The 1,153,433-nt window shown below is 38.4% G+C and overlaps 4 protein-coding genes across 17 annotated transcripts; all 4 read right to left on the reverse strand.

Moving 5' to 3' along the window:
- Positions 1 to 28,586: 28,586 nt before the first annotated feature.
- LOC131673522 (uncharacterized) lies at positions 28,587 to 31,019 on the reverse strand. The gene is made up of 2 exons (XM_058951563.1): positions 30,737 to 31,019; positions 28,587 to 28,903 (listed from the first exon to the last, which is right to left on the reverse strand). Exons 1-2 carry the CDS (start codon positions 31,017 to 31,019, stop codon positions 28,587 to 28,589), a joined length of 600 nt encoding a protein of 199 aa, XP_058807546.1.
- A 3,065-nt stretch (positions 31,020 to 34,084) lies between these two features.
- Positions 34,085 to 957,131, reverse strand: LOC131673140 (dopamine receptor 2-like). Of its 14 annotated transcripts, XM_058950986.1 has the most exons (9): positions 956,942 to 957,105; positions 790,082 to 790,441; positions 736,829 to 737,060; positions 456,486 to 457,013; positions 289,948 to 290,174; positions 157,864 to 158,825; positions 157,509 to 157,809; positions 63,985 to 64,072; positions 34,085 to 34,339 (listed from the first exon to the last, which is right to left on the reverse strand). In XM_058950986.1, the coding sequence occupies exons 6-9, from the start codon at positions 158,708 to 158,710 to the stop codon at positions 34,256 to 34,258; spliced, it is 1,320 nt and encodes a 439-aa protein (XP_058806969.1). In that variant the 5' UTR covers positions 158,711 to 158,825; positions 289,948 to 290,174; positions 456,486 to 457,013; positions 736,829 to 737,060; positions 790,082 to 790,441; positions 956,942 to 957,105; the 3' UTR covers positions 34,085 to 34,255. The 14 variants fall into 14 exon arrangements, with proteins under 14 accessions (XP_058806969.1, XP_058806959.1, XP_058806986.1 ...); XM_058950976.1 differs by lacking the exon at positions 289,948 to 290,174 and having other exon boundaries at positions 157,509 to 158,825; positions 456,486 to 456,529; positions 456,600 to 457,013; XM_058951003.1 differs by having other exon boundaries at positions 157,555 to 158,825.
- Positions 436,078 to 437,889, reverse strand: LOC131673535 (uncharacterized). The gene has a single exon (XM_058951587.1). The coding sequence runs from the start codon at positions 437,887 to 437,889 to the stop codon at positions 436,078 to 436,080; it is 1,812 nt and encodes a 603-aa protein (XP_058807570.1).
- Positions 783,380 to 785,140, reverse strand: LOC131673547 (uncharacterized). Its single transcript, XM_058951613.1, has one exon. The coding sequence runs from the start codon at positions 785,138 to 785,140 to the stop codon at positions 783,380 to 783,382; it is 1,761 nt and encodes a 586-aa protein (XP_058807596.1).
- Positions 957,132 to 1,153,433: the final 196,302 nt, after the last annotated feature.

Raw genomic sequence — 1,153,433 nt, forward strand, 5'->3', positions numbered from 1 at the left:
TTGTAGAAATGACAATGTTCAATTATAACACCAGCAGACATGAGGCTACGAATTATACTCTCTATGAACTCATGTTTGCAAGAGTTGCAAGAGTACCATCAGCAACTCCACCAGAACCGGAAGATCTTGTGCCTACTTATGCCGATTATATGTCACAACTAATTAACTGTTTGAATGCTTAACACGAAATTGCTCGTGAAAAAATTACACTTGCAAAGATTAAGTCAAAATATTATTATGACAAAAAAATCAATCTGAGAGAAATTAAGGTAAACGATTGTGTTTGGCTTTTAAGTGGCCCCGAACCAAAAAAAATCGATGACCAATACTCTGGTCCATATCTGGTATCGGAAGTATGGCCCAACAGAAATATACGAATTTAGATCGGCAAAAACCGCAGCAAAATTGTACATACAAATCGTTTACGCATACCGCCTCTTTCTATAAGGCCAACCGAATAATGGTTTCGTAAAATTTAATAGACAATCGCGCCAATTGTATGTTCTGATTAAGACCTATTAAGGAATCACTTAAATTTATTGTTTACAGATGATGAGTCTTCTAATTTGCCGACTGATCGTGGAAGTTGTCACCAAGGCAACGGCTTACATTGCTTATGATTGCGCGCAGAAGTTCGCAAATATTACAGTTTTTTCTTTGGTAGATATTGCAGACTGCGAATTGCCACTACCAATCGTCAATTCTACGCGGATCGAAGTATCATTATTGCAACTCAATAAATATTCCTCGCTGTAAGTGCGTTATTGCAAAATAGAAATAGATAGGAACGCTGAGAGATGCGGTTATAATAATCATAATATGGAGATTCAATTAGGAAGAATAAAATTTTTACGCGAGAGATGAATGCGAAAGGATGCATATACACAGATCAATATCTATAAGAGATCGCCTCTTTCAATCCTTACTAGTGAATAATTCAGTAGTACACGCTACAACTTTCGCAAGATCAGCCGGTAGCACGGGTGGATACAGCAACGCAGGCTACTATAATGAACCATATGGCGAATTTCAAGACGTTCTTGTGACAGGTTATGTTAAAATTTCATTGCAGAAACACTGGGAAACGGTATCGCTAAACAATAATGAAATAACATTATCAACAGGTACAGTTTGCAAATTCAGTGACGATAAATGCGTAGATAACGTTCTCGGTTATGCTTTCTGGGACCCAATTCCCATGCTCGAGTGTTAAGAAAACAAGTTCACCGTACGTTATACCGGATATGTAGAAAAAGTTATGGAACAGTGTAGCAAAAGGCGACCACTATACGTGTTAAATACACAAGGAGTGTTCTTCGCATTTAAAGATCTAGAAGCATTACCTAAATGGGAGTTTTTTTGACCAGAACAGAACATCCGAGAATTTTTATTCTTGACAATGAAAATAAACATACCTTTCCGACGATAAAAGATAAAAATATCAAAAACATCGACTTATTTGCATATTTTAATGCAAAGATACTTTTCTTTGAAAAACACGTAAGAAAAAGCTTATAAAAGTTATATTATGACGTGTTATTTCAACAGTGCGACTTAGAAAAGAAAGTTATAATGAATGTACTAAATATCGCGACATTTAGTCCGGATTTTCTGGCCTATTATTTGATGAACGGACTAGACTATATGAGCCTACTTGCAAGCGAGGTCATTCACATAATTAAGTGCTTACCGGTAGACGTACGCACAAGATACTCTTTATAGTCCTATCTAGAACTACCTGTAGAGCGCGACGGAAGACCTATGTTTATGACACCGCGCATGCACATATTGAAATTTTTCGGTACAGAAACAGCTTGTGATGAAACAGTACCAGTAATCTTTAAGGTGGGGAGTGGATGGATTAAGATGTTACCACGACCGACCTATTTTGGTGACGGCCCAGGAGTTTTAAAGCCTCAAACAAAACAAACGTGGAAATATCTAGCACCCATCGACGTAACTTACAGCGGAATTGATAGTTTGTCAGATATTAACAAATTAAAAAGCTATATCATGTTCCCAAACGAACAAGACGCGATTTTGAATAAAGAAGCAAAAAGTGATACCGGATTAGAATTATCATTTTATCATATGCTTGACGAAAAAGCACTAGAGAAAAAAGCTGAATACACCTGATGGACACAGGTTACAAGATATATGCAGAAATAATAAGGATAAGACTAGATAGAGAGATAGAAGAAAAAGGAATACTAAGCGATACGCAAATGGGATTCAGACTAAAAAGAGGAACAACAGATGCAATATACGTGCTGAAAACGGCAATAGGAAAAGAAATCAGGGAAAAAGGTGGGAAATTGTTTGTCTTCTTCGCTGAGATGAAAGCAGCGTTTGACAGGATAAGAAGAAAGAAAATATGGGAAATAATGAAGGAAAAAGAAATAGATAAAAGGATCAGAAGAAGTATAGAAGAAATATATAAAGAAACAGGATGCAGATTAAAAATTAGAGGAGAGATAATAGGGGAATTCGACACGGAAAAGGGAGTGAGGCAAGGGTGCCCGCTGAGCACCACGCTATTTAATCTTGCCTTTGCGGAGTTAGAAGAGAAAATGAGTAAAATTCAGGAAGGAGGAGTGGTAATAGGAAGAAAGAAAATCTGGACAATAGGATATGCGGATGATATAGTAATGTTGGCAAAAAATGAAAATGGGATGAAAGAGATGCTGAAAAAACTAAGGAGATTCTTAGAGGAAAGAGGGTTGGAATTAAATGTAGAAAAGTCAAAAATGATGAAATGTAAGAAAGGAGGAGGAAGAGGAAAGGAAGAAAGTTTTGAGTGGATAGGAAAGAAAATTGAAATGGTAAAAGAATATAACTATCTGGGATTCACAATAAACAAAAATAATGGGAATAAGAGACATATAAAGAAAACAGAAGGTAAAATAAATATGGGACTAGGAAAAGTATGGGGGTTGGGAGAAAGATTATTTAAAGAAAATTGGAAGCTAAGGATGATGTTATTTGACGCGTTAATGAAAAGCGTGATAATGTATGGAGCAGAAATATGGGGGTGGAAAAGATACGAGGAAATAGAAAGATTACAAATGAAATATATAAAATGGGTACTGGGTTTGGACAGAAACACACCGAGTTATCTGATAAAATGGGAAACAGGAAGAAAAGAAATAAAAGAAAAAGCAATAGAGAGAGCGATGAGATATGAAAATAAAGTAAAAGAAGAGAGGGATGGAACAATAAATAAACAAGCATGGAGAGAAATGAAGAGAAGCGAAAGGAAAAGAGAAGAAAGAAATGAAAAAAAAGGAGAGAGAGAAGAAAGACTAGGGGAAAGTAAAAAATACAGAGAGAGAGAAGAAGGAGACGATGAAAGAGAAGAGTTCTGGGAAGAAGTAAGAGAAGAATTGAAGAAAAAAGAAGAAAAAGAAATGTAAGACAAGATGGAAGAATCAAGATATATAAGAGAGTGGAAGGGGATAAGGGAGGAAATGAAGAAGAGTAGACTAATAGAAATACAAAATGAAGGGAAAATAAGAGGGCTACAGATAAGAGAGAGGTTTAGGTTAGGGAACGAGACAAGAGGGTGTAGATACTGGGAAAAAGATGAAAATAGGAAATGTAGATTATGCCAAAAAGAAGAGGAAGATTGGAAACACATAGTAGAAAAATGCGAAATGACAAGAAAAGAAAGAGAAAAGTGGGAAGAAATAATGGTTGGGAGCAAAGAAAAAATAGCATGGATGAGGGAACTAAAGTGGAAAAGAAGAAGAAAGGAAGAAGAAAAAGAGAAAGAAAAAGAAAAGTGAAAAGAGAGAAGAAAGAAAACGGTAAAAGAGAACCGTAGTAAGCAGGAGTGAAAGCAGAGGGAGCGGAGGATATCACAGTAAAGGTGTAACAGCCCTAATACGGACAGATGAAAGAAGAGGAAAAGGAAGCGCAAAAAAAAAAAAAAACACTAACTCATCAAAACACAATCACACACATATACAACACAAAACACTAACAAGAAACAAGACACGTCACTCAACAAAATTGAAATGTATACTGTAAATAATCATTGTAACATTAAGTTGAATAAACTCAATATATACTAAAGCATCTTGTGAGTTCAACATGCTAATAAAACCAAAAATCAAAACTTATAAATGTAAGGTTAAATTGAGTCAAGATGAAGATTATTTTCTAATCAAAACTGCTAACAGACAACTCTGGTTACTTTCTACGAGAGAATATGATTCACTAAAAATTATATGCACAAACAAATTGATATCTATTCGGAAGCTTTCCTCTGGCATAATTGAACTCACATGTAATATATGGGCCGACGGAAAAATTTATAGAAGTGCGACCGGCAATAAAGTAATAAAAAATCTAATTATTCCACCTTTTCGACTAACTCTTTTAAATATAGACCAGCGGTTAGAGAGTACAACTAAAATTAAGATAAAACCGATCAGTACCCTAACAACAAAAGTAGAATAAAAAATAGTGGACTTATCAACTTGGAATTTTATTTGTGTCAGCATTGCAACCTTATGTTTAATTATAAGCTCTCTAATTATGTTAATTGTATATCGCTATGTCAACAAAAAACCAAGTAGAAGAGGCATTATAGTAAGCGAAACATATATACCATAGTCGAGATTAGATAGTGGATTTAAATATGATTTTACAGGGCCACCGTTTTACGAGATACCCCGTATACATTCTAAGAAGGTTAATGACTATGAAAATATGTTACCAACTCTATTAGAATCAACCCAGGATGAAGAATTAATGGAAAATTCGTCGGAACAATTAGGTTTTGAAAGCTCAGAATTGATAAATACCAAAGAATAAATAAGTATATCTATTGTTGAAGGAGTCAGACGGCTGGTTGCAGTTTTAGCACGTATTATAAGTAGTAACCCAATGAAATATTTGGTTTTGTGGGGGAACGTTATCCGTAGTATTAGGCCAGGCGTGGGTAATAAAGTTTTCCTAGTATGACTAGAGTAGGTCGTGGATTGTAAAATGGTAATCATGCAGGAACATAAATGTAGAAAGAGAGATGTAGGGAATTAGAAAAATTCAGTATTAAAACAAATGGAGAAAGTGGAAATTGGCTAGTTTATAGAAAACAACAGAACGAGCAATTGATATAATTCAGCGAAAACTGTATGCTCAGTGTGTTAGCATCAAAGTGATAAGTGAAAGAGGATATTGCCACGGTTTTCTCTTTAACAAAGAAGTTGTTGTGGAATAAGACCCTCTAGGACTGTTTGAAACTAGTGAAAACTACTGTAGGACACTTGAACCATTCCATATTTATTGCTGGAGAGCTTGCCGCTGGCTGAATAAAACAGGAAGTGAATACATATATAAAGTTCAAACCTTCCATCCAATCAACAGGTATGAATTAATCGGGGAAATACTATACAACAATTCATCGGAATTTCAAGAACTATGCAAAAAGAGTGTAACAAAGATAGGATACTCACTGCTAGGTTCTGTAATATCATGACTCACAATGGCACAACAACAAGCCAGAGGCAGACGCTTTACATTAAGAAGCAGTAATGAGATGTTAATATCCTGAATACTCCACTATACCAAAAGTTAATTTATTCAGGAGCCAAAATTTGCTTCATTGTCTGTCTCAAACAGCCAGTGAAAGTACTGATATTTTTATTCGGTATCTGTTTAAGATCGATTATTGTAGTCTTAATACAGATAACCGACTCACCTCTGAATATTATGCAGTGTGCCAAGTACCGTTGTTAGCAATATGTGATTGTCGTTACTGCACGGCATTGCACTTAAGTAAACATATAAGGACGTGTTGGTGCAAATTTTATAGTGTCCCGTTGCGGAACATCGCAAGTCATTAGAAAATAATGACGAAAAGTGCCGGTTCCACGAAGGAGGTAGTGAATTAATACAGGCGTGGAGTAGGCAAGTAGATGAGTTATATTCGAAGAACAGTAGTTATTGTGTAAATCTGTAGTGAATGAAAGTTTTTTTGGTATCTTTATATAAAAAATAGTAATAAATAAATAAATTATTATTAGAGTGGATTTTTATTAAATACTGCAATTTCTAAGGCAATAATTTCTAAAGTAAGGCTTCTCCAAAAACAATTGTCAATCAATGCGCTAAACTTGACACCTGGTGCTCGAATAAATTAAGTAGTATCTAGCAGTAGGAAAGGAGTAAAATTAGAATTTTATGGCTAGATTAGTGATTAAGCTCCCGGTATGAAGGGTAAGGTAGAATAAAAAGGATTTAGTTGTCAGTGAGACATCATCATGTTAACTAGTCTTTTGTCAGTAGCTCTACAAGTTACAATGCAATATGTTCGCGAGCAAAGTGTTAGAAAAGTTGGAGTCTACCTTTGGAGAAGGTTATGGATTTGTCATCACCGAAGAAGGAATTATAAGTGATCCATTGAATCTATTTAGTAACGACAATGTGATATTACCGGAAATGTATCGACGTGGAATCGTCATGTAGCTGAATAGTGAAGCGGTAAAGATGGGGCGACCATCTAGAGCAGGTAACCCTACGAACCAAGCCCAAATCCTAGGTCAGATATGTTATGAAAACTGCGAGGACTATATAAAGGCATTGGAGAGTTGCGCTTGCATAATGGGCTACGACCTGCTCTTACCATTAGCACCTGGAACTGATGTAACTAACGAACAATTGCAGATCATCATGAAAAGATAGAAATTAATGTACGATATGAAAACGTTCAACAAAATTATGTAGAATATATTCCTCGACCACCTGAAGGATGTTGTAGAATGGAGATGCAAATAAGGATAGATTATTTGGTTATATATTTCCATGGAGAACAAATCGAACGCGGAAGGACATATGCAGAATTTGTCCATTTGCCTTATGGAGGTAGGGGTTTTGCAGATTTATTAGCCTACGATAACTGTGTACAGTGCTCTCGACCTTTACCTGTGTGGTGTTTCTGTAAGTTATGTATTTTAAAATACTTAAATCATGGAGAGAAGGATATTTTTCTCACCTGTTGCAGCTGCTAGTCGACTGCTTATCAGTATGCCCTTTAATCTGGAGAGAAATGCCGTATGTGTAAACGCGGTAACATAGGAGAAGAGATTTTTTCGCGATGACTACGCGTAGTCTAGAGAGGTAGTTTTTTGCTTTTCCAAAAATAGAGACTTTATGTTAAGTGCTTTGAGGTGTTGTCGTTTAAAATATATAAATATATATAAGGTATAAGTATAATTATGATATTTCGATATACGAAATTTCAAATTGGCGGGTGCAACTTCCGAGCGCCCTGCGTCGAATCTTCAGGGGCGGGAGTGTTTCGTCGAGAACAAGTCAGATTATTTAATAGCGGTAAAATTTGAATTTTCATGAAAGGGGAATTCCCTTAATTAAAGTAATAGTCATTTAATAGCTGACTTTATTCTCAGTGACGCACTTACCCCTTCTGGGTTTAACCCTTTATAGATTAGTTTTTATGTCTTTTGTACTATAAAAGATGACGCAAAGCGATAGTAACACTCACTTTGTATTCGACTCTGTAAGACTACGAATCTTCTGTAATTTGAACAATAAATACTTAAAATCTATTTCTATAATAATTTATTATAAACCAGTAAAGATTTATACCTAATTCTTATATCTACATCTCTGGCTTCTGGCGTACGATTTTCTGGACCAATCAAACTACGGATAAAATTATTTAAATTGTCACTTTTTCAATCAGTGTTTTAGATACATTGCCAGCCTGGTATCGTTTTAGTCTCGTACCCGTGGCAAAGCGCTTACGCGTTGACCAAAAAGAGACAGTCGCGTTTGAGTAATTCTTCTCAATTCGCAACCGTTGCGTGAGACGTAACAAACTAATGAATTCACCAAAAAGTATTTTCTGATATATTCTCAATTTTGTTAGATCATAAGCTTTAAATTGTAATTAAAAGTATCTCACAACATATATATTAAATTTATTTTTGTTATACTATCAAAGAAAAAATCAAAGGAAATAGCCTTTTAATTATCAATAAAAAAGTCATCAGTTCTTTAAATTTATATTTAACGATTTATTTACAAAAATATATTATAAATATGATGTAATCTCAACGTGAGAATACAGATAAACAAAGCTGAAATAATTTTGAAAATTACGTCTTCATAAGTAAGATATTTGCATAACTAACAAAAGGATACAATTTTAGTTTTAGAACTTTATATTTCTTTCTTTTATCAACAATAATTTTAATATTTAAGTAGGTAAACTAGAGAGGTTTCATTTCAGATGGCTCACTCAGCTGATGTCCTCCCTGAGCTGATGCCCGTACGTTCTATGTTTCACACTTTCAGTTCATTGTGGATATATGTGTTGTAACGGGGTTGCTTACCGTTTAATTATTTTTATTAAGACGATCGCGTAAATATGCTCGTAATCACCTATATCAAATAAGAAAGTCGGAGAGCAAGAGGGAACGGGTGTCAGTCAACCAACAGATCTACAGGAGTGGAATCAATACGGAATAAACACGTCGAAAGCACTGGTTAATATCACGAACGAAAACTCTTTATTGTCCTCTCTAAATGCTACACTAGAATTGGCCAGCGTGTTTATGTTTACAGTAGCGCTCGCACGACGACAAAATACAGCGTCGGATCGCTCGCCGCTCTTTGTTAGCAGAGCTATTACATGCACGCTTCGCTTCGAGTACGGAAAATTAGTTATCATGCATGCAATCGCGATCGCAAGATTAAGCTGGCCAGCTTACCTTTATTTTGCAGACGTACGAGGACGAAGGGAACAATTCGCACTCTCACTACGGGAAAGTCTGTCTGTTCTATGCTGCGGATCGCGAGTTCGCGCGCACACGGTTTCGCCCTCGATGGCGAAACCTCACACATACACTCTGGATTCCGCAGGTAACGACGCTGCTTTCTCTGGCTTAGGTCTGCGCTCCGTGTAGCTCTGTAACGACAGCCTCTCGATCTCTCTCGTGTGCACAGGTAATTAGCTTGTCGGTCTCGATTTCCGTGGCTTCCGTATCGGTAGCTGATTCTTCACTGGTTCGTTTTCAATCGCGCGCGTTCCGTCTGCTCGCGTGCCGAATTCCGTCGTTACATTTTTCGTCTACCGGTAAATGCTGCCCCTGCAGGCAGCCACTAGGTTAGGCAATTAGCGCTAATTTGACGTTTACCATCACAGTGTATGTGTAAAATTTTTAAACATAATAATGTAAATTGTATTTCTTTAATAATTATTTATATTGTTAAATGACGTATTGAATTATATTGTTAAATTACGTATCGAAAGAAGGCTTTGTTATAAATGAAAAAAAACGAATATACAGGTCGGGGGATCAAACCTGCGTCCTCTGGGCGTCCTCTGGAACTGCAGGTCAATGTTTTAACACTAAAGCCACTGCCATTAGAACCACGGACAGTTCTTATTGTGTTTATTAGCTACACAATTGGTATAGGGCCTAAGCGCTAATATATATAAATAATGCTATTATATGTATATATTTATTATAATTAGTATAAAATGAATTTTTCTTTACAGTTCAACGTGTATGTGTGTATGAGTGTGTGTGTGTGTGTTTGTGTGTGTGTATATGTGTGTGTGTCACCTACCGAAGATGGTTTAATAAAAAAGAATATTTTTTTGTCTCAATTGAAAAAAACTTTTTTATTGGTCAAAATATATCTTATTCTACATGTTTTTAAAAATACATGTTATTTTACAAATTAACTACTTAAAAAAAATTACTATAGAAATCCTTCAATGACTTCGTCGCTCTCTTCCCAATCCATGCAACAATGGTTTCCGATGACGATTGATGACTGGAGTTCGCCGTGTTAAAGTTTTCAATTTCAGTCGACGACTGATGGTGAATTGACACTTTTTAACGCTTATATAGCCTCCACCACTCTTTGAATTATAAAGAGTTCCCATCATACGCTTAGAAGATGTAATCTGATGGTTATGACTTCACCATGAAAATTAATTAAATTTACATCTTGATAGACGATGCATAATTGTAAATACTCTACATGCTTTTTCGTAACTGGAAGTTAAATCACGTAAGAGGGAATTTCAATAATTTTACTCGTATATCCAGAACGTACTGCTGGAAAAAATTCGTGAATATCGTGAACAATGTTACCGTTCAAGTAAGCGCCAATGTTTATGTTACACTGGACTCTTACTCTGTTCACCTTGAGAATACTGACGGCAAGATCAGAGTTGTGAGAAACGTTTGCCTCTAATCTCTCGTACGTTGTGAAAAACCCAACAATCGTCCAATAGAATTCTGCGGACGAAAATTGACAGGTTCAGAACACTTGATTGTACAATGCAAGGTGTTGTTGTTTGGTTTACAACTTAATGTTATATTATTATTATCAGTGCTGAGATACTGTATAGCTCTACGAAGAAATTTATCAATGACGTCGATCTTGTAGGTCTCGACAAGTATGTTGATAACTTAATTTGCGACGTAAAATTCATTATTATGTACGTTAATTTAAGGTATCGAGTTGAATGTTGGGAACTCGACTTAGCCAAATTTGTAATGTTCATGCTGTTATAGTTCAATTTGCGTTTCCAACAGTGAAGAATTACTTGAGACAGTCAGAGCTAATGAATCCTCCATGACTATCCGAACATGACTATCAAGATTTTCACCCTCACACAAAAATCATAACCGCATACGTAAGTATTGAAATCTTGATATCTTTTTGTATTATATTAAATCTCGATGTCACCAAGATACATCATTAAATCAATAGGTGGCCTAATATCTCTAAAGCTATCAAAATATCTGACGTTTTTTCCGATTTTCCGATAAGCCACCCAGTGCGTCCCTGTTCCTTCGACTTCATCAAGATTGACTATAGCTAACTCTTGATAATATGGTCCACAACTCTGTAAGTCTTTTGTCATGAAGACTCAGCCAAAATTTGGTATATTCAAAATTTTTGCATACTTCATCAAGTCAGTGTTTGTGAAGGCTCTATCTGGTAGACTTATTTTGAAGTTTTCTTTTTTAAACTTTATCCTAGATAAGATTTGAGATAAAGTCCATAGCCTTTTATATAAGGTTTGAGATATAAGTCTCTTTCTAGAGTAATGGCCTCCATCATTTTATTGTGTCTCTTGTTCACTTACAATTGCTATTTTGCAGACTTTGCATCGTTCACAGCTTTTGCGATTCCTATAGCACCGCCAGCTAGAGTATCAGTTACACTTAAGCCTGCAAAAAGTGGTATGAGGAAGAACAAAGCTCTACCCATCTTAGTTGATATTGGGAGAATTCGAGAGACGTTGATGTTTGCTTTTTACCAGATTCTTGAACGGTTGGATGAGCTCTTTTCAAAGCCGAACCGATGACTTTGCGAGTACATTTACCCTTGGAATATTTGAATGTGGCTTCATTGATTACGCTTTTCAAATTAACTAACTTTTTAGTTTTCTTGCGTCCTTTCCACTTGGTTTTCTTTCTTTTCTTCGTGAGTCCCATACCAAACTTTGATTTTAATTTCATATCGTTAGATACAGCCTAAGCAGCTATTTTCTCATCAATACTAGAATCCGTAGCAAAAACTCTATTAAACGTTTTTTCAGCTAAAACTTTGACTGCAATATCTGTAGCCTGTATATGTTCTCGATTTTTTGAGTACACTATATCGTGTTGCGACTTGTGAGGTGAGTATGAATTTCAAAGAACAAACTGTGAAACTTGCCGTAGTATACAGTATCTCGAAAATCGTTGAAGCGTCAACATGACTGATTACACAGGTTTACAAAATAAAAAAAGTTGATGCCTATTTGACCAGACCATATAACTTTTATGTATTTCGATGCGCTGAACACGAATCCGAGGTCCGTTGATCCCCATCACGTCAGGTTCAAGGTGTTTCGAAGGTCAAATATATTTAGTACAACGGAATTTAAAATTTGACTACGGATTCGGAAAGAGCGGAAAATTTTACGTTCAAATACATATTGTTGGTTTTTCCAACATGACCTTTGAAGGACATCTAGAGCTCAAACAAATAATAAATAGATCTTATTTGCTTTTTATCCATATGAACTTGTTTTTGAGACGTCCGATGGGCTTCTATCGTATACTGTCATGTATTTTTGTATTCTGAATACAAACCTGGAATCCATTTGACCTCATCCAGTTAGGATCAAGATCAGTTCAAGGTTAATTCGTTAATTTTGCACAAAAAAAACAAATATAACCCTAGTCTTTGAACCATGGTTGCTTGAACCCTCGAGCCCTGCAACTCACTATGACCTTCGACCTCCGCATCCTAATTTCCTAAAACCCCGAGAACTTGACCTTAAAACGCCTTGAACCAATCCCTCATACCCCCAATTCCATAACCACCGAGCACTTAATCCTAAGACCCGATTCCCCATACTCCAATGTTCTTAACTCCCCAGCACTTAACTCTGAGACATCTTACACCCAATCCCTAATACTACATTTTCCTTAATAACCGAGTCCTATAAACTATAAGCGTACACCAGCGGCTCTATTCGACGGCCCTTTTCAGGATAGTTGGATATCCGGTGCAGCAGCGGCTCCGTCCGACGATCCTTTTCAGGATAGTTGGATATCCGGTGCAGCAGCGGCTCCGTCCGACGGTCCTTTTCAGGATAGTTGGATATCCGGTACAGCAGCGGCTCCGTCCGACGGTCCTTTCCAGGATAGTTGGATATCCAGTGCAGCAGCGATTTCTCCAGTTTTTATTTAGTTATTTTGTACAAATACAGCAGGACTTGATTTATGATCTGCAAAAATGGATGAGTGCTCAAAAAGTTTCTGTGTTCTGTGCGGCAAATACAACGTTCATAGAAACTTAATTTCTTTCTCAAAGAAACTTCGCATGATCTACGACGAGTGTTTTAAAACCACTGATGTGGATCTAAACCAACCCTGAATTCCAAAACTCATCTGTCGAGTTTGCGATTCACGTTTAAGACGTTGGAAAAGTGGAGAGCGACAAATGATATTTTCATCGCCTATGATTTGACGCGCACCTCGAGATCATGATAATGATTGCTATTTTTGTATAAACACAAAATTTGAATTTAATTCAAGAAACATTCGATCTGTGCCTTACACAACTACTTTGTCTGTCACAATGCCAGTCTTAGTAAGCGATACCAGTCATGATGAAGATGAAGCAATGGAAATCGATATAAGTGATGAAAACATTACAGAATCTTTGGGAAACACGGACCAAGAAAATGACAAAGAAGATAAAGAAGAAGATGACGCAGAACATGATGAAATGAATGACCGAGAATGTTACGAAGAAGATGACGAAGAAACTGATTGTGATGTTAGTACAACGGGTAACGAGATAACCCCTTCAAAGTTCAATCAGAGTGAACTAAACGATTTGGTAAGAGATTTAGGGCTATCTAAAGCGCAATCGGAACTATTGGCATCACGGCTGAAAGAAAAAGGTTGTTTACACAAAAAAACAAAAGTAACATACTACAGAAACAGTGATGAGCCTTTTCGAAAATATTTTGTTCAAGGTGGTTCTTTGGTATATTGTAGTGATATAGACGGGTTGTTTAGAACATTTGGAGTTGAACATGATCCTAAAAAATGGCGGTTATTTATTGATTCTTCTAAGAGAAGCCATAAAGCTGTATTACTAAACAATGGGAATAAACTAGCTTCTGTTTCATTGGCTCACTCTACGACAATGGATGAAAATTACGTGAATATGGAATATTTACTTGATAAAATTAATTACGAGTTGTATAAATGGAAAATCTGCACGGATTTAAAAGTTGTCACAATCATTTTGGGACAACAATCTGGTTTTACGAAATACCCATGTTTTCTATGTGAATGGGACAGCAGAGCTCGTGAAAAGCATTATGATGTAAAGGAGTGGCCAGCAAGGGCTAGTTTTGTTGTAGGGAACAAAAATCTCAAATACAATAAATTGGTTGATCCTGATAAAATAATACTGCCTCCTCTTCATATAAAATTAGGCTTGATTAAACAGCTGGTAAAAGCTTTAAAGAAAAGAGATAGTAAAGCTTTTCAATATCTCTTCTTGAAATTCCCAAAGTTATCCGAAGCAAAACTCAAAGATGGAATATTTGATGGACCTCAAATAAGAGAAATCATAAAAGATCTCGAATTCCCGAATAGAATGTCAGAAGATGAACGAAAAGCTTGGCAGAGCTTTATTGACGTTTGTACGAAATTTTTAGGTAACAACAGAGATCAAAATTATAAAGAAATAGTCAACGACTTGGTCGTAAACTACAAAGCTGTTTAATGTCTCATGAGTCTGAAGCTCTACTTTTTAGATTCTCATTTGGACAAATTTCCAGAAAATCTAGGAGATTATAGTGAAGAGCAAGGTGAAAGATTTCATCAAGACATTAAAGAGATGGAAAGGCACTATCAAGGATTTTGGGATGTCAATATGATGTCAGATTACTACTGGAACCTTAAGAGGGATACTTCAGTTAAGCACAAGAGAAAAGCGCTGAAAAGAACATTCGATGAAAGATGTAGACCTAGCAAGAAAGCACGTTTACATTGAAGAGTGGTGGCTTAACAGAGTAAGAGACATAAACCTCGATGTTAAGAAGTACCCTCCATGAGATTATAATAAAAAATGATTGTTTCACCATGACATTGAAATACTTAATATAAATTTCAGAGATTTCCTAATTCTCATACCTTCAACTGACTTTAGAAAGTTAGAAGATCTTAAATTTCGATTGGATTTCAATTCGATTTCGAGAATATCAAGGTCGGGGCGTGTAGAATTTGCTATGCCGTGTTTGGGATTTTTTATGCAGTGGTAAAAAGCAAGCGAATCCTCCTATCTAGAAGCCTGTTCTCTACTTTACTATTCGGAGAATCCCGGTAGCATTTGAAGTACCCATAGCACGTAAGCATCTGCGTAAGGTAGAAGTTCACTTCTCCGAAGCTCCTCTCCATCCACGCCCCAATGTCAGGAATTGAGCTTCTCGTCCATACGCCTTTACCATCTCTCGACCACCGTTCTCGCCATACCTCTATTATTCTATCACTCTCCTCCTTGGCTACTTCTACTTTATTTTCGTTTAACCTTCTGTCATAGATCCTCGTGCGCTCCCTAGCAAGAAGATCTACGGGGATTACACCATCGACAACCAGAATAGCTTCCCTCGAGACCGTCCAGTATGCGCTAGATGTCCTCAAGGCCCCTCACCTCTGTACGCTCAAAAGCCTTTCGCGATATAGATCGAAGTTCATCGCATCAGGGGTTCATGAAATTAGGATGTGAAGGTCGGGGTTGTAGAGTTGCAGGTTACCGGGCTCGGGGCTGAGAAAATTAAGATATGGAGATCGGAGGTTGAGAGTAAAGAGTTATAGTCATGCAGAGATGCAGGGCTCGAGGGTTAAAGCAACCAGGGTTCAAAGACTAGGGTTATATTTGTTTTTTTTGTGCAAAATTAACGAATTAACCTTGAAGTGACCTTGATCCTAACTGGATGAGGTCAAATGGATTCCAGGTTTGTATTCAGAATACAAAGATACATAACAGTATACAATAGAAGCCCATCGGAGGTCTCAAAAACAAGTTCATATGGATAAAAAGCAAATAAGGTCTATTTATTATTTGTTTGAGCTCTAGATGTCCTTTAAAGGTCATATTGGAAAAAACCAACAATATGTATTTGAACGTAAAATTTCCCGCTCTTTCCGAATCCGTAGTCAAATTTTAAATTCCGTTGTATTAAATATATTTGACCTTCGAAACACCTTGAACCTGACGTGATGGAGATCAACGGACCTCGGATTCGTTTTCAGCGCATCGAAATACATAAAAGTTATATGGTCTGGTCAAATAGGTATCAACTTTTTTTATTTTGTAAACCTGTGTTATCAACGGAAAGAACGTGTGCTTTATCAACTCGTAAAAGCACAAGACGCAATAATACAAAAATATAGTTTATTAAAACATACCCGAGATTATACTGATGAAGTTTTGAATATGACATTCAAACCAATATTCGATCTTCTTAAAGTCATAACAAGCGAAGTGGGTTGATTCAAAAATTTAATAAGTGATTAGAAAAATCTTGCCGAAGCTTTTATTATAGTTGAAAAGCCGAAATTTCTAAATAAAAAATCAAGAAAATGAAATCAATTATTCTGCTGATTGTATCGATAATTACGATATCGCTTAGTTTAGTGGCGAAGATATCGATGCTATTATTACTCACAATACTACACAGATTTATAACAGTTTACCGAAGCTAAAGGAGGATGAGCGTTTAGCCGGCGATAAGTTTGGCGATAAGTATGGCGATAAGATTTATGAGTACGTAAAGAACGAAATGGGTCCACCACGCTTTACCACCAAATTTACCACGCTTGGTAAATCTACGGTAATATAACTCAATCCAGTTTTACGGGTAGATATATTAATTATTTTAACACTATTGCGAAGAAGGCGAGATGGCACAGAATAAAAAACACAGCTCTTTAAGTAGCAGTTTTAATAATCAGGGTGACATGGCATCCCTTGCGGGGAAAGCTAAAAAATTGGCATTTTTTGGGCTGAGAGGAACGGAGTGCGGATTGAAACGCACTTGTTAAATTTTAAAATCGAGGAATTTGAGAGGACAAAGGCTGGGTAGAAAGCGCGCGTCGAAGCCGCGCGAACAGCGTGAGTTGGTACTCGTTGTTGTGAGCCGCGAACGGTCAAATAGTGCCGGTTAGTAACCCGAGCAGTCTGATTACATAAACACTGTACTGTCGTCGCTGCGCTTGGGCCTGGACGGATATGCTTTTGGACTAGTGTTCCGAAGGTCACCAATTGACGTTAATTGTTTTTGTTGTGAGGCACAAAGCCGAGTCGAGTAGTACTACTGTGGGCAAAAAGTAAGGTGAATTTGTTTGTAAAATGAAAAATCTTTATTTATTCTTCTACATCAATGTCATCCCCTTCGAAGTAATCCCTTCCCGATAAAATACACTTATGCCAACGTTTTTTCCAATCCTCGAAACATGCCAAATAGTCCCTTTCCGGTATAGCCATCAGCGCCTTCTTCGATTCAGCTCTTATCTCCTCAATCGACTCGAAACGCGTTCCCCGGAGTGGTCTCTTGAGTTTTGGGAATAGCCAGAAGTCACACGGAGCCAAATCAGGCGAATACGGTGGTTGCGGAAAGATATGCGTCGAATTTTTTGCAAGAAATTGAGCGTTTTCGGTACCAAACGAGATTTGACTTTTCGTAGGTCCAAATGGTCTTTCAAAATTGTTTTCACAGATCCTTCTGATATTCCGATCATATCAGTAAGGTCTCTAACAGTCAACCGACGATTTTCGAGCACTAATTCCTTCACTTTATTGACGTGTTGGTCATCTGTTGACGTCGATGGTCGTCCGGAGCGCTCCAAGTCATCAACACGTTCTCGACCCTCTTTGAAGTCTTTGTACCACTTATAAACATTTTTCTGCGACATGGTAGAATCACCAAAGGCCTTCCGCAACATCCTCAACGTTTCCGCAGCCGAAATTTCATTCCGCAAACAAAATTTGATGGCACTTCTTTGCTCAATTAAATCAGACATTGTAAAATTCGAAACATGCACTCTTGGTCGTTTGGTAAACACAAGCGTAAATATATTACTGATGATGACATTGACATGAAATTTGTCCCAGATGTCATTCGCAGTCCTACCAACTCAAGAAAAAAAGAACTAGCCCGAAATGTTAAGCCCGCGAAGTTTAAATTGAAAATTCACCTTACTTTTTGCCCACAGTAGTATTGTTGCTAAGCGGATTATCACTGAACAGTTGACACGTCTTTGCCCGAGAGCCCGGCTAATGTGCATGTTATGAAATTTGACTTTGTCGTGTAGTGTCTGTTGCGAAAAAGAGGGAACTGTAGGACGCAGGGTAAGCACTTGGCGTAAATCCGCCGAGTGTACCTAGTGCTAGAAGGAATTGCGTTAATCCGCAGCCTTCTCGAATAGGGTTTTATATAGCCCGACAAAAGGTGCATAAAGTCGTACCTGAGTAATTGTAGAAAGCGTTTGTTGTGTAGGGTCAGCGTATCTGTACCGAAAGGTTGTCGTCGCGTTATTGAAGGTGTAGGTCACGGATCTTGCCGGTTAATCACGTCAGGGATGGACCATTTGCGCAGAGATGTGTCGTAGAACGGTGACGTCGCGATGCCATCCCGGCGATCGATAAATCACGTGATGCGCGAGATCTTGAAGGATCGAGGCGTGCGAGCGCTGAAGCGAGTTGAATACGCCGTTAGCTCCTGGAGACTTCGCGTTGGGCTTCATCCCAGGATCGCCCGAAAGTATCCTCCATGAGGAATCGTGGGAAATCGCGATAACGGGAATGATGAAGACGGGCGAACGGTAAGCCCGGTCGAGCCCACGAGGAGTCGTGGCCGACTGTGCGCGGCGTCGCGACGCGTACAATCGCGTCACGCAGCGGGGCGTAGCCAAGGGACCAGACTTACTTCGGAGGACCGACGGACAGGAAGTGACGAGTTAACGCGCGCGGATGGAACGTTGGCGATGAGCACCAAAGAGGAGCCCAATTAAAATCCCGGTGTTTGGTATTATGGGCAGAAGGATGAGCCTGGCATTCTAGGTCAGGTGTAGGGCGCGTTTTCGCAGTTACCATGCTTAGTGATGCATCGAGAAGTCCGAGAGGCCCTGTACGGTAGCACTAACAACCTTTATCGAGTAGAGCAGGCCGCGATAGGAGTGCGGGATGATGAGCGAGCGCAACGGGCCTCCGCCGTGATGATGGCTGCTCGAGCCTCGGAGACGCGACCGCCGAACTAGACTCTACCGTTAGGGAAGCGGAGTCGGAGAGAGAAGACGAGCAGGAATTCTTCTCGGATGAAGAAGTGAGTGAGGCCACGAGCAAAGTTCGATTAACGCCAGATAGGAGTCGAGCACGCTGATTGCGACGGGAGAGCCGGCGGATCCGGCTAGAAGGTTGAAGGAGGTTTTCCGGGAAATTTTGTGCGAGTTGGGCGGGGAAAAGCAAACGGTCCGGATTAAGGACGAAGGAATCGAGGGAGGAGCAGATGACCACCACGAAGAGCGCGCGTGGCACAGGACACGAGTCAGAGCTAGAGCGGAAGAAAGTACAGACTCGTCGGGCTCGGATTCGGATCACGTGCGCGCGCCCGAGAGGTTTAGAGTGGACCAGGCGCCATGTCGGTACATAGGGGGTAGGCCAGCGCACGCGGTGAGCGCATTCCGTGTCTGGTCGCTCAAGTTTAGAGGGAAGAGTAATGCGGATGCAGACGGATTCGTGAGGGCATTAACGCAATGTCAAAGGTTTTACGGATTAGACGACGATGAGATCTTGGAAGCGGTGGGTGTGGTACTCTCGGGGAAAGCGGCATCGTGGTACCGGAATAAGGAGCTTAATTGGTGTAACCGCGACGAGTTTTTAAAAGACTTTAACGAGGAATTCGGTGAGAATTGGAAGCGATCGGATTTATACCATGAGCTGCGCTTACGTACGCAAGCTGAGGGGGAATCCCTGAGTGATTACATCAACGTGTTCCAGTCTATAGTTAGACGTTTTGACCGTTCCCCGTCGAAAAGGAAGCAGGCGAACATCTGCAAGAAGGGCTTATATCCAATATTCGCGAGACTCCTGTACCGGAATTCTTTCTCGTCTATGAGAGAACTAAAACGAGAGAGCTGCGAGTATGAGCGGCAGCGCGACCGAGAGAAGCGCAGGCGGCCACCGCCGACCCCCGATCGTATGTTGGTGGTTGAATGCAGCTTATAAGGTCCCCGCGAGATCGGGGAGGAGATCTACTAATGAAGCCGTGGTGGAGGCGGAGGAAAAGGCCGAAATTGCCCCAGTCGAGCGGTCGAAGAATGTAGAAGTTGCGGTGAATGTCTCGCGGCCGTGGCTGGGAAACCCGGTTGAACGGCGAGGCCATGGCACCGGAGGTACGAGTGCGGTGGACGCCGCACCCTCGGGTGTCCAGGCGAACGATTCGGGACACGCGCGACAGCAGGGCGCGACGCCGCCGAGTTTGATTCCGCAGCAAAGAGGAGAGCGGCCTCGGAATAGTGGTGGGCTTGCAGGTAGTCGCCCGTTTAGCAGAGTTTGTTTTACGTGCGGAGTGAGTGGGCATAGAAGCGCGTAGTGTCCGGGCTGGAGCGCCGGAGGAAGTCGCGGAGGCGGCGAGAACGCGCCACGATGTTTCAAGGGCAAGCAGCTAGGGCATTATGCTAACGTGTATCCGGGGACCTCGGTATCGTGTCAGGTTTGTGATACGCCGGGCTTCGTATTTAAGGAGTGTCCTACGTGTGCGGGTAACATAAAACCCCAGGGAAACCCGCTAGCGGGGGCCGGGATTCGCTCACCGATCCCTGCGTAAATTGGCTCGAGTGAGCATGGCTGGCATTAAGGGCACATCAGGAACGGATAGCACGCCGAGCGCATGCCTTGACGAGCATAGGTGAGAGAGGAAGACTCGAGACAGGCGAGGCGGTGTTCGCATCCGCCAGCAACCCGCCGCGCTCGAGCACTGGTAATAGAGCAATGAGTGAAAAGAAATTGGAGTCGGATCGTGTATGCGTGGTCGGAGATGGGTGTAGTGGGCTGACCGGCTTGAGAGCGGACTTCTGGGAAAATCTGTCGAATAGATACGAGCTGTTGAGAGTATCTGACTTCGACAGTGAAGAATGCTTTGAATCGGTAGGAGCGACGGGTGGGACGCGAGATAGCCGTTTGTCCGCGCAAACACCGGTGTTCGTGTGGCAGAGGTCACACAGAGGCTATGCGTTGAGTGAGGTATCCTTGACTCGCATCCAGTCAGAAGACTTGGCACTGGAGGAACCGCGAGGCTTAACGGGATCGGCTAAGGTGATGACAGGAGAGCCTGAAGGAGCGGCGGAACAGAGCGTAGGTCTGGGGGAATCGCGATGCTCCGGTCGCGGCGAGTTAGGCCGCGCCGTTGAGGGCGAAAACTCAAGCAGTACAAACGAAGCGCTGAACAGGGGCGAGCGGAAACGCCATCCTCACGCTCCTTGAGCCCTCCAGCGGGTTTAGAGGTCAAGAAGCGGTGCGATGAACAAGTCGAGCCAGCAGCGATGGAGCCGCTGGATGCTCCTTGAGATCGCCCGTGCTGGTCGATTTAGTAACGAATGGATCGTTGAAGGACAGTAGGGTCATTGCCGAAGACGTGATTGTATCGGAAAAGGTGGCGAAAGCACCTTTTGTGTTAGTGGAGGGGAAGGCCGAGACAATCTCGGGAAGCTCTATTACAGAGAAAACGAGTTGTAAGGATGTAGTGCATATAGCGGTAGTCGAGAACAAGTTCTTCGTCACAATTAATATTAACGGTACAAATTACTCGGCTCTGCTTGATTCAGGTGCGCAAGTGACCGTCGTAGGCCAGAGGTTAGTGAATAGATTCAAGTCGCGACTGGAAACTCCGACTACAGTAGTAAAGGAAGTCTCGGGCGAAGAACCAGGTGCGCTCGGAGATCTGAAGTTACACCTGGAGATCGGCAGAAACTGCGGAGCTTTGACTACATGCGCGGTGGCAAGGTGTGCGCACGATCTGATACTCGGTGTTGACTTTTGGAATGAGTGGATTCGAATGTAGCGAAAGCGATACCAAAGTGCCGCTCACGAAATTGATCAAGAAGAATCAACTGTGGATGGCGAAGAGCAGCAGGAGGCGTTCGAGCGGTTAAAACGAGCGCTCACGGAGGCTCCTATGCATGAACGGTTAGATTTTGAACGAAGATTTTATCTGCACTGCGATGGTTCTTCGTACGCGCTGGGGGTGTGCTTAGTGTAGATATTTGAGGATGGTGAACACCCGATTTGTTAGGCTAGTCGCATGCTAAACCCGCATGAGCGTCGGTATCCGGTTAGCGAGATTGAGTTTTTAGCGGTTTGCTTTGCGATTAAGAAGTTTAGGCCGTATATCGAGAGATTTCATTTCGTGGTGGTAACGGACCACAGCGCATTGACTAGATTGTTGAGTGAGCGAGATCTTGTGGGGCGACTCGAGCGATGGGTGCTGGAGTTCCAACAGCCACAGAAAAGGTGTTTTGCACCATGTCCCAGATGAACTCTCGCGCAAGTTCGAGGACGCGGCAGAGGTTAGCGAGTTCTCTGCTATCGACGATACTTGGTATCTGCAAAGGCGCTCGGAGGTTTTCGAATGGCCTGAGAAGTACAGAAATTGTAAAGTGGAGGATAATTTACTGTACGGGTACATGACAAACCATCTGCTCGACCTAGTTACTAATCGCGAAGAGTGTTGGCGACTCGTAGTTCCGCTGGAGTATAGGGAAAGGATGTTGCGAGATGCGCACTGTGCGCCGTCCTCAGGGCATTTCGGGTAGGAAAAGACTTATGATCGCGTAGCTCGTGAGTACTATTGGAAAAGCGTCTGGTATGACGTGAAGACCTTTGTTGATCAGTGTCAAGAGTATCAGCGGTACAAGGTTGAGCAACGAGCGCACCAAGGGTTAATAGGAAGGCGTTTGATTGAACGTCCTTGGGCGGTAGTCGCGATCGACGTGATGGAGTTGCCGAGGAGTAAGAATCGTTACCGGTATATCGTAGTTTTTCAGGATTTGTTTGCGAAGTAGGTAGAGCTTAAACCATTGAGTTCGACGGACGGAAAGTCGCTTGCACGCACGGTTGAGGAATTAATATTCCTGCAATAGGAAACACCGGATTACCTCGTTAACGATAACGCGAAAGCGTACCAGAATAAAGTTTTTCAGGATACCTTAAGTAAGTATGGCGTGGGGCACGTGTTCTGTCCTCCCTATCACCAGCAGAGTATTCCGGTAGAGCGTGTGAACCGAGTCCTGAAAACTATGATCGCTATTTTTGTCGATAAGGATCATAGAGATTGGAATAGATACCTTCATGAGTTTAGGCACCTCAGTCCTCTACGAAGGTTTCCCCGGCATTTCTGAACTTCGGACGTGATTCACGACCCGCGAAAAGCCTAAGGCGTGAGGTAGAGGGAAATGTATCCGTGATCAGACTGAGTCCCGAAATTTGGCAAGATAGCTTGCAGCGGTTAAACGCGCTGTGCGATTTCGTGATTAAGTATATTGAAAGCGCTTAAGAACGACAGAAGAGTGCGTACGATAAGAAGCGCCGATATGCTGCGTCTAGTGAAAAGGATTTGGTTTGGCGCAAACTTCATCCGTTGTTGAGTGCGGCGGTGGGCCTAAATTTCTAGGTAGGCCTAAGCCTAGAGCCTGAATTTGGAGGTCCGTATAAGATAGCCAAAAAGATTTCGGACGTCGTGTATGAATTGGAAGTAAAGGACAAACGACAGGTCCCGATGGCGCACATAAAAGATTTTAAAATGTACGTTCCGCCGTGAGACATGGGCCGGATCCAGTGATTATCGTGTCGTCTAGAGTGAGATGTAGAGTTGCGTTGTGTATTAATGTATGTTATATTGGTTTCTTCTCTTTCTTTATTGCATATGTAGTGAAGTTGTTAGTAACGGTGTTGGTTTTGCCTTTACAGATAGAACAGCGAACGAGAGAGTCGGTTTCCCCGACGCCCGTGGTCGCAACCGAGGACGCAAATCCTGTTGGTTTGGCGTCAGGAAGTCAAGTGGACACGCTCGAGCTCGAAGGGAAGGTGAGCGGAGCTGAGCCCGCGGATTCGCTCCCTCCGACCCTGGGGATAATCCCAGTGAGGCATCCTGCGAGAGATGTACCGCAGAATGTGTACCATTCAAGGAGTGCTCTGGGAGGGGGGAAATGAAGATTTTGAAACCCCAATTTCGACTGCAATAACCGCCGTGGTGGACGAGCTTTCTGTGCTCCACGTTGGCCGCGTTGAGCTGGAGCTCTCGTTCCTCGGTGGAGTCCCAAATGCAGTAGTAGAAGAGATAGCTATGGAAGCAGACAGCGCAGTAATGGAGGAAGAGCTGGAAGAATTTCTATTGCGAAGTCCGGTAGTTCCCTCTGATGAGGCTGTCCCTCTGATGGAAGGTATTGAAGATGTCCCAGTGAAAGAGGCAACTGGCCAGAAGACGGCGAAGATCCCGCTTCAAGGATTTACAAATGGCCTCCTCTACAGAAGCCTAAAACGCCAATTTAGTGATAAGGCCCATCGTTACCGTTCAGAGGAGCGAAAGAGCCACCCTTACCTTCCCCTTCAAAAATAATTTATGATACGACGCTTGGACACGGGCCCTTCCATGGTTTGTGGGAATTACCATTCCCCAAAAAACGTTAGATGTTAACCATCAGTGTCACAAATTAATTACTTATTTGGTTTTTTTTTATTTCTCACTCTTTTTCTTGTACTATTTTTCACTCCGAAAGTTACAAGGCAAGTCAACGATTGCGCATTTAACTATTTTACACATGAACTATTGTGTATAGTATAGTATGACACACTGTGTCCATAAATCAATTAGTTTTACACTTATGTTATTGTGCACAAGAGTTTACATACAAAAATAATTTCGTGCACAAATATCAGGTTGCCTTTTATGTTTTATTCCATTGAATATTAATTTTTTTATAAGACCACGATTTTTTTCGTTTAATTACCTTTCTTTTGCATTATGAATAACTCCTAACTTAAGTTTGAAAACTTTAATTTAATCATTTATCTATTGTTAACTTTTTCAATACGCATTTGAAATTTAAAACTGCAATTTTTTATTAAGTAATATTTTTTCTTTAGATCTTGAAGTAAGTATTGAACTATTAAAAGATGAATCTTACGGAACCGAGCCAAGTTTCAAAAATCTGGAAGATTTTATGAAAACAAAAAATTATAATCATATTATCCTGTACCAGCTAACATTGGATAAATAGTGTACCTATAATTTACTAACTTTTGGTTACGTTAACTTACAGTTTTCAAAGATTAGCTTACCACATTGCCTATTGTAATAGTGTTATGTTTATGCCTAGATGTTTTCTCAGTAGGTAGTCTAAACACGGAAGCCGCGAGCAAAGAATAACATGTGACAAATAAAGCGAAACGAAAGTATAGCAATTACCGTGCATATAATAATTAATAACTTAAGTAGTGTAGTCGAACCTTGATTATTATCCAATGGTAATTAATTGGTGCTGGTTGGCAGTTTATCCGATTAAGAATTTGCACAAAATGCCGATTAATTTAAAAAGTAAAGGTCAACTAAAAGTGGCAGGTACTTCATTTAAACTCTTTAATCCTATCTACAAAATGCAAAGTATAACTTATATTAAGTTATTTCGAAGTTTTGAGTTGAGTGACAAAGAGACGTTTCATAAGTAAACTGTCAAAAATTCGGGATTGTCAGAACGTAAAGACAAGTAACAAGGGGACAAAGGCCAAAAAGCAAAAAAGTGTGTAGCAGCGGAACGCTGCTTTCAATCCTTTTCCAGCTAACTTATTTAAAATTCAGACGTTGATTCATCAAAAGTCATTGGATCAAATATTGATTAGCTTACAAATCACGGTTGGTTATAAAGTTAGTATACGCTGCGGATAACACAAGGGCAGATGACATTATAGTGTTCTACAATATCGGAAGCTGATAAAATTAAATAGTACAAAATTAATAACAAATAATAACGATGAATACATTATATCGATTGAGAAACTTTACAACGGTCTACGCTATATTAGCTATAGATAATTCATGGTGTTAAATAATTCAAGTGGTTTCATGCGAATACACGCACACACAAGCACACACATACGAGGGGTGTTTAAAAAGCAAGGTGACTTTATGGTTTTCTCAAAAAATATTTATTTATTAGTCAATATTTATGTTATCCCCTTTAAAGTAATCCCCTTTGGATATCATACACTTGTGCCAGCGCTTTTTCCAATCATCAAAGCACTTTTGATAATTATTTTGAGGTATAGCCTTGAGTTCTTTCAGCGATGCAGTTTTCGATACAAATTCCGATTCAATCGTTGAAACTCGATGCCGTTTCATAGGTTTCTTAAGTTTTTAGAAAAGAAAAAAGTCACTGGGAGCCAAATCCGGTAAATATGGAGGCTGGGGCATGACTGTGGTGTTGGTTTTGGCCAAAAAATCTCTCACAAACAACGATGAATGAGCAGGTGCATTATCGTGATGCAAAATCCACGAATTGTTTTTCCATGTATAGTATTAACTCTCGCAAACGACGCATAAATTCAAGGTAATCCTACTTATTGATCATATAACCTTATGGTAAGAATTCCTAATGAATTACGCCACGGTAATCCAAGTAGACAATAAGCAAAACCTTGAAATTTGATCGAAATCGGCGTGCTTTTTTGGGTGTTGGCTCTTCTGCAGTTTTCCATTGGGACGATTAGACTTTAGTTTCGACATCATAACCATATACCCGCGATTCATCACCAGTTATGACTTTTGAGCATATCAGGATCATCATTGACGTCGTTTAACAGCTCTTGAACGATACTCCTTCTCTAATAGTGATTCGACGATTTTTTAACACTATTTGTTTCAGTTCTTCAACACTTTCATCAGTTCTTGAAATGCGGGGACGACCAGAGAGAGGTTCGTCGTCGATGTCTTCTCGGCCATCTTGAAAGAGCTTATACCACTTAAAAAAATTTTTTGACTTAAAGTAGACTCGCCCCGTATGCCACTGTCAACATTTTAAGTGCTTCGGAGCACTTAATTCCATTTTTTACACAAAATTTTATGCAAAATCTTTAATCCATTGTTTTCGACAGCAGAAAATCGCCGAGCCTAAAAAATACATCTAACGTTTCTGTCTCGCAAAAAAAATTAAACATACAAACTGGCTGAAACTGTGAGCATATGTGAGGGATATGTATACCAATACAATAAAAAAAATATATCGATGATCGAATTTTCATAGCCCGTCCAATTTAAAAATTCACCTTGGTTTTTGAACACACTTCGTATTTTAACTTCAAATTGTTAGCTAAACAAATGACTGGCACGTAAGATTTTTATACGAATTTATAATTATTTTCGCTTATGTTTTTGAAACTGTATTTAAATTATTTATCAAAATATTTCTAAAATCTATCAGTGATTCAACCACTTATAATCTTTATTTAATGTGTCTAATATTGGCAAGTTCTTATAATTACGTAACAAAGTAAATAAATATTAAAATTTTAATCAACTTTCCTGATCATTGATCAACAAATTTTATCGCAGTTATAAATTTTCAACAATGTGAATGTTTTAAAAAGATTTTATTGCATTCACAATTTTTGTATTGTTTATTGAACATGTAGAGTAAAAATACTTGAAGAGTTACATATTAAGTACAAAATTCATATATTTGTTATATATACTTGTGAAATAAATACAAGAAAAATCTTGTTTATCTCTTACGAACAACATAATTTAAAAAAATTAGCTGTAATTGGATAAATTAAACATTATTTAGGCATTTGACATTTAAAATTAATGTTCCTTGGTATACGAAAAAATTCTGTTAATGCTGACATTTCATAGTTGTTTAAGACATTTTGCAATCTTTTCCGTCTAAAAAATTCTAGAATATTAAATGTACTTTAGTGTTATGAGCAAACGATTAAATTTTAGTAGTCTCAAGGATGACTCATGGAGCGCTAGGCTTTTATTGTTCCTCCTGTGGTGCATATCTACGGGTACGTATAGAATGTTTCGTATTACTGTGGTCGGAAAGTAAAAACTCCCGCCTGCCTGGTTTGATGGGAATTTATACATACCATCCCTCGTACACACGACTCCATTGATGATATTGTTAAATTCACACACTCAGAAAAGATAATAACAACTTTATTATGAAAGAATAATAGCGAGTTTTATTTTTGAAACTCGGAAATAGGTTAACAACAGGTATTATCTGAATCGAGCTATTGATACAACTAACTAACAAAAATCAAAATCATAACACCGACGAGAGAGAGGTTGCTTAGCAACGTAAATGTTCTTTTACTCTTTAGATGAGCCACACATAACATTATCCCCCGTCTTTCAGATTATCGTCCCGACAATCTCAAAAAGAAAGGGAAGAAAAGACTGATGACATCAAGCGGGTTAAGTCTTGGTTTTCTCAACCAAAGGCCCGTCTCTTAAAAATTAGCACAGTCTTCTCAAAATCTTCTACTTCTCGAAAATAGCATCCTCTTCAAGCGGGCTGTTCCATTGCTCATGGCCAAAGGGTCCGTCTCTTGAATTGATCCATCTTGAAATTTCGATAGAATCATCAGGAATCATCCACTTGTCAAGCGGGTTGATCCTCAACTCATCCGGTTAAAGGACCCGTATCTTGATAGCAGAATTGTATCGTTATTGTCGGAATTTTGTGATTATAAGCAGATGTATTACTTGATAAGTTATGAACGAGAGTGGGAATGTTGATGTGCTGTGGTACCACAACTCTGTTCCTGCTCTGGCATTTGCCCTGTGGCTCACGGTAAAAACACAGCTCAAAATAACCGTAAGTAGAGCAGATGAGTTACCTATCGTGATCAATTGCCAGTCGGTCAATGTGGACTATCTTTGTCTTGTGTTTTGTAGTCTTTTGGATGTAAAACACCACGTCGTTGATTTTCTTTATGATCTTGAATGGTCCCTCCCAGTTACTTTAGAGTTTTGGTGTTTTACCCTTGATGCAACGAGGATTGTAAAACCAAACTTTTTGATCATCTTGAAAATCAACTTTTCGAGCTGTTCTGTTGTAGGTTTTCTTTGTTTTTTGAGAATAAATTCCAATGTTGAGTCTTGCAAAATGGTGGATTTTGTTGAGTGTAGTCTTGAGTTTGTGTATGTAGGTTCCGGGGATAAATAGATCATCAGTGGGTGGAGATCCACGCATGAGGTCCAATGGAAGTCGTAAGTCAAATCCAGTAACCATCTCGGCTGGAGTAACTCCTGTTGTTGCATGTATCGAAGATCTGTAAGCTAAAAGGTATAATGAAACCCAACGATCTTAATCTTTCTGATTATTTGTGATGTATTTAGACAAATATTCAAGTATTGTTTTGTTTTGTCTTTCAACTTGACTATTCGATTGTGGATGTAACGATGTTGTTCTTGTTTTTCGGATATCAAGTAAGTAAGATAATTCTTTGATTAATTTAGAGTCGAAATTACGACCTTGATCTGTATGAATTTCAAGAGGAACTCCATATCTACTTACGAATTCTCGAACAAATACATGCGCAATAGTTTTCGTTCTCGTATTGGAAAGAGGGAAAACTTCTACCCATTTAGTAAAACAATCTATCAAAACTAAAAGATATTTATTTCCTGAAGAAGAAATTAGGAAACGTCCTAAAATATCCATTTGAATTCTTTCAAAAGGTAAACCTACATCGTAAATTTTCATTTGACTGTGGCCTTTGTTAGAAGGACCTTTTTTTGCGATACAGATGGAACAAGATCTACACCACTTTTCAACATCATTTTTATAAGAAGCCCAATAGAATCTTTTACGAATTTTTTCTAGTGTTTTATTAACTGCACAATAACCACCAGAAGGAGAATCGTGAGCTTCTTCCAAAATCACGTCAATGTAGTTTCTGGGTACAATTAATTGAAGAATTTTGGTTTTTGTATCAGAAGAAATCCATTCTCTATATAAAACATCATCTTTAATTACTAGACAATCCCATTGAGATATATAAATTTTTATATATTCATCTTTAGAAGAAACATCTTGCTATGATAATTTTACCCCATTCTTTTTACTTTCTAAAATAGCCCGAATAACATCGTCCTGATATTGACGATCTCTCCAAATAGTTTGAGGTATTTCCTCAAAAATAATACGTCTTACAGAATTATCTTTCTCATATTTTGACTCTACAGTGAAGCAATATTTGCAAGATGTATTAGGACAAGGTCGTCTAGAGAGTCCATCTGCATTGCCATGAGAAACGCCTTTGCGTTGTATAATTTTGAAATCATACTGGTCTAATCTTCCTATCCAGCGTGCAAATTGGCCATCGAAATTTTTGAAAGACAAAAGCCATGTCAATGCAGAGTGATCTGTTCTGACAAAAAAAGGTCTACCACATAAATAATAGTTAAAGTTTTGGACTGAGTCTACTACAGCTAGAAGTTCACGACGAGTAACGCAATAATTTCATTCAGCTTTAGACAAAACACGACTGTAAAAACCGATCACCCTTTCTACCCCATCCTGAATTTGTGATAAAACCACGCCTATACCATGATCAGAAGCATCTGTATCCAAAATGAAAGGTAAATCGGTACAAGGAAATACTAGAATGGGTGGAGTTAATAAAACTTTCTTTAAATTTGAGAATGATTTCTTACAATCATCTGTCCATTCAAATTTAGTCTTCTTTTCGGTTAACCGATAAAGGGGTTTCGCAATCGACGAAAATCCCTTAATGAAATGTCTATAATAAGAACATAAACCTGTAAAAGCTTTTACCTGTTTTTTACAGACGGGTTCTGGCCAAGAAACCATTGCCTCTATCTTTTTAGGATCGGTCCTCTTTCCTTTTTCTGAAACAATATGCCCTAAATACTCGATTTCACGCTGAAAGAAAATACATTTTTTTTCTATTCAGCTTCAAATTAGCATCTCGAATCCTTGTAAAGATTATACATAAGTTACCAAGCATATCATCAAACGATTTTGCCATTACCATGACATCATCTAAGTAGATCAAGCACGGAGTAATTTTTCCATTAAAAGTTCGAATGTAGCTGGAGCATTGCATAGTCCAAAAGCTATAACGATAAACTGCCATAAACCATTACCTATTGAAAAAGCTGTCTTTTCTCTGTCCTCTGGACGGATCTTAACCTGCCAATATCCGCTCTCAAGATCCAAAGTCGAAAACCAAGAGTTACCAGCTAACTTATCTAAAGTTTGATTGATTCTAGGTAAAGGATATGAATCTTTGATTGTCTTATCGTTCAACTTTCTGAAATCAACACAAAATCTCCAAGTGTCGTCTTTCTTTCGTTTTAATACTACTGGAGAACACCAAGAACTTGATGATTCCTCGATAACCCCTTGTTTGTGCATATCATTAATCATTTTATCAATTTCTATTCGTACATGAAAAGGAAGAAGACGAACCGGCTATTTCACAGGATTGGAATCATTTAATTCAATTTTATGTTCAACCAAATTACATTTTTCGGCAACATCATCATCTTGAAAAATATCTTGAAAATCTATTAAAAGCTGACAGAATTTTTCTTTCTGTGAAGAATCCAAATTTCGGGAATTATCTTCAAAAACATCTTTCAAAAGATCTGGTAATTCCCCAGGCCACTCCATAATTCTGCAACATTTTTCCCCATCCGTATCACTGTCGATTCTACTTGGGATACCTTTAAAAATTTCAAACATTGACTCTGTAATTCCAGTCTTATTCAAAAAATCACACCCAGGTATGCAATCGTCAGTAATATCTTCAACAAAAACAATCATCTAAACTGAATACTGATCTAAATCAATTCTAGCAAGTGTTTTAAACTTAAGAGGAACATTTTCACCAGTGGGATATTTCAATTTTTTTTTATTGAGGGAGATTTGATGGCAATTCGGAGTAATAAATTTAGAATTCAGAATAGTAACGTCTGAACCTGAATCAATTTTCAAAATACACGATTTTTTATTTATGCTACCTTCAAATTTAAATGTTTTTAAATTCTGAAGAACCCTACAAACATGCAAACTCTTATAATTCGATCCACCAGTAAAATCAGTAGGAGCCTCTTTATTGGGTGTCAAACTTACCTCTGAAAATTTGACACGAGCTAGTTTCCCTGTTCAGGACAACGAGAACGCGTGTGTCCTTTTTTATGACAACCCCAACATTCAAGATTTTTCCTGGAAAGATTGGCCCTGTTTGTCAGAACTTTTTGCGTCATCGTCAAACCTCTTTTGTGAAGAATTTTGATTATTATTTGAAGAATCTTTCATACGTTGAGAAGCCAAATTTGTGACGGTGTAGGCCTGTCATGACCTGCACCGTGTGCTTGCCTCCCTCTCCTTCTTAGGCAAAGGCGCACGGCCGGCATCAAGCGCACGTTGTTATCACGTGCCTGATGCCTGCCCTTTTATTTTTCAGTAACGCACGAGAGTGGAAGGAGAAGCCGTGGACGCGACGACGCGATCGAGTATTGAGAGTGCGAGAGAGAGAGAAAGAGAGAGAAAAACTATAGTCTAAGTTGGGCTTGGCGCGCGGCACTTGTCGCGACCGGCATTGCCGCGTGCCGCCGATTAGGAGGCGAGTGGTGGGAGAAGGCGTGAGAAGCCGGCTCTCATGCACTCGCGAGAGAGAGTGACGCGACGCGCGCGACAGCAATGAGTCGTACGAGTTAGCTGGTGACCATCGCTGCCTGCCCTTTGTCCGGAAGAAAACAGCATTCCTCAGCAGATCGGCCGGACGGGACTTCCTCTGCCAGCGACACAGCAGTTGCCCTGCAAGAAGCTGTCATCGAGGCAACACCCGACAGCCTTTTCTGCCAGGTCGCCGGCCACGCAGCAGCTAGGGGTTTTCCAGCCTAGCCGCCGGTGGGACACCTTCAAGGCTGCCAGCAACAGCGACGTCCACCAAAATTGGTCAGGTCACCGATTCCTCTCTCTCTTTGTATCTCTTCCTTTCCTCGGCGATTCTCACGGTTCGCGTTGCTACGCCAGGCTTTTCCGAGCCGGCGTAGTTTCGGCAGTGTGTAATTTAAGTAATTGTTTGAGCCGGTTAACGAGGTGACATGGCGCTAACGTGCCGGTCATCTCGCTTAGATTAAGTTTGCGCGTTATTGTTAATAAGTGTTTGTACTTTCGCCGGCACTCTAGATAGTGCGTTGTAATAAACGGTTTGTCAAAGAGTTGTGTGTGTGAAATCATTTGCCCGCTGTCCTCCTTCCTGCTTTGCCTGGAGCGATACACCGCCTCCCTTGCCTTCCCCCTTTATAAATAATTGGTAATAGTAGTGAATATATCGGCATTGCACGCCGACGCTATTACAAATTCTTATTTTATTCTTTAATAACTTTCACTTCCAAGGCTCATGCAAGAGCTACTTTGAAAGAAGTAATACGTTCTAATTATAGAGTTTCTCTGACCCCCGTGTGATAAATTCCATTGACGGTATAGGCAGCGGTGGTGGAACGTCACGCACGAGCGGAGAGGCATCGGCTGCCATCGATAAGATGTTGGGCACCATTGACGCGTCGTCAGCGGCTGCCAGCGAGGCACCAACTGCCGGCGGCGCTGTGCCACCCGTCGAGCGCGTACCATTGCGGAAATCATCGGAGTACGAGTCATCAGCCGCCGAGTGCAGCTCATCAGGTGGACTGCTTAAATCAATGAGCACTGGATGAGCATGTGCACGGTCAAGAATACCTGCTTGATGTTGTTGGTTATTAGCAGCGGCAAAATCGGTGTCCGTGGCATTGGTAGCAGTAACAGCAGCAGCTCCCTCGACATTAGCAGGAGTAGCGTCAGCAGCAGTTCGAGATCTCGTTTTTATTTGAAATGGTACTCGAGGCGGTGTTCGTGGCGTTTTTCCGGACATAGTAGTCTTCAAGAAAATCTTCGGACGAGTCCCTAAAATGTTAAACTCACACACTCACAAAAGATAATAACAACTTTATTATGAAAGAATGATAGGGAGTTTTATTTTCGAAACTCGGAAATAGGTTAACAACAGGTATTCTCAGAATCGAGCTATTGATACAACTAACTAAAAAAAATCATAACACCGACGAGAGAGAGGTTGATTAGCAACGTAAATGTTCTTTTGCTCTTCAGATGAGCCACAAATAACAATATTTTCACATCGTGAGTTTGTATAATAGCTTATTTGTTTGCGATTGAACAATATTGTCGGTTATACTGTATTTAATATTATGTTACTACTGAATATATATGTTTTAGAGTTCTGCAATGTACCAATAAAAGTTTTCAATAACTTACAGATAAACTGAGTATAATAAAACAGAAAATGCATTAAGTGTTACTAGTTATTATATAAATTACAACAAATACATAACATTATATCGAATATAATACAAAATAAATCTTCGATTTGACTATAAATCCATCGTATAATCTTTCTAATTGTATAATTTAATTGATATTCTCTTCAACTCAGCAATTACTATTTTGGTAACAATTGTATACTTAATGCTTTAAAATTTGTGCTCGTGGATAGGATAACAAATGACAATAAACTATAAAATTAAAATAAAATTATTTAATAAATAATGACGAAACGTAATATTCTTAATATTCTTATTAAAATGTATATCGATTATTAATCATACAGCTGTTTTGATCCGAATTCTATTTCTAAATCTACTTTTTGGGAAGTTGTGAATTATCTTTCCGCCATCAGCTACCTCCTGTAATGAACAATAGTATTTCTATCAATGTTATACATATTTTTATAATACGTAATATGTATATATACAATTATAAATTAAATAGTTAGAGAATAATTTTATTTTTAATATTTTTATATTTTTATTTTTAATAATAATTTATTTAATTACAGTTACAGAAGCAATTTTATTATGCAAGAAATAATATAAGTCAGACAGGCATTAATATAAATAATTAGCAACATAGACTTAGAAGTTTATAATTACATGAAGCTTACATGTACGTATATTACTAAAGATTACAGATTATAATTCTGAGAAAATAAAATATCCTTTTATTTTTTTGTTGCTGAAGTTGAATCTGTTGTTTAATTAGAATATTTTATTTTAATATTGTAATCCTATTTTGTGGACTTTTATACAAACTGATAACTAATAAAGAAAATACATTTTCTTACGTTATACATTTTAGCAAATACCTTCATTTTATTATATAGTATTAAAAACTAAACAATAATATGACAAATATCTATGTACGTTCGGGTGAATATTTGGATAAGTTTTAATTTTTAACACAATTCAACACGAAAATTGTCATACCCCATATAAAAAAAGTCTACAGGAAATCGTAGTAAAAAAAACTTAGGTTCATGTGAAAAAATCTGAAGATAATTTTGCTTAAACCATTATACACCGCTGTACATCAATTAATACAAATATACGTGGATAGATTTGTACGAGAAGTCCTCTTCGAGCTATTATGGAGAGTAGATGTATTTATTTATCACTCCGCGACAAGTCGAGTTATAAATACAAGCGTTCTCACGTCTACTCTGGACTTAGGCCCTTTTATTAACTTCACTTTCGACTGCGAATCACATTTTCTGGTAATTCTACCGAGGCTTTTTTCACCAAAAGGCAAATCAGTGATTTTTTCCTCTAATATATTAACTTTTTCTGTTGACATCTTCAACATTACCAGTTATGCGATAGTTACTCAAAAAAATCTTTTTCCTGTACGTAAGCAAAGACTAATAATGGATTGTATATGCGCGCGAGTAGTTGTGACGTGCTGCAGTACCGAGCAACGGAGAGGCGCCGAAGACAACGACAACAGCAATTAATGAGCGAAACAACGGATTGAGGCAGTAGTATTGTGGAGCGAGCGAGAGGTCGAGCAAGAGGACAAATAGCGACGACAACAAACATCAGCGAAACGGTCAGCGAGGAGCACACCAGTGACGTCACACGGCGGAGCCCTCTAGCCGTCGGAGAGGCTGAAGGTCGAAGTCGGTGCCATGTTTTTCTCTTGTTTCTCTCTGTCTCGTGCATGTTTGGAAGACAGCTTATGGGTGGTAGTACGGTACACCTGCTGGCTACCCGGTCGATGAATTAACGGCGGAAAGTGTTTTGTAGGGCATTTGTTGTAATATTTCATTTAGACAGGGAATCGGCAAGCTGACCAGCCACCGAGTCACCTTCATGTTCGCGTTTATTGGCGGTTGCGATCACGACGCTCTCAGGAAGCTCGATTATATTCCGCTTTGCAAAAACATAGATGATGCACATAGTACACCATATGGCCATCCGCGAGGCTGGCCAGGTCACTTTGTGCAAAAATCTTTTGTTAAAGCGGCGGACAGTAATTGTCTTCCTCAACAGAGAACGGAGACTCCTCAAACAAACAACAAGTTGTTTTAGGAGAGGATGTCGTAAACTTCTCTTACCTGTACGGGCATAAGCAAATGCAAATGCAAATGCTGAAGTACAAAATGCGTCACCGATTGCCCTCGACAAGCAACTTATGCTAGTCGACCCGAAGTGAATGCAATGTGTATTTGAACGAAGACTTGCAATCACAAGTGCGGATGTGTGTACCTTCACGCGGTGGGGTTGAAAACGCTGTCTTTGTAAAGAAACAGCAGGCAAAACACACAACGCTCGCCCCTAGGGCAAAAGGCCAATCGGTCAAACGAAAATAAACAACACGGACCATGACAGCACGTGGTGAGGTGCGGCCCATAAACGCCCAAACATTCAACGCGGAGTCTACCACACCCCAAGAACTCAACTCGAGCCCAGAAAAGCCAAAATCCGGGAGTCACTTGAGAGGAAATCTCTTGGACTTGTGGTACCGCGCGCCCTCTTAGAGGACGGGAGACCGCTCCGGGAGCTAGTTGCAGAGGACCAATGGTCCCGGCAATCCGAATTTAATTCGGGTAGATAAGAAATTACTCCCTATCGACTAGCAATCGGTAGGTGCCACTATTATGGGTAAAGAGTCGTGGCCGTGGTCATAGCAGCCACCCAAAGTTCTTTGCCTCGAGCTCCGGGAGTAAGGCCCGACACCTTTGTGGAAGAAAACACAATTTGAACGCTAATCTCGAACGCTAAAACACCTGATTTGAGCCTGGATCTCGAAAATTGATTCGAATGAGTGGCATGACTGGCACGAATATTAAAAACTGCCTGGGGAGTCGCCTTATCGGCTAGGCGAGACCCCGCCCCTGACCCAAGTCAGAAAATTAATCGAAAGAGCAGAGATCAATATCAGCGAGTCATAAAAGCCTTCCATGGGAAGCGGAATCCGAGACTCGGGCAAAAATCAGAACACAACCTTTTCGAATAACGGACACCCACCAGCGTGAGCGGGGATGACCGAAACGCAATGGGAAGACGTGCCTCGGCACGTCGATGCGATGGACCTGTAAGTCGTGGGAAAAATCCCTTAATACAGGAACGCAAGGTGGGATGATCTTCGAACGCGAGCCCAGGAGGAGAGGCTTAGCTGGTTGATCGTTTTAGGAATTTCCTCTGGCTGTCCTGGCTGAGTCTCTCTTCTGACATCCCAATTTGGGTTGGCCTCTGCGGGGTAGTGGTACCAGGTCAAGCAAATCTCGTAAGATTTGTATGCTGTGTGCTTCCGACGTAGTAGACGTTGGGGCAACTAGAGTTCCGTCGCGCCCAAACCGAGGGTCAAGCCTTTAGTTCCGTTCTCCTTGAGCGTCGAACCGTGAAAAGATCGGTACTCCTTTCGAGGAGGTCGCCGCCTTAGATCAAAAAGGTTCCGACTCGCTGTGTGCGTCAGGGATGTCGTAGCAAACTTGACTTCCGGATCTCCAATGTATTTGAAAGCGAAAGAGTGAAAGACAGTGGGCTATGCCAACCTATTGGCTCCCAAAGAGAGGGGTGGTAATGTTTGATTACGCTGCGCCACCCTCAAAGCGGAAAAGTGTGAACGACACACATACACTAACTGTTCGCGTTTATTATTGTGCCGCTCGTAGTGTATAAGTGCGAGATCGCCGTATTGTAGCCTATTGTTGACGATTAAAGGATTAGTGTGTTAATCCGCTATTGTGTTTATTCGCTACTGTATCACTCTTCATCCCGATTTCGAATCTGTGCGTTTAATGTGTTTATGCTCGACGCGTTATTCAGTCGTGGCAACGTCTTTTGCTTCCCGAATCCCTGAATAAATAATTTGTGCGGACGGCCGCGAGTAATCCAGACGGGAATGGTCGCTAATTCTCCGTTACAAATCTATAAGTAATCTAAATAACAATAATAATTATATTATTATAATAATTATTAATAATAATAATAATAATAATTATAAGTTATAAGTTAGTTTTATAAGTTTATCTTTTTTTTTGTTTGTTCATATGCATAGCACTGAAAAGTGCTGTTCTTTTATTTATTATTCACAAGAAGACGAGGCTTCAAAATGGATCGATCTTTGCAGCTTCTTCGTTGCCACTGATTTAAACATCTTGATAGTTTCAAGGAAAAAAAAGCGCACGCGCAATCATAACCATACATTAATACCATTTGCTTAATCTGATCCACACTAATCTTCGCTACTACTACTATTAATTATACCTATCCTTCTTACTGAAAGTTGTCGACCTATACGTGGTTTGCAGGAGCAAACAAAATCTGCATTAATTCGCGACGTTATATCAGTGATAACAATACAGAGTAAAAGTGACAGAGAAATGCACAGACTTTTGGAGGAGGTGCTTTAGTTAGATGATAATGAGTGGTAGAATGCGCTGAATGCAGCCATAGAAGCGCTGGACGAGGACTTTGGTGTTCTGGAGATCGACGTAAATTCTCCAGCAGGACCGCGAAACAATGTAGTGGAGGAGAACGAGGAGCAGTTGCTACAAACACTGTCTCCGAATATTGACATGGTGACAAGAACAATTGTTATGCCGCTAACACTTCCACCGTCAATATTATAAGTAATTATCTTTTACTCTCTCTCTCTGTTTCTTTCTCTTTTTCTCATTCTTTTTTAATATAAAGAACAGAATCATTTTAATGTAAAGCAATATGCTCTTATTAATATGAAATTTATATATAACGAATACCATTATATTAATAAAATAATAAGACTATTATATTTATATGTTATTAATTTATTAATTCATTATCATAATGATATTAGTTATACATAATGTAACGGTGTGGATTAGCTAGTACAATAAGAATTCATTAAAGCACAAGCTCCCACTATGCAGAGATAACCGCCGCTCCGTTAAACACGTATGAGTATACGTGTATTCGCCTTTACATTTGATACTTTCGTTTAGTTGTCTTCTTTCCAGCAGAGTTGAATTCACCTTAAGTCACCTGACTTCTGAGACACGATCTATCTCAGGTGAGAGTGACCTAATGCTTATTCCACCTAATCCCCTAGATGAAATTGTTTTAAAATTTTAATCCGTAATAGATCCGTTAAATTCATATGAAACGATATGACGTAATGCGGCGAATAAAATTAATAACTTTTATTTCTAATAAATTACATTCTTTGACGGGCCAAAAGTCTAACGTATGCGAATAGGATTTTACAATGTTTAACAATAATGGCGGTTGCAATCACGACGCTCTCAGGAAGCTCGATTATAATCTGCTTAGCAAAAACATGGATGATGCACATAGGGCACCATATGGCCATCCGCGAGGCTGGCCAGGTCACTTTGTGCAAAAATCTTTTGTCAAAGCGGCGGACAGTAATTGTCTTCCTTAGCAGAGAACGGAGACTCCTCAAACAAACAACTCGTTGTTTTAGGAGAGGACGTCGAAAACTTCTCTCTTTTGTGTACGGGCATATACAAATGCTGAAGTACAAAATGTGTCACCGATTGCCCTCGACAAGCAACTAATGCTAGTCGACCCGAAGTGAATTCAATGTATATTTGAACGAAGACTTGCAATCACAAGTGTGGATGTGTGTACCTTCACGCGGTGGGGCTGAAAACGCTGTCTCTGTAAAGAAACAGTAGGCAAAACACACAACGCTTGCCCCCAGGGCAAAAGGCCAATCGGCCAAACAAAAGAAACAACACGGACCATGACAACACGTGGTGAGGTGCGGCCTGTAAACGCCCAAACATTCAACGCGGAGTCTACCACACCCCAAGAGCTCAACTCGAGCCCAGAAAAGCCAAAATCCGGGAGTCACTTGAGGGGAAATCTCTTAGGATTATGGTGTTACGTCTCGTGCATCAACTACGAATAGCTAATGAATGAGACGTTCCAATATGTTGACTAGTGGTCGGATATGTCTCACTTATAATAAATATATGTAGAAATGTATGTCTGATGATTGTACTACCTTGATAATTGTAGCTTTTAATTGTTGATAAAATGTAGCAGGCTCTAACTGCTTGTTGGATTGTATGAGTGTAGCAGGCTCTAACTGCTTGTTGAATTGAATAGGATAGGTTGTTGAATAATACTTGCACGATATTACTTTGTAACAGTCGTGAGTTTATTAAGTAAAATGATCACCAATTGTCGGACCAGTGTGTACAGAGTTGAGTCTTACAGGTACTTATTGACTGACTGACTACTGATCAACTGACTCGTAATGATGTTCATTGCTTTTTATATGTTAATTTTCAGGTCAGTATTGAATTGTGACATTTTGTTTTTGCTGAATATACATTCTTGTGCTCGGTGGCTTTATTTCGGAGTGCTATTTGTTTTGCGTTTTGTCAGCTTTCTGCTGACGTGTGAATATTTTAGCAGTTTTGAATTTCCTGAATATGCATTTGTTACAAAAGAGGATGTGTCGCAAGGTGTAACAACTTTATTTCGGAGTGTCATTTACCTCGCGTTTCGTCAGCTTTCTGCTGACGTGCGAATAGTTTTAGAAGCTTTGAATTTCACGAGTGTGCAGTTGTTACAAAAAGGATGCGTCGTAAAACGTAACAATGGTACCGCGCGCCCTCTTAGAGGACGGGAGACCGCTCCGGGAGCTAGTTGCAGAGGACCAATGGTCCCGGCAATCCGAATTTAATTCGGGTAGATAAGAAATTACTTCCTATCGACTGGCAATCGGTAGGTGCCACTACTATGGGTAAAGAGTCGCGGCCGTGATCATAGCAGCCACCCAAAGTTCTTTGCCTCGAGCTCCTGGAGTAAGGCCCGACACCTTTGTGCGAGAGAACAGTCCATTGGGCCGAGTAACTCTCGATGACTAGAACGCACTACGGATGCCGAAACCCTTAGGAAAAATATTTCCACAGAATGGCAGCATCCTTCCTGCTAAGGAATTGCTTAAGCCCTAATAGCTAAAACAATTTTACATTTGAAAGCGAAATTAGTGGCTGTTAGCTCCCTTTGAAAGCGAAAACCATGCACTAAACATCCATCAGATACAGTGCTGCTAATGGTGAACACAGGCCAAGATGACAGAAAAGGCAGAAACCCGACATGCTCACTCAAATGCTACTTTGGTTGCAATTCATCAAATACCTAACCCTGACTAGACCAAAACGAGGTAAATTAATATCAAACCCAGCGTGAAAGATAAACACGCTGGTACACTCGTAATTAGTTTTAAGTTATATTATAATCAAATTAGTTCTTAAGTAGTTAACAATAATTTAAGCAATAATATAAGCAGTAGTGTAGTAAATAGTAAGAAAGTTACTAATCAATGTAAAATAAATAAGAAAAAATCAAAAATTACAAAAAATTACAGATTTAAACCTATAGATTTAAAATCTCTGAATCAAATCAAAAAGAAATAAAATAAAACAAAACAAAATCAAAATAAATAATCTAATAACAGATTAAAACGCTAGAAAAATAACTAGCTTAATCAATTTGTAAATAAAAGAGCCATGGGAAACCATGGAGAAACCCGCCAAGGTAACTAACGAAGCTCACGTCAACACACACAAGTACTCACTGCTAGCACTCGAACGCCACTCGCTTAATTGAACGCGCACGTTAACGCCAGAACTAGAATTGAAAGCCACCCTCCAGAATCGCCAGCAGCGATTCCAAAGGAGAAAATATATAACTAGACATTGCGTTGTACCTTGAAAGCGATATGATCAACCATTCTAGGTATAATAAGGCGAGGAAACGTAAGCAGGAGGCGACCGTCGAGAAACCAGAGCACTGCTCCAATACTCCGGCGTCAACTCAGTTTCCTTCGCAACCAAACAATCTTGACGAAAGCAAAGACGATTGCCCACCAGTTAAAAGGTTTAAGTTGAACGCACAACAAAACCCTGAACTGGGCCCGAAACTGAGAATCATACAATTGAACCTCAACAAAAGGCAAGTAGCCAACGATGAGCTGGGAGAAATCATGACAGACAGAAGTCTTGACATACAGGTGGCACTGGTGCAAGAACGATATCACTGGAATAACGCGATTTCAGGTATGGGCAGCATCGCAGCTATTCATGGAGCCAAAAAAGGCGAAAAGATCCAAGCTGCGATACTTTACAATCCGCACAAAGTCACTGCTACCAAGATTTCTAATCTGTGTGACTCCCACTGTGTTTGCGCACAAGTAGTCGGAGCCTTTGGTGAAATTTATTTCATAAGCATCTACTGCCAGTTCAGCCACAGCAGGAAGACCTATCTTGACAAACTAGCTAAGACTCTCAAGTAATTGAAAGGCAAAAGAGTCGTAGTTGGAATGGACACAAATGCCAAGTCAAAGATCTGGTCTAATACACAGGAAAGCCCTTCAGAGATCACTTGACAAATTGAGTCAAATGAAATCTGAATATGCAACGGCTATTAAAAAAGCCAAATGTAACAGCTGGAGAGACTTCTGCACTATTGAAAGCGAAAATAATGCTTGGGCGTATCCATACAAACGAGCATCCAACAAAGTCAGAATCTCAAAAGCAATGTGCACGGTTAACCGTAATGGTTCTGTTACAAAAGATTGGAAAGAAACAAGCATGACTCTACTAGAAGAATTAATGCCTGATGACGACCCAAGCTGCGAAAATGATACACACGCAAAGATTCGCAGAGATATGCGGGAGGTTCCAGTAACCGGCGACGCAAAGCCTTTTCTAATAAGGGAAGTTGAAATGGCCCTTAAAGCGAACAAGGCAGGGAAATCACCAGGCAAAGATAGAATAGAGTCGGAAATGCTTGTCAACGCAAAACCATTACACCAGAAACTGATACGACTTTTTAAAGCCTGCCTAAAATGCGGAGTGTTCCCCAGAAGATGGAAAAGTGGAATACTAATCACGTTGCTAGAAAGGGGCTGAAAAACTCGAGAACGAGATTAAATCATATAGACTCGTATGTCTACTCCCCATAGCCAGGAAGACACTCGAGAGGCTTGTTATTCAAAGAATTTCCAACATTCTAAACAGCTCGGACTGCAATAGCACCTACTTCGAGCTATGTAAAATAGCAAAAGTAAATTGGGGCCGAAAATTCAATTCTATAAAAGACATATACAATGACTTCCTACTATCGAAAGTTACATATGCCGCTGCGGGCTGGTGGCAATGGACTAACATCAAACAGTAATCTGCTTTAGAAAGATTGCAACGATCGGTTCTTTGCAAAACACTCAAAGCCTATAGGTCGATCTCTCATGAAGCGGCGCACGTGCTTGCAGCCTCCCGACCGATAGCTCTAGAGCTTGACGCGAGAGTTGCAAAGTACTGCGTCAGGAAAGGGAAATCGATTAAAATGCACGGCATTCGAATTAAATCGGAGAAACTTCGATCGGGCAGACTAAAAATCTCGAAAGCCATACAACTCATCAACGATGAAATCGAAAGGGTATGGAAAGAGAGATGGCAGTCAACCACAAATGGCAGGAGAACGTACTGCTATTTCCCAGTAATCAAAGATAGATTAAAGAAGAGGTGGCTAAACCCCAATCACTACACAGTACAGTTCATGACTGGACATGGTGCTTTTAAGTCATACCTCCATAAAAGAGGATTATACGAAGACCAACTGTGTAGCTGTGGAGAAATAGAAAGCGAAAGCCATATTCTCTTTAACTGCGAAGAATTAAGGGAATTAAGAAAGCCATTAATAGAGGCTGTTGAAGAAGAAGGCCACATATGGCCTTGCCCAGAAACAGCCTTAGTATCCAGCAGGAAAATCTACAAAGCCTTTGGAGACTTTGCCAGAAAAGTCATAGAGCCCAGGGAAGGAGCACCCATAAAGAAGAGAAAGCGCAGAAACGTAGTTATAAACTACGGTAGAAAGATGCGCTTCTTACAAGGTCCCTAACCAAAGGACAAAAACTCGCACAATAATCTAATTTTTGAACCCAGACAAGCTTATAAAGCTTGAAATTTTTGAACGATAATTTTTGAACATCACCTTCAGAACTAAATTCTGAAGTTCGAATACTTGAACGCGATGAACCCCATTTAACCCAACGACGGAGTTTTGAACCGAATGCGTGGCATGACAGGCAAGAATACTGAAAACTGCCTGGGGAGCCGCCTTGTCGGCTAGGCGAGACCCCGCCCCTGACATAACAGTCAAAAACTAAATCGAAAGAGCAAATATCAGTATCAGCCAAGACATAAAAACCATTCTTTAAAAAGCGAGATCTGACTTTGGGACAAAACGGGGTAACAACAACCTTTCGAATGACGGATACCCACCAGCGTGAGCGGGGATGACCGAAACGCAATGGGAAGACGTACCTCGGTACGTCGAAGCGATGGACCTGTGAGTCGTGGGAGAAATCCCTTAATACAGGTACGCAGGGTGGGATGTTTTTCGAACGCGAGCCCAGGAGGGGAGGCTTAGCTGGTTGATCGTTTTAGGAATTTCCTCTGGCTGTCCTGGCTGAGTCTCTCTTCTGACATCCCAACTTGGGTTGGCCTCTGCGGGGTAGTGGTACCAGGTCAAGCAAATCTCGTAAGATTTGTATGCTGCGTGCTTCCGACGCAGTAGACATTGGGGCAACTAGAGTCCCGTCGCGCCCAAAGCGAGGGTCAAGCCTTTAGTTCCGCTCTCCTGGAGCGTCGAACCGTGAAAAGATCGGTACTCCTTTCGAGGAGGTTACCGCCTTAGATCAAAAAGGTTCCGACTCGCTGAGTGCGTCAGGGATGTCGTACAAACTTGACTTCCGGATCCCAAATGTATTTGAAAGCAAAGGGGTGAAAGACAGTGGGCTATGCCAACTTATTGGCGCCCAGAGAGAGGGGTGGAAATGTCTTGATTACGCTATACCACCCTCAAAACGGAAAAGTGTGAAACAACGCATACACTAGCTGTTTAACAATAATACAGGGAGAGAGAGAGAGAGAATTCGAAATTTTGCCACGAAAACTAACGCTCAGCGTGAATACAAAATAACAGTCGCGATAGACAAAATACTCTCGCTAGTATTTTGTCGCGCAATAAAAAGGGAGATACATCGACCCTGCGGTGCAATTACGGTGATCAGCCGTAATTATTTATTCAGCAAAATCATAGGTGCTGCTTAGTAATCAGCTGTGCTGCCTCGCTCGCAAATCTGCTGTTTAGTAGCTGTAGCTTTAGTAGCTACTGCTGTGATGCTGCTGCTATAGTCGATTCCTCGCTCACCCTTGCACACGTATCCAAAATCCAGGTAAGTTTTTATTGGCAAATCGGTGAAACACTGTGCAAAACTATTCTGGCGGTACTACGCTAAGTAACAGCTGAGGCTTAACTGAACTTTGAAACTCTCGCGCGCGCTCTCTCTCTCTCTCTCTTAGTCGTTCGCTCTAGCATCGCGAGCGTACCAAATCACGACCGGATGGATTAATCGAATCGACTACCGTTGCAGTAAATATCATAATAATAAAAGCGTATACGAGGTGTGATCAAAAAGTAAGGTGAATTTTTATTTTTCTCAAAAAATATTTATTTATTCATCAATTTTTATTTTATCTCCTTCAAAGTAATCCCCCTCGGATATAATGCACTTGTGCCAATGCTTTTTCCAATCCTCAAAGCATTTCAAAATTCATTTTTTGTGATCTTGTTTAGTTCATCCTTCGATGCCGTCTTTATCTCCTCAATCGTGGCAAAACGCCGTCCTTTCATGGGCTTCTTCAGTTTTAGGAACAAGAAGAAGTCACAGGGGGCCAGATCTGGGGAATACGGTGCCTGTGGCATCGTTACTGTGTTGGTTTTAGCCAAAAATTCGCGCACAAGCAACGATGTGTGAGCAGGGGCGTTATCATGGTGCAAAAGCCAATTTTTATTTTTCCACAAATTCGGACGTTTCTGGCGGATTGCTTCGCGCAAATTGCGCATAACTTGCAGGTAATATTCCTTATTTACTGTTCTACCCTGTGGCAAGAACTCATGACGCACCACGCCCCTGCAGTCAAAGAAAACTGTAAGCAAAACCTTTACATTTGATCGAACTTGGCGTTCTTTTTTTGGTCTTGGTGATCCAGAATGCCTCCACAGGGACGATTGAGTCTTAGTCTCGACGTCATAACCGTATACCCATGTTTCGTCACCTGTTATAACCCTGTTGAGTAAATCTGGATCATCGTTGACGTCATTCAGTAGCTCTTGGGCGATGCTCATGCGACGTTTCTTTTGGTCGAAACTGAGCAATTTCGGCACGCAAAACACTTCTAACCTTGATGCCTCTCACAAACAAACCAAACATACTACAAAGCTAAAATTTGGAACGTATGTTCTAGACGAGTATACCGACATAACCAAATAAAAAAGTCGAAGATCGAACGGACGTAGCCCGCTAAATTTCAAAATTCACCTTACTTTTTGATCACACCTCGTATGTTCTTTATATTAAAAAAGATTCTGTTCTTTAATTTCAAAAAATAATAAGAGGGCATGATTAAGGAACTGAATGAACTAACGAAACCGAGGTGTAAAATAGATAGTCAAAACAACGTGGAAGAGAAATTGTAAGTTTAAGAGAGTGAAATTAAATTTGGAAAAAAATCATCTAAAGATAATGAATAGAAATGCTCTTATTATTTATACATACACACACACATGTACATAGACGTATACATATATATTAACTAATATTACTAGCATATTAATAAATTACTAAATTATGTATATAAAATTTTATTAATTTGTCAATTTATTAATACAATATTATTATTACATATATATAAATTTTAATAATAAGAGCATATCTAGTCGTTATATTGAGATGATTCTCTTTCAAATTTAATTTCACACTTTTGTACTTACTTATTTTGTTCTCTTTCTCATTGTTTTAACTTTTGACTGTCTATTTGACACTTCGGATTCGTCAGATTATACGGTTGCTTCTTAATGAACTCTTATATCAGTAAGCATGCTACGCGCCTTCTAATCATCTTTCATTTGTTCTAATATTGTTTTATTATTTTATAGCAGTCATTGGTCTCCTATCCCACCACTGCCAGTATTTCCTAGCTCCTCTTTATCTGATAATTTGGCCGTAGATGTGTTAGTTTTATCTTTTTGTTTAATTTTATATATGTATATATACGTATATATATACAGTGCCCGTCAATTGCTTTTACCCGCCCAAACAGAGATTTCTTAAAACTTTAAAATTTAATATTTCAGTGAAAAATTTCTATACAGATACCACCCGGGACGCATTTGAAAGGTCTTTCCAAAGTCATTTATATGGTGTATATATAGCAAATATGATTAGTTCAGTCTCTAATTGTTTCTAACGATTATTCGTTATTGAAAATTCGATTTTTTACCCACCTTTCACTCCTGCCTGTACCTGAAGAAAAAGCCGTAGAAAAATTTAAAGTAGACCATTTTTTAGCTTTTTCCAAGGGCTATACAAGAAGCTTATTAGAAATTTGAATTCCCAAGTATATTGTGTGCAATCGAGTTTTTACCAAAAATGACCATTTTTGTCTATTTAAAATATCTCGATAAATATGAGAGATACAAAAATATTTATAAGAAAAAAAATGTTTGTTATGCTGAGTAGAATATCATGAATATGATTTTTTTCAAATTTTTTTCGAAGAAAAATTTTTCACTATACTTAGTTTCACTATACTCTAAGTAAGACATCATCTATGTGAATATTATATTTTTCACGAAGTAAAACAAAAGTATTTGGATTCTATTTGTTATAAAAAAACTTTAGCTTGCTGATATTATTTTGATTTTTAGATATAATGGTGTTACAATTTCTTTAAGGTTTACAGTTGGCGTTATATTGTCGTAAGTATCAGTATTATATTTAAAAATTATTATTTATTAAAATGACGTCGTACAGTAATTTTTATTTAGCGGTTGGTGATTGAGAAAAATTTACGCTAGTCTTTAATGTATTTTATTCCATAACTGGATATTAATATAAGATTATTATTTTCAAAGATAATTGCTTTGAATATGGTAAAGAAGAAAAATCTATCTATTGATAAAACTTACGATGGTTATGGACCTCCATAAAGCTGGGAAAATCAATTGCCAAGTTGCAAGTAACCTGAAAATTTCCAGACATACTGTAGATTACAATGTTAATAAATTTATTAAGAACAGCACTATAGCTAATAGACATGGAGGAGAAAAACCAAAAGTGACAACTAGGCAACATAATAAATATACATCACTAACCAGTTTACGTAATACGTGATTAACTGTAGCCGAAATGAAGTCTGACATTCAAAAAAATTCCAAAGAATCGATAAGCGAATTAACTATCAGAAGAAGACTTCGAGATCAAGGCATTTTTGGTCGAGTAACTGTGAAGAAACCTTTACTCAAAGAAGAGAATAAAAAAAATGTTTGCTTTGGACTAGAAAACACAAAAATTGAACTACAACTGATTGGGAAAAAGTTCTATGGAGTGATTAATCAAAATTCGAAATCTTTAGAACTAAGAGAAAAATTGATGTACGTCGAATTTTGTGAATGAAAAATTTTCAGAAAATTGTATAGTGCCAACAGTTAAAAATAGTGGCAGATATGGGGTAGGTAATTGTATGGGAATGTTTTGCGGTTTCCCGTGTTGGCGACCTTGTAAAAATAAAAGGGATTTTGAAAGAAAGAATGGTATCATAACATCATTCAAAATCATGTAGTTCCATCAGGTAGTAGAATAATTGGAGCAAATTTTATATCCCAACAAGATAATGATCCAAAATATACTTCCAACCTTTCTAAGAATTTTTTAAAAAATCTTGAAGAAAAGAAACAACTTAAAATAATAGTTTGGCCTCCTCAGTTTCCCGATTTAGATCCGATTAAAATTTTATGGGAAGAGCGCGGTCGTGCTGTCCAGAAGGTATGCCCTACATCAAAAACAGATTTATAGAATATATTTCATGAAGAATGGAAGAAAATTTCAGAAGCTAATCTTAAGAAACTAATTAACAGGATGCCTACAGTTTGCCGTGCAGTAATAAAAAGTAAAGGCAGATACTTTGATGAAAGTAATGTTTGATTTCTTTTAAAGTTTTATGTTACTTATTATTAACATTTACTTATTATTATATTATGACGATTTATTATGTAAATTTATATGATTGCTACTTATTCGGATGTCAATTTATGATTTCAGTTAAAAAAAACTTGTTTAACGAAATAATGTTTATTTTTTTCTTTTGGAATACTATTGTGGTGACTATGAGAATATCAGTTGTAAGAGAAATACATTGTTTTATGTGTAATGAATGTGATAATCTATCAATCTTGTTTGAATAATAAATTTATATGAATATTAAATATTTGTACATCAATAAAACACCTCCAGTACTATAATCATCAAGTGAGTATACAAGTAACTAAATTTCATATACATTAAAAAAAATGCAAAGTATTAAAAAAATTTTTTTTCGAAGAAAATTTGGGAAAATTCTATCATATTTTACTCTGAATAACAAACACTTTCTTTCAAATAAATATTTTTATGTCTCTCATATTTATCGAGGTATTTGGAAGCAGAGCTCCAGTGGCACATAAAGCAGCAAATAATGGAATCAAGAAAGGAAACGCTCCACCAACCTCATCAAGAACAAGTAAAATACGTGGTATATTTATTTTATTTCTACCGCCGGCCTTTTTTACAGCTTCTTTTTGTACCAGGCTCCTTTTATAGCCAAACGAATGACTACAAGAGATCGATTGTTAGACACATTACTTTCCAAAGTCACCTTAATGATGTTATTAAATGTTACTGATGGCTTTTTGCTTTTTCTAAATTTCTTTCGTGCTTGGCGTTTTTTAAGTCCTCTGCCTCGTTTCTTTCTACCTTTTATCATATTATCACCCATACCAAGTTTACTTTTAAATTTCATAATGTTGGCTACGGTGAAGGCAGTTGCTTTGTCACCAAAACTACTATTTTAGCCGGCACTCTTTCCCAAGCTTTTTCAGCTAGAATTTCATCAGCTTTATTTCTTGTCGCAATATCCTCTCGATTTTGCGAAGAAACGATATCCTCTTCTTTACAAGCAGCGTCTAGTAGATTTTTACCAGGACCTCCTCGCACCAATCGTTTGTTCAATTTTGTACCAGGACCACAATACTGATACACAGGTAAGTGAGCTTCAATAGGCAAGTTATTTATAATCTTGTTCACCAGATCACCACCAATCTTTCTTTTATAGTACGTGATCATACTTCTTCGAAAGACAGCGTGTTAATGAAATAAAAAATATATAAGCAGTCTTTCTATACCCAACAAACTCATTCATTGAGGTTTCACTGACGAGTAAATAACATGGATTTCAAAGAACAATCTCTTAAGTTTCAAGTTGTTAATTTCGATGAAGTGACAGAGACGGAAAAACAAGAAAAAAGACATGATAAACTATTGCCTAAAAGTACACGTACCGTTTTCTGTGGACCTAGTAATTACGAAAAAACTTATTGTTTATTAACAATAATCACTCATCCTAATGGTCTTAGATTTGAAAAAGTATATATCTACTCAAAATCTCTTAATCAGGCTAAGTATAAATTTTTGAAAGATTTATTAGAGCCTATTAATGGTATGGAGTATCATGCTTTCAGCGAGCATGAGACAGTTGTTTTACCAGATAAAACAACACCAAATTCTATCGTGATTTTTAACGATATAGCCTCTGAGAAGCAAGATAACGTAAGAGTATTCTTCTATATGGAAAGAAATAAAAAAGTAGATAGTTTCTATCTCTATCAATCGAACGCTCGCAAAAGAGATGAGTTTCACAGATCTGTTCTATTTTCGGATGAATGTACCTTCAAGAGTGATGCAGAAGTTAATACGTGGAATTGTCGTTATTGGTCACCACAAAATCCCCGGAAAACCTCCCGCTGCAGTTACGGCGTGACATGTGGTTTCAGCAAGATGCATGTCCTGCACATACGGCACATATCTGCCGAAATAGTTTGAATCGTATGTTCCCCAATAGGTGGATTGGCAGGTTTGGTCCAGTCAATTATCCACCTCGATCCCCAGATCTGACTGTCCTGGATTACTATTTGTGGGGAAGAGTAAAGGACATAGTTTACCAAGAACGTCCGAGAACGAGAGCCAATATGATTGGCAGAATCACGGATGCAATTCGGTCGCTGCAGGTAGCAGAAATTAGAAGAGCTGTTGATAATTTCCAAAGAAGAGTTCAAGCATGTATTTTTCAAGGCGGAGCGCATTTTGAACATTAAAGTTTTTGTCAAATCTTCACCGTTTATTTTCGCACAGTTATTTCAGCGTTATTCATAAAAAAATTTTATTTACATCTTAGAGGAGCCACATTATCCTATTCCATTGTTAAAACGTGCATATTCGCAGCTTGAGTACGGACTGGTGGATTACAGACTTCAGACGTCAATTAGAGGTCAAATATCAACTTTTTTCAAAAAATTCTTCTTATGAAATTTTCGTATTTTTTACCGTAGAATCTGAATCTGAAAAGAAAAGTATGCATGTTCTATTTAAAAAAATGGATTTTCATGCACTTCCGGTCTGAATAGGCCATTTCCGGTTGGAACCGGAAGTTGATTTTTCGTCCAATCGATAGAGCGTACTCGATTTATATATAATTGCGTTATCAATTTAAAAAAAAAAAAAAAACTTTTTCGACATACTTTGGGGGGTGGACGGGTGGTCTGAGACACCCTGTATATATTAGGAGAGCTTCATCGATCTATCAGTATTAACATGAGCGTTGACGTACATTGAACAATGAAAAGAGCTTTCGCGGTCCTCCCGGTGTAGGGTATGAAATCACTGTAGATGGTCAAACGGATGCAGATGGAAAAAGAATCTATAATATTGTTCGACCTATGCAAGCTGAAGACGCAGTAATTTTAGACTTCGTATCTCGATTAATTGAAACGAAAGTTAGAAATATTAACGAAAAAGTTACTCAAGTACAACAGAAATTTTAGAAGGACGTAAACCGTGTATTAGATCATCTGTTGGTAAAATGTAATGGACTTCACAAAAAAATAAAAAATAATATCTGAATAAACAAAATAAAATAACTACCAATCATTAAAACATGAAACTTCAATGAGTCGTCGATGAGTTACACAAACCAGTACCTCGTAACTATCCACATCGAAAAGTTGATACGAGATGCGTCATAGATGATACGTGGCAAGCTGATCTTGTAGATATGCAAGGCTATTCGAGATAGAACAAATGCTTCTGATATCTATTAACTGTTATTCATATTTTTTCAAAGAACGCTTGGGCAGTTCCTGTGAAACAAGAAACTGATACGGATATTGCTTGTGCAATGGTGTCTATATTAAAAAAAGAACGCATTCCTAGAAATCTCCATGTGGACTGTGGCAGAGTTTTAAAATTGAAATTTTCACAATCTAATGATAAAATATAAAATAAATCTATATTCGACCTATAGCAATCGTAAGGCATCTATTTGTCAACGTTTCAATCGCACGCTAAAAAAAATACCACGTGAAAAAAATTCAGTCTAGAAGGAAATTATAAATGGATCGACAGTGATGTTCGTATCACTTATAAATAATAATAATTCGAACTCTCGTATCTAGCTAATGAGTAAGAATTCGTTTCCAATAATTTTACTCTACTTGTCAATAAAATAAATAGATAAATCAAATGTATTCTAACAATAATAAATAAATCAAATAGATATAAATAAGTACAATGTTTCAAGGAAAGTCAGACAATGCCCTAGTTTCTTATGGTGTGAATTGTCCCATAAGCAGAGCTAAAGTCATTCTTGGATAGGATATAATTCGGCCCAAGTTTCTTATAGCGCGAGATGTTCTATAAGTCGAGCTAGAATTATAAGGAAGGAACAGTCTTGCTCAGTTAATTACAATGAGAGAAAGAACTTAGGTATTAGCCAAGTTTATTCAGACTCATGCGCTCACCTTGCAAGGCTAGAAGTGAATGCTAGCCTGTGCAAAGGTGGGCCTATTTATACACAGATTTTCACGCTTATTTATGCAGGAGAGATGTCATCGAACATTCGAGATACATTCACGAATTTTGAGTAATGAGTTCTCTTAATTTACAAGTAAATAATCATTAATATTAAGCTTTTTACATATGTAAGCTTTACAAAATTTGTTATTCATTGATTTTATATAATATACAATTATCGCAAATAATGTCGTCAAAAGTTATTAACTAATAAAGTTAATTAACGTGATATTACAATATTTATAATAGAAAATTAATAACTTTTTATATAACTGTATAGTTGATTCATTTTAAAGGTATTTTCCAAAAATGAATATTTAAATTAGTTAATAACATTTGAATTATAACTAATTTTTCATATTTGTAACGGTTTTTCCTAATCTTATAATACGATTATTAGATTATTTATCTAAGATTCCTAAGTTATAAAGCTATTATTTTCAAGTATAAAATTAATACTTTCGTTCTATATACAGCTTATTGTTTAAATAAATTATTAATTGTTTAATTACTAATAACAGTTATTATTCAGCTGTTATTAATGAAACCAATTCTTATTCATGTTCTATACTTATTCACTTTGCATATTTACATTTTTCTAATAATTCATATTGTTAGTGTAATAAATAAATCAATTTTGCATATTAAAATTCTTTATTATTTCATAATTAAATGCAATTTGTGTTATTATATTCTGAATCTACGTACTTAAATTTATATAATAAATACTTTGTTATATTAAAATTATCTCTAATTGACATATTTTTCTTAATATCCAAAATCATTATATCTATATCTATTACTTTGTGACGTCACGCTGTTTATTTTGATTCGACTCTTATTTGTATACAATCGCGTAAACAGTGAGGTAGCGCCGCTTGATGTATTGATTTGAATAAACAGATAGATACGTTAGACTAGTTGCAGTAATTCAGTGATTTAATAAATAGCTCATAAATAGGACCGTTACACGACATTCCAGCTGATTTATTGAAATCTTACAGTAATCGAAAACATCGAACAATAGATATGAAGCCTAAAGATATGACAAAAGTGAATGAAATGCAAGAGTTGAGACGATCCTGTTACGACCAACGTCAAGAGTCCTAAATTCCGAGTAGGCGATAAAGTACGTGTGAGCAAGTATACACACGTTTTCGAAAATGGAAACACTCATAACTGGTCTACGGAGATTTTTACTATTCTACAAGTTCCGAAGATAATGCCTGTCACTAATCATTTCAAAGTACCAAGGGAATCCAATTGTTGGAGGATTTTACGAGCAAGAACTACAGAAAGCTTTGTATCCTGATGTTAATCTCACTGAAAAAGTTCTAAGGAAACGCGGCAATCACGTATATGTTAAATGGTTGGGATTCGACAATTCGCACAATTCACGGATAGATAAAACTTTATACATATGAAAGAATAAAGATATTTATGTAAAATAACTTTCATTCAAATAAGTATCATAATAATAATAAATAATTTTTGTTTTGTTTTTTAATGGTAAGAGCACCAACCTTTGCTTTCACCTTTGAGGTACTTCTATTTCAGCATCATCACTTGTGAATCCATTAGAATAAGTCAAAACCTGCTTTAGTAGAAATACCCGTGACTTATTTACCTCTCCACAATATATTATATGGTAAATTTTTGTACAAGCTTTATTCGATAAAAGATATATTTGTTAAATTAAATAATAATTTGAAATCTACCAGCGCTATGATATTCAATCTGTAAACTATATCTCTGTACATGTTCCGTAAGCACTATATAAAGATTATAATTTTTCATGATGGCTCTTGAAATTCGGTCTGATAAATTAATTTGGAATTTGGCTTCGAGCTCAAGAATGATACGATTATTATCTTCTTCCTTAAATTCTGTCACTAAATCACAATTATTATGTTCAAGCTAATAATGATTTTTCTCCGAAAGTGGATCAAAGAGCTTCATAGCAATTTTATTTATCATTTCAGTGGTCAGAACGTTCAAAGTCCATCTTGCTATCGACGACTCAAGAATAGTGGAGAAACAAGTGGATACTCCTAGTGATGATTCTTCTAACAGAATAACGTCATCCGAGCTCTTCTCTTTCTCTTAAGATTTTTACCCCATTACTACTACTAGACTTTTTTTCGCGCCACCACGATCGCCTTCCTTTTGTTGCTTCTTTTTTCACCTCCACACTTTTTTCGAGCCACCACGACCGCTTTCTCCCTCTACTTGTTGTTTCCTTCACCTTCACTTAGATTTTCAGTTTGTTAAGTGCATATACTGTATAATGATTTTATAGTATAGGTTCAAGAATATAATTTGTAACGAGAGTAGGCAGTTGCCTGTTTCTCGTCAGTCTCTCTGCCTCTCCCCTTTGCCCTCGGCAAGGCTCAGTGGTCAGTATTGGGCGGACTATTTTTATGCGCCTAATACTATACCTCTTTTTCAGCCGCCGTAAATTAGCAGGCCCGGCTAAGATAGCCCAAAGAAAGCGAGAGAGAGAGCGTTTTAGAAGGAAAACTTAAGAAGACGCTGCAGTTGAAGGGAGAGAGAGAGATTGAAATAGAAAAGAGAGAGAAAAAGAGCGCTCATGTGAACGCATACTAATTAGGCAGGCGGGTAACGCGTGAGCAATTAGCGCATCGTCGCACGTCGCCAAAAAATGGGCTAAGTAATCTACGAGAGAGCGGTCACTGTCCACGCAGGAATATTGCGTGGCACACTCTACATCAGTCATCTATCGAGGTCCGTCGACCAAGAAATTAGCTCGCGCTACCATCATCTTAGCAATGTTCCTCGCAAAGAAAAGGTTGGCTACCTTCTATCTTGAGTGGCCCCATGCCCTGGTCTTTCGTCGAAGCACGCACCACCTGCAACGAGAAGCCGGACAATCGGCCTACCCTACAGCTGCCACCTTCACCTCCCAGGGACCATCGAGGAGAAAACAAAGGTCACCTTATCTCTCTCTCCCGGTTATTCTCTTTCTCGCAGTGATGTGTGGCCGTGCGAATTATTGGGTAGCCAAATGATCACTTGCCGGTTACCTTTGTTTAATTCCTTTTTTATCAATAATTCGTATTGCGGGTTTCATTTAGTTATAAGTGTACGGTAGCCTGGCGATCACTCTTTGTATTAGAACAAGTCGCATTGTTCTTTGGTTAAGGTGCTTAATGTTATAGTTGTACGATTAAAGTATTTATATTTTGATTAGTTTAAGCGCGCGTTTGTTTGAATTATAATATAATAAAAGGTTTGTCATTTGATATTAATAAAATTGGCTTATTTTTCCGCCTACTCTTCCGATTGCATCTAGAGTGAAAGCGCTTCTCTTATCTTCCCCTTTAAAAATAGGTAGCAGCGCGTCAAAACTGTTACATGGCATCCCTTGTAGGGAAGGATGCAAATCGGTACAGAAGGCGAATGCCGCTTAAATTAATAAATTATAGTATATTAATCGTAAACCAACGGCAAAAATTCGTGCTCGTGCTTGTTCGTCAAGGAATTTAGTTGTTTCTGGAAAGTTCAGGATTCTTTGTGACCTTTTCTTATCGAGGAATCGGGTAACAGCATGTACGAGGTGTGTTCAAAAAGTAAGGTGACTTTTCAAATTTCACGGGCAACGTACTTTCGATTATCGATTTTTTTGTTTTGTTATGTTGGTACACTCTTCCCGAATATCTGTACCAAGTTTCAAGTGTATAGCATTTTTTGTTTGGTTGTGAGAGGCGTAAAAGTTATAAGTGTTTTGCGTTTCTTGCTATCGGAAAATATGGATCAAAGGATTTGCATCAAATTTTGTGTAAAAAATAAAATAAAGTGCTCCGAAACACTTTAAATGTTGACGTTGGCATACGGTAAATGTTTACAAGTGGTTCAAACTCTTCCAAGATGGCCGGGAAAATGCCAATGACGAGCCTCGCTCTGGACGCCCAAGGACGTCAGTAACTGATGAAAACGTTCAAGCAGTGAAGAAAATTGTTCTGGAAAATCGTCGAATCACTATCAGAGAAGTTGCTGAGGATGTTGGTATATCGCTTAGCTCGTGCCATGAAATTTTTTCTGACGTTTTCGACATGAGACGTGTGTCAGCGAAGTTTGTTCCGAAATTGCTAAATTTTGACCAAAAGAACCGTCGCATGAGCATCGCTCAAGAACTGTTGAATGACGTCAACGACGACCCAGATTTACTCAAAAGGGTCATAACTGGTGACGAATCATGGGTTTATGGTTATGATATCGAAACCAAAGTCCAATCGTCCCAATGGAAGAGCCCAGATGAGCCAAGACCGAAAAAAGTACGCCAAGTTCGATCAAATGTCAAAGTTTTGCTCACTGTTTTCTTCGATTACCATGGCGTGGTGCATCAGGAGTTCTTACCATATGGACGTACGGTCAATAAACAGTATTATGTTGAAGTTATGCGCCGTTTGCGAGAAGCAATACGAAGAAAACGCCCAGAATCGTGGAAAAACAATTCATGGCTTTTGCATCACGATAATGCCCCTGCTTACTCATCTTTGCTTGTGAGAGATTTTTTCGCCAAAAACAACACCACAATCATGCCTCAGCAACCATATTCACCGGATTTGGCCCCATGTGACTTTTTCTTGTTCCCAAAACTAAAGAGACCTATGAAAGGACGGAGATTTGCAACGATTGAAGAGATAAAGACTGCATCGCTGGAAGAGCTCAAGGCTATACCGAAAAGTGCTTATGATAAGTGCTTTGAGGATTGGAAAAATCGTTGGCATAAGTGTATTGTATCTGAGGGGGATTACTTTGAAGGGGACAACATAAATATTGATAAATAAATAAATATTTTTTCTTAAAAATACAAAGTTACCTTACTTTTTGAACACACCTCGTACGTCAATGAGTCACCTTGAAGCCAGATGCAGACATAGTACCACTTAGAATTCTTTGTTTTGTTTTGGTTTTGAGTTGCCGGAATTTTCTTTATGGTGTTTTTTTTGTGTGCCTTATTTACGATATTTTAAACGGTTTTCTTTCTTAAGATTAAGCAAGGCGATCTTTTATCGGTTGAGAGCTTAGAGGGAATTTCAGATAAGGTATTTAGAAGTGTCGGGTTACGTAGCTCGTGGTCGAGGTAAACCTTATAGTTCAAGCACGGAATAATTTTTTTCCTAAACGCAATCGTGTCGCTGGCATACAGGGATAGAGTAATGATGCGTAGAATATTACGCCATACACACGCAAAAAATTTAAAGCGTAGAATCGATTCAACAGAACCGACTGTTCTGTTAAAATTGTTGCGCTATCGCTAACTAACCTTGTGCGGCGTGTTTAAGGGGCTACGTAACTGATATGTCCGATACTTATTAATTAAGGAGTGACCAGATTTGCGACTGCCGCTGCATTCAGGTGATTTTGTGTCGGACCGAATCCCCAATTTGCTATGCGGTGAACAGCAGGAAGTAGCAACGGACAATGCGCGAAACGAAGATTTCGGCGACGAGCTCGTAATAGCTGCTGCGCCCTCGGCGGCTGGATTGCAGCATGAGCAAGAACAGGCGGTGTCGGTAACCTGTCCGGCCGTTCCCCGCGAGCAAATCCAGTTGCCGGGCAGAAGCATGGTTACACAAGATGAAAATGTGTTGCCGTCGCCAGTTAAGGCCTTGCCGTCGTCAAGGTGAGCGTAGCACTAGTGCGTTAAGCCAAATTCGGGGGACCCTTACAGCCCTGCCTCGTTGGATTTATAGGCGAGAAGTCAGACAAGAAATCACGTATGGTGCAAATGCGGTTATTAGAGTGGAAAAAGAAGCGGTGCACAGTTGGGCAGTTCAGGCCGATGATCAGAGTTCATTGCCGCCTAAGGCCAGACCGTCCGGCAACCGCGCGGCGCTAGACGTGCTTGCATTTGCGGCTGAGCAGCCGGCGTTTATGAGCGCACCGATGAGTAGGGAAAGTAGTACGCGTATCAACATTGATTCTATCAGGTCAGCGAACACGAGGTACCGAGTGCCAAGGGTCAACTCTTAGGTTGAAAACTAGAAGCACGAGGTACAGGCAGCCACTAGGAATGAAACGCGAGCACCGGCTTCATTGGGAAAAGGCTCGGTTGAGGATAAGAGAAGTGTAGTTAGTATGAAGCGGCCTAGGCAAAAGAAAGCAGAAAAAGTACAGACTTTAGGAGTAAGCGATACGAGCACGTGCCCGTCGAATAACGATAGTCACGATACGCGGACAGAGAGATTGCTAAAGAAAAAGATAGAGAAACTGAGCAGAGAGAGGCCCTCCGTGAATAAAATATATCAATGGTATATCTGCGAACAAGGTAAGCGCACTCAATGCTTGGTCCATCCATTTTTCAGGTAAAGACGGTATGAACGCTTTGAAATTCCTACCGGGTTTAAGTGACTGCCAGCGTTACTACGGCATCCCCAACAAAGAGATGCTGATCGCGATAGGCACCGCATTCCGCGACAAAGCGAGTTCGTAGTATGAAGTAAATCGCGGCAATTGCAAGACATTGAAAGACTTTAAAAAGTTTTTCTGGCGAATTCTGCCGCCGATTGAATACAGATCAGTTTTACGATGAGCTTAGGCAGAGAACGCAAGGCGAAGACGAGAAAATAACTGATTACGTCGCGTCTTGCCAAAAGATTCTACGCAGTTTCGATCCGCTAGTCTCGGTCAAGCGTCAGTTAGCTATTCTTGTGGAAGGCCTACCTCCGAGATACAAGCGGTACCTCGTGACTAAAACGTTTAAAGATTTAAACGAATTTAAAGAAGCAGGAATGGCACTAGGAGACCGTAGGGCAAGATGGAAAAGCTGGCAACGTCCGCCAACGCTAATACAGGAATGTGCGTACACTGAGACGAAAAAGTCTCAAGGTAAGCAGAAATCGGTAGGGGTTATTGAAGGCTTTAGCGACACGGTAGACGAAATTTTAACGATTGAGCCATCGAAAAAGAAAGCGCAGCCAAAGAAGAAGCAAGGTAAAAAAAGCAAAAACTAAAGAGGTGAAGTTGCCTACCGGCTGCAGCCACCGGCGACAAACCAACCTGCGAAAGAAGCTGCGCTTACTCAGTAGAGCGCGCAGGCTTCGATAGCCTCGGCTACAAAAGGAGCCCCTAGTTTGATAGCACCAGCACAGCAGCGTGATCAAAGAGGTAACCCGTTCAAGAGCAATTTAAATAGGCCCTTCACGGAGGCCTGTTTCAATTAGAACGCGGTAGGTAATAGGAAGGCACAATGCCCGATGGTTTGAGTCAACCCAGTTGTTTGTTGCAAATATCGGCAATAAGGACATTATGCCAATAATTGCCCGACTCGATCAATCGAGCGTACACCATTTTGACAAGTGTGCGGGACCGTTGGATTCGTTTTTAGAGATTGCCCTACTTGTAATCAGGTTAAGCAGGGAAACATCCTTGCAGGAGCCGTTGACCGCTCGACGACTCCTGCCTAAGATGGATTAAACGGGCCATCGAGGTAGAGAGAATGCTTTGCGTAAAGAACAAATGCACTGCGAAAGAAGGAAATGAAACTGAAGTAAAAAAGGAAGGCGAGAACGAGGCAGAAATTGCGAGTTCAGCGCCTCCTTTTTTAGATAGAGTATTAGATAGGAACGAGAATCCTAAAGTCAAGCGTGTGATTATTATAGAGTACGAGAATTCTGAAGAAAGTAATGTAGAGTATGTGGATTGGGTAATATACAAAGTGTGTTCGAGGGTGAGCTTTCTACTTCAAAAGTAGAGAAAATTCGGGCACAGTGTAACGTAAGTGTAGATTCCTCTAGTAAGGCTAGTAATAGGTCCAAACGGGCAAATAAGCACGATACGGTACAAGGAAGCGCAGAATTCAGCTCTAAAAGTCGAAACTCCACATCGCTTGATTATTTACCAAACGACAAGGCAAGGAAAGTGATTTATCCAGGTAATTTGCGTATGGTGGTTAGCTCGCCTAAGAAGTGCCCAGTGAGGCAAACTGAGTTGCCATCGCTGCGCTTGAACACAAGAGAGTCAGGTTCAAGTATTTTGCCCACGGTTGGCCAGGCTACGAACAAGGCCATCGCTTTTGAAAATAAGGACAAACCTGCGATCCTTATACCTGTAGACAATAGATCTACGAGCGTTGTTTTGGCAAATTCTACTATCGGAAAACAGCAAACAGTGTACGGCATTTGCAGTCCCAGGTCTTGGATTATGGGAATTTGAGCGAATGCTGTTCAGTTTGATCAACGCACTGGCTACCTTCACGTCTCTCATGGATGCGTTTTTCGGTCCAGAATACGAACCGCATGTTTTTTGGTATCTCGATGACTTGCTGGTAGTTAGTGCGGATTTCGATAGCCACGTGATCTGATTAGAGAGAGTCTTGAAGCGGTTAGTAAGCGTCGGTTTCGAAATAAATCTAGAAAAATTCGATTTCTTTTATACCGTGGTATTTATATAGGATACAGGTTAGATAGCGAGTGTTTGCATCCGGATGATGACAAGGTAAAGCCAATAGTGGATTACCCCGCGCCCAGTAACGTAGCTCAATTGCGCCGTTTTTTAGGTATGTTATGATGATACGCGCGTTTTATGGAACACAAGAGTGAGATAAAGTCCCGTTGACCAACCTTATTCGGAAGGAGCAGCCGTGGGAATGGAAAGAGGAACAGAAAATTTCATTTGAGGTGTTGAAGCGCGCGTTAACAGAGGTGCCGGTACTCGCGCGCCCCTTTTGTTTGCACTGCGATGGCTCTTTCTTCACGGTTGGTGCATATATGATTCAGGTATCCGACTATGGCGAGCATCCAATATGTTACGCCAGTCGGATGCCAAACGCGCACAAGCGAAGTTATACGGTCAGCGTAATCGAATTTTCGGCGGTACTCTTTGCGGTAAAATAGTTTAGGCCTTATATGGAAGATTCTCACTTTGTTATTACGAAGCCTACACAAAAAATTGAACTCTGGCATTGGGGACAGGAGCACCGAGGACCCGATTTTGCAAGGACTAGCTTCATCCACTGCGACGCGTCGTCATATGCGTTGTGTGCGTGTTTGATTCAAAAGGACGCAGACGGTTTCGGGCACTCGATATGCTACACAAGTAGAATATTGAATGCACAATTACACCGCAATTACACAGTGTCGAAGCTAGAATGCGCGGCCGCAATCATCGGAATTAAAAAGTTCCGCCCATATGTTGAGAGAGTGCATTTTGTATTAGTCACGGATCACACGACACTTATTGGGTTACGCAATAAGAAAAAGCCTACAGGTCAACTTGCGCGATAGGTCCTCAAACTTCAACAGTACGATTTTGAGATAGTGTACAGAAAGGGTGGCCTACGCCGGACGCGTTGTCGTGCGCGTGGAAAGACGGCGAGGAAATAGCAGCAATCGCTATTATCAAGGGTCCTGAATACTTGCAGCACATGAAAGATGTAATCGCGAGATCGGGTAAATTTAGAAATTTGAGAATAGAAGAGATGGTATGCTCTATAGTTTTAAGAAGGATAGATTGCTAGATCCGGTTACAAATCACGAGCAGTGGAGGGTCTTGGTGATACCGTTTGAACACCGAGCTCAAGTGATGCGAGACGCACACTGTGAGCCGTCGGCGGGATACCTCGGAAGGGATAAAATTTATGATAGAGTAGCGAAGGATTATTCATGGCATGGACACCTCATCACAACATTACAGATTTCATGCGATCGTGTAAAAAAAACCAATGGTATATAATCGAGAAGTAGTTATCAATGGGCCTTATGAGCAAACGAGTAGTCGAGCGATCGTGGTTGGTAATCGCGCAAGCTCTTAAAGAGCTCATCTTATATCGGTGGGAAGTACTGGCGTACATTGTGACAGATAACTGTAAGAGTATTTGCGGGAAGGAGTTCCAAGCGACTTTGGACGAGTACAAGATTGAGCATGTACTCTGCGCACCGTACCATTAGCAGGGGAATTTCGCCGAGCGAGTACCCTGAAGTTGATAATAGCGATTTTCGCGAACCAGGATCACAGAAATTGAGATAAGTACTTACATGAGTTTAGGCAGACAATGAATAGGGTTTTTCCGGTGAGCACAAAGATCTTCCCGGCGTTCTTAAACTTTGGTCGTGAACCACAGCAGGTGAAGAGTCTGCAACGCGAAGTAAAAGCGCGAGCACTGATTATTCATTCAACAATTAAAGATTGGAGCGAGCGAATGGCGAGGCTTTATCCGCTATGCAACCTGTTGATAAAACACACTGAGGAAGCGCAGAATCACCAGAAGAAACACTATGATAGAAAACGGCGAAAGAGCGGGTGCGAGAGTGCGTCGTCGACGAGAAAAACAGCAAGCGAGAGCAGAGAGGTAGCCAACGCACTTGCAACGAAAACACGCGACAAGTGATGATAACATCAGACCTGATCCTTTAGCGACGATATTAACGGAATTAGCACGTTTGACGCCAGTTCAGTGCGAAGAAGTTGCGAGAGTGCAACACTAGGCGTACGAGCTCGTTGCCTGGGCGATATGCAAGAACGCAGCTCCAGATAAAGCGCGAGAAAACTAAGGTACCAAAGTCAGATCACATGTCACAGGGTTTTATTTTGTTGTTTTGCGTGAATTTTATTTTGTTTGTAATAATTATAATACTGGCGAGTCGTATTGTGGACATTTTATTTGTTTTTTTTTTATTATTATGTCGATTTTATTACTTTAATGACAATGTTCTGCTTAGTCCTGTATTCGAGTGAGGGGTGTTGTGATGAGTAACCCAGGGGTGTTAAGTATGAATCGGATATACGGTACCATTTACGAAACTTTTGTATGATTTTTAAAATCACTCAAAATAGGGTTATAAATATACATCCCGACGAATTGTTGAAAAATATTCTTATATTGGCTTCATTACGCAAAGTGTAAAATGACCAAACAGTTCGTTATACGGTTTCAAAATCTAGATATTTCGGCTTGATTATCTCTGTTAAGGAACTAAATAAAGATTAATTATTTATAAAATCATTTATAAATTCAATTATAAAGGTAAAATATCATCTATATACATTTTCATTATATTACCTGATTTGCTTTGCATCTAAAAGCTCCACCCTGGTATTTTCGTTTCATTCTCCTTGGACAACATGAACACAAGATTCTGATGAATGCTCTGAAAACAACATAGTTTAATTAATTTTGAAGTAATTTATTCTTATGAATGCATTGCTATTGAAAAATATATTATATACCTGGTTTTTCAGATCAATCGTAAAAATAATTTAAATAAAAGTTGTTAGTCTCTGATCGGTACATCTTACGGTGACCTATAAGATCATACTCAAGATCATTTCGAGATTAACTTACTTTTTTTTAACCCAAACCTCCTTTTGACCCCAAACAACAAGCGGGACATTCTACTCGTATGTTCAGGTAAAATAGATAATAATGATCCAAATGATGCTTTAAGTTTATCTGAAATCAGCTTTATTACAATCAGTTATATTTACTTTTTTTGCATTCTATAAAAAAAATACAAAAATCCAGAAAAATTCGATTATAGAAAGTTACTCGATGACAACGAAAATAATAAAATTTTTCACAAAATCGATATTTTGCTGACTACGTTTATCAACTTCTTCAGAGTTTCTCTTTATAATACAGGCCACCATCTCTTCACACTCACAGATTGGAGCTGATTTACCCCAAAAAATTCGATGTCCGAAATACGAATCCTTCCTCAGAAGTGCTTCATTATGCTCAGATTTCGAGATATTTTAATTTAAAAGCATTAAAAACAGGTTTTTTGCTATTTTTCAGTCCCTATAACTTTATGAAAAAAATGTTTTTCTGGAAATTTGATAACGGTTCTTTAAAGAACATTTCTTGCCCTTCAAAATACAATACTTAATTTTTTTTTATATCATTTTTTCGACAAAGATATGACACAATGAAGTATGATAAATTGGCATTTTCGCAAATGCTGTTGAATCGGAGGAAAGTTCCGTTTAAAGATAATCTTCGCTGAAAAAAATAATATTTCAAGTAACTTAATCGAAGAATCCTATACTTCGCTAGGCAATGACATCCAACCATTACATGCCAAGTTTCTTAATAAAAAGACCCGAACCCAACCCTGTACTTTGCAATATGCCACAGTGCATAACCTTTACATCCTAAGTTCCTCAACCTACTAATCCTGAACCCTGCTAGGTTTACCACTGTTATCTTTCAGCGAGACTTTCCTCTTCTTAAACGACTTTTACGAAAATACAAATTAATCATACTTCAATATACCATATCACTAATATACGAGGGTGGTCCGATAAGTACTTAGCCTCATCGCCCGATGGCACCACTCTCGCAAAAGAAAATCATGTAGTACAACCTTATCGATGGTTACTGTTAAGATTTCAGCCAGATCGGAGTTGTAGTTTATTTTTGAGAGCGTGTCAAAGCAAGTATGTCCGTTGATTTTTGAAAAATGGAAAAAGAGCAGTATCGGTCGGTGATTCAATTCTTGTTTTTGGAAGGGAAATCGCGCAGCGAAATTAAAAAGCGCTTGGATGCTGTGTACGGTGACTCTTCTCCTCCGATGGCAACCATTAAAAATTGGTTTAACGAATTTCAACGTGGTCGCACGTCGATTTTTGAAGAGCCACGTCCAGGTGCTCCGAAAACGGCTACGACGGAGGATAACGTGACAAAAATTCATGATCTCGTATTGGCAGATCGACGATTGAAGGTGCGCGAGATAACTAAGATCGTAGGCATCTCAAAAGACCGCATGGGTCATGTCCTGCATGAAATTTTGGGCATGAGAAAGCTGTCGGCGCGATGGATGCCGCGTTTGCTCACTCCGGACAACAAGCGCAACCGTGAGACAACTTTAGAGCAATGTCTGACGCTGTTTAAGCGCAATCCGAAGGAGTTTCTGCGTCGTTTCGTGACAGTCGACGAAACATGGATCCACTGGTATACACCAGAGACGAAGGAACAGTCGAAACAGTGGACTTTACCCGGCGAAAGTGCTCCGAAGAAGGTGAAGACTGCCCCATCGGCCGGAAAGGTGATGGCCACCGTTTTTTGGGATTCACAAGGTATGATCTACATCGACTACCTGGAGAGGGGCAAAACGTTCACAGGGCTGTACTATTCCGAATTATTGGGCCGATTCGACGTCGAATTGCAGAAAAAATGGCCCCATTTGGCGAAGAAAAAAGTGCTCTTCCACCATGACAATGCACCGGCTCATACCTCCGCCGTCGCCACGGCCAAATTGGTCGAATTAGGCTACGAACTGCAGCCTCATCCACAATGTTCTCCAGATTTAGCCCCGTGCGACTTCTTTTTGTTTCCAAACTTGAAAAAGTCACTCGCCGGGCAGAAATTTGAGTCGAATGAGGAGGTAATCGCTGCCACGGTAGCCTACTTTTCAGACCTCGAGGAAACGTATTTTTCAGACGGGTTAAAGAAGTTGGAGCATCGCTGGACCAAGTGTATCGAACTAAAAGGAGACTATGTTGAAAAATAAAACGCCACTTTTCCAAAATTTTCGTTTTTCTTTTGTAGGCTAAGTACTTATCAAACGACCCTCGTAATAATAGTGAAAAAAAATGAGAAATATATTTTGATGAAAGGTAAAAATTTTTCGTTAAGATATCATCGTAAAATTTGTAAATTAACATTTTTTTACAAAGTTATGGGGATTGTAATCAGCGAAAAATGTGTTTTTGACGTTTTGAGGTTAGAATATCCCAAAAACGAAGAGCGATGAAGCAATTTTTTTCTAATGTTCGGATTGAGCACATCAAATTCCTTCGGAAATATCTTGTCTGCTCTATTCATGCGGAATTTTTCAAATTTTGTCGGTCTGCGTAATCGACGGGGAAAAACTAATCAATGATCATTGATTACTTTCTGTTCTACAATATATTTTTGATAATTCAGGATATTCCTTTAATTTTAAAGATTTGTGTATTTTAGACAGAGAATACAATACACAGACGAGACGTATTTTGAAAACGCTACCAATTAATGCAGTGGACAATACTGTAACGATGATGTACAAAATAAATACTGTAACGATGATGTACAAAATAGATACTGTACAATGATGTACAAAATAGAGCGCAAACATTGATAGAGACTTTGGAATAATTAAAATGTAAGGCCAAAAAATTGTAAGGGCGAACGCCGCCTCTGTGTCCAGCTTGATTGTTCCGAGGTCTCTATCGATTTTTGCGCTCTATTTCGTTTTGTACTTGTATAAATAAAGTTGCCGCATCTAAATGGCTTTTCCCCAATTGTGAATGGGGTTTTTATGCCGGCTAGGTGCGGTCTATTCCCTAATCCATGGGATACGTTTGCGTTTTTGTTTTTTCTATGTAACTTGAACCTCCCGACAATATACACTTCCTTGATCCCGCCTATTACTCACTCTCTCTTTTCTACTTCTACTTGAAAACAGAATTATTCTTCCCTTTTTTATATTTCTTAATCCGTTTTTGTATGTGTCTTTTGATAAATTCAGATGGATAATTATTCTTTTTCAAGATATTAGTAACTATTTTTAAATTGCGTGTTAATAAAGCTTGAAGAGATCAGCAAATGTGCTGACGAAACGTTTCTGAGTATAATTAAAATTAAGTGAATTTCCATCTCTCACTATTTCCCTTCTTTCCATTATTACAAAATTTATTATTTAAGAAAATTATGAGGAAATAAAGACAGTATGTTATGTATTAGAATGCTGTATATATCAAATAATCAAATAAGATACTCAATTTTTCAATTGTTACTGCAAGAGTTTAAATAGGTTTACGGAAAACAACTATAATAACACATTTGGTCTTAATAAATTGAAATAGTTAGTGATATATTTGTATGGTAATAATAATAATAATAATAATTTATATACTCAGAGAGATATCTGTGTAGTATTAATTGGTTGCATAGATTTGTTGCATTTTTTGCAGATGCTTCATTCATTGCATAGACTCGGTTCATATAATAATGTAAAATATGATTAGTGTAACAACAGTTGCTTCTGAAAACGAGATCTAACATCTGATGTGAAAATAATTCACAAACTTTGGTTCTTTTGATCTTTTTTAACTTTCATACAATTACATATGTGTTACGAGCAATATTTGTGTAATGATTCATTGTCTACGACTTTATTATAATTTATTTGAATTTTTCTTGTATTAACATTCTGTACGTTTTTATTTACACAAGTTTAATATCTTAACATTTCTTTTAATAAAGAAGAACTCCACACAGACTGGCAAACATAGTTAGCAAAATGTCGGTTTTGTGAAGTGTTGTTTTTATTGAGTAAGGAATTACTCTCTATCATCGAAATTTTCTAATTCTTATTAATATACAGTAAACCTCCAAGATTACGTAATTTTCATCAAAACCCATGCTGTAGATATAGATGATTTTGCACATCATTCTCAAGTCAAAAAAAACGTACAGGATCAAAGACAAGGTCTTAAGGATATTTACTTCTTGACATTAAACATTTTATATCTAGAACATTTTTTGCAAAATCTTACATTTGTCTGATTACATGAATGAAAAAATTATGAAAAACATAAGACTGAACTTAAACTATCACCTGGACCCTGACTATTTTACTTCATCTGAACGTACGATGGTGGTGTTGTCGTAACGTATTTTAAACTGCAAGAGAGTTCCCTCTAGTATAAGAGTGTATACAATGTTTCAAGTCAGTAAGTTGATTTGAAAAATTTTTACAATCATTTGAATTTAGTTTTTTAGTATGTAGTTTTTTCATATGCTTATTAAACATTATTTTCTACCGGGAAAATCAATAAAAGAAACTAATAAAAAGCTCAGGAAATATTATGGAGACTACTCCATAGCATGGTATGGTTCAAGAGATTTATTAATTTTGTTGTAGCCGTAAGAGCACAAGTGATACTGAGAGTCCTGATCATCTAAAAGAGGTGAATACTTAAGACATGATCGATAAAGTTCATTATGTTGTATTTGCAGATTATTGATTTAAATTGCATGAGATTAGTGAGGCTCTTAATATTTCAGTAAGATACACATGGAACATTTGACGTGAATGTTTGGGCATGAGAAGGTTATCTGCAAGATGGGTACTGCGCTTGCTCACAGCTGAGTACAAGCGAGCTCGTATGATTCGAGCTGAGCAATATTTGAGCATGTTTTAACGTAATCTAAGGGAGATTGGCGTCGCTATGTTACTGCGAAAAATCAATCGAAAATGTAGACTGGGCCGGGTGAATCCGCGCCGAAAAAAAGCCAAGACGGTACGATAAGCCGAAAAAGTCATGGCTACAATTTGTTCTGACTCAAGTGGAATAATATTAATAGATTACCTACAAAGTAGAAGAACTATTAAAGGAAAATATTACGCCTCATTATTCAAAAAAAAAGTTTGTTTCCACCACGACAATGCACGATTCGAAATCATATGAGTTCCATTGCAACAGGCAAATTATTCTTCAGATCTCATTCATCTTACTCTCCAGATTTGGCTCTATTCGATTATTTTTTGACATGAAAAATTAGCTTGCGCGTAAAAGGTTTTCATCCAACAAAGAGGTAATTGCTGCAACAAATAACCATTTTGAGGAGTTCGATAAAAATTACTTTTTAGAGGGCATAACAAAGCATGGCTAGAATAAATTTATAGAGTTAAAAGGGAACTATGTTGAAAAATAAATTTAAATTATTTGAATAAATAAAGTTTTCTTATTGAAAGTCACAGGGAAGGTCATCATATCATATGCCACTCAGAAAATAAGAACTCTCATTTTAATTTTTGCGTAATCCAGTATATTCGTATATAGGAAATTGTATAGGTGGTCTGAGCCTGTATAGAGTCTGTATAGAGTCTTAGTATTTATATATATATATATAGACATTGAAAATTGGTGGGAATAATCCTCCTTCACTCCCCTCCAATCCTTCCGCCCCCTTGCACCTTCCTTTACCGAAGTCCAGAGTGATCGACCCAAAATTCACCATATATGCGTTTAATAATGTTGATAAAAATAGTTTATATTTGAGTTATGACCTACTATAGGCATGGACTTATACAATTTATTTTTATAAAAGTGGGTTACAACATGAATAGCTCCTAAATGTTTTTACTCTCCTCATTATAAATTCTTTAAGACATCGGTTATGTAATTTCATATTCGTTCAATATATCTTGTGTTAATTAATTCAGTTTCAATTGACGTATAATATAGTATGTAATGTTCAATATTTATCTAATCCGTATAGTATAAAAATATTTTATTTTATTTCAAATTATTTACATAGAAGTATATGTTTTGAGACAACCATTGAGATAGATATATGGTGCCTTTATTTCAGTGGTATCCCTAATAGGCTTACTTCATTTTTGTTTCAACAAAAATTTAGTTTGAATAGATTCAAATATCATATATCAAGTAACATATATCACAAACAACCAATGAGATAAATATATGTTTACACATTGCCTAAATTACTCAGTGCGTTTTATTAGTGGTTGTCTAGATTATTCAAATTTATTTGATTCGGAGTTGTTGAATGAACAGGAAAAATAAATATCCATGCATTAGTTCAAATTAAATACATAATGTAAGTGACTCTTCTTATTTATTAGAATAAAATATTACAGGAAAAATAAGAAAAGTGATAGGGAAGCATAAAATACATAAAAGGAAAAATAAAAAAAGAGATAGAGGAGCATAAAATACCCCAGTCACAAGCTGAAGAAAGCCTCAAACAATAGTCAACTAAATAATAAAAATTACAATCTTGTTGCCGTAAACGAAACATACATAGAAATATGAAAGCAATAATACATAAAAATATAATATGGACACTTAAAACTAATATAGGAGAGCTCTCTTACGGAATGGTAGCGAAGGTTTTCCCAAATCGTGGAAGGCCACCACAAAATATAGTAAAACCGGTGCACCGTCATTTCAGTAACGGAATCAGCCGTTGTACTGGGTCGGCACCGAATAGCTGTTGCACGTAGTTACCTTCGGGTGTTCTCATACCCGCTACGAGAAGCTCGGGGCAACACCCTACGGGATCGTCACATCGAGACTTCATCCAGATTGTCGTATCACAGACAGTGAGCACAGAGAAAAAAAAGGAAATAAACCATTTTTTTTTAAAGTAGTCTCTGTTTGAAACAATTTTGGAAAACTTTTCTTGTATTGATCATTATCCTTTTAGTAATGAGGAGATTTTGTTGTATGAGGTTCATGAATCATGTTTTTTATTGTTAAAACATTTAAAATACCATCTTTAGATATTTGAGCTGAAGTTTCTTGTCGATATCTTCAGAAGTTTTTAATTTAACATCAGGATGAAAAGTAACCAAATGATGTGCATGAGATAGACCCCTTTTCTGAAATTTAATTGGGAAATCACAGGCTAATACTGTGGCACAGTCGCGTTTTTTTTCTTGAATGGCCTCGCAACGCGCACCAAGAATCAGCTGATATAACGTCACATCACTAATTATTTTAAAAAGGAAAATGCCGATGAGGTCTGGTCTTCCGAAAATCTATATTACTGCAATTAAATTAAACAGACAGAGAGGACAGGAATTATCGAGAATAATGTATCTACGAGGGTCGTTTGAAAAGTCCGTGCAAAAATAAAAACTGCTTGATTTTTTTTTATAAATCTTTTTTATTTTTCAACATAATCTCCTTTTAGGCTTATACACTTCATCCAACGCTGCTCTAATTTGTTAATCCCTTCCAAATAATAGGATTTGTCCAAGTCTGTAAAATAGGCATCCGTTTCTGCAATCACCTCCTCGTTTAAATAAAATCTTTTCCCCGCCAGCCATTTTTTCATATTAGAGAACAAATAGTAGTCCGACGTAGCCAAGTTTGGAGAATAGGAGGGGTGTAAAACGAGTTAGAGACACAACTGCTGAGGCGTGAGCTGGTGCATTGTCGTGGTGGAAGAGGACTTTTTTGTGGGCCAATCGTGAACGTTTCTCTAGTAACTCGGTTTTCAAACGATCCAATAACAATGAATAATATTCGCCTGAAATGGGTTTTCCCTTTTCCAGATAGTAAATGAAGATTATTCCTTGCGAATTCCAAAAGACAGTCGCCATAAACTTCCCGGTCGACGGAATTGTCTTCGCCTTTTTCGGAGCAGATTTCCCCTTGGTAACCCATTGTTTAGACTGTTCTTTGGTCTCAGGAGTGTAGTGATGTATCCATGTTTCATCTACAGTGATGAAACAACGCTTAAAGTCTTGCGGATTTTGCTGAAACAGCTGCAAACCATTCTTGCAACACTTCGCACGATCTCGTTTTTGGTCAATCGTGAGCAATCGCGGCACCCTTCTAGCGGATAGCTTTTTCATGTCCAAATGTTGGTGCAAAATATTATGTACCCGTTCGCTTGAGATGCCAACAGTATTAGCAATCTCACGCACCTTCACTCTTCTGTCAGCCATCACCATATCATGGATTTTATCAATGATTTTTGAAGTGGTAACCTTAATAGGGCGTCCAGAACGTTCAGCGTTTTTTGTGCTCATATGGCCACTCCGAAAATTTTGAAACCACTTATACACCATTCTAATCGAAGGTGCACAATCACCATAATGTTTATCAAGCTTCTGTTTAATCTCCTGAGGCGTTTTGCCTTTAAAAAAGTAATGATTAATCAATACACGAAATTCTTTTTCGTCCATTTTTTTACAACCACTCGATTTCTTTGATTGAAACGAATGTAAAACGCAAAGTAATTGGCCGATCTGGCTGAAACTTGGTGTGTGCTCTTCCAAGATATGCCACTAACTGAAAATAACCTTGATACGCACTAGGAGCGCCATCTCTCTGACTTTGCACGGACTTTTCAAACGACCCTCGTATCTAGCGTTTCTTCATTCACATTTGATTTCCTATTTACAATGCTCCAAGACGGCTTTACGCATCGCAGGGAAAGGCTGTACGAGCTCGTCTGTGTGCGAGTATACGCACCGATGACAAAGCATTGCCTCACACGCGTTTAAATGTCCTGGCAGATGCGGTGCGATTCAAACATAGTTGCATCCACCCGTTCGCGTTCCGATGGGTTTCGCCGAGAGTGAGAAACGAAGGACGCACCAAAAGGTAAAGGGTACCTGACCTGAGCAATGTTGCTGAAGACCTAGCGAGCTGTTATTGTTGTCCTGCCGCTCGTCGATGCCATGGTAGGTTTGTTGCTTGACCTCTCGATTGCTGTCCATGACTTCTGGTAGCGGAGGGGCCGGTATTCGTTGTAAACTTCTTCGATATTATCGTGTTTCTCAGCAAGAGAAAGCAGATATCCACTAACATTCCTTTTTTGTTCTCTCGACAACCCACTCGTGATTAGGTTTTCAGGTTTCTCTATTGTGTTGCAACACTGGTCAGACTAGTACCGCTTGCGCTGTTCCGCTTTTCGCGGTATATCTCTCGCCCCTCTCTACAATACGGTCAAGCGCCGCCGGCTACGGATACATGTGCGGATAACGCCAAGCGACACTACTTTTCTCTCTCTTTCTTCCTCCTTTTCTCCCCTATAACCTTCAGCTGCTTTGACCACCGGCGCCAATCAAAAATTATACCTGGAACAAAGTCACATCGAGCGTCGATACTCGGTTCAAACGACCAAGATGCAGCAGCGGCGAAGGGGAAGGCACACGGAAGAGATGGAGACGAACAGGGCGAGCGATCTCAACGATCGCTTCACCCGTCACATCCCCTCCCAAGTCTAACGATACCCTCAAGACCATCGCTGAACAACCACCTCGATCGAAAGGGATAACATAAATATTGATGAATAAATAAATATTTTTTCATAAAAATAAAAATTCACCTTACTTTTTGAACATATCTCGTATATATATGGATATATAAATTTATACTTATATGCATGTATGCATGTATGCATGTTTGCATATATTTATGTATGTATGAATGTATGAATATTTGTATGTGGGCATGCATGCATGCTCTTATGTATGTACTGAAATATGTTTTAAAATCATGTGTTATCATTAATTAATTAAGTAGAGGAGGAGAGGGATCTATAATAAATATAAACATTGATTTTTTTTAATGAAATTTTTTTATTGATAAAAATAAATCTTATCCTACAAGTCATTTATTGAACATGACTGCAACTTTTCGATATTCTGCTAACCAAGATAAAATAGCGGTGTAAATAATAAATGCCGGTAAGATAAAATAAAAATAATTAAAAGTGTATATGTTGAGGTTGTAGACAATTTTTGCGTGCTAAGAGGGCTGAGTGGTTCGAAGTTTAGGCAAGCCTCAATGAACTGCCAGAATCGAGAATTCCTGAAATTTGAGAGAGGTCTCGCTGAAAATTCTCTTTAAATGGTGGTTTAAGGAATTCACCCCAGCCCCTCCAGAGTCTTTCAAAGTGAGATGCTCGAGGTGGGTTGAATCTATATCTCACACTATTGTTGACCATTAACTCAGCCATCTGTCGGCAGAAGGACAAAGCCTTGTGGAAGAGGCGAGCCAGCTCTTGTTCCGCTCCCTGGATGGTGGTATCATTGTCGAAGTAGACAGTGCGGCACAGATCTGAAGATGTGCGTCTGATACTCCTTCCAGGTGTATAGCTCGAGCACATGAAACACACGAAAATACATGTAACTTTTGATGGACTTTTGGCCGTATCCTTTACTGGTATAAACTGAGAAAGAGCCGATATAGTCTAGTCTATAGATGGCAAACGATCTCGTCAGAATGCCACGGACTGAGGAAAGAGAAGCCATCCCCTGCTCCAATACCATGCCCAAGAAGCAAAAATACTGGACACAACTTCTCACCATTCGTTACACATCACTGCGCACACGGGTATGCAAAATCGATGTCTTAGGTGGCTGATAACAACTTATGGTCCTCTGTGGAGTGTGGAAAGGTGTGCGTCTCGGATGATGAGCGTGGTAAGAGGGTTCTTCCGGGGAACCAGAGCCAGGTGTCTTTCGTCGTAGGGCAGGACGAAGATCTGGAGTCTGCAGCCCACTCAGAGGATGTCCTAGACATCCAAGAATGGTAAGTACAGTTGTATTTTTGACGTGGTGAGTAGTTGTTACTTGACGTTGCAGCCACTATACTTCAATGTGGAAGTAGTTCCTCTAAACCACTCATAGTAGACAGAAAGTTGCAGCAGTTATATCTTTGGCATCTAATCTGACATCTTGACAGATGTTTCCTATTTTGTGAAAACGAGCAGGCCATCGCCACACATATGTAAAGGTACAGATGAGTCGAGTCAGCGACTAGAACCTTGACAGGTCTGAATCTTCATCCCACTGAATACCTTGGAGAAGTACTGGTCTACTGCTCTTGCGCTCCAAGTCTGAAATGAACTCAGATTTCTGAGAGAATCAGATAGTTCAATTGTAATGGGTTGCTTTTACTTTGTAAATATATATGTAAAATTTTAATTTCATTGTGAAGCAATCCAAATAGCCAATGGCCAACTCTCTTCGTGTCGCATTGCACTAGCGACTAGTAGTCTTAAGAAATTAGTAACAATTAATTATTCTCATATTTTTATTTTTTTCATGTAAACCATGAGCACTGTCGTACCTGCAATTATTATAATTTACATCGATTTTTCGTCAAAATTTTATGACCTACGAGACAACAATAACTATTATAAGCTTGCTAGAAATGACTGTCTAAATAGAACTAATAACTTTTTACGGTGTCTTTACTTACATAGCCTCGCACAAAAACTGCAAGCAGAGATGATCGCAGTTATAGGTATCGTAATCTTGATATCTTTTTGGATTGAATTTGACCTCATCGATATATCACTAGATTAAATGGAAGTCTAAGATCTCCAAAACTACCAAAATATGTTAAGTTATTCCCGATTTTCCGATAAGCAACTTAATGAGGGCCTGTTCCCCCCATGTCGGCAAGATTAATTATAGTTGATTCATGAAAATATCGTCCATGTGAATTCAGAAATGATCTACAATAATTTTAAAGAACTATCCGTGAATTATTGGCTAGATAATAAATATTGCAACGGTAGTCGATTTAATTAATCGAACCGTTCGCGATTCTGCTTCTCGCGCGTTAGTTCGAAGTATTGAGAGAGAGAGGGGGCGCGCGATCATTTGAATAAGTAGTTACGCCTCAGCTGTTTACGCGAGTTTACCGCCGATTTGTGTTTTGCATTTTGATTCGCAAAAATAATTAGTTTTCCGAACAAATACGTGCGTGGATGCAACAGTAATATTGCAGCAGCAAGCAGCGGTGCAGAAGCAGCAGATTTGCAGCATATAAAGGCGAATTCAGGCAGTGCAGCTGATTAAGAGAGGTGCAGCGGCAGTTGATAATTTTGCAACAACAATTACGGCTGATCATCGTAATTGCACCGCATGGTAGGTGCACCTTCCGTCATATTAAGCGAAACGAAATACATTCGGTATTTGGTCTATCTGTGATAGCGTTATATTTTTTGTATTCGCGTCATGCGTTAGTTCCTGGTAGAATTCAAATCTACTCTCTCTCTCTCTCTTTCTCACCGAACATAATTAAATTGTAAAATCCTATTTTCGTGCATCAGTCTTTCGGCCCAACAAAGACTGTAGTGATTTTTTATTAAATAAAGTCTGTTAAATTTATTCGCCGTTTTCGTCGTTTGATTTTCCTGGTAGCTCAAGTATTTGAAACAGGCTTAGGTTTTAATCCAATTACATCTAGGGGATTAAGAAGATTAAGAGTAAAGTCGCTCACACTTAAAACTCATCAAGTGTAACAAGACACGTGACTTAAGGTGAGTTCAACTCCGATCGATAGAAGACAACTAGGATAAATCATCTGACGTTAAGGCGAATACACGTATTATCATACGTGTTTAACGGAGCGGCGGTTCGCTCTGCATCGTGGGAGTTTGTTGTTAAATAAATTTCCCATTTTCAGATTCATCTCCCCCGTTACATGGCGCCCAACTGGTATTAAGACCCGTTTCGTGCGAATAGGATTGTGCGTCGAAGGTAATCGACGCACGAGAGAGAGAGAGACGATTGCCGCAAGCGCTTAGGAAGGTTTGATAGGTGGTAGCTCGAGATCGTGAGCGGTACGCCCTCTGCCGGGGAAAAAACGAAACCACTTCGAAACTTTTGATTAAAATTGTTAAGTTGATTGTAAAAAGGGCCGAAAGCGATAATTGTAAGTAGGTCGAAGTGATTTCGGGTCGTTCGGAGTAATCAGGTGTTAACCCATTTCAGCTATAGTTTGGTGGATAAAGGGGGATTGGAAGCATCTGATCGACGACAAAGGCAGAGAGCGCGACCTAAGCGTGCAGTACAGAAAATATTAGCCAGGCGGAGCAAGCAAATAGCAGGCTCCGACCTTAGGTAGGATATTTTTATAATATTTATAGATAGTTTGCGGGGACTGTGCGCGCTCATAATCTCGCGAGTTTGTGCCTTATAAAAAGGAGGCATTAAGGGTAAGTACACTAAATAGTGTATAGCCCGCTCATAACTTGGGTGATAGGAAGCGGTAGTGGTCGATTAGGCCGATAATTTCAAACCTCGACCGCATCCTACACCCGTGCGGAGGCAAGATGGCTCTGTTGTCAGCTCAGATTGACAATTGGGCATTAGAGCTGACCTCTGCACAGCGCGAACGCTACTTGGCGGATTTAGAGCTGCGCAAGGATGGAAGTGTCATCCAGCAGGCGGCTAGGCTTGGGAGATGGTTGCTAGGAGAGTACACCGTCACAGATTTTGAGGAAACCACGCACAGTAAAGAGGTGGCGAGGCGCAGGAGGCGCACCCGACAAGCGTGGCTCGACACAGTCTGTGATGAGTCGGAAAACCACAGCGCAGATGAAAACAGCGACCATCCCCTCAGAATCATCAATAGGGAGGGAATATCCTTGACAGATATGTCAAGGACATTCGCTAGCCCAGACGAGAGTTCTGAAGGTGAAGCCAGCCGCCAGGAAGAGGACGAACTCATCCGCAAGGCCCTCCACACTCAGGAGCAGGAGGAGGGGGAGAGGAGACGGAGCAATCCGGATCTCAGGTCGCAGGAATCCTGCACCCGGAATGAACCTCAGAAAGAAATATCCTTGAGTGAAGCCTTCCGGGAAATTGAGTACCTGAAGGAGGGAGTCTACCGTAACCGCAAGCTGATAGGTCGAATCCTAGAAACCTTTTAGACTCTGCAGGGAATACAGATGTGTGCGGAGCGCGAGGCACAGGACATGCGCCTACGAATACGAGAGCTGGAAGACGCAATGCATGAAATGGCCAATGCTAGCCGTTCTTCTCAGCGCGACTCGGTTCAACCGCGCTCCGGATGTAATGTGGACTTTCAGGACACATTCACCTGTCACTACGATTCTGGGATTCCGAGAAGCACACCGGCTCCTCCAAGACCACTACCCAGAAGAAGGGACGTCACCCCACCGGAAGCCCTCCGTAGAAGAGGAGGTGAAGAGGATCCGGAAGAATATGGGAGATCCGCACCTGTTCGACAGAGGAGTCGAAGCGGATCATCTGGCACCGGTCCTCAACTATCTTCAGGGCTCTCCACAACCCGAGATGTTGGAAAAATTGTCCGCGGATGGAAATTGAGGTTTGCGGGCAGTAGGGCACAGAGCGTAGATACGTTTCTGTCAAGGTTGGAAGATCTGCGCGTGGGCGCAGGGCTAACTGATGACGAAGTGCTTTGTTCCGTATCAGAGATCGTCGAAGGTAACGCGAGGACCTGGTACGATAACAACAAGTATCAGTGGCTCAGTTACGCAGAGTTCGTCGCTGACGCCCGGGATTGGTTCGGAACTAGTACGCAACAGCAACAAAAGCTGTTGCAGGAAGCACAGAACCTGTTCCAGGGTGAGGACGAACTAGTGCGAGACTACGTGTCCAACCTGTTGGATCTCGTCAATAGACTGGAACTTGGAGAGGTTATTAGACCTACTCCAGATTCAGCTGCGTCGGAGCGAGATGAAGCCGATACGCGAATTCAACAGGAGGGCGACCGAGGTACAGAACACCTTATCTTACGGTCGTCGTCCACGTGTATTCGCCGACCCCAACTCGACGATCTTCCCTCAGCATGCCTACCAGCCGAGCAAAAGAACGGCTGGTAATAAATCCCAAACCGCTGCAATGGCCAGCGAAGGGAAGGCGCGTGCGAAAAAGGAGGGAGATCAGCAGCGCAGACAGGGCGTGGAGAACCCTGCCAGAAGGCCTACCGAACAAGCATCGGTATCGGCTACGCAAGCTTCCACTTCTAATAAGAAAATGGAAGATCGTCTGGAGGGCATCGAGCGGATGTTGCGCAAGTTGGCCAATGAGGAGCAAGGTAGCCCTCCAGAACAGCGTAAGAGCCGATTGCGTGGGGGAAGGAAAAATTCTCCTTCTCCCAGGTCTCCTGGCGAGCGGCGAGGACAGAGGCGAAAGATCGACTTCACCAAGCCTCTCCAGTGTTCCGCTTGTGGCAAACTGGGATTTAGTCGTAAACTCTGCCCAGATTGCAACAAGGGAAACGGCAAGGAGAGCGAAGAGAAGAGGTCATCTTCGCGCCTCCAGTAGAATCGACCTCTCCGGAGACGGACGGACAACGGTGTACACAAAGGGGAGTACTCACGGCACTCCGTCTAGTCGCAATCGCGTATACACTAGCTGCAGCTTCTGGGCACTCGCTGCTGGTGTCCGTCTGCTGCGATGATCCTTCGACGAGAGGGTGGATAGGGCTGTTGCTGGCAGAGATCGATTAGATAATGAGTCGGCGAAGACCGTCGTCGCAGGGAGAAAAACACGTGTTGCACGGGCACGGAAGCGGATCGGCAGGTTATGTTTGGAGGTGTTGTCGCTAAGGCAGACGACTTGGTAGTGGAGCCGGTTGGCGGCTTCCGCTCTTGCGGGGGGTAATGTCGGTTCGTTACCGACTGATGGGGCCTTACGCGTCCCGTTACATTCCCCCCTAGAAGTCGCTTAATTATAATTGACTCGATATCGAAATGGGAGGCGTAAGGAAAACGCATGTAATTTATTATTTTTCGCTTTATTTTTTATTTTTCGGCGCTCAGTAGAAGCGGCGCCTAGGGCATTTATAATGGTTGCTCCGATTTGGGCACATTCTGCCGGTCGCCACTTGTGGTTCACTGCAGATGATGCAGCTGCGTTGCGTTGTCCTTGGCGTGCGCCGCCGCTGCTCATTCGGTGGAGCTTCTTCCGCTCCTGTTTGGTCTTGGAGCTGGGCTTGGAGTTGCTGCTCCTGTCTGGCCAGCTGTTCCGCTCGGTCTTTGGCCTGTCTGGCCATTTCTTCGGCCCGCGTTCTTTCTGCTTGGAGCGCTTCGATCTCCCGTCGGCGCTCCTCTTCTCTGCGGCGTCGTTCTTCCTCTCTTTTGCGCTGCTTTTCCCTTCTTTGGCGCTCGTTCTCGCGGTCGACTTCTTCATAATACGCGCCGAGGGCCTCCGCGGCGTCCGCATTTGTTGTTAGCTGGCGGAATTGACGGAGCCCCGAGCACTCCAGGGCTTTTATCTGCCTGTACATTACCTCCAGGCGGCATAACTTGGCGTCCATCTCTTTTATGCGATCTTGAAGATCCGCGCCGAGGTGTGAGATGTCCGGTAGTGTGACGACCTCATTTTGGAAGGTGGCAGTCTCCTCCCATTGCGTCGCCTGGTTCTTCTTCCCTGATGGGGGAGCCGGGGCGGCGATGGGCTCGCCTGTAGCGAGGGCTGGGAGCTCTTTGGCTCCAGCTCCGATTGCAATCGAACTCGCTGTCGATGGGCCGGTCGCTCCCTCGGCGTCGGAGAGTTCCTCGATGACGATGGAGCTTAGAGTTCGCTCTATCTCCTCCTTTTCCGCCTTTTTGTCGGCCTCGTCCCATGCCGTCATCGACATGGTCAGCAAGGCGTTTACCTCCTCGCTGATCTGGCAGTTGATGAGCTTCTTGCAGAGCTCCTCGAACATTAGCCTGGCCTTCCTCGTATCTTGTTGTTGCATCTACGGAAATAACTCTCAGGTTAGGTCACAATATGGAGTTTGGATCTTGTGATGCGCCTGTATGGTGCATCGTCGCTCGCGGTTTTTGGGTCAGTGGGTTCGTCTGGCTGTTTGCTTTTCGCTTTGCGTGTTTGTGTTTGAATGGGGCGCCTGACGACGTATTGTACTTTACGAGGCCGGCCCCTTTTCCGTTTCGCGGATACCGGGATCGCAATTTCATTCATACCGGGCTCTTCGGGAGCCGCTACGCGTACGCTTATTGTTTGTTTTTCCCGAGTCGCTGTTTCGTTCGGCGGTTCGCGCTTCGCTTGGTTGTCCCACGGTGGTTGTGGTTGTTCAGCATCCTGTTGCTGGTCTTCGATTTCTTTGTATTTTGGTTTGGGAACTTTTTCTCCGAAATCGTAGATTTCGTTGAACTTTTTCAGATCTTTGGCCGTAATTAAGTCTTCTATTTTTCCTTTAGTTTTTTCCTGTAGTTTGTACGTGTTCATCCCAAGTACTTGAATAATTAAGTAGGGGCCGCGGTACGATGGAGCTAGTTTGGCCGATATGGCTTTTCCAGCTGAGGATTGTACTCTATTTACAAGCCATACTACTTCGCCTTCTTTCAGCGGTGAGTCGCGTCTTCTTGCGTTGTAGTAATTTTCTTGTCTCTTTTTTTCTTCGTTTGACTTTTGTGCTGCTTCTTGGAGCGTTTGTGTTAGCTCCTGCATGTGCTCGTACCAGCGGTCTGCGAGTGATCGCTGTAGCTCGTCTTAGGTAAAACAGTCTTGTTGCCTATGGACTGTGTTGGGTGGATCTAAAATGCGGCCGTAAATTAGTTGGGCGGCGATTTTTCCAGTTGCACTCGATACCGCCGTGTTGAGAGCGAATGATAACTCTGGCAAGTTTTGATCCCATTTTGAATGAGAGTCGACGATGTAAGACCTGATCATCGCTTTAAGAGTGCGGTTAACTCTTTCTACTGGGTTCGCCTGCGGGTGGTGAACCGGTGTTGTTGAGTGGATGGTTTCTTTGGATATTAGAAAGTCATCCACTTCTGTGTTTTTGAATTCTGATCTGTTGTCAGTGTGAAATACTTCTGGTGTTCCAAAGCGGTTTATTAATTTATGTAACTCTTCGATGATTGTTACGGCGTTAGCTTTTCGTACGGGTATTATCGCTACCCAGCGTGATAACGCATCTTGGAATAGTAGGATGTAGTTGTATCCTTTTTTGGTTTTAGGCAATGGTCCCATGATGTCGGTTTAACTTTCGACTCGCGTATTCTATAACGAATAGCTGTTTGCCGGCTTCTTGGAGCAGTACTGCTCCTAGCACTGTGTCACATGCATCTGTGTGGATGACAAACGTACCGCCAGATCTCGGGCGTTGCAAGACTGGGGCTGAAATCATTATTGCTTTCAGCCTGTCGAACGCGGTTTGTTGGGATTCGGTCCATTTGAATTTCCTACCGTTCTTTTTTAGTGTCGTGAGTGGTACTGCTATTGCCGCGTAGTCTTTTATGAACCTACGGTACCAGGAGGTCATACCTATGAACTATTCTAGTTGGTGAAGGGTTTTCGTGGCCGGATAGTTGACGATTGGTGCAACTTTCTCAGGATCCGGCCTGATCCCGTCCCTATTCACCAACAGTCCTAGGTATCTGACCTCCGATTTGCAGAACTCGCATTTTTCGCGGTTTACTGTGAGGTTGGCGTTTTTTAATTTTCGAAGGACTATTTCGAGGTATTTTTTGTGGTCCTCGAAATTCTCGGTGACTATTATAACGTCATCTAGGTATCGAAAGACGTTAGGTTCGAGTTCGAATCCTATTATACTGTCTATTATTCTCTGGAAGATTACTCCCGCATTGCACAGCCCGAATGGCATCCTATTGTATTGGAAAAGGCCCATTCCTGGTACGGAGAATGCTGTTATGGGACGTGATTCCAGAGACAGTGCGACCTAGTGGTATGCTGAGCTTAGGTCAATCGTGGAGATGAATTTGGGTTGACTTAGCTTCTTTAGTATGTCGTCCATAAACGGGATGGGGTAGGCATCCTTTTCGGTGACGGCGTTGAATTTGCGGAAATCTATACAGAGGCGGTACTTTCCTTCTGCTCGCTTGATTAATACGATTGGGCTAGCCCATCCGCTTTTGTATGGTTCTACTATCCCTTTTAACTGTATATCCATCACCATTTGTTGGATGATCTCCTCAATTTTCTTGGATACTTGGTATCCTCTCTGCCTTATAGGCTTTGCATCGCTGACGTCAATGACGTGCTCGAAACCTTTCACACAGTCCAGTTCTACGTCTTCTTCTCCTAGAATGCGCGCTAGCAGCTCCTGAAGTTCCTTCCTTTGATCATTGGTGGTATCTGCTGTACCGATGGCTGCTAGTGATGCTGTATTTGCTTCTAAGGTTGAGATTTCTAGGTTGACATTTTCGTCTGAGTTTTTGAATCTCAATTGGTTCGAGTCTGGGTATATGTACTCGTATGAGTGAAAGGCTCTGATAAAGTTAACGCCGAGTAAGCAGTGTTCGTTTATGTCCGGTACTATTCCTACCCGGATTTGTTCGGTAACGCCATCCACTGTAAAGGGTAAGCAGACGTACCCTAGCAATGTACACTGGCTGCCGTCTGCCACTTGGACTGTGGACAATTGTTCGTGTTGGAGTCGTAGACCGAGATGCGATGCGATGAGGAACCCCATGCTGCCCATGGCTGTGCATCGGCAGCATGGGGTTCGGTATCGTACAACGCTCTAATTTTGAAGTCGCCTATTTTTACGGGGAGCCACCATCGTGTGTGATTGTATGGCCGGCTAAGTTTTTTTTCCTATTTTCTGTTTTTTTCTGAGTCGCTGATAGCTTTAATTATTTTGTCTTCGAGGATGCTTTTTTCCTGTGTGACTGTATCATCTTTAGAAGAGAAAATATTTCATGGGAGAGTCTTTGTAGCTGTTGACTTCTCCTTGGTTGGCTGATTATCTGGGACCTCGGTCGAAATGAGAGCGCTAGGGGCCCTGTCTAGTCGCTCTTCTTTTCGTTTTTTGATTCCCTACAATCTGGGCATGAATATTTGCTGTAGCCCAGATTTCCGCAATTGTCACATTTGAGGGGCCCGTTGAAGCGTCTTCTAGATGGTGGTGATTTTTTACCACCTGTTTCTTTATCGGGCTTTTTGTTATTTGTAGCCTCTTTGTCATTGGCGGCGGTTTTGTTGTCAGCGCACATGTTTTTGAGTTCCTTCCTCACACCATTTTTGAAGTTATCCAGGTTAGTTTACCATAACTTGGTCAGCTCCTGAAGTAACTCGTGCTGTGGCTTTGGCAGCCATCCCTGTCCTACCGCTATTACTTTGGCTTCGCAATCCTCTTTGGGAGCTTTGTATGCTAGCTCCGGTAGCAGGGCTTTGGTGGGTTCTGGTGGCTGTTGATATATTTCCGCCGCTGTCAGTGATTCTTCTGCTTCTGTCGCCAATTCGAGCAGGTCTTCTATTGTTCTAACGTCCGTTCTTCTAACGTGCTTTTGGATCTCCGGTAACATGTTGTTATGTAGAAGATCCAACTGAGTCGTTAGTGGCGGCGTTGGCTGCATTCTGTTCATTATGCCTGACAGGTTAGTTATGTACGTACGTACTAATTCCTCCTTGCCTTGGAAGCGACTGTGCACTTCCGTTAGCAGTTTCTATTGGAATCTTCTGCCAGGCCCGAACCAACGCCGGGCTAACTCTAGGAAGTCGCTGTAAGTGTACCAAGTATGCTGGTGGTTACGATACCATGTGAGTGCCTCTCCTGTGAATACTTCGGAGAGGGCTCCTAGTATTTCCATGTCCGAAATTGTTGACGAGGTCCTGCATTCGTTCATCCTGGTAAGAAAAACTTCTAGACTTTGGTTTCTGTCCCCAGAAAACTTCAGGTTCCATTTTTTTACTGTTTGTCCTGGATCATGCGTGCGAGCTGTCGATCTCGTTGAGAATTCTGCGTTGCATCACCCGTCGTTGGTGAACGTTGCGTTCGTATTAGTTGGAGCTCAACGGGCTCCTCCCTCTTGGTGTGAACATTGAATTAGTTTGGAAGTTTCGTAGTTGTGATTTATTTTTGGGATATTCCTCATGCCATTGATTTAAATTTCTAATATTGCAGAACAGAGAAAATTGAGGAACAAATAATATTATTTTTACGTTACTTAAAGCTTTTGCTAATACTTTATAACAGGCTACCGCTTAGTCGCAAATCCCGGGTAATTGTAGTTATCAATACGGCCAAACGGTGCTCTGTTAGCTGTATGCTTCGAGCACACTAACTCACCTTTCTCCGGTGTACGCATGCGCCAAGTCCTCTCAGCGATCTACCTTAGATGCGCGAACTCTCCGCAAGGGGCGCTGATGCGCTTGCTTGCCAGCGCTCCGTCGGCCACTGCAGACAACTCGGTCGATGAACAGCTCCTTCTATTGCTTTCGCGATCCGTGTTGGATTACCGGCGCGTTCGAATCAAATGTAAACAATAACACCGACACCGGACAAGGTGAGACGAAATAATAAGATCGTCTCTTATTGATATCTAACCACTTTATTTAACGAAACTAATCCCGTACAAAGGACGATTTGCCGAGAGTCTAAACGCACGCTGTATCGACACGATAATTTGAATGGGGAGAGAGAGAGTAGATTTCGCGGACGTCGCGGACTAGTCGCACGCACGCTACCTAAAAACTCACCGCGCACGCTGCGCGGGATCGCACGCAAGACGTATTACAAAGTGAAGCGCACCTACCGTTGATCTGACGTGAATACGGTGGTCAACCGTATCCGATTACACTAAAACGAGCTGCCTCTGCAACCACCTCTCGTCGACGATATCACGCTACGCTGTAGGTACTATCGAGGTTGTGGTCACCGCGGCCGATGCCGCACACGTTCCGCAGTGTGCGCACTCGTCACTCCACTCACAAATTATCTCTTTAGTCCCACTGTATTCCACTTGGCACGGCTTAACTCTTTGTTGTTTCGGATGGCAAAAACTGCGATGTCGCCGGACTGAAGAACACAGTCATACTGGCTCGCTACCTCTCCCCTCCCGGTCATTGCCCCTAACGCGCCCTCTCTCTCTCTCTCTCGAACCTAAGCCGATCACGGCTATAACACTTAGCCACGCTCGACAGTCTACGCGAGTCCTAACGATTTTCGACAATCGTTGCAACTTTTAAAATGGCGTCAAATTTGTTATTCTCCGAGTCTTCGTGCATATTTCGCCTCAGGTTGAGTTAAAGTACGTGCCGGGCACTGTATATATAATATGTATCTGGTAGTGAGGATCTAGTTTCTAGGGTGGAGGTATGTGATGTTTGTAGGGCGCTACTTAGTGTAGGTATAGATATATACTAGCTATATATTTAATATAGGACCTGAGCGCGTGATATTTCTCTCTCTCTTTCGTTCTAATTAAGAGTAACTTACAAGGTAACCACCCAAACCCGACCCCACCGATTTAAACGATTTTTAGATATGTTGTAATACTCGAACAAATATTCGACACCTGTTTTTTTTTTTTTGTCGGCTGTCATCCACTTTTAAGAGGTGAAATCCACCCCGGGAAACCACCCTAAAAAAATGGTTTTTAATATATCTCTGCATCTAATAAATATTTTTAAATAAAATCTACGTCAAAATATGTCTTATAGATGGGTGCTTTTATTGATATGGTTTTATTGAAAAATATTCATTAGATGCAGATATATATTTAAAAAACTATTTTTCAGGGTAGTATTCAGAGGTGGATTTCCTCCCTTAAAAGTGTATGTCAGCCGATAAAAAAACATGTGGTTAATATTTTTTCGAGTATTGCAACATATCCAAAAATCAATGAAATCGGTGGGGTCGGGTTGCGGTGGTTCCCTTGTTAGTAGCGCGAAGAGGTGGGAAGTTCGTACTAACTCTCTATCTCCCTCTCTTACTCTTTCTTTCTCCTTCTCTCTCCCTCATTAGACCTCATTCAATGTGGATTAGTAGTGCACATGTATGCTTCAGGATGGATTTGTCCCTAAGAACTAGAGCATATACTTAAGCATATATATTCTCAGATTATTCTCTAGGCACAATAGAGCCTAGTTTTTTAATTAGTAGAATTTATAGATAGAATAATTTGGAGATGGAAGGGGGACGCTGTTTTATCTCTCTCTCTTTAACAGAGATATAGTTTCCCGGGCGGCTGCCAATGCCTTCAAGGCACTACGACGGCCCTAGATGAGGACTGAATACTAATTTTTGTGAGATTAAATCACAGTAAACAAAAATTATATATTCCAATTGTTAAAAATATTTTTTGAAAAATAACTTTGTTAAAAATTTGTCCCACAATATCATTATTATTTATTTTTTTTATACAGTCTTTATGAAGTAATTGTTATAGAACCTTAACATTTATTGACGTAACCTCTGATTCGATTATTCTGTAAATTCAATCAAGCAGAATTAAATAATAGGCTGCAGTATTGTCAGGAAAATCTTCTCTCATTTCCAACTCGAGGCGTACTTCTACAGGTGCATTTTTAATAGGTTCGTTTTGTTTCGAATAATCTATCATGATTAACAGTAATTTCTTGATGAAATCTTTTCTATGAAACAACGGTTTATTTTCTTTTCCGTAATATGAGCTTTAAAAATTAGAGTACATATTGTAATGTAATGCCTATTGAGTTTGTTCAATATTTAGATTGAGATTCTCGTATGGATAGGATTGCGAATTAAGAAACAGTTTTATATCACTAATATGACAGTGATCAAATCTGCTTGCATTATTACCCGGTTCATTTTTTCGTTGAGTTTGAAAGCCTAAAATAATGAAGCGAGATTTTTCCAATTGGTTTCATGTCTTCATACTCCAAACATCTTTGATGTGCGAGGTAATTTCGGATACTCGCCTAATTCCCAAGTGTGATAACTCATAGTTATTGCTCTATGACAACCACATTAAGAAGTTTGATTTTTTCTCTATCGGCTCCTACAAGGTATGGCATTAACCGTTCAATTTTATATAAAGTAATATTAAATTTTCAGAAGTATTTACTCTTTGCGAAGTGTTAGATGTACGAGGGTCGTTTGAAAAGTCCGTGCAAAGTCAGAGAGATGGCGCTACTAGTGCGTATCAAGGTTATTTTTAGTTAGTGACATATCTTGGAAGAGTATACACCTAGTTTTAGCTAGATCGGACAATTACTTTGCGTTTTACATTTGTTTCAATCAAAGAAATCGAGTGGTTGTAAAAAATGGACGAAAAAGAATTTCGTGTATTAATTAAACATTACTATTTCAAAGGCAAAGCGCCTCAGGTGATTAAACAGAAGTTTGATAAACATTATGGTGATTGTGCACCTTCGATTAGAATGGTTTATAAGAGGTTTCAAAATTTTCGGAGTGACCATATGAGCACAAAAGACGCTGAACGTTCTGGACGCCCTGTTGAGGTTACCACTTGAGAAATCATTGATAAAATCCATGATATGGTGATGGCTGACAGAAGAGTGAAGGTGCGTGAGATTGCTAGTACTGTAGGCATCTCGAGCGAACGGGTACATAATATTTTGCACCAACATTTGGACATGAAAAAGCTAGCCGCTAGATTGGTGCCGCGATTGCTCACGATTGACTAAAAATGAGATCGTGCGAAGTGTTGCAAGAACGGTTTGCACCTGTTCCAGCAAAATCCGCAAGACTTTAAGCGTCGTTTCATCACTGTAGATGAAACATGGATACATTACTACACTTCTGAGACCAAAGAACAGTCTAAACAATAGGTTACCAAGGGGAAATCTGCTCCGAAAAAGGCGAAGACAATTCCGTCGGCCGGGAAGGTTATGGCGACTGTCTTTTAGAATTCACAAGGAATAATCTTCATTTACTATCTGGAAAAGGAAAAACCCATTACAGGCGAATATTATTCATCGTTATTGGATCGTTTGAAAATCGAGTTGCTAGAGAAACGACCACGATTGGACCACAAAAAAGTCCTCTTCCACCACGACAATGCGCCAGCTCACGTCTCAGCAGTTGTGGCCGCAAAACTGATGGAGATAGGGTTCCAACTCGTTTAACATCCCCCCTATTCTCCAGACTTGGTTCTGTCGGACTACTATTTGTTCCCTAATATGAAAAAATGGCTGGCGGGGAAAAGGTTTTATTGAAACGAGGAGGTGATTGCAGAAACTAATGCCTATTTTACAGACTTGGACAAATCCTATTATTTGGAAGAAATTAACAAACTAGAGCAGCGTTAAATGATGTATATAAGGCTAAAGGGAGACTATGATGAAAAATAAAAAAGATTTATTAAAATAAATCAAGCAGTTTTTATTTTTGCACGGACTTTTCTAACGACCCTCGTAGCTATGACATCTTAACATTCTTGTTATATACAATACCAGATAATGATATTATAGCTTTTATATGCAATCGTACAATGATAATTTTCCCTCAAAAATGTACTAGATTCCCGTCTTGATTAACAATACATATCTGTAAATGATCTATACTTCTCACGGCGCCTGGAAAGTAAATAACATGTCAAGGAGCTTCTATAATCTTATATCCCGGTGATACGGCTAGAAAAAATTCAATTATAGTGAGCACTATACATTCGTTTACATAACCACCCCTAATAATATTACACTCTATACATAAATCATTTACTTTTAGTATAGTCACTGGCATATCAGAACTGTGCGTTTCGTTTGAAGCAAGTTTACGAGGAATGAAGCCTAAAATCGATCTAATAGAATCTTTCGCTTCAAAATTTCTTTCGCGACTGCATTGAATAATACTACGTAGAATATTGTTCTTGAATGATCAGGTAGATTAATTCTATATTTATTTATATTCAAGTAGTTTTCGTTATGGACTTTCAGTTTTTCATTATCATTGAAATGGTGGACGGTACGTTCACATAAATAAATTTTTTTAGTATATTTTGTTAATCGACTTCGAATTACAGGAGATAATTTTTTAATCCACACATAGTGGAATTTCAATTTGAAATCTTCATTTTTAGTTGAAATATATGAATGAAAAATGTATGACCGTGACCTTACTCCAAGTTTCGGACTGGGGTGCTGCGGGAATGCGACAATCGGGAAGTCGTCGCAATAAGAGATGGAGCGAAAGAGTGAGGCAGCAAAAGGCCGATGCTGCAAGGGAAGACCGACGCTTGATTACGGTGGGTTTCCTTCGTCACCGTAGAATGTCGGCAAAAAGAGCGAGCGGAAGCACATAGAAAGGTCTAGGTCCCTAACAAGGACCTAAAAGTGGCTTTACCCTGATAGTTCGACGTTGTAGCCTATGGAGGAGGTAACAAAATGGAAAAGTAGGGGCTATATATAGAACAAAATGATACATGAACTCTCATAACAGCTCTAGTATCCGATAGAGCTCACGTAAAGTCCTTTATTTTTAAATGAATTGAGTATTAGATATTCAAGTCTTCCAAGGTTCAAACAAGTCTTTTGTAAATAATTAAAGGACGAATATTCTACTGAAATTAGACAAAGCAATACAAGTACCATTTCCAATTTCTTTACTTATTTCTCTTTAGAGTATTATAAGAATTTTAATTTAGGTAATATAAATCGGTAATTTCTATTATGATAGAGATAAAATCAATAATAATTTCTATTATAGCCCTGCGGGCCATAAATCCGCACCTATGGCCCACTTTTTCGGGCGATAAGTACAACATAAGGGCCCGGTACACTGACAGTCTTACACTTACGGCCCGATAGAATGACGGTCTTTTTTTCAATCACGAACGCGCAACCGTATCGATAGTTTTAGGTTAGTTTATAACAGCTTATGTATGTTATATTGACTAATAAAATTTTTCAAGCAAAATTCATTCATTTCAAGGTAATAACAAATTTTGAATTTAAATAACAGCAGTGTAGTATAATTTGCAACGATTGCCAAAAATCGTTTAGACTCGCGTGGGTTACTAAGCGGCTGAGCGTAACAGCCGCGATCGGTTTGAGAGAGAGAGAGAGAGGGCGCGTTAGGGACAATGACCGAGAGGGGAGAGTTAGCTAGCCAGTATGACTGTGTCCTTCAGTCCGGCTACATCGTAATCGACGAGTCAGAGGCAACAACGAATCCTTTTGTTTCTGAGTGAGATCCAGGGAGCTGTGCATATTGTTAGCGAGTTGTGAGGTGGGAGTACACACTGCGCAACGTGTGAGTAAACGACCGACAACAACAATCGGTGCGGTGGGACGAGTGCACACACTGCACAACGTGTGTGACACCGTCACCGGTAATTACAACTGTGAGTGGAGTGCCGAGTGCGCGCATTGTGGAACGTGTGCGACCTCGGCAGCAGCGCGCTCAATCTCTGTAACTCCTGCAGCCACGCAACAACAACAGCGGAGCAGCAGCCGCAGAGGCAGTTCATCAGCAACGGGTTTAATCGGATACGGTTGGCCACCGTATCCCCGTCAACTGAGCGGTAGGTGCACATCACTTTTGTTGAGTTGTATTTAGCGTGCGATCTCGCGCAGCGCGCGCGGTGAGTTTGATGATAGCGAGCGTGCGAATAGTCCGCGACGTCTGCGAGATTTACTCTCTCTCTCTCTCCCCGGTTGAATTGTTATACCGAAACGGCGTGCGAAAGTCTCTCGGCAAATCCCTCCCTTATATACCTTTTGAGTTAATAAATCGGTTAGAGATTCTCTCGTTGCTTACGGATCACGTAAGCAACGAGAGAAGCTGCCCGCCAACCAAGTTGTCAGCAGCGGCCGACGGAGCGCTGTAAAGCGGGCGTACCAGCGCCCCTGGCGGAGAGATCGTGAACCCAGGTTAGATCGGTAAGGGAACTCGGCGCAGGCGCACACCGGGACAAGGTGAGCAAGTGTGCTAGGAGCACAGAGTTAACAGTGCACCGTCTGGCTGTATTTAGGATTATTATTACCCGAGGTTTGCGGCTAGACGGCAGCCTGTTACAAATTCTAATTTTTAATAATATTGAAATATTTATAATTATTAAACAAATAAAAAAAAATTTTTTAGATTGAAATAATTTGAAATAATAAATTTACAATCTCAAAAACCTATTGCATTAAAGTTTTCATTTTGTGATATTAGAAAATAAAGCTTATCTTTCAAAATTTACTTTTATTAAACATGCCTTTAACATGCAAAGATATAAAACTATAAAACTTACAAAACTTATACAAAAATATAAAACTTTTATCTAAAAACAATATAGATATATCAAATCTTTATATATGCTATTTCATAAAGACATCTACAAGTTTTTAAAAATCTTATTGAAATCATAAAACTACTTTAAAATATTACTATTTGTGAATTACACAGTACAAGTTAAAAGAAAAAAATTTGATATTATCAAAAATTGAAGAGCGAAGAACTTGAAACTACTGCTTGAAAGAGTGAAGATATAAGTCATGTATATGTATCTATATAAACATGAACACAGATGGCGCCAGGAGAGCGTGTTTTCATGGATCTAACCGCAACCACGTTTTTTCATGATTTTTCTTTTAATTTTATTTTTAACTCGGGGGGCTGCCCCCCCCCCCCCCCCCCACCGCACCCCTGCACCCTACATGGATGGCGGATTTATGTCCCTCGAGGCTCTAAAATAGTGAACGATACTCGGCCGCTAAGTGACATGTAAATGGCGCTCGGGCCCAAACTCGCCGGGCCTTTAAGTGTCACTTATCGCCCTTGTATCGTTAATTACTATTATTAGATTATGTCGTCCCAAGAAAATAGTATATATTTTGTGCTCATAATATTTACAATTTAATGAATTTGAAATATAGTTTTCAAAGTATTCGGAAAGGTTTAGCACTTGGAGACATAAAATCGAGCCTATGGCCTGGCATTACGGTACTAGTTCAAACACATTTTCAGTTAGAATGTATGAAAAAACATTCTACCATATCTTTTCAGGTACTAAAACATTCCGAATCAATACAAGCAGTCATAAAAGCCAAAAAATAGTTGTGCACAAACACGATAAGGAAACTTATTTATTTTATAGGTTAAATTAAAAAAAACAATATACTAAAATAACCACTCAAACAATAAATAATAATCAAGACACAATTGTTAGAGAGACGTTGGTTTATTCAACCAGGTTAACATACTAGCATCATCAAATCTACTAACTAGCTCAAAGACAAGAACAACACAAGAGATACGAACAACAGTAAAGTTTGATATAATAAACTTCATAAATAAATCAAAACAAACAAATATTCTACATTACTTCCTGTTCTTTGAGATTGTCGTCCCGATAATCAAGAAAAAAAACGAAAGGCAGGCCGCCTCTTGAAGTTGTTTTAAAATCCACTTGAAATCGTCTAGCTCTCATGCGGACTAATCCGGTCGAAGGGCCCGTTTCTTAATAGTAGAATAATAGAATAATTCCACAACCATCATCAAATCAGACAATCTTGAATCTTGAAATTCAATCTTGAATCTTCAATTATCTCTTTACCAGAAAAAATATCTTCTAAACAAGCGGCCTGCTCCTCTAGAAATCAGCCAGAGGGCCAGTCTTTTGCAAGTTGGTATTTTTCTTGCATATCACCAATAACATCATCATTATGATTTTTCTAAAACGTGTCGAAACTTCGACAAACATCTTTGAACAAAAGAGGGAATGAGACGTAGTAGATCCACGCCTCTGTTACTGCTCCAATATTCGTCTGACGGCTCACAGAAAAAAACCACGACTCAAAAGAACCGTGACAAAGCAGTAAGAAGATTATCTATCATGAAAAGTGACCAAACGATCTACACCAATTTTCAACATCTTTTTTACAAGAAGCCCAATAAAATCTTTTTCGAATTCTTTGCAATGTTTTGTTAACATCAAAATAACCACTAGATGGGGAATCATGAGCTTCTTGTAAAATAGAGAGTGTTCATATAAGTTTTCGGAACAACTAATTGAAGAACTTTTGATTTGAGATTAGATGAAATCCACTCTCTATATAGAACGTTACTCACGACAACTAATGAATCCCATTTGGCCGAATACACTTTCATGTATTCATCATTAGAATAAATATCTTGACATATTAGCTTAACTCCGTTCTTCTTACTATCTACAATGGCTCGGATAACGTCATCTTGACGTAGACGATTACACCAAAGAATATGAGAGGTTTTCTCAAATGCAATTCTTCGAACACAATCATTATTTACATATCTAGATTCTATATTGTGACAATATTTACAATGGGAATCATCACAAAAACCTCTCAAAAAACCGTCTACATTGCCATGAAAAGCTCCTTTACGATGTAAAATTTGGAAATCATACTGATCTAACTTTTTGATCCATCTTGCTAATTGACCATCAAAATTCTTGAAAGAAGGAAGCCATATCAGTGCTGAATGATCAGTTCGAACGAAGAATCGTTTACCACACAAGTAGTGATGAAAATAGCTAACGGAATCTACTACTGCTAACAATTCTCGCCGAGTAACACAATAATTTCTTTCTGCTTTTGACAGAACACGACTAAAATATGCAATAACCTTTTCTACTCCATCATGATTCTGAGATAAAACAGTACGAGGTGTGTTCAAAAAGTAAGGTGACTTTTCAAATTTCACGGGCAACGTACTTTCGATTATCGATTTTTTTGTTTTGCTATGTTGGTACACTCTTCCCGAACATCTGTACCAAGTTTCAAGTGTATAGCATTTTTTGTTTGGTTGTGAGAGGCGTAAAGGTTATAAGTGTTTTGCGTGCACGGAGATTTCTTGCTATCGAAAAGTATGGATCAAAGGATTTGCATCAAATTTTGTGTAAAAAATAAATTAAAGTGCTCCGAAACACTTGAAATGTTGACGGTGGCATACGGTGAAACTGTTCTGAGTAAAAAAAATGTTTACAAGTGGTACAAACTCTTCCAAGATGGCCGGGAAGATGCCAATGACGAGCCTCGCTCTGGACGCCCAAGCACGTCAACAACTGATGAAAACGTTCAAGCAGTGAAGAAAATTGTTCTGGAAAATCGTCGAATCACTATCAGAGAAGTTGCTGAGGATGTTGGTATATCGCTTGGCTCGTGCCATGAAATTTTTTCTAACATTTTGGGCATGAGACGTGTGTCAGCGAAGTTTGTTCCGAAATTGCTAAATTTTGACCAAAAGAACCGTCGCATGAACATCGCTCAAGAACTGTTGAATGACGTCAACGACGACCCAGATTTACTCAAAAGGGTCATAACTGGTGACGAATCATACGTATATGGTTATGATATCGAAACCAAAGTCCAATCGTCCCAATGGAAGAGCCCAGATGAGCCAAGACCGAAAAAAGCACGCCAAGTTCGATCAAATGTCAAAGTTTTGCTCACTATTTTCTTCGATTACCATGGCGTGGTGCATCAGGAGTTCTTACCATATGGACGTACGGTCAATAAACAGTATTATCTTGAAGTTATGCGCCATTTGCGAGAAGCAATACGAAGAAAACGCCTTGTGGAAAAACAATTCATGGCTTTTGCATCACGATAATGCCCCTGCTCACTCATCTTTGCTTGTGAGAGATTTTTTGGCCAAAAACAACACCACAATCATGCCTCAGCCACCATATTCACCGGATTTGGCCTCATATGACTTTTTCTTGTTCCCAGAACTAAAGAGACCTATGAAAGGACGGAGATTTGCAACGATCGAAGAGATAAAAACTGCATCGCTGGAAGAGCTTAAGGCTATACCGAAAAGTGCTTATGAGAAGTGCTTTGAGGATTGGAAAAACCGTTGGCATAAGTGTATTGTATCTGAGGGGGATTACTTTGAAGGAGACAACATAAATATTGATAAATAAATAAATATTTTTTCTTAAAAATACAAAGTCACCTTACTTTTTGAACACACCTCGTATGTATCCCATGATCAGAAACATCTGTATCTAACATAAAAGGTAATTCTATCAAGGGAAATGCTAATATAGGCAGAGTAGATAGAACCTATTTCAATTTCAAGAATGATTCAGTACAATCATTCGTCCAATGAAATTTGGATTTCTTTTCAGTCAATCGATAAAGTGGTTTAGCAATAGAAGAGAATTCTTCAACGAAACGTCTATAGTAAGAACATAAGCTAACAAAACTCTTTACTTGTTTCTTATTTAAGGGAACCAGCCAAGTCACCATAGTCTCTATCTTCTTGGAATCTGCCTTTTTACCATCTTCTGAAATGGTATGTCCGAAATATTTAATTTCACACTGAAAAAAAGTACAATTCAACTTCGAAGTAGGTGCTCTTAGTTTCATGAAAATCTTCCGCAAGTTATCGAATGATTTAGCCATAACCATAACATCATCTAAATAAATTTTTTTTTTTTTTTTATTAACTCCATATAAATTTACAACCTGTCTCACATAGTGACGCAATGAGCAAATGTTTCTATTACTTGACATACACAATCTAAATAACAGAACACTCCAGTGAGTATACTGATTTTGTTAACAGCATACCAAGAGCATACCATGTCGAATGGTACAGTTTTTGCATAATTAACTTAATCTATTTCGTCGTTCATCAGTTTATGTTTCTTAAGTCTAGTGTTGGTAATCTCTTCCGAGAGCAATTTACTAATAAGTTCGTTTGAGTGGTTTTGCAGTCTGGTGTGGTATTTTTTGTAGAAATTGATTATTTTTTCCTTTGCTATTGTAATCTGTAAGTCTTTTCGAATGATCTGATTTAGCACGAACCAAGGCGCGTTTGTTATGCTGCGTAGGACTTTCGATTGATACCTTTCCAGTATTTCGATGTTCAAGTTCGAAGCGGCTCCCATAGTTGGATACCATAAGTCCAGACTGGCTTGAGTACTGCTTTGTATAAAAAGCGTTTATTTTCGATTCTTAGCTCGGATTTTGCTTCAATAAGCCAGTACATTTTTTTCCATTTCAATCCAAGTGGTTGCCTTTTTGTAAATATATGTTGTTTCCATGTCAACCTACTATCCAAGTAAATGCCTAAGTATTTGACATGGTCTTTTTGCGGTATGTATTTGTCATTTAGTGTTATTATAGTAAAGCAGTTTCCAATTTCTGCTAGAAAAAGTTTAGCTCTTATAGACTACAATAATTCAAATGATTTGTTGATAGCAATAATTAGTTTAGACAACCTTTATAATGAAAAAATCAAAAATTATGATTCTGAAGCATATAATTCAAGGAATAGTTATTTACAAAATAATCAAAATTATAGACAAAAATATAACAGTCAGGAAAACGTAAAAATCAATCAATTTAAAGTTCAAAATAAAAGCCGTAATTCAAATTATCGTCGTAGAAATTTGAATATACTTAGGGGGAGATGAAAATTTCATAATAACCAAACCAATCATAACACAAACAATAATCACAATAATACTCAAGGTAATGAAAAGCTAAACAATACATAAAATTCGCAGATCCCTATAATAGATAAAAGATTCCCACCTCCCACATATACTAATATTCAAACTCCATCCAATATAAATAATCAAAATCAGGGTATTAGACAAACGGATTCTTCAAACAGAACATAGGTGCGTTGAGTTGTGGTCCATCGACGCGTCAATTTAGCGATAATGTGGTTAGAGAAATAAATAAAGGAATAAATAATAAGGACCAATTGGATGAGTAAAATATATCACAAAGAATACCACCTTCACCTCATTTACTGTGTACGGTCTATGATAAAACAATATGGTCGTTGGTTGACACTGGTAGTCAGGTTAGTGCTATATAGGAAGAATTTTATAATAGTTTTAAAACATCACATTATTTAAATGAATTACCAGTAACAAACGTAATAGTATCAGTAGCTATAGGTAAAAAAGCAACCCCTATAAAAAAGCAAATTTATTTACAATTAAAAATAGATAACGAAATTTACGAATATACATTTTTTATAGTACTATTTTTAGCTAGCAAAATGATTCTGGGAAACGACTTTCATCTTAAAATAGGAGTAATAATATATTACTGGCATACTAGAATTCAGATAAAAAATAAAATAGTATCACAATCATCGATATTATTTGAACCGGGTAATTCGGAGAGGTTGATATTGAGTAAAAACAATGAACAAACATGCATATATATAGTCAAACAAAATGAAAGAATTAATAAGAAACAAATTAATGTGATCGAAATTGAATCACCAAACTCTCTAGAAAAAGTTAAACAGAATTACTGTCAAATTTGTAGCATAGAGACTATAGAAGAAATACAAAAAGAAATATTAGAGGGTAATGAAATGTTTGACATTGAAGATTATTTAGAAGGAATTGATAATTTAATACTAAACGCATGTACAGTTGAGAAAATAAGATCAACAACTTGCTCTGAACAACTCGATTCGGTTACGGAAAATCTCCTTAATGTCGATGAAAAAGAGAAAAACATTTTTCTGAATATGTTAAAGCAGTTTCAGACATTATTTTCAGACAAACCGGGATGTGTAACAAACTACGTACATAAACTCAAATTAACATCGATAAATACGAAAATAAAACAATCATACCCAGTTCCGTAGGCATTGCGAAGTCAAGTAGACTTACGAGGATGATCCGATAAGTACTTAGCCTACAAAAGAAAAACGAAAATTTTGGAAAAGTGGCGTTTTATTTTTCAACATAGTCTCCTTTTATTTCGATACACTTGGCCCAGCGATGCTCCAACTTCTTTAACCCTTCTGAAAAAAAGTTTTCCTCGAGGTCTGAAAAGTAGGCTTCCGTGGCAGCGATTACCTCCTTATTCAACTCAAATTTCTGTCCGGGGAGTGACTTTTTCAAATTTAGAAACAAAAAGAAGTCGCATGGGGCTAAATCTGGAGAATACGGTGGATGGGGCAGCAGTTCGTAGCCTAATTCGACCAATTTGATCATGGCGACGGCGGAGGTGTGAGCCGGTGCGTTGTCATGATGGAAGAGCACTTTTTTCTTCGCCAAATGGGGCCGTTTTTTCTGCAATTCGACGTCGCATCGGCCCAATAATTCGGCATAGTACAGACCTGTGATCGTTTTGCCCCTCTCCAGGTAGTCTATGTAGATCACACCTTGTGAATCCCAGAAAACGGTGGCCATCACCTTTCCAGCTGATGGGGCAGTCTTCGCCTTCTTCGGAGCACTTTCGCCGGGTAAAGTCCACTGTTTCGACTGTTACTTGGTCTCTGGTGTATACCAGTGGATCCATATTTCGTCGACTATCACGAAACGACGCAGAAACTCCTTCGGATTGTGCTTAAACAGCGTCAGACATTGCTTTGAAGATGTCTCACGGTTGCGCTTGTTGTCCGGAGTGAGCAAACGCGGCACCCATCGCGCCGACAGCTTTCTCATGCCCAAAATTTCATGCAGGACATGACCCACGCGGTCTTTTGAGATGCCTACGATCTTAGCTATCTCGCGCACCTTCAATCGTTGATCTGCCAATACGAGATCATGAATTTTTGTCACATTATCCTCCGTCGTAGCCGTTTTCGGAGCACCTGGACGTGGCTCTTCAAAAATCGACGTGCGACCACGTTGAAATTCGATAAACCAATTTTTGACGGTCGCCATCGAAGGAGAAGAGTCACCGTACATAGCATCCAAGCGCTTTTTGATTTCGCTGCGCGATTTCCCTTCCAAAAACAAGAATCGAATCACCGACCGATACTGCTCTTTTTACATTTTTCAAAAATCAACGGACACACTTGCTTTCACACACTCTCAAAAATAAACTACAACTCCGATCCGGCTGAAATCTTGACAGTAACCATCGAGAAGGTTGTACTACGTCATAGAATATTTCTTTTGCGAGGGTGTCGCCATCGGGCGGTGAGGCTAAGTACTTGTCGGACCACCCTCGTATGCTTAAACCAAATGCTGGAGGTAAGGATAATAGAACCAGCGGTTAGTCCATAATGTAACCCGATTCGCATTGTACGAAAGGGCGATGGAACAGTACGAATTTGTCTAGATGCGCGTAATTTAAATAAGAACATAGAAGATGATCATGAGTCGCCTCCGTTAATAGCTGATATTATGAAAAAATTTCATAATTGTAAAATACTTTCGAAAATTGATATGACAATGGGATATTGGCAAATAATGCTAGAAGAAAGTTCTCGTCCTTTGACTGTGTTTGTTTTCAACGGTCGGATTTATCAATTCGCACGTGTTTCATTCGGAATTAAAACAGCAGGCAGTGGTTTTATTAGAGCCGTTGCGTTAGCCTTGATGAGCACAGTAAGAATAATAGATATTTTCCAAATACAACCTAAATTAGATAAAAATATGAGTGAAAGTGAAAATGGAAACATAAATTTATCGGATATAAATATCTCACGAGAAACTGCAACTTACGTTGATGATTGCGCAATTGGTACACAAACATTTAAGAAACACATAGAAGTTTTGCAAATTATTTTTTCAAAATTAATGGCAAACGGTTTTACGATTAATCTTAAAAAATGTGAATTTTTATTGAGTGAAATGATGATTCGTACTTTCATATGACGGTATCAAACATGATCCGGATCGTATATCGACAATTATAAATTTGGAAAATCCAAAAAACAAGCACAACAGCTACAACATATTTTAGGAGTATGTAATAATTATTGCCGCTTTGCGATAATGCATAATAATTACATTTCACCCTTTAGGTATTTGCTCGCAGATAATGCGAATTGGCTTTGGACTGAAAAACACACTTGGGCTTTCCATGCTTTGAAGCAAAACTTCGCAGAAGCTATTTGTTTGGGTCATGTAATTTCTGGTGTTCCATTCAAAGTACAGACCGATACGAGTAATGATGGCATTGCAGGTGTTCTTTTCCAAATCGATGAAAATAATGATCAGCGTATAATTTCTTTGGCTAGCAGATGTCTTACACCGGTCAAAATGAGATACATGACCACGGAATTAGAATTGTTGGGAATCGTATAAAGTTTATCGAAATTTAGAGAGTTCTTAGTTGGTCAAACTTTTGAGATTGTTACTGTTCATAAAGCTCTTACATTTTTGGTTTCAACAACGTTTTTTAATTCTCGATTAATTAGATGGTCGTTATATATGCAGCAATATTCTTTCACGGTTAATTATTGTCGCGGAAACGAAAATACAGTCGCTGACTTTTTCAGTCGCAACCCTGAATCTAAATTTCAAGAACGGAATAATAGAAAGGTTAGTGATATCACGGATTAATAAATATATTTGGCCATTGCACACAAATGACGAGGTATCCCCTTTAGTAATCATGTCACTTCAAGTGAGAATGCCTTTTTGAAAAAATTATTAAAAAGTATAGCTGATAAACAAAAACATGATACAGCTTGCATAAATCTAATGAAATGTGTAAATAGTAAAAATAAAAAAATTGAGAATATGCAAATATATAATAGCGTTTTATTTATTAGAGAACATAAAAGTGAAAAATGAAGAATAGTGATTCCGAAAGAAATAGCAAATCAAATCATTAACTTACATAACTCATACAAAAATAGGGCATCCTGGAGTGCGAAACAGTAACATACCTGAAACGATATTATTATTGGCACACAATGACTTGAGATGTAAAAAGGCTTGTTATGAGTTGCGATCTTTGTCAGCGCGTGAAATACTTGATGATCGCGATGAAGGGATCATAAAATCTGGTAAATATCAATAAACCATCTGATCTCGTTACTGTAGATTTTTATGGCCCCCTCCCTCGTGGTCGAGGGGGAGTAGAGTACATCTTCGTCGTACTTGACGCATTCTCAAAGCTGGTTCGTCTTTACCCGATGAAAAAAGCTACGACAAATGCCGCGTTGAAGAAGTTAATTGGCGAATACATTCCGGATTGTGGAAAGTTCGTTAGAATTTTAAGCGATAACGGTAGTCAATATTCAACGAATAAGTGGAAAGTGGAATTAGAGAAACTGGGTATAAAAGTTGTTTATAGTTCGATCAGATACCCGCAGTCAAACCCTACAGAAAGAGTGATGAGGGAAATAGGCCGTTTGTTTAGGACTTACTGTAAAGACAAACATACTTCTTGGCCTCTTCATGTTTAAAAAAATGGAAAATTTATTGAACATAACGATGCATTTTAGTACGGGTTAAGCGCCTAATGAGTTGTATTTTGTTATACCTATAAGTGATGAGGTGACTAAAATTTTGAAATTCCCTGCTACTCGACCACTTGACCGTAAAATTATGATTGCGTTTGCAAAGCAAAATATCGAAAAAAGCTTTAAAGCTCGTGCCAAAGGTCAAAGGCCATCTAAAGTAATTATTTCACAAGGTGATCTAGTATTGCTTAGAGTCAAACATTTGTCTAATGTATTGGGCAGGGTTACAAGGAAGTTTTTTGACTTGTTTGAGGGACCTTTCAGGGTTGCACGAGATTTAGGACATAATGCATATTTGTTGGTCGATCCAAACGATGAAAACGTTGAAAAAGGTATCTATAATTGCTTAAATCTACGGAAATATTACACTCCTTCAAACGAGTAAGAAGAGAACATTCAAGTTGCTTGAGGAAAAATACTCACGTGATTGGCGGAAATGGAAAGGTGTGTGTGAACAGCGTGGAATGGGTGATGTGTGGGGGTGTGAGTGTTTTGCCGCGTGTGATTTGAATATAAGGTGGATTTATATAATGAATTAGGATAATTTAAGAATGTTAATGCGTGGAATAAGATCGCGAGCGCTATAGCACCGGTGCGTTAGGATAAGATTTGCAAATCAAGTGGCATCAGCTTTCGATTTCGTTAACTTAAAGTTTAAGGTGATTCGATCTAATGGTTAATTAGTTTATATAGAATAAAGCGATAAATTGTTATGTTTGCAATTTAAACAAGCTGAGGATGTGAGTTTATTCGTTTGTTGATTTGAGCTTTCGGTTGTTTGGAGGGGGAAAGCTTTGAGTTTCATTGCTAGTATCGAAATGCTTGACATCGAGTATTTCCTCATCAGTTTTTCTAACTGCATGCTCAGCATCTAATACAACATTCACTTTTATAGAATTATGTAGCTTTAGGGCTATATCAATTTGAGCCTGAAACAGTTGTTAAGCATGTCTTAAAAACATAGTCAAATCTAAATGCATCAGATTGTTAACTACACCAGTCTTGGTTCTATCTTTAAAAGCACTGTTAATATCATTCCAACGAACTGTTGCATCTTCAACTACATTTACCATTTACGTGAAGCACTGGATATTTCCACACTCATAGATTCGTTTACTAATGATAATGATGATGATTGCAACGTCCCAGCTCCTTCACGCAATAAGTTGCAATAAAAGCAATAAGTTGCGTAGTAATGGACTGTGCTACAAGTTTAATTTTATAAATATTGAGTAAATGCAAAACATTTCTAATTATATGTACATAGCTGCCTTCAGTGTTTGTCTGTAACCTATGGTTAATTTTGACGTTTGAGCAAGTCTCTCAGCTTTCTGCAAAGCCAATGAACACAATTTCAACCACCTTTCGAATTCATCAAATGTGGCATCAACCGTCTTCGTAAAGTGATATGCATACAATAGCAGTATCCTGAAAATACTGAGCCATGATGTAAAATTATAAAGACGCGTAAATAATATTCCATTACAGTTCACACTTATACAACTAACCAACTGATCAAATCTAGGAAATTGATTACATTTTATCGAACGCTATTCGAATCTGATTGGTTACAAATGTATAGTACGAGTCAGGGAATAATATTGGTTAAAAATTATTGTGGGGAGGGCAGGGCAATAAGTATTATTTTAATAGCAAAAAAAGAAATTCATTCGTCGAAAGAAAAAAAGGTAGTAAAAGGTATGATTGCAAGCCGCATATCAAAGACGCTGATTCAAGTTTTTAATGTATAGTCAGTCAAGATGGAGTTTGTTGTAGACGTACAAGGCTTTGAGATTTCCACGAACTGTAACGAATTTTCATCGTTACCAATTTTGGAGTAGGCAAGTGAGGCGCTTTCGCTCAAAGCAATCAGAGAGGAGGGAGAGAAAGGTTAGAAAATAAATTGATATTGTGTTTCAGAAAACCACTAAATCATATATCAAAATTATATTAACTCAAACTCGTACAAACCTTAAGCACTAATGTACAAACACACAAAAAGAAACGGTAACACAAATAAACTTAAATTATTCGTGCTTACAAAATATTAGCTATCAACAAAACGTATCGCCCGGCAGGTAACCGCCTTGGCAATAAACCGACTTAGCCTAATTACGCTAGGCGAAATCATCCAACAAAAGATTGTCTTGACGGATCGCTATCTAAATCTAATACGCTGGTCGTGCAATTATCAGCAAGTAGCCGGCGCGCTTACGCCTTGCCACCTACCTGATCTTCGCACAAACGCCGTACCACCAAAGAGAGAGAGAGAGAGAGAGAAAGAATAAAAGTAGCCTTGACCTTGTTGACGGCGCCGAACGTTGGGAAGGCCTGGCTGCACCCTATGGATGGTTATGCTGGCCGTCGCTAGGATCAATGATTAGCCGGCCTCTTCCCCGGAAGCGTTCCTGGCAGAGGTATTGGTGAAGGGCACTGTCAATTTCTCGGTGTGCTTCTTCTCGTCTCTCCCCAGAGTAAGTTCAGAAAATTAGCTTCTTGCTTCTTAGGGTGGCGTACTGTACTCTACTGTCCGCACGCTTGACCGCAATCGACAGCTTCCTTCGACTTTTTTTCTATCTCCACTTGAATTACTTATTAGGTGACGCATGACTTAGGCGCTAATTGATTACGCGTCGCACGCCTGTTTAAACCTCCGTGGGGCATGCATGACCCTCTCTCTCTGCCTCTCTTTCTAACACCAAACGTCGCCCACTTCAGCGGCGTCGGGCCGGCTCGGCCTCGCTCGACGATCTCCGTCTGCTGAAAACAAAACCCACGCATTGGGCGCATTCTAAATGCCCTGCCTAGAAAGGGGAAAGAGGAAAAATACTGGGCGAAAGCAAGCACAACGCTCGTTCTCGTTACGCAAGGAAATAACTATTACTTCTATAAAAGAAGAGAGAATTACTTCAGTATTCCTATTCAAACCACTTTATGCATGGAACTAGTTATTGTAGAAAAATCAATCCGAAAATCGTTGGCAGGTAAAAATCTTTCAAGTCATTCCATGAGATTGTGGCTCTTTACCTTACAACGAGCTTTTGAAAATAATGAGGAAAATTCTCTTTGGAGCTACTATTTTTGCCAAAGGTCTCGGAAAGCAAATTGGTTAAGGTCTTTGCTGACTAATGCATAGTGGATTTATTCTTTTACACACATACATTTATAAAGAGTCATCAATATATGTTAATATTATTTCATTTTAAAGAACTGTGATCAACGTTAAAGATTTAGGTTACCGTTCACTCAAGAAATCATCAAACCAAACTTTTTCTTCGTACAGTAACCACACCAAGTGTCGCTGAAATCCATCATGTGCCTATAAAAACATATTTTCTATCACTAAATAGATACTTGCTAAATTGCTTGCAAAAATTAAAATTGCTTGCAAAAATACAATTAAATAACAGTTATAATTACGCTATTATTTTATATATCAATGTTTATATAACTTAAAAATAAAAACATAGTATTGTTACGTCTCAAGACGTATCTTTACTCATTTACATTCTTTAAAAGTGCAATCCCGAATTTTGTAAAATCAAAACTATATACACGTCCACCAGAAAACGATACGGCAGCAAAACACAAAGACCATACTCAGCATTACACAACACACAATGAACTCAAAAAGAAAATTACTCAACTACACAAGAAACATCAGCGATTTATTGAGCACAAATTTATGTATATAAGATGAACCACCCGAAAGGTGATTAGCAATTATCGTTACTCCGTACACGTCAGTTCGACAATTGACGAATAAACTCTACATATCGACGATACAGTCGCGTGCAAGCCTGTTCGACAATTTGGCTAATTATTCAACTATTACCTGTCAAACTACATTATTTGATCTCAATAAATACGCGATCCATTATAAGTGAGAACGTGCAAATTCATTATTGAACCTATCCAAATACCGAGATCTACGATACTGAAAGTACTCTAAAAACTGTAAGTACAACATAATAAATAAATACATTCATTCTTATTCATACATCGTATATTATTCATTACTTGTGAGCCTCAATCAGCCACCAGTCAACATATTGGAACGTCTCATTCATTAGCTATTCGTAGTTGATGCACGAGACGTAACAGTATAACGGGGTTTTAGCTCGAGCTCTTTTCGGGCTAAATCAGCTATATAAATAAATAATTCTCTCGGATTAATGTTTTAATAAAGCGAAGCGCGCTATCCCAGGCGAGCCCGTGCGCCAGCGCGAATAGTGCCTGGGTCCAGCTGCATCAGCTTGCCTCCTTCCTTACGTAGAAATTCGGCCCGCGGAGAGTGTCGTGAGCTATAGGTCACTTGGCGAGAGACAACCTAAAGAGTCTCGCTGCGAAGTGGTTATGCAATAAGGCAGGTGTATCGGAATAAGACACTGCGGATTTCAGTAAATATGGATCGTGTATTTAGGCACTCGCGAGAATATGCAAGCGCGCGTGTCGACGAAATGTGAGTGGCAGCGAACAAGGCGACAACAAAACGCGACGCGCCGATCTTGTCAGCGGCTCGAGGCAAGACGCAATGCCGAGCAAAATGACAGAGTGAGTAGGTTGGGCGAAAAGCTAAAGTAACAAATGCAACTCGCAAGCAATAGGAGAGAGAGAGAGAGAGAGAGCCAAGGGAGAGAGAAAAGAATCGAGCAGGTACTTCCAGCTATTGTCGTCGGTTGTTGGAACGACAGAAACGCGCGTACGATAGGTCTCGACCACGCTTACTCCTAGCCTACGCTCCCGCGGGCGTTCTCACTTCTAAGTTTTATAGCTGACGGAATTCCTATCAGCATTCACTATAAGTCTTCGCTCTTCACTGGCGATCTTCGGGCTTGTATAATCGCCACTGCGTATTCGCTTACTCCTCCGTAATCTCTCGTAACCCAAAAGAAAAGGATGTTGCTGTCAAACTAAGCTAGCGTCCGTACTGGTCTCTGCTCGCATGCCAACTGCCCATTATACGCTCTCTTTCTCTCTCCTCTTCGCGATCGCGGTCTCTCCGCGACATCCGCGCTAAGGATTATCGCTAGTATAGATCGTAGGGCTCGACTCTTACCTTGTTCGCTGACATTTCAACTGCGCTACAAATTACAAATTATTATAATGCATGGTAAGGTATAAATATGATTAATAAATAGACTGACCGCAGGGAGAGAAAGACATAACGAGAATGTGACTCGTTATATGCCCCTCCCCCAAACGCTGGTTGCCAGGGGGGTACCAGCTGGAAACCTGGTCTCTCTCTTTAGGCGTTTCCATTTTCCAGGGAAAACTCATGCATCCTCAAAAGAAAAGTTGGGCAATCTGTCGTTATAATAAGGTAGCATAATGGAAAGATATTTGGGATGACAAAGAACTCTCTTTCTCCCTTACAACTTTATTCCTCATGCGTTTACGCTACTAATACAAAAATATAAGTAGATTTCTTTCTTATACAGTAAGATAAAAATATAATATTTTTCTTTTCTTTGATTTGAGGCGCTGCTCCTTTACTATGGATCACGCACGCTCGCGTAACAATCTTGGTAACGGTAACTAAATAAATAAATGGGAAAAGAAGAAGCGAAATCGCACAAACGCGTTGTCGCTTAAGCGTATTCGCTTGTTGTGATCCTCTACGGGCGCGGAGCTCGGCGTCCATGTAGGCATAAGCCTCAAGCTGTCCCGATAACCATCTCGGATGGATCTGGAAATTGAGGCAGTCGGTGGACCTTGAGACGCCGGTGAGGTGGCACAGGTTGCAGAAACGCGTGCCCACCAGGTCTCGTCGTGGCCCATCCCACTTTCCACACGGCTTAGTACGGTTGACGTGCTGCAGAGCAAAGTATCCGGGTGGTCGTCTCGGCCCCTCAGCAAAATCGCTTGGCCTAGACCTTGGTCTGGATGGGTGCGGAGCGATCACCATCGGAGAAGGCGAGCGCGGTCGGGGCGGTGACGCGAAAGCAGTGGACTCCTCATCCCACTGGTGACCGGTTCCTTGTAGTCGGGATACCCAGTGGTAGGGGTCTTCGGCTGAGCGTTCCAGCATTCTCTGATCCCTCAGATTTTCTACCTCCCGCAGTCTAGCGTCGACCGTCTCCGCCAGCACGCGTTTCTTCTCCTCAACGAGGCGGCGCCTGAGCCAGTCGGTTCGTTGGCGAGCGAGGTACGCCTTTACGTCCAGCTCACGCTGAATTTTATCGGCGTAGTCTCCTGCCAAGCGTTTTCCTTCGGCGCCTGCAGCCTGGATGAATTCCATAGCCTCGCCAAAGGTCGCTGTCTTCTCGGCGTTTGCCACCATTCGGGCCATGCGAGCGCTCTTGACACGCTAGAGCAGTTCTTTCCAGGCGTCTTCTAGCGCTAATGGCCTATAAACCTCGCCTGAGGGTGGCTCGTCTTGATCTCTGGAGTGGCCGGGTGACGTCGCTGAAGCGCCGTCGCTGATGGTCGGCTCCGTCCCTTCCTGAGGGGTAGCGGAGGGCTCCTTCGCTTTCTGCTCTGGTTCCTCGGTGTCGGGAGTCTCCACGTCCAGCGGGACTGCCGCTTGAAGTGACTCTTCAGCGCTGGCCGCTTCCGATTCGGCGGTCTGACTATCTGCTGGGACCGCCTCGTCTTCCATCGAAGCGATGGTAAGCGCTTGGAAATCCTGAAGCTCCTCTTGGCTCTTCACCGCCGAAGCATCTGATGTAGCGTCCATCTGTAAGAGTCAATACAAGTAAGAAGATGGTTTTTTTTTTCTTATTTGCTGGGATCTAGTCCGGGAATAATACATAGACGTAGAAAGGTTAGCAGCAGATTAGTTAGGAAGCAGCTGAAAGACTAGAAGCAGAGAGTGGGGTAGCAACGCAAAGGTTAGTGTTGTCTTGAGCGAAGCTGCCTTGGCGACGGTGGGACAGTCGGTGGGGAAAGTTTCTTTTTCCCTTTGGTCGGCTACGCCTTCTTATTGTTAAGGGTTCTGAGTCGAAAGTTAGTTCGCTATCGGCCAACTCCTTTTCGTTCTGCTCGTTGCTCTCTTCGCTTTTAGGGATTGGTGCGAACAAATTATCGAGGTCCAAGTCTTCCACGTTAGACTCGCATTCCTCCGTCTCGTCAATTTTTGAACATTGCTTTTCGTCGTGACAAGGCCGTAAATCGCAAACGGCTACCTTGCCTATGTCAGTACCTTCTTCGGTGTTAAGCTGGTAAGAGTTCATTCCTAGGCGAGCTGTAACGACAAAAGGTCCTGCGAATTTCGGGCTTAGTTTTGCAGCGATTTTCATTGCGGCCGAGGAAAGTAGGCGGTTTTTGCCTCATACCTTATCTTCGACGCGATATTCTACGTCCCTTCGCTTGACGTTGTAATATTTCTCTTGGCGAACTTGCGCCATTCGCGTATTTTCAAGTGCTACTGCGTGAAAATCTCCTAGTTTTTCCATCCTCGCGTGCCAATTCTCTATGGCGGCGGCTTCGAGGTTTCGGATCATGTCTCTGTCTTCCGCTCTCTTCTTAGAGTGAGGAAGGTCGGGATGCCGTCCGTAATTGAGAAAAGCTGGGGTAGCGCGCGTCGCTTCGTGAATAGCCGTGTTATACGCAAAGGCGAATTCCGTGATGTGAGCATCCCAGGTAGTATGATTTTCTTGGATGAAAGCGCTGATCATGGTTTTTATCGTGCGGTTTACTCTCTCGGTTGGGTTGCTCTTTGGCGAGTACGGCGCACACGTGCCGTGAACAACGCCAAATGAGTCCAAGAACTCGTCTACCAATTTGTTTATGAATGGAGTCCCATTGTCCGATAAAAACTTATCAGGCACTCCAAATCGCAGGAATACTCGCTCTTTCAACTCGCGTCTAATCGCTCTTCCGTTGACTTTGCGTATCGGGACACACGCAATCCAGCGAGTGAAGAGGTCGATGAAGATTAATAGATGCTCATAGCCTTGTGCTAACTTAGGAAAAGGGCCCATAGTGTTGCCCGCCACGATTTCCCATGGCCGTGTGACTAGGTGCCGTCCCATCAGTCCTTCTGGAGCAACTTGCTCCACTTTAGTCTGTTACCAAACGAGGCAGTTACGAACGTAGTGAGCTACATCTCTGTGTATGCCAGGCCAATAGTATTTAAGCGCGGCTTGCTTTTGCGTCTTATAGCGCCCTAGATGTCCTGCGGTAAGACTATCATGACACTCTGATAAGACTTGAGCTCTCTGTTCTCGTGGAAGTACTAGCTTCCAAGCATCTTCATCTGTACCCATCAATTCGTACATGATAATTTCTGGTTTGTAAATATATAACTTATCTCCTATATACTTCCAATATGGGTGTTTAGTGGGGTTCTCTTGAACTTTTTGCATCCATTTCAAGTACCACGGGTCCTTGACTTGCGGAGACGCTTTAAGCGAAGCTAGGCAAGCGATAGTAGTTTCTTCACCCTCTTCGTACATTCGCGACAAAGCGTCTAGAACTACGTTGTGTTTTCCTCTTCTATGTATGATGTCGAAGCTGTAGGACTGTAGACTCAGCGACCATCGTCCTAGCTTGCCGTTCGGATGTTTTAGGTTCCGCAACTATTTTAGACTGTAATGATCAGTTATCACGGTAAAGTGATAGCTTTCTATATACGGTCTGAACTTTTCGATATTACAGCGAGGCACTTCCTTTCTGTGACCGAAAGCCTTCGCTCGGTGGCACTGAGTGCTCGACTGGCGTAGCAAAGTACTCTGTCTTCGTCTTCGACGTGCTGCAACAGTACACTGCCTAATTCTGTATCGCTGGCGTCACATTCTACAATAAATGGAGCCGTAAAGTCTGGCCTAGCCAAGACGGTGGCAGTAGCGAACAGGCCTTTTATGCGCTCGAAAGCGTCTTGCTTCGTCTCTGTCCATTCGTATTTAGTGTCTTTCTTAGTTGAAGTGGTAAGCGGATCTGCTATGCTCGCAAAGTCGGGCAGGAACTTCCGATACCATGACGCCATTCCTAAAAACCTACGCAATTGCTTGAGATTCTTCGGCGGTGGATAGTCGATAATGGGCCGAACCCTTTCAGGATCAGGACGAGTCCCGTCCCTGTTGACTAGGACACCTAAATATCGGACTTCAGTCATACAGATGCGTGATTTTTTTCTGTTGATGGTTAGCCCTGCTTCTTTAATCCTTTCAAGGATATGCGTCATCCATTTCAAATGATCTGCATAGGTTTCTGTCGCTATAATCAGGTCATCGATATAGGCGAAGGCATAAGGCTCCATATCGGGCGTAATTAGCATGTCCGCTAACATTTGAAAGGTTGCTGGTCCTCCTGCAACTCCATAGGGCATTCTTACGAATTCGTATAACCCTAGGCCAGGGACGGTAAAAGCGGTAATCGGCATCGATCGCTCCGTAAAAGGGATCTGATGGAAAGCTCCCGAGCAGTCCAGTGCGCTAATGTACTTAACGTGCTGCAACTTTCTCAAGATCACGTCCATATAGGGAAGCGGGTAAGCGCTCACCTTTGATACCGCATTGACCTTTCGATAATCAACGCAAAAGCGATACGATCCGTCGGGTTTTCGAACCATGACGACTGGACTCGACCATTCGCTTTTCAAGCGTCGAATTATATTTGCCTCTAGCATCTTGTATACTTGCGTATGCATTTCCATCTCGATAATATGAGATACTAGGTAATATTTTTGTTTGATAGGCTGGGCTTTTCCAACGTCTATGTCGTGTTTAATCTATGACGTACATCCAATGTGGCTATGAAGAGTTTCAGGTAAAACTTCTTCTACAATTCGGTCGATTTCTGCGCGTTGCTCCTGGTTAATCTCTTCAATGCCTAAAGAGGACAAGGCAAGCGACTGATCTACCCTCAGAGACGAGAGAACGAGTGGTACCCGTCGGTCACATCCTTTTACCCGTAAGGTATTAGTCTCTGGGTCAAGGCAAGCGGAAAACGTTCGAATGAAATCTCCTCCTAGAGTACATTCCGTTTCGGATTCGCTAAGAATTAGGGCGTCTATCATATGAGAAACCTCTCCGACCAAGAATGGTAGCTGTACGCTGCCAATGATGGGCACGTAATGTCCATCTATAGCGGCGGTTGCAATCACGACGCTCTCAGGAAGCTCGATTATAATCCGCTTAGCAAAAACATGGATGATGCATATAGTGCACCATATGGCCAGCCTTGAGGCTGGCCAGGTCACTTTGTGCAAAAATCTTTTGTCAAAGCGGCGGACAGTAATTGTCTTCCTTAGCAGAGAACGGAGACTCCTCAACCAAACAACTCGTTGTTTTAGGAGAGGACGTCGAAAACTTCTCTCTTTTGTGTACGGGCATATACAAATGGTGAAGTACAAAATGCGTTACCGATTGCCCTCGACAAGCAACTAAAGCTAGTCGACCCGAAGTGAATGCAATGTGTATTTGAACGAAGACTTGCAATCACATGTGCGGATGTGTGTACCTTCACGTGGTGGGGCTGAAAACGCTGTTTCTGTAACGAAACAGTAGGCAAAACACACAACGCTTGCCCCAGGGCAATAGGCCAACCGGCCAAATAAAACAAACAACACGGACCATGACAATACGTGGTGAGGTGCGGCCTGTAAACGCCCAAACATTCAACGCGGAGTCTACCACACTCCAAGAGCTCAACTCGAGCCCAGAAAAGCCAAAATCCGGGAGTCACTTGAGGGGAAATCTCTTAGGATTGTGGTACCGCGCGCCCTCTTAGAGGACGGGAGACCGCTCCGGGAGCTAGTTGCAGAGGACCAATGGACCCGGCAATCCGAATTTAATTCGGGTAGATAAGAAATTACTCCCTATCGACTAGCAATCGGTAGGTGCCACTATTGTGGGTAAAGAGTCGTGGCCGTGGTCATAGCAGCCACCCAAAGTTCTTTGCCTCGAGCTCCGGAGTAAGGCCCGACACCTTTGTGTGAGAAAACACAATTTCAACGCTAATCTCGAACGCTAAAACACCTGATTTGAGCCTGGGTCTCGGAAATTGATTCGAATGAGTGGCATGACTGGCACGAATATTGAAAACTGCCTGGGGAGTCGCCTTGTCGGCTAAGCGAGACCCCGCCCCTGACCCAAGTCAGAAAATTAATCGAAAGAACAGAGATCAATATCAACGAATCACAAAAGCCTTCCATGGAAAGCGAAATCTGAGACTCGGGCAAAAATCAGAACACAACCTTTCGAATATCGGACATCCACCAGCGTGAGCGGGGATGACCGAAACGCAATGGGAAGACGTGCCTCGGCACGTCAAAGCGATGGACCTGTGAGTCGTGGGAGAAATCCCTAAATACAGGAACGCAGGGTGGGATGATGTTCGAACGCGAGCCCAGGAGGAGAGGCTTAGATGGTTGATCGTCTTAGGAATTTCCTCTGGCTGTCCTGGCTGAGTCTCTCTTCTGACATCCCAATTTGGGTTGGCCTCTGCGGGGTACCGGTACCAGGTCAAGCAAATATCGTAAGATTAATGAATTTGAACGTTTCGACAACACCGCGCGCTCTTCGATACAATTGCGCGAATAAATAATCGAAATAAAAAGACGGAGCATTCACCCCGTTACAGTAAGTTATTAATGATCTTATTCATTAAGCCACCACCAATCTTTCTTTCATAACGAATAACTATCCTCTTTAGAAGACAAAGTCTTAATGAAACTAAAAATATATAAGCAATCTTTTTATAGTCAGTAGACTCATTTGTTGTTCGATCGGTGACTTGTAAACCATATGGATTTCAAAGAGCAACCGCTTAAGTTTAAGCCATAAATTTTTATGGTGTGGTGGAGACGGAAAAATGAGGAAAAAGACATGGTGAACTACTACCTACCAGTATACGAGCAGTTTTGTGTGGACCTAGTAACTGTGGGAAAACTAATTGTTTCCTAACTCTAATCACACATCCTAATGGAGTTAGATTTGAAAACGTTTATGTTTATTCTACGTCCCTTAATCAACCAAAGTATAAAATTTTAAAAGCTTCATATTAACCCATTGATGATATACGTACGCTATCATGCATTCAACGAGCATGAGGCAGTTGTTTCACCAGATGAAACTCATTCAAATTCCATCATGATTTTTGAAAATATAACCACTGAAAAGCAGAACAACGTAAGAGCGATCTCCTCTATGAGAAGACATAAAAAAGTAGATAGTTTCTATCTTTGTTCATCATACGATCGCATATCGAAGCATCTCATTTTGGATAATATGAATTTACTAGTTTTATTTCGCCAAGATGACGTGAATATTAAACATTTACAGCAACCATGTTAAATTAGATATGTCTTTTAAGAAGTTAAAAAAAAATATTTTTCTTAAATATTTTTCAAAATATTTGAGAGACGATAATTATAGATTTTTAGTTACCGATAGAGACAGACCAATCAATCATGGATGGTATAGAAAGGGATTTGATTCTTTTGCTAGAAATATAGTGGAGTGAACGAATAAAGATTGTTTAGATACTAATTAGCCTAAGTCATTTAATACGGTTACCGGCGGCTTGCTCTGTAATCTCTATTTCCCTTAGTTCTATGAGAAGGTGTCCGGCCGTTAAGACCGATGCAAAGACCAATAAAACTGTATCAACACACAGGCATGAAATATACAAAATATACAAAAAGCGACACCCAAATATACAAAACGTGAGATTGATTTATTAAGCATTTATTAAACCTTAGGATATAATTCCGTAGGCTACAGGCAGTGAAATCGCAATACATAAAATTTACATTAAAACAACTATTAAAATATAATGCGATAAAAGTTACGAAAAACTCAATTTAAAAGAAATGAACTTAAAACTAAATAACAAAATAATAAATAATAAATAAATAAAAACCAATAAGAAGCGCAGTAAGAAAACTTATAATTAACAACAAAACTTAAACTGAATAACAAAATAAATAAAAATAAAATTAAGTTAAAAAAACTAAAATTAGTGAAAAAGGTAAAAAATTAATAAAATAAAAAAGAGTATTAATAAATACACGCAAAACGCAATTATAATTGTACATAAATCAGCGGAGAGAAAAACACGCATATAGGCAAGTGATCCTACAGGCAACGAGAACATAATAAATATATATAAATATAGATAAGCATGTATAAGCAGCAGCTTAAGAATACCCGAAGAAAAGTATCCAAAAGAACAAAAGGGGAACGCAATAAAGATAAAAAATGATATGGTAAAGGGAATAATTAATGAAGTAAATCAAAGGGAGAAAAATTATAGGCAAGATAGGATCCAGGATTGCATAGATAGTTTGAAGTGAACGTAAAGGTTATGACATTAAATGGAAGTAAGATGGCTGGTGAGGCCTGCAATGGCTCGGTCGGTACGGCGACGGACTCGCACCCGGTAGGCCCGGGTTCGATTCCCAGTTCCTGCTGATTGATACAAGCACCACTGAAAAAAGTTTCATGTGCTTTATTCTCAAACACATTGCAAGCCTCCGTCGCTGATTAGCACTGATGAAGCATAAATAGAGCGACGTTAAATAAAAAAAAAAAAAAAAAAAGATGGCTGGTAGCTTTAAGAGAAACGGAAGATTTGAGAAAGATTCGTATTTAACTTTATGATGAAAGAACTGCTGCTCAAGTACTATGAAAAGTGAAAAAAGCTAAGACTTGAGTTTATCGTTTCTGTCTATATCAGTTTTATAAGTGCGAAGAATAAGTAAAATGTGTTGGTGTGTCTCAAGGGAGAGCCAACCAAGTCGAAGTCTGTGAAAAGTTACATGGGATTCAATGTTTGAAGATGGAACGGACGGGATAAAATCAGATACAAAACAAACACATGCATTATGCAACTTGTAGGGCTTTAGATCTAGTGTTATCTAGTTTATGAAAAGTTAAAGAAGTGTAATTAAAGACAGAAAAAATTAGTGTTCGTACAAGGTATTTTCTCGTAGAGATAGCTAGGAATTTTCTGTAAAATTTGAGGAAGTTTAAATAAAAATAGACCTTTTCAATGATGCTGTTTACATGAATTTTCCAATGGAGTATAGATGAGATTATGAGGCTGAGGCTCCTGACAGAGAGAGAAAGAAGGGTATTGAATTATTATCAACGGTGATCTGTCGAAGTGAACTAAAGTTTAAAAATGAAATATAGGATTCAGTACCAATCATAATAGTATTTGTCTTAGCAACATTAAGTTGGAGACCATTGAGCCTGGCCCAATCAGCAATAGCTTGCGCATCAAGTTGCACTCTAGCAAGACCATCGAGGATTTCAGAGAGGAAACAGTGATAGTAATTTGGATATCATCGGCATAGATCATGTATTGACGAAATAATAGTACTTTAGGTAGATCATTTATTCAAATAGCAAAGAGGATTTGTTCCAGGACACTACCACGAGGGACACCAGTAAGTACGCAACCACACGTACGATATGTTCACATAAATATGGTGTGTTTGAGTCGCTACAGAGTGGTATTGTCGGAATCTCGTAAAAAACCATATTGAATCCAAACGACACTCTCTTCTCGTCGGATTAAGCCTGCGAGAGATTTATAATCCGAGATGAATTATCTTGCCTTTCGTTGATGTAGCGGTCATCAGCATAGACGGTTCCAGCTTATCCGAGGTGAGCCGGACGAATGCGGCAAAAAAACCTAATGTTTGTTGCGAATAATGAATTGACCAGTGAGGTTACCATATAGTGCCCCCGCGCTAATTTTTGCTTTTGTCCCGTCAGTCTCTCGCGCAGATTCTCTGTGCTAGCGCCTCACGGTTGATCAACTAATCTGTCAACTAATTATTTTCCGCAGAAAATTGCACATCGTACGCATCCGCAACTAGTCGATCTCTGCTGTCATTGCTTGCACTAGGGGCGAAGTACTGTGGAGGGGATTGCTTCAATGTTTGATCACCATTTGAAACAAATATATGACTCTAACACCTACAACACTTGACAACCTCCGTATGCCTTTGATTGAACTCTGCAAAATTATTAATGGGTTCTGTCTCGGTACAGAAAGCCGTAGCTGACTTTGTCAGGCTAACCGATCGCTCCAAATAAGAGAAGGTGACAAAAATAAATCTAACAATAATTGAATTATAATAGGCGATCCCTTTTATTACGCCTTTATACACAAATATACTTAAAACCCTATTACAGCGAATCATGGGCGAGCGTAATCCGCTCAGTCCAAACCGCGCAAATTTTAGTAGAACACACGAACAAATTCGCTCAGCGTGCGTGTTATCCTAGACTGAATTTATCCTTATTTAGACTTATTTAGAAGAGCGTGAGCTGGCGCGAAAGAAAATACAAATGTTCATGAGAACGACTCACCAGGTGTCGTTGACTAGTTGGCGGAGAGACGACGTCGGCGAATGCAAAATTCCGCTGGCTGAGGTATCCGGGCAATTACCTGTACCGACTTGGTGCTATCCGCAATGCTGCCAGTTCTCATTTGAAGTGGAATGGCTGCGTCTCTCGATGGCTTCAGTCTGGTCTGGCAGTTTCAGATGCTGACGTCGATGTCCTGACTATGAGGTTGCCTCTACCTTCCAGAACCAATCGGTCACTCTTGATCGTTTCGCTCAGCTCAGTCAAAAGAACTTTTATTGTCTGCCCTTGTTTATAAAGTGGTCGTTTTGAATTTCAGCTCGCATCTTACTGCCATTTTTTTCTTCATACCTTTTCTTTTGTCGCCACGCGCCGCTTCTCTCCTCACTTTCTTTCTAGCCCAAAATCTTCATCGTTCTCGCTATCACTCTCTTTCTCTCTCGCTTCCGCTTCGCCGGCAGCTAAGCTGTGGAAGCCATAAGCACTCGTGGTCACACGTCGCAACTCTCCTCGCTCGAACATAAGAGCAAGCAGATAATAGCCATTAAAATGGTAAAATCGACATAATAAAAAAAATAAATAAAATATCACCAATACGGCTAACCAATATTATAGCTGTTACAAACAAAATAAAAGAAAATTCACACGAAACAAAAAAAAGGAAACCTTGTGTCAAATGAACAGACTTTGGTACCTTAGCTTTATCGCGCTTTGTCTGGAGCTGCTTCCTTGCTTATCTCCCAGACGACAAGCTCGCGTGCCTGGCGTTGCATCCTCGCAACTTCTGCGCGCTGTACTGGCGTCAAACATGCCAATTCCGCTAATATCCTTGCTACAGAATCGGGTCAGATATTATTATCACTTGTCGCGACTTCTCGTTGCGGGTGTGTTGGATCCACCTGCTGGCGATCAGCGTTCTGAAGCTGTGGTTGCAATCTCACTAACTTCGCCTCCGCTGTTCTCGCCTGTTAGTTTTACCACCGACGACGCACTCTGGCACCATTATGATGTCCGTCTTATGCAAAAATTGTTTCTGTGACCTTGGGAAGGTCAAAAATGAAGGTCAAATGTCTGAAAAAACGATTATTCGTACTTTTTCTAAAATGACGTGGTTTTCTTGGTAATATTACCATTCATAATGCTTGTGAAAGATCAATATATTCTAAGGGTATTAATTACTTTGATTAGCTTGACCTTGGCATCAATTTTCAAGGTTATTTGAAAGTTATAACGCATTTTTTATTGGTAAACCATATTTTTGACTACAGTCCCTGTTTTATGATATTAGATCCTAAAAGAATGTAACTTCTTACATGATGACAGAGATTTCTTAGTTTTTTAACCTAACTTTAAGAAGATCATATCAAGGTAAATTTAGGAAGCTTTGTTTGATTGCTGATTCTTCTTCAGACATGAGTGGCTTTTTGTAATACAAGAAAAGCAAAACAAAAGTTCTTTTATCTTACTTTTAGCGTTATCCGGAAACAACGATGTGGACGTAGTAAGTTCTGTTTCCTTTCGAATGCTAGATTATCGTGAGTCCCCTTGCCTCTCACGTCGGGGTGCTAGATTATCGTGAGTCCCCTTGCCTCTCACGTCGGAGTGCTAGATTATCTCGATTCCCCTTTCCTCTCACGTTCGATTAGCCACGGATTAATCGTTCGAAGTTCCCTTTCGTTTTCAGAATTTTTTTCAGAGTACAGTACCTGGTCTAGCTAGTTTTTGTTTCAAGTTTCTTTAAAATGCACTCGAAAATCGCTTAATCCCTAGTCTGACGCTCGTACTGCGTTCACCACTGTTAGATTTATTTTTGATATTGCTGCATCAATAAATATGTATAAGATCTAACACAGAATGGCCCTAGCTTATTGATACAATTTCTTTTTATTAATTACGAATTAAAATAATAACTGATTGAAGGATCTGACTCAAGATTTAAAACGTACTTAAAATTTTCTTTTTTGTCTCCGAGATATTAAAGCTCAAAGATTGACCGATTTTCATTAAATGGCGAAATTTATCGTGGTACTATCATTTTTCAACTACTTTTAATTGTATTATTGAAAAAAATTGAGCTTATGTTAGCCATTGATTTATTTGTAATATTTTATTTATTCCTTGAAATATACCTCGTTATTAAATCACTATTCACACTTCTTGTACTTGATCCGGAAGAAATTTCGTAATATGGCTGATTATCCACCAACACAAATTGTTGATATGATATTAATTTTAGGAGAATGTCACAACAATTTCGCCGCTGCATCAAGACTTTATGCTGTACGCTTTCCAGATAGAAGACACCCTTCTGATATGACAATAAGAACCTTAACTGAAAGAGTTCGCGAAGGACACCTTGTTCGCCAACGCCGTCATCATGATTATGAAGATAATGATGTTCGAACCTTAACAATTCTCGGAGCTGTCCACTTAGATCCGCACATTAGTACTCGACAGATTGAAAGAGAAACGGGTATACCGCAAAGTACAGTTTCGAGAATCTTAAGATATTTAAATTATCACGCTTACCACATCACTCTAACGCAAGCCTTACAGCCGCCTCATATTTTAGCGCGAATTAATTTCTGCCAATGGGCTTTGAAAACCATACAAAATGATCCCTATTTTTTTCGATACTTACTTTTCTTCGACGAAGCTAAGTTTTATAGCGACGGGCAGCTGAACAGACATAACTGTCACTATTGGTCACACGAAAATCCTTACTGGTTTAGAGCTGTAGACCATCAAAATCGATGGAGTCTCATGGTCTGGTGCGGAATCGTAAACGGATATCTTATTGGACCTTACTTTTTTGATCAAAATGTTGACAGGCATAGCTACTTAGCGTTGATAAGGGACCATTTACCCGGTCTCTTGGAAAATGTTGACTTGGCAATGCGACAAAGAATGTGGCTTCAACAAGATGGTGCTGCGCCTCATTTTGCACGTATTGTACAGGACTTTTTAAATAATCCTTATGATGGCAGGTGGATTGGACGAGGAGGACCAATTGAATGGCCTGCTTCTTCGCCGGATCTCACGTCACCTGACTTTTTCTTGTGGGGGTACGTGAAAAATGTTGTTTTTGCACAACGGCTAACCTCGAGGGAGGATATGATGGAGCGAATCCGTACAGCTTGCGCAGCCATTCCTCGAGAAACATTGCTCAGGACTGTGGACAGTTTTGAAAGACGTGTACGCATGTGTCTTCAAGCCAACGGAGAAAACTTTGAACAATTTATCCGTGGTTAACCGCAGCCATTGTGAGAGACAAGGGGACTCACGATAATCTGGCACCCCGACGTGAGAGGCAAGGGGTTTCACGATAATCTAGCACCCCGACGTGAGAGGCAAGGGGGCTCACGATAAAGAGAACTTACTACGTCCACGTCGTTGTTTCCGGGTAATGCTAAAAGTAAGATAAAAGTACTTTTGTTTTGCTTTCCTTGTATTACAAAAAGCCACTCATGTCTGAAGAAGAATCAGCAATCAAACAAAGATTCCTAAGCTGACCTTGATATGACCATCTGAAGATTAGGTTAAAAAACTAAGAAATCTCTATCATCATGTAAGAAGTAACATTCTTTTAGGACCTAATATCATAAAACAGGGACTGCAGTCAAAAATATGGTTTACCAATCAAAAAATGCGTTATGACCTTCAAATAACCTTGAAAATTGATGCCAAGGTCAAGCTAATCAAAGTAATTAACACCCTTAGAATTTATTGATCTTTCACAAGCATTATGAATGGTAATATTACCAAGAAAACCACGTCATTTTAGAAAAAGTACGAATAATAATTTTTTCAGACATTTGACCTTCATTTTTGACCTTTCCAAGGTCACAAAAAAAATTTTTGCATAAGACAATTTTGATTTAAAATTTTCCGCTCTTTCCAAACCCGCACTCAAAAATAGGGGTTCCCATTTGAAAAAACCATCTTGACCTTGAAATGACCTTCAAAATTAACTTCAAGGTCAAAACTAATGGTACCGTCAAATGACCCCCTTTGTCTTGACCAACTTTTGTCTGAAACATTTTTTTGCAGATGTCGTGGTTTAGAAGCAATTCGGGTCCATAGATTAAAATGGGTCACCCTGTATATAGGACCGTTACAATTGTTTGATTTCAATAGCCATTTTGTGATAGCATCTTATAAGAAATGGTATGGAATGTCAAGTACTATTCTTCAACTATTGTGGTAATTGATAATAGAATATCTATGGCCCAATCAAAATGCGAGAAAATCAGAGAAAAGCGGGCAAAAGCTGCTGAAAAACGACAACAGGAATTGTTACGTATGAGAAATTACAATGCAAAACGTGAAAGAAATAAAAGTATATCGCCTGATAGTAGCAATGGCAATTCGTAAGTTCAACTTATACGTAATAATATATATTGTTGCAAAGAACCGGTGTTAATAAAAAGTTTATTTCAAGAAACGCGGTTCAGGACACAAGCAACGAACAAACTGAAAATCCGACAGCTTCACGCACACGTTCGTCGCTGTGTAAACAAAAACCGCCAGCGGTCACGTCAGCGCCAAGGTTTACAAAAAAAATGTGTAAGTAATATTGTCCAATAACTGAATTACAATTACATTAAATGGTTTTCATATTATCTTTCCGTGGACATATCAAAATAACAGCGGATAAAATATTTAAAGTATTTTACTCAGTACAGATAATAATGAAAACTTGTATTGGTTTTTAAAATTTTAGTATTAAATGTTTATCGGTGATTTAAAATATCTTGTCTTGAATTCTCAGGCAATATCGTGCGAAAGAAGTTGATTTGGTTGGCAAGGAAGTCGAGAGCCTTTTGCCTCAGAATGATCTGCATATATCTACATTTAGCAGTGCAAGAACTAAATAACAAATTGTATCTACATCTCAAATTAGCCCATTGATTTTAGCAGATGAAATCAATTTACCGACTGATGCTCCTAAAATACTGTCAAATCCCAGTACTTCAAAAAAACATAAGTTAGTAATTGAGAGATTAAAAACAACGATCCGGTATATGAAGATAAGAGAAGTAAAAAGAAATCGATTAAACAAAAACATAGTTATTCAGTTAGAAGAAAAAGATAAAGCAATCAATAAATGGAAAAAAATACTATAGGTTGTTAAACAATAAAAAAGCCGATGATTCCATTCTTAGTCGTGTCGAAGAAATAAAAAAATCTGGAGCGAATGAAGTAACTAAACATTTAATATGGGGCGAATTGTATAAAAAACAAATGAGAGATAAAATGGAATCCGCACAAACCAAAAGAGAAAAGTCTATCATCAAACAATGCTGTGCAAACAAAATAATTGAAAAGTATAAAAGATTTAAAAAACAACCAATGTTGGTTTCGAAATATATTTAAAAAAAATATGGTACTGCAAATACCATTGTTACAAGTATATCTAGAACTAAGACTGAATCCAAATCATTAAAGAAGATCAGTATAATACATGCATTTTTTGAGAAAGACGAAAATTCGTCATTAGCTCCAGGAATTAAAGACACTATCACCAAAAATAAAGTAACGAAACGTATGAGATACATAAATTATACTGTAGACGATCTGTATGAAAAATTTAGTAAGGAAAACCAACTGATAAAAATCTGTCGTACATCTTTTTATTAACACAAACCATTTTGGGTATTAAAACCGAAAACTAATGGACGCAATACGTGTATGTGTAAACCTCATGCGAACATGGAGCTGTTACTTGAAAAATTGTTTCTATTGAAGTTAATATCCAGTAAATCTAGTTTTTTATTTATAAAATCGAAAGTTTGCGATATTGAAAGCAAAGAATGTTGTTGTGGGGAATGTAGCAAATGTAAAGATAAATGTTTGAATTTTGAAAGCAACGATACTGCAACTCATTATTACAAATGGATGACTAATAAGATAACTAGACCAGGTGCTAAGGGTTTAAGCTATACTGTCAATATTACGTCAAAAGAGAAAATAGATTGTACTATAAATGATCTCGTCGTTGAGTTCAATAGCCAAATTAATTAATTTGTCAAACATGCTTACGACGCTAGCCATCAACACAGAGTAATTGATAATATTAAGAATAATTTAAAACCCAATGAAGCACTGATTGTTATTGATTTTTCGATGAATTACGAAGGAAAAAGCCATAAGGAAATTCAAAGTGCTCATTTTGGTTCTTCCAAGAAACAGTTATCATTACACACAGGAACATTTTATTATAGTAAAAACAATCAAATTCTATGTAAGTCATTTTGATCAACATCAGAGTGTTTACGGCACGATGCGGCATCGATTTGGGCTCACCTAGAACCAGTATTAAACCCAATAAAAAGTACTGTGGAGCAAGTAGATACGAGGTGTGATCAAAAAGTAAGGTGAATTTTGAAATTTAGCGGGCTACGTCCGTTCGATCTTCGACTTTTTTATTTGGTTATGTCGGTACACTCGTCTAGAACATACGTTCCAAATTCCAGCTTTGTAGTATGTTTGGTTTGTTTGTGAGAGGCATCAAGGTTAGAAGTGTTTTGCGTGCTCCACGATTTGCTGCTGTCTAAAAACATGGATCAAAGAGTTTGCATTAAATTTTGTGTGAAAAATGGAATCAAATGTTCCAAAACACTTGAAATGCTGAAAGTGGCATACGGTGAGTCTACTTTAAGCCAAAAACTGTTTACAAGTGGTATAAACTCTTCCAAGAAGGCCGAGAAGACACCGACGGCGAACCTCGTTCTGGACGCCCCAGTACATCAACAACTGATGAGAATGTTGAAGAAGTGAAGAAAATAGTGTTGGGAAATCGTCGAATTACCATTAGAGAAATTGCTGATGATATTGGCATCTCATTTGGTTCGTGCCAATCAATTTTGACGAGTGTTTTAGACATGAGACGTGTGTCAGCGAAGTTTGTTCCGAAATTGCTCAATTTCGACCAAAAGAAACGTCGCATGAGCATCGCCCAACAGCTACTGAATGACGTCAACGATGATCCAGATTTACTCAACAGGGTTATAACAGGTGACGAAACATGGTTATGACGTCGAGACTAAGACTCAATCGTCCCAGTGGAGGCATTTTGGATCAAATGTAAAGGTTTTGCTTACAGTTTTCTTTGACTGCAGGGCGTGGTGCATCATGAGTTCTTGCCACAGGGTAGAACAGTAAATAAGGAATATTACCTGCAAGTTATGCGGAATTTGCGCGAAGCAATCCGCCAGAAACGTCCGAATTTATGGAAAAATAAAAATTGGCTTTTGCACCATGATAACGCCTCTGCTCACACATCGTTGCTTGTGCGCGAATTTTTGGCTAAAACCAACACAGTAAAGATGCCACAGGCACCGTATTCCCCAGATCTGGCCCCCTGTGACTTCTTCTTGTTCCCAAAACTGAAGAGGCCCATGAAAGGACGGCGTTTTGCCACGATTGAGGAGATAAAGACGGCATCGAAGGATGAACTAAACAAGATCACAAAAAATGATTTTTTGAAATGCTTTGAGGATTGAAAAAAGCGTTGGCACAAGTGCATTATATCCGAGGGGGATTACTTTGAAGGAGATAAAATAAAAATTGATGAATAAATAAATATTTTTTGAGAAAATTAAAAATTCACCTTACTTTTTGATCACACCTCGTACATTACAGTTTCAATGTGATAGGCCATCTACGCAGTATAAGAATAAGAGTAATTTTTGTTTATTTGAACATTATTGTAACAAAATGGGTTTATGTGTTGATACTTGGAATTTCACATGCGCAGGTCATGGGAAAAGCGCTGCAGATGGTATAGGTGGATCAGTAAAGAGTATGTGCAATGGGGTAGTTGAAAGAGGAGGGGATTTCACTTCTGCTCAACAAATGATAGACGTTATCAATTCTAGTAAAAAACAGAAAATTAAAGCATTTTTGATTGAAAAAGCCGACATAGACCGTGTAGATAAAATGTTACCAAAAACCATGAAAACTATTCTCAATACAACAAAAATTTTTCAATTATTATAGGTCAGTGAAATACCTCATACCTTTCATTTAAACTATATGTCTTGCTCTTATTGCATTTATAATAAACTGTATAATTTTGTGTGCAAACATTTTTATTTAGTTCCTACTAATTTGTCTGTTTCTCTTAATTCAACTATAAAAGCAAGTCCGAATAATAATTTATTAAAATGTAAGCTCACAAAAAATTTGAAGGCGACAAATAAAAAAAAGGCAAATAATAGCGTCGCGTCAAATAAAAACAAAGAAAAAAGTTGTCAAGCAGAAGCTGGTAAAAAAAAAGAAAAACAAAAGAGGGTCAAAAACTCACTGAAACAAGATAATAATGAAGGTACTATTATTAGTTTGAGACCTCGGAGAAAATGTGTTAATAAATAATAATTTTGTTAATTAGTTGCATAAGATATTTATACACAAGTATATATACATATCTGTACGAATGTTTACTATGTTGTTTTGGTATTAGTGTTCATTTTTGACTATTATTATTATTATTGCAATAAAATTAAATGTCATTTTTGTTCAGAAAAAGGTTACAACTTTCCATTCATTTCATCGAAATGATCGACCTCATTTATTTATCCTACTTCCTAATAATAATGATAATGTAATAAAACTTACAATTTTAATATTTAACAATATTTTTTAATTATTATGCAGTGGTACTAGTATAGGCCATTATAATTTTTGAAAAGATAATGAAATTTTGTGTTATTTTTTTATTTTTAATTTTTGTTTATTTTATCTCTCAAACATTTTGAACATTAGTTTGAAACGAAGTAACGCCTCAAAATCTTGTATTTTATGTCCATTTGATGGTAAAGTATCAACTAAAAAAAGTGTGCCATCAGTTTGAAAAAAAAAATTTTTTTTTCGTCAAAGTTAACAACTTTATGGATTTGCCCATATATACTCGGCGAAATTAAACGTAAAATCTTATATGGACCGATGAATCGGGAATCTAGTTTCGCGTTTCTACCCGCGCTCGCCCTTGATAACATGTGCGCGCGTATCAAAACCAAATCACCGACCGAAAATTTCGGGTCTAATCGTTTCTCATCATAGCCTACCTTCTGACGATTCTGGGTTTTCTTAATGTGTTTTATCACTAGGTTGCGCAGAACATTAAGCCTCATCAATCGCTCGCTCCAATATATGATTGTCGAGCGAATCATCAGGGCTCACGCTTCCACTTCGCGTTGCAGACTCTTCGCCTGTTGTGGTTTATGACCGAAATGTAAGAACCCGGGAATACTATCGTCCTCGCCTGAATCGTTATATTCATCGTCTACCTAAATTCTTATAGGTACTTATCCCAATTTCTGTGATCGTGATTTACAAAATCGCTACCATCAACTTCAGCGTTCTAATTGCTCGCTCGGTGAAATTCGCCTGCTGATGGTATTTTGGGCAGAGTACATGTTCGATCTTATATTCGTCCAGCGTTGCTCGGAACTCGTTTCCGGATATTCTCACCGTTGTCTGTCACGATGTACACCAGTACTTCTCACCGATACGGGATGAGCTCTTCAAGAGCTTGCGTAACCACTTTCCCTGTAGCCAAAGCAAGAGGCTTAAATTCAAAGTATTTTGTAAACAAATTCTGAACCACGACTAAATATTTGAAACGTTTCTTGCTTCTTGGAAGCTCAATCATGCCGTCCGCTACTAACAACCATCGTCGCTCGACTACTCGCTTGCTCGTAACGCCCATCGGAAACTGCTGCTCGATTTTATACCGTTGGCATTTTTCACACGATCGCACGAACTCTATAATATCGTGATACATCCCATTTCATGAATATTCCTTTGGAATAACCTATCATAAATTTCACCCCCTCCAAAGTATCCCACCGACGGCTCACAGTGTACGTCTCGCATCACTCGAGCTCGGTGTTCAAACGGAACCACCAAGCGCCTACACTGCTTGTGATTTGTAAACGAATCTAGCAATCTATCCGTCGTAAAACGATAGAGCATACCGTCTTCTCTTTTCCATTTTCTAAATTTATCCGATCTCGCGATTACATCGTTCATGCGCTGCAAGTATTCGGGATCCTTAATGGTCGCGAATGCTGCTACTTCCTCGTCGTCTTCCCACACGTGCGATAACGCATTAGGTGCGACCCTTTCTGTACACAATCTCAAATTATACTGTTGAAGTTCAAGAACTCATCGCACAAGTCGACCTGAGGGCTCTTTCTTATTACGTAACCAAGTAAGTATCGTGTGATTCGTGACCACTACCAAATGCACTCCTTAAATATATGAATGAAACTTCTTAATTTCCATTATTATGGCAGCGCATTCTAATTCCGACATCGTGTAATTGTATTCATATGAATTCAACATCCTACTTGTGTAGCATGTTGCGTGCTTGAAACTATCTGCGTCCTACTGGATCAAACACACACCCAACGCGTATGACAACGCATCGCAGTGAATGAAGAAAGTCCTCGTAAAATCGGGCCTCGCCAAAATCGACGCTTCCGTCAGCGCTTTCTTAAGCTTTATGAATGTTTTAGTCTGGTCCTGTCTCCAATGCCAGCGTCCGATTTTGCGCGTGAACTTTGTAAATGATAACTTCGTCTTGTTCTTGTGTTCAATAAATGGCACATACTACCACCCACACGTGCCGAAAAAGCAGCAAAGTTGTTTGACATTTCTGAGATGAGGAAACTCAATCACCGGCTGGATCCGGTCTGCGTCGGGTCGTAGCCCCAGGCTGTCCAACCGGTATGCCAGAAACATCACCTCGGAGCAACCGAATTCGCATTTTTTCACATTAACTTCCAGCCCCGCATCTAAGCCCGCTCAAGCCACACTTAATGTGCATCGAAAGTTTCCGTCACCACTATCACGTCATCCAGATATTTGAAAATAAACGGCTCGAATTCCAGATCGAAGAGCGTGTTTATCAAACCCATAAACGTTGCATTCATTAATATAAGGATCATATATTTGCACTCCAACAACCCCATTTCCGGAACCACGAATGCCGTATATTTCTTGCTCTCCTCACTTAACAGTATTTGCAAGTATACGGTTTTTATGTCGACCTTAGAAATATAACGTACCCCACGTAGATCAAGGAATAAATCGATATTCGGCATCGGATATGCGTCTATTTCACCTGTTCACCGACCTCAGATCTATAAACATTCGATTCGTACCATCCTATTTATTTACTATTACCGGCGCGCTACTCGAATCGCTTGTTAATTTCCGAATCGGCCCTGCCTCCAGCCATTTCTTCGTTTCGCTTTACATGCACTTCATCATCTGTGGCGATTATCGCCTTAAGGGAGGTTTTAGTGATCGCGCGCTCTCAATCTCATGCTCTATCAAGTATATGCGGTCAGGTGACTTCTCGGGTATTACACGCCGCACAAAGTTTTCCATGATGTCACGCTGTAACGATCGTAACTCGGAAAGACTAGTGACCTCTGCTCTAACGAGAGCACACGTGACACGTGGATTCGTCTTCAAATTCAACCTTTTCGCGTTTCAATTCCGCGTACCAGTGCAATGAGCTATTCTTTATATGCCAGTGCCTTTCCGTGCCAATACCAAACACATTGGCGAAATCCATTCCAATTATCATGTCGTAATGCAACGGCGCATCTACAACTCGCGCCGCGATTACCCGTATCACTCCGTCAATCTCGACCCTGAGTCAAAGTTTCCTTATGATACAGGCCTTTGCGCTCAAAAACCCGAACAACATTACATCGCACGACTCGATTCGGTCCACGCGCGAGCCTACAATAGTAACCATCATTCCTGAGTCATATAGCGCACTATACGGTCTCCCGGAAATAAGGACTACTAATAACGCGCAATTTTCACCACATCCATTTTCGGCTCGCCCAAACACACTCGCACGCAGAGACGCGAGAAACTCTCACCGGCCCCTGATGACTCATCTTGCTCACTTATTAGCCTACCCACCAAATCCTCGCGCGTCGGATTGCACGCTGAGTCATCTAACGCCTAACGTCTAATGACGCCATAGGCGTCGCTCTGACTACTACCTGGCCGCTCAGTACCATAAATTCCCGAGAGATGATGGATCGCGACGACATCTCATCTACACTACCAAGATCGTTAGTTTCCGGTCTCTTGGTCTGCTACAGCGACCTCGCGATCTGAATCCAGGATCTGGCTCACGGACTGCTTCTTCCTTCGAACTGCTCGACAACCGTATGGTTTCCGCAGTCTACTCCGAGTTCCTATCCAGCCTCTTAACCTTACGCGTTATCGTCATTCACCTATCGACCAACGCCCGGGCGTCGGATCACCCTGGACACTTCCTTGGTTTTTGCACGTTCTGCCTGCATCCAGCTTCTCCCCTAACTCATACACGCGTTCTATCTGCTCGCGCTCGGCATTGGCTTCACGCAATTTCGACCACTGTTCGTTGAATTCGATCTAATTGAACTCTTTCATTGAACTTTCCCTAGTTTAATCATTCACGCATTCATGTTGTACCAAAGTCTCAGCCCTCGTGTAATTCACGTCTAAATCAGTTTCTCCCTGCTCAATTTGTTTATGGAATTCCTTGAACTTGCTATAAAATCGCCTCATGTTCCTTTTCCTCCGTTAGGTGCCTTACTACGCGTAATTACAAGTTTTCAAATTTTTAAGTTTCTCAGGGTCTTCAGCCGAACCTGACATTGTGAACACATTGCAAACATGCTATTTTCTTTACCACAACCCAGACATTTTGGCATCGTCTGATTTCCCTGGGTACACCTATTTGCGTAATAGCCTAGCTGCTGGTACTTGTAGTAGCGCACTGGGCGCATTATGACTCACAGTTTGGGTAAGGATCACGCTACCACTCACGCCCATAGACTGTTCGCGCCGATGGTAAACCCTCTGGGCTTGGGCAATCGGTTTTATGATATCCCAGCCCCCTGTATCCGTTGTTTACAACCTGGAAGGTTGCGCGACTTGATGCGTTCGCTGTAGTGCTCGCGCTTCCCCTCGGCGTGTCCTACTGCATTCGAACTACCTGCGACAACATGGTTACTACGTCCTTCGGCAGCCTCTTCGACCAGTCCGTGACCTCTCGCTAAATCAAACTTTCCTCGTTCGAGTACCGGCTCTAGCTTAAAGATTTTGTTGCCAATTTACATTTCTTTCCGCGTTGGTCCTTTTTATTCTCACTCTCAACCGAAGACAACTGTTCACTAACCGCGAAATTCGTACTTACGCGATTGCTTGTTTTCGCGATTTCATTTGACGAACTTCCGCGGTACGCCACTTTAGGTATCAACCACTCCTGCGGCGCTGGCGACGGGAGATATCGATTGTAAATATCACGCCTGTGTTCAATTTTTTTCTCCGTAATCACAAATATTTTGTAGCGTTTCAACCATTTTCGACCTAATATACCTACGCAGTTTCGGGTACAGATTACTTTTAGTCAATTCGAGCTGCCTACGTTCTAAAAGTTTCGATTTTAGGCTACTGGCGATGTACAGAAAAGTAATGAGATATTCGCCTAATGGCTCGTCCTCGCCTTGTATTTGGTGGCGCAGCGTATCGTAGACATCCTTGCGTGATTGCGATTGCGATTCATCCTTGAACTCCTACATCGTACCTCAGCTCAAGCGGTTCATCTCACACTATAAAACCATCTCCACGCTGGTAAATGACATTATGAGTGCCGATAATATTTCTGCGTCACTGAATTTATAAATCGAATGCACCTTGTACAATTGCTGCAAGAACTGTTCGGCCGTCTTTCTACTCTTCCTCGTGAACGTTACGAACTAGCTTTTCAACGCCGTAACCGCATCCACCGGTCGCCTGTTGATAAATCGGCCCTTCGGTTTTCTTGCGTGTTCTTGCCACGTTTTGTCATTACCGAGCGCCGAGTCATAATCTGTATCATTGGCTTTCGTTTTTATACGTTCCCTGCTGATTTCTTGCATGCTTTTTTCGCGTTCTCGCGGTGGCGTCCTCGCGCTTCTGATCACGTCTCCAACGATCCATCTTGATTGGCATGTAATGAATTTCAAGCTGTGCGCTATTGCATTCACACATCGGCGTGCTGTGAATATATTTAGTAGCGCCTCTTTAAAAAATGATACAAGAAAAAGACTATTGAAAATCTTAATTGTAGTAGAATAAGAGAAAATCATGCGCATTTCAACAACACCCTATTTACACCCTCTAAATTCACCCTTAAAATAAAAAATTTGGATAAAATTTACGTTTTTTTTGCTCAAAATATATAAAATAAAATATTTTTTTAGTTGATGCAAAACATTTGTTCTATAGTTTTTAAGATAGCAAATAAGGATCCATTGTTTAAATCAAGCCAAATATTTTCAACCCTTAAATTTAGGAATATTTCAGTATATGAAGGTTTTACCACTAATTTATAGAATCCGTTCTTATGCATTGATATATTTGCAATTTAGACAGTACGTGGAGTATATCTTAAGGAACAAATATACCCTTTTTTATATTATGGCTACCATTATATCTCTTACCATAAGCTAGGTTTCCATCCCTTTAGAAGGATTGAAAAAATAATTTTCTCAAAATAATTCCGTAAATCGATAGAGTAATAATTTTCAAGCAAAAAATATTATTTAACATTTTTTGATAAACCATTAATTTGTGGCTGTTTGCCAGTAAAACTCAATTATTCAATTAAAAATCAATTCTTTTATAAAAGGCGATTTGGCCTGTTAAAAACAGCTTCCTGCTGCTGTAGAAACAAAGTCACAGCGAATGAAATGTTACAAATTGCTTATGAATGTACTATAATTTATTCGTACTATTTAATAGTAAATTATATTATAATATATCAAAATACAATGTATTATGTATTACACGATAACAAAAACGTACATTTTTAAATATAAAGAACATTATCACCAAAATAAAAATATGTAATATATTAGTCTTATTCTTTTCGACAGTATCATCTGAAGATTGAATACCTATATATTCAAATATAAGATATGAATTCTATACATGTGGAAACAAAAATAAATAAAATTAAAATTTACCTCTGAAAAAATCCTTTGATCTCGCTGAATATTTCTCTATTTTTATGAAATTACAGCTAGTGTATGCGTTGTTTCACACTTTTCCGTTTTGAGGGTGGTATAGCGTACTCAAGACATTTCCACCCCTCTCTCTGGGCGCCAAAGTTGGCATAGCCCACTGTCTTTCACCCCTTCGCTTTCAAATACATTGGGGATCCGGAAGTCAAGTTTGCTACGACATCCCTGGCGCACTCAGCGAGTCGGAACCTTTTTAATCTAAGGCGGCGACCTCCTCCGAAGGAGTACCGATCTTTTCACGGTTCGACGCTCAAGGAGAGTGGAACTAAAGGCTTGACCCTCGGTTTGAGCGCGACGGGACTCTAGTTGCCCCAACGTCTACTGCGTCGGAAGCACGCAGCATACAAATCTTACGAGATTTGCTTGACCTGGTACCACTACCCCGCAGAGGCCAACCCAAATTGGGATGTCAGAAGAGAGACTCAGCCAGGACAGCCAGAGGAAGATTCCTAAGACGATCAACCAACTAAGCCTCCCCTCCCGGGCTCGCGTTCAAAATACATCCCACCCTGCGTTCCTGTATTAAGGTATTTCTCCCACGACTCACAGGTCCATCGCTTCGACGTGCCGGGGCATGTCTTCCCATTGCGTTTCAGTCATCCCCGCTCACGCTGGTGGGTATCCGTCATTCGAAAGGTTGTGTTCTGATTTTGCCCGAGTCTCGGATTTCGCTTTCCAAGGAAGGCTTTTATGACTCGCTGATATTGATCTCTGCTCTTTCAATTAATTTTCTAACTTGGGTCAGGGGCGGGGTCTCGCCTAGCCGACAAGGCGACTTCCCAGGCAGTTTTCAATATTCGTGCCAGTCATGCCACTCATTCAAATCAATTTCCGAGATCCAGGCTCAAATCAGATGTTTTAGCGTTCGAGATTAGCGTTCAAATTGTGTTTTTCACACAAAGGTGTCGGGCCTTACTCCCGGAGCTCGAGGCAAAGAACTTTGGGTGGCTGCTATGACCACGGCCACGACTCTTTACCCACAATAGTGGCACCTACCGATTGCCAGTCGATAGGGAGCAATTTCTTATCTATCCGAATTAGATTCGGATTGCCGGGACCATTGGTCCTCTGCAACTAGCTCCCGGAGCGGTCTCCCGTCCTCTAAGAGGGCGCGTGGTACCATAATCCCAAGAGATTTCCCCTCGAGTGATTCCCGGATTTTGGCTTTTCTGGGCTTGAGTTGAGCTCTTGGGGTGCGGTAGACTCCACGTTGAATGTTTGGGCGTTTACGGGCCGCACCTCACTACGTGCTGTCATGGTCCGTGTTGTTTGTCGTTTAGCCTATTGGCCATTTGCCCTAGGGGCGAGCGTTGTGTGTTTTGCCTACTGTTTCTTTACAGAAACAGCGTTTTCAGCCCCCCCACGACTCTGCGGTCGGGGTAAGCGCACTCAAAGCATGGTCTCTCCGCTTTTCGGGTAAAGACAGTATGAAGGTGTTAAGTTTTCTATCGGGCTTAAGCGATTGTCAGCGTTATTACGATATTCCCGACGAAGAGTTGCTTATCGCGATATGCACTACGTTTCGCGATAAAGCGCGCTCGTGGTATAAGGGTAATCGCGGTATCTGGAAGACGTTGAAAGATTTTAAAAGAAGTTTTTCTAGCGAATTCTTCCGGCGATTAATGATAGAGGGCAACTTTACGGTGAGTTGCATCAACGGACACAGGGTGAAAACGAGAAGATAACGAATTACGTCGCGGCTTTCCAGACGATTTTGCGTCGTTTTAACCCACCGGTATCGGTAAAACGCCAGCTAGCGATGCTCATAGAGGGTCTACATCCAAGATATAAGCGATATCATGAAACTAAGACCTTCTCGGATCTAAATAGTTTTAAAGAGGTTAGTTTGGTGCTCGAAGATCGTATGGCCGGTTGGAAAAGGTGGTAAAAGCCGCCAAAGGCCGACGCGACGTTAACTCCCGAATCGGCGTATGCAGACACGAAGAAGTCTACCAGTAAACAGAAATCGGTTGAAACTATAGACAGTTTAAACGAGGCTATTGACGATGTCCTAACGGTTGAACCCTCTAAAAAGAAAGCGCAGGAGCAGAGCAAGAAGCTAGAAAAGAAGGGCAAGAAGCAAAATGGTGAAATTTTCCGCGGCTACAGCTAATAAGCAACAGCCACAGGCGACGAACCAGCGTGCGAACGGAGCCGCGCTTGCACGTCAGAGCACGCAGGCATTGTGTGCCTCGGCTGCAGGCGAGTTTGGTTGCCCCTAGTTTGGTTGCGCAACAGCGCAATCAAGGAAGTAGCAATTCAAATAGACCATTTACGGGGACCTGTTTCAATTGCAACGCGTTAGTGCATAGGAAAGCTCACTGCCCAGTAGCTCAGGTTAATCCATCGGTAGTTTGCTACAAATACCGACAACCAGGGCTTTATGCTAACAAATGCCCGACGCAAACTTCAGAGCCGACGCTTTACTGTCAGGTTTGTGGGACAATCGGCTACGTCTATAAAGATTGTCCTACTTGTAACCGGGTGAAGCAGGGAAACCTTAGTGCCGGAGCCGTCGACCGCTCGACGACTCCTGCCTAAGATGGATCGAGCAGGCAATTGAGGTAGAGAAGGTGCTTTGCACAAGGATCGCAGGCATCGTGGAATAGAAAGGAATAGAGTTGAGGCATAAAGAAAAGGCGAGAACAAGGCAAGAACTGCCAGTTCTGCGCTTCCTCTCTTAGACGAGATAATAGGGGAATATTGAAAGTCAAGGCTAAATTCAAGCGTGCAGTATACGTAGAATATGAGGATCCGGCAAAAGGTAGTAGGGAAATTGTAGAGTTTAAAAACGTGTTTAAAGGCGAGTTTAGTAGTTTGACATTGAAAGAGTTTCGGGTGCAGAGTAACGAGGACGTGAGTTTCCCTAGTAGGATCAGAAATGAATTCGAAGAGGTAAATAAACGCGACTCGTTAAAGCAAGACCCGGAAAGTCTTCAAAAAGGTCGACACACTAATACGTGGGAAATTTTGCCCGATAACGATAGGCATGATGCGATCAGGTTTAACAAATTTTACACGATAGTTAGCTCGCCTGAGAAGTGCCCAGCGAGGCAAAGTGAGTTGCCATCGTTGCGCACGAACACGAGTGAAGCAGCTTCGAGTATTTCACCCACGGTTGAATAGGCTTCATAAAAGGCCGTTGCTTTAGGAAATCAGGGCAAACCTGCGGTATAATTTGTTTGTAAGAAAGCGAGCTAAGGCGCTTCGCTCCCGTCGGAGCGGAATGCGACAAGGGTCATGGTCACGCGCGATAGAGATGAGCTTGTTGATAATAGGGTTTTGTTCTGTGGACGTTCGGTCGTCGGTGCCAACGCACCTTCCGTTTTGGTAAGAGGAGGATCTGAGTGGAACTCAGAAATCCCCAAGAAAATGGTAGATGAATCGGACGCAGCGTTAGTCGCAGTCGTAGAGAACAGGTTCTTTATCAAGGTAGACATAGGCGGGCAAGTCTATGCAGCACTGCTAGATTCAGGTGCTCAGGTATTGGTAGTGGGATCTAATCTCGGTTTACGGTTTAGGGACCGTTTAAAGCCGCCTACAATATTCGTACAGAGCATCTCAGGTGAGAAGCCGCGAACGTGGGGCGACTTAAAGATGAGTTTTGAAATTGGTGGTAGGACAGATTGGTTAATTGCGACAGTAGTATCTACGCGTAAGCACGACTTGATTTTAGGAGCCGACTTTTGGATAGCGTGGGATATAAATATTAGCTACGGTAATCGCACTTGGCGAGCAGGTGACTAAGGCGATTGGTATCCGTTAGCAGAGCAGAGTAGTAACGAGATAGTCGTTTTTGGGGAATGCGCAGGTTTAAGTAAGTACGAGAAGGCTCAGCGAGAGACAATTCTGGCGTTATTTCGCCGGATTGTCCCTGAGCCTGGTGAATCTCCGGCGGTTACAAGAGTTATCGAGCACGTCATCGATGTAGTTGATGCGTGCCCACTAAAGACTCTGATGGGTCGAATGTCGCCTCTGATATTAGCGTTCACACAAGAAAAAACTATGCGGCTTTGGTAAGCAAAAATAATTAGGCCATCGAATAGTCAATGGAGTAGCGCGCCGATAAACGTACGTAAACAGGACGATGGTTATATATTTTGCCTCGATTTTAGACCGGTAAATAAAGTCACGAAAGTAGATGCGTATCTGATGCCTATCATTGATGCTATCTTGGACAAGTTGCGCGGAGCAGTCTACCTGTGGAAGGTAGATCTGCGAGCGGCGTTTTGGCAAATTCCGCTATCGGAAAATAGCAAACAATATACGGCGTTCGCGGTCCATGGTCTCGGTTTATGGGAGTTCGAGCGAATGCCGTTTGGTTTTATAAACGCGCCGGCTACTTTCACGCGTCTGATGGATGCACTTTTCGGTCCAGAATACGAGCCGCATGACTTTTTGGTATTTCAACGATTTGCTGGTAGTTAGCGCGGATTTTGATAGCCATGTGATTTGGTTAAGGAAGGTTCTGAAGCGTTTAGTAAGTGTCGGTCTAGAAATCAACTTAGAAAAGTCCGATTTCTTCTATACCGAGGTATATTATTTAGGGTGCAGTTTAGATAGTGACGGTTTGCGTTCGGATGATAACAAGGTAAAGCCAATAGTATATTATCCTGCATCGAGTAACGTACGCCGTTTTCTAGGTATGGTAGGATGGTATGCGCGTTTTATCGAACACGAGAGTGAGATAAAGGTCCCGTTGTCCAAGCTTATTCGAAAGGACGAGCCATGGGGATGAAAAGAAGAACAGCAAAGATGCATTTGAGAGGTTCAAGGGCGCATTAACAGAGGCGTCGGTACTCGCGCGCCCTGACTTTACGCACCCCTTTTACTTGCACTACGATGGCTCTTCCTTCGCGGTTGACGGGTGTTTTGTCTAGGTATTCGACGACGGCGATCATCCCATATGCTACGCCAATCGAATGCTAAACACGCGCGAGCGAAATTATACGGTGAGGGAAATTGAGCTTTTGGCAGGCTCACACTTTGTCATCCTTACGGATCATAGTACGCTCACTAGGATCCTAAATAAACGCGAGCTAAATGGTCAATTAGAAAGATGGGTACTAGAATTTCAGCAGTTAGATTGCAAAATAGTACATAGAAAGGGAGCGCTGCACCATGTGCCGGACGCACTTTCACGAGAATTTGAGGACGAACTCGAGGTTTGTGCATTCGATAAGATACAGGATGCTTGGTATCTACAACGCGTGAAAGATTTTCTTCAAAGACCAAAAAAATTCGAGAATTGGAGAGTAGAGAATAACATCCTGTAATGGTTCATACGCGATCACTTACTCGATCCGGTAACTAATCGCGAGGAATGCTGGCGCATGGTAGTGCCGCTGGCGTACCGGAAGAGGGAGTTGAGAGAATCTCATTGCGAACCGTTCTCCGGACATTTGGACGTGAAAAGACTTAGTATCGAATTGCTCGTAATTATTTCTGGACAGGAGTGTGGTATGATGTGAGGACGTTCGTAGATGAGTGCTCTCAATGTCAGAAGTACAAAGTAGTTCATCAGGCGCTTCAAGGTCTAATGTGTAAACGTGTAGTAGAAAGACCATGGGCCGTGGTAGCGACTGACGTGGTAAAGCTGCCCCGTAGCAAAAATATGTTTAAATACCTGGTGGTTTTTCAAGACTTATTTTCCAAGAGGATCGAATTAAAACCACTACGTTCGGCGGACGGTCCTACTCTTATTGCCGTGCTTCAGGAGTTAATCCTGTTTAGGTGGCTATCTCCTGAATATATGGTTAGTGATAATGCGAAGGCATATAGGAGTAAAGTTTTTCAAGACAGGTTTGCTGGAATACGGTATCGAACACGTCTTTTACCGTGCGTATCATCAGCAAATTGTCCCGGTTGAGCGTGTAAATCGAACGCTAAAAACGATGATAGCGGTGTTTGTAGAAGCTGACCACAGGAGCTGGGATAGGTACTTGCATGAATTTCGTCATGCTATCAATACGGCTACTCAGGCATCTACAGAGGTATTGCCGGTGTTTCTAAACTTTGGTAGGAATCCCCGCCCGGTAAAGAGTTTAAAGCGCGAGATTGAGGTAAAAGCCCCTATTGTTAAGATAGATATGAAGCCGTGGGAAGACAGGCTATAACGTTTAAATGCCTTATGCGACTTGGTAGCTAGGAATATTGATGAAGCTCTGGAAAAGAAACACTACGATAAGGGTAGGCGTCAAGTGCTTTTCCAAGCAGGTACTTTGGTTTTGCGCAAAGTGCATAAGCTTTCTAGAGTAGTGGATGGTAAAAACGCGAAACTCGATCCGAAATTCGACAGATCGTTTGTAATTATTTCAGTAATTTCGCCCGAGATCTACGAGTTATCGACAAACAGTAAACATTGTACTACTCGAGTGAATGTCTCTGAAATTAAGGGTTATGTTCCTCCGTGAAAGGTAAATAAATAGGTACATGGGATGATTCAGGTGTGATAATTTTTGTTTCTTTCTTTGTGTCTGTTTTTTTAAGGTTTAACGAGTGCAGCTTCGAAAGTGGTAATGGCTAAGTCCGAAGATTCGAGCCGCATCTCTCACATAGCCGAGGACCAAGTACCCTCAGGCGTCACGATCGCACGGATACATTCGCCGAAAACTGCTGTGAGGATGGAGGTTAACCAGGCGTCAAGGTCTGCCGCCCCACTTTCGGGCTTAGGTCAAGTGTACTCTTACGACGCCGAGATTGCCTCCTGCACCTCGCAGTTGGCCAGGACGTCGGTTGGTGAAGGCGAAGACGGAAAGGCAAAAGAAATTCCTTTGCTGCCGACGTTGCTCTCACCTCCGCCGTCGATCATAGGCGATCGACGAGAGGTACGATTACTCACGGGTAATCGAATAGCAGGCTCGATAATCCAGCTCGAGGCGCCAACGCGTACTTGGATGAAGTGGTACGTCGAAGCGCAGCGTTTAGGCTTACAATGCTTTGCATCCGCGAGGCGTCGGAAAAGTCGAGGGTTATCGCGGCAAAAGGGGGAATTGTCTTTCCGCAGGCGGAATCGAGTAGCCAAAGAGAGATCACCGGGCTCTCGAACTACCGCGGCTGGCTACCTCGCCGGTAGAGCATACCTCGCCATAGTAACAGAAGCCGAAGCACGAGGACCCGGTAGCACCGGTGTGACCAGCCCTTAGGCCGGTACGATCCCTTACGTCTTCCTAGGCGGCAAGCTCGACCTCCCCCTCAACGCCTCCTGTTTGGGTAGAAGTGACAGGGTTTCGCCTGGTCCGAGGTAGTTTTTAGCAGGTTCTGGCCCCGGTCCCCCGGGACCCGGAGCTGGACGTGCCCTCGTTCCGCTGCTTCAATTGCAGAACGGGGTCATATCCCAGGTCGGCCTGCAGGGAACCGTCTATTTCACGTACGGTATGCCGACTTGGCGTCCTCTTCTATGACAGTCCGCGCTGCCGCGATGGCTTTAGTGCGAACCAGGCGCACAAGATGCTCGTAGAGGAAGGAAGGGTTCGGAAACGCTCCAATGATCCGGTAGTCCTCCTTGCTTCGCGGTCGGAAACCGTGGAGCCGGAGTCAAGGATCCCTAAGGCAAGGCCAGAGATAGCCAGTCCTGAGTCTTCCATCGGAGAGCCAAAGGCGAAGAAATCCCGACATAGGTGCGGTAAGAGGCACAGGGAGAGACTCGCGCGTAAAACACTTGCCGCAGAAGGAAACCAAGCTGGAGACAGTACGACCAGCATCTCGCGATTAGAGATCGCGACGCGGACGGAACAGGCGCCGGTATCCGCGAGTCTACCGGTGGATCGTGATGCCATAGTAACTAGGCCCGAGGCAGCTGAGGTTGCCGGCTATAGGCTATCCGGATTTTTTTCCAGCCGATCGGAAGTACAGACGGTAGTGCGGCGAGCAGTTAGCAAGAAGATTCCCAGTCGATCAATTATTAAGACGGTAGACGGTCAGCGGTAAAAAGTCGAAAAGTGCAATTGAGGACAAATGGTCAGCCGAACGCACACGCCGCCAAGGAGCCGAGAGGAACCGAGAGGATAGAGGACGACTGCCTTGTTCCAGCAAGTTCTACTCGGGACGCTACCCGGAGAAGCCGGCAAGAGTTGCCCAGCGACGGCCAGCAACATCGTACGCAGGGCGCAGCCAGGCCTCCTATTTCAGTATTGAAGGTCAAGTTTCGCAAACTAATCTTTCTCTTTCTCTCTCTCTCTCTCTGTCTCTCTCTTCAGCGGTACGGCACAGAGCGTAATTGTAAGCGTTAGGTAGGTAGGAAGGCGTGCACACGCCGACTACATGCCCTAATTACGGTGCGCGTCATAAATTGTTCAAATAGAAAATCTTCCAGACGATCCCTCGCCGGGCGACTTTCTTTTTAAGTTAAGTAGGCTAACACGGTTCGTTGTCAAGGCGGTCATCTGCCGGGCGACGCGTGTTTTATATCATATATTGTAATCGCGATAAGTTAGTTAACTTGTTCTTTGTTCTCTATTGTTCTATAGTATTAAGACGTGTTAGTAACAACGTTGTGTTCATTAGGCTTAGAGTTTATAAAAGTTGATTATAAAAGTTCATATTATAATGCAGTTTATTCTTTTGTAGTTGTTTTGAAATTTGAAAGTGTAATTCGACTTTGACTTGATTTGAATTAGATTTGTTTAAATGCGAAATTTTGTTGTGTGTACAATTCCCTAACCACTTTCATTTCTTGACCCCCCCCCCCTTCACTTCTCAATTACTATGAGCGAGTGCGCCTCACTTGCTCACCTTAAAAACTGATAACGAACGAGCTTTCGTTACAGACTATTAATAATACATAAAACAGAAGCACAATAATATAGAATAAAAAAGTGGCACGTAACGCAGTATGCAAATATACACTTGAATATGTAATTTAGTGAAACTGTAAATGTCTTTGAATGAACACTGAAGAACTTGATATGAACTGCTGGGGGTGCGACTGACTGTCGGGTCGGATACTGCCGGACTGACCGCGGTGGTGCATCCTTCTGGACTCCTCGGTGGAAGGGGAAAAGCAATAAAAATTTGGGTTTAAAATGATTATACCTGGAATATACTTAGAAAATGAATTATACTTAGAAAATGTTTATACCTGGCTTTTCCTTCCGCACAGACACAAGTATAGTTGTGTGCTCATCTTTACTATACTTCAACATTTTGATTTTATTGTAAGTTAAAATTTAACTTACTAATGGCTCTCTTCAAATCTAAATATATGGATCCGAGAACTATCCAGTCATGGAGTGTTTCATATGAATAGTTATATCAATAACTGAGTACTTTTAAAAACTAGGTAGCCATATGTTAATAGAATTAGTCACCGCATCAATACCATCCGTCAGGATAATGTTATATTATTTATGAAACATATTTGTGTGATACGTCGGTTCATGGTCCACTATGTGCAGAGAATGTTCCTTTAACAGACATTTAATCGTCTTCGCATTAGCACCTATTACCGACGGAATATCAACATTCACATTCCCTATGATAATTTTGTGACTAAAGTCACTACTCAATTCTCTCAGTAAATTGAACAGGTTGGCGTATTTCTGAGAAACCACCTTGAATCGTCTATATACCACCAGACGTTACAAAGAAAGAAGTTAGGGATTATTGGATTTCTTGGCCCCGATGTCGCTGATGCAGCGAGTTTTGTTACTCTGAATTCATTGCATACCAATGGAACCACCCCACCTCCATTAACGTTCCGATAATTTTTCAGGACCGAAAAGCCCTGAATCCAAATGAGATTGTCATTGACCACGTACCCGAGCTATAACTTGGTGATCAGAAAGATGGGGTAGAAGGGAGTTTTTACAATAAATAAATGGAGTTTTCTATGTGAGCTTCCATAGATTTTACATTAAGAAAATACGCACAAAGAGATCTTCATCCGCCACCCATATGAGTATCAAATAAAGATAGTCGTTTCGACAATAGTGTTACACAACCTAACCATGTTGCTCATTACCCCAGTCCAACAGTGGGATCGACTGTGAATACAGCTGGTGCATTTTTATTTCTGTTTGATTTAGGTTTTTCTTGGGGTAAACGCATATATTTCTCCGATAGGCTGGAGGTCGATAGGGGACTTAAAGACTTGAGCTCGTTCGCTAGATCTATATCTCACTAGAAACTGGCCGCTATTATGCCAAACATATTTAAAGCTAAAATCTCTTTCAATAGACTGCAGGCTTTTATAGATCTGCAACCGTACATGGGGTATCAATTCATTAATTACGATTTTTCAATGTGATAACAAAACCTTCAATTTCATAGTTAATAGATGCCTATTTAAATCACCTGTCCTTAAATAATTATTGGTAAGTCTCCTCTTTGCTCTGATCACATGCGATAGTTGTCTCCGGTCATCAAGTATCACCAAACAGAAAGACAGCACCTATGATGTTTCCGACTGATTGTCTTTATCAACTTTATTCTTCCGCTGGATAGACGCCACGATCGCAAGATCCGAACTTCGACAATACTCTTCCTATTTAATACAGTAAGACTGTACTAATAGTCACAAAGGTGATACCGCTCAAAAACTCTAACAAAGAACGGCCATCTTTTAAAACACTATGCAGCACCATCTCACAACGCCGCACATCATTATTGTAAGATTCCGAGTTCGTAACTCCAGTGCCAGCGAACAGAGACAGCTGAATACGTAGGTCCGATAATACCCTCCGGAGCCGAAGCTATATCTACCAAGGCCCTCTCAGTCTCAGATTATGTGGGAACATCTGAGATCCTGCCGGCGACAAAGCACTCTATCAAAAAATACCTGAGCTCATCCGCTAGCTCCTAAAACCTATCAAAACGCTTGAAAAATATGTCAGTGGTGCTTATAAAAATCAAAATATTGTTTACCAAAGTTCCCAAAATATGGTTGTCAATACTGCGGCGCACTTCGCTTTTATCAGATCCCATGGCGCCCGATGGCGCCACTCTCGCAAAAAATATTCTATCACGTAGTACAACCTTCTCGATAGTTACTGTCAAGATTTCAGCCGGATCGGAGTTGTACTTTATTTTTGAGAGCGTGTGAAAGCAAGTGTGTCCGTTGATTTTTGAAAAATGGAAAAAGAGCAGTATCAGTCGGTGATTCGATTCTTGTTTTTGGAAGGGAAATCGCGCAGCGAAATCAAAAAGCGCTTGGATGCTGTGTACGGTGACTCTTCTCCTTCGATGGCGACCGTCAAAAATTGGTTTAACGAGTTTCAACGTGGTCGCACGTCGATTTTTGAAGAGCCATGTCCAGGTGCTCCGAAAACGGCTACCACGGAGGATAACGTGACAAAAATTCACGATCTCGTATTGGAAAATCGACGATTGAAGGTGCGCGAGATAGCTAAGATCGTAGGCATCTCAAAAGACCGCGTGAATCATGTCCTACATGAAATTTTGGGCATGAGAAAGCTGTCGGCGCGATGGATGCCGCGTTTGCTCACTCCGGACAACAAGCGCAACCGTGAGACAACTTCAGAGCAATGTCTGACGCTGTTTAAGCGCAATCTAAAGGAGTTTCTACGTCGTTTCGTGACAGTCGACGAAACATGGATCCACTGGTATACGCCAGAGATCAAGGAACAGTCGAAACAGTGGACTTTACCGGGCGAAAGTGCTCCGAAGAAGGCGAAGACTGCGCCATCGGCCGGAAAGGTGATGGCCACCGTTTTCTGGGATTCACAATATCTGATCTACATCAACTACCTGGAGAGAGGCAAAACAGTCACAGGGCTATACTATACCGAATTATTGGGCCGATTTGACGTCGAATTGCAGAAAAAACGGCCCGATTTGGCGAAGAAAAAAGTGCTCTTCCATCATGACAACGCACCGGCTCACACCTCCGCCGTCGCCATGGCCAAATTGGTCGAATTAGGCTACGAACTGCTGCCCCATCCACCGTATTCTCCAGATTTAGCCCCGTGTGACTTCTTTTTGTTTCCAAACTTGAAAAAGTCACTCGCCGGACAGAAATTTGAGTCGAATGAGGAGGTAATAGCTGCCATGGAAGCCTACTTTTCAGACCTCGAGGAAACGTATTTTTCAGACGGGTTAAAGAAGTTGGAGCATCGCTGGGCCAAGTGTATTGAACTAAAAGGAGACTATGTTGAAAAATAAAACGCCACTTTTCGAAAATTTTCGTTTTTCTTTTGTAGGCTAAGTACCACGCTCGTACTTTTCCGGAACACTTTATCTAATGTTACGTCTCGTGCATCAACTACGAATAGCTAATGAATGAGACGTTCCAATATGTTGACTAGTGGTCGGATATGTCTCACTTATAATAATAATATGTGGAAATGTATGTCTGATGATTGTACTACCTTTAATTGTTGATAAAATATAGCAGGCTCTAACTGCTTGTTGATTGTATGAGTGTAGCAGGCTCTAACTGCTTGTTGAATTGAATAAATGTAGCAGGCTCTAACTGCTTGTTGAATTGAATAGGATAGGTTTGAATAATACTTGCACGATATTACTTGTAACAGTCGTGAGTTTATTAAGAAAAATGATCACCAATTGTCGGACCGGTGTGTACGGAGTAAAGATAATTTCTGCTCACCTTTCGGGTGGTTCGTCTTATATACATAAATTTGTGCTAAATAAATCGCTGATGTTTCTTGTGTAGTTGAGTAATTTTCTTTTTGAGTTCCTTGTGTGTTGTGTAATGCTGAGTATGGTCTTTGTGTTTTGCTGCTGTATCGTTTTCTGGTGGACGTGTATATAGTTTTGATTTTACGAAATTCGGGATTGCACTTTTAAAGAATGTAAATGAGTAAAGATACGTCTTGAGACGTAACACCTCGGGGCATAAGATATTGCAATTAATATGTATTGATTGCAATGGTTGGTTTTCGGTGAAAAGATTATTTCGTTATGTGCATTTCCGAGTTTCGGAAGTGTTGGAATTTGATTGCGTCGGTGGAATCTTTTTTTCTGCAAGGTGTACAAATTATTTGGTATATAAAGGCTGCGTCGCTTTGATAGTTTACAAAGTGTTCTCTGCGCTTGTGACCAGAATTCAACATGTATGGTTTTTCGAGAAAACGCCGTTCGATGGTTTGCGTAAGTATTTTACAATTTGATTTCTTATTCATTTTTATTATTATCATTATATTTCTTTGTTCTAGTTTGCGGATTGGCAGCATTCTCGTGCAGTAAAGAAGGCCAGACGGGAGGGCTTGCCTTTACCGGTCGCACCTAAGCCTGGGACCCGAAAATATGTGAGAGTAGATGTAAGTGTTTTACAATGTATGTTTGTATATTGGTATATTGATATGTCTGATTAATTTGTTTCCTATTTGCTTGTTAGTTTCAAAGATGGCAGTTGGTGCGTACTCTGAGGCATTGCGATCGAGTGACGCAGACGGCCTTCTTCTTGGGAGAGTATGGTCCAGACGAGGACACTTGGAATCTGCGCGAATTATTTTTTTATGATTTATTAGTGTATTGCAATGGTTTTCGTCGAGTATGCGTGGAGGTGTTTAGTGAGTTTTATAATGTAATCGTAGGTCCTAGTGTAGATCATCGATACAATTGTAATTGTATATAAGTGTAAATGTAAACATAATTGTAATTTTGTAAAAATATAGTTTTGTTTTTTAGATAAGGAATTTGTTTTTAATTTAGATTCCTAAAGCGAATATCTCGCTTCCCTCCCCGCTTAAAATGTGGCCATGACGTAAAGCATTTGGGGTACTGAACGACATGACAATTAGATTTTTGTTGAAAATAGGTCATGTTTGTATTTGATTATTGTTGATTCGAGAGGTAAGTTTTGTTGAGGAATAGGACAGTGGGTATCAGGGTAGATTTGTATCTTGACGTCTGTGTCGTTCAGGTTTGTGTGTATTGTGTCCAATTTCTGCATTTTGTTTATTGATTTTTGTCATACTGTTGTGGTTTTGTCGTCCTAGTATCATTAGCAGGTGGGTTATTGAGCTGCAGAAGGCCCATAGTAGGTTCATAGACCAGCCATAAACCATGTGCAGCGTATATCCTCTGATGATGGTGTCAATCGTCAGTTTTATTATTTGCAGTAATATTAATATCATTATGATTACTGATGAGATTGATCCGCACGTCATTAGTTTGTTGAATATGTGATTCCACGTGCTTTCAGCCAATTTTGTAAGTGTATTTTCTGTAAAGATGTCCTTTGTTGTTCCTTCTCCTGATATTTCTTTAGCTATGATATTTAACAGAGATGCTTTTTCCATGGGGAACATTATTTGTTGTTGTAATTGGTCTAATTCTTGTTGTGAGTATATGCCGCTAGTTGCTAATGAATCTATGGATTCAAATTTCCATTTTATGTTTGTGTTAGGTTTGAGTGCTTGTGGTGGTATTGTTTCCATTGGTTTGGGTGTTAGTTTTATCCATTTGCTGTTTACTTTGTAGTATGTAGGTATTATGGAGTTGCAGTTCATTGGAGTACCTCTTCTTTTGAGGATATGAGTTTTTGGAGTAAGAAACCAGGTTTCGTTGCCTGAAATTACTGGTAATTCATTGTAGCATTCGTTAAGGTGCTGTGCCTTCACTACAGTAGGGGTGCATTTTATGATATGAACTGCTTCTCCTGCGATCCTGGCAATGTATCCAGGTTTCTTCATGATGTTGTATGCGAATTCGTCAGGGGAGAGGGTTGCAAGGGATAGGGAGTTTTGTATTGTTTTCCTCTCTACTTCACACCTATCTGTAATGATTTTTCTGTAAAGATCGTTCAGTTGTCTGCCCAAATGCTTTTCGACATATACAAATTTAGAATTTACGTATGTGAATAAATCTATGTTGACCTTGTTTTTGCTAGTAACAGTGTCTTTATTGAATTTGTATTTGTTGAAGTTATTGTTTTCTTCCGCGATAAAGAGTTTTGGGTGTTCTGTTCTTATGAACTCTCTGTAGCATTTTAATATTTTATCTTTGGCTGTCAAAGCAAAGGTCGTGTCGCTAGTATTTACCATGTATATTATGTCGTCATTGTGTGTGTTAAAGTATTTTGTTACTGGACCTTTATATAAAATATCGTAAGTGTTAGTAAAACATTCTTCCTGAGGTAAAATTTCCCAAAATGTATAACCCCCGTCAGAGTCTACGCAAGTTGTGTCTGAAAATTTCCATATCGTTCCTGAGCTTAAATGTAATTTATCATTACTCAGACAAATTTTCGCATAGGCTTGTATTAATGTGATTTTAATTGTGCCTTGAACAAGTACCTTACTCCATGATCCGAACCTGTCTGCGTAGGCTACGCCGCTGCAGCTTCCTGCATCGCCAGCGAAGTCTATGCCTTTGGTTGTTGTGGCGTTTATTTTTAAATCAGCAATCGTATGAAAATTGTCATACTTAAAAATTCTCGTTTCGTGGATAGTTTGGCATTGTTCATGGCTCAATTCATACAAGTATTCCTGTTCTCCGTTTTGTTCAGGTTCGAGGCGTCCGAATAGTCCGCATTGGTATACTGTCCGATGGATTTCAATTTTGCATTGATATACTGGAATATTTCTAAATTCGGCTGCTTGGATAAGTTCTATATTTGCTATTGTTGAGTTTATGGTTTCGGTTTTAAAGTCGCATTCGTCAGCGTCCAGTAGAGAGAATGTTGTGATGTTTGTGTTTGTGGTGCCGCAGTGATATCCAATGTATGCATAAGTAATTTGAAAAAATGTAATGAATAACGTTATTTTTGAATACATGATTTGTTTGTCCTAAAACAGAGAAAGGTTTATCATTTTATATACTTTTGTGTAATATTAATTTATTTGCATGAACTGTATTCGGTTTTCCACCCTTATTTATTGTTACATTATATTTGTCTGTGATGTTTAATATTTCAAAAGGACCCAGGTTTTGATTCTTTTCTAATTTTCCTGGTTTAGGTTCTTTAATGAGCCACACTTGATCTCCTATTTTGAAATTGCAAGGGTTTATGTGGCGATCATAATATTTTTTTGATTTTTCTTTTGCTATTATGAGGTTTTCCCGCGCTCAGCATGCAATATCCTGCATGTTTTGTATAAGTGTGGATAGATAATTATTAAATGTTGGCAGTTGTTCTGAAGTTTTTAACGGTTCACTAGATGGTAACCGTGGTGGATAAGCGAAGACCAGTTCATGTGGAGTAAATCTATGTGCGCTGTGAACGCTTGTATTGTAATGAAATTGGGCTAATTCTAATAAATTGTCCCATTCAATTTTTTTACTAGAAAAATTTTTTAAATATTCACAAAGGGGGTGATGTGCTCTTTGTAGGGAGCCGTTTGATTGTGGTGAAAATGCGGTGGTTTCTATTTTTGCAAATTTAAATCTACGAGCAATGGCTTTTAAAATTTTACTTGTAAAGTTTGCTCCTCTGTCGGTGAGGACTACTTTTGGTGAACTGAAAATACATATAAATTTTTTAATTAGGGCATCTGCAATTGTTTCTGCCATTTGATCACTGAGTGGAACAACTATTATGAATTTTGAGAGGAGGTCTTGTATAGAAAGAATGTATTTGTTCTGATTATTAGTAACGTTTAGAGGTCCTACTATGTCCATTGCGATTTTGTCGAATGTTTTCATGGGAGTATCCGTTATTATCATTGGTTGTCTAGTTTTTATTCTTTTTAGTTTGTTTCTTTGACAAATTTCACAATTTTTAATACGGTTCTCTATATCAGTTTTCAGATTTTCCCAATAGTATTTGTTCTTTATTCTGTTCCATGTTCTGTTGATTCCCAAATGTCCTCCTAGTGCGCTTGAGTGATATTGGTCGAATATATTGTCTCGGTCTGTGAGTTTTACGTAGTCGATGTAATTTAGGCAAATGATAATTTTAGTTTTAGAATTTTTGAATGTTGTTGCTAGAATGTTTTCTATTTCGTTCCAGTGTATGTTTTTTAATATTAGGTCTTTTGAGATGCTGAATGTTTTTATTCTCTTGCGAATTATTAATGTTCTTAATAATTTGAAGAGACTTTTGAGATTTTCCTTTATCCTTATAGCGGACTGTCTTGTGTCAAGACAGGCTATGAAGATGTTTTTTGTTCTTGACTGTATTATTTCAATTTCTTGGGGCTGTAGATTTTTGTCTGCTTGTATATGTTTGATTTTCATTAGACTTTCTGTTGTGTTATCTAATGATTGATGTTTGTAATCGATAAAATGTATAATGTTGTCTTTTCTTGATTCGATGGGTTTTTTCGTAAATCTTATGTTATGTTGTTTCTGTGTTGTATTTTCGTCATTTTCCATATGTACTTGTGTTTGTGTAATATTTTTATTTCTATTTCTTTTTTCTTTGTCTTGTTTTCTTATTATTTTGATTTGTTCCTCTTGTTTTTCTTGTTCATTTGTTACTATTTCTTTTGATTCTTGTTTTGCTTTTTGTGCTCTGGTAACTGCGTTTATTTTTATATTTTCTATCGGATTTCGTGAGAGTGCATCGGCATTTGTATTTATTTTGCCAGGTTTGTAGATAATGTCATAATCATAATCTGCCAGTTTTAGTCTCCATTTTTTACTCTTGAATTGTTGTCTGCTGATTTAAAGGATAACAATGGTTTGTGATCACTAACGACGGTAAATTTGTTTCCATATATGTAATTCTTAAATGTTTTTATTGCGAATACTATGCCAAGTGCTTCTTTTTCGTATGTATGGTATTTTTTCTCTGCTGATTTTAAGATTCTTGATGCGAATGCTATTGGTTTGTCGTCACCGATCTCTCCTTGAGAGAGTACACAACCCAGCGCGTAGTTTGAAGCGTCTGTTGTAACGATGAATGGTTTTTCCATATCTGGGTATTGAAGAACTGGAGTTGTGCATAGGGCGTTTTTTAATTTTTCAAAAGCTTCTTGTCTTTCTTCAGTCCAAATAAATGGTTGTTCTTTTTGTAGTAAATCTATGATAGGTTTTGCTATTTGTGAAAAGTGTCCAATAAAGCGTCTATAATAGCTTGTTAGGCCTAAAAATTCTCTGATATTTTTGATAGTTTTCGGGATAGGAAATTTTTTTATTGCTTCTATTTTCTTTGGGTCTGTTTTGATACCTTCTTCACTTATAATGTGGCCTAAGAATTCTACTTCCTTTTGGAAAAATTTGCATTTACTCGTTTCAATTTTTAATCCTGCTATTCTTAATTTTTCTGCTATGAGTTTGAATCCTTCATTATGTTCTTCAACCGTATTTGCAACGATAATTATATCATCGATGTATAGGTAGCAGAACCCTTTTTCCAATAGGTCTCCGAGTACTTTTGTTAGTGCTCTTTGGAAGACTCTAGGTGAGTTTATTAGTCCGAAAGGTAATACTTTGAATTCAAAACGTCCCATGCCAGGGATACTAAATGCCGTTTTATGTATATCTGACTCTTTCATTTTTAGTTGATGAAATCCGGAAACCATATCGATAGTGGTAAAAACTTTGTTTTTTCCTATGCAGTCGAAAATTTCCAATATATTGGGTATAAGATATGGATCTGGAATAGTTTTTGCATTCAATTTTCGATAATCTATCACCATTCTCCATTTTTTCTTTCCGTCTTTTGTTAATCCCGTTTTTGGCACAATCCATACTGGCGCGTTATATGCACTTGTTGAGGTCTAATTAAGTTATTTGTAATTAGCTTTTTTGTCTCATCACATGGGATTTGCTTGAGTGTATATGGCAGAGGAAATTGTTTAACATATACTGGTTTATCATCAGTTAAATTGATTTCGTGTTCTTCTATGTTGCATTGGCCAAGTTTATCTCCTTCTAACCAGCATATGTCTTCAAATGACAGTATTAAATTTTTTAGGTTTTCTTTTTTCCGTTGAGTCAGGTGTTCTAAATTTATTGTATCTATCAGTTGCTTTCGTCGTATTGTTATTTCGTGTTCTTGTGTCTCTTTTTGTGTAATTTCGTTGTGTGTTGTTGTAAATATATTTATCGATTTTAAATTAGTGAATTTTTCATTGATATTTTTGAAGTTATTTTCTATATCATTTATAATGTGAAGGTTCGTCATTTTGTCATATTTTCTGTCGATCTCTCCTGCAACGTTATCTCTCAATGTGTCGCAAAAGTTTGAATAATCGTTAATAGTATAGTGCTCCTTGGTTTCATTAGATTCGTCTTCCAGGGCTTTATTAATGTTTCCAATAAATTGTGTCAAGCTTGAGTTATAGTTAGGTTGAGATATTTTTGTTTCTGGATTCCCATATATTTGATCATTCGTACTATTTTTCGTTTCTTCTTGTATGTCGCTTATTATATTTAAGATTTGAATTACATCTTTATGTATTGATACTTCTTTGCTGTGTGTAATCGTATTTGTTTCAATATCATTTTTGTTTACTATGTGTCTTTTATCAAATGCTATGGGTTTCCATGTGTCATGATGTTCATTAATTTCTTTTGAGGTTTGTATTATAAATGTGTTTGTTTGATTTCTGCTAGTGATTTCTTTTAATGGCACTTTTTGATTATTTATTTCCAAGTATCCTCTGTCTAATCTTAATTTGTGTTTGGATAAGGCATTTATTCCTATTATTCCATCGTAAGGAATAGAGAAGTTATCTGGTGCTACATGGAAATCAAATGGTTCATCTGCAATATACATTTGTGTTGAACCTATTGTTCTTATTGCGTCTTCTGTGATTCCTGATATAGATATTTGTTCATTTCTATTTAACTGCTTTTGTGGAATGCTACTATTTTATATAATATTTAGTTGTGCTCCACTGTCTACTAGTAGTTGCAGTTTATTATTCGAATTTGGTTCGACTATTTCTATGTACTTGAGCAGATTTTTTAATTTGCTAATGTATATTTTGGTATAATCATTTGTAATTTGTTGGTTAATATCAGTACTATTTTTAGCTATATCTGTCTGTAGCATGGTACTCTCTATTTCCTTTATATTTTCTTTGAATTTGCTGTATGTATCTATGTGATGTTTTGTTTGTGTTGGGAGAGTGAGTGTTTTGTCGTGGAACGTTTTTGTCTGCTCTTTCTTTAGGCGTTCCTTCCCAAAGGAGATCCAGAGTTTTCCGAGTTTGTCCCATGTTTGCGACATTGTTCTGTTGTATGACCGACACCTTTACAGATTCTGCAAAATATTCTTTCTTCTTGTAATCTTTTAATTTTTTCACACTTATCTATGTTATGTCCAGTTTTGTTGCAACCTTCGCATGTGATTGAAATATTTTGAGGTGGATAATTTTTTAGTGCTTGTAGTTTCCTACATTCACTTGCTGTGTGACCTATATTTTTGCAATAAGCGCAGAATTTTTTCCTTTGATCATTGTTAAAATTGTTTCTGTATCCGATGTTGTGGTTTCTATTGTAAGTGTTATAGTTTTGCTGATTTTGCTGAGGGTTTGCAGATTGTTGTGTATTCGCGATTTTTCTGCAGTACTTTGCTGTGTGACCTAATTGATCACATAATTGGCATTTGTAACTTGATTTATTTCTTTGTTCTGTGAAATATATTCGTGCTTCTTCACAATCTTGTTCTTCGTGTCCCTGTTCTTGGCATAGGGTGCATATTCTATAAGGTGATCTATTTTTACCTGTTGTGCAAAATTTGATAGAGTGACCTTTTTTATTGCATTTTTTACAAAAGACCTCAGGGCATTCTTGCGTTGAATGACTTCCTTCGTCACAAATATCGCGTTTATTTACCTTTTGTGTGATCTTATTTTTACACTTAATGGCTTCATGTCCTGTTTCTCCACATTTCCAGCATTTTATGTAGTCAGCAATGTAGGGGCATTGACCTACCTCATGTCCTAATTCTTGACAGTATTGGCAATGGATATTTCTTCGTTTATTGAGTGGGCAAGCGCTTATTGAGTGTCCTTTTTGGCTGCAGTATTTGCATATCAAATTGATTTTGTCTACTGAATTTTTACAATTATCAGAAAAGTGATCTGATCCTTTACAATAGGCGCATGCTGCAGAATGGCAAAATAGTGCTTCGTGTTGAGGGTCATGGCAAATTTGACATATCATGATTTTTTTTGGTAATTCAGGTCTATAATAATCATTGTATTCTGCATATGTGTTATTAATTGTTATATTATCTGTTGTTTTTCTAATATTTATGTCATTTTCAACTTCTATGGCTTTTTTGGACATTTCTTGTAATGTTGTCTCATTGCCCAGTTCGTATTTTATTTCCGTTCGCATTCCTTTTTTAAAACATTTTGCTGCGTCCGCATCTAATTCTTCGTAGAAATTCTTCCTGGCTATTTCATTTGTTTCTTGTATTCTATATATTTCTTTTATTTCTAATACCAATTGACATAATCTATTTGTGTATTGGATAACTGATTCTGTAGTTCCTTGTGTTATTTTGCGTATCCTAGCACGCAGTTCGTGTATGTCTTCTTGAATTGGGTACAGACTTCGTATTGCTGTAATTAATTCGTCTATTGTTTCTACACAGCTGTTTCCTAAAGCTTCTTCTGCCTCTCCCTTCATTCTCACTTTCAATAATTCTACTACATTATGTTCATCTTGGTCATCTACTAAATTTTTTACTCGTCGTAGTCTTCTGATGTACTTTGCGGGTGGCATATTTTTGCCATCGAAGTCCGGAACATAATTTACCAATTCTTTGAGTGATAATTTGATTGGGTGTGAATTTGCCATGTTTATTGGGTTTGTTGCTGGACTTGTGATACGTTGGTTTTCTTGAATTTGTCTTTGAATTTGCTGAGTGTTTCTTTCACTCTCCTTTTCGTTTATGTATTGTGTTTTGTTTATTTTTCTAATGTCTTTTTTTGAATCTTCGATGTTCTGTTGTTGGTTAATAGGTTCGTCAGAGTTTTTTGGTATTGCGTATTTTGTGTAGACAGATTCTTCGTTTGTGTTTATGCTGAATAATATATCTATTGGTGTCCCTAATATTAGGCTTTGTTCACCTAAAAATCCTCCAATGTCTGAATATCTATCGTGTTTTTCTGAGTCAAATGTGTCAAACGTCTGGTCTAGTAGTGAATATTTATCTGAATCAGTGCAGTCTGTTTTATTTGTTTGTTTTTCTGTTAAATCAACTAATTGGTCAACTGTTGGTATGATTTTCTTTATTGCTCCTGTGTTTTTTCCTTTTCTTACGATTTCTTCTTGAGTCTTGGTCTTAATCGGCGATCTTTGTAGCTTGTTACACTTTTTGAAAGCTATCTCATCCAGTCCTTTTTCTAAAAGGTCTTCTAATTTTGGATTCTTGTCGATTTGTGATCGCGTAAGTTTCCTAATTATGGAGGATGTGTCCTTCGTTGTATTGGACTTCTTGCTCATTTATCGCACTTTCGTAATAAACGGAATAAACAAAGGTAATTCGACAAAATCAAAATAGAGTGAAGCAGGGAAAATATATAAAATAAGAAAAATTATTGTTAGCAAAAAAAAAAAAATTATGGTAGAAGTATATGGAAACACAATTGCTTATTGAGATGGCAAAAATAAAAGGGGAAAAAGAAAAGAAAAAAAAAGGAAATTCTATCTACGTATGGTTTTTGACCTACTGGCTGAAAATTATTTCTCGGTCACTTATTTCTGCTGTTGTCTTAGTTTCATAATTTTGCAAGATTGCAATTTTTGAAATTCGGTCACTATGAAAGAAAGTGACGTGTGCTGTTTACTTCTGTAATACAACACCTACTCGTATATCCGCGGTTTTCGAACTCTCTTTTTTCCGTTTGATGCGTTAATTCATTAATAAGTTTTAATATGTATAAAAATAATTTTCTTTATCTCAATCAAATGTATTTTTCGTACCGGAACCAATTGCTACGTCTCGTGCATCAACTACGAATAGCTAATGAATGAGACGTTCCAATATGTTGACTAGTGGTCGGATATGTCTCACTTATAATAATAATATGTGGAAATGTATGTCTGATGATTGTACTACCTTTAATTGTTGATAAAATGTAGCAGGCCCTAACTGCTTGTTGATTGTATGAGTGTAGCAGGCTCTAACTGCTTGTTGAATTGAATAAATGTAGCAGGCTCTAACTGCTTGTTGAATTGAATAGGATAGGTTTGAATAATTCTTGCACGATATTACTTGTAACAGTCGTGAGTTTATTAAGAAAAATGATCACCAATTGTCGGACCGGTGTGTACGGAGTAAAGATAATTTCTGCTCACCTTTCGGGTGGTTCGTCTTATATACATAAATTTGTGCTTAATAAATCGCTGATGTTTCTTGTGTAGTTGAGTAATTTTCTTTTTGAGTTCATTGTGTGTTGTGTAATGCTGAGTATGGTCTTTGTGTTTTGCTGCTGTATCGTTTTCTGGTGGACGTGTATATAGTTTTGATTTTACGAAATTCGGGATTGCACTTTTAAAGAATGTAAATAAGTAAAGATACGTCTTGAGACGTAACACTAACATAACTTTGTTATACCGCGGGTAAATCTTCAATTATTTCTTGGAGGTAGTACCGTAGATAACACAAATTAAGAAAATCATCCTGTGATCCTATGGTTTGAGTATCTCTTGGTCTTTCAGATTATTAATCTGCCATAGCAGGACTTGTCTTCAGTATTAAGAGCGCGAGTAAAACGTTGATGCCACAATCTTTCCAGCAAATTCGATTCAAATAAATCGATCTTCTTAGCTCCCGATTAGAAGCCATGCAATAAATGCTCCTTGTACATGAAGCACGCAAGAGGTAAGTTCGTTTAAAGTAATAGAAAATTTGCTCACACTTGATAAGCACTCATGCGAACCTTCTAAAGTAGGAACGATGTTACTCTCATCTAACTATCATACTTACTAGAGCGAGAAAGAGAGAGAGAAAAAAAAAGAGAAAGAAAGAGAGAAAGAAACGAAACGGCTTGAGTTTAAAAGGCGGCGCTTCTACCTTGCTATGATGCCTCTGCTGTTGGCTTAGTGACGGTCAGTGATTATACCTGCTGCTGCTACTGCTGAGTTAATAGCGATCGACCATTCGTGGTCGTCATAATCACCTCCTTGAAGACATAACGTCTTCTATTACTGATTACACGAGCGAGTACGTATTTATTACATTTACAACGATGGAGAATCAAACAATAAAAACCGCTAAAGAAGACAACCTAAATCAGTGATGATTCCGTAAGCAGCTCTCGTTGCTACTATTATTTTTACTGTCATTGAAAGCGCTGCTCTTTCGGTCCAGCCACGTTTCTATACTCTTTCCCTATCTCTCTCTTGCACGCTGATTTATCCTCTTCTGTATATATCATGGCTGTCAGACTTTTTTTCACGCTCAGTTCCCCAAACGGAAAACCAAACATGAATGTATAACAACACACATACTCACAGCTTGCTAACGGTAGCTGATGGCGGTTAAGACCGGAAAAAATGGTGGTACGGCTTAATGAGCTATTTCCTATTACATCTTGTCAATAATTGGACCTATATTCCTTTTCCATCATAATTCCGATTTCTCTGTTTATTTTTATTTTCATTAATTACGATTACAGATTGGACATTGTTTTCTAGATCATTCTATACGAGTTGCTAATCAAATAACGTTACTACGCACCCATCTTCAGGTATGGATAAATTTAATTTGAACAAATAAGTCGATTAAATTTCTAATTATTTGCTGATCAATCAATTCATTTCACAATACAATTACTTATTTTTTAAGTAAATATGCATGGATTCATATTATATCGATTCATTTAAGTAACCTAATTCCACAATCGATTGTAAGGTTACATAGACATAGTTTTGTAGTAACAATCAGGGTAACTAAATTTAGAAAATTATAGCAATATACTGGGGAAGAAAATATTTACATATTAAGAAGGTACAATAAGTTATAATAATTATACAATTTATAAGAAGAAAACATGAAATTAATTACTTCTTATTGCAAAATATGTAATATAACATGCAATAACTTCAATTTGAATTAATGTAATTCTAAAATTTAGTTTGAATCACAGTTTCTTGTATCTTTAAATTATTTTGTAATTTATTCTGTATTTATTTATTTAGTCAATTAAATCAATAAATAAAAATCAAATGGTTATTAACAAATATTAACCGACCTTTAACTTTTTGACAATATGAGTTCCGTACTATATTTTTTAATTTCATCTATTTTATAAAATTTATATATCAAAACATAGAAACAATATTTGTACCTTCGAAAATCTCTACTCCAACATGCGTATATTACAGGGTTCATACCACTATTGATCCAACCCAGCCAAGAGACTGCTGCTGAAACGACATCTTCTTTCCAAATACATCTTGCACAGAATCCAGACCATAAATTTACTACAAAAAATGGTAACCAGCATATTATAAAGACACCCATCACGATACCCAACGTTTTTGCAGCTTTTTTTTCTTTAGAAAACTTAGCAATTTTTCGTGACAAAGAAAAATTTTTCCCGGGAATAGGCCAATTTTCTTTGCAGCTATTTTTTAAATACAATGAGTCTGAACATTGTGTATTTCTTTGGATAATTGATTCTTTGTTAAAATTACAAATACTTCTTGCTGGTATCGTGACTTTACAAATTGGGTGATTTTTTTCAACTGTTTTTCGAAATCCACCGCCGCGATGCATTCGGAGTGTCAATTCGTGTTCTCCTGAAGCAATCATAACTTGTTTTGTTCCAACCTTCAAACTTTGGTTTTGCATGGATGCTTCTCGATAAATCTTATAATAAGTAAATACCATGACAAATAGAGGTAAATAAAAACTAATAGTCGATGAAAATATAATATATTCCAAGTTTATCGTGAAAGGGCATTTATCTTGTGGTATGTAATCCTTCCGTACCACACGCCACCAAATAATAGCTGGAAACGATATAAGGCTCGATGCTAACCATACAAAAGTAATAAGTATAAGAGCTAGCTTTCGAGTCATTCTAGATGGATAGATAAATGGATCTTTGATAGCCCAATATCGATCGATGCTTATAACACATAAATTTAGAATAGATGCTGTGGAAAAAAGTACATCTAAAGATCTCCAGATATCACACAAATCAAGCGTAAAAAGCCAACGTTTCTTCAAGACTTCATATATAGCACTAAATGGCATAACAACAAGACCCACTAGACAATCAGCAAATGCTAAAGATGTAATAAAATAATTCGTAGCTGTATGCAAATATCTTTCTCGTACGACTGCTACAATAACAAGTGAATTACCAAATACTGTAGACAGTGAAAATAATAAAAGCAAAATCCCCAAACAAACTCGTTCACTGCTTAATTCAATAAATTCAGAAATTGTATGATTTTGAGTCACTCGGACATCTTCTAGATTACTATCTTCTAATATTGCGAGTGATGTAACATTTGTCATTATGCTTAAATTTGCAGACATTTTTCATTAACGTGGTTCCACAGAGGTAGCAAGTTATATAAGTAAGTAGTATTCTAAGATTATTCATCGTATTTTGTTAACAACTATTCTCATTTCTCTTGAAATTTTGTGATACCTGAAAATTATAAATATATATTTATGTAGATAATATAAATAAAGTATGTAAATCAAAACATTACTTTTTCTACTACTTCGAAGGAAAGTGGTTACAATCGTTTAGTCAAGTAGTAAGTCACTATAATATTTACCCTATTTGTCAGTAAATTGACAAAAAATGGTTTTAATAACCCAATAAACATCACATCAATCCAAACTTACTTGCATAGAGATTCTACTAAACTAATTATCTTAGTGTTTAACTTGTTTCTGAATCTGCGCGTATATTAAAGATTACAATTTTTCAAAAAATTACGAAATACCGACAAATATAACTACATCCTAAGGGAAAAAGGAGATAAAAAAAACTTTAATTTAATCGTAAATAATAAAAACGTTTTCTTCTTGCTTTTGAAGAGTTCTTTTATTGTTTCTAATAAGAGTAGGTTCCCAACCCCCACCTTCGATTTTTCTGCAATTGAGATATGTTATATTTCATAAAAAAATAAAAGATCTATAATTATTTTATCGGCGTAAAAAGTTATTAAAAAGTTATCTATCACCAAAAGTCAGCCTTAAAAGCAGTATTATAACAATATTTTTAGTTGTGACGTATATGTTTCAATGGAACTAAAAGAATTAACTAGGACTAGGAAGTTTAATTCCTCTAAAAAAATAATACAACCAGCAAAATTTTGTCTGCGGAGGTGCAACCTATATATCGTATTTCTGTCAAAAACATAATATTTTCAAGTGTTTCTTTTTTATTTTGTTTAACGTTGCTCTATTTATGGTCCATCACTGCTAATCACAATATATTTGAAGACAATTTTTTTCAGTGGTGCTTGGATCAATCAGCAGGGACTGGGAATCGAAGCAGAGCCTACCGGTTGCGAGACCACCGACCTACCGACCGAGCCATTACAGGCCCCATTTTTAAGTGTATTTTCAACTTACGAAAATCAAAAATTATGCTCAAAAAATAAAAATCTTGTTTGACTAGTAGAAAACGTTAAAACAAAATTTACGTATTTCAGCGTTTTCTTATTATATATTATTACAATTAACACCATTTTATACCGAAATCTCCATAATTTCAGCATGGTTTTTGATGAAAAAAGTTCTAAAAACGTTTTTAAACAAATGTTATATATATATATATATATATATATATATATATATATATATATATATATATTAAAAGCGACTCTCTTCTCTATATTAAAAAAGAAAGAAAATACATGAAGATGTAACCATGCGAGTGTGTGTGTGCGTGTGTGTTTGTGTGAGAGATAATGTATACTCTAATTCAAATTTAATTTCTTTCTCTCATGTGCAATTCTTATTTTGTTCTTTGTTTTCTATCGCATTCTTTTCACGCTACTTGATGACTCGGTTTCGTCGTTATCAGCATAGTGAACGGTTACATGCACTCTCATTCTTTTTAATACAGAGAATTTAATATGAAGAATAAAGATGTTCTTCATATTAAATTTATATTTAATTAATTAATTAATTTATTTATTAATACAATAGTATTTATTACAATAGTATTTCTAAATACAATAGTATTAATAAATAAATTAGTCGCCTCATGTAATATCATGATAATAATTAAGGTCACCAACTCTTCAAAATACCCCCGTAGGATCATCCACATCTGGGAACATTTCAGATATACTGAGCGATCTCGTTATCGCGGAGAAGAAAAACAGTCGCTCATGGATGACGCAATCGATGGCGCACCACGCTATAAAATAGGAAAATTTTTCACCGCAGATAACAAAGACCACGAAGATGATGATGACGATGACGATGACTATTATATTATACTTAGTATTTGTATTTGTTACGTGACGTCTTATTATGTTACAAATATATACTATCGAATAAAACCTTGCTCTCGGGATTTCCGTTCGGACATAGCATAGCTAGCAGTATTCGTGTGCGCGACTCGGTGGGAATGAGCGGTAGAGGCTGATTCACGCTGAGCCAGCATGCTGGGACTGCATGCTGCAGTCAGCGTGCTTAGCTAGGTAAGACGACCCGCTACGAGAAGCGTAAACATCCGAAGCATATACGCGAGAGAGAGACGGTATGCTAGGGACAAAGGCTATATAATAAACCAGCGAAAGCAGAGCAAGGCAGAATTAGTCAGTTAGAAGCGAGCGCTCAATTAAGAAGGCCGCATATTCTTTTCCTACTGAAATTAAAACTATAATAGAAGTCTGAGTTTTTAATTGTTTTGAGTTATAATTAAATATTAGAAGTGTCGAGTACGATTGCTTCAATAATTTTGCATAAACAGAAAATCACAGGAATTATCATTTTTTTTGCGTGTGACTACGTTATTGGATAAAGAAGATATTAGACAACTAAAATCATAGCAACTACCATTGTCTTGCGTGTTGCTAAAGTATTGTATAAAAAACATATTGGACCAGTTGAATCTGATCAGATTCAAAGGAAAAGTGATTGGCCATATCACGAAGCGAATAATAATTTGGACCAAATTATATTTACTATAATAATACGAAGTGAGTAATACTATTATATTTTTATGTAACCAAGAAATACTAGATATCGCGACGCGAAAATTACGCGTCTGAGAATATATATATCTCTATTCTGCTTAATTTATTTATGTTATAAAAGAGACTAGAATAAATATTATAATTGTAAACATCCATAAGTGTATCCATATGCTTCCCCACTACATTAAAGAGAATCGCTATTACAATTTTGCTTTTAATAAATAACCGAAGAACGTTATAAACGTTCAATTATTTATTTTACAAAAACGATATCGAGTATCAAATTATAATTAACACATATTTCATTATTGACGCGGGAACGGGCCGGGGTGCCCGAAAGCCTGACTACCACCCGAGTCTAAGGCCGCTCGGCTGTTAAAAGAGCCTTCGTACGGGACAAACTCGACTCGCGCGAGTTGTCACCTATCAGTTTTTTATAAATTTGTATATTAAATGTTCTTTTGTATTTTTTAAGTTTATTGTAATAATTATGTATGTGTGCGTACATATACGAGATATTAAACAATTAATTATAAAAGTCCAACAGATTTTTAAAAAAAGCTGCGCAGGTGGGTTAACCGATCTTGGCGGCGATTTTTTCTATGGTAGTACACGCAACAAGAGGACTTTTGGCTATCTCAGTTTTTTTTTAATATATATATCGAGATATATACATATAAATAGGTGACAAAATGGGCCTTTTTTTGGCCATTTTTGAAGACCCATAACTCCGTGAGTTTTGAAGATATCAGGATGGGCCACCACGCATTCGATTTGTCTTTTCATTTACTTTTGAAAACATGGCGGTCCAAAACCTGAAAATACACTCTGCTGGATGTGCCCACTTGTTCATTGCACTCAGAATTGCTTGATTTTGAATCATACTCACGGGCTCATAGTTTCGTCACTTTGTCGCTTTTTGAAAAATTAGACGATTTTTTTTGTTTGCCTTGAAAAGAGCTTTAATTTGCGACCCCGTCCATCTCGCTAGCTTAATTAGTACCAAATATATACGTATTCAAAGTTTGCTATTATTCCGAAAATAGCAAAATATTGCTATTTCGAAAGTACATTTAAAAAATACGAACATCATCATTTTCATCAAACAAGGTTTTTCTAAGCATCTCTAGTATTGTAGAAAATAGTCCTATAATAACATCGGCGGACTTTTGCTTCCTTGTTGACTTATGTGATTTTTCAAAATCACTAATTTCTAGTATTTTGAAAAATTATCTACGGTTTACTATTGTAATTAAAATTGTAATAATGACTTGATTTCATGGTATTTCACTTTTAGTTCCTGTTTCACAACTAGAACTGCATCAGCACGTTTTGCTTACTGTGGTTTGCATGTGCTATTGGGGTTTGACCTGTAGAGTGACGCGACTTCTCGTGCCGATAAGCAGAAACAAATGAAATTAAGGCTCAACATGGGCAGGAATGGGAACAAGTAGTAATTGTTGAAAATTATTGATATTAGACGAAATGTGTAAATTGGACGATGTCAATGATAAATTAGGGCGATTTAGTGGAGATAGGTGAACACCAATTTTTCCAAAAAAAAATCGTAAATCATCGTTAAAGTGTCCCTATTACTTTTTTACATCAACCAATTTGCATATTTCGTTACAAAATATCGATAATTTTGATAATTAATACTTATGTTGACCATGTTAATCTTTACGTCTGTTTTTCCTTGCCGACGTGAGAGGTCGTATCAGTCTATAGGTCCGACCCCAATTGATTGAGTTGTAGGTTGTAGTCGACGTTAAGTAAAGAAGCCGAAAGCTAATAGATTTATTTTAAGAAATAAATATTTAATCCAATAATTTTACGCTGCCCTATCAATTCTTCATAAGCTTATTGATTGCTCAGTCTTTTCGTACATATTGACGAAAAATAGATAATTAAATTTGTTTATTAAACCATTTATTTATTTCTTCTTTTATATATTCATGAGAAATCGAGCAAACCAAAACAACCTATGAGCATTCGATTGGCGAGCTTAAAATTATTGAAAAAATCATTTTATTAGCAGAGCGGTTTGTGTTCGCTTCATTGCTTGCAGCTGAACGTAAGTATCAACGATAGTAAATCAAAAATTCTAATGCAGCCCTATAGATCGTTGGAGAGTGTTACCGAAATCTACATATATAAATATTTTTTGTTATTATAATGTGAAAAATGTTATTTGAATAGTTTGTATAAATCAATTATTCAAGTGTCAATGCACTGATTTTTGTTTTTCTGCAGGCTGCTCTAGTAAGTGTTTTTTAGTAATTTTATTTTTGAGTATCTGTGGCTTACTTAAAAAGGCCGGCTAGCCAAACAAAATTTTTTTCTACGTGATCCATGAATCTTATCTTTATTTCTTATTGATGAAATTGAAATATTTCGAGACTTAATATGTATACTTTTATACTTTTTATAAGATTACACGGAAAGAGTTCATACTATATCAATTATATTAAAAACTGACAATATTGACAACAATATTCAAACAGTCTCTATTCGTCAATGCACTGCAATTTTCATTACTGTGAAACTTCTTTACTACGAAATAAACAATGTAGTCAATACAGGGTGTCCCATTTTAAAGGAACCAAAATTTTCGACGGTTGGCGTTGTACAAAAAAATTGTTCAGACAACAGTTGTTTGGGACAATGGGAGCAACCTTTCTGTGAAATCCGATTTGACCTTGAGATTTATTTTCAAGGTCATTTGAAGGTCAAAGTCATTTTTTGAATAGGAACCTATATTTTTGATCCCGGATTCGGAAAGAGCGGAAAATTCTACGTTCAAAATTTTCAACTGTGGACATCAAAACGTGACGCGGAATAGCTCTGCAAGCTTGTATGATGCGTTGCATCATATCTTGCCGTTTTGTTGGTTGCTGTGCATAAACAACATTTTTCAAATAGCCCCATAAAAAGAAATCTGGACTTGTCAGATCTGGTGACCTTGGACACCTGTCAGTAATGTCACTACCAATGCCTATCCATCGTCTTCGGTATCGTTGGTTCAAGAAGTGACGAACCATTAGTGAGCGATGACACGGTGCACCATCCTGTTGAAGCCATAATCGTCTTCTGGTTTCCAAGTCCACATCTTCCAATAATTCTGGTAATTCATTATGCTGCACCGTTGACATTCCCATCGAAAAAATAAGGTCCTATCAGATAACCATTTATTATACCGCACCAAACTACGAGGCTCCATCTATACAGATTATCAACATGACGTACCCAATGAGGGTTCTGGATAGACCAATAATGACTATTATGGCGATTGAGTTGCCCATTACCATGAAATGTAGCTTCGTCCGAAAACATGACGTATCTGAAAAATTCAGGATCTTCACGAATCCTTGCTTGTGCCCAATTGCAGAATTCAAGTCTGCGCGGAGATCATCTGACATCAAAGCTTGAGTCAAAGTTATGTGATACGGATGAAATCTGTACAACCGAAAACTCTAGCGGCTGTTGATCTTGGGATTCCAGTACGTCTCTGAATTTCACGCAACGAGATATGATGATCCAAATCAACCATTGCCAAAACGACGAGAATTCGTGGATCATCGTTATTCGGCATCATAATACGACGAAGATTTCTGCGTATTCGGGGTCGACGTCTCTCTCTTTGCTCGATGATTCGGATTCTCACGTGGTTCGGGTAGTGAAGCCTCCCTGGGTAATTTTGGCGGTAATACCTTGCCGCACCACGATATCGGCCTCGACATGCCCCGAGAGACAACAGAATATCAACAATTTCGTTTCTCGAATAATCCGGCATATTCCCTCCTTTTAAGTCGACTAAGAAAATTACACTTTAAGAAAATATGGGTTCCTATTCAAAAAATGACTTTGACCTTCAAATGACCTTGAAAATAAATTTCAAGGTCAAATCGGATTTCACAGAAAGGTTGCCCCCATTGTCCCATACAACTGTTGTCTGAACAATTTTTTTGTACAACGCTAACTGTCGAAAATTTTGTGGTTGTTTCTTTAAAATGGGACACCCTGTATACATTAGTTAGAAAATCACTCTCAAAGATACCATAAACATTCGACGAATGTTTATGGTATCTTTGAGGGTTAAATTCCTATTAGAGAAAATTAAAACTTAAGAAGAATCTTTATGAGTTTTAATTTTTGGAATCTCACTCACAATTTTGTCTTTTTGAGTTATATTTCATTAGAAAAGTAATAAACCCTTGGGCTTAAAATTAAAGAAATGATTTGTTCAATAATAGTCGTAGTAATTGTAATGATTGTTTTAAATATTTTTTATTTTAGTATTCTTTAGAAAATAGGAGTTTAATGGTTTAAAGGTAATGTTTCAAGGAGATTGTAATGAAAAATAAATATTTAATCATCGCATGTACTGATTGTTATTGTAATGTATATCAGATTTATTGATGATTCAAATGAAATGAAAAGGATATTTTTGAGATTGCAAACTGTTTTTGTCAGCTGATAACGTTTACTTGGTATTTTAATAAAAAATTCCACAAATTATTAAATTTGCTTGTTGGTTAATTCTTTTGTTACAACTTTAAAATATTTTTTTCAAGATTACGTGAAAGATGACGCACTAGCGTGACATTAAAAATACTAAAATAAAAAGTATGTAAAACAGTCATTACAATTACTATGACTATTATTAAACAAATCATTTCTTTAATTTTAAGCCCAAGTGTTTATTACTTTTCTAATGAAATATAACTCAAAAAGATAAAATTGTGAGTGAGATCCCAAAAATTAAAACTCATAAAGATTCTTTGTAAGTTTTCTCTAATGGGAATTTAACTCTCAAAGATTACATCATTATCCAGCTATAGCCGTCTTTTTAGACATTTTATGGCTTATTTCAAGTAATTTTTGTGTTCATCAAAGAAAATCAGCCCTCGGAAAACTATTTCAATCATTTTATAGTATGCATTCAAACTCAAAAAATAATTTGAAAAGCTTATAACGTGAGTTTGAAAAACTGAAAACAACTCTAAAAAATTTCAAAATATTCTTTCAACCAATTAAGAAGCATATTTGACAGGGGTATCTATTGGAGATGTAATATAAGGGTTTTTGACGTCGCATATTACAAATCTGAAATCAGATTTCCGAAAATCAAAATTATTGATCCAATGTGACGAACAAAATCTTGAATATTAATTTTCCGATACTTTCAAAAATTTTTTAAATAATAGTAATGTAAGAAAAGTTCTAAACAATTAGTATGTAATGAAACTCTGTGAAAGATACTTGAAAAAAATATTTCAGAGTCCTAGTTGTCCCTATCAAGAGAAAACCGATTTTATTTTTGTTAAACAAAAACGCGTTTCTACACGTTACTTTTTTTTATGAAGTTGTTAATGAATAAATTATTCAATCTTTTTTAAGTCGGGTTGTTGGATATATTCTTGATACATTTTCTAATAAATCAAAATTCCAAAGTAGTTCATAAACTCATCAAATATAATAAAAAGTTTTATTATCATAATTGAAATATTTTCATTTCTGTTCATTACAGAAAAAGTAGATAATTTGTTACCATCCATAGTCTCCATCCACTTTTTCAACATGAGTGAGACCGATTGTATAGTCGGTCATTTAGATAACTCTAGATCTTGTAAAAGTCATATATTTTATAAGGAAGATTTAATTGCTTTTCAAGATTTATATGCGCAAGATTTGAAACATCTTCGATATAGAGTACCAAACTTTTCTCTGATTCCCAATGGTTTTATTTGAGCAAATCATTGAAAACAATATTTAGTAGATTTTCCTGAACGTCAAGTAAACTGCTGCAACCCTTTTAATAAAAATGCTGGAATTAAAAAAGGTTTTAGAACTCTTTCTTTAGAAAATTGTGATAAATTGTATAGTATTTGTAATATAATAGCTCCTTCTGGTGGAAAACTTCGTACTACGTGTCGAGCTTCTATGCTACAGAAATTTAACGATTGGCAATCAAAACAGAATATCTTGGCTGTTATACAACACAGTTCTGCAAACATTCAAGAAAAATCTGAGATAGAATTGCCTTCTTCAGCTAGTGCTGCAGTAACTGATCAAAGTCAATTTTCTGACCCAACCGCGTCTGATGCCAGCTTGGGGTTTGTTTCTGAAAGCCAAGAAAAAATTTTGAAAGATCAAAGTTTAAAAAAAATCTTGGATGATTTTGAGCTTCCGATGCCAAAAAGAAAAAAATTATCTCAAGAACGACAGCAACAAAATTTGGCAAAAGTAGTTCAGGGGATTTATGAAAGAAGTATTGAAAAATTAAATGATGTTTTTCAATCTGACTTACCTGTGAGCCAAATAACTAAATTGCAAAGAGATAGTCAAGTTCTAAGTCCAATAATTAACAATCTACGCATGGCATACAACAATCAATCCACCACCTCTGGAAAAATCAAGATTCTAACCTTGTTCCCTGTAGAACTCACTTATAGAGAATTCAGACAGTATATCTGTTGTTCTAGATACATGATAACAAAAGCTAATCATATTAGGGAAACACATGGTGAGTTAATATTCAGATAAATATTCTTTAGCGATAAGATTTACAAGCCGGCTGAAATAAATTGTTTTTTTCGATACTTCTTAAAACATTTTAAAAATTTAATTATCATATGAGTTAATTTAAAAAACTCATTTAAACTCATCAAATTCGCTCATTTACAATATTTATTCTAATAATGTTTATATTTTCCGTTCTCCATTCATAATAACTTATTTGTATTGTCTCAGAATTATTTGAAATAATAAAAGTATTCATCTTGGTACAATTTACTGATTTATAATTATTTATATTCCAATTGATAAGGTCTACAAATTTCAGGTGTACTAGCCGATCCACCTAAAAAAAAGTTTTCTTTTTACTCTGAAGAGCTTGTAGAATCTATAGGAAGTTATTACAAAGATGATAAGAATAGCCGAGCTTGTGCTGGTATCAAGGAATATATTGTTGTCGTGAATAAAATGACGAAAGTGAAAGAAAGGTTACAGAAGAGATTGCTTTTGTTCAGTCTCAGAAATTTGTACCATAATTATCTAGACGATCATGCGGATGAATTAGAAAAAGTTCCCAGTTTGTCATATTTTTCTCACCTACGACCAGACGAATGCTGTTTTGCTGGTGCTTCTGGTACACATTCCGTTTGCAATTGTATGGAATATCAGAATGTAAAATTGAAAGCAAGAGCAATATCATTGTTATTGGATTACAGAGAATTATTAGATGTTTGTGTTTGTTCAGTAGATGACGAAAACTGTATGTTGAAAAACTGCTCTGAATGTCCCGAAGAAAAAGCCATTCAGGACTTTTTGCAAACTAAAAACCTTGTAAAAAAATGGCTACATCAGGTACTCAACTTGGTCATCCGTTCACTTTACAAGTAGTAATGATGAAACAACTAGCAATATTCGTGTAACACTTATTCAAAAGGTCGAGGATGTCAAAGTATTCTATGAAGGATTTGTGAAAGATGTTTTGAAATAAGAAGAACATTATTATGTCAATGAAACTCAGAAATATTGCTTCGTATTCATGAAGAATAATTTGAATTATGACACTGGTTTAGTAGTAATGGATTTTTCTGAGAACTACTCATTTATAGCTCAGGATTCCGTTCAGGCTTTCTATTTTAACAATATTCCAGCTACGGTACACCCTTTCGTCCTTTACTAGAGAAGCAATGATGGAGTGAAGATAGAATGTGCTAGTTTTTGTGTCATTAGCGATTACTTGAAGCATAATGCGTACGTTGTAAATACCTTTCAAGAGAAGGTGATAGAAATTATTAAAGATCTCTTTCCGGAGTTGAAAAAATTGATATATTTTTCAGACAGAACCCCAACACAATACAAAAATAAGTAAGTTTATTTTTTTAGCTTCACATATTTTTGCGAAGATTGTTTAAAGAATGAAAAAAAATTACTGACAATTCTCATCATTTTTACAGAAATCATTTTATAAATATTTGTTATCATGAAGATGATTTTGGAATTAAAGTAGAATCCTATGATTTCTTTGACCCTAGCCACGGTAAAGGACCCTGTGATGGAATCGGAGCTGTAGCCAAATGCTTTGTCAGAGATGCATCTTTGCGATTGCCAGTAGAAAAGCAAATTTTGAATGCACGTGATATGTTCCTGTACCTGAATGAGCATATGGAAAAAATCAAGTAAGGCATTATTTATAAAACCGCTTTTTCATACAATAGACTTTCGAAAAACTGATGAATGTGAACGTCGACAAAAAAGATTACAGAAATGATTTGATACAGCACAAACTGTCAAAAAATACTAGAGGATATTTTTACATGAAACCGATTAATAAGGACAGTGCCGAGTTTAAAATTACAACTCTGTCTGACGAGAGTAGGCCTGAAAGTATAAGTAAAAACTAAACATGCAGAAAAATAAATATTTTTTATCATTTACCATAAACTAATATGATTTACGATTGCGCTTCATTTTTGTCCTTCTTCAAAAAGTAATTCAGCTTGAACTCTGATATAACTTTGAATTTTCTCCCTACTTGTGTGCTCCACCAATCACACTGCTGGATGTTGGTGAATCATCATTTCTTAGGGTAGGAATATGTATTTATAGAAGATGCATACAATTTCGCCTTTAATATAATATTAAATAATGTTATATATATATAACATAAATATAATATAATATTCTTAATATAATATTATCATAATGTTAATTACAGTTAGTGTATGTGTGTCGTTCACACTTTTCCGCTTTGAGGGTGGCGCGGCGTAATCAAACATTACCACCCCTCTCTCTGGGCACCAATAGGTTGGCATAGCCCACTGTCTTTCACCCCTTCGCTTTCAAATATATTGGGGATCCGGAAGTCAAGTTTGCTACGACATCCCTGGCGCGACTCAGCGAGTCGGAACCTTTTTAATCTAAGGCGGCGACCTCCTCGGAAGGAGTACCGATCTTTTCACGGTTCGACGCTCAAGGAGAGCGGAACTAAAGGCTTGACCCTCGGTTTGGGCGCGATGGGACTCTAGTTGCCCCAACGTCTACTGCGTCGGTAGCACGCAGCTTACAAATCTTACGAGATTTGCTTGACCTGGTACCACTACCCCGCAGAGGCCAACCCAAATTGGGATGTCAGAGGAGAGACTCAGCCAGGACAGCCAGAGGAAGATTCCTTAGACGATCAACCAACTAAGCCTCCCCCTGGGCTCGCGTTCAAAATACATCCCACCCTGCGTTCCTTTATTAAGGGATTTCTCCCACGACTCACAGGTCCATCGCTTCGACGTGCCGGGGCATGTCTCCCCATTGCGTTTCGGTCCAACCCGCTCACGCTGGTGGGTATCCGTCATTCGAAAGGTTGTTTTTACCCCGTTCCGTCCCAAACTCAGATCTTTCAAAACTCTGTCGTTGGGTCAAAACGGGGCTCATCGCGTTCAAGTTCAGCTTTTTATCATGGTCGCCATCCACGGCCTTTATTGCTTGGCAAGCTTAGCCAGAGCAGCCTTTTGGCCACCCTTCTGGGTGTTCACCGCGTCACCCCCGTTGAGGCGGAGCAGATGGCACTTGCGAGGTCTGCCGTTCAAAGAGATCTCGCTTTAAAACGCGGAATGTTAATTACAATAGTAAACCGTAGATAATTTTTCAAAATACTAGAAATTAGTGATTCTGAAAAAATCACATAAGTCAACAAGGAAGCAAAAGTCCGCCGATGTTATTATAGGACTATTTTCTACAATACTAGAGATGCTTAGAAAAACCTTGTTTGATGAAAATGATGATGTTCGTATTTTTTAAATGTACTTTCGAAATAGCAATATTTTGCTATTTTCGGAATAATAGCAAACTTTGAATACGTATATATTTGGTCCTAATTAAGCTAGCGAGATGGACGGGGTCGCAAATTAAAGCTCTTTTCAAGGCAAACAAAAAAAATCGTCTAATTTTTCAAAAAGCGACAAAGTGACGAAACTATGAGCCCGTGAGTATGATTCAAAATCAAGCAATTCTGAGTGCAATGAACTGGTGGGCACATCCAGCAGAGTGTATTTTCAGGTTTTGGACCGCCATGTTTTCAAAAGTAAATGAAAAGACAAATCGAATGAGTGGTGGCCCATCCTGATATCTTCAAAACTCACGGAGTTATGGGTCTTCAAAAATGGCCAAAAAAAGGCCCATTTTGTCACCTATTTTTATGTATATATCTCGATATATATATTAAAAAAAAACGGAGATAGCCAAAAGTCCTCTTGTTGCGTGTACTACCATAGAAAAAATCGCCGCCAAGATCGGTTAAATCACCTGCACAGCTTTTTTTAAAAATTTGTTGGACCGACACACACACACACACACACACTCACACACACACACACACAACTCCGCCACCGCCGGTCCCAAGCCCGGGACCCTGCTACTCAAGAAACAGGGAAGGAGGAGGGGGAGGAGTATCAACCTCGTTAAAAAACCAAGGCTCATCTGGCCCGGAAGATAGCACCTTGTTAAAGGATCCCTGTCCAGGGTAACGGACCCCCCAAGCTGAAGGTGTGAAGCGACCCGTGCCGATGTAGCCTGGTTGGCTCTCGGGGGTAACAGAGAGTCTCAAACGGAGCCTTGGGAGCACCTGGCGAAACTCCCTCGTATCTAGCCTTGTCCCACGCACGCGGGGCTCTGCGTGGGATCGACGACAACTTCCCTAGCTATTCGTGGGACCAACATGAAGAATAATCAATTAAATCAAAAAAAAGAAGACTGCAGTGAAGCTGATAAATGCTTCAAGAGCCTGGAGAGAAAGGTCAAAAAGCTGGTGGAGTTTATTCTAGAAAAAAAAAACCTCCACGCAGAACTGAAGACCATGGCCAGAACGCAGACTGTATGATAGAGGAGTACGCGAAGCTGCGCGTGTTCTCCTGCCAGGGGGCCAAAAGAAGTACAGAAAACCTGACGGTAAGGGACGATGAGACCCAAACATCGCCCATCTTTAGAGAAAAGGCGAAAAAGCGTGGAAATTTAGAGACGCAATCGCCGACGATCCCGCCAGCAACGAAGAAGGTCAAAAGCGACCAGGAAAAACCCCTGCTCACAAGGGAGAGCGAAGAAAGAAAGGAGATTGCCGAGAAAAAAGCCTCCGAATGGAAAGAGGTAAGAAGAAAGGGCAAAGCTAAGAAGAAAGAAGAGAAGAGAAAAGAGACCAATAAAAAAGAAGGCACTAGAGAGGGTAAAACCACTAAGACCACGAGCAGGAAGCCTCGCCCAGAAGCTATTAAGATCAAAGCACTGGGCGAAACTTCGTATGCCGACATCTCGAGGAAGGTCAAGGCAGCACCCAACATGAAGGAGATAGGTGAAAGAGTCACCCGAATACGGCGTACTAGAGCAGGAGAACTACTCCTCGAATTGAGGAAACCGGGAACCAGGTCCCCAAACATAGAAGAGATGGTCCTGGCCACACTTGAGGAGTCAGCAGAAGTCCACCTGATGACCGATAAAGAAACCCTCAGGATCAAAGACATGGATGAGACAACCACACCTGAGGAAATGATAGAAGCTGTAGCTGCAGTTATCGGACCAGAGGCAGCTGCAAGTAGCAGCATAAAAATCAGAGGACTATACAACGGCACACAAGCGGCACATATCCAGCTCCCGGTAGCAGCGGCCAGAAAGCTACTTGAAAACGGGAAGCTGAGAATAGGATGGGTGAACTGTAGAGTTCAGCCTTACACACCGACACAAAGATGCTACCGGTGCTTGGAGAATGGTCACATCGCAAAGGACTGCAAAAGCGATGAAGACCGCTCCAAGCAGTGTTTCAGGTGCAGAAAGGAGGGGCATAAGGCAGCCGTCTGCACGGACGCAAAGACGGAGGGATCTCACGCTAAAAATGACTAAAGTCCTCCAAATCAACCTCAACCACTGTGCAGCGGCTCAAGACCTGCTGCACCAGTTGGTAAGGGAGGAAATGGCCGACATCTTCATAGTTAGCGAAAAGTATCGTGATCTTGATGAGCCGAACTGGGTGAAAGATGCGACTGGTAGGGCGGCTGTCTGGGTATGCGGACACCTACACGTATCGGCAAGGATGACTGATCCAACCTCAAACTTTACGTGGATAGAAGTGGCTGGCATGCGTATATATAGTTGCTATCTCCCACCTAGCGAAGAGATAAGCGAGTTTAAGAAATCCCTGGATGACATTGTTACCAACGCAATGACATCACGCCTACCGGTGGTCATCGCAGGCGATTTTAATGCATGGGCCGTAAACTGGGGAAGCGCGAAAACAAATGCTCGCGGGCATGCACTTCTAGAGGCGTTCGGAGTATTGGAGCTCGAGGTAGCCAATAGAGGAACGACCCCGACCTATTCCAAGGCGGGGAAATCGTCCATAGTGGATGTTACCTTCATAGATGCCAAACTATTGACGGAGGAGCTCAACTGGAGAATCAGCGATCGGTACACGGGCAGTGACCATCAAGCCATAATGTACCGGCTCCAGTTGACCAAAAAAGCGGTATCCACCAGGACAACGGAAAACAAGAGGAGATGAGCACCAAATACCTTCGACAGAGAATCATTTCTCTACTCCCTTGAAGGAATATCAGTATCCAGAACCGCGGAGGAAAAGGCGCAGGGTCTCACACGAGCTCTCAACACTGCATGTGATGCATCAATGGTTGTCAGGAGCAACGCAAGGGGTAGACTACCGGTTTACTGGTGGAATGAAGACATCGCAAGCCTGAGACATAAATGTCTTACAGCCAGAAGGCGCCATCAAAGAGCAAGGAACAAGCCCAACTTCCGAGCTCTGACCGAAAAATTTGAAGAGCTAAGATCACTGCTCAAGGTCACCATCAACGCAGCTAAGAGACAGTGCTGCGAGACTTCTGCGAGGAAGTAGATAAGGACCCCTGGGGCTGGCCGTATAAAACGGTCATGCGCAAGATCAAGCCCAGGAGTGGCGCACCACGATCTTGCCCATTATTCCTCGAAAGAGTAGTGCGACATCTGTTCCCAAGACATCGGGAGAGACCAGAACAAATAGGCCTAATGGAAAGAGACGATGAAATCGAGTTTACAGAAGTAACCCAAGCAGAACTGATAGTAGCCGCGAAGAAAATTCGAACCCGGAAAGCGCCAGGGCCGGATGGGATACCGGGAATTGCCATCAAGACGGCAGCACTGAATGCCCCGGAAATAATTCGCGATACATTTAGTGCGTGCCTGCGAGAAGGACATTTTCCAAACTCGTGGAAGCTGCAAAGACTGGAGCTGCTACCCAAGGGAAATAAGCCTCCCGAGCAGCCTTCGTCCTACAGACCACTGTGCATGTTGGACATTATAGGAAAACTGCTGGAAAGAGTAATCCATGCCAGATTGGAGGCAGCCATAGCCGAAGCGGGGGACCTGTCTGGAAATCAGTTCGGCTTCAGAAAAGGTCGTTCAACTCTAGGCGCTATTGGTCGAGTTGTGGACCTGGCCAAAGATGCCATTAACGGAGGACGGAGCGCAAGACGCATGTGCACTGTGATCGCATTAGACATCCGAAATGCGTTCAACTCGGCAAGATGGGACATCATTATGACAGCCATGGAAGGACTGAGGGTGCCGCTGTATTTGCGTAGAGCCCTATCGAGCTACTTAAGCAACCGAATCCTGCACTATAAAACTGACGATGGCACACACTCATACAACATCACGGGAGGAGTGCCGCAGGGATCGGTGCTTGGCCCCTTGCTATGGAATATCCTATATGACGGACTAATAAGACAGCAGTTGCCAAGGGGAATAGAGATAATAGCTTTTGCCGATGATGTAGCACTAGTGGTCACGGCAAAGAGCGTTGAGGAGAATATATAGGAAACGTCTCCATCGAGGTGGTGGCTCGATGGCTAAAAGAGCATGGGCTCAGTCTCGCTGCGGAAAAGACGGAAGCGGTGCTCATCTCCCGCACAAAAGTTCGGAAGTACGCCACATTCACGGTGGAAAATAAGCGAGTACAGTCGACTGACGCGGTGAGGTACCTGGGAGTTATACTAGATGCGCGGCTATCGTTTAAGGAACACCTCTCGAAAACAGGTGTCAAAGCCACTAACGTTGCTAGAGAGTTGGCAGGTATCATGCCAAACGTCGGGGGGCCAAAACAACCACGCAGAATCCTCCTATCGTCGGTCGTAAGCTCGGTAATTCTCTACGGAGCTCCTATATGGGCCGATGTGCTAAGAAATAATGCAAGCTACGGAGGGACGTGTCGAAGAGCCTGCAGAGCAACAGGGCTACGAGTTGCCCGTGCATACCGAACTGTATCGGACATAGCAGTCTCGGTAATCGCTGGAATAGCGCCTGTCGACCTACTAGCATGCGACAGAGCAGAAATATACCGTGAAGGAGGTCGTAACGAAGAGAACAATGCTGATAGACATGTCCACAGTAAACGGTGGACGCAAAATTTAATGCGAGAATGGCAGAGAAAATGGGACAACGCAGTGAAAGGTCGCTGGACTCATCGCATCATCCCGAACATTGACAAGTGAACAGGCAGGCGCCACGGACACCTCACCTTCCAACTAACACAGGTGCTCACCGGTCATGGCTGCTTCCGCAGTTATCTCCAACGCATTGGTGTATATGCGAGTGCCGAATGCCCAGCCTGTCCAGGCACTGACGAGGATGTAGAACATGTCTTATTTGTGTGTCCCCGCTTCGCTGAAGAGCGGATGCATTTCCGCACGGAGTGGAATGATCCAATGAGTCCCGAAGGTCTCGGAGCTTGCGTGCTCGGCTCGCCAGAGGGATGGGAAACGGTAGTGACGTTTGCCACGTCAGTGGTAAACCGGCTGACCGAAGTAAGAAAGGAGGAAGAGAGAAGACGCGACAGGTCTATCATGCATAGATAGAGCGAGGTGCCAGACTATGGGACTAAAAAGCGCTCCTAAACTACCACAGAGTAGTTGGTAGAGCGCGGTTACCCCATCCGATGCAGAGGAACGTAGGCTCTGGGGTCACCTATGTCCATAGGATAACAAGGCGCCAGCCTATCCTAAGCGCTCCCCTGCATTTGCGGGAGAGCAAAGGATATTGGGTTGAGCCCAGACTCCCTCACCCGATGCAGAGGAACGTAGGTGTCGAGGTAGAGTCTGTCCAGAGGATGACCGGACGATGCCGATAGAAGAAGACGACCGGACGATGCCGTTGGAAGAAGACGTGTAAATCGATGCCGTAAGAAGAAGACGAAGCTAACATAGCCGAAGACGATGAAGATCGAAGAAAACGACACAGCCGAAAGGTAATGAAGAAGACAAGGTTAATATAGCAGAAGCCCCCCCACGAAGTAATGCCTAGCGGCAGTTCCCGCGGGGGATACAGGCAGGACATAGAGAGATGGGAGTTTAGTGGGTATACCATGCTTAGGGATTCCCACACAGGACGAGCCGGAAGGCCGTTACGTGCATAAAGCATTCTCCAACTCTCTTCAAAAAAAAAAAAAAAAAAAAAAAACACACACACACATAAATTATGAATAATAATATATCTTTTATTTCAATGAACACATACACGATGAACTGAAGAAAATTTATTTTATACTAATTATATTAAATATATAATTATTAGTCTTATTAGTTATATATATTAGCGTTTTTAGCTCTATATCAATCGTGTAGCTAATATACACAATAAGAACCGTCTGGGGTACTAGTGGCAGTGGCTCTAGCTGTAGAGCATCGGCATGCGGATCCAGAGGACGTGGGTTCGATCCCCCAATCACTCCGTTCGTTTTTTCTGGATAAAAATTTACCTTATTACGTCTAAAAAATTTACCAGAAATACACACATGATGAACGGAAAGCATGCGAATGCACGGGCAACGGCTCAGAGAATACATTAGTTCAGTAGAGGAGGGGTTCACAATGAACCGAAAGTGTGGAGTATAGAACGCACGAGCATCAACTTAATAAGGGGGAGGAGGTGAGTCGACGTGCCGAAACAAGTAAGAGGAGAAGAGGTGAGTTGACAGTGCTAAGCTGAAGTTGCTCTGGCATCAGCTCAGGAAATCAGCTCAGTGTGCTGATACCCCCCTGAGCTAAGGCCTCTTTTGTTTACCTACTCAATTTATCACCAACTTTGAACGTTCTTGAGCAAAATTGCGTAATATTTTAGCTTGATTCACCGTTCTAACTTGAATAGTTTTCATATCAATCGTTCTGTGTTTACGATTGTTGTAAGCAGCGAGAGCTTCGCTAATATATCTGTCCATTTGTGGTTGCCATGTAGACTAAATTTTATCCAAATACTTTTTTGAACGTGCAATTTCATCGTTCACATTTTGAAGCTTTGAGTGAACTATAAGTTGAGCAGAGATTAATGTTGTATTTTTACACAAGAGCTTCAAAAGTTACATTGTAAATTTCCTCAGGCCGTGTGAAGATTATTTGGTAGTTATTATTTTACCAAAGCAGATTTCAATGCCGCTACTACATCACTACTGGTTTTCTTTTTCAACTGCACGGTTCACGCATACTTTGAAAAATTATTAATTATCGTGAGAAGTTAATTGTAGCCACGATTTTCTCTAGAATAAGCTTGCATATCGACGAGATGGCCTGACAGATCTTGTCTATTCCTCGAATATCGTACTTGCATCGTGGATAATTACTTCTGGCTGGTTTTGAAAGCTCTTCCATCGCTTTTTAATGCTCCATAGAGCGACATGTCTACTTCTGTATTTTAAGTATCTATTTTTATCACTGATTTATTTATTCCAACTAAGTCACTAAAATTACTTTTCAAATATGCTATGATGGTGTCTGTAACAGTTTTGACTTCCGACTGAACCATGCGTTGAACAGTTTGTAAATTAACATCATCGTCAGAATTTGGTGGTGGAGCAACATTTTCTAATCTTTTATTTTGCAGATCGAAATTACCTTCTGACGTGACCTTGAATCTGAGATTCAACGCTGGTTAACTCAATGTCTAAGTTTACGTCCGAATACGTCAACGCTCATTTTAGTAATGAATGGATGGTAGTAATGCTCTCAATATATCTATCCACCCTCGGTTAGTTCCTGAATTCTCAAACGGATTTCGTTGATATGGTTATCGTTACCTGCTGATTGTTCAGCTACAAGCAATTGAAGACGATCAAAGAGCTTATTTCAATCATCCAAATACACATAATCTATATTAATTTTGTTATTGTTTCGTATAACCCTATAATTAGATAAAGATACGCCTATTTTTAACTTCTTCTCGTCTATGTTAGGTTTTTTAGTAAATTTGTGACTATTATGTGCTCGTACAGCTTATTTAAATTCATGCTTTTTCTATGAACGCCGTAGACTTTTCCAAAATTTCTCGATATCTCTTGAGATCGTCTTGCGTAATTAGACTTCTATCTGGCTGCTTTGTCACAAGTAACTCCATTAAACCATTTGTTTTCGGATACTTGAAGTCATCAACGCTCACGGTATTCTCATCAAATGTCACTGTAGAATTACCAAGCACATAAGCTCCATTTTTCTCTTTGCCCACTTCATAAACCAAATCCAAAAAATTAGATTCTTTTTTATTCAAAGCATTTATGTAGATATCGGAAGGCAGGCTCATATCCTCGCTTCATTCGGAAAAACTGTGATAAATTTGTTTATTGTTGTGCGTAACGGTAACATCAGTATCTTCACTACTAGACTATAAGTTTTCATACTTATTATTAACAGCACCAAAATATTTTCATATAGTGGTATTTTCTTGATAACCTCTGTCTTTTTAACTGAAAAAACTTCAGGAGGAGGAGGAGAAGGAAGATTTTTATTCACAAATTCTTGATTGATTCTACTCAATTTTTGATCGGTTTCACTTCTTTCACCATAGTATTTAGCGGATCAATTATTGGCTTGAACGTCTTATTCAAACTTTATCAGAGCAATCTCGAGCATGATTCAGTAGATTATACTTCTTTTTGATTACATCTTCTGCTTTCATAAATTGAGAAAGCACGTGTTTTTCTATTTAAAAATACTCCATGTTGATGCATCAACGATTTCTATTAGACTGTCTATTATACTAGTGCTGTGATTTATTTATAACGAAGCAGTGAAAAACCTTTCGATATCATCCATTATTTATTGCTCTATCCATTTCTATTACTAAAAATCTATATTTATCATCTAGCCAATATTTCGCGCATAGTTCTTTAAATTAATTGTAAGTCATATCCAAATTCACATTATCGTCAAATATATGTTTCATATTTGCTTCGTCTTGCCGAAAAATCGCCAAAAATTTAACGTAATCTCATACGAGATGTTTAGGAATACGAGCATACGTTATGAGAGATAAAAGCAGTCGAAACTTCTTTGTCTACCCCCATACAATAGAAAGGACGAACATTGTTTTGTTTCTCGCACGCAATGTCATCGAATATCATTATCGAATTATTTAATACTCGAGATCAATCATTGACTTTTGAAACTCTTTGGAGGAAAAATACTTCACTCCGTCTGTCTATAGGTTTCAGCATCTCTTCCAGTAATTTATATTTTTGTTGATTGAAAGATTTCAAGTAATCGTAAATGTTTTCGAATCCAACACCATTGGGCTGAGTAATTAACGCTAAAAGACTGTTGGTTTTACCACAATTAGATGGATCGCACAAAGTTTCTCTAATACTATGTGGAAGTAAATCCCCATGACGCTTTGGTAATTTATCATCCCATACGATGACGTCGAAAATTTCGACAGGAAGTTTTACAGTTTACTCTTTTAAATCTATGCTCACAAGATAATTTTCAAACAGTAACTGACCCGATAGCTAGATATATATTCACTTTTATAGTTTCGAAAGTTGGTCGTGTGTTGGATTTCATAGAGTGATGATGACATATATCAGAAAGGGAAGAATGGACAAGGATTCCTTAACAAAGTCATCAATAAGCTTCCCTTTGAACTTCATATTCCAGGTTTCCAGTATTGCACTCCAGGAATTAAATTGCAAGAATGAATTGCTTGAGGTGATCCAGGCTTCAATCCTCTTGACGCAGCTTGTAAAGAGCTTGATATAGCTCATTTAAGCTTAAGTTTCCGAGGAGTATTCATGAGAAATGACTTACCAAAGTCTGGAGCACATTATTGAAAATCAGTTATAATTACTCGATGACGTTCACGGAATAGGCACATACTGGGTTGGGTTTCTTATCGGAAAATCGGAAATAACGTCACATATTTTGATAGTTTTGGATATCTTAAACCTTCAACTGCTCTAATGATATACCTCGGTGTAGTTGAGGTCAAATACAATCTAAATAGATATCAAGATCACCTAGTGTGGAAATACGGTCATTTATGTTTGCACTTTTTGTGCGGAACTATATAAGTAAAGATACCGTATAAAATTATCAGTCTTATTTTGACAGTAATGGGAGAATCATTCATTTTTACTCACTCTTACAATTAGTAATTCTTCTCTACTGGAAGCACAATATTTTCCATCCATTGAACTATTAGCAAATAAACTATACGTTTTGGGTTTAGTAGAGTTTTCGACATTCATCTCAATAACCAATATAGATATAAATAATAATAAATTTTACGTGGCTGATAAATTACCTATAACCTTACATGTGGGAAGTTATGAAATTAAAGATATTGATAACTTTCTTCTCAAAACGTTAGAGCCTGAAAAACAATGAGCCTGAAATTGAACAATAATACTTTACGTTATATAATTAAAAGCTCGAAAAATATTGATTTCCCTTCCCAAGATTCCATTGGTCGAGAGCTATGGTTGGCACTACATAAACTAGAAAAAAATAACTCTTACTATTAGGATCTTCCATTAAAAATTCCCAAAGTAAATGCTTTGAGAGTCGAGTGTATATATGTACCTTAGGTGCATATATGACTAGGAGTAATATTCACGATATAAATGAATTTTTTCCTGCAGTATCACCTGGATATAAAATTATCGAATTTCCGTTAAATGAGGTTTATCTTCAGTAAAGTGTATAGATAATTTGCCATTATGCATCTTTGACCAAGACAGAAATTTAATAAGCTTTCTAGGTGAAGTGATAACAATTAGATTACACCTGAAAAGTAGGTGATGAGAATCGTTTTAAATTTAAACAGTAGTGGCGGCTATATAAGCAGTAAAATATACAAACCAACCATCAGTCATCGACAGAAAGTAAAAGCGACAACACGGCGAATTCCGATTGTTAATCGTCAGCGGAAAGTAAAAGCATTAATACATTAAAGCACCAACTTTCTAGAAAGTTTCAGCTTAAAATGAATTTCTGGTAGAAAGTAACTTGCACTATTTTTTGCTGCTTAAAACAAAATAATGGAGAACTTTCTAGATATAGAGTTACCTGTTGTTTTTAACAAATTCTTGGATCATTATGAGATTGATACTCATGAAGCGTATAGCAATACATCTTTTAAAGATAGCGATGAAATTTACATATTAATCTAACAACAATTTGTTTCTTCTATTATCTCGTAGCTCATTTTGTATATGTAGTTAATTAACCCGCATCGAATGGCTTATGCATCGAATACTCAAAAAATTCGTCTACTTGATTTTCTGAAAAGCGGAAGAAACATTTCAATGAATTTTCGTAGTTGGTAATTATATGAGTATCCAATGCTACCTATAAACACAAGTCATGTATGGACAGTCAAAACTACAAATCAACTGGTAAAACCACGTTATGTCATCTTAGCTTTTCAAATTAAATGAAAAAATTTTCCAACAGTTAATGCTAGCGGTTTTGATCATTGAAACATTAGTAACGTGAAACTTTTTCTCAAATCTCAATGTTATGCGTATGGTGATCTTAATATTGACATAAATAAGCATCGATTGGCAATATTATACGACATGTATGACGATTTCGAAAAGCCATACTACGCTAAAGACTCTGAACCGATGCTAAAAAAATCAACCTTCGTAAAACAAGTACCACTCATTGTCATTGATTGCTCTAAACAAAATGAGACATTAAAGAACCCTGCAGTGAATATACGCTTGGAGTTTGAAACAAGGAAAAATATTCCTGATGGAACTTCAGCCTATTGTCTCATTTTACATGATCGCATCATTCAATACGATCCAATAATTGAAGATGTGAAGAAATTTATTTAGGAAGTGGAGATCGTTCGGTTTCATGATGCCCGGGAAAATGTATGCCTTAAAGGAGCTAGCGATACTTCCGCTTAACTGCGACGAAGAATTATTCAAAACCTCCCTTTTCATGGCGAAGACTAAGTAAAAAATGTAAGTGTCATAATCTTTGAACAGAATTCTATTACCATGGATTAGAATAGATCTTTGGTGATTTAAAGTACAAAGAGTATAAATTCATCATCACAGACACACTCAAAGATGCCACGAAAATTTTTGTTTCCGCAGATCTGAAAAAAGAGTAGTTAGAATATATGGCCTCAAAGTTTTTGAATTATTGAGGCTATTCCCCTTTCGAAAATATGAAAACAGTTACTGTGTGTCCTAATCATAACAGTAAATAGGTAACGACGTGTGCACATCAAAATGTCAAAGGGCCTAGCCGGATAAGATGGTCAAATTCCCCCCCCCCCCAAAGGTTTCGGCAACGGAATAGTAGCTTCTGGTAGGGCTTCATAAAAGACTCTTCTAGTCAAAATTTCAGACCCCTAGGTACCCAGGGGGCCCTATAGACCCAAAAACCTGACAAACCGTTTTTTGATGATATCTCGGTCAATTATTCAGCTAGAAAAAAAAATAAAAAAAGCAAATTATAGGATGTTTTAAGTTCTACGAATCTATTGGAACGAATAAAATTTTTGGCGCGAAATTCAAATTTTTAAATCAGATTGAAATATTTAAAATTTATTTAAAAGAAAACAAAAAAAACAACGGGCTGGGAAAAATATCTTTTATTCAGTTTACGTTATTCTATGTGCCTGAATACTTTCATATTTTTAGAAGATGTGGAACATTGAAAAAAAAATTAAAAATCCATTATCCATGTATTTTTCCGGTTATAAGGACGATGAACAACAGAGGCTCTTCGTGCATGACTGATTCTATTGCATTTTCTTGAAGTGCCGTTCCAGGAACTACTCTCGGGCTACTTTACGATAACACATAGCTACTTTGCGATTACACATAAATAGCCTGGCCTATATCAAGCGCTTAGGTACCTGGCCTCGAATCAATCATTTAGGTACCTATACTCAATATGATCACAAAATCAATGGAAACTCTGTTTTTGTTTTCTTTGTCCCAATAGACTTGGCGAATAGTTGAAAAAAATCTTCAACAGGAAGTATCGAAAAACCATTTCGAAATAATTTATTAATCATTCAATAGTTTTCACAACGAATAACAGGCACTGTATGTATAGATTTATGAAATAATATTCAAAAAGGCAAGCCTCATCTTTGATGGTAGTTTTAAACAGTAAAAAAGATAAATCGCTGTTTCAAAGTGAAATATAAAATGTTTGACATCACCTATTTCAAACCCAGAAAGATAAAAATCATTAAGACATTATTCTCAAGAGCGATCATTTATTAATAATACAATTATTAAATTACAATGTATCAAAATTTAGTCATCTTCAATGTCATCATTGATGACTGGAACCATCTCTGTTCTTTCATAAATTTTGGTCAATTTTTCAGCTGGCCTTATAATTTTTGAGAATTGCCTTGCACGAGATAGAAAATAAATTATAGCAGCTACATATGAGCAGCAGCCAATAGTTCCCAACGTATTCGCACATTAACAACAATATCGTTTGATTTCGGCAGCTGCTATTGACTCTGGTGTATACTCGATTATTATATTTTTTTGCAGATATGTGACGAGAACGAACTTGAATCTTAATTATAGTCTTTGTTTCCTTTAGATAATCTACCTGCAATTTTCCGTCATCATCCATCAATTCGGCTAAATAGTAATATGCTTGGCCTAACTGATAAGTTCCAGTGAAAAAAATCTTCAAATCCTTATCAGTCATCTTTGGGAAATCTAAAAGGTTATTTGAAGTAAGTTATTCAATTTCATTTTTCCGTCTAACCCACCGTTCAGATTCTGCTTCTTCTGCCAAGCTATTGCCTAATACTTTATGACTTCATATGGAAGCTATTACTTCTTCACTATTAGAGATGCTAGAGAGAAATCTCTTTCCAAATGTGTTAATAAAAAAGCAAGAAATTCGACAGTAGTTCCTTGCGTGCGTGTTGTTATCAAATTGATTGTGTAGCAGTCTGAATTTTTGACTAATTACGCCATACACTGCTTCAACGACCCAACATACCAAGCGTGACTCATTCGCTTCCGTGGCTGTCAGTTGCTTTAGTTTACCTTTCAACACAGGCATGAGTGCCTCATATTGCAGTTCATTCAACTTATCAATAATAACTCTGAAACCTCTATCAACAAAAAACTTATCACCCGCCCGCAAAAGTGTAACTAAACCTTCAGAATCTTCCAGAATTTCTTCAAGAATTTTAGATCCATTATCGTTTGCATAATAGGGCCCCAACATGTCCATTATGTACCCATTTTGTTGTGCAAATTGTGAATGGTTTGCATAGTGGTGCCTTTTTTTGTCCTGAATAATACTTGCGTTGATATTCATTGTTCTTACTTTTCTCATGCTTGAGATATGTGCCATCACATACTAAAGCTAACTGTTCATCGCTTACGCCATGTAATAATTTGACGACTGGGGCTATGTGATTTTTAATCAAGTATTCACAATTCGTTGCTTCTATTCCAGAACGAGTTGGTAGCACATCTCTCTCAAATAATTCCAATATAAAAATCGAAAAATCTGATACTTGTTGAGGACGTTCTAATTCGAGTATAGAATAAATCAAGTTATTAGAGTTTCATGTCCGCATTCTGAATAAAAATACAACAATGGCTTGAGTAACATTTCAAGAATCGAAATTTCGAAGCGATGTCATCATTTAGCGTAGCCTGAAAAGATTTTCCCACGTCAAATCCGTCAAAATAATAAGACGACTTTTAGGTTAGGAGAAATCTCCGATTTTATCAGTGAGTACCTTGTCAACATCTATTTTCAGTTTCTGTGAAATATTTGAAACGTCGAAAACCTTCATCCTGTTGAAATTAGATGCTATTGTAATACTATGCATATCTTCCCCGTAGAAACGTTTCTTGATAAGATGCTCTTTACAACATAGATTACCAGCGGGAATTAAGATATTTCTCAAAGTAAAGACTTGCAACCGGGCTTGAAGTGATACTATAATAAGTTTTTGACGTTTTCCACATAACAATATTTATGTGCGGCAACACACCTTCGTATAGGTAACTCCAATGTTTCTTCCTTTTCTATATTTTTTATAGGATATGAAACAAGTGGGTCTATTGGGTTAGTATTTTGAGAGGAACTTGCAGAGGACGAGTAAGATGGTTGACTGAGAGATAACGATGGCATTGCATCAGATATATTTTCTACTGTTGGATGCAGAGTTCTTTTTCTGAATGCAAAAACTGTGTAGCAGGTTTTGCATAAATAATCTCCTACTTTAGCATCTAAGTTTAAACATTCCTTCAAGTCATCAACCATGGTTTTTGTTTTAACGTATCTTTTATATCCAGATACTTTTTTCTCGTTCAAGTTACATTTAATACAATTTTTATACTGTTTTGTAGTTTTCGACAATATACTGAATCTAAAAATGGATACAAATATAAATTATTCATAATGGGAATTTTGAATCGATAGCTAGAAGCAAATAAAAAGATGGCACTATCAGGAAGAATTTTATTCTCAAAAAAGACTAGGAAAAGAAATAAAAAATTTATTTTTTTATTTTTTTTTAGTTTTTTCAATTAAATTTTGATATAATGTACATCGCGGATCATTATAATAACGAAGGCGTAGTGTCGGTATCAAAACTTTGTATTACATGGAAACATCGATCATATGTGTTAGAATACAACGATAATATGCACATAGCATAAGCAAACTATACACAGAAGCGATTCAACCTACCGGATCTCTTTTCTAACCAGGTTTTTATTGGCGCGAAGGAAAGGACACTCAACCCACGCAAACGATAATCAGCTCGAGAGCGATAACCGGCGAGTGCAGCTCAGATTTCAATGGTGTCTCATTTTACTATCTTCTTTTTCACATACAATGTATTGAACAATAACGCTATGTGTTTTATATTAAATAAAGGAATTCATTATTATAAAACATTTTCCTTATTTCGCCTACAATATGTATTTTCATGAAAATAACTTATTTCCATATTTGGTATTATCTACGAAGAGAGACGCTTATAGAAGAGCAGGCTAATGTATAAGGCCAAGAAGTTTCAAACTTTGAGATGGCGTTCAGATAGACGAGAAAAATGTTTTTTTAGTCGGAGAGTACAAAAAGAAAGGGCGTGGCTGAAAAATAAGGGAGGAGCACGTGGAATTGGCGAGCGAACAAGCCCTCAACTCTGATTTTGAGTTTTCTGGCTCTTCCGAGTAGCAAGACTGACATGCAATGAAATTGAAATGATCTGATTTTTAACCAATAAAAAACGTGCCGGTGGGAGGTGTGAGCGGGCATGTGCCCCCCCACCCAAACTTCAGGCTCGCGCTCGCACAACTCACACACGTACACTACACCGGACATGCCCATGCAATCAAGTTGAAATCGTCGAATTTTTATGATTACAGTTTGATTGGATTTCTTTTGCAATACGTTGTTTAATAAAATAATAAATATTGCAATTTCAAAAATATTAACAAAATTGGTAACTGGATAAAAGAGCAAGTACGGTCACAGAAAGACCAGTCACTCGGCTATCTGAGCACTCGGCATAGAGGGGTCAGCAGTATAACTTGGCGTTTGTATACGTATCTGCTCGTCAAGCGAGTTGTTAGTCAGGCGTATTAGACAGGACGAACTGAGGTGTACAGTTTCGTACGCCGAGTACAGCATTTCCCTTTAACCGACTGTAGCATGATGTAAGAAAAGAAGGTGGTCCGAAGGACTCCGACTTTTCAACACGATTCCTTCTTGCGGATTTTCTCTGTACTACCACACAACTGTTAAAATATAAAGGTGGTTTTTCGGACCACCTTCCTTTCTTAGACCAAGCACTATAGCTTTATTAGTTGTTAGTCAGCCCCTCAACTGACCCCCCATAAGATCTGCGCTGCACTCCTATAAGCGTCTATCTTCGTTGTTATTAACAAAACTATGAACTTTTGGTACAATTTGCTCGTGAATTAACATAAATACTGCTTTGAAATGAGGTAACAAACTAATGAATTGAGAAAAAAATGTTACGTAAAAGTAGAAAACTAGTGAGAAGATTTTAGTTTTTGTGATATTTATAGTATAGATTTTCCATTGAAAGCAAGAAAAAAATATTGATAATTGACGATTAAATCAAATTATTTATTGTAAATTATTTATAAGGCATTTAATAGCTTCTTCAATTTCAATTCATCAATGTTAAAAAATAGTTAACCTTATTCGATATAATACTTGATAACTTACAATTTTAATTACATCAATCTTAATAACCATGAAATAATTTCATCATTTATAAATTCCTTCTGTCAAATCGTTCAACTTGAATAAATATTTATTTGAATAGTTGATTTCATCAAAAAACTGCAGATATTTTATAAACGTCAATGCTGAAATAAAAAAATAAGTTTTTTAAGGAAATGTGTAATGAAGTAAAATTGACTTTTGAATTCAAATGCATGTTTTATTATGTCAAACTAAAATGAATCAAATTGATTAAAGATTAGTATCAGACTGAAGAATATTTTTTTAAATGTAATAATGAAATCTTTGTAATAAAAAAATATTTATTTTTTTTAAACTTATGGAATTAATTTTCTTATTTAAAGAAAATATTTGAGCAGTATTTGTGAAACAAGTGATTAGAGATATGGAAAATTTATATTTATGGTAGTAAACTTTTTTTTAATTGTAATGTTACATCAGAATTCAATGTTGATCGTGTATTTATGCTAGCATAATAGCTGCCAATGGTTTAGACATGAAATAATCTTAAAATTTACATTCAATACAATATTCAACACAACTTACATTCACTATTTGGATTCTGGCTTATGAAGGGACTATTGAAAATAGTATGAATTATGAATTGTAACAGGCTGCCGTTTAACCTGTAATTCCTCTTGAATATACCTTTTCGATTATAATATATTCGATTGGCTAAACGACGCCTTGTTATCTATGTGCTCGAAGCACATTCACTCACCTTGTCCGGGAGTGCGCCTGCGCAGAGTTCTCTTACCGATTGAAGTTGGGGTTCGCGAACTCTCCGCTTGGGGCGCTGGCGCGCTCGCTTAGCAGCGCTCCGACGGCCGCTACTGGTAACTCGGTTGGCGAGCCGCTTCTCACGATGTCTACGCTATCCGTGCTATATTACCGGCGCGTTCGAATTGAATGTAAACAATAACACGGTTCCTGGACAAAGGAAAGACAAAACAATACGATCGTTAAATATAAACCAATGACCACTTTATTGGCTTGAATCAAATACAAGGGAGGATGTTGCCGAGAGACTCACGCACGCGAATTCAGATGACAATATGCGCGGGGAGAGAGAGAGAGAAAATTGCGATCGCCACGGACTATTCGCTCGCACGCTTATAATTATATCACCACGCACGCCATGCGGGATCGCACGCTAGCTACGACAAATAAGGGCAGACACCTACCACGGAATCGATGGGGGATACGGTGGCCAACAGTATCCGATGTACTAGCTGCGGATTAGCTGCCTCTAAAACCGCCGCTCTGCTGTTGTAGTTCTGCTGCTGTTGTTGCGTCGCTGCAGGAGTTGATGATGCTAGGTACACCGGTGCCGAGGTCGCCCACGTTCCACAATACGCGTACTCGGCACTCCACCTACTGTTATTGTTATCAGTGACGATGTCACACATGTTGCGCAGTGTGTATCCGTCTCACCGCACTGATTGTTATCGTCGGTGCCCGATGCACACGTTGAACAGTGTGCACCTTCACTTCAGCACCTTCGAACAATATCCCCAAACTCCCTGGATCGCACCCGAACTATTACGTACGTTGGCAGCTCAAATACAATCGCTATGATGTAGCCGGACTGAAGGTCACAGTCATACTGGCTAGCAAACCCTCCCCTCCCGGTCATTGCCCCTACGCGCCCTCTCTCTCTCTCAAACCGATCGCGGCTGTTACGCTCAGCCGCTCAGTAACCTACGCGAGTCAAAACGATTCCCGGTGATCGTTGCAGAATGCAGATTTAATGAAACTAAAGTCAAAGGTGCTGAACGTTTAGGGAAAAGATCATTTCATAAATGGAATATGCACATACAAAAATGTTTCTTTTTTATTATTGGTGATGTGAATTAATAAATCTCAGTGGTACTTTGAATTTAGAAAATTTAAGTTAAGTTTAGGGTAATAGAATCACTTGGTTAACTTTTTTCATTTGAATGATTGTTTTGCAGACTACATTTCAAAGTGAAAAAATCTTGTTTGTATTTTTCAATAAATGAAAGCGTTACAATATTACTACCGACATGAAATTGATATCTGAAAAGCCATCTATTATCCAAGTAACTCAAAGTGAAAAGCATAGACAAACGCTCGCTAATTTTTACAACAGCAAATGCAAAAATGTTAGAATATTAAAGCAAATATTCATCAAGTCGCTGACAAATGTTTCTATGAAATTCCAAAAATATTTTTCATGTTGTCATCACAATTTTTGTTCAATATACCATTCATTCCAAAAGAATAATTTTCTTAAAAAACTTGTCGCCAGATAACTTTTATAAATACAGTATATTTCCCACAAAACTATGATTTTAATGTGCAATTAATATCTAGAATTTTTCTGTAATCTGTAAAGATAATAAAAGATTAAGTTAAGAGATTTTTTCTTGTAAAAATCATAAATAACACTAGTTGAAGTACAATTTTGGAACATGAATTTTTATAATTACATTATAGATGTAGACTACTAATACTTACATTAACCTCAAAAATAAGCTTTTGAAAAAAATTACATTATCAATGTGAAACTTGTTTGTTGAACACCATGAAAAAATTAAATGAGTTTTTTAAAAGTCAAAAGAATTACGTAACCAGAGATCAAGAAAGAAACTTTACATAAAACCATGTAAACACATACACAATACAAGTGGTGTAGATTGTATGTCAGTGTAAATAATAGATTATGGTCTTTAAAGTTAGAACTCAAATCAATTTCGTTTACGTAATGTTAAAAATAATTATGCTATTTGATAGTTCGTCAAATAAACAAAAGATTTTGTCGTCATCTTTCATTAATACAATTACTGTTAATGCCTTAAAAAAATGAAATAAATTATAGGCGTTAGACTTACGCTATAGGCTTACTGTGCTTACACGTCGTACCGAAAACTCCTTAAAAAAATGTACAAACACGTAAATTGTTCGTCCAACTCACAAATTAAAGGCACCTACAATACATTGTCAATAATAATAAAAATAATAATAATAATAATTTTTTTTAGGAGAGTCTGAATCCATTTACGGAAAACTGACGGAAGCCCGCTAAGTGTGGGACTCAGTAGCTTATGCCACCAACACCCACCAAACCTATCTCTCCTTGTTCGCACCACAATCAGCCCGGAACTATTTATCACATTACTTCAGACTAGGCGGCTGTCATTGCGTGTACAAGCACACATTCATCCCTTTAATACTCGTTCATTCCCGAGTAGGCTCTGAAATGTTCTCATTCATTCAATTTTCCAACCATCCATCCGTCTTTTTGTTTCGTAACACATTCGAAACGTACAGCGCGATCTTACGCCATGCGTCAGCTGTTGTCAACATTACGTTCGTCACGTTTTCTGACGTAATCGACCCTAATTCTGTCTTCAGTCTCAATCTTTGCTCGGCCCAACGGTCGCACACGAAAAACGTGTGCTCCGCATCGTCCCAAGACCCCCTACAGGACACACAGTCTGGGGAATTTACCATACCCATTCTGTGCAGGTACTTTCGGAAGTATCCGTGTCCGGTCAGAAACCTGTGAGATAGAAATCCTCCTCCCCGTGTTTTCTGTCTTTCCACGGACCAACGTCTGGTATCAGTCTGTGGGTCCATCCTCCTTGAACGTCTGTCGTCCATCTTGTCTGCCATTGTTCTGTCGTTTTCGTTCGTTCCTCTGTTGCAGCGTCGGCCCTCCCTACGGTCGCACTTCGGACGTAAATACGTTTCCTCTCGCCTGCCAAGAGGTCGATCGGGATAACGCCCGTTTCATACGTCAGTCTTCGGTCCTTTAAGTAATCCTTCAAGACTCTTAGAAGATAGGCGGGCATCTGAAAGCCGTCTAGTGCTCTCAGAATATCCACCCACCTAGCAGAGTTGAAGGCGTTCTTTACGTCTAATGTTACTAGGAGCGTTATAGGTCTGGCTCCGTGGCAAATCTCGTTCATTCTGTTAACTACCTATCTCACGTCCGTGATTGCTCCTATCGTTGAGTGTCCTTTCCGGAAGCCGTGTTATCGGTCCGATAGGTCGCCAGCGGCTTGCACCGCCGCGTTCAGTCTTGGTCTCAATAGCAGTTCGTATAATTTGCCGGTTATGTTGAGAAGGCTCAAGGGATATACGAATTCGGCTTATCGGGGTCTCTCTTGCCTTTACCGATGAGTATCAACCTCGCGTTCTTCCAAAGTTTACTGAAAATACCCGCTGTCAGGCACCCACTGTACAACTGCAAGAGTATGTCGGGCCGTCGAGTCGCTATATACCGTAGCAGTTCACCCGGTATACCGTCTGATCCAGGAGCCTTGTTAATCTTCAGCAAGGTTGTCGCTCGTATGAGTTCTTCCCTTGTTAAGCAAGGACATTCTATTTCTTCGTCCGTGTTCGTGTCATCGATTCTGTCAGGATGCATTGGAAAAAGACCCTCAACTATCTTTTCCATTGTCCTAGGGTCTTTTGTCTCCGATGGAGCTCGGACGCCTACTCGTAGTTTCCGGGTCACAATTTTGTAACCCATCCCCCACGGGTCCGGATCCACCTCGTCTGTCAGTCGTGTCCAGCATTGTCGTTTGCAGTCCATTATAGCTTGTCTCAGCCTTTTTCTGGCAAGTTTGTATGCCTCTGAGGCTTCTTCGTCATGTCTGTTTTTTTGTCTTTGTGTATGTCTACGCCGCCGGTGACATTCGCGTCTGATGTCTGCGATTTCTTGCGTCCACCAGTACATATGTCGCCGGTCGCGTCCGTATCGTTTTTTCGGCATCGTAGCGTCGCATAGGTGACGGAGATATTTTTCCGCCTCCTCAGCTAACTTCTCCGCCGAGTCACGGTCCATACCACTTCGAGTGGTTTCCGTAAAGGGCTCTACGTTTTGCAGTAGTTTGTCAAGTTCTTTTCTGTCCAGGTATTTCGTGTCCCATCGTAGAGCGGGTAACACGTTATATCTTCGTCTAGTCGTATTTTCGTCTGTCACTTCAAAGATGATGTATTGGTGATCACTGGATGTATATTCCTCGATCACTTTCCATCCTGTTATTCGTGTCAGTAGTCTGTGGCCAAGGTCACGTCTGGTATAGATTGACCCCACTCCGGTCGTCTAAATGTCGCCGTCTTTCGATCGTTCACCACTACTAGTTCCAGCCTCGCGGCCATATCTAGTAGTAGCTTTCCGCGTCTGTTTGTTGTGGGCATACCCCACTCAATCGCCCGCGCGATAAAATCGCCCGCTACGATCGTATTTCCGGATATATCCCTCACTGCGTCTTTGGTATCTGTGAGTCTGTTGGCATACTCCAACGCGGAATAGTTCGGTGGCAGGTATACACTAACGATAACGACAGTGCCCACCCTCACCCAAACATAGTCCGCCCAGGACCCGCTTGCCGAGACTCGCATCGCTTCGTTTCCGCGTACCTACACCGCCGTCGTGTTCGATTTGCTAGCCACGATGGCTCAGGTCTGTTCCTGTATTGTTCGCTTATAACAAGCACGTCTGCGTTCGTCTCCATCGCAATTTGAGGGAGGAGCATGTGTGCTACGCTACTCCTGTTCACATTACATTGTAGTATCGTCAAGGTCATTTTTTCTATTTTGTCTTCAGTTCCATCAGTGCTGCTCTGTATACGGCGCACCCGTCTGATCGAGGTACGTGGGCCAGGTTCTCTCCTTCTATCCTCTTACAGAGGAAGCAGTCAGTAGTGTTTTACACTCCTTGCCCACGTGACTAGTCTATCCGCATTTCATGCAGCAGTTCTTTCTGTCCGGTTCTTTACATTCTCTCCGCGTATGTCCGTACCCGAGGCAGTTAAAGCATCTTTGAGGATGAATGCGGAGTCGAACTCGACCATCCATCCTATTTTGATGCGTTCCCTGCCCATCAGTCTCGTTGCGTCCGTCGTGTCGAACTCGCAAACGGCTCGCGCATTGTCCCATATGCGTTTGGCGCAAAGAGATGCACTTTCCATTCCGAGTCCGTAATTAGTTCGCGATGTTCTGTACCGTCGTAACGTAATCAAACTCAGCAAACTCCAGCGTCACCCTGGAAGTTAAGCCTTCTACTGTCGCAGTCTGTCCTAATACTTTCTGAAGTATCCTTTGGAAGTTCTATCCTTGTGACTTTTCCAGCCGCATTAATACAGCACCGTCCTTGGTTTTTCTAATCGTTCGAACGTCTACCATCTCTGTCTTGGGGTCTACCTTCTGTCTGATAGACCGTAAGACATCGGCGTACAGTTGTCCTTCCGCCAGCTTGATCAGAACGGTCCCGCGCCTTGTTTTCAGGTTGGGACACTCCGATCCTCGGCTTCTGTGTTTGTCTGTCGTCTTTTGTACCGTCTCTTTGTTAGTCTTTTTCTTATTCCTTTTCTTTTTTTTTTTCTTTTTTACGACGGTGGCCCAGTCCTCTGAAACCTCCGTTCTCATCTCAACATCCTCCGAAGGAGTCTGTTGAGTGGTATGCGTGGTGTCCCCCTCGTCAGGTGTCTGTCGGTTTCCGGCATTCACCCCCGGTGTTGACTGTGTGGCATTAACGTCTAGGAGCGTTCTCCGTCTTTCGTCATCTACTTGGTCTAGGCTTGGGGTCTGTTTTAGCTGTCGCCTTTTATGTCCTGGAGTTTCCTTCATTACATTCGCTTGTCTTTCCGTTACGTTTGTCTTTCGTCTGAGCTGTCGCATTCGCTTCAGTTCATACATACAAACATCTACAGCCTCATATATCTCCGGTTCACGTTTCTTTGGACGTTCGTCTTCTCCGTCATTTGTCCTAGGACGCTGTATACGGTGAGCAGTTGCTCTCGCATCTTACTCTCCACAGCGTCCCAGGACTCTGGCGACGTCGACCCTGTCCTTTTCAATAATAATAATAATAATAATAATAAAAATAATAATAATAATATAATGCCGGGCTGGTCCAGTGAGTGGTAACACCTCACTGAGCAAATGCTAGCTTCCAACGTCCACGACGTGCCCGGTGGGAACGTTGTACGTCGCGTCAATGCTCTGAGCAGCAACGCCATAACGGACACGGCCAAGAGGAAGATATGGCTCACAAATGACGCAAAAGATAATGGTATTCTGCCGATGTGTCCAACCATTAATCACTTATACACATACACACACACACTACGCAAACACTCACACACACACGCCTTCTGGCAAACCGGGGAAGTGAATGCTCGGCGACCCTATAAACGGGTCTTACCGAAGACCGAATGGTAGGGGACTCCTATAAACGAAGCCGCCCGAAAGCGAGTGAAGGGAATCTCTCTAAATGGGCTCTCCCCGTGAACGAAGCCAGGTTTTGCCTATGGGCACTTACATACACGCACACACCACAGGGGGGAACACTGAACACACAGGGTAAACATACAGGTCGGGGGTCCTCAAGGGCCGTGCGTTGTCCCAGCGCGGTTCATGGAGTCGCGACCACGAAGGACCTTCAGCACAACGGGACAAACCAATAAATATGAATATGCACAATTAAAACACTAATGTACCTCAAGTCGTAACTCCTTCTCAGGAGGAATTCACCCCGGGTTCCGATCGGGTGAAAGCCCAGGTGGCCATGGGCAGCGGCACGGATTTTGAGAGCCGTACTTTGTGCACGGGAACGGGGAGAAAGACACGAAAAAACGACACGAACCTACTGAACTTACCGAGACGACTGAGGACGGACAGTGTGTCAAGCGACGGCAGCGGGGTAAGCTACGCCTCTGCCGATTACAGCCAAGAACCAACGACAGGACGAACACCGACAATAACAAACGATACACGAGACATGATAAAACTGCTGCGGCTCATACAAGAGACAGCGACGAAAATGGCCAAGGCAGCAAACATACAAAAGAACATGAACATGACAGTGAAGACGGGAATTAAGACAATTCTTAAGACTGTGGACATCGCGCTGCACAAGCGATCGGACACAGTTTCGGAAAGACGTTTCCAAGACAACAACAATACAGACAGGACAGCGGCGAATAACGAAGAAACGCCACGGACGAATCGAAAACGTTCGCCGGTTGGAACCACGCCGGAGCCCTCACAAAAGAGGCCACCGACGATCGAACCGACCAAGGACTGGCAGACGGTAACACGAAAACGATCAGACAAGACAAACAAGAAAACGGACGTAAAGAATCGGCCTGACAGAGGGGGACCGGCCCACCGGAAAAGGGGTCTGGGTGTCCTGATCAGGCCGGGCACGGACACAACGTACTCTGACATAGTACGGAAAATACGGACGACGATCGACCCAAAGGAGAGCCACGTGTAGGTGACAACCCTGAGGAAGACGAAGAACGGCTTATGTCTTCTGAAGCTACAGGTAGACGCAGACAAGCCAGACGGATGTGAGATGTTTGGACGACAGATCCAAGACACGATCGGGGAAGTGGGCAGTGTCAGGGCCGTGACCTCCAAGGTCCAATTGGAGATCATGGATCTGGACTGCGTTGCGACTCCGAAAGACGTGACGGACGCGCTCAGACGAAAGACGGGACGAGACACGGACTTTCGAGTCCACATTTTCGGTCTAAACCGCGCTGAGCAGTATATGGCGATCTGCGAATGAGAATCGCGGGAAGCCGATGTATTGCTTCGGTGTGGTCGGATCGGAAATGGCTGGGTATATTGCCGCGTTCGGAAACGACTGACGGTGACAAAATGTTACAGATGCCTGGGCTTCGGCCATGTGAAAGCTGAATGCACAGGTAAGGACAGGACGAAATGCTGCCGCAAGTGTTGCACATCCGGAGACTACGCGACGGAATGCCAAAACAAGCCGGTCTGCCGACTGTGCTCCGAGGCCGGGCACGGGGACGTCGCCTATCTCGCTAGAGGCGGCAGGTGTGACGTGTTCCGGGCCGTGCTGGAGGAGTGCAGGGGGCTGATCAGAGGACGGATAAAATAATTCAGGGCAACCTGAATCGAAGTAGGACTGCAGACATACTCCTACCTTAGATAGCTGACGAATATGACGCGGACATCCTGATTCTGTGTGAACCATACAGGAGAAGGACGACCCAGACATACATTACAAACAGAGACAGAGACCACTGCTATCTGGGTACGGGGCGGCACCCAATCTAGAGTCTCCAATCGTGGTGTCGGGGACGATCACGTCTGGGTCACAGTTGGCGCTGTCACTTATCTCAGCGTCTACCTGACACCCAACTGCACCGCGATGGAGTTCGAAAGAAAGGTGGCACTTCTAGAAGAGGGGATCAGGGACCTGCCCGGGGATGTCATCGTTGCGGGGGATTTCAACGCGATGGCGACCGAGTGGGGAATGAACGAAACGAATCGACGCGGACGACTACTGCTGAAAATGGCCGCAAGGCTCGATCTAGCAGTGGTAAATACGGGACATACGCCGACATATAGACGGCCAGGTGTTGGTGACTCTATCCCCGACGTCACGATGACATCGGACAGAATTCTGCCACGGCTGAGAGGATGGCGGGTGATCGAAGACTACACAGCCAGCGATCACCAATACATCGTCTTTGAAGTGTTGGATCGGACGGGAACGAGACGAACGAGAACCCATCAACCCCCGCGGTGGAACCTACGTAAGCTCGACAGACAAAAATTTTCGAAAGAGCTAATGGCTGCACCGGCTCCAGAGGAGAGAATTCCCCCAGAACTGACGGGCCGGCAAAGAGCGGAAAGACTAACAGACGAGACAGCCAAATGAATAGACAGCTTGTGCAGAGGTACAATGCCGAAACGTCGACAGACATAACAAAGACAACCACTATATTGATGGATGAACGAAATAGCTGAGTTACGCAGGATATGCCTGACAAATCGGCGACGAATGACAAGGGCAGGGGGCGGACCCGAAAGGGAAAACCTCCAAGCCATATACAAAACAGCACGGAAGACGCTGACGAAAGCAATATGGGACAGCAAGACGCGATGCTGGAGGAAGCTCTGCGAGGAGGTGAACGAGGATCCCTGGGGAACCGGTTACAAGATTGTGACCGGGAAACTAGGGGCCCGAGTCTCACGAACTTAATGATGCCGAAACAGCAGGACGAATTGTTGACGGATTGTTTCCGATGCATCCGATTAGGACAAACGTGATGGATGACGTGGACGCACAAATGCCCCCCCGCTTTTGCCGCTGAGGAGCTCATCAGAGCAACGAATGCGATGAAGACTGGTAAGGCACCGGGACCGGCGAGATCCTCCGGCTTGTGGCTCGTCTACGGCCGAAGATACTCCTTGACCTGTACAACACGTGTTTGTCGACAGGAACGTTCAGCAACCGGTGGAAGGTGGCAAGGCTCGTTCTTATCCCAAAAGGTAGGGGCGATCCTGGCACGCTTTCGGCTTACCGACCGTTGAGTTTACTTGACACGACTGGTAAACTCTTTGAACAACTACTGAGACCGAGACTGATGGATGCGATACAAGCCGGAGGAGGTTTATCAGATTTGTAGTTCGGTTTTAGAAGGCAATCGACGATTGGAGCGATCCAAATAGGTGGTCTATTCTTTCCTGGAACTAGACAGACACTCCCACGCTGCGCCACCTATAGTGTTGCTGGCGACGCTCGACATTAGGAATGCTTTCAATTTGGCCAGGTGGAAGGATATCTTGGAGGCGCTGAAAAGCAACTTCGGGATCCAGCCATACCTGCTTCGGGTTGTGGAGTATTCATTACCTAACAAACAGACGGATAACGTACGAAACGATCGAAGGACAAGTCACGAGACAGGTCACCGCTGGAGTGGCACAGGGGTCGATACTGGGACCTGACTTCTGGAATGGCTTATACGATAGCTTGCTTCGGCTTGGGATGCCGCTCGGAGTGACCTTCGTCGCCTACGCTGATGACATGGCGGCGGTGGTTACGGAGAGGTCCTCCGATCTGGCGCAGCTGGCGTTGAACCAGACCATGAGACGAGTCGGACGATGGATGACAGACCACGGACTACAACTCGCAACGGAAAAAACGGAACTGATGTTTCTCACGAGAGGACGCATACAGAGGATACTGCACATGAGGGTGGGGACATGCGAGATAGAGACCAAGAAGGAAGTCAAGTACCTTAGGGTAACCCTCGATATACGAAGATGACCTTCTGGCCTCATATACAGCGCCTCATATACTGTTTGCGATGTTGTGATTTTTTTATGATTTCTTATTACTTCTGTCCTTTCCATAATATCGCTTAACGGTTGTTCTTGGCTGGTCCAGGTTTAAGCTTGTGGAGTCCATTCTTCTAATTTAATATCTGTTTCAGATAAGTAGGTTAGCATCGGGTAGAGATTTGTTAGGCTGTAGGTTAAGTTTGGTTGATATAGGTAAACATTTGTATTGTCTTTGTTCATTTCCGCAAACAAGGTTGCATCGTTAGGATAACCGATGCACCCCGGGGCAATTCTTAGTATTCCTACCCCTTGTATTTCGGTTTTTTGGTCCACTTGATTTAGGCAGACAGTTCGGACTGTATCTTGTTGGTAAGCTGAGTATATCCATGACCCATCCGTTGATATATAGTTCCAACTGGTTATTCGTTGTATTTTCAGTACTATGTCACAATGGTATAATTGTTGACTGGATGTCGCATCCTAATCCGCATTTTCTATTAAAATTAGCGTCTAAGACAGGTCCTCCTACCGGAAATATAAAAGTAAAGTGTGTTCGCACACAACTTTGTAGTGAGTGGTGGTCTATCTGTACAAGGGTGGTCCGATAAGTACTTAGCCTCACCGCCCGAAGGCGCCACTCTCGCAAAAGAAATATTCTATCACGTAGTACAACCTTCTCGATAGTTACTGTCAAGATTTCAGCCGGATCGGAGTTGTACTTTATTTTTGAGAGCATGTGAAAGCAAGTGTGTCCGTTGATTTTTGAAAAATGGAAAAAGAGCAGTATCGGTTGGTGATCCGATTCTTGTTTTTGGAAGGGAAATCGCGCAACGAAATCAAGAAGCGCTTGGATGCTGTGTATGGTGACTCTTCTCCTTCGATGGCAACCGTCAAAAATTGGTTTAACGAGTTTCAACGTGGTCCCACGTCGATTTTTGAAGAGCCACGTCCAGGTGCTCCGAAAACGGCTACCACGGAGGATAACGTGACAAAAATGCACGATCTCGTATTGGCAGATCGACGATTGAAGGTGAGCGAGATAGCTAAGATCGTAGGCATCTTAAAAGACCACGCAGGTCATGTCTGCAATGTCGAGCTGAATCGAGCAATGTCTGACGCTGTTTAAGCGCAATCCGAAGAACTTTCTGCGTCGTTTCGTGACTGTCGACGAAACATGAATCCACTGGTATACACCAGAGACCAAGGAACAGTTGAAACAATGGACTTTACCCAGCGAAAGTGCTCCGAAGAAGGCGAAGACTACCCCATCGACCAGAAAGGTGATGGCCACCGTTTTCTGGGATTCACAAGATGTGATCTACATCGACTACCTGGAGAGGGGAAAAACGGTCACAGGGCTGTACTATACCGAATTATTGGGCCGATTCGACGTCGAATTGCAGAAAAAACGGCCCCATTTGTCGAAGAAAAGAGTGCTCTTCCACCATGACAACGTACCGGCTCACACCTCCGCCGTCGCCATGGCCAAATTGGTCGAATTAGGCTACGAACTGCTGCCCCATCCATCGTATTCTCCAGATTTAGCCCCGTGCGACTTCTTTTTGTTTCCAAACTTGAAAAAGTCACTCGCCGGGCAAAAATTTGAGTCGAATGAGAAGGTAATCGCTGCCATGGAAGCCTATTTATCAGACATCGAGGAAACGTATTTTTCAGACGGGTTAAAGAAGTTGGACCATTGCTGGGCCAAGTGTATCGAACTAAAAGGCGACTATGTTGAAAAATATAACGCCGCTTTTCCAAAATTTTCGTTTTTCTTTTGTAGGCTAAGTACTTATCGGACCACCCTCGCATACGTATATTGTTTTTTATCCGAACTTAATGCCAAGTACGGGTATTTATGTCTAATATATGCTGATTTTTCAGTTGAACTCGGTATTTATGGTATCAATATTGAATACAGACGGTATAGATTATAGTAATTTCTGTCAACTAGAGGTAAATGAATGACAATATATGTCTTCCTTTCTCGCTGGATTATATCAATGTTGGAAATTTTAATAATTTCCAAGTGATTGTACTGAAATCATGTATTCCAGTCAGGCATTCTCATTTTCTAATTTCCTGAATTTTTGTCGCATTTGGAGGTTTAAATTATAGATTCTGTTCCCGTGAACATCCATCATTTTATATAGTTTATCCATTCCTGTGGTGATTATATGGGTCCTATCATCGAAGAGTTTAATGATATCTTTTTAGTCTGCAACATTAGAAAATCCTTGAAAAGTATATACAATTATCTTTAAGTATATCAATGATTGAATGTCTATGTCATACTTTGATGAAAGCAAAATTTAATAAAGTAATATCACACATTTAATAATTAATTTTCAGAGCAAAACGAAATCAGAAAGAGAATTGTTCAAAATAATTTTTTTAGAGACTTTAGAGTTAGGATGGACCAAATATTGCTAAGCCATGGGTCAAAAAATACCGGATCGTATTGAACGATGCGATCAAGTAAAATTAGACAATACGTTGAAGTTCCATGAGGTATACGAGGTGTGATCAAAAAGTAAGGTGAATTTTTATTTTTCTCAAAAAATATTTATTTATTCATCAATTTTTATTTTATCTCCTTCAAAGTAATCCCCCTCGGATATAATGCACTTGTGCCAACGCTTTTTGCAATCCTCAAAGCATTTCAAAAAATCATTTTTTGTGATCTTGTTTAGTTCATCCTTCGATGTCGTCTTTATCTCCTCAATCGTGGCAAAACGCCGTCCTTTCATGGGCCTCTTCAGTTTTGGGAACAAGAAGAAGTCACAGGGGGCCAGATCTGGGGAATACGGTGCCTGTGGCATCGTTACTGTGTTGGTTTTAACCAAAAATTCGCGCACAAGCAACGATGTGTGAGCAGCGGCGTTATCATGGTGCAAAAGCCAATTTTTATTTTTCCACAAATTCGGACGTTTCTGGCGGATTGCTTCGCGCAAATTGCGCATAACTTGCAGGTAATATTCCTTATTTACTGTTCTACCCTGTGGCAAGAACTCATGATGCACCACGCCCCTGCAGTCAAAGAAAACTGTAAGCAAAACCTTTACATTTGATCGAACTTGGCGTGCTTTTTTTGGTCTTGGTGATCCAGAATGCCTCCACTGGGACGCTTGAGTCTTAGTCTCGACGTCATAACCGTATACCCATGTTTCGTCACCTGTTATAACCCTGTTGAGTAAATCTGGATCATCGTTGACGTCATTCAGTAGTTCTTGGGCGATGCTCATGCGACGTTTCTTTTGGTCGAAATTGAGCAATTTCGGAACAAACTTCGCTGACACACGTCTCATGTCTAAAACACTCGTCAAAATTGATTGGCACGAACCAAATGAGATGCCAATATCATCAGCAATTTCTCTAATGGTAATTCGACGATTTCCCAACACTATTTTCTTCACTTCTTCAACATTCTCATCAGTTGTTGATGTACTGGGGCGTCCAGAACGAGGTTCGCCGTCGGTGTCTTCTCGGCCTTCTTGGAAGAGTTTATACCACTTGTAAACAGTTTTTGGCTTAAAGTAGACTCACCGTATGCCACTTTCAGCATTTCAAGTGTTTTGGAACATTTGATTCCATTTTTCACACAAAATTTAATGCAAACTCTTTGATCCATGTTTTTAGACAGCAGCAAATCGTGGAACACGCAAAACACTTCTAACCTTAATGCCTCTCACAAACAAACCAAACATACTACAAAGCTGGAATTTGGAACGTATGTTCTAGACGAGTGTACCGACATAACCAAATAAAAAAGTCGAAGATCGCACGGACGTAGCCCTCTAAATTTCTAAATTCATCTTACTTTTTGATCACACCTCGTATTTTCCCTTGTTTCGGACTCCAAGCATACATTCACTTTTCAATGTCTCATTTTATTTAGAGAAATCAGTGACAAAGAGTGGTACTTGTTTTACGAAGGTAGATTTTTTTAGCATCGAATCAGTCTTTACCGTAGTATGGCTTTTGGAAATCGACATACATATCATACAACATTGCCAGCTGATGCTTATTTATGTCAATATTAAGATTACCATACGCTTAACGCTGAGAGTAGAAAAAAAGTTTCACGTTACTAATGTTGCAATGATTGAAAACGCTAGAATTAACTATTGGAATATTTTTTCGTTTAATTTGAAAAGCTAAGATGACATAACGTGGTTTTACTATTTGATTTGCAGTTTTGACTGTCCATACATGACATGTGTTTATAGGTAGCATTGGATACTCATATAATTCCCAACTACGAAAATTCATTGAAATGTTTCTTCCGCTTTTCAGAAAATCAAGTAGACGAATTTTTTGAGTATTCGATGCATAAGCCATTCGATGCGCGTTATATCGATCTTGAAGTTTTCGATGATTGTTTTTAGGTCCACTAATTTTGTTGTTTGGATAATGGCATTGAAATCACTGCTCGATCATGTGAGAATTAGTTCATGTTTCATGTTTACCAATACTTTGCGATAATTTTCAACAATCCGGGAATGAAGTTTAAAGGAATAGCGACATCGAAATATCCTCCCTCGTTGATTATTTTCTGATCATTTTCTGTTATCCAACCGGCATTTTCAGCAATCCAATTTTGATTTGGATTAAGTGATAACCAATTTTTCATAATAGTTGTTAGATCAACGTTTTTGCATTTATCGATTTCTATCGCATTTAGCCATACCTAATTTCTTTAAAAAAGTAACAGATGGCGTTGTTCACAAATAGAGTTTTCGTTAAAACTGCATTATACTTGGTCGATCAATTAACTACATATACAAAATGAGCTACGAGATAATAGAAGAAACAAATTGTTGTTAGATTAATATGTAAATTTCATCGCTATTTTTAAAAGATGTATTGCTATAAGGTTTTTTTTTATTTAGCTTTTAAATTTCTACAAGTTTATTTCGCCTTATACATGAAATTGATTATGGTATTATAAATTACGTACAATGAATATTTTAAAATTTTTAAGTTACAGTTTTTAAAGTATTCCATAACATATTTGCAGGCTTCAATGTTCGGTTTAGCGATAAGCATTTCAATACATTTAATAAAATATTACTTCATTGGTAAGTATTTGTTTCGAAAAAATGCACGAATTAGTTGCTAATTCTATATTAATTGTAATAATTCTATATTAAAATTCTATATTAATATGAAACAAAATTGTAAATGTATCAAACATAAATAGTGTTACACTAAGTTATAATGGTAGTAAAAGAAAATTAAATCTTGTTAAAGCAAAGAAGACTAATGAATTTTCAACCGAACAATTACACCAATATAAAGTAGATGCATGCATTTAGCAAAATTTATTCGAAAGTCGACGCGTGGAAAATGAGTACCAGTTGGTTATGATAAATATACTTCCGGAAAATCTAAGCAGCTAGCGCATTTATACAAAGTAGATATTCTAGAATTTGATGTCAGCCCCTCAATAGAAGATAGAGTTAAAAATATGAAAATTGTGTTATTAGAAAAAAAGATCCGCAATATGATCTGGTCCTAAGAAACTTAATGAAATAATCATAGATAAACACAAAAATATTAGACACTATCAGATATAGGTAATAGCAGATGGTGGTCTATTACTTTTCAAAATTTGCGTATCTATAATTATTGACAGTTATTTAGACTTACAGAATTATTAAACAAATTATTATTGCCAAAAAAATAAACTGTGTGATGATAAAAAAGGTTTGCTCGGTGTTCATAAATTATTTTTATTTCGTACAATTCCTGGAATTAAAGTAACATATTCTAATATTTAATAGTTTTATTGGACCTTATAAAACATAATGAAATATATTGTAAATTAGTGTCGGACTTCAAAATTATTCTTTCAATAAATGGTTAGTAGACAGTATCTTTGATTTTCTCATGTTCATAATGTTACATCACGCTTCAAGATTTGAAAAGTTTATTAAAAATTATAACAGTACCATCAATCCATCATTATTCGAAAAAGATGATGATACAAGCATCCTACAAACATGTGTGATACCAGAACTACACATAAAGCAAGATATAGCCAACCATCTTTTTTCTAATGGTTTAGTACGTATGATTTGTCGGAAAAATGTATTATCTTGACCTAAAAGTTTAAACATCATTACTCAGAATTACCATGGCGAAGTATTTAATGGAAATGGTTCCACCCAATTTAAAAAAAATGTTAATAAAATATTTGAATCAAAAAAATATGTAACAATTGTGACAAGTATAGATTCAATCCATTTGTTGAAACACTCAAAGCATTAGATAAAATAGTGGATTGCTGTTGTCCAAAAAAAAAGATAGGTTAAAATTTACATGAACATATTGAAAGATTGAAAATAGTTTATCTGGCAACTAGAATATTGGAAACATTAAAAGTTTATATACTATTAAGTCATTTGAAACAATGCTTGAAGGTATTAAATACTTCGAAAGGGTTGGGAAATTGCTCGGAGCAGGCTGGTGAGGCTATACAACGTGAGTTTCTGTATTATTGACAACGTTACAATGTAAGATCCGTTTTACTCAAAACGACTGCTGAGTGTTGAACTGAAACTTTAATCTGAACACATTTTATTTTATAAATAATTTGTTATTCATAGTAGATATTTACTTTTATATTATTAATTGTTTTGTTTATTTGAATTTTCTATATATTGTATTGACGATTCGAGAATTATTTCAGTGAATTGTTTATATAGATATAAAGTTATATTAAATGTTATAAATATATTTATTCTTTAATAAATTCATCTGTGGACATGTATTATTTTGTTTACTTTTTTTACATTTATATAAAAAAGAAAAAAAAATGAAAATTTTACAAAAATGATATTTATAAAAAGATCTATATCTTGATAAAAGTATCAGCTATGATTTTCGTTTTCATGAATTCTAATCCTAAAAATAATGTCTAACAAATTCTCATATTGAGATTTTTACGAGTTTTCAGGAAAACTTTTTCTCCTTCCCGGACACAGTGTCTGAATTCAAACACCTTATATTTTACTCCTGGGTCCGACAAACTCCAACATAATATCACCATTGTTCCCAGCTTTAATTAGTCCAACCGCTTTCTCATTAGTTTTTAGAATATTGAAATGATTTTGTTCATCAAAATCAGTGCAATTTCAGTTCTAATCAGTTTCGATAATATTCCCGTACACGGCATTACTAAATAGTTTAGATAACATTTTTTCAAATTCATTTGTCGCCTGTTCATGCATATGACTATTCGAATCGATATGTTTCTTCGACCAAGCACTCGGATAATATTTCAAAGCTTGACGGATTTTCTTCAGAGACAGATCATGCTTTTTTACTTGCTTCAACACTCTATAATGGATCACGCAACCCTCTTTATCATCAATAGTCGTTATGAGTGTTTTCTGTTTAATTTCTACAGCAGACATGTGCTCCGGACAAAATGTTAGATCTTTTTGTGCATCGTGAATTTGCATCGGATACTCTACGAGGTCTGTCCCAAAAGTATCCAACCTATTATTATACCTTCGCATGAAGAGACTCAGGTAAACTCTATAGGGAATGTTACATGACGTACCATTTTATTTTATTTTCCGATTAGAACTTCGCTTTCCAAAGTCCCATTTGGGTCGCACCAAGGCCAAGGACATAGCGATAAAACACTATAGCCAGCAGAATTCATGTGCGCGGTTCGGCGGGAATAAGTGGGAGAAGCTGATTCATGCTGCTGCAGCATGCTGCGACAGCATGAATCAGCTTCTCCCACTTATTCCCGCCGAAGCACCTGGTCTTAGAAGCGAAAACTCTAATTACGCTTATGCGACCTAAAAAAACCGAAACTCAGCCGAATTCCTAAACGCCCGATCGTGTGAAAAAAAAACAATTTTCCACGTCAGTAGGTAAACCAGTGGGGCCTCAACTCAAAGGGGTATCAGCTCACTGAGTTGAAGCGTGTGCATGTTCACCTCACCTCCCCCCCCCCCCCTCCGATCGGCCAGTGCGCTGTCGACTCCCCCCCCGCCTCCTACTAAGTTATACCGGTGCGTTCTACGCACTCCCCCCTCCCCTACTGAGTTGATCTGATGTGGCGTGCGTTCTTCCCCCTCTCCTAGCCTACTGATTTGATTCCTATGCACTGCGCGCGTCACCTCCCCCTCCTCCTACTGAGTTATACCGGTGCGTTCTACGCACTCCCTCTCCCCTACTGAGTTGATCTGATGTGGCGTGCGTTCTTCCCCCTCTCCCAGCCTACTGATTTGATTCCTATGCACTGCGCGCGTCACCTCCCCCTCCTCCTACTGAGTTATACCGGTGCGTTCTACGCACTCCCTCTCCCCTACTGAGTTGATCTGATGTGGCTTGATCTGATGTGGCGTGCGTTCTCTGCAGCACTTTCCCCCCTCCCACTGATTTAATTCCTATGCACTACGCGCGCGTTCTGTGTTACGCGTTTAGATTTTTTTATTGTGTGTGTGTGAGTGTATGTGTGTGCGTGTGTTAAAAATTTTTAGATTTATCTGAAAAAAAACGGATGGATCGGGGGATCGAACGCGCGTCCTCCGGATCCACAGGTCGATGCTCTACCGCTAGAGCTACAGCCACTGTTACCACGGGCAATACCGTATTGTGTATACTAGCTACACGATTGATATGTGGGGGGCGGCGGCGGCGCCCGCGGCTGCTGCTGCTGCTGGGGAGGACCCAAGCGCTAATACATACAAATGATAATAAATTTTAATAAATATACTAATTATAATAAATATTATACATAAATATTTATTATAATTGGTATATAACGAATAATAATTTTTTTATGTTCGATTTGCTCGCGTGTGTGTGTGTGTGTCTGATCGGTGAAATAAAAAAGACATATTATTAATAATTACTTATTATATAAAAAATACAAGAAGATATTAAAAAATGTACAAAAAAATACAAAAAAATATAAAAAATGTACAAAAATTTATAAATAACCGACGCTTAGTTATCGTCACCATCGTCGTCGTCGTCGTCGTCGTTGTCGTCGTCGTCGTGATCAGCGGGAAATAACTTGGCAACTTTATAGCGCGGGGCGCCGTCGACCGTTTCGTCCATGACGCGCAGGCGCTTTTTCCCCGTGATGTGGAGATCCTGCATGAGCGCCGTTACAGGCGATCTCGCGGGCCTACTCAAGGGGCCTGGCGACGGCGATCGAGAAGGCTGGCGCACAGCGGGAGAACGGTTTTTTTCAATTTTTTTTTCTCACAGTCGGTACGCTAAAAAGATGAGAAACCACAAAAAAAAATTTTTTTCCACCCATTCAATAATACTACATAACAAGTATCGTAAATTACATCAAAAAAAAAATCTTTTTTTTTCGACCTTGAAAAATAATTTAAACCGAAAAAAAAAATTTTTCGAAAAACCGAAAAAAAAATTATTGCAGTATTCTACGTGAAAAAACAAACATTTTTTCTCCTATAAATTTTTTTCGATTGTTACAATTTGACGGAGATAAAAAATGTTGAAAAAAACTGTCACTTCCAGGAAAAAATGCCCGTGCGCGCGTCATATTTGACGAAAATAAATTTTTGATGAGTGATTCAGATAGGGCTTGGTAATAGCTAAAAAATGGTGTACTTCAAATTTTCGTACGATTTTTTTTCCAAAATTGGCTAATTGTCAAAAATAATAAAAAAATTTCAGAATTTTTAATTTTGCATAATTGTTGCAAAATTAAAAAAAACAATCGATGGCAACCGTGAGTCATATCATTTGAAAGCTCTCCGAAAGACCTTTCAAACGCACCCACGCTCGTCTCTGTACGTTAATTTCTACCAGAGATATAAAACTTTGAAGTTAGACTGATTTTGCCCGTGGGGGGGTAAAAGTGGCTGACTGGCACTGTATATGCTCTTATTATTATAAAATTTTATGTATAACTAATACCATTATATTGATAAATTAATAAAATTTAAATATAATTGTGTTATTAGTATATAATATAATGGTAAAAATATAATGGTATTAATTATTGCAACGATTGCCGAAAATCGTAGGACTCGCGCGAGGCAATGAGCGGCTAAGCGAGGTGAGCCGCGTTCGGTTCGCGAGAGAGAGAGAGCGCGTAAGGGGCAATGACCGGGAGGGGAGGCTCCGAGCGCTAGTATGACTGTGCCACTCAGTCAGTCCGTGCGCCTAACCTCCGTATTTCCGTGCCGTTCGAGTGTTGAGTTCGTTTGCTATTGACATTGCATTTTGCGTGGGTGAGTGCTAGCAGCAGTAGCAGCAGCAGTAGCAGCAACAGCAGCAGTAGCAGCAGCAACAACTGCAGTAGCAGCGGCAGCAACAGTAATAGCAGCAGTATCAGTAGCAGCAACAACAACAGCAGCAACAGAATTCGAGGTGGTACCGCGAGCAGCGAAGCAGTTTAATAACAACGTGTTATTTGGATACGGTTGGCCACCGTATCCACGCCGTCATCGCGGTAGGTGCACCTTAATTCCCGTAATTAATTATTGTGTTAATTTTGCGTGCGAATCCGCGCAGCGAGCGCGTAGAGTTTGTTTATTGCGTGCGAGCAGGTAGTTCGCGGCAATCGCGGTTTTTTTCTCTCTCTCTCGATTAGCGTGTGTTGTCATTCACGCGTGCGTGCGTGAGTCTCTCGGTCAATTCCCCGTGTAGTTTAATTAGCTGAATAAAGAGCATCTTAATCGTTATATTCGAGTTGAACAGTCGTTATTTTGTCATTCCTTTTTGCGAAGCACGAATCGTGCGAGTATCACTAGGCGCGAGTCACTAACCTAGGTTCCAGTGGCGGCCGCACGAGCGCTACTAGTAAGAGCGACAGCGCCGCCAAGTGGCGAGTTGGGGGAACCCAACTCGGAAAAGTAAAAGACTCTGCGCAGGCGCACTTCGGGGCAAGGTAGGTCACTGTGCTTCGAGCACATACATAACAAGGCGTCGTTTAGTCGCATTTAAAGGTACGTTTGCGGGATTTCAGACTAAACGGCAGCCTGTTACATGGCGCCCAACTAAATTAGGACTCACACACGAGGGAAATTGCACGAAAAAAGAGAGCAACGCGCACGAGAGAGAGACGTTTGCGCGCGTGCGTAATAAGGTGCGAGCGGGTAAAGTAACGCGTGGCTCGTTCGGTACGTGCTCTGCGGTAGGGGAAAGACGCCTCTCCGACCCAATAACAACTGCTTTTGTGAGCCGAGAGCACACTAACCCCAGGGGTCGAAGAGACGTCCGCAGTCGCTCCAACTCGACTAAAAGAGGTGACTAATTGTAATTGGGTTAACTTTTTGCTTTTTTAAGTGTTTCATTTCACATTAGAGTAAGTAAGTGGGGGTTAGTCACCGAGCGACAGTACCAGCAGAGCGCGCAATTGGGGTGTGTGTAGGGTTAGATTAACTAACCCGGTGGAGCTAACAAACAGTTAGCCTCCACCTATAGGCAGGTAGCTGCGAAGCGGAAGTTCGTACTTCCTTAGACTACGCGATACCTGCACACACCCACAAGCCACGCGTATTGTTGCCTGGTAAATAAAGGCGTAATTGGGTAGTTGGCGATAAAAATCGCAACACCCCGCTCGCGCCTTGGGCGATAGGAGGCGGTAGTGGTCGAATAGGAAAACTAACCTCAACCGTCACCTACGCCCCAACGAAAGCGTCATGGAGGAAACCGCCGACGCGATAACCCGGTGGGCTTCGGAACTGCCTTCGACACAGCTGGACAGGTACCTGACGCAACTGGAGTTGCGCACAGATGGTCCCAAGCTGATGCAGGCAGTCCGATTAGCATATTGGTTGCTAGGCGAGTACATCGACCTAGACTTCCAAGGAGCGGCGTTGGATAGGGAGGCCACACAACGCAGGCGACGGAGCCAAGAGAGGTGGCTGGAGTCCAAGCGACAAGAGCTAGAAGCAGCTGATGCCGAGGATCTGGTCGCCCACCCACTCATGCTGCTATACAGGGATGAGGTGGTGGAGGCGAACCTGACGCGGACTCTCGCGGTCTACGACAACTTCGAAGAGGAGAGCCAGAGCGAGACGGGGGAGCGAGAGCCCGCAGAGGAGGGGGGGACCGGCGATGTCAAGGGGCCCACGGAGGGGGTCGGTAGTGAGCACAAGGGCTCCACCGGATCGCCGGATAGGCGAAGAGCCCGTCGCTTCGAGAACGCGGAGCTACAACCTCCAGAGGAAGAGGAAGAGCGGTGCGTGACCGAGCGACTAAAGGAGGAGATCGAGTGCAACCGGGTCGGGATAAACCGCATATTGGAGATGCTGGAAAAACACGACCAGGTATGCGCGCGGTGGAGCGACCAGGTGGTCGCTCTGCAGGTGGAGGTCCAGCAGTTGAGAAACAGGGACTCCACCAATCGACGAACGGTCATACCAGAGCGGCCCCGGAGGACCGTAGACTTCCAATCCACGTATACGTGCCACTACGACCCAAGGGTACCAGGTAGTACCCCGGAACCCCAGCGACCGACCCCTGGCGAACCTCGAGAGGCTCCCCAAAGGCAGGTGCCTTCACGGACGGAACAGCCACCGAGAAGAGGACCAAGAGACGCCGATATGGATGAAGGGGCGGCGACCCCTGAAGGATCCGCCTGGTACGACGCCAATGCGGCGTCGGGGTACTACGCGACTCGGGACGCGGGTAGGATTGTGAGAGGGTGGAAGCTGCGATACTCTGGCACGGCTTCAGAGTGCGTAGACACCTTCTTGTCGAGACTAGAAGATCTACGCGCGGGTTCTGGGCTAACAGACGGCGAAATCTTGTGCTCGGTATCAGAGCTCCTCGAAGGCGTTGCGAGGACCTGGTACGAGCTTAACAAGCTTAAGTGGAGGAATTACGCCGACTTCCTGGCAGGCGCTCGACGTTGGTTTGGGTCGAGTGAGCTTCAGCAACAAAGATTGCTGCAAGAGGCCCAAGCCCGGTACCAGGAGAAGGGAGAGCTGGTACGAGAATACGCCTGCCACCTCCTCTTCATGTTGGCCCAGCTACGTCCGCCGTTACCAGAGCAGAGGCAGTTAGATTTGCTGTATGCAAATCTCCTACCCGCCATCCGGATGCAGCTGCGGAGGAATGCGTTCTCCAACGTGGACGAATTCCACGCCCGGGCGATCGAAATCGAGACCGCCTTGCGGGACGACGAGCGCCCGAGGACCAGGTTGGAGCCAACGTCCACGTTGTACCGCGAGCACATGGGGGTGTCAGTTAAGGCACCACCGCCCCGGGCAGGACCCCGTACGGCGGCCATGTCCAACAAGCCTCGGGGTAGGGATCAGCGGCAACCCGAGTCGCCCGTTAAAACCCCGGCCAAGAGACCCGAGGACCGGCCCACAATCGCTGCAACGCAGGCCACAGACCCCATTGAGGATCTATCGTCGCAGATCACGACCCTGCGACGCGATATGGACCGGTACTTTAAGGAGAGGAAGGCTAACTCTCCCAGGCGGCCGAGGGGTCGGCCGCAAGAAAAGGGGAGGACTAAAACCCCCCCAGGGTCTCCTGGCCAGCGACGAGAGGGTCAGCGGAGGAAAATAGATTACTCCCAACCGATCAAGTGCTCGTCTTGTGGCAAACTGGGCTTTACCAGAAGGTACTGCCCGGATTGCAACAAGGGAAACGGGCAGGGAAGCGGAGGACGGAGGTCCCCTCCGCGTCCCCAGTAAAGGTGACCTCTCGTCGCGGGTCGCTGGAACGTGGCAAAGGCCTGTCAGCGACCCCAGGGTTCAGGAAGGTCTCGTCAGGGATATCGGACCCTACGAGACCCAGCAGTGCAGCGGCGTTAGAAGCGACAGCGACCGAACAGATGCCTGATCTGGGTAACCGGGCATTTTGTATCCTCGAAGGGTACGGAGGCCGGATTCAGGTGGTGGAGCAGGGGTTTGAATGGGTCGGAGAGGAGACCATCAGACCCAAAAGCTCCAGGAGACCACCTGACACTCCGGAGGATACACCGGCGACCCAGACACCTGCGGGTGAGAGCACGTCGATGTGAGTAGCGGCTGCCCAGGGCAAGAAGAGCCGTGAAAGCCTCCCGTCCACAGAGGGGAGAGAGACGGCGAAAGCTCCCAGCAGGTACAGACCCGAGGATGAGACCAGATGGTGGCTTCAGGTGGGGATAGGTGCCTATAAGTTAAGGGCACTCTACGACACCGGGGCCTCATCAACGGTAATGGGTCAACTCGGGCTTAGGTTGGCATCGGATATGGGACTGGGCCTGGACGTCACGCGAGCGGGAGAAGCGAAGCTCGCTGACGGTCGCCCATGTCCCATCTTGGGTCATGTGATTTTCCCCTTCACGGTAGGGGGAATCACAAAAGATGTAAGGATCGCTATAACGCCACTGCTGTCTGATGACTGCTACGTCGGCGCGAATTTCGTGAGGGAATTCAGCGCCAACCTGAACCCTGATACGGACCAGCTGTACTTGGCGAAAGCCAAAGTGGCGGTACCGTTGGAAGTGGCAAGCGTCACTGGTACGTCGTGCCTCGCACCCGTAGGCCTGGTAGAAGCCACGGAAGCACCGCGTCAAGAAGTGGCTAGCCTCGTCGATGGATTAATTCCAGACGGAGGCGAGTGTTTAGGCTGTGCTGTGGGGGTCGAGCATGAGATAGACATCGGAGACGCTCGATCCTTTAAACAGAAATACTACCCAGTCTCCGACAGGGTGCGAGACGAAATGCACGCGCTGGTCAAGGCCATGCTGGACAACGACGTCATTGAACCAGCAACCAGCGGGTGGTCAAGTCCAGTGGTGATGGTTAAGAAGGCAGACGGCAAATATCGGTTCTGCGTAAATTACCAGAAGGTAAACGCAGTAACCAAGCCGGACGCCTACCCATTACCCTTCATGAGCGACATCCTGCGAAGGATCAGGGATGCTAAGTTCATCTCGACACTGGACTTGAGTAGCGCGTACCACCAGATACCTCTTAAAAAGGAGTCGCGCCCCATTACGGCGTTTACAGTCCCCGGCCTGGGGCATTTTCAGTTCAAGAGAATGCCCTTCGGATTGTCCTACGCCGGCGCGACCTTCCAGAGGTTGATGGACAGAGTGATTGGCCCGGATCTAGATCCTTTCGCTTTTGCGTACCTCGACGACGTGATTATTATCTCGCCGTCTTTTGAGGAGCATAAGCGACACCTGGGATTGGTTTTACAACGAATCCTGGGTGCGGGCCTCACTGTGAATAAGACCAAAAGCCACTTCTGTAAGTCGGAAGTCAAGTACCTGGGGGTCCTGGTGAACCGTGAAGGGGTAAGGCCAGATCCAGAGAAGATCAAGCCCATCATGGAGTACCCAGTACCACGGACGATCAGACAGGTGAAGCGATTCATGGGGATGATGTCGTGGTATCGTCGCTTCATACCCGACTTCGCAACAATCGCTGAGCCGATAAACCGCCTGACGAAGAAGAGCATCCCGTTTGCTTGGCAGGAACAGGAACAGGCTTTCGAACGGTTGCGAGACGCAATGGTCTCGGCACCGATCTTGCAGTCGCCGGATCCCAACGCGCAGTTCGTGTTACAAACGGACGCTAGCGATAGCGGGATAGGCGCGGTATTGACGCAAGAAGTCGATGGACAGGAGCGCGTAATTGAGTACGCCAGTCGCTCCTTAAACAGTGCGGAGAGGAATTATACAGTCTCCGGACGAGAATGCCTGGCAGTTGTATGGGCCATCGGGAAGTTCCGGTCTTATGTTGAGGGGCACCACTTCAAAGTCACCACCGATCATAGTTGCCTTAAGTGGCTCCACAGTATGAGGAATCCTACAGGAAGGCTAGCGCGTTGGGCGTTAGCCCTACAAGGCCATGTTTTCGATATAGAGTATCGAAAGGGAGACCTCAACGTGGTACCAGACGCTTTATCTAGGGCCTATGAGGAGGGGGTGGTAGAAGTGGGTGCCATGACTCATCAGCCGGAAACTGCCGACGCCTGGTACCTTCAGAAATATAGAGAGGTATGCCAGGATCCACATTCTCAACCGACCTGGAAGGTAGTCGGAGGGAGACTGTATCACTACAATCCGACTGAGGAGAGCGAAGGGTCTATCGACAACGAGGAAGCCTGGGAGCTAGTGGTTCCTGCCGAGAAGAGGCATCAAGTACTCGAGGAGGTACACGATGCGCCAGCAGCGGGACACCAGGGGAGAGAACGAACGTTCTCCCGGGCTAGGCACCTGTATTTCTGGCCAAAGATGTACGAGCAGGTCAGAAAGTACGTGAGGAGTTGCCCGGTATGTCAGCAATGCAAGGCGGAGCAAAGGCCGCCTTGCGGGCTGATGGGTCGTCGAGAGGTCTCGCGACCCTGGCAGGTAGTGGCCAGTGACATCACTGGCCCCTTCCCAAAGAGCTCGAGAGGGTTCGAGTATATTTTGGTCTTTTTAGACCTGTTCACTCGGTGGGTGGAGTGCGTGCCCGTACGTAAGGCCAACGGAAGGACCATCGTACGGGAATTGCACGAGAGGGTGGTCACCAGGTTTGGGGCGCCAGAGATTTTTCTTTCGGACAACGGGACCGAATTTAAAAATCAAGAGGTCGATGCCTACCTGTCGAGGAACGGCATCCAGCGCGTCCTTACCCCAGTTTACCACCCACAGGCAAACCCCACGGAGCGAGTGAACCGAACCCTCAAGGCCATGCTCATATCGTATGTGGAGCGGGACCATAAGAGCTGGGACGAGCACCTGCCTGAGTTCAACTTTGCGTTGAACTCGGCAACTCACAGCGCGACAGGTTACAGCCCGGCCATGCTGGTCTTCGGCAGACAGCCCACTCCCCCCTCGACCTTTAGGAGGGCCCAGGATCAGTTGGCCCGAGAAGCTTCCGAGGGCCAAGAACTGACCGAATGGGGCGACCACATGCGCCAGTTACCCAATTTGTGGGAACGTGCTGGCTCTAAGTCCAGGGAGGAGGCGGCCCGTCAGGCGGTCTATTACAACCGGAGGAGACGGCAGCCCTACTTTAGGGTTGGGGATTGGGTGTGGAAGCGGAACCGCATCTTGTCTTCCGCAGCTCAGGGCGTTTCGGCGAAGTTGGCACCGAAGTATGCTGGTCCCTACGTGATTCTGGAGGTATGCGGGACGAATACCTACCGCCTAGGTAACCAGCAGGAAGAGTTGCCCGAGCTGATCCACGCCAAGGACCTCAAGCCCTATTTCGGCCCATACTCTGATGAGGACGACGAGGAACCAGGAGGCGGGGACTCAGCACCGTTGGACGAAGAGGAGGGCGTAGGCGACCCGCCAGCGAAGATCGAGGAATCCAGCGAGGATCCGATATGCGAGCGCGTCGCGAATGCAGCCCCCTCGAACGAGCGTGAGAAACCCGCGGCGGCTCCAGAGGAACCGATCGAGGCGCCGGTTAAGCGAGGTCGAGGTAGGCCGCGCAAGAACCCCGCGTGCGAACCTCGGGAACCAGGTGGAGACGACCTGGATGGCAATGCGGTAAGGGGAAGGGGCAGACCACGTAGAACCGCTCAGCACGTGCGGAAGGTGGTGCTGCCAGCTGCCCCCGCATATGGGCTATGTTCGCGAGGAAAGCGCCGGGGACCGGGACGTCCTCGTAAACAATAGCGTCGAGCGTTACACGGCGACGGGTAGGTTAAGGGCTGAGCCTGAGAAATCCCTTGACCCCACTTCTTCTCTTTTACAGATGGAGAGGAAGCTGGTCATCAGTGAGGAGGCCCTCGAGACGGCCACCCAGCTGCTGCTCGACCTGGGATTGGGTCCGGGCGCCGATCGGCTGATCGGCGATTTACGAAGGTTCGTCCGGGCCCAGGTCGAGACGGCCGCTCGCGAGGGCCGCTCTCGCCAGCGGGTGGATGACTTCCTCCGGGAAGGTATGAGGGCTCAAACATCCAAGCCCTCGACCCGGGAAGTATCCACCCAGACCGACGGCCCATCCGAAGAGGGTCGTCGGTCCCAGTCCACGCGGGACCAGGGCATGCAGACCCAAGGGTCGAGCGCGTCCACAACGGAGAGCTCGACCCAGTGCCCCGGGCCAAGGGAGGCCTGCGGCCAACAGCACTGGGTCTGCACCCACCCACGAGTCCCCCAGCAGGTAGGCCTCGAAAACTCCTGGAGGCACGCGAGGTTGGGCCTCCAGGAGCTCGAGAACGCCTGGGAATTCGTCGGGGAACTCCAGCGCCAGGTGCACGCACACCTGGGGGAATTCCTCGACTTCCGCGGCGCCGAGGAAATGCTGGGGGAGTGGGCTCCGGTAGTCCGGCGGCAGAGGGCCTACGGAGAGGCCCTCATGCGCGTTGACCGGGGGCTGGAGTCCCCAGAGGCCGCGGGCCCGCCAGCGGTGATACCGCCAGCGGCCCCGACGGGTAGAGAAGCGGCCAGGACTCCGGCCAAGCCCCCGACCAAGACTCAACACAAGAGAGTCTCGGGGGCCCCCGGAGCCGGACAGGAATTCGTGGTCCGCGTGTAGGGTCGGAAACCGACCCTACCGTGGTGGTGCGAACCGAGGGGGGACGCACATCCGCCACGGTGGGCGGCGTAACATTTATCGCCGCCCCGGCGGCAGCAGCCACGCCGCCCCAACCACCAGCTGGAGGCCAGGGCCATGGGGCGGAGCCAGGCCTCATCAGACGACCGGGAAGAGGCTGCTACATCTGCGGCCATCCCGGGATCACGACCACATCTAAGTGCCCCAACAAGTCGGAGCACTGGCGCTACCCAAGACACAAAGCGCCAGGGGGCTCCGGCAGGTGACGTGGGGGGGTGGTGGCCCGGGATGGGCAAATAAAGCCGAGTTTTATAGAGGATGGATTGTGCTGATTTCTCTCCTTTCCCAATCCTGTCCTTGGGGTCGCGAGTCAATAGGGTAGTTCGAAGCTAGGAGGGGGCTGCAACGATTGCCGAAAATCGTAGGACTCGCGCGAGGCAATGAGCGGCTAAGCGAGGTGAGCCGCGTTCGGTTCGCGAGAGAGAGAGAGCGCGTAAGGGGCAATGACCGGGAGGGGAGGCTCCGAGCGCTAGTATGACTGTGCCACTCAGTCAGTCCGTGCGCCTAACCTCCGTATTTCCGTGCCGTTCGAGTGTTGAGTTCGTTTGCTATTGACATTGCATTTTGCGCGGGTGAGTGCTAGCAGCAGCAGCAGCAGCAGCAGTAGCAGCAACAGCAGCAGTAGCAGCAGCAACAACTGCAGTAGCAGCGGCAGCAACAGTAATAGCAGCAGTATCAGTAGCAGCAACAACAACAGCAGCAACAGAATTCGAGGTGGTACCGCGAGCAGCGAAGCAGTTTAATAACAACGTGTTATTTGGATACGGTTGGCCACCGTATCCACGCCGTCATCGCGGTAGGTGCACCTTAATTCCCGTAATTAATTATTGCGTTAATTTTGCGTGCGAATCCGCGCAGCGAGCGCGTAGAGTTTGTTTATTGCGTGCGAGCAGGTAGTTCGCGGCAATCGCGGTTTTTTTCTCTCTCTCTCGATTAGCGTGTGTTGTCATTCACGCGTGCGTGCGTGAGTCTTTCGGCCAATTCCCCGTGTAGTTTAATTAGCTGAATAAAGAGCATCTTAATCGTTATATTCGAGTTGAACAGTCGTTATTTTGTCATTCCTTTATCCGGAGGTCGCGCCAGTGTTTATTTTCAGGAGATTCGAATTCGCCGGTTGCGAAGCACGAATCGTGCGAGTATCACTAGGCTTGAGTCACTAACCTAGGTTCCAGTGGCGGCCGCACGAGCGCTACTAGTAAGAGCGACAGCGCCGCCAAGTGGCGAGTTGGGGGAACCCAACTCGGAAAAGTAAAAGACTCTGCGCAGGCGCACTTCGGGGCAAGGTAGGTCACTGTGCTTCGAGCACATAGATAACAAGGCGTCGTTTAGTCGCATTTAAAGGTACGTTTGCGGGATTTCAGACTAAACGGCAGCCTGTTACATTATATATAAAATTTTATAACAATAAGAACATATCTATTTACATTTTAATGATTTTGTTCTTTATATTATAAAAAACAGAATGAGAGAGAGAGAGAGAGTAAAAGAGAATGAAAAAAATAGGTACTTACTGTTGGGGACAGGGGAGCAAGAATAAACAACTACCCTATTGTTTTTAAACGGGTTTTTATTTTATTTCACAAAGTCAGCTACAAGGTTATTAAATTAACCGCACGCGTGAACAAGACTAAACTAGTCGAGCGGTCAGGATAAAGTGTCGTCGCTTTTTTTCCACTTCCCGCTTCATTCACTCGGCTTTCCCTTTCCTTGTCATTTTCCGCATGGGCGTAGCTAAATGAGGCCCGAAGGAGGCCAGTGTCGCACTTCCCTCCGCTTCGCTCGTGGTTCGCCGGGCGGCCCCGGGAATAACCCTTATGTTATTGCTGGGCCGTAAGACCGAAAAAATCATCTGCAGCAGGTCATGGCAGCCTCAGGAAGGGGCACGGCCCGTATCTCCCTCCCGAGCTGTAGCGTACGGCCCTGGATCTACCCAATAGCAGCCATGCTCGTCAAACGAGCGAAGCCATGGAGGGTGGCCGTTTCAATCAATTTCCGACATATGTATTTATGGCGGAGGCAGATGGTCGCGACGACACACTTTCCTACTATCGCGCGCAAAGACTTGATTTTTTGTTTGTCGTAACGCACGCTGTACATGTTTCGATGTATCGAGTCGCTAGCGCTTCGCATATACCTTACTGTCTACGGCCTCTGACCGAAGAGGAAAATTCGGGTTTTCTCCGGCGCGCCGCGTCATAAATCACGGCTTATCGCACGTTGTTCAACACGTAACCGAGATCGAAAGATTGCTGGTGTCTTCCGAGCAGACGTTCAACAGCTGTGGACGTCTACTTCTTTCGATCCGTAACACTTACAATAATAATATCGTAGGTACCTCCACCTATCAGTGGCATCCGTATTGTTGCCGCTTCGTGGACGTCGTCGCCGTTTCTCCTCGGCGAAGGTGTTCGCGGCTGCTCGACAAATTCGTCCACCGCTGCTTCATGTGCTGGTAAATTTATTACTTCGAAGACTTCGTCATCTTCGTAAAGATCGACGTCCTCGCCAAGTGCTTCTATGGCTTGATTTAATGCCTCTTGCCACGACACATCGTCCGGCGAAAACAATTGTTCCAACAATTCATCATTCATTGCACTATCGTTTTCACGCTGCATTTTTCTTCACTGAACTTAACTTCACGAAAAAGAAAATCACAATGACGTATCGTTGCAAGGCGTTCGAATTTTATTCATTTTTGAAACACTTGCCGCGTTTCGGTCATTGGTCGAAGATTTGGGAGTAGGGACGCGAGACTACGCGATAGCACTGATTTTGTCGCGCCTATAAGACGATCATAATTAGTGGTGGGAGTAGCTAAAGAAAATGTGATTAGTGCGGAGAAAAGACGCTAATGTGTATTAATATAGGATCACGATAGCGCGTACGCTCTTTTTTTCTCACGCAACGGACGAAGAGTAGGTGGTGGCAAGCCGTTGGTAGTGACAAGTTGCAGCGAACGAACGATCGGCCCTTTTCTGGGCCACTTTTTTTTCAAGTTGACGAAGTTTTACAATCCCGACAGTTAATCGATATCATGATCAGATCAGATAAATTTAAAACAGCACTTTTCAGTGCTAAATTTTCAATAAAAAACTTATATTATTTTTCTATAAATCAGCACTTTTCAGTGCTATTCAAACGTATGGTTAAATATAACATAGACTAACTATTTGTTTAATAAAAAACTTATATAATTTATTTAAAAAATCAGCACTTTTAAGTGCTATTCAAACGTATGTGCAAATATATCGTAGCCGCAAAGGTAAGTACTAAAACAATAACAATTTGAAATTACGAATAAATTTAACCTTGTGTTTTTCTTTATTCTTACCCCCTCCATTTTCAGCGAAACGAGCAGGTAAGTATAAGGTAAGTATTTTTTTAATTAGTTAAAAAATTAGTTTTTAATTATTTTTTTAATTAGTTAAAAGTATTTTTTTAATTAGTTAATCAATATAATATTTAAAATATACGAAATTAAAAATAGTTCGTTTAATTCAGTGTACAAAATAATATTAAAAAAATGATAATTTTTTTCCTAAATCATAAAGTAATATACAGTTAGTATGCACTATCTTTAGAAAGAGCGACAATGACTCAGACGGCAGAGCACTGTGGTATAGATGCAAAGGAGGCTAGGTTCGATTCTCCTGTATGTCTATTACCGAAAGATTATTACGAGAAAAAAATTCGATAAATAATGTTACTAATTTTTTCTTATAGAGTATTAGATGTAGACAATTAATTATTTATATGTAAATTGTCAACAATTAAATTTAACAGAAAGGACAGGTAATTTCTTTTTAATTAAAAATAATTAAAATATAGTTATTAAAAACAACAACAACAACAAATGTCTCTAAAAAAATCAGTGCGCATATGCGACAGTTTTAAATGACGTCACTCGCATAGGCCGTTGAGTCAATTCCCCACAAGTTGTATGCTTTACATACGCATACACGCACGCGCATAACTCATAAAAATTAAATGAATTTTTTTTTTTATGGAATGTATGGTATGTATGGAATGAATGGAATGTATGGCATGTATGGAATTTTTTTAATGGAGGATGGAGAGGGGAAATCTTAATCGTCCGTTATAAAAATGAGCTGCATCTCATCAGCAGTCGCATTCGCATCCAGAGTGAACTAGTGTAAAGTGTGAAAGAGAAAAGGTTATACGAATATTCTACAATGAGCTCCAACGAGATTGACTATAGGTAATTATTCGTTTTATTGTTTATAGAACATATTTTATATATTTTTTTAATATTTTTTTCTTTGTGCAGATTTGAGCAAGCGAGGCTGGATAGCTTCACGTCTCAATGGACATGCGCACACGAACGACCAGCAGATCTTGCTGCGGCCGGCTTTTATTATACGGGGCAGATCGATCAAGTGCGCTGTTTTGAATGTGGTATGGAAGTCTGTCGTTGGGAAGAAGGTGACGACCCTATGACGGAACATAAGCGCTGGGATGGTGGTTGCCTTTTCATTCGTAACAGAAGTTGCGGCAATGTGCCGATCGGATCGAGCCCCGTACCGGTACTTCCTCCTCCTCGAAGAAAAAGTAAAGATGTTTGTGGAGCGAATTTTGCGTAAATTTGTTCTTGTTTGGTTTTAATAAAGTTCCTATTATTTTTAAAAAATGTTTGTGTACTTTTTTTCTCTTTTCATCTAATATTTTTTTTGTATTTTAATGTTAAATTTTTTTTTGTTTTTTATATATAATAATACACATTTCTAAAATTTATATATTATAAGTGAGTAAAAAACAAGGATTGATCAATACGTTAATTTTTGAAATTTATTTTCAAACTTAGATATAAAAAAATCAAATTACATATCACGACTTTTGCGAGCGAGCATCCATCTATTGATAGCCAGCGCGTTTTTAAAGGCACACGGTGGATTTGATAGATACGCGTTGTGGTTACTGCATACGGAATTTCTATCGGTTGAAAGATTCTTGAGTGATGGACAACCCAAATCTTCAACGTTAACCACAGTCGTTCTGTAACAAAATCATTAGATATCATTTTTTCTCTTTAAGATGATACGCGACGAAAAGACACTTACTGTGCATTGGTAAACAAATTTCTCAACCATTTTGTTTTTTCAAGACCTTTGACGAAAATAGTTGCTCCAAAAAGTGTTTTTTTCATTATTTTTCCAAGATCGTCGTAGGGTAAATCGCCAGATTCCCACGGAATACCATGAAAATTTCTCGCTAACCACCGGTTTTCACACTGATTTTTCTTTAACCCATTAAAGCCCACGCTAAGACTGGTTGAGATAGCGACAAACAAACTGTGCTATCTTTTGCATAAGTGAAAAATAAAATATACGTATTTTTTTTTATGTTATTTTCAATTGTTTATAACAAATTATTTAAACAAATTACAAAAAAATTCATAATTATCAAAATCTAAATGCGGGAATCGATTCTGGAGGTGAAATCAAGACGAAAACCTATATAACACTTTTTTGTCAGAATTCAATTTGTTAGTGTAACGTAGGAATAAACAATTGCATGTTGGGGAGAAAAAGTGACCATGTCAAGTCCCAAGCAAAATCTATCTGGAATAGCAAAAAATAAACTGTGCTATCCTTTGCATAAGTGAAAAATAAAATATATATATTTTTTCTTATGTCATTTGCAATTGTTTATAACAAACTATTTAAACAAATTATAAAAAAATTTATAATTTTCAAAATCTGAATGCGGAAATCGATTCTGGGGGTAAAGTTTAGACGAAAACCTATATAACACTTTTCTGTCAGAGGCCAATTAGTTATTGTAATGAAGGAAGAAACATTCGGCCTCCTGAGAGTGTTTCAAAAAATCGTATAAAATGAAGCTAATTATTGTATTTATCCATCAATATTGGCATGAATTATTGTAAATATAATCGGTGGGATTGAATTATTGTTCATTGCCATGTCCTTCTTTATGACTTTTGCAAACAGGCATAGAACATTTCTCACAATACCATTCCGTTCTTGTCCGACATGTTGAAATTCCACATTTCCTAAGACTCCCATGTTTCATCACGTGTTCTTGGGATGAAGTTTCACTCTGTTTCTGTCGTTTGGGGGGACGTTTGGAAGATAACTTGTCAATATAATATTCACAAACTTCTTGAACAATATCTTTGGAACCTTTTCTTTCGTCTGGATGTAACTTATTGTAAATCACTGTAGCGTTTGCTAAGGATGCTTGGATGAGCCGTAATACAAGGCACCATGTCCATTTCTTACTTCGAATTGTAGGCATCAAAGCATTACAGTGTTGATCATGTAGATCGACGCCACCCATGTGTTCATTATACATAGAGAAACAATGAGGAAAAAGAATAGATTTTTTCGATGATTCCTGCCATCTCTGCATTTCAACTTTTGGTTCATTTCCATATTTCGAAGAGAGAATCGATACTGGCTTTGAGTCCATAACTGTAATATAATTCAATTTTGAATTCACTTCATGCATTGAAATAGTGTATCCTCTTTTAGCTTTTTTTGGCATTTCGACTTTCACTTTCACACGATTATGCCGAACAGTTCCTGTCGCCGATAAACCATTTTTTTTCAAATGAATCATAAGATCTGGGTTTGTGAAAAAGTTGTCAAAATAAATATGATACTTTTTCAGTTCTTCTCTCTGTGTTTTTTCTAATAAATTCGAAAGTAACTTTATCACCACTCTAGACCCTAAACCAACGGCAACTAAAGGATTTCGTTCATCGATTCCTGATTTACCAGTGTAAATATCAAGATCATATATATACCCATCAGAAGAACAGACTGCCCATTCTTTTATTCCAAATCTAATGGGTTTATTCCTTATACATTGCTTGATACCAAACCTACCAAAGTATTTTACCATTATCTCATCTATTGATAAATTATAGTCAAAGAAACCAAATTGCATACAATTCTCACGAAACATATCATACAGAGTTCTAACCTTCCAGACTTTATCATTTTGATCAGTTTCTTGAAGTTTATAGAATCGTATGTTCTTTTTTATGGCAACGAAATTATTTCTAGACATAAGTTCCGCAATTACTGGACACTGAAGTATTCGCTTTTTTGACCAGTAATCACGAATACTTTTTCTAGAATTGAAGATAGTAATCATTATGATTGTAATAAATTTTTCTAGATCATCCATACATAAATCAAAATGATTTTCAGAAGTGGCTTCAATGATATGGTTTTTCATTGATTTCGAAAAGAAAACCTCAAACAACTCAAAAGCATTTTTGGATTGCAATGATGAAATAGGTGAAATATTGAAGTTGCTCTCGACATGCGGAGAAATATCATTCAAAGCATCATTTTTCCAACTGTACTTATGATTCGGTTCCAACAATTTCTGAGTACTTGTGTATGTACTTTTAACATGTTCGTAAGAACCTGATGGTAATTCATTTGATAATGTATCTTCATTTGGATCACCGTCCGAATCTCCATCTGAACTTTCATATTCATTAGGAATGAATGCTATATCAATATGTTGACCTTCATCACTATCAGAATCTTCAACTAAATTTGGTAGATCGCTAATTCTCCGTCTCGGCATTATCAGTAACGTTACCAATTTAGAACAAAATAAAAACTAAAAGTTTTCCGAAATTATTATTTCAAAGAATAGATCCAATGTATAAATGTTTTCAACCGTTAGCCCGCCACTCAAACGTGATCTCTAACACGGAAGGATTTACGAAATGAAATAAACTTATCCAATTACAGTATAAGATCTCAAAATTTATCAGTAAAAAATACTGATATGATTCCAGATACCATGTGTGAGAATGAAAACACTTATTTGTCAATAGTTTATTTCTACATAAAGATATCAAATTGAACTCTGACAAAAAAGTGTTATATAGGTTTTCATCTCAATTTTATCCCCCGAATCGATTTCCGCATTCAGATTTTGAAAATTATGAATTTTTTTGTAATTTGTTTAAATAATTTGTTATAAACAATTGCAAATGACATAAGAAAAAATATATATATTTTATTTTTCACTTATGCAAAGGATAGCACAGTTTATTTTTTGCTATTCCAGATAGATTTTGCTTGGGACTTGACATGGTCACTTTTTCTCCCCAACATGCAATTGTTTATTCCTACGTTACACTAACAAATTGAATTCTGACAAAAAAGTGTTATATAGGTTTTCGTCTTGATTTCACCTCCAGAATCGATTCCCGCATTTAGATTTTGATAATTATGAATTTTTTTGTAATTTGTTTAAATAATTTGTTATAAACAATTGAAAATAACATAAAAAAAAATACGTATATTTTATTTTTCACTTATGCAAAAGATAGCACAGTTTGTTTGTCGCTATCTCAACCAGTCTTAGCGTGGGCTTTAATGGGTTAATAACCACTCCCATGGATAAGGTGGTTTAAGCAGAAGCACCGATGGAGTTGGATCTTCTTCCAGAGGACAAACAGCAATCTCCTTGAATACGAATTAGTTTAAGGTAGTTTTGAAGCCCTGTACGTCTACAACAAAATCCATCGTAGTAACTAAGGAATCGACGTCGACGACTGTGTTAATACGGACGAATGAATGTCTTTTTATACTGAGCTTGCACTTGTTGATGTCCCACTATAATTTTTCGATCAATCACAATCGTTCACCCTTCTATACTTTTTCCAATCAATCAGCATTGACGAGTAATGCATATAACGCGATGGATTTATCAAATCTGCTCAGTTGAGTAACTAGCATCATGGCTGAGTATTTCAATAACACAGCTTTGTTGCTCTTGCGCGCACATCGTCTGGCGAATGCAGGTTATGCTAGTGACGAAGACATCGAAAGATGGTTGACACTGGGTTCATTGGCTTTGCGCAAAGCCGATGAGCTTTCTCGTTCGTCTAGCTTGATCGTGTCTGGCAGACAGAAGCTGCAGGCAGCTATGTGCATGATTAGGAGCGTTTTACATCTGCTAAACGAATACAAGAGTAGGCTGTTGGCACAGCCCCCCATTGCCACCTCATCGATTGCCGAACCTGTGGTGAGCAAGCATAGCGAACAATCCATATACGAACTTCTCGTTATTTTGGATGTAGTTGGTGAAGGTCTCGAACCGGCTAGTACTACTACTACTTCTACTACTACTACCACTACACCGGCTGTTGTTAATCCAGCTCAAGACTCAACAGTTCACTGGAACGACATCAATAGTGCGTTCAAAGGCAGAATAAAGACTGGTGTGATAACCAATCTGAAACATCTGGATTTGAATGAGTTTTTGAGGCATGCCAAACCATTATTCCATACTCAAATTAAGGAGACCTTGAAGAAACATAGTTCTTTAAAAGTTAATGCCGTACTGGATGCCGAGTATGCAGTCGAAAAGAATAATTGCGATGAAAAGCTCGATGTGAAGCATTTCAATACGAAGATGGCGCCGATATACCTAACCACAGACATAGACGAGTGGTTCGTCGAAAACGTTTTACAACCAATCAGTAAGAGCACGGAAGAATTTCAAGAGCAAGACTCGGGCTGGTCTCTTTGCGTTATATTAAACTTAACCGTAAATATCAGCAAGTACAATCCTATGAGAGCTGGTTCTTACGTTGAATTGCCCAAGCCTATTAAAAGAAAGAGAGCCTGTGTGAACGTGCGGAACAACGACAACAAATGCTTCAAATGGGCCATCCTTTCGGCGTTACATCCAGTCGCAAGGAATGCATGCCGTGTCACTGCCTATACTGCTCATCAAGATAAATATAATTTCAAAGATCTATCATTTCCGGTACACCCGAAAGAAGTCGTGAAAATTGAAAAGAAAAACAACGTTTCAGTGAACGTGTACTTTTTAAATTTGAATAATGGGTCCTACGATGTGTTACCACAACATTTGACCGATGAGAAAAAAGACAGGCACGTGAATCTTCTTCTAGTGGAAAATTATTATATCGATGTGAACGAAAAGCAGCAGCAGCAGTAACAGCAGCAACAGCAGCAGCAAATGGAACGTCCCGGTATACCATACAAAGTGCACTACGTTTGGATAAAAGACTTATCTCGATTGATGTATCGACAGTTGTCATTTCGCAAATGTAAGTCGTACATATGCGATCGTTGCTTGCACTATATTCTAACTGAACAGAGATTGAAAACGCACGAGATCGACTGTAAAAATGTGAATATTTGTAAAATTGTGCTTCCCAGTGTCAAGGATAAATATTTACAATTTGAAAACTTTAAAAATGAGTGCGCGGTACCGTTCGTCGTGTACGCCGATTTTGAGAGTCTCTTGGAAGCGGTGTCCAACGACGAGGGGATCTATCAACGTCACAAACCGTACAGCGTTGGCTTTTTCGTCAAGTGTAACTACGATGACTCTCTTTCGCGTTATCGAAGCTGCAGACAGAAAACCGTCGATGACCTTGGTCCGGCCAAGTGGTTCATTCGCAATCTTCACGATTTGGCCAAGTAACTGCAAGAGTTGTACAGAAGCCCGCAGCCTATGGAAAATTTAACGTTCCAAGAGGCATTTAGCTTTCTTCGTGCTACGCTATGTCATATATGTAATAGGCCTTTTGTCGAGAATGAAAAAAAAAAGACAGAAAAGTTCGCGATCATTGTTACTTTACGGGAAAGTATCGTGGAGCTGCTCACAGCACGTGTAACATTGCTTATCAAGAACCGCGAACTATACCCGTTTTTTTTTCACAATCTCAGCGGATACGATGCGCATCTATTTATCCGGGAAATCACGAACGAATTTCCCGGTCGAGTGAGCCTCATTCCTCAAACCAAGGAAAAATACATATCTTTTACGAAGTACGTGGAAGGTACCGATATAAAGCTGCGTTTCGTCGATTTGTTTCGATTTATGGCGTCTTCGCTCGACAAACTATGGTCGTACTTGGAAAAACACGATATTCTAGAGCGACATTTTCAGTAAAATGACGGATACACACTGCCGCAGATTGCCTTACTCAAGAGAAAAGGTGTATTTCCGTATGACTATGTGTCGTCGTTTACAAAACTCGAGGAGACGACTACGCTTCCACGAAAGCAAGATTTTTACAGCAGTCTGTACGATTCGAATATCAGCGACGAGGAGTACAGTCACGCGGAGAATGTTTGGAGAACGTTCGACATCGCCGATCTCGGCAACTATTCGGATTTGGATCTCAAGACGGACGTTCTCTTGTTGGCCGAAGTTTTTGAAAATTTCAGAGCCAAGTGTCAAACGGCGTATCGTTTGCATTCGGCCCACTACTATACGACGCCCGGATTAAGTTGGGACGCCATGTTGAAGTATACGGGTGTAAGGTTGGAGGTCTTGACGGATATCGACATGCTCATGTTTGTCGAGCGCGGCATTCGCGGTGGAGTTAGTCAGTGTTGTAATAGGTACGCTGCCGCGAACAATCCATACATGGACGTCGACGACGACGACAACCATGATCCACAGAAAGATGACAAATATTTGATGTATTTTGACGTCAATAACCTTTACGGTTGGAGTATGATCGAGCCACTTCCACTCGGTGATTTCAAATGGTGCGACATTGACGCCGCCGCCAACTTTTCCTTCGATATTCCCGATGACTCAGCCTTCGGTTACATACTCGAGGTGGATTTGGAGTATCCAGAAGAAATTCACGATGCGCACAGAGATATGCCATTTCGTCCGGAGCACAAAGCCGCTCCGGGATCCAAACAGAAAAAGCTCATGACGACTCTCCATAATAAGGAGCGTTACGTAATCCACTACAGAACTCTAAAACAAGCAATAGGGCATGGCTTGTACCTCGCGAAGATACATCGGGTTTTAAAGTTTAAACAGAGTCCATGGCTCAAGACGTACATCGATTTGAATAGCGAGTTGCGTAAGCGAGCGGCAAACGAATTCGAAAAAATGCTGTACAAACTGTTCAACAATGCGGTGTACGGCAAGACCATGGAAAACGAGAAGAAACGCATCGACGTCAAGTTGATGAACAAGTGGGAGGGGCGATACGGTGCCGAGGCTCTGATAGCTCGACCAAATTTCCACAGTAGCGACATTTTTGACGACGAACTGGTGGCGATTCAACTGTTGCGTACGGAAATCACCGTGAGAAAACCCATTTACATAGGTCTCGCTGTTCTCGACTTGTCCAAGACACTCGTGTATCGATTCCACTACGACTACATGCGCGGTGCCGCTGTTGGCGAGTAGCGTTGCAAGCTTCTGTACACCGACACGGACAGTCTCGTGTACGAAATCACCAATGTAGACATGTACGAGGTCATTTTACGGATTTTCCAGAGCCGAATCGCTTCGCGATTCCCAGAGCCAATAAGAGGGTGATCGGCAAGATGAAGGACGAGAACACCGGAATGCTCATGCTCGAGTTCGTGGGACTCAGAACCAAAATGTACAGCGTGAGAGTTCGGAATAGAGATGCGATAAAGAAGGCAAAGGGGATCAAGAATTCGGTGCTGAATACCACAATTACGTTCGCTGACTACGTCAAATGTCTCCGAGAAAATGTGATTTTGAACCGACAGCAAAAGTCCATCAGATCGCGTCATTATCAGTTGTACAGCGAGAGACTAACAAAGATCGCTGTCAGGGCGCACGACGATAAACGCTTCTTGCTGCACGGAACCACCGATACGCTTCCTTGGGGCCATTACGGCATTCCATTGGTGGAGAGGGAGGGGCGGATAGAGGCGTTGGGAATGATCGCAGTCGAGCCAACGGTCGCTGCTGCCGCCGCCGACGCCGCCGACGCCGCCACCACCACCATCGAGACGCCAGCCGACGCCGTCGAGCCGCCAACCACCGCCGTCGAGCCGCCGGCTGCCGACGCCGAGCCGCCGGCCGCCGCCGCCGCCGCTGTCGAGCCGCCGCTGTCGAGCCGCCGCTGTCGAGCCGCCGTCGCCGAAAAAGAGCGGAGTAGGGGACGGGTTATATCAATCGACACCCGAGGCTTCGCAGCTCATTCTCATCGAGACAAAGTTACCAGCAACGTTGACGACGAGTAGCGAGCAGCAGTCTTCGAATTTCATTCTTAGTTAACTTGCACCGAGGAAAAGAAAGTTACTGGAAGCTCGGTTTGTCGATAATTTTGATTTTGTGTGTGTGTTTTGTTTCAAGTCAACTGAGTTTAAATATCATTGTTTTTTTCTACAGATGGATCTCGCGCAGCTGAATAATTTAGCTTGTAATCAATTCAAACCCACTATGAAGATTCGCGAATTGGACACAGAATCCAAGTATATGATCACCAGACTCAAACAAGTTGAAACACGATACGGTGCAAAAATCGTAGCCGAAGTGAACGAGGAGTTTCAGCTGTTTCTCCCAAACAAGGTATCGAGTGCACTGATCGTGAATGAAAAGCTGTTCAACGATATGTCGGATTACGCTAATAAACTTAAATTATTTCTCAGCCATAAGGGTAATGGTTGTATAGAATTTACAACTGCATAAATATATTTATATCAATGTACGCATAACAAGAAAAAAAGAAGAGAATAAACTTTCTTTATATTTTTTTCAAATCAAAATATGTGTGTGTGTTTATTTATTAATTCTTCAATCTACATAGTTTTTCTTTTTTTTTCTCTACAATACGGTTCTATTTATCCAACTATTGTGCGAATCATCAAATCCTAACCACTTTACGAAAACTCGATTACCACGCCTCTTAATAACCTTTTCCACTAGATAGATGTCGGGATATTTGGTTTTCTGAAGTTCCTGTTCGTGGAAGCCACCTAGAATAGGCTTATTTTGATAATCTTTCAAGTGATAAGTAGTTGGATTTGTTGGTGCCACGCTCACAATTGTAAATATTTCCGTTGACCAATTTGGTGTATATCCCTTTTTAAATATTTGCTTCGCTTTGCTCACTCTGACTTTGTCACCAACTTTGAACTTTGGCTTTCTCCTTCTCTTCTTCTTCCCACGTATTGTATAAATTTTTTTAATACTTGAACTTGATTCGCCGCTGTAACTTGGATAGGTTTTATACCAATAGATTTGTGTTTGCGATTATTGTAAGCAGCTGTGAGCTCCGGTAGTACGTCGAACCATTTGTAGTTCCCACGGAGACTAAACTTTTTCCACATAGCGTTCTTCAACGTGCGGTTAAATCGTTCGCGTATCCAAGCTTTGAGCGAACGATTGGTAGAATACAGATTGATATTATATTTTTTCACGAGAGCTTGAAAATATGCATTGTAGAATTCCTTGCCTCTATCCGTATGAAGATTCTTTGGCCGTCTACCTTTCGCTAAAATAGATTTCATGGCCGCTGTCACATCGCGACCGGTTTTCCTTTTCACTGGCACAGTCCACGCGTACTTGGAAAAATTATCAATTATTGTGAAAAGCCAATTATAGTCGCGATTTTGTCTAGAATAGGCCGGCATATCGACGAGATCGGCTTGCCACGTCTCATCGATACCTCGAACGTCGTACCTTCGTCTTCGATAATTACGTCTCGTTGGTTTGTGCAACTCCTCCACCATCGCTTCCATCTAATGCCGGATGAATAAATACCTTAGAACAAGAGGACCGTGAAATAACTAATGCGAATGGCGACTTTGACATTTTGATTCCTGTGAGCTTCATACTTGGATTCGCTGAGGACTATTGCAAAGTGCTAGTGAATATGAAACATGAATTAATTCTCGTAAGATCGAGTACTGATTTAAATGCAAACGAAGAAGACCGTGGCCAACGTTGAAGCTTACGAAGAATTGAAGGTTAATGCAACACGTCTCGAATGGCTTATACCCTATGTGACTGCATCGAATGCAAAGAAAATACGTCTACTCGACTTTCTAAAAAGCGAACGAAGTATTTAATGAGTTTTCGTAGTTGGGAACTGTACGAATATCCAGCGCTGCCTGCAAACACAAACGTCTGGACAGTTAAAACGACAAATCTGTTGGAGAAACCACGCTACGTCATCTTAGCCTTCCAAATCAATCGATAAAATGAACCAAACTCTAACGCTCAACATTGATTTCAGTAAAAACCAGTACGCAATGTTGTACGATATGTATGCCAATTTTCAAAACGTATACTACGGTAAGGATGCCGAACCTATGCTCAAAAAACTCGAATATAAAAATTACATGCCACTCGTAGTGATTGACTATTCGAAACAAAACGAATCATTAAAGACTGCTCCAGTAGATGTGCGCTTGGAGTTCGAAACCAGAGAAAATTTTCCCGAAGGAACTACAGCGTATTGTCTTATTTTATACGATCGCATCGTTCAGTATAATCCGATAAATGAAGATGTGAAGAAACTTATTTAGGAGAGGGGGGAAGGGTATTCAAGAATTGACTCTTTCCTTAAGCAGCTCAATAGTAGCTTTCTATCGCAATGGAGTACGTAGTGGATAAGCAAGGCTTCATGATGCCTGGCAAAACTTATGCCGTGAAAGAGTTAGCGATACTCCCACTTAACTACAATGAAGAACCGCTCGTACTCTTGTTCAAACCTCCCTTTCCATGGCGAAGGCTAACGGAGAAATATAAGCGAGAAAATCTCTGGTTAGAACTCTACTATCATGAATTAACATGGAACTCTGGCGATTATAAATACGAAGAGCATAAATTCATCAGCACAGATACACTCAAAGATGCCACAAAAATTTTCGTTTCCGGAGATTTGAAAAAAGAGTGGTTAGAACGATATGGCCTGAAAGTTTTCGATTTGAATGTTTGGGGCTATTCCCCTTTCGAAAAATTAAAATTAGTTACCGTGTGCCCTAATCATAACGGCAAATACGTAACGACATGTGCACATCAAAACGTTAAAATAATGAAAAAGTTTTATATTGATGGCTGTTGTATGGATTGGGAAGAGAGCGATGAAGTCGTTGAAGAATTTCTATAGTGATTTTGTTTTTTAAGTAAATACTTTGTAGAATAATATGTATTTTTTTAAGAACATGTTGAATAAAATATATTTTTTATCAATAAAAAAATTTTTGTTTCAATGGATACAAAAAAATATTCTTTTATTTTTTATTAAACCATCCAAAAAAAGCGAAATTCTTCGCTGACTCTGACGATGACAGCAGCAGCAGCAACAGTTCATCTTTTTATAATAAATTTTGTATTTTTTATTAACAAAAAAATTTATACAACATAGAATTTAGACAAAAAAATGTTTATTTATTAGTTGAGGTGGTGTACAATGATGACATGTATAAATATGATTATTTCTTCTTTTCGTTATTGAACTGCTGATAGCCTTTTTGTTCAGGAAAATTTTAAGTATTGCTCGAAAATTTGGAAATACTTTGTTTCCATGTCGATGATTCTTTCTTCTTCTTTTCGTCCGGGTCTTCCTGTGGAAGACGAGAGTACTTTACTTTAGAGTAGCCATCCATTTTATTGGAATGCTGGTTGATGAAAGATTCGATAATTCTTACACTGTGCTATTTATAGTAGCTTACAACCACGAAGTCTACAAATAAAAGAAAGTAAGCAGGTACTTGCACGTTTTTTCTAGTAAACCATCTTCGGTAGATGAGACACGCATGCACGCACACACACGCGCGCCCGCACGAACACATCGAACATAAAAAAATTATTATTCGTTATATACTAATTATAATTATTATATTTATTAAAATTTATTATCATTTGTATGTATTAGCGCTTGGGCCCTCCCCAGCAGCAGCAGCAGCCGCCGGCGCCGCCGCCCCCCACATATGTGTAGCTAGTATACACAATACGGTATTGCCCGTGGTAACAGTGGCTGTAGCTCTAGCGGTAGAGCATCGGCGTGCGGATCCGGAGGACGCGCGTTCGATCCCCCGATCCGTCCGTTTTTTTTCAGATAAATCTAAAAATTTTTAACACATGTTCACACACGCACACACACACACACACACAATAAAAAAATCAAAACGCGTAACAGAGAACGCGCGCGCAATGCATAGGCATCAAATCAGTGGGAGAGGGGGAAGTGCTGCAGAGAACGCACGCCATATCAGATCAAGCCACATCAGATCAACTTAGTAGGGGAGGGGGAGTGCGTAGAACGCACCGGTATAACTCAGTAGGAGGAGGGGGAGGTGACGCGCGCAGTGCATAGGAATCAAATCAGTAGGCTAGGAGAGGGGGAAGAACGCACGCCACATCAGATCAACTCAGTAGGGGAGGGGGGAGTGCGTAGAACGCACCGGTATAACTTAGTAGGAGGCGGGGGGGGAGTCGACAGCGCACTGGCCGATCGGGGGGGGAGGTGAGGTGAACATGCACACGCTTCAACTCAGTGAGCTGATACCCCTTTGAGTTGAGGCCCCACTGGTTTACCTACTGACGTGGAAAATTGTTTTTTTTTCACACGATCGGGCGTTTAGGAATTCGGCTGAGTTTCGGTTTTTTTAGGTCGCATAAGCGTAATTAGAGTTTTCGCTTCTAAGACCAGGTGCGTCCTTCTTCCGTTCCCACATTTTATGCTTACTTGGCCGTATAGTATTGGGAACGTGATTCTTTTGCTTAAAAATATTTGAAAGTCGAAACGCGGCTTAGCAAAATTCCTTTGAGGTATTATTTTACGAAGAATCGTTTGAAATTTGATGTGCGCGTTTGCAAATTATTACCTTCTGTGACATAGTCGAATTTATTTTTTTTATTATTATTCTGTTGTAATAGGGGATTATTACTTGATATCATACTGTACTATGACGTCCGGGTCACTATCTCAGGAACGTCTGAGGCGGACGTTATCTCAGGTGTTCATTTTGGTTTGCGTACGTACGCTTAAACCGGGATGAGCAATTGGAGAATCAGAGCTTTCTATTTCGCGTTTCGGGTTAAAAGCAAAAAGTTTTGACTACAAGTCTTCCATCGAACACCATGATACAATGGAATCGGGACTTGTATGTGAATATCCCAGACCTTGCTGGAATTATCACAAAAAAAAGAATTTAATTTATTCTCAAACGGCGCGATTGTCTTATAGAGAAGTATCCCAAATCCTGCTGAAAAACTTCTCGAAGATTGAATTCTTTCGAGTTTCGATTTGGCTAAGTTAGCAGTAAAAGGAAAAGGAAAGAAAGCAAAAAATTTCGTTTTGACTTACTTTTTTATCTTTTATTCGAATTAACTTTCTGCCACTTCGAGAGTTGAACCTTATTTGAATTGGAGCTGGACCTGGCACTAGACCGAACTATGTAAAAGTGTAAAAGTGTAAAAGTGACTAATTTTCGCTCACGCACGCTTTTTTAAAGCCTGCGGGTGGTTGGGAGGAAAAACCCTCTCTCAGCACCTCAGGATTTGGGAAGAGTGGAAATGGCAGCAAGTTTCAATTGGCTCACTGAGATTTTCCCACTTTTCTCTTTCGGTTTTCGGGCCCTATAATTGGTTCAGGGGCGTGGTGGAAATCGGGGGCGTGCGTTCAAGGGTATGGGCCCTATCTCGTTAGATGGCTCTCCAATTACCATTTTCGTTACAATTTTTCTTATAATTATTAATTTAATTTTTTTTATATAAATTGTTGTAGTTCATTCTTAACATTAACGCAGTTTTCTTAATATCTAAACATATTTTACGCGAAAATCTTCAATCTTACGTGTTTACAATGAGTAACTTAAATAATTAACTAAATTTGTTGTTAAAATAATATGGAATGAGAAAGGTAAGAATATGCATTATTTAGGAATCGTATTCGTTTACATGAAGCTTAATATATAGTCGAGTGTGAATTATTTAATTAATTTATTATTTAAAAAGTGTTTCGTTCTTTTTTTCTTGTTTATTTGAGTTTTGTTGGCTCTTTGATTAAATTAATTTCTGCACAATTATTTTAAATATTTGAACGTAAAAGGAAAATTGTTAAAAAGTTGTATTTATTATTTTATCTATAAAATTCTATTTTATTTATTACAAACATAATTTTAATTTGTGTCACATGTTGGACTATTATACTATAGTTCATTTATGTAATTGTTTCTTGAATATTTATTAAATTTTCCAACTTATTTCTTCAAAACTTTTGAATATTTTCACTAATTGTGCGGAAACTACGTCTTTGATTAAAAAGTGTGCGAGAGGTTTCAGGAAGCTGCGAATTTTTCCTATGATGCTGCCATTTTACCAATTCATTTATACGAAAGTAATTATTAAATTTTCTTTCCTATGATAAAAGTTTTAGATTCTAAAAGTGGAAACTTTTGAGATAAATCGTGTATCAGGATGTAGGCAAAATTACGCGGCTCCTTTACTCTATATCCAAACCTACTAAAAAAAAACTTTACGATCTTTCGGAGTAAAATTCGGAAAGTGCGCGACAGGTGTTTTCACGTGTTCTTTTTCCGCTTCAGCTGTATGCTCTCCTTTTTCTTCATTCACAGAGTTAAAATCGAAGTCACATATTAAATGCATATACACGTAAAAAAAAAACATTTTTGTTGATAATAATCGGCCCGACGTTACAGTACCATCCTGTTATTAAAATTTCCCTTAATTATTTTTATTTTTATTATTTTTATTATTAAACGATAGGTATATATTACTAATTAAAAATAATAATTAGTATTTTGTTAATAATTATTATTTGAATTTAGCTTAATAAATTATTATCTTATTAGGAATCATTATTATTATTTTCTTTATTTATATTGACAACGGAAAATTTTCCGTATTGTTGTCCTTATTTATTTATTATCTACAATATTAACAAAAAGGGACCTTGGGTCATACATAATCCGTAAACCACTGCGGGGAAAATTTAGTGCGACCTTATATGAAAAAGAAAGTGAGATACAAACATACATAGAACTATAAGACAAATGGAGTCGGCTACCTTACAGTAATTGACTAGTATGTCGGACAGCTTCATCCTACAAAACATAGTACAAGAAATTACGGAATTCGATGGGAAAAATGTCCCGCTTAAGGACTTCATCCAGGATATTCGTAACGGAAGAGCATTTATATCAGATGCACAGGAACAAAATTTCGTTTGTTTAATAATTGCTAAAATACAAGGACTCGCAGGTGACTGCATTTATGGAAAATCCATTAAGGCATTGATGATTTAATCAGAATCTTAAAGGAACGGTTCGAACTTTGCAAGGACTTCGCATACTATTCCAAAATCCATAGTCTACGTATGAAGCAAGGGGACACTGTTGGAGACTTTCACGACAGGATAAACATTCTGTTGAACGGTGCACAGAATGCGCTGAAAGAAGAGCTCGGAGAAGACTACACCGAGACGATGATTACTCCAATGCGCAACTCGACTATTAAGACTTTCATAGATGGATTGCCAAAAAAAATTGAAGATTTAGTAGATATTAAACAACCTAGAACCTTGGAGGATGCTTAGAAGGAAGCATTAAGTATAGAAACAAGAAACAAGTCAAGGACAAGGCATGAGGAGTCGAACCCTAATAAATGGACAAATTTATTGCGCAGCCTCCATGTTAACTTCGTACAAGACCAACAAAAAGATCAAGAGGAACAATTAGAGTACGAGTGGGATGAATTACCCGCAGAAATCTGCCAATTGTTTGTACAAAGAAATAACGGACAACAGTCGTATACAAATAATCAGAATAACCAAGGACAGCAACAGAATAGATCTCAAGGGCAGAGACCGTACCAAAATAGGAACTGGAAGCCTCGTTACAAAAATTATCATGACAATGGACCGCATGTGCAGGACGGTTATATAACCCAGATACACCAGATTCGTATCACCATCCCTCTGAAAAACGCTATGTAACAATAGCCTACGACTAGCAGCAAAGAGGCGAGCTTAGACCCAATCCAAAATACCAGAAACAGAATAACACAAATAATTTAAATTCAGATGAGGCTCGCCCAGCAGCGAATGGAATGGGCCCCTGTCAGATGTGCCACCAGAACCATGATAAAGTCCAACACCAACAACCAAATGCGAAGACAATGTTGACCGAAATTCAGGAAGTATCAACGTCCGAAAAACCGGGAGTACCTCCGGCAACAGTGATGACGATACTAAGAAATTCATAATCGTTAATGAACCAGTTATCGCAGTTGTCTCAAATTGGGGGGTCGGCACGGGAAATAATCAGATCCATCCGCCAACAAGAGTAAGGTTTCGTATACCAGAAACCTGTAAAAAGTGGACCGTGTTCATGGTTGATAATGGATCAGCCGTGAACTTAATTAAGTTTAGTGCACTAAATTGGATTACGAGGATTGATCCGAGGGAGGTTACTACCTTGAGTCGTATTACGGCACACACCGTTCCGACCATAGGTACGACAATAATAAACCATTAATGGAAAATCCGCGAAATTCCACATAGTATGGAACAATTTTCCTATTGAAGAGGACGGAATGTTAGCCAGAGATTACTTGATCGATACTAACGCAGTGATTTCGTATTATCATAACAACCTAATGGTAAATAGTGATGTAATGAACCCGATACCATTCGTACCGAATGATGTTCCCATTGACCCCGACTACAAGATGATCTGATACAAACTATGAGTATTACAGCTCGTGAGGATGAGGTATCGGATATTGAAACTGCAGCGGACCGAGATCGAGGAATAGAACAACTTGCTTGTAAAGATAATGCGAATAATAAGATTACAAATAGCAAAGAGGGACTGCCGGTCGGCACGGTACGATATACATAAGCATCAAGGACTTGTCAAGTTATACAGATTAATTTGCTGAAGAGTACGCTCACAGAAGGGTCTCTACCTAGAATAAATGTGGCTGACGATAAAGTATTTCTTGGGCAAGGCATAGTCATTAATGATCATGAGACGAGTAAGATTATGGCTATCAATACCCATGAGAGAGAAGTAACAATAAAAGTGGACCCGAAGGAAATTATTCTATTTGAATATTACAAATCGGAATTCTCTAGTAACACGAATTCGGACCAGAAATGTAGCCTTCAGGGATATAGACTATGGATCAAGCCAAGAAACGACGTGGTCAGTTATTACAATTGATTAGAACAGGATACCTTAGCTCGCATGAACTCAAGAGTGTTAAATGTTTATTGAAGAAACATCCGAATGTTTTTTTACTTCCTGGGGAACCTTTACCATATACTAACTTAATAGAACATGAAATACATTTAGATAATAGAGTACCAGTTAATACCAAACAGTATAGGCATCCTCCTGTGCACCGAGTATTTATATCGGACCAAATTAAAAAACGTTTAAGGGAAGGAATAATCGAAGAATCTAATTCACCTTATAACTCGCCGCTCTGGATTGTCCCGAAAAGCCCGGCGAGTGATATCACACCAAGTTGGAGGATAGTTATCGACTTTAGAGATTTTAATAAAAAGACCATTGGTGATGCCTACCCTTTACCTAATATTGCTGATATTCTAGAGCAGTTGGGAGATTCGATGTATTTTTCAACGTTCGACTTAATCAGTCGATTTCAACAAATTTCCTTATGAGTTAAGGACAGGAAGAAGACGGTATTTTCAACCTTTGATGAACATTTTCATTATATCAGAATGCCAGAAGGACTAATGAACGCGCAAGCGACCTTTCAACGAATGATGAATGCGTTGTTGCAAGGACTGTTGAACGTAGATATGTTAGTGTAGTTGAACGACGTGATAGTTTACGCTAAGAATTTACACGAACATGAAGTTAAAGTAGGGAAATTAAAGTAGGAAAGGCTCCTATTCTAGCTTTTTCTGATTTCGAGAAGACTTTTACCTCAGCCACAGATGCTTCGGACTATTCAATAGCAGCGGTTTTATCGCAGAAAGTAGATCGTCATGTAAGGCCTGTAGCGCATCTTTCGAAGTTATTGAATAAAGCGGAAAGAAACTATACTACCACGGAAAAGGAGTGTGTTGTAGTTTTATAGGCGATGAATCAGTTTAGACCTTATCTCTTATGCAAGAAATTTACCCTGATTGCTGATCATGAACCTCTAAACTTTATGCATATCGCAAGGACCCAGGACAAAGGCTAATGAGGTGGATTAACTTACAAGAGTATTTAGACGAAATGAAAATATTCCAAATATTCAGGTAATGATGCTAAAATGTAAGACCGGAGAGAAAGAAACAGATGAACGAGAGACAGGAGAGCAACCGGAATCGATTGGTAAACGGAAGAGGGCTCATACGATCTCGAACGAGCCAAAGACAAAAGGAAGACTTGTTGGGACCAAGACAAATAAGGAAAAACCGAATTTAGATCATAGTACCATTGCTGAAAGAACCTGAAGCAAGAAGTCTGTGAAAACCGTAGAAAAAACTCTCTGACTACCGAATGAACTCAGACCCGGCACTTCTAAACTCAAATTGGAGGTTGAAAAAGAGACCAAATTAGACAAGGATAAACCCTTACCCAAGGGGCTAAAGGCGTTACGAAAGGCTACATCGGATGCTGCAACAGATGATTCCGGATTGAAAACTGGTGAATTGGACAAGGAAACTCCGCCTAAAGTTACACAGTGTGAAGGAGTAACGTCTACTGATGAATCTGCTATCGAAGTTGCCGTGAAGGAGGTTGATAGCAACGAGTTTGTTAAAGATTCGTCTTTTGGACAATATCTGCCGAGTGGTCGACACAAACGGGTACAGGATATTTTAGATCGACTGGAGAGGGAAAACATTAGTGCTAATGTTTCGGATTCTGATAGCGAGATCGGCATGAAACAGGCAAGCTCCTCTCGAGGACCCTTGTTATCCTTAACTAGGATGAAGGATAAAGATCCGAAAAATGTCCAAGACAGTACGGATAACAGACCCCCAATAGAAGATCAGCGACGTAGTGGGCTGAGGAAAGAAACCGAAGCGGAAGGGGACAACTCAAGTGATGAAGTTCAGAGTGATAAATCGAAATTTACTGAACGAATAGAGTTAGAAGTTAGTTAACCTCAAACCAGCTGGAGAAGACGATGAGTTAGCAGAAAACGAAAGTTCCACAAAAAGATGCGAAGAACGAGCCCTGGCACAGAAGGCTAGTTTATCGGCAAACGAAGTGTCGAAATCAGCAGAAAAATTCAAAGCCACTTTGCGAAGACATGAAAGTTTAGATAATGAATCGTACAATTGGGATGACATGGGCCTTGCGCGAGACAACCGAACTATAGAAATGCCTTCTCATATCTCAGATTGGGACGACGACCCCCCCCCCCCCCCCCCCAGAGCTACAAGAGACACTACGGAGCCTTGACACATTTGATGAAATAAATGATTCTGATAAGGTAATGGCGAATCGAATAACGAAATTAGTAGAAGATTCGCAAAAATTAATGGAAACTTATCTAGAACAAGATAGTGACTCGGACACAGATCGCCCGAACGAAGATGAAAATCAACGTTTCTCAGATATAACTAAAGGAGCAAGTCCTGAAAGAATTAAGGGAACAGAAGAAACTTTAAGGCAGCCACGATATCGAGAGATATCGGTAAACTCAACTATTAAAACAGAAATACGTGGAGCCAGAAGTACTCCTACGGTCAAAAGACCTCGACTTATGGTAAGATTTGAAGGGCTTGAGGGCATACCCGAATCAGATCTTAGTAACAAGAGCCCTGTAGAATAACACTTTTCGAAAACTCCAGTAGATGATGAATTGTTCTTCTTGTTACCACCGACAGGACCAATTAACCAATATTGAAGACCAGAAAATTATAAGAACCCAAGCTCGAGCAGTGAAACCGCCAGCGGTAATCCTTCATTAGAACCTGCAAAATATGTCTTACAAAAGAATGTAAGCACGAACCAATAATGTTTAACCTATCAACGAAATAACATTGTACATTTTATATCGCGAGACTGTAATAATCAAACTGCTATTTCAAAACTATTAAGTGAAATTGGGCCTATAGACCCACGCAATATGAAAACTTCGAAACCTAAGGTCTGACAAATACTGACGACCAAATGTAAAAACCATAATATTTTCTCTGTAGTCATAAAAGACAAATATAATGACTCCATTACTATAGAGGCTATAAAAGTCGGACTTATAAATTTAAAAAAGATACTGATTAAAAGAAATGTAGTAAGTTTCCGAATTACTAGACGAGGGGACTATACCGATGATCTTGGACCTGGATTACTAACAGAAATCTTAATAAGAATTTTTGAAAAGAGTCCTATAAAAGTGATTGTTTGTTATGGGAATATGATTCTCCCACCGGCAAACCAGCGGACAGAAATACTTAAAACGCTATACGATAGTCTAGTGGGTGGCCATAAGGGTGTTAATCAGACATATCAGAAAATCCGATCGCGATATTATTGGCCAGGACTATGAAACGACATATTAAATTACGTACGGAAATGTCCGAGTTGTCTTGAGAAGAAAATTGATCGACACAAGACTAAGGAACCGATGCTGATTACGGACACACCAATCGAGGCGTTCGACAAGGTATCGATAGACACCGTAGGAAAATTACGAACCACTCCTAGTGGAAATTCTCACTTGCTGACCATACAATGCAATTTGACCAAATACTTAATTGCAGTACCAATAAAGAACCTTAGAGCAACCACTATCGCTGATGCATTAGCCAGACATTTAATATGTCAATTCGGTGCCCCTAGAGCGATATTGTCAGATCGCGGGACAAGCTTTCTTTCGGAGATTATAGAATCACTATTACATTTATTCAAAATTCATCATTTAACGACTTCCGGATATAGATCTCAGACTAATGGCTCTCTTGAGGGAAGCCATGCACCATTAATCGATTTCTTACGAATATATTCGGAGCGATTCGACGACTGGGACCGGTTAACCCCCTTTGCCGTTTTTACATATAATACAAGTATACATAATGGAACTGGTTACACCCCCTTTGAACTAGTTTATGGACGAATCGCTCGTTTCCCCATGAAGATCCCTTGGGAGGAAAAATTAGGGATCTATAACCAATACCTACGCGATCTAGTTTTACGCTTGACAGAACTAAAGATAGCAGCAGGTTATAATCAAATTCGTAACAAGGAAAAATCTAAAAACCAATACGACAAACACGCTAGACCCTTTAAAGGGAAAATCGTTGATTACGCCTGGATACGAACGAACCTCGGGTAGGAAAAGCCGATAGTTATTATAAAAAACCCCTAAAAATTGTCGAAATTTTAAATCATAAAAACGATTTATTAGAATTATCCAACGGAAAAACAATACGCAAGCATATGGATAAACTTAAGCGTCAAGCGTAGCTATATAAATTCAATTATTCACTTATCTTATCTATTCTACATTCTTCGTTTACACTATTTACTTTGTTCTGTTCGTTCAGGTACTATTTATTTTAATATACTTCCTTTCATTTAATATGTATCTAATCTTACTCTCCTTATATAGTTGCGACAGCATGCTGCACTCAGTGTGTTAGGCTAAGTAATATGAACCGCTTAGGCACGCTTACACGACTAAAACGTATGCACTAGAGAGAGATGGAGTGTGAGAAACGAGAGGGAAACAAAGAATATATAACCAACCAGTGAGAACGACCAAAGCAGATTCGTCAGATAGGAGTGAGCGCCCAACTAAGAAGGCTGCAATTTTTCCTACAATACTACGATATATCAGAGTTTATTGAGTTTGAGTTTATCTGAGCTTATTGAAGTTTAAATTGTGAGAGTTTGAGTTTTTAATGGAAAATTAAAGAAAGGTCGTTGAGCGCAATCATGCAGATAATTTGTTTCTACCAAATTCAAGAGAAATCTATAGAAATCGTCACTATATTGGATAAAAATACATACATATAACGGACCAGTAAACTTGATCGAAAAGGAAGGAAGAACATACTCATAAATTAACCATATAATATCAAGGACCAAATAGTACTAATCTTATTAATACTAAGTGAGTACCATTTATTTTTATGTAATAAAAATAATAGGCAACGCGAGGCGAAGATTACGCATCTATACCTATCTCTCTCTATTTTTGATTAAGTTATTTATGTACTTAAACTTACTAAAATAAATATTATAAATTATTAGAAATGCGCTTAAGTGTATCCATATGCTTCCCCGTTATATTAAAAAAATTCTATTACATTCTTTTTTATATAAACGAGTGTAAATATATATATATATATATACGTCCGATTGAATATCTTCTGGTCGCGGTATCGGGCGCCGGATTAAGATTAATAGGTATTTCATTATGAACGTGCGAACGGGCCGGGGTGCCCGAAAGCCTGGCTGCCGCCCGAGTCAAAGGCCGCTCGGTTGTTGAAAGGCCTACATATGGGACAAATTCGGCTTGCGCGAATTGTCACTTATCACGGTATGAACGTCACTAGCAAATTCCAACCTTCTCGTCAGTAGCCCAAGACACCGATAAAACGTCCTAGTTATCGCGTAACGTGTAATTTTTTATAACGACTTTTTTACGTTCTTTGTAATTCGTTTATTGCTAAAAATGGCAGAATGAACCGAACAACGAATTTGTATAAAATTTTCTTTCAATCTCAATAAAAGTTGTACGAAAAATTGAAATGTAGCAAAAGGCCTTTAAATATGAGTGTATGGGCAGAACACAAATGAAATTGTGGTATAGGTAGTTCAAAAGTGGCCACACATCTGTTGACAGTGATCCTCGTTCTGGTTGATTATAAGGACGTTGTGTACCACGAATATAGGCCAGGTAATAAACGGAGTTTACTACTTTGAAGTTTTGAAAATATTGCGTGATGCAATCAAAAGAGAACGACCACAACTTTAGGAAAGCGGTGACTGGCTTCTTCATCACGACAATGCTCCAGCGTACGTATCAAATCTTGTGCAGCAGTATTTATTGAAACACAGTGTTGTAAAGTTCCGCCAGTCCTCATACAGTCGAGATATATATTTCTGCGACTTTTCGTTGTTTACTCCGTTGAAAATGCCTTGTAATGAACATTGATGCAAGAATAAAAACACTGTTAAAACTAATGCGACGAATGCAATAAAGGCGATTCTAAAGTCTGACTTTTAAGAGTTCATTCATAAGTACAAACTGTAGAACAGTTTTTTCATAAGTAGAAGTTCATCCTGTTCAATCAAATGTGGTATACTTGGAAGACTGACACCTCCCGAATGACAAAGATTAAGTCAAGCGCCGAATAATTGAGGTAGATCGGATACTTTTGGAACAGATTTCGTATAGCAGTGTATCTTCTCGCTCACGACGGCCAAGTAGTTGGTGAAAGTCTCTAAATTAAAAATACATTTAGTTATCATTTATAATTATACTATTATTTTATGTATCAAAGTTTATATAACTTAAAAATAAAAACAAAATAAATACTGGTTTATTTAAAAAAAATGTAAATTAAGTTTTTTTGACATAATTTTAATCATGAGATGAATATTTTTGTATAATAATTTGAAACAATCAATCCTTTTTAAGAAAATTAATTGAGTGATTGATAGTGCAAGAACACATACACACAGTTAAAATAGTAAATGTTTTATTAAAGAAAATCTTAGATCTTCCCGTAGTGAAGCTATCTAACCTTGATTGCTCTAATCTAGAAAAAAATGCATATGGCAAAAAAATAATAATTAAACTACTTTCGAATAAAAATATTTCCTGTAGTCTATCCCTTCTTGCTCCTCATCGTTGTAGAGTATCGCTTCTTTGCAGGAGCATGTTATGTTACAGAAAACTCTTACCACGTCTTTTTAACATTAACACGATTGATGTGAATAGTGAAATGCGATCATCATTCAGTTATAGTCTATTTTCATGCAATAGCTAGCAGATAGACAAGATGAAAATTCCCCTCCCCCCTCACCCATCATTTTAAAACTATAAAAACAACGTGATTAGCTTCTTGCAATCATTCTTCATGAGGATGGGACAGGAAAATAGCGTATTTTACACCTGTACAAGGTTTATCCGGAAAGTATCGGGCCTACGTTTATATCTTCGCGCCATAGTGTTCGAGCGAGCTCTACCGTACAGAAACTTCAACAGTAAAGCCTCACGAATCTATTGGTTACTTACTGACACCGGCCGGACGTATAGTTCATGCGCAGCGTGTCTTTGTTTACAGTGCCTTTTTCGCGTTCATCGGATTTTGATATTGTCAAAAATGACTGAAAAAGAAGATCAACAAATTTGCATCAAATTTTGCTTTCAATTCGAAAAAACGAGTTCGGAAACTATTGAAATGATGCAAAAGGCCTTCGGAAGCGAGTGTATGAGCAAAACATGAATAAATAAGTGGTATAAACAGTTCAAAGATGGTTGCACTTCTGTCGATAGTGTCGTTCCGGCAAAAGCACGTCAAAGTCGGAGCAATGTTGATTGTTTTTTTCGATTGTGAAGGTGTTATACATCACGAATATGCACCAACAGGTCAGACAATCAATAAAGAATACTACGTTCAAATTTTGAAACGTTTGCGTGATGCAGTAAGAAGAAAATGGCAGCACTTTTTGGAAAGTGGTGACTGGCTTCTCCATCACGATAATGCGCCAGCGCATTCATCCAATCTTGTGGAGCAGTTTTTGAGCAAACACAATATCACATTGCTTCGACAACCTCCATACAGTCACGACATAACCCCTTGTGACTTTTGGCTGTTTCCAAAACTAAAAAAACCACTCAAAGGACTCCGATTCGATGACAAAACAACGGTTGAAACCAATGCGATGAGTGCACTTAAGGCTATCCCTAAAAGTGAGTTCCAGGACTGTTTTGAAAAGTGGAAACATCGATGGAACCGTGTTATTCAATCAAGTGAGTATTACTTTGAAGGATGCCACCCACCAAATGGTAAAGAATAACGCTAGCACGAAAATATAAAGGTAGGCTCGATACTTTCAGGACAGACCGCATATATCTGACACTAGTGAAAATTTAATTGCAAAGGACAAGAAAACAAAGCAATCTTTTCAATGGAAATTAAATTATACACTGAAAATTATTCAACCAAAACTTTATCTTTACAGATTTCAGAAGGGTATAAAAAACTGTAAATCATCTACATATAACATGCTGTATTCATTATATGAATAAATAAAGAGAACACTTTTTTATAATGTATATCAACTTGTTTTTTCATGACCACCATATCCTTATATCCTTCCATTTAAAAATCCGTTAATTAAACCTCTTTCTTTTTCGAAAACAGAAAAAATCATTTAAGTATTTAATAATTATTTGAAAAATAAGAAAATATTTGCCATTATTAAAATTATAAAATTAATAAATAAGATATATAGACACTACAAAGAATCGAACCAGCGCCATTTGTGCATTAGTAGATAAGCTATAGCGCTTCCGAAATACTTGAAAGCTCCCGGATGACGCAATCCGTATTTTGGAACCGCCACAGGGTTTTCACGAAGACGAATCTAGTTATTTATGGACAAAACTGTATTATGGATAGTGAAGAGTCCCTAGTCTAAAAATGCAGTAAAACAGATGAAAACTTATTTATTACTATAAATAAATTACTATGCTGTTTCCGCACTGATATAGCTAGTGTTTTAGGCTGAATCAGTTACACATGTGATATACCTGTGAGAGAAATCTCGTCAATATTTATAAAATTGGTGGTAAAATTTATTTAGTAAATAAATTATAGAAGAAATATTTACGGATAGGACGTTAAATCACATTTTACACTATTTGATGAACTATATTTACGAAAAATTTTGTTAAAAGATAAATTTTGATTAAATAAATTAATTGGAAGGTTTAACTGGAAGGATCCTCAGCCACGTAATCTATCCATCAGATTAAATCAATAATCAATTTCTCCGATTGATCAAAATTTTTTTTATTTTGCAATTTTAGATTTTCTTACAGCCAGCATTTATGTGAAAAGAATTAGTAATAAGCAAGTATTTTTCAGAATATTTGTTCGTGGTACTTTTATCTTCCCTTATTTTCTTCTTCCTCCTTCGTCTTTGTCGTTGAATTTTGTAGTATTACATCCGCGCGCGTATTTCTCAGAACGTCTGAGGCACGAGACTCTCAGAGCTCTTCTTCGGGCTATATTTGGCTTATAGCTATATATGCTTTGACGTATGAACTAGGGGGAATTTGCGTTATAAATTAAGGCTTATTATCGAGAGATTCCAATATTCTATGTCTGCAATGATATACCTGGTACGTGCTGATATATAAAATTGGGATATGAAACTTTCAGCCCGAGCACCTAAGAAACCTGGGGCAAGCTAATAAGCAGACTCGGAATTAGGGATAAAGAGAATAAAAGATTCAATTAAAATTAAAAATTTAGAACTTATATGTTTAATTCTTTTTTATCTCTTGTAACGGTGTAGGCTGGTCATTGCCTACACCGTGTATTCCTCTTTTTTCTTCTTTAGGCGAAGACTCATGGCTGGTATCAGATACACTTTTATACACGTGTCTGATATCTGCCTTTGTTTTCAGTAACGCAACCAAAAGCCGGCAGCAGCACCATCAATAAGAGAGAGAGAGAGAGAGAGAGAGAGCGCAGCAGCGAGCGAACCATCATTGGAGAATAAAAGAGAGAGAGAGAGAGAAAGAAACAAATAGTAGCAACCAGCGCAGTAGGCTAGGCGCGCGCTACTTGCCGCGCTGGGCAGTACCGCGTGCCGCCGATTAGGCACGCGAGTGGTGGAGGAAGGCAACAGGCCGACTCGCACGCACTTACCATTATCGGGCAAGACGCACTGGCGATCGGCTGCAACCATCATTTATCGACATTTTCTGCCCACTGACAACTGACCGCACGACGGGAGTTAAATCGTGTGAGAGCTACTTCAATTGGGAAATCAACAACGTGCCGTCATTCTGCAAGCTGCCGTCTTATCATCTGTAAATTGTCATCAAGTTCATCCTCTCTTTCTTCGATTTATTCTCTCTCTTTCTCTCTCTCTTTCTCTCTCTCTCTCTCTCTCTCTCTCTCTCTTTCTCTCTCTCTCTCTTTCTCTCTCTCTCTCTCTCTTGTTGGCATTTCACGGTCCACGTGTTGTGGCAGGCTCTTCCGAGCCGGCACATTTTTTTTTATAGATTAATACTATCTGGTTTAGTATGTAAAATAGCAAGGCACTCACATGCCAACTATTTCGCATTAGTTTTAAGTTGACTATTTGTTAATTAGGTTAAGATATATTTATATGTCTTTCGTCGGCATCGCATAATATAAATTGCGTAATATAAATTATGCACTATCGTAAGTGTCGACATTGCATAAAATAAATGAGAGTGTGAAGATTTCTTTACCTTTATTGTGTACACCTTTCCTCAATGCCTTGCGGGGAACGATACACTGCCTCCTTTGCCTCCCCTTTATTTAAATAGTTGGTAATAGTTAATATGTCGTCGGCCGCGGATGGTCAATACTATTACATGGCATCCCTTGTGGGGATGGGCAAGGCAGATGAGAAAGAGTGATTGTGTGTGTGCGCGCGAATTGTTTTTACGTAAAATTATAATTGCGTTTGTACTAGTGAATTTGTCGAGTGAGTGAAATTTCAAGTTTTCTTAGTTAGCAAGGGCAATTAGTGCGTTAAAAACAACGCGCCTTTGTAGTGTCAAAGTATTGGGTCGCGGAAAGGTCGTTCGCAACAGCATGCGTTCGCATTGAGGAATTCGAGCGCTCGCTTGTTTGTTTACATTCAGGTGACGCATTTCTTTATAGTCCTAGGCGAGGCGATAACTTGTCAGCCTAGCATACAAAAAAAACACGTATAGTTTTTTTTCCATTCATTTTTTTAATGTAGCTGTCCATTTCTTTCTTTATTATTTTCTAACGAGGTTTGACTGTCTGTTGGCTAATCGGCTACACTGTCGCAATGGAAAAAAAAATTTTTTTATTTTTACCTTTTTTCAAAATCGTTTAAAATTTGAAAATTTATTTTTAATTAAATAATCTGATTGCATCATTCTGCTTGCATGCAAAGATCGGTTAATGATGCACAAACTTGTTCACGACGCGCGGGTTAAGGAAGTCAAGCGCTGCATTGATTCAACAGAGCCAGTTGCACAGTTAAAATTGATGCGATATAGAAAACTCTGTTTACGTGACGACATGGAAGAGTCGAGGGAGCATTATTTGCGTTTTACGCTCGCGTTAGAACGGACAGAGTTAGCCACCGCTTCAACCGGGCGATTTTAAATCAAGTCGCGTCTCTGATTTATTGCAAGATGAACCAACACACACGGGAGTGAGCAGCGACAAAAGCCAGACTATAGAAGTCAATCAAAAGGGTGAGAGTTTCATCGCCAAGGGCGGCGAAGTTAGACTCGTCAGGGCAGGCGTCACGATCGCCAGAAAGTTTTGCTGCCCTGCCTGAGCCAACTCAGCTGCCGAGCGCTAGGGCAATGTCTCCTATTCGCGAGGAGGTAATTTTTCCTGTCGTAAGAACAGCTTAACCAAAGGTAGGCATACGTGCGTTAGGTGCGCCTGAGTTAGATGGCACATTGAGTCAAGTATGGAAGGAAATAACAGTTGTACCACGTTGGATATATCGACGCGAGGTACAACAAGGTATCACCGATGGTTTCAAAGCAGTTTATAGAGTAGAGAGAGAAGCAGTGCAGAGTAGAACGAATCAGGCTACGCAACAAGCTTAACAGCCGTTACACGCCCATCCGTCGGCCGGCCGCACGGTACTCAACGTGTCAGCAGCTGCCAGCCCTGCTAAAATTTAATCAAATTCACTCAAACGTTCCTTCGTGCAGAGAAATACCAGTGAATCAGGTACTTTTTCCCAATAGCCCCATTGAAATTGTTCATATATCGCGTCCGGCTTCTGATACAGAGCTATGGATACGTGAATGAGAGAGGGATGTGCGAGCACCTTGTAGAGAACGCGCGCGTGCGAAACGAAAATTTCGCCGGGCCATGGCAGCACTATTGACCTCTCGAGCTCCTCCAAGTCAGAGTACGAGAATCAGAAGAAAAGCATGTCACATAGAGCTAAAAAACCGGTAAAAATTGAAAAGAAAAAGAAGAGCTCCGAAACGCGTTAAGTACATCAATGGCGTGCCAACCGATGGCGTAAGTGCGTTGAATGCATGGTCGCTCTGTTTCTTTGGCGATGATGACATGAGTGCGATTAGTTATTTGTCAGGGTTAGAAGACTTTCAACGCTATTATAGAATTTCGGATAAGAAAATGCTAAATACTATCGGCACGACTTTTCGTAGCAAGGCGCGTTCATGGTACGAACTTAACCGTAAGAAATGGATAACTTTTACGGAATTTAAAAAGAGTTTCTCAGCTTATTGTTACCTTTGGCTTAACCGTGAACAATTGTATAGTGAGTTGAGACAGAGAACGCAGGGAGAACGCGAGCGCATCTCCGATTATGTAGCAGCGTTCCAATCGATTTTAAGACGTTTCGATCCACCGGTGTCTGATAAGAGACAAGTAGCTACGATTGTGGAAGGGTTGCACTCGAAGTACAAGCGTTATGTAGAGATAAAAACCTTCAAAAGTTAATTCAAAGAGGCAGGATTTGCTCTAGAAGACCGTATAGCGGGTTGGAAACGGTGGCAGGGTCCACCGAACGTGGACGTCAATTTAATGCCAGAATCGGCTTATTTAGAACCGAAGAAGTCTACTGCGAATAAAACAGTCACGGGGTTAGAAAAGGTCAAGAGAAAAAAAAAGCAAAGACTAAGGACAAAAGGCCGAAGGCGAACTTACTGTGGCTACTACTCAAGGCACGAACTGTAATTAACGAAAAAGAGCGACGAACCGCTCTTCACAGCAGGCTGCGCAGGCAAATATTACAGCGCAGCTGCCGGCCGTCCAGATGCCATTGCTTTCTGCGCCGAGTTTAATTCCACTGCAACGTGGACAAGCGAACGGCACTCAAGCGGGTAATGCGAGATGACAACGTCCTTTTGTAGGCGCGTGTTTCGTGTGCGGTTTGCTTGGCCAACAAAAGTCTCAGTGCCCGACTACGCAAAACTCACAAACGATCGTTCGCTATAAGTGCCAACAACCTGGGCAGTATGCAAACAATTGTCCACTGTATCCGACGGAGGCCAAGCCGATACGTCAGGTGTACGAAACCGTCGGGTTTGTCTTCCAAAATTGTTCGACCTGTAATCAAATAATCAAATAAGACAGGGAAACTCGGATGTGGGAGCCATCGACCGCTTAACCACTCCTGCCTAAAACAAATCGAACGGGTGGTATGGATAGAGGAGTTACTAAAAAGAAAGAGTAACTCAGATAAGGCGTCGAAAATAAGGAATTTCGGCGGCGTTAGTAGTGTTAAATTAGATGAGAAATCGGGTGCAAATGAAAGTAAGCAAGTCGTTTGTAGGCCGGGTAGTGAAGTCGTTTGTGATGTAGCTTACGGGAAGCTGGGGGATCAGATCTCATAGTTAGTAGAGATTCTATTTCCTCAGCGTTGGACGGGCTTCGAAAGCCAGAGAACAAAAAATCAAGTGATTCGCGAGACGAAAAACACTCGATTCATCGGGTTAGTGCTAGGGTCGGTTAAGAACAATGGGACGACGTGAAAAGCAGACTATTGCTTAAGTACGATGCATGGGATGCGGTCGGAACGAACAAAGTTCAGCTGAACGTTGACTCTTCCACATCTAATGACGTAGTAGGCTCGATAAATTTGCTTATAGGGCAGCCTACCGAGGTAGAGCTTAATCGGCGAATATTGGATGAATCCGCTAATACAGTAGTTTTAGGTAAGCGTCCTGTTGTCTGTACAGACGCACCGTCCATTTTGGTGAGAGTGGAGACTGAAGGTTGCTTAGTACCTTTGCGAATGATGGAAGAGTCGGATCAAGCGCTAGTAGCTGTGATCGAGAATAGATTTATCTTGAAGGTAAAAATAGGCGATGAAGTCTATTCTACGCTTCTAGACTCGGGTGCTTAGATATCAATTGTAGGGCCGAGGCTTGGACAAAAGTACAAGGACCGTTTGAGGCCGCCAACAATAGTAGCGGTTGGCTTAGAGATTAATCTCGAGAAATCGGACTTCTTCTGCACAGAAGTGACATACTTGGACTATCGCTTAGACAGTGAGGGCTTGCGACCGGATGATAATAAAGTGCATCCGATTGTAGATTATCCGGCTCTGAGCAACGTAGCTCAGTTGGGTCGCTTTCTTGGGATGGTAAGCTGGTGTGCTAGAATCATAGAACATGAAAGCGATATCAAAGTCCTTCTGACAAAATTAATTTTTAAAGATCAACCGTGGGAATGGGGCGAGATACACTAAGTTGCATTTGAAAGGTTGAAGCGCACATTGACTGAGGCGCCTGTTCTTGCGCACCTAGACTTCGCGCTCCTTTTCTACATGTATTGCGACGGCTCATTTTTTGCGATTGGCGCATGTTTAACACTCATGAGTGTAATTACATAGTTAGTGAGATTGAGTTCCTAGCCGGTCTGTTTGCTGTAAAGAAATTTAGACCGTATATAGAAGGATCGCACTTTATAGTAGTTACGGATCATAGTTTGCTTACGAAAATGTTAAATAAACGAGAACTGACTGGTTGGTTAGAAAAATAGGTAGTTGAGTTTCAGTAGCAATACTGTGAGATAGTACGTAGAAAGGAGCATTACATCATGTGCCAGATGCTTTACTAGTGAATTTGAGGACGAGTGCAAAATATGCGCGTTCAAGAATACGAGTTAAAAATGGTAACTGCAACGGATTCAGGACGTGTTGTCTAGGCTGTAAATGTATAGAAATTGGAGAGTGAAGAGTAATACGCTCTACAAGTTTATGCAGAATCATTTATTCGATCCGATCACAAGCTTAGAAGAGTGTTGGCGCATGGTAGTGCCGGTTGAGCATAGGGAACGCATGTTGCATGACGCTCATTGCAAGCCATCTTCGGGACATTTAGGCCAGGACAAGAATTACGATAGATCGGACGTTTGGTACGACGTTAGTATCTCTATTTCCGAGTGTAGAAAGTGCCAGGTGTACAAAGCCAGCGTACAACAGACGCCGCTCGATTTGATAGGAAAGCGTACAGTAAATCGGCCTTGAGCCGTAGTAGCCACGGACGTAGTCCAGCTACCACGTAGCAAGAATAGGTTACGGTAAATGGTCGTGTTCCAAATTATTCTATTCATCAAGTGGATAGAATTGAAACCGCTTAGGTCGGCAGACGGGCCTGCTCTCGCCGCTGCCTTGGAAGAATTGATTTTATTTAGATGAGAAATGTCAGAGTATTTGATCAGTGATAATGCGAAAGCATATAAGAGCGTAATCTTCCAAGGTACTTTGCGAGAGAATAGCATCGAGCACGGGCTGTGCCCCGTCTATCATCAGTAGAGCGATTCGATTGAACGCATTAATAAAACGCTAAAAACTATGATCGCTATGTTCGTTGACAAAGATCACCGAAGTTGGGACGGCTACTTGCACAAGTTTAGGCACGCATTAAGCATCGCGACGCAATCGTCAACTAAAGTATCGCCTGCATTTTTAAACTTTGGTAGAGACCCTAGGCCGGTCAAGAGTCTTAAGAGAGAATTAGAAAAGAAATTGCCTATCACGAAGATCGATACGCAAACGTGGATGGACCGGTTGACGCGACTAAACGCGCTTCGAGACCTGTTAGCGAAAGATATTGAAGAAGCTCAGGAAAAGCAGAAGCGTCAATATTATTTAGGTAGGAATCACGTACTTTTCCAAGTAGGTGACTTAGAGGGTTTTCGCGAAGACAGATGCAATTGTTTGCAAAAAAAGTTTATTATTGTTAGTCGAGACAACCCTATCCTCAAATTGCAAAAAAAAGGCGGAGATTTATTAATTATTATAATTAACGCAATCCATGGTTTTGTACCGCCACAGAGTTTTGACGGAGCCCAATGCAGTTATTTCTGAAAAAACTATATTATAGTTCGTGAAGACGCCCCTATCCTAAAAATAAAAAAAAAGACAAAAATTCATTAACTATTACAAATAAATTGACAATGCTGTTACCACACTGAAACAGCTAGTGTTTTAAGCTGTATTAGCTATCTGATATGCCTTTGAGAGGAATTTCGTCCCTATTTATAAAAATAGCGTTAAAATTTATTTAATAAATAACTTATATATACAGGGTGGACCATTTTAAGTGAGCCAGTACGTTTTCTCGGAAACTAGTGGGGATAGCGAAAAATGTTTCAAACAAAAGTTGTCCAACTTGGAGGGGGACATACCCTCATGACCTTGCCTGTGTCCTTAGATGTAAGATTCAAGGTCATTTCAAGGTCAACTTTGTTTTCTTAAACGGGACCCCCTATTTTTGACCCTGGATTTGGAAAGAACGGGAAATTCTACATTCAGATGACCTATTATACGTGAGGTCTGGGGTGACCCTCAAGGTTATTTGAAGGTCATTTTTATTTTTTTACGAGTGTAAGATTTACGAAAAATAGTTTCATACAAAAGTTGCTCAACTTGAGGACATACCCTTATGACCTTGCCTGTGACCTTGGAGGTCAGGTTCAAGATTATTTCAAGGTCAACTTTGTTTTTTTAAACGGGGCCCCTCATTTTGACCCCGGATTCGGAAAGACCGGAAATTCTACTCAACGTCTTGTTTAGCCGTCACGTGTGCGGTCTATGTTGCCCTGTTTATTCATGGTCGTAATGTGATGAAGAAGATAAGTGATTAAAGTATTTTAGATTTACTATTTATTTACCAAATTAATCAATTGTTAATTACATGTGAAATATTTTACAGTAAGTGTTTAAAGACATTTCCTTCTCCTTGAATGCATAATTCAATTCCCCGATGAAAATTATCTACTGTCCTTAGTAGTACATCCTGCGGTATGTTCTGACATGTGATCCTGATCCTATCCATCATGTCTTCTCGGGTAGTTGGTTGTTCTTGATAAACGACATTTTTCAAGTATCCCCATAAATAAAAGTCAGGAGATGTCAAGTCGGGAGATCGTGGTGACCATGCAACTGGTCCACTGCGACCGATCCATCTACCATTGAATCTGTTGTCCAGGTAAGCTCTAACATTTCTGTGGAAATGCGCAGGAGCTCCATCTAACTGCATCCACATTCTCAGTCTTGTTTGGAGGTCAACTTCTTCCAGTAGTGCATCTACTTCATTTTGTAAAAATCGAGAAAAGTTTTCCCCATTGACATTTCCCTCAAAAAAGTAAGGTCCAATCACATGTCCATTGATAATGCCACACCACACGTTGACGCTCCAACGATGCTGATGATCTATGTGTCGATGCCAATGAGGATTTTCAGCTGACCAATAATGACAGTTGAGCCTGTTGAGCTCCCCATTATTTTTGAATGTAGATTCGTCAGAGAACATGACATTACGGAAAAAAGTTCTGTCGTTTTGAATCATTTCTCTTGCCCAACGACAAAACTCCAGTCGTCTTTCCATGTCATCTGGTGTGATGGCTTGAGTGAGAGTGATGTGATATGGTCGGAATTTTTGGCTTCTCAAAATTCTCAAGACAGTTTGTTTTGGTATGCCAGTTTCTCTTTGAATTTGTAATGTACTAATATGAGGATTGTCATGAATAATTGCCAATATGACAAGCACGCGAACATCATTCTCATCGTAAGTATGATGTCTTCGCGTACGAAATAAATGTCCTTGTTGAGCTTTCACATAAACCCTTCGAATGGTGTTACGATTAGGGTGTCTTCTTGAACGGGAAACGTTCTTGATAAAGTCTTGCAGCTCTACGATAATTCCCTCCGGCTAGACCAAGAATAATAATCATGTCAACACGTTCACGCGCAGTATAATCCGGCATACTCCGAAACAAAAGGCTTTTGATTTAATTTTTAATAACAATTTGTAACAAAAAAATTCTCTTCAATGAACACAAAATCTTTATTCAGTGAAATAAACGAATAAACTAAGCTGCTGTATTAAAAAATAATTTTTGTTTTGGGAGAATGAAGAGATTCGATAAGCCAAACCATACAATGACAGATATTCTATCTTCACGGTAAATGTTACTTTTATAGGGTAAAACGGATGGTTAAGCTAGAAAAGCATATGGCCTTGCGCTAGCTTATGATAAAAGGGGCGAATCAACGCTTTCCGAATCCGGGGTTAAAATGAGGGGCCCCGTTTAAAAAAACAAAGTTGACCTTGAAATAATCTTGAACCTGACCTCCAAGGTCACAGGCAAGGTCATGAGGGTATGTCCCCCTCCAACTTGGACAACTTTTGTTTGAAACATTTTTCACTATCCCCACTAATTTCCGAGAAAACGTACTGGCTCACTTAAAATGGTCCACCCTGTATAAAGAATGTTCCGGGATAGGACACGGAATCAAATTTCACCAGTACAACTAGTTGATCAATTAATAATAATTATTAATATTATTATAACGGGGATTTAGCCCGGTTAGCCCCGTAAATATAAAAAAAGGAAATAACTAATGTTAAATGAGGAATGTCCGAGCGAAGTCTGGAGCCTCCTGGACTGTCCGTCTTCTCAGGTCCGGTGTTCGTCACGCCGGTGACAGGACAGCCGGATCCGCGCAGATTCGTAGTGTTGGCTGAAGAACGCAAAAGCCGAAGATTCGAAAGCGGGTGTAGGCGCGAAAGGGCGGAGCGTTTGAATAAGGCGTCGGGATACGATTAAATAAAAGAGACTCACGGTAAACAGTATTTTTAATCAGTAGAAGTTAACAAAAGTGGTCGGAAGGAGGGAGAGAGTACGCTGAGAGAACGGATAGAGAGAGAGTAAACCAACTAGCCGGTACTTACAATGACGGTGCTCGTCCTCTAGATACGCAAACGAGTCGCACAGTTTGCGTCAACGCACACGCACAAATTATCGGGCACCACGTGCACTCCGCGGCTCGTTTCCTCCTGACGAAATCCTGCTCTACCAGTTACAACACGCGAGCGTAGATCCTCTACTGGGCCAGGCGACGTCGCAATTCTTCTCTGGATAAAGGCCCAAGTTTCAAGATCGAAGAAGAGGGAAGCACCAGGTCACAACGAAGATGTGAGCAGGGAAAGTCATTGAGACAATGGAATCTACCTGCCCGCTGACAAATCCGCACGATAGCCACTCTCTAGCGTGTTGCCTGCTCGGCTCTCGATTTCTTTCTACTCTGTCTCTAGTCGATTAGTGCCCGCGGTCACTCGCTAAGGCGCGACTATGTCTCTCTCTCTCTCTCCGCGCCTCGCGGTCGCGCGCGGAAGTATCCCTGCGTACTCGCATCTCTCTCTCTCTCTTACCTTATATTCGAGCCGAAGGGTAATTACATATACAAATATTAATAATAAATGAATATGAACATAATAAATTCATAAATATATAGGATAAGTTCGGAGAAATATGTTATATTTACATATCATTACTAGGGAGAGAGAGATATAACGGGTTAGCAATCTCACTCGTTATATCCCCCCGACCCAGACGCTGAGTACGGGGTACCAGCTCGAAAGGATGACTCTCTCTCTCTCTGTAATAAGGAAAAGCCGAAACTTATTATAAGAATTTATTATCGTCAACGTCAAAGAAAAGGGAAATATCGTGATACAAAAAAAGGTTTAGACAAAGAAACATCAAGTAGGCGCCTCTCTCTCTCCGTACAAATTAAGGTTCAGCTAACCATCTGCTCGCGATGAGGATGCGTTGACGCAGGTGAGCATTATAGACCCTTCTACTCATCGTAGGAGTATGGGGCCAAGAGTCTCTGGGCCCATTTCCAGTGCTGAGTGTAGTTGGGGCAGTCCCTTCCCCTTGACACTCCTGTCAGGCCGCAGTGCGGGCAGTTCCGGATCAACCGAAGGTCTAGACGGGGGCCATCCCACTTGCCGCACGGGCGAGTAGCAGCAGCTCCTTGCCTCGCATGGTGACCTGGCTCGTTCCTCACCCTGTTGGACGTGTGCGGGTTGGGAACAAGGAGAAGACGGCTGGCGTTCTCCTCTTCCAAGGCCGCCAGCTGGGCCCGCAGAGCGTGCAGTTCTTGGAGCTTCTTAGCCTGCTCTGCTATAATACGCTCTCTTTCCTGCTCTGCCTCCAGTCTCCTCTTCCTCTCCGTGAGCCAGGCCGAGCGTGTCTCCTCGAGGTAGGCAGCTAGATCAATGGCCTCCTGCACCTTGGGGAGCCATTCTTTTGCCAGCTCTGCTGCCTGAGGACATGGACGGCCGGCGAAGTCAAGGACAGCCTGGTAGGCCTCTTGCTCCAGCTTGGTGGCTTCGATGCGAGCCTTCCTGGCTGCCTTAGCTCGAGTCAGGATCTCGCCCCATTCGGCGAACAAGTCTTTGGCCACTGTTGGTCCGGGTAATGGACTCGGGGCTACCTCGTCTTCAAAGACTGCCCCGGTAGCTGTTGGAGAGGCCTGGGTATGCGTTGACGCAGGTGGGTCCTTTGGACCAGGTAGCGGGATCGGTGCCCGCTTGCCCTCAGAGGCGACTCCAACGGCCCCTGGAAGGGCTCCATCGTGCGTGGACGCTGTTCGGTGAGCTGGTCCTTCCGGCGACGCGACCGAAGCGATTGCCTCGAGGGTGTGCGATGACGTCTCCGACGGCGCGCCAATAGCCGGTCGGCTAGGGGTACTTGGCAGCCGTGCCAGGTCGGCCGTGGCTGGGGTAACCAAGCCCACCAGGGTAGGTGAGGCTCCTGCTGCCAGCAGTTCATGCGTCAGTCGCGCAATCCCTTCGATCAGCTCCTGGGACACCCACAGCCGTCTGTCCGCCGACATTATCTGTAATTAAGTCCGGTACAATTAGACAAGATTCCAGGAGCTAACAGGAAGGGAGGGGTAGGGGGTGAAGAAAGAAGCCTGTTCCCGTCAGTGATTCCTAGGGCGCAGACGTCGAGGGGATGCGGCCACCGGGATTAGCGGAGGTTTTTTCGATCCTCGAGGGCGTCCTCTCCTCTTAGACATTACGGTCGGCGTAGGTTCCATTTCGGTGATTTCCTCTCGACTTACTTCCGCCGTATCATCCCGCGTAATCACTACCGACCGGCTTAACTGAGGCTGAGCTTCGTCGGGTTCGTCGTTGAACTCGACATCATCACTCTCCTCGTCGTCGGGGAGCTGCGCTTGGTCGAAGCAGGGCTTCAGGCCTTCCAAAGCAACCTTACCGAAGTCTATACCATTCTCATCCCTGAGCTGGTAGGAACTTGGACCATTCCGACGTATTATTATAAAGGGTCCGCAGTATTTCGGACCTAACTTGGCTGCGACGGCCTTGGCTGACGACGACAGTAAGTGATTCTTCGCCCACACTTTGTCGCCTATGTCGAAAGTCACATCGCGATGTCTCCTGTTATAATAGGTCTCCTGGCGATCTTGAGCGGCTCTCGAGTTCTGTGAAGCCTTTGCTCTGTATTCCTCGAGCCTTTCCATGCGAGAGCGCCAGTCTTCTAGGGCTTCTTCTTGAAGCTCGTTCTCCGCTTTCCGTTCCTCGTCCCTCTTCGTGGAGTTAGGTAACTCAGGGTTCCTTCCATAATTCAGGAATGCGGGGCTAGAGCGAGTAGCTTCCTGCACAGCAATGTTATATGCGAAGGCGAACTCTGCCACGTGCTTATCCCAGGTATTGTGACGCTCTAGATGAAGGCCGAAATCATGGTCTTAATAGTCCGGTTAGCTCTTTCCGTGGGATTAGACTTCGGGGAGTGAGGTGCGCATGTCGCATGAACCACTCCCTTAGACTCCAGGAAGCTATCCACAAGCTGATTTTTAAACGGTGTCCCATTATCCGACAGGAATTTATCGGGAACACCATACCGGAGAAATATGCGCTCGTTGAGCTCCCTTTTAATGGTCTTCGCATTGGCCTTCCTAATCGGAATACACTCGATCCAACGAGTAAAAAGATCTACAAATACAAGTAGATATTCGTGGCCCTGTGGCGATCTAGGAAACGGCCCCATCGTATCTCCTGAGACTATCTCCCAGGGGCGGTGAACTATATGCCGACCCATAAGTCCCGCAGGAGCCCTTTGCTCGACCTTCACTTGCTGACAGGTGGTGCAATTCCTGACGTAATGGGCCACATCCTTATAAATCTTGGGCCAAAAATACTGTGTGATCGTCCGCTGATGAGTTTTAAAACGCCCTAAGTGTCCGGCCGTCGGTTCATCGTGGCATTCCGCGAGGATGCGTTCACGCAGCTCTCGAGGGATCACAAGTTTCCACGCGTCGTAATCTTGACCCAACACGTCATCGACGGCAGGGTCCGGCCTATAAGCGAACAGTCTACCCCCGGTGACCTTCCAGTGCGGGTGCTCACTCGGACTTTCAAGGACTTTCAGTACCATTTTCCTGTACCATGGGTCCTTGATATTCTCATCAACTTTTAACGAAGCCGCGGCGGCTGTCACATCCTCCTCAGTCTCATACATGCGAGACAGGGCGTCTGGCACAACGTTATCCTTCCCTTTCCGGTGTACGATATCGAAATCGTACGATTGTAGGCGCAATGACCAGCGACCTAGCTTACCGTTCGGGTTCTTCAAGTTGCGCAGCCAGACCAAGCTATGATGGTCAGTCACGACGGTAAAGTGGTAGCCTTCGATGTACGGCCTATATTTTTCTATTGACCATATCATGTTTAGGCATTCCCGCTCCGTGACTGGAGGTTTCGTTCTGAGGCAGAAAGGGTACGGCTCGCGAAGCATAGGACCTTATCCTCCCCATCGATGTGTTGCATCAAAACACTGCCTAAGCCAGTATCGCTCGCATCACACTCGATGACGAACGGGGCTCGATAGTCCGGACGGGCTAATACAGGCGCAGTAGCAACTAACGCTTTAACCCTTTCGAAAGCCGCTTCTTGCTCGTCTCCCCATTCAAACTTGGCGTCTTTACGCGTTAACGCCGTGAGGGGTTCACAGATCGTTGCGTAATCGCCTAAAAACTTCCTATACCACGCGGCCATCCCAAGGAACCTACGTAGCTGCTTGAGATTCCTTGGCGCGGGGTACTCAAGGATGGGGCGAGTCCTCTCAGGATCGGGGCGACAACCTTCGCGATTGACCAGTACTCCGGGGTAACGTACCTCAGTCATACATATCCGCGATTTCTTGCGATTTATCATTAGACCGGCTTCTTTAATCCGATACAGGATCATCTTAAGCCATTTGACGTGGTCCTTGAACGTTTCAGTCGCGATAATCAGATCGTCTGAGTATGCAAACGCATAGGGTTCCATCTCTGGAGTAATCACTTTATCTGCCAACGATTGGAAGGTCGCTGGTCCACCTGCGAGTCCATACGGCATCCTGACAAACTCGAATAACCCCATACCCGGAACAGTAAACGCTGTGATCGGGATCGACCGTTGGGTCAAGGGAATTTGTAAGAATGCACCGGAGCAGTCCAGGACCGTGATATATCTCGCGTGCTGCAGCTTGCGCAAAATCACGTCCATGTAGGGAAAAGGGTATGCGCTAACGCGTGACACTGCGTTCACCTTCCGGTAGTCAATACAGAACCTGTACGAACCATCGGGCTTACGTACCATGACTACCGGGCTGGACCATTCACTGGTTGATTTACGAATTATGCCGGCCTCCAGCATCTTGCTCACCTGTACGTGCATCTCTTTCTCTATCTTGGGAGAAACAGGGTAGTAACGTTGCTTTATAGGGATTGCTTCCCCGACGTCAATGTCGTGCTGAATCCAACTAGTACAACCTACTCGCTCGCACGAAGACTCTGGCAGCAGTTCTTTAATCACCTTCCGTATCTCTTCGCGCTGGCCCTCCGAAACATCTTCTATTCCTAGAGAAGCCAAGGACAGGGACTTCTCCGTATGTAACGAAGAAAGGATGGCAGGAATCTCCTTGCCTTCCCTCCCCATTCGAAATATATTCGTCTCGGGGTCCAATACTGCTGTGAAAGCTCGAATAAAGTCGCCCCCTAGAGTACACTCCGCATCAGCCTCCTTCAAGATAAGAGTGTCGATGAGGTGTGTCATCTCCGCGACTGTAAAGGGTAATTCTACGTGGCCTAGTATGGGTACCCTATGACCGTCGACAGCCCGCGCGACCTGGCCCGCACTATAGTTCACTCGGCAGTTCAGCGCTGCTGCTATTTGCAGACCTAAAGAGTTAAGGACCGTGCGTGAGGCGCCAGTGTCATATAAGGCTCGGAAAGTGAAAGATCCGATGCGTACCGTCAGCCACCACCTGGGATACTTTTCAACCGAGGCGCTTGCCACAGTACCTCCATCGACCCGCGTCTGCGCATCCTTTGAACTGCTCGTGGCTAGCGTTGAGTCAGCTACTTCGATGCGCAGAGCTTGCGCTACTCCTGTGACGCCATCAGCTTCCAAGGTCCGGGTGTGCAGTGGGGCAGTAGGGACCTCATCTACTTGCCCCCTTCCTCGTTTTTTATCTTCGAGCATTCCGGACAGTCGCGCTTAGTGTAGCCTGGCCAACTACATCCCCAGCATAGGAGCTTCTCTGCAGGACCGGGTACCTGGTCCTTATTCTTGCTACTCTTGGGTATGCGTGCCTTATTAGGTAGGCCCCGCTGCCATCCGCCACTTCGGCCACCCTTGGGTGTCTCCGCCAAAGTTCCCTGTGATGACGCTACTGCCCTTCTTCCGGAATCTCGTTGCGACGCGCGGCCTGTCGGGTGTTCCTTCTTTCTTGGTGGAGGACCCTTGCCAGGATTAGGGTCCATTTCCTTCATCTTCTTCTCGAAAAACTGCTGAAACAGCTTCTCCCACACTGCTTCGGGGCCCTTGTTTGGCTCCTCGGCGAGGGATGCCAAGGCTGGCTTACCCTTCTGCGTCTTCGCTTTGGGCTGCCAGGCGGCCTCTGGTAGCAAGCATTTCTCCGCAGGTGGAGGCGGCGTGTAATTTTCTTCTGACTCTTTGTCCTCAGCCTCCTGGGCCTTAAGCACCAACTGCTGGAGATCAGAGATTCCCTTGCGGTATCTGCGTACTCTCCAGCGTAGCTTCGGGAGCAAGTTTTCGACGATGAGTTCTATTTGGTCTGTCATTGGCCAGGGACGCTCAAACCGGTTCAAAATGGTATAAAGGGAGGAGATGTAGTCTCGCACGGGCTCCCCGAGTCCTTGAGTGCGTCGGTGCGCCTCCACAACCAGGTTGCTTTTGTTTCTACGCGACTTGCTATACGTTTCCATTGCCGCTTTCCTGAAGTCTTGATACGTACACCAAGTCGGCCTGAGCATCCGGTACCAAAATAAAGCTGGTTTAGCAAACAGTGGAGTCAGTGAGTCCAGCAACTCCTCATCTGACACGTGGTCTACACGTCGGTTCTCTTCGACCTGTTCCAAAAACTCCTCGATACTTACGCCGGATTCACCTGAGAACTTAAGTTCCCATTCTCGTATCGTTTTGCTTAGGTGTCTACCTCCGAAGCCTGTCCGCACTGTGTCCGAATAGCTATGCATGTTTGTCGTAGGGCTCGTTGTTTCATCTGCCGCGCCCGCCCGCGTACCGTGCGCTTGCGAGAGCGAGGACTGTGGCTTTGGAGCCAGGACCCCCCTCCCCCAGCTCGAGCATGCGGGGGCGTCGGCCAGCGAGGAGGCTGCATAGGCTATAGATGAAGACGACGCGTGTTGCGCCGGGGGCGACGGCTGTAGGGCTCGTGATACGGGCAGTTTCGTCGTCGAGTGAAAAAATTGCGCGTGCGGGTTTAACTTTGAGTCCGGTTGTAACAGTGACAGGTCTTCTATTTGGTCTACTTCGTCTTCAATTAAATCGTAAGTATCTTGAAACTGCACTGTTCTTGAGTCTCTGTTTGCGTTCGTACGGTATTGTGCTTCTGACGGTAACGTTTGCGCACTCGTCACAACTATTTGCATTTGCTTATGCAAGTCCCGGTTTGTGGTCTTTAGCGCGTTTATTTCTAAATTTTTGTTTGCTACATCCATTCCTAACCTTTTAACTTCTTCTGTTAATTTATCGCAGGATAATATTAAATTTATTTCTGCTTTTAAAGCACGTCGTAATTCATCTGCAGCAGGTTTGGGAATTGATTGGACGATACCGTTCGGCAGACGCATTTTAATAAGGGGGTCCTGTCGTTGCGTGGATGCTCCCGGAGCTACATAGCTTGACCATTTGGGTAGAGTTCCTGTGTTATACATTGCAGAGAAGAAATCCGACGTCGTAGAGGCTATCGTTGTTGGTTGCGTGTACGCGTCGGTCATTGTTGTAGTTGTTACTACGTTTTTCGTCGTTACTTGCGTTGGCGCATCTGTTTGACGTATATCAAATTCGTTCATATTTAGGTTGTCTGTGGCACTAGTTGTGTGCGTATTGTTGGTTAGTGCTGCGTTTGTGTCTACTATTGTTGTAAGTGACATATCAGATTGTTCTGTATTACGCGTAGAGCTGGCCAGTAATTCTTCAGTGTCTGGCGTATTGTCGTTGTTATTTTCCTTTCCAGCTGTATCCATAATCGAATTGATAAAGTCGTTTTTAAGGTTAACAGGTATTGCGTCTCCGTTAATGAATGTTAAACACAGGTCATCCCTTCTACTATGGGCTATATTATCTGGTTCTCTTGTTTCTATGAAATCTTCTGCTGTATAGTCTCCGATTAGCCTATTATATAGTCGTGTCGCACGCGCAAATAAAGACCCTTCTGTATGTAATTCGAGTTGGTCTAATACCGCATCTAGCTTGTCGCTCGGTAAGCTGCGTATCCAGTCGTACATACGTCTATCGACATCTGCTTTGAAAATCTCTAGTTTGCTGTCCCATGTATTTGACATTATGTTAATTGATATATGGTAGCTAAGCGTTATTTAGTTAGCAAACTTTTATAAAATTGTGAGCTTGAGAATTATACAAATAGTAAATTAATCGATAAGCAATATTATGTGTATATATATAACGCCTATATATAAAAAAAATGCGTAATAATATTATTGAAATTGTGTAATTATTAATAAAAAAATTTATTGCGTCTGATTTCCCTTGTTATAGCGTCAGCGCCTTTGCTTAGTGTCCACGTCGCTTAATTTCAAAATCTATATATGTAAAATATAAACAGTATTTCTTCGCTTCGCATTCGTATATAATATTTCGGTACGCACGCCTTCGATTTATAGAGTGTCAACAAACCGGCGAGTAACTGTGAATTTGACACCATGTGAGCGAGCGTCTTGTTATGGTATGCGCTTGCTCGACTCTGGAATGTCAACAAAGCGGCCTTGCGCGAGCTGTTGAGTTTTCGGCGCGCGGACGAAATTCTTATCACACTTTCAGCCACACATTCCTTTGTTGGGCGCCAAATTATATAACGGGGATTTAGCCCGGTTAGCCCCGTAAATATAAAAAAAGGAAATAACTAATGTTAAATGAGGAATGTCCGAGCGAAGTCTGGAGCCTCCTGGACTGTCCGTCTTCTCAGGTCCGGTGTTCGTCACGCCGGTGACAGGACAGCCGGATCCGCGCAGATTCATAGTGTTGGCTGAAGAACGCAAAAGCCGAAGATTCGAAAGCGGGTGTAGGCGCGAAAGGGCGGAGCGTTTGAATAAGGCGTCGGGATACGATTAAATAAAAGAGACTCACGGTAAACAGTATTTTTAATCAGTAGAAGTTAACAAAAGTGGTCGGAAGGAGGGAGAGAGTACGCTGAGAGAACGGATAGAGAGAGAGTAAACCAACTAGCCGGTACTTACAATGACGGTGCTCGTCCTCTAGATACGCAAACGAGTCGCACAGTTTGCGTCAACGCACACGCACAAATTATCGGGCACCACGTGCACTCCGCGGCTCGTTTCCTCCTGACGAAATCCTGCTCTACCAGTTACAACACGCGAGCGTAGATCCTCTACTGGGCCAGGCGACGTCGCAATTCTTCTCTGGATAAAGGCCCAAGTTTCAAGATCGAAGAAGAGGGAAGCACCAGGTCACAACGAAGATGTGAGCAGGGAAAGTCATTGAGACAATGAAATCTACCTGCCCGCTGACAAATCCGCACGATAGCCACTCTCTAGCGTGTTGCCTGCTCGGCTCTCGATTTCTTTCTACTCTGTCTCTAGTCGATTAGTGCCCGCGGTCACTCGCTAAGGCGCGACTATGTCTCTCTCTCTCTCTCCACGCCTCGCGGTCGCGCGCGGAAGTATCCCTGCGTACTCGCATCTCTCTCTCTCTCTTACCTTATATTCGAGCCGAAGGGTAATTACATATACAAATATTAATAATAAATGAATATGAACATAATAAATTCATAAATATATAGGATAAGTTCGGAGAAATATGTTATATTTACATATCATTACTAGGGAGAGAGAGATATAACGGGTTGGCAATCTCACTCGTTATATTATTATTATTATTTTTATTATTAATATATATTTAAGATTAAAAAAAATGTTGATTAAAGTATTCTAATATAAGTTATATAAGATATGGGTAGGGCGAATAAGTCGTTGAATGAAATTTTACATTAATTTATCAATAAATTTTATTACAAAATAATATATATAAAAATATAAATCAAAATATATACACAAATTAAACAGTATTAAACGTAAGCTACCACCACCACGTTTGATTATTTTCAACGTTGGCGACAAGTCTTCTTTGGAGTGGTGGTGGTGGTGGTGGAAGAGGATACAAGTTCTCCACATTTGCCTCGGTAGAGCCGATGAGAGGGAGCAGCCTCCTCTTTGAGTCGTTAATTCGACTCATCTTGCATTTTCTTTCTTGCTGTGTCGCTTCTTCTGCTGTTGCATCAGGAAGTGCTCTTATGTTTTGCTCCCGATCTTCAATGATTTCTCGATCATTGGAGAGAGGAGAATGAATCCGACGTTTGGATAAGGTATTGTGTTGAGTTTCGTGCTATGTGCGTATCCGGGGTTAAAAAGAGGGATTTCCATTACAAAAAACACTTCGACCTTGAAATGACCTTCAAAATGAGGTTAAAGGTCAAAGGTTTTTGGTGCATTGGGTGGCCCACTCTGTTCTGAACAAATTTTGTAGAGGTCATTTTTCGATATCTTAAAAATTAAAAAAACGCTTTTAGGCAGTTTTTCAAGCATTTGACCTTAAATCGACCTTCTCAAGGCCATGAAAAAAAATTTAAAAATACCGATTTGGACGTAAAATTTCCCGCTCTTTCCGAATCCGGAGTCAAAAATGGGGGTTCCTATTTAAAAAAACAAAGTTGACCTTGAAATGACCTTGAACATGACCTCCAAGGTCAAAGCCAAGGTCGTAAGGATATGTCCCCCTCGAAGCCCAGCAACTTTTGTCTGAAGCAGTTTTTGATTAATCCATTATTTTGGATTCTAGAGGGGGTGTACGGGTGGTCTGGAACACCCTGTATATAATATTAGAAATAATATTAAATAAAAAATATGACTTACTGCTATTACAGCAACTTGAAAGAACAATAAAAAACAATAGCAACAATAGCAACAATAAAAACAGTAACAGCAACAAAACGATAACAGCAACAGAAGTATATACAGCAAACAAACGATAACAGCAACGAAAACGATAGCAGCAATAAAAGAGCAACAATGACAAAACTGAAAAGAAAAAACAAAGAACGATTGAGAACGATTGAGTGGTTCAGGTGGTAAGACATAGTACACCTTGGGAAGAGCATTGTGTATAACGGGAACTAAAGCAAGATTTATTGAAGATAAATTCACCTGCTAGACATTGAAATCCCTGCATATCAATGATATATCTCATCGTTAAAGTTTGGGTTTTGCTGCGCAGACGCGGATTTTGGGAATCATAAACCGAGCCGAAGCTCTTCAACCTTATTAACTTCAGTCCATTAGAAAATCGCCAGCCTCAGCATTAGAACCAGCAGCATCAGCATAAGTAGCATGATCTCAACTAATTACTCGCAGACGGTAAAACAGTTCTGGAAGTTAGTGAGACGAAAGACGTCGAACCTGATGATTAGACGAAATGGCTTGATATCATGAAGGAGGCTTGATATCAAAGCACTTCGCCCGTTTACGTTGCCGCTGACTTGAACAGATCGGAGAGGGAAAGATGTCAGAGCAATATGAGTCATTTTCTCTTCACTCACAATAGACTGAATGGCTTTCTGAGATTTGACGGAGCATAGCAACACTAGTGAGATGAGAGAGGAGTTGTTTGGCAAGACATCCAATCAGCGTTCAACAATCGAAGTCACACTGGAATTATCATCAATCGTGGACACTAGGAAATCATCTCTTTCATAAATGCAGCACGTTCGAGATACACTTGCTAACAGTGGAGCTTATTATTCAGAAAAGTGGCAAAGAAAATTCTGCAGTGAAGTATTTTATCACGAAATATGCTACTATTTTTCAGACCAACAATTTATCTCAATGATTTCAAAATAACATCAAGTAAGTCATCAAGAAAGAGATGGAAAAATTTCAAAAAAGGGATTCTGACTGATTTATGAAAGCCATCTTGGGACTCATTAACAAACTTAATCCTTTGAGGAGGAGCTCTTTCATCACACTTCCATCCTTTTTTGCTGGAAAAAGAGCCTGTGTCAACGAGAAAAACGAAGATAATCAGTGCTTCTCTCGGCATTGTATTCAATAGACGTATATCCACATCAAGTTAGCAACTATTATCGTTATGTAAACGATCATAGATTCAAAGATCTTAAATATCTCGTATAGCCCAAGAATATTAAAAAGTTTGAGATAACCAGTAATATTTCCATTAATCTGTACATATTCAAAAAGTATGATCAACAATTTGAAGTCTCACCTTGTCATCTATCCTCTCTCTGGAAAGAGACAATCATGTAAACTTGCTTATATAGAATGTTTACATTGATGAAAGCTTTGAGAATCAATCAGACGATGACGATAGATAATATGTTCCAAAGTTCCATTACGTGTGGATTAGGAATATTTCTCGTTTGATCCAAAGACAAATATCTATCCATGAGCATATATGCTTCGTCTGCAATCGTCGTATGCACTACTTTTTGATGTTATTTTGAAGCTCATGCAATGGATTGTTGGCAATTAAATATCTGCAGAATTGATCTTCCTACAGAGACGAACAAGATCTTACAGTTTAAAAATCATGATCGTAGTGAATGGTTATCATTAGTTATCTATGCTGACTTGGAGAGTGTCTTGAAACCAGTGAAAGATCGTTGAAGAGCGCGAGGCTTACAGCATTGGTTTATATGTAAAATGAAGCTTTGACGACAACCGCCCCATTTAAATAACCTGTAGTAAGATGACAGATGAGGAATTATCTCTTGTATAATAGCTCGTTCAGCAAGTGCAGACTCTATCGACTGATTTAGAGGAGAGATACAAGAATGCTAAAGGTATGAGAGTTTTGGATCAAGAGATATTCTTATTCTTTGTGGCTAAGACTTGTCATATTCATCAAAAACCTTTCAAAGAGGACCAAATGAAAGTCAGAGATCACTGAGAGGTGATAAAATAAAAAACCGGTGAGTAAATAAAAAACTACTTACCTTATTGTTACTTATCCATTTCATTTATTTCAGTTACAGGAGAGCTACATACAATTCCTGTAATCTCAACTATCAAAACGCATCGTTCATTTCTATAGTTAGAGTATGCGTTTTCACACTTTTCCATTTTGGGGGAGGCACAGCGTAATCAAACATTACCACCCATCTTCCTGGGCGCCGAAGGTTGGCATAACCCACTGTCTTTCACTCCTTCGCTTTGGAAGATACTTTGGAGATCCGGAAGTCAAGTTTGCTACGACATCCCTGACGCTTACAGGAAGTCGAAACCTTGTTAATCTAAGACGGCGACCTCCTCGAAAGGAGTACCGATCTTTTCAAAGTTCAACGCTCAAGGAGAGAGGAACTAAGGGCTTGACCCCCCCGCGCGACGGGACTCTAGTTGTCCCGACGTCTACTGCGTCGGAAGCGCGCGGCATACAAATCCTACGAGATTTGCTTGACCAGGTACCACTACCCCGCAGAGGCCAACCCAAATTGGGATGTCAAAAGAAAGACCCAGCTAGGACAGTCAGAAGAAATTCCTAAGTCGATCAACCAGCTAAGCCTCCCCTCCTGTGCTCATTCAAAAACATTCCACCTTGCGTACCTGTATTAAGGGATTGCTCCCATGACTCACAGGTCCCTCGCTTCGACGTACCAGGGCACGTCTTCCCATTGCGTTTCGGTCATTCCCGCTCACGCTGGTGGGTATCCGTCATTTGAAAAGTTGTTTCCCGATTTTCGCCCCAATTTCGGATTTCGCTTTCTATGGAAAGGCTTTTATGACTCGCTAATGGTGATCTCTGCTCTTTCGTTCAATATTTGTTGACTTTGGGTCGGGGTCGGGATCTCGCCTAGCCGACAAGGCGACTCCCCAGGCAGTTTTCAGTATTTGAGCCAGTCATGCCATTCATTCAAATCAAGTTCCGAAATTAAGCTAAATCGGATGTTCTAATTAGCGTTCGAATTATTGAACTTGAACAGAATCTAATTCTAAAGTTTAATGTACAAAAATTATCGTTCAAAAGTTCAAGCTTTATTTAGCTATTTAGAGTTCAAAAATTAATTTAATTATTGCACGAGTTTTGTCCTCTGGTTAAGGACTTTGTAAGAGGCGGCGTCTTTCTACTGTAGTTGGTAACTACTTTTCTGTGCTGTCTCTTCTTTATAGGTGCTCCTTCCCTGGGCTTTATAACTTTTCTAGAAAAGTCTTCAATGACTTTGTAGATTTTCCTGCTAGATACTAGGGCCGTTTCAGAGCAAGGCCATGTATGGCCCTCCTCTTTAACAGCCTCTATTAATGGCTTTCTTGGTTCCCTTAATTCTTGGCAGTCAAAGAGAATATGGTTTTCGCTTTCTACTTCTCCACAACTACACAGTTGGTTTTTGCATAATTCGCTTTTATGGAGGTATGTCTTAACAGCACCGTGTTCAGTCATAAACTGTACTGTATAGTGATTGGGATTTAGCCATCTCTTCTTTCGTTCATTCCTATAGTTTTTCACAATCTCACTGTATACGACTCGCTCTTCCAAGAGGTCGCAACTGCAAATAATTTTATGGGCCGAATTACACTTCTCGCCGAAAATAAGGAAAAATACATCTCATTCTCCAACAACATTGATAATATGGACATACACTTCTATTTCATCGATTCATTTCGATTCATGCTATCGTTGTTAGACAAGTTATCATCCTCCTTGGATGAATTCGATATCGCTCAACGAAAGTTTGAGAAAGATGGCTACTCTGGAGCAAATTCAACTACTGCGCAGAAACAGTGTATTTCTCTACAAGTTTGTGACCCTGTCTCGATAAGCTGGAACAGGAACATCTACCAGTTAAGGAAACTTTTCACAGTTGACTCACCAACGGAGCTGTGAGCGATGCAGGCTATGCGCATGCGCAGAATGTATTGCAGGTATTCAATATTAAGATTCTCGGATAGTATTCTGATCTGTATCTCAAGACGGACAAGCTACTTTTTGTAGACTGCAACCCGTATATAGGTAAGGTCTACAACAAGATCGAGGAGATGTAGTACCTGATGTACGACGACGTGAACAATCTCTACGGTTAGGCGATAGCGCAATCTCTGCCCTATACAAACTTTCAGTGGATTGAGCATCCGGAGAAATTCAACTTTTATGTGGCAGACGATAGTCCCATCGGTTACATCCTGGAAGTTGATTTGGAATATCCGAAGAAACTACACGATGCGCAGAAAGATCTTTTTTCTGTTCTGCTCCTTCAGGGTCTACACAGAAGAAGCTTCTCACTAATCTCTATAATAAGGAGCATTATATCATCCACTACCGAATGCTAAAGCGAGCTCTTACCAATGGACTTAAGCTGTGTAAAAACATCGAGCGATCAATTTCAAGCAAAGTCTCTGGCTCAAGGCTTATATTAATCTGAACACGAAGAAGAGAAAGCCATCTCTGAACGAGTTCGTAAAACTCTTCTACAAATTTATGACTAACGTAGTCTATAGCAAGACGATGGAGTGTGAGAGGAAAAGGGTTGACGTCAGACTCGTCAGCAAGTGGAAAGAACGATATGGTGCAGAGACTCGTATTGCCGCAGCCCATTTCCATAGTAGCTCAATCTTCGAAGAAAACTTGGTGGCGCTTCAACTATCATGGACAGGTGTTTACATCAACAAATCTATATACATCACACTCTGCGTGTTGGACGTGTCCAAGATTCTAGTCTACGACTTGCATTACAGCTTCAGGAAAGAGATGTTTCTAAGATAAATGTAAATTACTCTATACCGATACCGATAAACTTATTATCTGCGAATTGAAGAGAAGGGACGTCTACGAAATAATGAAAAAATAACTTCTACAAGTCCGACACGTCAGATTATTCCAAAGGAAATCTATATGGTTTTCCATTGGTCAATAAAAAAGTTTTTGGGATAAGGAAGGACGAGTGTGCCAGTAAACTTATGCTTGAATTTATCGGTGTCTGCAATGAAATGTATGCTATTAGTATAGAAGATCAGAGTTCCATTAAGAAGATCAAAGGGATCAAGTCGTAGACGGTAAGAACACTATTAACATCGAGGATTAGCGACGCTGTTTGGAGGAGGAAGAAATAATCAAAAGAGAGTAATTTACTATCCACAGTAAACTCTATCATGTTCGGACGGAGTGGGAAAAAAAGTGACGCTGAGTGCCGATGATGACAAGCGTTGCTTAATGCTCGCTTCTCCAGAAAAACTTCTCTGGAAGCACTATAAGAGTCGTATATCAGCTGAGCTCAAAGACAAAATTAGCGTCCACTTTCGAGGTAAGATAGAAAAGAATGATAGAGAGGGAGAAACGAAATCGGACGCTCGATGTTTGGGGGGGGGGGGGGGGTGGCTAAAAAAATGACGCACGGCTGGCCGTGTATAGTATCATAAGCTACGGTTCCAGCAGTGATGATGAGTTCCAGCAGCAGCAGCGGGAGCAGCAGTAGCAGGAGCATAACAAAGAACCTCCAAGCAAGAGATTCAAAAAGTGAATACTAACTCTGAATCAGAGTAAGGGCAATGTTGACTACGAAAACCCTTTCAGAGCAATAAGCATAGCTCTAATAAATTTCTCTCGTTATAGAATGGATTTCGAAAACCTGAATAAAGTTATGGTGGGTCCGTTCCTTCCCAAGAAGGACTTTAATGACTTGGAGAATGGTACTCTCTACATTATAATCATGCTGAAATAGGTCGCTATCAAGTCAGGTAGTATTCAACCACTTATAGTTCTCACGGAGATTAAACTTTTTCCACGTTGTTCTTGAGGGTTACTGAACATTGAATATAAAATAATATTATACCTTTTCATCAATTCTTTGAAATGTTTATTGTAAAACTCTTTTCCTCAAGTGATTGATAAATTACCAGTTACATAATTTTCTCCCTGTTTAAGCATTCCATATTTATCCACAAACCACTTTCCAGATACAGAATCCTTGAATTTAGGCCTATCAAAGTAATAACGGTTTTCATGATCATTATCGTTATCATTATCGTCATTATCATCAATTTGACTGTCAGCAGCTTCAAAAGAAGTGTTCTGTGCTCGAATAATATGATTGAATTCATCAGAAGTTTCATTGTAGTAGTTGGAATCCTTGAGTTCAAAAATTTCGTCAGCATGAGAGGTCACATTCAGCTTAGATTTATCGTTCTTTTTGAGAACTGACCTTTTTTCTTGGTTTCTTTAGTACTGTTACTACTCGCTGTGACAAGTTTCTCCCAAGGAGCAAGGATATATTTGAAGGTCTCGTCCAGTATCTTCTAAAAATTTGTTTTTTCTTCCTTCAACAACCAATGCTTACGTCTGATGGCGTCACGGACTTTGATCACCTGCATCAATACTTTCTTTTCTGCTCAAATTCAGCCGTAATACCTCTTCAACTATTCAATACGTAATGTTTAACTGATGACTATGTTATTATATTTATAGAAAAACAATCAAAACCTTTCCTATATCTGCCATGATTCATTGCTCTATCTCGATAGATAACTATGAAACCATACCTGTGATCTTGCCAACATCTTACAAAAATTTCTTTGAATTTAACAAAAGACATGTTTCAGTTTACATGATCATCGTAAATACGAGGTCGTAAATTGACATCGTCTTGACGAAATATGGCCGAAAAATTAACATTGTCTCTAATCAAATGATTTGGAATCCTCGCGTATGAGTGACACAGATAAAAATAATCACATTTCTATGTCTATCCAAGCAGAAGAATGTTCTAAGGTTATCTTATTTTTCAAATATCACGACTGAGTTAGGTCGAGCTTTATCCGGTGAGATCAGTGTCTCAGATTCGCTCAAAGAAATTTCCTTGACCCTGCAGATATCCAATCATTACGAGGGCGACGGTATCTCTTCGTGCTTCGGCCATACAGCGAGATCTGGATCTCCTGATAAACCAGGGGCACAAAGGTCAAGTTATCTCTCTGTCTTCGTTATTCTCTCTCTCTCTCTCTCTCTCGGGTTTCACCAGATAGGCTAAGTACGACAATACTTGGTAGCCAGGTGTTTACTCCTCAGCTATCAAAATTTTTTGTAAAAGAAGCGACTTATTTAAAACGCAGATTGTCAAGACGACCCTGTTACGATTTATACCTTATCGGTAGTAAAAATAAAATTCGAGCGTTCTCGGCATTATTTGTTAACGGTAAGACATGCGAGTTAATGTGTTATTAATTTTTTTATTAGTTGTTATTCTTGTAAGTTAGATTGTGTAGTTTACAATAATAATAATTTTGCATTAAATTTCGAAGTTTACGCACGAAATCATTCATTGACCTATCCCCCTTTAGGTCCTTCAGAGCGAAAGCGCCTTTTATCTCCCATTATAAAGAATTGGTGATAAAACAACTTTGTTACAAAATCTCAGTGACTACTTTTTAAAATTGATGTGTATCGTTTCTTATCTCAACTGTTACCGAGCCATGAGTATAAATATGAGTATTTATATACCGCAGTGCTCAATAATACAGCAATTGTACAACAGTGATAAATATGAATAAAAATGGTACTGGATTGATAAGGAAGAGGATGAGAATTACACTGAAAATAATTATAAGTGCTGCATGCTTTGAAAGCTGCTAAAGAAGCTGTAAAGATGGCTGATAGTGAAGGTCGTGTTATCATACCTTGAATATTACCAGTTTCAGCGAAAATTTTTGGTACGCTACCATTTCTCAATCCACTATTTGCTAGTTTAAATGCGACTGGCGCTCTCACTGGAGAAGCTGCTAGTATAGCAAAGGTTGTCAATGATACAAACGTAGCTCGAAATCAGTTGGAGAAAACTCAAAGACACAATCAGAAAATGGAAGCTATCACGATGGGTAAAGGTTTATATTTGAAACCCTACAAAAAGAGATTTGGTGTATATATAAAAGCATGGTCGAGAAAAGGTAAAAAAAAAAGTTCACAGAAATGACATTACCTAGTCAAGCACTAAGTGACTACGACTCAAAAAAATATGCTAACTGATGATGATTTCAAATTTTAGTGGAGTATTTATAAGAAATGATCTAACTGCTGAAGGTCTTCACTATATAGAAACAGCAATTATTAATTTAGATAATAAAAGTGGATCTGGTATGCATTGGGTGACCTATCGCAAGACGGGCAAGAACGCTGTCTACTTAGACAGTTTTGATGATCTACAAACTCTATTGGATTTCTTGCTTTATTTGAATGTTGATAAAGTCAAATAAAATCGCAAAAGATATCAAGATTATAATACTTATAACTGCGGTCATCTTTACAGTTTTTCTCAAATAAACTTAACGGAGAGCTATATAAGGAGGTGTATATCAATAGCGAGTCATTCAGTCGAGAATTATGACGGAAAGAGCACTGACAATGAGTCTTTCAGGTACATCATCGATATTCGAGGCCTAATACTTTTCTCCAATAGAGCTATCACTTCGTAAGGGATACGTCTTAGGCTTGATAGACCGGTTAACGTTCTACTTTGTGATGTTCGTATCACTTACAAATAATAAAAATTCGAACTCTCGTATCTAGCTAATGAGTAAGAATTTGTTTCTAATAATTTTACTCTACTTGTCAATAAATAGATAAATCAAATGTACTCTGATAATACTAAACAAATCAAATATATATAATAAGTACAATATTTCAGGGAAAGTCAGACGATGCCCTAGTTTCTCATGGTGCGAATTGTCCCATAAGCAGAGCTAAAGTCTTTATTAGATAGGATATAATTCGGCCCAAGTTTCTTATAGCGCGAAATGTTCTATAAGTCGAGCTCGAATTATAAGGAAGGGGCAGTCTTGTTTAGTTAATCACAATGAGAGAAAGAACTTAGGCATTAACCAAGCTTATTCAGACTCATGCGCTCATCTTGCAAGACTAGAAGTGAATGCTAGCCTGTGCAAAGGTGGGCCTATTTATATACAGATTTTCCCGCTTATTTTTGCAGGAGAGATGTCATCGAATATTCGAGAGATATTCGTGAATTTACAGAAATGAGTTTTCTTAATTTACAAGAAAATAATCCTTAATATTAAGCTTTTGACATATGTAAGCTTTACAAAATTTGTTATTCGTTGATTTTATATAATATACAATTATCGCAAATAATGTCGTCAAAAGTTATTAACTAATAAAGTTAATTAACGTGATATTACAATATTAACAATAGAAAATTGATAAATTTTTATATAACTTTATAGTTGATTCAATTTAGAGGTACTTTCCAAAAATGAATCTTTACATTAGTTAATAACATTTGAATTATAACTAATTTTTTATATTTGTAACGGTTTTTCCTAATCTTATAATACGATTATTAGATTATTTATCTAAGATTCCTAAGTTATAAAGCTATTATTTTCAAGTATAAAATTAATACTTTCGTTCTATATACAGCTTATTGTTTAAATAAATTATTAATTGTTTAATTACTAATAACAGTTATTATTCAACTGTTATTAATGAAACCAATTCTTACTCATGTTCTATATTTATTCATTTTGCATATAAATTATTTACATTTTTCTAATATTTCATATTATTAACGTAATAAATAAATTAACTTTGCATATTGATATTCATTATTATTTCATAATTGAATGTAATTTTTGTTATTATATTATGAATCTACGTGCTAAAATCTATATAATCAATACTTTGTTATATTAAAATTATCTCTAATTAACATATTTTTTTTAATATCTAATATCATTATATCTATATATATTACTTTGTGACGTCACGCTGTTTATTTTGATTCGACTCTTATTTGTATACAATCGTGTAAACAGTGTGGTAGCACCGCTTGATGTATTGATTTGAATAAACAGATAGATACGTTAGACTAGTTGCAGTAATTCAGTGATATAATAAACTGTATACTACTTTGTTGTTTTCAATAAAATGAAAGAAATTCTATGCATTCAATCTTATTTTTTTCTTGAATTTTTATCTCGGAAAAATATAAACGTAATCCAAGGTCAACGAAACTTATATTGTCCTAAAGGACATTGAAAATTAAAGTTTACGTGTTTCGGTTTTTTTTTTATATGGTATAGGGGGTAAACTACCCTTAGATAATTTTCATTCTTATTCGAGTAAAGGGCCGTAGATTTCAAGTGAATTTCGGTCGATTATGAATTTTTAGAAAAACAAGAGATAAAGATTATTTTTTATAGGGATATATGTTTTAAAAACATGAAAATAACCTCTGAAATATGTCTTTAAGTACATTTTTCAAGGTATCTCTACTTCTACATAACAAATTTCTAAATTCAACTGGAAATTGATTGTTACTAGTCAACAATCGTAAGAGTTTTTTTAAATCGGATCGTAACGGGAGATGAAAAGTGGATCCACTACGATAAACCAAAGCGCAAAAAATCGTGGGGTAAGCCCGGCCATCCATCAACTTCAACGGCCAAACCAAATATTCATGGTAAGAAGCTTCTTATGTGTATATGATCAGATCAGCTCGGAGTGATCTATTATGAGCTACTCCATCCTAATGAAACCATTACTATATTTTACTACTTACGAAGAAGCCCAAAATTGGATCGATTTTTGAATCACCTCAAAAGATGAGGAATTTTTTCAACGCGGGATCCGTATTCTACCTAACAGATGGTGAAAAATCGGGTCTAACGATGGCCAATACTTTGAATGATATATAGTTTACCATTTTCTCCAAATATTAACAAAAAATGCACTATAACGAGTAAAATTGCAAACTCGTTATATCTCTCTCTCCCTAGTAACGATATGTAAATATAACATATTCCTCCGAATTTACCCTATGTATTTATGAATTTATTATGTTTATATTCATTTATAATTTATATCTGCATATGTAATTACCCTTCTGTTCGGATATAATGTAAGTGAGGTGAGAGAGAGATACGAGTGCGCAGGGATACCTCCGTGCGCGACAGCAAGGCGTGGAGAGAGGGAGGAAGAGAGAGAGAAAAACATAGTCGCGCCATAGCGAGTGACGGCGCGCACTGATTGACTCATGAGAACGAAATCGAGAGTCGAGCCGGCGGCACGCTAGAGAGTTGTTGTGTGGACTCGCGAGCGAGAGGACAGAGTTCTTTGTCCCGACGATTTTCCTTGCTTGGATCTTAGTTGTGAACAGACGCCTCCCTTTTCCTTCGATCTTGGAGAGAGCGTGCCCTTATCGAGAAAAGAATTGCGACGTCGTCTGGCCCTGCAGAGGATCTACGCACGTGGGTCGTAGCTGCTAGAACAGGACTTAATTGCGCGAGGAACTCTCGTTAGAAGAAACCGAGCCGCATAGTGTATGTAGTGCCCTACAATTCGTGCGTGCGCGTCTACGCAAACCGTGTGACTCGTTTGCATGCTTAGAGGACGAGCACCGCGATTGTAAGTACCGGCTTGTTGGTTTACTCTCTCTTCATCCACCCTTTCACCGTGCTCTCTCTCCCTCCTTCCAACCACTTTTGTTAACCTTTATTGATTAAAAATACTGTTCACCGTAAGTTTCTTTTTATTTAATCGTATCCCGCCGCCTACTTCGAACGTTCCGCTTTTTCGCACCTACGCCTACTCTTGAATCTTCGACTTTCGTGTTCTTCAGCCAACACTACGAATCTGCGCGAATCTGGCTATCCTATCACCGGCGTGACGAGCAACAGACCTGAAAAGACGGAATATCCAGAAGGCTCCAGACTTCGCTGAGACATTCCTCATTTATTGTTTCTTATTTTTTTTATATTTACGGGGTAAACCGGGCTGAATCCCCGTTATAGCACTTTTCATTCGTCGCAGTCAATGCCACGGTTTCTTGCGGGCGAGTTACACATTTCGTTGTGAGTTAGTTGCCCATTTTTTTTCAAAATATTATTGTGATTATTATTAATACTGCTTAAATAGTTAGTCTAGTATTCAAACAGTTTATTTCTTGTGAGAGTTCGTTGAGAAAAAAGAAAGGTTGAATAGAGAAATTGATTTGCATGAAAGTTTTAGAACAAAGAAGTTAGTTTTGTGTAAAATTTTGTATCTATACTTATATAAAATATAGATTTTCGCGCATTATATTATGGTTCTATATGAATAAGTGTAACAAGCTTATTTCTTTGTGTGCTTATGAAAAAGTTTTGACTAAAAATATAAAAATAAAGATAACTTTTGACTATTTAAAATTCTCAAAGAGCATAATGCGTGCATCTAAAATTCTTCACAAATCAATTATGATCATTTATTTGTTAAGCCTAAAAGATTCTATCAATATATATTCACACTTTCATGAACAATTTATGAATTTTTAGCATTGAAAATGAAAGTTAATCCGTTAAATGTGATAAATATGCTTTTGGCTTACTTCCAAACACTCTTTATCCGAGAAAGTCCTTACAATCTCAAGGAAATTAAAATCAATGATCATTTCCATACGATATTATTAGATTTGCTAGAAGCAGATGTTAACATAGATATGATTATGGAAGAATCTTTAGATTTTCAAGAGGAGTTCAAAGACTCTAACGCATATATCGTCGAGGAAAAAAATTTGCATACACTTCCTGAGGATCCTGAGTTTCCTACATATAAATGTACTAGCCAGAATGAGTCCTTGAGTTTTGAAAATAAGAAAAGAGTTATCGACTTTTGGAGATCTGAAAAAGAAAAACTCATTCTCTTCAAACGGTACAAAATCATTTTCATAAGGTCACATCTGAAACACAATGTCGCTGGGCACACCAAATTAATTAAGGCGGTACATATCGACAGAAAATTGCAAGAATTTGCGAATATATTTTAGAACATTTTAACGCCGCTCTTGAATCTGGTTTTATAATTCATGACAATGCTTTGAAAAGATGGGCTTTACAAGCTCAAAAATTAAATGGAAATGAAGACTTAAGAATTACAGTTTCTAAATGGTGGGTTACAAAATTTAAGAAAGCTCACAGAACTGTATCTAGAAAAATAAATGAATTTATAACCAAAAAGAGTATAGGAAATTGAAAAAAATCGCAAACAAAAAAGATAGAATTTTTGTCAAATGTCAACCTATTAATTAATCAAGTAGGTATTGAGAATACCTTTAATTCAGATCAGAGCGGTTTTCAATTAGAATTGCACTCTGGCCGCACCTTAGCAGTTGAAGGGGAGAAACAAGTACAATGTCTTGTACAATCTGCATCATCCATTACTCATAGCTACACCGTGCAACCAACGATATCAGCAGAAGGAAAACTATTATTACCTTTATTTTTGGTGTTGCAAAAACGTACCGGAGATTTTGGACTAATCGTATTACAAAAAATATTCACGCCTACAAACGTGCATGTTGCTACTTCGAAATCTGGAAGACTGAATTCAGGTAAAATAATTTTTCATGTATTGTAAATATGAAATATTAAAAAAAATATTTACAGATCTCTTAAAAACATGGTTGAAAGAAGTATATTTTTCTAATGTGGGAACTATAACAATGTTATTAATTAATTCATGGAGCGGTCACTATCCAGTAGCTGTAGAGGAAGCTACGCCGCATGATAAAACAGTACATTTGAAACATATACGCATCGGAACTACTAGATTATTCAGTCATTAGATGTTTTTGGATTCCGTACTTGAAAAAATTTTGTTAAGCAATTTTCAAATAATGTTAGCTATATCGACGATGAATTAGAGTTGCTTAAGAGGAATAATATTATAAAATTACAATCATTAGTCCATAATCCGTTTTCATCCCCACGTTATAAAAATTCTTTTCAGGTATACATAGTACAAAAGTCTCATTGACCTTGGATTAAATTTGTATTTTTCCGAGACAAAAATTCAAGAAAAAAATAACTTTCGCTCTCTTGAAAAATAAGGGATGCCACTCCTGCGGACCTTGGTGTGCTGTATGATATTGTTATTCAGTAACAAACAATTACCATTTGTTTTTAGAAAAAAATCGTATATAGGAAAGGAGATATATTGAAAAAACGGTTTTTTGGGTCGATCTTTGGGTGTAGTTTTCATCCCTTTAAACCGTTTATTAACACATAAAAAAATACGTGTCACTTATTTTTTAGTTCTCTACAACATATCACAGTTTCATTGAAATCAGTTCCACACGCGTTCCTTATCTTCCTTGTAAGTGAAATAGAGAAATCAAAATAACAATCGTTATTGATAAGATTTATCATATCATTATTACAACACCATCCGGTATTTTCGCTAATCAAACTTTGGCTTGAATTGAGTGAAAGACAGTTCTTCATAGCACTGGTCAATCCTAAATTCTTTGACTTGTTAATTTCAATGGCATTTAGCTTCACAAATTTAGTTTTATTCGTTACTGTCCCATCCGGTGCTGTCAATTTACCAAAGATATGAAGCATGCTGCGTTATGGTAGAAGATAAAAATCTTGATGTTGAATTGAAATCCAAATTTCGTCGATGTTGTTGAATGACGATGATGAGTAAGGTTTGTACGCATGAATTTCATACTGAACGATAGATTCATCAAATGCGATATCTGCTTGGATACTTAGAATGTCTTCCAGTTCATTGGGATCAACAACGTAGTATGCGGGTTATCTTCTACAACGGCTTACGATTTTTAGACCGAAACTTTTCAGGAATTGTATGTTTAGACCTGTTAACGCTTGGGTAGTTCGCTGTCGACTGACGATTCGTTGTCATGGTGAACTATGTAGGCACTCTTACTTTTCTGTTGAAACAAAGCTCATTAACTTATAGTCTTGATGTGAACTCGTACGGTAATGATTCCTCCTTGAAAGTTAACCAAGTTGCCGCCTTGATCAACAGTACGTATTTGTAGATGATTAGTATACTTCCAAATTATCAGATAATACGTTGAATGAGAAGGTACTTCAACGATTTTATATCATGATGGGACAGCTGGAAAAAACTGATTAATACTACGTCCTTATGTGCATTTATATATGATCCTTAAGTGAGATTATACTACGTCAATGCGTTAATCTTCAATATGTAAATAAGTCTGTCTAAGTGATGAGAAATATTCGGCGACAGATCTCTTTATCCAAAGCCCAATAGTTAGTCAATGGAGTATTCTTTTTCAAAATCACCTGTGTGCTGTGTGAGTGCAATTGATGAAATTGTGTAAGTTACTCTTGTTTAGTTTGAGAGTAATTTTCATACCGTCTTTTAGCCAATGTGGTTTGAAGCAAGTCCTAAATCTCTTTGTAAGTTTTCTTCAGGTAAAACAAATTTCTCATGACCAGCATCAAATTATTGTTAGGTGATTCGATGTTTGGTATAGAGTCGAACGATAGCAGTTCTATTAAGCCTATGACCTATCCCTTGTTCGGTGATAGATCTATTGGAGGAAAGTAGAAGGCCTAGAGTATCGATGATGTACCTAAAAAACTCAATATCAGTCAGTTCTCTATATTAGTTTTCGACTGAATGACTTGATATTAGCATGTACAGCTTCTTATGGAATTCTCAGTTTGTTAAGTTTATTTAACAAAAACTGTTAACAAAGATGACAACAATTATAAGTATTATAATCTCTCGGGATTGTATTTCACTTTATCAACATTCAGATAAAGTAATAAATTCAATGGAGGTTGTAGATGACCAGAATGGTCAAAGTAGACAGCTTTCTTGCCCGTCTTGCGATATGCCAAAAAAGCGATAGTGCCTACCAAGTCGACTTTTATCATCTGAATTAATGATTGTTGATTCCCTATAGTGAAGACTTCCACCAGGTAGATCATTTATAACAAATACTCCACGAAAATTTGGAATCTTCATTAATTTCATGTATTTTATTGAGTCGTAGTCACTTAGTGCTTTACTAGTTATTCTCATTTGTTCAAACTTTTTTTATTAATCTTTGTGACCATGGATTCAGATATTGACCAAACTCCCTTTTATAAAGTTTTAAGTATAATCCTTTACCCATAGCTATAGCTTCCATTGTCTGATTGTATCTTCGAGATTCCTTCAATTAAATTGTTTTTGAGCTACCTTTGCATCATTGATAGCCTTTGCTATACTGGCAACATCTAGTGAGAGTACTAGTTGCAGTTAAACTAGCAAATAGTAGAATAAGGAATGGTAGTGCACCACTAAAACTAGCAATATTCGAGGCACGATTTTATTTTTTTTACCACCAGCTATCTTTCTAGTTTCTTTAAAACTTTCAAAGCCAAGCGAATAACTACCACTGATCTATTAATCGGTATTGCTACAGCTTTCGAGGCAGTGCTTACCATTTTTTTCAGTGTAATGTTCTTCTTTTTCCTTGTTAATCCAGTGCCAATTTTTTTCTTTCCGTATACGGTCTTATTATTTTTTTGTCAAAACTATGTCTCATAGTTTCTGACTGCAATACCACAATACTGCAATTAAATTTGCTGTTTTGCGAAAAAGTGTACCTCAAAGATGCGCGAAAAGTAATCTTGTTGAACATGTAACTGCGGAGGATGTATATGATTATAATTTGAAGTTAATTTCTATTAATTTACTGATAAATGCAATGATGTCTTTTTTAACCTATAAATCAGCTGTAGATATGGAAACTAACATGAGTTGCCCATCCCTCAGTAATCATTCTAGTGATGATATGACATTTTGTGTATATTATCGCCAATGCAAATACAGCTCTTTGCCGGTGTGTGCATTACAAAATCCTAAAATTATTGACATGAATGCTAAACAAGAAGGAGAAGAATACGAGGTGGAGTCGCTGTTAATATGACTGTCCCCTGCATGACCGACGTCGCACCGATACCCCTAGCAGAGATTTCACGAAAGTTGATGAAATCGACTAATAACACGTTTTTTATAAAAAAATAATAAAAAGTAATTGGAGGGGCAAATAAATGATTGTTCCTCATAGATGGCAGCGGAGTTAGAACTGTCATAAAAAAAGAATTAAAATGGTTTAACTTGCTAACATAATATCCAAATAAATTTATAACCAAACTCCATTTAAAAAATCTATTTCCATATAACGCGACTAATCTAGAACAATTTCTAGAATAAATTTTTTAAATTACGCACCTGTAACCAAATTCCATTTATAAAATCGGATTTCAAGTTGCACGCCTAGCATTAAATGATTTTTAAAAAAATTTTATTTTCTAAATGCACACCAAACAGAAATGGTCAAATTTTTGAGAAAGTATCGAAAATAATCTATACTGTAACGGTCCTATCTATGAGCTATTTTCTTATTTCACTGAATGACTGCAACCCGCTAAACTCATCAACCTGTTTACATCAATTAGCATATCAAACGGTGCCACCTCACATATTATTTGATTGTCTTAGTACCAGAGTCAAATTTCATGACCATATAAGGAGTGTGACGTCACATACATATAGATATAGATATAATAGTTTTGTTATTTTATTAAAATATATTCATTGATAGTAATTGTGATGAAACAAAGCATTTTGTATATAGATTTTAGGGCATAGATTTAGATTATAATAATTTTAATTGCTTTTAATTACTAGATTATATTAAATCTCAATATGCAAAGTTAATTTGTTTATTACATTGTAAGTATTAATTATTAAAATAATGCGGATACTCTAAATTCATAATGAATATCTTAGAAACATGAGTAAAAATTGGTTTCATTGATTTTGATATCAGTTTAATTATTAATTATTAATGTTATCAATAAATAGATAATTAATATTTTATTTAAACATAAAGTTGTTGCAACGGTAGTCGATTCAATTAATCTATCCGTTCGCGATTCTGCTTCTTACGCGTTAGTTCGAACTATTAAGAGAGAGAGGGGGCGCGCGATCTTTTGAATAAGCAGTTACGCCTCAGCTATTCACGCGAGTTTACCACCGATTTGTGTTTTGCACGTTGTTTCGCCAATATAAAGTTTTCCTTGGGACAATTACGTGCGTGAGTGCAACGGTATTTCTGTGACAGTTAATAGCAGCAGTACAGACGTAGCATCAAAGTTATATTGAGGCAGATCGAGGCAGCGTAGCGGATAATTAGGAGGGCAGCGGCAGTTGATTTATCATCATCAACAATTACGGCTGATCAACGTAATTGCACCGCAGGGTAGGTGCACCTCCCTTCATTATCGCGTGACAAAATACATTTAGTATTTTGTCAATCGTAATAGCGATATTTATTTTTTGTATTCGCGCCGAGCGTTAGTTCGCGGTTAAAATTTGAATCTTCTCTCTCTCTCTCTTAGTCTTTCGGCCCAGCAAAGACTGTAGTTATTTTTTATTAATTAGAGTCAGTCAAATTTATTCGCCAATTACGTCATTTAATTTTCCCATTAGCTTAAGTAATTGTAAAAGGCTTAAGTTTTAATTCGATTACATCTAGGGAATTAAGCGGATTAGGCGTAAATTCGCCCACACCTAAGATTCATCGAGTGTCACAAGGCACATGAATTAAGGTGAGTTCAACTCTGTTCGATAGAAGACAATTAAGCGTACGAGGGTGGTCCGATAAGTACTTAGCCTCACCGCCCAAAGACGCCACTCTCGCAAAAGAAATATTCTATCACGTAGTACAACCTTATCGATGGTTACTATCAAGATTACAGCCGGATCGGAGTTATAGTTTATTTTTGAGAGCTTGTGAAAGCAAGTGTGTCCGTTGATTTTTGAATAATGGAAAAAGAGCAGTATCGATTGGTTATTCGATTCTTGTTTTGGAAGGGAAATCGCGCAGCGAAATCAAAAAGCGTTTGGATGCTGTGTACGGTGACTCTTCTCCTTCGATGGCAACCGTTAAAAATTGGTTTAACGAGTTTCAATGTGGTCGCACGTCGATTTTTGAAGAGCCACGTCCAGGTGCTCCGAAAACGGCTACCACGGAGGATAACGTGACAATAATTCACAATCACGTATTGGAAGATCGACGATTGAAGGTGCGCGAGATAGCTAAGATCGTAGCCATCTCAAAAGACCGCGTGGGTCATGTCCTGCATGAAATTTTGGGCATGAGAAAGCTGTCGGCGCGATGGGTGCCGCGTTCGTTCACTCCGGACAACAAGCGCTACCGTGAGACAACTTCAGAGCAATGTCTGACGCTGTTTAAGCGCAATCCGAAGGAGTTTCTGCGTCGTTTCGTGACAGTCGACGAAACATGGATCCACTGGTTTACACCAGAGACCAAGGAACAGTCGAAACAGTGGATTTTACCCGGCGAAAGTGCTCCGAAGAAGGCGAAGTGTGCGCGTATAAAACGGCTTCTTTTTTTGAAATTGATTATAAAAATGACAAATTAGAGCCAAATTTATCCCAAATGCTCTTTGTCAGGCTGACATTTTTCATTTCGTTAACTTTCAACCATGATCTTTCGCTACCACCGTTCGATTCCTACCTTAAATTTAATAAATTGGCGGTAGAGAAGCGAAAACTGCTACATAAGAACAGCAATAGTCGGAAACAAACATCAGTTTATATATATATAACATAACAAATGGATCCTGTGTGAATAATAGATTAAAAATTTTTCAAAATGAGAATGAATTGAGTTATTTTGCTCATAACATTTTTAGTTCAATTTGATTAACAATAATATTTTCAACAATATTTATATCTAAAAAATGTATTTATTGAATTCGGAAGTTCTGTAATTATATGCGAAGTTTCTGTGATGAAGTAAGAATTAATTTGATTGCCATAAAGTTTTTTTAAAAATGCAGTTATTCAACTATTAACTTTTGTGACGGTAAAAGTTTTATTAGCGCTGACAGCCCAACCATGCGGCTGCCTGCAGGGGCAGCATCTATCGGTTGGGGAAAGATGTGACGAGGGAATTCCGCACGAGACGAGACGGAACGCGCGCGTATGAAAATGAAGGAGTTGAAGAATAGAACCCAGACACTTAGCTGCTGCTAGTGACAAAAGAGAGTTTTCACCGAGTTTCCAGAGTGCTAAGATGAATTGATTAGAGCAGAGATAAGCTGTACCTTCGCCTGACGGAGACGAACGCGTGTGAGCGTGTGTGAGTGTGAGGTTTCGCCATCGAGGGCGAATCGAAAGCAAGAGCCGCTTGGTTACTTTAGCGGACTTCTCCGAGATTTGGTTGCGAACTTTTTCTTTCTCGTTCACCGTACGACTGCTAATAAGGTAAGCTGGCCAGCTCAATTTTGCGATTGCTATATAATTGCCGATAACTAATCTCTCGTACTGCATAAGAAGCGTGCATGTATTAACCCGGCGAACAAAGAGCGGCGAGTGATCCCACACTGCATGTTATTGTCGCGCGCGCGCTTTGGAAACGTAAACACACGGGCCGAATACATTGTAGAAATAAGAGATAATAAACGATCTCGCATGTGATCTTGACTGTAATTTCGATGTTATTATTTCACGACAGTAGAAAGTTGGTTGACTGACACCCGTTCCCTCCTGCTCTCCGGTTTTCGAATTTGAACGTGTAGGTAATCCCGCGCGCTTTTCGACGTGATCGCGCGCATAATTAAATAAGCGGATATCAACCCCGTTACACTTTCTGTAGTTGAAATAATCCAAGTTATTCAAATTCAAAAATTTAAATTTACATATATTTTCTATTTAATAAACATTTTTTTTAACTGTTCACAATATCATATTTAAAAATATTGATTCATCATTCCTATTCATATTTGTTTCATACCATGTCAAGGAAATCTAGAAAACGCAAACGTCGTGGAAATATTTCCCATGGTTATCCCCTACTAAAAATCTCGTTCGTCTATAAATACGGGAATAAAACGAAAGATATCGAAAAGCTACTTAAACAAAATGTTGCATAGACAAGCTTCAAATCTGCTCCAGTCACCTGATAACGATCTTACATTTATACAGTTAGCAGCTAAATTAGGAAATAAACAGAATGAACAAAACGATGAAGAAAGAAAAATGATAATGTAATCTGATACTAATTCCAACTTAATTAGACACATTATCAAAAGTGCATCTGCTTTTTCAATCGAAAATGATTACAGTGTTGACCACTGCAAGTGATTCTCGTAGGAGAAATTATAATATCTACCCTGCTTGTGGCATTGTTCTGCAAGAAATTAGTGCTTACCAAACAATATAAATAGTAGCTTGAGGAAAAAGAAGACTTTTTAATAGCAAGTGCGTGTTAGTTTTCAACATATGTTGAATAAATGTACAGAACGCTTATGTGAAAATCTTACCTTAGATTAGCCGGAATATCATTTGATGAATTTAACACTTACAGCAACGCTCGGTTTTGATAGCTCATCAGGACAGGGAAATCCTCATCAAAAATATAAATAGAATAGCAATGAAAATCTTAATCATACTCAGTCATTGTTCGTCACATCTATTATAATTATAGCTTTGTTTAATTCTTTACATTACATCCTTCAAGTTGTCAGATTATATCGATCACTCAGGATTGCTTTAGAAAAAGAAGATGATGTTGCCACAATTAAAAAGTATTAGAACAGATTAAAAGATTGAAAAAAAGTTAGTTTATGCACACAGAATTAAATTATCGAATGATTAAACGGTTAAACATAAATTAGATGTCTACGATACATTATGCGACGGTAAATGTTTAAATATCATTGTTGGTAATAAAGCCAGATCTCGATATCTGATGTTCAGCTTATTGTTAGCACCTGATTTTTAAGCTTCCAATGCTAATGAACCATTTGTGAAACATGGCTTAAGTCTACTTCAGTGCAAGATTAACTATTTTAAACATTTTCTGTAATTATCCTATCATAACTTTCCAAAATTCAATTCATTTTAGAATATAACCAAAGATAAAATAGGTAAAGTTTAATTAAATAGATGCATTAATAATATCGATATATAAAAAATTTTAAACGTAAAAGGAGTTAATTATGGTCTATTCTATAGAATAATTAAGTCTATTTTTTGTATTTCAGCTAACTTTGAGAAGCAAAAAACTATTGTTCGAAATAGTCTATACAAAAACTTTACTATTAGGATTGATTAGTTATTTCAAGATGATGGAACAACGATCACCGGAAATTTCGCACGACGATGTTTTGAACAATCAGAAGTTGCTGTGGAATAATCTAGTATGAGCTACCGATTAATAAAAAGAATCACTTGTATTACATTTCGTATTACCTTTATTCATAGATTAGTACGGCTCCTATCTCAGTAGCGTTAGTGTCTGTCTCCAGCACAAATTGTCCTTCGGGTTCCGGAAGCCCGAGTTAGGGTGCAAAAATCATTAGTGCCTAAATTTTGACGAAAGCTTGATGTTCTGAGTTCCATACATATTTGCTTTTGTATTTCTTGAGTTTAGTCAACCGCTGAGCGCACGTAGCGAAATCCTCTAAGAAGCAGCGGTACCACGAGATAATCCCTAGGAGTATCTGCAATTGTCAGATGCTTTCTGGTTGTGAATACTCTACAGTAGAGCGTACCATGTCGGGATCAGGCCTGATTCCATCTTAGTTAATCAATAGCCCGAAAAAGTACGATCTAGAAGTATTTCAGGTGATCTTCGAATCCAGATAATAGTATGATGATGTCGTCTAGATAAACGAAAGTCAACTCGCAAAGTTCGGGACCGATTAAGCTATCAACCGTTGAAAGGTGGCACCTTCATACGATAGATCAAAAGGTATTCGCACAAACTGGAAGAACCACAGCCCTAGCACGGTAAACGCGATGATAGTTCGAGGTTCAGGTTTAAGTCATATCTGGTGATACATGCTACTAAAGTCGAGCATCTATATATAGCAAGTGCTCCGTAACCATTATATATATCCTGTACGAATCCTATAAATATATCTTGTATGAATGATAAACGATGCGCGTTCGGTTTAGTGTCCTTATTGACTTTTTTTAAATCGTTACAAAACCGATATGCGCCATCCTTTTCACGAATCATAACCACGGAGTTTAACCAACCACTGTTGGCTGGCTCAATGAATCCTTAGTCTAACATCTTATTTAAGATCCTGTGCATCTCTCGCTCAACTTTGTGAGGTACTGAATAGTATTTGATCGGCTTATCATCGCCTACACATCATGTTCAATCCCTGAAATGCATCCAAGTCCCATGGGGGTTTGGGATAAAATTACCTCGATCGCCTTCTGAAATTTGATTATTTGTACTTTTGTTACTTAGGCCAATCCCATCATCGTTAACTTGGGCCCAATCGTCAAGCTGACCACCTTCAGATTCATTTTCGTCTGCGACTTCTTGAACAGCAGTACGAGGGTCGATTGAAAAGTCCGTGCAAAGTCAGAGAGATAGCGCTACTAGTACGTATCAAGGGTATTTTCAGTTAGTGGCATATCTTGGAAGAGCACACACCAAGTTTCAGCCAGTTCGGCCAATTACTTTGCGTTTTATATTCGTTTCAATCAAAGAAAGAGGTTGTAAAAAAATGGACGAAAAAGAATTTCATGTATTGATTAAACATTACTTTTTCAAAGGCAAAACGCCTCAGGAGATTAAACAGAAGCTTGGTAAACATTATGGTGATTGTGCACCGTCGATTAGAATGATTTATAAGTGGTTTCAAAATTTTCGGAGTGGCCATATGAGTACAAAAGAGGCTGAACGTTCTGGACCCTGTTGAGGTTACCATTTCAGAAATCGTTGATAAAATCCATGTTATGGTGATGGCTGACAGAAGAGTGAAGGTGCGTGAGATTAGCAATCTCACAGTACTAGCTGTAGGCATCTCGAGCGAACGGGTACATAATATTTTGTACCAACATTTGGACATGAAAAAGCTATCCGCTAGATGGGTGCCGCGATTGCTCACGATTGACCAAAAACGAGATCGTGTGAAGTGTTGCAAGAATGGTTTGCAGTTGCTCCAGCAAAATCCGCAAGACTTTAAGCGTCGTTTCATCACTGTAGATGAAACATGGATACATCACTACATTCCTGAGGCCAAAGAATAGTCTAAACAATGGGTTACCAAGGGGGAATTTGCTCCGAAAAAGGCGAAGAAATTCCTTCGGCCGGGAAGGTTATGGCGACTGTATTTTGGGATTCGCAAGAAATAGTCTTTATCCACTATGTGGAAAAGGGTAAAACCATTACAAGCGAATATTATTCATCGTTATTGGATCATTTGAAAACCCAGTTGCTAGAGAAATGTCCACGATTGGCCCACAAAAAAGTCCTCTTCCACCACGACAATGCGCCAGCTCACGCCTCAGTAGTTGTGGCCGCAAAACTGATGGAGATAGGGTTCCAACTCGTTCCACATCCCCCTATTCTCCAGACTTGGCTCCGTCGGACTACTATTTGTTCCCTAATATGAAAAAATGGCTGGCGGGGAAAAGATTTTATTCAAATGAGGAGGTGATTGCAGAAACGAATGCCTATTTTACAGACTTGGACAAATCCTATTATTTGGAAGGGATTAACAAATTAGCGCAGCATTGGATGAAGTGTATAAGCCTAAAAGGAGAATATGTTGAAAAATAAAAAAGATTTATTAAAAAAAATCAAGCAGTTTTTATTTTTGCACGGACTTTTCAAACGACCCTCGTATGTGGTCATGAGGATCTAATATCCTTCTGAACTACTTTATAAAATTACTCCTAAAATAAATTCCTCGACAGGATTTAGTAGTATGGCCGCTATCATCGGCATTACCATGCCGTCCACAGTGATTGACAACATAAAATGGCCGACAATCGGCAAATTTCGGCCGTCTCGTAAACCAGCTGTACCTGCGAGGATTATATTCATTGTTATATTTAACGCTGAAGCTATCTAAAGAGCATTATTTTCTATCATTGTAGTTGAGGCCTCCTTTCCTATTTGTACAGGTATCCATCAATGTGTTTCCTACTCTAGGAAATACCCTGTGACCAATTTTTGAAGTTTCATTGGTTTGCTCGTAATGTACTGTAGCGCTTGCTATCACGTTTTCATGGGGTGGTCTGCCGACGTCATCGAGTGGTATCGACTCGCTCGTCGTTATCGGAGGTCATTCGGTAATCCTGGTTGACGGAATACATGAACTTTCCCCTCTCCGTTATTACATTACTAACATGTTCATTGCAGGCACTAAAAGAGTGATCGTTACTCCTATTGCTCAACCTATTTGTCACCATCAGTATATTTTTTAGTAAAAAGGATGCGTGAGCCACACAACGAGCAATCGCCGAGTCATTAACCGTTTACCATAAAGAACGGAGGAGTGGGGTCAATTCTATCTATCATTTCATTGGAGACAGTACCTTTTACTGAAACCCAGTAATTCACACTCGATACATTTGAGTGACTTAATGAAATCTCTTTCACTCTTGTGGAGATCTTGTAGAGGAAGCTTTATCTCTTAGATCGATTTTCGAGGGTTGATCTTCGTTTACCAAAGTTCGATTTCGTGCTCTCTGCAATCACCTTGAGAGATAGTAAACCGTTACATCAGGATCATTAAATCAGGTTTTATTTTTTTTTATCCTCCACAATCGCTGCTAGGGTTACACTCGTGGTTTAGTCCACTTGTGTCGGCGTATACACTATCTGGTGCGTTACTTTTTATAACACTTTTTCCATTATGAGGGCGATATGCTAGCTCTAGTCACAATGTAGATTAAGGATCTGTTATCGAGCATTCTACTTTTTTCTGATTAAAACTGTTTTACGCCGCGATAACTAAATTAATTAGCAGCTTTTCTGATTCGGGTCGCAAATCGGCAAAGGTCTATATCCAAGACCTCAAACTATACGAGGTGTGTTCAAAAAATAACGAGAATTTTCGTTTTATGAAAAAGATATTTATTTATTCATCTACATTAATGTTGTCGCCTTTAAAGTAGTCCCCTTCGGATACAATACACTTATGCCAACGCTTTTTCCAATCCTCGAAACACTTTTGAAACTCGATCTTTGTAATAGCTTTTAGCTCTTTCAGCGATTCGCTTTTAATGTCATCTATGCTTGTAAAACGACGGCCTTTTAATGTTCTCTTTATTTTTGGAAATAGAAAAAAGTCACATGGAGCCATATCTGGCGAATATGGAGGCTGAGGCATCGTTACAGTTTCGTTTTTGGCCAAAAATTCACGAACAAGCAATGAAGTGTGTGCAGGCGCATTATCGTGGTGCAAAAGCCATGAATTGTTTTGCCACAAATCCGGGCGTTTTTTTCGGATTGCTTCACGCAAACGACGTTGAACTTGTAGGTAGTACTGCTTATTGATTGTTTGACCTTGTGGCAAGAATTCATAATGCACTATGCCATTAAAATCGAAGAACACAGTGAGCATAACCTTCACATTCGACCGCACTTGTCGAGCCTTTTTCGGTCTTGGCGATCCAGAATGCCTCCACTGGGACGATTGAGCCTTACTTTCGACATCATATCCGTAAACCCATGTTTCGTCACCTGTTATAACACGTTTTAGTAGTTCTGCATCGTTATTGACTTCATTTAGCGACTCCTGAGCAACTTCCATTCGCCGCTGTTTTTGTTCGAAATTCAACAATTTTGGAACGAATTTTGCTGCCACACGTTTCATACCCAAAACATTCGAAAAAATTTGATGGCATGAGCCAACTGATATGCCAACATCATCAGCAACTTCTCTGATTGTGATTCGGCGATCGTTCATAACCATTTCTTTCACTTTTTTCACGTTTTCATCGGTTGTTGATGTGCTTGGGCGTCCGGGTCGTTCGTCATCTTCAACGTTTTCGTGGCCATCTTGGAAACGCTTATACCACTCATAAATCCTTGCTTTACTCATAGCAGACTCACTATATGCCTTTGTTAACATTTGACAAACTTTACTACACTTTATTTCATTTTTTACGCAAAATTTAATACAAATTCTTTGATCCATTTTTTTTTCACAAACGAAAATCGCCGAGCTCGAAAAACACGTCTAACGTTAGCGGCTGCCACTTAAAAAGTAAGCAATGAATATTGCTGAAAATTTTATCGTACTTCAGGGGCATGTGTACCAACATAATAAAAAAAAATTTTATACAAGCGTACTCTCCAAACCCGCGAAATTTAAAAATTCTCGTTACTTTTTGAACACACCTCGTATGTTTGCCCAGAGATGAAAGCCTCTTATGCTTCGAGTTGTTCGGACACCACCTTAACCATCATTATCTCCGCAGTAACTTCAGCCTTCTCTGTCGACAATCCAACAGATCGAAGACATTAAGTGGGTTCAACTTTCGAGATGCTGGAATTCCCGCGGTGTTGGCTACAGGTATTCGGTTTGCCATATTCCGAGGCGTAGGTTTGACTATGGGTGTGAGCAGGATAAACGCCATATTGGTAACATGCATTAAGTACCGAAAGGAATACTGTGGCATCTGAGGATCGGACAACCCCTATATGGAGGATGATATGTGATGGATCTCACAGGCGATCCACGCCCGTCATCTGGGAGACGTACTGCACTAAATTTTACTTTTATTTTATTTGTTTTTATCCCTTTTTTCTTTCTCTTTTGCGCTATTACTTTTTTTATTAATTTTTTTCCTCGTTAAAACATTTCTTTCGGTTTTTCTCCACTGCCAATAATAAAATGATTCAATTTGCCAAGGGTGGTGCTCTGTTATTCTTATTACTTACACGTACATCCCGATAGCTAGTGTCTTTTTTCCCTGTTCTCCATACATAAAGTAGTAAACTCTGCAAGTTTTAAAAAACAATACAAGGGATGTAGGACATTCGAATATGTCATGACCATCATATTTTTTTTATTTATTTGTCTTTTATTTTGTGGTCAAAAACTAACGGTCATGCAACCGCTTGAGCCGATACAAAGCAACACGATTACACTTTAAACTTATTGGCAGTATTGCTATCGGTCTCGTTACGCTTAAACGAGTCCTGGTATTTCCCTTTCCTGCACAGATCTCCTTCTGGCGGGGGAGAGAGAGGGAGTTTAACTGTTGTTCCAGCCACTTTATAGTTGGCTGACCACCACTGATCTCTCTCACAGTAATGAGTTCTGGTAAAAGTTGCGTACCAGCACTTACATAAGAACATAAGATATATACTAATTTTGTTTACTTTTTGACAATCTCGGAGACATTGGAACAAACCACATAAACAAATCAGCACTTTCCACTAAATCGCTACCTGCCTTGCCTAACTACTTACACATACACACATACGCACACATATTTGTCCCAGCCCACTCTAATCTATGCTAATTTAAAACATAAGATAAGAGACGGCATGAGTTGAAGGATCGACGAGAAAAAAACGAGAGAGCGCCAGCGGTGATGGAATATGGATGTCTCTGTCGTACCGCGTATTTGAATTGCGTTCCTCGTTAAATCTTTGTTAATAGATTTTGTACGTTACATAGGCTATTCCATGAATACTACTTAGAAATCTGCCTTCACTATCCATTCTGTGAAATCTTTCACGCAGCGAAAATTATCGACTAAGCCACGATTGAGTGATTAAGCTACCGATAACACCTACGCTAAAGTAAGTGACGACGGGAGTTTATATTCAAGCGAGTTTAACTATCATTGTGAATCATTTTGCTTTGATCTGTTTGGTTTTGCTTCTGATTGCTTGTGCGACACTGTGCCGATTAAATAATTTTTTCACCGGCTTGCCGCTAAATTCACCGAATTTCTATAAGAGAGTAACCTAACCCGCGCTTTCTTCCAGGCTTCAAGTTTGTTTAATTTTTATCGTGCACGTTACATTGCTTTATTTTCTTAGTCTAGTTTATTTTACTTCACTACCGTTATCGATTGTGAATTGAGCGTAACTTGCCAAATGTGCAGTAGCATCTAATATAATTTTGTTATTTTTATTTTCATCACGATCGACGATATTTTGAACTATTTTTCCTAGTCTGTATTTCCTGTTATATTTACTATCTCAATCTTTATTGAAAAATTGCCTAATAGGAATCGGTTAATTCTTAAACATTAATAAAAGTAAATATGTCGGACAAAATTCGAAGTGGCATTGCTCTGATGTGAAGTAATTTTTGATATTGCGATTTTTCAATGCTTGGCGTCCAATTGATTAATTTTACCGTATTATGCGTCGTCAAGTTAAATACAACATTACAACACATATCTCTTGATACGTCTGACAGTAGCCCAGTATCATTTATTATATTACTTCGGACTGGGCAGTTGCTTGCGTATTTTTGCGTATCCTTTGCATATTCATTCTTTACTTTAATTTAGTCACATTATCCGACATGATCGTCGAGTGTAGTACTATTTCGAGTCTCTGTCACTTTTCAGCCCAGTGGTTACACAAGAAAAATATGTATTCTGCCTCGTTCCTAGCGTGCTTACAGTAAATACAGCCTAATGGCATTACCCTATTCATTCTGTAGAGATACTTCTGGAAGAACCCACGTACGGAGAAGAATGGCTTTATAGAATGCGTCGTTCGTCTTTTTCACTATCTGTATTCGCGCCAGACGCGCGCTCTTCCACGCCCCACTGAACACTTCCATCATCAGGTAGCTGTTGTAGAGCTGCAAAAACGCTATCGGCTGTTTAGCGATGATGATCCGGAGCAGTTGGCCAGGCACATTATCAGGCCCTGGAGCTTTTCGAGGCTTTAATCGAGCTGTAGCACTGTTGAACTCCAGCACTGAGAAAAGTGGACACTCCAATGCCACTTCTTCCATTTCATCTATATCATACGTTCTATCCGAATGAATCGAAAAGAGACTGTCAACGATCGTCTCCATCATGTCCGTATTTGTCGTCTCTAGAGGATTATGCGTCTTATGTACATTTATCTTTGTCTGCGTAATTCTGTTTGAGTTTATCTCCGTTCTGGTAGCAGTGTTCTGCTTCTTCTATTCGGTAACTTTTGCTCAATTATTCTTTGTCAACATTTCTCGGTAGTTAGAGATTTTTTGTTCTGGGCTTGAAGTTTGTCTATCCGCTGTACTTTTAACTTGCTGTATTGATGATCCTTTGTCTGTTCCTACTCGATCGTTGGTCAGCAGATGCCTTATACGTTGGAATTCTTGCATCGTCATCTCTAGCGCTTCCTCAATCTGGCTAATACCATCCGTTATTACTTAACTTGCATTTCTTTGCACGTTTATCTTCGCCTTTATTTAGACTAGATTGCTGCGTGTGGCAAGTAGTTGTTTTTACAACTTTCTATCCATAGCTTTCTATTTCGATGGCGATATTACCAGACTTTCAGTCGCTTTTCGACGGTTTCCTCTGGCATTAGCGACCTCATCAGCCAAGTCGTTTACTGACGAAACAGGGAAACAGAGCTGTTCTCGTAACTCATCTGAGTCATTCTGTTCAGATTGAGAACTTGTATCGGCTTTCTATATGCTGTTCGACGTTTTATTTTTTTTTCATCCTCCTCCTTTTTCCTCGTCACAGTCCGATGGTATCGATCTCAGCCCCCACTCCCGTAGCAGGATCCCTAGTCAGTCGCTATTCGGCAGTACTAGAAAGAGCAAAATTATATGCACAATGTGCGGGGTAGCCTCCCATGCTAACTAGGCTAGATTCGGGTCCTTCTGCTATCGGCGACCTAGGAGTGCATATCAGGTTTTAACGGCAGTACCGTCAGGAGTGAAGCCGGTATTGATGGTGTAAGAGCCCCTTCTTGAATGCCATAATCTCACACTCAAGGGGCACTGCTACATTATAGATTTTCCCAGATGGGGTCTTAACGATTTCGAATACACGTGGAAGTAGCCGATTTATAGAGTCCCAGTCACTCTTCACCCGCCGAGAAGTTACCTGTTTATAGGAAGTCTTCTCCAATATTCATATGCAAAATTAGTTTATAGGGTTGTTTTAACCACTCTCCGCTCCAATCCCATGTGGAAAAGTCTTGCAAAAAATCATGTAGAAAAATAGACAGATAATCATACAGAGCAATCTACGAGGGGCGTTTGAAAAGTCCGTGCAAAAATAAAAACTGCTTGATTTTTTTTAATAAATCTTTTTTATTTTTCAACATAGTATCCTTTTAGGCTTATATCGTACACTTCATCCAACGCTGCTCTAGTTTGTTAATCCCTCCCGAATAAAAGGATATGTCCAAGTCTGCAAAATAGGCATTCGTTTCTGCAATCACCTCCTTGTTTGAATAAAATCATTTCCCCGCCAGCCATTTTTTCATATAAGGGAACAAATAGTAGTCCGACGGAGCCAAGTCTAGAGAATAGGGGAGATGTGGAACGAGCTGGAACCCTATCTCCATCAGGTTTGCGGCCACAACTGCTGAGGCGTGAACTGACGCAATGTCGTGGTGGAAGAGGACTTTTTTGTGGGCCAATCGTGGACGTTTCTCTAGCAACTCTGTTTTCAGACTATCCAATAACGATGAATAATATTCGCCTGTAATGGTGTTACCCTTTTCCTGATAGTCGATGAAGATTATTCCTAGCGAATCCTAAAAGCCATTCGCCATAACCTTCCCGGCCGAAGGAATTGTCTTCGCCTTTTTCGGAGCAGATTCCCCCTTGGTAACCCATTGTTTAGACTGTTCTTTGGCCTCAGGAATGTAGTGATGTATCCATGTTTCATCTACAGTGATGAAACGATGCTTAAAGTCTTGCGGATTTTGCTGGAGCAACTGCAAACCATTCTTGCAACACTTCACACGATCTCGTTTTTGGTCAATCGTGAGCAATCGCGGCACCCATCTAGAGGATAGCTTTTTAATATCCAAATGTTGGTGCAAAATAATATGTACCCGTTCGCTCGAGATGCCTACAATACTAGCAATCTCACGTAACTTCACTCTTCTGTCAGTCATCACCATATTATGTATTTTATCAATGATTTCTGAAGTGGTAACCTCAACAGGGCGTACAGAACATTCAGCGTCTTTTGTATTCATATGGCCACTCCGAAAATTTTGAAACCACTTATAAACCATTCTAATCGAAGGTGCACAATCACCATAATGTTTATCAAGCTTCTGTTTAATCTCCTGAGGCGTTTAAATAAACCTTGATACGCACTAGTAGCGCCATCTTTCTGACTTTGCACGGACTTTTCAAACGACCCTCGTATACGTAAATCTTCATGACTGATGAAAGAATCATGCAGCAATTTTGGTAGAAAACTATGTAGAGTTCTATGACAATATGGATGGGCTTCAAATCTACATGATACTGTTCTGAATATTTAAAGTGATATCTGCATAATTCTCTGCAGAGTTTTCGTCACTATTTCGTTTGACGATCGTATAATTTTTTAGTACATAATTAAATACATAAGTATGAAAAAAACTAGGTCTTCTTTGTGCCTAAATTTTTATATGAATTACTACTCAATGATCTATAAAATTTATTATGTTTCTCTACAGTTTACGGGTCTTTTAATATATTTAATTTACAGAATTCCATAGCCAGCTTTCTGCAGTTTTATATGCTATTGGCAGATAAAATTATCCAGATGGTCTTCTATAAAATTAAAATTGTGCCACATTTTCTATAAACTTAAAATGGTGCCAGAACAGATTCTGGACAATTATCTACCGACTGATATGCAAATGTATAATTGAAGTAAATTTTCAACTAGAAGTATCGAAAAACTATTTGGAATAATTTCTTTATCATTCAATAGTTTTCACAACGAATAACAGGCACTGTATGTATACATTTTTTACGTAATATTCAAAAAGGCAAGTCTCATCTTTGATGGTAGTTTTCAACAGTAAAAAAAATATATCGCTGTTTCAAAGTGAAATATAAAATTTTGATATCGCCGATTTGAAACCCAGAAAGATGGAAGTCATTAAGACATTAGAGCGATTATTTATTAATAATACAATTATTAATTTAAAATGTATCAAAATCTAGTCTTCATCACTGTCATCATCGATGACTGGAACCATCTCTTTTCTTTCATAAATTTTTCTCAATTTCTCAGCTGGCCTTATAATTTTTAAGAAGTACCTTGCATGAGATAGAAAATAAATTATTGCAGTTACATGTGAGCAGCAGACAATAGTTCTCAACCCATTCGCATATTCACAACAATTTCGTTTGATTCTGGCAACTCCTATTGACTCTGGTGTATACTCGATATAGCAGTTATATTTTTTTGCAGATATGTGACGAGAACGAACTTGAATCTTAATTATAGTCTTTATTTCCTTTATATAATCTACGTGCAATTTTCCGTCATCATCCATTAATTAGGCTGAATAGGAAAATGCTTGGCCTAACTGATAAATCCCAGTAAAAAAAATCTTCAAGTCCTGGTCAGTCATCTCTGGGAAATCTAGAAGGTCATTTGAAGTAAGTTCTTCGAATTTAGTTTTTCGTCTACCCCATTCGTTCAGATTCTGCTTCGTCTGTCAAGCTATTGCCTAATTCTTTACGACTTCTTATGGAAGCTATTACTTCTTCACTACTAGAGATGCTAGAGACGAATCTCTTTCTAAATGAGTTAGTAAAGAAAGGAAGCAATTCAACAGTAGTTCCTTGCGTGCGGAATTATTTTGTTATCAAATGGATTATGTAGCAGTCTGAATTTTTGACTAATGACGCCATGCACTGCTTCAACGACCCAACATGCTATTGTCGCCAAGCGTGACTCATTCGTTTCCGCGGTTCTCGGTTGCTTCCGTTTACCTGTCAACGTAGACATGAGTGCCTCATATTGCAGTTCAGTCAACTTATCAATAACATCTCTGAAACCCCTATCTTCAAAAAACTTATCACCTGGTCGCAGAAGTGTAACTAAACCTTCAGGATCTTCAAGAATTTCTTTAAGAATATTAGCATCATTATCGTTTGCATAATAGGGCCCCAACATGTCCACTATGTACCCATTTGTTGTGAAAATTGTGAATGGTTTGCATAGTGTTGCCTTTTTTTATCCGGAATAAGACTTGCGTTAATATTCATTGTTCTAACTTTTCTCATGCTTGAGATATGTGCCATCACATACTAAAGCTAATTGTTCATCGTTTACACCATGTAATAATTTGATGACTGGGGCTGTGTGATTTTTGTAACAGTCTTATCTATGAGCTAGATTATTATATCACTGAATCACAGCAACCCGTCAAACGCATGTATCTGTTTACTCAAATCAGCACATTAAACGGCGCCACCTCACCGATTATTTGATTGTATTAGTAGAAGAGTCTAATTTTATAACCAAAATAATGAGCGTGCCGTCACAAAGTAGTAGATATAATGATTTTTGTTATTTAAGAAAAATATGTTAATTAGAGATAATTTTGATATAACAAAGCATTTCTTATATAGATTTTAGTACGTAGATTTAGAATATAGTCATACGAATTGCATTTAATTATTAAATAATAATGAATTTTAATATGCAAAGTTAATTTATTTATTACACTAAAAATATGAATTATTAGAAAAATGTAAATAGTCCAAATGCAAAATGAATAAGAAAAGAACACGAGTAATAATTGGTTTCATTAAGAACAGCTTAATAATAACTATTATTAATAAGTAAACAATTAATAATTTATTTAAACAATAAGTTATATATAGAACGAAAGCGTTAATTTTATTCTTAATAATGACAGTATATAAATCTTTATTAACAGTTTATAATTTATAAATCTTAGATAATTAATTTAATAATTGTGTTATAAGATTATAGAAAAAACCGTTAAAAATATGAAAATTTTTTATAATTCAAACGTTATTAACTAATTTGAATATTTCTTTTTAGAAAATACTTCTAAAATTAATTAATTATTTATTGTAAATTATTTATAAGGCATTTACAGCTTCTTCAATTTCAATTCATCAATATTGTAAAATAGTTAACCTTATTCCATATAATACTTAATAACTTCCAATTTTAATTACATCAATCTCAATAACCATGAAATAATTTCATCATTTATGAATTTCTTCTGTCAAATCGTTCAACTTCAATAAATATTTATTTGAATAGATGTTAATACTAATATAAATAAAATGTAAACATGTTTTCTTAGATGACAAATTACTGTTTTTTATTTAATATTGTGGTATTATAAGTCCTTACCAATGCATTTCTAAAAAAAGTATTTCATTCGCTGATATGTTTGAAGTTCATATACCTTTCCAACCAAAACAATGCTGAGGATAAATGTTCAATACAATTGTATATAAATATAGACGAGTTCAATAATACATTGGAATAATTAATAGATTAAAGTTGATTTCATCAAAAAATTGTAGATATTTTATAATCATGAATGCTGTAACAGAAAAATAAGCTTTTCAAGCAAATAAATATGTAATTAAGTAAAATTGACTTGTGAATTCAAATGCATGTTTTATTATGTCAAACTCCAATGAATCAAATTGATTAAAGATTAGTATCAGACTGAAGAATATTTTTTTAAATGCAATAATGAATTCTTTGAAAAAATATTTATTTATTTTCAAACTTATGGAATTAATTTTCTTATTTAAAGAATTTGTGAAACAAGTGATTAAAGTTATGGAAAATTACATTGATTGTAGCAAATTTTTTTTAATTGTAATGTTCATATATCAGAACGCAATGTTGATCATGTTGGTAGTATATTTATGCTAGCATAATAGCTGTCAATGGTTTAGACATGAAATAATCTTAACATTTACATTCAATACAATATTCAACACAACGTACATTAAATATTTAGATTCTGGCTTATGAAGGGACTATTGAAAATAGTATGAATTATGAATGCAGATTTAATGAAAATAAAGTCAAAGGTGCTGAACTTTTAGGGAAAAGATTAATTCATAAATGGAATATGCACATACAAAAATGTTTCTTTTTTGTTATTCGTGATGTGAATTAATAAATCTGACTGGTACTTTGAATTTAGAAAATTTAAATTAAGTCTAGGGTAATAGAATCACTTGGTTAAATTTTTGTATTTGAAAGATTATTTTGCTGATTTCAAAGTAAAAAAATTTTGTTTGTATTTTTCAATAAATGAAAGTGTTACAATATTACTACCGATATGAATTTGATATCTGAAAAGCCATCTATTATCTAAGTAACTTAAAATGAAAAGCGTAGACATCTTTTTTAAAAAACTTGTCGTCAGATAACTGTTCTAAATACAATATATTTCCCACAAAATTTTGATTTTATTGTACAATTAATATCTAGAAATTTTCTGTTATGTGTAAAGATAATAAAAAATTGAGCTAAGAGATTTTCTCTTCTGAAAATCATAAATCACATTAGTAGAAGGAAAATTCTGGAACATGAATTTTTATGATTACATTATAGGTGTAGACTACTAATACTCATATTAACCTCAAAAATAAGCTTTTGAAAAAAATTACACGATCATTTTGAACTTTTTTGTTGAACACCATGAAAAAATTAAATGAGTTTTTTAAAAGTCAAAATAATTATATAACCAGGGATCAAGAAAGAAACGTTACACAAAAACATGTAAATACATACACAATACACGTGGAGCAGATTACACGTCAGTGTAAATAATATAAGTAGATTACGGTCTTTAAAGTTAGAACTAAAATCAATTTTTTTTACGTAATGTTAAAAATAATTATGCTACCAGAGAGTTCTTTAAATAAACAAAAGATTTTGTTGTCGTCGTACATTAGTACAATTACTGTTAATGCCTTAAAAAACTTAAATAAATGACAGGATTTAGGTTTACGCTATAGGCTTACTTTGCCCAAACATCGTACGGAAAACTCTTAAAAAAAATTGTACAAACACGTAAATTGTTCGGTCAAATAACAAATTAAAGGCACCCACAATAAATTGTCAATAATAATAAAAATAATAATAATAATAATAATTATAATGAACGAAACGAATCGACGCGGACGACTACTGCTGGAAATGGCCGCAAGGCTCGATCTAGCAATGGTAAATACGGGACATACGCCGACGTATAGACGGCCAGGTGTTGGTGACTCTATCCCCGACGTCACGATGACATCAGACAGAATTCTGCCACGGCTGAGAGGATAGCGGGTGATCGAAGACTACACAGCCAGCGATCACTAATACATCGTCTTTGAAGTGGTGGGTCGGACGGGAACGAGACGAACGAGAACCCATCAACCCCCGCGGTAGAACCTACGTAAACTCGACGGACGAAAATTTTCGAAAGAGCTAATGGCTGCACCGGCTCCAGGGGAGAGAATTCCCCCAGAACTGACGGGCCGGCAAAGAGCGGAAAGACTGACAGACGAGACAGCCAAATTAATAGACAACTTGTGCAGAGGCACAATGCCGAAACGTCGACAGATACAACAAAGACAACCACAATATTGGTGGACGAACGAAATAGCCGAGTTACGCAGAATATGCCTGTCAAATCGGCGACTAATGACAAGGGCAGGGGGCGGACCCGAAAGGGAAAACCTCCAAGCCATATACAAAACAGCACGGAAGACGCTGACGAAAGCAATACGGGACAGCAAGACGCGATGCTGGAGGAAGCTCTGCGAGGAGGTGAACGAGGATCCCTGGGGAGCCGGCTACAAGATTGTGTCCGGGAAACTAGGGGCCCGATTCTCACCGGAACTTAAAGATGCCGAAACAGCAGGATGGATTGTTAACGGATTGTTTCCGATGCACCCGATTAGGACAAACGTGATGGATGACGTGGACGTACAAATGCCCCCCCGCCTTTGCCGCTAAGGAGCTCATCAAAGCAACGAATGCGATGAAGACGGGTAAGGCACCGGGACCGGACGGAGTACCATCCGAGATCCTCCGGCTTGTGGTTCGTCTACGGCCGGAGATACTCCTCGACCTGTACAAGACGTGTTTGACGACAGGAACGTTCAGCAACAGGTGGAAGGTGGCAAGGCTCGTTCTTATCCCAAAAGGTAGAGGCGATCCTGGCACGCCTTCGGCTTACTGACCGTTGAGTTTACTTGACACGACTGGTAAACTCTTTGAACAACTACTGATACCGAGACTGATGGATGCGATACAGACCGGAGGAGGTTTATCAGATTTGCAGTTCGGTTTCAGGAGGGGTCGATCGACGATTGGAGCTCGACATTAGGAATGCTTTCAATTTGGCCAGGTGGAAGGATATCTTGGAGGCGCTGAAAAGCAACTTCGGGATTCCAGCCATACCTGTTTCGGGTTGTGGAGGATTACCTAACAAACAGACGGATAACGTACGAGACGATCGAAGGACAAGTAACGAGACAGGTCACCGCTGGAGTGGCACAGGAGTCGATACTGGGACCTGACTTCTGGAATGGCTTATACGATAGCTTGCTTCGGCTTGGAATGCCGCTTAGAGTGACCCTCGTCGCCGACGCTGATGACGTGGCGGCGGTGGTTACGGAGAGGTCCCCCGAGCTGGCGCAGCTAGCGTTGAACCAGACCATGAGACGAGTCGGACGATGGATGACAGACCATGGACTACAACCCGCAACGGAAAAAACGGAACTGATAACATTGTGATTGTAATGCTGCGTGAACCCGAATCGTGGCGCTTAGTCGCTACCTATACGGAAACTATACTGAGACGTAAGAACGCGGACGGCTACCTGACAAATGACTGAGCAGACGAAGTGACGCGACATAAAGAGAAGAGTTACTCTAGTCAGAAGTAATATCAACATAGTTCCTGGCTGGGGGAAGGTCACCAAGCAGATGGCGGTTTAGTGGGTCGGCCTGTTTTTCTTACGGGGAGTCCCACATAACGCCTCAGTCAGAAAGACTAAGGGGAATCCGCAAAAAGGATTCCGCAACTCCTTGTAAAATAATAATAATAATAATAATAATAATAATAATAATAATAATAATAGGTATAAAATTTTTTAGTAAAAAAATTCTATAAGTAGTATTAAGGGGGTTCCAGCGCCTTAAGTTCAGAATTCAGATATAGTGGTTTTTATAGATGAAAACCTGCCGAATACAACGATATCATTATTTATATAGGTATCCGTGGGTTTTTTGGAGATATTTCATCTCAAAGTTTGTCTCTTATACGTTGGCCTTATGGCAGCGTGATGCGAAAAGGTTATGAACTGGTCGATTATGATCCCTAATTAAAAGGTTCTGCAGTGAAAAACTAACTTGTTATAGATGAAGCCTCGAACTTTCTGATGGTATTTTCCAAAATATAGGTAGCCGTGAATAATATTGAGATATTTATAAAAGAAAAGTGACAAATCTAACAACATCCGGTGTCTTGTCGGAAGCCTGGGAAGCCATGTATTTTCTACAATGCGCGCCAATTTTGAAAATGTTATTTTTAAATTCAAATTGATATTGATGTTTTTTCAAATAAAATAAACTGTATACTATAATGAATTTTTTATAGCTTTTTTTAACAACATAGATAAGTAATTCTTATTATGGATAAAATTTAAATTAAATATATTTTTTAATATAACATTCAACACTTCAAATTTGATTTGTATTTTATATGTTCAAAGAAGTAGCATTTGAAAAGAATATAAATTTTCAATAATCGATTTTGTAATAATTAAAAACAAACGAGTTTTTAAGTACAAATATCCTTTATTTTATTACATATAGCATCAATAATTACAGCATTCGACGTAACTCTCACTTTCTTATTCACGCTTGTTGACAATAGTATTTTTACACCATTCTTAGGATCTTTTTTATAAGCATCGACTAATACTCTTTCAACGATTCCCTCTTTCGCCATCTTATATAATATGTTATATACACAGGCTTTACGACCTGTTTTAGTACTTTCAAATTCTGCTTGTTTCGGTCAATTAATAATTAAAAATTTTTTTTTTGTTTTTTTAATTGAGCTATTTGTAGTAATTGATTTTGACTCTTATGTTCACGTACAATATCTTCATGACTTATGCCTAAAACTTCTACTAGACTTTGCAAAGTTTTTATATCTTCAAGAGCGTCGTGTAAATTTTCTATATTGACTTTCGGCAAGTAATCCTTCACTAATTTCTCTTCCGAAAAAGAAAGTTTATTCTCTACTCTTTCGGGTAACTTCTTTTTGAATATATCTAATGTATCGGAGTAACCATATACAGATTTTAAGAATCTTTCATACAAACCAAATTGACCAGTTAGTTTTTCGAGCCGGACAACATCAAATCTGTAATTATTAAAAGTATCATCGATTATAAAAAATATTCAACATCAATGAATTGCAATCATAGAGTTCAAATAACTTGCCTTAGAATATTATGTCCAACTAATATGATGTTAGGCTCATTGTTATTGCCGAATCCTTCTAAATAGTTAAGAAAACCTAACAAAGCTTCTTGTCGGGACACAGTATCTAATTTTCGTCCTCGATAAAACAATCCTCCACTCTTAACTAACAAACCAGTCTTCAGTGATGCAGATGGTTTTATTGGTACCGTGGGAACTATATGAACATTATAGCACGTGTTTCCATCGTAAGCTGCTATCTAAATAATGAAAAATATAATGTAGCTATTGAATACATATATATTTAAAAAATATAGTGATAATCGCATAATACCTGACAAATTTGGTCTTTCTCCAAACTGAAACTGTTTTTCGAACAAAGGGTTTTTCGTAAACAACTGTAGAGCAATGTCAGCCTCCATGCCCTTCGCTGAACCCTCATAATTAAGCCTACAATCATGTGGCTTTCCAGTCGTGCAACCACGACAAGTTTTGGATCTCACTGCATACGATCCAATTTTTTTCGTATAATAACATACGACAGCACCATGGCCTGAAAAAAATTACAATTTCTAAGTACAGCAATGATATGAATGTTACAAATGCCTACTATAATTATTTAGCTATTTATTTTGTCAACGGAAATCTGTTTGTTTTATTTACATTTAATTTGAAAAGAATCATTTTCCTTATCAGACAAACTGTCATAAGCTCTTCCAGTTCCTCTTTTCTGCCAACCAGCATCATAGCCAAAGGTTAAACCAAACCTACCTGGGAATGCCCTGGAAAAGTATGATAAAAAATAGAAATGATAAAGTGAGAAAATTAACAAAGCATTTTCTGGTATGGCGGATTTTTATTTGTGACAATTTTTAACGTTAACTTAGAATAATGAATTACATTTGTTACATTTATAGATCATCTATTAAGACACATCTCATTAAATTATTGTATTTCAGTAATCCATATTATAATCTCCCACAAGCTATATAATAAAAACATTTTGCGGGACATTGCATTCAGATAAAGAAAATATATACCTAATGCTACAATAATGATTTTATTACATTCATAGAGAACTATGAGTTCTAATTTTGTACTTTCAATTGTATACAAGATTCTTAAAAAAATAATGCTGTATAAATAGTAATTGAGCTTGATTATTTGATCATGTAAATTACTTAACAAAAAATTAAAAATAAACTTAAAAATAATTCACTTTTTGCTATTAATAAATAAACATTCCACAAAAAATCAGTGGGTACTCAAATTTCATCGTGACTATAAAATGTACATAAAAAAAATTTAAATACACATCATGTGTTGTTTACAGATTGATTGCATTCAATTTTCAAATCACTGTCATGTTGTAAATATATTGCTACTAAAAACCATGATTTCTAAAAATCTATTAATCTTCATCTTCATTATTGTACGGGTGTGCATTGGACAAAATGTCTACATCTGTTTGTATTTGAAAACTTTGAAAAATCAGTTAGGTTAACCGTTCAATGAAACTGAAAAATAAGCCTACTTGTCAGACACAAGGTCATCAGCTTCTCTTGTCATCTTTATCTCTTCCTCCAACACTTTACTGCAAGATTCAGCAGCAACTTTTTCTATGGTTGGCCCAACAATTCTCTCATAACGCTTCAGAAGGGTATCAGAAACAGTACCAATATTCATGGATGACAATAACAAATTAAATTGTGTTTCGCCAATTCCTGAGTCAATAATACCTGTTGATAAGATATATATATATATATATATATATATATATATATATATATATATATATATATATATATATATATATATATATAATATTAATAATTGATAAACAATTTGAATAATAACTTTATACAACACTAAAATAACAATATTTACCAACAGCTGCTTTGGCATTGACAGCAAATAACTCATACGAATGGTCTGTATCACTCTTGCTGTTATCTTTAGTGAAAACTTTACCAGTTCGTACAGTCAAAAGCTTACAACATTGATAACATCTTATGCCGTACGTGTATCCTAAACCCTTTTGCACCTTTCCTTCTGCATATCGAAAAGAAAGTGGGATATTGCATTTATCACACCACATTTCTCTGGCCAAAACACTGGGCTCGTATATTTGTCTCCCAGCGAGTATAGCATTTTCAATACACGGCTTAGTGGCTTTCTAAAAACCATAAAAATGCAATCAACTCATGTAATGATTTGTAAATCTTACTGAAATGTACACATTTTTTATAAATATTATGAATGTACTACATGTGTATACATTTCTATACATACCTCACATAACCCTTTGATAGCTTGTTTGGCTTGTTTCTTGGCTTTCTTAACTGCCACAGATTTTTTCTTGAATTGTCCTTTGCGCACACCAACTTTAATACGTTCCGTATTTCTCCAATTTCCACTTGTTCTCTCATTAGCAACTGATTCATTCATTATGATTGATTACAGTTTAGAGAGAAAACCGCCGTGTAATGCGAAAAATGTACCAGCGATATATTGTATAGGTTATGTACACGGCGACGGATACAAAAGTATTTCGCTTTCCTAAAGCTGTCACCTCATTGGTCGGTATGGAGATGAAACAAATTAACGACTTTTTATTTTAGTCAGTAATTAATTACAACTCAATGGAACATTTCGTTATATTAACACCACTCTAAAAATAATTTTATGATTTCTCCGCATCAAGATTTACTAAATTAAGCAAGTTCATTTATTAGATTGCATTTGACTCCCGAATAGACGCTGGAACCCCCTTAATGATCGCATACATAATTTCTTGCTTCTGCGCATGTGCAAAAAAATAAAGATCGCGTCGCTTCAGAAGCGTTGCTGTACATATTTTCATATTTACAAATTACAAATGATTACCAAATAGCAAAAACCTGTTATGTAAAGTGCTTGATGAAACTACCATCAAAGATAGACTTGCCTTTTTGAATATTATGTCATAAATGTATACATACAGTGCCTGTTATTCGTTGTGAAAATTATTTAATGATGAAGAAATTATTTCGAAATGGTTTTTCGATATTTCCTGTTGAAGATTTTCTTCAACTATACCCCAAGTATATTGGAACAAAGAAAATAAAAACAGAGTTTTCATTGATTTTGTGATCATATTGAGTATAGGTACCTAAATGATTGATTCGACCAGCGCTTGATATAGGCCAGGCTGCTTATATACAGGGTGGTGAAAAAGTATGGAAACACCTGAAAATCTCAGAGGGTTGGTCATAAAAATAAAATTCTTAAGGTCAGGTCCTATATAATTTTCAACGAGGAATCCAGTGATGACCTTGAATTTGACCTTGGACCTTACCTTCAAGGTCATTTTAAGGTCAACCTCATTTTTTCAAATGAGAACCTCTATTTTTGATGCCGGAATCAAAATAAGCGGGAAATTTTACGTCCGGATACGTGGTAAGGTATGAGGTTAAAGTAACCTCTGGAGGTCAAATAGAGGTCAATGTCGGAAAAAGTATGGAAACCCCTGAAAATCTGAGCGTTGGTCGTAAAAATAAAATTGTTAACGTCAGGTCTTATATAACTTTCAACGATGAATCCAGTGATGACCTTGAATTTGACCTTGGACCTCACCTTCAAGGTCATTTCAAGGTCAAATTTCTTTTGTTATATGGGAACCCACACTTTTGACATCGGCAATTGAAAGAGAGTCAAATTTTACGTTAAAATATGCCTTGAGGTCCAAGGTCGACGTGACCTCTGGAGGTCAAATAAAGATTAACAGTATATTTATATCGAAACTCCAAAAATGTGTCTATTTTGATTATTAAACAAGAAAACTAGTTTCTCAATCCAGAATCCTTCTTTTAGCGCTATCCAGGAACAACGACATGGACGTAGAAGGATTCTGTTCCCTTTGGGGGGCTTTTTTAGAATAAGTTCCTCTTGCCTTTCACTTGGGGTGCTTTGTTTAATAGGTTTTAGTATCACTGATCTCGATCACGCTACCCTAAACCTGAATCGGGATACACGGCTACACGGAAACACGGCGATTTCCAAAATTACTGAATAAGTTGGCTAAAATAAGAAAATAATTTAGAAAATCAGATATGTAGTTTGTAATAATTTGCAAAAACTTGCAGAAATCTGCAAAAACTATTCATTTACGAAAATTTGCTAAAATGATTCATTTGCATAAATTTGGTAAAACGTTTCATTTGCAAAAAATTTCTAAATCGTAGCCTTTCAAACAAATAGCGAAAACGAAGTTGGATCCCGCAAAAATTCGTTTCTATTTTCATTAACATTCATTTACCATTCAAACCGTTACATTAAAAAAGTATTGCTAAGTTTAAATTAAACAAGAAAAAATTATTTTCGTTACGCCCGCTTCTACAAGAAAGAAAGAAAAGAAAGAAAGCCAACGTATCGACATTTTCAAATGAAAATCCGACGTGTCCACTTTTACAAATAAAAACTCGACTTGTCCGATTATTCCGCCAAACTGACGAAATGTATCTTTAACAAAATAGCTGTCTCATTAAAAGTCGAAAATTCAATATTATGTGTGGCTTTTTCATGTCCGCGTAGTTACATAAATGTTAAAAAAAGGTTTTCTTTAGATAGAAAATAAATTTATGAATGAATGAATTTTTATTTCAATTCGCTTGACGAATACATTTTTGGTATTACTGCATAAATAACACTCTGTAGTTGCAAGAGATAAAATTTGACAAAATCACCAAATATTTTTGTTGTAAATTAGTTTTGTACGAAGAAGTCATTTTGAAACCAAAATGTTTCGATTGTCCGAAAGAGAACGGATATCACTTTTGATGATGAGAGGTTGGGGTGATATGCATAGGTCATATACACAGGTAACTAATCTGTTTAATGCAACATTTCGAAACGATGGTACTCCTATATCAAGAGGAACTGTTTCAAAAACAATAAGACGTTTTGATGACACGGGATCTGTTCGAAATCGTCCTGTTGCTGGTAGACCATCGACAGCAACAAACGAAGAAAAATCTTTACATGTTTTACAGTCTTTTGTAGAAAATCCTCATGAGACTCTTCGATCTGCAGCTTTACAACACGACATCCATCACACATCTGTTCTTCAAATTTTGAACAGAAACAAATTGCATCCCTTCAAAATTAAACTCGTGCAAGAATTAAATGAAGATGATCCTGATCGTCGCACTGAATTTTGTGAGACGATGATGGAAATGATAACTGACAATCCACAATTTTTAGGAAATATTGTCTTTTCAGATGAAGCAACGCTTCAGTTAAACGGTAATGTCAATCGACATAACTTTCGATATTGGTTTAATACAAATCCTCACTGGATGGACGCAACTCACACTCAATATCCTCGAAAATTAAATGTGTGGGCAGGAATTGTAGACGACACAATAATAGGTCCCTTTTTTATCGAAGGAAATTTAAATGTACAAAATTATGAACAGCTATTGCGAAACCAAATTGTTCCAGCAATACAAGCTGTAAAAGGAAACGATTTTGAAAACACATGGTTCCAGCAAGACGGTGCAGCACCATATTTTACAGTTAATGTTAGAGGATTCTTGAATGAAACATTCTTCGAAAGATGGATAGGTAGACGAGGTAGCATAGAGTGGCCTCCAAGATCTCCAGACTTAACACCATTGGATTTTTTCTTATGGGGTTATTTAAAAGATCGCGTTTACAGAACAAATCCAGAAAATCTTGATGAATTAAGACGTAGAATTATTGAGGAAACTGCTCTCATTACAAGAGATATGATTCGACATGCAGTTCAGTCATTTTACATCAGGATTGGTTACTGTCAAGAAACAAATGGAGAACAATTTGAGCATCTGTTATAAATTTACTCATCTACTATAATAATTCATAAAAACGCCCTAAGTGAGAGGCAAGGGGAACTCACGATAATCCAGCACGCCGACGTGAGAGGCAAGGGGAACTCACGATAATCCAGCACCCCAAAGGGAACAGAATCCTTCTACGTCCACGTCGTTGTTCCTGGATAGCGCTAAAAGAAGGATTCTGGATTGAGAAACTAGTTTTCTTGTTTAATAATCAAAATAGACACATTTTTGGAGTTTCGATATAAATATACTGTTAATCTTTATTTGACCTCCAGAGGTCACGTCGACCTTGGACCTCAAGGCATATTTTAACGTAAAATTTGACTCTCTTTCAATTGCCGATGTCAAAAGTGTGGGTTCCCATTTAACAAAAGAAATTTGACCTTGAAGGTGAGGTCCAAGGTCAAATTCAAGGTCATCACTGGATTCATCGTTGAAAGTTACATAAGACCTGACGTTAACAATTTTATTTTTACGACCAACGCTCAGATTTTCAGGGGTTTCCATACTTTTTCCGACATTGACCTCTATTTGACCTCCAGAGGTTACTTTAACCTCATACCTTACCACGTATCCGGACGTAAAATTTCCCGCTTATTTTGATTCCGGCATCAAAAATAGAGGTTCTCATTTGAAAAAATGAGGTTGACCTTAAAATGACCTTGAAGGTAAGGTCCAAGGTCAAATTCAAGGTCATCACTGGATTCCTCGTTGAAAATTATATAGGACCTGACCTTAAGAATTTTATTTTTATGACCAACCCTCTGAGATTTTCAGGTGTTTGTAGACTTTTTCACCACCCTGTATAATTGCAAAGTAGCTATGTGTAATCGCAAAGTAGCACGAGAGTAGTTCCTGAAAGGGCACTTCAAGAAAATATCAAAAGAATCAGTATGATATAATATAATATATATTATATAATATATGATGATATAATCAATATGCACGAAGAGCCTCTGTTGTTCATTGACCTTATAACCGGAAAAATACATGGAAAATGGGTTTTTAATTGTTTTTTCGATGTTCCACCTCTTCTAGAAATCTGAAAAATTCACGGCATATAGAATAACGAAAAATGAACAAAATATATTTTTTCCAGCCCATTGTTTTATTTATTTTCTTTTAATTAAATTTTGAATATTTCAAACTGATTTAAAAATTTGAATTTCGCCTCAAAAATTTTTTTCGTCCGAATAGATTTGTAGCACTTAAAAAAATCTTATAATTTCCTTTTTTTATTTTTTTTCTAGCTCAAAAATTGACCGAGATATCATCAATAAACGATTTGTCAGATTTTTTGGTTCTATAGGGCCCCCCTGGGCACCTAGGGATTTGAAATTTTTGCTAGAAGAGTCTTTTATCAAGCCCTAAAGGAGGCTACATGTAGTATTCCGTTGCCGAAACCTTTGGGGAGGGGGCGATTTGACCATCTTATCCGGCTAGGTCCTTTGTCTATTAGTTTCTCCATATAATTTTGTGTATGTTAATCTTCCTATATTCCTGTAAATTTATCTATGTATTTTTTAAGTTTCTCTATATTATTTTCTGCTTTTTACCCTAGATAGATTTTTCTACAAGTGATCATACACATGCTGTACATGAAATTCTACACCTTTTTCGTGGAAAATTTACACGGAAATTATTTTTTACAGGTAATAATATATATTTAATATAATTTTTACTAAAAATAATATTTCTGTAGGATTTATTTTAATGTTGATTCGGAGAATACATGGTTCAGCTGTGGAAAAATATGTATATATATATATGGTTTATTAATAAGTTTATTTACATATTACTTTTAATCGGTTTGAAGGTTGTTTCTAAAATAAAATATAAATTTTTTGTTTGAGTTTAATAGAGGAATATCTACACATTTCATTTCAATTGAATGTACCATGCTACATATAATGATTGCTGTGTCTTTAGCGATACAGCAATATCTTTGGAAGTCAAATGCACTGTCTTGACTGGTGCACAAAATTTCATTTTCAACGACTAATTTAATACGAATAATTACATATTTACAGATTTCTGAAGTACAAGTAACCATCAGTAAATGTGAAATCTTCATTATTAATCATGCATTGGTTTTGATGATACTATTATTCTTTTTTTTAAGCCTACCATAATTTGTTGAATGTAACAATCTACGTTTGTATATGAATCTAATGAAGCTTCGACATGCGGCTTCAATCGGGTGCTTCAGCAATTTTTGTGTAACGTGTTGTTCTATAGTCGATAAGTTCATTATTAATGACTTTCCAAATGTTCTTAAATTATTATCATGCTCGATGCAGTTACTCACTTGAGACGGGTTCATAAGTATCCTGAATAAATTCAACACCTTCGGATTGTCATTTTCAGTGTTAAAAATGAATGAATTATTTCTCAAATATCTTAATACGAGGGTCGTTTGAAAAGTCCGTGCAAAAATAAAAACTGCTTGATTTTTTTTAATAAATCTTTTTTATTTTTCAACATAGTCTCCTTTTAGGCTTATACACTTTATCCAACTCTGCTCTAGTTCGTTAATCCCTTCCAAATAATAGGATTTGTCCAAGTCTGTAAAATAGGCATTCGTTTCTGCAATCACCTCCTCATTTGAATAAAATCTTTTCCCCGTCAGCCATTTTTTCATATTAGGGAACAAATAGTAGTCCGACGGAGCCAAGTCTGGAGAATAGGAGGGATGTGGAACGAGTTGGAACCCTATCTCCATGAGTTTTGCGGCCACAACTGCTGAGGCGTGAGCTAGCGCATTGTCGTGGTGGAAGAGGACTTTTTTTGGGCCAATCGTGGACGTTTCTCTAGCAACTCGGTTTTCAAACGATCCAATAACGATGAATAATATTCGCTTGTAATGGTTTTACCCTTTTCCACATAGTCGATAAAGACTATTTCTTGCGAATCCCAAAATACAGTCGCCATAACCTTGTCGGCCGAAGGAATTTCTTCGCCTTTTTCGGAGCAAATTTCCCCTTGGTAATCCATTGTTTAGACTGTTCTTTGGCCTCATGAATGTAGTGATGTATCCATGTTTTTTCTACAGTGATGAAACGACGCTTAAAATCTTACGGATTTTGCTGGAGCAGCTGCAAACCATTCTTGCAACACTTCACACGATCTCGTTTTTGGTCAATCGTGAGCAATCGCGGCACCCATCTAGAGGATAGCTTTTTAATATCCAAATGTTGGTGCAAAATAATATGTACCCGATCGCTCGAGATGCCTACAGCTAGTACTGTGAGATTGCTAATCTCACGCACCTTCACTCTTCTGTCAGCCATCACCATATCATGGATTTTATCAATGATTTCTGCAGTGATAACCTCAACAGGGCGTCCAGAATGTTCAGCGTCTTTTGTGCTCATATGGCCACTCCGAAAATTTGGTGTGTGCTCTTCTAAGATATGCCACTAACTAAAAATAACCTTGATACGCACTAGTTGCGTCATCTCTCTGACTTTGCACGGACTTTTCAAACGACCATCGTACAATGTGCTTATTTAAATAGGTATATATTGGGTTCCAAAACACAAATGTTTGATAATGCCATTGAAACCTTCAAATGGAAACGGCGACCAGACCCACAAGGTTCCATACAGTTGAATAAATTTCGGCTGTTGTAATAGCAAATGTCCCCTTATAAAAAACAGAACCGATAAAAATGATTTCAGTTTATTCGTGGTCTGATTGGCTTAAAAAGTAGTCATGTGGTATGTGATACAGCGTAGTCGGTAGTCGGTAGTAGTATGAAATGCTTTACGTTAGTGTGGTAAGTGTACACTGCGAATTTCGGTGCTAGACCTGGTTATTATAAGAGGATAATGATCTGCTTACATCAAGGAGATTTACAATCACATCATCCGTAAATAACTCATAAGTATAAGGTAAATATAAAAGTATTAAAAATTACTCTGTAGTAGAAAAATTATCAATTTAAGAAAAAAAAATTATAAAAAGGTTATATTATCACGACCACATGCTTCAAATTTTGTAACTGTTGAATCAATTTAAAAATAAGTAAAAGGTCAATTCACTTTACACCCTTTACTTTCGTACTGAGATTATGAAAGTAAAATAATAAATATTTGAGTTGTTAAAAAAAACCTCGAGTCAATTGAAGTATCAGAACAACATGCTTTTTTTTTAATTTTTGATTTTCTACACATACATTTACAGATGGACGGTGGGAATGTAGAGTATGCATTATTTGACAATGAGCTTTTCGATGATTTGATTGACAAAGATAAAACAACGTAAGAGGATAATTTTTACGTAATCAATTTCTTTATATTTCTCTTAAATTTTGTTTCTACTATTTTCATCGAAAAAAAAATGAAATCGTCGCCTATTTTATTGAAACCCAAGCTCCAAGGGACTTAGGCCGAGGCAACCAGTTCAGACTCTTCAAGTTTGTCCTTACAAATGGAGACAGAAAAATCTCATGCTGTGTCTGGAATGATGAATTTCCAAAATATGAAAATGAAGTTAAACATAATCGTGGAAGCATTTTTAAATATGAAATTTGATAAATCGTAGTATGCTATTTAAATTGTACAATCTTTTTTTTTCACAGATTTTCCACATTACAGGAGGATTGACAAAAAGTGTCAAGTCAAATTATATGAAGTTGAACAAAGGATTCGTTCCATTTGAAATCACCATTGTGGCGAGTACTGATGTACAGTATTTGGGTTATCATAACAGCAGTGTACAAAATGTTGTTCCCATATTTGCAATCCCTATCACTTTTGAAACGGCGAAAGATCATAACAAAGGCTTAGTTGGTGAGTGCTCATACTTTTCTTATATACAAAAAATTATTATGTAGCATTTTTTTTTATAAAACAACATTCTCTTTGAACTATAACAGGTTACTTGAAGCAAACTTTCCGCATTATTAGGAGCAGATACGGAGACATGAATTTCGGAAGTGGTGCCTTATGTGACGGAACATACTACTGTGGGCAAAAAGTAAGGTGAATTTTCAATTTAAACTTCGCGGGCTTAACATTTCGGGCTAGTTCTTTTTTTCTTGAGTTGGTAGGACTGCGAATGACATCTGGGACAAATTTCATGTCAATGTCATCATCAGTAATATATTTACGCTTGTGTTTACCAAACGACCAAGAGTGCATGTTTCGATTTTTACAATGTCTGATTTAATTGAGCAAAGAAGTGCCATCAAATTTTGTTTGCGGAATGAAATTTCGGCTGCGGAAACGTTGAGGATGTTGCGGAAGGCCTTTGGTGATTCTACCATGTCGCAGAAAAATGTTTATAAGTGGTACAAAGACTTCAAAGAGGGTCGAGAACGTGTTGATGACTTGGAGCGCTCCGGACGACCATCGACGTCAACAGATGACCAACACGTCAATAAAGTGAAGGAATTAGTGCTCGAAAATCGTCGGTTGACTGTTAGAGACCTTACTGATATGATCGGAATATCAGAAGGATCTGTGAAAACAATTTTGAAAGACCATTTGGGCCTACGAAAAGTCAAATCTCGTTTGGTACCGAAAACGCTCAATTTCTTGCAAAAAAGTCGCCGCGTTGATGTGTGTGAAACAATGCTTTCTGACTATCAGGACAAGCTCAAATGCATGATTACGGGAGATGAGACTTGGATTTATGCTTACGACCCTGAAACAACCGACCAATCAAGCGAATATCGTGCTAAAGGCGAGGCCAGACCGAAAAGAGCACGTCAAAGTCGTTCAAAAATCAAGGTCATGATGACAGTTTTCTTCGATTTTCGTGGTGTGGTGCACTATGAATTCTTTCCACCCGGCCAAACTGTTAATAAGGAATATTATTTGAGCGTTATGCGTCGTTTGCATGAAGCAATTCGTCTAAAAAGACCAGAATTATGGGCCAACAACTCTTGGTTTTTGCATCACGATAATGCACCATCTCACACTGCACTCGTTCTTCGTGACCATTTCGCCAAAAATTCGACGCATATCGTTCCGCAACCACCGTATTCGCCTGATTTGGCTCCGTGTGACTTCTGGCTATTCCCAAAACTCAAGAGACCACTCCGGGGAACGCGTTTCGAGTCGATTGAGGAGATAAGAGCTGAATCGAAGAAGGCGCTGATGGCTATACCGGAAAGGGACTATTTGGCATGTTTCGAGGATTGGAAAAAACGTTGGCATAAGTGTATTTTATCGGGAGGGGATTACTTCGAAGGGGATGACATTGATGTAGAAGAATAAATAAAGATTTTTCATTTTACAAACAAATTCACCTTACTTTTTGCCCACAGTAGTATAAGATTAATTTGGTTGTTTCCAATTTTGCAGAAAGTGACTTAGCATTGGAAGAAAATATAACTGTCACTGGGGAACTAATTGAAAAAGGTTTTCACAGTATTAATATATATTTTATATTATTATTCATTAAAATTTCAAAATCGCTTTTTCAGGTAGATTGACTACTATTACTTGCAGTGACATGTCATGCATTGTCCGAAATAATAACGTGGACAACATGCCGCTGGCTCAATTAAGCAAGGCAACCAAGTTCCCCAAGCGAAGAGCTGAGTAAGCTTGTCCTTTATTTTTCAACAATGTTTTTTAACCTCATGATTAACTTTTTAATTTTTTCCTATAATTTCTTATAAAATAAGGGGAAATATAAGGGAAAATTGGAGATGAAAATTGCTTGAATTCTATGTTGAAATTCTACTATACCACTCATGTTTGACATGGATTATGTTAATTATCAATTTAAAAACAAATCACGGCTACGTGCTTCAAATTTTTAACTGTTAAAATAATTAAAAAGTAATTAAATGTTCATTACACATTTAGAGTTCATATCAAATCATACTACTTGCAATCTCAAAGTTCGTACTCCTTTATAAAAAGTTTTCATAATATTCTTGTTACTTTTATACTGAAATAATTAGAGTAAAATAATAAATATTTGAGTTGTTGAAAAATCCTGGATTATTTAAATTGAAGTATAACGACCAGCTTTCTTTACTTTTTGTTGTATAGTAATTTTCAAAGAAGATTTTTATTACAGTTTTACTTCTACACTATTTATATTCAAGCAATTTAGTTTTGCCACATTTAACCACAATTCAGTATAAAATTTTTCATGATCAAACAAGAGTTTTGTACAAGAAAGTATTATGAATTAAATTTCCAATTTAAAAAATTTCAAAAATATAAATTTTGTATGTGCATGTTTGCTCGTTTAATTTTTTGTGACAGTCTGATTACAGATATATATATATTTTTACGTGACAATCTTTATTATCTCTCAAAAATATGCGATTTGTTAGTATTAAACGACCAATTCAATTCATATATAATAATCGATTGACTTCCTCGAAGTAATTGTGCTAAAAAAATGTTATAGTCGTAAGTATTCTTTACTTTAACATTATTTCAAATAGAAAGATGATTTGGACTGATTAATCGCATTAAATTATTAATAAACAAGTATAGGAAGAGATTTTTTAGTTACATATTCAAATTTGATTTTTTTTCTCCGAACCATAAAGAGCATATCAACACATTACTTTTGCGTGTACGGTAAGGTAACTGGTTAATAGTCGCCAATACTTGCCACAAATTAGCTTTAGAAGATCTAGACATACTCACCCCATCAACGTTTATTTGTAGCGTTATGTCGTTTGGTCCGATCACATTATTTTTCTTTAATTTTTTATAAACTTTTCCATTAAGTACATGACTCGCTACACATGAACTTCTAAATTGCACATACAATTCGCTATTTATTATTTTTTCAGCTGCTCTTTGATAGACAGATGTACAAAATATTTACCTTCTTTATTCAACTTTATCTTGTTATAAACGTTTTTACAAAATCTACAAGTAGCATTTTGTTGACCATTAAAATTTAATATTTCTGTGAACTTATCGCAATAATAATATTTAGTAATACTAGGAACAGGATAAGATTTTGTTATATGGTTTTTAGATTTCAATATGTCTTCTGGTAAATAACAATAAAGTAGTGATATCAAATTATTTAATCCGATATGAGGTAGATTATGTCTTAGTGAATAAGCAATCGTATTCAATTTATCTCTGTTCTTTTGAGATTTTGGAGTCGCTGTATAAAGTCGACTATAAATTATATAATAAGATAAAAATTTGCAAGAAATAATGTTGAATAATTAAAGCAATGAATTAAATACCTCTTCATTATTACATGTGGTCTGATATAAATCATCATCGTTGCAGATATTATCTTCTTCCCCATCGCAGAATTCATTATTGATATCATCAAAATTATCGTAATGTTTCATATAATCATTAACAGAGTTTTCATCACTGACTATATCTAAATCTATTTCGGATTCAGAACTATATACCGTATTGTCCGTATGCAAATCAACTAAATCATCACCTAATATTGATTCAAAATTTGGTTTTTCATTTTTGCGTAAATGGCTCTCAGAATCACGGATATTCCTAGTAGCTGCCTTCTTAGAAGGGGCATCTTTAGATACTTTTGTTTTATGTTTTCTCTTTTGTTTCTGGATGATGTTACTATCGAAATCGCTATGACTTTCAACGAAAGTTTCTATTTTCTAGAATATAAAGTAAGTTTTTTGATTAATACAGTATTTATAAATTATAATTTTCGCAAAACCTAAAAGGATTCCATATATCTATATCCAATTAGAATGCGTGAAATAACATTCCAGAATATACGCAAATCAAAGTTATATTATACATATATTTGCATTGTGATTTTCAAATTCATCTCAGTTATTAATTATTAACTTCAAAAAAATTAATTAATCGAATAAATTTTCAAGTATAGAAAAATATTATTCACTTTGCGTAGCTAATTAAAAAATAAATAAATAATGATAATTAGTAAAAAAAATAATGTATCTATCACAGTAAAATGATGAATGACAATCTATAATAAAATGGGTAAGAATGTCTGCAGATAAAATATTTATGCACTAATGTCTGCAGAAAAATATTAATATGTTTTTCTGAAACATATATTTTGTTTTAAACATCTAGCTCACCGAATTATTCATTAATTTGTTAAAAAGTATATATAAATGTCTGTAAACATTAGTGCATGAGAGCTCATGCAAAATATAGGTATTATTTTTTTATAGGATTCTGCAAAAAAATAATTATACAAAAAATTGATGATTGACATTTCTATAAAATTATATGGCATCTGATGTAGATCCCTTCGTTTTACACGGAATACTCCCATTATGCATCAAATTTCAAAAGTTAAACATTCTCTTAAAGCTCTAGTTGATACAAACAAGTTTTGCCTATAATAATTTGATGTAGGATAGAAAGGTGAGCATAACTGACCTCTCATAACACATGCAGGTGATTTAGTTCAAATGCAATCATAAAAATAATTTTTTCTTCTGCACCTATTGCTGATTGCATTTCAATGAAATCACATATATGTGTTATGGAAAGTCAGTTATACTCACCTTTTTATATAACATCAAATTATTGTAGGCAAAACTTGTTTGTATCAACTTGAGCTTTAAGGTAATATTTAACTTTTGAAATTTGATGCATAATGGGAGTAGTCAGTGTGAAACGAAGGAACCTACATCCGATGACATATGATTTTATAGAATTGTTTTCATCAAAATAATTTTTTCCTCTACACCTGTTTATCCTACAGAAAATTATCAAGAGATGAAAATTGTTTGTACTAATTACCTCTATTGTCTGGTATTTTTTATTGCAGTATTAGACATCAATCATAAAAAAGTCCCTGATGTGGTCTTTATCGTCGATATTGAATTTTTTCATTGTGCATTTAACCTTTAGAGGACGGGGCTGGTCCTTATAGGGAGCACCCTGATAACACAAACTATTTAAATAGTTTAAATAGTTTAAATAGTTAATACTGCAATAAAGAATTCCAGGCAATAGACCTAATAAATATATTCATTCTTGCAAGGTTTCCTACTAACTGTGGCGTATGAATTTATAGAGATTATCATGCATATATTCCTACGGAGTCGTCTACAAAATTATTTTATGTAAAAATATGTAATATTAAATTAATTTACTTCAGTTACAATTTTTTTTATTATGGCTTTCAATAGCGGTTCGTGGGATTGGAATATCTGGATTGATTATATACTGTTTGTATGGTCCCTTTTTCTTTTTTGGTACATCATTGTTTGTCTCCAAATTTAAATTCAGTGAAATATATTGTACGTTGGATGTATATATTTTTCTTGATTATTTTCAGAGACGATCATATACTCGTAGCTTATACGTTGGAACAAACTTATCGACGAAAAAACAGTCTTGAAAATTTATCTGGATTAATAATTAGGATGCTTAAACGAATTATGCACTGTAAATAGAAAAGCACATTACATGGAACGTGATCGTAAGTATTTATCCCTACCCTTTACTATACCCTCTATGCGAAAGTTTCTTGAAAATCCCCTCCACTAACCCCTCATTTAAGAAGCCGGTTTTTGCTAGACACGTTTTTTCCACCATTCTTTGTTAGCTGGAGTTCACTCTATCAGTCAGTTGTGATTTTTATGTTGTATTGGGATAATTTTATATATCAGCACAGTCATGGATCATTTACCAGTGAAAATAACAAAAAAATTGAAAAAAAGCTTATCAGTATTGATGATAAATTTTGTTTTATTGGTGAGTTTGTTAATCAAGAAAATAAATATCAAGTGGGATTCCAACATTCGTTGATGAATGAGAAGATTGATCTTAGAGAAGCTATCACAGGTGAACAACAACTATTAGTATTTTGGTCTATAGATTGTCAAATGTATATAATTGATATAATTGATATAAAAAGTAAAAATATTAACTCAATGATTTACTTTATACAAACAAGTTTTGCCAATAATAATTTGGAATACAGGATAAAAAGGTGAGAATAGCTAACCTCCCATGACACATGCATATGAATTTGTAGATTTCTCAGTGATCAAAATAATTTTTTCCTCTGCACCGGTTTATCCTATAAAAAATTAGCACGAGATAAAAATTATTCGTATTAAGTACCTCTATTGCATGGTATCTTCAATTCCAGTATTAAATGCTGTAACAGGGAGGATTAACTAGTACGATAGGAATTTGCTAAAGCACAAACTCCCACGTTGCAGAGCTAACCGCCACTCCGTTAAATACGTATGAATATACGAGTACGTGTATTCACCTTTACGTTTGATACATTTGTATCAGTGTCTTCTTTCTATCAGAGTTGAAATCATCTTAAGTCACCTGACTTGTGACAGTCGATCTATCTTAGGTGTGAGTGACCTAATGCTTATTCCGCCTAATCCCCTAGATGAAATTGGTTTAAAATTTAATCCGCAATATATTCGTTAAACTAATAGGAAACGAAAATTACGTAATGCGGCGAATAAAATTAATAACGTTTATAACTAGAAAAATTACAATCTTTGATGGGCCGAATAACGCACGCGAATAGGATCTTACAATTATTAACAATAATACGGGGAGAGAGAGAGAGAGAGAGAGAGAGAGAGAGAGAGAGAATTCGAAACTTTGCTGCGAAAACTAACGCTCGGCGCGAATACAAAATAAGAGTCGCGATTCGAGAAAATACTTTCGCTAGTATTTTTTCACGTAATAAAAGGGAGGTGCACCTTCCTTGCAGTGCAATTACGGTGATCAGCCGTAATTGTTGAAGTAAATTAAAGGTGCTCCTGAGATCAGCTGCACTGACTCACTCGCAAATCTGCTGTTTAGTAGCTGTAGTTTTAGTAGTTGCTACTATGATGCTGCTACTGTAGTTGATTCCTCACTCACCCTTGTAAACCTATCCAAAATCCAGATAACTTTTTATTGGCAAATCGGTGAAACACTGTGCAAAACTATTTTGGCGGTACTACGAGGGGGGGGGGGGGGGGGGGGTCAATAAGTCTTTACAAAAAGAAGGAAAAAAAGTTTTGCGTATGTGATTGTTTTTTATTTTTCAACATAATCTCCTTGAAGGTCGATACATTTTATTAAACGGCCTTCCAGTTTTTTTAAGCCATCAGGAAAATATGATTTCTGAAAACCCTCAAAATAGGCATTTGTTTCGACGATGACTTCTTCATTCGACGTGAATCGTTATCCGGCAAGCTATTTTTTGAGGTTAGGAAATAAGAAAATGTTTCTGGGAGCCAAATCAGGCGAATATGGTGGATGATCAATTAATTCGAACTTTAAATCGTTAATTTTTGCCATTGAAACTACACACGTGTGAACTCGAGCATTGTCTTGAAGAAAGAGGCATTTTTTTTGTTCAAGTGAGGACGTTTTTCTCTGATTTTTTCTTTCAGCTAACCTACTAATGACGCATAATATTATCCAGTAATCATCTGGTCCTTTTCCAAATAGTCGATGTGGATGATTCCATATGCATCCCGGAAAAACGTGGCCATAATCTTGCCAGCTGACTTTACTGTCTTTGCCTTCTTTGGGGCTGATTCTCCTGCGGTAATCCATTGTTTGAACTGTTCTTTGGCTTCAGCAGTGTAATAGTGTATTCATGTTTTGTTTACTGTTACGAGTCGACGTCAAAAGTCCTCCGGATTACGATGTATGCGTGCCAAAATAGCCTCAGCGATGACCACGCGGGTTCGTTTATTTTCAACAGTGAGCAAACGCGGCACCCATCTTGCTGATTTTTTCTTCATCCCCAATTTTTCATGCAAAATTGAAATGATTATACTCTTTGATACCCCTGTGGCCTCAACTAATTCTAGCAATTTTATTCTTCTATCACTCAACACCATATCGTGGATTTTGTTGACGATTTCTGGCGTACTCACTTCTACGGGGCGTCCTGAACGAGGTTCATCTTTTCTTGTTGTACGGCCGCGTTTAAATTCATTTACCCAGTTATAAACAGTCTTAAATACAGGGGCAGACTTGCCATAAACGGCATTAAACTTAACTGTGATTTCTTATGGTCTAAGATCTTTAAAATGAAAATGTTTTATCACCGCTCGAAACTCTATTTTTTTCATTCTTCAAATAAATCAATAACGTTTTACCCAATCAACGCTCACAAAAAAACGACTTAATGAATCTAGCTGAAACTTTGTACGATATCTAGGTAGTAGTATTGCTTACCAAAAACGTGATAATTTAAGCGTAATGAGAAGCATCTCTTGGATTTTGTAAAGACTTATTGAAGGAAAGGTACCCAACCCAAACTGACCGATTTTTATGATTTTAATACATATTGTAGAACATAAGAGACAAGTATTTTTTTATCGGCTAATTTTCGCATTTAAAGGATAAAAACCTCCCCTGAAGTTAACCTCCAAAAAGCTTTTTTTTTAATATCTCGGCTTAAAATTAATATTTTTCAGTGAAGCAAATTGGAGGTTATTTCTAACAATAGAAGCAAGCATTTCATGGTGATTTGAAGAGTAAAGATAGCATCCCCTCAATTTTAGGGGTTGAAAACATATTTGTTGGCATAATTTTATAATAAAAAAGTTTAAACCGACTAAAAAAAATTGAAGAAAATGTTTAAACATCCATAATAACAAAATTTAGTTGTCGTCTTTCGGTGTTTTACTAAATATTATCCCTAATGGGAGTAAACCACCCCTAACACAAAATAAATGTAAATATGTAATTCAATACATAATATTTCCTAGAAAGTTTGTATATAGAGGTTTTCGAGGTCGCTAATTACACATCTGTTATCAGATTTTGAAAATTTAAAATGGCGGAACAAATATGTCGGTCGGAAATATCGAAAAAAAAATTTTATATAATAAAAAAGTTTTAAATGACTAAAACAATTGGAAAAAATTTGTAAACATCTATAATAAACAAATCAAGCAAAAAGCCTCAGAAAATGTACTAAAATTCTTAAACAGAGTTAAAGCAGTAGCGCGAGAATTAGTAAGCGCAGCAGTGCGTGAAAAAAGATATAATGTCGGATTCTTAAATCAATTAGAAAAGGATAAAGTCAAGTTTTTCATCTGCGGCTTACATTGGGTGATTAAAGCGCGAATGGGACAGGCAAAAAATCTCGAAAAAGCAACAGGAAAAGCGGAAGCGATTGAACGCGACTTCGCAACACAGGAACCCAACGATCTCAACCAGACAGTAAAAGTACTTGCAGAAGCAAAAAAAGAATTAGCAAGCATTAAAAGTGTAAAAGTCGTAAAAACAGATAACTCGCAGGTATGTCAAATTTGTAAGTTGTCAAATAATTTAGCAGATACGTGTTTTTACCATAACAATGGCAGTACGAAATTTAGAAATGAAAGATTCAATAGTAACGAAGGACAAAAGCAAATGAGTAGTCAAAATTCAGCCAATAGAGAAAGAATGAGCCAGCAAGTAGCTCCTTCCCAAACAAATCAGAACTCTACATCAAGAAATCAATACCAGGAAAATTTTAATTCTAATGATCGCGAAACAGGAAATCCAAACATAGATCCAACTATTTATAATTATTGCGGTATTAAAGGTCACTGGAAAATAAGATGTAACAAAAGAATTTTTAATGAACAAAAGAAACAATAACAGGGAAACGCCGGTGGGGTCTAGATGAAGGGCGCGACAGGGGAACCAATCAACCAGACAGAGCGCCGAGCTTAAGTAAGAATACAAAGAAATTAGAAGTAATGAAGAGACTGGTATTGTTCAACTTGAATAGTAAGTCACCAACTTTCATTTTAGAAGTTAAAAATCAAAATATCAGTCTTTCTACCATGCTAGATACGGATACTGGACCATCTCTACTGAAATAGTCTAAGAAACCGAACGAAGCATATCTGAATAAATTGAATATTTTAGAGTTGCGAGGTATTACACATAACAGTGTAGTAACATTAGGAAAAATAAATATTACAATAAAAGACTTTGAATTCGAATTTCACGTGGTACCCGATGATTTACCTATTGAAGAAGATGGACTAATCGGCAGTGAATGTTTGAGTAAATTCAACGTTAAAATACATTATAAAAACAATAATTTAAAAATCGTTGATAAAGTATTTTCTTTATCCACAAACAATACAACTGCTGATAATCAATATTTAACATCGTAAGATGATAATAGTTATTGATAATCAATAACAAACTGCAAAACTTACGCTGGAGTGGTCAGAAATCAAGTCAAAATTCGTAATTGTTAGACATATTTGCGAGAAGAGTTCCCATTAATATAGAAAGCAATGAAGAATCAAAGATAGATCTTGAGCCAGATAAAAACTATGTCAAGAAAATTAGACAGTGCAGTTACGAAGACAATTGTTCAAATAAAATTGGAGTAAAATTGCGAAAATTCGAAATATGTAAATTGCCACACAAAAAATCTGAGATTTGTAATTCCGAAATTGGACTGGAAAAAGCTAGCTAAGTAAAAATTAGTGAACCTGAAATTTTAACATCCTAAATTACAATTTCGAATGCTGAAAATTGTAATAAATCAGAAATTAGAAAAAACCAAAGTACGTACTCAGTTTGTAATTTAGCATTAGCCAACAAAGAATTATTTATTCATAACAATATAATAAGTACGGCTGAGCAAAGCCATAATGAAAGCACCCTCCATAAAAATATTGTAGATGATAAAATTCACCCTATGAAATTCTCAATAACAGAAAATAAATTGAGAATACAGCCATATTACAAGTCGAAATTTAGAGAAAGTAGTAGCAACGATCGCAAAAGTATAGATTGTTACGATAATACTGATGAAACTACCCTATTAGAAAAGGTTAATAAAGGTATTAACCTATTAAATAATACATATTAAATAATTCATACAGAAGTAATAAGCCATATCCAGTGAGCAACTTTTTATCAGTAAGTAATTCTGCAATCACCCTGCTCGAAACATTGGGCGAAATCAGAGATAAAGAATACATTAAAGAATTATTAGACGGAGTAGCACAAATAGCCGAAAAATATAGAACTATAAGCCACCTTCAATGGTCCAACAAACAACGAATGGTTTTATAACTTTTGGTCGCCGTAAAGTTTTTATTGAAGGGGAAGACACGAGCGCTTTCTACTATTAATGAACACGTGCGGATAGCCAAAATAAGTATGATTCAGAATACGGAAGATAGGGCATCAAGAATAATCGGCATGTCACAACTAGATCATTTGAATTTAAATGAAAAGGAACATATAGTTGATATAATAAATAAATTCAACGAGAGATATTACTTACCTGGAGATAAATTATGATATACTAACCTACTCCATCACGAAATTCCATTAACGTCGAAAGTACCTATTCGCATAAAACCTTTCAGACAATCCCCAGAGTTAAGAAAAGAAATTAATACTCAAGTTTTAAATATCCCCGACCAAGGTATAATTGAAAGGTCTTTTAGTCCTCACTCATCTCCAATATTTTGCGTAGACAAGAAAAGGAATGCTGAAGCCGTAATCAAGAAAAGAACAGTAATAGACTTCCACGCAGTAAATACACTGATTCCGGATTATAATTTTCCATTGCCGAATGTAGACGATCAGTTAGATGCGTTAGAAGGATCCACAATATACTCGGTCTTTGACCTTTATTCAGGATATCATCAATACCTAGTTAAAAAATAGGACAGGCAGGTGACAGCATTTCAATGGGATCAAGGCCTTTTCCAGTTTACAAAGTCGCCTTTCGGATTGAAAACAAGCGCGCCGGTCTTTCTGCAAGAGTGGTCAGCCTCCGTGCGCCTTGGGCTGGTCTCTGCTAAATTTTCTGAGTTCTTTCTCGGTAAAGAAAGCCGGCGCTGACTTTCACAGGCCGAAGTTCGCTCTGGTTGGGGGAGGTTGATACAAATAATCGGACACATTAATTCAATTATACTACATATGGCGATCTCATTTATTGACGCCTTTTCACAAATATCGCTACAACATTTACTTTACCGCAGTGAGCGCGCTCGCTCAACCTTTCCGCGACCAGAGTTCGCGGGATCACGCGAGCGAGATCGCTCAGCGTGCGCGATAAAATCAAAAATCAAAATACGCTAATGTCCGTAATCGAGCAAGAGCTGGCGCGAGAGAGACTAACTGGCTTTGGACCCACCGGATGCCGGCGGTCCGTCGACAGAGAGGAGACGCCGGCGAAAGCGTAGTCCCGCAGGAAACGGTGCCCTGGCGACGATGGAGGTTGCTGCAGGAAGGGCCGCAGCACGGCCTTTGTCTCGTAGACGGCGAATGGTCGCTGCGTGTACTGGCTCGGCTTCGGACTACTGGCTTCCTGGCAAATGTGGTAGTCGCACCGATGGCAGTTGCTTCCTTCTGGCCGAAATCTTGTCTCCACCAGTCTCTCCTTAGTTGGCCCTAATTACTCGAGAGCTCGCGCGTAACTGCCCTTCCTCTCTCTTAATTTCTAAGCCTCGCGCCGCCGCGCTCCCACTTCTCTCGCCGTCAAAAATCAGTCAAAATCGCTCTCTCTCTCTCTCGCTATTCTCGCTCTCACTCGCACTCACGGCGACACCTTGCCGATCGTCGCGCTCCTCTCTCCAGATCCTGCAACGACACAAGTATGTAGTCGCTATATAGCATACACTTGGTCGCTGTGTTCACTTGAGGAGAGTGCCGCACACACGGCTAGCGAATATCGCTATAACCCTGTCACATTTCTATCATTAATTCACCTTTTAACGACAGGAATAAAAGGAGTACTGACCTTCTTCGATGATATTTGCGTACATAGTAAGACTATAGAAGAACATTGTGAGAGTATTATTAAATTAAAGGAATGTCTAAAAAAAGCGAATTTAGTATTAAATCCGGAAAAATACGAAAATTTTAAATGAGAGGTAGTATACCTAGGTTATGTAATCTCAAAAGACGATTTACTACCTCACAACGATAAAATTTTAGACGTCCAACAATTTCCCACGTGGAGATACCCAAGGAATATTAAACAATTTATCGGCCTGTGTAGTTACTACAGACGATTTATTGACAAATTTTCTGACATTGCGCAACCTTTAAACAAACTATTAAGAAAAGATCAGCAGTTCATATGGAAAGAAGAGCAGTAAAAAGCCTTCGAACTGTTAAAACGCAAATTATGTGAGCCACCTATATTGGTTCACCCGAACTTTGAAAAACCATTTATTTTAACAACAGATGCTAGTGGATACTGTGTAGGATGTGTTTTATCTCAAAAACAGGATAACGACAACTTTGATAAGCCAGTAGCTTATATATCACGAGCGTTAAATGACGCAGAAAGAGGTTACAGCACTTTCGATAAAGAAATGTTAGCAATTGTTTTCGCAATTCTTAAATTTCGACGGTACTTATATGCAAAAAAAATTTACCGTCATTACTGATCATAAACCTCTAGTTGGATTAAGATCGCAGAAAGATCCCAACTCATGAGTAACTCGAATGAGACTGAAGGTAACAGATTTTCAATATGAAATTAAATATAAAGCTGGAGCTACCAATATAAACGCAGATGTTTTGTCTCGTAACCCAATAAAATTACATACATTAGATTCGAAATTAATTCAAGAACCAATCAATATAGTAAATGGATTAGGAGCAAATGATGATAAAGTACCGGAATCGGAAGGGATATTCACACGATCGCGCACTGGACGAAAACCTAGCTCTGAATACGAAGAAGCTATAAGCGTACTGAAACCTAGTAAACAGAAAAAAGATTCGAGACAAAAGTGCCAGTGGGGTAACAGCATATCACGAAGTGGAAGACAAGAGGTCAGAAACCTCTGTGGATGCAACTGGCAAACACCAGGTACGCAACAAACCGAGAACAAAGTGTCGAATATAGAAAGCAAGGTGACAGATATGCCATTAAAAACCAGTTTAGAAACTATCAAAGAAATGGATGAATTTGAATCAAACGAAACTAAGATTGACGCAATGAATGAAATTATAAGTGATGAGATTGAAAAAGAAAGTAAATTACTTCCAAGTAGCATTATTTATTGTCACGAAAAATTGTTTATGAGAAAAGATAATTATTAGTATTTTGTCAATGAGAAAGGAGAACCTCTTGATGAAGGAGCATGTTTATTAAAAGAAGTAAATAATTTACCTAGATTAGAAAATTTAAAAGTAGGATACCTTAAAATAATTAAAGTTGGAAAAAGATATCATTTAGTGATGCCGCTAAGGTGCGAACAACGAGAAAGTACCGAGGATATAATTATTATGCTAAAAGCATTACTTATGAATTTAAGAAACATCATTGATGACAAGATAGTCACTTTTAGCTTAGCCAAAAGTGAAAGCATAAAGAACGTGTTATTCAGTAAAATTATTAATTATGTAACGGTGTAGGCTGGTCATGGCTACACCGTGCGTCCCTTCTCTCTCTCCGACATCGGCAAGGGTTCATGGCGGGTATCTGGCGCACGTATGTTTTGTGCCTGATGCCAGTCTTTTGTTTCAGTATCGGTTTATCTCTTCATCAAGAAAGAAAGAGAGAGCAGCAGCAGTATTAGTGGCCAGGAGCGCGCAACAACATGCGCTCTCGTTAGTCATCGAGAGAGAGAGAGAGAGAGAGAGAGAGAAAGAGAGAGCGAGAGAGAGAAAGTGTGTTGCTATAGTGCAACTATAGTGCGGCTAGGCACGCGACACTGGCCACGCTTGGCGGTGCCGCGTGCCGCCGATTAGGTAAGTGAGTGGGGAGGGCGTGAGAAGCAGTCTCTCACGCACTATTGCGTCGCTTCTCGCGAGCATGAAAGAAGTGACCCCGCGAGCGAGAGCATACCAGCTAACGCACCAGCAAAGTATAATCGAGAGCGGCCCTTTGTCCACAAGTCACGCCATATAGAAGGAGGTCACCGGCCGGCAGAAAGACGATTAACTCGCCAGCCCAGTGGACTTCGCCAATTAACAGGTCACACTCTCTCCTCTCGTTTCTCTTCCTTAATCGGTTTTAACCCTTTTTGGCTATTCACGACTTGTGCGCTATGCCAGTGTCTCGCGGACCGGCATAGCTGAATTATTGGTTAAGTTTTCTTTTTTTATTGTATCGAGTCGGTATCGAGATGGCAAGGCGTTCACGTGCCGGTCATCTCATTTAATGGTACGAAGTTATTGTGTATTAGGTTAAGGTTTGATAGATTGTTTTGTTCGTCATCGCTCAATGTAACGATTTTATAATAAACGTATTTGGTAGGTAAAAGGTTTGAATGTTTATTGCGATCGCCTTTCCACTTCTACCTTGCTGGGAGCGATACACCGCCTCCCTTACCTCCCTCTTAAAGAATTCGGTGATAGCGGGAAAGGATTATCGGCATTACATGGCATCCCTTGTGAGGATAGGCGAGGCAGTAAGAGAGTACGATCATTAGTGCGCGAATTACTTAAATAGTGTAAAATAGCGAACGCGAGTGATTTCTTTTTTTGTATTGGAAAACGTATATTGGAAAACAACGTGCCGCCTTGTAAGTATAAGTTTCAGATATCGGCTCGCGGCGTGGCGGGGTCGCTCACGTCGTGACGTGTTCGTGTTGAGGAATTCGGCTAGTGGAGGTGTTCGCTTACAACCCCGTGACGTATTCCTTTGTCGTCTTATGCTAGGCGATAACTTGTCTGCATATGTTTAGCACGGTTAGCTTAGTTTTTATTTCGTTTTCTCTCGTTTTTTTTTTTGTGTCGTGTTGTTAAATTCCTAGCGTGTTGGTTATCGCGTTCTATGCGCTTGTTTGACTGTCCGTCACCATTGCAACTGCGTCGATGAAAGAAAAAAATTTTTTTTTCAATATGCCGCTCGCATGCAAAAATCGGCCTACGATGCGTAGGTTGCTTCGCGACGCCCGCGTTAAGGAAGTCAAGCGCCGCATCGATTCTATAGAGTCGGCCGCCTTGCTTGAATTAATGCGTTACCGTAGGTTAGCGTTGCACGGCGAGATGGATGAACTTAAGGAAAGGTACTTGCGTTTCATGATCGCGTTAGAGAGGCCAGAGCTTGGGTCACCCTTACAGCCGAGCGCTTTTACGTCGGGTCGCGTGCCTGATCTATCACGTGATGAGCCGACGCATACGGCAATTAGTAGTGATGAAAGCGAGAATAGGACAGTCGAACCGGTTAGGATCGCATCGCCAAGGGCGGCAGCGTAGCGATCACCAGGACAAGCGACTCGATCAACAGAAATCGTTGCCGTCGTACCAGAGCCAATTCGGCCGCCAGACGATAGGGTTATTACTCCCTGAGGAGGAAATTTTACCACCAACCAGCGCCGCTGATGTAGTAATACTAGAGGTACGAGGGTGGTCCGATAAGTACTTAGCCTCACCGCCCGATGGCGCCACTCTCGCAAAAGAAATATTCTATCACGTAGTACAACCTTCTCGATGGTTACTGTCAAGATTTCAGCCGGATCGAAGTTGTAGTTTATTTTTGAGAGCGTGTGAAAGCAAGTGTGTCCGTTGATTTTTGAAAAATGGAAAAAGAGCAGTATCGTTCGGTGATTCGATTCTTGTTTTTGGAAAGGAAATCGCGCAGCGAAATCAAAAAGCGCTAGGATGCTGTGTACGGTGAATTGACGTCTGACAAAAAAACGTTATATACATTTCTTTCATGTTTTTTCCCGTAGAATCGATTTCCTCTATCAGTTTTTTGAAAATAATAACTTTTTGATAATTTGTTTAAATAATTTTTTATAAACAATTGCAAACGGCAAAAGAAAAAACAGGGGTATTTTTTTTCGATTTAGCTACGATTGGCATAGTTAGTTTGGCGCTATCGGCAATAGATTTTGCTTGGAATTTGGCGTATACACAGGTACCTGACAGACTTGCAATTGTTTATAGCCATTTTACACTAACCAATTGACGTCTGACAAAAAAACGTTAAATACATTTCTTTCATGTTTTTTCCCGTAGAATCGATTGCCGCTATCAGTTTTTTGAAAATAATAACTTTTTAATAATTTGTTTAAATAATTTTTTATAAACAATTGAAATTGGCAAAAGAAAAAACACGGGTATTTTTTTTTACGATTTAGCTACGATTGGCATAGTTAGTTTGGCGCTATCTTTCCCCGGTTTGGCCTGGGCCTTAATGGGTTAATACAGACTAAATTGCGTTTGTGACATCTGTAGCAGTTTTCTGTTTTACTGGAACTCCCCAAGCATATCTGAGAACGTATTTATAATAGTTAATAGATAGCGAAAACCTTTATTCTCTCTAGAATAGCTATGCATCTCAACAAGATCAGCTAGCTACGTCTCATCTATTCCGCGTATATCGACTTTTCGACGAGAATAGTTTTGACGTGCTGGTTTGTGTAACTCATCTACCACATCTTGATGTTTCATTTTTTCAAACTATTTGTTATAATTGATTGAAAAGTCAGACGGCGTAATCCTTATTTCTTTCTCCTTATTATTATCATTATTATTATTTGTTTGTAAATATTGAATCATTTCTCCATATGATCGTAATTGTATTCTTATTATATTTAAAGATTTTATAAGATTTTATTATATTGTAGTCGTAAGCGTATCGACGTTAGCTTCACTAGTTTTTTGCAGATTATTTATTGTAGTCGTAAGCGTAGCGACGTTAGCTTCACTAGTTTTGTACAACGTTCGTAAGTATACAGCATCGTTACTCTCCTGAGGATCAGCTATATTAGAAACTCTTTTGTTATCAACATCGTATTGTCCGACTTTAGTAATTTTATACCCCACACCAGGAGAACCTCGAGTACCCTCTTTTTTATTCAATATACGAGGTGTGATCAAAAAGTAAGGTGAATTTTTAAATTTAACGGGCTACGTCCGTTCGATCTTCGACTTTTTTATTTGGTTATGTCGGTACACTCGTCTAGAACATACGTTCCAAATTTCAGCTTTGTAGTATGTTTGGTTTGTTTGTGAGAGGCATCAAGGTTAGAAGAGTTTTGCGTGCTCCACGATTTGCTGCTGTCTAAAAACATGGATCAAAGAGTTTGCATTAAATTTTGTGTGAAAAATGGAATGAAATGTTCAAAACACTTGAAATGCTGAAAGTGGCATACGGTGAGTCTACTTTAAGCCAAAAAAATGTTTACAAGTGGTATAAACTCTTCCAAGAAGGCCAAGAAGACACCGACGACGAACCTCGTTCTGGACGCCCCAGCACATCAACAACTGATGAGAATATTGAAGAAGTGAAGAAAATAGTGTTGGGAAATCGTCGAATTACCATTAGAGAAATTGCTGATGATATTGGCATCTCATTTGGTTCGTGCCAATCAATTTTGACGAGTGTTTTAGACATGAGACGTGTGTCAGCGAAGTTTGTTCCGAAATTGCTCAATTTCGACCAAAAGAAACGTCGCATGAGCATCGCCCAAGAGCTACTGAATGACGTCAACGATGATCCAGATTTACTCAACAGGGTTATAACAGGTGACGAAACATGGGTATACGGTTATGACGTCGAGACTAAGAATCAATCGTCCCAGTGGAGGCATTCTGGATCACCAAGACCAAAAAAAGCACGCCAAGTTCGATCAAATGTAATGGTTTTGCTTACAGTTTTCTTTGACTGCAGGGGCGTGGTGCATCATGAGTTCTTGCCACAGGGTAGAACAGTAAATAAGGAATATTACCTGCAAGTTATGCGCAATTTGCGCGAAGCAATCCGTCAGAAAGTTCCGAATTTGTGGAAAAATAAAAATTGGCTTTTGCACCATGATAACGCCGCTGCTCACACATCGTTGCTTGTGCGCGAATTTTTGGTTAAAACCAACACAGTAACGATGCCACAGGCACCGTATTCCCCAGATCTGGCCCCCTGTGACTTCTTCTTGTTCCCAAAACTGAAGAGGCCCATGAAAGGACGGCGTTTTGCCACGATTGAGGAGATAAAGACGACATCGAAGGATGAACTAAACAAGATCACAAAAAATGATTTTTTGAAATGCTTTGAGGATTGGAAAAAGCGTTGGCACAAGTGCATTATATCCGAGGGGGATTACTTTGAAGGAGATAAAATAAAAATTGATGAATAAATAAATATTTTTTGAGAAAAATAAATATTCAACTTACTTTTTGATCACACCTCGTACGTCCAAACACATCAACACTCATGTTATTACTGAGGAATATTTAGGATTCTCTTAATATATATAGCCAGCTTCACGTAATTCTTCAATGATTGAATGAATTTCATTAATATTACTACGATTACCAGCGGTTTGTTCGGCGATATGATAAGCAATCTAATCGATCAACGAGCTCGTTTGGATCACCCCAATATACATAATCAAATAATATTCCTTTTCTTGCTATTTTATAGTTAGGAAAAAGACCTCTTCCATCAATAGTCAATTTTCGTTTCTTAGCACTACCACTTTAAGATAAATTTGGACCTATATACTTTTTGAATTTATTTACTCGCTTATTGCGATATGCTCCATTTGTTTCATATCTCTTACGATGAGCGTTAGTGATTTCAAGAATTTTGATATAATTTTCAATATCCGATGAACTGATTAATTGAGAATTAGGTTCTTTACGAAAGAGAAGTTCCATTAATCCAGGCGTTTTGTTGAATGCTTTATCATTCACAGTCACATCGTTTTGAAAAGAAATCGGAGAATTGACTATAATATATGTATTTTCATGTAAGCGATCACCAAATGTCTTGTCTAAATTAGTTTTCTGTTGCGGTTCATGCAATAGTCGAATATAGTTTCTTACAATCGAGTCACCCAATAGTTGTTTTTTTTTTGTTTTGTAGTTATATTTGAACTAACATTGTCTAAATTTATTGCAGTTCTATCATGTGTTGATTCACTAGTCTTACTAAATTCGTCTTCATCAGCATTATCAACGCCATCATCAGCAGCATCAGTAATAGACATAACGGATTCAAATGTAGAATCAAGCGGATGTAATGTAGAATTTAAGTCATTAACAATACTATTGAAATATCGAGATTTATAGGGAGTGTCAGCTGTTGTTTTTGACTTGAAAACTTTATCGAACGTAATTTTCTTCTCCTTGTTCGGTTTCTGTTCAGTATTATCGTCAATTTTATCAATAGCTACCTCCACAAGTTTCTTCAATGGATCAACCATAGGTTGAAAAGTTTCATTCAATGTATTTTCTAAATCAGCTTTATCACGTTTTATTAGTTGATACTTACGTCTGATGGTATCACGAGCCTCAGATAATTGCTCGAGCATCTTCCTTTCTTTTTCAAAATTAGCCATGTTGACGCTTGTAATTCCTAAAGTTAAATAATCTTCATTCGTTCACTCCGCTATATTTATAGCAAAAGAATCGAATCCTTTTCGAATCGATTATCGTCTCTCCAACATTTTGAACATATTGCTTTAAACTTCTCAAAAGTCATATCTGAGTTAACATGATCGTTGTAAATATGTTTAATATTCACGTCATCTTGTCGAAACAAAACTAGTAAATTCACATTATCTCGAATGAGATGCTTCGGTATGCGAACGTAGGATTGACAGAGATAAAAACTATCTACATTTTTATGTCTTCCCATACAGAAGAATGCTCTCACGTTGTCTTGCTTTTCAGTGGCTATTTCATCAATAATCATGATGGAATTTGGATTAGCTTTATCCGGTGAAACAACTGCCTCATGCTCGCTGAATGCATTATACTGTATACCACCAATCGGTTCCAATAAATCTTTTAAAAACTTATACTTTGGTTGATTGAGGGACTTCGAATAAACATAAACGTTTTCGAATCTAAGTCCATTAGGGTGTGTGATTAGTGTTAGCAAACAGTTAATCTTCCCACAGTTACTAGGACCATAGAAAACTGCTCGTATACTGTCAAGCAGTAGTTCACCATGTCTTTTTTCTCGTTTTTCCGTCTCAACCACATTATCAAAATATATGAATTGCAATTTAAGTGGTTGCTCTTTGAAATCCATATTGTTTTCTAGTCACCGATCGAACGACGAATGAGACTGCTAACTATAAAAAGACTGTTTATATATTTTTTAGTATCATTAAGACTTTGTCTTCTGATGAGGTATGAATATTTGTCACAAAAGAAAGACTGGTGATGCTGGCTTAGTGAAGAAGATCATTAATAACTTACTATTCGAAGCTCATTTGTCTGCATATCAGTATTGCGGGCCGGAAACTAAATTGAAAAAACGACTTGCTCGTGGTGACTCCGGAAAAAATTCGCTAGACGCTGCTTGTAAAGATCACGATATTGCTTATTCTCAGAATCGAGAGAACATTGAGGCGAGAAACGAAGCCGACAAAATTCTAGCTTAACAGGCCTGGGATTGAGTGCAAGCGAAAGATAGTAGTTTTGGTGAGAAAGTTGCTGCGTTTGCTGTAACCAACATAATGAAAGTTAAAAGTAAACTTGGTATGGGTGTTAAAATTTTACAACGAGGTAAGGGATTAAAAAATCACCAACAAGAACGACAGCGACGAAAGACACATGTAAAAAGTAAAAATCTATCAATTCCATTGAAAAAAATTATTAACGCTGCCTCGAGAAATGTACCTAGTAATAAATCAGTCTTCGTCATTCGTTCGACTATAAAAGGCGCTAAAGAAGCTGTGATGAAGGCTGGAGGAAGAAGAAAAATAAATATGCCTCGTATTCTACCAATTCCTAGTAAAGTGGGTCAAGCTCTTCCTTTTTTCATTCCATTATTTGCCGCTTTGAGCGCCACTGGAGCTTTAGTTGGAGGAGCTGCTTCAATAGCAAAAGCCGTTGTCAGTGTTACGGCCGTTCAAAATTAATTGAAAGAAGCTCATAGACACAATAAAACTATGGAAGCTATTGCTATTGGTAAAGGACTTTATTTGAAACCACATCGTAAAGGTTATGGTCTTCATCTAAAACCATATTCAAGTGGAAAATGTTTAAAAAAAAAGCTCGAAGTAACTTTACCCAATCGGGCACTGACAGATTATGATATAAGAAAATATGCTAAAATACTAAAAATTGCAAATTTTCGGGGTGTTTTCATGCGTGATGCTCTACCGAACGATGGACCGCGATATCAAGAGACAGCTATTGTAAATTTAGATAATAAACGGGGACCAGGTACTCATTGGGTAGCATATAAAAAGAAAGGTAATGAGGTTATGTATTTTGATAGTTTTGGTAATCTACAGCCAGCTATAGATCTATTGCTTTATCTCAAAGTTCCCTGTCGGAAATAATTTATGCGTAAAATAGTAAATAACAGAAATGAGTAGTTACTCACATTTATTAACAGTTATTTATTGTTTATAATGGTTTAAAAACGTCAGATTTTGGACACGTATAATAGTTATTATCAGATATTGTCAGTTATTAGCAGTTATGAACAGCTATTTGCTTTAATTAACTGATATTAGTAGTTACTCGCTTTTTTTTTTATTCATGGAAATATATTCAGTCCGTAAACAGACAAGCAAATAAATGACAATATTTGATAATAACTGATATATAAAGTTATTAATAAAAAAAACAATTGGTAACAGTTGCCTTTTAGTTAAAAAATGAAAATAACTGTTAATAACATTTTATATTTTAAGTTTTTAACAGTAAAATTTCGTAATATGGTTACAAACTTATATGCAAATGTATGATATTAGCAATAACAGTTATTTTTTATTATTAACATTTATTAGCAGGTTTTCATTTTTCTCCTAAAAAATTTTTTTTTTTAAAGCAATGAACTGTTTAAAACAGTTATTCATAATTATTAACTGTTATAAGTAAAAAAAAAGTTGGAAGTTGTAGTTACTGTTCATTATCCTTATTATTTATATAAAAGGAGATATTTTAAGAAGCAGGTAAGTTGATAATTATTTCGTTTATTCACATCTATATATTATTATTGTAAACTTTATTATCTTTACTATATGAATACATAAAACTATAGACATATTTATCAGTTTATGCAATTTGCAATCGAGCCTTTTACAAGTTAACTTATGTAAAACTTATTTTTACTTTTACTGACAATACAAGGTTTATACAACATTGAACATGTTATACAGTGAATATTATTTGAAGTAAGTGACATTTCTTTTAAATTGACAATTTCTCGAAGGTCATCTTCTAAAATTGACGTTGTTGAAAGGCTTAATTGTTTAAAAAATACAAATACATCACGTTTACTATCATGTTCGATCAAATATATAGCAGTAATAATACCAAAACGGTTATCTGTAGTCTCAATCACAGAATCGTTTGTTTTTTTTCCTTTGGAGTACAAATATGTGGTATACCTTAAATTTTTATATAAAATGGTCTTACACTTCTTAATATCGTTTACTTTATCAATATATTATACACATATTTTCTTATTAGACACATATTTTCTTCGTCGCTAAGTACGGTCTGTTTTCCAACTCTTACTAACACACAGTTATCAATTTCATGTACTTTTTTTGGGTGATTACTACGTAATTGATCTCAAAATTTTTTCGTTCGTTGAGTTATTACAATGTTGGATTCTAATTGAAGAATCTGCTGGTATGTTAAGATTCTGATCACTATTTCTTTCCCTATATGGCAGTTTCCTTTTTGCATTCGTAGTAAGTTTTTATTGTGGTTTTCGAACGGAAAAGTATTAATACACCATAACGGCCCCCAATTTCTTACAGTGTCACATATATGTAAAAGTAAATGCACGTTGTAGTGCATATACCCATTGCTAAAGTATTCACCAAAATAAAAAACAAATTTCACTAATAACTTATGAGCAGTTTCTAATTCCTCCAACGATATGCTTTCTTGAAGAAGTATGTTCATTGCTGTCGCAAAAATTGCTAGATGACAAAAATATTTCCTAGGCAACAATCCGTTTAAACACGGTAAAGCGTAGTATAACAGCCAAAAAAGCCATTCGGAAACCTTCCAATTGTTTTTTTCATTTATACTTCGAGGTACTTTGCCAATACATGTTGGAGGTTTCGTTGACAATAAACTTTGGTTGATTATGGAAATAGCTGCTGGAGATCCCACATAGTATTTTGCTTTAGTGTTTGTCATTATAATCTCGGTATATAATTCAGTGACGCGAAGCAAAGAATTGTGCATAAAGTACACTATCATGCCTTTAACAAGATCGAAATGTTTCAAATTGATTAAACACGATGGACCCCATACTCCAATGACATTTTGCTTTGTTATGTTAGCCAGAATCATTTGCTGTTTAATGCTTTCGTTTGTTCTCTTTTTCGGAACATTTTTCATCATAACATACTTTCGTGTTCCATTGATATCGATAGTTGGATGCTCACAGAAAGTACATCCAAAAATACCATTGAATCTCTTCATATTTAAGACAGCGCAACGTGCTACTGAATCGAGACAGCATGCTAAAGGATATAACCTGATAGTTACCGCAGTACTTCCAATGGATATTTGAAATCCTGTTTCCGATAACTTGTTAGCTTGTTCTACAAAAGGTTGGAGAACAATATTCATAGTAGGTTCAACTTTTGATACCCATAAATCCGCTAACAGCATACATTTTTCTCGTAGTTAATCTGGCAGCTCATGAATCATTAAAAATATAGGCCATACAGTCACCTTAGATTTCATAGCAGGTTGACATCCATCAGTATTGAATGTATATGATAAGTCCCATTTGCTCTTCATTATATTTTCACGACATTTGTAATAATGAGATCCATAAAAAATATCTTCCAAATTAGTGTTACATTTTTTTCTTCTGTTAAATCGTTCATTAAGTCTATCTATTACAGTTGCATTAGAAAATAATTTTTGTATCTGATTTTCTATATCTACTTCTAAAAAATATGATCCCATAGACGAAGGTGAAACTGTATTATGACATTCATATTGTATAGTACGAGTTACATGAGAAAACTTTCCTAAATATCTGTTACATTCATTGCATGTAATATGATGTGTTAATGCACCACTATTCACATTCATTAAATACTTTATCATATATTTTGTAACTGGAAACATATTTTTCATAAAAATGAAATTTAAAGCTGAAAATATATCTATTATTGCAATCCATGTTAATGAATGTTTCTTCATGTTATTCATGAATATCAATAATACTTCTCCAATATGAATGGCACTGCATGGGCAAATAGTATTATTTAATACACTATTACGTTTTTGATCTTGAGATAATCTTGAATTGAGTGGAGGCTACAAATTTGAATTACGAAACAAAATTTACTATTTCATATAAAATAATTTATACTTATTGCAATATTTATTATGCTTTTAATTTCAACTTTAAAAAGTACCAAGTTATATAAAATTATTCACCTCATATGTTACACCCGCGGTTCTATTGTCATTTTCAGAATTACTCTTTCGCTCAAATGAATGTATTGGATTCGATAAGTCCTAAGGTATTTTAAATGTGTAATACAGTGATATTGAAAATTTAAACAATTCATACAATGTTATTGATGCTTACTGGTAATTTATCTTTTAATTGGACATTATCAATTTTATCCTCTTCAAAGCATACATTTGAAGGCGACTCTGAATAACTCTCATGTCGATCTTCTGTTGACTTATCTTTTTGATTAATCGAGTCTCTTTTAATCTTGTTATAAAATGTTGATCTTGGTACATTTGTATATGAATTTTTTGAATAATAAGACTTGTAAGGACCTCTTTTGAAAGGCATTATACGACGTGTATCACAAACTTGAAACATAAATATTCAGCAACGTTTATATGATGCACATAAATATTATTCTATTACATTTTCCTTACCTCAGTAATTCAGTTTACGAATTGTAATATGCATTCCACCAGACGAGACGACCAAGACTGCATATGAGTTGATCAAGTTAAAAACTATTCAACAAAAACTCAAGCAATTCTGAACTTGAGTACCGGTCACGCTTACTTCATAGATGGGTAATTACAATGGTAACCTCCTAATATAAAAAAAGAATCATAAATTAAACTAATTATTTTTATCAGTTATACACAATCAGTTGATTAATTTAAAGAAATGATTATAATCGATAGAAATTTAGCACCAATTTAATAATTTGAATATAATAATAAAAATCATTAATAATAATGTTGCAGGCAATGATGTCACCAACTATTTAGATTTCAATTATGTACTACACTTAAGTGCATTTTGTAAATATAATGAAATCAATCGTTTCACAGTTATCAACTATATCATCCTTATTTTCATAAGGTTCAAACCATGCACATAAATATTATTTCACTGGTTTTCCTCTTACCTCAATCATTCAGTGTGCAAATAATAACTTGCATTCCTCAAGACGACACAAACAAGACTGCGTATCAGCGCATGTCCCTTTACTTATAAGGTTGGGTACGCCGCCTCTCTTCTTTTTTGCCCAAGATAAAAAAACTATAACGGGGATTTAGCCCGGTTAGCCCCGTAAATATAAAAAAAGGAAGTAACTAAAGTTAAATGAGGAATGTCCGAGCGAAGTCTGAAGCCTCCTGGACTGTCCGTCTTCTCAGGTCCGGCGTTCGTCACGCCGGTGACAGGGCAGCCGAATCCGCGCAGATTCGTAGTGTTGGCTGAAGAACGCAAAAGCCGAAGATTCGAAAGCGGGTGTAGGCGCGAAAGGGCGGAGCGTTTGAATAAGGCGTCGGGGTACGATTAAATAAAAGAGACTAACGGTAAACAGTATTTTTAATCAGTATAAGTTAACAAAAGTGGTCGGAAGGAGGGAGAGAGTACGCTGAGAGAACGGATAGAGAGAGAGTAAACCAACTAGCAGGTACTTACAATGACGGTGCTCGTCCTCTAGATACGCAAACGAGTCACACAGTTTGCGTCAACGCACACGCACAAATTATCGGGCACCACGTGCACTTCGCGGCTCGTTTCCTCCTGACGAACTCCTGCTCTATCAGCTACAGCACGCGAGCGTAGATCCTCTACAGGGCCGGGCGACGTCGCAACTCTTCTCCGGATAAAGGCCACAACTCCGAGATCGAAGAAGAGGGAAGCACCAGGTCACCACGAAGATGCGAGCAGGGGGAGTCGTTGAGACGAAGGAATCTACCTGCCCGCTGACAAATCTGCACGATAGCAACTCTCTAGCGTGTTGTCTACTCGGCTCTCGATTTCTTTCTGCTCTGCCTCTCGTCGATTAGTGCCCGCGGTCACTCGCTAAAGCGCGACTATGTCTCTCTCTCTCTCTCTCCGCGCCTCGCGGTCGCGCGCGGAAGTATCCCTGCGTACTCGTGTCTCTCTCACTCTCTTACCTTATATTCGAGCCGAAGGGTAATTACATATATAAATATTAATGATAAATGAATATAAACATAATAAATTCATAAATATATAGGATAAGTTCGGAGAAATATGTTATATTTACATATCATTACTAGGGAGAGAGAGATATAACGGGTTGGCAATCTCACTCGTTATAAAACTAATTAACAAATGCTCACGAACAAGTCTGAATTTGAGATCTGGTCACGCTTATGTAATTATGGTGTATAATTACATAAGTATTCTAAAATATAAAATAAAAATTATAAATAAATTAAGCTAATTTTTTAATCCTGTTGTAGACAATCATATGAAAAAAACCGAACCAATTTAATAATTTTAATAGTATTTTGAAACATCGTTAAGAATAATTCAGCATGCTCCAACTATTTATTTAGATTTAGATTTATTATTATATTTAGATTTCAATTTTGTATATCACTGATTTTAAGTGCATTTTGTAAATACAGAAATTATAGGTTTCACGGTAACAACTATATCATTCTCATTTTCATGTCGCATATATAATGCACATAAATATTATCTAATTACATTTTCTTTACACTGGAGAAACAGAAGTCAAAGTTCAGTCATTTTCCTTACCTCAGTAATTCAGTATAGTAATTCAGCGTGCAAATTGTAATATGCATTCCACCAGACGAGACGAACAAAGATTGCACTTCTGTACATGTCGCTGCGTACTGACTGAACTTTGACTTCTGTTTCTCCAGTGTAAGGAAAATGTAATTGGATAATATTTATGTGCATTATATATACGACATGAAAATGAGAATGATATAGTTGTTACCGTGAAACCTATAATTTCTGTATTTACAAAATGCACTTAAAATCAGTGATATACAAAATTGAAATCTAAATAATTGGAGCATGCTGAATTATTCTTAACGATGTTTCAAAATACTATTAAAATTATTAAATTGGTTCGGTTTTTTTCATATGATCGTCTACAACCGATTCAAAAATTAGTTTAATTGATTTATAATTTTTATTTTATATTTTAGAATACTTTTGTAATTATACACCGTAATTACATAAGCGTGACCAGCACTCAAATTCAGACTTGTTCGTGAGCATTTGTTATTTAGTTTTTTTATCTTGGGCAAAAAACAAGAGAGGCGGCGTACCCAACCTTATAAGTAAAGGGACATGCGCTGATACGCAGTTTTGTTTGTGTCATCTTGAGCAATGCAAGTTATTATTTGCACACTGAATGACTGAGGTAAGAGGAAAACCAGTGAAATATTAGTTATGTGCATGATATAGACACTATTAAAGTAAAAATGATATAGTTCATAACTGTGACACAGTTGATTTCATTATTTACAAAATGCACTTAAATGTAATACAAAATTGAAATCTAAATTGTTGGAGACAACATTTCCCGCAACATTATTATTAATGATTTTTATTATTATATTCAAATTATTAAATTGGTGTTAAATTTCTATTGATAATCATTTCTCTAAATTAATCAACTCATTGCGTATAACTGATAAAAAGAATTAGTTTAATTTATGATTCTATTTTTATATTAGGAGGTTACCATTGTAATTACCCATCTGAAGTAAGCGTGACCGGTACTCAAGTTCAGAATTACTTGAGTTTTTGTTGAATAGCTTTTTAATTGATCTTGGCGTATGGATGGAGTATTATGGAGCAAGGAGAGGCTACTAGTCTTATATTGTGATTCCTGTATAAGGAAGGGAGAAGGTGGAAATCGAAGCAGTATAGTGATATGTAATCTCTCACGTATTCTCTACGAGATGCATACTTATTGATTATTTGCACACTGTATGACTGAGGTAAGAGGAAAACCAATGAAATAATAGTTATGTGCATGGTTTGAACCTTATGAAAATAAGGATGATATAGTTGATAACTGTGAAACGATTGATTTCATTATATTTACAAAATGCACTTAAATGTAGTACATAATTGAAATCTAAATAGTTGGTGACATCATTGCCTGCAATACTATTATTAATGATTTTTAAAAATTACATTCAAGTTATGAAATGTGTTCTATGTTTGTATCGATAACCATTTCTGAAATGTAATAATATGATCTTGTATAACTGATTAAAAAAAATAGTTCAAACAATTTGTTATTATCATCTTATATTTTAGGAGATATCTTTGTCATTATTTCCACTATTTACAAAAAGGCACTTTCATAGTAATTTAAAATTAGAATATTAATTTTTTGACAACATAGGCTGATACATTATTAATGATGATTTTTAGAAATAATATTCAAGTTTTTAAACTGGTTCTAAGTTTTTATCAATAACCATTTCTATAATTTAATTTACATTGTAATAAAAAATGTAACCTTCTAATATATAAAATAAGAATTATAAATTAAATAACTTTATTCAGAAATAAAATGTTTTTGATACTCTTTTTTCAAGAGATTTATATATATAGTTTTATTCAATTTATCCATATTGGTTCAAACAGGTTCATGCCTCTACTGAATGAGCGAAAATAATTGATCGAAGTTATTATTGAAATAATACAATAAATATGAGTGAAGATAACAGCGAACCATACGCTTTAATCTATATATTGCCTGATAAAACTGGTGATTCTGGCATCAAAGATGTAGTTCCTGTCAGTTATATAAAGAAATTTGATTTTAAGGCTTACAATCATAACAAGAAAATTAAGAAAACATATAAAAATGCCCATTTTTTTGTGAGATATCCCTCATCTAAAAAAAAAAAGAAATGCTTTGTTTTATTTGCTGCAGGTTAGTATCCATTAATTTCATATATATATATATATATATGTATGTGTGTGTGTGTGTATGTGTGTGTGTGTGTGTGTGTATATACTACTGTGGGCAAAAAGTAAGGTGAATTTGTTTGTAAAATGAAAAATCATTATTTATTCTTCTACATCAATGTCATCCCCTTCGAAGTAATCCCCTCCCGATAAAATACACTTATGCCAACGTTTTTTCCAATCCTCGAAACATGCCAAATAGTCCCTTTCCGGTATAGCCATCAGCGCCTTCTTCGATTCAGCTCTTATCTCCTCAATCGACTCGAAACGCGTTCCCCGGAGTGGTCTCTTGAGTTTTGGGAATAGCCAGAAGTCACACGGAGCCAAATCAGGCGAATACGGTGGTTGCGGAACGATATGCGTCGAATTTTTGGCGAAATGGTCACGAAGAGAAATTCAGCGTTTTCGGTACCAAACGAGATTTGACTTTTCGTAGGCCCAAATGGTCTTTCAAAATTGTTTTCACAGATCCTTCTGATATTCCGATCATATCAGTAAGGTCTCTAACAGTCAACCGACGATTTTCGAGCACTAATTCCTTCACTTTATTGACGTGTTGGTCATCTGTTGACGTCGATGGTCGTCCGGAGCGCTCCAAGTCATCAACACGTTCTCGACCCTCTTTGAAGTCTTTGTACCACTTATAAACATTTTTCTGCGACATGGTAGAATCACCAAAGACCTTTCGCAACATCCTCAACGTTTCCGCAGCCGAAATTTCATTCCGCAAACAAAATTTGATGGCACTTCTTTGCTCAATTAAATCAGACATTGTAAAAATCGAAACATGCACTCTTGGTCGTTTGGTAAACACAAGCGTAAATATATTACTGATGATGACATTGACATGAAATTTGTCCCAGTTGTCATTCGCAGTCCTACCAACTCAAGAAAAAAAGAACTAGCCCGAAATGTTAAGCCCGCGAAGTTTAAATTGAAAATTCACCTTACTTTTTGCCCACAGTAGTATATCGCGAGATACTTTTGTTTTTAAACATTTTTATTTCTAAATACAGTTATTTAATTTATAGTATCTTATATTTTAGCCTCTCATCATGAGGTTACTATTGCAATGAAAGGCAAGAGATTTTCTCCTCCTACGTTTGGTGATACCATTTTTGAAGATTCATCTTTAAATATAAATGAAGGTACACATTCTTTTGATAAAGGAGCATCAGATACAGAAAAAGAAGATCCAATTCAAGAAGAAGAGAATATAGAAATTGTGAAAGCTGCCAAAAAAAAGAGAAAGGAAAAATCCAAAAACAAAAAAGAAGCTCGATTAGTCAACGATGATGACCTATTTGAGCAGTACATCTCCAGTGAGTCTTTCAATTATACGCCACCTGAAGCTTCATCAACGTTTTTCAATGAGGTAAGCTCAATAAATTTAATGTAATTTATTATTTGAAATCTGATCATTATATTAAATAAGTAATCTTGTTTTTCACAGAGAAGAGATAAGGATAGTTTAATCAAAGAACAGTTGTCTACCATAAAGCAACTTGAAGAACGATTGAAAGATGCACGTGCAGAAGCAACAGAAATGAGAAAATATTATTATGAACACAGTGATGAGAATAGCGGGGCTAGCCAAGCCGTTCCATTGAATAACGATCATATATTTAGTATTCATGATAAAACTTTTGGATACACCAAAAGTATGCAGCAAACTCCTCTGCAATATGATGATCAAGGCAACGTTAACATAGGACTTGATGTTTATTGCAATCCCATTTCATATAACGACAGTTTTAAAACGAAGAATCCTTACAAATGTCTTTCTTTATTAAGTGAAGGTGTGTACGGACTCAAAGAACTTTCGAAACGATGTGTTAGAAGACAAAAGAATACCATGCACAAAAAACAGCTATCTCCGCTAAAACGAATAGCGATCGAGCGCCAAGTATATTGCTTTATGAGAGTTAAAGATAAAACCATTAGCCAAATAGATGACGTTTTGAACGACATTAATAATTTCCACCACAAAGCTATTTGTTCGGCTGCAATAAGGCAGAGAAATATAGAAAAGATGGCTGCTGCTGAAGCTGCAGAAGCTGCAGAAGCTACAGAAACTGTGAGAGCTGTAGAAATTGCAGAAAAAGAACAAGAAAATGAAATCTTTTGAGTTTGAGAAAAAAAGTGTTGCTTTTCCTTATGATAAGAATTTTTCATTTTGTTATTTGTTTTTACGATATAATATGTAATATGTAATATCGTTTAAAATGTTATTATTCATCTTAAATATCAATGCGTACTCTTGTGAAAGCTTTGTGAGAACTAATATGCGATGAGCTCCGAAAAGTTACGATTAGAACTAGTTTTCAATCAAACTAACCGTCTTTGTAATATAATAATAGTTTATATTTTATAAATGAGATTTTCTTGCGACTCAATCAAGGAAAAAGAGTTTTATGTTTATCTTGTGTAATAATAAGAACAGAAATAAAAAATTCTATATTTATTTATGAAAAAATGTATATGTTCGAAATAATTATTGAAATGATCCTAAAATACATTTAAAATATTTTCACCAAAGATAGTTTCAGTTTACTAAAGATTTAAATAATTCTGTTAATTGTTGAACGTAATGTTATAATTTTGAAGTTTGAAATAAAATTGAGTGTTATTAAAAAGTCGGTAAACAAATAAGTAACATGAATGGTTAGCTATTTATTGAAAATTATTGTTACTTACAATTAGTAATACTTTTAATGTTAAACACTAATAATCGTTATCAACTGAAAATAACGAATTATAACTGAAGAAAACTGTTAATAACCGTTGCTTCCATTTTTTCGGTTTGGTAGTTTAATCAATCACTCTTTAAAGATTTTTGAAAGTGATAGAAAGTGTTATTAACATTTAATAATAATAATAAATCGTTACTGACAGTAAAGGACATTTAATTATTTTTATCTACCGTTAATAACAGTTTCTTGCATTTATCAACGAACATAATCCCAAAAATTATTATTTCAGAAAATGATAGTAACTATTACTATTTGTTATACGTGTCCAAAATCTGACGTTTTAAAACTGTTATAAAGTGCCATTAATTGTTACTAACAGTTGTGCGCATAAATTATTTCCGACAGGGTTAATAGAATAATGTATAATTATATTAAATATCAAGATTTTAATACATATAATTGCGGTCATCTTTGTCTCAAATTTCTTTTAAACAAACTATGTAAAAGACAACTAGTATAAAAAATACTCATTCGACGAATGACATTCATTGATATGAATCTGTCATGGAGAATACACTGCCATTGAGTCTCTCGGGAACATCATCCGTACTCGAATCATATTATTTTACACCGATCGAATTGATACGAAACAAAAAATACGTTATTGGTGTAGTTGAGCTATTAACATTTAATTCAAGGCCAAACAATGACGTTGGTTATAATAAATTTTACATTGAAGGTCAAGAAGCTATCACTTTACCGACTGGTAGCTACGAAACAGAAGATATTGAAAGCTTTCTCAAAGAAGCATTAACACCTAAAGGTATATCATTTAGCCTGAAACCAAATAATAATACTTTACGTAGTATCATTCAGTGCAGTCAAAAAATACATTTTGAACCAGAAGATTCTATTGGATCAATTTTAGGCTTCACTAAACGCACGCTCGTTGAAAACGAAACACATAGTTCTGACTTACCCGTCAGTATATTCAAAGTCAACGCTTTACGTGTAGAGTGTAATATTACTACAGGCTCTTACATAAACAATCGCAAAGTACATACGAGGGTGGTCCGATAAATACTTAGAAACGAAAATTTTGGAAAAGTGGTCTTTTATTTTTCAACATAGTTTCCTTTTAGTTCGATCCACTTCGCCCAGCGATACTCCAACTTCTTCAACCCGTCTGAAAAATACGTTTCCTCGAGCTCTGGAAAGTAGGCTTCCGTGGCAGCGATTACCTCCTCATTCGACTCAGATTTCTGCCCGGCGAGTGACTTTTTCAAGTTTAGAAACAAAAAGAAGTCGCACGGGGCTAAATCTGGAGAATACGGTAAATGGGGCAGCAGTTCGTAGCCTAATTCGACCAATTTGGCCATGGCGACGGCGGAGGTGTGAGCTGGTGCGTTGTCATGGTGGAAGAGCACTTTTTTCTTCGCCAAATGGGGCCGTTTCTTCTGCAATTCGAAGTCGAATCGGTCTAATAATTCGGCATAGTACAGTCCTGTGACCGTTTTGCCCCTCTCCAGGTAGTCGATGTAGGTCACACCTTGTGAATCCCAGAAAACGTTGGCCATCACCTTTCCGGCCGATGGGCCAGTCTTCGCCTTCTTTGAAGCACTTTCGCCGGGTAAAGTCCACTGTTTCGACTGTTCCTTGGTCTCTGGTGTATACCAGTGGATCCATGTTTCGTCGACTGTCACGAAATGACGCAGAAACTCCTTCGGATTGCGCTTAAACAGCATCCGACATTGCTCTGAAGTTGTCTCTGTTGTCCGGAGTGAGCAAACGCGGCACCCATCGCGCCGACAGCTTTTTCATACCCAAAATTTCATGCAGGACATGACCCACGCGGTCTTTTGAGATACCTACGATTTTAGCTATCTCGCGCACTTTCAATCGTCGATCTGCCAATACGAGATCGTGAATTATTGTCACGTTATTCTCCGTGTTAGCCGTTTTCGGAGCACCTGAACGTGGCTCTTCAAAAATCGACGTGCGACCACGTTGAAACTCGTTAAACCAATTTTTGACGGTCGTCATCGAAGGAGAAGAATCACCGTACACAGCATCCAAGCGCTTTTTGATTTCGCTGCGCGATTTCCCTTCCAAAAACAAGAATCGAATCACCTACCGATACTACTCTTTTTCCATTTTTCAAAAATCAACCGTCACACTTGCTTTCATACGCTCTCAAAAATAAACTACAACTCCGATCCGGCAAAAATCTTGACAGTAACCATCGTGGTTGTACTATGTGATAGAATATTTCTTTTGCGCGACTAGCGCCGTCGGGCGGTGAGGCTAAGTACTTATCGGACCACCCTCGTACTATATATGAATTTTTTCCAGCAGTACCACCTGGATATAAGATTATAGAAGTTCCCTCTCACGTCATTTACCTTCCAGTCGCTGTGAGGAGTATTGATCATTTTCAAATTCGTATAGTTGATCAAGACGGAAACCTAGTTAACTTTCGAGGAGAAGTCATCACAGTGCGAGTATATATAAAGAATCTTAGTAATGGGTATCATTTACAATATAAAGAGCGGCCGAGGCTATATTAAAAGACAAAAATGTCAAACAGCAGCTAGTCAACAGTAAGTTATCAGACCACTCACACCTGAGAACATTCAATTCCTGAGAAGCTTGAGGCTAAAAGTTGTCGAAAATCGTGGAAGAAAATATTGTGCATATTAGTGTGTTGTATAAAACAACAACAACAATATGGAGGGAATTCTAGACATTCATTCAGCTGTCGCTTTCGATGAGTCTATTGCTCATTATGAAGTACATGCGCATCAGCCTTATTCATTATCATATTTCAATAATAACGATGAAATTCATATAGCAATTCAACATCAAGATTAATCTCTGCTTCCATCGCGCAGTATGATTCATATTTGTGGTAGGTTGACCAAGCCGGACATTACTGCGCCAGCAAAGAACACTTTATTAGTCAACAACGCCCTCTGTCAATTGTTCGAGGAAATACCATATGAAATAAATGCTATTGTAATTGATAAAGTGAAAAATGTAGGCTTAACAACCCTCATGAATAATTGGCTTTCACTCAATCCATATCAGAGCTCTATCGCTGAAAATACCGGATGGAATGGTGATAACAATGAAGTTTTAATATGTAATGCTCTATGTTTTTTTGATGTTACTATACCTCTCAGTATGTCGATGGGCTTTGCTGAAGATTATCGGAAAATTGTAGTCAATGTCAAGCATGAACTTATTCTCACAAGATCAACAGATGATTTGAATGCTATTTTAAGTATTCTAGTAAGGAATCCTGATGCTTCAGAAAAATCAAAAATTACTTTAACTAAGGTTAAATGGTTGATGCCATATGTGATGGTTGCAGACAAAGAATAAATCAAATTACTCAATCAGATTGGACGAGATCGTGCAATTACAATGAGTTATCGTACTTGGGAAATTTATGAGTATCCATAATTACCACGTACATCAAAGCATGTTTGGAGTGTTAAGAATTCCAATCAATTGGAAAAGCCTCGCTTTATTATTTTAGCTTTTCAAACTAAACGTAAAAGTTCAGCCAGTGTTAATTCTAGTAATTTTGATCATTGTAATATTAGTAATGTGAAGCTATTCCTCAATTCACAATGCTATCCGTATGAAAATCTCAATGTGAATATCAATCAAAATCAGTATGCTGTTCTCTACGATATGTATACTAATTTTCAAAACGCTTATTATGGTAAAGAAAAGGATCCGTTACTTAATAAAAAAGATTTCATTAATACAGTGCCGCTAATAGTTATAGACTGCTCCAAACAAAATGAAACATTAAAAAGCGCTCCAGACGATGTTCGCCTAGAATTTGAAACTCGTACTGATTTTCCTGAAGATACTGCAGCCTACTGCTTAATATTACACGACCGTATTGTACAATATAACCCAATTAGTGGTGATGTTAATAAATTAGTTTGAAATTAACAAGATATTATCTAATCAATGTATACGATGCTTTTCAATAAAAAAGAAAGTAAATTATATATATTGTTGAAATTTAATAAAAACTACCTATAAGCATACTATATAGTGACTGTGACGCCCTATACTTTCGAATACTGAGGTATGGTGACTATGACGCCCTCTACTTTCGAATAGTGAGGTATAGGTTTTATATAGAACAAACACGTGCCTCTACTCTCATAACGGTTTTGGGAACTAGTAGAGTTCACATTAACTTCAGCATCTTTTCAAATGGATTTCGTAATAGATTTTCAAGGCTTTCAAAGTTTAAACGAGACTTTTGTTTGTAAAGAACTCGCATATCTACCATTAGATGTAGATACTGTTCCAACTGTGTTTTTCTTCGAACCACCGTATCATTGGTTTCAACTTCCTTTCAAGTGTCGAAAAGTGAATCATTTCTTAGAAACGTGTCATCATGGTTTATTATGGAGATCCGGTCTTATTCCATATAAAAATTTAGCACGTGTCCTAAACAATCATTTAAATAATTCTAGAAATATTTATGCGGATGGATCGGGATATTTTAAATTCATTTAGATACTTTACTGAAATAAAGAGTAGTAATATTTTTCAAAGATTGAACAAGACATTGAGTGATAAGTTTGCAATGATACACAGAAAGAAGTATGTTGTTCGTAATGTCAAACATCGTGAAAAATGGGTTAAAAATCTCACTAATATTGTGTTACCTACCGAAGTAATAGAGGTCGATGGGCCCAAATTTTAATACATCTGAATTCACAAAAAAAGATATTATTTTGACAATTAAAAATGTCGAGTATTTTTTACGAAATGAATCATATGTGAATGATGATGGTGATGTTGATATTGTGGATGATACTGCTTCGCGGAAAAAAGAAATAAAAAATAGCTATACAATCAGAGATACTATAATAAAGAATTTGAAAGGAGTTGCCAGCAATACTTTGCATGTATCAAAGTTTGAGAGGGAATTGAAACAAAAAATAGATCACACTAAGCAATTTCTTAGAGATAATGACAATATATTTTTTACAAGAGCTGACAAGGGTAATTTAACGGTTTGTTTGGAAGTCGGGGATTATAAATCAAAAATGATTGAATTATTGAATGATGTGAATACATATAAAATTGTAACTAGTGGAAATGTTTTGAGATCGTTGCAATTAAGGGTTTATAAAATTCTCCGTGATTTTAATGAAAAGGGTTATTTAAATTTTAAGTATAATAAATATGCTCTCACGCAAACTAACACGGTACTCTCAAAAGCCTATGGTCTTCCTAAAATTCACAAAGCTGGATATCCACTTAGACCTATTATTTCAACTATTAATAGCCCGGTTCATTTTTTATCTACAGTTTTAGACAAAGAAATAAAAAAATGTAATTTACGTCCTTTTTCACATATAGATAATAGTTTTCAACTTATAAAAAAACTTCAAAACATAACAGTTCCGTTAGATTATATGTTAATTTCATTAGACGTCAGCTCTTTGTTTACAAACGTTCCATGTGATTTAGTCATTGAGAGTCTCGATAGGCGATTTAACAAGATTCACTCTGTTTCGGAGATACCTTTTACTGAAATAATTGATACGGTAAAGTTTTTGTTTGATAATACTTTTTTCCAGTTTGATGGAATAATTTACAAACAGATTTTTGGTACACCGATGGGTTCTCCAATATCGCCATTGTTTGCTGATTTAGTTATGGATGATTTGGAGACAGATTGTTTAAATGTTTTGCGAGAAAAATATAATTGTTCACCGCTTTTTTATTTTAGATATGTAGATGACACTATTTTATGTATAAAAAGGGATAATTTACAATTGGTTTTGGACATTTTTAATAATTATAATAATCATTTGAATTTCACACACGAAATTCAATGTAATAATAGTATAACTTTTTTAGACATTTCGTTAATAATCAAAAATGGTAAAATTGTCACTAATTGGTACCAAAAACCGACTTGTTCAGGCAGAATTTTGAATTTTTATTCTAACCATACAACTCAGCAAAAAAGAAACATTGTATATAATCTGATTGATAGATCTTTATTACTATCTGATGCAACCTTTCATAAAGATAATATAAAAATTGTTGAGAGCATTTTAAAAAATAATGATTACCCGAAAAAATTTGTTAAAACATGTATATTAGATCGCATTCGTAAACATGGATTTTGGAATAGTATTGCTACTCAAGATGATAGAAAAAATACGAATATTAAATCGATGGTTTTAACGTTGCCTTTTCACAAAAAATTTTTTAACTTATGCAACCATAGTTTAAGAAAATTTAATGTTCATTGTTTACCATTAATTAATCATAAGCTGGACAATATAATAAAACTGGGTAAAGATGTAACAGAAAAGTGGAATGAGACAAATGTAGTATACAAATTTTGTTGTGATAGTTGCCCGTCTGTATATATTGGTCAAACTAAGAGAAGTTTAAAAAAACGCATAGAGGAACATAGAAAGACACCTTTAGATAAATCTCTTCCTGTTCCTATGCATTTAAAAAATTATCCTACACACTCGTTTGACTGGGACAACACAATAATTTTAGATAGAGAGTCTAATTATTATAAGAGATTAATTTCGGAAATGATATATATTAATTTGTCTTATAACACTATAAATAGACAAGAAGACACTAGTTTACTGAGTAAACAATATAAAGGTTTATTTGATGTTTTAGCTGACTGATCTCACATTTATTTATAATAAATTTTTAAAGTTTGTTTTGATGTACAATGATGATAAATGTACTGTTTTCATGGCTTAAGAGAGGGGATACATCTGATTGTGTGATCTGTTTTGGTATAAAAGGCAACAGACACTGGTTTGATTTGCAGTATTTCTTAGTCGTTGTCCGATTTGAATTTTGAATATTCGAACGAATGTTATAGGATGATTTTGACAGTGTATTTTTGACTTTATTGTGATTTTTAAATTGATTGTGACTTGCGAATTGAGGTAAATGTTTTTTTAGCGTGATTATTATTTGTTTTTTGGTTTATATCTGTTATTGTAACCGTTTTCTCGTTTTGTTTTTTAATAAAGATCTGATGAGGTTGGATATTCACCAACGAAACACACGTGTGTAACCTGAGATGATTGTTTGATTATTATTGTTTTCACAACGGGTTGGCTCTAAAATTGGATATAAAAAATTTTTTGTTTAAAAAAATGGAGAGTGCTAAGAATAAGATAAAATTCTAGAAATATTTATGTAAAAGGATTAAAAAAGAAACAATGGTTACATAAAATTTTACCTGAAAAGTAAGTATTTTTATTTTTTTTTGTTAGAAATTAAAATCATTATTAATTAAAAATTTTTCTCCTTTTCTAGAAAAATTTTAGAACTTGAAGCAATATGAGATGTTCATCAATGAGCGCACTATCTTACTCGTTAGAAACAATATGTACATATCATTACAATAAACCAGCTAACTTTGTATGTGCCGTTACAGATGCGCAAAGATTGTTTTTATAGATAAAAGCTAGACGGAAGCAATCTGAAATGGAAGGTATTGATGAAGTTGACAATATTACATATAAAAATTCAACTGAATATTTCAATATAGCGATGTCAATTACTGAAAATAAAGATTATAGACGGACTGTATTATATTCAATGTATAGTTGAATGAACAATAAATTAATAATTAAACGAAAATTCTATAAGTTTTATTAATTAATATTCGAATAAAATCAACTGTGATGTTGAAAGGTTCCCGAAATCTAATGAAAATACTATAGCGCTTGCTTATAGAAAGAGAGAGAGAGCGAGAGAGAGCAGCATATAGCTTACCAAGCTATATGCTACCCTCTCTCCAAGGGCTCACATGCTCTACTATCGAAGGGGAGCGAGAGAGAGAGAGAGAGAGCAGCATCCTCACTAAACAGCGTATTCGCCTAGCAAGCTAGAGACGCTACCCCCTCTCCAAGGGCTATATGGCGCACGCTCCTAGCAAGCAGCTAGAGACGTTACCCCCTCTTCAAGGGCTATACTGTGCACGCTCCTAGCAAACAGCTAGAGACGCTACCCCATCTCCAAGGGCTATACGGCGTACGCACCTAGCAAGCTAAAGACGCTACCCCCTCTCCGAGAGCCTAGACTCAGCCACCATAAACTTACTAAGCGCCCTATTACCGAAGAAGAGAGAGAGAGGGAGAGAGAGAACAGCATCCGCACAATACGGCGTACGCGCCTAGCAAGCTAGAGACGCTACCCCCTCTCCGAGGATCCACACTCAGCCAGCTGAAGCGCCCTACTATCGAAGGAGAGCGAGATAGATAGATAGAATAAGCTTTATTAAGCCGTGGGGTATAACCCCGTAGGCTATGAGCAGAATACAATGCAGATACATTAAATTAGAGCGCAGTAATAAGCGATAAAGTCATACAAATAAATATTAATTTAAGATGAACATATGTTAAACAATATAATTAAGGAGTATGAGTGTGAGATTATGAAGCATACATAGCAATAAATGATACAACATTCGCATGAGATGGAAAGAATAGAGATATATTGATTGACAATAGGTTAGGTGACAAGATAGATGAGATCATAGAGCAAGGCGTACTAAATGGGATGTGATGAACTTAAGTGACTAGTAGTGAACAGACAAGCATAACACAGTACGTTATGCTGAAGAGGCCAGAATAAACACTAAATAAAATCACCGGCCAAAGAGGGTAATTGGAGCCAGCAAACAAGTTAACAAGCATGGTGGTCAAGCAGATTCAAAACTAAGAACTAATTCGTAAAGCCTGGAGAGATGACGAAGTGACAGTGAAGGTAGATTGTGGATCAGGGTGGAAGTGTCGGTCGGTGTTACAACTTGGAATTGAATGGGGGAAAATTACAGACCAGGTAGCGACCAGGTGATAGGAGGTACTCTAATGAGGAAGTGAAGGCGGAGACGTTGAAAGGAAGAGGGATAGAAGGAAGTTTCAGGAGCAAGGGAAGATTTGTGAGGTGTTCGGCGTCCACCCTGTGGCGAAAAAGGAGCTGTTCGATCACCATAAAATAGTCATAGAGCCAGCGCCTGAGCTCTACATAGCGAGAAATATCAAACTCAGTGATGGCCAGCTGGTTGAGAAGATACATGCCATAGGCCACCGCCGAGAACCTCCAAGCCTTAGTTCTTGGAGCGGGATAGGAGAAGGCCATCGGGGGATTGCGGGAGGAGGTTATCCATTGTATGTACGAAGGATGAGAGAGATGTTGCGCTGACTCTCAAGAGATAGCCAGCCCAGACGCAATCTATGGAAGGACACATGGGAGTCAATGCTTGGTGTGGGGATGAAAGGTATAAAGCCTGTGATGAATCGGACACAAGCATTGAAAGCTGTTTGAAGGGCCAGGGTTCTGGACTTATCAAGGTGCATGAAGGCTATGGAGGCGTAAGAAAAGTGGGGAAAGATCAATGTTTGAACCAGGTATTTCCTTGTTTCAATGGTGAGTGACTTTCTGTAAAATTTAAGGTAATTTAGACCAAGATGAACTCTCTTAACAATGTCGGAGATGTGGGGTTTCCATTGAAGGGTCGAGGTGATAGTAAGTCCAAGGCTTTTGACCGATGATGAGAATGGAATCTCAACATCATCAATCTTGAGCCTGGACAACGAGCGAGGACGTGAAGATCGCTACCAACGATCATGACCTTTGTTTTGGCGACGTTGAGTTGGAGACCGTTCGCTCGCGCCCAATCCGCCACCGCCTGTGCATCCAATTGGATCTTCTCAAGCCCCTCAACAATCTAGGAAGGGACGCAGTGATGGCAAATCTGAGTATCATCAGCATAAATTAGATGCTTACAGAAAAAAAGAACTCGTGGGAGGTCATTAATGAAGATGGCAAACAGTAGCGGACTAAGGATGCTTCCCTGCCGGACACCCGTCCGGGCATGCTCCCACCGCGAAACAGTGTCCCCATGGTCAATGACAGCTTGCACCCTGTCGACAAGATAGCTAAAGAACCATCGTAAGACGGAGTCACCAACGTGACAAGCTCTGATCTTATTAATAAGCAAGTCATGTGGAATTCCGTTGAAGGTCTTTGAGAAATCAAAAAGGTAAAGGATGGTAATTTGCCTCCTATCAATGGCAAACCTCATGTCGTCAAGGACGCCCACTAAAGCAGTCTCAGTAGAGTGTCCCCTACGGAAACCAGCCTGTTTGGGATCCAGAAGGTCATTAGCTTCCAAGTGGTCAGAGAATTGTCGGTGCAATATTCGTTCAAGGATTTTTGAAGGTTCGGACAACTGCGCTATGGGCCTAGTATCAGAAGGAGACTGGGGTGATCTGACCTTAAAAAGAGGACGAATAAGGGTGCGCTTCCACGTGGCTGGGAAAGTAGATGTTTCAATGGACTTGTTATATACGAGGTGTGATCAAAAAGTAAGGTGAATTTTTATTTTTCTCAAAAAATATTTATTTATTCATCAATTTTTATTTTATCTCCTTCAAAGTAATCCCCCTCGGATATAATGCACTTGTGCCAACGCTTTTTGCAATCCTCAAAGCATTTCAAAAAATCATTTTTTGTGATCTTGTTTAGTTCATCCTTCGATACCGTCTTTATCTCCTCAATCGTGGCAAAACGCCGTCCTTTCATGGGCCTCTTCAGTTTTGGGAACAAGAAGAAGTCACAGGGGGCCAGATCTGGGGAATACGGTGCCTGTGGCATCGTTACTGTGTTGGTTTTAGCCAAAAATTCGCGCACAAGCAACGATGTGTGAGCAGGCGCGTTATCATGGTGCAAAAGCCAATTTTTATTTTTCCACAAATTCGGAACTTTCTGGCGGATTGCTTCGCGCAAATTGCGCATAACTTGCAGGTAATATTCCTTATTTACTGTTCTACCCTGTGGCAAGAACTCATGATGCACCACGCCCCTGCAGTCAAAGAAAACTGTAAGCAAAACCTTTACATTTGATCGAACTTGGCGTGCTTTTTTTGGTCTTGGTGATCCAGAATGCCTCCACTGGGACGATTGAGTCTTAGTCTCGACGTCATAACCGTATACCCATGTTTCGTCACCTGTTATAACCCTGTTGAGTAAATCTGGATCATCGTTGACGTCATTCAGTAGCTCTTGGGCGATGCTCATGCGACGTTTCTTTTGGTCGAAATTGAGCAATTTCGGAACAAACTTCGCTGACACACGTCTCATGTCTAAAACACTCGTCAAAATTGATTGGCACGAACCAAATGAGATGCCAATATCATCAGCAATTTCTCTAATGGTAATTCGACGATTTCCCAACACTATTTTCTTCACTTCTTCAATATTCTCATCAGTTGTTGATGTGCTGGGGCGTCCAGAACGAGGTTCGTCGTCAGTGTCTTCTTGGCCTTCTTGGAAGAGTTTATACCACTTGTAAACATTTTTTTGGCTTAAAGTAGACTCACCGTATGCCACTTTCAGCATTTCAAGTGTTTTGGAACATTTGATTCCATTTTTCACACAAAATTTAATGCAAACTCTTTGATCCATGTTTTTAGACAGCAGCAAATCGTGGAGCACGCAAAACACTTCTAACCTTGATGCCTCTCACAAACAAACCAAACATACTACAAAGCTGAAATTTGGAACGTATGTTCTAGACGAGTGTACCGACATAACTAAATAAAAAAGTCGAAGATCGAACGGACGTAGCCCGCTAAATTTCAAAATTCACCTTACTTTTTGATCACACCTCGTATATCAGTAAGGTTGCAGGCTACGGTGTCAAGTCCAAGGAGAAGCATCCCTGCCGTAAGTCCATCACAACCCCTGCCCCTAGAACGCAACACCCTGATCTCGCTCTCAACATCAGCTTGTTTAATTTAACTTTAGCCATGTAACGGTGAAATCCAGTCGTCCTTCAATGGATGGCTCGTGACTGTCCGTACAAATTATTTTTCGGAGATTCGGGAAGCGAAGGTCGTTCCCGCGGCTAAATAACGCGTCGAGCACACACGTTAACAGTAGGCGGGTTGATACTTGGGATCAGGAGTGACTGAGGGGATAATAATCGAAACTGCGTCTGAATCAACAATAATCTTTAATACTAAAAGGAAAACCAAGAAAAAAAAGGAAAATTTACAGTTAAGCAGAATCCGCGAGTAATCAATCGGAACGGCGTAAAATACAATATCATGCAAGGGGGGGGGGATACAAGGTTATCGAAAAAAAGAGAAGATACAAAATAATAGTGAAAGAAATACAAAATCATAAGAAAAAGGAAAATACAAAATAATCGTAGCTCACCAACTAAAAAAAAAAGCAAATACGACACTCTCACGTCGTGGTAATCGTGTATCGGCTCGCGGTAATAATGAATCGGCGGCAGGTCTGCGCGCCGAACCGTTGATTATCCAAGCGATAGCGAAAGAATGAAAATAGCGACGCTTGTGTACAAATTGATATTCGCCCGAACACAATAGCGAACGACAAAAGGAGGAAAAGTAAAGGTCAAATGCAAGGGGGAACTGCAGATATTGTCAAATGTAGTAAGGGTTAGGGCTGGAGATCTGTTGACAACTGTGGCAAAGTATTTATTGAGTTTGTCAGCTAAGAAAAAGAGGAGTGGTGACGGCAGAAGTCGATTGGTTAGGCCGATGTCATGGAGAGTCCTCCACTTGGATTTGGAGCTATTGGCGTGTTCAATGTTATGAGGAATATGGTTATTTTTCCCAGTATCGAGCTCGTTTGAAATGGCAGTTCTTAGGGAGCGATATTGTTGAAGGGCTAAGGATGAGTTGGAGGCTCGAAAGCGTTTGTAGGCTGCGTCACGGATCCTCATTTGGACACGCAGCTTATCAGTCACCCACGGCTTCTTTTTGGAGGATATGGTAACCAGACGAGAAGGGGCTAGTTCGTCAAAAGCTCCACAAATCGCAAGGGTGAAAGTTCGCTCAAGTTGATCGACTGAGGGAGTGTCTCGACGAAGAAAATCACCCCGGTAATCCCGGGAGACCGAGAACTTGGTGGTGATGAGAGAGTTCAGGACAGATTTATCAAGACGATAGAGAGAGCGGGAGGCAAAGGTTTTAGGTTGTTCTTGGGGCGAGGAAAAAAGTATGGAAAGCTCAATTAGGTCATGATAAGGTACAAATGGGGAGAGAGATTTGGTGAAACTAAGAATGTGAGTTGAGGGATTTGTTATGAAAAGATCCAGCGCTGTATGTGTGGTTACTCCACTCTTAATAATAGGATGGTGTGTAGGCTCGGTGGAGACAACCCTAAGTGCGTGTGAATCGATCAGATCACGCAATGCCAGGACGTGAGGAAGATGTGATGTAAGGTCAGAATTGAAATCACCAGTGATAATGACATTATTGAAGAGAGGAAGAAAGGAAGAGATGGTGTTAAAGAAAAATGATGGGATTTTGGCGGATGGACGGCGGTAGACAACTGCAAATAAAAGTTTTAGGTGGTTTTTATTTTGGATTTCGGCTATCATGAATTCAGGTGAATTGTTAAACGTAGGATCAGAGGCAGCGAGTAATTTTACTGTCAAACTATTGCGGCAATAGAAGCCAACTCCACCACCCTCCTTGCGCTCGCGATCCAGTCGGAAAAAATTATAATTGGCTAGAACGAGGTGGTCATCAGAGATGACATTACAAAGTTTGGTTTCAGAGATGGCAATAATGTCATATGAACTTGTATGTGCCTGTGCTTCAAGGAGAGAGAAATGCCACGGTACGTTTAGGCCGTTTATGTTGATGTGCGCTACGGTGAGGGAAGATCGAGATGGGATGGAGGCGGTAACAGAATTATTTAATAGGACCGTTGAATGTCATGAAGTTTGAGCTGGGTTAAGGGTTGGCGACTGTGAAGAGGAGGCAGATAAAGTGAAGCTAGGTGTATTTGCAGGCGATCGGATATGAAGATCAGAGCGAGGAAGTCGGAGATCGTGATGGGCACCGCTAAGAGGAGCGGAAGGCGCGGCCGAAGGGTGAGGGTGGTCTGGGGCTCCCGCCGAGCATGGACAGGTGGGCGAGATGCGAGCCTCGGCAGACCATGCAGGTCAGCCTCCGAGACAATAGGAATGAGCTCCGATTGCGGCGTGGCGCGGCAGAAGACCCGCAAGTTTCGCACCACAGGCCACGCGTATCCGAGGTCATCACTCACTCTTCTGGCCTTGGATAGCAGCTCGAAGACAGGCTTGGGGTAGATTGGACGCAGTAGTACTCGTAAGCCACCTTCACAGCCAAAGATCGTCTGGGCAGTATGCCCCTTCAGTCTGGACAAAAACTTGATTATTCTGTCCCGAGAGGATGGCGAATCCAGCAGGAAGGTGAACTTCCTTCGTGCACCTTGGCTCGAGTGAGAGAAGGACTGCAACTGATCTGTGGGCGCAGTAGAGCGAGAAGCAGCGGTGGGATTCCACTCCCTTGTCGCAATAATCGTAGGGAGATTGTGCTCTCCACCAAAGCCCAGCGCAATGAGGACAGAGGTAGCGGCCTGGAAGAGGGAACCTTGAAATTCCGCTGGTAACCCATGGACCAAGATTTCAGGCTCGTCGACTATTGCGAAATGGACGTCACGCTCGCGAAAATCATCCTGCGTTTTAGTCCAGAGTCCACACAGTTTCTCAAAGCGCTCAGAATTGAGTTGGGCTTCCCTCGCATGCCGCTCCGCGTTAAGCTGCGACTCCCTGCGAAACCACTCAGGTGCCTCAGACATTGCCGAATAATCGATGTTTCGACCTGTAGTCGGAGGTAGCTCAGATCTGCAGGCTTTGGTGATCGGCAGCAGTGATGGCTGAGTTGGTGAGGCTAGACGTTTCCTGGCGTGTGCAATAATAGAGGGGGAGTGTCCTGTAGGCGTAGCGAAGATATCCAAGACGGTATTGGCTAAAGTAGTATCAACGTTCGGCGAGCGGTTGAGGCAGCAGTTAAATTCTGCAGAGTTGTGATTGGCTGGTCTTGAGTTGGGTGAAATGCAAAGGTTATGGTACAGGGAATTACAGGAGTTGCAGAGAAGGAGTTGATCAGGTCGTCGCACGATCAATCCGCACTTGGCACACACGCGGCTTGACATAAATAGGCGAGATAGGTTTAGAAAGAAATGAAGTGCCTATAATAATTTGAATGTTCGCGCGCAATTTCAAGTGGCGCGGATGCGCATGCAACCAACCAGCTATGATAAACTCGGTAGAGTGACCTCTACCGAGGAAAAGCGAATTATTACAGAGGGTGTGGTGGGAAAATCAAAATGCGCGCGAAGATGATGCTCGCAGTAATGAGGAACGCGAAATAGAGATTAGGGGGAAAATTTGGCGCGGAAAATTTACAAGATGACGCAACCCGACTTAAATAGAGAGAGAGAGAGAGAGAGAGAATAGCATCCACACTATATGGCGTACGCGTCTAGTAAGCTAGAGACGCTACCCCCTCTCTTAGGGCTCGCACTCAGCCAGCATAAGCTTACTAAGCGCCCTACTATCGAAGAAGAGCGAGAGAGAGAGAACAGCATTCGCACAAATACGGCGTACGCGCCTAGCAAGCTAGAGACGCTACCCTCTCTCCGAGGGTCCACACTCAGCCAGCTTAAGCGCCCTACTATCGAAGGAGAGCGAGAGAGAGGGATAGAGAGAGAGAGACCATCATATAGCTTACCAAACACCGTACCGACTTCTACAGCATCCTACTTTAACAACCTCTGTAGGTGGGTGGGTGGGTGAGTGGGGGGGCACTCTGTCGAAGGGGCCCACTGGCACGCGGGAGGTGTCAAACGAAAAGCAAATGCCTTTTAAACACTTAGCATGGGCTCTCAGCTTAAATTAAATGGTATCACTACCGCGACACCTTCATCGGGCAGCCTCTTTGTGTCCCAGAACATACACATATCCCTTATACATTGGCGGCACGCGGGAGGTGTCAAACGAACATCAAATGCCCTTTAAACACTCAGCATGGGGCCCACTGGCACGCGGGAGGTGTGAAAGGTATATCACATGTCTTTTAGACAATCAGCATGGGGTCTGAACATAAATTAAAAGGTTAAACTACCGCGTCACCTTCATCGGGCGGCTCCTTTGTGTTCCAGAACATACATGTATCCCTTATACATTAGCGGCATCCTTTGTCGGCTCCTTTGTGTCCCAGAACATACATTACTTATCCACTGCCGATCGTTTGTTATAAGTGCAGACAATCTGGGCACTATGCAAACTGTTGTCCACTGAGGCCGATGGAGGTTAAGCCAGTATGTCAGGTATGCGATACCGTCGGGGTGCAATCAAGTAAGATAGAGAAACTCGGGTGCGAGAGCCGCCGACCGCTCAACGACTCCTGCTTAAGGCAAATTGAACGGGCGGTATGGATAGAGGAGTGATTAAAAGGAAAAAGTAATTGGGTTGACGCGTCAAAAATAAGGAATTTCGATCGCGCTGTTAGTAATGTGTTATGAGAAGTCGGTTGCAAACGAAAGAAAACAAGTCGTTTGTAGGCCAGGTAGTGAAGTTACTTACGATGTAGCTGACGAGAAGCTGGAGAGATTAGATCTCGTAGTTAGTGGAGAGTTTATTTCCTCGGCGTTGGACGGGCCTATAAAGCTAGAGAACCAAAAATCAAGTAATTCACAAGTCCAAAAAAACTTGGTTCACCGTGTTAGTGCTAGGGTCGGTCATAAACAACGGGACGAGGCGACAAGCGGAACATTGCTTAACTACGATGCGTGGGATGCGGTCGGAAGGAACAAAGTTCAGCTGAACGTGGACTCTTCCACATCTAATGACGTAGCAGGCTCAATAAATTCGCGTATAGAAAATACACAAGTATTTAACGAATCCGCTAACACTACAGTTTTGGGCAAGCGTCCGGTTGTCTGTACAGACGCACCGTCCGTTTCGGTGAGGGGAGAGACTGAGCATGGCTCAGATGTACCTTTGCTAACGACGGAAGAGTCAGATCAAGCTCTAGAAGCCGTGGTCGAGAATAGTTTTTTCTTGAACGTGAAAATAGGCAATGAAGTCTATACCGCGCTGATAGATTCGGGCGCTGAAGTATCAGTTGTAGGACCGAAGCTTGCACAAAGGTAGGAAGAAAGTTTAAGGCCGCATACGATATTTATTCAAGGTGTTTCAGGTGAAAAGCCGCGAATATTGGGCGATCTTAGACTGTGCTTTGAGATCGTTGGTAGATTCGCTTGACTTACCGCGACGGCCGTGTCAACTGTAAAACACGACCTTATATTAGGCGCGGATTTTTGGAATAAATGGGACATTAACATTAATTTCGGGAATCGTGCCTGGCGGTCAGGCGACCAAAGCGACTGGTGTCAACTGGCCGACACGAATAGCGAGACAGTTGATGTGTACGCAGATTGTGCAGGTTTGAATAGATACGAGGAAACTCAGCGCGAGAAGATCATGGCGCTCGCCGGATCGTCCTTCAGCCCGGAGACTCGCCGGTTGTCACGAGTGTTATCGAGCATATCATCGATGTCGGTGATGCGCGCACGATCAAAACACCAATGCGTCGAATGTCGCCGAAATTTTGCCTTTCACACAGGAGGAAACGATGCGCCTGTGGAAAGCAAAGATAATCAGGCCGTCGAACAGCCAGTGGAGTAGTGCGCCGATAGTTGTACGGAAACACGACGGAGGTTATAGACTCTGTCTAGATTTTAGGCCGGTAAATAAAGTGACGAAGATTGATGCATATCCAATGCCGAGCATGGGCTCAATTTTAGATAGGTTGCGTGGCGCGGTTCATCTTTCAAAAATCGACTGAAAGTCAGCGTTCTGGTAAATTCCACTTTCGGAATCGAGCAAGCAGTACAAAGCTTTTGCAGTACCGGGATTAGGTCTATGGGAGTTTGAAAGAATGCCGTTCGGTTTGGTAAACGCGCCGGCAACGTTCATGAGAGTCACGGATGCACTTTTCGAACCTGAATACGAACCGCATGTTTTCTGGTATCTTGACGATTTATTTATAGTTCGTGCTGATTTCGATAGCCATGTCGTTTGGTTAGAAAAAGTCTGAAATAGGCTTAGAGATTATCTTCGAGAAATTGGACTTCTTCTGTACCAAAATAACGTACTTGCGCTATCGCTTGGACAGCGATGGTTTGCGACCGGATAACAATATAGTGCAACCGATTGTAGATTACCCGGCTCCAAACAACGTAGCTCAGTTGCGCCGCTTTCTCGGGATGGTAGGTTGGTATGCAAGGTTTATTGAACACGAAAGTGATATCAAAGTCCCTCTGACGAAATTAATTCGTAAAGATCAACCGTGGGAATGGGGTGAAATGCAGCAAGTAGCATTTGAAAAGTTGAAACGCGCGTTGACTGAGGCGCCTATACTTGCGCGCCCGGACTTCGCGCTCCCTTTCTATTTGCATTGCGACGGGTCATCTTTTGCGGTTGGCGCGTGCTTAGTACAAATATTCGAGGACAGCGAGCATCCAATATGCTACGCTAGTCGAATGCTTAACACTCATGAGCGTAATTACACAGTTAGGAGATCGAGTTTCTAGCCGTTCTATTCGCTGTAAAGAAGTTTAGATCATAGCGCGCTTACAAAAACTCTGAATACAAGAGAACTTACAGGTCGGTTAGAAAGATGGGTATTCGAGTTTCAGCAACATGATTGTGAGATAATACACAGGAAAGGGGCATTACACCCTGTCCCAGACGCGCTATCTAGAGAATTTGAGGATGAGTGCAAGGTATGCACGTTCGAGGATAGGAGCGATAAATGGTGTTTGCAACGGATTCAGAACGTATTATCTAGGCCGATAAAGTATAGAACTTGGAGAGTAGAAGGTAGCACGCTCTATAAGTTTATGCAGAACCACTTGCTTGATCCGATCACAAACAGAGAAGAGAGTTGGCGCATGGTAGTTCCGGTTGAGCATAGGGAACGTGTGTTGCGCGACGCTCATTGCGAGCCTTCTTCTGGATATTTGGGTAGGGAAAAAACTTATGATAGAGTAGTTCGTGAATACTACTGGCCGGGCGTTTGGTAAGACGTTAGTACCTTCATTTCCGAGTGTAAAAAGTGCCTGGAGTACAAAACTGTACAACAGGCGGCGCTCGGTTTAATGGGAAAACGTGCAGTAGAGCGCCCATGAGCCGTAGTAACCACGGATGTAGTCGAGCTATCACGTAGCAAGAATAGGTTTCGGTATATGGTCCTGTTTCAAGATCTATTCACCAAGTGGGTAGAATTGAAACCGCTTAGATCGGCAGATGGGTCTACTCTGGCCATTACCTTGGAAGAATTGATTTTATACAGATGGGAGACGCCAGAGTACTTAATTAGTGACAATGCGAAAGCATGTAAGAGTGTGGTCTTCCAGGGCGTGTTGCGGAAGCATGGCATCGAGCACGTGCTGTGCCCTGTCTATCACCAGCAGAGCGATCCAGTTGAACGTGTTCATAAGACACTGAAAACTATGATCGCAATATTTGTCGACAAAGACCATAGAAGCTGGGACCGTTACTTGCAAGAGTTTAGGCACGCATTAAATACCGCGACGCAGTCGTCCACGAAAGTGTCGCCGGCGTTTTTAAACTTTGGTAGGGATCTTCGGCCGGTTAAAAGTCTTAAAAAAGTCGGCCGGTTAAAAAAGAAAATGCCTATTATGAAAATTGATACTTAAGCGTGGACGGACCGTTTAATTCGACTCAATGCGCTTAGAGATCTAGTAGCGAAGCATATTGAGGAAGCTCAGGAAAGACAGAAGCAGCAATATGACCGAGGCAGGAAGCAAGTACTTTTCCTAGTAGGAGACTTAGTCTGGCGGAAAGTTCATTCGCTCTCTAACGCTGCCGCGGGTAAGAACGCGAAATTAGACCCTAAGTTTGACGGCCCGTTCAAAATCGTTAAAGTATTATCACTGGAAGTATACGATTTGCAGACGGTCAGCAAACATCGTAGTGCGCGAGTGCATGTATCGGGATTAAAGCGATAACTCGCACCTCGAAAGGTTAAAGGATATCAGTTGAAAGCAAAGAGGCATGTAGTCTATAGGTGTGATAACTTGGATGTCTGTTATTTTATTTTTAAGGTATTGGTAACAACGATGGATAATAGAGCGACGGATCTGGAAGCCGCCGTACCCTTTGAGCTCGACCGTATCGCGCAGTAGTCTGCCGCGATCGGGACGTGTGTCCCCGACGTATCACAACAGCCAATGGCGCCGAAAACTGAGGCGTTGAGCCAGACCGAGGGGCTCACCACTCTTCCTTCATAAGAAGAGCAGGTGGCCACTCTGTTCGAGGCTCCACGACAGCTTCCTGGCATCTCGAACGAGACGTTTGATAGTACCAGTCTCGGGTCGAGGAGTGCCGACTCCTCCACCGATACCGGTGGGTTCGGTTCCCTACGAAACGTCAAGTTTGGTGAGCCTTTGAGAGGGTAAGGCCCCATCCACGACGTTGAGTTTGGCCGCTCCAGTACGATACTGGGGAGAGGCCGTACACAAATGTGCGTCCTATCGCCTGACGTCTCTCGAAATACGCCAAGCGGCGGAGAGGTCACGTGTGGCTTCCGCCGCGGAGGGCCTATATCAGCCCACGGTTGATACAGATACCTGCTTAGGATCGTCACCGAATCGGCGACGTATCTCGATCGGTCGTTCGCCAAGGCCGAATTTCGGGAGAGTCAGGAGGACGCGCGCAAATTCGCGAGGACGAGGCGTCGGTCGCAAGAGTGCGGTATTGTGTTCCGCGGGTACCAATGAAATGTTAGAGATCCTCGACGAAAACAGCAATGTGACGAAGGAGATTTCACAGGCTCCGGTCTTGAGTGAGCACCTGTCCAGCGTGCCGCCTGTCTCACAGGACAGACCGGCGCCACAGCAGGCTCCTCAAGGTCAGGGACCAGTGACAACGGGACAGACTTTTCCCCTGGTCGCCACTCCGAAGGTTGCGAGAAAACCGCGCCATCGATCGGGTAAGGCGTATCGAAAGAGCCTGGCACGTAAAAGCGCTCGTCTACAGACGAACTACGCGGAGTCGCGGTCGCGAGACGATCCCGTTCGCCCTCGACGGAGGTCGCCCCGATGGATACATCGGAGGCACCCCCTTAGGGTCCTCAGGCTCAAGTACCGCGAGCGAGAGCATACCAGCTAACGCACCAGCAAAGTATTCTCGACAGCGGCCCTTTGTCCACCAGTCACACCATATCGAAGGAAGTCACCGGCCGGCAGAAAGATGATCTTCTCGCCAACCCAGTGGACTTCGCCAATTAACAGGTCTCTCTCCTCATACTCTCTCCTCTCGTTTCTCTTCCTTAATCGGTTTTAACCCTTTTGCTATTCGCGACTTGTGCGTTATGCCAGGCTCTCGCGGGCCGGCATAGCTGAATTAGTGGTTAAGTTATTTTTCTTTATTGTATCGAGTCGGTTACGAAATGGTAAGGCGTTCACGTGCCAGTCATCTCATTTAGTGGTTCATATCTTCTGATTAAGATCTATTAAGGAATAACTTGAATTTATTGTTTACAGATGATGAGTCTTCTAATTTGCCTACTGCCCTTGGAACTTGTCACCAAGGCGACGGCCTACATTGCTTATGATTGTGTGCAGAAGTTCACAAATATTACATCTTTTTCTTTGGTAGATATTGCAGACTGCGAATTGCCACCACCAATCGTCAATTCTACGCGAATCGAAGTATCACTATTGCAACTCAATGAATATTTGTCGGTGCGAGTGCGCTATTGCAAAATAGAAATAGATAGGGATGCTAAGAGGTGCGGCTATAAGAATCATAATATGGAAGTTGGATTAGGAAGAATAAAATACCTACGTGAAACATCAGAGACGAATGCGAAAGAATGCACGTACACAGATCCATATCTATAGGAAATCGCCACTTTCAATCCTTACGAGTGAATAATTCAGTAGTACACGCTACAACATTCGCAGGATCAGCTGGTAGCACGGGTGGATGCAGTAACGCAGGCTACTATAATGACCCATATGGCGAATTTCAAGACGTTTTTGTGACAGGTTATGATAAAATTTCTTTGCAAGAGCACTGGAAAAGAGTATTGCTAGATAATAATAAAATCACTTTATCAACAGGTACGGTTTCTAAATTCAGTGACGATAAATGCGTAGATAACATTCTCGGTTACACTTTCTAGGACCCAATTCCCATGCACGAGTGCCAAAAAATAAGTTCACAGAACTTTACACCGGATACGTAGAAAAAATTATGGAACAGGGCAGCGAAAGGCGACCACTATACATGTTAGATACACAAGGAGTGTCCTTCGCATTTAAAGATCTAGGAGCATTACCTAAATGGGAGTTTGTCTTAACCAGAACAGAACATCCGAGAATTTTTATCCTAGACGATGAAAATAAACATACCTTTCCGGCAATAAAAGATAAAAATATTAAAAACATTGACTTATTTGCGTATTTTAATGCAAAGATACTCTTCTTTGAAAAACACGTAAGTAAAAGCTTACAAAAGTTATATTATGACGTGTTATTTTAACAGTGCCAGTTAGAAAAGAAAGTTATAATGAATGCACTAAATATCGCGACATACTAGACTCTATCGCGTGTTACAAGAGCCTTACATTCGATCAATTTCTCCAAGGAAAAAACGAGTTCGTTCAGATAAGGACGAGTATATAAAAAAAATTGGTATTAAAATTAGATTTGTCATCGTGAAAGATTTGAGAAAAATCGAAGTATTAGAAAATTTAATTTGTATAAAGGCAAAATTAATAAGTATGGCCCAAAGAAATAACGAATCAACTCATAAATTTGGAAAAAGAGCCATAAACTTATTAAAATCATACAAGATTACAGGCCATTTAGCTCAGTTATAGTTAAACGAAGTAGCAGATACTATGGAAGAAAGAGAACAACTAGCAACAATGTGTTTTGTTGAATACCTAAACAAAGGCATAAAAAGATATATGTGTCCATAAAAATTTTATAGTTCATTACAGTAAGCAGTTACACACGCTGAACAAATTAGCAACAATCTTAATGAAATAGAAAATATTGCAAACGCAACAGATTTAGTAGCTAATCAATATTAAAACATTCAAAGATCTTTCTTTTAATTACATAATGTATTTGATTCATTAGATAAAATTTGTAAAAGAGTATTATTTAAGAAAAATTGTTATAACGATAATGCACGACCTAACCCAGGCATGGATTAACAATAGTGTATTTGACGTTAATGATCCTATAAGCTTGTATAAAAAAATATAATTTATTGAATAATAATTGTAATCTATATCAAATTACAGTTTGCAGAACACACAAAAAAAAAAAAACAAGATGAAAAAAGCAGCAATCTGCCTGTATTTCATTCTCGGTTTTACAGCAGTTAGGGGACGAGAAGAACATCCCGTCGTACATCTGATTGAAGACAATCCAGGGATTGCGTTTCATAAAATTGAACGTATAGCCTTTACTCGTGAAAATTGAAGTTTATAACAACCATTGACCTGCAACACATTTTCATTTGGAACAAGGTACTTACTAATCAAGTAACTACTTTAAATAACATCTTCATAGAAGATAATGTATCCAACATAGAAGCAAGTTCGATTATACAGCATATTATGGATGATTTAAGGGATATTAATCATGTCGACGATTCCCTAAATCGTCTTGTCAACACTTTGCATGTTAAAAAAATTAAGGGGGAGGAAAAGCTTTATATTTTCAAAACAGTTATGCATTGAGTAACACTAAAAAAGTCATAGAAAGAACAACTAACATGCGTCTGAACGATCTATCTTATATTATGGACGATGAACCGAACATTTATTTCTTTGACAATGGCCTGCATGAACAAATTAGATCAGTAAACTTGAAAACTGAATATCTAAAAAGATGTGTGCAACTGCTAAAACAAAACCCGAACATAACAGACAAAAATCAGGCCGATAATTTCCACAAAGCAATTTCACTCATTAAAGAAGTACAACATGAAAGCAAAGAAATTATTTTATTAATGTTTGAAATGTTTAAATATAACAAATATTTATTAGCTATGCACACTTTATAAGCAGTAGTACATGAAATTGAAAAGACATCACTTTTAACATCCATTGTTAAACCTAATAGTATTAATACAGCAAATATTGCTAACATAGCACAGTTACATTTTATGATGTATGAAAAAATACTAATAGTAGAAATAACACTACTGTTCATAGATGTTGAACATTTTATCGTGTACAAAATGATGTCTTTTCCAGTTTTTCAACATTCTGAGATAAACAAATCAATCGCTGCATACATTGAACCACAGAATGATTACATTGTTGTATAAGAAACTAATATTTCATATTTCTTTATGATTGAAATGTCCTTTCAATTATGTAACATGGTAAAATATTATAGAATATATAGTGTCGAATTAATAGAAAATACTAAAGCTTCTTGTGAGTTCAACATGCTAATAAAGCCAAAGATCAAAACTTTATATGAATGTAATGTTAAATTAAGTCAAGATGAAAATTATTTTCTAATCAAAACTGCTAGCAGTCATCTCTGGTTATTTTTCACGAGAGAATATGATTCATTAAAAATTAAATGCACCAACAATTTGATATCTATTCCGAAGGTTTCTTCTGACATAATTGAACTCCCAAAGTCTTGTAAAATATGGGACGACGGAAAAATATACAGAGGTGCGACCGGCAATAAAGTAATAAAAAATCTAATTATTCTGCCTTTTCGACTAACCCTTTTAAATATAGACCAGCGATTAGAAAGTACAACTACAATCGACATAAAACCGATCATTACCCTAACAATAAAAGTAGAATAAAAAATTGTAGACTTGTCAACTTGGAACTTTATTTGTATCAGCATTGCAATTTTATGTTTAATTATAAGCTATCTAATTATGTTAATTGTATATCGCTATGTCAACAAAAAACAAAGTAGAAGAGGCATTACAGTAAGCGAAACATATATACCAATGTCGAGATTAGATACCAGATTTTACGGGGCTACCAATTTACGAGATATCCCGTATACCTCTTAAAAAGGTTCATGACTATGAAAATATATCACCAACTCTATTAGAATTAACCCAGGATGAAGAGCTAAAGGAAGAATCTTCTGAACAAATAGGAATCGAAAGCTCAGTATCAATAAATATCAAAGAATAAATAAGTATACTTGTTATTGAGGGAGTCAACCAGCTAGTTGCAGTTTTAGCATTCATATGAAATATTTAGCTTTGCGGGCGAACGCTATCCGTAGTATTAGGCCTTCTGTGGGTAATAAAGCTTTCCTAGTGTGTGTAACGGTCCTATTTATGAGCTGTTTATTAAATGACTGCTACTAGTCTAACGTATTTATCTGTTAGTCAAAACAATACATTAAGCGGCGCTACCTCACTGTTTACGCGACTGTATACAAATAAGAGTTTAGTCAAAACAAATAGCGTGACGTCACAAATAATAGACATAGATATACTGAACCATAATATTGAGAAAAATATGTTAATCATAGATAATTTGAATATAACAAAGTATCAACTATATAGATTTTAACATACAGATTCACAATATCTCATTTAATTATAAATTTATAATGAATATCGATATGTAAAGTTAATTTATTTATTAACATATGAAATATTAGAAAAATATAAATAATTTATATGTAAAATGAATAAGCATAGAACATGAGTAAGAATTGGTTTCATTAATAACAGCTAAATAACAACTGTTATTAATAAATAAACAAATAATAATTTATTTAAACAATAAGCTATATATAGAACGAAAATATTAAGTTAATACTTGATAATGACAATTTTATGATTTAGAAATCTTAGATAATTAATCTAATAATCGCATATTAAGATTAGAAGAAAACCGTTACAAATATGAAAAATTAGTCATAATTCAAATGTTATTAATTAATTTAAATAATTAATTTTGGAAAATACTTCCAAAATTAATCAACTTTAAGGTTATATGAAATTTTAACAATTTTCTATTGTAAATAATGTAATATCACGTTAATTAACTTTATTAGTTAATAACTTTTGACGACACTATTGGCGATAATTGTATATTGTATAAAATCAACAAATAACTAATTCTGTAAAATTTACACATGTTAAAAACTTAATATTAATGGCTATTTACTTGTAAATTAAGAAAAACCATTTCTCAAAATTCGCGAATGTCTCTCGAATTTTCGATGAAATCTCTTGTGCAATAATAAGCGGGAAAATTTGTGTATAAATAGGCCCACCTTTGCACAGGCTAGAGCATTCACTTCTAGCCTTGCAAAGTGAGCGCATGAGTTTGAATAAACTTGGATTAACACCTAAGTTCTTTCTCTCATTGTGATTTACTAAGCAAGACTAACCTTTCCTTATAATTTGAGCTCGACTTATAGAACATCTCGCACTATAAGAAACTTGGGCCGAATTATATCCTATCCAAGAAAGACTTTAGCTCTGCTTATGGGACAACTCGCACCATAAGAAACTAGGGCATTGTCTGACTTTCCTCAATATTTTGCAATTACTTATATATACTTGATTTACTTAATGATTATATTTGTTTCATTTATTTATTATCTTGAAATTAGAGTGAAATCATCGGAAACAAATTCTTACTCATTAGCTACATTACAAGAGTTCGAATTATTTTTATTTATAAGTGATACGAACATCACATGTGACTAAAGTAGGTCATGGATTGTAAAATGGTAATCATCCAGAAAAATAAAAGTAGAAAGAAAGAGGTAGGGAATTAGAAAAATCACTATTAAAACGAATGGAGTATGAGAAAATTAGTTAGACTATAGAAAATAACAGAGCAAGCAATTAATATAATCCAGTGAAAAATGTACATTCAGTGTGATTCCATCAAACTCATAAGTGATAGAGGATTTTGCCACGGTTTTCTCTTTAACGAAGAAGGTGTTGTGCAACGAGACCCTCTAGGAATGTTGGAAACTAGTGAAAACTACTGTAGGACACCCGAACCGTTCCACATTTATCGCTGGAGAGCTTGCCGCTGGTTGAACAAAACAGCAAGTGAACACGGATACAAAGTGCAAACCTTCCAGCCAACCAACACATATGAATTAAGCGGAGAAATACTATATAATAATTTAACGGAATTTCAAAAAATATGCAAGAAGAGTGTAACAAAGATGGGATACCCACTGCTAGGTCCAGTAATACCAGGACTCACAGTGGCACAACAACAAGCCAGAGGCAGACGTTTTACATTCAGAAGCAATAATGAGATGTTTCAATATCCTGAATATTCTACAGTCCCAAAAGATAATTTATTCAGGAGCCAAAATTTGGTTCATTATCTATCTCAAACAGTGAGTGAAAGTACTGATATGTTCATTCAGCATCTGCTTAAGATAGATTATGGTAGTCTTAATACAGATAACCGACTTACATTTGGATATTGTGCAGTGTATCAAGTACCATTATTAGCAGTACGTGATTGTCGTTACTGCACAGCGTTACACTTAAGTAAACGGTATAAGGACGTGTTGGTGTGAATTTTGGAGTGTCCCTTTGCAGAGCATCGCAAGTAATTAGAATATGATGACGAAAGGTTCCGGTTCCATCAAGGAGGTAGTAAATTAGTTCAGGCCTGGAGTTGGCAAGTAGACCAGTTATATTCAGAAAACAGTAGCTATTGGGTAAATCTTAATGAATAAAATTTTTTTGGGGGCTATTTTTATATAAAAATAGAAATAAATAAATAAATTATTATTAGAGTGAATTTATACTAGAATTTTCCAGCAAGGCTCCTCCAAAAACAGTTGACATAGATTACGCTAAATTCGACACTTGGTGCTCGAATAAATTAAGTAATATCTAGGAGGAGGAAAGAAGTAAAATTAGAATTTTATGGCTAGATTAGTGATTGAACTCCCGGTTTCAAGGGTAAAGCAGAATAAAAGGGACTTTGTTAGTTGTCAGTTTGTTAGTTGTGTTCGTGGCTCTACAAGTGATAGTGCAACATGTACGTGAGTAAAGTTTTGAAAATGTTGGAGGAGGCCTATGGAGCAAATCACGGATTTGTGATCACTGAAGAGGGGGTGATAAGTGATCCCTTGAATTTGTTCAACTGCCCGGAACCATACAACAATGTGATTCTATCGGGAGTGTATCGGCGTGGAATAGTCATGTGGTTGAATGGTAAAGCGGTAAAAATGGGGCGACCATCCCGGGCAGGTAACCCTACGAATCAAGCTCAAGTCCTAGGGCAGATTTGCTACGAAAATAGCGAGGACTACAGAACGGCTTCGGAGGATTGTGTCTGCATGATGGGCTACGATCTGCTCTTACCGTTGGCACCTGGAAATGATGTAACAAACGACAAATTGCAAATTATTAGGAAAAGATGGGAACTACGATATGAAAATGATCAGCAACAATATGTAGAGTATGTTCCTCGACCACCTGAGGAATGTACTAGAGAAGAAATGCAAGTTTGGATAGATTATCTAGTTGCATATTTCTATGGAGAACAGATCGAACGTGGGAGAACAAATGTGGAATGTTCCATTTACCTTATGGAGGTAGAGATTTTGCTGATATATTAACTTTCGACAACTGTGTACAGTGCTCTCGACCTTTATGTGTGGCGTTTTTATAAGTTATGTATTTTAAAATACTTAAGTCACGGATCGAAGGATATTTTCCTCACCTGTTGGGAGTGCTGGTCAACTGCTCATCAGAACGCTCTTCAACCTGGAGAAAAGTACCGTATATATAAACCTGGCACTATAGGAGAAGAAATTTTCTTAAGAAGATTAAATGTAGTGTGAAGAGGTGGTTTTTTGCCTTTCCAAAATTAAAGACTGTATGTTAAGTAGTGCTTCGAAGTGTTTCTCGTTTAAACATATAGATGTGTAAAATCACTTTGTGTTTAGTACGTAGTGTTTATTGTAACTTCGTTATGTGCAAGGTATAACTATAAGTATAAAATTTTAATGTACGAAAATTTCAAATAGGCAAGTGCAACTTGCGAGCGCCCTGCGTCGCTATTCTTCAGGGGCGGGCGTGTTAAGTCGAGTACGAGTCAGACTATTTTATAGCGGTAATATTTGAATCTTTTTTATGAAAGAGGAGTTCCCGTAATTAAAGTAATAGTCATTTAATAGCTGACTTTATTCTCAGTGACGCACTTACCCCTTCTGTGTTCAACCCTTTATTAATTAGTTTTTATGTATTTTGTACTATAAAAGACGACGCAAAAGAATTGTAACACACACTCTGTATTCAACTCTGTAAGACTACGCACCTTTTGTAATTTGAGATTTATACCTAATCCACTTTCATCTCTGGCTTCTGGCGTACGAGTTTCTGGATCAGTTAAACTACAGGTAAAATTATTTAAATTGTTACTTTTCCACTCGGTGCTTCAGATACGCTGCCGGCCTGCTTTCGTTTTAGTCTTGCACTGGTAGTAAAGCGCTTACGCGTTGACCGAAAAGAGACAGTGGCGTTTGAGTAACTCTTGTTCATTCGCTGCCGTTACGTGAAACGTAACAGCTATATAATTTTTTTCAAAAAAATTATTGATCAAGCCGGTAACATATATCTGCAAACTTTTTTTTGGAAGTTGTTGAAGAATTGAATGCGGAAGCGGTGGACGTCGCGTTATTCCAGGACACTAAATAAAAATATTAATGTAGTAAATATTTAATGAAATAGATGAAATGAATATTTAATGAAGATAGTTATCTCAAAATAATTCTTTCTTCTTCTCCTTATGCCCTATAGAAAATTTTAAAGAAAAAGAAATTGTTCGTATTCAGTAGTTCTACTGCCTGGTATTTTTTATTGCAATATTAGATATCAACGTAAAAAAGTCCTAGATGCGGCCATATTGAATTTTTTGTCCATGTTGAATTTTTTTTACTATGCATTGCAACGGTAGTCGATTCGATTAATCAAACCGTTCGAGATTTAATACACTCGCGATGCTAGAGCGAACGCCTAAGAGAGAGAGAGGGTGCGCGAGAGCTTAAAAGTTCATTTAAGCCTCAGTTGTTACTGACAAGGAAAGGTACCCAACCCGAACTCACCGATTTTGATGATTTTGATACATATTGTAGAACATAAAAAAATACGAGACACGTATTTTTTTTATCGGCTAATTTTCACTTATAAGGGGTAAACACCTCCCCTAAAGTTAACCCCCAAAAATCGTTTTTTTTAATATCTCGGCTTAAAATTAATATTTTTCAGTGAAACAAATTGGAGGTTATTTCTTACAAAAGGAGCAAGTATTTCATGGTGATTTCAAGAGTAAGGGTAGCATTCCGTAATTTTTAGGGGTCGAAAACATATATTTTTTGGCATAATTTTATAATAAAAAAGTTTAAATCGACTAAAAAAAATTGGAAAAAATGAAACATCCATAATAACAAAATTTAGCTCACGTCTTTCGGTGTTTTAATAAATATGACCTCTAAAGGGAGTAAACCACCCCTAACACAAATAACTGTAAATATGTAATTCAATATATAATATTTCGTAGAAAGTTTGTATATAGAGGTTTTCGAGGTTGCTGATTATAAATCTGTTATCAGATTTTGAAAATTCTAAATAACGGAACCATGTGGTGGACGAAAATATCGAAAATAAGTTTTAACTTTCATAAAAACTTGTTTACAAATGTGTGATCTTTGTAGCCTGTACATGTGAATTAAAAAGCCTTAAACCCTAAACCCCTAAACAACAAGTAGGCTAAATGGTTATGCTTTTTAACCAAACGACTCTAAACGTCTAACCTCCAGATAGGCCGAAGGCCTATACTTTACCGTAGACACGAGTATAGACATATTACCGATATTTTATTCAATCATTTTGTATGTAACAAATAACGTTTCGTTTTATGTTTCAATCAAAGATTATTTATTTTTCTGCTTTTATAAATTAGCATAATTTCAAAAGTAATTTCACAAATTATAAAGTATTTCATAAATTTCATAATTATATGATTTATTAAATTTAAAAGTCCACACTTTTTTGCAAATAAAAAGACATAGGTTAATAAAATTAGTTTATTAACCTCTTTTGCGTTTTGTAATAAATTTTGTAGAGGGGAAAGAAATATCCTTACAGACACAGCCGAGTACGCCACTACTGTACCTTCTGCGAGTTATTTAAGGGTCCTTTTCCGGTAAAGGAAGCCGGCGCTAACTTCCACGGGCGCGAATCTACCGCGATGACGGGAAAGATAAATTAGAAGAAATCAAATAAATACAGAAAGGTGATCCCTTTATTTACGCCAACGAAATTACAATTACGGAATCTTACAAATCACGATAGTGAGCGCGCTCGCTCAATGCACGGAACGCGATAGTAGATGGCGAATAGGAGCGTAGTCGCTCAACTATCGCACGCGACAAGTCTATAATACTTTAGGAGCGGATTCACTGAACTAGCACGCACGACAATTCAATTCGCGGCGTTGCGCCGGGTAAGAGCTGGCACGTGAGAGAGAGAGAGATCACGGAACAAACAGAATCAGACTCACCGGGTAGCTCCTCCCGCGGCTCGATAGTGGAGAGGCGGCGTCAGCGAAATCGCAGTCCTGCTGGCAGCGGTGATCACTGAATCATCGGCGGCGGCTGATTTACAGCTGGCGGCCGGGATCGGCTTCTCGAACGTCTAATCTTAGTCGCTGTGGGGGCTGCTCAACAGCAGCCGGAGATTCGCTACGCAAAGACTCTCTCTCGCTCGTCCTGGGCTTGCTCTCCCTTGGCGCACCGTCTAACCTTCTTCGTGCCGTGACCTCAATAGCGTACGGTCACTTCTCAACTGCTCTCAATACTTCTAGCGCTCTTCTAATTCTCGCGCCACGAGCCGCGCTTTCCGCGTTATCGCCTGCTCCTCTTCCTCTCTAGCTCTCTCTCACGCTCTTCGTGCTCTCGCTCGTTCTCGCGCTCTTCTCCGCTGGCCGCGCTCTCCCCTCTCCAGGCCCTGCAACGACACGAGCGCATGAATGCTATGTCATCCATAGCCACGCTCGGCCGCTACATCCGTGCGAGGAGAGTGCCGCGCACAGGGCTAGTGAACATCGCTATCAGCCCTGTCACAATTTTAATGATATCAAACTTAGGAGTTTTTCATTGTTACAATTACTTCGTAAGCCAAAAGTTTTTTAGATGAATTCTCGAAGTAATGATTATTCTATCTATAGTAAAATATTTACAGTCTGGAATTCCATAATAATACTATTTGATACGATTTAATGAATTTATCAAAAAATCTAAATTCAATAATAAATATTATTCTCATTATTATTAATATTTTTCTTTATCATTGCTATGATCAGTATAACTGTTATTATTGCTATTGCAATTATGTTTATTCTTCTTATTATTATAATTTTTTTTTAATTTTTTTTTACAAGGATTTGCGGAAACCTTTTTGCGGATTTCCCTTAGCCTTTCTGACTCAGGGGTTATATGTGACTCCGCGAAAAAAAACAGGCCTACCCACTAAACCGCCATCTCCGTGGTATCCTTTCCCCAGCCAGGGACTATGTTGATATTACTTCTGACTGGAGGTTCTGTCTGTGTATGTCCGTTCGTGTCGTTCCTCCGTATCTCGTTACGATGCGTCACTTCATCTGCTCAGTCATCTGTCAGGCAGCCGTCCGCGTTCTTACGTCTCAGTATAGTTTCCGTATAGATAGCGACTAAGCGCTACCATTCGAGTTCACGCAGCATCACAGCCATAATGTTATCGGGGGTGATGCTGCCAACTGTTTCTTCCAGTTTCTGTTTGAGTCTTATCCAGCGGTCACACGCGGCTTGTGTTCCGCGTCGTCTCGTTCGTGTTCACAGTACTTACAGTCGGGTGTTCGTAGTCTGTTCATATTGTAAAGGTACCGTCGGAAATACCCGTGGCCCGTCAACAGCTGGATGAGGTAGAAATTGACATCACCAAATTTCCTTCCGAGCCACAGCCTCAAGTCCTGTATTAATCGTCTCGTCCAGTTACCACCTCGTTCCTCTGTCCATCGGCCTTATCAAATGTCAATTGTCCTATTTCGCGCAGCGATTGCCGCATTCATTCATTCTCTGTCCGCGCTGCTCCCGTAGATCCTTTTGCGTTCAAAGGCCAGAAGATTCACGGGTATTACGCCAGCCACCACCAAAACAGCCTGTGCAGAGACTGTTCGGTAGGAGCAAGCGATTCACAGTGCGCCCTGTCTCTGTACCATAATCATTGATTTACAGTGTTTCTTTGTTTTCAGGGAGTCTGCCCATATTTTTGCGCCGAAGGATCGAGTGAGCTGTCGCCATTAACAGTTGTCGTTTTCCCGATCAGGGTCCCGTCGTATTTGCCATCAAACGACACAGCGGCAAAGGCGGGTGGCATTTGTGCGTCCACGTCATCCATCATGTTTGTCCTAATTGGGTGCGTCCGAAAAAATCCGTCAACAATCCGTCCTGCTGTTTCGGTAATTTTAAGTTCCGGTGAGACTCGAGCCCCTAGTTTCCCGGTCACGATCTTGCAGCCGCTTTCCCAGGAATCCTCGTTCATCTCCTCGCAGAGCTTCCTCCAGCATCGCGTCTTGCTGTCGTATTGTTTTCGTCAGCGTCTTCCGTGCTACAGTACTGATTATTTGATTATTAATTAAAGAAGTAGAGTAGTGGCTGAAGGAGGCTGGTGATCAATAGTAAATATATACATTGTTTTTTTCTTAAATAAAATTTTTTATACATAATACATCTTAATATACAAGTATAAAACTACTATTTAAATTAGTAAATTATATAATTGAAAATTTAATTATATCTAGTCTTCTCCCTCTTTATCAGCATCACCGTTGTCTCATTAAGCTCGCATAAAAGCTGTATTTTTTTAGGAGCGAGCACTCGTAACATCGTACCACTGATCTTTTGTTGATGGCTGGAATCACTGGTATCGTCAAAGAGCGACCTTAGTATGTGTGCTGAAAAAAATATTGAAATTAATTTCAATCAATAAAATAAATAAAATAATTATTTATTATACAAATACCTTTTAAAATCTCTTCCCGCTTTAGACGGTACCTCAATCAACTACCGGCACACATAGGCGATTCATTCTATAGCAGAGCTTTGTTTTGCAGTACATTTTCATTATGCGGCGTGGTGGTGTACCTTGGGCTGACAACATCGGTGCAGAATATTGGCGGAGTCACAAGATCAATGTTCATGATCTGCCTAGTTTTGAGTCGGTGCATCTCGCACACAATATCGCGGTCAGATCTATAAAAAAATGTTAAGATGTTGTATATACGAGGGTCGTTTGAAAAGTCTGTGCAAAAATAAAAACTGCTTGATTTTTTTTAATAAATCTTTTTTATTTTTCAACATAGTCTCTATTTAGGCTTATACACTTCATCCAACGCTGCTCTGGCTTGTTAATCCCTTCCAAATAATAGGATTTGTCCAAGTCTGTAAAATAGGCATTCGTTTCTGAAATCACCTCCTCGTTTGAATAAAATCTTTTCGCGCCAACCATTTTTTCATATTAGGGAAAAAATAGTAGTCCGACGGAGCCAATTCTGGAGAATAGGGGGGATATGAAACGAGTTGGAACCTTATCTCCATCAGTTTGACGGCCACAACTGCTTAGGCGTGAGCTGGCGCATTGTCAAGGTGGAAGAGGACTTTTTTGTGGGCTAATCGTGGACGTTTCTCTAGCAACTCTGTTTTCAAACGATCCAATAACGATGAATAATATTCACCTGTAATGGCCCTTTTCCAGATAGTCGATGAAGATTATTCCTTGCGAATCCCAAAAGACAGTCGCCATAACCTTTCCGGCCGAAGGAATTGTCTTCGCCTTTTTCGGAGCAGATTTTCCCTTGGTAACCCATTGTTTAGACTGTTCTTTGGTCTCAGGAGTGTAGTGATATATCCATGTTTCATCTACAGTGATGAAACGACACTTAAAGTCTTGCGGATTTTGCTGGAACAGCTGCAAACCATTCTTGCAACTCTTCACACAATCTCGTTTTTGGTCAATTGTGAGCAATCGCGGCACCCATCTAGCGGATACCTTTTTCATGTCCAAATATTGGTGCTAAATATTGTGTACTCGTTTGCTCGAGATGCCTACCGTACTAGCAATCTCACGCACCTTCACTCTTCTGTCAGCCATCATCATATCATGGATTTTATCAATGATTTCTGAAGTGGTAACCTCAACAGGGCATCCAGAACGTTTGTGCTCATATGGCCACTCCGAAAATTTTGAAACCACTTATAAACCATTCTAATCGACGGTGCACAATCACCATAATGTTTATCAAGCTTCTGTTTAATTTCCTGAGGCGTTTTGCCTTTGAAAAAGTAATGTTTAATCAATACACGAAATTCTTTTTCGTCCATTTTTTTACAACCACTCGATTTCCTTGATTGAAACGAATGTAAAACGCAAATTAATTGGCTGATCTGACTTTGCACGGACTTTTCAAAGGACCCTCGTATAAATATATTTATATAAAGCTTCATATATATATATATGATAGAAATTCTTACACATCTGGCGACAATTTTACATACATCGGTGATGGACGTGGTAATCGAAGTGGATGGTTGTAAATATAAAATCTATAATAGTCTTAATAATTTCATATAACATTTTCTCGAAAAAAATTACACAGACCGACAACATTTCAAACTGGAAAAAACCCAGACACGTCACTAGGTATACCTGAAGACTTTTGATGCGTTGAGTCCAAATCTGGCGTCATAATTCGTTCATTACCTTTGGTTCTCGAGATATCCTAACCTAAAAGTGCAAAAAACACTGTCTTTGGCTAATTTTGAAGTTACACCACATCTTGATTAAATTTTTTTTTCAAAACTAGAAATACCACTTTAAAGTTAAAGTTTATTCTTTGAAATACTTTTTCGAAATCCGGAAAATCTTTTTTTTCATCGAGATATCGTTGTTTGAAGTTTTATATTTTAGTGATTTCGAGAAAATTTAGTTGTAAGAGTCAAGGTTTATTGTCGCTCAGATTACAGAATCTGTGGGTTAAGAAAATTGGGCTGTAGGGATCCATAGTTATTGATATGCAGGTTATAGAGCTCGTGGATGGAGGAAATTGGGTTGTAAGAGTTCGGGGTTATTGCTGTGCAAATTACAGGGATTGTGGGTGAAGGAAATCTGGTTGTAAGGGTCCAGTGTTACTGCCAGTGGAATATATATGGATTACTTCCATCTAATTTCAGTTTTTTCAGCTTCAAAATAGATTGAGTAAGAATTCCTGGCATTTGAACTCACTTTCAAAATTTCTACAATACAAAACTTCAAATAGCGATATCTCGGTGAAAAAAAAGATTTTCTAAAAGATGTAATCTCAAATATAGCCAAAAAGTGTTTGTGACACTTTTAGGTTAGTACATGTCGAGAACCAGAAGTGATGGATAAATTCTGACGCCGGATTTGGATTCATGTATCAAAAGCCTTCGGATACATTTAGTCACGTGTTTGGGTTTTTTGACTGTTGGTCTATGTTACTAATAGCTTTTTTCCTCTCAAAATCGAAAAAAGCCGTTTAATTCATTTTTTTTGCGTCTTATCTCGACCGCCTCTACATTTCTCACTTTTGTTTTATTTAACGCATATGCGTTACTATTTTCTATTATTTCATCGATCATTTCTTTTTTCGTTCATTTCTCACTCTTTTTCTTGTACTATTTTTCACTACGAAATTTATATGGCAAGTCGACGATTGCGCATATAACTATTTTATGCATGAATTATAGTGCATAGTATAGTATGAAACAGTATATTCATATATCAATTTTCACGTAAATTATTATACGCAGTAGTTTATGCAAAAATAATTATGTGCACAATGATCAGCTTGCCTTTTATAATGTTTCATTTCATTAAATAATAATTTATCAAATAGACCGCATTTTTTTCGTTTGTTTATCTCTCTAGATAGTAAGGGGAAGGAGTAAGGAGGATAGGTCAATAAATAATTTCACGCACAGACTTTCCAAAAATTAACGCGAAATCATCAATATAAATCATACAAACAACTAACTAGCAAGACTTACTATTAATACAAACAATCATAACACATTCACTCATATGACTTACTACTAAAAATATTATCAAGAATGCAAAGACCTCATTACTACTAACATTGACAAACAAGTCGCCGATCGTCTGGCAACAAGTTCGCCTTGATAAAACGCGTTTTAGAAGATTTTAGAAGAGCCGGTGCTGGTACAAAGAATTTCGATAGCCGGTAAATAAACGTCCCAACCCAACCCAGTATTATCATACTTAGTCTAACCGATAATCTCTTGATAGAGAAAGAATAATAAAGAGAGAGAGATAACCTGACTTTTGTGTCCCTGGCATGCCGGCTGATGCTGTAGAGCTGAAGCACGAAGGGATGCTGTTCTTCACGTGATGACTGGGCGTCTCTGCGGGGTCAACGAATGTGCCATCCGTGACTTCTTCATGGTGTTCCTCAAGTGTTCCTTCTCTCCGCACAGGTTGGTAGATGTTATTGCGTCGAACCACTGAATGATGCACTTGCTCTATCTTCTCCCGTGAAGGAGACCATGAGAGAACTTAACTACTGCCGGTCGCGACCTACTCACCGACTTACTCTCTCTCTCTCTCTCTCTCTCTCTCTCTCATCCTCTCTTGACCTACTTCTTTTTAGGTGGCATGCGATATAACGCATATCGGTTGTGCGTCGAACGTCCTATATCTGCATAATAGGCGTGTGCTCTCTCTCTCTCTCTCCCCCCCTTTCACTTTCTTCTTCGCTGCTTCTTGGAAGCGTTTTCCTTCGGACTTGCTCGGCGTCGTCCGGCGATTATCGGTGGCTGAAACAAAGGCCAGTAGTTAGGTGCATTTTCTGCCTTGCCGAGAGCAGAAAAAATTGAGGAACAGCAAACAAAAGGCAAGCAAACTGCTTGCCCTCGTTACAAATATTTTATTTTACATAATTTTGATAAAACATTACAAAATTATTATACTGAATATTAAATAAGTTGGGTAATAATTATTTAACATAATTTTAATAAAATATTATAAAATTCCTAGGATAATAGTAATTAAACTAAATAATAATTTTCTCCAAATTAAAAACACCACCTCAAAGTATAACTCTTAAACTTTAAATTTTTTTTTCCAGACCTTAAAAATCTTTTATTTTTAACCGAGATATCGTTATTTGAAGTTTTGTATCTTAGCCATTTTGAGAGAATTGAATTGTGAGGGTCAAGGGTTATTACCGTGCAGGTTATAGGATCTGTAGGTGAAGGAAATTGCGCTGTAAAGATCCGAGGTTATTGATATTCAGGTAATAGAGCATATGGATGAAGGAAATTGGATTATAAAGATCAAAGTTACTTTTTTAATATGAACCCCTGTGAAAATTAAGACGGATAGCAACTGGAACCGTTATTGTAAGAGCATCTATTTTATGAATGGTAAAGTGCCTGCGCCAACGAACAAATTGTCCATTTTGAACTCGTTCAGTCAATCTCCGTAAAGTTGCAGGAGAATCATAAATTTCTTCTGGAGGATAACACAATCCGACAAGATTTTTGCACAAGCAAACCATACATGGTTCCCCGAAGAATTTTTGGAGCTGAAACCGAATCTGGCCTCAGAATTTCTCCAACACGTCAGGATTTTGAGATATCCTAACCTAAAAGTGCGAAAATGGGGATTTTTGCCTATAATTGAGGTTATGTAGCACTACGACATTCTCTATATACAACAAACTATAAACGACATCTTAAAGTATCAGCCTAGTCCTTTCAAATGCCGTTGAGTTTCCTCAAATAGCTTATTTTTTCTTTGAGATATCGTATTTTAAAGTTTTTCGATTTCATAAATATTGTACCTCTCAGAACATACTCGTACAGCTTTGAAAGTTTCGACGTCGAATTTTATGTCAAACGACTTCAATCAACTACTGTTCTGCAAGAAAATTAAGATATATACCATAGACAAGCTAACCTACCTTTAACCTAAATTATATCATTCCCACAAATCCTTACAACCCTTAAAAACCGCCCCTGCCAACCCTCAAACAGGCTAACCTACCTACGATAAATCTGGGTAGAGCGAGTTGAATCGACTGCTTTTCTATGAGGAACCTAAGATCTCAACCACGGATAGGCTTATCTGTTTTCTCCTTGACGTACTCTATCTCCAGATACCCTTACAACCCTCATAAACCGCCCTACCAACCCTCAAGCAAACTAACCCACCTAACCCTTGGTAGAGCGAATTTAATCAACTGTTTTTCTGTAAAAAAATGAATATCTCATTAACATTGTCTCTGATATACCCCTCCTCAGGTAGGGGTGGTTTATAAGGGCTGTAAGGATTCGTGGGGATGACGTAATTTAGGTTGAAGTTGGGTTAGCCTGTCCATGGTATATATCTTAATTTTGTTGTAGAACAGTAATTGATTGAAGAGGCTTGACACAAAATCCTGACGTGCTGGAGCAATTCTGAGGCCGGATTTGGTGTCAGCGCCAAAAATTCTTTAGGAAAACATATATGGTTTGCTTGTGCAAAAAATTAAGGTATTTTTGTAGGACTGTGTAATTGGTCAAATTCAAAATTTTTTAATCTGAAAAAGAAAAACCAGTACAAATAGAATTTTTAACCAAAACATTTGATACCAAAAATCCAAATTAATTTTATTAAAATGAAAGGTACATATTCTAGTATATCTAGAAAATTTGTAAAAAAACATGTTTAAGATTTTTATATGGATTTATGCAATTAAATATGCAAGAAAATTTGTAACTAAATGTTTTTTATTTGTTAAAGAATTAAAGAAAACTGCAATTTAGTAATGATATATTCAATGGTTTTTAAGAAGAATATAAAAATGCCGTAGTAACCTTTGAATATCCCAAGTATTAAAAAAAAATAGTTTTACAATAAATTGAAAATGTAGTTTGCGGTAATTTATACACAACAGTAAAATTAAAAAATCAGATTATTTGGAAAATATCCTTGAGTAAAAAAACTAGTACTAATTATTGAACTAATATAAACATAATTAATAACTTAGTTCCTCATTTTAAGCTAATTTTTTTAAAAAATGATACTTGGGATTTTTAAAGATTTCTTTATCATTTTTATTTTATTTTTTACAATCATTGGCTATTTCATTATGTATTAGACAAGACTTTAAACAGAATGTTTTCTAAATAGAAGATATCCTTGGCATACAATTTTCCGGAGATCAATTCAACAAGCTCGAAATGGACAATTTGCTCGTCGGCGCAGGCGCCATGCCATTGATGATGTTACGTCGTGGTTGACTTCTCAGGTACGCTCTTTTTGGTCTACGCATGTGCATGTAAACCGGGATAAGTGTGTTTATTGCAGAGAAAGTTTCTCTTGGCGCGCATGATTTTAATTTGGGCAATCCAAACGCAACAGTACCTCGATTGAAAAAAAAAAGGGAGAACGAAGTGCGACTCTTGCCACTACGACGTTTGAAGAAGGGGAAACGGTTTCACGAATAGTAGATAAAGAAAGGAAAGATGATGAAGTAGTTTTGACTGACTTTTAATTTTTTTCTTTTTGTTTCGTTGTTAGACTCTTACACAATATTAATCGCAGCTTTGCGCGCTCGCGATGAGTACAAGTTTCCTCGGCTACGGCGTCGTGAACTAAATCCTAGACTGATGCTAGGCTGGAGAACGAGCGTACGAAAGAAGAGAACGAGCTCCGGGGCAGTGAAGGGCCTTTTATTGGCGGGGGGTGGTTGAGTGGTTTTTTCCCTCTCTCAATCCATCGCCAAGACTTCATTGTGAATTTGGCCCTATTTTACTCATTGGCAGGTGGATTTTATTGTTCAATTTTGGCGGTGTTAATTGGACTGGAGGGGTGGATTTTCCGAGTCAAGCGGGGTGAAGCGAAAATAAAAGTTTGGGCCTCTCTTAAGAGATGGACACACTCGTATCGTTTTGGTCAAAATTTTAGCAACTATTATTAACAATAATTGCACGCAAACCTACGATCAATCAAATTATTTAAACTAAACATAGGAATTTATAATTATATTCTAAAATAAAAAAAACAAATATTGTCCAAAGTTCACGTGTTTATCACTTTACGAGGGTGGTCCGATAAGTACTTAGCCTCACCGGCCGATGGCGCTACTCTCGCAAAAGAAATATTCTATCACATAGTACAACCACGATGGTTACTGTCAAGATTTTAGCCGGATCGGAGTTGTAGTTTATTTTTGAAAGCGTGTGAAAGCAAGTGTGTCCGTTGATTTTTGAAAAATGGAAAAAGAGCAGTATCGGTCGGTGATTCGATTCTTGTTTTTGGAAGGTAAATCGCGCAGCGAAATCAAAAAGCGCTTGGATGCTGTGTACGATGACTCTTCTCCTTCGATGGCGACCGTCAAAAATTGGTTTAACGAGTTTCAACGTGGTCGCACGTCGATTTTTGAAGAGCCACGTCCAGGTGCTCCGAAAACGGCTACCACGGATGATAACGTGACAAAAATTTACGATCTCGTATTGGCAGATCGACGACTGAAGTTGCGCCAGATAGCTAAGATCGTAGGCATCTCAAAAAACCGCGCGGGTCATGTCCTGCATGAAATTTTGGGCATGAGAAAGCTGTCGGCGCGATGGGTGCCGCGTTTGCTCACTCCGGACAACAAGCGCAACCGTGAGACAACTTTAGAGCAATGTCTGACGCTGTTTAAGCGCAACCGTGAGACAACTTTAGAGCAATGTCTGACGCTGTTTAAGCGCAATCCGAAGGAGTTTCTGCGTCGTTTCGTGACAGTCGACGAAACATGGATCCACTGGTATACACCAGAGACGAAGGAACAGTCGAAACAGTGGACTTTACCCGGCGAAAGTGCTCCGAAGAAGGTGAAGACTGCCCCATCGGCCGGAAAGGTGATGGCCACCGTTTTCTGGGATTCACAAGGTGTGATCTACATCGACTACCTGGAGAGAGGCAAAATGGTCAGAGGGCTGTACTATGCCGAATTATTAGGCCGATTCGACGTCGAATTGCAGAAAAAACGGCCCCATTTGGCGAAGAAAAAAGTGCTCTTCCACCATGACAACGCACTGGCTCACACCTCCGCCGTCGCAATGGCCAAATTGGTCGAATTAGGCTACGAACTGCTGCCCCATCCACCGTATTCTCCAGATTTAGCCCCGTGAGACTTCTTTTTGTTTCCAAACTTGAAAAAGTCAATCGCCGGGCAGAAATTTGAGTCGAATGAGTAGGTAATCGCTGCCACGGAAGCCTACTTTTCAGACCTCGAGGAAACGTATTTTTCAGACGGGTTAAAGAAGTTGGAGTATCGCTGGGCGAAGTGTATCGAACTAAAAGGAAACTATGTTGAAAAATAAAAGACCACTTTTCCAAAATTTTCGTTTTTCTTTTGTAGGCTAAGTACTTATCAGATCACCCGCGTGATCTTCTATTGATTTTATTATTCTGTCGATTTTATTATATTATCTCTTGTTTGGTATTATTTATTTAAAAAGTTCAGAGTTTTTATCGAAGGGAAGAAGAATCCGTATCTTATCATGAACTTTTGTCATATTCTTAAGTTAAAAATTCGTTAATATTTAAATAATCAATGTAAAATTGAGGGAAAATTGAACAATATTCTCTTTCACTTTATACACTTTAGCCTAAAGATAATTCCAATAACAAAAAAAATAGAGTAATTATAATAATATCGCATAATACAAATATAAATGAAATTATACTTAAAAGTTACGCCCGTGTTTTCCTGTTTGTGGCCTGTTTGTGTGGCCTAACTGTACTTAGAATAAAAAAGTTGAAAAGAGGTAATCTACTGGCATAGTGGCGATCTATAAAATGACATAAAAATGTTTGGGATATCGCAATATTTATTTTTAACTTATTTCAAAGCTAAAATTTAGAAAACTCAGAAAGTGAGTTTTGAAGGGAAAAGATGCGGCAAACAGGATGCAGCTCGTAATTTAACGACTTGCTCCTTGGGCGAACACGCGGGTACGTGTATCGGCCTAAGTTTTTTATATATAGAGTTTTCACGCTGCCTTCGATTTCTCTTTCCAGCTCGGCTTTTAGGAATTTTCGGATACACGGTTCTCAACTCATTTCGGATTTTAGAGAGTTGAGAGGATTTTATATTACATCATTTATTTGCCGCTCTTACAACTAAACATTGAAATTCATGAAAAATTGATTAAAATTGAAAAAAGAAATTAAAGGCGTCCGCCGTCACACCCCCACACTTAAACGGTTACTTAAGGAGTGTAACGAGGAAAAGTAATCGTCATAGACCAAGGACTTAGTCATATAATTCTGTCTTAGAGCGTAAGAAAAAATAAATAGAAAATATAGAAAATTTTTGATTAGTTAGCGAACAATTTAGCGGGGTAAGAGACCCAGGGTTGCGTAGCATAAGCCTCAGGCTGTGTGTCTTCCTCAGTGCTGACAGGATAAAAACATCCTGGAGCTGAGGGCGTTTTTAAAGCTTTTTCTATATCCGAGTTGACTGGATCAGGACTTTCAGATTTTTTAGGTCCCAAGTGGATTAGAAAGGTTGTTTAGCTGTTCCAAATAGCTGCTAAAAGATGGAATGACCAACCGTATTTACTGTGAAGTGCAATTTCATTCACGAGAACATCGACTAACATCTTGACTCCTTGAATTATCATGGTTATTGCCATGATGCCAGCACTAACTGTGCCAAAGGTCATAAATTTTGATCACATACGGTTCCAAGTACTTGATACTAGACGTTCCATTACATCCTCGTTTAATAATCTTTTTACCATTCCTTTGTTGTCCCGTACGCGGGATGGCCCTTGATTTCTCGAGTTACGTCATTGATGACTGCTGAAGCTCGAGAGGATACATAATTCTGGTCAATGATTCTTCTAGGTCCTTTTCTGAATAAATACCACTGGTGGCAAGTGTGGGAATGTCTTCATACTTCCAAGTCATTTTTGCGAAAGGTTTCAGGATTTCTGATGGTCGAGCATCTACTGGCTTAGGTAAGAATTTAAACCAATTTTGATTGATATAGAAGAAGGTAGGCAAAACAGCCTTGCAATCTACAACCGTACCATGGCCTTTTAGAATGTGAGTCTTAGTCGTCATAAACTTGGTTTCGTTGTTATGTGAAACCTTTAGTTCTGAATAGCATTCGTCGCTTGGAATAATTTTAAAGTCGGTTGGGATGCACTTAGCAACATGTACTACTTCACCGGAACTTACAGCCATATAACCGGGTCCCTTCATCAAATTGTAAGCAAACTGATCCAGCGATTGATGAGCTATCGCTAAAGCATTTTTTAAAACTTCGCACTCTTGTTCACACCGATATATAACTACGTCCCTCTATAAATTAATAATTTGCGTCCTTAATTGTCTTTCGACGAACACGAATTTGGAGTTTACGTATGCAAAAATGTCAAGATTATTTAGACATTTTTTTTCTGTGTATCTCTAATCCAGAACTATAGTCACCGTTAATTTCGTGTATAAATAGTTTTGGATGCTCAGAGCTAAATATTTCAAAACCATATAAATGTTTATTTCCTTTTATCATTAAGGCAAAAGTAATCTATTGGGTAATTAGCGAATCAATAGTATTACCATGTTCGTCGAAGATTTTTTCAGCGCTGCCGTGGAATAGTATGCCATAGCGATCGAATTCGCAAGTATCGAAAAATAAAGCTTTTCAGAAGGTATTAATACCTTCGCCATCGATACAGGATTCATCAGATAATACGCATTTAGTTCCTGAACGAAATCTTATGAAACTATTCTCTAAATCGACGATTCCGTATTAGTCTTGTACGGTAATTTTAGCAAATCCTAGCACGATTACATTACTCCAAGCACCGTAGGCATCGGGGTATAAAGTTCCCTTGCAGGATCCATCGTTACCAATAGATCCGGCTAGGATTACAGGTCGAGTTGTTGTTTGATTTATTTTAATATCACGAAATACGTGAGCGTCGTCGAAATGCAAAGTACCAGAAGCATACAATTGTAGACACTGTTTCCGACTTACTTCTATCATATATACTAAAGTTCTGAATTTCACATCGGAATTATGCAAATGCATTCCACAATATTTGATAGTACGTTGCAGTATTAATTTACATGTACTTCTTCAAATTGATTTAAATGCAATAACTGTATGCAAACTTTCGTACTATCGATGAAAGAGGAAGGCATATCGCATTGCGCGACATCTAATAAAGAAACCGTAGTTTTGTTTAAGGAGAGAGCTCCGCAGTCATATGCTATTATGGCACGACTCTTGAAGGCACAGGATAAAAAAATGAAGAGATGAAGTAAGCGGTGCATTGCTTAAGCGGAAATCAAAATATACTTTCGTCTTTCTGTAATAAAAAAAATTAATTATTTGTTCTCTTAAAAATTCAATTAAGCTTTTAGTGTTATTTATGCTTAATTGAAGGAGGTCCTGAGCCTGGAGTCCATTAGCATGGACTACTTTTGGAGTTTTCTTTATCTGTATTCGTATCTCATTTCTAGGTAGTAATCCTACAATTTTATATAGTCCTGTCCAACGATGTTCTAGTTTACCAGGCTTAGGACCAGGTTTCAAAAAAACATAATCACCTAACTTAAATTTTTTAAGGTTAATATGTTGGTCAAATAGTTTTTTCGATTTTTATTTTGCTATCAAATTTTCATAGGCTAATTTTCTAATACCGATTAACCTGGTCACCAAATCAGTAATATATCCTTTATAAGTTAGGAGGACATCACCTTCGCGTAATGGAGCACTTGATGGCAATCGAGCTAATTGACCAAATAATACTTCATAAGGGGTGTGTTTGGAGCTTTCCTGTATACAGGTGTTATAATTTAACATGGCTAGATCGAGCCATCCGTCCGATTATTGTCTTTATCCGTATATTGTTTTAAGAATTCTGCGAGCGGATGATGGGAACGCTCAAGTGAGCCATTTCATTGTGGTCTAAAAGCTGTAGTTCTTAGCTTCTTTATTTTGAATCGTTTAGCAATACGGTTCATTAAATTACTCAGAACGTTTTTGCCTTGATCTGTTAAGACTGATCGTGGGCAACCGAAAACATATATAAATTTCTTTATGAAAGTATCGGCGATGGTAGATGCTAATGTATCCGATAAAGGAACCGCTAAGCAAAACTTACTAAGTTGATCTTGTATGGTTAAGATATACTCGTTATCATTACGTGTTTTCTTTAGAGGATCCACTATATTCATAGCTATTTTATCAAATACAGTAGCGCAAGTATCAGTGATTATCATAGGCTGTTTAGTTTGTAACCTTGTAAGCTTTTTCAATTGACATTCTAGACATTGTTGTATACTTTTTTGAAAATCTTCTTTTAGATTTTCCCAATAAAAATGTTGCCTTATTCTATAAAAGGTTTTGGATAGTCCACGATAACTTCCAATAAGTGACGTGTGTAATTCATATAATATCGCGTCACGACATTCTATGGGTACATACTCTAAAGAATTCATGCAAATTAAAACTTTTATACCCGAATTTCTAAAGACTATATCTAGTAAATTAACGATTTCCGACCAATCTAGTCTTTCAATGTCCTTATTCTTAGCGAAACAAATTTTAGTCTGATTAGAGTTCATTAATAAGTGGGGTAAAACGTACAGAGTAGAAACAATCTGATCTCTAATATAACTTATGGATTCTTGCCGTTCATTACGAATACAAAGTCTAAAACGATAATACTTCTTTCCTTTTCTCTCTGTTGATACTTCTCCAACATTCATTAATTGTTGGCTCGTAACTTCATTATCTTTTATTAATAATTTGGCGCCCTCGTCACAAGGCTCACCTACACTGTTCACAAAGTAGGCAACATTAGCATATGCAATCCTTCTTTGATCTTTACTAAATTTATACATTCATTCTCCAATGAAGCTTCCGAGCTTCCACTAGTGCCAGATCCTTCATCAAAACTTTCCACATTAAATTCATCTTCAGAATTATTATCGTGATCAGGAGTTTCTAAGCGATGTGAATGCTGATCGTCTACAGGTGGGTTATTTTCTACCTCATTTTCACAGTCATCTTCATTGAAATTTTGAGGATCTATTTGTGAACGAGTAGAATATCTGCGCTGGAGTCCTTCAATGGGTTTTTGTGCCTCATTGTCAAAAGGTAGTAGCTCGCTTTCGGTGTCATGTCGAGGCTCTGGAGCTACAATAATTTTTTCGGGCTACCTCGTTTCTTTTTTGGCTTTTCGTTTATCTCAGTCTGAGATTCAGGAATTAGGATCATTTCGACGGCTGCATTACGAGGGTGTCCACGTGGTCTTTTTAAAGTCGTAGATTTCTTAAGTGTCGGTGAAGGTGCTGTTGCATTGTGGGCAAGGTTGTCAGTGATTTGTTAGTGTCTTCTCGTAAATACATTTGTGTTTAAAACTGAATACTCTACATTATTAATAATAAAGGTTTCCAAGTTCACCTTTTGTCTCCTTAATAAAGTATCGAGTAGTTTAATCCTTTTATATAAGGACAAAGCCACTATATCAACTCTTATATAACATGTATTGAAATTGATTATTGCTCCACATCGAACGAGAGGGTCAAATCCTATTAAGCTCTCACCATTAATAGAAAAATCATCACATACAACATAAAATGTTACTGCTACTGCGTAAATTCCAACGACAGTATAACCTAGAGTTTTATATTCTTTTCCCATGATATTTATAATTGGACCATCAATTGATTTTACATACTGATCATTTGGCACAAATGATTCTTTTATTATATTAATCTCGGAGAGGGTATTAATTAAAATTTGAATAGCATATTCAAACTTAGAGTTATACATACACTACCGTCCATAAAGATTTGCCATCCCCTTGCTGAAATCATTAAATTTTAGAGTTTTATGGCTCAGTTTCTATAAGAGCTAGAAAATCCTGCGGGGTCTCATTTGAAAGGTCTTGCCAAGACCTTTCAAATGTTGTAGAACATAATTGATTTTATTTGTTTTTTGTACAACTTATGACGTCATAAACAAATTGTTTTTTTTTAATTTTTTCACATTAACTTCGACCCTGATTTATTTATATAACGGATTCTACGATGGAAAAACTGTATAAGCCATTCCATAGAGCTTCCAAAAAGCTACAAAATCCATATCCGGAAAATTTTGTTACCTTTATTTTTTATGAGCTATATGGTGTTTTATACAAAAACAAAGATTTTCAAAAAATGGGCTGTATTTTTTTTATTTTCAACTCTAAAGAAAAAACTCTAAGAAGAAAAAATGTAGTATTTTGCAAAAGCTATCAAATGCGCCACTCAGAATTTAAAAAAAAATTTTTTTTTTCACGTTTTTTAGAATTGAAATTTTTCTAGAAAAAAAACTGAAATTACATATATTCAATAAAATTAGTAAGTAACTAGTATTTACAACTGAATGGGCTTACACACAATGATAACAAGATACATTTATTGAACCATAATTTATTACTTACTCAGAATAGATTAACATAATTTGGTTCCAATTTTTCTACAAAGTTTATTTATTACGTTTCAATAATAACATAACAATAATAATTTCATTTTTTGTAATACTAATAACGCTTGTAATTAATATATTATCACAATCTGAATATAAATTTCAGTTGTAAACAAAAACGAAACAATACTAATTATTTAAACGTTTTTTTCATCGAAATGTCCACCTTTGTTTACTATAACTACTTTACAAATTCGAGGCATTCGTGCTACAAGTTTCTCTAAAGTTTCTGCACTTATTTTTTTCCACTCATTTTCTAAGATATTCCAAAGATCCTTCTGGGAAGTAGGTTCTACCTTCCTTACAGCTCTATCTAGATCATCCCACAACAGTTCGATAGGGTTAAGATCAGGAGAGTACGGTGGCCATTCCATCACAACTAATTTTTTTTTCTTCTCCAATTGAGCAAGATAACTTTTACCTAACTTTGAAGTATGCTTTGGATCGTTATCTTGTTGGAACGTAAATTTGCGACCAATTATTCTTGTTCCGGAAGATACAACATTTTTTTCAAGAATTTTTTTGTAACCTTCTTTTTTCAACTTGCTATCAATTTTAAGAAGGTCACCAACCTTAGAACCACCAAAACAACCCCATACCATTACTGAGGCACCACCATGTTTAACCGAAGCACACATATTTTTCTCTAAATGTTTTTGCTTATTTTTTCTCCGCACAAAACATCTGCGTTTACTACCAAAAACCTCGAATTTGCTCTCATCAGACCACAAAACTTTTTTCCAATCATCAATGGTCCAAATTTTATGTTTTCTGGCCCAAGCCAATCGTTTCTTTTTATTAATCGGTTTTAGTAAAGGCTTTTTAATTGCTATTCGACCGTATAGTCCATCTTCATGAAGTCGTCTCTTTATCGTAGTAACATTAAGTTTAACATCATACGCTTTTTGAGTTTCAACAGCAAGTTTGGGTGCCGTGAGTCTTGGATTATGTGTACTTGTACTACAAATGTGTTTATCAGTAGCGCTCATAGTTTTCCTAGACTTTCCTGAAATTTTTTTGTTTTTGATATTTCCTTGAGTTATGAATTTTTTAATGTTATAATCAACTGTTCTTCTTGGAATATTCAAAATTTTGGAAATTTCGTCATTTTTAATGAACAAAAAATACATGCATAATTTACTGACTAGATTGGACACATTGATATTTCACTCATTAAAGCTGATAAGAGACTGAATTTCAATACGTATTCTCTGCTATATGTATTCATTCATGAAAGTCAAGTAAATCAAACCACGTAAACACTCAGTGATTATCACAGTGATTATCGGTGAGCACAATACTGTAGAAAGTCATTAAAAATGAAAACAATGCAAATTTCTCTGTTACAAACGTCGAATACAATAAATGTATCTTGTTATCATTGTTTATAAGCCCATTCAGTTATAAATACTAGTTACTTACTAATTTTATTAAATATATGTAATTTCAGTTTTTTTTCTAGAAAAATTTCAATTCTAAAAAACGTGAAAATAAAAATTTTTCTTTTTTAAATTCTGAGTGACGCATTTGATAGCTCTTGAAAAATACTACATTTTTTCTTCTGAGAGTATTTTCTTTAGAATTGAAAATAAAAAAAAAATACAGCCCATTTTTTGAAAATCTTTGTTTTTGTATAAAACACCATATAGCTCATAAAAAATAAAGGTAACAAAATTTTCCGGATATGGATTTTGTAGCTTTTTGAAAGCTCTATCGAATGGCTTATACAGTTTTTCCATCGTAGAATCCGTTATATAAATAAATCGGGGTCGAAGTTGATGTGAAAAAATTAAAAAAAAACAATTTGTTTATGACGTCACAAATTGTACAAAAAACAAATAAAATCAATTATGTTTTACAAAATTTGAAAGGTCTTGGCAGGACCTTTCAAATGAGACCCCGCAGGATTTTCTAGCTCTTATAGAAACTGAGCCATAAAACTCTAAAGTTTTGATGATTTCAGCAAGGGGATGGCAAATCTTTATGGACGGTAGTGTATCTATATATGGTAAATCTTCATTAATCATATGGAAATCTATACTGCTTATGCCTCTATATTTTTCTATATCACTATTAGTATATAATAATCTTAAAGGAATTATCATTCCTGGTAAAGTTAAATGCATTTTCGCAAAATCTATCTTTGCTTTAGCATCAACAAAATAATTGAAGATTCCAATGCCATCGTAAGGCAATTCACATCTGTCATCTATAATATAAAATTTCGTAGTTCGACCTAATACAGCTATTTCTATACTAAACTTCACTTCCATATCCTCAGTAAATAATCCTTGTAATACTATAAGTTTGTTCAATCGATGTAACAATCCTTCAGGAACTGAGAATTGCTTCATAATATTTACTGAGGAGGTTGTGTCTATCATAAATTCTAACTCTTTATTAGTTAAACTATTCCTAACGCAAAAACTAAAGTTCTTAACTATTTCACGATCGGAATACTATTCAAAGTCTTCCATAGCATTGACCTGAGTTGTCTCAATGGAGTTTCTTGATAAGGCGTCAGCAGCTGCATTAGAGATTCCTGGACGATATATTATCTCATAATCATATTCTGAAATTCAAAATCGCCACTTATGTACTCTGGTGTTGTTTCGGTTATTTTAAACCATAGGTTTAAAATAGGTCGGCTATTTTAAACCATACCAAAGGTTGGTGATCAGTAATAATGGTTATGTATCTCCCATAGACGTATGATTTGGAAGCTTTTATGCTATGTACAATCGCTAAAGCTTCCTTTTCATAAACTTCGTAATTAAGTTCTGGGCCACGTAAAACTCGTGAAAAATAGGCAATAGGTTCATCAGAACCAATCGGGCCTTGAGATAAAATACCTGCTATTGCTACTCCAGAAGCATCGGTTCTTATGTTATATCCTTTGCTTAAATCAGGAAATTGTAGTAATGGCGCATTGCACAATATTGTTTTAAGCTCATTAAAAGCTTTCTCGGCTTTATCATTCCATTCAAATTTGACGTCCTTTTGTAATAATTTTATTATAGGTTTGGCTATTTTTGCGAATTTTTTTTTATAAAACGTCGGTAATATCCGGCTAGACCTAAAAATTGATGAACGTTCTTTATAGTTTTAAGTTGAGGAAATTCTTTAACTGCTTCAACGTTATTCGGATCGACTTCTAATCCATTTTCACTTATAACGTGGTAGGTAAAACGATGCATCAATAATTTACACTTGTTAATCTGGAGTTTCAATCCAGCTTTCCTCAATCGCTCTACCAATAACCTGAATTTTCTATCACGCTCTTCGATTGTGTTGACATATATAACGATGTCATCTAAGTATACAAACAAATCCAATCCTTGAAGTCCTTGCAATAGAGAATCCATTAATCTTTGGAATGTAGCCGGGGCATTCTTCAACCCAAATGGTATTCTTACAAATTCGTAAAGGCCAAAAGGCGTGCTAAATACTGTCTTGTAAGCGTGCTCTGGGTGCATTTTTACTTGATAAAAGCCCATAGTTAGATCTAGAATTGTATAAAATTTTGCACCTCCTACTTGATCAAAAATGCTATTAATATTCGGAATAGTGTAAGAATTGTCGATTGTCTCTTCATTAAGCTCTCTCATGTTAGGCATCATTCTTCCATTCTCATCATTAGCCTTAGGCACTATCCATATTGGAGTATTGTACGATGAAATAGACTCTCTTATAATTCCCGCTTTTAAAAGCTTATCAATATGATATTTTAACTTGTCTTTCATAGCGTGGGGGAAATGATATTGCCTACAATTGACTGGTTTATCCGTTTTTGTTCTGATCTCATGCATAACTAAATCAGTACCAAGTAGTTCTTCACCAGGAAGATAAAGCACATCTTTAACTTCGTTTACTAAGTTAACCGTGTAATCCTTCTCTTCCTTACTCATATGATCGAGCTTCAAATAATCTTCTATTTTAGATTTAGTATTGCTACCGTTATCCTCTAGGATCAAATCAGCTAGGTTAGCTTCGTCTGGGTCCTCAAAGCTTTCTACATCAAGTTCTTGAAATATTTCTCCCTGAGAAATTTCATGTACATAACGAGTAGGCAAACTCGATAACTCTTGTTTCTTTCGCGAAACCTTAATTGGTTTGTCGATTGGAATAAGCTCTTTTAACATCTTATCTATCCTATCAGCATTTTGCATGGCCTGAGTTTCTGGCTCTATGTCAGTGTCCTTCAATATTATAGGCACGCAAAAAGTCTGTGCCTTGAAAGTATTACTTGCAAAGTCGATAACTGCCTTGGAATCTTCGAAAAATAAAGTTCCCAAGATGCCTTCTTGCAACATATCGAAATCATCTTCAACCACATGAAAAATTATATTTGTGCCAAACAGTTTAATTTGTGTGGTGCCAAATGTATTTTGTAGGTCATCTCCAATACCTTTAATCTTAATTATTTTAGTTCTATCGATATCATTGCTTAGTCGTAATAATCGTTTCTTAACTAGATCCACTTCCGATCCTGTATCAATTAAAAAGTATTCCTGAATGTTTGTGGAAGGATTGGCTATCCGAATTCGAGGTGTTATTTTGTCATTTGCATTAACATTGTATACGGAGCAGAAATGTACATGAACATAATCGTCCGATTTTTGAAAAGATATCGAGTGTTCGCCGACTAAAAATTGGCGTGCAATATAGTCTATGGTAATCCCATTTTCTGAAAAATAGCCTGCTCCAAGTATAGTATCACAAGGCAATGGAAAATCACTTGATGAAAAATTGTGTGTATATTAAATACTGCTAGCTTAATAACTCCTTAATAACTTAGTAGCTTAATAACTTAATAACTTAATAAGCTAATTGTAGGAAAAGGGTCCTACTCCTTTTAGTAAACGACATTGTGAGTTGTTAATATACTCTGAATAATTCATTACCAGGTTTTCTTTGAAAATGTTAGCTTCAGATCCAGTATCTAACATTATTTTCAATTTTGTTTTTCCCAAAAAATTTGCATTAGCAAATAAGACCCTGGCATAAATCCTTCCTTGATTTCTGCAATGAGACGAAAGGATACTTCATTCTCTTCTGTCTGGCGCAATGGCGATGTAATTATCCTCGTCAACGCGCTCGATTACCAGGACTGATGCTCTTTTTCTGAATTAAGCTCGCCGTTTAAAACAATCAGCAATAAAATGCCCTTTATGTTTATAAAAGTGACATTTCATTTTAGATTTATCCACGAACTGAGGTCTATTGTTGTTGAAATTGTTCATTGTTAATGAATTTCTGCAATCCTTTGCAGTATGCCCAGATCGTTCACATAATTGACATTTTATATTGCTTACGATATTTACATGGACTTTCGATCGACCATCTTTTGCAATTTGTCCGGTTTTAGACATAATTGACATTTTAAATGTCCACGGTACTCTCGAGCAGTATCCTTTTCAGTCGTATAACTGGCAAACTTGTGTATTGAGCTTCAATTGTGCAAAACACTCTATTTCTTCATGGTCCCGTTTCTTACAGAACGTGCATTGTTTTTGAACCCTTTCTATTGCGCGACAAGCGAGTGCATCATGATCATTGGCCTTACATAATTGGCATACCTTCAGGTTAGTCTTAGTTGGAGCGTTTGATATTGGCTTACGTTTTATTCCCCTTAAATTATCTTGAATTTCCAGTTCTCTTTCTATCTTGATTGCTTCCTTAATTATAATATCTTCTGTGGTATTTGCAGGCAAATATAACCGGATTTTCGGTTGAAATCCACGTTTAAAACAATCATGGACGTTGGATTGAATACTTTGTTTTTCTTGCTCGGAGATAGTTTAAACGTTATCGAGTTTCCTTTTTACTTCAAGAATCTTTACACCCAGTAGGCGAATTCTATTTGAATACGATAGGACATTCTCATCGTCCCTTTGAAATTCATTACCTAATTCTCCTAGCAATTGATTTATTGTCTGTGGTAACAAAAAAATATCAGTCAAATGATTGATTAATTCCTCAACTGTTTCAAAATTAATCCCAATGATGGTATTATGGGCTTCTTTCTCTAATTTACCTATTATTAACTTGACAATATCCGACTCGCAAGCTTTTGGTAGCATTCCTGTAGCTTCTCTACAGGCTGCCGTAAACGGTATCCATTGTTCAGGACTACCATCAAAAAATCTCCAATACATCTTTTAAATTAACAGCCTGTCCGGCTGTGGTTATGCCTTTTTTCAGTCATGTAAATTATTTCTTCCTTAGAAGCTTCAATTGATCCTTAGGTGCCTTTAGGAAGGTCTTTCCTAAATCAGAGTCAGAAAACGTGGCTTTAGCTCCAGCCTAGGTTATGTCGTCACTGATGCTTAAGTTTATATTATCTAATTCTCGTTTTAACCGTTCAAACTGACCTAGACTTGGATATAAATTGTCGCTAGATCTTGCTCTGTTTCGAGGAACAAGATTTAAATTGTTCTCGCCGTGTTGAAGAACAAACTTATCGGAACGATGGAATCCACCAGTTTCTCTTTCTACTATCCAAGCAACATTTTTAGATTGACCACGGGTTTGTGGACTACGGTTTTATTAGGATTGTTTTTATCACTCATGAAGTTAAGAAAAGGAACTGTGGTTCGAGCTGTGCTTTGTAGAAGGTTCAGACAATTCTTGTTGCTTATTCGCATATGTATATATATATATATATATATATATATATATCACATACTCTTTCATAGACAAAAAGGATTAACTTATGCTTGATACTTAATTAATTTTTAGGTTTACAAATAAATAAGCTAATTCATTAATTTTATATCCAGTACTACTTGTCATTGATGAAAGTATTTTTCCTTTTTAAAGTTGGAAACATTTATTTGACGCGTTATCAGTTTTGATAAATTGATCATTCAGATTTTCTACTCCCTTGTGAAATTCTTGAAAAATAAAATAATAGGTTCAATGAAAAATTTCTCGATCGAAGGTATCATATGGATCAAAATAAAAGTTAAGATTATATATTTATATACATATTTTTATTATTATTAGGAGTTACAATCGCAATATTGATCTCTATTTTTTTCCTTGAACCGTATTAATTATCGCTCTTACCTTCGGATCAGGTGTAAAAATTTCTTCAATTTGAGTAGCCGTTGAATTCCTGGTTATTCTTGAGACCTTTCCATTTTTCTGAGGGTCTAGTTGCTTATTAATTTGTTTTATTTGCGCTTCTTTTTCCGAATTTTATTCTCTAATTTTAAAATGTTAATAGGCCTGGGTCTGTATAAGAGTGCGTCTGGTGTTGTGGGTATTTCCAGTGATTGATTTATTATTTTTTTTATTTTTTTCGGCTTCTGCGCTCTCACTAATACCATTGTAACGAAAGCTCGTTCGTTAACCATTTTTAAGGTGGGCAAGTGAGACGCACTCGCTCATAGCAATCGAGGCGGGAAGGTAGGGAAAGGTAAAGAAAAGAAAGTGATTAGGGAATTATAGACACAACAAAAATTCGCATTCAAACAAATATAATCCTAACCAAATCAAAGTCAAATTACACTTGAACTTTGCAAATACTGCACATTAACAAATCGCATAATAATACGAACTCTTATAATCCACCTTTACAAATCTTAGCCTAATGAACACAACGGTGTTACTAACACGTCTTAACACTTAGAACACAACGGTGTTCTTAGCACCTATTACAATAGAGAACAAAGAACAAATTAATTAACTTATCGCGCTTACAAATCTAAACTATATATAGCACACGTCGCCCGGCAGATGAGCAAATTGACGACGAACCGACTTAGTCTACTTAACCCATTTCTTCCCAATCGACCATGAGACTACCGATTGGTTTATCGTCTTGTAAAATGGGTAGAATCGCTTGAAATCGACATGCAAAATACCATTTCCGAAGCAAAAAGACTTGCTCTTTCCGAATCTGCAAACAGATTTTCAAAATTTTGCTATACAAAAACAATATGGCGGCTCAAACTTAGTGCAAATTTCATTTTTTATTTTAAATGAATTTCCTTTTTTTTCGAGTAAAGTATGTAACGTATACCTACTAAACAATTTTATTTCACTATTAGTATGGTTGTAGGACTTCTGTTATCGATTATTGATATTTTTGAAAATCCAAAATTTAAAATAGCGGACGAAAAATTGAAAAATTCTGAAAAATGAAGGAAAATGAGAAAATATATATTTCTTGTGTTTTTGAGGGTGCTGATTTGATATCTGGTGGTGATTTTTCAAAATTCTTGCATCGCAAATCAATATCGAGCATTCGAAATGGCCGATAAACTTAATTTATTTTATAAATATATTTTTTCTAGCAAAAATCTACAGGTTTAGCATTCATTAATTTTCTAAATAATGAAAGTTACAATAAAATTATTTCAAATCATATTTCACTTATAAAACGGCCGCCAGGTGGCGAACAGTTATTTTTTTTGTACTTGCAGTAAAATCTGCAATCCTAAATCCATATCGGTACCCGATATTTTCCGCAAATTTGTATACTTAAGAAAAATAAACTACAAAATTTATATTACTATGGTATTACAATAATAATAATTTATATAAAAACTTCAACTACTACTGCGATTGATTTATTATAATATTTTTGAACCTCATAATATTATAAGTTTGAATAACTTTACAAAATAACAAATGGTGTAAAGTATGCCAAAGAAAAACGCAAAGCAATCCGACAGTAGCATTACTGTTGAAACTACTGAGCTTATGGATTTAGATTCCGATCATGTTGACGGAACAGATAAAACGTTTTCTAATTTACCCGAAAGTTTATTTAGAAACGTTGCTGTGATTCCTGATGATATTGGAAGTGGAGATGAATCAAACAATGAAAACGATTCAGCTGACAGTGTTTAGATTATTGAAGGACGCAATTGTCCAGAAGGGTATCAAATAGTTGACGAATCCCTCATTTTTTCAAATAAAAAACTAGAACCTTCACATGAGTATGTATGGAAAGATAGAGAAAAATTTTATGATTCGATACCAAAATCAGAAATATTTTTGGATGAGGAGATAAAAAATAATTTGCGTGAAAAAACATGCGATGAGTTATTTGAGTTATTTTTTTTAGATAAAATAAAAGATTATATAATTGAAGCAAGTGCTGAAAATGCTTTAGATATTGATACTGATGATTTGAATTAATTCATTGGGATAGTTATGTTTTCTATTATCAACAGTCGTAAATGTTATAGAGATTATTGGTCTAACGATTCTTTGTACCATTCTGATACAGTTTCTGAAACCATGTCGCGTAATAAATTTGAAAATATAAAAAATAAATTTAAAATGAATAAAAAAGAAGATAGAAATGATGCAGATAGAGTATGGAGAGTCAGAAAAATAATAAACATTTTTCGAAAAAATATTTAGCAGTTTGATTTTTTTTGTTCTGCCCTTTCGATCGATGAGATGATGGTTAAATTTTTTGGTCGTACCATACTCAAACAATTTATAAGAAATAAACCTGTACGATTTGGAATAAAGCTTTGGGCGTTTTGTATAATTCAGGGATATTTATTAGATTTTGATGTTTACTGTGGTCACGATTCAAGTAGCGAAGAAAAATGTGCTTTGGGTTCTAGAGTAGTGATAAAAATGTTAAAAGAATATTTTCAGAGAAAGTCGGCAGATGAAATTTTGAAATACCACGTCAGTTTTGACAATTATTTTAATTAACCTGATTTACTTGTACGATTGAAAAAACATGATCTCAGAGCAACTAGGACAGTAAGAGACGGGCGAGTTTTTACTAAAGATATGTTCAAAGAATTATTAGCTTCTAATCAAGAGAAAAATAAAAGAAAAACAAAGTCTCTAATTTCAAATAAAGTTAAAACTGTTAAAAGATTGACTAATAAACAAACAGCTAAAAAACAACCAGCTAAAAAAGTAAAAGAAAAATATACGAAAGCAACGAAAAAAATAATGCAAAAAATGTAAAAAACAAAATAAATAATCTAACAAAGGAAAAATCAACTTTGAAAGTAGGCAAGCAAACAAAACAGAAAGCTAACAGACAAGAAGTAGTTTCCGAACTTGATACTTTAAAAAAAAATATACCATCGATAAAAAATCTGAGCGTGGTACTTATGTAGTAACTCTCGAAGTAAATAGTGGCATAAACTATGTTAGAGTAAAGGATTCTAAAAATGTTTCTATCATTTCAACTGCAAGCTGTATTATACCACTATCTGAAGTGGAAAGAATTGATAAAAGTATAAAAAAAAAATTCTACTAGAGTTTCCTTTAGTTTTTATAATTTAGAATATGTTTATGTGAGGTTGTTGATCTTCATGATCAACATTGCAGTGATTTTCGACAAACTATTCATAGTAAAAAGTGGACATGGTCTAGGTTTTGTAAGTTTATACAATCATCACTAACTTATGGTATGGTTTTATATAATTTAGTGCATAGTAAGAAAATATCAGCTAAAGAGTTTGTCTCGAATGTCATAAGACTATACCTGAAACAAAGCGAAGAATCACTATCTCAACATTCACTCATCATGATTCCTAAGGCACGCAAAGTATGTAAGGTATGTAAAGATCGAACTACTTATTATTGTTATGATTGTAAAGAACATTATTGTGTTCAATGTTTCAGATCCTACCATGGTTCGCATCAAAGTTCTCAAAGTTATACATAACAAACATGTAAAACAGGAGAAAAATGTGATAACCAACGTACTAACAACTTTTGCGAAAAATGCGATAAATACATATGTTCTAAATGTTTTGACAGTTATGATCATCCTTTTTCAACGTCTCAGTAACTCAATTATTTACTACTACTATTCATTAAACATAATTTTTAAACTGAAAATGATTTATAACTATATATAATGAAATATCAATTTATTAGCTTCAAAAGCATATAAAAATGTGTACTTTATAAAAAAAAAACTCAAGTTAAAAAAAATTAAAATTATCAGCCATTTTGAATGCAGCATATTTATTTTCGGTGCAAGAATTTTCAAAAATCAACACCAGATATCAAATCAGCACCCTCAAAAACACAAGAAATATATATTTTCTCATTTTCCTTTATTTTTCAGAATTTTTCAATTTTTCGTCTGCCATTTTAAATTTAGATTTTCAAAAATATCAATAATCGATACCAGAAGTTCTATAACCATACTAATAGTGAAATAAAATTGTTTATTAGGTATACGTTACATACTTTACTTGAAAAAAAGGAAATTCAGTTAAAATAAAAAATGAAATTTGCACTAAGTTTGAGCCGCCATATTGTTTTTGGATCGCAAAATTTTGAAAATCTGTTTGCAGATTCGGAAAGAGCAAGTCTTTTTGCTTCGGAAATGGTATTTTGCATGTCGATTTCAAGCGATTCTACCCATTTTACAAGACGATAAACCAATCGGTAGTCTCATGGTCGATTGGGAAGAAATGGGTTAACTAAAAGAGAAAGCCGCCCAGCGAGGGATCGCCTGGACAATTTTCTATTTGAAAAATATATGACGCCGACCGTAATTAGGGCAGGTAGCCGGCGTGTGCACGCTTTGCTACCTACCTCACGCTTATAATTTTGCGTTATGCCATACCGCTGAAGAGAGAAAGAGAGAAAGAGAGAAAGAGAGAAAGAGAGAAAGATTAGTTTGCGAGACTTAACCTTCAATACAGGAACGGGAGGCCTAGCTGTGCCCTGCGCATGATGTTGCTGGCCGTCGATGGTCTTCTGCCGGCTTCTCTGGGTAGCATCCCGAACAGATGCTGGAACAAGGTAGTCGTCCTCTTTTCTCTCGGTCTTTCTCGGCTCCTTGATGGCGTATGCGTTTGGCTGACCCTTTGTCCTCAACTGCACTTTCGACCTTCCACCGCTGACCGTCTAAACCGTCTTAATGGAAACCTTCTGACTGACTGCTCGACTTACTACCGTCTGTACTTCCGATCGGCTGGAAAACCTGACTGACCGCTCGACTCACTACCGTCTGTCGCTCATTTTTTCTTCCGAGATCGACAGCTTCTTCCTCGTTCTTTTTCTCCCCACTTGACCTACTTATTAGGCGGCGCACGACCAATGCGCTAATTGGTTTCGCGACGCGCGCCTGCCTAATCCTGCGTGGGGCACGCCTAACTCTCTCTCCCTTTCTAACACCTCTATACTCTGTCATCAGCGTAACAGCTTCGGGCCGGCTCGGCCTCGCTCGGCAAATCCGTCGGCTGAAAGAAAAACCATGCATTAGGCGTATTCTTAAATACGCCTAACGGTGGTTACCGTGCGTTGCCGAGAGAGAGAGGAGGAATTGAGGAAAATACCGACGAGATCAACGCTTGCTCTCATTACACCCCCGTCCAGGCCAATGTTCGCACCTGCGAACGACCTGATCTCCACCCTCACAATCTCTCTCTCTCGACTAACAACTGGAAATCAACGATAAACACTCATCCTTAAATAAACAACTTAAGCGTAGCTTAATTAAACTTAAGTCTAGGTTGGTAACAACCTAATTAGTTCTAGTGCAAAAGTTTATCGTTTTAGCCGGAACGTCAAATCAAAATACCAATCCCGTCATCGCGGAAAGCCTAATCTGGAAAGCATATAGCCGGCAATCTCAGCCGCCTCGGGCCCAGTTACCCTGGCGTCACGATCCACCGGCAGACTCGCGGATACCGGTGCCTGTTCCGTCCGCGTCGTGACCTCTACTCGCGCAGTGCTGGTCGTACTGGCTCCAGCTTGGTTTCCCTCTGCGGCAAGTGTTTTACGCGCGAGCCTATCCCTGTGCCTCTTACCGCACCTATGTCGGAGTTTCTTCGCCTTTGGTTCCCCGACGGAAGACTCAGGACTAGCTATTTCTGGTCTCGCCTCAGGAACCCTTGACTCCGGCTCCACGGTTTCCCACCGCAAAGCCTGGAGTCCTACCGGATCACTGGAGCGCTCCCGAGCCCTTCCCTTCTCTACAAGCATCCTGCGCGCCTGGTCCACCCTGAAGGCATCGTGGCAGTGCGGACAGTCGTAGACGAGGACGCCGAGTTGCCCGCATTTCGGCATACCGGACGCGAAATAGGCGGTTCCGTGCAGGCCGACCTGGGATGTGACCCCGTTCTGCAATTAAAGCAGCGGATCGAGGGCACTTCCAACTCCGGTTTCCAGGGGACCGGGGCCAGACCCTGCAGAAAGTTACCTCGGACCAGACGAAACCCTGTCTCATCTACCCAACAAGGAGGCGTTGAGGGGGAGGTTGAGCTTTCCGCCTGAGAAGACGTAAGGAATAGTACCGGCTTAAGGGCTGGTCGCACCGGTGCTACCGGATCCTCTTTCGTCTTTCCGACAGCAGTGCTGGTACCAATTTCCGAGGCCTTTCCTCCATCAGCCGTCGAAGAAACCGGTGGCTGGCGAGAGCTTGTCGCCTCAGCAACAACTCCCTCTGCCGCCCGGGATGCTGTAGACGTCTGACTGGAGGACGGTCTCTCGAAATTACATGCGGAGAGGTTGAAACGCATGGAGCGCTTCCTCTTTCTCGTATTCTGCCGAGCCTCAGCCTCCTTTTTCCGTTCATCCTTCAAATAACCGGCTGGAGGGAATTGCACGGGCCCACCCATGCGAACAAACTGGTATGCGGGGTCTGATCTCTGATGCGCGAGCGGCTTCTATGGGAGAGGAGCGTGGACGTGCAGCTGCGGAGCTACTCGAGGTAGCTCGCGAGCCGGTATCGTCTCTTCCTCGGAGTCGCTCGAGCCTATGGACGGCGTCGGAGGTGAGGAGATACGATGTACAGGAGGTAACCTCGGCATCGTAAGAGGCCGCCTGCCCTAAACCCGAAAGCGGGGCGGCAGACCACGACGCCTGGTTGACCTCCATAACCTCAGCAGCTTCTGGCTAATCTACTCGTGCGATCGTGTCGCCTAAAGGTACTTGGTCCTCGGCGATGTGAGAGATGCGGCTCGAGTCTCCGGACTCAGCCATTACCGCTTTCGTCGCTGCACTCATTAAACCATAAAAAAAGAAAGAAAGAAATAAATAAACAAAAATTATCATGCCTGAATCATCCCGTTAACCTATTAATTTACCTTTTACGAAGGCACACAACGCTTAATTTCAGAGACATGCACTCGAGTAGTACGATGTTTACTGTTTGTCGCTAACTCGTAGATCTCAGGCGAAATTACTGAAATAATTTCAAACGGTCCGTCGAATTACGGATCGAGTTTCGCGTTTTTACCATCCGCTGCGTTCGAAAGCATATGCACTTTGCGCAAAACCAAATCATCTACCTAGAAAACCACCTAACGCCTACCCCTATCGTAGTGTTTCTTTTGCTTTTCCTGAGCTTCATCAATATGCCTAGCTACCAAGTCGCATAACGCATTTAAACGTGATAGCCTATCTTCCCACGCCATCGTATCTATCTTAACAATAGGGGCTTTTATCTCGATCTCGCGTTTTAAACTATTTACTGGATGGGGATCCCTACCAACGTCTAGAAACGCCGGCGATACCTTTGTAGACGCCTGAGTCGCCGTATTGATATTATGACGAAATTCATGCAAGTACCTATCCCAGCTCCTGTGGTCGGCATCTACAAACATCGCTATCATCGTTTTTAGCGTTCGATTTACACGCTCAACCGGGTCACTTTGCTGATGATACGCAGGGCAAAATACGTGTTCGATACCGTATTCTCGCAACCTATCTTGAAACACTTTTCTCCTATATGCCTTCGCATTATCACTAACAATATATTCCGGAGTTTCCCACCTAAACAGGATTAACTCCTCAAGCACGGCAACAAGAGCAGGACCGTCCGCCGAACGTAGCGGTTTTAACTCAACCCACTTGGTAAATAAGACTTGAAAAACCACCAGGTATTTAAACCTAATTTTGCTACGGGACAGCTCTACCACGGCCCATGGTCTTTCTACTACGCGTTTACCCATTAGGCCTTGAGGCGTCTGCTGGACTACGTTATACTTCTGACATTGAGAGCACTCATCTACGAACGTCCTCACATCATACCACACTCCTGGTAAGTAATACTCGCGAGCAATTCGATCGTAAGTCTTTTTACGGCGCGTTTATCTAACCAAAGGGCATTCGCTCGAACTCCCATAAAGAGAGAGGGGGAATTGGGGTAAATACCGACGCTTGCTCTCGTCATACCTTTTTTTATTAATGAATCTATCGATACAAATTTGACATTTATCCCGATATAAGTCATGTACGCATAGTGATTGTCTGAAGAGTTCGATGCGCTGTTCCAAGTTCGCCAAGGGTGGGTTCATAATGGAAGATGTGTTAACTTCCCTCACGTTTTGGCTGGAATTTTTTTCGACGTTGTATAGAGTGTTTTGTTATTGCTAAATTCGAGGCGATTTTTTTCAAATTGAATTTTTCTCTGTCGCTCATAAATTTCTTGAGGGATAAATCCGGGTGGGGTCTTCAACAATTTCTTTAATACTTTCCGTTGGCCTCCCGTTAATTTCTTACGGATCGTTGAGTGTTTTTGGTTCACTAAAATAAAATTTTTTTCTTTTTAATTACTCTTCAATCGTCTTGGAAAAGAAGAAAAGAGGAAAGAACAAAACGGCAATTAGAGTTTTTATTTTCCCGCACGCGCACTAGTAAGCTTGGAAAGCTTACACAATACTAGTTTCAACTAAGCGGTTACTGATGCTTTTGGTTTTGCTGTTTGATTTTTGCTCGTCGCAAAATTTATCAAAATTACTTTACAAATATATATATATATATATATATTTATATGGTTTTAACTTTATTTTTGCTCAAGATTTTTCGAAACTTGCAACACAAAAATTTCTATGTGATTTCAAAATAACTAACTAAAAAAAAAGAAGAGGAAATATCGGTACCCTACTACTTTCTCTTGCAATAATATCCCTCCGGTGCCTCCAAAAATGTTACGTCGTGGTCGACTTCTCAGGTACGCTCTTTTTGGTCTACGCTTGCGTGTGTAAACCGGGATAAGCATGTGTATTGCAAAGAAAGTTTTTTTGGTGCGCGTGATTTTAACTTGGGTAAAGTACGATCCAAACGCAATAGTACCTCGATCGAAAAAAAAAAGGAGAACGAAGTGCGACTCTTGCCACAACAACGTTTGAAGAAGGGGAAACGGTTTCACGAATAGTAGGTAAAGAAAAGAAAGATGATGAAATAGTTTTGACTTACTTTAAATTTTTTTTTTTTGTTTCATTGTTAGACTCTTACACATTATTAATCGCAGCTTTGCGCGCTCGCGAAAAAGACAGATAAATAGCCCAGATGAACATAAAATTATAAAGAGAAGACAAACGCACATCAGGGGCTACTGGCTTGGAAATAGCGATAATGTAATCAAAACAAGCAACCAGTACGAAATCTTACTAGAAGAAAACAATAACGAAAACACAGGTAAAATAAATAACCCACCTTTAACACCTACAATAACTAAAGTCGCGAAACCACCACCTATTTTTGTAAACGAAGTTTTAAATATTAGCCCGTTAAAAACCTTACTTGAACAAGTCGCAAAAAATGAATATATATTGAAAGTTGTTAAAAATAATGAATTAAAAATTTAATTAAATAATCCGGAACATTTTTCCCCAATTATATCGGAACTAGATAAAAAAAACTGATTTTTATAATTTCCAACAAAAAGAAAACAAACCATATAAAACGGTTTTAAAAAATATACACCCATCGGTAAATTTAGATGAATTAAAAAATGAAATAGAATCATATAATCATGAAGTGTTGAAAATAACAAACATTAAACATAAAATCTCAAAACCACCGTTACCAATATTTGTCATAGAAATTAAAATGAAAGAAAATAACAAAGAAATATATAAAATCGATAAATTAATGCAACAAATAATTAGTTTTGAGCCTCCGCGAAAGAAAAGAGAAATTCCTCAGTGCATGCGTTGCCAAGAATATGGCCATACTAAAAATTATTGTCACAGAATACCAGTCTGCGTAAAATGCGCTAATAATCATTTAACATCAGATTGTCCCATCCAACACAAAATTAAAGATGTCAAATGTGCAAACTGCAGGGGAAACCATGTAGCTAAAGGATGCAGTGCAAGAAAACTCCTGCAACAAAAACTTTTTCCACCATTAAGACCAAAAGAGTTTGCAGTATCGAAAGAAGAAAATACCGTTAGACCAAATGTTTCGTATGCACAGGCTACTAGCGGTAATGTATTCATACCAAGTGAAGAACCCAATCAAACACAGCCACCTCAATCAAACGTAACAATAACAATGACAGTCAGCTGGTAAACATGATGACTCAACTAATGAACAAAATGGACACGATATTAAATCTGCTTACAACGGTCATAAACAAGCTTAAATAAATATAGGAATAAAATTAGCAATATGGAACGCTAACGGTTGAGCGCAAAGAAGTATGGATTTAAAACCTTTTCTCATAGAAAACAATATAGATATAATGCTAATATCTGAAACACATTTCACTGATCAAAATTTTCTAAAAATACCACGATATATTTTATATAATACAAATTATCCAGACGGCAAAGCACACGGAGGAACGGCTATACTAATTAAAAATACTAATAATCATCACGAAATTGAACCATATAAATATGTTTATCTACAAGCAACCAACATCGCAATCACAGACAAGTACGGTCAAATAATAGTTTCAGTATTGTATTGCCTTTCAAAACATAAGATAACCAAGGAACAATACAAAAAATATTTTGATAGTCTGGGAAATCGCTTTCTTGCAGGAGGCGACTACAACGCTAAACATCCATGGTGGGGGTCTAGATTGATAACGCCGAATCCAAAAGGAGCAATTCTATATACAGTGATGAAAACAGAAAATTTAATGCCAATATCAACAGGCGAACCTACATACTGGCCCTTCGATATAAATAAACTACCGGACTTTATAGACTTTGCAATTATAAAAGTCTTATGTTCTAAGAATATAACGGTTAAATCATGCCTCGAATTAACTTCAGATCACTCCCCAATTATTATTAATTTCGCCTCAACAATAGAATTAAACTTAAAGAAAAACAACCCCTTATACAATGAAAAAACAGATTGGAATTTATACAGAGAAATATTAAATGAGAAGTTTTCATGTAACATACCACTAAAAACAAAACAAAATATTGATATTGCAATTGAAAATGTCAATAATATTATTTTTAATGCTGTTAAAAACGCGACTCCAATATACCGTATAAATATAAAAACAAATTTAACCAACTCTAAATCTATATCTGACAAAATTAAAGAAAAAAGAAGATTAAGAAAAATTTGGCAGCAAACTAGATTACAAATAGGTAAATCGAAATATAATCGATCATTGAAAGAACTTAAACAAATTCTCTACGACGAAAAAAATGAGAATATAAATAACAGGCTAATCAGTCTACTGCCAACGTTATCCAAAATCTGTGAGAAAATAATAGTTAAAAGATTACATATAATACTAACAGAACAAAATATAATACCAGATCACCAATTCGGTTTCCGTAAGAATCATGCTAGAATAGAACAAATAAATAGAGTAACCACAAAAATAAGAAATACCTTTGAAAAAAACGAATACTGTAATGCAGTATTTCTTGATGTAGCACAAGCATTTGATAAAGTTTGGCACAAAAGGCTATTATATAAACTAAAAAAAATTTTACTAAAAGAACTTTATTTACTACTGGAATCATATCTAAATTCTAGAACCTTTAAGGTAAGAGTAAATAATGAAACAACAGAACTTTATCCAATAAATGCCGGTGTCCCCCAAGGAAATGTTCTTGGACCTATATTATACCTAAATTACACCCACGATCTCCCCGAAATGGAAGACGTCAGCATAGCCACGTACGCAGATGATACAGCAATATTAATATCACATGCTAATGAAATAACAGCGTCGAACATAATGCAGAAATACCTAGACACAGTTCTTAAATGGTTCAACAAATGGAGGATAATGATAAATGAAACTAAATTAATTCAAGTAACTTATACAAAAAAAAAGGATACTGCCCATCGGTATACATAAATAATCACCCAATTGCACAAGGATAGAAAGCTAAATATTTTGGAATGCACCTGGATCGAAGACTTACCTGGAGAAACCATATCTGGACCAAACGAAAACAACTCAACCTGCAAACGAGGAAATTTTACTGGTTACTAGGAAGAAAATCCAAACTGTCAATCAAAAACAAATTACTAGTATACAAATTCATAATTAAACCAGTATGGACATACAGTATACAACTGTGGGGTACAACCACGAAGTCTAACATCGATATCAGAGAAAGATTTCAAAATAAAACAATAATATACATCACTGACGCACCATGGTATGTAACAAATGAATACTTAAGGAAGGGTGTCTACATTAAGACCGTAAGAGAAGAAATAGAATCAACTTTTAAAAAACATACCAGTAAAATGGAACATTCAGATTGTTAGCAAATGAACTAATTCATACAACACCAATAGTCTCAAGAATTAAAAAGTACAAAACGCCATTTATTCATAATTACAGGAGCACGGCAATAGTATTATTGGTACAGAACAATGGTGAATTACCCTCATGTAATTATATCAAATATTTTTGTAACCAATTTTGTAATTGTACAATAAAATTTACTCATTGTTAGCAGACAGATTGTAAATAAATAAATTGGAAATAAAAAAAAAAATTTTGGCGTTGTTAATTGGACTGGAGGCGTGGGTTTTCCGAGGCGAGCGGGACGAAGCGAAAATGAAAGTTTGGGCCACTCTTAACCCATTAAAGCCCACGCTAAGACTGGTTGAGATAGCGACAAACAAACTGTGCTATCTTTTGCATAAGTGAAAAATAAAATATACGTATTTTTTTTTATGTTATTTTCAATTGTTTATAACAAATTATTTAAACAAATTACAAAAAAATTCATAATTATCAAAATCTAAATGCGGGAATCGATTCTGGAGGTGAAATCAAGACGAAAACCTATATAACACTTTTTTGTCAGAATTCAATTTGTTAGTGTAACGTAGGAATAAACAATTGCATGTTGGGGAGAAAAAGTGACCATGTCAAGTCCCAAGCAAAATCTATCTGGAATAGCAAAAAATAAACTGTGCTATCCTTTGCATAAGTGAAAAATAAAATATATATATTTTTTCTTATGTCATTTGCAATTGTTTATAACAAACTATTTAAACAAATTATAAAAAAATTTATAATTTTCAAAATCTGAATGCGGAAATCGATTCTGGGGGTAAAGTTTAGACGAAAACCTATATAACACTTTTCTGTCAGAGGCCAATTAGTTATTGTAATGAAGGAAGAAACATTCGGCCTCCTGAGAGTGTTTCAAAAAATCGTATAAAATGAAGCTAATTATTGTATTTATCCATCAATATTGGCATGAATTATTGTAAATATAATCGGTGGGATTGAATTATTGTTCATGGCCATGTCCTTCTTTATGACTTTTGCAAACAGGCATAGAACATTTCTCACAATACCATTCCGTTCTTGTCCGACATGTTGAAATTCCACATTTCCTAAGACTCCCATGTTTCATCACGTGTTCTTGGGATGAAGTTTCACTCTGTTTCTGTCGTTTGGGGGGACGTTTGGAAGATAACTTGTCAATATAATATTCACAAACTTCTTGAACAATATCTTTGGAACCTTTTCTTTCGTCTGGATGTAACTTATTGTAAATCACTGTAGCGTTTGCTAAGGATGCTTGGATGAGCCGTAATACAAGGCACCATGTCCATTTCTTACTTCGAATTGTAGGCATCAAAGCATTACAGTGTTGATCATGTAGATCGACGCCACCCATGTGTTCATTATACATAGAGAAACAATGAGGAAAAAGAATAGATTTTTTCGATGATTCCTGCCATCTCTGCATTTCAACTTTTGGTTCATTTCCATATTTCGAAGAGAGAATCGATACTGGCTTTGAGTCCATAACTGTAATATAATTCAATTTTGAATTCACTTCATGCATTGAAATAGTGTATCCTCTTTTAGCTTTTTTTGGCATTTCGACTTTCACTTTCACATGATTATGCCGAACAGTTCCTGTCGCCGATAAACCATTTTTTTTCAAATGAATCATAAGATCTGGGTTTGTGAAAAAGTTGTCAAAATAAATATGATACTTTTTCAGTTCTTCTCTCTGTGTTTTTTCTAATAAATTCGAAAGTAACTTTATCACCACTCTAGACCCTAAACCAACGGCAACTAAAGGATTTCGTTCATCGATTCCTGATTTACCAGTGTAAATATCAAGATCATATATATACCCATCAGAAGAACAGACTGCCCATTCTTTTATTCCAAATCTAATGGGTTTATTCCTTATACATTGCTTGATACCAAACCTACCAAAGTATTTTACCATTATCTCATCTATTGATAAATTATAGTCAAAGAAACCAAATTGCATACAATTCTCACGAAACATATCATACAGAGTTCTAACCTTCCAGACTTTATCATTTTGATCAGTTTCTTGAAGTTTATAGAATCGTATGTTCTTTTTTATGGCAACGAAATTATTTCTAGACATAAGTTCCGCAATTACTGGACACTGAAGTATTCGCTTTTTTGACCAGTAATCACGAATACTTTTTCTAGAATTGAAGATAGTAATCATTATGATTGTAATAAATTTTTCTAGATCATCCATACATAAATCAAAATGATTTTCAGAAGTGGCTTCAATGATATGGTTTTTCATTGATTTCGAAAAGAAAACCTCAAACAACTCAAAAGCATTTTTGGATTGCAATGATGAAATAGGTGAAATATTGAAGTTGCTCTCGACATGCGGAGAAATATCATTCAAAGCATCATTTTTCCAACTGTACTTATGATTCGGTTCCAACAATTTCTGAGTACTTGTGTATGTACTTTTAACATGTTCGTAAGAACCTGATGGTAATTCATTTGATAATGTATCTTCATTTGGATCACCGTCCGAATCTCCATCTGAACTTTCATATTCATTAGGAATGAATGCTATATCAATATGTTGACCTTCATCACTATCAGAATCTTCAACTAAATTTGGTAGATCGCTAATTCTCCGTCTCGGCATTATCAGTAACGTTACCAATTTAGAACAAAATAAAAACTAAAAGTTTTCCGAAATTATTATTTCAAAGAATAGATCCAATGTATAAATGTTTTCAACCGTTAGCCCGCCACTCAAACGTGATCTCTAACACGGAAGGATTTACGAAATGAAATAAACTTATCCAATTACAGTATAAGATCTCAAAATTTATCAGTAAAAAATACTGATATGATTCCAGATACCATGTGTGAGAATGAAAACACTTATTTGTCAATAGTTTATTTCTACATAAAGATATCAAATTGAACTCTGACAAAAAAGTGTTATATAGGTTTTCATCTCAATTTTATCCCCCGAATCGATTTCCGCATTCAGATTTTGAAAATTATGAATTTTTTTGTAATTTGTTTAAATAATTTGTTATAAACAATTGCAAATGACATAAGAAAAAATATATATATTTTATTTTTCACTTATGCAAAGGATAGCACAGTTTATTTTTTGCTATTCCAGATAGATTTTGCTTGGGACTTGACATGGTCACTTTTTCTCCCCAACATGCAATTGTTTATTCCTACGTTACACTAACAAATTGAATTCTGACAAAAAAGTGTTATATAGGTTTTCGTCTTGATTTCACCTCCAGAATCGATTCCCGCATTTAGATTTTGATAATTATGAATTTTTTTGTAATTTGTTTAAATAATTTGTTATAAACAATTGAAAATAACATAAAAAAAAATACGTATATTTTATTTTTCACTTATGCAAAAGATAGCACAGTTTGTTTGTCGCTATCTCAACCAGTCTTAGCGTGGGCTTTAATGGGTTAAGAGATGGACCCACTCGTATTGTTTTGGTCAAAATTTCAGCGACTATTATTAACAATAATTGCACGCAAAGCTACGATCAATCAAATTACTTAAAACTAAACATAGGAATTTATAATTATATTCTAATATAAAAATAACAAATATGGTCCAAAGTTCATGTGTTTATTACTTTATTCTTCTGTTTGGTATTATTTATTTAAAAAGTTCAAAGCTTTTGTCTAAGGAAAGAAGAATCCGTAATTTATCATGAACTTTTATCATATTCTTAAGTTAAAAATTGGTTAATATTTAAATAATCAATGTAAAAATTAGGGAGAATTGAACAATATTCTCTTTCACTTTATACACTTTAGCCTAAAGATAATTCCAATAACAAAAAAAATATAGTAATTATAATAATATCGCACAATACAAATATAAATGAAATTATACTTAAAAATTACGCCCATGTTTTCCTGTTTGTGGCCTGTTTGTGTGGCCTAACTGTACTTAGAATAAAAAAGTTGAAAAGAGGTAATCTACTGGCATAGTGGCGATCTATAAAATGACATAAAAATGTTTGGGATATCGCAATATTTATTTTTAACTTATTTCAATGCTAAAATTTAGAAAACTCAGAAAGTGAGTTTTGAAGGGAAAAGATGTGGCAAACAGGATGCAGCTCGTAATTTAACGACTTGCTCCTAGGCCGAACACGCGGGTACGTGCATCGGCCTAAGTTTTTTATATATAGAGTTTCCATACGGCCTTCGATTTCTCTTTCCAGCTCGGCTCTTAGGAATTTTCGGATATACGGTTCTCAACTCGTTTCGGATTTTAGAGAGTTGAGAGGATTTCATATTACATCATTTATTTGCCGCTCTTACAACTAAACATTGAAATTCATGAAAAATTAATGAAAATTGAAAACAGAAATTAAAGGCGTCCACCGTCACAATGAAATAGATGCTCATATAATAACTGTTCTAGCGGCTGTCCATCTGAATCCTCACATTAGCAGAAGGCAAATAAAAAAGTTAATTCGTGTATCTAGATTAACAGCTTTGTATATTTTTAAAAGATTTCGATATTAAGCTTACCACTTCAGAAATGTTATGTGTTGATTTAAAAAGAATAAGAAAAATGTAGTTTCAGCATGATACAGCATCTCACTTCGCGTCACTTTTTAGTAACTATTTGGATGTAACTTGAAGGAAAACAGCTCGGACAAAGAGGTCGAGTTAACTAGCTAGTTTGCTCGCTAGATCTCAGTGACAAATTTTTTTTGTGAGGATATCCACATTTCTGTTTACACCGTTGTGCGTAAACAAAAATGTTCTTTGCGCACAACGACCAATAACGAAACAAGATGTGATAATTCGCATCCGCCAAGCTTGCAGAGCTATTTATAGCGCAACATTGCTATGAACATTTGAAAACTTCCAAACGTGTTTGAATCTATACCTTCAAGAAAATGACAGCGAATTTGAACAGTGGATTCGTGAATAAGAACAGTGAGAGTTACGGGGATTGACGATAAGAAAGTACCCTATTAAGAGGCAAGGGCAATCACGGTAGAAAAGCACCCCCGGAAGTGGCAAGGGGACTAACACATGTTCAATCGTATGACATACAAATTTTACATAGAATTCGAATTTGCGATAAAAATAGGGATTTTGATTTAAGAAAACATTGACCCGGTGATAAGCCTGAATGATCATGTTCAAGGTTAAATCTAAAGTTAGCAAAACGTGATCTACCAAAGTTAAGTAAATTGTCTAAAATTTTTTTCGAGATAACGCTCAACAATCCAGATTTTTAAGTAGGTCGACTAAAATTGAATACCTCGTATATTGTACACAGTACACACACACATACATACACTCATAGATATCGTATACTGTTTTTTAACAAAGTGAGATTATTTTTTCTAAAGAAACACTTTTCAAACGCAAAAATTTTTTTAAATAAGATAGAGGAAAACATCAAAATGTAAAAATATGCCTTTTCACTTATAAAAGATAGACCTGCAGCTTAAAACGAAATATAAATGAAATAATTTTTTTCGATTTTTAGTATATTGAAAAATTAAACAAAGTTTATTCGACCTCTTCTGATCTGTATCAATATACGTGGACAATTATTGATCGTTATCATTCCAAATGGTGTTCACACATATGGTATAACGAGTGAAAAATTCATCGTTATGTCTCTATCTTTTATTCTATATTTTTCCTTAGTGAGCACATAAGATAAGTGAGAAAAAAAACCACTCCGCGACCACATTGTCACTCATACGTTTGCACATAAACGTGCGAATTTAACAAGATGGAGGCCAACAAGAGTGGGTTCACTCCTATTTTCCACAACAGCGGATCGACATACGTCCTCGTTCTCCGTTTTCTAGTGCCATGGAAGTTCTTGTCAGCGACAGCTGCAATAAAAACAGGAGAGTCGATTTTTTGTGCGAGCTTGAGCTGTCCTCATGCGATAGTCTTTTGTGAAATTGTGAGTGTGTAACGTGACTTTGTCATTTGCAAGACACATTATTAGCCGCTTACAACGAATGATCGGCGTCGTCCAGAGCCTGCGATCCTACTGTACGTAAGTACCGGCGTTATTTAGTCTTTTTCTTTAGCCGCAATTCCCTTTTCTCTCTACGGCTGCTACCTCATCATTTCTGCGCTGTAACCTGTTTCATTAAACAGCTTTGTCTTTACCCGTATATGCCGTCTCTTGATTTTTATTACGTCCACTTTATCAGCTTACGCACGCACGCGACTAAGAAAAACCTACGTCCAGGCAATGGCGCTGAATTGCACGACGCTCATCACTGGCTTAAGGTCCCTATATAACACAACATATAGTAATGTATAGCTACTAATGGTCATAATTGCCAAATGAAAACTCGAGCCGATACAACTTGCCATACCCGCTCGAAATTACTGTAATAGGGAAGAGAGAGAAAAAGAGAGCTCATGCTGTTGCTGCTGTAACTTCTGCTGTAGCTCCTGTTGTAGCCACTTTGTTTTCTCTGCTGCTACGAAATCTGGAAGCGACCCGAGTCATCAATCTCCAGAATATTTTGTGACGGGCGAATCGACCGTTGAGTTCGCTCGCCCTGTTCGCCTCTCTCTCTCTCTTCCACATGCCTTCCCCTGAGCCGCTGCCACATCGGTCTCGGTTGATGAAAAATCGAGTATCGATGCACGATGTGGCTTTGTTGCAGGTTTGATTCCTGATCGGTGGAGATGCCTGGCGTTGGAGGGATGGAGCGAGAGCGGGGAGCAGAGGAGGAGAGAGAGAAATAGTGTCACCGGCATGAGTCGCACATGCGTGCGTAGCCGGCGGCGTTCGTCCGATTGGGTACCTATAGGGAGGGGCGCGTAAGACGTCGCGAAAAGCGCGAGATCGTGGTGTTAGTATGGCTTTGACCAGCAACTAATTTCGAGCTAGTTAAGCCTCGCGACTAAGAAGTGCGTGAATAGTGAATTGATACCGAGTGAACAGCATCGCAGAGGAAGACCAGCAGAATCTACATAGAGATCCACCTGTTGAGGGCTACATTGTTGGCCCAGCGGACGTGGACTTCCACAGCAGCGCTTTCTCCTAAGGTCAGGTACCCTTTTTCATTTCTCGATGCGCGCCTCGATTTCTCTCTCTAAGCATCGTATCGGCCGGACGCTGACGAGTGGCTGCGTGCGTGAATTCGTATCGCACTCGCATGGAATCGCGGGACAGTTGTAAGGCGATATTCTGTCTCCTGTGCGTTAATTCGCACGGAACGGACTAGCCCGGACTTGGCCGACGCACACGTCAAACGCCGCATGTAAATTGCTGTTTCAATAAAGTGTAAATAAATATCAGAAATGATGAGTTTCTTTGTGCAACCTGTCTCTCTAGTAACTAGGTAAATCGTGATTATCGACACTACCGGACGACATAAGCCCTCGTTAATTTTCCGCGACGAAGCGAATACGCCTTCCGAGCCTTCCCCCTTAAAATAACTTGTGACGCGACGTTGTTCGGGTTTATTTCCCATGCGGAATTCAAAATTATTAACGTACGTGTTACAATTTAATATAAATTGGCGCATCTATCCGTGACACCGAAGGAATGCTGGTAGTCTCCGCTGTTGGTTAACTACGGGTGCGCGTGTAACTTGGCACTCGTGTGCACTCTCCGGTTGCTATGTTAAGTCATATATTCTTTTTTTTCGTCCCTCTCTCTGCCTTTTTATCTCTCGCCAAGCATCTTCACCTCTATGGTCCGCCAAAATATAAGCCACTCTTCACTCCCGGCTCCATTAGTCAGCAATTCAGACAAACAAAACAAACGTTAGTGGTGTGCTTACGTACATACACATGCATCCAGTCTGATGAAAGCAAGCATACAAGTATGTAAAGGCAATGGATGAAGAAGAAATGGCTATCAAAGCGGTTTTCTTTATTACAGATTAGTTATCCTAAGTCTTTACTATATGAGTAACATTCTGAGGATAAGATTTCTGTTATTGAGCTAGAGAACTTATCCCTAGATGATACAGTTCGTAATTCCAATGTGTTATTCGAGATTTTACTAACAATGAAGTTACCTTCAGTGCGTGTCGCTAATTTGGATGATATTTCCATATATTATACTACATTCAGAATAAAGACCTATATTTTTCATACTGGCGAATACATAATCTTAGAGGGTAAAATCCACTCTAAAATTTTACCCCTAGAAAAATAGTTTTATTCCAATATTTGGGAAACCAATAAGCACAGCTCGGTGGAACCAACGTTCAAACTTGTAGAATAACAATGGCTACAAAACAGCATTAATTTTAATTGTAAGGGTAGCAACCCATATATTTTTTTTAAAGAAAATTAAATTTTTTTCATCAATTATTGGTTATAAAAATTATAATGAATGGTTTATCGCCTTAAAACAGATTACATAAAAAAAAGAAAATAAAGTTGATTTGTTTCGTGGTATTAACCTAAATTATTTTTTGTGGAGGTGGTTATCTCTAATTATTGTAAAGTTCTGATCAGTAACAGGGACAAACGATGTATCACTTTAGTAGTTTTCAGCCGAGCAGAATACAAATTCTTCATTAATTTTGTAAAATTGGAATATTTAAATAATTTTTATAAGCAAGTTATTGTACATTTTTTTTTAATTATTTTTCAAATCGACTTCAACGAAAAATATACAATGTTTATTTTTGATATATTGTGTGAACCAAAAAAAAGGAATAATTTATATACTTAATAAAACCATTTTTTTTCATTGAATATTAAAAATTAAAGTTACGTATCTCTAAAGATAGGACTGCGACAATTTTAAGTTAAGTGTAGAAGTAGATAAACTAGAGAGGCCACATATTAGGGGAGCCTCAGATGATAGGGGAGCCTCAGATCAGTGATCTGAAGTGCATGATCTATGAGATCAGCAATCATAGATCGGGCGCCCCCTCTCCTCCTGAGATCTATGAGATCAGCAATCAAAGATCGGGCGCCCCCTCTCCTCCTGAGATCTATGAGATCAGCACACTTAGATCCGGCGTCCCCGCCGCCGCCCCTTTCTCATTCAGTGATCTAAAGCGTATGAGCTATCAGATCAGCACTGTTAGATCATGCGCATGAGTCCCCCCCCACCCAATGCGAAGTGCGTTTTAAATATTAAAAAAAATTTATGTATTTCATTGAAATTAATTAATTTGACGCAATTGATTTAGGTGTATGCACAGATTTAGCTCAGTGAAAAAAATGAGCAGACACCACGGGGAATCGATCTCGCGTCCTATGGATCGATAGACCGTAGCCTCTAGCAAGTGAGCCGCAGCTGCTTTTTACTTAGTAGCTCTTATTGCGTATATTAGGTACACACAACCAACAAGCGACTGAATTACGACGCTCACCCTCCTCCCCCCGCAACTTCTTCCATAAGTGTGCACGAGGTTTAAGATCACGCATTATCGTGTATGTGAGTGTGTGTATTTGAATGCATATATTCATATATATTGTTTTTGATATTCGCATATATACTGATTACACAGTCCTACAAAAATACCTTAATTTTTTGCACAAGCAAACCATATATGTTTTCCCAAAGAATTTTTGGCGCTGAAACCAAATCCGGCCTCAGAATTGCTCCAGCACGTCCGGATTTTGAGATATCTTAATCTAAAAGTGTGAAAATAGCGATTTTTACCTATATTTGAGGTTATGTAGTACCACGACATTATCTACACGTAAAAAACTACAAACGACATACTAAAGAAGCAATCTAGTCCTTTTAAATGCTGTTGAGTTTGCTCAGTTTGCTTATTTTTTCTTTGAGATATTAAATTTTGAAGTTTTTCGATTTCATAAATATTGTACCTCTCAGAACATACTCGTACAGCTTTAAAAGTTTCGACGTCGAATTTTATGTCAAACGACTTCAATCAACTACTGTTCTGCAAGAAAATTAAGATATATACCATAGACAGGCTAACCTACCTTTAACCTAAATTATATCATGCCCACAAATCCTTACAACCCTTAAAAACCACCCTTACGTGAGGAGGGGTATATCAGAGACAATGTCAATGAGATATTCATTTTTTTATAAAAAAGCAGTTGATTAAACTCGGTCTACCAAGGGTTAGGTAGGTTAGCCTGCTTGGGGGTTGGTAGAGCGGTTTATGAGGGTTGTAAGGGTATCTGGAGATAGAGTACGTCAAGGAGAAAATAGATAAGCCTATCTGTGGTTGAGATCTTAGGTTCCTCATAGAAAAGCAGTCGATTCAACTCGCTCTACCCAGATTTATCGTAGGTAGGTTAGCCTGTTTGAGGGTTGGCAGGGGCGGTTTTTAAGGGTTGTAAGGATTTGTGGGAATGATATAATTTAGGTTAAAGGTAGGTTAGCTTGTCTATGGTATATATCTTAATTTTCTTGCAGAACAGTAGTTGATTGAAGTCGTTTGATATAAAATTCGACGTCGAAACTTTCAAAGCTGTACGAATATGTTCTGAGAGGTACAGTATTTATGAAATCTAAAAACTTCAAAATACGATATCTCAAAGAAAAAATAAGCAATTTGAGCAAACTCAACGGCATTTGAAAGGACTAGGCTGCTACTTTAAGATCTTGTGGCGTAGAGGGGGGGGGGGGGGTCATAGTAAACATACATATTGTTTTTTCTTAAATAACATTTTTTTTATTGATAAAAAATAAATCTTACTCTACAAGTCATTTACATTAAAAGAATATTTATAGAAATCCTTCAATAATTTCATCGCTCTCTTCCCATTCTATACAGCAACCATTTAAGTAAAACTTTTTCATAAATTTGATATTTTGATGAGCGCACGTCGTTACGTATTTACCGTTATGATTAGGACACACAGTAACTGATTTCATATTTTCAAAAGGGGAATTTTCCCAATCATTCGAGTCGAAAACTTTGAGGCCATATCGTTCTAACCTCTCTTTTTTCAGATCTCCGGATACAAAAATTTTTGTAGCAGCTTTGAGCGTGTCTGTGATGATGAATTTATGCTCTTCATACTTGAAATCACCAGAGTCCCATTCTAATTCATGGTAGTAGATTTCCTTCCAAAGAATATAACGCTTACATTTTTCAGTTAGTCTTCGCCTTGGAAACGGTGGTTTGAATAATGGTATGAGTGGTTCTTCGTCGCAGTTAAGTGTAAGTATTGCTAGCTCCTCTAAGGAATACGTATTGCCAGGCATCATAAAACGTTGCACACCCACTACGTACTCCATTCTGGCTGCTACTGAGCTGCTTGGGGGAAGAGTCATCTCTTTTATACATCGATCTCCACTCTCTAAATAAGTTTATTCACATCCCCACTTATTGGATTGTATTGAACGATGCGAATATGTAAAATGAGGCAATACGCTGAAGTTCCTTCAGGAATATATTTCCTTGTTTCAAACTCCAAGCGTACATCCACTGCAGAGTTCTTCAATGTCTCATTTTCTTTAGAGCAATCAATGACAATGAGTGGAACTTGTTTTATGAAGGTAGATTTTTTTAGCATCGGTTCAGAGTCTTTACCGTAATATTCCTTATGGAAATTGGCATACATGTCATATAACATTGCAAACTGATACTTATTAATGTCAATATTAAGATTACCATACGGATAACACTGAAAGATAAGGAAAAATTTCACGTTACTAACGTTGCAATGATCGAATACGCTTGCATTAACTGTTGAAATATTTTATCGTTTAGTTTGAAAAGTTAAGATGACATGACGTGGTTCTTTCAATTAATTTGCAGTTTTGACTGTCCATACATCACTTATGTTCATAGGTAGCATAGGATACTAATATAATTCCCAACTATGAAAACTCATTGAAATGCTTCTTTTGCTTTTTAGAAAATCAAGTAGATGAATTTTTTGAGTATTCCATGCAGTAACGTACGGCATAAACCATTCGATGCGCGTTATATCGATCTTGAAGTTTTCGATGATTGTTTTCAGTTCCACTAATTTTGTTGTTTAGATAATGGCATTTAAATCACTGCTCGATCGTGTGAGAATTAGTTTATGTTTCATGTTTACCAATACTTTGCGATAATTTTCGGCAAATCCGAAAATGAAGTTTAGTGTGGAATAGTAATGAAGGTAATGAAGGAATAGTGACATCGAAATATCCTTCGTCGTTGATTATTTTCTGATCATTTTCTGTTATCCATCGGGCATTTTCAGCAATCCAATTTTGACTTAGATTATGTGATAGCCAATTGTTCATAATAGTTGTAAGACCAACGTTTTTGCATTATCTATTTCTATCGCATTTAGCTCATACCTAATTTTCTCAAACAAGTGACAGCAGGCATTGTTCACAAATAGAGTATTCGTTAAGACTGCATTCTTATTGTCGCATATCCTACCACAAATACGTAATTAGCGACGAGATAGTAAAAGACACAAGTATTGATGTTGGATTGATATGCAAATTTTCATGGCTATTTTGGAAGATATTTTGGTGTATGGTTGATGAGTGTGAATCTCATAATGAATCAAGGATTCACCAAAGGCGACAGGTGACTGAATTTCTAAAACGTTCTACGTTAATTTGTTGAAAGCAGCAAAAAATAATGCAAGTTACTTTGCACCAGAAATTACTTCTAAGCCGAGACATTTTAGGAACTCTATGCTTTGATGTGTCAATCCTTTCAGTTTTGGATGACGATTGACACTCGGAATGCACTGTATTGTCACTTTTAATTTCAATCAACGACTGATTGTTGGTTTGTAACTTTTACTGCTAATATAACTGTGACACTAATGATTAAAATCAAAAGCGTTTTGGGAAATGGTAGTTCCTAGGAGCCATGCAAGGACCCGTGCCCAAGCACCGTATCACAAATTATTTTTAAAGAAGAAGGTAAGGCAGGCTCTTTCGCTCCTCTGAACGATGACGAAAGGCCTCGTCACTAAATTAGCATTTTAGGCTTTGGTTTGAGAGGAAAGGAATGACGGGTGAACACAATAATCGTAATATAACCGTTAAAAATATTTATTCTCTACGTTTAACAAAAAAAGAGCGACGACGCGAGTTCACGCGTCGTCCTCAACGGCCGCGTGCCTGCGCTCGTGCGGAAAATCGCACGGGGGCACGGTACAATGATTTGAGAGGGTTACAAAGGAAGGACTCGTTCTGATCGTGATATTCGCTATGTTTGCGAGCACTTCGTCATCGTGTCGCACACTCGCGAATACAGAGAGAAAGAGAGAGAGAGACGACCTGACCTGGTAAAGGCTGATGGCAGGAATCGCTGCTAGTGCTGTTGACAGCAACTGCTGCTGGAGCTGCTGGCAGGAAATGCTGGTAATTCCGCTATAGGCAGGAAATACTGCGGGACTGCTGGCAGGCTCGTGGCAGGCTCAGATGGATTCTACGATGCGAGGGTCGTTGGAACTCCTCTCCGTGCTTTGATCTGCTCGTCGTCCTCAGCTCTCATTGTATTGACCTGACTGATTAGCATTTTCTTACGTACGCACGCTTGGCCCTCAAAACGATCCGCCTAACTCAGAATATCGGGTCGAACTTTCTCCCCTAATCGTTCGCGCGTAAGCTCGAGCAACGCCGGCGGCTTCGCTCTTGCGAGCGGATCTCCGCGGGTCACTCGCGCGCGCTTACTCTCTACTCGCAACGCGTCAATCTCTCTCTCTTCTTCATGCCAGAGCCGCTTTCGCTCCCAATTGGCTCCTAATGATAATGCCCGGCTCAGGTATTGGTCCTGAAATAAAGCGGAGCGATCATCGGTATCGGTTCGTAATTTTCAAACGCTTGCCAGGGCAACAGCGAAGGAGCGAGGCTGCGAGAGAGAGAGAGAGAACGAGCCAGACAGGGCCGGCTATTCTAGTCAGGGTCCCGTCACAGCCCCCCCCCCCCCCCCCCCCCAAGTCATCGATCTCTCCCAACGATTGACTGACGATCATCTCGCTCCTCCCCGTCAGTGCCCCAGAGCGAACGTTCGCTCATAAAAAAAAGGACAGGATTATAGGTTCGAAAGGGTTCTCCACCTCATCTGCACGCGTCGAAGCTACGCGTACTTCTGTCTACATTCAACCCTTACATGCATACAACACGAGAATAATCAAAACAATAAAATAAATAAAAGTATAGCAAACAATACTCTACTCACAAACGTCAAACTACACCTGATCCTGGGAGGGCCCTACTTCCGGGGCACCAGAGCTCGGGGCCAACTCGGCGGAGGGCTGATCAACCACCATTTCTTGTGATTCCAACACGGGTGGGGTACGGCGGCGAGCCACCTCCTCATCCCTGCGGTTAGAGCTAGAGGCCTCATGGTCGAGAGCGAGCATCGCTCCTTATCCGCTCCACAAGAGGGTCGCCTTCAGCCTCTTCTTCATGCCGAGCGGCTAACGCTCGAGCAGCTTCTATCCGAGTCCGTTTCTTTTTACCTCCCCGAGGCACCTTCTTTCGCCTTTCAGGTGCTGTTTACTAAACGCACATCACACCGGCGCTTCTTATCGTATGCACACTTCTGTCGTTCCTGAGCGCTCTCAATATGCTTACTCACTAAATCGCGCAGCACGTTTAACCTCTGTAAGCGATCTTGCCAAATTTCGGGACTCAATCTGATTACGGGTACTTTCCTCGCTACCTCACGCGTTAGGCTTTTTGCGGTCCGCGGATTACGTCCGAATTTCAGAAATACTGGTGATAGGGAGGACAGAATACGTGCTCTACGCCATACTCGCTTAAGGTATCCTGGAAAACTTTACTCTGGTACACTTCCGCGTTATCGCTAACGAGGTAATCCGGTATTTTCCATCGCAGCAATATTAATTCCTCAAACGCGCGTGCAAGCGACTTTCCGTCCGCCGAATTCAACGGTTTAAACTCTACTCACTTCGTGTACGAATCTTGAAAAACTAGAATATATTGATAACGATTCTTACTCCACGGCAACTCCACCACGTCCGTCGCGACCACCACTTAAGGACGTTCAATCAAGCCTTCCCATTAACCCTTGGGGCGCTCGTCGCTCGACCTTGTACTGCTGACAATCTTGGCACTGGTCGACAAAGGTCTTCACGTCATACCAGACGCCTCGCCAGTAGTACTCGCGAGGCACGCAATCATAAGTCTTTTCCTGCCCGAAATGCCCTGAGAACGGCGCACAGTGCACATCTCGCAACACCCTTTCCCTATACTCCAACGGAACTACTAGTCTCCAATACTCTGCGCGATGGGTATCTGAGTCCATCAGATGGATTGTCATGAACCTATACAGTTAATTATCCTCCACTTTCCAATTTCTGTACTTCTCAGGCCGCTCGAGAACCTTCTGGAGCCTTTGTAGGTACCAAGTATCCTCCATAGCCGAGAACTCGCAAACCTCTGCCGCGGCCTCGAACTCGCGTGAGAGTGCATCTGGGACATGGTGCAAAGCATCTTTCCTGTGTACGATTTCGCAATCGAGCTGTTGAAACTTCAGCACCCATCGTTCGAGTCTCCCCACGAGATCTCGCTTACTCAACAATCTAGTCAATGCACTATGGTCCGTTACCACCACGAAATTAAACCCCTCGATATACGGCCTAAACTTCTTGATTGCAAAGCGAACCGCTAAAAACTCGATCTCGCTAACCGTATACCGACGCTCATGCGGGGTTAGCATGCGACTCGCATAACAAATCGAGTGTTCACCGTCCTCAAATATCTGCACTAAGCATGCCCCCACCGCGTACAAAGAACCATCGCAGTGCAGATAAAATGTTCGTTCAAAATCTGGCCGTGCAAGCACAGGAGCCTCCGTGAGCACTCGTTTCTATCGCTCGAACGTCTCCTGCTGCTCGCCCCACATCCATAGTTGATTCTTCTTGATCAATTTCATGAGCGGTACTTTGGCATCGCTTTCGTTCTCGATGAATCGCGCATACCACCCAACCATACCCAAAAATCGACGCAATTGCTCTATGTTCCTTGGCACCGAGTAATCGAGGATCGGCTGAATTCTTTCCGGGTCGGGGCGTAGGCCCTCGCAGTCTAAACGGTAGCCGAGATGTGTGACTTCGGTGCAAAAGAAGTCCGACTTTCCCAAGTTTATCTCTAGGCCTACCTCCACTAACCTACGCAACACTCGACCTAACCAAGCCATGTGATCTTCGAAACTCGTACTCACTACTAATGAATCATCCATATACCAGAATACATTCGGTGAGTATTCCGGGCCAAACAAAGCGTCCATTAATTGCATAAACGTTGCGGAGGCATTCACTCGACCGAACGGTATTCTCTCGAATTCCCACAGTCCTGATCCCAGTACCGCGAATACAGTGTACTGCTTACTACTCTCCTTTAACGGAATCTGCCAAAATGCTGACCGTAAGTCGATTTTTGAGAGAAAAACCGCGCTGCGCAGCCGATCCAAAATCGAATCGAGATTAGGGATCGGACATGCATCGATTTTAGTTACTTTATTCACCGGACAAAGGTCCAGGCAAAATCGATACGTTCCGACTGCCTTCTTGACAATCACCGGCGCGCTACTCCACTGATAATCCGACGGTCTTATGATTTCTGCGCGCCATATCTGCATCGTTTCCTCTTGCGCAAAGCTCAAGATTGGAAGCGACATTCGCCTCATAGATGTCTTGATAGGCCGCGCGTTACTGACGTCTATGATATGCTTGATCAAGTCCGTTACGGCCGGCGCGGTTCCGGGCTTCAGCGCAATACTGTGCAACACCTGTTCTCGCTGCGTTTCACGATATTTAGTCAATCCCGCGCATTCCGCAAATATGTGCGCCGATCCTTTCTCGTTACTCGCAAACGGAATCCAGCTTTTTGAGCCTTTCGGCCTCCATTCGCGTCTCTCAATACTAAACTCTTCCATCCACTCGTTCCAAAAGTCAACACTGAGTATCAGATCGTGCGCGCACCTCGCCACCGCGCATGCAGTCAAAGCTCCGCAGTTTCCGCCGATCTCCAGGTGCAACTTCAGATCTCCGAGCGCACCTGGTTCTTCGCCCGAGACTCCCTTTACTACTGTAGTCGGAGTTTTCAGTCGCGACTTGAATCTATTCGCTGTCCCCGGGCTTACGACGGTCACTTGTGCACCCAAATCAACCATAGCCGAGTAATTCGTACCGTTGATATTAATCGTGACAAAGAACCTGTTCTCGACTACCGCTATATGCGCTACATCCTTATAACTCGATTTCCCTGTAGTAGAGTTTCCCGAGCTTTTCCCGGTCTTTCCCTCAACTAACACGAAAGGTACTTCCGCCACCTTTTCCGATACACTCACGTCTTCGGCAACGACCTTACTGACCTTTAGCGACCCATTAGTTACTAAATCGACCAGCACGGGCGGTCTCAAGGAGCATCGAAGCGGCTCCATCGCTGCTGGCTCGACTTGTTCATTATCCCGCTTCCTGACCTTTAAACCCGCTGGAGGGCTCAAGGAGCGTAAGGACGGCGTTTCCGCGGTCCGCTCGACTTGGCCTCTGTTTAGCGTTTCGTTTGTCCTACTTGAGTTTTCGCCCTCAACGGCGCGGCCTAACTCGCCGCGACCAGAGCATTGCGATTTCTCCATAACTACGCTGTTTCTCACCGTTCGTTCAGGCTCTACTGTCATCACTTTTGCCGATCTCGTTAAGCCTCGCGGTTCCTCCTCTGCCACGTCTCCTGACTGGACGCGGGTCAAGGATACCTCACTCAACGCATCGCCTTTGTGTGATCTCTGCCACGCGAACGCCGATGTTAGCGCGGAGAAACGACTATTTCGCGACCCATCCGTCGCTCCTACCGATTCGAAGAATTCTTTACTATCGAGGTCAGCTACTCTTAACCTCTCGTACCTATTCGACAGATTTTCACCGAAAACCGCTCTCAAGCCTGTCTGCTCACTACACGCGTCTCCGACTACGCGTAAACGATCCGACTTCAATTTCTTTTTATTTGTTACTCTGCTGCAAGTGTTCGAGCCCGGCGGGTTGCTGGCGGATGCGAACGCCGCCTCGCCAGTCTCGAGCGACCCTCTCTTTGCTATACTCGCCAAAACATGCGCTCGGCGTGCCAGCCGTTCCTGGTGTGCCCTTAACGCCAGCCATGCTCGGTCGAGCCAATTTACGCAGGCCTCAGTGAGCAAATCCCGGCGTTTCACATTACCCGCACATGTAGGACACTCCTTAAATACGAAACCCGGCGTGTCACAAACCTGATACGATACCGAGGCCCCCGGACACGTGTTAGCATAGTGCCCTAGCTGCTTGCACTTAAAACATCGTGGCGAGTTCTCGATGCCTCCACGACTTCCACCAGTGCTCCGGTCCGAACACTACGCGCTTCTATGCCGACTCACTCCGCACGTAAAACAAAGTCCACTTAACGGGCGACTACCTGCAAGCCCGCAACTATTCCGAGGCACTCCCCTCTTTGCTGCGGAATCAAACTCGGCGGCGTCGCGCCTTGATGTCGCGCTTGTCCCGAATCATTCGCCCGGGCAACTGGGAGTGCGGCGTCCACCGCAGTCGAACCTTTGGTGCCATCGCCTCGCCGCTCAACCGAGTTTTTTTGCAACGGCCGCAAGTTCACCGTAACTTCTCCTTCCAGGGAGGCACTCTTCCTTCGTTTATTTCGCGCCCGCAACCGATCATTCCCCGACCGCTCGACCGGGGTGATTTTGGCCTTTTCTTCCGCCTTCACCGCGGCTGCATTATCAGATCTCTTCCTGGATCTCGCGGCGCCCTTAGAAGCCGCGTCAGCCGCCAGCGTTTCTCTCGGTCGCGCCGCCGCTCATACTCGCAGCCTTCCCGCTTTAATTCTCTCAAAGACGAGAAAGACTTCTGGTACAGGACTCTCGCGAATGTCGGATGTAATCCCTCCTTGCAGATGCGCACCTGCCTCTTTTCCGACGGGGGACGATCAAAACGCCTAAATATAGACTGGAACGCTGATGTAACCACTCAGGGACTTGTAATCCTCAGCTTGCATGCGTAGGCGCAGCTCCTGGTATGAATCCAACCGCTTCCAATGTTTACCGAATTTCTCGTTAAAGTCTTCAATATACTCGTCGAGGTTAGACCAATTAAGCTCATTACTCCGGTACCACAACGCCGCTTTTCCCGAGAGTACCACACCCACCGCTTCCAAGATCTCATCGTCGTCTAATCCGTAAAACCTCTGACATCGAGTTAATTCTCTCACGAATTCGTCTGTGTCCGCGTTACTCTCCCCGCTAAACTTGAGTGACAAGGCACGGAACACGCTCACAGCGTCCGCCGGCCTACCTCCTATATACCGACGCGGCGCACGGGTGCTCGCTCTTGCCCGACGTTTCGCCTGGCCCACTCTATGCCTTTCGGGCGCGTGCACGTCATCCGTATCCGAGCCCGACGAGTTGGTACTTTCTTCCGCCCCAGCTCTGGCTCGTGTCCTATGCCGCGCGCACTCTTCGCGGTGGTCATCTGCTCCACCCTCTATTCCTTCGCCCTTAATCAGGACCGTTCGTCTTTCACCGCCTCACTCGCACAAAATTTCCCGGAAAACCTCCTTCAAACTTCTAGCCGGGTCCACCGGCTCTCCCGCCGCAATCGGCGTGCTCGACTCTTGTCCGGCGTTAATCGGGATTTTGCTCCTGGCCTCATTCACTTCTTTATCCGAGAAGGACCCTTGCTCGTCTTTTCCCTTCGACTCCGCTTCGCTAACAGTAGAGGGGGATGGCTCTTTACTCGGTGGTCGCGTCTCCGAGGCTTGAGTAGCCATCGGCACGGCGGAGGCCCATTGCCCTCGCCCATCGGCCTGCACTCCTATCGCGGCCTGCACCACTCGATAAAGGTTGTTAGCGCTACCGGACAGGGCCTCTCGGACTTCACGACGTATCACTAAGCGCGGCAACTACACAAACGCGCCCTACACCTGACCTAGAATGCCAGACTCATCCTCTTGTCCATAATACCGGACACCGGGACTTTGAGCCGGCTCCTCTTCGGTGCTCGTCGCCAACGTTCCATCCACGGGCGTCAACTCGTCGGTCCCTGTCCGTCGGTCACCCGAACTATGTCTGGCCCCTCGGCTACGCCCTAGGTTCTACGCGTCGCGACGCCGCACGCGGTCGGCCACGACTCCTCGCTGGCTCGATCGGACTTACCATTCACCCATTTCCTGGACATTCACCATCCACGATTCCGGTCATCGCGATTTCCTGCAATTCCTCATGTAGGATACTTTCGGGCGGACCTGGGAGGAAGCCCACCGCGAAGTCTCCAGGAGCTAACGGTGGATTCAACTCGGGTCTCTCGCGCGCGATCATATACCGAAACGTGTGATTCCGCAGGTCCTCGTACGTGCCACTCACAGTTAACTGACTTCTCTCTAACAGAGCCATAAGCTCAGCCGGTGGGATCGCAGTGATGCGCCGCTTCAGCGCTCGTATGCCTCGATCCTTCAAGATATCGCGCATCACGGGATTTATCGGTCGCGGGGGCGGCATTGTGACGTCACCGTTTCAAGACACCTCTTGGCGCAAATGATCCATCCCTAACACGAGTCACCGGCAAAATCCGTGACCTACACCTGCAATAATGTAACCGAAACGTTTTGGTATAGATACGCTGACCCTACACAAACAACGATTTCTACAATTACTCAGGTGCGACTTTACGCACCTCTTGTCGGGCTATGTAAAACTCTATTCCAGAAATGTTGCTGGTTAACGCTTCCTTCTTGCATCAGGTACACTCGGCGGATTTACGTCAAGTGTTTACCCTGCGTCCTACAGTTTCCTCTTTCTTGCATCAAACACTACACGACAAAGTCAAATTTCATAACATGCACATTAGCCGGGCTCTTGGGCAAAGACAAGTCAACTGTTTAGCGATAATCCCCTTAGCAACAATGCTACTTGACTAGGCCTTGTGCCTCACAATCAAAACAATTAACGACAATTGGTGACCTTCGAAACACTACTCCGAGCACACCCGTCCAGGCCTAAGCGCAGCGACGACAGTAAGCGGTGATGTTTGCTATTAAAGTAAAAATGAAAGACACCAATCGTTCACGTTCAAATTCGGTATTTCCGTGGCCCACGCGGCTCTTATCTTGCCTCGTTTCGAAGGCGCAGCCGGCCTGCGTGAATGTAAACAGACCGCTCGGATTACTAACCGGCACTATTCGACCGCTCGCGGCTCACAACAACAAGCGCCAACTCACGCTGTTCGACATTCGCGCGAATTCGACGCGTGCTTTCTACTCAGCCTTTGTCCTCTCCAATTCCTCGATTTTAAAGTTTAACAAGTGCGTTTCAATCTGCACCCCGTTCCTTTCAGCCCATAAATTGCCAATTTTTCAGCTTTCCCCACAAGGGATCCCATGTGACACTAATGATTAAAATCTAACGCGTTTTGAGAAATGGTAATTTCCACGAGCCATGCAAGGGCTCGTGCGAAAGCGCCGTATCACAAATTATTTTTAAAAGGGAAGGTAAAGGAGGCTCTTACGCTCCTCTGAACGGTGACGATGGGCCTCGTCACTAAATTGGCATTTTAGGCTTCGGTTTGAGAGGAAAGGAATGACGGGCGAACACAATAATCACTCCCAATAACCGTTAACAATATTTATTCTCTACGTTTAACAATAAAAGTGCGACGACGCGAGTTCACGCGTCGTCCTCAATGGCCGCGTGCCTGCGTTCGTGCGGAAAATCGCACGGGGGCACGGTACAATGATTTGAGAAGGTTACAAAGGAGGGACTCGTTCTGATCGTGAAATTCGCCGTGCTCGCGGAAGATCGCGAGCACTTCGCCGACGCGTCGCACACTCACGAATAGAGAGAGAGAGAGACGACCTGACATGGTGAAGGCTGATGGCAGGAATCGTTGCTAGTACTGCTGGCAGAAACTGCTGCTGGAGCTGCTGGCAGAAACTGCTGCTGGAGCTGCTGGCAGAAAATGCTGGTAATTCCGCTACAGGCAGGAAATACTGCGGGACTGCTGGCGGGCTCGTCGCAGGCTCGGATGGATTCTACGATGCGAGGGTCGTTGGAAGTCCTCTCCGTGTTTAAATCTGCTCGTCGTCCTCAGCTTTCTTTGTCTCGACCTGACTGATTTGCATTCTCTCACGTACACATGTTCGACCGTCAAAACGATCCGCCTAACTCAGAATCTCGGCTCGAACTCTCTCCCCTAATCGTTCACGCGTCGGCTCGAGCAACACCGGCGGCTTCGTTCTCGCGAGCGGATCGCTGCGGGTCATTCGCGCTCGCTTGTTCTCTACTCGCGACGTGTCAATCTCTCTCTCTTCTTCTTGTCGCAGCCGTTCTCGCTCCCAATTTGCTCCTGATGACGATACCCGGTCAGGTATTGGGCCTGAAATAAAGCGGTGCGATCATCGGTATCGGTTTGTAATGTTCAAACGCTCGCCAGGGCAACAGCGAAGGAGCGAGTCTGCTAGAGAAAGAGAGAATGTGAGCCAGACAAGGTCGGCTATTCTAGACAGGACACCATCACATATCCAATACTACTGTTTAAATTATAAGCGATTCCCATCACGTACTTTTCAGGTGTAACCTAATCGTTATCACTTCACCTCGAGAGTTTATTAAATTTCCGTCTCGATCAACGATGCGTAATTGTGAATTATCTATACACCTTACGGTAACTGGAAGATAAATCACATATGAAGGAACATCAACTTTTATATCCAGGTGGTACTGTAGGAAAAAATTCATGAATATCGTGAACAGTCACTCCCATTCATATATGCATCTGAGGTAATGTTACATTCGACTCTCAGAGCATTTACTTTGAGAATTTTCACTGAAAGATCCGAATGGTAAGAGTTGTTTTTTCTAGTTTACACTGTGCAAATCCCAGTACTCGACCAATGGAATCTTGCCGACGAAAATCGATAACTTCCAAACTTCTAAGTACGCATTGTAAAGTATTATTGTTCGATTTCAGACTTACTGTTATTTCTGACTCTAAGGTTTTACGAAGAAATTTATTAACATCTTCAACTTCATAACTGCTAACAGGGAAGATAACAGGCGGTTTGTGACCAACGTAAAATTTATTGTTATTTATATTGCAACGATTGCCGAAAATCGTTAGGCCTCGCGTAGACTGTCGAGCGTAGCTAAGCGTTATAGCCGTGATCGGCTTAGGTTAGAGAGAGAGAGAGAGAGAGAGGGCGCGATAGGGGCAATGACCGGGAGGGGAGAGGTAGCGAGCCAGTATGACTGTGTTCTTCAGTCCGGCGACATCGCAGTTTTTTCGATCGGAAGCAACAACCAGTTAAGCCGTGCCAATTAGTATACAGCAGGACTAAATAGATAATTTGTGAGTGGAGTGACGAGTGCGCACACTGCATCACGTGTGCGGCGTCGGCAGCAGCGACCACAACCTCAGTTGCACCCACGGCGCAACGCAACGACACAGCGAAGGGCGGTTGCAAAGGCAGTTCGTCGTTTTAGCGTAATCGAATACGGTTGGCCACCGTATTCACTTTAGATCAGCGGTAAGTGCGCTGCACTTTGTAATTTGTTTCGCGTGCGATCCTGCGCAGCGTGCGCGGTGAGTTTTAGGTAGCGTGCGTGCGACTAGTCCGCGACGTCCGCGAAATCTTCTCTCTCTCCCCATTCAAATTATTGTGCCGATACAGCGTGCGTTCAGGCTCTCGGCAAATCGTCCTTGTATAAGATTAATATCGTCTAATAAAGTGGTTGACTATTAATAAGAGGCGATCTTATTATTTTGTCTCATCTTGTCCGGTGTCGGTGTTATTGTTTACATTTGATTCAAACGCGCCGGTATTCCAACACAGATTGCGAAAGCTATAGAAGGAGCTGTTCGTCGACCGAGTTGTCTGTAGTAGCCGACGGAGCGCTGGCAAGCCAGCGCATCAGCGCCCCTTGCGGAGAGCTCGCACATCTAAGTTAGATCGCTGAGAGGACTCGGCGCATGCGTACACCGGAGCAAGGTGAGTTAGTGTGCTCGAAGCATACAGCTAACAGAGCACCGTTTGGCCGTATTGATAATTACGATTGCCCGAGATTTGCGACTAAACAGTAGCCTGTTACATGGCTCCCAACAGTTTTTAGGACTCACACAAGCGGATTTGGTTTGCACGTAAAGAGTGAGTGACGCACGGGAGAGAGAGACGTTTGCGCGCATACGTGTTAAGGTGTGAGCGGGTAAAGAACACGTGGCTCGTTCGGCACGTGCTCTGCAGTGGGGAAAAGACGTCTCTCCGACCTATTAGCGATTGCTTTTGTAAGCCGAGAGCATACTAACACCAGGGGTCGAAGAGACGTCCTGTGGCGCTCTAAAGAAAAAAAAGAAGAGGGGACAAATTTGTTTTTTTTTGAGTGGTTATCCACACCTTAGAGTAATTTCAGGTGGGTGTTAGTCACAGAGCGACAATAAGAGCAGAGCACGCAATTCGGGTGTGTGCGTTACTTCCTTTGTTTACGCGGCACCTCCACACGCCCACGAGCCTCGTGGGTTGCTGCCTTGTAATTTAAGGCGTATTAAAATAGTTGCCAGTAAAAGTTGCAACACCCCGCTCACGCCTTGGGCGATAGGAGGCGGTAGTGGTCGAATAGGTAAAGTAACCTCAACCGTCACCTACGCTCATGTGTAGGCGGTATGGACGATACCACCGATGCGATAACCCGATGGGCATCGGAACTGCCTTCTACACAACTTGACAGGTACCTGACGCAACTGGAGTTGCCCACAGATGGTCCCAAGCTGATGCAAGCGGTCCGGCTGGCATATTGGCTATTGGGCGAGTACATAGACCAAGACTTCCAAGGAGCCGCATTGGACAGGGATACGGCGCAACGTAGGAGAAGAAGCCGGGAGAAATGGCTCGAGACCAGACGCCAAGAGCTCGAGGCAGCTGATGCCGAGGATCTCGTCGCCCATCCACTCATGCTGTTATACAGCGATGAGACGATGGAGGCGATCCTGACGCGGATTCGCGATCTTCGAAAACCTCGACAAGGATAGTCGGAGCGGTAGTGGGGAGCAAGAGCCCGTCGAGGAGACTGGGGCCGGCGTAGCCAGTGGGCCCACGGAAGGGGTTAGTAGTGGACGTGAGGGTTCCACCGGATCGCCGGATAGGCGAAGAGCTCGTCGTTTCGAGAACGAAGAGCTGCATCCTCAAGAAGACGAGAAAGAACGGTGCGTGACCGACTGGTTGAAAGAAGAAATCGAGCGCAACCGTGTCGGGATTAACCGCATACTTGAGATGCTGGAGAGGCACGATCAAGTATGCGCCCTACAGGTGGAGGTCCAACAATTAAGGAGCACGGACCCCGCGAATCGACAAAGTGCCGTACAGGAGCGGCCCAGGAGAACCGTGGACTTTCAGTCCATGTACACGTGCCACTACGACCCGAGGGTACCAGGAAGTACCCCGGAACCCACGAGACCGACCCCTGGTGAGCCTCGAGAGGAGCAGCCGCCGCGGAGAGGACCGATCGACGCCAACATTGGTGAAGGACAGGCGATCCTGAACGGATCAGCCTGGTACGATACCAACGCGGCATCAGGATTCTATACGACTCGGGACGCGGGTAGAATAGTCCGAGGATGGAAGCTACGATATTCGGGTACGGCTTCGGAGTGCATGGACACCTTCCTATCAAGGCTAGAGAATCTACGAGCGGGCTCCGGGCTAACCGACGGTGAAGTTTTGTGCTCCATATCAGAACTCCTCGAAGGCGTTGCGAGGACATGGTACGAGCTCAATATGCTTAAGTGGAGGAGCTATGCCGACTTTGTAGCTGGCGTTCGCCGTTGGTTTGGGTCAAGCGAATTGCAGCAACAGAGACTACTGCAAGAGGCCCAAACTCGGTATCAAGAAAAGGGAGAGTTGGTAAGAGAATACGTCTGCCACCTCCTCTTCATGCTTGCCCAATTACGCCCGCCGTTGCCTGAGCAGCGACAACTAGATTTGCTTTATGCAAATCTTCTACCCGCCATCCGAATGCAGCTGCGGAGAAACGCGTTCTCCAATGTGGACGAGTTTCACGCCTGGGCAACCGAAATCGAGACCGCTATGCAGGACGATGAGCGCTCGATGACCAGGCTGGAGCCCACGTCCACATTATACCCCGAGCACATGGGTGTGTCAGCGAAGGCACCATCGCCCAGGGCAGGAGCCCGAACAGCGGCCATGGCAAACAAACATCGGGGTACAGAGCAGCTGCAAACCGAGTCACCGGTGAACAGCCAGGCCAGGAAACCCAAAGATCGGTCTTCGATTTCCGCGACGCAGGCGACAGACCGTATTGAAGATCTGTCGTCACAGGTAGAGACCCTGCGACGCGACATAGACCGGTACTTCAGGGAGAGGGAAGCCAACTCTCCCAAGCGGCCAAGGGGTCGATCGCAAGATAAGGGGAGGAGTAAAACCCCCCCTGGGTCTCCTGGCCAGCGGCGAGAGGGTCAGCGGAGAAAGATTGATATCTCCCAACCTATCAATTGCTCGTCCTGTGGCAAGCTGCGCTTTACTAGGAGATACTGCCCGGATTGCAACAAGGGAAACGGGCAGGGAAACGGAGGCAGGAGGTCTCCTCCGCGTTCCCAATAGAGGTGACCTCTCGCCGCGGGTCGCTCAGACGAGGCAGTGGCTCGTCGGCGACCCCAGGGTTCAGGCAGGTCCCGGAAAGGCCAATGAGTCCTATAGGACCTAGCAGCGAGGTGGCGTACGAGGCGACAACGACTGTGCCGTTGCCTAACCCGGGTAACGAGGCGTTCTGTATCCTCGAAGGGTACGGAGGTCGGACTCAAGTAGTGGAACATGGGTACGAATGGGTCGAGGAAGAGACCGACGGCCCCAGAAGCTCCAGGAGACCAGCCGACGCTCTCGAAGATACGCCTAGATCCCAAGAAGTGGCGGGTGAGAGCACGTTGAGGCGAGTAGCGGCTCCTCAGGGTAAGAGGAGCCTCGAAAGCCTTCAGACCACAGAGAAGAGTGGTACTGAGAAAACTCCCCGTAGTTATACGCCCGAGGATAAGACCAGATGGTGGCTTCAGGTAGACATAGGTGCCTACAAATTGAAGGCACTCTACGATACCGGAGCCTCATCGACGGTAATGGGTCAGCTCGGGCTAAGGTTGGCATCGGACATGGGGCTGGGCCTCGATGTGACACGTGCGGGCGAAGCTAAGCTCGCCCACGGTCATCGATGCCCCATACTGGGTCATGTGATCTTTCCCTTTACTGTAGGGGGAATCACTCGGGATGTAAGAGTCGCCATAACGCCACTGCTGTCTGACGATTGCTATGTGGGCGCGAATTTTGTAAGAGAATTCAGCGCCAACCTGAACCCTGACACGGACCAGCTGTACTTGGCGAAAGCCAAAGTGCCGTTGCCGTTGTAGGTCAAGTGTCACTGGTACGTCGTACCTCGCACCTGTGGGCCTGATAGAAGCCACGGAAGCACAGCGCCAAGAAGTTGCTAACCTCGTCGACGGATTGATTCCAGACGCAGGTGAGAGTTTAGGCTGTGCTGTAGGGGTCGAGCATGAGATAGATATCGGAGACGCTCGACCCTGTAAACAAAAATACTATCCGGTCTCCGACAGGGTGCGAGATGAGATGCACGCGCTGGTCAAGGCCATGCTGGACAACGACGTCATTGAACCAGCAACCAGCGGGTGGTCAAGCCCAGTGGTGATGGTGAAGAAGGCAGATGGCAAGTATCGGTTCTGCGTAAATTACCAGAAGGTGAACGCAGTAGTCAAGCCTGACGCCTATCCATTGCCCTTCATGAACGATATCCTGCGAAGGATCAGGGATGCCAAATTCATCTCTACACTAGATTTAAGTAGCGCGTACCATCAGATCCCTCTAAAAAAGGAGTCACGCCCCATCACTGCGTTTACTGTCCCTGGCCTGGAGCATTTTCAGTTTAAGAGAATGCCCTTCGGATTGTCATAGACAGGCGCGACCTTCCTGAGGTTGATTGACAAAGTGATTGGCCCGGACTTAGATCCTTTCGCTTTTGCTTACCTCGACGACGTGATCATTATTTCATCGTCCTTTGAGGAGCATAAGCGACACCTGGAGTTGGTTTTACAACGAATTCTGGGGGCGGGCCTCACTGTAAATAAGACTAAAAGCCATTTCTATAAGTCGGAAGTCAAGTACCTAGGAGTCCTTTGAACCGTGAGGGAGTAAGGCCGGATCCGGAGAAGATCAAGCCGCTCATGGAATATCCAACACCACGGACTATCAAGCAGGTGAAACGATTCATGGGGATGATGTCGTGGTATCGTCGCTTTATACCCGACTTTGCGACAACCGCGGAACCGATAAACCGCCTGACGAAGAAGAGCGTTCCGTTCGCTTGGCAGCAGGAACAAGAGAAAGCTTTTGAAAGGCTACGAGACACAATGGTCTCTGCACCAATCCTGCAGTCGCCGGATCCCAGCGGACAGTATGTTTTATAAACGGATGCGAGTGATAGCGGGATCGGCGCCGTCCTGACGCAAGAAATCGATGGACAGGAGCTTGTCATTGAGTACGCTAGTCGCTCCATAAATAGTGCGAAAAGAAATTACACAGTCTTCGAACGAGAATGCCTGGCTGTGGTATAGGCTATCGGGAAGTTCCGACCTTATATCGAGGGGCACCACTTCAAAGTCATTACCGACCATAGTTGCCTTAGGTGACTCCACAGTATGAGGAATCCTACAGGCAGGCTAGCGCGGTGGGCGCTAGCACTGCAGGGACATGTTTTTGATATAGAGTATCGAAAGGGAGACCTCAACGTGGTGCCAGACGCCTTGTCTAGGGCCTATGAGGAGGGGGTGGTAGAAGTGGCTGCCATGACTCATCAGCCGGAAACTGCCGATTCCAGGTATTTATCAGAAGTACCGAGAAGTATGCCAGGATCCGCATTCTCAGCCTACCTGGAAGGTAGTCGGAGGGAGGATGTACCATTACAATCCGACGGAAGATAGCGAAGGATCCATCGACAACGAGGAAGCCTGGAAGCTTGCGGTTCCTGCTGAGAAAAGGCACCAAGTGCTCGAAGAGGTACATGATGCGCCAGCAGCGGGACATCAGGGGAGAGAACGTACGTTCTCCAGGGCTAGGCGCCTGTATTTCTGGCCTAAGATGTATGAGCAGGTCAGAGAGTACGTGAGGAGTTGCCCGGTTTGTCAACAATGTAAGGCGGAACAAAGGCCGCCTTGCGGGGTAATGGGTCGTGGAGAGGTCTCGCGACCCTGGCAGGTGGTGGCCAGCGATATTACGGGCCCATTCCAAAAGAGCTCGAGAGGGTTTGAGTACATCTTGGCCTTCTTACACCTGTTCACTCGGTGGGTTGAGTGCGTACCCATACGCAGGGCCAATGGAAGGACCATTGTGCGAGAAATACACGAGAGGGTGGTAGAGAGGTTCGGCGCGCCCGAGATATTTGTTTCGGACAATGGAACCGAATATAAGAATCAGGATGTCGATGCCTACTTGCTGAGGAACGGCATCCGGCGCGCCCTCACTCCAGTTTACCACCCACAGGCCAACCCTACTGAGCGAGTGAACAAAACCCTCAAAACCTTGCTCATGTCATACGTGGAGCGTGATCACAAGAGCACCTGCCAGAGTTCAACTTCGCGTTGAACTCGGCAACTCATAGCGCGACAGGCTATAGCCCGGCTATGCTCGTTTTCGGAAGACAACCCACTCCTCCCTCGACCTTTAGAAGGGCCCAGGATCAGCTAGCCCGAGAAGCTTCTGATGGCCAAGAATTAACCGAATGGGGTGAGCATATGCGCCTGTTGCCCAACTTATGGGAACGCGCTGGCTCCAAGTCCAGGAAGGAGGCAGATGTCAGGCGGCCTATTACAACAAGAGGAGACGTCAGGCCGACTTTAGGGTTGGGGACTGGGTGTGGAAACGGAACCGTATCCTGTCTTCCGCGGCTCAGGAAGTGTCGGCGAAGTTGGCGCCGAAGTATGCTGGCCCGTATATCATTGAGGAAGTATGTGGGACCAATACCTACCTCCTCGGTAACCAGCAGGAGGTATTGTCCGAGCTGATCCACGTCAAGGACCTCAAACCCTAATTCGGCCCATTCTCGGACCAAGACGATGAGGAGCCGGAACGAGGGGACTCAACACCGCTGGATAAAGAGGAGGGCGTAGGCGACCCGCCCATGAAGGTCGAGGGTCCCAGCGGGGATCCTCCATGTGAGCGCACCGCGACAGCAGCCCCCCCGAATGTGTGCGATGAGTCCGTAGTGGCTTCAAAGACGCTGACCGAGGCGCCGGCCAAGCGAGGCTGCGGTAGACCGCGCAAGAACCCCGTGATTGAGCCCCAGGCGTTGGTTAGCAATAACCCGGATGGCGAGGAACCAAAGGGAAGGGGCAGGCCCCGTAAAACCACCATTATTAGCAGACGGATTAAGAAAAGCAGGATTAAAATTACAGGTTACTAAATGTAAGTTTCTTAGACATAAGGTTACATATTTAGGACATGTTATTAGTGCAGAAGATCTGGAAGTTTACCCAAAGAAAGTCGTTAAAGTGTTTCCCAAGCCAAGAAACATTAAAAATATTCGCTGGATATTATAGACAATTCATCAAAAACTTCGCCAAAATATCTTAACCACTCACGAAACTTTTAAGTAAAGATGTCCCATTTGAATGGAACGAAAAGACTGAAAAGGCATTTTGCGAATTAAAAGAGTTACGTTGTAATGCTCCTCTTCTACAATTCCCGGATTTGTCTAGAGGATATAATATCAGAACTGATGCTTCCGGTTTTGACATTGCAGGGATCCTCTCGCAAGGACCAATTGGCACTGATCGACCCATCGCATACTTTTCACGAGTTTTGCGTGGGCCAGAATTGAATTATGAAGTCTATGAAAAAGAAGCCTTAGCAGTGGTATAAAGAGTTAATGCTTTCAAGTCTTATGTTTACGGTAGACCAATAATTATTATTACCGACCATCAGTCCTTAGTGTGGTTTAAAACCGCCGATCTTAACACTAGGATACTTAAGTGGAGATTTAAAATATCTGAATACGATTACCAAATCACTTATCGGCCAGGAACCGCTAATGCAACAGCGGATGCCTTATCGAGAAATTCGATAGAAACAACAATGTCGCATGAACTAGCGAGCCAAGATAATACGATTTTTGATGTAAACGTTACTACTAGGAGACAGAGTAAATTAAATAAACAACTAGAATCACTCAATAAACCAAATCTCCAGCCTGAACCACCGCCTCGAAATAACGAAATCAAGGGATCACATAGTAGACGTAAAAAAGTCCCTTCGAATCAAGTCTTAAAGTTAACTTCTAACCTTGATCCTGTGACAAAAGAATCGTTTCACAACGATGAAAGTGTAATCATTCCCAGAAGATACCCAAAGAGAACTCGAAAAGAATTACCTGATTATGAAAAAGGTGATCTTGATGAAGGTGAAGACAAATTACAAGGAAAAACAAAAGCAGCACCCGAGATACCTATTGATCAAAAATTCCCTATTTTTGAGGATAATAAGCTTGAGAATTATTCCGAAATTAGCGATTCCGATGAATCAAGTAATTTTGATAAGATTAGCGAAAATATTGTAAAGATTAAAGAATCTCTCCATATACAAAAAAATAATGTAGCTTATTTTATAAGTACTACAGGTGAAACTTGCGATGAAGGTGCTCGCAAGCTTATAGACAATAATAAGATAATCAGTAAGTAATTAGTTAGTTTAGAAGAAGTTACGAGAGAAAAGAAAAATAAGAAGTATTCTCAATTTGGATTTTGCATTCGAGGTGAAACCTCCGAATCGATAAGCTATGTTAAAGATCAAATTTATTCGACTTTATTAATCCTAAGAAACTTATTACTTAATTTCAATCAAGCCGGAGTTTGTATAGCTAAAAATGTATAGAAAATTTAGAGTGGATGGAAATAAATTACATAATTAATAAAGTATTTAAGAATTCTAGTATTAAAGTAATAATTTGTAAAGATACTTTAAGATATGTACCTTTGGAACAACGTGATACAATATTTTACGAGCTTCATAAATCTCCTATTGGAGGACATCGCGGCGTTTCCAAAACTTTCCACCGTATTAGATAAAACTATTACTGGGAAAATCTGAAAGATGATATTCAACGGTGAATACAGCAGTGTCTAGAGTGACAGCTAAAGAAACTCACTCGCCTACAAACGAAACAACCAATGATAATTACTGATACCTCCGCAACTGCATTTGATAAGATAGCTATGGACATTGTTGGCCCACTCAAGAAAACCTCCAAAGGATACGAGTAAGTCTTAACTCTACAAGATCAGTTAATCAAGTTTTGTTTAGCTATCTCGTTAGCAGATACGCTATCATCCACTATAGCTGATGCTTTTATTAAAAAATTCATTTGCGTCTTCGGTTGTCCCAAAGCCGTACTTACAGACAAAAGAAAGAACTTCTTGAGTTCATTGATGACCAGAATTGCTAAACATTTCAAGATTAAGAAATTGAGGACCACCGCCTTTTGACCGCAGCTTAATGGTTAATGGTTCTTTAAAGAGATCTCATCATGCTCTTGCTGAGTAATTAAATCAATATACAGAAATAGACAACAATTGGGACGAATGGCTCGACTTAGCCATGTTCAATTATAACACCTGCGTTCAAGAAAGCACTAAACATACCCCATTCGAAGTTGTTTTCGGTCGATTAGCCCGATTGTCATTTAGTAACCCCTTGCGTGAAGCAGATATGGTGCCGACTTATAAGGGATATATATAACTGACTTAGTAACGCGACTCACAGGAATTCAAAAATTGGCATACGAAAACTTAGTCGCTTCCAAATTCAAATCAAAGAAATATTACGATCAACATATAAATCCAGTTAATTTTAAGTTAGGTGATTACGTATTTTTAAAATCTGCACCCAACCCCGGGAAATTTGATGATCATTATTCGGGTCCTTTTAAAATTATAGCCATATTACTGAGAAATAATATCAAAATAAAAATGAAAAAGGGTAGTAAAGTTTTATACGCGAATAGACTACGGGTTTCGCATATTAATCAAACGTGAATAATAAAAAGAAGGAACATATAATAAAATACTTTTATGATTACAGACAATATGATGTATTCATTTTTTTTCTTACTGCTATCCCTTACAATAACTATTCCAGTGACGGCCATTATAGGATACGACTGTGGAGAAAGATCGCTTAACATAACAACTGTATCCTTATTAGATGTAGAAGAGTGTGAAGTGCCTTCCACCAATATTAACATAACAAGACAACATATTCAATTGTTACAATTAAATAACTTTGACGACACACACGCAATTCAATGTATAATTCAAATAGATAGAACGGTTTATTATTGTGGAATGCACTCACACAATTCAATTATAGAAAATGGTGCGATGGAATACTTAATGGATGTAAATCGACAAAGTTGTTATGATTTATATAAAAGCGGTACTTTGTATTTCGATAATGTACATATATTTCGCGACATAAAGATTAATCAAACTACGACTAGACCAGCAATTCTTGCCGATACTGTAAATCAAAATGGGAAGTGTAGCTCCGGTAGTTACTCCGATCTTTACGGAAGTTGGAGTAACGTGTTAGTTAAAGTCAAGATCAAAATAACTATTCAAGAATATACCGCTTCCGTTGATTTAAATAACGATCAAATAATTTTGCGTAGTGGTGTTAGATGTAAATTAGGGAATGAGCAATGTATCGATTCGGAAGTAGGATATTAGTACGTTTTGGGAAAGGACACCATGCGACCTTTGTTCTATTAATCCATATAATGTGTTATATAACGGTATAGCTAATGAAGTTACAAATGAAACTGGACAAACTCTGTTCTCTTTAGCTACGCAAGATATCACTTTTGCATTAATAACTAAGTCTAAGCGATATTCATGCGGTTATGAGATTAGTGATACCGAATTTCCAAAATTATTCATACATAAGGTTAAGAACGATATGTTATTTCCCAGAAAGAAAATTTCTTTTAGTAATTTAAATATATTTGCGTATATAAAGTTAAAGTTTGTATTTATGGAGGGTTATATTAAGTTACAAATAACAAATTTGTATAGGGATGTTGTTGTACAACGTTGTAGTCAAGAAAGAGATATTTTGAAAAATGTACTTGCTATTGCCACGCAATCTCCTGATCAATTGGCTTATAATCTCATGAAGGGACCTGGATATATGGCCGTGACGGCATGTGATGTAGTACATATAGTTAAATGCATACCAATTGATGTGAAAGTCTCGCAAAGTGAAGAGTGTTATGCTGAATTGAAAGTAATCCATAACAATCATACAAAATTCTTATCTCCGAAAACTCACATTTTGAAAAATAGTTGATTGCAACGTTTTGTTACCCACATTTTTTTATTTGAATGAAGATTGGTATAAGTTTTTGCCTAGAGCAGTAGAGGCGAAAGCACCTACCACTCTCAAACCTTTCTCTGGATTAATGTGGAAATATCAGAATATCTCCGCACTTGCCACAAGTGGAATATACACGGAAAAAGATTTACAAGATCTGACAAACCGTATCATGTTTCCTATGGAACGACCCACAACAGTAAATGACGTAGTTCGAGTAATTCGTGGACATGCCATCAAAGATCATGAAGGAATAATTGGAGGACTCTTGAATGAAAATGTGATGGAAAAGTTAGTGATCAATACCTGGAACAAAATGTGGACTAAATTTATGACTTTCGTAACATTCAGCGCCGGAATATTTGCAATCTTGCTAATTATACAAACCATCAAGAAACTAATACAGGTTTTCATAAATGGACTAACTCTCCACAGCATTTATGGATGGTCTTTCCATTTAATCGGCGCCATATGGAACAGCTTAACTACACTTTTGATATACTTAGCACCTAAAGTTACACTGACAGAAAATATCACGGAACCAGCACAGAATAACGCTTCAGCGCCAAAAAAAGATTATCTATATCCATCTTTGCATCCTACAGAAAATGAAGAAACTGAGAATAAGCAAAATAATCCTACTTCACCAACTCAATCCACGTCTCTCAAGCCATAATTTGGGTTTCTTTCATGTTGAAGGCAAGAGTTCTTTTTTTTTTACATATATATCTTTAATTTCGTTCTCTTCATGTATATAATTCTGTATGACACGATCTTTAGAACCATATCTTAAGTTTAGATTGCTATTCCTCGTTTCACTCTTTAAGCAACCGTTTAAGTGTGGGGGTGTAACGGCAGCTCGAAAAAAAAAGGAAAAAAAAACAGGCCACACACTTAGCTCGTAAATTAGGATGAAAAATTGCGTACAGCTGAGTAAAGAAAATTTTTTCTTTGAACGGCAGTTTTCGGCTAAAATAAAATTAAAACTTAAAGAACTCTTCAAAACGTAGTTTCCTCTCGTAGAACCTATAGCATTCTATTCATTGATTCGTTGAGCGGTCATTGTCCAGCTTCAGTACAAGAATTTATGTCACGAAATAAAACAATATATCTAAAAATAATATCTGTAGAAACGACTGGAAATATTCAAGAATTAGACCTATATGAGATCCATACGTGGAAAAACTCATCTTAAACAATTTTCAGATAATGTTATGCTCTCAGACGAAGACATAAATTTACATTTGAAAAATATTATAATTAAATTACAGTTTTTGGTTCATAATAAATTTTTATCTCCATGATATTACAATCTATTAAAATATTTGGTATAAAAGTGGATATCTCGTGAATCGATCCGGCGATTTCGAAGACCCTGCAAGTTTTAACTTTCGAAACTCCTGCTAGACACATTGTGAAATAGAGAATCCTAAAAATGTTGCAATTACCTAATGTTCATGGTAAAAAAAAACTTGATACTTAGAACATTTTTTTGAAGAATATTATTAATGTATAACCTATAATCCATAATGCTCCGAACGAATTGACAAAAATTTATTTTCTAATTGTAGGAATGTTTTGGGTCTCATGTAGCGATAGTTATATTACAATTTTCATCTTTAAGTCAACACCGATATTTATATTAATTATTATTATTATATTCTGTATATTTGCTGTAACTCATAATTTAAAATTTTATTGTTTTCTAAAAAAAAACGAATTTCACGATATTATGATACTTTATACAATTTAGGAAATTGTTAATAATGACAAACTTTTGTTATTCTAAAATTAAAAGAAAGTTATAAAACATACCGAAAACTGTATATAATTAATAACTGCATAAACTGCAACATAAACTGCATAAAACTGCATATACATTATGTTGTCATAAGAAATATTGTCCAGTAGTTTCTATATGAAACTTACAGTCTTGGTGCTTGGAAATTCTCAAGTTGTTCGATAAATATACGAGATCACTATTTTTTGAAAATTTTTTTAATAAGATTAATTTTGTTAGGTCGATTACTGTCGTGAAAGTTGGTGTACTTGAAAATCGACCACAGATGTTGAAGCTTCGTGTCTGAGGTATAGTACTTGGATCAACTCCGACCAGAATATTGCCACAGAAAACATTGCGAATCAAACCACAGCGGCCGTCGCTGATGCTTTGGATCATATCCTACTTCTAAATGATAAATCTCAATTCTGCATTCAAGATAGCGAACTCTGTAAATCTCCTTTGAAAAGTAAAACTCTGCAGCTACTAAGTTTTTAGGTTGGACACGCAAGAAGTATGAACACTGTCAATTTTTAAAAAATTCCAATCTAGCTTACTCCAATCTGAAAAAACATTTTAATCACTTGAAATAAAAACTTTGTACATATGTAACACACATATATATATACACACATATAATACAGATAAGGATGGGGAGAGAAGCGTGTGATTAGAATTTCGATTGCTAGAAAATAAGTGTTAATACACCGCGGTATCCCCTTGACAGTAGTGGTCTTACCTTAATGAACCAAGGTATTTTCGTGAATCATGCTAGCTTGACGTGGTACTCTTGACTTGGTTTCCTACCTACTCAGATTACTTTAACTTTATTGTTCGAATATAAAGCAGTAAAAACGATCCAATTTTTCTTTATTTTGCTTAGTACCAGCCTTGAAGCTAGAGATGAATTATCGCTCAGTTGTGGTATGTTGTCTCGATATCATGAAAGAACGCTTTCCAAAATAATTAATATATTCCAATCCAATGATCACTATTAAGGTCATTTCCGCATTGTTATGGCAAAACTGTCCGCAAAATAAACGGGAAAACCGATGATGTGATAATTTTTTTTATTTATATTTTTTATAAATTAGTGGACCGTGTAGGATTCAAAAGAACTGGACGTATATGTTAGTAAATATGTATGTCATAATTGGAGTTTTAATTACGATTTATAGAAAAACAAAATGTCTATAAAGTTAACGAAAAAAAATTTATATGTAGATTATTATTAGTTTGTAAATTTGTTATGCATATTTAATTTTTATAAATAATAATAGCTGAGAGAAAGAGTTTTTGTCTTTAGTAATTATGAATTTAAAAGTAAATAAATGTTAAATAAACGGTTACGATATTTACTGAGTCTTATGACCGCTGAATTCATAACTCAAAGCGTAAAGTGATTATTATTTAAACACGAAGCGATCGATGATATATTACGAATTAATAAAAATGGTAAACGAGTAAAGCAAGTATATTCATCAATTAGAGTACGCATAAGCTAATGCGCAAAATCATGCAAATGATAACATTGCTTAAATAAAGCTTTAAGAGATAGATAATGCAAAAATGTAAGATGACATTCTATTTGTTTTCAAACGTATAGCAAACAACTTTGAACATTTAGAAAGTCAAATCGAGTCAATTACATATAAATCCGGTTGAGGACATTTGTCTATTCCATATAAAGATTATTTTATTTAATACTTTGTTTATTATTCGTACTTTTACATATTTTTTTCTCATTTATTTTTTTTTCTGCCCAATTTTATTTCCAATCCGTCTGTCGACAATAATAAAATGATATTATAATAATACTATTTTTATTACAAAAACTACATGACAGAAAGTACTTCACCATTTCGTACTAATTCTTTTATTTTACAGAACTACATTGTACATGTATGAATGGTAATTTATATTTCTTAAATCTTGATATTCTATGTGTTGTATGGATTAATTTCTTCGGTATCTACTTAGAATGTTTTGTTAGTTGTGCAGTATACCTTTAACAAGTAATTTCCATCTCTCCTTTCACAATCCGACTTATCATCTTTAAGGATTTTCTTTCTGATTATTTTATTTATAACAAACCATGGTGCATTTATGATAGATCCTAAAACTTTATTTTGGAATCTTGCAATGGTATCAATGTATCATTTTATTACTCTACCCCAAATTTGAAAACCATATGTTTTTACTAGTTTAAGTATGCTCTTGTATATTAATAGTTAATTTACAATTGACAATTTAGATATTATACCTTATAGCCAGTAGTATTTTCTGAGTTGTAGATTAAGTTATTTGCTCCATATACGATCTACCCACGTTAGGCGATAATCCAGACGGATTCCAAGGTATTTGGCTTTGTCTGCTTGAGGTATTAGTTGATCGTTTATATGTGCTGAAGGATAAGTTTCATTTTGAAGGTGTAAGTTACTTGAATTGATTTTTATTCCCCATTTGTTAAACCAAAGTCTGGCTTTGTTTATATATTCCTGCATATTATTAGAGGTGATTGCTGCATATAAGTGAGTTATTAATAAAGCTATATTATCTGCATAAGTAGCGAAATTAATGTTTTTCATGGTTGAAAGATCATGTGTGTAGATTTAATATATTATAGGGCCAATAACACTATCTTCAGAAATACTAGCTTTTATTAGGCAAAGTTTTAGAGTATCATTATTAATTTTTATCTTAAAAGTTCTTTGATTTAAGTAAGATTCTAAGAGTAGATACAAATTGTTAGATTTAGGAAGGTTTTATCAAGTTTATACAATAGGCCTTCGTGATAGACTTTATCAAAAGCTTGAGCTACATCAAGAAATACGGCATTACAATATTTGCTTTTTTTCGAAAGTATTTTTGATTTTAGTGATGACTATTAATTTGTTCTATTGTCGCGTGGTTATTATATTTTGTTCTGATTATATATTATTTTATCACATACTTTGGAAATTGTAGGAAGTAGGCTGATAAGTCTACGTATATCACGAAAGAAGCTCGGATGGTTTACCTGGTTTTGGGATAAATATAATTGTTTCCTCCTTCCATCCAACAACAAAATAGGATAGTCGAAATATTGCATTTGTTACTATAATAATAAATTTTTTCGCTTTTATAGGCAGTTAATTACGTAGTTTTTCATCAATATTATCGTGTCCTGGGCTCTTTTTTATTTTTAGTTTCATGATAATGTTTATTATTTCATTTATTTTAATGTTGTTGAATGAGTACTTTTTACCATTGTTAGTGTGTCTGCTATTTAATATCGTGAAATCTTCTTTTTTTATTATGATAAATTGTCTCGGGGTAAATACGCTTTCGAGGTGTTTAGCAAATGTATTAGTTTTATCGATGTTCGTTTTTCCCGATAACTTGTCGTTTTTTAGGATGGGAAGTGAAAATTTTTGAGACTCTAGATTTTTTTGTTGCTTTCCAAAGTGAATATTCAGATGCCTCGGTAGCAGTCAGATTTTCTAGGTAGTTATTTATTCCTGTATTATTTTCATCGATAATAATTTTTTTAAGTTCTTTTATAATACGATTATCCTTTGTTTTATCAGTTCGTTCTCATATTTTGTTGCCATATTATCCTTAAATTTCTTTTTTGTTTAAATTAGTCTAATACTGTTTTAGAGATAAATATATTAGATTTTTCTATTGTTGAGAATTTTAGGGTCGGAATATTAAAAGCTATGTGAGTGTTATTGTTTAGATTTTCTATAACAGTATTTATGTTTTGTCGAGTTTTAAACAGTATTTTACATATTAATTCATCATTTAGTACTACTCTGTAGGTATCACAGAATGCTTTTTTTATTATAAAGAGGAATATATTTAATTTTAATTTTAATTATTGAATAATAGTTTATAATAATTAGGAAGAAATTTGAGGTTAGTTTGAGGAATGATTTAGATATTAGATGTTTAAATCATAGTCGTTTAATTATTGCAAAATCTATTGAATTAAGTAGTTTATTTCTCTCGCCATTGTGTAAGTTCACCAATAGTATTTGTGTAAAATTTACTGTTTGCATTACTAAAATAGAAATGGCTCTTGGATTTGAAGTTATTGAACGTGACCCGTACTATGGATGTTTAGCCTTGTAATCACGTTCTGCGACGAAACGATTTCCTATGGCATATATAGTGCAACGATTACCGAAAATCGTTCGACTCGCGTAGGTTAACAAGCGGCTGAGCGGAATAGCCGCGATCGGTTCGAGAGAGAGAGAGGGCGCGTAGGGGCAATGACCGGGAGGGGAGAGTTCAGTAGGCAGTACGACTGTGTCCTTCAGTCAGGTAGCATCCGGATTAGTGAGTGTGGTACAGACATTGTTTTTGTTGTTTTGCGAGCGAGAGCAGAGGGTGCAGCAGATAATCGGCGAAAGTGAGCGAGTGGTGCGCGCACTGGGAAACGTGCGCGGTTGGAGTCGTCTCAGCAGCAACAACCACAGCAGCAGCACCAACAGCAACAGCAATAACAGGGGCAGTGCAGCGAGCGGCGGAGCAGCTAATTAGCGACTCGTGCATCGGATACGGTTGGCCACCGTATCCCCATCAGTCTCGCGGTAGGTGCACCATCCCCTATTTCGTTGTTAGCGTGCGATCCCGCGCAGCGTGCGTGAAGAGTTTATTTATTGCGTGCGAGCGGTTAGTTCGCGGCGATCGCGGTTTTCTCTCTCTCTCCATCCGTTTACCTTGTCAACTGTATTTGCGTGCGCAAGTCTCTCGGCAAATCCCCCCCCCCGTGTATTTGTTCACTACTGCTATAGTAGTGGATCCCCATCAGGCTAGAACTATAGACAGAATGCGCTCCCCTTCTCCTCCACGCACTGTGGTCTACGCTGAGTCAGAGCTAGAGAGAGGGAGAGAGAGAGCACGCATCATCAAGTTAGAACTATAGACAGCATGCGCTCCCCCCTCCTCCGCACGCTCGGGCCCTATACCAAATGTATGCGCGTGTAGCTAATATACACAATATTCATCCTCTAAGGTATATGTGGCATTGTCTCTAGTGGTAGAGCGCCAGCCTGCCAACCCAGAGGACTCCGGTTCGATTCTCGGATCTGTCTCTTCATTTTTTTCAATCGTCGCTATTTTCTATTCGTTTCATTTTCATATCATTGATTTTCAATGTAGCAAGTAAATTGTCAATAATATATTTATAACTTTATTAAAAATACATTTAAATTAAATTAGGCAGAAAGCACTAGGTATAGGATCCCTAGGGACTAGGAGCCCTAGAAACCTTCCTCAAAAAATTATAAGCAATTATTAACATTAATAATAATTAACAAGGGTTAGGCCAGGGAATCAAAGGGTTAAGCCAGGGATCCCCCAACGAATATTGTTAATAATCATTGTTAACAATAACAATTATTATTAACATGGAAGGTTTAAGCCAGGGGGGACAAAAGGGTTACGGACCCCCCGCAGGTGTGCTAGAACATACATTGCAATACTACTAACTGCTTCACACACGGAATTTTATTGTTTACAAATTTAGGTATTTGAGGTGGTTTGGTTAAAAAGCACAGGCATCTAGCATATTTATTGTTTAGGGGTTTAGGGTTTAAGGCTCTTTAGTTCACATGTACAGACTACAAAGATCACACATTTATAAACAAGTTTTTATGAAAGTTAAAATTTTTTTTCTATATTTCCGTCCGCCATATTCGTTACGTCATTTTAAATTTTCAAAATTTGATAACAGATTTGTAATTAGAGACTACGAAAACCTCTGTATACAAACTTCCTACGAAATATTATGTATTGAATTACATATTTACAGTTATTTTGTTAGGGGTCGCTTACCCCCCTTAGGGGTAATATTTATTAAAACACCGAAAGACTTTAACTAAATTTTGTTATTATGGATGTTTAATCATTTTCTCCAATGTTTTTTAGTCGGTTTAAACCTTTTTATTATAAAATTATACCAAAAAAATATGTTTTCTACCCCTAAAAAATAGGGGAGGCTACCCTTAATCTTCAAATCATCATGAAATACTTTCTCCTTTTGTAAGAAATAACCTCCAATTTATTTCACTAAAAACTATTAATTTTCAGCCGAGATATAAAAACGCTTTTTGGGGGTTAACTTTAGGGGATGTATTTACCCCTTAAAAATGAAAATTATCCAATAAAAAAAATATGTATCTCTTACTTTTTTATGTTCTACAATATGTATAAAAATTATCAAAATCAGTGAGTTCGGGTTGGGTACCTTTCCTTGTGAGTTGAAGTGTCTGAGTTGAGGTGTGTGCATCTTCAGCTCAGCGCTGGCAACTTAACTCACCTCCCGCTTACTAAGCGGCCCGTGCATTGTCGACCCTCTTCCCCCCATCCTACTGAGTTATACCGGTGCGTTTTACGCACTACTCCCTATCCTACTGAGTTGATCTGTTCTGATATCATGCTTTCTCCCCCCTCCCCCTGCTCTACTGTACTACCTGTGCGTTCTACGAACTCCCCCTCCTCTCCTACTGGTGCTCTAACATCTATGCACTTCCCCCTTCTCTCCTACGTATCTAATGTGTTCTCGATGTGCGCGTTCTGTGTTACGCGTTTTGATTTTTTATTGTGTGTTTGTGTGTGTGTTAAATTTTTAGATTTATCGGAAAAAAGCGTCCTCCGGATCCGCAGGCCGAGCTACTGCCACTGGTACTACGGGCAATTCGTATTGTGTATACTAGCTACACGATTGATATGTCGGGGTGGGGCGGGCCCAAGCGCTAATACATACAAATGATAATAAATTTAATAAATATACTTATTATAATAAATATTATACATAAATATTTATTATAATTGGTATATAACGAATAATTTTTTTGCTGTTCAATGCGCGTGCGCGCGCGTGTGTGTGTGTATGTGTGTGTGTGCGTGCGTGACTCATCTACCGAAGATGGTTTAATAGAAAATAAATTGCGAGTACCTGTGAAGACAAAGATGAAAAAAATGCAACACAAAATCGTGCTTACTTTCTTTCTTTATTGATAAAAAAATACATCTTATTCTACATGTTCTTAAAATATACATGTTTTTCTACAAATTATTAACTTAAAAAAGAAAATCACTATAGAAATCCTTCAATGACTTCATCGCTCTCTTCCCAATCCATACAACAGCCATCGATGTAAAACTTTTTCATTAATTTAACGTTTTGATGTGTACATATCGTTACGTATTTGCCGTTATGATTAGGGAACACGGTAACTGATTTTAATCTTTCGAAAGGTGAATAGCCCTAATCATTCAAATCGAAAACTTTGAGGCAATATCGTTCTAACCACTCTTTTTTCAAATCTCCGGAAACGAAAGTTTTTGTGGCATCTTTGAGTATATCTGTGATGATGAATTTATGCTCTTCGTATTTCTAATCGCCAGAGTTCCATGTTAATCCATGATAGTAGAGTTCTAACCAGAGATTTTCTCGCTTATATTTCTCCGTTAGTCTTTGTCATGGAAAGGGAGGTTTGAACAAGCGGTACAAGTGATTTTTCGTGGTAGTTATGTGAAAGTATCGCTAACTCTTTTACAGCAAAAGATTTGCTAGGCATCATGAAGCCTTGCATATCCACTACGATCTTCATTGCGATAGAAAGCTACTACTGAGCTGCTTAAGGAAAGAGTCAATTCTTTAATACCCTACCCCCCTCTCCTAAATAAGTTTCTTTACATCTCCATTTATCGGATTATACTGAACGATGCGATCGTGTAGAATAAGACAATACGCTGTAGTTCCTTCGAAAATATTTTCTCTTGTTTCGAACTCCAACCGCACCTCTACTGAAACAGTATTTAATTATTCGTTTTGTTTCGAAGAGGCAATCACTATAAGTGGCATGTAATTTTTATATTCCAGTTTTTTGCGTATCGGTTCGGCATCCTTACCGTAGTATACGTTTTGAAAATTGGCATACATATCGTACAATATTGCGTACTGGTTTTCACTGAAATCAATGTTGAGATTACCTTATGGATAGTACTGAGAGTTGAGGTACAGTTTTACATTTCTGATGTTACAATAATCAAATATACTAGCGTTAGAGTTTAGTTCATTTTTTCGTTTGATTTGGAAGGCTAAGATGACGTAACGTGGTTTCTCCAACTGATTTGTCGTTTTAACTGTCCAGACGTGATATGTGTTTGCAGGCAACGTTGCATATTCGTACAGTTCCCAACTACGAAAACTAATTGAAATACTTCATTCGCTTTTTAGAAAGATGAGTAGACGTATTTTCTTTGCATTCGATGTAGTCACTTAGGACATAATCCATTCGAGACGTATTACTTCAATCTTGAATTCTTGAACGTCGGCCACAGTCTTCGTCGTTTGATAAACTGCATTTAAATCGGTACTCAATTTTATGAGAATCAATTCATGTTTCATATTCACTAGCACTTTGCGATAGTCCTCAGCGAATCCAAGTTTGAAGTTTAGAGGAATAAAAATGTCAAAGTCGCCATTCGCATTAGTTATTTTACGGTCCTCTTGTTCTAAGGTATTTATCCATCCGGCATTTTCGGTAATAAATGATTCACTTGGAGTGAGAGATAACCAGTTCTTCATAACGGTTGTGAGACCAACGTTATTACATTTATCTTTTTCTATAGTGTTCAGCTCATACCTAATTTCTTCAAACATGTGAGAAATGGCATTATTAACAAAATTAATATTCGTTAACAAAGTGTTATTCTTGCTACGTAATCGTCCACAAATGTGTAACGAGCTGTGAGATGGTAAAAGGCACAAGTCTTGATGTAGAATTGATATACGAATCTCGTCACTATTTTTGAACGATGAACTGGTGTAAGGTTGATAAACGTAGATCTCGTAATGAACCAAAGATTCATCGAAGACGACAAGTGATTGTATTTCTAGAATGTTCTCTGTTGTTTCCTTGAAAGCAGCAGCAAAAAAAAATTAGGCAATTTATTTTCCACCAGGAACTACTCTTAACGCAAGACTTTTTAGGAACTTTATGCTTTGACGTGTTAAAGCTTTCGCTTTCCGATGACGATTGATCACTCGAGTTCGTCGTGTTGACGTTTTCAATTTCAGTCGACGACTTATGGTGGGTTTGCATTTTTCAATGCTTATATAGCCCCTACCACTCTTCAATTTCAATAATTTTATATCCAGGCTAAAAACATGGATCAAAGAGTTTGCATTAAATTTTGTGTGAAAAATGGAATCAAATGTTCCAAAACACTTGAAATGCTGAAAGTGGCATACGGTGAGTCTACTTTAAGCCAAAAAAATGTTTACAAGTGGTATAAACTCTTCCAAGAAGGCCGAGAAGACACCGACGACGAACCTCGTTCTGGACGCCCCAGCACATCAACAACTGATAAGAATGTTGAAGAAGTGAAGAAAATAGTGTTGGGAAATCGTCGAATTACCATTAGAGAAATTACTGATGATATTGGCATCTCATTTGGTTCATGCCAATCAATGTTGACGAGTGTTTTAGACATGAGACGTGTGTCAGCGAAGTTTGTTCCGAAATTGCTCAATTTCGACCAAAAGAAACGTCGCATGAGCATCGCCCAAGAGCTACTGAATGACGTCAACGATGATCCAGATTTACTCAACAGGGTTATAACAGGTGACGAAACATGGGTATACGGTTATGACGTCGAGACTAAGACTCAATCGTCCCAGTGGAGGCATTCTGGATCACCAAGACCAAAAAAAGCACGCCAAGTTCGATCAAATGTAAAGGTTTTGCTTACAGTTTTCTTTGACTGCAGGGGCGTGGTGCATCATGAGTTCTTGCCACAGGGTAGAACAGTAAATAAGGAATATTACCTGCAAGTTATGCGCAATTTGCGCGAAGCAATCCGCCAGAAACGTCCGAATTTGTGGAAAAATAAAAATTGGCTTTTGCACCATGATAACGCGCCTGCTCACACATCGTTGCTTGTGCGCGAATTTTTGGCTAAAACCAACACAGTAACGATGCCACAGGCACCGTATTCCCCAGATCTGGCCCCCTGTGACTTCTTCTTGTTCCCAAAACTGAAGAGGCCCATGAAAGGACGACGTTTTGCCACGATTGAGGAGATAAAGACGGCATCGAAGGATGAACTAAACAAGATCACAAAAAATGATTTTTTGAAATGCTTTGAGGATTGGAAAAAGCGTTGGCACAAGTGCATTATATCCGAGGGGGATTACTTTGAAGGAGATAAAATAAAAATTGATGAATAAATAAATATTTTTTGAGAAAAATAAAAATTCACCTTACTTTTTGATCACACCTCGTACGTTGTGAAAAACCCAACAATCGTCCGATAGAATTCTGCGGACGAAAATCGATAGATGCGGAACACTTGATTGCACAAAGCAAGGTGTTGTTTTGTTTTAAACATAATATTATATTATTATTATCAGTGCGGAGAGGCTGCATAGCTTTGCGAAGAAATTTATCAATGTCGTCGATCTCGTAGTTCCCAACAGGTATGTCGATAATTTGATTTGCGACGTAAAATTTATTATAATGTACGTCGATATTAGGCATCGAGTTGTGTGTTAGGAATTCTACTAACAAGGAAACCCCCCCAACCCGACCTCACCGATTTCAATAATTTTTGATATGTTATAGTTCATCAAAAAATAAGACATACGTATTTTTTTTTATCGGCGGAAAAACACTTTGAGGGGGTGAAAACAACCCTCAAAGTTCACCCTCAAAAATAGATTTTCCAATGTATCTCAGCATCTAATTGATATTTTGCAACCAAACAAATTTCATATCACTTCTCATGTGAAAAGCAAACTAGCACATGCAATTCCGACGACAAGGGATGCAACCCTTATTTTTTTTATTTAAAATACTATCTATTTCATGGCTATTTTTATGAAAAAAATTAAAAGAACCCGAAAAAAATTGGAAAAAATATTACCCTACATAAAATACAAAAATAAAGTTAATCAAGTCAAGGTTTTTTTTGAAACTACCACCTTAAAGTTGAAAAACCACCCCTAAAAAATTGTTTTCAATACATTACAGGTGGTGTTGATAATTTAGTGTAAAATACGTTAAGCATCATTTATACTGTACAAACACAACTATCTCGTGCAGTTTCGACCACAAGGGTTGCAACCCCTAATTTCTGTCATCGAAATTTTTACCTTCTTTGTACATATCTTTGAAAAAAAGTTCATAATGAGCTTGAAAAAATTAGTAAAAATATTACCGTGGATAAAATAAGAAAAAAAATTTACCTTTTATTTTTAAAACCACCCCTTATGTTGAAAAACCACCCCCAAAAAATTGTTTCCAATACATTACAGGTGGTGTTGATAATTTACTGTAAAATACGTTGCGTATCATTTATAATGTACAAACACAACTATCTCGTGCAGTTTCAACCACAAGGGTTGCAACCCCTAATTTATGTCATCGAAATTTTTACCTTCTCCATTCCTATTTTTGAAAAAAAGTTCATAATGAGCTTAAAAAATTGGAAAAATTATTATCGTGGATAGAATTCGAAAAATATGTACCAATTTAAGATTATATCACCCAACAAGACCCAGAACTGGGACAACGTTTTTCCAAAGTATTTTGTTGCGCCGATTCCGAATCTGTCCGGAAAAATGATCCATCACCCAGTAGCAATTTCTAAAACTCCCCTTATATCCCCATGGCAATTTCCCGCACTAACCCGCACTATCAGAATGCTTACAACCCCCCCTAATAACCGCCTAAAAACCTCCAATGAAAATGCCGTTAGCCCCCCACTAATAGCCCGAAGACATAGCTGAGCCCCCTTGCAACCTTATGGCAATGCTTGCAACCCACCGAATAACATAATGGCAATGTTATCAACCCTGCTAACTACTGGGGTTATTAGGGGGTTATTAGGGGGAGGGTCTTATTGGGGGGGGAGTTATTAGGAGGTTAATGGGGGGGTTGTAAGCAATGCTATTGGGGGATATTAGGAGGGTTATTAGGGGGAGGTTTATTACCATCGCCATTCGGTGATTAGGAGAGTTGATAGCATTGCCATTGTTTTTGTTGGTTGAGTTTTTCTCCTTTCTTGTGACTAAAATTGTAAACTGCCAAGTAATATATATTTAATTGATTTTTATATGCGTTACTATAATTCATTCAGTTACCAATTAAAAACAATCAAAAAAATTAGGACGGATTTATTGTTCATACTTCTTACAATAATGATATTCTTCATAGAAGTGCTCGAAACATAATGATTTTTTGCACCAACCGCAACGTATAATAGCCACATTTTTGCATCCTTCTATGTCACAATGTGTATTGTAGGAATCTCCAAAACTGTAAGCAACAGGATTGTCAAAATTTTCTGGTTTTTTAGTGAGGTAACCACTCTTGAACCAGGAATATTTAAAAAGATCTGTGGATCGTAGTCGTTGTCGTTGTCGTTGTCGTCGTCGTCGCCCATGTATGGATTGTTCGCGGGGGCGTACCTATTGAAACACTGGCTGATTCCATGCCGTGCTCGATATACATGAGCATGTCGATATCCGTCAAAAGCTCCAACCTTACACCCGTATACTTCAACATGGCGTCCCAACTCAATCCGGGCGTCGTATTGTAGTGAACCGGATCCAAATGATACGCCGTTCGACACTTGGCTCTGAAGTTTTCAAAAACTTCGGCAAAGAAGAGAAGGTCTGTCTTGAGATACAAATCCGAATAGTTGCCCAGATCGGTGATATCGAACGATCTCCAAACATTTTCCGCGTGAATGTAGTCCTCGACACTGATATCCGAATCGTACAGACTTTTGTATAAATCTTGCTTTCATAAAAGAGTTGTCTCGAGTTTTGTAAACGATGATACATAGTTATACGGAAATACACCTTTTCTCTTCGTTAAGGTAATCCGTGGCAGTGTGTATCCGACAACTTGTTGAATATTTCGCTCTAGAATATTGTCTTTTTCCAAGTACGACGATAGTTTGTTGAACGAAGAAGCCATAAATCGAAACGAATCGTCGAAACGCAGCTTTATATCGGTACCTTTCACGTACTTCGTAAAAGTTATGTATTTTTGCTTGATTTGAAGAATGAGGCTCACTCGACCTGGAAATTTGTTCGCGATTTCTCGGATATATACGAGGGTGGTCCGATAAGTACTTAGCCTACAAAAGAAAAACGAAAATTTTGGAAAAGTGGCGTTTTATTTTTCAACATAGTCTCCTTTTAGTTCGACACACTTTCCCCAGCGATGCTCCAACTTCTTTAACCCGTCTGAAAAATACGTTTCCTCGTGGTCTGAAAATTAGGCTTCCGTGGCAGCGATTACCTCCTCATTCGACTCAAATTTTTGCCCGGCGAGTGACTTTTTCAAGTTTGGAAACAAAAAAAAGTCGCACGAGGCTAAATCTGGAGAATACGGTGGATGGAGCAGCAGTTCGTAGCCGAATTCGACCAATTTGGTCATGGCGACGGCGGAGGTGTGAGCCGGTGCGTTGTCATGGCAGAAGAGCACTTTTTTCTTCGCCAAATGGGGCCGTTTTTTCTGCAATTCGACGTCGAATCGGCCCAATAATTCGGCATAGTACAGCCCTGTGACCGTTTTGCCCCTCTCCAGGTAGTCGATGTAGATCACACCTTGTGAATCACAGAAAACGGTGGCCATCACCTTTCCGGCTGATGGCGCAGTCTTCGCCTTCTTCGGAGCACTTTCACCGGGTAAAGTCCACTGTTTCGACTGTACCTTGATCTCTGGCGTATACCAGTGGATCCATGTTTCGTCGACTGTCACGAAACGACGCAGAAACTCCTTTGGATTGCGCTTAAACAGCGTCAGACATTGCTCTTAAGTTGTCTCACGGTTGCGCTTGTTGTCCGGAATGAGCAAACGCGGCATCCATCGCGCCGACAGCTTTCTCATGCCCAAAATTTCATGCAGACATGACCCACGCGGTCTTTTGAGATTCCTACGATCTAAGCTATCTCGCGCACCTTCAATCGTCGATCTGCCAATACGAGATCGTGAATTTTTGTCACGTTATTCTCCGTGGTAGTCGTTTTCGGTGCACCTGGACGTGGCTCTTCAAAAATTGACGTGCGACCACGTTGAAACTCGTTAAACCAATTTTTGACGGTCGCCATCGAAGGAGAAGAGTCTCCGTACACATCATCCAAGCGCTTTTTGATTTCGCTGCGCGATTTCCCTTACAAAAACAAGAATCGAATCATCGACCGATACTGCTCTTTTTCCATTTTTCAAAAATCAACGGACATACTTGCTTTTACACGCTCTCAAAATCAAACTACAACTCCGATCCGGTTGAAATCTTGACAGTAACCATCGAGAAGGTTGTACTACGTGATAGAATATTTCTTTTGCGAGAGTGGCGCCATCGGGCGGTGAGGCTAACTACTTATCGGACCACCCTCGTAGATGCGCATCGTATCCACTGAGATTGTGAAAAAAGGGTATAGTTCGCGATTCTTGATAAGCAATGTTACACGTGCAGTGAGCAGCTCCACGATACTTTCCCGTAAAATGACAATGATCGCAAACTTTTCTGTCTTTTTTTCTCGACAAAAGGCCTATTACATATATGACATAGCGAAGCACGAAGAAAGCTAAATGCCTCTTGGAACGTTAAATTTTCCATAGGCTGTGGGCTTCTGTACAACTCGTTCAGATATTTCACCAAATCGTGAAGATTGCGAACGAACCACTTGGCCGGACCAACGTCATCGACGGTTTTCTGTCTGTAGCTTCGATAACGCGAAAGAAAGTCATCGTAGCTACACTTGACGAAAAAGCCAACGCTGTACGATTTATGACGTTATTAGATCCGTTAGTTGTTGGACACCGCTTCCAAGAGACTGTAAAAACTGTAAAAGCTCTTGCAAAATCGATGTACACGACAAACGGTACCGCTTTCCCATTTTTAAAGTTTTCAAATTGTAAAAATTTATCCTTGCCACTGAGAAGCACAATTTTACACATATTCACATTTTTACAGTCGATCTCGTGCGTTTTCAATCTCTGTTCAGTTAGAAAATACTGCAAGCAACGATCGCATATGTACGACTTACATCTGCGAAATGACAACTGTTGATACATCAATCCAGATAAGTCTTTTATCCAAACGTAGTGCACTTTGTAAGGTATACCGGGGCGATCCATTTGGTGCTGCTGCTCCTCTTCGTTCACATTGTCATTAACGTCGATATAATAATTATCCACTAGAAGAAGGTTCACGTACCTGTCTTTTTTTTCATCGGTTAAATGTTGCGGCAACATATCGTAAGATCCATTATTCAAATTTAAAAAGTACACGTACACTGAAACGCTATTTTACTTTTCAAATTTCACGACTTCTTTCGGGTGGACCGGAAATGATAGATTTTTGAAATTATATTTATCTTGATGAGCAGTATAGGCAGTGACATGACATGCATTCCTTGCGACTGGATGTAATGCCGAAAGGATGGCCCATTGGCCCATTTGAAACATTTGTTGTCGTTGTTCCGCACGTTCACACAGGCTCTCTTTCTTCTAATAGGCTTCGGCAATTCAACGTAAAAACCAGCTCTCACAGGATTGTACTTGCTGATATTTACGGTTAAGTTTAATATAACACGAAGAGACCAGCCCGAGTCTTACTCTTAAAATTCTTCCGTGCTCTTACTGATTGGTTGTAAAACGTTTTCGACGAACCACTCGTCTATATCTGTGGTTAGGTATATCGGTGCCATCTTCGTATTGAAATGCTTCACATCGAGCTTTTCATCGTAATTATTCTTTTCGACTGCATACTCGGCGTCCAGTACGGCATTCACTTTTAAAGAACCATGTTTCTTCAAGGTCTCCTTAATTTGAGCATGGAATTATGGTTTGGCATGCCTCAAAAACGCATTCAAATCCAGATATTTCAGATTAGTTATCACACCAGTCTTTATTCTGCCTTTCAACGCACTATTGATGTCGTTCCAGCGAACTGTTGAGTCTTGAGCTGGATTGACAACAGCCGGTGTAGTGGTAGTATTAGTAGCAGTGTTAGTAGTAGTAGTAGTAGTAGTAGTATTACCAGTAGTAGTAGTAGTAGTAGTAATAGTAGTAGTAGTAGTACTAGTAGTAGTTGTAGTAGTTGTAGTAGTAGTATTAGTAGTAGTACTAGCCGGTTGGAGACCTTCACCAACTACATCCAAAATAAAGAGAGGTTCGTATATGGATTGTTCGCTCTGCTTGCGCACTACAGGTTCGGCAATCGATGAGGTGGCAATGGGGCTGTGCCAACAGCCTACTCTTGTGTTCGTTTAGCAGATGTGAAACGCTTCTAATCATGCACATAGCTGCCTGCAGCTTCTGTCTACCAGACATGATCAAGTTAGGCGAACGAGAAAGCTAATCGGCTTTGCACAAAGCCAATGAACCCAGTGTCAACCATCTTTCGATGTCTTCGACACTAGCATAACCTGCATTCGCCAGACAATGTGCGCGCAAGAGCAATAAATCTGTGTTTTTGAAATACTCAGCCATCATGCTAGTTACTCAACTGAGCAGATTTGACAAACCCATCGCGTTATATTCACTACTCGTCAATGCTTATTGGTTGAAAAAAGTATGGAGGGGGTGAACGATTGTGATTGATTGAAAAATTATAGTGGGGCATCAACGAGTGCAAGCTCAGTATAAAAAGACATTCATTCATCTGTATTGACGCAGTCGTCGACGTCGATTCCTCAGTTACTACGATGGATTTTGTTGTAGACGTACAGGGCTTCAAAACAACCTTAAACGAATTCGTATTGAAGGAGATTGCTGTTTGTCCTCTGGAAGAAGATCCAACTCTATCGGTGCTTCTGTTTAAACCATCTTACCCATGGGAGTGATTATTAAAGAAAAATCAGTGTGAAAACCAGTGGTTAGCGAGAAATTTTCATGGTAATCCGTGGGAATCTGGCGATTTACCGTACGACGATCTTGGAAAAATAATGAAAAAAATACTTTTTGGAGGAATTATTTTTGTCGAAGGTCTTGATAAAACAAAATGGCTGAGAAATTTGTTGACCAATGCACAGTAAGTGTCTTTTCGTCGCGTATCATCTTAAAGAGAAAAAATGATATCTAATGATTTTTTTTTACAGAACGACTGTGGTTAACGTTGAAGATTTGGGTTTTCCATCACTCAAGAATCTTTCAAAGGCTAGCATTTCCGTATGCAGTAACCACAACGCGTATCTATCAAATCCACCGTGTGCCTTTAAAAATGCTCTGGCTATCAGTAGATGGATGCTCGCAAAAGTCGTGATATGTAAGTTGATTTTTTTATATATAAGTTTGAAAATAAATTTAAAAAGTTTACGTATCAATCAATCCTTGTTTTTTTTACTCACTTATAATATATATAAATTTTAGAAATGTGTATTATTATTATATATTATAACGGGGTGGTTAACGTTTAATTACTTTTATTCGCGCAACTTTATTGAAGGGCGAATGTAATCATCTATGCTCAATACATAATCCGGAGAGCATGGGGAAACAGGTGTCAGTCAACCAATAGATCTACTAATCTACGAAAACGTGAGTGGAAATAATATGGAATAAGCGAGTCGAAAGCACTTGTTAATGTCACGAATAGAATCTTTTATTATCTATCAAATGCTACATAAGGTCGGCCCGCGTGTTTGTTTACATCGATGCTCGCTCAACGACAATCTGGAGTGTCGGGACGCTCGCTGCTCTTTGTTAACAGAGCTATTACATGCACGCTTCGGATGCCGGAGGTTAGTCGTCACGCATGCAATCGTATCGCGATCGCGAAATTAAGCTGGCCAGCTTACCTTTATTCGGCGGACGCTCGAAGATGACACCAACAAGTCATACTCAAGAAAGGGATTCGAGTTTGTTCGTGTCGCGGATCGCAAACTCGCGCGCCTCGATGGCGAAACGTCACACACACACTGTTCGATGTCACCGGTACGAAGGCGTTCAGCAGGCTCAGGTCAGCTCTCGGTGGTAGCGGTTGCTGGTGTTCGACTCTAATTCGGATACTCTGACTGGATGACTCGATCTCTAGCTCACGTATTAGCAATCGACGTTGTAATTGCGGGTGAGCGTGACGATGGCCAGTGCTTCACTGGTTCAATTTCAATCGCGCGCGTTCCGTCTGCTCGCGTGCCGAATTCGTTCGTTACGTTTTTCGTCTCCCCGGTAGGTGCTGCCCCCGCAGGCAGCAATTAGGTTATATTATTAGAGCTAATTTGACGTTTACCGTCACAATATATAAGAAATTAAACAAAATTTAACATTAAAATACAAAAAATATTAGATTAAAAGAGAAAAAAAGTACACAAACATTTTTTAAAAATAATAGGAACTTTATTAAAACCAAGTAAGAACAAATTTACGCAAAATAAGCATGAACGCGTTTGGTAATAGTTTGACGATATATTGGACAATCGTCAATTCTTGATTGCACATTCCATGCATACAGTGATATGTCCATAAGGTAAAAAAAGTACAGCGAGCCTAGCATCCAAACATATCTTACATCTGGTAATTTTAAGTTGGCGCAAAATATTGCCTATATCTCGCTGCGACTTTTCAACCCTTTCGCGAATTTTATTCATTTTTTCATTTTGTTTATCGATACTCTTCTTATAACCGCTTACAAATTCTTCGCAAACAGATACCATACCAACAGTTACATTTGCTATGGTTTTCGAAGCACATTTCTCCGTCAAATGTAAATCGGACAAAAGCTTTGTAACAAGACTCTCTATCGATAACGATAACGCAGGCTCCTCTGTACTCGAAGGTGGGCTAGTTGTTGCGCACGCTGTTGCTGCCCGATACTCGAGCTTATACGGTCCACAAACATCTTTACTTTTTCTTCGAGGAGATACCGGTACAGGGCTCGATCCGATCGGCTCAAGGCCGCAACTTCTGTTACGAATGAAAAGGCAGCCGCCATCCCAGCGCTTATATTCCGTCATAGGGTCGTCACCTTCTTCTCAACGACAGACTTCCATACCACATTCAAAACAGCGCTTTTGATCGATCTGCCCGGTATAATAAAAGCCGGCCGCAGCAAGATCTGCTGGTCGTACGTATACGCATGTCCATTGAGACGTGAAGCTATCCAGCCTCGCTTGCTCAAATCTGCACAAATAAGAAAAATATTGAAAAAAATGTATATAAATTATGTTCTATAAATAATAAAACAAATAATTACCTATAGTCAATCTTGTTGGAGCTCAATGTAGAATGTTCGTATAACCTTTTTTTTCTTTCACACTTTACACTAGTTCACTCTGGATGCGAATGCGACTGCTGATGAGATGCAGCTCATTTTTATAACGGACGATTGAGATTTCTCCCCTCCATCCTCCATTAAAAAAATTCCATACATGCCATACGTGTCATACATTCCATTCATTCCATACATGCCATACATTCCATAAAAAGAAAAAAAATTCATTTAATTTTTATGAGTTATACTATACATACACGTGCGCGCGCGCGTGCCCGTATACGTATGTAAAGCAAACAACTTGTGAGGAATTGACTCAACGGTCTATGCGAGTGACGTCATTTAAAACTGTCGCATATACGCACTGATTTTTAGAGACATTTTTTTGTTGTTGTTGTTTTCTAATAACGATATTTCAATTATTTTAATTAAGAAGAAATTACCTATCCTTTCTGTTGAATTTAATTGTTGACAATTTACATATAAATAATTAATTGTCTACATGTACTCGTAATACTCTATAAGAAAAAATTAGTAACATTATTTATCGAATTTTTTTTCTCGTAATAATCTTTCGGTAATAGACATACAAGAGAATCGAACCTAGCCTCCTTTGCATCTATACGACAGTGCTCTACCGTCTGAATCATTGTCGCTCTTTCTAAAGATAGTGCATACTAACTGAATATTACTTCATGATTTAGGAAAAATTATCATTTTTTAGTATTATTTTGTACACTGAAGTAAACAAGCTATTTTAATTTTGTATATTTTTTTAACTAATTAAAAAATACTTACCTACTCGTCTCGCTGAAAATGGAGGGGTAAAAAAATAAAGAAAAACACAAAGTTGAATGTATTCGTAATTTCAAATTGTTATTATTTTTTTGTTGAAACGTTGGTTTTTTAGTACTTACCTTTGCGGCTATGATATATTTGCACATACGTTTGAATAGCACTGAAAAGTGCTGATTTATAAAAAAAATAATATAAATTTTTTTTTTATTGAAAATTTACCACTGAAAAATGCTGTTTTAAATTTATCTGATCTGATGATATCTATTAACTGTAGGGATTGTATAGCTTCGTCAACTTGAAAAATAAAGTCGCCCAGAAAAGGGCCGATTGTTTGTTCACTGCAACTTGTCACTAACAACGGCTTGCCACCACCTATTCTTCGTCCGTTGCGTGAAAAAAAGAGCGTACGCGCTATCGTGATCCTGTATTAATACAATTTGGCGTCTTTTCTCTTCATTAATCACATTTTCTTTAGCTACTTCCACCACTAATTATGATCGTCTTATGCGCGCGACAAAATCAGTGCTGTCGCGTAGTCTCGCATTTCTACTCCCAAATCTTCAACCAATGACCGAAGTGCGGCAAGTGTTTCAAAAATGAATAAAATTCGAACGCCTTGCAACGTTACGTCATAGTGATTTTTTTGGTTGGAAAGTCAACTTTAGTGAAGCAAGATGCAACGTGAAGATAACAGTGAAGTGAGAGAGAGAGTTCTGCAGCAATTGTTTGCGCCAGACGATAGGCCGTGGCAAGACGCATTGGATCAAGCTATAGAAGCATTTGGCGAGAACGTCGATCTTTCCGAAAATGATGAAGTCTTCGGAGTGATGTTACCAGTGAATGAAGCAGCGGTGGACGAAGTCATCGAGCAGCCGCGAACACCTTCGCCGAGGAGAAACGACGATGACGACATCCACGAAGCGGCAACAATTCGGATGCCGCTGATACCTCCACCTACAATAATATTGTAAGTACCTATTTTTTTTTTCATTCTCTTTTACTCTCTCTCTCTCTCTCTCATTCTATTTTTTTTATAATATAAAGAACAAAATCATTATAAAATTTTATATATAATTAATACCATTATACTAATAACACAATTATATTTAAATTTTATTAATTTATCAATATAATGGTATTAGTTATACATAAATTTTTTATAATAATAATAATAAGAGCATATATGTTCTTTACATTAAAAAAGAGGTTCTGTTCTTTTTTTCATTGAATAAGGAATGTGCGAGTATGATTAAGCAATTAAAAATTTATATATCTAATAATATTGTCTTAATAAATTGATAAATTGATAAAAGTTTATATAGATAATTTATCAATTTATTAATGTATGTACGTGTGTATATGAGAGAGAGTATATACTCCAATTTCAAATTTAATGTCCCTTTCTCTCACGTAGTTAAAATTTCTTGCTTTGTTTTGGATCGCATTCTTTTTTTTACGATGTCTGGTTTCCGGCGTCGTAGTCGTTATCGGCATAGTACACTATCACTCTCACAGTTTTATTATACAGGGAATTTAAGTACAAATACAAGTGTTTCCTATTACAGCAGGCATCGGTCGCCACTTGCATTACTGCCACCGTCTCCATGCTCGCGATTGTTTCCAACGATGAATGTGTACATTGAATATTGTTATATAGTATATATATAGATAGATATATGAATTGATTTTTATCAAATAAAGAATCTTTTTTTTTTGGAGGTCTGATGACGATGACGACTACGTGGAGATGGTCTGTCGGGTAATTGTCTCGCGTCGACCACCACCACCACCACCATCACGACACGTGACACACGTCGACCTCGTGACGCCTCGAGCAGCACCCGTGATCGACATCACAATGCCACAAGCCGCTCACAAGCCGCTCTTGGTGAACTTAGTTTCACCAGAGATACAAGAGACGCCCTGCCGCCGACGAGAACAGGTATGATTTTTTTTTCTCTTTTCTTTTTTTCTAATCGGTAGTAGTATGTTCTAAATTTTTTTTCATTTTTTGTTGCAGGTCGACAATCACGACGACGACAACAACAACAACAACAACAATATCACCATGCCAGTATGCGAGGGCTGGAATTGCGTATACTGCGCTGCAGTCGGCAGCCGCAGTGGGTGGAATCACCACCGCAACGCGGCAGCAGGCGGCACGTCGATCGGAATGGTCCGGTCAGACACGTGGTGAACAGATTATTTACATCGAGGTCATACAATCCCGAAAGTTCCCCCACTGTGCGCCAGCCTTCTCGATCGCCGTCGCCAGCTCCCTTGAGTAGGCCCGCGGGATCACCCACAACGGCGCTCATGCAGGATCTCCACATTACGGGGAAAAAAAAGCGCCTGTGCGTCATGGACGAAACAGTCGACGGCGCCCCGCGCTATAAAGTTGCCAAATTTTTCCCCGCTGATCACGACGATGACGACGACGACAACGACGACTACGACGAAGACGACGACGACGACGACGATGACGACGACGACGCCGACGATGATGATGATGATGACGACGATGATGATGATAATGATGATGGAGATGATAATGACGATAACTAAGCGTCAGTTTTTTTATAAATTTTTGTACATTTTTTATATTATTTTGTATTTTTGTTGTATATTTTTTATATTTTGTTGTATTTTTTATATAATAAATAATTATTAATAATATAATGGCTTTTTTTATTTCAGCGATCAGACACACACACATGCGCGCGCGCGCGCACATTGAACATCAAAAAAATTATTATTCGTTATATACCAATTATAATAAATATTTATGTATAATATTTATTATAATTAGTATATTTATTAAAATTTATTATTATTTGTATGTTGTATGTTATTAGGGCTTGTGCCCTCCCCAGCAGCAGCCGCCGGCGCCGCCGCCGCCGCCACCCCCCCACATATCAATCGTGTAGCTAGTATACACAATACGGTATTGCCCGTAGTAATAGTGGCTGAAGCTCTAGCGGTAGAGCATCGGCCTGCAGATCCGGAGGACGCGCGTTCGATCCCCCAATTCGTCCGTTTTTATTCCGATAAATCTAAACTTAACACACACACACACAATAAAAAATCAAAACGCGTAAAACAGAACGCGCGCGCATCGAGAATATATCAAATCACGAGGAGAGAGAAGGAGAAGGAGGGAGGGGAAAGTGTAGAGAACGCACGTTACGTCAGAACATATCAGCACACAGTGCATAGGAATCAAATCAGTAGGCTGGGAGAGGGAGAAGTGCAGAGAACGCACGTCAGAGCACATTAACACAGTATAGGAGAGGGAGGGAGTGCGTAGAACGCACGGGCATCATAGTGTAGGAGGGGGGGGGGGTGCGTAGATCGCACGTACAGCAGAGCAGGGGAGGGGGGAGAACGTACGCCACATCAGAGCAACTCAGTAGGGGAGGGGGGAGTGCGTAGAACGTACCGGTATAATTTAGTTGGAGGAGGGGGGACGTGAGTCGAGAACGCACGGGCCGATCAGTAAGGGGGGGGGGGGTGACAGTGCTGAGTTGAACATGCACACACCTCAACTCACACGCTTCAATTCAGTGAGCTGATACCCCTCTGAGTTGAGGCCCCTCTGGTTTATCTACTAACGAGTTCGGAAACTATTGAAATGATGCAAAAGGCCTTCGGAAGCGAGTGTATGAGCAAAACACGAATAAAAGAGTAATATAGACGGTTCAAGGATGGTCGCACTTCTGTCGATAGTGATTCTCCATCCAGCCGACCTTATATATATATATATATATATATATATATATCCATACATTACATACATCCTTGTCACTTTTGGCTGTTTCCAAAACTAAAAAAACCACTCAAAGGACACCGATTCGATGACAAAACAACGGTTGAAAATAATGCGACGAGTGTACTTAAGGCTATCCCTAAAAGTGAGTTCCAGGACTGTTTTGAAAAGTGGAAACATCGATGGAGCCATGTTATTCAATCAAATGGGGATTACTTTGAAGGATGCCACCCACTAGATGATAAACAATAATGCTAGCACGAAAATATAAAGGTAGGCCCGATACTTTCCGGACAGACCTCGTATTATTAGTCAATTACTCAATACTATAATACTAGAGTATTTTTTTACATCATTGTAACAAATTATCGTACCACGTACGTATAAAAAATATTATAATACGCTACTGGCCTTTTCAGCGAAATATTTTAAAGAACTAATATTTTTTATACGATTTGAATTGTACCTCAATACATGATACCTTGTACATGTACGATAATCATTCACCCTAAGTATTCTTGGTGTTATTAAAAGAGCTAACAATTCGTTAATGAACAGAATCAAAATATTTTTCTGTAATTTTCGTTTAAAATGAACACTGCCAGACTGAATAAGACTAAACTTAGATATAAATGGACCAACGCAGATAAATTGATTATTGAAAATGGATTTTTGTTAAAAGACACTCATATTCATCTTTTCCATGCTATACTGAAACATTGATCAATAGAAAAGTCACCTATTATTCAGCCGAGGTCTACCTTGATTATACAACAGATTATGAAAGATCCGAAAAAATAATAGCTTCCACCGGTTCCAATTAATACGGTACACTTGCAAATATTATATAGTTGTAATGGGAATTGTCCAAAAAGCGTGGGAGGCCATTGAATTGGTTGTCATTATGACACTGAATTTGTACGCATCGATGACTCGTTGAATCCAAATGATTTACATCCTTGCATTGAACAGTTTGTAAAGCAATTATTTCCCTACTTTATAAAAAATGATAAATTTAACAGAGAAAAAATTATTTTTGAAAAAGTACAATACCAAAATAATAGTAGTGATTGTGGTGTGTTTGCAATTGCATTTATGACATCTGTATTTTTTTATGAAAATCCTTCAATGATTCATTACATTCAAAATAACATGCGCAATCATCTTGAAGAAATGTTCGAAAATTATGAATTATCACCTTTCCCTTCAATACCATACAATAACGAAAGTCTAAATCCTCTTACGCAGCGTAATGATAATAAATGCATTTCGATACAGCCTGTAAATAAATTTTCGAAATGTGATGATTGTCACAAGACAGATACCAATTCTAAAGCGCACTTGATGAGATGTACTTTGAATGTTTCTTCAAAAACCAACTGGCAATCAACTGGGCTTCCTAATTTAGATGGTGTATCTTGCTATGCAAATTCTTCGGTGCAAAGTCTATTTAATTGTTCATCCCTCAGAGATGTTCTTGAGACAAGCAACCAAAATATTCTATGCGAAGTATTTAAGAATTACCAATTGAAATGTGAAAATAACAATGTCTATGTAGATATTTTTAATTTGAGAAAATATTTAAACCGAGAATTTGTTGAACAAGTTCGTCAACAAGATGTACCGGGGTTCATTAATTATCTGTGTGATAAATTCGAACATATAAAATTCGCTGTTTATCATAAATTAGAAACAACACTATCATGTCCTATCTCTAATAATATAAAAGTCCTTCGTCCATACTATAACAATATATTTCCTCTATCCATTTCTTTAAATAAATTAAGATGTAATTTACAGGATTTGATTAACAAAACTTAGGAGCTTCAAAGCTAAGTGATGTATTTTGCGATTGTTGCAGTGCTAGTACTCAAAAATTTGATGAAATATTAACTTTGACAATAAACAATGACGTTATATTAATGCAAATAAATCTATTCTATGTAACTGGTACAGAAATTTTCAAAGTTAATAATGTCGTTTTAAAAGACGTATTGACACTTGTTACAATTAATAACAATCTATACCAAATTAATAGTGTAATCGTTAATATTGGACAATCAAACGGTAATACACATTACATTAACTACGTTAGACAAGGTGACAATTGGATAATAATTAACGATAATAATGTAACTCAAATACTTCCTCCAAATATTATACAAGATGTCTACGTTATAGTACTGCAAAAAGTTGAGCAAACTAATAAGATTGGAAATTTATAATTTATTTCTCCTTATAAAAAGGAGGCATTAAGGGTAGTTACACTAAATAGTGTATACCCCGCTCATACCTTGGGTGATAGGAAACGGTAGTGGTTGATTAGGTCGATAATTTTAAACCACGACCGCATCCTATACCAGTGCGGAGGCAAGATGGCTCTGTTGTCTGTCAAATCGACAATTGGGCATTAGAGCTGACCGCACAGTGAGAACGCTGTTTGGCGGATCTTGAGCTGCGCAAGGATGGATGTGTCATCCAGCAGGCGGCTAGGCTTGGGAGATGATTGCTAGGAGAGTACACCGTCACAGATTTTGAAGAGACCACGCGGAGTAAAGAGGTCGCGGGGCGCAGGAGGCGCACCCGACAAGCGTGGCTCGACACAGTCTGTCACGAGTTGGAAAACCTCAGCGCACATGAGAACAGCGACCATTCCCTAAGGCTCATCAACAGGGAAGGAATATCCTTGATGAGGGAGCAATCCGGATCTCAGGTCGTAGGAATCCAGCACCCGAAGGGAACCTCAGGAAGAATTATCCTTGAGTGGAGCCTTCCGGGAAATAGAGTACCTGAAGGAGGGAGTCGACCGCAACCGCAAGCTGGTAGGTCGAATCCTAGAAACCCTTCAGACTCTGCAGGGAATACAGGTGTGTGCGGAGCGCGAGGCACAGGTGTGACGTCGGTTGACGAAACAATTCTCAGGCGCACTTTTTGGTCTATCCTCGCGGACAATAACCGGGACGTGCGTTACCACTATCGCGGGAAATTCCTTTTTTCGGCGACGGAGGATCGAAGCTTTGCTGTACCACACGCTAGGCAATATAGCAGTACTTCGCGTTATTTTACCACACTCTTGGCAATAAAATAACGTAAAGGGAGCCTATCTAATATGCACTCGACCACACGCTTGGCAATCGAGTGTAACTATCTAAGAAAGAAAATCCCGTACGCGAAACTAGGAAGAGTAAGGAGAGAGAAGTTAAAGGAGAGTAGTTAGAATGTAAAAAAATTTTATTTAATTTTTCTTACTCACTTTTATAATGGTTTTCCCACACACACACTAAAAGATTAACTGGGTCTGGACGAACTTGAAGAATAGCTAACGAATTCAAATAAATTGTACGAACTAAATCTGAGCTACTAACTTTGAACGAACTGAATTTCGAAAAAATTAATAATGTAATGCCTGAATTTTCGTGAAAAGATCTCTTTTATACTTTTTTACAAGAGACTCCCACTCGAAAATCTTTGTCATTTTTGGGCAGGAAGAACTAAAATTTTCTCAACTTAATTGGTTGGAAAATTTGGGGTGTATCTCAGCGTAAGCAAGGTTCGAATCCTAATTGGCCGGGGGCGGAGTGTGCGGGTGTGGCTTCATTTTAGTGTTTTGGGCCCTCTTCGCATAGATGGCCCTCTATGTACTATTCTGGCCTTTATCTATTTAAACTAATTTTATTTAAAATTAATAGTGTGTGTGGTACTCTAATTTTACAAAAATCTTTCTTAATCTATAATAAAACTAAATGATAGAACAAAAGTTAAGAATTACATTTATCTAAGAACAATTAGGATATTAATAGTTTTAACTATTAATTGATTATTAAAAAGTTTTGAGAAATGCTGAAAAAATCAGAGTTAATTGCAACAAACATAATTAATAACTTTCATTCAAGTCATTCTTAAATTGTCTAACGCAAAGTTGAGCGCACCCAACAATTATATATACGAAACTCGTAAAGAAAATGAACCAATAAATACGGGAAGACAAATTTCGCAATTTTTCGAGAGACCTGCAAGCAAATCTGTTTCTTTTAATTTAAAATAAATTAGCAAAAATGAAAATAAATTATTTAAAATAAAATAATAGTACTGTTGGCAGGATGCACATGTGCGCTACAGATCTCTTCTTTCTAAACATGCGCGCAATCTGACTACTCCGGATGACGCGATCGTAAAATCGCCCTGATAATCTCCAGTACCCGAAAGTCGCCAGATGCACGAGCCGAAAACTGCCGTTCACAGGAAAAATCGTTTTTATTCATCCGCACGCAGTTTTTCATCTTAATTTACGAGCTAAATGTGTGGTCGGTATTTTTTTCTTTATTCTCTCTTTTTTTGAACCGCCGTTACACAGGACATACGCTAAAGAATACGAGAGCTGGAAGACGGAATACATGAAATGGCCAATGCTAGCCGTTCTTCTCAGCGTGACTTGGTTCAACCGCGCTCCAGACGTAATGTGGACTTTCACGACATATTCACCTGGCACTACGACTCTGAGATTCTGGAAAGCACACCGGCTCCTCCAAGACCACTACCCAGGAGAAGGGACGTTACCCTACCGGAAGCCCTCCAAAGAAGAGGAGGTGAAGAGGATCCGGAGGACTATGGAAGATCCGCACCTGTTCGAGAGAGGAGTCGAAGCGGATCGTCTAGCACCGATCTTCAGCTATCCTCAGGGCTCTCCACAATCCGAAATGTTGGAAAAATTGTCCGCGGATGGAAATTAAGGTTTGCGGGCAGTAGGGCACAGAGCGTAGATACGTTTCTGTCAAGGTTGGAAGATCTACGCGTGGACGCAGGGCTAACTGATGACGTAATGCTTTGTTCCGTATCAGAGATCCACGAAGGTAACGCGAGGACCTGGTACGATAATAATAAGTACCAATGGCTCAGTTATGCAGAATTCGTCGCTGATGCCCGAGATTGGTTCGGCACTAGTACGCAACAAAGGCTGCTGCTGGAAGCCCAGAACCGGTTCCAGGGTTAGAACGAACTAGTGCGAGACTACGTGTCCAACCTGGTGGCTCTCGTCAATAGACCTCACTATTTAAATTCAGCTGCGTCGGAGCGAGATGAAGTCGATACGCGAATTCAACAGGAGGGCGACCGAAGTACAGAATGCCCTATCTGACGGTCGTCGTCCACGTGTATTCGCCGATCCCAACTCGACGATCTTCCCTCAGCACGCCTACCAGCCGGGCAAAAGATCGGCTGGTAGTAAATCCCTAACCGCTGCAATGGCCAGCGAAGGGAAGGCGCGTGCAAAGAAGGAGGAAGATCCGCAGCGCGGACAGGGCGTGGAGAACCCTGCCAAGAGGCCTACCGAATAAGCGACGGTATCGGCCACGCAAGCTTCTACTTCTGATAAGAAGATGGAGGAGCGTCTGGATGGCATCGAGTGGATGTTACGCAAATTGGCCAATGAAAAGCAAGGCTGCCGTCCAGAACAGCGTAAGAGCCGATGGCGTGGGGGAAGGAAAAATTCTCCTTCTCCCAGGTCTCCTGGCGAACGGCGAGAAGGACAGAGGCGGAAGATCGACTTTACCAAGCCTCTCCAGTGTTCCGCTCGTGGCAAACTGGAATTTAGCCGTAAATTCTACCCAGACTGCAACAAGGGAAACGGCAAGGAGAGCGAAAAGGAGAGGTCATCTTCGCGCCCCCAGTAGATTCGACCTCTCGCTGCGGGTCGTCGATGGGAAACAGCAAGTTGTCGGCGACCCAGGGATCAAAACAGGTCCTGGAAGGGCATAGAGGGAGCCCAGGACCTAGCGGTACGTTGGAGAAAAAGGCGATCGAGCCCGATACGAGCCCTCAGCAGAATAGGGGAGTGGTCATCCTGGAAGGACCAGATGGCCACATACAGGTTGTGGACGAGGGGGAAGACTTGATTGAGGGAAGCCTCCCCACACAAAAAGCTCCTCTACCGAATTCTGACCCAGTGAATGAGACCAGGTGGTGGTTGTAGATAGATATAGCTGACTTTAAAATTAGAGCACTCTATGATACCGGCGCCTCATCTACGGTCATGGGTCAATTAGGGCTGAGATTGGCATCGGAGATGGGACTCGGATTGAATGTGACCAGAGCGGGCGATGCAAGGCTCGCTGATGGGCGTCCATGCCCTATAATTAGTCATGTGATGTTCCCCTTTAAAGTAGGAGGAATCACGAAGGAAATCAGAGTCGCCATTACGCCACTGCTCACGGGCGACTGCTATATAGGAACGAACTTTATAAGAGAGTTCCGCGCAGTTTTGGTTCCCGACGAGGATGAATTATGGCTTAAAGACGCTCAGGTAAAAGTATCAATGGAAGTGGCTGGAATTGATGGTCCGGCATTTCTCGCACCGGTAGGACTGTGGGAGGCCACGGAGACACAGCTGGAGGAAATAGAAGACCTTGTTAATGGATTGATTCCTGTCAGGCTTTAGGTTGTGCCGTGGGGGTTGAGCACGAAATAGATGTTGGAAATGCTCGACCCATGAAACAGAAGTACTATCCAGTTTCTGATAGAGTGTGAGAGGAAATGCACGCGCTGGTCAAAGATATGCTGAAAAAAGATGTAATCGAACTAGCGACCAGTGGATGGTCAAGTCCAATAGTAATGGTAAAGAAGGCTCATGGAAAGTATAAATTTTGCGTGAATTACCAAAAGGTAAATGCTATTACCAAACCTGATGCCTACCCTTTACTATATATAAACGACATCCTAAGACGGATAAGGGATGCAAATTTCATATCTACACTGGACTTGAGCAGTGCGTACCATCAAATTCCCCTAAAAGAAAAATCGCATCCGACATCAGCGTTTACAGTTCCTGGATTAGGGCACTTTGAATTCAAGAGAATGCCCTTCGGACTGTCATATGCAGGAACGACCTTCCAGAGGTTGATGGACAAGGTGATCGGCCCGGATATGGATCCATTCGCTTTTGCTTATCTAGACGACGTAATTGTGGTTTCGTCGTCCTTTGAGGAGCATAAGCGGTACCTAGAAATGGTATTAAAGAGAATTCTAGGTGTGGGCCTAATCATCAACAAAGCCAAAAGTCACTTCTGCAAGACGGAAGTCAGGTACTTGGGAGTTCTTGTGAACTAGGACGGAGTAAGACCAAATCCCGAGAAGATACGACCGATATTGGAATATCCAACACCCCAGACTGTCAAACAGGTGAAGCGATTCATGGGAATGACCTCGTAGTATAGACGTTTTATACCCGACTTTGCCATGATCGCTGAACCTATAAACCGCCTGACAAAGAAGAATGTACGTTTCTCTTGGGAGGAGGAGCAAGAGCGAGCTTTCACGAGATTGCAGGAGGCGATGACTTCCGCCCCAATACTGCAATCATCCGATCCTAGCGGTCAGTTTATACTGCAAACTGATGCCAGTGACAGTGGGATCGGGGCAGTCCTCACGCAGGATGTCGATGGAGAGGAGCGTGTAATAGAATACGCCAGTCGATCACTCAACAGCGCTGAGAGAAATTATACGGTCTCCGAGAAAGAGTGCTTGGCAGTGGTATGGGCTATCGGAAAGTTTCAGCCGTACATTGAAGGGCATCACTTCAGGGTCATCACTGATCATAGTTGCCTGAAATGGCTCCACAATATGAGAAATCCCACGGGAAGTCTAGCGCGATGGGCACTAGCATTGCAAGGCAATGTCTTCGATATTGAATATCGAAGTGGTGCCAGACGTATTATCTAGGACCTACTTCCTGGTATTTGTAACAATACCAGGAAGTATGCCAAGACCCACACTCTCACCCTACTTGGAAGGTAGTGAGAGGCAGACTGTATCACTATCAGCCTGATGGACGGTAAAGGGTTCGTCGACAACGACGAAGCGCGGAAGCTTGCGATGCCTAGGGAGAAAAGACACCAGGTACTCCAGGAGGTCCATGATGCTCCTACGGCAGGACATCAAGTACGAGAGCGTACGTTCTCCAGGGCTAGGCACTTGTACTAGTGGCCTAAGATGTACGATCAGGTCAGGGAGTACGTAAAGGGTTGCACGGTATGTCAGCACTGCAAGGTGGAACAAAGAACACCTTGCGGGCTGATGGGTCGTAGACAAGTCTTACGACCCTGGCAGCTGGTGGCCGGTGATATCACTGGTCCGTTTCCCAAAAACTCTCGAGGTTTCGAGTATATATTAGTCTTTGTAGACTTATTTACTCGCTGGGTAAAGTGCGTTGCGAAACGCAAAGCCAATGGGAGGACAACAAAAGAATGCATTTACCATATACTGATTGAAGAATTGAGTATGCGTAAGCTATCCTCACGTTGGGTGTCGCGATCGCTCATTTCACATGAAAAACGCATTCGAATGAACATTTTCAAGGCTTTGTTGATGCGGTTTAAACAAAACAAGTGGGCTTTTTTGCGTCGATTCATAACTGTAGATGAAACCTGGATTCACTACTGTACTCCTGAGACGAAAGAACAGTTAAAATAGTAGATTGCAAGGACGAACGTGCTCCGAGAAAGGCAAAGACGCTTTCATCGACCGGGAAAGTGATGGCGACTTTTTTTTGGAATAGTCATAGAATTTTGTTGATTGATTATCTTCAAAAAAGTAAAACAATAACAGGAGAGTATTACGCATTATTGCTTGATAAGGTGAGGACCGAAGTTTCAAAAAAATGACCACATGTAAATAAAATGAAAGTGCTTTTTCATCAAGGCAACGCACCTGCTCACACTTCGGTAATCGCCTAGGTTAAAATTCCTGAATTGCGCTTCGAATTGTTTGATCATCCACTGATTCATCAAATCTGGTCCTTAGTGACTTTTTCCTTTATCCTAACCTTAAAGTTTCATTTACAGGAGAGACATTTTCATCGGACGAGGAGACAATCGCATATCTAAACGCCTATTTTGAGAAGAAAGACGATAACTAATATTTGTAAGGATTAAAGAAGTTAGAGCATCAGTGGAATAACTGCATCGACTTCAAAGGAAATGTTACAAAATAAAAAATGATTTTAGAGAAAAAATGTGTTGTTTCTTAGTTAGATCGGAAACTTTTCACTCAACCCTCGTAAGTTATCTAAAATTAAGATAGTAATTGGTCAATTAAGTTATAATGATTTTTTTTAATACCGATATCAACTTGGAAGTAATGTCAAAAATAAAGATACTCTTGAGCTAGCTTCGAACAAGACGACGTGATCGACACAACAACGTACTATCAGCTTTGGTTGCGAGAGAAAGAAGAAAATTTTATAAGGAAATAAGCTCCATAGAACTTATCTTTCTTACGACCCCTTAGAGAATATCCAACGTAGTGGTGTGTTTCTTTTTTTTTTTTTGATGAGACGATGCACCGTGATCCGCTCCATTATACCAGTAGTTTGGCCAGCATGTACCTTCATATTTGCGCAAATAACTCAATATTTTACTTCGTTATTATGACAGGGTCGTCGTAGTGAGTGGATGAGCTTACGAAAGATCGTTGTTTAATGTACATCGCGATCATGGCGCGAAGAGCCTAAGATGGGGGCGTCTGTACCCGCTACGCAGTTTATTAAAGTATAATAATTGAAAAAATTGGAATAAACTTTTCTCAAAGCAAATTCGGCAATATTAAAGTCTACGTAATCTTACTGGATAAATCATTCCCAATCCTATCCGACACATGATTGAATATATTGCTCGGCGCCAGACTTTCACGAATTCACGGCGTATTCCTAGTAAGTGAATCAAGACACATCCTTCCTCCTACGGAAAACAACGTCCCCTTCGAACAGCGAACGGTGAACCTATCCAATGTAATCAACGAGGAACCCGTACGAGACCGACTGCACCATAAGCATTAAAATAAGGTTACGGCTAATCATGGCTGCTCGTGCGGGTCAGTGCACAGTGCACTAAACCATGCACAATGCATCAGAATCGCGAGCATCGCCTAAAAGACAGCGCACGTCTATGTGCGGCCAGTACACAGTAGCTAGCCCAGAGAAAAACTAACCTCGTTACAAAGTAATGTTATTTATTAATTATTAAATATAATATTCCACACTTAATCGATTTTTATTTTACATGTATTACATTGAGTAAAAATTAATAAATAATATTGCACACTCGATCAATTTTTTAAATATATATTACTAAAAAATATCCGATCGTTAAAAATAATATGTGTAAAAAAATCGATCCCATGCAAAATATTAATCATTAATGTTTACGCTAGGTAATACATGTAAAATGAAAATCGATTACATGTAGAACATTATTTTTAATAATTAACAAAAACATTATGTGTAGAAACTTCAAACTGTAATCTTGGAAAATAAATTTAGTACTTGTAGAATAAGTTTACATGCAATCTTTCAAAACATAATTAGTGTAGAATAGTAATTTAGTCGTGAACAATAATACGTATTCAATAATTATTGTGTCCAATAAGTAAATAAAAATAAAAATTTACAATTATGATATGTAAAGTACTTATTCGTTTCAATTAGTTTCCAATTAATTTATGTATAGAAAATAAACTTGTGCATTGATTTCTCTGTTCAAAATAAATATCATTCTGTTGAATAAGATAAATTAAAAAATTCGTGTTGAATAAACTCAATTAAAATCGGTATGTTTATAAAAAGGAACCAGCAGATGATGTAGGGGAATATGCACAATTTCAATTGTTTAAAGGATCGTTTTTGGAGTTCAAGTATTTATTAGTGTGGAAAGTTAGTATTTAGTCAGTATTATATCGGTAAGAAATTAAGTAATTATTAATTAACCATATTATTACTCTCAATCATATCCAATTTTGCGAAATTAGAAAGCAAAGAAATACGAGAGTGACATTCAATACTATAAACAAAAATTATCTCAATTCAATTTATTCTTAACATCGTTTTGACGGTTTGATTTCCAGATTCATCAGGTCCTTTATTTAAAAAATAAATAAATCGGTTGTACAATCACAACGACTTAACAGCAACAAATTTAATTAACAAAATAACACAACAAAGAAAAATTCAACGATAATGCGGCGATCTTAACTCCGGTTCGCCTACGATCAAGAAACAGTTTTTTGTACTCACAAAGGTGGCAGGGCTGCCACCCGATCAGTCTCCCTTAGTACTCCTACGCTCAACAGCACAATTAAAACGCGCCCGTACAAATTATATAATGCTGATCTTCGGCGAGGTAGTTTACAGATCTACCACTCTACCCGTGTAACAACGGCGCCTGAAACACACAAGAGAGAGAGAGAAAGAAATGCAGCACCGACCTCGTCCATCGGATCTCTAACTCCCCTCTGTCGTCATCGGTGATGCTGATGTTATCGCCGCCGTTGTCGTCTCCATTGCTGTACTCCTCGCCGTCACTCTGCTTGTTGCGGTAAGATGACTGCTCGCGGCAAAATATCTATTCGCTGCAAACCCACAGCTCGCGGAAAAATATCTATTCGCGGGAAACTCACTGCTCGCGGTAACAGCCACTCACACATGCATCCGCCTCACCTCGCACATCTAAATCGGATTTAGATGAAAAAAGTCTGTTATTAGTACGCTTAAAAAGTTGAATAGGCAAGTTGGCAAAATCTAACATGGTGGATTCAAAATGGCACCAAAAAACCCAAAAATCGCCAAAAATTTATATATATCGAGACCATGACTCAAGATTTTGATATTTACACTCTTTAATTTAATCTCAATTGCTACAGTTTGGTTACGAATTTCATATTCAGGTTTTCAGAAATGGAAAATTTTGAAATGGTGGCTCCAATCGACCTAAAAACTTCATTATAAATAGAGAAAAATAGTAAAATTTTAGGGGAAATAGTCTCGCACGAATATATCAATAATTTAATCATCAGCAAATGTTTGTTTTTGTTGTATTCCCTGATTTTAATTTCATAAAATCATCATGGTGGATCTTAAACTCAAAAATCTTTGTGAATGAAGTAAATGAAGACTATGATTTTACATTTTGACACTTACACTCCATATATTTAACTCAAAAGCTAAAATACTATCACCTATTTCACATATAGATTTTCATGAAAATTCTAAATGGTAGGTCCAATAATATCCAAAATGTTATTAAAACAGTGTGAAACATAAATTTATTTCTCCATAATTCCGGTTAGCTGTGAAAATATTGAATGAATAGCCACGGACAATGGAATCCCATCCCCTAAGTCTCGATTTTGACAGTAGCGTTTCAAAACTTCAGTCCAACTGGACTCTGGGAAAATACTTGAGAGATGACTTAGTAATTTCCGTTACTACTAGCACAAGTCAAGTAATATGGAAGAAAGACATGCCAGTTTTAAGATCCCGCTCTCTCAGCTACTTGATCGTCGTCTTAGTCTACCTAACCCGGGTGATAGCTCACATTAGGATCCCCCATCTGGAGTAATAGTCAGGAGTGGGTCCCTTGCAACAACCCGAATGGTAGAAAGAGAAAGTCATACGAATAAAATTACACCAGGCGGATACAGGAAACAAGAATCTCACCGATCAGAAAGCTTTATAGACTGTAGTCTTTCTGCGAAAAAGAGAAGTTAATGCAAAAACCACCTGGCCAAAGTACAAGAAGAAAAAGAGGTCCCGCAAAAATGTAAAGGCCTGAGCTGAAGTAATGCTTACATAGACTCGGATATTCAGGCCGTTCACCAAGACCAGCAAATCTCAAACCAAAGGTCGTTCCACCAGGGTACAACCAGTTAGTTGGTAGGCATGCAGAATGAATCAAGATCACGAGATGCGGTTGGCAGCCAATCCATGGACTGCCTTTGACATAAATCATTGTCTCTTGGAGATGTTATTTGAGATCATTATAAATATAAATGTAAAAAGCTAAAGTAACAGTCTTGATTTACATCATTCTCAAAGATTTTTGGTTTTCAGGCGCCACCTTCGATCCGCCATGATGATTGTATGAAATCAAAATCATGGTATAGAACAAATAGAAGCATTTGTTAACGATTTATCATTAATATATTCGTCCGAGACTATTTCCCCTGAATTTTACTATTTTCCTCTGTTTTAATGAAATTTTAGGGTCGATTTGAGTCGCCATTTTGGATTTTCCATTTCTGAAAACCTGAATATAAAATTTAAAATTAAACTGTAGCAATTGAGATCAATTGAAAGAGTGTAAATATCAAAATTTTGAGTAATAATCTCGATTTATATCAATTTTTGGCGATTTTTGGGTTTTTAGACGCCATCTTGGAGTTCCGTAACTTGCCTATTCTACATTTTAAGCATACTAATAACTGATTTTTTTCACCTAAATCCAATTAAATTGGGTATCTTTTTATTTTGTTTTTCTAACATTTATCTGTTGAAATTATAATGCGAGGTGGATAGATCGAGGAAGTCCAGTTAACTGGCCTCCGAATTCTTCTGATATAACATATTCTGACTTCTACTCGTGGGGATACTTAAAGAATGTTGTTTTTGCACAAAAGTCCACTACGAGAGAAGATATTGTTTGAGCCGGTTAATGAGATGATATGGCGCTAACGTGCCGGTCATCTCATTTAGAGTAAGTTTTGCGTATTATTAGTGATAAGTGGTTTTGTATTCTCATCGGCACTCAGGGAAATGCAAGTGTAATAAAAGGTCAATTAACGAAGTTGAGTGTGTGAAATCATTGAATGTACACCTTCTCCTTTCTGCTTTGCTAGGAGCGACACACCGCCTCCCTTGCCCTCCCCTTAAATAATTGGTGATAGAGGATATTTCAGGCCAACTCTATTACAAAGTGACCTTGATATGACCTCGTAAGGGTCATAAAAATATTTTGGAAATATTGTTTTGGATGTAAAATTTCCCGCTCTTTCTGAATCCATTGTCAAAAAAAGAGATTCTCATTGAAAAAAAATCCTTTGACCTCCAAATGTCCTTGAAAGTAAAGTTCAAGGTCAAAAACAAATTTACAGTTAGACGGCTCTCTTCGTTCACGACAATTTTTGTATGCACCATTTTTTTTACTGAATATTTTTGAAGCTATTTGATTGTATCGACAAAAATGGCCCAATCTGTATTTTATCTACATGATTATTATTGTTACATAAAATCATACTATTGTTGTCTCTTTTTATTTATATAAATTTCAAACATTTTCCATACTGAACATTCTGTTAATGAATCATTGTTCTTGGGAATCGTTACTCTATGAGATTTGTCTCAGATGAAAATATCAAATTTGAAATTTGATTTATTCGTTTCTAAGTTCAATATATTGAAATATATGCAGTAATATTGTCGCATATAATTATCTTCAACATAAAATATGCTATTTTATTATTATTATTCATTAATATTTAATTATATTCTTATTATTCAAACATTATTGATATTCCAAATGCTGAATAGTCAGATAATGAATTTATTAAAATGATCTGCTAAGATAGTGTATGCTATGTATCACTTTACAAGATGTGCTTATAACTTTCATACATTGTTCTTTTAGTATAAATTCAAGTTGATGTATCTTCGATTTAAGTTAAGTATTCTTATATATATCAAAAACTTTAATTTTTTCAATAGAAATATAATTAATCTTAGTCTTATGAGCAAGCTTTCGTGATTAAAAGTATATGATGAAGTATGATCGTTTTTCTTTAATAAAGTAAGGCATACATTAGTTGCTTAAAATCTTTTCCTGGGAATCAATCTGAAATAAAGATTAAGAAAAACCATAATATGAAATAAGAACAAGATGAACTTCAATTGATTTATTTACATTTCATTATTCATTGCTTTAATAAAAGGAATGAGTAAACAACTCTTCTAACAAATTATCACATATATAGCACATTTTAAGTTCAACGATACATATCTTATAAAATTAGTTATTAATTGGATTAATATTTTTTTTTGTGTATCATTTATTATTATATTTATATCATCAAATAAATAAATTTATTACGAAAAAGAAACTGTTTTTTATATATAATATATATTAATATAAGTTGATATTCATTGTTTCAAAAAAGATGACAAAAAATAGGTGTAGATCTTTCTACATTAGTAGTTGATGTAAAAAGGTGGGAAGCATTAGCATATCTTGAATGTTCATTGGAGGTACAATATAAGATAGCCTGTTCTCAATTTATCATTGGAATTTACAATACTCGTGTTAAAAAACAGGTGAATTAGAGTGCATAATCTCTCTTAAGATTGTCCTTGCTTAAGCTTTAGAAATAAAAGTTATTAAAGAACAAAATAGGACTTTAGGATTACAATGGAATGTACAGGGTTCTCAGAATAAAAATTCTTTCACTATAACTCAAACCAGTATTAAAGAAGATAAGAAACAGGATAAATTATTCATTAATCAAGAATGGTTAAGAAATGATGAGTGTTATGTTGGCTGTGTTAAGAAAGTGCATATTGGCTCGCAATGTTCAGAACAGGAAAACTAGGTTGCATCAAACTTTTGATAGCGAGTTTGACATCTAGTAAACAAGGTCCTTTAAATGATATTGTTATGTCTGAATACACAAGTTTGTAGGATTCATTGGAATTTAAAAACTTTGGAATTTGAGGGTTATAGAGACATGAAGTCGTACATTGTTAAAATTGATATATGTTCAGATATAACTACCGTGAATTCTAAATTTCTTAATTAACATTGCCACAAGATTTACTTTGCTGGTTAGAGTATAATGTACCTTACAGTTGAGATAGTTCCTGTTGAGTTTTAAGTGATCGTCAAAGTTATGTTAGGTCAGTATTTAGTTCCGATGATTGTCTTTGTTGCAGATATTACTGACGATTGTATACTTGGTATGCAATGCATGTAATGCAGGCAATGCAATGTATTTTTTTATAATAAGACTGGAATCGCATATCGATAAATGAAATTTTTTTAAATACTCCAAGTAGATTTGACAGTAATGTTAATAAGTCGGAATAATGTAAAATAACAGAGTTGAATAAGGAATTACCAAATTTTTTGGATAACAACTTCAAGGATAATTTTCATAACTCAGATTCCTTACAAAGAGAAAAATTTGCTCAACTCTTACTTAACTTTCAAGATATTTTCCAAAATGATGACGTGGCCGGGCAATATAATTTGTTCAAACACAAAATTGAACTAAGTGATCATTACCCTATCAGACAACCGGTTGATTCTATTCCTTTTCATATTCGTGCACAAATTGATAAGGTTCAAGCTATTTTAAATAGTAAAAAGAAAGAGGTTATATTATCGTGTCAAAACATTTCTTCTAACGTGAGTACGTGAAAGTGTATTGATCTCAATGGGACTCAATAATTTTATTGTAGATGATGTTTTGTAAGGGAGTGGATTTCTTCTAATTTGAAATAAAAAATTATTCAATTGATTGTACCTGAAAATTATATTAACATTATTTTGGATGAAGTTTATGATTCCCCGTCTGGTAGTAATTTTGGTGTTAACAAAACACTAGATAAAGTACGAAATAGATTCTATTGGGCTTCTTAGAAAAAAGAAGTTGAAAATTGATGTGAGTAATTAAGCAATGTATGTTTCAAGCCACCTCGTGGGGGGTTTAGGTGGCTTGAAACATACATAGGGGCTTACGCATGCGTGCGCACGTATCGCGGGTGGTCAGGCAGTCGGTGGTGCTTCACGACGATCCTCAAAAGTCGTTCCTTGATCTAGTCGCGATCCCTCACAGACCTCCACCCCCTATTAGTAAATAATAAAATAATAAATTTTATATATACTGACAAGGTAGATTCCTCCTATAGAGATTGTTAAGGTAGGACGCTGTAAAAATTGGTAGGGCGTGTAACGGTCCTATCTATGAGCCCTTAAACTATTCTCTCATTGTTAATGTATTATTGCAACCAGCTAAGCTCATGAATCTACATCTATCAATTAGTATATTAAACGACGCCACTTCACATGTGATGTTCGTATCACTTATAATTTATTTTATAGTTCGTACTCTCGTGGTCTTGTCGCGTTAATGAGTAAGAATTCGCTTCTTTCAATCTGACTCAAGTTATTAACATGAAATAAATCAATAAATAATGTATATAAGTATATAAGTATAATTTCAAGAAAAAAACAGACTTTGCCCTAGTTTTTTATGGTGCGAATTGTCCCATAAGCAGAGCTAAAGTCATTCTTATAAAGGATATAATTCAACCCAAGTTTCTTATAGCGCGAAGTGTTCTACTCGTATAAATCGAGCATGAATTATAATAGGAAGAGAGAGGATTTCCTCAGTTAATTATAATGTAAGAAAGAACTTAGGTATTAGCCAAGTTTATTCAATCTCATGCGCTCACTTTGCATTCACTTTTAAAGAACTATGTTTCTTCAAGGTCTCCTTAATTTGAGCATGGAATAATGGTTTGGCATGCCTCAAACACGCATTCAAATCCAGATATTTCAGATTGGTTATTATACCAGTCTTTATTCTACCTTTGAACGCACTATTGATGTCGTTCCAGCGAACTGTTGAGTCTGTGATGTTCGTATCACTTATAAATAATAATCCAGCTAATGAGTAAGAATTTGTTTCTAATAAAGTTACTCTACTTGTTGAAAAAATAAATAGATAGATAAAATAGACTTCACTAATAATAACAAATTGATAAATCAAATATATAATAAATATGTATAATGTTTGAAGGAAAATCAGACTATGCCCTAGTTTCTTATAGTGCGAATTGTCCCATAAGCAGGGCTAAAGTCTTTCTTGGATAGAATATAATTCGGCCCAAGATTCTTATAGCGCGAGATGTTCTATAAGTTGAGCTCGAATTATAGGAAAGGAAATGTCTTGCTCAGTTAATTACAATGAGAGAAAGAACTTAGGTATTAGCCAAGTTTATTCAATCTCATGCGCTCACTTTGCAAGGCTGGGAGTGAATGCTAGCCTGTGCAAAAATCAGCGTCTTTATACACAGATTTTCCCGCCTATTTTCACAGGACAGCTCTCTTCGAGTTGTTTACGCAATTTTAAGAAATGAATTTTCTAAAATTTCAAGAGAATAAACATTAATACTGAAAATTTAAAACATGTAAACTTTACAAAATTAGTTATTGATCGTTTTAGGATGATTTACAAATATCGTAAATAGTATCGTCAAAAGTTATTAACTAATAAAGTTAATTAATGTAATATCACAATATTTACAATAAAACAATAATAAAATTTTACATAAATTAATAGTTTATCAATTGTAGAAGTAATTTATAAAAAGAAATACTTAAATTAGTTAATAACTTTTGGAATGTTAGGCTCGTGGAAATTATTGGCAGGATATTTTAAATAACTAAATATGTTTTATTAAGTTGAACTCTTAAACTTTATTTTCTACTCAAACAACAATTCTCTTTATATTCTCTTTATTGTTAAAGATAAACTCTTAACTGAATAGGCTAATACACGCTGTTAGTAACCAACTACTCAAGTGGTTCAAAACCAAGCGAGTGAGCGGAGAGCGGAACCTCAAGAAAGAAGGAGGCAGCGCTGACTGATAGATGGCGTCCTCCAACGCTCCCATTTCAAGCCTTTCATTCTAACAATAACATTTGAATTATAATAAATATTGATATTTGTAACGGTTTTTTCTATAATCTTATAATGCAATTACTAGATTAATTAATTAAGATTTATAAATTATAAAGCTTATGTACAAAATTAATGCTTTTGATCTATATACAACTTTATGTTTAAATATATTATTAATTTTAAATTATTGATAACAGTTATAATTAAACTGTTATCAATGGAAACAAATTCATACTCATGTATTTAAGATATTCATTATGAATTTAGAGTATTCGCATTTCTAATAATTAATATTTACAATGTAATAATCAAATTAACTTTGCATATTAAAATTTATTATCACTTAATAATTAAACGCAATTAAAATTATTATAATCTAAATCTATGTTCTAAAATCTATATAAAAAATGCTTTATTTCGTCAAAATTACTCTTAATTAACATATTTTATTCAAATAACAAAAACTATTATATTTATATCTATAAGTATGTGACGTCACGCTCCTTATATGGTCATGAAATTTGAGTCTGGTACTAAGACAAACAAATAATATGTGAGGTGGTGCCGTTTAATATGCTCATTGATGTAAACAGATTGATGAGTGTATCGGGTTGCAGTTAGTGTTTGTGTGTTGTTACACTTTTCCGATTTGAGGGAGGCACAGCGTAATCAAACATTACCACTCTTCTCACTGGGCACCAACAGGTTGGCATAGCCCACTGTCTTTCACTCCTTCGCTTTCAAACATTTCCACTGACAACTTCATTTTGTCAGACTTGCACCAGTTCATCATTATATTAATGATTTCTTGGGCTTGCCTTTCAAGATCAATGCGTGTCTTCGCCTTGATGATAGGAAGTACATCGTCTGCGTAGGCTAGTACTTCGTATCCTGCATCCCTGATTGCCCGAAGTGGTTTGTCAAAGATGACATTCCAGCCTACCGGTCCAAATACTGAACACTGTGGGCACCCCTTCGTCACTGTTTTCAGTGTTTCTTCGAATTGAGCATATATGCCCACCTCTCGATCACTGAAGTAGCTCTGGAGGAGCTTGTAAATGTTCTTCGGGCAATTTCTTTCTTTCAATTGGGAAAGCAGGCTTGGCCACCATAGGGCATCGAATGCTCCTGAGACGTCTAGTGGAATAGCGGCTACGTACTTGGTCGACGGATCAGATTCTGCCTCTTCTACTATTTCATGTAGTCTTCTAATGGCGTCCTCTGTAGATCTATTTGCCTTAAAGCCAAATTGATCTTCCGAAGACCAGTCCGAGCTATTAAGAATGTTGGATATTCTTTGAATCACAAGCCTCTCGAGGGTTTTTCAACCCCTTTGAGTAACGTGATTAGCATTCCACTTTTCCATCTTCTGGAGAACACTCCGCATTTTAAACAGGCGTTGAAAAGTCGCGTCAGTTCCTGGTGTAATGGTATTGCGTTAACAAGCATCTCTGACTCTATTTTATCTTTGCATGGTGATTTCCCTGCCTTGTTCGCTCTAAGGGCCATTTCGACTTCCCTTGTTAGGAAAGGCATTGCGTCGCCGGTTGTTAGAACCTCCCGCATATATCTGCGAATTTCTGCATGTGCATCGTTTTCGCAGCTTGGGTCGTCATCAGGCATTAATCCTTCTAGTAGAGCCATGCTTGTTTCTTTCCAGTCTTTTGTAACTAAACCATTACGGTTAACCGTGCACATTGCTTTTGAGATTCTGACTTTGTTGGATGCTTGTTTGTATGGATACGCCCAAGCGTTCTTTTCGCTTTCGATAGTACAGAAGTCTCGCCAGCTACTGCTTTTGGCTCTTTTAATAGCCATTGCATATTGGGAATTCATTTGACTCAATTTTCCAAGTGAACTCTGGAGGGTTTTCCTTTGTTTTATATTCTGTCCTTCCTTGTTTTTCAGAGCAGCGATTTTTTGTTGTCTTTGTATCGCTCGCTTCTTACTTCGCAAATCAGGATTCCACCAGGGTTGAGAGCGCGTTCTTCTTATTTTTGATGGGATAGAGTCCTTAGCTGCCCTTATCAGAACCTCTTCAAATTTTGAAACATAAGTTTCAATGTCTTCAGAGGTTCTTAAAGGGAGTTTAGCTAGGTTCTCTTTCTCGAATTTACAAAGTCTCCCGAATTTCTCCCAATCAGCTTTTCTCATGTTAAACCTTGGTTCTAATCTTTCTTCGGTTCGTATGAGTCTGGCTGGTTGTGAGGCAAAATCCAGTTCAATCACTATGGGCCTGTGGTCGCTGGTGGTCCATTCTTTCACCGCCCAGCTAGCCAAGAGGTTTGACAGGTTCGACGTGTGTAAAGTTACATCGATATCCGTCTCGCCCCTCGTTTTACGGCACGTTGGAAGTTGGTCCCTTCTATTGGCCACTATTAGCCCGAATTGGTCTATGAATTCTTCAATGACTATTCCATTCTTGTCCTGTGTGTATCGGGTTGCAGTGATTCAGTGAGTTACAAAAATAGCTCATAGATAGGACCGTTACACACATATGAGGAGTATACGTCGTGACCACCACTGGAGGCGCCACCTTCTTGCGGCTCGGTTTTGGCGCGGCTCGGTTTTGGCGCGGCTCGGAGTGAGAGAATAAAATGCTCTTTCTCACTCTCTGCTTAACGCTGATAGCGACAGCAACGTTTTTGTTTTCTTGAGACAACTATTTAAGAGTTTTTGTTTGGTTGTAACTTAGCAGTGTGCGCAGTATTTCTTTAATCTATATTTTATATTTTGTATTTAAGAGTTAATAAAGAGTTCGGATAATTTAAGAGTTAATAAACTAGTGATTACTAATTATACATATAAGTGCATATATAAATAAAACTAACTCCTCCAACAACATATTATATAATTGTATTAGAGCTAGAGTCAAATTTCCTGACCATATAAGGAGCGTGACGTTACTCTAGTTATAGATATAGATCTGATCATTTTCATTGTTGAATTAAAATGCGTTGTTAAAAGTAATTTCAATGAAATAAAGTATTTTTTATATAGAAAGTAAAAGGTTGCATGAATGCTGTTTTAAAATCTTATAAAAATTATAGTTATTTATTATTACTACTTTTACAAGTACTATTGTTTTTTATCAATCTTATTTAAATACCATTATACAAAATTTTACAAATTAAACTGTAGCTTAAATAGTTATCTACTTACATATTACTATACACTCTTATCAAATCTGTATCAAAATTATTTATATATGTCACTATGTATCTTAATTGAGTTTTAGTTTTTTTGTGAATTAACTGTTTCTAAAATATTGAAAATAGTGAAATAAACCTTATAATGGCACGGATGTGAATTAGTTTTTTTATATACTAGTTTATTACTTTATACTGTACGACTCTTATCAAATCTCTTTTTTTTTGTATCATCGCTAATTATTATTTATCTCTCTATGTATCTTTTGAGTTTTATTTTTTTCTATGAATAGTTTTTAAACTTTTGAAAGTAATAAAATCTATTTTATAATGGCACGAAAACTAATTTGTTTTATATACATGGTTTAAATAACGTAAATAATAAATTCATTCAATATTAACAGCACGATATCTAGCAAATAAATAAGCCTAGTATTATTTGAAAATAGTACGGATGCTGAAGACTGTAGTTGAAAATAGCTTTCATATTTAATGTCATAGAACAAATAGTATATTGATTTATTAAAGATATTATCACAATTATCAAAATTACACATTGAAATAAAAATAAATGATATAATATTATATGTAACTTATACTTTCAATTCTAGTCACCAATAATTTATATACATTTTAGATCATTTTCATTCTTGTCGGGCCTGTTCGCCAACAGTATAAAGTTTGATATATATATATATATATACACACACACATATATATATAAGAAATAATTTACTGTTACAATTTTTATTTCCACAAATAAATGTTTTTATATCTAGTAGTAACTTGGTCTGGTTAATCGCATCCTCACAGACTTCCGTTGTAAGAAGCAACCCTCCATAAAATTTAGTTAATGTTTGTATGATATCTTTATAGTTTATTTTATTATCCATTTTTTTTAGTTATATATATATATATAAAATATATATATAACTAAAATATATATATAACTATATATTATATAGTTATGTATATATATTAGTATATATCTATATGTGTGTGCGTGTGCGTGTGTGTGTGTGTGTGTGTGTGTGTGTAAATAATATCATATCTATAATAGCCAGATATTGGCTTTGGACAAATCTTCCAATTTCCTGGATCTATGTTTATCTATTGCAGAAGCATGACAATATATAACATGTTTACATTTACATACATTACTATTCTTACTTCTCGGTAATTCAATTACATCTGCCGTTACCATCAATAACGGCTACTCTACTACATGCTTGCTCATAAGATACTAGAGATCATTGATACAGTACCGCTCAATGACATTTGCCATTCTGTTGACTAAAAACCTAACATTTTAAAATTTTATATTTCGCCTTAGGGAAGTTGTAAAAAATTCTGTGGGTACTTATCTTATAGGATTTTTTAGTATCTATTTAGTGGCGTAAACTATATATCTGTTTTTTAATTATATACAAATTATATACATCTTATATTCTAAGTTTCACTTACAATATACGCTTTCATACTCTACGTCAAACTCACCTTTCTCTTTACCATTTTCATCTGCAATCATATATATATATGCTCTGCTACCTTCTTTCTGACAATATAAGGACCCGATTTGTTATGAATTTTTGACTTTGCTAAAAATAATTTAGTTTCATAAATGTCATCAGTATTTTTTTTTATATATACTTCTCTTATATTCGCAACGGCTTTCTATTGAAATTCCTCTTTATAGATGTAATACCGATCGTATCACGGTGTGTTTTATTTATAATTTGCGCAATAATGTTTATATAACAACCCATTTCTTAAGTGAATCTTTATCATAAAAATAGAAAAAGATACTTTACATGAACCTATTACATTTGATTAAGAATGCCGAATTGATAAAAAATTTGCTTTAACGGTCATCTCACTTAATATACCTATCTATTTTTTCGTCGTAAATTGCGTTCCATTATCAGGTATAATTGCAAAAGGTGTAATGATGAACATTATATTTGCGGCTGTAGCACCTGCCGGCTAGGAAGTGAGGGCATGCGTTGTGTTTTCATTGATACAGAGAGAAAATGCGCAGATAAGGAGTTGTATAAAGACACGCATTAGACTATATATATTAATATATATTAGATTATAGAGACCCTTAGAAACGCATGCTCTCTTGAAGTTTCGGACTCTCGAGCTTCGACGTAGGACGAAAGCGGAGACTACCATGTACATTCCCTACCTAAAAGAAAAAAAGGCATCCTGAACGAGCATCAGAGGATACGAGACGTTAAAGATAACCTCCTATAAGCATATCGGTTATCACAGGAAGGACAAGAGAAGCCTTATTTCCCAGTTGGGAAAATCTGAACGTCGGCGAAATCGCAGATTTCGCTAGGTAAGCTGACCAGATCCGCGCAACACATCCGCGTGATCCGTCGTTCTTCTGCCCGTGTAATATAAGAGAAAGATTGGCGACCTATATCACGCGAGCTCGAAAACCGCGACGATATAATTGTGCGCGAATTATAGCTCATCCGTATGCGAACGATCGCTGCATGCATATGGCAATGGACAAGATGGCAGTGGCCGCATCTGCTACGTGCTAGAAATTATTATCCTTGTACAGGCCTCAATTTGTAACAGGACCAATGTATAACAAAGGATACCGTCGTGATAATTAAGAACGACTAATTAATCATTGACTAACCCTTCATATGTACCAATTCCTATACTCGCTTACTCGCTTCTGTCATACTTCTTCGTACTTACGCGTCCCTTTTCAGCTAGTAGAATTTAGCTAAACTTTCGAGTAAGGCTGAAGCTGCCCAGTAGAGATATCGGCAGCAATTAACGGGGATTTTGCCCGGAAGCAAGGGCACACGCCCAAGATAAGTTCTCGGTGCAAGATTAGGCGCAAAGTGAGTGCATGTGGTTGCCATCGAGGGCAGCCCACGGAAAGCGCACAGAGCGCCGCTAAAACGTTCGCCCTAATGTGCACGGCGCGACGATACTTGCACACCCCGTGCTGATCCCTGCGCACACGAAGAGGCTTGCCCACAAACATTCGTATCGAGTAGCACCAAACATCTAACCCAGTTACAATGGATAACTCAATTTTATTACATAATTTTTGAAAAAATTGTTAATTACTATTTAGTTTCTTTATCTTATATAAAATCACATATTTAGAAAATAAATCTATTATCGATAATATATATTTTACGCTCTCCGTTGAGATCAATACCAAAAATCAATACAAAGTATTTCATATTTTATTTGGTTTACTATATAAATTTGGTTAGATTAATTCACGTTACGTATAGTTAAACCTATACAGCTTTCAAAAAAAGTAATATTCTACAGGCGAAGAAGCATTCAAAATTCTATGATAATTTTCATTTTATATCACAAACATAAGCTCAAAATTAAAGAAAAAACAGTTTAAATATCTGATGTTGAAGCATTTTCTTATAACATTTTTATAAATCGGACGATTTAACTATACTCGTCTGATGTAGATAAATGATTTCATATTTACTTTCGTTTACTCGATAATTTTCTAAATCTAAATATCTTCTGAAATCTTAAAAGTAAAGTGTAATAAAAAAAAATGTAGAAACCAAGCGTTCCATGCTAAGCTATTCATGCATTGAAGATACAATCAAAAGTCTTGAAAGTGATGAAACATTTATACAAGATCTATCACAAGAAATTGATGATACAAATATTTCTTTTTTTGTCGTAGAAAAAGTCGTAGAAAAATGGTGAACACAGTATTATCAATCCTGAACTTAATAGTTTGATAAGTAAATCTTATGTGAATAATACTGCGTTTATTTTACCATCGGAACATTTACAGACATTAGATTCAGGTTTTTCATTTGGGAGAGCATGAATTCTTGATAAACAATTGTGAAAGCAAGTGCCTTTTGCTTCGACTCACAAGTTCAAGAATCTCGAAATTGACAGTTACATTTAAATAACACAATCTAAACAATTATTACTGCATTATATTTGAGAAGAAAGGCTGGAATAAATTTGTTCATATAGAGCTAATAATTTTTTTTATATAACATGTAAAACAATATTAAAGAACAAGCTTGTGACTCTGATCAAATGAACATTGAAACACTATTATTGCACAAGAAAGCATGCGCTAAATTTTAGGACACTGAGGACAATTTTTGTACAATAGTATTAGAAACATTCCAAGTAATGATGGATTTATAAAATGAAATGGAAGAAACTTATACTAATTTAAATAACAAGATCAAAGAAGTTGCAAAGCGAATGAAACTTTTCATTGATGTAACCTTTTTTATTTATTAAATATATAAGATAAAAGACTTATTTCATATGTCATGAGCTACACATCTCGCAGAAAAAAAATATACTGGATGTCCCGATTGAAACAACGGACCTGAATAACTCGAAAAGTTGACGTCATATGAAAAAATTGTTTAACGGAAATTGTTCCGGACAGTGGAAGTCATCTACGTAACATATCAGTGTTGATCTTGACCCTCATTTTTAATAGAAGATCAATAAACGTAATGATTGACACGCATTCGCGCAATAGAAGTGCGATAGAATGTATTTTCCCGGTGTTGCACCGGAAGGAATGCTGGCGCTTAATGGTCCCGTTGAAGTATAACGAGCGCGTGATGTATGACGTGCACCTGGAACGTTCAAGCGGACATTATAGTCTGGAGAAGATATATGATCGTGATACTATGTGCAGGAATTTATGGAATCGTGTCCAAACAAACTGGAGTAAAGTGCGCCATAGGGTTGATAAGTAAACGCTTGATTGAGTGACCGTGGGCGGTTATTGCGATGAACGTCATCGAACTGCCGCAGTAGTGAAAACCGATTTGAGTAAATCATTCTAAGACCCGTTCATGGAGTGCGAGGAACTAAAAATTTTGGTTTCGGCGACTAAGTAGGCGATGGCACGGGCATTGGAGGAGTTGATCCTGTATCGGTAAGAAGTTCCAAATTACCTTGTGAGTAACAATATAAAGAATTGCTCTGACGTAAAATTCCCTGAGGTATTGAAGGAATACGGAGTCGAGCATGTTCTTTGCTTGCCGTACATTAATAGGCGGGCATTTGTGAGCGTGCGATCAAAACCCTGAAAACGATGATAGAGATTTTTGCATACCATGATTATCGTGACGGGGATAAACAACGCGACTCAATCGAGTATCAAGGTATCCCCAGCGTTTCTCAGATTTGGTCGTGAGCTACAATCCATCAAGTTCTTGCGCCGTGAAATTGAAAAGTAAGGCCCTATGCTCCGATTTTCATCTGAAGTTTGGAGAGATCGGATGCAGTGGCATAGTGCTTTGCTCGACCTGGTGGTTTACCATATCAAACAGGTACAGGAGACGCAAAAGCACCATTACGACAAAGGTCGACGCTACGTTCAGTTCTAAGAGGATGACCTTGTATGGCGCCGATCACATCTGTTGGCAAACGCTGTGCCTGGTCGTAATGCTAAATTTAATTCTATGTACATGGACCCATATAAATTTCTGGAGGTAATCTCTCCGGAAATCTACATTTTAACGATCGATAGTAAGAAATATGTTGCCTGTGTTCACGTAAAGGAACTGAAATGATATGTACCTCAGCGCAATGGACGGGTCCGGACACGATTCGTTTATTTTAATGAACTAATCTGGTGATTGGTTTACAATCGTGTTGTCTGGGTAATGGTGCTAGTTGGATTTGGTGTGGTTTGCATGCTTGCACCGATCTAGTGAGCAATGAGGAGCCCATGAAGGAAGTCACCGGGCCGGTACCAACTTCGATTGCAGTGATTTCTTTGGCAACGCTGAATGACGAAGTGATTGAAGTGGATATATATATATATATATATAGGCTGGCCCACCGGGAGGAATGTCACGGGCAGGTGCTACCCCGGTATTGAGAGTTAGGTTGGTGCCCATCGATATGGTGGTACCAATAGGTCGGGCCGATAGGGTCAAATTCTAGCTCAGGTCACCATTCAGAGCCTGTACAGCGGGCAAATCGTAACATAACAGCGTATTTCGCTAAAATGAAACATAACATGAGAGATCTATTAGTTTCCGAAGTACTAAATCTGGGCTCAGAGAGGCAGATTTCGAAAAGGACTCCGCTCCGAAAGCTTTCAACCTGAGCACGGGATAGTGGACGGTCAGGGCATTCGCCTTCCATCCATTTCACCTCTGCGACTGGGAAATCCATTGTTAAGTCGGTGATGGTATCCGTAACCTGCAGGCTCAGGGAAAATATCCGCCTGCCGACCATTCGGCAGAGGAGGATGCTTCGCAAGTATTCAGCCAGAAACGTAAAAAGAAGACCGGATGGCTGCCCAATTTCTAGCGAGACGTAACGTACCTCTATGTCTGGGAGGCGATCCGCAAACAAGGAGACTCGAGCGCCATGAGCAGCCCTTCTAGAAGCCGGCCAAGAGCTACTTAGATCTCTGCGGAAGTCAGTCACAAGTTTGTAAGGAAATCTGATCGTTACCTTCTCGGAGGTGCTAGTACGGGGTTGGGTGTAGGTGCTCGGCTCGTGCAAGAAGACTCGCAAACTGCAACTATCTCGCGCAAGAAAGATCGAGCCCTGGCAACGACCCACGCGCACGGTCGGTTCTTAGAAAGATGATTGCAATCAGATTTGCCGAGAAGCATTAAGACGGATGAACGATGTCTTCTGGGACTTCCGACTAGATGTGCGGGCGAGCACGTGTTGTAATTGTAGAAAGCATTGGCATGAAATGTGCAACTACCAGTACGGCAATTTGGGTCAGGTGCTGTGCGAAAGCTGCATCGGGAGCAGCGGCGTGTCCACGAGTCTCTGTTGGAGTTCACGGTACGATACCAGAAGGGAACAATGATTGAAACCGAGTCTACCATTTCATCTCTCCGTTCCCATACGGGTGGCTTGTACTGTGAAGGTTGGTGAGGGTACGTACCATCCTCCTTGCTCAAAGTACATCCAGCCGGATTTGACTTTCAATAAGGTTAGAGACAAAGATGGCACCATCTATCTAGTGAATGGGGATTAGCAGGAATTTTCTTGCATTTGGGGTTATACCAGGCGATTTCACCAGGTGAGGAGGCGTCAGGTTGTAACGACTGAAGCAGCCGGCACCACATGAGTCTATCACTAGGTGTCCGAATGTACATCGCCGGCTGACTCCCTGCTCAAGCCGACCTTGCAACTAGCCATGGGAGATGGCTGGGTCTCTGCAAAGCTTTAGGACATTGCCTAAGCTATCCTCGTGGAGTTCTTACCGACAGATCACCAGCGCCTATCTCAGAAAACCAGTCTACAGGGCTCTATCTTATCTCAGAGATCAATAACTCAAGAACTCAACTAAAACCATGCCTGATAGCAGATTTCTTTCCCTAGGATCTTGGTGTGACGAGGTGCAGATGGGGTGTTCGTCACCCAGTATATTAATCTTGTTTATTTTTTATTTTTATTTTAACTATTTTATTTGTTTTCTTTATTATTATTTCATTTGATTTAAAGCTTGGTTGGCGATGGTGTTCAGAGTGGTTCAAGAGAGATCACACTCCGTTGCTGTTAAAGGTTTGGATGTTTGCAAGAAGATGTGACAGGGATTTCCCTGTTATCCCTGACTTCTTGCTGTCTGTGCGTGCTATGGTTAAGCCGAGCATCGATACAATTGCGTTTGCGCATTACTAATGCTCGATTTTTTAGTTAGAGGTGTGGATTGGTGGCTTAGAAAGATGGGACTAGATGTGCTGCGTGACTGGAGATAGGGAAGCTCATGGAGAGGAGAGAAGAGAGAAAATAAAAGGGAGCAGAAGTAGAGGAACAGAGAGAATTTATTAGGTGGATTCGATTCAGTGGATAATTAGTGGTAGCAGCAAGAGAAGCAAAACGGATTGCTGAAGGATTCTACAGTTGGAGTTGGTTTCATTAGATTGTTCTCGGCCTCTACAAGTATCACGGACTCCGAACGGCCAGTTGCTCCGTGATAAGCAGAAATGCAACCGTTGAGCAAATTTTAGTTGTTCAAGTCTACCGAAGGCTCACCATTGCATGCCGGGCTATAATGCCGATTTGCAATAGTTGAGCGTCTCTTCGTGAATACCACTTCGCCCCAGTCGTTTGTTGCAGGACCCGCCCTCGAAAGACTTTGTTGTTTTCTTTTGTTATTTTTTGTTTTTCTATTTTCTCTGTTTAATATTGTAATTTTCTTTTATTTTATTTTCTTCTTTAATTGACCAAAGTTTTACATTGTAATTTTTAACCGAAAGTTTTAATCTTGAATTCCTTCTTTTTTCCATTCATTTGAGTTGAACGCCGTTCATGGTAAATCTGTTCCTGTATTTAAGACTGTTTATAACTAAATAAATGAATTTAAACGCGGCCGTACAACAACAAAAGATGAACCTCGTTCAGGACGCCCCGTAGAAGTGAGTACGCCCGAAATGGTCAACAAAATCCACGATATTGTGTTGAGCGATAGAAGATTAAAATTGCGAGAATTAGTTGAGGCCACAGGGGTATCAAAGGGTACAATTATTTCAATTTTTCATGAAAAATTGGGGATGAAAAAAATATCAGCAAGATGGGTGCCGCGTTTGCTCACTATTGAAAACAAACGAACCCACGTGGTCACCTCTGAGGCTCTTTTGGCACGTATACGTTGTAATCCGGAAGACTTTTGGCGTCGACTCGTAACTGTAGACGAAACATGGGTACACCACTACACTTCTGAAACAAAAGAACAGTCCAAACAAAGAACCAGCCCCAAAGAAGATTTTACATAAATTTCGGTTTGTTTAGAAGTCGGTGATTATAAATCAAAAATTAGTGAATTATTGAATGATGTGAATACATATAAAATTGTAACTGCCAAAAATGTTTTGAGATCGTTGCAATTTAGTGTTTATAAAATTCTTCGCGATTTTAATGATAAAGGGTTATTTACACTTTAAATTTAATAAATTCGCTCTCTCGCAAACCATCACGGTACTCTCAAAAGCTTATGGCCTTCCTAAAATTCATAAAGCTGGATATCCACTTAGACCTATTATTTCAACTATCAATAGTCCGGTTCATTTCTTGTCTACGGTTTTAGACAAAGAAATAAAAAAATGCAACTTACGTCCACATTCTCATATAGATAATAGTTTTCAACTTATAGAAAGACTTCAGAACATAACAGTTCTGTCGAATTATATGCTAATTTCATTAGATGTTAGCTCTTTGTTTACAAACGTTCCTTGTAATTTGGTCATTGAGAGTCTTGATAGACGATTTATTAAAATTCACTCTGTTTCCAAAATACCTTTTATTGAAATAGTACATACGGTAAGGTTTTTGTTTGATAATACTTTTTTTTAGTTTGACGGAATAATTTATAAACAGATTTTTGGCACTCCCATGGGTTCTCTGATATCACCGTTGTGTGCTGATTTAGTAATGGATGATTTAGAGACAGATTGTTTATGTGTTTTGCGTGAAAAATATAATTGTTCTCCACTTTTTTATTTTAGATATGTAGATGACACAATTTTATGTATAGAAAAGGAAGAGTTACAATTGCTTTTGGACATTTTTAATAATTATAATAGTCATTTAAATTTCACACATGAAATCCAATTTAATAATAGTATAACTTTTTTAGACATTTCGTCAATAATTAAGAACAGTAAAATTATTACTAATTGGTACCAAAAACCGACTTGTTCGGGTAGAATTTTGAACTTTTATTCGAACAACACAACTCAGCAAAAAAGAAATATTGTATACAATTTAATTGACAGATCTTTATTATTGTCTGATGCAACCTTTCATGAAAATAATATAAAAATTGTTAAGAGTATTTTAAAAAATAATGATTACCCGGAAAAATTTGTCAATACATGTATATTTGATGGCATTCGTAAACACAGATTTTGCAATAGTATCACTGCTCATGATAATAGAAAAAATATGAATATTAAAGCGATGGTTTTACCGTTGCCATTTCAAGAAAAATTTTTTTACTTATGTAACTATGGTTTAAGAAAATTTAATATTCGCTGCATACCTTTAATTAACCATAAGCTGGACAATATAATAAGACTAGGTAAACATGTTACAGATAAGTGGAATGAGACAAATATAGTATATAAATTTTGTTGTGACAGTTGCCCGTCTGTAATTATTGGTCAAACTAAGAGAAGCTTAAGAAAACGCATAGATGAGCATAGTAAAACACCTATAGATAAATCTCTTCCTATTCCGATGCATTTGAAAAATTATCCTACGCATTTGTTTGACTGAGACAACACAACAATTTTAGATAGAGAGTCTAATTATTGTAAGAGACTGATAGGTGACAACTCGCGCGAGTCGAGTTTGTCCCGTACGAAGGCTCTTTTAACAGCCGAGCGGCCTTAGACTCGGGCGGTAGTCAGGTTTTCGGGCACCCCGGCCCGTTCGCGCGTCAATAATTAATTCTGTGTTAATTATAATTCGATACTCGATATCGTTTTTGTAAAATAAATAATTGAACGTTTATAACGTTCTTCGCTTATTTATTAGAAGCAAAAATGTAATAGCGATTCTCTTTAATGTAGTGGGGAAGCATATGGATACACTTATGGATGTTTACAATTATAATATTTATTCTAGTCTCTTTCATAACATAAATAAGTTAAGCAGAATAGATATATATATATATGTGCCGATACTCAATTTTGACGACTTTTATATTAACGATATACGTTCATATATTAAGGTATATTAAACTATAAAGAACTCAAATATGTAAAAATAAAGTCTCTAAGACAGGTGGGACTCTTAATATACTATGTATATGTCACTAACTGATTTCGACGACTATACTTATTCAATCAATAATACATTGAAAACCACTAAAATCTAAGTGAAATTAAACAATTATAGGACTGAACAGTAGTTCGGGAATTTGAAGGGAGGATGGGCCAGGAATACTGAGAAACTAAAATATATACACATTAGTGCAACGATTCATACGTCAGTTCAAGAAAGGCCTTATTCAAGCAGACTAACGATGCAACCTATCAAATATATTCTATTTACAAAATATATTCATTCCTAGCTCAAGATATTACCAATTTTTTATATTTAATTTTATGAGGTTCAAAAAAAATACGTTCATAGACTTGGGCATCTCGTTGGAAAAGTCGTCAAAATCGAGAAGTATACATTATATTTGTGCTGAAAAGAACAGCAGTTAGTATAGGAGTGAATCGACTGCACAACATTACAGATTTCGAAATCATAGAATAATTTTAAGTAAAATTGAACAATTATGGGATTAAAAAGTAATATGGGAATTTGAAGGGAGGATGGGCCAGGGATACTGAGAAACTAAAATATATACACATTAGTGCAACGATTCATACGTCAGTTCAAGAAACGGATTATTCGAGCAGAATAACGATGCAACCTATTAGAAATATTCAATTTACAAAATATATTCATTCCTAGCTCAAGATATTACCAATTTTTTATATTTAATTTTATGAGTTTCAAAAAAAATACGTTGATAGGCTTGGGCATCTCGTTGGAAAAGTCGTCAAAATCGAGAAGTATACATTATATTTGTGCTGAAAAGAACAGCAGTTAGTATAGGAGTGAATCGACTGCACAACATTACAGATTTCGAAATCCTAGAATAGTTTTAAGTGAAATTAAACAATTATGGGATTGAAAAGAAGTTCGGGAATTTGAAAGGGAAATGGGCAAGGGATACTGAGAAAATAAAATATATACACATTAGTGCAATGATTCATACGTCAGTTCAGGAAACGGATTATTCGAGCAGAATAACGATGCAACCTATTAGAAATATTCTATTTACAAAATATATTCATTCCTAGCTCAAGATATTACCAATTTTTGATATTTAATTTTATGAGGTTCAAAAAAAATATGTTGATAGGCTTCAGCATCTCGTTGGAAAAGTCGTCAAAATCGAGAAGTGTACATTATATTTGTGCTGAAAAGAACAGCAGTTAGTATAGGAGTAAATCGACTGCACAACATTACAGATTTCGAAATCCTAGAATAGTTTTAAGTGAAATTAAACAATTATAGGACTGAACAGTAGTTCGGGAATTTGAAGGGAGGATGGGCCAGGAATACTGAGAAACTAAAATATATACACATTAGTGCAACGATTCATATGTCAGTTCAAGAAAGGCCTTATTCAAGCAGACTAACGATGCAACCTATCAAATATATTCTATTTACAAAATATATTCATTCCTAGCTCAAGATATTACCAATTTTTGATATTTCATTTTATGAGGTTCAAAAAAAATACGTTCATAGGCTTGGGCATCTCGTTGGAAAAGTCGTCAAAATCGAGAAGTGTACATTATATTTGTGCTGAAAAGAACAGCAGTTAGTATAGGAGTGAATCGACTGCACAACATTACAGATTTCGAAATCCTAGAATAATTTTAAGTAAAATTGAATAATTATGGGATTAAAAAGTAATATGGGGATTTGAAGGGAGGATGGGCCAGGGATACTGAGAAACTAAAATATATACACATTAGTGCAACGATTCATACGTCAGTTCAAGAAACGGATTATTCGAGCAGAATAACGATGCAACCTATTAGAAATATTCAATTTACAAAATATATTCATTCCTAGCTCAAGATATTACCAACTTTTGATATTTAATTTTATGAGTTTCAAAAAAAATACGTTGATAGGCTTGGGCATCTCGTTGGAAAAGTCGTCAAAATCGAGAAGTGTACATTATATTTGTGCTGAAAAGAACAGCAGTTAGCGTAGGAGTGAATCGACTGCACAACATTACAGATTTCGAAATCCTAGAATAGTTTCAAGTCAAATTGAACAATTAAGGGATTAAAAAGTAATATGGGAATTTGAAGGGAGGATGGGCCAGGGATACTGAGAAACTAAAATATATACACATTAGTGCAACGATTCATACGTCAGTTCAAGGAACAGATTATTCGAGCAGAATAACGATGCAACCTATTAGAAATATTCAATTTACAAAATATATTCATTCCTAGCTCAAGATATTACCAATTTTTTATATTTAATTTTATGAGTTTCAAAAAAAATACGTTGATAGGCTTGGGCATCTCGTTGGAAAAGTCGTCAAAATCGAGAAGTATACATTATATTTGTGCTGAAAAGAACAGCAGTTAGTATAGGAGTGAATCGACTGCACAACATTACAGATTTCGAAATCCTAGAATAGTTTTAAGTGAAATTAAACAATTATGGGATTAAAAAGTAATATGGGGATTTGAAGGGAGGATGGGCCAGGGATACTGAGAAACTAAAATATATACACATTAGTGCAACGATTCATACGTCAGTTCAAGAAACGGATTATTCGAGCAGAATAACGATGCAACCTATTAGAAATATTCAATTTACAAAATATATTCATTCCTAGCTCAAGATATTACCAACTTTTGATATTTAATTTTATGAGTTTCAAAAAAAATACGTTGATAGGCTTGGGCATCTCGTTGGAAAAGTCGTCAAAATCGAGAAGTATACATTATATTTGTGCTGAAAAGAACAGCAGTTAGTATAGGAGTGAATCGACTGCACAACATTACAGATTTCGAAATCCTAGAATAGTTTTAAGTGAAATTAAACAATTATGGGATTGAAAAGAAGTTCGGGAATTTGAAAGGGAAATGGGCAAGGGATACTGAGAAAATAAAATATATACACATTAGTGCAATGATTCATACGTCAGTTCAGGAAACGGATTATTCGAGCAGAATAACGATGCAACCTATTAGAAATATTCTATTTACAAAATATATTCATTCCTAGATCAAGATATTACCAATTTTTGATATTTAATTTTATGAGGTTCAAAAAAAATATGTTGATAGGCTTCAGCATCTCGTTGGAAAAGTCGTCAAAATCGAGAAGTGTACATTATATTTGTGCTGAAAAGAACAGCAGTTAGTATAGGAGTGAATCGACTGCACAACATTACAGATTTCGAAATCCTAGAATAGTTTTAAGTGAAATTAAACAATTATAGGACTGAACAGTAGTTCGGGAATTTGAAGGGAGGATGGGCCAGGAATACTGAGAAACTAAAATATATACACATTAGTGCAACGATTCATATGTCAGTTCAAGAAAGGCCTTATTCAAGCAGACTAACGATGCAACATATTAAATATATTCTATTTACAAAATATATTCATTCCTAGCTCAAGATATTACCAATTTTTGATATTTAATTTTATGAGGTTCAAAAAAAATACGTTGATAGGCTTGGGCATCTCGTTGGAAAAGTCGTCAAAATCGAGAAGTATACATTATATTTGTGCTGAAAAGAACAGCAGTTAGTATAGGAGTGAATCGACTGCACAACATTACAGATTTCGAAATCCTAGAATAGTTTTAAGTGAAATTAAACAATTATGGGATTGAAAAGAAGTTCGGGAATTTGAAAGGGAAATGGGCAAGGGATACTGAGAAAATAAAATATATACACATTAGTGCAATGATTCATACGTCAGTTCAGGAAACGGATTATTCGAGCAGAATAACGATGCAACCTATTAGAAATATTCTATTTACAAAATATATTCATTCCTAGCTCAAGATATTACCAATTTTTGATATTTAATTTTATGAGGTTCAAAAAAAATATGTTGATAGGCTTCAGCATCTCGTTGGAAAAGTCGTCAAAATCGAGAAGTGTACATTATATTTGTGCTGAAAAGAACAGCAGTTAGCGTAGGAGTGAATCGACTGCACAACATTACAGATTTCGAAATCCTAGAATAGTTTTAAGTGAAATTGAACAATTATGGGATTAAAAAGTAATATGGGAATTTGAAGGGAGGATGGGCCAGGGATACTGAGAAACTAAAATATATACACATTAGTGCAACGATTCATACGTCAGTTCAAGAAACGGATTATTCGAGCAGAATAACGATGCAACCTATTAGAAATATTCAATTTACAAAATATATTCATTCCTAGCTCAAGATATTACCAATTTTTTATATTTAATTTTATGAGTTTCAAAAAAAATACGTTGATAGGCTTGGGCATCTCGTTGGAAAAGTCGTCAAAATCGAGAAGTATACATTATATTTGTGCTGAAAAGAACAGCAGTTAGTATAGGAGTGAATCGACTGCACAACATTACAGATTTCGAAATCCTAGAATAGTTTTAAGTGAAATTAAACAATTATGGGATTGAAAAGAAGTTCGGGAATTTGAAAGGGAAATGGGCAAGGGATACTGAGAAAATAAAATATATACACATTAGTGCAATGATTCATACGTCAGTTCAGGAAACGGATTATTCGAGCAGAATAACGATGCAACCTATTAGAAATATTCTATTTACAAAATATATTCATTCCTAGCTCAAGATATTACCAATTTTTGATATTTAATTTTATGAGGTTCAAAAAAAATATGTTGATAGGCTTCAGCATCTCGTTGGAAAAGTCGTCAAAATCGAGAAGTGTACATTATATTTGTGCTGAAAAGAACAGCAGTTAGTATAGGAGTGAATCGACTGCACAACATTACAGATTTCGAAATCCTAGAATAGTTTTAAGTGAAATTAAACAATTATAGGACTGAACAGTAGTTCGGGAATTTGAAGGGAGGATGGGCCAGGAATACTGAGAAACTAAAATATATACACATTAGTGCAACGATTCATATGTCAGTTCAAGAAAGGCCTTATTCAAGCAGACTAACGATGCAACCTATCAAATATATTCTATTTACAAAATATATTCATTCCTAGCTCAAGATATTACCAATTTTTGATATTTCATTTTATGAGGTTCAAAAAAAATACGTTCATAGGCTTGGGCATCTCGTTGGAAAAGTCGTCAAAATCGAGAAGTGTACATTATATTTGTGCTGAAAAGAACAGCAGTTAGTATAGGAGTGAATCGACTGCACAACATTACAGATTTCGAAATCCTAGAATAGTTTCAAGTCAAATTGAACAATTAAGGGATTAAAAAGTAATATGGGAATTTGAAGGGAGGATGGGCCAGGGATACTGAGAAACTAAAATATATACACATTAGTGCAACGATTCATAAGTCAGTTCAAGGAACAGATTATTCGAGCAGAATAACGATGCGACCTATTAGAAATATTCAATTTACAAAATATATTCATTCCTAGCTCAAGATATTACCAATTTTTTATATTTAATTTTATGAGTTTCAAAAAAAATACGTTGATAGGCTTGGGCATCTCGTTGGAAAAGTCGTCAAAATCGAGAAGTATACATTATATTTGTGCTGAAAAGAACAGCAGTTAGCGTAGGAGTGAATCGACTGCACAACATTACAGATTTCGAAATCCTAGAATAGTTTTAAGTGAAATTGAACAATTAAGGGATTAAAAAGTAATATGGGAATTTGAAGGGAGGAAGGGCCAGGGATACTGAGAAACTAAAATATATACACATTAGTGCAACGATTCATAAGTCAGATCAAGGAACAGATTATTCGAGCAGAATAACGATGCAACCTTTTAAAAATATTCAATTTACAAAACATATTCATTCCTAGCTCAAGATATTACCAATTTTTGATATTTAATTTTATAAGGTTCAAAAAAAATATGTTGATAGGCTTCAGCATATCGTTGGAAAAGTCGTCAAAATCGAGAAGTGTACATTATATTTGTGCTGAAAAGAACAGCAGTTAGTATAGGAGTGAATCGACTGCACAACATTACAGATTTCGAAATCCTAGAATAGTTTTAAGTGAAATTAAACAATTATAGGACTGAACAGTAGTTCGGGAATTTGAAGGGAGGATGGGCCAGGAATACTGAGAAACTAAAATATATACACATTAGTGCAACGATTCATACGTCAGTTCAAGAAAGGCCTTATTCAAGCAGACTAACGATGCAACCTATCAAATATATTCTATTTACAAAATATATTCATTCCTAGCTCAAGATATTACCAATTTTTGATATTTAATTTTATGAGGTTCAAAAAAAATACGTTCATAGGCTTGGGCATCACGTTGGATAAGTCGTCAAAATCGAGAAGTATACATTATATTTGTGCTGAAAGAACAGCAGTTAGTATAGGAGTGAATCGACTGCACAACATTAAAGATTTCGAAATCCTAGAATAGTTTCAAGTCAAATTGAACAATTAAGGGATTAAAAAGTAATATGGGAATTTGAAGGGAGGATGGGCCAGGGATACTGAGAAACTAAAATATATACACATTAGTGCAACGATTCATACGTCTGTTCAAGGAACAGATTATTCGAGCAGAATAACGATGCAACCTATTAAAAATATTCAATTTACAAAACATATTCATTCCTAGCTCAAGATATTACCAATTTTTGATATTTAATTTTATGAGATTCAAAAAAATATGTTGATAGGCTTCAGCATCTCGTTGGAAAAGTCGTCAAAATCGAGAAGTATACATTATATTTGTGCTGAAAGAACAGCAGTTAGTATAGGAGTGAATCGACTGTACAATATAACAGATTTCGAAATCCTAGAATAATTTTAAGTAAAATTGAATAATTATGGGATTAAAAAGTAATATGGGAATTTGAAGGGAGGATGGGCCAGGGATACTGAGAAACTAAAATATATACACATTAGTGCAACGATTCATACGTCAGTTCAAGAAACGGATTATTCGAGCAGAATAACGATGCAACCTATTAGAAATATTCAATTTACAAAATATATTCATTCCTAGCTCAAGATATTACCAACTTTTGATATTTAATTTTATGAGTTTCAAAAAAAATACGTTGATAGGCTTGGGCATCTCGTTGGAAAAGTCGTCAAAATCGAGAAGTGTACATTATATTTGTGCTGAAAAGAACAGCAGTTAGCGTAGGAGTGAATCGACTGCACAACATTACAGATTTCGAAATCCTAGAATAGTTTTAAGTGAAATTGAACAATTATGGGATTGAAAAGTAATATGGGAATTTGAAGGGAGGATGGGCCAGGGATACTGAGAAACTAAAATATATACACATTAGTGCAACGATTCATACGTCAGTTCAAGAAACGGATTATTCGAGCAGAATAACGATGCAACCTATTAGAAATATTCAATTTACAAAATATATTCATTCCTAGCTCAAGATATTACCAATTTTTTATATTTAATTTTATGAGTTTCAAAAAAAATACGTTGATAGGCTTGGGCATCTCGTTGGAAAAGTCGTCAAAATCGAGAAGTATACATTATATTTGTGCTGAAAAGAACAGCAGTTAGTATAGGAGTGAATCGACTGCACAACATTACAGATTTCGAAATCCTAGAATAGTTTTAAGTGAAATTAAACAATTATGGGATTGAAAAGAAGTTCGGGAATTTGAAAGGGAAATGGGCAAGGGATACTGAGAAAATAAAATATATACACATTAGTGCAATGATTCATACGTCAGTTCAGGAAACGGATTATTCGAGCAGAATAACGATGCAACCTATTAGAAATATTCTATTTACAAAATATATTCATTCCTAGCTCAAGATATTACCAATTTTTGATATTTAATTTTATGAGGTTCAAAAAAAATATGTTGATAGGCTTCAGCATCTCGTTGGAAAAGTCGTCAAAATCGAGAAGTGTACATTATATTTGTGCTGAAAAGAACAGCAGTTAGTATAGGAGTGAATCGACTGCACAACATTACAGATTTCGAAATCCTAGAATAGTTTTAAGTGAAATTAAACAATTATAGGACTGAACAGTAGTTCGGGAATTTGAAGGGAGGATGGGCCAGGAATACTGAGAAACTAAAATATATACACATTAGTGCAACGATTCATATGTCAGTTCAAGAAAGGCCTTATTCAAGCAGACTAACGATGCAACCTATCAAATATATTCTATTTACAAAATATATTCATTCCTAGCTCAAGATATTACCAATTTTTGATATTTCATTTTATGAGGTTCAAAAAAAATACGTTCATAGGCTTGGGCATCTCGTTGGAAAAGTCGTCAAAATCGAGAAGTGTACATTATATTTGTGCTGAAAAGAACAGCAGTTAGTATAGGAGTGAATCGACTGCACAACATTACAGATTTCGAAATCCTAGAATAGTTTCAAGTCAAATTGAACAATTAAGGGATTAAAAAGTAATATGGGAATTTGAAGGGAGGATGGGCCAGGGATACTGAGAAACTAAAATATATACACATTAGTGCAACGATTCATAAGTCAGTTCAAGGAACAGATTATTCGAGCAGAATAACGATGCGACCTATTAGAAATATTCAATTTACAAAATATATTCATTCCTAGCTCAAGATATTACCAATTTTTTATATTTAATTTTATGAGTTTCAAAAAAAATACGTTGATAGGCTTGGGCATCTCGTTGGAAAAGTCGTCAAAATCGAGAAGTATACATTATATTTGTGCTGAAAAGAACAGCAGTTAGCGTAGGAGTGAATCGACTGCACAACATTACAGATTTCGAAATCCTAGAATAGTTTTAAGTGAAATTGAACAATTAAGGGATTAAAAAGTAATATGGGAATTTGAAGGGAGGAAGGGCCAGGGATACTGAGAAACTAAAATATATACACATTAGTGCAACGATTCATAAGTCAGATCAAGGAACAGATTATTCGAGCAGAATAACGATGCAACCTTTTAAAAATATTCAATTTACAAAACATATTCATTCCTAGCTCAAGATATTACCAATTTTTGATATTTAATTTTATGAGGTTCAAAAAAAATATGTTGATAGGCTTCAGCATATCGTTGGAAAAGTCGTCAAAATCGAGAAGTGTACATTATATTTGTGCTGAAAAGAACAGCAGTTAGTATAGGAGTGAATCGACTGCACAACATTACAGATTTCGAAATCCTAGAATAGTTTTAAGTGAAATTAAACAATTATAGGACTGAACAGTAGTTCGGGAATTTGAAGGGAGGATGGGCCAGGAATACTGAGAAACTAAAATATATACACATTAGTGCAACGATTCATACGTCAGTTCAAGAAAGGCCTTATTCAAGCAGACTAACGATGCAACCTATCAAATATATTCTATTTACAAAATATATTCATTCCTAGCTCAAGATATTACCAATTTTTGATATTTAATTTTATGAGGTTCAAAAAAAATACGTTCATAGGCTTGGGCATCACGTTGGATAAGTCGTCAAAATCGAGAAGTATACATTATATTTGTGCTGAAAGAACAGCAGTTAGTATAGGAGTGAATCGACTGCACAACATTAAAGATTTCGAAATCCTAGAATAGTTTTAAGTAAAATTGAATAATTATGGGATTAAAAAGTAATATGGGAATTTGAAGGGAGGATGGGCCAGGGATACTGAGAAACTAAAATATATACACATTAGTGCAACGATTCATACGTCAGTTCAAGAAACGGATTATTCGAGCAGAATAACGATGCAACCTATTAGAAATATTCAATTTACAAAATATATTCATTCCTAGCTCAAGATATTACCAACTTTTGATATTTAATTTTATGAGTTTCAAAAAAAATACGTTGATAGGCTTGGGCATCTCGTTGGAAAAGTCGTCAAAATCGAGAAGTGTACATTATATTTGTGCTGAAAAGAACAGCAGTTAGCGTAGGAGTGAATCGACTGCACAACATTACAGATTTCGAAATCCTAGAATAGTTTTAAGTGAAATTGAACAATTATGGGATTGAAAAGTAATATGGGAATTTGTAGGGAGGATGGGCCAGGGATACTGAGAAACTAAAATATATACACATTAGTGCAACGATTCATACGTCAGTTCAACGAAGGCATTATTCAAGCAGACTAACGATGCAACATATTAAATATATTCTATTTACAAAATATATTCATTCCTAGCTCAAGATATTACCAATTTTTGATATTTAATTTTATGAGGTTCAAAAAAAATACGTTGATAGGCTTGGGCATCTCGTTGGAAAAGTCGTCAAAATCGAGAAGTATACATTATATTTGTGCTGAAAAGAACAGCAGTTAGTATAGGAGTGAATCGACTGCACAACATTACAGATTTCGAAATCCTAGAATAGTTTTAAGTGAAATTAAACAATTATAGGACTGAACAGTAGTTCGGGAATTTGAAGGGAGGATGGGCCAGGAATACTGAGAAACTAAAATATATACACATTAGTGCAACGATTCATACGTCAGTTCAGGAAACGGATTATTCGAGCAGAATAACGATGCAACCTTTTAAAAATATTCAATTTACAAAACATATTCATTCCTAGCTCAAGATATTACCAATTTTTGATATTTAATTTTATAAGGTTCAAAAAAAATATGTTGATAGGCTTCAGCATATCGTTGGAAAAGTCGTCAAAATCGAGAAGTGTACATTATATTTGTGCTGAAAAGAACAGCAGTTAGTATAGGAGTGAATCGACTGCACAACATTACAGATTTCGAAATCCTAGAATAGTTTTAAGTGAAATTAAACAATTATAGGACTGAACAGTAGTTCGGGAATTTGAAGGGAGGATGGGCCAGGAATACTGAGAAACTAAAATATATACACATTAGTGCAACGATTCATACGTCAGTTCAAGAAAGGCCTTATTCAAGCAGACTAACGATGCAACCTATCAAATATATTCTATTTACAAAATATATTCATTCCTAGCTCAAGATATTACCAATTTTTGATATTTAATTTTATGAGGTTCAAAAAAAATACGTTCATAGGCTTGGGCATCACGTTGGATAAGTCGTCAAAATCGAGAAGTATACATTATATTTGTGCTGAAAGAACAGCAGTTAGTATAGGAGTGAATCGACTGCACAACATTAAAGATTTCGAAATCCTAGAATAGTTTCAAGTCAAATTGAACAATTAAGGGATTAAAAAGTAATATGGGAATTTGAAGGGAGGATGGGCCAGGGATACTGAGAAACTAAAATATATACACATTAGTGCAACGATTCATACGTCTGTTCAAGGAACAGATTATTCGAGCAGAATAACGATGCAACCTATTAAAAATATTCAATTTACAAAACATATTCATTCCTAGCTCAAGATATTACCAATTTTTGATATTTAATTTTATGAGATTCAAAAAAATATGTTGATAGGCTTCAGCATCTCGTTGGAAAAGTCGTCAAAATCGAGAAGTATACATTATATTTGTGCTGAAAGAACAGCAGTTAGTATAGGAGTGAATCGACTGTACAATATAACAGATTTCGAAATCCTAGAATAATTTTAAGTAAAATTGAATAATTATGGGATTAAAAAGTAATATGGGAATTTGAAGGGAGGATGGGCCAGGGATACTGAGAAACTAAAATATATACACATTAGTGCAACGATTCATACGTCAGTTCAAGAAACGGATTATTCGAGCAGAATAACGATGCAACCTATTAGAAATATTCAATTTACAAAATATATTCATTCCTAGCTCAAGATATTACCAACTTTTGATATTTAATTTTATGAGTTTCAAAAAAAATACGTTGATAGGCTTGGGCATCTCGTTGGAAAAGTCGTCAAAATCGAGAAGTGTACATTATATTTGTGCTGAAAAGAACAGCAGTTAGCGTAGGAGTGAATCGACTGCACAACATTACAGATTTCGAAATCCTAGAATAGTTTTAAGTGAAATTGAACAATTATGGGATTGAAAAGTAATATGGGAATTTGTAGGGAGGATGGGCCAGGGATACTGAGAAACTAAAATATATACACATTAGTGCAACGATTCATACGTCAGTTCAGGAAACGGATTATTCGAGCAGAATAACGATGCAACCTATTAGAAATATTCTATTTACAAAATATATTCATTCCTAGCTCAAGATATTACCAATTTTTGATATTTAATTTTATGAGGTTCAAAAAAAATATGTTGATAGGCTTCAGCATCTCGTTGGAAAAGTCGTCAAAATCGAGAAGTGTACATTATATTTGTGCTGAAAAGAACAGCAGTTAGTATAGGAGTGAATCGACTGCACAACATTACAGATTTCGAAATCCTAGAATAGTTTTAAGTGAAATTAAACAATTATAGGACTGAACAGTAGTTCGGGAATTTGAAGGGAGGATGGGCCAGGAATACTGAGAAACTAAAATATATACACATTAGTGCAACGATTCATACGTCAGTTCAAGAAAGGCCTTATTCAAGCAGACTAACGATGCAACCTATCAAATATATTCTATTTACAAAATATATTCATTCCTAGCTCAAGATATTACCAATTTTTGATATTTAATTTTATGAGGTTCAAAAAAAATACGTTCATAGGCTTGGTCATCACGTTGGATAAGTCGTCAAAATCGAGAAGTATACATTATATTTGTGCTGAAAGAACAGCAGTTAGTATAGGAGTGAATCGACTGCACAACATTAAAGATTTCGAAATCCTAGAATAGTTTCAAGTCAAATTGAACAATTAAGGGATTAAAAAGTAATATGGGAATTTGAAGGGAGGATGGGCCAGGGATACTGAGAAACTAAAATATATACACATTAGTGCAACGATTCATACGTCAGTTCAAGAAACGGATTATTCGAGCAGAATAACGATGCAACCTATTAGAAATATTCAATTTACAAAATATATTCATTCCTAGCTCAAGATATTACCAACTTTTGATATTTAATTTTATGAGTTTCAAAAAAAATACGTTGATAGGCTTGGGCATCTCGTTGGAAAAGTCGTCAAAATCGAGAAGTGTACATTATATTTGTGCTGAAAAGAACAGCAGTTAGCGTAGGAGTGAATCGACTGCACAACATTACAGATTTCGAAATCCTAGAATAGTTTTAAGTGAAATTGAACAATTATGGGATTGAAAAGTAATATGGGAATTTGTAGGGAGGATGGGCCAGGGATACTGAGAAACTAAAATATATACACATTAGTGCAACGATTCATACGTCAGTTCAACGAAGGCATTATTCAAGCAGACTAACGATGCAACATATTAAATATATTCTATTTACAAAATATATTCATTCCTAGCTCAAGATATTACCAATTTTTGATATTTAATTTTATGAGGTTCAAAAAAAATACGTTGATAGGCTTGGGCATCTCGTTGGAAAAGTCGTCAAAATCGAGAAGTATACATTATATTTGTGCTGAAAAGAACAGCAGTTAGTATAGGAGTGAATCGACTGCACAACATTACAGATTTCGAAATCCTAGAATAGTTTTAAGTGAAATTAAACAATTATAGGACTGAACAGTAGTTCGGGAATTTGAAGGGAGGATGGGCCAGGAATACTGAGAAACTAAAATATATACACATTAGTGCAACGATTCATACGTCAGTTCAGGAAACGGATTATTCGAGCAGAATAACGATGCAACCTATTAGAAATATTCTATTTACAAAATATATTCATTCCTAGCTCAAGATATTACCAATTTTTGATATTTAATTTTATGAGGTTCAAAAAAAATATGTTGATAGGCTTCAGCATCTCGTTGGAAAAGTCGTCAAAATCGAGAAGTGTACATTATATTTGTGCTGAAAAGAACAGCAGTTAGTATAGGAGTGAATCGACTGCACAACATTACAGATATCGAAATCCTAGAATAGTTTTAAGTGAAATTAAACAATTATAGGACTGAACAGTAGTTCGGGAATTTGAAGGGAGGATGGGCCAGGAATACTGAGAAACTAAAATATATACACATTAGTGCAACGATTCATACGTCAGTTCAAGGAACAGATTATTCGAGCAGAATAACGATGCAACCTATTAGAAATATTCAATTTACAAAATATATTCATTCCTAGCTCAAGATATTACCAACTTTTGATATTTAATTTTATGAGTTTCAAAAAAAATACGTTGATAGGCTTGGGCATCTCGTTGGAAAAGTCGTCAAAATCGAGAAGTGTACATTATATTTGTGCTGAAAAGAACAGCAGTTAGCGTAGGAGTGAATCGACTGCACAACATTACAGATTTCGAAATCCTAGAATAGTTTTAAGTGAAATTGAACAATTATGGGATTGAAAAGTAATATGGGAATTTGTAGGGAGGATCGGCCAGGGATACTGAGAAACTAAAATATATACACATTAGTGCAACGATTCATACGTCAGTTCAACGAAGGCATTATTCAAGCAGACTAACGATGCAACATATTAAATATATTCTATTTACAAAATATATTCATTCCTAGCTCAAGATATTACCAATTTTTGATATTTAATTTTATGAGGTTCAAAAAAAATACGTTCATCGGCTTGGGCATCACGTTGGATAAGTCGTCAAAATCGAGAAGTATACATTATATTTGTGCTGAAAGAACAGCAGTTAGTATAGGAGTGAATCGACTGCACAACATTAAAGATTTCGAAATCCTAGAATAGTTTCAAGTCAAATTGAACAATTAAGGGATTAAAAAGTAATATGGGAATTTGAAGGGAGGATGGGCCAGGGATACTGAGAAACTAAAATATATACACATTAGTGCAACGATTCATACGTCTGTTCAAGGAACAGATTATTCGAGCAGAATAACGATGCAACCTATTAAAAATATTCAATTTACAAAACATATTCATTCCTAGCTCAAGATATTACCAATTTTTGATATTTAATTTTATGAGGTTCAAAAAAATATGTAGATAAGCTTCAGCATCTCGTTGGAAAAGTCGTCAAAATCGAGAAGTGTACATTATATTTGTGCTGAAAAGAACAGCAGTTAGTATAGGAGTGAATCGACTGCACAACATTACAGATTTCGAAATCCTAGAATAGTTTTAAGTGAAATTAAACAATTATAGGACTGAACAGTAGTTCGGGAATTTGAAGGGAGGATGGGCCAGGAATACTGAGAAACTAAAATATATACACATTAGTGCAACGATTCATACGTCAGTTCAAGGAACAGATTATTCGAGCAGAATAACGATGCAACCTATTAGAAATATTCAATTTACAAAATATATTCATTCCTAGCTCAAGATATTACCAATTTTTGATATTTAATTTTATGAGTTTCAAAAAAAATACGTTGATAGGCTTGGGCATCTCGTTGGAAAAGTCGTCAAAATCGAGAAGTGTACATTATATTTGTGCTGAAAAGAACAGCAGTTAGTATAGGAGTGAATCGACTGCACAACATTACAGATTTCGAAATCCTAGAATAGTTTTAAGTGAAATTAAACAATTATAGGACTGAACAGTAGTTCGGGAATTTGAAGGGAGGATGGGCCAGGAATACTGAGAAACTAAAATATATACACATTAGTGCAATGATTCATACGTCAGTTCAGGAAACGGATTATTCGAGCAGAATAACGATGCAACCTATTATAAATATTCTATTTACAAAATATATTCATTCCTAGCTCAAGATATTACCAATTTTTTATATTTAATTTTATGAGGTTCAAAAAAATATGTTGATAGGCTTGGGCATCTCGTTGGAAAAGTCGTCAAAATCGAGAAGTGTACATTATATTTGTGCTGAAAGAACAGCAGTTATTATAGGAGTGAATCGACTGTACAATATTACAGATTTCGAAATCCTAGAATAATTTTAAGTAAAATTGAATAATTATGGGATTAAAAAGTAATATGGGAATTTGAAGGGAGGATGGGCCAGGGATACTGAGAAACTAAAATATATACACATTAGTGCAACGATTCATACGTCAGTTCAAGAAACGGATTATTCGAGCAGAATAACGATGCAACCTATTAGAAATATTCAATTTACAAAATATATTCATTCCTAGCTCAAGATATTACCAACTTTTGATATTTAATTTTATGAGTTTCAAAAAAAATACGTTGATAGGCTTGGGCATCTCGTTGGAAAAGTCGTCAAAATCGAGAAGTGTACATTATATTTGTGCTGAAAAGAACAGCAGTTAGCGTAGGAGTGAATCGACTGCACAACATTACAGATTTCGAAATCCTAGAATAGTTTTAAGTGAAATTGAACAATTATGGGATTGAAAAGTAATATGGGAATTTGTAGGGAGGATGGGCCAGGGATACTGAGAAACTAAAATATATACACATTAGTGCAACGATTCATACGTCAGTTCAACGAAGGCATTATTCAAGCAGACTAACGATGCAACATATTAAATATATTCTATTTACAAAATATATTCATTCCTAGCTCAAGATATTACCAATTTTTGATATTTAATTTTATGAGGTTCAAAAAAAATACGTTCATCGGCTTGGGCATCACGTTGGATAAGTCGTCAAAATCGAGAAGTATACATTATATTTGTGCTGAAAGAACAGCAGTTAGTATAGGAGTGAATCGACTGCACAACATTAAAGATTTCGAAATCCTAGAATAGTTTCAAGTCAAATTGAACAATTAAGGGATTAAAAAGTAATATGGGAATTTGAAGGGAGGATGGGCCAGGGATACTGAGAAACTAAAATATATACACATTAGTGCAACGATTCATACGTCTGTTCAAGGAACAGATTATTCGAGCAGAATAACGATGCAACCTATTAAAAATATTCAATTTACAAAACATATTCATTCCTAGCTCAAGATATTACCAATTTTTGATATTTAATTTTATGAGGTTCAAAAAAATATGTTGATAAGCTTCAGCATCTCGTTGGAAAAGTCGTCAAAATCGAGAAGTATACATTATATTTGTGCTGAAAGTACAGCAGTTATTATAGGAGTGAATCGACTGTACAATATTACAGATTTCGAAATCCTAGAATAATTTTAAGTAAAATTGAATAATTATGGGATTAAAAAGTAATATGGGAATTTGAAGGGAGGATGGGCCAGGGATACTGAGAAACTAAAATATATACACATTAGTGCAACGATTCATACGTCAGTTCAAGAAACGGATTATTCGAGCAGAATAACGATGCAACCTATTAGAAATATTCAATTTACAAAATATATTCATTCCTAGCTCAAGATATTACCAACTTTTGATATTTAATTTTATGAGTTTCAAAAAAAATACGTTGATAGGCTTGGGCATCTCGTTGGAAAAGTCGTCAAAATCGAGAAGTGTACATTATATTTGTGCTGAAAAGAACAGCAGTTAGCGTAGGAGTGAATCGACTGCACAACATTACAGATTTCGAAATCCTAGAATAGTTTTAAGTGAAATTGAACAATTATGGGATTGAAAAGTAATATGGGAATTTGTAGGGAGGATGGGCCAGGGATACTGAGAAACTAAAATATATACACATTAGTGCAACGATTCATACGTCAGTTCAACGAAGGCATTATTCAAGCAGACTAACGATGCAACATATTAAATATATTCTATTTACAAAATATATTCATTCCTAGCTCAAGATATTACCAATTTTTGATATTTAATTTTATGAGGTTCAAAAAAAATACGTTGATAGGCTTGGGCATCTCGTTGGAAAAGTCGTCAAAATCGAGAAGTATACATTATATTTGTGCTGAAAAGAACAGCAGTTAGTATAGGAGTGAATCGACTGCACAACATTACAGATTTCGAAATCCTAGAATAGTTTTAAGTGAAATTAAACAATTATGGGATTGAAAAGAATTTCGGGAATTTGAAAGGGAAATGGGCAAGGGATACTGAGAAAATAAAATATATACACATTAGTGCAATGATTCATACGTCAGTTCAGGAAACGGATTATTCGAGCAGAATAACGATGCAACCTATTAGAAATATTCTATTTACAAAATATATTCATTCCTAGCTCAAGATATTACCAACTTTTGATATTTAATTTTATGAGGTTCAAAAAAAATATGTTGATAGGCTTCAGCATCTCGTTGGAAAAGTCGTCAAAATCGAGAAGTGTACATTATATTTGTGCTGAAAAGAACAGCAGTTAGTATAGGAGTGAATCGACTGCACAACATTACAGATATCGAAATCCTAGAATAGTTTTAAGTGAAATTAAACAATTATAGGACTGAACAGTAGTTCGGGAATTTGAAGGGAGGATGGGCCAGGAATACTGAGAAACTAAAATATATACACATTAGTGCAACGATTCATACGTCAGTTCAAGGAACAGATTATTCGAGCAGAATAACGATGCAACCTATTAGAAATATTCAATTTACAAAATATATTCATTCCTAGCTCAAGATATTACCAACTTTTGATATTTAATTTTATGAGTTTCAAAAAAAATACGTTGATAGGCTTGGGCATCTCGTTGGAAAAGTCGTCAAAATCGAGAAGTGTACATTATATTTGTGCTGAAAAGAACAGCAGTTAGCGTAGGAGTGAATCGACTGCACAACATTACAGATTTCGAAATCCTAGAATAGTTTTAAGTGAAATTGAACAATTATGGGATTGAAAAGTAATATGGGAATTTGTAGGGAGGATGGGCCAGGGATACTGAGAAACTAAAATATATACACATTAGTGCAACGATTCATACGTCAGTTCAACGAAGGCATTATTCAAGCAGACTAACGATGCAACATATTAAATATATTCTATTTACAAAATATATTCATTCCTAGCTCAAGATATTACCAATTTTTGATATTTAATTTTATGAGGTTCAAAAAAAATACGTTCATCGGCTTGGGCATCACGTTGGATAAGTCGTCAAAATCGAGAAGTATACATTATATTTGTGCTGAAAGAACAGCAGTTAGTATAGGAGTGAATCGACTGCACAACATTAAAGATTTCGAAATCCTAGAATAGTTTCAAGTCAAATTCAACAATTAAGGGATTAAAAAGTAATATGGGAATTTGAAGGGAGGATGGGCCAGGGATACTGAGAAACTAAAATATATACACATTAGTGCAACGATTCATACGTCTGTTCAAGGAACAGATTATTCGAGCAGAATAACGATGCAACCTATTAAAAATATTCAATTTACAAAACATATTCATTCCTAGCTCAAGATATTACCAATTTTTGATATTTCATTTTATGAGGTTCAAAAAAATATGTTGATAAGCTTCAGCATCTCGTTGGAAAAGTCGTCAAAATCGAGAAGTATACATTATATTTGTGCTGAAAGAACAGCAGTTATTATAGGAGTGAATCGACTGTACAATATTACAGATTTCGAAATCCTAGAATAATTTTAAGTAAAATTGAATAATTATGGGATTAAAAAGTAATATGGGAATTTGAAGGGAGGATGGGCCAGGGATACTGAGAAACTAAAATATATACACATTAGTGCAACGATTCATACGTCTGTTCAAGGAACAGATTATTCGAGCAGAATAACGATGCAACCTATTAAAAATATTCAATTTACAAAACATATTCATTCCTAGCTCAAGATATTACCAATTTTTGATATTTAATTTTATGAGGTTCAAAAAAATATGTTGATAAGCTTCAGCATCTCGTTGGAAAAGTCGTCAAAATCGAGAAGTATACATTATATTTGTGCTGAAAGTACAGCAGTTATTATAGGAGTGAATCGACTGTACAATATTACAGATTTCGAAATCCTAGAATAATTTTAAGTAAAATTGAATAATTATGGGATTAAAAAGTAATATGGGAATTTGAAGGGAGGATGGGCCAGGGATACTGAGAAACTAAAATATATACACATTAGTGCAACGATTCATACGTCTGTTCAAGGAACAGATTATTCGAGCAGAATAACGATGCAACCTATTAAAAATATTCAATTTACAAAACATATTCATTCCTAGCTCAAGATATTACCAATTTTTGATATTTCATTTTATGAGGTTCAAAAAAATATGTTGATAAGCTTCAGCATCTCGTTGGAAAAGTCGTCAAAATCGAGAAGTATACATTATATTTGTGCTGAAAGAACAGCAGTTAGTATAGGAGTGAATCGACTGCACAACATTAAAGATTTCGAAATCCTAGAATAGTTTCAAGTCAAATTGAACAATTAAGGGATTAAAAAGTAATATGGGAATTTGAAGGGAGGATGGGCCAGGGATACTGAGAAACGAAAATATATACACATTAGTGCAACGATTCATACGTCTGTTCAAGGAACAGATTATTCGAGCAGAATAACGATGCAACCTATTAAAAATATTCAATTTACAAAACATATTCATTCCTAGCTCAAGATATTACCAATTTTTGATATTTAATTTTATGAGGTTCAAAAAAATATGTTGATAAGCTTCAGCATCTCGTTGGAAAAGTCGTCAAAATCGAGAAGTATACATTATATTTGTGCTGAAAGTACAGCAGTTATTATAGGAGTGAATCGACTGTACAATATTACAGATTTCGAAATCCTAGAATAATTTTAAGTAAAATTGAATAATTATGGGATTAAAAAGTAATATGGGAATTTGAAGGGAGGATGGGCCAGGGATACTGAGAAACTAAAATATATACACATTAGTGCAACGATTCATACGTCTGTTCAAGGAACAGATTATTCGAGCAGAATAACGATGCAACCTATTAAAAATATTCAATTTACAAAACATATTCATTCCTAGCTCAAGATATTACCAATTTTTGATATTTCATTTTATGAGGTTCAAAAAAATATGTTGATAAGCTTCAGCATCTCGTTGGAAAAGTCGTCAAAATCGAGAAGTATACATTATATTTGTGCTGAAAGAACAGCAGTTATTATAGGAGTGAATCGACTGTACAATATTACAGATTTCGAAATCCTAGAATAATTTTAAGTAAAATTGAATAATTATGGGATTAAAAAGTAATATGGGAATTTGAAGGGAGGATGGGCCAGGGATACTGAGAAACTAAAATATATACACATTAGTGCAACGATTCATACGTCAGTTCAAGAAACGTATTATTCGAGCAGAATAACGATGCAACCTATTAGAAATATTCAATTTACAAAATATATTCATTCCTAGCTCAAGATATTACCAACTTTTGATATTTAATTTTATGAGTTTCAAAAAAAATACGTTGATAGGCTTGGGCATCTCGTTGGAAAAGTCGTCAAAATCGAGAAGTGTACATTATATTTGTGCTGAAAAGAACAGCAGTTAGCGTAGGAGTGAATCGACTGCACAACATTACAGATTTCGAAATCCTAGAATAGTTTTAAGTGAAATTAAACAATTATGGGATTGCAAAGAAGTTCGGGAATTTGAAAGGGAAATGGGCAAGGGATACTGAGAAAATAAAATATATACACATTAGTGCAATGATTCATACGTCAGTTCAGGAAACGGATTATTCGAGCAGAATAACGATGCAACCTATTAGAAATATTCTATTTACAAAATATATTCATTCCTAGCTCAAGATATTACCAATTTTTGATATTTAATTTTATGAGGTTCAAAAAAAATATGTTGATAGGCTTCAGCATCTCGTTGGAAAAGTCGTCAAAATCGAGAAGTGTACATTATATTTGTGCTGAAAAGAACAGCAGTTAGTATAGGAGTGAATCGACTGCACAACATTACAGATTTCGAAATCCTAGAATAGTTTTAAGTGAAATTAAACAATTATAGGACTGAACAGTAGTTCGGGAATTTGAAGGGAGGATGGGCCAGGAATACTGAGAAACTAAAATATATACACATTAGTGCAACGATTCATACGTCAGTTCAAGGAACAGATTATTCGAGCAGAATAACGATGCAACCTATTAGAAATATTCAATTTACAAAATATATTCATTCCTAGCTCAAGATATTACCAACTTTTGATATTTAATTTTATGAGTTTCAAAAAAAATACGTTGATAGGCTTGGGCATCTCGTTGGAAAAGTCGTCAAAATCGAGAAGTGTACATTATATTTGTGCTGAAAAGAACAGCAGTTAGCGTAGGAGTGAATCGACTGCACAACATTACAGATTTCGAAATCCTAGAATAGTTTTAAGTGAAATTGAACAATTATGGGATTGAAAAGTAATATGGGAATTTGTAGGGAGGATGGGCCAGGGATACTGAGAAACTAAAATATATACACATTAGTGCAACGATTCATACGTCAGTTCAACGAAGGCATTATTCAAGCAGACTAACGATGCAACATATTAAATATATTCTATTTACAAAATATATTCATTCCTAGCTCAAGATATTACCAATTTTTGATATTTAATTTTATGAGGTTCAAAAAAAATACGTTCATCGGCTTGGGCATCACGTTGGATAAGTCGTCAAAATCGAGAAGTATACATTATATTTGTGCTGAAAGAACAGCAGTTAGTATAGGAGTGAATCGACTGCACAACATTAAAGATTTCGAAATCCTAGAATAGTTTCAAGTCAAATTCAACAATTAAGGGATTAAAAAGTAATATGGGAATTTGAAGGGAGGATGGGCCAGGGATACTGAGAAACTAAAATATATACACATTAGTGCACCGATTCATACGTCTGTTCAAGGAACAGATTATTCGAGCAGAATAACGATGCAACCTATTAAAAATATTCAATTTACAAAACATATTCATTCCTAGCTCAAGATATTACCAATTTTTGATATTTAATTTTATGAGGTTCAAAAAAATATGTTGATAAGCTTCAGCATCTCGTTGGAAAAGTCGTCAAAATCGAGAAGTATACATTATATTTGTGCTGAAAGAACAGCAGTTATTATAGGAGTGAATCGACTGTACAATATTACAGATTTCGAAATCCTAGAATAATTTTAAGTAAAATTGAATAATTATGGGATTAAAAAGTAATATGGGAATTTGAAGGGAGGATGGGCCAGGGATACTGAGAAACTAAAATATATACACATTAGTGCAACGATTCATACGTCAGTTCAAGAAACGTATTATTCGAGCAGAATAACGATGCAACCTATTAGAAATATTCAATTTACAAAACATATTCATTCCTAGCTCAAGATATTACCAATTTTTGATATTTCATTTTATGAGGTTCAAAAAAATATGTTGATAAGCTTCAGCATCTCGTTGGAAAAGTCGTCAAAATCGAGAAGTATACATTATATTTGTGCTGAAAGAACAGCAGTTATTATAGGAGTGAATCGACTGTACAATATTACAGATTTCGAAATCCTAGAATAATTTTAAGTAAAATTGAATAATTATGGGATTAAAAAGTAATATGGGAATTTGAAGGGAGGATGGGCCAGGGATACTGAGAAACTAAAATATATACACATTAGTGCAACGATTCATACGTCAGTTCAAGAAACGTATTATTCGAGCAGAATAACGATGCAACCTATTAGAAATATTCAATTTACAAAATATATTCATTCCTAGCTCAAGATATTACCAACTTTTGATATTTAATTTTATGAGTTTCAAAAAAAATACGTTGATAGGCTTGGGCATCTCGTTGGAAAAGTCGTCAAAATCGAGAAGTGTACATTATATTTGTGCTGAAAAGAACAGCAGTTAGCGTAGGAGTGAATCGACTGCACAACATTACAGATTTCGAAATCCTAGAATAGTTTTAAGTGAAATTAAACAATTATGGGATTGCAAAGAAGTTCGGGAATTTGAAAGGGAAATGGGCAAGGGATACTGAGAAAATAAAATATATACACATTAGTGCAATGATTCATACGTCAGTTCAGGAAACGGATTATTCGAGCAGAATAACGATGCAACCTATTAGAAATATTCTATTTACAAAATATATTCATTCCTAGCTCAAGATATTACCAATTTTTGATATTTAATTTTATGAGGTTCAAAAAAAATATGTTGATAGGCTTCAGCATCTCGTTGGAAAAGTCGTCAAAATCGAGAAGTGTACATTATATTTGTGCTGAAAAGAACAGCAGTTAGTATAGGAGTGAATCGACTGCACAACATTACAGATTTCGAAATCCTAGAATAGTTTTAAGTGAAATTAAACAATTATAGGACTGAACAGTAGTTCGGGAATTTGAAGGGAGGATGGGCCAGGAATACTGAGAAACTAAAATATATACACATTAGTGCAACGATTCATACGTCAGTTCAAGGAACAGATTATTCGAGCAGAATAACGATGCAACCTATTAGAAATATTCAATTTACAAAATATATTCATTCCTAGCTCAAGATATTACCAACTTTTGATATTTAATTTTATGAGTTTCAAAAAAAATACGTTGATAGGCTTGGGCATCTCGTTGGAAAAGTCGTCAAAATCGAGAAGTGTACATTATATTTGTGCTGAAAAGAACAGCAGTTAGCGTAGGAGTGAATCGACTGCACAACATTACAGATTTCGAAATCCTAGAATAGTTTTAAGTGAAATTGAACAATTATGGGATTGAAAAGTAATATGGGAATTTGTAGGGAGGATGGGCCAGGGATACTGAGAAACTAAAATATATACACATTAGTGCAACGATTCATACGTCAGTTCAACGAAGGCATTATTCAAGCAGACTAACGATGCAACATATTAAATATATTCTATTTACAAAATATATTCATTCCTAGCTCAAGATATTACCAATTTTTGATATTTAATTTTATGAGGTTCAAAAAAAATACGTTCATCGGCTTGGGCATCACGTTGGATAAGTCGTCAAAATCGAGAAGTATACATTATATTTGTGCTGAAAGAACAGCAGTTAGTATAGGAGTGAATCGACTGCACAACATTAAAGATTTCGAAATCCTAGAATAGTTTCAAGTCAAATTCAACAATTAAGGGATTAAAAAGTAATATGGGAATTTGAAGGGAGGATGGGCCAGGGATACTGAGAAACTAAAATATATACACATTAGTGCACCGATTCATACGTCTGTTCAAGGAACAGATTATTCGAGCAGAATAACGATGCAACCTATTAAAAATATTCAATTTACAAAACATATTCATTCCTAGCTCAAGATATTACCAATTTTTGATATTTAATTTTATGAGGTTCAAAAAAATATGTTGATAAGCTTCAGCATCTCGTTGGAAAAGTCGTCAAAATCGAGAAGTATACATTATATTTGTGCTGAAAGAACAGCAGTTATTATAGGAGTGAATCGACTGTACAATATTACAGATTTCGAAATCCTAGAATAATTTTAAGTAAAATTGAATAATTATGGGATTAAAAAGTAATATGGGAATTTGAAGGGAGGATGGGCCAGGGATACTGAGAAACTAAAATATATACACATTAGTGCAACGATTCATACGTCAGTTCAAGAAACGTATTATTCGAGCAGAATAACGATGCAACCTATTAGAAATATTCAATTTACAAAATATATTCATTCCTAGCTCAAGATATTACCAATTTTTGATATTTAATTTTATGAGGTTCAAAAAAAATATGTTGATAGGCTTCAGCATCTCGTTGGAAAAGTCGTCAAAATCGAGAAGTGTACATTATATTTGTGCTGAAAAGAACAGCAGTTAGTATAGGAGTGAATCGACTGCACAACATTACAGATTTCGAAATCCTAGAATAGTTTTAAGTGAAATTAAACAATTATAGGACTGAACAGTAGTTCGGGAATTTGAAGGGAGGATGGGCCAGGAATACTGAGAAACTAAAATATATACACATTAGTGCAACGATTCATACGTCAGTTCAAGGAACAGATTATTCGAGCAGAATAACGATGCAACCTATTAGAAATATTCAATTTACAAAATATATTCATTCCTAGCTCAAGATATTACCAATTTTTTATATTTAATTTTATGAGTTTCAAAAAAAATACGTTGATAGGCTTGGGCATCTCGTTGGAAAAGTCGTCAAAATCGAGAAGTATACATTATATTTGTGCTGAAAAGAACAGCAGTTAGCGTAGGAGTGAATCGACTGCACAACATTACAGATTTCGAAATCCTAGAATAGTTTTAAGTGAAATTGAACAATTAAGGGATTAAAAAGTAATATGGGAATTTGAAGGGAGGATGGGCCAGGGATACTGAGAAACTAAAATATATACACATTAGTGCAACGATTCATACGTCAGATCAAGGAACAGATTATTCGAGCAGAATAACGATGCAACCTATTAAAAATATTCAATTTACAAAACATATTCATTCCTAGCTCAAGATATTACCAATTTTTGATATTTAATTTTATGAGGTTCAAAAAAAATATGTTGATAGGCTTCAGCATATCGTTGGAAAAGTCGTCAAAATCGAGAAGTGTACATTATATTTGTGCTGAAAAGAACAGCAGTTAGTATAGGAGTGAATCGACTGCACAACATTACAGATTTCGAAATCCTAGAATAGTTTTAAGTGAAATTAAACAATTATGGGACTGAACAGTAGTTCGGGAATTTGAAGGGAGGATGGACCAGGAATACTGAGAAACTAAAATATATACACATTAGTGCAACGATTCATACGTCAGTTCAAGAAAGGCCTTATTCAAGCAGACTAACGATGCAACCTATCAAATATATTCTATTTACAAAATATATTCATTCCTAGCTCAAGATATTACCAATTTTTGATATTTAATTTTATGAGGTTCAAAAAAAATACGTTCATAGGCTTGGGCATCACGTTGGATAAGTCGTCAAAATCGAGAAGTATACATTATATTTGTGCTGAAAGAACAGCAGTTAGTATAGGAGTGAATCGACTGCACAACATTAAAGATTTCGAAATCCTAGAATAGTTTCAAGTCAAATTGAACAATTAAGGGATTAAAAAGTAATATGGGAATTTGAAGGGAGGATGGGCCAGGGATACTGAGAAACTAAAATATATACACATTAGTGCAACGATTCATACGTCTGTTCAAGGAACAGATTATTCGAGCAGAATAACGATGCAAACTATTAAAAATATTCAATTTACAAAACATATTCATTCCTAGCTCAAGATATTACCAATTTTTGATATTTAATTTTATGAGGTTCAAAAAAATATGTTGATAGGCTTCAGCATCTCGTTGGAAAAGTCGTCAAAATCGAGAAGTATACATTATATTTGTGCTGAAAGAACAGCAGTTAGTATAGGAGTGAATCGACTGTACAATATTACAGATTTCGAAATCCTAGAATAATTTTAAGTAAAATTGAATAATTATGGGATTAAAAAGTAATATGGGAATTTGAAGGGAGGATGGGCCAGGGATACTGAGAAACTAAAATATATACACATTAGTGCAACGATTCATACGTCAGTTCAAGAAACGGATTATTCGAGCAGAATAACGATGCAACCTATTAGAAATATTCAATTTACAAAATATATTCATTCCTAGCTCAAGATATTACCAACTTTTGATATTTAATTTTATGAGTTTCAAAAAAAATACGTTGATAGGCTTGGGCATCTCGTTGGAAAAGTCGTCAAAATCGAGAAGTGTACATTATATTTGTGCTGAAAAGAACAGCAGTTAGCGTAGGAGTGAATCGACTGCACAACATTACAGATTTCGAAATCCTAGAATAGTTTTAAGTGAAATTGAACAATTATGGGATTGAAAAGTAATATGGGAATTTGTAGGGAGGATGGGCCAGGGATACTGAGAAACTAAAATATATACACATTAGTGCAACGATTCATACGTCAGTTCAACGAAGGCATTATTCAAGCAGACTAACGATGCAACATATTAAATATATTCTATTTACAAATTATATTCATTCCTAGCTCAAGATATTACCAATTTTTGATATTTAATTTTATGAGGTTCAAAAAAAATATGTTGATAGGCTTCAGCATCTCGTTGGAAAAGTCGTCAAAATCGAGAAGTGTACATTATATTTGTGTTGAAAAGAACAGCAGTTCGTATAGGAGTGAATCGACTGCACAACATTACAGATTTCGAAATCCTAGAATAATTTTAAGTAAAATTGAATAATTATGGGATTAAAAAGTAATATGGGAATTTGAAGGGAGGATGGGCCAGGGATACTGAGAAACTAAAATATATACACATTAGTGCAACGATTCATACGTCAGTTCAAGAAACGTATTATTCGAGCAGAATAACGATGCAACCTATTAGAAATATTCAATTTACAAAATATATTCATTCCTAGCTCAAGATATTACCAACTTTTGATATTTAATTTTATGAGTTTCAAAAAAAATACGTTGATAGGCTTGGGCATCTCGTTGGAAAAGTCGTCAAAATCGAGAAGTGTACATTATATTTGTGCTGAAAAGAACAGCAGTTAGCGTAGGAGTGAATCGACTGCACAACATTACAGATTTCGAAATCCTAGAATAGTTTTAAGTGAAATTAAACAATTATGGGATTGCAAAGAAGTTCGGGAATTTGAAAGGGAAATGGGCAAGGGATACTGAGAAAATAAAATATATACACATTAGTGCAATGATTCATACGTCAGTTCAGGAAACGGATTATTCGAGCAGAATAACGATGCAACCTATTAGAAATATTCTATTTACAAAATATATTCATTCCTAGCTCAAGATATTACCAATTTTTGATATTTAATTTTATGAGGTTCAAAAAAAATATGTTGATAGGCTTCAGCATCTCGTTGGAAAAGTCGTCAAAATCGTGAAGTGTACATTATATTTGTGCTGAAAAGAACAGCAGTTAGTATAGGAGTGAATCGACTGCACAACATTACAGATTTCGAAATCCTAGAATAGTTTTAAGTGAAATTAAACAATTATAGGACTGAACAGTAGTTCGGGAATTTGAAGGGAGGATGGGCCAGGAATACTGAGAAACTAAAATATATACACATTAGTGCAACGATTCATACGTCAGTTCAAGGAACAGATTATTCGAGCAGAATAACGATGCAACCTATTAGAAATATTCAATTTACAAAATATATTCATTCCTAGCTCAAGATATTACCAATTTTTTATATTTAATTTTATGAGTTTCAAAAAAAATACGTTGATAGGCTTGGGCATCTCGTTGGAAAAGTCGTCAAAATCGAGAAGTATACATTATATTTGTGCTGAAAAGAACAGCAGTTAGCGTAGGAGTGAATCGACTGCACATCATTACAGATTTCGAAATCCTAGAATAGTTTTAAGTGAAATTGAACAATTAAGGGATTAAAAAGTAATATGGGAATTTGAAGGGAGGATGGGCCAGGGATACTGAGAAACTAAAATATATACACATTAGTGCAACGATTCATACGTCAGATCAAGGAACAGATTATTCGAGCAGAATAACGATGCAACCTATTAAAAATATTCAATTTACAAAACATATTCATTCCTAGCTCAAGATATTACCAATTTTTGATATTTAATTTTATGAGGTTCAAAAAAAATATGTTGATAGGCTTCAGCATATCGTTGGAAAAGTCGTCAAAATCGAGAAGTGTACATTATATTTGTGCTGAAAAGAACAGCAGTTAGTATAGGAGTGAATCGACTGCACAACATTACAGATTTCGAAATCCTAGAATAGTTTTAAGTGAAATTAAACAATTATGGGACTGAACAGTAGTTCGGGAATTTGAAGGGAGGATGGACCAGGAATACTGAGAAACTAAAATATATACACATTAGTGCAACGATTCATACGTCAGTTCAAGAAAGGCCTTATTCAAGCAGACTAACGATGCAACCTATCAAATATATTCTATTTACAAAATATATTCATTCCTAGCTCAAGATATTACCAATTTTTGATATTTAATTTTATGAGGTTCAAAAAAAATACGTTCATAGGCTTGGGCATCACGTTGGATAAGTCGTCAAAATCGAGAAGTATACATTATATTTGTGCTGAAAGAACAGCAGTTAGTATAGGAGTGAATCGACTGCACAACATTAAAGATTTCGAAATCCTAGAATAGTTTCAAGTCAAATTGAACAATTAAGGGATTAAAAAGTAATATGGGAATTTGAAGGGAGGATGGGCCAGGGATACTGAGAAACTAAAATATATACACATTAGTGCAACGATTCATACGTCTGTTCAAGGAACAGATTATTCGAGCAGAATAACGATGCAAACTATTAAAAATATTCAATTTACAAAACATATTCATTCCTAGCTCAAGATATTACCAATTTTTGATATTTAATTTTATGAGGTTCAAAAAAATATGTTGATAGGCTTCAGCATCTCGTTGGAAAAGTCGTCAAAATCGAGAAGTATACATTATATTTGTGCTGAAAGAACAGCAGTTAGTATAGGAGTGAATCGACTGTACAATATTACAGATTTCGAAATCCTAGAATAATTTTAAGTAAAATTGAATAATTATGGGATTAAAAAGTAATATGGGAATTTGAAGGGAGGATGGGCCAGGGATACTGAGAAACTAAAATATATACACATTAGTGCAACGATTCATACGTCAGTTCAAGAAACGGATTATTCGAGCAGAATAACGATGCAACCTATTAGAAATATTCAATTTACAAAATATATTCATTCCTAGCTCAAGATATTACCAACTTTTGATATTTAATTTTATGAGTTTCAAAAAAAATACGTTGATAGGCTTGGGCATCTCGTTGGAAAAGTCGTCAAAATCGAGAAGTGTACATTATATTTGTGCTGAAAAGAACAGCAGTTAGCGTAGGAGTGAATCGACTGCACAACATTACAGATTTCGAAATCCTAGAATAGTTTTAAGTGAAATTGAACAATTATGGGATTGAAAAGTAATATGGGAATTTGTAGGGAGGATGGGCCAGGGATACTGAGAAACTAAAATATATACACATTAGTGCAACGATTCATACGTCAGTTCAACGAAGGCATTATTCAAGCAGACTAACGATGCAACATATTAAATATATTCTATTTACAAATTATATTCATTCCTAGCTCAAGATATTACCAATTTTTGATATTTAATTTTATGAGGTTCAAAAAAAATATGTTGATAGGCTTCAGCATCTCGTTGGAAAAGTCGTCAAAATCGAGAAGTGTACATTATATTTGTGTTGAAAAGAACAGCAGTTCGTATAGGAGTGAATCGACTGCACAACATTACAGATTTCGAAATCCTAGAATAGTTTTCAGTGAAATTGAACAATTATGGGATTAAAAAGTAATATGGGAGTTTGAAGGGAGGATGGGCTAGGGATACTGAGAAACTAAAATATATACACATTAGTGCAACGATTCATACGTGAGTTCAAGAAACGGATTATTCGAGCAGAATAACGATGCAACCTATTAGAAATATTCTATTTACAAAATATATTCATTCCTAGCTCAAGATATTACCAATTTTTGATATTTAATTTTATGAGGTTCAAAAAAAATACGTTGATAGGCTTGGGCATCTCGTTGGAAAAGTCGTCAAAATCGATAAGTGTACATTATATTTGTGCTGAAAAGAAAAGTTTCCTGAATAGTACATAGACTGCACAATATTTGATTTAGTAAATATTTATAAAATTATAAAATCAACATAAAATCTACATTATTTCAAAGGAATTTGAAAATTCAATTCATAATATATATTCAATTATAACTGAAATAGTATAAATTTATTATTCAGAAAAAAGTACTTTAATTTACTGAAAAAAATCACAGACAAAATATAGAAAACTGGAAGATTACATATATGTCCAACTACTCAAACCTTAATTCACGGAACGGCAGAAACCGATCCAGCATACAAGTAATGTATATTCTCGACAAAGTATTAGTCCTTTCTAGAGCAAGTCATAGGATTAACATATTTGCAATGGCCAGATTTTCTTTGATTTAAATACAGTAGAATCAAATGAAATTGTAAACATTCTGAGTATTACCCAGATTGTTATGAATCACTTCCATTTTTGAAAAATATTAACATATTATATCCAGTTCTATTACACCTCGTTACTAGATCTATTCAATGATAAAAAGACAACGGCGTTTGAATTCTAATTTCCATTACCAGCCTAATGTCACACAGTAGTATGCTCTGGGCTTCAATGATTCAGAATCAGTAGAAACAGTTGAGAATCCGACGGTACATGCAGGCTTGGGTAAAGGATCGGAAATTGATTCAAAATACTATTAGATGAACCTATGAATATTTTTGGATACCATGCGCACAATAGTTTTAGATGAGAGATTTTGAGCTTTAAGAATTTGCCTGGTATTATTTCAGTATAATTACTAGAAATACATTACGACGACATTTAATGCCGTCAAAGTAAGAAACTGTTTTTATATTGCTTGTAATCAGAATGGCACACTGGTCTCAAATGATTTAAATTGTTTCATATAAATAAATTTCTATTATTCGAAAAAGAAGAGCATTTCTGTGCAAATGAGACAGCGAACTATCAACTACAAATTCTTGAGTCTTACCCGGATTATTATGAATCACGACTATTTTTGCACAATATTAGCATATTATACACAGTTGTATTCCACCTCATTACTAGATCTGTTTAACGATAAAGAGACAACGGCGTTATAATTATATCTCTGATCGCCAGCCTTATGTCAGACAGTAGTATGCTCTGGGCTTCAATGATTCACAATCAGTAGAAACAATTGAGAATCCGACGGTACATGCAGGCTTGGGTAAGGGATCGGGAAATGATTCAAAATACTATTAGATGGACCTATGAATATTTTTGGATACCATGCTTACAATAATTTTAAATAAGAGATTTTGAGCTTTGAGACTTTGCCTGGTATTATTATAGTATAAATACTTGAAACACATTTCGACGACATTTGATGTCGTAAAAGTAGGAAACTGTTTCTATATTACTTGTAATCAGAATGGCACACTGGTTATAGATGAATCAATTTGTTTCTTATATCAATATTTTTGGATACTATGCGTACAATAGTTTTAGATGAGAGATTTTGAGCTTTAAGACTTTGCCTGGTATTAGTTTAGTATAAGTACTTGAAACACATTTCGACGACATTTGATGCCGTAAAAGTAGGAAACTGTTTCTATATTGTTTGTAATCAGAATGGCACACTGGTTATAGATGAATCAATTTATTCCATATCGAGAAATTTATATTATTCGAAAAAATAGGAGCATTTTTGGGCAGAAGAGACAGCGAACTAACTACAAATTCTTGAGTATTACCCGGATTATTATGAATCACGTCTATTTTTGCACAATATTAGCATATTATACACAGTTGTATTCCACCTCATTACTAGATCTGTTTAACGATAAAGAGACGACGGCGTTTTAATTATATCTCTGATCGCCAGCCTTATGTCAGGCAGTAGTATGCTCTGAGCTTCAATGATGCAGAATCAGTAGAAACAATTGAGAATCCGACGGTACATGCAGGCTTGGGTAAGGGATCGGGAAATGATTCAAAATACTATTAGATGGACCTATGAATATTTTTGGATACCGTGCTTACAATAATTTTAAATAAGAGATTTTGAGCTTTGAGACTTTGCCTGGTATTATTATAGTATAAATACTTGAAACACATTTCGACGACATTTGATGTCGTAAAAATAGGAAACTGTTTCTATATTGCTTGTAATCAGAATGGCACACTGGTTTTAAATGAATGAATTTCTTTAATATACAGAAACTGATTTTATTCGAAAAAATAAGAGCATTTTTGTGCAGATGAATCAGCCAAGTGTTAACTACAAATTCTTGAGTGTAACGCGGATTCATATGAATCACGTCCATTTTTGCAGATTATCAACATATTATATACAGTTGTATTACACCTGGTTGTTATATCTATTCAATAAAATAGAGACAACGGCGTTTGAATTATATCCCTGATCGCTAGCCTAATGTCACACAGTAGGATGCTGTTGATTCCAAAGATTAAAATTTGAGCTTCAAGACTTTGCCTGGTATTATTTTAGTATAAGTACTAGAAACAGATTACGATGACATTCAATGCCGTAAAAGTAGGAAACTGTTTCTATTTTGCTTGTAATCAGGATGGCACACTGGTCTCGAATGAATGAACTCATTTCATAGCAAGAAATTTATATTATTCGAAAGAATAGGAGCATTTTTGGGCAGAAGAGACAGCGAACTATCAACTACAAATTCTTGAGTATTACCCGGATTTTCTATAAATCACATCTATTTTTGGACAATATTAGCATATCATATACAGTTGTATTCCACATCGTTACTAGATCTGTTTAACGATAAAGAGACAACGGCATTTGAATTATATCTCTGATCGCCAGCCTCATGTCAGACAGTAGTATGCTCTGGGTTTCAATGATTCAGAATCAGTAGAAACAGTTGAGAATCCGACGGTACATGCAGGCTTGGGTAAGGGATCGGGAAATGATTCAAAATACTATTAGATGGACCTATGAATATTTTTGGATACCGTGCTTACAATAATTTTAAATAAGAGATTTTGAGCTTTGAGACTTTGCCTGGTATTATTATAGTATAAATACTTGAAACACATTTCGACGACATTTGATGTCGTAAAAATAGGAAACTGTTTCTATATTGCTTGTAATCAGAATGGCACACTGGTTTTAAATGAATGAATTTCTTTAATATACAGAAACTGATTTTATTCGAAAAAATAAGAGCATTTTTGTGCAGATGAATCAGCCAAGTGTTAACTACAAATTCTTGAGTGTAACGCGGATTCATATGAATCACGTCCATTTTTGCAGATTATCAACATATTATATACAGTTGTATTACACCTGGTTGTTATATCTATTCAATAAAATAGAGACAACGGCGTTTGAATTATATCCCTGATCGCTAGCCTAATGTCACACAGTAGGATGCTGTTGATTCCAAAGATTAAAATTTGAGCTTCAAGACTTTGCCTGGTATTATTTTAGTATAAGTACTAGAAACAGATTACGATGACATTCAATGCCGTAAAAGTAGGAAACTGTTTCTATTTTGCTTGTAATCAGGATGGCACACTGGTCTCGAATGAATGAACTCATTTCATAGCAAGAAATTTATATTATTCGAAAGAATAGGAGCATTTTTGGGCAGAAGAGACAGCGAACTATCAACTACAAATTCTTGAGTATTACCCGGATTTTCTATAAATCACATCTATTTTTGGACAATATTAGCATATCATATACAGTTGTATTCCACATCGTTACTAGATCTGTTTAACGATAAAGAGACAACGGCATTTGAATTATATCTCTGATCGCCAGCCTCATGTCAGACAGTAGTATGCTCTGGGTTTCAATGATTCAGAATCAGTAGAAACAGTTGAGAATCCGACGGTACATGCAGGCTTGGGTAAGGGATCGGGAAATGATTCAAAATACTATTAGATGGACCTATGAATATTTTTGGATACCGTGCTTACAATAATTTTAAATAAGAGATTTTGAGCTTTGAGACTTTGCCTGGTATTATTATAGTATAAATACTTGAAACACATTTCGACGACATTTGATGTCGTAAAAATAGGAAACTGTTTCTATATTGCTTGTAATCAGAATGGCACACTGGTTTTAAATGAATGAATTTCTTTAATATACAGAAACTGATTTTATTCGAAAAAATAAGAGCATTTTTGTGCAGATGAATCAGCCAAGTGTTAACTACAAATTCTTGAGTGTAACGCGGATTCATATGAATCACGTCCATTTTTGCAGATTATCAACATATTATATACAGTTGTATTACACCTGGTTGTTATATCTATTCAATAAAATAGAGACAACGGCGTTTGAATTATATCCCTGATCGCTAGCCTAATGTCACACAGTAGGATGCTGTTGATTCCAAAGATTAAAATTTGAGCTTCAAGACTTTGCCTGGTATTATTTTAGTATAAGTACTAGAAACAGATTACGATGACATTCAATGCCGTAAAAGTAGGAAACTGTTTCTATTTTGCTTGTAATCAGGATGGCACACTGGTCTCGAATGAATGAACTCATTTCATAGCAAGAAATTTATATTATTCGAAAGAATAGGAGCATTTTTGGGCAGAAGAGACAGCGAACTATCAACTACAAATTCTTGAGTATTACCCGGATTTTCTATAAATCACATCTATTTTTGGACAATATTAGCATATCATATACAGTTGTATTCCACATCGTTACTAGATCTGTTTAACGATAAAGAGACAACGGCATTTGAATTATATCTCTGATCGCCAGCCTCATGTCAGACAGTAGTATGCTCTGGGTTTCAATGATTCAGAATCAGTAGAAACAGTTGAGAATCCGACGGTACATGCAGGCTTGGGTAAGGGATCCGGAAATGATTCAAAATACATTTAGATGGACCTATGAATATTTTTGGATACCATGCGTACACTAGTTTTAGATGAGAGATTTTGAGCTTTAATACTTTGCCTGGTATTATGTTAGTATTGTGATGTTCGTATCACTTATAAATAAAAATAATTCGAACTCTCGTAATCTAGCTAATGAGTAAGAATTTGTTTCCGATGATTTTACTCTAATTGTCAAGAAAATAGATAAATGAAACAAATATAATAAATAAGTAAATCATGTAAATAATGTTCTTAAATGATAAATATGTTCATTGAAGGTTTTAGAAATACATAGTATATCATCCACAAATGGTATAATGAATTGTTTTAAATCGCCAATTGACAAATTTAAAGCTCTCACTAAAGCTGCTGTACTAGTACATGTACCGAAAGGAACTACATTAAATTCGTAAGTATTGCCCTCGATAATAAATGCTGTATATTTTTTACTTTCTTCTTCGAGAGGAATCTGCCAAAAACTATTTGTTAAATCAAAACTAGAAATAAACTTTACTCCAAAACAATGTTGAAAGATATCATCTATATGTAGTGGGGCTCCATAATCTTTAACTAATTTTTTATTCAATTTTCGAGCATCTAAACAAAATCGCACTCATCCGTCTTTTTTAATGCTTATAACAATTGGATTAATATAATTACTAATTGATCGACGAATAACGCCATCTCTTAGCATTTCTTTGATTGCAATTCGAACATTTTCTCGATAATTTAACGGTATAGGATACTGTTTTGAGAAATATGGCTCTTTATCTTTTAAAATCAATTTATGAGTATATACTTTCAATAAACCTAATTTTTTACGAAATACATCTTTAAATTCGTACACAAGCGAAGCTATCTCATTTTTTTGAGCATCGGTAAGGTTAGAGCTTTCATCAACTTTCTCATTAATTTCCCCTCGAGTTAGATTATCAGAATCATCATTTGTGATGCCTGCATCTATTTCATTACGAGTTAGATCAATGAGTGATGGTATGTCGTCCCCAAAATCCGAGACAGTATCATACTGAATAGTTAAGCTTTGATATGTACTTTCATCTATAAATGCATCGTTATATTTCATGTTTTCCAAAGTATTATTAATTTCAAAATAAATTTGCACTTTAAATGTGTCAAGTTTGAGCTTTATATTTCTCATAGTATCATAACCGATAATACAATCTTTTATTAATCTAGGAATAATTATGAAGATAATATCAATGTATTGACTACCCCATTTTACATTCAAATAAATTTGCTTTTTCAATCTCACCGATTTTTGGCCTGTAGCTACCTTAATAACGTGTCCACTAATCGGCAAAGTAGGTTTATCTTTAAAATTACTTAAGTTTTGATTGTAAAATTCTTCTGAAATAGCAGAAACTTCACTACCCGAATCAAGTAGAGCTTTTACTGGAATATTTTCTAATAAAAGAAATATTTCAGGACAAATTCTGCCCCCATTGCTATTATCGTTATTTGATAATTCACCGTTAATTTCATGTCTAGGATCTTCAAAAATAGTTAATAATTCTTTTGATAATAAATCGTTACTTGATTTTATTGTTGCAACTCGTTGCAAGCTTTTGCATTTATCCGATTTCCGAGAAGCAACATTTACTCGTTTCCCGAGGAAGTACTAGGTACATCTTGTAAAATCGGTTTTGTAATATTCTTATTTTTATTTGCTTTATTATTTTTATTATTCGACTTACTATTTTCAGTTGTTATGCTATTAATTTGTTGTTCTCCGCCGCTATCTTTTTGAGCATGACGTGAACTAATATAATCATCATTATCCAAGGAAGATAAAACTTTAATAAATTCTGATATCTTTTTTATATGTCTAGCTTGAACTAATAAACGCACATCTCTATCAAAATGTCGAGATAATTTATCTATTAATTCTTCTTCATCTAGATTTTCATTTATATCAAAAGCTAAATTAATCTTACGTATAGCATAATTATAACGTGATAATTTTCCACCAAAATATTTTCCAAATTCTATTTCGCGAGTAATATTTCTACGTATTTCAGCGTTCCAAAATTTCTCTTTAAATAACATTTCAAAATCTTCAAAATTTTTAATTTCCCGCTGTACTAAATCATACCAAGAAGAATTTACTCCCGTCATAGATTGAGATAACAAACATAACAATTGAGCAGTATTGTAATTACTTGCTTGCAAATAACGTTTGAGATCATTTAAATATTTTACTGGTCGATATTTATAACTATCGTCAAAAACTGGACACGTTGAAGCAGGTTGCTTAATAGTTTCAATAATAGTTTCATTAACAATTGATCTATTTTGTTCATTATTCTTAATTTTATCAATATTCTCACGAAGTACTGAAAATGTTTCATTCATTTCCATAGTAACATTATTTTTCGCTCGAACAATATCATTAAAATTATCTTCACATCTATCTTTTAAAATAGCAATAATTTCATTTGACTTTTCTAAATTTGATTCTAAATTCTTAATTATTTGATCCTGTTCAACCATTTTATTCGTTAATCTATCAACTTTATTACTTAAATTGTTAATAGTTTCACAAATTGTCTTAAAATCATTTTGTAATTTAAATTGATCAGTATGAAATGTCTTTAATTCATCTACTACGGCTTTTTCCCATTCGTGCGTTCTTTTTTGTTGCACGGTCAATTCTTCACCAATTAGTGATTCACTAAGTTCGTTAAGAATTGTTTCGGGAGCACATTCAGTAGAATTATACATTGAACGTTTTTCGTTTGACATTGTAATATCAACAAAAAAAATCCAAAGCATACAATCAATTCAATACCAATAATAAATAATATATATAGATGATACTAATCAATCAATTTTCAATAATATATAGGATTTAACAAATAATTGAACAAATTCAAATTATATATCGTAGTAATCAAATTTATTATAAATAATAATACAATTTATGCGCCTGGAGCAGGCCTAGATACTAACATATGTTCTACGGTGTCAGCCAAATGATTTAAATCAGAGCTCATATTTCTCAAACTAGTATCAATTAATTTCATGTTCTTTTTGTAATTATTGCCTAAATTAACAAACGATTCCGCAAGTTCCATATACAATGTACGTAGTTCATTTATTTCTTTTTCCAAGGACGCATTCTTACATAGTACTGCTCGCATATGTTTGTTTCTTTTCGGCATAATAAAAATTTACAATTAAATTACAAACTAATATAAACTAAATAACAAATGCTTAACAATAACTAATGTAACAAGAGTCCTGTCACGGTCGCCAAATGTGATGTTCGTATCACTTATAAATAAAAATAATTCGAACTCTCCTAATCTAGCTAATGAGTAAGAATTTGTTTCCGATGATTTTACTCTAATTGTCAAGAAAATAGATAAATGAAACAAATATAATAAATAAGTAAATCAAATATACATAAGTAATTGCAAAATATCGAGGAAAGTCAGACAATGCCCTAGTTTCTTATGGTGCGAATTGTCCCATAAGCAGAGCTAAAGTCTTTCTTTGATAGGATATAATTCGGCCCAAGTTTCTTATAGCGCGAGATGTTCTATAAGTTGAGCTCAAATTATAAGGAAAGGTTAGTCTTGCTTAGTAAATCACAATGAGAGAAAGAACTTAGGTGTTAATCCAAGTTTATTCAGACTCATGCGCTCACTTTGCAAGGCTAGAAGTGAATGAATCTAGCCTGTGCAAAGGTGGGCCTATTTATACACAGATTTTCCCGCTTATTATTGCAGGAGAGATTTCATCGAAAATTCGAGAGACATTCGCGAATATTGAGAAATGATTTTTCTTAATTTACAAGTAAATAACCATTAATATTAAGTTTTTAACACATGTAAATTTTACAGAATTAGTTATTTGTTGATTTTATATAATTTAAAATTATCGCCAATAATGTCGTCAAAAGTTATTAACTAATAAAGTTAATTAACGTGATATTACATTATTTACAATAGAAAATTATTAAAATTTCATGTAACTTTATAATTAATTAATTTTGAAAGTATTTTCCAAAATTAATTATTTGAATTAATTAATAACATTTGAATTATGACTAATTTTTCATATTTGTAACGGTTTTCTTCTAATCTTAACATGCGATTATTTGATTAATTATCTAAGATTTCTAAATCCTAAAATTGTCATTATCAAGTATTAACTTAATATTATCGTTCTATATATAGTTTATTGTTTAAATAAATTATTAATTGTTTATTTATTAATAACAGTTGTTATTTGGCTGTTATTAATGAAACCAATTCTTACTCATGTTCTATGCTTATTCATTTTACATATAAATTATTTATATTCTTCTAATATTTCATATGTTAATAAATAAATTAACTTTACATATTGATATTCATTGTTAATTTATAATTGAATGAGATATTGTGAATCTGTATGTTAAAATCTATATAATTGATACTTTGTTATATTCAAATTATCTATAATTAACATATTTTTCTCAATATTATGGTTCATTATATCTATGTCTATTATTTGTGACGTCACGCTATTTGTTTTGACTCGACTCTTATTTGTATACAGTCGCGTAAACAGTGAGGTAGCGCCGCTTAATGTATTGTTTTGACTAACAGATAAATACGTTAGACTAGTTAGTAGGTAAACTAGAGGGGCATCAACTCAGAGGGGTACAAGCTCACTGAGTTGAAGCGTGTGAGTTGAGGTGTGTGCATGTTCACCTCACCCCCCCCCCCCCGATCGGCCCGTGCGCTGTCGACTCACCTCCCCCCCCTCCTACTGAGTTATACCGGTGCGTTCTACGCACTCCCCCTCCCCTACTGAGTTGATCTGATATGGCGTATACCGGTGCGTTCTACGCACTCCCCCTCCCCTACTGAGTTGATCTGATGTGGCGTATACCGATGCGTTCTACGCACTCCCCCTCCCCTACTGAGTTGATCTGATGTGGCGTATACCGATGCGTTCTACGCACTCCCCCTCCCCTACTGAGTTGATCTGATGTGGCTTGATCTGATGTGGCGTGCGTTCTCTGCATTTCCCCCTCTCCCGCTGATTTGATTCCTATGCACTGCGCGCGCGTTCTGTGTTACGCGTTTTGATTGTTTTATTGTGTGTGTGTGTGTGTGTGTGTGTGTGTGTGTGTGTGTGTGTGTGCGTGTGTGTGTCTGATCGCTGAAATAAGAAAAGATATATTATTAATAATTATTTATAAGAAAAGACATTATTATTAATAATTATTTATTATATAACAAAATATAAAAAATCTACAAAAAATACAAAAAATGTACAAAAAAAATACAAAAAAATGTACAAAAATGTATAAAAAAACTAACGCCTAGTTTTCGCCATCATCATTATCATCGGCGTCGTCGTCGTCGTCGTCATCGCCGTCATCGTCGTCGTCGTCAGCGGTGAAAAATTTTGCTATTTTGTACCGCGGGGCGCCGTCGACGGTTTCGTCCGTGACGCGCAGGCGCTTTTTCCCCGCGATGCGGAGACTCTGCATGAGCGCCGTTGTGGATAATTCCGCGGGCGATCTAGAAGGCTGCCTACTCAACGGAGCTGGCGACGGCGACCGAGAAGGCTGGCGCACAGCGGGGGAATCTTCGGGACTGCTCGACCGTGATGCGAATAATCTTCGCACCACCTGTCTGACCGGCCCGTTCCGATCGACGTGCCGCCTGCTGCCGCGCTGCGGTGGTGATTCCACCCACTGCGGCTGCCGACTGCAGCGACCAGCGGCGCAGTGTGCGCACTCCCAGCCCCCGCATACTGGCATGTTGTTGTTGTGATCGCCGACCTGCAACAAAAAAAATGAAAAAAAACTTAGAACATACTACTGCCGATTAAAAAAAAAAGAAAAGAGAAAAAAAGAATCATACCTGTTCTCGTTGGCGGCAGGACGTCTCTTGTATCGCTGGTGGTGAAACTAAGTTCACCAAGAGCGGCTGTTGTGGCGTTGTGATGTCGATCATCATCACGGGTGCTCCTCGAGGCGTCACCAGGTCGACGCATGTCACGCGTCGTGATGGTGGTGGTGGTGGTGGTCGACGCCTGCTGTAATCGGAAACACTTATATTTATATTATGCCGATAACGCGACTACGACGACGAAAACCGGACATCGCAAAATAAGAAATTTTAAGTACGCGAGAGAAAAGAATGTTAAATTTAAAATTGGAGTATATACTCTCTCTCATATACACACGTACATACATATTATAATAACGAATAATACTTTTACATTAATAAATTGATAAATTATCTATATAAAATTTTATCAATTTATTAATACAATATTATTAGATATATAATTGTGTTATTAGTATACAGAAAAAAAAGAACAGAACCTCTTTTTTTTAATTTAAGAACATATATGCTCTTATTATTTTTAAAAAATTTATGTATAAAAAAGAACAGAACCTCTTTTTTTAATTTAAGAACATATATGCTCTTATTATTTTTAAAAAATTTATGTATAACTAATAACATTTTATTAGTATAATGGTATTAATTATAAAAAAACAGAATGAGAGAGAGAGAGGGTAAAAGAGAATGAAAAAAAATGTACTTACAATATTGAAGGTGGAGGTGTCAGCGGCATCCGAATGGTTGCCGCTTCGTGGATGTCGTCGTCGTCGTTCCTCCTCCTCGGCGAAGGTGTTCGCGCCTGCTCGACGACGACTTCGTCCACCGCTGCTTCTTGCACCGGTAAATCGATCAATCCGAAGACTTCATCTTCGGAAAGATCGATGTCCTCGCCCAACGCCTCGATCGCTTCATTAAGTGCGTCTTGCCACGACGTATCGTCCAAGGAAAACAAATTTTCCACCCGTTCATCACTCATTTTACTAAACACTTCACTTAACTCCACGACAAAAAAATCATAATGACGTATCGTTGCAAGGCGTTCGAATTTTTATTCATCTTTTGAAACATTAGCCGCGTTTCGGTCATTGGTCGAAGATTTGGGAGTAGGGATGCGAGACTACGCGACAGTACTGATTTTGTCGCACGCATAAGACAATCATAATTAGTGGTGGGAGTAGCTAATGAAAATGTGATTAGTGCGGAGAAGAGACGCCAATGTGTATTAATATAGGATCGCGATAGCGCGTATAAGCTCGAGTATCGGGCAGCAACAGCGTGCGCAACAACTAGCCCACCTTCGAGTACAGACGAGCCTGCGTTATCGTCATCGATTGAGAGTCTTGTTACAAAGCTTTTTTCCGATTTACATTTGACGGAGAAATGTGCTTCGAAAACCATAGCAAATGCAACTGTTGGTATGGTATCTGTTTGCGAAGAATTTCTACGCGGTTATAAGAAAAGTATCGATAAACAAAATGAAAAAATGAATAAAATTTGCGAAAGGGTTGAAAAGTCTCAGCGAGATATAGGCAATATTTTGCGTCAACTTGAAATTACCAGATGTAAGATATGTTTGGATGCTAGGGTCGCTGTACTTTTTTTACCTTGTGGACATATCACTGTAGGCATGGAATGTGCATCAAGAATAGACGATTGTCCAATATGTCGTCAAACTATTAGCAAACGCGTTCGTGCTTATTTTACGTAAATTTGTTCTTGTTTGGTTTTAATAAAGTTCCTATTATTTTTAAAAAATGTTTGTGTACTTTTTTTCTCTTTTAATCTAATTTTTTTTTGTATTTTAATGTTATATTTTTTTTGTTTCTAAAATTTATATATTATAAGTGAGTAAAAACAAGGATTGATCCATACGTTAATGTTTAAAATTTATTTTTCAAACTTAGATATAAAAAAATCAAATTACATATCACAACTTTTGCGAGCGAGCATCCATCTACTGATAGCCAGCGCGTTTTTAAAGGCACACGGTGGATTTGATAGATACGCGTTGTGGTTACTGCATACGGAAATGCTATCGTTTGAAATATTCTTGAATGATGGACAACCCAAATCTTCAACGTTAACCACAGTCGTTCTGTAAAAAAAATCATTAGATATCATTTTGTCTCTTTAAGATGATACGCGACGAAAAGACACTTACTGTGTATTGGTCAACAAATTTCTCAGCCATTTTGTTTTTTCAAGACCTTTGACAAAAATAGTTGCTCCAAAAAGTGTTTTTTTGATTATTTTTCCAAGATCGTCGTACGGTAAATCGCCAGATTCCAACGGAATACCATGAAAATTTCTCGCTAACCACCGGTTTTCACATTGATTTTTCTTTAATAACCACTCCCATGGGTAAGGTGGTTTAAATAGAAGCACCGATGGAGTTGGATCTTCTTCCAGAGGACAAACAGCAATCTCCTTGAATACGAATTCGTTTAAGCTAGTTTTGAAGCCCTGTACGTCTACAACAAAATCCATCGTAGTAACTGAGGAATCAACGTCGACGACTGCGTCAATACAGACGAATGAATGTCTTTTTATACTGAGCTTGCACTTGTTGATGCCCCACTATAATTTTTCGATCAATCACAATCGTTCACCCCCTCTATACTTTTTCCAATCAATCAGCATTGACGAGTAATGCATATAACGCGATGGATTTATCAAATCTGCTCAGTTGAGTAACTAGCATCATGGCTGAGTATTTCAAGAACACAGCTTTGTTGCTCTTGCGCGCACATCGTCTGGCGAATGCAGGTGATGCTAGTGTCGAAGACATCGAAAGATGGTTGACACTGGGTTCATTGGCTTTGCGCAAAGTTGATGAGCTTTTTCGTTCGCCTAGCTTGATCGTGTCTGGCAAACAGAAGCTGCAGGTAGCTATGTGCATGATTAGAAGTGTTTTACATCTGCTAAACGAATACAAGAGTAGGCTGTTGGCACAGCCCCCCATTGCCACCTCATCGATTGCCGAACCTGTGGTGAGCAAGCATAGCGAACAATCCATATACGAACCTCTCGTTATTTTAGATCTAGTTGGTGAAGATCTCGAACCGGCTAGTACTACTACTACTACTACTACTACTACTACTACTACTACTACTACTACTACTACTACTACTACTACTACTACTACTACTACTACTACTACTACTACTACTACTACTTCTACTATTACCACTACACCGGCTGTTGTTAATCCAGCTCAAGACTTAACAGTTCACTGGAACGACATCAATAGTGCGTTCAAAGGCAGAATAAAGACTGGTGTGATAACCAATCTGAAACATCTGGATTTGAATGCGTTTTTGAGGCATGCCAAACCATTATTCCATGCTCAAATTAAGGAGACCTTGAAGAAACATAGTTCTTTAAATGTTAATGCCGTACTGGATGCCGAGTATGCAGTCGAAAAGAATAATTGCGATGAAAAGCTCGATGTGAAGCATTTCAATACGAAGATGGCGCCGATATACCTAACCACAGACATAGACGAGTGGTTCGTCGAAAACGTTTTACAACCAATTAGTAAGAGCACGGAAGAATTTCAAGAGCAAGACTCAGGCTGGTCTCTTCGCGTTATATTAAACTTAACCGTAAATATCAGCAAGTACAATCCTATGAAAGTTGGTTCTTACGTTGAATTGCCCAAGCCTGTTAAAAATAAGAAAGCCTGTGTGAACGTGCGGAACAACGATAACGAATGCTTCAAATGGGCCATCCTTTCGGCGTTACATCCAGTCGCAAGGAATGCATGCCGTATCACTGCCTATACTGCTCATCAAGATAAATATAATTTCAAAAATCTATCATTTCCGGTACACCCGAAAGAAATCGTGAAATTTGAAAAGCAAAACAACGTTTCAGTGAACGTGTACTTTTTAAATTTGAATAATGGATCCTACGATGTGTTGCCGCAACATTTGACCGATGAGAAAAAAGACAGGCATGTAAATCTTCTTCTAGTGGAAAATTATTATATCGATGTAAACGAGAAGCAGCAGCAGCAGCAGCAAATGGAACGTCCCGGTATACCATACAAAGTGCACTACGTTTGGATAAAAGACTTATCTCGATTGATGTATCGACAGTTGTCATTTCGCAAATGTAAGTCGTACATATGCGATCGTTGCTTGCACTATTTTCTAACTGAAGAGAGATTGAAAACGCACGAGATCGACTGTAAAAATGTGAATATGTGTAAAATTGTGCTTCCCAGTGTCAAGGATAATTATTTACAATTTGAAAACTTTAAAAATGAGTGCGCGGTAGCGTTCGTCGTGTACGCCGATTTTGAGAGTCTCTTGGAAGCGGTGTCCAACGACGAGCGGATCTATCAACGTCACAAACCGTACAGCGTTGGCTTTTTCGTCAAGTGTAGCTACGATGATTCTCTTTCGCGTTATCGAAGCTACAGACAGAAAACCGTCGATGACGTTGGTCCGGCCAAGTGGTTCGTTCGCAATCTTCACGATTTGGCCAAGTATCTGCAAGAGTTGTACAGAAGCCCGCAGCCTATGGAAAATTTAACGTTTCAAGAGGCACTTAGCTTTCTTCGTGCTACGCTATGTCATATATGTAATAGGCCTTTTGTCGAGAATGAAAAAAAAAAAAAAGACAGAAAAGTTCGCGATCATTGTCACTTTACGGGAAAGTATCGTGGAGCTGCTCACAGCACGTGTAACATTGCTTATCAAGAATCGCGAACTATACCCGTTTTTTTTCACAATCTTAGCGGATACGATGCGCATCTATTTATCCGGGAAATCGCGAACGAATTTCCCGGTCGAGTGAGCCTCATTCCTCAAACCAAGGAAAAATACATATCTTTTACGAAGTACGTGGAAGGTACCGATATAAAGCTGCGTTTCGTCTATTCGTTTCGATTTATGGCGTCCTCGCTCGACAAACTATCGTCGTACTTGGAAAAAAACGATATTCTAGAGCGACATTTTCAGCAAGATGACGGATACACACTGCCGCAGATTGCCCTACTCAAGAGAAAAGGTGTATTTCCGTATGACTATGTGTCGTCATTTACAAAACTCGAGGAGACGACGACGCTTCCACAAAAGCAAGATTTTTACAGCAGTCTGTACGATTCGGATATCAGCGACGAGGAGTACAGTCACGCGGAGAACGTTTGGAGAACGTTCGACATCGCCGATCTCGGCAACTATTCGGATTTGTATCTCAAGACGGACGTTCTCTTGTTGGCCGAAGTTTTTGAAAATTTCAGAGCCAAGTGTCGAACGGCGTATCGTTTGGATCCGGCCCACTACTATACGACGCCCGGATTAAGTTGGGACGCCATGTTGAAGTATACGGGTGTAAGGTTGGAGCTCTTGACGGATATCGACATGCTCATGTTTGTCGAGCGCGGCATTCGCGGTGGAGTTAGCCAGTGTTGTAATAGGTACGCTGTCGCGAACAATCCATACATGGACGACGACGACGACAACTACGATCCACAGAAAGATGACAAATATTTGATGTATTTTGACGTCAATAACCTTTACGGTTGGAGTATGAACGAGCCACTTCCACTCGGTGATTTCGAGTGGTGCGACATTGACGTCGCCGCCAACTTTTCCTTCGATATTCCCGATGACTCAGCATTCGGTTACATACTCGAGGTGGATTTGGAGTATCCAGAAGAAATTCACGATGTGCACAGAGATATGCCATTTTGTCCGGAGCACAAAGCCGCTCCGGGATCCAAGCAGAAAAAGCTCATGACGACTCTCCATGATAAGGAGCGTTACGTAATCCACTACAGAGCTCTGAAACAAGCAATAGGGCATGGCTTGCACCTCGCGAAGATACATCGGGTTTTAAAGTTTAAGCAGAGCCCATGGTTCAAGACCTACATCGATTTGAATAGCGAGTTGCGTAAGCGAGCGGCAAACGAATTCGACAAATGCTGTACAAACTGTTCAACAATGCGGTGTACGGCAAGACCATGGAAAACAAGAAGAAACACATCGACGTGAAGTTGGTGAACAAGTGGGAGGGGCGATACGGTGCCGAGGCTCTGATAGCTCGACCAAATTTCCACAGTAGCGACATTTTCGACGACGAACTGGTGGCGATTCAACTGTTGCGTACGGAAATCACCGTGAGAAAACCTATTTACATAGGTCTCGCTGTTCTCGACTTGTCCAAGACGCTCGTGTATCGATTCCACTACGACTACATGCTCGGTGCCGCCATTGGCGAGGAGCGTTGCAAGCTTCTGTACACCGACACGGACAGTCTCGTGTACGAGATCACCAATGTAGACATGTACGAGGTCATGCGTCGTGATATTCACGAATTCGATACGTCGGATTTTCCAGAGCCGAATCGCTTCGCGATTCCCAGAGCCAATAAGAAGGTGGTCGGCAAGATGAAGGACGAGAACGCCGGAATGCTCATGCTCGAGTTCGTGGGACTCAGAAGCAAAATGTACAGCGTGAGAGTTCGGAATAGAGATGCGAAAAAGAAGGCAAAGGGGATCAAGAATTCGGTGCTGAATACCACGATTACGTTCGCCGACTACGTCAAATGTCTCCGAGAAAATGTGATTATGAGCCGACAGCAAAAGTTCATCAGATCGCGTCATCATCAATTGTACAGCGAGAGACAAACAAAGATCGCGCTCAGCGCACACGACGATAAACGCTTCTTGCTGCCCGGAACCACCGATACGCTTCCTTGGGGCCATTACGGCATTCCGTTGGTGGAGAGGGAGGGGCGGATAGAGGCGTTGGGAATGATCGCAGTCGAGCCAACGGTCGCTGCTGCCGCCGCCGCGGCCGCCGCCACCATCGAGCCGCCGGCCGACGCCGTCGAGCCGCCAACCGACGCCGCCGAGCCGCCGGCCGCCGCCGCCGCCGCTGTCGAGCCGCCGTCGCCGAAAAAGAGTGGAGTGGGGGACGGGTTATATCAATCGACGCCCGAGGCTTCGCAACTCATTCTCATCGAGACAAAGTTACCAGCAACGTTGACGACGACGAGTAGCGAGCAGCAGTCTTCGAATTTCATTCTTAGTCAACTTGCACCGAGGAAAAGAAAGTTACTGGAAGCTCGGTTCGTCGATAAAATTAGAAAAAAATAAAAAAAAATTACACGAGGTAATTGTGATTTTGTGTGTGTGTGTGTGTGTGTTTTGTTTCAAGTCGACTGAGTTTAAATATCATTGTTTTTTTCTACAGATGGATCTCGCGCAGCTGAATAATTTTGCTTGTAATCAATTCAAACCCACTATGAAGATTCGTGAATTGGACACAGAATCCAAGTATACTACTGTGGGCAAAAAGTAAGGTGAATTTGTTTGTAAAATGAAAAATCATTATTTATTCTTCTACATCAATGTCATCCCCTTCGAAGTAATCCCCTCCCGATAAAATACACTTATGCCAACGTTTTTTCCAATCCTCGAAACATGCCAAATAGTCCCTTTCCGGTATAGCCATCAGCGCCTTCTTCGATTCAGCTCTTATCTCCTCAATCGACTCGAAATGCGTTCCCCGGAGTGGTCTCTTGAGTTTTGGGAATAGCCAGAAGTCACATGGAGCCAAATCAGGCGAATACGGTGGTTGCGGAACGATATGCGTCGAATTTTTGGCGAAATGGTCACGAAGAACGAGTGCAGTGTGAGATGGTGCATTATCGTGATGCAAAAACCAAGAGTTGTTGGCCCATAATTCTGGTCTTTTTAGACGAATTGCTTAACGCAAACGACGCATAACGCTAAAATAATATTCCTTATTAACAGTTTGGCCGGGTGGAAGGAATTCATAGTGCACCACACCACGAAAATCGAAGAAAACTGTCATCATGAACTTGATTTTTGAACGACTTTGACGTGCTCTTTTCGGTCTGGCCTCGCCTTTAGCACGATATTCACTTGATTGGTCGGTTGTTTCAGGGTCGTAAGGATAAATCCAAGTCTCATCTCCCGTAATCATGCATTTGAGCTTGTCCTGATAGTCAGAAAGCATTGTTTCACACACATCAACGCGGCGACTTTTTTGCAAGAAATTGAGCGTTTTCGGTACCAAACGAGATTTGACTTTTCGTAGGCCCAAATGGTCTTTCAAAATTGTTTTCACAGATCCTTCTGATATTCCGATCATATCAGTAAGGTCTCTAACAGTCAACCGACGATTTTCGAGCACTAATTCCTTCACTTTATTGACGTGTTGGTCATCTGTTGACGTCGATGGTCGTCCGGAGCGCTCCAAGTCATCAACACGTTCTCGACCCTCTTTGAAGTCTTTGTACCACTTATAAACATTTTTCTGCGACATGGTAGGATCACCAAAGGCCTTCCGCAACATCCTCAACGTTTCCGTAGCCGAAATTTCATTCCGCAAACAAAATTTGATGGCACTTCTTTGCTCAATTAAATCAGACATTGTAAAAATCGAAACATGCACTCTTGGTCGTTTGGTAAACACAAGCGTAAATATATTACTGCTGATGACATTGACATGAAATTTGTCCCAGATGTCATTCGCAGTCCTACCAACTCAAGAAAAAAAGAACTAGCCCGAAATGTTAAGCCCGCGAAGTTTAAATTGAAAATTCACCTTACTTTTTGCCCACAGTAGTATGATCACCAGACTCAAACAAGTTGAAACACGATACGGTGCAAAAATCGTAGCCGAAGTGAACGAGGAGTTTCAGCTGTTTCTACCAAACAAGGTATCGAGTGCGCTGATCGTGAATGAAAAGCTGTACAACGATATGTCGGATTACGCAAATAAACTTAAATTATTTCTCAGCCATAAGGGTAATGGTTGTATAGAATTTACAACTGCATAAATATATGTATATCAATGTACGCATAACAAGAAAAAAAAAAAAAAAAGAAGAGAATAAACTTCCTTTATATTTTTTTCAAATCAAAATATGTGTGTGTGTGTTTATTTATTAATTCTTCAATCTACATAGTTTTTCTTTTTTTCTCTACAATACGGTTCTATTTATCCAACTATTGTGCGAATCATCAAATCCTAACCACTTTACGAAAACTCGATTACCACGCCTCTTAATAACCTTTTCCACTAGATAGATGTCAGGATATTTGGTTTTCTGAAGTTCCTGTTCGTAGAAGCCACCTAGGATAGGCTTATTTTGATAATCTTTCAAATGATAAGTAGTTGGATTTGTTGGTGCCACGCGCACAATTGTAAATATTTCCGTTGACCAATTTGGTGTATATCCCTTTTCCAATACTTGCTTCGCTTTGCTCACTCTGACTTTGTCGCCAACTTTGAACTTTGGCTTTCTTCTTCCCACGTATTGTATAAATTTTTTTAATACTTGAGCTTGATTCGCCGCTGTAACTTGGATAGGTTTTATACCAATAGTTTTGTGTTTGCGATTATTGTAAGCAGCTGTGAGCTCCGGTAGTACGTCGAACCATTTGTAGTTCCCACGGAGACTAAACTTTTTCCACATAGCGTTCTTCAACGTGCGATTAAATCGTTCGCATATCGAAGCTTTGAGCGAACTATTGGTAGAATACAGATTGATATTATATTTTTTCACGAGAGCTTGAAAATCTGTATTGTAGAATTCCTTGCCTCAATCCGTATGAAGATTCTTTGGCCGTCTACCTTTCGCTAAAATAGATTTCATGGCCGCTGTCACTTCGCGACCGGTTTTCCTTTTCACTGGCACAGTCCACGCGTGCTTGGAAAAATTATCAATTATCGTGAGAAGCCAATTATAGCCGCGATTTTGTCTAGAATAGGCCTGCATATCGACGAGATCGGCTTGCCACGTCTCATCGATACTTTCGTCTTGGATAATTACGTCTCGTTGGTTTGTGCAACTCCTCCACCACCGCTTCCATCTAATCGACTGTTTTCTAAATTTTCAACACTTGACTTTATTCGTGGTAATTCCTCTTTGATAATTGCATCCAAATCCTCAAGATCATTCCTTAATCGTGCGATCACGTCTCTCGTAGATTTGATTGCCATCTGAACAATGTTTTCCGCAGTTTCCCAATTTATAGCATCTTTAGCCTTCCGCGGAGGAGCAAGATTTTCCAATCTTTTATTCTCTAGATCGTAATGGTACTCGCTCGTGAGCTTGAACCCAATACCGGGCGGACCGCGAAGACCGTGAACTCCTTGCTCTTTATATTTACGTCCGAATACGTCGACGTTCATTTTGTTAATGCTCGAACGATAGGTGTGCTCTTAGTATATATATATCCACCCTCGCGTAATTCTTCGATTATCGAATGAATTTCGTTGATGTGATTATTGTTACCAGCTGATTGCTCAGCCTATAACAATCGAAGACGATCAACGAGCTCATTCGGATCATCCCAGTATACGTAATCCATAGAAGTATTGTTTCGAGCAATCTTGTAGGTAGGCAAAGACGTATCAGTCGTCTGTAGCAGCCCCTCGCCTCCTTTTGTATTTTTTTTAGTCAAACCAAATAACGGACCAATTATGTTATTGAATTTATTACTATTGTGCGCTCGTATAGCCTCGTTTAGATTATTTTTCTTCCTATGAATATTAGATATCTCCAAGATTTCTTTGTAGATCTTGAGATCATTGGAAGTGATTAAACTTTGATCAGGTTGCTTTGCAACCAGTAACTCCATCAAACCCTGTGTTTTTGGATACTTGAAATCATCGACGTCTACGTTATCTTTGTCAAAAATCACCGTAGATTTACCAAGCGTGTATGATCCATTTCGTTCTTTACGTACTCCATAAATCAAGTCCACAAAATTCGAATCACTTTTATCCAATGCATTCGTGTACTTGTCGCCAGCTAAATGCTCATCCTCGCTCGGTTCGTCGGATAAACTGTTATAAAATTGTGTAGTATTGTGCGTGACAGTAGCATCGCTATCTCCGCCACTAGACTGAGCGGTTTCGTACTTGTCGACATTATCAGCCGAATTGATTTCGTATTTTAATTTTTTTTTTGTTTAGAAATTTCGGCTTTTTAATAACTGTAACGGGAGTTTCGGGGGGAAGATTTTTTTTTTGTTCCTTCTCACTTATTATGACTTTAAGAGGATCGACTATTGGTTTGAATGTCTTATTCAAGACTTCGTCGGTATACTCTCGGTTATGCTTCAATAAACTATATTTTCGTCTTATCGCGTCTTGCGCTTTTACGAGTTGAGAAAGCACATGTTTTTCCCTTTGATGATCAGCCATGTTAACGCTTCGACGATCATCGAGAGACTGTGTAACGCATTACTATCGTGATATATTTATAACAAAACAATCAAAGCCCTTTCGATATCTTCCACAATTTATAGTTCTGTCTTTGTCGATCACTAAAAACCCATATTTATCATCCAACCAGCATTTTGCACAAAGTTCTTTAAATTGATTGTAAGTCATATCTGAATTCACATGATCGTCGTATATATGTTTCATATTTGCTTCGTCTTGTTGAAAAATTGCTAATAAATTGACGTTTTCTCTCACGAGATGCTTAGGAATACGCGCGTACGTTTGCGAGAGATAGAAACAGTCGACGCTCCTATGTCTGCCCATACAAAAGAAAGCGCGTACATTGTCCTGTTTCTCACAGGCGATGTCGTCGAATATCATAATTGAATTAGGCAATGCATGCTCGGGATCGATCACGCATTCGTGCTCCTTGAACGGAAAATACTTCACTCCGTCTATCGGCTTTAACATCTCTTCCAATAATTTATACTTTGGCTGATCGAGCGATTTCGAGTACACGTAAACATTTTCGAATCTAACGCCATTGGGGTGAGTGATAAGCGCCAAAAGACTGTTGGTCTTGCCACAGTTGGACGGACCACAAAAAATAGCTCTGATGCTATTCGGCAGTAAATCTCCATGACGCTTTGGTTGCTTATCCTCCCGCACGATGACGTCAAAATTTTCTACGGGAGGTTTCACAGTTTGTTTCTTGAAATTCATACTCACGAGACAGAGTTCGAACGATAACTGACCACATGGCTATATATATACCTGTTTTTATAGTTTAAAACGTTAGTCGTGTGTTGGACTTGGTCGAGGGATGATCATATGCAAACGTCAAAGAGCAAAGAAAGGACGAGGATTCGTCAATAATATCATTAATAAACTTCCATTTGAACTCCATATTCCAGGCTATCAATATTGCGGACCAGGAACTAAGTTACAGACACGTTTAGCTCGCGGCGATCCAGGAATCAATCCTCTCGACGCAGCTTGCAAGCAACACGATATAGCGTACTCGAAAAATCGAGAAAATATCCAGGCTAGAAATATCGCAGACAAAATTTTAGCTGAAAAAGCGATCAAAAGAGTCTTCGCTAAGGATTCTAGTTTTGATGAGAAAGCAGCTCCTTACGCTATATCTAACGCCATGAAATTAAAATCAAAGTTTGGTATGGGTCTCGCGAAGAGAAAAAAGAAAACCAAGATGAAAGGACGCAAGAAAACGAAAAAGTTAGTTAATTTGAAAAGCGTGATCAAAGCGGCCACATTCAAATGGTCCAAGGGTAAATGTGCACGCAAAGTCATCGGTTCTGCTTTGAAAAAAGCTCGTACAACCGTTAAAAAAGCTGGTGGAAAAGCAAACATCAATGTTCCACGAATTCTGCCAATATCAACTAAGATGGGTGGAGCTTTGCCCTTCCTCATACCACTTTTTGCAGGCTTGAGTGCAACTGGCGCTCTAGCTGGTGGCGCCGCGGGAATCGCAAAAGCCGTGAACGATGCAAAGTCTGCAAAACAGCAATTGGAAGAGAACAAGAGACACAACAAAACGATGGAGACCATTACTCTGGGAAAAGGTCTGTATCTCAAACCTTATAAAAAAGGCTATGGACTTTATTTCAAACCTTATCTGGGATCAGGTTTGAAAAAAAAAAAAGTTCGAAATAAATTTACCAGATAGAGCCCTCACAAATGCCGACTTGATGAAGTATGCAAAAGTTTTGAGTATACCAAATTTTCGCGGAGTCTTCATGAGAAATGACTTACCGAGTTCTGGACCATATTATCACGAATCAGCTATAGTCAATCTTGACGGCGTCGAAGGATCAGGAACGCACTGGGTGGCTTATCGCAAAATCGGAAAAAACGTCACATATTTCGATAGCTTTGGAGATCTTAGACCACCTATTGATTTAATGATGTATCTTGGCGATATCGAGATCAAATATAATAGGAAAAGATATCAAGATTTCAATTCTCACGTATGCGGTCATCTTTGCTTACAGTTTTTGTGCGAGGGTATAAAAGTAAAGGCAACGTGAAAATATCGGTAGTCATGTTCACACAGTCATGGAGGATTCGTTAACTCTGACGCTCTCGGGTAATTCTTCACTGTTGGAAGCGCACTATTTCCCACCAATCGAACTATCACAGCATAAACATTACAAGTTGGGCTTAGTCGAGTTTCTAACGTTCAACTCGATACCTAATATCGACGTACATAATAATAAATTTTACGTCGCAAATCAAATTATCGACATACCTGTCGGGACCTACGAGATCGACGACATTGATAAATTTCTTCGCAAAGCTGTGCAGCCTCTCCGTACTGATAATAATAATAATATAATATTTAGTTTGAAACCAAACAACAACACCTTGCATTGTACAATCAAGTGTTCCGAACCTATCGATTTTCGTCCGCAGAATTCTATCGGACGATTGTTGGGTTTTTCACAACGTACATTAGAGGTAAACGTTTCTCACAACTCTGATCTTCCCGTCAGTATTCTCAGAGTGAACGCTGTGAGAGTCGAGTGTAATATAACCGCTGGAGCTTACTTGAACGGAAACACCGTTCACGATATTCACGAATTTTTTCCAGCAGTACCGCCTGGATATAAAATTATTGAAATTCCCTCTCGCGTGATTTATCTTCCAGTTACGAAAAAGTCTATAGATTATTCACAATTACGCATCGTCGATCAAGACGGAAATTTAATTAATTTTCGCGGTGAAGTCATAACCATCAGATTACACCTCAAAAGCGTATAATGGGAATTGTTTACGATTCAAAGAGTGGTAGGGACTATATAAGCATTGAAAAATGCAAACCCATCATCAGTCGTCGATTGAAATTGAAAACGTCAACACGACGAACTCCAGTCATCAATCGTCATCGGAAAGCGAAAGCTTTAACACGTCAAAGCATAAAGATCCTAAAAAGTCTTGGGTTAAGAGTAGTTCCAGGTGGAAAATAAATTGCCTAATATTTTCTTTTTGCTGCTGCTTTCAACGAAATAATGGAGAACATTCTCGAAATACAGTCACCTGTCGTCTTCGATGAATCTTTGGCTCATTACGAGATCCACGCTCATCAACCTTACACCAATTCATCGTTCAAAAATAGTGACGAGATTCGTATATCAATTCAACATCAAGACTTGTGCCTTTTACCATCTCGCAGCTCGTTACACATTTGTGGACGATTACGCAGCAACAATAACACTTTGTTAACGAATACTGATTTTGTTAATAATGCCATTTGTCACATGTTTGAAGAAATTAGATATGAGCTGAATGCTATAGAAATAGATAAATGTAAGAACGTTGGTTTCACAACCGTTATGAAGAACTGGTTATCTCTCACTCCAAGTCAAACCTTGATTGCCGAAAATGCCGGATGGATAAATACCTTAGAACAAGAGGACCGTAAAATAACTAATGCGAATGGCGACTTTGACATTTTGATTCCTCTGAGCTTCATACTTGGATTCGCTGAGGACTATCGCAAAGTGCTAGTGAATATGAAACATGAATTAATTCTCGTAAGATCGAGTACTGATTTAAATGCAGTTTATCAAACGAAGAAGACCGTGGCCAACGTTGAAGCTTACGAAGAATTCAAGATTAATGTAACACGTCTCGAATGGCTTATGCCCTATGTGACTGCATCGAATGCAAAGAAAATACGTCTACTCGACTTTCTAAAAAGCGAACGAAGTATTTCAATGAGTTTTCGTAGTTGGGAACTGTACGAATATCCAGCGCTGTCTGCAAACACAAATCACGTCTGGACAGTTAAAACGACAAATCAGTTGGAGAAACCACGCTATGTCATCTTAGCCTTCCAAATCAATCGAAAAAATGAACCAAACTCTAACGCTAGTATATTTGATCACTGTAACATCAGAAATGTAAAACTGTACCTCAACTCTCAGTGCTATCCATACGGTAATCTCAACATTGATTTCAGTAAAAACCAGTACGCAATGTTGTACGATATGTATGCCAATTTTCAAAATGTATACTACGGTAAGGATGCCAAACCGATGCTCAAAAAACTTGAATATAAAAATTACATGCAAACAAAACGAATCATTAAACACTGCTCCAGTAGATGTGCGCTTGGAGTTCGAAACCAGAGAAAATATTCCCGAAGGAACTACAGCGTATTGTCTTATTCTACACGATCGCATCGTTCAGTATAATCCGATAAATGGAGATGTGAAGAAACTTATTTAGGAGAGGGGGGGGGGGGGTATTAAAGAATTGACTCTTTCCTTAAGCAGCTCAGTAGTAGCTTTCTACCGCAATGGAGTACGTAGTGGATATGCAAGGCTTCATGATGCCTGGCAAAACTTATGCCGTGAAAGAGTTAGCGATACTCCCACTAAACTACAACGAAGAACCGCTCGTACGCTTGTTCAAACCTCCCTTTCCATGGCGAAGGCTAACGGAGAAATATAAGCGAGAAAATCTCTGGTTAGAACTCTACTATCATGGATTAACATGGAACTCTGGCGATTATAAATACGAAGAGCATAAATTCATCATCACAGATACACTCAAAGATGCCACAAAAATTTTTGTTTCCGGAGATTTGAAAAAACAGTGGTTAGAACGATATGGCCTCAAAGTTTTCGATTTGAATGATTGGGGCTATTCGCCTTTCGAAAAATTAAAATCAGTTACCGTGTGCCCTAATCATAATGGCAAATACGTAACGACATGTGCACATCAAAACGTTAAAATAATGAAAAAGTTTTATATTGATGGCTGTTGTATGGATTGGGAAGAGAGCGATGAAGTCGTTGAAGGATTTCTATAGCGATTTTGTTTTTAAGTAAATACTTTGTAGAATAATATGTATTTTTTTAAGAACATGTAGAATAAGATATATTTTTTATCAATAAAAAAATTTTGTTTCAATTGATACAAAAAAATATTCTTTTATTTTTTATTAAACCATCCAACAAAAAAAAAAAAGCGAAATTCTTCGCTGACTCTGACGATGACAGCAGCAGCAGCAGCAGCAGCAGTTCATCTTTTTTATAATAAATTTTGTATTTTTTTATCAACAAAAAAAAATTTATACAACATAGAATTTAGACAAAAAAATGTTTATTTATTAGTTGAGGTGGTGTACAATGATGACATGTATAAATATGATTATTTCTTCTTTTCGTTATTGAACTGCTGATAGCCTTTTTGTCCAGGAAAATTTTTAGTATTGCTCGAAAATTTGGAAATACTTTGTTTCCATGTCGATGATTCTTTGTTCTTCTTTTCGTCCGGGTCTTCCTGTGGAAGACGAGAGTACTTTACTTTAGAGTAGCGATCCATTTTTTTGGAATGCTGGTTGATGAAAGATTCGATAATTCTTACACTGTGCTATTTATAGTAGCTTACAACCACGAAGTCTACAAATAAAAGAAAGTAAGCAGGTACTTGCACGTTTTTTTTCTATTAAAACATCTTCGGTAGATGAGATACGCATGCACGCACACACGCGCGCCCGCGCGCACACATCGAACATAAAAAATTATTATTCGTTATATACCAATTATAATAAATATTTATTAAAATTTATTATCATTTGTATGTATTAGTGCTTGGGCCCTCCCCAGCAGCAGCAGCAGCAGCCGCCGGCGCCGCCGCCCCCCACGATCAATCGCGTGTGTAGCCAGTATACACAATACGGTATTGCCCGTGGTAACAGTGGCTGTAGCTCTAGCGGTAGAGCATCGGCCTGCGGATCCGGAGGTCGCGCGTTCGATCCCCCGATCCGTCCGTTTTTTTTCAGATAAATCTAAAAATTTTTAACACGCGCGCGCGCGCGCACACACACACACACACACACACACACACACACACACACACACACACACACAATAAAACAATCAAAACGCTTAACACAGAACGCGCGCGCAGTGCATAGGAATCAAATCAGTGGGAGAGGGGGAAATGCAGAGAACGCACGCCACATCAGATCAACTCAGTAGGGGAGGGGGAGTGCGTAGAACGCACCGGTATACGCCACATCAGATCAACTCAGTAGGGGAGGGGGAGTGCGTAGAACGCACCGGTATAACTCAGTAGGAGGGGGGGGGTGAGTCGACAGCGCACGGGCCGATCGGGGGGGGGGGGGGTGAGGTGAACATGCACACACCTCAACTCACACGCTTCAACTCAGTGAGCTAGTACCCCTCTGAGTTGATGCCCCTCTAGTTTACCTACTCTAGTTGCAGTCATTTAATAAACAGCTCATAGATAGGACCGTTACAGTATAAGTACTTGAAACACATTTCGACGACATTTGATGCCGTAAAAGTAGGAAACTGTTTCTATATTGCTTGTAATCAGAATGGCACACTGTTCTCAAATGAATGAACTCATTTCATAGCAAGAAATTTATATTATTCGAAAAAATAAGAGCATTTTTGTGCAGATGAATCAGCCAATTGTTAACTACAAATTCTTGAGTGTAACGCGGATTAATATGAATCACGTCCATTTTTGCAGAATATCAACATATTATATACAGTTGTATTACACCTCGTTACTAGATCTATTCAATAAAATAGAGACAAAGGCGTTTGAATTATATCTCTGATCGCTAGCTTAATGTCACACAGTAGGATGCTCTGGATTTTAAAGATTAAAATTTGAGCTTCAAGACTTTGCCTGGTATTATTTTAGTATAAGTACTAGATACATATTACGACGACATTCGATGCTGTAAAAGTAGAAAACTGTTTCTATATTGCTTGTAATCAGAATGGCATACTGGTTTTAAATGAATGAATTTTTTTAATATAAAGAAATTGATATTATTCGAAAAAATAAGATCATTTTTGTTCAGATGAATCAGCCAAGGGTTAAATACAAATTCTTGAGTGTAACGCGGATTCATATGAATCACGTCCATTTTTGCAGAATATGAACATATTATATACAGTTGTATTACACCTGGTTACTAGATCTATTCAATAAAATAGAGACAACGGCATTTGAATTATATCTCTGATCGCTAGCCTAATGTCACACAGTAGGATGCTCTGGATTTCAAAGATTAAAATTTGAGCTTCAAGACTTTGCCTGTTATTATCTTAGTATAAGTACTAGAAACACATTTCGACGACATTCGATGCCGTAAAAGTAGGAAACTGTTTCTATTTTGCTTGTAATCAGGATGGCACACTGGTCTCGAATGAATGAACTCATTTCATAGCATGAAATTTATATTATTCGAAAGAATAGGAGCATTTTTGGGCAGAAGAGACAGCGAACTATCAACTACAAATTCTTGAGTATTACCCGAATTATTATGACTCACGTCTATTTTTGCACAATATTAGCATATTATACACAGTTGTATTCCACCTCATTACTAGATCTGTTTAACGATAAAGAGACAACGACGTTTTAATTATCTCTCTGATCGCCAGCCTTATGTCAGACAGTAGTATGCTCTGGGCTTCAATGATTCAGAATCAGTAGAAACAGTTGAGAATCCGACGGTACATACAGGCTTGGGTAAGGGATCGGGAAATGATTCAAAATACAATTAGATGGACCTATGAATATTTTTGGATACCATGCGTACAATAGTTTTAGATCAGAAATTCTCAGCCTTATTTCATTGCCTGGTATTTTTGTTAGTATATATACTAGTAATACATTCCGACGACATTCAATGACGTAATAGTAGAAAACTGTTCCTATATTACGTGTAATCAGAATCGCACACTGCTAACAAAGCAATAAATTGATTCAGTAGAAAGAAATTCACATTATTGGAACCAATTAGTGCTTTTTTTTTGTATAAGCTTGAGCGAACTGTCAACTACAAATTATTCACTTTTACCTGGATTATCTAACCATACGTCTTCTCCCACAATATTATAACATATTACGATCAGTTGCTTACATTTCTTTACTATATCTGTTTGATGAAAAAGAGACTATGGTTTTTGAACTCTAATTTTGATTGCCAGTCTAAGTACACATCTAGCATTTATATAAGTACTCCTACGCTCCTACAGCGACATTCAGTGATGTTTTAATAATGTATCATACGCATCAAAATTGATGATATTTTATGATATTGTGAACTTTTAATAATAAGGATTTTAAATATAGGTCATTTCCACTATCTCTACTTGTGAATGTTGTCACGTTTCGCATAAGAAGAGGAATTATTTCGATTATCATTTCATGTTTTGACAAGCTAGTTCTTGGCCGCTCATATAAGTTAATTTATTCAAAGCTAGCAGCGAAATCTTCGATGGCATCGTCCGCATAAATTAAATATATAATATTTATAGTCACCAATATCGCCATTCTATATTACAAGTATTCGTACTTACTCGACGGTGGTCTGCAACCACAATTCTTGTGTAATTGTGTATTTTTTGTTTATGAAATTTGATCATCCGTTTAATTTAACCTGTTATGGCCCGGGGCAAAAGAAGAGACTACATTAATCTAACTATGCCATCCATAAACAAATCGAAAAACAAGTAACTGGTACTTTTCTCTGGCGATTTGTCATTGATTATAAGAAGTTATCAAAACAAAACACCATAATGTTTATTGGTTTTTAAATTTGATTGCGGTAATTGATTCAACGAGAAAAAATATGAAAAACCGTTTGCAACATTTTTTGTTCGGATTTCAATTCGTTATGAAATATATCTATCATGCATTAAACTTCCGACACATTGATATCGACAGTTTCCTAAGTGATGCAACCTGATGGTTGAGTACATGACAATGGAAAAATGTATTTTTGTTTCAAAAATTTGTGAACCGTTCTAGCGATGGTGTATATTCTTTCCCATAGAGTTGTTGCCGCAAGCAGATTCGAAAAATAATAACTGTTTAAATAACTTTTTATACGCAGTTGCAAATGGCAAAAGAAAAAACATAGTTACTTTTTATTCCGTTTGCCTATGAATGGGATAGTTAGTTCGATGGTATCTGTTCCAGTTTTGGCCTGAACCTAAATACATTTCTATGTTCATAAATATTTTATAGTTGAATAAATGTAAATATTCTTCTTTTTTTTTTGTTTCAGGTAAGTTCCTGTTTCTATTATTGTATGATATTATACACTCATTATCGTAAGTTTACACAGCTAAATAATTACTAAGTCGGTTTTATCAACTATTTTTCTAGCCCTGACCATCAATTGTTTTCAATATTTTAATTAATTTTTTACCAGAATTTAATTAGAGGACTCGTAAAATATAATAAATTATTTTAATATATGAATGATAATATTAAAACTTAACCTGGTTGGTTATTGACACCAAAACGTATACTATACTTTGAACTGATCAGAGTATCTATGTTTCAATATTAAATTGCAGCATCACTTTAAATACATAAAAAATTTTATCAGGATGCAGAATAACATATATAGCCCAAGTAACTATTTTATTCATTCAAAACTGTGCTATGTTATACAACTTTTTTTTATTTTTTCTTCGATTTCCTTAGATCTAGAAAATATTCTACAAATAAATTTATTTCTTAAACAAAAATTCAATTTTTATTTTAATTTCGAGGTCAGAGGCTATTATGCCTATCGATAAAATTCTTGAGTATATTTCATCTATTCGGTAAAGAACTTATTAATATTACTTTTTGTTTGCAATTATTAATTTTCTTAAACTTTATTAGTCTCTTGTTTTATTCCTAATTATACTTATGTGTTCATACTCATACTTCGGCTTCATATTTATTAGATATTCAAATAATAAAAAATCTTCAAGAAAAAATTTTGTCATCACGCATATATCTTTCCAAATCATGATGATATTAAAATATTAAAATTTCATTGCCTATTATTTTAGTAATGCTGAAGCACATTCAATAATGTAACAGTAAATCACAAAGTGCCTTATAGCCAGATAAGAAAGTAAAATCTTTCTTTAATTGGTATGAAACTTAAAAATATTTCTTTTTTTATACATAATAGAGGTTTTAAAAACTGCAAAATGATTTAATGCAATATGATTTTTCGTATAAAATTTGTATTTCCAGAGTCATTATAAATTTGAGCTTTTTCATCTTTCGCGAACTCAGGTAGACGAAAAATCATTTCGAAAAAGAATACATTATATGCTTTTTGACTTAAATTGAAGATTGTGTATGAATTTTTGTAGATTTTTAAAAGTGGGTACTGGTTAAAAATAAAAACGATATAATTAGTTATTTTCATCAATGTATGCTCCTTCGAGTAAACTACGACGACGATAAACAATATTTTATCAAAAAGTTTCGTTAGATTGTTTAAGATTGCATTGACTTTGCAACTATAGCGAGATTGAGTAGCACTTAACGGTCAGATTCTCAAGGAATTTAAGTTTTCGTGACTAAAACGACAGGGTCAAGAGATTCTTGCTTGAAAGAAAGCTAAAACGGACGTGTCTAACCAAGCTCGCGATTGAGATGAGGTGGCTCGCTCACATCACATTGTACGTTTTATGACAGATGGGTGTACGTTGTTCTAAATTATGATATGCGGGCTTAGAGGGGAATTAACTCTATCCCCGCTCTTTCGGTACCTGACTGTTTCCAACTGTTAAGTTTTCATGCTTAAAAATAAATCTTAATACTGGAAAAAATTCATCGTTACCACATGTTTTCTGCAGGAAATACTTCCTTATAGTTATAGCTTTTGTATGACAATAAACAAGACTAAAGTTTCAAATTCGTTACATGATCAAGACTTGTGGCTCATTCTATCTATGTATGTCCGCGCTTTCGCGATATGTTTTCAGCAAGTCAGCCACGTCACCGACCCGAACGAAGCGTTTGCTATCATGATGAACGGCGGTAATAGATAACTGAGGCTTCGCTCGAGGATGGGACCACCACCAACAGAAGGTCAGGTTGCGGCGTCGAAATTCATGCCGCGGAAGCATTTACGGCTGCCTAAGAGGGCAACCCCTAACACCTGCGCATGAGAGGAAGGAATTAGGATAAACTACGCAATTTAGGGAGGCCCGCGCGTAGTATATACGGAGCCAATGTAGAGTAACTTCCACGAATAAAATGAACCCCGTTACAATTTATCTATATATAATAGGTAGATATATCTTAATAAAAAAAAAAATAGGTAGATATATAATTTTTAGAAATATAATTTGGGCAATTGATACCAAATGTATTTATATAACAATAAATACATATAAAAATATTTTTATAGCAATAAAAAGGTTGACATATTTCAAATAGCGGAAACTCTGTATTACTTTAAGATAAAAAATAGAAAATCGTAATATTCGTTATTTAAATTATCGGTATGTACAGGTTTATTTTATTCGTCATTGTGGTCATAATGTAGTAAGCAATTGGCGTCAAAATTTCAGAAGATAAATAAATTATTGACAATAGTATTAGTTTCTTGGAGGAGCGTACGTTAACAAAAATAGCGTTTTTATTTTATTTCTGACTACCGCGCCCCGTACAGAAAATCTGAATAAATGCATACCTATATACTTGTTCATAATTTATTTTCTAGTTTCAAAAGTGATCGAGATATCGTCAATAAAAAAATTTTTTTAATTTCAGATTCTCTATATAAATTTATATCTAAACAACTAAAAATGTTTATAGAGGTATGTTCTCACATATATTATGAAGGTTTCTCTTACCATTCAAGGATTAATTTTACCGTCTTAGATGAAAAATAAATTCCTCGAAACACAAACTTGAATTCTTCTTTTACAATTTCTTTTACATGTTAGATTTTTATATTGTTAACAAATTGTTATTCATAGAAATTTTGCAGATTTTGGTTTGATTAAAAATATTTCATTGAAAAGGTATACAACGTAATAAATACCGAATAAAAGGTAAGTAAATCTTATTATCATTAACTTTGTTATATTTATATGTTCATTATTACATTTTTTGTACTCATTCAAATACGTTATACTAACTCAAATACAAGTCATTCAAAAAGTGTATCCCTTTCTAACTATTGTACAATCAATTTTATGACTGAGAAGATATCTTGAATCTACTAAAAATATATTGTTTCTGATATTATATTAATTTTTTATTATTAAACTGACAACTTTTTAAGTTGAATGAGAAAAAATAAATACTCAATAACTTTGATAAAAAAATTTAAAATTAAAAAATGGCTTTTAGTATACGTAATTTGTTTGGGTAAAAGTACGCAAATAGAAGTAAGTATACAGATAAATTAGCTTTTCTACTTTTTAAGAAAAATTAATTATAATAAATTGGATTAACTTTCTTTAGCATTGACCTAGATGCAGAATAGCAATGACAATAATTTATGTTATATCCAAAGATGTAATTAATGGCTAAACCTAAATTCAGAATATAGTAATGAAAATAATCAAATTTATAACCAAAAACGTTATACTAGAGGGAATAATAAGAATAGCTATACTGGCTTAATTGGATCAGGAGAATAATTTTAAGGTACAGTTTGATTACAATTAAATTATCAATTTTATGATCATTTACAATAAGTATTTTAATTTATGGCAATTATGGAAGCAATTTTCTCTTAATTTATTGAAGTATAAATGAAAACTTTGTGATGAGGGTATTTTCGCGTTCTGGAATTCCCTAAAACCTCATAATTCTATATCGAATTTATCCGCGAAAGTCTCCTTGCAGGAGGATATTTGCCTGGTTCGCTCAGATAGAATGCAGTCGCGTCTTTTGCGATTGCCCGCGAAGAGACGTGGTCCGAAAAGGCTCCTGCTGAAATGACAATTGAAGAAGGATTCTTGGCTTGAGTTTTACAAGGGTCAATGACTAGAAACCTAGTAACATTTAATATCACTTTTATTACAGTAAGGTGTTACACCATTTGCTACTTTTTCGCGTCAGTTTCTCGCTCGCTTCGCCGTGGAATATCCGCAATCGCCGAGCAGTGTTTGTACAGCTTTTTAACGAGAGAGAGAGAGAGAGAGAGAGTAATTAGGTTCACTAACTTACGTCGCTCGTCGAATTACACTGAGTCTCGATCTCGTCTCCGAGATTTACTTCCTCGCGTTACGCTGCCAGGAAGGGCTTGGACCGCGTGCTATTTCGCCGGTTACAAGAATAATCCCGGCCCTCGAGACACGTTGATTGTCGCTAATCGCGTGTGAGGCGTCCAGTAGCCGGAGTCGGAAAGTGGTTCGTCTCGCGGTCGCGCTCGCGATTTCGGTGTCGTGTTGATCCCTCTCTTGCGCCGTTTGCGCTAGTCCTTTCCTTGTTTTCGTCTCGCTCTCTCTCTCTGTCTTTACATTTGTCGCTCTATCTATTGCTCGTGTGCGCGGCTCCTGACGCTTCCTTATCCGCGTATCTATGTGTAACGTGTCCCCACAAACCACGTTACAACTTCAAAACTTTATCTTTCAATATTCTACGATTAACAACCAATATTTCTTTTAATGATCATTATAAATCTTGTAACAGAATTACAACTGATTGAATAAATGTTATATATTTTTTTTTCGAGTTGGTAGGTTCAGTATTAGTGTAATATCTAACACGTTATTAGGGAAATTAAAATAACTTTCTCTACGAGTTAATATATCGTTGAAATTATTGCTACGTTTCGGAGAATTCATTTATAGCTCCCTCGTCAGGCTAAAAGGAAAACATTTTTTATATATTTCATAAATTCAAAACAATTTTCCAAGACATTAAAACAAAATTCAATTATTACACCAAGTCCAACACTAACACTCACTAATAAAAATTGCCAACTTAATAAGCTGTTATACGTTTATCCCTCTTTGCAGGACTAATCGCCTTCTTCTTCACCGTTCTCAAAATTCCTACCGAATTTACCTATTTATCTCGGCGCTCGTGCCAACGTCAGATTAGTGCTCTCTTAGAACATTTGAACAGACCACGTGACAATGTATCTTTGTCGCTGTTGCTCAGTACCATACTTAAGGCCATCGGTTGCTAGATATAAATACCTAGTTCAAAATTATGCCGGGAAATCGGGAGTGGATGTGGCAGTTTAAATAACGAAAAGCTGAGATAGTGTTAAATATAAGATTTATTCCCAAAAGAAACTAATTATAATTACTTGTAGACGTTAGAGAGGCTGACGCACGCGTATAAATCTATGAGTAAATAAACCGGGGACGACGGATGGAACCACTCTTAAGTTAATATTTCAAAAGTCATCGTAATATTTACGCTGTCATCTGCATTGGCCGAGTGCCTCCTTGTTATTTTGTGTAAATCTGAACGCGTTTAGGCAATTAATAACAAGATTATATTTTTATTTGTTCGACAGTCGAATAATTACTTAGATATTTTATCATATTCTTTATTTGAACTGTTATTTCTCATACGAACATGGGTACAAAAATATTCAAAATATAATGATTATTCAAACATTTATAAAAACGCCATAAGTTTTTTGTGAAATAAAACATATTGTAATATCAAAAAAAATCCCTTTTCATTGTCTGTTCAATGATAATCTAGACCGAATTAGATCTCAATAAGTTAAAATCTATAGAAATACACGGCGCGAACGCACATACAAAACTAAATTATCAAAACAGACGGCACGAAAAATCGATTGTTTTCGCAAATAAAATCTTTTTATGCGATAATGTATAACAATAATTTTCGTATTCAATGAAAGAACTATGAAATAAATAAGAAAAAAGAAAATTTGAATTGCTGATATGAAAAAAGGTAAAATTGAAGTACCGTTCTAAACAGTAACATTCTGAACTTCGTTGAAATACTATTGAGTTATTGGTCGATATAATTTTGAGTTCTTACAAAGTGAAAGATTATATAATGTTTCTCTAGTGTAGATAGATCTAGTTCTTCAAGCGCGTACCACTGAGGTTAGGGGAGATCGCCCATGCCTTAATAAACATTTCCGGATACCCCGTCTCTGAGCTTGTGGAATTTTTTTTGCAGATATAAATAAAATTTCTGTATTTATACTACATTGTATTTTATAATTTCGATTTTGGTTTGATATCATGTGTGACAGGTAGTCAAACTCACTAATACACCGATCGTACCAATGAGCAAAATCGCTCAGACGGAGAGAGTTTATATTTACAGCGTATGAACGTTATTTTTGAATTTCTTTGAACGACATACCGTGGGTGGATAGTAATAATGATAATAGATATCATGTAACAGGGTATACTGAATAATTTAGTTTTTTTTTCACTGCTCCGCAATTTGTTGATCAATTGCCTCAATAGTTTCATAGTCTGTAGTTTCGTTGCTTTAGAACGATTCTTGGCATTTTTTTTTAATTGAAGCTCTTTCCATAAGCTGTTCGAAAATATAATAATATTACATACGATGAGTCGGCTTCATTGTTTATTTCACTTTGTAATTAAGGTCAAAACTGAAAAAAAAAAAACCATGGCTGCGAAAAAATTAAAAAAAAAGAGAATTTTTGTCGTGTGACGTTGATATCTATTCGTAAAAAAATTAGCATCTAGATGGAAAGCACTCCCAAGATTATAAACTAACCTTTAGGTAATTTCTTTATAAGACCATAACTCCCGAACTATTCAACTTATTGATTGCGGATTTCGTAGCAATTATCAGTTAGTTAAAAGACAAGATTGGGCTGAGTATGAAGATCTTTACATTGTCAACATGTTAGTAATTAAACAACAATAGATAATAATTTTTATGACAATAACTTTTGATCAAATGAGTATATTTCATCTTTGACTGACTGTTTAACAATGTTCCGCCAAAAATCGCGAGGGTGGAAACCAATCATCATATTGCACACATTATTACCTATAACATATTAAACAATCAACTTGTCGGATCCCTAAAACACAAAAGGCTTATTTTCAGGATATTTTTCCAGGACTGAAAAGTCACAGACTTCTGGGCATTTGGGGTTTAAAGCTTCCCGTTTACTCTCCTGGGATTTAAGACTCGCATAGTACAGTGCATTTGGGATTTATAGATTGCCGTTTACTCTCCTCGCGCCTAGAACTTGCAGTGTACAGGGTTCTTGAGGTTTGAGACTAGTAGCGTACAGGGTTCATGGGGTCTTGAAACTCGCAGAGTACAGGGTTCTTGGGGTTTGAAACTTGCAAAGTACAGGGAATTTGGGGTTTGATACTAACAGAATTCTGGGCATTTGGGGTTTGAAGCTTGCCGTTTCCTCTCCAGGGATTAGAAACTCGCATAGTACAGGTCATTTGGGATTTGATACTAGCAGAGTTCTGGGCATTTGGGGTTTGAAGTTTATTATCTACTCGTCTAGTGATTTAAATTGGCAGAGTACAGGGTTCTTGGGTCTTGAAACTCGCAGAGTACAGGGTACTTGGGGTTTTTAAACTCACAGAGTACAGGGCATTTGGGGTTTGAAGGTAACCGTTTACTCTCCTCGCGCCTAGAACTCACAGCGTACAGAGTTCTTGGTGTCTGAGACTAGCTGCGTACAGGGCATTTGGGGTTTGAAGTTTATTATCTACTCGTCTAGCGATTTAAATTCGCAGAGTACAGGGTTCTTGGGTCTTGAAACTCGCAGAGTACAGGGTTCTTGGAGTTTGAAACTTGCAAAGTACAGGACATTTTGGGTTTAAAGATAACCGTTTACTCTCCTCGCGCTTAGAATTCGCAGAGTACAGGGTACTTGGGGTTTTAGACTAGCAGCGTACAGGGCATTTGGGGTTTGATACTAACAGAATTCTGGGCATTTGGGGTTTGAAGCTTGCCGTTTCCTCTCCAGGGGTTGGAAACTCGCATAGTACAGATCATTTGGGATTTGATACTAGCAGAGTTCTGGGCATTTGGGGTTTGAAGCTTGCCGTTTATTCTCCAGGAATTTGAGACTCGCATAGTACGGGGCATTTGGGGTTTGAAGCTTGCCGTTTACTCTCCTCGCGCCTAGAACTAGCAGAGTACAGGGTTCTTGGGGTTTGAAGTTTATTATCTACTGATCTAGCGTTTTAAATTCGTAGAGTACAGGGTTCTTGGGTCTTGAAACTCGCAGAGTACAGGGTACTTGAGGTTTTTAAACTCACAGAGTACAGGGCATTTAGGGTTTGAAGGTAACCGTTTACTCTCCTCACGCCTAGAACTAGCAGAGTACAGGGTTCTTGGGGTCTGAAACTAGCAAAGTACAGGGCATTTGGGGTTTGAAGTTTATTATCTACTCGTCTAGCGTTTTAAATTCGCAGAGTACAGGGTTCTTGGGTCTTGAAACTCGCAGAGTACAGGGTTCTTGGAGTTTGAAACTCACAGAGTACAGGGCATTTGGGGTTTAAAGATAACCGTTTACTCTCCTCGGGTCTAGAACTCGCAGCGTACAGGGTTCTTGGGGTTTTAGACTAGCAGCGTACAGGTCATTTGGGATTTGATACTAGCAGAGTTCTGGGCATTTGGGGTTTGAAGCTTGCCGTTTACTTTCCTCGGAACTGAGACTTGCATAGTTCAGGACATTTGGAGTTAAAATATTGCCGTTTACTCTCCTCGCGCCTAGATCTAGCAGAGTATAGGGTATATGGGGTTTGAAGTTTATTACCTACTCGTCTAGCATTTTAAATTCGCAGAGTACAGGGTTCTTGGGTCTTGAAACTCGCAGAGTACAGGGTTCTTGGGGTTTGAAACTTGCAAAGTATAGGGAATTTGGGGTTTGATACTAACAGAATTCTGGGCATTTGGGGTTTGAAGCTTGCCGTTTCCTCTCCAGGGATTAGAAACTCGCATAGTACAGGTCATTTGGGATTTGATACTAGCAGAGTTCTGGGCATTTGGGGTTTGAAGCTTGCCGTTTACTCTCCTCGCGCCTAAAACTAGCAGAGTACAGGGTTCTTGGGGTCTGAGACCAGCACAGTACAGGGCATTTGGGGTTTGAAGTTTATTATCTACTGGTCTAGCGTTTTGAATTCGCAGAGTACAGGGTTCTTGGGTCTTGAAACTCGCAGAGTACAGGGTACTTGAGGTTTTTAAACTCACAGAGTACAGGGCATTTGGGGTTTGAAGGTAACCGTTTACTCTCCTCGCGCCTAGAACTCACAGCGTACAGGGTATTTGGGGTTTGAAACTTGCAAAGTACAGGGCATTTGGGGTTTGATACTAACAGAATTCTGGGCATTTGGGGTTTGAAGCTTGCCGTTTCCTCTCCAGGGATTAGAAACTCGCATAGTACAGGTCATTTGGGATTTGATACTAGCAGAGTACAGGGTATTTGGGGTTTGAAGTTTATTATCTACTCGTTTAGCGTTTTAAATTCGCAGAGTACAGGGTTCTTGGGTTTTTAAACTCACAGAGTACAGGGCATTTGGGGTTTGAAGGTAACCGTTTACTCTCCTCGCGCCTAGAACTCACAGCGTACAGAGTTCTTGGTGTCTGAGACTAGCTGCGTACAGGGCATTTGGGGTTTGAAGTTTATTATCTACTCGTCCAGCGTTTTAAATTCGCAGAGTACAGGGTTCTTGGGTCTTGAAAAATGCAACGTACAGGGTATTTTGGGTTGAAAGATAACCGTTTACTCTCCTCGAGCTTAGAATTCGCAGAGTACAGAGTACTTGGGGTTTTTAAACTCACAGAATACAGGGCATTTGGGGTTTAAAGATAACCGTTTACTCTCCTCGCGCCTAGAACTCGCAGCGTTAAGGATTCTTGGGGTTTTAGACTAGCAGCGTAAAGGGCATTTGGGGTTTGATACTAACAGAATTCTGGGCATTTGGGGTTTGAAGCTTGCCGTTTCCTCTCCAGGGATTAGAAACTCGCATAGTACAGGTCATTTGGGATTTGATACTAGCAGAGTTCTGGGCATTTGGGGTTTGAAGCTTGCCGTTTACTTTCCTCGGAACTGAGACTTGCATAGTTCAGGACATTTGGAGTTAAAATATTGCCGTTTACTCTCCTCGCGCCTAGATCTAGCAGAGTACAGGGTATTTGGGGTTTGAAACTTGCAAAGTACACGGCATTTTGGGTTTAAAGATAACCGGTTATTCTCCTCGCGCTTAGAATTCGCAGAGAACAGGATACTTGGGGTTTTTAAACTCACAGAGTACATGGCATTTGGGGTTTGAAGGTAACCGTTTACTCTCCTCGCGCCTAGAACTCGCAGCGTCCAGGATTCTTGGGGTTTTAGACTAGCAGCGTACAGGGCATTTGGGGTTTGATACTAGCAGAGTTCTGGTCATTTGGGGTTTGAAGTTTGGCCGTTTACTTTCCTCGGAACTGAGACTTGCATAGTTCAGGACATTTGGAGTTAAAATATTGCCGTTTACTCTCCTCGCGCCTAGATCTAGCAGAGTACAGGGTATTTGGGGTTTGAAACTTGCAAAGTACAGGGCATTTTGGGTTTAAAGATAACCGTTTACTCTCCTCGCGCTTAGAATTGGCAGAGTACAGGGTACTTGGGATTTTTAAACTCACAGAGTACAGGGCATTTGGGGTTTGAAGGTAACCGTTCACTCTCCTCGCGCCTAGAACTCGCAGCGTCCAGGATTCTTGGGGTTTTAGACTAGCAGCGTACAGGGCATTTGGGGTTTGATACTAACAGAATTCTAGGCATTTGGGGTTTGAAGCTTAACGTTTATTCTCCGGGAATTTGAGACTCGCATAGTACGGGGCATTTGGAGGGTGAAGATTGCCGTTTACTACGGTCGCGCCTAGAATTAGCAGAATACAGGGTATTTGGGGTTTGAAGTTTATTACCTACTCGTCTAGCGTTTTAAATTCGCAGAGTACAGGGTTCTTGGGTTTTTAAACTCACAGAGTACAGGGCATTTGGGGTTTGAAGGTAACCGTTTACTCTCCTCGCGCCTAGAACTCACAGCGTACAGAGTTCTTGGTGTCTGAGACTAGCTGCGTACAGGGCATTTGGGGTTTGAAGTTTATTATCTACTCGTCCATCGTTTTAAATTCGCAGAGTACAGGGTTCTTGGGTCTTGAAACTTGCAAAGTACAGGGCATTTTGGGTTTAAAGATAACCGTTTACACTCCTCGAGCTTAGAATTCGCAGAGAACAGGGTACTTGGGGTTTTTAAACTCGCAGAGTACAGGGCATTTGGGGTTTGAAGGTAACCGTTTACTCTCCTCGCGCCTAGAACTCACAGCGTACAGAGTTCTTGGTGTCTGAGACTAGCTGCGTACAGGGCATTTGGGGTTTGAAGTTTATTATCTACTCGTCTAGCGTTTTAAATTCGCAGAGTACAGGGTTCTTGGGTCTTGAAACTTGCAAAGTACAGGGCATTTTGGGTTTAAAAATAACCGTTTACACTCCTCGAGCTTAGAATTCGCAGAGAACAGGGTACTTGGGGTTTTTAAACTCGCAGAGTACAGGGCATTTGGGGTTTGAAGGTAACCGTTTACTCTCCTCGCTCCTAGAACTCGCAGCGTCCAGGATTCTTGGGGTTTTAGACTAGCAGCGTAAAGGGCATTTGGGGTTTGATACTAGCAGAGTTCTGGTCATTTGGGGTTTGAAGTTTGCCCGTTTACTTTCCTCGGAACTGAGACTTGCGTAGTTCAGGACATTTGGAGTTAAAATATTGCCGTTTACTCTCCTCGCGCCTAGATCTAGCAGAGTACAGGGTATTTGGGGTTTGAAGTTTATTACCTACTCGTCTAGCGTTTTAAATTCGCAGAGTACAGGGTTCTTGGGTCTTGAAACTCGCAGAGTACAGGGTTCTTAGGGTTTGAAACTTGCAAAGTACACGGCATTTTGGGTTTAAAGATAACCGGTTATTCTCCTCGCGCTTAGAATTCGCAGAGAACAGGATACTTGGGGTTTTTAAACTCACAGAGTACATGGCATTTGGGGTTTGAAGGTAACCGTTTACTCTCCTCGCGCCTAGAACTCGCAGCGTCCAGGATTCTTGGGGTTTTAGACTAGCAGCGTACAGGGCATTTGGGGTTTGATACTAACAGAATTCTAGGCATTTGGGGTTTGAAGCTTAACGTTTATTCTCCGGGAATTTGAGACTCGCATAGTACGGGGCATTTGGAGGGTGAAGATTGCCGTTTACTACGGTCGCGCCTAGAATTAGCAGAGTACAAGATTCTTGGGATTTGAGACTTCCATAGTACAGTGCATTTGGGATTTATAGATTGCCGTTTACTCTCCTCGCGCCTAGATCTAGCAGAGTACAAGGTATTTGGGGTTTGAAGTTTATTATCTACTCGTTTAGCGTTTTAAATTTGCAGAGTACAGGGTTCTTGGGTCTTGAAACTTGCAACGTACAGGGTATTTTGGGTTGAAAGATAACCGTTTACTCTCCTCGAGCTTAGAATTCGCAGAGTACAGAGTACTTGGGGTTTTTAAACTCACAGAATACAGGGCATTTGGGGTTTAAAGATAACCGTTTACTCTCCTCGCGCCTAGAACTCGCAGCGTTAAGGATTCTTGGGGTTTTAGACTAGCAGCGTAAAGGGCATTTGGGGTTTGATACTAACAGAATTCTGGGCATTTGGGGTTTGAAGCTTGCCGTTTCCTCTCCAGGGATTAGAAACTCGCATAGTACAGGTCATTTGGGATTTGATACTAGCAGAGTTCTGGGCATTTGGGGTTTGAAGCTTGCCGTTTACTTTCCTCGGAACTGAGACTTGCATAGTTCAGGATATTTGGAGTTAAAATATTGCCGTTTACTCTCTTCGCGCCTTGATCTAGCAGAGTACAGGGTATTTGGGGTTTGAAACTTGCAAAGTACAGGGCATTTTGGTTTTAAAGATAACCGTTTACTCTCCTCTCGCTTAGAATTCGCAGAGTACAGGGTACTCGGGGGTTTTAAACTCACAGAGTACAGGGCATTTGGGGTTTGAAGGTAACCGTTCACTCTCCTCGCGCCTAGAACTCGCAGCGTCCAGGATTCTTGGGGTTTTAGACTAGCAGCGTACAGGGCATTTGGGGTTTGATACTAACAGAATTCTAGGCATTTGGGGTTTGAAGCTTAACGTTTATTCTCCGGGAATTTGAGACTCGCACAGTACGGGGCATTTGGAGTGTGAAGATTGCCGTTTACTACGGTCGCGCCTAGAATTAGCAGAGTACAAGATTCTTGGGATTTGAGACTTGCATAGTACAGTGCATTTGGGATTTATAGATTGCCGTTTACTCTCCTCGCGCCTAGATCTAGCAGAGTACAAGGTATTTGGGGTTGAAGTTTATTATATACTCGTTTAGCGTTTTAAATTTGCAGAGTACAGGGTTCTTGGGTCTTGAAACTTGCAACGTACAGGGTATTTTGGGTTGAAAGATAAGCGTTTACTCTCCTCGCGCCTAGAACTCACAGCATACAGGGTTCTTGGTGTCTGAGACTAGCTGTATACAGGGCATTTGGGATTTGAAGTTTATTATCTACTCGTCTAGCGTTTTAAATTCGCAGAGTACAGGGTTCTTGGGTCTTGAAACTTGCAAAGTACAGGGCATTTTGGGTTTAAAGATAACCGTTTACTCTCCTCGAGCTTAGAATTCGCAGAGTACAGGGTACTTGGGGTTTTTAAACTCACAGAGTACAGGGCATTTGGGGTTTGAAGGTAACCGTTTACTCTCCTCGCGCGTAGAACTCACAGCATACAGGGTTCTTGGGGTCTGAGACTAGCTGCGTACAGGGCATTTGGGATTTGAAGTTTATTATCTACTCGTCTAGCGTTTTAAACTCGCAGAGTACAGGGTTCTTGGGTTTGAAACTTGCAAAGTTCAGGGCATTTTGGGTTTAAAGATAACCGTTTACACTCCTCGAGCTTAGAATTCGCAGAGAACAGGGTACTTGGGGTTTTTAAACTCACAGAGTACAGGGCATTTGGGGTTTGAAGGTAACCGTTTACTCTCCTCGCGCCTAGAACTCGCAGCGTCCAGGATTCTTGGGGTTTTAGACTAGCAGCGTACAGGGCATTTGGGGTTTGATACTAACAGAATTCTAGGCATTTGGAGTTTGAAGCTTAACGTTTATTCTCCGGGAATTTGAGACTCGCATAGTACGGGGCATTTGGAGGGTGAAGATTGCCGTTTACTACGGTCGCGCCTAGAATTAGCAGAGTACAAGATGCTTGGGATTTGAGACTTGCATAGTACAGTGCATTTGGGATTTATAGATTGCCGTTTACTCTCCTCGCGCCTAGATCTAGCAGAGTACAAGGTATTTGGGGTTTGAAGTTTATTATCTACTCGTTTAGCGTTTTAAATTTGCAGAGTACAGGGTTCTTGGGTCTTGAAACTTGCAACGTACAGGGTATTTTGGGTTGAAAGATAACCGTTTACTCTCCTCGCGCCTAGAACTCACAGCATACAGGGTTCTTGGTGTCTGAGACTAGCTGCGTACAGGGCATTTGGGATTTGAAGTTTATTATCTACTCGTCTAGCGTTTTAAATTCGCAGAGTACAGGGTTCTTGGGTCTTGAAACTTGCAAAGTACAGGGCATTTTGGGTTTAAAGATAACCGTTTACTCACCTCGAGCTTAGAATTCGCAGAGTACAGGGTACTTGGGGTTTTTAAACTCACAGAGTACAGGGCATTTGGGGTTTGAAGGTAACCGTTTACTCTCCTCGCGCCTAGAACTCGCAGCGTCCAGGATTCTTGGGGTTTTAGACTAGCAGCGTACAGGGCATTTGGGGTTTGATACTCAGAGAATTATGGGCATTTACGTTCTTGGGGCTTGAAACTCGCAGAGTACAGGGTTCTTGGGTTTTGAATCTTGCAAAGTACAGGGCATTTGAGGTTTGATACTAACAGAATTCTGGGCATTTGGGGTTTGAAGCTTGCCATTTACTTTCCTCGGAACTGAGACTTGCATAGTTCAGGACATTTGGAGTTAAAATATTGCCGTTTATTCTCCTCGCGCCTAGATCTAGCAGAGTACAGGGTGTTTGGGGTTTGAAACTTGCAAAGTACAGGGCATTTTGGGTTTAAAGATAACCGTTTACTCTCCTCCCGCTTAGAATTCGCAGAGTACAGGGTACTTGGGGTTTTTAAACTCACAGAGTACAGGGCATTTGGGGTTTGAAGGTAACCGTTGACTCTCCTCGCGCCTAGAACTCGCAGCATACAAGGTTCTTGGGGTCTGAGACTAGCAGCGTACAGAGCATTTGGGGTTTGATACTAACAGAATTCTGGGCATTTAGGGTTTTGAAGCTTGCCGTTTATTCTCCAGGAATTTGAGACTCGCATAGTACGGGGCATTTGGGGTTTGAAGATTGCCGTTTCCTACGGTCTCGCCTAGAATTAGCAGAGTACAAGGTTCTTGGGATTTGAGACTCGCATAGTACAGTGCATTTGGGATTTATAGATTGCCTTTTACTCTCCTCGCGCCTAGATCTAGCAGAATACAAGGTATTTGGGGTTTGAAGTTTATTATCTACTCGTTTAGCGTTTTAAATTTGCAGAGTACAGGGTTCTTGGGTCTTGAAACTTGCAACGTACAGGGTATTTTGGGTTGAAAGATAACCGTTTACTCTCCTCGCGCCTAGAACTCACAGCATACAGGGTTCTTGGTGTCTGAGACTAGCTGCGTACAGGGCATTTGGGATTTGAAGTTTATTATCTACTCATCTAGCGTTTTAAATTCGCAGAGTACAGGGTTCTTGGGTCTTGAAACTTGCAAAGTACAGGGCATTTTGGGTTTAAAGATAACCGTTTACTCTCCTCGAGCTTAGAATTCGCAGAGTACAGGGTACTTGGGGTTTTTAAACTCACAGAGTACAGGGCATTTGGGGTTTGAAGGTAACCGTTTACTCTCCTCGCGCCTAGAACTCGCAGCGTCCAGGATTCTTGGGGTTTTAGACTAGCAGCGTACAGGGCATTTGGGGTTTGATACTCAGAGAATTATGGGCATTTACGTTCTTGGGGCTTGAAACTCGCAGAGTACAGGGTTCTTGGGTTTTGAATCTTGCAAAGTACAGGGCATTTGAGGTTTGATACTAACAGAATTCTGGGCATTTGGGGTTTGAAGCTTGCCATTTACTTTCCTCGGAACTGAGACTTGCATAGTTCAGGACATTTGGAGTTAAAATATTGCCGTTTATTCTCCTCGCGCCTAGATCTAGCAGAGTACAGGGTGTTTGGGGTTTGAAACTTGCAAAGTACAGGGCATTTTGGGTTTAAAGATAACCGTTTACTCTCCTCCCGCTTAGAATTCGCAGAGTACAGGGTACTTGGGGTTTTTAAACTCACAGAGTACAGGGCATTTGGGGTTTGAAGGTAACCGTTGACTCTCCTCGCGCCTAGAACTCGCAGCATACAAGGTTCTTGGGGTCTGAGACTAGCAGCGTACAGAGCATTTGGGGTTTGATACTAACAGAATTCTGGGCATTTAGGGTTTTGAAGCTTGCCGTTTATTCTCCAGGAATTTGAGACTCGCATAGTACGGGGCATTTGGGGTTTGAAGATTGCCGTTTCCTACGGTCTCGCCTAGAATTAGCAGAGTACAAGGTTCTTGGGATTTGAGACTCGCATAGTACAGTGCATTTGGGATTTATAGATTGCCTTTTACTCTCCTCGCGCCTAGATCTAGCAGAATACAAGGTATTTGGGGTTTGAAGTTTATTATCTACTCGTTTAGCCTTTTAAATTTGCAGAGTACAGGGTTCTTGGGTCTTGAAACTTGCAACGTACAGGGTATTTTGGGTTTAAAGATAACCGTTTACTCTCCTCGAGCTTAGAATTGGCAGAGTACAGGGTACTTGGGGATTTTAAACTCACAGAGTACAGGGCATTTGGGGTTTGAAGGTAACCGTTTACTCTCCTCGCGCCTAGAACTCGCAGCGTCCAGGATTCTTGGGGTTTTAGACTAGCAGCGTACAGGGCATTTGGGGTTTGATACTAGCAGAGTTCTGGTCATTTGGGGTTTGAAGTTTGCCCGTTTACTTTCCTCGGAATTGAGACTTGCATAGTTCAGGACATTTGGAGTTAAAATATTGCCGTTTACTCTCCTCGCGTCTAGATCTAGCAGAGTACAGGGTATTTGGGGTTTGAAGTTTATTACCTACTCGTCTAGCGTTTTAAATTCGCAGAGTACAGGGTTTTTGGGTCTTGAAACTCGCAGAGTACAGGGTTCTTAGAGTTTGAAACTTGCAAAGTACACGGCATTTTGGGTTTAAAGAAAACCGGTTATTCTCCTCGTGCTTAGAATTCGCAGAGAACGGGATACTTGGGGTTTTTAAACTCACAGAGTACAGGGCATTTGGGGTTTGAAGGTAACCGTTCACTCTCCTCGCGCCTAGAACTCGCAGCGTCCAGGATTCTTGGGGTTTTAGACTAGCAGCGTACAGGGCATTTGGGGTTTGATACTAACAGAATTCTAGGCATTTGGGGTTTGAAGCTTAACGTTTATTCTCCGGCAATTTGAGACTAGCATAGTACGGGGCATTTGGAGTGTGAAGATTGCCGTTTACTACGGTCGCCCCTAGAATTAGCAGAGTACAAGATTCTTGGGATTTGAGACTTGCATAGTACAGTGCATTTGGGATTTATAGATTGCCGTTTACTCTCCTCCCGCCTAGATCTAGCAGAGTACAAGGTATTTGGGGTTTGAAGTTTATTATCTACTCGTTTAGCGTTTTAAATTTAAAGAGTACAGGGTTCTTGGGTCTTGAAACTTGCAACGTACAGGGTATTTTGGGTTGAAAGATAACCGTTTACTCTCCTCGCGCCTAGAACTCACAGCATACAGGGTTCTTGGTGTCTGAGACTAGCTGCGTACAGGGCATTTGGGATTTGAAGTTTATTATCTACTCGTCTAGCGTTTTAAATTCGCAGAGTACAGGGTTCTTGGGTCTTGAAACTTGCAAAGTACAGGGCATTTTGGGTTTAAAGATAACCGTTTACTCTCCTCGAGCTTAGAATTCGCAGAGTACAGGGTACTTGGGGTTTTTAAACTCACAGAGTACAGGGCATTTGGGGTTTGAAGGTAACCGTTTACTCTCCTCGCGCCTAGAACTCGCAGCATACAGGGTTCTTGGGGTCTGAGACTAGCAGCGTACAGAGCATTTGGGGTTTGATACTAACAGAATTCTGGGCATTTAGGGTTTTGAAGCTTGCCGTTTATTCTCCAGGAATTTGATACTCGCATAGTACGGGGCATTTGGGGTTTGAAGATTGCTGTTTACTATGGTCGCGCCTAGAATTAGCAGAGTACAAGATTCTTGGGATTTGAGACTTACATAGTACAGTGCATTTGGGATTTATAGATTGCCGTTTACTCTCCTCGCGCCTAGAACTCGCAGCGTTAAGGATTCTTGGGGTTTTAAACTAGCAGCGTACAGGGCATTTGGGGTTTGATACTAACAGAATTCTGGGCATTTGGGGTTTGAAGCTTGCCGTTTCCTCTCCAGGGATTAGAAACTCGCATAGTACAGGTCATTTGGGATTTGATACTAGCAGAGTTCTGGGCATTTGGGGTTTGATACTAACAGAATTCTGGGCATTTGGGGTTTGAAGCTTGCCGTTTATTCTCCAGGAATTTGAGACTCGCATAGTACGGGGCATTTGGGGTTTGAAGATTGCTGTTTACTATGGTCGCGCCTAGAATTAGCAGAGTACAGGGTACTTGGGGTTTTTAAACTCACAGAGTACAGGGCATTTGGGGTTTGAAGGTAACCGTTTACTCTCCTCGCGCCTAGAACTCGCAGAGTCCAGGATTCTTGGGGTTTTAGACTAGCAGCGTACAGGGCATTTGGGGTTTGATACTAGCAGAGTTCTGGTCATTTGGGGTTTGAAGTTTGGCCGTTTACTTTCCTCGGAACTGAGACTTGCATAGTTCAGGACATTTGGAGTTAAAATATTGCCGTTTACTCTCCTCGCGCCTAGATCTAGCAGAGTACAGGGTATTTGGGGTTTGAAACTTGGAAAGTACAGGGCATTTTGGGTTTAAAGATAACCGTTTACTCTCCTCGCGCTTAGAATTGGCAGAGTACAGGGTACTTGGGGTTTTTAAACTCACAGAGTACAGGGCATTTGGGGTTTGAAGGTAACCGTTCACTCTCCTCGCGCCTAGAACTCGCAGCGTCCAGGATTCTTGGGGTTTTAGACTAGCAGCGTACAGGGCATTTGGGGTTTGATACTAACAGAATTCTAGGCATTTGGGGTTTGAAGCTTAACGTTTATTCTCCGGGAATTTGAGACTCGCATAGTACGGGGCATTTGGAGTGTGAAGATTGCCGTTTATTACGGTCGCGCCTAGAATTAGCAGAGTACAAGATTCTTGGGATTTGAGACTTGCATAGTACAGTGCATTTGGGATTTATAGATTGCCGTTTACTCTCCTCGCGCCTAGATCTAGCAGAGTACAAGGTATTTGGGGTTGAAGTTTATTATATACTCGTTTAGCGTTTTAAATTTGCAGAGTACAGGGTTCTTGGGTCTTGAAACTTGCAACGTACAGGGTATTTTGGGTTGAAAGATAACCGTTTACTCTCCTCGCGCCTAGAACTCACAGCATACAGGGTTCTTGGTGTCTGAGACTAGCTGTATACAGGGCATTTGGGATTTGAAGTTTATTATCTACTCGTCTAGCGTTTTAAATTCGCAGAGTACAGGGTTCTTGGGTCTTGAAACTTGCAAAGTACAGGGCATTTTGGGTTTAAAGATAACCGTTTACTCTCCTCGAGCTTAGAATTCGCAGAGTACAGGGTACTTGGGGTTTTTAAACTCACAGAGTACAGGGCATTTGGGGTTTGAAGGTAACCGTTTACTCTCCTCGCGCGTAGAACTCACAGCATACAGGGTTCTTGGAGTCTGAGACTATCTGCGTACAGGGCATTTGGGATTTGAAGTTTATTATCTACTCGTCTAGCGTTTTAAACTCGCAGAGTACAGGGTTCTTGGGTTTGAAACTTGCAAAGTTCAGGGCATTTTGGGTTTAAAGATAACCGTTTACACTCCTCGAGCTTAGAATTCGCAGAGAACAGGGTACTTGGGGTTTTTAAACTCACAGAGTACAGGGCATTTGGGGTTTGAAGGTAACCGTTTACTCTCCTCGCGCCTAGAACTCGCAGCGTCCAGGATTCTTGGGGTTTTAGACTAGCAGCGTACAGGGCATTTGGGGTTTGATACTAACAGAATTCTAGGCATTTGGAGTTTGAAGCTTAACGTTTATTCTCCGGGAATTTGAGACTCGCATAGTACGGGGCATTTGGAGGGTGAAGATTGCCGTTTACTACGGTCGCGCCTAGAATTAGCAGAGTACAAGATGCTTGGGATTTGAGACTTGCATAGTACAGTGCATTTGGGATTTATAGATTGCCGTTTACTCTCCTCGCGCCTAGATCTAGCAGAGTACAAGGTATTTGGGGTTTGAAGTTTATTATCTACTCGTTTAGCCTTTTAAATTTGCAGAGTACAGGGTTCTTGGGTCTTGAAACTTGCAACGTACAGGGTATTTTGGGTTGAAAGATAACCGTTTACTCTCCTCGCGCCTAGAACTCACAGCATACAGGGTTCTTGGTGTCTGAGACTAGCTGCGTACAGGGCATTTGGGATTTGAAGTTTATTATCTACTCGTCTAGCGTTTTAAATTCGCAGAGTACAGGGTTCTTGGATCTTGAAACTTGCAAAGTACAGGGCATTTTGGGTTTAAAGATAACCGTTTACTCTCCTCGCGCCTAGAACTCGCAGCGTTAAGGATTCTTGGGGTTTTAGACTAGCAGCGTAAAGGGCATTTGGGGTTTGATACTAACAGAATTCTGGGCATTTGGGGTTTGAAGCTTGCCGTTTCCTCTCCAGGGATTAGAAACTCGCATAGTACAGGTCATTTGGGATTTGATACTAGCAGAGTTCTGGGCATTTGGGGTTTGAAGCTTGCCGTTTACTTTCCTCGGAACTGAGACTTGCATAGTTCAGGACATTTGGAGTTAAAATATTGCCGTTTACTCTCCTCGCGCCTAGATCTAGCAGAGTACAGGGTATTTGGGGTTTGAAACTTGCAAAGTACAGGGCATTTTGGGTTTAAAGATAACCGTTTACTCTCCTCGCGCTTAGAATTCGCAGAGTACAGGGTACTTGGGGTTTTTAAACTCACAGCGTACAGGGCATTTGGGGTTTGAAGGTAACCGTTTACTCTCCTCGCGCCTAGAACTCGCAGCGTCCAGGATTCTTGGGGTTTTAGACTAGCAGCGTACAGGGCATTTGGGGTTTGATACTAGCAGAGTTCTGGTCATTTGGGGTTTGAAGTTTGGCCGTTTACTTTCCTCGGAACTGAGACTTGCATAGTTCAGGACATTTGGAGTTAAAATATTGCCGTTTACTCTCCTCGCGCCTAGATCTAGCAGAGTACAGGGTATTTGGGGTTTGAAACTTGCAAAGTACAGGGCATTTTGGGTTTAAAGATAACCGTTTACTCTCCTCGCGCTTAGAATTGGCAGAGTACAGGGTACTTGGGATTTTTAAACTCACAGAGTACAGGGCATTTGGGGTTTGAAGGTAACCGTTCACTCTCCTCGCGCCTAGAACTCGCAGCGTCCAGGATTCTTGGGGTTTTAGACTAGCAGAGTACAGGGCATTTGGGGTTTGATACTAACAGAATTCTAGGCATTTGGGGTTTGAAGCTTAACGTTCATTCTCCGGGAATTTGAGACTCGCATAGTACGGGGCATTTGGAGGGTGAAGATTGCCGTTTACTACGGTCGCGCCTAGAATTAGCAGAATACAGGGTATTTGGGGTTTGAAGTTTATTACCTACTCGTCTAGCGTTTTAAATTCGCAGAGTACAGGGGTCTTGGGTTTTTAAACTCACAGAGTACAGGGCATTTGGGGTTTGAAGGTAACCGTTTACTCTCCTCGCGTCTAGAACTCACAGCGTACAGAGTTCTTGGTGTCTGAGACTAGCTGCGTACAGGGCATTTGGGGTTTGAAGTTTATTATCTACTCGTCCATCGTTTTAAATTCGCAGAGTACAAGATTCTTGGGATTTGAGACTTGCATAGTACAGTGCATTTGGGATTTATAGATTGCCGTTTACTCTCCTCGCGCCTAGATCTAGCAGAGTACAAGGTATTTGGGGTTGAAGTTTATTATATACTCGTTTAGCGTTTTAAATTTGCAGAGTACAGGGTTCTTGGGTCTTGAAACTTGCAACGTACAGGGTATTTTGGGTTGAAAGATAACCGTTTACTCTCCTCGCGCCTAGAACTCACAGCATACAGGGTTCTTGGTGTCTGAGACTAGCTGTATACAGGGCATTTGGGATTTGAAGTTTATTATCTACTCGTCTAGCGTTTTAAATTCGCAGAGTACAGGGTTCTTGGGTCTTGAAACTTGCAAAGTACAGGGCATTTTGGGTTTAAAGATAACCGTTTACTCTCCTCGAGCTTAGAATTCGCAGAGTACAGGGTACTTGGGGTTTTTAAACTCACAGAGTACAGGGCATTTGGGGTTTGAAGGTAACCGTTTACTCTCCTCGCGCGTAGAACTCACAGCATACAGGGTTCTTGGGGTCTGAGACTAGCTGCGTACAGGGCATTTGGGATTTGAAGTTTATTATCTACTCGTCTAGCGTTTTAAACTCGCAGAGTACAGGGTTCTTGGGTTTGAAACTTGCAAAGTTCAGGGCATTTTGGGTTTAAAGATAACCGTTTACACTCCTCGAGCTTAGAATTCGCAGAGAACAGGGTACTTGGGGTTTTTAAACTCACAGAGTACAGGGCATTTGGGGTTTGAAGGTAACCGTTTACTCTCCTCGCGCCTAGAACTCGCAGCGTCCAGGATTCTTGGGGTTTTAGACTAGCTGCGTACAGGGCATTTGGGATTTGAAGTTTATTATCTACTCGTCTAGCGTTTTAAACTCGCAGAGTACAGGGTTCTTGGGTTTGAAACTTGCAAAGTTCAGGGCATTTTGGGTTTAAAGATAACCGTTTACACTCCTCGAGCTTAGAATTCGCAGAGAACAGGGTACTTGGGGTTTTTAAACTCACAGAGTACAGGGCATTTGGGGTTTGAAGGTAACCGTTTACTCTCCTCGCGCCTAGAACTCGCAGCGTCCAGGATTCTTGGGGTTTTAGACTAGCTGCGTACAGGGCATTTGGGATTTGAAGTTTATTATCTACTCGTCTAGCGTTTTAAACTCGCAGAGTACAGGGTTCTTGGGTTTGAAACTTGCAAAGTTCAGGGCATTTTGGGTTTAAAGATAACCGTTTACACTCCTCGAGCTTAGAATTCGCAGAGAACAGGGTACTTGGGGTTTTTAAACTCACAGAGTACAGGGCATTTGGGGTTTGAAGGTAACCGTTTACTCTCCTCGCGCCTAGAACTCGCAGCGTCCAGGATTCTTGGGGTTTTAGACTAGCAGCGTACAGGGCATTTGGGGTTTGATACTAACAGAATTCTAGGCATTTGGAGTTTGAAGCTTAACGTTTATTCTCCGGGAATTTGAGACTCGCATAGTACGGGGCATTTGGAGGGTGAAGATTGCCGTTTACTACGGTCGCGCCTAGAATTAGCAGAGTACAAGATGCTTGGGATTTGAGACTTGCATAGTACAGTGCATTTGGGATTTATAGATTGCCGTTTACTCTCCTCGCGCCTAGATCTAGCAGAGTACAAGGTATTTGGGGTTTGAAGTTTATTATCTACTCGTTTAGCCTTTTAAATTTGCAGAGTACAGGGTTCTTGGGTCTTGAAACTTGCAACGTACAGGGTATTTTGGGTTGAAAGATAACCGTTTACTCTCCTCGCGCCTAGAACTCACAGCATACAGGGTTCTTGGTGTCTGAGACTAGCTGCGTACAGGGCATTTGGGATTTGAAGTTTATTATCTACTCGTCTAGCGTTTTTAATTCGCAGAGTACAGGGTTCTTGGGTCTTGAAACTTGCAAAGTACAGGGCATTTTGGGTTTAAAGATAACGTTTACTCTCCTCGAGCTTAGAATTCGCAGAGTACAGGGTACTTGGGGTTTTTAAACTCACAGAGTACAGGGCATTTGGGGTTTGAAGGTAACCGTTTACTCTCCTCGCGCCTAGAACTCGCAGCGTCCAGGATTCTTGGGGTTTTAGACTAGCAGCGTACAGGGCATTTGGGGTTTGATACTAACAGAATTCTAGGCATTTGGGGTTTGAAGCTTAACGTTTATTCTCCGGGAATTTGAGACTCGCATAGTACGGGGCATTTGGAGGGTGAAGATTGCCGTTTACTACGGTCGCGCCTAGAATTAGCAGAGTACAAGATGCTTGGGATTTGAGACTTGCATAGTACAGTGCATTTGGAATTTATAGATTGCCGTTTACTCTCCTCGCGCCTAGATCTAGCAGATTACAAGGTATTTGGGGTTTGAAGTTTATTATCTACTCGTTTAGCCTTTTAAATTTGCAGAGTACAGGGTTCTTGGGTCTTGAAACTTGCAACGTACAGGGTATTTTGGGTTTAAAGATAACCGTTTACTCTCCTCGAGCTTAGAATTCGCAGAGTACTGGGTACTTGGGGTTTTTAAACTCACAGAATACAGGGCATTTGGGGTTTAAAGATAACCGTTTACTCTCCTCGCGCCTAGAACTCGCAGCGTTAAGGATTCTTGGGGTTTTAGACTAGCAGCGTAAAGGGCATTTGGGGTTTGATACTAGCAGAATTCTGGGCATTTGGGGTTTGAAGCTTGCCGTTTCCTCTCCAGGGATTAGAAACTCGCATAGTACAGGTCATTTGGGATTTGATACTAGCAGAGTTCTGGGCATTTGGGGTTTGAAGCTTGCCGTTTACTTTCCTCGGAACTGAGACTTGCATAGTTCAGGACATTTGGAGTTAAAATATTGCCGTTTACTCTCCTCGCGCCTAGATCTAGCAGAGTACAGGGTATTTGGGGTTTGAAACTTGCAAAGTACAGGGCATTTTGGGTTTAAAGATAACCGTTTACTCTCCTCGCGCTTAGAATTCGCAGAGTACAGGGTACTTGGGGTTTTTAAACTCACAGCGTACAGGGCATTTGGGGTTTGAAGGTAACCGTTTACTCTCCTCGCGCCTAGAACTCGCAGCGTCCAGGATTCTTGGGGTTTTAGACTAGCAGCGTACAGGGCATTTGGGGTTTGATACTAACAGAATTCTGGGCATTTGGGGTTTGAAGCTTGCCGTTTCCTCTCCAGGGATTAGAAACTCGCATAGTACAGGTCATTTGGGATTTGATACTAGCAGAGTTCTGGGCATTTGGGGTTTGAAGCTTGCCGTTTACTTTCCTCGGAACTGAGACTTGCATAGTTCAGGACATTTGGAGTTAAAATATTGCCGTTTACTCTCCTCGCGCCTAGATCTAGCAGAGTACAGGGTATTTGGGGTTTGAAACTTGCAAAGTACAGGGCATTTTGGGTTTAAAGATAACCGTTTACTCTCCTCGCGCTTAGAATTCGCAGAGTACAGGGTACTTGGGGTTTTTAAACTCACAGCGTACAGGGCATTTGGGGTTTGAAGGTAACCGTTTACTCTCCTCGCGCCTAGAACTCGCAGCGTCCAGGATTCTTGGGGTTTTAGACTAGCAGCGTACAGGGCATTTGGGGTTTGATACTAGCAGAGTTCTGGTCATTTGGGTTTGAAGTTTGGCCGTTTACTTTCCTCGGAACTGAGACTTGCATAGTTCAGGACATTTGGAGTTAAAATATTGCCGTTTACTCTCCTCGCGCCTAGATCTAGCAGAGTACAGGGTATTTGGGGTTTGAAACTTGCAAAGTACAGGGCATTTTGGGTTTAAAGATAACCGTTTACTCTCCTCGCGCTTAGAATTGGCAGAGTACAGGGTACTTGGGATTTTTAAACTCACAGAGTACAGGGCATTTGGGGTTTGAAGGTAACCGTTCACTCTCCTCGCGCCTAGAACTCGCAGCGTCCAGGATTCTTGGGGTTTTAGACTAGCAGAGTACAGGGCATTTGGGGTTTGATACTAACAGAATTCTAGGCATTTGGGGTTTGAAGCTTAACGTTCATTCTCCGGGAATTTGAGACTCGCATAGTACGGGGCATTTGGAGGGTGAAGATTGCCGTTTACTACGGTCGCGCCTAGAATTAGCAGAATACAGGGTATTTGGGGTTTGAAGTTTATTACCTACTCGTCTAGCGTTTTAAATTCGCAGAGTACAGGGGTCTTGGGTTTTTAAACTCACAGAGTACAGGGCATTTGGGGTTTGAAGGTAACCGTTTACTCTCCTCGCGCCTAGAACTCACAGCGTACAGAGTTCTTGGTGTCTGAGACTAGCTGCGTACAGGGCATTTGGGGTTTGAAGTTTATTATCTACTCGTCCATCGTTTTAAATTCGCAGAGTACAAGATTCTTGGGATTTGAGACTTGCATAGTACAGTGCATTTGGGATTTATAGATTGCCGTTTACTCTCCTCGCGCCTAGATCTAGCAGAGTACAAGGTATTTGGGGTTGAAGTTTATTATATACTCGTTTAGCGTTTTAAATTTGCAGAGTACAGGGTTCTTGGGTCTTGAAACTTGCAACGTACAGGGTATTTTGGGTTGAAAGATAACCGTTTACTCTCCTCGCGCCTAGAACTCACAGCATACAGGGTTCTTGGTGTCTGAGACTAGCTGCGTACAGGGCATTTGGGATTTGAAGTTTATTATCTACTCGTCTAGCGTTTTTAATTCGCAGAGTACAGGGTTCTTGGGTCTTGAAACTTGCAAAGTACAGGGCATTTTGGGTTTAAAGATAACGTTTACTCTCCTCGAGCTTAGAATTCGCAGAGTACAGGGTACTTGGGGTTTTTAAACTCACAGAGTACAGGGCATTTGGGGTTTGAAGGTAACCGTTTACTCTCCTCGCGCCTAGAACTCGCAGCGTCCAGGATTCTTGGGGTTTTAGACTAGCAGCGTACAGGGCATTTGGGGTTTGATACTAACAGAATTCTAGGCATTTGGGGTTTGAAGCTTAACGTTTATTCTCCGGGAATTTGAGACTCGCATAGTACGGGGCATTTGGAGGGTGAAGATTGCCGTTTACTACGGTCGCGCCTAGAATTAGCAGAGTACAAGATGCTTGGGATTTGAGACTTGCATAGTACAGTGCATTTGGAATTTATAGATTGCCGTTTACTCTCCTCGCGCCTAGATCTAGCAGATTACAAGGTATTTGGGGTTTGAAGTTTATTATCTACTCGTTTAGCCTTTTAAATTTGCAGAGTACAGGGTTCTTGGGTCTTGAAACTTGCAACGTACAGGGTATTTTGGGTTTAAAGATAACCGTTTACTCTCCTCGAGCTTAGAATTCGCAGAGTACTGGGTACTTGGGGTTTTTAAACTCACAGAATACAGGGCATTTGGGGTTTAAAGATAACCGTTTACTCTCCTCGCGCCTAGAACTCGCAGCGTTAAGGATTCTTGGGGTTTTAGACTAGCAGCGTAAAGGGCATTTGGGGTTTGATACTAGCAGAGTTCTGGGCATGCTTGCCGTTTACTTTCCTCGGAACTGAGACTTGCATAGTTCAGGACATTTTGAGTTAAAATATTGCCGTTTACTCTCCTCGCGCCTAGATCTAGCAAAGTACAGGGCATTTTGGGTTTAAAGATAACCGTTTACTATCCTCGCGCTTAGAATTCGCAGAGTACAGGCTACTTGGGGTTTTTAAACTCACAGAGTACAGGGCATTTAGGGTTTGAAGGTAACCGTTTACTCTCCTCGCGTCTAGATCTAGCAGAGTACAGGGTATTTGGGATTTGAAACTTGCAAAGTACAGGGCATTTTGGGTTTAAAGATAACCGTTTACTCTCCTCGCGCTTAGAATTCGCAGAGTACAGGGTACTTGGGGATTTTAAACTCACAGAGTACAGGGCATTTGGGGTTTGAAGGTAACCGTTTACTCTCCTCGCGCCTAGAACTCGCAGCGTCCAGGATTCTTGGGGTTTTAGACTAGCAGCGTACAGGGCATTTGGGGTTTGATACTAGCAGAGTTCTGGTCATTTGGGGTTTGAAGTTTGCCCGTTTACTTTCCTCGGAACTGAGACTTGCATAGTTCAGGACATTTGGAGTTAAAATATTGCCGTTTACTCTCCTCGCGCCTAGATCTAGCAGAGTACAGGGTATTTGGGGTTTGAAGTTTATTACCTACTCGTCTAGCGTTTTAAATTCGCAGAGTACAGGGTTCTTGGGTCTTGAAACTCGCAGAGTACAGGGTTCTTAGAGTTTGAAACTTGCAAAGTACACGGCATTTTGGGTTTAAAGAAAACCGGTTATTCTCCTCGTGCTTAGAATTCGCAGAGAACAGGATACTTGGGGTTTTTAAACTCACAGAGTACAGGGCATTTGGGGTTTGAAGGTAACCGTTCACTCTCCTCGCGCCTAGAACTCGCAGCGTCCAGGATTCTTGGGGTTTTAGACTAGTAGCGTACAGGGCATTTGGGGTTTGATACTAACAGAATTCTAGGCATTTGGGGTTTGAAGCTTAACGTTTATTCTCCGGCAATTTGAGACTAGCATAGTACGGGGCATTTGGAGTGTGAAGATTGCCGTTTACTACGGTCGCCCCTAGAATTAGCAGAGTACAAGATTCTTGGGATTTGAGACTTGCATAGTACAGTGCATTTGGGATTTATAGATTGCCGTTTACTCTCCTCCCGCCTAGATCTAGCAGAGTACAAGGTATTTGGGGTTTGAAACTTGCAAAGTACAGGGCATTTTGGGTTTAAAGATAACCGTTTACTCTCCTCCCGCTTAGAATTCGCAGAGTACAGGGTACTTGGGGTTTTTAAACTCACAGAGTACAGGGCATTTGGGGTTTGAAGGTAACCGTTTACTCTCCTCGCGCCTAGAACTCGCAGCATACAAGGTTCTTGGGGTCTGAGACTAGCAGCGTACAGAGCATTTGGGGTTTGATACTAACAGAATTCTGGGCATTTACGTTCTTGGGTCTTGAAACTCGCAGAGTACAGGGTTCTTGGGTTTTGAATCTTGCAAAGTACAGGGCATTTGGGGTTTGATACTAACAGAATTCTGGGCATTTGGGGTTTGAAGCTTGCCGTTTCCTCTCCAGGGATTAGAAACTCGCATAGTACAGGTCATTTGGGATTTGATACTAGCAGAGTTCTGGTCATTTGGGGTTTGAAGTTTGGCCGTTTACTTTCCTCGGAACTGAGACTTGCATAGTTCAGGACATTTGGAGTTAAAATATTGCCATTTACTCTCCTCGCGCCTAGATCTAGCAGAGTACAGGGTATTTGGGGTTTGAAACTTGGAAAGTACAGGGCATTTTGGGTTTAAAGATAACCGTTTACTCTCCTCGCGCTTAGAATTGGCAGAGTACAGGGTACTTGGGGTTTTTAAACTCACAGAGTACAGGGCATTTGGGGTTTGAAGGTAACCGTTCACTCTCCTCGCGCCTAGAACTCGCAGCATACAGGGTTCTTGGGGTCTGAGACTAGCAGCGTACAGAGCATTTGGGGTTTGATACTAACAAAATTCTGGGCATTTAGGGTTTTGAAGCTTGCTGTTTATTCTCCAGGAATTTGAGACTCGCATAGTACGGGGCATTTGGGGTTTTATACTAGCAGAGTTCTGGGCATTTGGGGTTTGATACTAACAGAATTCTGGGCATTTGGGGTTTGAAGCTTGCCGTTTATTCTCCAGGAATTTGAGACTCGCATAGTACGGGGCATTTGGGGTTTGAAGATTGCTGTTTACTATGGTCGCGCCTAGAATTAGCAGAGTACAGGGTACTTGGGGTTTTTAAACTCACAGAGTACAGGGCATTTGGGGTTTGAAGGTAACCGTTTACTCTCCTCGCGCCTAGAACTCGCAGAGTCCAGGATTCTTGGGGTTTTAGACTAGTAGCGTACAGGGCATTTGGGGTTTGATACTAACAGAATTCTAGGCATTTGGGGTTTGAAGCTTAACGTTTATTCTCCGGCAATTTGAGACTAGCATAGTACGGGGCATTTGGAGTGTGAAGATTGCCGTTTACTACGGTCGCCCCTAGAATTAGCAGAGTACAAGATTCTTGGGATTTGAGACTTGCATAGTACAGTGCATTTGGGATTTATAGATTGCCGTTTACTCTCCTCCCGCCTAGATCTAGCAGAGTACAAGGTATTTGGGGTTTGAAACTTGCAAAGTACAGGGCATTTTGGGTTTAAAGATAACCGTTTACTCTCCTCCCGCTTAGAATTCGCAGAGTACAGGGTACTTGGGGTTTTTAAACTCACAGAGTACAGGGCATTTGGGGTTTGAAGGTAACCGTTTACTCTCCTCGCGCCTAGAACTCGCAGCATACAAGGTTCTTGGGGTCTGAGACTAGCAGCGTACAGAGCATTTGGGGTTTGATACTAACAGAATTCTGGGCATTTACGTTCTTGGGTCTTGAAACTCGCAGAGTACAGGGTTCTTGGGTTTTGAATCTTGCAAAGTACAGGGCATTTGGGGTTTGATACTAACAGAATTCTGGGCATTTGGGGTTTGAAGCTTGCCGTTTCCTCTCCAGGGATTAGAAACTCGCATAGTACAGGTCATTTGGGATTTGATACTAGCAGAGTTCTGGTCATTTGGGGTTTGAAGTTTGGCCGTTTACTTTCCTCGGAACTGAGACTTGCATAGTTCAGGACATTTGGAGTTAAAATATTGCCATTTACTCTCCTCGCGCCTAGATCTAGCAGAGTACAGGGTATTTGGGGTTTGAAACTTGGAAAGTACAGGGCATTTTGGGTTTAAAGATAACCGTTTACTCTCCTCGCGCTTAGAATTGGCAGAGTACAGGGTACTTGGGGTTTTTAAACTCACAGAGTACAGGGCATTTGGGGTTTGAAGGTAACCGTTCACTCTCCTCGCGCCTAGAACTCGCAGCATACAGGGTTCTTGGGGTCTGAGACTAGCAGCGTACAGAGCATTTGGGGTTTGATACTAACAAAATTCTGGGCATTTAGGGTTTTGAAGCTTGCTGTTTATTCTCCAGCAATTTGAGACTCGCATAGTACGGGGCATTTGGGGTTTGAAGATTGACGTTTCCTACGGTCTCGCCTAGAATTAGCAGAGTACAAGGTTCTTGGGATTTGAGACTCGCATAGTACAGTGCATTTGGGATTTATAGATTGCCTTTTACTCTCCTCGCGCCTAGAACTCGCAGCGTACAGGGTTCTTGGGGTTTGAATTTTGCAAAGTACAGGGCATTTGGGGTTTGATACTAACAGAATTCTGGGCATTTGGGGTTTGAAGCTTGCCGTTTCCTCTCCAGGGATTAGTAACTCGCATAGTACAGATCATTTGGGATTTGATACTAGCAGAGTACAGGGTATTTGCGGTTTGAAGTTTATTACCTACTCGTCTAGCGTTTTAAATTCGCAGAGTACAGTGTTTTTGGGTCTTGAAACTCGCAGAGTACAGGGTTCTTGGGGTTTGAAACTTGCAAAGTACAGAGCATTTGGGGTTTGATACTAACAGAATTCTGGGCATTTGGGTTTTGAAGCTTGCCGTTTACTTTCCTCGGAACTGAGACTTGCATAGTTCAGGACATTTGGAGTTAAAATATTGCCGTTTACTCTCCTCGCGCCTAGATCTAGCAGAGTACAGGGCATTTGGTGTTTGAAGGTAACCGTTTACTCTCCTCGCGCCTAGAACACGCAGCGTACAGGATTCTTGGGGTTTTAGACTAGCAGCGTACAGGGCATTTGGGGTTTGATACTAACAGAATTCTTGGGCATTTGGGGTTTGAAGCTTGCCGTTTCCTCTCCAGGGATTAGAAACTCGCATAGTACAGGTCATTTGGGATTTGATACTAGCAGAGTTCTGGGCATTTGGGGTTTGATACTAACAGAATTCTGGGCATTTGGGGTTTGAAGCTTGCCGTTTATTCTCCAGGAATTTGAGACTCGCATAGTACGGGGCATTTGGGGTTTGAAGATTGCTGTTTACTATGGTCGCGCCTAGAATTAGCAGAGTACAAGATTCTTGGGATTTGAGACTTACATAGTACAGTGCATTTGGGATTTATAGATTGCCGTTTACTCTCCTCGCGCCTAGAACTCGCAGCGTTAAGGATTCTTGGGGTTTTAAACTAGCAGCGTACAGGGCATTTGGGGTTTGATACTAACAGAATTCTGGGCATTTGGGGTTTGAAGCTTGCCGTTTCCTCTCCAGGGATTAGAAACTCGCATAGTACAGGTCATTTGGGATTTTATACTAGCAGAGTTCTGGGCATTTGGGGTTTGATACTAACAGAATTCTGGGCATTTGGGGTTTGAAGCTTGCCGTTTATTCTCCAGGAATTTGAGACTCGCATAGTACGGGGCATTTGGGGTTTGAAGATTGCTGTTTACTATGGTCGCGCCTAGAATTAGCAGAGTACAGGGTACTTGGGGTTTTTAAACTCACAGAGTACAGGGCATTTGGGGTTTGAAGGTAACCGTTTACTCTCCTCGCGCCTAGAACTCGCAGAGTCCAGGATTCTTGGGGTTTTAGACTAGCAGCGTACAGGTCATTTGGGATTTGATACTAGCAGAGTTCTGGTCATTTGGGGTTTGAAGTTTGGCCGTTTACTTTCCTCGGAACTGAGACTTGCATAGTTCAGGACATTTGGAGTTAAAATATTGCCATTTACTCTCCTCGCGCCTAGATCTAGCAGAGTACAGGGTATTTGGGGTTTGAAACTTGGAAAGTACAGGGCATTTTGGGTTTAAAGATAACCGTTTACTCTCCTCGCGCTTAGAATTGGCAGAGTACAGGGTACTTGGGGTTTTTAAACTCACAGAGTACAGGGCATTTGGGGTTTGAAGGTAACCGTTCACTCTCCTCGCCCCTAGAACTCGCAGCATACAGGGTTCTTGGGGTCTGAGACTAGCAGCGTACAGAGCATTTGGGGTTTGATACTAACAAAATTCTGGGCATTTAGGGTTTTGAAGCTTGCTGTTTATTCTCCAGCAATTTGAGACTCGCATAGTACGGGGCATTTGGGGTTTGAAGATTGACGTTTCCTACGGTCTCGCCTAGAATTAGCAGAGTACAAGGTTCTTGGGATTTGAGACTCGCATAGTACAGTGCATTTGGGATTTATAGATTGCCTTTTACTCTCCTCGCGCCTAGAACTCGCAGCGTACAGGGTTCTTGGGGTTTGAATTTTGCAAAGTACAGGGCATTTGGGGTTTGATACTAACAGAATTCTGGGCATTTGGGGTTTGAAGCTTGCCGTTTCCTCTCCAGGGATTAGTAACTCGCATAGTACAGATCATTTGGGATTTGATACTAGCAGAGTACAGGGTATTTGCGGTTTGAAGTTTATTACCTACTCGTCTAGCGTTTTAAATTCGCAGAGTACAGTGTTTTTGGGTCTTGAAACTCGCAGAGTACAGGGTTCTTGGGGTTTGAAACTTGCAAAGTACAGAGCATTTGGGGTTTGATACTAACAGAATTCTGGGCATTTGGGTTTTGAAGCTTGCCGTTTACTTTCCTCGGAACTGAGACTTGCATAGTTCAGGACATTTGGAGTTAAAATATTGCCGTTTACTCTCCTCGCGCCTAGATCTAGCAGAGTACAGGGCATTTGGTGTTTGAAGGTAACCGTTTACTCTCCTCGCGCCTAGAACACGCAGCGTACAGGATTCTTGGGGTTTTAGACTAGCAGCGTACAGGGCATTTGGGGTTTGATACTAACAGAATTCTTGGGCATTTGGGGTTTGAAGCTTGCCGTTTCCTCTCCAGGGATTAGAAACTCGCATAGTACAGGTCATTTGGGATTTGATACTAGCAGAGTTCTGGGCATTTGGGGTTTGATACTAACAGAATTCTGGGCATTTGGGGTTTGAAGCTTGCCGTTTATTCTCCAGGAATTTGAGACTCGCATAGTACGGGGCATTTGGGGTTTGAAGATTGCTGTTTACTATGGTCGCGCGTAGAATTAGCAGAGTACAAGATTCTTGGGATTTGAGACTTACATAGTACAGTGCATTTGGGATTTATAGATTGCCGTTTACTCTCCTCGCGCCTAGAACTCGCAGCGTTAAGGATTCTTGGGGTTTTAAACTAGCAGCGTACAGGGCATTTGGGGTTTGATACTAACAGAATTCTGGGCATTTGGGGTTTGAAGCTTGCCGTTTCCTCTCCAGGGATTAGAAACTCGCATAGTACAGGTCATTTGGGATTTGATACTAGCAGAGTTCTGGGCATTTGGGGTTTGATACTAACAGAATTCTGGGCATTTGGGGTTTGAAGCTTGCCGTTTATTCTCCAGGAATTTGAGACTCGCATAGTACGGGGCATTTGGGGTTTGAAGATTGCTGTTTACTATGGTCGCGCCTAGAATTAGCAGAGTACAGGGTACTTGGGGTTTTTAAACTCACAGAGTACAGGGCATTTGGGGTTTGAAGGTAACCGTTTACTCTCCTCGCGCCTAGAACTCGCAGAGTCCAGGATTCTTGGGGTTTTAGACTAGCAGCGTACAGGGCATTTGGGGTTTGATACTAGCAGAGTTCTGGTCATTTGGGGTTTGAAGTTTGGCCGTTTACTTTCCTCGGAACTGAGACTTGCATAGTTCAGGACATTTGGAGTTAAAATATTGCCGTTTACTCTCCTCGCGCCTAGATCTAGCAGAGTACAGGGTATTTGGGGTTTGAAACTTGGAAAGTACAGGGCATTTTGGGTTTAAAGATAACCGTTTACTCTCCTCGCGCTTAGAATTGGCAGAGTACAGGGTACTTGGGGTTTTTAAACTCACAGAGTACAGGGCATTTGGGGTTTGAAGGTAACCGTTCACTCTCCTCGCGCCTAGAACTCGCAGCGTCCAGGATTCTTGGGGTTTTAGACTAGCAGCGTACAGGGCATTTGGGGTTTGATACTAACAGAATTCTAGGCATTTGGGGTTTGAAGCTTAACGTTTATTCTCCGGGAATTTGAGACTCGCATAGTACGGGGCATTTGGAGTGTGAAGATTGCCGTTTACTACGGTCGCGCCTAGAATTAGCAGAGTACAAGATTCTTGGGATTTGAGACTTGCATAGTACAGTGCATTTGGGATTTATAGATTGCCGTTTACTCTCCTCGCGCCTAGATCTAGCAGAGTACAAGGTATTTGGGGTTGAAGTTTATTATATACTCGTTTAGCGTTTTAAATTTGCAGAGTACAGGGTTCTTGGGTCTTGAAACTTGCAACGTACAGGGTATTTTGGGTTGAAAGATAACCGTTTACTCTCCTCGCGCCTAGAACTCACAGCATACAGGGTTCTTGGTGTCTGAGACTAGCTGTATACAGGGCATTTGGGATTTGAAGTTTATTATCTACTCGTCTAGCGTTTTAAATTCGCAGAGTACAGGGTTCTTGGGTCTTGAAACTTGCAAAGTACAGGGCATTTTGGGTTTAAAGATAACCGTTTACTCTCCTCGAGCTTAGAATTCGCAGAGTACAGGGTACTTGGGGTTTTTAAACTCACAGAGTACAGGGCATTTGGGGTTTGAAGGTAACCGTTTACTCTCCTCGCGCCTAGAACTCGCAGCGTTAAGGATTCTTGGGGTTTTAGACTAGCAGCGTAAAGGGCATTTGGGGTTTGATACTAACAGAATTCTGGGCATTTGGGGTTTGAAGCTTGCCGTTTCCTCTCCAGGGATTAGAAACTCGCATAGTACAGGTCATTTGGGATTTGATACTAGCAGAGTTCTGGGCATTTGGGGTTTGAAGCTTGCCGTTTACTTTCCTCGGAACTGAGACTTGCATAGTTCAGGACATTTGGAGTTAAAATATTGCCGTTTACTCTCCTCGCGCCTAGATCTAGCAGAGTACAGGGTATTTGGGGTTTGAAACTTGCAAAGTACAGGGCATTTTGGGTTGAAAGATAACCGTTTACTCTCCTCGCGCCTAGAACTCACAGCATACAGGGTTCTTGGTGTCTGAGACTAGCTGCGTACAGGGCATTTGGGATTTGAAGTTTATTATCTACTCGTTTAGCGTTTTAAATTCGCAGAGTACAGGGTTCTTGGGTCTTGAAACTTGCAAAGTACAGGGCATTTTGGGTTTAAAGATAACCGTTTACTCTCCTCGCGCCTAGAACTCGCAGCGTTAAGGATTCTTGGGGTTTTAGACTAGCAGCGTAAAGGGCATTTGGGGTTTGATACTAACAGAATTCTGGGCATTTGGGGTTTGAAGCTTGCCGTTTCCTCTCCAGGGATTAGAAACTCGCATAGTACAGGTCATTTGGGATTTGATACTAGCAGAGTTCTGGGCATTTGGGGTTTGAAGCTTGCCGTTTACTTTCCTCGGAACTGAGACTTGCATAGTTCAGGACATTTGGAGTTAAAATATTGCCGTTTACTCTCCTCGCGCCTAGATCTAGCAGAGTACAGGGTATTTGGGGTTTGAAACTTGCAAAGTACAGGGCATTTTGGGTTTAAAGATAACCGTTTACTCTCCTCGCGCTTAGAATTCGCAGAGTACAGGGTACTTGGGGTTTTTAAACTCACAGCGTACAGGGCATTTGGGGTTTGAAGGTAACCGTTTACTCTCCTCGCGCCTAGAACTCGCAGCGTCCAGGATTCTTGGGGTTTTAGACTAGCAGCGTACAGGGCATTTGGGGTTTGATACTAGCAGAGTTCTGGTCATTTGGGGTTTGAAGTTTGGCCGTTTACTTTCCTCGGAACTGAGACTTGCATAGTTCAGGACATTTGGAGTTAAAATATTGCCGTTTACTCTCCTCGCGCCTAGATCTAGCAGAGTACAGGGTATTTGGGGTTTGAAACTTGCAAAGTACAGGGCATTTTGGGTTTAAAGATAACCGTTTACTCTCCTCGCGCTTAGAATTGGCAGAGTACAGGGTACTTGGGATTTTTAAACTCACAGAGTACAGGGCATTTGGGGTTTGAAGGTAACCGTTCACTCTCCTCGCGCCTAGAACTCGCAGCGTCCAGGATTCTTGGGGTTTTAGACTAGCAGAGTACAGGGCATTTGGGGTTTGATACTAACAGAATTCTAGGCATTTGGGGTTTGAAGCTTAACGTTCATTCTCCGGGAATTTGAGACTCGCATAGTACGGGGCATTTGGAGGGTGAAGATTGCCGTTTACTACGGTCGCGCCTAGAATTAGCAGAATACAGGGTATTTGGGGTTTGAAGTTTATTACCTACTCGTCTAGCGTTTTAAATTCGCAGAGTACAGGGTTCTTGGGTTTTTAAACTCACAGAGTACAGGGCATTTGGGGTTTGAAGGTAACCGTTTACTCTCCTCGCGCCTAGAACTCACAGCGTACAGAGTTCTTGGTGTCTGAGACTAGCTGCGTACAGGGCATTTGGGGTTTGAAGTTTATTATCTACTCGTCCATCGTTTTAAATTCGCAGAGTACAAGATTCTTGGGATTTGAGACTTGCATAGTACAGTGCATTTGGGATTTATAGATTGCCGTTTACTCTCCTCGCGCCTAGATCTAGCAGAGTACAAGGTATTTGGGGTTGAAGTTTATTATATACTCGTTTAGCGTTTTAAATTTGCAGAGTACAGGGTTCTTGGGTCTTGAAACTTGCAACGTACAGGGTATTTTGGGTTGAAAGATAACCGTTTACTCTCCTCGCGCCTAGAACTCACAGCATACAGGGTTCTTGGTGTCTGAGACTAGCTGTATACAGGGCATTTGGGATTTGAAGTTTATTATCTACTCGTCTAGCGTTTTAAATTCGCAGAGTACAGGGTTCATGGGTCTTGAAACTTGCAAAGTACAGGGCATTTTGGGTTTAAAGATAACCGTTTACTCTCCTCGAGCTTAGAATTCGCAGAGTACAGGGTACTTGGGGTTTTTAAACTCACAGAGTACAGGGCATTTGGGGTTTGAAGGTAACCGTTTACTCTCCTCGCGCGTAGAACTCACAGCATACAGGGTTCTTGGGGTCTGAGACTAGCTGCGTACAGGGCATTTGGGATTTGAAGTTTATTATCTACTCGTCTAGCGTTTTAAACTCGCAGAGTACAGGGTTCTTGGGTTTGAAACTTGCAAAGTTCAGGGCATTTTGGGTTTAAAGATAACCGTTTACTCTCCTCGCGCTTAGAATTGGCAGAGTACAGGGTACTTGGGATTTTTAAACTCACAGAGTACAGGGCATTTGGGGTTTGAAGGTAACCGTTCACTCTCCTCGCGCCTAGAACTCGCAGCGTCCAGGATTCTTGGGGTTTTAGACTAGCAGAGTACAGGGCATTTGGGGTTTGATACTAACAGAATTCTAGGCATTTGGGGTTTGAAGCTTAACGTTCATTCTCCGGGAATTTGAGACTCGCATAGTACGGGGCATTTGGAGGGTGAAGATTGCCGTTTACTACGGTCGCGCCTAGAATTAGCAGAATACAGGGTATTTGGGGTTTGAAGTTTATTACCTACTCGTCTAGCGTTTTAAATTCGCAGAGTACAGGGTTCTTGGGTTTTTAAACTCACAGAGTACAGGGAATTTGGGGTTTGAAGGTAACCGTTTACTCTCCTCGCGCCTAGAACTCACAGCGTACAGAGTTCTTGGTGTCTGAGACTAGCTGCGTACAGGGCATTTGGGGTTTGAAGTTTATTATCTACTCGTCCATCGTTTTAAATTCGCAGAGTACAAGATTCTTGGGATTTGAGACTTGCATAGTACAGTGCATTTGGGATTTATAGATTGCCGTTTACTCTCCTCGCGCCTAGATCTAGCAGAGTACAAGGTATTTGGGGTTGAAGTTTATTATATACTCGTTTAGCGTTTTAAATTTGCAGAGTACAGGGTTCTTGGGTCTTGAAACTTGCAACGTACAGGGTATTTTGGGTTGAAAGATAACCGTTTACTCTCCTTGCGCCTAGAACTCACAGCATACAGGGTTCTTGGTGTCTGAGACTAGCTGTATACAGGGCATTTGGGATTTGAAGTTTATTATCTACTCGTCTAGCGTTTTAAATTCGCAGAGTACAGGGTTCTTGGGTCTTGAAACTTGCAAAGTACAGGGCATTTTGGGTTTAAAGATAACCGTTTACTCTCCTCGAGCTTAGAATTCGCAGAGTACAGGGTACTTGGGGTTTTTAAACTCACAGAGTACAGGGCATTTGGGGTTTGAAGGTAACCGTTTACTCTCCTCGCGCGTAGAACTCACAGCATACAGGGTTCTTGGGGTCTGAGACTAGCTGCGTACAGGGCATTTGGGATTTGAAGTTTATTATCTACTCGTCTAGCGTTTTAAACTCGCAGAGTACAGGGTTCTTGGGTCTTGAAACTTGCAAAGTACAGGGCATTTTGGGTTTAAAGATAACCGTTTACTCTCCTCGAGCTTAGAATTCGCAGAGTACAGGGTACTTGGGGTTTTTAAACTCACAGAGTACAGGGCATTTGGGGTTTGAAGGTAACCGTTTACTCTCCTCGCGCGTAGAACTCACAGCATACAGGGTTCTTGGGGTCTGAGACTAGCTGCGTACAGGGCATTTGGGATTTGAAGTTTATTATCTACTCGTCTAGCGTTTTAAACTCGCAGAGTACAGGGTTCTTGGGTTTGAAACTTGCAAAGTTCAGGGCATTTTGGGTTTAAAGATAACCGTTTACACTCCTCGAGCTTAGAATTCGCAGAGAACAGGGTACTTGGGGTTTTTAAACTCACAGAGTACAGGGCATTTGGGGTTTGAAGGTAACCGTTTACTCTCCTCGCGCCTAGAACTCGCAGCGTCCAGGATTCTTGGGGTTTTAGACTAGCAGCGTACAGGGCATTTGGGGTTTGATACTAACAGAATTCTAGGCATTTGGAGTTTGAAGCTTAACGTTTATTCTCCGGGAATTTGAGACTCGCATAGTACGGGGCATTTGGAGGGTGAAGATTGCCGTTTACTACGGTCGCGCCTAGAATTAGCAGAGTACAAGATGCTTGGGATTTGAGACTTGCATAGTACAGTGCATTTGGGATTTATAGATTGCCGTTTACTCTCCTCGCGCCTAGATCTAGCAGAGTACAAGGTATTTGGGGTTTGAAGTTTATTATCTACTCGTTTAGCCTTTTAAATTTGCAGAGTACAGGGTTCTTGGGTCTTGAAACTTGCAACGTACAGGGTATTTTGGGTTGAAAGATAACCGTTTACTCTCCTCGCGCCTAGAACTCACAGCATACAGGGTTCTTGGTGTCTGAGACTAGCTGCGTACAGGGCATTTGGGATTTGAAGTTTATTATCTACTCGTCTAGCGTTTTAAATTCGCAGAGTACAGGGTTCTTGGGTCTTGAAACTTGCAAAGTACAGGGCATTTTGGGTTTAAAGATAACCGTTTACTCTCCTCGAGCTTAGAATTCGCAGAGTACAGGGTACTTGGGGTTTTTAAACTCACAGAGTACAGGGCATTTGGGGTTTGAAGGTAACCGTTTACTCTCCTCGCGCCTAGAACTCGCAGCGTCCAGGATTCTTGGGGTTTTAGACTAGCAGCGTACAGGGCATTTGGGGTTTGATACTAACAGAATTCTAGGCATTTGGGGTTTGAAGCTTAACGTTTATTCTCCGGGAATTTGAGACTCGCATAGTACGGGGCATTTGGAGGGTGAAGATTGCCGTTTACTACGGTCGCGCCTAGAATTAGCAGAGTACAAGATGCTTGGGATTTGAGACTTGCATAGTACAGTGCATTTGGAATTTATAGATTGCCGTTTACTCTCCTCGCGCCTAGATCTAGCAGATTACAAGGTATTTGGGGTTTGAAGTTTATTATCTACTCGTTTAGCCTTTTAAATTTGCAGAGTACAGGGTTCTTGGGTCTTGAAACTTGCAACGTACAGGGTATTTTGGGTTTAAAGATAACCGTTTACTCTCCTCGCGCCTAGAACTCGCAGCGTTAAGGATTCTTGGGGTTTTAGACTAGCAGCGTAAAGGGCATTTGGGGTTTGATACTAGCAGAGTTCTGGGCATGCTTGCCGTTTACTTTCCTCGGAAATGAGACTTGCATAGTTCAGGACATTTTGAGTTAAAATATTGCCGTTTACTCTCCTCGCGCCTAGATCTAGCAAAGTACAGGGCATTTTGGGTTTAAAGATAACCGTTTACTATCCTCGCGCTTAGAATTCGCAGAGTACAGGCTACTTGGGGTTTTTAAACTCACAGAGTACAGGGCATTTAGGGTTTGAAGGTAACCGTTTACTCTCCTCGCGTCTAGATCTAGCAGAGTACAGGGTATTTGGGATTTGAAACTTGCAAAGTACAGGGCATTTTGGGTTTAAAGATAACCGTTTACTCTCCTCGCGCTTAGAATTCGCAGAGTACAGGGTACTTGGGGATTTTAAACTCACAGAGTACAGGGCATTTGGGGTTTGAAGGTAACCGTTTACTCTCCTCGCGCCTAGAACTCGCAGCGTCCAGGATTCTTGGGGTTTTAGACTAGCAGCGTACAGGGCATTTGGGGTTTGATACTAGCAGAGTTCTGGTCATTTGGGGTTTGAAGTTTGCCCGTTTACTTTCCTCGGAACTGAGACTTGCATAGTTCAGGACATTTGGAGTTAAAATATTGCCGTTTACTCTCCTCGCGCCTAGATCTAGCAGAGTACAGGGTATTTGGGGTTTGAAGTTTATTACCTACTCGTCTAGCGTTTTAAATTCGCAGAGTACAGGGTTCTTGGGTCTTGAAACTCGCAGAGTACAGGGTTCTTAGAGTTTGAAACTTGCAAAGTACACGGCATTTTGGGTTTAAAGAAAACCGGTTATTCTCCTCGTGCTTAGAATTCGCAGAGAACAGGATACTTGGGGTTTTTAAACTCACAGAGTACAGGGCATTTGGGGTTTGAAGGTAACCGTTCACTCTCCTCGCGCCTAGAACTCGCAGCGTCCAGGATTCTTGGGGTTTTAGACTAGCAGCGTACAGGGCATTTGGGGTTTGATACTAACAGAATTCTAGGCATTTGGGGTTTGAAGCTTAACGTTTATTCTCCGGCAATTTGAGACTAGCATAGTACGGGGCATTTGGAGTGTGAAGATTGCCGTTTACTACGGTCGCCCCTAGAATTAGCAGAGTACAAGATTCTTGGGATTTGAGACTTGCATAGTACAGTGCATTTGGGATTTATAGATTGCCGTTTACTCTCCTCCCGCCTAGATCTAGCAGAGTACAAGGTATTTGGGGTTTGAAGTTTATTATCTACTCGTTTAGCGTTTTAAATTTGCAGAGTACAGGGTTCTTGGGTCTTGAAACTTGCAACGTACAGGGTATTTTGGGTTGAAAGATAACCGTTTACTCTCCTCGGGCCTAGAACTCACAGCATACAGGGTTCTTGGTGTCTGAGACTAGCTGCGTACAGGGCATTTGGGATTTGAAGTTTATTATCTACTCGTCTAGCGTTTTAAATTCGCAGAGTACAGGGTTCTTGGGTCTTGAAACTTGCAAAGTACAGGGCATTTTGGGTTTAAAGATAACCGTTTACTCTCCTCGAGCTTAGAATTCGCAGAGTACAGGGTACTTGGGGTTTTTAAACTCACAGAGTACAGGGCATTTGGGGTTTGAAGGTAACCGTTTACTCTCCTCGCGCCTAGAACTCGCAGCATACAGGGTTCTTGGGGTCTGAGACTAGCAGCGTACAGAGCATTTGGGGTTTGATACTCAGAGAATTATGGGCATTTACGTTCTTGGGGCTTGAAACTCGCAGAGTACAGGGTTCTTGGGTTTTGAATCTTGCAAAGTACAGGGCATTTGGGGTTTGATACTAACAGAATTCTGGGCATTTGGGGTTTGAAGCTTGCCATTTACTTTCCTCGGAACTGAGACTTGCATAGTTCAGGACATTTGGAGTTAAAATATTGCCGTTTATTCTCCTCGCGCCTAGATCTAGCAGAGTACAGGGTGTTTGGGGTTTGAAACTTGCAAAGTACAGGGCATTTTGGGTTTAAAGATAACCGTTTACTCTCCTCCCGCTTAGAATTCGCAGAGTACAGGGTACTTGGGGTTTTTAAACTCACAGAGTACAGGGCATTTGGGGTTTGAAGGTAACCGTTTACTCTCCTCGCGCCTAGAACTCGCAGCATACAAGGTTCTTGGGGTCTGAGACTAGCAGCGTACAGAGCATTTGGGGTTTGATACTAACAGAATTCTGGGCATTTAGGGTTTTGAAGCTTGCCGTTTATTCTCCAGGAATTTGAGACTCGCATAGTACGGGGCATTTGGGGTTTGAAGATTGCCGTTTCCTACGGTCTCGCCTAGAATTAGCAGAGTACAAGGTTCTTGGGATTTGAGACTCGCATAGTACAGTGCATTTGGGATTTATAGATTGCCTTTTACTCTCCTCGCGCCTAGAACTCGCAGCGTACAGGGTTCTTGGGGTTTGAATCTTGCAAAGTACAGGGCATTTGGGGTTTGATACTAACAGAATTCTGGGCATTTGGGGTTTGAAGCTTGCCGTTTCCTCTCCAGGGATTAGAAACTCGCATAGTACAGGTCATTTGGGATTTGATACTAGCAGAGTACAGGGTATTTGGGGTTTGAAGTTTATTATCTACTCGTTTAGCGTTTTAAATTCGCAGAGTACAGGGTTCTTGGGTTTTTAAACTCACAGAGTACAGGGCATTTTGGGTTGAAAGATAACCGTTTACTCTCCTCGCGCCTAGAACTCACAGCATACAGGGTTCTTGGTGTCTGAGACTAGCTGCGTACAGGGCATTTGGGGTTTGAAGTTTATTATCTACTCGTCTAGCGTTTTAAATTCGCAGAGTACAGGGTTCTTGGGTCTTGAAACTTGCAAAGTACAGGGCATTTTGGGTTTAAAGATAACCGTTTACTCTCCTCGAGCTTAGAATTCGCAGAGTACAGGGTACTTGGGGTTTTTAAACTCACAGAGTACAGGGCATTTGGGGTTTGAAGGTAACCGTTTACTCTCCTCGCGCCTAGAACTCGCAGCATACAGGGTTCTTGGGGTCTGAGACTAGCAGCGTACAGAGCATTTGGGGTTTGATACTAACAGAATTCTGGGCATTTAGGGTTTTGAAGCTTGCCGTTTATTCTCCAGGAATTTGAGACTCGCATAGTACGGGGCATTTGGGGTTTGAAGATTGCCGTTTCCTACCGTCTCGCCTAGAATTAGCAGAGTACAAGGTTCTTGGAATTTGAGACTCTCATAGTACAGTGCATTTGGGATTTATAGATTGCCTTTTACTCTCCTCGCGCCTAGATCTAGCAGAATACAAGGTATTTGGGGTTTGAAGTTTATTATCTACTCGTTTAGCCTTTTAAATTTGCAGAGTACAGGGTTCTTGGGTCTTGAAACTTGCAACGTACAGGGTATTTTGGGTTTAAAGATAACCGTTTACTCTCCTCGAGCTTAGAATTCGCAGAGTACAGGGTACTTGGGGTTTTTAAACTCACAGAATACAGGGCATTTGGGGTTTAAAGATAACCGTTTACTCTCCTCGCGCCTAGAACTCGCAGCGTTAAGGATTCTTGGGGTTTTAGACTAGCAGCGTAAAGGGCATTTGGGGTTTGATACTAGCAGAGTTCTGGGCATGCTTGCCGTTTACTTTCCTCGGAACTGAGACTTGCATAGTTCAGGACATTTTGAGTTAAAATATTGCCGTTTACTCTCCTCGCGCCTAGATCTAGCAAAGTACAGGGCATTTTGGGTTTAAAGATAACCGTTTACTATCCTCGCGCTTAGAATTCGCAGAGTACAGGGTACTTGGGGTTTTTAAACTCACAGAGTACAGGGCATTTAGGGTTTGAAGGTAACCGTTTACTCTCCTCGCGTCTAGAACTCGCAGCATACATGGTTCTTGGGGTCTGAGACTAGCAGCGTACAGAGCATTTGGGGTTTGATACTAACAGAATTCTGGGCATTTACGTTCTTGGGTCTTGAAACTCGCAGAGTACAGGGTTCTTGGGGTTTGAATTTTGCAAAGTACAGGGCATTTGGGGTTTGATACTAACAGAATTCTGGGCATTTGGGGTTTGAAGCTTGCCGTTTCCTCTCCAGGGATTAGTAACTCGCATAGTACAGATCATTTGGGATTTGATACTAGCAGAGTACAGGGTATTTGCGGTTTGAAGTTTATTACCTACTCGTCTAGCGTTTTAAATTCGCAGAGTACAGTGTTTTTGGGTCTTGAAACTCGCAGAGTACAGGGTTCTTGGGGTTTGAAACTTGCAAAGTACAGAGCATTTGGGGTTTGATACTAACAGAATTCTGGGCATTTGGGTTTTGAAGCTTGCCGTTTACTTTCCTCGGAACTGAGACTTGCATAGTTCAGGACATTTGGAGTTAAAATATTGCCGTTTACTCTCCTCGCGCCTAGATCTAGCAGAGTACAGGGCATTTGGTGTTTGAAGGTAACCGTTTACTCTCCTCGCGCCTAGAACACGCAGCGTACAGGATTCTTGGGGTTTTAGACTAGCAGCGTACAGGGCATTTGGGGTTTGATACTAACAGAATTCTGGGCATTTGGAGTTTGAAGCTTGCCGTTTCCTCTCCAGGGATTAGAAACTCGCATAGTACAGGTCATTTGGGATTTGATACTAGCAGAGTTCTGGGCATTTGGGGTTTGATACTAACAGAATTCTGGGCATTTGGGGTTTGAAGCTTGCCGTTTATTCTCCAGGAATTTGAGACTCGCATAGTACGGGGCATTTGGGGTTTGAAGATTGCTGTTTACTATGGTCGCGCCTAGAATTAGCAGAGTACAAGATTCTTGGGATTTGAGACTTGCATAGTACAGTGCATTTGGGATTTATAGATTGCCGTTTACTCTCCTCGCGCCTAGAACTCGCAGCGTTAAGGATTCTTGGGGTTTTAAACTAGCAGCGTACAGGGCATTTGGGGTTTGATACTAGCAGAGTTCTGGTCATTTGGGGTTTGAAGCTTGCCGTTTACTTTCCTCGGAACTGAGACTTGCATAGTTCAGGACATTTGGAGTTAAAATATTGCCGTTTACTCTCCTCGCGCCTAGATCTAGCAGAGTACAGGGTATTTGGGGTTTGAAACTTGCAAAGTACAGGGCATTTTGGGTTTAAAGATAACCGTTTACTCTCCTCGCGCTTAGAATTCGCAGAGTACAGGGTACTTGGGGTTTGAAACTTGCAAAGTACAGAGCATTTGGGGTTTGATACTAACAGAATTCTGGGCATTTGGGTTTTGAAGCTTGCCGTTTCCTCTCCAGGGATTCGTAACTCGCATAGTGCAGATCATTTGGGATTTGATACTAGCAGAGTACAGGGTATTTGCGGTTTGAAGTTTATTATCTACTCGTTTAGCGTTTTAAATTCGCAGAGTACAGGGTTCTTGGGTCTTGAAACTTGCAAATTACAGGGCATTTTGGATTTAAAGTTAACCGTTTACACTCCTCAAGCTTAGAATTCGCAGAGTATAAGGTACTTGGGGTTTTTAAACTCACAGAGTACAGGGCATTTGGGGTTTAAAGATAACCGTTTACTCTCCTCGCGCCTAGAACTCGCAGCGTTAAGGATTCTTGGGGTTTTAAACTAGCAGCGTACAGGGCATTTGGGGTTTGATACTAGCAGAGTTCTGGTCATTTGGGGTTTGAAGCTTGCCGTTTACTTTCCTCGGAACTGAGACTTGCATAGTTCAGGACATTTGGAGTTAAAATATTGCCGTTTACTCTCCTCGCGCCTAGATCTAGCAGAGTACAGGGTAATTGGGGTTTGAAGTTTATTACCTACTCGTCTAGCGTTTTAAATTCGCAGAGTACAGTGTTCTTGGGTCTTGAAACTTGCAGAGTACAGGGTTCTTGGGGTTTGAAACTTGCAAAGTACAGAGCATTTGGGGTTTGATACTAACAGAATTCTGGGCATTTGGGTTTTGAAGCTTGCCGTTTCCTCTCCAGGGATTAGAAACTCGCATAGTACAGGTCATTTGGGATTTGATACTAGCAGAGTTATGAGTATTTGGGGTTTGAAGCTTGCCGTTTCCTCTCCAGGGATTAGAAACTCGCATAGTACAGGTCATTTGGGATTTGATACTTGCAGAGTTCTGGGCATTTGGGGTTTGATACTAACAGAATTCTGGGCATTTGGGGTTTGAAGCTTGCCGTTTATTCTCCAGGAATTTGAGACTCGCATAGTACGGGGCATTTGGGGTTTGAAGATTGCTGTTTACTACGGTCGCGCCTAGAATTAGCAGAGTACAAGATTCTTGGGATTTGAGACTTGCATAGTACAGTGCATTTGGGATTTATAGATTGCCCTTTACTCTCCTCGCGCCTAGAACTCGCAGCGTACAGGGTTCTTGGGGTCTGAGACTAGCAGAGTACAGGGCATTTGGGGTTTGAAGTTTATTATCTACTCGTCTAGCGTTTTAAATTCGCAGAGTACAGGGTTCTTGGGTCTTGAAACTCGCAGAGTACAGGGTTCTTGGGGTTTGAAACTTGCAAAGTGCAGGGCATTTTGGTTTTAAAGATAACCGTTTACTCTCCTCGCGCTTAGAATTCGCAGATTACAGGGTACTTGGGGTTTTAGACTAGCAGCGTACAGGGTTCTTGGGGTTTGAGACTAGCAACGTACATTGTTCTTGGGGTTCGAGATTAGCAGCGTACAGGGTTCTTGGGGTTCTTAGGGTTTGCGAATCGCAGAGTACAGGGCATTTGGGGTTTGAAGTTTATTGTCTACTAGTCCAGCGTTTTAAAGTCGCATACTACAGGGCATTTGGGGTTTGAAGTTTGCCGTTTACTTTCCTGGGATTTGAGCCTCGCATAGTACAGGGCATTTGGAGTTTAGTGATTGCCGTTTACTCTCCTCGCGCCTAGATCTAGCAGGAATAAAATTAGAAGAATAAAAAACAGTTGCTCGGTAGAGCGTACGGAAGTTGACTGCGTATCCAACTTCAGAGAGCCTATTGTTCTAAAAAGTGAACCATTGAAACTCTTCATTGCCGGCATCATTTCCGGTTTCCTTCTTTTTCGGAGCAACGTGGCAAAGTGAGCATCGTGCATAATGTAATCCTGAGACAAATTTAGTTAAAAAAAAGGAATACGCACTGAGATTACCAATTTACAATAATGATTGGTTATTTTTTTTTTTTATTATTTTGGAATATCAGAATATCTACATTTTGGAAAATTGTTGGAGTGATACACGTGGCATCACTTACTCTATTAAAAACTTTTGAGGTAAATTTTTATATAACATTGTAATATTAATTTTTATTTGATTATTCATTATTTTACAACTATTAAAACTATAACTCCAAATTTATTGCTACTATTTTTGTTACTAATAAATTTGGAGTTATAGTTAACATTTAATTAATTATCTTCTCTAAGCAACCGATTTTTGTTAACAATAAAATATTTACAATTGTATTTAATTATATTATATTAATCTAATTTTCTTGATATTAAATTTGGAGTAAAGCTAAACATTTATCTCTTTTTTTTTTACCTTACAATTTTAAAAATACCATTTTCAGCTATTACTCCAAATTTATTTATAATTCAATACCAAATACTACACTTCTACCCTATTTTAATTAAATAATAATAAATAATTTATTTTATGTAAAAAAAAAATATATATATTAGTTTGAAATGTCATTCAAGGAGCACCCAATTTATGAAATTCAATATAGAAGTAAAAAACCAAAAATAATTATTATAACGATCTGCTCATTTATAAAAGGTTCTTGACAATATATAAATTGTCAGCTCGATGAAAAATTACCTTTACTTTTTATTATTTTGTTTCAGAAAACTAATCTAATCCTATTCAACGAGCTGCCAATTTATTATGTTTCAAGAACCTTTTATATCTCTTAATTTCAGCTGCAACGATTGCCGAAAATCGCAGGACTCGCGCGAGGTAATAAGTGGCTAAGCGAGGTGAGCCGCGTTCGGTTCGCGAGAGAGAGAGAGCGCGTAAGGGGCAATGACCGGGAGGGGAGGCTCCAAGCGCTAGTATGACTGTGCTACTCAGTCAGTCCGTGCGCCTAACCTCCGTATTTTTCCGAGCCGTTCAGTTTTTCGTGCGCTGTTTGATCCTGGTGAGAGTGCAGGCTTCGGTGAGGTGCGGCAGCAGCAGCAGCAGCAGTAATAGCAATAGCAGCAACTGCAATAGCAGCTATAGCAGCAGCATCAACAGCAACAACATCAGTGGCGACAGCAGCAACAGCAATAACAGCGTAGACGCGGTGCAGCGAGCAGCGTAGCGGCGTTTTAACGATTCGTCGTCCGGATACGGTTGGCCACCGTATCCACATCATCCTCGCGGTAGGTGCACCTTCCCCTTTTTGATTGTTATAACGATTTGGCGTGCGAATCCGCGCAGCGAGCGCGAGGAATTTATTATTGCGTGCGAGTAGGTAGTTCGCGGCAATCGCGGTTTTTTTCTCTCTCTCTCGAAAAGCGTGTGTTGTCATTCACGCGTGCGCGCGTCAGTCTCTCGGCCAAATCCCCGTGTAATTGATTTTATTAAATAAATCATCTCTAGGTTTCCATTTAAACGAGTTTCCGTTATTGTGTTCTTTCCTTTGTCCGGAGGTCGTGCCTATATTTGTTTACGTTTCATTCGAATTCGCCGGTAGTGTAGCACGGAGCTCGCTGAGATCGGTAGAGGCGAATCGGTAACAGCGTTTCCATCGGCGGCCGCACGAGCGCTACTAGCAAGGAGCGACAGCGCCGCCAAGTGGCGAGTTGGGGGAACCCAACTCGGAATCGTGAAGAAACTCTGCGCAGGCGCACTCCGAGACAAGGTAGGTTACTGTGCTTTAAGCACATAGATAACAAGGAGTCGTTTAGTCGCATTTAAAGGTACGTTTGCGTGATTTCAGACTAAACGGCAGCCTGTTACACAGCTTATATAAATTCACTACACTAATTATGATATCTGATTTTTGTACTAAAGTTATATATATTGAATAACTTTGGAACAAAAATCAGATATCATAATTATTGTATTGAATTTATATAAACTGACTTAAGAGATTTAAGAGGTTCTTCAAAAATTATAAATTAACAGCTCGTTGAATAGGATTAGACAAGTGATTTAAAACAAAATAATAATAAGTAAAGGTAATTTCTCAACGAGCTGCTAATTTATTATTTGTCAAGAACCTTTTATATCTCTTAATTTCAGCTTATATAAATTCACTACACTAATTATGATATCTGATTTTTGTACTAAAGTTATATACAGGTTGATTCTGAAACATATGAAGAGTTTGGTACCATTCGATTCGTTTTGAAAAATGGAATAAGATGGCACAGTTAAAATTTTTTTTTGATAATTAGTCAATTAGATAATCGCGATTGAATGTCAGCCAATGAGCGGCTGGCTACGGCCGACGGGCCGTGCGACGGCGAGTCGCGACGGAGAAGGGAGGTCGACTCGCGCATTTTAATCAACAGGTGACAGAGGTGCTCAACTCTTGACCTGTTACTGCTAGCAGCCGTTATGTTGACGTATTTTGATATTATGAATATCAATAATTATATGGATAAAATTATTAAAAAATACGTTGCAATGTAATAATCCATTACATTGTTTTGTATTGTAAAAAACATGAATTGTACAAAATGAATAAAAACATTGATGAAATTTCGAACGAGGCATAAAAGAATAACTAAATGCCAGCAACGATAACTTCATATTGTTTATTGAACAATATTTTCAAAACAAATAAGTGTTGTGTACTACATGCGCATGCAAGAATGTTTTCGTTGGTCTTGTGGAAAAATAGTAAAGAGTGCAGTGTCGTGGCGTCCGAGAATTTGCGTCGTGTAGGAGTATTGCACGAGGCAAAATACGGGCGTAAATGGCTTGCAGTGGATTTGGTGGCAGCAAATGGTAAGTTAGTACAATTATCATATACACATTATTAACCTTTAATGTTTATTTAGATGATAGGGAATATTTAAACGAATTGGAAGTTTCGACTGATGGTAAGGTGATTCTTGGAAATGAGCGCAGTGAAGGTAATTTAAATAAAAAAATTGTTAATCTATTATATTAATAAAAATATGATTATTTTTTAGATTCGGGAGATAATGACGAGGAGGCTATTTTGAAGAGGATTTTGAGAAAGGAGTTTGCCGGACTGGAACCCCGAAATGGCAAGGTAGGGCAACTTACATACATACATACATACATTCATATACTCATACAATAAAAAACATACATACACAGCTCTTACAGACGTACAGGGTCATGCCTACTAACGCTTGCAAGCTTATAAACATACACACGCACACCCGCTGTATACAGCCAGTACTTACGCACGCTTGCAAGCTCATCTACCCACACACCGATGCATGCGCATACACGTTCACATGCACATTGCATTCACGCACGTTTACAAGCTCACAAGCCCACGCACATACAACCACGCTAGTTCGCATGCGCTCACGCACTCTTGCAATCTCACACACAGGTACACACACACTACCAAGCACACTCGGACATAAAGCTTAAAAAAACATACATTCATACGCACACGATACATACAACTAATATAAAAATAACAATACTTATTGTTATAGGTACGGCTTTGTGATGGTTCTTCGGTTTATTTTGTCCAAATTGAATTGGACAACATAACCGAAAAATACAAAGGGGACCCACAAAAACTGGTGACGAAGCTCATCAACATGCTGGTGATCAAAGATGAGCTTCGTCGCATGACACCTACCGGGAAAGCCGGTACGGTTGCCATTCCGCAAGCCATTTATGAAGGCGTACTCGGTAAGATATTATCTAATAATATAATCATTGAAAAGTAATTATTCTTGTTTTTGTTTTCCAGAATTGGTTAACAAGATTTCGACGGGGGCGGAAAAAATGGCGACGGATAGATATCGGCTGGCTCTGACGCGGATATGCGACAACGCGCGTCGAATTAAAAAATAATTTTACATTTTTTATATTAATTTTTATTTGTAAAACTTATTAATAATAAACAATTTCTGAACAATAACATTTTTTAACACAATAACTTAAACAATAATAACAATAACATAATAATAAGATAAATTAATAATAAATAATGAAAAAAAAAAAAATTAACAACAATAACAAAAAGTTTAACGAAATCTCCAGCCAGGACCGCAATTCCGCCAAACACTGCAAATAAATGGAAAATATTATATTTTTTTTACTTTTTTCTTTAACCTAATAACCCAACAACTTTGCTTACGACTTTTCTACGAACCCAATAAACACAATAACCCAACAACTTTATTTACGACTTTATTACGACTTTTTTACGACTTTTTAACGACTTTTATCTTTAACCCAATAACCCAATAACCCAACAACTTTTTTTACGACTTTTTTTACGACTTTTTTACGACGTTTCTACGACTTCTTTTACGACTTTTCTACGACTTCTTTTACGACTTTTCTATGAACCCAATAACCCAACAACTTTGTTTACGACTTTTTTACGACTTTTTTCTTTAACACAATAACCCAATAACCCAACAATTTTGTTTACGACTTTTTTACGACTTTTATCTTTAACCCAATAACCCAATAACCCAACAACTTTGCTTACGACATTTCTACGACTTTTTTTACGACTTTTTTACGACGTTTCTACGACTTCTTTTACGACTTTTCTACGACTTCTTTTACGACTTTTCTATGAACCCAATAACCCAACAACTTTGTTTACGACTTTTTTACGACTTTTTTCTTTAACACAATAACCCAATAACCCAACAATTTTGCTTACGACTTTTTTACGACTTTTATCTTTAACCCAATAACCCAATAACCCAACAACTTTGCTTACGACATTTCTACGACTTACCTCTTTCTATTCGTCCATCTCCCAGACTGGATCGTTATCATCTTCTGGATCCCTCTCAAGCTCCTCGTCGCCTACTCCATCACCAGGATCACCCCCTGCCTTCATGCATTGTTCAAAGTGGCCCCTATCCATTTGTATACATAGGCGAGCTCTTCGTAAAACTTGGAGCGTCGCTCTATGTATTTGATCGGGGGCCACATTTTCTGCCCACTCTTGAACAGCCTGCCAGCATCCATCTGCGTTGCCCGGTGGACCGTTAGAGTAGATGGCCTCTTTGCACGTTCCCCAAACATAATAATCCAATGGATTATGATCTGGGGAACGTGTTGGCCATTCTACGGTACCACCACGGCCTATCCACTCAGGGTAAGACTGGAAAAACATAGAAATCAGTATACTTTTTTTATAAATTAATAAAAAACAAACAGTAATCAATTACCTCGTCGAGATGGTCCCGGACAGGCTGCGCAAAGTGGGCTGGGGCTCCGTCGTGCATCAGGATGATGTTATTTTGATCTGGGAGGACGTCATCTAGAAGAGCTGGCAGATCATGTTGCAGAAAATCGAGGTACGCACCAGCATTGAGGTTTCGCGGTAGACGGAATGGACCCACAATTCGGTCATGAATCACACCAGCCCATACATTTACGGCATATCTATGCTGCGAACGATCTAAATTATGTTGAAAAATATTGTTAAATATTTTGTTGTGCAAGCAAATACAATATTATTCTTAAAATATACCTTCTTGCACCGCAAATGGATTCTCGTGGACCCACACATGTTCATTGTGTTGGTTGAACTTTCCGATTCGCCCGAAAGTGGATTCATCCGTCCATAAAATGCGATCCAAGATGTTAGGATCTTCGTCAACCGCGTCCACAAGCCAATGACACTACCTCAATCTCTGTTGCGGATCTCCACGTTCTAATAAATGATTAAACGGTCCATTGTCTTTAATACAAACCGAGATATAATTGATCAAAACATAAAAATAAATACTGTGTCCGTTAGCATATCAAAGTTACTACAGGATCGACCTCCTGTCGTTACATGCGAATACATAACCGCTATAAATAACAAATTATGCACTTATCTAGTGACTGCACTCGCCGGAGATGATACGCATGTTGACCATCATCCTTCATGACCCGTTGTACAGTGCTGTACGAACACGCCACACCTAACGCCGCCGAGACTTGCCGCGAAACAGATCGCAAGCTGTCTGTCGGATCGGCGGCGAAAGCTGCGACGATAGGGTCATAAAGGCGATCGCGTTGGCGTTGGCGTCCTCCATCAGGATTCCTGACCACGACACTGCCCGTTTCCCTCAACCTCCTCACGGTATTTTCTATCGTCCGAGGATTGGGGTGTTGTGCTCTGAGAGGGTAAAGCTCAGCGTACCGTCGAGCAGCTGCATTCGCATTACCCTCAGCCCAGCCCAAGCACAACACCATATCGGTGTACTCCTCGTTGGAATAAGCATTTCTTCTTGCCATTTTGCAACGATGGAGTACACCGTGTCAAGAAAATTTTGCAACTAAGTCTATCAATAGTAATGAACAAATGAATAGCAAAAAAGAAAAACATTACTATTCATTTGTTTGGAACTATTGATGTTTGACTGTTTGAGAGTTTGCATATTACAAAATATTCAAATCATTGAACTATCGAAAATTCGATGCTTAAGTTGAGATAATTAAATAAATAGCGTTAAATCCATTACCCTATTGCAACTAATGCAAACCATTAATCAATCAATTGATTGATTGATTGATTGATTGATTGTTTGTTTGAAAAATGTATTTCACGTATTGTATTGTATGTAGTTACAATGTAAGTAATGCCTATTGTAACTATTCGTATAGTTTAATATGCGTTTATTAAACATGCAAGTAATTGCACAATGTGCAATATTTTCGTAAAAGTGCATGTAGTACACATGTTTTTATTGATTTCATAAAATTCATGTTTTTTTACGATACAAAACAATGTAATGCATTATTACATTGCAACGTATTTTTTAATAATTTTATCCATATTATTATTGATATTCATAATATCAAAATACGTCAACATAACGGCTTCTAGCAGTAACAGGTCAAGAGTTGAGCACCTCTGTCACCTGTTGAATAACATGCACGAGTCGACCTCCCTTCTCCGTCGCGCGGCTCGTCGGCCGGAGCCAGCCGCTCATTGGCTGACATTCAATCGCGATTATCTAATTGACTAATTATCAAAAAAAAATTTTAACTGTGCCATTGTAACGGCGGTTCAAAAAAAAAAAGTGAGAATAAGGAAAAAAAATACCGACCACACATTTAGCTCGTAAATTAAGATGAAAAACTGCGTGCGGATGAATAAAAACGATTTTTCCTGTGAACGGCAGTTTTCGGCTCGTGCATCTGGCGACTTTCGGGTACTGGAGATTATCAGGGCGATTTTACGATCGCGTCATCCGGAGTAGTCAGATTGCGCGCATGTTTAGAAAGAAGAGATCTGTAGCGCACATGTGCATCCTGCCAACAGTACTATTATTTTATTTTAAATAATTTATTTTCATTTTTGCTAATTTATTTTAAATTAAAGGAAACAGATTTGCTTACAGGTCTCTCGAAAAATTGCGAAATTTGTCTTCCCGTATTTATTGGTTCATTTTCTTTACGAGTTTCGTATATATAATTGTTGGGTGCGCTCAACTTTGCGTTAGACAATTTAAGAATGGCTTGAATGAAAGTTATTAATTATGTTTGTTGCAATTAACTCTGATTTTTTCAGCATTTCTCAAAACTTTTTAATAATCAATTAATAGTTAAAACTATTAATATCCTAATTGTTCTTAGATAAATGTAATTCTTAACTTTTGTTCTATCATTTAGTTTTATTATAGATTAAGAAACATTTTTGTAAAATTAGAGTACCACACACACAATTAATTTTAAATAAAATTAGTTTAAATAGATAAAGGCCAGAATAGTACATAGAGGGCCATCTATGCGAAGAGGGCCCAAAACACTAAAATGAAGCCACACCCGCACACTCCGCCCCCGGCCAATTAGGATTCGAACCTTGCTTACGCTGAGATACTCCCCAAATTTTCCAACCAATTAAGTTGAGAAAATTTTAGTTCTTCCTGCCCAAAAATGACAAAGATTTTCGAGTGGAAGTCTCTTGTAAAAAAGTATAAAAGAGATCTTTTCACGAAAATTCAGGCATTATTATTTTTTTCGAAATTCAGTTCGTTCAAAGTTAGCAGCTCAGATTTAGTTCATTCAAATCTATTTTGAATTCGTTAGCTATTCTTCAAAGTTCGTCCAGACCCAGTTAATCTTTTAGTGTGTGTGTGGAAAAACCATTATAAAAGTGAGTAAGAAAAATTAAATAAAAATTTTTATATTCTAAATACTCTCCTTTAACTTCTCTCTCCTTACTCTTCCTAGTTTCGCGTACGGGATTATCTTTCTTAGATAGTTACACTCGATTGCCAAGCGTGTGGTCGAGTGCATATTAGATAGGCTCCCTTTACGTTATTTTATTGCCAAGAGTGTGGTAAAATAACGCGAAGTATTGCTATATTGCCTAGCGTGTGGTACAGCAAAGCTTCGATCCTCCGTCGCCGAAAAAAGGAATTTCCCGCGATAGTGGTAACGCACGTCCCGGTTATTGTCCGCAAGGATAGACCAAAAAGTGCGCCTGAGAATTGTTTCGTCAACCGACGTCACACCATCTTATTCCATTTTTCAAAACGAATCGAATGGTACCAAACTCTTCATATGTTTCAGAATCAACCTGTATATTGAATAATTTTAGAACAAAAATCAGATATAATAATTATTGTATTGAATTAATATAAACTGACTTAAGAGATACAAGAGGTTCTTGAAAAATTATAAATTAACAGCTCGTTGAATAGGATTAGATTAGTGATTTAAAATAAAATAATAATAAGTAAAGGTAATTTTTCAACGAGCTGCTAATTTATTATTTGTCAAGAACCTTTTATATCTCTTAATTTCAGTTTATATAAATTCACTACACTAATTATGATATCTGATTTTTGTACTAAAGTTATTCAATATATATAACTGTAGTACAAAAATCAGATAATCTAATTATTGTACTGAAGTTATATAAATAGAAATTAAGAGATATAAAAGGTTCTTGAAAAATTATAAATTTGTAGCTTGTTGAAATTTTAAAAGAACCTTTTATATCTCTTAATTTCAGTTTATATAAATTCACTACACTAATTATGATATCTGATTTTTGTACTAAAGTTATTCAATATATATAACTGTAGTACAAAAATCAGATAATCTAATTATTTTACTGAAGTTATATAAATAGAAATTAAGAGATATAAAAAGTTCTTGAAAAATAATAAATTAGCAGCTCGTTGAAAAATTACCTTTACTTTTTATTATTTTGTTTCAGATCACTAATCTAATCCTATTCAACGAGCTGCCAATTTATTATTTTTCAAGAACTTTTCATATCTCTCAATTTTTATTTATATAACTTCAGTAAAATAACTAGATTATCTGATATTTATTCTAAAGTTATTCAAAATATATAACTTTAGAACAAAAATCAGATATCATAATTATTGTATTGAATTTATATAAACTGACTTAAGAGATATAAGAGGTTCTTGAAAAATTATAAATTAACAGCTCGTTGAATAGGATTAGATTAGTGATTTAAAACAAAATAATAATAAGTAAATTAAGGTAATTTTTCAACGAGCTGCTAATTTATTATTTGTCAAGAACCTTTCATGTCTGTTAATTTCAGTTTATATAAATTCACTACACTAATTATGATATCTGATTTTTGTACTAAAGTTATATATATTGAATAACTTTAGAACAAAAATCAAATATCATAATTATTGTATTGAATTTATATAAACTGAAATTATGAGATATAAAAGGTTCTTTTAAAATTTCAACCAGCGGCAAATTTATAATTTTTCAAGAAACTTTCATATCTCTTAATTTCAGTTTATATAAATTCAATACAATAATTAGATTATCTGATTATTGGAGTACTGGTTATCGACATGAAGACAAATCATGAAATCTCCAATTTGAATACGACAATGCGTTTTTGCGGTCGCGAGCAGTGCCCCGACAAGTCATGGTGAAATACGATATTCTTATTTTCTGATACTAATTCGTAATTTTCTTAGATTTTTGTATCTCTAATTCATGCAAAGTCGTCAAAATCGCGTACATCTACATACAAAGGTAATATGAGTCACAATGGTACGGATCAAAAATATAGCTATAATGAATTTTTGTTAGTAATATTTGCTGAAAATTAAAATCCCACTAATATGAGACCCCCTGACAATACAATTTTTGAGTCATCCATAACTCATAGTATTCTTTCGCAGTTTTCGTTATCGACATCAAGATGAGTCAGGCAACTGACATTTATACTCAGGTCTATCAGATTTTCAAATCACAAATAATGTTTTGATTTAAACCTTTGTTGATAATGTAATTATAACTATTTTAAAAACAGGAAACTTTGACTGATTTGTTTATTGATGTCGGACATTTTATAAATAATTTCACCCTCATTAATTTTTCATATTATTAGATTCTGATACCACGATTCTGATACTGCTTTACTTGTATATTCATAAAGTGGTGTCCTGTATTTTGAAGACATATGATGATATCTTAAGTTGCGATTAAAAATTATTTGCGATTCGTCGATTATAGATTTATACTAAGTAACTATTCGTTATGAAGGTAGCGTTCAAAAATATTTCGTTTAGTAATAATTCAAAAATATAGCTGTAGCGTCCATAAATCATAGTATTCTTTCGCAGTTTTCGTTATCGACATCAAGATGAGTCAGGCAACTAACATTTGAATATAGATCTATCAGATTTTCAAATCACAAATAATGTTTTGATTTAAACCTTTGTTGATAATGTAATTATAACTATTTTAAAAACAAGAAACTTTGACTGATTTGTTTATTGATGTCGGACATTTTATAAATAATTTTACCCTCATTAATTTTTCATATTATTAGATTCTGATACCACGATTCTGGTACTGCTTTACTTGTACATTCATAAAGTGGTGTCCTGTATTTTGAAGACATATGAAAATATCTTATGTTGAGATTAAAAATTATTTGCGATTCGTCGATTATAGATTTATACTAAGTAACTATTCGTTATGAAGGTAGCGTTCAAAAATATTTCGTTTAGTAATAATTCAAAAATATAGCTGTAGCGTCCAAAAATCATAGTATTCTTTCGCAGTTTTAGTTATCGACATCAAGATGAGTCAGGCAACTAACATTTAAATATAGGTCTATCAGATTTCCAAATCACAAATAATGTTTTGATTTAAACCTTTGTTGATAATGTAATTATAACTATTTTAAAAACAAGAAACTTTGACTGATTTGTTTATTGATGTCGGACATTTTATAAATAATTTCACCCTCATTAATTTTTCATATTATTAGATTCTGATACCACGATTCTGATACTGCTTTACTTGTATATTCATAAAGTGGTGTCCTGTATTTTGAAGACATATGAAAATATCTTATGTTGAGATTAAAAATTATTTGCGATTCGTCGATTATAGATTTATACTAAGTAACTATTCGTTATGAAGGTAGCGTTCAAAAATATTTCGTTTAGTAATAATTCAAAAATATAGCTGTAGCGTCCATGAATCATAGTATTCTTTCGCAGTTTTAGTTATCGACATCAAAATGAGTCAGGCAACTAACATTTAAATATAGGTCTATCAGATTTCCAAATCACAAATAATGTTTTGATTTAAACCTTTGTTGATAATATAATTATAACTATTTTAAAAACAAGAAACTTTGACTGATTTGTTTATTGATGTCGGACATTTTATAAATAATTTCACCCTCATTAATTTTTCATATTATTAGATTCTGATACCACGATTCTGATACTGCTTTACTTGTATATTCATAAAGTGGTGTGCTGTATTTTGAAGACATATGATGATATCTTAAGTTGCGATTAAAAATTATTTGCGATTCGTCGATTTCGCGCATAGATTCATACTAAGTAACTATTCGTTATGAAGGTAGCGTTCAAAAATATTTCGTTTAGTAATAATTCAAAAATATAGCTGTAGCGTCCATGAATCATAGTATTCTTTCGCAGTTTTCGTTATCGACATCAAGATGAGTCAGGAAACTAACATTTGAATATAGGTCTATCAGATTTTCAAATCACAAATAATGTTTTGATTTAAACCTTTGTTGATAATGTAATTATAACTATTTTAAAAACAAGAAACTTTGACTGATTTGTTTATTGATGTCGGACATTTTATAAATATTTTTATCCTCATTAATTTTTCATATTATTAGATTCTGATACCACGATTCTGGTACTGCTTTACTTGTACATTCATAAAGTGGTGTCCTGTATTTTGAAGACATATGAAAATATCTTATGTTGAGATTAAAAATTATTTGCGATTCGTCGATTATAGATTTATACTAAGTAACTATTCGTTATGAAGGTAGCGTTCAAAAATATTTCGTTTAGTAATAATTCAAAAATATAGCTGTAGCGTCCATGAATCATAGTATTCTTTCGCAGTTTTCGTTATCGACATAAAGATGAGTCAGGCAACTAACATTTGAATATAGGTCTATCAGATTTTCAAATCACAAATAATGTTTTGATTTAAACCTTTGTTGATAATGTAATTATAACTATTTTAAAAACAAGAAACTTTGACGGATTTGTTTATTGATGTCGGACATTTTATAAATAATTTTACCCTTATTAATTTTTCATATTATTAGATTCTGATACCACGATTCTGGTACTGCTTTACTTGTACATTCATGAAGTGGTGTCCTGTATTTTGAAGACATATGAAGAAATCTTATGTTGAGATTAAAAATTATATGCGAGTCGTCGATTTCGCGCATAGATTCATACTAAGTAACTATTCGTTATGAAGGTAGCGTTCAAAAATATTTCGTTTAGTAATAATTCAAAAATATAGCTGTAGCGTCCATGAATCATAGTATTCTTTCGCAGTTTTCGTTATCGACATCAAGATGAGTCAGGCAACTAACATTTGAATATAGGTCTATCAGATTTTCAAATCACAAATAATGTTTTGATTTAAACCTTTGTTGATAATGTAATTATAACTATTTTAAAAACAAGAAACTTTGACTGATTTGTTTATTGATGTCGGACATTTTATAAATAATTTTACCCTCATTAATTTTTCATATTATTAGATTCTGATACCACGATTCTGGTACTGCTTTACTTGTACATTCATAAAGTGGTGTCCTGTATTTTGAAGACATATGAAAATATCTTATGTTGAGATTAAAAATTATGTGCGAGTCGTCGATTTTCCGCGTAGATTCATACTAAGTAACTATTGGTCATGAAGGTAGCGTTCAAAAATATTTCGTTTAGTAATAATTCAAAAATATAGCTGTAGCGTCCAAAAATCATTGTATTCTTTCGCAGTTTTCGTTATCGACATCAAGATGAGTCAGGCAACTAACATTTGAATATAGGTCTATTAGATTTTCAAATCACAAATAATTTTCTGATTTAATCCTATGTTGATAATGTAATTAAAATTAATTTGAAAACAAAAAACTCTGGCTGATTAGTTTATTATTGTCGGACCTTTCATAAATAATTTTACTCTCATTAATTTTTGATATTACTGATTTCTGATATGAGTGTTTCTGATGAAAGTTAGGTTTGTACTAAAGTTATTCAATATATATAACTGTAGTAGAAAAATCAGATAATCTAATTATTTTACTGAAGTTATATAAATAGAAATTAAGAGATATGAAAAGTTCTTGAAAAATAATAAAAACCAACTACCCTTTATACAGAGGGTGAGAGCAGCGCGTACTTCTGAATTTTATCTGTTTTTTCCGTTTAAAACTATGTTTTGATATTTCAATTTGCGATATTACTCGAAAAAGTTCAAGAGTATCCTTCGAGGAACTTATACTGTCAATGCCGATGCTCGGAAAAGCCAACTACCCTTTCTACAGGGGATGAAAGCCGCGCGTAATTCTGAATATTATCGAGTTTTTTCGTTTAAATCTATGTTTTGATATTTATATTTGCGATATTACTGAATAACTATGAAGAGTATGCTACAACGAACTTATGAAATCAATGCCGATGCTCGGAAAAGTTTATTTTCCTCCCTACACGGGGTGAAATGCGCCAATATTGCTGTTTGAATTATTTCAACAATGTTTTGATATTTTAAATTGCGATATTACTCGAAAAAGTTCAAGAGTATCCTTCGAGGAACTTATACTGTCAATGCCGATGCTCGGAAAAGCCAACTACCCTTTTTACAGAGGGTGGGAGAAGCGCGTAGTTCTGAATTAAATCGGTTTTTTCCGTTTAAAACTGTGTTTTGATATTTATATTTGCGATATTATTGAATAACAACATTATTTACAACAAAATAAAGCAGTAGACGTTTGATCTTGTAACATGCTTGCTCTCTCTTTCCGTGAGCTCTGCCACCATGCTACTTCATTGGCGATGCTACCAACATTCCCAACGTAAAATACAGTATGATGCGGTGTTGACGTTAATTATCATTCAAAGACCATATATTTATGTTTCCGAAATTATTTATTTTTTATTATTTCTGAGCATAATAAATGTATGAAATGTTGATAAAACAACCCTTTAGATGTTTTCGGACTGAAATTATATATTTTAATACTCGATTTTGTTAGTTTAAATTCAATGATTTTTATTTTGTTAGGTTGAAATAAGGGTATTTTTATACTCAAAAGTTAAAGACGGTATTGTGAAAAATATAAAAAAATCATTATTACACATACTTTTAAAACGATTAAACATTTGTTCAATCTGTTGGCTTCCTTTTAATACTATTGTTACTACATTTACGCTATGAGAATTGAGTTATATAGACTAAAAAATGAATATTTTAAATTCTCATCACTTTTTTCAGAGACTGTATAGCCAATACAACCTTAAGCACCAATTCCCGTTATAACCTTTCAAAGTTGTCTAAGAATTCAAGTGGATTTGGTGAATTTTCATCGGGGAATTCAAGCATTTTTATGGCAATATGCGTGTCCGTTATGTTGCCCATGATCGCACGAATTTTCATAACATAATCGCGAGGTTGGGCCTGCGCATGTGGCTGCTACGCATGAAAAACTTGATTATTTACACGCTGAAGCGTGTCTTCGCCATTCTATTGATGTTGGAGTTTGTGTTGCTCGGAGTTGCTTGGTGATTTTTTGCCTCCGCGTTTTCTTGGTTGTCTATCGCCATTCGTAATTCAAGCAATTGTTGCTGATGTTTTTCTATGCTTTGGCGTTGTTGTATATTATGAAGGCGTAATCATTCAAGATCCTCTCCTTGGTTGTTTGGATTCCAAGGAATTAAATCTTCATTCTATTGGTTTTGATCTCAATGGGTTGGTATGATTTTGTCATCGTGATGTAGAACTATATTAGCAGTATTAGTATTAGATTTGTTTGTCTTTTGCCTATTTGTGAAATTTAAATGTTCTCATTTTTGCTTTGATACTCGACCCGATTTAGTCACATAAACTACGGCTTCATCGTTGATATAGCTCTGAGGAAGGTAGCGATGAAGGAATGACTGCTTGTGAATTTAGTCAATAAATTCGTTATATTTAAATCAGACTTTTATATTACAATGCCGGCGGATTACATCTTATTTCGGTTACGCACACGAGAAACCGTCCGTTATGCTTCAAGGGACTTATAGCCGTGATGGGCGCTATCTTGCTGACTGGTCAGGCTTCCAAGAAACCGGGTATATAGAACACTTATGCTCGTGACCTTGTGAAGACAGATTAGCACGGTAGAGAGTGAAAACCAGGGAAACCACTAGAAAGCGAATATTCTCCGTTACGAATTCCTGATTTAGCCTCCGTTACAGTCCAGGTAATCTAGATTCGACTCAATGCTTTTTGCAAATTAATTTGAAGATCAAACTTCATTTCACCAAATTGCTTGAATGTCGACCCTGAATAAAAAATCTAAATATGTAAAGAGGAAATAATCTATTTCACGAATCTAGATGACTCGATCCGCGACTAGCCTTACAAATTATTTAAGAAAGAATAGTCTGGAAGATAGAATGCTCCTATTGCTAAATTGTTCATTCGGGCGAAATCTATTGTTAAATAGTACTAATCTCTTTCTCACCTCGATATAAGAAGCGGAAATAGAATAAGTCACACTATTTAAACAATCATTCCGAGGATTAGTGCCGTTACCAAAGCAGTTTTGTAAAATAGAATTTGATGTTCAAATAAATTTGCATAAAAATCTTCGATTGACTTTAACTAGACCACTTGATTGTTATGTATTTAGATGTGCTGAATAATCTTCATCACATCAGGTTGAAGAGTATTTGAAAGTGAGACGTTTTCATTGCAGCGGAATCGAAATTCGACCACGAATTCGGAAAAAGCGAAAAATTTTACGTTTAAATACTTGTTTTTGCGTTTTATCAACATGACTCTTGTAGGTCATCTGAAGGTCAAACAAGTGACAGACCAAATTTGCTTTAGACCCTTGTAAGCCGGCATTTAACATGTCCTATGTGCTTTAATCATAAACACTCATGTATTATTGTATGCTTAAATCAATGGTGAGATTTATCTAAGGCCATTGTGTCAAAGTAAGAGGATATTTAAAGGTCAATTTGTTCATTTTTCAAGTAACTGATATAACTCCATACTTATAAACCCCAATTTCCTTAATCGTCGTGCCCTGTGACCTGTGATTCTATAACTACACACGGTTAACCCCAATAATACATTAAATGCCCAATAGGCCCAATTTTTTTAATCCTTTTACTTGCGAGGCTGTAACCTCAGACTCACAGTAATATAGAGGTCATTAGAACTTTACTTAAAGGTCAAAGGGAAAAGAAATGTGTGTTATGATGTACAATCGATGAACATATTGATTCTCAAGTTCTGCAACTTGCGAAAGTCATTCATAGGTATTGTTTCAATTGAATGAATAAAAACCGTTAGCGGCTCGAAATATAAAGGGTAGATAGAAGAGGATGTGAGTCCGCTAAAAAATATTAAAGGACGAAGTAAATTACACTGATTTATTAAACAAATAAACAAAAGTTAGAATGTGACACCTGCCCGGCATAAAAAATCTCAGTCTTAGGTAGGGAAAAAGCCATTCAGGGTCACATAGAATGTTATTACAAACTGGCCCTGACGTTGTGGCTCGTTGCACCAAGCACGGCTGGCACACTTCACAAAAAAAATACTACTCGCACGCTAACTCTCTGCACACTTCACAGTTTGGCCATCGGTTATTACGCGGACGCATTCGCGACCAGAGCTCAGCACTCACTGCCCGAGTTCATCACGCGATGAAAAACTAGGGGTGAGGGCGACGCCCTTGGTCGTTAGGCCCGGAGGAGAGGCCTGGTTAGAGTGAGGGAGAGTAAGGGACAGCCCTTAACTTTTCTGGCTATAGCGAGCGCAATCACCCAAACATGTGGTCGCTTTCTCTTCTACGACGTACAGGTTCGAGTGAAAGCCGGCGCTCAAGTTTTTTTGAAACATGACGAGACTGAGAATCGGTACACGAAGCACAGACGTCTTGCCTCGTACTAATTGTCCGAATCTACAGTTTCGCTCGATGCTGATGCGTACATGAAGCGCTAACGCCGCGAACATTCCGCCCGTCTTCGTCCACAGGACGAATATTCAATGATTAATTAAGCTAAAGTTTCGCTCGCCTTCCCGCTTGGTCTTTTCTTTTTGCGGCTCATGCAGGTGAAGGTCCAGTGGTGCTAGGCAGGCGATGTGTCGACACAGGGTGTTGGTTGCCGTTTTTATTGTTACGACTCGAACGAGGCCGTCTGCGCCGGCACGTAGTTCGAGCACACGCCCGAGAGGTCATTTGGCTGGTGGATAACGGTCGTCCTTCATAAGTACTAGCTGACCGACGGTGAAGTTGGCCGTTGGATCTCGCCACTTGTCGCGCTCTTGTAGCAAGAGTAAGTATTCGCTTGACCAGCGCTTCCAAAATTAATCGCGAATTCGTTGGAGCAGCTAGAAGCGGTCGAAACGGTTTTCCGGAACAGTTGAGACATGCTTTGATTTTGGCCAAGATAGGAATGAATTCTTCGAATGTGAGGAAGCATTCTCCAATCAACTTTTTTAATAAAATTTTTGTGGATTTGATGCCCACCTCTCACAGTCCTCCGTAGTGAGGTGTCATAGGTGGAATAAACGTCCACTCAGTCCCGTCGTTGCTAAGTAAGCTAGCCGATTCCTTGTAGAAGTCGGAAGCAGCCCTAAACACGTCTCGAAGCTCAGCATTAGCTTCATGAAAAGTTGTGGCATTGTCGCTAAAGAGTTTCTTATAAATAACTTTTCTGCTTACGAAGCGACGGAAGGCCGCAAGGAATGAGGATGTCGTAAGATCGTCGACGACTTCCGAATGAAGTGCTTTAGTGGCGAAGTATACGAAAAGGACGATGTAGCCTTTATATGTTGTTCGACCTCTACCCTTTGACGCTCGCAGATGAAACGGTCCGGTGTAGTCCAATTCTGTGTTCGTAAATGGTCGTGCTGGAGTCACCAGTTTCGCAGGTAGATTGCCCATGAGTTGATGCGCCAAGCGGGGAGCGTGACGCTGACAAAGTACGCATTTTCGTATTGCGAATTTAGCTAACGCTTTCATACCAACTATCTATGCGAAACGCAGCATTAGCTAGTTCACTTGTAATGAGGTGCGATAGGTATGAGCCTTGCATAGCTTGCTTTCGAATTCGCTGCAGAAAGGGACACAGGCACCATGAGTTTATTCGAATGAGGCGGTTGAGGTTTAAGTATCTTGAGAATAATTCCGGCTCGCTGATAGTTGGCCTAGAATGTAATGATTGCACTGGTTTTGGTGGCTGGGGCCATCTATCAGGTGCAAATGTTATCCAAGTAGGGCCAGCCCACCAGACATCATTTGTACGCAACTCATCGAGCGTCGCGCCGCATGTGGCTAGGTCAGCTGGACACATACGACCAAGTCGCAGAAGACAGCTCAGTTTGAATTAACGACGAATGTTTTCCAGTAACATGGGTGCTTCTTGAGCCAAGCAAGAACGATTTGGATATCGGACTAGAGTCGGATGGGGATGTTTTGCAAAAATCTTAGTTTCAGCAAATGTACTACTTGACGAGTAGGGTAGCTCCGCAGAACTCAAGATTTGGGATTACTGCCCATTTGTCCAATGTGATGCCCGCTGATTCTAAAATCTTGATGAGCTCGTCTCGTTTACAGACAGCAGTCGACAGCTCATCGGCACGCCGCGCCGAGTGGAAAGCGCGTTTTTTCGTCACGAGCGAGTTGAAAAAGCGTGCGTATTGCGAGGTAGGGCGTACACGCGGTGCCATAAGTAACTGTTGTTAGGCGGTAATCGATTGGTGATTTTTACGGAATAGGTGACCATAAGACTCGTTGTAAGTCTTGATCTTCGCGTGCTACTCAGATTTGTCTAAATAATTTAACTATGTCGGCGGTAAAAACGTATCGATATCGACATCAATTCACGCGAACAGGTATTCCAAGGTCAGATTGAGAAAAACTTATGAATAATTTTTTGTTTATAAAGATGTGCAGTTTTCATCCCGGTTAATCCTAAATATTGTTTTCATCCTTGAGAAAACTAGAAGATACCTCAAGGTATTCTAAATTTCAATTTGAAGAAAAAAGTTTTTTAATACAATAAACGACTATATAGCTTTTCATTATTGTAGAATTCAAATCCGATATTTACTAAGTTCTGAAACTCATAATCAGGTTGAGTATTTCAATGTTATTTAGAAAAATAATTCATGAAAGGATTGTCACGTTGTGAATCTCATGAGAGAGGTAATTTAAACAGAGATACTTGCTTCTCACTTTTTGAAACCATCAATCTTTAATGTCAGCGTGTTTTTGGTCTGCATCTTTCGTTGAATGTTCTTCTTCTTAGCGCTTTTCTTCTGTGTTTGACTGTGGTATCCCTTTTCAGGATCCCGCAGTAATCCGATATCATATTAATGCCCCAAAACCCTTGGTAACACCTTTCCGTCTATTTAATGCCTTGGTGAAATATTTCACCTTGCTTTTCACTATAACCTCTAAGATTTTTTTGAAATGTGTCCAAATGAGAATATAAAACGTGAACCTTGAGGCTCATTAAACATCCAACAGCTTCGTAGTTTACCACCAAGTTCATAACTATTTATTCATAATTTGGATCTCTGTGTAGCCTAAAAATATTTTACATCGAAAAAAACTTTGCCAAGCTTGCGTTCATTGTCATTCTATTTAAAAATTTCAAATCTTTTATCAATTCTCTTATCAATGAGGTTCATAAAAAATTCCTTTAATTTTTGCTTCTGTTAACTTCAGGTACTTGGAAAAGAGATATTGAAAGACTTTATTATTTCTCTTTTTCAAAGCTTTCACTAGCTCCTTAATCAAGCCTAATTTTATATGAAAAGTAGGCAACATTATTTGAGCCAGATCAACCAAATTATACTTTGAAATGTGTTTATCCCCTATAACCAAATTATTCCTTAGTGGCCACACCTTTACTTTATAATGATCATCACGAGCTCTGTCGTCCCATTCACATAAGAAACATGGGAATTTTGTAAAATCACTTCGTTGTCTCAATATGATTGATACAACTTTTAGATCAGTGCAAATTACCCGTTTATACATTCCGTAATTAATTTTATTAAGTAAATAGTCTATATTCACATAACTTTCATCCATTGTCGTTCAGTGAGCTAGTGGGATAGAAGCTTATTTATTTCCATTGTTCAATAATCCAGTTTTAAGGATAGCCCTAAATCTCTCACCAAATCGTTGAATCCACTCTGATGAAACTGTGAAAGAGTTGTGGGATAACCCATTGTACCTACATCAGAATTAGTTTAATCGCCATTTTCTTCATCATTTTCTTTGTTACCTTTTTCATCATCTTCTTCGCTCACGTCATTCGATGATTCTAAAATATTTTCGTCACTTTATATCAATTTCCATTGCTTCATCGTTATCATGACTAGTATCACTTACTAAGACTGGCATTGTGATTGACGGAGTTATTTTATGAATTAACAATTTCCTGTTTACTGAATGTTGTCCAAACTTAATATTCATAGAATAATAGCTATCACCATAACGATTTTGAGGGTTTACGCCAAATCATAGGCTATGAGAAAATCACTTGTGTTGCATTCTTCCAATGTCTTAAGCGCTAATCACCAACCCGACGAATGACTTTAGGGACCCAAATTTTGGTGAATACTTTATCAGTGATCTTGAACCAATTTTCTTGCTTAAGTATTTTGAATTTTTTCAGAAAAAAGAATTAATTTTAATATTTTATTTTAATTTGATTTTAATATTTTATTTTAATTTAATTTTAATATTTTATTTTAATTTAATTTTAATATTTTATTAATATTATATTTTCCGCGTATAACACAGAAAATTTTAAAGCATTTATCCGTTTTCAGATTAAACGATAAATCAACTTTTATTGGTTACAGAATAAGTTTTAAGCATATATACTTATAAAATCGCAGGAATTAATCTTAAAAAGATTTTCCTTTTGAATTGATGGCAGCAGATAGATCCTAGAATTGATTTGAGCATTCTAAAATACAAGAGAGTATATGATTGAAGTATATAGGATATCTTAAATGCTGGTTAAAAGGGTCTAGCTAATTTAGTCTTTCACTTGTTTGACCTTCAGATGACCTTCAAGAGTTGTAATATTTATTGCACTCTCCATTTTATATTATACTAATAAAATCTTAATTGAAATTCCAAATTTGAGAGCAGTCCTTTTGGTAAACATACATGAAAATAAAAATAAAAATAGAAGTCAACAATCCATCTCAAGTTACACACAAATATTTCGTTGGTCAGTTTCCAACCTCATTAGATCTTAAATAAATTGCGAATGATTTTAATTTAAGATCTGATGAGGTTGGAAACAGACCAACGAAACGCCTGTGTAACCTAAGATGGATTGTTGACTTTTATTTTTATTTTAATTTTCGTATATGTTTACCAAAAGGATTGCTCTTAAATTTAAAATTTTAATTTACATTTTACTTTAAGTCATGTTGAAAAACAGCAAAAACATGTATTTGAACGTAAAATTTTCCGCTCTGTCCGAATGCGTAGCCAAATTTTCATTTCCATTGTCATAAACATACCTGATCTCCAAACGACCTTCAAGAAGCGTATTGGAAAAATAATATACTGTATTTGAACGTGCAATTGCTATATACACGTCTGACATTCAAATGCGAACCTGACGTGATGGAGATTAGTATACCTCGGATTCGCACTCAGCAACTGTCCCTGAGTCTATTCAACAGTTAAATAATATCAAGGGAATTTGGAGTATATAGATTTCTGTTTGTTATTAGATACAAAAATACTATAATTTTTCTGCAAATAATTCTGGATCATCCTAAAATAAGCGGTACATTAAGTTTGAGTGCCAAATCACCCTGAACTACCTCCTAAATGCATTTAAACAGAAGAATAAGTGAAATTGATCTAATTCTTCTGATTGTTATTAGATAAAAATATGAATAAAATAATGCGTCTAAGAAAATAAAAAAGTTTCTTATCAATAAAATACGTTTTAAAATTTTGTGTGTAAATTGTTGTGATTTTATTGATATTCATTTTTATAAAATTATTTTACAGGTAAACCATCTTATAGATGTATAGACCTATAACGCCCAATTTAAGATTTTCTATGCTAAACAAATATAGCAATGGAAGAAAAAACTAACCTAGAATTAATGGTATCAACACCTAAAATAAACGGTGAGTTGGCATTATACTTACTTTTTAAATTCATGAAAAATATAGAACACAGTTAAAACTCGCAATCAAAATGTTGCTTTCAACATACCATATTAAATGTATGATGTATATTTCTAAAAAAATATAAGTTTTGATTGCTTATGATATTCAGGCGAGTCCAAGCTGTTGTTTTTGAGGCTACTTTCCTCTCTTGTTATTGATGTAACTTCAGTCACGTTTCATTACTTTTATGATCCTTTGTATAGTTTTGACGGGCACTTCAAATAAGTATAAAAGAGAAACAACGATTTGCAAGTAACGAAATTAAAACACGAGAGCCATAATCGGCCACCCTCCCTCCGTCGCACGTATGCGCGTTCAGCGAACCGGCCGATACGCACAATTATTATGAAAAGATAAATGTTATATAAATCAAGATTTCTTTATTTTTTTGTTGTTGTTTTCTTTTTTCTATTGTTTTGACCGTCGCTACACCGCATACTTAAAAAATTACTTGTTCGGGAAAAAGGGCAGGGATCAAATTTACAATAATTTTTTTTTATTTAATGATACATGGGCTTAGAGCGTACAAACTCCTCGATGACTCGTTGCCAACTAACTCGACTGACGCAGCAGTTTAAGCGCTTGACGCTTTTGTTTTTTATTCTTTTTTTATAAAACAAAAGCTTAAAACAAAAGCTTAAAACAAAAACTTTAAAACAAATTTATTAACTAAAGAATAATTGAAGACGTCATACAATTGTAATATATTATAAATTATTGATGGCACAACAATAACTGGCTCATCTCGCTATCGCACGCAAATTTCCCCCGTATTTTTAATTTTTCTGCCCTTTTCGTCGGGTCAGTCTAATTCGGAGCCACGCGTGCGCTTATATTTTCTTTGCGCTCCGCTCATGGGTTGCTGAGCCGCCTCAAACTCGCCGTTGTACGATGTCCGAGCGGTGTGGTTGTTTCCAGGGTCATCTCGGTGTTATCAGCCTCGGGAAACATTCCCGAGCTGTGCAGCACACGGCCTTGGCTGTTAGGTGACAGCCATACCGTCACGATTAGCGGAGCAACAAGAAAACATGTATTTTTATTGACGTTTTAAACAATTAATTATAAGGAGCAGATTGCCTATATCCGTCGGCAACATTACTTAAGGAGTGCAACTAGCAAAAGTAATCACTAATTGCACAGATTGAATACATGATGAATAGATTGATTATTCGAAAACCACAAAGTTTACTTATAGAATTTCCTAATCAGCCTATGAACAAATTAACGAAAATGAGTGAAATATCCAGCAGTTATAGTTGTCAGTGGCGTATTCGATTTTGTCCCGGGTTTCATTTTTTATTGTCGGTACTGCAATATATTTATCGATTTCTGGTACATTTGGTGGTTCATCTCCAGCCTTTTATCTTGAAGATCTCATAGCTCCAAAATTCGCGAGATTGACAAACAGAAAGAAAATAGGAATTCTTAAGTATGACACAAATATGAAGATAGAGATTGATTTTACGGCTCAACCACTTGCGAATGCTATGAAATCCTAACTGCTTAATAACTGCTGGAACTACATACACCACTGGTTAGCTTAAGCGTGTTTTAACCTGCGAGTATAAAATCACTGACTATCACACTCCAATTTTATTAACTTTTGAATTTTTAGCCGTGTATAACTTATATAACTTACGATTTTCAGATGTAAGAAGTCTTATCCTATCCGACTATCTATCCTCGCGACTAGAGTGCACTATAAAATACTCACTAAAATATCTAACATACTTATAGTAAATAAATTCTATTTAAGAATCGAACTATTTCAAATTGAATTTTATAAACATTTCTTTTATATTTATATACCTTTCTTCTTATTTACAGAACGACTGTTCAAAAGACATTTTGAAAAATATAATGAGCAAAACATTAGAAAAAAAATTTGGAATTGTTGCCAAGAGAATTTGAAAGTCATCATTTTCCTGAAAAAGGGAGAGGAATTAGTAGGTAAACTAGAGGGGCATCAACTCAGAGGGGTACTAGCTCACTGAGTTGAAGCGTGTGAGTTGAGGTGTGTGCATATTCACCTCACCCCCCCCCCCTCCCGATCGGCCCGTGCACTGTCGATTCACCCCCCCCCCTCCTACTGAGTTATACCGATGCGTTCTACGCACTCCCCCCTCCCCTACTGAGTTGATCTGATGTGGCGTATACCGGTGCGTTCTACGCACTCCCCCCTCCCCTACTGAGTTGATCTGATGTGGCGTATACCGGTGCGTTCTACGCACTCCCCCTCCCCTACTGAGTTGATCTGATGTGGCTTGATCTGATGTGGCGTGCGTTCTCTGCATTTCCCCCTCTCCCACTGATTTGATTCCTATGCACTACGCGCGTGTTCTGTGTTACGCGTTTTGATTGTTTTATTGTGTGTGTGTGTGTGTGTGTGTGTGTGTGCGCGCGTGTGCGCGCGTGTGTTAAAAATTTTTAGATTTATCTGAAAAAAAACGGACGGATCGGGGGATCGAACGCGCGTCCTCCGGATCCGCAGGCCGATGCTCTACCGCTAGAGCTACAGCCACTGTTACCACGGGCAATACCGTATTGTGTATACTGGCTACACACGCGATTGATATGTGGGGGGCGGCGGCGCCGGCGGCTGCTGCTGCTGCTGCTGGGGAGGGCCCAAGCGCTAATACAATAAATTTTAATAAATGTTATAAATAGATATTTATTATATAGATATATTATTAATAATTATTTATAAGAAAAGACATTGTTATTAATAATTATTTATTATATAACAAAATATAAAAAATCTACAAAAAATACAAAAAATGTACAAAAAAATACAAAAAAATGTACAAAAATGTATAAAAAACTAACGCCTAGTTTTCGCCATCATCATTATCATCGGCGTCGTCGTCGTCGGCGTCGGCGTCGTCGTCGTCGTCGTCGTCGTCGTCGTCGTCGGCGTCGTCGTCGTCGTCGTCGTCGTCGTCGTCGTCGTCGTCGGCGTCGTCGTCGTCGTCGTCGTCGCCGTCGTCGCCGTCGTCGTCGCCGTCGTCGTCGTCGGCGTCGTCGTCGTCAGCGGTGAAAAATTTTGCTATTTTGTACCGCGGGGCGCCGTCGACGGTTTCGTCCGTGACGCGCAGGCGCTTTTTCCCCGCGATGCGGAGACTCTGCATGAGCGCCGTTGTGGATAATTCCGCGGGCGATCTAGAAAGCTGCCTACTCAACGGAGCTGGCGACGGCGACCGAGAAGGCTGGCGCACAGCGGGGGAATCTTCGGGACTGCTCGACCGTGATGCGAATAATCTTCGCACCACCTGTCTGACCGGCCCGTTCCGATCGACGTGCCGCCTGCTGCCGCGCTGCGGTGGTGATTCCACCCACTGCGGCTGCCGACTGCAGCGACCAGCGACGCAGTGTGCGCACTCCCAGCCCCCGCATACTGGCATGGTGTTGTTGTGATCGCCGACCTGCAACAAAAAAAATGAAAAAAAACTTAGAACATACTACTGCCGATTAAAAAAAAAAGAAAAGAGAAAAAAAGAATCATACCTGTTCTCGTTAGCGGCAGGACGTCTCTTGTATCGCTGGTGGTGAAACTAAGTTCACCAAGAGCGGCTGTTGTGGCGTTGTGATGTCGATCATCATCACGGGTGCTCCTCGAGGCGTCACCAGGTCGACGCATGTCACGCGTCGTGATGGTGGTGGTGGTGGTGGTCGACGCGAGACAATCACCTCGCAGACCATCTCCACGTCGTCGTCGTCGTCATCAGACCTGCAAAAAAAAAAAAAAAAAAAAAAAAAAGATTCTTTATTTTGAAAAAAAATCGTTTCATATATCTATCTGTATAATAAATATTCAACTTACACATTCACCGTTGAAGATGATCGGGAGCATGGAGACGGTGGCGGTAATTGGAGTGGCGCTGTCCGATGCGTGCTGTAATCGGAAACACTTATATTTATATTATGCCGATAACGCGACTACGACGACGAAAACCGGACATCGCAAAATAAGAAATTTTAAGTACGCGAGAGAAAAGAATGTTAAATTTAAAATTGGAGTATATACTCTCTCTCATATACACACGTACATACATATTATATAACGAATAATACTTTTACATTAATAAATTGATAAATTATCTATATAAAATTTTATCAATTTATTAATACAATATTATTAGATATATAATTGTGTTATTAGTATACAGAAAAAAAAAGAACAGAACCTCTTTTTTTAATTTAAGAACATATATGCTCTTATTATTTTTAAAAAATTTATGTATAAAAAAGAACAGAACCTCTTTTTTTAATTTAAGAACATATATGCTCTTATTATTTTTAAAAAATTTATGTATAACTAATAACATTTTATTAGTATAATGGTATTAATTATAAAAAAACAGAATGAGAGAGAGAGGGTAAAAGAGAATGAAAAAAATGTACTTACAATATTGAAGGTGGAGGTGTCAGCGGCATCCGAATGGTTGCCGCTTCGTGGATGTCGTCGTCGTCGTTCCTCCTCCTCGGCGAAGGTGTTCGCGGCTGCTCGACGACGACTTCGTCCACCGCTGCTTCTTGCACCGGTAAACCGATCAATCCGAAGACTTCATCTTCGGAAAGATCGATGTCCTCGCCCAACGCCTCGATCGCTTCATTAAGTGCGTCTTGCCACGACGCATCGTCCAAGAAAAACAAATTTTCCACCCGTTCTTCACTCATTTTACTAAACACTTCACAACTCCACGACAAAAAAATCACAATGACGTATCGTTGCAAGGCGTTCGAATTTTTATTCATCTTTTGAAACACTAGCCGCGTTTCGGTCATTGGTCGAAGATTTGGGAGTAGGGATGCGAGATACGCGACAGCACTGATTTTGTCGCACGCATAAGACAATCATAATTAGTGGTGGGAGTAGCTAATGAAAATGTGATTAGTGCGGAGAAGAGACGCCAATGTGTATTAATATAGGATCGCGATAGCGCGTACGCTCTTTATTTCTCACGCAACGGACGAAGAGTAGGTGGTGGCAAGCCGTTGGCAGTGACAAGTTGCAGCGAACGAACGATCGGCCCTTTTCTGGGCCACTTTTTTTTTTTTTTTTTCAAGTTGACGAAGCTGTACAATCCCGACAGTTAATCGATATCATGATCAATTTAAAACAGCACTTTTCAGTGCTAAATTTTCAATAAAAAAATTTATATTATTTTTTTATAAAGCAGCACTTTTCAGTGCTATTCAAACGTATGGTTAAATATAACATAGACTAACTATTTGTTTAATAAAAAAACTTATATAATTTTTTTAAAAAATCAGCACTTTTAAGTGCTATTCAAACGTATGTGCAAATATATCGTAGCCGCAAAGGTAAGTACTAAAACAATAACAATTTGAAATTACGAATAAATTCAACCTTGTGTTTTTCTTTATTCTTACCCCCCCCCCCCTCCATTTTCAGCGAAACAAGCAGGTAAGTATAAGGTAAGTATTTTTTCCCTTTTCTGGGCCACTTTTTTTTTTTCAAGTTGACGAAGCTGTACAATCCCGACAGTTAATCGATATCATGATCAATTTAAAACAGCACTTTGCAGTGCTAAATTTTCAATAAAAAAAATTTATATTATTTTTCTATAAATCAGCACTTTTAAGTGCTATTCAAACGTATGTGCAAATATATCAGTGCTAAATTTTCAATAAAAAAAAATTTATATTATTTTTTTTATAAATCAGCACTTTTCAGTGCTATTCAAACGTATGGTTAAATATAACATAGACTAACTATTTGTTTAATAAAAAAAACTTATATAATTTTTTTTTAAAATCAGCACTTTTAAGTGCTATTCAAACGTATGTGCAAATATATCGTAGCCGCAAAGGTAAGTACTAAAACAATAACAATTTGAAATTACGAATAAATTCAACCTTGTGTTTTTCTTTATTCTTACCCCCCCCCCCCCCCCCCAATTTTCAGCGAAACGAGCAGGTAAGTATAAGGTAAGTATTTTTTTAATTAGTTAAAAAATATACACAATAAAAATAGTTCGTTTAATTCAGTGTACAAAATAATACTAAAAAAAACGATAATTTTTTTTCCTAAATCATAAAATAATATACAGTTAGTATGCACTATTTTTAGAAAGAGCGACAATAACTCAGACGGTAGAGCACTGTCGTATAGATGCAAAGGAGGCTAGGTTCGATTCTCCTGTATATCTATTACCGAAAGATTATTACGAGAAAAAAAATTCGATAAATAATTAAAAATAATTAAAATATCGTTATTAAAAATAACAACAACAAAAAAAAATGTCTCTAAAAATCAGTGCGTATATGCGACAGTTTTAATATTACCGAAAGATTATTACGAGAAAAAATTCGATAAATAATGTTACTAATTTTTTCTTATAGCGTATTAGATGTAGACAATTAATTATTTATATGTAAATTGTCAACAATTAAATTCAACAGAAAGGATAGGTAATTTCTTCTCAATTAAAAATAATTAAAATATCGTTATTAAAAATCAGTGCGTATATGCGACAGTTTTAAATGACGTCACTCGCATAGGCCGTTGAGTCAATTCCCCACAAGTTGTATGCTTTACATACGCATACGCGTGCGCACGTGTATGTATAACTCATAAAAATTAAATGAATTTTTTTATGCAATGTATGGCATGTATGGAATGAATGGAATGTATGGCACGTATGGCATGTATGGAATTTTTTAATGGAGGATGGAAGGGGAAATCTCAATCGTTCGTTATAAAAATGAGCTGCATCTCATCAGCAGTTGCATTCGCATCCAGAGTAAACTAGTGTAAAGTGTGAAAGAAGAAAGGTTATACGAACATTCTACAATGAGCTCCAACAAGATTGACTATAGGTAATTATTTGTTTTATTGTTTATAGAACACACTTTATATATTTTTTTAAAATTTTTTTATTTGTGCAGATTTGAGCAAGCGAGGCTGGATAGCTTCACGTCTCAATGGACATGCGCACACGTACGACCAGCAGATCTTGCTGCGGCCGGCTTTTATTATACGGGGCAGATCGATCAAGTACGCTGTTTTGAATGTGGTATGGAAATCTGTCGTTGGGAAGAAGGTGACGACCCTATGACGGAACATAAGCGCTGGGATGGCGGCTGCCTTTTCATTCGTAACAGAAGTTGTGGCAATGTGCCGATCGGATTGAGCCCCGTACCGGTACCTCCTCCTCGAAGAAAAAGTAAAGATGTTTGTGGACCGTATAAGCTCGAGTATCGGGCAGCAACAGCGTGCGCAACAACTAGCCTACCTTCGAGTACAGACGAGCCTGCGTTATCGTTATCGATTGAGAGTCTTGTTACAAAGCTTTTTTCCGATTTACATTTGACGGAGAAATGTGCTTCGAAAACCATAGCAAATGCAACTGTTGGTATGGTATCTGTTTGCGAAGAATTTGTACGCGGTTATAAGAAGAGTATCGATAAACAAAATGAAAAAATGAATAAAATTCGCGAAAGGGTTGAAAAGTCTCAGCGAGATATAGGCAATATTTTGCGTCAACTTGAAATTACCAGATGTAAGATATGTTTGGATGCTAGGATCGCTGTACTTTTTTTACCTTGTGGACATATCACTGTATGCATGGAATGTGCATCAAGAATTGACGATTGTCCAATATGTCGTCAAACTATTAGCAAACGCGTTCGTGCTTATTTTGCGTAAATTTGTTCTTGTTTGGTTTTAATAAAGTTCCTATTATTTTTAAAAAATGTTTGTGTACTTTTTTTTCTCTTTTAATCTAATATTTTTTTTGTATTTTAATGTTATATTTTTTTGTTTCTAAAATTTATATATTATAAGTGAGTAAAAACAAGGATTGATCGATACGTTAATTTTTAAAATTTATTTTTCAAACTTAAATATAAAAAAATCAAATTACATATCACGACTTTTGCGAGCGAGCATCCATCTACTGATAGCCAGCGCGTTTTTAAAGGCACACGGTGGATTTGATAGATACGCGTTGTGGTTACTGCATACGGAAATGCTATCGTTTGAAATATTCTTGAGTGATGGACAACCCAAATCTTCAACGTTAACCACAGTCGTTCTGTAAAAAAAATCATTAGATATCATTTTTTTTCTCTTTAAGATGATACGCGACGAAAAGACACTTACTGTGCATTGGTCAACAAATTTCTCAGCCATTTTGTTTTTTCAAGACCTTTGACAAAAATAGTTGCTCCAAAAAGTGTTTTTTTGATTATTTTTCCAAGATCGTCGTACGGTAAATCGCCAGATTCCCACGGAATACCATGAAAATTTCTCGCTAACCACCGGTTTTCACACTGATTTTTCTTTAATAACCACTCCCATGGGTAAGGTGGTTTAAACAGAAGCACCGATGGAGTTGGATCTTCTTCCAGAGGACAAACAGCAATCTCCTTGAATACGAATTCGTTTAAGCTAGTTTTGAAGCCCTGTACGTCTACAACAAAATCCATCGTAGTAACTGAGGAATCGACGTCGACGACTGCGTCAATACAGACGAATGAATGTCTTTTTATACTGAGCTTGCACTTGTTGATGCCCCACTATAATTTTTCGATCAATCACAATCGTTCACCCCCCTCTATACTTTTTCCAACCAATCAGCATTGACGAGTAATGAATATAACGCGATGGATTTGTCAAATCTGCTCAGTTGAGTAACTAGCATCATGGCTGAGTATTTCAAGAACACAGCTTTGTTGCTCTTGCGCGCACATCGTCTGGCGAATGCAGGTGATGCTAGTGTCGAAGACATCGAAAGATGGTTGACACTGGGTTCATTGGCTTTGCGCAAAGCCGATGAGCTTTCTCGTTCGCCTAGCTTGATCGTGTCTGGCAAACAGAAGCTGCAGGCAGCTATGTGTATGATTAGAAGCGTTTTACATCTGCTAAACGAATACAAGAGTAGGCTGTTGGCACAGCCCCCCATTGCCACCTCATCGATTGCCGAACCTGTGGTGAGCAAACATAGCGAACAATCCATATACGAACCTCTCGTTATTTTAGATGTAGTTGGTGAAGGTCTCGAACCGGCTAGTACTACTACTACTACTACTACTACTACTACTACTACTACTACTACTACTACTACTACTACTTCTACTACTACCACTACACCGGCTGTTGTTAATCCAGCTCAAGACTCAACAGTTCACTGGAACGACATCAATAGTGCGTTCAAAGGCAGAATAAAGACTGGTGTGATAACCAATCTGAAACATCTGGATTTGAATGCGTTTTTGAGGCATGCCAAACCATTATTCCATGCTCAAATTAAGGAGACCTTGGAGAAACATAGTTCTTTAAAAGTTAATGCCGTACTGGATGCCGAGTATGCAGTCGAAAAGAATAATTGCGATGAAAAGCTCGATGTGAAGCATTTCAATACGAAGATGGCGCCGATATACCTAACCACAGACATAGACGAGTGGTTCGTCGAAAACGTTTTACAACCAATTAGTAAGAGCACGGAAGAATTTCAAGAGCAAGACTCAGGCTGGTCTCTTCGCGTTATATTAAACTTAACCGTAAATATCAGCAAGTACAATCCTATGAGAGTTGGTTCTTACGTTGAATTGCCCAAGCCTGTTAAAAATAAGAAAGCCTGTGTGAACGTGCGGAACAACGATAACGAATGCTTCAAATGGGCCATCCTTTCGGCGTTACATCCAGTCGCAAGGAATGCATGCCGTGTCACTGCCTATACTGCACATCAAGATAAATATAATTTCAAAAATCTATCATTTCCGGTACACCCGAAAGAAATCGTGAAATTTGAAAAGCAAAACAACGTTTCAGTGAACGTGTACTTTTTAAATTTGAATAATGGATCCTACGATGTGTTGCCGCAACATTTGACCGATGAGAAAAAAGACAGGCATGTGAATCTTCTTCTAGTGGAAAATTATTATATCGATGTAAACGAAAAGCAGCAGCAGCAGCAGCAGCAAATGGAACGTCCCGGTATACCATACAAAGTGCACTACGTTTGGATAAAAGACTTATCTCGATTGATGTATCGACAGTTGTCATTTCGCAAATGTAAGTCGTACATATGCGATCGTTGCTTGCACTATTTTCTAACTGAAGAGAGATTGAAAACGCACGAGATCGACTGTAAAAATGTGAATATGTGTAAAATTGTGCTTCCCAGTGTCAAGGATAAATATTTACAATTTGAAAACTTTAAAAATGAGTGCGCGGTACCGTTCGTCGTGTACGCCGATTTTGAGAGTCTCTTGGAAGCGGTGTCCAACGACGAGCGGATCTATCAACGTCACAAACCGTACAGCGTTGGCTTTTTCGTCAAGTGTAGCTACGATGACTCTCTTTCGCGTTATCGAAGCTACAGACAGAAAACCGTCGATGACGTTGGTCCGGCCAAGTGGTTCGTTCGCAATCTTCACGATTTGGCCAAGTATCTGCAAGAGTTGTACAGAAGCCCGCAGCCTATGGAAAATTTAACGTTTCAAGAGGCACTTAGCTTTCTTCGTGCTACGCTATGTCATATATGTAATAGGCCTTTTGTCGAGAATGAAAAAAAAAAAAAAAGACAGAAAAGTTCGCGATCATTGTCACTTTACGGGAAAGTATCGTGGAGCTGCTCACAGCACGTGTAACATTGCTTATCAAGAATCGCGAACTATAACCGTTTTTTTTCACAATCTCAGCGGATACGATGCGCATCTATTTATCCGGGAAATCGCGAACGAATTTCCCGGTCGAGTGAGCCTCATTCCTCAAACCAAGGAAAAATACATATCTTTTACGAAGTACGTGGAAGGTACCGATATAAAGCTGCGTTTCGTCGATTCGTTTCGATTTATGGCGTCCTCGCTCGACAAACTATCGTCGTACTTGGAAAAACACGATATTCTAGAGCGACATTTTCAGCATGATGACGGATACACACTGCCGCAGATTGCCCTACTCAAGAGAAAAGGTGTATTTCCGTATGACTATGTGTCGTCGTTTACAAAACTCGAGGAGACGACGACGCTTCCACAAAAGCAAGATTTTTACAGCAGTCTGTACGATTCGGATATCAGCGACGAAGAGTACAGTCACGCGGAGGACGTTTGGAGAACGTTCGACATCGCCGATCTCGGCAACTATTCGGATTTGTATCTCAAGACGGACGTTCTCTTGTTGGCCGAAGTTTTTGAAAATTTCAGAGCCAAGTGTCGAACGGCGTATCGTTTGGATCCGGCCCACTACTATACGACGCCCGGACTGAGTTGGGACGCCATGTTGAAGTATACGGGTGTAAGGTTGGAGCTCTTGACGGATATCGACATGCTCATGTTTGTCGAGCGCGGCATTCGCGGTGGAGTTAGCCAGTGTTGTAATAGGTACGCTGCCGCGAACAATCCATACATGGACGACGACGACGACGACGACGACGACGACAACTACGATCCACAGAAAGATGACAAATATTTGATGTATTTTGACGTCAATAACCTTTACGGTTGGAGTATGACCGAGCCACTTCCACTCGGTGATTTCGAATGGTGCGACATTGACGCCACCGCCAACTTTTCCTTCGATATTCCCGATGACTCAGCCTTCGGTTACATACTCGAGGTGGATTTGGAGTATCCAGAAGAAATTCACGATGCGCACAGAGATATGCCATTTTGTCCGGAGCACAAAGCCGCTCCGGGATCCAAGCAGAAAAAGCTCATGACGACTCTCCATGATAAGGAGCGTTACGTAATCCACTACAGAGCTCTGAAACAAGCAATAGGGCATGGCTTGCACCTCGCGAAGATACATCGGGTTTTAAAGTTTAAGCAGAGCCCATGGCTCAAGACGTACATCGATTTGAATAGCGAGTTGCGTAAGCGAGCGGCAAACGAATTCGAAAAAATGCTGTACAAACTGTTCAACAATGCGGTGTACGGCAAGACCATGGAAAACGAGAAGAAACACATCGACGTGAAGTTGGTGAACAAGTGGGAGGGGCGATACGGTGCCGAGGCTCTGATAGCTCGACCAAATTTCCACAGTAGCGACATTTTCGACGACGAACTGGTGGCGATTCAACTGTTGCGTACGGAAATCACCGTGAGAAAACCCATTTACATAGGTCTCGCTGTTCTCGACTTGTCCAAGACGCTCGTGTATCGATTCCACTACGACTACATGCTCGGTGCCGCCATTGGCGAGGAGCGTTGCAAGCTTCTGTACACCGACACGGACAGTCTCGTGTACGAGATCACCAATGTAGACATGTACGAGGTCATGCGTCGTGATATTCACGAATTCGATACGTCGGATTTTCCAGAGCCGAATCGCTTCGCGATTCCCAGAGCCAATAAGAAGGTGGTCGGCAAGATGAAGGACGAGAACGCCGGAATGCTCATGCTCGAGTTCGTGGGACTCAGAAGCAAAATGTACAGCGTGAGAGTTCGGAATAGAGATGCGATAAAGAAGGCAAAGGGGATCAAGAATTCGGTGCTGAATACCACGATTACGTTCGCCGACTACGTCAAATTTCTCCGAGAAAATGTGATTATGAGCCGACAGCAAAAGTTCATCAGATCGCGTCATCATCAATTGTACAGCGAGAGACAAACAAAGATCGCGCTCAGCGCGCACGACGATAAACGCTTCTTGCTGCCCGGAACCACCGATACGCTTCCTTGGGGCCATTACGGCATTCCGTTGGTGGAGAGGGAGGGGCGGATAGAGGCGTTGGGATTGATCGCAGTCGAGCCAACGGTCGCTGCTGCCGCCGACCGAAGCCGTCGAGCCGCCGGCCGACGCCGTCGAGCCGCCACCGCCGCCGTCGAGCCGCCGGCCGACGCCGTCGAGCCGCCGACCGCCGCCGTCGAGCCGCCGACCGCCGCCGTCGAGCCGCCGGCCGCCGCCGCCGCCGCTGTCGAGCCGCCGTCGCCGAAAAAGAGCGGAGTGGGGGACGGGTTATATCAATCGACGCCCGAGGCTTCGCAGCTCATTCTCATCGAGACAAAGTTACCAGCAACGTTGACGACGACGACGAGTAGCGAGCAGCAGTCTTCGAATTTCATTCTTAGTCAACTTGCACCGAGAAAAAGAAAGTTACTGGAAGCTCGGTTCGTCGATAAAATTAGAAAAAAATAAAAAAATTACACGAGGTAATTGTGATTTTGTGTGTGTGTGTGTGTGTGTGTGTGTGTGTGTGTGTGTGTGTGTGTGTGTGTGTGTGTGTGTGTGTGTGTGTGTGTGTTTTGTTTCAAGTCGACTGAGTTTAAATATCATTGTTTTTTTCTACAGATGGATCTCGCGCAGCTGAATAATTTAGCTTGTAATCAATTCAAACCCACTATGAAGATTCGTGAATTGGACACAGAATCCAAGTATATGATCACCAGACTCAAACAAGTTGAAACACGATACGGTGCAAAAATCGTAGCCGAAGTGAACGAGGAGTTTCAGCTGTTTCTACCAAACAAGGTATCGAGTGCGCTGATCGTGAATGAAAAGCTGTACAACGATATGTCGGATTACGCTAATAAACTTAAATTATTTCTCAGCCATAAGGGTAATGGTTGTATAGAATTTACAACTGCATAAATATATGTATATCAATGTACGCATAACAAGAAAAAAAAGAAGAGAATAAACTTCCTTTATATTTTTTTTCAAATCAAAATATGTGTGTGTGTGTGTGTTTATTTATTAATTCTTCAATCTACATAGTTTTTCTTTTTTTCTCTACAATACGGTTCTATTTATCCAACTATTGTGCGAATCATCAAATCCTAACCACTTTACGAAAACTCGATTACCACGCCTCTTAATAACCTTTTCCACTAGATAGATGTCGGGATATTTGGTTTTCTGAAGTTCCTGTTCGTAGAAGCCACCTAGGATAGGCTTATTTTGATAATCTTTCAAATGATAAGTAGTTGGATTTGTTGGTGCCACGCGCACAATTGTAAATATTTCCGTTGACCAATTTGGTGTATATCCCTTTTCAAATACTTGCTTCGCTTTGCTCACTCTGACTTTGTCGCCAACTTTGAACTTTGGCTTTCTTCTTCCCACGTATTGTATAAATTTTTTTAATACTTGAGCTTGATTCGCCGCTGTAACTTGGATAGGTTTTATACCAATAGTTTTGTGTTTGCGATTGTTGTAAGCAGCTGTGAGCTCCGGTAGTACGTCGAACCATTTGTAGTTCCCACGGAGACTAAACTTTTTCCACATAGCGTTCTTCAACGTGCGATTAAATCGTTCGCATATCGAAGCTTTGAGCGAACTATTGGTAGAATACAGATTGATATTATATTTTTTCACGAGAGCTTGAAAATCTGTATTGTAGAATTCCTTGCCTCTATCCGTATGAAGATTCTTTGGCCGTCTACCTTTCGCTAAAATAGATTTCATGGCCGCTGTCACTTCGCGACCGGTTTTCCTTTTCACTGGCACAGTCCACGCGTGCTTGGAAAAATTATCAATTATCGTGAGAAGCCAATTATAGCCGCGATTTTGTCTAGAATAGGCCTGCATATCGACGAGATCGGCTTGCCACGTCTCATCGATACCTCGAACGTCGTACTTTCGTCTTGGATAATTACGTCTCGTTGGTTTGTGCAACTGTTTTCTAAATTTTCAACACTTGACTTTATTCGTGGTAATTCCTCTTTGATAATTGCATCCAAATCCTCAAGATCACTCCTTAATCGTGCGATCACGTCTCTCGTAGATTTGATTGCCATCTGAACAATGTTTTCCACAGTTTCCCAATTTATAGCATCTTTAGCCTTCCGCGGAGGAGCAAGATTTTCCAATCTTTTATTCTCTAGATCGTAATGGTACTCGCTCGTGAGCTTGAACCCAATACCGGGCGGACCGCGAAGACCGTGAACTCCTTGCTCTTTATATTTACGTCCGAATACGTCGACGTTCATTTTGATAATGCTCGAACGATAGGTGTGCTCTTAGTATATATATATCCACCCTCGCGTAATTCTTCGATTATCGAATGAATTTCGTTGATGTGATTATTGTTACCAGCTGATTGCTCAGCCAATAACAATCGAAGACGATCAACGAGCTCATTCGGATCATCCCAGTATATGTAATCCATAGAAGTATTGTTTCGAGCAATCTTGTAGGTAGGCAAAGACGTATCAGTCGTCTGTAGCAGCCCCTCGCCTCCTTTTGTATTTTTTTTAGTCAAACCAAATAACGGACCAATTATGTTATTGAATTTATTACTATTGTGCGCTCGTATAGCCTCGTTTGGATTATTTTTCTTCCTATGAATATTAGATATCTCCAAGATTTCTTTGTAGCTCTTGAGATCATTGGAAGTGATTAAACTTTGATCAGGTTGCTTTGCAACCAGTAACTCCATCAAACCCTGTGTTTTTGGATACTTGAAATCATCGACGTCTACGTTATCTTTGTCAAAAATCACCGTAGATTTACCAAGCGTGTATGATCCATTTCGTTCTTTACGTACTCCATAAATCAAGTCCACAAAATTCGAATCACTTTTATCCAATGCATTCGTGTACTTGTCGCCAGCTAAATGCTCATCCTCGCTCGGTTCGTCGGATAAACTGTTATAAAATTGTGTAGTATTGTGCGTGACAGTAGCATCGCTATCTCCGCCACTAGACTGAGCGGTTTCGTACTTGTCGACATTATCAGCCGAATTGATTTCGTATTTTAATTTTTTTTTGTTTAGAAATTTCGGCTTTTTAATAACTGTAACGGGAGTTTCGGGGGGAAGATTTTTTTTTTGTTCCTTCTCACTTATTATGACTTTAAGAGGATCGACTATTGGTTTGAATGTCTTATTCAAGACTTCGTCGGTATACTCTCGGTTATGCTTCAATAAACTATATTTTCGTCTTATCGCGTCTTGCGCTTTTACGAGTTGAGAAAGCACATGTTTTTCCCTTTGATGATCAGCCATGTTAACGCTTCGACGATCATCGAGAGACTGTGTACCGCATTACTATCGTGATATATTTATAACAAAACAATCAAAGCCCTTTCGATATCTTCCACAATTTATAGTACTGTCTTTGTCGATCACTAAAAACCCATATTTATCATCCAACCAGCATTTTGCACAAAGTTCTTTAAATTGATTGTACGTCATATCTGAATTCACATGATCGTCGTATATATGTTTCATATTTGCTTCGTCTTGTCGAAAAATTGCTAATAAATTGACGTTATCTCTCACGAGATGCTTAGGAATACGCGCGTACGTTTGCGAGAGATAGAAACAGTCGACGCTCCTATGTCTGCCCATACAAAAGAAAGCGCGTACATTGTCCTGTTTCTCACAGGCGATGTCGTCGAATATCATAATTGAATTAGGCAATGCATGCTTGGGATCGATCACGGATTCGTGCTCCTTGAACGGAAAATACTTCACTCCGTCTATCGGCTTTAACATCTCTTCCAATAATTTATACTTTGGCTGATCGAGCGATTTCGAGTACACGTAAACATTTTCGAATCTAACGCCATTGGGGTGAATGATAAGCGCCAAAAGACTGTTGGTCTTGCCACAGTTGGACGGACCACAAAAAATAGCTCTGATGCTATTCGGCAGTAAATCTCCATGACGCTTTGGTTGCTTATCCTCCCGCACGATAACGTCAAAATTTTCTACGGGAAGTTTCACAGTTTGTTTCTTGAAATTCATACTCACGAGACAGAGTTCGAACGATAACTGACCACATGGCTATATATATACCTGTTTTTATAGTTTAAAACGTTAGTCGTGTGTTGGACTTGGTCGAGGGATGATCATATGCAAACGTCAAAGAGCAAAGAAAGGACGAGGATTCGTCAATAATATCATTAATAAACTTCCGTTTGAACTCCATATTCCAGGCTATCAATATTGCGGACCAGGAACTAAGTTACAGACACGTTTAGCTCGCGGCGATCCAGGAATCAATCCTCTCGACGCAGCTTGCAAGCAACACGATATAGCGTACTCGAAAAATCGAGAAAATATCCAGGCTAGAAATATCGCAGACAAAATTTTAGCTGAAAAAGCGATCAAAAGAGTCTTCGCTAAGGATTCTAGTTTTGATGAGAAAGCAGCTGCTTACGCTATATCTAACGCCATGAAATTAAAATCAAAGTTTGGTATGGGTCTCGCGAAGAGAAGAAAGAAAACCAAGACGAAAGGACGCAAGAAAACGAAAAAGTTAGTTAATTTGAAAAGCGTGATCAAAGCGGCCACATTCAAATGGTCCAAGGGTAAATGTGCGCGCAAAGTCATCGGTTCTGCTTTGAAAAAAGCTCGTACAACCGTTAAAAAAGCTGGTGGAAAAGCAAACATCAATGTTCCACGAATTCTGCCAATATCAACTAAGATGGGTGGAGCTTTGCCCTTCCTCATACCACTTTTTGCAGGCTTGAGTGCAACTGGCGCTCTAGCTGGTGGCGCCGCGGGAATCGCAAAAGCCGTGAACGATGCAAAGTCTGCAAAACAGCAATTGGAAGAGAACAAGAGACACAACAAAACGATGGAGACCATTACTCTGGGAAAAGGTCTGTATCTCAAACCTTATAAAAAAGGGTATGGACTTTATCTCAAACCTTATCTGGGATCAGGTTTGAAAAAAAAAAAAAGTTCGAAATAAATTTACCAGATAGAGCCCTCACAAATGCCGACTTGATGAAGTATGCAAAAGTTTTGAGTATACCAAATTTTCGCGGAGTCTTCATGAGAAATGACTTACCGAGTTCTGGACCATATTATCACGAATCAGCTATAGTCAATCTTGACGGCGTCGAAGGAGCAGGAACGCACTGGGTGGCTTATCGCAAAATCGGAAAAAACGTCACATATTTCGATAGCTTTGGAGATCTTAGACCACCTATTGATTTAATGATGTATCTTGGCGATATTGAGATCAAATATAATACGAAAAGATATCAAGATTTCAATTCTCACGTATGCGGTCATCTTTGCTTACAGTTTTTGTGCGAGGGTATAAAAGTAAAGGCAACGTGAAAATATCGGTAGTCATGTTCACACAGTCATGGAGGATTCGTTAACTCTGACACTCTCGGGTAATTCTTCACTGTTGGAAGCGCACTATTTCCCACCAATCGAACTATCACAGCATAAACATTACAAGTTGGGCTTAGTCGAGTTTCTAACGTTCAACTCGATACCTAATATCGACGTACATAATAATAAATTTTACGTCGCAAATCAAATTATCGACATACCTGTCGGGACCTACGAGATCGACGACATTGATAAATTTCTTCGGGAAGCTGTGCAGCCTCTCCGTACTGATAATAATAATAATATAATATTAAGTTTGAAACCAAACAACAACACCTTGCATTGTACAATCAAGTGTTCCGAACCTATCGATTTTCGTCCGCAGAATTCTATCGGAGGATTGTTGGGTTTTTCACAACTTACATTAGAGGCAAACGTTTCTCACAACTCTGATCTTCCCGTCAGTATTCTCAGAGTGAACGCTGTGAGAGTCGAGTGTAATATAACCGCTGGAGCTTACTTGAACGGAAACACCGTTCACGATATTCACGAATTTTTTCCAGCAGTACCGCCTGGATATAAAATTATTGAAATTCCCTCTCGCGTGATTTATCTTCCAGTTACGAAAAAGTCTATAGATTATTTACAATTACGCATCGTCGATCAAGACGGAAATTTAATTAATTTTCGCGGTGAAGTCATAACCATCAGATTACACCTCAAAAGCGTATAATGGGAATTGTTTACGATTCAAAGAGTGGTAGGGACTATATAAGCATTGAAAAATGCAAACCCATCATCAGTCGTCGACTGAAATTGAAAACGTCAACACGACGAACTCCAGTCATCAATCGTCATCGGAAAGCGAAAGCTTTAACACGTCAAAGCATAAAGTTCCTAAAAAGTCTTGGGTTAAGAGTAGTTCCAGGTGGAAAATAAATTGCCTAATATTTTCTTTTTGCTGCTGCTTTCAACGAAACAATGGAGAACATTCTCGAAATACAGTCACCTGTCGTCTTCGATGAATCTTTGGCTCATTACGAGATCCACGCTCATCAACCTTACACCAATTCATCGTTCAAAAATAGTGACGAGATTCGTATATCAATTCAACATCAAGACTTGTGCCTTTTACCATCTCGCAGCTCGTTACACATTTGTGGACGATTACGCAGCAACAATAACACTTTGTTAACGAATACTGATTTTGTTAATAATGCCATTTGTCACATGTTTGAAGAAATTAGGTATGAGCTGAATGCTATAGAAATAGATAAATGTAAGAACGTTGGTCTCACAACCGTTATGAAGAACTGGTTATCTCTCACTCCAAGTCAAACCTTGATTGCGGAAAATGCCGGATGGATAAATACCTTAGAACAAGAGGACCGTAAAATAACTAATGCGAATGGCGACTTTGACATTTTGATTCCTCTGAGCTTCATACTTGGATTCGCTGAGGACTATCGCAAAGTGCTAGTGAATATGAAACATGAATTAATTCTCGTAAGATCGAGTACTGATTTAAATGCAGTTTATCAAACGAAGAAGACCGTGGCCAACGTTGAAGCTTACGAAGAATTCAAGATTAATGTAACACGTCTCGAATGGCTTATGCCCTATGTGACTGCATCGAATGCAAAGAAAATACGTCTACTCGACTTTCTAAAAAGCGAACGAAGTATTTCAATGAGTTTTCGTAGTTGGGAACTGTACGAATATCCAGCGCTGCCTGCAAACACAAATCACGTCTGGACAGTTAAAACGACAAATCAGTTGGAGAAACCACGCTACGTCATCTTAGCCTTCCAAATCAATCGAAAAAATGAACCAAACTCTAACGCTAGTATATTTGATCATTGTAACATCAGAAATGTAAAACTGTACCTCAACTCTCAGTGCTATCCATACGGTAATCTCAACATTGATTTCAGTAAGAACCAGTACGCAATGTTGTACGATATGTATGCCAATTTTCAAAACGTATACTACGGTAAGGATGCCGAACCGATGCTCAAAAAACTCGAATATAAAAATTACATGCCACTCGTAGTGATTGACTGTTCGAAACAAAACGAATCATTAAAGACTGCTCCAGTAGATGTGCGCTTGGAGTTCGAAACCAGAGAAATTATTCCCGAAGGAACTACAGCGTATTGTCTTATTCTACACGATCGCATCGTTCAGTATAATCCGATAAATGGAGATGTGAAGAAACTTATTTAGGAGGGGGGGGGGGGGGTATTAAAGAATTGACTCTTTCCTTAAGCAGCTCAGTAGTAGCTTTCTATCGCAATGGAGTACGTAGTGGATATGCAAGGCTTCATGATGCCTGGCAAAACTTATGCCGTGAAAGAGTTAGCGATACTCCCACTAAACTACAACGAAGAACCGCTCGTACGCTTGTTCAAACCTCCCTTTCCATGGCGAAGGCTAACGGAGAAATATAAGCGAGAAAATCTCTGGTTAGAACTCTACTATCATGGATTAACATGGAACTCTGGCGATTATAAATACGAAGAGCATAAATTCATCATCACGGATACACTCAAAGATGCCACAAAAATTTTCGTTTCTGGAGATTTGAAAAAAGAGTGGTTAGAACGATATGGCCTCAAAGTTTTCGATTTGAATGATTGGGGCTATTCGCCTTTCGAAAAATTAAAATCAGTTACCGTGTGCCCTAATCATAACGGCAAATACGTAACGACATGTGCACATCAAAACGTTAAAATAATGAAAAAGTTTTATATTGATGGCTGTTGTATGGATTGGGAAGAGAGCGATGAAGTCGTTGAAGGATTTCTATAGTGATTTTGTTTTTAAGTAAATACTTTGTAGAATAATATGTATTTTTTTTTAAGAACATGTAGAATAAGATATATTTTTTATCAATAAAAAAATTTTGTTTCAATTGATACAAAAAAATATTCTTTTATTTTTTATTAAACCATCCAACAAAAAAAAAAAAAGCGAAATTCTTCGCTGACTCTGACGATGACAGCAGCAGCAGCAGCAGCAGCAGTTCATCTTTTTTATAATAAATTTTGTATTTTTTTATCAACAAAAAAAAATTTATACAACATAGAATTTAGACAAAAAAATGTTTATTTATTAGTTGAGGTGGTGTACAATGATGACATGTATAAATATGATTATTTCTTCTTTTCGTTATTGAACTGCTGATAGCCTTTTTGTCCAGGAAAATTTTTAGTATTGCTCGAAAATTTGGAAATACTTTGTTTCCATGTCGATGATTCTTTGTTCTTCTTTTCGTCCGGGTCTTCCTGTGGAAGACGAGAGTACTTTACTTTAGAGTAGCGATCCATTTTATTGGAATGCTGGTTGATGAAAGATTCGATAATTCTTACACTGTGCTATTTATAGTAGCTTACAACCACGAAGTCTACAAATAAAAGAAAGTAAGCAGGTACTTGCACGTTTTTTTCTATTAAACCATCTTCGGTAGATGAGACACGCATGCACGCACACACGCGCGCCCGCGCGCACACATCGAACATAAAAAATTATTATTCGTTATATACCAATTATAATAAATATTTATTAAAATTTATTATCATTTGTATGTATTAGCGCTTGGGCCCTCCCCAGCAGCAGCAGCAGCAGCCGCCGGCGCCGCCGCCCCCCACATATCAATCGCGTGTGTAGCCAGTATACACAATACGGTATTGCCCGTGGTAACAGTGGCTGTAGCTCTAGCGGTAGAGCATCGGCCTGCGGATCCGGAGGACGCGCGTTCGATCCCCCGATCAGTCCGTTTTTTTTCAGATAAATCTAAAAATTTTTAACACACGCGCGCACACGCGCGCACACACACACACACACACACACACACACACAATAAAACAATCAAAACGCGTAACACAGAACACGCGCGTAGTGCATAGGAATCAAATCAGTGGGAGAGGGGGAAATGCAGAGAACGCACGCCACATCAGATCAAGCCACATCAGATCAACTCAGTAGGGGAGGGGGAGTGCGTAGAACGCACCGGTATACGCCACATCAGATCAACTCAGTAGGGGAGGGGGGAGTGCGTAGAACGCATCGGTATAACTCAGTAGGAGGGGGGGGGGGTGAATCGACAGTGCACGGGCCGATCGGGAGGGGGGGGGGGTGAGGTGAATATGCACACACCTCAACTCACACGCTTCAACTCAGTGAGCTAGTACCCCTCTGAGTTGATGCCCCTCTAGTTTACCTACTGGAATTATTGCCACAAGAGATTTTAAAGAAAAAGATTACGTTTGCGAGTATAAGGGAACGTTACGTGCTGCTAATAGTATCAAAATAAACAAAACAGAGTATGTGTTTTATTTCAAACACAATAATAACAACTACTGGTGAGTATTTCATTTACATTTACTCCTAAAATATTATGATAGGATGAATTTATTAAAATATTTAATTTTGGCTCCGATGCTCATGTTATGTCGCGACTCCGTAACCGTGACATATATTTATTGAAATAAGTAAAATTTGTTTAAAAAAGTATGGCCAAGATGTATGTATACATAATTAATTATAAGGGCAGGATCTATATGGGTTATTTAGTAGCAAAAAGATCGATCGTTTGATACATTATTTCCAATTTTCACTTTTTTTATAAATATACGTGCAAATCTTTATATCTGTCGTAGGTATATGTTTCCAATCTTATTTTATTCTTTTATTTCTTTATAGTGTTTGCCTTTGATTGATAAATAAGTTATTATAGTGGAATTGTCGCGTGTCGCGAATCAACTACTGAAAAGTCGAGGCGTCGTTTTACACGTTGACTTATTGGCTTACATTAAATTTGTGGAGCAATCAAGAAATCAGAGTGTCAAAACGTTTCAATTTTTTAATTGAAGTTTGTTAAACTTTAAGTTCTGCTGAATTCGATCTATTGTTGCTTTAACAGTTTTATTTTTCACAAAAAAAACGGAAGAGTACATTTGGTGCTTGATTTGCTACTTTGAGCTCGCTTGATTGCTGTTGATCTTAAAATAAAAAAGTGTACGTATCAGGACGTAACACTTGCATCAATTAATATAAGCGGAAGAAATGCTATTATTGAGATGTTTCAAGTCATAAGAAACACTAGTCTCGTAGAGAGTTGTGACCGGTTTATTTCTTTACCACCCTTTTATATAATTTGCCCAGGAAAAAATTGTCATTTATTATTTGAGAAGGAATGAGTGTCGAAAAGCTCTTTCACTCTTGTACTCTCATAACATTATACATCACCGCTTGAAAGTTAGATATTGATTCCAGCGATCGGGAAAGGATTTAAAAATCAGAAAGTATATCTGTTTTAAGCTCGTCAGTTTATTACAATTAAAGTCTTAACCTATTATACAAAAATATATAAGCAACTGTAAGCGTTGCCGACAACGACATCATACCGTCCGTTGTTCCGGTAGAACTGTCCCAGCCTGTGTCCCAAATTGATCAATTTTCGTTTAGTTCTACACTTTTGATATACAACTGTGCTTGACTATTATGCCCAGCAGATTTCTTCAAATGTGAATAATTTCTACGTTGTAAATAAAGTCTGAAGGATATTAATTTTTTAATGTACTATTTTCATCGATTGCAGCATTCACTTATTCATCATTTTTATTCTGGAGTGACTCGTATCTATTGTTGGTGTAACGTTTAAATATTAAAATTGGAATAACTGTTACGGATTTGGATTCAGCGACCCTCAAAATCATAGAAATACTACTTTTTTCTGAGTTTGACCTTCAAATGCCCTTAAACATAACGTGATGGGGTCAAACTGACTGCGATTCTGCGAAATGAGCGTGTCAAAATACATGAGAATGTGTGTGTCTCGTTTTTGGTACAGATCACTTTTTTTGTGTGCCTATGTAATAGACCTTAGAAGGATACTGTCTCTCGGATAACAATAATTATCCGGAGATGATCCAAACTAAAATGAAGGGCAAGATTCTGAACTGACAAACAGAAAAACAGAATTATTAAATAAAGACTATTGCTAGTCATTTATTCTAAACGCATTCCAACTGCCTGCATTGTTCTCAGATCAATGCTGATCAAGCGATGCATGCCGGCCTATTTATACATAATAGCGGAGTGTGAATTTCACCCCACTACTTCAAGTTAAAAGTTTCTTTCTTTCTGTACATTGAATATTCTAGAGCGCCGTTTTGCCTATGAACTCTCGCAATTTTCCATGTATTTCGCTTAAGTTTTTTTCATATTTATCGTGAATCAAATTAATTTCATCCGTTTTATTGTTGTACATTCTACGCTTCAGCCAATTATTTATTAAATTGAGTTGTTAATTTGTAATTATTTTATAGATATCTAATCATTCTCAATAATTTAGACGTATACGAATAATACACTGAATAATCTCAATCAAATCAATTAAAGTCAACCTTTCAACAATTTTAGCTGTTTTTCGAGTTATTTGTTTTATGTACTGATGTTCATACCAATTAGATAAATTCAAGAATTTTTTTAATTAGAATTTTTAGAGTTCATGGCTTTTTTATTCCTGTAGCATGCATATCGACTTAATAACTATATTTGTTAATAACTTTTGTGTTAAGCTGTTATCAACATTCTCATTAATTGCAGTTTAGATTTGAGAGTAAACTATCATTAAGTTCGCTTTTTATTTGATAAAATAAAATCTGATTCTATGTACGTTAAGTATAGTTTCTTTTTGTATGTATATTAAATTGGAGGTTGACGGAACCTTGAGCGGTCTTTCACCTGATGTGTTTATCCAATTTGACTTTTCATGCATGACATCATAGTAAGATTCGCTGTTTTCTATGTACGGAACGCCCTATAGGTCATTGACTATCTTAAAATAGAATGCGTCCGTACACCTGCCTGAGCGATCATTTTGTCTGTTACTCTATTTTTGAAACGAAGTTCTTTATGGCGTTGGGGTGAGGACCAATTTCGTAAAAAGTGTTAACTTAAAAGCGTTACCTCAAAGCGTTGAACTTTTCCCCCTCTTGGCTCGCGCATAGACTTGCTTAACCGTCCCCGCGGTTAGTCAGCATGTTTCTAATACTCTCTTCGGTATCCCCCTCTCCGCACGCACTCAATTTTTCATTTCTTTTGTGTCTTTCTTTCTGTCTCGCTCGCACTCGCCACAAAAGTGTTATGCAAAAAGCGCTGGCGATGTTCATCTCGTTCGTAATGATATAATTAATGATTGGTCGCAATAAAAAATTTAAATAATCAAGCTTTTGGTAATCTTTGTCAAAATCCGATACGTAATTTTGTCTATTGAAAAAAAATTCTAATGTCAAAAATAGAATAAAAACATCGTGTAATTTCATTTGATAAAAAACTGTAACAAATTTTTGAAAATCCTATTTTTTTAGTATTACATTGTTTGTTAAGGCTTCAATAGAATGTGTGTGGAGTTTTATATCTTCATATCTATTAGAAAAAAACACGGAAGTGATTTAATGAATCCGTACTGCGTCATACTGCATCGATTTTCGAGCCATTCTATCAAGATATTTGTTGATAACTTTTTCAAACATTTGGCGAGCCATTATTTTCAATACGGCGTTCTCTTTGAAACTGAATAAACTATATATTACCGAAATTTCGCGAATTTGTTAATTTACGTTCTGTTATTTTTTACTTATAAATTTAAAATATATCGTCTTATATACAATTTATCATTATATACTAAAATATCCATTGTCATTCAAAACTAAAATTATATATTATTAATATATAAATTTTTTAAATTCGTGAAACTATGTCAAGATATATCTTACCAATTTCAAAAAGAATGCGGCGTTGAAAATAATGTGTAACGGTCGCAAATACATCGTCGCTAAGACACTTTCTCTCATCCATACCCTTATACCGAATGCGAGTCCGGCTTATGTGGATTGCGAGCTCGAGGGGGCACCAGGTACTCCAAATTGAGCAGATCGACTCTGCACTCTCGATCCTATTCTCTATCTGGTAGCCGCGTAGTACACTCAACTATGCAACGAGGGACGTACCAAAAAACTAACATAATTTTCCTACTAACTCAGTGATTGCGACCCGCTCCGAATCAAGTACGCAAGGCGCGTGCTTGATAAAGGAAAAGGCGCATCATTCCCTGTCCTTTGCGAACACATACACAAATCAGATCTCAACATCCTCAAAACACGTGCAACGTGTTACAAATGAATCGACAAATATTATTAAGAAATATATCGGTAAAAAAGCTTGAAAATCAATGTCGTGATGCAGCGCTGATATACTAAATCACATGACAATTTTTTTTCAAATAGATAAAAACTCAGATACACTTGAAGCTTTTACGAACAATTTAGTTCTGAAAAATTGATATTCAAATATTCGTAACGGACTTTTATCGAATGAAGTAACGCGGCATTTCTCTATTTTTGATGTAACAATTGTTTCTCAATAGACAAAAATACTTATTGAATTTTTACAAAGGCTAAGAAAAACTTGACCATCTTGGAAATACATCCAAATGTTTTTGCTTCGATCGATCAATAATTGTTTTAATGCGATCGAGATGAACACGGCAAGCGCTTTTTGCCGTGCGGGTTCTCTTCGATACGGCCCTTAGGTTACATCGTTCTTAATGCTCTTATTCTATTTGTCCGAAAATTCTATTAATCCAAAAATATATTAGATGGATGAAATTTTGTGTCTGATGCATGTTCCCGCGACCCGTTGTATCTTTTTTATTATGTTGCTGAGGGAATTAAATCTTAATTAACTGTTATTTTTGATTTTCGAGAAAAGTGTAGTGAAAACGCGTGCTGCAACGTTATATTCAATTTTTTCTATTATTTTGGAATGATTTTATTCTTTTTAGAAAGTGTCTTCGATTAGAAATGAATTGAGAAAATTTACGCAGAACTTAAAATTGACAATTTCTGAAATTTCGTTTTTATATTCGTTATACTATTATGGTAATCTCCACGCGTATAACAATCACCTACTTTCTGCACGCGTAGCCTAATAAACTATTTGAAATAATTATAATAAATATGATCGTTATAAGTATGGATAACAACAATTTAATTATTTACGATAACTATAAATGAAATTTAAATATTGCAGCATCGATGCCTCATTTGAATCCGGATACTTTGGACGACTGATCAATCACTCGGAAAATTTTAATGTGGTACCGCGGAAAATTGTGGTTGACTCCATACCACATATTATATTTTTTGCTACCAAAGCAATTGAAGCGGGAAAGGAAATACTGTATGATTATAATAATCATAGAAAAGACGTTGTCAGTAATAACCCCTGGCTTAATGACAAAGGTAAGATAAAAGTTTGTTATGTTCATTTAATTGTTTGCATTTATCTTTCATTAATTTTTTCATTTGTTTTTATTTATATATAAATTATATATACATATATGCATACAGACACATACGGAATAATATTAAAATTTTACAAATAGATTTCTAACGTTTTCTACTTAGACCTAGTTACTGCTATCATTAATTTTATCATTTTTATATCTTCTATACATGGTACAATCAGAGATCCTTATAATTTTTAAGTAGTAATATCTTTCTTTAAATTCTACGGTCATTTATTTATCCTAAATGATGCGAAAACTCGATTATTAGACTAATGCGATATATAAATATTAACACAGGCACACAAAAAAATGAGTGATCTGTATCAAGAACTACCTATATATACTTCTATGTATTTTGCCACACTGAATCCGAATCTGCAGTGAGTTTGACCCCATCATGTCAGAATCAAGGACATTCGCAGGTCAAACTCAGAAAAAAGTAGTTTTAAATAAAGTAACTAGTGTATCTATAATTTTGAGGATTGCTGAATAAGAATCTAGAATTTGTTTGATCTCAATATGTCGGCATAAAGGTCATTTCCAGGTTATACATGTTCTGCAAAAAGTTGATTTTTTACTGCAGATTCTGAAAGTACGGAAAATTTCACGTTCACATATAGTTTGTTTTATTTTTTTTATCGTGACTTCGTATGTCATTTCAAGGTCATTCAATGTTGATATTTTGAAAATCAGTATGACGATTTGTAAAATACAAAATATACCTTTGTGAAATCAGGTAACTATTTTTATGCCTATCCGATTTGACCGTGCAGCCTTCGCAAGCCCTGCTTTACAGAGCTGTAAGATACAGCGACGATACGCACCCACGTTCACCCTCGTGAACACAGCCTTCATGCGCCTTTACTATAGTACATGAAGCTGTAAAGAGAAATCAATTCAAAGCTGGCTACTTAGAGCAAACTAGCAGCCGGGCATTACAAATCACTTCAATTTTTACTCGGTTCAACTAATTATAATACACATTTCGCCTTAACATTACGCTACTAAGGACTAACATTAACAAATACATAACACTGTGGAAAACCCCCGAGAGCCCCGGTATTCCAACGCGCTCACCCTGGAAAATCTCCAGCCTCAAAACAATAAAAAAAACTCAATCTCTCTAATACAAATCTAGAGTCCTGAACACACGTGCGGGAGTGAAAGCGGCGAACCCGAGACCGCGTAAAAACAAAAGGGCGTCGGTCATTCTTTTATTACTTCATCTTTTTAGCCTTTTGAACAATATGGTTGAAATAACCCCCAAATTCGGATTCAGTAAATCAAAATACACAACTCATGAAATATACACTCATAAAAAAATATTTTACCTTAACCTATGCTTTGTAATGAAAATGTCCACTATTTTTCGTATTCTTTTTCACGTATTCACGGGTTTTCACCAATTCTTCATACTTGGAAGGGTCTACGGGCAAAATCATGTATAGTAAACTTATAAAAAAAATGTATTGCTCATAACCTCTATTTTTAGGTGTGAATTTTCACAATTTCCATTTTCCTAAAGATTTTGGGGGCGTTAAAATAAAACCGACCTCGGATTCGGTTTCAGCCCGTCAAAATACATACGGATAAATGGGTCTGGTCGCTTGAACATACCACTTTTTTTTATGAGCCTGTGTAATTGTTACTATAAATAAATCGTTACATGCAGTTAGCGATACGCTTTAACAAATTTTTAGTTTTATCAAAATATTGTTTATTACGTTTAAGCTTAGAATTTTTTTGATTACTTCTATGTCTGACAAGTGAATAATCAAATTTGAATAACCATTTGAATAATCAAAACTCTCGTCTCATCCCGGTATTCGTTTTCTTTGTATTTGTCGGTCTATAAGATGTTACATTATCATATTGTCGCATAATATAATTAGTCATCAAACGAAAAGCCATCAATACGTTTACTCTTCGGGCATTATTACTTGGATCGTTCATTTCGTCGATCCTATTTCCTCATAGTTTTAATAGCAGTTTATTCAACTTTTTCGCGGTATCTAGTAGATTAGAGGCACGTAAGGTGATGATGTTTTCACATCTTCATTATGTTCATGAAATGAACCAGAAAAGCAAATCCTTAGTTCTAGCTAAACGTTCGTGTCTTCAACTATACGCAATACAGCGTGACACAATTTGACGTTGAATGATATGAATTATATCTTATATGAATAGCGGAAAGTTCACCTAAAGGAGATATAACGATCAAATATAGTTTGTTTGCCTAATATTTTAAGCAACGACTGTTTTAGTATGAAGGAACAACATATTCGTGACTACCTATGACATTGAATTTGATTTTCATTATCATCTGATTATGCAAGTCATATCATCTTCATGGAACAATATTATTTTTTGAGTTGTTCGTTGAATAGTCAAGTACACTACCTGACTATCGCAGAGCTACACTCAATTCTATTTTGCCTCTCCGTTCAACCAGGGATCGGAATTGGAATGAGTTGAGGTCGAGAGCTCGTTGTGTACCTAACGCATAGTGGTCAGATATCGCGAAACGGCTCGATCTCATCGGGTCGGATAGCCAAATCAGAGTGCCGACTCGAGCTCACAATCTACATGAGCTAGCCTTGCATAGCGCTCGCAGAAGGGATAATCATGTATCGATAATCTACTTTGGTGAAAGTGTTTTAACGACGATATATTTATGACCGTCACAAATTCTGTCAAGGATAACTTTTTTCAAGATTTTTACAGGAACTGATAGCAGCCTTTTAGATCTATTAGATGCGATTTGTTCCAAACTTTTTCCAATTTTTGGAATAACTATAATTTAAATTATTTTCCAAATCTCTGAAAGTTAGCAAAGGTGGAGACAGGTATTGAAAATGATCGTAACATGTCTCATTGCTTTGTCTGGTTGCTTTTTGTTTATCTTTGTACTTACATTGCCTATTTCTAGAGCTTTATTGTTTCTGATATTCTTTGCAATGTTTAGTACATCTACCAGCTTAACTTATTTGGTCTGATCATCCGATTCCCTACTTAAGATATTTAGCAGTTCCTTTTTTTCAACTCTGATCTACTAATTGCGTTCGGTGTAAAAATCTTGCTAAGGTGTATTGCAAAAATCATAGTTTTCTCTTTAATATTCTTCACTTAACTTCCAGAGGGTTAACGGATAGGTAGTATTATCTGTTGTGGATTCTTAAGATTTCGTGTATCTTTCGAAACTAAGTAGTCTAAGAAAACTGCGGGTGAAAATTTAATTCAAAATTTAATTGCAATATTCAGCTTTGCCTAATTCCTCCAATTTCAAGTAATCTGCTAAGCTGTTACTAGAAATATATTGCTGTGAATGTTGTCTTGTTTATATATAATACATTCAAGAGTTTTTAATGTATATTTTTCCTTACTATTTTAACAATAAATGTAATTATTAATGGAGAGTGGACTGAAGACAAGTCCGAACAGATTCTTGCTTCGAAGTAAAAAAAGTTGATTCCTTTACTATCCTTTACTACTGCGAAGTCAATAAGATCTTATAGCTTGTGTTGACCAGTTGCCGGTCGGAAGCTAACTCTAACTCTGACGCCTTTGCTCACTTTCTCTCTCCTCGCGACCGCTTTCTTTCCGCGTGGGCCGCGCTACCTCTTAACCGTTGATAAATCAATCGGAAAGCGCGTCACTTACCCGTTTGCAGACGTCTGCTCGACGCTGAAACATCTCATAATTGGTAATACATAAATAATTACATAGGTTTACAAAATAAATGAAGTTGATTTCTATTTGACCAGATCATATACCTCTTATGTAATTCGATACGCAAAACTCGAATCTGAGGTCCGTTAATCTCCATCACGTCATGTTCAAGATCATTTAAAGGTCAAATGTATTTAATAAAACAAAATTGAAAATTTAACCACGGATTTGGAAAGAGCGGGAAATTTTACGTTCAAATAAATATTCTTGTATTTTTCCACCATGATTTTTGAAGGATACCTAGAGCTCAATCAAGTGACAGATAGGCCAAATTTGCTTTTGATTCATATGAACTTGTTTTTTAGACGTCCTATGCGCTTCTATTATATATACTATCATGTATATTTGTATTCTAAATGCAAACCTGAAACCTGTTTTCAAACCCAAATCCGTGGTCATATTTTCAATTCCATTGTATTTAACACATTTGCCCTTCAAATGACCTTGAACTTGACGCGATGGCGATCAACGGACCTCGATTCGTGTTTACCGCATCAAAGTATATAAGAGGTATAGGGTCTGGTCAAATAGGCATCAACTTTTTTATTTTGTAAACCTGTGTTTAAATAATATGTTATTACTGGCTTCAAGGAGAGAGATAACGAGCAATACAAGCAGCGCGTTATGCTATTACTGTCATTTCTTCGCCTATTTATTTCGCTTCTTTTGTTATCTACTTTATTTAATTTGTTTACTGGCCTAAACGGTGTATTCATATTATTTCTTCGCAGACTATTACAGTCTTAGTTTTTTGTTCTGCAACAAAGTTTTTTCAGTTTTTGGGCGTAATATTTGGTTTTATTGTTCATTGATGAAGTTTTCTGTACGCCGACTACTACACGCAGTTTGATGAACGTGTTTACCGATCTAACAATGCATTTTTATTTGTACATAGGAAATGCTTCTAATAGTAAACTAATTTTTAATAATCCTATTTATTTTATTTTACAGAGAAAAGGCCTAAAAGTACCGGTGAAATTAAAAAATCAGTTGATAAATTGAAAAATTTGACATGCAGCACACCAAATTTATCGTTTAAAAAAAAACTTCGAGTGAGCATTGAACCATTGAGCAAATCAAATGATCCTTTACAATCGTCAGTTATGGATGGTATGTATTAAAGAAAAATCAATATTTTCTAATTCATTCCGATCGCTCACTCAATAAAATATCAGTTATACTTAACTAGGAAATGTCTACAAATCGATGGTATTTGAGTTTTTTTTTCAAAATAACCTTCAAATAAATCGATAAATTAATATCAGTTTTCAAAAACGTCAGAAATTGAAAGTTAAAAATAAATGTGTTATATTATATAACTATATTTAAACGGTATTGTGCTGTATAAAGTTATCAATGCTATTACTAATATAAGATTATTACACGTAACAATTCAAATTATAACTATATTTGAACGCGGACAACTATATTTTTTTTAGTTCGAAACCTGCATAATAATGAGAATTTGAATTTGTTATAAATCATAATTTAATCGATAATTAGATTTATAAGTTAAAAGAAAAATTATTAATCACGCAAATATTATGATAATGATAAGTAAACAGTAATTATTCCAAAATAATATTCCAAAATAATAACTTTAAAATTCTTGTATGTTTCCTTCAATTTCGTTAAATGAGCTATCAGAATAGGCGCAAAATAGTTTCCATTGTTTAAAAGTACAGCTTTGAGGCCTCGTTTAGAAGAGTCAATAAATAACCTCTACTCTTCATCTTTATAAATATTAGGTTTCAATTCATTCATTAATCCTCTCACATCTGTACAGAATGTCATCGAGCTCTCTGAATCTTTGGCAAAGAACTTAAGAGACTTCTCTTCCCTATTCCAATAAACATAAGCCTTGGTCCCCGTGGACAACAAGTTCTTCTTTATCAATACTGCGGCCAGAGATTCTCCTTCTCTGGGTAATCGCAAATCTTTTATGATATCATTCAATTCTTTCTGATTGAAAGTTCCTGGAGTAATATTCCTGACAACGCTTAGTAAATATTCATTTTCTTTGCTATTACTTTGACTGTCACTTTCCTCATCAGAGGATTTAACAACTTCCATTCTCTCTGGTGCAAGTGATGTATCAACTTCCATAGGTTCTTAGCCAGTAGTTTCCTCTTCTAACGGTATTGGTCTTTTTACTGATGATACTTCAGCGTACACGATTTTATTGTTTGTAGTTACGTTAAAATTAAACGTCGGCTGAGAACGAAGGCTGCAAAAATTTGAGCTGACTATGATTCCGATGATCTGCAACAATTGCAAATCATATGAGGTAGACTGTATTTTGGCTGACAACCTTTAAATTAGAACATTCTTCTTGAATAGTTATAAACCTATCTGATAACAGCGAAAAACAAGTGAACGGTTTCATCAAAATATCAAAGAAATGGAACGTCGGTATCAAGGGAAATGGGATATAAATATGATGGCAGATTTTTGCTGGATGCTTAAAACGGAAAACGAGTCAGAAACGAAAAAAAGAAAAAGAAGATGAAAGGGTCCGTTATAAGAGAAGAAAAGTATAAATTCTATCACTTTGCATATCAAACTTGAGTAGTCGGAGCAATTCTAATGCTGGATTCGGAGTTAGCAGCCCCGAAAATTATAGAAATACTAGTTACACTTTTTTAAACTACTTTTTCCTGATTTTGACCTTCAAATGACCTTGAACCTGACGTACTTGGGTCAAGCAGATCACGGATTTGGATTCAGCAATCTTCAAAACGTATGGAAAAGAGTTGATCAAGATACAGTGACCTCGAAATGACCGCTGGATTCACGATAAAAAAAAATGGAAAAATTTGTATCTGAACGTAAAATTTTCCATACTTTGAGAATCTATAGTCAAATTTCATCTTTCGCATAATATCTACGATTGATCTTGAAATGATCTTGAACCTGATCTGCTTGGGTTAAGAAAGTCACGGATTGGGATTCAGCGACCCTCAAAATCATAGAAATACTACTTTTTTCTGAGTTTGAACTTCAAAATGCCCTTAAACATAACGTGATGGGGTCAAACTGACTGCGATTCTGCGAAATGAGCGTGTCAAAATACATGAGAATGTGTGTGCCCTCGTTTTTGGTACAGATCACTTTTTTTGTGTGCCTATGTAATAGACCTTAGAAGGATACTGTCTCTCGGATAACAATAATTATCCGGAGATGATCCAAACTATAATGAAGGGCAAGATTCTGAACTGACAAACAGAAAAACAGAATTATTAAATAAAGACTATTGCTAGTCATTTATTCTAAACGCATTCCAACTGCCTGCATTGTGCTCAGATCAATGCTGATCAAGCGACGCATGCCGGCATATTTATACATAATAGCGGAGTGTGAATTTCACCCCACTACTTCAAGTTAAAAGTTTCTTTTTTACTGCACATTGAATATTCTAGAGCTCCGTTTTGCCTATGAACTCTCGCAATTTTCCATGTGTTTCGCTTAAGTTTTTTTCATATTCATCGTGAATCAAATTCATTTCTTTGTTCTTTATTACATATGTTCAATTAATAGTCAAATCGTTTGATATTTAATTTTCGTTTATTGTTATAGATATCTAATCACTGTCAATGATTAAGACTTTTACTAATAATGCAATAAATTCACTCAATCAATTCAATTTAAATTAATCTTTCAGTGATTTTAGCTGATTTTCATGTTATTTGCTTTTTGTACTGATTTTCGTAGATATAAACATACTAATTCGATAAACTTATGAATTTGTTTAATTTATTTTTTTAGGGTTCATGGTTTTTTCATTAATATAGTATGCATGCCGACTTAATAATTAGGTTTGTTAATAACTATAACATCAAATTGTTATCAACATTCAAATTCTCATTAATTGCAGTTCAGGTTTGAGCGTAAATTATAATTAAATTCGTTTTTAGTATGATAAAATAAACGCTGATTCTATGTAGTTTAAATTTAGTTTCGCACTAGTATGTATATTAAATTGGAGGTTGACGGAAGCTTGAGGGGTCTTTCAAATATCGTGTTTATATCTAATTTGATTTTCGCGCGTGATGTCATAGTAAGATTCGCTGTTTTCTGAGTGTGAGCGTCCGATAGGTCATGGAATATTTCACTAATACTAGTATAGCAGTTTGAAAAACATGTTTATCGTTCTAACCACTCATTTCTATTTATACATAGGAAATGCTTCTAATAGTAAACTAATTTTTAATAATCCTATTTATTTTATTTTACAGAGAAAAGGCTTAAAAGTACCGGTGAAATTGAAAAATCAGTTGATAACTTTTTCAATTTATCCTGCAGTACACCAAATTTTTCGTGTGAAAAAAATCTTCGAATTAACATTAAACCATTGAGCAAATCAAATGATCCTTCACAATCGTCAGTTATGGATGGTATGTATTAAAGAAAAATCAATATTTTCTCATTCATTCCGATCGCTCACTCAATGAAATATCAGTTATACTTAACTAGGAAATATCTAAAAATCGATGGTATTTGAGTTTTTTTTCAAAATAACCTCCAAATAAATCGATAAATTAAAATCAGTTTTCAAAAAAGTCAGAAATTGAAAGTTAAAAATAAATGTGTTATATTATTTAACTATATTTAAATGGAATTGTCCTATAATATATGTAGTATTTAAATTAAGTGGTGCGGGACCAAGTTTTATGAATATATTTTTTACTGCTGTTGGAAAATATTTGAATCGCATTTTTTGACATCGCTTTCAAAAAGCGAAGAAGTACTAAAAGCAAATAATACAGATTACTATTTTTGGTATATATTTCTCATTTCCATGATGAAATTAATTCTGTCCAGGATGACTTCTATTTGACTAAGAAGTTTACATATGTATAGAAACATTTTGCCATTCTCGTTATCAAATCCTTTTATCAGAGTAAGGGTATTCGCCTTCGTTCAGCGTTTCATTGTTTGTTATTCGTGTAGGGGCTCTCGTAGCTGGAAATGGGTCTGAAAGCCCGTTTGAAATCGAGGATATATACGACATCTGCTGCTGACGAGGACGAGAGCGTGGAAAAATACGATGCAAAGCCAGAAAGTGTAAATTAATAAAATAAAATAGAGCTCTCTTTATTAAGTGTTCTAAGTTACGCGGATATTGTTCGTGTCAATCAGAGTCACCAATTCACAGGTTGTTATTTTCATTGATAAGTTAACCAGATCGCATATCCTTTTTCCTTATCTAATTGAGTTAGCGTCCCTGAAGACTGATATACAACGCATTTCTTTTTCTCTGTCTTATATACACTTGCATGAAAACTCTGCCACTGTGATGTTTGAGTCATATGCTGCAATATCAAGGAGCATTGATTCTTAACAGTATTTATTATTTCGGGTAATCTCCCGAACATTTTTCATATATTCTTCATGTGGTAAAAGTAAAATCGAATGACAATAATTTTTCATCCAAAAACTCATACAAACTCTTCTTTTTGTAAAACCAAATGTCGGATTTAGATTTTAATATTGGCTGGTTATTAAAAAAATTACTTTTAATTCTTTCAGATTTTCATTTTTTATTAAACCAGTAAATATGAAGCAATCATAGTCACTTTACTAATTCGACAATAATAACCGAATCATGACTAATTTCTTGTCTGCTTTGTGAATATTCTACCATTTCCATAGTATTTTTTCATTATTATTACTATTATTTCAGAAAGCTAGTATCGTATAGGACACTTGATGAAAATTATTGTCTCCCTATTTTTTTATATAAAAATCACGAGGTGTCGCAGGAATTCACTGCCTTGTAAAATATACGCGCATTTTTTAGTTCTATCTCTATAAACATGTCGATGAGGCTGTAACCTTCTTGGTATGACGTTCTCCCCACCTTATCTAGTTGTACTACTTGCTAAGCAATCCCGTCTGCCTTCTCATTGGTCTTTTGTCCTAATATACTATATATTAAAGTATTGATGAATGTATTAAGCAGATGTTTCATCCACAGAGTATCTGTGATATTTTTTACTGAAACTCGAAGGATAATAGGGGTTTCCAAGTTTTTTGTACGCCTGTTATCGCTACAAATGGAAATGGCTATGATTCCAATACATCCCTCTGCCACATTATTTGTACACGTCCTAATGCTGTTATTTCTACCTGAACCACTATCTACTGATCAGATTTCTTATATTCTCTCTATCCGTTATCTTAGGCTTAAAACATCTTTTGTACCTAATATGCTGCACTATGCCATCTTAAGGCACTTCCATTATGCTTCTTTAGTTAGAACTTTTTAGACAAAAATACCAGTGTATATCTTTAGTCGATTATGTAATCCCTGATAATAAGATCATCGTTCAATTTTACAGACCCATTCAAAATATCAAAGTTCTGATTCGTCACCATTAGTTTTACAGACTCTACAACTATGAATTAGTATATCTATATAAGAATGATATTCTTTGAAATTGTCAAAAAAAAACAATTTTTTTCATGTTTATAAAAAAAAACTGTAGTTGCCCATGAATTCTTCATCATTTTCATGAAGATAAAGCTTAAAGAAAAAACACAAGCAAAGAGGAAAAAAGAGAAGAAAGACGGACGAGAATCATGTAGCTTCAAGTGATTTAAAGAGCAAATTTAAGAAATCATGTCCTATTACGATCAACAGATCAACTACCTATCAACTTTAATTTTCATGACCATATGATGGAATAAAACTATTTTCGAAGTTAAAGAGGAATGCAACCCGAGACTTTCACGTACAAATTATTTTTAGTGAAATGCAAACACAAGTGTACCAATCATTTAATAATATATCTGGAATAGATATCAAGATGAACGAAATAGAAAATGTTTACATGCATGTAATTAAGGTATAAATTGTGGTTTTCGTTACTCTAATTCATATAGAATATTACGAGAAAGGTCGTTAAGATAAACGTCTAAATGAAGCATGTTGCCGCCTCTAACAAAATGATAAATACGGATAATGTGAGTAAACCGTACCATAGCTGACGGGCACTAATGATCAGGTATCACGGTATTTCTCGCGAAATACAGCAGACGAATTGCATTGCAGAATGATCGCACTAATATTTATCGTTAGAAGACAAGACAGTTCAGTACGCAACAACGAAATATCGGCAAAGGAGAGAAAAACGGAGATCTCATCCAGAAGACGTGATTGCACTATACATATCCTGGCTCGTATTTGATAAATAAAGGCTCTAAGAGTACTCAGCGGCACTTAACATAACATTTGATGAATCAAATATCAGGAGCCGTCTAACTTTGTCGGATGAGGTGTGAGATTGTCTTTCTTTAATGAACATACAGAATAAATATGTAGAATCAATTGCGAATAAAATAAAACGAAAATACAATCATACGTGTAATTTATAGATCTGTGAAAGAGAAACCTTCGTGACAAAAGATTATATATTATATTTTACCTATATATAATGGAAGATTAATTTTTATTTGGCTTATTATCCAGCCTTTATTAGGGAGAAAAAATATACCTACATAATAATTTTATATTCAAGCTGAGCACAATGCAATCTCACTTTATTATTAATGTAATCAATTATTTGAGTCTTAGTGTATTTTATTTAATCCTAATTTTTGAATTAAACATAGCCTGGTTGACGAATAACGTAAATAAATATTTTAATAATAATTTTATAATTTTCATTGTACCCTGATAATTCGTATTAAGTTGATCGGCTGCATGAACTTATATATTTAATAGACTTACTCATCATTTATGTACATACCTTGTAAAAGATTTAATCTTAATAGCTAATACATTTTAATACTCACCTGAAACAGAAAATAAAATCCAGTTTATTAATTTTGCAAATACAATTGCTTATAATGATTATATTTTATTCGTGGAGATAGTTAAATAAAACACCTCAAAAGCAGTACTTTTTTAAAATTTTTTAATGAAATATATTTTCATGCAGCTATTAATGTTCAAATAATAAGTTATATGGTTAGGCAATAACATGTTCAAAGTTTATATTGTTGAATTAACTAAATAAGGAATTTAATGACAAATATAGGGTTAACAAAATTATAAAAAATCGGCTTTCGTAAGTATAAAAATTAATATGTAAAAACTTGACGATAATAATTTAAATTGACAAATGCGTGCTATATAATAAAAACGTTAATTATAAAAATTACAATAACAGAATTAATCATCATGAATTTGAATCATTAAAATTATAATAACAGTTATAACGGGGTTTTGACCCAGCGCGGGTCACTCGTTATATAAATTACGAGGGGAATAAACAGCTCGGTGTGGGCCTCGTAATAGGCTGCGCAAAGCCTAGCCCAGCGGCAACAGGAACGTCGTAGTGCAGCGTCTGTTACCTTGGCCCGCGGAGAGCGTCGTGTAGTCCTATGGGCGCTTTGGAATAATCACGAAATTTAGGTGCGAAAGTCGGACGGAACGGGATTGATTACGATAGGTAAAAGGAAGCGCAAAAGAAGGAAACAGATATACAAATAACATCGAGTTTACTACGGAGAGTAATACAAAATTAATACGCAGCGTAAGCGGGAGAGAGAGCGGCGAAAAGCTAGCAAGAGAAACATGTATTCGAGAAGGTACTTACAATAACGTCTCGGCGTTAGCTCTGCAGGCGATATCCTCAGCATCGCACGTGGCTCGCGATGACGCGCAGTGTACAGCTCGGGTGCAGTCAAGAAGCGGGCGACCTTAAAGGCTCGCACGCGCGGTTGCAGGAACTGGCCCGCCAAAGGCACTAGGGGCAATCTCGGCACCGATATCTCACACCGAGTGGACACTCGCGTATTCGCAGACAACCGAAATGTCAGTCACAAGAGTTAGTCGCGAAAAGTCGAATAACAAAGGTCGCAAGCACAAGTATAGCCGCTCGTCACACGTCCACGTGCTTCGCAGTCGCCGGTACAAGAGCGAATCCTTATCGCGCGCCTCTCCGAACTCTTCTCTCCGCGCGCGTCACGCCGGCCTCCCGAATTCTCTCTCTCTAGCTCGCCCTCTATTAGCGCTCTCTCTGACTTACCTTTGGCTGCCATACATGTGGGATAAGACAATTATATACATAAGAATAATTATAATTAGGTAGGGGGAGAGAGAGACATAACGAGGGTCTGGCCGCTCGTTATACAGTACATCTGGTAACTGGAAATACGAGTTATAAATGGAAAATAAGACAATGATGAAATACACTGGGGTATTTAAATATGTATTAAGTTTGACCTTCAATAATAATCTATAAGAGGTTAATATAGTTCAGCAACGTTTTACTAAGTTTGTAATGTGGCACATTACAAGGCCTTTCCTGAGTGCTGCATTATTTGCAACACCTTGGAAAGGCCATCCCCGTCCCTTGCCGCCACGTAACCGGTTGTTTAAAATAAAGCTAAACACGCCCTATACCGAACAATTATTCTATTCCATGTCCGAATGACCACGCCGGAGATATAGGCGAAACAAACTTGCCCAACGCGATCCGACGGATGCTCAAAGAGCAGAAAAAAAAAGGAGCGCACCACAGAAAAAGAGAGCGCACGCACACACTCACTCACAGACACTCCCGACCACGTGTTGCCGGCCGGCAAAAGGAAAATGCAAAACCTGACTGGGAAATGCAACGGAGATGCATGTTGATGACACATGCACACCCGTTTCTCCCAGACATCAACACGAACACTCACGAGGCACTGACACTCCTGGGGCGAGCAGAAAATCGCCGATGAAGTGGCAGCCGGCAATCAGCTGTGTCGGGCTGCCGAACACCATCGGCGACATCCTGAGCGCCACACACATGAAAACCAGCGACCACACACACAAACACCCGGAAAAACACCACAGAACCGACACGGGAGCGCCCCAGGAGGCGCTCCAACGACCGGCGCAAGGACACGAGGCGTACGCGCGAGAAACTGAGCGGCCATCTTGAAGCGCCGATATAGACTGAGAGCGAGCGAGCGAGACAGACTGAGACAGAGCGAGCGAGACAGAGCGAGCGAGACAGACTGAGACAGAGCGAGCGAGACAGAGCGAGCGAAATCGACGAAACAAGAGCGAGCGAGACAGACGATATAAAATAATAGAATAATATGTAAATGCGAAGATGAGGGCGCTACAAATGAAACGGCGTATATTATATACGTATCTCCGATATTAAAATTAAAATTATAAATGGAAAATGATGAACACGAAACAAATATAGAATTGTAAAATTCGCACGCGACCGACACCCCTATTATGATGGCGAGCGACAACTACCCCCTTTAGGTTTAAATGATAATTTAACTAACCGAATTCGAACATCTGACAAAATTCGCTAGTGACGTCACGACCAATAGGCAAATTAGAATAAAATTTGATTTCCGTCCGCATAGACGAATAGATAAGAGTAGGGGTAGATCTTTTCCGACAATTAATGATAGATACCTTAGTGGGGGGTGAGAGAGAGTAAATAACGACGAAAGTAGGAGAGTTAAGGAGGGCGCTGTATTATTCTAATTTACATACGGACCAATGATAAAAATTCGGAGGGCGCTACCGATATCCGAATTAGCATACCGACCAATAATAACATTTCTTCTCGGAAAGAGGAGAAGAGAAACGATCTTTGACCGCGAGAAGCCGATTCTCGTCCATTTTGCCACTGGATCTCTCGAAAGAAGGAGCCTCTGCCAGATACTCTTGCCGCCAGATTATTAGCGCTAGACGCCAGTCATACTCCTTACGCCAATTTTGTTTGCTAATATCGCAAGGAAAATTTGTAAGTAGGCAAAGTGCCACTCATATTTTTTTTTAACTAATCGCGGAGTGCGGGGATCAATAGTTCGGTGCTGTAGGTCGTCGCGACGTGTGGATCCGTCGACGCCGGTGCCTACCGGATCGTGCTGACCTGTCCGCCATTCCGTGAAAATAAATTGAGTGTTCGGTTACGAGAGAAATCGCGACTTAGTATTCGCGCTGACCTTTCGTCACGTTTATTAAGTTCGTCTTACAAAAGAAAATTGCAATTTAGTATTCGCGCTGACCTTCGTTAGTTATTTAGTACAAACGTAGGTTCAATTGAATTAAATTGTTTTTGACTAATTAGTTGTGCTGACCTTTCCGCCATTTCGCAAACCGAATTTGAGCGTTAGGTCTTATAAAAGAAAATTACGATTTGTTACTCGCGCTGACCTTTCCGCCATTTTAGGAACCGTTTAAATTGTATCTTTAGGGATTAATGAAAATTCAGAATTTTACCGACCATATTTATTCCGACCTCGTATGTGAGAAATTCTAATGCATCAATAAAGTGATTAGTTATCCTTATATCTATATATATATCTTACTTGATAACCTGTTGCATGCTAGCGATTTTCAGCCGCGAGCGGTTACATACGGGTTTCATATTCGCTATATTTTCGGATTATTCGTTAGGTAAAATACGCGCGATTTCGAACGTCCTCACGACCTGACTTAAGGAGTCATCATCTGAGCTGCCGGGGTACCCTAGTCAAGGAGAAATCGAAGAAAAGTTGGACACCAAAGGCCTGAAGCTAGGACACAACGCGTATCTCCCCATCTGCCCACTCTGCGCAGTCGCCGTTAGGCAGACCGGGATACGCGGCAACCCTACTGGCCTTACCCCCGACGATCGCCGGAATTAGCCGACGGTCTGGCGCCCTAAATAATCGGGGGTAGAGCCAAACAGGCCTTGTGGCGGAAGAACTCGGAGCGCGGTCAAACCCCCCGAAATTCCCTGCCACAAGTTTGAAGAAAAATAATAAATTTTTAACGGTTATTCAATCCTCTCATTAACAAGAACATGTATTTATTTCTCGATGCCAGACTGACTACTGCTTTGTTGCGCCTTTCTGATGCGTGAACAGCTCATGCATATACGCTCTTTTGTACTGCAAACGAGTACGAAGTCATGAACTAAAAGAACCAGAAATAAACTTTATTACGAGTCCTTATTGTGGGGGAAAAATGAGATGTAGATCGTTTGAAATGAACAAAAAGAAAGAAATTTTTAATATAAAAGAAAATACTTGGCTTATTCAAACTAATACGAGGTATAATATAAACGACGTCGGACATGAAATGTATGTGCTCGCGTAGATTTAATTTTGTAAAAAAAATAAAATCAGATTTAGTAATAGAAAAATACAAACCTCAAAATCATTATTAAAAACAATAAATTGTTAGTTTATAAAATAAATCTATCCGTCACAATGCCAGTGTTAGTAAGTGATACTAGTCACGATAACGATGAAGCAATGGAAATTGATATAAGTGACAACAAATATTCCAGATTCATCGAATGACGCGGACGAAGAAAATGATGCAGTCGAAGATGAAAAAGATGACGAAGAAACTGATTCTGATGTTGGTACAACGGGTTATCCTACAACTCCTTCACAGTTCAATCAGAATTAATTCAACGTTTTGGTAAGAGTTTTAGGGTTATCTTCGGCGTAATCTGAACTATGGACATCACGACTAAAGAAAAAAGGATGCCTGCACAAGAAGACGAAAGTAACATTTTATAGAGACAGAAATAAGCCTTTCCGAAAATACTCTATTCACGATGATGCTTTGGTACATTGCAATGATACAGATAGGTTGTATAGAGAATTCGGAGTGGAACATGATCCTGAAGATTGTCGGTTATTTATTGATTCTTCTAAGAGAAATCATAAAACTGTGTTATTGAACAATGGAAATAAATAAGCTTCTATCCCACTAGCTCACTAACGACAATGGCCTCGCAAGAGGGTCACTGCTCTCTCCCCTCGCTTCTGCGAGGACGACGAGAGTCTGATCTTCGGGTTTGGTGCACCCGCGAATCCGAGCCAAAACAAGGCTTGCCGGGGCCGGGGATGGTAGTTACCCCAACCGGTACTCACACCAGAGTATAAAGGTACTACGGGACGACACGGGGCCCGCAAGACCTTAGCCTTGTCCCGGTCGCTGGGTTTGGATTCGTAGTGGCCGTGGTTAACACCCTACATCGCGGGGTAGCAGTGGCGGGTTAGTGAAAGTTGCCTCGGATGTGAAAACATTATCGGTGATTGGAACTTGTCCGCGCTACGACGTGTGAGTTGCGGTCTCAACTCGGGTGGCGGCCTGCAGAGTCGTCAGGGATATTAGATGGTCCCGAACCCCAAGGGTCCAGCTGACAGGCTTACCACCATCACTGGGAATTGGTAGAGCTACGTAGCAAACGAGTGTTACGAGTTCGCGCTTGCCGGGCGTATCCCGGCTCCAAAGCATGATGGCATGCCGTGTTGTTAGGCCCTCTGGGGGGTTGTTTGTTTAACTACACGTTAAACAAATATAGGAACTGAACGCAATTAATGAAAGTTATGTGAATATAGACTATTTACTTAATAAAATTAATTATATAATATATAGGGATGTATAAATGGGTAATTTGCACTGATCTAAAAGTTGTATTAATCATATTGAGACAACGATGTGATTTTACAAAATTCCCATGTTTCTTATGTGAATGGGACGCAGAGCTCGTGATGATCATTATAAAGTGAAGGTGTGGCCACCAAAGAATAATTTGGTTATAGGGGATAAAAATATTTCAAAGTATAATTTGGTTGATCCGGCTCTTATAATATTGCCTACTTTTCATATAAAATTAGGCTTGATTAAGGAGCTAGTGAAAGTTTTAAAAAGAGAAATAATAAAGTCTTTCAATATCTCTTTTCCAAGGAATTTTTTATGAACCTCATTGATAAGAGAATTGATGAAAGATTTGAAATTTTTAAATAGAAAAGTTTTTTTCGATGTAAAATATTTTTAGGCTACACAGAGATCCAAATTATGAATAAATAGTTATGGACTTGGTGGTAAACTACGAAGCTGTTGGATGTTTAATGAGCCTCAAGGTCCACGTTTTATATTCTCATTTGGACACATTTCAAAAAAATCTTAGAGGTTATAGTGAAAAGCAAGGTGAAATATTTCACCAAGACATTAAAGAGACGGAAAGGTGTTACCAAGGGTTTTGGGGCATTAATATGATATCGGATTACTGCGGGATCCTGAAAAGGGATACCACAGTCAAACACAGAAGAAAAGCGCTAAGAAGAACATTCAACGAAAGATGCAGACCAAAAACACGCTGACATTAAAGATTGATGGTTTCAAAAAGTGAGAAGCAAGTATCTCTGTTTAAATTACCTCTCTCATGAGATTCACAACGTGACAATCCTTTCATGAATTATTTTTCTAAATAATATTGAAATCTCAACCTGATTATGAGTTTCAGAACTTAGTAAATATCGGATTTGAATTCTACGATAATGAAAAGCTATATAGTCGTTTATTGTATTAAAAAACTTTTTTCTTCAAATTGAAATTTAGAATACCTTGAGGTATCTTCTAGTTTTCTCAAGGATGAAAACACAAGATTTAGGATTGACCGGGATGAAAATTGCACATCTTTATAAACAAAAAATTATTCATAAGTTTTTCTCAATCTGACCTTGGAATACCTTTGAATTACTTCCGCAAATTGCAGAACTTTGAGAATCAATATGTTCACCAATTGATCATATTAACACGCATTTTTTCTCTCTTTGACCTAAAGGTAAAGTTCTAATGATCTCTAAATAACCGTAAAGAGTCTGAGGTTACAGCCTCGTAAGTAAAGGGTCTATGCTACAACAAATTGGGAGTATTGGGATATTGGGTTAATGTTTTATTGGGTTATTGAGTGATATTGGTTGAGCGTGTGTAGTTATAAAATCGCAGGTCAAAAGTCACGATAATTAAATGAAACTAAAGGTTTATTGCAAATTTCATAACAATTTAAATTTCGCAATCAAATTTCGGATATTTCTAAATGTTACTTTCGTTTGAAACCTATATATTCATTATTTATTGGTTGATATCTATAAAAAAACTGCTTTTGTTTATAATTTTATCGCACGGTTAACACATTTCATGAAAGCAACAAAATTCGCATAAAAAAAGTTGCAGTGATATCGCCTCGAACATAACAGCTCATATGCCAATTCTCGGGAGTCTTATAGGTCACTATTGCGCAAGGATGAATTCAAAAGATGCAATCTAATTAGACGATTATAACATTAATTCCTTTTCTTTCAAAATAAGTTAAATTGTATGACTATACCATTTTTAATCAAATAAATTCGTTTACTATAAAAACTATTGTTCGTTATTTTCAGATGAGAAGGAGATTATACATTTTTATTTTCCACAAAATGAAGAAAATATCTTGAATGTACATAATACATCGAACGCTGATACATTTCAAAAAAAGATATGTATTGACGAAAAATCGACCGAGAATAATGTAAAAAAGCTGACAAAATCAGAGATTTTACAAAATGTATACCCGGAAGATGATTCTAAATCATCTGACTCGAGTTACGAACCCGATTCAGAGAGTGGAAGTAGTGAGAGCGGTGAGTTTTTTACTTGTTTTGTAATAATCTGAAGAATTAATTGTAAACCATGCTGTATTTTCTGGTTTTATCAGGCATCTTTGATAGAGAGTTTCTTAAACTCGTTGAGAATGTAAAATTTCATTTTCCTACATAATTTATTAGATTTACGAGTAATAGATTTTCCAGTTAAGATATCTTTGATAGAGACATAAGCTCTTGTATTTTTCAATAACTAATAATGTTAATAATTATTAATGAATAATATCGCAACAAAGATATATAACGAGTTAGATATCTTTGAATTTTTTGTCCCGTTTTTCGATGGAATTTTCGGAATCATTATGTTTTATTTTGACTTTATTATTGTTTAGTAATTTAATTGTATAGCTACTTTGAGATTTTCTAACTAGTGATTCTTTTAGAAATCTAATGATCTTCACCTTATCAACATATATCAGTATTTATTTAAAAGTCTAAACTATGATATCATCATTACACGTTGAAATTAAGGTAAAAATCCTTTTTCAAGTCAATAAAATACTATCCTCCTTTGTACTACTTTTCTAGGAGCGTACAGCGGTGGAAATCGGTAAAATCAACCTTTAACCTCCCTCATCTATGATTGGTAACCTCGTAATTTTCCAAAAAGCTATATGCACATCCGTTACACGTTAAAATTGAGGTAAAATTCCGTTTTCGAGTCAATTAAATACTTTCCTACTTTGTACGACCTTTCCATGTCGCATACAGCTGTAGAAATCGGAAAAATCGACCTTTAATGTCGTTTATCGATGCCCGTAAATCTTGAAACTGTCTAATTAGCTATATGCACGTCCGTTACACCTTGAAATAGAGATAAATTTCCGTTTTCGAGTCAATAAAATACTTTCCTATTTTTTACGACCTTTCTATTTCGCATACAAATGTGGAAATCAGTAAAATCGACCTTTAACATCCCTCATCTATGATCGATAATCTTGTAATTTTCTAAGTAGCTGTATGCACGTCTGTTACACCTTGAAATCGAGATAAATTTCGGTTTTCAAGTAACTAAAATACTTTCCTGATTTGTATGACCTTTCGATCTCGCATACAGCGGTGGAAATCGGAAAAAATCGATCTTTAATGTCGTTTATCGATGCTCGTAAACCTTGAAATTCTCCAATTAGCTATATGCACTTCCTTTACACATTAAAATTAAAGTAGAATCCCGTTTTCAAGTCAATAAAATACTTTCCTACTTAGTATGATCTTTGAAAGTAGCGTACAGAAGCAGAAATCGGTAAAATCGCTCTTTAACATCCCTCCTCATCTATGATTGATATAGCTATTTTGAGATTTTCTATGTAGTGATTGTGTTAGAGATCTATTGATCTTCACCTTATCAACATATATCAGTAATGATTTGAAAGTCTGAACTGTGACGTCATCGTTAACTTCATTCTCTTCTACTCGATGCAACGATTCAAAGCAGTTGACAGTTTAGGTTCAAGTGGCGTTCAGCAAGTTGTCTAGCGTATAGACAAAATTTTTGGTTTGTCGAGTACAGTTTTCTAAACTATGTCTTGGCCGTTTTCCATTAACTTCTTTTACACTTTTCTTTTTTTTTTGTGATGGCGAAAAATCCATTTTAATTTCATTTTGACTCTGATAGTCGATATATTATTTAATATTAACCAAACTTCTAATTTTATTTGCGATCTAATATACCTACATAACGAATAATAAATAATCCAATAAGAGCAGTAGCTAATACTCTTGTTTATTCATATATAACTTTCTCTTTCTCTAATCTGTTTTTTCTTACTGGAGCATATAAACGCTAGAGACTGGAAAGTGTATAGGACAGGAATATTTTAAGTTTTTCATGTAGGAATGTTAATTTTTTCATGAAATCATATTACCTAATTCTTAATATATAAATTATTTTATCCTTGTGAAAAAACTATAAATTTTGTTTTAGATAACTCAAGGGAAAGTGAAGTTTTTGAGAAAATTGACAACCAAGCGATAAATAAAATAAACACTAGGAGCAAATTGATCAATGAGGATGATTCTTTATTATCTGACAATGGGAAATCTAACAAGCAGGACAATGCATCAGGTAAATAGATATTCTGCAGTAGTGTGTATCGAACCGTAAAATTTTGTTATTATTACTCCAAGTATATTTACAATCTGTTTGGTATATTGAGAGAATAAACAATTATTATTGCTATTAAAGATACAGATATATATAATATATAGATATTAACAGATTACCAGTATACTCCAGCGTGTATTCTGACTTTGTTTTACAATAGATTTTAACAGTTAAATTTATTTGGGTGGTTTTGAAATCTGGATTTATATTTTGCATAGAAATTTTTAATTTCCTTCGATACGAACCAAGGAGCCCGTACTATATTGCGTAGGCCTTTCGATTGAAATCTTTCAAGAATTTTGATATTCGAGTTTGAAGCAGCACCCCATAGTTGAATGCCAGAAGCCTAGATTGGTTTTGAGCACAGCTTTATACAACCGCAGGTTGTTCTCAATTGATGGCTTCGATTTTCCCCTGACGAGCCAGTACATTTTTCTTCATTTTAGACCCAACTGATTACGTTTAGTAAATATATGTTCCTTCAATGTAAGTCTTCCATCTAGGTGGATACCTAGATATTTTACTTGATTACTGTGCGGAATGTATTTGTTGTTTAATCTACTATTATTAAATACATTACCGAGGGCATTGAAATAGAACCTGCTCCACGTTTTCCTCAGTTCCCTGACACTTGGAGTACTCCCGTGCTCTGAAAAACTCTAATGCGACATAAGTAACAGCAGAAGCAGTCATGACCAGTCAACACTTGCTATACAAGTGGAAAGTAATCAAGCCGTGCTTTCTGTTTATCCATTCATGAATGTCAGATATGTTACGGTGGGTCAAGCGACTTTTGCTATTAGTATCCTATTTCTGCTGTTATTCCTTGGTAATTTTTCTGTCCTCTTGTCTTTGATGATGCACGGTTTGGGGATCTGAGGGTCCGTTTCATTTTTTGTCGCTTTTCATTGTTCATCATATTTCATAGCCAGTTCTATTATAAGTAAATCAATAGATGATGTGCCCAAGATCACCAAGAGCGCCGTGTTTGATTCTGTGTGGTAGGCAAAAACTAAGATAAAGGCAGTGGTACTCCGACGATATTTTTGTACGGAAGTCCTAACCTTTAATTTGATCGGAAAATGAAAGATTTTTGATACGAAGTTCCTTACTACGCGTTGGAATAAGGACCTATTGCATAAATAGCATTATGTCAAAGCGTTAAACTTTTCCATCTCTCCGCCGTCAGTCGGCTCAGCGCATAGGCTTTCTTGGCTATCCCCCTCTCCCCACTCACTCGGCTTTCTATTCTTTCTTTCTATCTCGCTCGCACTCGCTACAACAATACTATACAAAAAGTGCTTGCTATTTATCGCACTTGTAATAATACAACTAATGATTAATCGGATTGAAAAACTTGGAAATATTCCTTAAATGGTCAATTTTTTGTATCTTTATATCAAAATCCGATACGTATTTCTGTCTATTGCTTGCTCTATCGATTGCTTTCTTTAACGCAAATGTGAGCCCAGAGGGCTTTTTTTCTATCGTTTCTCCCACCCTTTGTGCCCTGAAAACGAAAAGCAATAACTCATTATCAAAGGTGCTAGTTTTCCATTTTTGTTTGTGTTAATCTCCTGTCGTTCCGTAAGTCAGTCTTGTCCGTTATTGTTTATAGTGCATAAGAACTTGATGGTCACTACGTATGTAACGATCGCTAACTGTCCACCTAAATTCGTTATTTCTCAATTAACTTTCTTCTCCGCTTCTGGTATATCAGATCCCCGGGATTGTGACCGGTATAGCGGAGTTATATTTATTTAACTTGAATACATACATTTGTAATAATATGATACATAGCGAGGATTATATCTCGTGAATTAAACGTTTAACCTATAACATAAGAATTCATATATAAAGTAATGATACAGAGCGATTCAAAAACATTAAATGGAAAAAGGTATTACCGGATTCGTCTTGATAAGTTATTAAAAATGCAATTTTTTTTTTTCCAATAATTGAGTATTTAGATAATTACTTTCGAAGACCGACCAATCAATGCTCGGACTTGGAATTATGTGCGCTCGGCGCAAGGAGCGGCTAGAAGAACTGAAATGCACGCGCCACAGCTAAATAATATCAGTGCTTTTATAAACTTATCAATTTCGTTAGTCGACCTTGCTTCTAATAATATAAAAACGTATTTCAGTTCTTTAGTGCGCCTATTCTCATTAAGAAAACGGTTTACGCGCAAATGAATATATAATAAAAAATGAGATTGATTGTTCAAAACTTATACGAAATATTAAAAGAGTACTACTAAAGACCAACAGTTTGATAATTCATTAAATAATTAATATTTTTTCACAAGACCCAGCAGCGCCTACTCACAGTAAAAAAGAATCGAACGGTAAATTTTATCTATTTCTTACGTAGATTTGGTGTTATTTGACTTGTTAAGCTAATTAAAGTTCAATTTACAGATTTTTTTAATAATTTAAGATTGTCAGATATTGTAAGAAATCCGCCTACTGGCGATATTGCAAAAAATCGAGAAAAAGTCAATATAGATCAGTCAAATAATCGAACAAAGCTTTACGCATGTCCATTTTGCCAACGCTTCTTCGTCGAATTGCCAGAGCACATGCAAGCAAAACATATGGACCAATCGGAAATACAGCAAGTTTCTAAATTGAAAAAAGGAACTGAGGAGAGAAAATCGATTCTTCGAGAATTATTAATAAGAGGGAGGAAACTCCACAATAATACTGCCGCGTTACATGCCGATACTGACTCTGATATTTCAGATAACTCAAAGTTTCAAGTGTCTCGAAGAGCCAGAGCGGGAAAAATCCGTACTGCAGCTGAGTACACTACATGTCCCAAATGTGATGAAACTTTATTGCGAAGTAGAGTACCAGATCATATCCATAAATTCCATGGTGTTAAAGAAAAACTAAAAGGATTCGTTAACATTGAGGCTTTATCTAACGGCGCTAATCAAATTTGCCACGAGTCGGCATCTGTGTCAACTCGCGAATTATTCGCTCAATTAAACAACGATAACATTGCTGATATTGTACGAACAGATTTTTTGATTGTTCAGTTCGCTAATATAAAAATGGAAAAATATAGAAACAGACAAGCTAACGGGAATATCCGGAAGGAATATCGACAAAAATGTCGATTGCTTGCGAAAATTAAAGACGCGAAAAGCATAACAGAAATGTGAAGGAATTCAGCGACATTCTGGATCAAGAGAATTTTGACTCATTCATGGCAGGCGTTCGCGATGTTGTAGGTTTACAAGATGATCACATCAAAACTCCCTACTCTGCCACAACTATCCATCTGTTGATGAACGACATGCTCTCCATTTGGATGGACTACTGTATTGCCAAGTCAAAAGATGAAAAATATGCAAAGTTACTTACTTATGCTCAAAATTTTCAAATTAGATTCAAAGCTCGATACAATGCTTCATTTCTTACGATCACATATGATCAAAGAAATGTGCAAGTGATGACAAGAGTAGAGGAATTACCCCCTACTAACGACGTTGCATTATTCCTAGAATATCACCAAAATGAAAGGAATCTGTGCTATTGAAAATTGAAATTGTTATTTGATAAAAAAAAATTTGATTTGGATCTTTTCAAATCGCTTCAGCTACATATCATGGCCACTCTCTTAATTTATAATCGTAAAAGAGTGGGCGATATTGAGTTAATATGGAGCTCTTGTTACGACAATAAGAAGCTCATAAAGGAGGTTAATTCAGAATTTTATAGCAAGCTCGAGGACCAAGAAAAAGCTTTTGTTGACAGCATTTACCATTGCTGGATTAGGGCAAAACTTATGAAAATTGTATCAATACTTATAACCCAAGATAATGTTTTAGCAATTGAATTGCTAAGAAAATGCAGAGAATTGGCCGGGATTCCGAAAAGCTCGGTATACTTGTTCGCTTTGCCAGGAGTGGACAATAAAAAGCAGCTTAAAGTTCCCAATCTATGTAATTTTTTACGCGAAAGCTCTATAAAATGTAATGCGTCGCGACCGGACTTATTAAGGGGAACGAAGATAAGAAAGCATGTAGCAACGCAATGGGCAATTATGGGCTTGTCCGAAATTCATTTGAAAGATGCGTCTGACTTTATGGGACATGACGTCAAAATACATGAAAATTTTTACCGCCAGGCTGTACCTTCAAGGGTCGTAATGATCATCCCCAAATTACTGGATGCGGCATTGGGTGTAAAATGCCCGAATTCTGCAACCGTACAAGGTAAGACAAAACTTATATTATATTGAAGCGAATTTTTTATTATACAGCAACAACATATTTTCTTTCATACAAAAAACATATAGGGCGATTCAAAAACATAAAAATAATGTAATCAAAAACTAAGACAAAAAATAACCATAACAGTACCCTAAAAAATAAAAACGTATGTCAAAAAGTAAAGAAAAAGTAACCGAAAATAACAGCAAAAGTTATAGAGAACCAAACAAATAATGTAACCGCAAACTAAGCCAAAAAGTAACCATAACAATAATCTAAAAAGTCAAAACGTATGTCAAAAAGTAAAGAAAAAGTAACCGAAAATATCAGGAAAAGATATGGAGAAGAAAGGAAATACTGTAACCGAAAACTAAGAAAAGAAGTAACCATAACAGTAACATAAAAAATTAAAACGTATACAAAAAGTAAAGTAAAAGTAATCCCAAATAATCGAATAAGTAATGGAGAAAAAAACAAATAATATAACCGAAAACTAAGTCAAGAAGTAACCATAACAATAACCTAAAAAATTGAAACGTATGTCAAGAAGTAAAGAAAAAGTAACCAAAACTAACAGGAAAAATTATAGAGAACAAAAAAAATGTAACCGCAAACTAAGCCAAAAAGTAACCATAACAATAATCTAAAAAGTAAAAAATTATGTCAAAAAGTAAAGAAAAAGTAACCGAAAATATCAGCAAAAAATATGGTGAAGAAAAGAAATACTGTAACCGGAAACTAAAAAAAGAAGTAACCATAACCGTAACCTAAAAAATTAAGACGTAAATCAAAAAGTAATGGAAACGTAACCGAAAATAATAGAAAAAGTAACGGAGAAGAAAACAAATAATATAACCGAAAACTAAGCTAAGAAGTAACCATAAGAGTATGCCAAATATTAAAACGAACATAAAAAAATAATGGAAAAGAAACCAAATTATATAATCCCAAACTAAACTAATAAGTAACCATAACAGTAACATAAAAAATTGAAACGTATGTCAAAAAGTAAAGAAAAAGTAACCGAAAATAACAGCAAAAGTTATAGAAAACCAAACAAATAACGTAACCGCAAACTAAGCCAAAAAGTAACCATAACAATAATCTAAAAAGTCAAAACGTACAGTGCCGGTCAGCCACTTTTACCCCCCCCCCCCCCCGGGCAAAATCAGTCTAACTTCAAAGTTTTATATCTCTGGTAGAAATTAACGTACAGAGACGCGCGTGGGTGCGTTTGAAAGGTCTTTCGGAGAGCTTTCAAATGGTATGTCAAAAAGTAAAGAAAAAGTAACCGAAAATATCAGGAAAAGATATGGAGAAGAAAGGAAATAGTGTAACCGAAAACTAAGAAAAGAAGTAACCATAACAGTAACATAAAAAATTAAAACGTATACAAAAAGTAAAGTAAAAGTAACCCCAAATAACCGAAAAAATAATGGAGAAGAAAACAAATAAGGAAACCAAAAACTATGCCAAGAAGTAACTATGACAGTAACCAAAGAAAATGAAACGTATGTCAAAAAGTAAAGAAAAAGTAACTGAGAATAACAGGAAAAGTAGTGGAGAAGAAAACAAATAATGTAATCAAAAACTAAGCCAAGAAGTAACCATAACAGTAACATAAAAAATTAAAACGTATACAAAAAGAAAAGTAAAAGTAACCCCAAATAACCGAAAAAGTAATGGAGAACCAAACAAATAATGTAACCGCAAACTAAGCCAAAAAGTAACCATAAACGTATGTCAAAAAGTAAAGAAAAAGTAACCGTAAATATCAGGAAAAGATATGGAGAAGAAAAGAAATACTGTAACCGAAAACTAAGAAATGAAGTAACCATAACCGTAACCTAAATAATTAAGACGTAAATCAAAAAGTAAAGAAAAAGTAACCGATAATAATACAAAAAACAACGAAATATTAACCAAAATAGAATCCAAAAACTAAAATAAATAGTAACTGAATAAATGTAAACACAAGTGGAAGGAAAAGTAACTGAAAATAACTGTAAAAGTAACGGACAAGAAACCACATAAAGTAATCGAAAACTAAGCCAGAAAGTAGCCATAACCTTAACCAATAAAATTGAAATATAATCCAAAATGTAACCAAAAAAAACCAAAAAAGAAATGGAAAAGTAACGAAATAGTAACAGAAAAAGTAAAGGAATGTGTAACGAAAAAGTAACGGAAAACTAAGCAAAAAAGTAAAGAGAAAGTAACCGAAAATAACAGAAAAATCAACTGTAAAGTAACCAACATCTAAAAAAAATTAACCGAAAAAATAACCATAACAGTAACCAATCAAAATTAAAATGTACGCTATAAGTAAGAGAAATAGTTGCTAATAAAGTAATGGAAAATTAACCAAAAATAATAGAAAATACCACGGTAAAGTAACCAAAAGCTAGGTAAAAAAGATTTTTGTAAATTTGACTTGTTGCTATAAGATGAAAACTGTAAACACGATAGAAATTATTATTATGATTTGGAATCCTTGTTAAAACTATTTTTTTCTATTATTAAAATTTTTAATATTTATAAAAGTTTTTTCTTAAGATAGTTTGAAATATCGAATTATATCATTATCAATCAGTCCAATTTTTGCCATTTTAGGTGGAAATGTATTGTCTTCTTCTTGATTCAATGAACAGAAGTTAAACAGTAAAATTGATTCCTCATGTAAACCGAAAAAGGGGAAGAAAAAATTATTGCCAATTAGCGATGACCTCAATTGCAGTATTCTTGATTACGAGGACGATGATGATTCCGACGAAGATGTGCCAACCAATTTTTCTATTGATAATGGTATGTAACATTCTAAATTACTACATTAGAACGCGTACATTTTATTTACTTATTCGAAACGTTTGCACCGACACATTTTTACTTTGGCTCAACCATCGCAAAAATTATTTGTTTTCGGCGTGCGAATTCCTCCTTCTTCAGTGATTCGCAGTACTAATTTTAAAGATGTTCCGACGAGTCATCTTGTGGCGGAAAATGATACGGCTTTAATAGCAACGTATGGAAGGTTCCACGAATTTTACCGTTCTTATGTCTGAGAACGTAAGTATCGATGCCTTTTGTCTGTTTGATTACATAAGGGCCTTCGTATAAATCTAGGAACTTTTTAATAACGTTTTCATCTTTGTTAGAGAAATTTAAGCTTCGCAAGAGAACGTAATCATTTAGCTGATATCTAAAGAGGACCACTTTGTTATTTGCTCCGTTTGCCCGCTTCATCAGCTTAGCGTGCATACGATCCTTTATCATTTCCAACGTTTCATATTTTATATTAGCGCGTCCCGTCCATTTACGCCAAAAACGTTCGGGCTTTATGTGTTAGTGAGCCTCTAGTGGTGTCGTTTCGATCGTTTCATGGTAAATGCTATTCATTATCTCTTGAATTTTTGGGATTAACGGAGCCCACCCCTTGTGGTTGTCTTGCTAATAAGCTCGCAAAAAACGTCCCAATTTTCTATGAATACGCTCGACGGTATTGCTTTGAGTGTGACGGATACTCGAATAAATCAATTTTACGTTCTCGGCTTTTCTTGCCAAGCTTTCGCGGTAAATTGAGTGCCGATGATCGCAAAAGCCTTAGACTGCCCATAATTCGGAACGTAGTGTTCGAATAATTTGTTAATTCTCGTGGAAGTTGTCGCTCGTTTTATCGGGTACATTACGACAAACTTACTAAAGCAATCGATAGTTGTCAGTATATATTTATCGCCCCCGCGAGACGTGGATAAAGGGCCTTAGTAATCGATCGATATTAAATCGTTAGGTTAATCGATTAGAATTGGCTGCATCCACGAAGTGACTTTTTTCGTGATGTACTTGATTCGCTGATAAATATCGCATATATTTGTCACTTCCGCTACTCTTTTTCGAAGCCGGTAAACGTAAAAGTCTTCTTGTAGCATCTTAGAGATTTTTCGCGAACCGACATGGCCGTAGATCTCGTGTAGTTCTTGAATTAAGTCATGCACGATTCGATCAGGCAATACTAATATATGATTCAAGGTCTCTCAGATCAAGTCATTAATGATCACGTAACGATGCTCAAATTATCTCGGTTTTTTATTTCATTTATAAACTTATCTTCAAGTAGTGTTCTGTTCTATGATAAGAAGGACAGAGAGAGAGAGCGGATAACTAATGATAGGTGTTTAGGTTAGTGGATAAGTCTCATGGAAATCAAGGTGAGGGTGATAAGAGAAAAGTGTGTGTCGCATAGAAAAATAAGGCTCGTATTGATTTTAACTAATCTAATACATTTATTAACCATGAATTATCATCCCTTTCAAGAGAAGGGGGAAAAAGCCGTACAGTAAATCAAATATTATAAAAGGATATTTACAAAGCGTATATGAATCGTCACGAAAATACAATAAATTAACGGATAGTCTGCGGCAGGCACGCGGGCCCTCGACTAATTATCGGAGAGCGCTCTCTTACCTCGCTGCGACGCGTACACCTTTTGAGTTGCGGGGGAGAAGGCACTGCCAAAAGTACGGAGCTGGTGTAGTTCCGATGCCTCGGACACGGGAGCAGCCCGCACTACACCTTGCTCAAGGAGCCGAACAAATGGCTGCGGAGCTTGACAGGCCTCAGAGGAGACTGCTGCTACCTCTAGGTTGCGGACGGGTTGTCCGTCGCTCGTCTCCTACAGAGCGTCGGTCCTCACACTCTTACACACACACATACACACACCCGCGACACAGAACCAGGTCTCTCCCTGTAGAAGCAGGCCGTCGCAGACGGCGCGAAGATACTCACAGAATCTTGGTGGCGCTGGAACGTGGAGGACTCAGTAGAACCTCCTCTCACAAAAACAAGACAGAAACTAAAACTAGAAACTACGCGCGCGCGCTCTTTCGTTGGGAAAAGTTCGACACTAGAGAGAAGGAAAGGCTACCCACCCTCCTTAAGTCCTTCCCTTCGTGAGCTAATGAAGAGGACGTGTTATTGCAAGGGGCCTAGTCTGCTTTCCCTTTTACGATCGGGAAAAACCAGATGTGTCGCTCTCGACGGGGGGCGGTTTATAGCACGTGTTGTTTTCGTAATCAGTGCCGAAAGGGAAGCCCTGCCACCATAACGACAGAAGATATATCTCATCGATCTGGAGCTTGTATAACGCGAACAAGTAGTAAGGAATTTAAGGGCTTAATGGTCGGTTCGGACTACAATTTCTATCGTACCGGGCAAATACGTATCGAGTTTTACGCATGACCAGGCAATAGCTAATAATTCTTTCTCCGTAGTAAAATAATTGAGTTCGGAGCCTTTTAAAGTTCTCGATACAAATGTGATTACCTCTTCTTCGCCATTCTCGTTTAAATAATACAGAGCGAAGGCCCTCGTGTGATAACTGGCATCAGTAGTCAAAATATACGGTTTTGTAGGGTCCGGGTTTTTTAGCGTAATTGTTTCAATAAAAATTTTCTTCATATTTTCAAAAGCTTCCTGATCCTCAGGTAACCATTGATAACCTTTGCTTTGTTGCAATTAATTCATCAAAGGACGACATATTCCTGCGTAATTTTAAGCGAATTTAGTATAAAAATTGACAAAGCCTAAAAAGCTCTGCAACCTCTTTAAATTTTTTGGATAACATCTAGTTTACATGCTTAGACTTTGATTCCCGACGGAGTGATCACATGGCCTAAAAATTTAATTTCTTCCTGTATTAATTTAGATTTTGAACATTTTAGTGTGTAATTATCCCGGCAACAACAGATAAAAAGCGTTCTAATATGGTGAATATGCTCGTCAAAAGTTTTCGAGATACATAAAAGGAAAGATAAACTCCACGAAAGGAATGATAAACTGTTTCAAATCACCTATCGATAAGTTTAATGCTCTGACTAGTGCGGCAGTGCTAGTGCAAGTGCCAAAAGGTACAACGTTAAATTCATACAAAACAATGAACGCGGTATATTTTTTACTGACACTGTTTAGGGGAATTTACGCGAAAGCTGCTGGTTAGATTGTAATAGCGTCGGCCGTCGCCGGACAACTTTTCCACGCACAACTATTACCAATTTACTCTAAAGGAGGGAAAGGGAGGCAATATTCGCTCCAGCAAAGGAAGGTGGAGGAGATGCACGTTAAATTATTTGACCAATTCACAAATTTGTTTGAATCAATTTATTATAATTTCGCTACCTTGAGCGATATAAAATAACTTACACTTATATCTACACTTAAATCTAAGCAGGAGGCAGCCGGCACGTTAGCGCCAAGGCAGCCTACCTGCTAACTATCCTAACAAATCTTTACCAATAAACTAATTAAACGGGTCGGCCTATTGAAGCCTTAACCTTTCCCGGCCGCGAGTCACTTGCGTGATTTCGAGAGAGAGAGAGAGAGAGAGAGAGAGAAGAAAAGAAATCGTGACCTTATCACAGGAAGTGGCTGTCGATGATGCAGGGACTGCAGGTGAAACAGGTGAAGCCAGTGGATGCTCCTTCTTGCTCGTCTTTTTCTTTCGCTTCCAGCTCGCACACGTGTATTCTTCACTTTCTTTGTTTTCCGGGATGGCAGAACACGTGCGGCCGATTGATGACGGAGGGCAAGTCAGACTGCCGGGCCTCCTCTCCCTTCCACATGCCTCAACAATTAGGCGGCATGCGACACTGCCGGGCATTGGCAGCGCCGCGCGTCTAGCCCCAACCTATCTCTCTCTCTCTCACCCTATGCTTATCAGCGTTTCTTTCTTCTTTTCATTCTCGCTACTGTTGCCATCTCGTTCTCTCTTCTTCGCTGCAGACCAGCGGCTCTCGTTCGCTGTAAAATTCGAAGCAATGCGTCAGACACATGTACATATGCGCGTTTAACGCAAGCCGCTGCTCGAGCAAAAGAGAGAGAGAGAGAGAGCCGCACGGTGCAGGCACCGACAAGCCTACACCGTCACAAGATCAAAACTTGAAATAAAAATTCCTTTATATTCAACAAAAATACAGATTATAGCATCTCACGAGATCTGTACATTTCAGATTACCATATTGTTTTCATTCATTGTTATAGTAGATTACAATATTCTAAAATTACCGTGAACCCTTGTTACTGTACTCGCTTGAACTGTATTTTTATATACATAACTGTTCCACTAGATTTGTCGAGTTTATTGTTATTGTAGTAAATCTTATATCCATTGTTTGAAGGAAAAATTGGTTAAATTAAGTTTGTTAGCCGAAACTCTGCCGGTAGTGGTGAGTATTTTTCCTGGCTTTATTTCGGGCACCATATCGCCGAAAGGTCGGCAATCGCCGTAAAAATTAGCAGCTTCCATGTACTCAACATTGCGGCTTGTCGAAACTTTTCGACGATCCTTAAATTTTATTCAAGCTTTGGCCTCCGTTAGCTCGTTTGGTGACATCCTGGTCAAGATCATGGCTCGGCTGGTCTGATATTCGCGAAACTTGGTTTTTTTCAGTCATTCTCACGTAATTGGTATGATATTTTCTAGTCAGTTTTCCTCGCCAGCACTTCTTTCAAATTTAATCGCGGCTGAAAAATTTGGAAAAAGGACGGAAAGAATGTTGGTTGAACAAAAATAAGACTCACAATTACATCGCTCCTTTTATTCAGAATATGTTGGTCTTTTACAAATGCACTTGAACTTGAAAATTAACACGCGATAACGGTCAGAGATCAAAGATTCGCGTCCTAACGCAATTTCCACGAAACCAACTGTTACGCGATATACCAACGGCACTTGGTCAATACTGGCCCGATTTATAACTACATTCTTATAAATCTTCACGATAGAAGCAAAAGCAATTTTAAAGAGAGTATTTGTCTTAGCTGCAACTAACGCTAAAAATGGACGAGATCAGTATTCGTCTTTCTTCTCTTGTCGTTACTTTCCTCTATTGGCCTAAAATCGTCACATTGGTCCGATTAATTTTTGTGGAAATCGATTGCGCGATCTAAATATCCCTAACGGGGTCGCTAGCTAATTTTATCTTGCCTCACTTGTCGCTAGCCTAATATTCTTCTATTAGTCAGCTGAATTTTTAGTTCCTTAGTTCTGCTCCGTTCCTCACGTACGCCGCTCAGTTCAACGAGCGACTGTCTGAAGCAACAGCGACTGCGTCAATCTCAAGCCGTGTACGCCTTTAGTCTATGGTTAGACTATCAAATTTTAAAAGAAAGTCTCGTGGTCGTAACCTTCGACCAATCGTGACGATGGAGTGAAAACACTTGTTTTGAATATAAATTTAGGAGAGGTAGGAACGTGAGGGGTAAATTTGAAGAATCGATAGTTATAAATAAAAAGGGTTTATTGAATAAACCAATACACGCGTGAATCGCGGCTGCTTGGTCGAGAGATTATCGCGCGCATAAATCAAACAAAACAATATTCACGAGAGAGAAAAACTACGTCGGCAAACGCGATCTAAACGCACGCACGCAAAATACCGGTATAACAATAGACGCACACTAACCTTTCGCTTTTCCGCCGTAATTGGTGGTGATTAATCACCAATTATGCCTATCGGTCCGTTCTCGCTTTCCTGTTTACCTCTGCTCTCCTTTCAGCTCTCTCTGTCCTCTATTTTCCTCGTTTTTCTTGGCTTTCTCTAGGTGCACGTTGTGGCGGCAAGGCTGTTAAAAACGGAATGGACGCTGCCATCTTGCCTTCCCAACCTCGAGCGCTCATTAGCTCTCGCCCCCTATAGCGCGCTCTCTCTCTCTTTCGCTCGCTTGCCCGAACACCTCCCAGGAGGTGCTGCCGCCTTATCGACGCGGCGAATAACGAGCCGCTCGTTATATTAGTTCCATACCTGCTTTATAATGAGAATTTGAATTAGTCAAAAGTCATAGATTACTCGATAATTAAATTTACAAGTTGAAAAATAATGATCACGCAAGTGTGACGATAATATTAAGATGACGCATCAAAGGTAACTAGTGATTATACGAAAAATAATATTTCGGAGTAATAATTAATAATGTTAATCACAGTGGGTCGTATGACCATTTATTTCTACCCTTACCGCAGGAAAATAATATAGACCGCATATAGAAAATAGAATAGACCGCACAGCATCGGGGCATTACTAAAAAGTCACTCTCCACCTTGTTTTAGTTAATGCGAAAATAATAATTAATTAAAGGTATAACTTAGAAGGACACTGTTTATTGGATATAATTGTTTATCTGGAAATGATCCAAACTAAGATATAGGGCAAGTTTTTGAACATACAAACAGATTAACAGAATCATAAAATAAAGATCAATACGCCTATCTCGTAAAATGACTTAGTGCTAGTTTCGGTTCGTTCCCAGCAAGGATAATTTTTTTAAAGCTTCTCCAATGCTCTAACAATAATGCAAACAACGTTTGAGCTCATAATTTTTGGGTAATTAAAAGTTGTGAGCTGAAAACGCTTTGATTACGCATGCATACATTACTAAATACATTAGGGATAGATTCTAGGGGTTCCGAGCTTTGAAACTTTTTCTAGACTTTCAGGTTTAATAAAATTCAGGTTTAATATAAAAATCATATAAATGACCGATCAGCTCTTAATTTTTGGGCAATAATCAACTATAAGCTGACTCGGCAAGTGCCATATTGGCCATCATACGGTAAATCTTTAGGGGTGGTTTTAAAGGGTTATAATATGGCTAGCTTTATTTTTTTTTCACTGTTATTATATTGTTGCTCCAAGTCGACATATCAAGTCGCTTTTCTCAATTTCGAATTCCGATTTTTTCGTTCACGTTGAACCTTTCGAACTTTATATTAATTTTTACCTATTGTTTTTTAACTAATTTGACTTTTGGCGTTTAACGTCATAGTTAGATTTGCTGTTTTCTAAATGCGAGCGTTCGATACGTCATTGCCTATCCCACAATACAATACGTCCGTTATAGTATCGTCATTGTCAAATTTACCTTCAGCTATTTTCTTTATCATCAGTACTTTAATTTTCTTGGTTTTTTTATTTTAATTTGTGCAATTGCGTAATGGTTGTTGCTTTTTTTATTTAGAATCCTCTATTAAAATTTATATTTTTATGCTCTGAACATATTATAAATTTATTAGATCTATTATTTACATCTTTCATCTTTTCATAATCATATATTTAACGATATGCAAGGTTATCTTAGAAAAACTATAAAAAATCTTAATTAATCAGTCTTTGCTAATCTGTTTGTTAGCCTCATCAGGCTCTGCATCACATTTGTAACGTTAGAGACAAGCCTCGTATTGAGGTGACCACGAATACAGCGAGTCTCAACACGCAGAGTAATCCTCACAGCCGCAAAACACGAGGACTGTTCAAGTCTTTCCCGTGAGGATGGTTCAGGTGTCGTAAATTAGGAAGAATATATTTAATATAAAAATAATATTTATTATAAGAACAACTTAGTTAACTACTACAATATATTTATATATTACAATGGCAAGTTTCTGGTACGCCTGCGACGGTTAACTGTAACACAAAGAGAAAACACGGTCTGTTGCTCACCGGTAGACTGCGCGTCTAACAGATACGACAGAGTGGACGAGGATAATAACACGAGGATCGGTAATAGTTACCGACCGTCGGTATCGGACTCACTCCGCCTAGCTGCCCTCGGTACCCTATCTCTTAAGTGGGATAGAATCGGAACGGAAAAATTGGTCTGATAAACTAGATCAGCCAGAGGAAGTGTGGTCGTCCATTGCGGAAATTGATACATAAGCATGGTTTGTTTTTTTCTTGCGATGTCGACTGACGAGCTCCAGGGGCTTGAGGAGTCCTCGACTGCTCCATTATCTTCCATTTTCTTGGCTTCTTCGTCGATTATTTTTGGATCGCTGGGTTTCTTGGTTGCTATTGTTGCTTGGTTGGGGTCAGGTCCGTTAGTTTGATGTGGTGTTTTAACAACGGTATTGGCCCTGAGATGGCATTGAAACGGGGTAATTCGATTTGTAGGAAGCGTTCTACAATTATTCATTCTTGTTGACTTTTAACTCTTCCGTTGTACAAAATATTGTTTGACTTGGTTTGTGTTGGCTGTTGGTCGTAATAACGGGGATGTTTAGGCACGTTGCTTTGTATTCGATTGTTTGTAGGAAATCGACACCACGTATTATGTCGTGTACAAAATTACGTAATACTAGGAACGTGTGTTTGGTTTTGTAGTTTATTATGTCAACGATGCTTGTCATACTCATGTCGATGTTCGTGTTGGTATTATTGACAGCTGCGGCGACTGTGTCCTGGCTGCTTGCATTTCCAGCAGCATTTTAGTCTGTCATAAATGACTCAATAATAATCTTTACCGTCTGCTGTTATTTTGTATCAGCACGAACACCTTCATTTCACCCACTTCCGCACTAATTTAGATCGCAGTCTCACGTATTTTAATGCCATTAGAATATTGAAAATGATTTACTCTTTAAATGCTATATTTATATTAAATTATTTATATTGCAGGACCAGGTAAACGTAAAAATGAGTCTTTCGAAGAGACGCCTCCAGAAAAAGCTAGATTACCTTGGACAAACAAATGTTTGAACATTATTGCTAAAGAATTTGCACAAGAATTGTTGGACGCCAAGCTCACTGTAAAGCAATCGAAAATCCAAAACATGATTGCTCAGAATTCCTGTTTCGCTGGTCGAACTGCTGCTAGTATACGTACAAAAATACATATTTTAAGAGAGGAGAAAATTGGCAAAAGTGATACGGGAGAAAAAGTTTGCAGGAATACTATTCCCGATAGTTTATTTATTCACTTCAAAAAGTTCATAAAAGAAAAGAAAATTCCTGATGATGATACATGTTTGGAATTGATGAAATTGCCTTGTTTGAAAAAGTTTAGTATTGACCAGATACAAAATTACGTTGTAAAAGCTTCCGCACTTTTTAATGAGGAAAACAGCGATGGTGAATCAAACAATTGAAATTTTTATGAAAAGTTGAAACAATATTAATTCTAAACTCTAAATCTACATTGTCCAACCTTAATTTTGAAAAATTACACAGGTCTGCTAAATATGACGTTGTGGTTTTTATAAAGTCACTGATAATCAATTCCGAAGTAAAAGTGCGATAAACACGGTTTTTCGCTATATTTAAGCATCCATAACTTGATTAATTTTTATTATTCTTCAATCCTAAAAAACCACCAAAAAGGGCTACTTTCAGCTTTTCACTTCACTATGTGTATGCATAATTAAAACTTTTTTATCCGGAGATATCTAAGATTCAAAAGAAAAAAATTTCAGGTTTCGTAGTGACCGATATATGAACAGGAAAATGCCAGGACGTGGAATTTCTTTTTTCATTCTCATCTTTGTTTAACTAGGAATTACATTAATGAAAGATTATAAATAGCTGGTTGTGCTCGGTTTAAAATTTCGAAGTATGCTTGAACCTATAACCTCAAACGTTATATCATTTTTTTCTTTTCAATCCTCGATATCTTTGGATAAAAGTGTGAAAAACACGGGTTTTCACACTTTTAGCTTAGGATTACTTGAAAACCTGACGTGATGGAGTAATTTTAAGGCTGATTTGAGTTCTACGCTGAAAATTATTTTGGGAAAGACTATCAGCTACACCATAACAAAACCATGCTGACCTGTGCTATTAACTAAAATAAATTGAAAAAAAAGTAAAAGTTAAAAAAAAATTAAAAAAAAAGTAAAAATTGAAAGAAAAATGAAATAAAAATTTTTTTATTATATCATTAATTAAGCTTGTCACAAGCCGCAGAACAAATTTTTATAACAATCTAAAACGGTAGATTTTGAAAAATGAAACATCAAAGTCCAAGTGATGTCAATGATAGCATTTAAAAAAATTAATTTCCGCGGTTAATAGTAGTAGCGTACCAATGGTGTGGGGGCAAAAGTCACTTAAAACCAAAATCTTAGTACTCACCTCAAAATGTAACAATCTTAAAAAATGTTTATATCTCAGCTTCTGTTCAATATAGAAACATAATATTTTTTTAATTTGATACGGCGCATAAAAAAAAATAACAATGATGATCTTTCTTCGCCTGTATTAATTGAGAATTACTATGTAATAATTGAAATTACGGATAATTAATAAATTGCACTACAAAATCGTGAAAAATTAGAGGTGAAAACTAATAACGTCAAAGTATATATGTACATTAAATATGAACTCGTAAGTTTCTTATTGATTTTCACGTGTTCAAATTTAAAAAATATTATGATTCTATATTAAACAGGAGCTGAGATATAAACATTTTTAAAGATTGTTATATTTTAAGACGAGTGCTCAGATTTTGGTTTTAAGCGTCTTTTTCCTTCCACTCCGCTTTATCCCCATTGTTACACTACTACTCTCAGCCGCGGAAATCAATTTTTTTTATTACTATCATTAATTTGTGTTCACCGATATACCGGGTGTCCACAACCACCCGTCCACCCCTTTTATTTCTTTAGCAACACGTTTTTAAGAAATATGATATATACGAAAGTTTTAGGAAATCAATCAAGGATTTTAGCGGTGTCCTTTAGTTTGACCTTGAAGTTGATTTTCAAGGTCATTTCAAGGTCAAATTTCGTTTTTTAAATAGGAACCCCTATTTTTTATACTGGATTCTGAAAGAACACGAAATTTTGAGTAAAAAGTGTTTCCAGTATTTTTTTTTTAGACGCATATTTAGCGAGAAAAAAATTCAGAAAGAATCTTGCCATTGGTTTATTTTTATTTTTATTTTATTTTTATAATTTATTTTATAAAAAATTTTTATTTTTATAACAAATCAAATAAATAAACTGTAATCTGAATAAACATAATAAACTAGCTTTTTTATGAAAACATAAATAATGTCCATTCTTGTTTCCCTAAATAAACTTTTTTTTTATTGGGTTATTTATTTTAGTGTTCGAAATGCGCTCCACCTTGCAAAATGCATGCCTGTACTCTAGCTTCAAAATTATCAACAGCTCTTCTAATTTCTGCTACTTCAAGCGAGCGGATTGCTTCTGTGATTCTGCGAATCATGTTAGCCCGCGTAGTTGGACGCTCACGGTAAACTAAATCTTTTACTCTTCCCCATAAATAATAATCTAATACTGAAAGGTCCGGGGATCGAGGTGGATAATTGACAGGACCGTACTTTCCAATCCACTTATTCGGAAATAAACGATTCAAAGCTCTTCGAATGATAAGCGCAGTGTGCGAAGGACATGCATCTTGCTGGAACCACATGTCACGACGTATCTCAAGATTAACATTTTCTAATAAAGGGGCTAATTCTCTTTCTACAAGATGGAGATATCTAAAGCTATTAAGGTTTCCTTCGAAAAAAATTGGGCCTATGATTTGGTTATCGATAATGCCGCACCATACATTAACTTTCCAAACCCGTTGGTGGTCTTCCATTCTCAGCCAGTGCGGATTTTGCGCTGCCCAATAACGAAAATTCTGCGTATTAACTTCACCATCACTTTTGAAAGTACATTCATCCGAAAAGAGTACGATTCGATGAAAATTTTCTCTTTGGCCACTCGCCCAGTTGCAGAATGCAAGACGTTGTTCAATATCAACATTATTCAGATCTTGATGTAATTCCATTTTGTAGGGATGAAATTTATTGCTCCGAAGAATAACACTGATAGTGGATTTGCTTATACCAGAATCACGTTCCCGGCGCCTTACAGAATCATTTGGCTCAATGATTGCTGATGCGACGATATCCACAGACCGTTCATCTCTAATTCGTCGGCGAATTTTCCTTCCCTTATTGTGATGAGGTTGGACAAGTCCTTCATTCTTGATTCTTCTAGATAGACGCGAAAATACTTTACGAGAATGAGGAAATCTGTTGGGGTAACGCTCTTGCCACAACCTTTCAGCAGCAAGGAACGACCCAGCTTCAAATAAAACTTGCAACATGTCGTGCGCTTCTTCTTTGGAATACACCATAGGCACCTATTTGAAAAGAAAATAAATCTAATTTGTCATTTAGTAAGAGAAACGCAATAAAATGGTTCAAATTCTTTCCGAGTTAAAACTTACCTCTGAAAATGATGAATTTATAATTTATTTCTTTAATGATAGATAATTTCCAACGTCGGGTTTAATTACGAAATCACCTCTGACAAAGTAAACTTAATTTTGCATAGTATTCGTACCGAACATTGCATTTTGACTACTCGAATTTAAAAAGAAAATTTTCATTTTCTTTTATTTATAATTACTACTAGGTGGTACATTTTTACAATAAAGATTTTTAAACAAAAGTTTCATACCTAGATATTTTTTTATGTGGAATCGATGTAAAATCAAAATCCACGATAAAAAAGTACTACACCATTTAAAAAAAACTGACTTCCTGTCCCAGTAGGCTACTTTCGGCCGGAAGTGAATGTTAAAAGCATCACCAATCAATAGGCACAATGCACTTACTAGCACAAGACTTCGAATTTTACTATTCGCTGAATAGGTATTCTACCTAGATTTTAGAAGAATTAGACGGATGGTATGGACACCGGTATCACTGAATTTTTTTCTCGCTAAATATGCGTCTAATAAAAAAAATACTAAAAACACTTTTTACTCAAAATTTCGTGTTCTTTCAGAATCCAGTATAAAAAATAGGGGTTCCTATTTAAAAAACGAAATTTGACCTTGAAATGACCTTGAAAATCAACTTCAAGGTCAAACTAAAGGACACCGCTAAAATCCTTGATTGATTTGCTAAAACTTTCGTATATATCATATTTCCTAAAAACGTGTTGCTAAAGAAATAAAAGGGGTGGACGGGTGGTTGTGGACACCCGGTATAAGAACCTCATAATTTTACGTCAATATTAAAAATGTTTATAGTGTTTCACATAATTTGGATTTCCAAGTGTCATATTTTAGAATCTATAGTAACACCAATTTTTGAATACCAGATTCGTTTTACGGCCGAATTTCAACCTAAACTATAATAAAATATTATATAAGAGTATTGTTCTGCTTGTGATAGGCTTAATTCACAATAGAAAAGACGTGAGCTTTTTTTTATTTCTATTAAAATTATTCTATTTGATTATAAGTTTTTAATTAAAATTAAACTATGTGAAAACTATTGAGCTTTTGAATTACAATGAAACATATTTGGTTATCTATTATATTATATTAGTAAAACAAGAAAAATTTTTTTTTCGTACGTAGCATAACTAATCGATAGAACATATTATTGACTACTTCCCGAATACAATTCAATCTTTCACTCACTTTTACTAAGATCTACTTTTCACTCAATTACAATATAACTTAATCATTGTTTTATCATTTCATTGTTTTTTGAAGCTCCAACACTTATATGTACATGACAATATAAACGGTCATACGAGCAAAACCCAAAGTAATACAAATTATTACTCAAACTAAAAAATTATTCAACAATGATAAACATTGTAACTCAGTTTAGCTCGTTGGTCTACGACATTCAAAACTGAGATTTTTTCCAAAAAAGAGGCGTTTCGTCCAAAACTGTTGGATTGGACTCCTCAGTAAGGATCCAACAGTTCTCCTCAGACGCCTTGCTGCAAGATGTTCTCTTCACAAGATTCTCTTTACAAGAGAAGTAAGAGGGACTCTAATATATAGGGCCGCTGCACACCATTTTGCAGCAAGGCGTCTGAGGAGAACTGTTGGATCCTTACTGAGGAGTCCAATCCAACAGTTTTGGACGAAACGCCTCTTTTTTGGGAAAAATCTCAGTTTTGAATCTCGTAGACCAACGAGCTAAACTGAGTTACAATGTTTATCATTGTTGAATAATTTTTTAGTTTGAGTAATAATTTGTATTACTTTGGGTTTTGCTCGTATGACCGTTTATATTGTCATGATTGAAAGACGAGTGTACATTCTTATTTTTACTTATATGTATAAATGTAAATTGAAATGTCTATAAATTAATATTTATATCAATATATATATAACTTGTTTTATTTCTAAACATATTCATTTCATGATGCCTATAACCATTATTGGATTTCCACACTTACAAGACCAAATTATATTTAGAATTCATTATCTATGTACGATTAAAGAAAAGCGAGAAATATGAAATAAAATTGATATATTAATCAAACGGTGATGAGGATTACTTGATAGTAAAATATTGAATGCGTTAATAGGAGTATTTTAGACAATGAGAATACAGGAATAGAATTGGTAATCATATACGGATAAATGGATTTGTATTCTTTAAACATTTGAATCTGTCTCCTTTTGAACATCGGTATCATAGTTATCCAATCTACGCCATGATGATGACTTCCCACGAATTTATAAGCTAGAAATGAGATAAAGTTACATGTTAATAATAAAGTTAAGATCCCATTATCAACACAGGATCAGATCAGAATCGTGGTATCAGAATTTAATAATATCAAAAATTAATGAGAGTAAACTTATTTATGAAAGGTCCGACAATATTAAACTAATCATTCATTATTCGTGATTTCAAAATCTAATAGACCTATATTTAAATGTCAGTTGCATGACTCATCTTGATGTCGATAACGAAAACTGCGAAAGAATCTTATGAGTTATGTATGACTCAAAAATTGTATTTTCAGGGGGTCTCATATTAGTGGGATTTTAATTTTCAGCAAATATTACTAACAAAAATTCATTTCAGCTATATTTTTGATCTGTACCATTGTGACTCATATTACCTTTCTATGTGGATGTACGCGATTTTGACGACTTTGCATGAATTAGAAATTAAAAAATCTAAGAAAATTACGAATTAGTATCAGAAAATAAGAATATCGTATTTGACCATGACTTGCCGAGGCACTGCTCGCGACCGCAAAAACACATTGTCGTACTCAAATTGGAGATTTTATGATTTGTCTTCATGTCGATAACCAGTACTCCAATAAGACTACTGTCCCTGTGGACGATTCAAAACTCGGATGATACGATGGACACATATTATTCTGTCACTGAATGGTCGTGGTGATATCACTAATGAAAAATTGAGAAACGAACTGTTTTTGAACACTACCGTCATAACCAATAGTTACTTAGTATGAATCTATGCGCGAAATCGACGAATCGCAAATAATTTTTAATCGCAACTTAAGATATCTTCATATGTCTTCAAAATACAGGACACCACTTAATGAATATACAAGTAAAGCAGTACCAGAATCGTCGAATCAGAATTTAATAATATCAAAAATTAATGAGAGTAAACTTATTTATGAAAGGTCCGACAATAATAAAATAATCATTCAGAGTTTCTTGTTTTTGAAATAGTTTTAATTACATTATCAACATAGGATTGAATGAGAACATTATTCGTGATTTCAAAATCTAATAGACCTATATTTAAATGTCAGTTGCATGACTCATCTTGATGTCGATAACGAAAACTGCGAAGGAATCTTATGAGTTATGTATGACTCAAAAATTGTATTTTCAGGGGGTCTCATATTAGTGGGATTTTAATTTTCAGCAAATATTACTAACAAAAATTCATTTCAGCTATATTTTTGATCTGTACCATTGTGACTCATATTACCTTTGTATGTAGATGTACGCGATTTTGACGACTTTGTATGAATTAGAAATTAAAAAATCTAAGAAAATTACGAATTAGTATCAGAAAATAAGAATATCGTATTTCACCATGACTTGCCGGGGCACTGCTCACGACCGTAAAAACACGTTGTCGAATTCAAATTGGAGATTTTATGATTTGTCATCATGTCGATAACCAGTACTCCAATAAGACTACTGTCCCTGTGGACGATTCAAAACTCGGATCATACGATGGAAACATATTATTCTGTCACTGAATGGTCGTGGTGATATCACTAATGAAAAATTGAGAAACGAACTGTTTTTGAACGCTACCTTCATGACCAATAGTTACTTAGTATGAATCTATGCGCGAAATCGACGACTCGCAAATAGTTTTTAATCGCAACTAAAGATATCTTCATATGTCTTCAAAATACAGGACACCAGTTAATGAATAAACAAGTAAAGCAGTACCAGAATCGTCGTATCAGAATTTAATAATATCAAAAATTAATGAGTGTAAGCTTATTTACGAAAGATCCGACAATAATAAACTAATCATTCAGAGTTTCTTGTTTTTAAAATAGTCTTAATTACATTATCAACATAGGATTAAATCAGAACATTATTTGTGATTTCAAAATCTAATAGACCTATATTTAAATGTCAGTTGCATGACTCATCTTGATGTAGATAACGAAAACTGCGAAAGAATCTTATGAGTTATGGATGATTCAAAAATTGTATTTTCAGGGGGTCTCATATTAGTGGGATTTTTATTTTCAGCAAATATTACTAACAAAAATTCATTTCAGCTATATTTTTTATCTGTACCATTGTGACTCATATTACCTTTGTATGTAGATGTACGGGATTTTGACGACTTTGTATGAATTAGAAATTGAAAAATTTAAGAAAATTACAAATTAGTATCAGAAAATAAGAATATCGTATTTCACTGTTACGTCTCGTGCATAAACTACGAATAGCAAATGTGCGAAAGGTACCAATATAGTACTAGTGGCTGATTGAGGCTCACAAGTAATGAATAATATACGATGTATGAATAAGAATGAATGTATTTATTTATTTTGTTGTACTTATAGTTTCTAGAGTACTTTCAGAATCGTAGATCTTGGTATTTGGATAGGTTCAATAATGAATTTGTACGTTCTCACTTTTAATGGATCGCGTATTTATTGAGATCAAATAATGTAGTTTGACAGGTAATAGTTGAATAATTAGCCAAATTGTCGAACAGGCTTGCACGCGACAGTAGCGTCGATACGTAAAGTTTATTCGTCAATTGTCGAACTGACGTGTACGGAGTAACGATAATTGCTGCTCACCTTTCGGGTGGTTCATCTTATATACATAAATTTGTGCTCAATAAATCGCTGATGTTTTTGTGTAGTTGAGTAATTTTCCTTTTGAGTTCATTGTGTGTTGTGTAATGCTGAGTATGGTCTTTGTGTTTTGCTGCCGTATCGTTTTCTGGTGGACGTGTATATAATTTTGATTTTACGAAATTCGGGATTGCACTTTTAAAGAATGTAAATGAGTAAGATACGTCTTGAGACGTAACATTCACCATGACTTGCCGGGGCACTGCTCGCGACCGCAAAAACACATTGTCGTATTCAAATTGGAGATTTTATGATTTGTCTTCATGTCGATAACCAGTACTCCAATAAGACTGCTGTCCCTGTAGACGATTCAAAACTCGGATGAGACGATGGACACATATTATTCTGTAACTGAATGGTCGTGGTGATATCACTTATGAAAAATTGAGAAACGAACTGTTTTTGAACGCTACCGTCATAACCAATAGTTACTTTGTATAAATCTATGCGCGAAATCAACGAATCGCAAATAATTTTTAATCGCAACTTAAGATACCTTCATATGTCTTCAAAATACAGGACACCACTTAATGAAAATACAAGTAAAGCAGTACCAGAATCATCGTATCAGAATTTAATAATATCAAAAATTAATGAGAGTAAAATTATTTATAAAATGTCCGACGTCAATAAACTAATCAGTCACAGTTTCTTGTTTTTAAAATAGTTGTAATTACATTATCAACATAGGATTAAATCAGAACATTTGTTATTTGAAAATCTAATAGACCTATATTTAAGTGGCAGTTGCATGACTCATCTTGATGTCGATAACGAAAACTGCGAAAGAATACTAAATTATTAAACTAGTAAATTATAACAATTTAGCAATTACAATGCAATAATTTGTCCTTGAATGTCCGGCGTTGATATTGTAGTAGTAAAAGTATTAAAATCACTACACATAGAAGTGGTTTACATAATATTCTATAATTATTCTATTGAATGTTACAATGATATGTATTTCCGTTCCCGGATGATTGCCACATAGCGTTAGTAGATGTATCTATTCTCGCTATCGGCGACTTTCCATGATTCGTAAATTTTAACTCTAGAGTAATTACAAGGCGATCATTTGTCCTTGAAAGTGCCCTGCGTCAATATTGTAGAAGTAGAAGTAATAAAACCATTACAATCAGTATTGATTTTTTCACAATTCAATAATTGGTCCATTGAAGTTACTATGTTATGATCTCCGTTGCCGGATGATAAACACATTGTGTTAGTATATATATCTAGTATTGATTTCGGCGACTTTCTATGATTAGTAAATTACAACAGTATAGCAATTACAATGCAATAGTTTGTCCTTGAATGTCCGGTGTTGATATTGTAGTAGTAAAAGTATTAAAATCACTACACATAGAAGTGGTTTACATAATATTCAATAATTATTCTATTGAATGTTACAATGATATGTATTTCCGTTCCCGGATGATTGCCACATAGCGTTAGTAGATGTATCTATTCTCGCTATCGGCGACTTTCCATGATTCGTAAATTTTAACTCTAGAGTAATTACAAGGCGATCATTTGTCCTTGAAAGTGCCCTGCGTCAATATTGTAGAAGTAGAAGTAATAAAACCATTACAATCAGTATTGATTTTTTCACAATTCAATAATTGGTCCATTGAAGTTACGATGTTATGATCTCCGTTGCCGGATGATAAACACATTGTGTTAGTATATATATCTAGTATTGATTTCGGCGACTTTCTATGATTAGTAAATTACAACAGTATAGCAATTACAATGCAATAGTTTGTCCTTGAATGTCCGGTGTTGATATTGTAGTAGTAAAAGTATTAAAATCACTACACATAGAAGTGGTTTACATAATATTCAATAATTATTCTATTGAATGTTACAATAATATGTATTTCCGTTCCCGGATGATTGCTACATAGCGTTAGTAGATGTATCTATTCTCGCTATCGGCGACTTTCCATGATTCGTAAATTTTAACTCTAGAGTAATTACAAGGCGATCATTTGTCCTTGAAAGTGCCCCGCGTCAATATTGTAGAAGTAGAAGTAATAAAACCATTACAATCAGTATTGATTTTTTCACAATTCAATAATTGGTCCATTGAAGTTACGATGTTATGATCTCCGTTGCCGGATGATAGACACATTGTGTTAGTATATGTATCTAGTATTGATTTCGGCGACTTTCAATAATTTATTAAGATCCTACTCTTGTATTATTGTCAATGACATGATAGGTTTTCATCTTTCAATAGGTATATCTTCAGATGTTTTTTAGTTCGTTCAATACCGGTCCTATTCATGTAGAGATAATTAGTTCGCTTTTATTTTCTGAAATAATTGTCATATCTTGTTTGTAGTATTCCCTCAATTATTTTGTGGAATTCAGTGTAATCAATTGTTAAAAAAGTTATACGAAATAATTTATTTCCGCGGTGAAATGCTAAATAGTGTTATATCATGTATGTCTTTGTTTTTATTTGCATTGATTTCTCATAATCCACTAACAGAAAATTCAGAGAATCCTGGAAGAGAATTAAACTGAAATAAGAATCAGAAGTTCCCATTTCCGTCAATAAAGAAATTACTGTCAAAACTACTTAGTGAGCGTTGTATTTATTTACAAACATGTTTTTTTATTTATCACAGTAAGTGGGATAAAGGATTGATATAATCATTAAAAAAGCATGCTTGTCTCAGAAAGTCATTGAAAGCGAGTACTGATATATTCATGATTTTGACGAGGTCGTTAAAAGTGGGCACTGATATACACACGATTTTGGCGAGGTCGTCAAAATCCGGTAATGATACCTTTCCATAACGGCGAGTCTCGTCAAAAGCGGAAAAAGTCGTCATTTTCCGGTACCGATACCTGAAAAAGTCGCTAAAAGCGAGTCGTAACATATATATATATATCTATTCTCAGACGCGTAATTTTTGCGTCGCGATGTCTAGTATTTTTTTTGGTTACATAAAAAGTATTACTCACTTCGTATTATTATTGTAAATATAAATTGGTCCAAAATATTATTCGCTTCGTGATGTGGCCAATCACTTTTTCTCTGAATCTGATCAGATCAACTGGTACAATATATTTTTTATACAATACTGTAGTAGCACGCGAGACAATGCTAGTTCCTATGATTTTAGTTGTCTAATATATTCTTTATCCAATAGTGTAGCAACACCCAAGAAAATGATAATTCCTGTGATTTTTTGTTTACGCAAAATTATTGAAACAATCGTACTCGACACTTCTAATATTTAATCACAGCTCAAACAATTTTATTCTCAAACTTCTATTATGGTTTTAATTTCAGTAGGAAAAATATGCGGCCTTCTTAATTGAGCGCTCGCTTCTAACTGACTAATTCTCTAGCGCTCTGCTTTCGCTGGTTTATTATATAGCCTTTGTCCCTTGCATACCGTCTCTCTCTCGCGCATATGCTTTAGACGTTTACGCTTCTCGTAGCGGCTCGTCATACCTAGCTAAGCACGCCGACTGCAGCATGCTGTCCGAGCATGCTGACGCAGCGTGAATCAGCCTCTGCCGTTCATTCCCACCGAGTCGCGCACACGAATACTGCTAGCTATACTATGTCCGAACGGAAATCCCGAGAGCAAAATATTATTCGATAGTGTATAATTGTAACATAGTAAGACGTCACGTAACATCCCTCCCCCCTTAGAATTGTTGCCGTCCTCGGTAACGTTTTGGGTCCAATTAGGATAGTACAAGAATAAAATAATAATATACACAATAATGATAAATAATATAATTGGTTATAAGATAATATAAATGGTCCTCTTTATTCATATATGAACAAAATGATTAATGGAAGAAGGCAAAAGCTCGTTAATTTGGTCCAATTGTTACTTGCGCAAGTTGACTGTTAACGTGTCCGGCTGTTAAATCTAGTCCCTCTAAATCTAGTAGACAGGAAGCTTGATCCTGGAGTAACATATCTTGGTCCTTTGGATTGGCTGAGGGAGTTTGCAAGAACAAGGTCAGCTTGTTTATATTGTTAAAGGGGGACCGGTTGTAATCGTAGGTCCCTAAATTACACTCTTGTAAATGTTGGTCCCAATCGGAAAAGTACACTGGCCTTCCACAGAACCAATGCGTTCTCAGCACATTTCTATTTTGGTATCGGCAAATGGTCCCATGTGCTTCCAATTCTGTCTTAGTACTGTAATGTCCGCAGGCACTATGATAGACATACATGGACCTGTTCCTGAGTTTGGCTGTGAGACGACGAGGTGGCGAATATTTCGCCTTATATCGCTTATTTAGGTTACTTAATGCTGAAGTGACACTCCAGCCGAATATGTATTTGATTACTCCCATAGGCTCACGAGAGCCTTGCCATATTTTAATGTAATCAACCGGTCCAAACCGCGTGAAGTCATCGTGGACCCGTTGTTCCGGCCATGGTTCATTTCGTTCATCTCGGTGCGGTATGAGGAAATGCAATCGTCGATCCGCATCATCCTCCCTCGCATAGGCCGGTGCGATCGATCGTGGCGCGAACCCAATCGGGTTCGTTGTTTCAACTTCGTCTTCCGAAGAGTACTCATCTAAAGTGTGAGATTACCATTCCCCTACGGTACACGGGAAGAATCGTAATACTGCCGCAACGTAATCATGCTCATGAAGAAATTCAATAATGGTATCTCCAAAATATGAGGAGGATGGGCCTGCTACCGTTGTAGCAGATCGTATGGTCCCCACGGTACTAAATAGTTTGATGACCGCAGCTTCTTGTTGCGGGTCATCAAATTTGACTCGAATTGCGGTGGGAGAGTCGTCTACCGGTGCAACAGCTCGGAGGCGAATTCCGTTGATTTCTTCCATCCTAAGGTAAAAATATAGTCCGGTTAGTTGCGTGATCAAGAGAAAAAGGTACATAGATTCGAGACTAGACATAGACAAGAGTAAAGAGATAGGTCACAGATCAAAAGTTATGGGTCCACTAAATAACATAATAATAATACAATTGAAAGGGTCAATAAATTTTCCTATGACTTATAATTTATACAGCTGATTCAAAGTATATTCTATCTTCAGGGTCGATTTCTGTTATCCTGTCTTCTTCCGTTAGGTCAATTCGTCGGGCTTTTCGTAAAGTTGCCCGTGCATTAGGAGTAGGGTCCATTGATTTAATTTCTGTGAGCGTAACAAGATCTGTAAAGGGTCCATTTTTGTCTAATCCTATATTAGGTCGGCTTGTTCCAGTAGAGTTTATTTTATACACTCTTCTCACTTCTGATTTAGGGTATTGTTTTTTCATTTTTCCTTCCCTGAGTTTACTTTAGTGCTGCCATTTGCAGGTAGTATCATGTTCCTCATAGATTGATGCGTCTATCTATTCGTCGCAAAGCCAGTGGTGCCTAGTTTCATCACTATGGTTCCATCTTCTTTTCCTTATATCAGCATATCTAGTGCCATAAATAGGGTCGCATTCTTTTAAGGCTGTTGCGGCATCACCAGCTTTGGAATACTGAGTGTAGCCTATAGAAAGGGCTCCTTTGTTATCTCGCACCACTTTATGATACACTAAGGGTCAGAACTGTACGAAGTGTTGGAAAAATGAGACTTCTCTATAACTCTCTTCAATTGTCCAGGGAAGTCAACAAAATAGTCGGGTTTTTTCCGTAGACCTGGAATCATTTGTTCGTAACGGTTTCGGTTTTCCAATACGGGCACGACTTATCTCGCTTATGTTCCAGTTTTTTATTTTTTTTGCTTCAACTGCATGTTTAATTCTAGTAAATTTGCAGAGAATAATTCTTGTACTGTTGTTCGTGAGATTTTGTAGTGAATGAAACTCCTCTATGGGTCCGATACTCTCTAATCGTGTCAGGAGTTCGCTTAGCGCCTTATGCTTTAAGTACCGTATCTTGATGCAGGTCGGGTCTATCATGGAGTGGTCGGACATGTTACTCATGGCGATATTGGGTACTGAAACAAATGATCAATAATTTATTGATTAAAAATTCATACAGACTCCGCTGTCTGGATTTGTAAACCCGAAGAATTTTCAGATTTTGCCAATGGATTAGATATAGTCGCGGAGGGTTTCGGTTTCTTCAAGGGTTGAATGTGAAGGGTTTCAATTTGAGTTTGTTTCTTGGATCGTTCTTCAGGCATCCGGGCAGGCGTTTGCTTCTTCGTAGTCAGTCCGAGGCTATGAAGGATTGGTCTGTGTCGAGGATGCGGTGTATGCACGTGAGGTGATTCCTGTACTATGGTATTATTTAGTGCTTTTGTGCGTGCAATGCAACATTTATAAATTATACTGATAATTATGATGATTAGGATATTAATACTGAATTCTCCATAAATCAGTCCTGATTGCGTTGTTGTGATTTTTTGATGATTTCTTATCATTTGCGTCTTTTCTATGATGTCGCTTAATGTTTTTTCTTGGCTGGTCCAGGTTTCAGCTTGTGGGGTCCATTCTGCCAATTTAATATCCGTTTCAGATAAGTCGGGTAAAGATTCGTTAAGTTAAGGGTTAAATTTGGTTGATATAGGTAAACATTTGTATTGTCTTTCCTCACTTCCGTAAACAAGGTCGCATCCTTGGTATAACCGATGCACCCCGGGGCAATTCTTAATATTCCTACCTCTTGTATCTCGGTTTTTCGGTCCACTTGGTTCGGGCAGACAATTCGGACTGTATCTTGTTGGTTGGCTGAGTATATCCATGACCCATCCGATGATATATAATTCCAACTAGTAATTCGTTGTATTCTCAGAACTATGTCACAATGGTATAGTTCATGCCTGGATGGTTGTAGTAGTAGTCCTAGTTCGCATTTACTATTTAGATTAGCATCTAAAGCAGGTCCTCCTACCGCACATATAAAGATATAGTGTGTTCGCACACAACTTTGCAATGAATGGTGGTCCATCTGTATATACTGTTTTTGATCCGAACTTAATGCTAAGCACGGAAATTCGTGTCTAATAAATGCAGATTTTCCAGTTGAGCTTGGTGATTGCGGTACCAATACTGAGTGCAGACGGTATAGATTATAGTAATTCTTGTCAACTAAGGGTACATGAATGACAATATATGTCTTCCTTTCTCGCTGGATCGCGTCAATGCTGGAGATTTTAATAATTTCTTTAATTCGGAGGTGTTCCGTTGGAATTGGGAAATTGAAGTCCGTTGCCATGAATTTTATATCATTTGCTATCTGGTGCAACATGTTAGGATCTATAAGGTCCGGATGTATTTTGCCCCCTTTTAGCGCATGAATAATTTCAAGAAGTTTTTCCGAGCTTTTGATAAGATGATCTAATTTTACCTCTAGCATTCTTCCAAGTGAATGTATTGAAAACATGTACTCCAGTCGGGCATTTTCATTTTCCAATTTCCTGAGTTTTTTTCGCATTTGGAGGTTTAAATTATAAATTCTGTCCCCGTGGACGTCCATCATTTTATATAGTTTATCCATTCCTGTGGTAATTATATGAGTCCTATCATTAAAGAGTTTAATGATATCTTTTTGGTCTGCATATAATTGATCTATGTTGGCTTCTATTTTATCAGTTTCGTCAATGGTCACTAATCCAGTCTTTTCGGCCTGATATTTTTAGGTTCTTGGACATCGGGTGGCTGAATATGTCCCATGTTTTCAATAGCTCCTTGAATCTTCATTCGTATTTGTTCAAGAGCGATTGTCTTCAGATCAATGTGATCCATGCCGATTATATTACCGCAAGTTTCCTCATTGAGATGCCCAGTACAATTTTGCAGTAGTGACTGTAGGTCAATTATAGCAGTGGTCTTTGCCAAGAACAAATTGAAGTTGATAGATATGTATGTTTTCCAATCCGCCCTCTTTATTCTCATTGGATCTATTCTTTCGTAGTAGATTCCTGGGTTGTTGTCTAACTTCTCTATAGAATAAGCTTGGGGGTCCATAATAGACAGGGCAAATACGGAGAGAAAGGAAAGTAAGATTAGATACATACCGTATTGTCCGGTGTATACGACGCACCGGTGTATAAGACGCACCCCAAAATTTGAAGGCACATTTTGAGAAAAAATGAAAATTTTGATAAAAATTTAGTTTTGAGGAAAAAAATTCGTTTAATTGTAATAAAGCACGTCTTTTTGTGAATTAAAGTTAATTACGGGATGATAAAAAAATATTGATATCTGTTAGCCGACGATGATTAGATACATTGCCGTTGCATATCTCTTACCACGGGGAGGTCGATAATCAAGAGACATTTTCTATTTTTTTTGTTTTTTATTGTTTTTTTTATTTTTTTTTTCGATTTTTGTTGTTTTTTAAAGTTTTTTTTGCATTTTTTAAATATTTTTTGTTGTTTTTTTGATGAAATTTTTATCTTACAGAATCTAACAAATGAGACCGAAGTTGATCAAGAACCAGAAGTGCTTTTTTCTTCAAGAAGCCGCCTTGTCTTCTACACCAGACTTTATGTATCCAAATTTTCTTACCACCTTCATCCATCCATCCTTTTGGGTATACATACACTATTACACCTGTCGGTATTTTATCCTTAGGCATAGTTTTACGTTTAAAAATGATCATTGGAAGTAGCTTTACATCATCAGCACAGCAAGCAAGAACCACGGTGTAGTGGAATGGTTCATGACCACTTGTCTTTATCGTAATCGTTTTTTGTCCTTTTTTCGAAACACTTTTAGTTGACGGAACATCGAAGTTCATAGGTGTTTCATCCATATTTGCTTTCTGTCCGATTTCAAAACTCATTGCTTGTCTACGGTGAATTATATTCCGGTGAAAAGAGAGAATTTTGTCTTCGTACTATTTTGGCATTTTTTGACAAATTTTTGTTTTCACTCGTATAGCTAAACCATTGCGTTTCATGTAGCGGTGATATTATGAAGGACTTTCTTTAAAATCATTTATTTGACTTTTTAAAGCTACTTTTTGTGTATGTATGCGTATCATTTTCGTTGAAACAGCTAAGCCTTTGGAACGATTATCTTCAATCCATTGTTTAACTTCATCCTCTAATATACGCCACTTGCTTTTTTACCACATTGCGCATGCTTTGATTTATGCATTTTAATCAAATTACTCTTCTGCGAACGCCAAAGCCTTTTTTCCCTAGTTTTTTCCCTTCGGTGGTGGGCCGAAATGATCTTCGGCAGTTCTATTGCCATGTTCTTCAGCAAATTTGATCACATTCAATTTGTAGCCCGCTGTGTACGATTTTCGTTTGTTAGTTTCGCTCATATTGGAATTCAAGTCAGTCTCTTACTTCAAAAAACACTTTCAAAATTATATTGAAATAAACGATGCAACAAAAATACCGTTTTTATAAAAAATCTCGTATTAATTATCTAGTATATTATGCGACGTTTTTTGATCCCAAGTGGCATATAGGTAATAGGTATTTGTTATCATCCTCAGACATAAAGTACGTTTACCATATATTATTGAAATAATAAAGAACTTACCTATTAAATAAGTAATCACTCTGTCATTGGCTAGTTTTGAAAGATATTCATAGTTAGTGAGGGTTGTCTAATTGCTACTATTCAGGGGCACGTTTTAGTTAGGTTAGTGGATTTGGGATGTCTTACATTCGGTGTATAAGACGCAGGCTGGTTTTGGAGTCAGGTTTGACGGTAAAAAGTTGCGTCTTATACACCGGAAAATACGGTACTAAATGAAAGGAAGTATATTAAAAGAAATAGTACCTGAAAGAACAGAACAAAGTAAATAGTATAGACGAAGAATATAGAACAGATAAGATAAGTGAGTAATTGTACTTATATAGCTACCCCTGAAGTTTAAGTTTATCCATATGCTTCCGTATCGTTTACCCATTGGGTAGTTCTAATAAAACGATCTTATGATTCAAAATTTCAACGATTTTTAGAGGTTTTTTATAATAACTATCGGCTTTTCCTACCCGAGGTTCGTTTAGTATCCAGGCGTAATCACCGACTTTCCCTTTAAAGGGTCTAGCGTGTTTATCATACTGGTCTTTAGATTTTTCCTTTTCACGAATTTGATTATCACCCGCCGCTATCTTTAGTTCTGTCAAACGTAAGACTAGATCGCGTAGGTATTGGTTATAGGTCCCTAATTTTTCCTCCCTAGGTATCTTCATGGGGAAATGAGCGATTCGTCCGTAAACTAGTTCAAAGGGGGTGTAACCAGTTCCATTATGTATACTCGTATTATACGTAAAAACCGCGAAAGGGGGTTAATCGATCCCAATCGTCAAAACGTTCCGAGTATATTCGTAAGAAATCGATTAATGGTGCATGGCTTCTTTCAAGAGACCCATTGGTCTGAGGTCTATATCCGGAAATTGTTAAATGATGGATTTTGAATAAGTGTAATAATGATTCTGCAATTTCTGAAAGAAAGCTTGTCCCGCGATCCGACAATATTCTAGGGGCACCGAATTGGCATATTAAGTGTCTGGCTAACGCATCAGCGATTAATTTTCTTCTCAAAACAACTTGGACATTTCCGTACATAATTTAATATGTCCTTTCGTAGTTCTGGCCAATAATATCTTGCTCGAATTTTTTGGTATGTCTGGTTAATGCCTTTATGGCCACCCACTAGGCTGTCATGTAGTGTTTTAATTATTTCTATTCGCTGGTTTGCCGGTGGGAGAACCATGTTCCCATAGCAAACAATTACTTTTATAGGACTCTTTTCAAAAATTCTTATTAATATTTCCGTTAGTAATCCAGGTCCAACGTCATCAGTATAGTCCCCTCGTCTAGCAATCCGGAAACTTACTATATTTCTTTTAATCAGTACCTTCTTCAAATTTGTAAGTCCAACTTTCATAGCCTCCATAGTAATGGAGTCATTATATCTGTCTTTTATGACTACAGAGAAAATATTATGGTTTTTATATTTGGTCGTTAATATTTGTCCGACCTTAGGTTTCAAGGATTTCATATTGCGTTGATCTATGGGTCCAATTTCACTTAATAATTTCGAGATAGCAGTTTGGTTATTACAGTCTCGTGACATAAAATGTACAATGTTATTTCGTCGATGGGTTAGACATTGTTGGCTCGTGCTTACATTATTTTGTAAGATATATTTTGCAGGTCCTATTGAAGAATTTCCGCTCCCGGTTTCCTCGGGTTCTTATAGTCTTCCGGTCTTCGATATTGGTTAATTAGTCCTGTCGGCGGCAACGGGAAGAATAATTCATCATCTACGGGTGTTTTCGAGAAATGTAACTCCACAGGGCTCTTGTTTCTAGGGTCTAACTCTTCGGGTATACCCTCAAGCCCTCCGAATCTTTCCATGAGTCGAGGTCCTTTAACCATAGGAGTACTTCAGGCTCCCGTTATTCCTGTCTTAATACTCGGGGTTACTGATATCTCTCGATATCGTGGCTGCCTTAAGGTTTCTTCAGCTTTCTCAATTCTCTTGGGACTTTCTTCCTTAGTCCTATCCGAGAGACGTCGATTTTCACCTTCATCCGGGCGATCCGTGTCCGAGCCACTGTCATGTCCTAGATGAGTTTCTATTAATTTTTGCGAATCTTCCACTAGCTTCGTTATCCTATTGACCATTACCTCATCAGAATCATTTATTTCATCATATGGGTTAAGCCTCCATAATGTCTCTTGTAGTTCTTGGGGGGGCTCGTCTCCATCTGAGAAATGAGAAGGCATTTCTATGGTTCGGTTGTCTCGCGCAAGGCCCATATCGTCCCAATAGTACGATTCATTGTCTAAACTTTTATGTCTTTGCAAACTGGCTTCGAATTTTTCTGCCGATTCCCACACTTCGTTTGCCGACAAACTAGTCCTCTGTGCCGGGGCCCGTTCTTCACATCTCTTAGTAGAACTTTCATTTTCTGATAATTCATCGTCTTCTCCAGGGTTCCCGTTGGTTTGAGGTCCACTAACTTCTAGCTCTATTCGTTCAGTGGATTCTGATTTATCACTCTGACCTTCATCGCTTGAGTCGTCTCCTTCCGTTTCGGTTTCTCTTCTCAGCCCACTATGTCGCGGATCTTCTATCGGGGGTCTGTCATCCGTACTGTCTTGGACATTTTTCGGACCTTTATCCTCCATCCTAGTTGAGGATAACAAGGGTCCCTGAGAGGTGCTTGTTTGTTTCATTCCGATTTCGCTGTCGGAGTCTGAAACACTGGCACTAATGTTTTCCTTCTCCAGTCGATCTAAAATATCCTGGACCCGTTTGTGTCGTCCATTCAGCAGGTATTGTCCAAAAGATGAATCTTTAACGAACTCGCTGCTATCGATCTCCTTCACGGCAACTTCGATGGCAGATTCATCAGTCGACGTTACTCCTTCACGCTCTGTAACTTTAGGCGAGATTTCCTTGACCGATTCACCGGTTTTCAATCCGGGATCATCTATTGCCGCATCCGATGTAGTTTTTCGTAACGCCTTTAGCCTCTTGGGTAAGGGTTTATCCTTGTCTAATTTAGTCCCTTTTTCAACTCCCAATTTGAGTTTAGAAGTGCCGGGTCTGGGCTTATTCGGTAATCGGAGAGTTTTTTCTGTGGTTTTCACGGGCTTCTTGCTTCGGGTTCTTTCAGCAACGGTACTATGATCTAAATTTGGTTTTTCCTTATTCGTTTTGGCCCCAACAGGTCTTCCTCTTGTCCTTGGCTCATTTGAAATCGTATGAGCCCTCTTACGTTTACCAATCGATTCCCGTGGCTCTCCTGTCTCTTGTTCGTCAATTTCTTTTCCTCCGGTCTTACGTTTTAGCATCATTACCTGAATCTTCGGAATATTTTCATTCAGCTCTTTTTCTTTCCGAGCCTTCTCGTCCAAATACTCCTGTAAGTTAATCGGATTCCTTGAAAGTGTGTCTGCATTGCAGTTTAATTTTCCAGGTTTATACTTGAATGTATATTGGTAATCTGTGAACTTAGACATCCATCTCATAAGCCTTTGTCCTGGGTCCTTGCGATTATGCATAAAGTTTAGAGGTTCGTGATCAGCAATCAGGGTAAATTTCTTGCATAAGAGATAAGGTCTAAACTGATTCATTGCGTATAAAACTGCAACACACTCCTTTTCCGTCGTAGTATAGTTTCTTTCTGCTTTATTTGACAACCTAGAAAGATATGCTATAGGCCTTTCATGACCATCCACTTCTTGTGATAAAACCGCTCCTATCGCATAATCCGAAGCATCTGTGGTTAAGGTAAAAGTCTTCTTAAAATCAGGAAAAGCTAGGATAGGGGCCTCACAAAACATCCGCTTCAGCCTTTCAAAAGCCTCTTCCTGTGGCGGTCCCCAGTTATATGCTTGATTTTTTTTTGTTAAGTCACTGAGAGGCTTGGCTATCTTCGAGTAGTCCTGAATAAATCGACGGTAATATCCGGAGAGTCCAACAAAAGATCTGACACTTTTCACTCCATTGGGCATTGGAAATTTCTTTACGGCTTCAATCAATTTAGGGTCCGGCTGAACTCCTTGCGCACCAACAATGTGTCCCAAAAATTTTACTTCTTGACGTAGGAAATTTACCTTGTCCGGTTGTAAGACTAATCCTGCGTCGGTAAGTCTCTCAAACAACTTCCCTACCTTAACTACATGTTCGTGTAAATTCTTAGCGTAAACTATCACGTCATCCAAATACACTAACATTTCTACATTCAGTAGTCCTCACCGCAACGCATTCATCATTCGTTGAAACGTCGCTGGCGCGTTCATTAGTCCTTCCGCCATTCTGATATAATGAAAATGTCCATCAAAAGTTGAAAATGACGTCTTCTCCCTGTCCTCAACTCTTAAGGGAATTTGTTGAAATCCACTGATTAAATCAAACGTCGACAAATACATCGAACCTCCCAACTGATCTAGAATACCAGCAATATTGGGTAAAGGGTAGGCATCACCAATAGTCTTTTTATTTAATTCTCTAAAGTCGATGACCATCCTACACCTTGGTGTGCCATCACTTGCCGGGCTTTTAGGAACAATCCAGAGCGGCGACTTATAAGGTGAGTTAGATTCTTCGATTATTCCTTTCCTTAGGCGTTTTTTTATTTGTTCCGATATAAATTCTCGGTGCACAGGAGGATGCCTATACTGTTTGGTATTAACTGGTACTCTGTTTTCTAAGTGTATTTCATGTTCTATCAAGTTAGTACATGGTAAAGGTTCTCCAGGGAGTAAAAACACATTCGGATATTTCTTCAACAGCCGTTTAATACTCTTAAGCTCGTGCGAGTTAAGGTGTCCTGTTCTAATCAATTGCAATAATTGATTACGCCGTTTCTCGGGTTGGTCCATAGTCCACGATCCCTGAAGGCTACCTTCCTGATCTGAATTCGTGTCACTAGAGAATTCCGACTTGTAATATTCAAATGGAATAATTTCCTTTAGGTCCACTTCTATGGTTACTTCTCTCTCGTGGGTATTGATGGCCATAATCTTACAGGTCTCATGGTCGTTAATGACTATGCCTTCCCCAAGAAACACTTTATCATCCGCCACATTTATTCTACGTAAATACCCTTCCGCGAGTGTGCTCTTCAGTAAATTAATCTGTATAACTTGGCGAGTCCTTGGTGCTAATGTATATCGTACCGTGCCAACCGGCAGTCCCTCTTTGGTATTTGTAATCTTATTATTCACGTTTTCGTTACAACCCAGTCGTTCTATTCCTCTGTCTAGGTCCGCTGTAGTTTCAATATCCGATACCTCATCTTCACGAGCTCTAATACTCATAGCTTGTATCAAGTCATCTTGTAATCGGTCAATGGGAACATCATTCGGTAAAAACGATATCGGGTTCATTACGTCGCTATTTACCATTAGGCTGTTATGATAATACGAAATCACTGCATTGGTATCGATCAAGTAATCTCTGCCTAACATCCCGTCCTCTTCAATAGGAAAATTATTCCATACTATGTGGAATTTTGCGGATTTTCCATTAATCGTTAATATCGCCGTACCTATGGTCGGAACGGTGTGTGCCGTAATACCGCTCAAGGTAGTGACCTCCCTCGGATCAAACCTCGTAGTCCAATTTAATGCACTAAACTTAATTAAGTTCACGGCCGATCCATTATCAACCATGAACACGGTCCACTTTTTACTGGTCTCTGGTATACGAAACCTTACTCTTGTTGGCACATAGATCTGATTATTTCCCGTGCCGACCCCCCAATTTGAGACAACTGCGATAACTGGTTCATTAACGATTATGAATTTCTTAGTATCGTCATCACTTTTGCTGGGGGTACTCCCGGTTTTTCGGACGTCGATACTTCCTGAATTTCGGTCAACATCGTCTTTGCATTCGGTTGAACTTTCTCTTGATTCTGGCGGCACGTATGACAGGGGCCCGTTCCATTCACTGCTGGGCGAGCCCCATCTGAGTTTAAATTACTTGCATAATTATGTTGCTAGTACTTTGGATTAGGTCTAAGCTCGCCTCTTTGCTACTGGTCGTAAGCTATTGTTCCATAGCGTTTTCCAGACGGATGATAAGAGTCTGTATCTGGGTTATACAACCGTGCTGCGTGTGGTCCACTGTCCTGAGGATTTTTGTAACGAGGCTTCCAATTCCTATTTTGGTTCGGTTTCTGCCCTTGAGATCAACTCTGTTGCTGTCTTTGATTATTCGTATATGATTGCTGTCCTTGATTATTCATATACGATTGCTGTCCTTGATTTCTCTGTACAAATAATTGTTGGATTTCTGCGGGTAATTCATCCCACTCATCCTCTAATTGTTCCTCTTGGTCGTTTTGTTGACCTTGAACGAAGTTAACATTGAGGCTGCGCAATAAATTCGTCCATTTATTAGGGTTCAACTCCCCATGCCTCGCCCTTGACTTATTTCTTGTTTCTATACGCAATGATTCTTTATAAGCATCCTCCAAGGTTTTAGGCTGTTTAATGTCCACTAAGTCTCCAATTTCTTTTGTCAATCCATCTATGAAAGTCTTAATAGTTGAGTTGCGCATTGGAGTCATCATCGTCTCAGTGTACTCTTCTCCGAGCTCTTCTTTCAGCGCGTTCTGTGCACAGTTCAAAAGGATGTTTATCCTGTCATGAAAGTCCCCAACAGTGTCCCCTTGCTAGATACGCAGGCTATGGATTTTGGAGTTGTAGTAAGCGAAGTCTTTGCAACGTGCGAATCGTTCCTTTAAGATCCTGATTAAGTCATCAACTGCCTTAATGGATTTTCCATAAATGCAGTCACGTGCGGGTCCTCGTAGTTTAGCAATTAGTAAGCGGACAAAATTCTGTTCCTGTGGATCTGTAATCAATGCTCTTCCATTGCGGATATCCTGGATGAAGTCTTTGAGCGGCACAGTTTTCCCATCGAACTCCGTAATCCCTTGTACTATATTCTGTAGGGTAAAACTCGCCGACATACTAGTCAATAACTGTAGAGTAGCCGACTCCATTTCGTTATGGTCCTAGGTCTTATATTTTTTTCTTCTCTCTTTTTTTTTTTTTTTTTAATAATAATAATAAATGAATAAAGCCGATAATACAATGATAATAATTCCTAACAAGATAATAATTTATTCAAATAATTATTATCAACAAAATACTAATTATTATTATCAATCAGTAACAATTTATTATATATATATATTTATATAATAAAGTTTTTATTTTAATAATTAATTGGTATTGTTCCATTATCAATAATGCAACGGTAGTAGATTCAATTAATCGAACCGTTCGCGATTCTGATTTTCGCGCGTTAGTTCTAAGTATTGAAAGAGAGAGGGGGCGCGCGATCTTTTGAATTGGCAGTTACGACTCAGCTGTTGATACGAGTGGATATCGCCGAATTTTGTTTGCACTGTTTTTCTCGCCGAGTAATAGTTTTATCCAGAACAATTACGCGCGCGAGTGCAACAACGTGATCAACAGATTGCAGCGTTACGGTAGGAGCAGATTTGCAGCTGATAGGCGGTACGAGGCAGCGCAGCTGATAATCCAGGACCAGAGGCAGTTGATAATTTTACTGAAAATTATTTAATTGTAAATCCTATTCGCGTGCGTCAGTCTTTCGGCCCGACAAAGACTGTAGAGATTTTTTATTAATAAAATCTGTTCAACTTATTCGCCGATTTCGTCATATAATTTTCCTAGTAGTTTTAGCAATTGAAAATGGCTTAGGTTTTAATCCGATTACAGCTAGGGGATTAAGTGAATTAGGAGTAAAGTCGCTTACACTTAAAACTCATCGAGTGTCACAAGGCACGTGACTTAAGGTGAGTTCAACTCCGCTTGATCGAAGACAACTAAGTTAAGTCAGCTGACGTTAAGGCGAATACACGTATTAACATACGTGTTAACGGAGCGGCGGTTTGCTCTGCATCGTGGGAGTTTTTCTCTTAAATAAATTTCTCATTTTGTAGATTTATCCCCCCGTTACAATAAATCAATTATATTAATAAAATATTATTCCTAATAAATATATTATTCTTAAATTAATAAATACTTTTAGTAGTAAAAGTAAAAATAAAAATAATTAAGGGAAATTTTAATAACTGAATGGTACGGGATAATGCCAAGTATCAGTCCCCTATTACAACAGAATATTTTAAACGATCGTTCATAAATCAAGGGAATTTTCCTAAGCCGCGTTTTGACTTTCAAATATTTGTAAGCAAAGGATCACGTTGCCAATGCTATTCCGTCAACTAATCATGAAATGTAGGAACGGAAAAAGAGACGCACCCGGTTTCAGACGCGAAGACTCTGATTACGCTTACGCGACCAAAAGCGAAACTCCGATGAATTCCTGAGCGCCCGATCGTGTGAAAAATCAATTTTTCCGCGTCTCCGGCGTGGCTTTAGCTTGCTCAAGAACGAGCGTCCTATTCACCCGTATCGCGTTTCGAGATATGAGAGAAAAAAATTAATATTAATAATGATGAAAAAGACGGCGGATTAATTAATATGTATTAATATTAATTAATACGCGTCAATATATTAACACTATGTAATACTATATATTACACACTAATCAATAATACATATATACTAATAGTATAGTGTATTAATACTTATTACATTAATACTCGTGCTACCCAATATACGTATATAAATAAATTTATATGGTTATTCGATAAACTATCGAAAATGTTATCAACGCGAGGGAAAAGCGAAAAGACCAAGCCTGAAAACCACGCTCTGCTACCAATCGATAGGTGACAACTCGCGCGAGACGAGTTTGTCCCGTACGAAGGCTCTTTTAACAGCCGAGCGGCCTTAGACTCGGGCGGTAGTCAGGCTTTCGAGCACCCCGGCCCGTTCGCGCGTCAATAATGAAATCTGTGTTAATTATAATTCGATACTCGATATCGTTTTTGTAAAATAAATAATTGAACGTTTATAACGTTCTTCGCTTATTTATTAGAAGCAAAAATGTAATAGCGATTCTCTTTAATGTAGTGGGGAAGCATATGGATACACTTATGGATGTTTACATTTATAATATTTATTCTAGTCTCTTTCATAACATAAATAAGTTAAGCAGAATAGAGATATATATATATATATATATATATATATATATATTCTCAGACGCGTAATTTTCGCGTCGCGATGTCTAGTATTTTTTTTGGTTACATAAAAAGTATTACTCACTTCGTATTATTATTGTAAATATAAATTGGTCCAAAACATTATTCGCTTCGTGATGTGGCCAATCACTTTTTCTCTGAATCTGATCAGATCAACTGGTCCAATATATTTTTTATACAATGCTGTAGTAGCACGCGAGACAATGCTAGTTCCTATGATTTTAGTTGTCTAATATATATATATCTATCCAATAGTGTAGCAACACCCAAGAAAATGATAATTTTCAATTTCTTTACTGAAAAAAAATTAATGATCGATTAGTCACTCATTTTGATTCATTTAGGTCATGGATACATTCAAGCCTCAATTACGCTTAAAAAAAATTGATTTAAAAAAAATCAAAGTTGATACCCCTAAGACGTATCCATTACTCGGTCTGTGAAATTCCGCGATAAGTTTTTAACGTCTCCTGTGAAGCCAAAACGTGATAAAAAAAAAGTCTTTTTCTAAACTCTTCGACTTTTTAGTAAAAAACCACTCAACAGTTTTTTTCAAAATTAAACTTTTCTTTTCGAAAAATTCTAAAGAACTTTTTGACGGCTGCTTGATTCTCGTAAACATTAATTTTTTTCATAATGCCTCCGAGGCTGCATTTATCTGCCCCAGAAGTCGCTAAGCTAGTAACTCTTGTTCAGGAGGGTTATAGGTATCGGCAGGTGGATGAACGACTTGGTGTCAGTCCCTCGGTAGTGTCTCGTGCCTACAACCGATACCTGGAAACAAATCGATTCGAGCGACGCCCTGGACAAGGCCGACATCGAGAGACGAATCGCCGAGACGATCGAGCAATCATTCGACACGCCCTTCAAGAACCTTTTGCTCCAGCAAACATCATCGCCCAAAACTTCCCCAACCGTCAACGACAACAACATCAACGACAACAACAAGAACGACAACGACAACAACAAAGACCACCTCGAAACATTTCTCGAACAACAGTAAGGAATCGCCTTCACGAAGCTGGACTGCGTGCTCGAAATGCTGCTCGTGGGCCGATGTTGACCGCTGCACATCGTAGAGCTCGTTTGCAGTATGCTCGTAACCATGTGAACTGGCCCACGAGAAACTGGAACAATGTTCTTTTCTCAGATGAATCTCGATTTTGTCCGTATGGTAACGACAGAAGACCTCGAGTTTGGCGCCGTACAGGAGAACGTTATGCACAACGCTTGATGCGTTCAGTAGCCGCTTACAATGGAGGATTAGTAATGGTTTGTGCGGGAGTTTCACGAGGATCTCGAACTCCTTTGGTTATTGTTCGAGATAACCTCAATTCCAAGCGTTATATTGACCAGATTCTGAGACCTCATGTGTTACCAATATAGAGAAACGTGAGAAGATTCATTCTTATGCAGGATAACGCAAGGCCTCATACGGCGAACATCACTCGTCGATTCTTCGAGAGAAACGGCATTCAGTTGTTAAGGCATCCTGCAATGAGTCCTGATCCTCAATCTAATTAAGCATGTCTGGGACATTTTGGGCCACCGATTGCGTCAGAGTTACCCAAAACTCCGAAATTTAGCTGAATTAGAGATTGCTTTGATAAGAGTTTGGCGTCAGATTCCTCAACGGATGATCCGCAATTGCATTTCGAATATGCGGCAGCGATTGCAAGCTGAGATTCAGAGTAGAGGCGGAAATACTCGATACTAAACATACACACACACACACACTTTGGAAAGTGAGTTTGGAGTCGTAAAATACTGTGGAGCTGATGAGCCATGGGGTCTCTTCTTTCCAAAAATCATTCGCACACGTACGTAAGCACAAAAGAAGCATAAATCCGACCGAACAACCTCCACGTGGTATGCTTAGGATAACGCTAATGCCCGCGGTAAATCGGTCATCAATCACTAGAGAACAATATTTTATAGTCAGTGGAAAAAATTGTTTTTTTATTTTTGAAAAATATTTTTTTGATTTTTGAAAAAAAATGTTTTTTTTTCAATTTTTTTCAAAATTAATCGTAAACAGACACAAAATTGTGTAAACAGACGAAAAAAAATGGAATTTTTTAATTTTTAAAAAGTTTGCTTCAAGTTAAGGAACAAAAACCTTGTTCCTTTAATTTTTTATAAATTTTGATCAATTGGTCGGGAAAAACCGCTGAACCGATCGCTCCAAAAATTTAGGGGGTTCTTTGGGGACATTATACTGTAAAATTTCTCTTTAACCGTACCTTTTCCGCCCATATTACTGAAGATACAGTCAAGTAACCAAAAAAGGGGAAAATGTCACTTTTTTTCACTTTTTTCAATTCAATGTTAGAGATGGAAAAAAATTTTTCTCTTTACTAACGTTTGACTGTATTTCATCGAAAATTTTATGCAGATGATGAAATTCGGTGTCCGCTCGCTGTACGATCAGTAGTTCCAGAGATATCGAATTTTGAATGCAAAAAGATCCTTTTGCATTCAAAGTTCGAAATCTTGGAGACAAATGATCGTAATTGAGCTCCGCGAAAACCAGCATGAAACTGAATAAACAGGCTAAAAGACTTATGTATTGGCGTAGCTCGAACAAATTTTTCCATGCCCGTACAGTAAGAAACAAAATGTAAAAAATTTGGATAAAATTTTTTTTGCGCTTTGTATTGTAACACGGCAAGTTACATACATCGCGAGCGCCGAGAGCCAACGCAAGTGTGAGGACACACACACACACGATTATACGGCACGACGAAAGAGAGAGAGAGAGACAGTACAGCGATTAGCCGACAATCACCGAAGATTGCCGAAACACGATAGCGAAGACCTCCTGCGAACGCGCGAACGGACATCGCGGCTTTTCGTCTCGCTACGCTCGACGTGTTCACATCGGTATCCGAATATTGCGCTCGAGGCGACGACGTCTCACCACCTCCGTGATTCGACCAGCAGGCCTGCAGCCGCGTAGCATCGGAGCCCTTCGTTGACCAGCCGACGGCACGAAGTAAAACCGTCTGATCCACGTGCGAGGGTGATCCGGAGGATAGCCTCCCGTCGACGAAACTCGCAAGCTCGTAAGTACGGTACGACTCATTCTCTCTCTCTCACGCGGTATCAATTATATTGCGGCGCAGAGTTTCGGCGGAAACTCCTGATTGCACCTCTGCGAGAAGGTCGCACATTGTATAAGGATTGTCGCTGACACAATAAATCTACCAACGTTTTATTATAACGTAGCTCTTTATTTGCGTTGCATATCCTTCACCTCTAATTCAATCGACGGATTAAACCCCGACCGCCTCCGCGGGTCAATCGACACTAGGTCGATTGACAATTATACTGACCTAGTCGGAGCATACCCGTCTATTATCGGTGGATCCTACGGGTGGATTTAAGGGCAAGCCCCACCATCGTTTTAGTATAAGGATTGCATTAAATACGGAGCTCCAAAAAATTTTTAACCAAAAAAACTAAAAACTAGAGTCTTCAAGTTTCAACAGCTTTTTTTTTATTTCCTGTACGACCATTTCTCACTGAAATACCGCCTGTTGAAAATCAGCCAAAAATTTGACAAATTTTTTTGTTTCCTTAATTTTTGCGAGGAGTGTAGTTAATCTATTGAGATAAAAATTTAGACATACCTATAAAAAAAATAATATGTGTATAAATTAGATTTATACCATTGAAAATTGTTGAGCATTTAAAAAAAATTAGTCACACAGATAGATCTACAACTTGTAGGACTCATTAAATATAACTATGTTGATTAAAACCACGTGCCTTCATATAAAAAAGATTTTTTTCCACAAAAAACCAACGATTCCACGGATATGCCTAGATCTTTATCTGAATGTGACGTGTATCTGAAGATCCTTTCCTTTTATACATTGAGAACAAGAACTATATCAGTAGTTAAGCAATGTATTTTTCAAGCCACCTCATGGGGATCCAGGTGGCTTGAAACATACATAGGGGTATGCTCACACGCGCACACGTACTACGCACGCATCTTGGGTGATCAGGTAGTGGATGGTGCCACACGACGGCCCCCCAGAGCCGTTCTTTGACATAGTCGTACCCCTCCCCCCCCCAAGCCCTCCCCTTAATATTAAATAATAAAATAATAAATTTTATTAAGTTATATGCTTGCTAAGTGTTGGCCCTCGGAGAGGGGATAGCGTCTCTAGCTTGATAAAGTATATGCTGACTAGGCGCGTACACTGTTTAGCATGAATGCTGCTCTTTCTCTCTCTCACTCTCGTACGTTCTAGCAGCGTACGTTGTCCGTATACCGTGGATGCTGCACTCTCTCTCTCTCATTCAATAGGCCTTAGCCGTGTATAGTAGAGAGAGTGTGCGTTGCGCAGCAGGTAATTAGAGAGTGGGTGGTAATTGTGACGAATTGCATCTTAAGAGTTTAAAGTTAATCTATTTACGAGGGCCGTTTGAAAAGTCCGTGCAAAAAACTGCTTGATTTTTTTTAATAAACCTTTTTTATTTTTCTACATAGTCTCCTTTTAGGCTTATACACTTCATCCAACGCTGCTCTAGTTTGTTAATCCCTTCCAAATAATAGGATTTATCCAACTCTGAACTTATATACTTATTATTTGCTTTTGAATGTCTGTTACAATAGTGGCTAATAACTCCACGAATGCCTTTCTGAATGAATAAGATCATATCAATATGAAATAGCAGTTCGAGTTCGATAGTTATACACTTTAATATAGCATCCCATGTTAATCCTGGAGTTGTGAAATAATGTACTGGGTCAAGATCATATGCATTCATACAGGTTGTATGGAAATTTTCGAAAACATCAGCTAATAGTAAAACGTCTGTTTTCTGATAAAGACCGGAATACTAACCTAAATCTTTTATTTAAAAAGTATTCGAAATATTTTACGCGTGGATATAATCTGCCATAGATGTACCACTAACTGTTAATTGACTATGAAATCCTTCGATAGAAGGTAATTGATTTTCTGTCAGACTATTTAAACTGTTACTATATTCGTATGCGAAAACAACTTTCTTTTTAAGTAAATCAATTTGTCTTACAGTGAAATTGTCTTTCTCAAATTTTCTTTTTACAATATCTAGCTTTGGAAAATATTACGCTGATTTATCTAGAGATGAAGGCTTAAAATGAAACAAATCAATAAAACGTAAACTAATAACATAACCCTCAACATTTTTTGTAAAGGATATATAATAAGAATATAACGTTCTATATTCTCCGCTAGAACAAAAATTTTTCCCTCAAAATCTAAATTGAGAGTCATAGCTTGTAAAATTATGAAATACTACTGGAATGAAATTGAGATGTTTATATTTCAAATTACAATGATTATATGCAGCTTCTCTAAATCTACCGGTTAAATGACAATGATCTCTAACTTTCCTTTCTTCTTCCTTAAAAGTTTTATTACAATTGTGACACTTCATATCCCATTTAAATGTATACTCATCTATAAGGAAAAGATTCATTGCTAAAGCATTTTTATATACTTCCTCCAACTGAGCAAATAATATTTTAAATTGTTTTATAATCCATTGAGCAGGCGTCGCTTCTTCAATTATTTGTTTTCTAGAAGACCTATACTCTGACTTACTATCATCATATCTACATTTTATACATAATCTAACGCTAAAAACTTCGTGTTCTTGAAAAGCAGGACTATTATCAACTCGTTTGAACAAATATTCTAAGTCAGTATATATTACATATGGAACCACTTCTTTACGTTTCGAATTTTTGAATTTTGGAATTATATCATCAGGAAGATTGATTCTACATTTATTAATATTTGAACAATCAATATCGCGAACTATCAATTGATCCTCAATAGTAAAATTTTTTAAGAATGCGTACGAGTAACGTATTTCGTACGTATATAGATGTCATTCAATTCTTCAAATTCTAAAATACTTTTTATTTCTACAGGAAACGTTATATCATCAAATTTTAATTCTTTTTCAAAGCGCGCATAATTACTGGTTCTATAACTGTGGTATCTATAACTATCAGCAGGATGAATACAAGGTTGTACATCCCATTTGAAACATTCATAGTCGGTATTCCTAAAATGAATAGAAGCTTTTCTCATTTCTATGGCCTTAGATAGTGGAATATACGAGTAGTATAGCAATTTATGTTTCAGCACACCTGCGGGGGGTATTGTTAATAATAATTGTTAATGTTAACAATTATTATTAACAATATTCGTGGGGGGTCCCTGGTTTAACCCTTTGATTCCCTGGCCTAACGCTTCAATGTTAATTATTATTAATGTTAATAATTGTTTATAATTTTTTGAGGAAGGTTTCTAGGGCTCCTAGTCACTAGGGCTCCTAGTCCCTAGGGACCCTATACCTAGTGCTTTCAGTCTATTTCAATTTAAATATATTTTTTTCAAAAGTTATAAATATATATTATTGACAATTTACTTGCTTTATTGAAAATGAAACGAGTAGAAAATAGCGATGATTTTTGAAAAAAATGAAGAGTCAGACCGGAGAATCGAACCGGAGTTAGCTAGCGCTTTACCACTAGAGCCAATGCCACATGTATCTTAGAGGATGCATATTGTGTATATTAGCTACACACGCATACATTTGGTTTTAAGCCTGAGCGTGCGGAGGAGGGGGAGCGCATGTTGTCTATAGTTCTAACTTGAGGATGCGTGCTCTCTCTCCCTCCCTCTAGCTCTGAGTCAGCGTGGACCACAGCGCGGAAGAGTAGAGGAGCGCATATGCAGCTATGCTTACTACCTACCTTCTTATCTTAAGTTGACTATGTCTATCACAAATGTAGATCACAGCTGGTTGGAGGATGATCAAGCTTCTCCACTACTTTCTGGAAGTGAGAAAAAGAGAGCAGCTATGTTTTGCTACCAACCCTCTTTATTTTATACTCCATATTGTAGAAAAATATTATCTCTTATTATTACAAGCGTTCGGTAGGATTTTCGACGGTGAGTCTCAAGGCAAACATCGAGTTAGTCATAGCACATTGTGAAATTAGTTTTTCTATTTATTTGTGTAAAAAAATTTGTGTTAGTGAAAATGGAAAGTATCGTTTATGTTTGTCAGCTTCTAGAAACCGTAAGTAATCATTTTAAAAATTAAAAATAATTATATGTCTAAAATTTTAATAATTTTTAATTATAATTTACAGAATACTAATGCTATCCCGCGTGAGCTGCTGTATCGGCTGCTCATTGTTATTTTAAACGCAGTAAGGTCTTTTTTTATATTATTTAATATTTAATATTTAAATATTTATTTATTTATTTATTTTCAGTTGCTTAGGTGTGCAGGCAACGCACAACACGTTGCCCAACTTACCTAGATTATTGCGATTGTTCGTGAAGTAAGTATATTAATATTATTATTTAATTCTATACATGTACTTATACAGATTTTTCATTTTTCAGTGGATCAAAGAATCAATACTGAAAGACTGGTCGCACAACAATTGGCCTATCAAATTGAGAAAACCATAGAAGAGCGAGTGAGGGCGCAGCTATGTCACCAGAAGTGCGCAGAAATAATCAGAAAAAAACAAGAATTCTCATGATTAGAGCGCAAGAGAAAAGCTGAGCTGGCCAAGACGGTGCAGGATGAATTAGCGGACAAAATAAAAAAAAGATTAGTTCCAGCAAAATCATCGTGATCAGCGTCGCCCTCATCTACATCATCTTCAGGATCGGAGACGTTGTCATCGTCGTCTACATCAGCATCGTCTACGTCTGCGTCATCTACGTCTGCGTCTACCACATCTGCGTCTGCAACATCATCGATGCCTTCGCTTGACATTTTATAACATGATGAGGCAATTGATTTGTCTACTAAGGTAAGAAAACACTTATATTTATTATAAAATTTATATATTTTATGCGTTTATTTTAAACAAAATTAATTAATATTTTTAATATTTTACAGAGAACTGTGCCGAAGAAGGCACAAATCAAGAGTAGTGAGGCTATTCGGCGTAGAATAATCATGATTCCGGCTAAACCGACAACGAAAAAGCTGACTCGCCCCCTCTAGGTAGTAGGAACGCATAAGAAGAAAGAGGACAAAATAAAATAAAATAATATTGTTTTTTGTAATAATTATTATAAATTTTGAATAAAATAAATTAAAATAAATAAAATGCTTTATTTTTTTAATTAGAGAGAGGGAGAGAAAGAAGTGAGAGAGTGAGAGAACTAGTGGTATAGAGATAGAGAGAGAGGGAGGGAGAGAGAGAGAGAGAGAGAATTACATATGCTGTTATGATTAGGTATTATATATTTAAAATTAAATGCTTTTATTCATAAAATTTAACGTGATGTACTGTATGTTACACATTTTAATTTATTTAGCTTATATTTAATTGTATTAATTCCAATTTATTTAGAGAGTCAACTATATTAAACTAATTTCTTCACATCACCGCTGATTCGATCTGCCAGTGGGCCCTCCGACAGAAAAACTAGTGAAGCTAACGTTACTACGCTTACGAGTATGATAAATGATCTTTCAAAATATTGGATCAACATTCTAGCTGATTTATTGAAATCTTACAATAATGGAAAACATCGTACAATAGATATGAAGCCTAAAGACGTAACTAAAGAGAATGAAATGCAGGTGTTGAGAAAATTCTCTTACGACCGACGTCTTTTCATTAAGAGCCCTAAATTCCAAGTAGGCGATAAAGTACGTGTGAGCAAGTCTAAACACGTTTCCGAAAAAGCATACACTCCTAACTGGTCTACTGAGATTTTTACTATTCAACGAGTTGTGAAGACAAAGCCTATCACTTATAATTTTAGAGATTATAAAGCCAATCCAATTGTCGAAGGATTTTACGAGCAAGAACTACAGAAAGCTATGTATCCTGATGTTTATCTCATTGAAAAAGTTTTAAGGAAACGCACATACTTTATTGAAATAAAAATAAAGTTTTGTTACATTAAATAATAAATTGAAATCTACCAGCGCTGTGATATTCAATCTGTAAACAATATTTTTGTACATTATCTGAAAGTAATATATAAAGAACATAATGTTTCATGATGGCTCTTGAAATTCGATCTGGTAAAATAAGTTGGAATTCAGCATCGAGCTCGAGAATGATTCGATTGTTATCTTCTTCCTTAAAGTTTGTTACTAAATAACAATGATTTTCTTCAAGTTCATAATGATTTTTCTCCGGTAGTGGATCAAAGGGATTCATAGCTATTTTATTTAACATTTCTAAGTCTATCTTGCTATCGAAGACTTTAGAATAGTGGAGAAGGAAGTGGATACTACTGGTGATGATTCTTCTAACAAATGACGTTTTCCGAGCTCTTCTCTCTCTCTTAAGACCTTTACCCCACTACTACACTTTTTTTCTAGCCGCGACGACCGCCTCCCTCCACTTGCTACTTCTTCCACCTTCTCTTGCTGCTTCTTCCACCTCCATTTAGATTTTTAGTTTGTTAAGTGTATATACTATTCAATGATTTTTTAGTGTAGGTTCAATAATGTGATTCATCATTATTATACGTTTTTTAAATAGTGCTCGCGATATTATACTACTTAGTTGCATAATACGACGTTGGAAGCGTTCTCGATCTCGTGCAAGCTGCTCCCACACTCCTTTCCTTGAGTCTTTGTCTGCAATAGGAAGATGATGAATTTGAATATTACCATACATACTTCGAAGATCGAATGCTCTTCTTGTTTCTTCTAATAGGCGCCATGATGAATCACAAGAGGATAGTCTTGCTATAGCTATTTCTTTTCACTGAATGATGGTAAAGCATACTATGCATCTTTCTTATAAATATATTAGAACTCGAATGACTGTCCTCTATCGAAACTTAGGGTTAATTATAGGAATAGTGAGAGCCCCAACCTTCGCTCTCACCTGTGAGGTACTTGCTTTCGAATCGTCGCTCATGAGTCACCTTTACATTGAGATAAAATTCATTGGAAAGGGCTACATTATGAACTTTTTTTTTTTACCTCTCCACAAAAGGAAAGAAGAGGATAGTTAAATAAAGGAAAAAAGACTATTCAATCAGATATATTTTTTTTTATTATTCATAGTGCAGCTATTTACATTAGTATTATAATACATTTAATTACTATTCGTTGAAAATACAATTATGTTTAAATTCGAAGTTTGAACCGACAATATGGTAAATAAATAACTCCTCCTTCTTACTAGTCTGATGTAGGTTTTTCAACATTTCTTCATCTTTTTCGAGTACTATGTTAACCCTTTTAGGCAGGAACACATTAAATTCATCATCTATTGTCATAACAACGCTAAATCCATATTTCGTTGTTAATGATCTAACTTTAGTAACTTGATATAATGAATTCGATGTAAGTTGGGACATCACCTTCCGAGGAAGGAAAGTCGTCTTGGAAATTTTATTTATTGCTGAGAAATCCATTCTGTAAAATAAAAAATGAAAGAGATAATTGTTAATTGTTAATTTATTTATTTATTACTAAGGTATTAATAAACTAAAATTATTTAAATATCTTACTTGTTTCAATAGTTAGTGGAAGATGTATTAGAGGTTGTGGTAAGACTGTTGCTTGAGTGAGAGCTGAGCAACTGTTTCGAACAAGAGTGAGCTTTTAGTTTCATAAGTGGCATGCCCACTCTTAAAGCTCAAGCCGCCGCCGCCGCTTCCCACTCTTTCAGTCTCCCCTCTCTCATGATTCTTCATCTAAAACCATTCTCCCACTCTATAGACTCGGGTATCCATTGTTTCTCCCTCTCCATTACTAGTCATCAGCGCCATCTAGTAACTATCGAAGGAGTAGAATTCTTTCGCTAGTGCTGCCCTCTAGAATTATTTTCTTCAATTCTGGATCTTTTTATATAACTATTTTGTTCTATCACTTCGTCTTCTTCTCTATACCTCTTTCTTTGTAGCTGTTCAACTCTTTCTTTCATTTCAGCAATTTCGAGAGTTTTATAATACCCCCATGGAAGTATGTCCGGATTATTATAAAAAATACAACGTTTATCATCATGAGGGCTTAGTGCTGTCTTTTCCTCTCTCTCTGTTATTACTTGATGTAATTTAGATCGAATATTACATTGAGTATGTTTAATAATTTCCATTTAGTTTAAACACTTTCGATAATCTGAGTGAGTTATTGTATTTTTTACTGTATGTTTTTTCACTCCTTTTGCCTTTTTCAAGGGATCCTTATTTATTATTTCGATACTGTACAGTTTACTTCGTAACCCAATGTACTCCCTCATAATAGCAGTATTGCACTCATCCTTCATAACACCAAGAACTTTTTTGTTAGCTAGAGGCATTCCAAATTGATTATCAGCAGGATAGTCCGATGTGTCAAATTTATCAATGTCTATTTTCATGATCTCATACATATCGACATCTTGAATTTCATAAATGAGGCTGTCAGTATCAGTATAAAGTAATTTACATTTTTCACCAATTCGTTGCTTCATGTAACCATAATGAAAGTCATAGACTAATGTTTTTGAAAGATCTAATACACATAGACCGATGTATATAGGTTTCCTAATACTGATAGTTGTCCAGGATAATTGAATAGCAGCTAAATTTTCATGAAAGATGGAACTACTATAGAAATTTGGTTGGGCAATTCGACCTTCAGCGCCATATCTACCACCCCATTGATTGATCAGTTTGAGATCTTTTCGTTTTCTTTCGTCTTCCATCGTTTTTCCATACACTGGATTAATTATAAGCTTGTAAAATAATTTTTCAAACTCATTTTTAGTTTGCTTTCTTTTTTCAGTATTTAAATCAACATATGGTTTCAGCCATTGCTTTTGTTTGAATTCTAGCGCTCTATATATCTTTTTGAGTTTTAGTCCATATTTGAGAGCTTGTTTTAACGCTCTATAATGAATAACGTATCGTTCTTTATCATAAAGCAATGTCAAAAGTTTATTCTGTTTTGATCCGGGTGGTTTAGTATGTTCAGGACAAAGAGGTAGGTCTTTATGATCATCATGCAGCTCTTGTGGATACTCTAGATCTACTTCTAAAATATAGCCTACGTCGCTATCATCAGAGATATTAAAAAATTTAACATATCCACATTTGAAACCCATTTTAAGCTCTCAAATGGTAGTGATTGAGTCATAGTTCAACCATAAAGGTTGTTTACGTCCTAATACATTAAAAATTTGTTTGGCTCATCCTTATTGAATTCTTCACCCATATATTTATTGTTTGCTTTTGAAAATCTATTGCAGCATTGACTAATACCTCCACGAATACCTTTTTGAATGAATAAAACCATATCTATATCTGTTAATAGATCAAGCTTCATATTTGTATATTTTAACATCGCGTCCCATGTTAATCCACGGGTAGTGTAATAATGAGCAGGATCGAGATCATATGCATTCTTACAGGTTGATCGAAAATTTTCAAAATAATCAGCTAGTAAAAGTACACCAGTTTTCAGCTAGAGATCAGAATACATTCCTAAATCTATTTTCTTCCAAATACTACTGAAAATATTCCATACGTTTTGAGCATGCTTATATTCTTCAGTAGGAATATCACTATCTGTCAATTAACTATGAAATTTTTCAATAGATGGTAACTCTGTCTTAGTTAGTCTATTTAAATTTTTGATGTATTCATATGGGAAAACTCCTTTTCTTTTGAATAAATTAATCTGTTCTAAAGTGTAATTATCTTTCTCAAATTCTCTCTGTAGAATATCTAGCTGAGGTAAATAATATGCTAATTTATTTAGAGATGTAGGCATAAATCGAAATGAATCAATGAAACGAAAGCTAATTCGACTATTTGCAACTTCTTTTGTGAAGGATATGTATCGCTCCTTGTTTTCAGCGAAAACAGAGATCTTTCCTTCAAATTCTGAGTTAGTAGCAATTTCTGTTATGATAAAATGTGAGTCATAGCATATAAAGTTATGAAATACGACTGGTATGAAAGCAGCATTTTTATAATTCAAATTGCAATGATTGTGAGCTGCACCTCTAAATTTTCCTGTTAAATGACAATGATCACGAACTCGTTTTTGGTTATCTTGAAAATATTGGTTGCAAATATGACATCTTCTTGCCGTTTTGAATGCTTGTTCATTAATAAATGATAAATCCATTTTTATTACATTATTATATATCTATTCTAACTCAATCACTAGGGACTTCAATTGCTTTATAAACTATAATGCTGGTAATTCGTCTTCATTTAATTTTTTTCTATATGACTTATATATCGACTTACTATCATCATAACGGCATTTTACATATAATCCAATGCTATAGGCTTCATGTTCTTGGAAACTATGTCTCTTAACATTGAGATTTCTATTCGGATCTTCTATAGGTTTTAAAATCAGCGTATATAATAAATGGAACTTCCTCTTTATGCTTAAAATTTTTAATTTCTAAAGTAGCATCGTCAGGTAAATTAATCCGACACTTATTTATTTCGGAACAGCCAACTTCATGAGATTTCAAATTTTCCTCGTTAGTAAAATAATGAAGGCAACGTTCGCAAAGATAAATTTTTTCAGTATGTTGAGTAACTTGTCTACGAAGGAGAGCAGATAAAGTTTTAATCCATACGTAGTGAGTTTCTAATTTGAATTTTTCATGATCTATTGATATTCGTGGTCTATTAGTATCATTTTCATCAATATATTCGTTTTGTATTAAGAGTAAGTTCACATGTTTAGTTTGTTTTAATTTCGATATATAGCACGGTGAGACTTCATATTTCGATCCATATCTTTTTAGTATATATAAATTTACACTTATATTATGCAACTTTTCAAATTTAGGTATACTTTTTGTTTTTACAGGGAAGCTTATACCATCAAAGTTCAGCTCATTCTCACAGGGCTTGTACTCAATTACTTTGTTTGGATTTCTTTCAATTAGATAAAGGCATGAAAGTATAGCCCATTCAAAACATTCCTTCTCTTCATTTTTAACATTAACACAGGCTCTTTTATTATCTATGCTTGACGGTAATGGTATATATGAGCATTGTTTAAATGGATTATACTTATTTATATTAATAGTGAGACCAACAATAGTTTTTAACGTCCAGCCTGAGTCTCTTTCTTGAAATTCTTCGATTTGTTTGAGTATAATATCTTTAACGTTAATTTGAAACCATCTATCAAGATCAGTAGTCTTATAAATGCAAACATTTTTTGTATTGAAATACTTTATTTGAATATCTTCTTCTTGATTTTTCTTTATGATAAATTGTGATGTCATTTGTGTATTTGTTTTTAAGTTATTATGGATAGCAAGAAATTGAGGTATTTTAATTTATAAAAGTTGATTTGAGCAACTAGAAATATTTTTATATCTAAATGATGTTAATTAACTATACAGACTGTATTAATTCTATTTTCAAAGGCTGAATGAATTGGTCTCCAAACAACTCCATCTCCTGAAATTTCATCCTGAATAGCTATTAATATCTATTAACAGCTGTTAATGGATGTATTCTTCCACCAACTATTATAGTTTTACTTAAATTGACTTCAATAGAATTCAAATGACAAGCACAAGTTTGACACCTTTGTCGAATTGCTCTACTTAAATCAGATCGTTTCATAAATTCATTAATTGAAACTATAGCATTAATTGTTACATTTCTCCATCTAATACAAACGTCTATATCTAAATCGTCCAAATGATTATAAGCTTTCCACAAATTTTTAATTGTTTCTTCAAAATATGCGATAGAAGTCATGTTGTTAGTTATCTAGTTTTTATTGTCTTGTAGAGTCACTTGTCTATAGTTGTATAAAGGATTATTATGATGAAAGGATGAAAAAGGTAGTGAACAGCTCTGAAATGAACTTGTTCTCAGTTGGTAATTAATATTAATTTGTTTGTAACTGTCCTATTTATGAGCTATTTATTAAATCACTGAATTACTGCAACTAGTCTAACGTATCTATCTATTTATTCAAATCAATACATTAAGCGGCGCTACCTCACTGTTTACGCGATTGTATACAAATGAGAGTCGAATCAAAATAAACAGCGTGACGTCACAAAGTAATAGATATAGATATAATGATTTTGGATATTATGAAAAATATGTTAATTAGAGATAATTTTAATATAACAAAGTATTGATTATATAGATTTTAGCATGTAGATTCATAATATAATAACAAAAATTACATTCAATTATGAAATAATAATGAATATCAATATGCAAAGTTGATTTATTTATTACGTTAACATATGAAATATTAGAAAAATGTACATAATTCATATGCAAAGTGAATAAGCATAGAACATGAGTAAGAAATGGTATCATTAATAACAGCTGAATAATAACTGTTATTAGTAAATAAACAGTTAATAATTTATTTAAACAATAAGCTATATATAGAACGAAAATATTAAGTTTATATTTGATAATGATAACTTTATGATTTAGAAATCTTAGATAATTAATCTAATAATTGTATAATAAGATTAGAAAAAACCGTTACAAATATAAAAAATTAGTCATAATTTAAATGTTATATATTAATTTAAATATCTATTTTTACAGAATACTTCCAAAATTAAGCAACTATAAAGTTATATGAAAATTTGATAATTTTCTATTGTAAATATTGTATGTAACGGGGGGATAAATCTACAAAATGAGAAATTTATTTAAGAGAAAAACTCCCACGATGCAGAGCAAACCGCCGCTCCGTTAACACGTATGTTAATACGTGTATTCGCCTTAACGCCAGCTGACTTAACTTAGTTGTCTTCGATCAAGCGGAGTTGAACTCACCTTAAGTCACGTGCCTTGTGACACTCGATGAGTTTTAAGTGTAAGCGACTTTACTCCTAATTCACTTAATCCCCTAGCTGTAATCGGATTAAAACCTAAGCCTTTTTCAATTGCTTAAACTACTAGGAAAATTATATGACGAAATCGGCGAATAAGTTTAACAGATTTTATTAATAAAAAATCTCTACAGTCTTTGTCGGGCCGAAAGACTGACGCACGCGAATAGGATTTACAATTAAATAATTTCCGGTGAGAAAGAGAGTGAGAGAAGTTTCGAATATTGGCGCGATCTAACGCTCGGCGCGAATACAAAAAAAATTAACGCTAACACGGTTGGACAAAATACCAAATGTATTTTGTCTCGTGATAATTAAGAGAGGTGCACCTACCCTGCGGTGCAATTACGGTGATCAGCCGTAATTGTTGATGTCAGTAAAACTATCAACTGCCTCTGGTCCTGGATTATCAGCTGCGCTGCCTCGTACCGCCTATCAGCTGCAAATCTGCTGCTACCGTAACGCTACAATCTGTTGTTCTGGATAAAACTATTACTCGGCGAGAAAAACAGTGCAAACAAAATTCGGCGATATCCACTCGTATCAACAGCTGAGTCGTAACTGCCAATTCAAAAGATCGCGCGCCCCCTCTCTCTCTCAATACTTAGAACTAACGCGCGAAAATCAGAATCGCGAACGGTTCGATTAATTGAATTAATTGAATTAATTGAATTAATTGATTAATTGAATTAATTACCGTTACATGTAATATCACGTTAATTAACTTTATTAGTTAAAAACTTTTGACGACACTATTGGCGATAATTGTATATTGTATAAAATCAACAAATAACAAATTCTGTAAAGTTTACATGTGTTAAAAGCTTAATATTAATGATTATTTACTTGTAAATTAAGAAAACTCATTTCTCAAAATTCGCGAATGTCTCTCGAATTTTTGATGACATCTCTCCTGCAAAAATAAGCGGGAAAATCTGTGTATAAATAGGCCCACCTTTGCACAGGCTAGGAATCACTTCTAGCCTTGCAAGGTGAGCGCATGAGTCTGAATAAACTTGGATAACACCTAAGTTCTTTCTCTCATTGTGATTAACTGAGCAAGACTGTTCCTTCCTTATAATTTAAGCTCGACTTATAAAACATCTCGCACTATAAGAAACTTGGGCCGAATTATATCCTATCAAAGAAGACTTTAGCTCTGCTTATGGGACAATTCGCACCATAAGAAACTAGGGCATTGTCTGACTTTCCTCGAAATATTGTACTTATTTATATATATTTGATTTACTTATTGATTACATTTGATTTATCTATCTATTTTATTGACAAGTAGAGTAAAATTATTGGAAAATTTTTACTCATTAGCTAGATACGAGAGTTCGAATTATTTTATTTATAAGTGATACAAACATCAGATGTTTAACAAATCAATAAGGATTCAACTAACTACTGAGGAAATACTTGCAAATGGAGTAAGGTAAGGCAAGCTTAGCTCGCAGGCTGTTTCGAGAGACTGCGCTCTTTTGCTAGGCCAAAACGGTTTTTAAAGGTTAAGTGAGGGCGCTGCCAGCAAACTGAGGGCGCTACCTATACAGTGAGGACGCTGTAGGTAGTATATGGAAGGGATAGCTCAAACGAAAGAGTGGGGGTGAACCGACTGTAGCACCATCTAACTTATTAATTTAGTATTAAAGGGTTTATATAGGTCTTCAGAATAAAAATATAGTCATTATTGCTTTGAGATACGATTCAGCTCACATATCATAGAGAATAATTGGATTTATACTTTAAGATGGACTATATTTTAGATATTCAAGGCTTTCAGAGTCCTAATAATATTTTTATTTGTAAGGAGTTTGCCTATTTACCAGTATGTTCTAATACTTCACCTACAGTACTACTTTTTAAACCTCCATATCATTGGCTCAAACTACCTATTGAATATCAAAGTGTTACATCATCATGGTATTTATTTTTATCATCGTTAATTAACATTGATTTTATTTGAAATATTTAATATAATCAATTTTATAGGTATATTATGGAGAAATGGTATTTTATCATATAATTTTTTAAATTGTACTATTCGTAGTCATTTACGTAATCGTAGAAATATTTATGTGAAAGGATTACAAAAGAAGCAATGGCTCAAAAAAATTATTCTTGAAAAGTAGGTTCAAATAATATACAATAGTATAAAATTCTAAATTCGAATTTAATTAGTTATTTTTTTTAATTACAGAAATATTTTAGATATCGAAACTGAAATGAGATGTCCGCGATTGGAAGATGTCTTATTTAAACCATCATGCATATATCATAGTCAAAATCGCGAGAATATAGTATGTGCTGCGGTAGTTACATAAAAGATACACGATTGGATGATGGAAAGACAAAAACAAGCAAAATCAAAAGGGATTGACACAGACGAATGATTTACAGATGACTATAATTCATATAAAAATTCAACTGAATATTTAAAAATAGCTATGTCAGATACTGAACATAAAGATTATCGACAAAGTGTACTCTACTTAATGTATAAATAAAAATAATAAATATTAAATAAATAATAAAATGTGTACTTATTTAAATAGTAAAATAATCATAACGATTGCAAGAAAGGGCGAACGGATGGGAATAAGGTTCTCTCCTAGCAGAGATGTTTAGGAGGAACATCTCAAGGAGGCGTCAGTCGAGCGACTGCATTCGTAGTCTCTAACATTCTCACGAAAATAGTTCCCTTCGTGGAGAGAGTACGCATTGATTATAAACAGCATACGCTCCCCTCCACGCACCATGATCCACGCCTAGCAAGAGCGTAGGAGAGAGAGAGAGAAAGAGAGAGAGAGAAAGAGAGAGAGAGCGCACGTTTACTACTACTATAGTAGCACATCCCCATCAGGCTAGAAATATAGACAGCATAGGCTCCCTCCTCCTCCGCACGCTGTGGTCCACGCTGAGTCAGAGCATCCTCAAGTTAGAACTATAGACAACATGCGCTGCCCCTCCTCCACATCCTCTAAGATACATGTGGCATTGGCTCTAGTGGTAAAGCGCTAGCTAACTCCGGTTCGATTCTTCGGTCTGACTCTTCATTTTTTTCAAAAATCATCGCTATTTTCTACTCGTTTCATTTTCAATAAAGCAAGTAAATTGTCAATAGAATATATTTATAACTATAAAAAAAAATATATTTAAATTTAATTAGACTGAAAGCACTAGGTATAGGGTCCCTAGGGACTAGGAGACCTAGTGACTAGGAGCCCGAGAAACCTTCCTCAAAAAATTATAAACAATTATTAACATTAATAATAATTAACATTGAAGCGTTAGGCCAGGGAATCAAAGGGTTAAACCAGGAACTCCTCACACAAATATTGTTAATAATAATTGTTAACATTAACAATTATTATTAACAATACCCCTTCCCCCCCCCGCCGGTGTGCTGAAACATACGTATATTTCAGCACACTTCCAGATAAATTTCTCACAATACGCTAATGTCTGTAATCGAGCGAGAGCTGGCGCGAGAGAGATAAACTGGCTTTGGACCCACCGGATGCTGACGGTCCGTCGGTAGAGAGGCGACGCCGGCGAAAGCGTAGACCCGCCAGAAACGGTACCCTGGTGACGATGGAGGTTGCTGCAGGAAGAGCCGTAGCACGGCCTTTGCCTCCTGGACGGCGAATGGTCGCTGCTTGTCCGGGCTCAACTTTGAACACCTTGTTCTACTGGCAAAGTGGCAGTCGCACTCCTGGCAGTAGTTTCTCTCCTGCCGAAATCTTGTCTCCACCAGTCTCTCCTTATGCAGCCCTAATTACTCGAGAGCTCGCGCCTAACTGCCTTCCTCTCTCTTAATTTTCTAAGCCTCGCGCTGCCGCGCTCCCACTTCTCTCGCCGTCAAAAATCAGTCAAAATCGCTCTCTCTCTCTCTCTCTCTCTCTCTCGCTCTTGTCGCTCGCTCTTCTCGCTCTCACTCGCACTCACGGCGACACCTCGCCGATCGTCGCGCTCCTCTCTCCAGATCCTGCAACGACACAAGTATGTAGTCGCTATATAGCGTACACTTGGTCGCTGCACTCGCGCGAGGAGAGTGCTGCATACAGGGCTAGCGAACATCGCTATAACCCTGTCACAGCCCCCTGTTAAGCTGCGGGAGCCGCAGGCACCTGTGAGTTACCCATCGCATAAATAAACAAACATAAATAAACATACCATCCATAAAACAAAAAGGAAAGTAAAATAAAATAACATAAAGCAACATAAAGCCCTTTTAAAGTGAACAGATTTAGTACCTCAGCCTTCTCATGCTTTATCTGGAGCTGCGCCCTTGCTAATCGCCCTGTCAGCGAGCTCACACGCCTGGCGTTGGATCCTGGTCACTTCTTCCCGTTCTTCTTGCGTTAAACGTGCTAACTCTACCAATATTACTGCTATCGGATCGCGGTTCAGACCTTGCCCCGCTACAATCTGCCGTTGCAAATGCATTACCTCGAGCTAACTCTGGTCTGCGATTTGAGGCTGTGGCTGCGATCTCGCTAGCTCGGCCTCCGCAGTTCTTGCCTGCTGGTTTTCCTTACGGCAACGAACCTTCGCACCCGCTCTTGGTGCCGGTATGCGTGTCCCATCGGCAAACACGCAGTACCTGTCCTTTCCACGACCTATGTTGTACGGTTTAGCTGGTCTTTCAGCAGCTTGATGTGATGACTTCACATAAGCTCCGGTTTCACCTAACTGTCGCATCGTTTGCGACTCGTCGGCCTTGGACAAAACAGCTACCCGTATATCCACGCCTTCCGCCTCAACGTCCATAGCTACCGGTGCTTCCCGCATCGCAAGTGCCGAATCCAGCGAACTCGCCATGATCGGTGACTCTGCGGCAGACGGAACACGCTACGTTTCTCGCTGCTGCTCCTCTCGCGCCTCCTCAAGTTCGACTTGAACCATTCTATTGTCCTGTGCTATCGGAGCAGCACATGCGAACGACGGCATATAGTCATTGAAGTTCAGCGTTTTCTGATTCTTACGGCGTTTTCTCGAGGTTCCATATCTAGCGGCGTCTTCCTCTTCCCGAAGTTCCCTTAAGTAAGAGCACCGGCAGCCAACTCCCAGTAGGCTCAGCCATCGCCACCTGATTCTCAAATCCTCGTCTCGGTGACGGTTTTCTGCGTCCACCGGGAAATCGCGTGGTGATTTGGCAATCCCTGCCGTCGCTTCAGCGGCGGCAGCAGTAGCGGCAACCACCGCCCTCCGACCAGGTGGGAGAGTAGCAACACGAAGCGTACCTAGCTCCGTACGCCTCTCAAATGGTCTCGCTACCGCTACCTCCAAAACCCTGTCCGCGATTACCTCGATTTCGTCGCCCCCCTCTGGAACAGAACCAGCGTTCTCGCCTTGGTTCTGCTCCGTAACCGCGCCCGCATTAACAAGGTCACACGCGCCCCGCGGTACGATAGGCAGCTCTAACGCCGATTGTCCCTGCTGGCCTTCCTCCGCTACTCCTGGCATCTCGGCGTACTCGCCCGAGAAACCTGGCGTTTCCTCTAGCATAACTACCTCTCCTGAAATAAACCATGCATGAATTAGCCTTGCTATCTCATCTGACGTCCAGTCCGCTGACCAGATAATCACGGTTCCATCTTCTCTTAATTCATCCGTAAAAATAAAAGAAATAAAATAAACAATACAAACATCACACTCACACAAACATCACACAACAGACAAATCACTCTCGGCTGCTACCTTTCCTCGTACTTCGAGGAAGCACGTATCTTTTGAGTTCCGATACATGAGCCATTGGTACCTGTTTGTTGTTATTCGTGGTCAACATGTAAATTCCCGGAGAAACTACTCGCAAAATCTTATACGGACCGGTATATCGCGGATCCAGTTTTGCGCTTTTCCCCGAATTCGCATTTAACAGAGTGTGTGCTCGCCTCAAGACTACATCGCCGACTAAAAACTCTACGTCTCGTCGTTATTTATCGTAGTGTTTCTTCTGACGATTTTGCGCTTCTTCAATATGTTTAATCACAAGATCGCGTAACGCATCGAGTCTCGCCATACGCTCGCTCCAATCCTCGATTGTCGAGCGGATGATTGGCGTTCGCGTTCCTACCTCGCGACGCAGACTTTTAGCCTGCTGCGGTTTACGGCCGAAATTTAAGAACGCCGAAGAGACTTTTGTGCTTGCCTGTATCGCCGTATTCAGCGCCTGCCTGAATTCATGCAGATACTTATCCCAATTCCTGAGATCCTGATCGATGAAAATCGCCACCATCAGCTTCAGCGTCTTAATCGCTCACTCGACGAAATTCGCCTGCTGATGGTACGGCGGACAAAGTACGTGCTCAATCTTGTACTCGTCTAACGTCGCTCGAAACTCATTTCCACAGAAATTCTTACCATTATCAGTGACAATATACCCCGGTATCTCCCATCGATATAAAATAAGCTCTTCAAAAGCTTGCGCGAGAGCTTTCCCCGTAGCTCACACGAGAGGTTTAAACTCCACGTATTTCGTGAACAAATCCTGAAACACGACCAAGTATTTAAACCTATTCTTACTCCTCGGAAGTTCGATCACATCTGCCGCTACTACCAACGACGGTTGCTCGACTACCCGCTTGCCCATGAGGCCCATTGGTAATTGTTGTTCTATTTTATACCGTTGGAATTTCTCGCATGATTGCACGAATTCCGTAATGTCATAATACATTTCGGGCCATGAATACTCCTTCGCGACTCTATCGTAGGTCTTATCCCTTCCGAAATGTCCCGCCGATGGCTCACAGTGCGCGTCTCGCATCACCCGAGCCCTACGCTCTAACGGTACTACCAAGCACCAGCATTGTTCACGATTTGTGACCGGATCGAGTAGTCTATCGGACGAGAATCTATACAACATTCCGTCCTCCACTCGCCAATTTCAAAATTTATCCGGTCTCACAAGCACATCTCTAATGCACTGTAAGTAGTCTGGACCTTGATAGTCGCAAATGCCGCTATCTCTTCGCCGTCTTCATACGCGCGCGATAAAACGTCCGGCGTATGATGCAGGCGACCTTTCCTGTACACAATTTCAAAATCGTACTGTTGGAGTTCTAGAACCCAACGCGCCAGCCGACCCGTAGGTTCCTTCTTATTGCGTAGCCAAGTAAGTGCTGTATGATCCGTGACTACCACGAAATGCACTCCTTTAATATAAGGGCGAAAATTTAATCCCCATTATTACAGCCGCGCATTCCAACTCCGACACAGTATAGTTACGCTCGTGTACATTCAACATTCTACTCGCGTAGCATATAGGATGTTGAAACCCATCCTCGTCCTTCTAAATTAGACAAGCACCTAATGCAAATGACGATGCGTCGCAATGAATAAAGAAAGTCTTCGCAAAATCGGGTCTCGCCAAAACCGGCGCCTCCGTCAGCGCTTTCTTTAGCTTTTCGAAATCTTTGGCTTGCTCCTGCCCCCAGTGCCAACGTTCGCTCTTGCGCGTAAGATTCGTGAGCGGTACTTTCATCTCGCTCTCGTGCTCAATAAAACATATGGCTCATATTCCTGTCCGAAAAGCGTATCCATCAGATGCATGAACGTCGCCGGAGCATTTACTAATCCGAAGATCATATAATTACATTCGAATAACCCTAATCCCGGGACCGCGAATGCCGTATATCTCTTACTCTCCTCGCTTAGCGGTAGTTGCAAGTACGCGTTCTTCAAGTCGATTTTAGAAATATAACGCGCAGTCGATCAAGAACTGAGTCTATACTCGGCATCGGATATGCATCTGTTTTCGTCACCTTATTTACCGACCTTAAATCTATACACATTCGATTCGTACCATCTTGTTTCCTGACTATAACCGGCGCGCTACTCCAATCGCTTGTCGATTTCCTGATTAGCCCAGATTCCAACCATTTCTTTGTCTCGCTTCGCATATACTCCATCACCTCTGGCGAATATTGCCTTAAGGGAGTTTTTACTGGTCCTGCACCCTGCACGGCCATCTCATCCTTAATTAAATGCGTCCGCGCAGGCGACTTCTCGGGTACTACTCGCCACACCAGACGTTCCACTAACTGGCGCTGCGAAGATCGCAACTCGGAGAGCCCCGCAATCTCGGCTCTAACGCGAACACGCGCAAGCCCAGGATCACTCGGGAACTCCACTCTTTCGCGCTTCAGCTCCGCGAACCAGTGCCACGGGCCATCCTCAATGCCATCTCCCATTCGCATGATCCGTGCCAATACCGAACTCCTGAATAAAGTCCATCCCGATTATCATGTCGTATTGCACTGGTACATCCACGACTCGCGCTACGATTATTCGTGACATTCCATCGATCTCAATCCTGAGGCGAAGTTTTCCCACGATCACGGTTTTCGTTCCCGAAAACCCGAACAACGCGAAGTCGCACGGCTCAATCTTGTCTGAAAAGTCGTCGCGTATACGCGGGCCCACGATAGTCACTATCGCTCCTGAATAGTACAGTGCACTGTATGGCTTGGCGCTGGAATTCTTCTTTTAAATCCTGCAATTTATCCCAGCTCGGGCGATTCGTTTCCCACCATAAAGCCATTTCCGCGCTAGAAAACGACAACATTAGCGCCGACAATATCTCCGCGTCTTTAAATCTGTAAAATGATTGCATTTCATGCAATCGCCTCAAAAATTGCTCCGCTGTCAGTCCGCCTTTCTTCGAGAATGCTAAAGACCAACTTTTTACCGCCGTGACCGCGTCTGCTTGATGCCCATTAAGAAAACGCCCCCTCGGTTTGCTCGCGCGCTCTTCATCTGACGCGCTCTCCAGCCACGTTGCGTCGTCGTCGAGCGCCAAATCGTAGTCCGTGTCCTCTGCTTCATCAGGCTCTCTACCGGCTTCACGCTTGCCTAACCGCGCACCCGCAGTATCATTCAAGCGCTTCTTATCGTAAATCATCTCACAAGGTCGGTACTTCGCCCCTCAGCTGCGCGACATCACGCAACAGCGTGCTCGTACTTCCCGGGCCTCGCGTTGCTACCTGCGATATGCCCTCGCATTCGCCACGGCTCTCGGCATTATTCACCCTAGATGCTGCCGAAGTCAACCACGCCGGCCAAAACATTTTTACTGCGCGCTGCCACACCGATGGCTCCTGACTATGGAAACTCTCCGGTCGTCGCTCCGCGCGCTCGCACAATCTCTGTTTGCGTGTTCGCAATACTCAGAGCTGGCGCGAAGTCCGTCGGTACCGAACGATGCAAGCCCGCTCTTTGATCCCTTCCGCGCACCTCCTTACATGCAATCGCACCATCTGTGGCGCGAACTCGCGTCTCAGATGGTAACGCACATATTTGCCGCATGCCGTCACTCGGCTCACGTCGAGAGCTTACCGCTGCGTTTACCTCCGCCTCTAACGTCTCCAGCAGTGATCCGACCCGCGCCGATGATGCGCTTCTTGCATCAACGATAGTCGGTATTTCACCTGACAGAAAATCGTCAGCTCTCACAGGCGGTGCCGATTCATGACGTACGCCATATAAAAATGCGCGAAATGCGCTGTCCTGCACGATCGCAGTCGTACCGTCCGTAACTAATCCGTTCGACGTCATCCATATCAGCAATTCCTGAACTTGCATTGCCTGAATACGCTCCCATATTGACTTTACTACGGGAAACTTGATAACTCGCCTTCTAAACGTCTCTGTCTGCGGCCGCGATTCTGCAGCTTTCCGATGGTTGGGCGATCACGTCACCGGCATCGTACTTCACGCGACCCCGCGCGGTAAACAAACAGGCGCCAAAACAGACCCAAACTTTCCTCGACCTATTTCACCTTCTACAGGCCTAAGCGCGCTTGTCCTCTTTGTTTTCGAGGACAGCTCAGCGTGCACAAGCCTGAGTGCCTATGGTGCGGGTACGTAACGTAAAGACCTTACTCAGCCTATAAACACGCCTAACCTTGAGCTCTCGCTCAGCAACAATCCAAACAGCCGAGAATGATTTCAAATTCACTAACACACGATTCAAACGTACAAATTTCGACTAGCCAAAACACCCGGCTCGAGCAATCGCAATCTGCACAATAACAACACACCAATTTACAGCGTAGTCGCTTAATCACAACACTGCGATACTCGCCTCAGCCCGTTTCACTAGCTCCGCGTAACTCGAGCCAAATGTGTTGACGACACGATAATGACGAAAACTCAAAATGTCCCATGCAACTAAAATTTCTCCTTTTCCGAATTATTTCCACGGCTCTCGCTCGCTACGAATTCGCCGAAAAACGCTGATCGGCCGAGACACCGTACTGTCCAAAACTTATCACGAAGGGAATTATCGCGATCACCTCTTCCCAACCAGAACAAAGCGATGCGAACAACGAAACCCGCAGAGATTAAACAAGGGATGCCATACGAGAGGGGACAGCCACCGTTCGCCTTGGGCTGGTCTCTGCTAATTTTTCATACTGTCATACTGACAGTTAAAATTGAAAAAAAAATCTCTTATCACTCTCGATACTAAAAAACAATAATCAAGAGTTTAATAAATATAATTTACACTCTAAAAGACGTTTAATAAATTATCTAGTCATTTTTATGCCACTATCTAAAAATTATTCACTTAGTAGCTTTTTTATGTTCTTGTCGTATGAAATATTATATGCAAATTGCCGTAGATTTGTACCGTAAAGTTCTTGCTTCGTGAAAAAATATTTTTAGTTCCCATTGCATAATATAACTAACATTTATATATCTATATAATGCAAATTATGTTTGAGTGACTGCCTTTTTATTTGTTCACAGACGAATTACTTGATAGTAAAAAGCAAATCTATAACGTATGGACAAAAGAGCAACGTGAACTGGTTGCGCCTTTAATACAAAAAAAATTGATGGGATGTCAGTGTCAGGCGCTGAAATGAGTAGAGTTATCAATTCCAATAGTTGCCTGAAACATAGATCTGTGGCACAAATAAGAACTTATATTTATACAGAATATCAGAAACTTATTAAATAAAAAAAAATTAACGTAAGTCAGTTAGAAAAAAAAATTGAACGAGAAATCAATTTAACTACAGACGAAAGAATAGAACTTACTAGTTCAAAGAAAATGATAGCTGTACAAAACGAAAATACTAGTCAGCAAAGGGATTATGTACCTATAGTTATTTTGAATATTCTCAAGCCGTTTATAGAAAGAAAACAAATCCCGCAGACAATTGAATGAGAAAATTAATTAGTCAACTTTCACCAAGGTACCGGAAGGTACCCAGAAGAACTTCAGCAGATAGTTAAAGATCAGATAAAAAAGATGATATCGAGTCATTATAGAATTCTTATTTATTTTACGATATATAATTTATAATATCTCGTTTAGCAAAAATCTAGTTGATCAAAAGTCAAAATGTTTAAAACCAGTAAAACATGGTTGTTTTTGGATATTCAAGTCATTATTAATTACTAACTTATATAAGCTTTGTATTACTACTTATGATAGCACATTTAATATTACTTTTTGTATTACTTAAATTTTATAAATAAATGACAATAAAAATTCATATTATGTAAAGTTGGTTTCTTATTTAAATTTGATTCTTCGGTATTATTGTTATTTATAAGTCCGATTCTGAATAAGAAATTGGCACAATTATAAATGATTTTACACTACTTTTATTATTATAAATGAAAAGAATATAAATGCAACGTTTCGAAAATTGCAAAGTTAATTTGAATATTTTAATTTAGTATTAATTACAATTTTGAACTTTTGGTCAAACAAAAGGCATAGTTGGAATTTCGAAATATGCCTCGTGTGATTTCGCTAAATCTCAACGCACCTGAAAAGTAGCCAGAACAACGCTGCGATAAGCGTTTAGACAAATTCTCTGATCAACTATATGTAACCATATTATAGTTACTAATTAAAGAAAGCGTTCCATCAGTTGAGCTCATAGTCAATAGGAGAAGGTGTTGGCAAGTTAACCATTGAATATGTAAAACAATCCTTGAGAAAGAGACTGAGCTATTTATTTCACTCTTGCCAGAATATGATAAATAACAATTAATTTAAGAAAATGGTATATTGAACAATCGGTTTTACTAATTTTCTGAATATATACAACTTCATCGCTATCTTGTAACGCCACTTCAAATTTTGATAGTTTAAATTGATTCTTAATTATTTATTTATTGATAACTGTTGCAACGATTGCCGCAAAACGTTAGGCCTCGCGTGAACTGTCGAGCGTGGCTAAGTGTAATAGCCGTGATCGGCTTAGGTTAGAAAGAGAGAGAGGGCGCGTTAGGGGCAATGACCGGGAGGGGAGAGCTAGCGAGTCAGTATGACTGTATGAAAAATTAGCAGGGCTAGCGGACATCGCTATAACCCTGTCACAATTTGAATAACCACTTCATTATCTATTTTACTGATAAACTGAGCTGAAAATTCCATATTCATTTTCAATGCATTATGGATAGCTAGAAACTTTGGTATTTGCTTTTGTAAAAGTTTGTTTGCTTCATTTAAAAACGACTTTATGTCCACATGGTGTTAATGTGCTATAACTATAATATTAATACGATTTTCAAAAGCAGAATAATTGGTGTCCAAACTAAACCATTTTCGAATTTCATCTATATTAGACTGTGATGTCTGAATTGCTCCATCGACTTTTATGAAATTATTAAATTGCATTTCTAGGGCAATCAAGTGTGTAGCACAAGTTTGTCCTACTTGTAGTATTGCTCGAGATAAATTAATCAGTTCAAATATTGATTAAGAGCAATGAAAGCAGAATTTGCTAAATTTTCCATCTAATAAAATCATCTACGTCGACTCTTTTGTCAAAAAATTTATGCTAAGCCGATCATAGATCTTTTACAGATTGTTCAAAATATGAAATTAAAGACATTTTTATTCAGATATATAGTAAATCATTTTGAAAATTAATAGTTGTTATCAAGCTACTTTAGGAATTATACAGAGTATCGAAGCTACTTTTTCTAACTACTAGTAGTCTCTATAGACTACCACGGTGGTCCTGAACCAACTTTAAATAGCATGGAAAAGCACCACGAAAAAAATCATGGGGTTCGATTCAGAAACACAAAATGTAAGCTCATTTAAATTTTTAGAGAATTTCTGAGGGCCGTTTTTGAAAAAACTCATTTTTGAAAAAAGAAATATAAAAAAGTGAAAAAAAATCACGTTATGTCAATTTTTTTCACGAAAAAAATATTTGCAACGTCTAAATATATTTTTCGAAGCTTAAGTAAAAGTAGTTTTTCTAATTGGTATTCAAATAAAAAATTATTTTTACAAAAAATTCTCTATTAGCATAAATGATACGTTGGAAAATAGAAATAAAAATGACAATTGAGTTTTTGTAATAAATATATTCTTCATAAAACACATAATAAATAAAATAACTTCATATAGTAACGCATAACAATTATATAAGGCACATATATAACACAGTTTATAGTTTTCGAGAATAGATTTCTAATTGATCGATCACTTATATGTGCCTCGAATTGTATTCTTGAACGGCTCTTAACAATTTTTCGGCATAGTTTGGATGAGACTCATGAACTTTATATTTCGCCCAAATACTTTGAAAATCGGAATGCAATGACTCCAAAGCTTGTTCGCTGTAGAAACCAAGACCTCTTCCAACTTTGGCACAAAAATCAGGTACATGAAAAAAAATTGCATGAACTTTCGGCGTGATTGAAATATCCAAAGCAATATAACTACTTCTAAACTTAGCGATACAAGACCGAAAATCAGGTTTAAGCACAGAAGAAAAACAAGAGTCAACCACGATTCGGAAATTTTGTAAGCACTGAACGTATTTCAAGCAATTGATATAACATTTCGCTCGTAATAAATCAACACTATTCAAAAGTTTCTTACAAGAATTTCCGGCAAATGCTGGACTACCGTGCACGAATTCACGAGTTACATTACAATCGTGAGCCCACTGTAAGCTGTCTTTTTCGCAACAAGAGAGCATATCTTTATATACAGTATTTACAACGCCAATTAAAAGGTGTAATTCTGGTGGTGGTATTATATCAATGATTTTCTTATTGTTGTCTTGTGATGAAAACACTGGGTTATCTGTACAGTTATTATAATTTTTAGCATTTGTTTTAATACTTCCCTTTTTCTTCCAGGAACAGGCACTATTTTCACAATTTTGAATAGTTCTATAAACTCCACATTCATTGAGATTATTTTTCGATGCAGTGCACCACGTACAAGGATGCATGCTTGAGTGTGCCATTATACCTGTTAGAACATTTGCTAATTTCAAGTCCGTCGCTATTGTACTTTCAATATTTTTAATCTTCAAAAGTTGCCATAACATCAAAGCATTTTCATTATTTTCTTGTGTGTGTGCGACCAAGCCAAGCAATAATATTTTTTTCACACCTGTATCTTTAAACTGCTTTGCAGCAATACCATCCCTATTACTTTGCCGTGTATTTTTTCTTATTTCTATAATACTGTCATCGTCGTTTTGTATTGAAAGAGAGACTTTTAAGAAACCCCCACTTCCGTCTATTCCGAATTTCAAGTGTTTATTATTAATATTTCTTTTTTCTACAATTGTGCTTACTAATTTTTCAACATTGTTACAAAATACGAGAGTTTGGGAGGAAATAGTTCTTTTTCCATTCGCTATATCTGTTATATCACAGTTTTTGACTTCAAAAAAAGAATCGAGTGTGTGATTTAGTTTCTGTAATTTAGTATTCAGATTAGATTCGAAAAATTTTCTATCATTCGTTGCAACTCGAATAGCTCTAGCACAACGTTTAGCATTGTTTGATGATAAATTGAGATCTATTGAAATTTTGTTAAAGTCTTCAGCCGAAATTTGTCGACAAAGTTTTTTACCTTTTGGCTCAGATTTATTAACTTCTATTTGCATTCTCTTTCCGTGAGTTTGGGATAATGCTACTAGTTTACCTTTATCAAAGGATGTATTTGTTTCTTCTGTTATGTTTTTAATCAATTTACAAGCCAAATGTTCCTTTTCTTTCAAGGTCAAATCTTGTGTGACACGTTCTATTTTTTTATAGTTCATAACTTTTCGACAAATATGTTTTCGTCCATAAGTGTAATTCCGTTGACACTTGGCATATTTTCTTTTCTCTTGGTTTGCAGTGTCATTTTTATTAGATGTAGCACGATTTGATCTTCCAATCATACACAAGCCGCACTGACAAATATTACCATCAACATTCCTCGTATTACGAATAACTTTTTTGAAACCAGAATAATCTGGCAAAGTGATTTTAATTGTACTATCACCATTTTCTTTTTTCTTCGCAGCACGATATACTTTAATTTTACATGAACTACAAATAGCACTGGGTAAATTAACATCATTAACATCATAACTGCAAAGTTTTTCAATCTTTAACAGTAATGCACCAGCAATATCCCTCAAATCATTTTTCTTTTGTAAACACAACAAACATATTTTCGATCGATTTTCTTCGTGGGTTAAAGCGCGACTTTTTATTTTATGCATATTCGCGAAAGACTACAATACTTCTCATGCATTGACGCAATCAAAACAGAGAAATAACTTCCACAACACACCTGACAATCGAGTGCGACGCTCTGTTTCAACATTTCGACGAAGACTGATATATTGATACGCACTATAATGAAAAGATGTACATCATTTATGCTAATAGAGAATTTTTTGTAAAAATAATTTTTTATTTGAATACCAATTAGAAAAACTACTTTTACTTAAGCTTCGACAAATATATTTAGACGTTGCAAATATTTTTTTCGTGAAAAAAATTGACATAAACATGATTTTTTTTCACTTTTTTATATTTCTTTTTTCAAAAATGAGTTTTTTCAAAAACGGCCCTCAGAAATTCTGTAAAAATTTAAATGAGCTTACATTTTGTGTTTCTGAATCGAACCCCATGATTTTTTTCGTGGTGCTTTTCCATGCTATTTAAAGTTGGTTCAGGACCACCGTGCTACAGTTAGTGTTTATGTGTGTCACACTTTTCCGATTTGAGGGAGGCACAGCGTAATCAAACATTACCACCCTTCTCGTTGGGCACCAACAGATTGGCATAGCCCACTGTCCTTCACTCCTTCGCTTTCAAACATTTTTGGAGATCCGGAAGTCAAGTTTGCTGCGACATCCCTGACGCACACAGCGAGTCGGAACCTTTTTAATCTAAGGCGGCGACCTCCTCCAAAGGAGTACCGATCTTTTCAAGGTTTAACGCTCAAGGAGAGCGGAACTAAAGGCTTGACCCTCGGTTTGGACGCGACGGGACTCTAGTTGCCCCGACGTCTGCCGCGTCGGAAGCACGCAGCATACAAATCTTACGAGATTTGCTTGACCTGGTACTACTACCCCGCAGAGGCCAAGACAAATTGGGATGTTAGAAGAGAGACTCAACCAGGACAGTCAGAGGAAATTCCTATGACGATCAACCAGCTAAGCCTCTCCTCCTGAGCTCGCGTTCGAAGATCATCCCACTCTGCGTTCCTGTATTTAGGGATTTCTCCCACGACTCAAAGATCCACCGCTTCAACGTGCTGAGGCACGTCTTCCCATTGCGTTTCGGTCATCCCCGTTCACGCTGGTGGGTGTCCGTTATTCGAAAAGGTTGTGTTCTGATTTTTGCCCGAGTCTCGGATTTCTCTTTCAAAAGAGCGGCTCTTCTGACTGGCTGATACTGGTGTTTGCTCTTTCGATTTGGTGTTTTGACTTTTAGGTCAGGGCGGGGTCTCGTCTAGCCGACAAGGCGAATCCCCAGGCAGTTTTCAGTATTCATGCCTGTCATGCCACATGTTTAATTCAAAGCTCCGATATCAGGTTAAGTAAGGGAATTCGCGTTCAAATTGTCGAACTTCAGAGTTTATTTCTGAAGTTCAATGTTCGAATTATCATTCAAAAATTTTAGGCTTATACGCTTCTGTAGGTTTAAAAATAAGGTTATTGTGCGAGTTTTGGTCCTTTGGTTAGGGACCTTGTAAGAGGCGGCGTCTTTCTACCATAGTTTGTAACTATTTTTCTACGCTTTCTCTTTGTTATTGGTGCTCCTTCCCTGGGCTCTATGACTTTTCTAGCAAAGTCTTCAAAGGCTTTGTAGATTTTCCTGCTGGATACCAGGGCCGTTTCCGGGCATGGCCATGTATGGCCCTCCTCTTCAACGGCCTCTATTAATGGCTTTCTTAGTTCCCTTATATCTTCGCAGTTAAAGAGAATATGACTTTCGCTTTCTATTTCTCCACAGCTACACAGTTGGTCTTCGCATAATCCTCTCTTGTGGAGGTATAACTTAAAAGCACCATGTGCAGTCATGAACTGGACTATGTAGTGATTGGGATTTAGCCAGCTCTTCTTTAATCTGTCCTTGATTACTGAGAAGTAGCAGTACGTTCTCCTGCCATTTGTGGCTGACTGCCATCTCTCCTGCCATGCCCTTTCGATTTCATCGTTGATGAGTTGTATGGCTTTCGAGATTTTTAGTCTACCCGATCGAAGTTCCTCCGATTTAATTCGGATGCCGTGCATTATAATCGATTTCCCTTTCCTGACGCAGTACTTTGCAACTCTCGCGTCTAGCTCTAGAGCTATTGGTCGGGAGGCTGCAAGCACGTGCGCCGCTTCATGAGAGATCGATTTGTAGGCTTTGAGTGTTCTGCAAAGAACTGATCGCTGCAATCTTTCTAAAGTAGATTGTTGTTTGATGTTAGTTCTTTCATATGTAACTTTCGATAATAGGAAGCCATTATATATCTTTTTCATAGAATTGAATTTTATGCCCCAGTTCGCTTTTGCTATTTTACTTAGCTTGAAATAGGTGTTATTACAGTCTTGAATCACGTTTCGAATATGTTCTTCCAATCGGAAGCCCTTCGAGATCATGATTCCTAGGTACTTGACTGTTTTGTGCGTTCTAATATTGTCTTTCCCAATTTTGACTGTAGGGTTCCTATTCTCGCTTAGCTGGCGTTTAAGCCATATTAGTGCTGACTTTTCCACTGCCAAATTCATTTTGTCAGACTTGCACCAGTTCGTCATTATATTAATGATTTCTTGGGCTTGTCTTTCAAGATCAATGCGTGTCTTCGCCTTAATGATAGGAAGCACATCGTCTGCGTAGGCTAGTACTTCGTATCCTGCGTCCCTGATTGCCCGGAGTGGTTTGTCAAAAATGACGTTCCAGCCTACCGGTCCAAATACAGAACCCTGTGGGCACCCCTTCGTCACTGTTTTCAGTGTTTCTTCGAAGTGAGCATATATACCCACCTCTCGATCACTGAAGTAGCTCTGGAGGAGCTTATAGATGTTCTTCGGGCAATGTCTTTCTTTCAATTGGGAAAGCAGGCTTGGCCACCATAGGGCATCGAATGCTCCTGAGACGTCTAGTGGAATAGCGGCTATGTACTTGGTCGACGGATCAGATTCTACTTCTTCTACTATTTCATGCAGTTTTCTAATGGCGTCCTCTGTGGATCTATTTGCCTTAAAGCCAAATTGATCCTCCGAAGACCAGTCCGAGCTGTTCAGATTGTTGGATATTCTTTGAATCACAAGCCTCTCGAGTGTCTTCCCCGCTATGGGGAGTAGACATACGGGTCTATATGATTTAATCTCGTTCTCGGGTTTTTCAACCCGTTTGAGTAGCGTGATTAGCATTCCACTTTTCTATCTTCTGGGGAACACTCCGCATTTTAAGCAGGCGTTGAAAAGTCGCGTCAGTTCCTCGTGTAATGGTTTTGCGTTAACAAGCATTTCTGACTCTATTTTATCTTTGCCTGGTGATTTCCCTGCCTTGTTCGCTCTAAGGGCCATTTCGACTTCCCTTGTTAGGAAAGGCATTGCGTCGTCCGTTGCTGGAACCTCCCGCATATATCTGCGAATTTCTGCATGTGCATCGTTTTCGCTACTTGGGTCGTCATCGGGCATTAATCCTTCTAGTAGAGCCATGCTTGTTTCTTTCCAGTCTCTTGTAACTGAACCATTACGGTTAACCGTGCACATCGCTTTTAAGATTCTGACTTTATTGGATGCTTATTTGTATGGATAAGCCCAAGCATTCTTTTCGCTTTCAATAGTGCAAAAGTCTCGCCAGCTATGGCTTTTGGCTCTTTCAATAGCCGTTGCATATTCGGAATTCATTTGACTCAATTTTTCAAGTGATCTCTGGAGGGTTTTCCTTGGTTTTATATTCGGTCCTTCCTTGTTTTTCAGAGCAGCGATTTTTTGTTGTCTTTGTATCGCTCGCTTTTTACTTCGCAAATCAGTATTCCACCAGGGTTGAGAGCGCGTTCTTCTTATTTTTGATGGAATAGAGTCCTTTGCTGCCCTTATCAGAACCTCTTCAAATTTTGAAACATATGTTTCAATGTCTTTAGGGGTTTCTAAAGGGAGTTTAGATAGGTTCTCTTTCTCGAATTTACAAAGTCTCCCGAATTTCTCCCAATCAGCTTTTCTCATATTGAACCTTGGTTTTAATGTTTCTTCGGTTCGTATGAGTCTGGCTGGCTGTGAGGCAAAATCCAGTTCGATCACTATGGACCTGTGGTCACTTGTGGTCCATTCTTTCACCGCCCAGCTAGCCAAGAGGTTTGACAGATTTGATGTATGTAAAGTTACATCGATGTCCGTCTCACCCCCTGTACTACGGCACGTTGGAAGTTGGTCCCTCCTGTTGGCCACAATTAGCCCGTATTGGTCTATGAATTCTTCAATGACTGTTCCATTCTTGTCCTATGTATTAGACCAGATCTTTGACTTGGCATTTGCGTCCATTCCAACTAAGACTCTTTTGCCTTTCAATTGCTTGAGAGTCTCAGCTAGTTTGTCAAGATAGGTCTTCCTGCTGTGGCTAAACTGGCAGTAGATGCTTATGAAATAAATTTCACCAAAGGCTCCGTCTACTTGTGCACAAACACAGTAGGAGTCACACAGATTAGAAATCCTGGTAGCAGTGACTTTGTGCGGATTGTAAAGTATCGCAGCTTGAATCTTTTCGCCTTTTTTGGCTCCATGATTAGCTGCGATGCTGCCCATACCTGAAATTGCGTTATTCCAGTGATATGTTTCTTGCACCAGTGCCACCTGTATATCAAGATTTCTGTCTGTCATGATTTCTCCCAGCTCATCGTTGGCTTTTGTTGAGGTTCAATTGTATGATCCTCAGTTTCGGGCCCAGTTCAAGGTTTTGTTGTGCGTTCAATTTAAACCTCTTAACTGGTGGGCAATCGTCTTTGCTTTCATCAAGATTGTTTGGTTGCGAAGGAAACTAAGTTGACGCCGGAGTATTGGAGCAGTGCTCTGGTTTCTCAACGGTCGCCTCCTGCTTACGTTTCCTTGCCTTATTATACCTAGAATGGTTGACTATATCGCTTTCAAGGTACAACGCAATGTCTAGTTATATATTTCCTCCTTTGGGATCGATGCTGGCGATTCTGGAGGGTGGCTTTCAATTTTAGTTCTGGCGTTAACGTGCGCGTTCAATTAAGCGAGTGGCGTTCGAGTGCGAGCAGTGAGTACTTGTGTGTGTTGACGTGAGCTTCGTTAGTTACCTTGTCGGGTTTCTCCATGGTTTCCCATGGCTCTTTTATTTACAATTTGTGACAGGGTTATAGCGATGCTCGCTGGCCCTGTGTGCGGCACTCTCCTCGCATGAACGCAGCGACCAAGTATACGCTATATAGCGACTACATACTTGTGTCGTTGCAGGATCTGGAGGGAGGAGCGCGACGATCGGCGAGGTGTCGCCGTGAGTGCGAGTGAGAGCGAGAAGAGCGAGAGAGAGAGAGAGCGATTTTGACTGATTTTTGACGGCGAGAGAAGTGGGAGCGCGGCGGCGCGAGGTTTGGAAAATTAAGAGAGAAGAAGGGCAGTTAGGCGCGAGCTCTCAAGTAATTAGGGCCGCCTAAGGAGAGTCGGAACGAGAGGACTTTTCGGCCAGAGAGGAACGACGGCCGGAAGTACGACTGCCATTTGCCGGGAGAGCCAGAAGGTCCAAGCCGAGCCCGGACACGCAGCGACCATTCGCCGTCCCCGGGGCAAAGGCCGTGCTGCGGCCTCTCCTGCAGCAGTCCCAGTCATCGCCAGGGCGCCACTTCCAGCGGGCCTGCGCTTTCGCCGGCGTCGTCTCTCTGCCGACGGACCGTCGGCATCCGGTGGGTCGAAAACCTGTTCGTCTCTCTCGCGCCAGCTCTCGCTCGATTACGGACATTAGCGTATTTCGGTTTATCGCGTACGATGAGCGATCTCGCTCGCGTGATCTCGCGAACCCTTGTCGTGGAAAGGCTGAGCGAGCGCGCTCGCCGCGGCGAAGTTAATTTTGTAGCGATATTTGTGAAAAGGCGTCAATAAATGAGATCGCCATATGTAATATCATTGAATTAGAGTGTCCGTTTCTTTGTGTCAACCTTTCCCAGCCAGCGCGAACTTCGGCCTGTGAAAGTCAGCGCCGGCTTTCTTTACCGAGATAGAACCCAGAAAAATTAGCAGAGACCAGCCCATGGCGCACGGAGGCTGACCACTCTTGCAAATTGATTAAGCTAGTTATTTTTCTAGCTTTTTAAGCTGTTATTAGATTATTTATTTTGATTTTATTTTATTTCTTTTGATTTTATTTAATGATATTAAATCTATAGGTTCAAATCTGTAATTGAAATTTGATTGGTAACTTTCTTAATACTATTTACTATACTACTGCTTATGTTACTGCTTAAATTATAGTTAACTGCTTAAAAACTAATTTGATTATAATATAACTTAAAACTATTTACGAGTGTACCAGGGTGTTTATCTTTCACGCTGGGTTTGATATTAATCAAACCTCGTTTTGGTCAAGTCAGGGTTAGGTGTTTGACGAATTGTAACCAAAGTAGCATTTGAGTGAGCATGTCGGGTTTCCGCCTTTTCTATCATCTTAGCCTGTGTTCACCATTAGCAACACTGGATCTGATGGACGTTTAGTGCATGGTTTCGCTTTCAAAGGGGGCTGACAGCGACTAATTTCGCTTTCAAATGTAAAATTGTTTTAGCTATTAGGGCTCAAGCAATTCCTTAGCAGGAAGGATGCTGCCATTCTGTGGAAATATTTTTCCTAAGGGTTTCGGCATCCGTAGTGCGTTCTAGTCATCGAGAGTTACTCGGCCCAATGGACTGTTCTCTCGCACAAAGGTGTCGGGCCTTACTCCAGGAGCTCGAGGCAAAGAACTTTGGGTGGCTGCTATGACCACGGCCGCGACTCTTTACCCACAGTAGTGGCACCTACTGATTGCTAGTCGATTGGAAGTAATTTCTTATCTACCCGAATTAAATTCGGATTGCCGGGACCATTGGTCCTCTGCAACTAGCTCCCGGAGCGGTCTCCCGTCCTCTAAGAGGGCGCGCGGTACTACAATCCTAAGAGATTTCCCCTCAAGTGAATCCCGGATTTTGACTTTTCTGGGCTCGAGTTGAGCTCTTGGGGTGTGGTAGACTCCGCGTTGAATGTTTGGACGTTTACAGGCCACACCTCACCACGTGTTGTCATGGTCCGTATTGTTTCTTTTGTTTGGTCGGTTTGCCTATTGCCCTGGGGGCAAGCGTTTTGTGTTTTGTTTACTGTTTCTTTACAGAGACAGCGTTTTCAGCCCCACCGCGTGAAGGTACACACATCCGCACTTGTGATTGCAAGTCTTCGTTCAAATGTTACGTCTCGTGCATAAACTACGAATAGCAAATGCGCGAAACGTACCAATATAGTACTAGTGGCTGATTGAGGCTCACAAGTAATGAATAATATACGATGTATGAATAAGAATGAATGTGTTTATTTATTTTGTTGTACTTACAGTTTCTAGAGTACTTTCAGTATCGTAGATCTTGGTATTTGGATAGGTTCAATAATGAATTTGCACGTTCTCACTTTTAATGGATCGCGTATTTATTGAGATCAAATAATATAGTTTGACAGATAATAATTGAATAGTTAGCCAAATTGTCGAACAGGCTTGCACGCGACTGTAGTGTCGATATGTAGAGTTTATTCGTCAATTGTCGAACTGACGTGTACGGAGTAACGATAATTGCTGCTCACCTTTCGGGTGGTTTATCTTATATACATAAATTTGTGCTCAATAAATCGCTGATGTTTCTGTGTGGTTGAGTAATTTTCCTTTTGAGTTCATTGTGTGTTGTGTAATGCTGAGTATGGTCTTTGTGTTTTGCTGCCGTATCGTTTTCTGGTGGACGTGTATATAGTTTTGATTTTACGAAATTCGGGATTGCACTTTTAAAGAATGTAAATGAGTAAAGATACGTCTTGAGACGTAACACCTCGGGGCATAAGATATTGCAATTAATATGTATTGATTGCAATGGTTGGTTTTCGGTGGAAAAGATTATTTCATTATGTGCATTTCCGAGTTTCGGAAGTGTTGGAATTTGATTGCGTCGGTGGCATCATTTTTCTGCAAGGTGTACAAATTATTTGGTATATAAAGGCTGCGTCGTTTCAATAGTTTACAAAGTGTTCTCTGCGCTTGTGACGAAAATACAGAATTCAACATGTATGGTTTCTCGAGAAAACGCCATTTGATGGTTTGCGTAAGTATTTTACAATTTGATTTCTTATTCATTGTTATTATCATTATATTTCTTTATTCTAGTTTGCGGATTGGCAGTATTCCCGTGCGGTAAAGAAAGCCAGACGGGAGGGCTTGCCTTTACCGGTCGCACCTAAGCCCGGGACCCGAAAATATGTGAGAATAGATGTAAGTATTTTACAATGTATGTTTGTATATTGGTATATTGATATGTCTAATTTGTTTCCTATTTGTTTGTTAGTTTCAGAGATGGCAGTTAGTGCGTACTCTGAGGCATTGCGATCGAGTGACGCAGACGGCCTTCTTCTTGGGGGAGTATGGTCCAGATGAAGATACTTGGAATCTGCGCGAACTATTTTTTTATGACTTGTTAGTGTATTGTAATGGTTTTCGTCGAGTATGCGTGGAGGTTTTTAGTGAGTTTTACAATGTAATCATAGGTCCAAGTGTAGATCATCGATACAATTGTAATTGTATATAAGTGTAATTGTATTTGTAAACATAATTGTAATTTTGTAAAAATATATTTTTCTTTTGTTTTTAGATAAGGAATTTGTTTTTAATTTAGATTCCTAAAGCGAACATCTCGCTTCCCTCCCCGCTTAGATTGTAGCAACATTTGAGGAGTGTCATGTTTGTATTAGTTTAATTCTAGTGAAAACAAATGTTTATGTGTAGTTGAAAGAGCGGTTTGATTGTTGAAGGTAAAAGGTGGTCTGTTTGGTAGAGGAGGTGGTGTTATGTATCTAGGCGTTGAGATAGGTATTGTGGGGATAATCTTGATTTCTTGCAGTTCTATGTGTTTTTCTTTGTCGTTGTCTGTTCTGTTTTTGCTGGGTTTCTCGAGTTTGATGAGGAGGTGTGTAATAGAGCTGAAGATGGCTCCGAGTAGGTGGAGCGACCAGCCGTAGATTGCGTGTAGTGCATATCCTTTAATTATTGTATCTATTATTAATTTCATTGTGTTTATTAAGATCAATGTCATAATTATAACTGAAGAGATTGATCCGCAAGTGATCATTTTGTTTATGATCATATTCCAGGTGCTGACTGCAATGTTTTTTATGGTATTTTCTGAGAAGATGCTCCCGCTCGTTGTCACGTCTCCCGTTATTTCTATTGCTATGTCATTGAGTATTGATGTTCTCTCCACAGGGAACATTATTTGTTGTTGTAGTTCGTCTAGTTCGTCTTGAGAGTATACTCCACTTGTTGCTAATGAATTTATTGATTTGAAGTTCCATCCTATTTTTGTGTTAGGTCTGAGTGTGTTTGGTGCTGCGCATGGTTGAGGTTTGGGTGTGAGTCTTACCCATTCTTCTTCGAGTTTGTAGTATGTTGGGACGAGTGCGTTACAGTTTATCTGTTCCCCTTTCTTTTTGAGGATGTGTGTTTTTGATGTCAGGAACCATGTTTCGTTTCCAGAGGTTACTGGGAGTTCGTTGTAACATTCTTCTAATTTAATTATTTTTACAGTCTTTGGTACACATTTTATTAAGTGTACTGCTTCTCCTGCAACTCTTGCGATGTATCCTGGTTTTTTCATGATGTCTTATGCAAATTCGTCAGGGGAGAGGGTGGCAATGGATAGGGCATTTTGTATTACCTTTCTTTCGACTTCGCATCTTTCTGTTATTAAATTCAAGTATAGTTTGTTCAATTGACTCCTTAAATGTTTTTCTACGTATACAAATTTTGAATTGACATATGTAAATAGGTCTAGGTTTACGGTGCTTCTTGTGCTTACTAAATCATTTTCTAGTTGGTATGCGTTTATGTAATTGTCTTTTTCTACGATGAATAGTTTCGGGTGTTCCGTTCTTACAAGTTCTCTGTTGCAGCGTTGTATTTTGTTTCTGGCACTTAGAGCAAATGTTATTTCACTATGATTTAATGCGTAGATTATTTCGTGGTCGTAGTCACTAGAATACTTCGTTGCTATGCCTTTAAATAGTATATCAAATTCATTTTTGAAGCATTCTTCTTCTGGTAAAATATCCCAGAAGGTATAGCCTGCTTCCATGTCTATACATGTTTTGTCAGAGAACTTGCATACGGTCCCTGTGTTTAGTCTTAATCTATCGTTATCTAAGTTTACTTTAGCTCTACTTTGTATTAATGTTATTTTGATAAAGCCATGAACAAATACCTTATTCCATGATCCGAAGCTATCAGCGTAGGCTGCTCCATAGCAGGAGTTTCCTTCTGCGCTACCCGCGAAATCGATACTTTTTGAAGTAGTTGCGTTTATTTTTAGATTAACAATTTTATGAATATTGTCATATACGAAAGTTCCCGTTTCATGGATAAATTTACATTGTTCATGACTTATTTCGTAAATGTACTCCTGTTCTCCAGTTGGTGTGGATATTAAGTGCCCGAATATTCCACATGTGGAGACAGTTCTATGTATCTTTATTTTACATTGTAGTACGGAAATTTCGCGGAATTCCGCGGTTTGTATTAATTCTATATATACATTTGATTTATTTACGGGAGTGTTGTGGAAGTCGCATTCTCCCGTGTCTACTAAGGAGTACGTCGTGATGTTTGGCGATGTTGTCCCGCAGTCGTATCCGATGATGGCTGATGTTGTTTTGATAATTGTAATTATTATTAAGAATTGTTGATACATATTGAAATGGTCCTAGAACATAAATTATTGTTAGAGTTTTTTCTTGTGCATAATTAATTTATTTGCATGGACTGTATTTGCTTTTCCACCTTTATTTATGATAACATTATTTTTGTCTGTAACCTTTAAGATTTCAAATGGGCCCAGGTTTTGGTTCTTTTCAAGTTTGCCTGGTTTAGGTTCTTTTATGAGCCAGACCTGGTCTCCAACTTTGAAATCTGTTGGGTTTATGAAGCGATCATAATATTTTTTTGATCTTTCTTTAGTCGTTATTAGGTTTTTTCTTGCAAAATTTGCAATATCTTTCATATTTGTGATTAACTGTGACAGGTAATTATTGAAAGTGGGTAATTGTTCTGAAGCTTTTAAAGCTTCGCTTGAAGGTAATCGTGGTGGATAAGCAAAAACTAGTTCATGTGGTGTGAATCTGTGGGCGCTGTGTACGCTTGTGTTATAATGGAATTGTGCTAGTTCTAGTAATTCGTCCCAATCAATTTTTTTGGTTGAAAATTTTTTTAAATATTCGCACAATAGGTGATGGGCTCTTTCTAATGAACCGTTTGATTGTGGCGAAAAGGCTGTTGTTTCTATTTTCGTGAATTTAAATCTGCGCGCTATGCATTTCAAGAGTTTGCTTGTAAAGTTTGCCCCTCTGTCTGTGAGCACGATTTTTGGTGAACTGAAAACGCATTTAAATTTTTTAATGAACGCGTCTGCGATTGATTCGGCAGTTTGATCGGGTAGAGTTATTACTATTAGAAATTTTGATAATAAATCTTGAATGGAGAGGATGTATTTATTTTGATTTTTGGTAATATTTAATGGGCCTACTATATCCATAGCGATTTTGTCGAAAGTTTTAAACGGTGTTTCCGTTATAACCATTGGTTGTCTTGTCTTTACTCTTTTTAATTTATTTCTTTGGCAGTCTTCACAATTTTTTATTCTTTGTTCTATGTCTGTTTTTAAATTTTCCCAATAATACTTGAGTTTGATACGATTTAATGTTCTATTTACTCCTGCGTGTCCTCCTAAGGCGGATGAGTGGTTGAGATTGAATATTCTATCTCGGTCTTCGATTTTGATATATTCTATATAGTTTAAGCAAATAACTATGTTAATTCCTGAGTTTTGAAAGGTTTTTGTGATTATTTCTTCTATTTCTTGCCAATGGATATTGTTTATCTGTAGGTCTTTTGAAATGCTGAATCTATTTTCTTTTTGTTGTGTCATAATTTCTTTCAGTGTTCCTAGAATGTGGGTGATATTTTGTTTTATTGTTATTGCTGATTGGCCTGAGTCTATGCATAGAATGAATAATTTTTTTGAATTTATTTTTATAATTTCGATTTCATTTGTGCGAAGGTCTTTATTGATATTGATTTTCTTTGATTTTATAAATTGTTCCATTTTTTTGTCTAATATTTGTCGTGATTGATTTACAAATATTGCAACGTTGTCGTTCCGTGATTCTATGGATTTTTTTGTGAAGACTACATGTTTCTGTATTTCTAGGTCTGCCTTGCTTGTCGTGATTTCTGGTGGGTAATCTTGAATGTTTACTATTGTTTTTTCCTTTGGGCTTGTTTTTTGTTTTCTTTTTTTCTTGATTGTTCTTTTTATTGTTGTATTATTATTTTGTATGTCTGTTGTTTGTGTTTTTCCTGTTTCTTTAGCTTTTTGTGCTCTGGTTACGACTGTTACCATGGTATTTTCTACGGGATTTCTTGATAGTGCGTCTGCGTTTGTGTTTATCTTTCCAGGTTTGTAGATGATATCATAATCGTAATCCAGTAAGTTGAGTCTCCATTTTTGTACTCTGGAGTTATTGTCGGCAGATTTGAAAGATAGCAGTGGTTTGTGGTCACTTACTATTTATTTCCATATATGTAATTTCTGAATGTTTTCACAGCGAATACAATTCCTAATGCTTCGCGTTCATAGGTGTGGTACTTCTTTTCTGCTGGTTTTAGCACTCGTGATGCAAATGCAATTGGTTTATCCTCGCCTATTTTGCCTTGTGAGAGTACACACCCTAATGCGAAATTTGATGCGTCTGTTGTTATTATGAAGGGTTTTGTCATGTCTGGATATTGCAGTATTGGTGCGAAGCATAGAGCTTTCTTTAAGTTTTCGAATGATTTTTGTCTCTCTGTATTCCAGACAAATTCTATGTCTTTTTGTAATAGCTGTATTAATGGTTTGGCTATATCTGAAAAGTTGTCTATAAAGCGTCTGTAATAGCTAGTAAGTCCCAAGAATTCTCTAATATTTTTAACTGGTTTAGGGATAGGAAATTTCTGTATTGCTTCGATTTTCTTTGGGTCAGTTTTTACGCCTTCTTCATTTATGATATGTCCTAGAAATTCTACTTCTTTTTGAAAGAATTTGCATTTGCTGGTTTCTAATTTGAGTCCTGCTTCTCTTAGCTTTTGTGCTATGAGGTTCAATCTTGCGTTGTGTTCTTCTACTGTATTTGCCACAATGATTACGTCGTCAATGTATACATAGCAGAAGCCTTTTTCTCTTAAGTCTCCGAGTACTGTTGTTAGTGCTCTTTGAAAAATTCTTGGCGAATTGATTAGTCCAAAAGGTAGCACTTTAAATTCGAAGCGTCCCAAACCAGGTATGCTGAAGGCAGTTTTGTGAATGTCTGATTCTTTCATTTTTATTTGATGGAATCCAGAAACCATGTCAATAGTTGTAAAAAATTTGTTTTTTCCTATACAATCAAAAATTTCCAATATGTTAGGTATCAGGTAAGGGTCTGGTATAGTTTTAGCGTTCAATTTTCTGTAATCTATTACTAATCTCCATTTTTTTTTTTCCTTCTTTGGTGAGTCCTTTTTTTGGAACGACCCATACTGGTGCATTAAAGGCGCTTGTCGAAGGTCTAACTAATTTGTTTGCGATTAGTTTTTTTGTTTCGTCTAATGCCACTTGTTTCAGTGTGTAGGCCAAAGGAAATTGTTTGATATATACTGGCTTTTCATCTGTTAAGTTGATCTCGTGTTCTTCGATATTGCACATGCCGAGTTCATCTCCTTCTAACCAGCATATGTCTTCGAATGATATGATCAAGTTCTCTATTGCTCGTTTTTTATTGTGGGTTAAGTGATCTAGCTTTACTGTCTCCATCAGTCGGTTTCGTCTTTCTTTCGTGTCTTGATTTTCTGGGGCTTTTTCTTGTGTGATTTCCCTTTGTATTTCTTTTTGTGTATCAATAGTTTCATTACCTGATAATTCTGTTTCTTGTATATGTATATTTTGTTTTGTATTGTTCTCTATTTTTATTTTTTGTTCTAATATCGAACAAAAGGTATAATAGTTGTCCATGATGTATTCTTCTTCTGTTTGCTCTTTTTTATTTTCGAGAGCTTCGTTTATATTTTCCATGAATTTTGCTAAGTTTTCTTGATACGTTTGTTCGTCGCCTTCCTCTTGTGCTTGCTCTGTTTTTTCTTTTTCTTGCGTGTTTATTTCATTTACTGTCGTTAATATTTTTTCGAGATCTTGATATAATGATATGTCTTCATCTTTTGATGTAGTGTCATATTTTTCTGTAATTTCTTCTGTATTGTTGGCTTCTTGGTTCGAAGTATCAATCGATTGTTCTTGTAGTGTAGTAATTGTGGTAGTTGTGTGTTTATCTTTTGTAGATTTTACAAGTATTGTTTCTCCATTGATTTCTAGGTATCCTTCATCTAGTCTCACCTTGTAGTCTAAGAAAATGTTTATTCCTAGAATTCCATCGTATGGAATAGAGAAAGTGTCCGGGGCTACATGGAAATCAAAGTATGTGTTTTGTATTGGTATCTTCGTAGATCCTAGGGTTTTGATAGACTTGTCGGTAATTCCGGAGATCAATATCTGTTCATTGCTATTTATGTCTCGTTTTGAAATACTGTTATTTTGTATAATGTTTAGTTGGGCTCCGCTATCGATCAACAATTTGAGTTTTTTGTGTGAATATGGATCGTCGACTTCAATATATTCCAGTAAATTTTCCATTTTCAATACGTATGTTTTTGCTTCTATATTGACTGTATTTTTGGTTTGTTGTGTGTTTGTATTTTTTTGTTGTGGGAGCGCTTTTTCGTTGTGTTCCCTTTCTAGGCGTTCCCTCCAGAAAGGGCCTCGAAGTTTCCCGCTCTTCCTTTATTTCTAAAGCAATTTTGTGTTGTATGACCGGTTATTTTACATTTTTCGCAGAATTCGCTGGCTTGTTTTTGTCGTGATAAAATTATTCTGCATTCATCAATTATGTGGCCGTGTTTCTTGCAAAATTCGCATATTTTTTGTTGATTTGTTGGTGTGTTGTTCATTAATGCGCTTAGTTTTCTACACTCGTTTATATTATGTCCTGGACTTTTGCAGTAGGCACAGCCTTTCCTTTGGAATCCATTATGATTTGAATTATATGATAAGTGTTGGGTTTGTTGAACTTGCTGCGATTGCGTTTTTAGGAGTGGGCAATACTTAGCTATGTGGCCTGTCTCTTCGCAATACTGGCACTTAAATTTCTGTTTGGCTTTGAATTCTGTGAACATGATTTTTATTGGTCACAGGTGTCTTGTTCGTGACCTACTTCTTTACAGGTAGCACATATTTTGTATAGGGATTTTTTTATTTCTCCTGCTTTACAATCTTTTACAAGGTGGCCCATATTATTGCATTTTCTGCATATTACTTCCGGGCATTGTTGCACTGTATGTCCAATCTTCTCACAATTTTCACATTTCTTTTGTTTTAAAGTTTGGTCATTCTTACAATTTATTGGGTTGTGTCCTGTTTCGTTGCATTTCCAGCATGCTTCGTAGTTACTGATGTGTGCGCATTGATCTACTTCATGTCCCATTTCTTGACAATATTGGCAGTGTATATTTTGCCTTTTGTTTAAACGACAGGCACTTATTGAATGGCTTGGTTGGCTACAGAATTTGCATATTAGATTAATTTTCTTTGGCACTCTCTTGCAACTATTCGAGAAATGATCTGTTCCTTTACAATACACGCAGGCTGCCGTGCGACAGAATAGAGCTTCATGTGAAAATTCTCTGCATATTTGACATATGAGAATTTTTGTTTCCTGAAATTCTTCTTTATTGTTCGAATATGTATAGTTTCTATTTGGTTTTGTTGTGTATTTTCTTTTTTCTATGTCGCTTTCGATGTCTATTGCCCTTGTCGACATTTCTTGTACTGTGGTTCCTGGGCCTATTTCATATCTAATTTCTGCTTTTAATCCTTTTCTATAGCTTTTAGCTGCTTCTTTATCTAGTGTAGCTTCGAATTGTGTCCGTTCTATTGCTGTAGTGTCTTCCCATTTATTTAGTTCTTTTATTCTCAATACTAATTGTCGTAATCTGTTAGTATAGTGTACGATTGATTCATCTTCTTCTTGTGATATCTGCCGAACTTTTGCATATAATGCGTGTATGTCTTCTTTGATGGGATATAGAGTTCTGATTACATTGATTAAGTCTGTTATATTTTCCACTTTGCTTCCTCTTATGGCTTCTTTTACTTCACCTTTAATTTTTATTTTTAATAGTTTTGTAAGATTTCTCTCATCGATATCGTCTATAATATCCTTTACTTCTTTTAACGTGGAGATGTATTCCATAGGTGATATGTTTTTGCCATCGAACTCTGCGACGAAAGCTGCTACGTCTTTCAATTGTAATTTCATTGGTTTTTCTTGGTTATTCATATTTGTAGGTATTTTATTAATTGATGGCGTAGAATTTTCTCTAATGATTTTTGTTTTTTGCTTTGTGGTAGACGGGTCTTCGATGAGTGTGTCGATGTTTACTAATGCTAGAAAATCGCTTTTCCGTGGGTTTTCCTTCTGTAGGTTATTTTCAAAATTTTTTTGAAGTATGATTTCTTGTTTATCTTTTTCGGGAAATGTTTTTCCTTCCTCTTGACTTTGTAGTTCAAGATTTGAAAATATATCTTTTGAACTTCCTAAGATCAGGCTTTGTTCGTTGTAAATTCCTCCAAAGTCTGAGTATCGTTGATTTCTATCAAGGTCTATTGTGGTATTTATTGTTGAAAAGTTGTTTTCTTGTAAAACTGAATCTTGTTCTTCTGTTTGAGTTGCTGATGAATCTTCGGTTCTTGAAATTTCTGCTTGTGTTTCCTTAGTTTTCTTTGTAGGTGAGTATTGTATCTTGCTGCTCCTTCTGAATGCGTTTTTTTCTAACTCTTTGTGTAGGAGGCTTTTCAGTTGGGGATTGCTGCGCGTTTGGGATCGCGTAAGCTTCGAGTCGTTTGAAGTTATTCTGCTAGTTGGGGTAATTTTTTTACTCATTTGGGCATTTTATTCGAGAAAAGAAAAGGAAAAGTAAATGTATTGAATTTAGATTGTATTGAAAATTATAAGAAAGTTCGAAAGAAAATAATGTGGACTAAAAAACTAAAAATTGATAGTTAAAATTAGTTCTGTTATTAGGAGGGAGTCACGAAAAATGATTCGTATATTGTTTGATTTATAATATTATGGCATTCATATAATTATATAAGCATGCATATATATATATATATATATATATATATATGTAACAAATTCGTATATGAGTAAGTAAGGAATTGTTGTTTTGACCTACTTTTTCTCTACTCTTTCCTTATTTCAATTCGAGTTCCAAAAAAAAAAAAAATTTTGCTGAGTTGTAGATTCTACCAGGTCATTTATTCGCGATGATCAAGTTACTACACTGTTTTCGCTTATGAAATGACACAATTTGATATTATGTGTTTTCAGTTCAAGAGAAGACGATTGAAATGTAATTTGTTTGTAAGAAAAATTCTTTCAAAATTAGAAATTATTAATTTGTTGTTAATTAATGCCTTGAAGATTATATTGAAAAGTTTGAATTGATAAGATAAAGTAATTTATTCTGATTTTGCACTTTGAATTGAAAGAATAGAATGATTTTTCCAATTTTGTACCGGAACCAATTGTTACGTCTCGTGCATAAACTACGAATAGCAAATGTGCGAAACGTACCAATATAGTACTAGTGGCTGATTGAGGCTCACAAGTAATGAATAATATACGATGTATGAATAAGAATGAATGTGTTTATTTATTTTGTTGCACTTACAGTTTCTAGAGTACTTTCAGTATCGTAGATCTTGGTATTTGGATAGGTTCAATAATGAATTTGCACGTTCTCACTTTTAATGGATCGCGTATTTATTGAGATCAAATAATATAGTTTGACAGATAATAATTGAATAGTTAGCCAAATTGTTGAACAGGCTTGCACGCGACTGTAGTGTCGATACGTAGAGTTTATTCGTCAATTGTCGAACTGGCGTGTACGGAGTAACGATAATTGCTGCTCACCTTTCGGATGGTTCATCTTATATACATAAATTTGTGCTCAATAAATCGCTGATGTTTCTGTGTGGTTGAGTAATTTTCCTTTTGAGTTCATTGTGTGTTGTGTAATGCTGAGTATGGTCTTTGTGTTTTGCTGCCGTATCGTTTTCTGGTGGACGTGTATATAGTTTTGATTTTACGAAATTCGGGATTGCACTTTTAAAGAATGTAAATGAGTAAAGATACGTCTTGAGACGTAACAAAATACACATTGCATTCACTTCGGGTCGACTAGCATTAGTTACTTGTCGAGGGCAATCGGTGACGCATTTTGTACTTCAGCATTTGTATATGCCCGTACACAAAAGAGAGAAGTTTTCGACATCCTCTTCTAAAACAACGAGTTGTTTGTTTGAGGAGTCTCCGTTCTCTGTTGAGGAAGACTATTACTGTCCACCACTTTGACAAAAGATTTTTGCACAAAGTGACCTGGCCAGCCGCGAGGCTGGCCATATGGTGCACTATGTGCATCATCTATGTTTTTGCTAAGCGGATTATAATCGAACTTCCTGAGAGCGTCGTGATTGCAACCGCCTTTATAGACTACAGTTGACTACTAGCTTTGGCTACAGACGATCTTAAAGGACTGTGCTCTTTCTTGCAACGGACTGACATTTAAAGTCAGGCGGTAGCGCTGTTCACAGCGGCATCAGTGCTGTTAGATATGGAAGGGACAGCTAGAAATGTGGGGAGGCGATTGTAGCGACACTGAACTAGTGTACGCAACGCTGTAACCTATGGAATGGGTAGCTTATACTGAAAAGTGGGGAGGTGACTGCAACTAACTAAATAGAGTGTATATTAAATTCCAAAATTCTTAAATTTTCATTTCTAGGCTAGCTATTGTATTGTTCGAATATATCTACGAGTAAAAGTGTTTAAAATGAATACAGAAGGTAATATAGATAATTTAAGCATAATTTACACTTATCGTAAAAATCGGAGTTAAAAGTTATAAACTAATGAATATAGTTAATACAATAGCGAAGTAATAGAATAAAAATAAATGATATATTATATGTAACTTATACGTTAATTGCTCGTCGCCAATAATTTGTATACATTTGAAATAACTTTCATTCTTGCCGGACCTCTTGCATGATTATAATGAATCGAAATTTGTCCTAATTTAAATGTTATTCCATACTTTTCCAATGAGAAAAATGAATCTAATAGATTTAAATATCTTGTAGTATTTCAAGATTTATTCATAAAATATGTAGAATTCGAGCCTTTGGTATCGACTACAAATAAAACACTCGCACAAGCTGTAGAAATACTTATTCTATTTAAATAGGAAATACTGAGATACTTGGTCACGGATAGTGGAAAGAATTTATGTGGAATGTGTTTGTTACTACGCTAGACGCGAATAAAATCGAACATATGCTCTACCTGCCATACCATCAATAGACGAATTTCGCTAAACGAACGATTAAAATGCTTAACATAATGATGATAATTTCTGTAGACCAATACCACGGAAATTAAGATAAATATTTACACGAATTTAGGCAGGTTATGAACACAACGATACAAGCAAGTACGAAAGTCTTACTACCGTCCCTGAATTTCGGCCGCGAATCGCAACACGTGAAAAAACTAACGGGAAATAAAGGCGTGGACGCCAATTGTCTGCTTGTCTATAAAAGACTGGAGCAATCCTATAGAGAAATTACATTATACGATTTAGTGATTGAACACGTCAAGGAGACGCAGAACTGTCAAAAGAATTAGTATGAGAAGAAATAGCGAGACAAGGAAATTTCGGTGGGTGATTTGGTGCTGAGGCATGTGCATACGTTGTCGAGAATAAGCGCGAATAGAAATGCGAAATTAAACCCAAGATTTTCGGAACTTATAGATTTTGCAAATAGTCTCACCGGAGATATACATGTTAACTACCGACAATAAGAAGCAAGTGCAAGTGGCACATGTATTTGAGTTTAAAAGGTACATGCCTCCATGAAATGCGGTTTATTGCAATTGCTTATACGATAGCGTGACGAAATTGCGATGGTTGAGCGCCAGGCATGCAAACTCGTAGTTTGGACGCTGACGCGAAATGCAACTCCAGATGACGTGTGTGATAGCTAAATGTATAAGCCCTGTTAATTAGACATTATTAGACATTAATATTAAAAATAATTCTTTGTTTTTCTTCTGTTTGTATACAATCTTAATGTTATGGCAAGTCGTATGTATGGAAGTGGTGATGGGTAACCTAGGAGTGTCTGCGACTTTCGTGGCTTAGTGGGGGACTGTAACAGGATTACAGCGAGTTCGCTAGCCCTGTGCGTGGCGATCTCCTTGTGAGAATGTGGTGATCAAGTATAACTCTGTTAGCAGAGTTTACATGCATGTCATTGCAGGGCTGGAATAGGGAGAGTTGCGGTTAACGAGTTAACGCCACGAAAGAAGAAAACGAGAGCGAAAAGAACGAGAGAGAGAGAAAGAGAGAGAGAGAGAGAAAGAGAGAGAGAGAGAGAAAGAGAGAGAGAGAGAGCATCGGCGGAGAATTTCAGCTGATAAGAAGTGGGAAAAAAGTGACACGTATGACAACAAGTAGAGTCCGCTGGGAAAAAGAAAAGAAATGAGGAGTTAGGCAAGAGCTAAGAGAAAGAAAGTCGCTTAATCACTTGAGCTACAAAGAAAGTGAAGAGAAAGAATTAAAAAATCAGCTCAAGGAACATTGGCACATTACGAGTATCACCGCAGCGAATCGAACTTCCTGGCTTGTGTTCGGTGTTTTAATTGGATTTGAGTACAGTCCATCAGTGGCCAACAACAGCTACTGTAATTTTATGGTCCCGCAGATTTCAGCGAGGGACAGCCAATTCCATATTGATGGTGATCATCTCTAGGAAGCCTTTACCGGCTGGACTACGATTCCGTCGTCGTCGCCTTTCCTCTTGTGAGCCGCCACATCCTGATGGATCAGCTTCAAGTTCTGTTCTCCTTCTCGCACTTAGCGTATTATTCTCTGTAATTAGCGTTGAGCAAACTCGCTCTCGTCTCCATTACGCTGAACGGAAGTTCGAACGAACGCACTGACTTGCGATCGTTTGTAAAATTATTATTAAGAACGAACTATGTTCATAAACGGTGTAAGCTTACGATCATCATTTTGTACTGGAAATGGGTCATTCTTTTTCCTCTTAAACCTCTACACATAGCTATATTAAGTTTAGTTCCCTGTTATAGTCAACGCCAGGTTTCTTAACCAGGTTAATTAATTAGCAGAGGTTGACTCGCGGCGCGTGGCAGTCAACACTCTTGCAGTTAGTAGAAAGTGCTGAGTCCAAAAAAATAGGACGTAGGCGTTAATAAACATGTGTGTCACAGATAGTTAGAATATTACCTGTAGTAATATTCTATTTTTCTATCATTTGGATAATTGTTAGTATACTAATGAAATATAGATTCAAGTAAATAGTATTTGTAAAATTTCTTCCTCTCTTTTTACATAAAACGTTTATAACGAGATTTTGACTCAACGTCGTAGCCCATTAATGTAAAATTCGAAGGTTAAATGAGAAATGGTTTCGACCCACAGAGAAATAAATGCAAGCGAGCCGGTCTTATTCAGCAGCTTACCTCTTCTACAATACTCCTATTCTTGCGGGCGGCTGATGCGTTGCGCCGTTTAATGCCAAGATCGTGACGTGCAAAGATTAGGTCGTATCACCGCGAGAGTGATGTAATAGGTGAAGGTGAAGTAAATAAATAATGCGTAGTCAAGGCAAATGCGGTTTTTATAAGAAAATAAGCGAGGGCAATCTGAGTGGCAGTAAAGTAGATAGTTAGCCGACAGATATCGCATAGGCTAAAGAATGAGAGAGAGATAAGTATACGGCCGGTACTTACATTTACACCGCCCTGGTGGTAGCAAGTTTCGCTGCAGGCGCCGTACGGTATGCTTTCTTAGAGTGATAGGAGCGAGCGGAAAAATACCAGCACGCGTGGTATAGCACACAACATACGATACGCTCTAAATTCGTCGCTGAAAGATACGCTGAAACTTTCAGGTTTCGTAATCGGAAGAGTCGCCTTGTCAGAAAAGAAACGCACGTCCACATGTGACAGAAATTAATAAAAGTTGCACGTCCCTTTCCTAGGCTTGTCAAGAAGAGAATCATCACAAGCATGCCCATACGTGACTACATGGTCAAGATCACGTGACCCTCTCTCCTGTCGGCTCCCTTACCTATCTTGCGGACCAGCTATCTGGAAGAAACATAATATGATAAAAATAGTTACGTGTTAAAACGGGAGAGAGAAATAACTAGTAGTAATCTCACGTGCTATATATTTCTGATAAGAATATTAATCAACCGCTTTCATCGTAATGTGTATAAAGCATTTAGTATCGAAGTTTTCATTCGTTCAATGATTTAATATATCGTTCAGTTGTGCTTATTGAAAAATGGAAATTTTAAATAAGTGTTTTCGAATTCTAGAAGAAGTTAAACATGTATATAACTAATAGATAATAAAAAGATGTCAAAAACATTGCGTTTTATCTTGGTAAACTTTGAAGAACAATTTTGAGATACTTCATGAGTCACAAAATTAATTACTTCTTAGAACTATTGGAAAAATAGAATGTATTAACTTACCACTAAATAATTATAAAGTTTACCGTCATCGTTTGAGCGACACTATAAAGAGATCGTGCACAGTAGATAGGTTAGATAGCGTTTTTAAAAAGCGCTTGAGAACTAGTGCTATTGCTAAGATTTAACACATTGATATTGATTCATTCATAAAAAATGCATTTATTTTATTTATAAGATATATGAGGAATGCTTTGAACAATATAGTTTTAGAAGTATTTAATCGATGAAGATGGAGTACAATAAAAATTCTCTGAAACAAAAAATTTTACAACTAAAAAAATATAATTGTACCTTCCAAATCGTTTTCAGGAGTTGTTGCAACAATATTATGTAGTTTCATTATTTCATTTATTTTAACTATGAGCGAAAAAGTGTTATGAAGTAAACTAGGTGGGTCTAAGAGAAATCGTGGTTCATCTAGTATAGAATATAAAATTACAGAAGAGAATCATTATATTAAGAAAATAAACGACTCTATAGTTTGGGTGCTGTTGTTCTTTCTAATGACGCAAATGCAAATTTAAAAACTGTTCAGAATATTCTTCCAGTAGAAGTAACAAACGTTCATGATACTCTATTTAAATTGAAAACTCATCCAGAAGAATTAGATGAATGAATTGATATTCACTGAGAAAAGCTTAACAGAAAATTCATATAAGTATACTCTGACATTGAAAAGTTGAAAAAAAATAATTAACCCAATCTTAACTATGTTTTATATCCAATCAGAAACATCGGCTATTCAATGTAAAACAGCAAATTTTTTAATTTCAGTTATTCTCCATCAGCATGAAGCTGAGTATATCATTCATACGTCTTTCTGATAATAATGAAAGTTCAAACGCAAATGATCAGTAAAAAAAAGTTCTGAATAGAAAACATACACTGTAAATTATTCAACCAACACCAAATCTATACTAAAATTATAGGGATATAAAAAACTATGAACTACAGTCGAACCCCCGGCATTTCTCGTTGCGGCACTTCTTTCGCCCCCGCACTTGTCGCTGGTTGCGCCGCGGCACTTCTCAAGGGGCAGGGCTGTACACTGCCCCTTGCGTACCAGTGGGGTCTCTCTGTCTCTTACGGCCTTATTGGAAGGCTTATTCTTCCCTCTTTATAATTTCAATAGATTTCCGAATATGTATGGATAATCCGACTTTAAACTTTTAGTTTTATGGATGCAGATAATCCGATTTTAAACTTATGAACCCCTTTATAATGATTTTACACTAACAAATTAGAATCTGACAAAAAAAAACGCGATAGAGAATGTCTTAGATTTTCTCGTCAAACCAATTGATGCTTTTAATTTTTTTAAAGAAAAAAAAATTTTCCGATTTATTTTTATAATAAACAAAATTTTTAGCGATTTATTTTTATAATAAAAATGTAACAAAAATATAAAAAAATATGGTATTAAAAAAAAGAAGTATTTCATTCGTTCATGTTTTACAAAGAAATTAAATAACTAATTATTGCCTATACATATGTAGAAATCATAAATAAAATTTATTTGCGTTCAATTTTTTAAATTATCAAAAATCAGTTGACTATCATATTAATTGTAGTTTGTTGTTAACGTATGAATTTTGTTTAATATAAGGCGCAGCTGCTTATTTTGAACTATTTTTGAGTGCCCCAAAGGGCCCACGCGGCAAGCTACAGTATGCCCATACCTGGCCGTACGCTCTGATTGGCTGCCGCTCACCGAGAAGTGCCGGGGCGAGCTACTCCCGAGAGCGAGAAGTGCCGGGGGTTCGACTGTATCTATAAATAATATGTTATATATTCGCAAAAAAGGCATCGATTTTATATTTACAAAAGAGCAAATTTGCATACTCTTTAACTAATTATTATTCAAATTCTATTTATTTAATAAACAAACTTTATTTTGAATATGCTTGTGCGCATCTCAAGCAATTTCTTGGTGTAAAAAGCTAATACAATTTCTTCATAAAGGGCCTAGCCGGATAAGATGGTCAAATCCTCCCACCCTAAAATTTCTAGCCAAAATTTCAGACACCTAGGTGCCTAGGGAAGCCCTATAGACCCAAAAACCTGACAAATAGTTTCTTGATGATACGGGCAATTTTTGAGCTAGAAAAAAAATAAAAAAATAAAATTATAGAATTTTTTTAATTTTACAAATCTATCCGGACGAAAAAATTTTTTGGTGCGAAATTCAACTTTTTAAATCGGTTTGAAATATTTAAAATTTATTTAAAAAAAAAAACGAAAAAAAAACAACAGGCTGGAAAAAATATGTTTTGTTCATTTTTTACTTTATTCTATATGCCTGAATTTTTTCAGATTTTTAGAAAAGGTGGAACATCGAAAAAAAATTAAAAACGCATTTTCCATGTATTTTTCCAGTTATAAGGACGATGTATAATAAAGGCTCCTCGTACATGACTGATTCTTTTGCATATTCTTGAAGTACTGTTCCAAAAACTACTCTCGGGCTATTTTGCGATTACACATAACAACTTTGCGATTACACATAAACAGCCTGGCCTATATCAAGCTCTGGTCGGATCAATCATTTAGGTACCTATACTCAATATGATCACAAAATCAATAGAAACTCTGTTATTATTTTATTTGTCCCAATATACTTGGGGTATAGTTGAAGAAAATCTTCAACAGGAAGTATCGAAAAACCATTTTGAAATAATTTCTTTATTATTCAATAGTTTTTACAACGAATAACAGGCACTGTACGTATGTATACATTTATGACATAATATTCAAAAAGGCAAACCTCATCTTTGATGGTAGTTTCATCAAGCACTTTACATAACAGGTTTTTGCTATTTGATAATCATTTGTAATTTGTAAATATGAAAATATGAACAGCAACGCTCATAAAGCAACGCCATCTTTATTTTTTTTGCACATGCGCAGAAGCAAGAAATTATGTACATGATCATTAATACTACTTATAGAATTTTTTACGAAAAAATTTTATACCTATTATTATTATTATTATTATTATTATTTTTTTGTTTTTTACAAAGAGTTGAAGAATCCTTTTTGCGGATTCCACTTAGTCTTTCTGACTAAGGGATTATGTGGGACTCCCCGAAAAAAAAATAGGCCTACCCACTAAACCGCCATCTCCTTGGTGTCCTTCCCTCCAGCTAGGGACTATGTTAATATTACTTCTGACTGGAGGTTCTGTCTGTGTTCGTCTGTTCGTGTCGTTCCTCCGTATCTCGTTACGTCGCGTCACTTCGTCTGTTCAGTCATCTGTCAGGCAGCCGTCCGCGTTCTTACGTCTCAGTATAGTTTCCGTATACGTAGCGACTAAGCGCTACCATTCGGGTTCATGTAGCATGAGAGCCAAGATGTTATCGGGGGTGATTCTGCCGGCCGTTTCTTCCAGTTCCTGTCTGAGTCTTGTCCAGCGGTCACACGCGAAAAACGTGTGTTCCGCGTCGTCTCGTTCGTGTCCACAGTACTTACAATCGGGTGTTCGTAGTCTGCTCATATTGTAGAGCTACCGTCGGAAGAACCCGTGGTCCGTCAAGAGCTGGGTGACGTAGAAATTTACATCACCAAATTTCCTTCCGAGCCACAGCCGCAAGTCCCGTATCAATCGTCTCTTCCAGTTACCACCTCATTCTTCTATCTATCGGCCTCGTCACTTGTCAATTGTCCTGTCATGCTTGGCGATCGCCGCGTTTTGTCGTTCTATGTCCGCGCTACTCCCGTAGATCCTTTTTCGTTCAAAGGCCAGAAGATCCACGGGTATTACGCCAGCCACCACCAAAACAGCCTGCACAGAGACTGTTAGGTAGGAGCAAGCGATTTGCAGTGCGCCCTGTCTCTGTACCATCATCATCGTCTTACAGTATTTTTTTGTTTTCAGGGAGTCTGCCCATATTTCCACGCCGTATAGAAGGATCGAGTAAGCTGTCGCCATTAACAGTCGTCGTTTTCCCGATCTCGGTCCCGTCGTATTTACCATCAGGCGACTCAAGGATGCTATCCTCTCTGCCGCTTTCCGGGTTGTTTTCTGTATATGAGGCCAGAAGGTCATCTTCGTATATCGAGGGTTACCCCAAGGTACTTGACTTCCCTCTTGGTCTCTATTTCGCATGATCCCACCGTCATGTGCAGTATCGTCTGTATGCGTCTTCTCGTGAGAAACATCAGTTCCATTTTTTCCGTTGCGAGTTGTAGTCCGTGGTCTGTCATCCACCGTCCGACTCGTCTGATGGTCTGGTTCAACGCCAGCTGCGCCAGCTCGGGTGACCTCTCCGTAACCACCTCCGCCACATCATCAGCGTAGGCGACGAGAGTCACTCCGAGCGGCATCCCAAGCTATCGTATAAGCCATTCCAGAAGTCAGGTCCCAGTATCGACCCCTGTGCCACCCCAGCGGTGACCTGTCTCGTTACTTGTCCCTCGATCGTCTGGTATGTTATCCGTCTGTTTGTTAGGTAATCGTCCACAACCCGAAGCAGGTATGGCTGGATTCCGAAGTTACTTTTCAGCACCTCCAAGATATCCTTCCAACTAGCCGAATTGAAAGCATTCCTAATGTCGAGCGTCGCCAGCAACACTATAGGTCGCGCTGCGTAGCAGTGTCTGTCTAGTTCCAGGAAAGAGTCGACCACGTTTTGGATCGCTCCAATCGCTTGTTTTGGCATTCCGTCGCGTAGTCTCCGGATGTGCAACACTTGCGGCAGCATTTCGTCCTGTCCTTACCTGTGCATTCAGCTTTCACATGGCCGAAGCCCAGACATCTGTAACATTTTGTCACCGTCAGTCGTTTGCGAACGCGGCAATACACCCAGCCATTTCCGATCCGACCACACCGAAGCAATACATCGGCTTCCCGCGATTCTCATTCGCAGATCGCCATATACTGCTCAGCGCGGTTTAGACCGAAAATGTAGACTCGAAAGTCCGTGTTTCGTCCCGTCTTTCGTCTGAGCGCGTCCGTCACGTCTTTCGGAGTCGCAACGCAGTCCAGATCCATGATCTCCAATTGGACCTTGGGGGTCATGGCCCTGACACTGCCCGCTTCCCCGATCGTATTTTGGATCTGTCATCCAAACATCTCACGTCCGTTTGGCTTGTCTGCGTCTACCTGTAGCTTCAGAAGATATAAGCCGTTCTTCGTTTTTCTCAGTGTTGTTATCTGCACGTGGCTCTCCTTCGTGTCTGATCGTTTTCGTGTTATCGTCTGCCAGTCCTTGGTCGGTTCCGTCGTCGGTGGCCTCTTTTGTGAGGGCTCCGGCGTGGTTCCGACCGGCGAACGTTTTCGTTTCGTCCGTAGCGTTTCTTCGTTATTCGTCGCTGTCTTGTCTGTATTGTTGTTGTCTTGGGAACGTCTTTCCGAAACTGTGTCCGATCGCTTGTGCAGCGCAATGTCCACAGTCTCGAGAATTGTCTCAATTTCCGTCTTCACTGTCATGTTCATGTTCTTTAGTATGTTTGCTGCCTTGGCTATTTTCGTCGCCGTCTCTTGTATGAGCCGCAGCAGTTCCGTCACGTCTCGTGTATCGTTTGTTATTGTCGGTGTTCGTCCTGTCGTCGGTTCTTTGCTGTCAGCGGCAGAGACGTAGCTCACCCCGCTGCCGCCGCTTGACACACTGTCCGTCCTCTGTCGTCTCGGTAAGTTCAGTAAATTCGTGTCGTTTTTTCGTGTCGTTCTTCCCATTCCCATGCACAAAGTGTGGCCCTCAAAATCCGTGACGCTGCCCGTGGCCACCGGGGCTTTCACCCGATCGGAACCCGGGGTCGATTCTTCCTGAGAAGGAGTTACCACTTGAGGTATATCTGTGTTTTCATTGTGCATTTTTCATAGTTTTGTGTCCCGTTATGCTAAAGGTCCCTCGTGGTCGCAACTCCACTAACCGCGCTGGAACGAAGCACGGTCCCTAAGGTCCCCTCCCCTGTGTGTTCAGTGTTCCTCCCTGTGATGTGTGCGTGTATGTAAGTGCCCATAGGCGAAACCGGTCTTCGTTCATGGGGAGAGCCAGTTTAGAGGGATCCCCTTTACTCGCTTTCGGGCGGCTCCGTTTATAGGAGTCCCCGACCAATCGCTTTTCGGTAAGACCCGTTTATAGGGTCGCCGAGCATTCACTTCCCCGGTTTTCCAGAAGGCGTGTGTGTGTGAGTGTTTGCGTAGTGTGTGTGTGGGTATGTGTATAAGTGATTAATGATTAGACACATCGGCAGAATACCATTATCTTTTGTGTCATTTGTGAGCCATATCTTCCTCTTGGCCGTGTCCGTTATAGGGTTGCTGCTCAGAGCATTGACGCGACGGACAACGTTTCCACCGGGCACGTCGTGGACGTTGGAAGCTAGCATTTGCCCAGTGAGGTGTTACCACTCACTGAATCAGCCCGGCATTATTATTATTATTATTATTATTATTATTATTTTTTTTTTTTTTTTTTATGGTGGTAAAAAAACAGGATAAATCCTCATGGACCATAACGGTTGGAGTGTGACGGCAGTTTACCGAAGCTACCCACCTACACTCTCCCACCCGCCGTGTGACGTGACTCGCTGATCCTCTCAGACCGGGCTGTTTCAAGCGATCTATCAATCGAGCGCAAGGAGCCTCCGGGTCGTCGAAGACCAGCTGACTGCCCAAATCCCGCTTCTCTTCAACCGGAGGGTAAACTGTCCGGGGAAGAGTAGTAAAGTCCACCTACACTATACTCCAGCGGGGAACCGCGTAAGCATTACTTCCCGCTGGAGAACCGCGTCAAGTCCTCTCGTTGTCCACGGGTCCTGTATCGTTTCGTTACGTCCGTTTATTCACATTCATCCATTTGTTCACACCATTTACTCTCGCATTTTTCTCGTCTAACACTCGACTTCCAGGCAACCGTCCGCCTTTTTCCCTCGTAGGATAGTCTCAACGTACGTTGCCGTTACCGTCCAGTAGTCTTTGTCTTGTAGCATCTTTGCCACAATGTTGTTGGGCGTGATGTTTCCAAGTGTCGTCTCCAGTCTTTGCCTTTCGTCGTTCCAGTGTGAGCATTTGAAAAATGTATGCTCTGCGTCATCACATTTGTGTCCACAGTATTTATAGTCGGCGCTGTTAACTTTGTCTCTGTCAAACAGATATTTCCTGAAGTACCCGTGGCCGGTAAGAAACTGGGTCAGGTAAAAATTCACTTCCCCAAATTGCCTCTCCGTCCACGGTCTCAGGTCGTCAATGAGTCGTCTAGTCCATGCTCCGTTCGTGCTTATCCTCCATTGTTTGTTCCAGTCCGTCATCGTCCTAGTTCTTTCGTCCTGGGCGGCTTCCGTTCTGGTCATGTCACTGTTTCGTTCGTACACGCGTTTCCGCTCTCTGGCGAGCATGTTTATCGGGATAACCCCCGCCACCACCAGGACAACCTCAGCCGAGACTGTCCTGTAGGCGCAGGCTATCCTCAGTGCTCCCTGTCTTTGTACGTTTGTCAGTCGTTTGCAGTATTTCTTGACCCCCAACGCGTCGGCCCACACCTCCGCCCCGTAGAGCATGATCGAGTGGGTCGTTGTCATCAGTAGTCGTATCTTCCATTGTCTCGGTCCAAATGTATTTGCCATAAGACGACTGAGAGCGGAAGTCCTCTCTGCCGCCTTCCTCGCTGTCTGTTGTATGTGCGGCCAGAAGGTCATCTTCGTATCTAGGGTCACCCCCAGATACTCGACCGCCCTACTGGTCCGCAGCGATACCTCTCCGACTGTCATGGGAATCAGGGTATTAATCCTGCTTCCCGTCAGAAGGATGAGTTCTGTCTTGGCCAGGGCAAGGCTAAGTCCGCGTTCAGTCATCCATCTATTGATTCGTAGCATCGCGCGGTTCAGAAGCATTTGCGCCAGCTCCGGGGTACGGGCTATTATCACCACAGCCACATCATCGGCGTAGGCAACCAGCTCCACCCCCGGTGGCATCGGTAGTCTTAGTAGTGCGTCGTACAGTATGTTCCAGAAGTCGGGTCCAAGGATTGAACCTTGGGCGACTCCTGCTGTGATTCGTCTGGTCACTGTTCTGTCGGTCGTCTCGTATCGAATCCATCTGTCGTGTAGGTACTCCCTCATCACCCGCATCAGGTATTCGGGAACCCTGAAAGTTTGTAGGGCCTCCAGAATATCCCCCCACCGAGCGGAGTTGAAGGCATTCCTGACATCAAGAGTCGCGAGAAGTACTATTGGCCTCACTCCGTAGCACACGCGCCCCGTCCGCCGAAAGGCGTCGGTCACTTGTCGAATCGCCCCTATAGTTGAGCAGCCCCGTCTGAATCCGTACTGGTTTCCTGCAAGTCCTCCGTTTGCAGTTACCGCGTTCGTCAGTCTTGGTTTCAATAACGCTTCGTAAAGTTTACCCGCTGTGTCTAGCGCATCGGTTTTTACTGTCCTTTATTTTAGTAGTCAGTCTCTTACGTGCCATCTTGTACGCTGTCGATAGTTCGTCCGCGTCTGGTCTGCTCTTTTTGCGTGCGCGGTTCATCCTCCGGCGGCAGGCAATGCATTCCCCACGGAGGAGGCCAATCTCGTCCGTCCACCAGTACATTGCTCGTTTGTACGTTCGGCCCTTGCGTCGAGTCATCGTGGCGTCGCACAGTTCCGTTATCAGTTCCATTGTCTTGTCCGTTATCCATTCGGCACGCTCCCGCAGACCAAGCTCTGCCGGGACAGACTCGGCGGGTAACGGTGCCTCCCTTAGCAGTTTGTCAAACAGCTCTCTATCTTGTCGTCGTAGGTTCCAATACGTTGAAGTCCTGTCTCTAGTTTGTCAGTTTCGTACGTTCGTCGATTGATCTGTCACCTCAAAGACGATGTGCTGATGATCGCTGGCTGTATAGTCCTCGGTCACCCGCCATCCTCTTATCCGTGACGAGATCCTGTCTGACGTCATCGTCACATCGGGTATTGAGTATCCGAAGCCCGGTCGTCTATAGGTCATTGTCGTCCCTTGGTTGACCACTACCAGATCAAGCCTTGCAGCCATCTCCAGAAGCAGTCTTCCTCGTTTGTCCGTCGTTGTCATACCCCACTCGACCGCTCTCGCGTTCATGTCTCCCGCGACGACAAAGTCACCCGGGAGACCTGTGAGGGCGTCTTCCAGCTTACCGACTTTTTCCTCGTACACTGCCATCGTGCAGTTTGGGGTCAAATATACGCTGACGTAGGTGACGGAATCAACCCTCACCCACGCGTAATCTTCCCCCCTGCCAGACGCTTGTATTCTCCTAGCCGGTTTGCCTTTGACCCATATGGCCGACGTACCGAGGGTATTCGAGAACCAGCCGTTCTGCTCTCGTAAGTCCCACAGTTGCTCGCTCAGTGTCAGTATGTCTACGTTTCGTTCCTTCGCTATCTGTGATACAAGCAGCTGAGCTGCCTCACACCTACGCAGGTTTCCTCGTAAGATTCCTGTCTATGTCGTGTCTGCTTCCGGCACTCCTCCAGCGCTGCCCGGTAGGCCGCGCACGCTCCCGTTCCCGGGACGTGCGCCCTCTCCGTTGCACGCGCCTCGGAACATAGGAAGCACGTCGGCTGTTTGGTGAGGCAGGCTCTCCCGACATGGCCGGTCCCCGCGCACCTCCAACAGCACTGTCCTCTGTCAGGTCCTGTGCAGTCCGTTCGTCTATGTCCGTATCCGAGGCACCGGTAGCACCTCGGGACCGTCAATCTTTCTCTCAGCCGACAGTTGACCCAGCCGATCTTGATTCTGCCCTTCTTGAGCAGTTTGTGGGCCGTGTCTCTGTCTGCTTCGAACACTGCCATACAAACGTCGTGTTTATTTCGTCCGAAAATGTGGATCTTATAGTCCGCATCTTGTCCTGTTTCTCGTTTCAATGCGTTCTGTACATCATTCGTGTCTGTAACACAGTCGAGGTCTAGTATCTCTAGCGTCTGTCCGTGTGTCATGTCTCGTACATTACCCTCATTTCCAAGAGTAATCTGGAGTTTCTCCTGGAACTTCCGTCTTGCGTCTGCGTTACAGCGAAAACGCATGAGGAGTCCTCCGTCCTTAGTCTTTCGATATCCCGAGATACTCACTTTAGAGCCCTCGGGATTGATCTCCGTCTTTAGTCGGCGCAAGGTATCCGCGTACGTTCGTCCGTCGTTTGGCCGTACCAGTATAACGTTGGTCCCCCCCTTCCGGCGGGAACCAGCCGCCCTGGGCCGGTTCTTGTCTAGTTCGGGCCGTTTGTTCCCGTGGATAGGCGCCGCCGCTGCGGATGTCGAAGCTAGTGGCCTCTCCCTCCGCGCGCCCAGTGCCACCACAGGGGTAGTCTGGTGCGTCTTCTGTTTGAGGGAAGTCGTCTCCGTCATTTGGTCATTAGTCTTCTGTTTAGACTTCCTCTTTTTTCTGTTCGCGGAGTTCACCGTGGTCCAGCCTGACTCGTCCGCAACCCTTTGATAGGCCACGGCTTGCTCAGGGCTGGCCCCCGTGTTCTCCCTCTTTCTTTTCTGTCTTTCTGTCCTCCTATCGTTTACGGACTCCAGGAGGGGATTTAGGCGGTCGCATTCACTCCATGCAATCTCCACCGCCTCCTTTATTACAGCCATACTAGTCGTTATGTCCGTACTAATATTTCTCTGTATCTTAGTCCGTGCCTCCATCTTTTCGAGCGCGGCATCAATGCGCCTGAGCTGCGTGCGAAACAGCTGGAGGTTTTCTGTCATATGTCCGTTGTCATTGTCCACGTCTTTCATGTCGGCGTCAGTGTTGGAGGTCTGCTTTTCGGAGCCCTCGTTTTTCCGCGCAGGTGGCACTTGTATGCGCCGCAGCGGTACCGTCACGTCTCGTGTATCACTAGTTCTTGTCGGTGTTCGTCCTGTCGTTGGTTCTTGGCCCTCAGCGGCAGAGACGTAGCTCACCCCGCTGCCGCCGCTTGACCCACTGTCCGTCCTCTGTCGTCTCGGTATGTTCAGTAGTTTCTTGTCGTTTTTTCTTGTCTTTCCCCCCATTCCCGTGCACAAAGTGCGGCCCTCAAAATCCGTGCCGCTGCCCGTGGCCACCGGGGCTTTCACCCGATTGGAACCCGGGGAGGATTCCTCCTGAGAAGGAGTTACCACTTGAGGTACATCAATGTTTTCATTGTGCATATTCATATTGTTGGTTTTGTCCCGTTGTGCTGAAGGTCTCTCGTGGTCGCGACTCCACGAACCGCGCTGGGACAACGCACGGCCCCTGAGGTCCCCCCCTGTATGTTTACCCTGTGTGTTCAGTGTTCCCCTCTGTGGTGTGTGCGTGTACGTGAGTGCCCATAGGCGAAACCGGGCTTCATTCACGGAGAGAGTCCGTTTAGAGATATCCCCTTCTCTCGCTTTCGGGCGGCTTCGTTTATAGGAGTCCCCGACCATTCGCTTTTCGGTAAGACCCGTTTATAGGGTCACCGAGCATTCACTTCTCCGGTTTGCCAGAAGGCGTGTGTGTGTGAGTGTTTGCGTAGTGTGTGTGTGGGTATGTGTATAAGTGATTAATGGTTGGACACATCGGCAGAATACCATTATCTTTTGCGTCATTTGTCAGCCATATCTTCATCTTGGCCGTGTCCGTTATAGCGTTGCTGCTCAGAGCATTGACGCGACGGACAACGTTTCCACCGGGCACGTCGTGGACGTTGGAAGCTAGCATTTGCCCAGTGAGGTGTTACCACTCACTGGACCAGCCCGGCATTATTATTATTATTATTATTATTATTATTATTATTCCAAAGATTGATAAGTACAGCAAAACACGGAGTGGAGCTTTGCTGATAAAGTTTAAAGGTAAGACTGGGAGTACCACCGCTGCTGCTAACGCCCTGACAACAGCTGTTAAAGCCACCGGCCAATTAGAAAGCGTACCGGCTACGACCACTGTCAGGATCTTCGACTTAAACAGCGGAAATACAGTAGAGCAGGTCTAAACAGCAGTAAAAAAGGCCATCCCGGGGTTGGCTGAAGATCCTGTAGTGAAACTCTCGAACCCTAATCAGAGGGAACAGGTGATAGCTTTTGTTAACTTACCAGCTAGGAATGCGGTTACTTTCATGAAAATGAAAGTCTTACTCGTAGGCCCCTTTAGCTGCAGGATCAGGCAGTACAATCCCGTAAAACGGTGCTACAAATGCCTTGGGTTCGGGCATACGTCGTACACGTGTAAAGGCCCAGACAGAACAGATTACTGCTACAAATGCGCTGAAATAGGGCATAAGGCAGGAGCTTGCACAAAGGAAGAAAAATGTATTGCCTGCATAGACGCTGGAGTACCAGAAGAGGACACGAAGCACGGTCTGGGAACAGGAAAATGTAAGACCTACAGCGAGGCATGGGAGAAGCCTAACTTTAAGACAGCAAGAAGATGACAAGGGTACTACAAGGAAACATCCGTCGCTGCCCTGCGACTTTCGCTCTACTACAGGTAATGGTCAAAGAAAAAAAGGTGGACATCGCACTGATAAGTGAAATTGGCACAGCACAAATAGACGGATCGAACTGGATCGCGGATAAGCTGCACAAGGCTGCGGTTTGGATTCCAGAGCCAGACCACCTGACTATAGACGATAGAGGCAATGGGAACGGATTCGCTTGGATCAGAAGCGGCACGATCACCTACGTGAGCTGCTACTTCAGACCTATCACCCCCGGCAAACCAGACAGTATCGACGAATACCTCGACGGAATGGAGGACGTGCTACGAAACATGCAAGGCAGCATTATCCTCGGAGGAGACTTCAACTCTAGTGCCCTGGAATAGGGATCGGCGGAGACCAACTCGAGAGGACGAAAGGTCTTGGATATGGCAGCCAGACTCGGACTGGAGGTGCTGAACGACGGTACAAGAACATTCAGAAGAGACAGCCAAAGAGAGACTGTGCCTGATATCTCCTTTGCCTCAGAAGATATAGCAGGATCTATAAATGACTGGGGAGTACTAGATGAATTTAACAATAGCGATAATCTATATATCACCTTCTCCACTGGCCAATCCCAGCAGAGAAGAAAACAACAGCGTGCCCCTAGATGGAATCTAGCGAAGCTGAACGAAGTAAAGTTCAGATCAGTGATACAGCAAGGAGAAAAAACACTAGCGGAAATGCCGGCGGAAAGTACAGAAGATGCGGAACGCCTCGTGGAAGCAACAATGGAACTCTTCGAGCGTACTTGCGCGGCGTCAATGCCAAGGAAGGACGACAAAAAAGGAAGACCCCCAGTCTACTGGTGGAATAATGAGATCGCGGATCTACGAAGAGAGTGCCAGCGCCTGAGAAGAAGAACTCAACGAGCAAGAAGAGGAAATGATCGGAATGTGATAGAAACGCGTAAGGTGGACGAGAGAAAAGCAAGAAAGCTACTCGGCCTAGCCATCAAGATGAGTAAATCATCGCACTGGAGAGCTCTCTGTGCCGAAGTGGATAATGATCCGTGGGGCCTGGGTTACAAAATCATACTAAAGAAACTCGGAAAGTACGCAAAACCACCACCACGCGACACCGAAGTGATAGACGAAATAGTCGCAACACCATTTCCAGAACACGAAGAGAGGCAGATCCATCAAGTAGAAGTCTAGGCTGACGAGATCCCCTCTTTCACCGAAAGAGAACTGGAAACAGCAGTGAGATCCATGAAGAACCAGAAAGCCCCAGGGCCCGACGGAATCCCTTCTGAAATTCTGAAGCTGGTCAGAGAAATAGCGCCCTACACCTTGTTGCGCATGTACAACGCATGCCTGAAAACAGGGTGTTTTCCAAAAAGGTGGAAAAGGCAGAAACTGGTGCTCATAGGCAAAGGGAAAGGTGACCCAAATAGTGCATCGGGCAATCGTCCTTTGTGCATGCTGGACACAGCGGGCAAAGTGCTAGAAAAGCTCATCAGACCTAGACTTCAGGCAGCTGTATTGGCTGGAGGAGACCTCTCCGAAAGACAATTTGGATTTCGCAGGGGCAAATCCACGGCCGACGCAGTTGCAGTAGTAAGAGAAACGTTTCAGAAAGAACAACATAAGAACCAACTTTCGAAGGAGGTTGTACTACTTGCAACTATCGACATCAAGAACGCGGTCAACTCGGCCGCATGGGAAAACATGGTGAGTCCTCTGAGAGATAAATATAACGTCCCCCCCTATCTATTTCGCATGGTGGACGATTATCTCAACGACAGACAGCTCCTATATGAAACCAGAGACGGTATGAGAGTTAAGAAAGTAACCGCTGGAGCCGCACAAGGGTCAATCCTGGGACCAAAGCTGTGGAACATATCGTATGATGATATCCTGAGACTGAAACTGTCCGATGGGTGTTACTTGATAGGCTACGCAGACGATATAGCAATCGTCATCACAGGAAGAAACAAGGGGGAAATCCAGTGGAAATTATCCAGCGTAATGCGGATACTCAGGAGATGGCTGGATGACCACGGCCTGGATCTTGCGGCTGAAATGACCGAGCTCATCTTCCTCACAAGGAGGCATAGGGCTACCTTCGATAACATCCAAGAGATGCATGTTGAGGGCCTCGATATCGAGACGAAGGAGCACATTAAATATCTGGGTTTCACCCTAGACTCGAAGATGAGTTTCGGTGAACACATCAGAAAAGCAGCGGATAAGGCATCGGCGGTTACACAATCGCTCAGCCGACTAATGAGAAACGTCGGCGGCTCCAGGGCCAGCAAGAGGAAACTTCTAATGTCAGTCACAGACTCCATCCTACTCTACGGATCGGAGATATGGGGAGAGACACCGCAAAAGGAAGTTTACCGCATAAAAATAGCTCGAGTCCAGCGTAGGGCTGCTCTCAGAATTAGTAGTGCATACCGCACGGTATCAGAGCCTGCGGTATTAGCTATTGCGGGAGTTATCCCAGTAGACTTGCTGGCGTTGGAGCGGAAGACGCTTTACGAAAGAAGACGCGACGCAGAAGGAACTGGCCAAGCCTTGGACAGAGTAAAGATAGCGGCAGAGGAAAGGACTGCAACTGTCGACCAGTGGCAACAGAGGTACGAAGGGGACCACCGAGGCAGGTGGACCGCACGCCTCTTGCCAAAACTTAAAGAGTGGATAGAAAGGGGCCACGGGGAAGTAAACTATTACCTTACCCAACTGATGTCCGGACACGGGTACTTTCGATCTTACCTGTAGAAGCAGGGAAAGGTAGCAAGCCCTAACTGCCTCGGCTGCGGACACGACGTCGACAGTGCAGAACACACTTTCTTCACGTGTGATCTGTGGCAAGCAGAACGACGACTATTAGAGAATAAGATTGGACAATTCACTCCCGAAAACATCGTGGAGTTGATGCTCAAGAAAGAAGAAAACTGGAACGCCGTAGCCAAGTTCGTGGAAACGGTTCTAAGGTTGAAGAAAGGACGTGGACTGGTCGACGATTAAGAAAGAAGAGACCACGCAAGCCTGGAGGCGGGCGTGGGACACCGACGAGTAACCCCGTGAGTGATCTCCGGAAGAAGAGGAAAAGAAAGGAGTAAACGCCATACCAGCGAAGAAAAGGCCACCCTTTGTAATGCGAAAGTGGGTCTAGGGTGGTGTTCTCATGTTTGATGAGAATTGGTAAAAAGAAGAAGGGTTTTAGTGGATCGTACAAGTAAGGTACAGCCCCACACACCAGTGAGTCTTGCATGGCCACTGACGGTGCGGTTGCGCATTTCCCCCCTCTTCGGAAAAAAAAAAAAATTATTATTATTGACAATTTATTGTGAGTGCCTAAAATATGTGAGTTGAACAAACTATTTACTTGTTTGTACATTTGGTTTAAGGAATTTTCCGTACGACGTGTGGACACAGTAAGTCTATAACGTAAGCCTAACGCCTATAATTTGTTTTTACGGCATTAACAGTAATTATACTGATGAACGATGTGGATAAAATCTTTTGTTTATTTGAATGTAACGGAGAATTTGTGACTGTTCCCGTCTGGGTAGCTCGCGGTCGTCCGCACAAATTATTCCCATGACTAAATAATGCATCGAGCATAAACTCGTTAAACATACAGATTCGAAATCGGGATGAGAAATAATACAGCGGCGAATAAACACAACAGCGGATTAACACACTAATCCTTTACTTGTCAACAATAAATTACAAGACGACAATCTTACGCCTATACATTACGAGCGGCACAATAACAAACGCGAATGCGAAAGTGAATCGGTTGCTGCTCATCCTGCCGATTCCCTTGTTAAAACTAAATGTTACAATAAATGCCCGATAAAACACTTTCCGCCGTTAAACTATCAACCGGGTAGCCAGCAGATCTGCCGTGCTACTATCCATAAACTGATGACAAAACATGCAAGAGAGAGAGAGAGAAACAAGAGAACGAAAACACGGCACCGACCTCGACCCTCAGCCCCTCTGACGGCTAGGGCGCTCTGCAGTGTGACGTCACTGATGTGCTCCTCGCTGACCGTCTCGTTGGTGTTTGTTGTCGTCGTTGTTTTCCTCTTTCTGGTCCTCTCGTTCGCTCTACAATACTACTGCCTTATTCTGTTGTTCCGCTCGTTGCTGTTGTTGTTTCTGCTGCCTTTCGGTTGCTCGGTACTTCAGCGGTATCGAAGACTGCTCAGGCGCGCACCCGTGCACCACGCCGGTACTCACACGCACCGGTGCCGGGTATCCTTCGGGACACGGCTGGGCGCGACCCAGCCTCACACTCAAATATTCGTCCGCGCACCGGTCGAGTCTTCGAAAACGAACAAACATCGATGAGGTCGCAGGGCTAACTCCGGAAAACCGTTAACTTTCGGTTTAATCCGCGCGCTACTTTCTCTGCTTACAGCCTAGCAGAGATTCTCCCGAATTTTCTGCGATGATCCGCAATTCGAGGGCTCTCTCTCTCTCTCTCTTTCTCTCTCTCTCCTTTCTTCTGCGCCATCTCCATCACTCCAGCCGTCAGCTCAGCCCGTGTACCGCACCTCGTAAACAAAAACCAAGCATGAGTGTGCGTGCCATACGCACATACTCTCAGCTTGGCGCGGCGCACGGACATTTGCGAGAGCCAAACGGACGAAATCGGCCTAGCCGAGATTCTCCGTTACATGACGAACTATCAAATAACATAATTATTTTTAACATTACGGAAAAAAATTGATTAGTGTTTTAACTTTAAAATGCAATCTGCACCACGGGTATTGTGTATGTGTTTACATGTTTTTATATAACGTTTCTTTCTTGATCCCTGGTTATGTAATTATTTTGACTTTTAAAAAACTCATTTAACTTTTTCATAGTGTTCAACAAATAATTTCACAGTGAAAATGTAATATTTTCAAAAGCTTATTTTTGAGGTTAATGTGAATATTAGTAGTCTACACCTATAATGTAATCATAAAAATTCATGTTCCAGAATTGTACTTCAACTAATGTGATTTATGATTTTCACGAGAAACAATCTCTTAACTTAATCTTGTATTATCTTTACAGATTACAGAAAAGTTATAGATATTAATTGAACATTAAAATCATAGTTTTATGGGAAATATGCTGTATTTAAAAAATTAATATAGTGTATTCAAAAAATTATCTGGTGACAAGTTTTTTAAGAAAATTATTCTTTTAGAATGAATGGTTTATGGAACAAAAATTGTGATGACAACATGAAAAATATTTTTGGAGTACCGTAGAATCTTTTGTCTGCGACTTGATGAATATCTGCTTTAATATTCTAACATTTTTGCATTTGCTGTTGTAAAAATTGGTAAATGTTTGTCTACGCTTTTCATCTTGAGTTACTTGGATAATAGACGGCTTTTCAGATATCAATTTCATGTCGGTAGTAATATTGTAACGCTTTCATTTATTGAAAAATAAAAACAAGATTTTTTCACTTTAATATGTAATCTACAAACCAATCATTCAAATAAAAAAAGTTAACCAAATGATCCTATTATCCTAAACTTAATTTAAATTTTCTAAATTCAAAGTACCACTGAGATATATTAGTTCACATCACCAATAACAAAAAGAAATATTTTTATATGTTGTGACGGTAAACGTTAAATTAGCGCTGATAACCTAACTTAATTGCTGCCTGGGAGGGCAGCACCTACCGGGGGGGACGAAATACGTAACGAAGGAATTCGGCACGCGAGCAGACGGAACGCGCGCGATTGAAACCGAACTAGTGAAGCTCTAGCCATCACCACGTTCGCTCGCTTTTGCTTCGCTAACACCGATTTATGTGCCGCCGATACCGGAAGCCTACACAAAAATACGTGCCAGTGATCCAGGACAGTAACCATCGTTGACGTGGTGCCACACACCTGCAGAGGGAAGGAGTCCGAGCCGACGAAGGAGAGTGTGTGAGGTTTCGCCATCGAGGGCGAAGCCGTGTGTGCGCGCATTCGCGACTGGCGACAAACGAACAAAAACAATTCCGCGCAGTGTGTGACTCTGTCATTTTCTCCGTACGCCTGCAATAATAAGGTAAGCTGGCCAGCTTAATCTCGCGATCGCGGTTGCATGTTCAATAATTAATTTCCGACATTCGAAGCGTCCATGTAGCGGCTCTAACAACAAAGAGCAGCGAGCGTCCCGACAATACGTGTTGTCGATGAGCGAGCGTCGATGTAAACAAACGCGCGGGCCGACCGTATGTAGTATTTGAGTAATAATAAAAGATTCAGTTCGTGTTACTAACAAGTGTTTTTCGACTCGCTTACTCCTTATAGCTTCCACTCATTTTATTATAGGTTAATTAGAATCACTGGTTGGCTGACGCCTGTCTCTGCATGCTCTCCGGACTACATTTTGAGCACAGGTTATTACGTTCGCCCTTTCAATAAAGTCGCTCGAATAAAATTATAATTAAACGGTATTACCCCGTTACAATGTGCATATTTCATTTATGAATTGATCTTTTCCTTAAAAGTTCAGCACTTTTAACTTTCGTTTTATTAAATCTGCATTCATAATTCATACTATTTTCAACAGTCCCTTCATAAGACAGAATCCAAATATTGAATGTAAGTTGTGTAGAATAATGTATTGAATGTAAATGTTAAGATTATTTCATGTCTAAGCCATTGGCAGCTATTATTCTACCATAAATATACTACCAACTTTATCAACATTGAGTTCTGATATATGAACATTACAATTAAAAAAAAGTTTGCTACAATCAATGTAATTTTCCATAACTCTAATCACCTATTTCACAAATACAGCTCAAATATTTTCTATATATAAGAAAATTAATTCCATAAGTTCGAAAATAAATAAATATTTTTTCATTACAAAGAGTTATTATTACTTTTAAAAAAATATTCTTCAGTCTGATACTAATCTTTAATCAATTTGATTCATTTGAGTTTGACATAATAAAACATGCATTGCAACGGTAGTCGATTCAATTAATCGAACCGTTCGCGATTTTGATTTTCGCGCGTTAGTTCTAAGTATTGAGAGAGAGAGGGGGCGCGCGATCTTTTGAATTGGCAGTTACGACTCAGCTGTTGATACGAGTGGATATCGCCGAATTTTGTTTGCACTGTTTTTCTCGCCGAGTAATAGTTTTATCTAGAACAATTACGCGCGCGAGTACAACAACGTGATCAACAGATTGCAGCGTTACGGTAGCAGCAAATTTGCAGCTGATAGGCGGTACGAGGCAGCGCAGCTGATAATCCAGGACCAGAGGCAGTTGATAATTTTACTGACATCAACAATTACGGCTGATCACCGTAATTGCACCGCAGGGTAGGTGCACCTCCCTTAATTATCACGTGACAAAATACATTTGGTATTTTGTCCAACCGTGTTAGCGTTAATTTTTTTTGTATTCGCGCCGAGCGTTAGATCGCGCCAATATTCGAAACTTCTCTCACTCTGTTTCTCACCGAAAATTATTTAATTGTAAATCCTATTCGCGTGCGTCAGTCTTTCGGCCCGACAAAGACTGTAGAGATTTTTTATTAATAAAATCTGTTAAACTTATTCGCCTATTTCGTCATATAATTTTCCTAGTAGTTTAAGCAATTGAAAAAGGCTTAGGTTTTAATCCGATTACAGCTAGGGGATTAAATGGATTAGGAGTAATGTCACTTACACTTAAAACTCATCGAGTATCACAAGGCACGTGACTTAAGGTGAGTTCAACTCCGCTTGATCGAAGACAACTAAGTTAAGTCAGCTGACGTTAAGGCGATTACACGTATTAACATACGTGTTAACGGAGCGGCGGTTTGCTCTGCATGGTGGGAGTTTTTCTCTTAAATAAATTTCTCATTTTGTAGATTTATCCCCCGTTACATGGCGCCCAACTGGTATTAAGACCCGTGTCGTGCGAATAGGATTGTGCGTCGAAGGCAATCGACGCACGAGAGAGAGAGACGATTGCGCGAGCGCTTAGGAAGGTTTGAGCGGGTGGTAGAGCGAGATCGTGAGCGGTACGCCCTCTGCTGGGGAAAAAACGAAACCACTTCGAACCTTTTGTTAAAAATTGTTAAGACTATTGTAAAAAGAGCCGAAAGCGATAATTATTGGTAGGTCGAAGTGATTTCAGGTCGTACGGGATAATCAGGTGTTAACCTATTTCAGCCACAGTTTGGTGGATAAAGGGGGGTTGGTAGCACCTGATCAACGATAAAGCAGAGAGCGCGACCCAAGCGTGCAGTCCAGATATTAGCCAGGTGGAGCAAGCAAACAGCAGGCTCCGACCTTAGGTAGGATATTTTATAATATTTATAGAAAGTTTGCGGAGACTGCACGCGCTCATAATCTCCTATTAAAAGGCCTTATAAAAGGAGGCATTAAAAGTAGTAACACTAAATAGTGTACACCCCGCTCATACCTTGGGTGATAGGAAGCGGTAGTGGTCGATTAGGCCGAAATTTTAAACCTCAACCGCATCCTACACCCGTGCGGAGGCAAGATGGCTCTGTTGTCAGCTCAAATCGACAATTGGGCATTAGAGCTGACCTCCGCATAGCGCGAACGCTATTTAGCGGATTTGGAACTGCGCAAGGATGGAAGTGTCATTCAACAGGCGGCTAGGCTTGGGAGATGGTTGTTGAGTGAGTACACCGCCACAGATTTTGAAGAGACCACGCACAGCAAAGACGTGGCGGGGCGCAGGAGGCGAACCCGACAAGGGTGGCTCGACACAGTTTGTGACGAGTTGGAAAACCCCAACGCGGATGATAACAGCGACCATCCCCTCAGAATCATCAATAGGGAGGGAATATCATTGACTGACATGTCAAGGACATTCACCTGCCCGGATGAGGACTCTGAGGATGAAGCAAGCCGCCAAGAAGAGGATGAACTCATCCAGAAAGCTCTCCGCACGCAAGAGCAGGAGGAGGGGGAGAGGAAACGGAGCAATCCGGATCCCAGGTTGCAGGAATCCTGCACTCGGAAGGAACCTCAGGAAGAATTATCCTTGAGTGAAGCCTTCTGGGAAATAGAGTATCTGAAGGAGGGAGTAGACCATAACCAAAAGTTGGTAGGTCGAATCCTAGAAACCCTTCAGACTCTGCAGGGATTACAGGTGTGTGCGGAGCACGAGGCGCAGGACATGCGCATACGAATTCGAGAGCTGGAAGACGCAATGCATGACATGGCCAGTGCTAGACGTTCTTCTCAGCGTGACTCGGTTCAACCGCGCTCCGGACGTAATGTGGACTTTCAGGACACATTCATCTGTCACTACGACTCGGTGATTCCGGGGAGTACACCGGCTCCTCCAAGACCAATACCTGGGAGAAGGGACGTCACCACACCGGAAGTCCTCCAAAGAAGAGGAGGTGAAGAGGATCTGGAAGTTTATGGGAGATCCGCACCCGTTCGACAGAGGAGTCGAAGCGGATCATCTGGCACCGGACATCAGATATTCTCAGGGCTCTCCACAACCCGAGATGTTAGGAAAATTGTCCGTGGATGGAAGTTGAGGTTTGCGGGCAGTAGGGCACAGAGCGTAGATACGTTTCTGTCGAGGTTGGAGGATCTGCGCGTAGGTGCAGGGCTAACTGACGACGAAGTGCTTTGTTCCGTATCATAGATCCTCGAAGGTAACGCGAGGACCTGGTACGATAACAACAAGTACCAGTGGCTCAGTTATGACGAGTTCGTCGCGGACGCCCGGGATTGGTTTGGCACAAGTACGCAACAGCAACAAAGGCTGTTGCAGGAAGCCCAGAACCGGTTCCAGGGTGAGGACGAACTAGTGCGAGACTACGTGTCCAACCTGGTGGCTCTTGTCAATAGACTAGAACCGCCCATGCCCTTCGAGAGGTTATTAGACCTACTCCATGAAAATCTCCTTCCAAACATCCAAATCCAGCTGCGTCGGAGCGAGATGAAGTCGATACGTGAATTGAACAGGAGGGCGACCGAGGTACAGAACACCTTATCTTATGGTCGCCGTCCACGTGTATTCGCTGACCCCAACTCGACGATCTTTCCTCAGCATGCCTACGAGCCGAGCAAAAGAACGGTTGGTAGTAAATCCCAAACCGCTGCAATGGCCAGCGAAGGGAAGGCGCGTGCGAAGAAGGAGGGAGATCCGCAGTGCGGACTGGGCGTGGAGAACCCCGCCAGGAGGCCTACCGAACAAGCATCGGTATCGGCTACGCAAGATTCCACTTCTGATAAGAAGATGAAAGAACGTCTGGATGGCATCGAGCGGATATTGCGCAAGTTGGCCACTGACAAGCAAGGCAGCCCTCCAGAACAGCGTAAGAGCCGATGGCGTGGAGGAAGGAAAAATTCTCCTTCTTCCAGGTCTCCTGGCGAGCGGCGAGAAGGGCAGAGGCGGAAGATAGACTTTACTAAGCCTCTCCAATGTTCCGCTTGTGGCAAACTGGGATTTAGTCGCAAGTTTTGCCCAGATTGTAACAAGGGAAACGGCCAGGAGAGCGAAGAGAAGAGGTCATCTTCGCGCCGTCAGTAAATTCGACCTCTCGCTGCGGGTCGCCGATGGGAAACAGCAAGTTGTCGGCGACCCAGGCATCCAAACAAGTCCTGGGAGGGCATCAAGAGAGCCCAGAACCTAGCAGTATATTAGAGCGGAAGGCAATTGAACCCGATGTCAGCCCTCGGCAGAATAGGGGAGTGGTTATCCTGAAAGGACCAGATGGCCACATACAGGTTGTGGAGGAGGGGGAAGACTCCAGGGAGAGCCTCTCCACACAAAAAGCTCCTCTGCCGAAGGGATTCACGAGCAGAAGCCAGCCCATCATCGTCGCGGCAGCGAAAGAAAAAAAGCTGCTGAAAAGCACGATGATAGGAGGCGAAGAATTAGAGCACTCTATGATACCGGCGCCTCATCCATGGTCATGGGTCAATTACGGCTAAGATTGGCATCGGAGATGGGCCTCGGGTTTAATGTGACCAGGGCGGGCGATACAAGGCTTGCTGATGGACGCCCGTGCCCTATAATTGGTCACGTGATGTTCCCTTTTAAAGTAGGGGGAATCACGAAGGCAATCAGAGTCGCCATTACGCCGCTGCTCACAGATGACTGCTATGTAGGCGCGAACTTTATAAGAGAGTTCCGCGCAATTTTGGATCCTGATGAGGATGAATTATGGCTTAAGGAGGCCCAAGTGAAAGTACCATTGGAAGTCTCAATAACCCAGTCTGAGATAGAGTGCGAGAGGAAATGCACACGCTGGTCAAAGATATGCTGGAAAAAGATGTTATCGAACCAGCGACGAGCGGATGGTCAAGCCCAATAGTAATGGTAAAGAAGGCGGATGGAAAATATAGGTTTTGCGTGAATTATCAAAAGGTAAATGTAATTACAAAACCTGATGCCTATCCTTTACCATATATGAACGACATCCTAAGACAGATAAGGGATGCAAAGTTCATATCTACTTTGGACTTGAGCAGTGCGTACCATCAAATTCCCTTAAAGGAAGAATTGCGTCCAATATCAGCCTTTACAGTTCCTGGATTAGGGCACATTCAATTTAAAAGAATGCCCTTCGGACTGTCATACGCAGGAGCGACCTTCCAGAGGTTGATGGACAGGGTGACAGGCCCGGATATGGATCCATTCGCTTTTGCTTACCTTGACGACGTAATTGTGGTTTCGCCGTCCTTTGAGGAGCATAAGCGGCTCCTGGAAATGGTATTAAAAAGAATTCTAGGTGCGGGCCTAACCATCAACAAAGCCAAAAGTCACTTCTGTAAGACGGAAGTCAGGTACTTGGGATTTCTTGTGAACCAGGACGGAGTAAGACCAGATCCCGAGAAAATACGCCCAATATTAGAATATCCAACACCCCGGACTGTCAAACAGGTGAAGCGATTCATGGGAATGACCTCATGGTATAGACGTTTTATACCCGACTTTTCCATGATCGCTGAACCTATAAACCGCCTGACAAAGAAGAATGTACGTTCTCTTGGGAGGAGGAGCAAGAGCGAGCTTTCACGAGATTGCAGGAGGCGATGACTTCCGCCCCAATACTGCAATCACCCGATCCGAACGGTCAGTTTGTACTGCAAACTGATGCCAGTGACAGTGGGATCGGGGCAGTTGTCGCACAGGATGTCGATGGAGAGGAGCGTGTAATAGAATACGCCAGCCGATCACTCAACAGTGCTGAGAGAAATTATACGGTCTCCGAGAAAGAGTGCTTGGCAGTGGTATGGGCCATTGGAAAGTTCCGGCCGTACATTGAAGGGCATCACTTCAGGGTCATCACCGATCATAGTTGCCTGAAATGGCTCCACAATATAAGAAATCCCACGGGAAGATTAGCGCGATGGGCGCTAGCATTGCAAGGCAATGTCTTCGATATAGAATATCGAAGAGGGGATCTGAATGTGATCGAGAAATCCGACGTTTGGATAAGGTATTGTGTTGAGTTTCGCGCTATGTGCGAATCCGGGGTCAAAAAGAGGGGTTTCCATTACAAAAAACACTTCGACCTTGAAATGACCTTCAAAATGAGGTTAAAGGTCAAAGGTTTTTGGTGCATTGGGTAGCCCACTCTGTTATGAACAAATTTTGTAGAGGTCATTTTTCGATATCTTAAAAATTAAAAAAACGCTTTTAGGCAGTTTTTCAAGCATTTAACCTTAAATCGACCTTCTCAAGGCCATGAAAAAAAATTTAAAAATACAGTTTTGGACTTAAAATTTCCCGCTCTTTCCGAATCCGGGGTCAAAAATGGGGGTTCCTATTTAAAAAAACAAAGTTGACCTTGAAATGACCTTGAAAATGACCGCCAAGGTCAAAGCCAAGGTCGTACGGATATGTCCCCCTCGAAGCCCAGCAACTTTTGTCTGAAGCAGTTTTTGATTAATCCATTATTTTGGATTCTAGAGGGGGTGTACGGGTGGTCTGGAACACCCTGTATATATTAAATAAAGGAGGTTTTTCGTCAACGAGAGATGTATACAAATTATAAATTCTCCTATATTTTTGCATGTTACTCTCACTAATAACAGATTTTACTGCATTACTCTTGTTTATGCTATTGTTATTATAGTTTATTCTTGTATTGGTGTCGTATAAGAAGTTTTTACCTATGATTCTCTGATATGGCATTTGACAATTTGCAACAACATAGAATACTATTCCATTTCCGGCTATTGTTAGCTTGACAAATCCATATTCTTGATAATCATCTTTAGCAAAAATACTCTACATAGGTAAGATATTGGACATTTGGATAGGTATATCGTGCGGTACATAGCAGGATTTAATAATATTAGTAGTAGAAGTAGAATCAATTAAGAATTGGAATTCTGCACCTGTCTGTTTGATAATATAAGAGTAAACTAGATTCTTAATTTCTCTATAATTCTGACGTATGTGTTTTGAATTAACTAGTTTTATCGGATTTCGTGATAGTGCATCAGCCGTCGCATTTGATTTGCCTGGGCGATAAATTATCTTATAGTCATATTCAGAAATTTTAAAACGTTATTACAAAACCCTGGTATTGAGGTCGGCTGACTTAAACCAAACTAAAGGTTCGTGATCAGTAATAATGGTGATTTTCCTTCCGAAGACATATGATTTGAATGCTTTGATACTGTGAATAATTGCAAGCGCTTCTTTTTCGTAAGCCTCGTAATTGAATTCCGGACCACGTAGTACTCGAGAGGTGTATGCAATAGATTGATCCGATCCAATAGAGCCTTCTGAGAGTATTCCTGCTATTGCGATTCCAGAGGCATCAGTACGAATTATGTAATCTTTATCAAGATTTGGGAATTGTAGTGACCGACCTCTACACAGCAAGTCTTTAAGTTCACAAAATGAACTTTCGATTTTATCTGTTCATTCAAACACCGTATCTTTTTGCAAAGGTCAAAGGTTTAGCAATTTTCGCAAAATCTTTAATAAATCTACGATAATAACCACATAACCCTAAAAACTGATCTACAGCTTTAACCGACTTTGGGAATTTCTTCACTGCTTCAATGTTTTTTGGATCTGGCTCTAGACCATTTTCACTTATTATATGACCTAAGTAATTAACTCGTCGCATTAAAAACTTGCATTTTCCAGTCTGCAATTTCTATTCTGCCTTTCGTAATCTTTCAACCAACATTCGGAATTTGTGATCATGTTCTTCAAGTGTATTGGCATATATAACTATATCGTCTAAATACACGAACAGATCTAGCCCTTGAAGTCCGCGGAGCAACGTATCCATTAAACGTTGAAAAGTCGCGGGCGCATTCTTTAAACAGAATGGCATACGTGTGATGAGAGCAACGGCTCGCGCCGTTGGCTCCGTTAACGTCTCTCCCTTCACCGTGACGAGAGACAGAGAGAGAGAGAGAGAGAACAAAGAATATGATTTGGACGCCGGTAGGGTTGGCACGCGTGAGGCGCCGCCGAGGCTAGTCCGCTACTCAAGGGTTTTCGGTGGGAGGCGCTCGGTGCCCAGCAGTAGACTGCGACAGCGGGTGAGTGTAACACGCTTTGTCCGCGCCGTCTGATTGCTAGGTTTTGTCGTGGTCTTTGTGAAAGCGTGAGCGAGATTTTATTCTGCGACGCGTGTGTAGCTTAGTGTAGGTGTTTGCCACGAGACCTGTTGTTTCAAGAAAGAGTGAACGAGCTATCAGTATCTGTACAATCCAGGAACATCGAGCAGTTTTCATTCAGGTTGGTTGAGTTTTTCCCTCTCTCTAGTAAGATCGCGTCGCGGACAACCCGTGGAGGATAGGGAGGCTCAGCGGTTATTTCGCTCGAGGGCCTATGGAGAAACATAGAGAATAACTCGTAACCGTCGCGCTAGCCGGGTTCCATGCGATTTTTTCCGCAGGAACTCGCGGCTGCGATGGTGCGAGAGCGTGATTGTTGTCACATCGAATCACCGATCAGAATTGTTAGACTGTATAGACAAATATATGTATTAAACAAATTTGTGAATGATAATTGTGTTGACCATTCCTCCCTGTTCCTTCCTGTGCGCGTCGAAACGCTGCCTTTCGCGTCCCCCGCGAAGTAGCTTGGCGTTCCGGGCCCTGATTTCTAAAGAATTCATCGTGTTCTCGTGCAACGGAAAGAAAACCATGACATACGCACAAATTCATAGTGGCCGAAAGGAGTACTGAAAGCTGTTTTATACGCATCTTTTGGGTGCATCTTGATTTGATAAAATCCCATGGCGAGATCGAGCACGGAATAGAATTTAACACCTCCTCCTTGGTCAAAAATTTGTGTAATGATAAGTATTGGATACGAATCAGCAATTGTTTTTTCGTTCAATCCCCTCATGTCCAACACCATTCTTCCATTACTGTCTGTTGCCTCTGGTACGATCCATATGGGGATGTTGTACGGTGAAGTAGATTCTTGTATTATACCAGCTTTTAGTTATTTTTCGACATGATAGTTAATCTTATCCTTCATCGCGTGAGAAATTTGGTACTGTCTACTATTAACTGGTACGTCATCGATTGTTCTTATCTCATGCAAGACAAGATCGGTTCCCGGTAGTAAGATGGAAGACATTTCGTACTTCCTTAATGAGATTAACAATGTAACTCTTTTCAGTGCCTATATTTGATGGAAGGCTATGCCGATGGACTCAATTCGTAGAAGGATGTAAAGAAGTATTAAGTATGATACCACCAAATATAGGACAAATTTAACCAAACGCTTGAGATTGAAATTAGATTTAAATTCGCACGTGCAGCGGTAGTAGGACTAACTTTTTCCACTGTAGATGAATTATTAAACCAGTTAGCTGACATATTCGGTCCCATTAAAACATTAAATCAATTATTAGGTGAACTAGGCAATGAGTTCCAGAGAAATGAGGAAAAGGTATTAACTTTTGGAAATAGGCTGACTTAAATCTAAACTTTGGAATAGGTGACTTAAATCTAAATAATCTTCTACGCTTTTATTACTATCTTCATTGGTTTCATCTAAAATTATGTCGGTTATTCCTAAATCATTATCTATATCTTCTATATCTAATTCTTTGTTAACACTGTCTTGTACAATACTATAAACGTGTCTAACGGCTGAATTAAACGGTACTCCAAAATCTAAGTGTATCAAATCGTTAAATATTTTGTCAAACTCGTCAGGACTAAGCTAAACATTATTGACTTGTGGTCTTGGCATAATTTTTCCTAGGTCTCGTTCTAATAATAGAAGTACAATAAAGTTTTCTCCTCTGAAATTATTGAATCTAAAATCTAGAATAACTTTGGCTTCTTCGAGAAATAAAGCGCCTAATATTCCTTCATAAGTTATTCCAAAAGCATCATCGACTACATAAAAAATAGTATAAGTGTCATGTATCCTTATTTCGGTTGTACCAAGGGTTGATATTATTTCTTTTCCTATTCCTTGGACTTGTGTTTTTTGCGTGGTATCAATTTCATTTCCAGGTAACAGAAGACGTTTCTTTATTAGATTGACTTCGGACTCAGTGTCTATTAGGAAATATTCTTTGGTCCTAGTTGATGGATTTAAAACTTTGACCTTTGGAGAAACCTTTTGTATTGCATTAATACTAACTTCTTCTATTTCTTCTATACTATGTAAATAACAAAAATTACTACATTAAACATTTTCTTGAAATCGTATAATATGATCTACAATAAATTGTCGCGTTGCGAAATTCATTACAGAATTGCTGCCTAAAAAATATGTGGCCCCTAAAACTATTTCACACGGTATTGGAAAATCATCTGGTACTGATTGAAATCCCGTCGGTAAACCAAATATCGATAGTGTAATTGTTCCTAATGTGATAAAGACCTCTCAGCCTATTCATTTTAGCTGTTTGCATTTAGTACTATTTATGTTATGTATAACTTTGAATCATTCCTATTTTCATTATGTTGGCCGACCATTTTACATAAATAAATCGTTTATTTTTAAGTTCTCTAGTTATACTTTGCAATTTAAGGCATTGTCGCCTTCTTTATTACAGTTTTGACAGAGGGTTATCGATCTTAAAGAACGAGAATTATTAGAAGCTCGTGCTCGCAACGTTGATTGTAACTCTAGGTCTTTTTCGACTTTTATGGCGTTCTTTAGTGCATTTAGGACGGTGGTATCACTAGGTAAATTTAGCCGAATTTCAGATTTTAGTCCTCTTTTAAAGCATTCAAATATGTTTTGTTCAATTATTAGTTTTTGTGTAGGCGTTAAAGACTCTAGATTCTCTTCTTTCTTTTTGGCTTCAATAATTTTACTACTTAATAGTCGTAGCCTATTTCCAAAAGTTAATACCTTTTCCTCATTTCTCTGGAACTCATTGCCTAGTTCACCTAATAATTGATTTAATGTTTTAATGGGACCGAATATGTCAGCTAACTGGTTTAATAATTCATCTACAGTGGAAAAAGTTAGTCCTACTACCGCTGCACGTGCGAATTTAAATCTAATTTCAATCTCAAGCGTTTGGTTAAATTTGTCCTATATTTGGTGGTATCATACTTAATACTTCTTTACATCCTTCTACGAATTGAGTCCATCGGCATAGCCTTCCATCAAATATAGGCACTACACTCGATGCATCATTTAGCGATACTACATGTCCTGGTAATGCCTTGGTTTCGGCGTATATTTCTGCTTCGCTATTATTATCAATTTTCAATGGCATTTTGTTATAATTAATAAAAGAGGTCGGCAAATCAGTACTTGGAATAGGGTTGTTTAAGATAAGTGAAGTGGACGCAGTTTTGACGCGAGTTTGACACTAGCTGATTTCTCGATTTCTCTTCGTTTGCTTGGCTGCTTGACCTTCTTCCTTTTTGCTTAGCTGATTGACTTTCTGCTCTTCACTAGTAGCACGAGTAGGATTTTCTTTATCTTGATTTTTTTCTCCACTCCCTCTCGAGGCTCGCACAGCTCTTTTTATACACCGGGGGACGCTGGGTGGTAAGTTCCTCTCTCAGCGTCTTGGTTTCGGGAGAAATGGAGCAAGCGATGATGCGTTCATTGGCTCGTTTGTTTCTTCTCATTTTCCTCGCTGGGTTTTCGGGCCCTAATTGGAGCGGGGCCGTGGAGAAAATCGGAGGAGCGGACGCAAAGGTACAGGCTTTGGCTCGCGTGATGGCTCCTCGAGTACCGTTCTCAACCAAGGTTTATAGAATAAGCAGGTTTACCATAACTTAAAAATTAATTTTTTTTTGTATAAATTCGATAACTTACAAGTTACTTAATGCTAGGGATAATATCGTAGAGTTTTTCGCAATTACAGTTGATTATAATTTGTATTGAAAATAAGTAATAAAGTATAATCTTATTATTTCGCACGCTGTATTGTACAGATTTATGGGTGGTTTATTAAATTATTCTCTAATCATGCAGTTTTATTTATTTTAAGTTTAAATCGGGGAATTAATACAAAAAAAATTATGTAATTTAACAAGGCGATTATTTCCTAATTTCTTACGATAAAAATTCGTTTAATAACATAGTGCGCATATATAATTCTTTTGGATTTTCCCTGTTTTTCTTATTTTCTAGCAAATCAGAGCTTCGGAGTAAGAACTCGATGAGAAGTTTGAGAAGTCATAATTATCCGGGATGTACTGCAAAAGTTAAATAATTACGTTTGGACAATTTTGAAATTTTATTTCAATGGTAAATTTTTGAGCATCTTAAAAGGAGGAAAAATCCATTGGGAAAAGTGGCATACAGGATGTAGTCGCAGTTTTATGACTCTCTCCTCTCATCGACACGTTGACACGTGTTAAACACGTACAAGGGGCTACACGCTCTTTGCATGCGTTGGAGCACGCTGGCTCGGATGCAGTCGCGGTTTTATTGTTTTTCGGGGAAAAATTCTTATAACTTGTTTCGGTCCCCCTCGCTTTTGAGCAACTGTTCTCGTATCTCCGCTTGACTTAGATGCTATACAGAAATATTCTTACAAAAATTAAAATTTTAAAATGGTCCGCCGTCACAATACTTTAAAGAAAGGAAAACCCTAACTATATTTTTTCTTAACACTTAAGAAAGAATATTTCTTAATTTTCGAATGTGATCCCTCCGGGGCCTCCAAAAATTTTATGTGACGTCGTGGAAACGACACATCTCAGGTGCACCTAAGGCTTGGCGCAGTCTCAGTGTTCTGTTGTTGCTAGCCTGCGATTTCTCGCATAAACTAGCGAGATCACTAATTGAAAATTAATAATACCGAGGGGGACAGTGCAACTAAACCTATACTTCTACTCATGGATTCCAATCGATAAATGTAATCCGAGAGCGTGAAGTATCCTGGGTCCTATCAATAGTAGAACCCGGTTTTTCTAATATAAATTGTATTTGGACCCTATCAAAAGTAGTCTCTATATACGGTAAAGGGAAGAATTTTGGATTGCGAGCTATTTCTAAGAGAGAGGAGAGATAGATAAGTTACTAAAAAATTAAAAAATTTTATTTACTTACTCTTTTTATTGAAACTTGTCACTTTTTAACTTGCGGCTCCTAATTCTGTATTAGTCGATTTTATTCGTTCCACTTCTTGGGCTTCTTGGCTGTGAAGTTACCCGCGCGTAGAGATTCGCTGCATTAGGCACGCTATCTCCAGTGTGTGCCCATATCTAATGTTACAGACAAATCAATTATACATCGTAAATCTTTTTAAGTGTGATGAATATAAAAGCAAGGGCTGATACACAATGAAAGGGAGCAGTTACATGCACCTTTTCTTCTTTTCTAAAAAAACTGATTAATGTTTTCCCATGAGACGTGCAGGAATGGTTTAAGTACTTTTATAGAGCTCATCTTTCAATTGGAGTATATCTGCAACAATTTCCATTCTAAATTCAGGAAAATATAACTTAGTATTATTTATGTAATAGACTGTGCATGCATTTACAATGTGAAAAAATAATTGATGATACCACTTCATTGACTTTTTTACGGTCTCAGCCAATGATAGTTGTTTATCAATGATATCAGTTCCTCCCATATTTTCATTATAATCATTCATGCACGAGGATTCACTTTAATTTCTTCAATTTTCCAGTCTCTTTCTCTTATTTCTGAATAGTTAAATTCATGTACCGAAGTTATCATATATACTTCTTTTTTATATTGCCATTTTCTAGCCATTTAGATCCAGTTGTGTGCAAATTGAACTTCTCCTTTTTTAAGTTATAATCCAAGCATAGTAATTCTTTTCAGTTTTTCCTCATCGCACCGTAAAATGCCTGTGTCTTTATCGTGCAAAAATCATCCAAATTTGAAGACCAATACTAATTGTCAACGTACAGAATGTGACATATGTTGAAATAAGGTCTCATCATATCAACAACATCGCCTGAAATACCTAAATCGAACTTCTCAAAATCAATATTTACCCCTGTGTAAGTGATGAGAAATAATTTAACTAGGAATAATTTATACCAAATCAGTAGTGCTTTAAATACATATATTGTTTGAATGACAGTCGACCTTTCTACAAAACAAAACTTTCATCATTGCCTATTTGTTTTGCTAGATTTATAATCGTTGCAAACTTTACTTTCAAATGATTTATAACCGACTTCTATTTCTTGAATGGATGGTTAGATGTAACATTGTTATTTTTAAAATATAAAAAACGTAAAGTTTAACGAGAATACAGGCACACAAAACAAAAATAGGTGGTCTGTACAACAAATAACACACATATATTTACATGTACGAGTCGTATTTTGTATTATTGTATTATTACGCTAAATCCAAATCCGCAGATCGACTCTACCATGTCAGAATCAAGGGCTTTGAAGGTCAAACTGAGGACAAAGTAGTTTTATAAAATGTAACTAATATTTTTATGGTTTTGAGAGTTGGTGAATCTGAATCTAGAGTCTGATCGATCTCAAGATGTTTGAAACAATGTTATTTCCAAGGTGAAATATGCACATTGTGCATAAAATTAAATTTGAACGGCAAATTCTAAAAATACGGAAAAGTTTACGTTCAGGTATAACGATTTTAAAAATACAAAAGTATGCCTTCGTGAAATCAAGCAAATGTTTAATGTATAAATTTGGAATAGTCTAATTTTCAGTAGTTAATTTATGTTTTTATAATTTAAATCTTATGTCTCACTTCCATTCGAGAACTCGTACTAATTAGACGTGCATCGAAGCGTTCTCCGAACTGAATCTAAGCTACTTATTGAAAGGAATACATATAAGATCTCACAAAATAAATCTAGTTGAAATCGTTTAAACTTAAAATCAGCCATTATGGCTGGAAATAAAGAAAATGAGCAAGACACTGAGTAGAATACAGTGAACAACAAAAGATGCAAAAGCTGTCCTGAAGAAAATAGAATAAACAAGAAAAGGCAAGCAAGCATCAAAGAGTATTGGCTGGGAAATTCGAACAACACAACAGTTGAAGTATGTAACAGATTCGAAGTACTGAAAAATAATGAAACAAGCAACAAAAATAAAAAGTCAACAACACCGACAGCTGCCAAACCGCCAAAATCTCCGCCCATATTCGTAAGTGGAGTTTTAAACATCAGTCCTTCAATTTACCTTCTTAATAACGTCGCGAAAATTGAATAGACACTAAAAGTTTTGAATAATAACTTAATTAAAATTCAAGTCAATAATCCTGAACTATTCATTAACACAATAGTCGAGTAAGAAAAAAAACAAACTAAACTTTACACTTATCAAAAAAAAGAAAACAAACCGTTTCAATACAAATGGTTGCGCATGAGTACAAAATTATAACTACAAATCTCTCAAAACCACTCAGTTTATACTATCATCCATATTTATTTGACCACCCAAAGAAAAGTTACATATGATAAAAATTTTGTATCCAACTGGTTGTTCAGGTTGGGGTGAGCAGGAAAAGACCTTTTTTGGTTTTTTGTCAGAACATAAGTTTATTTTATTTTCCTGCATACACACATACACGATACAACAATATTCCAGCGCTCTTCTGCAGACTTCTGTTTCTCGCGCACACACCCGTCGTACAATTATTTTCCAGGGCTATTCTAATTCGAGTTGATGACGACTCGAAGGCTAGCGTCCAAGTGCCGTAGCCCGCCGCCTTTTCGCATGTCTCCCTTCTACCCTCGCTGGACTTCCGTACGCATCCCCTCTACCCTCGTCGGGAAGCCGAAGGCCTAAGTTTTTCGCATGCGTGCGCGCGTTTTCCCTCCCCCTACTTCGCCCGTAGGTAGCCGCCAGCCCCACAATTGCCCATGTGCAATGTCTGGGCTGGTACCTCCTGGACAGCCTCAGAGACCATCTCTTAGCTGATATGGCGTACGGCTCTGGTCATTTCTCAACGACCATGCTCATCATGACGGGCGAAGAGGGGAAAACCCGTATGTCCCTGCTCCCGGTATGCATCCTTAGCGGCGTGTTTTGGGTTTTCTCATCTTTCCTCCTATTGGCTTAATGACGTTATGAGGATGACTTAGGAGAGCGTTGTTGATGTTCTTGATGTGGGTGAGCAGATGGATATATTTTACACTGACTTAAGCAGTGCTTTTGGTCGGGTATGCCACGCGCTTCTCAGCCAAAAGCTGGAACATTGTGGCTGCTCGGGGAGTTTGTTGCGTTGGTGCGGATCTTATCTGTCTGGGCGCTATTACCGTGTGCTATTTCGGAATGCGCTGTCAGCACCTTATAGTGTTACATCAGGGGTCCCGTAGAGTACTCATATGGGCCCATTGCTTTTCATAGTCTACATCGATGACTGTAGCGATGTCATCAGTCATTCCAGAATCTTGTTTTATGCGGATGATGCTAAGATTTTTAGAGGTATATCGTTGCCAGTGCATGTGAAGGAACTTCAATCAAATGTGAATTCATTTCATGCTTGGTGCCTGGATAATGGATGAATCCTCGGAGTTAATGCCTCGAAATGTGCAGGTATGTCCTATAGTCGCTCTCGTCAACCGTTACACCACCAATATCATCAGCGTGTCATTCCGACACGCTGATTTTGCTATATAACACGCATATGCGATCAGTGCTTCTGTATGCAGCCGTGATCTGGACTCCTTACTTAAAATATAGCAGAGCAAGAATGAGTCGGTACATCACAGGTTTGTGCGTTTTCTTGCAAACAGATTTGGTGACGGCATGAGTCCTCTGTCGCATGACTATACGGAAACTGCTCGAAGATATCAATTTGCTTTTATGGGGTCGGTTATGGAATATCATTCGGCATTATTTATTCATAAGATCTGCAATGGCTTTGTTTACTCAGACTTTCCATACGCTAGATTCTATACGCTTATATACTTTTATAGTCCCTATTAGGAGAGGGAGCTTGAGTCACATATCCGTTGTGGATAGGTATTGCAAGGTTGTCAACGGTCTGCGGGATGTACCGGATTTGTGCTCATGCGTGATGGGTGCATTCAAGAATGCGGCACGAACTCAGTTGCTTCAATTTCGCTGATTAATGTTGTGATAGGTGCCGCCATTGTGTTATATTTTAATTATTTCTTTAATTTTTAAATGTATTGTAATGTCATTTCTACTGGGTTATTTTGTATTATATTTGTATTATATTTTCGTCATATTTTTTTCTCGATATGTATCACTATTGTATTTTTTATGAAGGGAGTTTTTTCCTGTTTAAATAAAAAAAAATATATATATAACTATTTTTGTAAAGTTTACATGTTCTAAAATTTCAGTATTACTGTTTATTCACTTGTAAATTTAGAAAATTCATTTCTCAAAATTGCGTAAACAACTTAAAGAGTGCTGTCCTGCGAAAATAGGAGGAAAAATCTGTGTATGAATACGCTGATGTTTGCACAGGCTAGTATTCACTCCTAGCCTTGCAAAGTGAGCGCATGAGATTGAATAAACTTGGCTAATACCTAAGTTCTTTGTCTCATTCTAATTAACTGAGCCAATCCTCTCTTTTCCTTGAAATTTCACTTATATACTTATATACAGGGTGTCCCATTTTAAAGGAACCATCCCGAAATTTTCGACGGTTGGCGTTGTACAAGAAAATTGTTCAGACAACAGTTGTTTGGGACAATGAGGGCAACCTTTCTGTGAAATCCGATTTGACCTTGAGATTGATTTTCAAGGTCATTTGAAGGTCAAAGTCATTTTTTGAATAGGAATCCTTATTTTTGATCCCGGATTCGGAAAGAGCGGGAAATTCTACGTTTAGATAAAGTATTATGTTGGGGGAACGATTCACCCCCCCCCCCCCCCCCCATCCCACCGGGGCAAGGGTGCGTCATAAGGTATTGATCATAAGGTATTGATCACCCAGCCAGTGAAGGCAAGGTATTGAATACCTAGCCAATAAAGGTAAGATATCGATTACCCAGTCAATGAAGGCAAGGTATTGATTACCCAGCCAATGAAGGTACGTTTTCAATTACCCAGCCAATGAAGGCAAGGTATTGATTACCCAGCCAGTGAAGGCAAGGTATTGAATACCTAGCCAATGAAGGTTATATATCGATTACCCAGCCAGTGAAGGCAAGGTATTGATTACCCAGCCAATGAAGGCAAGGTGGGAATGCTCAGCCGATCAAGACAAGACGTTGACTACAGATAGAGTTATGGTCAAGATTGTAACAGAAACTATTATCTCATAAGATGTTCAAAAATACTCCCGTTCAAATTTTTGCAGTGTTGAATTCTACGTTCAAAATTTTCAACTGTGGACATCAAAACGTGACGCGGATTAGCTCTGCAAGCTTGTATGATACGTTGCATCATATCTTGCCGTTCTGTTGGTTGCTGTGCATAAACAACATTTTTCAAATAGCCCCATAAAAAGAAATCTGGACTTGTTAGATCTGGTGATCTTGAACACCACTCACTACCAATGGTTATCCATCGTCTTCGGTATCGTTGGTTCAAGAAGTGACGAACCATTAGTGAGCGATGACACGGTGCACCATCCTGTTGAAGCCATAATCGTCTTCTGGTTTCAAGTCCACATCTTTCAATAATTCTGGTAATTCATTCTGCAGGAAATCAAGATATGCTGCGCCGTTGACATTCCCATCGAAAAAATAAGGTCCTCTCAATAACCATTTATTATACCGCACCAAACTACGAGGCTCCATCTATGCTGATTATCAACATGACGTACCCAATGAGGGTTTTGGATAAACCAATAATGACTATTATGGCAATTGAGTTGCCCATTACCATGAAATGTAGCTTCATCCGAAAACATGACGTATCTGAAAAATTCAGGATCTTCACGAATCCTTGCTTGTGTCCAATTGCAGAATTCGAGTCTGCGGCGGACATCATCTGGCATCAAAGCTTGGGTCAAAGTTATGCGATACGGATGAAATCTGTACAGCCGCAAAAATCTAGCGACTGTTGATCTTGGGACTCCAGTACGTCTCTGAATTTCACGCAACGAGATATGATGATCCAAATCAACCATTGCCAAAACGACGAGGATTCGGGGATCATCGTTGTTCGACATAATAATGCGACGACGATTTCTGCGTATTCGGGGTCGACGTCTCTCTCTTTGCTCGATGATTCGGATTCTCAAGTGGTTCGGGTAGTGAAGCCACCCTGGGTAATTTTGGCGGTAATACCTTGTCGCAGCACGATATCGCCCTTGACATGTCGCGAGAGACAACAGAATATCAACAATTTCGTTTCTCGAATAATCCGGCATATTCCCTCCTTTTAAGTCGACTAAGAAAATTACACTTGAACTATCCAGAGAAGGACTGTTCGCGAATCACTATTGTCATAAACTATACTAAAAAAGTGTTATTAAACAATTTACTTGAAACTTTGTAGGCTTGTCCGGAATCACACCAGAAAAAAGAATGGAAATAACATGTTATCCCACAAAATGGAAAATGACACTTCCCATGAAGGCTTTGAATACATGAAGTCGACTTTGAAAATCAACCTGAAGTTTAAGCTCAAGGTCACTGTTGTTTGACTCTACAATTTTTTTGGGATATTGGGGTTATTGAATTATTGGGGTTATCGGGTTATTGGATTATTGGGTTATTTGGGTTATCGAGTTATTGGGTTATTACAATTAACCTTACTCTTGCCCGATCATCCCTGTCCATAGATGAAGAAAATCATAAATTTGACCCCTACATGACTTTAGGCGAGGGGGGGGGGTTAACCGCACCCCACACATAATACGTTATCTAAACGTAGAATTTTCCGCTCTTTCCGAATCCGGGATCAAAAATATGGGTTCCTCTTCAAAAAATGACTTTGATCTTCAAATGACCTTGAAAATGAATCTCAAGGTCAAATCGGATTTCACAGAAAGGTTGCCCCCATTGTCCAAACAACTGTTGTCTGAACAATTTTTTTGTACAATGCCAACCGTCGAAAATTTCGGGGTGGTTCGATTAAAATGGGACACCCTGTATATTATTTATTGATTAATTCATATTAATAATTAAAGTCAGATTGAAAGAAACGTATTCTTACTCATTAACGCGACAAGACCACAAAAGTACGAACTATAAAATAAATAATAAGTGATACGAACATCACAGGAGGGATGCGGTGAACAGAAGAGACGAGGAAACTAAAAGACGCGCAGGATATTAACAGAGAAGCAACTTGCAGGAACAAACGAGACTAAAGAAAAGAAGGCTAGCGTAAGAAGCAGTTCCTTTCGACTCGCTGGCTAAAAAGAAGAGATCTAAATTGTGCCCTGCGCGCGGCCAGTGGCCGCACTTTACTCGGACTATCTCTATACTTAGCCCACTTATTTGGTGGCGTGCGATGAAAAAGCTAATTGGTCGCGCGTTGTACACCTGCCTTAAACTACATACGCACGAGCTCTCTCTCTCTCTCTCTCTCTCTCTCTCTCTCTTCGGTTGCAGTGTTCTCTTTCTTCCTCTCTTCACAACTATTACTTATTCCTACGACATAAAACAGACCCTTCTTCATGGAAGATCGATCATCCCGGATGTCATGATTGCGAACAACCAGATCGAAACAATCAACAAACCAAAAAACCATAAAAAACTTTACCATTTATTGTTACCGCTCTAATGACTCCAAATACCGAAGCCTATGCGCCCGAAGCTCTTTTGCTGTCGATGACGAGTCGTTAACCCAACCCCAGAGAGTCGACGGCCAGTCACCTCGGACCTGATAAGCTCGGAGGACTCGACGTTGGACGTCCCCGCGGATACTAGGACATTTTCCTCTTGCCGTGTGACCATAACCCACGACCCGTTTCCCGTGCGAACTTCGGTGCTGACTCTATTCGCGAAAAGCCGTTGAGCTCGATGCGTGAGCTTTTTGCGAACTCACCTTCCACAGCGGTGCCTAGGCTTCTTTGCCTTGGGCTCTCCGACGGAGGACTTAGAACTTGCTAACACCTTAGAATCTCTTGGCTTCGGATATATTTCCTTTGGTAAAGCCTGAAGCTCAGCCGGCTCACTAAGACAATCCTGAGTCCTCTTTTTCTCGGTCAAGAATTCGATTTCGCTAACCGTGTAATTTCGCTCGTGTGTGTTTAGCATTCGCCTGACGTAACATATCGGATACTCGCCATCGTTGAATACCTGAACGAAACACGAGCCAACCGCGAAGGAAGAGCCATCACAGTGCAGATAAAATCAGGGCGCGCAAGTACCAGCGCTTCTGTTACTGGGCGCTTAAACCTTTCAAATGCAATCTGCTGTTTCTCTTTTCACTCGTACGGCTGGTCCTTACGAATGAGCTTAGTCAACATCACTTTTATCTCACTCTCGTATTCAATGAATCGCGCGTACCTACTATACCTAGGAAACGACGTAATTGGGCTACGTTACTCAGCGCAGGATAATCTACTATCGGATTTACCTTGTCATCTTCCGGACGTAAGCCCTCACTATCTAACCTATATTCTAAATAAGTTAGCTCAGTACAAAAGAAATCATACTTTTCCAAATTAATTGCTAGCCTTACACTGACTAAGCGTTTCAACATCTTTTCCATCCTAGCACATGACTATCGAAATCTGCGATAATTACCAGCAAGTCATCAAGATACCAGAAAAAGTGCGGGTCATACTCTGGACCGAAAAGCGTATCTATAAGGCAGGTGAAAGTAGCCACCGCATTTACCAAACCGAACGGCATTTGCTTAAATTTCCACAATCCAATACCAGGCACCGCAAATACTGTACACTGTTTGCCATTTTCTTTTAGCGAAATCTGACAAAACGCCGTTCGTAAATCTATTTTCGACAGATAAACTGCTCCGCACTACCTATCTAAAATAACGTCTATACTAGGCTTTGGATACGCATCTACTTTCATTACGTTTATTTACCGGTCTAAAATCAAGACAAAATCTGTAACCACCGTCTTGTTTAGGTATGATCACCGACGCATTGCACCATTGACTATATGATGGCCTAATTATTTTCGCCTTCCATAGCCGCATAGTTTCTTCTTGAATAAACATGCTAATATTGGACGCGATATTCGGCGCATCGGTATCATACCTACTCAAACCTGTGTATTCTGCAAAAACATCTACCTCTTTATTATCTTGCTGTGATGGCTGATACTAATCTCCTTGGTTGCCTGCCCACCAAGCGCGATTACTATAACTGATATTTATATCCCATTTATTCAAAAAATCTGCGCCTAAGATCAAATCGTGTCTCAATGTAAATACCACTGTCGCAACTAACCAATCAGTACTACGACCAATTACCATACTCAGCCTCAAGTCTCTCCAGATTCGCAGCTTCTCGTCTGAGATAACATGTACAAATATCGTGGGCGGTCTTAATCAGTTTCTAAATAGTAAGCCAAGATTTGGTCCTGTAACTGATAATTGCGTACCTGAATCCAGCAGTGCTTTATAGAATTGTCCGCCTATTTCAACTTTAATGAAGAATCTGTTCTCTACTACCGCGACTAACGCTGCATTGGATTCATTTAGTATTTGGTTACGATATTCTGAGCTACCCTCAGATCCTCCTCTCGCCTAAACGAATGGTGCATCGGTACCAATGATCAAACGACCAATCAACACAAATCATCGGCAAACTCAGCTATACCGCGCGCGGCTACGATATTTGCTGAAACTCACTCCGACGGGAGCGCAGCGCTTAAACTTGCTTTCTCACGTGAAAAATCTACTACAGGTTAATCCTTATTTTCAAAGGCAATAGCCTTTTCCGAAGCTTGCCCTACTGTGGGCGAAATACCTGAACCTGCCTTTTTCGCGTTCATGCACAACAACGGCAACTCACTTTGCTTCGCTAGGCATTTCTCGGGCGAGCTAACGCCATACGCGACTTACTTAGACCGATCGCTTCCCGCGTCTTGTCGTTTCGTAAATAATCGTACGATGTGGAGTTTCGACGTTTCGAGCTGAATTCTGCGCTTCCCTATACCATATCAAGTTTATTTTCCTGTTCGAACCTATTACTAGCCTTACTAGGGAAATCTGTACTTACGCTATACGTACTGCGCCTGAATCCTCGCTACTTTCAAAGTAGGAAGCTCTTGAATAACCTTTTAGCAGCTTCATGCTGCTCGTTACTCAATCCTACATACTCTACACTATTTTATTCCGAATTCTAGTACTCAACAATGATCACGCGCTTATTTTATTTTAGAATTTTCAATCTTATATAGTATCTTATCAGAGAGAGAGGAAACGCTGAACTGACAATTTCTGTCTTGTTCTCGCCTTTCTTTCTTACTTTGGCTCTCATTTCTACACTTGTAGTGCCTATGCTCCTTTAGCAAAGCACCTCTTCTACCTCAATGGCCGTCTCGGTCCATTTTAGTCGAGCGGTCAATGACTCCTGCAAGGATGTTGTTCCTAAGTAATATAGCAATATATGTTTCAGGCCACCCTGCGGGTCTGTGACCCTTTTTTGTTCATGTTAATAATTATTTATACTTTTTGAGGAAGGATCCTAGAGCTCCTAGTCCCTAGGGATCCTACCTAGTGCTTTCTGTCTCATTTATTTAAATGTATTTTAAACAAGTTTTAAATATTATTGATAATTTGATTACTACATTAAAAATGAATAGTAAGTGATAATTGAAAAAAATGAAGAGACAAATCGGAAAATCGAACCGGCGTCCTATGGATTAGCATGCTAGCCCTCTACCACTTGGGCCAATGTCACATGTAACTTAAAGAGTGCTTATTGTGTATATTAGCTACACACATTTGGTATAGGGCCAGAGCGCGGGGAAGAGGCGATCGCGTGTTCTCGTACTCTCTTTCGCTCTGGCTCAACGTGGCTTGGGACCACGACGCGGAGTGGAAGAGGGGAGCGTATGCTGTTTATAGTTCTGGTTTGGGGATGTGCTGCTATAGTAGTAAAAGCGTGCTCTCTCTCTCTCTCTCTCTCTCTCTCTCTCTCTCTCTACGGAGGGAGCTTCATTTGCTACTATAGCTGTTTTCATGAGAATGCTAGAGACTGCGAGTTCAGTCGCTCGACTGTCACCTCCTTGGAGTATTCCTTCTAAACATCTCTACTAGAAGAGAACGTTATTCCGATCCATTCGCCTTCCTCGTAATCGCTTGGTTTTTCACTCCTTGAGTTGTAATGTCTCTACTAAGAGAGTATCCTATCCTTGTCACGCATGACTGTATTATTATTGTAATTAGTTAAATATTCGTTAAATAAGCTCATATTTTAATTGTTTACTGAATATTTATTATTTTCAATTATACATTGAGTAGAGTACACTTTGTCTATAATCTTTGTGTTCAGTATCCGACATAGCTATTTTAAAATATTCAGTTGAATTTTTATACAAATTATAGTTGTCTGTAAATCTTTCGACTGTAGTGATCCTTTTTGATTTTGTTTGTTTTGTCTTTCTATTATCCAATCGTATATCTTTTGTGTATTTACCGCAGCACATACTAGAATATCTTGATTTTGACTATGATATATGCATGATGATTTAAATTTAAGACTTAAATCTTCCAATCGCGGGCATATCATTTCAATTTCTATATGTAAAAATTTCTGTAATTAAAAAAAATAATTAAATTCAAATTAATAATTACATTCTACTGTAAATTATTTAAACTTACTTTTCAGGAATAATTTTTTTTAGCCATTGCTTTTTTATAATCCTTTCACATGAATATTTCTTCAATCATATAAATAACTATGTATAGTGCAATTAAAAAAGTTGTATGGTATTATACAATTTCTCCATAATATACCTATAAAATTGAATACGTATATTAAGATAAGCTATGCACGTTACTAGGTTATAGCTGGTCCTGAAAGTTGTGGAGAAGCTTGATCACCCTTAAACCGACTGTGATCTGCATTTGTGATAGACATAGTCAACTTAAGATAAGAAGGTAGGTAGTAAGCATAGCTGTACTATCTCTGTCTCTCTCCCTCTCTCTCTCTCGCTCTCTAAAAGATTTAAGTAGAAATGACTTGGATAGCAGACAAGGACAAGCGGTGATTCAAGCAAGAATAGGTCCCCTCCATGGAGAGAGAGAACCAAAATATCTCCTTTGTGAGAGAATGATCCCAACCCACGCTAAGCCAGAGCATCGAAAAGAGAGAGAGTGAGAGCAAGAGAACGCACTTTCTACTATAGTATGCTTCCAAGCCACGCTGAGCCAGAGCATGAGAGAGAGATAAAGATAGAGAGAGGACGCGTTTACTACTACCAAAACGCATCCCCAAGCCAGGAGTATAGACAGTATGCCTTCCCCTTTTTCTCCACGCATCATGGTTCCAAGCCACACTGAGCCAGACAGAGCAAGAGAAAGAGAGTGAGAGAACGCTACTAAGCCGCCACGCTAAACACGCGCTCTACTCCACACGCTCAGGCCCTATACCAAATATGTGTAGCTAATATACACAATAAGCATTCTCCAAGGAACATGTCGCATTGGTCCTCATGATAAAGCGCTTGCCTGTCAACCTAAAGAACGCCGGTACGATTCTGATCTGTCTTTTCATTTTCTTCAATTAGCACTTCAGTGTTGTGAAGCTCCATGATCTTATAGGAAGCCTGGCGATCACTCACCGTGTACCTTTGTTCGACTCTTCATCCCTTTTGTATTTGCGTGATTACTGTAACGTCAAGTAGCCAAGCGTTCATTCGCCGGCTATTTTATACGGATTCTTTATAATAGAATAATTGGCGTTTGTTGTTAATTAGCGTACATAACGTAATCGGTGTTCAATTGATAAGTTTAGTTTGATTAGTTAAAGCGTGCACTTGATTGTACGAGGTCTGTCCGGAAAGTATCGGGCCTACCTTTATATTTTTGTGCTAGCGTTATTCTTTATCATCTGGTGGGTGGCATTCTTCAAAGTAATCCCCACTTGATGGAATAACATGATTTCATAGATGTTTCCACTTTTCAAAACAGTCCTGGAACTCACTTTTAAGGATAGCCTTAAGTACACTTGTCGCATTGTTTTCAATCGTTGTTTTGTCATCGAATCGGTATCCTTTGAGTGGTTTTTTTAGTTTTGGAAACAGCAAAAAGTCATAAGCGGCTATGTCGGGACTGTATGGAGGTTGTCAAAGCAATGCGATATTGTGTTTGCTCAAAAACTGCTGCACAAGATTGGACGAATGCGCTGGCGCATTATCGTGCTGGAGAAGCCAGCCACCATTTTCCCAAAAGTGCGGCCGTTTTCTTCTTACTGCATCACGCAAACGTTTCAAAATTTGAACATAGTATTCTTTATTGATTGCCTGCCCTGGTGGTGCATATTCGTGATGTACAACACCTTCACAATCGAAAAAAACAATCAACATTGACTTAACATTGCTCCGACTTTGACGTGCTTTTTTTGGTCGTGGCGATTCAGAATGCTTCCACTTGAAGATTGTTGTTTTGTTTCAGGATCATAACCATAAACCCATGATTCATCACCTGTAATAACTTTTCTAAGCACATTATCATCATTATTAACCATTTTCAGATTGTCCAGAGCGATTTCTAAGCGAATGTTCTTCTGCTCTACTGTGAGCAATTTTGGGATGAATTTCGCACACACGCGTTTCATTCCTAAATTTTCGGTTGAAATTTCTGAAATGATATTTTTGGGTATCCCAAGATCTTCTTCTAGTTCTCGCACAATCACACGACGATCTTGTTCGATTGCAAGTCGCACAAGATATTTTTTCGCACAATATTATCTGCGGTTTTTGTCGTCGAATGTCGGCCGAAACGAGAATCATTATCGACAGAAGTGCGACCATCCTTGAACCGTTTATACCACTCTTTAATTCGTGTTTTGCTCAGACACTCGCTTCCGAATCGCCTTTGGTATCATTTCAATAGTTTCCGAACTCGTTTTTCCGTGTTGAAAGCAAAATTTGATGCAAATACGTTGATCTTGTTTTTCAGTCATTTTTGACAATATCAAAATCCGACGAACGCGAAAAAGGCACTGTAAACAAAGACACGCTGCGCATGAACTATACATCCGGCAGGTATCAGTAAGTAACCAATAGATTCCTGAGGCTTTACTTTTGACGTTTCTGTCTGGTAGAGGTCGCTCGAATACTATGGCGCGAAAATATAAACGTAGTCCCGATACTTTCCGGACAGACCTTGTAGCGTAATAAAATGTTTTATCAAATGGTATTAATAAAGTGGTTTATTTTCTCGCCTACTTTTCCGATTGCATTTAGAGCGAAAGCGCTTCTCTTGCCTTTCCCTTTGAAAAATAGGTAGCAGCGCGTCAAAACTGTTACATGTCATTCCTTGTGGGGAAGGATACAAATCGGTAGAGAAGGTTATATTAATAAATTATGGTATATTAATTGTAAACCAAAGGCAAAAATTCGCGCTCGTTGCACTTGTTGGCGAAGGAATTCAGTGGTTCTGAAAATCAGGAACCAATTCAGGTTCTGGATTGCGAACATTTATGTCTTTTTTCTTGACAAAAGGCCTATTACATTTATGACATAGCATAGCACAAAGAAAGCTAATTGAAACGTTAAATTTTCTATAGGCTGATGGTTTCTGTACAACTCGTGCAGATACTTGGCCGAATCGTGAAGATTGCGAAAGAACCACTTGGCCGGAACAACGTCATCGACGGTTTTCTGTCTATAGCTTCAATAACGCGAAAGAGAGTCATCGTAGCTACACTTGACAAAAAAGCCAACGCTGTAGGGTTTGAGAGGTGTATAGATCCGTTCGTCGTCGGACACCGCTTCCAAGAGACTCTCAAAATCGGCGTACAGTACCACGACGAACGGTACCACGCACTCATTTTTAAAGTTTTCAAATTGTAAAAATTTATCCTTGCTTCTAGGAAGCACAATTTTACACATATTCACATTTTTACAGTCGATCTCGTGCGTTTTCAATCTCTGTTCAGTTAGAAAATAGTGCAAGCAACGATCGCATATGTACGATTTACATATGCGAAATGACTGAAGCCGTGATCGCTGGGTGAAATGAATTTTAGTTGGTGTGAGAATATGTATTTTATTAATCCAAACTAGAACTTACAAATATAACGCGATTCGGCAGAACGTAAACCGCGAAGCTGGCAGAAGGCCGAGCGGTTAGCTAGTCTCGAGTTCGGGCTCGAGTGTCTAAAACTCGCCCCAGCTACTTGGTGCTTCTCCTCGGAAAATCCCGTAAAAAAGGCAGGTTTCTCCCACGAGGTTCGTGAAAAGGGTAGCTGGGACCGCGGGTTAACATTAAAAAAACGAAGGTTGGGCGTGCGCTTTCCCTTAAAGAAACTCATTAACGTGGACGCGCGACCGTCGACGTTTAATGTGTTTATTACAGATGGCCATAAAATCTCCAGCAATTCGTTCAAGATTTATAAAGTTTTTTTTGTATAAAACGGTAAATTTCTGGCCAACACGTAGAGGGAAAGGGCACGTCACATGACAACTGTCGATACATCAATCGAGATAAGTCTTTTATCCAAACATAGTGCACTATGTAAGGTGAACAGGGACGTTCCATTTGCTGCTGCTGCTACTCTTCGTTCACATCGGCATTAACGTCGATATAATAATTTTCCACTAGAAAAAGATTGACGTACCTGTCTTTTTTCTCATCGGTTAAATGTTGCGGCAACACATCGTAGGACCCATTATTCAAATTTAAAAAGTACACGTACACTGAAACGTTGTTTTGCTTTTCAAATTTCACGACTTCTTTCGGGTGTACCGAAAATGATAGATCTTTGAAATTATATTTATCTTGATGAGCAGTATAGGGAGTGTCACGACATGCATTCCTTGCGACTGGATGTAACACCGAAAGGATGAACCATTTGAAGCATTCGTTGTCGTTGTTCCGCACGTGCACATAGGCTCTCTTTCTTCTAATAAGCTTCGGCAATTCAACGTAAGAACCAGCGCTCATAGGATTGTACTTGCTGATATTTACGGTTAAGTTTAATATAACGCGAAGAGACCAGCCCGAGTCTGGCTCTTGAAATTCTTCCGTGCTCTTACTAAATGGTTGTGAAACGTTTTCGACGAACCACTCGTCTACGAGGTGTGTTAAAAAAATACCCGGAATTTTTAAATTTCGCGGGTCTGGAGAGTCCGATTGTCAAAATTTTTTTTTATTGTGTTGGTAGACATGCCCCTGAAGTATGATAAAAATTTCAGCTATATTCACTATTTACTTTGTCTGCGGTAGTCGCTAAGGTTTGACGTGTTTTTATGAGCTCGGCGATTTTCGTTTTTTAAAAGAAATGGATCAAAGAATTTGTATTAAATTTTGCGTAAAAAATGAAATAAAGTCTAATAAAGTGTGTGAAATGTTACAAAAGCCTATGGTGAGTCTGCTATGAAAAAAACAAATGTTTACGAGTGGTATAAGCGTTTCCAATATGGCCGCGAAGACGTTGAAGATGATGAACGCTCCGGTCGACCCAGCACGTCAACAATCGATGAAAAAGTGAAAAAAGTGGAAAAAATTGTTCTGAATGATCACCGAATCACAATTAGAGAAGTTGCTGTTGAAGTTGGCATATCAATTGGCTCATGTCATAACATTTTTTCAGATGTTTTGGGCATGAAACGGGTGACAGCAAAATTCATTCCAAAACTATTGAACCTTGACCAAAAAAACAATCGCATGAACATCGCTCAGGAGCTGTTAAACGACGTCAACGACGATCCAAGTTTGCTTGAAAGGGTCATAACTGGTGTTGACACATGGGTGTACGGTTATGATGTCGAAACCAAAGCACAATCGTCCACCTGGAAGCATTCAACGTCACCAAGAGCGAAAAGAGCACGTCAAGTTCGATCAAATGTGAAGGTTTTGCTTACAGTTTTCTTTGACTGCAGAGGCGTGATACATCATGAGTTCTTATCACAAGGTTGTACGGTTAATAAGGAGTATTACCTTGAAGTTATGCGACGTTTGCGTGAAGCAATCCGAGTTTGCGTGAAGCAATAGTAGTAGTAGTAGTAGTAGTAGTAGTAGTAGTAGTAGTAGTAGTAGTAGTAGTAGTAGTAGTAGTAGTAGTAGTAGTAGTAGTAGTAGTAGTAGTAGTAGTAGTAGTAGTAGTAGTAGTAGTAGTAGTAGTAGTAGTAGCAGTAGCAGTAGCAGCAGTAGTAGTAGTAGTAGTAGTAGTAGTAGTAGTAGTAGCAGTAGCAGTAGCAGCAGTAGCAGTAGCAGTAGCAGCAGCAGCAGTAGCAGTAGCAGTAGCAGTAGCAGTAGCAGTAGCAGTAGCAGTAGCAGCAGCAGTAGCAGTAGCAGTAGCAGCAGCAGCAGCAGCAGCAGCAGCAGCAGCAGCAGCAGCAGCAGCAGCAGCAGCAGCAGCAGCAGCAGCAGCAGCAGCAGCAGCAGCAGCAGCAGCAGCAGCACTAGCAGCAGCAGTAGCAGTAGCAGTAGCAGTAGCAGTAGCAGCAGCAGCAGTAGCAGCAGCAGTAGCAGTAGCAGTAGCAGTAGCAGTAGCAGTAGCAGTAGCAGTAGCAGCCTCTAGTACTAGTAGAAACTAGCCTCCTTTGCATCTATACGACAGTGCTCTATCGTCTGAACCATTGTCGTTTTTCCTAAAGATAGTGCGTACTAACTGTATATTACTTCGTGATATAGGAAAAAATTATTATTTTTTTAGTATTATTTTGTACACTGAATGAAACGAACTATTTTAATTTAGTATATTTTTTAACTAATTAAAAAATACTTACCTTATACTTACCTGCTCGTTTCGCTGAAAATGGAGGGGTAAGAATAAAGAAAAACGCAAGGTTGGATTCATTCGTAATTTGAAATTGTTATTGTTTTTTTGTTGAAACGTTTGTTTTTTAGTACTTATCTTTGCGGCTCCGATATATTTGCACATACTTGTGAATAGCACTTAAAAGTGCTGATTTATAAAAAATAATATAAGTTTTTTATGGAACAAATAGTTTGTCTATAATTGAAATTTAGCACTGAAAAGTGATTTTTTTATTGAACAAATAGTTTGTGTAATAATTAAAAATTTAACACTGAAAAGTGCTGTTTTAAATTTATATTAATCGATGATATTGATTAACTGTCGGGATTGTATAGCTTCGCCAACTTGAAAAAATGTATCCTAGAAAAGAGTTGATCGTTCGTTCGCTGCAACTCGTCACTACCAACGGCTTGCCACCACCTACGATTCGTCCGTTACATGAGAAAAAAAAAACGTACGCGCTATCGTGATCCTGTATTAATACACATTGGCGTTTTTTCTCCGCACTAATCGCTTTTTCTTTAGCTCCTACCACTAATTATGATCGTCTTATACGCACGAAAAAATCAGTGCTGTCGCGTAGTCTCCCACTCCTACTCCCAAATCTTCAACCAATGACCAAATTGCTGCAAGTGTTTCCAAAAATGAATAAAATTCGATCGCTTCGCAATGATACGTCATAGTGATTTTTCTGTTTGTGAAGTTAACTTTGGTGTAGTAAGATGCAGCGCGAAGACGATAGTGTAGTGAGAGAGCGAGTGTTGATGCAATTGTTTTCACCGGACGATAGGCCGTGGTAAGACGCGTTGGACGAAACTATGGCATCATTAGGCGAGGACTGTGATCTTTTCGAAGATGAAGTCTTCGGAGTGATGGTGCCACAGAATGAAGCAGCGGTGGACGAAGTTGTTGAGCAGCCGCGAACACCAATGCCGAGGAGAGACGACGACATCCACGAAGCGGTAACGATTCGGATGCCGCTGACACCTCCACCATCAATATTGTAAATACCTATTTTTTCATGATCTTTTACTCTCTCTCTCTCTCTCACACATTCTGTTTTTTATAATATAAAGAACAAAATCATTTAAATGTAAATAGATATGTTCTTATTATTATAAAATTTATATATAATTAATACCATTGTACTAATAACACAATTATATTTAAATTTTATAAATTCATTAATATAATGATATTACTTATACATAAATTTTTTATAATAATAAGAGCATAATGTTCTTTACATCAAAGAAAGGTTCTGTTCTTTTTTCATTCAATAAGGAATGTGAGAGCATGATAAAGCAAGTACTACCACCGTCTCCATGCTCCCGATCGTTTTCGACGGTGAATGTATAAGTTCAATATTTATTAATTTTTAATATTGTAAAATATATAGATATATGAATTGATTTTTTCAATAAAGAATCTTTTTTTTACAGGTCTGATGACGATGACGACGACGTGGAGATGGTATATCAGGTCATTGTCTTGCGTCCACCGCCACCACCACGAGCACGACGACACGTGACACACGTTGACCTGATGACGCCTCGATTGACCCGATGATGCAGCACTCGTGATCGATATCACGACGCCACAGCCGCTCTGGGTGAACTTTGTTTCAACAGAGCAACAAGACATGCCCTGCCGCCGACGAGAACAGGTATTAATTTTTTTCTCTTTTCTTTCTTTTCTAATCGGGGTAGTTTGTTCTAAGTTTTTCATTTTTTTGTTGCAGATCGACGATCACGACGACACCGTGCCAGTATGCAAGTGCTGGGAGTACGCATACTGCGCCGCTGGTCGTTGGAGTCGGCAGCCGCAGTGGGTGGAATCACCACCATAGCGGGAGCAGGTGGCACGTCGATCGGCATGGACCGGTAAGACACGTGGTGCGCCGGTTATTTACATCGCGGTCGCCTACTCCGGAAAGTTCCCCCGCTGTGCGTCAGTCCTCCCGATCGCCTTCACCAACTCTCTTGAGTAGACCCGCGGGAACGCCAACGGCGCTCATGCGGGATCTCCACATTACGGGGAAAAAGCGCCTGTTCGTCATAGATGACGCAGTGGACGGCGCCCCGCGTTATAAAGTAGCTAAATTTTTTCCCGCTGATCACGACGACAACGACGACGACGACGACGATGATGATGACGATGACGATAACTAATCGTCAGTTTTTTATAAATTTTTTACATGTATAAGCTCTTTTATATTTTTGTATTATTTGTACTTTTTTATATTTTTTCGTATTTTTATATAATAAAGGATTATTAATAATAATATGTCTTTTTATTTCAGCGATCACACATACTCTCTCACACACACGCGCGCGCGCGCGCAAATTGAACAGCAAAAAAATTATTCGTGATATACCAATTATAATAAAAATTTATGTATAATATTTACTATAATTAATATATTTATTAAATTTATTATCATTTGTATGTATTAGCGTTTAGGCCTTTCCCCACCCCCATATATTAATCGTCTAGCCAATATATATACACAATAGGAATCGTACGTGGTAACAGTGACCGAGGCTCCAGCGGTTTAGCATCCACCTGCGGATCCGAAGGACGCGCGCTCGATCCCCTAATCTGTCCGTCCATTTTTTTCCGATAAATCTAAAAATTTAACACCCACACACACACAATAAAAATTCAAAACGCGTAACACAGAACGCGCGCATCGAGAACACATTAGATCAGTAGGGGAGGAGGAGGAAGTGAAGAGAACGCACGGGCCTCAGAGCACATCAGCACAGTATCGGAGAGGGGAGGGAGTGTATAGAACGCATGGGCATTATAGCACAGTAGAAGAGCGGGGAGTACGTAGAACGCACGGGCAGCATAGTAGATCAGGGGGAGGGGGGAGATCGCACGGCATCAGAACAGATCAACTCAGTAGGGGAGGGCGGAGTGCATAGAACGCACCGGTATAACTCAGTAGGAGGGGAGGAGAAGGTGAGTCGACAATGCACGGGTCGCTCAGTAGGGGGAGGTGAGGTGAGTTGACAGTGCTGAGTTGAAGATGCACACATCTCAACTCAGACACTTAAACTCAGTGAGCTGATACCCCTCTAAGTTAAGGCCTCTCTAGTTTGCCTACTTTTGTTATTAGAAATATCATAGAATGATTTTTACAAAACAGCGAAGTAAATCATTTTTGTAGTAAAGCTAGACGGGGAGTAACATCTAAAACATTTACTGATGTCTTTATCTATTCAAATTAAAATTTAATAATTTAATAAATTACCTAGTTAATCGTTTAAATAACGAGAAGTTTCAGACATTCATGTTTTAAATTCGAATTTTATTATTGTCTACTATTTTTCGGTATCAGAAACTATATATTTTTCTAACGAAACTGTCACTGAAATGCTCTGATATCAAAACAACTATCATTCAATAGAACGATCATAGTAAACCAGTTTAAAAAGCCAGGAGCCTTTAGTAGATTGGGTATTACTGATGTTATTAAATGAAACGCTAAAAAATAGTTTTGTAGAATTATGGATATTTAAATAAAGAATATCGATTAACTATTATCAATTAACTGTGACAGGATTATAGCGATGTTCGCTAGACCTGTGTGCGGCACACTCCTCGCGCGAGCGCAGCGACCGAGTGTACGCTATATAGCGACTACATACTTGTGTCGTTGCAGGATCTGGAGAGAGGAGCACGACGATCGACGAGGTGTTCGGCAGTTAGGCGCGAGCTTTCGAGTAATTAGGGCAGCCTGGGGAAAGACTGGAGGAGACAAGATTTCGGCAGGAAAGGAACTACTGCCATCAGTGTGACTGCCATGTTTGCCAGGAAAACAAGTTGTTCGAAGCTGAGCCAGTGCAAGCAGCGACCATTCGCCGTCCACGAGGCAAAGGCAGTGCTACGGCCCTTCCTGCAGCAACCTCAATCGTTGCCAGGACACCGTTTCCTGCGGGTCTACGCTTTCGCCGGCGTCGCCTCTCTACCGACGGACCGTCGGCATCCGGTGGGTCTAAGGCCAGTTTATCTCTCTCGCGCCAGCTCTCGCTCGATTACAAACATTAGCGTATTATGAGAAATTTATCGGGCACGCTGAGCGGTCTCGCTCGCGTGATCCCGCAAACTCTGGTCGTGGAAAGGCTGAGCGAGCGCGCTCACTGCGGTGAAGTAGATCTTGTAGCGATATTTGCGAAGAGGTCTCAATAAATGGGATCGCCATATGTAATATAAGTGAATTAAAGTGTTCGATTATTTATATCAACCTCCCGAACCAGAGCGAACTTCGGCCTGTGAAAGTCAGCGCCGGCTTTCTTTACCGAGAAAGAACCCAGAAAAATTAGCAGAGACCAGCCCAAGGTGCACGGTGGCTGTCCCCTCTCGCATGGCATCCCTTGTTTAATCTCGGCGGGTTTCGTTGTTCGCATCGCTTTGTTTTGGTTGGGAAGAGGTGATCGCGATAATTCCCTTGGTGATAAGTTTTGGACAGTGCGGTGTCTCGGCCGATCAGTGCTTTTCGGCGATTTCGCGGAGTAGAGAGCGAGAGCCGTGGAAATAATTCGGAAAAGGGAAAATTTTAGTTGCATGGGACATTTTTTTTTCGTCATTATCGTATCGTCAACACATTTGGCTCGAGTTCCGCGGAAGCCCGGAGCTAATGAAACGGGCTGAGGCGACTAACGCGGTGTTGTGATTAAGCGATTACGCTGTAAATTGGTGTGCTGTTATTGTGCAGATTGCGATTGCTCGAGCCGGGTGTTTTGGCTAGTTGAAATTTGTACGTTTGAATTTTGTGTTTGTGAAAGTGAAAGTTGCGAGAATCGCAACGATCATTCTCGACTGTCTGGATTGTTGCTAAGCGAGAGCTCAAGGTTAGGCGTGTTTATAGGCTGAGTAAGGTCTTTGTGTTGCGTACTCGCACCATGGGCATCCCGGCTTGTGCACGCTGAGCTGTTCTCGAAAACAAAGAGGACAAGCGCGCTTAGGCCTGTAGAAGGTGAAATAGGCCGAGGAAAGCTTGGGTCTATTTTGCCGCCTGTTTGTTTACCGCGCGGGGTCGCGTGAAGTACGATGCCGGTGACGTGATCGCCCAACCATCGGAAAGCTGCAGAATCGCGGCCGCAGACAGAGACGTTTGGAAGGCGAGTTATCAAGTTTCCCGTAGTAAAGTCAATATGGGAGCGTATTCAGGCAATGCAAGTTCAGGAATTGCTGATATGGATGACGTCGAACGGATTAGTTACGGACGGTACGACTGCGATCATGCAGAACAGGGCATTTCGGGCATTTTTATATGGCGTGCGTCATGAATCGGCACCGCCTGTGAGAGCTAACGATTTTCTGTCAGGTGAAATACCGACTATCGTTGATGCGAGAAGCGCATCATCGGCGAGGGTGAAATCACTGCTGGATACTTTAGAGGCGGAGGTAAACGCAGTGGTAAGCGCTCGACGTGAGCCGAGTGACGGCATGCGGCGAACATGTACGTTGCCATCTGAGATGCGAGTTCGCACCACAGATGGTGCGATTGCATGTGAGGAGGTGCGCGGAAGGGATTAAAGATCGGGCTTGCATCGTTCGGTGCCGATGGACTTCGCACCAACTCTGGGTATTGCGAACACGCAAACAGAGATTGTGCGAACGCGCGCGGAGCGGCGACCGGAGAGTTTCCATGGTCAGGAGCTATCGATGTGGCAGCGCGCAGTAAAAACATTTTGGCCGGCGTGGTTGACTCGGCAGCATCTAGGGTGAATAATGCCGAGAGTCGGTGCGAACACGAGGGCATATCGCAGGTAGCAATGCGAGGACCGGGAAGTACGAGCACGCCGGTGCGTGATGGCGCGCAACTGGAGGTGAAGTACCGACCTTGGGAGACGAATTATGATCAGAAGCGCGTGAAAGATACCGCGGATGCGCGGTTAGGCAAGCGTGAAGCCGGTAGAGAGCCTGATGAAGCAGAGGACACGGACTGCGATTCGGCGCTCGACGACGACGAAACGTGGCTGGAGAGCGCATCAGATGAAGAGCGCGTCAGATGAAGAGCGCGTGAGCAAACTGAGGAGCCGATTTCTTAATGGGCAACAAGCAGACGCGGTCACGGCGGTAAAAAGTTGGTCTTTAGCATTCTCGAAGAACGGCGGACTGACAGCGGAGCAATTTTTGAGGCGATTGCATGAAATTTTACAGATTTAAGGAAGCGGAGATATTGTCGGCGCTAATGTTGTCGTTTACTAGCGCGGAAATGGCTTTATGGTGGGAAACGAATCGCCCGAGCTGGGATACATTGCAGGATTTTAAAGATGAATTCCAGCGCCAGTTTTGTCCGCGGCGATCGCGCGAGGTCGTTTACGATGCGCTATGCCGCCGAACTCAAGACGAAGATGAGCCATTAGTTGAATTCCTCACGGCCTTCCTGTATATTGCGAGGAGGTTAGAACCGAAGCTTTCGGAACGTACACAGCTTGAGCTGATTAAAAATAATTTATACCCGAAACTATGCATTTATATCAGGGCAAAAAAGGTTCAAACGCTCAAAGACCTTCGCGTTTACGGGGAGAGATTTCAACGCAGACGGGACATCGAGAATCCTACCGCCTGCCGCCAGCGCCGCAGGAGTCGTTGATACCAGAAGTTGCTTACCGCGGAGATTCGTCAAAAAGAATCGCGAAGACTAGTAGTTGTGCGAACTTTGCGATGGGCGAACGGGTCTATGCGGTCGGGAATGAGAATAGAAAGGACCACCAAGGAAATAAAAATAAGTCGGCAATAAAATCCGTAGGCAGAAGCCGCAATTCGGATAGTAAAAGCGTAGCTCAACGAGAAGATGTGGATTCGTCAAAAGAGTTGTCGAGAGATATGGTAGCTATGTTATCGCAGATAGTTCAATCGCAGAGGGGCCCGCCCAGAGGAAATGCGAGCCCTGCTGCGAGGAACGCTGCAGGGCGCATGACCTTTCAGGGCGTATGCCATAAATGCGGGGGGCTGGGACATCGGAAGACCGAGTGCCCAAGCCCAGAGAGCTTGAAGTCGACGCGAACAGGCTCGGAGCCGTTGGGGTCTGGAGGCACGAGTGGCAGAGGAGTTTCTAACCAAAGTGCGAGTCGTAATCGGGAAATGAACCCAGTGCGCTGCTACAGATACCAACAGCTAAGACATCACGAGAATCCGCATTCACAGGGAAGTAGAACAGGTTTAACGTGCCAAGGCAACGGTAAGGAAAATAAGACGTTGGAAACATGTCCGCAATGTCAGGTGTGGCTCAAAGCTCTGGAAAACTTAAAAGCGGGATCCAGTTGCTCGACGGATTCCGCGAAGTTGTGCGTAATAGAGCACCCAACGGGGCAAAAGTCGCGTTCATGAGGCTGTTTTATAGCAAGTTCGCAGAGTTTCAACAGCAGGTTGAGCAAAATGAAGCTAGATTAGGCACGAATAACGCGAAAACGGAGGCCTCTATGCAACGCGAGTGCGCGAAAGATAGAATCAGGGAGAGTTCGAGGAAAGAGTTCGACTCGATCGAATTCAACGAACGATGGACAAGAATGCGTGAAGCAGGGCCCGAGCGCGAGCGTTGGAGTCAGGGGAAATGCTGGATGCACGCGAATCAGAGGGAAATCGAGGAAATGGCCAAGGGAGTCCGACGCTCGGGCGTGGGTCGAGAGGTGAATAGACAAGAACGCACGGGGTGGATCAGCCGGGCAGGAACTCGATGGAAACTGCAGAGACCGCGTGGTCTTCGATATGTCCAGAGGGGAACGTGGCGCGTGCGCGGCCGGTTCCGGAACAAACTCGGACTGAGAGATCGCCTCAGCAGGCTGGAAACTCAAAAACTGACGACTTTGACGGTGTAGACAAGACGTCGTCGCGATCCGTCACCTCGTTCAGGGAGTTCATGGTGCTGAGCGGAGAGGTAGCAGTTAGATCGACACCGATCGCATCGGGCTTGGAAGCGTCGGATGGCGCAGGATGCGAGTCGATACGCAAAGATTTGACGAATAGTCGGGGGAGCGAGAAGCGAGGCGAATCATCGGGGACCGGTGTAGGTTTCTCGCGCCTTTGTGCTCGTGTTTGCGTGGGCGAACCAAAAGTGGACGCGGTGAAAAATCGCGAGTTGTTGGTAATCCATATCGCGGGGAACCATACAGTGGGTTTTACGATTCAGGAGTGATGGTGACTATTGTGGGCCCGCGTATACGCGGCGACTTTGCAGACAGGATTGAGCCGTGCGATTTCGCGTTGTTCGGGTTTTCGGGAACGAAAATCGTGATCGTGGGAAAACTTCGCCTCAGGGTTAAGATCGACGGAGTGTCACGAATAATCGTAGAGTGAGTCGTGGATGTACCAGTGCAATACGACATGATAATCGGGATGGACTTCATTCAGGAGTTCGGTATTGGCACGGATCATGTAAATGGGAGATGGCATATAGAGGATGGCTCGTGGCACTGGTTCGTGGAGCTGAAGCGCGAAAGAGTGGAGTTCCCGAGTGATCCTGGGCTTGCGGGTGCTCGCGTTAGAGCCGAGGTCGCGGGGCTCTCCCAGTTGCGATCTTCGCAGCGCGAGTTAGTGGAACGTCTGGTGCGGCGAGTAGTACCCCAGAAGTCGCCTGCTCGTACGCATTTAATTAAGCATAAGATCGACGTGCAGGGTGCACGACCAGTAAAAACTCCCTTAAGGCGATATTCGCCACAGGTAATGGAGTTTATGCGAAGCGAGACAAAGAAATGGCTGGAATCGGGGCTAATCAGGAAATCGACAAGCGATTGGAGTAGCGCGCCGGTTATAGTCAGGAATCAAGATGGCACGAATCTAATGTGTATAGATTTAAGGTCGGTAAATAAGACGACGATAAGAGATGCATATCGGATGCCGAGTATGGACTCAGTTCTCGATCGACTGCGTAGAGCGCGTTATATTTCTAAAATCGACTTGAACGAATACTTACAAGTACCGCTAAGCGAGGAGAGTAAGAGATATAAGGCATTCGCGGTCCCGGGATTAGGGTTATTCGCATGTAATTATAGGATCTTCGGATTAGTAAATGCTCCGGCGACGTTCATGCGTCTGATGGATACGCTTTTCGCACAGGAATATGAGCCATAGGTTTTTAAATATTTAGACGACGTAATTGTAGTGACTGAGATTTTCGATGAGCATTTGGTTTGGCTTGAGGGAGCTATACAGAAGCTGGTAAATGCGGAACACGAAGTAAACGTGACGAAATGTGAATTCGGGTGCTCCGAGGTGACGTTTTTGGGGTACCGATTGGATAGTCAAGGGTTGTGACCTGACCCAGACCGGATTAAGCCGGTAATAGATTTCCCGCGACCGCGAAACATCAAGGAGTTGCGACGTTTCCTCGGCATGTGCGGATGCTACGCGCGTTTTATTGAGCACAGGAGCGAGATGAAAGTACCGCTCACGAATCTTACGCGCAAGAGCGAACGTTGGCACTGGGGGCAGGAGCAAACCGAAGATTTCGAAAAGCTAAAGGAAGCGCTGACGGAGGCGCCGGTTTTGGCGAGACCCGATTTTGCGAAGACTTTCTTTATTCATTGCGACGCATCGTCATTTGCATTAGGTGCTTGTCTAATTTAGAAGGACGAGGATGGGTTTTAACATCCTATATGCTACGCGAGATGTATGTTGAATGTACACGAGCGTAACTATACTGTGTCGGAGTTGAAATGCGCGGCTGTAATAATGGGGATTAAAAAGTTTCGCCCTTATATTAAAGGAGTGGATTTCGTGGTAGTTACGGATCATACAGCACTTACTTGGCTACGCAATAAGAAGGAACCTACGGGTCGGCTAGCGCGTTGGGTTCTAGAACTCCAACAGTACTATTTTGAAATCGTGTACAGGAAAGGTCGCATGCATCAAACGCCGGACGCGTTATTGCGCGCGTATGAAGACGGCGAAGATGTAGCGGCATTTGCGACTATCAAGGATTCAGACTACTTAGAGCGCATTAGAGATATGCTTGCGAGACCAGATAAATTTCGAAATTGGCGAGTGGAGGATGGAATGTTGTATAGATTCTCGTTCGATAGACTACTCGATCCGGTCACAAATCGCGAACAATGTTGGCGCTTGGTAGTACCGTTAGAGCGGCGGTTGCAATCACGACGCTCTCAGGAAGCTCGATTCTGGCCGCTTAGCAAAAACATAGATGATGTACATAGTGCACCATATGGCCAGCGGCGAGGCTGGCCAGGTCACTTTGTGCAAAAATCTTTTGTCAAAGCGGCGGACAGTAATTATCTTCCTCAACAGAGAACGGAGACTTCTCAAACAAACAACTCGTTGTTTTTGGGAGAGGACATCGTAAACTTCTCTTTCCTTTACGGGCATATGCAAATGAAAATGCTGAAGTACAAAATGCGTCACCGATTGCCCTCGACAAGCAACCAATGCTAGTCTACCCGAAGTGAATGCAATGTGTATTCGAACGAAGACTTGCAATCACAAGTGCGGATGTGTGTACCTTCACGTGGTGGGGCTGAAAACGCTGTTTCAGTAAAGAAACAGTAGGCGAAACACACAACGCTTGCCCCTAGGGTAAAAGGCCAAACAAAAGAAATAACACGGACCATGACAACACGTGGTGAGGTGCGGCTTCTAAATGCCTAAACATTCAACGCGGAGTCTACCACACCCCAAGAGCTCAACTCGAGCCCAAAAAAGCCAAAATCCAGAATTTACTTGAGGGGAAATCTCTCGGGATTGTGGTACTGCGCGCCCTCTTAGAGGACGGAAGACCGCTCCGGGAGCTAGTTGCAGAGGATCAATGGTCCCGGCAATCCGAATTTAATTCGGGTAGATAAGAAATTACTCCCTATCGACTAGCAATTGGTAGGTGCCACTATATTGTGGGTAAAGAGTCTCTGCCATGGTCATAGCAGCCACCCAAAGTTTTTGCCTCGAGCTCCGGAAGTAAGACCAGACACCTTTGTGTGAGAAAACACAATTTGAACGCTAATTTCGAACGCTAAAACACCTGAGTTGATCCTGGATCTCGGACATTGATTCGAATGAGTGGCATGACTGGCACGAATATTGAAAACTGCCTGGGGAGTCGCCTTGTCGGCTAGGCGACACCCCGCCCCTGACCCAAGTCAAAAAATATTAATCGAAAGAGCAGAGATCAATATCAGCGAGTCATAAAAGCCTTCCATAGAAAGCGAAATCCGAGACTCGGGCACAAATCAGGATACAACCTTTTCGAATAACGGACACCCACCAGCGTGAGCGGGGAAGACCGAAACGCAATGGGGAGACACGCTATGGTACGTCGAAGCGATGGTCCTGTGAGTCGCAGGAACAATCCCTTAATACAGGTACACAGGGTGGGATGTTTTGAACGAGAGCCCAGGTGGGGAGGCCTAGCTGGTTGATCGTCTTAGGAATTTCCTCTGGCTGTCCTAGCCGGGTCCCTCTTTCGACATCCCAATTTGGGTTGGCCTCTGCGGAGCAGTGGTACCAGATCAAGCAAATCTTGTAAGATTTGTATGCCGCGTGCTTCCTATGCGGGAGACGTTGGGGCAACTAGAGTCTCGTCGCGCCCAAACCGACGGTCAATCCTTTAGTTCCGCTCTCCTTGAGCGTTGAACCGTGAAAAGATCGGTACTCCTTTCGTGGAGGTCGCCGCCTTAGATCAAAAAGTTTCCGACTCGCTGTGTGCGTTAGGGATGTCGTAGCATACTTGACTTCCGGATCTCCAATGTGTTTGAAAGCGAAAGAGTGAAAGACAGTGGGCTATACCAACCTATTGGCGTCAAGAGAGAGGGATGGTAATGTTTCATTACGCTGCGCCACCCTCAAAGCGGAAAAGTGTGAACAACACACATACACTAACAGTACCGTTAGAGCATAAGGCTCGGGTGATGCGAGACGCGCACTGCGAGCCATCGGTGGGACATTTCGGAAGGGATAAGACCTACGATAGAGTCGCGAGGGAGTATTCATGGCCCGGAGTCTATTATGACATTACGGAATTCGTGCAATCATGCGAGAAATGCCAACGGTATAAAATAGAACAGCAATTACCAATGGGCCTCATGGGCAAGCGGGTACTCGAGCAACCGTGGTTGGTAGTAGCGGCAGACGTGATCGAACTTCCGAGGAGTAAGAATAGGTTTAAATACTTGGTCGTGTTTCAGGATTTGTTCACGAAATACGTGGAGTTTAAACCTCTCGTGTCAGCTACGGGGAAAGCTCTCGCGCAAGCTTTTGAAGAGCTTATTTTATATCGATGGGAGATACCGGGGTATATTGTCACGAATAATGGTAAGAATTTCTGTGGAAATGAGTTTCGAGCGACGTTAGACGAGTACAAGATTGAGCACGTACTTTGTCCGCCGTACCATCAGCAGGCGAATTTCGCCGAGCGAGCGATTAAGACGCTGAAGCTGATGATGGCGATTTTCGTCGACCAGGATCACAGGAATTGGGATAAGTATCTGCATGAATTCAGGCAGGCGCTGAATACGATGATACAGGCAAGCACAAAAGTCTCTCCAGCGTTCTTAAATTTCGGCCGGGAACCGCAGCAGGCTAAAAGTCTGCGTCGCGAGGTAGAAACGCGAACGCCGATCATCCGCTCGACAATCGAGGATTGGAGCGAGCGTATGGCGAGACTCGATGCGTTACGCGATCTTGTGATTAAACATATTGAAGAAGCGCAAAATCGTCAGAAGAAACACTACGATAAAAAACGACGAGACGTAGAGTTTTCAGTCGGCGATCTAGTCTTGAGGCGAGCACATACTCTGTCAAGTGCGAGTGCGGGAAAAAGTGCAAAACTGGATCTGCGATATACCGGTTCGTATAAGATTTTGCGAGTAGTTTCTCCGGGAATTTACATGTTGACCACGAATAACAACAAACAGGTACCAATGGCTTATGTATCGGAACTCAAAAGATACGTGCTTCCTCGAAGTACGAGGAAAGGTAGCAGCCGAGAGTGATTTGTCTGTTGTGTGATGTTTGTGTGAGTTCGATGTTTGTATTGTTTATTTTATTTCTTTTATTTTTACGGATGAGTTAAGTGAAGGTGTGAACCGCGATCCGGTAGCAGCAATATTGGGAGAGTTAGCACGTTTAACGCCAGAACAACGGGAAGAAGTGACCAGGATCCAACGCCAGCCGTGCGAGCTCGCTGCCAGGGCGATTGGCAAGGGCGCAGCTCTAGATAAAGCATGAGAAGGCTGAGGTACCAAATCTGTTCACTTTAAAAGGGTTTTATGTTGTTTTGTTTTATTTTATTTTACTTTCCTTTTTGTTTTATGGATGGTATGTTTATTTATGTTTGGTTATTTATTTTTTTATTGGTTTTGATGGTTGGCGATCTGGATTATTGAAGTTTTATGATTTTAATTTTGTACTATAGTTTTAAGATGTTTTCTCGCTGGTCCTGTATTGGAGCGAGGAGGGTTGCGATGGGTAACCCACGGGTGCCTGCGGCTTCCGCGGCTTCCGCGGCTTAGCGGGGGGGCTGTGACAGGGTTATAGCGATGTTCACTAGCCCTGTGTGCGGCACTCTCCTAGTACGAGCGCAGAGACCGAGTGTACGCTATATAGCGACTACATACTTGTGTCGTTGCAGGATCTGGAGAGAGGAGCACGACGATCGACGAGGTGTTGCCGTGAGTGCGAGTGAGAGCGAGAAGAGTGAGAAAGAGAGAGAGAGAGAGATTTTGACTGATTTTTTACGGCGAGAGAAGTGGGAGCGCGGCGGCGCGAGGCTTAGAAAATTAAGAGTGAGGAAAGGCAGTTAGGCGCGAGCTTTCGAGTAATTAGGGCCGCTTAAGGAGAGACTGGTGGAGACAAGATTCCGGCAGGAGAGGATCTACTGCCGGGAGTGCAACTGCCACTTTGCCAGGAGACCAAGATGTTCAAGGCCGAGCCCGGACAAGCAGCGACCATTCGCCGTCCACGGGGCAAAGGCCGTGCTGCGGCCCTTCCTGCAACAACCTCCATCGTCGCCAGGGCATCGTTTCCGGCGGGTCTACGCTTTCGCCGGTGTCGCCTCTCTACCGACGGACCGTCGGCATCCGGTGGGTCTAAGGCCAGTTTATCTCTCTCGCGCCAGCTCTCGCTCGATTACAAACATTAGCGTATTATGAGAAATTTATCGGGCACGCTGAGCGATCTCGCTCGCGTGATCCCGCGAACTCTGGTCGCGGAAAGGCTGAGCGAGCGCGCTCACTGCGGTGAAGTAGATCTTGTAGCGATATTTGAGAAAAGGCGTCAATAAACGGGGTCGCCATATGTAATATAAGTGAATTAAAGTGTTCGATTATTTATATCAACCTCCCGAACCAGAGCGAACTTCGGCTTGTGAAAGTCAGCGCCGACTTTCTTTACCGAGAAAGAACCCAGAAAAATTAGCAAAGACCAGCTCAAGGCGCACGGTGGCTGTCACCTCTCGCATAACTATAATCGAATATTCATACACTCCCGCCCAATAATAATAATCTTTGCTCACTCGAGAACAAAACGACTCTAACTTTGAAACTCTATATCTCGGCTGGAAATAAACCTACAAAGCCCTACAGCGGATCATTTGAAAGGTCTTTTCACGCTCTTTAAAAATTTTCTTTATTATAATTTTGCTAACATATTTCCCTTGTTTATAAGGGAGCAAATGTCAAAACAAAAATTACGAAATTTTTGTTGTTTCTTTAACCGCTCGCCATTTCGAGGAGAAAAAATCGCAAAAAAATCTAAATAAAGCATTTTGTATCTCTTTTATTATACTATCCAGAACTTATTCATAAATGCTGTGAATCTAAGTTCAGCGATTATATGATCATTTTATTCAAAGACAGAGTTTATATTCATTGTTCTTTATGTTATATATAAGAGCATTCCCAAACTTTGTAAAGCTGTTATAAAAAGCAAAGGCCATCATTTCGTCGAAAAAGGTTTTAATGCGTCTGTAAAAAGCATCATCTAAATATTATTTTTTCTTTGTTTCAAATTCAAGTTTATTAAAATTAAATTTAGAAAATTGTTCTAGTAATATAGTGTCTAATAATTATGAATATTTCCGCTGAAGAGTTTTGATGCACATATCTCAATTTTCTTGACAATTGAAAAATTTGCATATTCTATTCGCACGTAACTTTTTTTATCCTAATTTCTGTGTACAATACTTTAATAATATGTCAACAATATATTAGTATGGTAAAAAATAATAAAATAAGGTTACAAGAACATTTATTTTTTATTTTTTTTTGCTAAACATTAGTTATGACTAGTTTTAATAGAATAGATTAATTTTTAGACTTACATTAAAACAGAAAAGAGCAAAAAAATGTTCTTATTTCAAATCAAATATTATTTTCATGACTGTTGAATTTCAACAAACCCATGTCGCATTACGACTGTTACTGTTTTTTAATATTTGTTACACTGACTCAGATTTTTTGTTGATCGAGATATGCACACAGTTGAAATTTGTCTATAGTAAATAGAATAGCTTCACGTATAAATGATCTTTTTTATTCTTTCAAATTGAAGAATAATGAAATATCGAAAAAATTCGGCTACTTGATGTTATGACTGAAAAAAAAATATTTTCATAGGATTATGAAATTTTGTTTACGCATTTTCCTTATAAAATAGAGCAATTTCTTCGAAGTAAATTTTGTTCTACGATTCAAATTTTCCGAGATAAAGAGCAATAAATAAAAACTTTGTTTTTGAATGAAATACTCATATAATCGCTCAATTTAGATTAACAGCATTTATGAATAAGTTTTGGATAGTGTAATAAAAAAGCTACAAAATGCTTTTTTTAGATTTTTTCACCGATTTTTTTTCTCGAAATAGCGAGCGGTAAAAGAAACAACAAAAATTTCATAATTTTTGTTTTGACATTCGCCTCCCTATATTCAAGGGAAATATGTTAGTATAATTTTAATATACAACATTCAAAAGTACGTGAAAAGATCTTCTTTCAAGCTGAGCCTCTGCACTGCTCTATAGGTTTATTTACAGCCGAAATATGGAGTTTCAAAGTTATAGTCGTTATGTTCTCAGGTGAGCAAAGATTATTGGGCGGGAGTGTATATTAGAAGTCTCCCAAAGGTATCCATAGTATGTTAAAATACGTACATGGTAATTGTAAAAAATTAGTTATTCTTTTCATATTTTGTTTGAACCATTGAGAATTAAAATGTATCATTGTTCACTATCAAGACTGTCTGATATAACTTTGTTATAATCAGATTTAGTCTTGTTGAAAATAAAAGAAAATTAGATCTTGAATGGTTGAGTTGAGAAGACGTTGATATAAAAAACAGAATTGAGAATACTGCTACTGATGACTATGTTATTTCACAAGAAAAGCGTCAGGGAAACCTTCTGAAAACTATCTTGCCTTGATAGTTTGTCCTGGTATCACGAGCGATCTTTTTAGAAAAGTCACTGGAAAAGCCTGTGGGAAGGTTTCTGGAAAGGCCACTGGAAAAGCCTCTGCAAAGGTCATTGTAGAATCCTCTGGAAAGGCCTCTAGAAACGCCACTGGAAAATGCTCTGGAAATGCCTCTGGACACTCTTAGTTTAGTAGCAAGCACTGGTAGTTTGTAACGGTCCTATCTTTGAGCTCTTCTTTTATTTTCACTGTATTACTGCAATCCGCTAAACTTATGAATCTATATACGAGGGTCGTTTGAGCATTCCGTGCAAAGTCAGAGAAATGGAGCTACTAGTGCATATCAAGGTTATTTTCAGTTAGTGGCATATCTTGGAAGAGCACACACCAAGTTTCAGCCAGGTCGCCCAATTACTTTGCGTTTTACATTCGTTTCAATCAAAGAAATCGAGTGGTTGTAAAAAAATGGACGAAAAAGAATTTCGTGTATTGATTAAACATTACTTTTTCAAAGGCAAAACGCCTCAGAAGATTAAACAGAAGCTTGATAAATATTATGGTGATTGTGCACCTTCGATTAGATCGGTTTATAAGTGGTTTCAAAATTTTCGGAGTGGCCATATGAGCACAAAAGACACTGAACGTTCTGGACGCTCTGTTGAGGTTACTACTTCAGAAAACATTCATAAAATCCGTGATATGGTGATGACTGACAGAAGAGTGAAAGTGCGTGAGATTGCTAGTACTGTAGGCATCTCGAGCGAACGGGTACATAATATTTTGCACCAACATTTGGACATGAAAAAGTTATCCGCTAGATGGGTGCCGCGATTGCTCACGATTGACCAAAAACGAGATCGTGTGAAGTGTTGCAAGAATGGTTTGCAGCTGTTCCAGCAAAATCCACAAGACTTTAAGCGCCGTTTCATGACTGTAGATGAAACATGGATACATTACTATACTCCTGAGACCAAAGAACAGTCTAAACAATAGGATACCAAGGGGGAATCTGCTCTGAAAAAGGCGAAGACAATTCCTTCGGCCGGGAAGGTTATGGCGACTGTCTTTTGGGATTCACAAGGAATAATCTTCATCGGCTATCTGGAAAAGGGTAAAACCATTACAGGAGAATATTATTCATCGTTATTGGATCGTTTGAAAACCAAGTTGCTAGAGAAACGTCCACGATTGGCCCATAAAAAAGGGGTTCCAACTCGTTTCACATTTCCCCTATTCTCCAGACTTGGTTCCGTCGGACTACTATTTGTTCGCTAATATGAATAAAAATTTTTGGCGGGGAAAAGATTTTATTCAAACGAAGAGGTGATTGCAGAAACGAATAGCTATTTTACAGACAAATCTATTATTTGGAAGGAATTAACAAACTAGAGCAGCGTTGGATGAAGTATATAAGCCTAAAAGGAGACTATGTTTAAAAATGATAAAGATTTATTAAAAATAATCAAGCAGCTTTTATTTTTACACGAACTTTTCAAACGACCCTCGTATATTAATTAGTATATTAAATGGAGCCACCTCACATATTATATGATTGTATTAGTGCAAGAGTCAAATTTCATGACCATATAAGAAGCGTGACTTCATTCTACTTATAGATATAGATATATTAGTTTTATTGTTCAATTAAAATGTTTTATTAATTAAATTTACTTAAATTTGATTAAGTTTTATTAATTAAGAGTAATTTAAATGAAACAAAGTATTTTTTACATAAATTATAGGTTATAGATTAAGATTATAATATTTTTAAATACTTTTAACTATTGAATAGTATTGAATTTTAATGTGCAAATTTAATTTGCTTATAACTTTGTAAATGTTAATTATTGTAATTAAGCGGATACTCTCAACTCAAGATGACTATCTGAGTAATATGAGTAATAATTCGTTTCATTGATAATAACTTAGTTATTACTGTCATCAATAAACAAATAATTAATAATTTATTTAAACAAATAAGAGTATATGAATTGAAAGCGTTAATTCTATACATAATGGCAACATTGTTATAATTTATTATTTTTATTTAACCGATTTTATATTTACATTATAAGATTTTGCAAAAATACGAAAATTGATAATTATTCAAATATTATTAACTAATTTAAGTAGTTCTTTTTAAGAATTATATTTACAAGCAATAAACTATTTTTATATGTGAAACTTTCTTATTATTTTATTTTAAATTTTGCATTATTGTATTAACGAAATTTATTAGTTAATAACTTTTAACTCCGATTTTTGCGATAAGTGTAAATTATACTTAAATTACACAGCCCCACGGGAAAAAAAGTGGCCTGTGCGAAAGACAAGACCATGATACCTTTACGTTTTCGAGGTCGCTGAATCTGATTCCGGGGTCCGCTTGACCAAGTTGGCTCTCGTTCAAGGTCAAATGAAGGTCAAATTCAGAGAATGCATTGCAAATAAAATATACCAGTATATTTACATGTTTTTGAGGTCGCTGAATTCGAATCCGAGGTCAGTTTAACCCGGTCAGGTCAGGGTCAAGGTCAGGTCAAGGTCAAAATGATAAAATGCATCACATTCAAAGTGAACAAGGTATCTTTACATGTTTTCGAGGTCCCTGAATCTGATTCCGGGGTCCGTTTGATCCCATTGGCCCTCGTTGAAAGTCGAATCAATGTGAAATTTAGAGAATGCATTCCAAACAAAGTAAAAGATATATTTACATGTTTCTCGATCCATACTCTCATAAAACATCTTTCTAATTTATTTTCCTTTGCTATACCGTACTCGTTTATTAAGAAACGATCTCAAGAGTGGTTTTCTTTTGCGTTTGGCGCCTCTTTTCTCTGTTTCTCTTTTTAAGTTCCAACAGAAATCTGCCATCATAGTGACATTCCATCGTCCTTGATACCGTCTTTCCATCTCTTTGATGTCTTGATGGAATCTCTCTCCTTGTTCTTCACTGTAAGCACCTAAGTTGATCGGGAAGTAGTCAATATGAGAGTCAAGAAAATGTAATTTCAAATTCATATTGCAATCTAATGCCCCAAAATTTGTAACCATTTCGGCTACTATTTCTTTATAGTTTTCACTTTTTTTATTACCCAGGAAATTTTTTACAGTTTCTTTGAAACTATTCCATGCAGCTTTTTCTTTGTCATTCATGTGTTCAATAAAGCTATCATCTCTGAGCATTTTTCTAATTTGTGGTCCATCGAAAACACCTTCTTTCAGTTTTGCATCAGATATTTTTGGGAATTGTTGTTTTAAGTACTTGTAAGAATTTCCTTCCTCTTCCTTATTCAGAGCTTTAACAAACTGCTTCATCAGATCTAATTTAATATGTAGGGGTGGAAGGAGTACTTTTGTAGAGTCCACCAGAGCTTTACGGATTACATTCTTCGAATTAACCTGAAGCGAAGTCCTTTGAGTCCATACTTTCTTGGAATAATGATTCTTACGATCACGACTATCCCACTCACATAAGAAACAAGGATACTTAGTAAATCCAGATTGTTGCCCTAAAATGACTGTCAAAATTTTGAGATCTCCGCAAACTAACCACTTATGTTCTGCATATTTTATTGTACTGTATTTCTTCATAGCTTTCTTTCAGTTCTGTCGAATGTGCTACAGGTATTGGTGCGTAGACGTTCGTATTATGAAGTAGCACTGCCTTCAGACTTCGCGTTGAAGAATCCAAAAAAAGTCTCCACTCATCATCTTTGAGGTATCGAAGCCAGCCGAGGCGGGCTGCTCTGCAGGGAGGCGTTAGGGAATCAAGAATGAAGCCGTAGTGTGTCCGACGACGAGATGATCAATTCCTCGTCAAAGTCGGAAAGCCTTCATACTCAGACCTAGGGAGGTATGAAGGTTATCACCCCTAGGACGGTGGACTCACCAGCGATCGGACCTGGATCTCTAACGCGCGTGTACAAAAAAATATTATGGAACTTGAACATAAAATAAAAAAGAAATCCTCCGCATCCGAGAACACATTAGGTTCATCTCATGTTGAGGCTAGACCTTCAACATCAAAACACCACTGTCCCAGGAATCCTGATACATTTTGTTATGTTTGTAGCAAATATATTGCAGCAACAACTAATCGTAGAAAGATGTCTGACAAGGAGAAGAAGAAGAAGGAGAAGAAGAAGAAGAAGAAGAAGAAGAAGAAGTAGGAAAAGACAAAGAAAATAATGATGATATCATGAGTACAATATCATCTATAGAGAGTTTGGAAATTTCTAGCTCCGATGACAATGAAGAAGTAGAAGAAAGTGACATTGTATACACCGAGGAAGAAGAATTTGAAGATAGCGATAATGCATTATCATCTGATGATGACAAAGATTACACTCCTTATAGTGTGAAAGATAAAGTTCCAAAACAAATTACAAAGGGGCAATTGAATGATCTCGTGAGAAATCTAGGTCTGCCAAAAGATAAAGCAGAATATTTAACATCATATATGAAAGAAAAAAATTGGTTGGAGAAAAACGTGAAAATAGACAGTTTTCGTAATAGAGAAGAGGCTTTCAGGCCATTCTTTACTATGTCAGAAGATCCCTCATTAGTATATTGCAACGATGTAAATGGGCTTATGGATGAGTTAGCACCTGGTGTTTACAAAGATGATGAGTGGAGACTTTTTTTGGATTCTTCAACGCGAAGTCTGAAGGCAGTGCTACTTCATAATACGAACGTCTACGCACCAATACCTGTAGCACATTCGACAGAACTGAAAGAAAGCTATGAAGAAATACAGTACAATAAAATATGCAGAACATAAGTGGTTAGTTTGCGGAGATCTCAAAATTTTGACAGTCATTTTAGGGCAACAATCTGGATTTACTAAGTATCCTTGTTTCTTATGTGAGTGGGATAGTCGTGATCGTAAGAATCATTATTCCAAGAAAGTATGGACTCAAAGGACTTCGCTTCAGGTTAATTCGAAGAATGTAATCCGTAAAGCTCTGGTGGACTCTACAAAAGTACTCCTTCCACCCCTACATATTAAATTAGATCTGATGAAGCAGTTTGTTAAAGCTCTGAATAAGGAAGAGGAAGGAAATTCTTACAAGTACTTAAAACAACAATTCCCAAAAATATCTGATGCAAAACTGAAAGAAGGTGTTTTCGATGGACCACAAATTAGAAAAATGCTCAGAGATGATAGCTTTATTGAACACATGAATGACAAAGAAAAAGCTGCATGGAATAGTTTCAAAGAAACTGTAAAAAATTTCCTGGGTAATAAAAAAAGTGAAAACTATAAAGAAATAGTAGCCGAAATGGTTACAAATTTTGGGGCATTAGATTGCAATATGAATTTGAAATTACATTTTCTTGACTCTCATATTGACTACTTCCCGATCAACTTAGGTGCTTACAGTGAAGAACAAGGAGAGAGATTCCATCAAGACATCAAAGAGATGGAAAGACGGTATCAAGGACGATGGAATGTCACTATGATGGCAGATTTCTGTTGGAACTTAAAAAGAGAAACAGAGAAAAGAGGCGCCAAACGCAAAAGAAAACCACTCTTGAGATCGTTTCTTAATAAACGAGTACGGTATAGCAAAGGAAAATAAATTAGAAAGATGTTTTATGAGAGTATGGATCGAGAAACATGTAAATATATCTTTTACTTTGTTTGGAATGCATTCTCTAAATTTCACATTGATTCGACTTTCAACGAGGGCCAATGGGATCAAACGGACCCCGGAATCAGATTCAGGGACCTCGAAAACATGTAAAGATACCTTGTTCACTTTGAATGTGATGCATTTTATCATTTTGACCTTGACCTGACCTTGACCCTGACCTGACCGGGTTAAACTGACCTCGGATTCGAATTCAGCGACCTCAAAAACATGTAAATATACTGGTATATTTTATTTGCAATGCATTCTCTGAATTTGACCTTCATTTGACCTTGAACGAGAGCCAACCTGGTCAAGCGGACCCCGGAATCAGATTCAGCGACCTCGAAAACGTAAAGGTATCATGGTCTTGTCTTTCGCACAGGCCACTTTTTTTCCCGTGGGGCTGTGTTATCTATATTAACTTCTATAATTTTTACACGATTTAGATTTTCTTTATCGCTGTCTATTTTATTTTAAATAAGTAAAAAATTATTTTGCATACAATTATTTTGTAAACACCATGAAGAAGGCTATCTTGCGAAAATAGGCGGGAAAATTTGTGTATAAATACGTTAAATTTTGCACATGCTGGTATTCTAACCTAGCCTTGCAAAGTGAGCGCTCGACATTGAATAAACTTGCCTTATACCTAAGTTGTTTCTCTCTAGAGATTAGCTAAGCAATCCTTTCCTTTCCTATTCTAGTTTACGCTCGCCTCATAGAACATTTCACGCTATGAGAATCTTGGTGAATTACATCCTTTCAACAGAAAGATTTAAGCTCTACTTATGGAACTCTTCGCGCCATAAGAAATTAGATCCATCCTTGATTATACTTCAAATTATTACACACACACACACACACACACACACACACACACACACACACACACACACACACACACACACACACCACGGACCTACTTAGTAGTCTAAGTGGACGGGGAGGTGAACCCCGAAGTGGCGCGTCCAGGTGGCGGATAGGAAGGCTCGCTTGCTCTTGGCTTGCCAATAGCGGGAGGGTTTGAGGGAAATAAAATACCTCTCGCGGACCAAACACAAACCCCGTCCAGGTTCATGGACTAGGAGTAGGAGCTCCGAATATAAACCAACCATGGAAAGTACATCAAACAATAATATACCTCAGGTAGGTAAACCCTCAAATGAGGTCAATCCTACCACTGGCTCCGATCGAGTGAAAGCCTCGGTGGCCGGTGCTGGCGCTTTGGATTCTGGGGACGCCAAAATGTACGAAATGCTAGGAGAAGCTACTCCGCATCAAAAACCACATGAGGATAAGCTGCAGCGACTTGAGAAGGCTGTTGAAGAGCTTCTCGAGATGCTGGAAGACAAACAGCAGCGCACGATAAACAACACCATACGTGGTCTGGGCCGGAAGGTGAAAGCAACGCTGAAAAGCCTCAAAAGCGCGATGTCAAATGGAGAGGTATCTGTAACTACCAATCCTCGGATCCAAGAGATATCAGGTGTTAGGAAAGTGTTGTTCTCTGCTCCTGTAGGAACGCCTACACCGAGTCCTGCGGGAAGTACGCCAAAGAGGAAGGCAAACTCACCGCCCACCACTGAGACGGCGACTGTGAAGAAGAATAGAAGGGCTCGCCAACCGGGTGTGACTCCACCTATGGAGCAGCAACAGAAGTCTGTCCAACAAGACGATCGACAGAAAGAAGCAGGCGATGCCAACGACCGAAGCTGGAAAACAGTGAAGAAGAAGAGGGAAAAGAAAAAGAAGAGCTTCGAGCCGATACGGAGATCCCGGATGTTGCCGAATGCTCTACTTATAAGCGCTAAACCGGAGAAATCCTACGCGGACATCTTGAGGAAGGTGAAGACCACAATCCCGGGAAAGGTAGCCGAGGACAGCATTGAAAAAGTGCGTAGGACGGCAACAGGCCAATTGCTAATTGTGCTCAACCGGAAAATAGGAGACAATATGGGACCTCTCCAGAAGGAGATAGAAACAGCCCTGAAAGAAGAAGCTGACATCACCAGTAAAACACACCAGGTAGACCTCGAAATCAAAGATATCGAGGAAACAACTACCAAGGCTGAGCTCTTGGAAGCCCTTCAAAGAGTGATCGGAGAAACGGCCACCGTGAAGGATGAATCGATAAAGTCTATGCGGGTGGCATATGGGAAAACCCAAATAGCCTGCATGAGACTGCCGGCTGAAGTGGCACGTAAAGCCATAGGTGAAAGGGGTAAAATCCGGATTGGCCTTGTCAATTGTAGGATAAGAGAAAGCAATCGGCCTCTCAAGTGTTATAGATGCTGGCATCCGGGACATATAGCGAAGATATGCACGAGTGGACCGATCTAAACTCTGCATGAAGTGCGGTGGACCTGGGCACAAGGTTGCAGAATGCACCAAAGATGCATACTGCGTCCTATGCGCTGAATCAAAGCAAGCAGAGCACTGCAAACATGTAGCTGGCAGTATTAGATGCGCAGTTGCTAATGAAGCTAGCAAAAAGCGGAAACGACCACGACAACAATGAAGATATTGCTGCACAACCTAAACCATGACCAAGGTGCGCACAACCTGCTCTTGCAGACAGTACGAGAATGGGAAATAGATGTGGCCATAATAGCTGATCTGTACAAGGCCGGAGTAACTCAGTCATGGGTCACCGACACGACAGGAGAGGCAGCCATCTGGCCGTGTTGAAACTTACCTTTCCAGGACACAGCAAACTGCACTCAAAGTGGATTCGTCAGAGCTAAGCTCGGTGGCATACACTTTTATAGCTGCTATGCACCTCCTAGATTAGACAAAGAGCAAGGAAGATTTACGGACCTCCTAGATAGGCTGATGAAAGATGTCAAGGAACACTCCCCAGCAGTAGTCGCAGGAGATTTTAATGCTTGGGCAGTAGAGTGGGGAAGCAGGTGGAACAACAACAAAGGAAATGAATTGTTAGAAGCTATGTCGTACCTAGACCTAGAGCTCCTCAACACAGGATCTATGCCAACGTACGAAAGAGACGGAAGATCATCAATTGTTGACCTGACGTTTGTCAACGAGGGTATTGTACGAAATTGCGTAAACTGGAAAGTGAATGACATTTTCAACTTAAGTGACCACCAAGTGATTACCTGGGAGATAGGAGGAAGGAGACAATGCAAGAAAAGCCAAATGCAATGGGATGGAAAGCAAAAGAGTTCGACCCTGAGCTTTTCATAACGGCACTTGATACGGGTCTTATCAGCGCTCGTGACGCCGAAGAAGAAGCTGAGAAGGTTATGAAGAAAGTCGCTGAGGCTTGCGATGCAACTATGGCTCGAAAGGGCACAAGAAACAAGCATGCACCGATATACTGGTGGAGCGAAAACATCGCTACCATTCGAAAGGAGTGCATCTCAGCAAGAAGGGCGGTAACACGCGGACGGAAGAAAGGCAGAAATGTCATAGAGCTGCGAAACCAATACAAAAGGGCTCGTTCAAACCTGGTAAAAGCGATCAAGGTCAATAAAAGACAATGCTGGAAGGAGCTTCTGGAAGAGGTCGATACTGACCCTTGGGGAAGGCCCTATAAGGTCGTCACCAAACGGCTAAAGAGCCAGGCAACGGTATCACCAAGTTGTCCAGTGTTTCTCAAGAAGGTAGTAGAAAACCTATTCCCTCAACGACCTAGCTGCGAATTTCATATAACGCAAAACGAGGGAGAAGTCATCCCACTCGTGACGAGAGAAGAACTGAACAAAGCATGTGCGAAGGTAAAAAACGCGAAAGCCCCAGGATTAGATAGCATTCCAAAAGCTGCACTTAAGAAGGCTATAGATGCAGCGCCAGACATGTTTCTCAGCATGTACAACAGATGCATCCTAGAAGGGTCATTCCCCAGCAAGTGGAAAGAGCAGAGATTGGTTCTTCTCCCTAAGGGGAAAAAGCCACCTGACGAACCATCATCATACCGTCCACTTTGCATGCTCGACACAGCAGGAAAAATTCTAGAACGAATCATCCATGGAAGAATCGAGGAAGTAGTAGACAAGCAGCTCTCCGATAAGCAGTTCGGATTTCGAAAAGGTCGGTTGTCACTCGATGCTATTAACCTGGTCACTAACATAGCGAAAGAAGCTATCTCCGGTGAAAGATGGAGAAACGGGAAGAAGAAATACTGCTTGGTTGTCGCACTAGACATTAAGAATGCCTTCAACTCGGCAAGGTGGGATCGCATCATGGACGCGCTAACGAAGATGAATGTTCCCGCGTACCTTCTCAAAATGGTGGCCAGCTATTTCACGGACAGAGTGTGTAGTGAGAAACCTTTTCGATATGTGTTTTGTGAGATACCAAGAGTTCCTAGGTTACCTTGGACAGAAACTCGCAAAGCATAAAACGGAGGCGGTACTAATAACAGGCAGAAAGGTAACTGAAACAATTACATTGCGAGTGGGACAACACAACATCAGATCACAGTCGTGTATCCGATATCTGGGAGTGATGATCGATGCCCGACTTAGCTACAAGCAGCAGGTGGAAAACGCTGCCAGTAAGGCATCGGTGGTCGGAGCTGCCCTGTTGAGGCTCATGCCGAATGTGGGAGGACCTAAACAAAACAGAAGAGTGCTCCTGGCGTCTGTAGTTACATCAGTCATTACATATGGCATTGCCATCTGGACAGATGGACTAAGGACACAGGAATCTCGCAGAAAACTATCAGGGGTATACCGACGGTGTGCCCTTCGAGTGGCAAGCGCATACCGCACTGTTGCGAAGGAGTCTATCGAGGTCATCGCGGGGATGATGCCAATTGAAGAACTCGCAGGCGAAAAACGACGTATCTACTATCAAAGAAAGGATAGTCAGATTGATGCAGACCAGGCTAAACGTCAGGAGAGACAGGCAAGCCTGCTTCGTTGGCAAGAGGCTTGGGATAGATCAAACAAGGGACGATAGACCTACCGACTCATCCCCCGTATTGACACGTGGGTGCAACGTGCACACGGTAGTGTAAACTACTATCTGACACAGATGCTATCAGGACACGGATGCTTCAGGGCATACCTGTACAAATATAAGTACGAAGATTCCGTGGAGTGCCCGACTTGTGCTGGACTCGAAGAAGACGCGGAGCATGTGTTTTTTCACTGCCCGAGATACAAGACCTATCGCTGCAACCAGGAGCAGACGTTAGGACGAAGCATCACAGCAGAAACACTAGTAGAAGCCATGCTGACCACAGAAGAGGCATGGAACGCCACGACGAATTTCGCGACCGAGATCATAAAGGACCTACAGAATGAAGAAAAGAAGAGGATCCTACTGAAGAAGATCGAAGAAGGAAGAAGTACGCTGCCGAACCCTATAACCGACCATCGCCATCTAGGTTAGTGCAGGGATGTAGGCAGCACAACTAAGAAGGAAGAGCTGGAAACAGCTAACGCCTCCTCCACGATGTAATACTTCACCGTCTTTCCGTGGAGGATTTAAGGCCGGGTGTAGAGAGGTTATTTTTAGTCGGTAGTGCACTTGGCATACGAATAAGTATGAAAAGGCCAAGATGTGGTCATACCATCAGACCACACAGGTTGTTTTAACACGCAACAACCTGGCGAGCCCGGCACAACGTGCGTCAATGCATTTTTTTTCCTCTCAATTAAAAAAAAAAAAAAAAAAAAAAAACACATACACACACACACACACACACATATATATATTATTGTATAATTTTTCAAATTCTATACTCTAACAAATTCTTACTCATTAACGCGGCAACTACGAGAGTACGAACAAAATAAAATGATATTTACATCACAAATTGAAGGTAAACCTCTATCCCTGATAGAAGGCTGGAAGACTTCAGAGAGATATGAAACTGGTTGAGCTGCTAGAATTAATGGTCTGAATGATTTGGTGGTCTGAGCTTTATACTTTTGCTCAGAGCACTCTGTCCCGCTATGTCACATTTTGGAGGTAACAACAAGATGGTCCATATGGAGTTACTCTCTGGTGAGTTCTCACATCTACGAGGGTGGTCTGATAAGTACTTAGCCTACAAAAGAAAAACGAAAATTTCGGAAAAGTGGCATTTTATTTTTCAACATAGTCTCCTTTTAGTTCAACAGACTTGGCCCAGCGATGCTCCAACTTCTTTAACCCGTCCGAAAAATACGTTTCCTCGAGGTCTGAAAAGTAGGCTTCCGTGGCAGCGATTACCTCCTCATTCGACTCAAATTTCTGCCCGACGACTGACTTTTTCAAGTTTGGAAACAAAAAGAAGTTGCACGGGGCTAAATCTGGAGAATACGGCGGACGGGGCAGCAGTTTGTGGCCTAATTCGACCAATTTGGCCATGGCGACGGCGAAGATGTGTGCCGGTGCATTGTCATGGTGGAAGAGTACTTTTTTCTTCGACAAATGGGGCTGTTTTTTCTGCAATTCGACGGCGAATCGGCCCAATAACTCGGCATAGTACAGCCCTGTGACCGTTTTGCCCCTCTCCAGGTAGTCGATGTAGATCACACCTTGTGAATCCCAGAAAACGGTGGCCATCACCGGCCGATGGGTCAGTCTTCACCTTCTTCGAAGCACTTTCGCCGAGTAAAGTCCACTGTTTCGACTGTTCCTTGGTCTCTGGTGTATACCAGTAGATCCATGTTTCGTCGACTGTCACGAAACGACGCAGAAACTCCTTCGTATTGCGCTTAACAGCATCAGACATTGCTCTGAAGTTGTCTCACGGTTGCGCTTGTTGTTCGGAGTGAGCAAACGCGGCACCCATCATGCCGACAGCTTTCTCATGCCCAAAATTTTATGCAGGACATGACCCACGCGGTCTTTTGAGATGCTTACGATCTTAGCTATCTCGCGCATCTTCAATCGTCGATTTGCCAATACGAGATCGTGAATTTTTGTCACGTTATCCTCCGTGGTAGCCGTTTTCGGAGCACTTGGACGTGGCTCTTCAAAAATCGACGTGCGACCACGTTGAAACTCGTTAAACCAATTTTTGACGGTCGCCATCGAAGGAGAAGAGTTACCGTACACAGCATCCAAGCGCTTTTTGATTTTGCTGGGCGATTTCCCTTCAAAAACAAGAATCGAATCACCGACCGATACTGCTCTTTTTCCATTTTTCAAAAATCAACGGACACACTTGCTTTCACGCTCTCAAAAATAAACTACAACTCCGATCCGGCTGAAATCTTGACAGTAACCATCGAGAAGGTTGTACTACGCGATAGAATATTTCTTTTGCGAGAGTGGCGCCATCAGGCTGTGAGGCTAAGTACTTATCGGACCACCCTCGTATTCTAGGTGAAATTGTAATGTCAGAAAAGATTTGATTTCAATTGCTACTTGTAATCCAAAATATAAAACAATCATCATGAACAATCGTGTTGTTAGTTAACGAGAAGCAAGATTCAACCTCTCTCTGTTGGACATAGGTGAGATAGGAGACAAAGACAAACATTTACTTTTAATGTTTGTAAAGCCATGATTTCACAACTGTTATCATGAACTGTTTACTATGGATTCAAATATATGAGCGAAAAAGAAACCAGCCACAGAAAAAACCGAGTATTTTTTTTAAATTTCCACCTTATATATACAATCTATCCAAAGACTATAAGTACATGTTATTAATACAATTTATGTATCGGTTACAAAAAAATAATTTGGTATGGTTCATGGAGGTACCTCACCGTTGATCAGTACCTATGTGTTAAATAACGTATTTACTTAATTTACATTAGCAAACAGTGTTTTATATTTTTTAAATCTTGAAACTGTTGGCGTTGTATTTATTAGTTCCTTGGCAAGTTGGTTTGGATATTCCGAAATTCTACTTGTATACTTCTTGCCGAATGTTTCGATTTCTTCTCATACGGTTGCTATATTTACGTCCTTCCTTATGTATTTATTTGTGACAAACCATGGTGCATCAGTTATATATCGTAGTGTTTTGTTTTAATATCTCTCTATTATGTCTATATTTGATTTTGTAGCAGTGCCCCGCAATTATATACTATATGTCCATACTGGTTTAATTATCCCTTTATATATTAGTAGTTTATTTTTTATTAATAGCTTGAATTGTCTTCCAAGTAACCAGTAGTATTTTCTTGTCTGTAAATTTAGTTGTTTTCTTTTTGTCCATATGTGGTTTCTCCATGTCAGTCTGGTCCAGGTGCATTCCAAGATATTTCGCTGTGTCTCCTTGTGGGATTAGTTCGTAATTTATGTACGAGGTGTGATCAAAAAGTAAGGTGAATTTTTATTTTTCTCAAAAAATATTTATTTATTCATCAATTTTTATTTTATCTCCTTCAAAGTAATCCCCCTCGGATATAATGCACTTGTGCCAACGCTTTTTCCAATCCTCAAAGCATTTCAAAAAATCATTTTTTGTGATCTTGTTTAGTTCATCCTTCGATGCCGTCTTTATCTCCTCAATCGTGGCAAAACGCCGTCCATTCATGGGCCTCTTCAGTTTTGGAAACAAGAAGAAGTCACAGGGGGCCAGATCTGGGGAATACGGTGCCTGCGGCATCGTTACTGTGTTGGTTTTAGCCAAAAATTCGCGCACAAGCAACGATGTGTGAGCAGGGGCGTTATCATGGTGCAAAAGCCAATTTTTATTTTTCCACAAATTCGGACGTTTCTGGCGGATTGCTTCCCGCAAATTGCGCATAACTTGCAGGTAATATTCCTTATTTACTGTTCTACCCTGTGGCAAGAACTCATGATGCACCACGCCCCTGCACTCAAAGAAAACTGTAAGCAAAACCTTTACATTTGATCGAACTTGGCGTGCTTTTGTTGGTCTTGGTGATCCAGAATGCCTCCACTGGGACGATTGAGTCTGAGTCTCGTCGTCATAACCGTATACCCATGTTTCATCACCTGTTATAACCCTGTTGAGTAAATCTGGATCATCGTTGACGTCATTCAGTAGCTCTTGGGCGATGCTCATGCGACGTTTCTTTTGGTCGAAATTGAGCAATTTCGGAACAAACTTCGCTGACACACGTCTCATGTCTAAAACACTCGTCAAAATTGATTGGCACGAACCAAATGAGATGCCAATATCATCAGCAATTTCTCTAATGGTAATTCGACGATTTTCCAACACTATTTTCTTCACTTCTTCAACATTCTCATCAGTTGTTGATGTGCTGGGGCGTCCAGAACGAGGTTCGTCGTCGGTGTCTTCTTGGCCTTCTTGGAAAAGTTTATACCACTTGTAAACATTTTTTTGGCTTAAAGTAGACTCACCGTATGCCACTTTCAGCATTTCAAGTGTTTTGGAACATTTGATTCCATTTTTCACACAAAATTTAATGCAAACTCTTTGATCCATGTTTTTAGACAGCAGCAAATCGTGGAGTACGCAAAACACTTCTAACCTTGATGCCTCTCACAAACAAACCAAACATACTACAAAGCTGAAATTTGGAACGTATGTTCTAGACGAGTGTACCGACATAACCAAATAAAAAAGTCGAAGATCGAACGGACGTAGCCCGTTAAATTTCAAAATTCACCTTACTTTTTGATCACACCTCGTATACTAGTCGGCAGGTTCCCTTTTTTTTCTTGTAAGTTACTTGGATTGACTTCATAAATTTATTATTTATTGTAATTCTCCAGTTGTTCAACCATTTTAGTGTTATATCCAGATATATTTGCATATTGTTAGAAGCTTTTATTTCATTAGTATATAATATTATTAACGCTGTGTCATCTGCATATATGGCTATGTTTACATTTTCTATAATTGGCAAGTATGAGTATATATTAAATATAATATAAGACCGAGTACGCTACCTTGGGGGACTCCGGCTTTTATTTGGTATAATTCATTTCATTGTTAATCTTAACCTTAAATGTTCTAGAGCTTAAATATGATTTTAGTAGAGTATAGAGATTTTTTGGTACAATTTTATTAAGTTTAAATAAAAGTTCTTCATGCCATACTTTATCTAAAGCTTGAGCTATGTCAAGAAAAACCGCGTTACAGTATTTATGATTCGCAAAAGTTTTTATTATTTTATTAATTACTCTATTTATTTTTATTTATTGTGGCGTGATTATTACGGAAACCGAATTGATGATCAGGTATTATATTTTTTTCAGTTTAATATTTTATTTGATCTTTTACTTATAACTTTTACACAAATTTTAGATAGTGGATAGTAAGCTAATTGGCCTATAAGAGGCAACGTTCTGGGGCAGTTTTTCTGGTTTTAGTACGAGTATTATTGTTGCTATTTTCCATGCAGTAGAAAAGTAATTTAATCGAAAGACTGCGTTAATTACGATGATTATGTATCTTATTGCTTTTATGGGGAGTTTTTTAAATATTTTTGCATTTATTTTATCATGACCCGGACTTTTTTTATTTTTTAATTTACGAATTAGATTGTTTATTTCTTTTATTTTCATATTTATAGTTAATTGATTATTATTGTTGTTGTATTGTCCGTTATTTAGTAAGTTTTGTTCTTCTTCTGTTATTTTTCGTTGTGAAGATGAATACATTTTATAGGTGTTTAGCAAATGTATTAGCTTTTGCAATGTTTGTTTTTGCCCATGTCATATCATTTTTTAACATGGGAGGAGAAAATTTTTGTGGTTGGTTTATTTTTTTAGTGGCTTTCCAGAGTTAATAGACAGTAGCTTCGGTTGCAATTAAGTTGATTATGTAATTATTTATATTTTCGTTTTTTTTCATAAAGAATTCTTTTATAGATCGATTATATTTCGTTTTAACTGTTAGTAATTTAGTCAACTGCCATATTTTTCTTAGCTTTTTTTTCCCTTTAATTTTGTCCGACATTAGTTTGGAAATAGTTAAATTTATATTTTGTTTTGTTACGTATGTAGGAGTTGCATTTTCAATGATTTTATATATTTTTTCATTCAAGTTTTCAATCACAATATGAATGTTTAGTTTTTAATGGTATATTACAAGTTAGCTTTTCATCTATTATTTCTCTGTACAATTTTCAGTTCGTGTTTTTTATTATACAATAAGCTATTTTTTAAGTTTGTTTTAATTGTTGGGTTAACGTTAATAATAATTAGGGAATGATCTGATGTTAAATGGAGGCATGATTTGGCTATTAAATTTTTAGGACTTAAACCTTTTATGATTGCAAAGTCTATCAAATCCGGTAATTTATTTATATCAGAGGGCCAGTAGGTAGGTTCGCCTGTTGGTATTGGTGTTAAGTTTTCTTTTTTTATTACTACATATAATGTTGCTCCTTTTAGATTTAGAATTATCGATCTTGATCCCCACCAAAAATGTTTTGTATTATAGTCTCCACCTGCAAGGAAGCGATTTCCCAAACTATCAAAATATTCTTTGTATTGATCTTTTGTTATTGTGTGTCTTAGAGGGCAGTATAATGCTGATAATACTATTTGACCTCTATTGTCTGATATTGCTATATTTGTTTCTTGTAGATAGTCGTATTTATATGCTTTTAACTGGTGATGGTATGTACTGTTTTTAATTATTATTGCTGCTCCACGATGTGCCTTGCTGTCAGGATGGTTTGTACTGTATAGTGTGTATTGTGGAATTTTAATAAAATTTTTATTTATGATGTGTGTTTCAGTTATTAACATAACATCTACTTTATTTTCGATGAGAAAAGGTTTTAGTTCTGTACTTCTTTGCGCTAAACCGTTAGAGTTCCAGATAGCTATTATTATATTGGTATTTATTTTAATTTGGTTATAAGTGTGGTGAGCAAATTTAGCATAGTATCCATTCGGCTCATAAGTTTTATCATCATATTTACTATTTGACTGTCATTGTTATTGTTTGCTTTTAATTATGGTGCTTGAGGTGTTAGTATTTATTTTGATTGGTCTACTGTTTTGTTTACATTCCCACGCACAGCTTGTGCATATGAGACGTTTAATCTAACGACGTTTTCTGTGTTTATGATTTGTTTTTGTCTTAGTGCTGGAAATAATTTCTGTTATAATATTTCACATCTTTTATTTTGGTTTGAATCAGGCAGCCTACTGTCAGATGATTTTTTGCGCATTTCACACAAACGTCTATCTTATAAGAGTAGTTTTTGATGTGACCGTACTTTTGGCAGCGCATGCATTGAATAATATCTCTTTTTTTACGCGGAGGTTCGAAGCTAATAATTTGATTCATTAGTTTGTTGATATCGTATATTTTCTTGTTATTACTTTTTGTTTTTATTTTAATAAAAAATATCGGTAATGGTAGTTTCGTTATATAATTGTTATTCCGTAATAATCGTTATTCCGACCGATATAACAAAGGCAGGAAGATGGTACGATAAGAAATAGGGGACCTGGTATGGAAAGAAGCCCATCGTTTATCCAGTGCGATCAACCAATTCTCAGTAGAATTAGCTGGGAAATACGAGGGATCATTTTGGATAAAGCAACAGTTATATGATAATGTATACATCGTGGAAAACATGGACGACAAGAAAATAGGAAATTATTGTTATTTAAATGAAATGTTATTTAAATGAAACCGTATAACGCGGGAAAATCCGATTAAATGATTTACCGATTGACCTAACGCGTAGCCAGATCAAGAAAACTTTAAACTAGGGCTAGACCATAAATAAAACTAAAGACTAGGCATAAGAGTAGAATTAATGACCAAGACCAACGACCAGTCATCGATGCCACAGACCACGCATATCCAAGGGGATACCGTGCCCATGACAACTGGCGCTATCCCGCGTCCTCCTAAGGAGGATAGGCGCCCATATCGACTATTCAGGTCGCAGCCGATCCCGCGCGAGGGCCGTCCACGAAAAGGACGACGATATTGACGACCGCCTCCAAGAGCTAGACCAGCTCCGCCAAGCCGTGGAGGCTATGGCTGCTGCAGAGCACCGCAGCTTGGAGAGAGTAAGAAGGTATCGCAGCTCCAATTATCGCGAGGACTCCAGTAGCGGATAAACTTGTAGCCATGGCTAATAAAACCATCAAATCCAACAATCAAATCACATCTAATTCATTTGACATTGCCCGACCTTATTCACCTCCCTTAGGTAACCGAACCAGCAAGGAACCGCAGCCAACAAATCACGGTAAGATACAGACCATCTGTAGGAGTCACGATGACCGACTTATCGCGGTGTATTTGTAATGCACCGGCTTAATGGGGGGCTATGTAATGATACGTCATCACGCAAAAAGACCGACCTACAAGGTTGACGAAAAATCCTCTTCCGACAAGAGGACGCGGACGCCCGATCAGCTGATCTCATTAGCTCACATAAGAGCATACGATTAACTCCGAGATCTCGCGATACACCTCTCAGAACCCGCCCAAATCGATGCGCACGATCCTTACACGTCCGGACACACACTATCACACACAGCAACCCGGACCGACACTCCCCCAGGAAGCCAGATGACGAAAAAAATCGCAGTTGAAAACAGCTGATCCTGCTAGCTAACGCATAAGGGGAACACCGCACATACACACTAATACCACCGACATTAGCCCATTCGAAGGACTATCGGAAACACACACACATACGCACGATTGATCTCACGCGCCCAGGGGAACAAGAGGAACAGCGGCAATGGGGCGCGATATTAACGCGCGGTCATGTTGCGACGCGCTTGAGCTAAACCGAGAGAGAGGCAACCGAGCGTATGAGTACGAGTAATACACATGATAGGAGAGTGACCTAGACCGAGAGAGGGGCAACTGAGCGTATGAGTGCGAGTGAGATGACCGATAGGAGAGCGATCGGGAGTGAACGGGGGGATAGCGTACAGCGTGCGAGTAAGCGAAATAGACGATACCGATACTCATGTGGGGGCTACCGGTAGGGCTAACGAGCGTGTATGCATAAACGATAGGTGATAACGATGCGAAACTGACCAATGTACGTGTCTAGACCGACCAATGACAAGTAGGATAGGGGTAGATTGACGAATAAGGTAAAACCGACGCTATCTAACCGACAAATAAGGAAATTAGACGCAAATATAGACGGCGCTGATAATGGGCTTAGTAACAATTTAGATCAATGTGATAAAAACCTGCGACTTTAAGGGGAGGCAATCGAGAAGAAGCAACGTGATGCCGCGAAACGCCGCAGCAGTAGCATTGGAGCCGTTCTACGGGTCAGTGCGCAGTTGAGTGTAGTGCAGGATATTAACAAAGGAAGTAGCAGCAGGTAGCAATTAGTGGCAGAAGCAGATTTATAAGGACCGGAAAAAGGAAGTAGCAGCAGATAGAAATTAGTGGCAGCAAAATATTTACAAAGACCAGACAAAAAGGGTAACAGTAGGCGAGCGTCCAGGAGTGAGTACTGTCTTTTCTTCATTTTCATTATTTTGTGCTCGCTCGCAAACCCGACCGCCGTCAACCGACCAGTGCCGCCAGACCTTCGTGCGATCAACGAAATTGCTCGCGCATTAACGGCAGTGTCGCCTGACCTTCGCGCGATCACCGAAATTGCCCGCGCATTAACGGGAGTACTGCCTGAGCTTCGCGCAATCGCCAATCGAACCACGAATTGACGAAATTACCACCTGACTCCTCATTCGCGAGTTCTGCCAACGTCGACCGATCCACCCGAACGTTAAGGAGTGCGTGAGGCCTTTCCATGGCTATCTTTTAACGAGCGCTCCTTTTTCTATCGCCTTCTGCCACGAGCCGCATCCACCGCGAAAGCAGATCGCGATCACGTCGCGGTGCGCCATCCGCGAACCTTGTAGGAGAATTTGGACAGGGTAGACCGCCGTGGGTAGATTCATTGCGCCGAACAAAGGGAAGCCCGAATAGTGTTGGGAACGCGACGACCAGATACCATTAATTACTTCCCCCTTTTTCCCCCGCGATCTACGATATGACCGACCTCGGGCTGCCCAGGGAACTGATCATTTGTTTCATAAAGAATAATTCTCGTTAAAATGTGTTGTCTCTAACTTGATCTTACGAAGACTCTGCGTTCTCCTGTAGCTAACCCGAGATTTCCCGAGATTCGGATTACCCGAAACCGGCCAGCGCGTCGACGACGAGACGCCATTTCGTGTGCGCGGGAGAACAGTCTCCCCTTACCACTCTTCTCCGTTTCCGGAAAGGACTTTACGTGCCGGGCATTTTGACCAGCCGCCGCCCTCAATTTTCTTCCGCTAGATAGGACTTCGCGCTCTCGTTCTCACATTTCTAGGTGGTCAGCGAGGCCAAGCTATCCAACTTTCAGCGACCAGAGCCAGCCGACCTGCAGTGCTACTCGTCCTCCTAACGCGAGGACGGTAGTTGGCGCCCAAGAGAAAATTCTATCTGCGAATTCAGCTGACTGCGCCGCTGGTGGCAATGGAGGCCGAAGAAATAAAATTAATTTTTTTTCCCCTGCCCTTCCCCGTCATACGCTTTATGTATAGAGATGATCTCTGCTTCTTTGAATTCATCTTGCCAGATTTTTTTTTCTGTACTTGTCTTGAAAATATGGACTAGGGATAAACTTATGAAATTCATCAAGGTTTTCAATACTTTTGTATTTATTCCGTTAATACTACCATTTTTTTCATTTAGTGAATATATACTTGTGTAAATGTCGTTTTTGAAAATATGCTTTTCGGATTTTGTCTAGAAATTCGTGCCGTTATTAGGAACTCTCGTTATTTTGTTACTTAGAACTGTTCCTTTGTTGCAGAAAAAATTGTTTATTTTATTAGCGATTTTAGCTGCTTCAGAGATTTCAGTGTTATTATGTATTATGTAATCAATATTGTTCTTTATCTTTGTATTTTTTTGCTAGTTCATTGATAATTATTGTCCATATTCCTCTCGAATTGTTCGAGCTAGGATTTTTATTTTGTCAAAAGTTTCTTTAGTTTTATAAATGACTTATTCAAGTGTTTTTATATATTTCTGTAGCATTCTTTTTTAGTGGTGTTTTATGGATTTTCTTTCTAAATTTTATATAATTTTTCTTTTGTCTTGCACGATATTAAAACTGCTTTAGTGATCCAAGCTTATCTCGGTTGCATATTGTTATTATGATTTTATTTTATATTATTGGTTGCTACTTGAATGTAGTGTTGAACATTTTTAATTAGCTTATTTGTTGATTGAATTCGATGCGTGAATTTTGTTATCTAACGTCTGCTTATGATCATTTTATATATTGTTTAACGTCATTATTAATGGGTAATGGTCATTGAAAGACGTCTTGTATCAGTATGTTTTATAGTTAACATTTTCAAGCTTTATGTAGAAATTTTCAATACAAGAACCTTTGATATTATTATCTGTAGATGCTCTGGTTATTTTGTTAAAGCCCGGACAAAAGCCTTCTTCTAATAAAACTTGCGAAAGTTTTTAGTCTATTATTTCCTGACTAAGTACTCGTATATCACAGTTAAAATCACCAACTAAGATATCATTTTTTATTTTTTTTGTTGTGCTGCAGGTACTTTTTTATATTCTGTTAATTTGTGTTATTTCAGTGTGTCTTTTTATATCATTGTTAATGTTGTGACTGTAAACGTCCTATTAGCGCTATCAGGCCAACCATGTGGCTGCCCGCGGGGGCAGCACCTACCGGTTGGGGGAAAATGTAATAAGGGAATTCGGTACGAGACGGGACGGAACGCGCGCAAATATAAATGAACTAGTAGAGGATCAGTAGTCCGAGTGTCTAGCTGCAGTGAGTGATAAAAAGAAGTTTCCCGAGTTTTGGGAAGTACCGAGACGAGTTGACGGACTCATCGAGAGGAGCTGTGCCTTGGTTGAAGGAGAGCGAGTGTGTGTGAACGTCTGTGAGTGGAGGGTTTCGCCATCGAGAGCGAAACCGAAAAGCGCGAGACACTTTGCCCGCAGACAAGCAATTCCCGAGACTGGCGTGCGCTGTGCGGGTACTTTCTACCTCTCTTGTTGACTGCGCGACTGTTGATAAGGTAAGGCGGTTGCGATCACGAAGCTCTCAGGAAGCTCGATTATTATCCGCTTAGCAAAAACATAGATGATGCACATAGTGCACCATATGGCCAGTCGCGAGGCTGGCCAGGTTACTTTGTGCAAAAATCTTTTGTCAAAGCGGCGGACAGTAATTGTCTTCCTCAATAAGAAGCCTGGAAGATGATGCATCTCTCTACCTAGTCTTTCGTCTAGCCGACGTCACCGACGGCTAGTTTAGGCCTTTATGACCTCAACGTGTGCAACATCTGTTATGCGGCCGGTGACACATGTAGGGACCTTAGGGGTTTTCCCTACACATGTTCAGCTGTTTGTGGAGGAATGCAACGTCCTCATTGATGATCGCAGAGATAGCGCACGAACTAAAAATATTGAGCGCATATGTCGCGAACACCCGCTTTATAAACATAACATATATATTTCTTAGCTATGACTTTATATTAACCTATTTTAATCTCTACTGTCTTTATTTTTACGTTTTCGTCACTATTCACTTTTACTACTTATGTAACTAATAATAATTCAGTCTTCATTGCTGTCCTCCTTCTTTTGTGCTGCTTCTGTTCTCGGTTCTATTCTTGTTGTTTGTATCTCCTTTAATTTCTCCACTCCTTTGGAATTTAATTTCTTCTTGTTTCCTTGTTTTTTCACATTTTTTGGTTACGTGTATCATTGTTTCTACTTCTTTTTCGTATATTCTGCACATTTTCTCTTGATTGTTTTTCCAATAGTCTTTTGCCTTGAATTCGTTGCTACTTCTGTATCTTGCTATTAGCTTTCTTTCCTCTTACTTTTCATCCTAATGTCTAAATACTTTGGTTTTTTCTATTCTCTAATATTTCTTTATAATATTGATTGTATATAGATTCTTCGATTTTAAAATCTTTTTTCTGCTTCTTTTCTTTCTATTTTCACTATTGCTCAGTCACATCTTCTTCCTTTTCTCTCATTTCATCTAGACTCTGTTTTATCATTTTTTCTTCTTTTAGCAATTTTGTTCTTATTTTCGCCCATTTTCATTGTTGACCTATTGTCCTCCTTCTCTTTTTCTTTCTTTTATGCATTCTTTTACTAATTCTTTGTTTGAGTTTATCGCCCTTCCTTCGTATTGCACTGCCCTTTTTAAAACTTTTGTCGATATATTTTCTATTTTACTCTCTTCCGTCATTATATAATTTGATGTCGTTCCGTCTAATCCTAGTATAGATTTAATATATTTCCTTGCTATGCCATCAAATCTTTCTTCTTTTTTCCATTCCTATACCTCTGCTTCAAATAATGAAGGCTCATCCGTTTTTCTGTAGTATAAATCCCAGGTATTTTATTTTACTCACTTCTTCTATATTCTCTCCGCTTCAAACCCATCTTCTTTTTTTATCTCCTCAATTTTTTTCAAAGACTATTATTTTTGTTTTTTAAGTGTTCATTCTCATTTCTATACTTTCTATATATTTCTGAAATCTTTTTAACATTTACTTCATATCCTCTTCGTTTTCCGTAAGCAACACCATATCATCTGCATATTTTAAAGTCCATATCTTAATTTTTCCTATTACAACTCCTCCTATGTTCCCTTTTTTCATGTATTCTTCTAGGCTTGAGGTATATATATTAAATAGAGTTGGGCAGATCGGGCACCCTTGCTTGAGACTTTGTTTAGTCCAGAATTCTGATAATTTTTCGTTTATTTTTAATACGTTGCTTGTTTCTCGATAACTTTCTATGATTCTATTTTTCAGTCTGTTTATTATTTCTTTATCAATTAAACATTCTGCAAGAATTTTTCTTTCTAGCCTATCAAATGCTTCTTTAAGGTCTGTAAAGCATGCATACACTTTGCCTTTTTGTGTGCTGAGCTTCTGATCTATTATAGGTTCAAAAGGTACACCGCATTCATTACTTCTCTTCCTCTTTGAATCCAAATTGCCCTTCATCTAGTTTTTCTTCTACAACTCTAACTAGTTTCTCATTTGGAATTCTTGTATATATTTTATATGCCGTACTTAATAAAGTTATTCCTCTGTAGTTTTTTACATCACTTATTTCTCCTTTCTTGTATATTGGACTGATTACTCCTTTTCCTCACTCCTCTGGCATTCCCCCCTCTTTCCATATTTTTTTTAACATTTCCCATAGTGTTTGTCCAATCGAGTTTGGCTTATATTTGCATACTTCATTTTCCAGCTTATCCTCTCCTGGTACTTTTTTTTTCAGTTTTCTAATTTGTGTTATCACTTCTTTTTTGCTTATATCGTTGATTTCGTTTGCTTCCTCATTCTTTTCATAGTCCAATGTTATTTTTTCTTCTGCTCCATGTAGTTTTTGCATAAAGTGATCTTTCCATTTTTCTATATCAATATTCGCATCTAGTTTTTCCTTTCTTTTCTTATATCTGTTTATGTATGTCCATGCTTCATTTTCCGTTTTGATGCTGTTTATTTTCTCTTCCCCTTCTTTTTCGTATTCTACAACGTTTCTTTTGCACCACTCTTTATAGTCTTCTTTCTTTCATAGGTATTCTTCTTTTTTACTTTGTCCTGTTTTCCATCTTCTTACAATATATCTTAGTTTTCTCTTTTTCATTTTTCATTCATTATCATGCCATACTCTTTCTCCTAACTACTATATATTTAATAATAGGTATAGCTTCTGTCACTTTTTCTTTTATTTTATTCCACATTTCTTACACATTTTTTTTAATTACATTCCCATTCCTTGCAATTTTTTTAATAAGTATTTTATATTTTTTTTGTGCATTCTCTTCTATAAATATATTTCTGTTTCTCCGTTGTACTTTCTGTTTCTTCTATTTCGCTTATCTCAACTTCTAATGGAAAGTGGTCTGATGCTGTTCTTTCTCCAATTTCCAGATTTTTAATTTGTTCTACAGCTTCTTGGTTACTTATTATATAATCTAACGTCGAAGATCCATTCTTTCCACTGTATGTATATTCTTCATTCTCTCCAAAGTTACCGTTTATTATACTCCATCCTCATTTCTTGACTGCGTTTATTAGTCTTCTTCCTTCTGTGTTTATTACCTTATCTTTGGTTTTCCTTTTAATCTGTCTACTGCTATCTTTTTCTATTATTCCACCTTCGTTCCTAGTTCTTGCATTCCAATCTCCTTCTATCATTAATAGTTCTTCTTTCCTCTCTTCTATATTATCCATGATTTTTGGTATTGTGTCATTTATATCTTGACTGTAAGCAATAACTATTTTCCAAACATTATTATTGTATTCTACGCACCTCTCTACCGTATTCTCACTCCATTCATTGTAATCTATTTCTGTAATCTCGTATTTTATTTGTGTAATCATTCCTCCTATTGTTTGTCCTTTTTTATTTTTTCTTAAGTAGCATAGTTAAATTTGTATTTGTTTGACACTAAATTTTTATTATGCTGCATGTTTTTAATTCGATCCAAGTATCTGTTAAACAAATTATATCAAAATTATTTAAATATTCCCATATTTTACTATCTTTATTCATTATTCCCTCAATATTCCAATAACATATTTTCATTCCTCTCCTGTGCTTCCCTTTTACTGTAATTATTTCCTATTTATCTTCCCTTGTTTTCATCTCTTTTAGTTCAACTTTTCGTTCATCCCATCTATACGATTTTTCATTGACTTTCACTTTCATATAACCTATCTTGGATTGCTAACTTTTGATATTTCCTCTTTAGCTATTTTTCTTATTCCTCTTTGAATTTCTCTTTTTTTTCTGTCATATCATCATATATATATATATATATATATATATATATATATATATATATATATATATATATATATACCTCTTTTTAGCTTATTTTTGTTTATAATTATTTGTTTTGTTATTTCCTAGTTTTCTAATTTTGCTACTATTATTTTTCCTTTTAATGTAATGTTTGGATTTCTTACCTGGTACGCTTTTTCTACTTTTACCTTTATCTTCATATTTGTTTGTATATACTTTTCGATATCTTCTTCTAGGTTGTCATCTCTAAATTTCTGGCCTTTTATCACAATGTTGAGGTTTCTCTTTCCTTTCTCGTTTTTCTCCCTTTCCCATTCTATTTTTTTTATCCTTGTACTCAAACTTTCTTTTTCTTCTTGTAGTTTTCTTTTTCTTTTCCCCGTTATTCTTCTTGAATTTCCATTTTTTTCCATTTTTTCTTTTAACTCTTTCATATGTTGCACCAACTTTTTCTCCACGTTGCTTCTACTTTCTCCAATTTTGTATCCATTTTTATACATAGTTCTTTAATTGATTGTAGTAATCTTTTTTCTGTTTCTGCTTCTACTTTCGGCAGCATTACGAAATTATCAAGTATTTTGTTATTTAATACGCTGTTTCTTGCAAAACTTGTTTTTATCGATGTTTTTGGTTTATGCCGTTTGCATATTTAACCTCTATAGCGCCTCTATAGCTCCTCGTCGCACCTAACCTCAAAAACGTTGTTCTGTGTTTTTCGCTTTTGATACAAACTTATCTTGCTTGGGACTTATTTCCTTGAGTTTCTTATTCTTTTCTCTTTCTACTGTTCACTTTCTTACTACTGTTTATCATTAATCTTTTGTTTGTCCGTGACGCATATTCGTCACGAGTTGCTATTATCGTGGTCAAACCGGAAGTCCTGAATTTTCTTTCTTATTCGTATACACATGTAGTACTTTGCACTCATCATCATAGTTATTAAAGTTTCTTTGGTTAATATCGAATTCAATGTCTTTTGGATTAGTTGTGAATATACATATTCACGATTAATATATTTTTAAATATCTGTGACTGGTACTGTAGGTTTTTTTTTATTTATTCTTTTTCTACTATGATATTGCCAAGTAATTTTTTGCTTAAAGTTCTTGTATTTGCAATTACATTGTCTTCACTCATACAGTTGATAATGATGGTGTCATTTTTCTTGTTTCGTGTAATTTTTTTTATTTGTATATTTGTATCTTTTATGAAGTAATGTGCTACTGCATTTTCTATATTGGTATTGCCATTGCTATTTAATTTTTCAACTAATAATCTGGGTACTCTTTTACTTTTTGGTTTTGTTAAAAATATAATTTGGGCATATGAGTTTTTGAAAATACTTGTTTCTTTGTTTTATCTTTCTTTAGTTAATAATTCATTTAAATGTTTGTTTTAACATTCGATAAGTTAAATTGAACTCGAATCAGTTCGCATCACAAAAATTCGCTCTTAATCCATTCCACAATTGCCGTTTGATCTTTCACAAATATATATACCATGTGTTCAGTCTCCCGTTCGAAATTACATGTTACTATTAATCTTAAGTTTAAAATTTATACATCTAGCATCGATTGCTTACAATATTTCTTATGAACTAACAAGGTTTAGAACATTTTTAAAGTCGCATTTTCTCATGCTCGTGTTCTGTACTCGAAGACTACGTCTCTTACTCTAGTACAAAAATGAGATTAAATAATCTTTTATTACTTCTCAAGGAGGTCTGCGGAATCTCGAGACAGACATCTATATACTCTCCAGCTATCATCGAACGCTGATTTTATTACAGACGACTTCCGGAGATGCGGTCTTGAATCGTTCTTAGATGCGCTCGGCATGTTTTTGAACGTACGTCATGAGTTTAGGTATCGGTGATTCAAAGGCGGTTACGCATAAGTTTGAGAAAACAAATTATCAAATATAACGATGAAGCATCTTATCGTTCACACGTAATTTTGCTCCGATTATTCTATTGTTGACTTTACAACATTTAGTCATTCAAAAAAATGTTGAATTCATAAGTATCTGAATATTAGTCTTCGCTATTTCGTTACTACTATAGAATCAATTTCATTAAAATGTTACCAATAAAAAATTGAAGTAAATGTACTTTACTTTGTACTACAATCACTTTATCGTTATATTGTATTCAGCTTTATTGTATTTATCGAAACAAATGATGATCAAAAAACCTAATTTTTGGTGATCTAAAAAAAGAAATATTTATTCCATAGGCAAAATCAATTGATGTTTTAACTTTTTTCAAATAGTAAATGAAAAGTAAACAAAATATTGTTATGCAAGCTGCAGAGTGTCGTGTAATTTGTAACGGGGATCTACGAATCCACCACTTTAGCTAGCCTTCCCCATCTAGGCGTTCTCACCAAATCATTAGGGTGTGTTTGCTTACGCATATATACGCATGGTTTTTGTATATTTGAGGTGGTGCATTCCATTCTGGATCTCCTTGAGAATCTAGCACCTGGTGGAGCAGAGAGGGGAATTCGGAAGAGAAAAAGACTATTTTTTACAATGTCTCATGACTTGTTATTTGAATAAATAATCGTGACATAAACAAATGAACAATTCATCATATGAACAAATGCCAATTTTTAATTTTCATCTATTCCATCTAGAGATAAAAGGAACGCTCTACCAACAGTTTTATAAGCTGTATACCGATTGGAAAGATAAAAATGTCACAGTTCTTTTCTTAATATCATTCAAACATTAATTCATTATACAAGTTAACCCAAAAATTCAAAGAAACAAATTGCTTGTATAAATAAAAGTAGAAATCTAAAATACCAAATAGATATTGCTTTACTTCAAAAACCGTTATAATTTTCCACTGCATTTTGTAGATTGGTATTATCATTGTTATTTAGTATTTTAACTATTAATCTGGGTACACTTTTGGTTTTTGGTTTTGGTAAAGATATAATTTTGGCATATGAGTTTTTAAAAATATTTGTTTCTTTCGTTTGTTAATCTTTCACTTAAGAGGGCATTCTTTTCTTTTTGTTTCTCTATATAATTCTTAAGTAGATTGTTTTCTATTTTAAGAGCTTGGAGCTCGTAATATTCATCAAGAATGGAGATTTCTATTTTTTGCCTATTTTCTTTCAGTTTCATGCACTATTTCATTAAGTATCTCTTGTTTCATTTGTTTTCTACTAACAAGATTTAGCTGTGAAATGAACTTGTAAGCTTTCTTGCTGAGCTGGCCACATGGTAGCTTGGAGGTTAAGGCAAAGTCTAAGTGCTCTTGGCAAACTACAAAAGTATTATTAATAATTTGGCTGGATTATCAGTGTTATATTTAGTTACAAATTCATCGGTATGATAAAAGTTTCCACACACAATGCACACAACTGCATTCACTTTGGTGTCGGGGTGACACTTGTAGTTTTTATTTAGAGAGGCGTCAAGCGGTGGACAATCGCTTTTTACTATGATAACGACTCGTATATTAACCTCAATCAAATCCTTTTTTTAATTATTTAATCCTTATTCATCTATTTAATTATCTCCCTGCTCACCGATCCGTTTGGAGGAGAGGTAAAAGTAGTCAATGATCTTTCTCGGGAATTTTGATTTCTAATAAAGGTCCCATGACTGATAAAGGTAGTACCTCACAGACGGGAGCGTTGAATAGAGCTTCCGCTATTTATCATATAAAAGATTATAGTAGGTATATAAAGAACTCAAGTATAAATAGGAAAACAGAGGGGTGGTTGCGGTAGCTTGAAATAAAAAGTTTAGTAGTGAGGTTAGATTCTAAATAAACGTCGAAACGCTAAGACAAGAGTCAGTTTATTAAAAGAATTGTTAACAAACAGCAGTAGTCGTAGCATGTTAGTATCCTTGTCCCCATCCTTAATCATATTACGTATAAAAAACAAGAGATGTCACTCCTCTTGTAAGCGTGTGCGATTCATAAAGAAAGTTAGAATACATCGTCTTCCTTACAAAGATCATGATTCAAGAAAAGGAATTTAGGAACAGGTAGCACCTAATTGTGAGCGTTTTTGAGGGCGTATTATTAAGCTGGATCGAGTTGTATTGTTTAAGAAATGAATATTAATGATAAATCTCATACATGGACCGATTTTGAATAATCATTATATTAATTATATTTACGATAAAACGAAAATCTGATTTCGAGTAGAGAGAGAGAAGGTGAAGCGATTTCAGCACCAGGAAAAAGTAGAGTAGTGAGATTTCCACGTTTTAAAAGCAGTTTGAGCTTCGACTAGCCTCATTCTGTCTGAAGAATCAGCTAGTAGACGTAGTATCCTGTCTTCTACTCCCAACTTACAGTTGGGACCCTATCTCAGTAGTTAAGAAGAAGAAGATGGATTTTTAATTCTCATAAATTTTAACTCCTATAAAAAATTATCATGTGCTACGTAAAAATCAAAATTATTTAGTGACAGGCATGAAACAAGAAAAATTAAGGATCATTCTTGAATTAAATTTTGCATTCCATATCATTCTCCCAGACGAAATTTCAAGAGTTATTCACAATCACATCCATTACACTGGCGACATCTGCACGAATTTTTTGTTTGACAGAAACGGCCGAAACGTATTTTTATAATACTCGTATATCAATGACACTAGTAGATATCGAAAGTCGTTATTCTCTCTCCAGTGGCCTTGCATCTCTATGCGTATGTGAACTTTTCAACGCGAATATTTACGCCGTGCTGATTTGTGTAGCTCAACAAATTTTTGATGATTCATGTTTTATTGATTGCTAATTATTTTATTGTTCACTAACATATTATTTTTTTCTTAAGAATTTCATTACGTTTAATCAACAGATGATATAATACACGGTTCATTCAAATGTCCAATGTACTTGAGCAACTTTTTTATTAATATTTGTTCGTGTCGAAAGAAAGGAAGGGAGGGGGACCGTTATCGGGACTAATAAGGCAATTGATGGGAAGGCGGCGAGAGCACCACGGCGTGTGGGGCGAGAGAAAGAAACAAAGGACTCTGGAGGCAGAGAGAAAAAGCAGCCAGTCTTCTTGACGAGTCTAGGAGGGTAGCGTTAACTTGTCGAGAGCTAGCGTGTCACATCCGCTACTGATTTAACATATCCGAGCATTATATTTTTGTGTCCGCGGTTTTACGAGCGTGCGGGTCTAGTGAATTTTGTAAGCGTCGGTGCCCACACCTGTTATTTTTGGACAAGGTCTCGAAGTGACGATCCCGTAGGGTGTTGTCTCCTTGAGCTCCTGCCAGCGAGAGAACTCACCCTGAGAAAGCCATGAACGACAATTGCAGCTAGGCAATTGTCCAAAGCCAACCCAGTGCAAGAGCTGAACCCGTGACCAAGACGTTGGTGCACTGGATTCGCGCGGTTCAGTGGTTGTCTCCCATATCCCGGGCTAAATTATAGGCATCGAACGGTAAGTGGACCTCGATCTGTATGATATGCGTGACATACCTTGTGATCTCCGAGTGTGCATGCATTAGTCCGGTATTTTATAAGTTTTGTTCTGCGTTTTATATTTTGTTATTAATTGTAACTCTCTTAACCACGTTAACTTAAGGCTTTCCCCCCGCTTAAGACCGAGGTTTTTTATGCCTTCTCTTATTTTACCTTATTTAAATATTAATAAAGAAAAGACGCCATAATTTGTATAATTGCACTAATCCATTCGCATGATCATCCATTCTTCCCTTTTCCTTCTCAAATATTTCTTTTTTTTTATCTGAATTATAAACAATATTTCTAACCGTCGCTTCAATTAATTGAGATACGCAAACTAAATTCATTTCGTCTTCAGCTTGCAGAAAGTGAGAAATATTACAAATCTTTTCTTTGTCTACATCCGAGTGGCCATCTATAGTGATTTTACACCCTATACCAGGAAGACCGAGAGAATTCTTTTTTTCTTCAATTTACGACCAAACACTTCAACGCTCATTCTAATACTGATAGATAGTTAGACTTCTCTCTCAATATATATAACATGATTCATGTAACTCTCCAATAATTGAGTGAATTTTATTAATATAATTAGGATTTGCAGTTGTTTATTCAGGTATAAGTAATCTTAATCGATCAACGCTCAATGTATATGTAACGTCGGCCCTGCCCTTATAGGATAATTCTGTACGAAATTATGTAAAAAATGTAACACGAATCTGTATAGAAGTATCTGCCGATCTCGTATGTATGACCTCATGTATAAATTCATATAGTTATTTCTATTGAAAAATGTGCATTTTTAAGAATGTACATTATACACATTTTTATACATAATATTCATAAGATCGCCTGGAGGAACTTATACAGATTTTTCGCCATCATTTTCCTATTGTATTTTGACTGTATTCTGCAGATAATTATGCCCAAAATTTTATAGGAAATCATGATCCCTTTCAGCAGATACATTTACACGAAATGTTTCACGAGATATTTTTTGTTTTTCTGTAGGTGAACGTACGATTCGCTGATGCAGATTATTTATTATCAATTTTTATATTAAATTTTCTCCAGGATTTTGTAGATAAATTGCACAAGAATTACAATAAAACTTTCTATAAAATAATTATGAACCGAGGTAGTCTATGAAGGTATATCTGCTGACCGATATTAATATGATAAATGAAAATTTTGCTACAGGTATTTTAAATGTATTTCTGCATCATTTGGTATACAGATTTATTTAAAACTAGCCAGTTTAAAAAAAATATTAATAAAAAATTATGTAAAAAATATATGGTAATATTGTGTAGAAAAGACTATAATTTTATATGCACGAAATTCCCTTGCCTCTGCAGGAAAATCTACCGATCGCTTCAGAAACGAAAAATATCCTTCTTATACGAATTTCTATAAGATTTTTTATCAGTTTTTCTATAGATATTATATTTTAAAATTAATTCGAAGAGTTACCTATTCACTAAAGAACTATACAGAATTATCATAAAAAATGAGATGATATTCTATAGATAACTATATAGACATACTTCCACATATATATTAAGTATATATTTATGACTATTCAACTCTCAAACATTTTTACATATAATTGTCACACTGGATTTTCTACAAAAAAAATTACAGAAATAAGGAGTACTAAATTAGACTTTTTTTATAAAACATACTTTAAAAAAGAATTAATTATTTTTTGGGAAGCGCTGGCTTTGGTATTCATACATACTTGGTATTTGTTATATACGAAAATAAATAAACAAATTATTTTATAAAATATACTATCGTCAAAAATTAGAAACTTATTTTTAATAAAGTGCTAAAATGCTAAAAATTAAAAGAAAAAGCTTAGAAAAATACATGAACTGATCACGATGGAAAATAGTTATCCCATTTTTTATCGTGGTTTGAGTGATGCACGTGACGCTGAAATTTTATCCGACAATACTTTTGTAACAGTAGACGATATTTTCTTTGTAGATCCGGACACCATCTCTACGCATTCTGGAAAAAAAAGTTTAAAATTTAAACGAAATTTATTTGATATATATTATTTGGAATTAATTTATCCAAAATTTCTACCTTGGATGTAATTTACTGTAGGAGGATGCAGCGCTGGCTTTGTTATCAATGTTTTATTGTGTGACGGTAAACGTCAAATTAGCGCTGATTATTTAGCCTAATTGCTGCCTGTGAGGGCAGCACCTGCCGGGGGGACAAAATAGGTAACGAAGGAATTCGGCACGCGAGCAGACGGAACGCGCGCGATAGAATTCGAACCAGTGAAGCTTAGACCATCATAGTGTCCGCCCGCTTTCGCTATTGTTATCGCCGATTCACGTGCTCTTGACGACTATACGCCAGATCAGTGATATTCAGCTTGTGTCAGATAGCCGTGACAGCTACCACCGAGGTGCCAGACATCCACTGGCTTAATCGCAGAGGAAGGAGAGCACGAGCTGTCGGAAGTGTGTGTGAGGTTTCGCCATCGAGGGCGAAAGCACAACGTGCGCGAACTCGCGACTCGCGAAAGAAACAATAAAAACAGTTCCGCTCTGTGCGAGGTGTTTGTGACTTCTCCGATCGCCTGCAAATATAAGGTAAGCTGGCCAGCTTAATCTCGCGATCGCGGTTATCTTATTGACGACTAAACATCGTTCTCAAGGCGTGCATGTAATAGCGTTTCTATTAACAAAGAACAGCGAGCGTACCGGCAAAGCGTGTTGCCGATGAGCGAGCGTGAACGTAAACAAACGCGCGGGCCGACCTTCTGTAGAGTATGAGGGATAATAAAAGATCCAATTTATATTACTAACAAGTGTTTTCTTTGATTCTCTCATATCTTATAGCTTCCACTCACTCCCGATTGATTATAGGTTATTTACACTTTCCTTAGATTAGACAATTTACTGGTTGACTGGCGACTATCTTTACATGCTCTCTGTTTTGTATACTGAGCATAATTAACTGCGCGCGTCCTTTTAGAGTATTTACGCGCATAAAATAATTAAACGGTTTTACCCCGTTACATGGCGCCCAACGTTAAAGAACCTACGGTGTTTTTGATAGTGCAAAACACCGGTTCTCAATAGTAAACTCGCGCCCAGTCAACCAACGACCCAGGTGGCAGTCAAGTGTTGTTGTGCGCACTTGACACCGAAGGCCACATTAGTAAACAAAACCTATTAGCTAGCTTGCGAAGGCCCGCCGCGGCGAAAAATTGTAAATATTAGCTGTGAACGCGTGCGAGTGCGACCGAAAGATTCTTGAACGTAAACACCAACGAATTTTGAAAGTTGCCGCAAATAATATTATACCCGTTGGCGCGGGGAAAACTAACACCGGCAATTTTCAAACAAAATTAATTTAATTGAATAATTTTATTTGACATCGTATTGTCGTAACGTAAATGTGTTTTTTTTTAATATTATTAACTACGGTTATTGGTGATTACGCGCAACGCTCGTTACAATATTTTAAATACTAACTCACACAGCCGCACTAACAAACAGTTAGTGCGTCTGATAGGTAGGATAATTATATTGCATACTAACGAGCGAAGAATCTTTCGGCAAATAATTCGTAAAACGCCGTTGATCAAGCCCAGTGTTGGCTGATAAAATTTTATTATTTTTTCATTCGGCATATGAATTATAATACAACACTCGCACCCGCGTAACATAACTGTAAATTTTACAAAGAAGGCAAACGCAAGCGAACAAACAGACAATTATGGACCGCACTCAGACTGAAGTAGAAAATTGGGTATGGACGCTCCAGGAGGAGGAAATCGAAGAATACCTCGACCAGCTGGAGCTCAAAACTAGCGGGAGCAAGCTCTCGAGAGCTGCACGACTGCACAACTGGCTACTCGGCGACTATTCCGCAGCAGATTTCGCGGAAGTCGAACACCAACACAGCAGTCCAGCCAAAAGAGCCGCCCTACGCTCGGAGCTAATTGTGTCCCTATGCCAGGAACACACAGCATCCGAGCAGGAAGGAGAACACCCGCTAGCCCAACTATTACAGAGCGCGAACGTAATATCGCGAGTTCAAAAAACCGCGATAAACATCGCGAATGCCCTGGACAGCGGAGAAAAATCAAATAGTAAGAAGGAAATTACTATAACAACTGACGAAGGCAGCCAGTTTAAACTCCCGCCGGCATTCGCGGTGATGATACAAGACCTCATCTTCCGGTCCAGGGAACATGAGAGGAAATGGGAGGTACAAAACTCACGAAATTCAAATGCGTCTAACCTAACCCATATAGTAGAACAAATCGTCAGTACCAACATCAAGGTGCAGGAACAAATCGACAACCTGTCAACCAGGATGAAGGAACTGGAAGATGCTGTACACAGGAATATGCGGCAAGATGAGTCAATCAGTTCCAGTGAGGAACCACAACCGGAAAACACGCGTAGGAGCGTCGCATTCCAGGATACATTTACATGCCATTACGATGCCAGGCTACCCCAGAGCACTCCAGCCGGACCCGGACTGAGGCCCACGGGGGCCGCCGGCAGGACCCCCCGCCGGACGCCCCATTTCGGAGAGGGTGGACAGCATCAACTCGGTGGAGTTAATGCTGAAGTGAACAACCACCCGCCGAGCATGTGGTCATCCCAACAGACGTCAAGCCCGTTGTCGACAACAAGGGACGTCGGACGCATCGTCCGGGGATGGAAACTCAGGTTCTCCGGAGAAGGCAACGCGAATTGACACCTTCTTATCAAGGTTGGACAACTCGAGGAGCAGCGCTGAACTTACCGAAGACGAGATGCTCACGGCCGTATCCGAGCTACTCGCCGGTCCTGCCCTCGTCTGGTTCGAAGCGATGCGGAACGAATGGTTCTCCTACGTGGATTTCGAGGCAGACGCCAGAGCATGGTTTGGGACCAGCAGGCAACAACAGCAACGTCTAACCAAAGAGTCCAAGGCCGATACCAGGGCCCAGACGAACCCGCGAATGTATACATCGCGAACTTGATGGGCCTAATGAGCCGGCTAAACCCCAGAATGACGCACGAGAGCCAGCTGGACCTGCTACATGCCAACCTCCTGCCGGAAATCCAAAGCCAAATACGGAGATCAGAAGTGGACTCCGTATGGACCCTAAACGACCTGGCCACGACGGCCCAGAATAACTTGTATCAGCGGAGGATGGAGCGGACGATACCGGACCCTCAGTCGACTTTGTATCCTGAGATGGCGTATCACCCCCGCACCGATGCGAGCAAGGGTCGTAAAGGGAAAGTGGCATCAATGTCCGGTGACAAACCGGAAGTCAGCGATAGATTGGACCGTATGGAAAAAGTACTCGAAAAGGTGACGCACCAGGTCGTCTATACACCGACGCCCTCGGGGGCGACACCTAATCCGAGTTTGGAATCCGTCGATGGCGAGAAAAAGGCTCTGCCCATCGACGTGTTTAACCAATTGCTGTTGTCCATCAAGGAAATGACGGCGGAAATGAAGAATAACCGCGTCGACAATAGCCTGACTTCCGAGGACCGAACTAAAAGGCCGGAGACTCCCCGTAAACGAGGAAGAGAGTTCTCAGGGCCGATCAAATGTGCCGAGTGCGGCCTACTGGGTTACTATAGGAAGTTCTGTCCCCAGTGCAATAAGGGAAACGAGCAAAGGAGTGGATAGGTGGGGTTGATCCCACTCCTCAATCCAGTAACCCAAACCCCGTCAAAGAGATCTCGCAGCCTCCGCCAACACAGTCCACGCCGTTAGTAGCGAGCGTGTTGAGCGTCGAGAAAGAGAACTCCCTTAGTGACGCCAAAGATAAGCGTGGCGGTAGAGTGCACTTGGAGAAGAAGGGTGACGACGCTAGTAAAGCCAGAGACCCTAGACCAGCCGAGGCGGTGACGTATGGATCGCACACGCCCTCGGGGGCACGGGCTAAGGCAGATAAATCGTCAAAGAAGAACCCCATGGGAACTCCGATCGTCCGAACCAAAGGGGCTCGGACGACAAGTAACGTCACTCGACCACGCAAGAGCACAATGGTTAGCGCTATGAAGAATAAAGAGCAAAGCTGTGGAGCCATCGAAGCTGTTTCCCGATATTCCCCGGAACAGGAGACGCGTTGGTGGCTACCGGTGAAGATAGGGGACTTCCAAATACGGGCCCTCTATGATCCGGGAGCTTCCACCACAGCCATGGGTAGTAATGGTCTACAAATAGCGTCTGTGCAGGGCGTCAGATGGGACACCACCCACGCGGGAACAGCAGGATTACCAGACGGTCGTAAGTTAACGATCGTCGGTCACGCCATGCTACCTTTCACCGTGGGAGGATTGACGATGCCGACGAGAGTAGCCATCCTCCCTACCCTCGTCGAAGAATGTATTTTAGGAGTGAACTTCATCAGGTTGTTCAGAGCGGTACTTGATCCAGACGATAATAGGTTGCTGTTCAAGGGATCGCAGGCCAAAATGGAGCTAGAAGTAGCTAGCTTGGAGGCTGGTCTGAGATTAGCCACAATCGGACTAGCCGAGGTTACGGCTACACAACAGACCATGCTGCAGAAGACCATCGACGAGGTCCTATCCTGAGCCCCTACGGGCTTGGGATGTGCGGCAGGCATCGAGCACGAGATTCGGGTCGGTGATACGAAGCCAATTAAACAGCGTTACTACCCGGTATCGCACAAGGTCGAGCAGGAAATGCATAGACTGGTAAGGGAAATGTTAACCCAAGGGGTAATCGAACCAGTTGACAGTGGCTGGTCGAGCCCAGTGGTTATGATACGCAAGAAGGACGGTTCGTACAGATTTTGTATTGACTTCAGAAAGGTCAACAAAGTCACCGAGCCGAATGCGTATCCCTTGCCGTTTATGCAAGATATATTAAGGCGTTTGCGAAACGCACGCTATATATCGACGCTCGACCTCAGTAGCGCGTATCACCAGATCCCACTCAAGATCTAATCTCGGCCGATTACGGCCTTTACCGTACCCGGACTGGGACATTACCAGTTCGTACGAATGCCGTTCGGTCTCTCGTACGCCGGTGCCACCTTCCAGCGGTTGATCGATAGTGTGATCGGCCCCGAATTAGGCGAATTCGCTTTCGCCTATTTGGACGATATCATAGTGGTATCGTCCAGTTTCGAGGATCACCTACGACATCTAAAAACCGTATTGGACAGGGTGTGCGAAGCTGGCCTCTCGATTAATCGAGAGAAAAGCGTCTTCTGCAAGTCTGAAGCCAAATACCTCGGCCTGTTGATCAACCGCGAGGGGATCAGGCCAGACTCTGAAAAGGTGCGCTCTATCATGGAATATCCACGACCAGGAAACGTGCAGCAGCTGCGCACCTTCCTGGGGGTTGCTTCATGGTACCGCAGATTCTTGACCGACTTCGCCACACACGCTCAACCGTTAACGAGGTTAACAAGAAAAAAGAGCGAATATGTGTGGGGAGAGGAACAGGAACAAGCGTTCGCCAAAATTAAGGCACTCATGATGTCCGCACCATGCCTGGGATTACCGGAACCCGATGGGCAGTACGTGCTGGAGACAGATGCTAGCGCTACCGGAATCGGGGCCGTCCTGATACAAAAAGCAGGAGACGGCGACCGAGTCATAGAGTACGCTAGCAGAGTCCTTAATCCGGCTGAGCAAAACTACTCAGCTACGGAGCGCGAATGCTTGGCGGTCGTGTGGGCCATCCAAAAATTTCGCCCATACATAGAAGCGTACCCGTTCAGGGTGGTAACTGATCACAATAGACTGAAATGGCTATACAACCTGAAGAATCCAATTGGACGTCTCGCCCGATGGGCCTTACAACTTCAAGGCCATACTTTCGAGATCGAATACCGAAAGGGGGCAGACAATGTGTTGCCCGACGCCTTATCACGCGCTTTCGAGCCCACGAAGGCGGAGGTTGGCGCAATGGACCAGCCGAAGCCAAGGGACAGCGCCTGGTACACGGATCAATTCCGACGCGTCGAGAGCCAACCAGAGCAATACCTGAATTGGAAGGTTGTCGGCCGGGTGATGTATCACCGAAAGCCGAGTTACGATCATCAAGGAGGAGACGGATATGGCGACGAATGGAAACTCGTCGTGCCCCCGGAAGAACGCAAAGCGGTGTTGTTCGAAAATCATGACCTAGAGACGGCAGGACACTTGGGACGTGAGAAGACCTTCGCCCGTGTCGCCCAGTCCTATTACTGGCCGGGAATGTACACGGATGTGAAGGGATACGTCCAAAAGTGCCAGGTCTGCCAATAGTGCAAGGTCGAGCAGCGACCGCCGCGCGGGCTCATGCAGGACCGAACATGGTCTATGCCTTGGCAAGTGGTCGCAGGCGACATCGCCGGACCCTTTCCGAAGAGCCCACGAGGGCACGAATACGTCCTGGTATTCATCGACGTATTCACACGATGGGTCAAATGTATACCCATACGTAGTGCTAACGGCAAGACGATAGTGAAGGAACTTCGGGAACGAATAATCCTACGTTTCGGCACGCCAAAGATCTTCTTGTCCGACAACGGCACCGAGTTCCGCAATCAGTTGGTGGACGGGTACCTGAGAGATCAGGGGATAAAACGGACCTTCACCCCAACCTATACCCCGCAGGCTAACCCTACGGAAAGGGTTAACCGCACCTTGAAGACGATGATAACGTCGTATCTGCGGGGGAATCATAGGGAATGGGACCGAGCGCTACCCGAACTCATGTTCGCGTTGAATACGGCCGTCCATAGTTCCACCGGGGTTGGGTTAGTCCGGCCATGCTCAATTACGGTAGACAACCGGGAGCCCCGAATACTCTCCGGAAACGGATGGATGAGCTCGCCGCGCAAGAGGAGAGTTTGCTCCGAATCGGGCAATGGAACGAACACATGCAGAATAACCGTTCCGCCATTCAGCAAGCTCACGAGATCGCCTCGGATGAGTCCCTGAGGCAGTCCAAGTACTACAATGCCAAGCACAGGGACCACAGGTTTAAAGAAGGTGATTGGGTGTGGAAAAAGAATCGCATACTGTCCTGCGCGGCGCAGGGCATTTCCGCGAAACTAGCACCCAAATTCATAGGCCCCTCTATCGTCACGAAGGTACTCGGCGCCAACTCATATTGTCTCGCCAACCAACAGGAGGAGGTCATGGAGCTAATACACGCTAAGGACCTCAAACCCTATTATGGACAAGAGGACGATACACCGGAGGATGAATCCCGAACACGAGATGACGACGAGACCCCTACCACCGAGGGAACCGAGGCGATGAGCGTCCCGCCCAACGCGAGCGATACATCGATACACGGAAACGGGAGCGCTGACACTTCAGATAATACACTCCGAAATGACGACGCGACAACTCCGAAATCACCTCACCATACTTGCCGTAATCCCCCCAGCCGAGTCCCACTAGATATCCCTCCTACTAACCCGACGAAGCGCCCACGAGGAAGACCTCGTAAGTCCGCGCAAACTACACATACTACACAACATCGACAAACAACACGAGCCCCTCCTCCCATCATCGGGAAGAGGAAGAGGGGCAGACCACCGAAAGCGACAACCGTGGATGCATGAAACACGGCGAACGAAGGACCTGGGAGACCGACGCCAAGGACCCCACCTTCGACTCCGGCGACGAAGGCCCTGGGCAGCCGAACAGGCGCCCACCTTCGATATCCAAAATTATTTCAGGATACTAAGTCGCTGGACATTTACAGGATGCAGATTACGCTCGAACAATTCGAGCAAGCGGCAGCCGCCCTCATCGGCTTGGACTTAGGTCCCGCCGTCGAGGGGGTGGTGCATGCCGCCCTCCACCTGCTCGCCGCAAAGAAGGAGGAAGAGGAGCGAGCGCGGGTGCGAGCTCACGAGAGCTCGACATCCGTGCTCATAGAGGAGCTCCCGGCAGAAGAGCCGACCGCGATGCCGTCGACAAGCCCCGGCATCGCGCGTGGTGACGCCGCACCGCTGCCCGGGCCCCCATCGGGACCAATCCCCCGGAAGGCCCTAACCTCGACCATCGGCACCCAGACGGAGGAGGGTGCCGCCGACGCGACCTGGCGCCCCAGGTTCACCAGTCAGACACCCCCTTCTGGCGGGCGGACCTGGGGAGACATCGTCGAGGGGTTGAGGGAAGTCGAGCACGGCTGGGCGACCCTCAACACCCTCCTACGGCTGTGTACGCCGAATACGACACGTACACAGCCGCGGGACACCACCCGGAAGATTTAGATTATTGGGATAAGGTGGTGTCCCGCCGTCGTCAGTTCGCGTCGGCGATTAGAGAGGTTTAGCAGCGTCACCGCCAGGCCATCGAGGGCCCGGCGAGTGGCGATCCCACGAGCCTCCCCCAGTCTCCGATCGCCGGAGCCAGGACAACGGCTCCGGAAACCAGGTCGGGGATCACGTCGCACCAGGGCCCGCAAAAGTGCGGGGTAAACCTGGTGGTAAATGTGGACGGGAGCCAGGGCGGTCAAGCAACGGGGCCCATCCACATCAATGTGGTTCTAGGCCCCGCGGGTGCGGACCCTACGGTCGAAAGACCGTTGTGGTCCGCCCCGAACCGTAGAAACGGGTTGCCTCTGACCCCCAGAGAGCGAGGCCTCCCACGGGGCACCCTTTCCCGCGCTCAGTGGGAAGGGTGCAACGTATGCCACTACCCCGGGGTGACCCGCACGGACCGCTGCCCACGCGTGCGGCAACACGCCGACCTGGTCCAAGAGAGGCTGAGGTGGGAGGCGCGCGGCCGACCCCCGTTGGACGACCAGGGCCAGGAACTGCCGCCGAGACCAGCTAGGTGATGATTCCCTGCCCCCGTGGGCAGGGCCACCGATATATCGCCCTGTCGTACAATAAAGTACAAATTTAACATCACTTGGACTATAACCCTTTATTATCCTTCCTCTTCTCCTCCTCAGAAGGGGCAGCGCTAATGGAATTATCGTCGAGGACCCTATAGGTCCAGACTGGAAGGGGGCTGTGACGGTAAACGTCAAATTAGCGCTGATTATTTAGCCTAATTGCTGCCTGTGAGGGCAGCACCTGCCGGGGGGACAAAATAGGTAACGAAGGAATTCGGCACGTGAGCAGACGGAACGCGCGCGATAGAATTCGAACCAGTGAAGCTTAGACCATCATAGTGTCCGCCCGCTTTCGCTATTGTTATCGCCGATTCACGTGCCCTTGACGACTATACGCCAGATCAGTGATATTCAGCTTGTGTCAGATAGCCGTGACAGCTACCACCGAGGTGCCAGACATCCACTGGCTTAATCGCAGAGGAAGGAGAGCACGAGCTGTCGGAAGTGTGTGTGAGGTTTCGCCATCGAGGGCGAAACCACAACGTGCGCGAACTCGCGACTCGCGGAAGAAACAATAAAAACAGTTCCGCTCTGTGCGAGGTGTTTGTGACTTCTCCGATCGCCTGCAAATATAAGGTAAGCTGGCCAGCTTAATCTCGCGGTCGCGGTTATCTTATTGACGACTAAACATCGTTCTCAAGGCGTGCATGTAATAGCGTTTCTATTAACAAAGAACAGCGAGCGTACCGGCAAAGCGTGTTGCCGATGAGCGAGCGTGAACGTAAACAAACGCGCGGGCCGACCTTCTGTAGAGTATGAGGGATAATAAAAGATCCAATTTATATTACTAACAAGTGTTTTCTTTGATTCTCTCATATCTTATAGCTTCCACTCACTCCCGATTGATTATAGGTTATTTACACTTTCCTTAGATTAGACAATTTACTGGTTGACTGGCGACTATCTTTACATGCTCTCCGTTTCGTATACTGAGCATAATTAACTGCGCGCGTCCTTTTAGAGTATTTACGCGCATAAAATAATTATACGGTTTTACCCCGTTACAATTGGTATTTGTTGATTTACCTGTTGGTGAATGAGCAGCCAGGTGATAAATCAAAAAATTTATCTACTATTCCAGACACAAATGTTTGCACCGACTTCCTCGGAATATTTTGAAGTATGATTTTTGACAATGGAAATTGTCGTTTCACACCACTGGGCTGATTCAAAAAAATATAAAAATATGATTATTGAACTCATTGTTTTAAGATACAAAATAAGAAAAATTTGTTAAAATAATCACTCGATTAAATAGATATATAACACATTTACATTATACACACATACATACACATTTTTATGTAATTGTGACCTAGTGAACGGTTTAGTCAATAATTATCATAAAATCAGCTTGAAAAAAACAATAAGGAGTCCAGTAATTTTTTTGACTAAAAATTCTATAAGAATTATATCTTTATTTATAAAATTATATATGGGTTAATAAATATATATGGGTTTTTCTTTGCTATTTCGATTATCTTATATCCCTTAGGTTACGGATTTTTTTTTAATTTGACACAATTATTGTACACATAAAAGTGAGATTTTTCCCAAATTTTGATGTCGATACATTAATTATATCAAAAGATATTAACAATTAAAGAAAAATGATAAATAATTTTCAAACGGCTACATTTTAAAAACTAATAAAGATTGTAACGGGGTAGTTAATCCGTTTTTATTTCGTTATTTCGCTCGACACGTAATCGTACCGGAATGTGCACAGTGAAATCGAAATATTCGCGTTTATTAATCGGAAAGCAGGAGGGGACACGAGTCAGTCAACCAACTTACTACTAATAACAATAACAATAGTAAAATCATCGTTTCGATCAAACGTGAGTTAGTTTATTTTCCGATAACTCTACAAGACGCTTGGCCCGCGTGTTTATGTTTATGCGGCGCGCGCGACAATAACATGCATCGCCAGATCGTCCGCTGTTCTTTGCTCGCAAAGTTAGTTTACATGCACGCTACCGATTTTTACAGAATTGCCGGTACGAAGGAATAGTAATTAAGCGCAGTCATACATTAGAAATCGCGGTATTAAGCTGGCCAGCTTACCTTAATACACGGTCGCACTATCAGGGGGGGGACAGGTTCGTATTGTCGCTTTTGGTATCTCAGGTTATTTGAAAGAGGGAATCCGCGCCCTCGGTATCGCCTACGATGGCGAAACTCCACACCCACACACACACTACAAACGGTAGCGACAAAGGTATAAGTTTCGGTAAGAACTGTCAGCTTGATCACTTCCGCACTCTAGGAAAACTCGTATGCAGCTGGATGCTCGGATTGCTAATCCTTGACTGGTTCTTTCATATTCGCGCGCGTTCCATCCCGTCTCGTACCGAGTTCCCTTTTTCTATTTTCCCCAACCGGTAGGTGCTGTCCTCGCAGGTAGCCGCGTCATTGAGACGGTAGCGCAAACAAGACGTTTACCGTCACAAGATATCGAAGTCGGATTTTTTTCAAAATACTTATAATGCCTTAAAATTTCGAAATAATTACAACAATAAACAATAAAATATTTTTTCGAAAGTTATTAACTTTTTCTTTAAACAATTGTTAATATCTCAAAAAGCATATTTTTTTCTGAAAAATTCTTGCTCGTACGTGTTCCTAAAGATTATTGCTATCGAAATCAATCATAAAATCCGACTTTGATATCTTTATTAGTTTTTTAAAATATACCCTTTTGAAAATTTTTTATCATTTTTCCTTAATTGTTAATAACTTTTGATATAATTAATGTATCGACATCAAAATTTAGAAAAAATCTCACTTTCATGTGTACAAAAATTGTGCCAAATTAAAAAAAATCTGTAACCTAAGGGTTATAAGTCAATTGGAATAGCAAAGAATAACCCATATATACTTAATATTCTTATAAAATGTTTAGTCAAAAAAATTACTGGCTTCCTTATTATTTTTTTCATGCTGATTTTATGATAATTATTGTGTAAACCGTTCACTAGGTCACAATCATATAAAAATGTGTATGTATATGTGTATAATGTAAATGTGTAATAATATTATTATATATAAATATACAAATAACCAAATATAAGAACGAGATGATGATTGTTTTTTTAACTTATTAATCACAAAACTTTATAATTATAATAGAACCTTCTATTATGTGAAATCAGATATTGAGTATAAGTGAATGTCGGAAATTGAATCTAATCAAATTCTCAATCATTATAATATCAATTGCACTACTGCATATGAATATTTAGTTTAAATATAATGACTTTACAGAAGATAAGTTGTTTATTTCTATTGAAATGAATCTTACCACTCAACATCATGAAATTTTATTCACATATTTACTGAGACAAATTTTCCACTTTTTGGTCTTTGAGCATTGCATATGCATACAAGCTACTCTTATGTGAAATTTGTTCAGATGAACATGTCTGCAATGCTCGAAGACCAAAAAGTGGAAAATTTGTCTCAGTAAATTTACAAATAAAATTTTATGATGTTGAGTGGTAAGATTCATTTCAATAGAAATAAGCAACTTATCTTCTGCAAATTCACTGTATTTACACTAAATATTCATATATTCAGTACTGCAATTGATATAATGACAGAAAATGTGTCAAGAAAGTTGAAACTAATATGTGACTGAGAACTACGACTTATAAGCAAGTTAATTTACTTTGTACTTGTAACTGAAATCTATTTACACTGAAGATTGTGATAGAAATTTGTAAGCAAGTGCAACAACCACTGTAGTTCTTATTCTCATACGAGTATTAGTTTCAACTTTCTTGCAATTGGTAAACCAGTTGTTGTCATACTTGCTGATAATTTTCTGTCTCAATCACAAAGTTCACAAAATATGCTTGAGTTACATTAGTATACAAGAGTCAGCATTTTAAGAAGTGTAAGCTGCGTTAATAAAATGCAATATATATATATGTATAATTAACGTACCAAATTTCCATTATATTCTTCTGCAACTACAAATTTTTGGTCTCTTTTCAATTAATTTGTACAAAGTGTAGGCATTTTTCTACTTTTTGGGGCATCTTCGAGATTATAATTATCATAGTCTTCGAAATTTACACTGTTGGCCATACTGGGAGAACTATCATACCTTTCAAACCTATTTTGAATTAAGTGTTCATGATGACTTTTAATATCACGATTAATATTTCTCATAGCAAATGAATCACTTGTTGATGCTCTTGGAGTTTGAGGCAGAACATTTTCATTAATTTTTGACATAGATCTAGTAGTTGGACTAGATATTATATTTGAAATCTTCGAGTGCCTTCTTCCCAGTTAAAAATGTTTTTATTTTCAATCTGCAAAATAAATTGTATAAATATTATTTATTCATAATATAAAATACATCATAGCATAATATAGTGAATTTAGATTTAAAGCTTTACAGTAAAAAAATATTAATACGTACTTTTCCAAGCAACTTTTGGTTTTTTAAATTGATACAGTTAGTGATCCTCGGCTTTTTCGTACCTTTATTTTCTTCAGATTCAGTGCTTAATTTTTTTTTTAATTTCTTGTGACTATTTTTTGAAACATTAAGTTTTCCCATGGCTATAAGAGATTTCAGTTCCTGCCGCATTGTTATCCAGTCTGGAAATTGTAAAATAAAAGAAAGTAATTTTCGCGTACGCATGTTTTTAGGTAGATCGACTAAAATAAATCTCACATCCTTTTGATTTAACTACAAATAATTCTTCAATGAATTTAGCAGATTGTAATGGTGTTTTCATGAATTTAGATGAATTCACAACAACATCAACTGGCCAACAAATAATAATTTTTTCTTCGTTTTCAATAGCTTTCTCGATATTGTACTGACGTTTGAATCAAGCTGTATAACGTCCTTTCTTTAAATTTTCATTATTAACGAATTCAACAATCACACAATGCTTGTCGTCAATTTAACAAAGCTGGTTTCAAAGTTTATACGTAATTTTCACAGGAAGAGACATTTTAGAACCACGCACTTTTCAGGTCAGAAGCACACAGCACAATAATTGGCACGTAAATGGCGGGCGATCACCACACAAAAGATAATGTTGCTCCGTCAAAATTTGAACAAAGAATGAACGGTTTCTAGTTATGAGCGGAAGTCGGGAAAGGGCGAAAGGGGCACAAAGACTAGCTAAAGGTGGCGCTTAACGCCCACACATGTTCATCTAGTCAAAAGTGAAAGGAAAGTGAAAATAGATTATAGCCAAAATGAGCAAATTTTCAATGGCAATCTCTATAAATAGTTAATTGAATTTCTAATATCAAACCTGATTATAATATTGTAATAAATAATTCTGCTACACATTTATAACGGACAATAATATTAATAACTAATAATATGTAAATAAATAAATATTTCGATAATTAAAAATGTATGGTGCGTTTTAAAAAAACTAAAAGAGCCTATATTTTAAGAAGCTAGTGGTAATTAAAATTGTTTTTCTCATATTTCAATCCAATTCTTAATTAAATAAAAAAATGGTTCATTATTTCAGACATTCTCTTTCTATAACCTATTCAAATCAGAAAAATGCAAAAAGTTAATAAAAAAAAACGAGGACGCTACAAGACATATCTAACAAATCCCAAAATACCTATTCCACGGAGCACTACTAGAAGTTGTCAGCTGAATGTAAACGAAGATATAATGGAAAATAGGGTAAATGATTTATTATAAACGTATTTATTTTATAAAGTGAAATATTGTCGAATAAAAAAATTAATATATATATATATATATGTACATATAATCATCTGAATTTAAGATGTTTTGTTCTTGGGAAATAATAGTAGAAGTGTTGGAATACATTGGTGTGAAAATTGTTTATAGCTATTGTTATGAAAAGAATCTGACGGAGGATTTCTTAGAGGTTAGAATCTTGTAGGAATATATGTATGTATGCGATCTCCAGAAAATCGTACAGTAATATAATACGGTACATTACAAGGCCTTTCCTGGGTGATGCATTAATTGCAACACCTCGGAAAGGCCATCCCCGTCCCTTGCCGCCCCGTAACCGGTTGAATAAAATAAAGATAAACGCACCCTATATAAAACAATTACCCCTTTTTATGTCCGAACAACCACGCCGGAGATATGGGCAAAACAAACTCGTCAAACGCGATCCGACGGACACTCAAAGAGCAGACGGAAAAAAAAGGAGCGCACCACGGAAAAAGAGAGCGCACGCACACACTCACTCACATACACTCCCGACCACGTGTTGCCGACCGGCGAAAGAAAAATGGGAAACTTGACTGGGAAATGCAACGGAAATGCATGTTGATGACACATGCAGATTCGTTACACTCCCAGACACCAACACTAACACTCACGAGGCACTGACACTCCTGGGGCGAGCAGAAAATCGCCGATGAAGTGGCAGCCGGCAATCAGCTGTGTCGGGCTGCCGAACACCATCGGCGACATCCTGAGCGCCACACATAAGAAATACAGCAACCACACACACAAACACCCGGGAGAACATCACTGAACCGACACGGGAGGCGCTCCAACAACCGACACAAGGACACGAGACGTACGCGCTAGAAACTGAGCGGCCATCTTGAAGCGCCGAGACAGACTAAGCAAGAGCGAGCGAGACAGACTGAGACAGAGCGAGCGAAATAGACTAAACTATAGATAGATAGAATAATATGCAAATGCGAAGATGAGGGCGCTACAAATGAAACGGCGTATATTATATACGTATTTATGACACATTAAAATTAAAATTATAATTGGAAAATAATGAGCGTGGAATAAATACCGAATTGTAAAATTCGCACGCGACCGACACCCGTATTATGATAGCCAGCGACAACTACCCCCTTTAGGTTTAAATAATAATTTAACTGACCGAATTCAAACCTCTGACAAAATTCGCTAGTGACGTCACGACCAATGAGCAAATTAGAATAAAATTTGATTTCCGTCCAGATAGACAAATAGATAAGAGTAGGGGTAGATCTTTTCCAACAACTAACGATAGCTACCTTAGTGGGGGGTGAGAGAGGGTAAATAACTACGAAAGTAGGAGAGTTAAGGAGTGCGCTGTATCCTTCTAATTTACATACGGACCAATAATAAAATATTCGGAGGGCGCTACCGATATCCGAATTAGCATACCGACCAATAATAACATTTCTTCTCAGAAAGAGGAGAAGAAAAGCGATCTTTGACCGCGAGAAGCCGATTCTCGTCCATTTTGCCACTGGATCTCTAGATAGAAGGAGCCTCTATCAGCTAATCTCGCTGCAGAATTATTAGCGCTAGACGCCTTCCATATTCTTTTGCCAATTTTGTTTGCCAATACCGCAAGGAAAAATTGTAAGTAGGCAAAGTGCTATTCACTTTTATTTTATCGCGGAGTGCGGGAATAAATCTCTCAGTGCTGTAGGTCGTCGCGACGCGTGGATCCGTCGATGCCGGTGCCTATCGAATCGCGCTGACCTGTCCGCCATTCCGTATATTTTAAAGTGAGTGTTAGATTTTACGAATGAAAATTGCGATTTAGGATTCGCGCTGACCTTTCGTTAACTATCTATTACGAACGTAGGTTTAACCGAATCAAATTGTCTTGATTATTTAGTTGTGTTGATATTCCCGCCATTTAGCAAACCGGACGTGAGCATTAGGATTAACCAATGAAAATTGTGATTTAGGATATTCGCGCTGACCTTTCGCTGACAAATTGCCGCGAACGTAGAATTAGCCAAATAAACTCACCCTGCCTTTTCTCATCGTGCTGACTTTTCCGCCATTTCATAAATCTAACGTACGTGTTAGGTTTATACGAATTAGAAGCAGTGGTTGAGTTATTCGCGCTAACCTTTCGCTGACAAGTTATTACGAGAGTACGATTAGTCGAATAGGATTACCGTGCTGACCTTTCCGCCATTTCATAAACCGAGCGTGAGCGGTAAGATCAGACAAAGGAAATTCGCGATTGAGTTATTTGCGCTGACCCTCCCTCTTGGTTAATCGAAGACCGACCGGAAAATTATTAACATTCCGATTAATTTGTATCCTTACGGATTTATGAGTATTCAGAATTTTACCGACCATATTCACTCCGATCTCTTATGTGAGAATTATTAATACATCAATAAAGTGATTAATTATCTTTATATATAAAATTTACTTTGATATCCTACCTCTATTGCATGCTAGTGATTTTCAGCCGCGAGCGGTTACATACGGGTACCACTAATTCGCTGTATTTTCGGGTCACTCGATAGGTAACATACGCGCGAATTCTAACGTCCTCACGACCTGAATTAAGGAGCCATCACTTGAGCTGCCGGCATACCCTAATTAAGGAGGAAACATTGGAAACGAGAGTTGGACACCAAGACCTGAAGTGAGGACACCACACGTATCCCCCGTCTGCCCACCCTGTGGAGTCGCCGTTAAGCAGACCGGGATACGCGACAACCCTACTGGCCTTACCCCCGACGATCGCCGTAATTAACCGACGGTCTGGCGCCCTAAATAATCGGGGGTAGAGCCAACCAGGCCTTGTGGCGGAAGAAACTCGGAGCGCGGTTAAAACCCCCGAAATTCCCTGCCACAGTAATTTTTAAATAAAAAATCTGCAGAAATATATGTATGACCTCCTACAGAAAAATGATATAAAATTTCATTTCATTATCATTACAGTACAATTTATACTGACAGACTCCTGCAAATTTTTTTTACTCAATTTAATTTTTACTTAAAATTACTGTATGATTTTCTGCGGATTGCACACATATATATATATATATATATATATATATATATATATATATATATATATATATATATATATATATATATATATAAGATCTTTTTAAAATAATTATAATGAATCAATGTAATGTATGTTTTAGAATGAAAATTGTACGTCTCGTAGTGATAGTGATTACGGTATCTACGATACCGAAATCAACGATAAGCATCATAAAAAGAAAAGGTATGCAAGAGCATTAAATAAATTGAAAAATCCTGAAAATATCATAAATAGTAATGAAAATAGAAATACAGAATCAATATCGGAGTGTCCACAACATTTATCTAGCACGCTTAATAATAATGATGTAATAGAATTCCGTAGCCATGATTTAGTATATAGCTCTGAATCATAAAATGATTTAAAGATACTAACTGATGAAGATTCTGACCTCGATTATATGGATGGTGATTTCACAGAAAATGACTACAATGAAAGCTACTTAATTGATGATGAGCAATTGAATATGTACAATGATTTGGAACAGGTATTCACATTTTATTTATCTATAAACCATATATTTTTTCCAACTTTTATCGAGTTCTTAATCGTATGAGAACTGTAAAAACTAATATATTCTGAAGATGTCTGTACTTATTTTTAAACATCCTTACATTATAATAAAATTACTGTATTTATTAATTTTTTTAGAAAATGTCTGCTTTATATGAAGACTCAAGAATTACTGTAGAACAAAGTAACTTAATTACTGTATTATATTCACTGAGGCATAATTTGCCAGATGTTGGGTTAGAAAATGTAACCAAGTTGAATTGCCTTATCGAGCGCGTAAAAATAATGTTCTAATTTGCGGTCTATGGTTTGATGAAAAAAAAAACAGATATAAATATGTATTTAAAACCGTTTGTCGGTGAATTAAAAATGATCTCTGAAAACGGTATTAAAAAACAGTCAATACATAACAAAGAATCATTCATAATCAAAGTTTACGCAATATTATGCATAGCTGATAGCGTCGCAAGAGCCATGGTTCAAAATTGGAGGCAATTCAATGGAGCATATGGCTGCTCTTATTGTACGCACAAGGGTGAAAAAATTAGTGTGGAAAGAGGATTTTCTCGTATTTATTGTTATGCACATTTAAGAGATCGTTCAACTGTTGAGTATAATAGACACGGAAAACTTGCTGTTGAAACGAAAAAAATTGTAAGGGGTGTAAAAGGGCCTTCTATTATTTCGCTGATACCAGGTATGAATGTAATAAATTCATGTCCGCCAGAGTACATGCATAGTTGCCTGCTCGGAGTTGTAAAGTTGTTTGCTAATACTTGGTTTGATTCTAAATATTATAATGTGCCTTTTTATCTTGGATTATATATTAAACAATTTATTGAAAAGCTGTTACACATACAACCTTCATCAGAGATCACCCGCAGTCCACAACCTATTACTGATGCCTATAAGGCGAACGAGTGGAAAAATTTTGTTTTATATCATTCAATGCCCTGCTTAAAAGAACTCATGGTAAATACATATTGAAAACATTGAAATTTGTTAGTATTTGCACTGCCTATATTGCTACCAGAAAAAATTTCTAAAAATGACTTTAAATTAGCAGAAGAAGCACTTTAGTTATTTGTTAAACAAGTTGAATCATTATATGAAAAGGAATATTTAAGATTCAACGTACATTTGCTTTTGCATTTAACTAAATTTGTTAGATTGTATGGGGCGTTGTGGGCCTGGTCGGCATTCCCTTTTAAAGGTATTAATGGCGTTATCAGACAGTAGTATAGCAATGTATGTTCCAGCACACCTGCGGGGGGTCTGTAACCCTTTGACCCCACCGGGCTTAACCCTTTGGACCCCCTGGCTATGTTAATAATAATTATTATTGTTAACAATTATTATTAACAATATTCGTGGGGGGTCCCTGGTTTAACCCTTTGATTCCCTGGCCTCTATCCCTTCCATGTTAATTATTATTATTATTATTAATGTTAATAATTGTTAATAATTTTTGAGGAAGGTTTCGAGGGCTCCTAGTCCCTAGGGCTCCTAGTCCCTAGGGCTCCTAGTCCCTAGGGACCCTATACCTAATGCTTTCAGTCTAATTAAATTAAAATTTTTTTTTTTAAAAGTTATAAATATATATTTTAGACAATTTACATGCTACATTGAGAATGAAACGAATATAGAAAATAGCGACGATTTTTTGAAAAAAATGAAGAGACAGACCGGAGAATCGAACCGGAGTCCTCTGGGTTGGCAGGCTAGCGTTCTACCACTAGAGCCAATGCCACATGTACCTTAGAGGATGGATATTGTGTATATTAGCTACACACGCATACATTTGGTATAGGGCCCGAGCGTGCGGAGGAGGAGGGGAGCGCATGCTGTCTATAGTTCTGGCCTGATGGGGATGCGCTACTATAGTAGTATTAAATGTATGCTCTCTCTCTCTAGCTCTGACTTAGCGTGGTCCACAGTGCGAGGAGGAGGGGAGCGCATGCTGTCTATAGTTCTGGCCTGATGGGGATGCGCTACTATAGTAGTAGTAAACGTGCGCTCTCTCTCTTTCTCTCTCTGTCTCTCTCTCTCCTACGCTCTAGTTAAGCGTGGACCATGATGTGCGGAGGGGAGCGTATGCTGTCTATAGTCAACACGTGCTCTCTCCACGAAGGGAACTGTTTTCGTGAGAATGCTAGAGACTACGAATGCAGTCGCTCGACTGACACCTCCTTGAGATGTTCCTCCTAAACATCTCTGCTAGGAGAGAACCTTATTCCCATCCATTCACCCTTTCTTACAATCGTTATGATTATTTTACTATTTAAATAAGCACACATTTATTATTTATTTAATATTTATTATTTTTAATTATACATTGAATAGAGTATACTTTGTCTATAATCTTTATGTTCAGTGTCTGACATAGCTATTTTTAAATATTCACTTGAATTTTTATATGAATTATAGTCATCTGTAAATCTTTCGACTATGTCGATCCCTTTTGATTTTGCTTGTTTTTGTCTTTCCAACATCCAATCGTGTATCTTTTGTGTATTTACTGCAGCACATACTATATTCTCGCCATTCTGACTATGATATATACATGATGGTTTAAATTTAAGACTTAAATCTTCCAATCGCGGACATCTCATTTCAGTTTTGATATCTAAAATATTTCTGTAATTAAAAAAAAAAAACTAATTAAATTCGAATTTAGAATTTTGTACTATTGTATATTATTTGAACTTACTTTTCAGGAATAATTTTTTTAAGCCATTGCTTCTTTTGTAATCCTTTCACATAAATATTTCTACAATTATGTAAATGACTACGTATAGTACATTTTAAAAAATTATATGGTAAAATACCATTTCTCCATAATATACCTATAAAATTGATTATATTAAATATTTCAAATAAAATCAATGTTAATTAACGATAATTAAAATAAATACCATGATGATGTAATTCCAACCACTTATTAATACTTTGATATTCAATAGACAGTTTGAGCCAATGATATGGAGGTTTAAAAAGTAGTACTGTAGGTGAAGTATTAGAACATACTGGTAAATAGGCAAACTCCTTACAAATAAAAGTATTATTGAGACTCTGAAAGCCTTGAATATCTAAAATATAGTCCATCATTCTCTATGATATGTGAGCTGAATCGTATCTCAAAGCAATAATGACTATATTTTTAATCTGAAGATCTATATATAAACCCTTTAATACTAAATTAATAAGTTAGATGGTGCTACAGTCGGTTCACCCCCACTCTTTCGTTTGAGCTAACCCTTCCATATACTGCCTACAGCGCCCACACTTTGTAGGCAGCGCCCTCAGTTTGCTGACAGCGCCCTCACTTAACCTTTAAAAGCAGCTTTGGCCTAGCAAAAGAGCGCAGTCTCTCGAGACAGCCTGCGAGCTAAGCTTGCCTTACCTTACGCCATTTGCAAGTAGTTCCTCAGTAGTTAGTTGAATCCTTATTGATTTGTTAAACAAATCAATATTCATTACCAACTGAGAACAAGTTCATTTTAGAGCTGTTCACTACCTTTTCCATCCTTTCATCATAATAATCCTTTATACAACTATAGACAAGTGACTGTACAAGACAATAAAACTAGATAACTAACAACATGACTTCTATCGCCTATTTTGAAGAAACAATTAAAAATTTATGGAAAGCTTATAACCATTCGAACGATTTAGATATAGACGATTGTATTAGATGGAGAAATCTAACAGTTAATGCTATAATTTCAATTAATGAATTTATGAAACGATCTGATTTAAGTAGAGCAATTCGACAAAGGTATCAAACTTGTGCTTGTCATTTGAATTCTATTGAAGTCAATTTAAGTAAAACTATAAAAGTTGGTGGAAGTATACAACCATTAACAACTATTCAGGATGAAATTCTAGGAGATGGAGTTGTTTGGAGACCAATTCATTCAGCCTTTGAAAATCGAATTAGTACAGTCTGTATAGTTAATCAACATCATTTAGATATAAAAACATTTCTAGTTGCCGCAAATCAACTATTACAAATTAAAATACCTCAATTTCTTGCTATCCATAATAACTTAAAAATAAATACAGAAATGGCATCACAATTTATCATAAAGAAAAATCAAGAAGAAGATATTCAAATCAAGTATTTCAATACAGAAAATGTTTGCATTTATAAGACTACTGATCTTGATAGATGGTTTCAAAATAACGTTAAAGATATTATACTTAAACAAATCGAAGAATTTCAAGAAAGAGACTCAGGCTGGTCGTTAAAAACTATTGTCGGTCTCACTATTAATATAAATAAGTATAATCCACTTAAACCATGCTCGTATATACCATTACCGTCAAGCATAGATAATAAAAGAGCCTGTGTTAATGTAAAAAATGAAGACAATGAATGTTTTAAATGGGCTATACTTTCATGCCTTCATCCAGTTGCAAGAAATCCAAACAGAGTAATTAAGTACAAGCCCTATGAGAATGAACTGAATTTTGATGGTATAAGCTTCCCTGTAAAAATAAAAAGTATTCCTAAATTTGAAAAGTTGAATAATATAAGTGTAAATTTATATATACTAAAAAAATATGGATCGAAATATGAAGTCTCACCGTGCTATATAACGAAATTAAAACAAACTAAACATGTGAACTTACTCTTAATACAAAACGAATATATTGATGAAAATGAGACTAATAGACCACAAATATCAATAGATGATGAAAAATTCAAATTAGAGACTCACTACGTATGGATTAAAACTTTATCTGCTCTCCTTCGTAGACAAGTTACTCAACATACTGAAAAAATTTATCTTTGCGAACGTTGCCTTCATTATTTTACTAACAAGGAAAATTTGAAATCTCATGAAGTTGACTGTTCCAAAATAAATAAGTGTCGGATTAATTTACCTGACGATGCTACTTTAGAATTTAAAAATTTTAAACATAAAGAGGAAGTTCCATTTATTATATACGCGGATTTTGAATGTCTGTTAAAACCTATAGAAGATCCTAATAGAAATCTCAATGTTAAGAGACATAGTTTCCAAGAACATGAAGCCTATAGCATTGGATTATATATAAAATGCCGTTATGATGATAGTAAGTCGATATATAAGTCATATAGAAAAAAATTAAATGAAGACGAATCACCAGCATCATGGTTTATAAAGCAATTGAAGTCCCTAGTGATTGAGTTAGAAAAGATATATAATAATGCAATAAAAATGGATTTATCATTTATTAATGAACGGACATTCCAAACGGCAAGAAGATGTCATATTTGCAACCAATATTTTCAAGATAACCAAAAACGAGTTCGTGATCATTGTCATTTAACAGGAAAATTTAGAGGTGCAGCTCACAATCATTGCAATTTGAATTATAAAAATGCTGCTTTCATACCAGTCGTATTTCATAACTTTACAGGCTATGACTCACATTTTATTATAAAAGAAATTGCTACTAACTCAGAATTTGAAGGAAAGATCTCTGTTCTCGCTGAAAACAAGGAGCGATACATATCCTTCACAAAAGAAGTTGCAAACAGTCGAATTAGCTTTCGTTTCATTGATTCCTTTCGATTTATGCCTACATTTCTAGATAAATTAGCATATTATTTACCTCAGCTAGATATTGTACAGAGAGAATTTCAGAAAGATAATTATACTTTAGAAGAGATTAATTTACTCAAAAGAAAAGGAGTTTTCCCATATGAATACATAGAAAATTTAAATAGACTAACTGAGACAGAGTTACCATCTATTGAAAAATTTCATAGTCAATTGACAGATAGTGATATTCCTACTGAAGAATATAAGCATGTTCAAAACGTATGGAATATTTTCGGTAGTATTTGGAAGAAAATAGATTTAGGAATGTATTCTGATCTCTATCTGAAAACTGATGTACTTTTACTAGCTGATATTTTTGAGAATTTTCGATCAACCTGTAAGAATGCATATGATCTCGATCCTGCTCATTATTACACTACTCCTGGATTAACATGGGACGCGATGTTAAAATATACAAATATGAAGCTTGAACTATTAACAGATATAGATATGGTTTTATTCATTCAAAAAGGTATTCGTGGAGGTATTAGTCAATGCTGCAATAGATTTTCAAAAGCAAACAATAAATATATGGGTGAAGAATTCAATAAGGATGAGCCAAACAAATTTTTAATGTATTATGACGTAAACAACCTTTATGGTTGGGCTATGACTCAATCACTACCATTTGAGGGCTTCAAATGGGTTTCAAATGTGGATATGTCAAATTTTTTCAATATCTCTGATGATAGCGACGTAGGCTATATTTTAGAAGTAGATCTAGAGTATCCACAAGAGCTGCATGATGAACATAAAGACCTACCTCTTTGTCCTGAACATACTAAACCACCCGGATCAAAACAGAAAAAACTTTTGACAACGCTTTATGATAAAGAACGATACGTTATTCATTATAGAGCGTTAAAACAAGCTCTCAAATATGGACTAAAACTCAAAAAGATATATAGAGCGCTAGAATTCAAACAAAAACAATGGCTGAAACCATATGTTGATTTAAATACTGAAAAAAGAAAGCAAGCTAGAAATGAGTTTGAAAAATTATTTTACAAGCTTATGATTAATGCAGTATATGGAAAAACAATGGAAGACGAAAGAAAACGAAAAGATGTCAAACTGATCAATCAACGGGGTGGTAGATATGGCGCTGAAGCTCGAATTGCCCAACCAAATTTCCATAGTAGTTCCATCTTTCATGAAAATTTAGCTGCTATTCAATTATCGCGGACAACTATCAGTATTAAAAAACCTATATACATCGGTCTATGTGTATTAGATCTTTCAAAAACATTAGTCTATGACTTTCATTATGGTTACATGAAGCAACGTATTGGTGAAAAATGTAAATTACTTTATACTGATACTGACAGCCTCATTTATGAAATTCAAGATGTCGATATGTATGAGATTATGAAAGTAGACATATTGATAAATTTGACACATCGGACTATCCTGCTGATAATCAATTTGGAATGCCTCTAGCTAACAAAAAAGTTCTTGGTGTTATGAAGGATGAGTGCAATGCTGCTATTATGAGGGAGTACATTGGGTTACGAAGTAAACTATACAGTATTGAAATAATAAATAAGGATCCCTTGAAAAAGGCAAAAGGAGTGAAAAAACATACAGTAAAAAATACAATAACTCATTCAGATTATCGAAGGTGTTTAAACGAAATGGAAATTATTAAACGTACTCAATGTAATATTCGATCTAAATTACATCAAGTATTAACAGAGAGAGAGGAAAAGACAGCACTAAGCCCTCATGATGATAAACGATGTATTTTTTATAATAATCCGGACACACTTCCATGGGGGCATTATAAAACTCTCGAAATTGCTGAAATGAAAGAAAGAGTTGAACAGCTACGAAGAAAGAGGTATAGAGAAGAAGACGAAGTGATAGAACAAAATAGTAATATGAAAAGATTCAGATTTGAAGAAAATAATTCTAGAGGGCAGCACTAGCGAAAGAATTCTACTCCTTCGACAGTTACTAGATGGCGCTGATGACTAGTAATGGAGAGGGAGAAAAAATGGATATCCGAGTCTACAGAGTGGGAGAATGGTTTTAGATGAAGAATCATGAGAGAGGGAAGACTGAAAGAGAGGGAAGCGGCGACGGCGGCTTGAGCTTTAAGAGTGGGGATGCCACTTATAAAACTAAGAGCTCACTCTTGTTCCAAACAGTTGCTCAGCTCTCACTCAAGCAACAGTCTTACCTCTAATACGTCTTCCACTAACTATTGAAACAAGTAAGATGTTTAAATAATTTTAGTTTATTAATACCTTAGTAATAAATAAATAAATAATTCTTTGATTTTTTATTTTACAGAATGGATTTCTCAGCAATAAATAAAATTTCGAAGACGACTTTCCTTCCTCGGAAGGCGATGTCCCAATTAACATCAAACAGGTTATACCAAGTAACAAAAGTTAGATCATTAACAACGAAATATGGATTTAGCGTTGTTATTACAGTTGACGACGAATTTGATGTGTTCCTGCCTAAAAGGGTTAACATTGTACTCGAAAAAGATGAAGAAATGTTGAACAACCTACATCAGACTAGTGAGAAGGATGAATTATTTATTTACCATATTGTCGGTTCAAACTTCGAATTTAAACATAATTGTATTTTCAACGAATAGTAATTAAATGTATTATAATACTAATGTAAATAGCTACACTATGAATAATAAAAAAAAATATATCTAATTAAATAGTCTTTTTTCCTTTATTTAACTATCCTCTTATTTCCTTTTGTGGAGAGGTAAAAAAAAGTTCTTAATGTAGCCCTTTCCATTGAATTTCATCTCAATGTAAAGGTGACTCATGAGCGTTGATTCGAAAGGAAGTACCTCACAGGTGAGAGCGAAGGTTGGGGCTCTCACTATTCCTATAATTAACCTTAAGTTCCGATAGAGGGCAGTCATTCGAGTTCTAATATATTTATAAGAAGAATGCATAGTTTGCTTTACCATCATTCAGTGAGAAGAAATAGCTATAGCAAGACTATCCTCTTGTGGTTCATCATGGCGCCTATCAGAAGAAACAAGAAGAGCATTCGCGCTTCGAAGTATGTATGGTTCTCAGATAATATTCAAATTCATCATCTTCCTATTGAAGACAAAGACTCGAGAAAAGGAGTGTGGGAGCAGCTTGCACGAGATCGAGAACGCTTCCAATGTCGTATTATGCAACTAAGTAGTATAATATCGCGAGCACTATTTAAAAAACGTATAATAATGATGAATCATATTCTTGAACCTATACTAATAAATCATTGTATAATATATACACTTAACAAACTAAAAATCTAAGTGGAGGTGGAAGAAGCAGCAAGTGGAGGTGGAAGAAGTAGCAAGTGGAGGGAGGCGGCCGTGCCGGCTAGAAAAAAGTGTAGGTGGGGTAAAGGTCTTAAGAGAGAGAGAAGAGCTTGCAAAACGTCATTCTGTTAGAAGAATCATCACCAGTAGTATCCACTTGTTTCTCCACTATTCTCAAATCTTCGATAGCAAGATAGACTTGGAAATGTTAAATAAAATAGCTATGAAGCCCTTTGATCCACTACCGGAGAAAAATCATTATGAACTTGAAGAAAATCATTGTTATTTAGTAACAAACTTTAAGGAAGAAGATAACAATCGAATCATTCTCGAGCTCGATTGTGAATTCCAACTTATTTTACCAGATCGAATTTCAAGAGCCATCATGAAACATTATGATCTTTATATATTACTTTCAGATCATGTACAAAAATATTGTTTACAGATTGAATATCATAGCGCTGGTAGATTTCAATTTATTATTTAATGTAACAACAATGAATATTTATTTCAATAAAGTATGTACAATAAATTTATTATAAAATATATTGTGGAGAGGTAAATGAGTCACAGGTGTTTCTACTAAAGCAGGTTTCGACTTGTTCTAATGGACTCACAAGTGATGATGTTCAAATGGAAGTACCTCACAGGTGAGAGCGAAGGTTGGGGCTCTTACCATTAAAATAAAACAAAAATTATTTATTATTATTGTGATATTTATTTGAATAAAATTTACTTTACATAAACGTCTTTATTCTTTCATATGTATAAAGTCTTATCTATCCATGAATTGTGTGAATTGTCGAATCCCAACCATTTAACGTATACTTGATTACCACGTTTCCTTAAAACTTTTTCAATGAGATATACATCAGGATACATAGCTTTCTGTAGTTCTTGCACGTAAAAACCTCCAACAATTGGATTGCCTTTATAATCTCTTAAATGATAAGTGATAGGCTTTGTCTTCGCAACTCGTTGAATAGTAAAAATCTCAGTAGACCAGTTAGGAGTGTATCCTTTTTCGAAAACGTGTTTAGACTTGCTCACACGTACTTTATCGCCTACTTGAAATTTAGGGCTCTTAACGAAAAGACGTCGGTCGTAAGAGAATCGTCTCAACACCTGCATTTCATTCTCTTTAGTTACGTCTTTTGGCTTCATATCTATCGTACGATGTTTTCGATTATTGTAAGATTTCAATAAATCAGCTAGAATGTTGATCCATTTGTAATTTCCTTGAAGACTGAATTTTTTCCACATGACATTTTTTAGCGTGCGATTGAAACGTTCACAAATAGTTGCCTTAAAATTGCTATAAGTAGAATAAAGGTTTATTTTATATTTTTTCATTAAACTTTGAAAATTTGTATTGTAGAACTCTTTGCCTCTATCCACTTGGAGATTTTTAGGAATGCGTCCCTTTTTTAATACAGACTCCATTGCGTTAGTGACATCTGTAGCAGTTTTCTGTTTTACTGGAACTCCCCAAGCATATTTAGAGAACGTATCTATAATAGTTAATAGATAGCGAAAACCTTTATTTTCTCTAGAATAGTTTTGCATCTCAACAAGATCAGCTTGCCACGTCTCATCTATTCCGCGTATATCGACTTTTCGACGAGGATAGTTTCGACGTGCTGATTTGTGTAACTCATCCACCACTCTTTGATGTTTCATTTTAAAGTTTTTTTTTTTTAAATTTCAAACGGTCCAATATTTGTAAAAATGTCTAACGGTCCAATAGTTTTTTCTATCACTTTCTCTTTCTGTTTCTCTTTATGATTACTAATATTATCTTTTTCTAACTTAGCAATAATTACTTGATGCTTTACTAATTCTAATCTTATTGTATCCAATGATTTTGAGAGATCATTTATCATACTCGTAAGCGTAGTAACGTTAGCTATAATAGTTTTTTGCAACGTTCGTAAGTTTACAGCATCGTTAGTCTCCTGAGGATCGGCTATATAACAAATTCTTTTGTCATTCGCGTCGTATTGTCCGTCTTTAGTGATATTATACCCTATACCAGGAGGATCTTGATTACCCTCCTTTTTTTTCAATGTACGTCCAAACACATCAACACTCATTTTATTACTGAGGAATATTTAGAATTGTCTTAATATATATAGCCAGCTTCACGTAATTCTTCAATGATTGAATGAATTTCATTAATATGACTAGGATTACCAGCGGTTTGTTCGGCGATAAGCAATCTCAATCGATCAACGAGCTCGTTTGGATCATCCCAATATACATAATCAAATAATGTTCCTTTTCTTGCTATTTTATAGTTAGGAAAAAGACCTCTTCCATCAATAGTCAATTTTCGCTTCTTAGCACTACCACTTAAAGATAAATTTGGACCAATATACTTTTTGAATTTATTTACATGCTTATTGCGATATTCTCCATTTGTTTCATATCTCTTACAATGAGCGTTAGTGATTTCAAGAATTTTTATATAATTTTCAATATCTGATGAACTGATTAATTTAGAATTAGGTTCTTTACGAAAGAGAAGTTCCATTAATCCAGATGTCTTGCTGAAAACTTTATCATTCACAGTCACATTATCGTTTTGGAAAGAAATTGGAGAATTGCCTATGACATATGTATTTTCATGCAAGCGAACGCCAAATGTCTTGTCTAAATTACTTTTCTGTTGCGGTTCATGCAATAGTCGAATATAGTTTCCTACAATCGAGTCATCCAATAGCTGTTTTTGTTGTTTTGAACTAACATTGTCTAAATTTATTGCGGTTCTATCAAGTGTTGATTCACTAGTCTTACTAAATTCATCTTCATCACCATCATCAGTAATAGACATAGCGGATTCAAATGTAGAATCAAGCGGATGTAATGTTGAATTTAAGTCATTAACAGTACTATTGAAATATCGAGATTTATAGGGAGTGTCAGCTGTTGTTTTTGACTTGAAAACTTTATCGAACGTAATTTTCTTCTCCTTGTTGGTTTCCTGTTCAGTATTATCGTTAGTTTTATCAATAGCTACCTCCACAAGTTTCTTCAATGGATCAACCATAGGTTTAAAAGTTTCATTCAATGTATTTTCTAAATCAGCTTTGTCACGTTTTATTAGTTGATACTTACGTCTGATGGTATCACGAGCCTCAGATAATTGCTCGAGCATCTTCTTTTCTTTTTCAAAATTAGCCATGTTGACGCTTGCAGTTTCTAAAGTTAAATAATCTTCCTTCGTTCACTCCGTTATATTTATAGCAAAAGAATCGAATCCTTTTCTATACCGTCCATGATTGATTGGTCTATCTCTATCAATAACTATAAATCCATGATTATCGTCTCTCCAACATTTTGAACAAATTACTTTAAACTTCTCAAAAGTCATATCTGAGTTAACATGATCGTTATAAATATGTTTAATATTCACATCATCTTGTCGAAACAAAACTAGTAAATTCACATTATCTCGAATGAGATGCTTCGGTATGCGAGCGTATGATTGACAGAGATAGAAACTATCTACCTTTTTATGTCTTCCCATACAGAAGAATGCTCTCACGTTGTCCTGCTTTTCAGTGGCTATATCGTCAAAAATCATGATGGAATTTGGATTAGCTTTATTCGGTGAAACAACTGCCTCATGCTCGCTGAAGGCATAATACTGTATACCATCAATCGGTTCCAATAAATCTTTTAAAAACTTATACTTTGGTTGATTGAGAGACTTTGAATAAACATAAATGTTTTCAAATCTAAGTCCATTAGGATGTGTGATTAGTGTTAGCAAACAGTTAGTTTTCCCACAGTTACTAGGACCACAGAAAACTGCTCGTATACTGTCAGGCAGTAGTTCACCATGTCTTTTTTCTCGTTTTTCCGTCTCAACCACATTATCAAAATTTATGACTTGCAACTTAAGTGGTTGCTCTTTGAAGTCCATATTGTTTTCTAATCACCGATCGAAGGACGAATGAGACTACTAACTATAAAAAGACTGTTTATATATTTTTAGTTTCATTAAGACTTTGTCTTCTGATGAGGTATGATCATTTGTTACAAAAGAAAGACTGGTGGTGCTGGCTTAGTGAATAAGATCATTAATAACTTACCATTCGAAGCTCATTTGCCTGGTTATCAGTATTGCGGACCGGGAACTAAATTGAAAAAACGACTTGCTCGTGGTGATCCTGGAAAAAATCCGCTAGACGCTGCTTGTAAAGATCACGATATTGCTTATTCTCAAAATTGAGAGAACATTGAGGCGAGAAACGAAGCCGACAAAATTCTAGCTAAACAAGCCTGGAATAGAGTGCAAGCGAAAGATAGTAGTTTTGGTGAGAAAGTTGCTGCATTTGCTGTAGCCAACATAATGAAAGTTAAAAGTAAACTTGGCATGGGTGTTAAAATTTTAAAACGAGGAAAGAAACGAGGTAAGGGATTAAAAAATCGCCAACAACAACGACAGCGACGAAAGACACATGTAAAAAGTAAAAATCTATCAATTGCATTGAAAAAAATTATTAACGCTGCCTCGAGAAGTGTTGTACCTAGTAATAAATCACTCTTTGTCATTCGTTCGGCTATAAAAGGCGCTAAAGAAGCTGTGAAGAAGGCTGGAGGAAGAAGAAAAATAAATATTCCTCGTATTCTACCAATTCCTAGTAAAGTGGGTGGAGCTCTTCCTTTTTTAATTCCATTATTTGCCGCTTTGAGCGCCACTGGAGCTTTAGCTGGAGGAGCTGCTTCAATAGCAAAAGCCGTTAACAGTGCTAAGGCCGCTCAAAATGAATTGAAAGAGGCTCATAGACACAATAAAACTATGGAAGCTATTGCTATTGGTAAAGGAGTTTATTTGAAACCACATCGTAAAGGTTATGGTCTTCATCTGAAACCATATTCAAGTGGAAAAGGTTTAAAAAAAAAAAAGCTTGAAATAACTTTACCTATCGAGCACTGACAGATCATGATATCAGAAAATATGCTAAAATACTAAAAATTGCAAATTTTCGAGGTGTTTTTATGCGTGATGCTCTACCGACCGATGGGCCTCGATATCAAGAGACAGCTATTGTAAATTTGGATAATAAACGGGGGCCAGGTACTCATTGGGTAGCATATAAAAAGAAAGGCGATGAGGTTATGTATTTTGATAGTTTTGGTAATCTACAGCCGCCTATAGATCTATTGCTTTATCTCAAAGTTAATAGAATCATGTATAATTATATTAGATATCAAGATTTTAATACATATAATTGCGGCCATCTTTGTCTCAAATTTCTTTTAAACAAACTATAGAAAAGACGACTAGTATATAAAATACTCATGCAAAGAATGACTGTCATTTGATTTGAATCTGTCATGGAGAATACACTAACATTGAGTCTCTCGGGAACATCATCCGTACTCGAATCATATTATTTTCCACCGATCGAATTGATAGCAAACAAAAAATACGTTCTTGGTCTAGTTGAGCTATTGACATTTAATTCAATACCAAACATTGACGTTGGTTGTAATAAATTTTACGTTGAAGATCAAGAAGCTATCACTTTACCGACTGGTAGCTACGAAATAGAAGATATTGAAAGCTTTCTCATAGACGAATTAGCACCTAAAGATATATCGTTTAGCCTAAAACCAAATAATAATACTTTACGTAGTGTCATTCGGTGCAGTCAAAAAATACATTTTGAACCAGAAGATTCTATTGGATCAATTTTAGGCTTCACTAAACGCACGCTCGTTGAAAACGAACTCCTTGAAAACGAAACACATAGTTCTGACTTACCCGTCACTATACTCAAAGTCAATGCTTTACGTGTAGAGTGTAATATTACTACAGGCTCTTACATAAACGATCGCAAAGTACATACTATACATGAATTTTTCCCAGCAGTCCCACCTGGATATAAGATTATAGAAGTTCCCTCTCACGTCATTTACCTTCCAGTCACTGTGAGGAGCATTGATCATTTTCAAATTCGTATAGTTGATCAAGACGGAAACCTAGTTAACTTTCGAGGAGAAGTCATCACAGTGCGAGTGCATATAAAGACCATATCTTAGTAATGGGTATCATTTACAATATAAAGAGTGGCCGAGGCTATATTAAAAGACAAAAATGTCGAACAGCAACCAGTCAACAGCGAGCTATCAGACCGCTCACACCTCAGAACATTCAATTTCTGAAAAGCTTGAGACTAGAAGTCGTCGAAAATCGTGGAAGAAAATATTGTGCATATTAGTGTGTTGTATAAAACAACAACAACAATAATAATAATATGAATTCTAGACATTCATTCAGCTGTCGCTTTCGATGAGTCTATAGCTCATTATGAAGTTCATGCGCATCAGCCTTATTCATTATCATATTTCAATAATAGTGATGAAATTCATATAGCAATTCAACATCAAGATTTATCTCTGCTTCCATCGCGCAGTATGATTCATATTTGTGGTAGGTTGACCAAGCCGGACGGTACCACTCCAGTGGAGAACACTTTATTAGTCAACAATGCCCTCTGTCATTTGTTCGAGGAAATACGATATGAAATAAATGCTATTGAAATTGATAAAGTGAAAAATGTAGGCTTAACGAGCCTCATGAAAAATTGGCTTTCACTCAATCCATGTCAAAGCTCTATCGCTGAAAATGCTGGATGGAATGGTGATAACAACGAAGTTTTAATATGTAACGCTCAAGGTTTTTTTGATGTGACTATCCCTCTCAGTATGTTACTGGGCTTTGCTGAAGATTATCGGAAAATTGTAGTCAATGTCAAGTATGAACTTATTCTCACAAGATCAAGAGATGATTTGAATGCTATTTTGTTTGCTCCAATAGGGAATCCTGCTGCTTCAGAAAAAACAAAAATTACTTTAACTAAGGTTGAATGGTTGATGCCATATGTGATGGTTGCAGACAAAGAAAAAATCAAATTACTCAATCAGATTGGACGAGATCGTGCAATTACTATGAGTTATCATACTTGGGAAATGTATGAGTATCCAAAATTACCTCGTACATCAAAGCATGTTTGGAGTGTTAAGACTTCCAATCAATTGGAAAAGCCTCGCTTTGTTATTTTAGCTTTTCAAACTAAACGTAAAAGTTCAGCAAGTGTTAATTCTAGTAATTTTGATCATTGTAATATTAGTAATGTGAAGCTATTCCTCAATTCACAATGCTATCCGTATGGAAATCTCAATTTAAATATCAATCAAAATCAGTTTGCTGTTCTCTACGATATGTATACTAATTTTCAAAACGCTTACTATGGTAAAGAAAACGAGCCGTTACTCAATAAAAATGATTTCATTAATAAAGTGCCGTTAATAGTTATAGACTGCTCCAAACAAAATGAAACATTAAAAAGCGCTCCAGTCGATGTTCGCCTAGAATTTGAAACTCGGACCGATTTTCCTGAAGATACTGCAGCCGACTGCTTAATATTACATGATCGTATTGTACAATATAATCCAATTAGTGGTGATGTTAAAAAATTAGTTTAAAATTAACAAGACATTATATGATCAATGTACGCAATGCTTTTCAATAAAAAAAAAATTATATATATATATATACATATACACTATATATTGTTAGAATTTAATACAAACTACCTATAATCCTAGAGAGAGAGAGAGAGAGAGAGAATAGCATCCACACTAAACGGCGTACGCACCTAGCAAGCTAGAGACGCTACCCCCTCACCGAGGGCCCAAACTTAGCCAGCATAAGCTTACTATGCTCCCTACTATAGAAGGAGAGAGACCATCATACAGCTTACTAAATACCCTACCAACTTCTACAGCATCCTACCTTACCAACCTATGTAGATGAATATTGGTGGGTGAGTGGGTGAGAGTATGTAGGTGGGTGGAATAGGTGAATGGGGGTGGGGGCACTGGTAGATCCTAAGTAAATTAAAACATTATTAATTTTTTATTTTAGTTTAATTTATTATTTTTTTTTATAAAATACATTATTTTTTATAAAAATACAATTTTTTTTCTTTTTAATATTACGATTTAATTTTTTTGGACCCGACGACCTTAGAGGGGCGAGTCGGCTTCCTGATGGTTGGTTGAGCCGGAATCAAAATTACTTTCCGTCGAACACACTCAACGTTTTTTACCACCGGAATTTTTTTCTGTAAAAAAATTTTTTAATTATTATTTTTAATTTAAATTTATTAATTCATTGTATAACTTAATTACTTACATTAGCGGTTAAATCGAGTGGTTTATCAATTTGAGTATTATCTCCTCTTTGACAGCCTGCGGATGTTGCTGTCGAAGAGGTTGTTGTTGACGTCGCTGGTGATGTTGTCCTCGACGTTGCTGTTGACGTCGCTGGTGATGTTGTCCTCGACGTTGCTGATGATAATGTCATCGATGTAGATGACGTTGACAGCCTTGAAGATGACCCATTACCTTCATTCACCATGGCTGATGTTGATGGTGCAGCAATGCTGGAAAGCCTTCGCTTAACTTTCGCAGCAAGTTCGTCTTGCTGCGCTTTAGCTAAGGCGGCTTTCCGTTTCCGCTCCAATCGAGCGGATTCTTGCTGCCTCCGCATAGCGTCCGCACGCTTATGTTGTTCTAGTTTGGCGTTGACGCGATCATTGACAATTTTGTCAATTTGATAGGCGACTTGATGCGCCATCATTCTGGCCGCTATAGATTCCTTGATCCACTGAAAAGAGATAACAATTAAATATTAATAAAAAATATAAATTGTTATAATTTTATAATAATACTTACTTGTTGAACCATTGCTTTTATTTGTATGATTTGCAGTCCTTGACGACTGCTCTCCTCCACAAATCGTTGCAACTGAAAATAAATGATAATAAATAAATAAATAAATAAATAAATAAATAAATATATGAGAAAAAATACTTACGGTAATTAATATTAAAATTAAGAGCCGATATAACGGCTCTTTTCCGACATTCTGCATGATCGGAAGCTGAAATTGAATAATAATATTATTAAAAAATTATAAAAGTTATTATAATTATTTTTAAATTATTTAAAATTATACTTACAGTTTCTAAAAACTCACACGCTTTGGTGATACTTTCCATTGTTGTTGTTTTATTTTTATTAATTAACTTTAAAAAAATATAAAACTTACTAATGTTTAAATAATAATAAACAATTAGCACTGCACTGTGAACCGCTCGAAGTTTCCTTTAAGACTGACCAACGAAAATCCTACCGAACACTCACACTATTATCAGGTACGAATTTTCTTCAATATATGTAACGCTACACACAAACGTAGACATTCTTTGAGTGAGATAGGACGTTTAGTGTACCCTTTCCCACCCCATGTAGGCTAGAAAGTTTGTCACTTTCTAAAAACTATAAATCTTGACGTCCCGCTGACTTTATGGTCATCCGAAAAAAACACATTAAACGCAGGTCACGCGTCCGCGCTATGAGTTTTGTTTGACCATCCTTAAACCGTCTATGATTTACATTTGCGATAGTCATAGGTAACATAAGATAAGAGGGAACGTAGTAAGCATAGATGCTCTCTCTTTCTGAAAGTAGTAGAGAAGCTTGATCACCCTCAAACCAGCTATGATCTACATTTATGATAGACATAATTAACTTAAGATAATAGGGTAGTCAATAAGCATAGCTGATCATGCGCTCCCCTCCTCCTCGCACTGTGGACCACGCTAAGTCAGAGCTAGAGAGAGAGAGCATACATTTAATACTACTATAGTAGCGCATCCCCATCAGGCCAGAACTATAGACAGCATGCGCTCCCCTCCTCCTCCGCACGCTCGGGCCCTATACCAAATGTATGCGTGTGTAGCTAATATACACAATATCCATCCTCTAAGGTACATGTGGCATTGGCTCTACTGGTAGAACGCTAGCCTGCCAACCCAGAGGACTCCGGTTCGATTCTCCGGTCTGTCTCTTCATTTTTTTCAAAAAATCGTCGCTATTTTCTATATTCGTTTCATTCTCAATGTAGCATGTAAATTGTCTATAATATATATTTATAACTTTTAAAAAAAAAAATTTTAATTTAATTAGACTGAAAGCATAAGGTATAGGGTCCCTAGGGACTAGGAGCCCTAGGGACTAGGAGCCCTAGAAACCTTCCTCAAAAATTATTAACAATTATTAACATTAATAATAATAATAATAATTAACATGGAAGGGATAGAGGCCAGGGAATCAAAGGGTTAAACCAGGGACCCCCCACGAATATTGTTAATAATAATTGTTAACAATAATAATTATTATTAACATAGCCAGGGGGTCCAAAGGGTTAAGCCCGGTGGGGTCAAAGGGTTACAGACCCCCCGCAGGTGTGCTGGAACATACATTGCTATACTACTTCAGACATTTCTATTTTGGATCGCAGTATATACCTTTCCAAATAAATAAACTGTATTGTAGACTGAGACAGGCGGTTGCGATCACGACGCTCTCAGGAAGCTCGATTATAATCCGCTTAGCAAAAACATGGATGATGCACATAGTGCACCATATGGCCAGCCGCGAGGCTGGCCAGGTCACCTTGTGCAAAAATCTTTTGTCAAAGCGGCGGACAGTAGTTGTCTTCCTTAACAGAGAGTGGAGACTTCTCAAACAAACACTTTGTTGTTTTGGAAGAGGATGTCGTAAACTTCTCTTACCTGTACGGGCATGAGCAAATGCAAATGCTGAAGTACAAAATGCGTCACCGATTGCCCTCGACAAGCAACTAATGCTAGTCGACCCGAAGTGAATGCAATGTGTATTTGAACGAAGACTTGCAATCACATGTGCGGATGTGTGTACCTTCACGTGGTGGGGCTGAAAACGCTGTTTCTGTTAAGAAACAGTAGGCAAAACACACAACGCTCGCCCCTAGGGCAAATGGCCAATAGGCTAAACGACAATAAACAACACGGACCATGACAGCACGTGGTGAGGTGCGGCCTGTAAACGCCCAAACATTCAACGTGGAGTCTACCGCACTCCAAGAGCTCAACTCAAGCCCAGAAAAGCCAAAATCCGGGAATCACTTGAGGGGAAATCTCTTGGGATTGTGGTACCACGCGCCCTCTTAGAGGACGGGAGACCGCTCCGGGAGCTGGTTGCAGAGGACCAATGGTCCCGGCAATCCGAACCTAATTCGGATAGTTAAGAAATTACCCCCTATCGACTGGCAATCGGTAGGTGCCACTATTGTGGGTAAAGTGTCGTAGCCGTGGTCATAGCAGCCACCCAAAGTTCTTTGCCTCCAGCTCCGGGAGTAAGGCCCGACACCTTTGTGTGAGAAAACACAATTTGAACGCTAATCTCGAACGCTAAAACACCTGATTTTAGCCTGGATCTCGGAAATTGATTTGAATGAGTGGCATGACTGGCACGAATATTGAAAACTGCCTGGGGAGTCGCCTTGTCGGCTAGGCGAGACCCCGCCCCTGACCCAAGTCAGAAAATTAATCGAAAGAGCAGAGATCAATATCAGCGAGTCATAAAAGCCTTCGATGGAAAGCGAAATCCGAGACTCGGGCAAAATCAGAACACAACCTTTCGAATGACGGCTACCCACCAGCGTGAGCGGGGACGACCGAAACGCAATGGGAAGACATGCCCTGGCACGTCGAAGCGATGGACCTGTGAGTCGTGGGAGAAATCCCTTAATACAGGTACGCAGGGTGGGATGTATTTCGAACGCGAGCCCAGGAGGGGAGGTTTAGTTGGTTGATCGTCTTAGGAATCTTCCTCTGGCTGTCCTGCCTGAGTCTCTCTTCTGACATCCTAATCTTGGGTTGGCCTCTGCGGGGTAGTGGTACCAGGTCAAGCAAATCTCGTAAGATTTGTACGCTGCGCGCTTCCGACGCAGTAGACGTTGGGGCAACTAGAGTCCCGTCGCGTCCAAACCGAGGGTCAAGCCTTTAGTTCCGCTCTCCTTGAGCGTTGAACCTTGAAAAGATCGGTACTCCTCTCGAGGAGGTAGCCGCCTTAGATGAAAAAGGTTCCGACTCGCTGTGTGCGTCAGGGATGTCGCAGCAAACTTGACTTCCGGATCTCCAAAAATACTTGAAAGCGAAGGAGTGAAAGACAGTGGGCTATGCCAACCTGTTGGCGCCCAGTGAGAAGGGTGATAATGTTTGATTACGCTGTGCCTCCCTCAAATCGGAAAAGTATGACAACACACATACACTAACTGTAGACTGAGACATTTGAAAAATAATTCTTTTATTTTCAATAGAGAAGATGTAAATCGACAAGTGTTGGCATTGTTTCTAAAACTAATGAACCAATGTAAAGTTAGCAATTATATTGAGTACTGTTATGATTTAAGAATATTTGGCAAGTCAGTAAATGTTACATTATCAATTATCGAAAAGCATGTTATTGAACAACTAGTAGGATATACAGTCAATGAGGTCTGCCGAGGTTTTGATAGATTTATATACAAACATGTACTGTTTCACTTGACAAACTACAGAAAGCTGAGAAAAAGAAATAATAGTATAATTCAAACTCAAGAAAGTATATTCATAAAGGTATCACGCCTACTTACCGTGACTAGTGGATCAGAAATCATACAAAATATCATTATAGGTGTAAAATTAACAGCCGAAAATGAAATTTTGTGCAAGAATCAAAATCCTATGTTTAGCTTGGGAAAATATTCTTTTATTGTCAGAGAAACAGCAACCGTAATATGTTGTACGGTAGAATCAATCAAAGCAAAATGTATTGATGTTGCTCATCCGATCTCTGATAAGAGATGTCTGTTTGTTTTGGTAAATATACTAGAAATAGATTGAAAAATGTAATAGATATATTTTTATAAAATCTATAAATGTAATTCTCAATGTGTAATACGTCTATCTGTTAATGCATGTAATATTGGATTATAAATTTTAATGTGTTTTGGCCCAATAATAATAAAAATCACTCGTGTAAAATAGCGCAGTGAATTTTATGCAGGTAAGCCTATAACCTTTTCTACATAATATTCTCCTTTATTTCTTACATAAATTTTTATAACAAATTTTTGTAAACATGTAAGCTTCAAATAAATTGGTACAAAATATGGTGCAGAAATTTGTGTCCATGATACGTACAAAAATCTTCAAACGTTTTATATCAATTCATATAGATATTCAAGCAGGAATTTTTAATATACAGCAATTGATGGATATTTCCTATATAAAAATTGATAAATGATCGTGCAACCATTCATACAGGCGGATATTTTTATTTATTATATAAAGCGATTGATAGATATTCTTGGTAGACCATTTTGGCTCCAGATTTTATTACAGAAAATTCTACCGTAATACTTGCTTGTTTTATGTATAAAATTATGCAGAAATTGTAATATAAATATTTATAATAAATAAGTTTCAGTTGCGAAAAACTATAGGAGTAAGTATTTCCGGTAACATTTCGTGTAAAAGTCTCTGAAAAAATAAGAACATAATTCTCTATAAAATTGTAGACATAAATATATGACAAGATCATTTAAAATAGAACAGGAAAAATGCGGCGAAAAGTCTGTATAAGTTGCTACAAATGATCTTACAAATATTGTATACCGAAATGTGCAGGTTATACACTAGCAAAAACAATAAAAAATACTACAAGTTTTTTAATACAAATAACTGTATGAAGTTATACAGGAAGTCATACATACATATTTATAGATACTTCTACGAAATTTTCTATTAGTTTGTTTACATAATTTCGTACAGGACTTTTCCATAAGGGTGAATTTTAGTTATTTATAATAAGTTTTTTTATTTTATAATTATTTCCCTAATTACGACGATAATTTAGAATATAGTGCGGAAATAGGATAGGAAAAGATCTTGTGACATCGGAAAAAGGAAAGGCTCATAACGCAAAAGACTAAGAGATGGTCCGCGATACGGGAGTATCGAGTTTAGCAGTGTTAGTTACGATGTAATTAATACAGTAGACCAGGTAGTAGAGAATAATTCAACACTAAGGGCAAATCAAGTTTCGGTGATAGATCGTGTAATAATTACGCGATCGATAACTCGAAAATCAACCAAACCGGGCGTAGTTTAAGTGCACGTGTTGAACACTTGAATCAGAAAATAAAGATAGGATTAGTTAAATAGCCAGTCTAGATCATCTTTGCATTAACCTGATGGAAAAAAATACAGCCCTAAAGAAACAATGAAAAAAACTTAGGAAGTAATCAGGAATTAGAAAAAAATTAGTTATTAAAAACGCGATCACGAACAAAATTTCAACAGCAAAAATCGCGAAATTGACATTTAAATTGGAAAATTAAAATTTGTAAAATTAATATTTTTAAATGGTAGTCTTAGTAATTACTAAGCAAGGAGAATACAAAGAAATCCCAGCGCCCTACCCTAGCACATGTACGAGGCCGAAAGAAAAAAATAATTTCAATTTAATATAGGAAGAAAAGACCTATATTTAAGAATAAAAAATTTATTAGCTGATGACAAGACCTTGAATTGCAAGCACATATACGATCCATACTATTGTAGGCTTTGTGTGACAATCTTTGGAAAATAAGGTCCTATCCCGAAGAAGCCTCTAGCCCTAATAAATCCACAATAACTTACAATTGAGGCATCCTAATTACAACTAAGTTGATCTTAATAACACAAACCCACAACACAATATAAAAAATCTCAGCAAAGAAAACCGAAAGAGGCTACATGAAGAATTGTTTGCTCCGGACGAAAACTATTGAAGAAGATAAAAATAGGAAAAGCAAAGAATAAAAAAGGAAATGAGGAGAGACAAACTATAATAAAGAAGATAGACAATTGAAATAAAAAAATTCAACTTAAAAAAAAGGAAATACAAGAATTATTGTTAAAATTATAAATCATTTTGTTTTCCATCATTTTTTATATTAAACGCAGTTAAACTAATAAATCCATGTTATTTTCTAAATTATACGCATACCTAACAAAATAAATTAATAATTAAGTAATAAATGACTGTCCTTCTCCTTCTCCATAAATATATAAGAATATTTTTTCTTCTCACCATGAATAAAAGGGAACCGTGTGATAAAAATTTAACGCGTAGTAAAGCCCGGAATATATCTTAGACGGTAGGTATTAATTAAGGATAGTTTAGGCATTCCGACGAGTTTGAGCAAAAAAAAATTGATGATAAGAAAACTATAATTCCAAAATCCAATTTTCACGACCACATGTACCCTAACCCTGATAAATTATGGAAATTTAGCGAATAATTAGATAATTTGAAAATAACTAAAGGACCGGAAGCATTAATGAGAAGGTCAGCTCCAAGCAGTCGATTAGGTTTAGAGAAAGATTTAGGTGACGTCACCATAGATATTAGTGACGAAATTCTAAACAAATCGATATGAGAAAACCTGTCTGTAAAACTAAATCTGGTCAAAATGAGTCAAGAAACACAAAGATCCTCGAGGCAAACAATTCAACTAAAAGATGCATTGCATGTTGTACCCAACTTCGATGGAAGTTCCAAGCAGCGGGTATCGTTCACTAAAGATTGTAAGGAAGCCTTGAATATGTTGCCTTAAAATTGTGAAGAAGTCCTTGTAAAGTTTATAAAAGGAAAATTAGAAAGAGAAGCATGATCAACTATTGTTGGCACCAATTTTAAAATAGTTAATGAGCTCTTATTAAATTAGCAGAAATTGTTGCCCCACCTCAAACAATGAATCAACTATTAGGAGAAGTGGGTAATGAATATCAAAGAGATAATGAAAAGGTTTTTACATATGCTAACAGAATCCGTCTATTAACCGCCAAGATTATAATGCGAAGACAAGACAATACAATATCGAGTCAACAAATCTCGATGAAAAAATCGCCTTAGAAGAAAATATATTTATATGCTTTAAACGCGGCCTAAAACAGGAAATAGAAATAAATCTCCCACCAGGAATAAGTGCGAACAATTCCTCAAAAGAAGCCATAAAAGTAGAAAAGGAATTAGAACTGTAGAAAAATCTAAGAGAGAAAATTAGCCATACTGCAGATTACTTACAACCGAAGAAACATAATATAAAATAAAAATATGTCAAATTTATGAGGAACACGGATATGAAGCCTTAAACTGTAACGTGTTTATAAATAAACAGAAATTATGTAATTTTTGTGAAAACCCAGGATACGATACAAGCAGCTGCTTCGCATTACAGACTATAAATGAAATTAAATATCAATTATGCAACAGTTTGGGACACAGGGCCCAAGGCTGTCAAGATATAGGAAGGATACAAATCATCGATGAAATTACGCGTCAACTGTGCAATAACAGAGAACATACAGCTAAGGATTGCAAAAATAAAACCCCTAATTATAAAGTAGTCAATCTTTTCCTAACCAACCTCCTCTTAAAAAATTTGACAAATCGAAAATAGAATGTCTTTTCTGCAGAAAACGAGGATATGTCTTAGCTGAACGTTATAGGAAAAATGGTTATAAGGACAGGATCAGGGAAACTGCAAGGCGTCCTCTGTAATTCCGACACAGAGTTCAAATATGACTCGGATAGATAACTACGAAGAATTAGAGGATATTCAATTGTTTCCATAATAAATCAAACTCGATTTGCTGCCAAGGTACCCGTCATAAGTGTAAGATTTTTTGAAACTATATATGACAACATTCTCGACAGCAGATCAAAAGTAAATATCATGAACATTGACATAATACAGCATTACTTAGAATTTGTAGAAATGACTAGGCATCATACATTGACGGGCATTAGCCTAGAAAGTTTTCAAACTGTAGAAACAATTACTCTCCACGTATATAGAAGAAAGACTGAATTCCTGATAGTTGAGAACGATTTCCCAATTTCCTGTGATATTGTTCTCTAAGCCATTTATCTCTCATCCAACAAAGCTATTCTTGACTGTAAAACCCGATAATTCATTTTATTTGATAGGACAATAACTTTTCACCAAGTCAGAGATTTCGTTTATACTGGTACTTGTTGCATATACAATATCAAAGACAAATCAAAAATAAAACGAGTTATTCCAAGAATCGAGGGAAAGTATCCACCCACTTTCTCAAAAGAATTTTTCTGAATAGATAGAGGATCAGAATGAAATTTAATCAAAAATGGTTTATTGCCATCCCAAAATACTATCGACACTTTACTCATCATCAACCTGAAAGGAATAGGTTGAAATATGCAACTGACTCTGGGAATAACAGAACTTAAACTCTTGGGTACAAATACAATTTTTCATGTAGTTGAAGATAATTTCAAGATGGTACATGTTGGAATATTAGGCGCAGTATTTTTCTAAGATAGTAAAGAGAGAATAAAGGGTACCCCCATTAGTATAGTCCAAATGCCCCCCTTCCGGGATCGGGAAACTAAATTTATAGGCATATTTTACATGTAAAAAGAATATGTTTACCGCAAATCCGAGCTTCCTAGACCCCCCTAAGTCTCTATATGGCCGAAAAACGGTTTTTTTTGTAAATAATTTTTTTCTCCGCGTGTATAAGCTTTGAAAATCTGAAAAAATTCACAAGTATACTTCATAATAAGACAAACCTACCTAAATTTTTTCAAGTCATAATATTGAGTAGGCTCTCCTTAAAAAAATTTGGAAATTATTCAACCTGTATTATCTCCGCTTCCTTTGGGACCTGCAGTAAATTTTACGAGGAATAAGATCGTATGATTGAAAATCCGGATATCGAGCGGGGTTCCTGCTAAAAATTAGAGAAACCGTGTTTTTCATGTTTCTTGGCCGTAACTCTTTGCAGAAGATACTACAGTAAATCTGATCAATCCATTGGATTCCGCGTAAAAAAATACACGGAAAACATGTATGATAACTCCCATATCGATGCGGGGTCATCCTTAAAAAAATAAAAAAATAAAGTAATTCAAACAAAATCGGCACTGAAATTCACTGCATGAACGGAATTTCGGCGGAAAACTAAAAAAATCCAATAAGTCAATATTTTTCTGCTAGTAATGTAATGATTATTGGTAGAGACACTCAAATATACATATATGTACATAATATGAGGCAAGACATCGCTCAAACACAATTTATATCAATTCAATTAGTTTTTCCATTTTTTTTTGTTTTTGGGCATTTTTTGGCTAAAAGTCTTTGTAGATGACTCCTACAGTGAAACTGATGATTTATATGGGCATATAATTTACTATGTATCAATGAAACACAGTATTTATATTAACTCTATTCCAATTTTTGTTCGTAACTCAATTATAAAAAAAATATTACTCGTCCCATTTACGTTTGTTTTGCTGAAAAATTTAATAATTACAAAATTTAATATAAGAAAAATAGAGAAAAAGAGTGAAAAATCCAAAGCAAAGTTTTCAATACAATCTCAATAAATGATGACAAAAATCATTTTTCAGATAGATTGATATTTTGTCATTTCCTATACTGTACCGATACCGTCGCCGCCTATCAGCAGAAAGAACTGTTACAGTTTCGCCCACCATCTGCCGTGCTGACCCCTCAGACCGCCATAGATTACGTGGTTCAGTCGGTGCGCGGCGTCATCACACTCATCGCTCATCGTTACAGCATTGAATTCATGGACACTAAAGACTATTATAAGTATAGTCTCTATGATTGAATTAGTAAACAGCATGCACACTCCACAGTCCATACTGCACAAAGAGTACCTTTATTGTTGACATTTAACGTGCGAATGATTTGAGCTTCAGATTTTGAGTAAAAGACAGGATTTTTTATCACGCATTAATGAAAAATTATTCTCGTGACCGTGACGGCCGTGTACATCGTTTGTATTTAGTATAGGTGTGAATTAAAAATAGCAGAAAATGATAAATAATAAATAAGGAACGTACCGTTGTACCGTTACCGAAAACAAAAGAAGTCAATGGCGGAGAGAGAGAGAGAGAGAGACAGAGAGAGACAGAGAGACAGAGACTATGAAGATTGATATCAAGGAGGGAGAAAAATATAGAGGTACGTTAATTTTTCTATCCTTTAATGAAAATTATTAATAAAAAAATATACATTTTTAGTCATTTTTTTGGAAGTCCTTATCTTTCTAAGGTGTGGCTAAAGACTTTAAATGAGATAAATTAATTATGAGGTCTGTCCGGAAAGTATCGGGCCTACGTTTATATCTTCGCGCCATAGTGTTCGAGCGACCTCTACCGGACAGAAACGTCAACAGTAAAGCCTCACGAGTCTATTGGTTACTTATTGACACCTGCCGGACGTATAGTTCATACGCAGCGTGTCTTTGTTTACAGTGCCTTTTTCGCGTTCGTCGGATTTTGATATTGTCCAAAAAAGTTATTACAGGTGATGAATCATGGGTTTATGGTTACGATCCTGAAACAAAACAACAATCTTCTCAGTGGAAGCATTCTGAATCGCCAAGACGAAAAAAAGCACGTCAAAGTCGGAGCAATGTTAAGTCAATGCTGATTGTTTTTTTCGATTGAGAAGGTGTTGTACATCATGAATATGCACCAACAGGTCAGACAATCAATAAAGAAAATTACGTTCAAATTTTAAAACGTTTGCGTGATGCAGTAAGAAGAAAACGGCCGCTCATAATGCGCCAGCGCATTCATCCAATCTTGTGCAGCAGTTTTTAAGCAAACACAATATCGCATTGCTTCGACAACCTCTATACAGTCCCGACATAGTCCTTTGTGACTTTTGACTGTTTCCAAAACTAAAGAAACCACTCAAAGGACACCGATTCGATGATAAAACATCGGTTGAAAACAATGCAACGAGTGTACTTAAGGCTATCCCTAAAAGTGAGTTCCAGGATTGTTTTGAAAAGTGGAAACGTCGATGGAACCGTGTTATTCAATCAAGTGCGAATTACTTTGAAGGATGCCACCCACCAGTTGATAAAGAATAACGCTAGCACAAAAATATAAAGGTAGGCCCGATACTTTCCGGACAGACCTCGTATTTAATATCTTCATTGTAACTATCAATAAACGTGACTCTATTTAATTGAAAGATAACGTTCCATCGCTTATTATTACTAGGGACTGTAACATTTGCAAAATTGCTACACACTCAAATATGGCTTTTGCCAATTGATCTGTTATGTATAAAAAAATATTACTTTATTTTTTATTTTTTGATCGTATTGACTTTAGTAATCATACTTATTCTGATTTGTAAAATAAATTTCAGGTAATCACAGTCAATCAATTCAAAATAATGTATTTGAATTTGAAATCCTACCTTGATTTGCTTATTTGCCATGCATAATAACAATTTTTAGTTTGAAAATTAAAAGTTGAGAAATATTTCATTCAGAGAAGAAAGTCATTCGTGCATCATTTTGATTATCCACATTAAATTCAGATACATTATTCTAATGACCTCAATAGTTACTTTTTCGAAATTACCATATTTATTAGTGATTTTTAAGTCTATTAATTTATTCAATTTTTATTCAATTGGTATCTATTAAATCTGCAATTTAGAGGAGGTGAATTGCTATGTAATAAATGTTGTCTATAGACAAGTACAAATATCATTTGAACTGTTAACGACTAGAATTGGAATAATGCATCTGTTAAACGTTACTTACATGAAAATGACAAATACTTCATTTTGAGTTAAAAGCTTCAATGAAACTATTTTGTTAATTCAGTGAAATACATTGAATATGATTATACTGATAATTACAAATAATTTGTTTGCTAGCAAAATCACAAAGAACATTACGTAATAATGGTAATAAAATATATTTTTAATTTAATATGTGAGTTTTCAAAAAGATTTTTTTAATATAATTATTTGCTTCATGGTACTCATGGACTCATTTGGATATTACAATATTAAATATGTTATTGCTTTTGGTCATATCACTCAATCTATTTGCTTTGAACTGTAGTGTATATGTTGCACTAAAATCATCGTAATACTTATTACATTTTTTTTCACATGTACAAGGATTTCATAATGCTTTTTCTCGTTCGAATTCTTCTGATTTAAAATAAAGTCTCAATATTCCCACGACGTTGATATACTATGATATTGATTCATTAAATTATATTATTTCTTATAATTTATATTATAAACGCGCTAAATCAATAGTTAAAAAATACAGCCTTTGAAAGTACAATGTATTCCTGAGTTCATTTTTTTGAGTTTTAATTATACTAAAATCTTGTTTACTATTTATATGGATTCCTTACTGTTTCATTGTATAAAGTAAATATAACAATATATTTATTGAGAATAATTCGTTATTTCTCCAACATAATTATTGGAATTCAGTAAATACTTTCATAAATATGGAAAATAAAATATTATTAACAAAAAAATTCAATTAATTTTTCTGTTAAGAAAAATAAAATACAAACGATCTAAACTCATCTGATATAATTTGTACTTTACCTGCCCCACCGACTGATAGCGAAATAATGAGCTTTGTGAAATGACCCTGAGGAAAGCCTCATAAGAATCCTCCTCAAATATCTAAAAACAAAGAACCAGAACCCAATGAAGTACCTCAGCCACATGGAAGCTCTTTCAAGAGACTACAAGGTAAACTAAAGAAAACGCAATCATTCTCATTGAGTGATGAAGAACCGGATAATAGATAGTTCTAACCGATCCAATCGATAGTTCTAACCGCTCCAACGATGAATCGACTCTTAATGATCCTGATGAACCTTTAAATGGATACATAAAACTGGTTAAGATTAAGGATTCAATCCATATGCGTGCCGACAACGTAGCTTATTTCATTCATAGTAATGGCGAACCTCGTGATGAGGGTACCAATATAATGAATGATTAAGAACAATCAGATAGAAAGTAAAGAAATGATTAATGTAGAAGAAGTCATAAGAGAATAGAAAGGAAAAAAATATTGTCGGTTCGGAGTCCGAATATGCGGAGAACGTTTAGAATTATATAAAAGATAATATATTTGCGACTTTGCATATATTACGAGACTTACTGTTTAGTCTAAACCTGACAGAAATTCGTATTACTAAAAGTAAAGAAACAAGAAATTTAGAATGGGGAAAAATAGTATATTTATTAGATATTGTCTTTAGAAATACAAGGATAACGATCTTAATATGTATGAACTCCCTTGATTATGTGTCTTTAGAGAAACGTGATATGGTGTTTTATGAATGCCATCAATCTCTAATTGGAAGACATCGTGATATTTCTCAGATGTTTTACCGAATTAGACAGAATTTCTATTGGAAAAATTTGAAAGAAGATATTCAAAGACAAATACAACAATGCCTTGTGTGTCAGTTAAAAAAAATTAACTAGCCTACAGACGAAACAACCTATGGTAATAACCATCACCTATTGATAAAATAGCAATGGATATCGTAGGACCACTCAAGAAAATTCCGAAGAACAATGAATATATTCTGACTATGCAAAATCAATTACGTAAGTTTTATTTATCTGTATCTCTAGCCGATACTTCATCCACAACAATCGCTGATGCTTTCATAAAGAAATTTATTTGTACATTTGATTGTATAAAATCCGTTTCAACTAATCAGGAAAGGAATTTCTTGAGTAATCTGATCAAACGTATAGCCAAACGTTTTAAAATTAAGAAACTAAACACTACTGCTTTTTACCTACAATCTAATGGTTCGTTTGAATGCTCCCATCACGTTCTGGCAGAATTTCTGAAATAATATACCAACACCGATAACAATTGGGACGAATGGTTGGACTTAGCCATACTGAACTACAACACTTGTGTTCAAGAGAGCACTAAGCATACTCCTTATGAAGTCGTTTTTAGTAAACTAGCTAGATTACCCTCAAGCTATCCATTACAAGAGGGAGATTTATTACCCACATACAAAGGCTATGTCACTGATTTAATTACTCAATAGTAGGAATAGTACGAACCGTGAAACAGTCAGACAAATTTTAACCGACGATTTCGGGATGAAAAAATTGTGCGCGAAGATGGTTCCAAAGAACCTTTCTGAGGAACAAAAGCAGCATCGAATGACCGTCGCAGAAGACTATTTGGAACAAGTGGAAAATTATCCCACGCTGCTTGATCGAGTCATTACAGGCGATGAGAGCTGGTTTTTCCAATACGACCCGGAAATCAAACGCCAATGCTCACAATGGTTGTCTCTGGATGCCCCCCGCCCGAAAACAGCTCGCATGAGCAAGTCGAAGTTGAAAACTATGATTATTCCCTTTTTTATAGCCGTGGAATCATCCACAAAGAATTTGTTCCATCGGTGCAAATTGTAAATCAAGACTACTATTGCCTCTTATTTTATTATTTTATTGCCTTTTATTTTAGTACTCGGAAGATTGCGAAAACGAATCAACTGGTTGCGCTCAGATATCGCTCGTAACTGGATCCTTCATCACGACAATGCACCGTGCCACACCAGCCGCAAAGTGCCCCAATAATTCGCCTCTGAAGGGATCGCCGTATTGCAACAGCCGCCTTATTGGCCCGATATGTCACCCTGTGACTTTATTTTTTGTTCCCTAGAACAAAATCGGTGTTCAAAGGAACCCATTTTAAGTCAATTACGGACATCCAGGCGGCCGTGACGAGGGTACTCGCGGACATCCCAGTCGAAGCGTTCCAGAAATGTTATGAAACATGGAAAACGCGATGGAATCATTGTATAACTGCCCAAGGGGACTACTTTGAAGGGGATGGCAGAGTTGTAGAATAATTTTTAAACATACGATTTTTATGGAATCAGTCTCATTACTTAATTGTCACACCTCGTAGTTCATGCGAATAGGGTTAGGATATCACATATTAATAATATTAAAAAGATAAATAAAAATATATGAATATAGGTAAATCTTATTAAAAATAAATAAAGCTGAACTGTAAAAATAATAATACATAAGTAATACAGATATAAGAAACTTAGAACTAGAAATAAGGATAATTAGTTAATCAAGAACTGATTTCCCTTTCAACAATCAATAGATAAAATAAGAATTAACATTCTTTATTTTTCAGAAAATAGATATGAATGAACAATTGGACTTTTCATGTGAATTTTGTCTACCATTCCATATCAAGGTCAAGCCATGATAAGGTACGATTGTGGAGGGCGATCATTCAACATCACTTTTGTTTCACTACCTGATAAAGAATGTAATGTACTTTCCGGAAAAATCAATAGTACTCAGATCCATGTACAGTTATTGCAGTTAAATAAATTTTAGGAAGTGCACGTAATTTAATGTAAAATACAACTACAACGTCACATCTATCATTGCAGAATGTATTCCTATAGTTCGATTGTTAAAGATGAAATACAGGAATATATGCTCGAGGTTAGCCAAAAACGCTGTTCAGAGCTATATAGTAGCGGTACGATGTATTTCGATGATATTCATGTATTACGCGATATCAAGGTTAATCAGACCACAATCCGACCATTAACGTTAACCGGTAGTTTAACAATCGACAGCAGTTGTAACTGTGCTGTATATTCTGAAGCGTATAGCCTTGGAGAATGTGGTAGTTCAAGGTCTAGTAAAAATAACCATGCAAGAATATTTTACATTAGTTGACTTAAATAACTGTCAAGTAAAACGACGCTCAGGTACCAAATGTTAACCCAAGAAACTTGCATAGATCCGGAAGGAGGTAATACGTTTTGGAAAACATGCCAAGAGATATATGTAAAGTTAACCATTACGGAATGTTATATGAAGGAATAGCCAGTAAAATTGTAGACGAACACCAAAATCTTATATATTCATTGATAACAGAAGATGTTACCTTAGCGTTAATGGCCAAAGGGAGGATTTAATATTTATAAATATTTATTTATAAATAAATAAATATTTATTTATCCATAAATCTGTGGATATGAGATAATTAAAACAGAACATCCTAAGTTATTCATTTTTAAAACCACAACAGAAGTCTCAACCTTTGTTATAATGAAAAAACCATCATTAAGTAATTTAGGCATATTCAGCTATGTTAATTCTAAATTTGTATTCGTCGAGCGTTACATTGAAAACCAAATAAATAATTTGTACAGAGACGTAGTTGTAAAGCGTTATAGACAAGAACGCGAAATTTCAAAAATGCTTTAGCAATAGCCACCTATTCACCTGATTAGTTCGCATATAACTTAATGAAAGGACCTGGATATATGGCGGTAACAACTGGTGAGTTAGTCTACGTCGTCAAATGTATTCCTGTAGACGTAAAAATTGCACCTGGGACCAAATGTTATGAAGAATTAAAGGTGGTTTATAATAATATCACCAAATTCATGACCCCCAAAACGCATATACTCAAGACTCAAGGAATGATAGTGAACTGTAACACTTTAATTGTCCACTTAGTTTTTTGTCACCGAGAACTAGTACAAGTTTATGCCACGTCCTGAAGATGCCAGAACATCTGAAATCCTCAAGCATTTCATCAAAATGACGTGGAAATATCAGGATATCCCAATTCTCGCTACCAGTGGTATCTATTCAGAACAAAATCTGCAGGACCTTCTAAATCGAATTATGTATCCTCTCGAACAACCAGCCGTCATCAATAATGTTGATCGAGAAATCAAAGGACATACAATGAGAGACCAAAAAGGAGTAATTGATAAATTATTTAATGAAAGTGCTTGTGAACACTTAGTTCACACCGCTTGAAATCGAAGTTCATGATGTTTGGAACATTCAGTGCAGGAGTGATAGCCACCCTGTTTTATCGTTCAAATGATTAGAAAAATGATAGAAATCTTCATCAGAGGTATGGAATGGTACAGTATTTACGGACAGTCCTACTAACTCTTTGGGGCCATATGGAATAATCTCACAACCTACCTCATCCATCTAGGCCACTCATTACAGAAAGGAGACAAAAAATCTAAGGGAAAAATAGGTAGTGCTCCTATACCAACGCAAGTACCTCATTATATCACAGTCATGTCACAAGAAATAGAAGTAAACGTACGATAAGAAAATCCAGTGTCCTCAATTCAAGCTACTAATAGTTTCTTCTTCCGATAATAAATATCATTAATTCTTGGATATCGTGCTTTACAGTTACGTCCTCCTTTGTATAATTATATTATCCTCCTTTGTATAAGATTACGATTACTTTGCCTCGTTGCATTCTTTAAGTAACTGCTTAAGTGGAGGGGGGGCACTAACAGCATGATGCTTGATTTAATGAAATTTCACTTTCATAAAGTGAAATTTTAGATTTTGTAAAGAGAAATTTTAAATCACTGACGTTACTACGTTTACGACTACAATAAATAATCTTAAAAATTCTTTAAATATAATAAGGTCTGAATTACAACGGTATCGAGAAGCGATTATACAGTTACAAGAAAATAATAAGAATAGAGTCTTAGTAAATATATCGTTTGACTTTCTGCATCAATAATAACAAATATATTGAAAATGAAAAATCAAAGAGTAGTTGATGAGTTACACAAAACAGTACGTCGCAACTATTCACCTCGAAAATTTGATATACGTGGTATAGACGAAACATGGTAAGATGATTTTGTTGAGATGTAAGGCTATTCCAGAGAGAACAAAAGATTTCGCTATATATTAACTATAATAGATTCATTCTCAAAATATGCTTGGGTTATTTATTTATAGTTCCAATAAAACAGAAAACTGTTACAGATGTCACTAATGAAATGGAGTCTGTATTAAAAAAAGGACGCATTCCTAAAAATCTCCAAGTGAATAGAGGCAAAGAGTTCTACAATGCAAATTTTCAAAGTCTAATGATGATATATAAAATAAATCTTTATTCTACTTATAGTAATCTTAAAGAATTAATTTGTGAACGTTTTAATCGAACTCTCAAAAATATTATATGAAAAAAATTTAGTTGAAGAGGAAATTATAAGTGGGTTGACTTTTTCCCTGATTTAATAGAATTTTATTATAACTTGAAACTTCGCTCAAGAAATTCAAAGCCTAAAGACTTAACAAAAGAGAACGAAATGCAAGTGTTGAGACGATTCTTTTACGATCAATGTATTTTTAAAAACCAAAATTCTGGCAGATAAAATACGAGTGAGCACTAAGCAAATTAAAAAAAAAAAATATACGCGTAATTGGTCTATATAAATTTGGTAGTCTACCCAATGTTGGTGGTTTTTACGAGCAAGAACTACGAAAGTTTTGTATCTTGATATCTATCTTGTAGAAAAAGTTCTGAGAAGACGGGGTAATGAAGTCTTCGTGAACTGACTTGGCTTTGATAATACTCACAATTCTTGAATAAATAAGGAGACTATAAATCAATGAGTCACAAATATAAATTTATATGCATCTAGCATTTATTGAAATAAATAGATATTTTTTTATTTTTATATTACAATGTTTTTTTTTATTTTAAGGATAAGAGCCACAATCTTCGTTCTTACCTGTGGGGTGCTTCCATTTTACCTTCGTCACTTGTGAGTCCATTAAGACAAGTCGAAACCTGCTTTCATACAAACACTCATGAGACATTTTCCTCTGCACAAAGCAAATTTATATAGATAACATAAACTTTATTAAAATATAAGTAAACTTTTTATACATTTCAATAATAAATTGAAATCTATCACTTATTCATAATATCGTATAAATAATGAATATCTTTAAACGCTTTCTGAAAGGTCAATAAAAATATCGTAATGATGGATTATTGCTCTTGAAATTCGATCTCGTAGAATGATTCGGAACTAATAATCGACTTCAAGAATAATAATTTGAGATTTATATTATCTCATGCATGTTGTTAGATATTTATGATCTTCATACAATTCATAATAATTCTTTTCAAAAAGTACTTGAAAGAGCTTCATTCCAATGTTATTCAATATTTTAAAATTCATTTTGCTACAGGTCAAGAGATAAAAAATGTCTTCTACTACTACTGCTACAACAGCTACCACTCGATTCTTGAGACAGAATGAAGTTCTTCAAGGCTCGCTGCTCTTTTAAAACCTATCCCTACTACTTTGGTTTTCGAGCCGCCACTACTGCCTTTCTCTACCTTGAATTGGACTTCTATTCTATTTAACATATATATGTATGGTGTAATGCGTTTCTTGAGCAATACTCGTGATATAACTTTATTCAGTTTGACAATATGTCTTTGGAAGCATACACGATCTCGTGCTATCTGTTCCTAAATGCCTTTTCTAGAGTCTTTTTCTTCGTATGGAAGATATTATTCGTATGGAAAAATTTATAACTTTCTTCGCAAACCATTCATGCTTAGAAGAGGAGAGAGATCTTCTGTTACCTTTTATAGCTGACATAGCTAAGCTTCTCTACTTCTTCTTACTGCTGCTTCTAATAGAATGGGCTTACTATTAACTCCTTATCACCATTTGAGGATCTAATCTGACTACTATGCTTTTCAAGCCGCTGTAATCACCTTCTTCTCTCTTTCTTATTTATTTATTTTTTTGTTAAGCCCCAACCATCGCTCTTATGAAGTGAGAGACTTTCACTACTAAGATTGCTTATGAAACCTTTATACTAAGACGAAACTCAGCGGAAAGGGCGCATAAGTAATTACTTCTACCTCCAATAAAAAAGGATTTGATAGAACAATTAAATTGAAATAAAAAACTTGGTTAAAATTAAAAAATATAAATTTATTACTTATTCACTATATAAATTTATTAATTATTTATTATTAATTTTTAAATTTAAAGTTGGAGCATTCTTGATGGAGTAGAAACAATCCTTTCTTCTTCAATAGCTTCGTATAGCTTCTGTAACATGTTCTCATCTTTTACTAATGCTAAGCTTACTCGCTTTAGTAGAACTAACTCAAATTTACCATCTACTATCACTACAATGCTAAATCCATAGCCATCTCAATTTGGTTACCATATACGTAGATTGGTTATCTTATTGTGACATGGACTTTCTAGGTAAAAAAGTTGTCTTCGCAATCTTATTGTTTGATAAAAAATTCATTTAAAAACAACAAAATCAATCATTAATTGACTATGAAGAGTTAGAGTTAAAGAACTATACAAGAAACTAATTTTTATTAAATTTACTGGAGAGCTTCTACTAATAGAGGAAGAGGAAAATAGGAAAAGACTGCTGCTTCAAGCGAATCCTGAACAACTGCGTTAGACTGAAGCGTGTTCTCCGTTTCAAAATCAGCATCTTCTCTCTTAAAGCTCGTTATTTCTCTCTATTTTAGCGCACTACTCTGTCCTGAGCGACATTAATAGAGATTTTCTCTCTTCTAACTTTTTCCTTTTCTTAAGAGGTCCTTCTTTCCTATTACTACCTTGTACTAAGCGACATGTATTAACTATTACTGAAGTAAAATTTTCATACTACTCTCTATGGTAGTATGTCATTTTCTTTATCTTCCACTTCTTTTCCACCTCTCATTTGTCGCAGAGCTGCAACTCTATCTTTCAGTTTTAAGATTTCTATCGTTTTGTAAGGTTTCCATGGAAGTGTATCAAATTTACAATCGAGTAAACATCTTTTATCGTCAAAAGGACTTGAAGCTATCTTCTGCTCCTTATCAGTTCGTACTTGATGCAATCTTCTTTGAATAATACACTGCTCTTGAGTTATAATTTTCAAATCGATTAAACAACTGAGGTAATCTTCATGTGAAATTGTTTTCTTAACTGTGTGCGTTTTGAACTCTCTTCGTCTTTTTCATCGCCAGTTGATTCTGTAGTTCAATACTATATATTTTAATCCTTAAGCCAATGAATTTCTTCATAATGTTTCCATTACATTCATCTTTCATTATATCGAGAATTATCAAAAATATATCAAACCGATTGTTAATCGGATTGTCAGATGTGTCAAATTTATCAATATCTTCATTCATGATTCTTTACATATCAACGTCTTGAATTTCATATATGAAAGTATCACTATGAAGTAATTCAGCCATTGAGTAACTAATTCAATGTTTTTTCGTTTTCTCTTGTTTTTCATTGTCTTTTCATAAACAGAGTTAACTATTAGCTTATAAAATAATTTATGAAACTTGTTTGTAGCTTGCTTCTTTTTTCTGTATATAAATCCGGATAAGCTTTAAGCCAAGGCTTCTTATTAAATTTTAGCGCTCTATGAACCATTTTCAGTTATAGTTCAAACTTTCTAGTTTGTTTTAACGCTCTATAATGAATAGCATATCGCTCTTTATCATAAAGTGTAGATAAAAGTTTTTTCTGAATCGAACCTGAATTTTCAGGTGATTAACTATGCTCAGAACAAAGAGAAAGGTCCTTATATTAGTCATGTAACTCTTTCGGATATTCTAGATCTATTTCTAATATATATCCTATCTCACTATCATCATCAATATTGACAAAATTTTAATCGCTGACATTTGAAATCCATTCAAATTGCCTATATGGTAAAGGTTGTGCATTGCCGATCCGTATAGATTATTTACATCAAAATACATCAAAATCTTTTTTGTTGATTCTTATCGAACTCTGCACCCATATATTTATTATTTACTTTTAAATGACTGTTAGAATATTGGCTCATACCTCCACGAATGCCTTTCTGAATAAATATGTCCATGTCAATATCACTTACCAGTTCGAGTTTAATATTTGTGCAGTTTAACATAGCATGATAGGTAAATTCTGGAGCTGTAAATGTAATCTACCATGGATATATCACTATCTGTTAATTGACTATGAAATCCCGTGATAGAAAGTAATTGATTTTCTGTCAGACTATTTAAACTGTTAACGTATTCGTATAACCCAGAACATTTTTTGTAAAAGATTTATAACCCTCTTCGTTCTCTGCTAGAACAGAAATTTTCCCCTCAAAATCTAGATAAGTAGCAATTTCTGTTTCGAGAAAATGAGAGTCACAGCCCGTAAAAAACTGTGAAATACTACTGGAATAAAATTGGCCTGTTTATAATTTAAATTACAACGATTGTGAGCAGATCTTATAAATCTGCCAGTTAAATAACAATGATCTCTAATTTTCCTTTCTTCTTCCTTAAAAATTTTATTGCTAATGTGACACTTCATAGTCTATTTAAATGTATACTCACCTATAAAAGAAAAATTCATTGCTAAAGCATTTTTATATACTTCTCCCAACTAAGCTAATAATATTTTAAATTGTTTTATAAGCCACTGAGCAAGCGTCTCTTTTTCAATTGTTTGTTTTCTTTAAGACTTATACTCTGACAAACTACTCGTATCATCATATCTACATTTTATATATAATCCAATGCTAAAAAGCACGATTATTGTCGACTGGTTTTAACAAACATTTTAAGTCAGTATATATAACATATGGAAACACTTCTTTACGTTTCGAATATTTGAATTATAGAATTATATCATCAGGCAGATTGATGTTACACTTACCAATATTGGAACAATCAATATCGTAAGCTGTCAATTGATCCTCAGTAGTAAAATAGTGGAGGCAGCGTTCACAAGGATAAATTTTTTAGTATGTGAAGCTATTTGACTTCTAACAAGAGACAAATTTTTAATCCAAACATGATGAAGCTCATTGAAAATTGGTCCTTCTTTCTGAATATTTTGGCTTTTATCATCATATTCATCAATAAACCCTTTTTAAATTAAAAGAAGAATAACATGTTTGGATTTTTTTGAGCTAGTTACATGACATGGTGACACTTCAAATTTTTTTCTATATTTTTGAAGAATGTATACGTTTATAGATATGTCATTGAATTTTTTAAATTTTCGAATATTTTTATTTCTACAGGAAACGTTATATCATCAAATTTCAATTTTTTTTCAAACGGCGCATAATTATTGGTTCTATCAGTAGGATGTGGACAAGATAGTACAGCCCATTTAAAATATTCATTGTTGGTATTTCTAACATTGATACAAGCTTTTTTCATTTCTATGACCTTGGGTAATGGAATATACGAGCAAGGTTTGAGTGGATTGTGTTTATTTATATTAACTGTAAGCCTAACAATAGTCTTTCATGACCATTCAGAGTCTCTTTCTTCAAATTGTTGTATATTCTTAAGTAAAACGTCATCAATATTTCTTCCCAACCATTCAATTAGTTCACTACTTTTATAAATGCATTGATTTTTAGTGTTACAGTATTTAATTTTAATATCTTCTTCATTACTCTTTTGAATAATAAACTAAGCTGAAAATTCCATATTTATCTATAATGCATAAGGGATAGCTATAAAATTCCTTATTTGCTTTTGTAAAAGTTTGTTTACTTAATTTAAAAACGACTTTATATGCACATGATTTTGGTTTGCTATAACTAATAGTATTAATACGACTTTCAACAGCAGAATGAATTGGTCTCCAAACAACACCATCTCCTTGAATTTCATCTATATTTAACTGTGATGTTTGAATAATTCCACCGTCTTTTATAAAGTAATAAAATTGTGTTTCTAGGGCAATCAAGTGTGTAGCACAGGTTCGACTGCATTGTAATATTGCTTGAGATAAATTATTCAGTTTAATATAATATCAGTTAAGAATAATATCAATAAAATATCAATAAAAGCAATAATAATATCAATAAAATACTAATAAATATCAATGAAAGCAGAATTTGCTATATTTTTCCATCTAATAAAATAACACAGGCCAACAGAATTTGACAAAAATATTTTACCAAGAACCCGAGTATAGTTTTCCGAAGGTTTTTTGCGCGCTGAATCCGAATCCGAGGTCAGAATTACTCTGGTGGCTCCGGTTTTCGAGATATCCTAACCTTAAAGTGCAAAAAACGCTACTTTTGCCTATATTTGAGGTTATGTAGCAAAGAAAAGAAATTTTTTTTCAAAAAACTGTATACATCAAATTAAAGTATGAGTTTTCTTCTTTCAAATGCCGTTGAGTATGCTCGGATATCTTTTTTTTTCACGAAGTTACACAAATTTGAAAATTTCAAATTTTATTAATTTAAAAAGCACCACATCATTCAACCCAAGCTATCTAACAAGTAACCATATTAAAGAGCCACTCACCAATTTAAACCAAACTTGGAAATATGACAAAACACTAAAAAATATTGTGAGCATCGTGCTTCTATTTACAAAATGCTCTCTTACGGGTAGAAACCACCCCTGCCAACCCCTAAACAGGCTCACCCACATAACTCTAGGTAGAGCAAGTTTAATTAACTGCTTTTTGATAAAAAAACTCATTTTCTAATCACAGGTATGCGTACTAATATGATCTAGATAGGCCTCATCCCCAAATACCTCCTCAACCCTTTAAAACCAGCCCTCCCAACCCCTAAGCAGGCACACCCACATGACGCTGGGTAGAGCAAGTTAGCCAAGTGCTTTTTATTTCAAATTTGTGTAACTTCGTGAAAAAAAAAGATATCCGAGCATACTCAACGGCATTTGAAAGAAGAAAACTCATACTTTAATTTCATGTATACAGTTTTTTGAAAAAAAATTTCTTTTCTTTGCTACATAACCTCAAATATAGGCAAAAATAGCGTTTTTTGCACTTTAAGGTTAGGATATCTCGAAAACCGGAGCCACCAGAGTAATTCTGACCTCGGATTCGGATTCAGCGCGCAAAAAACCTTCGGAAAACTATACTCGGGTTCTTGGTAAAATTTTTTGTCGGCCTGTGTAATCTACGTCGACTCCTTTGTCAAGAGATTTATAAGAGGCGAGGGGAGATCATAAATCTTTTACAATTTGTTCAAAGTATGAAATTGAAGACATTTTTATTGAGATACTTACAAAGTAAATTACTTAGTAAATTAATAATTGTCTCTTAGCTACTTTAGGAATTATACAGGGTCTCTAAGTCACTTTTTCTGACTACTCGTAGACTCTATAGACTACTGTTAACTACCAACTATGACTACAGACAGTCTTAACGGACTGTGCTCTTTCTTACGACGGACTAACTTTTAAAGGCAGGCAGTCGCGCTGTTCGCAGCGCCATGGAAGGCATAGCTTCTGCCGGAAAAGTGGAGAGACGACTGCAGAAACATCTAACTAAATAGAGTATGCATTGAACTTCAACATTCTTACATTCTCATTTCTATGCTAACGATCATATTGTTCGAATATATGTATGAGGTCAAGTGTTTAAAATGGAGTATGTATTAGATTTTCAAGGTTTGCAGTGTCCGAAAAATCGTTTTGTTTGTAAAGAACTAGGTTATTTAGCGTTGAGTAGTCATTCTAGTTTTAATGTTCTGTGCTTTAAATCACCATATTATTGGGTAAACCTTCCTAAGGAATATCAATATTTAAATAGATGGAATAAATCATATCATTATAGAATATTATAGAGATCACGTGTATAACGGAGAATAAGTGACCGTTCCCGTCTGGGTTACTCGCGGCCGTCCGCAAAAATTATTTATTCGGGGATTCGGGAAAGAAGAGACGTTCCCACGACTAAATAACGCGTCGAGCATAAACACGTTAAACACACGGATTCGAAATTGGGATGAGGAGTGATACAGCGGCGAATAAACACAACAGCGGATTAACACACTAATCTTTTAATCGTCGACAATAGGTTACAAGACGGCGATCTCGAGCTTATACACTACGAGCGGCACAATAATAAACGTGAACGCGAAGGTGAATCGGTGGCTGGTCAGCCTGCCGATTCCCTTATTAAAACAAAATATTCCAATTAATGCCCGACTTTTCGCCGACAAACTATCAACGAGGTAGCCAGCACGTCTGCCGTGCTACCACCCATAAGCTGGCGCCCAAACATGGAAGAGAGAGAGAGAGAGAATCAAGAGAAAAACACGGCACCGACCTTGACCTTCAGCCTCTCTGACGGCTAGAGCGTTCCGCAGTGTGACGTCACTGATGTACTTCCCGCCGACCGTCTCGCTGATGTTTGTTTCGTCGCTCCTTTCCTCCTTCTCGCTCTCTCATTCGCTCCACAATGTTACTGCCTTGATCCGAAACTCGCTCGTTAATTGCTGTTGTCGTCGTCTTCGTTGCTTCTCCGACGCTCGGTACTGCAGCACGCCAAAACTGCTCGCGCGCGCGCCCGCGCACCTCGCCGAATAGAACTCTGGCGATCTCAAATATGACGAGCACAAATTCATCATCAAAAATTTACTTAAAAATGCCACAAAAATTTTTGTATAATTTACAAAACGTGTAGCCACATTACAATTTAAACTTTGAAGTTTCATATGTTCCTTCAAAACTAACGAATAGAAACGAGAGACAGTGCATTTCAAAGCATTTTCCACGAGCTTTTAATTAATATATATATCACAAGTATAATCAAAAGGTTTTTCTAATTTTTTCATACGATTATTCATGGATGAAAATTCCAAAAGTTTAAGTATATTTTTGATCTCTTGTCAATTTTAAGAAAAAAATAGCAGGAACATTTTGAGCATAGGATTATCTTCCTCTTCCCAAATCCTATCTAAATCACTAATTCAAAAATTATTTACATCCAATATGACCTACATTTGAGCATTTATATCAAAAAGTTACGTTATTTTTCAAATTTTCATAAATCTCTAAGTTCAAATCATAAAAAAATTGCACATGAAAGAAAATCTTCCTTTTTCTATGTAGAATACTGTGGAATTTTCTCAGATTTTTTTTCGAAAAAAAAATTTGTTACCTTTTATTCTACAGCTGGAGAAAGAAAATTATGTGTATATACGAGGTGTGTTCAAAAAGTACCCGGAATTATCGTTTTTCCAAAAAAATATTTATTTATTCGTTTACATCAATGTGGTTCCCTTCAAAGTAATCCCCCCAGATAAAATATACTTATGCCAGCGTTTTTTCCAATCTTCGAAGCACTCTTGATATTCACTTTTTGGTATGTCCTTGAGCACTCTCAGCGATTCGGCCTTTATTTCTTCAATCGAGGAAAAACGTCGTCCTTTCATGGGTCTCTTCAACTTTGGGAACAGGAAAAAGTCACACGGAGCCATATCTGGTGAATATGGAGGTTGGGGCACGACTACGGTATTGTTTTTGGCCAAAAAATTACGAACAAGCAACGACGAGTGAGCAGATGCGTTATCGTGATGCAAAAGCCGTGAATTGTTTTTCCATAAATCGGGGCGTTTTTTTCGGATTGCTTCACGCAAACATCGCATAACTTCAAGGTAATACTCCTTATTAACCGTACGATCTTGTGATAAGAACTCATGATGCACCACGCCCCTGCAGTCAAAGAAAACTGTAAGCAAAACCTTCACATTTGATCGAACTTGACGTGCTTTTTTCGCTCTTGGTGACTTGAATGCTTCCAGGTGGACGATTGTGCTTTGGTTTCGACATCATAACCGTACACCCATGTTTCATCACCACTTATGACCCTTTCAAGCAAACTTGGATCGTCGTTGACGTCGTTTAACAGCTCCTGAGCGATGTTCATGCGATTGTTTTTTTGGTCAAGGTTCAATAGTTTTGGAATGAATTTTGCTGTCACCCGTTTCATGCCCAAAACATCTGAAAAAATGTTATGACATGAGCCAATTGATATGCCAACTTCAACAGCAACTTCTCTAATTGTGATTCGGTGATCATTCAGAACCATTTTTTCCACTTTTTTCACATTTTCATCGATTGTTGACGTGCTGGGTCGACCAGAGTCTTCGTCATCTTCAACGTCTTCGTGGCCATCTTGGAAACGCTTATACCACTCGTAAATACTTGTTTTATTCATAGCAGACTCACCATAGGCTTTTTGTAACATTTCACACACTTTGTTACACTTTATTTCATTTTTTACGCAAAATTTAATACAAGTTCTTTGATCCATTTCTTTTAAAAAACGAAAATCGCCGAGCTCATAAAAACACGTCAAACCTTAGCGACTACCACAGACAAAGTAAACAGTGAATATAGTTGAAAATTTTATTATACTTCAGGGGCATGTATACCAACACAATAAAAAAAATTTTTGGCAATCGGACTCTCCAGATCCGCAAAATTTAAAAATTCCGGGTATTTTTTGAACACACCTCTTATGCGTATAGATATATATATATACATAGAGAGAGAAAGAGAGAGTTTACATGTACGTATATACAGAATAACCAAAGGCTTATTTAGTTTAGAGTAGGTCCAATGCGCTGAATAATACTGAAGTGTTTGCAAATAAATAAGGTGGTATCCCAACGCTCATCAAATCAAATGTAGTATCTTCTCAAATATTTTCGTATCACTGATTACGAATGAACTAGTCGATCGTGAACGATTTAAGTGTCAATAACTATTTCTGTGATGTGTGGTGACAATGGTTAAATAAAAAAATTTATCATTGCGGAAACGTAATAAGATCATTGCACTTCATGAACTTTAAATTTTACTTACATGTAATTTTTATTTTAAAAATAAAGAACACCTCATGTTTTAAACAATTTTTTCATTTTTTTTACACCAACTATAGAAAAAAAGCTAAAAAATTTTTTTTTCAAAGAAAATATAAGAAAATTTCATAGTTTTCTACATAGAAAAAGGAACATTTTCTTTCATGTTTAATTTTTTCTATGATTTGAACTCAGAGAGTTATGAACATTTACAAAAAAACATAAATTTTCGGAAAAAATGCTCAAAAGCGGGTCATATTGAATGTAAATAATTTTTAAATGACTGATTTAGATAAGATTTGGAAAGAGGAAGAAAATCCTATGCTGAAAATTTTTTTCCTAGAATTGGCAAGAGATCAAAAACATATTTAAAATTTCGGAATTTTCATCGATGAATAATTGTTTTAAAAAATTAGAGAAACCATTTGATTCTACTCGTGTTATATACTATTTAAAAGCTCTCGGAAAAAGCTTTCAAATGAGCTGCCAATCGTTTCTGTACGCTAGTTTTGAATGAACATATAAAACTTCAAAGCTTGAACAATTTTGCTCGAAGGGGGGTAAAAGTACGTGAGCGGCAGTGTATATCCTTAAATCATATGAATGACATAAGCAAACGTAAATAACAATTTTGGTACATACTAATAAAAGGTAATTTTTTTAATTATAATAATGAAAAACGGTGTTTAAGGACTTTTACTTCATAAACTTGACGTACTTCTGAGGAATAACATTTTTTTCGTAATTTAAGTAATTTTTATTAATTGAATTAATACTTATATAAATACACAGATAGTTTTAGAAAAAAATATATTCATTTTGTACAGAAGCCAGAAACTAGTAAGTAACTGGAACTCTGACTAGTAAAAGTACATTTATAATTTATATTATATATTTTGTTTATAATAAGATAGATAGATATAGATATATATATATATATATATATATATAGAGAGAGAGAGAGAGAGAGAGAGAGAGAGAGAGAGAAAGAGAGAGAGAGCAATTTCTCTCGCCTATTGCCGTTGCGAACAAAATAAGTTAGGTTGTACGATTAGGTCATAGGTAGTTAATTTGAATATTTTATATTTGAATATTTTATATTTGAATATTTTATAGAGCAGAGTACACAGATAACTGCAAAGATTAATGTTATTGTATGCATCATTTTCTTATTATCAAACTTTCAAATTTCTATTAAGGATTCTTGCGAGAATGTAAACTCTATTTTTGTTTCTATCTAAATTTTTATAGAATATTGAACGAAGTTTTACTTTAATGTCAAAATATTCTCAAAAAAGAGTGTACAAATAAACGTACAACTAGTCTCCGAATATAAATGATAGTTATATATGCCGGTGGAATAATAAATCTGATTCACTTATTTAGATATTTTTGAGGCTAATATATATAATCAATTACCTCCTTAATGATTTTATAAGTAAATTAGTCGAATGACATCGAAGAATCTACACAGTTTTTGCAAGCTGTTCTATACAAATTCTTTACGAAAATTTATAGAATGTGTACCCCTATAAAATCTGTGTGTATTTTTATATAAGAAACTCTACATATTTAGTTAGATAATACTCCATATATTTATCGGCACAGATTTTATCCATAAGCATAAACCAGAAAGTTTTCTTTAAATTTCTTAGACCATGAACTAATGAAAACAAAATGACTATACACGATACCGGTTCTTAAATTTCAAAATTTGCTAAAAATATATTTATAATAATTATTAATAATAGAGAAATGGAAACTAAAATGATTCGATAATCAATTTAAAATGTGATAGGTCATTACTATTTTCTCTATAATATTGTAGTTAATAACAGTATAAATAAATTCATATATAACAAAGTTTATATACATTTTGTATGAAAAAAATGTATTGTTTTATGGTGTACCGTAGAAAATTTAGTTACAAAATTTTGTCACTTTTTTGTAGAACTTTTTATATTTAATTTTATGCACGAAATAAGCTCTTTAGAAGTTCAAGTATCTATTTATAAAACATCAAAATAATTAATATCTGTAATATCATAATAAGTTATTTTTAGTGGTAAAAGATTGCCAAAAATTATTCTATGATGGACGACTGTGAGTCTGTATGACTTTGAAAAAATATATACATACGCACACTGACACAAATATACACATATTTATGTGTATAAATTTCTATATATATCTGTACGTACTTCAATGACTGAATATTTTTAGATTTTCGTGTTTTCTTATAAATGACGGATAACAGATCTACTAAATACCTGTATATAATTTTCTTATAGTTTGTAGGACACACACTGGAACTATCACTGTTTTGCTTTTTGTATACCTTATATGTGTGTGTAAGTGTGTGTTTGTATATGTGGAACATTCTATTGTCCGACATATATTTGCATTATCCATTGCTGCGGCTGCGCCAAGAAGGAAGATAGGTATAAACTTATTTAGATGCATAAAAGAAATTAAAAGATTTTTTATGAATATTTTATTAATAACTGTTTATCATGTAATAAAATTCTGATATCTTTATTTATAGTCATAGAATGTATTATATTAAGTACTGATTAAAATTGTGAATATAACTGATTTTATGTTATTGATGCATATCGGAAAACAATGTGTTCGCTCGATATATTTTTCAATCAAATGATACTAATGTTTCAAGTTATTAAACGACCTGTTTTAGAATATAGATTTTTATTTAATAACTTTCAAAATGACTTTATCATTTGAATTAATAATTTATAAAAATTAAATTAAAAAATTAGTATTTTCTTTAATTTACGTTTGTAACTGAATTAAATTTCCAGCTTAATTATATAAAAATCTATATAGTGAAATCTAAAGTATAATTTATCACTTTTTAAAATACTTTATACATAAAAATAAGCACCAAAAATAAGATATTTAAAAAACAATATGCAAAATAATCGTTTATAAGTTGACAACACTTATCGTATCGGTTAAGCTGTATTGGTTGCAGATATTTTCGTATATTAATATATTTAGATACGTAAATCAGCTTTGGAAGAAAATCAAAAGACAAACTCCATTTCATGACTTATATTAATATTTAATAAATTTATATTCTATAATGCTATATAAATATTTGACAAGTATTCATATTGTTACTCATTCTGTTAAATGACTGATCATTCGCATCGTATATGTAAATTTTACAATTCCTATTGAAATCATTTGATTATAAGAGAATTCTTTTTGCTAAGTAATTGTAAGACTTCTCACAATGATTAATTCTATATTATTTATAAAAAAATGTTAAAGTAAATATTTCTACTAGCTTTTTAATTATTGTTTTCTTTCCTTCTGTTCTTGTAGTTCTGAGGTGGTGCTTTCAACAAGAAACTAGGAACGTTAACAAAATATTAGTATAAATAAATAAACGATGTATTTTTTGAACCAACTACTGTGAGTCCACATGATGCCGTATGCGCAGATGTAAGTATGTTTCAAAACACCAGAGAGAGTTTCACTACAGCAGCACGCGATCGGGGAACTCTTTCTTCTGGCTCTCGTAGTCCCTTTTTCTAACTCACGTGCTCGGCGTCTACCTTTAATAAAAACATTGTTTCATTAATCTACATAAGTATTATTTAATTAAACGTAATAATAAAGTTTTGACCCCGCTATTTACATAGTTGAAACAAGCGAGTAGCTATAGTACGAGTATTCTACGTGTTGTTCAAGCGAGCAAGAGTGACCGTCAACCCTCGTAGTGAGCATAGAGGGGATATGATTGCTAGACCGCCCATCAGTACGTAAACAAGAGAGGCCTCAGCTAAGGGGAATACTGAGCTGATGCCCGCGTATCATCAGCTCAGCACTGTCAATTCACCTCCCCTCCTCTTACGTGCTTTGAAACTGTTGACTCACCTCCCACCAGTACTAAGCTGATGCCCGTGCATTCTGTGTTCCACACTTTCGGTTCATTGTGCCCCCCTCCTCTACTGAGCTGATGTGCTCTCTGAGCCGATGCCCGTGCGTTCGCATGCTTTCCGTTCATAGTGTGTGTGAATGTGTGTGTGTGCGTGTGTGTGTTAAATTTTCTAGATTTAATAAAGTAAATTTGTATCGAAAAAAAACGAACGGACAGGTCGATCGCGTCCTCTGGATACGCAGGCTGATGCTCTACCGCTAGAACCATTGTCACTAGTACCATTGTGTATATATTATTGTGTATATATTATTAATTTATTTTGGTGCGCTAATATATTTAACTAATAATTCTATTATTATAATTTGTGTGTGTGTATCTTCACGGAAATAAAAGATATATTACACAGGCCTGCAAGGTTTTGTTCTTTTGCAACTGAGGGTCATTTCCGAAGTAATTTTTGGCGTAGAATTAGAATGTCGTCAAACACGTGCTGTACAGGTCGAGGAGTATCTCCGGCCGTAGACGAGCCACAAGCCGGAGGATCTCGAATGGTACTCCGTCCGGTCCCAGTGCCTTACCCGTCTTCATCGCATTCGTTGCTCTGATGAGATCCTCAGCGGCAAAAGCGGGGGGGCATTTGTGCGTCCACGTCATCCATCACGTTTGTCCTAATCGGGTGCGTCGGAAACAATCCGTCAACAATCCGATCGTCGTCCGTATTTTCCGTACTATGTCCAGAGTACGTCGTGTCCGTGCCCGGCCTGATCAGGACAAACAGACCCCTTTTCCGGTGGGCTAGTCCCCCTCTGTCAGGCCGAGTCTTTACGTCCGTTTTCTTTTTTGTCTTGTCTGATCGTTTTCGTGTGAGCGTCTGCCAGTCCTTGGTCGGTTCGATCGTCGGTAGCCTCTTTTGTGAGGGCTCCGGCGTGGTTCCAACCGGCGAACGTTTTCGTTTCGTCCGTGGCGTTTCTTCGTTATTCGCCGCTGTCCTGTCTGTATTGTTGTTGTCTTGGAAACGTCTTTCCGAAACTGTGTCCGATCGCTTGTGCAGCGCGATGTCCACAGTCTCAAGAATTGTCTTAATGTCCGTCTTCACTGTCATGTTCATGTTCTTTTGTATGTTTGCTGCCTTGGCCATTTTCGTCGCCGTCTCTTGTATGAGCCGCAGCAGTTCCGTCACGTCTCGTGTATCGTTTGTTATTGTCGGTGTTCGTCCTGTCGTTGGTTCTTGGCTGTCAGCGGCAGAGGCGTAGTTCACCCCTGACACACTGTCCGTCCTCTGTCGTCTCAGTAAGTTCAGTAGGTTCGTGTCGTTTTTTCGTGTCTTTCTCCCCATTCCCGTGCACAAAGTACGGCCCTCAAAATCCGTGCCGCTGCCCGTGGCCACCGGGGCTTTCACCCGATCGGAACCCGGGGTGGATTTCTCCTGAAAAGAAGTTACCACTTGAGATACATTAGTGTTTTCATTGTGCATATTCATATTTATTGTTTTGTCCCGTTGTGCTGAAGGTCCCTCGTGGTCGCGACTCCACAAACCGCGCTAGGACAACGCACGGCCCATGAGCCCCCCCCCTGTATGTTTACCCTGTGTGTTCAATGTTCCCCCCTGTGGTGTGTGCGTGTATGTAAGTGTCCATAGGCAAAACCGGGCTTCGTTCACGGGGAGATCCCCTTCACTCGCTTTCGGGTGGCTCCCTTTATAGGAGTCCCTGACCATTCGCTTTTCGGTAAGACCCGTTTATAGGGTCGCCGAGCATTCACTTCCCCGGTTTGCCAGAAGGCGTGTGTGTGTGAGTGTTTGCGTAGTGTGTGTGTGTGTGTATGTGTATAAGTGATTAATGGTTGGACACATCGGCAGAATACCATTATCTTTTGCGTCATTTATGAGCCATATCTTCCTCTTGGCCGTGTCCGTTATGGCGTTGCTGCTCAGAGCATTGACGCGACGGACAACGTTTCCACCGGGCACGTCGTGGACGTTGGAAGCTAGCATTTGCCCAGTGAGGTGTTACCGCTCACTGGACCAGCCCGGCATTATTATTATTATTATTATTATTATTATTATTATTATTATTATTATTATTATTATTATTACTAACCTCACCCTTGCCCTGGTGTGATAAGAGGGGAGTTGACCGCACCTCACGCATAATACCTTACCTGAACGTTGAATTTCCCGCTCTTTCCGAATCCATGATATAAAATGGGGGTTCTTATTAAAAAAAATTATTTGGTTATTTGGTTATTGGGGTTATTGGGTTGTTTGAGTTTCTGTGTTATTAAAATTAATCTTACCCTTGCCCGATCATCCCTGCGCATAGATGAAGAAAATAATAAATTTGACCCCTACCATGATCTTACACGGGAAAGAGGGTTAACTGTACACCACACATAATACTTTAGTTGAACGTAGAATTTCTCGCTCTTTCCGAATCCGGGATCAAAATTATAGGTTCCTATTCAAAAAATGACTCTGACTTTCAAATCACCATGAATATAAATCTCAAGGTCAAATCCGATTTCTGGGAAAGGTGTCCCTTATTGTCCCAAACAACTTTTGTCTGAACAATTTTTTTGTAGAATGCCAATCGTAGAAAATTTCGGGGTGGTTCCTTTAAAATGGGTCACCCTGTATATATTTATATATATTTGAGTAAAAAAAAACAGTGATTGATCGATAGGTTAATGTTGTTTTTTATTTATTTCAATCTTCGATATAAAAATCAAATTACACATCCTTATGGAAAACGAAAAGAAATACATCGCTGTTAATTTGGTAAATAAGTAGGACAGGCGATACGATGCCGATGTGTGATATTGTGATATTTTCGACGATGAACTGTTTGCGATTCAATTATTGCGGTTGGAAGTCACAGTGAGCAAACCCATTTATATTGGTCTTACTGTTTTCGACTTGTCCAAGACTCTCGTGTATCAATTCCTCTACGACTACATGGCAACTTGGCTGTTTCAAGTAGTTTTCAAATAATTAACAAAAGACTATTTTAATTAATAGTTTTTGTTTATTGCTCGAATAGCTTTAGTTTTTAAATAATTCATTATATATTTCCGTATCAATTAAGATTTGTAATTATAAAAATTTGAATTGTGAATTTTGTATGTTTAATCGTTGAATACACTCAACTTTGCGTTAAAAAATTAAGAATGTCTTGAACGAAAGTTAATGATTATATTCATAATAATTAACTCCGATTTTCCAGTATTTCTTATGGGTTCTTGGTAATTAATTAAAAGTTAAAACTATTAAAATCTTGTTTGTTTACAGATAAATATAACCGTTAACTTTTGTTCTGTACTTTAGTTTTATTATAGACTAAATAATATTTTTGTATTAGCAAGATTAGAGTACCACACACACACTTGATTTAAATAATTAAAGATGAAAATGGTACATAGAGGGCCATCTATGTGAAGAGGGCCCAAAACACTTGAATGAGACCACTCCCGCATACTCCGCTCCCGACCAATTAGAGTTCGAATTTCGCTTACGCTTGAGACACTCCCCAAATTTTCCAACCAATTAAATCAAGAAAATTTGAGTTCTTCCTACCCAAAAATGACAAAGAATATAGAATGAGACTCTCTTGCGAAAAGCATAAAAGGAAGCTCGTGAAGGAAAATAGGCAGTTCTATCTCAGTTCGTTCCAGTTCAATACTGTGACGGCTAGCCGTTACTTAGTTTTTTTTTATTTAATTAGTAAATATGACGAACGGAGTGGGAACCTTCCTGATTTCCCACGATGAAAACGCATTCGAAATATAAACTTTGATAGTGGCCCGAGCCTGCGTACTCAAGCTTACAATCAACGCTCTATCCTGCTTTGTCCCACACGCATGTGTTGACAGGGGCCTACGATTATCGCGTATACATCGTGAAGTGTTATCACGCTGATAATGGAAGGGGACCATAAAAATGCAATCTATCTTTTTTTTTTCCCACCGATTTTTAAGAAAATATCCGTAATATTAAATAGATTTTCATCAATTTTGTAAGCCATTATAATGCGCATCTTTTTGTCATCGAATAACCAATAAATAGAACAATAATGTATTTTATAATAAATCGTAAAAGGTTTGAATTTTTCTGAATGTTTATAATAGTCACTATGTATCGGCATAATTAATTAAGTTTAATACAATTATGTATAAGTAATTATAAGCTATAGCGTTACTCTTGCTCTTAAAAGTGGCACTCCGAGAGCCATCTCTGGAGAAAAGGGCCCAAGTTAAAAAGGGACCGCCCTTTCTCTCTCTGAAAATTCACGCCCACAGACCAATAAAGAAATTCTGGATATGATTAGAAAATTTCCCACCAATACAAAATTTGGTCGTTATCGCTTCATGGGCCTGAGGAAAGGGATTTCCACCCAACCACCCACGGCTTATAAAAAGCTCTTTACAAGAATGGAGAGCAAGTTAGAGTAAGTGCGGAGTGAGCACCAGGAAGTCCCTAATAAGAAGTTTTTACCAGTGAGTGAGTCCCGGAGGAAGCATCAAAGAAGAAAAGTCACCCAAATATATTCAGAGCATATAGAGAGAGAAAGAGGCCAAAGAGCAGAGAGAACGCAACTTTAATAATAAGTGATTTGATAAAATAAAAGTAAGTAAAATCTTAAATCTGGCTATCCTTTTCTTTCTTTAAGTAATCCGCCTCTCTTTTGGAAATTTATTAAGCGTGAGTCTGGTGAATTTCCATTAAAGTCCATTAAGAACATATTAAGCGTGAGTCTGGTGTGTTCGTAATAACATTTGGTTATTACATTCCGCGTTAGCATACAGTTTTCTCAACGCAACAATATTGCTCGTCCCGGCTTATGTGTTACACGATAGCCAAATCAGAGCAACCCTGAGTTTACGCTTACTCCAAGCGTACCTGAGAGTGACCCCGACGTCACAATACTCTAAAAAATGGATCTTCCGTTTTTATCTTGTGTGTGTGGGAAATAAATGCCAAAAGTAAGTAATTTAATAAATATTAAAACTCTAATTCGGTTTAATCTGTCAATTTCTTTACTCATTCTTTCCTTTTTTAGTCTCGCGTACGGTTTTTATATATAGATATAGATAATTACACTTGATTGCCAAGCATGTGGTCGAGTGCATATTATATAGGCTCCCTGTTGCGTTATTTTATTGCCAAGAGTGTGGTATAGTAAAGCTTCAATCCTCCGTCGCCGAAAAGAGAATTTCCCGCGATAGTGGTAAAGCACGTCCCGCTTATTGTCCGAAAGGATAGACAAAAAAGTGCGCATGAGATATGTGTTGCGTCAACTGACGTCACAACTGCATAAATATGTATCAATGTACGATTAAGAAAAGAAAAGCAAAATATATACTTATTTTATATTTTTTATATTTTTTCTCAAATCAAATAGGTGTATGTATGTGTGTGTTTATTTATTAATTCTCCATTCTACATAGTTTCCCTTTTTTTTACAATTCGGTTCTATTTATCCAACTCTTATGTGAATCATGAAATCCTTACCACTATACGAAAACTTCATTACCACTTGATTACGACGCATTTTAATAATTTTTTCTACTAGCTATTCACACTATGGCATATCGAAGCTTTGAGTGAACTATATGTAGAGTATAGATTAATATTATATTTTTTCACGAGAGCATGAAAATCTGCATTGTAGAATTCGTTGCCTCTATTCGTAGGAAGACTCTTTGGCAATCTACATTTCACTGAAATAGATTTCATGGTCTAGCACAGTCCATGCGTACTCGTAAAAATTATCAATTATCGTGAGAAGCCAATTGTAGTAGCGATTTTGCCTAGAGTAGGCCTGTATATGGACAGGATTGGCTTGCCACATCACATCTATATCTCGAACGACGTACTTTCATCTCGGATAATTATGTCTCGTTGGTTTATGCAACTCCTCCACCACCACCGCTTCCATCTAACCGACTGTTTTATAAATTTTGAACGCTTGACTTTATTCGTAGCAATTTTTCTCTGATAATTACATCCGAATCCTCAAGATCACTCCGCACTCGTGTGATCATTTCTCTCGTAGATTTGATTTCCATCTGAATAATCTTTTCCAAATTTTCTCAAATTATAGTGTCTTTAGCCTGACATGGAGGAGAAAGATTTTCCAATCATTACTCTCTAGATCGTAACGGTACTCACTCGTCAGCTTGAAACTAATAATTGACAGACTGCGAATACCATTGACTCTTTGCTCTTTAATTTTACGTCCGAGTATGTCGACGTCCTTTTTGATAATGCTCAAACGATAGGTGTGCTCTCACTATATACAGGGTGATTCAAAAACACATGTAACTAATAATTCCATTCGATTCGTCTTGAAAAATTAATTTAGAATTGTGGTCTTAGTTTTTCGATTAAATAATTAGGTAATTAGATAATTAGCTTCAAAGATCGGCCAATCAGCGCACAGCTTTAGAAGAACGGGTGCTTGGTGGCGAGCGCGGAGCAGTGAGGGGGGGCCACCGGCGCGCGCCGCCGCTGATTGCAAGCGGTGGTCAACCCAATCGTGCAACACGGAGCTCCCATGTCTACATACTGATATACGTATTCATTGATTGAACGCGTATCAATAAAAAGAACGGTTCAATACCGATTGACTAATAACAATGATGCACGTGAAAGCTTTTGTGTTTATTTTGCGAAATAGGTTATTTAGTATTCGTGGTCGTCGAATTCAAATTCGCTGTCTTACTTAATAATTATGTTCAATTAATGCTGAAAATCGCTGTGATCGGCCTCTACATCATTGCTTTTTTTTGCGTTTGAGAAAATTGAGATCAATAGGTAGAGGCTTACAGTGTGGTTCTAATTAGCTTGGTTATACGTTTTTTTAAGATTAAGAAATAAAATAATAATAAATAAATACTGACAACCCTCGGCTGAAAATTTGCATGTGGGAAATTCACTCCTGAAGTGTCATCACACTTGGAACAAAGTCTCAATTCGCATGTGCGAGACGATTTAGACTAGTCACACACAGGAAATCCATCCTAAAATTTCTCACGCGGGAGAATCGTATCACATCTGAATTTGAGACTATGGGTGAGACTCTAATAGAGCCTATAATAGAACGAGCTTTAAATCTCCGAGAAACAACGCGTTTTGGCAAGTAGGCGGCTCAAAAACAAAAATGCTGTCACTACGATGGCCTGCAGCAAATCGGCGCCTCGAATTAGGTAAGTAAAAATTGAATTTCAGTAATGATCATTAGTCATGAAATTATTTCCAGCACATAATAATTACACAGGCCGACAAAAAATTTTACCAAGAACCCGAGTATAGTTTCCCGAAGGTTTTTTGCGCGCTGAATCCGAATCCGAGGGCAGAATTACTCTGGTGGCTCCGGTTTTCGAGATATCCTAACCTTAAAGTGCAAAAAACGCGATTTTTGCCTATATTTGAGGTTATGTAGCAAAGAAAAGAAATTTTTTTTCAAAAAACTGTATACATCAAATTAAAGTATGAGTTTTCTTCTTTCAAATGCCGTTGAGTATGCTCGGATATCTTTTTTTTTCACGAAGTTACACAAATTTGAAAATTTCAAATTTTATGAATTTAAAAAGCACCACACCATTCAGCCCAAGCTATCTAACAAGTAACCACATTAAAGAGCCACTCACCAATTTAAACCAAACTTGGAAATATGACAAAACACTAAAAAATATTGTGAGCATCGTGCTTCTATTTACAAAATGCTCTCTTACGGGTAGAAACCACCCCTGCCAACCCCTAAACAGGCTCACCCACATAACCCTGGGTAGAGCAAGTTTAATTAACTGCTTTTTGATAAAAAAACTCATTTTCTAATCACAGGTATGCGTACTAATATGATCTAGATAGGCCTCATCCCCAAATACCTCCTCAACCCTTTAAAACCAGCCCTCCCAACCGCGTACAAAAAATAAGCTGCGTATGTCTATCTGTGATTAATTCCTTCATCGAATTTCACATGATTAAAATAGCTTACCCAGGGTTCTATGATTAGCCTGCCCAAGGGTTTTTAAGGGTTGTACATGTATACAGGGATAAGGCATATCCAGGTTAAGATGTGTATGTCTATTTGTGATTAAAAAATTAATTTTTTCATCAAAAAGGATTTAATTAAACTTGGTGTAACTAGGGTTACGTATATAAGCCTGCAAGGGGTAGATAGGGGTGGCTTTTAACCCTTTTCGGCATACATTTTTCTATTGACTATTCTGGCTTAAAATTTCTTACTCGGGGGTTTTCGGGGTCGCTGAATACGAATCTACAGTCAGAATTTTCATTTTTGAAAATCCAAGACGGCAGATTCAAGATGGTGGATGAAAATCACAGAATTAGCATATTTTTGGTTGGAAATTAGTACTCGGGTTTTTCGAGGTCGCTGAGTTCGAATATACTACCAAAATTTCGTTTTTTCAAATCCAAGATGGCGAACGCCAGATAGCGAATTCAAAATGGTGGAGGATAGTTTTTTGAAATCAATATTTCGCTCGAAAAATAGTAACTTGAAGGGTTTCCAAAACCCCCGAGAATGAGTTTTTTTTACCGAAAAGCAGTTGATTAATCTTGCTCTACCCAGGGTCATGTGGGTGTGCCTGCTTAGGGGTTGGTAGGGGTGGTTTTAAAGGGTTCAGCAGGTATTTGGGGATGAGGTTTATCTAGGTCGAGATTAGTACGCATACCTGTGATTGGAAAATGAGTTTTTTTTATCGAAAAGCAGTTAATTAAACTTGCTCTACCCAGGGTTATATGGGTGAGCCTGTTTAGGGGTTGGCAGGGGTGGTTTCTACCCGTAAGAGAACATTTTGTAAATAGAAGCACGATGCTCACAATATTTTTTAGTGTTTTGTCATATTTCCAAGTTTGGTTTAAATTGGTGAGTGGCTCTTTAATGTGGTTACTTGTTAGATAGCTTGGGCTGAATGGTGTGGTGCTTTTTAAATTCATAAAATTTGAAATTTTCAAATTTGTGTAACTTCGTGAAAAAAAAAGATATCCGAGCATACTCAACGGCATTTGAAAGAAGAAAACTCATACTTTAATTTGATGTATACAGTTTTTTGAAAAAAAATTTCTTTTCTTTGCTACATAACCTCAAATATAGGCAAAAATCGCGTTTTTTGCACTTTAAGGTTAGGATATCTCGAAAACCGGAGCCACCAGAGTAATTCTGACCTCGGATTCGGATTCAGCGCGCAAAAAACCTTCGGAAAACTATACTCGGGTTCTTGGTAAAATATTTTTGTCAAATTCTGTTGGCCTGTGTTATAAAGAAAATATCGCAATGCTGAAGACTAGATCTACAATACATTGCGCATTTCTGAAATATTATTATCAATCTAACGAGCAAGCTACAATTATCAAAATAGTTAGGATTATTGTAGAACCCATTAGAACTTTAAGTCGTAGTCTGGGAAGCGAAACGCTTTTCATAAAGTGCGTAAATGTGTGTACATCAATTTTTCTAAGTTGAATTAAGAATTATAAATAATAAAAACTCAAAATTATAAAAGTCGTCGCCATTTTTCGGTGAAAAGAAATTCCAAAAACAAATTTCCATAATTTTTTTTAAAATCAATCTCTCGTTGCCCTGTTCCGCATGGTAACTTCATCATTTAAAAAACCGACATACGAAAGAAGATCCGTAATGAGTCAAAGGTGCCAGGCTGCTCGGAGAGAGTAGTGGATGTGGCGAAGGTGCGGATTTTGAGAAGAATAAGCGAAACGGGGGATGAGGCTGGGGGGGCACGAGGACAGACGAACGCAGTGCGACCTAAGGGAATTGCGGACGCAGACTGGGCGGCCCATTGAGGTTTATTTTGAATTTAAAATGAGCAAAAATCTTATCACCGTCGATTTTGGCTCTGAAAAAATTTTGAAAGCAGCAAGTTGTACCTTGAAGGGCCTAGAATGAAAAAGGATACCGATTTTTGCGATTACAAAGTTCGGTGTGATACTTTTTCTTGAGCTCACAGTCAAAAACTGGGAAATTCAGTTTTTCGCTTTCAGCAAGGTCGTGCTGGCAATTGTACGCTCCACAATTGTTTTTCAATCTCGAAAATGTGTTTCCCATTGTATTTTTCATCGCTGAATACGAATCTGAAATTAAATTGTTTCGACAACTTAAAAGTTCGACAAAATTTAATACGCGGAAACAGAAAAAGTCACCCTACTGTTTTCGCGTTTCCTGGACGCGAGTTTGAAGTCAGTTGTCATCACAGCTGTCATGACAACTGCTAACTGTCAAACTGGCAATTTGAGTTTAGATTCGGGGTCAACGACAAAAAAAACAATGGAAAAAACTTTTTTTGGAAAAAACATGATGCTTTCAAAATTTTTTTAGAGCCGAAATCGACGGTCATAAGATTTTTGCTCTTCCATGATCATAATAAACCACAGTGCGGCCTCAGAGAAGTTGCGAACGTAGCGGAGGGCTGTGTGAAATAGGACGGTCGAGCAGACAGCTGCATCCTCAAGGGCAGACGAGCAGACACAGAGACCTAGGTCACAATATGACGAATGAGTGGAGGGCTGCGTCCGAAAGGGCAGACGATGAGAGGGCTATGTTAAAACAAGACTGACGAGCGGAGGGCTGTGTAAAATAAGATGGACGAGGGAGGGATGTGTGAAATAGGGCAGAGAAGCGGTGGGCTGCATCCTGAAGCCTAGTGTGGCCTCAGAGGAAATGCAGCCGAAGTCGGAGTTTTGTAAGAAGCTTAAAACTAGCGTAGACTGCCTTTGCAATAGATTTGGACGGAATTCAGGGCTCGGGAAAAAGGGCTATGCATAGTGAGTAATAAGTAAAAACAAATGTGCACCTCTCCGAGGTACATGCGATTTTTGTTTTAATTGTTTGTGGAAAAAATTACAAATAAAAATAATTGCGAAAGAAGAAAGTTTTTATATTAATGTCACGTATACTGCGTACCCATCCATACTAGCCACCATAAAAATTCGTCGGAAAATGATCGGCGCGTATTTACTTATTTGTAAGCAGAAGATTAAACCCATGTAAACAACGATGCTTAAAGACGTAACTCGGTTTTAGAAAATAGTACCCGGCATAACAGCATAAACTCGGCAAGCTTTTAATTTGAATGAAAGATACAGGTGAACTCATGAAACTAAATTCGCCATCGTATTCTTCGTAAGAAAACTACGTTAAAGTCACGTACGTATATGAGTTGATAAAAACGTTTCATGGATTGTCGAGGAATTCGGAGGAAAACTTTCGCCTGTGGATCGATCGACGTATGGAACTTGCTTTGTTGATATTCTTAGACTTTCAAATAATTTTTTTAACAATGTGATACGTGTTTTTCAAGTATTATTTATCGCAGAACACTATGGTATAATTTGTTGCAAAACTGAACTGCAAATTGCTAGAAACGATAATTCGAATTTGTCAGAAAATTTTTTTGATTTATTAAAGGTTGTTTGGTTCTAGTTCTATTTTTTCAAACTATACAACAAATATAATTATACCATCGTATTCTATATCTGTAAAAATTACATCGAAAACAGGTATCGAATTGTTATAAATAATTTTAGGAACCCTCGAATATTCTATAAATAAAAGTACCATATGCTGATCAACTAAAATAGCAGCGCAACTCACCCATCATATCAACACAAAGGAGCTTTTACAACTTCGAAAAGTTCTGTACAATTGATATTTTTTGCAAAATACCAAGTTTTAAACATAATTTCCCAATATTTGCAGTTTTTTGAACTTTCAACTCGAATATCTCAAAAACACGAATAACGGTTATGGCTGGATGCCACAGAAATAACTGTAGATATGTACAGATACATGTCAAAAGTTTATTAAGAGTAAATGGAGAAGTCAATTACATCAGTCAACGCTTTGATTTTCATGTGTGCATCATTTTCTTTGTGAAATGTTCTCATGTACTCTTTAAAAAGCTCTTTATCGGCAGCTTTTTCATAGAGCTGCAAGTGATCTTTCCGTTCAAACTAATAGCAATTTCTTTTGTAACATTTGTACGAGGTATTCGTGCCTTCGTAAAATATTATTTTCAGAGACCCCGCATCAACTCTATTAATTTGGCCGGGCAAAATATCATACGTGCCGTATTTTGCCCATACGATTTGCTCCGATACAAAATCCTTCGTGGATTTACGACCCTTGTTTTTCTTGAAATTTCGATCAGTAGCTGAGGGTGGAGCATCTCTTTCCAGCGGCAATGATGGATCCACCATGCTTGATGTCTAAAATATTTTTTTTTAATTATTTTAAGGACTAACTAATGTTTCAAACTAAAAAATTCAAGAAAAGCGTAGCAAAGCTGAATTAAAAAAAAAATATAGCTTTGTCTTTGTATGTCCTTATTAGGTGTACAATTGATATTTTAAAACTTGTGACAAAGAAAAACAAAACTTATTTTGAGTATTTTGAGCTGAAAAAAGTCCTGAGTCGATATTTTTGGTAGAATAGTTTCTTCGCAGCAATAAACAAAGGTCTCAATTTTCACTTCGAGACTGGCTGAAACTCTACTGGCATTACTTTGGCTGGTTCCGTATCAATGATTCCATTTTCATGAGAATTTGTAGAGAGACTCTCGATTGGTGCATTAGTCCTCAAAGGATTGGAGTTGATCGAAGCTGGCAATTGCATTCCTTGAGGTGGCAAGGATTCGTTGTCCAAAGTGTTGATACGTGAAAGCGACTGTCTTCTATAAAACAACATAAAAAACGATCATTGCCTAATAAGTATTATCCTCACCATAATCACTGAAACAACGTTCGAGATGCAGTCCATGGTCGTCAATGAGATGGTTACACGTTAGTGTTTATGCGAGGAAATAAATGCATTTTCCGCGGTCTTTCGTGTTCAACTTCCTTGTAAAAAATAAATCGCTATTAGACTGAACCAAATAAAGGGAGATATATGACGTAGATTCTACTTTTTCATAGTCTCCTATGAAATTTTTTTATCAATTTTTTTTCTCAACAAAATTGTAATCTCAAAGTATTGATATAACAACTACAAGCAACAGAAGTAAATTAAAATTTTTAAAAAAGCAGATTTTTTCATTAGTAAATTGTTTGTTAACACTTACAAATACGCACATTAATTTAGGAATTTTAATTTTCACAAGATAAAATTATTGAAACGCTTTTATGAATAATTCGGCGACGTCGGCTGAGGGCACAACGCGTTTATTCATAAAGGCAATTTTAAGTGTTTTCTTATGAAAAATAAAGTTCAAAATTGATATCCGTATTCTTAAAGCGTCAACAATCAATGTGTAATGAAAAAAATTATCTTTTCTGGAAATTTAGAATACCTATTTGTAGTCTTACGTTTGTTCATTAGTATTTTTGAAGTTATAATTTTGTATGAAGAAACAAAACTACGAAATAAAGATTGTAAAAACTTAAATTTACGAAGAATATTTCCTACTTTTTTTTTGTTCAAGCCATCAGTATTTCATCTTTCACGACCGAATCGAAAACAAGAAACCGCGCGTAGAGACTAATGAGTAATCTTCACTCGACGTCCGGCGTATGCAACTCGAATATCGTTTAGTAGTTCACTGATGCCTTACAAAGATCGACCATCATAATCAAAATCAGCGTTGCTGCGCTGCTCCGTTGCCAAAGAACACAACTGGGATACATTGCTCAATGAAGATATAATTTTTCTATGTCTTCTTCTCCCCATACTTAGTATAGGCGATTGCAAAAGACCCGATGTGCTGATTTCACTTCTAACCGCGATAGCAGATGGTAGAGAATATGGTGTATTAATAGAGCTTCTTGACTTTTTTTTTATAATTCTATTTAATATTTATAGGGTTGAAAAATACTCCTGAGCTTACGGATTTATATTGTTTTTAGAAAATTTTTTTGGAATTTTTCTAATTCCAAAAATTTATATACGGGCTTTTACGAAGAACAAAATAAACAAAACGAATTGATAGAGTGTAAAATCTTTAATAATTGAGAGATTGTTTTCGAAAACGATGCCAAGAAAGAATAAATATTATGAAAACCGTCTACGAAGTAAGAATCGCGATTTCCGTTGAAAATCCTTATTAAATAATTAAAACGCGAGTGGAAATTATTGGTTGTCCGGAAAGGTGCGCGGGGAGCATAGCGACGCGCGCGGCCAGAGCGGACCCCCGGTCCTGCCCCTCCCGCGGAACATCATCGAATATACATTAATTTAATATTTAAATTGATGTTCTTTCAGTTGTTTGTTAAAATTTCGTCTCGAAAAATCATAGATTAAGGTAACAATTATACCTATACATTCATGTTTTGCGTTACATCACAACCATGTAATTTAAAAAGTTTATATTTTTTAATAAAAATTCCGATGGGACTTTAAACCAGAAACGAAACGTTAACGAAGAATTTAGAGTTTTTATTTGAACATCAGGCTTAGCTCTCACGACTAAAAGAATATCAATTTAAACACACAACGATGGAGAGTGGAACAAAATCAAGTTTAATTTAATATTATTTTGAGAGTGCGAGTGTATATCTGCGCGAGTGCAAGGGCGTATGCGTGTATTCGGACACGGGAGATTGTGCATTCGCTCACGCACTGCACTTTTGTGTGTGCCTTCGTATGCGTGCGTATGTGCGTGCGCGCTTGTGATAAGATTTTACTTACTTTTGCATGATCATGCGTGCTGCAATGCTTATATCCAACAGCCACACTGGTTTTTCAATGAATCCTCTTACACCACCATATGACACGAGGAATGATCCCAGACAAAGTGTATCTTGTATAGACACGTGAGAACTTGTGACAGCCTTTCTCAATAGCACTAACTGGCTTGCACTCATCAAGTCCAAATTTATATACTTGTCAAGATTGTTTGTCAGAGCAATTTTAAGTTTTAAAAGTTGATCGAGATGTCTGTGAAAATATAAACCACTAAACCTTCCTTCATTCTTTGACATGACGTTGATGAAAGTTGACTATACCACTTTTAGCCTACTAAAATTATTTCAACTAACGGTTTTACTGCGAAAGTTGTTATGACAGATGTTGAAAATATTTACCCGTTGCCACTGTTGATACCTGTTGCATTAGTTACGAATACATAGTTTTAATATTTATCGTAGCAACGTTAGTAGTTTTGCTAATTATGGAACCTGTTTACGGTATCTGCACCTGGGTGTCCGAAGCGTCTGTGGTTCTCGTGTAGCGCGGCTGCATCGAACATGCATCACAGCTGATCTCGCGATAAGCTGGCATATTTTCCCGGCTACCTGTGCCGCGTCTGGGACAGGATCAGCTGTGATGCATGTGCGATGCTTGTCGTATTTTCAGTCATTACTGCGCTAGTCTGACCTGCTTAATCAAGTTCCAGCTTCCTCCTACCTATTTCTAAGGCCGCGCCGTGCTCGTCTTCTTTTCCTCCCCGAGCCTCTGCTATATGTGACCTTTTTCTCAGAGCAGCTTAGCGCACGTCTACCCTCTTCGCCTAAACCTCGGCATCATCAGAATTTTTAATTGAGCCTCACTTCGTTCGCAGCTTTTCTGAGGCCGCACTGTGATTTATTATGATCATGGAAGAGCAAAAATCTTATGACCATCGATTTCGGCTCTAAAAAAATTTTGAAAGCATCATGTTTTTTCCAAAAAAAGTTTTTTCCATTGTATTTTTTGTCGTAGACTCCGAATCTAAAGTCAAATTGCCAGTTAGACAGTTAGCAGTTGTCATGACAGCTGTGATGACAATTGACTTCAAACTCGCGTCCCGGAAACGCGAAAACAGTAGGGTGACTTTCTGTTTCCACGTATCAAATTTTGTCGAACTTTTAAGTTGTCGAAACAATTTAATTTCAGATTCGTGTTCAGCGATGAAAAATACAATGGGAAACACATTTTCGAGATTGAAAAACAATTGTGGAGCGTACAATTGCCAGCGCGACCTTGCTGAAAGCGAAAAACTGAATTTCCCAGTTTTTGACTGTGAGCTCAAGAAAAAGTATCACACCGAACTTTGTAATCGCAAAAATCGGTATCCTTTTTCATTCTAGGCCCTTCAAGGTACAACTTGCTGCTTTCTAAATTTTTTCAGAGCCACAATCGACGGTGATAAGATTTTTGCTCATTTTAAATTCAAAATAAACCTCAATGGACCGCCCCGTCTGCGTCCGCAATTCCCTTAGGTCGCACTGCGTTCGTCTGTCCTCGTGCCCCCCCAGCCTCATCCCCCGTTTCGTTTATTCTTCTCAAAATCCGCACCTTCGCCACATCCACTACTCTCTCCGAGCAGCCAGGCTCCTCGGATCATCCAAGTATACGTAATCTTTATAAGAATTGTTTCGTGCAACCTCATAGATATGTAAAGACGTACCAGTCTTTAGCCCCTCGCCTCCTTTTGTCTTTTAAGTCAAACTGTACAACGAAACAATTATGTTATTGAATTTGTTACTATTGTGCGCTTGTATAACCTCGTTTGTATCATTTTTTCCCTATGAATACTAGATATTTCCAAGATTTCTTTGTAGCTCTTGAGATCATTCGAACTGATTAAATTTTGATTAAGTTACTTTGCTACCAGTAACTTCATTAAACCCTGTGTTTTTGGATACTTGAAACCATCGACGTCTAGGTTATTTTTGTCAAAAATCACCGTAGATTTACCAAGCATGTATGATCCATTTCGTTCTTTACATACTCCATAAATGAAGTCCACAAAATTCGAATCACTTTCACCCAATGCATTCGTGTACTTTTTGCCAACTAAATGCTTATCCTCGCTCGGCTCGGATAAACTCTTATTAATCTGGGTAGTATTTTGCGTGACAGTAGCATCGCTATCTTCGCCACTAGAGATGGCGGTGTCATACTTGTCGATATTACAAAACAATTAAATCCCTTTTGATACCTTCCACAGTTTATAGCTCTGTCTTTGTCGATCACTAAAAATCCATATTTATCATGCAACTACCATTTTGCACAAAGTTTTTTAAATTGATTATAAGTCATATCAGAATTCACATGATCGTCATAGATATGTTTCATATTAGCTTCGTCTTGTCGAAAAATTTCCAATAAATTGACGATATCTCTTACGGGATGTTTAGCAATATGTATGTAAGTTTACGAGAGATAGAAAAAGTCGACGCTCCTATGTCTGCCCATACAAAAGAAAGCGCATACATTGTCTTGTTTCTCACAGGCGATGTCGTCGAATATCATAATTGAATTAGGCAATGCCTGCTCGGGATCGATCACGGATTCGTGCTCCTTGAATGAAAAATACTTCACTCCGTCTATCGGCTTTAACTTATCTTCCAATAATTCATATTTTAGCTGATCGAGCGATTTCGAGTACATGTAAACATTTTCGAATCAAACACCATTGGGTTGAACGATAAGCGCCGAAAGACTGTTGGTCTTATCACAGTTGGACGGATCACAAATATAGCTCAGATGTTATTTGGCAGTAAATCTCTATGACGCTTTGGTTGCTTATCCTTCCACACTATGACGTCAAAATTTTCTACCGGAAATTTGATAGTTTGTTCTTTGAAATTCCTATTCAGGAGACAAAGTTCAAACGATAACTGGCCACATTTTTACATTGGCCATATGTATACCTCCTTTCATAGTTTCAAAGATTAGTTGTGTGTTGGACTTGATCGAGTAATGATCATATGCAAAGGACAAAGAGCAAAGAAAGGACGAGGACTGGTCAATGATGATCAATAAACTTCCGTTTGAGTTCCATATCACGAGCTATCAATATTGTGGACCAGGAACTAAGTTATAGACACGTTTAGTTCACGGTGATCCAGGAATCAATTCTTTTGATGCAGCTGGCAAGCAACATGATATAGCGTACTCAAAATTCGAGAAAATATAGAGGCTAGAAATATTGCAGACAAAGTTTTAGCTAAAAAATCGTTGAATAGAGTCTTGGTTAAGTATTCTAGTTTTGGTGAGACAGCAGATGCTTACGCTGGATCTAACGCCATGAAATTAAAATCAAAGTTTGGTATGGGTTTAATGAAGAGAAAAAATACCAAGCCGAAAGGACTCAAGAAAACAAAAAAGTTATTTAATTTGAAATGAGTGATCAAAACAGCTACATTGAAATGGTCTGAGGGTAAATGTAGGCGCAAAGTCATGGGTTCTGCTTTGAAAAAAGCTCGTAGAACTGTTAAAAAAGCTGGTGGAAAAGCAAACATCAACGTTCTACGAATACTGCCAATATCAACTAAGATGGATGTCGCTGGCATAAGTGCAACTGGTGTTCTAGCTGGTGGCGCCGCGGGAATCGCAAAAACTGTGAACGATGCAAAGTCTGCAAAACAGCAATTGGAAGATACCAAGAGACACATCAAAACGATGGAGGCTATTACTCTGGGAAAAGGCTTGTATCTCAAACCTTAAAAAAAGGCTATGTAATTTATCTCAAATTTTATCTAGGAACAGATTTGAAAAAAAAAGTTTGAAATATATCTACCGGATAGAGCCCTCACAAACACCGACGTTATGAAGTATGCAAAAATTTTGGATATACCAAATTTTTAAAATCTTCATGAGAAATGACTTACCGAGTTCTGGACCATATTATCACGAATGAGCTATAGTTAGTCTTAATGATGTCGAAAAAACAGAGACGCACTAGGTGGCTTATCGTAAAACCGGAAAAAACGTCACATATTTTTAAAGCTTTGGAGATCTTAGGTCACCTATGGATTTAATGATGTATTTTGGTAATATCAAGATCAAATATAATACAAAAAGATATCAAGATTTCAATACTTACGTATCATCTTTGACTTAAGGTCATCTTTGTTTACAGTTTTTGGACGAGGGTATAAAAGTAAAGGCAATGTGAAAATATTGTGTCATGTTCAGACAGTCATGGAGGATTCGTTAACTCTCATAGGTAATTCTTCACTGTTGAAAGCGCACTATTTCCCTCCAATTGAACTATCACAGCATAAACATTACAAGTTGGGCTTAGTCGAGTTCCTAACGATCAACTCGATACCTAATATTGACATGCATAATAATAAATTTTACGTCACGAATCAAGTTATCAACATACCTGTTGGAACCTACGCAATCGATGACATTGATAAATTTCTTCGTAGAGCTGTGCAGTAGGGTGGATCGTTTTTGGGTCATGTTCGAGAATCGCTTCGTAATAGCAAAAAAAAGTTAGTATTACACATGACTTGGAAGTACCCGAAGCCTGGATTCATAATTTTATGATCTTCTGTCCCCACAATTTGAAAATACTCATTTTTTGAGCTTTTTTCGTCATTTTCACGTTTTTTTTTGGCAAATCTGCTCCCCTAAATTGCAAAATCAATAGTTAAATATTCGTGGCACATTGCTGCATCGACAAATAGTATAATAAAGCTTTTCTATTCATTGCCGAAGCTGTATAAGCCGGAAAAAAAATTTGTCGAGCTTTGAAAGTCATTTTTTTTGCTTATTTTGACCGATTTTGGCTTATTTTCACATTGCTATCATAAATAGAATTTTCCATGTATTTCAATTTTGTTGACGGTTTTAGTTTTCTTATAGCATCAACTTTGCAAAGAAAAAATTCCCGAGGGGATTCACCGAGTAGAAAAAATTTGGCGGGCCCGATTGTAAAGGGTTCTTTACGATTTATCGAGACATGTAAAATACTGTTTTCGAATATTTCAATGAACGTAACACCGAATTTTTTTTTCCTTTAATCATCTTTGTAATTTGAAATATGACATTAGTTCTAGTTCTCACCATGGCAGCGCCATAGTCGGTTGATCGAACAGCTGACTGAGCTGAGCGGGTAATCCTTCGTCGCCGGCAGTGTTGTGGTTTTGATGGATTGAATATAAATATTATGTGCACATAGCATCGTTATACTTTTGGTATTGATTTACTAGTTTGCTAAAAACAATCAGTTGGATTTATAGAATACTCAACCTCTTAAAAATATACGAAACATTGATAACAATTATTTTTATGAGTGAGTAAGTAAATTGGATTACTTTCAAACTTTTTTCGTTTGATTTTTTTCGCATGGTATTTGTAGGTTATGTTGTGATATATTTCAATCGAAGGAATTTTTCGAATGACAAACGCCTTTGCTTCGTTTATTTTAGTAATATAAAAATGAAATCAATAAATCGATGCATTCAAATTATTGTTTAATTTATTCGATTTCATTAATTTATTCCTGATAATTATTTCAGATGTTTATGATTTGAATTGGATATAACGATGCCTGCAACTATGTCAAAATTCACAAGAACAGCATGTACCTGCCCTTTGCTTGGTAGACCGAAGGAATTATGTTCTACAATGTTGCCGACATATAAAGATGTACTACTTTTTTGTAACAGTCAACGGTTTATTTTAGGTAAACTATCTAAGAGTAATAAAGAACCAACTTTCTCAGAGATTTGTCAAACAGTAGCTGAAAAAGTGATCGAAGTATATGAGAATGCTATGATTCCGAATGTAAGTTTCAATAGAGTTAAGCAGTTGGTTGTTAGCATTCATCAAAAATATAACGACATCAAGAAAGTTTTAGCAAATAAGAGAGAGTCAGACAAAACAAGAATTGATGAATTCGTTCAGAGTTTGAATAGACTTTTTGACATTTCTTCATGCAAATGTTCAGATTTGACAAATTGCCAATGTCCGGCTCAACAGAAAATACCAGAAAGTCTATGGAATTTTATACTCGATCAAAGAAATGAACAAAAATTGAAAATTAAGTATAATAATGCTCTTGCAAAATGTGATTCACAAACTTCAGCCCAGACAAGTCAATCAAGCCAGTCATCTGATCCGGACAGCTTGGAGGTAGTGAAAGATGATTCTCAAGGATTTATAATACCAGAAGCGAACGTGAAAAAGAGTAAATGTAAGTTATCTGAAACAGTTATTGTTGGCCAACGGTTTAATGTCAGCGACAGAGCTATTGCAGCTATTTCTTCAGCTACCTTAATCGACCATGGTTTAGTGTCAAAACAAAATAATGATTTAGTGATAGATAGAAATAAAGTCAGACGTAGTAAGAGAAAAGTCAGCACGGAAATTCAAAATTTGCAAGATGAAAGTGTTATCCGTGGTTTATATTTTGATGGTCGAAAAGATAATACCATTATGCAATTGAAACATGGATCAAAATACCGAAGAATGACTATATGAAAGAATGACTTATGAAAGAACATATCTCTGTATTATCGGAACCTCAATCATGTTACGTTGGTCACGTTGTAACAGAATCATCTAGTGCCGATAATACGAGTATATGCAATGGACTATTGGATCTTGTTTCAGAAAAAGGAGGCTTTGAAGAATTAATTTTAGTTGGATGTGACGGCACTGTAGTAAACACTGAGCATAAAGGAGGAGTGATCAGAAAGATTGAAACGAAAATTGGTAGGCCAGTTCAATGGACCATTTGTCTTCTTCATTTCAACGAATTGCCTTTTCGTGCTCTCTTTCAGCACCTCGATGGACGAACTGATGGACCAAAATCATTTACTGGTCCAATAGGTAAACAGTTAAATTCATGTGAAACTTTGCCTGTAATTCGCTTTGAAAAAATCGAATTTACTTTGCCGGACATTGACTTTGACGGTTTGAGCACGGATCAAAAGTATTTCTTGCAAATTGCAAAAGCCATTGGAGCAAGTGAATGCTCGGAAAATTTGAGCACAAATCAACCAGGTTGTTTAAACCATGCACGCTGGCTCACTTGCGCGAATCGCATTCTTCGATTATATATTTCAACACCAAATCCAAGTTCTGAGTTAATAACTTTAGTTACTTTCTTATTAAAAGTATATGTACCACAATGGTTTTCTATCAGGAAAAATAAGTCTATTGCAGAAGGATCTCGGCATCTTTTTGAAACAATACACTTAACAAGATACCTCTCTCCAGCACTATTGGATGTTGTAGATAAAGCTATTGCAAGAAATGCATTTTTCGCGATGCCTGAAAATATTCTATTAGCTATGATGATGGATCAAGATTTGACTATTCGCCAAATTGCTTGAGAGCGAATTATCGCTGTTAGATTAGAAGCAAACAGTTATACAATAGGTGAAAAATATCGGAAGCTTCCAAAAATTAACTTTTCTGCTGCAAATTACTATGAAATGATTGATTGGTTTAATTATTATACATCACCGCCAGTTTTGATGAAAATCAGCAATGAAGAACTAACAGCCAGATTGTCAAGTCAAGAAGTTTTCATAGACTGGGATTTTTGCCGTTTTCCATGCCATACCGTAGCTGTGGAGCGTCTAGTTAAACTCGTTACAGAAGCTTCTAGCAAAGTATGCGGATTAGAAAATAGAATCGATTTTATTATAACAACTTTACAATTCAGAAAAACATTCCAACGATTTGATACTAAAAATCAATTTCCAACTACGAAATCAGATTAAATACAAAAATAACTTATACCAATATAGTCTAAAGATGCAATAATAACAACTCTCTGAAGTACTGTTATATTAGATTGAATAAATTGAAAATATTGAGTTCTAATAATCATCTTTATAGTGTTTTAGTTGATACCTCATAACTTTTGTCGCAAAATACAATAAACGATTTATAAAGACCGAGCATTTGTCGATCTTCAATTATTACTATAATTTTTAAAAAAACGTTATCAATTGATTTGTTTTTTTAATTTTAGTTCGGTAATGAGTTTGAAATATTGCATGAAAGTATGATCTGCGAGACCGTTGAAATATTCCAAGTTCGATGTAACATTTCTCCTGAATTGTTGTTCAGTTTAATGGAAAAAAACTAATAATTCGTAAAAAATACTCTTTACAATCGGGCACGCCAAATTTTTTCTACTCGGTGAATCCCCTCGGGAATTTTCCCTTTGCGAAGTTGATGTTATAAGAAAACTAAAACCGTCAACAAAATTGAAATACATGGAAAATTCTATTTTTGATAGCAATGTGAAAATAAGCCAAAAACGGTCAAAATAAGCAAAAAAAATGACTTTCAAAGCTCGACAAATTTTTTTTCCGGCTTATACAGCTTCAGAAATGAATAGAAAAGCTTTATTATACTATTTGTCGATGCAGCAATGTGCCAAGAATATTTAAATATTGATTTTGCAATTTAGGGGAGCAGATTTGCCAAAAAAAACGTGAAAATGACGAAAAAAGCTCAAAAAATGAGTATTTTCAAATTGTGGGGATAGAAGATCATAAAATTATGAATCCAGGCTTCGGGTACTTCCAAGTCACGTGTAATACTAACTTTTTTTTACTATTACGAAGCGATTCTCGAACATGACCCTAAAACGATCCACCCTACTGTGCAGTGTCTCGGCACTGATAATATTGTAACATTATATTTGAACTCAAATAACAACGCTTTGAATAGGACAATCAAGTGTTCTGAACCTGTCGACTTTTCTCCGTAGAATTCTATTCGACGATTGTTAGGTTTTTTACAACGTATATTAGAGGCAAACGTTTCTCACAGCTCTGATTTTCCCTCGGTATTCTCAAGGTGAACGCTGTGAAAGTCCAGTGTAATATAACCGCTAGCGTTGACAAGGGAAACACTGTTCACGATATTCACGAATTTTTTTCAGCACCGCCAGTACCACCTGGATATAAAATTATTGAAATTCCCTCTCACGAGATTTATCTTCCAGTTACGAAAAAGTCTGTAGATTACTTACAATTACGCATCGTCAATCAAGACGGAAATTAAAACAATTTTCATGGTGAGGTAACCATCACATTATACCTCAAAAGTGACTGATGGGAATCGTTTACGATTCTATGAATGGTAGGGGCTATATAAGCACTAAAAAATGCAAATTCACCATCAGTCGTCGATTTAAACTCGTCATCGGAAAGCGAAAGCTTTAACACGTCAAAGCATAAAGTTCCAAAAAGTCTTGGGTTAAGAGTAGTTCCAGGTAGAAAATAAATTGCCTAATTTTTTTTTTGCTGCTGCTTTCAAAAAAATAATTGAGAACATTCTAGAAATATAGTCACCTGTCGTCTTCCATGAATCTTTGGCTCATTATGTGATTCACGCTCATCAACCTTACACCAAAATTCATCGTTCAAAAACAGTGACAAGATTCGTAAATCAATTCAACATTAAGACTTGTGTCTTTTACCATTCTTGCAGCTCGTTACACTTTTGTGAACGATTATGTAACAACAATAATACTTTGTTAACTAATACTAATTTTGTTAATAATGCCATTTGTCACATGTTTGAAGAAATTAGGTTTGAACTGAACGCTATAGAAATAGATAATTGTAAGAACGTTGGTCTCACAACAGTTATTAAGAGCTGGTTATCTCTCACTTCAAGTCTAACATAGATTGCCGGAAATGCTGGATAGATAAATATAGAACAAGTGGACCATAAAATAATTAATGCGAATGGCGACTTTGCTATTTTGATTCCGCTGAGCTTCATACATGGATTCTCTGAGGACTATCGCAAAGTTTTAGTGAATATGAAGCATGAATTAATTCTCATAAGATCGAGTACCGATGTAAATACAGTTTATCAAACAAAGAAGATCATCAACGTCGTTGAAGCTTAAGAAGAATTCAAAATTGATGTAACACATCTCGAATAGCTTATGCTCTATATGGCTACATCGAATGCAAAGAATATACGAGGTCTGTCCGGAAAGTATCGGGCCTACCTTTATATTTTCGTGCTAGCGTTATTCTTTATAATATGGTGGGTGGCATCCTTCAAAGTAATCCCCACTTGATTGAATAACATGGTTCCATCGATGTTTCCACTTTTTGAAACAGTCCTGGAACTCACTTTTAGGAATAGCCTTAAGTACACTCGTCCCATTGTTTTCAACCGTTGTTTTGTCATCGAATCGGTGTCGTTTGAGTGGTTTTTTTAGTTTTAGAAATAGCCAAAAGTCACAAGGGGCTATGTCGGGACTGTATGGAGGTTGTTAAAGCAATGCGATATTGTGTTTGCTCAAAAACTGCTGCACAAGATTGGATGAATGCGCTGGCGCATTATCGTGATGGAGAAGCCAGTCACCACTTTCCCAAAAATGCGGCCGTTTTCTTCTTACTGCATCACGCAAACGGTTCAAAATTTGAACGTAGTATTCTTTATTAATTGCCTGAACTGTTGGTGCTTATTCGTGATGTACAACACCTTCACAATCGAAAAAAACAATCAACATTGACTTAACGTTGCTCCGACTTTGACGTGCTTTTTTTGGTCTTGGCGATTCAGAATGCTTCCACTGAGAAGATTGTTGTTTTGTTTCAGGATCATAACCATAAACTTATGATTCATCACCTGTAATAACTTTTCTAAGCACATTATCATCATTATTGACCATTTCCAGATTGTCCAGAGTGATTTCTAAGCGAATGTTCTTCTGCTCTGCTGTGAGTAATTTTGGGATGAATTTTGCACACACGCGTTTCATTCCTAAATTTTCGGTTAAAATTTCTGAAATGACAGTTTTTGGTATCCCAAGGTCTTCTTCTAGTTCTCGCACAGTCATACGACGATCTTGTACAATTGCAAGTCGCACCCGCTCAATATTATCTGCGGTTTTTATCGTCGAAGGTCGGCCGGAACGAGAATCACTATCGACAGAAGTGCGGCCATCCTTGAACCGTTTATACCACACTTTTATTGGTGTTTTGCTCATACACTCGCTTCTGCATCATTTCAATAGTTTCCGAACTCGTTTTTCTGAATTGAAAGCAAAATTTGATGCAAATTCGTTGGTCTTGTTTTTCAGTCATTTTTGACAATATCAAAATCCGACGAACGCAAAAAAGGCACTGTAAACAAAGACACGCTGCGCATGAACTATACGTTCGGTAGGTATCAGTAAGTAACCAATAGATTCGTGAGGCTTTACTATTGACGTTTCTGTCCGGTAGAGGTCGCTCGAACACTATGGCGCGAATATATAAACGTAGGCCTGATACTTTCCGGACAGACCTCGTACATCTACTCGACTTTATAAAAAGCAATCGAAGTATTTTAATGAGTTTTCGTACTTGAGAACTGTACTAATATTCCGCTCAGCATGTAAACACAATTCAGTCTGGACAGCTAAAATGATGAATCAGTTGGAGAAACCACGCTACGTCATGATAGCCTTCCAAACTAATCGAAAAAATGAACGAAACTTTATCGCGAGTATAGATGATTATCGTAACATCAGAAACGTAAAACTGTACATCAACTGTTAGTACTATCCACATGACAATCTCAACATTGATTTCAGCAAAAACCAGTACGCAATGTTGTATGTTATGTATGCCAATTTTCAAAACGTATACTACGGTAAAGATGCCGTACGGATTCTGAAAAAAAACCAAGCGGACCATCTAGAATATATATAAATGTCTTTCGTATGTAATGTTACTATCATTAACCATCAGGATGCTCGATACTGATTTGTAAAATATATGCCGTGATAATCCGGTTTCATGCAACCAAGGCTCCAACTAACCTGACTATGATCGTCGATATTTAAAAATTTGAAGATAATCGCCTCAAAATGGGCAAGGATGTCGTTTTCAAGAACGAGGGTGTCCCAACCATAGTCTATTGACCATGTCCTCCTAATTCGGTTCTAGCAACTTACGCTTCCACCTACCCAGATATAGCTATATCCGGGTCTTAGAGTTTTATATCTTCAAGTACACTATCTAGAATATATATAATTGCTTTTCGTGTGTAATTTTACTATTATTAACTATCCGGATGCCCGATGCCCGATACTTGTATTAGTATTTGTACTGATACTTGTATTAGTATTTGTAAAGTATGTATCGTGATAATCCGGTTTCATGCAACCTATGCCCCAACTAACCTCACTATGTCGGTCGATATCACAAAACTGAAAATAATAACCTCGAAATGTGCATGGATGTTGTATTAAAGAACGAGAGTGCACCCAACAATGGTCTATTGACCATGTCCTCCTAATCCGGTTCCCTGCATCTTAAGTTTCAATTAACCCAGAAGTGGCCAAATCTGTTTCTTCGAGTTTTGTATCACCAAGTATACCATCTAAAATATATATAAATGCTATTCGCATGTAATGTTACTATTATTAACCATCAGGATACCTGAAACTAATTGGTAAAGTATGTGTCGTGATAATTGTTATATATAATTTATAGAATACTAATGCTATCCCGTGTGAGCTGCTGTACCGGCTGCTTATCGCGCTGTTAAACGCAGAAAGTTCTTTTTTATATTATTTAATATTTAATATTTTAATAACTATTTATTTTCAGTTATTCAGGTGTGCAGGCAACAGACAGCATGTTGCTCAACTCACGATGTGCCACTCGATTTGACTACTACTGTAAGTACTTAAATTATAGAAATAAGTAAATGATTAATAAATATAAATTAAAAATAATAGTTAAAAAAATTTTTTTTACAGAAAAAAATTCCGTTGGTGAAGAATGTCGAGTATGTTCGACAAAAAGTTATCTTGATTCCGACCCAACCAACAGTGAGGAAACCTACTCACCCCTCGAAGGTTGTTGGATTAAAAAAATTGAAATAATAATATGCAACGATTACCGAAAATCGTTCGACTCGCGTAGGTTAATAAGCGGCTGAGCGGAATAGCCGCGATCGGTTCGAGAGAGAGAGAGAGGGCGCGTAGGGGCAATGACCGGGAGGGGAGAGTTCGGTAGTCAGTATGACTGTGTCACTCAGTCTGGCAGCATCCCGCGAAATATAGTGCGAGCCCCTCGTTAATATTCCACAAGTGAGATCCAGGGAGTCGAGGACTTTGTTGAAGTGAGTGGAGTGCGGAGTGTACGTGCGAATAAACGTGGGCACCCACAGCAGCAACACCAGCAACAACAACAACAACAGAAGCGGCAGAGTAGCGATCAGGGGAGCAGCGAATCTGCGACTTGTATATCGGATACGGTTGGCTACCGTATCCTCATCTATCTCGCGGTAGGTCCACCATCTTCTATATTGTTGTTAGCGTGCGATCCCGCGCAGCGCGCGCGAAGAAATTATTTATAGCGTGCGAGCGGTTAGTTCGCGGCGATCGCGATTTTCTCTCTCTCTCCCGCCAAGGCGTATTGTCATATATATTCGCGTGCGTAAGTCTCTCGGCGAATCCCTTCCGTGTATTTAATTCATTTGAATAAAGTGAACAACAGTTATTCTTAATCGAGTCATTACTTTGTCTTTCCTTTGTCCGGGGTGTATGTTATTGTTGACATTCGATTCGAATAAGCCGGTAGCATAGCACGGATCGCGCGGATACCGATAGAAGCGCATTGCAAACCGAGTTTCCAGCAGCGGCCGTTGGAGCGCTGCTAAGCAAGAGCGACAGCGCCGTCAAGTGGCGAGTTGGGGAACCCAACTCGGATTGGCGAAGGAACTCTGCGCAGGCGCACTCCCGGACAAGGTAGGTTAACGTGCTTACGGCACGTAGCTAACGAGGCGTCGTTTGACCGAAATAATAAATACAATTAATAGGTCACAGGTTAAACGGCGGCCTGTTACAAATAATAATATTAAAAAAAAAAACTGTAAACGTTGTAAAATTTATAAAAAAAAAAAAAACTAATAAAATAAACTAAATTAAAAAATCAATAATGCGTTAATTTACTTTTGCGAGAACACGTGCGATGTATATAGTAAGTAGCATACAGTGTAGAGCCCTATAGAGCTTGCGTGTAGCTATAGTTAGCTTGGAGAACAGTAGTTTACTTCTATACTAGAGATGTCAACTCAAGCGAAGAAGAGAGGGAGAGAGAGCATGCGTTTACTACTATAGTAGCGCATCCCCAAGCTAGAACTATAGACAGCATGCATACTATGGTTCACGCTGAGCCAGAGCTAGAGAGAGAGTTACATATACTGTTATGATTAGGTATTGAGTAAAGACATATATTTAAAATTAAATTATTTTATTCATAAAATTTAACATAATGTATAGTATGTTATAAATTTTAATTTATTTAGCTTATATTTAATTTAATTAATTACATTTTATTTAGAGAGTATATTAACTATATTAAACTAATTTCTTTACATTACCGCTGATAGGATCAACCAGTGGGACCTCCGACAGAATGCCTCCCCCAACCACCCATGCACTTACTCCACCCACACACACCCACCCACCTACCTACCCACATCCACCTACAGAGGTTGTTAAGGTAGGATGCTGTAGAAGTTGGTAGGGTATTTAGTAAGCTCTATGATGGTCTTTCTCATTCTCCTTCTATAGTAGGAAGCATAGTAATCTTATGCTGGCTAAGTTTGGGACCTCGGAGAGGGGGTAGCGTCTCTAGCTTGCTAGGTGCGTACGCCATATAGTGTGGATGCTTCTCTCTCTCTCTCTCTCTCTATGATTATAGATAGTTTGTATTAAATTATATAACAATATATATATATATATATATATATATATATATATATATATTGTATTTTCTTTTTTTATTGAAAAGCATCGTGTACATTGACTACGCAATGTCTTCTTAATTTTAAACTAATTTTTTAACATCACCATTCATTGCATTATATTGTACAATACGATCGTGTAATATTAAGCAGTAGGCTGCAGTATCTTCAGGAAAATCGATTTGAGTTTCAAATTCTAGGCGAACATCGACTGGGGCGCTTTTTAATGTTTCATTTTGTTTGGAGCAGTCTATAACTATTAGCGGAACTTTATTAATGAAATCCTTTTTATTAAGTAACGGCTCGTTTTCTTTACCATAGTAAGAGTTTTGAAAATTAGTATACATATCGTAGAGAACAGCAAACTGATTTTGATTGATATTTAATTTGAGATTTTCATACGGATAGCATTGTGAATTGAGAAATAGCTTCACATTACTAATATTACAATGATCAAAATTACTAGAATTAACACTCGCTGAACTTTTACGTTTAGTATGAAAAGCTAAGATATCAAAGCGAGGCTTTTCTAATTGATTGGAAGTCTTAACACTCCAAACATCTTTTGATGTACGAGGTAATTTTGGATACTCATACATTTCCCAAGTACGATAAATCATTGTAATTGCACAATCTCGTCCAATCTGATTGAGTAATTTAATTTTTTCTTTGTCTGCAACCATCAAATATGGCATGAACCATTCAACCTTAGTTAAAGGAATTTTTTATTTTTCTGAAGCATCAGGATTCCTTACTGGAATACTTAAAATAGCATTCAAACCATCTCTTAATCTTGTGAGAATAAGTTCATGCTTGACATTAGCTACAATTTTTCGATAATCTTCAGTAAAGCCCATTAACATACTCAGAGGATTAGTAATATCAAAATAACCTAGAGCATTACGTATAAAAACTTCATTGTTATCACCATTCCATCCGGCATTTTCAGCGATAGAGCTCTGACATGGATTGAGTGAAAGCCAATTTTTCATGAGGCTCGTTAAGACTACATTTTTCACTTTATCAATATCAATAGCATTTATTTCATATCGTATTTCCTCAAACAAATGACAGATGGAGTTGTTGACTAATAAAGTGTTCTCCACTGGCGTAGTACCGTCCGGCTTGGTCAACCTACCACACATATGAATTATACTGTGTGATGGAGGCAGAGATAAATCTTGATGTTGAATTGCTATATGGATTTTAACACTATTATTGAAATATGATAATGAATAAGGCTGATGCGCATGAACTTCATAATGAGCTATAGACTCATCGACAGCGACACCTGATTGAATGTCAAGAATTCCCTCCATATTGTTGTTGTTTTATACAGTACACTAATATGCACAATATTTTCATCCACGATTTTCGACGACTTTTAATCTTAAGCTTTCCAGGAATTGAGGGTTCAAAGGTGTGAGCGGCCTGATAGCTCGCTGTTGACTGGCTGCTGATTGACATATGTGTCTTTTAACCCATTAACGCTCACAGGACGGTTTTTCGAGACCTGAGTTTGAACTATTCTCATGTCATGAATTCACGTGGAAAAAATTCAGGAACCATTGTTTCTTTTGTTTTCGAGTGTCCTCTTTCCAATGATGCTGGTTAAAATTGTTGCTGAAAAACTTTTACGGTCCAGAAATCAAATATAAATAAAAAAAACATGATTTTCTGATTTCATTTTTTTTTTAAATCAACTTTTCGTTCCCTAAGCATTTTTTTTATTGCCTGAAACCTCTATAGATCGCGGCCTCGAGGTTTTAACTACAAGTTAGTATGGTTCTTCAGATATTAAAATTTTTCGTATAACAAAATGGCGGCTGAAGTGAAAATTTTTTATCTAAAACTTTACAAATCTTTTTCTCGAATACTATAGATTTTCATAAAAATTTTGAAAGAACAAAAATGTCTTAGAATTAGTTATAAAATACTCTCAAATTTTTTCAGAATTATCCGAGAAAATTTTGGGATTTAGGAAAAGTCTCTGAATAGAAAATTCAAAAATTATGTCGGAAAATTCTGAAAAAATTTGAGAGCGTTCTTTGTTTGTTTTTAAGACATTTCTATTCTTAGAAAAATGTTCCTAAAGAGTATACTTTTTTCATTTTTTTTCGAGAAAAAAAATGTTAAAGTTTGCTAAACAAATATTTTGTTTACCAAAAATGAAAACGTCTTCAGCCATTTGTATTATCTAAATGTTGCCCAATTCTCACCACGAGGAGGTAGACGTTACCGAGAATCTCGTTGTTTTTATTTGTTTTCTTTTAATTTTGTAATTTTTTTTTGTTTTTTTAAATTTTTTATGTAATTTTTTTATCATCAGCCATTGTGACAAATGAGTTTTATTGAAAAATTGGACACAGAAACATAAATTGCAGTCCTTACAAATCTTGTTACTTCTAACTACGCATTTTCCTTCATTACAATTTTTCTGTTTTTTACAAGTTTTTAGTGAATGGTACTTCTTTTTCTCTGATAAATATTGTCGACTAATCTCGAGAGCAAATTCTTTTGTACCAACTTTTCGACTATTTCTGTTGCACATATTATACAAAACAGTAGCATTAGTTATGGATGATTGTATCAAGCGTTGGAAAATAACGCATGTCCACTTTTTTGATCTTATTATCGGAAGGAGTCTGTTAAAATGCTGATCATGTACATCTACGCTCCCCATAAATTTATTATAATAAGTGAAAGCATTTGGATATTGTAAATTGTTTTTTTCTTCTCAATTTTATCGTAACGTTTAACAGTTGATAGTGGAGTAACACCCGCAGCTGTAGTACAGACTTTGAATCAACAACTGTTATGAAATTCATTTTACTGCCTTTTTCATGTTTCACAACATAAGTACCTTTAGGAGCTTTTTTATCTATATCTAATGATTCTGAAAAAATTTGAGTATTCCATAACTAATTCTAAGACATTTTTGTTCTTTCAAAATTTTAATGAAAATCTATAGTATTCGAGAAAAAAATTTGTAAAGTTTTAGGTAAAAAATTTTCACTTCGGCCGCCATTTTGTTTATACGAAAAATTTTCATATCCGGAGAACCATACTAACTTGTAGTTAAAACCTCGAGGCCGCGATCTATAGAGATTTTAGGCATTAAAAAAAATGCTTAGGGAACGAAAAGTCGATTTAAAAAAAAATGAAATCAGAAAATCATGTTTTTTTATATATTTTTGATTTCTGGACCGTAAAAGTTTTTCAGCGACAATTTTAACCAGCATCATTGAAAAGAGGACACTCGAAAACATAAGAAACAATGGTTCCTGAATTTATTCCACGAGAATTCATGACATGAGAATAGTATAAACTCAGGTCTCGAAAAACCGTCATGTGAGCGTTTATAGCCTCGACAGGTTTTTATATTGTAAATGATACCCATTACTAAGATATGGCCTTTATATGTACTTACATTGTGATGACTTCTCCTCGAAAGATAAGTAGGTTTCCGTCTTAGGTAGGCTCCATACAGCGACTGGAAGAAAATGACTGAAGAGGGAACTTCTATTATCTTATATCCAGGTGGGACTGCTGGGAAAAATTAATATATAGTATGTACTTTGCGATCGTTTATGTAAGAGCCTATAGTAATATTACACTCTACACGTAAAGCGTTGACTTTGAGAATGGTGACGGGCAAGTCAGAACTATGCGTTTCGTTTTCAACGAGCGTGCATTTAGTGAAGCCTAAAATTGATCCAATAGAATCTTCTGGTTCAAAATGTATTTTTTGACTACACTGAATGACACTTCATAAAGTATTATTATTTGGTTTCAGGCTAAACGATATATCTTTAGGTGCTAATGCTTCTTTGAGAAAGCTTTCAATATCTTCTATTTCGTAGCTACCAGTTGGTAAAATGATAGCTTCTTGACCTTCAATGTAAAACTTATTATAACCAACGTCAATGTTTGGTATTGAATAAATATTAATAGCTCAACTAGACCAAGAACGTATTTTTTGTTTAATATCAATTCGATCGGTGGAAAATAATATGTTTCGAGTACGGATAATGTTCCCGAGAGACTCAATGTCAGTGTATTCTCCATGATAGATTCATGTCAAATGATAGTCATTCTTTAAATGAGTATTTTATATGCTACTCATCTTTTCTGTAGTTTGTTTAAAAGAAATTTGAGATAAAGATGGCCGCAATTGTATGTATTAAAATCTTGATATCTAATATAATTATACATGATTCTATTAACTTTGAGATAAAGCAATAGTTCTATAGGCGGTTGTAGACTACTAAAGCTATCAAAATACATAACCTCATCACCTTTCTTTTTATATGCTACCCAATGAGTACTTGGTCCTCGTTTATCGTCTAAATTTACAGTAGCTGTCTCTTTACATCGTGGTCCATCGGCTGGCAGAGCATTACGCATGATAACACCTCGAAAATTTGCAATTTTTAGTATTTTAGCATCTTTTCTTATATCATGATCTGTCAGTGCTCGAATAGGTAAAATTATTTCGAGCTTTTTTATTTTAAACCTTTTCTACTTGAATATGGTTTCAGATGAAGACCATAACCTTTACGATGTGGTTTCAAATAAAGTCCTTTACCAATAGCAATAGCTTCCATAGTTTTATTGTGTCTATGAGCTTCTTTCAATTCATTTTGAGCGACCTTAGCACTGTTAACGGCTTTTGCTATTAAGGAAGCTTTTCCAGCTAGAGCTGCAGTGGCGCTTAAAGCAGGAAATAATGAAATTAAAAAAGGAAGCGCTCCACCAACTTTACTGGGAATAGGTAAAATACGTGGTATATTTATTTTACTTCTACCGCCAGCCTTTTTCACAGCTTTTTTGGCTCCTTTTATAGCCAAAAAATAAACGATAATAATAAATAAAAAATAAACGATAATAATAAATAAATAATAAACGAATAACTACAAGAGCTCGATTATTAGGCACACTACTTTCGAGACCGTCTCAATAATTTTATTCAATGTAACTGACGGCTTTTTGATTTTTCTACATTTCTTTCGTGCTTGGCGTTTTTTAAATCCTATACCTCGTTTCTTACTACCTTTCTTCATATCAAAACCCATAACAAGCTTACTTTTAACTTTCATAATGTTCGCTACAATGAAGGCAGCTGCTTTCTCACCAAAACTGCTATCTTTAGATTACACTTTTTCCCAAGTTTTTTTAGCTAGAATTTGGTCAGCTTTATTTCTTGTCGCAATATCCTCCAGAATTTGCGCATAAGCAATATCGTGTTCTTTACAAGCAACGTCTAGTGGATTTTTATCAGTATCTCCACGTACCAATCGTTTGTTCAATTTTGTACCAGGATCACAATACTGATATCCAGGTAAGTGAGCTTCAATAGGCAAGTTATTTGTAATCTTGTTCACTAGATCACCACCAGTCTTTCTTTTATAGTACGTGATTATACTTCTTCGAAAGACAGCATGTTAATGAAATAAAAGATATATAAGCAGACTTTTTATACCTAACAAACTCATTCATTGAGGTGTCGATGATGAGTAAACAACATGGATTTCAAAGAACAGCCTCTTAAGCTTCAAGTCATTAATTTCGATAGAGTGGTAGAGATGGAAAAACAAGAAAAAAGACATGGTGAACTATTGCCTAATAGTATCTGTGCCGTTTTCTGTGGACATAGTAATTGTTGAAAAACCAATTGTTTATTAACATTAATCACTCATCCTAGTGGCCTTAGATTTGAAAACGTATATGTCTACTCAAAATCTCTTAATCAGCCTAAATATAACATTTTGAAACATTTATTAGAGCCTATTAATTATATAGAGTATCATTCTTTCAGCGAGCATGAGACAGTTGTTTCACCAGATAAAACACGACCAAATTCTATCATGATTTTTGACGATATAGCCAGTGAGAAGCAAGATAACGTAAGAGCATTCTTCTGTATGGGCAGACATAAAAAAATAGATAGTTTCTATCTCTGTCGATCGTACGCCCGCATTCCGAAGCATCCCATTCGAGATAATGTGAATTTACTTGTTTTGTTTCGAAAAGATGACGTGAATATTAAGCACATTTACAATGATCATGCCAACTCAGATATGTCTTTTGAGAAGTTTAAAGCAATTTGTTCAAAATATTGGAGAGACAATAATCATGGCTTTCTGGTTATCGACGGAGACAGACTAATTAAATCATGGACGATATAGAATGGGATTTGATTCTTTTACTATAAATATAGAGGAATGACTGGATGAAGATTATTTAACTTTAGAAATTACAAGCGTAAAAATGGCTGACTTTGAAAGAGAAAAGAAGGTGCTCGAGCAATTATCCATGGCTCGTGATGCCATAAGACGCAAGTATCAATTAATAAAACGCGGTAAAGCTGATTTAGAAAAGACATTGCATGAAACTTTTAAACCTATGGTTGATCCATTGAAGAAACTCGTAGAAATAACTACTAACAAAAGTAACGCTACTACTACTACTACTATTGCTGCTGCTGAACAGCCAACGAAAAAGAAAAAGAAAATCACGTTCGATAATGTTTTCAAGTCAGAAATAGCAGCTGACACACCCTACAAATCTAGATATTTCACTAAAACTGCTAATGAATTAAATTCTACATTGAAACTGCTTGATGCTACATTTGAGTCTGCTATTTTTATTGATGATGATGATAATGATGAATCATGTCTTGATACAACTGCTATAAATTTGAACAACAGTAGTTGAAATGTAACTACAGAACAGAGATAACAGCTATGGATGATTCGATTATAGGAAACTATGTTCGACTATTGCATGAACCTCAGCAGAAAACTAATTTAGACAAGACATTTGGTGTTCGCTTGCATGAAAATACATATGTCATAAGCAATTCTCCAATTTCCTTCCAAAACGATAACGTGACTGTGAATGATAAAGCATACAGCAAGACGCCTGGTTTAATGGAAATTGTCTTTAGTAAAGAACCTGTGTCTAAATTAATCAGTTCATCGGATATTGAAAATTATATAAAAATTCTTGAAATCACCAAGGCTGATCGAAAGAGCTACGAAACAAATGGAGAATATCGCAATAAGCACGTAAATAAATTCAAAAAGTATATTGGTCCAAATTTATCTTTGAGCAGTTGCGCTAAGAAGCGAAAATCGACTATTGATGGAAGAGGTCTTTTTCCTAACTATAAAATAGTTAGAAAAGGAACATTGTTTAATTATGTATATTGGGATGAACCAAACGAGCTCATTGATCGATTGAGATTGCTTATTTCTGAACAAATCGCTGGTGATTCCAGTCATGTTAATGAAATTGATTCAATTATTGAAGGTTTACGTGAAGCTGGCTATATATATTAAGAGAATCTTAAATATTGCTCAGTAATAAAATGAGTATTGATGTGTTTGGACATATATTGAATAAAAAGGAGGGTAATCGAGGTCCTCCTGGTATAGGGTATAAAATCACTAAAGACGGACAATACGACGCGAATGACAAAATAACTTGTAATATAGCCGATCCTCAGGAGAGTAACGATGCTGTAAACTTACGAATGTTGCAAAAAACCAGTGAAGCTAGCGTTACTATGCTTACGAGTACGATTAATGATCTTAGAATCTCTTTAAATACAATAAGAATACAATTACGATTGTATGGAGAAGCGATTCAATATTTACAATCAAATTATAATAATGATAATAATAATAAGGAGAAAGAAATAAAGATTACGTCATTTGACTTTTTACATCAATTATAACAAATAGATTGAAAAAATGACACATCAATGAGTGGTGGATGAGTTCACACAAATCAGCACGTCGAAACTATCCTAGTCGAATATTCGATATACGTGGAATAGATGAGACGTGGCAAGCTGATATTGTTGAGATGCGAAGCTATTTTAGAGAGAATAAAGGTTTTCGTTATCTACTAACTGTCATTGATATATTTTAAAATACGCTTGGGCAGTTCCTGTGAAACAAAAAACTGATGTAGATGTTGCTTATGCAATGGAGTCTATATTAAAAAAAGGACGCACTCCTAGAAATCTACATGTGGACCGTGGCAAAGAATTCTACAATACAAATTTTCAAAGACTAATGACAAAGTGTAAAATAAATGTATATTGTTATTGTTATTATTGTTATTACTTCAAGAACTACGTCCACGTGGAACGCTGAAGAGGTAAACTAAGTACCTGTACGCATTAGTCTTGGTTCCCTATAGTCATGAATATGCAGACTCACCTTCTCTATCATTTTTTTTAAATGATGTAGGAGGATAAAGTTGAACACAATCATGTCTGGACCTACAGTTTAAGGTGGAATCCGAACCACCGAAATATTCAAGCTATAGTAATCTTAAGGCATCTATTTGTGAACCTTTCAATCGCACGCTAAAAAATGTCATGTGGAAAAAATTCAGTCTACAAGGAAGGAAGGATACACTCTTAACTGGTCTACTGAGATTTTTGCCATTCAACGAGTTGCGAAGACAAAGCCTAGCACTTACCATTTAAGAGATTATAAAGGCAATCCAATTGTTGCAGGTTTTTTCGAGCAAGAACTATAGAAAGCTATGTATCCTGATGTTTATCTCATTGAAAAAGTTTTAAGGAAACGTGGTAATCAAGTATACGTTTAATGGTTGGCATTCGACAACACGCACAAGTCATGGATAGATAAGACTCTATACGTATGAAAGAATAAAGACGTTTATGTTAAGTAACTTTTATTCAAATAAATATCATAATAATAATAAATAATTTTTGTTTTATTTTTAATGGTAAGAGCCCCAACCTTCGCTCTCACCTGTGAGGTACTGCCATTTGAGCATCATCACACCTTGACTCATTTACCTCTCCACAATATATTTTATAATAAATTTAATGTACATACTTTATTGAAATAAAAATACAGTTTTGTTACAATAAATAATAAATTGAAATCTACCAGCGCTGTGATATTCAATCTGTAAACAATATTTTTGTACATTATTTGAAAGTAATATATAAAGATCATAATGTTTCATGATGGCTCTTGAAATTCAATCTGGTAAAGTAAGTTGGAATTCAGCATCGAGCTCGAGAATGATTCGATTGTTATCATCTTCCTTAAAGTTTATTACTAAATAACAATGATTTTCTTCAAGTTCATAATGATTTTTCTCCGGTAGTGGATCAAATGGCTTCATAGCTATTTTATTTAACATTTCCAAGTCTATCTTGCTATCGAAGATTTGAGAATAGTGGAGAAAGAAGTGGATACTACTGGTGATGATTCTTCTAACAGAATGACGTTTTGCAAGCTCTTCTCTCTCTCTTAAGACCTTTACCCCACTACTACACTTTTTTTCTAGCCGCCACGACCGCCTCCCTTCACTTGCTGCTTCTTCCACCTCCACTTACTACTAAAATATACTTCTAAAATATAGCCTACGTCGCTATCATCAGAGACATTAAAAAAATTTGACATATCTACATTTGAAACCCATTTGAAGCCCTCAAATGGTAGTGATTGAGTCATAGCCCAAGCATAAAGGTTGTTAACGTCATAATTAAAATTTTGTTTGATTCATCCTTATTGAATTTTTCATCCATCTACGAAATCTGTCCGGACAGTATCGGGCCTACGTTTATATTTTCGCATCATTGTATTCGAGCGATCTTACCCGGACAGAAACGTCAACAGTAAAGCCTCACGACTCTATTGCTTACTTACTGACACCTGCCGGACGTATAGTTCATGCGCAGCGTGTCTTTGTTTATAGTGCCTTTTTCACGTTCGTCGGATTTTGATATTGTCAAAAGTGACTGAAAAACAAGATCAACGAATTTGCATAAAATTTTGCTTCCAACTCGGAAAAACGAGTTAGGAAACTATTGACTTGATGCAAGAGGCTTTCGGAAGCGAGTGTATGAGCAAAACACGAATAAAAGAGTAATATAGACGGTTCAAGGATGGTCGCACTTCTGTCGATAGTGATTCTCCATCCAGCCGACCTTCGACGACAAAAACCGCAGATAATATTGAGTGGGTGCGACTTGCAATTGTTATGTCTAGGCGAGGAGATGTAACTGCTAGACGTAATAATGTATAAAATACTGTCGCGTTGGTAAAAGTTAGATCTTATTCAGGAGTTAAGCAGAGGTTGGTTAAAGGGATAGCGCCTTTATTATATGTAGCGTGTTTAGGTAAATAACTTAGTTTCTTACCTTGTTAGGATTGGATTTCAAAAGAGGTTTTCACAAACAGTCTCAGGTGTTTGCGCTTGATTTAAAATTTATTGTTTAAAGGCAATTTTAATAATGCTTAGCAGAGTATAATTCCGGTTCTGAGTAGCCGGATAGCGAGACTTAAAAATAACTCAATTAGTACTGCGCGAAACGTATGCAGTGCGAACTGCTCTGAACTGCTGAACTACCTTTTACGGATCCCGATCCAGCCTTTTTATACCATAGGCTGATGTGCCCCTTCCTATGTTTTCGCCGAATTAATATGCGGTGAGTAATATATTCGCGGACATATTATGGAGAACGTGCTTAGACTAATCTATCCTGCCAGATAGATTTACAAATGTTCCCGGGGGCGTTGATACGATAGGAAATTAAATTACCGATACCTGGTTTGTTACCATAAACCGTTATTTACTTATCATAATTCGTCACGTACTTTTTCTTTTGTATCAACGTGACATGCCCACCCCTCAGAGTCCTTTGCTGATAAAGCAAGAGACTAGCGCTCTCCGAGCGCTACTGTAACTATTTTGTTGGAGTATATATATTTTTTGTTACCTTTTTTCTGTGTCTTATCATTCTACATACATATTTGTATTGTTTCGTTAAATATTTTTGTGTTGGTTTATCTTTGTTATATATATACACTCCCGCCCAATAATCTTTGCCCATCTGAAAACAAAACGATTATAACTTTGAAACTCCATATCTCGGCTGAAAATACACCTACAGAGCTCTGCGGGGGCTCATTTGAAAGGGTTTTTCGAGCACTTTTCAATGGTGTATATTAAAATCATGCTTAGATATTTCCCTTGCAGATAGGACGGCGAATATCAAAACAAAAATTACGAAATTTTTGCTTTTTCTTTAACCGCTTACCATTTCGAGAAAAAAAATCATAGAAAAATTCTAAACATAGCTTTTTTTAGCTCTTTTTCTGCACTATCCAAAACACTCATTCAAAAATAATTTTCGTCTAAATTCAGCGATTATATGAGCATTTCATTCAAAAACAGCATCTATATTCATTGCTCTGTATCTCGGAAAATTCGAATTGTAGAAAAAAATTTTCTCGGAAGAAAATGCTCTATTTTGTAAGTAGAATACGTGAACGAAATTTCATAATCATATGAAAACATTTTTTTTTCAGTCGTAATATCAAGTAGTCTAATTTTTTCAATATTTCACTTTGGAATAATAAAACAGATCATTTATACTCGAAGCTATTCTATTAATTGTAGACAAATTTTAATTGTATGCAAATCTCGATCAACGAAAAATCTAAGTAGAAAAATTAATCTATCTACCAAAACTGACATAACTAATGATTAGCGAAAAAAATTTTTTTTTAATGTTGTTCTAATCTTCTAAAAAATTGTTTACCATAGTAACATATTATTGAAGTATGGCACCGAGAGATTTTAGTAAACGTTATCAAGTTATTGGATTTCACATAAATGGTAAAAGCAAAAATTTCGTAATTTTTGTTTTGATATTCGCCGTCCTATCTGCAAGGAAAATATCTAAGCATGATTTTAATATACACCATTGAAAAGTGCTCGAAAAACCCTTTCAAATGAGCCCCCGCAGAGCTCTGTAGGTGTATTTCCAGCCGAGATATGGAGTTTCAAAGTTATAGTCGTTTTGTTCTTAGGTGGGCAAAGATTATTGGGCGGGAGTGTATATACTTTTTTTTTATATCTTATTGTATATATATTTTTTGTTGTTGTTTTTTTTGTTATTATTATTGTTATTATTTAATAATTCTAAGAATAGAAAGGACTTGGGATAGGATTACAGCAACTCCAAACGATGAACCTGCAAACTCCTCTGGAACCTACATAAAACCTCCTTGCCGATACATCTGGCACTAGGAGCATTACTGAGCATAAAATGCTCCGGGCGGACACAGTCGGCTTCCATGGCCAGTTGTTGGTCTTTTGAAGCGGCTACGACGCGTGCCCGGCAAAGAAACACCCCTGCCAATGTGCGGTGTCTTGTCCGCACACACGGCATGGATTGAAAGGAGCTCGTCCGAACCCCTCTCCTCCATAGGTTTCCTCGAAGAGGAATCTTAGGTGCAGGTGTCCGTGATGGACCTCCTGGAAAATATACTGCGTCAGCTGGTGGTGGTTCCAGCCTCCATCGTCGTCCAATAGTGGCAGCTCAGGATGTTGCATGCTCATCTGGGCCTCCCGGTTCTCCCATCTTGTAATTAGTCGTTCCATAGTTGCTGCCGATGTCCGATTGTTCAATACCTGTTCCGTCGTCCAGGATCTATTGGCCTTCTTGCGAGGCGGGCCGAGTGTGGTATTTGCCGTGCGTTTCATTGTGCTGGTTTGTGGCGTGTCTGACATGACATATGGGGTATGTTAGTGTTTTTATATCCTTTTTTATTTTAGAAAGTGGGGAGAGTTGGAGGAGTGTCTGTTGTTTCGGATTCTTGGAGTGGGACGGGGTGGGGAGTGAGGAGTATCGTAGTTGATGGTAGCTTAAAATATTTTCCGTCAAGTAATGTCTATGCAGATTTGCAGATCATTCTTTTTTGAGGAGTTAAGGGCTGATTCAGTTCTTCCATTGGTATATTTTCGAACCTGCGGTCTTTGTCACTGCACATTCTATATGCGCAGAGTATTCAACTTACTGCGATTATGGATGCGATAATGATACAATGGTTACACCTAACGCTAAATACGCTTGTAATAATTTCGCTCGGTCCGAGTGTTCATATCTGTTCTGATTATTATTTGTTTTTGGGCTTTTTATTATTATTACTTACTATTTTGTTTGTGGTTATCAGAGAGGTTTTCGGAATTACAAAATTTTCCGCCTCTAGTTTTTTCTTAGCCCCTAAATAAATATGGTGGTTTGTTCTAAGTTTGCACAGCTGGAGAATCTGTATTAATCCAGTGCTATTCAAAAGAAAGGGTTGTACTACGCCGTTACAATTCACATCAAAGGAAGTATTGAGAGTCACTGAGTATAGCAAAACATTATTTTGTAACGTCGGTATAAGATAGTAGTTAGTTTCGGAGCTAGTTTCAAGTTGGCAAAATACAAGATTTGACTCTTCCGGTAAAGTTAACAGACTAAACTTGCAGGAATTATTGTTTGGCTTGCGTGTAGTGGGGCGCGGGCACAGATAGAAGGAAAAAATACGTTTACACTCGTTATCAATTAAATCCTTGCTTACAAGGCATGTGTAGTTTCTCCCTCTGTCACAGTCAGGTAATCACTTTGTGGTCTAATGAACTTAGCGATTTGGTTAGTTTTGTTAAGATACTGAAATACTGGTAATGAATATAATTTGAAACTCTGTGTATTGCTGCTTGCGACAAGGGGAAAAATTACTTCGACAATGATGTTCTTACGAAAATAGACTACGTTAACTTCTGCAATTTATTGTAGTATTATGATATTGATTTTTGACATACTATATGTACTGGCAACTTTGAATTAGTAATTGCCTTCATAGTTTTTATCGCGTTTAGCAAAAATTACGGATTGAAAAAAAATTATTTGTTTTGCAGGAGTTGACGTACTTCAGTTGATATGTAAATAAGCTTATGTAAAATGTCGTTAATTTCGGCTAAAATAAGGCTAATGTGTGTAGAATTATATACAGGGCTCATTGCGCTAGTAATGAAATCTGTGCGAGTTTTTCTAAAAAGCAAAAGATTTGTTGCTGATTGTAAATTATTTTCGGTAATATAAGATAAGTCATACTCGACCATTTGTTCGGTCAAATTACTCTCGCGCATATACAAAACATCTTGAAGGGCCTTATCGGCATGTTTGAGTAAGAGGCTGTCTGGTGATGCTAGGGCATCCCGCCCCCCGTTGGGTATGTCAAAAGCGTACGCGTTGAGATAGGTGCTGACTGCTTCGTTCATGTGTTGGAGTTTTTTTGTTTCTTCGTAGGCTGTGTATATAGAACTTTTGATGAAATCGTTTATCTCGATTGTGTTGCAAGCTGCAGATATTTTTTCCAGTGTTTGGGTGAAATTGTAATGAGAGTTAAGCACCAAGTTGATGTCAAGAGCGGTGATAATATTCCATTTTTCTTGAATAAATCGTATGGTAGGACCTTTTTCAAAAGCGATTCCAGGTTCACTATCATATTGCTTTGTAGTTGGCTGGTTTTGGCTTATAACGGTAGTTAGTAGACTGATGAAAAGTACTCTGGGTAGGGGCATTTTGCTGGTGTTAGCTGGAAGAGTTGTTTTTTTTTTATTTTCTTTTAAAATTTTTGTCTATCGTTGACAGCGATTTTGTTAAAAAGCTCAATCCACTCCCAATTGTCTATTTGGTCAAAAATGTTTATTAGTGTGGTTGGGGAGGCGTTATAATTTCTACTGAGCAGGAGCGGTGCTACTCGTGGGGGCGTATCAGAAGGGTAATTAGTACTGGATTTGAGTAGCTCGCCGAGCATTGTATTTTTATCTTGGATGTCGTGATGATGACTAGCGGTGTAATGTGTTTGTGTAGGGGTGTTTTGGTTAGTGCATTTCTCAAAGATATCTCTTATCTCTGCTATATATTTCATGGTTATGTGTAAGCAGTTAGAGTAGTGTTCATGAAATTGTTTTAAAGAGCGGATGTTTTTTGTTCGGAAAGGTAAAAGGCTGTTAATGCCGGGTGTTTTAGGAATTGAGTCTATAGGTAACTTGAGGTTGGGATAGTGTAGAAAGACATTATTTATGCAGTCCATACATTTAATGCATCGTATGGCGTATGATGATTTGTGAGGGCCGATGATTTTGACATAGACAAGGTTATATGATAATTGTTGTTATATGGGTAGGGTGTAATGACAATTTGTGCAAGTAGGTGACAATTTACTATTTACATAATAAGTAACTTCTGCTTCCATTAAATTTGATTTGTTATGCAATGTGTTTTCAGTATGAGGTACTTTGCTGGGGGCGGGGATTGTTCATTAGTGTTATTTTTGTATATTTTTGTGGGGTTTTACGGAAGGAAATTGATAACAGGTGAGGTCTTTCGGTGTATAGCAGCTGATGGCTACTGCAATGTCTTGTAGTTACTTGTCAGTATCCTAAAAAAGAAAATAATGCCAAACAGTTGTTTTTTTTGTGTAATGTTCAGTGTTGTTATTTTCTAAAAGACTGTGTGGGCTGGATGTGGGGCGGATCGAATTTCTTTTGATGTGATTGATGTCTATTAGATTTTTTTCTATTTGTACGGCATGTAAGCGTGCGTCTTGTAATTTTTTGTAAAAAGTAAAAAGACAAACGTAACGTCTGATTTCCTGTTTGAGGCTCTTAATAAAAATGTAAATAGATAATTTTTCTCTCTGAGTTTCGTCTTCTGTAACTTCATATAAGAATATTTGCGCGGCCTTTCCCATGACCATGTATTTTTGGAAATATGTATTTAGTCTGGGTCAGAATTCCATTGCGGTTTCTTCCTGCATTTGTGTTGATACACTTAGTATCTTTTTTTCTATTATTAAGTTTTCTAGTAATTTTATTTTGACTCTATGATCCATGTTTTCAGACATATAGCTATTGTTGACTTTTATGTTTTGTTGATTAATGGTGGAATTTCTCGTTCTGATAATATTGGATAGATCTGTCTCTGTGTGTAGCTTGTTTTCTGGGTCAGTTGATCGTCACGTTCGATTTTAATGATAGTAGTTCGCGCTTCGGGCTGTATTGCCGGCGGGGCTTCCTTGTTTAGCTTGTCTGGGTTTGTTTCTCTTTCAGATTTCCTAGCTAGGTAAAGTAGCAAGTTAGTTAAAGAATTCCAGAATGCGCCAAGTAGGTGTATGCTAAAGCTATAGAGGGAATGAAGGGCATAACCATGTATAATGGTATCAAGGACAAATTTAATTGCTCTAAAGATCATAAGGATGGCCAAAACAGCGGCACTCGCTGATCCGAATGTAATGAATCGACTCCATAGCGATTCCCCCGTGGAATTCGCAATACGATTCAGAGTATCTTCGTCAAGTAGTTTAGATATGGATATTCCCGGAGCTAGATTGGATTTTCCAGCGAAGCCGAGCGCGTATTGATTAAGGACCGCGTTCCGTTCCGTAGGGAACATTATAAACATACGAAGGTGTTCGATGTCGTTATATGTGTAAATTCCGCTAGTTGCCGTGTTTATAGGGCTATTATATTCCCAACTTTGCTTGGCCTGAGGTTTGATACGTGCGGGGTTTCTTGACTAGTGACATCCGGAATAACTTTTACCCATGAATCACCGAACTTATATATCACCGACATTTTAGTATCGCAAGCAGTTTTGGTTCCGTATTGTTTTATTATATGCGTACGAGGTGTGATAAACATCGGAGTCTCGCCGCACATGACCGGTAATTCTTGGTAGCACGTTTCGGCCTTTCTAGCTTTGACTTCTGCAGGTACACATTTGATAATGTGTACTACTTCACCCGTCATCATGGCCATGTATCCGGGTTCTCTCATTAAATAATATGCTAAAAGGTCTGGCGATAAAGTGGCAATATTTAATGCATTCGTAATAACCTTTCTTTCTAATTCGCATTGCTGTAATAGTACGTCATGGTATAATTTTTGCAGATGATTTTTAATATGTTTTTCAACAAATAATATTTTTGAATTTACATAAGTGAAAAGATCTGGATCGTGCATATTTTTAACTCTGTTAGAAATCAAATGTTCACCGAACCGATTTTCTAATATGAATAATCTCGGGTGTTCTGTTTTAATAATTTCAAAACCGCATTGTATCATTTTACCGAGGTCTTTGAAAGCAAAAGATATATCCTCAGAATCTAATACATAAAGTGGTCTTCGTTCATTGCCGATCTCTGTTACTTTAGTGACGGGTCCTGAATATAGATTAGTATACATGCTGGCTTGGCATGCCTGAGACTCGGTTCTGTCCCAGAATGCGTATCCGAATATGCTATCAATGCAACGTTCTTCAGTAAATTGACAAGAAGTTCCGGACTCGAGTTTGATTTTATTTGTTTCCAGTGTTACGGAGTTAAATCTTTCTTCGAGTGATACTTTAACATAGCCGGTAACGTGTACATTGCTGAATGTGCCGTAAGTGTCGGAGAAACTTCCTGCGTTAGTGCAAGTGCCGTCTGGGGCAATGTATCCTGCCAATTCTATCGGATGTACGGTTGTTTGATTTATCATTAAGTTTTGTACTAGATTATCACCGATCGTCATTATTTGATAAGAGTGCATTTTAATGCATTCTCCTTGCGTTACTTCCTTAAAATATTCTATTTCGGAAAAAGGGGGGCACCATTCGTGAGAGAGCGCGCCGCATGTCTTGGCTGATCGTTTTACCTCTATTTTGCAATAACGAACTTTTACAGTTGCAAAATCATTAAGTTGGAGGAGGGATATTTGAGTTACAGCAGAATTGATTATCGGATGAGGAATGTCGCATTCAGCAATATCTACAAGAGAGAAGGTAGAGAATTTAGTAAAACGTTGAAAACAATCGGGATCGTGGACTGTTCGATTTTCTTTTTCGTTTACTTTTATTTTAATATTTTCTTTTTCTCCCTTTTCCAGGACCAAGTAGGGACCGGCAAAGTCACTGCCTGTGAGTTTATGAAGCTTTGGGCCGCTATTTAGAAAAACCCATTGACCGACTTTGAATTTGCTAGGATTTGTTTTTTTATCATATTGCATTTTGGTTTTTTCTTTAGATGTTATTAATTTTTCTCTAGCTATTTCATGTATATTATGTAATTGTTTGACCAAGTTTTCCACGTAGCCTTCGTAGCTATCTTGCTCTAGTAGGGGCTCTGCGCTTGGTAGGCGTGGCTTGCGATCGAACAGCAGTTCCCATGGTGAGAACTGGTGGCTGCTGTGCCAGCTTGTATTATAATTAAATATAGCAAGTTCGATATACTCGTCCCAATTTTTGGTCTTGGAAGTGAACATTTTTAGATATTCAATTAATGATAAATTAATTCGTTCAACATTGTTAGACTGCGGGTGATAAGCCGTTGTAGTAATATGCTTAATTTTGAAGCGAGCTGCAATACGTTTAATTAGTTTTGAAGTGAAATTAGTGCCTCTGTCACTTACTATGACGTTAGGTGCTCCAAAGGTACATATTAGTTTTTTAATAAGGTTATCAGCTACAGTAGTAGCTGTTTGGTCTGGCATGGGTGCCGCTATGGCGTATTTGGTAAACGTGCACATGCAGGTAAGTAAGTAAGCGTTTGCCATTTTGGTAGGCTCGAGTGGGCCTACCACGTGTATGCTGACTTTAAAAAAGGGAATTGGTGGGGTATCGGTTATGATCATTTTTTGTTTGACATTATGCCTATTTAATTTTCTCAATTGGCATGGTAAGCACTTTTGAATGAACTCTTGGACATCTTCCTTCAGGTGTACCCAATAGTATTTATTCTTGATACGTTTGTAAGTTCTATTGCAACCGTTATGACCGCCTACAGCTGAACAGTGGGCCTCTTCGATTACTTGTTGACGATGCTCGATGGGGGCGAATACTATAAGTCCCTGACAAACTATAATCCAGAAGGTCCCAGTGTATTTTTTATCATTCGTAAAATTTCGAAGAAATCGAGCTCAACCTTTTTACTTTGGGCTATACTGACGGTTTTAATTTTATTTTCAGTTATATTTATTACTAATTGCTTCAGTGCTTGGTATATATAATTTCTAATGTTTTCGGTGGTCTCTCGAGTTTCATGACGGATTGGGATAATGAAATGCATCTTGTTTCCTATTTTGGTTAGTATGTATTTGGTTAGAAGTACAAATAATTGTCTCGCCTCATAAATAGTGCGTCCCGACAATAGATAATATTTTCATTGGGAAAAGTCACGGGTTCGGTAAGGGAGTTGACTGAGTCTTCAAGCATCACGTCTTTTAAAGAGGTCATATCCTGTTTTGGTTGTGAGTCCTGTTTATTTTTAGAGTCTTCATTATGCGTATTATATTGTGAGCCTATTTTATTGCCTTTGAAGCAGTACGTGTTTTCAGTAACTGTAGGATAATTAATATTCGTGTCAGTTTCCGTTACTTGAGTGTCTACTTCCTGAGGAGGCGGATTCTTTTTCTGACGCGGTAGGAGGGACTTGATAGCTTCCAAGTATTTCGTACTTGGTTGTCGACCCCTCGCGCGTCGCGTGGTCATGGCGTGCGTATTTCCTGGCCTTTTTGTGTCATCATCTAGTTGAGCTGTCAAGACCAGTGCTTGAACCGGATCTTGCCTAGTTCCTTGTAAATGCTTATTGAGCTATTCGACTTCCTGTATAGGATTTCGAGAGAGTGCATCTACATTGACATTCGACGCGCCTTTTTTATATCTGACTTCGAATTTAAAATTTTGTAACAATAGTCGCTGATGAGTTGCTTGTGAATTTGGGTCGCTTCTCGAATATAAATGTACCACAGGTCTATGGTCAGTAATGATGATGAATTTTCGGCCGTACAGATAATATCTGTATTGTCAAATACTCCATACTATTGCTAATAGTTCGAGTCGGATAGCGGGGTAATTACTTTCAGTAGGTGTGACGGTACGTGAGATGTTTGCTACAGCGTGTTCTCGCCCTTGGTCGTCAAATTGAGAAAGCGACCCTGCAATTCCAATTTTGGATGCGTCAGTGGTAAGAAAAAATGTTCTGTCGAAATCCTGGTGCCTGAGCACCGGAGGTTCACATAATTTATCGCGTAGTGTCTCGAAAGCTTTTTGCTGCTCTTCCGCCCAAACGAACGGCTGGCGTTTCTTTAATAGAATAGTAAGTAGTTTAGTGATTTTAGCAAAATTTTCTATGAATCGTCTATAGTATCCTGCCAGGCCGAGCCATTGTTTAACATTCTTTGGCATGCGTGGGACCGGGAATTCTTTTACTGCGCGCAGCTTGTCGTTGCACGGGCGTAGTCCGTCTTTCGAGATTATATGTCCGAGATATTCGCTTTCCGGGCGTAGAATTTCGCATTTCTTCGGAGGAAGGACCAGATTAGTTTCACGAAGACGTTTTATTAACTCGATGATGCTCCCGCAGTGTTCTTCGAATGTTTTAGAATATACGCAAATATCATCGAAGAATGTTACTACATTTTTTAAGTCTGATACTAGTAAATTTATTAGTGACAGAAAATTGGTGCGCTAGTTTTAAGTCCAAAGGGGGAGCGACAAAACTGATATAGGCCTGACTAGCATTGGAATGCCGTTTTATGCCTGTGTTCCTTTTTAATGCTTATCCGATGATATGATGAATACATATCGAATGATGAGAATAGTTGCGCACCGGCCATTCGTTCAAATAAGTCGACAGGTAGAGGGACTAGAAAATTATAATCCGGAATAATTTTATTTAGCGCGCGATAGTCAAATACGATGCGCGGCGGTTGCGATTCGCCATATTCCGTATTCTTCTTGGGCACGCAAAAGATTGATGCGCAATATGCGCTAGTTGATTTTTCGATAATACCTCTTTCTAGCAATTCCTGCATTTGTTCATTTATAAATTTACTGATCTGCGGGGGGTGCCTAAACAATCGGAGTCTGATGAGTACATCGGAGGTAGTATAGATCTCGTGCTCGATAATACTCGTGGCCCCGAGCTTGTCGCCCTTAACAAAAAATCTGTCGCTGTAATTTTCGACGATTTCTTCAATTTTTTTCGTTGATATTGTTTGATATGGTCCAATTTAATCAACTAGAGTAACTGTTTGACTCTTTCGTGATGATTATTAGTTTCTGGGTTAACAAGCAGTGTTGCGCAATGCGCTCTAGGTACTTTTCCTCTAATAATCGAGCGGGCGGTTAATAATGCATTTAATGCATTACTAACTATATTTGGCTTTTGTAAGTTACTTTGTGATTTAATAATTGGATCGAGGTACCTATTTAGTATTTCGAGCAAGTATACGCGATCGCTATTAATTTCAGATTCTTTATTATTTAAACAATTAATAATACTGTTTGTTAAATCTTGTATTGACGGATAATCTGATTCTGATTTTTCTGATTTTTTAATCATTTCTGATGCTTTGTTTAAAGCGTAGAGTAAATCGCATTCGTTTTCCAGAGTTTGCATGCGTATTCCAGAAGTTACAGTTACAGAGTTAATTTTTTTTTAGTTCTCGGAAAGGTAGTTAACAGACAAGTTGTATAGCTTGTCGAAATCTGATTTTTTTGGTGCTTCTCGGATTTTGTTTTTAGATAGCTGAGGTATATACTCTTTAGGAGTCAGTATGTCATTTTGTTTTATGGCATCGTCACCATTTTTTTTACATAGGTTTTGTATACTGGTGCATTCGTCCTCCGAGTTTCGACCGTTAGGTCCAGCAGTTTTCCAGTAGGGTCGTCGACCGAATACGAGGAGTTATCGCCAGGCTGTGCCTGCCCTTCGTTTGTGAGAGGTATCTTGCTGGGTGACTGGTTAGTTTTTTTTGTTACGGGAATAGCTCCAATGTAACAGGATTTACTTTGGGTGAGAATTGGCAAAAACAAGTCATTAATTTTTAAGAGATTCCTGGCGTAATCAATATGCACTCTGTATTTTTTTAATGACTCGCTTCCTATTACACCGTCTTCTAATATAGGAATATTTTCCGGTACTAGGTGAAAATCTAGTACAAATTTATAAAAAGTTAATGAAACTTTTCCTAATGACGAGATACTTTCTTGCGAGATCCCTCGTAGTTCGTATCTGCTAAGATATTTATGTGGACACCGTCTTGTTTGCTTGAAACTTTAAGTAGTCAGACTGCTGCCCCAGTGTCTACGATAAAGCTAAATTTTTGTTTAGTTGTATTTATTTCAAGCTGAATTGTGGGTGACTGACTGTTAAAATGTAAAAGAATGATTTTTTGTGCGTGCGACGTTTGAGGCGCTGTATTTACAGGGGCTTTCGGGCAGCGCCGAGTGTCCGGGAACCCTTATCTTTTTCCGCCTGATGTAATTTTTGACTTCTGAGTTTTCGTTTTTCGCAATCACTCTTCCAGTGTCCCGTTTCTTTACAGTAATTGCAAATGGAGGAATTAGTTTGTTGCAATTTTTCTTGCGAATTTAAATTGACTGGGGCGCTTGTTTTTACTTGATTTTGGGCGGCCTAATGTGGCTGATGGTTGGAGCAGGGATTAGTGCTATTGTTAGCCGCCGCGCAAGGCTCTGCCCACGGCTACTGTTTGGGCTGCTGCGGTTTCTGTTGCGTAGTTAGCCGAGTCTGATTTTGATTCTGCGGCATCCGATACCAACAGTCTTTAGCTGTGTGTTTTGGCCTATTGCAAATTTGGCAGGTGTTAGTATCTTCTGCTTTCATTAATCGAACCGGCTCTATTTTAGGTTGGATTAGCGCTTTTACTGTTTTGGTTATTTCCTCTTGTTCCTGTACGTTGAATTCTCGTTCAATTTCTATTGTTTTAGTTGTAGCTAATTCTAAATTTTCGGCTTGCCTCATACGTGCTTTGATGACTCAATATAATCCGCGGATGAAGAATTTTACTTTGTCTTTTTCAAGTTGGCTTTTAAATCCAGCATTGTTTCGATTTTCCCTTACTGCTGCTTCAAAAAGTTCGTCAGCTACTGTTTTCACTCTATTAAAAAATGTGACTACATTCTCACCACGTTATTGTTTTAAGGTTGCTAATTCACCTGTTAATTGATAATAAGTTTTTGCTGATCCGAACAGCAGGTCTAAAATTTAATCATTTGTTCTACATTATCAAACAGTTTTCCTTGCACGCTGTTAAGTGTCTCACCGCTTAGTTTACTTTTAATTAACTTGGTGAGATCATTTTCATTGATTGTCGGGACTATTCTGCGTGCCTCTCGACAACCCCTCGATAAATAAGTGTAAGGATATGTTAAATCCGTCGAACTTAGGTACAAAGTTAACAGCGTCTTTCAAGCTAAAATTTTTTATTGGCGATACTATGTTTCGTGCGGAATTCATTAGTCCTGTTCTGATAGTCCCCGGCATATAATACGTAGTAAATGGGCTGCTTGCAAAATTAGTTTTGTTTGTATAGGCAAAATGTCGAGTTGGAGTGAAATTAACTTTTTCCGATTTATTATGAGCTATTTCTGGTGATTTGGAAGCGGATGGTGTGTTAGTCATAGATACGTTTGTAGTGGGCGCGTTATACGTGTCTGAATTTTCAATTGCTGTCTCGTAACCTGTTTGATTTTCAATGAGGTCAAGTAATGGAATTTCAGTTTTATCTAATTTTAATTTTTCAAAGTTTATATCCGTAATAGCGTTAAGGAGGAATGCTGGATTTAAATTTTTACTAGTCATTTGAATGAGGATGTCGAATATTAGGTCATATTTACATAGAAAGTCCAATGGGTTTGTATCAATGTAGTCTTTTAAATTATATTTTAATCTTTGTAATTCTTCGACTCGGATAATTTGCTTTGTTTCGGTGGGTGGATATCTTTGATGCAGATATGTGAGACATTCTGTAAGCGTAGATTCCCTGTTCGTTGCAAAGTTTGGTTCTATTTCGCTAATTTTTTTAATTAATATTTTGAATGTAATTAGTTTCCGTTCGTAAGGTGTTTCGACAATTGTATTTTTTTTTTGCGATAAGATCCTAATTACCAAGAATGAGGGACCCCTAATTGTTATGTCTAGGCGAGGATATGTTACTGCTAGACGTAATAATGTATAAAATACTGTTGGTTAAAGGGATAGCGCCTTTATTATATGTAGCATGTTTAGGTAGATAACTTAGTTTCTTACCTTGTTAGGATTGGATTTCAGAAGAGGTTTTTATAAACAGTCTCAGGTATTTGCGCTTGATTTAAGATTTATTGTTTATAGATAATTTTAATAATGCTTAGCAAAGTATAATTCCGGTTCTGAATAACCGGATAGCGAGACTTAAAAATAACTCAATTAGTACTGCGCGAAACGTACGAGGGTGGTCCAATAAGTACTTAGCCTACAAAAGAAAAGCAAAAATTTTGGAAAAGTGGCATTTTATTTTTCAACATAGTCTCCTTTTAGTTCGATACACTTGGCCCAGTGATGCTCCAACTTCTTTAACCCGTCTGAAAAATACGTTACCTCGAGGTCTGAAAAGTAGGCTTCCGTGGCAGCGATTACCTCCTCATTCGACTCAAAATTCTGCCCGGCGAGTGACTTTTTCAAGTTTCGAAACAAAAAGAAGTCGCACGAGGCTAAGTCTGGAGAATACGTTGGATGGGGCAGCAGATCGTAGCCTAATTCGACAAATTTGGCCATGGCGACGGCGGAAGTGTGAACCGGTGCGTTGTCATGGTGGAAGAGCACTTTTTTCTTCGCCAAATAGGGCCGTTTTTTCTGCAATTCGACGTTGAATCGGCCCAATAATTCGGCATAGTACAGCCCTGTGACCGTTTTGCCTCTCTCCAGGTAATCGATGTAGATCACACCTTATGAATCCCAGAAAACGGTTGCCATCACATTTCCGACCGATGGGGCAGTCTTCGCCTTCTTCGGAACACTTTCGCCGGGTAAAGTCCACCGTATCGACTGTTCCTTGGTCTCTGGTGTATACCAGTGGATCCATGTTTCGTCGATTGTCACGACTGTAAACGACGCAGAAACTCCTTCGGATTGCGCTTAAACAGCGTCAGACATTGCTCTGAAGTTGTCTCACGGTTGCGCTTGTTGTCCGGAGTGAGCAGACACGGTACCCATCGCGCCGACACCTTTTTCATGCGCAAAATTTCATGCAGGACATAACCCACGCGGTAATTTGAGATGCCTACCTATTCGATCTTAGCTATCTCGCGCACTTTCAATCGTCGATCTGCCAATAAGAGATCGTGAATTTTTGTCACGTTATCCTTCGTGGTAGCCGTTTTCGGAGCACCTGGACGTAGCTCTTCAAAAATCGACGTGCGACCACGTTGAAACTCGTTAAACCAATTTTTGACAGTCGCCATCGAAGGAGAAGAGTCGCCGTATACAGCATCCAAGCGCTTTTTGATTTCGCTGCGCGATTTCCGTTCCAAAAACAAGAATCGAATCACCGATCGATACTGCTCTTTTTCCATTTTTCAAAAATGAACGGACACACTTGCTTTCACATACTCTCAAAAATAAACTACAACTCCGATCCGGCTGAAATCTTGACAGTAACCATCGAGAAGGTTGTACTACGTGATAGAATATTTCTTTTGCGAGAGTGGCACCATCGGGCGGTGAGGCTAAGTACTTATCGGACCACCCTCGTATGCTGTGCGAACTGAACTGCTCTGAACTGCTGAACTGCCTTTTACGGATCTCGATCCAGCCTTTTTATACCATAGGCTGATGTACCCCTTCCTGTGTTTTCGCCAAATTAATATGCGGTGAGTACTATATTCGCCGGAATATTATGGAGAACGTGCTTAGACCAATCTATCCTGCTAGATAGATATACAAATGTTCCCGGGAAGATTGATACGATAGGAAATTAAATTACTGATACAGGGTTTGTTACCATATCCCGTTATTTCCTTATCATAATTCGTCACGTACTTTTTCTTTTGTATCAACGTGACACAATCGAACAAGATCGTCGTATGACTGTGCGAGAACTAGAAGAAGACCTTGGGATACCAAAAACTATCATTTCAGAAATTTTAACCGAATATTTAGGAATGAAACGCGTGTTTGCGAATTTCATCCCAAAATTGCTCACAGCAGAGCAGAAGAACATTAACTTAAAAATCGCTCTGGACAATCTGGAAATATTCAATAATGATGATAATATGCTTCGAAAAGTTATTACAGATGATGAATCATGGGTTTATGGTTATGATCCTGAAACAAAACAACAATCTTCACAGTGGAAGCATTCTAAATCGCCAAGACCACAAAAAGCATGTTAAAGTGGGAGCAATGTTAAGTCAATATTGATTGTTTTTTTTGATCGTGAAGGTGTTGTACATCACGAATATGGAGCAACGGGTCAGACAATCAATAAAGAATACTACGTTCAAATTTTGAAACGTTTGTCTGATGCAGTAAGAAGAAAACGGCCGCACTTTTGGGAAAGTGGTGACTGGCTTCTCCATCACGATAATGCGCTGGTGCATTCATCCAATCTTGTGCAGCAGTTTTTGAGCAAACACAACATCGTATTGCTTCGACAACCTCCAAACAGTCCCGACATAACCCCTTGTGACTTTTGGCTGTTTCCAAAACAAAAAAAAACCACTCAAAGGACACCGATTCGATGACAAAACAACGGTTGAAAACAATGCGACGAGTGTACTTAAGGCTATCCCTAAAAGTGAGTTCCAGGACTGTTTTGAAAAGTGGAAACACCGATAGAACCGTGTTATTCAATCAAGTGAGGATTACTTGGAAGGATGCCACCCACCATATGATAAATAATAACGCTAGCACGAAAATATAAAGGTAGGCCCGATACTTTCTGGACAGACGTCGTATTTATTGTTTGCTTTTGAAAATCTATAGCAGCATTGACTAATACCGCCACGAATACCTTTTTGAATGAATAAAACCATATCTGTATCTGTTAATAGTTCGAGCTTCATATTTGTATATTTTAACATCGCGTCCCATATTAATCCAGGGGTAGTGTAATATTGAGCAGGATCGAGATCATATGCATTCTTACAGGTTGATCGAAAATTTTCAAAGATATCAACTAGTAAAATACATTAGTTTTCAGATAGAGATCAGAATACATTCCTAAATCTATTTTCTTCCAAATACTACTAAAAATATTCCATACGTTTTGAGCATGCTTATATGCTTTAGTAAGAATATCACTATCTGTCAATCGACTATGAAATTTTTCAATAGACGGTAATTCTGTCTTAGTTAGTCTATTTAAATTTTGGATGTATTCACATGGAAAAACTCCTTTTCTTTTGAGTAAATTAATCTGTTCTAAAGTGTAATTATCTTTCTGAAATTCTCTCTGTACAATATCTAGCTGAGGTAAATAATATGCTAATTTATCTAGAGATGCAGGCATAAATCGAAAGGAAACAATGAAACGAAAGCTAATTCGACTGTTTGCAATTTCTTTTGTGAAGGATGTCGTTTTTCCGTCTCAACCACACTATCAAAATTTATGACTTGAAATTTAAGTGGTTGCTATATGAAGTCCATATTGTTTTCTAGTCACTGATCGAACGACAAATGAGACTACTAACTATAAAAAGACTGTTTATACATTTTTAGTTTCATTACGAATTTGTCTTCTGATGAGTTATGATCATTTGTCACAAAAGAAAGACTGGTGATGCTGGCTTAGTGAATAACATAATTAATAACTTACCATTCGAAGCTCATTTGCCTGGTTATTAGTATTGCGGGCCGGAAACTAAATTGAAAAAATGACTTGCTCGTCGTGATCCTGGAAAAAATCCGCTAGACGCTGCTTGTAAAGATCGTGATATTGCTTATTCTCAGAATCGAGAGAAGATTGAGGCGAGAACCGAAGCCGACAAAATTCTAGCTAAACTGGCCTGGAATAGAGTGCAAGCGAAAGATAGTAGTTTTGGTGAGAACGTTGTTGCGTTTGCTGTAGCCAACATAATGAAAGTTAAAAGTAAACTTGGTATGAGTGTTAAAATTTTAAAACGAGGAAAGAAACGAGGTAAGGGATTAAAAAATCATCAACAACAACGACAGCAACGAAAGACACATGTAAAAAGTAAAAATCTATCAATTGCATTGAAACAAATAATTAACGTTGCCTCGAGAAGTGTTGTACCTAGTAATAAATCACTCTTCGTGATTCGTTCGGCTATAAAAGACGCTAAAGAAACTGTGAAGAAGGCTGGAGGAAGAAGAAAAATAAATATGCCTCGTAATCTATCAATTCCTAGTAAAGTGGGTGGAGCTCTTCCGTTTTTAATTCCATTATTTGCCGCTTTGAGCGCCACTGGGAATCTAGCTGCTTCAATAGCACAAGCCGTTAACAGTGCTAAGGTCGCTCAAAATTAATTGAAAGAAGCTCATAGAAGTAACTTTACCTAATCGAGCACTGACAGATCATGACATAAGAAAATATGCTAAAATACTAAAAATTGCAAATTGTCGATTTGTTTTCATGCGTAATGCTCTACCGGCCGAGGGACCCCGATATCAACAGACAGCTATTGTAAATTTAGATGATTAACGTGGACCAGGTACTCAATGGGTAGCATATAAAAAGAAAGGTGATGAGGTTATGTATTTTAATAGTTTTCGTAATCTACAGCCGCCTATACATCTATTGCTTTATCTCAAAGTTAATAGAATCATGTATAATTATATTAGATATCAAGATTTTAATACATACAATTGCGGCCATTTTTGTCTGAAATTTCTTTTACACAAAGTGTAGAAAAGACAACTAGTATAATAAATACTCTTTCAACGAATGACTATCATATGATATGAATCTGTCATGGAGAATACATTGACTATGAGTCTCTTGGGAACATCATACGTACTCGAGTCACATTATTTTCCACCGATCGAATTGATACCAAACAAAAAATACATTCTTGGTCTAGTTGAGCTATTAACATGCAATTCAATACCAAAGTTGACGTTGGTTATAATAAATTTTACATTGAAAGTCAAGAAGCTATCACTTTACCGACTGGTAGCTACGAAATAGAAGATATCGAAAGCTTTCTCAAAGAAGCATTAGCACCTAAAGATATATCGTTTAGCCTGAAACCAAATAATAATACTTTATGTAGTGTCATTCAGTGTAGTCAAAAAATTCATTTTGAACCAGAAGATTCTATTGGATCAATTTTAGGCTTCACTAAATGCACGCTCGTTGAAAACGAAACGCATAGTTCTGACTTGCCCGTCATTATTCTCAAAGTCAACGCTTTTCGTGTAGAGTGTAATATTACTACGGGCTCTTACATAAACGATCGCAAAGAACACACTATATATAAATTTTTCCCAGCAGTCCTACCTGAATATAAGATTATAGAAGTTCCCTTTCACGTCATTTACCTTCCAGTCCCTGTGAGAAGCATTGATCACTTTGAAATTCGTGAAGTTGATCAAGACGGAAACCTAGTTAACTTTCGAGGAGAACTCATCACAGTGCGAGTACATATAAAGATTATCTTAGTAATGGGTATCATTTACAATATAAAGAGCGGTCGACGCTATATTAAAAGAAAAAAATGTCAAGAGCGAGCAATCAGACCGCTCACACCTCAGAACATTCAATTACTGAAAAGCTTGAGACTAACAGTCGTCGAAAATCGTGGAAGAAAATATTGTGCATATTAGTGTATTGTATAAAACAACAACAACAATATGGAGGGAATTCTAGACATTTATTCATCTGTCGCTTTGGATGAGTCTATAGCTCATTATAAAGTTCATGCGCATCAGCCTTATTCATTATCATATTTCAATAATAGAGATGAAATCCATATAGCAATTCAACATCAAGATTTATCTCTGCCTCCATCACACAGTATAATTCATATGTGTGGTAGGTTGACCAAGCCGGACGGTATTACGCCAGTGGAGAACACTTTATTAGTCAACAACGCCATCTGTCATTTGTTTGAGGAAATACGATATGAAATAAATCCTATTGATATTGACAAAGTGAAAAATGTAGTCTTAACGAGCCTCATGAAAAATTGGCTTTCACTCAATCCATGTCAGAGCTCTATCGCTGAAAATGCCGGATGGAATGGTGATAACAATGAAGTTTTTATACGTAATGCTCTAGGTTATTTTGATATTACTAATCCTCTGAGTATGTTAATGGGCTTTACTGAAGATTATCGAAAAATTGTAGCTAATGTCAAGCATGAACTTATTCTCACAAGATTAAGAGATGGTTTGAATGCTATTTTAAGTATTCCAGTAAGGAATCCCGATGCTTCAGAAAAATAAAAAATTCCTTTAACTAAGGTTGAATGGTTGATGCCATATGTGATGGTTGCAGACAAAGAAAAAATTAAATTACTCAATCAGATTGGACGAGATCGTGCAATTACAATGATTTATCGTACTTGGGAAATGTATGAGCATCCAAAATTACCTCGTACATCAAAGGATGTTTGGAGTATTAAGACTTCCAATCAATTTCTGCCTACTGCTTAATATTACACGATCGTATTGTACAATATAATCCAATTAATGGTAATGTTCAAAAATTAGGCTGAAATTTACAAAACATTATGTAATCAATGTATATAATGCTTTTCAATAAAAAAGAAAATAAAATATATATATTGTTCGAATTTAATACAAACTACCTATAATCATACTACATAGTAACTATGACGCTCTATACTTTCGAATGGTGAGGTATGCTGACTATGACGCTCTCTACTTTCGAATGGTGAGGAATAGGCTTTATATAGAACATTCACGTGCCTCTACTCTCATAACGGTTTTGGGATCTCGTAGAGTTCACATTAACTTCAGCATCTTTTCAAATTGATTTCATTATAGATTTTGAAGACTTTCAAAGTTTAAACGAGACTTTTGTTTGTAAAGAACTTGCATATTTAACATTAGATATAGATACTGTTCCAACTGTGATTTTTTTCCAACCACCATATCATTGGTTTCAACTTCCTTTCAAGTATCGAAAAGTGAATCATTTCTTAGAAACGTGTCATCATGGTTTATTATGGAGATCCGGCATTATTCCATATAAAAATTTAGCACGTGTACTAAACAATCATTTAGATAATTCTAGAAATATTTATGTAAATGGATTAAAAAAGAAACAATGGTTACAAAAAATATTACCCGAAAAGTAAGTATACAAATTATTTTTATTTTTTGTTAGAAATTACAATAGAAACTTTTTTCCTTCTATAGAAAAATTTTAGAACTTGAAAGCGAGATGAGATGTCCACCAATGAGCGCATTAACTTACCCATTAGAAACAATATTGACATAACATTACAATAAATCAGCTAACTTTGTAAGTGCCGTTACAAATGCACAAAGATTGTTTTTATGAATAAAAGCTAGACGGAAGCAATTTAAAGTGGGAGGTATTGATGAAGTTGACAATATTACATATAAAAATTCAACTCAATATTTCAATATAGCGATGTCAACTACTGAAAATATAGATTATAGACAGACTATACTATATTCAATGTATAGTAGAATGAACAATAAATTAATAATTAAACGAAAATTCTATACGTTTTATTAATTAATATTCAAATAAAATTAACTGTGACGTCGAAAGGTTCCCGAAATCTAATGAAACTACTATAGCGCTTTCTTAGAGAAAGCGACAGAGAGAGAGCAGTATCTGCACTATACGACCAACGCGCCTAGCAACCTAGAGACGCTACCCCCTCTCCTAGGGCTCACACTCAGCCAGCATAAGCTTACTAAGGGTCCTATTAATGAAGGAGAGCGCGCGAGAGAGAGAGAGAGACCATCATATAACTTACCAATCACCTTACCGACTTCTACAACATCCTACCTTAACAACCTCTGTAGGTGGGTGGGTGGGGTGGGGGGGCACTCTGTCTAAGGGCCCACTGGCTTCTGTCTTATAACATACACATATACCCTATGCGTTGGCGACGCATCTTCAATGCATAAGCTACATCGATTACCTTTTAGTTGTACAGGTCCAATTGGTAATCAGGCGTCATCTGAAGATTGAGCCGCTTCATCAGGCCCATCATGATGGCGATGTAAACATTAACGGGTTCATCAGAACCCTGATATCGGCTCTGAACCTCCCTCATCAGACGCTGTTGCTGTTGCACGATGGTCCCGACCCATTCCCTTTCGTCCATCTTGAATTCGGCGTAGGAGAGCTATTCCTCCTTCATCGCCTCGTACCAGGTGAGGCCGGGACCCACGAGGAGCTCCGATACCGTTAGGAGCATCTCGTCTTCTGTGAGTCCCGCGCCATTCCTCAAATTGTCCAGCCTAGACAAGAAGGTGTCAATACTCGCATTGCCCTCTCCTGAAAACTTCAGTTTCCATCCTCGGACAATGCGACCAACATCCCTTGTAGTCGACCAAGGGTTTGTTGTCTGCTGAGATGACCACGTGCTCGGCGGGTGGTTATTCACTTCAGCATTAACTCCACTGAGTTGATGCAAATCGTGAACATCTTTTATAACTTGTACTGCATCAGGAGGATCAGCATTTTCCAAATGTTCTGATTTTTGGGTCAAGGTCTTTGCTAGTTCTTGTTGTTCTATAAACTTATTAGCCTCATCCATAGCAGTTTGAATCACCTGCTGCTTATCATGATATTTAAGTACTGCAGATAATTTATCCTTTATTTCCAAAAAAGCATCATGATATGTTTTCTGGTTTCTCTTAAGTTCTTCAGTATTTCTCCAAGGCTTAAATAATATCAGCATAGAGAAATAATAAGCCTCAGGTTGTATTTGAGGATTGTACTTCATATGAAGAACTAAACGTGCTTGTTTTCTTTTTCTGAAATATAAATTTTCATCCATCTTATAATATTTAGCTTTGTGAATTGGCTTTTTCTTCCATACATCGAAAAATCTTGCAAAATCATACAAACACATGATTTCTAACTCTTTTGGGCGTTTTGGATAGTATGTATCTATTAAATTATCACAAAAGATGTCCGTGGAATCTTCAGGCAATTGTTTCATTACATCTTTTGGTTTTAATTTTCTCTTTTTCTCAAAACCAACGTCAATCTATATAAAAGTAGTATTTGGATCTGTTTCATGAAGTGGATGACCTAATAAAGTATTAGCAGCTTCGATAGCTTCACACTCTCTGTTAGTTAGTCCGCGCAGACCATTGGTCCAAACTCTGCTACAGAGAGATCTATTCAATGCTATACGAGAAAGATCAAAATTACTTTTTTCGCCTTTTGTTCCATAACATGTAACGTAATGAGTCAAAAGATACGTTGATTCGCCAATAAATTGGGCATCAGTGTTTCCTTCCCATAAAACTAATATAGCAGGCATATAATCATTTGTATATTGCTCATTAAAATCTCGAGGCAGGTCATAGAGTCTACTATTATTTTTTAACTTTCTACGATTTGTTATAGCCATAATAACATCACGTAAAATAAATTTCTTTGTCGTCTTTCGCGGAAATTCAAAACGACAAGCGGATATAAAACCACTTCGTGTTTTATTTTTACGCATACAATAGTTATTATGTTTGTGCTGTTGATATTTCATAACTTTACGATACATATCTGGACATGTATATTTATTAGGTAAACGACATGTAACGTATTGCATTATAAATTTTTTTACATCTTCATTTTAAGATATACCATATATTGGAGCATCTTTTATCCAGAAAATACAATGAAAATGAGGTAATCCTCGACCTTGATACTCTCGAACTGAATAATAGTGTTCAATTTTTCCTATAGGTTTTGCGTCAGAAAGCAAATAAGCCATCATAGCTTTAAACTTTTGTTCGATGAAAATTGCAGCTGGAACAGGATAATCAACGATGAGTTAACTATTAGATCTACTATCATTATCTAATTCTTGATAATCACGTATGAATTCACTTAAATCCGGCCAATTCCATTCTGCCGGGCTTAATGTTACGAAAAATGTAACTGGACCATATCCCTGTGTCATACAATTTAATTCTCTTCTAGGTCTTTTCCAGTATGCTTTAGTTCCTCTTAATCAAGAAAAAATAGAATAAAGATTTGATTCTAAAATATTTTCATCCAATTGATTTCTGAAATTTCCAGCCGTATATTTATAACGTGTATCTAAGACATGTAACATGTGATAAATTCCTGCGTTGAGATTTCTCATATTACTGTCATGTAAATAGTAAAAAAGTAATTGTTTTGTTACGTCTCGTGCATCAACTACGAATAGCTAATGAATGAGACGTTCCAATATGTTGACTAGTGATTAGATATGTCTCACTTATAATAAATGTATGTGGAAATGTAAATATGTATGTATGATAATTGCACTACTTTGATAATCGTAGTTTTTAATTGTTGATAGAAATGCAGCAGGCTCTAAGTGCTTGTTGAATTGTATTGGATAGGTCGTTGAATAATACTTGCACGATATTACTTTGTAACAGTCGCGAGTTTATTAAGTAAAGTAATCACCAATTGTCGGACCGGTGTGTACGGAGTTGAGTCTCACAGGTACTTATTGACTGACTGACGGACTACTGATCAACTGCCCCTCGAGTAATTTTGTTCATTCCTTTTTATATCTTTTACAGTTCTTTTCAGCTCAGTATTGCGATATGATGTGACATTTTATTTTTGCTGAATATAAATTCTTGCGTTCGGTGACTTTTTTTCGGAGTATCATTTATCTCGCGTTTCGTCAGCTTTTTGCTGACGTGCGAGTAGTTTAGCAGCTTTGAATTTCATGAATGTGCATTTGGTACAAAAAGGATGCGTCGTAAGACGTAACATGTTTACTTTCTTTAAATTGTGAATATTTAGAGGTTAGTACGTGTTTAATAAAATCAGAATCTCTTAATCGGACATTTCTCGACACGCGTTGACCACATTAAGGGAAAATGTCTGGAAAACATTTCAAATCCAAGTCGTTGTCATTGTAAGCCAAAGGATTTTCATAAACTTTTTTCATTTGGTTTAATTTTGTATCTGATTCATTAGGTTTTTTAACATATAAAGCATTTATTGTATACTTATCGTAAAATGTGTCTGATAGCGATTTTGCTGTCAGTAAAGCTTCTGGCTGAGGCAATTTAGAATTTCTAGTTCTCTTATTATTATGTTCATCGATTTTTTCATTATTATCAACAAAATCTTCTTCAGCATACTCTAAATCTGTATTTATGAGTTTATTTAGTAAATCTTCTAGATTATTAGGAAGGTTAATTTTCGAATAAAGTTGATTGTTTTCTTCAAGCCATTTCAAAGCATTCCATATTTCTTTTATATCAACGTATTCCTCCCAAATAATCTTACCTTTAGTAAGAATACTTCTAACAAATATATATAACTCATGAGCTGTGTTCAATACATCAGTTTCTTTACACAATTTCTGTAATGTTTCATCTGAAGGTAGAGGTAAATGAAAAACTTTCCCCACGAGTTTGTCATGACGCGCGTAATGAGGTAGATTTTTTTTCATAATAGTATCTTTTTTCTGGATAACTTGAAATGCTTTTGCACGCTGGATTAAAACCCTTTCACACATATTCAAACATTTCAATTCCTCTGGAATAGGTTTGAAATAAAGATTATTTAAAAGACACGTTGGAGGTATTTTATTCTTTTTAAGCTTCTTCAAACAAGTTTTGCAAATCTTACCACTGTGGAACGTTTCCAACGAGTAATTATTTTTATAATACTCTACTAATTGTTTCCAAGCGTAATTTATAGTTCCTAATAATTCACAAGCAACAGTTGGTTCATAATCTTCAACATCTTTTATACTTTTTTCACGGCATAATCGTTCGCAAGAAATACAAACATTTAAAGGAAGGTCTTTTAAAATTTCGTAATAAATTTTGACGCCCTCGTGAAATTTCTGTAATATTTCATTCTCATCCAAAGAAACTTGATCGATATTTTTACATAAAAAAAATAAAGATGATGAAGCCTTTGATGCAATATCATTTAATTTAAGTAAGTTACCGCGGTTTAAAGCTTCATTCACTTCTTGAACATTTTATAACGAATTTAATTCATTCGTTATGTCTCTCTCTTCCCACACATGCATGTACACAATTTATATACTTACACTATATTTGAATTATATTATTATATTGTACAGCGGCCTGCAGCAGCCGACAACGTCGAAGTGTAAGGTAAGAGAGAGAGAGCCCGGCATGTCTATTAACGAGCCTACAAGCAGGGAGAGTCGCGTCCGCGTGTATGCGTGTATGCGTGTGGTCGCGCTGCCGAAAAGCGCGATGAAAGAGTGGGGACGCCTCCCGCGGCAATTGACTGGCAAACGTGACACGGGCGACACGTGTCTAGACGCGCATTGAAGCAGAGGCTTTTCCCTTTTTTATTGCTTGGGCAGCTGCCGCGGTTTAACGTTCCTCGACTTCGTTCTCTTTACTGGAGTGCTTGGACTTTCGACCTAGCTTTGCCTGGGGTTGTTTGCGAGTGCGTACGGTGGTGCGGCGATTTGACAGAGTGGTGTGCGCGTGCTGGAGCCTAGTGCTAGGTAGTCCCTCGCTTCTTCACCGCTGCACCCGGCGTCCGGGAACGCCGTTCGGCGAGCGAATACTTATTGTACAGAGGGCCTGGCCATTGCCATCGCATTGTAAGTACCGACTCGTCTAGCTCTCTCTTGCTGGCTTACCGCTTCTCTCTCTCTCTTTGCCGACTTACTGCTCTGTATGCTTTCCCTTGGATGATTTATATAAATTATTTCTACCCTTTTTATCCTCTGTGCTTCTCTGGCTTTGCACCCGACTCTCACTCCCTATCCTTAGCGAATTCTCTGCGCTCGTCGCTACTTTTCGCGCTTTTCAGCCACTGCTACCTGCGACGCTCTACGCGGGCCACGAGGCTGCTTGACATAGTGGCTAGTTGAAGGGCTTGGCCACACGTGCACCAGCGTACTAGCCTCGTGGCATTCGTAACTGGTAAAGCCGAGCTGTCAATCATTTTATCCTCTCGATTATAACGACGAGTTAGCTAAAACCCCGTTATAATTTCTATAACACTTTTTTAACGTATAAATTATATCTATAATTGCTCTTACGAAAGGAAAGTGGCAAGCAATTGTGCGAAGTTTAAAAAATGTCGAATTACATAAGAAAATTCCAATATGACAAACAAAAGAATGACCACGTTTTTCCGAAAGTTTAGATTCAGAGCTGCATATGTCAATATTTTTCATAAAATCATAAGCATTAGCATATTGTAATTCAATTAATTTTTCATAAAGATTTTTAATATCCATTATGGTGTAAATATCAGGTATTCTACAGTATTGATTACATAACCAAACATTATGATTTTTAGTACCTTCAAGTAAAGGTATAATATTAGTCGGCTGACCACTTTCGTTTAACATTATGACATTTACTTTACTCGAATCAGACACAAGCAGTCCATTTCCAAAGTCATAAGCTACTTCGAAAAAATATGGTTCGAAATGCGAAGAATCCATTGAAGTTCCATACAACGCCGTAATTGCATTGTTAATATTATCGTTGGTAATATTAATATTCCGTGAACGACTCAATCCGACTGTCGCTTTATCTTTTAATTTTTTTAATGTAAATTAGCTTCTGATATAAATTTCTCTCTAACTAAAATAATTCGAGTAACTAAATATTCAGCTTTAATTCTAGCTTCGACTTCACAAGCGAAATTTAAAAGGGGTATAATTTTTTGTACCCAATTCTGTTTTTGATAAAATAATTTTTTTGTACTATGTTTAACATTTATTATAAAATATTTCTTTTTCATGTTCAAAGCTTGTTGACGCTTTAACTTAATCAGTTTATCTTCTAGATTAAGATTATAATATTTTTTGCTATTTTCTAAGATTTGTTTCTTATGAGTTCGATAATACTTCTTTCTATTCTGTAATATTTTAGTTTTATTTTCATTATAATACTTTTAATTTAATTATTTATTCTTAAATTTTTCTGTTGTATTTTTCTAAGAACGTTTCTCATTATTATATCTCAATCGACGTTTTCTGCGTAATTTATCTGAATTCTTCTGATAGTACTCTTGGTAATACGTTTTACGTAGCATTTTTAGAGACTTATTATTGTTGGTATTTGTATCACTAGATAATACTGTTTGATAACTAATAGATTGATTATTACTAATAATTTTATTATTCGGTAATGAATTGTCTAATATATTTTGATTCTTTATATTAGAAGTATTTTTATTGAAGCAAAATTCACTAGCATTTACAATTTCATCAAATCGCCTGTTCTTTTTCGCTGGAAGCATAACATTTGATGAAGACCATGCTTTTCTTTTTCGGAAGGTAGTAGATGTATTAGCAGAGTCTGTTATAATTTCTTCGTGATGTAAACCTAACTTATTGTTAGTTTACTCAACTTTTTGGAGTACTATAACGTAGACATCTTGTATAATATTTGGAGGAAGTATTTGAGTTACATTATTATCGTTAATTATTATCCAATTGTCATCTTGTCTAACGTAGTTAATGTAATGTCCATTACCGTTTGATTGTCCAATATTAACGATTAGACTATTAATTTGGTATAGATTGTTATTAATTGTAACAAGTGTCAATACGTCTTTTAAAACGACATTATTAACTTTGAAAATTTCTGTACCAGTTAAATAGAACAGATTTATTTGCATTATTATAACGTCATTGTTAATTGTCAAAGTTAATATTTCATCAAATTTTTGAGTATTAGCACTGCAACAATCGCAAAATACATCACTTAGCTTTGAAGCTCCTAAGTTTTGTTAATCAAATCCTGTAAATTACATCTTAATTTATTTAAAGAAATGGATAGAGGAAATATATTGTTATAGTATGGACTGTCACGTCGATACGAAAGAAAAAGTACGTGACAAATTATAAGTTATGGTAACAAACCGGATATCGATAATTTAGTTTTCTATTGTACCAACCCTCCCGGGAAGATTTGTAAATCTATCTAGCGGGATAGATTAGTCTAAGCACGTCTCCATAATATTTCCGCGAATATTACTCACCGCATATTAAATTAGCGAAAACACAGGAAGGGGCATCTCAGCCTACGGTAAAAAAAGGCTGGATTGGAATTCGCACAAGCAGTATATAGTATACAGTACGCAGGACACAGTTGACGATTCAGCAGTTTGGTAGTTTCGCAAAGTTATTTTTTAAGTCTAACTATCCGGCTACTTAGAACCGGGATCATACTCTGTTAAGTATTATAATTAACTTTAAACAATAAACCTTAAATCAAGCGCAAACACCTGAGACTGTTCGTAAAAAAACCTCTTCTGAAATCCAATCCTAATAAGGTAAGAAACTATTTTATCTGCTTAAAAACGCCCTACGTATAATAAAGGCGCTATCCTTTTAACCAACCTCTGCTTAACTCCTAACTAAGATCCAACCTTTACCAACGCGACATTACTTGAATATATTATTACGTCTGGCTGTAACATCTCCTTGCCTAGACATAACAATTGGGGGCCCCTCATTTGTTGGTAATTAGGATCTTATCGCAAAATTACAATGGTCGAAACACCTTACAAACGAAAACTAATCACACTCAAAATACTAACAAAAAAAATTAGCGAAATAGAACCGAACTTTACAACAAACAGGGAACCTGCGCTTACAGAATGTCTCACATATCCACATCAAAGATTTCCACCCACCGAAACAAAGCAAATTACCCGAGTCGAAGAATTACAAAGATTAAAATATAATTTACAAGACTACATTGATACAAACCCATTAGACTTTCTATTTAAAGATGACTTAATATTTGACATCCTCATTGAAATGACTAGTAAAAATTTAAATCCAGCATTCCTCCTCAACGCTATTACGGATATAAATTTTGAAAAATTAAAATTAGATAAAACTGAAATTCCATTACTCGAGCTTATTGAAAATCAAACGAGTTACGAGACAGCAATTGAAAATTCAGACACGTACAACGCGCCCACTACAAACGTATCTATGAATAACACACCGTCCGCTTCCAAATCACCAGAAATGACTCATAATAAATCGGAAAAAGTTGATTTCACTCCAACTCGACAGTTTACCCCTACAAACAAAACTAATTTTACAAGTAGCCCATTTACTATGTATTATACACCGGGGACTTTTAGAACGGGACTAATGAATTCCACTCAAAACATAGTATCGCCAATAAAAAATTTTGGCTTGAAAGACGCCGTTAACTTTGTACCTAAGTTCAACGGATTTAACATACCCTTACACTTGTTTATCGACGGTTGTCTAGAGGCACGCAGCATAGTCCCGACAATCAATGAAAATGATCTCGCCAAGCTAATTAAAATTAAACTAAGCCGTGAAGCACTTAAAAGCGTGCAAGGAAAAACGTTTGATAATGTAGAACAAATGATTAAATTTTTAGACCTACTGTTCGGATCAGCAAAAACTTGTAATCAATTAACAGGCGAGTTGGCAACTTTAAAACAAAAACGTGATGAAAATGTAATCACATTTTCTAATAGAGTGAAAACAGTGGCTGACGAACTTTTTGAAGCAGCAGTAATGGAAAATCGAAACTATGCTGGATTTCAAAGCCAACTTGAAAAAGACAAAGTAAAATTCTTCATCCGCGGTTTATACTGGGTCATCAAAGCACGTATGGGGGAAGCCGAAAATTTAGAATTAGCTACAACGAAAGCAATAGAAATTGAACGAGAATTCAACGTACAGGAACCTGAGGAAATAACCGAAACAGTAAAAGCGCTAGTCCAACCTAAAATAGAGCCGGTTCGATTAATGAAAGCGGAAGATAGTAGCATCTGCCAAATTTGCAATAGACCAAAACACACAGCTAAAGACTGTTGGTATCGGATACCGCAGAATCAAAATCAAACTCGGCCAACTACGCAACAGCAAAGGCAGCAGCCCAAACAGCAGCCGTGGGCGGAGCCTCGCGCGGCAGCTAACAATAACACTAATCCCCGCTCCAGCCATCAGCCACTTTAGGCCTCCCAAAATCAAGTAAAAACAAGCGCCCCAGTCAATTTAAATTCGCAAGAAAAATTACAACAAATTAATTGCTCGATTTGCAACTACTGTAAAGAAACTGGACACTGGAAGAGTGATTGCGAAAAACGAAAACTCAGAAATCAAAAATTACTACAGGCGGAAAAAGACAATGGTTCCCAAACACTCGGCGCTGCCCGGGAGCCCCTGTAAATACAGCGCCTCAAACGTCGCACGCACAAAAAAGCATCCTTTTACATTTTAACAGTCAGTCACCAACAATTCAACTTGAAATAAAAACAACTAAACAAAAATTTAGCTTCATCGTAGACACCGGGGCAGCAGTCTCACTACTTAAAATTTCAAGCAAACCAGACGGTGTCCACGTAGATATCTTTGACAGATACGAACTACGGGGAATCTCGCAAGAAAGTATCTCGACATTAGGAAAAGTTTCATTAACCTTTTATAACTTTGTACTAGATTTTCACTTAGTACCGGAAAATTTTCCTATATTAGAAGACGGTGTAATAGGAAGCGAGTCATTAAAAAAATACAGAGCGTATATTGATTACGCCAAGAATCTCTTAAAAATTAATGACTTGTTTTTCCCAATTATCACCGAAAGTAAGTCCTGTTACATTGGAGCTATTCCCGTAACAAAATAAATTAACCAGGCACCCAGCCAAATACCTCTCGCAAACGAAGGACAGGCACAGCCTGCCATAACTCCTTGCATTCGGTCGACGACCCTACTAGGAAGCTACTGCACCTAGCAGTCGAAACTCAGAGGACGAACGCACCTATATACAAAACCCGTGTAAAGAAATGGTCACGAGGCCATAAAACAAGGTGACATACTGACTCCTAAAGAGTATATACCTCAGCCGTCTGAAAACAAAATCCGAGAAGCACTAAAAAAATCAGATTCCGACAAACTGTACAACCTGTCTGTTAACTACCTTTCCGAGAACTCAGAAAAAATTAACTCTGTATCTGTAACTTCTGGCATGCGCATGCAAACTCTGAAAAACGAATCAGATTTACTCTACGCTTTAAACAAAGCATCAGAAATGATTAAAAAATCAGAAAAATCAGAATCAGATTACCCATCAATACGAGAATTAACTAGCAGTATTATGAGTTGCCTAAATAATAAAGAATCTGAAATTAATAGCGATCGCTTATACCTGCTCAAAATACTAAATAGCTACCTCGATCCAATTATTAAATCACAAAGTAACTTACAAAAGCCAAATATAGTTAGTAACGCATTAAATGCATTATTAACGGCCCGCTCGATTGTTAGGGGAAAAGTACCTAGAGCGCATTGCGCAGCACTGCTTGTTAACCCAGAAACTAATAATCGTCACGAAAGAGTCAAACAGTTACTTCAGTTCATTAAATTGGACCATATCAAACAAGATCAACGAACAAAAATTGAAGAAATCGTCGAAAATTACAGCGACAGATTTTTTGTTAAGGGCGACAAGCTCGGGGCCACGAGTATTATCGAGCACGAGATCTATACTACCTCCGAAGTACCAATCAGACTACGACAGTTTAGGCACCCCCCGCAGATCAGTAAATTTATAAATGAACAAATGCAGGAATTGCTAGAAAGAGGTATTATTGAAAAATCAACTAGCGCATATTGCGCACCAGTCTTTTGCGTGCCCAAGAAGAATACGGAGGATGGCGAACCACAACCGCCGCGCAACGTATTTGACTATCGCGCGCTAAATAAAATTATTCCAGATTATAATTTCCCAGTCCCTCTACCTGTCGACTTATTTGAACGAATGGCCGGTGCGCAACTATTTTCATCATTTGATATGTATTCATCATATCATCAGATAAGTATTAAAAAGGAACACAGGCATAAAACGGCATTCCAATGCAAGTCAGGCCTGTATCAGTTTTGTCGCTCCCCCTTTGGACTTAAAACTAGCGCACCAGTTTTCCTGTCACAAATAAATGTACTAGTATCAGATTTAAAAAATGTAGTAGCATTTTTCGTTGATATTTGCGTATATTCTAAAACATTCGACGAACACTGCGAGAGCATCATCGAGTTGATGAAACGCCTTCGTGAAACTAATCTGGTCCTTCCTCCGAAGAAATACGAAATTCTACGCCCGGAAATCGAATACCTCGGTCATGTAATCTCGAAAGACGGACTACGCCAGTGCGACGATAAACTGCGCGCACTAAAAGAATTCCCAGTCCCGCGCACGCCAAAGAACGTTAAACAATGGCTCGGCCTAGCAGGATACTATAGAAGATTTATAGAAAATTTTGCTAAGATCGCAAAACCACTTACTATTCTATTAAAGAAACGCCAGCCGTTCGTTTGGGCGGAGGAGCAGCAAAAAGCTTTCGAGACACTACGCGATAAATTATGTGAACCTCCGGTGCTCAGACACCCGGATTTCGACAGAACATTTTTTCTTACCACTGACGCATCTAAAATCGGAATCGCAGGATCGCTTTCCCAATTTGACGACCAAGAGCGAGAACACGCTGTAGCATACATTTCACGTACCCTCACACCGGCTGAAAGTAATTACCCCGCTATCCGGCTCGAGCTATTAGCAATAGTATGGAGTATTTCGCAATTCAGACCTTATCTGTACGGCCGAAAATTCATCATCATTACTGACCATAGACCTTTGGTACATCTATATTCAATAAGTGATCCAAATTCACAAGCAACTCATCAGCGACTATTGTTACAAAATTTTAATTTCGGAGTCAGATATAAAAAAGGAGCGTCCAACGTCAATGTAGATGCGCTCTCTCGAACTTGCTATACAGGAAGTCGAACAGCTCGATAAGCATTTACAAGCAACTAGGCAAGATCCGGTTCAAGCACTGGTCTTGACAGCTCGACTAGATGATAATACAAAAAGGCCAGGAAATACGCATGCCATGACCACGCGATGCGCAAGGGGCCGACAACCAAGTGCAAAATACTTGGAAGCCATCAAGTCCCTCCTGCCGCGTCAGAAAAAGAATCCGCCTCCTCAGGAAGTAGACACGTCAGTAACGGAAACTGACACGAATATTAATTATCCTACAGTTACTGAAAACTCGTACTGCTCCGAAGGCAATAAAATTGGCACCCAATATAATACGCATAATCAAGACTCTAAAAATAAACAGGACTCACAACCAAAACAGGAAATGACCTCTTTAAAAGACGTGATGCTTGAAGACTCAGCCAACTCCCCTACCGGACCCGTGACTTTACCCAATAAAAACATTATCTGTTGTCGGGATGCACTATTTATGAGGCGAGACAATTACTTGTACTTCACTGATACGTTTGGTACCCCTCTGGATAAAAGTGTACTGAGTTTATTTAAACATGATACTACCACAAATGAACAAATTGCAATTAGCCTTTCCCACTACAATCAAAATAGGAAACAAGATGCATTTCATTATCCCAATCCGTCATGAAACTAGAGAGACCACCGAAAACATTAGAAATTATATATACCAAGCACTGAAGCAATTAGTAATAAATATAACTGAAAATAAAATTAAAACCGTCAGTATAGCCCAAAGTAAAAAGGTTGAGCTCGTCGATTTCTTCGAAATTTTACGAATGATAAAAAATACACTGGGACCTTCTGGAGTCAAGATTATAGTTTGTCAGGGACTTATAGTATTCGCCCCCATCGAGCATCGTCAACAAGTAATCGAAGAGGCCCACTGTTCAGCTGTAGGCGGTCATAACGGTTGCAATAGAACTTACAAACGTATCAAGAATAAATACTATTGGGTACACCTGAAGGAAGATATGCAAGAGTTCATTCAAAAGTGCTTACCATGCCAATTGAGAAAATTAAATAGGCATAATGTCAAACAAAAAATGATCATAACCGATACCCCACCAGTTCCCTTTTTTAAAGTCAGCATACACGTGGTAGGCCCACTCGAGCCTACCAAAATGGCAAACGCTTATTTACTTACCTGCATGTGCACGTTTACCAAATACGCCATAGCGGCACCCATGCCAGACCAAACAGCTACTACTGTAGCTGATAACCTTATTAAAAAACTAATATGTACCTTTGGAGCACCTAACGTCATAGTAAGTGACAGAGGCACTAACTTCACTTCAAAACTAATGGAACGTATTGCAGCTCGCTTCAAAATTAAGTATATTACTACAATGGCTTATCACCCGCAGGCTAACAATATTGAACGAATTCATTTATCGTTAATTGAATATCTAAAAATGTTCACTTCCAAGACCAAAAATTGGGACGAGTATGTCGAACTTGCTATATTTAATTATAATACAAGCTGGCACAGCAGCCACCAGTTCTCACCATGGGAACTGCTGTTCGCTCGCAAGCCACGCCTACCAAGCATAGAGCCCCTGCTAGAGCAAGATTTACTACCTACCTACGAAGGCTACGCGGAAAACTTGGTTAAACAGTTACACAATATACATGAAATAGCTAGAGAAAAATTAATAACATATAAAGAAAAAACCAAAATACAATATGATAAAAAAACAAATCCTAGCAAATTCAGAATCGGATAATGGGTTTTTCTAAAAAGCGACCCAAAGCCTCATAAACTCACAGGCAGTCACTTTGCCGGTCCCTATTTGGTCCTGGAAGTGGGAGAAAAAGAAAATATTAAAATAAAAATAAACGAAAAAGAAACTCGAACGGTGCACGCCAATCGTTTAAAGAAATCGTACACCAAAACAAGTAGTAATTGAAAAATTATGTTTCAGATGAAAGCAGGAATTCTCAGCATCTTTGTTCAACAATACATCAAAATAGTCACTCCTTTCATAGCTTATGATTGTTTTCAACGTTTTACTAACTTCACTACCTTCTCTCTTGTAGATATAGCTGAATACGACATTCCTAATCCGATAATCAATTCTACTGTAACTGAAATATCCCTCCTCCAACTTAATGATTTTGCAACTGTAAAGGTTCGTTATTGCAAAATAGAGGTCAAACGATCAGCCAAGACATGCGGCGCGCTCTCTCACGGTCTCCCCCTTTTTTCGAAATAGAATATATTAAGGAAGTAACAAGAGAAGAATGCGTTAAAATGCACTCTTATCGAATAATGACGATCGGCGATAATCTAGTACAAAACTTAATGATAAATCAAACAACCGTACACCCGATAGAATTGCCAGGATACATTGCCCCAGACGGCACTTGCACTAACGCAGGAAGTTTCTTCGACCCTTACGGCACATTCAGCAATGTACACGTTACCGGCTATGTTAAAGTATCACTCGAAGAAAGATTTCACTCTGTAGCACTGGAAACAAACAAAATCAAACTCGAGACCGGAACTTCTTGTCAATTTACTGAAGAACGTTGCATTGATAGCATATTCGGACAGAACCGAATATGCTATCTAATACGCATTCTGGGACAGAACCGAGTCTCAGGCGTGCCAAGCCAGCAAGTATACTAATCTATATTCAGGACCCGTCACTAAAGTAACAGAGATCGGCAATGAACGAAGACCACTTTATGTATTAGATTCTGAGGATATATCTTTTGCTTTCAAAGACCTCGGTAAAATGATACAATGCGGTTTCGAAATTATTAAAACAGAACACCCGAGATTATTCATATTAGAAAATCGGCTCGGTGAACATTTCATTTCTAACATAGTTAAAAATATGCACGATCTAGATCTTTTCACTTATGTAAATTCAAAAATATTATTTGTTGAAAAACATATCAAAAATCATTTGCAAAAATTATACCATGACGTATTACTACAGCAATGTGAATTAGAAAGAAAAGTTATTACGAATGCGTTAAATATTGCCACTTTATCCCCGGACCTTTTAGCATATTATTTAATGAGAGAACCCCGATACATGGCCATGCTGGCGGGTGAAGTAGTACACATTATTAAATGCGTACCTGCAGAAGTCAAAGCTAGAAAGGCCGAAACGTGCTACCAAGAATTACCGGTCACGCGCGGTGAGACTCCGATGTTTATCACACCTCGCACGCATATAATAAAACAATACGGAACCAAAACCGCTTGCGATACTAAAATGTCGGTAATGTATAAGTTCGGTGACTCATGGGTAAAGGTTATTCCGGATGTCACTAGTCAAGAAACCCCACACACAATCAAACCACAGGCCAAGCAAAATTGGGAATATAATAGCCCCATAAACACGGCAACAAGCGGAATTTACACATATAACGACATCGAACACCTTCGCACGTTTATAATGTTCCCTACAGAACGTAACGCGGTTCTTAATCAAATCGCGCTCGGTTTTGCTGGAAAATCCAATCTAGCCCCGGGAATATCCATAGCTAAACTACTCGACGAAGATACCCTGAATCGTATTGCGAATTCCACGTGGGAATCGCTATGGAGTCGATTCATTACATTCGGATCAGCGAGTGCCGCTGTTTTGGCCATCCTTATGATCGTTAGAGCAATTAAGTTTGTCCTTGATACCATTATACACGGTTATGCCCTTCATTCCGTCTATGGCTTTAGCATACACCTACTTGGCGCATTCTGGAATTCTTTAACTAACTTACTACTTTACCTAGCTAGGAAACCTGAAAGAGAAACAAACCCAGACAAATTAAACAAGGAAGCCCCGTCGACAATACAGCCTGAAGAGCGAACTACTATCTTTAAAATCGAACGTGACGATCAATTGACCCAGAAACCAAGCTACACTCAGAGACAGATATATCCAGTATTATCAGAACCAGAAATTCCACCGTTAATCAACAGAACATAAGCGTCAACAATAGCTATATGTCTGAAAACATGGATCACAGAGCCAAAAGAAAACTACTAGAAGACTTAATAATAGAAAAAAAGAGATAGTATAAGTATATCAACTCAAATGCAAGACGAAACCGCAATAGAATTCGGACACAGAATAAATACATATTTACAAAAATACATTGTCATGGGAAAAGCCGCGCAAATGTTTTTATTCGAGGTTACAGAAAACGAAACTCAGAGAGAAAAGTTAGCTATTTATATTTTTATTAAGGGCCTCAAACATGAAATCAGACGTTACGTTTGCCCTTTTACCTTTTACAACAAATTACAAAACGCACGCTTACACGCCGTACAAATAGAAAAAAATCTAATAGACATCAATCGCATCAAAAGAAATTCGATCCGCCCCATATCAGAGTCTTTTAGAAAATAACAACACTGAACATTACACAAAAAAAACAACTGTTTTGCTTTATTTTCTTTTTTAGGATACTGACAAGTAACTACAAGACATTGCAGTAGCCACCAGGTGCTAAACACCAAAAGAGCTCACCCATTACCAATCTCCTTCCGTAAAATCCCACAAAAATGTACAAAAGTAACACTAATGAACAATTCCCCCCCCCCCCCCCCCCCAACAAAATACCTCGTACTGCAAACACATAGCATAACAAATCAAACTTAATTGAAGCAGAGGTTACTTATTACGTAAATAGTAACTTTTCACCTACCTGCACAAGTTGTCATTACACCCTACCCATACAACAACAATTATCATATAACCTTGTCTATGTCAAAATCATTCGTCCTCACAGACCACCATACGCCATACGATGCATTAAATGCACAGATTGCATACATCATGTCATTCTACACTATCCCAACCTAGAGTTACCTATAGACTCAATTCCTAAAACACCCGGCATTAACAGCCTTTTACCTTTCCGAACAAAAAACATCCGCTCTCTAAAACGATTTCATGAACACTACTCTAACTGCTTACAAATAGCCATGAAATATATAGCAGAGATAAGAGATATCTTTGAGAAACACACTGACCAAAACACAGCTACACAAACACATTACACCGCTAGTAATCATCGCGACATCCAAGATAAAAATACAATGCTCAGCGAACTACTCAAACCCAGTAACGCTTACCCTTCCGACTCATCCCCACGAGTAGCACCGCTCCTGCTCCGTAAAAACTATAACACCTCCCCAACCACACTAATAAACATCTTTGACCAAATAGACAATTGGGAATGGATGGAGCTTTTTAACAAAATCGCTGTCAATGCTAGACAGAAATTTAAAAAAAAAAAAAAAAGAAAACAACTTTTCCAGCTAACACCAGCAAAATGCCCCTACCCAGAGTACTTTTCATCAGTCTACTAACTACCGTTATATGCCAAAATCAGCCAACTACAAAGCAATATGATTGTCAGCCTGCAATCGCTTTTGAAAAAGGACCTACCATACGATTTATTCAAGAAAATTGGAATATTATCACCGCTCTCGACATCAACTTAGTGCTTAACTCTCATTACAATTTCACCCAAACACTGGAAAGAATATCTACAGCCTGCAACACAATCGAGATAAACGATTTCATCAAAAATTCTATATACACAGCCTACGAAGAAACTAAAAAACTTCAATACATCAACGAAGCAGGCAGCACCTCTCTCAACGCGTACGCTTTTGACACACCCAACGGGGGGCGGGATGCCCTAGCATCGCTGGACAGCCTCTTACTCGAACATGCCGATAAGGCCCTTGAAGATGTCTTGTATATGCGCGAGAGTAATTTGACCGAACAAATGGGCGAGTATGACTTATCTTATATTACCGAAAATAATTTACAATCAGAGACAAATCTTTTGCTTTTTAGAAAATCTCGCGCAGATTTCATTACTAGCGCAATGAGCCCAGGATATAATTCTACACACATTAGCCTTATTTTAGCCGAAATTAACGACATTTTACATAAGTTTACTTACATATCAACCGAAGTACGTCAACTCCTGCAAAACAAACAATTTTCTTTCAATCCGCAATTTTTGCTAAACGCGATAAAAACTATCAAGGCAATTACTAATTCAAAGTTGCCAGTACATATGTCAAAAATCAATATCATAACACTACAACAAATTGCAGAAGTTAACGTAGTCTACTTTCGTAAGAACATCATTGTCGAAGTAGTTTTTCCCCTTGTCGCAAGCAGCAATACACAGACTTTCAAATTATATTCGCTGCCAGTATTTCAGTATCCTAACAAAACTAACCAAATCGCTAAGTTCATTAGACCGCAAAGTGATTACCTGACTGTGACAGAGGGATAAGCTACCCATGCCTTTGTAAGCAGGAATTTGATTGATAACGAGTGTAAACGTATTTTTTCCTTCTATCTGTGCCCGCGCCCGACTATACGCAAGCCAAACAATAATTCCTGCGAGTTTAACCTGTTAAGATCACCGGAAGAGTCAAATCTTGTATTTTGCCAACTTGAAACTAGCTCCGAAACTAACTACTATCTTATACCGACGTCGGCAGCAACAATGGGACGACTATATGCAAGATGGGAGAACCAGAAGGCCCAGACGAGCATGCAGCATCCCGAACTGCCGCTATTAGACGACGATGGAGGCTGGAACTACCACGAGCTGGCCCAGTATATTTTCCAGGAGGCTCATCACGGACACCTGCACTTAAGGTTCCTCTTCGAGGAAACCTATGGATGAGAGGGATTCGGACGAGCCCCTTTCAATCCATGCCGTGTGTGCGGGCAAGATACCGCACATTGGCAGGGATGCTTCTTCTGCCGAGCACGCATCGCAGCCACTTCGAAGGATCAACAACTAGCCATGGAGGCCGAATGTGTCCGCCCGGATCATTTTATGCTCAGTAATGCCCCCTGTGCCAAATGCATTGGCAAGGAGTTTTTATGTAGGTTCCAGAGGAGCTTGCAGGTTCATCGTCTGGAGTTGCTGTAATCCTATCCCCAGTCCTTCCTATTCTTAGAATAATAATGATAGTTACAAAAAAAACAACAAACACACACAAAAAAAAAATAATAATAATAAATATATATATATATATGTAAAGTATATATAACAAAACACAAAAAACACAAAGATATATATATGTATGTAAAATATATATAACAAAAAAAAACCCAAAAAAAAAAACACACACATACAAAAATAATATAACAATCTTGACAAATATGTAGGATGATAAGACACAAAAAAAACAAAAAGTATACTCATACCAAAAATTGCAGTAGCGTTCGGAGAACGCTAGTCCCTTGCTCTATCAGCAAAGGACTCCGAGGGGTGGGCATGTAACGTCGATACGAAAGAAAAAGTACGTGACAAATTATAAGTTATGGTAACAAACAGGGTATCGATAATTTAGTTTTCTATTGTACCAACCCTCCCGGGAAGATTTGTAAATCTATCTAGCGGGATAGATTAGTCTAAGCACGTCTTCATAATATTTCCGCGAATATTACTCACCGCATATTAAATTAGCGAAAACACAGGAAGGGGCATCTCAGCCTACGGTATAAAAACGCTGGATTGGAATTCGCACAAGCAATATATAGTATACAGTACGCAGGACACAGTTGACGATTCAGCAGTTTGGTAGTTTCGCAAAGTTATTTTTTAAGTCTAACTATCCGGCTACTTAGAACCGGGATCATACTCTGTTAAGTATTATAATTAACTTTAAACAATAAACCTTAAATCAAGCGCAAACACCTGAGACTGTTCGTAAAAAAACCTCTTCTGAAATCCAATCCTAATAAGGTAAGAAACTATTTTATCTGCTTAAAAACGCCCTACGTATAATAAAGGCGCTATCCCTTTAACCAACCTCTGCTTAACTCCTAACTAAGATCCAACCTTTACCAACGCGACATTACTTGAATATATTATTACGTCTGGCTGTAACATCTCCTCGCCTAGACATAACAGGACGAAGGACTTTTATATTATTAGAGATAGGACATGATAGTGTTGTTTGTAATTTATGATAAACAGCGAATTTTATATGTTCAAATTTATCACACAAATAATTAATGAACTCCGGTATATCTTGTTGACGAATTTGTTCAACAAATTCTCGGTTTAAATATTTTCTCAAATTATAAATATCTACATAGACATTGTTATTTTCACATTTCAATTGGTAATTCTTAAATACTTCGCATAGAATATTTTGGTTGCTTGTCTCAAGAACATCTCTGAGGGATGAACAATTAAATAGACTTTGCACCGAAGAATTTGCATAGCAAGATACACCATCTAAATTAGGAAGCCCAGTTGATTGCCAGTTGGTTTTTCAAGAAACATTCAAAGTACATCTCATCAAGTGCGCTTTAGAATTGGTATCTCTCTTGTGACAATCATCACATTTAGAAAATTTATTTACAGGCTGTATCGAAATGCATTTATTGTCATTACGCTGCGTAAGAGGATTTAGCCTTTCGTTATTGTATGGCATTGAAGGGAAAAGTGATAATTCATAATTTTCGAACATTTCTTCTAGATGTTATTTTGAATGTAATGAATCATTGAAGGATTTTTATAAAAAAATACAGATGTCATAAATGCAATTGCAAACACACCACAATCACTACTATTATGTTGGTATTGTACTTTTTCAAAAATAATTTTTTCTCTGTTAAATTTATCATTTTTTATAAAGTAGGGAAATAATTGCTTTAGAAACTGTTCAATGCAAGGATGTAAATCATTTGGATTCAACGAGTCATAGATGCGTACAAATTCAGTGTCATAATGACAACCAATTCAATGGCCTCCCACGCTTTTTGGACAATTACCATTACAACTATATAATATTTGCAAGTGTACCGTATTAATTGGAACCGGTTGAAGCCATTGTTTTTTCGGATCTTTCATAATCTGTTGTATAATCAAGGTAGACCTCGGCTGAATAATAGGTGGCTTTTCTATTGATCAATGTTTCAGTATAGCATGGAAAAGAAGAATATGAGTGTCTTTTAACAAAGATCCATTTTCAATAATCAATCTATCTGCGTTGGTCCATTTATATCTAAGTTTAGTCTTATTCAGTCTGGCAGTGTTCATTTTAAATGAAAATTACAGAAAAATATTTTGATTCTGTTCATTAACGAATTGTTAGCTCTTTTAATAACACCAAGAATACTTAGGGTGAATGATTATCGTACATGTACAAGGTATCATGTATTGAGGTTTAATTCAAATCGTATAAAAAATATTAGTTCTTTAAAATATTTCGCTGAAAAGGCCAGTGGCATATTATAATATTTTTTATACGTACGAGGTGTGATCAAAAAGTAAGGTGAATTTTTACTTTTCTCAAAAAATATTTATTTATTCATCAATATTTATTTTATTTCCATCAAAGTCATCCCCTCGGATATAATGCACTTGTGCCAACGCTTTTTCCAATCCTCAAAGCATTTCAAAAAATCATTTTTTGTGATCTTGTTTAGTTCATCCTTCGATGCCGTCTTTATCTCCTCAATCGTGGCAAAACGCCGTCCTTTTATGGGCCTCTTCAGTTTTGGGAACAAGAAGAAGTTACAGGGGGCCAGATCTGGGGAATACGGTGCCTGTGGCATCGTTACTGTGTTGGTTTTAGTCAAAAATTCGCGCACAAGCAACGATGTGTGAGCAGGGGCGTTATCATGGTGCAAAAACCAATTTTTATTATTCCACAAATTCGGACGTTTCTGGCGGATTGCTTCGCGCAAATTGCGCATAACTTGCAGGTAATATTCCTTATTTACTGTTCTACCCTGTGGCAAGAACTCATGATGCACCACGCCCCTGCAGTCAAACAAAACTGTAAGCAAAACCTTTACATTTGATCGAACTTGGCGTACTTTTTTTGGTCTTGGTGATCCAGAATGCCTCCACTGGGACGATTGAGTCTTAGTCTCGACGTCATAACCGTATACCCATGTTTCGTCACCTGTTATAACCCTGTTGAGTAAATCTGGATCATCGTTGACGTCATTCAGTAGCTCTTGGACGATGCTCATGCGACGTTTCTTTTGGTCGAAATTGAGCAATTTCGGAACGAACTTCGCTGACACACGTCTCATGTCTAAAACACTCGTCAAAATTGATTGGCACGAACCAAATGAGATGCTAATATCATCAGCAATTTCTCTAATGGTAATTCGACGATTTCCTAACACTATTTTCTTCACTTCTTCAACATTCTCATCAGTTGTTGATGTGCTGGGGCGTCCAGAACGAGGTTCGTCGTCGGTATCTTCTCGGCCTTCTTGGAAGAGTTTATACCACTTGTAAACATTTTTTTGGCTTAAAGTAGACTCAGCGTATGCCACTTTCAGCATTTCAAGTGTTTTGGAATACTTGATTCCATTTTTCACACAAAATTTAATGCAAACTCTTTGATCCATGTTTTTAGACAGCAGCAAATCGTGGAGCACGCAAAACACTTCTAACCTTGATGCCTCTCACAAACAAACCAAACATACTACAAAGCTGAAATTTGGAACGTATGTTCTAGACGAGTGTACCGACGTAACCAAATAAAAAAGTCGAAGATCGAACGGACGTAGCCCGCTAAATTTCAAAATTCACCTTACTTTTTGATCACACCTCGTACGTGGTACGATACTTTGTTACAATGATGTAAAAAAATACTCTAGTGTTATAATATTGAGTAATTGACTAATAATACGAGGTCTGTCCGGAAAGTATCGGGCCTATCTTTATATTTTCGTGCTAGCGTTATTCTATATCATCTGGTGGGTGGCATCCTTCAAAGTAATCCCCACTTGATTGAATAACACGGTTTTATCGATGTTTCCACTTTTCAAAACAGTCCTGGAGCTCACTTTTAGGGATAGCCTTAAGTACACTCATCGCATTGTTTTCAACCGTTGTTTTGTCATCGAATCGGTGTCCTTTGAGTGGTTTTTTTAGTTTTGGAAACAGCCAAAAGTGACAAGGGACTATGTTGGGACTGTATGGAGGTTGTCGAAGCAATGCGATATTGTGTTTGCTCAAAAACTGCTGCACAAGATTGGATGAATGCGCTGGCGCATTATCGTGATGGAGAAGCCAGTCACCACTTTCCCAAAAGTGCGGCCGTTTTCTTCTTACTGCATCACGCAAACGTTTCAAAATTTGAACTTTATTGATTGTCTGACCTGTTAGTGCATATTGGTGATGTACAACACCTTCACAATCGAAAAAAACAATCAACATTGATTTAACATTGCTCCGACTTTGACGTGCTTTTTGTGGTCTTGGCGATTCAGAATGCTTTCACTGTGAAGATTGTTGTTTTGTTTCAGGATCATAACCATAAACCCATGATTCATCACCTGTAATAACTTTTCTAAGCACATTATCATTATTATTGACCATTTCCAGATTGGCCAGAGCGATTTCTAAGCGAATGTTCTTCTGCTCTGTTGTGAGCAATTTTGGGATGAATTTCGCATACATGCGTTTCATTCCTATATTTTCGGGTAAAATTTCTGAAATGCGCGCGTTTTCATTTTTTATTGTGTGTATGTATATGTGTGTGTGTGTTAAATTTAGATTTATCGGAATAAAAACGGACGAATTGGGGAATCGAACGCGCGTCCTCCGGATCTGCAGGCCGATGCTCTACCGCTAGAGCTACAGCCACTCTTACTACGGGCAATACCGTACTGTGTATACTAGCTACACGATTGATATGTGAGGGGCGGCAGCGCCGGCGGCTGCTGCTGGGGAGGGCACAAGCGCTAATACATACAACATTCAAATGATAATAAATTTTAATAAATATACTAATTATAATAAATATATTAGTATCTAGGAGGTAATATTGTGACTTGGATGAGAGTAGACGTGTCTTGTGTGAATATAGGCCGATTCTGGAGAGAAGGAGAGCAGGAAGTGAAGAGAAAAGTGGAGAAAAGGTGCAGGAGGAGTGGAAGGGCGTTCGGAGAAGAGAAAAAGAGAACGAGATAAAGGGTGAAGGAAGAAAGGTGAAAAAAGAAATAAAGGGAGAAAGGATAGGTTTGGGTAGATAAGACAGAAGGCGGGAAAAGAGGAGCGTAGGAGAGGGGCATAAAGGCGAAGATAGAGGGAATAAGAGAGAAAGTTAAGGCGGGAGTAAGGCGGGGAATAGGAATAGGAAACAGGAACGAGATGTTTACAACGCCAGGAACAGCGAGAGAGAGGGACGGTAAAGGGGATAAGAGGAAGGCAAAGGGGGTGAGAGGTAGAGAGAGCGAAGAGGGCATGAGAGGGGGAAACAAGGAAGAAGTGAGACAGGCGAAAAGGTACAAAAGTGAAAGCGAGGGGAGTGAAACAGAGGGGGACGAAGGGAATGAAATGGACAGAACATTGATAGGGGTGGGGGAGAGTAAAGGAGAAGACAATGCATTTGAAAGAGTACTAGCAGAAATGAGAGAGCTGAGAAGAGAGGGGAAGAAAGAGAAAGAGGAACTGCTAAATGAAATGATGAGACGAATGGAAGAGGCGGAGAAAAAAAGAGAGGCAAAATGGGAGAGTGGTATGGAAAAACTTAGAGAAGAATTAGAGAAGGATAGAGAAGAAAGGAAAAAAGAGAAAAGAGAAGAAAAAAGAAGACAAGAGAAGTGGGAAGAAAAAATGAAAGGATGGGAAGAAGAGATGAATAAGATGAAAAAATACATGGAAGAAAGAGAGACAAGGGTAGAAGTAAAAGGAGTAGATAATAGGGAAGAAATGGATCACATGAAAGAGAGGATGGATAGAGAAAGTAGGGCAAATAATATAATTGTTACAGATCTGGAGAGAGAACTAAAATGGGAAAAAGAAGGAGACGCAGAGGAATGGTTAAAGGACAGAATGGGAATAAAGGGGGAAATAATAAGCCTAAGGAGCATAGGAGGACCAGAAATAAAACAGAGACAGGAAGGGATAGAGTATAGAAGAAAGAGGATGTGGCAAATAAAGTGTGCCTCATGGGAGCAAAAGGAGGGAATAATGAAGAAAAAAAGTAAATTAGGAGAGAAAAAAATATATATAGATCACGACTGGACGTGGAAACAAAGGAAAATAAGAGAGGAAGTAAGAAGAAAAGCAAGGGAATTGAAAAATAAGGGTAAGGAAGTTAAAATATGGCACAACGGGCTAAGAGCAGGGGAGGAAGAATGGAGGTGGAACGAGAGAGAAGAGAGAATGACAAAGAAAGGAAGGGAGGGGTTTCGGAAATAAAGGGGGGAGAGGAGAGAAGAGAGAAGAGGTGAAGGGAAGGAAAACAGTAAAAATGCTATTTTGGAATGTGGCGGGAATAAAGAGCTTGGAAGAAGAGGACTGGAAATATATTAGAAATTTTGATATAGTAGGACTTACGGAGACATGGGTGAAAAGAGAAGAAGCAGAAATAGGAATAGGAAAAAATCTGAATGGGTATAACATTGAATGGAGGGACTCGAGAAGGGAAGGAAGAAGGGGTAGGGAGATAGGGGGTGGACTTATGGCAGTAAGAGAAAGACAAGGGAGAATAAAGGTAAAATGGAAGGAAGAAAGGACAGAAGAAGTCATAGTAGGGGAAATAGAGATAGAGAGAGAGAAATGTACGGTTGCATCAGTCTATATGCAGCACAAGACAAAAGAAAATTATGAGTACCTAACCGAAGAAATAGAGAAAAATAGAGGAAAAATATTAATAATAGGAGGAGACTTTAACGCTAGAACAGGAGGCGAAGGAAAAGAATGGGACAGAGAAGGACAGATAGGAGAAATAAAAACAAAGTATAGTATGATAAACGCAGAAGGGGAAGAGATGGTAAAATGGCTAGGAGAGACGGGATTAGTGATTATGAATGGGAAAAAAGAAGGAGATGAAAAAGTCGAAATTACATATATAGGAGCGAGAGGGATGTCGACAATTGACTACATAATAGGAAACATAGGAGGGGAAGAGAGAGTGAAGAAAATGCAAATGGGAGAGAGAACTAAATCGGATCACCTACCAGTAGAAGTGGAACTAGAAAACAGGGTTGAAGAAGAAGAAAACAGTGAAAAAGAAAGGTTAAGAGAAGACAGGAGCGAAGAAGGAATAAAAGAGTATCACAGATGGATAGGAGCGGTAGAAGGAACGGAAAAATGGGAAGAGATAAAAATCAGAGTGCAGAACGCTGTAACAAAAAAGAAAATAAGAAGTAAAAAAGGAACAAGGAAAAGCTTGTGGAGAGAAGAATGTAAGGTAAAAAGAGACAAGGTAATGAATGCTCTGAAAGAACTAAGAAGAGGAACTGGGGATAGAAGCAGATACTTGGAAGCAAAGAGGGAATACAGAGAGGAAATAAGAAAGGCAAAAGAAGAGGAAGGAAGGAAAGTGGCGGAGGAAATAAGCAAAGATAGAACGAGAAGGATATTTTGGGAAAAAGTGAGCGGAGGAAAGAAAAAAAGAACAAAAATAGACAAAAAAATAAGTAATGAGGAATGGCTAAAACACTTCAAGAAGCAGCTGGGAGAAAAAGAAAAGGACTACAATCAAAAAGAAGAAAGAGAAGAATGGGAAAAAGGTGAAAAAGAGGAGGGAGGGGAAATAAAAGTAGGGGAGGTAGTAGAAGTGATAAAGAGAATGAAAAAGAAAAAAACATCAGGAGAAGATGGGATTGTAAATGAAGCGTGGATGGCAGGGACAGAAAGCCTAATAAAAGACCTGACAAATTGTCTAAATGGAGTATGGAACGGAGAAGGATTCCCGAAGGAATGGAGAAAGGGAATAATAATACCAGTCTACAAGAAAGGAAAAAAAGAAGAAGTAAGCAATTACAGGGGTATAACGCTGATGGACACAGGTTACAAGATATATGCAGAAATAGTAAGGAAAAGACTAGATAGAGAGATAGAAGAAAAAGGAATACTAAGCGATACGCAAATGGGATTCAGACTAAAAAGAGGAACAACAGATGCAATATACGTGCTGAAAACGGCAATAGGAAAAGAAATCAGGGAAAAAGGTGGGATATTGTTTGTCTTCTTCGCTGATATGAAAGCAGCGTTTGACAGGATAAGAAGAAAGAAGATATGGGAAATAATGAAGGAAAAAGAAATAGATAAAAGGATCAGAAGAAGTATAGAAGAAATATATAAAGAAACAGGATGCAGATTAAAAATTAGAGGAGAGATAATAGGGGAATTCGACACAGAAAAGGGAGTGAGGCAAGGGTGCCCGCTGAGCACCACGCTATTTAATCTTGCCTTTGCGGAGTTAGAAGAGAAAATGAGTAAAATTCAGGAAGGAGGAGTGGTAATAGGAAGAAAGAAAATCTGGACGATAGGATATGCGGATGATATAGTAGTGTTGGCAAAAAATGAAAATGGGATGAAAGAGATGCTGAAAAAACTAAGGAGATTCTTAGAGGAAAGAGGGTTGGAATTAAATGTAAAAAAGTCAAAAATGATGAAATGTAAGAAAGGAGGAGGAAGAGGAAAGGAAGAAAGTTTTGAGTGGATAGGAAAGGAAATTGAAATGGTAAAAGAATATAACTATCTGGGATTCACAATAAACAAAAATAATGGGAATAAGAGACATATAAAGAAAACAGAAGGTAAAATAAATATGGGACTAGGAAAAGTACGGGGGTTGGGAGAAAGATTATTTAAAGAAAATTGGAAGCTAAGGATGATGTTATTTGACACGTTAATGAAAAGCGTGATAATGTATGGAGCAGAAATATGGGGGTGGAAAAGATACGAGGAAATAGAAAGACTACAAATGAAATATATAAAATGAGTACTGGGTTTGGACAGAAACACACCGAGTTATCTGATAAAATGGGAAACAGGAAGAAAAGAAATAAAAGAAAAAGCAATAGAGAGAGCGATGAGATATGAAAATAAAATAAAAGAAGAGAGGGATGGAACAATAAAGAAAGAAGCATGGAGAGAAATGAAGAGAAACGAAAGGAAAAGAGAAGAAAGAAATGAAAAAAAGGAGAGAGAGAAGAAAGATTAGGGGAAAGTAAAAAATACAGAGAGAGAGAGAAGAAGGAGACGATGAAAGTGAAGAGTTCTGGGAAGAAGTAAGAGAAGAATTGAAGAAAAAAGAAGAAAAAGAAATGGAAGACAAGATGGAAGAATCAAGATATATAAGAGAGTGGAAGGGGATAAGGGAGGAAATGAAGAAGAGTAGACTAATAAAAATACAAAATGAAAGGAAAATAAGAGGGCTACAGATAAGAGAGAGGTTTAGGTTAGGGAACGAGACAAGAGGGTGTAGATACTGGGAAAAAGATGAAAATAGGAAATGTAGATTATGCCAAAAAGAAGAGGAAGATTGGAAACACATAGTAGAAAAATGCGAAATGACAAGAAAAGAAGGAGAAAAGTGGGAAGAAATAATGGTTGGGAGCAAAGAAAAAATAGCATGGATGAGGGAACTAAAGTGGAAAAGAAGAAGAAAGGAAGAAGAAAAAGAGAAAGAAAAAGAAAAGTGAAAAGAGAGAAGAAAGAAAACGGTAAGAGAGAACCGTAGTAAGCAGGAGTGAAAGCAGAGGGAGCGGAGGATATCGCAGTAAAGGTGTAAAAGCCCTAATACGGACAGATGAAAGAAGAGGAAAAGGAAGCGCAAAAAAAAAACAAACACTAACTCATCAAAACACAATCACACACATATACAACACAAAACACTAATAAGAAACAAGACACGTCACTCAACAAAATTGAAATTTATACTGTAAATAATCATTGTAACATTAAGTTGAATAAACTCAATATATATATATATATATATATTAGTATCTAGGCCCGCTCCAGGCGCATAATGTGTGTTATTATTTATATAATAAATTTGATAACTACTATATATAATTTGAATTTGTTCAATTATTTGTCAAATCCTATGTATTGTTGAAATTAATTGATTAATATCATCCATATATTATTTATTATTGGTGTTGTATTAATTATATGCTTTGGATTTTTTTTGTTGATATTACAATGTCAAACGAGAAACATCCAATGTATAACTCTACTGAGTGTGCTCCCGAAACAATTCTAAACGAACTTAGTGAATCACTAATTGGTGAGGAATTGACCGTGCAGCAAAAAAGAACGCACGAATGGGAAAGAGCTGTAGTGGATGAATTAAAGACATTTCATACTGATCAGTTTAAATTACAAAATGATTTTAAAACAATTTGTGAAACTATTAACAATTTAAGTAATAAAGTTGATAAATTAACGAATAAAATAGTTGAACAAGATCAAATAATTAAAAGTTTAGAATCAAATTTAGAAAAGTCAAATGAAATTATTTCTATTTTAGAAGATAGATGTGAAGATAATTTTAATGATATTATTCGAGCGAAAAATAATGTTACTATGGAAATAAATGAAACATTTTCAGTACTTCGTGAGAATATTGATAAAATTAAGAATAATAATCAAAATACAGTGCCGGTCAGCCACTTTTACCCCCCCACGGGCAAAATCAGTCTAACTTCAAAGTTTTATATCTCTGGTAGAAATTAACGTACAGAGACGCGCGTGTATGCGTTTGAAAGATCTTTCGGAGAGCTTTCAAATCATATGACTCACGGTTGCCATCGATTGTTTTTTTAAATTTTGCAACAATTATGCAAAATTGAAAATTCTGAAATTTTTTTATTATTTTTGACAATTAGCCAATTTTGGAAAAGAAATCGTACGAAAATTTGAAGTACACCATTTTTTAGCTATTACCAAGCCCTATCTAAATCACTCATCAACAATTTATTTTCGTCAAATATGACGCGCGCACGGGCATTTTTTCCTGGGAGTGACAGTTTTTTTCAACATTTTTTATCTCCGTCAAATTGTAACAATCGAAAAAAATTTATAGGAGAAAAAATGTTTGTTTTTTCACGTAGAATACTGCAATAATTTTGTTTTCGGTTTTTCGAAAAATTTTTTTTTTCGGTTTAAATTATTTTTCAAGGTCGAAAAAAAAAAGATTTTTTTTTTGATGTAATTTGCGATACTTGTTATGTAGTATTGTTGAATGGGTGGAAAAAATTTTTTTTTGTGGTTTCTCATCTTTTTAGCGTACCGACTATGAGAAAAAAAAATTGAAAAAAACCGAAAAAAAAATTTTTCTCCTATAAAATTTTTTTCGATTGTTACAATTTGACGGAGATAAAAAATGTTGAAAAAAACTGTCACTTCCAGGAAAAAATGCCCGTGCGCGCGTCATATTTGACGAAAATAAATTTTTCATAAGTGATTCTGATAGGGCTTGGTAATAGCTAAAAAATGGTGTACTTCAAATTTTCGTACGATTTTTTTTCCAAAATTGGCTAATTATCAAAAATAATAAAAAAATTTCAGAATTTTCAATTTTGCATAATTGTTGCAAAATTTAAAAAAGCAATCGATGGCAATCGTGAGTCATATCATTTGAAAGCTCTCCAAAAGACCTTTCAAACGCACCCACGCGCATCTCTGTACGTTAATTTCTACCAGAGATATAAAACTTTGAAGTTAGACTGATTTTGCCCGTGGGGGGGTAAAAGTGGCTGACCGGCACTGTAGATCAATTGTTAATGAAACTATTATTGAAACCATTAAGCAACCTGCTTTAGCGTGTCCAGTTTTTGACGATAGTTATAAATATCGACCAGTAAAGTATTTAAATGATCTCAAACGTTATTTGCAAGCAAGTAATTATAATACTGCTCAATTGTTATGTTTGTTATCTCAATCTATGACGGGAGTAAATTCTTCTTGGTATGACTTAGTACAGCGTGAAATTAGAAATTTTGAAGATTTTGAAATGTTATTTAAAGAGAAATTTTGGAACGCTGAAATACGTAGAAATATTACTCGCGAGATAGAATTTGGAAAATATTTTGGTGGAAAATTATCACGTTATAATTATGCTATACGTAAAATTAATTTAGCTTTTGATATAAATGAAAATTTAGATGAAGAAGAATTAATAGATAAATTATCTCGACATTTTGATAGAGATGTACGTTTATTAGTTCAAGCTAGACATATAAAAAAGATATCAGAATTTATTAAAGTTTTATCTTCTTTGGATAATGATGATTATATTAGTTCACGTCATGGTCAAAAAGATAGCGGCGGAGAACAACAACGAGTTGCAACAATAAAATCAAGTAACGATTTATTATCAAAAGAATTATTAATTATTTTTGAAGATCCTAGACGTGAAATTAATGGTGAATTATCAAATAATGATAATAGCAATGGGGGCAGAATTTGTCCTGAAATATTTCTTTTATTAGAAAACATTCAAGTAAAAGCTCTACTTGATTCGGGTAGTGAAGTTTCTGCTATTTCAGAAGAATTTTACAATCAAAACTTAAGTAATTTTAAAGATAAACCTACTCTTCCGATTAGTGGACACGTTATTAAGGTAGCTACAGGCCAAAAATCGGTGAGATTGAAAAAGCAAATTTATTTGAATGTAAAATGGGGTAGTCAATACATTGATATTATCTTCATAATTATTCCTAGATTAATAAAAGATTGTATTATCGATTATGATACTATGAAAAATATAAAGCTCAAACTTGACACATATAAAGTGCAAATTTATTTTGAAATTAATAATACTTTGGAAAACATGAAATATAACGATGCATTTATAGATGAAAGTACATATCAAAGCTTAACTATTCAGTATGATACTGTCTCGGATTTTGAGGATGACATACCATCACTCATTGATCTAACTCGTAATGAAATAGATGCAGGCATCACAAATGATGATTCTGAAAATCTAACTCGAGGGGAAATTAATGAGAAAGTTGATGAAAGCTCCAACCTTACCGATGCTCAAAAAAATGAGATAGCTTCGCTTGTGTACGAGTTTAGAGATGTATTTCGTAAAAAATTAGGTTTTTTGAAAGTATATACTCATAAATTAATTTTAAAAGATAAAGAGCCATATTTTTCAAAACAGTATCCTATACCGTTAAATTATCGAGAGAATGTTCGAATTGCAATCAAAGAAATGCTAAGAGATGGCGTTATTCGTCGATCAATTAGTAATTATATTAATCCAATTGTTATAAGCATTAAAAAAGACGGATCAGTGCGATTTTGTTTAGATGCTCGAAAATTAAATAAAAAATTAGTTAAAAATTATGAAGCCCCACAACATATGGATGATATTTTTCAACATTGTTTCGGAGTAAAGTTTATTTCTAGTTTTGATTTGACAAGTAGTTTTTGGCAGATTCCTCTCGACGAAGAAAGTAAAAAATATACAGCATTTATTAACGAGGGCAATACCTACGAATTTAATGTAGTTCCTTTCGGTACATGTACTAGCACAGCAGCTTTAGTAAGAGCTTTAAATTTGTCAATTGGCGATTTAAAACAATTTATTATACCATTTGTGGATGATATACTATGTATTTCTAAAACCTTCAATGAACATATTTATCATTTACGAACGTTATTTACATGTTGTCGAAGAGATAATTATACATTGAAATTTTCAAAGTCTAAATTAGTTCAAGAAGAAATTGAATTTTTGGGACATATTATAACTCCACAAGGTATAAAAGCTCAAAAAAGCAGATTAGAAATAATTCAAAATTATAAAGCTCTAAAAAATTTGAAAAGCTTGCAAAGCTTTCTTGGATTTGTTAATTTCTATACAAAATTAGCAAAAAATTATGCTGAAATATGTAGACCTTTAATGAATTTATTGGAACAAAGTAAAGGCTATCAATGGTTACCTGAGCATGAAACAGCTTTCAATAACGTGAAACAAATATTTATTGATACAATTACTTTAAAATTTCCTGATCCTAATAAACCTTACATATTAACTACTGATGCCAGTTATCATACTATAGCCGCTGCTTTGTCACAATTGAATAATGAAGGTGATGAAGAAGTTATAACATTTATATCTAGAAACTTAAAAGGAGCAGAATTAAATTATTTTACTACTGAAAAAGAATTATTAGCTGTAGCTTGGTCATGTTTAAAATTAGAAACGTATCTAAGAGGTGCGAAAGAAATAATTATTCGTACTGATCACGAAGCGTTGAAATTTTTAACGACTTGTAAATTTACAAATGCAAGATTAGTGAGGTGGTGCTTGTTTCTTCAAGACTATAACATTACGTATGAGTATCTACCAGGAAATAAGAATAAAGCCGCCGATTTTCTATCTAGACATATCATAGACTGCAGTAATAACTATACAGATGAAATTCAGATTGCTATGTTGATGAAAGAACCTTCACGAAATTTAATGAAATTCTTCAAGAATATGGAGTCATTAAAACAAAACGATGGTTTTATACAAAATTTAAGAAATAAAGAAAATTTCAACCATAGATATATAGTTTATAACAATTTAGTATATAAAGAAGATAAAATTAACAATAAATTATTACTACCAGATATAATTGTTCAAGAATTGGTCCAAGAAATACATGAAGTATATGGTCATATTGGATCTAGAAAAATTACAAAAATGTTACAAGAAAATTTTTATATCTACAAGCTTCGCAAAAAAGTAGCTAAAACTATAAATCGCTGCGATCTCTGTCAACGTACAAAATATTATACGAAGAAGATATCATCCATAATGCAGCCTATATTAGTTGAAAAACCAAATGATCTATTGTCTATAGATTTTTATGGACCATTGCCAACTTCACGAGGAGGGGTTAAATACATTTTAACTACAATAGATTGCTTTAGTAAATTTGTAGTTATGTATCCTATGAAAAGATCAACTACATATACTACTATTAAAAAGATATTTGAACATTATATACCAAATTATGGTAAACCATCAGCAATCATATGTGACCATGGAACACAGTTCACAGCTAAAGCATGGAAAGAAAAGCTTTTAGCTAACATAAAATTATTATTTTCTAGTATTCGACATCCACAAAGCAATATCGTGGAAAGAATACATAGAGAACTGGGAAGATTTTTAAGAGCATATGCAAACGACAATCATAAAGGTTGGGTTCCATTAATTCCCAAAATACAACAAATAATAAATTGTGTGTATCATGAAACAATTGAAACAACTCCTATAGAAGCTCACCTACATATAAAACCAGATAGATTTTGGCATCGATGGATACCTGACACCAAAACAAAGGTACCTACAAATTATAATCAAATAGAAGATATCAAGAAAAAAATGCACAATAAACTTATAAAACGTGCAAATAATTTCAATAAAAATATACATCATTACCAATATAAAGTTAATGATTATGTATTATTACGGAGTCAAAATATAAGTAATAAAGAAGAAGAAATTATTAAAAAATTCTTAAACTTATACGAAGGCCCGTATATAATTAAATCCATAATCGGTTTAGATACATACTTATTGAAATATAAAAATGGTAAAGATAGAGCTGTATTTCATACTTCTCTACTAAAACTGTATCAAATTTAGCCACTAGGGGATATATTTTCTCTCCAATCAAATTTGCATATTGATCTGATATATGTAAACACTGGAGAAAGTAGACTATTGATCTGGAAAGATGTCTGAAAAGAGTGAAAGCACTCAGACCAATAGGTTTGATCTAAAGCACTATATTCCAGCACCATTAGCCAGACCTTTTGTGCCATCTCATAATATGGTGCCTTGGTCTCTGTACAAAAGCACACAGACACCATCCAAGCCTGCTTGGGTGACAAAGGCGAAAAATAAAGATCAATTTAGGAACCAGTCTATAATTACGTTCCTGCCTTCCAACGTACCACATCCTTCTGCTCCTGTGCCTTCTGCAGTTTTACCAACAACTTCAAGAAAGCAAAAGCGCAGGATCCAGAAAAAAATCAAAAAGCTGGCCGCAAGAATCACTAAGACGAAGGAAAAAATTAAGGAAATAAAAGAAAGTATATATCATCAACACAACCAGAGCTACCTCAAACACCTGGAAATTTTTTATAACTGTAAAAATAAAGAAATAAAGAAAAAAAGATATAAAAAACAAACTAAAATATCAATAAAAAGCTCATAAGGAACTCATTCATGAGACTTCTTATCAGAAATCATTCAGTCTCAAGAGGGGGCTATGTAACGGTCCTATTTATGAGCTATTTATTAAATGACTGCAACTAGTCTAACGTATTTATCTGTTTAGTCAAAACAATACATTAAGCGGCGCTACCTCACTGTTTACGCGACTGTATATAAATAAGAGTCGAATCAAAATAAACAGCGTGACGTCACAAAATATTAGACATAGATATAATGATTCATGATATTAAGAAAAATATGTTAATTATAGATAATTTTAATATAACAAAGTATCGATTATATAGATTTTAACATGTAGATTCATAATATCTCAATTAATTATAAATTAATAATGAATATCAATATGCAAAGTTGATTTATTTATTAACATATGAAATATTAGAAAAATATAAATAATTTATATGCAAAATGAATAAACATAGAACATGAGTAAGAATTGGTTTCATTAATAACAGCTGTATAATAACTGTTATTAATAAATAAACAATTAATAATTTATTTAAACAATAAGCCATATATAGAACGAAAATATTAAGTTAATACTTGATAATGATAACTTTATGATTTAGAAATCTTAGATAATTAATCTAATAATTGCATATTAAGATTAGAAAAAACCGTTACAAATATGAAAAATTAGTCATAATTCAAATGTTATTAATTAATTTAAATAATTAATTTTGGAAAATACTTCCAAAATTAATCAACTATAAAGTTATATGAAATTTTAATAATTTTCTATTGTAAATAATGTAATATCACGTTAATTAACTTTATTAGTTAATAACTTTTGACGACACTATTGGCGATAATTGTATATTGTATAAAATCAACAAATAACAAATTCTGTAAAATTTACATGTGTTAAAAACTTAATATTAATGGTTATTTACTTGTAAATTAAGAAAACTCATTTCTCAAAATTCGCGAATGTCTCTCGAATTTTCGATGAAATCTCTCCTGCAATAATAAGCGGGAAAATCTATGTATAAATAGGCCTACCTTTGCACAGGCTAGCATTCACTTCTAGCCTTGCAAGGTGAGCGCATGAGTCTGAATAAACTTGGATTAATACCTAAGTTCTTTCTCTCATTGTGATTAACTAAGCAAGACTATCCTTTCCTTATAATTTGAGCTCGACTTATAGAACATCTCGCGCTATAAGAAACTTGGGTCGAAATATATCCTATCAAAGAAAGACTTTAGCTCTGCTTATGGGACAATTCGCACCATAAGAAACTAGGGCATTGTCTGACTTTCCTCGATATATTGCACTTACTTATGTAAGTAGGTAAACTAGAGGGGCATCAACTCAAAGGGGTATCAGCTCACTGAGTTGAAGCGTGTGAGTTGAGGTGTGTGCATGTTCACCTCTACCCCCCCCCCCCCTGCTGATCGGCCCGTGCGCTGTCGACTCACCTCCCCCCCCCTCCTACTGAGTTATACCGGTGCGTTCTACGCACTCCCCCTCCCCTACTGAGCTGATCTGATGTGGCGTATACCGGTGCGTTCTACGCACTCCCCCCCCCCCTACTGAGTTGATCTGATGTGGCGTGCGTTCTTTGCATTTCCCCCTCTCCCACTGATTTGATTCCTATGCACTACGCGCGCGTTCTGTGTTACGCGTTTTGATTGTTTTATTGTGTGTGTGTGTGTGTGTGAGTGTGTGCGCGCGCGCGCGTGTTAAAAATTTTTAGATTTATCTGAAAAAAAACGGACGGATCGGGGGATCGAACGCGCGACCTCCGGATCCGCAGGCCGATGCTCTACCGCTAGAGCTACAGCCACTGTTACCACGGGCAATACCGTATTGTGTATACTGGCTACACACGCGATTGATATGTGGGGGGCGGCGGCGCCGGCGGCTGCTGCTGCTGTTGCTGCTGCTGCTGCTGGGGAGAGTCCAAGCGCTAATACAATAAATTTTAATAAATATTATAAATAGATATTTATTATATAGATATATTATCAATGTGTGTGTGTGTGTATATGTGTGTGTGTGTGTGTGTGTGTGTGTGTGTGCGTGCGCATGTGTGTGTGTGTGTGTGTCTGATCGCTGAAATAAGAAAAGATATATTATTAATAATTATTTATAGGAAAAGACATTATTATTAATAATTATTTATAAGAAAAGACATTATTATTAATAATTATTTATTATATAACAAAATATAAAAAATCTACAAAAACACAAAAAATGTATAAAAATTTATAAAAAAACCCTGACGCTTAGTTTTCGCCATCATCATTATCATCGGCGTCGTCATCGTCGTCGGCGTTGTCGTCAGCGGTGAAAAATTTTGCAATTTTATACCGCGGGGCGCCGTCGACGGTTTCGTCCGTGACGCGCAGGCGCTTTTTCCCCGCGATGCGGAGACTCTGCATGAGCGCCGTTGTGGGTAATTCCGCGGGCGATCTAGAAGGCTGCCTACTCAACGGAGCTGACGACGGCGACCGAGAAGGCTGGCGCACAGCGGGGGAATCTTCGGGACTGCACGACCTCAATGTGAATAGTCTTCGCACCACCTGTCTGACCGGCCCGTTCCGATCGACGTGCCGCCTGCTGCCGCGCTGCGGTGGTGATTCCACCCACTGCGGCTGCCGACTGCAGCGACCAGCGGCACAGTGTGCGCACTCCCAGCCCTCGCATACTGGCATGGTGTTGTTGTGATCGCCGACCTGCAACAAAAAAAATGAAAAACAAACTTAGAACATACTACTGCCGATTAAAAAAAGAAAAAAAAAAGAAAAGAGAAAAAAAGAATCATACCTGTTCTCGTTGGCGGCAGGACGTCTCTTGTATCGCTGGTGGTGAAACTAAGTTCACCAAGAGCGGCTGTTGTAGCGTTGTGATGTCGATGATCACGGGTGCTCCTCGAGGCGTCACCAGGTCGACGCATGTCACGCGTCGTGATGGTGGTGGTGGTGGTGGTCGACGCGAGACAATCACCTCACAGACCATCTCCACGTCGTCGTCGTCATCGTCATCAGACCTGCAAAAAAAAAAAAACAAAAAAAAAAAGATTATTTTGAAAAAAATCATTCCATATATCTATCTGTATAATAAATATTCAACTTACACATTCACCGTTGAAGACGATCGGGAGCATTGAGACGATGGCGGTAATTCGAGTGGCGCTGTCCGATGCCTGCTGTAATCGGAAACACTTGTATTTATATTATGCCGATAACGCGACTACGACGACGAAAACCGGACATCGCAAAATAAGAAATTTTAAGTACGTGAGAGAAAAGAATGTTAAATTTAAAATTGGAGTATATACTCTCTCTCTCTCTCATATACACACGTACATACATATTATATAACGAATAATACTTTTACATTAATAAATTGATAAATTATCTATATAAAATTTTATCAATTTATTAATACAATATTATTAGATATATAATTGTGTTATTAGTATACAGAAAAAAAGAACAGAACCTCTTTTTTTAATTTAAGAACATATATGCTCTTATTATTTAAAAAAAATTTATGTATAACTAATACCATTTTATTAATAAATTAATAAAATTTAAATATAATTGTGTTATTAGTATAATGGTATTAATTATAAAAAACAGAATGAGAGAGAGAGGGTAAAAGAGAATGAAAAAAATGTACTTACAATATTGAAGGTGGAGGTGTCAGCGGCATCCGAATGGTTGCCGCTTCGTGGATGTCGTCGTCGTCGTTCCTCCTCCTCGGCGAAGGTGTTCGCGGCTGCTCGACGACGACTTCGTCCACCGCTGCTTCTTGCACCGGTAAATCGATCAATCCGAAGACTTCATCTTCGGAAAGATCTATGTCCTCGCCCAACGCCTCGATTGCTTCATTCAGAGCGTCTTGCCACGACGCATCGTCCAACGAAAACAAATTTTCACTCATTTTACTTCACTAAACTTGACACTAAACTAAACTTGACTAAACACTTCACTTAACTCCACGACAAAAAAATCACAATGACGTATCGTTGCAAGGCGTTCGAATTTTTATTCATCTTTTGAAACACTAGCCGCGTTTCGGTCATTGGTCGAAGATTTAGGAGTAGGGATGCGAGACTACGCGACAGCACTGATTTTGTCGCACGCATAAGACAATCATAATTAATGGTGGGAGTAGCTAATGAAAATGTGATTAGTGCGGAGAAGATACGCCAATGTGTATTAATATAGGATCACGATAGCGCGTACGCTCTTTATTTCTCACGCAACGGACGAAGAGTAGCAACGGACGAAGGCAAGCCGTTGGTAGTGACAAGTTGCAGCGAACGAACGATCGGCCCTTTTCTGGGCCACTTTTTTTTTTTCAAGTTGACGAAGCTGTACAATCCCGACAGTTAATCAATATCATGATCAATTTCAAACAGCACTTTTCAGTGCTAAATTTTCAATAAAAAAAAAATTTATATTATTTTTTTATAAATCAGCACTTTTCAGTGCTATTCAAACGTATGGTTAAATATAACATAGACTAACTATTTGTTTAATAAAAAAACTTATATAATTTTTTTAAAAATCAGCACTTTTAAGTGCTATTCAAACGTATGTGCAAATATATCGTAGCCGCAAAGGTAAGTACTAAAACAATAACAATTTGAAATTACGAATAAATTCAACCTTGTGTTTTTTTTTATTCTTACCCCCCCCCCCCCCTCCCCCCACCATTTTCAGCGAAACGAGCAGGTAAGTATAAGGTAAGTATTTTTTTAATTAGTTAAAAAATATACACAATAAAAATAGTTCGTTTAATTCAGTGTACAAAATAATACTAAAAACAAAAACGATAATTTTTTTCCTAAAACATAAAATAATATACAGTTAGTATGCACTATCTTTAGAAAGAGCGACAATAACTCAGACGGTAGAGCACTGTCGTATAGATGCAAAGGAGGCTAAGTTCGATTCTCCTGTATATCTATTACCGAAAGATTATTACGAGAAAAAAAATTCGATAAATAATTAAAAATAATTAAAATATCGTTATTAAAAATAACAACAACAAAAAAAAATGTCTCTAAAAATCAGTGCGTATATGCGACAGTTTTAATATTACCGAAAGATTATTACGTGAAAAAAATTCAATAAATAATGTTACTAATTTTTTCTTATAGAGTATTAGATGTAGACAATTAATTATTTATATGTAAATTGTCAACAATTAAATTCAACAGAAAGGATAGGTAATTTCTTCTCAATTAAAAATAATTAAAATATCGTTATTAAAAATCAGTGCGTATATGCGACAGTTTTAAATGACGTCACTCGCATAGGCCGTTGAGTCAATTCCCCACAAGTTGTATGCTTTACATACGCATACGCGTGCGCACGTGTATGTATAACTCATAAAAATTAAATGAATTTTTTTATGCAATGTATGGCATGTATGGAATGAATGGAATGTATGGCACGTATGGCATGTATGGAATTTTTTAATGGAGGATGGAAGGGGAAATCTCAATCGTTCGTTATCAAAATGAGCTGCATCTCATCAGCAGTTGCATTCGCATCCAGAGTGAACTAGTGTAAAGTGTGAAAGAAGAAAGGTTATACGAACATTCTACAATGAGCTCCAACAAGATTGACTATAGGTAATTATTTGTTTTATTGTTTATAGAACACACTTTATATATTTTTTAAAAATTTTTTTATTTGTGCAGATTTGAGCAAGCGAGGCTGGATAGCTTCACGTCTCAATGGACATGCGCACACGTACGACCAGCAGATCTTGCTGCGGCCGGCTTTTATTATACGGGGCAGATCGATCAAGTACGCTGTTTTGAATGTGGTATGGAAATCTGTCGTTGGGAAGAATGTGACGACCCTATGACGGAACATAAGCGCTGGGATGGCGGCTGCCTTTTCATTCGTAACAGAAGTTGTGGCAATGTGCCGATCGGATTGAGCCCCGTACCGGTACCTCCTCCTCGAAGAAAAAGTAAAGATGTTTGTGGACCGTATAAGCTCGAGTATCGGGCAGCAACAGCATGCGCAACAACTAGCCCACCTTCGAGTACAGACGAGCCTGCGTTATCGTCATCGATTGAGAGTCTTGTTACAAAGCTTTTTTCCGATTTACATTTGACGGAGAAATGTGCTTCGAAAACCATAGCAAATGCAACTGTTGGTATGGTATCTGTTTGCGAAGAATTTCTACGCGGTTATAAGAAAAGTATCGATAAACAAAATGAAAAAATGAATAAAATTCGTGAAAGGGTTGAAAAGTCTCAGCGAGATATAGGCAATATTTTGCGTCAACTTGAAATTACCAGATGTAAGATATGTTTGGATGCTAGGGTCCCTGTACTTTTTTTACCTTGTGGACATATCACTGTAGGCATGGAATGTGCATCAAGAATTGACGATTGTCCAATATGTCGTCAAACTATTAGCAAACGCGTTCGTGCTTATTTTGCGTAAATTTGTTCTTGTTTGGTTTTAATAAAGTTCCTATTATTTTTAAAAAATGTTTGTGTACTTTTTTTCTCTTTTAATCTAATTTTTTTTTGTATTTTAATGTTATATTTTTTTTGTTTCTAAAATTTATATATTATAAGTGAGTAAAAACAAGGATTGATCGATACGTTAATGTTTAAAATTTATTTTTCAAACTTAGATATAAAAAAATCAAATTACATATCACGACTTTTGCGAGCGAGCATCCATCTACTGATAGCCAGCGCGTTTTTAAAGGCACACGGTGGAATTGATAGATACGCGTTGTGGTTACTGCATACGGAAATGCTATCGTTTGAAATATTCTTGAATGATGGACAACCCAAATCTTCAACGTTAACCACAGTCGTTCTGTAAAAAAAATCATTAGATATCATTTTGTCTCTTTAAGATGATACGCGACGAAAAGACACTTACTGTGTATTGGTCAACAAATTTCTCAACCATTTTGTTTTTTCAAGACCTTTGACAAAAATAGTTGCTCCAAAAAGTGTTTTTTTGATTATTTTTCCAAGATCGTCGTACGGTAAATCGCCAGATTCCCACGGAATACCATGAAAATTTCTCGCTAACCACCGGTTTTCACATTGATTTTTCTTTAATAACCACTCCCATGGGTAAGGTGGTTTAAATAGAAGCACCGATGGAGTTGGATCTTCTTCCAGAGGACAAACAGCAATCTCCTTGAATACGAATTCGTTTAAGCTAGTTTTGAAGCCCTGTACGTCTACAACAAAATCCATCGTAGTAACTGAGGAATCGACGTCGACGACTGCGTCAATACAGACGAATGAATGTCTTTTTATACTGAGCTTGCACATGTTGATGCCCCACTATATATTTCGATCAATCACAATCGTTCACCCCCCCCCTCTATACTTTTTCCAACCAATCAGCATTGACGAGTAATGAATATAACGCGATGGATTTGTCAAATCTGCTCAGTTGAGTAACTAGCATCATGGCTGAGTATTTCAAGAACACAGCTTTGTTGCTCTTGCGCGCACATCGTCTGGCGAATGCAGGTGATGCTAGTGTCCAAGACATCGAAAGATGGTTGACACTGGGTTCATTGGCTTTGCGCAAAGCCGATGAGCTTTCTTGTTCGCCTAGCTTGATCGTGTCTGGCAAACAGAAGCTGCAGGTAGCTATGTGCATGATTAGAAGTGTTTTACATCTGTAAACGAATACAAGAGTAGGCTGTTGGCACAGCCCCCCATTGCCACCTCATCGATTGCCGAACCTGTGGTGAGCAAGCATAGCGAACAATCCATATACGAACCTCTCGTTATTTTAGATCTAGTTGGTGAAGGTCTCGAACCGGCTAGTACTACTACTACTACTACTACTACTACTACTACTACTACTACTACTACTACTACTACTACTACTACTACTACTACTACTACTACTACTACTACTACTACTACTACTACTACTACTACTACTACTACTACTACTACTACTACTACTACTACTACTACTACTACTACTACTACTACTACTACTACTACTACTACTACTACTACTACTACTACTACTTCTACTACTACCACTACACCGGCTGTTGTTAATCCAGCTCAAGACTCAACAGTTCACTGGAACGACATCAATAGTGCGTTCAAAGGCAGAATAAAGACTGGTGTTATAACCAATCTGAAACATCTGGATTTGAATGCGTTTTTGAGGCATGCCAAACCATTATTCCATGCTCAAATTAAGGAGACCTTGAAGAAACATAGTTCTTTAAAAGTTAATGCCGTACTGGATGCCGAGTATGCAGTCGAAAAGAATAATTGCGATGAAAAGCTCGATGTAAAGCATTTCAATACGAAGATGGCGCCGATATACCTAACCACAGACATAGACGATTGGTTCGTCGAAAACGTTTTACAACCAATTAGTAAGAGCACGGAAGAATTTCAAGAGCAAGACTCAGGCTGGTCTCTTCGCGTTATATTAAACTTAACCGTAAATATCAGCAAGTACAATCCTATGAGAGTTGTTTCTTACGTTGAATTGCCCAAGCCTGTTAAAAATAAGAAAGCCTGTGTGAACGTGCGGAACAACGATAACGAATGCTTCAAATGGGCCATCCTTTCGGCGTTACATCCAGTCGCAAGGAATGCATGCCGTATCACTGCCTATACTGCTCATCAAGATAAATATAATTTCAAAAATCTATCATTTCCGGTACACCCGAAAGAAATCGTGAAATTTGAAAAGCAAAACAACGTTTCAGTGAACGTGTACTTTTTAAATTTGAATAATGGATCCTACGATGTGTTGCCGCAACATTTGACGGATGAGAAAAAAGACAGGCATGTGAATCTTCTTCTAGTGGAAAATTATTATATCGATGTAAACGAGAAGCAGCAGCAGCAGCAGCAGCAGCAAATGGAACGTCCCGGTATACCATACAAAGTGCACTACGTTTGGATAAAAGACTTATCTCGATTGATGTATCGACAGTTGTCATTTCGCAAATGTAAGTCGTACATATGCGATCGTTGCTTGCACTATTTTCTAACTGAAGAGAGATTGAAAACGCACGAGATCGACTGTAAAAATGTGAATATGTGTAAAATTGTGCTTCCCAGTGTCAAGGATAAATATTTACAATTTGAAAACTTTAAAAATGCGTGCGCGGTACCGTTCGTCGTGTACGCCGATTTTGAGAGTCTCTTGGAAGCGGTGTCCAACGACGAGCGGATCTATCAACGTCACAAACCGTACAGCGTTGGCTTTTTCGTCAAGTGTAGCTACGATGACTCTCTTTCGCGTTATCGAAGCTACAGACAGAAAACCGTCGATGACGTTGGTCCGGCCAAGTGGTTCGTTCGCAATCTTCACGATTTGGCCAAGTATCTGCAAGAGTTGTACAGAAGCCCGCAGCCTATGGAAAATTTAACGTTTCAAGAGACATTTAGCTTTCTTCGTAGTACGCTATGTCATATATGTAATAGGCCTTTTGTCGAGAATGAAAAAAAAAAAAAAAGACAGAAAAGTTCGCGATCATTGTCACTTTACGGGAAAGTATCGTGGAGCTACTCACAGCACGTGTAACATTGCTTATCAAGAATCGCGAACTATACCCGTTTTTTTTCACAATCTCAGCGGATACGATGCGCATCTATTTATCCGGGAAATCGCGAACGAATTTCCCGGTCGAGTGAGCCTCATTCCTCAAACCAAGGAAAAATACATATCTTTTACGAAGTACGTGGAAGGTACCGATATAAAGCTGCGGTTCGTCGATTCGTTTCGATTTATGGCGTCCTCGCTCGACAAACTATCGTCGTACTTGGAAAAACACGATATTCTAGAGCGATATTTTCAGCAAGATTACGGATACACACTGCCGTAGATTGCCCAACTCAAGAGAAAAGGTGTATTTCCGTATGACTATGTGTCGTCGTTTACAAAACTCGAGGGGACGACGACGCTTCCACGAAAGCAAGATTTTTACAGCAGTCTGTACGATTCGGATATCAGCGACGAGGAGTACAGTCACGCGGAGAACGTTCGACATCGCCGATCTCGGCAACTATTCGGATTTGTATCTCAAGACGGACGTTCTCTTGTTGGCCGAAGTTTTTGAAAATTTCAGAGCCAAGTGTCGAACGGCGTATCGTTTGGATCCGGCCCACTACTATACGACGCCCGGATTGAGTTGGGACGCCATGTTGAAGTATACGGGTGTAAGGTTGGAGCTCTTGACGGATATCGACATGCTCATGTTTGTCGAGTGCGGCATTCGCGGTGGAGTTAGCCAGTGTTGTAATAGGTACGCTGTCGCGAACAATCCATACATGGACGACGACGACGACAACTACGATCCACAGAAATATGACAAATATTCGATGTATTTTGACGTCAATAACCTTTACGGTTGGAGTATGACCGAGCCACTTCCACTCGGTGATTTCGAATGGTGCGACATTGACGCCGCCGCCAACTTTTCCTTCGATATTCCCGATGACTCAGCCTTCGGTTACATACTCGAGGTGGATTTGGAGTATCCAGAAGAAATTCACAATGCGCACAGAGATATGCCATTTTGTCCGGAGCACAAAGCCGCTCCGGGATCCAAGCAGAAAAAGCTCATGACGACTCTCCATGATAAGGAGCGTTACGTAATCCACTACAGAGCTCTAAAACAAGCAATAGGGCATGGCTTGCACCTCGCGAAGATACATTGGGTCTTAAAGTTTAAGCAGAGCCCATGGCTCAAGACGTACATCTATTTGAATAGCGAGTTGCGTAAGCGAGCGGCAAACGAATTCGAAAAAATGCTGTTCAACAATGCGGTGTACGGCAAGACCATGGAAAACGAGAAGAAACACATCGACGTGAAGTTGGTGAACAAGTGGGAGGGGCGATACGGTGCCGAGGCTCTGATAGCTCGACCAAATTTCCACAGTAGCGACATTTTCGACGACGAACAGGTGGCGATTCAACTGTTGCGTACGGAAATCACCGTGAGAAAACCCATTTACATATGTCTCGTTGTTCTCGACTTGTCCAAGACGCTCGTGTATCGATTCCACTACGACTACATGCTCGGTGCCGCCATTGGCGAGGAGCGTTGCAAGCTTCTGTACACCGACACGGACAGTCTCGTGTACGAGATCACAAATGTAGACATGTACGAGGTCATGCGTCGATACGTCGGATTTTCCAGAGCCGAATCGCTTCGCGATTCCGAGAGCCAATAAGAAGGTGGTCGGCAAGATGAAGATCGAGAACGCCGGAATGCTCATGCTCGAGTTCGTGGGACTCAGAAGCAAAATGTACAGCGTGAGAGTTCGGAATAGAGATGCGATAAAGAAGGCAAAGGGGATCAAGAATTCGGTGCTGAATACCACGATTACGTTCACCGACTACGTCAAATGTTTCCGAGAAAATGTGATTTTGAGCCGACAGCAAAAGTTCATCAGATCGCGTCATCATCAATTGTACAGCGAGAGACAAACAAAGATCGCGCTCAGCGCGCACGACGATAAACGCTTCTTGCTGCCCGGAACCACCGATACGCTTCCTTGGGGCCATTACAGCATTCTATTGGTGGAGAGGGAGGGGCGGGTAGAGGCGTTGGGAATGATCGGAGTCGAGCCAACGGTCGCTGCTGCCGCCGCTGACGCTGCCGCGGCCGCCACCGCCGAAAAAGAGCGGAGTGGGGGACGGGTTATATCAATCGACGCCCGAAGCTTCGCAGCTCATTCTCATCGAGACAAAGTTACCAGCAACGTTGACGACGACGAGTAGCGAGCAGCAGTCTTCGAATTTCATTCTTAGTCAACTTGCACCGAGGAAAAGAAAGTTACTGGAAGCTCGGTTCGTCGATAAAATTAGAAAAAAATAAAAAAAATTACACGAGGTAATTGTGATTTTGTGTGTGTGCGTTTTGTTTCAAGTCGACTGAGTTTAAATATCATTGTTTTTTTTCTACAGATGGATCTCGCGCAGCTGAATAATTTAGCTTGTAATCAATTCAAACCCACTATGAAGATTCGTGAATTGGACACAGAATCCAAGTATATGATCACCAGACTCAAACAAGTTGACACGATACGGTGCAAAAATCGTAGCCGAAGTGAACGAGGAGTTTCAGCTGTTTCTACTAAACAAGGTATCGAGTGCGCTGATCGTGAATGAAAAGCTGTACAACGATATGTCGGATTACGCTAATAAACTTAAATTATTTCTCAGCCATAAGGGTAATGGTTGTATAGAATTTACAACTGCATAAATATATATATATCAATGTACGCATAACAAGGAAAAAAAAAAAAAAAAAGAAGAGAATAAACTTCCTTTATATTTTTTTCAAATCAAAATATGTGTGTGTGTTTATTTATTAATTCTTCAATCTACATAGTTTTTCTTTTTGTTTCTCTACAATACGGTTCTATTTATCCAACTATTGTGCGAATCATCAAATCCTAACCACTTTACGAAAACTCGACTACCACGCCTCTTAATAACCTTTTCCACTAGATAGATGTCGGGATATTTGGTTTTCTGAAGTTCCTGTTCGTAGAAGCCACCTAGGATAGGCTTATTTTGATAATCTTTCAAATGATAAGTAGTTGGATTTGTTGGTGCCACGCGCAAAATTGTAAATATTTCCGTTGACCAATTTGGTGTATATCCCTTTTCAAATACTTGCTTCGCTTTGCTCACTCGACTTTGTCGCTAACTTTGAACTTTGGCTTTCTTCTTCCCACGTATTGTATAAATTTTTTTAATACTTGAGCTTGATTCGCCGCTGTAACTTGGATAGGTTTTATATCAATAGTTTTGTGTTTGCGATTATTGTAAGCAGCTGTGAGCTCCGGCAGTACGTCGACCCATTTGTAGTTCCCACGGAGACTAAACTTTTTCCACATAGCGTTCTTCAACGTGCGATTAAATCGTTCGCATATCGAAGCTTTGAGCGAACTATTGGTAGAATACAGATTGATATTATATTTTTTCACGAGAGCTTCAAAATCTGTACTGTAGAATTCCTTGCCTCTATCCGTATGAAGATTCTTTGGCCGTCTACCTTTCGCTAAAATAGATTTCATGGCCGCTGTCACATCGCGACCGGATTTCCTTTTCACTGGCACAGTCCACGCGTGCTTGGAAAAATTATCAATTATCGTGAGAAGCCAATTATAGCCGCGATTTTGTCTAGAATAGGCTTGCATATCAACGAGATCGGCTTGCCACGTCTCATCGATACCTCGAACGTCGTACTTTCGTCTTGGATAATTACGTCTCGTTGGTTTGTGCAACTCCTCCACCACCGCTTCCATCTAATCGACTGTTTTATAAATTTTCAACACTTGACTTTATTCGTGGTAGTTCCTCTTTGATAATTGCATCCAAATCCTAAAGATCACTCCTTAATCGTGCGATCACGTCTCTCGTAGATTTGATTACCATCTGAACGATGTTTTCCGCAGTTTCCCAATTTATAGCATCTTTAGCCTTCCGCGGAGGAGCAAGATTTTCCAATCTTTTATTCTCTAGATCGTAATGGTACTCGCTCGTGAGCTTGAATCCAATACCAGGCGGACCGCGAAGACCGGGAACTCCTTGCTCTTTATATTTACGTCCGAATACGTCGACGTTCATTTTGATAATGCTCGAACGATAGGTGTGCTCTTAGTATATATATATATATCCACCCTCGCGTAATTCTTCGATTATCGAATGAATTTCGTTGATGTGATTATTGTTACCAGCTGATTGCTCAGCCAATAACAATCGAAGACGATCAACGAGCTCATTCGGATCATCCCAGTATACGTAATCCATAGAAGTATTGTTTCGAGCAATCTTGTAGGTAGGCAAAGACGTATCAGTCGTCTGTAGCAGCCCCTCGCCTCCTTTTGTATTTTTTTTAGTCAAACCAAATAACGGACCAATTATGTTATTGAATTTATTACTATTGTGCGCTCGTATAGCCTCGTTTGGATTATTTTTCTTCCTATGAATATTAGAAATCTCCAAGATTTCTTTGTAGCTCTTGAGATAATTGGAAGTGATTAAACTTTGATCAGGTTGCTTTGCAACCAGTAACTCCATCAAACCCTGTGTTTTTGGGTACTTGAAATCATCGACGTCTACGTTATCTTTGTCAAAAATCACCGTAGATTTACCAAGCGTGTATGATCCATTTCGTTCTTTACGTACTCCATAAATCAAGTCAGTTTTTGTGCGAGGGTATAAAAGTAAAGGCAACGTGAAAATATCGGTAGTCATGTTCACACAGTCATGGAGGATTCGTTAACTCTGACGCTCTCGGGTAATTCTTCACTGTTGGAAGCGCACTATTTCCCACCAATCGAACTATCACAGCATAAACATTACAAGTTGGGCTTAGTCGAGTTTCTAACGTTCAACTCGATACCTAATATCGACGTACATAATAATAAATTTTACGTCGCAAATCAAATTATCGACATACCTGTCGGGACCTACGAGATCGACGACATTGATAAATTTCTTCGCAAAGCTGTGCAGCCTCTCCGTACTGATAATAATAATAAGAAAATATTTAGTTTGAAACCAAACAACAACACCTTGCATTGTACAATCAAGTGTTCCGAACCTATCGATTTTCGTCCGCAGAATTCTATCGGACGATTGTTGGGTTTTTCACAACGTACATTAGTGGCAAACGTTTCTCACAACTCTGATCTTCCCGTCAGTATTCTCAGAGTGAACGCTGTGAGAGTCGAGTGTAATATAACCGCTGGAGCTTACTTGAACGGAAACACCGTTCACGATATTCACGAATTTTTTCCAGCAGTACCGCTTGGATATAAAATTATTGAAATTCCCTCTCGCGTGATTTATCTTCCAGTTACGAAAAAGTCTATAGATTATTTACAATTACGCATCGTCGATCAAGACGGAAATTTAATTAATTTTCGCGGTGAAGTCATAACCATCAGATTACACCTCAAAAGCGTATAATGGGAATTGTTTACGATTCAAAGAGTGGTAGGGACTATATAAGCATTGAAAAATGCAAACCCATCATCAGTCGTCGACTGAAATTGAAAACGTCAACACGACGAACTCCAGTCATCAATCGTCATCGGAAAGCGAAAGCTTTAACATGTCAAAGCATAAAGTTCCTAAAAAGTCTTGGGTTAAGAGTAGTTCCAGGTGGAAAATAAATTGTCTAATATTTTCTTTTTGCTGCTGCTTTCAACGAAACAATGGAGAACATTCTCGAAATACAGTCACCTGTCGTCTTCGATGAATCTTTGGCTCATTACGAGATCCACGCTCATCAACCTTACACTAATTCATCGTTCAAAAATAGTGACGAGATTCGTATATCAATTCAACATCAAGACTTGTGCCTTTTACCATCTCGCAGCTCTTTACACATTTGTGGACGATTACGCAGCAACAATAACACTTTGTTAACGAATACTGATTTTGTTAATAATGCCATTTGTCACATGTTTGAAGAAATTAGGTATGAGCTGAATGCTATAGAAATAGATAAATGTAAGAACGTTGGTCTCACAACCGTTATGAAGAACTGGTTATCTCTCACTCCAAGTCAAACCTTGATTGCCGAAAATGCCGGATGGATAAATACCTTAGAACAAGAGGACCGTAAAATTACTAATGCGAATGGCGACTTTGACATTTTCATTCCTCTGAGCTTCATACTTGGATTCGCTGAGGACTATCGCAAAGTGCTAGTGAATATGAAACATGAATTAATTCTCGTAAGATCGAGTACTGATTTAAATGCAGTTTATCAAACGAAGAAGACCGTGGCCAACGTTGAAGCTTACGAAGAATTCAAGATTAATGTAACACGTCTCGAATGGCTTATGCCCTATGTGACTGCATCGAATGCAAAGAAAATACGTCTACTCGACTTTCTAAAAAGCGAACGAAGTATTTCAATGAGTTTTCGTAGTTGGGAACTGTACGAATATCCAGCGCTGCCTGCAAACACAAATCACGTCTGGACAGTTAAAACGACAAATCAGTTGGAGAAACCACGCTACGTCATCTTAGCCTTCCAAATCAATCGAAAAAATGAACCAAACTCTAACGCTAGTATATATGATCATTGTAACATCAGAAATGTAAAACTGTACCTCAACTCTCAGTGCTATCCATACGGTAATCTCAACATTGATTTCAGTAAAAACCAGTACGCAATGTTGTACGATATGTATGCCAATTTTCAAAATGTATACTACGGTAAGGATGCCGAACCGATGCTCAAAAAACTTGAATATAAAAATTACATGCAAACAAAACGAATCATTAAAGACTGCTCCAGTAGATGTGCGCTTGGAGTTCGAAACCAGAGAAAATATTCCCGAAGGAACTACAGCGTATTGTCTTATTCTACACGATCGCATCGTTCAGTATAATCCGATAAATGGAGATGTGAAGAAACTTATTTAGGAGAGGGGGGGGGGTATTAAAGAATTGACTCTTTCCTTAAGCAGCTCAGTAGTAGCTTTCTATCGCAATGGAGTACGTAGTGGATATGCAAGGCTTCATGATGCCTGGCAAAACTTATGCCGTGAAAGAGTTAGCGATACTCCCACTTAACTACAACGAAGAACCGCTTGTACGCTTGTTCAAACCTCCCTTTCCATGGCGAAGGCTAACGGAGAAATATAAGCGAGAAAATCTCTGGTTAGAACTCTACTATCATGGATTAACATGGAACTCTGGCGATTATAAATACGAAGAGCATAAATTCATCATCACAGATACACTCAAAGATGCCACAAAAATTTTCGTTTCCGGAGATTTGAAAAAAGAGTGGTTAGAACGATATGGCCTCAAAGTTTTCGATTTGAATGATTGGGGCTATTCGCCTTTCGAAAAATTAAAATCAGTTACCGTGTGTCCTAATCATAACGGCAAATACGTAACGACATGTGCACATCAAAACGTTAAAATAATGAAAAAGTTTTATATCGATGGCTGTTGTATGGATTGGGAAGAGAGCGATGAAGTCGTTGAAGGATTTCTATAGTGATTTTGTTTTTAAGTAAATACTTTGTAGAATAATATGTATTTTTGTAAGAACATGTAGAATAAGATATAAAAAAAAAATTTTGTTTCAATTGCTACAAAAAAATATTCTTTTATTTTTTATTAAACCATCCAACAAAAAAAAAAGAAAAAAAAAAAAGCGAAATTCATCGCTGACTCTGACGATGACAGCAGCAGCAGCAGCAGTTCATCTTTTTTATAATAAATTTTGTATTTTTTATCAACAAAAAAATTTATACAACATAGAATTTAGACAAAAAAAAAATGTTTATTTATTAGTTGAGGTGGTGTACAATGATGACATGTATAAATATGATTATTTCTTCTTTTCGTTATTGAACTGCTGATAGCCTTTTTGTCCAGGAAAATTTTTAGTATTGCTCGAAAATTTGGAAATACTTTGTTTCCATGTCGATGATTCTTTGTTCTTCTTTTCGTCCGGGTCTTCCTGTGGAAGACGAGAGTACTTTACTTTAGAGTAGCGATCCATTTTATTGGAATGCTGGTTGATGAAAGATTCGATAATTCTTACACTGTGCTATTTATAGTAGCTTACAACCACGAAGTCTACAAATAAAAGAAAGTAAGCAGGTACTTGCACGTTTTTTTTTCTATTAAACCATCTTCGGTAGATGAGACACGCATGCACGCACACACGCGCGCCCGCGCGCACACATCGAACATAAAAAAATTATTAAAATTTATTATCATTTGTATGTATTAGCGCTTGGGCCCTCCCCAGCAGCAGCAGCAGCAGCAGCCGCCGGTGCCGCCGCCCCCCCACATATCAATCGCGTGTGTAGCCAGTATACACAATACGGTATTGCCCGTGGTAACAGTGGCTGTAGCTCTAGCGGTAGAGCATCGGCCTGCGGATCCGGAGGTCGCGCGTTCGATCCCCTGATCCGTCCGTTTTTTTTCAGATAAATCTAAAAATTTTTAACACGCGCGCGCGCGCACACACACACACACACACACACACACACACACACACACACACACACACACACACACACAATAAAACAATCAAAACGCGTAACACAGAACGCGCGCGTAGTGCATAGGAATCAAATCAGTGGGAGAGGGGGAAATGCAGAGAACGCACGCCACATCAGATCAAGCCACATCAGATCAACTCAGTAGGGGAGGGGGAGTGCGTAGAACGCACCGGTATAACTCAGTAGGAGGGGGGGGGGGAGGTGAGTCGACAGCGCACGGGCCGATCAGCGGGGGGGGGGGGGGTGAGGTGAACATGAACACACCTCAACTCACACGCTTCAACTCAGTGAGCTGATACCCCTCTGAGTTGATGCCCCTCTAGTTTATCTACTTATGTATATTTGATTTACTTATTTATTATATTTGATTCATTTATCTATTTTCTTGATAATTAGAGTAAAATCATTGGAAACAAATTCTTACTCATTAGCTAGATTACGAGAGTTCGAATTATTTTATTTATAAGTGATACGAACATCACAGACTCGCTCAACATCCAAAAAACAGCAGTCTGTTTTTATTTGTGCCACGACAGTCTGTATGAAAATTATATGGTAAGTTATTTGATTAATTCACAAGAGTTATTCTAGGCTTTTATTTTGTATGGTAGGTATACTGCAACTGAACACAACTTTGAACTAACAAAAATAACTTAATTTGACACATTTTGCCTTATATTTTATATAAAAATTGTATTTTATACTAACTTTTTCTTCGGTACTATAATTATCACATTTACATATATAAAACTTAGTACAAAAATATGTATACAGTGACACAAAAAAAGTGACACAGTTTTTATTCACTCTGCATTTAAACTTAAGATGGCAAATGAACCAAAGCAAAAGAATTACAAACAATACTTGAATTCAGGAGACAGTCCGCCAACATCAACAAAATATTATCATGCAGCAAACAAAAGACGTCTATCAGCTAGCAGCAGCTCAAGCAGAGGATATGGGGGTTAGTTTCTCTGTATAATTTCATAGCAAACATGTATCTAATAATCATTTTTGTATTAAAATTATTTTATCAACGTACTACATTATTTCAATGTTTCACATAAACTGTGCAAATTGTTTTCATTTAAAAACTGAATTCTTTTACAAGTTATTCAAAAGACTAATTATGTTATTGTTATCAATGTTTTGATGGGAGTTCTATGGTGATCGCAACAACAAAATTGCACTTTCTGAAGTTGAAGCAAGAAAAGCATATGATAGAGAGAATAGTTACATGAGCAATAGTAATGATTGTAACGTATCATTTCTTACTCAACCAACAAAAAGTCTGTCCTCCGATATAAATGAAAAAAAAGCAGCATTTAAAAGTTCAATCTACGATAACTGATACATCAGAAGATGATCAATTTAGCTTATCCGATGATGAGATACCAGTATCTATGGAAGTTCGTCTTGGTCTTTCTACAGTAAGTAAGACCGAGTAAGTATACAACTTTACAAAGCATGCTTATGAAAATCTATTAATTGGAAATTTAAAAAAGTAGTAAAAGTAGATATATTTGAAAATCAATAAGTCTAACCAAGATTTAAAATACTTGGTTGACATAATTGCTTGTGCAATTATAGTCAATAATTTTCAGAAAATTATATTTTTGTCTGAGATTCAAATATTTTATTTACTCAAGTCATTTCAATAATAGAAATTTTGTAAATAAATCACATAAAATACAAATAACCTTATTCAAAACTGAATTAAATTCAAAATTTTCTAGATTATTCTCTGATATTTCTTATTAAGCCATGAGAAAGTTTTTCGAAAAACTTATGAGCACTTTTTTCTAATCTGAATTGCTTATCATTTATTTTCATTTCTTATAGGTCGATGATTTGGACAATGGAAAATTACATTGCTGCTATAACTTACAATTCTGATGATCCTGAAGCGGAAATACAGTTTTGGAAAAAAGGCGAACAAGAAAAGTTATCACGACTCAATCATAAATTGATAATGGAGAATCAGATAGTCTTTCCTGCCGAGATAGTAGTAAGTCAAGCAGAAATGTTATGCGGCGTTGAGAATTTTATTTCAAAGTATTCTTTATCTTTGAGTGCATTTAAAAGTATTTGTAAATAGTTTAACATTTTTCTTAGTTTAGCGGTTTTATCTAGCTTGATTTAAGAAATTGATAAATTACTGCGCTGGAAAAAACTGTTACTGGAAATAATAACTCTTTCGTAATTTATAATATTAGAGAGTAAGGCACTTATTATAACAAAACGATGAGTATTATGCCGCATTAGTATAAGATCAAAATCGTGTGCGAGCAAATTTAGTAGATGTACAGGATGGTTTAATCCATTTCTTCCCAAGGCGCCATTTTATAGTCGATTTGTTTTTTACCGAGGAAAACCTCAAAATAATCGAAAATGTATACTAGAAGTCACTTTTCTATTGTAAAATTTCCCGCCTTTACGAATCTGCAGTCAGAATTAGGATATTTTTCACGGAAAATTACAAAATGGCGTCTTGAATGTTGATGAAAATTTAGTATTACATTAGAATTTTTCTTTCAGAAATTAGTTGCTGAAATTTATAGAATCAGGATGAAAATATAGATTTACATTGAAAATGTTAGTTCTTTGATAAACCTAGGCATTACGAATTTTCCTGGAACATTTTTCCAAGATGGCGGCCAGCAACATGTTGACAAGCGGGGAAATCTAAAATTTTCTAAATAAAAGCCGATTTAGAGAATTAATATATACTACCTATACTTTCGATGTCTCTGAATACAATGCTAGTGTCAATTTCAATTTTACAAAATAGCAGATCCAATATGGCGTCGGTAATACCAAAATCAGTTTGTGTTGATAAAATCGCAAATCTAAGTGCTACATTTTGTCTTGAATTTTTAGCACTTTTTCTAGTATTTTACAAAATAATTGATGCAATAGTGGAAGAAATTATTTATCAAGCGTACCTGTTTTTTCAAGATGGTAAGAGTCAAAACAATTTGCACATAGATACTCTTGACATTGTTCGCAATAAATATTCGTACGTTTCTTGCAGTCATTGCTAGCTTTGCATATTCTTTGTGAAGATTTTGTGGATTTATTGTGGATATGATGATACTCTCTGAAACAAGTATCACAGAAATGAGTTTTGCACTCATAGCAATAAAATATTGTTCTTATGGTACACTTTATACACATTCGTCTACGATCAGGTATTGTGAGTTTCAACTGCTTTGATAACTTTTCAATCGGTTGCTCTAAATAAGACTTTGCAACACTTTTTGCAAAATCTTTACTAGACATTCTCTTTTTGTTCACCATATTGTACAAAATCAAAGCATTTGTCAGTGAAGACTCGATCAATCTACATAAAATAACCCATGTCCATTTCTTTGAACCAATATTCGTTTTTAGATCACTGCAGTATTGATCATGAAGATCAACTCCTCCCATAAATTTGTTGTATGTCTTGAATGCTCCAGGAAATTCAATTGGTACTTTACGTTTAGCTGTTTTATCGAATCGTTCCATTGGAATAGTAGGTGTAACGCCAACGGCTGTAGATAATATGGACACTGGTTTCGAGTCCATTACCGTAATGTAATTTATACCACTGGTTTTATCATGACTTACAACATAAGATCCTCTAAAATTTTTTTTTGTATCTAGTTTATGTTTATCTATCAATGTCTTCTGTTCGGGATTTTTGATCAATGTTTTCGAGTTTTTACTTGATTTATCCAACACTTTTGAAAACATCTCCTTTGTAAAAACACGATCATATCTAACCGTACCTGTTGCACGCAGGTTTTGTTTTTTCAAGTGTACCAGTAAATCAGGGGATGTGAAAAATCTATCAAAATATAGATGATATTTAGCTACATCATTCTTATCGACCGATGTTAGAAAAACATGAAGCATATTCATCACTGCCCGAGATCCTAAACTGCATTTAGAGAACTTCGTGTCACTTTGACAATCATTTTTTCCACAATAGATATCTATTTCTAAAACAAATCCATTAGAAGTACAAAGGGCCCATAATTTTATTCCAAAACGTATTGATTTGTCTTTCATGAATTGTTTTAGAAGCGTGCGACCGAAAAATTTAATCATCATTTCATCTATTGATAAAGAAGAGCAAAAAAATCCAAACTGTTTTACATTTTCTCTGAAAATGTTTAAAATTACACGAACTTTCCAAACTTTGTCATTATCAGTCTTATCCGAATTTTTCGAAGTTTTCAAATTAGACTTAATTTTTTCAAACAAATTTCTATTCATCGTTTCTGAAACAACATCGGAATGCCACATTTCATCAGTCGACCAATAATCTCTATAGCTTTTACGAATATTGGAAGTGGAAAAAATGATAATACCTAAAAATTTGTTGAAATGATCTGGATCTAATTCAAATCCATTTTCAGTTATCGCTTCAATAATGTAATCTCTCATTCTATCACAAAAAAACATTTCAAATAATTCTCGAGGTTCCTTTTCTAGTACATTTTGTTTTATTGCTTCAAATTTCTATTTTTCTGATTCAAGTTGAACATCATATGGTCTTTCTTGATCTATCCATTCGTATTTATGTGAGGCTTCTAACTTTTTCTCGTTCGCGGAAAAATTTTGATACACTTCTTCATAAGATAAGACTACTGCATCAGTGAATCTAGAAGTTCCATTAGCTTCTCCGTCATTATCGAGACCTTCTACGTCACTATTATCATCATCGGGTACCCACATAACTTCATGATCATTTTCATCTTTATTACTATGATCATTGTTTTCTACAACACTGCTATCAACACTGGCATTCCTCATCGACTTACGTTTCGGCATGATTTTGCCAGTTTTATGAAACTTCTTTTAGAGTCCGAATCTGATAAATATTTATCTTGAAAAAATACTCGGTGAATAGTAAAGCTCGCCAATTATCCTGAAAAGGACTATTGGAGAGACAGCCGAAAAAAAGAGTGAATATGCTCCAACTATCTTGAAAAAGACCGTTAGAGAAATACGCACTTTTCAATCCTCTACAAGATGGGAAAGTTCGCCAATTATCCTGAAAAGGACTATTGGAGAGGCAGCCGAAGAAAATATGAATATGCTCTAACTATCTTGAAAAAGACCGTTATAAAATACACACTTTACAATACTCGAGAAGACAAAGGATTTATCCAACTGTAGGGACAAAGAATCCAGAAAAAAATATAGTAATTAGATTCGCAATTTTATCAACATTACCTGATTTTGGTACTACCGACGCCATATTAGATCCGCTATTTTGTAAAATTGAAAACGGACATTAGCATTGTATTCAGCGATATCGAAAACAAAGGAATTGAGTACCCACTCACTGGTGCTCATCATTTTGGTATTAACGACGCGATATTGGATCCGCCATTTTGTAAAATTGAAATTGACACTAGCATTGTATTCAGCGACATCGAAAGTATAGATAGTATATATTCATTCTCTAAATCGGCTTTTATTTAGAAAATTTTAGATTTCCCCGCTTGTCAACATGTTGCTGGCCGCCATCTTGGAAAAATGTTCCAGGAAAATTCGTAATGCCTAGGTTTATCAAAGAACTAACATTTTCAATGTAAATCTACATTTTCATCCTGATTCTATAAATTTCAGCAACTAATTTCTGAAAGAAAAATTCTAATGTAATACTAAATTTTCATCAACATTCAAGACGCCATTTTGTAATTTTCCGTGAAAAATATCCTAATTCTGACTGCAGATTCGTAAAGGCGGGAAATTTTACAATAGAAAAGTGACTTCTAGTATACATTTTCGATTATTTTGAGGTTTTCCTCGGTAAAAAACAAATCGACTATAAAATGGCGCCTTGGGAAGAAATGGGTTAAAGTATAAAGAATTGATTTCTTCATTAAGTAACAGATGTAAAGATTTGTATATTACTTTGACAATTAACGCTGATGGGGCGCCCGTTTGGAAAAGTACAAATCATTCGATATGAGCCGTTCAGGTCAAATTTAATGAATTGCCTCCTGATGTAAGATTCAGTAATACTATAATAGCTGCTTTGTGGTACGGTAAAAGTAAACCTAACATGAATGTTTTTATTCAAATGTTTGCAAAAGATACAGTACCGGCCATTAATTTTGGATGGGGAATCCATTTTTTGCTCTGACTTCTCACGCGCATATCTTCTTCAATATTTGTCGGAAATTTTTTTTTAAAATATTATTGGAAAGTACTCCTTAAAAGCTTCCTTTTTGTGTTATTAAATATTTTTTTATGCCGTTTTTGAGACTGTGAGACCCTTAAGCAATTTTACAATTTTTACAATTTTTTGATTTTTGTTCAACCAGCTACAGTTTTTTTAGTAATAAAGTTGGAAAAAAACGGAAAGCAGATATGGAAAGTACTTGCGAAATGCCATATGCAAGTATTTTTCAAAAAAATTTTAAGTCATTTTGTTTTAAGTTATAATTAGAGAAAGCTATAGGTTTATTTCTCTAACATAACAATCGATCATGAGAACTCCGACGCTTGAGTACACGTAATGTTTGTTTACGTTTTCAACTCCTGTCTTTGGTTTCGAGGTACTAAAGGTGAAAATGCTCGATATGTTTATATCACACATCAGTTGAAAATGGGTTTCCAGCGGGTGAGGACATTGAGAGAAGAGCAATCTCAAATTCGAAATTTACGAAAATTAGGTGTTTCTTTCCATGCAATTGCACAAAAATTACGCGTCCCTTACTATCGAGTGTGCAAAGTGTTGTCGAAAAGATCAAGAAAACGTGAAACCAAACAAGACAAACTCAAAACTAGTGCTTTATCGAAAAAAGAAAAGCGTGCACAAGCTGTAGCTTTACGAAATGAAGATTTATCATATTCTGAAATTTCAAAAAAACTTGGGATGTCATATGGCTCAGTATACAGAGCATGTCAAAGATACCGAGATTTCAAAAATAATGCTGATCGCCCACGCAAAGGACAGCCTCGAAAAACGTCAAGCAAAGAAGACGAGTTCATTGTTGTATCGAGTAAACGTGATAGAAGAGTAACTGCTCCTGAAATAACAGCAAATATTAATGCATCGAAGAATAAACCAGTTAGTTTAACAACAGTGAAACGCCGCTTACACGAAGCAAACTTAAACGGACGCATTGCTGCTAAGAAGCCTCTCCTTCGACCGATTAATCGTAAAAAACGTCTTGCATGGGCAAAAGAACATGTAGATTGGACAATCGAAGATTGGAAAAAAGTTTTGTGGACAGACGAATCAAAATTCGAGTTATTTGGCAGCAAACGTCAACAGTACGTACGGCGTAGACCTGGCGAACGGTTTTCTAAACAGTGTCTTATACCGACAGTCAAGCACGGTGGAGGAAGTATTATGGTGTGGGGTTGTTTTGCGTGTAATCAAGTGGGAGATTTGAAGAAAATAGAAGGTATTATGGATAAGAAAATGTATCACAGCATCTTGCAGCGACACGCTATCCCGTCTGCATTACGTTTAATTGGTGATGGGTTCCATTTTCAAGAAGATAACGATCCCAAACACTCTTCAAAACTGTGTAGAAATTATTTAAGTAAAAAAGAAGAGAATGGAGTATTAAAAAGAATGATATGGCCTCCTCAGTCGCCAGACTTAAATCCAATTGAATTATTGTGGGACGAGCTAGATAGACGAATACGGAAAAAGCAGAAAGCAAAACAAAACCTTTCCGAATTATGGAATGCCCTTGAAAGCAGCTGGAACTCTCTTGACCGTACTGTGCTTGAAAAATTAGTGTTAAGAATGCCAAGAATCTGTAAAGCTGTGATTAAAGCCAAAGGAGAATTTTTCGACGAATCAAAAGTTTAATATTTTTTTTTGTTTGCTTGTAAATATATAATTTATTGTTCTATTATTGAGTCTAGTTTCATATTTTTGTTGAATGTTCAAAGATTTCTAAGAGTTGTGATTTCATTGTATATTTTGTTGTGCAAACTATATTTAAAATGTAATTATATACGTACCATACGACATTGATTACGTTAATCCAAATGTTATAATGCTAAAATTATAATTTTAATAAATATGCTTGAAACAAAAATGTTTTTTTTTATTTAATACTCCGTAATAAAAAAAAGGCAGCGATTGACTTGTCGTAGTAAAAATTTAACAACAAAAAGACTTAAAATTTTTTTGAAAAATACTTGCATATGGCATTTCGCAAGTACTTTTCATATCTGCTTTCCGTTTTTTTCCAACTTTATTACTAAAAAAACTGTAGCTGGTTGAACAAAAATCAAAAAATTGTAAAAATTGTAAAATTGCTTAAGGGTCTCACAGTCTCAAAAACGGCATAAAAAATAATTAATAACACAAAAAGGAAGCTTTTAAGGAGTACTTTCCAATAATATTTTTAAAAAAAATTTCCGACAAATATTGAAGAAGATATGCGCGTGAGAAGTCAGAGCAAAAAATGGATTCCCCATCCAAAATTAATGGACGGTACTGTATTAATGTTAAAAACAAGGAAGGTGTAAGTTGTAAAATCACTGATCGTTTGAGAAATATGAGAATGTACTCGTACCCAATATGCTCCTGCGTAGACGCTGTGGCGCGTGCACCAATGGAATCAATCGTTCAATTTCGTGGATATTTTGGTTGCAACTGGTGCCGTCATCCCGGTCCACCAGTCCTACATAATAAAAGAAAGTAATTAAATATCCACTTCTAGATTATGTACCTGATAAGCGAACTGCTTTAGATACAATGAAAATTACGCAAGAAATTTCGAAAAAAGGAACTATATCAAAAAATGTGCAAGGTGTAACAGGAATGTTTCCATTAGTGCATGCACCACATTTTGATATCATTGATGGATTTATCTGAGCTGAAACAGAGATACACTGCGGCCAAACTGCCATGACCTACAATATCCATCAGCTTCTGCATTTAACCTAAAGTGATCTCAGCTGGAGGTCACTTTCTTTTTATAATGGCTATCCTTTTGAGCCTGGTAATGGCAAAATTCTTAAAATGATTCAATCAGCTAACGGAGTTATTCATCAAATCTGTCAAAGACTTGAATATAGAAATAGTTCAATTTTATTACAACAGCATATTTTGAAAAATTGTAAAAGTTCACCAGTAATCAAATTTATTTTCAACTTGAATAATCATATTACTGAAAAATCAATGAAAGTAGGGAATAATATATATTACGGTAGTTTTGTTTATACCAATAAAAAATGGATTAACTTAAAAGAACTAGACTTTACTAAATCATATGACAGAATGATTAAAGATAATTTGGCTTGATGTACAAAAGAAGGCCTTCGGCCGAACAATTCCTTTACACAAACACAAAATGGGCCTTTTATAAAAATAATTGAATTTATAGACGACAGAGTAAATAAAAAATAGTACACTATCTGTAACCACCTTGAAAGTCCTTTCCAATAATGTGAAAAAATTCGTAAAATTGTGAGCGTTAAATCGAAAGAAGGTATTCTTTCTACAGAATGCATTGTTAATATTGCTGTTCGAATTGACAGGCCAGTAGGTCAATATATTTCTGCAGTACCGAATATGTTACATTACTAGTTTTTAACAAAAGTTTTAAATAAATGTTTAATTCGAACTTTACCAGATATATTGTCAATTTTAGGTACATTAAACAAACGAAGTTTAAAAATTATTTCTAAAAATGTAATTAACCAATTAATATTGCAAAAATTGTAATTTCTATGATGTAGTGTTATAAAATGTGAACACTAATCATTATTGTACATACTTTGTAACGGAATGGACTGATGCAACTTGGGTTTAATTAAGAACAATCTCCTACGATGCAGAGCTAACCGCCGCTCCGTTAATCACGTATGAGTATACGTGTATTCGCTTTTACGTTTGATACTTTCGCTCCAATGTCTTCTTTCCAACAGAGTTGAACTCACCTTAGGTCACCTGACTTGTAATACTTGCTTACTTATAGGTGTACGGAGACTTATGTTCCTTTCCAATATTTCCTAGATGAAATCGGTTCAAAAAAATAACCGGTGACGGATCCGTTAAACTAAAGGGGAACGAAGTAACGTAATGCGGCGGATAAAATCAAGACGTTTATCACAAAAATAGCAAGTCATCGTTGGTCCGAAAGACTTGCGCAAGCGTATAGGATTTACAGTTACATGGGGAGAGAGAGAGAATTCGTAATTCTGCCGCGAAATTTAACGCTCAGCGCGAATTCGATAACGGTCGCGTTTGAGAAATATACTTTCTCAAGTATTTTGTCGCACAGAAAAAGGGAGGTGCACATATCCTGCCGTGCAATTACGATGATCAGCCGTAATTGTTGTTGGCAAACGAATTCTTCACCCTGGAAAGGCTGAGGTGGTTCTCCTTGCTACCAAATCAGTTGTTGCTACACAATGCTGCTATTTCGCTGATGCTGTGATTTGCTGCTGCTTTACTCGCACCTCGCTATCACTTGCGCACGTATCAAAACCAATAAATTTTCTATTCGGGGAACGGCAAAATACGAATGACAAAATTTTGGCCGTTTCCCGAATAATAGCTGAGGCTTAACTAAACTTTGAACTCTCGCGCGTCCCCTCTCTCTCTTATTCGTTTGCTCTAGCATCGCGAGTGCTATTGAAACGCGAACGTATCGATTGATCGAATTGACTACCGTTGCAACTTATATTAATTAAAATAAAGTAACTATCATTATAAATTTTCATACCATTGATTTTATTAATTTCTGATACCCTAATTATTTATGTGATCAAATAGGTAAAAAATTGAAAATAAATTATTTTTAAATTTCAGTTTATCTTTGCATAATTTATACGGATATTATACAGAATTAGTACGGATTACGTACGAAAATTAAGCGGAATCCGTACAGAAACCGTATGGGAAATGCACGGATATCGTACGGAAAACGTACAGATAATAATAAGGAAACCATACGGTTTCTGTACGGATTCCGCACATATATTTTTGAAAATTGCACTGACACCTATATCAGAAATATTGAGAAAATTGTGATAAAAACACTCTATAAAGTTCAACACATGATCAACATTCTAAACTATAAACCGAATATATATAGTCATCGGGTCAATTATTTTTCGATCATTGTATTGTGAACATTAACATTGAAGATTAAACTGTAAAACTTTCTACTGATAATTTTGATATCATCGTACGAAAATATAAACAACTGAAGTTTCATGGAATAAAACTTCCATATATAGATGAGTTATTACACGAGGGGGAGTCAATAAGTCTCTACATAAAGAAGGATAAAACAGTTTTCCGTGTGTAACTTTTTTTTATTTTTCAACATAATCTCCTTGAAGGTCGAGACTCATACCAGCAATGGAGCAACGAGACGAGCAGCCGCCACAGCAACAGCTGGAGGAGCCGCGCAACTAGGTCAACAGCAAGGAACTACCACCTGCCAGCAACTGCGGTACAGGAGATCAAGCAGTAGGACAGCTTGCCAGGAGCCTCGAAGAGCACGGTTGGTTTCCAAGTTTCTCTCTCTCTCTCTCTCTCTCTCTCTCTCTATCTTTCGAATTTCGGAAGTGTAACATTGCTGGTGAACCAGCCAAAAAGCAGTGAGCGAAACGAGCAGTGTGTGTTTCGCTTGGCGCCGCGATCGAGCTTATGTTGAGATGGCCGCTTGCGTTTGAGCTACTACATAAAGCATGGGCATTGAGTTTTCTTGAGTTTGTTCATGGATTATTTGTATATACCAATAACTGGTGAGTTTAATCAAAATTGCGCGAGTGATTCTTTAACTCCCGTCTTTAAACCCTCATCCGTGAACTCGGAGCGGTTTTATGTAATCCGTATGCCCAGCCGAATTACTCAATAGAGCGTGTTTATGCGCATGAACCTCTCCCGTCCCTTTAATTAAATACTATTAACAAATTTAGTTGGGTTAAGCGATCAGAAATCGTCGAAAATAAAAATTTTCTTACAACGTTAAAAATGATCGTCAAATGCCAGAAAAATGGTCTGGGGTACTTTCTTTGAAATTATGTTTTTAGAGTAACAATAAATTCAAAAATTATAAATCATTTTAACTAGATTGACCTTTCAATTTTCAAGGTTGTGTAAAAGTCATTTTAAATATTTTCGACTATAGTGGCTATTTGTTTATAGTAGGGTCTTAAGAAATGGTACTTTTTATATGAGTACGAGTTTTTTTAGTTTTCTAACCTGATCTTTTGAAGGTAACGTCTAGGTCAAAAGTAATTTTATCATAGTTTTAGCATTATCCAGAAACAACGGCGTGATTGTAGTAGGTTCTATTTACTTTGGTGTGCTTATTTAATTTAGTTCCCTTGCTTGTCATTCATACTTTATTTTGAATGAATTACCCATGGATTAATTGTTAAAAATTATCTCCCTTAGCTTCGCCACACAACTGTAATTTTCTTTAAAAACTATCCACTGTTCTAAGCAGGGTAACTCTAGAAATGGCTGTACAAGTTCTACAAATGCGCTCCATAAAATCATCTCTTATGGTTGGTCGTTCAGTAAGAAAACATTTTTCAAGTACCCTAAAAAAACAATCAAATGACGTCAGATTTGGTAAGCAAGGAAGCCATTTAACAGGTTCTATTTGTCCCATCCATCTATCATTATATTTGGCGTATTAAAAGGTATGTATAATTAGTATACAATGTGGTATAGCACTATCTTGTTGAGATCATATTTTTGTTTTCGCTGCTAAGTCAACATTTTCCAATAAGACGTGATCTTTTAGCAATGATAAGTAATTGTATCTATGGATATTCTCTTCTAAAATATAAGGTCAAAATAAATATCCATTTACATGCCGCACCACACTATAAGACTTCACCGATATCGATGAACAATTGGCTCATATTAATAGGGATTTACATCTGATCAATAATAACAAATGTGTTTATTAAGTTCTCCGTCACTATAAGATTTAGCTTCATCTGAGAAAAGCATATAACTTGGCAATAAGACGTGAGCGGCATTATTAATTAATAGCAACTTTTTAAGCTTGGCTTCTTTTATATCTTGAAACTATGGACGTTCATAACTTTAACATTATCGGACGATTTATGTATCATATATTATTTATTCGTAAGATGTTTATTCATTCTTCTGTTATATCAATTTTGTAAAGATTGTGCTATAGAAAATCGCTTTTTGAGTGAATTCTCCTTCGTTGCCTCGCTGAGTATCCTCGTCAGACCGGGCAGATGTATAGGTACGCGATCATACCACTCATGTTCGCTTTATTTCTCTTGAGATGCTGATTAACGGAGCCGGAAGTGAGGAATGGCACTGGTTTTGGCAGATTTTTAAAAAATAAAATGGAATGGATACGTATTTGCCTCCTTTTTAAAATGAGTGAAATAAAATTCTTGTTTATCCAGCTGATTTAAAGTTATGCTGATTTCATTTTTTAAATCTTTCTCTCAAAAATTACAATTTCTGTCTCTATCAAAAATAAATATAATTATTGATATTTTTCCATATTTATAGTTTAGGAATAATATATTAAAAAAAATACGACCGTTCTGACCATATTTATATTATGTAACGGGGGGAGTTATCTAAATAATGGGAAATTTATTTAAGAACAAACTCCCACGATGTAGAGCTAACCACCGCTCCGTTAAACACGTATGATCGTACGTGTATTCGCCTTTATGTCAGATGATTTTGCTTAATTGTCTTCTATCAAACGGAGTTGAACTCACCTTAAGTCACGTGCCCTGTGACACTCGATGAATCTTAGGTGTGGGCGACTTTACACCTAATCCGCTTAATCCCCTAGATGTAATCGGATTAAAACCTAAGCCTTTTACAAATTGCTTAAGCTACTGGGAAAATTAAATGACACAATCGGCGAATAGATTTGACTAACTTTCATTAATAAAAATAACTACAGTCTTTGTTGGGCCAAAAGACTAACGCACGCGAAGAGGATATTACAATGAATATTATTCGGTGAGAGAGATGGAGAGAGAGAAGATTCGAATTTTACCGCGAACTAACGCTCGGCGCGAATACAAAAAAAATCGCTATTACGATTGACAAAATACCGAATGTATTTTGTCACGCAATAATGAAGGGAGGTGCACCTACTCTGCGGTGTAATTACGGTGATCAGCCGTAATTGTTGATGATGAAGAATCAACTGCCGCTGCCCTCCTAATTATCAGCTGCGCTGCCTCGCTCTCCTATCAGCTTTAACTTTGCTGCTGCCAATCTGTGGTTGCTTCCTGCAATATCTTAGTTGCACCCACGCACGTAAAGTTTGTCCCAGAAAAACTTATCAATCGGCGAACACAATGCAAAATAAAAATCGGCGGTATCGACACGCAAACAGCTGAGGTGTAACTGCTTATTCAAAAGATCGCGCGCCTCCTCTCTCTTTTAATTGTTCGAACTAATGCGCGAGAAGCAGAATCGCGAACGGATCGATTTATTATAATCGACTACCGTTGCAATTAGTCTACAGTCGATATGAAAAAGAAATAATCAATCTAGTTAAATCTAAATTTTTTATTAAAAGTATACTATCGACATTTATATTAAAAAATTATCTATTTTTAATTATTTGATTTCATTAAAAAGACCGTAAAATCTACGCGATTTGGCCTGTACAGATCAAAATAATATTAATAAATATTGTTTTAAACTGTATAAGATTTTCATTTTCGACACTCCGTGCGCAAAGTGCGTCTTTCCCGCACGCTCGGCAGTAAAACGTGCGTTGAAAATCGCACTTTCCACACGTCGTATCAAAAAATACGGTACGGCACATGTTCGGGAAAGAGTTTCTCGTCTCGTGTCCCCTTCCACCCTCGCTTCGCTCGGGTGTAAACGCCACACGAGACCAGAATCTACTTTCCCGCACTTGTATCGTAATGTACTATTTGGCGTTGATCTTGGAATGACTTTAAACCTAGTCAGGTTAAAGTTAACAGATATGGAATGTCGATTCAGAGGTCAAAAAATCCGATGTTGAATATCAACAGATTCTGGATTATATACATCTAGTACACTATACGAGTGTAAACATTAAATAGTCATTTCAAAATTTAATTCTTTAAATTCTTCTTTACTTTCACACATTTTAATAAAAAAAAACTCCAAGTAAATGACAGCTAAGGCAATCAACAGCCAAAATCCTTTATCTATTTTATAGAATTATATGGGTACACGTATTTCATCGAAAATATTTGATTATAATTAATCAATGAAGATAATTAATCCAAAATTATAAGAAATACTGTTACGTGACGCTTCATTGTATTATTTTTTTTTATTTTGTCAAATAATATTTCGGACCCGAGATTTCCGTTCGGACATAGCATAATCAGCAGTATTCGTGTGCGCGACTCGGTGGGAACGTGCGGCAGAGGCTGATTCACGTTGCGCCAGCATGCTGCGACGGCATGCTTCGGTCAGCGTGCTTAGCTAGGTAAGACGAGCCGATACGAGAAGCGTAAACGTTTAAAGTATATGCGCGAGAGTGAGACGGTATGCTCGGGACAAAGGCTATAAAATAAACCAGCGAAAGCAGAGCGACAGAATTCAGTTAGTTAAGAGCGAGCGCTCAATAAAGAAGCCTACGTTTTTCCTACTTGAAGTTAAAAACTATAATAGAAGTTTGAGAATATAATTGTTTGAGTTGTGAGTAACTACACTATTGGATAAAGAATATATTGGACAAGTTGACTATACGAATTATCACTTTCTTGCAATTAACTACACTATTGGATAAAAGGAATATATTGGACAAATTGACCATACGAATTATCACTTTCTTGCAATTAACTACACTATTGGATAAAAAGAATATATTGGACATATCACGAACCGAACAATATTTTGGACCTAGACAACAGAGTGAGTACTTCCGGCTTCAATTCTCGATAAACCGAAATCTCTTCCTTATTATAGTTTTTTTTTATCTTTCTCTCTTTACTTCAATACTACTTACCATATTCAAGGTTCCCCTTTTGGTGAATCCATTTGTTTGCGTACCGGGACCAGGTGTGTAAGCACGACCGACCGCGCATTTTAGAATACTTATTTAATAAATCGCGAACCACATAGTAGCGCAATATTATTACTAGAAGTATTATCTGACGTATTAAAATATATATATATAAACCTACTACTGTGGGCAAAAAGTAAGGTGAATTTTCAATTTAAACTTCGCGGGCTTAACATTTCGGGCTAGTTCTTTTTTTCTTGAGTTGGTAGGACTGCGAATGACATCTGGGACAAATTTCATGTCAATGTCATCATCAGTAATATATTTACGCTTGTGTTTACCAAACGACCAAGAGTGCATGTTTCGATTTTTACAATGTCTGATTTAATTGAGCAAAGAAGTGCCATCAAATTTTGTTTGCGGAATGAAATTTCGGCTGCGGAAACGTTGAGGATGTTGCGGAAGGCCTTTGGTGATTCTACCATGTCGCAGAAAAATGTTTATAAGTGGTACAAAGACTTCAAAGAGGGTCGAGAACGTGTTGATGACTTGGAGCGCTCCGGACGACCATCGACGTCAACAGATGACCAACACGTCAATAAAGTGAAGGAATTAGTGCTCGAAAATCGTCGGTTGACTGTTAGAGACCTTACTGATATAATCGGAATATCAGAAGGATCTGTGAAAACAATTTTGAAAGACCATTTGGGCCTACGAAAAGTCAAATCTCGTTTGGTACCGAAAACGCTCAATTTCTTGCAAAAAAGTCGCCGCGTTGATGTGTGTGAAACAATGCTTTCTGACTATCAGGACAAGCTCAAATGCATGATTACGGGAGATGAGACTTGGATTTATGCTTACGACCCTGAAACAACCGACCAATCAAGCGAATATCGTGCTAAAGGCGAGGCCAGACCGAAAAGAGCACGTCAAAGTCGTTCAAAAATCAAGGTCATGATGACAGTTTTCTTCGATTTTCGTGGTGTGGTGCACTATGAATTCCTTCCACCCGGCCAAACTGTTAATAAGGAATATTATTTGAGCGTTATGCGTCGTTTGCGTGAAGCAATTCGTCTAAAAAGACCAGAATTATGGGCCAACAACCCTTGGTTTTTGCATCACGATAATGCACCATTTCACACTGCACTCTTTCTTCGTGACCATTTCGCCAAAAATTCGACGCATATCGTTCCGCAACCACCGTATTCGCCTGATTTGGCTCCGTGTGACTTCTGGCTATTCCCAAAACTCAAGAGACCACTCCGGGGAACACGTTTCGAGTCGATTGAGGAGATAAGAGCTGAATCGAAGAAGGCGCTGATGGCTATACCGGAAAGGGACTATTTGGCATGTTTCGAGGATTGGAAAAAACGTTGGCATAAGTGTATTTTATCGGGAGGGGATTACTTCGAAGGGGATGACATTGATGTAGAAGAATAAATAAAGATTTTTCATTTTAAAAACAAATTCACCTTACTTTTTGCCCACAGTAGTATCTAACGTACCGGTGTAAGTTCATTTAAGTAAACCGGCGAAGCCCCCTCCCTTTTTCCTTCCCGATTACTGCCGCCTACCCCTCGCAGGGACGAACTTCGGATATTATCGGCAAAGACGCGATCCATTCGCTGACACGGTCGGGGTACCGTACTGAAGGTCTATTCCGCCCGAGTCAGGACCACTCGGAGCTAAAAACGGTCTAACACGTGCCCGTTTAGAAGAGACATCAAAACTGTCACGTAACAAATACTAAGAAATTTTAATATGCAAGTTTCTACTTAAGATGTAACATAAAAAATTAAAAACTAGAAATAATAAAAATTTATGTAATATATGTTAAATTTTATTACATTATTTGTTATATAATTATTATTGTATCAAAGAAGTCTACATTTGATGCATTTACAATTAGCAGGTTCTTTAATTGTAACTTCCATGGTAGCATCCTCTGAATTATAGATTCGTAAGCCGTCAAAATCATAACATTGATTGAGAAGAATTCTATGCTCTTCTATAAACTGTTCTCGGCAACAAAAGCATTCCTGGAAAGATTCAAGTTTTACCTTACAAAACTGTAAAGACTAAATTTCATCGTATTTCATCAAAAATGTAGGAATATCAAAATTAATATGAACTCTTGTCTTGTCCATAATATACATATTGTACAGGATATGATAGGAATAATTTACATTCACTTATTTAAAAGAAATTCAAAAAATGTTTTCAGAAATTTGAACTGCGCTTATGTTCTTAGTATGAAGGTTTCATTGTTAGAAATAATCAATTTTTATATTATTATTTTCTAACTGAAAAGATTTTTATTAAATGAGTATAAATAAGTTTGCTTAAATAGCGTATTATTTAAATGATGTCAAGAAGCAACTAGCGACATTCGTGTCGGAGGCACAGCTTACACTATGACAGCTACACCTTGCTTATTAAATTTTGATTACGATATTTTTTTTAATATTCTTATTAATGAGATGATCTGATTTTTATTATTAAAGTAGTGCGATGTATAAGTTTGCCTTATTTTTCCATTCGTATACAGTGCCGGCCAACAATGCTGAACGGCTAATTAATGTTTTGCTCCAACTTTGAGCAAGCACAGATCCTTCAATTTTTATTCTAAAAAATTTCTGACCTGGTAGTTTTGAAGCTCTCTCCAAAAGCTTTCTTTCTAGCTTTCTTATTTTTTTAGGAGTGTTTTTATGAATATCAAAACGAGTAAAAAACTTCAGAAATTGTTGCGCTTTTTTATTTTTGTTCAATCGGTTCTAGTTTTTTTCCAATATTAAAAATAGAATAATTCGAAAAAGAGATTCTAAAACGGATTGGAAATTGCTATTTGAAACTATTTTTTAAAAAACTGTCTCGTTAATGTATAACAAAGTTTTGAGCTCGTAAATTTATCGATTTTATACTTGTGTTGTTCAAAAAATTTAGAAAGCAAGTAAAAAATAATCGTCGGTTTATTTTTGATTTTGATGTCCTTATAACTATTCATTACGAACGCTGAATTGTATGAAAAAGAAAAAAGTCATGTATAAAAAAATTAACCATCGGTTATTTATTAATTGCTATTTAAATTTTCTCAACAATAAATATAAAATCAGTAATTCTACGAGCTCAAAACTTTGCTATTAATTGACGAGACAATATCTAAAAAATAGTTTCAAATAGCATTTTTTACGTTCTTTCAGAATCTTTTTATCAAAACCATTGAATCTTTAATATTGAAAAAACTACTCGCGATTGAATAAAAATGAAAAAGTGCAACAATTTCTAAGGTATCTTACTCGTTTTTATATTCGTAAAAACATACTAAAAAAATAAGAAAGAGAAAAAGAAAGCTTTTGGAGAGAGCTTCAAGATTACCGGGTCAGAATTTTTTTAGAATAAATTGAAAGAACTTTGCTTGCTCAAAGTTGAAGCAAAATATTAATTGCCTGTTTAGAATTATTACCCAATAGTAGGTAAACTAGAGAGGCCATAACTCAGAGGGGTATCAGCTCACTGAGTTGGGATACCTGAGCTGATGCGTGTGCATCTTCAGCTCAGCAGTGTCAACTTACCTGACCTCCCCCCTACTGAGCGGCACACAGTGGGGATTGAAAACGGTCTTCACTAAATTCAACTTTCAAGGCGAACCATATGTGGAAATTCGATGAATTTTTTTTTAAATAACTATTGAATGATTCTGCAGAGATCTCTCGAACCCAAATATAGATATTGTTTTTTATCGTCTCTAACTGACTATGAAAGTAAATAAAAGCAGAAATTCGTGGCATAATTAATTTTTTTTTACGCTAAAACTAATAGTGATCGATCAAAATGTGGCTTAAGATCTCATCTTCTAACTTCATAGAATACGTGAAAATTTTTTTGACCCAAAATCTAACATGTATTTCTTTTAAAGGTCACTTGAAGGTCAATACTATTTTTTATGTCAAATTTGCGGCTCATTGGATTTCAAACATGCTAAATCACTAACTTAGAGTATAATGTATTCTTTTCTCAAAGTAACTGGAAGGTAGGTACTTTTTTCAATATCATTTGAAGGTCAATACTATTAGTTACGATTAAACGACTATTCTTCGAATTGGAAATATACGACATGACTAATTTGGTGTGCAGGAAATGATTTTCTTCAATGCAACAAACCCACAAACCCCAACCCCCAAACTCCAAATCACAGACCTCAAATCCACAAACCCTCACAAACCCTAACTCTAGGAATCCCAAATCTAAAAACCCTAACGAATAATCCACAAACTTTGGGGTTAGTAGGTTTAACCCACAAATTGTAGGGCTTGCGGATTTGAGATTTGCGGATTTGAGGTTTATGGGTCAAAACTGCTATTGAAACATTGTATAAAAATGTGTATTTATATATTTTTGTATTAAAAAATCTGTATATACTTTGTACCAAAATTGTAAGTGGAATATATTATGTAATTATATTATATTTATGTGAAGCGCTTATAAAAAATAAAAAGAATGTTTTTCGAAACACAGTTTATTTACTCATTAAAACCAACTCCCTGCAATATATATATATATTATAATATCAAAGAATTTGTCACATTAATGTGCTAAAAATGATGCAACAATGGGTTTGTGGATTTGTTGCATTGAAGAAAATCATTTCCTGCACACCAAATTAGTCATGTCGTATATTTCCAATTCGAAGAATAGTCATTTAATCGTAACTAATAGTATTGACCTTCAAATGATATTGAAAAAAGTACCTACCTTCCAGTTACTTTGAGAAAAGAATACATTATACTCTAAGTTAGTGATTTAGCATGTTTGAAATCCAATGAGCCGCAAATTTGACATAAAAAATAGTATTGACCTTCAAGTGACCTTTAAAAGAAATACATGTTAGATTTTGGGTCAAAAAAATTTTCACGTATTCTATGAAGTTAGAAGATGAGATTTTAAGCCACATTTTGATCGATCACTATTAGTTTTAGCGTAAAAAAAAATTAATTATGCCACGAATTTCTGCTTTTATTTACTTTCATAGTCAGTTAGAGACGATAAAAAACAATATCTATATTTGGGTTCGAGAGATCTCTGCAGAATCATTCAATAGTTATTTAAAAAAAAATTCATCGAATTTCCACATATGGTTCGCCTTGAAAGTTGAATTTAGTGAAGACCGTTTTCAATCCCCACTGTGCGGCACGTGCATTGTCGACTCAGCCCCCCCCTACTGAGTTACACCGGGGCGTTCTACCCACTCCCCCTTCCCCTTCATAGTTGATGTGCTCTGATGCCGTGCGTTCTCCCCCCTGGATATCAATTGATATCAATTTGTTCGTGCATTTAATTTTTAGTGAATCATATTCTCTCGTGGAAAATAACCAGAGATGTCTGCTACCAGTTTTGGTTAGAAAATAATTTTCATCTTGACTCAATTTAACATTACATTCATATAAAGTTTTGATCTTTGGCTTTATTAGCATGTTGAACTCATAAGATGCTTTAGTATTTTCTCTTAATTCGAAACTACATATTCTGTAATTTTTTACCATATTACATAATTCAAAAGCCATTTAGCTCATAAAGAAATAGGAGTTATTAGTTTCTGATACAACAATGTAATGATTCTGTGGTTCAATGTATGCAGCGATTGACTTGTTTGTCTCAGATTGTTGAAAAACTGGAAATAACATCATTTTGTACACAACAAACGGTTCAGCATCTATGAAAGGTAGTACTATTTCAACTATTAGTACTTTTTCATACATCATAAAAAGTAACTGTGCTATGTCAGCAATATTTGCTGTATTAATACTATTAGGTTTAACAGTAGATTTTAAAAGTAATGTCTTTTCAATTTTATGTACTACTGCTTGTAAGGTGTGCATAGCTAATAAATATTTGTTATATTTAAACAGTTCAACCAATAATAATATAATTTTTTTGCCTTCATGTTGTATTTCTTTGATGAGTGAAATTGCTTTGTGGAAATTAGCGGCCTCATTTTTGTCTGTTATATTCGGGTTCTGTTTTAATAGTTGCGCACATCTTTTTAGATAGTCAGTTTTCAAGTTTACCGATTTAATCTATTCATTCAGGCCATTGTCAAAGAAATAAGTGTTTGGTTCATTGCCCATAACATAAGATAGATCATTCATACGCATGTTAATTACTCTTTCTATAACTTTTTTAGTGTTACTTAATGCGCAACTGTTTTGAAAAGATAAAGCTTTTCCTCCATCCTTAATTTTGTCAACATGCAAAGTATTGACAAGACGATTCAGGGAATAATCGAGACGTTTAATATCTCTCAAATAATCCTTAACATGCTCTATAATCGAAATTGCTTCTGTGTTGGACACATTATCTTGTACGAAAATGCTATTTATACCAGTTACTTGATTAGTAAGCACCTCGTTCCAAATGAAAATGTGTTGCAGGTCAATGATTATTAGTAAACTCCAATTTTCACGAGGAAAGGATATACGTTCAATTTTATGAAACACAATCCCTGGATTGTCTTCAATTAGATGTACGACGGGGTTTTCTTCTCATCTCCTGACTGCCATAAATCCGAGAAGAAAATACACGTAAATTGCTGCTTTTTTCATCTTGTTTGTTTTTTTTTTGTGTGTTCTGCAAATTGTAATACGATATAGATTACAATTATTATTTAATAAGTTATATTATTAATAGAAGATTATAGGACCATTAACGTCAAATATACTATTGTTAATCCATGGTTGGCTTAGATCGTGTATTATTGTTATTACAAATTTTCTTAAATAATACTCTTTAACAAATTTTACCTAATGAATCAAATACATTATGTAATTAAGAAAAAGATCTTTGAATGTTTAGATATTGATTAATTGTTAAATCTGTTGTGTATGAAATATTTTCTAATTCATTTAGATTGTTGCTAATTCGTTCAGCGTGCGCAACTTCCTGCTGTAATGAACTATAACATTTATATTGACACATATATCTTTTTAGGACATTGTTTAGATATTCAACAAAACGCATTGTTGCTAATTGTTCTCTTTCTTCCATAGTGTCGGTTACTTCATTTAACTGTAACTGTGATAAATGACCTGCAATCTTGTATGATTTTAATAAGTTTATGGCTCTTTTTCCAAATTTATGAGTTGACTCGTTATTTCTTTGGGCCATACATATTAATTTTGGCTTTATACAAATTAGATTTTCTGATACTTCGAGTTTTTCTAAATCATTCACGATGAAAATGTAATTTTCATACCAATTTTTTATTTACTCATCCCTATCTGAATGAGCCCGTTTTTTTCTTGGAAGAATTGATGGAATGCATGGCGCTTGTAACACGGGATAGAGTCTTGTATCTATTGATCTGTTTTCTACCTGCTGTGTGTTGGGTTTAAAGGTACACTCAATTACTTTCGCTTTCAATGTTTGTGCATCCAGGGAACTTGGAGAAGATGGGGAATTTGGAGGGGCGTTTGTATAACTCTTGTTGACCACTGATCCCCGCTCGATATTATTTTAATTCTTCTATCTTTCCCGTTCTTCCGTAGGAGTCCTAACTAAATGGGCAAGTAAATTTGTAAGTGAATTCCATACTGCACCTATTATTTTGACAGACTATCCGGAAAGCGAATAGAGTGCGTATCCATGAATGACTGTATCGAGTATAAATTTAATCACGCGAAAAAGCATAATTACGGAAATAATGCCTGCGCTTCCCGAACCAAAACTCATAAATATTTCTCATAATTTTGACCATGTGGATACAGCTCATTTCTCTAGCACTTTTTGGTCAAGCATACGATAAAATAATAATTCTGCTCCGGGACGTCCGTTTAATGATACACTTTTTGTTGCTTTATTCAAAATCGCGGCTTGTTCGTTTGGGAACATGATATAAGTAGATAAGCGATGTATGTTCTGGGACATAAAGGAGCCGACAAAGGATGCCGCCAATGTATAAGGATACGTGTATGTTCTGGGACACAAAGGAGCCGCCCGATGAAGGTGTGAAGGTAGTGACACCTTTTAATTTATGGTCAGACCCCATGCTGAGTGTCTAAAAGGCATTTGATGTACCTTTGACACCTTCCGCGTGCTCCATGCTGAGTATTTAAAGGGCATTTGATGTTCGTTTGACACCTCCCGCGTGCCAGTGGGCCCCTTCGACAGTCCCCCCCCCCCCCTCACCCACCCACCCACAGAGGTTGTTAAGGTAGGATGCTGTAGAAGTTGGTAGGGTGTTTGGTAAACTATGTGATGGTCTCTCTCTCTCTCTCTATCTCTCTCTCTCGGTCTCCTTCGATAGTAGGGCGCTTATGCTGGCTGAGTGTGGACCCTCGGAGAGGGGGTAGCGTCTCTAGCTTGCTAGGCGCGTACACCGTATAGTGCGGATGCTGTTTTCTCTCTCTCGCTCTCCTTAGTAAGCTTATGCTGGCTGAGTGTGGGCCCTCAGAGAGGGGGTAGCGTCTCCAGCTTGCTAAGCGCGTACACCGTATAGTGCGGATGCTGTTCTCTCTCTCTCTCTCTCTCTCTCTCTCTCTATCCCTCTCTCTCGCTCTTCTTCGATAGTAGAGCGCTTATGCTGGCTGAGTGTGGACCCTCGAAGAGGGGGTAGCGTCTCTAGCTTGCTAGGCGCGTACGCCGTATAGTGTGGATGCTATTCTCTCTCTCTCTCTCTCTCTCTCTCTCGGTGAGTAACGACACACTGGTCTTTGAGGCTCTCTTCCTTAATAATCATTTTCTCAATTTTGCCACTTCCTCGAGCGGCATATTTTTGCAGGCGAGTTCGTCCAGCTGGCCGCTGCGCTTCGTGCTAAAAATTCTTGGCTCTCAGTCAATTTTTTGGCCAGTGGATGAATAAACCGCCTGCCTGGTTACAACATAACCTTCATCAATTCTCCAATTTTGACGAGTTTTGATCTATACACTTCTGCAAACAACACAAACAACAACACAGCCTCCACTCCAGGACCGCCACACTCTACACACACAACACTACACATCTCACCGAATGCAACACTTCCAACATTTTTGCTGCTAAGTACCCGTGTCAACTATTTTTACCGTTATCCACATATTTGAATCTTCTCGGAGAGACTCCTCATAGCCGGTGCTATTTCTTCGCCGCATCACTACTCTTCACTTAATTTGTTCTTGCGCTCAGTCATCGCGATGGCTATTTTAATTTTAAGCTTATTTTAATTTATATTTATTTTACAACATCTTGTTTTGTTTTATTTAGTTTAATACTGTTGTATTTTCTTCTAGCGCTATCTACACGCTAGACAATTTTATTTTTAATCTTAATTTTAATTTTATTCTATCGACTGTGTCAAATCGCGCTTACTTTCTTACTTTTTCACGTAATTTGTAATGTAATTTTTCTGCGTTCGCGTCATCAATCATTTTCTCTCATTTCATTCTTGCGTATAAGTTACTCATTTATTTTTGCGTTTCAATCATCTCTAGGTTAATTTGCGAATTCCCTTACCGTCTCTTGTAAATGGCATCATTTTACTCCCGTGTCTCCCGCCAATTTTGATCCTTAACTAACTGAGTTGGTGCCACTGAGGCGCCAATTTTCAAATCTTTTAAATCCAGACTTTTCACAACTACCGTTTATGACTGGTCAGTGACTCAAATTTTCGCGCGAAATTCGAACTGCTCAATTTGTCGTGTCGATCGGTCCTTTAAACTATCACACTTGTTACAGTTTCTTGCGTAGTTTTGAGATACGGAGATGAGATATGGGAAACTTTTTGACACAATCTATAAATTTTTATTTTTTGTTTTAACTAGTTTTCAAACCTTTCACTTTTATTCAAATGGTCTTGTCTTCATGCGCCGAGTGTGGTGAAGCGCTGAGTGATCTGGGTGCTAATATCTTGCAGTGCGAGTCCGGTGACAGATCTTTCCATCGTCCCTGTTTCCATTTAACCTCAAATCCTGATCTTGCGACCTATACTTGTCGTGCCTGCTCTTTTCAGTCCGCGGTTTTAGCCAACTCTCATCAGTCCGGTGGCGTTTTTTTTGGAATCCCCTTCTTCCACCCAATTTGACTCTGTTTCTGATGGTACTTTGCCTTTTATCGAAACCTCAGGCCGTAAGAGACAGGCATCTCCTTACGAGCTTTTCCCATCGAAGACGTCGAGAGTGGAATCCCAGAGTGACTTCTGTGGTGCTGACCGATCGGCCGTCCTTCCCACTGTTTCTCCCTCCAGTGAGGACCAAACCCACTTGCTGGATAGTATGGCATCTACCACGGGCGACAAACCACCAGCATGGTTTTCTGGCTTCGTGAATAATGAATTCACTGAATTTCGGAACGAGATCAGAGCCACCCAGACCTCCATTCTAACTAAAGTCAATCGTGTTGCCGACGAGGTGAAGAGCCTCAAGTTCGTGGTGGGTCTCAAGGATCTTTCCGAGCTCCTTATTATGGGCCTACCGCAGGGGTTCCAGGGTTCGCTGGAGGATGTCGCCGGGATGCTTTTTGAGGCGATTGGCTGCCCAAACGCTGGTGGTCGCATAGTGACCACCAGAAGATGGACTGCCACTCGCTCTTGTCCAAATCCGACCGTTACTACGTCCACTTTCGTCGTGCGTATCGACTCAACGGTGGTGCGTGATGTCATACTGGAGCGCTCGGGCAAGCTCGCTGGGAAGACGGCGAGGGACATTTTTAAGTGCGGTCACGGAAATCCCATCTTCATCCACCAGCTGTTACCGCAGCCGATCCACAATCTCTTTGTAAAGGCGCTCGCGCGCAGTCGTGAGCTGGGTTTCGCGCGCCCTTTCGTCTCGGGCATGGTCGTCCATATGCGGGAGAACACACGTTTCATCCCGATCCCAATCACGTCGGAGAGTGACCTTGACACCTGCGCGCCTTTGCCTCCTGGTCAGCCTCCTGCCCAGACCGCTCCGCGCTCTGGTGCCATGTCAGTGGCTGCCACTCCGATCGGCACTCGCAGACATGCTCTACTCAACCTTAACTTCGCGCCCCAGGTTGTCAAATCGCGACCTACTGCCTCCATCCCAAAAAATCCGGCTCCGCAACTTAGCAAAAAAGACGGTTGTTTCAGCCCGACAGTGTCTGTCTTTCCGGCCCAGCTATCTCAAGCCATCCCAACTTCATCTCCTCCAGTTTCTGGTCCATGATGCCAACTAATCCGGGACCATACCCCGCCCTCTGCTTCCTTCGTTGTCGGCCACATCAATATTAACAGACTAAATTCCCCCTGTCACTTTGCTCTTCTCGAAGCACAAGCCCTTTCTACACATTTTGATGTCATAGCCATTACTGAAACTTTCCTCTCACCTGATATCTCTGACTCCCACCTCTCTCTCTCCGATTTCAATTTTTTCAGGCTTGACCGAATTGGAAAGCAGGGTGACGGTGTTGGTCTGTACGTCAGATCTCACCTTAAATTCAGCTTCCTAGCTACTTCAGATCCAGTTTTTGATAACACGCCTGAATTCATCCTAGGTGAAATAAAGTCCGACAACACCAAGCTTTTGATGGCGGTGGTTTACAGACGTCCCTCTGTTTGCTCTCCCACACATTTTTTCAACTGCATGGCCACTTACCTCCCTCTGTACGGAAATGTCATCAATACCGGTGACTTTAACGCGGACCTAGGTTCCAGCTCCCTGTCAGACGCTCGAGCTTTGAGATCTCTCGTCGACCTGCACAACTTCCACTTCGTATCCACTGCTCCCACACATCACTGTCTTGATACAAATCCCCCTTCCCATACTACTCTTGACCTCTTCATAGTGAAAGACCCAAATGCTATCCAGGCATTTGGAAAGTCTGATACTCCTTTTATTGCTGGCCATGATTTCATCTCGCTCACCTATCGCTTCGCTTCTAACAAGCATATCACCAGAGTCATTAGGTCCCGCGGTTTAAATCGGGTGGACGAAGCAGCCTTAAATGGGACCCTCAGCGGCCTTCTCTCGTGTCTGGTCGACAAATCCTCAACACGACTGCAGCACTCTTTCGACCCATCGATCGAAGCCGACGTGCATCCCCTTGACAACTTGGTGCACTCTCTCACTGATGTCCTCATAAAATCCTTTGACGAGGTAGCTCCTCTTAGGTGCATCAGGTTGTCTTCTAGGCGTAAACCCTGGGTGACTCCGAGCATTCTTGCCCTTATGAAAAAGCGTGACGCTGCCTATAAACTGGCATCCTCCTCCCGCTCGGGCAGTGACGTCGCTGGGTATCGAACACTACGCAACGATGTCTCAAATGCCCTCGACTCTGCAAAAAATTCGTGCATTTCAGGCAGACTGTCTTCCGCAGTCACCAGCAAGGCCAGATGGAGAGAGTTGCGAAACTTGGGAGTCACAAGGCGCGCTCTTCCATCCCCATTTCAATTTTTTTCCCCAGCCGTGCTAAACACCCACTTTGCCAACATAGTCAACTCGTCCCCTCCATTGACACGTGACTTTTTGAACGCCCTTTTAGCGAGTCTCCCAAACGCTCCTCACGTCCACTCCCCATTCAATTTTTGTGAGGTCACTTGCCGGGAGGTCTTGGATGCACTAAACTCATCCACATCCAGAACATTCGGTCCTGATGGTTTGTCTGTCAACATGCTTAAACTTGTCTCCTCTTCTTGTCTCTCATCTCTCACCCATCTTGTCAACAAATCATTACTGTGCGGCGTCTTCCCGACCTCCTGGAAACAGTCTCTCATCATCCCTCTTGCGAAAGTACCTTCGCCCGCTCTTTTATCGGACATCAGACCGATAGCAAGGTTATCTGAGGTATCAAAGGTGCTTGAGAGGCTCGTTCATTTACAACTCTCGTCTTACCTGGACCGCCGCAAGCTGCGTGATCCACGGCAGGCGGGTTTCGTGCGGTTTCACAGCACCCAGACTGCTCTCCTGGGTGTCCTGGATGACGTCCGCAGGGCTATTGAGAAGCGTAAAATTACAATCCTCGTCCTTCTGGATTTCTCCAGGGCTTTCGACGTTATCCCCCATGGTCGTCTAATGGTCAAGCTCAGGGACCTATGCCTGTCTGACACTGTCTTGGGATGGTTCTTCAGCTATCTGACCGACAGGTTTCAGGCCGTTATGGGGGAGGATGGCAGGGTGTCGGATTGGCTCAGGGTTGCTACCGGAGTACCACAGGGTAGTATTCTGGGACCATTGCTATTTGCAATCTTTATCTCGGACCTGCCCTCTGGGCAGCGAACAGTACGTTAGGGCTATCAACTTGAATGACATCGTGAAGATCATCATCAACGAGGTTCCACTCGACTATGTTACTAGTGCTCGTAATCTGGGTGTGACACTTACTCCCACGTTAAACTGGTCCGAACATGTGAGAAGCGTGACGAGGAGGGTATACAGCTGTCTGGCTTCACTCCGTTTCCACAGGAAATCTCTCTCGACTACCCTCAGAAAAGTTCTCGTCGAGCAACTCGTTTTCCCACATTTCGATTATCTATCAGTGGTTTGTATTCAGCTTGATGGAGAGCGCTCGTCTAAGCTTCAAGTTGCACAAAACGCCTGCGTACGCTTCGTAATAGGATGGATCCCTTTTATACCCTCTCTATCCTTAAACAGCCACATTACGCACCATAGACTAGCCCTGGGCTGGCTATCCCTTACCCCAAATAGGTATAGAGCCCTTGCCGTTCTGGCCTACTCTGTTGTGTCCAGAAAATCGCCGCACTACCTGGCTAGAAACCTGTCTGTCCTGCTCGATGGCGTCATTATCCGGCGCCCGGGTCGCCACCCGCCGTCGGCGTTTGAATACAAGGCCCCTCGAACTGAGGCATGAAACCATTCCTTTGCTATCCTTGCTCAGAGAATACTAAACTCACTGAGCGTGACCCTGTTCTCCATCGATCGGATCTCTGACTTCAAGGTTTGGACCCGTGATCTATTCTTAAACTACGAGGCTGGAGCATGGATTGTGAGGGCGACTCGCGAAAAGTTAATGCCAGTGCCGGCACTGTCCGATTACACTCGCATACCAAACAGAGTCAATCCAGTCGCGTTCTCCTAAAATTACCCATCGTCCCACACTTACCCCGCTATCGACCTATGGTTCACGAAATAGCTAATTGAACGGTTATTTTCTGGCCAAACGCACGTCGATCCACCTTTATACCTCTCCTCTTTTCAGACCGCCCTTCTGTAAAACAAGTGCCATTCGCGTCTTCACTACTCTTGCTACTTTTATTATTTTTTACTACTTTTAGTATTTTGTTGTTCTTATTATTTTTATTATTCTCTATTACCTTTATTGTCTTTATTATTTTAATATTATTTTTCATCTTTTATTATTGTTAATTTTGTTGTTTTATCTGATAACTCATTTACATTGTTCTTTATATATTTTATTTTACTATATTTCACATATTTTATTCTATTTTTAGTTTTATATATATACTCTTAGTGCTTACTGTTAACGCCATTGAAAATTCGCTGCTCACCGTATATACTACTCATGCATTTTCACGTAATTCATCTTCTTCATATAGTTAAATGCGTCACTATTTATCCTTGCATCTCCTCTTTTGTCATGTTTAAATTTTGTTATTATTTTGTTATGTACATTTCCAAACTGCCAGACGGGGTTCCACCTCATTGGCGCAATAAACTAATCTAATCTTAGTAAGCTTATGCTGGCTGAGTGTGGGCCCTTAGAGAGGGGGTAGCGTCTCTAGCTTGCTAGACGCGTACGTCGTATAGTGTGGATGCCGTTCTCTCTCTCTCTCTCTCGCTCTCCTTCGATAGTAGGGCGCTTAGTAAGCTTATGCTAGCTGAGTGTGGGCCCTCGGAGTGGGGGTAGCGACTCTAGCTTGCTAGACGCAGCCACCACCCACCCATCCACCCACCCACCTCCTACCTTTCGTCTGACTACTCCCTCTTCAACCTACAGCGCCGAAACCGCTGCTTTCAGCGCCACCATAGTGCTTAAAAGCCGTGCTCGATTGGAAAAGAGTGCAGTCTTTCGAGACAGCCCGCTTCACTAGCTTTCTCAGCAGTGACAAGCAGTAGTAGTAGTAGTCGTAGTAGTAGTACTAGTAGTAGTAGTAGTAGTATTACTAATTATCTTACGTGTATTTTCATTACAATGGCTTCTATTTCTTATTTTGAAAATACAGTACGCGATTTATGGAAAGCCTATTACAACTCAGACGCTAATAAGGATGATTTTATTAGATGGAAAAATATAATAATTACCGCTTTGCATTCTATAGAGCAATACGACAGAGATGTCAAACATGAGCTACTCATTTGAATTCAATCGAAATTAATTTAATTAATTCCATAAAAGACAGAGGAAATGTTAATTCATCACGAGTCATTCCAAACCAAATTGAAGGGGATGGAGTTATTTGGCGTGAAATAAATTCAGCATTTGAAAAACGTATCATTACTGCATTCATAGCCAATCAAGAACATACAGATATAAAGTCATTCTTAAAAGCAGCAAATAAACTATTACAACTACAAATACCAAAATATCTTTCAATTCATAATGCTCTAAAAATAAATATAGAAATATCAGCTCAATTTACCGTGATAAAATATAATGTAGAGGACATTCAAGTGAAGTATTTCAACACCTAAATTGTTTCCATTTATAGAATGATAGATCTTAAATTATGGTTTACAGAAAATATTGAAAATGTTATACTTAAAAATTTAGAAGAATTTCAAGAAAAAGATTCCGGTTGGACATTAAAAACTATTATCGGTATTACTGTTAATATAAATAAATTTAATCCTTTCAAACCTGGCTTATATATTCAACTACCAGAACAAATAGAAGATATGAAAGCAATTATCAACGTTCAAAATACAGATAATGAATGTTTTAAATGGGCTGTACTTGCCTGTCTTCATCCAGCTAGATTTCATAGCGAAAGAGTTCAAAATTATATGCTCTTTGCGAATGAATTGAAATTCGATGATATGAACTTTCCTCTTGAGGTAAAGAATATTCCTAAATTTAAAAAATTAAATAGTATTTCCATAAATCTATACATACTAAAAAAATACGGTTTTAAATTCGAAGTCTCACCATATTATATATCAACTTTAAAACAAGATAAGCATGTAAATCTTTTGTTACTACAAAGCGATTATATTGATGAGAATGAAACAGAAAAATCTAATAGATCAAATAACAATGATAATTTCAAATTAAAATTCCACTATGTATGGATTAAAAACTTATCTGCTCTTGTTAGAAGTCAATTAACGAAACATACTGCATAAATTTATCTCTGTGAACGCTGTCTCCACTATTTTAATAATAAAGAAAAATTGAATATTCATGAGACAGATTGTTCACAATTAAATAAATATAGAGTTAATCTACCTAATTATCCTCTTCTGAAATTTAATCATTATGATCGAAAAGAAATGGTTCCGTTTATTATCTATGCTAATTTAGAGTGCTTATTGAAACTAGTAAATAATGGACGATCCTTCCAAGATCATGAAGCCTTTAGTGTGGGGCTTTATATAAAATGTAGTTATGATGATTCCAAATCAGTCTTTAAGATGTATAGAAAAAAACTGAATGAAGAACAATCACCCGCACAATGGATTATCAAACAATTTCAGATTTTGTTAGATCAAATGAATCAAATATATAAGAATGCAATAGAAATGAATCTTTCATGGCGTAATCAAATGGATTTGAAGATGAGCAAAATGTGTCATATTTGTAGAAAATATTTTCAACATGATGAAACAAGAGTTAGAGATCATTGTCATTTGACGGGCCGATTTAGAGGTGCTGCTCACGCATCCTGTAATTTAAATTATAAGAATCCTTATTTTATACCAGTGATCTTCCATAACCTTACTGGATATGATTCTCATTTTATAATAAAAGAAATAGCTACTAGCTCTGATCTTGAGGGAAATCTGACTGTTTTAGCTTAAAACAAGGAAAGATATATAGCTTTCACAAAACACGTGGACGGTAGTACTATAAATTTTCGATTTATTGATTCGTTTCGTTTTATGCCATCATCTCTCGAAAAACTGTCTTCATACTTAACCAAACTAAATATCGTAGAGCATGAATTCAAGATAGATAAATATACAAAAACACAAATAGAATTATTGAAGAGAAAAGGCGTTTTTCCATATGAGTATGTTAACAGTTTTGAAAGATTAAAACAGACTCAATTACCACCTATCGAAGATTTTCATAGTTAATTGATAGATAGCAACATCTCTGAAGCTGACTATGAGCATGCTCAAAAAGTGTGGAATGCATTTGACATCATTGATTTAGGACAGTATTCTGATTTATATTTAAAAACTGACGTATTACTCTTGGCCGATATTTTTAAAAATTTTCGTAAAACTTGTATGGACGCGTATCAACTCGACCCAGCACACTATTATACTACTTCTGGATTAACATGGGATGCTATGTTAAAGTGTACAAAAATTGAGCTAGAAATTTTAACCGATATAGACATGGTTTTATTTATCCAAAAAGGTATTCGAGGAGGTATTAATCAATGCTGTAATAGATACTCAAAAGCTAATAATCGATATATGGACTCAGAATATAATGAAAAAGAACCTAGCAAGATTTTGATGTACTTTGACGTTAACAATTTAGGATGGGCGATGACGCAATCATTACCATATAAAAATTTTAAGTGGGTCTCTAACATTGATGAGCCTCATTTTTTCAATATTTCCGATAATAATAAGGTTGGATATATTTTAGAAGTTGATCTAGAGTATCCAAAAGAACTAGACGACGAACATAAGGACCTTCCACTTTGTCCTGAACACAACACACCACCTGGATCAAGACAAAAAAACTTTTAACAACACTGTATAATAACGAACGGTATGTCATTCATTATAGAGCGCTAAAGCAGGCTATTAAATACGGACTCAAAATAAAACAAATACACAGAGCACTTCAGTTTAATCAAAAGCAGTGGCTTAAAACTTATGTAGATTTGAATACAGAAAAAAGAAAACAAGCTAAAAATGAATTTGAAAAGTTATTCTATAAACTCATGATTAATGTAGTATACGGAAAGACTATGGAGGATGGAAGGAAACGAAAAGATGTTAAATTAATTAGTGCATGGAGTGGCAGATATGGAGCAGAAGCACGGATCGCACAACCCAACTTTCATAGTAGTTCAATCTTTGATGAAAACTTAGTAGCAATACAGTTATCATGGACGTCTATTAGTATTAAAAAACCAATATATATTGGACTTTGTGTGCTAGATCTCTCAAATACATTAGTATATGGCTTCCACTATGGCTACATAAAAGAAAGACTACCTCATAAAGCAAAATTACTTTATACTGATACAGATAGCCTCGTGTATGAATTTCAAGATGTTGATATATATGAAATAATGAAAGAAGATATCAATAAATTTGATACATCAGATTACTCAGAAAATAATCAGTTTAATATGTCGTTAGTTAATAAGAACGTTCTCGGTATTATAAAAGATGAATGCAATGGTAATATTATGAGAGAATTAATTGGACTTCGAAGTAAAATGTATAGTATACCAATAGAAAACCATCAAGCAATAAAGAAAGCAAAAGGCGAAAAAACACATACTGTCATAAAAACAATAGATCATGAAGATTTTCGAAACTGTTTATTGGATTTAGAAATTATTAGGCGTGAGCAATGTAATATACGAAGTGTATTGCACCAAGTAAGAACAGAAAGAGTGCAGAAAGTAGCACTAAGTCCATATGATGATAAACGATGTATATTCGATAAAAATCCTGATACACTTCCATGAGGTCATTACAAAACTATTGAAACGTCAAAGCTTAAAATCAAGAGTGCTGAACAACGCAGGAAAAAAAAGATCATAGAAATGGAAGAAAATCCTCAAGAAAGTTGTAAGCTTGTTGTAACCTCCGACAGAAGTCACTTAGAACAGAGTAGTAATAGTGGGGAGAAAGAAGGCTCTGTTAGGAAAAGACTAATGATAGAATAGTGAGAGAATGGGGACAACGATAGAGTGGCGGACAACGGCAGACATGGCGACTGAAGTCTGAGGAATATGGGCAATGGAATCATATGAGAAATTACTCAAGTGGGGATAAGGCGAAAAGAGAGGGAAATTACGGCGGCTCGAGTTCTCAGAGAGGGGACGCATGGTACAAAACGGAGAACACACCTCAGTACGTCGCAGTTATTCAGAAGTAGGTTGAAGCAACAGGAGTAGTCTCTCTTCCTAGTTCTCTTATTCGACTTCTAGATTTTCTCTTAAAAGTAAGTTTCTTGTATACTAGTAGCTCTCTAACTATATATCCTAGTAGTATTAATTATTGATTGATTTTTTTTGTTATTGTAGAATGGACTTTTCATCAATTAACAAAATAGCCAAATCGGCATTCTTACCAAGAAAAACAATGGCGCAATTAGAAAATAACTGCACCTACATGATAACGAAATTAAGATGGCTGAATACTCGTTATGGATTCAGTATTGTTATAACCGTAGACGATGAATTTGAAATTTTTCTACCTAAGCGAGTAAGCATAGCGTTAGAAAAATATGAAGATATGTTGAAGAAATTATTCGAGACTATGGAAAAAAAGGAGTTGTTTATTTATATCGAGAAGACTCGAATTTTGGATTTAAAAATTAATCTAGCATAATGTGTAAATGTATAAATAGTAAATAAATTTATGTTTAAAATTTTAATTATGTCTTTAATCCTAATTTAATTATTCATTTAAATCCTTTTTTTTTTTTTGAGAGGTTGAAGTAATTACTTATGCGTTCTTTCTGCTGAGTTTCGACTTAGTGTAAAGGTCTCATAAGCAATGTTAGTAGTGGAAGCACCTCACAGATGAGAGCGATGGTTGGGGCTCTCACCATTCCCTAACAAAAAATAAAAAAGAGAGAAGGGGGGGCGATTTCGGCGTCTCGAAAAGCGAAGTAGTGAGGTTATATTCTAAAATATCGATAAGATGTTAATAGGAATACCATTCTGTTCGAAGCATTGGTAAGAAGAAGAAGTAGTAGTAGAAGCTTAGCCATGCCAGCTATAAGAGACAACAGGAGATCTCACTCCTCTTCTAAGCATGTATGGTTTGCGAAGAATGTTAAAATACATCATCTTCCACACGAATAAAAAGACTCTAGAAAAGGTATTTGGGAGCAAATAGCACGAGATCACGAACGTTTCCAAAGACGTATTGCTGAATTGAATAAAGTTATATCACGAGTATTACTCAAGAAACGTATATTGATGATGAATAGAATGCTTGGTCCTATATTAGAAAATCATCACACATATGTTAAATAAAATGGAAACTAATTTAAGGTAGAGGGAGGCGGTTGTGGCGGCTCGAAAACCAAAGTAGTGGGGAAAAGTTTTAAAAGAGCTGCGAGCCTCGAAGAGCTTCAATCTGCCTCAAGAATCGAAAAGTAGTAGTAGTAGTAGTAGCAGTAGTAGCAGTAGTAGCAGAAGCAGCAGCAGCAGCAGCAGCAGCAGTGAGAGCAGTAGTAGAAGTAGTAGTAGAAGTAGTATTAGAAGAAGAATACGTAACATTCTAGATCTCTTTACCTACAGCAAAATGAATTTGAAATGTTGAATAACATTGGAATGAAGCTTTTCGATATACTTCCTGAAAAAAGTCATTATGAATTGCATGAAGATGAGAATTATCTAATAATATTCATGAGACAAGATGAATCTCGAATTATTCTTGAACTCGACTGTGAGTTCGAAATTGTTCTACCGGACCGAATGTCAAGAGCGATAATTCATAATTTGGATCTTTTTATTTATCTTTCTGATAGAGTACGAAAATATGCATTATTTATTCAATATTATGGATGTGATCGATTTCAATTTAATATTAAGTAAATGTATTTGTATATCTTATTATATCTCAATAAATATTGTATTATATACATTTATTTTCTGGAGAGGTAAATGAGTCATTAGTGTTTCTATTAAAGCCGGTTTAGACTTGTCTTAATGGACTCACTAGTGTCGAATATAAAAAATGGAAGTACCTCACAGTTAAGAACGAAGGTTGGGGCTCTTATCCTTAAAATAAAAAAAAACAATGTAATATTTATAAATGAAAACAATTATTTATTTAAATACAAGCTAGATACATATAAATTTATATTTGTAATTCATTGTTGTATAGTCTCCTTATTTATCCAAGAATTGTGAGTATTATCAAAGCCAAGCCATTTTACATAGACTTCATTACCCCGTCATCTGAAAATTTTTTCTACAAGATAAATATCAGGATACATAGCTTTCTGTAGTTCTTGCTCATAAAATCCACCAACAATGGGATTTTCTTGATAATCTAGTAGGTGATATGTTACAGATTTAGTTCTCGAAATACGATGAATAGTAAAAATTTCTGTAGACCAATTAGGCGTATATCCTTTTTCAAAAACGTGTTTAGACTTGCTTACTCGCACTTTATCTCCTACCTGGAATTTCAGTTTTTTGAAAAGACAATGATCGTAAGAGAATCGTGTCAAGACCTGCATTTCGTTTTCTTTAGTCACGTCTTTAGGCTTTATAATTATTGTACGATGTTTTCGATTATTATAAGATTCTATTAAACTGGGGAGAAAGTCAATCCACTTATAATTTCCTATTAAACTGAATTTTTTCCACATAATATTTTTTAGTGTGCGATTGAAACGTTCACAAATTGATGCTTTAAGATTGCTATAAGTAGAATAAAGGTTTATTTTATATTTTTTCATTAAACTTTGAAAATTTGTATTGTAGAACTCTTTGCCTCTATCCACTTGGAGATTTTTAGGAAAGCGTCCCTTTTTTAATACAGACTCCATTGCGTTAGTGACATCTGTAGCAGTTTTCTGTTTTACTGGAACTCCCCAAGCATATTTAGAGAACGTATCTATAATAGTTAATAGATAGCGAAAACCTTTATTCTCTCTAGAATAGCTTTGCATCTCAACAAGATCAGCTTGCCACGTCTCATCTATTCCGCGTATATCGACTTTTCGACGAGGATAGTTTCGACGTGCTGGTTTATGTAACTCATCCACCACTCTTTGATGTTTCATTATTTCAATCTATTTGTTATCATTGAATGAATGAAAAGTCAGACGGCTTAATCCTTATTTTTTTCTCCTTATTATTATCATTATTATTATTTGTTTGTAAATATTGAATCACTTGTCCATACGATCGTAATTGTATTCTTATTACATTTAAAGATTTTTTAAGATTATTTATTGTAGTCGTCAGCGTATCGACGTTAGCTTCACTAGTTTTTTGCAGGTTATTTATTGTAGTCGTAAGCGTAGCGACGTTAGCTTCACTAGTTTTTTGCAACGTTCGTAAGTTTACAGCATCGTCACTCTCCTGAGGATCGGCTATATAACAAATTCTTTTGTCATTCGCGTCGTATTGTCCGTCTTTAGTGATATTATACCCTATACCAGGAGAACCTTGATTACGCTCCTTTTTTTTCAATATACGTCCAAACACATCAACACTCATTTTATTACTGAGGATTATTTAGGATTCTCTTAATATTTATAGCCAGCTTCACGTAATTCTTCAATGATTGAATGAATTTCATTAATATGACTAGAATTACCAGCGGTTTGTTCGGCGATAAGCAATCTCAATCGATCAATGACCTCGTTTGGATCATCCCAATATACATAATCAAATAATGTTCCTTTTGTTGCTATTTTATAGTTAGGAAAATGACCTCTTCCATCAATAGTCAATTTTCGCTTCTTAGCACTACCCGTCAAAGATAAATTTGGACCAATATACTTTTTGAATTTATTTACACGCTTATTGCGATATTCTCCAATTGTTTCATATCTCTTACGATGAGCGTTAGTAATTTCAAGAATTTTTATATAATTTTCAATATCCGATGAACTGATTAATTTAGAATTAGGTTCTTTACGAAAGAGAAGTTTCATTAATCCAGGCGTCTTGCTTTATCATTCACAGTCACATTATCGTTTTGGAAAGAAATTGGAGAATTGCCTATGACATATGTATTTTCATGCAAGCGAACGCCAAATATCTTGTCTAAATTACTTTTCTGTTGCGGTATATATAATAGTCGAATATAGTTTCCTACAATCGAGTCATCCAATAGCTGTTTTTGTTGTTTTGTAGTTACATTTGAACTAACATCGTCTAAATTTATTGCAGTTCTATCAAATCTTGATTCACTAGTCTTACTAAATTCGTCTTCATCACCATCATCAGTAGCATCAGCAATAGACATAGCGGATTCAAATGTAGAATAAAGCGGATGTAATGTTGAATTTAAGTCATTAACAGTACTATTGAAATATCGAGATTTATAGGGAGTGTCAGCTCTTGTTTTTGACTTGAAAACTTTATCGAACGTAATTTTCTTCTCCTTGTTCGTTTCCTCTTCAGTATTATCGTTAGTTTTATCAATAGCTACCTCCACAAGATTCTTCAATGGATCAACCATAGATTTAAAAGTTTCTTTCAATGTATTTTCTAAATCAGCTTTGTCACGTTTTATTAGTTGATACTTACGTCTGATGGTATCACGAGCCTCAGATAATTGCTCGAGCATCTTCTTTTCTTTTTCAAAATCAGCCATATTGATGCTTGTAATTTCTAAATTTAAATAATCTTCATTTGCTTACTCCGCTATTTTTATAGCAAAAGAATCGAATCCTTTTCTATACCGTCCATGATTGACTGGTCTATCTCTATCGATAACTATAAATCCATGATTATCGTCTCTCCAACATTTTGAACAAATTGCTTTAAACTTCTCAAAAGTCATATCTGAGTTAACATGATCGTTGTAAATATGTTTAATATTCACGTCATCTTGTCGAAACAAAACTAGTAAATTCACATTATCTCGAATGAGATGCTTCGGTATGCGAGCGTATGATTGACAGAGATAGAAACTATCTACTTTTTTATGTCTTCCCATACAGAAGAATGCTCTCACGTTGTCCTGCTTTTCAGTGGCTACATCATCAAAAATCATGATGGAATCTGGATTAGCTTTATCCGGTGAAACAACTGTCTCATGCTCCCTAAATGCATAATACTGTATACCATCAATCGGTTCTAATAAATCTTTTAAAAACTTATACTTTGGTTGATTGAGGGACTTTGAATAAACATAAATGTTTTCAAATCTAAGTCCATTAGGATGTGTGATTAGTGTTAGCAAACAGTTAATTTTCCCACGGTTACTAGGACCACAGAAAACTGCTCGTATACTGTCAGGCAGTAGTTCACCATGTCTTTTTTCTCGTTTTTCCGTCTCAACCACATTACCAAAATTTATGACTTGCAACTTAAGTGGTTGCTCTTTGAAGTCCATATTGTCTTCTAATCACAGATCGAACGACGAATGAGACTACTAACTTATAAAAAGACTGTTTATACTTGTATATTTTTTAGTTTCGTTAAGACTTTGTCTTTTGATAAGGTATGATCATTTGTTACAAAAGAAAGACTGGTGGTGCTGGCTTAGTGAATTTTTTTTTTTTTTTTTTTTTTTATTTAACGTCGCTCTATTTATGCTCCATCAGTGCTAATCAGCGACGGAGGCTTGCAATGTGTTTGAGAACAAAGCACATGAAACTTTTTTCAATGGTACTTGTATCAATCAGCAGGGACTGGGAATCGAACCCAGGCCTACCGGGTGCGAGTCCGTCGCCCTACCGACCGAGCCATTGCAGGCCTCGTGGCTTAGTGAATAAGATCATTAATAACTTACCATTCGAAGCTCATTTGCCTGGTTATCAGTATTGCGGGCCGGGAACTAAATTGAAAAAACGACTTGCTTGTGGTGATCCTGGAAAAAATCCGCTAGACGGTGCTTGTAAAGATCATGATATTGCTTATTCTTAAAATCGAGAGAACATTGAGGCGAGAAACGAAGCCGACAAAATTCTAGCTAAACAAGCCTGGGATAGAGTGCAAGCGAAAGATAGTAGTTTTGGTGAGAAAGTTGCTGCGTTTGCTGTAGCCAACATAATGAAAGTTAAAAGTAAACTTGGTATGGGTGTTAAAATTTTAAAACGAGGAAAGAAACGAGGTAAGGGATTAAAAAATCGCCAACAACGACAGCGACGAAAGACACATGTAAAAAGTAAAAATCTATCAATTGCATTGAAAAAAATTATTAACGCTGCCTCGAGAAGTATTGTACCTAGTAATAAATCACTCTTTGTCATTTGTTCGGCTATAAAAGGCGCTAAAGAAGCTGTGAAGAAGGCTGGAGGAAGAAGAAAAATAAATATTCCTCGTATTCTACCAATTCCTAGTAAAGTGGGTGGAGCTCTTCCTTTTTTAATTCCATTATTTACCGCTTTGAGCGCCACTGGAGCTTTAGCTGGAGGAGCTGCTTCAATAGCAAAAGCCGTTAACAGTGCTAAGGCCGCTCAAAATCAATTAAAAGAAGCTCATAGACACAATAAAACTATGGAAGCTATTGCTATTGGTAAAGGACTTTATTTGAAACCACATCGTAAATGTTATGGTCTTCATCTGAAACCATATTCAAGTGGAAAAGTTTTAAAAAAAAGCTCGAAGTAACTTTACATAATCGAGCACTGACAGATCATGATATAAGAAAATATGCTAAAATACTAAAAATTGCAAATTTTCGAGCTGTTTTTATGCGTGATGCTCTACCGACCGATGGACCTCGATATCAAGAGACAGCTATTGTAAATTTGGATATTAAACGGGGGCCAGGTACTCATTGGGTAGCATATAAAAATAAAGATGATGAGGTTATGTATTTTGATAGTTTTGGTAATCTACAGCCGCCTATGGATCTATTGCTTTATCACAAAGTTAATAGAATCATGTATAATTATATTAGATATCAAGATTTTAATACATATAATTCCGGCCATCTTTGTCTCAAATTTCTTTTAAACAAACTATAGAAAAGGCAACTAGTATAAAAAATACTCATTCGACAAATGACTGTCAGTTGATATGAATCTGTCATGGAGAATACACTAACATTGAGTCTCGGGAATATCATCCGTACTCGAATCATATTATTTTCCACCGATCGAATTGATAGCAAACAAAAAATACGTTCTTGGTCTAGTTAAGCTATTGACATTTAATTCAATACCAAACATTGACGTTGGTTATAATAAATTTTATATTGAAGGTCAAGAAGCTATCACTTTACCGACTGGTAGCTACGAAATAGAAGATATCGAAAGCTTTCTCAAAGAAGCATTAGCACCTAAAGATATATCGTTTAGCCTAAAACCAAATAATAATACTTTACGTAGTGTCATTCAGTGCAGTCAAAAAATACATTTTGAACAAGAAGATTCTATTGGATCAATTTTAGGCTTCACTAATCGCACGCTCGTTGAAAACGAAACACATAGTTCTGACTTACCCGTCACTATACTCAAAGTCAATGCATTACGTGTAGAGTGTAATATTACTACAGGCTCTTACATAAACGATAGGAAGGAATATTTCGCATTTCATCCTAACTAATACCTAATCGCGCACTTAACCTATTACAAATTTACTTAAAAATTACGCGAACCTACATCGGATGAATTGCCCGGCACGTGGGCGTCTGGCTATCTTATTCAACGCGTACCGGCGTCGCATCATGAGAGAGAGAGTGTAGAGAGAAAGAAGAAAAGAAGGTTTGACCTTTCCTGTTATTGTTCCTCGCAACGTAGAGAACCTCTAACGAAGTACTGCTGCATGGAGTGTCGGTCGTCGCTGCCGGTCAGACTGCTGCCGAACAATGCTGGCTGTAGTTGCTGGCCAAGATCTGCAGGCCACGTCGGTCGAGGTTGTAGACCCAAAATCTGTAGGCGACGTCGGTTCTCATTGCAAGCGGGATTGACCGTAATCGAGGATAAAGCTGTTGCTGGTAGAGCTGGCCTTTTTTTCCAACTATCCCAAAACCTGCACTCTCTGCACTCTCTTGGACTGGACTCGCGCACGCACTTTTTCTCGCGCTTGTCTCGCGGCCGCTCAGAGCGCTCGCTCATCTCCCTTCCTGACTTATTAGTTAGGCAGTACGCGACGCGCCGCTTATCGGTCACGCGTCGCGCGCCTGCCTATCCCTGCATAGGCCTAATGCTCGCTTTCTCTCTCTCTCTCTTTCTTTCTCACTCTCTCCGCGCTCTTCAACTTTCCTGCGCTCAATTGCGCTGGCCCGTCCTTGGCGCTGAAACAAAAAGGCCAAGTGTTAGGCCCATACTTTAATGCGCCCAATGTTGGCCACCACGCCTTGCCGAGTGGAGAAGGGAGTAACGCAGACGAGAAACCGGCACACGGCCTGCTCTCGTCACAAATTAAACGCATCCTACAGAGTATCCACTAGCATCTGTTGTTAAAATGAATTGTTTTTTGAAGTTCGGGTGAACCAATACAGGTGGGTCACAGAATTTGCGTTTCAACAGTTCGAAGGTTTTTTGTTGCTCTTCTTCCCATATAATTTGCTGATCTTTTCTTAAAAGTTAAAATTTGATCGTTGTGAGGTAGTAAACCGTATTTCGAGATTACATAACCCAGGTATTCTACCTCTGATTTAAAATACTCGCATTTGTCCGGATTAAATACGAAATTCGCTTTTCTTAGACGTTCCGTTAATTAAATAATACTCTCAAAATGTTTCTCGAAAGTCTTACTATGTACGCAAATATCATCGAAGAAGGTTACTACTCCTTTCATGCCTGTCGTTAAAAGGTAGATTAATGATAGAAAGACCGGCGCGCTTGTTTTCAATCCGGAAGGCGACCTTGTAAACTGGAAAAGGCCTTGGTCGCATTAAAATACTGTCACCTGCCTGTCCTCTTTTTTAACTTGATGATATCCTGAATAAAGACCGAGTATATAGTGGATACTCCTAGCGCATCTAACTAATCGTCTACATTCGGCACTGGAAATTTGTAATCCGGAATCAGTGTATTTACTACGCGGAAATCTATTACTGGTCTTTTCTTCATTACGCTTTCAGCATTCCTTTTCTTGTCCACGCAAAATATTGGAGACGAGTAAGGATTAAAAGACCTTTCAATTATACCTTGGTCAATCATATTTAAAACTTGAGCATTAATTTCTTTTCTTAACTCTGGGGGTTGTCTAAAAGGTCTTATGCGAATTGGTACTTTCGACGTTAATGGAATTTCGTGTTGGAGTAGAATAGTATATCCTAATTTATCTCCAGGTAAGTAATATCTGTTGTTGAATTTATTTATTATATCAACTATATATTTCTTTTCATTTAAATTCAAATGATCTAATTGTGACATGCTGATTATTCTTGATGCCTTATCTTCCGTATTCTGGTTCATACTTATATTGGCTATCCGCACGCGTTCGTTGATAGTAGAAGGCATTTGTGTCTTCCTCTTCAATAAAAACATTACGGCGACCACAAGTTGTAAAACCATTCGTTGTTTATTGAACCTTTAAAGGTGGCTGATAGTTTTATACTTTCTGGTTATTTGTGCTACTCCCTCTAATAATTCTTTAATGTATTCTTTATCTCCGATTTCGTCCAATGTTTCGAGCAGAGTGATTGCAAAATTAATTACTGATAAAAAGTTGCTCACGGAATATGGTTTATTACTTGTGTATGAATTCGTATTATTTAATACGTTAATACCTTTATTAACTCTTTCCAATAGGGTAGTCTCGTCAGTATTATCGTAACAATCTACACTTTTGTGATCGTTGCTACTACTTTCTCTGATTTTCGACTTATAATATGGCTGTATACTCAATTTATTTTCTGTCATTGAGAATTTCGTGGGGTGAATTTTATCATCTGCAAAAGTTTTATCGAGGGGGCTTCCATTATGGCTTTGCTCAGCCCTACTTATTTTATTGTTCTGAATAAATAATGAATTAGCTTTTGCGGAACTCGGGCGTTCACTTCCGTATTCTTTGTTTGCTAATGCAAAATTACAAACTGAGAACGTACTTTGGTTTTTTCTAATTTCTGATTTTTTACAATTTTCAACATTCGAATTTCTAATTTCGGATATACAGATTTCAGATTCACTAATTTCAACTTCGCTAGCTTTTTCTAGTCTAATTTCGGTATTATAAATATCAGATTTTTTCTGTGGCAATTTACAGATTTTGAATTTCCGCAATTTTACTCCAATTTTATTTGAACGATTGTCTTCGTAACCGCTCCGTCTAATTTTATTGACATAGTTTAAATCTGGCTGAAGATCTATCTTTGATTCTTCATTGGTTTCTTTATTAATAGGAACTCTTCTCGCAAATATGTCCAAATTGTTACGAATTTTTTTTTATTTTTGACTACTCCAGCGAAAGTTTTGCAGTTTATTATTGATTTTGAATAACTATTATCATCTTGCGATGTTATATATTGATTATGAGTAGTTGTATTTTTTGTGGATAAACTGTAATAGCGTCGGCCGTCCTTGGCCAGCAATCCTTTCCCGCTATCACCTAATTCTTTAAGGAGGAAGTAAGGGAGGCGGTATATCGCTCTCAGCAAGGCAGAAGAGTAAAGACGATCGCAATAAACACTCTAACCTTTTACCGACGAAATATATTTATTATAAAATCGCTACCTTGAGCGATAGCGAACAGTACAATCTATCAAACCTTAACTTAATACACAATAAATTTTTATCAACTAAATGAGATGACCGGCACGTGAGCGCCTTGCCATCTCATCACCGACTCGATACACAATAAAGAAAACTTAACCACTAGTTCAGCCGTGTCGGCCCCCGAGAGCCTGGCACAGCACACAAGTCGCGAATAGTCAAAAAGGGTTAAACCGATTAAAAAAGAGAAACGAGAGGAGAGAAGATGACCTGTGTAATCGGCGAAGTACGCTGGGTTGGCACGTTGATCTTCTTTTCTGCTGGCTGCTGACTCCCGGAGATATGGCGTGACTGATGGACAACGGCCGCTACCTCGAAAAATACTGTGCTTATGCGTTAGGCTGGTATGCTCTCGCTCGCGAGGTCACTTTCTTAATACTCGCGAAAGACGACGCAATGGTGCGTGAGAGACTGCTTCTCACGCCCTCCCCACTCACTTGCCTAATCGGCGGCACGCGGCACCGCCAAGCGTGGCCAGTGTCGTGCGCCTAGCCGAACTATAGCTGCACTCTTTCTATCTCTATCTCTCTCTCTCTCTCTCTCTTTCGGTGACTGACGAAAGCGCAAGTTGTCGCGCGTTCCTGCCCACTAATACTGCTGCTGCTCTCTCTTTCTTCCTTGTGGAAGAGAGAAACCGATGCTGAAACAAAAAGCTGGCATCAGGCACGAAAATATACGTGCGCCAGATACCTCCCATAAGTCCTTGCCGATGTCGGAGAGAAAGAAGGGACGCGCGGTGTAGGCCATGACCAACCTACACCGTTACAAAACAAAACATTTTATCAGCGATTTTTAAAATATTGTTTTTATAATCAATTTTAGCGTTGAATTTACGCAAACATTCACTGCCGATTAGTCCGTTTTTTTCAATACGTAAATCATCGGGTACCATATGAAATTCGAATTCTAAATCTTTTATTGTAATATTTATTTTTCCTAATGTTATTACACTATTATGTGTAATACCTCGCAACTCTAAAATATTCAATTTATTCACATATGCTTCGTTTGGTTTCTTAGACTATTTCAGTAGAGATAGTCCAGCACCATGTGATGTTCGTATCACTTATAAATAAAATAATTCGAACTCTTGTAATCTAGCTAATGAGTAAGAATTTGTTTCCAATGATTTTACTCTAATTGTCAAGAAAATAGATAAATAAATCAAATGTAATAAATAAGTAAATCAAATATACATAAGTAAGTGCAATATATCGAGGAAAGTCAGACAATGCCCTAGTTTCTTATGGTGCGAATTGTCCCATAAGCAGAGCTAAAGTCTTTCTTTGATAGGATATAATTCGGCCCAAGTTTCTTATAACGTGAGATGTTCTATAAGTCGAGCTTAAATTATAAGGAAAGGATAGTCTTGCTTAGTTAATCACAATGAGAGAAAGAACTTAGGTATTAATCCAAGTTTATTCAGACTCATGCGCTCACCTTGCAAGGCTAGAAGTGAATGCTAGCCTGTGCAAAGGTAGGCCTATTTATACACAGATTTTCCCGCTTATTTTTGCAGGAGAGATGTCATCGAAAATTCGAGAGACATTCGCGAATTTTGAGAAATGAGTTTTCTTAATTAACAAGTAAATAACCATTAATATTAAGTTTTTAACACATGTAAACTTTACAGAATTTGTTATTTGTTGTTTTTATACAATATACAATTATCGCCAATAGTGTCGTCAAAAGTTATTAACTAATAAAGTTAATTAACGTGATATTACCATATTTACAATAGAAAATTATTAAATTTTCATATAACTTTATAGTTGATTAATTTTGGAAGTATTCTCCAAAATTAATTATTTAAATTAATTAATAACATTTGAATTATGACTAATTTTTCATATTTGTAACGGTTTTTTCTAATTTTAATAGATTATTAGATTAATGATCTAAGATTTCTAAATCATAAAGTTATCATTATCAAGTATAAACTTAATATTTTCGTTCTATATATAGCTTATTGTTTAAATAAATTATTATTTGTTTATTTATTAATAACAGTTATTATACAGCTGTTATTAATGAAACCAATTCTTACTCATGTTCTATGTTTATTCACTTTGCGTATTAATTATTTATATTTTTCTAATATTTCATATGTTAATAAATAAATCAACTTTTGCATATTGATATTCATTATTATTTCATAATTGAATGAGAATTTTGTTATAATATTATTAATCTACATGCTAAAATCTATATAATCAATACTTTGTTATATTAAAATTATCTATAATTAACATATTTTTCTTAATATCATGAATCATTATATCTATGTCTATTATTTTGTGACGTCACGCTGTTTATTTTGATTCGACTCTTATTTGTATACAGTCGCGTAAACAGTGAGGTAGCGCCGCTTAATGTATTGTTTTGACTAAACAGATACGTTAGACTAGTTGCAGTCATTCAGTGATTTAATAAATAGCTCATAAATAGGACCGTTACAACCAGTATCTAGCATGATAGAAAGACTGATATTTTGATTTTTATCTTCTAAAATGAAAGTTGGTGGTTTACTATTCAAATTTAACAACACCAGTCTTTTCGTTACTTCTAATTTTTTTGTATTCTTACTTAAACTCGGCTCTCCGTTTGGCTGGTCGTTTTCCCGTGCTCGTCACCTCGAAACCACTGGCGTTTCCCTGTTGTTTTTTTGTTCATTAAAAATTCTTTTGTTAAATCTAATTTTCAAGTGAATTTTAATACCGCAATAATTACAAATTATTCTCTCTCTCTCTGTTTGGATCGTTGTTTGGATTTTCTGGTCCGCGATCATTAGAATTAAATTTCCCTGGTATTGATGTTTTGATGCAGAGTTCTGATTTACTTGGGGCGGAGCTATTTGCTGGCTCATTCTTTCTCTATAGGCTGTATTTTGACTATTCATTTGCTTTTAGCCTTCGTTACCATTGAATCTTTCATTTCTAAATTTAGTACTGTCATTGTTACGGTAAAAACAAGTATCTGCTAAATGATTTGACAACTTGCAAATTTGACATACTTGTGAGTTATCTGTTTTTACTACTTTTACACTTTTAATGTTTACTAATTCTTTTTTTGCTTCTGCAAGTACTTTTACTGTCTCGTTGAGATCGTTGGGTTCCTGTGTTGCGAAATCGCGTTCAATCTCTACTGCTTTTGCTGTTACTTCTTCAAGATTTTTTACCTGACCTATTCGTGCTTTAATCACACAGTGTAAGCCGCGGATGAAAAACTTGAATTTATCCTTTTCTAATTGATTTAAAAATCCAACATTATATCTTTTTTAGCGCACTGCTGCGCTTACTAATTCTCGCACTACTGTTTTAACTCTGTTTGAGAATATTATTACATTTTCTGAGGCTTTTTGCTTCAGCATAGCCAGCTCACCCGACAGTTGGTTGAATGTTTTGTCTGATCCGAAAAGGTGATCTAAATACATTTTAATCTCGCCAATTGTTTCAAAATATTTTCCACGCATACTTTTTAATGCATCCCCGTATAATCTCATTTTAACTAATCTTGCTAGATCTGCTTCATTTCCTGGTGAAATGACATTATAAGCTTCCCAACAACCATCTAGAAAATCATGTAGCGGAATACAGTATCCATCGTATTTAGGAATGAAATCTACAATATCTTTCAAACCAACATATCTCATAGGGCTAATTGTAGAATTTTGTACTGTACGGGTTACCTCGTATTGAGTTGAATGATAAATCGGTCTTGTGCTGGCAAATGATCTGCATGTTGATTTTGATGTAAAGTTATAACGAATTTAATTCATTCGTTATGTCTCTCTCTCCACGCATGCATATACACAATTTATATACTTACACTATATTTGAATTATATTATTATATTGTACAGCAGCCTGCAGCAGCCGACAACGTCGAAGTATAAGGTAAGAGAGAGAGCGCGGTATGTCTATTAACGAGCCTATGAGTAGGGAGAGTCGCGTCCGCGTGTATGCGTGTATGCGTGTGGTCGCGCTGTCGAAAAGCGCGATGAAAGAGTGGGGACGCCTCCCGCGGTAATTGACTGGCGGACGTAACGCGGGCGACACGTGTTTGAGCGCGCGTTGAGGATCCGGTTTTTGCTTGGGTAGTTGCCGTGGTTTAGCGATCCTTGACTTTTCTTTTCTTTTCGGCGCATTAGAACTTTCGGTTTGGCGTTGCCTTAAATTATTTGCGAGTGCGTGCAGTGGTGCGGCGTTTGGGACAGGACAGTGTGTGTGTGCAAGGACCTAGCGCTAGGTAGTCCTACGCTTTGTCACCACTGCAATTCAGAGGGAACGCCATTCAGAGAGCGAATGCTTATTGTACGGAGGGCCTGGCCATTGTCGCCTCATTGTAAGACTCGTTTAGCTCTCTCTTGCTTGCTTGCCTGCTTCTCTCTCTCTTTGCCGATTTACTACTCTGTACGCTTTCTCTATGACACTTTATATAAATTATTCTTATCCTTCTTATTCTCTGCGTTCTTGGACTTTGCGCCCGACTCTCACTCCCAATCCTTGGCGAATTCTCTGCGCTCGTCACTACTTTTCGCGCTTTTCAGCCACTGCTACCTGCGACGCTCTACGCGGGCCACGAGGCTGCTTGATGTCGTGGCTGGTTAAAAAGGCTTGGCCACACAGGTGCCAGTGCACCAGCCTCGTGGCATTAGCTGTTTATTAAGCCGAGCTGTCAACTAATCCATCCTCTCGATTGTAACGGCGGGTTAGCCAAAACCCCGTTATAAAGTATTCCAAATTACTACTTTTCTCGTTTTGACTTTTTTCATTCAATGATGGTATTAAAAATTTAACGTTTTTATGATTCATAACAGGAATTTTGTTTCTTGTTTTATTTATTTCGTCTTCGTTATCATTGTCAATTGTCGAGTTTGTCGAAGCTTGGAATATTCCCTTGACTCGTCTTCCGCTATTTCCGCGGTTCAAATTTATTTTCAAATTGTACTACTTTGTCAGTACGATTCACTGCTTCTAAAATTTCTTTCGGACTTATATTGCGTTTCGTTAATTCTTCTACAATGAATAGTAAAAGTGGATCTTGACATGAATTCTTTATTAATTCTCCATTTATATAATGTTCTAAAATTTTTATTAATTTTTCTAGTTGTTGTTGTTTTTTGCCTTATATTTCGAAATCTAAATCCTGACGAGCGTGCAGAAATTTTATACAGTCTAGTAATGTTGGTTCTCTACTAGTTATTAAATTCGAATCTACCTTTCCTATGCAGTTTTTAAAACTAATAGTGCTTCCTCGCTTCGTTTACCTCTCAAATCAGCTCCCGTAGCCATGTTTGTAAACAAAAATTACTTTTGCCTAGTCCTGATTTTCGTTAAAAAAATATACCCGGAGGGATCTCCAATTGTTACGTCTCACGTAACGAACGCGAATTGATAAGAGTTACTCAAACGCGATTTTCTCTTTTCGGTCAACGCTTAAGCGCTTTACCACGGGTGCGATACTAGAACGAGAGTAGACTGGCATCGTATCTAAAGCACCGAGTAGAAAAGTAACAATTTAAATAATTTTACCTGTAGTTTGACTGGTCCAGAAACTCGTACGCCAGAAGCCAGAGATGTAACGTAGATACAAGAATTAGGTATAACTCTCAAGTAAATTATTATAGAAATAGAGTTAAATTAGTTATTGATAAAATTACAGCAGGTCCGTAATCTTACAGAGTCGAATACAGAGTGTCTGTTATAATCGCTTTGCGTCCTCTTTTATTGTACAAAATACATAAAAACTAATCTATAATGGGTTCAACCCAGAAGGGGTAAGTGCGTCACTGAGAATAAAGTCAGCTATTAAGTGTGTGACGTCGAAGTCACTCTCAGGTATGCTTGAAGTAAGCGTAGACTCAGGGTTGCTCTGATTTGGCTTGGGCATAACACTTTAGCCGGGACGAGCTCCTAATTATGGGGATAAAAATAACCAAATGTTATTATGAGCACACCAGACTTCTAGCTTAATGTGCTCTTAAGGGGGCTTGAATGGAAATCCACCAGACTCAGGCTTAATGGATCTCCGAAAAGTGATAACTATTACAGAAGGAAAAGATAGCCAAATAAATTTTGTAACTTACTCTTTTTTATTTATTTCAAAGTAAGGAAGATTTCTTTCTTAAAAGTCACTCTTGCTCTCTCTATCTTGCTCTCGCTCTCTCTAAATCCGGCTAGTTTCCTTCGGGCTGACGATGTTTCTTAAAGTAGTTTTGGCTCCTTGAACTTGAATTCGACTTTACTAAATTTCACTGGACTTACTCAAATAACTTGAACTTTATTCATTTTCACTAGACTACTTATCGCGGCCTTGTGTAGGGCTTTTTATAACCTAGGGGCGGTTGGGTGGAAATCCCCTTCTTCAGGCCCATGAAGTGACAAACTCAAAGTTTTCCGTATTGGCCGAAGGATTTTCTTGGTCGAACCGGAATACATAATTGATCGGAGGGCGTGAGTTTTCAGAGAGAGAGGGCGGTTCTTTTCTAAACTTGGGCCCTTTTCTCCAGAGATGGCTCTTAGAGTTTCATTTTTGAGAGCAAGAGTGACGCTATTATTTTTAATTAATTAACGAATGTTAATCAGAATACATAATTGTAATTTTACATTATCACTTAATACTAGGGAATCGATTACAAGTTGAAATAATACTAAAAATTTAAAAATTCTATGATTAATTATTATAAACGAATTTATAATATTTGTGAATTTTTCTGAACTTAGTGTTACGTTATTAGTTACTATAGACTATTGTTGCTTATGATCCTATTATTTAACTTAAATTGTATATTTTCATATTTGAAAATGGTGAGTCGATAAAAGAATGAGGAGAGCCATAAATAATTATTTATAATAGAAAGTGAAAGGTTAATTTTTATAATTTGAATATTTCTATTTCATTCTCTTTGAATGGTAAAAAATTTTTTGTCTTCTTAAAAGAGAAGAATTCGGTGGAAAAAATTAGAACGGGAAAAAGATTGCAGTTTTATGGCCCTCTTCTCTCATCGGCATCTCAGCGCTCACGTGTTCGGAGGCTGTATGAACTTCATAGGTAAGTGTGAAGATACGAAGGGCAGAATAGCGTATTGAAAAAAATGAATGCATGCTTGTATAAATTTAGACTATAGATTCTATTGCTTGGAGACTATCAAGAAGAATTTCCCTGAGACACTCGACTCGGTTCCAATAGCTCAGGGAAGCGGTTTCAAATCTGCCGTTCGTCTTAGAAAAATTATTCTTGTGAAATTTAAAAATTTAATCATATATGGCCTCCGTCATAAATGACTTACTTTAATTACGGGAACTCCCCTTTCATAAAAAAATTCAAATTTTTCCGCTATAAAAAAGTCTGACTCGTTCTCGACGTAACAATAACACGAAAGATCCATAAAATGAATAATGTAATTTTCTGACTAATAATAAATAATCCCAAAGCTGATGGAGAGATTGGTTAAATAGGCAACTCGTCAAGATGAAATATCCTATGATTTTACTGTAAATTAGAAGAATAATACTATATTTCAATTATTTTATATATTAACTGACCATTAATTTTACACGTTTTATTTTACATTTTTTTTGTTATTCGACTTTTATATCGGAAAAAATTTGTTCAAATGAATTTGAAGTATGTAGCCCTTTAGTTTTGATGCTATTGTTACGTCCCGAGACGTAACTATTTCTTCATTTTGATTTCATCAGCAATCAATTGAAAAACGAAATAATGTATAAACAACGAACGGCATTTTTACAACTACAAACTCAGCGAAATTAAAAGATGAGTAGTCCGAAAATTTGGGGCGCCCGACATTTTGATTTTTTGATTACTCAACACATTAATATGGGCCAAAGAGTCAATATAAAAACAGAAGACTCGACTATTCGGCAGTTGATTCGCGACGCGCGACTACTCAATAACATTAAAATTTGTTAAAGTTCTTACGGGCTGATTCGCGACGCGCGACAGCCGAATAAAGTATAATTCACCTATTGGTATTTTTGAGAAACCATTTCTGTCTTTGAATAAATAAATAATTACTTGAATCGAGTGTTCGTGCATCATTACCGACCGACCTCATATATACTTTATCAAGATAGAGCTAAACAGCCAACTTAACTCGAAATAATAACCCAGGTAAGTTCCTGTCACTATAATAATTACTAATAAATGATTGATCATACATATTCTAAAACTACACGTCACGGCTACGTAGTCGCGACATAACACTATACTAATTAACATAATTGATTATCAAAAAATTATCTGCTGTGTTAGAAAGTATATTTTTGTTGTTACTCCACATTTATTTACAATATATCTAACATATTGAGACAATAAGTCACGTTGCACTTAATTCAAAGGCAATAGGCAGATTCAATTTTTTTCAACTCCAGGTAAAAGTATTTTACAATGTCATCTGAAGGTCAAATTGGGAAACAATAGTTATTTCTTGAATTACTAATGAATCTATGGTGATTAGTGAGGAAAGAAAGATACTCATAAGTATTTCGAATTACTGAAACCAAATATGATGTCCGCTTAATCGTACCAGGTCTCGATCAAAAACATTTGAAGGTCAAATGTGAAAATTTTAAATTTTTTGATAAAATTAGAATACTCATAAGTTTTACATGTCGCTGAATTTTAATTTAAGATCCGTTGAAGTGTCAAGCAATGTAGTTACGGAAAAATTGGTTTTAGGATAAATGAGATATCGTCACAATTAATAAGATTAAGAGTACTGTAAAGTAATATTAGCATTAAATGCACATGGTAATTATTTGTAATTTTTATTGAAAATTTTACATATTATATTATATAACAATGACAATTTTTATTTTTGTTCTTTAAAAAACTACAGGCTGAAATAAATTTTTTTATAACTACGTGTCAAACACTCCAACAGACCCTGAATTCGGATTCAGCGACACGAAAACCTTGTGGGTGTACTAATCTTATCCAAAAATAAATAGCATTTAAATGACCTTGATCGAGACGTGGTAGGATTAAACGAACATTAGATTTGGATTCAGTGATTCGAAATACCTATGAGTACCTTCATTTGATGACTAGTCAACATTGATCAATTAGTAATTCAAGAAATAACTATCATTTCCTGATTTGACCTTCAGAAGACATTATAAAATATTTTTACTTGGAGTACAATAGTGTATTTCTATGTAAAACACTGACTTCAGTTCAAGAAAAATAAAATGTAAAATCACTAATAAATGATATAGAATCGGTTTTTGAAATTTTTTTATGAAATTTCTACGTTTGAGCCGCTATACGAGGTCTGTCCGGAAAGTATCGGACCTACCTTTATATTTTCGTGCTAGCGTTATTCTTTATCATCTGGTGTGTGATAGTTCAAAATATTTTTTATTTGTACCTTTTACGATGACAAAATTAATCAGATCTGGTAGTTTTTTTAACATTGACTAGTATGTTGACCATTTAGTAGGTGTTGGTATGTAGTTTGTTAAGAATGACTGGGATAAACACGATTGCATTTGTTTAAATAAAATATATTTTCAAGTAAATATATACAACATGGATCATATATTCAGAGACACGGTCTGCCTCGAGCAGCCGCTCTCTCTCTACTAACTTTTATGATACGTACAGATACATCTCGCCGTGTACTCGTGCGCTTCTGCGCATGCGCTACTACATACATCTTTTACTCGGGAAATATGAATTCACATATTTCAACACACCTCCTTGAATTTATATTTCCTAGCAATAAACATTTTCAAAAATCCATAATATTCACAAGTTTCATAAATCTTACATTCTTTCTCTTATAATTCATTATACAATATTTAAATCTTTCTTGAACATTTCGAACTTGTTTTTACCTAGTGCTTTTGTAAATATATCCGCAATATTCTTTTCGCTCTCTACTTTTACAATATCAATTTCATTTCTTACGTAGCTTTCGTTAACAAAATGAAAATGCATTTCTATGTATTTAGATTTCTTTGTGAGTAGGTAAACTAGAGGGGCATCAACTCAGAGGGGTACTAGCTCACTGAGTTGAAGCGTGTGAGTTGAGGTGTGTGCATGTTCACCTCACCCCCCCTCCCGATCGGCCCGTGCGCTGTCGACTCACCTCCCCCCCCCTCCTACTGAGTTATACCGATGCGTTCTACGCACTCCCCCCTCCCCTACTAAGTTGATCTGATGTGGCGTGCGTTCTTCCCCCTCTCCTACTGATTTGATTCCTATGCGCGCATCACCTCCTCCCCCTCCTCCTACTGAGTTATACCGGTGCGTTCTACGCACTCCCCCTCCCCTACTGAGTTGATCTGATGTGGCTTGATCTGATGTGGTGTGCGCGTTCTCTGCAGCATTTCCCCCTCTCCCACTGATTTGATTCTTATGCGCGCATCACCTCCTCCCCCTCCACCTACTGAGTTATACCAGTGCGTTCTACGCACTCCCCCCTCCCCTACTGAGTTGATCTGATGTGGCTTGATCTGATGTGGCGTGCGCGTTCTCTGCAGCACTTCCCCCTCTCCCACTGATTTGATTTCCTATGCACTGCGCGCGCGCGCGCGTTCTGTGTTTCGCGTTTTGATTTTCTTATTGTGTGTGTGTGTGTGTGCGTGCATGCGTGTCTTATCTACCGAAGATGGTTTAATACAAAAAACCTGCAAGTACCTGCTTACTTTCTTTTATTTGTAGACTTCGTGGTTGTAAGCTACTATAAATAGCACAGCGTAAGAATTATCGAATCTTTCATCAACCAGCATTCACATAAAATGGATCGCTACTCTAAAGTAAAGTACTCTCGTCTTCCACAGAAAGACCCGGACGAAAAGAAGAACAAAGAATCATCGACATGGAAACAAAGTATTTCGAAATTTTCGAGCAATACTAAAAATTTTCCTGAACAAAAAGGCTATCAGCAGTTCAATAACGAAAAGAAGAAATAATCATATTTATACATGTCATCATTGTACACCACCTCAACTAATAAATAAACATTTTTTTGTCTAAATTCTATGTTGTATAAATTGTTTTTGTTGATAAAAAAATACAAAATTTATTATAAAAAGATGAACTGCTGCTACTGCTGCTGTCATCGTCAGAGTCAGCGAAGAATTTCGCTTTTTTTTTTTTGGATGGTTTAATAAAAAATAAAAGAATATTTTTTTTGTATCTATTGAAACAAAAATTTTTTTTTATTGATAAAAAATATATCTTATTCTACATGTTCTTAAAAAAATACATATTATTCTACAAAGTATTTACTTAAAAAACAAAATCACTATAGAAATCCTTCAACGACTTCATCGCTCTCTTCCCAATCCATACAACAGCCATCGATATAAAACTTTTTCATTATTTTAACGTTTTGATGTGCACATGTCGTTACGTATTTGCCGTTATGATTAGGGCACACGGTAACTAATTTTAATTTTTCGAAAGGCGAATAGCCCCAATCATTCAAATCGAAAACTTTAAGGCCATATCGTTCTAACCACTCTTTTTTCAAATCTCCGGAAACGAAAATTTTTGTGGCATCTTTGAGTGTATCTGTGATGATGAATTTATGCTCTTCGTATTTATAATCGCCAGAGTTCCATGTTAATCCATGATAGTAGAGTTCTAACCAGAGATTTTCTCGCTTATATTTCTCCGTTAGCCTTCGCCATGGAAAGGGAGGTTTGAACAAGCGTACGAGCGGTTCTTCGTTGTAGTTAAGTGGGAGTATCGCTAACTCTTTCACGGCATAAGTTTTGCCAGGCATCATGAAGCCTTGCATATCCACTACGTACTCCATTGCGATAGAAAGCTACTACTGAGCTGCTTAAGGAAAGAGTCAATTCTTTAATACCCCCCCCCTCTCCTAAATAAGTTTCTTCACATCTCCATTTATCGGATTATACTGAACGATGCGATCGTGTAGAATAAGACAATACGCTGTAGTTCCTTCGGGAATATTTTCTCTGGTTTCGAACTCCAAGCGCACATCTACTGGAGCAGTCTTTAATGATCCGTTTTGTTTCGAACAGTCAATCACTACGAGTGGCATGTAATTTTTATATTCGAGTTTTTTGAGCATCGGTTCGGCATCCTTACCGTAGTATACGTTTTGAAAATTGGCATACATATCGTACAACATTGCGTACTGGTTTTTACTGAAATCAATGTTGAGATTACCGTATGGATAGCACTGAGAGTTGAGGTACAGTTTTACATTTCTGATGTTACAATGATCAAATATACTAGCGTTAGCGTTTGGTTCATTTTTTCGATTGATTTGGAAGGCTAAGATGACGTAGCGTGGTTTCTCCAACTAATTTGTCGTTTTAACTGTCCAGACGTCATTTGTGTTTGCAGGCAGCGCTGGATATACGTACAGTTCCCAACTACGAAAACTCATTGAAATACTTCGTTCGCTTTTTAGAAAGTCGAGTAGACGTATTTTCTTTGCATTCGATGCAGTCACATAGGGCATAAGCCATTCGAGACGTGTTACATTAATCTTGAATTCTTCGTAAGCTTCAACGTTAGCCACGGTCTTCTTCGTTTGATAAACTGCATTTAAATCAGTACTCGATCTTACGAGAATTAATTCATGTTTCATATTCACTAGCACTTTGCGATAGTCCTCAGCGAATCCAAGTATGAAGCTCAGAGGAATAAAAATGTCAAAGTCGCCATTCGCATTAGTAATTTTACGGTCCTCTTGTTCTAAGGTATTTATCCATCCGGCATTTTCGGCAATCAAGGTTTGACTTGGAGTGAGAGATAACTAGTTCTTCATAATGGTTGTGAGACCAACGTTCTTACATTTATCTATTTCTATAGCATTCAGCTCATACCTAATTTCTTCAAACATGTGACAAATGGCATTATTAACAAAATCAGTATTCGTTAACAAAGTGTTATTGTTGCTGCGTAATCGTCCACAAATGTATAACGAGCTGCGAGATGGTAAAAGGCACAAGTCTTGATGTTGAATTGATATACGAATCTCGTCACTATTTTTGAACGATGAATTGGTGTAAGGTTGATGAGCATGGATCTCGTAATGAGCCAAAGATTCATCGAAGACGACAGGTGACTGTATTTCGAGAATGTTCTCCATTGTTTCGTTGAAAGCAGAAGCAGCAAAAAGAAAAAATTAGGCAATTTGTTTTCCACCTGGAACTACTCTTAACCCAAGACTTTTTAGGAACTTTATGCTTTGACGTGTTAAAGCTTTCGCTTTCCGATGACGATTGATGACTGGAGTTCGTCGTGTTGACGTTTTCAATTTCAGTCGACGACTGATGATGGGTTTGCATTTTTCAATGCTTATATAGTCCCTACCACTCTTTGAATCGTAAACAATTCCCATTATACGCTTTTGAGGTGTAATCTGATGGTTATGACTTCACCGCGAAAATTAATTAAATTTCCGTCTTGATCGACGATGCGTAATTGTAAATAATCTATAGACTTTTTCGTAACTGGAAGATAAATCACGCGAGAGGGAATTTCAATAATTTTATATCCAGGCGGTACTGCTGGAAAAAATTCGTGAATATCGTGAACGGTGTTTCCGTTCAAGTAAGCTCCAGCGGTTATATTACACTCGACTCTCACAGCGTTCATTCTGAGAATACTGACGGGAAGATCAGAGTTGTGAGAAACGTTTGCCTCTAATGTACGTTGTGAAAAACCCAACAATCGTCCGATAGAATTCTGCGGACGAAAATCGATAGGTTCGGAACACTTGATTGTACAATGCAAGGTGTTGTTGTTTGGTTTCAAACTAAATATTATATTATTATTATTATCAGTACGGAGAGGCTGCATAGCTTTGCGAAGAAATTTATCAATGTCGTCGATCTCGTAGGTCCCGACAGGTATGTCGATAATTTGATTTGCGACGTAAAATTTATTATTATGTACGTCGATATTAGGTATCGAGTTGAACGTTAGAAACTCGACTAAGCCCAACTTGTAATGTTTATGCTGTGATAGTTCGATTGGTGGGAAATAGTGCGCTTCCAACAGTGAAGAATTACCCGAGAGCGTCAGAGTTAACGAATACTCCATGACTGTGTGAACATGACTAGCGATATTTTCACGTTGCCTTTACTTTTATACCCTCGCACAAAAACTGTAAGCAAAGATGACCGCATACGTGAGAATTGAAATCTTGATATCTTTTCGTATTATATTTCATCTCGATATCGCCAAGATACATCATTAAATCAATAGGTGGTCTAAGATCTCCAAAGCTATCGAAATATGTGACGTTTTTTCCGATTTTGCGATAAGCCACCCAGTGCGTTCCTGTTCCTTCGACGCCGTCAAGATTGACTATAGCTGATTCGTGATAATATGGTCCAGAACTCGGTAAGTCATTTCTCATGAAGACTCCGCGAAAATTTGGTATACTCAAAACTTTTGCATACTTCATCAAGTCGGCATTTGTGAGGGCTCTATCTGGTAAATTTATTTCGAACTTTTTTTTTTTTCAAACCTGATCCCAGATAAGGTTTGAGATAAAGTCCATAGCCTTTTTTATAAGGTTTGAGATACAGACCTTTTCCCAGAGTAATGGTCTCCATCGTTTTGTTGTGTCTCTTGTTCTCTTCCAATTGCTGTTTTGCAGACTTTGCATCGTTCACGGCTTTTGCAACTCCCGCGGCGCCACCAGCTAGAGCGCCAGTTGCACTCAAGCCTGCAAAAAGTGGTATGAGGAAGGGCAAAGCTCCACCCATCTTAGTTGATATTGGCAGAATTCGTGGAACATTGATGTTTGCTTTTCCACCAGCTTTTTTAACGGTTCTACGAGCTTTTTTCAAAGCAGAACCGATGACTTTACGCGCACATTTACCCTTGGACCATTTGAATGTGGCCGCTTTGATCACGCTTTTCAAATTAACTAACTTTTTCGTTTTCTTGCGTCCTTTCGTCTTGGTTTTCTTTCTTCTCTTCGCGAGACCCATACCAAACTTTGATTTTAATTTCATGGCGTTAGATATAGCGTAAGCAGCTGCTTTCTCATCAAAACTAGAATCCTTAGCGAAGACTCTTTTGATCGCTTTTTCAGCTAAAATGTTGTCTGCGATATTTCTAGCCTGGATATTTTCTCGATTTTTCGAGTACGCTATATCGTGTTGCTTGCAAGCTGCGTCGAGAGTATTGATTCCTGGATCACCGCGAGCTAAACGTGTCTGTAACTTAGTTCCTGGTCCGCAATATTGATAGCCTGGAATATGGAGTTCAAACGGAAGTTTATTAATGATATTATTGACGAATCCTCGTCCTTTCTTTGCTCTTTGACGTTTGCATATGATCATCCCTCGACCAAGTCCAACACACGACTAACGTTTTAAACTATAAAAACAGGTATATAGCCATGTGGTCAGTTATCGTTCGAACTCTGTCTCGTGAGTATGAATTTCAAGAAACAAACTGTAAAACTTCCCGTAGAAAATTTTGACGTCATCGTGCGGGAGGATAAGCAACCAAAGCGTCATGGAGATTTACTGCCGAATAGCATCAGAGCTATTTTTTGTGGTCCGTCCAACTGTGGCAAGACCAACAGTCTTTTGGCGCTTATCACTCACCCCAATGGCGTTAGATTCGAAAATGTTTACGTGTACTCGAAATCGCTCGATCAGCCAAAGTATAAATTATTGGAAGAGATGTTAAAGCCGATAGACGGAGTGAAGTATTTTCCGTTCAAGGAGCACGAATCCGTGATCGGTCCCGAGCATGCATTGCCTAATTCAATTATGATATTCGACGACATCGCCTGTGAGAAACAGGACAATGTACGCGCTTTCTTTTGTATGGGCAGACATAGGAGCGTCGACTGTTTCTATCTCTCGCAAACGTACGCGCGTATTCCTAAGCATCTCGTGAGAGATAACGTCAATTTATTGGCAATTTTTCGACAAAACGAAGCAAATATGAAACATATATACGACGATCATGTGAATTCAGATATGACTTACAATCAATTTAAAGAACTTTGTGCAAAATGCTGGTTGGATGATAAATATGGGTTTTTAGTGATCGACAAAGACAGAGCTATAAACTGTGGAAGATATCGAAAGGGCTTTGATTGTTTTGTTATAAATATATCACGATAGTAATGCGGTACACAGTCTCTCGATGATCGTCGAAGCGTTAACATGGCTGATCATCAAAGGGAAAAACTCGTAAAAGCGCAAGACGCGATAAGACGAAAATATAGTTTATTGAAGCATAACCGAGAGTATACCGACGAAGTCTTGAATAAAACATTCAAACCAATAGTCGATCCTCTTAAAGTCATAATAAGTGAGAAGGAACAAAAAAAAAATCTTCCCCCCGAAACTCCCGTTACAGTTATTAAAAAGCCGAAATTTCTAAACAAAAAAAAATTAAAATACGAAATCAATTCGGCTGATAATGTCGACAAGTACGAAACCGCTCAGTCTAGTGGCGGAGATAGCGATGCTACTGTCACGCACAATACTACACAATTTTATAACAGTTTATCCGACGAACCGAGCGAGGATGAGCATTTAGCTGGCGACAAGTACACGAATGCATTGGATAAAAGTGATTCGAATTTTGTGGACTTGATTTATGGAGTACGTAAAGAACGAAATGGATCATACACGCTTGGTAAATCTACGGTGATTTTTGTCAAAGATAACGTAGACGTCGATGATTTCAAGTACCCAAAAACACAGGGTTTGATGGAGTTACTGGTTGCAAAGCAACCTGATTAAAGTTTAATCACTTCCAATGATCTCAAGAGCTACAAAGAAATCTTGGAGATTTCTAATATTCATAGGAAGAAAAATAATCCAAACGAGGCTATACGAGCGCACAATAGTAATAAATTGAATAACATAATTGGTCCGTTATTTGGTTTGACTAAAAAAAATACAAAAGGAGGCGAGGGGCTGCTACAGACGACTGATACGTCTTTGCCTACCTACAAGATTGCTCGAAACAATACTTCTATGGATTACATATACTGGGATGATGCGAATGAGCTCGTTGATCGTCTTCGATTGTTATTGGCTGAGCAATCAGCTGGTAACAATAATCACATCAACGAAATTCATTCGATAATCGAAGAATTACGCGAGGGTGGATATATATATATATATACTAAGAGCACACCTATCGTTCGAGCATTATCAAAATGAACGTCGACGTATTCGGACGTAAATATAAAGAGCAAGGAGTTCCCGGTCTTCGCGGTCCGCCTGGTATTGGGTTCAAGCTCACGAGCGAGTACCATTACGATCTAGAGAATAAAAGATTGGAAAATCTTGCTCCTCCGCGGAAGGCTAAAGATGCTATAAATTGGGAAACTGCGGAAAACATCGTTCAGATGGTAATCAAATCTACGAGAGACGTGATCGCACGATTAAGGAGTGATCTTGATGATTTGGATGCAATTATCAAAGAGGAATTACCACGAATAAAGTCAAGTGTTGAAAATTTAGAAAACAGTCGATTAGATGGAAGCGGTGGTGGAGGAGTTGCACAAACCAACGAGACGTAATTATCCAAGACGAAAGTACGACGTTCGAGGTATCGATGAGACGTGGCAAGCCGATCTCGTCGATATGCAGGCCTATTCTAGACAAAATCGCGGCTGTAATTGGCTTCTCACGATAATTGATAATTTTTCCAAGCACGCGTGGACTGTGCCAGTGAAAAGGAAAACCGGTCGCGATGTGACAGCGGCCATGAAATCTATTTTAGCGAAAGGTAGACGGCCAAAGAATCTTCATACGGATAGAGGCAAGGAATTCTACAATACAGATATTCAAGCTCTCGTGAAAAAATATAATATCAATCTGTATTCTACCAATAGTTCGCTCAAAGCTTCGATATGCGAACGATTTAATCGCACGTTGAAGAACGCTATGTGGAAAAAGTTTAGTCTCCGTGGGAACTACAAATGGTTCGACGTACTACCGGAGCTCACAGCTGCTTACAATAATCGCAAACACAAAACTATTGGTATAAAACCTATTCAAGTTACAGCGGCGAATCAAGCTCAAGTATTAAAAAAATTTATACAATACGTGGGAAGAAGAAAGCCAAAGTTCAAAGTTGGCGACAAAGTCAGAGTGAGCAAAGCGAAGCAAGTATTTGAAAAGGGATATACACCAAATTGGTTAACGGAAATATTTACAATTGTGCGCGTGGCACCAACAAATCCAACTACTTATCATTTGAAAGATTATCAAAATAAGCCTATCCTAGGTGGCTTCTACGAACAGGAACTTCAGAAAACCAAATATCCCGACATCTATCTAGTGGAAAAGGTTATTAAGAGGCGTGGTAATCGAGTTTTCGTAAAGTGGTTAGGATTTGATGATTCGCACAATAGTTGGATAAATAGAACCGTATTGTAGAGAAAAAAAAGAAAAACTATGTAGATTGAAGAATTAATAAATAAACACACACACACACATATTTTGATTTGAAAAAAATATAAAGGAAGTTTATTCTCTTCTTTTTTTTTTTTCTTGTTATACGTACATTGATATACATATATTTATGCAGTTGTAAATTCTATACAACCATTACCCTTATGGCTGAGAAATAATTTAAGTTTATTAGCGTAATCCGACATATCGTTGTACAGCTTTTCATTCACGATCAGCGCACTCGATACCTCGTTTGGTAGAAACAGCTGAAACTCCTCGTTCACTTCGGCTACGATTTTTGTACCGTATCGTGTTTCAACTTGTTTGAGTCTGGTGATCATATACTTGGATTCTGTGTCCAATTCACGAATCTTCATAGTGGGTTTGAATTGATTACAAGCTAAATTATTCAGCTGCGCGAGATCCATCTGTAGAAAAAAAACAATGATATTTAAACTCAGTCGACTTGAAACAAAACACACACACACACAAAATCACAATTACCTCGTGTAATTTTTTTATTTTTTTCTAATTTTATCGACGAACCGAGCTTCCAGTAACTTTCTTTTCCTCGGTGCAAGTTGACTAAGAATGAAATTCGAAGACTGCTGCTCGCTACTCGTCGTCGTCAACGTTGCTGGTAACTTTGTCTCGATGAGAATGAGCTGCGAAGCCTCGGGCGTCGATTGATATAACCCGTCCCCCACTCCGCTCTTTTTCGGCGACGGCGGCTCGACGGCGGCGGTTGGCGGCTCGACGGCGTCGGCCGGCGGCTCGATGGTGGCGGCGGCGGCAACAGCGACCGTTGGCTCGACTGCGATCATTCCCAACGCCTCTATCCACCCCTCCCTCTCCACCAACGGAATGCCGTAATGGCCCCAAGGAAGCGTATCGGTGGTTCCGGGCAGCAAGAAGCTTTTATCGTCGTACGCGCTGAGCGCGATCTTTGTTTGTCTCTCGCTGTACAATTGATGATGACGCGATCTGATGAACTTTTGCTGTCGGCTCAAAATCACATTTTCTCGGAAACATTTGACGTAGTCGGTGAACGTAATCGTGGTATTCAGCACCGAATTCTTGATCCCCTTTGCCTTCTTTATCGCATCTCTATTCCGAACTCTCACGCTGTACATTTTGCTTCTGAGTCCCACGAACTCGAGCATGAGCATTCCGGCGTTCTCGATCTTCATCTTGCCGACCACCTTCTTATTGGCTCTGGGAATCGCGAAGCGATTCGGCTCTGGAAAATCCGACGTATCGAATTCGTGAATATCACGACGCATGACCTCGTACATGTCTACATTGGTGATCTCGTACACGAGACTGTCCGTGTCGGTGTACAGAAGCTTGCAACGCTCCTCGCCAATGGCGGCACCGAGCATGTAGTCGTAGTGGAATCGATACACGAGCGTCTTGGACAAGTCGAGAACAGCGAGACCTATGTAAATGGGTTTTCTCACGGTGATTTCCGTACGCAACAGTTGAATCGCCACCAGTTCGTCGTCGAAAATGTCGCTACTGTGGAAATTTGGTCGAGCTATCAGAGCCTCGGCACCGTATCGCCCCTCCCACTTGTTCACCAACTTCACGTCGATGTGTTTCTTCTCGTTTTCCATGGTCTTGCCATACACCGCATTGTTGAACAGTTTGTACAGCATTTTTTCGAATTCGTTTGCCGCTCGCTTACGCAACTCGCTATTCAAATCGATGTACGTCTTGAGCCATGGGCTCTGCTTAAACTTTAAAACCCGATGTATCTTCGCGAGGTGCAAGCCATGCCCTATTGCTTGTTTCAGAGCTCTGTAGTGGATTACGTAACGCTCCTTATCATGGAGAGTCGTCATGAGCTTTTTCTGCTTGGATCCCGGAGCGGCTTCGTGCTCCGGACAAAATGGCATATCTCTGTGCGCATCGTGAATTTCTTCTGGATACTCCAAATCCACCTCGAGTATGTAACCGAAGGCTGAGTCATCGGGAATATCGAAGGAAAAATTGGCGGTGGCGTCAATGTCGCACCACTCGAAATCACCGAGTGGAAGTGGCTCGGTCATACTCCAACCGTAAAGGTTATTGACGTCAAAATACATCAAATATTTGTCATCTTTCTGTGGATCATAGTTGTCGTCGTCGTCGTCCATGTATGGATTGTTCGCGACAGCGTACCTATTACAACACTGGCTAACTCCACCGCGAATGCCGCGCTCGACAAACATGAGCATGTCGATATCCGTCAAGAGCTCCAACCTTACACCCGTATACTTCAACATGGCGTCCCAACTCAGTCCGGGCGTCGTATAGTAGTGGGCCGGATCCAAACGATACGCCGTTCGACACTTGGCTCTGAAATTTTCAAAAACTTCGGCCAACAAGAGAACGTCCGTCTTGAGATACAAATCCGAATAGTGGCCGAGATCGGCGATGTCGAACATTCTCCAAACGTTCTCCGCGTGACTGTACTCCTCGTCGCTGATATCCGAATCGTACAGACTGCTGTAAAAATCTTCGTGGAAGCGTCGTCGTGTCCTCGAGTTTTGTAAACGACGACACATAGTCATACGGAAATACACCTTTTCTCTTGAGTAGGGCAATCTGCGGCAGTGTGTATCCGTCATCTTGCTGAAAATGTCGCTCTAGAATATCGTGTTTTTCCAAGTACGACGATAGTTTGTCGAGCGAAGACGCCATAAATCGAAACGAATCGACGAACCGCAGCTTTATATCGGTACCTTCCACGTACTTCGTAAAAGATATGTATTTTTCCTTGGTTTGAGGAATGAGGCTCACTCGACCGGGAAATTCGTTCGCGATTTCCCGGATAAATAGATGCGCATCGTATCCGCTGAGATTGTGAAAAAAAACGGGTATAGTTCGCGATTCTTGATAAGCAATGTTACACGTGCTGTGAGCAGCTCCACGATACTTTCCCGTAAAGTGACAATGATCGCGAACTTTTCTGTCTTTTTTTTTTTCATTCTCGACAAAAGGCCTATTACATATATGACATAGCGTAGCACGAAGAAAGCTAATTGCCTCTTGGAACGTTAAATTTTCTATAGGCTGCGGGCTTCTGTACAACTCTTGCAGATACTTGGCCAAATCGTGAAGATTGCGAACGAACCACTTGGCCGGACCAACGTCATCGACGGTTTTCTGTCTGTAGCTTCGATAACGCGAAAGAGAGTCATCGTAGCTACACTTGACGAAAAAGCCAACGCTGTACGGTTTGTGACGTTGATAGATCCGCTCGTCGTTGGACACCGCTTCCAAGAGACTCTCAAAATCGGCGTACACGACGAACGGTACCGCGCACTCATTTTTAAAGTTTTCAAATTGTAAATATTTATCCTTGACACTGGGAAGCACAATTTTACACATATTCACATTTTTACAGTCGATCTCGTGCGTTTTCAATCTCTCTTCAGTTAGAAAATAGTGCAAGCAACGATCGCATATATACGACTTACATTTGCGAAATGACAACTGTCGATACATCAATCGAGATAAGTCTTTTATCCAAACGTAGTGCACTTTGTATGGTATACCGGGACGTTCCATTTGCTGCTGCTGCTGCTGCTGCTGCTGCTGCTGCTGCTTCTCGTTTACATCGATATAATAATTTTCCACTAGAAGAAGATTCACATGCCTGTCTTTTTTCTCATCGGTCAAATGTTGCGGCAACACATCGTAGGATCCATTATTCAAATTTAAAAAGTACACGTTCACTGAAACGTTGTTTTGCTTTTCAAATTTCACGATTTCTTTCGGGTGTACCGGAAATGATAGATTTTTGAAATTATATTTATCTTGATGAGCAGTATAGGCAGTGACACGGCATTCATTCCTTGCGACTGGATGTAACGCCGAAAGGATGGCCCATTTGAAGCATTCGTTATCGTTGTTCCGCACGTTCATACAGGCTTTCTTATTTTTAACAGGCTTGGGCAATTCAACGTAAGAACCAACTCTCATAGGATTGTACTTGCTGATATTTACGGTTAAGTTTAATATAACGCGAAGAGACCAGCCTGAGTCTTGCTCTTGAAATTCTTCCGTGCTCTTACTAATTGGTTGTAAAACGTTTTCGACGAACCACTCGTCTATGTCTGTGGTTAGGTATATCGGCGCAATCTTCGTATTGAAATGCTTCACATCGAGCTTTTCATCGCAATTATTCTTTTCGACTGCATACTCGGCATCCAGTACGGCATTGACTTTTAAAGAACTATGTTTCTTCAAGGTCTCCTTAATTTGAGCATGGAATAATGGTTTGGCATGCCTCAAAAACGCATTCAAATCCAGATGTTTCAGATTGGTTATCACACCAGTCTTTATTCTGCCTTTGAACGCACTATTGATGTCGTTCCAGTGAACTGTTGAGTCTTGAGCTGGATTAACAACAGCCGGTGCAGTGGTAGTAGTAGAAGTAGTAGTAGTAGTAGTAGTAGTAGTAGTAGTAGTAGTAGTAGTAGTAGTAGTAGTAGTAGTAGTAGTAGTAGTAGTAGTAGTAGTAGTAGTAGTAGTAGTAGTAGTAGTAGTAGTAGTAGTAGTAGTAGTAGTACTAGCCGGTTCGAGACCTTCACCAACTACATCTAAAATAACGAGAGGTTCGTATATGGATTGTTCGCTATGCTTGCTCACCACAGGTTCGGCAATCGATGAGGTGGCAATGGGGGGCTGTGCCAACAGCCTACTCTTGTATTCGTTTATCAAATGTAAAACGCTTCTAATCATGCACATAGCTGCCTGCAGCTTCTGTTTGCCAGACACGATCAAGCTAGGCGAACGAGAAAGCTCATCGGCTTTGCGCAAAGCCAATGAACCCAGTGTCAACCATCTTTCGATGTCTTCGACACTAGCATAACCTGCATTCGCCAGACGATGTGCGCGCAAGAGCAACAAAGCTGTGTTCTTGAAATACTCAGCCATGATGCTAGTTACTCAACTGAGCAGATTTGACAAATCCATCGCGTTATATTCATTACTCGTCAATGCTGATTGGTTGGAAAAAGTATAGAGGCGGGGGGGGGGTGAACGATTGTGATTGATCGAAAAATTATAGTGGGGCATCAACAAGTGCAAGCTCAGTATAAAAAGACATTCATTCGTCTGTATTGACGCAGTCGTCGACGTCGATTCCTCAGTTACTACGATGAAATTTGTTGTAGACGTACAGGGCTTCAAAACTAGCTTAAACGAATTCGTATTCAAGGAGATTGCTGTTTGTCCTCTGGAAGAAGATCCAACTCCATCGGTGCTTCTGTTTAAACCACCTTACCCATGGGAGTGGTTATTAAAGAAAAATCAGTGTGAAAACCGGTGGTTAACGAGAAATTTTCATGGTATTCTGTGGGAATCTGGCGATTTACCGTACGACGATCTTGGAAAAATAATCAAAAAAACACTTTTTGGAGCAACTATTTTTGTCAAAGGTCTTGAAAAAACAAAATGGCTGAGAAATTTGTTGACCAATGCACAGTAAGTGTCTTTTCGTCGCGTATCATCTTAAAGAGAAAAAAATGATATCTAATGATTTTTTTTACAGAACGACTGTGGTTAACGTTGAAGATTTGGGTTGTCCATCACTCAAGAATATTTCAAACGATAGCATTTCCGTATGCAGTAACCACAACGCGTATCTATAAAATCCACCGTGTGCCTTTAAAAACGCGGTGGCTATCAGTAGATGGATCCTCGCTCGCAAAAGTCGTGATATGTAATTTGATTTTTTATATCTAAGTTTGAAAATAAATTTTAAAAATTAACGTGTCGATCAATCCTTGTTTTCACTCACTTATAATATATATATATATATATATATATATATATATTAAATTTTAGAAACAAAAAAAAAAATATAACATTAAAATACAAAAAAAATATTAGATTAAAAGAAAAAAAGTACACAAACATTTTTTAAAAATAATAGGAACTTTATTAAAACCAAACGAGAACTAATTTACGCAAAATAAGCACGAACGCGTTTGCTAATAGTTTGACGACATATTGGACAATCGTCAATTCTTGATGCACATTCCATGCATACAGTGATATGTCCACAAGGTAAAAAAAGTACAGCGACCCTAGCATCCAAACATATATTACATCTGGTAATTTCAAGTTGACGCAAAATATTGCCTATACCTCGCTGAGACTTTTCAACCCTTTCACGAATTTTATTCATTTTTTCATTTTGTTTATAGATACTCTTCTTATAACCGCGTACAAATTCTTCGCAAACAGATACCATACCAACAGTTGCATTTGCTATGGTTTTCGAAGCACATTTCTCCGTCAAATGTAAATCGGAAAAAAGCTTTGTAACAAGACTCTCAATCGATAACGATAACGCAGGCTCGTCTGTACTCGAAAGTGGGCTAGTTGTTGCGCACGCTGTTGCTGCCCGATACTCGAGCTTATACGGTCCACAAACATCTTTACTTTTTCTTCGAGGAGGAGGTACCGGTACGGGGCTCAATCCGATCGGCACATTGCCGCAACTTCTGTTACGAATGAAAAGGCAGCCGCCATCCCAGCGCTTATGTTCCGTCATAGGGTCGTCACCTTCTTCCCAACGACAGACTTCCATACCACATTCAAAACAGCGTACTTGATCGATCTGCCCCGTATATAATATAAAGAACAAAATCATTAAAATGTAAATAGATATGTTCTTATTATTATAAAATTTTATATATAATTAATACCATTATACTAATAACATAATTATATTTAAATTTTATTAATTTATCAATATAATGGTATTAGTTATACATAAATTTTTTATAATAATAAGAGCATATATGTTCTTTACATTAAAAAAAGAGGTTCTGTTCTTTTTTTTTCATTGAATAATATTGTATTATTCGTTATATAATATGTATGTACGTGTGTATATGAGAGAGAGTATTTCCAATTTTAAATTTAATGTCCCTTTCTCTCACGTAGTTAGAATTTCTTGTTTTGTTTTTGGATCGCGTTTTTTTTTTTACGATGTCTGGTTTTCGTCGTCGTAGTCGTTATCGCTGTTACTCTCATAGTTTTATTATACATGTGTTTCCCAATTACACCAGGCATCGGTCGCCACTTGAATCACTGCCACCGTCTCCAAGCTTGCGATTGCTACCAACGGTGAATGTGTAAGTTGAATATTGTTATATATAAATAGATATATGAATTAATTTTTTTCAATTAAAGAATCTTTTTTTTGCAGGTCTGATGACGATGACGACGACGACGTGGAGATGGTCTGCGAGGTGATTGTCGCGCGTCGACCACCACCACCACCATCATCACGACACGTGACACACGTCGACCTGGTGACGCCTCGAGCAGCACCTGTGATCATCGACATCACAACGCCACAGCAGCCGCTCTTGGTGAACTTAGTTTCACCAGAGATACAAGAGACGCCCTGCCGCCAACGAGAACAGGTATGATTTTTTTCTCTTTTCTTTTTTTTCTAATCGGCGGTAGTATGTTCAAAGTTTTTTTTATTTTTTAGTTGCAGGTCGACGACAACAACAACAACATGCCAGTATGCGAGGGCTGGGAGTGCGTATACTGCGCCGCTGGTCGCTGCAGTCGGCAGCCGCAGTGGGTGGAATCACCACCGCAGCGCGGCAGCAGGCGGCACGTAGATCGAAATGGGCCGGTCAGACACATGGTGTGCAGATTATTTACATCGAGGTCGTGCAGTCCCGAAGGTTCCCCCGCTGTGCGCCAGCCTTCTAGATCGCCGTCGCCAGGTCCCTTGAGTAGACCTGCGAGATCGCCTGTAACGGCGCTCATGCAGGATCTCCACATCACGGGGAAAAAGCGCCTGTGCGTCATGGACGAAACGGTCGACGGCGCCCCGTGCCATAAAGTTGCCAAGTTATTTCCCGCTGATCACGACGACGACGAAGACGACGAAGACGACGACGACGACGATGATGATGGTGACGATAACTAAGCGTCGGTTTTTTTTATAAATTTTTGTACATTTTTTATATTTTTTTTGTATTTTTTTGTACATTTTTTATATTTTTTTTGTATTTTTTTGTACATTTTTTAACATTTTCTTGTATTTTTTTATATAATAAATAATTATTAATAATATGTCTTTTTTATTTCACCGATCAGACACACACACACACACACGCGCGCCCGCGCCCACACATCGAACATAAAAAAATTATTATTCGTTATATACCAATTATAATAAATAATTATGTATAATATTTATTATAATTAGTATATTTATTAAACTTTATTATCATTTGTATGTATTAGCGCTTGGGCCCTCCCCAGCAGCAGCAGCAGCCGCCGGCGCCGCCGCCGCCCCCCCCCACATATCAATCGCGTGTGTAGCCAGTATACACAATACGGTATTGCCCGTGGTAACAGTGGCTGTAGCTCTAGCGGTAGAGCATCGGCCTGCGGATTCGGAGGACGCGCGTTCGATCCCCCGATCCGTCCGTTTTTTTCAGATAAATCTAAAAATTTTTAACACACGCGCACACACGCGCGCACACACACACACACACACACAATAAGAAAATCAAAACGCGAAACACAGAACGCGCGCGCGCGCGCAGTGCATAGGAAATCAAATCAGTGGGAGAGGGGGTAGTGCTGCAGAGAACGCGCACGCCACATCAGATCAACTCAGTAGGGGAGGGGGGAGTGCGTAGAACGCACCGGTATAACTCAGTAGGAGGAGGGGGAGGAGGTGATGCGCGCATAGGAATCAAATCAGTAGGAGAGGGGGAAATGCTGCAGAGAACGCGCACACCACATCAGATCAAGCCACATCAGATCAACTCAGTAGGGGAGGGGGAGTGCGTAGAACGCACCGGTATAACTCAGTAGGAGGAGGGGGAGGAGGTGATGCGCGCATAGGAATCAAATCAGTAGGAGAGGGGGAAGAACGCACGCCACATCAGATCAACTTAGTAGGGGAGGGGGGAGTGCGTAGAACGCATCGGTATAACTCAGTAGGAGGGGGGGGGAGGTGAGTCGACAGCGCACGGGCCGATCGGGAGGGGGGGTGAGGTGAACATGCACACACCTCAACTCACACGCTTCAACTCAGTGAGCTAGTACCCCTCTGAGTTGATGCCCCTCTAATTTACCTACTTTTGTGAGATTACCATATTTGGCAATAGCAATTGCACCAGAGTTATCTTCGTAGATTTTTATAGGTTTAACAATATTTACGTCTATATCTTTTAATAAATTTGTGATTACTTTTACCTCGCTTACAGCATCAGATAAAGCTACATATTCTGCTGCTGTGGAAGATTTAGCTACACTACTTTGTTTCTTTGCTTTCCAAAAAATTGTATTCCCATAATAACGTATAACAAAACCTGTCGTCGACTGTCTACTATTTTTGTCACCTGCCCAATCAGCATCAACATAGCAATCTAGAATATTATTATTACTCGATTTTCTTATAAAATTCAATCTTTTTCCTTTGGTTAAATATAAATATTTCAGTACTCTTAAAGCATATTTATAATGCGTTTTATCATAACAATTTTGAAACCTACTCAAATAATTTACACTATAGCTTATATCTGGTCGAGTACATGTACTGGTATACAAAAGTGCTCCAATTAAATTTCTATATTTAATTTCATTAGATGCTGATTGTGCTGGAGGTATATGTAACCTTTCCTCCATAGGTGTTGAGTACAATTTACTATTTTCTAAATTATAAACATTTCCTAACGAGTTTATATAATCAGTCTGATCAAGACTCAATTTTCCTTTTTCAAGATCATATTCAACATTAATTCCTAAATACGTTTTTATTTTTCCTAGATCTTTCATAGCAAATCTTTTCATTAATTTCTTTTTAATTTTATCAATGACAGTTTGATTTTTTGAACAAACTAGCAAATCATCAACAAATAATAATATATAAATTTTTTCTCCATTCTCAGTTTTATAATATAAACAATAGTCGCTTTCACTTCTTTTGAAATTCATACTTTTAACAAAATTATCAAAACATTCGTACCAAGCTCTAGGACTTTCTCTTAAGCCATACAAAGCTTTTTCTAACTTTAAAACTTTATCAGAATTCTCATTAACATTTTCATAACCTTGTGGTATTTTCACATAAATTTCAGATTTAACTTTTCTATTCAAAAACGCTGTTTCAACATCCATTTGTTCAATATAAAATTCATTTTGGTTACAGTAAACTAAAAGTAATTTCAAAGTTTGCAGTCTAGCTACTGGTGAATATATGTCCTCAATTATTTGATCTTGTTGGTATCCACGTACCACAAGTCTCGCTTTTTTCCTACCATCAGATTTATTTGTGTTAACCCATCTTAAATCTAAAATTTTCTTATCTATTGGTTTGTCAACTTTTGTCCAAGTTTTATTTTTTTCTATACTTTGAATTTCTTTTACCATAGCATCATTCCATAAATCAGAATCATTACAATTTACTGCTTCATTATAAGTCTTAGGTGAATCAGCACTAACAGTATTTACATAAATAAAACTTGTCACTGGTTGACCGTACCAATCAGGTTTTCTTTTCTCTCGCGTTGACTCTCTCCTTTCAAACTTTAAGTTTACTTTTTCATTATCATTACCGTTTGAATTTGTACTAGATTTTTTTCTTTTTTTAAATTCGTTTTCTTTCTTAATTTTCTCATTATCATAAAATACTTCATGATCACTCATATTTCATAACTCATTTCAGATTCATTTTCACTCTCATTATCAGTATCTATTCCTACCCATTTCACATCATCTTCAACTACTTCTACGTGTCTAGCAATTATAATTCTACCATTCATTAAAACTCTATAACCTACGTTATCATATCCAACCAAAATTCCCATATCAGCTTTTCTGTCCTATTTTGAATGTCTTTTTTCTTCCGGAGTTTTTACAAAGATTTTACTTCCAAAAATTCTTAAATACTTCATACTCGGTCTTATTCCAAAAAATATCTCGTAAGGTGTCTTATTAAGAAGTGTATTCGCAATTGTACGATTTTTTAAATACGCTGCAGTTTTTACTGCTTCAGGCTAATATCTAATATTTAACTTTGCTTCCGATAATAAACATCTAGCGGTGTCCATGACTGTTCTATTGTATCTCTCCGCTGTTCCATTTAGTGGATGAACATACGGTGGGCAAGGTTCAAGATATATACTACTGTGGGCAAAAAGTAAGGTGAATTTTCAATTTAAACTTCGCGGGCTTAACATTTCGGGCTAGTTCTTTTTTTCTTCAGTTGGTAGGACTGCGAATGACATCTGGGACAAATTTCATGTCAATGTCATCATCAGTAATATATTTACGCTTGTGTTTACGAAACGACCAAGAGTGCATGTTTCGATTTTTACAATGTCTGATTTAATTGAGCAAAGAAGTGCCATCAAATTTTGTTTGCGGAATGAAATTTCGGCTGCGGAAACGTTGAGGATGTTGCGGAAGGCCTTTGGTGATTCTACCATGTCGCAGAAAAATGTTTATAAGTGGTACAAAGACTTCAAAGAGGGTCGAGAACGTGTTGATGACTTGGAGCGCTCCGGACGACCATCGACGTCAACAGATGACCAACACGTCAATAAAGTGAAGGAATTAGTGCTCGAAAATCGTCGGTTGACTGTTAGAGACCTTACTGATATGATCGGAATATCAGAAGGATCTGTGAAAACAATTTTGAAAGACCATTTGGGCCTACGAAAAGTCAAATCTCGTTTGGTACCGAAAACGCTCAATTTCTTGCAAAAAATTCGCCAAAAATTCGACGCATATCGTTCCGCAACCACCGTATTCGCCTGATTTGGCTCCGTGTGACTTCTGGCTATTCCCAAAACTCAAGAGACCACTCCGGGGAACGCGTTTCGAGTTGATTGAGGAGATAAGAGCTGAATCGAAGAAGGCGCTGATGGCTATACCGGAAAGGGACTATTTGGCATGTTTCGAGGATTGGAAAAAACGTTGGCATAAGTGTATTTTATCGGGAGGGGATTACTTCGAAGGGGATGACATTGATGTAGAAGAATAAATAAAGATTTTTCATTTTACAAACAAATTCACCTTACTTTTTGCCCACAGTAGTACCTTTATCTCTGATCAAGTTAAAAACATTGTTATTTATGTATTCTTTTTCATTATCGAACCTCAATTTTTTAATCTTTTTACTTGTTAAATTTTCTACTAAATTTATGTACTCAAGAAAACATTGATATACTTCAGTTTTACTTTGAATTGGAAAAATCAATGTGCATTTGCTAAAGTCGTCAATAAATGTGAGAAAATATTTTGAACCTTCGTACCTCGTATTTCTGTGTGGGCCATTTAAGTCAGTATGAACCAATTGAAGGATTTCTGTTGCTCTTGTTCTATTGTTTTCAAAACGTAAATTATGCATTTTATTTTTGATACAAATTCCACATTTCATATATTCTTTTTCTAAGTTTTTTGGAAGTCCTTCGATTAATTCATATTTGCAAAGTTTTTCTAAATAATCAAAATTTACATGGCCAAGAATTCTATGCAATTTTTCTTTTTGACTTATTATTCCAGAATTATTTACGCTAATATTTCTTTTATCAACATATGACGAAATTTTATATAGACCATCATTTGTATACGCAGTACAAATTATATTATTGTTTCTATCGTAAATTTGAGATCGATTTCCTTGTGATAAGATTTTAAAATTTTTATTATTTGTAATTCTTGCTTGACTTATTAAATTTCTATCCAATTCTTTTACATAAAAAACATTTGTCATAATTATTTCTGTTCTAAAACTTTTTTGATAAAATGATGTTATAATATTTCCAACTTTTTCACACTTTATTTTTCTACCGTCTGCAATAGTTACATAAATTGGTCTTTCTACCTTTTAAAATTTGAGAAATAAGAATCATCGTTTATAATGTGGTCTGTACAACCACTATCTAAGATCCAATTAATTTGTGTATTTGACTCTGATTTATGGAATTTACTCTACTATTAAAATTTTTAACATCAGTACTTGTATGCAAATAAAACGTCTGTGGTGTATTATCGTAATACCTATCATTATAACTATAGCGTGCGGCGTGTTGACCTTCTTGTTGAAAACTTCGTTGTTGGTTGAACTCTCGGTGACCTCCTCGTTGACCGTAACCTCGGTTGTTGTTGTAGTTGTATCCTCTGTTGTTGCTGTAGCCTCTGTAGTTACCGTAGTCTCTATTGTTGTTGTTTGTATAACCTCTGTTGTTGTTGTTTTGGTAATTGTCTTCTTGATTGTGGCTGCCCCTTTGCCCGCTACCACGAGAGTTGTTGCCTCGCCAGCTGCCTCGGGTTGTAGCACCTCCTCGCCAATTTCCTCGGAAATTCGAAAAAGCACTAGTTTTACAATCTTTTTTTGTATGCCCTTTTTTGTGGCAAATAAAGCATTCAATGTCCTTCTTTTCAACTTTAAATAAATTTGACTTTTTACTGTTATCTTGGCTATGTTGAATTTCATACATTTTAATTTTATTTTTTATATAACTGCAATTTTTATCTTTATCTTGCAAAGTATCGACTAAATCTCCAATGTATGCAAGTGAATCAGGTAGAGTTTTTAATATATAATCTAATTTTTCTTGTTATTTTATATCTGCTCCAGCACTTTACCATTCAGTAATTAATTTCTCAAATTCAATAAAGAAACTATCAGCATTTTCAAAATCTTTCAGTTTTAATTTATCCTGTCTATTTCTCAAAACTATTTGTAAAGAAGATGATTTTTTTAAGTACATTTCATCAAACTTATTTAATATATCAATTGCTGTTTTTTCATCACATACAAACTCCAATTGTTCATTTGAAATACTAGAATATATTAAGTTCATAGCTTTACAATCATGCTTTTCCCAATCAGTATCTTTCAATTGTTTTTCACGTGTGACTACCTCATCACAAGTTCTAAATTTCAGTAAAAGTAATAATCTTTTTTTCCAAAGGTTGTAATCTTTGCCATCAAAAATAGGAAATTTCATATCCGTATCAGAAGCCATTCTGTATTTTACAACTTTCAAACAAAATTTTCACAACTTTACTCAACGTTCACGTTCATGCACGTGTAGCGTATACTTCAATACTCAATTAATAATATTTATTAATCTTTGTTGATGTGTTATTAAGCTTCAATGCTTCAACTTTATTTTTTGTTTCTAACTGTTTATGATTGTTTCAAACGACTTCAAAAGTACATTTGCAACAATATGAAAAAAAAATTTCCTTTTTTTTTTCTTCAATAAAAAAATTTATTACCTTGATATTTTCAGTATACTTATCAATATCCTCGGTGTTTCATTACATTGAGTATTTTATTATCTTCTTCCTACTCATTTAGTCGTATAGCCTCAAATTGTCATGTGCTCTTGCCATGCACTGTATGACGGTTTCAAAATCGTATCCACTTGTATCTTCTTGATCATTTAATAATTTTTTCCACTTTCGTATTTAATACACTCTTAAATAATATCTTTAACGATTTACGACAATATTTTTCAACTTTATAAACAAATTTTTATTTTTCATGACTTGACAATGTTTTTTTGTACTTTTTTCTTCAACTTTTGACAACTATATATTCAATCAACTTTAATTTTAATAAACCACGCTCTGCTGCCATGTTAAGAAGGACTGGGATAAACACGATTGCATTTGTTTAAATAAAATATATTGTCAAGTAAATATATACAACGTGGATCATATATTAAGAGACACGGTCTGCCTCGAGCAGCCGCTCTCTCTCTACTAACTTTTATGATACGTACAGATACATCTCGCCGTGTACTCGTGCGCTTCTGCGCATGCGCTACTACATACATCTTTTACTCGGGAAATATGAATTCACATATTTCAACACAGTTATTTTTTTGAAATATTTCATATAGCACTCTGAAAGTTGGAATGTTGATTTTGATTCCCACAACGGATGGTTCCCATTATAATCACTTCCTGCTATAAACTGATTTCCTAGTATTTAGAAGAAGACTGTTCAGTTTTTAAAAAAATTTTATTGTTGTGTTACGTCTTACGACGCATCCTTTTTGTAACATGCACATTCATGAAATTCAAAGCTGCTAAACTACTCGCACGTCAGCAAAAAGCTGACGAAACGCGAGGTAAATGACACTCCGAAATAAAGTCACCGAACGCAAGAATTTATATTCAGCAAAAACAAAATGTCACACCATATCGCAATACTGAGCTGAAAAGAGCTGTAAAAGACATAAAAAGGAATGAACAAAATTACTCGGGGGACAGTTGATCAGTAGTCCGTCAGTCAGTCAATAAGTACCTGTGAGACTCAACTCCGTACACACCGGTCCGACAATTGATGATTACTTTACTTAATAAACTCGCGACTGTTACAAAGTAATATCGTGCAAGTATTATTCAACGACCTATCCAATACAATTCAACAAGCAGTTAGAGCCTGCTGCATTTCTATCAACAATTAAAAACTACGATTATCAAAGTAGTGCAATTATCATACATACATATTTACATTTCCACATACATTTATATAAGTGAGACATATCTAAACACTAGTCAACATATTGGAACGTCTCATTCATTAGCTATTCGTAGTTGATGCACGAGACATAACAGTTTTATTCAGACAGCAGTAAATAGTTGATACTGTTATCGGCCATTTCTTATCGTTTATAATAAGATTTATTGCTTGGAGGTAAATTTCGCTAGTGTGTGTATGAACGTAGTGATATATTTTTGATTTTAACATAATTGCAATACCTCTATGTACTTTTTCAAGTAGGTGATTTGTTTTATATACGAGGGTCGTTTGAAAAGTCCATGCAAAAATAAAAACTGCTTGATTTTTTTTAATAAATCTTTTTTATTTTTCAACATAGTCTCCTTTTAGGCTTATACACTTCATCCAACGTTGCTCTAGTTTGTTAATCCCTTCCAAATAATAGGATTTGTCCAAGTCTGTAAAATAGGCATTCGATTCTGCAATCACCTCCCCGTTTGAATAAAATCTTTTCCCCGCCAGCCATTTTTTCATATTAGGGAACAAATAGTAGTGCGACAGAGCCAAGTCTGGAGAATAGGGGGGATGTGAAACGAGTTGGAATCCTTTCTCCATCAGTTTTGCGGCCACAACTGCTGAGGCGTGAGCTGGCGCATTGTCGTGGTGGAAGAGGACTTTTTTGTGGTGAATAATATTCGTCTGTAATGGTTTTCCCCTTTTCTAGATAATCGATGAAGATTATTCCTTCCGTATCCCAAAAGACAGTCGCCATAACCTTCTTGGCCGAAGGAATTGTCTTTGCCTTTTTCGGAGCAGATTCCCCCTTGGTAACCCATTGTTTAGACTATTCTTTGGTCTCAGGAGTGTAGTGATGTATCCATATTTCATCTACAGTGATGAAACGACGTTTAAAGTCTTGCGGATTTTGCTGGAACAGCTGCAAACTATTCTTGCAACACTTCACACGATCTCTTTTTTGGTCAATCGTGAGCAATCGCGGCACCCAACTAGCGGATAGCTTTTTCATGTCCAAATGTTGATGCAAAATATTATGTACCTGTTCGCTCGAGATGCCTACAGTACTAGCAATTTCACATGCCTTCACTCTTCTGTCAGCCATCACCATATCATGTATTTCATCAATGATTTCTGAAGTAGTAACCTCAACAGGGCGTCCAGAACGTTCAGCGTCTTTTGTGCTCATATGGCCA

This window comes from Phymastichus coffea, unplaced genomic scaffold, assembly GCF_024137745.1.
Source record: "Phymastichus coffea isolate CEN01 unplaced genomic scaffold, Cenicafe_Pcof_1.1 PCOF00013, whole genome shotgun sequence".
Taxonomy (NCBI): Eukaryota; Metazoa; Arthropoda; class Insecta; order Hymenoptera; family Eulophidae; genus Phymastichus; species Phymastichus coffea.

Coding starts and splice junctions, on each gene's coding strand:
- LOC131673535 (XM_058951587.1), bottom strand. CDS start 437,889: ATGACAGTAGAGCCTGAACGAACGGTGAGAAACAGCGTAGTTATGGAG.
- LOC131673522 (XM_058951563.1), bottom strand. CDS start 31,019: ATGATTAATGATATGCACAAACAAGGGGTTATCGAGGAATCATCAAGT. Junction 28,904..30,736: donor AAAGACAGCTTTTTCAATAG/GTAATGGTTTAT, acceptor TATACCTTTTAG/CTTACAGATCTTCGATACAT.
- LOC131673140 (XM_058950948.1), bottom strand. CDS start 158,710: ATGTCTGCAAATTTAAGCATAATGACAAATGTTACATCACTCGCAATA. Junction 64,073..157,508: donor TGGAGTAGAGATTTTCGAAG/GTACAAATATTG, acceptor TGTTGTTTTCAG/AGCATTCATCAGAATCTTGT. Junction 34,340..63,984: donor TTAGATGCAAAGCAAATCAG/GTAATATAATGA, acceptor TGTTCATTACAG/GAGGTAGCTGATGGCGGAAA.
- LOC131673547 (XM_058951613.1), bottom strand. CDS start 785,140: ATGAGTAAAAAAATTACCCCAACTAGCAGAATAACTTCAAACGACTCG.